A 1,153,433-nucleotide genomic window follows, 5' to 3' on the forward strand; every position below is an offset into this window, starting at 1 on the left:
TTCTATGGATGGTAGGCCCAGACCGCCGCTCGCCCAGTTAGGTATTAGTTTGGTGCTGGAGAGCTGGGGATGGATTGACCCCCAAACGAAGGCTCATATGCATTTGTCCATCGCTCGCAACATGATGAGGGGAATTTGAATAGGTAACATTCCTAGAATATAAGTATAGCGTGGCAAGGTTACCATGCTAACTGCCTGCACTCTCCCCCAAAAGGGAGAGACCCAGGTGAGACCACTTCTCAAAATCCCATTTTGTGCGGGTGATCAGGGGTTCTAGGTTATCTGTCAACATTCTGTCTAGGCCTTTGTTGATGTATAGCCCCAGATATTTGAGATGTGATTGCTTTCAGTGGCTTGGGAAGTCCTGTATCACAGCACATGTGGTCGCTGCGGACAGAGGTAATTCTTCGATTTTATCCCAGTTTATTTGGTATCCTGACAATGCTTCAAAGTCATTTAAGAGGGCACGTAATGCTTGGAGAGAACTGGTAAGGTCTGTAAGTGAAAGTAGGATGTCATCTGCGTAGAGATATATTTTGGAACCGCTGCCTGGAACGGGGATTCCAGCAATGACATATGAATGTCAGATCGAAATCGCTAAGGGTTCAACCGCTAAAAGGAACAGCAAGGGAGACAACAGGCAGCCCTGTTGGGTCCCGCGTTGGATAGTGATTGGTTCTGAGAGAAATTCCCCACAGTTGACCTGTGTCGTGGGGAAGTTATATAGCAAGCGGACTTTATTTATAAATTTGTTGCTTAGCCCAAAGCGTTGCAGGGTCTCAAAGGGGTACCACCACTCTATCCTGTCAAACACTTTCTCGGCTTCCAAGGCTTCATCTTGCAAGTCCTTAGCGGTCCATTGTGTATGCACGAGGGTACACAGATGATTTCTGGAGGACCGTCCAGGTACAAAACCTACCTTTGCATGGTGAATGAGGGATGGGATCACTTTTCTGTGGTGTTCCACCAGGACTTCTGCCAGGATCTTGGTATTCCCATTGAGAAGGGAAATGGGTCTGCAACTGCCACAAAGTAAAGGATCCTTCCCGGGTTTCGGGAAAACCTCTATGCATGCTGCATTAGAGATGGGGCTGAGAGAGCCTCTGCGTTCCGCTCTTCAGAATGCCTCATACGGCAAATCTACTGTCTGCTCTCTCGTCCATTTGTAGAATTCCACCAGGCAGCCATCTTCACATGGAGCTTTATGGTACGGGAGTTTGGAGATCGCCTGGATTATCTCTTCCTTACTTATTTCACCCTCCAGCAGACCCTCCAGCAGCCCCCTGCCTTGTCAGTGAGACTAGAGATTCAGGCGTTCTCGAAGAATGTCTCAAGGTGGACATAATCCACCTCTGTTTCAGGAGCATACAGAGCACGGTAGAAGTTCCCAAATTCACAGGCTATCGCCTGCGAGTGTGTGACATTCGTGCCATCCGTGGTCTAGATAGCCCACTTCCTGTTGGCGTAGTTGTGCTGCCAGGAGACGGCCTGCCTTCTCGCCTTGCTCATAATGAGAACTCTTCATTCGTTGTAATGCGTATTCTGCCTGGGTGGTGTATAGGGCATTGAGTTCCATTTTGGCCTGTTCAAGGCAACTGCGTACAAGAGGAGAAGGAGTCATAGTGTACTCACGCGTATATGTCACTATAGCAGTCACCAGTGCTTGTTGGTGGGAATGCTATGCAGCATTGGCTATGGCAGCATCCCTCAATAATTAACCCCGTATAGTCGCTTTCGCGGCCACCCACAGATTCTGAGGGGAGGAGACCGACCCTTTGTTGTCTTTTAAATAAATTGAGTCGTGGGAATGTAGCTGGTCTTTGCCCAGTGGCGTGCGGTTTGGTGAGGAGTTCAGGCGTCAGGGTTTGTAGTTTGGAACAGCAAGTCCTAGATCTAGTGCAAGTAGGACAGGTGAGTGGTCTAACAGAGTAGCTTCTAAGATTTGGGACTCTCTAACCAGAGGAATCATTCAGTGAGAGGTGAAGAAATAATCCAATCTGGACTGCGTACCATGGACTGGTGATATGCAAGTGTATTCCCGGTCAGTCGGGTGCGAGAGACGCCAGTGGTCTACCAGACCATGGTCCATTAGCAGGTCCCCCATTAGTGCCCTGTCATTGTTGTTGCTTATGTCTCATCTGCCAGTACAACCAAGGACAGTATCCCGGGGCAAATTCCAGTCCCCACCAAGCAGATATTGGGAGGCACCAACCTCCGTCAGGAGACGGTTGAGGTAAAGAAGAAAGAGGCGTTTGGAGCCCGTAGGGGCATAGATGGACCCAACGCATATCGTGGTGTGTTCTAGTTTGAGTTTGGCAAGGACATAGCGGCCTTCTGGATCAGACCAAGTGTTAAGGAGTTTGAAGCGCAAAGATCAGCGGAGGAGTATTGCCACCCCACATTTTCTAAAGGGATCAGGACTTCCTTCCACCATTTGGGCATGGCTGCTGCAGAGCACTCGACCTATCCACTCACAGCACAGCTTCTCTGATTCCTGGTGGGGGAGGTGGGTTTACTGTAAGAGGGCAATGTCTGCTCTTTTGGATTGTGTGTAAGACAAGACCTTCTTACGTTTGATGTAGTGTGTAAGGCCTTTTGCTTTCCATGTTATAATCTTCAGTGGTAGCGTGCTCCCCGAACCTGTGTTGGCCATTGACTTGCAAAAAGCTGGGGTATCTGCAACAGGTAATTTGGGCCACAAAGAAGAATCTGGAACAGCATGTAGTAGCGTGGGTGGCAGGGTGGAAACAAGGGGGGGTTAGTTGGAGGTTTCTCTGTCATGCAGGAAATGTATAGATCAGTAGGAGTGAAGAGAAAGAAGGGAAGATGGTAGCAAAGATGAGGGATCAGGGACAGAAAAGGAAAAGATGGAGAAGGGGGAGAGTGGGAAGAGCAGGGAAGTAAAAGTAGTAGGGAAGAAAAATAAAGGTAAAACAGAACCAGCTCCTGCGAGAGCCCCAAAAGCATTAATCCTCAGGTCTAAACTTGTACAACCAACACACCGGGCACAACCCGTGGGTAGAGAGTCAACAAGTGGAGCAACATGGATGGATCATACCATTGTTAGTGGAGGGAGCTGGGTATGTGAGGGGGGTCGGATGGGGAACCGGGGGGAGGGGAGAGGGCCCAGCTAAGGAATTAGTATAGGACAATGCATTTCAGTACTCCCAAGGGCACACGGGGAAGATTATGAAGGGCAGGGTCTTAAGGGCACTAAACCAACTTCTCTGCCTCTCTGCCAATAGGTGGGTGATAGGGTAACAATATTATGGTATCCAGGATGCCCCGTCTGTACTTGACAACTACATGGGGGGGTAGAATCGGGGTATGGGTATAGAACGGGGGGCTCATGAGCCCCATATGTATTCATCAGGGGCCATGGTTAGGGGAGTTGTCATACTCTTAAGGGAGGGGGTGGCGGAGGGTAGGAGGCATGTTTCCATGTGGATAGCGGGACAAGGCGGCTGCCCTTGAAACATAGTTGCAAACCTGCGCTATTCCTGTTAGGTCAATGCTTAAACATTATACAATAGAACAGGGGTCATTAATCATTAATAGGCAAACTACAAATAAGTCAGAAGGGAAGGCACAGCTAGCAAGAATCCTGCATTAGAACATTGGTAACAGCATCTAGAAGGTGTAAGTGAGATACTACTTAGCCAATCATTGCATAGATATCCGAAAGGTTCTTAGGTTCTCAGGTAGGGACTGCAACATCACTAGGGGATCCTCGGGGGATCAGTCTGCTGGAGGCAGGGGCTCCCGGCATTGGTCTTGAGTTAATGCCACCAATGCCTGGAAAGCATCGTCCCTGCCATCCTGGGACCTCAGTCGGCATTCAAAGGTCCTTCCACTTTTCTGCGACGTGGCCATTGGTGATGGTTTGGGAGGAGAAGGCATCTCATTGGAGGAAGGAGCTGCCTGCAGACCCATGGAGGACTGGTCCATAAGTTGAGTTGTGAAGCTTTCTAACTATATTCTCAGGTCATTTGAAATCCCTGGATTTGCCATCATTTGTAATCCACATACAGGCGGGCTCAAACAGGCCAAACTTGACATCCAGGTTACGTAGGTCCACTGTTATCTGTATTTCATGACCCTCATAGGAATCAGGACCGTGGGTACTCGTGGCAGTTAACAGTTGTTGCACTTGTTCGTGTCTGAGAAAGCACGCTATGATGGGGCTCGATTTCTCAGGTGTGTCTGGGCAAAGAGGGCCGATCCTATGTTCACATTGGAAATGCAGTATAGGGGAAAAGGCGAGGCCTGTGAGATCTGGGAGTAAGTCACTGAGGAAGGCCCTTGTGTCCAAGCCTTTCTTACTTTCCGGTATTCTGAAGAAATGGACATTATCTGTCCGGCTCCTGTCCTCGAGATCTGTGAGTTTATTGTGTAAAAGCTGCAGTTCCTGGTGGTTGTCCGACATGGTATCTACCCTGCCCTCCGCTTGCATAAGGCAATGAACGAACTCCATCACCCCATCCTGGAATATGGCGATATCTGCCCTTATCAATTTAGTTTCTGTAGTCAGGTCAGTGATTTTAGTGTCCATGGCTTCCAAGCGGCATCCCCCTGTGGTGATTTCTAGTAGTATGCAGATGCTTGGTGTTGTCCGAGCTTCTATTTTCCAGTGTGTCACTGAGTTCGGAACTGGCAGGGACTGTGAAAGAGGCCGTAGGGCGTGGTTGTGAGATATCTTCAGAAAAAAGCAATTGACGGGTGGATTTACCTGAAGATTTGCCAGTGGGAGTTCTGCTCAGGGTGTCTGGTACTGTCAATGGGCCAGCTGACCTGGGTCTGCCCACCCAGTCGTTCTGTCCAAAATGGGGGCGCCAGCCTCACCCCCCCAATGGGGCCCATCCGGGCACGAAGAACAACTCCCGGTGATTCACTTTTCTTGATGGGAGTGGGGTGGGGGAGGGACGTGGTAAGGCAATGGGGGTACCACCCCTTCCGAATGGCTGATTGTGTGTGGCTGGCTATCTATTGACTCTGTTTTGATCTCTTTCTGCAGCCTGTATTATTTCACACGGTATTGCCTTTTGTTTTGCACTTTGAGCACTGATGTCACTTTGTTCTTGGATACCTCTCCACCTCTACCTTTACCTCTACCTCTCTGTACCTCTAGCTCTAACTACCTTTACCTCTACACCTACCTCTACTTCAACACCTACACCTACCTCTACCTATACCTACCTCTATCTACACCTACCTCTACCTACCTCTACCCACACCTACCTCTACCTCTAACTACACCTATTCCTACCTCTACCTACACCTACCTCTACTTACACCTACCTCTACCTGTAACTACACCTACACCAACCTCTAAGTATACCTGCCCTACACCTACCTCTAACTACACTTACCTCTACCTAAACCTACCTCTATCTACCTCTACCTCCCTCTACATACACCTACCTCTACAGTTACCTCTAGCTACACCTCTCTCTTTCACTCTCTCTGTCTCTCTCTCTCGCTTTCTCATTCTCTCTCTCTCGCTCTCCTTCACTCGTGTCCAGGTGTGTATTGAGGACACTTAAAGCATATTGGTAGTACAAAGTACTGCAATACAGGGAGCTGCGTATTGAGGGCACTTAAAGCGTATCGATACTACAATACAGGAAACCGCATATTCAGGGCACTTAAAGCGTACCTGTACTGCAATACAGGGAGCTGGTTCTCTGTCTTCTCCGTGTCATGCCAATAGGTTTCACCTTTGTTTCTTCATTCTATCTAACTGGAATACAAATAGTACAAAAATGTTATAACAATGTTTGTTTCAAAATTTGATAAACCATTAACGGTTTATGAAATTTAAAACAAAAATTATTATACAATTTTTCTAATATTTTACAAGCCACTTAGATAGAAATAAAAAACAAATGTGAAACCTATTGACTTTGCCAATGCTTTTTTATATAGTGTTCAATACCATAATTTTGCCATTTCTAAATACTACAAATAACATGTGTTACTATTAACCAATTTAATAGTACTCTGTTGTTCTCCAGAGAATGCAAGATGAGTCGCCCTAGTTAGTATTTGAACTCACTAATACACCTTGCTAACCCTTTTATTCAAGAAACACCAATTCTGTTTTGCACTTGAACTCTACTTTGCATAGTACTGCACCCACATGTGTGTCAGAGGAGGTATCTCATAGATACTCCTGAATTAATCTACCCGCAACCTACCCACAACCATTGACTTGCTAAACCAGTGGTTCCCATTGTGTGGTCCGGGGACACCTGGGGTCCGCAAAGCCTTCTCAGGTGGTCCGCGACTGCCTAAAAAATTAAATAATATTAACAGATTGAGTCCCCAGCTTTCAGTAATGACTCATTGGAGGGTCCTCGGATTCCAACAATGAGTCAGTGGAGGTCCTCAGATTCCAGAAATTATAAAATGGGGGTCCACAGAAGTCCAAAGGTTGGGAACCACTGTACTAAACAACTGCTGAATTGTCTCTCATTATGTTATCATACTGTATTATCGTAATGCAACTTTGTTTGCCATGGCCTCTGCACAGCATTCCGATACAAGATCCCCTCTCTATAAATACCCACCCCCAAAAATTAAAAGTAAATGTGTAGTTTGGACTATGATCTCCTATGAAACATAGCAAAATAAAAACAACACAAGGGCTTGATTTACAAAGACTTTTCTGTGTGATGCTCTAATTTCCACCTAAGCATGAGAAAAAAACCTTTATAAATTGAGCTCCTTTCGGCAAGTAGCCGGAAAGTGAAGGAATTTTCACTGGAAATTAATTTTTATTCTCTTAATAACTTTGGTGTTTTTTAACAAATTTGCACACATTTCTTTCCCCAAAAATTGATCAGATTTGATTTCGGCATGACAGGCTTTCTGCACAGGAAGAAAAAATATGTGGCCAAAAAGTGAAATTTCCTATTTTAACTCCCATAGTATTCTTTGCAATCCCATCCAGAATAAAATAGCTGAAAAGAATTACATCAAAGTTGGCATGACAGCAGAATTGTACTCATGGAAGTGTTTTTGCTTGGTTTGATGTAAATCCGGTCAATAGTTTTCAGGAAATTAAAGTTTGAAAAATTTCTTTGATGAGCTTTAAACTTCATGAGGTCAGACTGACAAAATGTTTTTTTTCAAACAAATCTTTAATAGCATTTTAGTTTAAAAGACATCCCATACAGGTTTAGTTTTGCTGTATGTCATATTGATATTTTATATTGACGTACATGAATAATTCGACTTTACATCCCGTGATTACAAAATCTGCTTTTAGTCCCTTCACATGACCAATGTAAACTTGACAAAAAAATAAATTTATTTTGTAATGATGAAGCTTTGAAGGGCAGTGATCAACGCATAACCATTGACATGTCTGAACCCCATAAAGTGGAGGGCATGTATAAATCAGATTATTGAGAACCAGGGTGTGTTTCACTGCGTTAATCCTGTACAGTATGTAATTGTAGAACTCGAGTCTGCCTTTGCCCTTATGGATGCTTGTGAGGAGAGTGGGTGAATAGATTTATCTTCCATTTCCATTTGCCAATTCATTCAAAGTTAGAGCTATTTTAACAGTTGAAAAAGTCAACTTTCAGAAATCTGCATGAAATTTGGCATATACCAAGCATGTTTAGCTTACTCTTGTGCCCATATTTACAATGCAGTTGTGGAATCCTGGTGTCATGCAAGGCGACACAAGTGCTGAAGTGATATTTACAAAGTGAGATGTGCATGAGCACCCGGTAATAAGGAAACAAAATCACAGAAGAAACACATACTAAACATGGCAAACGTACATGCAGAAACAAAACAAAATCAAAACAGACCACAAATTATTTTCATGAAAGACATGTATATTCCAAAATGGTATGAACCACAAACACCCTCTAGAAGCAAACATAATCTCTCAACATCATATAACCACATCTTTTAAAATTTACTTACAATAGTAATAATTTCAATAAATATTCAAGAAGCATATACTTACAAAATGGCATGGAAATTCTTTAAAAATAACATTTAAAATTCAGTTCAGGTTACAACACATTACAAACTATGAGCCTCATTTACAAAGATTTGGTGTAAGACAGCGGCTCAAGTCTTTTTGCGCCACTGACCTATGCCAAATCAAAAGAGCAGGAATGCACAATATTTATGAGATACTGTGCATTCCTGTCCTTTCGGCCAGTGCAGGCACACAATTTGGTATCTAGCACCAATGCAGTCACCCTTGTACCATGGTGCAAGGGTGCCTGCTTTGTTGGCAGGATTGCTTTCCCTTACTGCACTAAAACATTCCATGGAGACATTTTGGTAATTCTGCAGCACACATAGAAAGAGGAAAAAACAAGGAGAAATTAAAACAATTCTCCTTGTTATACCCGTTCTGGAGAGGTCTTAGGTTTTGGCCCTGCCTCAGGTTTACATGACTTTGTTAATCTGGGGCAGTGTAAAAAACCATGGGTGTTGCATGGGATAACCCACAGCAACACCCATGGAATGCCTCCTTGAAGCAGAATAAGGCAAGGCAGTGCTTTGTGCTGGCTTTCCTTATTCCATATCTATAAAGTAATTGAAAGCCATGCAGGGTGGCTTTGAGTTGCCTCATAGATATGATTGAGAAGCCTGCTCAACCGATGCACATAAAAAGGGATGCTCCGGCAGTGCAGGCCTCTTGTAAATAACCCCTATGTTTAAAAAAAACCATATATATTTATCAGCAAAAACATAGCTAAAGTAATGTTATGATTAAACCTCAAATAGTGTAAGTTACATTAAATAGACTTTGTTAAATTGAACTTGTGAATAGAACACATTATAACTTCTGTTTTAAAAAAAAAACCTCTGGAATTTACTGAAAACTACAGCTAAAGTGATGAAATGGCTAGAAGGCCTATATCAATATATAAAATAGCTTTATAAAAACTCAGTAAATGTGAAGTTATGGAGGCATAACAAAACCTAAAGACTACTGAAATTGCCACATGTTGGCCAGTAAGCAATGGCAGCTTGTGCCCCTTTCATATGCAGCTTAAAACTTCACATATGACATTACTGATTACATGTTATAGGACAAAATCAGAGATATTATGAATGTTACCACTGATGACATCATTAATAATACTCATGCAGGCATATATGAGTAAAAATCTAAAGCATTAAGAAAGATAGCAAAAGCATTAAGAAAGATGCAAAGATAGGGTTTGTTTCAGGATGCACAACTACAGCTCAAATTATATGGCAAATAATTAACATTAGTCCTTTAAATAAAAAATAGATACGGTTCTGGTCTATTACACTGACATCACATTTCTCTGTTAAAAATAAAGATACTTTGGTTATTTATTTATGTATTTATTTCTTTTACTGTGTCCATCATTACAATCTAATCAAAGCGTATAGCGGACAAGACATATTGGCACTGTATAATTGGATTACTGTAACATAATCTACAGACGTCTCTCAAAATAATTTAGACAGGTTACCACATGTACAAAGCCCAGTCACCAGATTAATCCTTGACCTTAAAAGATGGGATTATATATTAAAATACTCCAAAAAGCTTGTTTTATTGCCAGCCAACTCAAGAAACAAGTGAAAAGTCTGTGCACTGTTGTGAGGACCTTTTGGACCCGAGTTGGTTCCCCCTGATTTTAGCTTCATTTTATATTTCATATTTTATCCGTTTCAGTTACACTGCTTTCACCAATAACATTTTACATGCATTTCTTGCATGATTTTCTTCTAGGAATATGTGGTACACATTTCTTAATTTAGTTAGCCTTTGCACAACATATAATCAGTACTTTCTGTTCAATGCTAGGAACTCTGTCCCCAATACCTTAGTGCTTGTATTTCCCATTCAGGAGACAGCTCCTATCATATAAACACAGCACAGCATCAGAGCTGTGCTTACAACACATTATGGCTTTATTATGTAAGTGGTACACTAACCCAGAGGGGGCATCGGCCACTCCAGCCACAACTGCCCTGGGACTAATGCTGTGTCTGATCTTCCAGGTCCTGGGAGGATTGCGATCTGCACTGCAGGCCAACTCCTGACACTTAGGTACGGGACTGGGGTAAATTCCTTAAATTGGGACAGGTACAAGGATACACCCACTATGCTATCTGTGTAGTCTTAGGGTTAGGTAGGAACCCCTAGAATCTCTAGAACACATTTACCATGGTTGGATTATTCATTATCTTCACCATGGTTTATCCTGCTGGTTATGTTGCTTTGTTTCATCTGCCCAGTTCACTCAATTCATGCAAAATGACATTTGTTTCAATAAATATATTGAAAACTCAGTTTGTGTATCTTCTGCATCTTGGCCATGCATGAGTATTACAACAAAAGGGTGCAATCTGTTTCCATGACTTCCCTGAAGAATCAAAGTGTCATGTTTAGATTACCATAATAATCTTCCACCACTCTAGGTTTGGGGGTTCAGGTGAGGCACTGTGAGCCAGCCAGGTATTGTGGTGACAGTTTATGATGGGCTGGACGGACACAGTCTCCCACATTCTGAAGTTCTGGCATCCTAAATACGCAGTCCTCTTATCTTAGTAGGAAACGTATAACAGCACAAGGCCAAAGGAGCAATGGCATTAGATAATTGATAAAGCTGGTCAAGTACTATGTGCCAACCTGTTCCAAAATTGCACTATTGCTAGACAAAGTTCAGGCAACAAACACATGGGAATGGATCCCTAGAAGCACAGAGGGTCCGGTTCTGGAACACTATCCACCACACTCTGACGGTTGTATAAAATAAAATGCTGATCAAAAAGATCCTAATAGCTGAATAATTAGGAGTGGTTTGTTCAGGATACAGCAATTTTGATCAGCTCAACTGAAACAATGCTCCTGTTCATGTCACAGATTTTATTGGACTACACACACGCATTTGCAAACAGTCAGGATCAGCCCAACAAATCATCTTAAGACAGTAGGGCTATGCTAATCATTCCCATACAGAGAACAGCAATCAAAGGAAGTTAGAGATAGGATACACTTCAATGATGACTTGACTCTAACCGCCCATCACAAGTACCATTTAGCCTTCGCTAGCCATTTTAAGTACCTCCTACTGACTAATATTCACATGTAGAAACATGTTGTCTTGGGAGATGAGAAAAATGGCAAGACTTAAATAACCAAATACAAAATTCTGTACTTTTTATCTCTCGCACTAGCACATGAAATATATTCACACAAATGACTTAGGGTAGATTTACTAAACGCTCAGTCAGCACAGGGTAACATCCAATATTAATGCAAGTGCAGTGTTGCATGAGAGGCATAGCAGGAAAGAACCATAGTTACTCAGATATTTCACTGTCCTTCTCTCGCTCTAGTGCACAATCAGACTGCCAAGCACCACTCACATGCCTTAATACCATAGTGCAAAGGTGTCTGTGCCTTGCTTTGAAAAGGTTTTGTACTGGGATGCTAGCCTTCCAGTACACAATCCTATGTGTAAGCAAACGTTTGCTTAAGTTCTTGATCCGACAAGAACAACGTTTACAAGTATTTTCATACTCTTCGCCCCTTTAAGCATGGATAACGTCTCTGCTATGTTGGGTAAAGGTTGACTATCCATCCAAATGTGACCAAATCCCTCAAATAATCACACATCCTAATCCTAGTGCCGTTATCCTTTGGAACTAACACCACTGGGGCCAATCATTCCAATGATTCAATTTCCTTAATTACATCAATTTTCTTTCTTTGTCATTGGGTTTGTCTAACTCCTGCTCCAAAAGGTTCAGCATAAAATTCAGTGCCTTCTTTACTTTGTGAAAAACAGGACTGATGCCATTCTTGAGAATTATTTTATGTTAGAAATTCTTGAGAACGTCTTGAGAACTCCAAGTTGATCCGTAAACACATCTGGGAATTCCTTGATTACATCCTCTCCACCACTTACATTTTCTACTAACATGACTTGATCAGTGGTTTCATATGATATCCAAATCCTTCTGGTGTCACCAGCCTAACATGTTGTCACCTCTTTTCGTCACAAACTTTCCCCACTGTTTCTCGCCCCTTGAAATGAATTTTCATTGTGGTATATCCAATGAGGTCAATTTTGATTCCTCTGTACCCTCTTGGATTGATATCAGGTTCCTTTAATTGTATGACTTGTTTCCCAAGAATAGGCTCCTAATTCTTATCTCCAACTAAGGTATACAGTGATCCTGAGTCTGCCAAAACTGTAACTTCCTTGTCATCAATCATAATTTGCCTTTCAGGTATTTTTATACGACCAACATCCACATCATCCTTATGGATTCCATTTGTTGTATCTTGCGATATGCATAATACAGGGTGTTGATGCATATCTGGTAGATCAATATTATTTACCTTAATACTCCTGCATACTTTTATGATGTGTCCCTTTTTTCCACAACCTTTGCATGATAAATTCCTAGCAAAACAGGTAGGAATACTTAAAAAATGATTTGGGTTGCCACATCTGTAGCATTTAGTTTTGAATAAAAAAAAAAAAATCTTTTGTAGTCCTTACTTTAATGTTCTCCTTGTTCTAAGTATTTGTGACACTGAGAATTTCCACTTGGTTGATTAGATCATAATCATGTTCTTCTACACCAATTGTGTTCACTTTTGAGACACTTGCATTAAGAGGTTTTTCTTGCATTTCTTGAACCCACCCTGTTTTGTGTTCTATCCCCCCAACGAGGTCCAGTGCCACTTTCAAAGTTTGATTCTTTGCCAGCAGTTTTTCCTGAACTCGTAGATTAGTGGTGCAACGTACTGATTGGTCTCTGATCAATGAGTCAGTGAGGTCTCCAAAATCACATGTACGTGCCAACCTCTTAAGTGATGCTATATATTTTCCAACTTTTTCTGTTTTCCCTTGAATTCTTGAAATTAATTTGTGTCTTTACATAACTATGTTTATTTTTGGTCCAAAGTGTCTTTCCAACATTAACATAGACATATAAAAAATATGTTGTGGTTCCCCTTCTGCCGTACCTATAGTGATTTTGTCAATGCTTTCATAAATGTTAAGACCTTCAATTCCCAAATTGTGTCGAAGTACACCTTGTTTCCTTGCTGGAGCGAATTTCTCTCTACGTATCACTATTATGTAAGAGTCAAGCATTTTGTTTCCTTCTCTTCCAAATTAGTATTGGGTCCCCTGCATCAGGCAGGAATTGTGGAGGTGGTGACTTGCTCCCTGCTGCCATTTTCAAGGTAAGTAAAATGACACAGTAAGTAAAGTGAAATGCAAAATACTGGGCAGTTCAAATTCTAGAAATATTGTATAATATTAGTTTGGATGTAACTATCTTATGTTGTTGTGGTGGCTGTGCTTGATTATTATTTACCTTTGTAATATATGAATGCAGCCTTGTTTCTATTAGTGCTGGGTTATACTTTATAGTCCTATTTCTATTTCTAGACCCTTGCGTTGTGCTTGGTGGTCCTCTTTCTATTTCTGTGTTTATTCCTCTCTGTGTCTCTTCCTCTTCCCGATGAATCAGATAGCGTGTGCAAACAGCGTGTGCAGAAAGCAGCATCTTGTCCTCTTTCTATTTCTATATTTATTCCTCTCTGTGTTTTTTCCAGTGTTGCCAGATTGGGCGATTTCCCGCACAAATGGGCAATATTTTTCCCATTTGTGCGGGAAAAAAACCCAATTGCGGGGAGCCTGATTGTTGGGCTATTTTTAGCCCTGTATGTGGAAAAATTGCGGGGCGGCACCGCCGGAGATACTGTCCCGGCCAGGCCCCGCCCCGTGAGATAGCTAGTCGCGGACTTGCGCCGCACACACAGCAGCAGGCAGCAGCGTGTGTGCCGTGCAGTGTTCCAGGGGGCAGTCAATTGGTAGCGCTTTCACACGCTACTAGATTGACGGCCTTCTGCCCCACTGAGAGTGCGGTCGTACATCACAGAGCTCTCAGTGGGGCAGAGGGCCGTCAATCTAGTAGCGCGCGAAAGCACTACCAATTGATGGCCCCCTGGTGCGACACTGCGGGCAGCGCGGCGGCGCACACGGGCACACAGCAGCCGGCCGCGCAGGGCGCAGCGCGCCCCACAATAGCTGATGGGGGCAGAGGGCCATCAATCTAGTAGCGCGCGAAAGCGCTACCAATTGATGGCCCTGCCAAGAAGTATTGGCCTGCCCCCGCAGCATTATTTAAAATGCCTGCGTGGGTGGGCGCCACGTGGTGAGCGAGGAGCGAGCGAGTCAGTGTGTGGCACACTGTTGACTCACTGGCTGCGCACGTGGTGGTGTACTCTGGTGTGTGGCTCTTCTCTTTTTGGGCCCTGCCGTGAGCCTCAGCCCTCAGCCTGCACAGGTGTGGTGCCCCCCTCCACCCCCCTGGAAAAGTCTCTTTTGTTGTGCGCTTCAGCCTTGGACCCCAAATTAAAGCCAGCGCCCAGCCCCAGAGTGCGTGATTGGGGCCCGCTAGAGGGGAGACACCCCCCCTGCCCCTTCCTGTTGTGTAGGTGCTACCTACGTCCCCTACCTACACTGACGTGTGGCCGGTTGGTGCGCAGCTGCGTAAGACAAGGTAAGTGTCCTTCAATTTGTACCTTTGTGACTTGTTGTGAGTAGATGTATTCCTTATTTTTAATATTCAGGGACTACTTGTGGATTGAGAGTGCATAGGATCTAAAGCATGGCAGGATGGAATAAGAATGAGTGGGACGGCCAGTGCTTAATTTGTAAATAAAAACGTGCCGGTGTCCACAGCTCTTCTCTTAAACACGCAGCTTCTGTAATTAAGGGCCTGATTCTAACTTTGGAGGACGGTGTTAAACCGTCCCAAAAGTGGCGGATATACCACCTACTGTATTACGAGTTCCATAGGATATAATGGACTCGTAATACGGTAGGTGGTATATCCGCCACTTTTGGGACGGTTTAACACCGTCCTCCAAAGTTAGAATCAGGCCCTAAATGTGCAAACACGGAATACTAGGGCAGCGTAATCCTAAAGCCATGTTGGGCCTCTTTAGTCCATTTTAAGCCATTTCACCTCACTCCTGCAGCTTTCTGCTCTCTCCCTTTCTGGCGCTCTTTTTCATTTTTGCATTCCTCCATCTTTCCCATATGTGTCTTTTGCTTGCCGTAAATGCTTGAGGCAGGAAAAAAGAGTGCTGTTCCTCAAAAATAAGTGCCAGTGCTATGCACCGGAAACAACAAGCACAAATTAAGCACTGGGTGGAATCACATGAAGGTTGGTGATGACAAAGAGTTATTGTGTTCGTCTCGTAATGCAAGGGGGTTACCAACTGAGTTGTGCAGTGTGTGCTTTGCAGGGCATTTAAATAAAAATAAATCCTTCAGTTTGGGTATTACTTAAACCATTTTATCTGAAACCTTTTTGCACCTTTGGAAGCAGTCTGTCTTATACTGCCAGTAATGCAAGTTTAACCTAATGACTTACATTTGCACAATACACAATTCTCCATTGCAGCAATGAAGATTTAATTCTGTGGCTTTTTGGTTACACACAGACCTTTCAGTGCATTAACTAATAAAGGTTTCATAATATACAGTGAATAACTTAACTTTTTTATTTTAAGGCATGAGTTATGTATGTGGCTGCCTGAAACAGAATATATATATATATATATTTTTTTTGCCACACATTTAGCCCTGCCCCATTGCATGCAGCATCACTGTTCCCATACATTTTTTAATGCACTTTGAGCTGTGTGCTCAGCTGATTTATTCATTTATTTCACTCTAGTTGCAGGCAGTGCAAGCACAAATGTGGTCTCATTGGCTGAGCTAAGCGAAATGAGGGTACATGGTCAGTGCTCAGCCTCACTGCATGGTTCTGTTCGTGATCTTAGTGCCTAAATTATTGACATCACTTATAGTCATGCTCTGCTCAGCGTAGCCATTGCTTGCATTTGACACAAAACACTAGCCTTTACCAATAATTTAAGTTCAAGTTCATGGAGTTTGGGTCACTGTTCTGGCCTCTGGTAGCAATTTGCAGAAGGGTGTCTATCGCCTCACACAAACAGCCTTTTTCACCTCACACAAGGATGTATTTTTCTGCAGGGCCCTGTTGACCTCCACTGTCCAGGGTAGAGGTAGCCCGCTAAAACAAGTGTAGGGGTAGTGCCCGAGTACATCTGAAGGAGGCAGGAAATGAGTTAAGTGTTGGTCTTCTGCCCATTTAATGAAAAGTCCAGAAAGTAGAACAGTAGTAGAGCAGACTGCAGACACACACTCTGAATGCTAGATGGCATTTAATTCATGCTTTAAAATGTTTGCTCCAGCCTACGATTACATTAGTTCAGTGTTAAAAGTTTGGGCTACTTTTTGGGCTGGGACCAGTTCATTTGGGCTTACTTTGGGCTGGTCGTTCAACAGCTTTGGGCTATAGAAGGCTTTTAAAATCTGGCAACCCTGGTCTCCTCCTCTTCCTGATGATTCAGACAGCATGTCCAGGCAGGGTGTGCAGAAAGCAGCGTCCTTCTTTGCTGTACGATGGTGAATTCCGTGAGTACAGCCCAAATGTAATATGGAGGCAAATTGTTATTTTAAGAAAACTGCAGGTATCTGTGCACTCGCAAGATGCGCAACTCGGTTTGCTGTAACCAAGGATACACAGCTTGCGCACTGTTAAATGAAAACTGTGCATGCGCTATAACTACGAAAAACATTGGATCTGTAGCAATAAAGAGTGTACAATTACTTTTCTCACATTGGAGGATGGCTACAGTCAAGCATGAACCTCACTATCCTAGTGAGATAGATAGGAAAATGGCATTTTATCCAATAGTTTCCGTGTATCTTCAAAATACAGCTGGTATCTGCATAGTTTCCACTCGTCGACAAATGTTAAGTTCTTGATCCAAAACGAACGGCGTTTACAAGTATTTTATTTAAGTTTTAAACTTACATCAATACGGCCACCACAACAGGACTTGCATTGCCTGCCGTTTCTCTTCCAACTCCCCCTGTTGCCTGGTTGCAGTCATTCCCTGTGATGTACCTAAGAATCCATTAGGTACATCACTGTTAAAGACACATCACAATACTTTTCCTACTTGAGATGTGTGCTGTACAGTGCATATGCAAAGTTGTAAATGTTTGAGGAAATAAAAGCATTTCTGCAAGTTAATGGCAATCTCAAAAAGAGCTTATTTTTGGGACCAAAATCCTGCCTGCTATTGATAGTAAACAGGACTTTCTGTCAAAAGCCATGGGTGGTTATATCGGAACGCCCATACACCCATGGAATGCCTGATTGTTGCAAAGTAATGCAAAACAGCGGAAAGTGCTTTTTTCTATTACTTTAAGGCAGATTTCCAGTGAAAAACCAGGGATGTAGCAAAGATCCCTGCTGCCCCTGTGGTGTGGGGGGCCCCTGAGCTCCAGGGAGCCGACTCAGCACAGCACCTGGCCTGAATGAATTCATAGGAGGCCCCCCTCAATGTTCTATGCAGGGGAGCCCCTCCAGGTTTTTTACCCCACTGCGCAAAACACGTTTTGTGCTGGATTTTTTTTTACATTTTTACAAATAAACACTTTGCTCCAGTCTGCATCCTTTCAGTGATGCAAATCCAATGGAAAATGTTTCTAAATCTGCCATTTTGCTCCTTATGACAGTCATAGAAAATAGGAATACACGTCACATCACTTTTTATAATAATGGCCCAGTTCAGGTGGACATAAGACTGCGCACGTGCATGGGCGTCCGCAAGGGGGGGGTGTGAGGGGGCACTTTCCCCTCACTGAATCTAGTACTGCCTGGTGTCAGCTTCACAGTGCTACGTAACACTACGGCTGCCATAATGTTACGTTGCCTGCACTAGTACTGCCGCAGCTTTGCAGACGCCCAGGCACACCTGTAAGCCAACCCAAAGGCTTAAAACCAATTACTTGATGCATTAATAAAAGCAGACCCTGTTTAATATATCTAGAAGTATTTAAGGGTAAATAGAATTGAGAAGTAGGCATGGGATGTTTATGATATGCTCGTTATGCGGTATTCAGAGGTCAGAGCATTAGCAGCAAGATCAAATAAATTGAGGCAAGATGCCAGGGATTAATAAGAGGCAGAATAACTGAAAGAAGAAGTAGCACACATCCACTCAGCCATAAAAAAATGTGGGAAGGTAATTGCAGTCACAATGCAGACCAAAAACTTTAAAAAGAGGCAATTTTTATGTATTATGTATTAGACAAAAGCAACACAAGGCTTTCAAGGTGGAAAATATTCAGTGTGTAAATTAAACCAAAGTAGAAATCGTCCCTAGGAAATAAACTGTTAAATGAAAAAGGGAAAACATGTCTAGAAGGGCACCGAAAACATCTTGTGAAAAATACTTTAAGCTGCCACTACACAATGAGGATGGCCTAATTAGGGCTGTCTGCCATGGGTTGGAAACTCCAAAAATAGCACTGTGAAAAGGGCTTGGTATATTGTTTTGAAAAGATGGCATTTTGAAATGTTGGTTTGATGGTATATTTGGGAACTTTGATGGGTGACACTCAGGAATCCCCACCATCCCAAGACATCCAGGGGAACCTTAGCTGCTGTGGCTTGCATGCGTACCAACATATTTTCATACCAGAATTCCTTGTGAATGTCAAGCCTCTGCTTAAAACACTCAATTTTCTCTGAATTACTATGTGGCATCTCTGCAGTATTCTGTCACCTGCCTGGCTGGCACACTGAGAACACTACCTACCTAGTATCAATTCTGATAGCTAGAGACCCAGGGAAATCCAGAGTTATGTGACTTGCCTGGATCCCAATACATTGCCCTGCAAATGTCAAAGGCTTGGTCAAAAATGACTTGGTAAGGAAATGTAGTTGGATCCTCACAAACCACACCTCCCTTGAATCCTCCGGGGATGTATCTTTCAAAATGTTGTAGTTCGTAGTTCATTGGCGCTACCCTTTTGACAGGGATCAAGATCATTCAATTCAACAATCTTGACACTGCCATGTGGTGTTTTTGAGCCTTTAATGTTCCGTGAAATAGGCCCACTCACACATTGGCGGTACTCTCTCTCTCTCGGGAAAAGTGAGGGAATGCAGGTTAATAGAACATTTGCTTTTATCTTCATCACAACAAAAAAACATGCTTAGATGCAGCTTGGTTTATGTCTCTGTGTATGGTTTGTTTTAGAACCACTGACAAGCACTATATAACTCTGAGGCTGAAAGAGTTTGCGAAGGAGTCTGTACAACATTATCACATAATTTGATTTTGTCTAACTTACTTTCAGTACTTTTATTTTCAAGAATTAGTTTCTTTGGGTAACCCATAAGCAATTAACAGAATTGTTGAATTCTTAATTGTGCCTCCTTTTCAGACATGTATATTTTTCTGGATTCACCCACGGGCTTTACACATCTTTTCTGCACACAGACTGTTTAAAAAACTGTGCTGACAAAAGTTTTTTTTTTTAAATTCTGCTTGTTTCCTAAAGTTATCTAATTTGCAGGCCATTTTTTTCAATTTTTTAAAAAACAATCTTGCCATATTTTGCCTATTTACTCAGTCGCCGCCAGAGAAAACCACATACCCTGAGTAATGTTAGAGTCATCAAAGATCTTTTGCAACAGCTTGGAACGCTAATGCTGATACTCGGACCATTCTTGAATATATCACTTCTATTGCAAACAGCAATCTCCGTTTATTTGATGCTGCTTTCTGAATGTCAACAGGAAGATATCCTCTAGGAATTACATAAATTGAGGCATACTTAATTTTGCCTCATATTATGAATACAGTGTGTGATGGTGCATACAGCAGTCCTTCAAGTATAAAATTCACAATAAGAATCATTAGTAAAAGAAAACAAAATATTATGAGAATTGATAAAAAGCAATGTACATTGATTTAATTTTTACTTTATTTCTTTACAATAAAGGTGTTGCACTAGACTAGCTGTCAGGAACTGCGCCCCTACGCACTTGTTTTTTTTTCTTTCCTCGAATTTAACACCCACTTAATTTGGCACCATAGACAACCACCTAGTCTTGCTGTATCAATGAGATGGTCCTGTTGCAAAAATACATTTATCTGTAAAATCATTTAAACAAATTCCCGGTAGTCTGTTTCAATAGTTTTCTGCTGCCTTACTGGTTGCTACATATTTGACGGCTGTTAGACCTGACAGCTCAAGGGGGGTCACTCCTAACTTTTTGCCTTCCTCGCTCCATTTTTTGGCACTGTTTTTGCTGGTTCTAGGACTTTGCACACTTTACCACTGCTAATCAGTGCTAAAGTGCATATGCTCTCTCCCGAAAACATGGCAACATTAGTGCAAACCCAATTGACATATTTGATCTACTTGTAAGTCCCTAGTAAAGTGCACTACATGTGCCCAGGTCCTTTAGACTGAATGACACTAGTGGGCCTGCAGCACTGGTTGTGCCACCCACATAAGTAGCCCCTTACTCATGTCTCAGGCCTTCCTTTGCAAGTCCTATGTGTGCATTTTCACAGTCACTTTGACCTCGCATTTAAAAGTACTTGCCAATCCTTAATCTCACCTTTTTCTACATACAAGTCACTCCTAAGGTAGGCCCAAGGTAACCCGGAGGGCAGGGTGCTGTGTAGGTAAAAGGCAGGACATATATCTGTGTGTTTTAACCAAGACACACCTACCTTTTTCCACGCATCTCCTCCTCTGCGGTCCTCCTGCGTGTAATTTTGACGCAAACCAGGTACTTTGTGCTTGCAAGAGAAAATTGTTGCTTTTAAGAACTTAAGGGTCTTCTTATCATTACAAAAGTGATATTTGAAATTGTGATTATCAAATCTTGATTGTTTTTACCTTAATGTAATCAGATAAATAGCCTATATTTTTCTAAACCTGTGTGGTATCTTTTGTGGTGTTCTCACTGTTTTATTTCATGATTTATTGCACAAATACTTTACACATTGGCTTCTAAGTTAAGCCTTACTGCTCAGTGCCAAGCTACCAGAGGGTGGGCCCGGGACAATTTAGTTTGGGTGTGAATTACCCTGATTAGGACTGTGGTCCCCACTTGGATAAGGGTGTATACCTCTGCCTATTAGAGACCCCCTTTCTAACAATGGCATTCTTGCGAGCACTTCCCCCCCCATTAGGACATCCTCCCCATATTCACCAGCAGGGACTCCTGGCATTGTTTGAAGATCGTTGTAGTGCAGACTCTTCTGTTTCTAACATTCCCACACGAAGTACTCTCTCCACAAGTCAGGAACCAATACATGGTTTTAAAGCGCATGATTCAGACGTGTAAAGACATAAAAAAGATTTTCTTGTTCATTGACTTTGGTGCGGGCTTAATAATGGCCATCAAGTGAATTCGGCCCGGGCGAGATTGAAACACGCCAACATGATTCGTGCAACTTCCCGTAATGCTTCTTATGCAAAATTCAAGAAATCAGGCTCTTGTGCCACGTCACCAAATCACACGTAGTTCTTGTTAAAATTACTGTAAGCGTGCTGGAATAACCCAAGCGGCAGGGATTTACAACTGCTGTTTGCGCATCTTGTGTATTTCGCACTATTTCTTAACTGCGATATTTTGCATAAATACTGACGCAAATTATGAGCATTTCACAGACATCTAAAATGACCAGGCAGAGACCTTATTTCGATCGATAGCTGGCTCAGGAGAACCAAAATCAGAATTCTATCCTATGTGGGGGCGCAAACAGCAGACCATGAGGCAGGATGCTGTGTTTAAGCAGGATCTGAGCGCGTGGGCTTCTTAGTCTGCTTATTAGAATCCTCTAACATCCACTCCGGAGAAAGCAAAAGGTTAATAATATCTAAATGCTTGATCTGAGGCATCTGCCGAATCGGAAACTGCTTCTAAACATAACCTCCCCTACTTTCCTTCCTTGAATAAATATATTAGTTTAACATCCCGCCTGTGCTTCCGAGCTGTATCTTCATTTCATTTTCCATTAAAGCAAACACTGCCACATATTGAAGTAGTCCATGTTTTTCCCGGAGCACGGGTTAGTGAACTGAAAAGTGACTGGCTCACATTATCACACAGACGAATGTTTTATCCTGAAAAATACAGAATGCATACAGGCTAAAGGTCAAGTGTAGTCTCTGAATCAATAAGTATTTGCGAGCAATTTCCTCACGCAGCATGCACATTCTTCATGAGAACTGAGGTTTAAGAAGTGCGATACGTTCGCGGGTGTCTGTGCAAAAATATGGAATTTTTCAATGCTTTTCTTCACTGGTTCCCTTCTTAGACCTGATATCCTTGGCGAGGTATTTCCCCAGACTGTTTGCCTTCATCCCCTGATATTTTGCTCTATGCACTCCCCCCCCTGCTAACCAGTGGGAAAATGTGTGTGTTCTCTGCTCTAAACATGGTAAGATTGTCATACACCGACCTGGCACATTGAAATTTATATGTAAGTTTCCCAATTAATGCTGGTTGACGCACAAGAGGGCTAATTAGGCATGTCCTCAGAAATTCACCCTGGGCCTGTAAATTAAATGCTACTAGTGTGCGGTATCATATATTGGGCCACCCACTGAAGTAGCCCTATAAAACAAGTCTCAGGTTGGCCACTGCATCCTGAAGTACAGTTTTCTTTAGTTTAAAATGTTTTATTAAAGGAAGAAAAACAGTGTATATGACTTTCGACAAGCCATTCCATTAGTGAAATGTTATTGAACAAAGACTGCAAATAATACAACATGTTCAAACAGCGCCTATAAAGAAATTCACTTGTCTTAAAACAGGTGTTAAGGGATGGTCATCATGATAAGTATCGAAAGAAAAGGTGAAAGGATAGTGAAGTTGGCAAAAGGAAACAAAAAGAAGGAGGTGAGAGAAAAGAAAACATAAAAAGAGAAATATACTATAATCAAAACCTCCTGAACGGCGTGGTAACAGATCAATAATAAAAAGGTACAGGAGACAACATGGTAAATATGCAGGATAATAAATAAAACAGTATACTGTAACCTGTCAATTTATTAGGCTGTACTGATTCAAAGTGAAGACAAATATTGGATAGGTGGCTCCCACAATGCTTCATGTTTGGTAGATAAAAAGGTAGAATTTCAATTTTACTGCACCAGACCATAGTTACGTCAAACCAAGTTCCACCACTGTGGAGAGAATTGGTGTCTGTATATTTCCAGCTGGAGGGTGCAGTACAGTTTTAAACTGCCATTTTAACCTTTTGCCAGGCCTAAACCTTCCTTTTCAATACGTATAAGAAGGCACCCCTAAGATAGGCCTTAAACACAGCTAGGGCAGGGTGCATTATGTTTAAAAAGCAGGAGATGTGGGTTTACGTTTTCAATATCCTGGCAGTGAAAAACTCCAAAAGTCATTTGTCAATGTTGTAGGGCCTATCTCTTCTATAGACGAACACTGGATTATCTTGTTACATTGAATAAGCACTAACTTGACTTTGGGACCAAATAGAGACACGCTGTTTCCACTCAATGAATTGTAATGTCAAAAAATATTTTAAATAATGAGGTCAAATTTTAAGTCACACTTTTGCAAGTGCCACTTTTGAATAGTTCGCATTTACTACCCAATCTAACTATGCCTTTTTGTCAGTGTCCTGGGTCACATGATTGTGAATGACTCTCCTGTTGTGGGTTGTGAGTTCTTTCCAGATGTTGAGACAAAAGAAGCCTAGGAGTCAGGATAGAGGTTCCTCCTCACAGAATGGCTAGGGAGAAGCTGGACCCTGCACTGATTACACCAAAGGACCCACCCTGCAGCACACCCAAAGGAACCTGATGCCAGGCTTGCCCTTGCTTTTGCTGCCCTAGACAATTTGGAGCCAAGATCAGGGGAAAAGGAAGAACTAACCAGAACTTGTTTTGGGGGTAGGTCAGGAAATTCTTCCACAGAAAGGCTGGTACCAGGTATAAAGGTGGGATCTTCAAAACCCCACATAAGAACTGATGCAGCATTTCAAGTGTGCTCTTAACGAGGACAATGTATCTTTTCACCCAAGCAGAAGGGGTGGAGACAAAGTCAATAAATACAATAAAACAACAATTAAATTTACAGTATGACCAATGTGGCCACACAAGAAAAACCCAAGTTAAAATAAAGTTAAATGGTTTTCTTACAAACTCAGACTCAGGTAATATAGACAATTCTCAAGACAAACCTATAAAGATAAACAATTACCATTGGATGTCTTTGGATCAACCTACGCTTAGCTAACATCCAACAAACTAAAAGTGGTAGCAAGGCAATACAAAACCTAAGTACCAGAACCTGGTGCTCTGAAAACAAATGTTGGCCAGTTCTTCTAAGTATTTGCAATAAATCTCAATAATTCACTTCACTCACAAACAGGTGGGGGCCCTTAAAGGTACAAAATCCAATTTTCCTTTGTGCTGGGTTACAAATCAATGGGACAAAAACTAGAAAGTAAATTAAGGACAAAAAGAATTTTGAAAAGCTATACTGGAGCAGGATAAAGCTAAATAAAGCTCACAAAAAAGTAAATAAAAAGGGAAGGTGTTAGCATGTCAGAAGCTCAGTCAGAAATATTCTAGTGGGTCAAAAGAAAAATCAAAATCTTCTCATCTCAGCACTAGGGAAGGTGCGGGACCGGGGAAAAGACATTTGTAACTCTCAAGTCCAAAGAAGACCACCATTAATCCAGATGGGAAACGGTAAATCAAAGTCCAAAGTGCAAGATGATTCACTCATCCATCATACCACATGAATCAGAAGATGTAACTGTCCAATCATAGTCCATTATGTGACAGTCATTTGACACATCAGGAAAGATTCCAAGTACCAACATGGAAAGGCATCATTCATCCTCTCCTGTACGATTTGAAACTATTGTATGTCGTCTATGTTCATGATTTCTCAATCTTCTGGATTCAAGGTTACTTTCTCAGGCTTTCTATGCATGAAACAATACGACATCCATTTACAATCTACTATTCCATGAGAGCAAAATGTGAAAAAATGTCATGTTAGCCAGAATGAGTAAACATTTTTCACATTTTAAAAACCATGGCCTTGCACACCTCACATAAGCTAACAAAGCAATTTGAAATGGCACATTCATTTATGTTAGTTAGAGCATATATTACATTCAAAAATATGAATTCATCATTAAAAAGCTTGCTCAGTGTCTATATAACGAATAAATTGTGAAGTGAAACAACATGTTAATACGTTTCCGTAGATATAACTGAGAATTACAATTTTCAACATTTGCATATGGCATTTAAATCACTTCTTTATAGAAATTTATCATTGTTTTAATAAAAACAATTCATCAAAATCATAAAGAATCACATGTAATTGAGTTAATTGGTCATTCATGGATTTTTAGGGCTATACCACATCACTTTAAATCGCCAGTGTACACTGAATGTACATTAATATGGGCTTTCAGTGTACCCCTTTATATTTAACTTGTTAGAATCTCAAACAATATAATCAGAACTTGTCACATATTGATCATGCTTGTGATATAAAAGGTAACAGCAAAATCTCAGCAGTACCAGAACACTCCTGGACCTGTGGAAGATTCAGAAGAAGGACTACCCTGCTGTCTGAAGAAGGGAGATTGGACCTGCTTTCCTTCAACCCAGGCTTTCCAGAGTGACTCCAAGGGTTAGTTGGTTTACATCCTGTTTGAGCTACAGGGTCACAGCAAGCTTCCAGAGACCTACAGCAACCACTAGCTGACCAGCACCAACTGGACCTGCCTGAGCCTTGCTGCTGGGCTCTGCTGGAGTGAGTCCTGATCCCCAAGAGATTCTCCCCTTGTTCTTGGAACCTTGGTTGACATTAATATTAACTCTTCCTAAAGAGAAAGTGAAGATACAGACGTTTTGGGTTCCTTGCGACTGTGAGTGACTTCTTCATACCAAGAATTGACTGTCGACAACCACCAACAGGAAGCTCCAGTGGGACCTGTTCTTCACAATGACAGTGACTGTCTGCGATGACTGCCAAAGCAAAGCTCCAGTTAGACATGCTCTTCACGACAACAGCGACAGCATGCATTGACCACCAACATGTATTTTCAGTGATGACTAGTTCTAAACTCTATAACAGTGACAGTCTAGGATGCCCTATCGCTCCTAGTGCTGACAGCCTCCTCCTTGTGGCCTCTGCCAACACAAATGGTAGTCTTCACACATGACATGAGAAACTAATTCTTCAGCCAAACTAACCTGGTTCATGCAACACACTTGTGCTTCATCACAGTCGGGCTGAAGTCTGGTCTTCCCCGGCACAACCAGATAACTGTGAGCAGCGCTCTGTGCTACTGTGCAATATTTTCATCTGAAACTTTAAAAACTCATATCTCAAATTTTACTAATTCAGCTTTTCATCGTTTCACTGTCATTTTATTTATTATATTTTTCTCTGGTTTTCTAGTTTTGGTTTGGAATTTTTCATGTATTGTGTTTTCACTTTATTACTGTTTGTGTGCTGCATCAACTTTACACAAGGCCTCCATGTTAAACCTGATTGCTTTTGTGCCAAGCTATCAGAGAGTTAAGCACAGTTTAATTTAGTGACTTTTGTGTTTCACCCTGGCAAGGATTGTAATAATTATTTGAGATGGATCTTCACCCCTCCCAACTAATAACCCCATTTCTCACATCCCTAATTGCACCATTGTTTACAGGTCTAAAAGTGCATGTGTACTTTTGAATTTTCACACGGCGAACTTGGGTAGCACCACATATGCTCACACAACTTGTTGCACAGTTAATGCAAGGCATTTCTGTGTGAAACAGCTCTCTTACAAAAGAAAGTGCAAGACAACGGAAAACAGATAATTGCGTGAGGCATGAATAGCTCTATGATCGAGTTCTAGACGTGGTTACTCAGGGGAATAAAAATCACGCTCGTGCTCTATGCATCATGTTCCTTGCGTAAGTGAGGTCGTAGTCTCACACTGAGGACATCTTTCACTTCATGGAAGATTGTTTTAACACAGCACTCTATGAAAACATACATAGGGGCATATTTACAAGCCCCTTGCGCCTCCTTGTGCCATATTAGCATGATTTTGTTAATGCTATATGTGGCGTTAAGGAGCCATGTTCGTCACGCTATGTTTACAAAGTGGTGCAATGCAAGCATTGCGTCACTGTCCAACCTCTTGCGCAACGTTATGCCTGTGCCAAGCATAATGTATGCAAGAGAGGGATTCCCCTGTTAGGAGACCCAGAAAAATGGCTCACTGAAATCTACAAGATTTCACTGTGCCATTTTTTGACGCTTGCCATAGGCAGGCATTAAAGTGATGTTCTAATTATTTTCGATGGGCCTCCCTTGACTTTGTTGAATTAGCGCCATCATTTTTGTCATTAATCCACCAAAGCATCTCAATAGCGTCAACTTGTCTGACGATATTGGCCTAACGTGAGCCATGGCGCACCGTATTGTAAATAAGGAGCACACATTGTGCATTAGGGGGGCGCAGTGGGGTGCACGAAAAGTGGCAACTTATCTATGATGCACTGCTTTCTTTTAAATATGCCCATAGTTTCTCTGGAAAAACAAACACTTCAATTGCTTAGTGAGTCATGCATTTCCCTTTTGCTGGAACTCTGAGCTGCAAAGGTCTAAGCACTTTTCTATACAAGGAAATGTTGGCAGACTTTTTGTTACGATGAGCGCCATGCTTATCAGCTCTTATGAGATCAATGATGCAGTAAGATGTTGTTCAGACAAAGCAGTAGTGAGCAATATCAAACTGCCACATAAAACATGGTCAAATATCATCTGGTACAAAATGTACTGAAAATGAAACCGACTTTAAAAACAAATCAATGTTTGTGTTTTTTTACAACTCATAAAGTGAATCACATAAAATAAAATTACAAGGTTGAATTCAAAGTCCAAACAGAAACAGGCAAATAGTGGTTCCTGCTTAATTGCTAACAACATGTATGATAAGAATCGCCTCCTGATGAAGATGGAAGGTGTGCCACTTGGTGAGATTCCCTAAACCCCTCAAGAAAATTTCTTTAATTTTCAAAGTACACCAACAGGAGAGTGGGGAAGAGTGGAACAGACAATTATCAGATCAAAAGCTAGAGACATATATCATTCCCACAAAACCTCCCTTAGTCTCATCCATAGTGCAAATTCAGCACTTAGGACACACCCTGAGTTATCTATAGATAGAAGTAAAAAGAAGGCAATTAAAGACGAAGAATAATAATTTATTGATCAGTTAATTAAAACCTTTACAATTAAAAGGCGTTTAACATGCCAGCAGCACAAAAGTAAAAACAGGAAATCACTTCATAAAATATTATAATGCAATACATCACATGTTTGTTTTAACACAGAAGTGAACAATTTAGAGATACCATGAAACGAAAATGTGGTAGAGTCCATCGTCTCGATCCATAATGAAAAATGAAAATTTGCTCTCTTAGGTTCAACCACAAATTTCAAGCAATTGTCAGACTTTCTTGCAATTCCTAAATAATTTCAGAAGTACTTCGGGAAAACTACAATTGCTCTACCTTCACAATATTGCTCACATGTATTCGGAATGCATCAGTTTGGAAGTGTAATAGCCCTGCATTCCAGTAATGATTAAGTGCGGGACCACAGGAGTCAAAAGGTTGAGAACCACTTGCCTAGAAGGTTAGGAACCACGGACTTGATCATCATTTTAGAAAACTGTCTAAGAGAGGCTTATTTGGCACATAGAACTAAACTGGTTCCTGTAAGGTGCCCCATGACTACCCTTGGTGGCTTTCTCAAGCAGCAAGGCGGCAGCTTATATTATAGTTCTCTCTATACCGCTACTAACTCTTCCGAAAGCCAACCACTTGTGTCTCCTATAGCACTGAAAGAAACTAGTGTATGATACTAGTGAATGATACTAGTGGGCCTGCAGCACTGGTTGTGCCACCCACATAAGTAGCCCCTTATCCATGTCTCAGGCCTTCCATTGCAAGGCCTGTGTGTGCAGTTTCACTAAAAGTACTTGCCAAACCTTAACTCCCCTTTTTCTACATATAAGTCACCCCTAAGGTAGGACCTAGGTAACCCAGAGGGCAGGGTGCTATGTAGGTAAAAAGCAGGACAAATACCTGTGTGTTTTATATGTACTGTAGTGGAAAACTCCTAAATTCGTTTTCCACTGCTGTGAGGCTTGCTCCCTTCATGGGCTAACATTAGGGCTACCCTCATAAACTGTTTGAGTGGTAGATTCTGTTTAGAAAGCGGTAAACAGGTCATATTTAGTATGGCCAGAATGGTGATACACAACCCTGCTGACTGGTGAGGTTGGATTTAATATTACTATTTCAGAAATGCCACTTTTAGAAAGTGAGCATATCTCTGCACTTAAAATCCTTCTGTGCCTTACAGCCTGTCTCCCATCCACGTCTGGGCTGGGCTGGTTGACAGCTCCCTTGTGCATTTCACCCACAAACACAGGATCCTCAGTCACACCTGCACACCTCTGCATACTGAATGGGTTTTCCTGGGCTGGAACAGTGGAGGGCCTGACACTTACATTTCAAATGTAAGTGGCCTGCCCTCACACAATGGACTGCCAAACCCCCTACTGGGACCCCGGCAGACAGGATTGTACTGAAAGGGGACATTGTGCACTTCTAAGTCACTCTTTGAAGTCTCTCCCACTTCAAAGGCACATTTGGGTATATAAACTAGGTCCCTGACCCTACCAACTCAGACACTTCTTGGGACAGACACTCTGCACCAGAACCTGCCAAGAGAAGCTGCTTGGCTGCCCAAAGGACTCACATGAACTGCTTTGCTGTAAAGGACTGCTGCCTTGAAGTTGCCCTGCTGCCTTGCTGGCTCTGCTGAGAAGTGCTCTCCAAGGGCTTGGATTGAGCTTGCCTCCTGTTTCCTGAAGTCTCTGGCCCAAAAAGACTTCATCTCTGTAAAGAAACTCCTTGTGTGGCAAAAATGGATGCACAACGTGCCGGAATCAACACAGAGCCTGTCCAGCAGTTAGAAAATCACTGCATTGCTGAACTGGAACAACGCAGCCCAGCTCCCAGAGTGGAGACCGACGCAGTGCCAACGTTGCAACTGGAACTTTGACGCACAGTCCACCAGATTGACACATAGGAAGCAAGAACGGCGATGCCTGACTTCACGCGAGGGGAATCGACGCAGCGCCAGCCATGCAGCAGAAATTCCGCCGGACTCCCGCCAGATCAACGCAACAGCTGTGACTTTGCCCCGCACGCCCAGGATTTCCACGCATCGTCCCTGGGAATGAAAAGACCCCACATCGGAAAGAGGATTCAAGCCTGGATGCCGGAAATCGAGGCAAAGCCCTTGCCGTGTGGAAAAAAAATAGACGCTTCATCTGTGTGCACCTGGAAAACTGACACAGACCTACCTTTTTCCATGTATCTCCTCCTGTGTGGTCCTGTACATGTAATTTTGACTCAGACCAGGTACTTTGTGCTTGCAAGAGACAATTGTTGCTTTTAAGAACTTAAGACTCTTCTTATCATTACAAAAGTGATATTTGAACTTGTGATTATCAAATCTTGATCGTTTTGACCCTAATTTAATCAGATAAATATCCTATATTTTTCTAAACCTGTATGGTGTCTTTTTGTGGTGTTCTCACTGTGTTTTTGCATGATTTATTGCACAAATACTTGACACAATGCCTTCTAAGTTAAGCCATACTGCTCAGTGCCAAGCTACCAGAGGGTGGGCCCGGGATAATCTAGTTTGTGTGTGAATTACCCTGACTAGGATTGTGGTCCCTACTCTTGGACAAGGGTGTATACCTCTGCCTATTAGAGACCCCCTTTCTAACAATGGCCTTCTTGCGAGCACTCCCTTCCCCCCCCCATTTTCACCAGGAGGGACTCCTGGTATTGTTTGAAGAGCGATGTAGTACAGACTCGTTTAAGCGCATGATTCAGAAGTGTAAAGACATAAAAAATATTTTCTTGTTCATTGACTTTGGTGCGGGCTTAATAATGGCCAAAAAGTGAATTCGGCCCGGGCGAGATTGAAACACGCCAACATGATTCGTGCAACTTCCCGTAATGCTTCTTATGTAAAATTCAAGAAATCAGGCTCTTGCGCCACGTCACCTAATTACACGTAGTTCATGTTAAAATTACTGTAAGCGTGCTGGAATTTACAACTGCTATTTGCGCATCTTGTGTATTTCGCACTATTTCTTAACTGCGATATTTTGCATAAATACTGAAAGCAATTTATGAGCATTTCACAGACATCTAAAATGACCAGGCAGAGACCTTATTTCGATCGATAGCTGGCTCAGAAGAACCAAAATCAGAATTCTATCCTATGTGGGGGCGCAAACAGCAGACCATGAGGCAGGATGCTGTGTTTAAGCAGGATCTGAGCGCGCGGGCTTCTTAGTCTGCTTATTAGAATCCTCTAACATCCACTCCGGAGAAAGCAAAAGGTTAATAATATCTAAATGCTTGATCTGAGGCATCTGCCGAATCGGAAATTGCTTCTGACTAAACATGACCTCCCCTACTTTCCTTCCTTGAATAAATATATTAGTTTAACATCCCGCCTGTGCTTCCGAGCTGTATCTTCATTTCATTTTCCATTAAAGCAAACACTGCCACATATTGTTTTTCCCGGAGCACGGGTTAGTGAACTGAAAAGTGACTGGCTCACATTATCACACAGACGAATGTTTTATCCTGAAAACTACAGAATGCATACAGGCTAAAGGTCAAGTGTAGTCTCTGAATCAATAAGTATTTGCGAGCAATTTCTTCACGTAGCATGCACATTCTTCATTAAAACTAAGGTTTAAGAAGTGCGATACGTTCGCGGGTGTCTGCGCAAAAATATGGAATTTTGCAATGCTTTTCTTCACTGGTTCCCTTCTTAGACCTGATATCCTTGGCGAGGTATTTCCCCAGACTTTTTGCCTTCATCCCCTGATATTTTGCTCTATGCACTTCCCCCCTGCTAACCAGTGGGAAAATGTGTGTGTTCTCTGCTCTAAACATGGTAAGATTGTCATACACCGACCTGGCACATTGAATTTACATGTAAGTTTCCCAGTTAATGCTGGTTGACACACAAGAGGGCTAATTAGGTGTGTCCTCAGAAATTCACCCAGGGCCTGTAAATTAAATAGTGTGCGGAATCATATATTGGGCCACCCACTGAAGTAGCCCTATAAAACAAGTCTCAGGTTGGCCACTGCATCCTGAAGTACAGTTTTCTTTAGTTTAATATTTTTTTATTAAAGAAAGAAAAACAGTGTACATGACTTTCGACAAGCCAATCCATTAGTGAAATGTTATAGAATAAAGAGGGCAAATAATACATGTTCAAACAGCGAATATAAAGATAAATTCACTTTTCCTCTGTCCCGCACCTTCCCTAATGCTGAGATGAGAAGACTTGGATTTTCCTTTTGACCCACTAGAATATAAAACTGAGATTCTGACATGCTAACACCTTTCCTTTTTAGTTACTTTTTAGTAAGCTTTATTTAGCTTTATCCTGCCCCAGCTATAGCTTTTCAAAATTAATAATGTCCTTTATTTTCTTTCTTCTTTTTGTCCCAGTGATTTGTAACCCAGCACAAGGAGAGATTGGATTTTGTACCTTTAAGGGACCCCACCTGTTTAGTGAGTGAATTGGATAATTGAGATTTATTGCAAATGCTTATAAGAAGTGGTCAACGTTTGTTTTCAGAGCACCAGTTCTAGTACTTCGGTTTTGTTTTGCCTTGCTAGGACTTTTAGTTTGTTGGATTAGCACCATAATTTTTGGAACTAATCTACCAACATTTCTGACGCTATTGGCCTAACGTGCTCCATGGTGCGCTGTGTTGTAAAGAAGGTGAACACTTTGTGCAGTTAGGGGGGTGCAATGGGGCGCAAGAAAAGTGGCACATCATCTATGATGCGCCACTTTCTTGTAAATATGCCCCATGGTTTCTCTGGAAAATTAAAAAACGAACACTTCGTTTGCTTAGTGAGTCATGCATTTCTCTGATTCTGGGACTCTGACCTGCAATGGTCTAAGCACCTCTTCTATGTGAGTAAATGTTTGCAGACTTTATGATGAGCGCCATGCTTATAAGCTCTTGTGAAATCAATGACGCAGTAAGATGTTGTTCAGATGAAGCAGTAGTGAGCAATATCAAACTGCCACATAAAACATGGTCAAATATTGTCTGGTACTAAACGTACTGAAGATGAAAGTGACTTTTAAAACAAATCATTGTTTGTGTTTTTTACAGCTCATAAAGTGAATCACATAAAATAAAATAACAGGTTAGGACTGTTTCTGGAGAGAAAGCATGGGTCCTATCACCTGCTGGACGTGCCATGATTGCTCCCAAATGCAGCACACAGCAGCTCAGGTCGTGGAGATGTTGCTGGCAGCAGTGTCAGGTGTTAAGTGAGTGAATAAGCACAACATAGAGGTCACGTCCACCACCTATACAGTCATCACCCCCGGCAGACACAGCCATTGGTCCTCAACCGCCACAGGCTACGTTAGCCTATGGCTGGGTCCACCATGGTTGAGACAGCTTATCACCCTGATGACTTCTGCTGGCTGTTGCGGGCGGTTCCAAATATCCAGTGGAGTAGGTCAGGCATCCGCCATTTTGGCAGAATGGTCACTATGACCCTGGTGGCCTTCTGATCGCCAGGGTAAATGTGGCAGTCCCACTGCCAACAGGCTGGCAGTGCAGACCGCCACATAATGAGAGTGGCAGGTTGGTGTCTGCCGACCCGCCACATCTCCACTCATACGGCCAGGGCGGTTGGAGCCGCTGGGCCAGAGATGAGCATCTCCGACCGGGCGATCCACAGAAGACCGCCAGCAATATTTGGAGCTGGATTTCCCCCATGGTTTCCGCGGCAGTGACACTGCTACAAAAACCATGGCGGAAAGGCTACCGGTGTCAGGGAATTTCTTCTCTGTCACTGGTAGACGACTCCCCCACCCCTCACAACAAGCACTAGACCCCCCTCCCCACTCCAGCCACAGAGCCACCCTCCCCATCTCACCCCCTCTCCAGACACAATGCTCCCCAATCCCCTCCAGTCACATCACCCCAAACCCTCCGCAAGACACAGCGCCCTCCACCCCACTCCCCCACACCCTCTCCAGACACAGCACTCCCTACCCCCTCCTAGCATACATGCACACAGACACCCACACGCACCACACATACACCCATTCACCTACACATACATACACGCATTCAATTGCATGCATCCATACACACATTCACTTCAACATACATACATGCAAACCACCATGCAAACACACATTCAAGCACACATGCAGACACAAAACACAAACACATGCACAAACAACACCCCACACCCGCCCACCCCCTCCCCTGTGGGACGATCATCTTACCTCATCCGTGAAGAAAGGTCGTCTGGCAGGGAACAGGAAGGGGCACTTCATCAGGACACCACCAGGCTGTATTATTGCCATAATATGGCTAGTGGAATCCTACTGGTGGGATGGGGCCGTGGAGGAACCGCCATAGTGCCTCCGCCTGCCAGCTCAACTACTGCCGGATTTGCACCCAAAGTGTGGCAGAAATCCACCAGTACCTGTGATATGGTGGGTGGAAGACCGCCAACGTCGTAATGAGGGCCATCATTTTTTAGCTTTACAAGTTTGTAAGTTTTTGTTACACTTTCAAAAAGATGTGTTGTGACATTGCAAACATCCTTATTCTGTCTTTTCATGTAGATCCTCCTACACAATCATCAGTGTAGTGTGTTGCAGAGTACAAATGGCAATTGATGGCGGTGCTCGGTACACCACCACCAACGATCATTTTTGCAGACACATTTCAAAGAACAATTGTGTGGCAGATAGTTGAGTTTGGTCCACATTCATGAGGTGGACATGTGTTGGCAGCCATGTGGGCCACATGTGACACATGTGTAGTTGCCAGCTGTGCTGTGTACTGGGTGTCATGTGCATTCAGTCAGAAATCACTTTGTCCCATGACATTATTGGTATGCATAATGTGTGTTGCTGTGAACACATGTACTAATGTTACAAATAATGTCTTGTCAAACATAGTTACCCTGGAGAGGGAGGAGGCAACAACCTCTTGTCTAACGCCCACTGCCAGACCTTTAGATAATGGAGCAATGTAATATAATAATGTTCTACTGCCTGGACAGGCAAACAATAGTGGACTTATACTGTCAGTTGGAGCCAGATCTGATGACAGCTATTAGTTATCCAACCTGTAAACCACCCATTGTACAAGTCATGTCAGCTTTGCACTTTATGGCCACAGGGTACTTCAAACCCCCTACATGGTGGTATATCCCAACTTATGTTCAGTCTGGTGTTGAAGGATTTACTCTCAGCAATGATGAAACACATTGACAGCGTAATCAGGTTTCCCCGATGTGAGGATTTAGCTAATGTGAAGGCTGACTTTTATGGTTTTGCCTGCCTTCCACATGTGGCAGGGACCATTGACGGCACACATGTTGGCTTGATGTCATCTCAGGCCACTGAACAAGTCTATTACAACAGAAAGAACTTCCATTCCGTCAATGTGCAAGTTGTCTGTGTGGCAGATCGCTACATCTCACATGTCTGTGCACATTATCCCAGATCAGCCGATGAGTCATTTGTAATGCAGAACAGCACCATATCCCAGCTGATGTCACAACTGCGACCAGGGCCAAACAGAAACAGGCAAATAGTGGTTCACTCTTAATTGTTAATAACAATAAGAATCACTTCTTGATGAGGATGAAAGGTGTGCCACTTGCTGAGATTCACTACACCCCTCAAGAAAATTTCTATTCAATGTCTAAGTACACCAACAGGAGAGTGGGACAGACATTTATGAGACCAAAAGCTTGAGACAGATTTTCCCACGAAACCTTCCTGAGTCTCATCCATAGTGCACATTCAGCACTTAGGACAGAGCCTGCGTTATCTATAAATAGAAGTAAAAAGAAGGCAATAGATACACAATAGACTAAGAAGAAGAATGTATTGATCAGTTAATTAAAACCTTTACAATTAAAGGCGTTTAACACGCCAGCAACACAAAAGTAAAAATAAGCACATCACTTCATAAAATACAATAATGCAATAGATTAGATGTTTTTTAACACGGAAGAGAAAAATTTAGAGATATCATGAAATGAAAAAGCAGTAGAGTCCATCTGCTCGATCCATAATGAAAAATGAAAATTTGCTCCCTTAGGGTCAACCACAAATTTCAAGCAATTTTCAGACTTTCTTGCAATTCCAAAATAATTTCAGAAGTACTTTGGGAAAACTACAATTGCTCCACCTTCACAATATTCCTCACATGTATTCGGAATGCATCAGTTCGGAAGTGTAATAGCCTTGCATTCCAGTAATGATTAAGTGGGGGCCCACAGGAGTTAAAAGATTGAGAACCACTGGACTAGAAGGTTAGGAACCACTGGCTTGATCATCATTTTAGAAAACTGTATTGTTAAACTACGGAAAACAAGAGGCTCATGCAGCACATAGAATTAAACTGGTTCTTGTAAGGTGCCCCATGACTACCCTTGGTAGCTTTCTCAAGGCAGTAGTTTATTTAATAGCTCTCTATACTGCTACTAACGTTTCCCAAAGCCAACCACTTGTGTCTCCTATAGCATTGAAAGAAATATTAATTATCTAGACATATCTGTTTTCCCCAGAAAAATAATTGAAAAAATGGCAGTATTGTCAGCTAGGATTACAGGAAGGCTCAAGTAACCAAGGAAAACACATATCCCATGCACCACAATTAACTATCCCTATGTTATAGCTTATACCCCAGTCAGAACAATATTACACGTGTATATAGGGTAAAACAACAATTATTAATCATTGAAACATCACAAATACAACACAGCCCAATATTCACCAAAGAGGTATCTTGGAGCTAGAATGGAAGACCAATAACTGAATTATTGGTGCATATCCAACAGCATATGGACCTACACAAATATACGATTGGAGGAATCCACTGAGTGTGTCCCAGAACTTTACTTGCCTGCCAGTTGCAGTTCCATTGGAAAAAACTGACCAATGTCATGTGTGGTTTCACAACAATGAAAATGTGATGTGAACCACACAGAAAATGGCAGTGAGCATCCACCTTAAACAGGTGTATGTGGTTTAAGGTCATAGAAACTTTAAAAGTCTGAATTGCTTTTTTATAGAAATCTAGAAACATTTATTGAACTTTCTGTAATAAGCAGAAGAATTTAACACAATATCTTACAATACATCACAACAGTGTCACAGTGCCATAGTGCAGCAAAAAAGTACCACAAAGCAGAAAACAACAGAACAAATAAACACCTCAATAAAACGCCACACAATCAATATGTACATTTGTGCTTGTCACACATTAGCACATACGGGAACCTTGGTAAAAAGCATTAGCACCAAGCACTGCCTAGACTTACCATCAATAAAATAGCACACGATAAAAAATGTTTTGTGATCCACTCTGGTGTCTTTAAATAGCACTCGTAGTGCTCACTTTATATAATAGGGCCCAGCGCTTCATTTACAAGTCCTTTGAGCCACTGTTGCCTCATTGTTTTTGACACAACGATGGCACAAGCAGTGCTCTACACTGCTCCACATTTGCAAACTGATGCTGTGCCCAAAGCATCAGTTCGTAAAGCTTTGTGTCACATTATACCTGCACCATGTATAATGTATGCAAGGTAGGTATTCCCACCCGGAAATCCATGCAGAACTGATGCTATGAAATTTACAGCATTTCAACGAGTCATTCTGCGACTTCACTGGTGTGAGCAGATGTAAAACTGATACAGGGCTTTTCTCAATGGGGGCCTCCTGGCATTGCTGGAGTAGTGTCATTTTTTTTACGCTAGTCTAGTAATGCATGAATTTAGCACCACAGATGCATCCGAATTTCGGATGCATCTGTGAAAATGTGTGCCACGGAGCTCTGTATTAGAAATATAGCACATCTATGGCTTCGTTAGGGGATTGTAGGGCAGTGCAAGAAATCTGACGCATCTGAGCCAATGCGTCAGATTCATGTTATTGAGGCCCCGGTGTCTTACATTAGCACTTACAGTGCTAGCTTCATGTTATACGGCCCAATGTATTGCGCTGTTCGTAAAGGTGGTGTAACCACCTCATTCTGTTCCTTCCCTGAGGTTTGAATGAAAAAAATAAATACAGTGCTGTAACAGATATTGTGGAGCCTGTAGCAAACATATTTGTTGGGTTCAATTTTGTGACAGATATAGATAGGTTACCAAACTGTTGTACCACTGCTAAAAAAAATAGCAGAGCTGATTTTCAATGTTTAAATATTTTTAAAAAAATCAATATAGAACAAAAACCGTTTATGCAGCCAGACACCGGATGTAATTAAAAAGAACTAGAAGTGACAGTGACCCTCTGCAGTGTTACTATGCAGTCAGTTCACATTCTGCAGGATGTCTGTTATGTAATGTGTTTTACTTGTAGGAATATAGAGTTATGTAGAATGTTATGGATTAAAAGAATGTTGGGTTGGAATAGAATGTGAAGGGTTGGAAGGGAGGCAGTTGGAGATTACCGGGGTGGCAGACAGAGGTCTTGGAGGTGTTGGCGTGTATCTATAACTTAAATAAACTATAGTTACTGGATACGGCGTTTTCGTGTATTGATACAACAAGAATTTTGGCGACGAGGATGGGATGTATTTTATCAGCAAAGGACTTACGCAGCAAAGGAATCACGATGATTCGACTCCTTACTTCAGCTACATGAAGTGAGTAATGCCAACACCTCCCGCTTCCTATTTCCAGAATTGAATTCGTTTTTTGGTGTCCCTCGCGAGCCCGCCTTAGCCCTGAATTTATTGTTTTTTCCAAGATGTTTATTTGTTGTTTGTCGGTGGGCCGTGAGAGGCGCGAGGCATGAGCGGTTTCACTCGTGCCCACGGATTCTTAGAAGGGCGCGAGGCAGCGACTGCCGCACGCACCCATTGATGTAACCCTCGCGCCCACGGATTATAAGAAGAGCGCGAGGCGCCGCGCGCAGTTTGCTCCATCGACGTAATACTCGCGCACACGGAATTTGAAGGGGCGCAAGGTATCAACCATACTCGCTTCACCGTTGCCATTCCCTGGATACATACTGCATTAACTTGATATATTTATTTACCTGATTTTACGTCGTACGTTATACAGAGACTTTCTGCTCGTGGCTGTCCAACTTCAACACTTCAATCTTTCACTCTGCACTCTCTATCTAGAGTTCAAAGGTCAAGTTCTACTCCTGGTGAAAGACTAGCATTTCTGGTGGTATTTTTGTTTTTGTTCTTTCGGTGGCCATCTTTGGTGTACTACTCAGGGTAAAATGAGTGCTGCACAAACTTTTACCCTCACTCCTCCACAGCCTTTTCTGAACTCTACAGGTGATCAACATGTTAAATGGCTGGAGTGGAAGGAATATTTTTTTAATTATTTAGACACCATTGATGACGAAGACTTATCTCCAGTTAAAAAGAAGAAAACTTTATTACATTGCTTGGGTCCCATGGGCCTTAAAGTGTACAATTCGCTGGAAAAGAAGGTTTAACAAGTTGGAGACTCTGATGTTTTCGCTCATGCCTTAGAAGACTTAGATAGATATTATTCGACCTCTGTTTGCATTGCTATTGACAGATATAATTTCTTTAGTCGAAGACATGAGAAAACAGAATCTATTGAAGATTATGTTTCTGAGTTAAAAAAATTAGCACTTACCTGTAGGTTTGGTGGGTTACACAATGAGCTGATCAGAGATCAGGTAATTATGCATGTAAACAATTCACATATCCAAGAGAGGTTGTGGGTGCATGGCGAGTCACCTTTGGAGGAAGTGGTGACCCTAGTCAAAAAAGCCGAAATTTCAAATAAATGTGCAAGGGCTATTTCTCTTGAGAAAAAAGAGGTACAAAATGAAATAGTTAACAAGGTTACATTTAAAAAGAGTAGTCAAGAAACACTAAGGGAACAACCTGAAATAAAGTCCAATGAGAGGAAGTGTTTTCGATGTGATAGTAAGGAACATCTAGCATTTTACAGGAAATGCCCTGCACGTGACCAGACATGTGCTAAGTGCGGTATTAAGGGCCATTTTGCCAAGGTATGCAGGAAAGGTAGGAAGGTTGCAGCTGTTGTCGGTATGTCTGATTCAGAATGCAATTCCGATTCTAGCATAGACTGTAAGTCTCATGAGTGTGTCCTAGGAATAAACAGTGAGTCTGATCACCCGGTTGTAGGAGATCAGGAGGAAGTAAACCACACTGAAAATTCTGGTGTTTCACACCTATGTGTGCAATCAAGAAACAAACCAGTTTGTGAGATTATTTTGGGGGGAGTGCATGTATTAATGGTGGCTGATTCTGGTTCCCCGTATACAATTATTAACAAGAGACTATGGAAGAATACATTCGAAAGGGTTCTGGGACCTACATTAATTACATCTGATGTGTCTCCTGAGAGTTTCACTGGTGAATCAATCCCTATGATCGGATTTAGAGAGGTAGTTTTTGAGTTCAAGGGAAGGAAAGCTGTAGGTAAATTATATGTTGCTAAAGAGGGCCTATCGGTATTAGGTTGGTTAGATCAAAGAGCTTTGAACATTGTGTTAGATCCGAATGGTGTGGAACAAGTTAAGATAGTGAATGATAACAGAGATTATAGCATCACTTTGAGGGACAAATTTCTAGAACTCTTTTCTGGAAAAATTGGTGCACTTAAAGACTTCACGCATAGAATTGTTTTGAAGGTCAATGCGGTACCGAGGGTTCACAAATCTCGGAATATTCCTTGGGTGATAAGAGATGAAGTGAATAAGGAATTGGAGTCTCTCTTACAAAGGGGTGTAATTGAGGAAGTGGATGCCTCTGAATGGATTTCCCCATTGGTGGCAGTACGTAAGGCCAATGGGAAGATTCGTTTATGCATCGACTTGAGGTACTTAAATGACAACATTGTGGTGGAGCGATTTCCTTTGGCAAGGATATCTGAAATGATTGCCTTGACAAAGAACATGGAGTGGTTCACCTCCATTGATTTATCGTCCGCTTACCATCAGGTCAGATTACATGAGGATAGTAAAAATGTAACTGCGTTCATGACTCCACAGGGTTGTTTCCGTTATGTTCGCATGCCTTTCGGATTGGCTTCAGCTGCAGCAGTTTTTCAAAAATGAATGCATACACTATTCAAGGTTGTAGAAGGTGTGATTGTATTCCAAGATGACATTTTAATCATGGGAAAGAACAGGATGCAACATGATAAGAGAGTTAACCGCGTTTTAGGTATCTTAAGAGAGAAAGGTCTAACAGCTGAATTTTCAAAGTGTACATTTGGAGTTCAACATTTGAACTATTTGGGTCATGAAATCACTATGAGTGGGATTAGACCCAAAAAGGAGTTGTTGTCTGCCATTAGAGGTGCCCCAGCTCCTAATAATAAGGACAAATTAAGATCTTTTCTGGGTTTAGCAGAATTTTATGCGAGGTTTGTTAGAAACTTTTCAGAGAAAACTTTTAATTTAAGACAATTGTTGAAGGAAAGGTGTAAATTTGCATGGACAAGTGCTTTACAGCAAGACTTTGAATGTATTAAACAGGAGATTTGTGAGGGTAAGGCGTTGGCAGGATTTGATCCTGATCTGGCTTCAATTCTCACCACGGATGCATCTAATAGGGGTATTGGTGCTGTGTTAAGCCAGAAAGATGTTAATGGTGCGGAGGTCACTATAGCATTTGCTTCAAGAGCACTTTCTCCAACAGAGGAAAGGTATTCTGTTATTGAGATAGAGACCCTTGCTGTTGTTTGGGGTCTAGAGCATTTCAGGAATTTTCTTTGGGGTTTTGACATTGAAATTAGGTGTGACCATAAACCCCTAATCAAAGTTTTAACTACTGAGGGATTGATAAAGGCCACTGCAAGATTAGCTAGGATGTCCATAAGATTGTTAGACTTCAAGTACAGATTAGTATATGTCCCAGGAGTTAAGAATAAGGTGGCGGATTGTTTAAGCAGATTGCCTCTACCTCTCCAAGAAGTGGTGAATGATGACGAAGAGCTCATGGTTGCTTGATCGGGAAATTATGATTGGACGGCCATTAGTTCGGAGGTTTGGGATGAAACAAACTCAAATGACTGTATGTTAACCACGTTAAAGAAATATATTCATGAAGGTTGGCCGGAAAAAAAAAAAGATTTCAGCTGAGCTCAGAATTGTTTTTGAGGTGCGTGATGAATTATCAGTAGACCATGGTAAGGTTTGGAGGGGTACCAGAATAGTTCCACCTGAGAAATTAAGGGACTCCATTATTAAAATAAATCATGAGGGACAATTAGGTATAGTCAAGACTAAGAAGAAAATTAAAGAGAACTATTGGTGGCCTGGTATGGATGATAATATTGAGAGGATTGTTAGGAGTTGTGATCTATGCATGAATGCTGACAAATCTCTGGTAACCCTAAAACCAATGTTACATCCTGTACCTTGCCCTGAGATGGCTTGGGAAGTTGTGGGCTTGGATATAATGGGACCCATTATTGAGGAAAATGTACAATGGTACATTATAGTAGTGGTAGATTACTTCTCAAAGTGGCCAGAGATTAAAATTGTTTTGAGTGCAAGTTCGAGGAATGTTCTCATATTTTTAGATTAACTTTTCCAAAAAGAAGGATTACCTAGGAAAATCATAACTGATAATGGTGTTCAATTTAAGAGTGAGGAGATTAAGGATTTTTTAGAGAGAAATGGCATTGAACACAAGTTGGTTTCTGTTTATCACCCGAGTGGAAATGGAGAAGTCGAGAGGTTTAATCGAGTTATTAAAGATTCTTTGCAGTTAGCTAAGTATAAGAATATTGATTGGAAAACCAGTGTTAAGAAAATGATTTGGATGTACAGAACCACCCCGACTGTAACAGGCCACACTCCTTTTACTGTCATGAGAGGAAGAATTCCATTCATGAAAGATAACCAGGGTTGGTTACGTAATTCTAGATTGAAGGAATGGTCACCTACTGAAATTACGGCAAATATTCTAAAGGCACAAGATCTTTATAAAACCTATGTTGATTGTAAGAAAGGTGCTAAGGATATTAGATTGGAAAAAGGGGATGTTGTTCGTGTCAAACTACCAGGTAAAGTTAAAAAAGGTGATACAAGGTTTTCGCAACCTAAAACGGTTCTTGAAGTATACAAAAATTCTGCTAAATTAAGTGATGGGCGGGTATGGCATATGAGTCGTTGTGCAAAGTTAGTAAAACATTTTTCTGACGTGAATGAGAATTCTTCGACTGAAGCTATAAAGAATTGTTCATGGTTAGAAACTGTTTATAATGACTTCCCTTCTGGAGCGGCAAACATTATGGGAGCAGATTCTGCGTCAGAAGATACCTTTGTTAAGAATGACAATCCTACACGGGAAGTGGATGACGATCCTACACAGGAAGTGGAAGTTTCTGACAACTATTTGGATCACCATGAAAAGAATGGAACTTATAGAAGCAAACTGGGTAGAAATATTAAGAAACCATTACATTTAAAGGACTATATCGTAGATTAGATGTTTCTTATTTGTAATTTTGTTGTTCATCTTTATATATATTTTTTGGGATTTTCTTCTAAGGGGGAAGATGTGTTATGTAATGTGTTTTACTTGTAGGAATATAGAGATTAAAAGAATGTGGGGTTGGAATAGAATGTGAAGGGTTGGAAGGGAGGCAGTTGGAGATTACCGGGGTGGCAGACAGAGGTCTTGGAGGTGTTGGCGTGTATCTATAACTTAAATAAACTATAGTTACTGGATAAGGCGTTTTCGTGTATTGATACAACAATGTCCTCTGCAGGGAAGAGCCCTGAAACACAGTACACCGGACCCAACAAAGCAGCTCTTTCGGGTGGCTGCAATTGTAGCATTCCTTCCAGGCCTTTTCCCTAGTTTTGTCGGAACACATAAGTCTTCTTTTCGTTTGTTCTTGTGAGCCGAAGTGAGCATTGGACCTCACATACTGGCAATCACACAGGGAAGGGAGAAGATGAATGCATTTAGACAGAAAAAAAATTATTCAACATGGTTGTTTAAAGGCTCCTCTTCAGTACTATGTAGAGATGCCAGCAAGTAATCAGGCTGGCAACAGGCCAGTATCACAAAATCCAAAATTAGGGGGTGGAGCCAAGATGGCCAACTGAGCAGACATCTCTTCTCTGAGCTATAACGGCTTGCAGTTAACGGGACCCCCTCAGCCCCACTCATAGAAATCCGAGGCCCCTGGGATCTTGAGAGTGCAGCCCCCAACCTGCAGAGTCTACTGTGGAGGTTCTGGGCCTGTTTTTGCTGGCCGTGCGAGAGCCGCAGTAGTGATCTGCAGTGGGCTGGTGTTTCGTGTGAGCAGCGACAGAGCCGACTCAGGGAGAGGGGGAGGTGAGCAGCGAGTGACTGTGCTGCCGAATCACTGCATGCAGCTGCCCCGGAAGCTGAAATCGGGGAGCTGACCTTGGCAACCAAGGACTGAGGAACGGCCCGCCAGAGGTGTATGGTGAGGGGTGCAGCTGAGCAGCCCATCGGGACCTTTGAGGGCTGCATGTGCGAGGCCCAGCAGTCTCGCTCACCGAGCGAAGTTCTGGGGGGAGCAGTAGGGGTGCGTCTCACCCCTGTTATATCCCTACAGTGGCTTGGCTGTCTGTGGCTCCACATTTTGACCATGGCGAAAGCACCAGGGTCCGACCGCCGACACCGCCAGTTTGCGGCCGGTCGACAACCTGGCGGAGCCAGCAGTCCTAATATGCCAGGGCAGCACTGCAAGTAGTGCTGCCCTTGGGATTCGACCCCGTGTCCGCCAGCCTTTGCATGATGTTTCCAGCATCATGCAAAGGCTGGCAGAGATGGGGTTCCCATGGACAGCCCTGTCACGCTTTTTACTGCCTGTGATTACGAGCCAGCATCAATGTTGTAGTGAGTTTCCCGCTGGCCCAGCGGGAAACTCTTAATAGGGCCAGCAGGCGGGAGACCGGACTGGCGGTCTTCCGTCCTGAAAAGATTGGCCGGTGGCACCCGCCAAACTCTTAGTAAGGCACCAAGTGTGGTAATTGTGAAGGCCAGGTTGGGTTGGCCCACACAGGTGGAGGGCAGGGGTTTGATACAGTCATTGGGGCTGAGAGGAGGAGGGTAAGCTGTCAGCGATATGATGAGAAGCTCCCACAAACATTACATGAGCACAGTGAGACACATATTACATGCAAATGGAAGTAACTGACAAGACCTCAGGGACAAGACCTGGATAGCTCCAGGCTTGTGGCCCGACCGCTTGCCAGGGCCTCTAGGGCGCTGTTGGAAGGCATGGATACACTGAATCTGATATAATTTTGATAGGCAAGACATGGTACTTTCTCTAGAATTAATTACACACTAATACCCCCAGATCAAGTTGAAAAGTTTGGGGTAGTACACTATTTAGACCGCACACGTTCTGATCATGCCCCTCTGGTGGCGAAGTTCACGGGGTTCTCTTATGTGACACTGGTACCGCAGTGGCAGTTCCAGGCAAGAGCACTTTATGGCCAAGCTTAAAGGGAAGAAATCAGGGAGGCAGTATGGGCTTGCTTTGTTATGAATACAGGGTTGGTCCAGTCTGCTGTGGTAATATGGGAAGCCCTTAAGGTGACCATAAGGGGGAAATGTATGACTATCACCCTTGCCAACTTGGGGACATAGACAGGCAGGCTCCACACACGGAAGCAATATGGGATGAGAGACAAAGGCTGCAGGGTGGCTTGGATGAGGCTCAGGACACCCTGGGGAAACATGATTATAAAACATATACAGAGGCCCAACATGAACAGGGTGACACACTGAGAAGCTTGCTTCCTTGCTTGGTTAACAGGGAGAAGGGAGGGAATGCAGTTGTGTCTATCAGAGATGTGAATCGGACGACCCTTACAGCTCAGGAGGATATCCTACGCCACTCCTCAGAGTTCTACTCTACATTGTATGTGCAACAAGACCTGGGTGACACAAAAAGCATTTCCAGAGTTTTAGATGAAGTGCCACTACCCACCGCTGATGGAAATGTGAGGGCAGTCCTGAACGCACCGCTTGATGAAAAAGATAGCAGAAGGGCCATAAAACAAATGAATACAGAGAAGGTGCCTGGTAACAACAAGTTATCAGTTGAATTTTATCAAGAATGTGTGGAGTTTTCGTGCACACCACTACTAGCTATGTGCAATGAAGAATTTGAAACTGTTGTGTTACCGGCATCATTGAAGGAGGCAAATACAATGGGTCTCTCTAAGCCTAGGAGAAACCCCACTGACTCTGACCATTGTTGATGATTAATGTTGATGCTAAGGTTTTGGGGAAGAGCATAGCTTACCGCTTGGCTAAAGTGTCAGGGAAACTCATTCACATGAATCAAGCAGGGTTTGGGTGAGGCCAAATTACTACCACCAACATACAAAAGGCATTTTAAATTATGGAGCAGATCAAAAAAAGGGGAAGAACCCTGAGCCCCGGCTAGTTTGGTTACCCATAAGGCTTTTGATACTGTTAACTGGGTAATTATGGTGCACGCGTTACAGCGCTATGATTTAGGTGCTGATATCTTAATGTGGGTGCAACTACTCTACACCGAAAGCAGGGCAAGAATTAATGTAGGTAGTAGAGTATTGAGCAGCTGGCAGGTGGAGAGAGGGACCTCATCAAACCATTGGCACCTATCGTATGCACCAGGCATGTGGTGGAAAGTGGAAAGGTAGGGGACAAGCGAGAGGTAGTTTCATTGTGCACTGATGACATCCTACTGACATTGCTGAACCCTGAAACAACATGCCGTAGCAAGTCAGTACATTACCCCATGTGGACAGTATGGCTGTGGTGGTAAATCAACCAAATATAAGGGTCCAAACAACCCCAATAAAGTACTTGGTGATATACCTGAGTTTGGATATCACGGAGACCTACGATTCCAATGTGGGTACCCTGCTCGATAACCTGGAGCAGAGCATGCACAATTAGATATGGTTCCCAATGTCACTGATAGGCTACATAGCCATAAGCAACATGATTCTGCTTCCTAGAAACTTATATCTGTTGCAGCACATGCTGATGCAGGTGCCTGACTCATGTTTCCATAGGCTGGATGAACTTTTTGGTTCCTCCACTGGGGACATGGAAGGGCATGGATAAGTCTAGAGTCCTGAAATTACCATGGGACAGGGGAGGATTGAGGGCACCAAATCTTCATGTTTATTCTGGGGTAGCCCACTTACAGCATGTCATAACTGATTCCTTGTTATATAGGAAATAGTCCTATGCTGCTTTTTTTCTTATGATGGAGAGGGATGGGACATCCCACAAACAGTGGGGGACCTCTATGAAAATTGGTTCATTAACAGGATAAGCGGCCTTCTGCGCCTGGTGGGAGTTAGCTAGGGCTGCTTTCTGGCCCATGCGGATCCCAGCCTATGCGGATCCCAGCTATCCGCAAAGCTTGGGTGGGATTCCTGCAGGAACTAGACACTCACCTATTAGATCAAATGCTTCCGGATATGGGATGAGAAGACAAACTGATTACCCGCTTATATGCATTATTGTTACCAAAAACTGCCGCATATGTGAAGGTGTTGAAGTTGCAATGGGAGAGCGATCTAGGAACGGAATTGCAGGACCATGATTGGCTATCTATACTAGGTAACTGCTAGAGGGTCACACGCAATGCAAAGTTAAAAATATTACATTACCAGTGTGTATATAGGGGCTATATCATACTGTGCTGGATATACAGACTTGATCCCTCTAAACCTGAGCACTGTCCTAAATGTGAGGTAGCAACAGGCACTTATATACATGTGTGGTGGGGGTGCCTGGGAGTAGTAGTACCAAGGTACTACTACAGCCCATGATCCAACTCTGCTTACTAGGTATGGTGTCTCAGACCAAACATACAAAATATGTGGAAAAGATTATAGAATTGTGATGAACTGTAGCAAAGAATTGTATAGCTCTACAATGGATAGCAAAACAACTACCCACCCATAAACAATGGCTATGGGACTATGCAAGATAGGTTTGTCCTGAATGTAGGGTAAGACACAGCGTACACTGAGACGGAAAATGAGGACGATTGAGGCCGGAAATGGATGATCCAGAAGAAGGGCAGACCACAGAACATGTAGAATAGTAACCATGTGTCACTGGAATCGAAATCTTAAAGTGAAGCCTGTTTGTATACCAAACTTATAAATCTGTCTGTGCTGTCTGGATACTACGTATTACTAGATAATAATATGTGACTGCTATGGCAGGCTCCTTCCAATAGTTGTGCTGGGTGGGAGAATGGGATTGCTGGGACAGTGTGCTGCACTCCTAATAATGCAATAAAAGAAATTCCAACATTATAGCATTTGCACAATGATCATCTCTAAATAAATTGCTTTTTTTTCCTCCAGAAATTGCAAAATTGCACTCTCTCTATAATAGCATCCCAGAGTTTCCTAGCCTAGGACATATAAAAATTAGGTGCCAGGCTAGTGATGTAAATGTTAGTGCTCTGAATTTTCAAGCTAATAAGGAGGAAACGCGGGGTTACATTATGTAAATACAGCGTAGCACATGGCCTTTCATTAAAAACGGTTCTAGAAATTAATAACACACCTACTGTGGATCAGCTTTCTATATATTTCAGATGGTGTAGCAGGTAGTACTGTTGAGGGTCACCTAATGAAATAAGGTTTCATTGGACTGTAGGAGAAAGCCAGCATTGCAAAACCAATAAGTCTTCCCTATGGGGAAAAAGTACCTCTGAAAGTAGAGGATTTGGGGGTGGGTAGAGAAACAAAGAGATGATGGTGGCTTGAGAAATCAGAACGGGTAAAGGTAAAGGGAGGGGAGGTTGACTGGAGGGCCCAGGGGTGAGTCAAGGTAAGAGGAGGTGAGGGTGACTTGATGGCTCAGGTATGAGTAGAATTGAAAAAGGAATGTGAGGGTGAGTTGATGGCTCCGGGGTGGGGAGCAGCAAAGGGATGTGAGTGTGTCTTCAGGGCTGGGCAGATGTGAGAGAGGTGAGGGTAACTTAAAGTCTCAGGTGAGTAGAGGTAAAGGGAGTTGACGGTGACTTGGAGGTTGAGGGGTGATTAGAGGTAAAGAAAGGTGAGGGTGACTTGAAGGTCCAGGGGATGGCAAAGGTAAAGAAGGTGAGGTTGACTGGTGAGGGTGACTTAAGGGTTTAGGGGTGGACAAAGATAAAGAGGCCAAAATGTATGTTGAGGAAATTGGTCACATGAGACAAAGTTTTGTTATTGCTAGCTGCTTGTGTTCAGCTCTTGGAAATACTGGGAAGTGTGAGCATCAACTCTGATGATTTCAAGTTGCCTTGCAAGCAAAAGCAAAAGAAAAAGTACCACAATCCAAGCACAAGCAGTGAGTAGACTAGTACTCAAGAAATCAATCTTGGTCCATGCTGTAAGGAAGAAAAGAAACACACTGAGACAAAGTGAGGCCAACAGGTGCTGATGCGAGAACCAGTAAAAAAGAAGAAATTAAGATTGACAATGATGCCAATCAATGGTAAGTATTGGACAGGTTAAACCACATTTTTAAGAGGGGTGTTTAGAAACAACAGACCTTTGCAAGTGAAAATGCATGTGCACTGTCTGTCTGAGTCCTCTGGAATATTTAGGATCTCAGTGTGCAGAAAGCCTCTGAAAAGCAAATTGTCTATGGTATATGAAATAAAAAAAAGTCAACAACATTCTTGGCTTGCCATACTACCCTTGACAGAGCAATTACCACCTTACTACCGATAGAGCAAGTATCTACCAACTGCCAGAGTGTTCGTACAGTAACTCTGAGTTCGCAATTTAGGAAGAACAGGTGAGACGCCTATATCGTTAGCTCACTATGTACCTGTGGCTGATCGAGTAATATCGATGACCAGAAACAATACTTGGCTTCCTAGTTTACACCTGCTGTACATATAGAGAAATTAAAGCAAGGCTAAATGGCAATATGTCAGGCCTGGGGGATGGTTGTTCCTGAATCTCCAGAAGGTCAAGGTACAGGAAAATATTATTTCAGTAACCAAGACGTTATTTGTCAGAAAAAGATTTTGAGCAACAAAATAAGATTTACATGGAGAATGGCCCACAATAAATCAGGACAATTTTTCACTGGGTGTTGGCTGTAGAGCCAGTGAGCCCTTTGAAACGAATGTTGTGTTTTCTACCCTTGTTTATCATTTTGAGATGCCTTATGATATTCTCAGAGCAACATCCTAAAACTGTGCTATTTGAAAGAGGGGCAACAATGCTTAGAAGCGAATGATGTCAACTTATTGGTTTCTTATTGGTTTGGTGCTCTCTAATCCACTGCAGGCGAACCTCTCAAGCTTGGAAGAGTTAGTTGCTGCTAAGAATGATAGTTAAATTGTGGATTTTTTATCAGAAGACGCGGAAGATGTCATGTTCCTTCCGATAATTCAGAACACAGGTTAATCCAAAAATAGCAGAGAGTATTCATTTTCTTCTAAGAAGTTGCAATGTGTAAACGGCCCTGTTAGGAAGCGGACTGAGAAGGCAGATGAGTTTAGTTGGTAGTTAAATAATCGTTATAATAACTGCATTTCAGAAAGTGTGAACAGAGTTAATTCATTAAAGAAAGCATGGTGTACATAGAGCCAGCTGTTTGAAAAGGTCATCTTCATTTTGTTAATGTAAGGAATTCTATATATGAAATTGTGCTTCTGAATATCATTAATTTTATTGTCTGCTGTAACTTGAGCCTCCTAAACACACCTCTGTCGCAGTATAGGTTTCACCTAGGCACAGAGACTGTACAACGTGGCTAAAAAAAACCTTGACAAAGCCAGCAACTCTCACATAGGCAAGACATACTTACTTTGCCATTACTTTTTTCCCTAGCGGGAACGGGGTGACGGGGCAAGCAACAATACAGGCGGGTCAGGCAACAAATGACAAGGCAGGCAACAAATAACAAGGCAGGCAACAAATAACAAGGTAAGCAACAAACGACAGGGCAAGCTACAAACAATGGGGGAAGCAACAAAAAATTATGCAAGGAAGAAATAACAGTGCATTCAACTAACGGTGGGGTAAGCAATAAATGACAAGGCAAGCAACAACCAACGGGACAAAAAACATCAGAGCAACAAACGGACAAGCAACAACATGGAATGCAGTGGGAGATGACCTGTACACTGCTGCAACTAAAAGGGAAGAAAGTACTGCAAAGTCAGATGAGAAGTGAAAGGACACACTGGGTAAAAAAGCAGTACTTGGGCCATGTTCCAAAGGAAGGACAAACACAGGAAGAACGTGTGAAACTTGTAAATGTTGACACAACAGAAGCAAGGAAATGGGAGTGTTAATGAAGCCAACCATGGCAAAATAATTTGCATGCTCTCATACCTCTGTAAGTAAAGACAGAGTCCACAAGCAACATGCCCTCTCACAGGCAAGACCTAAAAAGGGAATGACTATAGCACGGTGCTTAATTTGAGCCGCTGGTTTCTGGTGCAGGGCACTTAGGGGATGATTTAAGAGCCCCTAGCACCTAAGAGTCTCCTTGCACCTTATTAGAATCATTTTGTTTTATGCTAATGTGGCCCAACAAGGCCAAAATTGCTGCACCAAATTTACAAAGTGCGCCACTTTGTAACCCTTTGCGCTACATTATGCCTGCGCCAGGCATAATGTATGCATTTGGACGTTCCCCCATTAGGGGGGCTGAAAAAATGGTGCAAAGGAATCCAAGAGATTTTTTTGTATCATTTTTTTCTGCACTTTTAACGCCAACTCAGACCAGGCGTTAAAAGGAGGCACACCATTAGTTATAATGGGCCTCTACGGGCTTTGCAGGATTAGCATCAAAATGTATTACGTTAATCCTGCAAAGCTCCGAACTACCATCAAAAATGTTGACGCTAGTTCCCCCAACTACCCCCATGGTGCACCGTATCTTGGATACAGCACACACATGGTGGTGTTAGGGGGGCGCTAAGAGGTGCAAGAAAAGTGGTGCTGCACTGGGTTCAGCGCCACTTTTCTTAAATCAGGCCCTTATTTTTGAGGGCCAGCACTTATTCTCCGCCTCAAGCATTTCCTGTGAGCAAAAGACACATATGGGACAGACCAAGGAAGAGCAAAACGAATAAGCTTCACAAAGGGAGAACACAGAAAGCTGCAAGAGTGCGCTGAAGTGGCAGGGAGTGTCTGTAAATGAATTAAAGCAGCCCGAGATTGCTTCAGGATTACGCTGCCTCAGTGTTTCGTACTGGCACAATTAATTGCAGCAGCCCTGTGTTTCCGAGGAGAGCTTTGGCCGCGATCGTTTTTTATTTACAAATTAAGCACTGCTATAGCAGTGTGAGGCCACACTAGTTCAGTTTAACGGCTGTCCCATTCTAACGCCAAGTGATGCAACCAGCTGAAACCCGTCCGATAAAATGATTGTTGTGGCTACTACCAGGCTGACTGCACACTTAATATGCTGACATTTATTTCCTCTACCAGGAGGCTAAAGATTGAACAAGTCTAAGACAAACAGATATATGTTCCGAAGGGCCTGTTATAAAAATGTAGCATTTTGTATAGTGGTGTGGTCGGATTTGCGTATTTGTTTACAAAATTTCACCTAAACTACACACAATTTTGCCAAATTACAGGGAGTGTGGTTAGTATCTTGTGTTGCTACCATGTTAAGGCATACCTCGCACACAAAAGTCATACCAGCAAGATACTGGTTGAAGCAGAAGGAGTCTCTCTCCATAGTCTTAACATTCCTGAAAGGCATTTTGTGCTCAAAACACGCTGTTGTAAGAGGATATTTGGCAGAATTAGACAATGAGAAATTTCAAAAAGTCCAACATCATGTGATTTCATGAGCATAATTAAAATTCCCATTCGACTTAATCGTATCGGGAATAGCATAAGGATTAGCACTCAAGATTCGCAATGTTAGTAAAAACAACAGGACATGAGGCCAGTAAAGAATGTTGCTATAATTAGGCATTCTTTGACACAGTCTCAAAATTACGTTTGAGGGTAATTACAGGCCGTAATGCCAATGCTGTGTCTTTTTATTTGCTACAAGTACTCCCAAATTCCTTTGTCGGAACTATTCACAGTTACTGAAACTGTGGCAACCCTAAAGTGCCTAAAATGGAAAACCTTGAAACCTCTGTACAAATACCGACTGCCTGCCACATCTCCTTCCCTTTTGCCTTACCAACAGATGGCTTTGTTAAAGTTGACAGATGTGTCAGATATATGATTTGACATTTCCTTAATCATAAATCATAATGCATTTTTTTAATTGTAGGGCAATCCCACAATATAAATTTGCAAGAGGTAGGAAATTCATGCAGTGTGGGAAATGTAATTTCATAAGTTAGATCTCGGAAAAAACTGTTTCTTTTACATAAGACAGGCACAAATGGCACATCACTGTGTGTTTTAACTTATTCCGGTTCAAGAAATTGCCTACATTATAAAGCTGATTTTACTCCTGCCTGCCTTTACTGGAGGAAACTGACCGCGGCCACTCATAACGTGCGCTGGGAGAGATTGAAACGTTTCTTCAACAGGTGGTTTGTTCCAAATTCAGTTTATTTTGGAAATTATAACAAGGCTTAGCATGTGAGTTATGTTACTGGATTTCCTTCTTCCAATTTACAGAGGGATACAGTATTTTTGCAACAACATTTTAAAATTAAATTAGGAAAATAAAAAACATGACAGCGTCAATGTAAATGGATGCACATTTTTTTCTTATAAATTTCCAGATTCACTAGGGTAATTATGCTATCTAATCTGTGCCTGCGTAACACATTTTCTTTTACAATTGTGTTTTACCTAAATGTTGGGTTGTAATCCTTCTTTTGTAAACTGCTCTTGCAGTATGAAAGTCTTCTTATATAACACACTTTCACAACGATCATGGCTATGTTTACAAGGGGACTAATGCCATCCAAAAGCAAGTTGTGGGTCACAAACATGATATCTTGGAACATTGCAGGGGCCAGCAAAATTATGCAAGAGCCAAATTTGGAAGCCTACTTGAACGACTTTGATGTCATCTGCCTACAGGAATCCTGGAAAGTATCCGAAAATCTGTTAGCTGCATCTGAAGAATTCCTAAGCCTGGCAGCTACACCCAAACCCGAAGGGCACCCAAAAGGCGGCCTCTCAATCTACATAACCACATGAAAATCTTTCAATGCCAAGATCATAGAACTGAAGTCAGCTCACATGTTATTTATTATTATCGAAAACTGGATGTTGGAACAAATACCCATGTCTATCATAAAAATACATATTTACATCAACCCTAACATGACAAAAAAGTGTTGCTATCTCTAAAAATGGCATTTGGAAACACCCCCTAAATCATAGCAGGTGAATTTAACCTTAATATATCCAATCACGGCAAAAGAAGCTCCCGGAAAGGCACCCTGGACCAGCATCTGGGCATTCTACCACAAGAATCTTCTTTTAAGGACAAGGACAAATATGATCACCCCCTGGTCAGACTCCTAGGAGCCTAAATGGAAGATTCCCTAAAGACATCCCAATGAACCCAAGCCACACCGCCAAGAAGTCCGCTTCCACCCTGGACTACACTTTTGTCTCAACGGACATCTTCAAGTACATCCAAGATTTCAGCATAGAGGTGAGATGCAAAACTGACCACCACCCCTAAACAATGAAAATAGCGAACAATAACGTACTTGCTGCTCCACTACTGAGGATAGGCGAACAAGACCCAGGAAGCCACCTTTATCGCATAAGATGGTCCAACAAGTGCATGGAGAAATATCAAGTATAGAAAGCCAACTTAACGTCAGATCAAACTGAACAGGTGGACATAATTTCAAAATGGGAGGCCACACCAACAACAGCTAGAGCCTAATCAACCATTCAAGGCTGGCCCACTACTGAGCAAACAAGGTTGGATCATGCAGATATTAAGACAACAAAGACAACAGTTTAACAAAATCGCCAGACTCCTAAAGAATCAACCACCAGGTAACAGCTGCCGGAGTACCTTTCATTAACTAAGAAAGGAATACAAGAAGGCACTATGGGAAGCAAAGCAGGTTCACATAGATCAGGAAAGGATCAGAGTTGTGGAAGCCACTATAGAAAAGAACAGCTGGTCGCTGTGGTCTATTGTCAATTAGCTGGAGCGCAGGACAACCGGGATCCAAAGTAATGCGGTTCTGCAGAGAAAGTGGATTGAACACATCTCCAACCTCTACGGCAGCCCCAACAAAGAGTAGCCATCTCCCACCGCAAGCAGCGAGGCAAAGCCATTATCATTCGAAATACAAAACATTGAGGAACAACTACGATGCTGCAGACAGAATGGGGTTCCTGGGCCAAATGGTCTCCCAGCAGGAATACTAAGACACGATCCTGCCCTTTGGCAAGCTCTGCAACCTTTCTGATGTCAGCAGCAAAGAAAACAAAATTTCGGATTCCAGGAAAGGGGCAATTTTCCACCCAATTTACAAGAAGGGCCCCTACGGGAACCCAGAAAGCTGTTGACTAATATCACTGCTTGACATCGGCGCAAAAATATTTGCGGGTCTCCTGCTTGAGGATCTCAAAGAATGGGCTAGCAAATTCAGACTAATACCTCTGAATCAAACCAGCTTCAGGCCATTGGCAAGCACTGACAACCTGATAACGCTAGCCATGCTCGATGAAAAATATGCAAACAAAAAAATAGCCCTTAACACCTGCTTCGTGGACTTGTCCAAAGCCTTTGTTTCAGTGGACCGGAACAAGCTGTGGGGGAAGCTAGCAAACCTTAAAATCCCACCAGAGCTGCTAAAAGGAATGCAGCTTCTGTGCTAAGAAAATTGGGTAAGGGTGAAAGTTGGAAATAACAGAAGAGTATTGGCCAGAATTCAGATAGACAGAGGTGTTAAGCAGGGCTGTGTTCTGGCTCCAATGCTTTTCAGCCTTTACATGGCAGATCTGTGCACACAGCTAAACACCACTAGCTCCCATCCCCCCAAACTGAGTAGCGATCCCCTAACAGCATTGCTATATGCAGATGACATTGTCTTACTGAATCTCTCAGGTACAGCACTCCAAAAAGTGCTAAACACCTTCAATCAATATTGTATGACTAATGAGCTAGTGGTAAACATGGAGAAAACCAAGGTAATCATCTTTGGCAAACGGATAATTAAGAAAATAAATAGTTCTGTGGGAATCAATCTGTGGAAAGAAGCAGAAGCTATAAATACCTTGGCAACTGGCTACAGGAACACTGGTCTCATCACCTGTACATAAACATCCTGAAAGCGAGGTTGGCATTGCTACTTGTATGAGTCCTAGCTCTGGCCTCAAAACTACAAAACCCAATCTGGTGTCCACTCCTTACAGTGATTAAAGCAAAATTCCTACCAGCCCTAACATGCGGTTCCGAAATATATCGAAGGAACTTCATGAACATTGCACAAAGCAAGGTCTTTCGCCTTCTCTTCGGCCTTCTACACAGCTTCTCACCAGCGCAGATTAGGTTGGAATTCAGACTACAAGATTAGACATTAGTACAAGACGGGGCATTTTTCAAATATGCATCCATATGCATCCATGCTAAGACAGGCCCAACCAAACACACTAAAGGCACTGATTTGGGATGAAATCATCACAAACGAGGCAGAAGTCTCAAATCCATGGCTAAAGAGAATTGCTTTCGCCTTAAAGCATCTGCAGGCAGAGGAGTTATGACAAAAGTCTTTACCCCACAGACATTTCAAGCAACTTCTAAACAAACAAATCAAGAAGCTCTCCTGGAGCAAGGACAAAGATAAGTTCAGAAATCAGTCGCACTCTTGGATGACAATTAACACATATAAGGCTCCAACAGCACAACCTTTAATGGCAGAAATATTAAAAACGGCACTAAAAATGAAGGTGCTGCACTCCAGACTTGGACTACTCCCTGCATTGGAGGCTGAACCAAAATGGCTTAGATCCACAAACAACAGATGATGCAGACATTGCGCACATCCTTTGTATTTGCCCCGCTATACTACCCTGTGTTGTAATTTAGCAGTGATTAGATTAAGCATTAGCAGAAGACATCTTGTATTTAGTTACTATTGTAAACATTTTGCGAAATCCATTTTGTATTCATGGCAGCCATTTTCTTTGCTACATGCTGCCATGTGCTCACCATGTGCTCTGTCCTACCTTTCTGTTAACTGCTCTTGAAATCTGCCTAGTGACAAGTTATATTTAGCATCTCTTACCTTCGCACATGCTCAGTAAGGTCTGCAGCTGTTAGTCCTTGGAAACTGTTAGCTCCTCCTACCTGTCGACTGTGCATTTTCCACATGACCTTACATGTATACAAGTCTTGTTTCCATAATTGTACCATCTCCTTTTGGCCCCTGCGTGGGTATAAAAGGACCATGCTCTCTCAGTTCAGTGTGCTACTTCAGACATTACCAAAGGGTGCTGTCTGAATTGTGGTACCACCTCATGAGGTTAATAAACGTATGTCTTTTATTCCAGTTTCCGTGCCAACTTCTTCCTACAAGGTCTGAGGACTTTGTGCAGAGAAAGGTGAACCCCTTGCACTATTAGGCCTTGCTGAGGCTTACTTCAACACCTGGAGAAAGCTGTATCTGAAGAACATTTTCAACACCAATGGTATCAGAACATGCCAGCAGGCTATCCTGTTTAGATTGCAAGGATTGACTCCACAAGACATGGGCTGTTTTGCAAAATTTATTTAAAAAACAGAACATTCCTTAAAACATGCCACAAAAAACCAAGAGGAGAAAACAAGCCCTCAACTGGCATAGGACATGAACACTGGCAGCCCAAGGCTTATGAGTAATGGCTGCAGCATCCACACCAACGGCACTCTGCATACTCCTCCTGTGGACTGAACTATTTATATTTTTTCAGTAAAAAAACACACAAAAAAATGCTTTCTGTGTTTTTCACCTAAATTCCCTTCGTGAAATGTCAAATCAAATTTAAAAGTCAGCAACTCATTGTTGTCCAGTAAGTAAGACTTAACATCTCAAGACGATCGACACATGAACAGGGCTTAACTGGACTAAAAACTACAAGGGAAGCAAGAATGTATTAATTGTTTTATGGTGTTTTTTTACGTGTCCGCTTGTATGGTTGAACTGATTTTAGGTAATTATGCAATAAAGCATAAACTATGGTTATGTTTCCGAACCATAAAAAGTGCAAAAATAAATAAATAACAAACATTGGCAAAGCAAATAGGCATGGCATTATCTTCTAGGCTTTTGGCAATTGTTTGGTTTTGTCATGTTTTATGCGAAACGTTATTGCTCAGTAACCTGGCAGTCCCTCATCAATGTAACATAAGACTGGCTGAAGGGAAAAATGCTTTCTGGTCTCAAAAAAGCACACATTACCACAGCACTCCCTGGCACTGAAGGAAACTACTTTGTGTGTGAATGTGCTCCTTGTGAAAGAGAAGCATTCTGTAACTCGTGGTGAAGCCAGCCAATGGCTGAAGGTGGCTTGTGCATTGCCCCTTGATAAATGTGAATGGCACAACCACAGACAAATGGGGGAGATCTACCTGAAAACCCTATAAAGAGTATGTTATATCCCTACATTTATTAAAAAGAAAAGGTCTAGGCTAATGCAGACCTAAAAAGACCAGTCCGTCTGCCATTGGCAGCTAGCATCTTGCCTTTAAGCATGAAGGCATACAGAAGAATGGGAAAGAATGAAAGCAAGCAAGCAAGAAAGAAAGACAGCATGCAGCAAGAAAGAAGGGAAGAAAGAAGGCATTAAAGATAGAAAGAGAAAAGGGAGGAGAAAGAAAGAAGGAAAGAAAGATAAAGAAGTCAAGAAAGAAAGAAAGAAAGACAGAAGGCAGGAAAAAATACAAGAAGAAAAGAAAGAAAGAAAGAAAGAAAGAAAGAAAGAAAGAAAGAAAGAAAGAAAGAAAGAAAGAAAGAAAGAAAGAAAGAAAGAGAAAAAGAAAGAAAGAAAGAAAGAGAGAAGGAAAGCCATGAAGAACAGAGCAATAAGAAAAAAATACCTAATAGAGAAGCATTTCAAATCTACACAGTTTGTTATACTTTGAAGTAATATAATCAGATAAACAAAAGGCTATCCAAAAGCAATTTACAACCCCATTGTCAAGAGACAAGAATGAATAAGACTGGAATGTGCCTTTGTTTCATCAAAAGTGTCCTGCTATAGCCGCAGGCTCTAAACTCAAAAGCAACACTAGAGTAATTCCAAAGTAAGAAAAGGGATCTCCCTTGTGTGCGGATGTGCTCATTGTAAAAGAGCCAAATGCAGTCACTCAAAGTGAAAATAACCAGTGGATGAAGGAGGCTGACCAATTGTGGCATGCTGTATACAATAGTGGGAGGAAGCAAAATGTGAATGACACAACAACAGACTAATTGGTAAAGAGAGGTGATTGAAAGCCTCTTTAAGCAAGTATGTTATATGTATGATTTTATTTTAATTCTCATTCTCTGAATCCAGTTAAAACAGTGACCTGTAGTTTTAGTCATAGATACCACACTTAACTGTAAATCATGTGATTCAGATTCACTAAATCTCCCTGTACTGAAAAATTGTGTATCTGTGCGAAATGTAATGGAATTATAAATGTGTGAAAGGTGTTGTCACAGCGAAACACAAATGTGTAAGCCCCCAATTGATGTAGAGCATTGTCTGACTAGTTTGTGTCACATAAGCACCAATACATGCATTTTTACAACACAGAGGGGGTCATTCTAACTTCGGCGGGCGGCGGAGGCCGCCCACCAAAGTTCCCCCGCCAGAACACCGCAGCACGGTCAAATGACCGCCGACGTGATTCTGACTTTCCCGCTGGGCGGGCGGGCGACCGCCAAAAGGCCGCCCGCCCGCCCAGCGGGAAAGCACCCGCAACGAGGAAGCCGGCTCCGAATGGAGTGGCATGGGCACTGCAGGGGCCCCCAGGGGCCCCACGACACCCGTTCACGCCAGCCAGGTTCTGGCGGTGAAAACCGCCAGAACCAGGCTGGCGGGAAGGGGGTCGGAATCCCCATGGCCGCGCTGCTTGCAGCACCGCCGTGGAGGATTCCCTGGGGCAGCGGGAAGCCGGCGGGAAACCGCCGGCTTCCCTTTTCTGACCGCGGCTTTACCGCCGTGGTCAGAATGCCCCCGGAAGCACCGCCAGCCTGTTGGCGGTGCTTCCTCCGTCACCTACCCTGGCGGTCTATGACCGCCAGGGTAGGAATGACCCCCAGAGTCACTTGCTTGTGCAAATGACTTGAGTTAAAGTAAATTACACAAGATGCACTTATAAATCGTTTCAAAGGCTGGTAGTTATGTCCCAATAATGGAGAAAATGCTCCTGAAAGGGTAGGGAATTGGCTTCTGGTTCGGCAGTTCTCAGGACAGTTTTTGAACACCAACAAACTTTAGAATTTCTAGGCATTCTCAAAATCATATTTACTACCTTTCCATCTCTTGCATTGGTGCCACAGTACATGCAATTCCTCTTTCAGAGTGAGAAGGGAAAACTCACAACATTAATGGGGGTGCAATGCTAAGGAATTGTTCCACAGGTTTAGAATATGTTTCAATGTGGGGAGAAAAAACGATAAAAATGTGTCAACATATGTATTTCCACAACACGTGAAACAATGAGGGTGAAAATTCCTTTGTATTGTCACACACATGACTTCACAAAGTCTTTCCAAACTATACATAGAAACTTGCTTGTGATCACATTTTGCAGGTGTACACATGTACTCCCTTTTAATTTACTGAAAGATGTGCACTGATGTAGACCTGTGTGTGTAGACAGAGGGACATAGGGCCATATGTACGAACACATTTTCCAATAGACACTGAATGGGAAATAGTGCTTGCTACATCTGGCCCATAGTTACTTATCTTTCAGGCAATTCAGGGCAGCAAGCAAAGTTGCTGTGCTGCATTGCTTAAAAGGGAGAGAGCAGAAATGTTCCATTTTTCCAAAGATTTGGGTCTTTATCTGTTCTGTCTTTGCGCTGGTGCATTGTGTGTTGCCTAGCATAAATGCAGACACTCTTGCATCATAGTAGAAGAGTCCCTGTGTTAACGGCAGGACTGCTTTTGTGCTGGAAGGGCCACAGTACTTAGAGGTCTTTTTCTCTTTCTATGTTTGATGTGCAAACGCATCACGCATACAAAGAAGAAGTAACATGGAGAAATAAAGATATTTTTTCTTGTTATACCTCTATGGGGAATAGCATTGTGACTAATTCTCAGGTTACTAGCTTTAGTAAATCAGGGAATGCACCAGAATCCATGGGTGAATGCACAGGAATGCTCATGCTCCTTCCATGGAATGCCTCTCAACGTGAAATGTAGGATAAGGCAGCGCAAGAAGCTGCTTTGCATCACATTTTATTACAAAGCTGAGCATGGGGATGCAAATAGCCCTTGACATGGCTTTATAATTATTACTGAATCTTTTGCTTTGCTCATGTACCACCAACATAACCCAAGACTTAATAAATCACTTTAATTCATTACTATAAAGGCAGTGAGGCATTCAGCCCAAGGCTTATCCCTTGAGTTGGTAATGAGCTAGAGAGTTCAAAGTAAATAACTAACAAGAGAGCTTTGAATAATCAGATTTTCCAGCCAGTAAATGTAAGAAAAAATTATTTATTCTACAAACATCACAAAACTGTGCAAACAAGCCAGGGCTGAGCCAGGAATTAGCAAATTATTCACATTACAAGAAACTAAGGGATTTAGGGTCAGATATTCAATTTCCAAATTGCAGTTTTTACTGACTCAATATCTGGTAATCACTGCTCTCAAAGTATCAAGTGTTCGTTAGTCAAATTGTTAATTGGTACAGTTAGCCTTTGCAATTTTGTGACTTCCTTACGCAGAATTGCACAATAGCAAATTACTATTAGGAAATAGCAGATTGCAAATTCGCATTTGGAAGCAACATGATGACCTCACTTTGAGGACAAGTTTAAATTCGTGCTCATCTCAGTGTTCTGTCACATAGAGTTCGTGAGGGATTAATTACAGTGCTGAGTTGGAGACTGTGGTGGTCATTACAACCCTGGTGGTCAGTGTTAAAGCGGCGGTAAGACCGCCAACAGGCCGGCGGTAAAAAATTTGCAATTACGACCGTGGCGGAAACCGCCAACAAAGACAGCCACTTTAACACTCCGACCGCCACGGCGGTACAAACAAACAGCGCAGCGGTCACCGCCAACAGACAGGCGGGAGGCAATGTACCACCCACACTATTATGACAGATCAATCCGTCACCTTTTCCGGGGCAGATTCACCACGGATAAAAACACGGCGGAAACAGGAATCCCGAAGGAAAAACTCTCACTTCTAAACACCCCACAAGGTCGCCATGGATCCGGAACTCCAAATTCTACCTGCAATAGTCTTCCTGCTCCTCTACCAGGAGCACGAATGCCGGCGGCGAAGACCACAGTGAGTACTGCACCTACGACACAGGGGAGGGGGGAGGGAAAAAACAGGGACACGCAACACCCCCACCCTCACCCACCACAACAAACACACTAATGCATATCAATACATCACAGTTACACCCCCCAAACCTCCCGGAAGAATGCAAAGACAATAGAAAATGAGTGTAACCATTGTAATATATTAAAAGCAAGTAGGCAGAAACATATATATACACCATGTACAAAATATATACCAAGCATAGTAGTCCAGGTAGTGCTCTAATAAAGTCCTTGGAACACTGGGAACACACGCTATGGGCGAGGCCCACACAAGATCCCCACCATGACGGAGAGAACACTGCAGGGGCATCAGAGAGCAACTAAACAGGCACCTCAGGGGGAGGGAAAGGGGGGCACCTCAGCCGCTTGAGTGCACAACGCCAAATCTATGAGGGGGCCACATGCCCACTGTTCAATCCTGGGGAGTGCAATGCCACAGTCTCACAAGTCTCTCCAGTGTGTGGTTTGCCCACTCTTCAATCCTGGGGAGTGCAAAGCCACAGTCTCTCACGTCTCTACAGTCAGTGGGTTGCCCACTGTTCAATCCTGGGGAGTGCAAAGCCACAGTCTCACAAGTCTCTCCAGTGGGTGGTTTGCCCACTGTTCAATCCTGGGGAGTGCAAAGCCACAGTCTCACAAGTCTCTCCAGTGGGTGGTTTGCCCACTGCTCAATCCTGGGGAGTGCAAAGCCACAGTCTCACAAGTCTCTCCAGTGGGTGGTTTTCCCACTGTTCAATCCTGGGGAGGGCAAAGCCACAGTCTCTCAAGTGGATGACAGTCTCCACTGGTTCTGGAGGGAGGCCTTTTGCCCAGAGTGCTTCATCCTGCTAAGGACAGAGGTAGTGGAGGACAGTCTCCACTGGTTCTGGAGGGGGCTTTGTGCCCAGAGTGCTCCATCCTGCTAAGGACAGAGGTAGTGGATGACAGTCTCCACTGGTTCTAGGGGGGCTTTGTGCCCAGAGTGCTTCATCCTGCTAAGGACATAGGTAGTGGATGACAGTCTCCACTGGTTCTGGAGGGGGCTTTGAGCCCAGAGTGCTTCATCCTGCCAAGGACAGAGGTAGTGGATGTGATACTCCACTGGTTCTGGGGCGGGTTTGTGCCCACAGTGCTTCATCCTGCTAAGGACAGAGTTAGTGGATGACAGTCTCCACTGGTTCTGGAGGGGGCATGGTGCCCAGAGTGCATCATTCACCCCGTGACGGACTTAGTTGCATCAGTGCCCTTGCCGCTCATGGGCCAGCGGTGCTTGAGACGGCGGTGCCCTGTTCAGCGGTGCTTGAGACGGCGGTGCCCTGTTCAGTGGTGCTTGAGATGGCAGTGCCCTGTTCAGCGGTGCTTGAGACGGCAGTGCCCTGTTCAGCTGTGCTTGAGATGGCGGTGCCCTGTGCAGCGGTGCTTGAGGCGGCGGTCTCCATTGCAGGGACTCAGCTGCTGGCGGTCTTTCATGACGCAACAGGGCTTTTGCTGGCAGTGGCCTCCTGGGCAGTTGGGCTTGTGCTGGTGGTCCTATCCTGGGCAGCTGGGCTTGTGCTGGCGGTCCTATCCTGGGCAGCTAGGCTTGTGCTGGCGGTCCTGTGCTGGGCAGCTGTGCTGGCGGTCCTGTCTTTGGCAGCTGGGCTGGTGCTGGCGGTCCTGTCCTGGGCAGCTGGGCTTGTGCTGGCGGTCCTGTCCTGGGCAGCTGGGCTTGTGCTGTCGGTCCTGTCCTGGGCAGCTGGGCTTGTGCTGGGGGTCCTGTCCTGGGCAGCTGGGCTGGTGCTGGAGGTGGCCTCCTGGGCAGCGGGGATGATGGCGGTCTTCTCCACCGTGCTGCTCGTCCCAGACTTTCCTGGTTTCTTGTGGTTGTCACAGCTGAGTCCACACCCCCACCGGGACCCGTGGGAGCGGCTTTGGTGGCTGGAGTCTTCCCCCTCTCCCGCCGGGCACTGGCCAACTTCTGATGCTTCACAGGTGGGGACTGTCTGTGCTGTGGCTCCGTGCCACACTGGCTACCCTGGTGGCCGGTGCACTCCAGATTCCGGTGACTACAGGCACCACTGCTCCCAGAGATGTTGTGGCTGAGGTGCTAGTTCGGGACCTAGGAGACGGACGGGGTGGGGAAGGTGTGGGAAAGAGGTCAAGGTTGGACAGGAAAAGTTTTTTTGACACACTGAGATGGGTAGCTGGAGGGGGTTTGGGAGTGGAGGAAGAGGTGGTGGTTGTAGGAGGTGTTCGTTTGCTGACTTTGGGTGAAGGTGCATGCGCTGGAGGCTGTTGTGAGGTGGATGGCTGTTGGGTGGGTGTGTGCCTGCTTTTGTGTATCTTGGGAGGGGGTGTCACAGACACACGGGGAGAGGACACAGGGGACGTGTGAATGGTAGTGGGGGTGGTGACTGCACGTGAGCGGGGTGTGTTGGTGAGTGTGCTGGAGAGGGACGTAGTGGCTGTAGAGGTAGTGCATGCAGGTGTGAGTGTAGACGAGACTGGGAGGGAGGAGGGAGACGAGGAGGAGGGGGACACAGCGGAGACAGTGGCTGTTGGTGTGTCTGCATGTGTGTGATGCTTGCGTGAGTGCCTGTTGGATGTGTGGTGCTTATGTTTGCCTGAGCTTCCTTTGTGTGTTGAGGTGTGTGCATGCTGGTCTGTAGGTGTGCTTGGGATAGGCTGAGGTACAGGGGATTGGGTTGGGGTGGAGGAAGTTGGAGGGGGGAGGCTAGAGACAGGGACAATGGCTGCCATCAGTGCTGAGGCCAGAGTCTGAAAAGCTCGCTGAAGGGCCGTCTGACGAGAATGAATGCCCTCCAGGAATGCATTTGTTTGTTGCAACTGCCTTTCTACACCCTGGATGGCATTCAAAATGGTAGACTCCCCAACAGTGAGGGACCTGAGGGGGTCAATGGCCTCCTCACTGAGGGCAGCAAGGGTGACTGGGGCAGGGCCTGAGGTGCCTGGGGCGAAGGTGATGCCCACCCTCCTGGCTGAGCGGGCTCGGGTGAAGGCTGAGGGACTGCTGGGAGGGCGGTGCTGGAAGAGGGGTTGGCGGCTCTACCTGTAGATGGGGGGCACAGATGTTGCCACCACCACAAGGGAGCTCCCATCAGAGGACGAGTCTGTGTCACTAGTCTCAGCTCCTGTCCCCGCCGTGGAGCTCCCCACGCCCTTCGTCCCACTGGTGAAGTCTGAGTCCATAGTGTGGCCCTCCATGGCCATGTGGGATGTAGCCCCTTGCTGCTCCGGGGCCACTGCTCCTCCGCCTGATGATGCTAATGCACACAAGAACAGGGAGACAACAAAAAGGGGGGGACGACAGAAGAAATACATGTTGAGTGCATGCATTACCGCTACCATTAGCGTACACGACAGGCACAGAAGCCCCCTGCACTACGCCGCGCTCTTGGGCTCCATGTTCAATTCCTGGGAAATGGCCTACAAGGCTATGGACGACATCTGCACACATAGATGACACAGGAGCATGACTAGGTGTAGTTGGCACTCCACAGAGGTGGGGTGGGGTGCCACATGGCCTGCCTTACGGAGGGACCTTGCCTACGGAACTCGTCCTGGCCTAGGGAAACCCACAGCCCACATCCCCCACCCAGACACCTCGTAAAGCATGCAGAGTCAGCAGAATGAGACTGTGCTCCAACTCTGGATATGCCATCAGCAGAATGAGAGTGTACTCACCCCCTTGTGTCTGCTGTGATGCCCTCAAGCGCCCATCCAACTCCGGGTAGGCCACCACCAGGATCCTGAACATCAGTGGGGTCATAGTACAACGGGCACCCCTCCCAGGTTGGGAGTCCATCCCTAGCTGAGCCTCCGCCGTCTTCTTGCTCCAGCGGCGAATGTCCTCCCATCTTGTCCAGCAGTGAGTGCTCCATCTGTGGTAGACCCCCAGGGTCCGGACGTCCTTGGGGATGGCACGCCAATGCCTACCCTTGTCGTGTGGCACATGCATTCACCGTTGTTTCATGCAGGCCGCACTCTCCCCCCTTCCTTCTTACATCCAGCCCTCTCCACACAGGCATAGCCCATACAGCATGCTCCCAGTGTACTTACCTGTTTGTCTGGAGGACCGTAGAGTAGCGTGTACTGGTGGAGGACCCCATCCACGAGTTTCTCCAACTCCTCCGATGTGAAGGCAGGGGCCCTTTCCCCAGACACTCAAGCCATTGTCTCTTCCAGACCGAGGTCACAGCAGCACTTGCAGTGTAGGTCCTTTCCTGTCGAAGATCAGGTATCGAGTGATTGAACAGATAGAAAATGGCGGTCACGTCCGCGGCGGTGCGTACCATCACCGCCGGTGTACATCGTCATTGGCTCCTGGGACCCATAGGGTCAAATGCTAACCAATGCAGCATTGCGCCGCGGTCTTCGACCGCCTACCGCGACAGAGTACAGCACCAGCGCAGTTACCTCACTTCCCATTGTCCCACTTTAGAGGTCAGGCAGCCGCTATTTCAGGGGCCCACATGGATTATTTTTTGACTGCGTCACACATACCTAGGACTAGACTCAACGCACATACATGCCAGCTTTTGTGTATGAATGGTGTTCTGTGTAAACTGTGGGTACGTACCTCTGAGTTGTTTGACTCTGTGCTCGCTGTTGTCCTTCATAGGCACAGTCCGCTGGGACATGTGAGAAGATGGCGGCATCCTCCGGTGTACCGACCGTTGGTGGACCTGTTGACAATGGAGGAGCAACATGTGATTATCACATACAGGCTTGACCGTGCCACAATCCAGGAACTGTGTACACAGTTAGAGCCAGACCTGATGTCAGCAATCCGCCATCCCACAGGAATCCCCCCTCATGTGCAGGTGCTGTCAGAGCTCCATTTCCTTACAAGTGGGTCATTTCAAACAACACAAACAACAATGGCCATAGCATCAGAGATGTCACAGCCTATGTTTTCCAACGTGTTGTCCAGAGTGTTGTCTGCCCTTCTGAAACACATACAGAGCTACATCGTTTTCCCTCAGGTGGAGGATTTGCCTACAGTGAAAGGTGATTTCTATGCCCTGGGACATATCCCCAACATCATAGGTGCCATTGATGGGACCCATGTGGCTTTGGTCCCCCCCCACAGGAGTGAACAGGTGTACAGAAACAGGAAGAGTTATCATTCAATTAATGTACAGATGGTATGTTTGGCCGACCAGTACATCTCCCATGTGAATGACATGTTCCCTGGCTCAGTGCGCGACGCCTACATCCTGCGGAATAGCAGCATCCCCTATGTGATGGGTCAACTCCAGAGGCACCGTGTGTGGCTATTAGGTGAGCACCTGGGAGCAAAGCAGTGGGAATGGTTGTCTGGGTCTTGGGATTTTCCTACAGGTTAGTGCGTGTCTAACAGTTGTCCCTCGCCATTTGCAGGTGACTCTGGTTACCCCAATCTGTCATGGCTACTGACCCCAGTGAGGAATCCCAGGACAAGGGCAGAGGAACGCTACAATGAGGCCCAGGGGCGAACTAGGAGGGTGATCGAGCGGACCTTCGGCCTCCTGAAGGCCAGGTTCCGGTGCCTCCATATGACAGGTGGATCCCTATTCTACTCACCAAAGAAGGTGTGCCAGATCATCGTGGCCTGCTGTATACTTCACAACTTGGTTTTGCGACAACAGGAGCATTTTCTGCAGGAGGATGGTCCTGATGGCGGTGTTGTGGCAGCTGTGGAGCCTGTGGACAGTGAAGACGAGGAAGCTGAGGAAGAAGACATGAACAACAGGGACTCAGTGATCCAGCAATATTTCCAGTGAGACACAGGTAAGAGTACAGACCTGCCTACTACAAGTACTTTAACACTACTACCTCTCTACTGTCTGTCCTTTTCACCCAGTGTGTTGGCACTGAGTTGTCACTTTCCCTTATGATTTCACAGATGTGGGTTCCACTGTGTGACTGATTAGATTCCTCATGGACTAGAGCTGTGTGACATAGCTTTGTTGACATTACAATTGTAATTGAATTTTGTCACAGTAATTGCTAATACACTATTTCGAAATCACAGACAGACTCCAGTTTGTTTTGTGCTTTAAGTATGTTTATTTAAGTACTCAATATTCAAGAGGGTAGTAAAATGGTGAGGGGTGATGGTGGAGGAATGTCCATGGCAGAGTCCAGTCTATTAGTCTCACAGGTGCATTGCCCATATGGACATAGGAAGTGGAGCTGGGGCAGTTTAAGTATGGACAGGATGACAAAGTGGGACAGTAGGATGGCAATCAGGGTGGTCTCATTTCTTGGTGGGGGTCTTGGCATCGTACTCTGTCTTTGTCCTGGATCTCAGGGACCGTTTGTGAGGTGGTTCTCCCTCGGCAGGGGGTGGGGTGCTGGTGTGGTGGTCCTGTGGTGGGGCGTCCTGTCCACTAGCGCCGGTGGAGGTGGTGGGCAGTTCATCGTCCATGCTAGTGTCAGGGGCCACTTGTAGTGCCACAGTGTCCCTCCTGGTGTTCATGAGTTCCTTCAGCACCCCTACGATGGTGCCCAGGGTGGAGCTGATGGTTCTGTGTTCCTCCCTGAAGTCCATATACTGTTCCTCCTGCAGGCGCTGGGTCTCCTGAAACTTGGCCAGTACCGTTCCCATCGTCTCCTGGGAGTGGTGGTAGGCTCCCATGATGGAGGAGAGGGCCTTGTGGAGAGTGGGTTCCCTTGGCCCGTCCGCCCCCTGTCGCACAGCAGCCCTCCCAGTTCCCCTGTGTTCCTGGGCCTCCGTCCCCTGGACCGAGTGCCCACTGCCCACTGCCCCCAGGTCCCTGTTGTTGTTGGGGTGGTGGGTTAGCCTGGGTTCCCTGTAGTGGTGGACACACTGCTGATTGACGTGTCCTATGGACGGAGGTATGGGCCCACTGGCTGGGTGCTGTGCTGGTGTTTCCAGAGGGGGAAGGTCTGTAGTGGCCTGTGACTGTGTCAGGGGAACCGACTGTCCAGAGGTCCCCGATGGTCTGGGCTGGTCATCTAGATCCAGTTGGACAGAGGTGCTGTCATCACTGTGGGCCTCTTCTGTTGGTGGTGTGGACATGTGTGGACCCTCCTGTCTGGTGACGTTGGGTAGGGGTCCTGCAGGGCTATAAAAGGATGGTTATTACATCTGTGTGTGCCATGGTGTGCAATGGGTGGGTGACCGTGTACCCCAGTGCTTGCATTCCTGTGTGGGACCTTGTGTGATGATGGTTTAGGGAGTTGTATGGGTACGTGCAGTGGGCATGCTTTGGTGATGGGTGTCCATGCTTTGTTGTTGCATGCAGGACTTGGTGTTAGGATGTGTGGTTTGTGATGTAGGGACATTTGTGAGGAGTTAGAGTGATGGGGGTGAGGGTGAGGGTGGGGGTACGTGCTGGCATGCAGGTAGGGTGGGGGATGTAATAGTTAAGATTTGCCTCACCAGAGTCCATTCCTCCACCTACTCCTGCGAGGCCCTCAGGATGCAGAATCGCCAAGACCTGCTCCTCCCATGTTGTTAGTTGTGGGGGAGGAGGTGGGGGTCCGCCGCCAGTCCGCTGAACCGTCAGGTGATGTCTTGAGACCACGGAACGCACATTCCCCCGTAGGTCATTCCACCTCTTCCTGATGTCCTTCCGATTTCTTGGGTGCTGTCCCACTGCGTTGACCCTGTCCACGATTCTTCGCCATAGCTCCATCTTCCTTGCAATGGAGGTGTGCTGCAGCTGTGATCCGAATAGCTGTGGCTCTACCCGGACGATTTCCTCCATCATGACCCTGAGCTCCTTCTCCTAGAACCTGGGGTGTCTTTGCCGTGCCATGGGGTGGTGTAGGTGATGTGTGGGGTGGAGTTTGTGGTGAAAAGTGTGGTGATATGTAGTGGTGTGTTGTGTGAGGTGCGTGGAAGTTGTGTGAGTGATGGTGTTGTGTGCCTGTGGATGCTGTTGTTCTTGCTGGTGCTGTCTCTCTTTGGCCTTCTTTCGGAATTTTTGGTAGTAGGGGTTTGTGGGTGATGTGGGTGTGTGTTTTATATTGTATTGGGTGTGTGGGAGTGGTGTGTGTATGTGTATCAGGTGTATATTTGGAATTGTCCAATGTGGCTGTGTTTTGTAAATGTGTGTGTATTTTGAGCGCGGCGGTGTGTACCGCCAATAGAATACCACGGTTGAAAGACTGTCGCGTGGATTCGTAGGTCGTGATAGTGTGGGTGTATTTCTGTTGGCGTGACGGTGTCGGTTTTGTTATCGCCAGTTTATCAGTGACGTTTGGTGTGGCGGACTTGTGTGGGTGTCTGACTTTTGGCGGATTCCGAACTTTGGGTCACAATAGCTGTGGCAGAATTCCGCAGCGGTGTGTTGGCAGTCTTCTGCACGGCGGTAAGCGGCTTTTACCGCCAATGTTGTAATGAAGGCCTGTGTTTGGATTGGAAACTCAAAACTACCAAGAATTTTCAAAGAGGAATTAGAAAAAGATGTGTGTTGCAGAAAGTGCCATTTAAATTCAGCAAGAATGAGGAGGAGCTGTTGAAGACAAGTATGTGGTTCATAATGATGAGCTCTTTGGCAAGAGCTCTTTTAGTGTTGCTGAGTCACAAAAAACAAACAGTTGAAGGATGTTTTGCCGAAAATAAATTCCATTGGAGTGACACAGTGCACCAGCCCTTAAATTCAAAAAAGTTAGGACGATTTGGGGTCCAGAACAAAGGAGAAGAAAGCAAATTATCTGGTTGAAGTGCGAGGTACAGGCAGGGTGCCCTCAAAAAACTACCACCAACTCCCATAGAAACTCCAATTGAATCAACTTTTCAGCCACAGATTGTTGTTGGTTTATCCAACATAGTTACACCCAACCCACCATCCACATCTCAAGGTAAGGTTTTCTACATTGACAGAAGAAAAGTCAGTAACTGGTGGAATATAAATTTCACACATTTTATTATTGACAAAATAAAAAAAAAGTAGTATAAATATATACATGGACATACAGAATATAAATATGTATGTATATATGTGTATATATATATATATATATATATATATATATATATATATATATATACACACGCATATATATATATATTATAAACAAAAGCGTCCTCTCAGTGAAAGCGCACTCCCACCAGGTTAATTTAGGAAAATCTAAATTCAGCAACTCACAGCGAATTCCTTTCAGTATTTTCAAAATTCAGGCCTATATCGATAAAACATCTCTGGACACGTGTTTCAGGGTTAATCCCCTCATCAGCAGAGAAAAACTAAAAAATATATCACCCTCGTAGGTGCAGCCATTGCTGGATGTGTTCCAGACTCTCATTCCTTTTAAAGACCACATACCTGGCTCGTTCAGCAAATTCAATTGCAGGCACCTGGTTAATATATTCAAGTACCAGCCCAAGTGCATGCTGGTTACGGTAGTCCTGCGCATTTATAGTTACACCCTAAGTTGGTTGCTGGAGCCAGACAGAATCATGAAAAGAGTACAATTCCTTAGTAGGCGAATTCGAAGTGAATTTTCAAATTAGCTGCATATATTCCAACCTGCTGCTCGAAGTGTGACAATCCATTTTAGTCACACCGACCTGCTCAGAACACAGTGGTGCTGCTTTCCCGGCTGGACCAGCCGGTGATTTATTATAAACAAAAGCGTCCTCTCAGTGAAAGCGCACTCCCACCAGGTTAATTTAGGAAAATCGAAATTCAGCAACTCACAGCGAATTCCTTTCAGTATTTTCAAAATTCAGGCTGGTCCAGCCGGGAAAGCAGCACCACTGTGTTCTGAGCAGGTCGGTGTGACTAAAATGGATTGTCACACTTCGAGCAGCAGGTTGGAATATATGCAGCTAATTTGAAAATTCACTTCGAATTCGCCTACTAAGGAATTGTACTCTTTTCATGATTCTGTCTGGCTCCATCAACCCACTTAGGGTGCAACTATAAATGCGCAGGACTACCGTAACCAGCATGCACTTGGGCTGGTACTTGAATACATTAACCAGGTGCCTGCAATTGAATTTGCTGAACGAGCCAGGTATGTGGTCTTTAAAAGGAATGAGAGTCTGGAACACATCCAGCAATGGCTGCACCTACGAGGGTGATATATTTTTTAGTTTTTCTCTGCTGATGAGGGGATTAACCCTGAAACACGTGTCCAGAGATGTTTTATCGATATAGGCCTGAATTTTGAAAATACTGAAAGGTATTCGCTGTGAGTTGCTGAATTTCGGTTTTCCTAAATTAACCTGGTGGGAGTGCGCTTTCACTGAGAGGATGCTTTTGTTTATAATAAATCACCGGCTGGTCCAGCCGGGAAAGCAGCACCACTGTGTTCTGAGCAGGTCGGTGTGACTAAAATGGATTGTCACACTTTGAGCAGCAGGTTGGAATATATGCAGCTAATTTGAAAATTCACTTCGAATTCACCTACTAAGGAATTGTACTCTTTTCATGATTCTGTCTGGCTCCTTCAACCCACTTAGGGTGCAACTATAAATGCGCAGGACTACCGTAACCAGCATGCACTTGGGCTGGTACTTGAATATATTAACCAGGTGCCTGCAATTGAATTTGCTGAACGAGCCAGGTATGTGGTCTTTAAAAGGAATGAGAGTCTGGAACACATCCAGCAATGGCTGCACCTACGAGGGTGATATATTTTTTAGTTTTTCTCTGCTGATGAGGGGATTAACCCTGAAACACGTGTCCAGAGATGTTTTATCGATATAGGCCTGAATTTTGAAAATACTGAAAGGTATTCGCTGTGAGTTGCTGGATTTCGATTTTCCTAAATTAACCTGGTGGGAGTGCGCTTTCACTGAGAGGACGCTTTTGTTTATAATAAATCACCGGCTGGTCCAGCCGGGAAAGCAGCACCACTGTGTTCTGAGCAGGTCGGTGTGACTAAAATGGATTGTCACACTTCGAGCAGCAGGTTGGAATATATGCAGCTAATTTGAAAATTCACTTCGAATTCGCCTACTAAGGAATTGCACTCTTTTCATGATTCTGTCTGGCTCCAGCAACCCACTTAGGGTGCAACTATAAATGCGCAGGACTACCGTAACCAGCATGCACTTGGGCTGGTACTTGAATATATTAACCAGGTGCCTGCAATTGAATTTGCTGAACGAGCCAGGTATGTGGTCTTTAAAAGGAATGAGAGTCTGGAACACATCCAGCAATGGCTGCACCTACGAGGGTGATATATTTTTTAGTTTTTCTCTGCTGATGAGGGGATTAACCCTGAAACACGTGTCCAGAGATATTTTATCGATATAGGCCTGAATTTTGAAAATACTGAAAGGAATTCGCTGTGAGTTGCTCAATTTCGATTTTCTAAATTAACCTGGTGGGAGTGCGCTTTCACTGAGAGGACGCTTTTGTTTATAATATATATATATATATATATATACATATATATATATATATATATATATATATATACAACTCCACTGTTTTTCCTGATGCCACTCAGTCCACGCGATGGCGGTTCATGTACAGGACAGGCTCCCGTGATTATAAAGTGTTCACAAAAATTCTTCCACTTGCGCGAAGAGTGAACACAAACTCAGCAGCATAGTGCAAAATGTAGTTTAATCAATTACCATAACCTCTAAAAGCAACACAGTGCATTTCTGTGTATAACGTGTTGCTCACTGGTAAACTATTTTGTGTTCCTTTCACAGTTTAAAACCCACAGTCAAATAATGAAAATAGACTAAGGACCAAAACAAACTTCTTAGAGCCTGTTGTCCTCCAATATACCATGGTGCTCTTCTCTTGTTTCCTATAATTCCACTAGTTGCTGCATCCCAATTCCTGTATGCAACATTTCACAACAATACCAATTACATTCATAGTCAAAGTCTCCTTCGCTACTGCATTCCTAGGATCCCCTAAAATACACTATCACACTACATGCAAAATCATCAGTGTTTACAATATATAATTTATTTTCTAATTTACATATTGCCCCAATATTATCATAACCATGATACTTATCTCTACAAAGATTACAAGGACATTATAGTTAGGTTCACATTTCACTCACACAGAACCATAGAAATTCAGCAGTTTGAGTTATCTTAGGTAACTATATCTCATGCCTAAAAGTTAACTAAAACTCGCCCCCCCACAATGCACAGTTCTTGCCTCAATAATTTTACTGGGAATGTTACATTGATATTATCAATGATGTTATTAAAGGTGTCATGGGTAATGTAATATGGGGGTAATTAGCAGTGCATGGCAAGGGCGTGAGTTATAGTTACCTTTGGGAATGAGTTATAGGGCCAGATGTAGCAAAGGGTTTTTCCCATTCTGTGTCAATGGGAAAATGTGTTCGTACATATAGCCCATAGTTACTTCAGATAACCATGACTATAACTGCTGAATTTCTATGGTTTATAGTAAAATGTGAACCTAACTGTAATGTCCCTGTAATCTTTTATTACATTTTTATGTTTTTTAACGTTAACTCATTTGAATTATCTTATGTCACTTCAACCACCTGCAGCATACCCCCTACAAGCACCCAACCCCATGTCTTTGGCCATGTGTGGCAGGGGTTGGCTCCAGGGCCTGGCCCAGCCAATGCTGTGCCATGCACAGCCTCAGGAAAGAAAAGAAAAGGTGGCAGGATAGGAATACCTTGATTCCCTAGCCTTGGTGCCAAGGGGCCCTTTCAGGGCACAAAATGCATTTTTTTTAAATTTCACCTAAAATAGCAGCACATCCACAAATTTGGTGAAAAGTTTTTTAAAAAGCAGTGTCCTTCGCTTGTTCATGAATGCCCCCGGGTGGGCCAGGTCACGGGACATGCAGCATAATCAAAAAAGGATGGTGGGCACGTGTGACCCTGCTCCTAGGGATCTTTGGAACCCGAGGATCACCACCTCCCTGGGATTTTGTTAAAAAATTAGAGGGGGCCATGCAAACGCCCCACCGTTGGGCTCTTTTGAGCCCCAGGACCACCATCTACCAGGGCATATTTCTTCAACGGAGAGGGCTGTGTGGACCTCCCTCCCGGGGCTTTACCATGCAATGGGGACCAACACCTCCCTGGGGCTCAAGTTTGTTTTTTGTAAAAAAAATTATTTGAGTTTCAACCAAAGCATAGCATAGCCAAATAGACATTACATAGCAATCTCTTTGCAAAGCACCTACACTAAAACATATGTGAAACACCCCCCTCCCTCCCACTCCACCCACTCCCTGACACAGAACACATCAGCACATTGAGCAATCCCTGATTTAATTTTTTCCTGCGTTCTCGTCCAGCCCAGAGGCCTCTCATCTTTCAATGTAATATAATATATCCCTCTCATTACCCTCAGGAGTCCACACTTGTCAAGCGGCTATATCTCCAAGGAATAATACGTCATCCAATCTCCCCACATCTATTTAAACTTCCGTGGGCATCCTCTATTTATGTAGGTCATTTTTTCCCCCGTTATGAACCCGTCCACCCCTCTTCTCCACGCATCCACAGAGGGGCATGTCTCTGAGCCCCAAAGGTGGGCTATGTCCCTTTTGGCTACCATCAGTCCCAGTGCACACAACATGACCTTTCATCAGGGCAGGTCAATATTGTTAGGTATTCCCAATAAAGTATCCTTGGGATCCAAGGGAATCTGCACCGACAGTACTCCCTCCATCTCTCCTACCATCTCGTTCCAAAACTCCTTGATCTTGGGGCTTTCCCATAATATGTGGAAGAAGGATCCAATATTACCTCGCCATCTAGTGCAGTTCGGATGCTTCGCTCTTCCCATCACATGTAATCGTTGTCTATCATAGTATACCCTATGTAAAAATTAAAATTGGATCAGCCTAAGTCTTGACCTAGTAGCCACCTCTCTAGGGAACATCAGTGTCGCCTCCCAGCCTATGGGGGTCATTACAACCCTGGCGGACGGTGTTAAAGCAGCGGAAAAACTGCAAACAGGCCGGCGGACAAAAAAACGGAATTATGACCCTGGCGGAAACCGCCAACAAAGACAGCCACTTTAACACTTTGCCCGCCACGGCGGTACAGACAAGCAGCGCGGCGGTCACCGCCAACAGACAGGCGGAAGACAATGTACCGCCCACACTATTACAACCCGCCAATCCGCCACCTTTTCCGGGGCGGTTTCACCGTGGATAAAAACAGGGCGGAAACAGCTTTTGCTATGGGAAAACGCTCACCTGAACATATCCCACGAGGAACGAGGAATCCATGGAGCCGGAACTACAAATACTCCCTGCCCTTGTGTTTCTGCTCCTCTACGACCAACAGCTATGTAGGCGCTGCAGACAACGGTGAGTACTGCACCTACGACACGGGGAGGCAAAAGTTAGGGACACACACACCAAACACCCCCACCCCCAACCTCGCATATTACAATATACACACCAATGCATTCTTAAAAAATCACAGTAACAACCCACAATCCCCCCGGAAGAATGAATACACAAAGCGAAAATCAGTCAAACAATGTAATGTGCCAATATACATGTCATACAAAAATATACAGATATATATTTGAAAATCAGTCATAAGTATATACAATACGAGAAGTAGTGCAGATATGTACATAACAATGTCCGTGCACCATCAGTCCAAAAATGCATGGGCGAGGCCCACAAACGATACCTGACCACAACCGGAGAGAACACTGCTGGGGCATCAGATAGAAATACTACAGGCACCTCAGGGGGAAGGGAAGGGGGGGCACCTCAGCCGGATGACTGCAAAGCCAGATCCACGACGGGGCTCCATGCCCATTTATGCCATCCTGGGGAGTGCAAAGCCACAGTCTCTCAAGTCTATACAGTGGGAGGTTTGCCCACTGTGCCATCCTGGGGAGTGCAAAGACACAGTCTCTCAAGTCTATACAGTGGGTGGGTTGCCCACTGTGCCATCCTGGGGAGTGCAAAGCCACATTCTCTCAAGTTGATGTAGGTCTCTACTGGTACTGGGGTGAACTGGTGCCCAGACTGGATGAGTCTCCCAGTGAAAGGTCGTGTCCTGTCACTGTCCCAGCTGCACATGGGATAAGGATGCCTGATGTGGCGGTCCATTCATTCCTACCCGGTGCATTGCCCTGTTCAGCGGTGCTTTGCCCTGGCGGTCTTTGCCCTGTTCAGTGGTGCTTAGACATGGCGGTTCAGGACTGTTCAGCAGTGCTTTGCCATGGCGGTCTTTGCCCTGTTCAGCGGTGCTTTGCCATGGCGGTCTTTGCCCTGTTCAGCGGTGCTTTGACATGGCGGTTCAGGACTGTTCAGCGGTGCTTTGCCATGGCGGTCTTTGCCCTGTTCAGCGGTGCTTTGCCATGGCGGTCTTTCCCTGTTCAGCGGTGCTTTGACATGGCGGTTCAGGACTGTTCAGCGGTGCTTTGCCATGGCGGTCTTTACCCTGTTCAGCGGTGCTTTGACATGGCGGTCTTTGCCCTGTTCAGCGGTGCTTTGCCATGGCGGTCTTTGCCCTGTTCAGCGGTGCTTTGCCATGGCGGTCTTTGCCCTGTTCAGCGGTGCTTTGACATGGCGGTTCAGGATTGTTCAGCGGTGCTTTGCTATGGCGGTCTTTGCCCTGTTCAGCGGTGCTTTGACATAGCGGTCTTTGCCCTGTTCAGTGGTGCTTTGACATGGCGGTTCAGGACTGTTCAGCGGTGCTTTGCCATGGCGGTCTTTACCCTGTTCAGCGGTGCTTTGACATGGCGGTCTTTGCCTTGTTCAGCGGTGCTTTAACATGGCGGTTCAGGACTGTTCAGCGGTGCTTTGCCATGGCGGTTCTGATAAGGACATTGGTGTGTGGCATGACGTTCTCAACACTGGACATTGGTGTGTGGCATGACGTCTTCTACACTGGACATTGGTGTATGGCATGACGTTTCATCATTGCCCAGCGGGGCTGTGGCAGCCGGGGCCCTCCAGGGCACTGACTCCGGCGGTGGCGGTGGTCTCTGGACCAGTGACGATACTTGGGCCCTCCTGGGCTGTGACTCTGGCGGTGGTCTCTGGACCAGTGACGATACTTGGGCCCTCCTGGGCAATGACTCCGGCGGTGGCGGTGGTCTCCTGACCAGTGACGATACTTGGGCCCTCCTGGGCACTGACTCTGATGGTGGTCTCTGGGCCAGTGACGATACTTGGGCCCTCCTGGGCACTTACTCCAGCGGTGGTCTCTGGACCAGTGACAATATTCGGGCCCTCCTGGGCTGTGACTCTGGCTGTGGTCTCTGGACCAGTGACGATATATGGGCCCTCCTGGGCACTTACTCCAGCGGTGGTCTCCTGACCAGTGACGATACTTGGGCCCTCCTGGGCTGTGACTCTGGCGGTGGTCTCTGGACCAGTGACGATACTTGGGCCTTCCTGGGCAATGACTCCGGCGGTGGTCTCCTGACCACTGACGATACTTGGGCCCTCCTGGGCTGTGACTCTGGCGGTGGTCTCTGGACCAGTGACGATACTTGGGCCCTCCTGGGCAATGACTCCGGCGGTGGCGGTGGTCTCCTGACCAGTGACGATACTTGGGCCCTCCTGGGTACTGACTCTGGCGGTGGTCTCTGGACCAGTGACGATACTTGGGCCCTCCTGGGCACTTACTCCGGCGGTGGTCTCTGTACCAGTGACGATACTTGGGCCCTCCTGGGCACTGACTCCGGCGGTGGTCTCCTGACCAGTGACAATACTTGAGCCCTCCTGGGCTGTGACTCTGGCGGTGGTCTCTGGACCAGTGACGATACTTGGGCCCTCCTGGGCTGTGACTCTGGCGGTGATCTCTGGACCAGTAACAACGGTGCTGGCGGTTGTGTCTCGACCGCCGGAAATGATGGCACACTTCTCTGCCGTGACACTCACAACAGGCTGGGGAGACTTCCTCTGGCCCTTCCCCACCTTTGGTGGAGTCACAGCTGACTCTCCAATCCCCTTGGAACCCATGTCAGTTGTTTTCACACCAGGAGTCTTAACACGGTCCCGTCGTCCACTCTCCAATTTTAGAGCCTTTACAGAGGGTGGGCTGCCAGTGCCTTGGCTCCGGGTCCTACTGCCTGCCCTGGTGGCCGGTGCACTCCAAAAACCTTGAACAGGCACCACTGGTATTGGAGGCTTTTTGGCTGAGGCGCTACAACGGGACTGATGAATTGGAGGGGGGGTGGGGGCAAAAAGGTCAACTTTACAGAGGGACAGTTTCTGACGAACACTGGGATGAGTAGCTGGAGGGGGTCTGGGAGTGTAGGAAGAGGAGGTGGTTATCGGAGGTGTCACTTTAGCTGTTTTGGGTGCAGGTGCAGGTACTGGAGGCTGTCGTGAGGTGGATGGATATTGGGTGAGTGATTGCCGGCTTTTGTGTACTTTGGGAGGGGGCGTCACAGACACACTGGGAGAGGACACAGGGGACGTGTAAATGGCAGTGGAGGTGGTGAGTGCAGGTGAGCGGCTTGTGGTGCTGGGTGTCCTGGTGCGATTCATGGTGCCTGTAGATGTGGTTCATGCAGGTGTGTGTGTAGACGAGACTGGAAGGGAGGAGGGAGAAGAGAAGGAGGGGGACACAGTGGAAGCAGTGGATGTTGTTGTGTCTGTATGTGGGTGAGGCTTGCATGAGTGCTGTGTGGTGTGTGTGGTGCCTATGTTTGCTTGAGCTACTTGTGTGTGTTGACTTGTGTGCATGCTGGTCTGTAGGTGTGCTTGGGATGGGCTGGGGTACAGGAGATTGGGTCTGGGTGGAGGAAGTTGGAGGGGGGAGGCTAGACACAGGGACGATTGCTGCCATCAGTGCTGAGGCCAAAGATTGCAGGGTTCGCTGAAGGACAGCGTGGCCAGAATGAATGCCCTCCAGGAATGCATTACCGTGTTGCAACTCTCGTTCTACACCCTGGATGGCATTCGCAATGGTAGACTGCCCAACAGTCAATGACCTCCTCACTGAGGGCAGCATGGGTGACTGGGGCAGGGCCTGAGGTGCCTGGGGCGAAGATGATGCCCACCCACCTGGGTGAGCGGGCACGGGGCGAATGCTGAGGGGCTGCTGGGAGGGCGGTGCTGGTAGGGGAGGTGGCGGCTGTACCTGTAGAGGTGGGGCGCACAGATGGTGCCGCCACCACAAGGGAGCCCACATCGTCGAACGAGTCTGTGTCGCTGCTTGGTGATCCAGTGGCCGACGTGAAGCTCCCCTCGCCCTCCATCCCACTGGTGCATTCAGAGTCCGTGGTGTGGCCCTCCATGGCCATGTGGGATGCAGCTCCCTCGTGCTCCGGTGCTACTGTACCTCCGCCTGTTGATGCTGATGTACAAAAGGACAGGGAGAGCAGAAAAAGTGGGGGAGACAGAAGAAAGAGGGTTTTAGTGCATGGCATACCGCTACCGTTGGCGGACAAGACTAACGCAGTTGTAGTTGTACCTGCATTACGCCGTGCTCCTGCCGTCTGCACATGCAATTTCTGGGATATGGCCTATATGGCAATGGTGGACATCTGCGCACATGGATGCCACAGGGGCAACTATACCTCGACTTGGCACTCTGCTGAGGTGGGGTAGAGTGCCACATGGCCTACCTTACGGAGGGGCCTTGCCTAAATAACTCGCCCTGGCCTAGGGACACCCACAGGCCACCTCCCTCACCCAGACACCTCCACTGCAAGCAAAGTCAGCAGAATGTGAGTGTACTCACCCCCTTGTGTCTGCTGTGATGCCCTCAAGCACCCATCCAACTCCGGGTAGGCCACCGCCAGGATCCGGAACATCAGGGGGGTCATTGTGCGACGGGCACCCCTCCCACGTTGGGAGGCCATCCCCAGCTGAGCCTCCTCCGTCTTCTTGCTGCAGCAGCGAATGTCCTCCCATCTCTTACGACAGTGGGTGCCCGTCTCTGGTGGTCCCCCAGGGTCCAGACCTCCTTGGCGATGGCACGCCAAATGTCCCTCTTCTGGTGGGCGCTGACCTACATGACATGCAAAAGGAAAGAGGAACAGTCATTACCAACTGCACCGTTGGTGTGAGTGGCCCCCTCCCTGCTCTGGCCATGTGGCCCATTCATTCCCATGCATTAATGTTCTATGAACTCTGCCCCCTTCCCTCTTTCAATCAGCCCTCTTCACCCAGGCATACCCCTTACAACGTGCTCCCTGTGCACTAACCTGTTGGTCTGGAGGACCGTAGAGTAGCGTGTACTGGGGGAGGACCCCGTCTACCAGTTTCTCCAACTCCTGTGCAGTGAAGGCAGGGGCCCTTTCCCCAGACGCAGCAGCCATTGTCGCTTCCAGACCGAAGTCACAGCAGCACTTGCAGTGTAGGTCCTCTCCTGTCGAAGGTCAGGTATCTAGTGATTGAACAGATAGAAAATGGCGGTCATGTCCGCGGCGGTGACGTCCGCGGCGGTGCGCATCATCACCGCCAGCGCACATGTTCATTGGCTCCTGGGACCCATAGGGTACAATGTTAACCAATGCAGCATTGCGCTGCGGTCTACGACCGCCTACCGCGACGGTGTGAAACGCCAGCGCAGTTACCCCACAATCCCATTGTCCCACTTTAGAGGTCAGGCAGCCGTCATTTCAGGGGCCCACATGGCTTCATTTACTACTGTGTCACACATAGCTAGGCCTACACTCAACACACATACAGGAAGGGTTTTGTGAGTGGTGGAGTCTTGTGTGTGACTGTGGGTACATACCTGGATGAATAATGACTGGTTCTTCTCTGTTGTCCTTCGTAGGCACCGTCTGCTGGGACATATGAGAAGATGGTGGAATCCTCCGGTGTACCGACCACTGGTGGACCTGTTGACAATGAAAGAGTGACATGTCATCGTAACCTACCGGTTTGACCGTGCCACAATCCAGGAACTATGTACCCAGTTGGAGCCAGACCTGATGTCACCAATCCGCCATCCGACTGGAATCCCCCCTGACGTGCAGGTGCTGTCCGTGCTCCATTTCCTTGCAAGTGGGTCTTTTCAGACAATTGTGGCCATGGCATCAGGGATGTCCCAGCCTATGTTTTCCAACGTGTTGTCCAGAGTGTTGTCTGCCCTGCTGAAACACGTAAGGAGCTACATCATTTTCCCTGAGGTGGAGGATTTGCCTACAGTGAAAGGTGACTTCTATGCCCTTGGACATATCCCCAACGTCATAGGTGCCATTGATGGGACCCATGTAGCTCTGCCCCCCCCCACAGGAGTGGACAGGTGTACAGGAACTGGAAGAGTTATAATTCGATAAATGTACAGATGGTCTGTTTGGTAGACCAGTACATCTTGCAGGTAAATGCTATGTTCCCTGGCTCAGTGCATGACGCCTACATCCTGCGGAATAGCAGCATCCCTGATATGATGGGTCAACTCCAGAGGCACCGTGTATGGCTATTGGGGGACTCTGGTTACCCCAACCTGTCCTGGCTATTGACCCCAGTGAGGAATCCCAGGACCAGGGCAGTGGAACTGTACAATGAGGCCCATGGGCGGACTAGGAGGGTGATCGAACGCACCTTCGGCCTCCTGAAGGCCAGGTTCAGGTGCCTCCATATGACAGGTGGATCCCTATTCTACTCACCGAAGAAGGTGTGCGACATCATCATCGCCTGCTCCATGCTCCATAATTTGGCTTTGCGACACCAGGTGCCTTTTCTGCAGGAGGATGATCCCGATGACGGTGTTGTAGCAGCTGTGGAGCCTGTGGAGCCTGTGGAGCCTGTGGACAGTGATGAGGATGAAGCTGATGAAGAAGACAACGACAACAAGGAGTCAGTCATACAGCAATATTTCCAGTGAGACACAGGTGAGAACATTTTCATTTTTAGCATTACATTAACTTTCACACGTCTACCTCTATCCTGTTTTTCGATTTAAATCACTATTTGGTAACTGAGTTGCACCCTCCCATTACGGTTTCACAGGTGTGGTTACCTACGTGTCAACTGCTTGCATCCTTCAAGGGCTTGTGATGTGTGACATAGGTATGTTAGCTTTACAATGGCACACCCATTATGACACTGTCATTGATAATACATTTTTACTAAATCACAGACTGACTCCAGATTGTTTTGTGTTTCAATGGTGTTTATTGAAGTGCTCAGAAATGGGAGGGGGTTGTAAAATGAGGATGGGTGATGGCGGAGGAATGTCCATGGCAGAGTCCAGTCTATTAGTCTCACAGGTACACTGCCCATCTGGGCATAGGAAGTGGAGCTGGGACAGTTTAAGTATGGACCGGGTAACAAAGTGGGACAGTGGGAGGACAATCAGGGTGGTCTCATTTCCTGGCGGGGTCTTGCCATCTTGCTCTGTCCTATTCCTGGATCTCAGGGACCACTTGCGTGGTGGTTGTCCATCTGCAGAGGGTGGGGTGCTGGTGTGGTGGTCCTGTGGTGGGGCGTCCTGTCCACTAGCGCCAGCGGAGGTGGTGGGCAGTTCATCGTCCTGGCTAGTGTCATGGGCCCCTTGGAGTGCCACGGTGTCCCTCAAGGTCTGCTGTATGTCCTTCAGCACCCCTACGATGGTGCCCAGGGTGGAGCTGATGGTCCTGAGCTCCTCCCTGAACCCCAAATACTGCTCCTCCTGCAGGCGCAGGGTCTCCTGCAACTTGTCCAGGACCGTCGCCATTGTCTCCTGGGAGTGGTGGTATGCTCCCCTGATGGAGGAGAGGGCCTCGTGGAGAGTGGGTTCCCTTGGCCTGTCCGCCCCCTGTCGCACAGCAGCCCTCGCAGTTCCCCTGTGTTCCTGTGCCTCCGTCCCCTGGACCGGGTGCCCACTACCACTGCCCCCAGGTCCCTGTTGTTGTTGGGGTGGTGGGTTACCCTGGGTGCCCTGTAGTGGTGGACACACCGCTGATTGACCTGTCCTGGGTAGGGAGGTTTGGGCCCGCTGGGTGGGTGCTGTGCTGGTGTTGCCAGAGGGTGGAAGGTCGGTGTTGGGCTGTGCCTGTGCAAGGGGACCCGACTGTCCCGAGGCCCACGATGGTCCGGGCTGGTCATCAGGATCCAGTAGAGCAGAGCTGCTCTCGTCACTGCGGGCCTCTTCTGGGGGTGGAGTGGTGTTGTCTGGACCCTCTGGTGTGGTGACGGTCCTTCGAGTTCCTACAGGGGCATAAGAGCATGATTATTGCACGTGTGTGTGTAATGGGGTGCAATGGGTGGGTGTTTGTGTACCCCAGTGCAAGCATTCCTGTGTGTGGGGTTGTGTGGTGATGGTTGGGGGGGTGTACTGGGTATGTGCAGTGGGCATGCTTTAGTGAGGGGTGTCCATGCTTAGTTGTGTCATGCAGGGCTTGGTGTTGGGATGGGTGGTTGGTGTCATGGGTACATTAGTGAGGAGTTGTAGTGATAGGGGAGGGGGTGAGGGAGGGTGTGTGTGCTAGCATGCAGGTAGGGTGGGGGATATGATAGTTAAGATTTGACTTACCAGTGTCCCATCCTCCACCGACTCCTGCGAGGCCCTCAGGATGCAAGATGGTCAAGACTTGATCCTCCCATGTTGTTAGTTGTGGTGAAGGAGGTGGGGGTCCGCCGCCAGTCCGCTGTACCGCGATGTTGTGCCTGGAGACCGTTGAACGCACCTTCCCCCGTAGGTCGTTCCACCTCTTCCTGATGTCCTCTCTATTTCTTGGGTGCTGTCCCACGGCGTTCATCCTGTCCACTATTCTGCGCCATAACTCCATCTTCCTGGCTATTGATTTGTGCTGTACCTGTGAGCCAAATAGCTGGGGCTCTACCCGGACGATTTCCTCCACCATGACCCTGTGATCCTCCTCGGAGAAGCGGGGTGGTCTTTGGCGTGCCATGGGGTGGTGTGGGTGATGTGTGGGGTGGTGTATGTGGTGATGGTTGTGGTGAGAGTAGTGGTGTGTGGTGTTTTGTGCGTGGATGTTGTGTGGGTGATGGTGTTGTGTGCCTCTGTGTAGTGGGGTTGTCTAATCTGTGCTCTCTCTCTGTCGCCTTCGTCTCTAATTTTTGGTCGTAGGGGTTTGTGGGTGATGTGGGTGTGTGTTTTATATTGTATTGGGTGTGTGGGAGTGGTGTTTGTATGTGTATCAGGTGTGTGTATTTGGAATTGTCCAATGTGGCGGTGTTTTGGAGATGTGTGTGTATTTTGAGCGCGGCGGTGTGTACCGCCAATGGAATACCGCGGTTGAAAGACCGCCGCGTGGATTCATGGGTCGTAATAGCATGGGCGTGTTTCTGTTGGCGTGGAGGTGGAGGATTTGTTTCCGCCAGTTTATCACTGACCTTTGGTGTGGCGGTGTTGTGTGGGTGTCTGAATTTCGGCGGATTCCAAGATGTGTGTCATAATAGCTGTGGCGGAATGCCGCCGCCGCGGCAGTGTATTGGCGGTCATTTGCACGGCGGTAAGCGCCTTTTACCGCCAATGTTGTAATGACCCCCTATGTCTTCTAAAACCCCTAGCTCTGCTTCCCACCTACTACGCAAGTTTATCAGTGTATTTGGAATATTGTTGTTAAGAGTCTTATATGTTTAGGGATGTCGCTTTAATGTCTAGGCTGCCAATTAATAGTCTGCCTTTTAGAGGGGCGCAATCAGGTATTCCCTCTCCTGGGAGACCCACTACTCTCCATGCATGTCTCAAGCATGTGTAATGATAGAACTGTGTTTTACTCAGCGCATACTCAGTTCGGGGGGATGCAAAGGACATAATATCCCCCGCCTCCATCACGTCCCCAACTTTTGAGATACCAATACGGTCCCAGCACTCGAAACCTTTCAATTTCCCTCAGCCAGCCCCCCTCCCAAAGTGGGGTCTTTTTAGTGGGACGTCGGTGCCACCCCATCATCTTAGTAGCTCTTATCCAAGCCTTCAAGGCCACCTGGGTGGCTGGGAAAAGATTTCCGGTCCCTCTTCCCTCGTATAGGTAGTTCCTACATGATTTCCCATCCCATTGTAGTCACTCTAGGCGGAAGATGGGATGGTCTCCTGATGCGACTAGCCAGTCATTGACATTGACCAGGTGCGCCGTATAATAATACGCCTCTATATCCGGCAGAGACAATCCCCCTGCATAATGATTGCGTTGTAGCATCTTAAGAGCTATTCTTGGATGTTTCCCTTCCCATAGGAAGAGCCACATATCGCGGTCTATCACCCTGAACAAGCTCGGGGGTTCCGATAGTATGTGTTTTGCAACACATAGAGGAGCTTTGGTAAAGAGATCATTTTAATCATTGCCACTCGTCTTATCAGCGTGAGAGGCAGAGTTCTCCATCTTTCCAAGTCAGTCCTGCACTCCCTCAGCACCCTCCCCAGGTTATGAGCATGGTAGCTGTCGGCCTTATGTGTCACCTAGATGCCAAGGTATATGAACCCCTCACTGGTGCACTGCAGACATACCGGCGGGAGGGTGAAACATCTCCCTGCATGGTATATAGAATTGTATCCCAGTTAATACAATATCCTGAGTGCCTCCCGTATTCCTCAAGCAGATAATAGAGCGTCGGAAGGGATATCTCTGGGTGTGCTATGTATAGGAGGATGTCTTCCGCATATAGAGAAATACGCTCCTCCCCCTCTTCCTCCTCTGTCAGTCTGAAACCATGGAGGCTTGGAGAGGTGTGGATCCTACACGCTAGGGATTCCAGGGTAAGGGCAAACAATAGGGGGGGCAATAGGCATCCCTGCTTCATGCCCCGCGCAATGGGGAAGTCAGAGGAGAGGACCCAGTTTACCCTCACTGCTATCACTGGGTTACAGTAGAGCAGGCACACCCACTCCCTATATTTCAGACCAGATCCGAATCGTGTTAGTGTAGCTTTCAAACAAGGCCAATGCACTGCATCAAATGCTTTCTCCGCATCCAAGGCTAAAAATAGGTGAGGATCCAAGCGGCCATTATGGTGGACAACCACACATGCACCCGCCATAGGATATGTCTCGTGGAGCATCCAGGCATGAAGCCGGTCTGGTCCATGTTGACTAACGGAGGAATAGCACCTAGCATACGAGTTGCCAGCACTGTGACCAAGACTTTCACTTCCGCAATCAGCAGGGATATCGGTCTTTATGATGCACATCGCCATTTGGGCCTCTCCTCTTTATGTATCACTGCTATCTCAGCCCTCCTTAAGTTCGGGAGGAGAACTCCCTGTTTTCGGGCCTCCAGAAACATATTTAAGAGATGGGGAGCCAGGATAACACGGAAGCTCTTGAAGAGCTCCGCCGGAAACCCATTTGCTCCTGGGACTATGCCCGGTCTGAGCCTTGTCAGGGCAGCTGTGATCTTGTCACAAACAACTCCTAGCCTCCTTTTCTGCTGTCTCTCGATAAACATCTCTCTCCAACTCCAGTTGACGAAGTGATAAACATGTTGGCGCCTGCACCACTGTTCCCTCTATTACTAGGAGCTTGGTTTCCATTTTGCTCAGCTGTTCTCAGTCTCTCCGTCTTTTCTGGGCTACTAGATTTTCTGCACTGTCTTGAAGTACCGTTTTATAAGCCTCTCACAACATCACTTTCAAAACGACTGACCCTGTATTTTCTTGAAAGTATAATTCAGTGTCTACCCGAAGCCCTCGCGCCACTTCGCAGTCTTGTAGATCCCAAGCACCCAAACCCCACCCTCTATGCCACTTCACCCCTCCGCCCAGACTCACCACCAGGGGAGAATGACCCAACAGCCCTCTTGCCAGGTAGTCAGCTTGTTGTATAGTGCCCACCTCTCCCGCCGGGGCAAAGATATAATCCAATCGGGAGAAAACCCTGTAGGTCCCTGAAAAATAAGAATATTTTCTGTCCGTGGGATGAGCCCTTCACACAGTGGGATAGTGGGGCCCAAGGATTTCCTCATTACGGATCTGTCCATACCTGTCTCCATCACATTATTGAGATCTCCTCCCAGGATGTGGAGTGGGGAAGTAGACTCTAGCAGGATCTTTGCTAACTTCTCTATGAGGGGGGCCTGGAGTCTCGGCTGGGCATACGCACTCAGCAGCAAAACCTCTCTCAGTCCCAAGAACCTCTTCACAACTACATATCTACCCTTAGGGTCCAACCATTGGTGGGTGACACGAAAGGTGGGAGACCGACAAATCAATATTGCCACTCCTCTGGAGCCCGACATATATCACGCATGCGCCAACACAACATAGGGGCCCCTACTCAGGAAAGCACACTTTGTACCCCGGAGATGTGTCTCCTAAAGGAGTACTATATCCAGTTTCTGCCTTTTTACATATTGGGACACTAGTACGCGTTTAACCTTGTCTCCCAGGCCGTTCACATTCCAAGAGAGGACAGTAAAACCTTGCTCACTCTCAGAAGGTGTCTCCTTAACTTTACTCATGGGGTCCCTCTAATCCAACAGATCATGTTTAGTTAATCCCTGTGGCCGCCCAGGCCTACAGGAGTGTAAATGAGGGGATCGAGAACCAACCTCCCTAAGAATAAAGTGCTCAACTATTTGTGTCTGTGGGTTACCTGTGTAATGTGACAAGCAAAGAAGAACAAAGCTTCCTAAAGTAGAACCCCAGCCCACTCCCCTCCCAACCTCCCAATTTCCCCTTTGAGTGTTCAACTCCACACCCCTGCACCACAGGAGTCAAGAGATCTGTAGCCCCTCCTCCCTTCCCTACCCTCCCAACAATACAAACTTATAGAATGTAATTAAGGGGGGTATGCCACTGTTAAAAGTGGGTACCCAACTGTTTGGTACTCAATAGATAAGGGCTTTCTTTCCCCCATTCAAAAACCCCTCAGACTTATGTAAAGCCTCAATCAATTGGGGGGGGAGCGATAGTATCCGTACGTGCTCCTCTGGCCTCCCTTCATAGAACTACCCCTCCGGACTTCTGGGCCTCCGGGGCCTCTTTCTCAGTCTCCATATTGTCAATGGCCTCTAGCAGCGGAGGAGGGGACTCCCTTCCCAGTTCAAGGCGACTCTCTGGCGTTAAAGAATCCATATCTGCACTTCTATTTCACGGCCGAATGCTTGCGCTGCGATTCCCTTCCGAGTCTGTTGTGTCCGCTCCCTTCTCTGCCCGTCGGGGGAGCCGCCACGGCGTATCTCTACCAACTCTCTGTCGTCGCCGTCCCCTGCATCCCTGGAGGGACTACTCTTTGGGCCTCACACCTTCCCACTCTCAGGGCACATCGTCAGTCCCTCCATTCCCTTTCCTTGAGAGCTGGGGGCGCTCCTCGAGCCACCCCCAGGCCTCCTCTGGAGAATGAAAAAAGAAAGCCTTCCCCTGGAACAGGACCTTCAGTTTGGCAGGAAAGAGGAGCATATACTGGAGCTTGAGACCACAAAGCTTGGCTTTAACCGAGTCAAAGGTACGGCATTGTTTCTCAACTTCTCTAGTGTAGTCAAGGAAGATCAGGATCTTAGAGTTTTCATACCAGACCTCACCCATTCTACATACTTCCATTAGCATCATGTGCCAGTCCTGATAGTTCAGAATACGGGCAATCACCGGCCTAGGGGGTGCCCCAGGCGGGGCCCTCCCCCCCAACGATCTGTGGGCGCATTCAATCACAAAGCAGGTAGAAAACGTTTCGGGCGGGAGGACTCTCCGGAACCATTGATTCAAAAATCGGTTCATATCAGTCCCCTCAAATCCCTCTGCAAAACCCACAAAGCAGAGATTGTTGCACCGTGCTCAGTTTTCAGCATCCTCCAGCCGCCACATAATATCCTTATTGAGGACTTTGATCTCTGACACTTCTTTTCGCAGGTCCCTAATGGTGTCTTCCACTTCCGAGATGCACGACTCCGCAGACGTAACTCATTCTGCCACCTTTCGGAGGTCCTGGTGCAGCAGGGAGACCGCCGAACGTACCTCACCCATTCACACCTCCAGTGCCTCCCTGGATGCCTGGATCGTGGAGAGAAGCGCAGTATTGCCCGGGGCCACCACAGGGTCCATCACCGGCACCGGGGGGATACCACCTTGGTGTACCGATCCATTTTGCCCTGTTGAGGTGGCTTAGGCTCCTTTTCTCTTGCCATTGGAAGACTTTGACAGGCTCCTCCGTATCATCTACTCACTACTAGTCATCTGTCAGGCAATGTGCCGCAGCGCCCAGCCACCAGAAGGGACATAGCGAGGGGAACCCCCAGTTCCCCTCCAACCCCAGGGACAGGCGTCTGCCCCGGGTGCCCACCCGCACAGTCCCGCAGCCGAGCCTTTCTTCTTCCTCCTCAATGGGGGGGGGGGATGTGTCCCCTCTCAGCAATCCTTCGCCTTTTTCTGGTGGGCCCTGGGGCAATTTGGAGTTTCACTTTCCTCACCACTTTCCAGGCCCGTTGATCACCACCGGCTGGCTACTGTCGGTTGGATATGCCGGAGTCTCATCCTTCATGCCCCTTCTCATCTTCATGTGGGCAGGTGATCTCCGATGCCTCTCAGCCCCAGTTCCGGCACCCCATGCAGTGAAAATTTGAGGGCTGGGTTAGGAGGGGGACCCGCGCCGCACCGTCTCCGCTCTCTTCAGCGCACCACCGGGGACCAGCCCGACCTCCAGCTACGGGCGCTCTAGGGGCACCCACGCGGCAGATCCCCCGATCTGAAGGCCCGCGTCTCTGGCGCTCCTAACCTCTGAGGCGCCCCGCCCCCATCCAATCTCCCGTGGCGGGGAAGCCTCCAGGCCGGGGCCGGCTGCACGACTCAGCAGCCGCATGAGAGTTCCCCAGTCGCTCTACACCTTTCTTTTTGTCGGCGACTCCCCAAAAGCAAGGGGGGGTATCTCCCCTTCTGTTGCGGTGTGTCCCAGAGGAGTTAGGATGTTTTTAAAGGATATTTTGACGGAGGCCACTACGGAGCTCTTCAAGGAGCATCCATCCTCGGTGCCCCTGGGGCTCAATTTAAAAATAAGCAGTGGGGCTTAATGCCACCTTGTAAATATGCAGCAGGGTATTGCAACACCGGAGCATCACAAAATGTGACACTACGGTGGGGCTAGGGTCTCTTAAAATGGGCCCCAAAGTCTTTTGCCATTTGTACAGCAAAATGTTAAGCATAGGATTGACACAGTGCCATCCTCTTCGAGCTATAAAATGACAAAAACCATTCACCACTCCAGGCACAGTACTACAGCTCTGGACTGATAAAATACTTTCCAAGCCAACCTGGAATGAGTAAAATCAACCCCTGACATGTGTTTTGCTATAATGATTGCTCTTCAGATGGGTTTAACTTTGCCAGGCACAAGGGAATGCCCAGTATAAGTCAAAACAAAGCCCCTTCAGGGTTAGAGTGATGTATTCATTATGTAAAAAAGGAAGAGAGAACTCTGGGTAGTTCCCAAGCTTAGGTGAAGAGTAGCTCCAGTAACTAGCACTCTGCAACACAAGTGATACTCTAGATTTGCTCTCCTCGAATGTCCGCCCACACCACACCCACAGCACTGTAAAACTCCTGCCCACAATACCCACAGCCCTTTTCGAACAACTATTGCCACCAGGAGACTGAGAAGAAGAGTACAGAGACAACTAGACACACACACTGCTTACACCCATACACCCCTCACGCACTCCACATCAAACACCCCACCACATTACCCAACACACCCTCACCAACACACATCACACAACACCCATGGCACCAGAAAGGCACCCCATTTCACTGAGGAGGAGTTAAGGGTCGTGGTGGAGGAAATCGCCAGGGTAGAGCCACAGCTCTTTGGAGCACAGGTGCAGCAAATATCAATAGCGAGGAAGATGGAGCTATGGCGGAGGATCGTGGACAGGGTCAACGCGTGGGACAGCACCCAAGAACAAGGGACGAAATCAGGTAGAGGGGGAAGGTACGTACCATTGTAGCAAGACACAAGCTTGCCATGCAGAGGACTGGCTGTGGACCCCAACCTCCTCCCCCACAACTCAGAGCATGGGAGGAGCAGGTACTGGCAATACTGCATCCCGAGGGACTCGCCGGAGCTGGCGGAGGAATGGACTCTGGTAAGTCAACTTTAAGCAATTATCACCCCCCATACCTGCATGCCATCACACACACCCCTCACTCCCAACACTTCACCACATCCACACACTACACCAACACATCTCACCAGTCCCAATGCCAGGCCCTGCATTCTGTACCAATGCATGGACACCCCTGCCAGCCCTGCATGGACACTAATCACTAAGGCATGCACAGCATAGGGACACTAACAATCCCACAATACACCAACATACACAAGCAAAAGCTGGCAGGGTAACAACAACCATAGAGGGGAAGCCACAGAATTACAAAGGTCATACACTTGACGCATAATACATCATTTACATTCCTACAGGTACCCCAGCCAATGTCACTGGATAGGAGGTGCCACCACTATCCACTCTCCCAACAGAAGAGGCCCCCAGTGATGACAGTAACTCTGGATTTCAGGATCTGGATGACCTACCTGGCCCAACAGGGACCACTGGACAGTCAGTCACCCAAGCACAATCACAGACCACCACAGAACCTCCCCCATCATGATCCAACACCCCAGCCCCCACCCAGCATACCCACACCTCTGTCCTCAGGACACGTCAATCAGCAGTCTGCCCACCTGTACCGGGACCCCAGGCCACACCTCGCCCACAAGACAATCAGGGACCTGGGGTCAGTGGCAATGGGCGTACCGTTCAGGGGACAGAGGCACAGGCCAACAGTGAAACTGGGAGGACTGCTGTGCACCAGGGGGAGGACAGGAGCAGGAAACCAACTCTCCAGGAGGCACTCTCTGAGATTCTGGAAGCCTACCAACATTCCCAGGACACGATGGGCCAGATCCTAGACCACGTGCAGAAGAACAGGCGGCTGCAGGAGGGACAGTATCAGGGGATCAGGGAGGACTTGCAGGCCATTAACAACACCCTGATCTCCATAGCAGGGGTGCTGGCAGACATGGCCAACATCATGAGGGAAGCAACAGCACACCAGTGGGCCCCTGCCACTATCCAGTCATCTGAACAGCCCTTAACTTCCGCTAGTGGCCAGGAGGCCCTGCCACAGGACTCACAGGCCACCAGCACCCCTCCCCCTGCAGAAGGTGAACCATCTTGCAAATGTTCCCTGCGAACCAGACAGAAGCCAGAGACACTTGCCAAGACAACCACCAGGAAATGAGACTCTCCTGATTGTCCCCCTTGTGTCCCACTCAGTCACCATGTCCACCTTGAACTGCCATTGCTCCCCCTCCTATGTCCCCATGGACAATGCACCTGTGCTACCAATAGACTGGAACAATACCCTGGACTTTCATCCATCATCACACCATTCCATTGCACTTTTCCCTCTATATTTTAGCACAACAATAAACACCCTTGGATAAAACTCGACTACTAGTATTTCATGTATCGCAAATTTGTGTTGATTGAAACAGCTACAACCATTGTAAATGAACTGAAAATAGCATGAGCAAAGAATTAATGACGTGTTGCTGGCTCTTGTGATCACATCAGGGCAATGTTGTCAAATCACCAATATCTGTAAAATGAATATCCATAGGTAACAGTAAGTAGGGGAAAGAAGTGGGCAATGCCAGCATGCCAATGCCACATAAAATACGCCAATAGTCATAGAAATGTGGAGTAGCACTGTCTCACCTGTGTCTCATTAAAAGTATTGACGTATCACCAATGTTCTGTTGTCTACATCCTCATCCTCTGCTTCCTCATCATCACTGTCTTTAGGGTCCACTGCTGCCACAGGGGCATCTCCAGTCTCCTCCTCCTACAGAAAAGGTACATGGCGTCTGAGGGCCAGGTTGTGCAACATGCAGCATGCTACTACTATCTGGCAGACCTCCTTGGGTGAGTAGCACATGGATCCACCTTTACATGGAGGCACCTGAACCTGGCCTTCAGGACGCCAAAGGTCCTCTCAATGATCCTTCTGTTTCACCCATGTGCCTCATTATAACGTTCTTCTGCCCTTGTCCTGGCATTCCTCACAGGGGTCAGCAGCCATGATAGGTTTGGGTAACCAGAATTACTTGCAAATATTGAGGGACAACATTTAGCCACACACTATCCCATATGGCCAACAGCATAGGCATACACCAACATATACTGGGTGGGAACCAAGTCTCACCTATTAGCCACACCCTGTGCCTCTGTAGTTGGGACATCACATTTGGGATGCTGCTATTCCTCAGGACAAAGACATCATGCACTGACCCTGGATACTTAGCTTTGACGTGGGAGATGTACTGGTCCGCCAGGCACACCATCTGCACATTCATGGAGTGGAAACTCTTACGATTCCTGAACACCTGTTCATTTTGCGGGGGTGACAAATGCAATATGTGTTCCATCAATTGCCCCAATTATATTGAGGATATGTACCATTACATGAAACCCAGCCTTCACAGTGGCCAAATCCTCCACCTGGGGGAAAGCAATGCAGCTGCGCATGTGTTTTATCAGGGCAGACAAGACTTGCCAGTTCGATTTCAAACATTGGCTATGACATTCCTGCTGCCAAGCGCACTGTCACTTGGAAAGAACCAGTTGCCAGGAAATGGAGTACTGATAGAACTTGAACAAAAAGGGGGATCCCAGTTGGATGACAGATAGCTGAGATCATGTCAGGTTCCAACTGGGCACACAGCCCTGTGATTATGGCCCTGTCCAGTCTATAGGTGAGGATAATGTGTCTGTCCTCCAGTGTAGCCAAATCCACCAGGAGTCTGTACATGGGGGTATGTCTCCACCCCCTGTTCATCCACAGTGGTAGGTATCTAAGGGACACAACAATTAGCAGGCTGTTACAATTTGAGCAACTGTACCACAACAGCAGTCCACATCATGCAACCATGTTTTGGGACAGTGGAATTTAATGTTATGTGCTTATTTATCCTGTGATGCAGCAATTATTTATAGGACTGTTCCCCCTGAAATGGCGACCACCTGTCCTGTGTGGAGGGACAGGTGGAAGTGATGTTATGCTGCCGACGTTGTGCACCGTGGCAGTAGGCAGTCGTGAACCGCCATGCAAATCCTCATTGGTTCATATTGGGCCCTATGGGGTACAGTGGCCAATGGGCCGGCAGTGGTGGTATGCACCGCAGTGGACATGACCGCCATTTCATTTCACATTCCTCACTTGTTTCCTGACCTTCCATAAGACAGGACCTACACTGCATGTGCTGCTGTGACCTGTGTCTGGAACCTACCATGGACCGTGTGACCGGGGAAAGGGCCCCAGCCTTCACTTCTGTCGTGTTGGAGCGACTGGTAGATGGGGTCCTACCCCAGTACAGGCTGCTCTATGGGCCTCCAGACCAACAGGTGAGTACACTCTGTGCACAATGCATGTGGCATGAATGCATGGAGTTGTGTGTGAAGGCATTGTGTAAGGGGGGTGGGTGGATGTCCTCTTGGCAGTGTACCTGTTGTGTGCTGGGCTATGTGTGTGCCAATAGTGATGCAAACTGGTATGGTGGGCCATTTGTGTGACAGGCTGGACTGTTTGTTTAATAGTGTTCTCCTGTCTGTATTGCCTCTGTAGGTCAAGGACCATCAAAAGAAGAAAATTTGGTGTGCCATCACCAAGGACATGTGGAACTTGGCGGTCTATGGCAGGCTGAGCACCCACTGTCGCAAACGGTGGGCGGACCTGAGCTGCTGGGCACGAAAGACCGCAGAGGCCCAGCAGGGGATGGCCTCCCAACGAGGAAGGGGAGCCCGTCGGACCCTGACCCCCCTTGATAGCCTGCACACTGGCGGTGGCCTACCCTGAGCTGGATGGGTGCTTGAGGGCATCACAGCAGCCACATGGGGGTGAGTACAGTGGCTATTATTAGGGGAGGGTAGCACTACGCTGGAGACTGGAGGGGACAACACAAACTCTGATACCTCCTCCGATGGGAGCTCCCTGGTAGTGCTGGACACCTCTGTGACCACCCCAGCTGCGGGTACAGCTGCCACTCCCATACCAGCACCGCCCTCCCAGTAGCCCCTCAGTGAGTTGCCCATACCCGCTCACCCAGGAGGGTGGGCATCTGCTTCACCCCAGGCACCTCAGGCCCTGCCCCAATCAGCCCTGCTGCCGTGAGTGAGGAGGATATTGACTTCCTGAGATCCATCTCTGTAGGGCAATCAACCATTGTGAATGCCATCCAGGGGCTGGCATCGCAGGTGCAGCAATGTAATGCATTCCTGGAGGGCATTCACGGTGGACTGGCGGCCCAACACAGATCGATTCAGGCTCTGGCCTCCTCTCTGATGGCAGCCATTGTCCCTGTTTCTACAGTCCCCTCTCCAGCTTCCACTTCACAGTCCCATTCTCCTCAACCCCAACCCATCCCAAGCACACAGCCAGACAAGCATGCTCACAAGACAACACCCAAGAGTGGCACAGGCAAACACAAGCACAACACTTCATCCCACAGGCACTCACACAAACAACATTCAGTTGTACACACGACAACCTCCACTGTCTCCACTGTCCCCCCCTCCACCTCCCACCCAGTTACGTCCACACTCACACCTAAATGCACTACATCAATATCCACTACCAGCATCATCACCACACCAAGCAGAACACACACCTCACTGGCAGACACTTCCACAACATCCATGCATGCATCCCCTGTGTCCTCTCCCACCGTGTCTGTCCCCCCTCCTAAAGGACACAAAGACAAGCACTTAGACGCCCAACAGCCATCCACCTCACAACAGCATACAGCCCATGCACCTGCACCCAAATCCAGCAGACATACACCTCCGATGACCACTCCCTCATCCTCCTCTCCAAGAACTCCTCCACCCCTACATCCCTTAAAAGCTTTTTGTTTCCCAGATTGACCTCTTCCCTACCTCCCCGTCCTGCACGTATAGGCAGGGTAGCAAGCCCAGCACCTCAGCCAAACAGTCCACGGGGACAGTGGTAGCACCACCTAATCGTGGTGATGGGGATAGCAGAATGACAACACTGAAGGGGAAGGAGGCAGCACAACCTGGGATGAAGGGGAAGAGTCCAGCACCAGCTGTGAGAAAGGGGAAGGAGCCTGCACCAGCTGTGAAGAAGGGAAAGGAGCCTGCACCAGCTGTGAAGAAGGGGAAGGAGCCTGCATGAGCTGTGAGGAATGGGAAGGAGCCTGCACCACCCGGCAGAGAGGGGAAGAGCCCATCCACCCCTGCCTGGAAGGGTAAGGGATCCTCAAACCATGACCAGGAGGAGAAGAGGCACTCTACACCAGCAGAAGCTGTCAGGCAAACACCGCCACCACCAGCAGCTGTCCCAAGGGCCCACCGCTAGCCGTGGATGTGCTGCTATCACAGAGTGCAGGGGCTGCCCAGGAGCCTCCCCCAACCACCACCAGCATGCAGCCATCACCGCCAGTGGATGCCATGTAGTCCACCCTCCAGGGCTTCTGTGCAGGCTGCCCCCTCCAGAACCAGTGGGCAAGACACCCACTTGTGCGACAGGGGCCTTGCTGTCCCCAGGACAAAGCAATGGGCTTGTTGCCCCCTCCTGAACCAGTGGGCAAGACACTCACTTGAGAAACTGTGGCCTTCCTCTCCTCAGGACAAAGCAATGGGCATGTTGGCCCCTCCAGAACCAGTGGGCAAGACACCCACTTGAGAGACTGTGGCCTTGCACTCCCAAGGATAAAGCAATGGGAATGTTGCCCCCTCCAGAACCAGTGGGCTTCTTTCCACAACCGGCTGAGGAGCCTCCCTCCCCCTGAGATGCCTGCCTCTTTTCAAACAGATGCCCCTACAGTATTCTATCTGGATGTGCTCAGGATTCGAGTTGGGCATAGGACTGTAAATTTTTAGCAGTTGGACTCCTTCACCTTCGGTGGAGTCAAATTATGCGTCATACTTGTTACGGCAATGGGGAGGGTGTAGTGAATCCTAATTTGTTTTAATGGGATATAGGAGTTAGCTTAGCCTTTGGCTTGCAGACTCGTGCCCCATCACCTAGTGACTTTTACCCTACTTAGGTTGCTCTTTTTTCAGCGCATTTATTTAAGTAAATCTTTTAAGATGACTACCTTGTTTTTAGTTAGGCCCATGTTTTAGTTTTGCGTTATTGCCCTAAGACGTCAATATAAAGTGACAAAGATAAACAAACTGTAGTGGTTCACATTAGGTACTTTCCCTCTTCACGCTTTCGGGGGAATTGTTTATATAAATTACTGTCCCAAGCATGTCTTTTTATCTATTATTTGTGAACAGACTTACGTCAGGGGTCCAAGCAGATCTATATAAATGTTCCTCACTTAAACAGATAATCAAAGGCATTCCGACAAGATGCCATCGCTGTTATTGATGCTGCACGTCACCTTGATGCTGACCCAGTCTTCGTGTCCCTTCGGAGTCTGAGCTAGAGACCTCATTCCAAGGTAACAAGGGTTGTGGGGGCTCTTCTCATGGACATGGCATTGGCAGATTAGGTTTAAGACACCTAGCTCTCTTTTAGGTTAGAGATTAGGTACATGACCTTAGGGTATTAGGACATATCTCAAATCTCACGTCTGTTCATGTTATAGCAAGATGGTGCGGGTCTTTATAATAATGACTCTTGTCTTTACCATTCTGTTTTTTGCACTGTTCAATATCCTAATCATTTCAGCCCACACAATTTATCTCAGATTGCAGTTTTGCTAAATAAAACCTATTGAAACCTTACTGCATCTTCTTCATTGCCTGTATTTAGTTGAGGCATGTTATTCATGTGAGAAAGGGGTAATCTCTGTTTAACCACAACACTCCATGAGATGTCACACTCTTGAGTCCATGTGTAAAAACTGCCGCAAATCACCTTTTACTGGTTGGGTTTCTGGTGGGGTGCTGCTTGTGAGCTGGAAGGGTTGGGACACCAGTTGCGATTTGTTGTAGGACTGGCATAGTAACCTACAAACATAAGTACTGTCATCCATAAACCAGCAGTTTTGACTAGAGCAAGAGTCAAACTATGACAACAGTGCCATCCTCGATGAGCTGTAAAATGACAAAAGCCATTCACCACTCCAGACACAGTACTGCAGCTTTGGACTGGTAAAATACCATTGAAGCCAACCTGGAATGAGTAAAAACAACCCCTAACAAGTGTGTTTTGCTATTAGTATAGCTCTTCAGAGAATTTTAACTTTGTCTTGGCACAAGGGAGCAGCCAGTATAAGTCAAAACAAAGCCCCTTCAGGGTTAGAATAACACATACATTATGCAAAACAGGAAGAGAGAACTCTGGGTAGTTCTGACGTTTAGGTGGAGAGCAGCTCCAGTAAAGGGCACTCTGCAACACTAGCAACACTCTAGATTTGCTCACCTCAAATGCCTTTTTATCTAGCAAAGTTTTTAAGGATAGGATCAGCACAGTGCTATCCACGCAGAGCTAGATAGGTACAAAGGCCCTCATTCCAACATTGACGGGCGGCGGAGGCCGCCCGTCAATGTTGCGCGTCAGGAATACCGCTCCGCGGTCCAGAGACCGCGGAGGGTATTCCAAGTTTTCCCCTGGGCTGGCGGGCGGCCACCGAAAGGCAGCCCGCCAGCCCAGGGGAAAACGACCTTCCCACCATGAAGCCGGCTCGTAATCGAGCCGGCGGAGTGGGAAGGTGCGACTGTTGCACCCGTCGCGTATTTCACTGTCTGCAAGGCAGACAGTGAAATACATTTTGGGGCCCTCTTACGGGGGCCCCTGCAGTGCCCATGCCGTTGGCATGGGCACTGCAGGGGCCCCCAGGGGCCCCGCGACTCCCCCTCCCGCCATCCGGTTCCCGGCGGGAGAACCGCCAGGAACTGGATGGCGGGAGGGGGAGTCGGAATCCCCAAGCCGGCGCAGCAAGCTGCGCCGGCTTGGAGGATTCCTTGGGGGCAGCGGGAAACCGGCGGGAGACCGCCGGTTTCCCTTCTCTGACCGCGGCTAAGCCGCCGCGGTCAGAATGCCCCGCGGGGCACCGCCGGCCTGTCGGAGTTGCCACCGCGTCCCGCGGCCCTGGCGGAAGTAATCCGCCAGGGTCATAATGACCACCAAAGTATTTTGTCATTTGTACAGCAAAATCTTTAAACTTAGGATTGACATAGTGCCATCCTCATCAAGCTGTAAAATTACAAAAGCCATTTACCGCTTCAGGCACAGTATTACAACTTTGGACTGGTAAAATACCATCCAAGCCAACCTGGAATGAGTAAAAACAACCCTTGATACACACATATATACTGAGGAAATCAAAGGTTAAGTTAGTGTAATAGGTGAATTTCTCAGAGACAATGTTAATGTTTTGAACTACAAAAAAACATTGACATTTACCAGTTATAGTTAACAGCGCTAACTAAAACTTTCACCCCCGTCTTGCACTGCTTATGACCACACATATGACATCATTGATGACATATTCTATTACATCATTTATGACTTCACTGATGCCACCTCAAATGACATAATTGATGACATCACTGAAGGTATCACTTATGACATCATCCAATCAGTATGCTGAAGGTGCCCAGTTCCTCTTTCCCATCATGCTAATGATGGTCCATCCAGTCAAATGTAAGTTCCGCATTGCGTGTGGCACAGCAACACACTGTAAGCAATCTGGTCAGTGAAGTACAAATGTACATTAGCGCTTTCTTAAAGTGTTATATAAATGAGATTACAGTACCCTAAAATACAATGTTTGAAAGTTATACATTTTATTTCAAGCATTAGAACCTACATCCATTCTGACATTTCCAGTTTTAGCATTTTCTTTTTCCTTATTGTTTATTGTATTTGGATCCTGTATGGAGTTTCTGTGTGTAAACAGCTATAAATCTTTTCACAGCTAAGGATTAATTGGTTTGCTGCATGAGTTAGCCTCTCTCATGTTCAGTTTTTCCTTGTGTTTAATGCATATACTTCTGACTCCCTTAACTTCTATCTGCTTAGCGTGAATCCCACTCCATTAATTTCCACTTATTTCACTTACTGAGTGGTTTCTCTTGGAATCCCTTTCTTTATCTGGTGTCCCTACATTTGTTCTCAGACTGAGCATGAGAGATATTATAACATAACTATTATTTCTGGGCGTTTTCATTGAATTATTCGTAATCTCACATAAAGTATTGATCTGTTACTTCAAGCTGGGTCTGGGTTATATAAATACCTCACATATAATAAAATAGTGTGTCTCTTTCTTATTTGTGCTCATTCTTCCTGACACACTCCCCCTTTTTGAACAATTTTACTTATATTTCCACTTTTGTATATATTCATCCTAATTATGTGCAATTGTGCCCTTAAAAAATTCAATGGGAAAGGAAGACTTTATGGCAAAAAAGAAAATTCCTAAACCCATCATCACTCGCTCAATCCAGGGGCTATTGTCCTTTTTTTCTTACTTCCCTTATCCTGGATTAGCTTTAATGCCAGTATTGTGTGTTGACAGAAGGGTATGATAGGAACCTAGAAAAGAGAAGATGTGATAAATGTATTTAAGATGTGATACATTCATTTGAACGTCTCATTTGCTCCAGACATCCCATGCCACAAACAGTGCTTTTAACTCACAAAGACCTGGATGTCTAGTTCCTACCTGAAACTTGACCACACCAAAACAGATTGCCCCACTGTTTGCCAAGAACAAGCAACTTCTAGTTGAAACTTGGCCCAATGACAGAAACTTGGATTAATCAGTTTCAATATATGAAGAGTCACCCTGAACACATGCCTCACCCTGAAGAAAAACATGGACAAAAAACAGACAGCTTGGTGCCAGCTCTGTCCACTTAAGATAAAAAACACAACCGCCAGGAAACACCTTCTTCCATTCAAGCCCTCTCATACATCTGCATCAGGATGTGGCAATACAATTGCTTGATGGCTTCCCAGACTCCCCATTGGCTCGCTCTTCCCAGCTTGAGAGTATCGGTCATCCTTCAGGCATGAATCAATGAGACCACATAAACTTTGCGTGAATGGAATGCATTGGATCCCATGATAGCCCTCACCAGCTTCAAAATGAGCTGCATCGCCTACAAAGCAATCATGACCAGTGCCCCACCTATGCATGCCTGCAGGCTCACCATCTACACTGGCTCCAGTCACACCAGCAGACAGAATGCCATGAAACTGGAAATGAATATGTTTGAAAAAACAGGGCCACAATACTTCTCAATCCATGAACCCAGGATCTGCAACAACAGACCTATATGCTTTAGGGCTGCTCTAAAACTTCTCAAATTTGAAAAAAGAGCTGCTTCCACTTTATTTGAATAACCCTACGCTATGATACATTAACAGTCCACTCTCAATTGTAGAAAGTAGTTAACCCGTCAATCAAAAATACACTTTGCTATAGTCAACTTTGATCTACCCAACAGAATGAGTGTGAAATTTGAGAACACAGTACATAAATGAGCACTGTGAAACCAAGTGTGCATAATATTCCTAAAGATTATTGTTTGTACTGTGCATGGCACACAATTCAAAACTATAACAATATGTACTCTCAGTGGCATTTGCAAACATTTTAGGTCACACAGAGAATACAGAACATTTTTCCATAGCCATGTTTCTTCAAGATTATGAATAACAGAGGTTACTTTGCTGATTGTGTTTTGTGTGTCTTTGATCAATTGAAATTAAGTTAGACATCACTTCATACTTTGAGACACTTTTTCCTTTCGTGCCCGTATGTCATTTCCATGAGTGGAATGATGTGTTTTTCCACATTTCCATCTCCAATTATTCCCGGCATTTTATATATTGTAATTATTTATCTTCCTATCAGATTCTGCAATCCCTGTAATCATGCCTGTCTCAAAATTCTTAATAATCGGTGACTTGTGACACACTCAGTCACCGATTATGAAGAAAAGAGGTCAGAACATGCCTGTAATAAGTTATGTTACAATGCAAGCTGCCAGAGCAAGCAACTGAGGCGTAAAGCAGATAAGGTCACAAGCACAATTAAAGAAACTGTTTAAAGAAAAAAATGAAGTATTACTTTTCTTTCTTCTGCTGTATTTCAGTGACAAGCAGAAAGAACGTGTTTATTTATTGTAATTCTAAGATAACTATACAAAAGTGAAAGTGAGAATATTTTCACATGTTTCAACAAGTTCAAGTTATTTCAGTTTTTAAAAAATATTCTGGCAACAAATATCTAACAGGTTTTTGATGTGTTTAATTTTGCACTAAAACTTTTATTTTTATTCTTCATTTTTGAAAACATGTTTTCTCTTTTATACGAAAGAGTTACACATCAAGGTTTTAAGGGGTTGGTGGGAAAGGTTATAGTGTGACCATGTATTATTGAGGATGAAGTGCCCCTGGGTACCTGAGTACCTTTGATTTTACATCTTGGTACTGGCAAACATGATATGGATACTGCAAGTCACATCGGCCTCTTTCCTCTATGCAATTATGCAACTCCTCAGTGAACCTGGAGAAGGCTAGTTAATCACTTTTACTGGCCTGGAATGTCCCAGAAGGTGAAGGACATTTGTCAATCCTGTGTCAGTCCTGTGGCAAGCCAGGAGACCACCTGAAGGCCCCTTAATCCCACTACTTGTGGTTGGGGTGCCCTATGAAAGGGTAGTGGTTGACAATATTGGCTGCCTTGAACCTCAAACAGCTTCAGGAAACAGGTATATTATAGTGGTAGTGGACGATGCTACTAGATATCCTAAAGCCATTCCAATTAGGAGTATCACTGCCCCTGCATTAGCCAAGGCCCTCCTGGCGATGTGTACCAGAGTAGGTTTTCCTAAGGAGTTAATATCAGACAGGGATTCAAACTTCATGACTGCATACTTAAAACACATGTAGCATGAATGTGGAGCGACTTATACGTTCACTACCACATACCATCCAGAGACCAATGGACTGGTTGAAAGATTAAACCAGACATTGAAAGGCATGATTGGAGGACTGCCTGAACTCAGAAGGAGATGTGATGTCTTTCTGCCATGTCTTCTTTTTGCCTACAAGGAAGTGCCACATAAGGGAGTAGGGTTTTCAACCTTTGAACTTTTGTTTGGGCCTCCTGTTAGATATCCATGGAGTCTTGTGAGAGAAGGCTGGGAGAATGTTCTCTAAGAGCCTAAGCAAACATAGTGGAGTATATACTTGGCCTTTATTCTAAGATGAAGCAAGTATTAATCTTCAGGTCAGACAGGAGCTCCAGAAGCAATATGACCAGAAAACTGCACTGGGGGAGTTCTAACCAGGGGACAAAGTGTGGGTATTGGAGCCTTTGGCTCCTCGGGCTCTCCAAGACAAGTGGTCTAGGCCCTACTCCATACTTGAAAGAAAAGGAGAGGTCACCTACTCGGTTGACTTTGGTATTTGGAAAAATCCCAAAGGATTATACTTGTCAAGTGCCTGAATCCCTATTTTGAAAGAGCTGATGTGACCATGCTCATGGTTACAGATGAGGGACAGGAGGAAGAGAGTGAGCCTCTCCCTTATCTCATCTCCAGCAACTCACAAGATGGTTCTGTGGATGGAGTGGTCTTGTCAGACGCCGTCACAGGACAACAATAGGCTGATTGCAGGCAAGTCCTCAACCAGTATGCTGAACTATTCTCTCTGACCCCTGGTAAAACTAACTGGTGTACTCACGATGTGGAAACCTGGTGAAGGCCAAGTTCAGCCACTAGAGCTCAGGATCCAGACAATTCTGGCTTGGGAACCTCCGACTACCCAGACCCAAGTCAGGGCATTTCTTTGCTTGACTGGAAACTATAGGAGATTTGTGAAGGATTGTGGCACCACAGTGGTCCCCATCACAGAAGGTACCTCCAAGAAAATGCCCAAAAAAGATCAACTGGACAGTGAGTTGTCAAAAGGCTGTTGACACTCTGAAGGATGCAATGTGCTCTGCTCCAGTCCTGAAAGCTCCAGATTACTCAAGGCAGTCCATTGTCCAAACAGCTTCCTCAAAAGTTGGGATAGGAGCAGTCCTAGCCATGACCAGTGATGAGAGACAAGACCGGTCCGTTGCTTTTATAAGCAGAAGACTACTCCCTACGGAACAAAAATGTAGTGCCATAGAGAGAGAAGCCTTTGCTGTGGTCTGGGTCTTGAAGAAGCTGATGCCATACTTTTTTGGCACTCACTTCATAGTTCTAACAGTCCAGAGGCCTCTCAGGTGGCTTCAACATATGAAAGGTGAAAACCCCAAACTGCTTAGGTGGTCCATATCTCTACAGGGAATGGACTTTCAAGTGAAGCACAGACCTGGGACTGCCGATGCAGATTGCCTTCCCAGGTTCTTCCACTTAGAGCATGTAGACTCCCTAGGAGAAGGGTATTTCTTTGGGGGGGGGGTAGTATGAGAAAGGGTCTCTTTAGACATGGTAACTCCCCACTTTTTGCCTGGAAAATGATGTGGTTTCAAACTGTAAGTGTCCTCGGCCCCTGCTAAACAGGTTCCCAGGGCCAGATCTCTTTCCCCCAAACTATACTATGTTTGGCACATTGAGCAACCCTTGTAAGTCCCTACTAAATGGTACCCCTGCTAGGCATGGGTACTGAAGAGGGCCCCCAGAGCTGCAGCACCAAATGTGTCAGTCTGAAAGGCCACACATAAGCCTCATGCTGACTGCCATTGCAAGTGCATGACAAGGTGTATTTAAAAGTTGCAAACTCGACATGGCACTCACCAAGAGCGCATGCCCACTGCATACACTGTAGGTAAGTAACCACTCTGGCAGGCCTTACAGCCCTAAGACAGGGTGCATTATAATGCATGTGAGGGCATATGTGTGCATCAGAAAATATGCCCCTACTCTGTCTTTGCAAAACCTTAATACTTTAAGGGGCATATTTAAGGAAAGTGGCTCTGCACCTAGTGCAGTGCCACTTTCCTTGCGCTCCTTAGCACCCCCATACCGCCACATGGTAGGGGGCAATAGCATCATTTTTATTGACGCTATTGATGTACTCTGCAGGAGTAGCATCAAAATATTGGATCTTCTCCTATAGAGTACATAGCGGGCAATTAAAAATAATGGAAGCCCCATTTTAATGCCTGCTCTGAGCAGTCTTTAAAAGCGCTGTAAAAAATGATGCAAGGAAATCTGTTAGATTTCCTTGTGCCATTGTTTCAGCCCCGTAATGTGGGAACACCCCGTTTGCATGCATTATGCCTGGCACAGACATAATGTAGGGCAAAGGGTTCAAAAGTGGCACAACACATGCATTGAGCTACTTTGCAAATGTGGCACAAGGATTTTGGCCTCATTGGGCCACATTAGCATTAAAAAAATTACGCTAATGTGGCCCATGGTGGCACTAGGGGCTCATTAATATGCCCCAAGTGTCCAGGGAACCCATAGCAAATGCATGTGCTGGACACTGGTTGTTACGAGTTGCCCAACTACATGCTGGCCTCTCTGACTACTGGGTGGTTTGACATCAAACAACTCAGAATAAAAAACCCACACTGATGCCAGTGTTGGATTTATTCTAAAATGTACCTAGAGGGCATCTTAGAGGTGCCCTCTGCAAAAACAACATCCCTGGTATGGTTGCTGACTGGTTCTTACTAGGCTACCACCAACAGACAGAAGTCTGGACTCCTGGAGTGAGAGCCTCTGCTCTCAGGAACCAGAACACAAAGCCTTTCCTGGGTAGAGGTGTTACCCCTCGACCTCAGACAGGCACCCAGCACCAGTGGTCAGCTTCAAAGACTTTACTGCCTTTGAAATCTGACCTCGGACTCTACTGCTAGCAGCAGATAGGTCACCCCATGGTTTTCCCCCACTTTGAGCTAGAAACTGTTGTGAAAACTTAGCCTAGCCAGAGTAAGAGGAGTGGCCCCCCCAGCCTGCACCACCACTCCGAGGTGAGCACTCCATTTTATTTTCCTGCATCTTGGATGGTAGGAAAAGAGCCAATTAGGGTTAGGGATGTGACCACTTCCCACAGGAAGTGGTCACATAGTGGGTGTAGCCACTCTAAGGAAGGTGTTCCATTGACCACTACAGGCATTCCCTCTAAGGCTCACTAAATGCAGTATTTAGTGGGCATCCCTAGACCTGCAGATCTTATTCAATGAACACAAGAAAACCAGTGAAAAAGAAGATCCGAGGTAAGTACAGAAGTCCTGTTGCAAGACTCGAACAATCGCCGCTGAGGGGTTGACTGGACATTGGATGGACTCTAAGAAACCCTGGAGGGCCTCCAGCCTTTTGCAAACCACAATGATCCTCCCTCTAAGTGAAGACATCACTTTTCGTACCCAGCAGGCAAGAAACAAGTAAAATCCAGTTCACTGACTGGTCACTGACCAATGAGCCGGACACAGCAGCCCAACCAAAATCCACCAGATAGACCCAAAGGACATAGTCCACCAATATTCTAACAGTGTGGCAAGTTTGGTGGCACTACAGCCTTCTGAATCTGAGAAATCTCACTACCTGGGGTACTGGACCCCCAACTTTGGGCACTCTGGAAGAAAGTCTACTCAAAACTCTCCAAAGGCCAGAAGCAAGCACCAGTTGAGGGTCTTCAGGACACCCAAGAACCACCCCCCGGAGTGGACTGCTGACCAGCAATCCACCCTCTAAGTGACCTGCACCTGGCTCCAAGGATTCTATGATGCACAACCCTTGACTGTCCTGTCTGCAGTGCACCCAGCCTCCCTGGCCCATGCATGGGAAAACCAGCTGTGATCTAGAGGCCACTAACCCCTTGCGACCTCTACACTCCAAGGGGATCCACCGGACTAACCTTTAAGTTCATCGTTGTAGTGTGTTTCCAAGTGGTCTCCTTCTCCATTCTGCACCAGCTGCATGACTTTCAGCCTCTGCTGCCACTTGAACTGGGATCCGCCTGAACTTCTCTGGCTGGCCCACAGGACATCTTGATGACCTCGACCTAAAAATAGAAGGTGACACTTGTGAGAGCATTGCCTTTTTTTAAAATGCATTTTTAAAGTTTTTCCCATTTATTCCCAGGGTGCTTAATTATGCACAGAAAGGGGCAGATTTATGAAAAGTGTTGTTGCACCTAGTACACTGCCACTTCTCTTGCACCGTTTAGTGCCCCCTTCCGCCACCATGTGTGCACCATATTTAAAATATTGTGCACCATGGTGGTAGTAAGGGGAACTAGCGTCATCATTTTGTATGCTAGTCTGGCGCTTTGCAGGATTAGCGTAAAAAATGATGACGCTAATCCTGCAAAGCACCCAGAGACCCATTAAAAAAACAATGGTAGTCTCTTTTTAACACCTGCTCTAACATGTATTGGTGATTGGTAGAACATGCACTGGTGTGTTTTACATGTCCAGATAGTAAAATACTGCTAAATTTCACTATTGGAAGGCCTATCTGTCACATAGGATGACATGAAGATTGCCTTAAAATATCGGAAAGTGTAATTTCTCATTGGGAGCAGATAGAGATGTGGATCTTGGGGTCTCTGAGCCCACAATTTAAAAATACATCTTTTGGTAAATTGTAAGTTTGAAAATGCCACTTTTAGAAAGTGAGCATTTTCTTACTTGACCATTCTGTGCCTCTGCCTGGCTGCTGAATACACATCTGGGTCAGGTTGACAGTTGAGCTGTTTGTAAATTCACTCTAGACAGTCACACAAAAGGAGATGAGGTGTATCCTACGTATCCTGATAGGTTTTCCTGGGCTAGAGTGAAAGGAGAAGCTGACACTTGCACCTGAATAGGGCTGTTCCTGTCCTTACACAAAGCAGTTTCCAACCCCCTGGAGTATGTGTGGGGCCAGGACAGGGAGAGTCAGGGTCCTGTGGACTACAAGGACTTTCCTTTCAAGTTTCCCTACTTTAAAGGCAGAAAGTAGTATACGTTTTGGACTGCTAACCACAAAACTTCACAGCACTATTCTGGACTGAGGACATTTTGCTAGGGGGAAGAGCTGGATGCTTGAGGAGGACGTGCCACTCTGCCTGCTGCTTTGTTGTGTTGGCCTGTAGCTGCTACCTCTGCCCTGGGAGTGAAAGGACTGGACTTTGCTTTCTACATCCTGCCATCCAAAGTTCTCCAAGAGCTGGAACTGAGCTTGCCTCCTGTTAAGAAGACTTTAAATATTTTAATATCCAGTGCCTGGGCTCTCTTGCTGAGGGTCCTAACTTGCCAAGTTGTGACAAATCTAGTTCTTGGGCTGTAGGAAGTGAGGTCTGGTGCAATCAAGAACATCAACTCCAGAGTTACTTCAGAACCGGAGCCGCTGTCTGACTCCATGCTGCTGCCTGCACTGGAGCTGTGGTCCCCACTGAGTGCAATGACTGTAACCTGCAACACAGGCCTGATACCACCACAGTGCCTCCAAAGTCTTGCCACAGCATGAGTCCCGAGAGCTGTGCCATTGACATCTGCGATACCCAAATCCACCACAGCACCTGTGTACCCGTGGTGTGATTGCGAAACTGCAAAGCTCACGCTTCGCTTCTTGACCTGCGGGATTCATCGACCCTGCCTTATCATAAGGAATCAATGCCTTGCCACTGATGCCACATCACCTCCCCAGCAACCGTAAGGAACCGATGCCTCACCTCCCCTGCCCAGCAGTAAGGAACCGAAGCCTCTCCTCCCCGGTAGCAGTGGGGAACTGACGCCGCACCATCTCCAGTGATGCCTCACCTTCACGACTCCACGCATCGTCTTTGTACAAGGTACTGCACCCGGGCTCCAAGACTCCATGACCAGCCCGCACTCCCTCGCAAGTGGTGTTGAATTGTTGAATGCAACTCTGTCAAGATGCCGTGATAGCCCCAGTTGGAGCTAATGTGTTTCTATGCACTATACTAGGATTTAATCTATGAAAATTCGTATCTTTACCTGTGTACGTTTGATTTTTGTCATTTTGGTCTTATTTACTCAGGGAAATATTGGCTATTTTTCTAAACTACTGTGGAGTACTTTTGTGGTGTTTTCAATGTGTGACTGTGTGTGTGTGTGTGTTTGTGTGTGTGTACAAATAATAAACACATTGCCTCGGAGATACCCCTAACTGCAATATGACCAGAAAACTGCACTGGGGGAGTTCTAACCAGGGGACAAAGTGTGGGTATTGGAGCCTTTGGCTCCTCGGGCTCTCCAAGACAAGTGGTCTAGGCCCTACTCCATACTTGAAAGAAAAGGAGAGGTCACCTACTCGGTTGACCTTGGTATTTGGAAAAATCCCAAAGGATTATACTTGTCAAGTGCCTGAATCCCTATTTTGAAAGAGCTGATGTGACCATGCTCATGGTTACAGATGAGGGACAGGAGGAAGAGAGTGAGCCTCTCCCTTATCTCATCTCCAGCAACTCACAAGATGGTTCTGTGGATGGAGTGGTCTTGTCAGACGCCCTCACAGGACAACAATAGGCTGATTGCAGGCAAGTCCTCAACCAGTATGCTGAACTATTCTCTCTGACCCCTGGTAAAACTAACTGGTGTACTCACGATGTAGAAACCTGGTGAAGGCCAAGTTCAGCCACTAGAGCTCAGGATCCAGACAATTCTGGCTTGGGAACCTCCGACTACCCAGACCCAAGTCAGGGCATTTCTTTGCTTGACTGGAAACTATAGGAGATTTTTGAAGGATTGTGGCACCACAGTGGTCCCCATCACAGAAGGTACCTCCAAGAAAATGCCCAAAAAAGATCAACTGGACAGTGAGTTGTCAAAAGGCTGTTGACACTCTGAAGGATGCAATGTGCTCTGCTCCAGTCCTGAAAGCTCCAGATTACTCAAGGCAGTCTATTGTCCAAACAGCTACCTCAAAAGTTGGGATAGGAGCAGTCCTAGCCATGACCAGTGATGAGAGACCACCAATATTCTAACAGTGTGGCAAGTTTGGTGGCACTACAGCCTTCTGAATCTGAGAAATCTCACTACCTTGGGTACTGGACCACCAACTTTGGGCACTCTGGAAGAAAGTCTACTCAAAACTCTCCAAAGGCCAGAAGCAAGCACCAGTTGAGGGTCTTCAGGACACCCAAGAACCACCCCCCAGAGTGGACTGCTGACCAGCAATCCACCCTCTAAGTGACCTGCACCTGGCTCCAAGGATTCTATGATGCACAACCCTTGACTGTCCTGTCTGCAGTGCACCCAGCCTCCCTGGCCCATGCATGGGAAAACCAGCTGTGATCTAGAGGCCACTAACCCCTTGCGACCTCTACACTCCAAGGGGATCCACCGGACTAACCTTTAAGTCCATCGTTGTAGTGTGTTTCCAAGTGGTCTCCTTCTCCATTCTGCACCAGCTGCATGACTTTCAGCCTCTGCTGCCGCTTGAACTGGGATCCGCCTGAACTTCTCTGGCTGGCCCACAGGACATCTTGATGACCTCGACCTAAAAATAGAAGGTGACACTTGTGAGAGCATTGCCTTTTTTTAAAATGCATTTTTAAAGTTTTTCCCATTTATTCCCAGGGTGCTTAATTATGCACAGAAAGGGGCAGATTTATGAAAAGTGTTGTTGCACCTAGTACACTGCCACTTCTCTTGCACCGTTTAGTGCCCCCTTCCGCCACCATGGGTGCACCATATTTAAAATATTGTGCACCATGGTGGTAGTAAGGGGAACTAGCGTCATCATTTTGTATGCTAGTCTGGCGCTTTGCAGGATTAGCGTAAAAAATGATGACGCTAATCCTGCAAAGCACCCAGAGACCCATTAAAAAAACAATGGTAGTCTCTTTTTAACACCTGCTCTAACATGTATTGGTGATTGGTAGAACATGCACTGGTGTGTTTTACATGTCCAGATAGTAAAATACTGCTAAATTTCACTATTGGAAGGCCTATCTGTCACATAGGATGACATGAAGATTGCCTTAAAATATCGGAAAGTGTAATTTCTCATTGGGAGCAGATAGAGATGTGGAGCTTGGGGTCTCTGAGCCCACAATTTAAAAATACATCTTTTGGTAAATTGTAAGTTTGAAAATGCCACTTTTAGAAAGTGAGCATTTTCTTACTTGACCATTCTGTGCCTCTGCCTGGCTGCTGAATACACATCTGGGTCAGGTTGACAGTTGAGCTGTTTGTAAATTCACTCTAGACAGTCACACAAAAGGAGATGAGGTGTATCCTACGTATCCTGATAGGTTTTCCTGGGCTAGAGTGAAAGGAGAAGCTGACACTTGCACCTGAATAGGGCTGTTCCTGTCCTTACACAAAGCAGTTTCCAACCCCCTGGAGTATGTGTGGGGCCAGGACAGGGAGAGTCAGGGTCCTGTGGACTACAAGGACTTTCCTTTCAAGTTTCCCTACTTTAAAGGCAGAAAGTAGTATACGTTTTGGACTGCTAACCACAAAACTTCACAGCACTATTCTGGACTGAGGACATTTTGCTAGGGGGAAGAGCTGGATGCTTGAGGAGGACATGCCACTCTGCCTGCTGCTTTGTTGTGTTGGCCTGTAGCTGCTACCTCTGCCCTGGGAGTGAAAGGACTGGACTTTGCTTTCTACATCCTGCTATCCAAAGTTCTCCAAGAGCTGGAACTGAGCTTGCCTCCTGTTAAGAAGACTTTAAATATTTTAATATCCAGTGCCTGGGCTCTCTTGCTGAGGGTCCTAACTTGCCAACTTGTGACAAATCTAGTTCTTGGGCTGTAGGAAGTGAGGTCTGGTGCAATCAAGCACATCAACTCCAGAGTTACTTCAGAACCGGAGCCGCTGTCTGACTCCATGCTGCTGCCTGCACTGGAGCCGTGGTCCCCACTGAGTGCAATGACTGTAACCTGCAACACAGGCCTGATACCACCACAGTGCCTCCAAAGTCTTGCCACAGCATGAGTCCCGAGAGCTGTGTCATTGACGTCTGCAATACCCAAATCCACCACAGCACCTGTGTACCCGTGGTGTGATTGCGAAACTGCAAAGCTCACGCTTTGCTTCTTGACCTGCGGGATTCATCGACCCTGCCTTATCATAAGGAATCAATGCCTTGCCACTGATGCCACATCACCTCCCCAGCAACCGTAAGGAACCGATGCCTCACCTCCCCTGCCCAGCAGTAAGGAACCGAAGCCTCTCCTCCCCGGTAGCAGTGGGGAACTGACGCCGCACCATCTCCAGTGATGCCTCACCTTCACGACTCCACGCATCGTCTTTGTACAAGGTACTGCACCCGGGCTCCAAGACTCCATGACCAGCCCGCACTCCCTCGCAAGTGGTGTTGAATTGTTGAATGCAACTCTGTCAAGATGCCGTGATAGCCCCAGTTGGAGCTAATGTGTTTCTATGCACTATACTAGGATTTAATCTATGAAAATTCGTATCTTTACCTGTGTACGTTTGATTTTTGTCATTTTGGTCTTATTTACTCAGGGAAATATTGGCTATTTTTCTAAACTACTGTGGAGTACTTTTGTGGTGTTTTCAATGTGTGACTGTGTGTGTGTAAGGAAATGCCTCCTTGGCATGGTTGCCCCCTGACTTTTTGCCTTTGCTGATGCTATGTTTACAATTGAAAGTGTGCTGAGGCCTGCTAACCAGGCCCCAGCACCAGTGTTCTTTCCCTAACCTGTACTTTTGTATCCACAATTGGTAGACCCTGGCATCCAGATAAGTCCCTTGTAACTGGTACTTCTAGTACCAAGGGCCCTGATGCCAAGGAAGGTCTCTAAGGGCTGCAGCATGTCTTATGCCACCCTGGAGACCTCTCACTCAGCACAGACACACTGCTTGCCAGCTTGTGTGTGCTAGTGAGGACAAAACGAGTAAGTCGACATGGCTCTCCCCTCAGGGTGCCATGCCAGCCTCTCACTGCCTATGCAGTATAGGTAAGACACCCCTCTAGCAGGCCTTACAGCCCTAAGGCAGGGTGCACTATACCATAGGTGAGGGTACCAGTGCATGAGCATGGTACCCCTACAGTGTCTAAACAAAACCTTAGACATTGTAAGTGCAGGGTAGCCATAAGAGTATATGGTCTGGGAGTCTGTCAAACACGAACTCCACAGCACCATAATGGCTACACTGAAAACTGGGAAGTTTGGTATCAAACTTCTCAGCACAATAAATGCACACTGATGCCAGTGTACATTTTATTGCAAAATACACCCCAGAGGGCACCTTAGAGGTGCCCCCTGAAACTTAACCGACTGTCTGTGTAGGCTGACTAGTTCCAGCAGCCTGCCACACCAGAGACATGTTGCTGGCCCCATGGGGAGAGTGCCTTTGTCACTCTGAGGCCAGTAACAAAGCCTGCACTGGGTGGAGATGCTAACACCTCCCCCAGGCAGGAGCTGTAACACCTGGCGGTGAGCCTCAAAGGCTCACCCCTTTGTCACAGCCCAGCAGGGCACTCCAGCTTAGTGGAGTTGCCCGCCCCCTCCGGCCACGGCCCCCACTTTTGGCGGCAAGGCTGGAGGGAACAAAGAAAGCAACAAGGAGGAGTCACTGGCCAGTCAGGACAGCCCCTAAGGTGTCCTGAGCTGAGGTGACTCTGACTTTTAGAAATCCTCCATCTTGCAGATGGAGGATTCCCCCAATAGGGTTAGGATTGTGACCCCCTCCCCTTGGGAGGAGGCACAAAGAGGGTGTACCCACCCTCAGGGCTAGTAGCCATTGGCTACTAACCCCCCAGACCTAAACACGCCCTTAAATTTAGTATTTAAGGGCTACCCTGAACCCTAGAAAATTAGATTCCTGCAACTACAAGAAGAAGGACTGCCTAGCTGAAAACCCCTGCAGAGGAAGACCAGAAGACGACAACTGCCTTGGCTCCAGAAACTCACCGGCCTGTCTCCTGCCTTCCAAAGATCCTGCTCCAGCGACGCCTTCCAAAGGGACCAGCGACCTCGACATCCTCTGAGGACTGCCCCTGCTTCGAAAAGACAAGAAACTCCCGAGGACAGCGGACCTGCTCCAAGAAAAGCTGCAACTTTGTTTCCAGCAGCTTTAAAGAACCCTGCAAGCTCCCCGCAAGAAGCGTGAGACTTGCAACACTGCACCCGGCGACCCCGACTCGGCTGGTGGAGATCCAACACCTCAGGAGGGACCCCCGGACTACTCTAAGACTGTGAGTACAAAAACCTGTCCCCCCTGAGCCCCCACAGCGCCGCCTGCAGAGGGAATCCCGAGGCTTCCCCTGACCGCGACTCTTTGAATCCTAAGTCCCGACACCTGGGAGAGACCCTGCACCCGCAGCCCCCAGGACCGGAAGGACCGAACTTTCACTGGAGAAGTGACCCCCAGGAGTCCCTCTCCCTTGACCAAGTGGAGGTTTCCCCGAGGAACCCCCCCCTTGCCTGCCTGCAGCGCTGAAGAGATCCCGAGATCTCTCATAGACTAACATTGCGAACCCGACGCTTGTTTCTACACTGCACCCGGCCGCCCCCGCGCCGCTGAGGGTGAAATTTCTGTGTGGGCTTGTGTCCCCCCCAGTGCCCTACAAAACCCCCCTGGTCTGCCCTCCGAAGACGCGGGTACTTACCTGCAAGCAGACCGGAACCGGGGCACCCCCTTCTCTCCATTCTAGCCTATGTGTTTTGGGCACCACTTTGAACTCTGCACCTGACCGGCCCTGAGCTGCTGGTGTGGTGACTTTGGGGTTGCTCTGAACCCCCAACGGTGGGCTACCTTGGACCAAGAACTAAGCCCTGTAAGTGTCTTACTTACCTGGTTAACCTAACAAATACTTACCTCCCCTAGGAACTGTGAAAATTGCACTGTGTCCACTTTTAAAACAGCTATTTGTAAATAACTTGAAAAGTATACATGCAATTTTGATGATTTGAAGTTCCTAAAGTACTTACCTGCAATACCTTTCGAATGAGATATTACATGTAGAATTTGAACCTGTGGTTCTTAAAATAAACTAAGAAAAGATATTTTTCTATACAAAAACCTATTGGCTGGATTTGTCTCTGAGTGTGTGTACCTCATTTATTGTCTATGTGTATGTACAACAAATGCTTAACACTACTCCTTGGATAAGCCTACTGCTCGACCACACTACCACAAAATAGAGCATTAGTATTATCTATTTTTACCACTATTTTACCTCTAAGGGGAACCCTTGGACTCTGTGCATGCTATTCCTTACTTTGAAATAGCACATACAGAGCCAACTTCCTACATTGGTGGATCAGCGGTGGGGTACAAGACTTTGCATTTGCTGGACTACTCAGCCAATACCTGATCACACGACAAATTCCAAAATTGTCATTAGAAATTCATTTTTGCAATTTGAAATTTTTCTAAATTCTTAAAAGTCCTGCTAGGGCCTTGTGTGTTAAGTCCCTGTTTAGCATTGTCTTTTAGAGTTTAAAAGTTTGTTAAAAGTTTGAAATTAGATTCTAGAAACAGTTTTAGATTCTTTAAAAAGTCTTCCAACTTTTAGCAAAATAATGTCTGATACAGAGATGAATGTGGTGGAACTCGACACCACACCTTACCTCCATCTTAAGATGAGGGAGCTAAGGTCTCTCTGTAATATCAAAAAAATAACCATTGGCTCCAGACCTACCAAAATTCAGCTCCAGGAGCTGTTGGCAGAGTTTGAAAAAGCCAACCCCTCTGATGATGACATCACAGAGGAAGAAATTAGTGACTTGGAGGCCAATGTCCCTCCTCCAGTCCTAAATAGGGAGAACAGGATCCCTCAAGTCCTGTCTCCAACTGTGTTAGTCAGAAATAGTGAGTCCCTCACAGGAGGGTCCCACATTTCTGAAATCACTGAGGATGCTCTCAGTGAAGATGACCTCCTGTTAGCCAGGATGGCCAAAAGATTGGCTTTAGAGAGACAGCTCCTAGCCATAGAAAGGGAAAGACAAGAGATGGGCCTAGGACCCATCAATGGTGGCAGCAATATAAATAGGGTCAGAGATTCTCCTGACATGTTAAAAATCCCCAAAGGGATTGTGACAAAATATGAAGATGGTGATGACATCACCAAATGGTTCACAGCTTTTGAGAGGGCTTGTGTAACCAGAAAAGTGAACAGATCTCACTGGGGCGCTCTCCTTTGGGAAATGTTCACTGGAAAGTGTAGGGATAGACTCCTCACACTCTCTGGAAAAGATGCAGAATCTTATGACCTCATGAAGGGTACCCTGATTGAGGGCTTTGGATTCTCCACTGAGGAGTACAGGATTAGGTTCAGGGGGGCTCAAAAATCCTCGAGCCAGACCTGGGTTGACTTTGTTGACTACTCAGTGAAAACACTAGATGGTTGGATTCAAGGCAGTGGTGTAAGTAATTATGATGGGCTGTACAATTTATTTGTGAAAGAACACCTATTGAGTAATTGTTTCAATGATAAACTGCATCAGCATCTGGTAGACCTAGGACCAATTTCTCCCCAAGAATTGGGAAAGAAGGCGGACCATTGGGTCAAGACAAGGGTGTCCAAGACTTCAACAGGGGGTGACCAAAAGAAAGGGGTCACAAAGACTCCCCAGGGGAAGGGTGATGAGACAACCAAAACTAAAAATAGTAAAGAGTCTTCTACAGGCCCCCAAAAACCTGCTCAGGAGGGTGGGCCCAGAGCCTCTTCACAAAACAATGGGTACAAGGGTAAAATCTTTGATCCCAAAAAGGCCTGGTGTCATAGCTGTAAACAGCATGGACACCAAACTGGAGACAAGGCCTGTCCCAAGAAAGGTTCCACTCCAAACTCCCATCCAGGTAACACTGGTATGGCTAGTCTCCAAGTGGGATCAACAGTGTGCCCAGAGCAAATCAGGGTCCACACTGAAGCTACTCTAGTTTCTGAGGGTGGGGTGGATTTAGCCACACTAGCTGTCTGGCCGCCTAACATGCAAAAACACAGACAGCAACTCTTAATTAATGGGACTAGAATAGAGGGCCTGAGGGATACAGGTGCCAGTGTCACCATGGTGACAGAGAAACTGGTTTCCCCTGGCCAATACCTGACTGGAAAAACTTACACAGTCACCAACGCTGACAATCAGAGAAAAGTACATCCCATGGCAATGGTTACTTTAGAATGGGGAGGGGTCAATGGCCTGAAACAGGTGGTGGTCTCCTCAAATATCCCAGTGGACTGTCTGCTTGGAAATGACCTGGAGTCCTCAGCATGGGCTGAGGTAGAACTAAAAACCCATGCAGCAATGCTGGGTATCCCTGAACTGGTGTGTGTGAAAACAAGAGCACAATGCAAGGCACAGGGTGAACAAGTAGAGCTGGAGTCTGGAAGAATGGCCCAGCCTACCAAGAGAACAGGAAAGTCAGTTGGGAAACCAACTGCAACACAGCAAAAGAAAGGGAACCTCTCTTCTCAGGAAGAAGTTCTGCCCTCTGAGGGAACTGAGCCTTTGGAGCTTGAACCTTACCAGGTTGAGCTCTTGGGCCCAGGGGGACCCTCAAGGGAGGAGCTGTGTAAGGGACAAGAAACCTGTCCCTCTCTTGAAGGCCTTAGGCAGCAAGCTGCTGAAGAGTCCAAAGGCAAGAAAAATGGAACACATAGGGTCTATTGGGAAGATGGACTCCTGTACACTGAGGCCAGAGACCCCAAACCTGGTGCCACTAGGAGAGTGGTAGTGCCTCAGCTGTTCAGGAAGTTCATCCTAACATTGGCCCATGACATTCCCCTTGCTGGACATTTGGGACAAACCAAGACGTGGGAGAGGTTAGTCAACCACTTCTACTGGCCCAATATGTCCAACATGGTTAAGGAGTTTTGCCTCTCCTGCCCCACCTGTCAAGCCAGTGGTAAGACAGGTGGGCATCCAAAGGCCCCCCTCATTCCACTTCCAGTGGTGGGGGTTCCCTTTGAAAGAGTGGGTGTGGACATAGTTGGTCCACTAGAACCTCCCACAGCCTCAGGAAATATGTATATCCTGGTAGTAGTGGATCATGCTACCAGGTATCCTGAAGCTATTCCCCTTAGGTCGACTACTGCCCCTGCAGTAGCCAAGGCCCTCATTGGTATCTTTACCAGAGTGGGTTTCCCTAAGGAGGTGGTGTCTGACAGAGGTACCAACTTCATGTCAGCATACCTAAAGCACATGTGGAATGAGTGTGGAGTGACTTATAAATTCACTACACCATACCATCCACAAACTAATGGCTTGGTTGAGAGATTCAACAAGACATTAAAAGGCATGATCATGGGGCTCCCAGAAAAACTCAAAAGGAGATGGGATGTCCTCTTGCCATGTCTGCTTTTCGCTTACAGAGAGGTGCCACAGAAGGGAGTAGGATTCTCACCCTTTGAACTTCTGTTTTGTCATCCTGTAAGAGGACCACTTGCCCTTGTTAAAGAAGGCTGGGAGAGACCTCTCCATGAGCCTAAACAGGACATAGTGGACTATGTACTTGGCCTTCGCTCTAGAATGGCAGAGTACATGGAAAAGGCAACCAAAAACCTTGAGGCCAGCCAACAGCTCCAGAAGTTTTGGTATGACCAAAAGGCTGCACTGGTTGAGTTCCAACCAGGGCAGAAAGTCTGGGTTCTGGAGCCTGTGGCTCCCAGGGCACTCCAGGACAAATGGAGTGGCCCTTACCCAGTGCTAGAAAGGAAGAGTCAGGTCACCTACCTGGTGGACCTGGGCACAAGCAGGAGCCCCAAGAGGGTGATCCATGTGAACCGCCTTAAGCTCTTCCATGACAGGGCTGATGTGAATCTGTTGATGGTAACAGATGAGGATCAGGAGGCAGAGAGTGAACCTCTCCCTGATCTTCTGTCATCAGACCCAAAAGATGGCACAGTAGATGGAGTGATCTACTCAGACACCCCCTCTGGCCAACAGCAAGCTGATTGTAGGAGAGTCCTACAACAGTTTCCTGAACTCTTCTCCTTAACCCCTGGTCAGACACACCTGTGTAACCATGATGTGGACACAGGAGACAGCATGCCTGTCAAAAACAAAATCTTTAGACAGTCTGACCATGTTAAGGAAAGCATCAAGGTGGAAGTCCACAAGATGCTGGAATTGGGAGTAATTGAGCGCTCTGACAGCCCCTGGGCTAGCCCAGTGGTCTTAGTCCCCAAACCTCACACCAAAGATGGAAAGAAAGAGATGAGGTTTTGTGTGGACTACAGAGGGCTCAATTCTGTCACCAAGACAGATGCTCATCCAATTCCTAGAGCTGATGAGCTCATAGACAAATTAGGTGCTGCCAAATTCTTAAGTACCTTTGACTTGACAGCAGGGTACTAACAAATAAAAATGGCACCTGGAGCAAAAGAGAAAACAGCATTCTCCACACCTGATGGGCATTATCAGTTTACTGTTATGCCCTTTGGTTTAAAGAATGCCCCTGCCACCTTCCAAAGGTTGGTGAATCAAGTCCTTGCTGGTTTGGAGTCCTTTAGCACAGCTTATCTTGATGATATTGCTGTCTTTAGCTCCACCTGGCAGGATCACCTGGTCCACTTGAAGAAGGTTTTGAAGGCTCTGCAATCTGCAGGCCTCTCTATCAAGGCATCCAAATGCCAGATAGGGCAGGGAACTGTGGTTTACTTGGGACACCTTGTAGGTGGAGGCCAAGTGCAGCCACTCCAACCCAAGATCCAGACTATTCTGGACTGGGTAGCTCCAAAAACCCAGACTCAAGTCAGGGCATTCCTTGGCTTGACTGGGTATTACAGGAGGTTTGTGAAGGGATATGGATCCATTGTGACAGCCCTCACTGAACTCACCTCCAAGAAAATGCCCAAGAAAGTGAACTGGACTGTGGAATGCCAACAGGCCTTTGACACCCTGAGACAAGCAATGTGCTCAGCACCAGTTCTAAAAGCTCCAGATTATTCTAAGCAGTTCATTGTGCAGACTGATGCCTCTGAACATGGGAGAGGGGCAGTTTTGTCCCAAACAAATGATGATGGCCTTGACCAGCCTGTTGCTTTCATTAGCAGGAGGTTACTCCCCAGGGAGCAGCGTTGGAGTGCCATTGAGAGGGAGGCCTTTGCTGTGGTTTGGTCCCTGAAGAAGCTGAGACCATACCTCTTTGGGACTCACTTCCTAGTTCAAACTGACCACAGACCTCTCAAATGGCTGATGCAAATGAAAGGTGAAAATCCTAAACTGTTGAGGTGGTCCATCTCCCTACAGGGAATGGACTTTATAGTGGAACACAGACCTGGGACTGCCCATGCCAATGCAGATGGCCTTTCCAGGTTCTTCCACTTAGAAAATGAAGACTCTCTTGGGAAAGGTTAGTCTCATCCTCTTTCGTTTGGGGGGGGGGTTGTGTAAGGAAATGCCTCCTTGGCATGGTTGCCCCCTGACTTTTTGCCTTTGCTGATGCTATGTTTACAATTGAAAGTGTGCTGAGGCCTGCTAACCAGGCCCCAGCACCAGTGTTCTTTCCCTAACCTGTACTTTTGTATCCACAATTGGCAGACCCTGGCATCCAGATAAGTCCCTTGTAACTGGTACTTCTAGTACCAAGGGCCCTGATGCCAAGGAAGGTCTCTAAGGGCTGCAGCATGTCTTATGCCACCCTGGAGACCTCTCACTCAGCACAGACACACTGCTTGCCAGCTTGTGTGTGCTAGTGAGGACAAAACGAGTAAGTCGACATGGCACTCCCCTCAGGGTGCCATGCCAGCCTCTCACTGCCTATGCAGTATAGGTAAGACACCCCTCTAGCAGGCCTTACAGCCCTAAGGCAGGGTGCACTATACCATAGGTGAGGGTACCAGTGCATGAGCATGGTACCCCTACAGTGTCTAAACAAAACCTTAGACATTGTAAGTGCAGGGTAGCCATAAGAGTATATGGTCTGGGAGTCTGTCAAACACGAACTCCACAGCACCATAATGGCTACACTGAAAACTGGGAAGTTTGGTATCAAACTTCTCAGCACAATAAATGCACACTGATGCCAGTGTACATTTTATTGCAAAATACACCCCAGAGGGCACCTTAGAGGTGCCCCCTGAAACTTAACCGACTGTCTGTGTAGGCTGACTAGTTCCAGCAGCCTGCCACACCAGAGACATGTTGCTGGCCCCATGGGGAGAGTGCCTTTGTCACTCTGAGGCCAGTAACAAAGCCTGCACTGGGTGGAGATGCTAACACCTCCCCCAGGCAGGAGCTGTAACACCTGGCGGTGAGCCTCAAAGGCTCACCCCTTTGTCACAGCCCAGCAGGGCACTCCAGCTTAGTGGAGTTGCCCGCCCCCTCCGGCCACGGCCCCCACTTTTGGCGGCAAGGCTGGAGGGAACAAAGAAAGCAACAAGGAGGAGTCACTGACCAGTCAGGACAGCCCCTAAGGTGTCCTGAGCTGAGGTGACTCTGACTTTTAGAAATCCTCCATCTTGCAGATGGAGGATTCCCCCAATAGGGTTAGGATTGTGACCCCCTCCCCTTGGGAGGAGGCACAAAGAGGGTGTACCCACCCTCAGGGCTAGTAGCCATTGGCTACTAACCCCCCAGACCTAAACACGCCCTAAAATTTAGTATTTAAGGGCTACCCTGAACCCTAGAAAATTAGATTCCTGCAACTACAAGAAGAAGGACTGCCTAGCTGAAAACCCCTGCAGAGGAAGACCAGAAGACGACAACTGCCTTGGCTCCAGAAACTCACCGGCCTGTCTCCTGCCTTCCAAAGATCCTGCTCCAGCGACGCCTTCCAAAGGGACCAGCGACCTCGACATCCTCTGAGGACTGCCCCTGCTTCGAAAAGACAAGAAACTCCCGAGGACAGCGGACCTGCTCCAAGAAAAGCTGCAACTTTGTTTCCAGCAGCTTTAAAGAACCCTGCAAGCTCCCCGCAAGAAGCGTGAGACTTGCAACACTGCACCCGGCGACCCCGACTCGGCTGGTGGAGATCCAACACCTCAGGAGGGACCCCCGGACTACTCTAAGACTGTGAGTACAAAAACCTGTCCCCCCTGAGCCCCCACAGCGCCGCCTGCAGAGGGAATCCCGAGGCTTCCCCTAACCGCGACTCTTTGAATCCTAAGTCCCGACACCTGGGAGAGACCCTGCACCCGCAGCCCCCAGGACCGGAAGGACCGAACTTTCACTGGAGAAGTGACCCCCAGGAGTCCCTCTCCCTTGCCCAAGTGGAGGTTTCCCCGAGGAACCCCCCCCTTGCCTGCCTGCAGCGCTGAAGAGATCCCGAGATCTCTCATAGACTAACATTGCGAACCCGACGCTTGTTTCTACACTGCACCCGGCCGCCCCCGCGCCGCTGAGGGTGAAATTTCTGTGTGGGCTTGTGTCCCCCCCGGTGCCCTACAAAACCCCCCTGGTCTGCCCTCCGAAGACGCGGGTACTTACCTGCAAGCAGACCGGAACCGGGGCACCCCCTTCTCTCCATTCTAGCCTATGTGTTTTGGGCACCACTTTGAACTCTGCACCTGACCGGCCCTGAGCTGCTGGTGTGGTGACTTTGGGGTTGCTCTGAACCCCCAACGGTGGGCTACCTTGGACCAAGAACTAAGCCCTGTAAGTGTCTTACTTACCTGGTTAACCTAACAAATACTTACCTCCCCTAGGAACTGTGAAAATTGCACTGTGTCCACTTTTAAAACAGCTATTTGTGAATAACTTGAAAAGTATACATGCAATTTTGATGATTTGAAGTTCCTAAAGTACTTACCTGCAATACCTTTCGAATGAGATATTACATGTAGAATTTGAACCTGTGGTTCTTAAAATAAACTAAGAAAAGATATTTTTCTATACAAAAACCTATTGGCTGGATTTGTCTCTGAGTGTGTGTACCTCATTTATTGTCTATGTGTATGTACAACAAATGCTTAACACTACTCCTTGGATAAGCCTACTGCTCGACCACACTACCACAAAATAGAGCATTAGTATTATCTATTTTTACCACTATTTTACCTCTAAGGGGAACCCTTGGACTCTGTGCATGCTATTCCTTACTTTGAAATAGCACATACAGAGCCAACTTCCTACAGTGTGTGTGTGTGTTTGTGTGTGTGTACAAATAATAAACACATTGCCTCGGAGATACCCCTAACTGCTTGAGCCAAGATAATAAAGGGGTGAGCAGGGGTTATCTTAGCTGTGTGACCCCCTTACCTTAACTAGAGTGAGGGTCCCTACTAGGCCAGGGTGCAAACCACTTCCAACTAAAGACCCCATTTCTAACAAATATAATCAATAATTTTGTCAAATATAAAAAATAAAATTAAAGAAAGTTATTTAATATGTGATTGTGTTGCTTACAGAAGTTATGGTATGTCAGTGTATTAAGCTTTTGCTGATGAGATCTGAGGGTTCTCTTTGCACATCTTGGCAATGCATTTTACTCATCCTTTTAAGGTTGATAAGCTGAGAGTAGTTGAGTTGGGATCTTTAACATTTGTACCTTTAACAAAGCACCATGAACAAGCAGATTTGAAAACGGGGCACTATATGAGAAAGTTATTATCATAGTTACTGTGAATTTTAGATGATTAATTGGGTTTTTTAGAGTATTGATAATTTATTTACAAATCACACTTCACCAACTGAAATCCATAGCGGTCAATAGGGAGATGCATTAAAGAACCTCATGTGTGTTTTCATGGATACATAATGTACATCTCTAACGTGTGATGGATGCTTATGGATCATAAGATATTCATTCTGTCATGAGTATTTCCCAACATTGAAAAAATTAATTTCCATGCCAATCGGCAAAAAAAGCTAGCCAAAATGATCGAATCCCTGCACTGAGCCAAAATTTGCAATCTAGCCTTTTCAATATGTGAAAAAACACCGAGGCAAAGGGAGGTTAATAAAGATCAATGCGTAATGCATAAGAAGTGATGTCAGACCAAGAACGGAGGTCAAGTGACCTTTGCCTTTCTTACAATTGTTGGAGTGTTACAATAAAACAACTTGAGTTGCATAGTGAGAATGCACAAACATCAGTTCAGCTCATCTATGGTTAGAAGTAATACTAGGATAAAAATGGTGTCTGTTCATTTTATAAAGCTTTTCGATAGGTTTACTTTGATGAAAAAGCCTTGACTGAAAAGAAAAATAAGTGAAAGTCTCCCTTTCTGGCTGTATTTTCTATGTATCAGCAAATGCTGCAGCAAGCAATGCAACTTTTAGGAATTAACAATTAGCGATTTTAAGGCTTTTTACTGTGTGTGTATGTCTCTATTGGTCACATGTGTGATCCGGTGAGGCACGGGCTCGGCCCTTCATCCTTTGGGGTATATTTACTTGCCCATAGCACCACCGGAGCGTCACTTTTTGTGAGGTGTGGTGGGGCTGTGCACTGCCCATATTTGCAAGGCGGCACTAAGCCACTTTTGTTGGCTTAATGCCACCTTTTAAAAATGGGCATCGGTGACGCCGTTTTCTGCGGCAGAGAGGCATGCAATCGATTCTGCTGTGGGAGTTCCACCGCAACATCCATTGCTTTTGAAGCTGTCCCAGGTTTACAATTCGTAAAGGGGTGGCGTTAGCATGGCACAAGGAGAAATACTTTTGCTTTTCCTCATTTGTGCTATGTGTGCTGCATTCTGCAGCACACATAGAAAGAGCAAAAGGCCATTAATGATTGTTTAAGGTGTCCCTTCCTGCATATAAACAATCATTCAATAATGACGATTTGCTACTTTTATGTGTGCTGCATTCTGCAGCACACATAGAAGTGCCAAATCGCCAAGGGCCAGATGTATCAAGCCTTATTGCATTCGCAAACGGTGCAAATGCCCGTTTGAGAATGCAAAAATGCCTTTCAGTATTTATGAAAGGTGTTTGCAACGTAAATGTAAGCAATCGCTAAAATAGCGATTCCTTAAATTTGCGAGCCTGTTTAGAAAATCGCAAATTGCGATTCTCTAAATAAGAAATCGCAAATAAGGAATCCTTATTTGCGATTTCTAAACCACATGTAACAAGAAATTCCTTAATGTGAATTGGGCATTAAGGAATCGCTATTACCACCAAGTTGAACTTGCTGGTGACCATATGCAAATTTGAAAAATGCCTTAAAAATGCATTTTTAAAATTGACATGTAACACACACATGCCCCTTTGGCATGTGTGCGCCTTACATGTCCTTCAAAAACTTCTTGGGGTGCAGCAGAGGGGGCCTTAGGCCCCCAGCACCCTGGGGTTTGCATTTCCCAAACTGGAATTCGCAATTTGGGAAATGCTAAATATTCGCAAATATGGGCCTACAGGCCCATAGGTGCGAATGGGGCCGATATCGCAATTTGCGATTCGGTAATAGCATTTGCGTTTTTTAAGAAATCGCTATTACCGAATTGCAAATATGATACATTGCATTTTGCGAATCAGAAATAGCGAATTCTTAAAAATCGCTATTTCCTGGGGATGAATGTTTGTATTGTTCAGCATTCCAGCCATCCTCTGTTGTTTTTGCTTTTGTCACCCTAAGTGGGAAGGGTATGTCCAGATGTGGGCCCCCTGCTCACTGTGCCACTGGATTCAAGCTAGTTTGACTGATGAGAGGTGATACCCAGAAATTGGAACCAGAATGCTTGTTTCCATCCCAGGGAGGACCTGGCCTGGTAGTTTGGGCTGGACTGTTTCCTTGGGTGCATGGTCAAGACTGATTTGCATATGGTTGGGTCCAAACTGGAGTGACGTGGTGTGCAAAAAAACAATGGATTAAATCCAGATCTTTGTCACCGGGGTGAATGTTTGCATTGTTCAGCATTCCATCCATCATCTGTTCTTTTTGCTTTTGTCACTCTAAGTGGAAAGAGTATGCCTTGACTTGGGCCATGTGCTCACTGAGCCTCTGGATTCGAGCTAGCCTTGCTGATGAGGGGTAATACCTCAAAACCAGTCTTAGGATGCTTGCTGATGGGCAGGGAACACCTGGCCTGGCAGTTCTAGCTGGACTGTTCCCAGTGGGGAGCAGGGTCAAGACTGATTTGCATTTGTCTGGGTCCAAACTGGGTGGTGTGGTGGGAAAAAGTACAATGGATTAAACCCAGATCTTTTTGGCAGGGGGTGAATGTTTGCATTGTTCAGCATTCCAGCCATCATCTGTTCTTTTCACTTTGTAAATATGATGCAACGCAAATGCCTCCTTAACACTGCATAAGTGTAAAACCAATAATGATAATGTGGTGCAATGAGGCGCAAGGGGCGTGTAACTATGACCCTAAGTATTTCTACTGTTGTTCTTACATGTTTGGCTCAAATCCTGTAATTCTAACAAACGTTTTAGGGGTCATTAGATTTGCAAGTGTTTTCTCTATTACAGCTAAACCACAGAGGAATAGCATTTGGAAGCATAGTATAATGAAGGCTTGCCACAGAAGAGCCATAAATGTTGATCCGAGTTGAAGGAGTTCACGATGAAAGGCATCCATGTTCAGTATTTCCGCCTAAACAACAACAGATTATTTTTCACTGGAATAGGTAATGCTGTGAGTAGTGATATAGTAATACTTTGCTTAGCATATGCACACGTGATAGTAACGCAAAAGCCATTCTAGTTTCAATACTGTATTTAAAACTTATTACATATCTAGTGTAAACAAAAACAAAACTCAGAATATTACAATCAATCTTCCATCAAACTCTTCCTCAAATATGGGTTCCATAAAAAATCGATCACAAAGTGTTCATGTCTCCTCCACAGTCCAAAATTAGTATCCACAAGTCCAAATTGTGTATCCTGTATAATTAGTTCCAGAGTTACCAGTTCAATCCAATAAATTCCACCTTTGTCTCTTTTTCAAATTATGTATCGTTCCAGAGTTATCAATTCAGTCCAGCAACTTCCTCCTTTGTCCCTTTGTCAACACGTGTTTCATCCGGGGAGTACCCCTGGATTTCATCAGGACCTCCTATAATAACATTATATATATGATGTCACATAATACAAATATTGTGTGTTCTATAAACTCTTCTGTTTGTTACATTATAACAAAATTACGTGCTTAGCGGTGGAAATTTATGTGTGTATCTTCTTCTTAGTTGTGACAGGTTAAACAGTACTACTCCACATTTACAATTGCAGCTACCATGTGTAAAATCAGTGACTGATGTCTCAAAGTGTACATGCACATCTTTTACATAACAGAAAAAATGAAGTGTATGTCCCATGCACAGGTCACCCTATTTTCTCTTCCAGTGTATATTGTAGAGGATACCCCCCAAATATCACCACCGTCACCCACTAATCATACCTTCCCAGTATACTTGATTGTTACATATGCTCCATAGTATCCTTTATAGCTATTTTGTATATGTCTTATATCCTATTTAAACATAGATAAGATGTCATAGTTTATCAACAATTATTTCATTTAAATATCAACTAAGAATTTATATTACTATAATATACATATATATATGTGCCACTCACCAAATGCGTCTATATTTTCTTTTTTCTTTTATGTAACTCCAATTATTGTTAAACTCTTCTTTAAATCTCTGTGTATTAGAAACATAATGTTTTATGAACCCTTATCCTTGCATACAAGTCTCCCACAATGTAGCATTAAAAATATATATTCATAATCCCCATATTGCTTTCTTACCTAATAAGCGAGTGCGCTATAGTTGTGCCGTCATAATCGGCTTCGGTGTTCGAAAACGAAGCCCCGTAGCTTCCAGCCATTTGTACTTCTCTCCCCGAAATAAAATAAAAGACGGACTTGACACCTTCCCCTTCCCGTTTCCGGGATAGTAAAAATAAATAACGGACTACATTTTTATCCTTCTGTTGTGCCGATGCATTTCTATATTATTGTTAACTGGAGCTGTAATCCTCCAATCAACTCCAGCGATGATGTATATACCGCTTTTCCTATTTCTTTGAATATAATAAGTAAAATACAAAATAATGCATTACCTAACTCTCTATAAATTTAGTTAAATGTATCTTACTTTATAAGATGACTGATTATCTATACCTTGTGTAACCATGGATTTCGCTAAGTTCTCTTGTTATGCTATAAATACATCGTATCTGAATAAGTGTACACTATCTTTTTCAAAACTAAACTAAATTATTATGAAACAATCGTGGTATAACTAAATAAATCTAATATATTTTTTCTAGAAGACTTGTCTCACACAATACTGCACAATTCATTAAATAAGATCTAGACCCTACTCTCAACTAAACTATTTATCCCCTAGAAAATATTCCATTTCAAAATCTGTATTCAAACCCCATTCCACTGCTCCTAATCTCATAATCCATTTCGATTCTCTTCTTCGTAATTCCAATTCCCTATTGCCCCCGTGGATTTATTTCACAATGATCAAAGCCTATAAATTTAAACATTTTATGAACATCCTGTACTGTACATGCTTTCATATGGGATGCTATGGGATATCGTTCATCCCCTTGATTAATGGCCCTCCAGTGTTCCAGGATCCTAACTTTCAAAGGCCGTATCGTACTGCCTACATATATTTTATCACAAGTACATATGAGCATATATACAACAAATTTTGTGTTACAATCAATATGTGATCTTATAGGTATTTTTTCACCTCTAATGCCCTCCAAATCCTTCTTTGGTTGCCATGCCCATTTACACACTGCGCATGATCCACACTTAAAGAAGCCCAAATTCCGCTTCGTAAGCCAGTCCTTTGTAGTTTCATCTGCCAAATAACTCGGACTGAGGATATTATTGAGGGTGTTTCCTCTTCTATATGCCACCTCTGGTCTTTTACCTATAAATTTCTTGAGTGTCTCATCTCGACTTAACAAGGACCAGTACTTATTCATGATTCGTATTAATTTTTGAGAATTTTCCGTGTAGTCCAAGATGATTCTAATTTTGTGATTCCTATTCCGTGCATTGTCTTTCTTTCGGCTTCTACCTATATCCAATGTCTGCCTACGGGGTATGTTCCACACCTTCCGTAGAGATTTTTGTATAAGTGTCTCAGAATAGCCTCTAGCTAAAAATCTTTGTCCTATGTCTCTAATTTGTTTACCAAACTTATCAGTCTTGCTACAATTTCTCCTTGCTCTTATCATCTCTCCTAATGGTATAGCTTCGATCTGATGTCGAGGATGGGCACTCGTAGCGTGCAGCAGAGTATTGCAAGCAGTTGGTTTACGATATAATCTACTTTCAATTCTGTCTCCCTCAATATATAATTCTACATCGAGAAATTCCAAATGGGTTGCACTGTATTTACATGTAAATTTAATATTTGCTTCATTTGCATTCAAATAGTTGCAAAACTCTTGTAACGATGATTCATCTCCTGTCCATAGCATGAAACAATCATCAATGTACCGTCCCCAGTATAAAATATGTGTATGCCAACTTGCTGCACCCGTCTCTTCAAGCCACCCCATAAATAGGTTGGCATATGAGGGGGAAAATTTAGACCCCATTGCTACTCCCTGTTTTTGTTTAAACCATTCTCTCTTCAATAAAAAATAATTATTATTCAGTATGAAGTCTATCAAATGTAGAATCATCTTGGTATGCTCCAAATAGTGTGCTGCTCTTCTGTTCAGAAAATGTTCTACTGCCCTCACTCCAAAATCATGTTGTATAGAGGTGTATAATGCTACCACATCTAGAGTAACCATAAACATACCCGGTTCCCATTGTATATCTGATAATATACTGAGTATATGTTTGGTATCTTTTATAAAAGACGGTAAGTTATAAACAAATGGTTGTAAAAATATATCAACAAACTCTGAGAGTCTCTCCGTAGGACCCCCCATACCTGAAACAATCGGTCTTCCAGGCGGGAAGAGTGACTGTTTATGTATTTTTGGTAGGGTATATAGACATGGGTACTTTGGACGATATACCCTTAGATAAAGAAACTCATCTTCATCCAATAGCTCTCTATCCCTATAGTTTTTTAGCATGTCATTAATTTCCCTAGTTAAAGTCATAATAGGATTTTTCACCACCTTCTCATAACAGTTGATATCATTTAGTTGCGTGTAAATTTCTTGTTCATAATCCTTACGATTCATAGCCACTATGTTCCCTCCTTTATCCGCTCTTTTTATAACTATATCTTGATCAGTTCTGAGAGCTTTTAGTGCTATATGTTCCCGACTAGTAAGGTTGGGTTTTCTCAAGATTGTTTTCCTCTCCGCCTCTTTATTAAGGTCAGTCCAAACCAATTTGAAAAAGGTTTCTAAATTCCCATCCACCAGGGATCTAGGCACCCAGGTGGATCTTTGTTTAAGACCACTTGTAATATGTCTATTCGATGCTAAGTCTAAATCTTGTAAAACAGTAATTGGATATTCCTCGTAATCCGTGATTGACATTAGTGTTACCGTATCATAAATATCCTGAATGGATAAACCACCATATCATGGTTCCACTCGTTGGGTTGCATCCTCATCTCTCCTTCTTAAGTAAAAATATTTTTTAAGTTTCAATTTTCTCATAAATTTATACAGGTCTATTTTAGAATTGCAAATATCTCCCTTTGATGATGGACAGAAACCAAGACCCTTATTCAGCAAAGATAACATATCTGAAGATAATTCTTTATTTGACAAATTCACTACATTATTCTCAACCAATGATTCTACATCTTTTTGTCCCGTGACCTTGTTCTCATTCCTAAGTACAATTCGCTTTTTTCCTCCTCTTTTCCCTCTCCTGGTCTTTCTACTCGATTCCTTCTTTGATTTAATTCCCAATTCCCCTGTTTTATTCTCTTTAGTTCTTGTAAAAAACCTGCTCCTTGTGTGCTTGATTCCACATGTAATTCATTCAATCCTGTGTCACTAATGTTGGTAGCTGAACTACTCCTAGATGTAGATGGAGATTCCGTGGAAATATTAGATTCCCCTATGACTCTCCCAACTTTTATCAAATGATCATACTTCCGCGAGAACGTAAAGACTCTCCCATTTATATAATCCATTTCATCTCTCCTAAGTTTCCTAGCTTTCCTCTGTTTGATCTCGTCTTGAAATTTCATGATCACATCATTCAGAATAGTATAATTCTTATCTGTAGCTTCTTTCAGCCCCATTTCTCTTATATCCTTTTCTAATGCATCTATCTCTAATTGTAGTTTCCCAACTTTTCTTTCTGCATTCTCTATCAGAATATCCATCAGCTTCATCGAATTCATCTTTAGTTCTTCTTCCCATCTTTTCAGTAGATCAGTTTCTAGATCATCATATGTGGGGAATAGATGTGAACGTAAGCCCCTTGGTATTCTATCCAACTTTCTATACTGCTTTAATGTTATTGCGTCCCACCATCTGGACATTTCATTTCTTTTTAATTTCTCCAACCTAATAAATTTGTCCCTTAATCCTTCTTTCATCCTCTGATTCCCACCGCCCACAGCTTGTCGTACCGTGACCCCTTTATCTAAATTTCTAAATAGTTCTTCTGCTTCTTTCAATCTCTCTTCCATTTTGAAATCAAAGATACCCTTAAATTATTTATATTTTTAGAGTAAGAAGCTACCCACTCCAAAAGTATATATCAAAAGAGAGGGTGAATAGTGAGTGATAGGCGCTTCCCACTCTAACTCTGTGGTAATGTGCTTCCCAATATCGCACGGTGCAAATGACTGGGGTCACACCCTCTACATCCCCTAAATCACCCTATTTTCTCTTCCAGTGTATATTGTAGAGGATACCCCCCAAACATCATCACCGTCACCCACTAATCATACCTTCCCAGTATACTTGATTGTTACATATGCTCCATAGTATCCTTTATAGCTATTTTGTATATGTCTTATATCCTATTTAAACATAGATAAGATGTCATAGTTTATCAACAATTATTTCATTTAAATATCAACTAAGAGTTTATATTACTATAATATACATATATATATGTGCCACTCACCAAATGCGTCTATATTTTCTTTTTTCTTTTATGTAACTCCAATTATTGTTAAACTCTTCTTTAAATCTCTGTGTATTAGAAACATAATGTTTTATGAACCCTTATCCTTGCATACAAGTCTCCCACAATGTAGCATTAAAAATATATATTCATAATCCCCATATTGCTTTCTTACCTAATAAGCGAGTGCGCTATAGTTGTGCCGTCATAATCGGCTTCGGTGTTCGAAACCGAAGCCCCGTAGTTGAATGCAAATGAAGCAAATATTAAATTTACATGTAAATACAGTGCGACCCATTTGGAATTTCTCGATGTAGAATTATATATTGAGGGAGACAGAATTGAAAGTAGATTATATCGTAAACCAACTGCTTGCAATACTCTGCTGCACGCTACGAGTGCCCATCCTCGACATCAGATCGAAGCTATACCATTAGGAGAGATGAAAAGAGCAAGGAGAAATTGTAGCAAGACTGATGAGTTTGGTAAACAAATTAGAGACATAGGACAAAGATTTTTAGCTAGAGGCTATTCTGAGACACTTATACAAAAATCTCTACGGAAGGTGTGGAACATACCCCGTAGGCAGACATTGGATAAAGGTATAAGCCGAAAGAAAGACAATGCACGGAATAGGGATCACAAAATTAGAATCATCTTGGACTACACGGAAAATTCTCAAAAATTAATACGAATCATGAATAAGTACTGGTCCTTGTTAAGTCGAGATGAGACACTCAAGAAATTTATAGGTAAAAGACCAGAGGTGGCATATAGAAGAGGAAACACCCTCAATAATATCCTCAGTCCGAGTTATTTGGCAGATGAAACTACAAAGGACTGGCTTACGAAGCGGAATTTGGGCTTCTTTAAGTGTGGATCATGCGCAGTGTGTAAATGGGCATGGCAACCAAAGAAGGATTTGGAGGGCATTAGAGGTGAAAAAATACCTATAAGATCACATATTGATTGTAACACAAAATTTGTTGTATATATGCTCATATGTACTTGTGATAAAATATATGTAGGCAGTACGATACGGCCTTTGAAAGTTAGGATCCTGGAACACTGGAGGGCCATTAATCAAGGGGATGAACGATATCCCATAGCATCCCATATGAAAGCATGTACAGTACAGGATGTTCATAAAATGTTTAAATTTATAGGCTTTGATCATTGTGAAATAAATCCACGGGGGGCAATAGGGAATTGGAATTACGAAGAAGAGAATCGAAATGGATTATGAGATTAGGAGCAGTGGAATGGGGTTTGAATACAGATTTTGAAATGGAATATTTTCTAGGGGATAAATAGTTTAGTTGAGAGTAGGGTCTAGATCTTATTTAATGAATTGTGCAGTATCGTGTGAGACAAGTCTTCTAGAGAAAATATATTACATTTATTTAGTTATACCACGATTGTTTCATAATAATTTAGTTTAGTTTTGAAAAAGATAGTGTACACTTATTCAGATACGATGTATTTATAGCATAACAAGAGAATTTAGCGAAATCCATGGTTACACAAGGTATAGATAATCAGTCATCTTATAAAGTAAGATACATTTAACTAAATTTATAGAGAGTTAGGTAATGCATTATTTTGTATTTTACTTGTTATATTCAAAGAAATAGGAAAAGCGGTATATACATCATCGCTGGAGTTGATTTGAGGATTACAGCTCCAGTTAACAATAATATAGAAATGCATCGGCACAACAGAAGGATAAAAATGTAGTCCGTTATTTATTTTTACTATCCCAGAAACGGGAAGGGGAAGGTGTCAAGTCCGTCTTTTATTTTATTTCGGGGAGAGAAGTACAAATGGCTGGAAGCTACGGGGCTTCGGTTTCAAACACCGAAGCCGATTATGACGGCACAACTATAGCGCACTCGCTTATTAGGTAAGAAAGCAATATGGGGATTATGAATATATATTTTTAATGCTACATTGTGGGAGACTTGTATGCAAGGATAAGGGTTAATAAAACATTATGTTTCTAATACACAGAGATTTAAAGAAGAGTTTAACAATAATTGGAGTTACATAAAAGAAAAAAGAAAATATAGATGCATTTGGTGAGTGGCACATATATATATGTATATTATAGTAATATAAATTCTTAGTTGATATTTAAATGAAATAATTGTTGATAAACTATGACATCTTATCTATGTTTAAATAGGATATAAGACATATACAAAATAGCTATAAAGGATACTATGGAGCATATGTAACAATCAAGTATGCTGGGAAGGTATGATTAGTGGGTGACGGTGGTGATGTTTGGGGGGTATCCTCTACAATATACACTGGAAGAGAAAATAGGGTGACCTGTGCATGGGACATACACTTCATTTTTTCTGTTATGTAAAAGATGTGCATGTACACTTTGAGACATCAGTCACTGATTTTACACATGGTAGCTGCAATTGTAAATGTGGAGTAGTACTGTTTAACCTGTCACAACTAAGAAGAAGATACACACATACATTTCCACCGCTAAGCACGTAATTTTGTTATAATGTAACAAACAGAAGAGTTTATAGAACACACAATATTTGTATTATGTAACATCATATATATAATGTTATTATAGGAGGTCCTAATGAAATCCAGGGGTACTCCCCGGATGAAACACGTGTTGACAAAGGGACAAAGGAGGAAGTTGCTGGACTGAATTGATAACTCTGGAACGATACATAATTTGAAAAAGAGACAAAGGTGGAATTTATTGGATTGAACTGGTAACTCTGGAACTAATTATACAGGATACACAATTTGGACTTGTGGATACTAATTTTGGACTGTGGAGGAGACATGAACACTTTGTGATCGATTTTTTATGGAACCCATATTTGAGGAAGAGTTTGATGGAAGATTGATTGTAATATTCTGAGTTTTGTTTTTGTTTACACTAGATATGTAATAAGTTTTAAATACAGTATTGAAACTAGAATGGCTTTTGCGTTACTATCACGTGTGCAAATGTATCTATTTTCAATTTAGATAACATAATGTTGTCAATTTAGGGGATGTAGAGGGTGTGACCCCAGTCATTTGCACCGTGCGATATTGGGAAGCACATTACCACAGAGTTAGAGTGGGAAGCGCCTATCACTCACTATTCACCCTCTCTTTTGATATATACTTTTGGAGTGGGTAGCTCCTTACTCTAAAAATAGAAATAATTTAAGGGTATCTTTGATTTCAAAATGGAAGAGAGATTGAAAGAAGCAGAAGAACTATTTAGAAATTTAGATAAAGGGGTCACGGTACGACAAGCTGTGGGCGGTGGGAATCAGAGGATGAAAGAAGGATTAAGGGACAAATTTATTAGGTTGGAGAAATTAAAAAGAAATGAAATGTCCAGATGGTGGGACGCAATAACATTAAAGCAGTATAGAAAGTTGGATAGAATACCAAGGGGCTTACGTTCACATCTATTCCCCACATATGATGATCTAGAAACTGATCTACTGAAAAGATGAGAAGAAGAACTAAAGATGAATTCGATGAAGCTGATGGATATTCTGATAGAGAATGCAGAAAGAAAAGTTGGGAAACTACAATTAGAGATAGATGCATTAGAAAAGGATATAAGAGAAATGGGGCTGAAAGAAGCTACAGATAAGAATTATACTATTCTGAATGATGTGATCATGAAATTTCAAGACGAGATCAAACAGAGGAAAGCTAGGAAACTTAGGAGAGATGAAATGGATTATATAAATGGGAGAGTCTTTACGTTCTCGCGGAAGTATGATCATTTGATAAAAGTTGGGACAGTCATAGGGGAATCTAATATTTCCACGGAATCTCCATCTACATCTAGGAGTAGTTCAGCTACCAACATTAGTGACACAGGATTGAATGAATTACATGTGGAATCAAGCACACAAGGAGCAGGTTTTTTACAAGAACTAAAGAGAATAAAACAGGGGAATTGGGAATTAAATCAAAGAAGGAATCGAGTAGAAAGACCAGGAGAGGGAAAAGAGGAGGAAAAAAGCGAATTGTACTTAGGAATGAGAACAAGGTCACGGGACAAAAAGATGTAGAATCATTGGTTGAGAATAATGTAGTGAATTTGTCAAATAAAGAATTATCTTCAGATATGTTATCTTTGCTGAATAAGGGTCTTGGTTTCTGTCCATCATCAAAGGGAGATATTTGCAATTCTAAAATAGACTTGTATAAATTTATAAGAAAATTGAAACTTAAAAAATATTTTTACTTAAGAAGGAGAGATGAGGATGCAACCCAACGAGTGGAACCATTATATGGTGGTTTATCCATTCAGGATATTTATGATACGGTAACACTAATGTCAATCACGGATTACGAGGAATATCCAATTACTGTTGCCACTGTTTTACAAGATTTAGACTTAGCATCGAATAGACATATTACAAGTGGTCTTAAACAAAGATCCACCTGGGTGCCTAGATCCCTGGTGGATGGGAATTTAGAAACCTTTTTCAAATTGGTTTGGACTGACCTTAATAAAGAGGCGGAGAGGAAAACAATCTTGAGAAAACCCAACCTTACTAGTCGGGAACATATAGCACTAAAAGCTCTCAGAACTGATCAAGATATAGTTATAAAAAAGAGCGGATAAAGGAGGGAACATAGTGGTTATGAATCGTAAGGATTATGAACAAGAAATTTACACGCAACTAAATGATATCAACTGTTATGAGAAGGTGGTGAAAAATCCTATTATGACTTTAACTAGGGAAATTAATGACATGCTAAAAAACTATAGGGATAGAGAGCTATTGGATGAAGATGAGTTTCTTTATCTAAGGGTATATCGTCCAAAGTACCCATGTCTATATACCCTACCAAAAATACATAAACAGTCACTCTTCCCGCCTAGAAGACCGATTGTTTCAGGTATGGGGGGTCCTACGGAGAGACTCTCAGAGTTTGATGATATATTTTTACAACCATTTGTTTATAACTTACTGTCTTTTATAAAAGATACCAAACATATACTCAGTATATTATCAAATATACAATGGGAACCGGGTATGTTTATGGTTACTCTAGATGTGGTAGCATTATACACCTCTATACAACATGATTTTGGAGTGAGGGCAGTAGGACATTTTCCGAACAGAAGAGCAGCACACTATTTGGAGCATACCAAGATGATTCTACATTTGATAGACTTCATACTGAATAATAATTATTTTTTATTTAAGAGAGAATGGTTTAAACAAAAACAGGGAGTAGCAATGGGGTCTACATTTTCCCCCTCATATGCCAACCTATTCATGGGGTGGCTTGAGGAGACATGGTTATGGGGCCCGGGTGCAGCAAGTTGGCATACACATATTTTATACTGGGGACGGTACATTGATGATTGTTTTAGGCTATGGACAGGAGATGAATCATCGTTACAAGAGTTTTGCAACTATTTGAATGCAAATGAAGCAAATATTAAATTTACATGTAAATACAGTGCGACCCATTTGGAATTTCTCGATGTAGAATTATATATTGAGGGAGACAGAATTGAAAGTAGATTATATCGTAAACCAACTGCTTGCAATACTCTGCTGCACGCTACGAGTGCCCATCCTCGACATCAGATCGAAGCTATACTATTAGGAGAGATGATACGAGCAAGGAGAAATTGTAGCAAGACTGATGAGTTTGGTAAACAAATTAGAGACATAGGACAAAGATTTTTAGCTAGAGGCTATTCTGAGACACTTATACAAAAATCTCTACGGAAGGTGTGGAACATACCCCGTAGGCAGACATTGGATATAGGTATAAGCCGAAAGAAAGACAATGCACGGAATAGGGATCACAAAATTAGAATCATCTTGGACTACACGGAAAATTCTCAAAAATTAATACGAATGATGAATAAGTACTGGTCCTTGTTAAGTCGAGATGAGACACTCAAGAAATGTATAGGTAAAAGACCAGAGGTGGCATATAGAAGAGGAAACACCCTCAATAATATCCTCAGTCCGAGTTATTTGGCAGATGAAACTACAAAGGACTGGCTTACGAAGCGGAATTTGGGCTTCTTTAAGTGTGGATCATGCGCAGTGTGTAAATGGGCATGGCAACCAAAGAAGGATTTGGAGGGCATTAGAGGTGAAAAAATACCTATAAGATCACATATTGATTGTAACACAAAATTTGTTGTATATATGCTCATATGTACTTGTGATAAAATATATGTAGGCAGTACGATACGGCCTTTGAAAGTTAGGATCCTGGAACACTGGAGGGCCATTAATCAAGGGGATGAACGATATCCCATAGCATCCCATATGAAAGCATGTACAGTACAGGATGTTCATAAAATGTTTAAATTTATAGGCTTTGATCATTGTGAAATAAATCCACGGGGGGGCAATAGGGAATTGGAATTACGAAGAAGAGAATCGAAATGGATTATGAGATTAGGAGCAGTGGAATGGGGTTTGAATACAGATTTTGAAATGGAATATTTTCTAGGGGATAAATAGTTTAGTTGAGAGTAGGGTCTAGATCTTATTTAATGAATTGTGCAGTATTGTGTGAGACAAGTCTTCTAGAGAAAATATATTACATTTATTTAGTTATACCACGATTGTTTCATAACAATTTAGTTTAGTTTTGAAAAAGATAGTGTACACTTATTCAGATACGATGTATTTATAGCATAACAAGAGAACTTAGCGAAATCCATGGTTACACAAGGTATAGATAATCAGTCATCTTATAAAGTAAGATACATTTAACTAAATTTATAGAGAGTTAGGTAATGCATTATTTTGTATTTTACTTATTGTATTCAAAGAAATAGGAAAAGCGGTATATACATCATCGCTGGAGTTGATTGGAGGATTACAGCTCCAGTTAACAATAATATAGAAATGCATCGGCACAACAGAAGGATAAAAATGTAGTCCGTTATTTATTTTTACTATCCCGGAAACGGGAAGGGGAAGGTGTCAAGTCCGTCTTTTATTTTATTTCGGGGAGAGAAGTACAAATGGCTGGAAGCTACGGGGCTTCGGTTTCGAACACAGAAGCCGATTATGACGGCACAACTATAGCGCACTCGCTTATTAGGTAAGAAAGCAATATGGGGATTATGAATATATATTTTTAATGCTACATTGTGGGAGACTTGTATGCAAGGATAAGGGTTCATAAAACATTATGTTTCTAATACACAGAGATTTAAAGAAGAGTTTAACAATAATTGGAGTTACATAAAAGAAAAAAGAAAATATAGACGCGTTTGGTGAGTGGCACATATATATATGTATATGATAGTAATATAAATTCTTAGTTGATATTTAAATGAAATAATTGTTGATAAACTATGACATCGTATCTATGTTTAAATAGGATATAAGACATATACAAAATAGCTATAAAGGATACTATGGAGCATATGTAACAATCAAGTATACTGGGAAGGTATGATTAGTGGGTGACGGTGGTGATGTTTGGGGGGTATCCTCTACAATATACACTGGAAGAGAAAATAGGGTGACCTGTGCATGGGACATACACTTCATTTTTTCTGTTATGTAAAAGATGTGCATGTACACTTTGAGACATCAGTCACTGATTTTACACATGGTAGCTGCAATTGTAAATGTGGAGTAGTACTGTTTAACCTGTCACAACTAAGAAGAAGATACACACACAAATTTCCACCGCTAAACACGTAATTTTGTTATTATGTAACAAACAGAAGAGTTTATAGAACACACAATATTTGTATTATGTAACATCATATATATAATGTTATTATAGGAGGTCCTGATGAAATCCAGGGGTACTCCCCGGATGAAACACGTGTTGACAAAGGGACAAAGGAGGAAGTTGCTGGACTGAATTGATAACTCTGGAACGATACATAATTTGAAAAAGAGACAAAGGTGGAATTTATTGGATTGAACTGGTAACTCTGGAACTAATTATACAGGATACACAATTTGGACTTGTGGATACTAATTTTGGACTGTGGAGGAGACATGAACACTTTGTGATCGATTTTTTATGGAACCCATATTTGAGGAAGAGTTTGATGGAAGATTGATTGTAATATTCTGAGTTTTGTTTTTGTTTACACTAGATATGTAATAAGTTTTAAATACAGTATTGAAACTAGAATGGCTTTTGCGTTACTATCACGTGTGCAAATGTATCTATTTTCAATTTAGATAACATAATGTTGTCAATTTAGGGGATGTAGAGGGTGTGACCCCAGTCATTTGCACCGTGCGATATTGGGAAGCACATTACCACAGAGTTAGAGTGGAAGCGCCTATCACTCACTATTCACCCTCTCTTTTGATATATACTTTTGGAGTGGGTAGCTCCTTACTCTAAAAATAGAAATAATTTAAGGGTATCTTTGATTTCAAAATGGAAGAGAGATTGAAAGAAGCAGAAGAACTATTTAGAAATTTAGATAAAGGGGTCACGGTACGACAAGCTGTGGGCGGTGGGAATCAGAGGATGAAAGAAGGATTAAGGGACAAATTTATTAGGTTGGAGAAATTAAAAAGAAATGAAATGTCCAGATGGTGGGACGCAATAACATTAAAGCAGTATAGAAAGTTGGATAGAATACCAAGGGGCTTACGTTCACATCTATTCCCCACATATGATGATCTAGAAACTGATCTACTGAAAAGATGGGAAGAAGAACTAAAGATGAATTTGATGAAGCTGATGGATATTCTGATAGAGAATGCAGAAAGAAAAGTTGGGAAACTACAATTAGAGATAGATGCATTAGAAAAGGATATAAGAGAAATGGGGCTGAAAGAAGCTACAGATAAGAATTATACTATTCTGAATGATGTGATCATGAAATTTCAAGACGAGATCAAACAGAGGAAAGCTAGGAAACTTAGGAGAGATGAAATGGATTATATAAATGGGAGAGTCTTTACGTTCTCGCGGAAGTATGATCATTTGATAAAAGTTGGGACAGTCATAGGGGAATCTAATATTTCCACGGAATCTCCATCTACATCTAGGAGTAGTTCAGCTACCAACATTAGTGACACAGGATTGAATGAATTACATGTGGAATCAAGCACACAAGGAGCAGGTATTTTACAAGAACTAAAGAGAATAAAACAGGGGAATTGGGAATTAAATCAAAGAAGGAATCGAGTAGAAAGACCAGGAGAGGGAACAGAGGAGGAAAAAAGCGAATTGTACTTAGGAATGAGAACAAGGTCACGGGACAAAAAGATGTAGAATCATTGGTTGAGAATAATGTAGTGAATTTGTCAAATAAAGAATTATCTTCAGATATGTTATCTTTGCTGAATAAGGGTCTTGGTTTCTGTCCATCATCAAAGGGAGATATTTGCAATTCTAAAATAGACTTGTATAAATTTATAAGAAAATTGAAACTTAAAAAATATTTTTACTTAAGAAGGAGAGATGAGGATGCAACCCAACGAGTGGAACCATTATATGGTGGTTTATCCATTCAGGATATTTATGATACGGTAACACTAATGTCAATCACGGATTACGAGGAATATCCAATTACTGTTGCCACTGTTTTACAAGATTTAGACTTAGCATCGAATAGACATATTACAAGTGGTCTTAAACAAAGATCCACCTGGGTGCCTAGATCCTTGGTGGATGGGAATTTAGAAACCTTTTTCAAATTGGTTTGGACTGACCTTAATAAAGAGGCGGAGAGGAAAACAATCTTGAGAAAACCCAACCTTACTAGTCGGGAACATATAGCACTAAAAGCTCTCAGAACTGATCAAGATATAGTTATAAAAAGAGCGGATAAAGGAGGGAACATAGTGGTTATGAATCGTAAGGATTATGAACAAGAAATTTACACGCAACTAAATGATATCAACTGTTATGAGAAGGTGGTGAAAAATCCTATTATGACTTTAACTAGGGAAATTAATGACATGCTAAAAAACTATAGGGATAGAGAGCTATTGGATGAAGATGAGTTTCTTTATCTAAGGGTATATCGTCCAAAGTACCCATGTCTATATACCCTACCAAAAATACATAAACAGTCACTCTTCCCGCCTGGAAGACCGATTGTTTCAGGTATGGGGGGGTCCTACGGAGAGACTCTCAGAGTTTGTTGATATATTTTTACAACCATTTGTTTATAACTTACAGTCTTTTATAAAAGATACCAAACATATACTCAGTATATTATCAGATATACAATTGGAACCGGGTATGTTTATGGTTACTCTAGATGTGGTAGCATTATACACCTCTATACAACATGATTTTGGAGTGAGGGCAGTAGAACATTTTCTGAACAGAAGAGCAGCACACTATTTGGAGCATACCAAGATGATTCTACATTTGATAGACTTCATACTGAATAATAATTATTTTTTATTTAAGAGAGAATGGTTTAAACAAAAACAGGGAGTAGCAATGGGGTCTAAATTTTCCCCCTCATATGCCAACCTATTTATGGGGTGGCTTGAGGAGACATGGTTATGGGGCCCGGGTGCAGCAAGTTGGCATACACATATTTTATACTGGGGACGGTACATTGATGATTGTTTTATGCTATGGACAGGAGATGAATCATCGTTACGAGAGTTTTGCAACTATTTGAATGCAAATGAAGCAAATATTAAATTTACATGTAAATACAGTGCGACCCATTTGGAATTTCTCGATGTAGAATTATATATTGAGGGAGACAGAATTGAAAGTAGATTATATCGTAAACTAACTGCTTGCAATACTCTGCTGCACGCTACGAGTGCCCATCCTCGACATCAGATCGAAGCTATACCATTAGGAGAGATGATAAGAGCAAGGAGAAATTGTAGCAAGACTGATGAGTTTGGTAAACAAATTAGAGACATAGGACAAAGATTTTTAGCTAGGGGCTATTCTGAGACACTTAGGCCCTCATTACGACCCTGGCGGTATAGAACCGCCAGGGCCGCGGCACGCGGGAGCACCGCCGACAGGCCGGCGGTGCCCCGCGGGGCATTCTGACCGCGGCGGCTTAGCCGCGGTCAGAGAAGGGAAACCGGCGGTCTCCCGCCAGTTTCCCACTGCCCCCAAGGAATCGTCCAAGCCGGCGCAGCTTGCTGCGCCGGCTTGGGGATTCCGACTCCCCCTCCCGCCATCCAGTTCCTGGCGGTTCTCCCGCCGGGTACCGGATGGCGGGAGGGGGAGTCGCGGGGCCCCTGGGGGCCCCTGCAGTGCCCATGCCAACGGCATGGGCACTGCAGGGGCCCCCGTAAGAGGGCCCCAAAATGTATTTCACTGTCTGGCTTGCAGACAGTGAAATACGCGACGGGTGCAACAGCACCCGTCGCACCTTCCCACTCCGCCGGCTCTATTACGAGCCGGCATCCTCGTGGGAAGGGAGTTTTTCCCTGGGCTGGCGGGCGGTCTTTTGGAGACCGCCCGCCAGCCCAGGGAAAAACTCATAATACCCTCCGCGGTCTTCTGACCGCGGAGCGGTATTATGGAGGGCGGAATTCTGGCGGGCAGCCTCCGCCGCCCGCTGGAATCGTAATGAGGGCCTTATACAAAAATCTCTACGGAAGGTGTGGAACATACCCCGTAGGCAGACATTGGATATAGGTATAAGCCGAAAGAAAGACAATGCACGGAATAGGGATCACAAAATTAGAATCATCTTGGACTACACGGAAAATTCTCAAAAATTAATACGAATCATGAATAAGTACTGGTCCTTGTTAAGTCGAGATGAGACACTCAAGACATTTATAGGTAAAAGACCAGAGGTGGCATATAGAAGAGGAAACACCCTCAATAATATCCTCAGTCCGAGTTATTTGGCAGATGAAACTACAAAGGACTGGCTTACGAAGCGGAATTTGGGCTTCTTTAAGTGTGGATCATGCGCAGTGTGTAAATGGGCATGGCAACCAAAGAAGGATTTGGAGGGCATTAGAGGTGAAAAAATACCTATAAGATCACATATTGATTGTAACACAAAATTTGTTGTATATATGCTCATATGTACTTGTGATAAAATATATGTAGGCAGTACGATACGGCCTTTGAAAGTTAGGATCCTGGAACACTGGAGGGCCATTAATCAAGGGGATGAACGATATCCCATAGCATCCCATATGAAAGCATGTACAGTACAGGATGTTCATAAAATGTTTAAATTTATAGGCTTTGATCATTGTGAAATAAATCCACGGGGGGCAATAGGGAATTGGAATTACGAAGAAGAGAATCGAAATGGATTATGAGATTAGGAGCAGTGGAATGGGGTTTGAATACAGATTTTGAAATGGAATATTTTCTAGGGGATAAATAGTTTAGTTGAGAGTAGGGTCTAGATCTTATTTAATGAATTGTGCAGTATTGTGTGAGACAAGTCTTCTAGAGAAAATATATTACATTTATTTAGTTATACCACGATTGTTTCATAATAATTTAGTTTAGTTTTGAAAAAGATAGTGTACACTTATTTAGATACGATGTATTTATAGCATAACAAGAGAACTTAGCGAAATCCATGGTTACACAAGGTATAGATAATCAGTCATCTTATAAAGTAAGATACATTTAACTAAATTTATAGAGAGTTAGGTAATGCATTATTTTGTATTTTACTTATTATATTCAAAGAAATAGGAAAAGCGGTATATACATCATCGCTGGAGTTGATTGGAGGATTACAGCTCCAGTTAACAATAATATAGAAATGCATCGGCACAACAGAAGGATAAAAATGTAGTCCGTTATTTATTTTTACTATCCCGGAAACGGGAAGGGGAAGGTGTCAAGTCCGTCTTTTATTTTATTTCGGGGAGAGAAGTACAAATGGCTGGAAGCTACGCGGCTTCGGTTTCGAACACCAAAGCCGATTATGACGGCACAATTATAGCGCACTCGCTTATTAGGTAAGAAAGCAATATGGGGATTATGAATATATATTTTTAATGCTACATTGTGGGAGACTTGTATGCAAGGATAAGGGTTCATAAAACATTATGTTTCTAATACACAGAGATTTAAAGAAGAGTTTAACAATAATTGGAGTTACATAAAAGAAAAAAGAAAATATAGACGCATTTGGTGAGTGGCACATATATATATGTATATTATAGTAATATAAATTCTTAGTTGATATTTAAATGAAATAATTGTTGATAAACTATGACATCTTATCTATGTTTAAATAGGATATAAGACATATACAAAATAGCTATAAAGGATACTATGGAGCATATGTAACAATCAAGTATACTGGGAAGGTATGATTAGTGGGTGACGGTGGTGATGTTTGGGGGGTATCCTCTACAATATACACTGGAAGAGAAAATAGGGTGACCTGTGCATGGGACATACACTTCATGTTTTCTGTTATGTAAAAGATGTGCATGTACACTTTGAGACATCAGTCACTGATTTTACACATGGCAGCTGCAATTGTAAATGTGGAGTAGTACTGTTTAACCTGTCACAACTAAGAAGAAGATACACACATAAATTTCCACCGCTAAGCACGTAATTTTGTTATAATGTAACAAACAGAAGAGTTTATAGGACACACAATATTTGTATTATGTAACATCATATATATAATGTTATTATAGGAGGTCCTGATGAAATCCAGGGGTACTCCCCGGATGAAACACGTGTTGACAAAGGGACAAAGGAGGAAGTTGCTGGACTGAATTGATAACTCTGGAACGATACATAATTTGAAAAAGAGACAAAGGTGGAATTTATTGGATTGAACTGGTAACTCTGGAACTAATTATACAGGATACACAATTTGGACTTGTGGATACTAATTTTGGACTGTGGAGGAGACATGAACACTTTGTGATCGATTTTTTATGGAACCCATATTTGAGGAAGAGTTTGATGGAAGATTGATTGTAATATTCTGAGTTTTGTTTTTGTTTACACTAGATATGTAATAAGTTTTAAATACAGTATTGAAACTAGAATGGCTTTTGCGTTACTATCACGTGTGCAAATGTATCTATTTTCAATTTAGATAACATAATGTTGTCAATTTAGGGGATGTAGAGGGTGTGACCCCAGTCATTTGCACCGTGCGATATTGGGAAGTACATTACCACAGAGTTAGAGTGGGAAGCGCCTATCACTCACTATTCACCCTCTCTTTTGATATTTGCTTAGCATACTTTTAGATTCCATTCACTGGCATGTGTGGTTTTATTTTCACTGGAAGGTCAGTCACCCGGGCGTAACCACTAAGGTCGAGGAGTCTATTTATAAATCTTACCCGGTGGACTTCTCTTCTGATCACAGCAGCACAAGCAGACTCAAACGGTGCAGTGTGTGCCACCTGCCTGCACGATCACAAACCAGTCCAGTTTTTACTCACAGTAAAAACACATACAGGCAGAAAAGTTTGTGGACCATTTACTGGACACACCAAGGCCCATATTTATGGAAGATTTGTGTTGCCTTAGCGCCATTTATGATGGTGCTAAAGTGGCACTAACATAACTCCATATTTATACTTTGATGCTAAACCTGTCTAGTGTCAAAGTTTTTAAGTTAGCGCTATTTTTAGGAAGCTCCAACCCACCTTGCACTAATGAGATGCAAAGTAGGCGTTTCCTTCGTAAAAATGACTCTAGCCCTCAGCACCATGTTTAACTCTCAATGCAGAAACGATGCACAACTTGGAGGCGGGCCTAAATAATGGCGCTAAGCCCATTTAGCTCCATTATTTAACACCTGGTCAGACCCGGCTTTAAAGTGCAGGTAGGCCATCCCAAACCCCAGCAACACCACCATCCACACCATACGGACTCAACAAGAGGAGGGAGCCCATCCCAGGTGAGTTGCAGGTAAGTGTTTGTGTATGTGTGTGGTGTGCCATTCGGGGCCACTTACATGGGCCCCCTCACTGGCACTGGGTATATAGGGCTTGCCCAGGGGACAGTGGTCCCCTGTGGGGGGGGGCACTGGGCTAGGGGTAATGTTTCTTATCAATACTTAGAAGTCATTTTTGTCTGCTTGTGCTTCAAAATATGACGCTAGGCAGACTAGCGGCAGATATTTTGCCGCTAACCAGCCTAACATCATTTCAGACCCGATAGCGCCATTTCCCCTAATGCCATCCCTCACCGGCTTGTGTCTTTTTCTGCGATGCTAGCCATTCTTTAACGCCATTGTGCATCTTTTCTTACATATGGCACACAGATGGTGTTCAGGAATAGCATTAGCCATCGTTAAAAAAATGATGCACAGCTGCGTTAGCGCAGTTGTGTGGCATTTTTCATAAATATGGGCCCAAATGTACACGATTCTGGATGTATTTTAGCATTTAAAACATACAGCACTATCACACTTTCAGATATATTTTATTGTGTACTCATCGAAAATGTGCTCTGACTTGAGAGCTCCCCCTCCGCTATGGCAGAGGAGCATCGCCCCACTGCTAAAAAGCAGCAGAAAAATAAAATGATAATAAACTATTATCATTTTATTTTTCTGATGAGACTCGGGTGAGGCAGGACCAGCATCCTCCTTGTCATCAAGGGAGAGAAGTAGTGGTGTGCTCTCAGTGCGCATGTCAGTTAGGCAGGCCGTCTAAGGCTGGCCAAACTGACATGCGCACTTAGAACTCTCAGCCCGAGCTGTATTTCATAGCTGCGTGGAGAACAAGCTCAGGCTCCCACTCTCTCCCTGAGTGGCCTTTCAACCCGCTCAAGCCAGTCTTGGCACTTCTCTCATGCTTTTGTAACAGCATGAGAGAATCATCTGGATTGGGTGAGGAGGGAAGCAAGGCAAGCACGAGGTGTTGGGAGACGCAGAGGTGCGGCAAGACAGGAGGGAAGTGTATTTTTTAGTGTCCAGCGCTCTCAAGTGTTCTGGACCATGTTGTATTCTCTCTGTGGGCTTCTAACCACGCCCATGACATGCCTGTCACTTTAAATAGTTCATGGGCTTGCCTTTTAAAAATTGATTGATTCCATTTGTGAAAGGCATGCATACGTCATGCCTTTTTTGGTGTTTAGCCATCCTCAAGCGCTCTGGTAAAGTACTGAAAACATACGAGGCTCTGTGTTTTCAGCTGGTTTATGGACTACTTTATCTTTTCATTTCCTGCAGAGTGTGATCTCGCTGGGCAGAAGTCGAGCGCTTTGCATGACATTGACCATGTGACATGGGTAATTGCTCTTTTGCTGGTTACATGGTTAATTGCACTTTAGCTGGTAACGTGGATAGTTGCACTTTTGCCGGTAAGTTTCACTGCGAGCAAACTTCTGTTTCCTTTTCTGTGTCTCTTTCACACTCATGGTGACCATCGGCTCGCATATGTGAAACTGTTTTACTTTTCATTATTAGTTTATGTGACAAGAAAATTCTGGTTAGGAGTTTACAACGCTTATAGGTCTAACGCGAGAAAACGCTAGACCCGCTGCTTTGCAAATGCTTGTTTTTTATTATTGGCTGCCACACACCACCCACTCTGTGCGCTGCCCCACCAGCCCTTTCTGGCAGCACACTCCCCTGCTCTGACTTCAGATCTCACTTGAAGCAAAACAATATTGTCACTAGAACCATGTAAGATGCATTACAGGCAATTAGGATTGCCACATTATAATTATATTCAATACCATGCTTAGCATTTATACAGAGAAAATATATTCCCTACATTAATTCCCTGCAAAGGTATTTTTGTGCTTCATAAAGGTAGAACTGCTGTGCCAAGACACACAGACCCTTAGCAAAAATAGAAAGCATGGCAAGGGCTCTCCTCACTGCAATTATATGGAAGGCATTCTATTGTCCTATTCAAGCTTTAATATGAGGATTAAATAATGAAGGGGGTCTTATGCCGTAGGAGCGAAAAGCTTTTTAAACTAATGTCCCAGTGGAGATTGTGCTGGACCAATGGAACTGGTGGAAGATGGAGTCCTTTGTCAATTATCACTACTTGTATTTTCTATGTATTCTTCGTGTTGCCACCTCTCTGTCAATGGCACTCATGACTTCCTCTTCTGCCTACCCCCATCGAGCATCATGCACTCCTTTTGGCTGTCTGTTCACCTCACCTCTCCAATCCACCTTTCTCCTTCAAAGTCCTCTCTGCTGCCACTATCTTCCTTTTTTCATCATTGCCCATCTCTCTTCCCATCAATTTCACCTCTCCAGGCCCTGTTCATGTATCACTCTCTCTCATCGTGGATTCTCTTCCTTGTTGCTTCCCCTCTCTCCTTTCATTGCTCCTGTTACTGCTCCATTTTCCTATCACTGACCACCTCTCTCGGACCACTGTCAGGTCCAATAAATGTCGCAATAACCCTCGTATCTCTACGAGACTGCTGGATTAGGGGCAGTAACACCTCTGCTTGTAGGCAACTGTGTCCCTCCTACACCAGTTGGCAGCTGTCTGCACAACCCTTCTGGCTCTCTAGCAGCACCTCACCAAAACACAAATAGTAATGGACTATGCACTCTGACATTTTCCTAGGGAACAATCGTGGTGGAATAAGTCTTACCCTTTTCTCTTATGAGCAACAAGTCTCTGAGACACACAGGAAAGACAGAAGATGCAGAACAGTTTTTAATACATTTATTGAAAAGACTGCAATGAGCAGCAGGATACATGACCTGCAATGGTTAGAATAATGAAAAGAGACAAAATCAGTATTGTGAGAATTAGCGATGTGAATTAGAACAATTCCAACATTTTGCAGTAAAAATGAATATACAAATTCCTCCCTAATGCATACTTTCTACCCTAGAGAGAGCAAGGCATGACAAACCTAAGCTGCCCATGAGAAGCGCCCCATCCCCGGTTACCTCAGAACACAGTTGGACTCCAGTCTCCCAATCAGGTGGTGCAGAGACACAAAGGCTGATATCTGCTGCAAAAAGATGTGCAGTATGGATGGAATATCCTGGGTGGAATCCCTTCTAACGACATTGGCCTCACAGTTTTTTTAAGCCCATGTTACTGTTGATGCAGATATCCTAACATGGGTAAGTACCTAAGCATTAGATTATGTGCACAAACTTGGATCGGCAATATCATAACAAAAATACATGTCACGTACACATGTTATTCTTGGCTAACGTGAAGCAAAAGGACATGATGACAATCCGATAAGCAACTGATATTGACGCTTTCACAGAATGGCAACTAATTATAAAATAAAAACATTTCTAATAAAATGCAAGAGCTGCAAATACATCCCCATCGAGCATCATGCACTCCTTTCAGCTGTCTGTTCACCTCTCTCCTCTACCTTTCACCTTCAAAGTCCTCTCTGCTGCCACTATCTTCCTCTATTCTATCATTGCCCATCTCTGTCCCATCAATTCCATCTCTCCAGGCCCTGTTCATGTATCTTAACCCTCTTCCTCTCTGCTCTCAATGTCCACTTCTTCTTCCATTTGTATACACAGATCATCACTATCACTCTCTCTCAATATGGATTCTCTTTCTTGTTGCTTCCCCTCCCTCCTTGCATCTCTCTTGTCACTGCTCCATTTTCCTATCACTGACCACCTATCTTGTGCCATTGTCAGGGACAATAAGCTATGTAAAGCAACTTCTTAAACTGCCAATGTTATGCCTCTCCTTCCACTGTGTACCTGTTAGACTTGACAGCCTTACGGTGTCTTCACCCCCAACTTTTTGCTTGCCTACCTACATTTTATGACCTTGTTTATGCTGGCTTTAGGACACTGTACACTTTGTCACTTCTATCCAGTGCTAATGCGATTGTGCCCTCTCACCTAAAATATTGTAACTCTGGCTCATACCCAATGGGCATATTTAAATTCCTTATAAGTCCTAGTAAATTGTCCTACATGCGCCCAGGGCCTGTAAATTAAATGCCTCTAGTGGGCCTGCAGCACTGATTGTGCTACTCACTTAAGTAGCCCCTTAACCATGTCTCAGACCTGTCATTGCACAACCTGTGTGTGCAGTTTTACACTGCCATTTCGACCTGGCAAAATAAATCTCTTGCCAGACCTAAACCTTCCCTTTTTATGCATATGTCACCCCTAATGAAGGCCCTATGCAACTCACAAGGCGTGGTGCAGAATTTTTAAAGGCAGACACATACTTTTAAATTTGACCTGCCCTTGTAGTGAAAAACTCCCAAATTCGTTTTTCACTAATGCAAGGCCTATCTCTCCCATATGAAAACATAAAGATTACCTTATTACATTTTAAAAGTGTAATTCACAATCTGGAAGAGATACATTTGTCAAGTTTTGTGTCTCTAGAGTGTCTCTGGTGAAGTCGGATTTTAAATTTCATTTTTGAAAATGCCACTTTTAGAAAGTTGGCATTTTCTTATTTTAGGCATTGGTGCTCACTGCCTGTCTCCAATACATCTGAGGTGGGGTGACAGCTGGTCTTGTGCATTCTCTTTAAACTGTCACACTTAGGGGGAAGTTAGGTGTGACTGATAAGCCATCAACATCCTGATGGGCCATCCGGACTGACACACCTCAAAGGGCACTGTGCTGCCATACAAAAAGAGCTGCATTCCAGTGTCCTGCCAAACACAAAGAGCTGCATATCCCCCTGTAGTATGTCTGTAGCTAGAGCAGGAAGGGAGGGCCTCTGTGCACTTCAAAGACCCTTCTTTGTAGTCTCATCTGGGTATACTTACTGGACCTCTGAACCCACCAACTCAGCAAACTTCTGAACCTGTGGATACTCTGCCAGAAAACAGGGCTGCTGTGTTGCTACAATGACTGCCACTCTGCTGGAATGCACTCTGCTGGTCTCCTGATTTGCTGAGCTGAGCTGCTGCTTGCTGCCCTCCTGCCTGGGAGTGAGAAGGACTGGACCCCCATCTCTACATCCAAGAACTAAAGTGACTTCAAGGGCTTGCTGACATGCCTCCTGTTCTGAAGTCTCAGGAACATCAAAGGCATTCCTTCCATCTACAAACACCTGGACTTTGCTTGCTGTACGTTTTGCTCTGCCAATTGGTGCCAAGCCAGTCCAGGGCCCTTCGAAGTGAGTATAAAGTGCTGCATCTGCCAGAACCTGCGCATCAACGCTGTTGCGACGATCAGAAGCAATGCATTGCCTGCTGCGAGATTTGCATTAAAGCATCACTGGTGCTGCATGGAGAGGACCAGCCTATCACCCTCTGAACTGCCACATCGCCTATGGAACCACAGCTTTGGAACAAATGCATTACCTGCATGGAGAAGATCGACACATCGCCCTCCAGCATGAATGAACCCAGAGCACTGCACTCTGAACCGCCACACTCAGAACTGGCTCATTGCACTTGGAACTGATGCATCACTGCAGTTGCTTGAAGAAATCCAGTGCAATGCTCCAACCGCGTGGGAACCATAGACACGTCTCGTGCTGTGACGAGGATTAAGGTACTGTTGCTCAGAAAACTCTGCATGAGTTTTGTAGTTGGCCTGCCCTCCATCACAGGTGGGCTGAACTGTTGACTTCGTCCTGATCCAGCGCCATCAAAAATCTCAAAACGTGATTATTGCTTCTAAGCACTACTTTCACATTTAGGGCCTGATTACAACTTTGGAGGAGGTGTTAATCCGTCCCAAAAGTGACGGTAAAGTGACGGATATACCACCAGCCGTATTACGAGTTCCATAGGATATAATGGACTCGTAATACGGCTGGTGGTATACCCGTCACTTTACCGTCACTTTTGGGACGAATTAACACCTCCTCCAAAGTTGTAATCAGGCCCTTATTCTTTAAAATCCCATATCTCGATCAAGACACCAAATAGCTGTACAGAGGACTGGCGGTAGACCCCCACCTCCTCCCCCACAACTAACAACATGGGAGGAGAAAGTCTTGGCGATCATGCATCCTGAGGGCCTGGCAGGAGTAGGAGGAGGACTAGACTCTGGTAAGTCAAATGTCTATTACTATCACCCCCCACTACCTGCATGCCATCACAAAGCTCCACCCCTACCCTCACTCCCATCACTTCACCACCGCCCACACACTGCACCATCACAACACACTCATCCCAATACCAAGCCCTCCATTCAACACCAATGCATGGACACCCCTCACAGACCTGCATGGACACCCATCACTAAAGCATGCACACTAGAGAGAATCACCTAGCCCACAAAATCAGTACTCACACAAGGCAAATCTGCCAGGGCAATTACAACCATACAGGGCAACACACAAATGCACAAGATGACACACACAGAAACAATAACACTGCATTTATATCCCCACAGGTCCCCCACGCAACGTCACCGATGAGTAGTTGCCAGCAACTTCCATCCCACCCCCCAGAAGAGGCCCACAGTGATGACTGCAGCTCTGGATGCCTGGCTCTGGATGACCAACCTGGCCCAACAGGGATCTCCAGACAGTAGGTTAGCCAGGCACAGTCCCATACAACCACAGAGCCTCCCCCCTCACGAAACACAAGCACAGTACACACCCAGCGGGCCCATACCTCTGTCACCAGGACACATCAATCAGCAGTGTGTCCACCACTACAGGGACCCCAGGTTACCCCACAAACACAGGATGATCAAGGACCTGTGGTCAGTGGGCACACGGTTCAGGGGACAGAGGCACAGGACAACAGGACAACAGGGAAGCTGGGAGGACTGCTGTGTGACAGGGCGAGGACAGGCCCAGGGAACTGAATCTCCAGGAGGCACTTACCAACATCCTGGGAGCATACCACCATTCCCAGGAGACCCAGCGGCTGCAGGAGGGACAGTACCTGGGGATTAGGGAGGACTTGAAGTCCATAAACACCACTCTGGTCACCATTGCAGGGGTACTGGGTGACATGACCAACACCATGTGGGAGGCAGTGGCACACCATCGGGCCCCTGACACTAGCCAAACCGATGAACAGCCTTCCACCTCAGCTGCTGCTAGTGGACAGGAGGCTCCGCCGCAGGACCAATAGGCCACCAGCACCCCACCCCCTGCAGAAGGAGAACCACCCCACAAATGGTCCCTGCAATCCAGGCAGAAGCCAGAGAACATTGCCAAGACCCCACCAGGAAATAATGACTTTCCTGAATGTCACCCTTGTGTCCCACTCTGTCACCCTGTCCACCTTGAACTGCCATTGCTCCCCTTCCTATGCCCCCTTGGACAATGCACATGTGATACAAATAGACTGGACTTCAATCTGGACTTTCCTCCATCATCACCCCAGCCCATTGCACATCCCCCTCTAAGCATTAGCACCTAAATAAACACAATTTGAAAAACTACATGTATGGAGTCTGTCAAATCATTTAACCATGTATTCGTTTAACAAGCTTTAAACACTGCAATATAACTGTACTGTATTGTATACATAGGAATGGCCTGTAGTTGGCTGCAGTCAACACACCAGGAGTGATAGTGGGGCACAAATATCTAAAAAAAGAGATGCCAAAGGGTACAGTAATTGGGCATAGAAGTTGGAAAATCAGCCGGCCAATGACAATGTCAAATACAAAACTGTCAATGTAAAGTGTAATTACAGTGTCTTGCCTGTGTGTCATTGGAAGTACTGTCTTATAATAGCACTTCTGGTGTCCTCATCCTCTGCCTCCTCATCTTCACTGTCCAAAGGGTCCACTGCTGCCACGAGCCCATCTCCAGCCTCATCATCCTGCAGAAAAGGCACCTGGGTAAATAAGGCAAGGTTGTGCAACATACAGCATGCCACGTTGATCTGGCACACTTTCTTGGGTGAGTAGTACAGGGATCCACCTGTTAGATGGAGGCAACTGTAGTGTAGAAGAAAGTGGCAGCAGTCTCAGTTAGACATGCCGCTCAAGAAGAGAGTTCTCTTGACGAACAAGACATGGGCGTTAGCACTGCTAGACAGCGCGGCAGAGGTCACAATAGTTCGCCGGAGTCTTCTAGAGCATCTGGAGGTGAAAGCAACTGATGACTTCATACAAGTTGAAACGGCGGATATGCGAGTCTCTGATCCTGATAGAGTATATCAAGTGACTCTGCGATTGGAAGGGGACATTGACCGCATTGTACACGCCATTTTTTGGGACCATGTGGTAAAATCATATGATGTTCTGCTGGCCAAACAGGATTGGCCACCTGACTTTGTTCGCGACTGCCCGGTTGGGGAGGAGGTTATTACACCTTCCTTCTCACCACTTGTTCCGAGAGAACTAGCGGAGTCCTATAGTAAATCATGGGCTCTAGCACAGGCTCCCGCCCTATATAGAAATTACGTGGGGTGGGACAGACAATCACCTTATCATGTAATTCCGATAAAGGGCGAACCTCAGCCACAACCTCAGTATCCTATCAAATTTGAAGCGAGGGCATCGGTTAGGAAAATTCTTACACAATTGGAGTACCAGGGTGTAATTGAGCCCTGTGTCTCGCCGATGAATAATCCCTTATTTCCGGTTGCTAAACCGGACCATTCATATAGGATAGTGGTGGATTACCGACATTTGAATAGTCATACACGCACATATGCAATACAGAATTCACATAGCGCAGCGCTCATGAATAATATCGTACGTAAGAAGTACAAGACAACATTAGATATCTCGAATGGATTTTTCTGCCAGAATATACCGCCCGAGAGTCGGGACTATACCTGTTTCAGTGCGTTTGGCTCTCAGAATAAATGTTGTCGTTTGCCTCAGGGGTATAAGAATAGCCCAGGACTGTTTTCGGCTCGTGTATCTGAAATGCTGCATGAGTTCGACCCTGAAGCGTTATCATATGTTGAGGACATATATCTGACAGATGATGAGATTCTGCAACATCTAAGGCGTGTATCGCGCATTGTTGTTGGGTTTGCTGATATTGCCTATAAGTTTAATTTTAAGAAATCAAAGATTGCCTTCCTCAGCGTCATTTTCCTGGGATATGAATTGTCGAGTGAGGGCAAGAGCTTAGCGCCACATTTTTTGGAGAAATGTGCTTTATTGCAGCCTCCTAATACTGTTCGGAAGCTCCAGTCATTGTTGGGGTTTCTGAATTTTGGCAGAACTTACATTCCTGACTATGCTACGCGTATAAAACCATTATACGAGTTGATTCGCCCGAATTTTTCGAGTAGATTTTGGACGATTGAACATACACACATACTACGAGAGTTACAGAGTGATCTCTTAGCAGTTAAACACTTACACACACGGGACAATAAGACACATTTAGTCATCAGGGTGATACCTGGGGCTGTTGGGTTTACTTATGTCACCTTTAATGAGGGGGAGACAGTCCCGATTGCATACAAATCTCATTTGTATTCTGCTGCAGAACAACGATTTGCACAGACTGAGAAAATTTTCACTGCAGTACAGATGGCTGTTATTAAAGAAAGACCGCTGGCCCAGGGCCAACGCATTATTGTCGTTTCCCCAATTCCGGCCTTAGAGGCAGTTACAAAAGTGAGTGTTCCAAATTCGAAAGCTTTGCACCCGCGATGGATACAATGGGCTACGTCTTTGACAGCCACTGATGTAGATTACGTATTTGACCCTAAACTGCAGACTCAAGAATTTCTTCAATATGAAATGGAATACCCTGTTCCTGCTGGTACGTTGCCTATTGACCAATATCAAGTGGTCATGTATACCGATGGCTCAGCGCAACCAGCGGTTGGGACTAAACAACTGTATTCTGCTGCATGTGTTGTGGTGAGCGGCACTATGGAGGGGGACGTGTTCTGCCCCCGACATACTTATACTAAAATGTTGGGAGATTGCACGGCACAGCTGGCTGAGCTCAAAGCTCTATTGTTAGCGTTGGAGCACGCGGATCCGGCGCTTTTAACCTTGCTGGTCTGTGACTCCTACTACTGTGTACAGTCTTTCAACGAATATCTACACTATTGGAAGATGAATGGGTTCAGAGATTCTAAAGGCAACACCATTAAACATAAAATGTTGTGGGGTAAGGTTGCGGATCTGAAGGAAACGCTTCCTAACGTCCATGTTGTGCATACACTTGGACACCAGCGCGTTGGAATACACGTTGCTGGGAATACTTTGGCTGATGAAGCCGCGAAATCGGCAGTGGCTGTCGCCACTGTGGCCGCAGTGACTCGTTCGAGTTCCAAACCAGACACAGAAATTTCGGCTGCCATAAGGGCTACGGTTGATGGCACGCCCTATCCTAAAGGATTTCCTTCTAAATATAGTTACTGCTTGAATAGTGCGCTGAATGCTGCTGTTACAATTCCAGGCATTGGTGTACGTGAAATTCCCAATAAAATTGAGAGACCTCGATTAATTTCTGCAGCACATGAGGGGGTGGCGTCTGCACATGCTGGTGTGGCTGCCACGATTTCACTTTTACAGGCTCGTTACTGGTGGCCTGGTCTCTATAAAGAGACAAAGCAATATGTCCTTTGTTGTGACGTTTGTCAACAAATTAAAGCATCGTCGGCTAGACGCCCGCAGCAGACGTCCCTTCTGATTTCAAATAAACCATTACAGTGTGTGTACTTGGATCATTGTGGTCCACTGACACCAGATAGTGCATACAAATATATATTGGTTGCTGTTGATTCGTGCTCCAGATTTGTGTGGGTATGGCCGCAACGCTCGGCTGACGCACGAACTGTTATTAAAGATTTGTGCATCTTTGTCGATACATTTGCAGTTGCGGCTTTTCATTCGGACCAGGGCCCTGCTTTTGCCTCTAAGGCATTCAGGGACACCATGGCTTTGTTGGGGGTCCAACTCAAATTCTCGTCTCCATTTCATCCAGAGGGAAATTCTGTTGTGGAGCGTTTAAATCGTGATTTAAAGCAATCCTTAACGGCCAGGGTTATAGGTACAGGTCGTGGTTGGCTAGCCCACCTATATGGAGTACAGAGAGCACTTAATAACTTGCCTAGAAGGTCACTGGGGGGTCGTACTTCATATGAGTGCCTGTTTGGAACACGAATGTATGTTCCTGATCTAGATTGTCCTGGTGTGGAGGCGGCAGATACGCCCTTTGACATAAATGATTGTGTCACTGTTTTGCAGGATTTACAGGAATTCCGTGAAGATAACTCTTCTGCCAGTGCTGCCTCCTCAGGAATTAAGGATGAGCCAGTAACGCCTACTGGTTGGATACCCAGGATTGGGGATCTAGTGCGTGAAAAGGTCGCTGTTAAAAAAGAATTTGGTCCTTCTTATCGAGCACCTGTCCCTGTGTTGGGGGTAAGCGGCACGAGAACTGTGATTTTACCGCCGCTGCGAGGGGCCAAAGGAAATCGCTTTGTTTCCATTGATAATGTCAAGTTACAACATGTGGCTGATTCTGCACAGCAGACCAAGAGGGACACCCAGTAGTTCCGGAATCCCTCTCACTACTGGGGAAGAAGTCGCGCTGCAGGTGATTTTCACCGACACTGTTTCCTCTCCGAGCTTGGGGAGGGTGGATGATGATCTTGCGATTGTTCCACCGACGACGATTAATATGGAATCTTTTGATCAAATTGCTGTACGTTCTACTGATGTTTCTGAACATGTGGTTTATAGCGTGCCAAGGCGAGAGCCTCCATCTGCTTCTTTGTTCACAGTTGCACCTTTTGCTAGAACTGCTTCTGGCTGCTTCAACGACGCTGATAATGATGTGTCCGGCTCCTCGTCCTCGATGTCCTCTGTCCACGGTCCACGACGGCTGCTGGGTTGGCTTAAACGCACATATTTTGTTTTTCCTTGGAACTATTTTTGGCTGTTTTTGGCCGTGATGACTCTTTTATTATGGTTAGGATTTGTGGTTACTTTTTTTCTGATAATACATGGTCATTTTCTTCCTGATCGATCTGACATTGAGCACGTGGAGACTGTGTTAAAACCGCATTTTTCGTCTCATATGGTTCGAAGAGACTTGTCCACTGTAAACATTTCTGCAATACCAATTCCGGATGGGATTGTGTGGGATAAAGTGATGTTTGATATATATGGTCCCACTGAATTGATTCAAATACCGTATGTCCTCAAGTTGTCAATGAATGATATTGTTATACCTGGCATTGTTTCTGATGATTGGGATGTGAAGACAGTAGATTCTATGCTAACGGATTTGCAATATTATACTGTCTATGACGATGAAGATGCTTACCAGTTTAGAGATAATCATGGTGACATGTTTTGCTACAACTATTATGGACACCACTTTATTCATAAAGCTAGTAGCCCTAAGTCCATGTTTAATTATGTGCAATGGGAACATTGCTCGACTCCTCCACAAGGGAGTTCGAAAACGTATTATGATAAATTTGCATATTTTTCTGGGCATGATCAACGAAATGCTAAGTCCTACTATTTTAAAGTTGCACCGTATTCTAATAAGCAAATGTTATTGACCGATACTAAATTGCTGTATTCAAATTTGTTTGTATCTAAACTTTCGGTCGAGGGGTATGAATACTGGTTTAAAACTGTTAACTTGAAAAGTGTTTGGGGTTCGAAAAATTGGCAGATGCAAGGCAGGGATACGTTATTTAGAGCATGTATTATCCCTGTGCAGATGATTTTCCTCAATGACACAGTACAACAGACTAGCTGTTTGGGCTTAGCGACGATTAGGGAGTTGACTTTGCCTAGTATACCTGTACCTTCTAAATTAAACAATTGGCAACACTATGTGAATGCTACTTTTAGTGAATTTACACATTGGGTCCAGAATGGTACGCTTAACGTTTCATCGTTACATCCAGGCGGGTGGTTATTATGGCCTGTAGACACTAATGTGTGTCATCAACGTTTTGTCACCTCTTCAGGAGGGTTCAGGACTAGTAGGGCAGACCCTCGTTACGTATCACTAGAACATGCTGATATTATAACTACATACAGTGTGGGGAAGCTTTGTCAGCAATGGTTGAAGTCGTCCACGCTGGATGCAGTTAAGTCACATCTCAAGTTACTGTCTAATGATACTGATTTACAAGATTTTTTGTCAGGTCCCAAAGTACCACGGAAGAAAAGGTTCTTATACGAAGTTTATAATGAGATTTGGAAACTTTCACAACAAGAGGCTGCAGCCCGGTTGAGGCAGATTGATCAGGAAAATCTTTTGCAGACTTTGGGGGTCATTCTGACCTCGGCGGTCAGTGTTAAAGCGGCGGCCAATCCGCCAACAGGCTGGCGGTCCAAAAAACGGAATTCTGACCCTGGCGGGAACCGCCAACACAGGCCGCCACTTTAACACTCCGACCGCCACGGCGGCACAAACAAACAGCGCGTCGGTCACCGACAACAGACAGGCGGCAGACAATGTACCGCCCACACTATCACAACTCACCAATCCGCCACCTTTTCCGGGGCGGGAGCCCCGCCGATAAAAACACGGCGGAAACAGACTACGAACGGGAAAACGCTCACCTATACACACTCCACGAGGACGGAGAACAGCATGGAACCCGAATTAAACATCCTACCAGCTCTTGTCTACCTGCTCATCTACCACGAGTACGAACGCCGGCGCAGACGACAACAGTGAGTACTGCACCTACGACACAGGGGAGGGGGGAGGACGAAAGCTTACGTGCACACACATATGCGCCCTCCCCACCCCCCAACTATCTACACACCAATGCAGAGCACCAAGTCACAGTGACACCACCCAAACTCCCCGGAATAATCCAAACACATAATTAAAGTGAGAATCAAAATTTATGTATAAAAGAGGGTCATTGAAGTCATGGTAAAATGGCAATATGAATTGAAAAAAATCAAGTAAGAACCTTGCGAAACCGAGAAACATAGGCAATAAGTCCTGCACAGTCACTTAAATTTCCACTGTCCGTGGGCCAAAGTGTATCAACACATGGGCAAAGCCCACACAGGAGACCTGAGTCCGTTGGAGAGAACACTGCTGGGGCATCAGATGACAAAACTACAGGCACCTCAAGGGGAAGGGGGGGCACCTCAGCCATATGAGTCCACGACGCCAGATCCACAAAGGGTCCACCATACCCACTGTGCCATCCTGGGGAGTGCAAAGCCACAGTCTCACAAGTCTCTACAGTGGGTGGTCTGCCCACTGTGCCATCCTGGGGAGTGCAAAGCCACAGTCTCACAAGTCTCTACAGTGGGTGGTGTGCCCACTCAGCCATCCTGGGGAGTGCAGAGACACAGGCCATCAGGTGGATGACAGACTCCACAGGTAATGGAGGAGGCAGGGTGCCCCGAGTGCAGCGTGAACACTAGCTCGACACAGAACCGGCACTGTCAATGGGCCAGCGGTGCTTGACAGGAAGGGCCCAGCGGAGCGGTGCTTGAGACGGCGAGGCCCAGCGGAGCGGTGCTTGACAGGAAGGGCCCAGCGGAGCGGTGCTTGAGGTGGCGAGGCCCAGCGGAGCGGTGCTTGACAGGAAGGGCCCAGCGGAGCGGTGCTTGACAGGAAGGGCCCAGCGGAGCGTTGCTTGAGACGGCGAGGCCCAGCGGAGCGGTGCTTGACAGGAAGGGCCCAGCGGAGCGGTGCTTGACAGGAAGGGCCCAGCGGAGCGGTGCTTGAGACGGCGAGGCCCAGCGGAGCGGTGCTTGACAGGAAGGGCCCAGCGGAGCGGTGCTTGAGACGGCGAGGCCCAGCGGAGCGGTGCTTGACAGGAAGGGCCCAGCGGAGCGGTGCTTGACAGGAAGGGCCCAGCGGAGCGGTGCTTGAGACGGCGAGGCCCAGCGGAGCGGTGCTTGACAGGAAGGGCCCAGCGGAGCGGAGCTTGAGACGGCGAGGCCCAGCGGAGCGGTGCTTGACAGGAAGGGCCCAGCGGAGCGGTGCTTGAGATGGCGAGGCCCAGCGGAGCGGTGCCTTTCTTCACGGCGGGGCCCTCTTCAGCGGTGCCTTCCTTCATGGCGGGGCCCTCTTCAGCGGTGCCTTTCTTCACGGCGGGGCCCTCTTCAGCGGTGCCTTTCTGCCCGGCGGGGCCCTCTTCAGCGGTGCCTTTCTTCACGGCAGGGCCCTCTTCAGCGGTGCCTTTCTTCACGGCGGGCCCCTCTTCAGCGGTGCCTTTCTTCACGGCGGGGCCCTCTTCAGCGATGCCTTTCTTCACGGCGGGGCCCTCTTCAGCGGTGCCTTTCTGCCCGGCGGGGCCCTCTTCAGCGGTGCCTTTCTTCACGGCGGGGCCCTCTGCAGCGGTCCTTGTCCAGTCAATCAAGGGAGCCAGACCTGGCCAGGACTCCCTGCTTAGTCGCCCTCCGACCGTGCAGTTGCTGGACCCTTCGCTGACGGAGTCCTGGGCCCGTGGGTGTCCTCCCTCACACCCGGGATGGGGCTTGTGGGGCCCTCCTGGTCCGCGCCCCTGCTGGCTGTCTTCTCCGCCCTGCTGCCCTTGCCCTCCTTCGATGAGGCTCTCTGGCCCTTGCCTCCCCTGGATGTTGTGGCAGGTGACGGGCCAGGACTTTGCTCCTTGGGGGCAGCCGTGTCAGCCTTCTCGCGGCGGCCCTTCTGTTTACGGGTTCTCTTTCCAGGGGGGGGGCTGGCTGTCCCCTTGCTGCTGGCCGATGTATCTGTGCTGGGAAAGGGTGGACTCCAAAACCCGTGCACAATGCTGACACTTGAAGCAGGGCTGGTGGTGGCTGAGGTTCTTTTGGGACTCTTAGCAGATGGAGGGGGTGGGTCAGGTGGGGCAAAGAGGTTAAGTTTGGAGAGGTAAACTTTTTTAGGACCAATGTAAAGGGTAGGTGTAGTGGGTATGGGAGTGGAGGAAGAGGATGTGGTTGTAGGAGAGTCAGGTGTGCTGTCTTTGGGTGCAGGTGCTTGTGACGGAGGCTGTCGTGAGGTGGATGGCTGTTGGGTGGGTGGCTGCCTGCGTTTGTGTGTCTTGGAAGAGGGGGTGACAGACACAGTGGGAGAGGACACAGGGGACGTGTAAATGGCAGTGGGGGTGGTGACTGCACGTGTGCGGACTGTACTGGAGGGTGTGCTGGTGATGGAAGTACTGGCTGATGGTGGTGTGCATGCAGGTGTGAGTGGAGACGTCACAGGGAGGGAGGAGGGAGACGAGGAGGAGGGGGACACAGGGGTGGTAGTGACTGTTGGCATGTCTGCATCTGGGTGTTGCTTGGGTGAATGCTTGTGTGATCTGTGGTGCTTATGTCTGGATGAGCTGCCCTTGGGTGTTGAGGTGTGTGCAGGCTGGTCTGATGGTGTGGATGGGATAGGCTGAGGAACAGGAGACAGAGACAGGGTGGAGGCAGTCAGAAGAGGGAGGCTGGAAACAGGGACAATGGCTGCCGTCAGTGCTGAGGCCAGAGCAGTGAACGATCGTTGATGGGCAGCCTGGCCTGAATGAATGCCCTCCAGGTATGCATTGCTCTGATGCACCTCCCTCTCTACCCCCTGGATGGCATTCAAAAGGGTAGACTGCCCAACAATGATGGTCTGTAGGAGGTCAATGACCTCCTCACTGAGGGCAGCAGGGGTAACAGGGGCAGGGCCTGAGGCGCCTTGGAGCGAAGGATGAGGGGCTGCTGGGAGGGCGGAGCTGGTGCGCTAGGGAGCTCCCTTCCGAGGACGTGTCGGTGTCGCTGGTGTCACCACGGGTCCCCGTTGTGGTGCTCCCCTCGCCCTCCGTATCACTGGTGACCTCGGTGTCTGTACCATGGCCCACTGGGGCCTTGTGACTTGCAGCTCCCTCGTGCTCCGATGCCAATTCTCCTCCGCCTGATGATGCTAATGCACACATGCACAAGAAGATAAAGAAAAAGGGTGGGGGGAGACATAAAAACAGGTTGAGTGCATGCATTGCCAACACCGTTGGCGGAGAGGACAGACACAGGAGCCTCATGCACTACGCCGCGCAATCGGGGTACACTACTCAGTACTTGTGACTAGGCCAACAGGTCTATGGACAACAAATGCGCACATGGGTGATGCTGGACCATGGATTGCTGTACTTGGCACCCTACAGAGGTGGGGGGCGGGGGCACAGGGCCATGCCTAAAGGAGGGGACTACACTACAGAAAGCGCCCTGGCCTAATGTCACCCACAGCCCTCCTCCCCCACCCAGACGCCTCCACTGCGTGTAAAGATAGCAGAATGTGCAGGTACTCACCCCCTTGTGTCTGCTGTGATGTCCTCACGCGCTCATCCAAATCGGGGTAGGCCACCGCCAGGATCCTGGACATCAGGGGGGTCAAGGTACGACTGGCACCCCTCCTACGTTGGGAGGCCATCCCCAGCAGTGACTCGGCGGTCTTCCTGGTCCCGCGGCGGATGTCCTCCCACCTCTTTCGGCAGTGGGTGCCCCGTCTGTTGTGGACCCCCAGGTCCCGGACTTCCTTGGCGATGGCACGCCAAATGTCGACTTTCTGATGGGCGCTGACCTATTTGACATGTACAGGGTGGGAAAGAAAATTTCAACATTTTCTGCATGTTAGATTTGATTGCCCCTCCCTCCCCAACCCTGCCATGTGGCACATGCTCTCATCTGTTGTGCCTTGCACTCCTCATTCGCTCCCCACCCCACCATCTTACATCCACCATACACAGCCCAGGCATAGCCCATTCAACGTGCACCCAGTGTACTTACCTGTTGGTCTGGAGGACCGTAGAGTAGTGAATACTGGGGCAGGACCCCATCCACAAGTTTCTCCAACTCTTCTGAAGTGAAGGCAGGGGCCCTTTCCCCACTCGCAGCAGCCATTGTATCTTCCAGACCGCCGGCGCACATCGTCATTGGCTCCTGAGACCCATAGGGTTCAATGTTAACCAATGCTGCTTTGCGCCGCGGTCTTCGACCGCCTACCGCCACGGTGTGCCACGCCAGCGCAGTGACCTCACATCCCACTGTCACACTTCACAGGTCAGGCAGCCGCCATTTCAAGGGCCCCCATATCTTAATTTCTAATGCGTCACACAGGCCTAGGCCTTGCATTGCCACTCATACAAGCCTTTCAATGCATAGCGATTCGTGTACTGTGCAAGCTGTGTGAACGAACCTGTGGGTTGCTTGACTCTGTGCTCCATGTTGTCCTTCCTAGGCACCGTCCGCTGGGACTTGCGAGGAGAAGGATGAATCCTCCCGTGTACCGACCGCTGGTGGACCTGTCGACAATGGAAGAACGACATATCATACTTACATACCGGCTTGACAGAGCAACTATACATGAACTATGTGCCCAACTGGAGCCAGACCTGATGTCCCCATCCGCCAACCCACAGGGATTCCCCCTCTGGTGCAGGTTCTGTCAGTACTCCATTTTTTGGCAAGTGGGTCGTTTCAGACAACAGTGGCCATATCATCTGGGATGTCTCAGCCTATGTTTTCAAAGGTTTTGTCCAGAGTGTTGTCTGCCCTGATGAAATACATGCGGAGATACATTATTTTCCCTGAGGTGGGTGAATTGGCTACAGTGAAGGGTGATTTCTATGCCCTTGGACATATCCCCAACATCATTGGGGCCATTGATGGGACCCATGTGGCTTTGGTTCCCCCCAAAGACAGTGAGCAGGTGTACCGAAACAGAAAAATTTATCATTCGATGAATGTCCAGGTGGTCTGTTTGGCTGACCAGTACATCTCCCATCTAAATGCAAAGTTCCCGGGGTCAGTGCATGACGCGTATGTCATGCGAAATAGCAGCATCCCTTATGTGATGGAACAGCTACAGAGACACCGTGTGTGGCTAATAGGTGACTCTGGTTACCCCAACCTGCCTTGGCTATTGACCCCAGTGAGGAATCCCCGGACCAGGGCAGAGGAACGCTACAATGAGGCACATGGCCGAACTAGGAGGATCATAGAACGGACCTTCGGGGTCCTGAAGGCCAGGTTTAGGTGCCTCCATATGACTGGTGGATCCCTAATGTACTCACCAAAGAAGGTGTGCCAGATCATCGTGGCCTGCTGTATGCTTCACAACCTGGCTTTGCGACGCCAGGTGCCTTTCCTGCAGGAGGATGGTCCAGATGGTGGTGTTGTAGCAGCTGTGGAGCCTGTGGAGAGTGAAGAGGAGGAAGACGACGGGGACGACACGGACAACAGGGACACACTTATACAACAGTATTTTCAGTAGCACACAGGTAAGAATCACCCACGCCATTTTACATTTACTTCTGGCCTCCTGTATCTCTACTTTCTGTGTTTCCCCCCAGTTCCTTTTCACTGATTTTCGACTTTCCCTTCCCTTTTCAGAGCTGTATGACCCACAGCGTGACCTCTGCTTTGTTTGCCCATGGACTAATGCTTATTGACACTGGTATGTTGTCATCACAATGTAAATGAACATTATTGCACCGTTATGTGTAATACATTTGTAAAGAATACAAGCAGACTCCTGACATTTGAAGTGCAATTGGTGATTTATTTAAAGTGCCGCGTATAGGTCCATGATAGTAAAACGGTGATGGGTGGGGGTGGAGTAATGTCCATTGCAGAGTCCAGTTCTCAGTCGCACAGGTGCATTGTCCATATGCCTGTGGAAGGATGGAGCAGGGGCAGTTCAAGGTTGGACAGGGTGACAACGTGGGACAGTGGGATGACATCAGGGGGTATCTCATGCTGGCGGGGTCTTGGCATCCTTCTCTGTCTTCTTGTGTGATCTCAGGTTCTGCTTGCGGGGTGGTTGATCTTCAGCAGGAGGTGGGGTTCTGGTGGCCTGTCGTGGTGTGGGGGCCTCCTGTCCACTAGCGCCGGCGGAGGTGGTAGGCTGTTCGTCGTCCGGGCTGGTGACAGGGGCCCTTTGGGGTGCCACATGGTCCTGCAATGTGGTGACTATCTGGTTGAGGGCCAGGATGATGGTCCCCATTGCGGTACCGATGGTCCTGAGTTTGTCTCTGAACCCCATGTACCGTTCCTCCTGCTGTGCCTGGATCTCCTGGAACCTGGCCAGTACTGTCGCCATCGTCTCCTGGGAGTGGTGGTATGCTCCCATGATGGTGGTGAGGGCCTCTTGGAGAGTGGGTTCCCTGGGCCGGTCCACCCCCTCTCGCACAGCAGCCCTCCCAGTTGCCCTGTTTCCCCGGGCCTCTGTCCCCTGGACGGTGTGCCCACTACCACTGCCCCCAGGTCCCTGTTGTTGTTGGGGTGGTGGGTCAGCCTGGGTGCCCTGTAGTGGCGGACACACCGCTGATTGACGCGTCCTGGAGACAGAGGCATGGGCCCGCTGGGTGGGAGCTGTGCTGGTATTCCCAGAGGGGGTTGGGTCTGCTGTGGCCAGTGTCTGTGTGTGGGGAACCGACTGTCCAGAGGTCCCCGATGGTCCGGGCTGGTCATCAGGTTCTAGGTCGACAGAGCTGCTGTCATCACTGGGGGCCTGTTCTGGGGGCGGGATGGACAAATCTGGACCCTCCTGGCCGGTGTGTTGGCATTCGGGCCCTGCAGGGGTAAAAGAGTATGGTTATTGCTTATCTGTGTGTGCCATGGCGTGCGATTTGTGGGTGCCCTTGTCCCCCAGTGCAGGCATTCCCTTGTGGGAGGAGTTGTGAGGGTGGTTTGTGAGGGGGATGGGTATGTGCAGTGGTCATGCTTAGGTGAGGGGTGTCCATGGTTTGTGGTGGCATTCAGGGATTGGGGTTGTGTTGGGTGGGTTGTGCTGGTGAGACATTGGCAGGGAGGATGTGTGCTGGGGGGTTGGGGGTGAGGGCAGGGGTGTGGGTTGGCATGCTGGTGGGGGGGGGTGAAGTAGTTGAGATTAGACTTACCAGAGTCCATTCCTCCGCCTACTCCAGCGAGGCCCTCAGGATGCAGGATGTTCAAGACCTCTTGCTCCCATGCTGTGAATTTGGGTGGAGTGGGTGGGGGTCCGCCGCCAGTCTTCTGCACAGCGATGTTGTGTCTTGACACCATCGACCGCACCTTCCCCCGTAGGTCGTTCCAGCGCTTTCGGATGTCTTCCCGGTTTCTGGGATGCTGTCCCACAGCGTTGACCCTGTCGACGATCCTTTGCCATAGCTCCGCCTTCCTAGCTATTGTGGTGTGCTGCACCTGCGTGCCGAATAGCTGGGGCTCTACCCTTATTATTTCCTCCACCATGACCCTGAGTTCTTGGTCCGAGAACCTGGGGTGTCTTTGGGGTGCCATGGGGTGGTGTGGGGTAGGGTTTGTGGTGATGAGTGTGGTGTGTGTGGTGGTGTGTGGTGTTTTGTGCGTGGATGTAGTGTGGGTGATGATGTTGTGTTCCTGTGTGTGTTGGGTTTGTCGATAGCTGTGCTCTCTCTCTCTCTCTCTCTCGCCTTCTCTCCGAAATTCTAGTAGTGGGGGTTTGTGGGTGATGTGGGTGTGTGTTTTATAGTTGATTGGAGGTGTGGGAGTGGTGTATGTATGTGTATCAGGTGTGTGTATTTGGAATTGTCCAATGTGGCTGTGTTTTGTAAAGGTGTGTGTATTTTGAGCGTGGTGGTGTGTACCGCCAATGGAATACCGCGGATGAAAGACCGCCGCGTGGATTCGTGGGTCGTAATGGCATGGGCGTGTTTGTGTTGGCGTGACGGTGGAGGTTTGGCCATCTCCAGATTATCGCTGACCGCTGATGAGGCGGCCTTCCGTGGATGTCGGGTTTTTGGCGGTTTGGCAGTTTTGGGTCAGAATGCCCGTGGCGGTTTACCGCGGCCGCGGCGGTAGAATGGCGGACTTCTGACCGGCGGTAAGAGACTTTTACCCCCGAGGTCAGAATGACCCCCTTTGTCTGTTGTTGATAATGGCATGCATACCTTTTCTGACCGTGTTTACACGATTGACAGCATTGTTTCCTCTGCCATTGACATTATTAAATCGGACATGTCTTCTTTGTATCATGGGCAGAGTCAAACGCCGTCCATCATGCAGCTGGGTTGGACTCTTTAGACCTTGAAGGCGGGTCGCGTTCCATGGCAGCACGTTCGTGCCAGAGAGATCTTTCTCTCTTTTAAATTGACTCGTCAACAACAACTGATGGCTAAAAAGGAAGCGACATATGTTATGTTAAATATTGAGAAATTAGAGAAACTGCCTTTCACAGTAGCTGAGATTCCGTCAGCTGAGTGGTTGATTCATGGGGTTATTAATTTGCCTATCTCCACTTTGCAATTTACTTCTTGTTTAAAGCACATTCCGGTGGGTAGATATGAACTATTGGGAGAAAGTTACATACACGAGGTGTGGGAGCTTCCCTTTCAGTACAGATGTGTTAATGGTTTGAAGGAGGTGTTTCTTAGCGGCAGTGAATGCAAAGCTTCTGTCAGCCATTCAATGGTCTGTAAACAGCTGTCCTTGCACGGGGCGTGTAACGCTTCGATTGCTAACTTAGCTTGTTATCTTAAGGGAGTTCCAGTCCCGGTTATTAAAAACACTTTACAGGTGCTTTCTAACAGCAGTTACATTGTTCTTAACAGCGAACGCTGCTGTGGCTTGCGTGCCGGAATAGTTTACATCGTCGTTGTCAACAAGGCCGTTACGTGCTGCGGGAATGTGTTGTTTCCCCCCACTCAATTTAGGGAGGTAGCGGACATCTGGCCTCATATTGCTACTTCCAAGGTTAATTTCGACAAGTTGAGTCGGCTAAAAGCTTTATTGTTTCAAAAGCATATGGCCCTTACATCTGCTAGCGAGACCTACGCACTTCAGGTGGCAAGGTCATCGGCGGAGATACAGTCCCTTTTGAATACTAACTTTCCAAGTCACTTCGGTGAACTTGTGGGACGTATATTTAATGCATCCAGCACTGCTGATATTGCACATTTTTTCAAAGCCGTTGGTGTTGGTTTTGCTCACACCTTCTCTTCCATATTCGGTTTGATACCTTCGGCTATACATTCTATTTTCGGAAGCATTTTTGGGGGTTTCCCGATTACTTTGGCTTTATTGGCTGGAGTCTTGCTGTTGTTGCAATTTTTTCGCAATGGCTGTCCCGTCACGACGAGATCCTGTATTGCTGCTCCCGTCAGCGCAGCTGTGCCGTGAACGCATGATGCAGCATTTTGGAGTAACACTCCTGGGACATTTGGAGTGTGACTGGTCTCTGTCATTCAGACCGGTTTTGAATTGTGTGCAACCCGTGTTTCGATGCCTTTGGTGCTCGTTTGAACATGCACTGGCTCTCTGTCTCTCACTGCAGCGCCCTCCAATGGTCGATACTGATCTGTTGATGTTCCCGATTAGGGCTCATTCCCAGACTTGTGTACTACGGTTGCGCTTGCTTCGTGAGGCGGTTTATGAGATTCCCTTCCTGGAGGAAGATGGTATTGTCTCTTTCATAGGCCCTGCACGGGGTGCCGCCCTGAATGGGTTTGGGGCTTTGGATCACACCTGCTCCATGGTACTTTGTGGCATGGATCTTCTGATATTGACATATATCGAAGTGGAGGAACTCCTGCGTTCTGTTGCTTCTGTCTGATGATTGGATTTTTGCGAAATTGACACTATATTGAATTTGGCTTTATGATCACATGTTATCTAAATTTATGACTTTGTTGTCTTCTCACCTTGTCGAAATAATTGTTTTAGATATTGTTTATATTTGGGGCGTCCTTTTATATTGTTGGGACCACTTGCTACCGACAAGGGGAGGGTGTAGTGTGGTTAGCTTTACGTATTCATTGCGCTTTAGCTTCAGGCTTTAGGCCTTCGTGCACTTTGCCCTGAATATATTTTATTCATTTGCTGACAGCTTAGAGCCTCTGTGCACTTTGCTCTACATGCTTTATATTAGGCTTCGTACTGTTATTTTTCAAATAGCCAGTTCTACGGTGTTGTTTTTTATTCATATCACACTGTTTTGCCTACTTCAGCACTGGAGTTCTCCATAACATATTTACTCTGTGCTTCAGTCAAGGATACAGTCTGGTACATTGCCGATAGACGTGGTAGGAGTTTAGACTTGGCATTCCTGTGTAGGGACATTTTGTGATCACGATGACATGTTAGTTATAAAATCACTTCCTTGTCCCAATACACGCAAGAGGGAGATTCCGACCAGGGAACCACAACTAGACGCTGACTGCCTCGTTGCAGATGCTGAACCAAGATCACAGGTCTTTGCTCAGGTATGAGGGCTGATGTCTCCACAGTGATTCTAATAGGCAAGCTAGAAGCTTAACATGCTGTGCTCTAAATAGAACAAGCAGAGGGAGAGTAGAAACTGTTAGACAATATGATAGCCTTGTTCTTATGTTTTACTCTCCTGGTGACTATTTCAATCCTACTGTGTTGTATCGTTCTGGTTATTGCGGCTCACGCCTTAATATCTAAAATACAGTTGTTTTATTAAAACATTATATAAAACTTATACTGTCTTTGTCATTTGTATATGAGATCATATTGTAAATAAGAGAGTTGGTTTGGATCTGAGTAACCACGACTTCCCTGAGAAGTTCCAAAGATGTCATGCGCTCGGCTGCCGCTTTATTCCTTCCACATGGGAGAAATAAGGCACTGCTAGTTAGCCGGAGCAAAAAACGGATTTAGGGTGACAGAGTTCTTTACACGTGGGTCAGACTCAGTCCCCCACACCGTTATCGATCCTGCTGCCTAGAAATCCAGTAGTCTCATTTAGAATACTGAGAGCCCACGCGACACAACAAACCTGGCTTTCAGGAGGCCAAATGTCTTTTCTATTATTATTATTTTCACCCATGTGCCTCATTGTAACGTTCCTCTGCCCTTGCCCTGGGATTCCTCACAGGGGTCAGTAGCCATGAGAGGTTGGGGTAACCAGAGACACCTGAAAATATTGAGGGACAACTGTCCAATACAGAGACTCACTCATGCCCCCAAATCATTAATCACACAAGGGCCAAGCCAATAATGCAAGCACATGTGTAGAGGGTAACTCACCCATTGCACACAATGGCACTCACAGATGCAATAATTATGCTTTTACACTCCTACAGGACCCCTACCCAACGTCACCGGACAGAGGTGCCAGACCTATCCAGTCCACCCACAGAAGAGACCCACAGTGATGACAGCAGCTCTGCACAACTGCATCAGGTACCTGGGGACAGTCGGCTCCCTTGACACTGTCACAAGCCACCACAGAGCCACTCCCCTCAGGAAACACCACCACAGCACCCACCCAGTGGGACCATCCCTCTGTCCCTACGACACGTCAATCAGCAGTGTGTCCACCACTACACGGAACCCAGGCAAACCCACAACCCAAGAAAATCAGGGACCTGGGGGCAGTGGCAGTGGGCACACGGTTCAGGGGACAGAGGCACAGGAAAACAGAGAAGCTGGGAGGACTGCTGTGCGACAGGGGGAGGACAGGCCCAGGGAACCCACTCTCCACAAGGCCCTCTCCAACATCATGGGAGATTAGCACCATTCCCAGGAGATGATGGCAACGGTACTGGCCAAGTTTCAGGAGACCCAGCGGCTGCAGGAGGAACACTACCTTGGGATCAGGGAGGACTTGAAGTCCATTAACAACACCCTGGTCACCATTGCAGGGGTGCTGGCAGACCTAGTCAACACCAGGAGGGACACACTGGCACAACAAGGGGCCCCTGACACTAGCCTGGACAATGAACAGCCCTCCACCTCCGCCGGCGCTAGTGGAGAGGAGGCACTGCCACAGGAACATGACACCAGCACCCCACCCCCTGCAGATGGAGAACCACCCTGCAAACGGTCCATGAGATCCAGGAACAAGACAGAGAACATTGCTGAGACCCCCGCCAGGAAATGTGACCCCCCTGAATGTCACCCTTCTGTCCCACTTTGTCACCCTGTCCATCCTTAAACTGCCATAGCTCAACTTCCTCTGCCCCTTTGAACAATGCACCTGTGAAACAAATAGATTGGATTCTGCCATGGACTCTCCACTCCCAAACCCCTTCATTCTACCCGTCCCAGTGTGATTAAAAAACTTTTCCTGGCTAACAATGACCTCTTCCCTACACCTCCCCCCCCTCCTTCCCCGAGGGCCAGGCTTTCCAGGTCCCAGAGCAGCACCTCAGCCACCACATCCCCATGCAAAGTGGTGCCAGTAACTGCGGGGTCATGGAGTGCGCCAACCATCAGGGCTGCCAGTGTGCCACGTAGCGAGGGCAAGGACATTCTGCCAACTGTCAAGGTAAAAAAGGTGCCCACATCCCAGAGGGAGAAGCTGAAACCACCAGCCACCAAGGGGTCAGTGAAAACGAAAGGGGATAGTGGCAAGACAACTGCGCCACCATCAAAGGTGGGGAAGGGCCAAAAACAGAAGGGCAGGTCAGGAGAAGGCATGGTGGCACCGACTAAGAGACCAGTGTCACACTTTCTGTCCTGTACGTCGGCGAACACCGCCACCTGCACCGCCTCGGCACACCTACAGCCGCTGCGACAGTCCCCAGCCTCTTCCACAGTAGGCAGCCATCCGAGGCTGCAGGAGATATCCTGCTTTCTCCCTCAGCAGGTGCTGACACATGCACCGCCGCCGCCACAGACCCCGTCGCCAGAACCGCCACCACAGACACCGCTGCAAGCACCGCCACCACAGACCCCACCGCAAGCACCGCCACCACAGACACTACCGCCAAGGCTGGAGGAGAGTTCCAGGACCCTGGGCAGCTTTCATGAAGCATTACTGTCATCACTGTTGGCACCTGCAGGTGGAAGGCGAAGCCGCAGCGGTGTGGGGTATGACACTGCCTCCATGGCGTATCATGCTACCTGTACCTCGCCAATGTTGTGCCACGCATACCCCGGTGAGTGAATTGTACCGACCACACTGCACGTGGAGCACACTGGGCACCAGGCCCCCTCCAGAACCAGTAGATAGATACATCCACTACCTCAGTCCTTGTCACGATGAAGCACTCTGGGCACCAGGCCGCCTCCAGAACCAGTGGAGTATCACATCCACTACGTCAGTCCTTGGCAGGATGAAGCACTCTGGGCACCATGCTCCCTCCAGAACCAGTAGAGTATCACATCCACTACCTCATCCCTTGGAAGGATGAAGCCCTCTGGGCAACAGGCCCCCTCCAGAACCAGTGGAGAGATACATCCACTACCTCAGTCCTTGGCAGGATGAAGCACTCTGGGCACGAGGCCCCCTCCAGAACCAGTGGAGACTGTTATCCACTTGAGAGACTGTGGCTTTGCACTTCCCAGGATAAAGCAATCAATGGGCATGGAGCCCCCTTGTGCAGCAGTGGCGTGGTGCGTTCATCTGGCTGAGGTGCCCCCTCCCCCTGAAGTGCCTGTTTCATTTCAATCTGATGCCCCTGCAGTGTTCTCTCCGTTTCCAGTCAGGTATCATGTGTGGGCTTTGCCCATGCATTTTGGCCCAGTGGTCCACTGACAATGGTTGGTACACTATCCAGACTTGTGTAGTTGTTGTACATTATTGTATATACTGGTTTTTGATTTTTGATAATGAGATTTCACATGATTACATTTGTTCAAATCATTTCCTTTTGTCCTTGCGTTCTTCCATGGGGTGGGGGAGTGTATATGTAATGTTGCTGCATGTATTTGTGTGTATGGTGTTGTGGGTGAGGGTGGGGGTTGCGGTGTTGTGTGTAGGGTGTATGTGTCACCCTCTTTTCCCTCCCTCCTCCCCTGTGTTGTAGGTGCAGTACTCACCGTGGTCGTCGCCGTCGTCTTTGGTGCTCCTGATAGAAGAGAAGGAAGACCAGCATCGGCAGTATCTGCAATTCGGGCTCCATGGCGTCCTGGTTCCTCGTGTGGTGTGGAGAGGTGAGTGTTTTCCCTTCTGTGTACTGTTTCTGCCGTGTTTTTGTTTGCGTTGGTTCTGGAAAAGGTGGCGGATAGGCCTCTTGTGATAGGGTGGGCGGTACATTGTCTTCCGTCTGTCTGTTGGCGGTTACTGCCGCAGTGTTTGTTTCTACCGCCATGGCGGTCGGAGTGTTAAAGTGGCTGTCTATGTTGGCGGTGTCCAACATAGTCATGATTCCATTTTTTTTCCGCCGGACTGTTTGTGGTGTACCGCCGCTTTAACACCAACCGCCAGGGTTGTGATGAGGGCCATCATGTACAGACCCTGGATACTTTGCATTGACATGGGAGATGTACTGGTTCACCAGGCACACTATCTGCACATTCATAGAGTGAAAGCTCTTTTGATTTCTGAACACCTGTTCATTTCTCTTTGGTGGGAGGGAGGGGGGGGCAAATGCAATATGTGTACCATCAATAGCCCCAATAATGTTCGGGATATGTCCCATTGCATAGAAATCAGCTTTCACTGTGTCCAAATCCTCCACCTAGGGGAAAACGATACAGCTTGCATGTTTTTAATCAGGGCAGACAAAACTCTGGTCAGCACTATTGAGAACACTGGCTGAGACATTCCGGCTGCCCAGCCCACTGTCACTTGGAAGGAGCCCCTTGCAAGGAAATGGAGCACAGATAGGACTTGCACAAGAGGGGGGATCATGGTGGGCTGACGCATAGCAGATATCAGGTCAGGTTCCAATTGGGCACACAGCTCTGTGATTGTGGCCCTGTCCAGTCTATAGGTGAGGATAATGTGCCTGTCCTACATTGTTTCCAAGTCCACCACTGGCCTGTACACAGGGGGATGTCTCCATCTCCGGTTGATTCGCAGAGGTTGCAATCTAGGGGGCAAACTGTGAGTATCTGGTCATCATCCCATATTTCAAAACACTACACTGCATTGCATGTTATGACTGTAACACAAGATTGTTGCATAGGCCCAAATGGTGCATATGTGTACTGTGACGCAGTTAGATGCCATGGCCTGCCCTCCCCCTGAAATGGTGTCCACCTGTCCTGTATGGAGGGACATGTGGAAAGGAGGTAATTCCGCTGATGTTGTGTGCCGCTGCGGGAGGCGGTCGAAAACCGCAGTGCAACTCCTCATTGGCTCCCATTGGGCCCTATGGGTTACAGTGGGCAATGGTGATGTGCGCCGGCGGTGACGGTATGCACCGCCGCGGACATGACTGCTATTTTCTATCTAATCACCCACTTGCTGCCTGACCTTGAACAGGAGAGGACCTACACTACAAGCGCTGCTGTTACCTGTGTCTGGAACCGACCATGGCTCGTGTCACTGGGGAAAATGCCCCTGCCTTCACCACTGCAAATTTGAAGAGACTGGTGGATGGGGTCCTACCCCAGTAGCGAATGTTGTATGGGCCTTCAGACCAACAGGTGAGTACACTGTGAGCATGATGCATGAGGCATGAATGCATGGAGTGCTGTGTGTGAGGGCCTCTTGTAAGGGGGGGTTGGGGGAAGGGTCCTGGCAGCGTGATGCATGTATGGTGGGCAATGTCTGTGTGTAAGGGGATGGGAGGGCTATGGTGGGACATGAGTGTAACAGGCCGAATGGTCTGACTGCTACCTTTTTTCTATGTGTATTTTTTCTGCAGGTCAGCGTGCCATCGCCAAGGACGTGTGGACCCTGGAGGTCTATGGCAGGTGGAGCACCCACTGTTGGAAACCGTGGGAGGACCTGAGACACTGGGCAAGGAAGATGGCAGAGGCCCAGCTGGGGGTGGCCTCCCAATGAGGAAGGGGTGCCGTCGAACCCTGACCCCCCTGATGTCCTGCATACTGGCAGTGGCCTATCCGGAGCTGGATGGACACTTGAGGGCATTGGAGCAACTACAAGGGGATGAGTACAGTTTCCAAATATACTTCTTGCGCGTGGTGGGGTGGTCTCCGGTTGGGGGATGTGGGCCTGTGGGTGCCCCTAGGCCAGGCTGGACATTGCATTGTAGGTCCCATGTTGGGCAGGGTATGATGTGAACCACCACTGACCAAGCTAGTAGCCATCCACTACTGGGCAGGGGTCTGTGGGTATCAGGTATGCTGTTAGTGGTGTTAGGTATCACTGTCCATGGGCTGGTGACTAGCATTGTGACTGGTAGTGCATTGTCTAATGCGTAGGGCTGTTCCCTCTTTGTGTGTTGGTCGTGTATGCCAATGGTGAAGTTGTAGCAGCCATTGACCAAGTGTATCCTTTGTGTCTTCCCCCCTTTTTCTTTTGTCACCCTGTCATCATCTGGTGGAGGAGCTGAGGCACCAGCGACACAGGGAGCTGCATCCCACAGGGCCCAGGAGGCCGTATTCACTGACGGTGAGGGCACCAGTAGGACGGAGGGTGATGGGAGCACCACAGCGGTGACAGGAGTGGACAGTTCGGACACTGATACCTCCTCCGATGGAAGATCCCTGGTGGTGGCAGACACCTCTGTGGCCACCCCAACTACAGGTACAACCGCCACCCCTGTACCAGCACCGCCCCCCCAGCAGCCTCTCAGTGAGTTTACCGTGCCCGCTCACCCAGGAGGGTCGGCATCTCCTTCACCCCAGGCACCTCAGGCCCTGCCCCAGTTAGCCCTGCTGCCCTGAGTGAGGAGGCTATTGACCTCTTGCGATCTATCTCTGTTGGGCAGTCAACCATTGTGAATGCCATCCAGGGGCGGCAGCCCATTTGCAACAGAGAAATGCTTTCCTGGAGGGCATTCACTCCCGCATGGCGGCCCAACAGAGATCAATCCAGGCTCTGGCCTCCTCTCTGATGCCAGCCATTGTCCCTGTTTCTAACCTCCCCCCTCCAACTTCCTCTACCCAGTCCCATTACCCTCAAACCCAACCCATCCCAAGCACACAGGCAGACCAGCATGCACCCAGAACACACAGGAGTGTTTCAGGCAAAGACAAGTACCACACATCATCCCACAGGCACTCACACAAACACCATTCAGATGCAGACATACCAACATCCACTGCCTCCGCTATGTCCCCCTCCTCCTCGTCATCCACCTCCCTCCCAGTAGCGCCTACAAACACACCTGCATGCACTACGTCCTCATCCACTACGTCCTTCACCAGCACGCCTATCACTACACGCCCCTCACTGGCAGTCACCACCCCCACATCCATGCACACGTCCCCTGTGTCCTCTCCCACTGTCTCTGTGCCCCCTCCTCCAAAGTACACAAACGCAAGCACTCAGACACCCAACAGCCATCCACCTCACAACAGCATCCAGCCCATGCACCTGCACCCAGACACAGCAGACAGACACCTCCTACAATCACTTCCTCTTTCTCCACTCACAAACCTTCACCCTCTTCCCACCCCAATGTCCCTAAGAAGCTTTTCCTCTCCACCGTTGACCTCTTCCCTACCCCTACCTCCCCCATCCTTCACGTCGGGACCTGGGTGGTCAGAACCCAGGCGAGTACCTCAGCCAACCAGGCCACGGCCACAGTAGTGTCAACAGCTACTGCAGGTGGGAGAGGATCCTGGGAACCGCCCAGCAGTACTGGAAGTGTGCATGCACCAGATGCATCAAGGAATGGCAAGAAGCCACCACCAGCTGCGAAAGGGAAGGACAAGGAGGCACCACCAGCTGCTAAAAGGAAGGGCGAGGAGGCACCTCCAGCTGCAAAAGTGAAGGGCAAGGGGCCAGCACCTGCAGGCAGGAAGGACAGGGGGCCTGGTGCTGGGACTCATTCGGAGCCCCCACCACCAAGGCGTGTCAGCCGTCCGAGGTTGCAGGGGAAGGGCAGGAGCCTCCTCCCCACTGCCAGCCCCACCACCAGCACTGCCACCAGCACCATTGCCAGCAGAAGCAGCCCCAGTGGGCAGCCGTCCGATGCTGCAGGGGATGGGTTGGAGCCTTCTCCCACCACTGCCCGCACCGCCACCAGCACCACTGCCAGCCCCGACACCAGGCCCGCCACTGCCACCACTGAGCAGCTGTCACCACTGGCGGGCAGTGTGTAGTCCTGCCTCCATGGGCTGTAGTGCGTCCGGACGCCTGCTAATTCTGTAGGTGTGACATCCAGTTGAGAGACTGTGACCTTGCACTCCCCAAGATCTGCATCACAGGATGAAGCACACTGAGCACAATGTCCCCTCCAGAACCAGCGGAGAAGCCATCCACTTGAGAGTCTGTGGCCTTGCACTCCCCAGGACCAAGCAGTGGGCAAACCACCCACTTGAGAGACTGTGGCCTTGCACTCCCCAGGACCAAGCAGTGGGCAAACCACCCACTTGAGAGACTGTGGCCTTGGACACCCCAGGACCAAGCAGTGGGCAAACCACCCACTTGAGAGACTGTGGCTTTGCACTCCCCAGGACATTGCACAGGACTTTGCCCCCTCCAGGACCAGTGGTGTTGTACCATCTTCCGGCTGAGGTGCCCCCCCCCAATTCCTGTCCCCCTGAAGTACCTGTGCATGTTCGACCTGATGCCCCTGCAGTTCTCTCTTCGTGTTGTTGCATGAGTGAAGTGGGGACTTGGCCTATGTGTTGTGGCCCTGTGGCCCACGGACATTGAGGACTGGGCAGTGTCCCTCCATTTCTAAATATGTATATACGTTTGTATTTTGATGCACTTATGCATGTTATTTTATTGGATTACACTCACTTTCTTCCAATCTTTTTGTCTTTGCATTATTCCTGAGGGGTAGGGGGTGAATATCTAATGTTACTGCATCTGGTTGTGTATATGGTGTTGGAGGTCGGGTTGGGGGTGCAGGTGTTGTGTGTTGCATGTGTGTATCACTTTCTTTTTCCTACCCCCTCCCTTGTGTGCTAGGCGGAAGTACTCACCATGGTCATCTTCGCCGAAGCTGATGTCATAATGCAGGAAGAGGTAGACGAGCATGGGGAAAATGTGCAACTCGGGCTCCATGGCATTGTGGTTGTTACATGAGTATCCAGAGGTGAGTCCTTTGACTTCTGTGTTCCTTTTCCTCAGTGCTTTTGATGTCATTGATACCGGGGGATAGGCCTGTCTGAATACAGTGGGCGGTACATTGTCTTCCGCCTGGCTGTTGGCGGTTACCGCTGTGGTGGTTGTTGCTACCGCCATGGCAGTCGGAGTGTTAAAGTGTTAAAGTGTCTGTCTGTCTGAGGGGTTTACGCCATGGGCATATTTTCTTTTTTTTTGCCGCCGGCCTGTTGGCGGCATTCCCTCCGCTTTATCACCGACCGCCAGGGTTGTAACGAGGGCCTTAGTTTGTTTTCTGAACCATTATTAGATGAGTGCGTGCAGTGTGAAAACAAATTCAAAAGGTTGTCAAAATGTCTGTCTTCCAAAAACGAAACTTGAAGCACTGTGGGCTACTCACCTGCAAATGTCTGTTAAAATGTATTTAGTTTCGTTAGGCAACAGTTCTTTATACGGTCCTAGCAACAATTTAGGATTAAGTGACAGGTACATCATGTCACAAGCACATTCTGTCTTCCAGATCTTTTCTTCTGAAACTGAAAATTTCCAGTTCCATCTCACTTACATCATAGATACGTAATATGAGGGGTTTTGTAAACAAATGCCTGTGGTGGGTGGGAAGAATGCACTGGCACACAAGTCCGGTATTTCACCATCCTGCTTACCTCGGCTTACATTCCTGACGTTGCTGAGGTTGATGATCTGCAGGCTGTGCAGTGGTCATCTGATTCAGTCCATGGTTATTTGCACACAGTTTTGCTCCAGCCCTGTTTTCGTTCTTTCGTTTTTCTAATATTAACTATATTACTGTATCTATTAACTATTTTTACAGGTCTGATAAATAGCCGGGATTTAGCAAATATTTCAGTAAGGTTATGGATGGATATCCTAGAGGGGAAGTATTGTCACATATCTGATAACTATCATATCATAGCTTCTTGGGGCGTATTATATATTGTGCCATAGGGGCGCAGCAGGCGTGTGCACCCACTTTGTGAGCTCCTGGGACACAGTGGTATTACAGAAGGCACCACAGGTGCTTGTGCATCCCCTTCTGTAATACTGATAGCAGTAGAGCACATGTGGCACCAGCGCTATCATAGGAGAGTGTTTCTTTTTTCTCAGTATTTTCCTGTTTTTTTTCTTCCCAGCCGTCAGGAACCCTCTTGGATATGTTACGCCTCATCCTGAATTACCTTGCCCCTGCGGTGAGCAAGCAGCTGCTGTCACCTAGCCTTGTCTGGAACTCAGCAGGACTCATGTTATCTAGACTTGTCCAGATATCAGCAAGATCTATGAGGCTCTAATTAGCTGGCTAAAACAAAAAATGTTATGGTGCAACAGCCATTGCAGAATGCAAAGTTCAGACCCTGTATCCTTTAAAATATACCATCTCTTTATCCACTAGCTCACGTGGATAGGTCAGAAAGGAGTTCTTGTTTGTTAAAAAAAAAGGAAGTTTTGACAGAGGGCTTGCAAACACTGGGCCAGGATTTGTGAATCTCTGAGTAAGCTTTGAAAGTTCTAAAGTCCATCTCCTAGGCCTGTAGACCCTAAGCAAGGGGACTGCTAGACATTTGTGTCCCCCCTAATGGATTAGGAGACCTGGGTCTATGTTCATTAACTCTCTGTGGACATGGGAGTCCCAACCAGCACCAACAGGCCATTAAGGGTTCATAAATCCAGATTGAGGCTCATGAACCTAAATTACAATAATAATAATAATAATAATAATAATAATAATAATAATAATAATAATAATAATAAAAATAATAATAATAATAATAAATTCATTGTAATAATAAAAACAATTGCAGGGCTAACCTATGTTGGGCTTCCCATGGTAGGCTTTGTGCTGGGTCTGGCCAAGGGCCAATTCATGTAGCTACACGTGGCATTCTTGTTGTGGTTTTCCCCTACTTTTTTGCCTTCGGACCTCCTGTTTTTGCAGAATTTGTTTTTACTGGCCGGCCATAGGACTCTGCACACATTACCACTGATAACCAGTGGTAAAGTGCTTGTACACTCTGCTCAAAACATGGTAACATTGGCTTAAATCCAATTGGAATATTTAATTTAGTTATATGTTTCATAGTAAAGTGCACTACATGTACCTAAGGCCTGCATATTAAATGATACTAGCGGGCCTGCAGAACTTATTGTGTCACCCACTTAAGTAGTCCTTCAAACATGTCTCAGGCCTGAAGCTTTGTGTGCAGCTTTAACCTGCTGTGTGTGTTGTTTTAACCTGCCATTTCGACCTGGCAAAATAAACCTTTTACCGGGCCCAAACCTTCCTTTTTAAGGCATATGTCACCTCTATGGTAGGCCCTGGACAGCCCAAAGGGTAAGGTGCCTCATATTTAAAAGGTTGGACATGTACTCTTAAGTTCTACATATAGTGGTAGTGAAAAACTGTTAAATTCATTTTCTCAATACTGCAAGGCCTATCATAGGATAACATTGGAATTTACGTTGCATTTTATAGGTATAATTTCCAAATGGGAAAAGATAACCCCTACATGTTTAGTGTCTCTGGAATCCTAATTTTAAGTCCTAGGTGAGATATTATATTACTTTTAGAAAATTGGCATTTTCTTACCATTTGGTGCCTGCAGCCTGTCTATGGTCACATGACTGGGTATAGTTAGCAATTGGGATTTGTGTCTTCCTCCTAGACAGACAGGAGCTTAGGTGTGACTTGATGGGCCATCACTGGCAGGATGAGAGAGAGGAGCTGGCCCGAGCCTCATTTACACCTGAATAGGCTGTGTCCTGTCTCTACACAAAGGGTTGCATAACCCATGTACTTAGTCTGGGAACAGAGCCAGGAAAGCAAGTCATTTGTACATTTCAAAGGCATGTCTATTGAAGTGTCTTCCACTTCAAAGGCACAACTGTGCATACAAGAAAGACCTCAGAGACCACTGCTTCAGTACACATCTGGACCTGTGGATACTCGGCCAGAAAGAAGGACTGCTCTACTGCTCAAGGAATGCCACTTCTTCTGGAATGCACTCCACTGGACTACTGTTTTGCTGTACTGACCTGATGCCTGCTGCTCTCCTGCCTAGGTGAGAGGGACTGGACATGCATCTCTAAAGCCCAGAACCCAGAGTGATTCCAAGGGCTGGTCGGCTGGCTTCCTGATGTGAAACCTCAAGGACACAACAGGCTTGCAACAACCTTTCATCTGCACTTGGACTCTGCAATCTGTGAGACTAGCGTGGCAGGTGGTGCACTCTAGTCTTAGACCCTTGAAAGTGGGCTTAAGTTGCTCTGTCAGCTTGTGGGTCCACCAGAGCTCACGCATCTCCTCGATGATGCATCACAAACCTGATCAGAACCGTTGCATCACCGCTTCTGCATGAATTGGATTGGACCCATTGCAAAGACCTGCCTCACATCGCAGCTTTTTAATACCTGCCAGTGCATGATGCATCATCGGTGCAGGCCCTAGCATCCCTCATTGAAGGCAGCCTCAATGATGGAATCTGCATTGCAGCCTCACAACTCCTTGGAATGGATACATCGCCCTGGCTGCACACCAGGTTGCTTGGTGCTGGACTTCGCATTGCAAGCCCCATCAATGGGATCCTCAATGAGGACACAGAACTTCCCACTAGATGCTTGCCACATCTCAAGAACCAAAGCATCACCTCAGCTGTGTGACACATCTTCACATGGATCCTCGCAACACTCCGCAAATCAGAATTAAGGTACTGTGTTCAGCAGGACTAACTGGGTCCCTGTAGCCAGCCCGCACTTGATCGTGGTTGGCCTGAACATGTGATTTTGGCCCTTGCTAGCATGACAGGCTATCCACAGTTGGCACTTTCTATCTTTTGGTGCTATTTTGGCTGAAATCTTTAAAACTGAATATCTAAGATTCCTCTAGTTGGATGTATATCATTTGGGTGTTGTTTTATTTATTACATTAAGTTCTATTTGTCTAACTTGCTGCAGGGGTCTTTTGTGTGGTGCTCTCATGCTCTCACTGTTTTACTCTTTGGAGACAAATTGCCCCTTAGTTATGCCTGACTGCTTTGTGCCAAGCTACCAGGGGGGTGAACACAGGATACTTTGGGGTTTGCTTGTGCCTTGACCTGACTAGGATTGGGATGAATACTTGGCCAGGCCTTGCATCCAGTTAACAAGTAACCCAGTTTCTAACAGCTTGTCATTGCTGTGCAGTGGGAGATGGCTGCAAAAGATGGGAACATGTAGTTAGTGCCACAGGTTTTATCTAACAGATTATTATCAGACCAACTTGGTGGTTGTGCCCTGGCTCACCCTTAGTTGTCCAGAAATAAAAGTATTAGGGGCCAACAGAGACCATATCTGACAGACACTGATGTCACTGATTACACCAATCTTACAGGTCTGATAAGAGAGGGGTAATGTCCACCCTCTCCAAGGCCTTACCACAACAACACTCAATACACTAGGGGCCAGATTTACTACAAAGTGGCTCAATACATTTAGGGCCAGATTTTCTAAAAAGGGGCGCAGCGCGGTGCTGTGCCAACATTTGCAGCCCTGCACTGCGTCACTTTAGAAACGCAGGGATGCACCATAGTTACTAAAATATGGCACACCCCTGTTTTTCCCCCTGCCCCAGTGCAAAATTTAGCTGGCAGCACCAACGCAGGCATTCTTGCACCATAGTGCAACGGTGTCTGCATTGAAGGGATTGATTGTTTATGTGCAGGAAGGTGTCCCTTCCTGCACATAACCAATCTTCAATGGCAATTTGTAACTTCTATGTGTGCTGCAGAATGCTGCACAAATAGAAGTACCAAATTGCCATTTTTGAGTGTGAGCTGCAGAATGCTGCACAAATAGAAGTACCAAATCGTCATTTTTGAATGATTGTTTCTGTACAGCAAGGTGTCCCTCCTTGTTGTGCCATGCTAACGCCATCCCAGGGTGGTGTTAGTTTTTGGCGCTGCCATAGATTTCAAACTTGTTGTAAATCTGTGGCAGCATGAAAATCAATGGGTGTTGCAGTGGAACACTCACAACAACATCCATCGCACACCCCTCGGACGCAGAATATTGCCTTGGAGGGGCCCATATTTACAAGGTGCATTAAGTCACAAAAAGTGGCTTAGAACTGCCTTGTAAATGTGGCGCACTGCTCAGCAGCAACAGAGCGTCACAAAAAGTGACGCTTTGGGGCACTCTGGCCCTGTAAATTTGGCCTGAATTGGTGAGATCAAAGGGAAATATATATCAGTGCCATCTTCTCCCCAACACTACTGCCTTCTTCACTAGCAATTTGAGGGCCATTCATAAGCCAGTCGTAAAACGAATGTTTCAAAATGTCGTCTGTCCCTTCAGGGATGTTTCCTGCTCCCCAATGCATTCATTATTGTACATGAAATAATCTTGAAGAGATGTGACTTGAAACACCCAGGAGTTTTATTAAGACAGTCTCCATCATATGCCCTTTACTCTTCATCTTGGAAAGGTGTTTTTCCAATAAAATCACATATTTTTGTTCTGTCAGCATTCAAAAGTCTTCCACTGGTGCAATCCTGGGGCTTCAAGTGCACCCCAATGTCAACCAATATCTGTCTTGGTTCCATGAGCCCCAGTCGGAAGAGAATCTTAGTATATCTAATTAATTCTGTGTCACCCAATGTCTAATGCTTGGAAGTTTCCCATGTTTTTTCCCCATTGATCTAAAACATTTGTCAGTGGGCCCCTTTCATTCTTCACAATATTTTTATACGAGGGATATTGCTTTCTGTGGCACGGGATCAAGTAATATCTTGCTTTTCAACTAGGCTGAGACCACTACTCTTGCATTCCATCAGGACCTGTGAGGCAAGTGCATGTCTGAGTTACAGGTATTGAAATACCTCATTGTGGGCCCAATTATAGTCCTTTTTTAACTGCTCACAAATCAGCATTCCATCCATCTCCTATTTTACTCATTCCTAATAATAAATCATTTGGGGAAGCCCCCAACTGCATCAGCACGTCACTGTTCCTTAATGGCGTTTCTCTCATTACAATTTCCCTGCCCCATTTAAGATGTTGAGTAGCTTTGTTCCAGGTTTCTATCATTGTTTGTGTAGGTTGTGGCATTGTCTCTGTAGGAAATGGCCCTTTTTGCCAGGGTTCCCCTGACTTTTTAGCTTCTGACCACCTATTTTCTTATCCTGTGCCAAATTTAGTTTTTGCTGGCTTTAGGACTCCTATCACTTTACCACTGCTGATCAGTGCTAAAGTGCAAGTGCTCTCTCTCTAAATGGTAATGGTGATTGTTTTATCCATGACTGGCATATTTGATTTACTAGTAAGTCCCCAGTGTAGTGCACCATGTGTGCCCAAGGCCTGATAATCAAATGCTGCTAGTTTGTCACTGATTGTGCCACCTAAACGAGTAGCCCTGTGAGAATGTCACAGACCTGCCACTACAGTGCCTGTGTGTGTAGTTTTAAACTGTCATTTTGACCTGGCACCTACCCCCACTTGCCAGGTCCAGACCTTCCCTTTTACTACATGTAAGTCACCCATAAGGTAGGCCTAAGACAGCCCCATGGGCAGGGCGCAGTGTATTTAAAAGGTAGGACATGTGTTTGTATCTCATACATGTCCTTATAGTGAAACACTGCTAATTTCGGTTTTCGCTATTGCAGGGACTATCTCTCCCATAGGGTAACAAGGGGATTGCCTTAAAATATCATTTAAGTGTAATTTCCTATTGGGAGTAGATAGAGATCTGGAGTTTGGGATCTCTGAACTCACAATTTAAAAATGCAGCTTTTGGTAAAGTGGTTTTTCAAATAGTAAGTTTGAAAATGCCAATTTAGAAAGTTGACATTTTCTTGCTTAATCATTTGGTGCCTCTGCCTGTCTGTGGAATACATGTCTGGCTCACGATGACAGTTGGGCTATTTGTGATTTCACTCTAGACAGTCACACAAAGGGAGTCTTCCTGGGCTAGAGTGGTTGGAGGAGCTGACACTTGCACCTGAATAGGGCTGTGCCTGTCTTTACACAAAGCAGTCGCCAACTCCCAGAAGTGTGGCTGGGGCCAGGGCAGGAAAGGCAGGGTCCTGTGCACTCCAAAGTCTTCCTTTCAAGTTTGCCTACCTCAAAGGCAGAAATGAGCATAACCACTGGACGTCTGAGACCACAACTTTATAATCCTTCTGGACTGAGGACATTTCTGCCAGGAAGAAGAGCTTAAGAAGTCTCAGGGACATCAAAGACTTTATCTGCCAGTGCTGAGAGTCCTGACTTGACAAGTGGTGCCAGATCCAAACCCTGGGCCCTCGGAAGTGTAAGCTGGTGACCTGAAGGAGAAAATTCATGCACCAACATGCCGCAGCAGAAAAATCAATGCAGCACCTGCCTCGCGGCTTTCACCGCGATTCTATCAACACAGCGCATCTGAATTGTCCACACATCATTCCCGGGTGTCAATTTCTTATCAACCCTGCATCACACTAAGGAACTAAGGCTGTATGTCCGGAAAACAAAGCATCACCTTTCCTGCAAGGAAAGAATCGATGCATCACCTATCCTGCGCAGTAAGGAACTGATGTATGTCTTTGCTTTTCAATGCCTTTCCTCCCCTGCAGCCTGCATGGTCTTTGTTTTTGATGCAACCTACGTACTTTATGCTAAAAAAATACTATCATTGATTCCTATTGATTAAGCCACATTGAAGCTTTTTAAAAGGTGATATATTTACTTGTATCTGTTGGATTTTTGCTGTTCTGGTCTTTATTTACTCAGATAAATATTTACTATTTTTCTAAACTGGTATGGAGTACTTTTGTGGTGTTTTACTGTGCTACTGTGTGTACAAATACATTGCACATTGCCTATGAGATAAGCCTTAATGCTCGATGCAAGCTACCAAGGGGATGAGTAGGGGTTATCTTAGCTGTGTGACTCCCTTACCCCAATCTATCAGCCTCCCTATGTGTTTTCCGGCACAGAGCAGTCTGATATCGCTTTGGCCCATACCATGTCTGTAAGCTCTCATGGATGGTTTGTCTAACTGAGCTAAGACCCTGAGGGAGGAGGTAAAAGTCCTGAAACAAATGCTGATGGAGATTCTCAATCTCCTTCGACCTATGGAGAAAATTGAAACAGTGGTGATTCCCATAGGAAAAGTACGAATCCCATGCCTTCTATGAGCACTAATCAGAATACTTTGGTAATCCAGCATTCTTTTAGGCATGACGATAAGCACAGAGTAACCTCGGGAAGCTCTAGAAACAAGGGAGCCAATGCACTGAACTGTCCGTTAGCTATGAATAGCTCTCATGGATGTTCGGTATGTGGTTCTACTCATGCCTTGCGAGGCCTAAAACACAATACAAATGGTTATTCAATTTATATGTGCAAAGTTCTGGTAGTTCCCTCCACCAATAGAGAGAATAGCCTTTCACTAAAAAACATAGATGTTCACTGGAAAAGGCATGTTAGGCAATGTCGATCTATCACTTACTCCGATATAATCTCCATTAAGCGCTATTCAGAGACCCCAGGAAACTGGGACACTGTAGAACTTAAGCTTGTCTGTCCCAAGTTGGTTGAAGGGCTATTGTCTGTGGAGACGGGTAATCCACTTAAAAGTGGTTCACTTATTGTATTCCAGAAATCTCGGCCAGATGAAGGAATACTGGCCCAGAGGGTATCCTCTAATACTAGTATTGGGCAAATTGAGTTGAGATCTACAACCCCAGTGGATCCAATGATGACGTATCCTTTGATCAATGGGAAAGAATGTCCTGTCCTTCCAGAAATTCAGAATCTGCAGACGGGTCAGCAAGCCCCATGGAGTAGGAGGACTCCCATTGCTGTGAAAAAACACATGGGTTATAATACTCTACCTCCTATTGTAACTAATATACCAGTTGCTATGGATCGTTTAATTGATTCCCATGATACAAATGAGCACACTGAGATGCCTGGTACGGAATTATAGCTTTAGCATGCCCACAGAACTCCTTAAGAACCCCTGACCTGGCAGACTTCCCTGATGCTTATTGACTGTGCCCTCTTCAAAATTCTTCCCCCAATGACACATATTTTAATGGGGGCATAGCCTCAAATAAATCACAAATGTATACCAATCAGCTCCCATCCATGATTTCTTCTCTTGCAGAAGAGCGTCATTTGGCTGGTAGCCAGCAGCACCCAATTCCACTTCTTAATTCAAAGAAATCTTTGTCAGAGCCTAGGCCTTCAAGGTCTACCAACTCTGCATTTAATACATGGAACGTAGCAGGTATACGCAACAAGATCATTGACGAGGAGTGCGGACAGTTTATAGACAATGTTAACATCTGTCTATTTCAGGAAACTTGGGTTACTTCAAATGTCCATAGACAGGGATTTATTTCATTTTGTAAGAAGGCTATTCTATCCCTGGCAGGGTGAGCAGGTGGGGGTCTCCTCACCTGGATACAAATTTCACTAGAGGTTGAAGTAAAAGAAATATTTGTAGATTCACCTGACATTTTGGCAATTGCCATTAAGCTTAAGCAAGGACCTGGCGTCCCGTGCCAACTGTCCAATACTATTAGCGTGCTGAATGCCCTGGTTTTGGAACATTCCTCTTCATATTTTATAATCATAGCAGGGGATTTAAATATGTCTTTGGAACCCAATTCTCTTTTTTTTTAGTTAACCCAGTTAGAAGATTTTGGACCTCATTACAACCCTGGCAGTAAATGCCACCTACCGCCTTGCTGACGGCCACCAACATACCATGAGCGCGGCGATAATCCGCCATGGATAATATGACCCACACATAAAAATCCACCACTATTCAGACACCCACAAAAGTCCGCCAGACCAAAGGTCAGTGATAAACTTGCGATAGCAAAACCCACACTATTACGCCAACAGGATTTCGCCCACAGTATCACGACCCATTAATCAACGCGGCGGTCTTTCAACCGCGGTAAACCATTGGCAGTACACACCGCCGTGCTCAAAATACCCACACACTTACAAAACTACACCACATTGGACAATTCAAACTACACACACCTGACACACATACATACACCACACCCACACACCCATACCAATATAAAACACAGACCCACAATACCCACAACCCCTTACAGCGGAAAAAAAGAGACCAAGCACGGAGAGACAAGCAAGGAGCACCCACTCAATCAGAGGCACAAACCACCTTCAACCATACATCATTCACGCACATCACAGAATACACCACAAAACATTACCCCACACATCCTAACACATATCACTCACACCACATCCATGGCACCCCACAGACACCCCAGGTTTTCTGAGGAGGAGCTAAGGGTAATGGTGGAGAAATCATCTGAGTAGAGTCACAGCTATTCAGATCACAGGTGCAGCAGACATCAATTGCAAGGAAGATGGAGCTATGGCACAGAGTCGTCGACAGGGTCAACGCAGTGGGACAGCACTCCAGAACATGGGATGACATCAGGAAGAGGTGGAACGACCTACGGGGGAAGGTGTGTTCCGTGGTCTCCAGACACCAGATTGCAGTACAGAGGACTGGCGGTGGACCCCCACCTTCTCCCCCACAACTAACAACATGGGAGGAGCAAGTCTTGGCAATACTGCATCCTGACGGCCTCGCAGGAGTAGCAGGAGGAATGGACTCTGGTAAGTCAAATCTGAACTATAATATACCCCACCCTACCTGCATGCCATCACCTACCCCCACCCTCACCCTCACCCCCATCCCTCCAAGACCTCACATATGTCCCCCTATCACAACCCACACATCCCAACACCAAGCCCTGCATGCAACACCAAAGCATGGACACCCATCACCAAAGCATGTCTACGACAGATACCCACACAGACCCCAAACCAAATGCACACAAGGACCTAGACAAGAATGCAAGAGTACAGGGTCACTCACCCATTACACACAATGGCAGACACAGATGCAATAATCATGCCTTTACACCCCTGCAGGACCCCTACCCAACGTCACTGGACAGTAGGTTCCAGGCATGTCCAGTCCCCCCACAGAAGAGCCCCACAGTAATGACAGCAGCTCTGCACAACTGGATCAAGATGACCAGCCCGGCCCATCTGGGACCTCGGGACAGTCGGTTCCCCTGACACTGGCACAAGCCACCACAGAGCCTCCCCCCTCAGGAAACACTGCCACAGCACCCACCCAGCGGGCCCGTCCCTCTGTCCCCAGGACACGTCAAGCAGCAGTGTGTCCACCACTAGAGGGAACCCAGGCAAACCCACCACCCCAAGAAAATCAGGGACCTGGGGGCAGTGGCAGTGGGCACACGGTTCAGGGGACAGAGGAACAGGAAAACAGGGGAACAGGGAGGACTGCTGTGCGACAGGGGGAGGACGGGCCCAGGGAACCCACTCTCCACGAGGCACTCTCCAACATCATGGGAGCGTACCATTATTCCCAGGAGATGACGGCAGCGGTACTGTTTGCAAGTTTCAGGACCCAGCGGCTGCAGGACGAACAATATCTGGGGATCAGGGAGGAACTCAAGTCCATTAACACCACCCTGGTCACCATTGCAGGGGTGATGCAGTACCTTGTCAACACCTGGAGGGACACTGTGGCACAACAAGGGGCCCCTGACACTAGCCAGGATGATGAATAGCCCTCCACCTCCGCCGGGGCTAGTGGACAGGAGGCACCACCACAGGACTATGAAACCAGCACCCCACCCCCTGCAGATGGAGAACCACCCCGCAAATGGTCCCTGAGATCCAGAAACAAGACAGAGAACATTGCCAAGACCCCTGCCAGGAAATGAGACCCCTCTGAATGTCACCCTTCTGTCCCACTTTGTCACCCTGTCCACCCTACAACTGCCCTTGCTCTACTTCCTATGCCCCTTTGGACAATGCACATGTGAAACAAATATACTGGACTCTGCCATGGACATTCCTCCACCATCACCCCTGCCCATTTGACAACCCCCTCCACTTAGTTGCACAAAAATAAGCACACTTCAATCACAAACCAATCTGGAGTCAGTCTGTGCTTTCACAAATGTGTAATTGCAATAACTATAGAAAATAGCAATGTCAATTTAATTGTTCACATACCGATGAAACATTGCTGTTGGGCTGGATGAAATATAGCAGAGGGCACAAAGTGGAACCCACATCTGTTAAATGAAAAGACAAAGTGCCAAGTCAAGGTCCATACACTGAGGGAAAATGACAGACTTATGAAAGCTCAAACAATAGTATGAGATGTGGGAGGCAGTGACATCTTCTTACCTGTGTCTCACTGGAAGTATTGCTGGATAACGTTGTTTCTGTTGTCGACATCCTCTTCTTCTGCCTCCTCTTCTTCACTGTCCACAGGCGCCACAAGACCTCCAGCTGGACCCTCCTCCTGCAGAAAAGGCACCTGTTGTTGCAAAGCCAGGTTGTGCAGCATACAGCAGGCCACGATGATCTGGCACACCTTCTTTGGTGAGTAGTAGAGAGAACCACCTGTCATATGGAGGCACCAGAACCTGGCCTTCAGGAGGCCGAAGGTCGTTTAGATCACCCTCCTAGTTCACCCATGTGCCTCATTGTAGCGTTCCTCTGCCCTTGTTCTGGGATTCCTCACTGGGGTCAGTAGCCATGACAGGTTGGGGTAACCAGAGTCACCTGCAAATGTCGAGGGACAACTGTTAGACACACACTAACCCCTAGGGACACCCCCATACCCAGACAACTATTCACACTGTATAGGGTCCATGTCCTCACCTATTAGCCACACACGGTGCCTCTGGAGTTGCCGCATCACATAAGGGATGCTGCTATTCCTCAGAATGTAAGCATCATGCACTGAGCCAGGAAATTTGGCATTCACATGGGAGATGTACTGGTCGGCCAAACACACCATCTGCACATTCATTGAATGGTAGCTCTTCCGGTTTCTGTACACCTGTTCACTCCTGCGGGGGTACCAAGGCCACATGTGTCCCATCAATGGCACCTACGATGTTGGGGATATGTCCCAGGGCATAGAAGTCACCTTTCACTGTGGGCAAATCCTCCACCTGAGGGAAAACGATGTAACTCTGCATTTGTTTCAGAAGGGCAGACAACACTCTGGGCAATACGTTGGAAAACATAGGCTGGGACATCCCTGATGCCATGGCCACAGTTGTACGAAAAGACCCACTTGCAAGGAAATGGAGCACTGACAGCACCTGCACTTGAGGGGGGATTCCTGTGGGATGGCGGATTGCTGACATCAGGTCTGGCTCCAACTGGGTACACAGTTCCCTGATTGTGGCACGGTCAAACCTGTAGGTGATTATCAAATGCCGCTCCTCCATTGTCGACAGGTCCACCAACAGTCGGTACACCGGAGGATGCCACCATCTCCTCACATGTCCCAGCGGACGGTGCCTATGAAGGACAACAGCGAGCACTGAGTCAAACAACTCAGAGGTACGTACCCACAGTTTACACAGAACACCAATCATGCACAAAAGGTGGCCTGTATGTGTGTTGAGATTAGGCCTAGGTATGTGTGACGCAGTATAAAATGAGGCCATGCGGGCCCCTGAAATGGTGGCTGCCTGACCTCTAAAGTGGGACAATGGGATGTGAGGTAACTGCGCTGGCGTTGTACACTGTTGCGGTAGGCGGTCGGAGACCGCGGCGCAATGCTGCATTGGTTAACATTGAACCCTATGGGTCCCAGGAGGCAATGACGATGTATGCCGGCGGTGATGGTACGCACCGCCGCGGACGTGACCACCGCAGACATGACCGCCATTTTCTATCTGTTCAATCACTCGATACCTGATCTTCAACAGGAGAGGACCTACACTGCAAGTGCTGCTGTGACCTCAGTCTGGAAGAGACAATGGCTCGTGCATCTGGGGAAAGGGCCTCTGCCTTCACATCGGAGGAGTTGGAGAAGCTCGTTGATGGGGCCCTCCCCAGTACACGCTACTCTATGGTCCTACAGACAAACAGGTAAGTACACAGGGAGCATGTTGTATGGGCTATGCCTGTGTGGAGAGGGCTGGATGTAAGAAGGAAGGGGGCAGAGTGCTGCGTGCATGAAAGACAGTGGGTGCATGTGACACATGGCAAGGGTAGGGATGGGGGCCACTCACTTTGACGGTGCAGTTGGTAATGACTTCTTTTCTTCCCCTGTACATTTCATGTAGCTCAGCACCCACCAGAAGAAAGATATTTGGCGTGCCATCGCCAAGGACGTCCGGACCCTGGGGGTCTACCACAGACGGAAGACCCACTGCCGGAAAAGATGGGAGGACATTCGCCGCTGGAGCAAGAATACGGTGGAGACTCAGCTGGGGATGGCCTCCCAACGTGGGAAGGGTGCCCATCGAACCATGACTCCCCTGATGTTCAGGAGCCTGGCGGTGGCCTACCCGGAGTTGGATGGGCACTTGAGGGCATCACAGCAGACACAAGGGGGTGAGTACACTCTCATTCAGATGACTTTGCGCGCAGTGGAGTTGTCTGGGTGGGGGAGGAGGGCTGTGGGTTTCCCTAGGCCAGGGCGAGTTCCGTAGGCTAGGCCCCTCCGTAAGGCATGGCCCTGTCGCCCCACACCCCACCTCTGTAGAGTGCCAAGTACAGCTATTCATACCCCTGTGTCATCTATGTGTGCAGATGTCGTCCATAGCCTTGTAAGCCATTTCCTAGGAATTGCACTGTAGAGCCCAAGAGCGCGACGTAGTGCAGGGGGCTTCTGTGTCCGCCAACGGTAGCGGTAATCCATGCACTCAACATGTCTTTATTCTGTCTCCCCCGCTTTTTGTGGTCTCCCTGTTCTTGTGTGCATTAGCATCATCAGGCGGAGGAGCAGTGGCACCGGAGCACGAGGGAGCTGCATCCCACATGGCCATGGAGGGCCACACTACGGACTCTGAATTCACTAGTGGGACGGAGGGAGGGCGAGGGGAATCCACGGCGGGGACAGGAGCTGAGACCAGCGACACGGACTCGTCCTCTGATGGGAGCTCCCTTGTGGTGGCGGCAACATCTGTACCCCCCGCATCTACAGGTACAGCCACCACCCCCCCTACCAGCACCGCCCTCCCAGCAGCCCCTCAGCCTTCGCCCCGTGCCCGCTCAGCCAGGAGGGTGGGCATCACCTTCGCCCCAGGCACCTCAGGCCCTGCCCCAGTCACCCCTGCTGCCCTCAGTGAGGAGGCCATTGACCTCCTCAGGTCACTCACTGTTGGGCAGTCTACCATTTTGAATGCCATCCAGGGTGTAGAAAGGCAGTTGCAACAAACTAATGCATTCCTGGAGGGCATTCATTCTGGTCAGGCGGCCCTTAACCAAGCTTATCAAACTCTGGCCTCAGCACTGATGGCAGCCATTGTCCCTGTCTAGCCTCCCCCCTCCAACTTCCTCCACCCAGACCCAATCCCCTGTACCTCTGCCTATCCCAAGCACACCATCAGACCAGCCTGCACACACCCCACCACACAAGGGAAGCTCAGGCAAACATAAGCACCACACATCCCACAGGCACTCACGCAAGCATCACACACATGCAGACACATCAACGTCCACTGCCTCCACTGTGCCCCCCTCCTCGTCGTCTCCCTCCTCCCTCCAAGTCTCGTCTACACACACACCTGCATGCATTACCTCTACAGCCACTACGTCCCTCACCAGCACACCCACCAGCACACCCCGCTCACGTGCAGTCACCACCCCACTACCATTCGCACGTCCACAGTGTCCTCTCCCAGTATGTCTGTGACGCCCCCTCCGAAGATACACAAACGCAGGCACACACCCACCCAACAGCCATCCACCTCACGACAGTCTCCAGCGCATGCACCTGCACCCAAAGTCACCAAACGTACACCTCCTACTACCACCAACTCTTCCTCCACTCCCACATCCCCTCCAGCTACCCATCCCATTGTGTCCAAAAGAATTTTCCTGTCCAGCCTTGACCTTTTTCCCACACCTCCCCCACCCCGTTCATCTCATAGGTCCCGAAGTAGCACCTCAGCCAGAACATCTCCGGGACCAGTGGTGCCTGTAGTCACAGGTATGTGGAGTGCACCGGCCACCAGGACAGCCAGTGTGGCACGGAGCCACAGCACAGCCAGTCCCCCTGTGAAGCATCAGAAGTTGGCCAGTGCCCGGCGGGAGAGGGGGAAGACTCCAGCCACCAAAGCCACTCCCAGGGGTCCCGTTGGGAGTGTGAAGTCAGCTGTTACTCCTCCCAAGGTGGGGAAGGGCCACAAGAAACCCGGCAAGTCTGGGAAGAGCAGCACAGCGGAGAAGACCGCCATCATCCCCGCTGCCCAGGAGGCCACCGCCAGCCCCATCCCAGCTGCCCAGGAGGCCACCGCTAGCCCCATCCCAGCTGCCCAGGAGGGCCCCGCCAGCCCAGCTGCCCAGCTGCCCAGGAGAGCCCGACCAGCCCCATCCCAGCTGCCCAGGAGGGCCCGCCAGCCCCATCCCAGCTGCCCAGGAGGGCCCCGCCAGCCCCAGCCCAGATGCCCAGGAGGGCCCCGCCAGCCCTAGCCCAGCTGCTCAGGAGGGCCCCGCCAGCCCCAGCCCAGCTGCCCAGGAGGCCACCACCAGCACAAGCCCCGCTGGGCCATGAAGGACCGCCAGCACAAACCCCGCTGAACAGGGTACTGCCAACTCAAGCACCGCTGAACAGGGCACCGCCAACTCAAGCACCACTGAACAGGGCACTGCCAACTCAAGCACTGCTGAACAGGGCACCGCCAACTCAAGCACCGCTAGCCCATGAGCGTAACTGGTTCCGTCACAGGGTGAGTGATGCACTCTGGGCACCAGTCTCCCTCCAGAACCAGTGGAGAGATCCATCCACTACCTCTGTCCTTCACAGGATGAAGCACTCTGGGCACCAGTCCCCCTCCAGAACCAGTGGAGAGATCCATCCACTACCTCTGTCCTTCACAGGAGGAAGCACTCTGGGCACCAGTACCTCTCCAGAACCACTGGAGACTGTTATCCACTTGAGAGACTGTGGCTGTGCACTCCCCAGGATAAATCAGTGGGCAAACCACCCACTGGAGAGACTTGAGAGACTATGGCTTTGCACTCCCCAGGATTGAACAGTGGGCAACCCACCCACTTGTGAGACTTGAGAGACTGTGGCTTTGCACTCCCCAGGATTGAACAGTGGGCAATCCACCCACTGTAGAGACTTGAGAGACTGTGGCTTTGCATTCCCCAGGATTGAACAGTGGGCATTGAGCCCCCTCGTGGATCTGGCGTCGTGCACTCATCCGGCTGAGGTGCCCCCCCCTTCCGTTCCCCCTGAGGTGCCTGTTGTATTTCTTTCTGATGCCCCTGCAGTGTTCTCTCTGTTTTGATCTGGTATCGAGTGTGGGCCTCGCCCATGCATTTTGGGCCCAGTGGTCCACGGACTATAAATGGTGCAATACCTGGACTTGTATTATTGGTGTATATATTTGTTTAGAGTGTATATATATTTTGGAGTACTGTATTTTAATAGATTACAATGGTTACAATCATTTCCTTTTGTCTTTGCATTCTTCCGGGGGGCTTAAGGTGTGTAACTGTAATGTATCAACATGTATTAGTGTGTGTGTTGTAGTGGGTGAGGGTGGGGGTGGGGGTGTTGCATGTGTGTGTGTCCCTGTTTTTTCCCTCCCCCCTCCCCTGTGTCGTAGGTGCAGTACTCACCGTGGTCTTCGCCGCCGGCGTTCGTGCTCCTGGTACAGGAGCAGGAAGACTATTGCAGGTAGAATTTGGAGTTCTGGGTCCATGGTGTCCTCGTTCCTCGTGGAGTGTGTAGAGGTGAGCGTTTTCCCTTCGAAATTCCTGTTTCCGCCGTGTTTTTATCCACGGTGAATTCGCCCTGGAAAAGGTGGCGGATTGGCCTGTCATAATAGTGTGGGCGGTACATTGTCTCCCGCCTGTCTGTTGGCGGTGACCGCTGCGCTGTTTGTTTGAACCGCCGTGGCGGTCTGGGTATTAAAGTGGCTGTCTTTGTTGGCAGTTTCCGCCACGGTCGCAATTGCTAATTTTTTACTGCCAGCCTGTTGGCGGTCTTACCACCGATTTAACACCGTCCGCCAGGGTTGTAATGAGGGCCTATATGTAATTAGGTTCCAGAAGTACATACTCCGAAGGGGAGTTCTTGGTTAGTATTTTAAGGTATGGTGATTTCTCCTAAAGTGTCCAGGCATGTTGCCTGAGAGTTTCAGTGATTTAAACCATTTTGGCGTGCTTGAATTATATCTGATCTGAAGACAAAATAATATTTTAACTGTCCATCGTTTTTGGGGTGCAGTTTATTTTTAATCTACTGGCAAATAGCTACTGGGTTGTATATATTTAGTGTCTGTCAAACCTTCCAAAAGAACACTGTATTACTAGAGTACATTCATTTAGTTACAAACTTCAGCTATATTTTTCACTGGGCATCTTAAACAGCACTCTAGTTGATGCATGGAAAGTATCCATGGCCAAACAGGATTTTGTGATGTGCAGTGTTTGGTGTTGCAATTAGCCTTCTCAATACTTACAGTCGTCCAGTCTCTGCTAACAAACAGCCATACTTAATATCAATAACCCATTCTGAGAAGTGGGACCTTGGTTGAGACCAAACCCTTCCTTCCTTTCTTTATTATTTATTTTTTTAAATGTCATATGAAGTTCCACATGCATTTTCTAATGGAGCTCTGTTTTTGCGTTGATCACAATTAGAAGCATGGCCCAGGCAAAACATACACAAAGGATGTTGTTTTCTACCTTTGCATGTTATACTACCTCAAAGTGTAAGAAACTCAATAGTCCTGTAGCCAAAAGAGAGAATGCAAATGTGTTTATGAGCTTTAGGTCTGCCTCCCCTTCTCACCAGCATAAATGTAATGTTGTATAACGAAGGACAGATCAATGTTCTCCCTCTCATCTAGAACTAAGTATTCAATACCATCACAAAGAAGAAAGGTCCTTTTTAGACATTTTCTTTACAAATAATCATTGGACAGATTGTGCTGTGCATATATAACCGGACACCTGGTCTGAGAACAGAAAACATGGTGTACCACAATACTAAAATATGTCACACTTTCATCTCAAAATCCACTCTCCTCCAGCAAAATTAGTAGGTGGGGAATATACAGCATGTCAAAGAAAATAACTCTAGCACGGAACAAGAACTACTGATTGGGAAAATAAAATGAAGAAACTAACAAGCTAGAAGGAAGAGGTGTGGGAGTGCAAACAGTGGTGAAATACTACTCCAAAAATACCAAATACTGATTCTCTCAGTTACCTTCCTACATAGTATGTAAGAAAACTCTGACCAAAAGTTTTGTTGATACTTCTGAAAGAGTATTTATTGCAAGAATAAGAGTCTGAGAATCACAGAAAAAAACTGAAAAGGGGATGTCCCTGAGACCTGAAGGATACCTTATCGCAGAATTGTCTAATAAGAATAGCTTGACCAAATTCTCACTAAGATACAGGCATAATCATGATATTATTGGAGAGAGCACAGATAGCTTTCAGAATGTATCAAGATTTAACATAACTAGTGTCCCACTAGTGTCCCAAACTTAAATTCAAGGAGCCTTATTACTATCTTTGTGGAACAGGTAACTCCGTCAAAAACATGACGGACATTCCTTCCGACATATTATAATTCAATTATGTCCTAGGGAAAACATAATATGGCGGACAGAATATCTATTACATTTGTGATAAAGTATTTCATCTGCCAGGATTGTAATCAGGCAGGAAAAATCTAAAACCATTTTTTGGCCACGTTGACAGCATTAACCTAGACACAGGCTAGACTTTAACCATTATTAATACATGCAGAGCATCACTTAAATAGAAACATAAGAGCAACAGTGAGACATTTAAATAAAAGCAATCTGTATGTGCACAAATTGGCCAGAGGAAGCAGGGTTGGAGTAGTAAAAATGTTCATGCCAATATTAAAGGCTTGGCAAACAGTACATCAGTTACAATACTTCTGACAGTCAGAGGGAAAATATGTGTTAACCAGTGGATGCCTGTGACAGGGATTGTGCCATCCCTACAGACAAAAAATATACCATGATTAAGTGAGCTAGCTTGGGCAATGAAAAGTTTGACAAAAATAGGGGAAAATTACACATTTAAAGCTAATTTTGATGAAGAATTTGGTGTAAGGGCAATTAAGTTTATTAAACAATTCTGAAGGTGCTGTCTTGAAATGTTCAAAAACCTGAAAGAGTGCACAATATCTTGCAATATTAAGGGCCTCATTACGAGTTGGGTGGTTAAACCTCCACAACTCCAATACGGAGGTGAGGGGTAAGGCTGCCACCTTGACGGCCCCCTCAACCCCATCGTATTACGATGTTGCCACTGGGCTGACCAGCAGAAACCATCGTATTACGATGTTTCAGCTGGTCAGCCCAGAGGAAACAGTACAGCAGCATTGGACTCGACTCCCTCAGGGAGCAACAGGCAATGCTGTGGCACACAGCACCCCGAGAATGCACACTGTCTGCCACAGCAGACAGTTTTCATTCGAAGGGTGCTGGAGGGTGGTCCCTGCACTGCCTATGACATTACATGTTCATGGGCAGTGCAGGGACCCCTCCATGGCACCCAACACTGCCTTTCTGCCAGCCTTTTCATGGCGGGGACCCCACCAAGGAAAGGATGGCAGAAAGCAAAGTTGTGATCAGCACAGGGCTGACCAGGACTTTGACTGCTGCCAACCCGTTGGGATCCCTGATCACAATGGAGACAGTGGTCTCCTGGTGGTCCGACTGCCAGGATCGTAATCTGGTGCTCGGACTACCAGGAGTGCGGCAGTCCAACCGCCATCAGGAGTTTGGCTGTCTGAGGACCGTCAAACTCATAAGGAGGCCCTAAATATTTTCAACAGTTACTGTAGTATGTAAATTATGCAGCCCCACACTGGCATTCTCAGTTATGCATCTGCAGGTAAAACTAAAACATTTCACAATGATGATTTTATAACAAGAGTGTTCATTGAAAAATTAAAAGTAATTTAAGTATTAGATAACAAGTGATCATAATGTTAAGAAAACTGTGGTATGTCCATACATTAAAACATTTATATAATACTTAACTATGCATATCCATATACAATAGTAGTGAGAGCCTCCAATATCACTATAAGAACCTGCCTCTAATTTACTTCTTACAGTCTAGTTGTGACTTAAAAACTATGTAACAAGAAAATAAGGTGCTCTAGTCTGTTACCAGAGAACATAATAATTGGCTTAAGGTAACAATGCTTGATGCCTCATTATTATCTTTATTTGGCTCTTTACAAGTGAGGTCTACTTAGAACCCAAAAGTCTTGTTATTCATCTGGTATCTGTTCAATGTCTGTTTATGACTAATAGGAAAGTAAGCAAGATATAATCCTTACAGCCAAATATGCACACTAAACAGTGAGAATCAATAGCATTTAACATTCTTAGCATATATATCTATCTATCTATCTATCTATCTATCTATCTATCTATCTATCTATCTATCTATCTATCTATCTATCTATCTATCTATCTATCTATCTATCTATCTACCTAGCTGTCTGTCTCTCTGTCTGTCTGTCTGTCCGTCAGTCAGTCTGTCTCTCTTCATAGAATGCAATGTTGCTCTGTGTATAATAGGAATGTGGGACAAATATGCAGTTCACTTGACAATGCACTTGCCTTAGTCAGTAATGGCATTTTTGCCATCTCAGGGAGCATGAATGTTTCCTTGTAAGTTCATGCTTAAATACGTTTGATAAATGTCCTCAATGCAGTGATATCATCTGAACTATTCAGGCAAAATACTTTGACATATTAAATAAAGACTTTTGAGTAGAATGGGACATCAAGGTGAACTGCTCTCCCATATGGATGTGTTGTCCCCCACAGAAATCAATCCAATCACTCAGGTAGTGGCCTCTGTATAGAGCTGCTGGGATATTGGAAAAAAACATAAATGCTATTAATCAATCTCATTTAATATCATGGTTTGCCTAAGAGTGTTCCTGCAATACTTTTTATGCAGTTTGAGAAGCAGTTCTAAACTTACTTGGACATCTAGGAAAACTTGGTAAACTCATTCTGCCCTGAACTTGGTCGGTCTAAGACTGAAAAACCTCTCATCGCCTGCTCTAACACATGTCAATTGATGCAGCCATGGCTTTTAAAACTCCTCTTAAGTTATGTAGGCAAGTGCTTAGGCCTCACCGTTGATGAACAGTCAATGTTTTGAACTCAAGATACCCCAATCTTTGACAGCCTGTGCCCGCTACTACTGGGGAAGAGGTGAGCTACAAATTGAGCGATTGAGTCAGAGATGACCACAGGCTGGCAGAGGTTGATGTACAAACATTGGAAGACATGTCAAAGGCAGAAACAGTGCAAAAGAGTTTAGCAGTGCAGGCTTTTAGGCGGTGCAACTGGTGTTTCCATACTGGGCACCAAACATAGAGGTGCTGAATTTTAAAATGTTGTATGGGGTCCTAAGGCGCCTGCCCCAGAAATGCCTGTATGTCCAGCAATCTTCAGGAGATAACAGTTAATGTAAAACAGATCTGGTGGTCAAGACACCCACTAGAAAAATACATGTTCTGTCCAGTCACAGTTCAGACCCATCATAAAGTAGCCATGAATATCAATGTGCTTGCTGGAAAGCACAATGTACAACATGCTGATCATAGCTCTGTTTTACAACTAGAAAGCTCAGTAAGTCACCACACTCACCTCCATCATGGACAGTAATGGCTCGTGGGCCCCGGAAGGGATGGGGCTAGGAGGCGTGGGGGGGAAGAGGGAGGGAATAAACGTTAAATAATTTTTTTTTAAAAGCACGTATCTCCTCCACCATTCCTTGTCCCTCGACTCTCCTCTGCCTCTGCAGACACAGGCTCCCAGCCTGCCCAGTGCCAATCCTGACGTTGCTCAGAGCAGCATCTGGATTGGCTGGCAGCGCCCAGCCAGGGCAGTCCCAGGCAAGCTGGGAGCCTGTGCAGGGTCTCTATAGCCCAGCAACTATGTTGCTGGGCTGGAGAGAGACAACAGCGCATGTGTGTTTGGCCGGCCCGAGACGTCACCCCCGTGGCCCCACCCCTTTAAAAGAAAAATATATATCAAAAGGTTTTGCAGCTGCCACTGCAGGCAGGGGCAACACTCCTCCGCCTAAACGGAGAAGCCACCATTGATCATGGATGTCATCCTGTCACTTGCAGCCCTTCGATTACAGCTTCGGTGAGAGATGACTCATCTTCAAAGCACTGCATGCAAACTGAAAGACACCTGCTCAGAAGCCTAATTGTTTTTCTTTTCAAACCTTCACTATTTCAAAGATGACAGATGGTTCCACTGGGTATTAATACATTCCCACAAGTTCAGACAACCATAACTACTCTGTCCAGTCCAAAATTCTGACCAGACCAGGTACTTTCAACAAACAATGATCATCAGTATAAATTATATGTAGTTCCTGTGCTCTGTAGCCCCCATTGTCCCGTAACAATGTTTCCCATACTTAGATTTACACTCTTGCATGAGTTATCATTTCTACACAACATGTGTGTGATGTAAAGCTCTTGGACACCATCCTTTGCAATTGATGGCACAACAAAAGGAACAAATGAGACACAGGGGCCTAGGAGAGATGAAGAATATTGCTGTAGGATGCCAGTGAAGGAATCCACAGAAAAAGTCCCAGGGGACGAAGATGCAACAAAGACTGTCACCGCCAGAACCCCACAAGCCACAGCCAAACATCAATGAGTGCCTTAGTGAGTGGGGGGGAGACAGAGAGAGAGAGAGAGAGGGCTAGAGAGAGGGAGTATGACGTAGATCAGAAAAGGTTGCCTGACACTGCAGATAATGACACAGAGAATAATTAAATGACAGAGATAAAAAAATGGTGATGAGAAATGATGCCCCCCTTATCCTTCAGCACCGTCTCCCACCGCATCCTAAGCCAACGACTCCTCAAAGCAGGCATCTAGGGACTCACCCTCTAAAGGATTGGCTCATTCCTCACTGGAAGAACTCAAACCATCTGTATGCCCCACATACGTTGGTCTCACCTTCACACCCTGCTCGCAAGAAAAAATAAGCAAACACTTCTGCTAAGGCATGCCAAATTATTCACATTTAGATACATGAACTCTGCTACATACTGGGGCACACTATCCAAAGTATGCCCAGTCTTCCATCCACACAGAAACAGATGTTCCTCATATAGGAACATACATTTACCCTCCCATAATAGTAGACCATTCCATTCAGAATCATCATAGACAACAAACTAGACATGAGTGCCCAGGTCAACGCAGTGGTCTTGGCCCGCTTCAACACACCAAGGATACTGCACAAAATCTTCACATGACTACCAGACAACACCTGGAAAACTGTTACCCAAGCCCCCATCACTTGCGGACTATTCCTCAACCTCCCATGCCAAACCTACATTACACCACACCTTAGGGAACTCTAGTGTCTCCTGATACACAGGTGTACACACTTTAAACTCCTCACTCACAATTGCAAAGATCTCCACAATGCTAGCCCTGTCTACCTGAACAACTGCATTCACTTCTACTAACCTTCCAGACATCTTTACTCTGCCAGTCTCTCACCAGCACACACCTCTCACATATACATAAGCAGGACAAGTGGGCCTCCCCTTCTCATATCTGGCCCCTAAAGCCTAGAACGACCTCCCACAACACATCAGAGCCTCCTTCTCCTCTCTTCTCGACTTTTGCAAGCAACTGAAGACCTGGATTTTGAAGTAAGCCCCAGGGCTGGCCTCACAAACAGTTCAGGCTCAGTCCTGACCCCTTCTATGAGTTCCACATGCTACAGGTACCTCTTTATGTAAGTTTGTAATGCCAGAAAAAATAATAAACCCCTAGAAGAGCAAAAAACTAGTTTGCATTTCGTTTAGGGCTTTAAGTTTTTAATCCTCAGAAGCGTTCCTAAGAATGCTGATGTTTTCCTTACCAGATTACCTTTCCCACTCCTTTCAGATCCATTTCATCTTCCTACCCAGAATGGGACTCTTAGTTACTGTAAGAAATTGGGCTATTGGCTGATGGGTTCTGGAAGGTTTGTTCCATTCCTCAAGACAAGGATCCACAGTGTCTGAGGTGACAAAAAGCAGGCCGGGCCTGGTGTCAGGTTCCTTTGTATATGCTGTAGGCAAAGCTCTTCGAAGTGTAAGTGAGGCAGAGTGCAGCTCCTCCCCAGCTAGCCTGTCAGGATGCCCCATGCTGTCCACATCTGAGCCCCCTTTGTGTCACTGTCTGGTAGTAATAAACAAACTCCAATCAGCAGAGACACTTACAGTCATGTTACCTAGGACACTGGCATGAAGCACAGTTGGTTGGGACAAGAAAATACCAACTTTTAAATTACATTTGTTTTGAGTGTAAACAGTATATGTCTATCTTCTTCCAATCTAAAGACAGCACTTATTGAATGTAATAGGATAAACTAGTGTTAGTCAATGGAAAGATGGGCCTTACAGCAGTGAAAAAACACTTTAGGAGTTTTCATTGCCAGGTCAACCAAAAGTTAAGTACACATTTCCTATTTTTTTTAAATACAATTCACCCTGCACTTTGACATGGGAGGGCTGGCTTTAGCAGTGATTTATAAGTATTAAAAAGGAAGTTTTAGGCTTGGCAAAATATAGATTTTGCCAGGTCAAAATGAGAGCTTAAAACAGTCCTACAGGTTGCAGTGGCAGGCCTGAGACATGTTTTGAAGGGTTACAATACTGGGTGGCAAAAGGGGTACCCTATGTACTGGTAGTGCCATTTACTAAGGACTTACAAGTAAATTAAATGTGCCACTTAGGTTTTAGGGAAAGAGCACAAGCATACTGTATAAGCACTGGTTAGCTCTGGTAAAGTGTACATAGTCCCAAAGCCAACACAAACAAATTCAGCACACAAGAGGGGGGAAAGCAAAATGTTTGTTCGACTACCATCCCCAGGATGCCAAGTCTAACAGTTGCAAACCCCATTCACTTCTAACCTTTTTCCTTGTTTTGAAAGTGCCTTAAATATCACAGTTTTTATAAGGAATTTAGGCCCATGTTTATACTTTTTTTGCGTCTCATTTGTGTCAATTTTCGACGCAAAAGTGGCACAAACTTACAAAATACAATTATATTTTGTGAGTATGTGCCGCTTTTTCGTAAAGAAATGACACAATTGTGGTGCTAAAAAAGTATAAATATGGGCCTTAATTACCAGAAATTATATGGCACAGAACTAATATGACTGATGTGACACTGAGTAAGTTCGTTCCACTATGTCTCACTGTCAGTGACACCAAGAGTTCAAGAACAGCATTAGCAGTGTGTAAATCAAATCAATACAATTTTATTGTGGTGGAGAAAAAGGGGTATTCAGCGCAAACACTAGGGGCCAAATCAGGGGCCAGTTGTGCTTGGTGGTATTTCATGTGTTTGTTGGGAAGCTATGCAAATCTCAAAATACATTATAGCACTCTAATATGTAAATAGAATTCTGGAGTTCGTAACAAGATAAAAACATTAGTGCATATTTGTGTTGTATTTTGTTATGGCTGGGATCCTCTTTGTTGTTATTTTGTTGTTTCGTAATGCTACTGTGTTTTATGATCCATTATTGTAATGTGTGCCAGAATTTGTGTTGCTTTCGGTTTTACTATTTTTTTGGAATGTGTCCCCTTATGCGTCATCGCCTTTGCTGCCAGGCCTTTTCCCCCCTCAGATGCCAGGCCTTTTTTTGGCTAATTGGGGCAGTTCGCGCTTAGGCCCCCATAACTTGTTGTCCACATAAGTTACCCACACCAAATTTGTGTCCTATTTTTCCAACATCCTAGGGATTCTGGAGGTACCCAGAGTTTGTGGGTTCCCCTGAAGGAGACAAAGAAATTAGCCAAAATACTGCAAAAATGTTTGTTATTTTTTATTTTTTTTAAAGGGAAACAAGGGCTCCAGAAGAAGGATTGTGTTTTTTTTTCCTGAAAATGGCATCAACAAAGGGTTTGCAGTGCCACAATCACCATTTTCCCAGCTTTCAGGGAACAGGCAAACTTGAATCAGAAAACCCAATTTTTCAACACAGTTTTGGCATTTTACTGGGACATGCCCCATTCTTACGATTTCCGGTGCTTCAGCCTCCTTCCAGTTAGTGACAGAAATGGGTGTGAAACCAAAGCTGGATCCCAGCAAGCTAAACATTTTTAAAAAGCAGACATAATTCTGAACTCAGCAAGGGGTAATTTGTGTAGATCCCACAAGGGTTTCCTACAGAAAATAACAGCTGAAATAAAAAAATATTGAAAGTGAGGTAAAAAAACAGTTGTTTTTCACCATGTTTTACTCAGTAACTTTTTGCTGCGATGTCAGATTTATTAAAACAATATACCGTTACGTCTGCTGTACTCTTCTAGTTGTGGGGATATATAGGGCTTGTAGGTTCATCAAGAACCCCAGGTACCCAGAGCCAATAAATGAGCTGCACTTTGCAATGGGTTTTAATTCTATACAGGGAATGCAGCAAATCATTTGCTGAAATATAAAGAGTGAAAAACAGGTATCAAGAAAACCTTTGGATTTCCAAAATGGGCACAAGATAAGGTGTTGAGAAGCAGTGGTTATTTGCACATCTCTGAATCCTGGGGTGCCCATACTAGCATGTGAATTACAGGGCATTTCTCAAATAGATGTCTTTTTTACACACTGTCTTGCATTTGGAAGGTAAAAATGTAGAGAAAGACGAGGGGCAATAATTCTTGTTTTGCTATTCTGTGTTCCCCCAAGTCCCCGATAAAAATGGTACCTCACTTGTGTGGGTAGGCCTAATGCTCGCAACAGGAAACGCAACATGGACACATCACATTTTTACATTGAAATCTGATGTGTTTTTTGCAAAGTGCCTAGCTGTAGATTTTGGCCTCCAGCTCAGCCGGCACTTAGGAAAACCTACCAAAACTGTGCATTTTTTTAAACTAGGCACATAGGGGAATCCAAGACGGGGGGACCTGTGGGGCTCTCACCAGGTTCTCTTACCCAGAATCCTTTGAAAACTCAAAATTCGGCTCACAAAACGCCTTTTCCTCACATTTCAGTGACAGAAAGTTCTGGAATCTGAGAGGAGCCACAAAAATTTGTTCCACCCAGCGTTTCCCCAAGTCTCTCAATAAAACTGATACCTCACTTGTGTGGGTAGGCCTAGTGCCCGCGACAGGAAATACGCCAAAACACAACATGGACACATCACATTTTCCCAAAGAAAAGAGAGCTGTTTTTTGCAAAGTGCCTACCTGTGGATGTTGGCCTCTAGCTCCGCCAGCACCTAGGAAAACCTATCAAACCTGTGCATTTTCAAAAGCTAGAGACCCAGGGGAATCCATGATGGGGTGACTTATCGGGCTCTCCCCAGGTTCTGTTTCCCAGAATCCTTTGCAAACCTCAAAATTGTGCCAAAAAACACTTTTTCCTCTCTTTTCGGTGACAGAAAGTTTTGGAATCTGAGAGGAGCCACAAATTTCCTTTGACCCAGCATTCCCCCAAGTCTCCCGATAAAAATGATACCTCACTTGTTTGGATAGGCCTAGTGCTCGTGACAGGAAATGCCTCAAAACACAACGTGGACACATCAAAATTATCAAATACAAAACAAACTCTTTTTTTTGGGGGGGGGGGCACCTGCATTTTTGGTCCTGGGCTCAGTAGCCATATAGGGAAACCTACCAAACCCAAACATTTCTGAAAACTAGACACCTGAGGGAATCCAGGGAGGTGTGACTTGCGTTGATCCCGCAGTGTTTTCTCACCCAAAATCCATTGCAAACCTCAAAATTTGGCTAACAAAAAACACTTATTGCTCACATTTCGGTGGCAGAAAGTTCTGGAATCTAAGAGGAACCAGAAATTTCCTTCCATCTAGCATTCCCGCAACTCTCCCGATAAAAATGATACCTCACTTGCGTGGGTAGGCTTAGTGCCCGTGACAGGAAATGCCCCAAAACACAACGTGGACACATCACATTTTCCCAAAGAAAAGAGAGGTGTTTTTTGCAAAGTGCCTACCTGTGGATGTTGACCTCTAGCTCTGCCAGCACCTAGGAAAAGCTATCAAACCTGTGCATTTTTGAAAACTAGAGACCTAGGGGAATCCAAGATGGGGTACTTATTGGTTATGTTACCCAGAAAAAAAAACACTTTTTTCTCACATTTCAGTGACAGAAAGTTCTGTCACTGAGAGGAGCCACAAATTTCCTCTGACCCAGCATTCCCCCAAGTCTCCCGATAAAAATGATACCTCACTTGTTTTGATAGGCCTAGTGCCCGTGACAGGAAATGCCCCAAAACACAACATGGACACATCAAAATTATCAAATGCAAAACAAACTCTTTTTTGGGGGTGAGGGCACCTGCGCTTTTGGTCCTGGGCTCAGTAGCTATATACGGAAACCTACCAAACCCAAGCATTTCTGAAAACTGGACACCTGAGGGAATCCAGGGAGGTGTGACTTGCGTTGATCCCCCAGTGTTTTCTTCTCCAGAATCCATTGAAAACCTCAAAATTTGGCAAAAAAAAAAACACTGTTTCTTCACAAATCGGTGACAGAAAGTTCTGGAACCTGAGAGGAGCCACAAATTTCCTTCCATCCAGCGTTCCCCCAAGTCTCCAGATAAAAATGATACCTGACTTGTGTGGGGGCCCAGGTGCCTGCAATAGAAAAAGGCCAAAAACCTGTAGAGATTGAAGGGATAGTACAGAGAGTTGATAAGCACATATTTTTATTTTATACATATTTAGGCTGACTCTGCTTTGGAGACCCACACAAGCAAGGTATCATTTTACTTGGAGAGTGAGGGGAACGCTGGGAGTAGGAATTTTGTGCGGGAGCGGTGATCCTACAAAGAAAAGTCAGGAAAATATGCTTTTTTAAGCAAATTTTGAGGTTTGCAGAGGAGTCTGGGTAAGAAAATGTTGGGGGATCCACACAAGCCACACCTTCATGGACTCCTTCGGGTGTCTAGTTTAAAAAAATGTCTGGGTTTGGTAGGTTTCCTTAGATGAAGGCGCACCCGGAACCAAAAACATAGGTGCCCCGTCCACGCCAAACACAGGTAGTTTTGTCATATACTATTTTGTTTTGTTCACGTACTTCTGTGATGTTCCAAACACTAAAATTGTGAAAAGAAAAACACTCAGGTTATGTTAAAAAGACCCCTCACCCACCAACCAAGTTGGTGGCATGCTTCATCTTCGGGGTCCCACCTGAGTCTCCTAGCGGGTCACAGGTGTGCTGCGACGCCTGATTACAGCGGAGCAGGTTTTGTCATTTTTACCACTCAGACTGGTTGGGTTTGGCACGAGGGTGAGCGATGGTTCAGAAGATCAAATTTTATTAACAAGGCATTTCACAAAAATGAAATGCACTGTTAATAACCGAAACACCAAAAAACAGAACCAATGACTCACAGCTCGTGAGCTGTAAAGGCGCGTTTAAGGCACCAACCACTCTACAGTCCATTCACACACCTTTCATACATGACATGCACAAGACCGTTCATGCCGCCAGCCACGGGTCCAGCACATTACAACACTTGCATCGATAGACAGCGCCACTTAAGGGCCCATCAGATGGATTGCCAACAACAACCAGCACTGTCTAAAATAAGTAATAAACAAAGTGTAGCTTTATCACAAAGAGTTATGCACTAAAAAACTATACCACCCACTTGTCTGAAAAAGCTAGACTCACCAGCAACTACTCTGCACAGACACAGCAATCCCCAATGATATCCCACTAAAAAGAAAAAAGAAAATTAGACATAAGACAACACAAATATCATTGTGCACAAATCTAAAGACAATTTCACACACAATCCTGTATTTAGTAGACCACCTACAAACATGCCATTAATGCATGTCAACAATACTCCTCTGGAGTAAATTGCTTTTACTTACCTAAAACATGCAACTATGCAAACCACAGGACAACTACTGCTAAAAACCACAAGGATCCACAGCAAAGGAAGCAAAAGTTATGAACTAGAACCAAAAGAAGAAATAAACTGTTATAATCACAAATACAAATTCTTCACAGTTGACAAACACCCCACCACCAAGAACTTAGAAATTTTCCCTGGTGCCTAAGTGGCTTCTGCCCCCCTTCGGGGCATATGGGCGTAAAAAAAGGCTGATCTACCCCCAAGGGGGTGTAGTGCTTTCCTCTTATCTAGTTTCTAAGCACTAACATAACACAACAGAAATGCGCTTCTGAGGTCAAAGAAGACTTTTATTGTTGTTAATTCTTCCCCAACCACAATATTTATGAATGACGAATTAGTAGCTTTCAAGTCCGCGTTAATCAAACAAAATATATCAGTTTGCAATATACACAGCAGGTTATATTTATAAGATATTGAATGCAAAGCAAAACAAATACTTCACCGTGTGGGAACTATTCACAGCTTCATCTTTCTAAGGTCTGCAAGCTGATGACCCCTGTCAGCCGCGGGAAAGAGATTCATCTACCCACACGGGATTGCTGGCAGCTGGCACCAAGCTCCAGCACGAGGTCCGGCAGATTCGAATCTGACCCTCTGCAGCCTGTTACATTCGTTACAAAGGTGTGCCCCCTCCTCTCAGACCTGGGAAACTGAGCAAGCCTTTTGGAGACTGGCCAGGTCTCCAAGACTACTCCTGTTCCCAAGCTCAAGCGAAGGAAAAACAACACCCATGTACTCTCTCTTATCATGTCTAGTCTACTGTGAGAAAAACATCTTGGTTCTCTTGTGCAAAAACACAGCTTGGAAAAATACAGCTTGGATTCTCAACTGCAATGTCTAACTCCACGTTAAAGGCAATAGGCAGCTAACCTAAATATCAAATGCAATGTCTAGTGTCATGTCAAAGCCAATAAGCAGCTGAGCTGAATACAAAATACAATATATAATATCATGTCAAAGCCAATAGGCAGAATATCTAATAGCATGTCAAAGTCAATAGGCAGCTAAACTGAATACATCATGTCAAAGTCAATAGGCATGCAATGTCAAAGCCAATAGGCGGCTAGACTGGATACAGCATGTCAAAGCCAATAGGAATGCAATGTCAAAGCCAATAGGCGGCTAGACTGGATACAGCATGTCAAAGCCAATAGGCAGAATACAGAATGTAATGACTAATGCAATGTCAAAGCCCATAGGCGGCTCAACTGAATACAGAAAGTAATGGCTAATGCCATGTCAAAGCCAATAGGCAGAATACAGAATGTAATGACTAATGCAATGTCAAAGCCCATAGGCGGCTAAACTGAATACAGAAAGTAATGGCTAATGCCATGTCAAAGCCCATAGGCGGCTCAACTGAACAAAACATTCCATGTGCTACTGGTGAACATTGAGCAACTAATATGCGCAGTGGTGAAACACAAAGTCATTGGTCAAAACAAACTCCATCAAATGGCAGTACATTCCGCCCTTTGACCAATGAATTTTTGTTTCACATATCTCCTGTTTCAAACAAAAACAAAAAAAAATCAGATCAAAGCAATCCCTGTAAAGCAATAGAAGTGGATTAACACATTGATCTCATAACCTTTCACATCAGATACATCTACATAGAAAAGACTGGGCAATTTTTATACTCTGAATGAGTCTCTAATTCAACAGTGTTAGCAATTTGATGTGGCATGAGTTCTACTCATGTAAAGATGCACGGTCCACCTGAAAGGTTTGCTGGAAGGTAAGCAAAAGTCAGAGTTCCATACGAGAGGGAAAAAAAAAAAACACAGCTTAGTTCCAGTGGAAGAATGCAATCAAACAAGTTGAACTTGAACTGAAGGCGCAGTTTGCGCAAAATGGATCCATGGTGCTGGCACTTTACTCAGCCAGGTTCAGGTTGGGGATTCGGTCCCTTCCCCGACCCCACACGCACACACCGGAAGGGGGACCACACAGCACACTCAGGGACAGTGGCGAAACGTGGTAGGATCTGCAAAAGAAACAAGTATGACTTTTCTTGCAAATAACATTTTTCATTTAAACTGCACCCTTCCTCTTTCTTTCCCTGTTTTATAATCAGCAGGACGTTTTTGAGGCCCTTTGTTATATTTTCTGCAGGTTCTGGAGGATCACTTAGGGCTTCAGCCCACACATCAGCACTGAGGTTTTTATCTGCGGCGCCACAGCTTCCCTTTTCTTGCACTGTCAGAAGGGCTGGGGCAGACTCATTCTTTACCAAACCTCCATTCACTGCATTTTTGTCAATTTGGGCCATTCTGTCTCCAATTTGTATCAATGAATCAGATTCTTTTCTAGGTATCAGCATAATTTCGATTTTTCCTTGGTAATTTGCAGCAATCACTCTCCCTAAAACCTGATCACTTTGCCATTCCTGTCCTGGTAACGTTCCTCTCCCCAACTGCTCTGTGACTGCTTGCATGGCAGATTGCTTTTGTGCGTGCTGTACAGTTTTTATCAAATCTAGGGGAATGTGCATCTCTCTCATCTCTGCCCACCTGTAAGTGGCTTTTTCTCTCTGCTGTTCACATTTCTGGGGCACCCACTTAGCCATCCCCACTAAGGCAGAATTCTGGGTGTACACTTCTCTCTCTGAATTTTTCTCATTAACATCTGCAAGGTAATTGAACCAGTTAGGTGCTAAAACATTAGCAATGAACCAAAAATCAGCGTAAAAATGACACATCTCACGTAGCTCTTGCTTTAAAATCTGACACACATTATACAACGCTGTTCCTTCTACGGTGCCAGAAAACAACATTTCAGTCAATGAATCATTAGTAAAACAAACATGCTTTTTATCTTCAGTGGACACGAATTCAAATGGTGCACACAATTTCATTGGTAATTCTTTTACCTGTGGTACTCTAGCCCTGTCTTGCAAGTACCAGATCCATTGTATGATTCTAGCTAGGGGCACTATTTTCTTCCCTTGTTCTTGAATTACATGTACATAAGTATTTCCTTCTTGCACTGCGCAGAAACCTAAAGTCTGCATTATTTCATTTGCCAAATCACAAGCACGCAGCTGCATATTATTTTTCACAGTGACCATATACAAAAGTGTTAGGATTTCACTCAAATGAGGGCTATTCTTTTTCCAAAAATCAAACAAGCTAATGAAAGTCGGCTCTTGCTCTAAAATCTTTCGTTTTACTTGTGCATTTTGCAACGGTAACTCGTAAATCACATTCTGGTCTCTCTTGTCCGTGTTATCAGTTAAGGAATGCATTTTGTCTGCCAAAAACCCTGGCTCACACGAAAACTCAGTGCAGCTCGGAGCTGTCTTAACCCCCTCATTACTGGAATGGGACAAGAAAGATTCTTCTAAAACAGCAGTTTTATAACTTTCAGTCTTATTTTGAATTATTGTATCCTGGCTAATTTGCTCACGTAAATTCCTATTTTCATGTTCCAACTTCCTACATTTCTCCTGCATTTCTCTGTAAGCAGATAAAGGTATCCAAACCTTTCTGTCATCATTACTTCCAAAAGACACTTTTTCTACATATGTACAACAGGAATTATTTCTCAAAACACCATCAGGCATTTTAGCTACACATGCATTTTCTTCTGTAATTCCCCAAACAGAAAACAATTCACAGTTTTTCTTAGCACCATCAGGCAGTTTATCAACACATGTATTCTCAGACATGGTCTGCCGTGCTACTGTGATTCCCCAAACAGAAAACAATTTCTGTAATTCTCCAAACAACAAAAAAACAATTACACTTTTAAAGTGTGCACTTAGAAATCTACCAACTCGTCAACACCCTCTTAATCACCTCTTAATGACCGACCCCACTCCTGGTACCAATTGTAGTGCTTTCCTCTTATCTAGTTTCTAAGCACTAACATAACACAACAGAAATGCACTTCTGAGGTCAAAGAAGACTTTTATTGTTGTTAATTCTTCCCCAACCACAATATTTATGAATGACGAATTAGTAGCTTTCAAGTCCGCGTTAATCAAACAAAATATATCAGTTTGCAATATACACAGCAGGTTATATTTATAAGATATTGAATGCAAAGCAAAACAAATACTTCACCGTGTGGGAACTATTCACAGCTTCATCTTTCTAAGGTCTGCAAGCTGATGACCCCTGTCAGCCACGGGAAAGAGATTCATCTACCCACACGGGATTGCTGGCAGCTGGCACCAAGCTCCAGCACGAGGTCCGGCAGATTCGAATCTGACCCTCTGCAGCCTGTTACATTCGTTACAAAGGTGTGCCCCCTCCTCTCAGACCTGGGAAACTGAGCAAGCCTTTTGGAGACTGGCCAGGTCTCCAAGACTACTCCTGTTCCCAAGCTCAAGCGAAGGAAAAACAACACCCATGTACTCTCTCTTATCATGTCTAGTCTACTGTGAGAAAAACATCTTGGTTCTCTTGTGCAAAAACACAGCTTGGAAAAATACAGCTTGGATTCTCAACTGCAATGTCTAACTCCACGTTAAAGGCAATAGGCAGCTAACCTAAATATCAAATGCAATGTCTAGTGTCATGTCAAAGCCAATAAGCAGCTGAGCTGAATACAAAATACAATATATAATATCATGTCAAAGCCAATAGGCAGAATATCTAATAGCATGTCAAAGTCAATAGGCAGCTAAACTGAATACATCATGTCAAAGTCAATAGGCATGCAATGTCAAAGCCAATAGGCGGCTAGACTGGATACAGCATGTCAAAGCCAATAGGAATGCAATGTCAAAGCCAATAGGCGGCTAGACTGGATACAGCATGTCAAAGCCAATAGGCAGAATACAGAATGTAATGACTAATGCAATGTCAAAGCCCATAGGCGGCTCAACTGAATACAGAAAGTAATGGCTAATGCCATGTCAAAGCCAATAGGCAGAATACAGAATGTAATGACTAATGGAATGTCAAAGCCCATAGGCGGCTAAACTGAATACAGAAAGTAATGGCTAATGCCATGTCAAAGCCCATAGGCGGCTCAACTGAACAAAACATACCATGTGCTACTGGTGAACATTGAGCAACTAATATGCGCAGTGGTGAAACACAAAGTCATTGGTCAAAACAAACTCCATCAAATGGCAGTACAGGGGGGCAGAAATGGCCATCAGTAATGTGAACCCCTTTGGGGGGATGACCCTTGCCAAAGGGGCCGCCCCCACACAAAACACACACACACACAAGATCCCTGGTACCTAAGTGGATTCTGCCCTCTTTGGGGGCAGATGGGCCTAAACAAAGAGGCCGATCTTCCCTCAAGGGGGGCAGAAATGGCCAACAGCTCTGTGCTGCCTTTGGGGGGGCGACCCTTGCCAAAGGGGGAGAAAGGGGGCACCCCAGCACAAGAAAAAATCTAAGGGGAACAAAAAAAAAAAATTCCCTGACGTCTTGGTGGCTTCTGCCCCCAAAATTAGGCCAATCTACCCCCTTTGCGGGGCGACCCTTGCCAAAGGGGCTGCCCCCCCACACAATACACACACACACACACAAGATCCCTGGTGCCTAAGTGGGGCAGATGGGCCCACAAAAAATAGGCCTATCTGCCCCCAGGGGGCTGAAATGGCCGACAGCTCTGTGCCCCCTTTGGAGAGGTGACCCTTGCCAAAGGGGGCAACAGGGGGCGCCCTCAGCAAAAAAAAAATAAGGGGAACAAAAAAAATCCCTCACATCTTGGTGGCTTCTGCCCCCCATGGGGGCATATGGGCCTGGAGAAAATAGGTACATCAGTAATGTGCTCCCCTTTGGGGGGCGACCCTTGCCAAAGGGGCCACCCCCACTCAAAATACACACAGGCACACACACACACAAGATCCCTGGTACCTAAGAGGATTCTGCCCCCCTTAGTGGTAGATGGGCCTAAAAAATAGGCTGATCTGCCCCCAAGGGGGCAGAAATGGCAAACAGCTCTATGCTCCCTTTGGGGGGTACCCTTACCAAAGGGGGCACCCCCCGGCACAAAACAACAAATGGAAACAAAAATAAAACTCCCTGGTGTATTGGTGGCTTCTGCCCTCCTTGGTGGCAGATGGGCCTAAAACAAATAGGCCCCTCTGCCCAAAGGGGGGCAGAAATGGCCAACACTAATTTCCCCCCTTTGGGGGGGCCACCCTTGCCCAAGCGGTGCCCCCAAGACCCAAAACACACACATAACACACAATCCCTGGGGCCTAGTGGGTTTCGACCCCACTGGGGGCGAGATCGGCCCAAAAATATGGCCAATCTAGCCCCGGGTGGCCGAAACATATAAAACATTATTCCCCCAGGGCAGCAACCCTTGCCTTATGGGTCGCTGCCCGAAATTATTACTAACAATATAATCCCTGGTTTCTAGTGGGTTTTGACACCCCCTGGGGGCAGATCAGCGATAAAAATGGTTGATCTGCCCCCAGGGGAGCTGAAACACGGATGGTATACTGCCCCCAGGGAAGCGACCCTTGCCCAAGGGGTCGCTCCCCCCAAAAAACTGAACTAGAATCCCTGGTACCTAGTGGAGGATTCCTGCTCACGATTTCGGGCGAGCAGGAATCCATTGAAAACAGGCACAGGGGGAAAGAAAAAACTCTTTCCTTTCCCCCTGTGTCTGTTTCCCCCCCCAAAGCCCCCAAAAGAGAAGGACTCACCTTGTGGACGTCCTTGCTCTCGACGCGCTGGAAGCAAATGGCTTGCTCATCAGATTGCCGAGGGGGGAGCCAGTGGTGGAAGGGGAAGCGATTCCCTTTCCATCCCCTACTGGGGTGTGTGGGAGGGAGGCCTGGGGGGGAGTGCTAGCGCTCCTTCTGTGGGCCGGTGCAGGACGAGCTGGTTTCGTCCCAGGCACATGGCAACCGTGTGCCTGGACGAGACCAGCTCGCCTGGGGCATAGGAGGGGTTAATTGTGCTTTGTATATGTTATTGTCTTATGTTCTGTCATTTATATTAGGTTTGTCTGCAAATACTGGGCCTAATTATGAGTCTGGCAATCACTAGACCATCAGACTTGCGGTGTTGGTCTGGACCTCTTCTGCTGTGGTGGTCGGACCACCACATTCTGACCCTGGCGGTCTGACCACAAGGATATCGCCTGATCCAAACGGGCTGATATTGGTGATCCAAACGGGCTGACAGCGGGTGCCAGTTGCAATCAGCCAGCTCGGCGCTGCAGGCAGCGCCACCCTGCTGAATACAACCTGGTTCTCCACCAGCCTTTTCATGGCTGTTTCACCACCATGAAAAGGCTGGCAGAGAACAGATGCAGGGGGCCACAGGGGGGACTCTGCACTGCCCATGTCCATGACATGGGCAGTGCAGGGTTGCCCCCTGCCATTCACCCTTGTAAGGCACACTATCTGCTGTGCAGACAGTGTGCATTACAAAGGTGCTGGTGACCCCTGCATGTGGCAGGATTGCTGCAGGCTTGATTACCAGCCGGCGACAATACTACCACCACTTTCCCACTGGGAAAGTCAAAATGGGTCTGGCGGGGAGGTCACCACTACAGTGGTGGCCACCCTTTCAAGAGTTTGGCGGATGGGTGTTCTCATCCGCCAAACTGGTAATTAGGCCCACTGTTACATTTCCAATTAAAAGTAACACCTTATTTTAATGTTCTCATGACAAGCAACTATTTACTGACTAAGATGGAAAAATAGCACTGCTCCCGCTCTTCAAATACTTACGTCACCAGTGAATTTAAAACTGGGGCAGACACTGAAGGCCTGATTTATATCTTGGGGGTAAGGATACTCCATCGCAATGGATATGAAACCCAGTCTGGCCATCTTAGTAGCTCAAGCTTTGTTTCGCACTCAATGGGACTGATAACAAGTTTGGCAGTCCAATATCTGCCATGTTGGTGGTGGTGGTCCGACCGCAAACAGGCTGGCAGAGCAGACTGCCATTTTATGAGTTTGGCGATGGTGCACTCAGAAGTCCGCCAGAAGTCAACCGGCACAGCCAGACAGCCCAGACCGCCTCGGTGTCTCAGAGCCACAAACAGGCCGGTGGAGACCATGTTTCCGCCAGACTCATTACGAGGTAGCACACCGACATTATGACTGCCATGGTCCACCCACTGCGTGTCAGGAGGCAGAAATAAACAGTGAAAATGGAGACACTCACCTCCAGGAACCCATACATGTCCAGAGCCATCATGAGTCCGCACATAGACGTCATCCCGCTGTTCCTGCTTGCAGAAAGATAAAGGAATCCAGGTTAACGAGGATTACTACAACCATATGTAAACACACTCCTTACATTTGTCAACTGTGAAATGTAAAAAATTGTAATGTAACAAACCATAACATAGGGAGGGGGTGAAAGGGGCTTCACACACACGTCACAGCGCATTGACACACACTCACATACTACATCAAGGAATCCCACACATACACAACATGCACACGTCAGCCCGCACACACATGTTTCACGTCAATACTACGCATATACACACAGCAACACAACACAGGCCCAGGGCAGCAAACATCACACAATATACAAACTCACAACAGCAACACAACTACTGCACACATACAAATACAATTCACACACTCATGCGCAACACTGGCCATGGACTGGACACACAAACAACGCACATATACATACATGTGTCATCATTGACACAAAACATCTCCATCAAACCACATAGTAATTGACACATCACTCACACACAGCACATTGGATCAACTAGGCCAGACACAATGCACACACACACAAACATACCAAACACACAAAGCGACACACCACAACAAGACTGGTACAGTAGCGATGACAGCAGCAAGACCACATGTGGAAGGAGCCTGTACTGGGACACATGTCTTTTACACCACTCCCCAAAATAACATATCCATTCGAACTGGCCACTTTCACAACTCAGAGACAAGCATTACCAATAACAAAGGTTCTGCACAGGCATACAAATGGGTGAAGGGGATGTATACAAAGCATACAGCACTCCAGACACCCTACAAAACACCAGACAGCCCTAAGGGACAAACACCTAAAGAGTCATATGTACACAAAGGCAAAGGAAAAAACACACAGTTCAACACACTCCAAGTCTATACTGTCAACACTCCACAACACACACCACATGTACACAATAGCCACATCAGGGTACAAGGCATACACTATACATGTCCACATTGCATATAACCACATCAAACACATACCAATACAAGCACAACACAATACCATGACAACAACATTTATGATACACATACTAACCTAACACACTACACACACCCTTCCCTTGTGGGACCACAGCACTGCATACAAACCCACATACATCAAACCATCACAAATTGATCTGCAATCATCACACACTCACAAATATTGACACTCAACCAATGTCAGCCAGGGACAACAGCCATGAACAACATACACCTACGTAATCAAATGTAGGACAAATATGTAACCAACAAACCAATAACTGGTTGTCTTTAATGTCATAGATATGACAAATGTCATAGTTCTAGGTCATTGGCCAGTCCACAATAGTGCCATTATTACTTAAGGCACAAAAAGGTGCGACAACCTGACTTGACTCCTGACTGCCATGTAACTTCCACAGATAGGGGCATTAAGGGACAGCCTGGCACCTCTGGGGACATTGAGGGTTGGCGTGGGAGGGGTTTTGGGCTTAGGCCTGGGATGAGCGGGTTTAGGTTTGGGTTTGGGAGAGGGGAACACTTCTTGGGAGGAGTGGGCTTCTTCTTGGCAAGTGGGGAGACATGGGTGCTGATGGGTGTAGGGGAGGCCGTAGAGGTGGAAGGGATGGCCTTTGGGAGGGTGAGTGATCTTTTGTGGGTGTCAAGGGGGCAGAGTATGGAAAAGGTCAAGATTACATAGGAATACTTTCTCAGACACACAGGGACAGACAAAGGGGGTTTGGGTGTGAAGAGTGAGGGAGCGGTTGTATGTTTTGGGTGCGTGTTTGTGGGAGGTGGGATTGTATGTGATGGGTATCTGGAGGGGGTGAGTGAGGGTGTTTATGTGTCTTGGGGTGAGGGGGAGGAGGTGCTGGGGGATGCCGTTGTGGGTGGGTGGCTGTCTGTTGGGGTTGTTACTACAGGTATGGTGGATATGCTGCCTTTAGGAGTGTCTGTGGTGTCTGCAGGTGTGGTGACTGGGGTGGGTGTCTGAGGGTCTGCCGCAGTGGTGTCTGCAGTTAGAATGGGTGTGTTGGCTGGATCAGTGAATGTTGGTGTGGTGTCTGTAGGTGTGCCTGGTGTCTTTTCTATGATGATGGGGGTGGAGTGGGTGTCAGGGCAGCTTATGACTGCTGATGTGTCTGCAGGTGAATGTTGTTTGTGTGTATGCCTGTGATGTGTCTTGTGGTCCTTGTGTTTGTGTGCACTTCCCTTGTCTGTTGAGGTGGATGATTGCCAATCTGTCTGTGTGCTTTGGTGGGTCAGGGAAGAGGGGATTTGGACTGGGATGAGGAAGGTGGAGGGGGATTGGAGACAAGGGTGACTGGCTGCCGTCAATGTGGAGGCCAGAGCCTGAAAAGATTTCTGCCATGGTGAGTCAGAGAACAGTGCCTGCTGGGAGTTGTAGTGCTATCAGTCCTTGCAATACCCACACAAAGCACAGATACTGTGCCCTCAGGTGAGTTCTCTCCACATGTGAGATGACAGACAGGGGTCTTTGGACAGTTGGTCATAGGGGTGGTGAGTGGTGTGACAGTGAAGTTGGCAAACGGTGATCAGTGATGATGCATGCAAACACATTTAGGTGACATTGTTGGTGTATGTACTTACCTGACTCAACTTCCCCAAGTATTTCTGTCAGGCCCTCAGGATGCACGATGTCGAAGACCTTTTCCGTTCATGATGAGAACTGTGGGAGACCACTGCCAGTCTTGTGTGCCGCCAGCTGGTGCCTGGCGGCCATGGAATGTACCTTACACCCCTGAAGTCATTCCGCCTCTTCCTGATGGCCTCCCTAGTGCGCGGGTAACTACCTAGGGAATTGACTCTGTCAACTATCCTTTGCACATCTCCATTTTCCTAGTGAAAGCGGTTTGCTGGATTAGTGTTCCAAAGAGTTGTGGCTGTACTCATAATTTCATCCACCATAACTCTTAACTCATCATCTGTGAAACAGGGATTTTTTTGGGTGACATGGTGGTGGGATACAAGACAAATGTTAAGAGATGGCATGTAGGTGCTGTGCGCTGAAGGGCTAATCACTATGACATGGGGTGTAAAGGTGCTATTGTCTGTGGTGGATTTATTGTGCGGATGTGGGATATGTGGTTGAGAAAGGTGGAGGGGTGCCTATTCTTTGTTTTGGGTATTGTTTCTTGCCTCTATCTATCTGTGTGTGGCAAAGTAGGTGTGTTGGATGTGTGTATGTATGTCAGTAATGTTGTTTTCAAATTCATCCAATTTGGTGTTGTGTTGTACAGGAATAACCACTGTTGGAAATGGCCCTTTTTGCAGGGTTATCACAAAAATGTTTGCCTTATTCCTCCTATTTTTTCAGATCTGTTTTGCTGGTTTATTTTCTCTGCACACTTTACCAGATCAGTGCTAAAGTGAAAGTGCTCCCTGTGTAAATTGTATTAGAAATTGGTTTATCCATGACTGGCATAAATGATTTACTAGCAAGTCCCTAGTAAGGTGTACTATGCATGCCTAGGGCCTGTAAATCAAATGCTAACAGTGGGCCTGCAGCACTGATTATGCCACCCACAGAAGTAGCCCTTTAAAGATGTCTCAGACCTGCCACTTCAGGGTTTATTTGTGTAGTTTGCTGCCGATTCGACCTGGCTAGTGTACCCACTTGCAAGGCCACAACCTTCCCTTTTACTACTACATGTACGTCACTTCTAAGGTAGGCCCTAGGTAGCCCCATGGGTGGGGTGCAGTGTATTTAAAAGGAAGGGCATGCACTCGTTTGTTTTACATGTTCTGATAGTGAAATACTGCCAAATTCATTTTTCACTATGGCAAGGGTTATCTCTCCATAGGTTAACATAAGGACTGCCTTTAAATATATTTTAAGTGTAGTTTCCCATTGAGGGCAGATAGAGATGTGGAGTTTGGGGTCTCTGAGCTCACAATGTAAAAATACCTCTTTTGGTATTGTTGGTTTTCTGATTGTCTGTTTGAAAATGCCACTTTTATAAAGTAGGCATTTTCTTGCTTAACCATTCTGCGCCTCTGTCTGCCTGTGAAATCCATGTCTGGGTCAGACTGACAGTTTGTGAATTCTCTCTAGACAGTGACACAAAGGGAGCTGAGGTGTGTCCTGCATATCTGTATCCTTCACTGAGTCACTGCTTGTACATGACCTGTAAGGTTTGCACTCTGCATCGCCTTGCTCACACAGTAGCCTTGGTATCCCTGACGATGCCACTCTACGCTGATACCGGCACCACTGCCTGCCCCGTGGCCTGATAACACTGCTCGTGAGGTACATGAAGTACCGTCCCATCCCACACCACAGCTCCGGTCCACCGCCGCCAGCTTTACAGACTGTATTCATTCTGAGGGTACTGTATGCCATGGTATTGGCCTCAGCTCCCTGCAGCACTGTTCCCACTGGGCAGCCCAGCCAGAACATTGTGATATGATTGGGAGGCGGCACCGCCATGGAGGTAGCATCCTCTCCGTGAGTGTGGCAGTCTCGCGGTAAGACCACCAAACTCATATTGAGGCCTTCTATTTTTTAATGTATGGGTCTAACAAGGGGTGATTGATTTGAAAAACAACTCTGCATTTTTTAAATTGTTTAATAGCATAACCTGCCAACCCTAAAGATTTTGATTATAGGCTATCAATTTTTATGGTTTCTTACTGCCTATCAGTTGTGCATTGTTTTCTATTACCACATGTAAGCCATTGGATCATTAGTTAAACAAAATGACACCAACATGACAAAAAACAATAAGAGGGACCTGATATATGATTTTGTTTTAAATTGAAGTGAAAGTAGTAGCAAGAAGCACAAAGTTATAATTGTAATCAATGTTTATAGTAGAACATTATCTAGGCAATGTATATATATATATATATATACATATATATATATATATATATATATATATACATATACATATACATACATGTCAACAATTTTCAAACCTAAACAAAATATTTTTTTAAAGTGCACTTCTTTATATTGAGCACCACATTTAGGCCATATTTTTACTTTTTTAGTGCCGCATTTGTGTCATTTTTTTTACACAAATGCAGCGCTAATAAGTTTAAATATGGGCCTTAGAAACAAATATGTGATCATTTTGATTAAAAGTGGTTTAGTAATTTTACAAATTTTCACAAGTACTATTATAAATAAAATATACAAATATAAATACACTTTTAACTAAAGAAATATTGGAAAACATTTTTCTACAAGTAATGTAACATTTCTAAATACAAAATATGTTTTTAAATGATAACAATAAACAACATTGCAATTATTAAAAATCTACTCTTATCAACAGTAGGGAAAATGTCGGGCTTTAGAGAGGTTAGGTTTACTATTCCAACTCCTCTCTAAGAAACAGTAGGGTAACCGTTAGACTTTGGAGGGGTTAGATTTACTATTCCCCTTCCAGTCAAAGCTACAGTAGAGAAAGGGTTGGACTTTGTAGGGGTTAGATTTACTATTTCCACTCCAGTCTCAGCAACAATAGGCAAAGTAGAGAACTTCAGAGGGTTTATAAGTACTATTTCCACTCCAGTCTGAGCAACATTAGGTGAAGCGCTGGACTTCAGAGAGGTTACATTTACTATTCCCACTAGAGATTAAGAGTAGGAAAATGACATATAACAATAAAAGTTAAAATTATTTAATAATATTATTTTAATACATAATAACACATAATAGATTATAGTATAAAAACAAACTTAAAAGATGAATAAAAATTAAAAAACTAAAAAAACTCATTCACAACCACATTGACTTACCTAAGTCCAAGGAATTTACAACATTTGAAAAAATACAAAAGTATTTTATTTAATACTGAAACACAAATAAAATATTACAAGCAAAATAACTCAACACACACATTTTCGAAATCACTTACAAATTTAATAATAAATCGAAACATGCACAGTATTTAAAAAATGCAGCAGTAAAATTAAACATAATTTATTATCAAGTAATAAATCACATGTGAAAACAACTCTTAATAGCTAAATATAACAACTGAATATATTCTTTAACATCTTTCCACCATATTCCCCTTAGCAAATGTTTTAAAATTTACACTGTGAATATATAACATTCAAAATATGTAAAAATATAGAAAAAAATGAAACATTTCAAAATTAATCATAAAATGGAAAATAAGTAATTTCAATATTTCAAGTTAATTAGATATTTAATTTGCATAACACTAATATCAATTGATTGCAATATAATTATTTCCCTCCATATTTGCCTACAAAGCACACACCCTCATTCTAAAATATAACACGACATTCATAATAATACAATTATGAATAAATTAACTTTAACAAAATTAATTAACAAATATAATGTAACCATTTAACAATTAACACAGTAACCATTTAAGTATTTAAAGAGCAATTTAAAAATGCTTCCCATTAGATTTAAATGAATTGTAATTAACTTCTGACCCTATTCCTCTAAAATGCCTGCCACTAAAATATTAAAATGCTAGTAATAGTAATGAAATTAAAATACACATTAAAAATAGAAAAATAAACTAACAAATATAATGTAACAATTGAACAAATAGCATGATTATTCTTGTGTGGGGAAACAGAATGTGTCTGCAATTAGTAAGAATCTTAGAAACTGAAATTGCGAAGGCAATTCCCGGTCTCATACTGCAACAGCTCTGTTCATTCAGGACCACATAACTTCCATTCGAAAGTGTATGAAATGCTGGACGAATCAAAGGGACAGGAGTACCCTTAAGAAAACAGGCCAAATTCATGATCCCTTCATTGCAAAGACCTTGAAGGGACACCTGTCCGCTTCCCTGAGAAATATCTCAGTTTTGCCGTTCAGACGTTCATATTCAAAGGGCAACTGCTACTTTTCTTTAATATAGCTATCTCCTAGCCGCTCATATCTGCCGACAACAAGATGTTTCAACCATTTCGAAAAACAAAAGGTAGAAATGGTTAGATTTATAATGCCATGTACAAGCCATTCTGTAACCGTGAAAGGCAACTTTTCTAACTTTTCTATAGGAAGTTGGTGAAACTTGCTTCCCTTTTTGCCATTGTCTATTGTTCCCTGGATAAATTAAAAGCAGCAAACAGGTCACTATTGTTAATGTATTTCCATGGAACGTGGCCATTCTTCAGAATCTGTAGTGTCCAACCTAACTGCATGATGGAACACAGTTGACTTTGTCTATGGTGTAAAAAGGACATGTCATTCTGAATTATGTCCATCACAGATGACACTATGGCCCTCATTACGACCTTGGCGGGCGGCTGAAGCCGCCTGCCAAGATCGGAACGCCGGGCAGCCGCCAATGCGGTTGCACACCCGCCGCGGCCATTTGGAGATCCGCGTCTAGTTTCCGTCCGCCGGCCCAGCGGGGATCTCGGCCGCAACACAGGAGCCGGCTCCAAATGGAGCCGGCGGTGTTGCGGCCGTGCAACGGGTGCAGTTGCACCCGTCGTGCTTTTCACTATCTGCATAGCCGACAGTGAAAAGCTGCACGGGGCCCTGTCAGGGGGCCTGCGACTCCCCGTACCACCAGCCTGAACCGCCAGGAAAAGGCTGGCGGTAGGGGGACTCGTAATCCCCTGGGCAGCGCTGCAAGGTCGTAATGCCCTGGGAAGCACCGCCAGCCTGTTGGCGGTGCTTCCGTCAAAACAGCCCTGGCGGTCTTGGACCACCAGGGTTGTAATGACCCCCTATGTTATTAAGGAAGAATATTCTGTTAAACAGAGTATTCATGTCATTATCTACAACAGCTAAATCCTTTTCCAAATGTTCCTTAACTATCTGCCTTAAACGCGCAGCTGCTTCCATTTGAGAAAGCTTCCAGATCTCATTGTATATGGCATACAACCATTGTTTACAGCATGGCTTTCTGGGAACTACAAGAAATCTTGAAAGTCTATTACTTGAGATAGCGTACTAAGATGTTCTTTAACTGCTACTAATGTGTTAGTCTATAACCATTGTTGGCACAGTTTACCTACACTGTATGTGGTAACTATAGCTGACTGCTGACCCGAGATAAAGCGAGGGTCCGACCGGTTAATCTTGAAACCCCCTGAGGAATTAACAAAATGCGCCTGACACCCATTTGTGTCTATTGACCACAATAATTACCCGCCGGAACTAGAAAGTGATGAATTATAGGTATCAGCCTGAACCTTTAAATCTAATTCTTCCTCTTTGATATTTTGTAAGGATTACCAATTAGAAATTTGGACGGTACATGGATACTGGCCGCATTAATTTTCTTAATTTTTGCTAACCCTACACAGCATGTCTGCTGAACTGTGTAATTTAAAAATATAATTTAAAGAGGAAAGAGGCATGCTCTAAATAATGGTTCCCTACCATGAATTTGCCAATCCTGTGTTCTCCATACACTTTTTACATCAGTAGTGTTCTTCCAGTATTTTTATCCTTCAACTGCAAGTCGGGAAACAAAGGAATCTGAATAGATCAATACAGTGTTTTTAGCAAAATCTTCCTAACTTTAGAAGTTCTGCTTTTCTAATGTGATGCCCAGAAAAATATGCAAATTTATCTGAATAATGTTTTGAGCTTCCCACAGGCGGAGTTGAACAGTGTTCCTACTGTGTGTAGTGAAATACTGATCTGTGTCTTGTTGCCCTGTGCAGGTAGTAATGTCCCCAATTATTATAACAGAACATTTCCCCATATTTCTATGTGTAAGTATATACATCATCACTTTCAAATACAGTGCATTCCTGCAACTCAGGAAGCATTGAATCAATTTGAATATCCCAGTCATCAGAAAGAACACCAGGTGTAATTACATCAGTCACTGATATTTTAAAGACATATGGAATTTGAATGACCTCAATAGACCGCTAGGATGGAACTTTGGAACTTTGTGCCAAACAATCCCATCTGTAATAGGTACTGATGAAATGCTCACAAGGGGAAAGTCTCTTAGGACCTCATGTGATGAAAGATATGGAGTTAGAACTTCATCCACCGGCTCGAGAGAAGAGCGTTCAAGAAGATAATGACCATTTATAAGGAGAAAGAAAACAGTCATAAAACCAATCCATAATAGAGAGAGAAAGGAACATGTAGGAGGTGTGGGTGTAGCGGGACGCAGACAGAATAGAAACAGGTAGGGAGATCAGTATTTTAAGGTGATTTTATTCTATATGTTTTCTGAAGACTTTCTTTTAATGCTGTTTATTATGTCCAAGTCCCAGCAGCTTTTGTATTTAATGTCAACTCTGTTCTTCTTCCCAGGTGTCCCTCTGGGTATGAGCCTCTGGAGTCTCCGCTCGTGTGAAAGATCAGTGATGTTGGACAGCCAGCGTAGGAAGTGGGAAAAAGAAAAGGAAAGGTAAGTCTCAGAATTACAGAACTTTGGTTGTGGTTAGAAAGGGAAGAGTGCTGTGAGGTGGGAGGGGTCTTGGGGTACACCTGTCCTATGTGCTCTCCATCCGCCAAGGTTGTGCTCTCCCTTGATCCAGAGTGCTTCCATATATGAGCAAGGATCGTCCCAGTATCCAGAAAGAAAGAAGAAAGATAGAGAAAAATAGATAAATAAAATATCTTAACAGGGTACTGAACGGGACTGTTGTTTTCACAGTCCACCTCAGAGTGCCATGCAGTGGGTTGGGGGGCACAACTTTTCTTCTTTGATAAAACTACTTAAATCACTGCTGAGAAATAAGGGAGAAGAAAATGAAAAAAGGAAAAGAAAAACAGAAACGACGGAAAGAACACTCCTGGAAATACAGACTGGCAGGTTCTTTCACTGTTAGCCCTCTATCCCTCGTGAGGTCGTCCCCTTTTTACCCCTTTCCTCCTCCAGCTCCCTCCTCCCTTCCCAAAAGTGTCCGATACCCGGCCTGCAGGCAAGAACGTACCTGCCTTAGCCATGCCCCTCCAGGGATGTGGCGGTTGATGTGCCTCCCAGGGCTTCTGTAGCCCGCTCTGCCAGAGATCCCTGGCTCACGTTGGGTTCGTTTTGCATCTAGGCTCCCTCGGTCCTTCTTCCGCTCCTCGTCTTTTCTTCTTGACGAGGCACACGTTGGTTGTCCCTCTTTTATGTTGAGGGAAACCCGGACTTCCTCCTCCGGGGTGACAGCTGCGCTGCCCCCGGGCACCCTTTCTTCAAGTCATCGTGGCATGGTGTAGCTGGGTTGGGAACCACCCGGCTACAGAACATCAAAAATATCCAAAGATAATTCCATGGATAGACTAAATAGTTATTTTTAAGACATATTTACAGCTTACGTGACTTTGACACATTTTCAGTTCTAGGTGCGGATGAAGTTGAACAGAAGTCATCAAGAACGACCAAATAACCAGAAGTAGTCTCTGCAAACACAGAAACCGGTTCATTACAGTGAAAGGATCCACTTCACATGTGGTTCCTAGTTTGAGCTGGAGTAGAAGACAGCCACATCTTGGACAGTTGTTGTCGGTGAAGCTGTAACATTTATCAGCAAACACTAATTTTCCACCCTCCCCATGCTCGAGGAGGCATTCGTAGCATCCTTGTACATGCTAATGAAGTCAGAAGAGTTCTTGTTTCTTCTTTGAAGAGGTATGTCCTGTTGGGTGGTAAGAGGGGACCGGGAACCACCCAAGGGGCCTCTGTGTAAACTGTGCAGGATTGGCCACATGATGTAGTTTGGTATTGTCTATGGAGACAAATCTGTTTTCTTTAGAGCCTGGCAGCAGTGGTAAAATGATTGTTCTGATGTCTTTTATTCCCCAGCTGGAACCGGTGCTCTGTAAGATGGGCCAAATTCCTTCTTCACAGCAATCTTCTCACAAACCAGATCCCCGACTTTAGGAATCCATCCTGTAGAAGTTGTTGGAAAATCCCTTATGCCTAAAGTGGCAGTGCTGGCAGATCAATTATCATCACGAAATTGCTGAAGCTCCTGTAAGAGAATGAGACATTTATTATGTCAAATGGTGTCTCTGCTGCCACCAAACCAGGGCCATCTACATCTGGGACATACGTAGGTATCCCAAAGATGACCTCGTAAGGAGTTCGCCCTCCCAAGGACCACCTTTGCAGATTATTCAGTGCTCTCTGAACCCCATATAGGTGATCGAATACTCTAGCTGCTAAGGACTGCTTTAGATCTCGATTCTCCACAACCAAATTACCCTCAGGATAGTAGGGTGAGGAGTAATGGAGTTCAGCACCCATCGTCCATGGTGTCCCTGAATGCCTTAGAGGCAAAGACAGGGCCCTGGTACAAATGGAAAGCTGCAACTTCATAAGTACTATTAAAGGTCAGCAAGGCTATTATAACAGTTAGAGAGTTAGCCGACCGATGATGCCATACCCACAGGAATCTAGAACAAGAACCCACAGTGACTAAGATGTATTTGTATATATTATCAGGTTGTAAGTGACCGCAATGGTCCAGGTACACACATTGTAGTGGCCTATTGGACACTAAGAGGGATGTCTGCAGTGGGTGTTTGTTCTTTGAGCCCTTTATCTGCTGGCAAATGTCACAGCAAAGAACATTTTGCTTGGTCTGTTTGTATAGAATGGCCACCAGTAGTGTTCCTGTAAGAGTGTAATTGTGGCTGCAACACCATCATTTGCTGAGGCGACACCTTTATGTACTGCTTTGATGAAATCTAATCTCTGGTCTTGGTTGGGGATTTGTTTCAAAGGCATCTTTCTGTGCACTGATGTGGCATGAATATTTTGTAGGTTATGATTTTGGGAGAGGCCTGCCTTCAGCTGAAGCTTTGATGGCAGCCAAAATTTAATTATCCAATATCATCTGGGAACATGTCACTGCAGTAACAGAAGCCATAGCTACTGCAGATTTGGCCACTACATCAGCCAAAGTGTTGTCAATAACGTGTACTCCTACACATTGTTGGCCCAATGTATGGACTACATAATCAGCTGCCCTCCCCTATATAGTTCTGCATTTTATGATGTTCCCCTTAGAGTGTCTGAACCCATTTAATTGTCAATGTTTAAGAAAATCACTGTAAGACTGGACACAGGAGTACGAATCACAGACAATCAAAGTGAGTTGTCCTGGATCCATATGTTCTAACGCTAGGATAAGGGCTTTAAGTTCAGCCAGCTGAGTTGTGCAGTCCTCCAGGGTCTGCGTGTAGGTATTGTGAGGATGGAATATACCATCCTTCATTACTAGTCTGGTCACGAGCGTTGATGGCCGCCTGAGAACGGGGCTCCGTGAGGCGGCGGGCCTCGGACCGGGAGTGGAGGTGCTGCGGGGGTAGGGTGCCTCTCCATTCCACTGCCGACGACAGGACGTGAGATGCCGCCGCGGGGGGGCCGTCCACAAACACAGAACGCACCCATAAACCCTCCCATGTGCGGACTGCTCGACCGCGGCCTATGACCTCGGCCGGAGCCACTGTCTCCTGCGCTAATTCAGCCTGGTACGAAAGGAGGAGAGAGTGAGTTGGCGCTGGGCAGCTCCTGGAGGAGTGCGTGCCGAAGTGGGGACTCTGCTGTGAGTCGCCCACAACATCCGGGACCCTGCTCCCCACTTCTCCTCATCCTACCCACCCTCTTCCGGAGGGCTCTCTTCAGGAGGCGGGGGCACTTGGGCCCAAGCCGGACCAGCGCTGCCGAAGAGAGAGGAAGGCAGCAGCTCTGAACGCCTGCACCTACAGAGTGGCCACACACCAGGGGAAGAATGCGCTCGGACGGGACCTGTGCCTGGGCCTGTGTGGCGACCCATCCCGGCATACAGAGGAGGACAGGATGACTCCGGCGACCCCAGAAGGGGTGCGCATCATGACAGGGCCCCAACAAGGGGTCGCCCCCAACACCAGTGACCTTGTTCCCCACATTTCTATGCCCCCTCCCGCCCTTTTTTCTTTCTCTTTCTCTTTCGGTAGCACTCACACACGAGGCCTTGCAAGGTGGACTCAATGACACCGGAACGCTGGGCACCAAGATGGAGGTGAGTGCCTGCCTCTTGTGAGACGAGGAGCCCTACCCTAGGGCGATTATCTGGTGACCTTTCATGGTGCAGAGACGAGTTAGTGAATGTACTTGTGCGAAGCAGCACAACAGCAGCGGCGCAGCAGTGTTGGTGAGCGACTTCAGCCACCTAGTCCCTTGCCCTCCTCCCCGTTGCGCATAAAGCCCAAAAGAAGCTCAACCCGCCAGGCCTGCCAGGAACCCATGAGGGCCACCATCCTGTTTCATCGCGACCGGACAGCGTGGGTTGAACCCCCTCTCCCCCACTGAGCACAATGGACAGGGGGAACACAGGATATGGGCCACTGAACCTGTCAGGAGCTGTTCTATTATCCACATCATGGGATCTGTGGACCTACTGGCTCAATCAATCAATCAATCAAACAAATTTCTCAAGCGCTCTACTCACCCGGTAGGGTCTCAAGGTGCAGGGAGGGTTACTGCTCGAAAAGCCAAGTTTTGAGGTGCTTTCTGAAGGTTAGGAGGTCCTGGGTCTTGCGTAGGTTGGTGGGGAGGGAGTTCCAGGTTTTGGCGGCGAGGTGGGAGGAGGATCTGCCGCCGGAGGTGGTGCGTTGGATGAGGGGAACTGTAGCGAGTGCGAGGTCGGCGGAGTGGAGCTGTCAAGTTTGTTTGTGGAAGTTGTTTCTTTCGTTGATGTAGGCCGGTCCGGTGTCCTGGAGGGCTTTGGGAGCATGGACAAGGATTTTGAAATGATACTTTTGTTGATGGGCAGCCAGAGTAGGGATCTGAGGTGGGCAGAGATGTGTTTGTGGTGAGGGAGGTTGAGGATGAGGCGTGCAGCTGCATTCTGGATTCGCTGGAGTTTTCTCTGAAGCTTGGCTGTGGTCCCTGCGTAGAGGGCGTTGCCGTAGTCCAGTCTGCTGCTTATGAGGGCGTGGGTGACTGTTCTTCTTGTTTCTAAAGGAATCCATTTGAAAGTCTTGCGCAGCATGCAAAGGGTGTTGAAGCAGGAGGATAATATGGCGTTGATTTTCTGAGTCAGGGTGTCAAAACCTTTGCTGGAGGATTGGTGACCTCCCCCACAGGACCTCCCCCTCTCGTTGGACCCATACCTTCGAATCAAGACACTTCCTCTCTATGCACTGGCTATGCCGTGGGCCGCACCCGGCCTCCACTAGATGCCGGACCTACTGCTAGGAGGGATGAGAATCCTCCCCCTCCTCCACATCGTTCGCTCACCCCCACGCAGTGGATATAACCCACACCAACACTAAGTGAGAAAATACTGAGCCTCCAAACCACGCACCATATCCGTACCACAGAGCCAGCAATGCCAGGTGGCAGGTCATCAAGTAAGAACTCAGGCAAGCAGGTGAGACAATTACTTTTCTCTGAAGCCCTATTACACTCAAGGACAACGCCCCCAGCCCCAGAGGTGCATCCAACCGCTCAGCCCAAAAAACATGGCAGACCAAACACAGGAGACAACCATGGACCGTATCCTTCAAGAGATCTCGGCGGTGGGTAGCAAACTGGAGGGGATGGACAACGCTATGGCCTCACTGACGGCAGAAACAAAATCCATATGCCTAGATATCGCAGGCTTTCAGTCCAGAGTGATTGAGTTAGAACAGCGCATGGCGACGGTGGAAACACATATCACGTCCTCCCAGGACAGGTACCAGGAACTTCTGTATCTCTGCAGCAAGATGATACACTTAGAGGATAGGAGCGGCAGAGACAATGGCCCTCATTCTGACCTTGGCGCGCGGCGGAGGCCGCCCGCCAAAGTCCCGCCGTCAGGTTACCGTTCCGCGGTCGAAAGACCGCGGCGGTAATTCTGACTTTCCCGCTGGGCTGGCGGGCGGTCGCCTTCAGACCGCCCGCCAGCCCAGCGGGAAAGAGGCTTCCACGATGAAGCCGGCTCGGAATCGAGCCGGCGGAGTGGAAGCTGTGCGACGGGTGCAGTTGCACCCGTCGCGTATTTCACTGTCTGCGCAGCAGACAGTGAAATACATGTAGGGGCCCTCTTACGGGGGCCCCTGCAATGCCCATGCCAGTGGCATGGGCACTGCAGGGGCCCCCAGGGGCCCCGCGACCCCCCCTACCGCCATCCGGATCCCGGCGGTCGGACCGCCGGGATCTGGATGGCGGTAGGGGGGGTCGGAATCCCCACGGCGGTGCAGCAAGCTGCGCCGCCGTGGAGGATTCAATGGGGCGGCGGTACACTGGCGGGAGCCCGCCAGTGGTGCCGGTCCGACCGCGGCTTTACCGCCGCGGTCGGAATCCCCATTGGAGCACCGCCGGCCTGTCGGCGGTGCTCCCGCGGTCCTCCGCCCTGGCGGTCTTTGACCGCCAGGGTCAGAATGACCGCCAATGTCCAGTTTCTTGGATTTCCTGAAAATATTGAAGGTGCGGATATCCACTCCTTCTTGCGGGAGACACTACCCAAGCTCACTGGCCTGACTTTCGACCACCCCCCCTGGAGTTTCAAAGAGCACACAGACTAGGCCCCAAGTGACGAGACATGGCCAATCGACCCCCCCCCCCCAATCATAGCCTGCCTCCTGAGACACACGCAGACCCACCAACTCCTACAAATAGCCTGCATGCACTGACCATGTCGGATTGACAGGCAGGAGATCCGCGGATGGACAGGCAGGAGATCCGGATTACAGCGGACTTCTCAAACGAGACCAGTGAGCGTAGGAAGGCATTCCTGGCCCTCCGACCCAGGCTGCATCAGCTGGAGGTGAAATGCGGCCTGTTCAAACCGGCAAGAATGTGGATCACAAAAAATTGTGTGTCCAAAGACTTCTACGATCCTGAAGACCTGTGTTTTTTCCTGGAGGGCCTCCAGACCATGGACACTACCAATCCAACCCAGCCTCAGGACCTTTCTGCGGCGGCTCGGAGCACGTCATCCCAGAGCCCTGCCCCCAGAGGGACAGATTGGCTTACTGCAAACTTTCACCCCAGGGGGAGAGACCTAGAGAGACTAATGAAGAACCACAATGACAGAGGACAGGTACTGCACGCGGTGGCGATGCACATGCAAGTAACAGACAGAGACAAGTCTCGTTCCCCCCTGAAGCCTACCACGGCACCCACCTGAAATCACAGCCACCCACTGTACCACAAGAGCCAAGCCGCTAGTGACCGTGGACTCCTGGGCTTAGACCAATCGACTCCCCACCACATCGAAGGATGGATGAGTACCTGCCCACATATATATGTTGCATTTATTGTTTTACTGTTGTAATGTAATGTACTCCTACAGGTTTGAAGGGGAAGATAGATAGACCACTATGTTATTCAGTACCCGTCAAGACTGTCGGAGTCCTGGACCTAAGGTGCCTTCTGGTTTTAGAAGCCCTATAGTTTGTTCACACACAGAAGATTGTTGTTTGATGTCTTAATGTACCAATGCTATAATGTTAAAGTGGTCAAGAACCACCCCTCTTTTCTCCCTACCCTCCATCCACTCCCCTCCCTCCACCCCCCATGGCTGCGACCCCCCCTACCCCCAAGGTTGCCCCGATTGCACCGATCAAACCAATTGCACCCCTTCCTCTCCTCGTGCTGCCTGTCCAGCCCCGTGGGCCCACAGTATCCCCCCACGCTGCTTGCACCCACCTCAGGAAATCACATCTCGCGTCTGTTGCCTGGGAGTCACTGTATGGTGAGGTGAGGGATCCCAGCAGGCGTGTCGACGGACACTACTCCCACCCACCCTGATGTCCCACCGCCGCATCATCCCCATGGCTGCACACCACCATTACTACACTGACCAACTGTCACTCAACACACGTGCAGCAGCAATGATACTGATACTGCCACTGCTCACGCTCCCTCTCCTCAGACCCCCACCCCACTACTGGGCTACCTGCCGTGTTAGTCACTACGCTCTCCACTGCCCTGGTCCTCCTGAGGCACTGCACTGCATCACCTCCAGCTATGTGCTAACACTCTGGGATGTAGCTGCTCTGTGGACATCAGGCATTCGCATCAATGGATCTGGTGTGTCTTGCGCTTCCCCTCTCGGCCGGGGGCCTGCTGGCCAAGTGTCAGGGCTCCATAGGTTCAGGCTTAGACCCGCAGACTACAGTTTAGGGCTCGTGGGGCTTTCTGCTCTGCCCCCTTCCCTTTCCCCGATTTAAGGCTTGTATTGCCAATCTTATACCTTTTGGGTTTGTTCCTACTATTCTTCCCCCCCCCTTTTTTTTTCTTCTTTGTCTTTCCCCTTCTCTCTTTTCCTTTCTCTCCCCCCAACTTCCTTTCTCCTTCCCCCCGGTGTCTTTCTATCTCTCTCTTCTCTTTACACCCCTGACCCTTCTTCTCCCCCGTACTCCCTCACCACTTCCCCACCTACCCAAGTCAGCCCTCCTCTTCAGAACCCGGGACTCAATGAGCACCCCCTCCCTTCCCCCCACCACTACCCACCTACCCCACCCAGCCCTTAATGGCCATCTCCCATATTGACATCTACCGTCCCTTACACGTTCACTTTGTCCCCCAATCCTACCCACCCTCGCCCCCACTTCTTGGGCCCCCTCATGGCTAGCTCTTCCTCATCACTACCCATCCCACTATGGGTCATATCCTGGAATGTCAATGGCCTAACTCATTTAATTAAATGGAACAAAATACTCTCATACCTCAACTCTAAACAAACCAATATAGAACTTTTTCAAGAGACACACCTTGATAGGGCCGAATCCGACAAACTGCACCGGGATTGACTGGGTGGGAACAGCGTTATTTAGTTACAGCCCCACCTCGCAAGAACTAAGAGGTGGAGCCCCACGAAAATGTGGGGTTGCGATACTGATATGAAAGAGTATACCTCTCACTGTCATCAAATCATGGGTTGACCCAGAGAGGCTGTAGGTGTTCGTCAAATTAAATCTAGGGTACTCTTCAATATGTGTGGGCTCCATCTATGCACCAATCAGTTCAAAACGTCAGTTTTTTCTGCGCATCAACCGCCTTCTGACGGAAATTGGGGCCACTCGCTACGTAATTGGGGGAGACTGGAACCTGACTAGAGATGCAGTATTGGACTGGACTGGACCTCTGGAAATAACTAACAACAGTGACTGGGCCCTACAGTCCGATGTAATGCAGGACAACGGTCTGGTGGACCCCTGGAGACCGACGCACCCGGCTGACGGAGAATATACTTTTTTGTCCCCAGGGCACAGCACCCAATCCCGTTTGGACTATTTTCTCATCACACACAGCCTAGTGGCGCATGCCCAGGAGGGCCGCATACTGAAAGGGGGCCTGTCGGACCACTCCCCAATCCACTTAGCTGTCCAGCTGGGCCTGGTGTCCCTGGGTCGCAAACTACGGTGATTTACTTCCAACGTTATCGCTCCCCACGAGGGAATGCACAACTGCGAGCTCATACATCCACCTGGGGGTGGACTGGCAGTGCTTTGGCTCCGTGTCACACTGGCTGCCCTGGTGGCCGGTGCACTCCACAGACCTTTAACACGCACCACTGGTACCAGACTTTTTTTGACTGAGGTGCTACTACGGGACCTATGAATTGGAGGGGTGGGGGTGGTGGGAAAGAGGTCAACGTTGCTCTGGAAGAGTTTCTGACGAACACTGGGATGGGTAGCTGGAGGTGGTCTGGGAGTGGAGGAAGAGGAGGTGATTGTAGGAGGTGTAACTTTAGGTGATTTGGGTGCAGGTACTGGAGGCTGTCATGAGGTGGATGGATGTTGGGTGTGTGGGTGCCTGCGTTTGTGTACTTTGGGAGGGGGTGTCACAGACATACTGGGAGTGGCCACAGGGGATGTGTAAATGGTAGTGGGGGTGGTGAGTGCAGGTGAGCGGGGTGTGGTGCTGGGTGTTCTGCTGCAAGTCCTAGTGCCTGTAGATGTAGTGCATGCAGGTGAGAGTGTAGATGATACTGGGAGGGAGGAGGGAGACGACGATGAGGGGGACACAGTGGAGGCAGTGGATGTTGCTGTGTCTGTATGTGGGTGATGCTTGTGTGAGTGCCTGTGGGATGTGTGGTGCGTATGTTTGCCTGAGCTACTTTTGTGTGTTGAAGTGTGTGCATGCTTGTCTGATGGTGTGCTTGGGATAGGGTGGGGTACAGGGGATTGGGTCTGGGTGGAGGAAGTTGGAGGGGGGAGGCTAGACACAGGGACAATGGCTGCCATCAGTGCTGAGGCCAGAGATTGCAGGGTTCGATGAAGGGCAGCCTGACCAGAATGAATGCCCTCCAGGAATGCATTACTGTGTTGCAACTCCCTGTCTACACCCTGGATGGCATTCTCAATGGTAGACTGCCCAACAGTGAGTGATCTGAGGAGGTCAATGGCCTCCTCACTGAGGGCAGCAGGGGTGACAGGGGCAGGGGCTGAGGTGCCTGGGGCAAAGGTGATGCCCACCCTCCTGGGTGAGCGGGCACGGAGCGAAGGCTGAGGGGCTGCTGGGAGGGCGGTGCTGGTAGGGGGGGGTGGTGGCTGTACCTGTAGAAGTGGGGTGCACAGATGGTGCCGCCACCACAAGGGAGCTCCCATCGGCGGACGAGTCCGTGTCGCTGTTTGCTGATGGGTGACCGACGTGAAGCTCCCCTCGCCCTCAGTCCCTTGGTGTATTCAGAGTCTGTGGTGTGGCCCTCCATGGCCATGTGGGGTGCAGCCCCTTTGTGCTCCTGTGCCCCCGTACCTCCGCCTGATGATGCTGATGCACAAGAGAACAGGGAGAGCACAAAAAGGGGGGGGACAGAAGAAAGACAGGTTGAGTGCATGGCTTACCGCTACCGTTGGCGGACAATACAGACACAGCAGTCCCCTGCACTTCGCCACGCTCTTGGCCTCTACAGATGCAATTCCTGGGATATGGCCTACATGGCTATGAGTGTCATATGTCCTCATAGATGACACAGGGACATGTATACCTGTACTTGGCACTCTACAGAGGTGGGGTGGGGGGCCACAGGGCCATGCCTTACGAAGGGGCCTAGCCTAGGTAACTCGCCCTGGCCTAGGGAAACCCACAGCCCTCCTCCCCCACCCAGACCCCTGCACTGCACGCAAAGTCCGCAGAATGAGAGTGTACTCACCCCCTTGTGGCTGCTGTGATGCCATCAAGGTCCCATCCAACTCAGGGTAGGCCACCACCAGGATCCTGAACATCAGGGGGGTCATGGTGCGACGGGCACCCCTCCCACGTTGGGAGGCCATCCCCAGCTGAGCCTCCGCCGTCTTCTTGCTCCAGCGGCGAATGTCCTCCCATCTTTTCCGGCAGTGGGTGCCCCGTCTCTGGTGGACCCCCAGGGTCCGGACGTCCTTGGCGATGGCATGCCAAATGTCCTTCTTCTGGTGGGCGCTGACCTACATGACATGTACAGGGGAAGAAGAGAAGTCATTACCAACTGCACCGTCGAAGTGAGTGGCCCACATCCCTACCCTTGCCATGTGGCACATGCATTCACAGTCCTTCATGGTCGCTGAACTCTGCCCCCTTCTTACTGACATCCAGCCCTCTCCACCCAGCGTAGCCCATACAACGTGCTCCCTGTGTACTTACCTGTTGGTCTGGAGGACAGTAGAGTAGCGTGTACTGGGGGAGGACCCCATCCACGAGCATCTCCAACTCCTGAGCAGTGAAGGCAGGGGCCCTTTCCCCAGACGCAGCAGCCATTGTCTCTTCCAGACCGAGGTCACAGCAGCACTTGCAGTGTAGGTCCTCTCCTGTCGAAGATCAGGTATCGAGTGATTTCACCGATAGAATATGGTGGTCACGTCCGCGGCAGTGCGTATCATCACCGCCGGCGCACTTCATCATTGGCTTCTGGGACCCATAGGGTCCAATGTGAACCAAGCAGCATTGCGCCTCGGTCTACGACCGCCTACCGCGACGGTGTACAACGCCAGCGCAGTTACCTCACATCCCATTGTCCCAGTTTAGAGGTCAGGCAGCCGCCATTTCAGGGGCCCACATGGCTTCATTTACTACTGCGTCACACACACCTAGGCCTACACTCAACACACATACAGGAAGAGTTTTGTAACTGGTGTCGTGTTCTGTGTAGCTGTGGGTACATACCTGAGAATTTGTTGACTCTGTGGTCGCTGTTGTCCTTCTTAGGCACCGTCAGCTGCGACATTTTAGGAGATAGCGGAATCCTCCGGTGCACCGACCGATGGTGGACCTGTTAACAATGGAGGAGCGACATTTGATCATCACCTACAGGTTTGACCGTGCCACAATCCAGGAACTGTGTACCCAGTTGGAGCCAGACCTGATCGCACCAATCCGCCTTCCCACAGGAATCCCCCCTGAAGTGCAGGTGCTATCAGTGCTCCATTTCCTTGTAAGTGGATCATTTCAAACAACAGTGGCCATGGCATCAGGGATTTCCCAGCCTATGTTTTCCAACGTGTTGTCCAGAGTGTTGTCTGCCCTGCTGAAACACGTGAGGAGCTACACTGTTTTCCCTCAGGTGGAGGATTTGGCTACAGTTAAAGGTGACTTCTATGCCCTTGGACATATCCCCAACATCATAGGTGCTATTGATGGGACCCATGTAGCTCTGGTCCCCCCGCAGAAGTCAACAGGTGTACAGGAACCGGAAGAGTTATCATTCTATGAATGTACAGATGGTATGTTTGGCAGACCAGTACATCTCCCAGGTAAATGCTATGTTCCCTGGCTCTGTGCATGACGCATACATCCTGCGGAATAGCAGCATCCCGTATGTGATGGGTCAACTCCAGAGGCACCATGTGTGGCTATTAGGGGACTCTGGTTACCCCAACCTGTCATGGATATTGACCCCAGTGAGGAATCCCAGGACCAGGGCAGAGGAACGCTACAATGAGGCCCATGGGTGGACTAGGAGGGTGATCGAACGCACCTTCGGCCTCCTGAAGGCCAGGTTCAGGTGCCTCCATATGACGGGTGGTTCCCTATTCTACTCACCAAGGAAGGTGTGCCAGATCATCATCGCCTGCTCGATGCTTCACAATCTTGCTTTGCGACGCCAGGTGCCTTTTCTGCAGGAGGATGGTCCAGATGACGGTGTTGTGGCAGCTGTGGAGCCTGTGGACAGTGATGAGGAGGAAGCAGAGGAAGAAGACATAGACACCAGGGAGTCAGTCATACAGCAATATTTCCAGTGACACACAGATGAGAACGATTTTTTTACTATTACATTCACTTTCACAATTCTACCTCTATCCTGTCTGTCAATTTCAACCAGTATTTGGTAACTGAGTTGTACATTTCCATTACGGTTTCACAAGTGTGGTTACCAACATGTGTCATCTGGTTGCATCCTTCATGGACTTGTGATGTGTGACATAGGTATGTTGGCATTACATTTGAAAACGCATTTTGTCACTGTAATTGCTAATACACTTTTTCAAAATCACAGACTGACTCCAGATTGTTTTGTGTTTCAAGGGTGTTTATTGAAGTGCTAATTATTGTAGGGGGGTTGTAACATGGTGATGGGTGATGGTGGAGGAATGTTCATGGCAGAGTCCAGTCTATTAGTCTCACAGGTACACTGCCCATATGGGCATAGGAAGTGGAGCTGGGGCAGTTCCAATCTGGACAAGGTAACAAAGTGGGACAGTGGGATGACAATCAGGGTGGTCTCATTTCCTGGCGGGGGTCTTGCAACCTTGCTCTGTCCTGTTCCTGGCTCTCAGGGACCGCTTTCGGGGTGGTTCTCTGTCTGCAGGGGGTGGGGTGCTGGTGTGGTGGTCCTGTGGCGGGGCGTCCTTCCACTAGCGCCGGCGGAGGTGGTGGGCAGTTCATTGTCCAGGCTAGTGTCAGGGGCCCCTTGGAGTGCCTCGGTGTCCCTCATGGTCTTTTGTATGTCCTTCAGCACTCCTACAATGGTGCCCAGGGCGGAGCTGGTGGTTCTGAGCTCCTCTCTGAAGCCCAAATACTGTTCCTCCTGCAGGCGCTCGGTCTCCTGAAACTTGGCCAGGACCGTAGCCATCGTCTCCTGGGAGTGGTGGTATGCTCCCATGATGGAGGAGAGGGCCTCGTGGAGAGTGGGTTCCCTTGGCCTGTCCGCCCCCTGTCACACAGCAGCACTCCCAGTTCCCCTGTGTTCCTGTGCCTCCGTCCCCTGGACCGTGTGCCCACTACCACTGCCCCCAGGTCCCTGTTGTTGTTGGGGTGGTGGTTTATCCTCCCCTGTAGTGGTGGACACACAGCCGATTGACGTGTCCTGGGGACGGAGGTATGGGCCCGCTGGGTGGGTGCTGTGCTGGTGTTACCAGAGGGTGGAAGGTCAGTGTTGGGCTGTGCCTGTGCAAGGGGAACCGACTGTCCCGAGGCCCACGATGGTCCGGGCTTGTCATCTGGATTCAGTTGGCCAGAGCTGCTGTCATCACTGTGGGCCTCTTCTGTGGGTGGGGTAGAGATGTCTGGACCCTCCTGTCTGGTGACGTTACGTAGTGGTCCTGCAGGGTTGGAAAGGCATGATTATTGCATCTCTGTGTGTCATGGTGTGCAATGGGTGGGTGAGCGTGTACCCGAGTGCAAGCATTCCTGTGTGGGGGCTTGTGTGATGATGTTTGGGGGGGTGTTATGGGTAGGTGCAGTGAGCATGCTTTAGTGATGGGTGTCCATGCTTAGTTGTGTCATGTAGGGCTTGGTGTTGGGATGTGTGGTTTGTGTTATTAGTACATTAGTGAGGAGTTGGAGTGATAGGGGAGGGGGTGAGGGTGGGGGTGTGTGATAGCATGCAGGTGGGTGGGGGATATGATAGTTAAGATTTGACTTACCAGTGTCCATTCCTCCACCGACTCCTCCGAGGCCCTCTGTATGCATGATGGTCAAGACCTGCTCCTCCCATGTTGTTAGTTGTGGGGGAGGAGGTGGGGGTCCGCCACCAGTCCGCTGAATCGCGATGTTGTGCCTGGAGACCACTGAACGCACCTTTCCCCATAGATCGTTCCACCTCTTCCTGATGTCCTCCCGATTTCTTGGATGCTGTCCCACAGCATTGACCCTGTCCACGATTCTTCGTCATAGCTCCATCTTCCTGGCTATGGAGGTGTGCTGCACCTGTGAGCCAAATAGCTGTGGCTCTACCCGTACGATTTCCTCCACCATAACCCTGAGCTCCTCCTCGGAAAACCTTGGGTGATGTGTGGTGGTGTGGGGTGTTTTGTGCGTGGATGTTTTATGGGTGATGGTGTTGTGTGCCTCTGTGTGGTGGGGTTGTCTATTGCTGTGCTCTCTGTCTGTCGCCTTCGTCTATAGTTTTTGGTCGTAGGGGTTTGTGGGTGATGTGGTTGTGTGTTTTATATTGTGTTGGGTGTGTGGAAGTGGTGTTTGTATGTGTATCAGGTGTGTGTATTTTGAGTTGTCCAATGTGGCGGTGTTTTGGAGATGTGTGTGTATTTAGAGCGCGGCGGTATGTACAGTCAATGGAATACTGCGGTTGAAAGACCGCCACGTGGATTCGTGGGTCGTGATAGCATGGGCGTGTTTCTGTTGGCGTGACGGTGGAGGTTTTGTTTTCGCCAGTTTATCACTGACCTTTGGTGTGGCGGAGTAGTGTGGGTGTCTGAATTTCGGCAGATTCCGAGATGTGGGTCATAATAGCTGTCGCGGAATTCCGCGGCCGCGGTGGTGTATTGGCGGTCTTCTGCACGGCGGTAATCGGCTTTTACCGCCAATGTTGTAATGACCCCCAAAATCTCCATCTGACGAGATCGTATCAGAGCGGATTTCTTTACATTGATCAAAAATCCCAGCCTCCTCACTCAGGGCAGCAGGGCTCACTGGGGCAGGGCCTGAGGTGCCTGGGGCGAAGGAGATGCCCACCCTCCCGGGTGAGCGGGCATGGGCAACTCGAAGAGGGGCTGCTTCGAGGGCAGTGCTGGTACAGGGCGTGGCGGATGTACCTTCAGCTGGGGTGGTCACAGTAGTGTCCGCCACAACCAGGGAGCTTCTTGGGAGGAGGTATCTGTGTCCGAACTGTCACCTCCTGTCTTCGCCGTGGTCCTCCCCTCACCCTCCATCCCACTGGTGCCCTCAGCGTTGGTGGACTCTGGCTCCTGGCTCCTGTGGGATGCAGCTCCCTCCATCACTGGTGCCTCGCTGGTGCCTCTGGTCCTCCGCCAGATGATGCTAATGGCCATAAGGACAGGATGACAAAACAAAAAGTGGGGGAGAAGAGACAAAGAATACACCTGGTCAATGGCTGGTCGTTGGCGTACATACCACCCTCACACACAGGGAACAGGCACTATGCAATTTACTACCATTACCAATGCTAGCCACCAGGGCATGGGGAGGGACACATACCGCCAATTGCAGCATACCTGCACAGTAGTGGATGCCTACAAGCTAGGTAGGAGGAATATCGCATCAGAACCCTGCCCAACATGGGACCTACTCTGTAATGTCAGACCTGGCCTAGGGGCACCCACAGACACACATAAACACCACCCGGATACCGCCCTGTCATGCGTAAGTTGTAATGATGGGCACTGTACTCACCCCCTTGTGGCTGCTGTGATGCCCTCAAACACCCATCCAGCTCAGGATAGGCCACCACCAGTATGCGGGCCATGAGGGGGGTCAGGGTTCAACGGGTACCCCTTCCTCGTTGGGAGGCCATCCCCAGCTGGGCCTCCGCTGTCTTCTGTGCCCAGCATCTCAGGTCCTCCCACCATTTCCGACAGTGGGTGCTCCGCCGCCTGGCGTAGACCCCCAGGATCCACACGTCCTTGGCGATGGCACGCCATGTACTCTTCTTTTGATGGCCGATGACCTGCAGAAAAATACACACAGGGAAAGCTTTTAGTCAGACCGTCCTCCCTGATACACTTATGGCCCACCATAACCCTTCACATCGCCATTTGCACACGCAGGGTCCAGCACACAAGGTGTACGCCGCCCAGGGGACATCCACCAACCCCCCTTACAAGAGGCCTTCACATTCACCACTCTGGTGGATTCATGCCCCATGCATCGTGCTCACAGTGTACTCACCTGTTGGTCTGGAGGCCCATACAGCTGTTCTTACTGGGGTAGGACCACATCCACAAGTCTCTCCAACTCCTCCGAGGTGAAGACAGGGGCCCTTTCCCCAGTCACACGTGCCATGGTAGGTCCCAGACACAGGTCACAGCAGCACATGCAGTGTAGGTCTTCTCCTGTTGAAGGTCAGGTAGCAAGTGAGAGAACAGATAGAAAATGGCGGTGACGTCCGCGGCAGTGAATACTGTCACCACCGGCGTACATCACCATTGGACACTGTACCCCACAGGGGCCAATATTATCCAATGAGTAGTTGCACAGTGGTTCCCGACCTCCTCCTGCAATGGCGCACAACGTCAGCGGAATTACCTCACTTCTACCTGTCCCTCCACACAGGACAGGCGGACGCGATTTCAGGGGGGGCAGGCCCTGGATTTTGACTGCGTCACAGTTCACCATTGGACATACAGGACAAATGCCACTTAGACATTTCAAATTAACATCATGCATTGTACTGTTGTGTCTCCAATGTTCAGTTTGTGACCGGCTCCTCACTCTTTTGAACCTTAGACTGCAACCACTGTGGATGAATAGGAGGTTGAGACATACTCCCGTGTACATACCCCTGTTGGACCTGGCAACAATGGAGGACAGGCACATTAACTTCACCTATAGACATGACAGGGCCACAATCACGGAGGTTTGTGCCCAACTGGAGCCTGACCTGATATCTGCTATCCATCACCCAAATGGGATTCTCCCCTCTCGTGCAAGTGCTATCAGTGCTCCATTTTCTGCAACTGGTTCTTTCCAAGTGATATTGGGCTTGGCAGCAAAAATGTCACAGCCAATGTTCTCAATAGTGCTAACCAGAGTGTTGTTTGCCATAATTAAATACATGTGCAGCTACATTGTTTTCCCCCAAGTGGACGATTTGGCCACAGTGAAGGCTGACTTCTATGCAATGGGACATATCCCCAACATAATTAGGGCAATTGATGGAACTCATATTGCATTTGTGTCCCCCCGGCAAAATGAACAGGTATTCCAAAATCAAAATAGTTATCATTCCATGAAAGGCCAGATGGTATGCCTGGCGGACCAGTACATTTCCCATGTCAATGCTAAGTATCCTGGGTCTGTGCATGATGCCTTTATCCTGAGGAAAAACAGCATCCTAAAAGTGATGGCCCAACTAAAGAGGCACAGGGTGTGGCTAATAGGTGAGCCCTGGTCCCAACCCAGTGGCTATTGGTGTATGGGTATGGTATAGGCCATATGGGATGGTGTGTGGCTAAATGGTGTCCCTCCATATTTGCAGTTGACTCAGGTTACCCCGACCTATCATGGCTACTGACCCCTGTGAGGAATCCCAGGACAAGGGCAGAAGAACGTTACAGTGAGGCACATGGGCGTACAAGAAGGATAATAGAACATACCTTTGACCTCCTGAAGTCCAGGTTTCAGTGCCTCCATCTAACAGGTGGATCCCTGTCCTACTTACCCAGGAAGGTTTGCCAGATCATCTTGGCATGCTGTATGTTGCACAACCTTGCCTTGAGACGCCATGTGCCTTTTCTACAGGAGGAGGAGGCTGGAGATGGCCATGTGGCAGCAGTGGACCCTGTGGACAGTGAGGATGAGGAGACAGAGGATGAAGATGAGGACAACAGAACTGCAGTGATCAGACAATACTTCCAATGACACACAGGTAGGACAGTGTTATTTCATTGAGATTTTCTTGTTTATCTTTGTCACTGGCATGCTGTTTTTCCCACTTCTATGCCCACTCACTGTACACTTTGGTAACTCATTTTGCAGATGGGGGTGCACCACTATCGCTCCTGGTGTGATCACTGCAGCCAACTATAGGTCTTTCCAATGTGAACATTCTCTATAAATTTGAAATGTAATGTTTGAACCTGGTTAAACAAATACATACTTAAATCATTTGACATACTCTATACTTGTATTTTTAAAAGGGGTCTTTATTTCCGTGCTAAGGAGTAGAGGGGCAAGTGCATTGGGCTGGGGTGATGATGGAGTAAAGTCTAGGGTATAGTTCAAGTCTATTTGTAGCACAGGTGCATTGTCCAAGGGGACATAGGAAGGGGAGCAGTGTCAGTTCAAGGTGGACAGGTGGACTGTGTGGGGCACAAGGGTGACAATTAGGAGAGTCTCATTTCCTGGCGGGGGTCTTGGCAATAGTCTCTGGCTTCTGCCTGGGTCACATGGAACGTTTGTGGGGTGGTTCTCCCTCTGCGGGGGGAAGGGGTGCTGGTGGCCCATTGGTCCTCTGGCGCGGCCTCCTGTCCACTAGCGACAGCGGAGGTGGAAGGCAGTTCAGATCTCTGGCTAGTGGCAGGTGCCCACTGTTGTGAGGCTGCCTCTCTCTTAATGTTGGCCATGTCTACCAGCACCCCTGCAATGGAGACCATTACAATGGAGACCAGGGTGGTGTTAATGGCCTGGAAGTCCTCCCTGATCCCCTGGTACTGTCCCTCCTACAGCTGCCTGTTCTCCTGCACATTGGCCAGGATCTGGCACAGCGTATCCTGGGAATGTTGGTATGCTCCCAGGATCTGGGTGAATGCCTCCTGGAGAGTGGATTCCCTGGGCCTGTCCTAGTCACAGCACTCGCACAGCATTCCTCCCAGTTTCCCTGTTGTCCTGTGCCTCTGTCCCCTGAACCGTGTGCCCACTGCCACTGACGCCAGGTCCCTGATTGTCTGGTGGGCGAGGTGTGCCCTGGGGTCCCTGTAGTGGAGGACACACTGCTGATTGATGTGTCCTGGGGACAGAGGTATGGGTCCGCTGGGTGGGTGCTGTTATGGTGTTTCCTGGGGGGGAGGCTCTGTGGTGGTGGTGGCTGGGTTACCGATTGTCCAAAGATCCCATGATGGGCCAGGTTGGTCATATTGATCCAGGCATCCAGAATCGCTGTCATCACTGTGGACCTCTTCTGTGGAAGGACCGGATATTGCTGGTGACATTGGCTGGGGTACCTGTGGGGATATGAATGAAGTGTTATTGCTTCTGTGTGTAACATATTGTGCATCAGTGGGTTGCCCTCTTTGTTTGTATTCGCCCTGGCAGTTTTGGTGATGGTGGGGGGTGTGGAAGGTGGTGGAATGATGGGAGTGAGGGTGAGGGTGGGGGTATGTGATGACATGCAGGTAGGGGGGTGATAGTAGTATAGACTTGACTTACCAGATCCAGTCCTCCTGCTACTCCAGCTAGGCCCTCAGGATGCATGATTGCCAAGACCTGCTCCTCCCATGTTGTTAGTTATGGGGGACTGCCAGTCCTTTGTACAGCGAGTTGGTGTCTTGCTGCAATGGAACATACCTTCACCCGTAGGTCGTTCCACCTCTTCCTTATGTCATCCCTGGTTCTTGGGTGCTGTCCCACGGCATTGACCCTGTCCACAATCCTCCGCTATAGCTCCATCTTCCTAGCAATGGATATCTGCTGCACCTGTGCTCCAAATAGCTGAGGCTCTACCCAGATGATTTCTTCCACCATGACCCTTAGCTCCTCGTCTGAGATTGGGGGTGTCTTTGTGGTACTATGGGTAATGTGTGAGTAGTATGGGTGAGGGTGTGTTGGGGTGTGTGATGTAAGGTGTGTGGGTGGTGTATAGGTGATGGTGGTGTGTGGGTCTGGTCTTGTCTGTAGTTGTAATGTTGGTCTGCTGGCAATGATTTGTATTCGTAAGGGGTTATGGGTACTGTGGGTGGGTGTTTTATAGTGGTGTGGGTGTGGTGTGTGTATGGGTGTCAGGTGTGTATTGTTTGAATTGTCCAATGTGTTGTTGTTTTGTATCTTTGTGCATTTTGTGCGCAGCGGTGTGTACTGCCAATGGTTTACCACGGTTGAATGTCTGCTGTGGTGTTTCGTGGGTCATAATATGCTGGGCGTAGTTCTGTTGGCATAACGGTATAGATTTGGGTACTGCCAGTTTATCACTGACCTTTGGTGTGGCGGACTTGTGCCTGTGACTGAATAGTGATGGATTGGTGTATGTGTGTCATAATATGGTGAGCGGATATCCATCGCATCAGTGGTAGGTTGGCGGCAGTCAGCGTGGCAGTAAGCGGTATTTTCCACCAATGTCATAATGAGGGCCATAATCTACACTGCAACTGCAGTTAACACATACAGTCAAACACACAATGATTTACTCCTCATCTATCACTATTTCCTATCAGCCATCAACAGTATCATGTACAGGTCACTGGGATGACAGAAATCTATTCTGAAACAACAGAGCCCAGAGCTGTTTGGACAAAATTGACCATGAACAACATTTGTGTCTTCTAACTTGTGAGGATCATGTTCCCCAACAAGTCTGGATTTCCTGTGTCCCTGTGCAGAAGGGGGATGTGCAGGCAATCCATTACCTCCACACACCTGATGGAACATCAAGACTTGCCCAGCCACAGGGAGGCAAGGTGTGGGCCTTGTGATAGGGGGTCTGGTAACTTCCCACCTGCTAGTCTAAGGTTTTGATAATTCAAAATTAATGTGTCCTGGTGTAAGACCTGGCCTGAACATACATTACAAGGGGGCAAGCCATTGCCCATGTACAACTGATGTAATCTTCCCAGAAAACTTAGCCTTTAACCTGAGCTGCACATCAAAGTTGTCAACACATTACAGAACTGAAGCCCCCTACCCTGTGCTATGTGTTGCTACATGTGTTAAATGGCACACACATGGTGGCTGTATGGGTGCCCATAGGCACATGGTGAGTTTGGTACTGCACTGGGTGCTGCAACAGTATCCAGATCTACATTATACATTATTTGCACATGCATGTCAGACATCCTCAAAGTACCAGGTAGGCACACAGCATTCACATCATATGCATGTGTCATGGTGGCCAGGACCATGTTGTGAAAACTGCTTGTGATCTGGTGTGGGAAGAATCTTAGACTTTTCACACAACCATCTGGAGGTTGGTTGTCTACTAAGTGTGTACACTACTGATTGTTGTGCACCACAATGTGGCTCCTTGTAGTACTACAGACTCATTGTATCTGAAGGGTACTGAGGTACCTGTGGTGTATGTGTCTCCTACATAAGCCCCCTAGAGACTTCTGCTGGTACAACCCACATCTGTACAGTCTTGTAAGCAAGTGTAAGCTATGTGTGGCACACAGTGCTGACAATGGTGCTGTAACAAAGTGGTTGTAAACAGGCATGCTATGTACATAAACAGCTGCCCTGAGACCTATCATGGTAGACACCAATAAAAAACTGGCCAGCCAGAACAGTTCCCTTTTCACACAATTCCATGCCAGCACACGTTGCCCTTGAACTGCATGCAAGCCATTCTCATTGCACAACATTCCAACATACATGATGTCACCATCCCTTCTCCAATGATATCAGATCATTGGTGAGGCAAAACCATCTTTCATAGCATTCCACACTTCAGACTGACTCACACCAAACCCTGGATTAGCATCCATGACGCACAAGGTGACACTTACTGGATGTATCGGGTTCCTCAAATCGCACAACCTCTCCTACGGTGTAGGCGCAGGTCAACCTGCAAAACATGGATAGAAAACATTGCTTAGTGTAATTTGTACATATCAGTTAATGGACAACATTGTATGCTGTTAACTTGTTAGGCTGAATGAGCAAGTCATCCTAGTGGTAGAGCAGAGCAACTGACAAACATCTTTGATCAGTCAATCACACATAGTCTCAGGTAATGGAGACCCACACACCTACAAACCATCTCAGGTAATGTAGAACAACACACTTACAAACCATTATTGACCCTGACACTGCTGTGGTGCTTCTCACTGCACTACTGATACATGGCATTGTCATGCAGGTGTCTGTTAGCTCTACACCTCCATGACAATGTGGGACTGCTTGACACTGTATATTACATCTGAGGGGCATGCAATGGTTGTTGCAGTGGCTGTCCCATTGAGATACCCTTAGAATTTGAGCCTGCCTCAGATGTTGTAGACATCTACCTCATTGTCACAGAAAACTGACAAACTACTGCCCACTGGCTGTATGGGTATTCCAGGGAACTGAGGAATGATGTGATACATCCTTCAGTAAAGTAAGTAATATGTGTGTGCCATCACAAGGCACACACAAGAACAATAATGCTATGGAAGTAGACTCATGTGAAGATAGTTGTACCTACCTACACATTGACTGATTGAAATCATTAATGAATTGCCAATATTGTATGGCCATCCATTGTTGCCATCGTATACCAGCATTTTTCCAGGGAGGGATAAGAACATGGGCATAGAAATATGCCTCGACACAGAAGCACTTGCTCTGTGGTTTAAGGATGCATTTGTTGGTGCAGGTTACTGAGTGATGTGCCACTGAAGGAGCAGATGCAGCCCCATACTGTCAGTCAGAAGCGGCAGGCCTCTGGAATTGACTCTGCACATGTGTGTGGTAATAGACATAGTATAGGGTGTATTTGATACACAAGGAACTGGAACAGGTGAGTGCTAATATTCTGGACCCAGTTCATGGTCAAGCTCACTTACATGGGCTTGGCCAATGAAACAAAGGAGCCAAAAGAACAAGAGGGGTGCAGCACCAATTGCATCTATACAGCCTTTGTGGCCCTCTGTGCAGAGCATGATGCTGATAGGATCCAACTGCATCTATTCATGTGTAGGTAAATGATGTATTCAGCAGGAGTTGCAACAGATCATCACGACTTCTGTTCAGTATGTTGGGGCCCATCTCATACATTTTTATGCCCCCATATCACACCTGCTCTCAGCAGCCGTTCAGAGTGCCTGAAAAATTGAAATAATGGATTTCTCATCTTACTCAGTGGATTATACATTTACCACCCAAACAGGTTTTGGAACCACCTTCCATACATAATACATGGAGCAGGCCTTATTTGTGAAAACACCAGAACAGTGCGCGCTCTACGGGCAACATAATGCAAGATGACAAACATTATGCAATGTAATAATTCATGCATTTTGTGCTGATATTGTATATTAACTTTTTGCATTGCAGACATTTACCTTGAAATGTCATTAATACTGTTGGCAATAATACTGTTTGCAATGTATTGGTTATTTTCAAAGCCTTTCCTGCAGCCTGGCTGGGTGTGTCTGGATGTGGCAGGTGGGCAGGGCTTGGATCTATTTAAGGAACCCATCAAAGCTCCACGTGCTCACTATTCAGAGGTCCCGGTGCAAAGCAGCAGTGTTTTCCAGGGCTCCTGTTCCAGAGGCCTACTTGGACATTTCCAGGCCCCGTCCTCAATATCTTGGTGATCCTCAAGCAGGTCGGTAAGGTGGAGGTTGGGGTAGGCCCCCGACTCCGTTTCCAGAGATTTTCGAGTTTTGGCTAAATCGTGTCTGTGATTCATTCTTGGCAATTAACCCTTGCATTTCAAATCGGCAGAGTGCGCAATCATTTTCTGCCATTTGAATCTTGATGGTTGAATTGGCAACAGTGTGTACGATTCATTCTTGGCAATTAACCCTTGCATTTCAGATCGGCAGAGTTGCGTGATCATTTCAGATATTGGAATCTTGATATACAGTCTGATAATAAGATGCATAGTAACTTTTGGGCAATTGAATCCTGAAACAAATCAAAAACAGAGTATGACTTTACAATATCATTCATGAGTCTGTCGCAATTCATGTTTTGAGAATTAATGTGTTAATTGATTCTTGTCATGCCGTAGTTGCTATTCCAAGAACAATCTTGAGAGAGTTCCATGTTCAAGTGCATAAGATATCATTCTGGCAACGCTTATATGAAAGCTTGTGTAATCCTTTTTTTCACTTCCAGGTATTCAGAACTAAAAGGTCATGTTATTGAAAAACTCTTGATCTTTCATGTTATCAACATCACTTAGTAATCCTTGTAGTGGTAGATAGTCTTACAAAATATGCACATTTCATTGCTTGCAAGAAATTGCCTACTTCCAGTGAACTGGCAACAATACTATTAAATCAAGTGGTCCGAAATAATGGATTACTAAAAATAATTATTTCCGATCGAGGATCACAATTTGCCTCTAACTTCTGGAAAGCATGGTGCAAAAAAAACTTCAAGTTACATCTACATTATCTACCAGTCACCATCCTCAAACAGATGGCCAAATTGAGAGGCTCAATCAAACATTGAAACAATATTTGCATGCTTACGGTGAAAAAGCACTCCATTCTTGGGTATCAATGCTTTGGTTAGCTGAACTGGCATACAATAACTCGTATCATACATCTACTGGAGCGACACCCTTTTTTGGTCTATTTGGTTATCATCCAGATACTTTGCCAATCACAATTCCACAGGAAAGTTTACTTACACCAGCGGTGTTGGAAAAAATACGACAACTCCATCAAACCCAGAAACAAATCCAACAACATCTGAGCAAAGCGAAAGAAAAGTATTAAAAACATTATGACAAAAAACATTGTGAGGGACCACAATATAAGCGAGGAAATAAAGTGTGGTTGTCAACCCGTCACATTGAATTCAAGAAAAGACATATGTTTAACCCCAAATATATAGGTCCTTACACAATTATTCAACAGATCAATCCAGTATCCTACAAACTACAGTTACCAAAATCACTCCGTATTCATCCAGTGTTTCATACTATTCTCCTGAAACGAGCTTTCCAGAAAACTCGCTCTCAACCAACTCCAGTACTGGTACAAGGAGAACTGGAATACGCAGTAAAACAGGTTTTGGATTCAAAATTTAGAGGTCATACTCTCTGGTATCTAATATATTGGAAAGGATACGGTCCAGAGAATGACTCATGGGTCTCAGCATCTGACGTTCATGCTCCATGACTAGTGCAGCGTTTTCACCACTTAAACCCAGACAAACCAGGCCGTAGAGCGCGTTAGGGAGGGGCAGTACTGTCAACACCAGGACAGTGTGTGCTCTACGGGCAACATAATGCAAGATGACAAACATTATGCAATGTAATAATTCATGCATTGTGTGCTGATATTGTATATTAACTTTTTTGCATTGCAGACATTTACCATGAAATGTCATTAATACTGTTGGCAATAATACTGTTTGCAATGTATTGCTTATTTCCAAAGCCTTTCCTGCAGCATGGCTGGGTGTGGCTGGGTTTGGCAGGTGGGTGGGGCTTGGGTCTATTTAAGGACCCCAGCCCAGCTCCACGTGCTCACTATTCATAGGTCCCGGTGTAGAGCAGCAGCGTTTTCCAGGGCTCCTGTTCCAGAGGCCTACTTGGACATTTCCAGGCCCTTTCCTCAATACCTTGGTGATCCTCAAGCAGGGCGGTAAGGAGGAGGTCGGGGTAGGCCCCCAACTCCGTTTCCAGAACTTTTCGAGTTTTGGTCTTTTGACTAAATCGCGTCTGCGATTCGTTCTTGGCAATTAACCCTTGCATTCCAGATCGGCAGAGTGCGCAATCATTTTCTGGCATTTGAATCTTGATCTTTGTTGGGTTGCCAAGCCAGAGTAAATGTCCTCCAGAAATGCATTAGGGGGTCATTACAACCCGGGCGGACGGTGTTAAAGCGGCAGTAATACCGCAAACAGGCCGGGGGACAAAAAAACTGAATTATGACTGTGGCAGAAACCGCCAACATAGACAGCCACTTTAACACTCCGACCGCCATGGCGGTACAGACAAGCAGCGCGGCGGTAACCGCCAACAGACAGGCGGAAGACAATCTACCGCCCACAGTATCACAACCCGCCAATCCGCCACCTTTTCCGGAGGGGATGCACCGTGGATAAAAACACGGCGGAAACAGCTTTTGCAATGGGAAAACACTCACCTCAATACACTCCACGAGGAAGGAGGCCACCATGGAGCCCGAACTATAAATACTCCCAGCGCTTGTCTTCCTGCTCTTCTACGAACATCAGCAACGTAGGCGCCGAAGACAACGGTGAGTACTGCACCTACGACATGGGGGGGGTGAGGCAAAAGTCAGGGGCACACACACGCAACACCCCCACCCCGACCCTCACCCACTACAACACACACACCAATGCATATCCAAACAGCACCGTAACAATCCACAACCCCCCCGGAAGAATGCAAAGACAAAAGGAAATCAGTTCAAACATTGTAATGTATCAAAATACAGTAACCAAATTTGTACAGATATATAGAAACATACTAAAAATCATACATCACGATTAGTACTGCAGGTATGCACATATCAATCTCCGTGGACTACTGTGCCCACAATGCATGGGCGAAGCCCACACTAGATACCTTTCCACAAACTGAAAGAATACTGCAGGGGCATCAGATAGAAATACAACAGGCACCTCAGGGGGAAGGGCACCTCATCCGGATTAGAGCACCACGCCAGATCCACGAAGGGGCTCCATGCTCATTGATGTATCCTGGGGAGTGCAAAGCCACAGTCTCTCAAGTCTCTCCAGTGGGTGGTTTGCCCACTGTACCATCCCGGGGAGTGCAAAGCCACAGTCTCTCAAGTCTCTACAGTGGGTGGTTTGCCCACTGTACCATCCTGGGGAGTGCAAAGCCACAGTCTCTCAAGTCTCTCCAGTGGGTGGGTTGCCCAGTGCTTTATCCTGGGGAGTGCAAAGCCACAGTCTCTCAAGTGGATAACAGTCTCCACTGGTTCTGGAGGGGGAATGGTGCCCACATGCATCACGCACCCCGTGACGGTCCCAGTTCCGTCACTGTCCCAGCTGCACATGGGCTAACAATGCTTGATTTGGCGGTCTTTGCCCTGTTCAGCGGTGCTTGCCTTTACTGTCATTGCCCTGTTCAGCGGTCTTCAGCATGACGGTCTTTGCCCTGTTCAGCGGTGCTTGCATTTGCTGTCTTTGCCCTGTTCAGCGGTCTTCACCATGGCGGTCTTTGCCCTGTTCAGCGGTGCTTGCCTTTGCTGTCTTTGCCCTGTTCAGCGGTCTTCACCATGGCGGTCTTTGCCCTGTTCAGCGGTGCTTGCCTTTGCTGTCATTGCCCTGTTCAGCGGTCTTCACCATGGCGGTCTTTGCCCTGTTCAGCGGTGCTTGCCTTTGCTGTCTTTGCCCTGTTCAGCGGTGCTTTGCCATGTCGGTCCCTCATTGCCCAGCGGGGCTGTGGCTGCCGGGGCCCTCCTGGGCACTGACTCCGGCGGTGGTCTCCGGACCTGTGACGATAGTGCTGCCCTACTGGGCACTGACTCTGGCGGTGGTCTCCGGACCAGTGACGATAGTGCTGCCCTCCAGGGCACTGACTCTGGCGGTGGTCTCTGGACCAGTGACGATAGTGCTGTCCTCCAGGGCACTGACTCTGGCGGTAGTCTCCGGACCAGTAACGATGGTGCTGCCCTCCAGGGCACTGACTCTGGCGGTGGTCTCTGGACCAGTGATGATAGTGCTGGTGGTGGCGTCCCGGCCGGCGGGGAGGATGGCAACCTTCTCCGCCGTGCTGCTCTTACCAGACTTTGGAGACTTCTTCTGCCCCTTCACCACCTTGGGAGGAGTCACAGCTGACTCTGCACTCCCCCCAGAACCCTTGTGAGCTGTTTTGCCGGCAGGAGTCTTCACCCTCTCCTGTCGGGCACTTTCCAACTTAAGGTGCTTTACAGGGGGTGGACTGGCAGTGCTTTGGCTCCGTGTCACACTGGCTGCCCTGGTGGCCGGTGCACTCCACAGACCTTTAACACGCACCACTGGTACCAGACATTTTTGGGCTGAGGTGCTTCTACGGAAACTTTGAATTGGAGGGGTGGGGGTGGTGGGAAAGAGGTCAACGTTGCTCAGGAAGAGTTTCTGACGAACACTGAGATGGGTAGCTGGAGGCGGTCTGGGAGTGGAGGAAGAGGAGGTGGTTGTAGGAGGTGTAACTTTAGGTGATTTGGGTGCAGGTACTGGAGGCTGTCGTGAGGTGGATGGATGTTGGGTGTGTGGGTGCCCACGTTTGTGTACTTTGGGAGGGGGTGTCACAGACATACTGGGAGTGGACACAGAGGATGTGTAAATGGTAGTGGGGGTGGTGAGTGCAGCTGAGCGGGGTGTGGTGCTGGGTGTTCTGCTGCGAGTCCTAGTGCCTGTAGATGTAGTGCATGCAGGTGAGAGTGTAGATGATAATGGGAGGGAGGAGGGAGACGACGAGGAGGGGGACACAGTGGAGGCAGTGGATGTTGCTGTGTCTGTATGTGGGTGATGCTTGTGTGAGTGCCTTTGGGATGTGTGGTGCCTATGTTTGCCTGAGCTACTTTTGTGTGTTGAGGTGTGTGCATGCTTGTCTGATGGTGTGCTTGGGATAGGGTGGGGTACAGGGGATTGGGTCTGGGTGGAGGAAGTTGGAGGGGGGAGGCTAGACACAGGGACAATGGCTGCCATCAGTGCTGAGGCCAGAGATTGCAGGGTTCGATGAAGGGCAGCCTGACCAGAGTGAATGCCCTCCAGGAATGCATTACTGTGTTGCAACTCCCTTTCTACACCCTGGATGGCATTCACAATGGTAGACTGCCCAACAGTGAGTGACCTGAGGTGGTCAATGGCCTCCTCACTGAGGGCAGCAGGGGTGACAGGGGCAGGGGCTGAGGTGCCTGGGGCAAAGGTGATGCCCACCCTCCTGGGTGAGCGGGCACGGAGCGAAGGCTGAGGGGCTGCTGGGAGGGAGGTGCTGGTAGGGGGGGGGGGTGGCTGTACCTGTAGAAGTGGGGTGCACAGATGGTGCCACCACCACAAGGGAGCTCCCATCGACGGACGAGTCCGTGTCGCTGTTTGCTGATGGGTGACCGACGTGAAGCTCCCCTCGCCCTCTGTCCCACTGGTGTATTCAGAGTCTGTGGTGTGGCCCTCCATGGCCAAGTGGGATGCAGCCCATTTGTGCTCCTGTGCCCCTGTACCTCCGCCTGATGATGCTGATGCACAAGAGAACAGGGAGAGCACAAAAAGGGGGGGAACAGAAGAAAGACAGGTTGAGTGCATGGCTTACCGCTACCGTTGGCGGACAATACAGACACAGCAGCCCCCTGCACTTCGCCGCGCTCTTGGCCTCTACAGATGCAATTCCTGGGATATGGCCTACATGGCTATGAGTGTCATATGTCCTCATAGATGACACAGGGACATGTATACCTGTACTTGGCACTCTACAGAGGTGGGGTGGGGGGCCACAGGGCCATGCCTTACGAAGGGGCCTAGCCTAGGTAACTCGCCCTGGCCTAGGGAAACCCACAGCCCTCCTCCCCCACCCAGACCCCTGCACTGCACGCAAAGTCCGCAGAATGAGAGTGTACTCACCCCCTTGTGGCTGCTGTGATGCCATCAAGGTCCCATCCAACTCAGGGTAGACCACCACCAGGATCCTGAACATCATGGGGGTCATGGTGCGACAGGCTCCCCTCCCACGTTGGAAGGCCATCCCCAGCTGAGCCTCCGCTGTCTTCTTGCTCCAGTGGCGAATGTCCTCCCATCTTTTCCGGCAGTGGGTGCCCCGTCTCTGGTGGACCCCCAGGGTCCGGACGTCCTTGGCGATGGCACGCCAAATGTCCTTCTTCTGGTGGGCGCTGACCTACATGACATGTACAGGGGAAGAAGAGAAGTCATTACCAACTGCACCGTCAAAGTGAGTGGCCCACATCCCTACCCTTGCCATGTGGCACATGCATTCACAGTCCTTCATCGTCACTGAACTCTGCCCCCTTCCTACTGACATCCAGCCCACTCCACCCAGCATAGCCCATACAACATGCTCCCTGTGTACTTACCTGTTGGTCTGGAGGCCCGTAGAGTAGCGTGTACTGGGGGAGGACCCCATCCACGAGCATCTCCAACTCCTGAGCAGTGAAGGCAGGGGCCCTTTCCCCAGACGCAGCAGCCATTGTCTCTTCCAGACCAAGGTCACAGCAGCACTTGCAGTGTAGGTCCTCTCCTGTCGAAGATCAGCTATCGAGTGATTTCACCGATAGAAAATGGCGGTCACGTCTGCGGCGGTGCGTATCATCACCGCCGGCGCACTTCATCATTGGCTCCTGGGACCCATAGGGTCCAATGTGAACCAAGCAGCATTGCGCCGCGGTCTACGACCGCCTACCGCGACGGTGTACAACGCCAGCGCAGTTACCTCACATCCCATTGTCCCAGTTTAGAGGTCAGGCAGCAGCCATTTCAGGGGCCCACATGGCTTCATTTACTACTGCGTCACACATACCTCGGCCTACACTCAACACACATACAGGAAGAGTTTTGTAACTGGTGTCGTGTTCTGTGTAGCTGTGGGTACATACCTGAGAATTTGTTGACTCTGTGGTCGCTGTTGTCCTTCTTAGGCACCGTCAGCTGCAACATTTGAGGAGATGGCGGAATCCTCCGGTGTACCGACCGATGGTGGACCTGTTAACAATGGAGGAGCGACATTTGATCATCACCTACAGGTTTGACCTTGCCACAATCCAGGAACTGTGTACCCAGTTGGAGCCAGACCTGATCTCACCAATCCGCTTTCCCACAGGAATCCCCCCTGAAGTGCAGGTGCTATCAGTGCTCCATTTCCTTGCAAGTGGATCATTTCAAACAACAGTGGCCATGGCATCAGGGATTTCCCAGCCTATGTTTTCCAACGAGTTGTCCAGCGTGTTGTCTGCCCTGCTGAAACACGTGAGGACCTACACTGTTTTCCCTTAGGTGGAGGATTTGGCTACAGTTAAAGGTGACTTCTATGCCCTTGGACATATCCCCAACATCATAGGTGCTATTGATGGGACCCATGTAGCTCTGGTCCCCCCGCAGAAGTCAACAGGTGTACAGGAACCGGAAGAGTTATCATTCTATGAATGTACAGATGGTATGTTTGGCAGACCAGTACATCTCCCAGGTAAATGCTATGTTCCCTGGCTCTGTGCATGACGCATACATCCTGCGGAATAGCAGCATCCCGTATGTGATGGGTCAACTCCAGAGGCACCGTGTGTGGCTATTAGGGGACTCTGGTTACCCCAACCTGTCATGGCTATTGACCCCAGTGAGGAATCCCAGGACCAGGGCAGAGGAACGCTACAATGAGGCCCATAGGTGGACTAGGAGGGTGATCGAACGCACCTTCGGCCTCCTGAAGGCCAGGTTCAGGTGCCTCCATATGACAGGTGGTTCCCTATTCTACTCACCAAGGAAGGTGTGCCAGATCATCATCGCCTGCTCGATGCTTCACAATCTTGCTTTGCGATGCCAGGTGCCTTTTCTGCAGGAGGATGGTCCAGATGACGGTGTTGTGGCAGCTGTGGAGCCTGAGGACAGTGATGAGGAGAAAGCTGAGGAAGAAGACATAGACAACAGGGAGTCAGTCATACAGCAATATTTCCAGTGACACACAGATGAGAACGATTTTTTAACTATTACATTCACTTTCACAATTCTACCTCTATCCAGTCTGTCAATTTCAACCAGTATTTGGTAACTGAGTTGTACATTTCCATTACGGTTTCACAAGTGTGGTTACCAACATGTGTCATCTGGTTGCATCCTTCATGGACTTGTGATGTGTGACATAGGTATGTCGGCATTACATTTGAAAACGCATTTTGTCACTGTAATTTCTAATACACTTTTTCAAAATCACAGACTGACTCCAGATTGTTTTGTGTTTCAAGGGTGTTTATTGAAGTGCTAATTATTGGAGGGGGGTTGTAACATGGTGATGGGTGATGGTGGAGGAATGTTCATGGCGGAGTCCAGTCTATTAGTCTCACAGGTGCACTGCCCATATGGGCATAGGAAGTGGAGCTGGGGCAGTTCCAATCTGGACAAGGTAACAAAGTGGGACAGTGGGATGACAATCAGGGTGGTATCATTTCCTGGCGGGGGTCTTGCCATCTTGCTCTGTCATGTTCCTGGATCTCAGGGACAGCTTGCGGGGTGGTTCTCCTTCTGCAGGGGGTGGGGTGCTGGTGTGGTGGTCCTGTGGCGGGGTGTCCTTCCACTAGCGACGGTGGAGGGGGTGGGCAGTTCATTGTCCAGGCTAGTGTCAGGGGCCCCTTGGAGTGCCATGGTGTCCCTCATGGTCTTTTGTATGTCCTTCAGCACCCCTACAATGGTGCCCAGGGCGGAGCTGGTGGTTCTGAGCTCCTCTCTGAAGCCCAAATACTGTTCCTCCTGCAGGCGCTCGGTGTCCTGAAACTTGGCCAGGACCGTAGCCATCGTCTCCTGGGAGTGGTGGTATGCTCCCATGATGGAGGAGAGGGCCTCGTGGAGAGTGGGTTCCCTTGGCCTGTCCGCCCCCTGTCACACAGCAGCCCTCCCAGTTCCCCTGTGTTCCTGTGCCTCCGTCCCCTGGACCGTGTGCCCACTACCACTGCCCCCAGGTCCCTGTTGTTGTTGGGGTGGTGGTTTATCCTCCCCTGTAGTGGTGGACACACAGCCGATTGACGTGTCCTGGGGACGGAGGTATGGGCCCGCTGGGTGGGTGCTGTGCTGGTATTACCAGAGGGTGGAAGGTCAGTGTTGGGCTGTGCCTGTGCAAGGGGAGAACCGACTGTCCCGAGGCCCACGATGGTCAGGGCTGGTCATCTGGATACAGTTGGCCAGAGCTGCTGTCATCACTGTGGGCCTCTTCTGTGGGTGGGGTAGAGATGTCTGGACCCTCCTGTCTGGTGACGTTACGTAGTGGTCCTGCAGGGTTGGCATGATTATTGCATCTCTGTGTGTCATGGTGTGCAATGGGTGGGTGAGCGTGTACCCGAGTGCAAGCATTCCTGTGTGGGGGCTTGTGTGATGATGTTTGGGTGGGTGTTATGGGTACGTGCAGTGAGCATGCTTTAGTGATGGGTGTCCATGCTTAGTTGTGTCATGCAGGGCTTGGTGTTGGGATGTGTGGTTTGTGTTTTTAGTACATTAGTGAGGAGTTGGAGTGATAGGGGAGGGGGTGGGGGTGTGTGATAGCATGCAGGTGGGTGGGGGATATGATAGTTAAGATGTGACTTACCAGGGTCCATTCCTCCACCGACTCCTCCGAGGCCCTCTGTATGCATGATGGTCAAGACCTGCTCCTCCCATGTTGTTAGTTGTGGGGGAGGAGGTGGGGGTCCGCCGCCAGTCTGCTGAATCGCGATGTTGTGCCTGGAGACCAATGAACGCACCTTCCCCCATAGATCGTTCCACCTCTTCCTGATGTCCTCCCGATTTCTTGGATGCTGTCCCACAGCATTGACCCTGTCCACGATTCTTCGCCATAGCTCCATCTTCCTGGCTATGGAGGTGTGCTGCACCTGTGAGCCAAATAGCTGTGGCTCTGCCCATACGATTTCCTCCACCATAACCCTGAGCTCCTCCTCGGAAAACCTTGGGTGATGTGTGGTGGTGTGGGGTGTTTTGTGCGTGGATGTTTTATGGGTGATGGTGTTGTGTGCCTCTGTGTGGTGGGGTTGTCTATTGCTGTGCTCTCTATCTGTCGCCTTCGTCTATAGTTTTTGGTCGTAGGGGTTTGTGGGTGATGTGGTTGTGTGTTTTATATTGTGTTGGGTGTGTGGGAGTGGTGTTTGTATGTGTATCAGGTGTGTGTATTTTGAATTGTCCAATGTGGCGGTGTTTTGGAGATGTGTGTGTATTTTGAGCGCAGCGGTTTGTACAGTCAATGGAATACCGCGGTTGAAAGACCGCCGCGTTGATTCGTGGGTCGTGATAGCATGGGCGTGTTTCTGTTGGCGTGACGGTGGAGGTTTTGTTTTCGGCAGTTTATCACTGACCTTTGGTGTGGCGGAGTAGTATGGGTGTCTGAATTTCGGCAGATTCCGAGATGTGGGTCTTAATAGCTGTGGCAGAATTCTGCGGCCGCGGCGGTGTATTGGCGGTCTTCTGCACGGCGGTAATCGGCTTTTACCGCCAATGTTGTAATGACCCCCAAAATCTCCATCTGACGAGATCGTATCAGAGCGGATTTCTTTACATTGATCAAAAATCCCAGCCTCCTCACTCAGGGCAGCAGGGCTCACTGGGGCAGGGCCTGAGGTGCCTGGGGCGAAGGAGATGCCCACCCTCCTGGGTGACCGGGCATGGGCAACTCAATGAGGGGCTGAATCGAGGGCAGTGCTGGTACAGGGCGTGGCGGATGTACCTTCATCTGGGGTGGTCACAGAAGTGTCCGCCACAACCAGGGAGCTTCTTGGGAGGAGGTATCTGTGTCCGAACTGTCACCTCCTGTCTTCGCCGTGGTCCTCCCCTCACCCTCCATCCCACTGGTGCCCGCAGCGTTGGTGGACTCTGGCTCCTGGGTCCTGTGGGATGCAGCTCCCTCCATCACTGGTGCCTCGCTGGTGCCTCTGGTCCTCCGCCAGATGATGCTAATGGCCATAAGGACAGGATGACAAAACAAAAAGTGGGGGAGAAGAGACAAAGAATACACCTGGTCAATGGCTGGTCGTTGGCGTACATACCACCCTCACACACAGGGAACAGGCACTATGCAATTTACTACCAGTACCAATACTAGCCACCAGGGCATGGGGAGGGACACATACCGCCAATTGCAGCATACCTGCACAGTAGAGGATGCCTACAAGCTAGGTAGGAGAATATCGCATCAGAACCCTGCCCAACATGGGACCTACTCTGTAATGTCAGACCTGGTCTAGGGGCACCCACAGACACACATACACACCACCCGGATACCGCCCTGTCATGCGTAAGTTGTAATGATGGGCACTGTACTCACTCCCTTGTGGCTGCTGTGATGCCCTCAAACGCCCATCCAGCTCAGGATAGGCCACCACCAGTATGCGGGCCATGAGGGGGGTCAGGGTTCAACGGGTACCCCTTCCTCGTTGGGAGGCCATCCCCAGCTGGGCCTCCGCTGTCTTCCGTGCCCAGCGTCTCAGGTCCTCCCACCGTTTCTGACAGTGGGTGCTCCGCCGCCTGGTGTAGACCCCCAGGGTCCACACGTCCTTTGCGATGGCACCCCATGTACTCTTCTTTTGTTGGGCGATGACCTGCAGAAAAATACACACAGGGAAAGCTTTTAGTCATACCGTCCTCCCTGATACACTTATGGCCCACCATACCCCTTCACATCGCCATTTGCACACGCAGGGTCCAGCACACAAGGTGTATGCCGCCCAGGGGACATCCACCAACCCCCCTTAAACGAGGCCTTCACATACACCACTCTGGTGGATTCATGCCCCATGCATCGTGCTCACAGTGTACTCACCTGTTGGTCTGGAGGCCCATACAGCTGTTCTTACTGGGGTAGGACCACATCCACCAGTCTCTCCAACTCCTCCGAGGTGAAGACAGGGGCCCTTTCCCCAGTCACACGTGCCATGGTAGGTCCCAGACACAGGTCACAGCAGCACATGCAGTGTAGGTCTTCTCCTGTTGAAGGTCAGGTAGCAAGTGAGAGAACAGATAGAAAATGGCGGTGACGTCCGCGGCAGTGCATACTGTCACCACCGGCGTACATCACCATTGGCCACTGTACCCCACAGGGGCCAATATTATCCAACGAGGAGTTGCACAGTGGTTCCCAACCTCCTCCTGCAACGGCGCACAACGTCAGCGGAATTACCTCACTTCTACCTGTCCCTCCACACAGGACAGGCGGACGCGATTTCAGGGGGGGCAGGCCCTGGATTATGACTGCGTCACAGTTCACCATTGGACATACAGGACAAATGCCACTTAGACATTTCAAATTAACATCATGCATTGTACTGTTGTGTCTCCAATGTTCAGTTTGTGACCGGCTCCTCACTCTTTTGAACCTTAGACTGCAACCACTGTGGATGAATAGAAGGTTGAGACATACTCCCGTGTACATACCCCTGTTGGACCTGGCAACAATGGAGGACAGGCACATTAACTTCACCTATAGACATGACAGGGCCACAATCACAGAGCTGTGTGCCCAACTGGAGCCTGACCTGATATCTGCTATCCATCACCCAAATGGGATTCTCCCCTCTCGTGCAAGTGCTATCAGTGCTCCATTTCCTGCAACTGGTTCTTTCCAAGTGATAGTGGGCTTGGCAGCAAAAATGTCACAGCCAATGTTCTCAATAGTGCTAACCAGAGTGTTGTTTGCCCTGATTGAATACATGTGCAGCTACATTGTTTTCCCCCAAGTGGACGATTTGGCCACAGTGAAGGCTAACTTCTATGCAATGGGACATATCCCCAACATAATTAGGGCAATTGATGGAACTCATATTGCATTTGTGTCCCCCCGGCAAAATGAACAGGTATTCCAAAATCAAAATAGTTATCATTCCATGAAAGGCCAGATGGTGTGCCTGGCGGACCAGTACATTTCCCATGTCAATGCTAAGTATCCTGGGTCTGTGCATGATGCCTTTATCCTGAGGAAAAACAGCATCCTAAAAGTGATGGCCCAACTAAAGAGGCACAGGGTGTGGCTAATAGGTGAGCCCTGGTTCCAACCCAATGGCTATTGGTGTATGGGTATGGTATAGGCAATATGGGATGGTGTGTGGCTAAATGGTGTCCCTCCATATTTGCAGTTGACTCAGGTTACCCCGACCTATCATGGCTACTGACCCCTGTGAGGAATCCCAGGACAAGGGCAGAAGAACGTTACAATGAGGCACATGGGTGTACAAGAAGGATAATAGAACATACCTTTGACCTCCTGAGGTCCAGGTTTCAGTGCCTCCATCTGACAGGTGGATCCCTGTCCTACTTACCCAGGAAGGTTTGCCAGATCATCTTGGCATGCTGTATGTTGCACAACCTTGCCTTGAGACGCCATGTGCCTTTTCTACAAGAGGAGGAGGCTGGAGATGGCCATGTGGCAGCAGTGGACCCTGTGGACAGTGAGGATGAGGAGACAGAGGATGAAGATGAGGACAACAGAACTGCAGTGATCAGACAATACTTCCAATGACACAGAGGTAGGACAGTGTTATTTCATTGAGATTTTCTTATTTATCTTTGTCACTGGCATGCTGTTTTTCCCACTTCTATGCCCACTCACTGTACACTTTGGTAACTCATTTTGCAGATGGTGGTGCACCACTATCGCTCCTGGTTTGATCACTGCAGCCAACTATAGGTCTTTCCAATGTGAACATTCTCTATACATTTGAAATGTAATGTTTGAACCTGGTTAAACGAATACATACTTAAATCATTTGACATACTCTATACTTGTATTTTTAAAAAGGGTCTTTATTTCCGTGCTAAGGAGTAGAGGGGCAAGTGCATTGGGCTGGGGTGATGATGGAGTAAAGTCTAGGGTATAGTTCAAGTCTATTTGTAGCACAGGTGCATTGTCCAAGGGGACATAGGAAGGGGAGCAGTGTCAGTTCAAGGTGGACAGGTGGACTGTGTGGGGCACAAGGGTGACAATTAGGAGAGTCTCATTTCCTGGCAGGGGTCTTGGCAATAGTCTCTGGCTTCTGCCTGGGTCACAGGGAACGTTTGTGGGGTGGTTCTCCCTCTGCGGGGGAGGGGTGCTGGTGGCCCATTGGTCCTCTGGCGTGGCCTCCTGTCCACTAGCGACAGCGGAGGTGGAAGGCAGTTCAGATCTCTGGCTAGTGGCAGGTGCTCACTGTTGTGAGGCTGCCTCTCTCTTAATGTTGGCCATGTCTACCAGCACCCCTGCAATGGAGACCATTACAATGGAGACCAGGGTGGTGTTAATGGCCTGCAAGTCCTCCCTGATCCCCTGGTACTGTCCCTCCTACAGCTGCCTGTTCTGCACATTGGCCAGGATCTGGTACAGCGTATCCTGGGAATGTTGGTATGCTCCCAGGATCTGGGTGAATGCCTCCTGGAGAGTGGATTCCCTGGGCCTGTCCTAGTCACAGCACTCGCACAGCATTCCTCCCGGTTTCCCTGTTGTCCTGTGCCTCTGTCCCCTGAACCGTGTGCCCACTGCCACTGACCCCAGGTCCCTGATTGTCTGGTGGGCGAGGTGTGCCCTGGGGTCCCTGTAGTGGAGGACACACTGCTGATTGATGTGTCCTGGGGACAGAGGTATGGGTCCGCTGGGTGGGTGCTGTTATGGTGTTTCCTGGGGGGGAGGCTCTGTAGTGGTGGTGGCTGGGTTACCGATTGTCCAAAGATCCCTGATGGGCCAGGTTGGTCATACTGATCCAGGCATCCAGAATCGCTGTCATCACTGTGGACCTCTTCTGTGGAAGGACCGGATATTGCTGGTGACATTGGCTGGGGTACCTGTGGGGATGTGAATGAAGTATTATTGCTTCTGTGTGTAACATATTGTGCATGAGTGGGTTGCCCTCTTTGTTTGTATTCGCCATGGCAGTTTTGGTGATGGTGGGGGGTGTGGAAGGTGGTGGAATGATGGGAGTGAGGGTGAGGGTGGGGGTATGTGATGACATGCAGGTAGGGGGGTGATAGTAGTATAGACTTGACTTACCAGATCCAGTCCTCCTGCTACTCCAGCTAGGCCCTCAGGATGCATGATTGCCAAGACCTGCTCCTCCCATGTTGTTAGTTATGGGGGACCGCCAGTCCTCTGTACAGCGAGTTGGTGCCTTGCTGCAATAGAACATACCTTCACCCGTAGGTCGTTCCACCTCTTCCTTATGTCATCCCTGGTTCTTGGGTGCTGTCCCACGGCATTGACCCTGTCCACAATCCTCCGCTATAGCTCCATCTTCCTAGCAATGGATATCTGCTGCACCTGTGCTCCAAATAGCTGAGGCTCTACCCGGATGATTTCTTCCACCATGACCCTTAGCTCCTCGTCTGAGATTGGGGGTGTCTTTGTGGTGCTATGGGTGATGTGTGAGTAGTATGGGTGAGGGTGTGTAGGGTGATGTGTTGGGGTGTGTGATGTAAGGTGTGTGGGTGGTGTATAGGTGATGGTGGTGTGTGGGTCTGGTCTTGTCTGTAGTTGTAATGTTGGTCTGCTGGCAATGATTTGTATTCGTAAGGGGTTATGGGTACTGTGGGTGGGAGTTTTATAGTGGTGTGGGTGTGGTGTGTGTATGGGTGTCAGGTGTGTATTGTTTGAATTGTCCAATGTGTTGTTGTTTTGTATCTTTGTGCATTTTGTGCGCAGCGGTGTGTACCGCCAATGGTTTACCACGGTTGAATGTCTGCCGTGGTGTTTCGTGGGTCATAATATGCTGGGCGTAGTTCTGTTGGCATAACGGTGTAGATTTGGGTACTGTCAGTTTATCACTGACCTTTGGTGTGGCAGACTTGTGCCTGTGACTGAATAGTGATGGATTGGTGTGTGTGTGTCATAATATGGTGAGCGGATATCCATCGCATCAGTGGTAGGATGGCGGCAGTCAGTGTGGCAGTAAGCGGTATTTTCCACCAATGTCATAATGAGGGCCATAATCTACACTGCAACTGCAGTTAACACATACAGTCAAACACACAATGATTTACTCCTCATCTATCACTATTTCCTATCAGCCATCAACAGTATCATGTACAGGTCACTGGGATGACAGAAATCTATTCTGAAACAACAGAGCCCAGAGCTGTTTGGACAAAATTGACCATGAACAACATTTGTGTCTTCTAACTTGTGAGGATCATGTTCCCCAACAAGTCTGGATTTCCTGTGTCCCTGTGCAGAAGGGGGGATGTGCAGGCAATCCATCACCTCCACACACCTGATGGAACATCAAGACTTGCCCAGCCACAGGGAGGCAAGGTGTGGGCCTTGTGATAGGGGGTCTGGTAACTTCCCACCTGCTAGTCTAAGGTTTTGATAATTCAACATTAATGTGTCCTGGTGTAAGACCTGGCCTGAACATACATTACAAGGGGGCAAGCCATTGCCCATGTACAACTGATGTAATCTTCCCAGAAAATTTAGCCTTAAGCCTGAGCTGCACATCAAAGTTGTCAACACATTACAGAACTGAAGCTCCCTACCCTGTGCTATGTGTTGCTACATGTGTTAAATGGCACACACATGGTGGCTGTATGGGTGCCCTTAGGCACATGGTGAGTTTGGTACTGCATTGGGTGCTGCAACAGTATCCAGATCTACATTATACATTATTTGCACATGCATGTCAGACATCCTCAAAGTACCAGGTACGCACACAGCATTCACATCATATGCATGTGTCATGGTGGCCAGGACCATGTTGTGAAAACTGCTTGTGATCTGGTGTGGGAAGAATCATAGACTTTTCACACAACCATCTGGAGGTTGGTTGTCTACTAAGTGTGTACACTACTGATTGTTGTGCACCACAATGTGGCTCCTTGTAGTACTACAGACTCATTGTATCTGAAGGGTACTGAGGTACCTGTGGTGTATGTGTCTCCTACATAAGCCCCCTAGAGACTTCTGCTGGTACAACCCACATCTGTACCGTCTTGTCAGCAAGTGTAAGCTATGTGTGGCACACAGTGCTGACAATGGTGCTGTAACAAAGTGGTTGTAAACAGGCATGCTATGTACATAAACAGCTGCCCTGAGACCTATCATGGTAGACACCAATGAAAAACTGTCCAGCCAGAACAGTTCCCTTTTCACACAATTCCATGCCAGCACACGTTGCCCTTGAACTACATGCAAGCCATTCTCATTGCACAACATTCCAACATACATGATGTCACCATCCCTTCTCCAATGATATCAGATCATTGGTCAGGCAAAACCATCTTTCATAGCATTCCACACTTCAGACTGACTCACACCAAACCCTGGATTAGCATCCATGACGCACAAGGTGACACTTACTGGATGTATCGGGTTCCTCAAATCGCACAACCTCTCCTACGGTGTAGGCGCAGGTCAACCTGCAAGACATGGATAGAAAACATTGCTTAGTGTAATTTGTACATATCAGTTAATGGACGACATTGTATGCTGTTAACTTGTTAGGCTGAATGAGCAAGTCATCCTAGTGGTAGAGCAGAGCAACTGACAAACATCTTTGATCAGTCAATCACACATAGTCTCAGGTAATGGAGACCCACACACCTACAAACCATCTCAGGAAATGTAGAACAACACACTTACAAACCATTATTGACCCTGACACTGCTGTGGTGCTTCTCACTGCACTTCTGATACATGGCATTGTCATGCAGGTGTCTGTTAGATCTACACCTCCATGACAATGTGGGACTGCTTGACACTTTATATTACATCTGAGGGGCATGCAATGGTTGTTGCAGTGGCTGTCCCATTGAGATACCCTTAGAATTTGAGCCTGCCTCAGATGTTGTAGACATCTACCTCATTGTCACAGAAAACTGACAAACTACTGCCCACTGGCTGTATGGGTATTCCAGAGAACTGAGGAATGATGTGATACATCCTTCAGTAAAGTAAGTAATATGTGTGTGCCATCACAAGGCACACACAAGAACAATAATGCTATGGAAGTAGACTCATGTGAAGATAGTTGTACCTACCTACACATTGACTGATTGAAATCATTAATGAATTGCCAATATTGTATGGCCAGCCATTGTTGCCATCGTATACCAGCATTTGTCCAGGGAGGGATAAGAACATGGGCATAGAAATATGCCTCGACACAGAAGCACTTGCTCTGTGGTTTAAGGATGCATTTGTTGGTGCAGGTTACTGAGTGATGTGCCACTGAAGGAGCAGATGCAGCCCCATACTATCAGTCAGAAGCGGCAGGCCTGTGGAATTGACTCTGCACATGTGTGTGGTAATAGACATAGTATAGGGTGTATTTGATACACAAGGAACTGGAACAGGGAAGTGCTAATATTCTAGACCCAGTTCATGGTCAAGCTCCCTTCCATGGCCTTGGCCAATGAAACAAAGGAGCCAAAAGAACAAGAGGGGTGCAGCACCAATTGCATCTATACAGCCTTTGTGGCCCTCTGTGCAGAGCATGATGCTGATAGGATCCAACTGCATCTATTCATGTGTAGGTAAATGATGTATTCAGCAGGAGTTGCAACAGATCATCACGACTTCTGTTCAGTATGTTGGGGCCCATCTCATACATTTTTATGCCCCCATATCACACCTGCTCTCAGCAGCCGTTCAGAGTGCCTGAAAAATTGAAATAATGGATTTCTCATCTTACTCAGTGGATTATACATTTACCACCCAAACAGGTTTTGAAACCACCTTCCATACATAATACATGGAGCAGGCCTTATTTGTGAAAACACCAGGACAGTGCGCGCTCTACGGGCAACATAATGCAAGATGACAAACAATATGCAATGTAATAATTCATGCATTTTGTGCTGATATTGTATATTAACTTTTTGCATTGCAGACATTTACCTTGAAATGTCATTAATACTGTTGGCAATAATACTGTTTGCAATGTATTGGTTATTTCCAAAGCCTTTCCTGCAGCCTGGCTGGGTGTGGCTGGATGTGGCAGGTGGGCAGGGCTTGGGCCTATTTAAGGAACCCATCAAAGCTCCACGTGCTCACTATTCAGAGGTCCCGGTGCAAAGCAGCATTGTTTTCCAGGGCTCCTGTTCCAGAGGCCTACTTGGACATTTCCAGGCCCTGTCCTCAATATCTTGGTGATCCTCAAGCAGAGCGGTAAGGTGGAGGTTGGGGTAGGCCCCCGACTCTGTTTCCAGAGATTTTTGAGTTTTGGTCTTTTGACTAAATAGTGTCTGCGATTCATTCTTGGCAATTAACCCTTGCATTTCAAATCAGCAGTGTGCGCAATCATTTTCTGCCATTTGAATCTTGATGGTTGAATTGGCAACAGTGTGCGCGATTCATTCTTGGCAATTAACCCTTGCATTTCAGATCGGCAGAGTTGCATGATCATTTCAGATATTGGAATCTTGATGTACAGTCTGATAATAAGATGCATAGTAACTTTTGGGCAATTGAATCCTGAAACAAATCAAAAACAGAGTATGACTTTACAATATCATTCATGAGTCTGTCGCAATTCATGTTTTGAGAATTAATGTGTTAATTGATTCTTGTCATGCCGTAGTTGCTATTCCAAGAACAATCTTGAGAGAGTTCCATGTTCAAGTGCATAAGATATCATTCTGGCAACGCTTATATGAAAGTTTGTGTAATCCTTTTTTTCACTTCCAGGTATTCAGAACTAAAAGGTCATGTTATTGAAAAACTCTTGATTTTTCATGTTATCAACATCACTTAGTAATCCTTGTAGTGGTAGATAGTCTTACAAAATATGCACATTTCATTGCTTGCAAGAAATTACCTACTTCCAGTGAACTGGCAACAATACTATTAAATCAGGTGGTCCGAAATAATGGATTACTAAAAATAATTATTTCCGATCGAGGATCACAATTTGCCTCTAACTTCTGGAAAGCATGGTGCAAAACACTTCAAGTTACATCTACATTATCTACCAGTCACCATCCTCAAATAGATGGCCAAACTGAGAGGCTCAATCAAACATTGAAACAATATTTGCGTGCTTACGGTGAAAAAGCACTCCATTCTTGGGTATCAATGCTTTGGTTAGCTGAACTGGCATACAATAACTCGTATCATACATCTACTGGAGCGACAACCTTTTTTGGTCTATTTGGTTATCATCCAGATACTTTGCCAATCACAATTCCACAGGAAAGTTTACTTACACCAGCGGTGTCAGAAAAAATACGACAACTCCATCAGACCCAGAAACAAATCCAACAACATCTGAACAAAGCGAAACAAAAGTATTAAAAACATTATGACAAAAAACATAGTGAGGGACCACAACATAAGCCAGGAAATAAAGTGTGGTTGTCAACCCGTCACATTGAATTCAAGAAAAGACATATGTTTAACCCCAAATATATAGGTCCTTAAACAATTATTCAACAGATCAATCCAGTATCCTACAAACTACAGTTACCAAAATCACTCCGTATTCATCCAGTGTTTCATACTATTCTCCTGAAACGAGCTTTCCAGAAAACTCGCTCTCAACCAACTCCAGTACTGGTACAAGGAGAACTGGAATACGCAGTAAAACAGGTTTTGGATTCAAAATTTAGAGGTCGTACTCTCTGGTATCTAATATATTGGAAAGGATACGGTCCAGAGAATGACTCATGGGTCTCAGCATCTGACGTTCATGCTCCATGACTAGTGCAACGTTTTCACCGCTTAAACCCAGACAAACCAGGCCCTAGAGCGCGTTCGGGAGGGGCAGTACTGTCAACACCAGGACAGTGCGTGCTCTACGGGCAACATAATGCAAGATGACAAACATTATGCAATGTAATAATTCATGCATTGTGTGCTGATATTGTATATTAACTTTTTTGCATTGCAGACATTTACCATGAAATGTCATTAATACTGTTGGCAATAATACTGTTTGCAATGTATTGCTTATTTCCAAAGCCTTTCCTGCAGCCTGGCTGGGTGTGGCTGGGTTTGGCAGGTGGGTGGGGCTTGGGTCTATTTAAGGAACCCAGCCCAGCTCCACGTGCTCACTATTCATAGGTCCCGGTGTAGAGCAGCAGCGTTTCCCAGGGCTCCTGTTCCGGAGGCCTACTTGGACATTTCCAGGCCCTGTCCTCAATACCTTGGTGATCCTCAAGCAGGGCGGTAAGGCGGAGGTCGGGGTAGGCCCCCGACTCCGTTTCCAGAGATTTTTGGTCTTTTGACTAAATCGTGTCTGCGATTCGTTCGTGGCAATTAACCCTTGCATTCCAGATCGGCAGAGTGCGCAATCATTTTTTGGCATTTGAATCTTGATGGTTGAATCGGTAGCATTGTGCGCAATTCATTCTAGGCAATTAACCTTTGCATTCCAGATCAGCAGAGTGCGCAATTGTTTCCTGGCATTTGAACCTGGATGGTTGAATCGACAGCAGTGTGCACAATTCATTCTTGTCAAATTAACCTTTGCAGTTCATATCGGCAGAGTGCGCGATCATTTCGTAGCATTTGGATCTTGATGGTTGAATCGGCAGCAGTGTGCGCGATTCATTCTTGGCAATTAACCCTTGCATTTCAGGTCGGCAGAGTGCCCGATCATTTTCTGGCATTTGAATCTTGATGGTTGAATCGGTAGCAATGTGCGCGATTCATTCTAGGCAATTAACCCTTGCATTTCGGATCAGCAGAGTTGCGCGATCATTTCAGATATTGGAATCTTGATGTACAGTCTGATAATAAGATGCATAGTAACTTTTGGGCAATTGAATCTTGAAACTCAAATCAAAAACAGAGTATGACTTTACAATATCATTCATGAGTCTGTCGCAATTCATGTTTTGAGAATTAATGTGTTAATTGATTCTTGTCATGCTATAGTTGCCATTCCAAGAACAATCTTGAGAGAGTTCCATGTTCAAGTGCATAAGATATTATTCTGGCAAAGCTTATATGAAAGTTTGCATAATCCTTTTTTTACTTCCAGATATTCAGCACTAAATGGTCATGTTATTGAAAAACTCTTGATCTTTCATGTTATCAAAGTATAGATATTTTATGAGAAAGTTCATGAAGATTAAGGTGAATGACTTTGCTATTGTGTTCTTAACTCTTGTTTCCTCAGGTCTCCTTCCCTGCGGTTCCCAACCTAAACCCCATCCCCCACTTGGCCATTCTTTAACTCTGTGCTATAACGGCTAGTAGAGTTTGGTGCTGCCAAGAGGTGGACATATTGGGAACAGGCGCAAACCCCGAGGATCCGGTCTCGCTGACAATTTGGTGCTGCTCATTACCGAGTTGCCCTGTGCATGCATCACAACACTTTGTAATGGTTGTGCAGGGAAAATGGTACATCTGCCCAGCATCGCCTTCATTATTGTACATCTGACTTGCAGGCCTAATGTGGCACTGGGACTCTTCATACATGTAGCATACGACATGTCCAGATCCACAAGCATTACATGCAGCACTCAACCGTATCTGCAACTGTCATGCACATGGAAAAGTAAGGACTTTGTATGGAAATGTGAGACTTACAAATTGCTCCTCCTTTCTCTATACCCAGATGATCCAGCAGATCCTGCTCCCTTGTAACCAGATCTGCCCAGCGATGCTTGAGTTGGTTGTTCCTTCCAATGCCAAAGATCCGTGTGAGATGGTGGAGCACCTTGCCCCACTGCAGCCACCGTGCCTCTGTGGGGTAGCCAAGAATGACATGGCCACCCAGTTGAAACATCATAGGGAGGTAGTGCTGAACAAGCCAGATGAACCCCCCAGCTCATCGACCGACATCTGTGCCATCTTCCCTTTGCCAGACATACTGCAAATGCATGCACCTAACCCAACTACCCCACCTACCTCAACAACTATACTACCCCAGACAAACACCCCATAATACAGAGACTAATACAGTACGCTTACAATGCAAAAGACACGTTTTAAGACAAATAAAACAACACTTACAGGGCACTGCACAATAAACACTGCAAACACTGCAAACACTCCAAATCTCCCATAGCACCAGCTCCACACACCCTCACACGGTAACAGAGAAAAAGACTGTGAAGTGAAAGTGAACTCACTGTACCATGTTTGCAGGCAGGATGTCCTGTTTCATCACTTCCTGGGCATGTCTGTCACATTTCCACTAATGCATTGGTTTTGTTTTTTATGCACAATGGTCATGTGTTGTTTTTCTCACCATTAGTGTGAAATTGCTTGTGGACATGGAATATATATTAGGGGGTAGGTGTCTTTTAGCTTAGGGGTATTGTATGGTATATGTGTATGAGTAAAAAATGTTGACGCATGAAGGTTATGTGTGGATTTTTGCCATGGTGCGTTAAGAGGCGTGTAAACATGTAATTGCTCCTCAGGGCCTAGACATTATTTTACTAACATTACAATGTGGAGTTCATGCGTTTGCATCATTTTTTAAGGGCGTAACGGAATCATGTGGCTTTTTGCATTGTAGGTCTTGAGTACACCCTGATTCACTTAACATGTCACATGGACTGTGCAACAATGTTGTATATGTGGTATGGCTACAGGTGTGTGACTGTCCAGTAATATCATTACGGTGCCATTGGTATGTTGAACCTATAGGTTTGTTTATGAGTCTGCTGCATGTGATTACTAATACATTGTGCATATGTGCATGTGTAGCTACACTGTGTCCAAATACATGTTTCCACATGTGTGCCATGTGTGTACATATGCATATGTATACTAATTTGTAGGTGGACTACATTGTTAGGTCTGAGATACAAATGTACACATACCTACAACACAATATATATGGTGGCCTATGTCCAACACAAGGTAAGGCATGTAACAACCATGACAATTTGTTCTAATTGTCATGGTTAGGACTTGGACTGCATTGACATGTTCTGTACACATGTGTTAGTGAAGGTTGGTATGCTGTGTGTGTGTATAGACATGTGTTGTGCAATTTCTGTAACACATGACGATAGTGGTGTGTTCACTGAATGTGAAACCTCAAATTACTATCTTCCTGCATAGAAACATGTTGGCATTTTACAAATGCATGTGTACTCATATCAGTGCCACCTATGTTTCCGTATGTCGGAACACATGTGGAGGTAATTTCTTACTGTTACTGATCTTGTAATGCCTATACCATTATTTTTGTACTAGATTACCTTTTTTTCAGAATCCATACACATTACCATGCATGAGCCATTATAGTGGTACATGTGTACTGAGATATGTGGTATATGTGTGCATGCCTCCAAATCGGCACTCACATCTTTCTACCTCATGTTTGTTATGACTGTCACATACAATGGCATACAACTGTGTAACATTGTTGCAGTCTGGCATAGAAACCAGCCTACTATTCATCACCACTGTGTGAGTTTGTATGGCAACACAAACCCATGGTTGCATGTGAAGGAGGAGGTTAATGGTGCTCCAGTTCGCTCAGTCCCCTGTGCACGTGCATCAGGCCCCTTGTCAATGTCATACGTTAATGTAGCCAGAGCAGTGGTGTGTGGGTGTTTTGAGCAGAGACTTACATTCTTCATGATTGCTACTCAGGAAACTATGCACACTCCCCAGCAGACAGACACATGCACAATTGTGGTCATACAGACCAGAATACAACACTTTCTTGGTGTCAGCTTTCACCTCTCATGTAGGACATGTATCACTATTTGATGTGCTTAGTTGTTTCCATGGACAGCTTGTTTAGGCTTGTATATATGTTGTGACTTCAACATTGGTGGGAAAATACTATAGTATGCTAGTTCCAACGTGACAGAGTTATGTACTGACCTGGCCACCCTCTCTATACATATGTTAAATGTTGACATGTAGACATTGATGTGTTGTACAGTCAGTGTTGATCTATGTGTGTGTCTCTTCTCCATATATTCCTGTATTACTGGTAAGGCACGTATTGTCACCTACATTGCTCTCATGCTTTAGGCTACTTGCCCTTTGTACACATCTTCTACAGCAACATTGTCTGGTCATACATGGACATGTGTAATTAGAAGATGTACAAATCTCATTATACGGGATACTTGATAGTTACGGTTCCATTGACGGTATGTGTGAGATGTAATGAGTTCCTCACACACAGGACACTACTCCTGCCCCAGCACTTGTTTTGTCTCCATTTCACCTCCTGTGTTGTATTTGTGGTGTTTCGAATCTCTCTATCCACAACCTCCATTGAACATGGGTATGCATTTCTTCCAGCATGCCACAATCTAGGTAACTCTTACCATGACTGAATGATATTGAGGTGTGAAATCATCTCAGTGCTGTACTGTTCCTTAGCCAATTGCAACATAGATGGCTAGGTCAACTCCCACGCAATTTGATGTTGTGTCTCAGAATTGTTTTAACAATGCTGGCCATAGTAGCACATCCTACATGGTTGCTATCATGCACATGTTCTGTCATGTGAGTGACAATGAGTGGTATGTATTGCTTTATGCAGCGTGATGTAGTTATAGACAGCATACTAGGTAAGCATTTTGACACTTGTCAAGCATTGTTGATACAGGCAAACCCTTTGCTACCTAGGACCTACACCCATACATCAGTCTTCACATGTTTGCCTGGATTTGCTCTAGGCTTGTGTCAAGACAGAAAAATTGTCTGACAAGTGTGCGCCTCATGTACATAGGCAGTATTAGATACTCTGCCTACATTTGACCCAGATACAAATTTGGTGGTGCATTGTCCCAATAAATCTATGGATCCTGACTATGGGTCATGTGTTTGGATAGTGATTCTGCAGCAACAGCTGATTATTTAGTCTCGAAACTCCACAGCCAACAGGCATGTGCCATACATGAGGTACAGTCCACCATGTGCCAGGGTTGTGCCCAGTGACAGTGCAAGGACATTATCCCATGGCTACACTGTGCAGGCTCAGCATCAGACATTGGTTACAATCCCTGGACATTTACTGAAGGTCCACAGTTACCAAAGATGTTCAACCCATGTCACAAATGTACCATGCAGGCAAAGCTGCTGTCACCGTGAGTTGTGACAGTGTTCTGTTCCTACATAACTTGATATCCATATGCTGACAGCCCCTACCTTATGTGTGCCCCTCTTGCATACATCTTGTTAGGCATGGTGTTGTTGTGGTCAATGGGCCAGGTATTAGCACATTGCCCACTTGACGGAACAATATATGTAGTAGTGCATGGATCTAGACCTTCAAATTGCAAATTGCATATCGCTGATATGTGAGATGGAGGGAGTAGACCCTCTTACATCACAAACAATGTTGCTACTATACTTGTCACCTGTAAGAGCTCGACCCCTCACCTGAATAGCAGGCTGTCTGCAGGGGCGATGATGGTTCCCCCTTCTCCCAGGACACCTCTCGGCACTGTCGACCTTAACACGGGAGTCCCAGCAGGTGTCCCCAAAGAAAGGGGGTGTTTGGATGACATAGAGAGAGAGAGATAGATACTGCCACTGCTGCCTGGTCTAGCCGGGCCCCTACTCTTGAGGGTGCAGGTGGTCGGTGTCACTGCGTTGTTTAGGAGTCAGGTTCTATACGGCAAAGGAACAGGTATGAGTGACGAGCTGCCAACTAAGCAACTAATGCTCACGCACTCACTCAGACCCCCAGATAGTCACCTGTCACTCAACTTGCTTCCTTGTACATTCTCTCTACTCCATAGGGTTGGAAGGAATGTGCCACTATTGCCTGGACTTCTGTCTGTCCTATATCATGTTAAGTAATCACTCTTGATGTTGTTGCACACACTAAACATGTAACTTAACTAAAACACACAAAACAGGAATATTTTCTTCCCACAAGCAAATATGCATAAGCACTGGTTGAACAATGAAGCTCAGAAGACTTTCAAAACATGAGTATCCCCATGTTCATTTTAGTGACAATCACTGACATTGAGTGTGGATCAATGCTGAAAATGATTTGTAGGAATTTGTGATTTTGTTAGTGACAGGCGGCACACAAACATTAATGAGGGTTATATTCTTAGAACACTGTTTTAGGTGTACCGCTATCTTTCACAGGTCACCAGTTAAAGGCAACAAGTGATTAGATAAGAGTAATAATAAAAATAATCAAGGCTAAACAGTCTTTCAGACATTCTTGCTAACTACCTTGAACGCCTCTCTTTCAGAAATGAAAGTCACCAAAGTATTTTTTTAAAATACATGAAGGATTAGTTCAAAATCATTCAAAAGCCTTCACACTACTGTGAGTGCCTTTTATTTTGTCACTTAGCTTTACTGGAAGAAATACTGGACCCTGGTTGCTCTCGAACTCAGCTTAATCCTTTCCCTGGTTGCCTTGCAACAGTGAAGACGCTTGGAAGAGTTGGCTGACCCTCTTGACCTCAGCTCCACAGAAACAGGAAACAAAGCCAAGCACTGCCTGACCTGTTTGAGGCTATTTATAGTCTCTCTTGGAAGAAGTCACGTGTAGCACATGGCAAACAAAAGAGCAGGAGGGTGTTACCTAGCAACCAGGACAGCAGCTGTCTTGAAATGTGCAGAGGCTCAGGTGTTTACAAACTGGCCTCCTGGGAGCAGAATAAAGAAGAATAAACAATCCTTGGCAATGGCAACTGTTCACAGTAACAATAACAAGTAACAAGCATTGATTAAACTCAGCAAAGACAATTCAATGCAGTTAACCGCATTTATTATTTAATGTAACATGGTTGAGCCACCACCCCTGGGATAGCTGGCCACATACAACACAAGAACTAGTCCTAGACGAGAGAATCACAACAGTCACCTCCATGTTACTTACCTGCTCACTGAGGTTTGACTCACCTTCCAAAGGTGTATGTAGTGGAGAACGAGTAGACCAAGGAGAATCAGGTGCAAAGTATTTTGTTTGTGCTATTTACAATGTGATGTTTTTAGTATAGTGACTATGGCCCTCATTATGGCATTGGCGGTAAATCCCACTTACCGCCACGCTGACAGCCGGCAACATACTGCCGGAGTGGCAGATATCTGTTCACCATATTATGACACTCACACACCAATCCGACAGAATACAGCCACATACACAAATCCGCCAGACCAAAGGTCAGTGCTAAAGTTGGATCCAACACCCATACCATTACACCAACCAAACAACGCCCATCAATTCTGACCCATGAATCACCACGGCGGACATTCAATGGCGATAAACCATTGGCAGTACATACCGCGCCGCACTCAGAATGGACACCCATATACAAACCAACACTACAGTGGCCAATATGAAAAACACACACCTGACACCCATACACCCACCACACCCACACCACTATAAAACACCCACCCACAATACCCACAACCCTTTACGAACACCAATTGCTACCAGGAGACTGAGAAGAAGACCACAGAGACAACTAGACACACACACCACTCACACCCATACATCCCTCACGCACTCCACATCACACACCCCACCACATTACTCAACACACTCTGACCAACACACACAACAGCCATGGCACACAAAGGCACCCCCGTTTCACTGAGGAGGAGTTAAGGGTCCTGGTGGAGGAAATTGTCATGGAAGAGCCACTGCTGTTTGGCGCACAGGTACAGCCAGCAGATATACATTGCAAGGATGATTGATCTATGGCAGAGAAACGTGGACAGGTTAAACGCCATGGGACAGCACCCAGGAAAAAAGGATGACATCAGGAAGAGGTGGAATGACCTACAAGGGAAGGTATGTTCCATAGCAGCAAGACACCAGCTTGCCATACAGAAGACCCCCACTGCCTCCCCCACAGCTCACAGCATGATTGGAACAGGTTTTGGCACTACTGCATCCTGAGGGACTCGCTGGAGTAGCTCGAGGACTGCACACTGGTAAGTTTAACACCTATCACCCCCCATACCTGCATGCCATCGCACCCACTCACCCTCACTCCCATCACTCCACTCTATCCCACAAACAGCACCTACACAAATGACTAACCACAATGCCAAGCCCTGCATGCCATACCAATGCATGGATACCCCTCCCAGCTCTGCATGGACAGCCATCACTAAAGCATGCACAGCATAGGGAAACTAACATTCCCACAATACATCACCATACACAGGCAAAAGGTGGCAGAGCAACACCAACGATAGAGGGGAAGCCACAGATGTACAATATGTCATACACATAAAGCATAATATATCATTAACATCCCCACAGGCACCCCAGCCAATGGCAGTGGAGAGGTGGTGCCACCACTATCCAGTCCCCCAACAGAAGATGCCCCCATTGATGACAGTAACTCTGGGCTTCAGGATCTGGAGGACCTACCTGGCCCATCAGGGACCACTGGATAGCCAGTCACTCAAGCACAATCACAGCCCACCACAGAGCCTCCCCCATCAGGATCCAACACCACAGCATCTACCCAGCGTACCGACACCTCTGACCCCAGGACAAGTCAATCAGCAGTGTGCCCACTTGTACAGGGACCCCAGGCCACACCTCGCCCCCAAGACAATCAGGGACCTGGGGTCAGTGGCAGTGGGCACACCGTTCAGGGGAGAGGGGCACAGGCCAACAGGGAAACTGGGAGGACTGCTGTGTGCCAGGTGGAGGACAGGACCAGGGAACCGAGTCTCCAGGAGGCACTCTCAGAGATCCTGGGAGCCTACCAACATTCCAATGATACGATGGGCCAGATCCTTGACAGGCGGCTGCAGAAGAGACAGTATCAGGGAGGACTTACAGGCCATTAACAACACCCTGATCTCCATAGCAGGGGTGCCGGCAGACATGGCCAACATCATGAGGGAGGCAACAGCCCAGCAGCCGGCCCCTACCACTAGCCAGTCAACTGAATAGCGTCTACTTCCGCTGCCTCTAGTGGCCAGGTGGCCCCACCAGAGTACCCACAGGCCACCAGCATCCTTCCCCCTGCAGAAGGTGAACCACCCCGCAAACGTTCCCTGCGACCCAGACAGAAGCCAGAGACAATTTCTAAGACCAACACCAGGAAATGAGACTCTCCTGATTGTCCCCCTCATGTCCCACTCTGTCACCTTGTCCACCTTGAACTGCCTTTGCTCCCTTTCCTATGGGCACTTGGACACTGCACCTGTGCTACAAACAGACTGGAATAATACCCTGGACTTTCCTCCATCATCACCCCATTCCATTGCACTTTCCCCTCAATTTCTTAGCACTACAAAAAAAAACTTGAACACATCTCAAATACTTGTATGTCATGTGTTGAAACAGTGTATTAATGGAAACAGTGATATCCATTGCAAATGAACTGTACAGTGTGAGAGCATAGAAATGATGACCTGTTGCTGGCTGTAGTCAGCACATCAGTACACAGATGTCATTGCACTACCATCTGTAAAATGAGAATACATGGGAGACATTAAGTAGAGGTAAAAAGTGTGTAATGCCATTGTGCCATAGCCACACAGAATACAACAATAGTCATTGAAATGTGAAGCTGCACTGACTCACCTGTGTGGCATTGGAAGTACTGACGGATAACTGTGGTTCTGTTGTCCTCATCCTCATCTTCAGCCTCTTCATCCTCACTGTCATCAGAGTGTACTGCAACCACAGGGGCATCTCCAGTCTCCTCTTCCTACCGAAAAGTAACATGGTGTCTGAGGGCCAGGTTGTGCAACATGCAGCATGCCACAAATATCTGTCAGACCTTCTCGGGTGAGTAGCACAGGGATCCACCTGTCAGATGGAGGCACCTGAACTTGGCCTTCAAGAGGCAGGGTGTTCTCTCAATGATCCTCTTGGTTCACCCATGTGCCTCATTATAATGTTTTTCAGCCCTTGTACTGGCATTCCTCACAGGGGTCAGCAGCCACGATAGGTTTGGGTAGCCAGAGTCACCTGCAGGTATTGAGGGACAACATTTAGCCACACACTATTCTATGAGGTTAACATAAGAGGCATACACTGGCATACACTAGGTGGGGAGCAAAGCTCACAGATAAGCCACACCCTGTACCTCTGTATTTGGGCCATCACATTTGGGATGCTGCTATTCCTCACGACAAAGGCATCATGCACCAAGCCAGGATACTTAGCATTGACGTGGGAGATGTTACTGATCCGCCAGGCCAACCATCTGCACATTCATGGAGTGGAAACTCTTATGATTCCTGTACAACTGTTCATTCTGGCAGAGGGGGACAAACGCAATATGTATCCCGTCAATAGCCCCAATAGTGTTGGGGATATGTTCCATTGCATACAATACGGCCTTCACAGTGGCCAGATCTTCCACCTGGGGGAAAGCTATGTAGCTGCACATGTGTTTTACCAGGGCAGACAACACTCTTGCCAACACGATTGAGAACATTGGCTATGACATTGCTGCTGTAAAGCCCAGTGTCACTTGGAAAGAACCTATTGACAGGAAATGGAGCACTGATAGCACTTGCACAAGAGGGAACCGGATGGCGGTAGGGGGGGTCGCGGGGCCCCTGGGGGCCCCTGCAGTGCCCATGCCACTGGCATGGGCACTGCAGGGGCCTCCGCAGACAGTGAAATACGCGACGGGTGCAACTGCACCCGTCGCACAGCTTCCACTCCGCCGGCTCGATTCCGAGCCGGCTTCATCGTGGAAGCCTCTTTCCCGCTGGGCTGGCGGGCGGCCTGAAGGCGGCCGCCCGGCAGCCCAGCGGGAAAGTCAGAATCACCGCCGCGGTCTTTCGACCGCGGAACGGTATTCTGGCGGCCCCCGACAGGCCGGCGGCGACCGCCGGCGGCCAATGTCGGAATGAGGGCCTTAGCGCCATTTTTCAAGTCCACTTCCTTGGTTCGAATAATTTTTCCACTGGTAGGTAAATATGGTGCTAGAGTGCTAGCGTCCTTTTAAGGAAGGGAATGCCTACCTTGCATATCGTTGCGCAATGAGAGGCAAGGTGGTGTGGCACTCCCTTAAAATGGCACTGACTCCTAAATTTTGACGCTAGAGAGGTCTAGCATCAAAATATAAATATGGAGTTCTTTTTCCATTGCTTTAGCCTAAAAAAAGTAAGACAAGGAGGCGCAAACATTTCATAATTATGAACCTTGGTTCATCCCAGAATAGTACATTAATGGTGTGCTCTATGTCTCCCTCAACTTGAATATTTAAATCATAAACCCTGTCGGTGGGAGATCGCACCCATCCGCAGTCTCGACTAGTTGCCGTCGCATCCAGATTATCTTTAGGACTCTAGTGAAATATTGTGACTTCTGCCACGCTGTCCAGCAGTGTCACTGCCCACGTCATGTTCTTCAGCAATGTTTGCAAATTTGCTTGCATTTTTAATTGAAGGTGCTACCACCTTTTTGTTTTTAAATTGTGGCTTTTGTTGTGGGGACTTTTCTTAATTGTTTGAAGACTGTTGAGTCTTTATTCTGTTTCAAGTAGTCAGGACATTGCTCTGACCAGCCCACTTTCTTGCTACATCTATTCGGTGCATCCTAAAAGGAACGAGAGAGGTGTGAATCAGTATATCTGTCAGGAGATTTATTTTTTTCTGTATTCCTGAGATTATATCTCCTTTCGGGGTTCTCCGGGTGTGGAAAGTCCGCTCTCTGACTTTCTTTGCCTTTATTTTGCTTTTGTTTACTCCAGCAATTTTTAAAACCATCATGTGCTTGTTTGGCACCTTCCTTAGCGGTGTTACTCTGAATTTCTGGCTTTTTGGCTCCCATGCTACCTCGTCCTATACTAGTATAGGTATCGGAAAAAAATGTTGGTAGCTGTTTCTCCTGTTCCAAGTGTGGAATCTTTCGGAGGCACTGGTGTATAGCCAACGGTACGCTTCCCATTTAATGCTATTGAGTATTCTTGAGGAGACTGCGCCAAAGTTACACATTAATTTCATCCCCAAGTCTGGGGCAGGTGCAGCCCTGTCTTCATTCTGAATTTGTTTTAACACTTCTGGTAAATTGGAAAGTGTCTGGGTACCATGCTTGGTAGTGTACCATGTCGTAGTGTATATTGCAGCGAAGACTGTATCCCATGTGGTGCAGTCATCTACTGAGGGAACCATTCCAAATGGCAAGAACTTTGTTAGAATTCTATTTTTCTCCTGTGGTCACGTATGGTGAAAAACAGCTTCCAGCTGATTAGTTTTCTGGGCTATCCAGAATAAGATATTCCCTTGTTCAATGGGTCCTTTGCCAATGACAGAATTTACTGTTTGTGGATTAATCCCAGTAACAGCCAATTGGTATCCACTTGGTGCTTGTGGTGCTGGATGCACTGGTAATGTGTTCAAATTTCAGATTATGAATTGAACAAGTCATCTATATAATGTTACTAGCTCATTGTAAATATTGTGCAGATCAGCTGCCTGCATGTTTTGTACACCGGGGTGTGGTGTATATGTGGCAAGCATTGGCCACACTGGTCGATCATTACCTAAGGGACCTAATCTCATGGTTTGTATTACGTGTTTTAGGGCGCCATTAAACCAGTTCTGATGTTCTTGACAAGTTATCGGTATTTCAAGATCCTGGTATCCTTGGTACAGTTGTGGTACGTTTACAACTCTGTATGTGTGGAATGTGCATGTTGTAGAGTCTGCCTTAGGAAAGGTGACCCACAAATAAAATGTTTCTGTTTGTTAAGCTTCATGAGCTTCAACAATAAATGTTACATCCCCGCCCTCATCTGTTAAGCTATGCGCTATTAGATGTAGTGTTATTGCATGTCTGACATTCTCAGGAATGTCTATGGCATTAGCCATATTAAGGATTGGGTAAAGAGCTGGAACACCAAATGGGGAGCTAATCTTTTTAGAAATTGGAGCTCGAACAACCTACAGCCTAGTTAAGTGTTCCCTGTTCAGCTGAGGAGGATCATCCCAAAGACCATGGACGTCTCCGTATGAAGGTACTTAGGGTACCTGGTCTGTGTGAGGCAGAGATATTCAGGGCATCTGTAAATTAGTGCCAACACACCATCATTGGTGGTGCCATGTCGTAGTTGGACACTTACTCTAGGCAAGACAGCTGGTTTAGGGATAACAGCACTTTTGTTTGTAGGCAACTAAGCTAATCGTACAACAAGTTGTAACTGTCGGCCCAAACCTCCTGGCTCACAAGCAGTACCTCACCAAAAACCCAAACAGTAAAAGGTGATTTCTGGCAGCCTTTACGCATGGACTCAAGAGTGCAACATCTCAGAGGAGTCATGGTTAAAAGGAGAGTACCCTTTTCTCACATGATATAGGAGGCTGGCCTGGTTTGTAGTGGGTACCTTGGCTACTTACACCTTACAACAGGTCCAGTTATACCTTATTAGTGAAATGTAGACGTGTTCTAGCAGCTTAGGCTGATAGAGGTAGTTATAGAAGAGCAGCTTAGGCTGAACTAGGAGACATGCAAAGCTCCTGCAATACCACTTATAGTTACACAGTACTTATTCACAAGTAAAGACAATACTCAGTGTTACCAAAAATAAAGGTAGTTTGTTTGGGTGACACAAGGCCAAAAATATCTTAGAGGCAATATTCCTTCTGGAGGTAAGTATTATACAGAATATATACATTCAACACCAAAATAAGGTAAGTAATTAGACATAGGATAGTGCAAACAATAGGGAATGATATAGAATGCAATGGGAGAAAACAGGTCTAGGGGCAACACAAACCATATACTAAGAAAGTGGAATGTAAATCACAAATTTCCCCCTATACAAGTGTAGTGTGTAGAGAATCGCTGGGAGAGTAAGAATAGAATAAAGGTAAGTAAATTACCCCACCCCAGAGCCCAGAAAAGCAGGAGTAAATTACTGCAAGTTTCCTTAGGACACACTACAAGTCATGATTAGAGTTATTGCAAGAACTAAGCAATACTGCAAACAAAAAATGGTGGATTCCTGGACCTGAAGACCTGAAAAGGAAGGAGACCAAGTTCAGAAGTTGAATGAAGTTCCAGGAAGGACAGGAGCCCCTACCAACCCAGAAGAGGGTGCAAAAGAAGAGTCCCCGGTTGGACGAAGACTGCAGAAATGCACCCAAGGAAGATGTCAGCGGCTTCCTGCATGATGCACTGTATGTCCCACGGAGAGAAGATGGATGCAGGTGAGTTTTGGTGCTGATTCCTCCAACAAGCCTTGGTTCAGGCAAAGTCGCGTTTTGTGTCAAAGTGGCACTGTCTGGATCCAGGAGGGACCTAGGGGCCTCAACTCTGTGTGAGGAGGAAGAGGTGGCTCGCAGCACTTCAGAGAGCCCTCAGAAGATCAGACAGCACTCACGGGAGTCCCAGGACATGGGAACAAAGGAGGTGCAAAATGTGGTTGGTGCAGAACTACAAAGGAGGGTCCCACGCTGCCAGAGGCCAACTCAGTGAGAAAAGCGTTGCAAGATAGAGTGCTGGGGACCTGGGCCAGGCTGTGCAAGAAGGAATTTTGCAAATAGTGCACAGAGGCCTCAGGAGGTAAAGAAGATGCGGTGCACAGGGGTACTGTTGTTCTTGGGGAAGGCAAGGTCTTAACACCCTCCAGTTGGGACAGCAGGACCTCTGGACAGTCTGTGTCGAAGAGGCCCACCCTCTGTGTTCCAAGGAAGATGCTCATCACCAGTAGAGGAGTCCAAGAGAACCGGTCGTCGACTTAGAAAGTGCCTGCTTGAGCAGGGGAGTGGCTCCGTCTGGTGCAGGGTGAAGACAGGGAGTCCTCAGAGCGTGCACACCGTGGAAACTGTTGCAGTTGCTGAATGGAGCTGAAGTTGCAGAGGAAAAGTAGCCCTTCTGGAGAATTTGTTGCTGTTACAGAGGTTCCTGGAGCAGTATGCGGTTGATCCGAGGTCAGAGGATGATGTAGTAGTTGCAGAGGCTTCCTGCTGGAAACCTGCAAGTAGAATCTGAAGACAAGCCACAGTAGAGAACCTAAATAGCCCTGAGAGGGGGATTGACTACCTTATCAGGTATGGGCCTATCAGGAGGGGTCTCTGACGTCACCTGCTGGCATTGGCCACTCAGAGGCCTCCAGAGTCTCCCCACACCTTGGAAAACAAGATGGCTGAAGTCTGGGACACACTGGAGGAGCTCTGGGCACCAACCCTGTGGTGGTGATGGACAGGGGAGTGGTCGCTTCCCTTTCCTTTGTCCAGTTTTGCGCCAGAGCAGGGACTGAACCGGTGTAGACTGGCTTATGCAAGAGGGCATCATCTGTGCCCTTCAAAGCATTTCTAGAGGCAGGGGGAGGATACCCCTCCAAAGCCTGTAACACCTATTTCCAAAGGGAAAGTAGCACCGTGCTCCCACAGGAAATGCTTTGTTCTGCATTCCTGGGACTGAGCTGCTGAGACCCCAGGAGGGCAGAACCCTGTTTGTGAGGTGACAGCAGCTGTAGCTGCATTGCAAGCCTCAGAGAGCTGGTTTGGCAGTACAGGGGGTCCATAGTGGAGCCCCCAAGATGCATGGAATTGGCTCCCCAATACCAGATTTGGAATGGGGGGACAATTCCATGATCTTAGACACCTTACATGGCCATATTCGGAGTTACCATTGTGAAGCTACATATAGATATTGACCTATATGTAGTGCACGCACTCACATAGTCCCAGGAATTGGCCATGAACTATGTGGGTGGCACCTTTGCTAGTGCAAGGTTGCCGTCACACTTAGTAACTTTGCACCTACCCTTCATTAAATGAAAGTTGGACATATAGGTGACATTAAGTTACTCAAGTGCAGTGAAAATGGCTGTGAAATAATCTGTGCACTATTTCACGCAGGCTGCAATGGCAGTCCTGTGAAAGGGTTTGTCTGAGCTTCTTATGGGTGGTAAAAGAAATGGTGCAGCCCATAAGGATCTCTTAGAACCCTAATGCCCTCGATTCTTAGGTACCACATACTAGGGACATATAAGGGGGGTCCTGTGTGCCAATTGAAATTTGTAAATGAAGTCACTAGCCAAATATAAAAGTAGAGAGAACATAAGCACTGAGGTTGTGGTGAGCAGAGCCTCAGTGACACAGTTAAGCACTATACACACACATTAGGCCATGAATTATGAGCACTGGGATCCTGACCAGCAGGATCCCAGTGAGACAGACAAAAACATACTGACATACAGGTAAAAATGGGGGTAACATGCCAAGAAAGATGCTACTTTCCTACACATGAGCAATATATCTCATTCACACAGGCAACAAAGGAGATCAGATAATGGTTTAAATAGGTTTTATGAACAAGACTGCTATCTATTGCAAAATGCATGAGCTGCAATGAATAGGATAATAATCAATGAAAGAAACAGAATTGTGAAGATGAGAGTCGTGTATACAAATACCCCCACCATCTTGCAATAACATGAAGATATGAAATAGGCCCTAATCCCCTAGTATGGAGAAAATAATCTCCTCCATAAGGAGAGATAGGTGTGTTAAACCTAATCTGCCAGTACTGTGTCCATGAGAAGAGCCCCCCAACCTTAGTTACCCTGGAATGAGGTCTCTAGATCAGACTCCGTGGGGACATGAAGGCTGGGTCTGCATCAAAGCGACATGTAGCATAGATAGCGTTGATGGTATCTGGTAGGAATCCCTCTAATAACCTTGTCTGTGTGAGATGTATTTATAAAGATCTTGAAGGACCACTGACGCAGGTATGCTCCCAAACAATAGATAAGAAGGCATGCTAGGGACTACAATTATATAAACAATTCCCTCCAAAAGTACATTATGTTCCTGTCCCACGTAAGTGGGAAAGGGACATGATGTGAATACTTACATACATCACATGTCTTTGACGCTGATAGTGACGCCTTCACAGAGTGGCACTTGATAATGTGAACTCTAAACATCGTCCTAACTATTAACATAGCAGCTGTCTAGGAAGAAATAATTGAATAAATAAGCTAAAGCAGAGCAGACTAAGGTGGTCATTACCACCTCGGCGGTCTTTTTACAAGACCGCTGAGGGACAGCCGTGCTGAAGACCGCCAGTGGTGGCGGTTTTCCGCTCAGCCGATTAAGACTGCTGGCAGCTCTCCGTCCTTTTTCGGACGGAGAGCCACCAGCAGCCATACTGGCGGGTGGCGGGGAAGTGGAGGTTGCTCCACCGCCACGTCAACAGAACACCGCCCACGAATCACGCTCTGTGATTCGGCGTGGCGGTGTTCTGTTGACGGTGTGGTGGCGGCGGAGCAGCTCCCATGGGTCCCATCCCCTCCCGGAGGATCAACGCACCAGGTAAGTTGATCGTCTGTTAGGGGAGGGGGGTGGGGGGGTGTTGTGTGTTGTGCGTGTGCATGGGGGTATGTGTGTGTGTATGTAGAGGGGGTGTGTGAGTGCGTGTAGGCATGCAGGGGTGTTGTGTGTTTGGAAATGAGTGCGTGTCTGTCTGTATGTATGTCTGTATGGATGTGTGCGTGTATGTCTGAATGTGGGTGTGTGTGTATGACTGTGTGTGTGGCTGTTGGCATTTATGTTGGTGTGTGTGTGGGTATGTGTGTTGGTGGTGCCTGCGTGCATGTCTGGTGTGAATGTGTAATGTAATGTTGGGGGTAGGGGTGGGGAGGGGGGGTCCTGCCACCTTTGGGGGTGGCAGGGGTGGTGGGGGGTGTAGGGGAAGGACTTGGGGTGGTGGTGGGGGGTGGGGGAGACCCCTATCAGTGCCAGGGAAGGAATTCCCTGGCACTGATAGTGCTTACTGCCATGGATTTCATGGCGGTTCCAAAACCCATGAAATCCATGGCGGTCAGCCGGGTCATGATACTGCCGGCGGTAATGTGACGACCACCGGGCTGGAGACCCAGGTCTCCAGCCCAGCGGTCGTTTCTGCCCTGGCAGTCGGATCGGAGAAGTGGCGGATGACCATGGCGGTAACCGCCATGGTCATAATTCCAAAATTTTTACCGCCTGCCTGTTGGCGGTAAGACCGCCGCTTCTCCGCCGACCGCCAGGGTCGTAATGACCCACTAAGTAGGTTAAAAGTCACAAGGTGATGGGGGCACTGGCCTGCAAGCCAGAAGGCTAAGCATGTCTGTTCCTTCAGGTCAACCTATTGTCAGCCTATTGTTTGTTCCTGGGAGGCATTTCACACCCATCCACATCTATTCAAATGTGAATTACTGGTTTGCAAAAATGGGATAGCAAAATGTAGACTAGCATTCAGGGACTTCAGGCAGGGAAGTATAGCTTTCAAAAGTTACTTTTTCTTAATATTTAGTAAAAATTCAACTTCAAAATTGAACTGGATGTGTAATACCCATTAAATATAGATAGCTAGTCCTAGTCCTGAAATACCATATTTAATACAGTTTCATGGTATTGCTAGCATTGCTGCAGTGAAAATAGCCTGTAGGGCCTTTTCATCGTAAGGACGTGTGTCACATTAAAAATGTACACATCACACCGTCGGACACAAACTCGACCCTTTCTTCACATCTAGCAACAAGACCACACTTGGCCACACCTCTCCACTCACATTGACAGATCACCCCGTCATTCACTTCATCATCAGTCCCCCATCCTAACGTACCCAAACCAACCATCAAACTCAGTTGCTAATGTAGCAACTTAACAGAATCAGACTGGATCCATACCCTCAGATCCAACAATCCAACCCTCATTGGCAACCTAGCGACAGACCAACCCACATTCGACAACTGGATCGCAAACTGGGCCAACAGCTTTTCTCCCATGAAAAAAAAGAAACACGTCAGAACTTGTGCTCTAGCATGCTGGTACACTGAGGACCTCAGAGACTCCAACCACCACTTCAAGCAACTGGAAAGAAGATGGAAGATCAGCTGAGACAACACTTCCAGAGACAACTACAAATCCACTGTCAGAAGATACCAAACACAGATCAAAGAAGCTAGGCAACCAGCCCTTGTGATCAGACTCAAATCCTGCTTATACACAGACCAAGAACTTTTTAACATCATCAAGGAATTCACCAACCCAAAGGTGGTCACCAGCACCATCACCCCCTCACAAATCTTTTGTGATCACCTCTAGGACTTCTTACACAACAACATTTTAAAGATCTACTCCAAACTTGTACCCCTGCCCCCCATTGAAGACAGCACCGCGTGACACTCCCACTCCACTTAGAGCACCCACCTGCTAATAAGTTGGAGTTCATTCATCACAGAGGATACCACCAGAATCATGCAGTCCATCCACTCAGGATCCCCCTCAGACTCCTGTCCTCACCACATGTACAACCTAGAAAGCACACTGATCAGTGCCAACCTCACTGCCATCTTCAACTTCCTGATCATCAGTGGATACTTCCAGTACAGATGGAAACACATGGAGGTCACTACTCTGCTAAATAAACCCTAGACCAGTACCAAGGGTCTCAGTAATGACATGCCCATCTTGATCCTTCCCAGCCAAAGTCCTGAGAAAGAGATCAACAAGCATCGCTTTGCCCATCTTGAGAGCACCATCTCTTGAACTCCACCCAATCAGGATGTCTTGCAACCACAGCACTGGGACCACCCTCCTAGCAGCAACAGATGACATTTGACTAATCATGGACAGAGGAGAAACTGCTGCACTTATCTTGCTCAACCTCCCTGCAGTGTTCAACACTCCCTCATTGCCAGACTACAGGAATCAGACGTCCAAGGACTTGGCCTCAGTTGGATCTCCTCCTTCATCTCCAACAGAACACAATGGGTCAGACTGTCTACTTTCACCTCTGGCCTCAGGAAACTCATCTTTGGGGTCCCCAGGCCTCCTCCCTCCACCCCACCCTGTTCCACATTTACATGGCACCTCTCCTCTGCATCAGAAGAACCCTTGACATCAACATCGTCTTTTGAGCCAATGACACTCAACTCATCCTCTCCCTAGCCAACAAGATGAACACCAGGAACAATTTCACTGCCTGCATAATCAACCTAGCAAACTGTATACTATTGAACTGTTTCAAACTCTACATGGATAAAACAGAGGTCCTGATCTTCAGAAACAAGAACTCCTCCTGGGACTCCACCTGATGGCTACCTGACATGGATCTTACGCCCACCTCCACAGACTATGACAGGTACAGTGGCATCATTCTTGATGACAATCTCCCAATGAAGAAACAAGTCAATGCAGTGATATAATCCTGTTGTTGCATCGTAAAAATGATTTACAAATTATTTAACTGGCTCCCCATGCACATCAGATGTACAGTCATCCAAGCATTCATCACCAGCTGACTTGACAAAGAAAACTCACTATATGTCAGCATCTTCAGCCACCTCATGCAAAGACTCCAAACCATCTAAAACTCTGCCACCAGACTCATCCTAGACATCCCCAGAAGGGTACACATCAAACCCAGAACTGCATTGGCTAACCATCCAGAAATGCTTAAAATTAAAGTTCCTCAACTATACTTACAAAGCTCTCCGCAACACAGGACCAGCCTACCTCAATGACAGACTTCAACTCTACCAACCCTCAAGACAACTCTGCTCCACTTCTCTCTGCCTCACACAAACTCCCTAAATCAGAAGAAGCAAAACAGTAGGACATACTTTTTCCTTCATTGCTGCCAAAAGCTGGAACAGACTCCCTCTCCCTCTAAACATCTGCACCATCACTCCACTGCTCAACTTCAGCAAGAAGCTAAAGACCTCGATGTTCAACTAGGAGCACCTCCAGACCTACATTCCTACTCTGGCACCTGGATTCACTCACGGGTGATAAGCTGCACCCTACAAATCCCCAAAGCATATCTGAACATAATATAACATACATGTCCTACTTTTACACTTCACATCCTTGGCGTGGTCTCCCCTAACTTTTTGCTGGACCCTTTTTTTGCTGTTTTTGTTACTCTGGGCACTTTACCACAGCTATACAGTGCTAAAGTGCAATGCTCCTATATAAAAAGTGTATGTAATTGGATTTCCATGATTGGCATATTTGATTTACTGGTAAGGTCCTAGTACAGTGCACTGGAGGTGCCCAGGGCCTGTAAATCAAATGCTACTTGTTGGCCTGCAGCACTGGTTGTGCCACCCACAATGGTAGCTCTGTAAACATGTCTTTGTGTGCAGTTTTAAACTGCCAATTCGACTTGGCAATTGTACCCACTTGCCAGGCCTAACCCTTCCCTTTTCTTTCATGTAAGACACCCCTAAGGTAAGCCCTAGGTAGCCCTATGGGCAGGGTGCAGTGTATGTTTAAGGTAGGACATATACTAATGTGTTTTATATGTCCTAACAGAGAAATACTGCCAAATTTGGTTTTCACTGTTGCAAGGCTTATCCCTCGCATAGGTTAACTTGGGGGCTGCCTTTAAATATGATTAAAGCGTAGGTTCCCTTTGGGAGCGGATAGACATGTGGAGTTTGGGGTCTCTGAGATCACAATTTAAAAATACATCTTTTAGTCAAATTGATTTTAAGATTGTGTGTTTGAAAATGCCACTTTTAGAAAGTGAACATTTTCTTGCTTAAACCATTCTTTGACTCTGTTTGTGGACTCCCTGTCTGGGTCAGTTTGACAGTTGGGCTGTTTTCACCTCTCTCTAGACAGTGACACAAAGGGAGCTGGGGTGTAGCCTGCATATCCTCATGAGCCATCTGTGCTAGGAGGGGGGAAGGAGTGGTTACACACACCTGAAATGGCTGTGCCTGCCCTCACACAATGCAGTCTCCAACCCCCTTGTATGTGCCTGGGGCCTGGCCTGGGGAAGGCAGGATTTCACAAACAAGAGAGACTTTCCTTTGAAGTAAGCCTACTTCAAAGGCCAAAATGGGTGCAAGAATGGCACTTAAAACCACCAATTTTAGATGACTTCTGGAAATCAAGAGGAACCTCTGCCTGCAGAAGAGCTGAAGAGCAGAGGAGAAGTGCTGCCCTGCCTGTGACTGTGCTTTGTGGAGCTATCCTGTAGTTGCTGCTTCTGCCTGCTGAAAGAACAAAGACTGGACTTTGTTGTGCATTCCTGTTCGTGAAGAAATCTCCAAGAGCTTGTCCTGAGCTTGCTTCCTGTTGTTGAAGTCTCAGGACCATCAAAGACTTCCAATGCCAGCACCTGGGCTCTCTGCTGAGACTCCTGCCCTGCCAAGTGGCACCCTATCCAGTTCCTGGGGCCTTGACAGGTGAAGATGGCAGACCAAGATTGAAAATCCACGCACCGACCGCAGTGCGGGAAAATTTCCGACGCAACCTCCAAGAAGCGGCTAAAAAAACAATGCACCACGGCTTTGCGGCTGAAATCGACTCTCCACCTGCAGCTGGAAGATCAACGCACACGGCTGGAGAAATGACGCCCAACACCGCTAACGGAGGCTGATAACATCACAACCCACACAGCACGGTTTCGCTGATACCGTGCGGCAGGATTTTCGAAGCAAAGCTTGCTGGGTGCGGAAAAACAATGCTACGGCTGCCCAGACCCAAGTGCTTGCCCGGATCAACGCATCACTCTCCTGCAGAGAGGAAAAACGATGCACGCCGACCCGACCGGAGAAGGAGAAACGATGCATGGTCTCGGTTGCAGGTGAGAAATCAAAGCATCGCTAACCTTTTTCGACGCACACTCGCCCGTGCATGTTATTTTGACGCTACCCAGGTACTTTTCAAAGCTAACAGTGTTCTTACTGTTTACAAAAAGATTTAAGACTCTTTTGCTTTTAAAGTTAATAACTTGACTTGTTGTACATACTTGTTGTATGTTGGATTTTTGTCATTTTGGTCTTGTTTTGTTTAGATAAATATTTCCTATTTTTCTAAACCTGTGTTGTGTCATTTTGTAGTGTTTTCAGTGAGTTACTGTGTGTGAAGATACAAATACTTTACACATAGACTCGGAAGTTAAGCCTACCTGCTTATGCCAAGCTACCAAGGGGGTGAGCGGGTGTTAGCTGAGGGTGATTCACCTTTACCCTGACTAGAATGAGGGTCTGTGCTTGGACAGGGGGTAACCTGACTGCCAACCAAAGACCCCATTTCCAACATAGTGCATACATTATAGCTTTATAAAAGAGCTGTGCAAGAACATGTGCAAAATACAAATTACACATAAAACAAAACACAGCATGTGTTACTTATTTCCTGGTATATCTTTCATGTCTCCAAGTCTCTTAATATTGTAAGAAGAGGGGATCTGATGTCAAACATATGCTGTTCCTCTTGATATCCTTCCCTACCCCTCAATCTAATCATCAAAACTACTGAAAAAAGGAAAACGTGCCATCTAAGAGGGGGACCTCCTTTATAGAGGGAGGAAGTGACAGAGGAAAGCAGACTTATTTATATAGGAGGTCACTATAACGGCAATTCCTAAGAGGGAGGTTTTCTTCTTCTGATTAAGCATAGTTCTATCTAGACTTGGACATCTCTTGCTATGTCCCCCAAGGGCAGGGAAGGAGGACATGAAAGAAGAGACAGTGTCTCCCATTACGACCATCTCATGCTTCAGTCAGAGACTTGTAGCGCTCTACATATTGTGGGTATGAAGCACAAAAGTTTGATTCTCAATACATATTTAATGAGGGATTGTCTATCAGCAGTAAATCGGTGAGGAAAAGTTTATAACATATTTGTTCCATTGCAAGAGTGTGCCAGAGTTTATTAAACCACTCTGAATTTGCAGGAGTCTCTTTCTATTTCCAGAAAAGAGCAATAAGTTGCATTATGGTTCCAGTCATATGACATGCTAATCTCAATTCAGATCATGTCATTCCCTCTAATTTTGTTAGTTTCAGTCCCAGTATCAAAATACAAGGCTCCACCAGGACCGACTAGCCAAGCATCCCTTTAATAGGCCCCGAAATCTCCTTCCAGAAAGTTTAAATGACCACACAGGACCATGAAATGCATAAAACGTCTCACTTTGACTGATGGCTCTGCCACCACAAAGTGGAGGTCTTAGGGAACATTGTAATCAGCCTTACTGGGCTCAGGTACCATTTGTACATTACTTTATACGTGAATTCACTGTGAGGTATGCTTTATGGATTTTTGGGGATATCTTACAAGAGACCGATCTGGGGTGCAGAATCTGCACCCCCAGATCGGTCTCCTAACGTGCTTGGTAGGAAAATTTTATGAATGGCTTTATACCTTGAATTTTGTGATAGGCTTTAGATATGAGACCATTTGTGCTCTTACATGAACATACTGATTTCTCAAATGGTGCTAGAGGTCCTGTCACAGCAATGGCATGGGGTGAAATAATACCCAGTGTATATGCTGCCACTATTGAAGGCACATTTTCTCAGAGATCATAAATTCCTTTTTACAGTGTTCAAATGTTTTAACTTGCACTCCCTGAAACCATTTGTTCAGTATTCTGCACTCACTATGCTCCCACCTGAATCAAGTCAGAATTTCTCACTGCTGGTGTACTGGGGAAGGTAAAGGACCCCTCTTAAGGTTTCAAACCCTTTTTTGGGGGTTGGCCATGTGCGCACTTTTTGGGTTGATGATGTCGGGACAGTCAAGCCAGATCCCACAATGGCCAAGATGCCACAGCGCCATCTATAGGGATCAATTTTTCTCACTCTCTCGGACCACCTATTCCGAAAGGTAACATGGGTGAACTGCTCAGTAAAATTCTTTTACATTAGGGCAGACAAGGCCTCTCTTATCCCTTGGGGGCATAAGTAGCTTATTTGAGATACATGGTTTTTGCCCCCCAAATGAATGCTCGGAGCGTCTTTTGAAGAAGTGGAATGTTTGATTTGGGAATAGAGGTCAGAAGCAATTGAAAGACATAGGGGGTCATTCTGACGTGGCGGTAAATGGCGTTTACCGCCGGCCAGAAGACCGCCATAACACCGCCGCGGGCGCGGTAAACCGCCACGGTCATTCTGACCCGCAACTGCCAAACCGCCGAAAACCCGACATCCTCAATAATCCGCCACACCAAAGGTCAGCGAAAAAATGGCGCTGACCAAACCTCCACCGTCACGCCAACAGAAATACGCCCATACCATTCCGACCCACAAATCCACGCGGCGGTCTTTCAAACGCGGTATTCCATTGGCGGTACACACCGCCGCGGTCAAAATACACACACCCATAGAAAACTCAGCCACATTGGTCACTTCGAAATACACACACCTGATACACATACTAACACTACTCCCACACATCCAATACAATATAAAACACACACCCACATCACCCACAAGCCCCTACCACCCGAAATCATTGACGAAGGCTAGAGACAGAGCACAGAATAGAGAATCCCACAACACAGAGGCACACAACACCATCACCCACACAGAATCCACGCACCAAACACCACACACCACCACACGCACCACACTCATCACCACAAACGCCACCCCACACCTCAACCACACCACCCCATGGCACCCCAAAGACACCCCAGGTTCAGTGACGCCGAACTCAGGGTCATGGTGGAGGAAATAGTCCGTGTAGAGCCCCAGCTCTTCGGGGCACAGGTGCAGCACACCACAATTGCCAGGAAGATGGAGCTATGGCAAAGGATAGTGGACAGGGTCAACGCGGTGGGACAGCATCCACGCAATCGGGAGGACATCAGGAAGAGATGGAACGACCTACGGGGGAAGGTGCGTTCCATGGTATCAAGGCACAACATAGCGGTGCAGAAGACTGGCGGCGGACCCCCACCTACTCCCCCAGAATTTACCGCGTGGGAGGAGGAAGTCTTGCACATCCTGCATCCTGAGGGCCTCGCTGGAGTAGGCGGAGGAAGGGACTCTGGTAAGGCAAATCTTCACTACTGCTTCCCACCCCCACCCCACCTGAATGCCAAATCATACCCCCACCCTCACCCCCTCCCCCATCACACCAACCCCTAGCAAAAGCCTCACCATCACAACCCACCCATCCCAACACCAAGCCCTGCATGCGACCCCAAAGCATGGACACCCATCACCAAAGCATGCCCACTGCACACACACATCACCCCCACAAGCCACCCTCACAAAAGCCCCCACAAGGAAATGCCTGCACATGGGTACACGGACACCCACCCAGCACACGAAATCCCACACACAGAAGCAATAACCATACCTTTATACCCCTGCAGGACCCGAACGCCACCACACCGCCACGGAGGGTCCAGAGATGTCCATCCCACCCCCAGAAGAGGCCCCCAGCGATGACAGCAGCTCTGTCTCCCTGGAGCCAGACGACCAGCCCGGCTCATCGGGGACCTCTGGACAGTCGGTTCCCCACAGACAGCCACAGGCTACACCAGACCCAACCCCCTCTGGGAACACCAGCACAGCTCCCACCCAGCGGGCCCATGCCTCTGTCTCCAGGGCATCTCAATCAGCGGTGTGTCCACCACTACAGGGCACCCAGGTTGACCCACCACCCCAACAACAACAGGGACCTGGGGGCAGTGGTAGTGGGCACACCGGCCAGGGGACAGAGGCCCAGGGACACAGGGGAACTGGGAGGGCTGCTGTGCGACAGGGGGGGGACAGGCCCAGGGAACCGACTCTCCAAGAGGCCCTCTCCACCATCATGGGAGCATACCACCGCTCCCAGGAGACGATGGCGACGGTACTGGCCCGGTTTCAGGAGATCCAGGAACTGCAGGAGGAACGGTACATGGGGTTCAGGGAGGAACTGAGGAACATCGGTTCCGCAATGGGGACCATCGTCCTGGCCCTTACCCAGATCGTCACCACATTGCGGGACCATGTGGCACCCCAAAGGGCCCCTGTCACTAGCCCAGGCCAGGAACAGCCTACCACCTCTGCCGGCGCCAGTGGACAGGAGGCCCCCACACAACGACAGGCCACCAGAACCCCACCTCCTGCAGAAGAAGAACCACCCCGCAAGCGGAACCTGAGATCTCACAAGAAGACAGAGTAGGCTTGCAAGACCCCCGCCAGCCTAAGATACCCCCTGATGTCATCCCACTGTCCCACATTGTCACCCTGTCCAACCTTGAACTGCCCCTGCTCCATCCTTCCACAGGCATATGGACAATGCACCTGTGCGACTGAGAACTGGACTCTGCCATGGACATTACTCCACCCCCACCCATCCCCGCTTCCCAATCATTTACCTATATCTAGCACTTTTAATAAATCACTTATTCCACTTAAATAAACAGGAGTCTGCTTGTATTCTTAACAAATGTATTACACATAACGGTTCAATAATGTCCAGTTACTTTGTGATGACAACATACCAATTTCAATAAGCTTTAGTCCATGGGCAAACAAAGCTGAAGTCAGGCAGTGGGTCATACAGCTCTGAAAAGGGAAGGGAAAGTCACAAATCAGTTAACTGGAACTGGGGGGAAACACAGACAGTGGAGACGCATGAGGCCTCAAGTAAATGTAAATTGGGGTGGCTGTTTCTTACCTGTGTGCTACTGAAAGTATTGTTGTATGACTGTATCCCTGTTGTCCGTGTCGTCCCCGTCGTCTTCCTCTTCTTCACTCTCCACAGGCTCCACAGCTGCAACAACACCACCATCTGGACCATCCTCCTGCAGAAAAGGCACCTGGCGTCGCAATGCAAGATTGTGAAGCATACAGCAGGCCACGATGATCTGGCACACCTTCTTTGGTGAGTACATGAGGGATCCCCCTGTCATATGCAGGCACCTAAACCTGGCCTTCAGGACCCCGAAGGTCCTTTCTATGATCCTCCTAGTTCGCCCATGGGCCTCATTGTACCGTTCCTCTGCCCTTGTCCTGGGATTCCTCACTGGGGTCAGTAGCCACGACAGGTTGGGGTAACCAGAGTCACCAATTAGCCACACACGGTGTCTCTGTAGCTGTTCCATCACATAAGGGATGCTGCTATTTCGCATGACATACGCGTCATGCACTGACCCAGGGAACTTGGCATTTACATGGGAGATGTACTGGTCAGCCAAACAGACCACCTGGACATTCATCGAATGATAAATTTTTCTGTTTCGGTACACCTGCTCACTGTCTTTGGGGGGAACCAAAGCCACATGGGTCCCATCAATGGCCCCAATGATGTTGGGGATATGTCCAAGGGCATAGAAATCACCCTTCACTGTAGCCAATTCACCCACCTCAGGGAAAATAATGTATCTCCGCATGTATTTCATCAGGGCAGACAACACTCTGGACAAAACCTTTGAAAACATAGGCTGAGACATCCCAGATGATATGGCCACTGTTGTCTGAAACGACCCACTTGCCAAAAAATGGAGTACTGACAGAACCTGCACCAGAGGGGGAATCCCTGTGGGTTGGCGGATGGGGGACATCAGGTCTGGCTCCAGTTGGGCACATAGTTCATGTATAGTTGCTCTGTCAAGCCGGTATGTAAGTATGATATGTCGTTCTTCCATTGTCGACAGGTCCACCAGCGGTCGGTACACGGGAGGATTCATCCTTCTCCTCGCAAGTCCCAGCGGACGGTGCCTAGGAAGGACAACATGGAGCACAGAGTCAAGCAACCCACAGGTTCGTTCACACAGCTTGCACAGTACACGAATCGCTATGCATGGAACGGCTTGTATTGGTGGCAATGCAAGGCCTAGGCCTGTGTGACGCAGTAGAAATCATGCCATGTGGGCCCTTGAAATGGCGGCTGCCTGACCTGTGAAGTGTGACAGTGGGATGTGAGGTCACTGCGCTGGCGTGGCACACCGTGGCGGTAGGCGGTTGAAGACCGCGGCGCAAAGCAGCATTGGTTAACATTGAAGCCTATGGGTCTCAGGAGCCAATGACGATGTGCGCCGGCGGTCGCGGTACGCACCGCCGCGGTACGCACCGCCGCGGGCGTGACCACCATTTTCTATCTGATTAATCACTCGAGACCTGATCATCCACAGGAGAGAACCTATACTGCAAGTGCTGCTGTGACCTCGGTCTGGGAGATGCAATGGCTGCTGCGACTGGAGAAAGGGCACCTGCCTTCACTTCCAAAGAATTGGAGAAACTTGTTGATGGGGTCATCCCCCAGTATGCGCTACTCTACGGTCCTCCTGACCAACAGGTTAGTACACAGGGTGCACGCTGAATGGGCTATGCCTGTGTTGAGTGGGGTGTATGTAAGATGGTGGGGAGGGGAGCGAATGAGGAGTGCAACGCACGACAGATGGGAACATGTGCCACATGGCAAGGTTGGGGAGGGGGGGCCACTCACATCTACCATGCTGAAAAGTGATGATATTTCCTTTCCCACCCTGTACATGTCAAATAGGTCAGCGCCCATCAGAAGGTCGACATTTGGTGTGCCATCGCCAAGGACGTCCGGGCCCTGGGGGTCCACAACAGACGGGGCACCCACTGCCAAAAGAGGTGGGAGGACATCCGCTGCGGGACCAGAAAGACCGCCGAGTCTCTGCTGGGGATGGCCTCCCAACGTAGGAGGGGTGCCAGCCGCCAATTGACCCCCCTGATGTCCCGGATCCTGGCGGTGGCCTACCCCGATTTGGATGGGCGCGTGAGGACATCACAGCAGACACAAGGGGGTGAGTATCAGCACATTCTGCTATCTTTGCGCGCAGTGGAGGTGTCTGGGTGGGGAGGAGGGCTGTGGGTAACTCAAGGCCAGGGTGCTTTCTGTAGGCTAGTCCCCTCCGTTAGCCATGGCCCTGTGCCCCCGCCCCCCACCTCTGTAGGGTGCCAAGTACAGCTATCCATGGTCCTGCATCACCCATGTGTGCCTTTGTCGTCCATAGACCTGTAGGCCTAGTCACAAGAACTGAGTAGTGTACCCCGATTGCGCAGCGTAGTTCAGGGGGATTCTGTGTCTGTCCTCTCCGCCAACAGTGTTGCCAATGCATGCACTCAACCTGTCTTCATTTTTCCCCCCCACCCATTTTCTTTTTCTTCCTGTGCATGTGTACATTAGCATCATCAGGCGGAGGAGAAGTGGCATCGGCGCACGAGGGAGCTGCATCTCACATGGCCCCGGAGGGCCATGCAACGGACTCCGAGTTCAGCAGTGAGACGGAGGGCGAGGGGAGCTCCACAACGGGGACCCGTGGAGACGTCAGCGACACCGACACATCCTCGGAAGGGAGCTCCCTTGCGGACCAGCTCTGCCCTCCAAGCAGCCCCTCAGCGTTCGCCCCGTGCCCGCTCGCACACCAAGGCGGGCATCTCCTTCGCCCCAGGCACCTCAGGCCCTGCCCCAGTTACCCCTGCTGCCCTCAGTGAGGAGGTCATTGACCTCCTCCGGACGCTCATTGTTGGACAGTCTACCCTTTTGAATGCCATCCAGGGGGTGGAAAGGGAGGTGCATCTGAGCAATGCATACCTGGAGGGCATTCATTCGGGTCAGGCTGCCCATCAGCGATCGTTCAACGCTCTGGCCTCAGCACTGACGGCAGCCATTGTCCCTGTCTCCAGCCTCCCTCTTCTAACTCCCTCCACCCAGTCCCAGTCTCCTGTTCCTCAGCCTATCCCATCCACACCATCAGACCAGCCTGCACCCACCTCAACACGCAAGGGCAGCTCATCCAGACATAAGCACCACAGATCCCACAAGCATTCACACAAACAACATCCAGATGCAGACATGCCAACAGTCACTACCACCTCTGTGTCCCCCTCCTCCTCGTGTCCCTCCTCCCTCCCTGTGACGTCTCCACTCACACCTGCATGCACACCACCATCAGCCAGTACTTCCATCACCAGCACACCCTCCATTACAGTCAGCACACGTGCAGTCACCACCCCTACTGCCATTTACACGTCCCCTGTGTCCTCTCCCACTGTGTCTGTCACCCCCTCTTCCAAACCACACAAACGCAGGCAGCCACCCACCCAACAGCCATCCACCTCACGACAGCCTCCAGCCCAAGCACCTGCACCCAAAGACAGCACACTTGACTCTCCTACAACCACATCCTCTTCCTCCACTCCCATACCCACTGCACCTACCGTTCCCATTGCTCCTAAAAAACTTTTCCTCTCCAAAATTAACCTCTTTGCATCACCTGACCCACCCCCTCCATCTGGTAAGAGTCCAAAGAGCACCTCAGCCACCACCAGCCCTGCATCTAGTATCACCATAGTGCAGGGCTATTGGAGTCCACCAGCTCCTAGGGAAGGAACATCAGCCAGCAGCAAGGGGACAGCCAGCCCACCCCCTGGGAAGAGGACAAGAAAACTCAAGGGCCGGCGCTAAAAGCCTGAGACGGCTGCCACCACGGAAAGTGGCCTTGCCACGTCACCTGCCACATCATCTAAGGGAGGCAAGGGCCCGAGAGCTGCAGCGAAGGAGGGCAAGGGCAGCAGGGCGGAGAAGACATGCAGCAGCCGAGCGCACCAGTAGGGCCCCACCAGCCCCATACCGGGTGTGACGGACGACACCCACGGGCTCAAGACTCCATCACAGGAGGGCCCCGCTACCGCAAGGTCGGAGGGCAACTAAGCGGGGAGTCTTGGCCAGGTCTGGCTCCCTTGAAAGACAGGACAAGCACCGCTGAAGAGGGCCCCGCCAAGACAGGCACCGCTGAACAGGGCCCCGCCGTGAGGAGCACTGCTGAAGAGGGCCCCGCCAAGACAGGCACCTCTGAACAGGGCCCCGCCGTGAGGGACACCGCTGAAGAGGGCCCTGCCAAGACAGGCACCGCTGAACAGGGCCCCGCCGTGAGAAGCACCGCTGAAGAGGGCCCCGCCAAGACAGGCACCGCTGAACAGGGCCCCGCCGTGAAGAGCACCGCTGAACAGGGCCCCGCCGTGAGGAGCACCGCTGAAGAGGGCCCCGCCAAGACAGGCACCGCTGAACAGGGCCCCGCCGTGAAGAGCACCGCTGAACAGGGCCCCGCCGTCTCAAGCACCGCTCCGCTGGGCCCTTCCTGTCAAGCACCGCTCCGCTAGGCCCTTCATCTCAAGCACCGCTCCACTGGGCCCTTCCTGTCAAGCACCGCTCCGCTGGGCCCTTCATCTCAAGCACCGCTCCGCTGGGCCCTTCCTGTCAAGCACCGCTCCGCTGGGCCCTTCATCTCAAGCACCTCTCCGCTGGGCCCTTCCTGTCAAGCACCGCTCCGCTGGGCCCTTCATCTCAAGCACCGCTCCGCTGGGCACCGCCGTCTCAAGCACCGCTGGTCCATTGGCAGTGCCGGTTCTGTGTCGAGCAGGTGTTCACGAAGCACTCTGGGCACCATGCCTCCTCCAATACCAGTGGAGTCGGTTATCCATCTGATGGACTGTGGCTTTGCACTCCCCAGGATGGTACAGTGGGCATGGAGGCCCCTCGTGGATCTGGCGTCGTGGACTCATGTGGCTGAGGTGCCCCCCTTTCCCTTCCCCCTGAGGTGCCTGTTGTTTTCTCATCTGATGCCCCAGCAGTGTTCTCTCCAATGGTTTCCGGTCTCCTGTGTGGGCTTTGCCCATGTGTTTGTACACATTGGCCCACGGACTATGGATATTGAACGGACTGTGCAGGACTTATTGACTATGTATATACTTTGCACTATGTTCATTATTTATTTTGTATATTTCATATGGCATATTTACCATGACTTAAATGAACCTATTTTATACATACATTTTAAACTTCATTTGAATTATGTCTTTGCATTCTTCCGGGGGGTTTGGGGGGTGTCACTCTGACTTGTTGCTCTGCATTGGTGTGTAGGTATTGGGGGGGTGGGTTGGGGGGGTGGGTGTATCGCGTATGTGTGTGCCCGTAAGCTTTCCTCCTCCCCCCTCCCCTGTGTCGTAGGTGCAGTACTCACTGTTGTCGTCTGCGCCGGCGTTCGTACTCCTGGTAGAGGAGCAGGTAGACAATAGCCGGTAGGATGTGTAATTCGGGCTCCATGCTGTCCTCCTTCCTCGTGGAGTGTGTATAGGTGAGCGTTTTCCCGTTCGTAGTCTGTTTCCACCGTGTTTTTATCGGCGGGGCTCCAGCCCCGGAAAAGGTGGCGGATTGGTGAGTTGTGATAGGGTGGGCGGTACATTGTCTGCCGCCTGCCTGTTGGCGGTGACCGCCGCGCTGTTTGTCGGTCCCGCCGTGGCGGTCGGAGTGTTAATGTAGCGGGCTGTGTTGGCGGTTCCCGCCAGGGTCAGAATTCCATTTTTGGACCGCCTGCCTGTTGGCGGGTTGGCCGCCGCTATATCACCGACCGCCAGGGTTAGAATGACCCCCATAGAGTATTCTAGGGAGCATATTCATTTTAACCCACATTGATACATCTGAGTGAAGAAGTGTAGATAGAACTCCACTGTTCCATGTTCAAAAGGATGTTTTTTCGATAGTCTGGCCAATTGAGTTGGGTCCAATGCTCTAAGTGGTTAGTAAAATTGAGGCCAAGATACCTAATGGTTTGTGTTGCTCAATGAAAAGGAACACAACTGAAAATGTGGTATTTCACAAGGGGGGAGTCTTAGATTTATCATATGAGATTTCCCTTTATTCACTTTAAAACCTGAGACCACCTCAAATTCTTTCAAGTTTTTAACTTGTTCAGGATGCGACTCTGAGGTATTGGTTGGTGTGTGGATGAAGTTGTCTGCAAATAGGTTAATTTTATGAGTCATACCCTGAAATGGGATCCCAAAAATCTTAAGGGAGTGCCTAATCTTAATAGCCAGGGGTGCTATTACTAGTGCGAACAGAAGACAAGAGGAAGCACTCCTCCCTTGTGCTGTGACAAGTGAAATAGATCAGTGCATTGACTGTTACGTGGATAGCTGCAGTAGTGGAAGCGTATGTCACTATGATTTTGTGCATCATTATTGGGCCAAGTTGAATCTATTAAGAACAGCTTTATCAAAATCTCAGCTGACTCAATCACAAAACATTTCAGAATTTAAAGATATGAATATGATTAATATTTCATATTTATGGGCTTTTCATCCAGATGAGTAAGGCTCCTAATGCTAATGGTGTATGAAGCCAACCTGATCCTGTTTTATCAGGCCAGATAGAAGAGACTCAAGCTGTTGTACTAGAATTTTAGTGAATAGCTTTGCATCAGTATTCAATGGCATAATTGGTGATTGTTAGAAATTGGGTCTCTAGTTGGCAGAGGTATACATCCTTATCCAAATAGGGACTGCAGTCCGAGTCAGGGTAAGTCACTACACAACCTAAATTATCCTGTGCTCATCTTCTGATAGCTTGGCACAGAGCAGGCAGGCTTAACTTAAAAGGCAATGTGTAAAATATTTGTGCAATAACTCATACAGTAACACAGTGATACCCCCACAGAAAGTACTCTACACCAGTTTAAGAAAACAAATAATATTGATCTGAATAAAATAAGACCAAAACAACAAAATCTAAATATGCACAAGTCAAGAAATCACTTTTTAAATGTTTAATGAGTCTCAATCCTTGACAATCAGTGGTTGTATCCTTTGAACACACAGAGGCCCTCATTACAACTTTGACGGGCGGCGGAGGCCGCCCGCCAAAGTTGCGCCGCAGGAATACCGCACCGCGGTCTGAAGACCGCGGCCGGCATTCTGAGTTTCCCGCTGGGCGGGCGGGCGGCCGCCTTAAGGCCGCCCGCCAGCCCAGCGGGAAACAACCTTCCCACGAGGACGCCGGCTCGGAATCGAGCCGGCGGAGTGGGAAGGTGCGACGGGTGCAGTGGCACCCGTCGCGTATTTCACTGTCTGCAATGCAGACAGTGAAATACAAAGTGGGGCCCCCAGGGGCCCCGCGACACCCCCTACCGCCATCCTGTTCCTGGCGGGCGAACCGCCAGCAACAGGATGGCGGTAGGGGGTGTCAGAATCCCCTCGGCGGCGCAGCGAGCTGCGCCGCCTTGGAGGATTCAAAGGGGCAGCGGGAAACTGGCGGGAGACCGCCAGTTTCCCCTTTCTGACCGCGGCCAAACCGCCGTGGTCAGAATGCCCTGCGGGGCACCGCCGGCCTGTCGGCGGTGCCTCCGCATCCAGCGGCCCTGGCGGTTACAAACCGCCAGGGTCGTAATGAGGGCCAGAGTCTGGGATGCGTCAAAAATAACGACTCAGAGGAGGCCGCAGAGGAGGAGATGCATTGAAAAGTACAATGATGTGTCTGATGCTCCAGTGCAACAAATACGATGAATCGTTTCTTTCCACGCCACAAGGTGATCCGGCGATTTCCAGGTGCTCAGCTTTGGTTCCTCACTGCGATGTGGGGTTATTTTGATGCCCACTGCCCATGCGTTGAAAATCCCGAATGCGCTGGTATGAAGGAGCAGGTGCTGCATTGTTCCAATAGGTGATGTGGCTATTTTCCAGCCACGAGACAGGGGTGCGTTGATTACTGCAGGTGTTGCATTGACCCAGTAGGCGAACCAGTAATTTTCCAGCCCCAAGGCAGGTGCTGCATCGATCTCTGCAAGTGTTGCATTGATTCTTCAATGCATGGGATTTTCTTCTCTTTGATAAATTATTTGTTGGCCCTGAGACTTCAGAACAGGAGGGAAGCTCAATCCAAGCCCCCGAAGAGCACTTGTGAACTTGTAGAGTCCTTCAAGCAGGGTCGGAGGCCAGCAGGCAGCAGGGCAAAAAACAGGAGAGCAGTCCTTTTAACAAAGCAGTCCAGATGAGTTCTTTGGGCAGCCAGGCAGTCACTCTGACAGAGTCCACTTGCAGGTCCAGAAGTATCTGATTTGGTGGGGTCAAACACCCAATATATATACACCCAAAAGTGCCTTTGAAGTGGGGGAAACTTCAAAGAGTGGTTTTGAAGTACACAAGTTCCCCTTTCAGCTCAGCCCTGTCTGCCAGGAGCTCTGTGGGGGTTATAAGTCCTTTGTGTCAGGGCAGGCCACTGGCCTTTGAAGTGTAAGTGAGAGCCCCTCCCCCTTCCTCCCCAGGGAAACCAATCTGTATGCTGAGTCTCATCTGTTTATGGCTGTCTGGGTGGAATGCACACGGGGAGCTGTCAAGCAGCACAGACCAGATGTGGACTGGAGACAGGCTGTAAGGCACAGATGGCAGTAAGTGCAGTGAAATACCTATTTTCTAAAAGTGGCATTTCTGAAATAATAATGCAAAATTTATCTTCACTAGTAAGTCAAATTTCTTACTACCATTCCAACCATACCAAAAAGGACAAGTTTATTCCACTCAGATCAGAATTTACCATTTAAAATGATATAAATGAATTTCCAATGCTGGCCTATGAGAGGATCAGACTTCACAGTAGTGAAACACGACTTTGGGAGTTCTTCACTACCTGGACAGGTAAAACTTATAAGTACATGCCCTGCCTTTAACCCTCATAGCACCCTGCCCTATGGTTTACCCAGGGCCTAACTTAAGGCTCATGTATATGTAGGAAAAGAGGAATTCAAGGCTTGGCTAGTAGTTTTAAATGCCAAGTCAAAGTTGGAGTAAAACTGCACACACAGGATTTGCAATGGCAGGTCTGAGACATGATTAAGGGGCTACTTATGTGGGTGGCACAATCAGTGTTGCAGGTCCACTAGTGGCATTTAATTTACAGGCCCTGGGCACATGTAGTGCACCTTACTAGGGACTTGCAAGTAAATCAAACATGCCAATTTGGTATGAGCCAATTTTACGATGTTTTAGGGAGAGAGCATATGCACTTTAGCACTGGTTAACAGTGATAAAGTGAACAAAGTCCTAAAGCCAACAAAAATTAGATCAGAAAAAGAGGAGCAGGAAAGCAAAACGTTTGGGGTGACCCTTCAGAGAGGGCCATTTTCCAACAATAATAAGCTGTACACTCTGTTGGATCCTTTCCTGGCCTGGGAATCAGTGTTATCTCAGACTCACACTTTGTAGGAGTAAAGCTTGAGTCAGCTGTAAGTGAATTAACGAGTGTCATGAGGTATTTCTGAAGAACAGGGTGATTTTTTCTATAAAAATCTAGCAGAAGTCCATCCTGCCCCAGTGTTTTCCCAGGGGCATTTACTTGCAAGCTCTATATAAATAAGTTGAGTCACTGGGGGCTTCAAATAAATCTCTGTGATGTGTCAAAATGGAAGCCTACTTGCAGTCCTGCAGATAGGCTAGGATGTTAGTCATGTTATTGGGACCACAAGTGTAGATTGTTTGATCAAATGTGTGAAAAGCTTCACATTTTACCCTTTTACTCATGGCCCACATGTGTACGCCAGTTTTAACCCATTCTGTACCTCGGAAGGGCAGGACCCATCCAACGCTGAAGTGCTCATGTGCGTCGGATGGCTCCCGGCCGTCTGCTGACATGGCACTTGAAATCCCTCAGGTGTGGGCACCTGAATGATTTCTTTTACAAGGAAACAGCCTCATGAGATGGGGGAGAGGGGCTTTCTCATCTTCTGAGGTTGTTGGTTTTGTTTCAGCGAAATGAATCAGCGTGGGCGGCTCGCTGACATTTCACTGAAACTATAATTGAAATGAGCAGGTCGGCTCATTTCACTTTCACTGCATTGGTGCTAGGGGGACTCATCAGTAGCATGAGAGCAGCCTCAGGATTTGAAAATGACTGGTTGAGTCTTCAGGAGGATTTGAGCCCACTGCAAGGAAGCGTGAGTAAGCACATTTTAATGTTTTCTATTTTATTCTTTGGCCCACTAACAGGCACTGTGAGAAAACTAACTCGCATTGCCTTCTGCCTTCATTCCAGTCAGGGCCCAAACAACCAAGAGTAAGACCTTTGGAACGTAAATCTAAAGGCATTGTGATTTATCAAAATGCGTGCCACTGGGACAGGCACTCGGCTCCATGACCCTCCACTGTTGGCATTTAGGCCTAGCCATGCCCTGTACAAGCGCACAAATAAACGTTATATGCATGCATTGTCATAAAGACAATGTCATAAAGACAACTACTAAGTAAAGTCCACACCCAACGACAGAGTAGACAAGTGTGTTATTTGGAATCCTAGACGCCTGAAGGAAGCTGCTATATATGATTAACATATATTGCCTTTATTTAGATAACGTCGTTTGTGTGATGTGCGTCATGCTCTCTGTTCTGCAAATGCCTTATTATATCTGCCTCGTGTCACTTGGTGTTCCAGTCAGACTGACGCTCCTTTATTGATTAATGGGCCATGAACGAAGTAAGCTGTGGCCTGCACGTAGAATATGCTGTGTTGACCTTGAATTAAAAGATAGCGTGCCTGTATGCATCGTAGCTGATTTGTCTTGAGTAAAGCTAACTGCATATTCCCTAACCTAGTTGTTCCTTGAATTTGCATGCTTTTCAGCTGGGTGCGATAACGAGAAAATAGTTCGAATTCGAGATGTACCATGCCGTATCTGAACTTCTGATCTGAATGATAGCATAGATTAGAATCAAATGTCTAACATCGGTATACGTTTGAATATCTATTTGTTTAACCTCTAGACGTCTCTTCAGAAAGATTATTGGCTGAATGGAGATTCATGGAGACTTCAAGAACTTATTGAGCATGATTTTACTACATAACATTAAAACATAGGTATTCTGGAACGCTGCCAGTTCTAGGCCCTAAAATATTTAATGAACAAGCATTATCAGTGAAAGTACTTGGTAATTGATGCCAAGTCGCTAAGTAATTGATGAAAAGTATTTGACTGTGTTGGTGTGGGATTGTGCATGTGGGTGGGTGAGCCATTGAGTGTGCTGGATGCATGAATGGGTGAGGTGAATGAGAGTGAGTGGGTAAATGTGGGTGATTGGGTGAGTGAATATGAGAGATTGATTGAATCTGAATTGGTGGGTAAATACGGGTAGCAGTGCCTAACCTGGGTAGTGAAAGTGAGCCGTAGGTGTGTGTGAAGGGAGCAGGCCGCATAACAAGAGTGTATGATGCTGTCTGTTTGAGGTGCTCTCCAAGAGCTATGAACAGTGGTATGTGTAATGAATAGGTTGCACTTTTGGAAGCACATATTGCCACCTATGCGGATTTGGTGCTGTGTTTTTATTTGTGAATGTGGAGAATGTCCGTATAATGGATGCGTTTGCATCTGTTGGTACTAAAATGTGTTGAATTTGTGTTGTGCAGCTCCAAAGTCTCATATTGTCAACTTCATGAATTTGATCTATTACTACATGCCTGAGAGTACAGTATGGCATGGTGAATGTTGGATTCCCTGGCCTTTTGGCATCAGAGTTTTACAAAGTGAATGCACTACATTTTGTAAATTATGGTATTAATAAATTAATATTTACATTACATTTAAGTGTGTTAATATGGGGTTCAGCCAGTTTACATGAACAAAACTGTTGTAGTTAGTAGGAGGCTGGCCTGACTTACAGTGGGTACCTGATGGTACTTACACCTTGTGCCAGGTCCAGTTATCCCTTATTAGTAGATTAGTAGTGTTCTAGCAACGTAGGTGATAGAGGTAGCTATAGCAGAGCAGCTTAGGCTGAACTAGGAGACATGCAAAGCTCCTACTATACCACTTATATCATATAGGTACTATATCATAAGAAACACAATACTCAGGGTTACTGAAAATAAAGGTATTTTATTTTAGTGACAATGTGGCAAAAATATCTCAGAGGATATACTCCCTTAGGAGGTAAGTATAATACACAAAATATACACACAACCCAAAATCAGATAAGTTAAACAGTCGGAAAGTAGTGCAAACACTGTAGAATACAATAGGATGCAATAGACCCACGGGCAACACAAACCATATACTAAGAAAGTGGAATGTGAACCACGAATGGACCCCTAGGCTAGTGTAGTGTGTAGAGGGTCACTGAGAGTGTAAGAAAACACTAAGGGTGTCCAAGATACCCCACCCCAAGACCCTGGAAAGTAGGAGTAAAGTACTACTATTTCCCCAGAAACACACTAAAGTTGTGATAGAGGATTTTGCAAAGACCACAACAGACTGCAAAGCACTGAAGACGGATTCCTGGACCTGAGGACCTGCAAAGGAAGGGGACCAAGTCCCAAGAGTCATGAAACTGTCGGTAGGGGGGCGGCAGGTGCCCACTAAACCCCAGATGAAGGTGCAAAATGACTGCCTCCGGATGGAAGAAGCTGAAGATTCTGCAACAACGAAAGGTGCTAGAACCTTTTCCTTCATGCAGACAATGTCACACGTAGTGCTGGAGGATGCAGAGCTGTTTCTTTGACAACAAATGCAAACAAGCCTTGCTAGCTGCAAGAGTCATGGTTGAAGAAAAAGGGTGGTGCCCTGGCCCAGGAAGGACCAGGATGTCGCCACTTGGGAGAGGAGACAGAGGGGGCCCTCAGCAACGTAGAGAGCCCACACACAAGAAGGTAGCACCCGCAGAAGTCCTTGAACACGGGTTCAAGAAGTCTGAACACGGCAGTCATCTCAACACTGCAAAAGAGGGTCCCACGAAGCCGGAGATCAACTCAGGGAGTTGAGCAATGCAGGACAGAGTGCTGGGGACCTGGGTTTGGCTGTACATGAAGGATTTTGTGGAAATGTGCACAGTAGCCCTAGCAGTTGCAGTTCACGCGGTTCACAGGATTACTGTCTGGAGAAGGGAAGCAAGGACTTACCACCTCCAAATTTGGACAGTTGGACCACTGGACAGTCTGGGTCACTTGGGTCCACCACCTGTGTTCCGGGGTCCACGCATGTCAGGGTGAGAGGGGTCCCAGGGTGCCGGTGATGCTGATGTTTGGTGCCTGCTGAAGCACGGGGAAGATTCCATTGACCCACAGGAGATTTCTTCATGGCTTCCAGTGCAGGATGAGGGCAGGTAGCCCCCAAAGCATGCACCACCAGGAAACAGTTGAGAAAGCTGGCAGCATTAGGCTGGTATTCTTCTTGGTACTTTGTTGCAGTTTTGCAGGCGACCTGGAGCAGTCAGCAGTCGATCCTTGGCAGAAGTCAAAGAGAGAGGTGCAGAGGAACTCGGTGAATTCTTGCAAGTCGTTATCTGAGGAAAAGCCCACAGGAGAGACCCTAAATAGTCCTTAGAGGAGGATTGTCCACCTAGTCAGGTAAGCACCTATCAGGAGGGGTCCCTGACGTCACCTTCTGTCACTAGCCACTCAAAGGCCTCCAGAGTGCCCTCACACCTCTGGATCCAAGATGGCAGAGGTCTGGGACACACTGGAGGAGCTCTGGGCACCACCCCTGGGGTGGTGATGGACAGGGGAGTGGTCACTCCCATTTCCTTTGTCCAGTTTCATGCCAGAGCAGGGACTGGGGGTTCCCTGAACCGGTGTAGGCTGGCTTATGCAAGGAGGGCACCATCTGTGCCCTTCAAAGCATGTCCAGAGGCTGGTAGAGGCTACCCCTCCCCAGCCCTAAACACCGACTTCCAAAAAGAGAGGGTGCAACACCCTCTCTCAGAGGAAATTCTTTGTTCTGCCTTCCTGGGACTGGGCTGCCTAGACCCCAGGAGGGCAGAACCCTGTCTGTGTGGTGGCAGCAGCGGTAGCTGCAGAGAAAATCCCAGAGAGCTGGTTTGGCTGTACCTGGGGACCATAGTGGAGCCCCAGGGATGCATGGGATTGGCACCCCATACCAGATTTGGCATGGGGGGACAATTTATTGATCTTAGACATGTTAAATGGCCATATTTGGAGTTACCATTGTGAAGCTACATATAGGTAATAACCTATATGTAGTGTACGCTTGTAATGGTGTCTCCGCACTCACAAAGTCCGGGGAAATGGCCCTGAACTATGTGGGGGCACCTTTGCTAGTGAAAGGGTGCCCTCACACTTAGCAACTTTCCACCTAACCTTCCGCAAGTTAAGGCTAGACATATAGGTGACTTATAAGTTACTTACGTGCAGTGAAAAATTGCTGTGAAATAACGTGGGCATTATTTCACTCAGGCTGCAGTGGTCGTCTTGTGTAAGATTTGTCTGAGCTCCCTGTTGGTGGCAAAAGAAATGCTGCAGCACTTAGGGATCTCCTGGAACCCCAATACTCTGGGTACCTAAGTACCATATACTACGGAATTATAAGGGTGTTCCAGTGTGCCAATTAGAATTGGTAAGCATGGTCACTAGCCTATAGTGACAATTTTAAAGGCAGAGAGAGCATAAGCCCTGAGGTTCTGGTTAGCAGAGCCTCAGTGACACAGTTAGTCACTACACAGGTACACACATTCAGGCCACAAACTATGAGCACTGGGGTCCTGGTTAGCAGGATCCCAGTGAGACAGACAAAAACAAACTTACATATATGTAAAAATGGGGTTAACATGCCAGGCAAGATGGTACTTTCCTACACAACCCCCCACCTAAACGAGGGACAATAAGGCTAAACTTTTCCAGATGAGTCTTCATTGTCTAAGTGGAAATATCTGGAGAGTCCATCTGCATTGGAGTGGGTACTCTGAGGCCTATGTTCCACTGTATAGCCCATTCCCTGTAGGGAGATGGATCACCTCAACAATTTAGGGTTTTCACCTTTCATTTGTTTAATCCATAATAGAGGTTTGTGGTCTGTCTGAACAATAAAGTGAGTACCAAACAAGTATGGTCTCAACTTTTTCGGGGCCCAGACCACAGCAAAGGCCTCCCTCTCTATGGCAGACCAACACTTTTCTCTAGGGGTCAACCTCCTGCTGATAAAAGCAACAGGTTGATCCTGGCCCTCAGTGTTAAGCTGTGATAGAACTGCCCCTACCCCTAATTCAGAAGCATCAGTCTGGACTATGAATTTTTGGAGTAACAAGAGCTTTTTAGGACAGGTGCAGAGCACATGGTATGTTTGAGCTCATCAAAAGCCTGTTGACAGCTAGCTGTCCATAATACCTTTTTAGGCATCTTTTTGGATGTGAGGTCATTAAGAGGGGCAGCCATGGTGCCATAGTTCTTAATGAACCTCCTATAGTACCCTGTGAGGCCTAAGAAGGCTCTCACCTGGGTTGGAGTTGTAGGGGGAGCCTATTCCACAATGGTTTGGATCTTCCCCTGCAGTGGTGCAATCTCTTCCCCACCTACTAGGTGGCCCAGATAATCCACTTTCCCCTGCCCTATCTGGCACTTTGAAGCCTTGATAGTGAGGCCTGCCTTTTGCAGGGCCTCCAACACTTTCCACAGGTGGACCAGGTGATCATCCCAGGTGGAGCTAAAGACAGCTATATCGCCCAGATATGCTGCACTAAAGGCTTCCAATCCTTGGAGGACTGTATTCACCAACCTCTGAAAAGTGGCAGGCGCATTTTTCAATCCAAAGGGCACAACAGTGAACTGATAGTGCCCTCCAATGGTTGAAAATGCTATTTTAGGTTTAGCATCTTCTGACAACTTAATCTGCCAATACCCTGCAGTTAAGTCAAAGGAGCTTAGATACTTGGCAAAAGCCAGTGTATCTATCAGCTCATCTGCCCTGGGTATAGGGTGAGCATCAGTTTTGGTTACTTGATTGAGACCTCTGTAGTCCACACAGAACCTCATTTCCTTTTTACCATATTTACTGTGAGGTTTGGGGACAAGCACCACTGGGCTAGCCCAGGGACTTTCAGAAGGTTCAATCACTCCCAGATCTAACATTTCTGTACCTACTCTTTTATGCAATCTCTGACATGTCAGGCTGCCTATAAATCTTACGTTTGACAGGTAGACTGTCTCCAGTGTTGATTATGTGCTCACACCAGGTAGTTGTACCTGGGTTCAGTGAAAAGAGGTCAGAGAACTCATCTAAGAGATTTATGCAGTTGTCCTTTTGCTCAACAGTAAGGCAATCTGCAAGCACAACTCCCTCCACTAAGCCATCAGCTTCAGTGGTGGAGAAGAGGTCAGGTAGAGGGTCACTCTCTTCTTCCTGCCCCTCATCAGTGGCCATGAGCAGGGTTAAGTCAGCCCTGTCATAATAAGGTTTTAGGCGATTGACATGAAGCACCCTAAGGGGACTTCTGGCAGTGCCCAGGTCTACCAAATAGGTGACCTCACCTTTTTTCTCCACAATGAGATGGGGTCCACTCCATTTGTCCTGGAGTGCTCTTGGGGCCACAGGCTACAATACCCACACCTTTTGTCCTGGGCGGTACTGGGTCAGGACAGCCTTCTGGTCATGCCATTGCTTTTGGAGCTCTTGACTGGCCTGAAGGTTTTTACTGGCCTTTTTCATGTACTCTTCCATTCTAGATCCTAGGCCAAGTACATAATCCACAATGTCTTGCTTGGGAGCTTTTAAAGGTTGTTCCCAACCCTCCTTTACAAGAGCAAGGGGACCTCTTACAGGGTACCCAAAGAGGAGTTCAAAGGGGCTGAAGCCCACTCCTTTCTGGGGTACCTCCCTATAAGCAAAAAGGAGGCATGGCAACAGGACATCCCATTTCCTTCTGAGTTTTTCAGGGAGTCCCATGATCATGCCTTTGAGAGTTTTATTAAACCTCTCAACCAGACCTTTTGACTGTGAATGATAAGGAGTAGTGAACTTGTAAGTTACACCACACTTCTTCCACATAACTTTAAGGTAGGCAGACATGAAGTTACTTTCTCTGTCTGACACCACTTCCTTAGGGAAACCCACTCTCGAAAATATTCCCAGGAGGCCTTTTGCCACTGCAGGAGCTGTAGTGGTCCTTAAGGGAATTGCTTCAGGATACCTAGTGGCATGGTCCACTATCCCAAAGATAAACCTATTGCCTGAAGCTGTTGGAGGGTCAAGGGGGCCACCAATGTCAACCCCTACCCTCTCAAAGGGCACCCCAACCACTGGAAGTGGAATTAAGGAGGCCTTAGGTGTGCCACCAGTCTTGCCACTGGCTTGGCATGTCACACAGGAGTGACAAAACTCCTTGGTGTCCTCTGACATATGAGGCCAGTGAAACAATAGAACAAGTCTGTCCCAAGTTTTACTCTGGCCCAAATGCCCAGCCAAAGGAATATCATGAGCCAAAGTCAGAAGAAACTCCCTATACTGCAAAGGGATGACAAGTCTCCTGGCAGCTCCAGGCTTAGGGTCCCTTGACTCAGTATAGAGAAGGTTGTCTTCTTAATCGACTTTATGGTCATCAGTGATATCCCCATTCTGCTGTTTGTCTTAAACTCTCTAGTGTGGGACAGGTCTGCGGTGCTACACTCAGCTCTTCCATAGCAGGCCCCCCTGCACCCAAAAGGTCAGCCGTGTCTGCTGCCGGCTCATCTGGTGTAGGTTCTGCACAGGGAGAGTATTCCTCTTCCTCAAAAGGGGAATCTTCTGGAGAGGGAGGGATAGTGAGCCAGGATTTACCTTTTCTACCCCTAGCTTTTGGGAGCACTTGGTCCATTTTTCCAAGATCCAAGTTTCCCTGTCCTCCTTGCTTCTCGCCCTGAGCCCTTGTGAGAGCAAATATATGCCATGGAATACCAAGCACTGCTCTATGAGCCTCCAACTCCACTTCAGCCCAAGCTGATGTCTCCAAATCATTGCCAAATAAGCAGTCTACAGATGAATCAGTGGCTACCACAGCTTTCTTTGGACCAGTAACCCCACCCCCCAGTTGAGATTCACAACAGCCATGGGGTGGCTAAGAGTGTTGTTATGAGCATCAGTCACTTGGTACTGCTGACCAAGTAGATGTTGTTTCAGGGGCAACCAGTTTCTCAATCACCATAGTGACACTGGCTCCTGTATCCCTGTAGGATTCAACCTCAACACCATTTATTAGGGGTAGTTGCTTGTACTTACCCATATTAAGGGGACAAGCAACCAAAGTGGCAAAATCAATACCACCATCAGAGACAAAAACAGCCTCTGTAGTCTCCCTAACAAGACCAACCCCAACTACATTACCAATGGTGAGCCCAGCTACACCCTTTGATTGGCTATTTGTAGTGTTCTTCCCACCACCACTGCTATTACTTCGGGCACTAGAGGACACAGTTGGGGTTGTGGCAGTGGGAACCTTGGTGTTTTTCTTTGGACAAGTGGAATCACTTGCCCAATGGCCTTTACTTTTACATAAATTACACCATGACTTCTTTTGATTGTTTGAAGAGGATTTGGACCCAACTTCCCCCAGAGGATTTTTGTGGGCCTGATGATTTATTTTTATCTTTGTCCCCACCCTTGTCTGAAGACTTACCATCCTTCTTGCCATCCTTGTCACCACCTGTATGAGCTTTTCTGCTCACACTTGTTCTGACCCATTTGTCTGCCATCTTTCCCAATTCTTGGGGAGAGGTCAGATCTGAGTCTACCAAGTACTGATGTAACGAATCAGACACACAATTATTCAAAATATGCTGTATCAAAATAAGATTATATAGGCTTTCATAGTCAGTCACCTTACTGTCATGTAACCATCCCTCCAAGGCCTTCACTGAACAGTCTACAAATTCTGTCCAATCTTGAGAGGACTCTTTTCTGGTATCTCTGAACGTTATCCTGTATTGTTCAGTGGTTAAGCCAAATCCATCTAAGAGTGCATCTTTCAAAACTTTGTAGTTGTTGGCATCACTCTCCCTGACAGTAAGGAGTCTATCCCTACCTTTGCCGCCAGTGAAAGATAGCCACAAGATAGCAGCCCACTGCCTTTGAGGGACCATTTGTACCACACAGGCCCTCTCAAGTGCAGCAAACCACTTGTTTATGTAATCCCCCTCCTTGTAAGGGAGGACAATCTTATGCAGGTTTCTTGAATCTGTTTCTCTAACAGGATGACTATCAAGAATACTGCTGCTGCCACCTTGGGGAACTAACCCCAACTTCTGTCTTTTCCTCTCTACATCTAGAGACTCCCTGTCTAAGGCCAACTTCTGCTGTCTCAGCTTCAGTCTGGCCTCTTCCAACCTCAGCTTTCTGAGTTCCCTGTCTAGGGTATTATCCTCAGGGTGGGAGGCTTGGGAATTCTCTGACACAGAGGTGATGTGGGAATGGGCAGAAGTGGACCTATCTCTAACTACCTGAACTCTAGTTACCTGGCCTTTTGAAGTGAAAGGTGCGCTACTAATGTGTGACCCCCTCCCACTACCAGCTTCACTAGATGGCCTGTTAGTTGAAAGGTCTTTGGACATACCCTCTCCAGAGTCCTCAGGGCCCTCCCCTGATTCTATCTGGGTACCCTCCTCCTCTACCTCCTGATCCTGGGTTTGACCAGTCTGGTTCTGGTCACTTTCAAGGAGAAGGCTGAGAAGGAGTTCTTTCCAATCCCTAAACCTCTTTCTATGCAGAGACCCCTCAAACTTTTAAAGTTTAAATTGTCATAAGTTGTCTGCACAACTTTGGGAGTGGCCTCTACTACTGACATAGTTGCAAGAAAGAGTTTAGAGGAGAGAGAAAAAGTTTTTTCAAACGTTTCTGAAATTTTTTAGAAAGACAGTTAGACTGTTTAGGTTAACTGCGTATATTTCTAAGTGTTTAGAATATGGAATTGGTAAAGCACCAATGACAAAGAGGTAAAGCAGTTACAAGTACTTATCACACCGCTGCACCATCAATGTAGGAGGCTGGCCTGGCTTATAGTGGGTACCTGATGGTACTTACACTTTGTGCCAGGTTCAGTTATCCCTTATTAGTAGATTAGTAGTGTTCTAGCAGCTTAGGCTGATAGAGGTTGCTGTAGCAGAGCAGCTTAGGCTGAACTAGGATACATGCAAAGCTCCTACTATACCACTTATATCATATAGGTACTATATCATAAGAAACACAATATTCAGGGTTACTAAAAATAAAGGTTCTTTATTTTAGTGACAATGTGCCAAAATATCTCAGAGGATATACTCCCTTAGGAGGTAAGTAAAATACACAAAATATACACACAAACCAAAATCGGATAAGTAAAACAGTCAGAAAGTAGTGAAAACACTGTGCAATACAATAGGATGCAATAGGCCTAGGGGCAACACAAACCATATACTAAGAAAGTGCAATGCGAACCACAAATAGACTCCTAGGATAGTGTAGTGTGTAGAGGGTCACTCGGAGTGTAAGGGTGTCCAAGATACCCCACCCCAAGACCCTGGAAAGTAGGAGTAAAGTACTACTATTTCCCCAGAAACACACTAAAGTCGTGATAGGGGATTTTGCAAAGACCACAACAGCCAACAGCCTGCACTGAAGACGGATTCCTGGACCTGAGGACCTGAAAAGGAAGAGGACCATGTCCAAGAGTTATGAAAGTATCCGGGTGGGAAGGAGCCCACTAAACCCTAGATGAAGGTGCAAAATGGCTACCTCTGGATGGAAGAAGCTGAAGATTCTGCAACAACAAAAGGTGCTAGGAACTTCTCCTTTGTGCAGAAGATGTCACACAAAGTGCTGGAGGATGCAGAGTTGTTTTTTTGGCAAAAGACCACAAACAAGCATTGCTAGCTGCAAGAGTTGCAGTTGAAGAAAAAGGGTGGTGCCCTGGCCCAGGAAGGACCAGGATGTTGCCACTTGGGAGAGAAGACAGAGGGGGCCCTCAGCAACGTAGAGAGCCCACACACAAGAAGGTAGCACCCGCAGAAGTCCTTGAACACGGGTACAAGAAGTCTGAACATGGCAGTCATCTCAACACTACAAAAGAGGGTCCCACAAAGCCGGAGATCAACTCAGGGAGTTGAGCAATGCAGGATAGAGTGCTGGGGGCCTGGGTTTGGCTGTGCATGAAGGATTTCATGGAAATGTGCACAGAAGCCCTAGCAGCTGCAGTTCACGCAGTGCACAGGATTAGTATCTGGAGAGGGGTGGCAAGGACTTACCTCTTCCAAATTTGGACAGTTGGACCACTGGGCAGTCTGGGTCACTTGGGTCCATCACCTGTGTTCCAGAGGCCACGCCTGTCAGGATGAGAGGGGTCCCAGAGTACTGGTGACGCTGAAGTTTGGTGCCTGCTGAAGCAGGGGGAAGATTCAGTGGACCCACGGGAGATTTCTTCGTGGCTTCCAGTGCAGAATGAAGGCAGGCAGCCCCCAAAACATTTAAAAAAGTACCACAACCCCACACCCTGCCACACCTAGTTAGAGCTTTCCTGCATCCCGCCTAAGCTCCAGACAATATCTCCACACAGCAGCACATAGAGGAGACACACTGACTAGACACAAACTAGTGTAGAGGGCTCTGAGGCATGTGCCTTTTACTCCCTTTCCCCCACACGGGGTCTCCTATGCCCCATACTCATGACTACACAGCCCTAGCTGCTAAATTTTGGCCTAACCTGTCCCTCCAAGGTTGATGATAAAAATACCAAGGATATGGATCATAAACACACACATCTGATTGTTACAGCACTAAGGCCCTCATTATGACATCAGCGGTAAATCCCACTTACCGCCACACTGACTGCCGCCAACAGGGAAACTGGGAGGAGTGCTGTGCGCCAAGGGGAGGACAGGTCCAGGGAACCGACTCTCCAGGAGGCACTTGCAGAGATCCTGGGAGCTAAATAACATTCCCAGGACACGATGGGCAACGTCCTGGACAACGTGCAGGAGAACAGGCGGCTGCAGGAGGGACAGTACCAGGGAATCAGGGAGGACTTGCAGGCCATCAACAACACCCTGATCTCCGTAGCAGGGGTGCTGGCAGGCATGGCCAACATTATGAGGGAGGCAGTCACATAACAGCAGGTCCCTGCCACTAGCCAGACATCTGAACAGTCTTCCACCTCCGCTAACGCTAGTGGACAGGAGGCCCAGCCACAGGACTCACAGGCCACCAGCACCCCTCCCCCTGCAGAAGGAGAACCACCCTGCAAACCTTCCCTGCGATCCAGACAGAAGTGAGAGACACTTGCCAAGAACCCCACCAGGAAATGAGACTCTCCTGATTGTCACCCATGTGTCCCACTCAGTCACCTTGTCCACCTTGAACTTCTATTGCTCCCCTTTCTATGTCCCGTTGGACAATGCACCTGTGCTGCAAACAGACTGGAACAATACCCTGGACTTTCCTCCATCATCACCCCAACCCATTGCACTTGCCCCTCTATATTTTAATACATCAATAAACACCCTTGGAAAAAGAAAGAAGTTTGGAGAATGTCATGCATATCAATTATGTATTCGTTGAAACAGGTACAAACATTGCAATACAACTGTACAGAATATGAGCATAGATTAATGACCTGTAGCTGGCTGCAGTGATCACACCAGGAGAATATGTGGGGTCACCAACATCTGCAAAATGAATTGCCAGAGGGAACAGTAAGTTGTCGTAGAGGTTGCAAATATCAGCATGCCAGTGCCACAGAAATTCAAACAAATGTCAATGAAATGTGATGTGACACTATCCTACCTGTGTATCATTGGAAGTATTGTCTGATCACAGATGTTCTGTTGTCCTCATCCTCATCCTCTGCCTCCTCATCCTCACTGTCTAGAGGGTCCACTTCTGGCACACAGGCATCTCCAGACTCCTACTCCTCCTGCAGGAATGGGACATGACATCTGAGGGCCAGGTTATGCAACATGCAGCATGCCACCACTTTCTGGCAGACCTTCTTGGGTGAGTAGCACAGGGATCCACCTGTCAGATGGAGGCACTGGAACCTGGCCTTCAGGAGACCAAAGGCCCTTTCCATTATCATTCTTGTTCGCCCATGTGCCTCATTATAACATTCTTCTGCCCTTATCCTGGAATTTCTCACAGGGGAAAGCAGCCATGAGAGGTTGGGGTAACCAGAGTCACCTGAAATATTGAGGGACAACATTTAGCCACACACTATCCCACACCATACCCATACACCAACATCTACTGGGTGAGAAACAGGGCTCACCTATTAGCCACACCCTGCGCTTCTGTAGTTGGCCCATCACATTTGAGATGCTGCTGTTCTTCAGGACAAAGGCATTATGCACCGGCCCAAGATACTTAGCATTGAGGAGGGAGATGTACTGGTCCGTCAAGCACACTATCTGTACATTCATAGAGTGGAAACTCTTCGTATTTCTGAACATCTGTTCATTCTGGCGGGGGGACAACAAATGCAATATGTGTTCCATCAATTGCCCCAATTATGTTGGGGATATGTCCCATTGCATTGAACTCGGCCTTCACTGAGGCCAAATCTTCAACCTGGGGGAAAACAATGTAGCTGCACATGTGTTTAATCAGAGCAGACAACACTCTTGTCAGCACTATTGAGAACATTAGCTGTGAAATTCCTGCTGCCGGGCCCACTGTCACTTGGAAAGAACCAGTTGCCAGGAAATGGAGTACCAATAGAACTTGCAGAAGAGGGGGGATCCCAGCGGGGTGATGGATAGCAGATATCAGGTTAGGCTCCAATTGGGCACACAGCTCTGCGATTGTGGCCCAGTCAAGTCTATAGGTGAGAATAATGTGCCTGTTCTCCTGTGTTGCCAAGTCCACCAGGGGTCTGTACATGTGTGTATGTATCGATCTCCTATTCATCCGCAGCGGTAGGAATCTATGGGGCAAAAGAGCGAGGAGCCAGTCACAAAGTGTACAATAGAGCTTCAACAGAACTTTGCATGCTGTTAACTTGTAATGAGTCAGTGCGATTTGTCCAGTATGTCCTAATTTCACCAGTGACACAGCAATTTTTCAGGGCCCTGAAATGGCATCCGCCTGTCCTGTGTAGAGGGACAGCTGTAAGTGAGGTAATTCTGATGACGTTGTGCGCCGTTGCGGGAGGCAGTCGGGAACCGCCGTGCAACTCCTCATTGGTTATAATTGGGCCCTATCGGTTACAGTGGCCAATTGTGATCTACGCCGTCAGTGACGGTATGCACCGCCGCAGATGTGTCCGCCATTTTCTATCTGATTCCTCACTTGCTACCTGATCTTTCACAGAAGAGGACCTACACTGAATGTGCTGCTGTGACCTATGTGTGGAACCTACCATGGCCCGTGTCACCGGAGAAAGGGCCCCAGCCTTCACTTCGGAGGAGTTGGAGAGACTGGTGGATGGGATCCTACCCCAGTACGGACTGCTTTATGGGCCTCCAGACCAACAGGTGAGTACACTGTGGGCACGATGCATATGGCATGAATGCATGGAGTGCTGTGTGTGAAGGCCTCATGTAAGGGGGGGGGTGGGTGGATGTCCTCTGGGTGACGTATAGATTGTGTACTGAGCCATGTGTGTGCCAATGATGACATGAAGGGGTATGGTGGGCCATATGTGTAACAGGCAGGACTGTTTGTGTAATTCAATTTTCCCCCGTGTATTGCCACTGCAGGTCAGCGCCCATCAAAAGAAGAGTATATGGCGTGCCATCGCCAAGGAGGTGTGGACCATGGGGGTCGATGGCAGACAGAGCACCCACTGTCGGAAATGGTGAGAGGACCTGAGACGCTGAGCACTGAAGATGGCGGAGGCCCAGCTGGGAATGGCCTCCCAATGATGAAGGGGTGCCCGTCAAAACCTGACCCCCCTGATGGCCTGCATACTGGTGGTGGCCTATCCTGAGCTGGATGGGCGCTTGAGGGGATCACAGCCACAAGTGGGTGAGTACAGTGCCCATCATTACAACTCACGCATGGTAGGGTGGGTTATGTGTGTCAGTGGGTGCCCCTGGGCCAGGCCTGATATTGCAGTGTAGGTTCCCTGGTGGCTAGGGTTCAGAAGGGAAAATCTTGCTACCTAGCTTGTAGGCATCCACAACTGGTCAGGGCTGCATGGGTCCCAGCTGTGCTGCATTTGGCGGTGTGTGCCCTTTCCCATGCCTTGGCTGCTAACTATTTCTCTGGTAGTGCTATGGCATATTGCGTAGGCCTGTTCCCTGTGTGTGAGGGTGCTGTGTACGCCACAGTGGTGTTAGTGCAGCCATTGACCAAGTGTATGCTTTGTGTCTTCCCCCCTTTTTGTTTTGTCATCCTGTCCTTCTGTGCATTAGCATCATCTGGCAGAGAAGCAGAAGCACCGATGACGGAGGGAGCTGCACTCCACAGGACCCAGGAGGCAGAGTCCACAGACGCTGAGGGCACCAGTGGGATGGAGGGTGAGGGGAGCACCATTGCGGAGACAGTTCTGACACAGATACCTCCTCCGATGGAAGCTTCCTGGGGTGGCGGACACTTCTGTGACCACCCCAGCTACAGCCACCACCCTGTTTGAGCACCGCACTCCAAGCAGCCCCTCATCGAGTTTCTCATGCCTTCTCACCCAGGAGTGTGGACATCTCCTTCGCCCCAGGCACCTCGGGCCTTGCCCCAGTTAGCCCTGCTGCCCTGAGTGAGGAGACTATTGACCTCCTGAGATCCATCTCTGTAGGGCAGTCAACCATAGTGAATGCCATCCAGGGGCTGGCAGCCCAGATGCAACAATCTAATGCATTCCTAGAAGGCATTCACACAGGATTGGTGACCCAACAGAGATCGATCAAGGCTCTGGCCTCCTCTCTGATGGCAGTCATTGTCCTGTTTCTACCCTACCCCTTCCAACTTCCACTGCCCAGTCCCATTCTCGTCAACTCCAAACCATCCCAAGCACACAGTTAGACGAGCATGCACACAAGACAACACACTTGAGTGGTACTGGGAAACACAAGCATCACACTTCATCCCACAGGCATTCGGACAAACACCATCCAGTTGCAGACACAACCAACATCCACTATTTCCACTGTCTTCCCCTCCTCCTCCTCCACCACCTCCCCCCAAGTTCCGTCCACACTCACACCTGCATGCACTACATCATCATCCACTACCAGCATCATCACCACACCAAGCAGAACACACACCTCACTGACAGACACCTCCACAACAAGCCATGCACACGTCCCCTCTGTCCTCTCTCATAGTGTATGTCCCCCCTCCTAAAGTACACAAGCACTCAGACACCTAACAGCCATCCACCTCACAACAGCATACAGGCCATGCACCTGCACCCAAAAGCAGCCTCCAACAAACACTCCCTCTTCCTCCACTCCCACCCGATGTCCCTAAAAAACCGGAACAGATATTATATATATATATATACACACACATACATACACACACATATATATACATATATATATGTATATAAATATTTACACACACACTAAAGACCCAAAGGTTGCTGGGACGTTATAGTATTGGTACAGATTTTACATGCCCAATCCATAGAAATTCGGCTTTTATAGTTAGAGTTATTTCAAGTAACTATAACTCGTGTCCTAAGGTAACTATAACTCGCACCCTCGCCATGCACAGTTTACTCATCAATAATTTGACTGCAAAGGTTACAGTGTTATTATTAATGATCTCACAAAAGATGTAATGAGTAATACAATATATGGGGAAATTAGGAGTTTATGGCGAGGGCGTGATTTATAGTTACCATAGGGCATGAGTTATAGTTACTTGAAAAAACTATAACTCTAAAAGCTGAATTTCTGTGGTTTTGTGCATGTAAAATCTGAACCTAACTATAAGACCCCCTGCAATCTTCGGTTTTTAGTGAATTTCTAATATGTTTAAAAATTATATTTCCTAACTATAACAACCCTGTATACTTTGACTCTGTCACTGAATCTGTAGTGTTTTTTAACAGTAAGTATGATATCCAACGCAATGCAGGGTGGGGGGTCGGACGCAAGGCCTTGCCTGGCATTGTGCTGCCCCAATCCAAGGGTCCTGCTCCTGCCCCCCTCCTCCTTGCCATCCATTGTCCAAGCCCTTGCTCCTGCTCCCTAATTTTTGTCCGAGTCCATGCATGTCCATGCATGGTCCAATCTGCTGCCACTGCCCTTCATTTAGCTTGACGTCCCTGCCCACTCCTCGTGCCCTCCATTGCCCAATTCTATGCCACATCATTGATCTTCTGCTTAGCCTCTGTACTTAGCTTGCTACCCCTACCCTCCTCCCCTGCCCTCCGATGTCTGTGAGCATGCTCCCTCCCCTTTGCCCACCATTTTCCATGGACCTGCCACTGCCCATCCTATCTACGCTAAGTGTTCTGTTGAACTGTTGCTGCCCCTCCCACCTGGCCAGCATGGCCAGGTGGCTGCCACCTGTCCGTGCCATCTCTACCCTGCCTGTCTGAGTTTTCATGCCCCTTTCCCTTCTCTCCTGTCCTCCATGGACCATTTTGCGCAACACCCTTCTGCCCTCAATGCTCTGTTGTGCTGTGACTGCTCCTCCTGCCTGCCCTATGTGGTCTGTTGCAAAGCCCCTTCCCCTGCCCTCTCTTGTCTGTGTCTAGCCCCTACCATTCTTTTCTGTCCTCCATGGTCCTTTGTGCCTGCCCTTTTCCCCTCCCTCTTGCCCACCATAGCCGTTGTGGTGCCATTTACCCCCCACCTTGCCAGGTCTGATCTTCTTAGCTACTACAGCTACTACCACCTGCCCAGTGTGGTCACCTTGCTGCTCATGACCCTCTCCCACCTTCCCTCCATTGTGTGTGCCATTATAGTCTCGCTGTTGCCCTCCATAGAGTGTTGTGCAGCCAGTTCCCATCCCGCCTGCCCTCCTTGTCCAGCTTGCTACTTCTGCCCTGTCCCTTTGCTCCCTGCCATTCATTTTTCATTTGCAGGCCCCATCCCTTCCCTCCTGCTGTATCTGGTCCGTAGCTGTGTCCCTTCCCACTTCCCCCTGCCCTTTAGGGTCTGTAATCCTTCAACTCTACTTCTATCTGCCCTGTATGGTCAGCTTGCTCCCCTTCCCTGTTTTGCATCTGCTTTCTATTGTCTATGTGCATGGCCCTGTCCCCTCCCTAATGCTTTCCATGGTCCGTTGTGCTGCACTGCCATCCCTCTTGCCCTGTGTGATGTGTTATGCTGATGCAACCCCTGACACCTGCCGCGTAAGGTCAGTATGGTGCCCCTGCCTTCTGTTTTCTGAGTCCATGTCCCTAATCCATTCCTCCTGCCCTCCGTAATCCAATGTACCATACTTGCCAACATTGTGAACTTGGTAAGAGGGAGATTTTGAAAATAAATTGGGGAATTGACTATGTCCATTGGCTTACATTGAAAAAGAGGAGATTTTAGGTAGGAGACAGATAAAATAAAGCCCTTTTGAGCTTAAAAATATTGGGAGTTTCCTGCCCGAATCGGTTCTGTTTGCATGTTTAGTTATACTGACACTGCCTCTTCCTTCAGCTCTCAGTGGTCTGTTATATTGCCACAGCCTCTCTTGCCTGTCCTGCATGGTTGTATTTTTGTCCCTGCCCCCTTTACCCTTCCCTCCATGGTCCATTGTGCTGCCACTGCCCCTCCCACTTGCCCTTCGTGGACAACCTATCCCCCTTCCACCCTACTCCCTGCCCTCAATTATCCAAGTCCGTGCCCCTGACATCGCCTCCCAACAGTATTTCAATGAACAACTAGAGTGCTAACATTCTATATTTATTACAAAAGTGTAAAACACCTGACATTATCTTGATGTATTAAAAACTGTAATACCGAAAACAAAATGAGAGGGTCTTATTCCCATAAAAATTATGTTTACTGCTTTAAAAAAACTAAAATTAGTACATATTTTCTGCGTTCTCAAATAGTGACAAAACACTTTTCAATTATTTGCTATTTTTTTTTTTTTTATTAAGTTGATCACTTGATTGTATTTTACAATGTGGATGTGGCATAAAGGCCAGAGCTGAAGACTTTGCAACTGGAGAACTAGGTTCAAGTTTTGGCGTCAGCTCGAAATTTGGTGATTCAGGGCAAATCAAATACTTTCCCCATGCCTAAAACCAAAATGAATGTGTCCTTGTGTAATGTAACTGATGCTCATGTAAAGCATTCCAATACCTTCAGGCCAAGTCTGCGCTACAGAAAACTGAAAAAAAAGAAACTATAACTCATGCCCTAAGGAAACTGTTAGATATGGGGCCTCTCGTTGGCAGCGGTTTGCACCCTTCTCAAGTGGGGACCTTCACTCTAGTCAAGTTAAGGGAGCCATACAGCTAAGATACCTCCTCCTCAATCCTTTGGTATGTTGGCAGTAGTCAGTGAGGTTTATGTCAGAGGCAATGTGTAAAGTATTTATACACACACACATAGTAACACAGTGAAAACACAATACAAGTACCCCACACCAGTTGAGAACAATAGACGCCAATATTTATCTGAATTAAACAAGACCAAAACAACAAAATAGCAAAGATACACATATTCAAAGATTAAATCTCAGTAAAACACTTAGAAACACAATAGCTTCAACTGTGGCTAACACAATGTCTTGACAGGGTCATTCCCAACAGTCCAACGCCACTCGCAAGGGAGTGCAGGCCGGTCATGGAGTCACACAGATCCCAGGTATATTACCTTTGTAAAACAAGAAAATAAAGATGGTGCACGGATTTGAGGAGGTAAGGCGTCGCTGGAGCCGATGAGGCATCTGTCCCTTACTGCTAGGCAGGGGAGGTGAGGCGTTGGTTCCTTACGGTTGCAGGGGGGGGTGATGTGGCATCGGTGGTGAGGCATTGGTTCCTTATGATCCGCCAGGGTTGATGAAACCAGTAGGTCAAGACACAAGGCTTCTACTTCGCTGGTTCACAATCACACCACAGGGCTACAGGTGCTGCAGCGGAGTTGGGTGTCACAAATGTCAATGACACAGCACTCAGGACTCATGCTGTGGCAGGACTTCTGAGGCGCTGCCGTGGCATTTGTCCTGTAGCATCAGTCGCAGTTTGTGCACTCAGCAGGGACCACAGCTCAGGAGCAAGCAACGGCACAGAGTCGAACACCGGTGTCAGTTCTGAAGGCACTCTAGAGTTGATGTACTTGGTTTCTTCTGGGTTACACCAGCAGTCACCCCCAAGGGCCCAAGAACTGGATTTGGCACCACCTGGTATGTCAGGACTCTCATCAAGAGAGTCCAGGTGCTTGCAGATGAACTCTTTAATGTCCGTGAGACTTCTACCAGGAGGCATGCTCACTCTAAGCCTATGGAGAACCTTTGGAAGCAGGATGCAGAAAGTAAAGTCCAGTCCTTTCACTCCCTGGACAGAAGCAGCAATCAGCAGTTCAGAACAGCAAAGCAATATGCAGAGTGTCAGTTCCTCATACAGCATCTAGCTCTTCTTCCTAGCAGAATGTCTGCAGTCCAGAAGGATTCTAAAGTTGTGGTCTCAGCGGTCCAATACTTATACTAGTTTCTGCCTTTGAAGTAGACAAACTTCAAAGTAAAGTCTTTGTAGTGCACAGTACCCTGCCTTTCCTGCCCTGGCCCCAGACACACTCAAGGGGGTTGGAGACTACTTTACGTAAGGACAGGTGCTAGTGTCAGCTCCTTCCACCACTCCAGCCCAGGAAGACCCATCAGATTATGCAGGGCACACCTTAGCTCCCTTTGTGTGATTGTCTAGAGGCAATTCACAAACAGCCCAACCTCCATCCTGACCCAGGCGTGTATTCCACAGACTGGCAGAGGCACAGAATGGTTAAGCAAGAAAATGCGCACTTTCTAAAAGGAATAACAGATTCTCCGATCTGTGCAAGAGATGACAACAAGGAGCCCACTTGTCCCAGTCACTACATAAGATGTTATGCTAAAAAAAAGCAAGAATGCAAACACTTCTATCAAGGATTACAGATATCTTTTCACTTGGAAATACAGAGAAAACACACTTGCTCGGCCTTCACCATGCACAAGAAATTAGGATGCTTAGTACTTCACATTAAGTATGTTTATATCTGTTAGTGGTTGTTAGTGGTTCCCGTTGAGGTTTCAATTATGTGAAATGAGCATCGTGCCACAATCAATCCTGCCCTCCATATTTATCTAACATAAATGTGCACAGCAGGAATATATATATATTTTTAATCCACGTTGGGGAGCCCTAAGGCCCTTCTGGTCCCAGCCAGCTCCTCACCTCTTGATGGAGCCAGCATTGCTCCAGCACAGAGGGAGCTCCTGAAAATACAGCTCCCTGCATGCTGGAGCAGCACTTTCATTTCTTCCCCCACCTGCTTGTCTTAGGCAGCCAAATAGATGAAAACTCCACTTTCAGCAAGTGGGATCATTTTGACAGATCCCGTTAGCTGGAAGCAAAGTGTTTGCTTTTTCTCGATGGGAGTTGCCACAGCTCCCGTTAAGCAAAAGCAAACAGCTATCTCCTGATAGTGGGTACCTCGGGAGATAGGAGGAGCCGGCCACCTCTGGAGATAGGAGGAGCCGGCCCTGGATGGTGGGGGTCCCCAGAGTCATATATGGCTCCAGGAGCGGGCTGCACAACCCTTCTTCTTTGATGTGAGGGCCTGCCCAAGGGCCCTGTATGGCCCTCCATCTTTTTTAAAAGATTAATTGGCCCTGGGAGGTGGTGGTCACTGGGGCCCATATGGGTATGAATGCCCCCCTACATAATTTTTTATTTATAGCTGTGGGGAGGTGGTTGCCCCCAGGACCCGGGATGGGGTTTGCATGTGGATCCAGACACTGTTTTATTTATAGCCCAGGGAGGTGTGGTCCCCTGGCCCAGGAGGGGACCACGTAGCCCACCCTTAATATTAGCATTAGCACTGGGGAGGTGGTCGTCCCTGGGGCATTATTAAGCCCTTGAAGGGGGGCCCCATGCACCCCGCTCCATTTGTTTAAAATAAACATGCATGCCCCGGGACCTGGCCCTCAAGGGGGCTACAATTATATCAAGTGCTGGAGGCCGCACCTGTTTCTTTTTAATTGACAGTGATATTTGCGAATTTTCACACATTTTGCCATTAATTAAAAAAAAAGCCTTTGGCCCCGGCAGGGTCCCAGGTGGACCCCAGGACCAAGGCGAGGGGGTTAGAGTATTCAACCTGCCCCTTTTGTTTTTGCTTTTTAGTGGGGCTTGGCTGAAGCTGAGTACCAAAATAGCTGCCAAAACTTCCTGGATGAATGGTTGGCAGCCAATCAGATCTCTGCACGAGATCTGGACTCTTCACAAATTAGTTGCAACCCTAGAGATCCAAATTTGGATTTCTTTACATAGCTAAAAAAATACAGAACAGAATTACACACCAAATAAGAAAAATTGTGACTTTCTACCAAATTTGGTGCAATTCTGTCCAGTGGTTTGGGCTGTAGTCCTGCCTAAATTCCCTATGGGAATTGACATGGGAAACACACATTTCAACCCCCCTTTTTTCTCTGCCCCCATTTGATGGATCACCACAAAATTTTCCAGTCACAACAAGACTCAACTTGACACTTTTTCTAAAAAAAGTTATGAATATTTGTCAAACACCAAAGATATGCCAGTAGATAATATATATGAATATGTATGCATGCATTTATGAATGTATTTTTGTATATTACCTACTAGCGGTCACCAGTAGGTAGTTATAGCTAGGACATAGTTTCCATAGAAAAAGTGTTTTTGATTTTATATCTTTGGTGCCGTTTGACGAATCGTCATGAAATTTTCCAAATCGTGTCAAGATGTGTCTTGTTATGTATAGAAAGTTTTGGGGAGATCCGTCAAACAGGGGCCAAAATGTACTTGGGCTCCACCCAAAAGTAGCCCAAGTGTAGTCCAATGACGGAAGTGTTCAAAACACTTAGGCCCGTATTTATACTCCGTTTGCGCCAAATTAGCGTCGTTTTTTTCGGCGCAAATTCGGCGCAAAACTAACGCCATATTTATACTTTGGCGTTAGACGCGTCTAGCGCCAAAGTATGGGCAAACAGCGTCATTTTTTTGCGTGAACGCCTTCCTTGCGTTAATGAGATGCAAGGAAGGCGTTCCCGTCTAAAAAAATGACGGCGACGCAAATGCGTCGTATTTATACTCCCGGGCAAAAATCACGCCCGGGAGTGGGCGGGGCAAAAAACCCCGCATTTGCGCCACTTTTTAACGCCTGGGTCAGGGTAGGCGTTAAGGGGGCTGTGGGCTCAAAATGAGCCCACAGGTGCCCTCCCATGCCCCCAGGGACCCCCCCTGCCACCCTTGCCCACCCCAGGAGGACACCCAAGGATGGAGGGACCCATCCCAGGGACATTCAGGTAAGTTCAGGTAAGTATAATTTTTTATTTTTTTTAATTTCTTTTGGTGGCATAGGGGGGCCTTATTTGTGCCCCCCTACATGCCACTATGCCCAATGACCATGCCCAGGGGACATAAGTCCCCTGGGCATGGCCATTGGGCAAGGGGGCATGACTCCTGTCTTTACTAAGACAGGAGTCATTTAAATGGAGTCTGGGCGTCGAAAAAATGGCGCAAATCGGGTTGAGGCGATTTTTTTGCCTCAACCTGACTTGCCCCATTTTAAGACGCCCACTAACGCCATTTTCCCCCTACGCCGGCGCTGCCTGGTGTACGTGGTTTTTTTCCACGCACACCAGGCAGCGCCGGTCTGCTAGCGCCGGCTAACGCCATTCTATAAATACGGCGCCCGCATGGCGCTTCAGAATGGCGTTAGACGGCGCTAAATATTTTGACGCTAAACTGCGTTAGCGCAGTTTAGCGTCAAAAAGTATAAATATGGGCCTTAGGCCCTCATTATGACATTGGTGGTAAATGCCACCTACCGCCACGCTGACGGCGGCCAACATACCAGCGTGATGGCTAATATCCGTTCACCACATTTTGAAACACTCACACCATTCCGACAGAATACAGCCATATACTCAAATTCGCCAGCCCAAAGGTCAGTGCTACACTGGCGGTCCCAAAACCCATACTGCTATGCCAACAAAACAACGCCTGTTAGAAATGGGGCCTTTGGTTGGCAGTCAGGTTACCCCCTTTCCAAGCAAGGACCCTCGCTCTAGTCAGGGTAAAAGAGAATCACCCTCACTATCCCCGCACACCCCCTTGGTAGCTTGGCACAAGCAGTAAGCTTAACTTCAGACTGCTAGGGGTAAAGTATTTGTACCAACACACACAGTAACCAAATGTGAACACTACAAAATGACACAACACAGGTTTAGGAAAATAGAGAATATTTATCTAAACAAAACAAGACCAAAATGACAAAAATCCACAATACACAAGTGAAGTTATCAATTAAAAAACAAAAAGAGTCTTCATGTAATTTTAAACACTGGGTGCATCAAAAATAACCCTGCACGGGCAAGTGTGCGTCAAAAAGGGCTTGAGATGCATCAATATCACTCACTCACAAGACTGTGCATCATTTCTCCTTCAGTCGAGTCGGCATGCATCGTTTCTTCTCTCCGCAGGAGAGCAATGCGTCGATTCGAACTGCACTCTCGGGTCCGGGCAGGCCTTGCATTGTTTTTACACGTCCAGTGATGTTTGCGTCACAAATCCTGCAGCACGATGATCCGAAAACCACGCAGCACGAGTTGCTATCTCACCAGCCTCCGTCAAAGATGCTGCATGTCGTTTCTCCAGCCGTGGGCATCGATCTTTTGGTCGTGTTGCAGACGGGCATGGACGGTGCATGGATTTCTCATTCTTGGCCTGCCAGCTTCTCCTTTCAGGGTCCCAGGAACTGGATTGGCACCACTTGGCAGAGTAGGAGTCTCAGCAGAGGCTCCAGGTGCTGGCAGAGAGAAGTCTTTGCTGTCCCTGGGACTTCAAACAACAGGAGGCAGACTCTAAATCAAGCCCTTGGAGAGTTCTTCACAAGAAGGAAGGCAACACAAAGTCCAGTCTTCATCCTCCAGCACAGGCAGAAGCAGCAAATGCAGGAGAGCTCCACAAAGCACAGCCACAGGCAAGGCAGCTCTTCTTCCTCAGCTCTTCAGCTCTTCTCCAGGCAAAGGTTCCTCTTGGTTTCCAGAAGTGTTCTAAAGTCTGTGGTTTTGGGTGCCCTTCTTATACCCATTTTGCTCTTTGAAGTAGGCCTACTTCAAAGGAAAATCTCTCATGTTTGTGAAATCCTGCGTTGCCCAGGCCAGGCCCCAGACACACAACAGGGGGTTGGAGATGGCATTGTGTGAGGGCAGGTACACCCTTTCAGGTGTAAGTGACAACTCCACCCCTCCCTCCTAGCACAAATGGCCCATCAGGAAATGTAGACTACACCCCAGCTCCCTATGTGTCACTGTCTAGTGAGAGGTGCAAACAGCCCAACTGTCAAACTGACCCAGACAGGGAATCCACAAACAGGCAGAGGCCCTCATTACAACCCTGGAGGTCGGTGTTAAAGCAGCGGTAATACCGGCAACAGGCCGGCGATAAAAAAAATGGAATTATGACCATGGCTGAAACCGCCAACATAGACAGACACTTTAACACTCCGACCGCCACGGCGGTACAAACAAACAGCATGGCGGTCACCGCCAACAGACAGGCGGAAGGCAATGTACCGTCCCCACACTATTATGACAGGCCAAAACACCTTTTCCGGGGCAGATTCAACGCAAACAAAAACACAGCGGAAACAGGACTTGGAAGTGAAAACACTCACCTCTACACACCCCATGAGGAACCAGGATGCCATGGAGCCTGAACTCCAAACACTCCCTGCGATAGTCTTCCTGCTCCTCTACCAGGAGCACGATAGACGGTGGCAACGACAACGGTGAGTACTGAACCTACAACACAGGGGAGGTGGGAGGGAAAAGATTGTGACACACACACGCAACACGCAACACCCCCAACCCCACCCTCACCCTCACCCACAACAACATACACACAAATACATGCTGCAACAAACCCCACTGGAAGAACGCAATGACAAAAGGAAATGATTGCAACCATTGTAATCAAGAAAAATCCATAAGTCAAAATTTTATATACACTATCAACAATTATGTACACCAAGACTTCAAGTCCAGGTACTGCACCTATATAGTCCGTGGACCACTGGGCCCAAAATGCATGGGCGAGGCCCACACTCGATACCCGATCGAAACGGAGAGAACACTGCAGGGGCATCAGATCGAAATAAAACAGGCACCTCAAGGGGAAGGGAAGTGGGGCACCTCAGACGGATTAGTGCACAACGCCAGCTCCACGAGGGGGCTCCATGCCCATTGATGTATCCTGGGGAGTGCAAAGCGCAGTCTCTCAAGTCTCCAGTGGGTGGTTTGCCCACTGCATTATCCTGGGGAGTGCAAAGCCACAGTCTCTCAAGTCTCTCCAGTGGGTAGTTTGCCCACTGCTTTATCCTGGGGAGTGCAAAGCCACAGTCTTACAAGTCTCTCCAGTGGGTGGTTTGCCCACTGCTTTATCCTGGGGAGTGCAAAGCCACAGTCTCAGTAGTCACTCCAGTGGGTGGTTTGCCCACTGCTTTATCCTGGGGAGTGCAAAGCCACAGTCTCTCAAGTCTCTCCAGTGGGTAGTTTGCCCACTGCTTTATCCTGGGGAGTGCAAAGCCACAGTCTTACAAGTCTCTCCAGTGGGTGGTTTGCCCACTGCTTTATCCTGGGGAGTGCAAAGCCACAGTCTCAGTAGTCACTCCAGTGGGTGGTTTGCCCACTGCTTTATCCTGGGGAGTGCAAAGCCACAGTCTCTCAAGTCTCTCCAGTGGGTAGTTTGCCCACTCCTTTATCCTGGGGAGTGCAAAGCCACTGTCTCTCAAGTGGATACCCGTCTCCACTGGTTCTGGAGGGGGCTTTGTGCCCAGAGTGCTTCATCCTGCCAAGGACTGAGGTAGTGGATGTGATTCTCCACTGGTTCTGGAGGGGGCTTTGTGCCCAGAGTGCTTCATCCTGCCAAGGACTGAGGTAGTGGATGCCTTTCTCCACTGGTTCTGGAGGGGGCTTTGTGCCCAGAGTGCTTCATCCTTCCAAGGACTGAGGTAGTGGATGTTATTGTCCACTGGTTCTGGAGGGGGCTTTGTGCCCAGAGTGCTTCATCCCGCCAAGGACTGAGGTAGTGGATGTGATTCTCCACTGGTTCTGGAGGGGGCTTTGTGCCCAGAGTGCTTCATCCTGCCAAGGACTGAGGTAGTGGATGTAATTGTCCACTGGTTCCGGAGGGGGCTTTGTGCCCAGAGTGCTTCATCCTGCCAAGGACTGAGATAGTGAATGCCTTTCTCCACTGGTTCTGGAGGGGGCTTTGTGCCCAGAGTGCTTCCTCCTGCCAAGGACTGAGGTAGTGGATGTGACACTCCACTGACGGTGATGCAACATGCAAGCTGGCCAGGCCCCTGGCACTGACCACCAGCCTTGTACGAATGACAACTGGGGATGGCAGCCATGTCTGTAGTGGCGCCACTGGCTCAGGATGTCGCGTGGCTGCTGGCGGTGCTGGCGGCAGGGTCAGTAGCGGCGATGCTTGCGGCGGTCATTGTGGCGGCGGTGCTGGTGGCGGCCTCACTGACTGCGGTGGAGGTGGCTGGCTCACTGACTGCCGTGCTGGTGGCTGGCTCACTGACTGCTGTGCTGGTGGCTGGCTCACTGACTGCCGTGCTGGCGGCGGTGTCAGTAGCGGCGGGGCTGGTGGCGGGCTCACTGACTGCGGTGCTGGCGGCGGTCTCAGTAGCAGCAGTGCTGGTGGGGGCTCACTGACTGCGGTGCTGCTGAAGGGCACAGTGTCTGGGGTGCTGGTGAAGGGCTCAGTATCTGGGGTGCTGGTGACCTCCTCACTGAGGGCAGCAGGGCTGACTGGGGCAGGGCCAGAGGTGCCTGGGGTGAAGGAGATGTCCACCCTCCTGGGTGAACGGGCACGGGACACACGCTGAGGGGCTGCTGGGAGGGCAGTGCTGGTAGGGGGGGTGGTTGCTGTACCTGTTGATGCGGTGGGCACAGAGGTGCCCGCCACCGCAAGGGAGCTCCCATCAGAGGAGGAGTCGCTGTCACTGGTGTATGCTCCTGTCCCCATCATGGAGCTCCCCTCACCCTCCCTCCCACTGGTGCCTTCAAACTCCGTACATTCACCCTCCAGGGCCAAGTGGGTTGCAGCTTCCTCCTGCTCCGGTGCCACTGCTCCTCTGCCTGATGATGCTATTGCACACAAGAACAGGGAGACAACAAAAAGGGGGGGAAAGACAGAAGAAAAACATGTTCAGTGCATGCAACACCACTACCGTCGGTGGACACAACACACAGGGAGCAGCCCTCAGCACTACGCCATGCACTTCCTAGCAAATTCACATGCCCATGGGGAACGAGGCCTAAGCCCAATTGCTGCACACCTGGAAGTCACAGGAGCCTGACTAGGTATAGATGGCTATTACCACTAGTGGGGTTGGGGTGCCACAGAGCCTGCCTCACAAGGGGCCTTGCCTACCAAGTTTGCCCTGGCATAGGGGAACCCACGGACCACCCCCCCCACCCAGACACCTCGTAATGCGTGCAGAGTCAGCTGAATGAGAGTGTACTCACGCCCTTGTGGCTGCTGTGATGCCCTCAAGCGCCCATCCAACTCCAGATAGGCAACCGCCAGGATCCGGTACATCGGGGGGTCATGGTGCGACGGGCACCTCATCCACGTTGGGAGGCCATCCCCAGCTGGGCCTTCGCCGTCTTCTTGCTCCTGCGGCACAGGTCCTCCCATCTTTTACGGCAGTGGTTGCTCCGTCTGTGGTGGACCCCCAGGGTCCGGAAGTCCTTGGCGATGGCACGCCAAATACCCTTCTTCTGTTGGGCGCTGACCTAGAAAATTGGTACAGGGGGAAAGGAAATAACTCACCTGTCTGGACCATCATACTCATTGCCCACCAGTTCCCACCCATGCAGGCATCAGTCCCCACCCCATGTATCTTCCATCCACATCACTCAAAACAGGCATTGCCCACACAGCATGATCACAGTGTACTCACCTGTTTGTCTGGAGGACCGTACAGTTGCATGTACTGGGGGAGGACCCCATCCACTAGTTTATCCAACTCCTACGAAGTGAAGACAAGGGCCCTTTCCCCAGACACTGTAGCCATCGTCGCTTCCAGGCACAGGTCGCAGCAGCACTTGCAGTGTAGGCCCTCTCCTGTTGAAGGTCAGGTATCAAGTGAGTGAACAGACAGAAAATGGCAGTCACGTCCACGGCGGTGCGTACTGTCACTGCCGGCCTACATCGTCATTGGCTCCTGGGACCCATAGGGCCCAATGTTAACCAATGCTGAATTGCCCCGCGGTCTTCGACCGCCCACCGCGACAGTGTACAATGCCAGCGCAGTTACCTCATTTCCCCTTGTCCCACCTTACAGGTCAAGCAGCTACCATTTCAGGGGGCCACATGGGATGGATACAAACTGCGTCACACCTATCTAGGCCGGGAATACAGGCAGATACCGGGACATTGCGAATTACAAATGTTTCTGCAACTAACACATTGTGATACATCAGTGTTGGATGACTCTCTGCTCGCTGTTATCCTCCATAGGGCACACCTGCTGGGGCAGGTGATGAGACGGCGGCATCCTCCGGTGTACAGACCCCAGGTGGACCTGTCGACAATGGAAGAGAGACACATCATAATCACATACAGACTTGATTGAGCGACAATCCAGGAACTTTGTGTCCAGTTGGAGCCAGACCTGATTTCAGCTATCCGCCATCCCACAGGAATCCCTCCTCTAGTGCAGGTCCTGTCTGTACTCCATTTCCTGGCCAGTGGGACTTTTCAAACAACAGTGGCCATGGCATCAGGGATGTCCCAGCCAATGTTCTCTAACGTGTTGTCCAGAGTGTTATCTGCCCTGCTAAAACACATGCGCAGCTACATCGTTTTCCCTCAGGTGGAGGATTTGCCCACAGTGAAAGGTGACTTCTATGCCCTGTGACATATTCCCAACATCATTGGTGTCATTGATGGTCCACATGTGGCATTTGTACCCCCTGCATGAATGAACAGGTGTACAGAAACCGGAAAAGCTACTATTCGATGAATGTGCAGATGGTGTGTTTGGCCGACCAGTACATCTCCCATGTGAATGCCAAGTACCCTGGCTCAGTGCATGACGCTTACATTTTGAGGAATAGCAACATCCCTTATGTGATGGGGCAACTCCAGAGGCACATTGTGTGGCTAATAGGTGAGCCCAAGGTCCCAATACAATTGACATAGGTGTCTGGGTATGGGGTTGTGCCTAAGGGTTACTGTGTGTCTAACAGTTCTCCCCCGACATTTGCAGGTGAATCTGGTTACCCCAACCTGTCATGGCTACTAACCCCAGTGAGGAATCCCAGGACAAGGGCAGAGTAACGCTACAATGAGGCACATGGGTGAACTAAGAGGATTATAGAACGCACTTTCGGCCTCCTGAAGGCCAGATTCCGGTGCCTCCATCTGACAGGTGGCTCCCTATACTACTCACCGAAGAAGGTGTGCCAGATAATCGTGGCCTGCTGTATGCTGCACAACCTGGCTTTGCGACGCCAGGTGCCTTTTCTGCAGGAGGATGGGCCAGATGGTGGTCTTGTGGTAGCTGTGGAGCCTGTTGACAGTGAAGAAGAGGAGGCAGAAGAAGAGGATATCGACAACCGAAACAAGATCATCATGCAATACTTGCAGTGAGACACAGGTAAGAAGATGTAACTGCTTCCCACATCTCATACTATTGTTGGAGCTAGCATGTCTGTCATTTTCACTCAGTGTATGGACCCTGACTTGTCACTTTGACTTTCCATTTCACAGATCTGGGTACCACATTGTGCCCTCTGCTATGCTTACTGCTGGCCAACAGCTGTGTTACATTGGTATGTGTACAAGTACATTGACATTGCTATATTCCATAGATACTGCAATTACACATTTGTGAAAGCACAGACTGACTCCAGATTGTTTTGTGATTGAAGTGTGTTCATTTCTGTGCAAAGAAGTGGAGGAGGGTGTAAAATGGGCTGGGTTGATGATGGAGGAATGTCCAGGCAGAGTCCAGTCTATTTGTTTCACAGTTGCATTGTCCAAAGGGACATAGGAAGGGGAGCAATGGCAGTTTAAGGTGGACAGGGTGACATAGTGGGACAGAAGGGTGACATTCGGGGGGGCTTATTTCCTGGTGGGGTCTTGGCAATGTTCTCTGTCTTGTTCCTGGATCTCAGGGACCGTTTGCGGGGTGGTTCTCCATGTGCAGGGGGTGGGGTGCTGGTGTCCTGTTGTTCCTGTGGTGGTGCCTCCTGTCCACTAACGCCAGCGGAGGTGGAGGGCTGCTCATCGTTTAGGCTAGTGTCAGGGGCCCATTGGTGTGCCACTGTGTCCCTCCTGGTGTTGAGAAGGTCTGCCAGCACCCCTGCAATGGTGACCAGGGTGTTGTTGATGGACTTCAAGTCCTCCCTGATCCACAGGTACTGTTCCTCCTGCAGCCGCTGGATCTCCTGAAACTTGGCCAGTACCGTGCCCATGGTCTCCTGGGAATGGTGGTAAGCTCCCATGATGTTGGAGAGTGCCTCGTGGAGTGTCGGGTCCCTGGGCCTGTCCTCCCCCTGTCGCACAGCAGCCCTCCCAGCTTCCCTGTTGTCCTGTGCCTCTGTCCCCTGAACCGTGTGCCCACTGCCACTGCCCCCAGGTCCCTGATCGTCTTGTGTTAGTGGGTTTTCCTGGGTTCCGTGTAGTGGTGGACACACTGCTGATTGAAGTGTCCTGGGGTCAGAGGTATGGGCCCGCTGGGTGGGTGCTGTGGTGGTGTTTCCTGAGGGGGGAGGTTCAGTGGTAGTTTGTGACTGTGTCAGGGAAACTGACTGTCCCGAGGTCCCTGATGGGCCGGCCGGTCATCTTGATCCAGGCGTGCAGAGCTGCTGTCGTCACTGTGGGCCTCTTCTCTGGGGGGACTGGATATGTCTGGCACCTCCTGTCTGGTGACGTTGGGTAGGGGTCCTGTTGGGGTGTAAATCATAGTAAGTGCATCTGTGGAATCGTGGACAGGGTGAACGCCATGGAACAGCACCCAAGAACAAGGGACGACATCAGGAAGAGGTGGAATGACCTATGTGGGAGGTATGTTCCATAGCAGCAAGGCACCAGCTCGCCATACAGAAGACTGGCGGTGGACTCCCACCTCCTGCCCCACAGCTCACAGCATGGGAGGAGCAGGTACTGGCAATACTGCATCCTGAGGGACTCTCTGGAGTAGCCGGAGGACTAGACACTGGTAAGTCAACATTTAACACTTATCACCCTCCATACCTGCATGCCATCACACCCCCTCAACCTCACTCCCATCACTCCACTTCATCCCACACACTGCACCCACACAGTTGACTAACCACAATGCCAGGCTCTCCATGCTATACAAATGCATGGACACCCCTCCCAGCTCTGCATGGACACCCATCACTAAAGCATGCACAGCATAGGGAAACTAACATTCCCACAATACATCACTATACACAAGCAAAAGGTGGCAGGGCAGCACCAACGATAGAGGGGAAGCCAGGGATATACAATATGTCTCACACATGAAGCATAATACATCACTTACATCCCCACCCCATCCAATGTCAGTGGAGAGGAGGTGCCACGACTATCCAGTCCCCCAACAGAAGATGCCCCCAGTGATGACAGTAATTCTGGACTTCAGGATCTGGATGACCTACCTGGCTGGACTGTTTGTTCAATGGAGTTCTCCTGTCTGTTTTACCTCTGCAGGTCAGTGCCCATCAAAAGAAGGGATTATGGCGTGCAATCTCCAAGGACGTGCGGACCCTGGGGGTCTATAGCAGGCGGAGCACCCACTGTCAGAAACGGTGGGAGGACCTGAGATTATGGGCACGGAAGACCGCTCTGGATGGCCTCCCAAAGAGGAAGGGGTGCCCGAAGGACCCTAACCCCCCTGATGGCCCGCATACTGGCGGTGGCCTACGCTGAGCTGGATGGGCACTTGAGTGAATCACAGCAGCCACAAGGGGGTGAGTGCAGTGAGTTTCATTATGTATTTTTGCTGGTGGGGTGATATCCGGGGGTGGATGTATGTAAGTGGATGCCCCTAAGGTCAGGCCAGACATTGCATTGTGGATCAACTGAATGGTAATGGTTGCATTGCAAATACAATTAAGCTAGCTTGTTAGCAGTCCATTTTAGGCAGGGCGTTGTGGGTCCCAGGTGTGCTCCAGTTGGCAGTGTGTGGTCCTCATCTTGCCTTGCCTTAGTGACTAGCCATATCACTGGTAGTGATATGGATAGTGCTTAAGCGTGTTCCCTGTGTGTGACAGTGATGTGCATGCCAATAGTGGTGTTGGTGCAGTCATTGACCAAGTGTATCCTTTGTCTCCCCCCTTTCTTGTTTTGTCATCCTGTCCTTGTGTGCATTAGCATCATCTGGCGGAGGAGCATCCCACAGGACCCTGGAGGCAAAGTCCACCGACGCAGAGGGAACCAGTGGGTCTGAGGGAGAGGAGAGCACCATGGCTGGAGGAGACAACACAGACTCTGATACCTCCTCCGATGGGAGCTCCCTGGTGGTGGCAGATACCCCTGTGATCCCCCATACCAGCACCACCCTCCCAGTAGCCCCTCAGCGAGTTGCCCGTGCCCGCTCACCCAGGAGGGTGGGCATCACCTTCACCCCAGGCACCTCCGGCCCTGTCCAGTGAGCACTGCTGCCCTGAGTGAGGAAGCTATTGACCTCCTGAGATCCATCTCTTTAGGGCAGTCAGCCATTGTGAATGCCATCCAGGAGCTGGCAACCCAAATGCAGCAATTCAAGGCATTCCTGGAGGGCATTCACTGTGGATTGGCTGCACAACAGAGATCAATCCAGGCTCTGGCCTCCTCTCTAATGGCAGCCATTGTCCCTGTTTTTACCATCCACCCTCCAGCTACCACTTCCCAGTCCCATTTTCCTCAACCCCAACCCATCCCAGGCACACAACTAGACGAGCATACACATAAGACAACACCCAAGAGTGGCACATGCAAACACAAGCACCACACTTCATCCCACAGGCACTCACGCAAACACCATACAGTTATAGACATTACAACATCCACTGCCTCCACTGTCTCCCCCTCCTCCACCACCTCCCTCCCAGTCACATCCACAATCATACCTGCATGCACTACATCAACATCCACTACCAGCATCACCACACCAAGCATAACACACATCTCACTGGCAGACACCCCCACAACAGCCATGCACATGTCCCATCTGTCCTCTCCCACCCTGTCTGTCCCCCCTCCTAAAGGACATAAACGCAACAACTCACACACCCAACAGCCATCCACCTCACATCAGCATACTGACCATGCACCTACACCCAAGTCCAGCAGACATACACCTTCAACAACTACACCCTCATCCTTCACTCCCATTACTCCTCCCTCCTCCCACCCCACCATCCCTAAAAAGCTTTTCCTTTCCCAATTTGACCTCTTCCCTACCCCTGCCCCCTGTCCTCCCCGTATGGGCACGGTTCCAAGGACACAGCCGAGCACCTGAGCAAAACAGTCCGTGGGGACAGTGGTAGCACCACCTACTGGTAAGGATACCACACCTCCATCGAAGAAGGGGAAGGAGCCAGCACCCCTAGGAAAGAAGGGGATGGAGCCAGCACCACCTGGAAAGAAGGGGAAGGAGCCTCCAGCACCTGAAAAGAAGGGGAAGGAGCCAGCAGCACCACGAAAGAAGGGGAAGGAGTCTGTACCACTTGGCAGAGAAGGAAAGAGCCCATCCACCCTTGCCAGGGAGGGTAAGGGACCCACACCCCATGTACTGGAGAAAACAAAGCATTCTACACCAGCGTAGACTGCCAGGCTGACACCTCCACCACCACCAGCTGTCACAGGGCCCCTACCACCAGCTGAGGAAGTGCAGCCATCAGAAAGTGCAGAGGCTGCCCAGGAGGCTCCTCCATCCACCACCACAATGCAGCCATCAGACAGTGCTGAGGCTGACCTGGAGGATCATCCATCCACCACCCCATTGCAGCCATCACCATCACCGGAAGCCATGTAGGCCACACTCCAGGGGCTGATGTGTGAGTTGCCCCCCCCAGAACCAGTGTGAATGACACCCACTCCAGAGACTGTGGCCTTGCACTCCCCAGGACAGAGGAATGGGCATGTTGCCCCCTCCAGAACCAGTGGGGAAGTCACCCACCTGAGAGACTGTGGCCTTGCACTCCCAAGGACAGAGCAATGGGCATGTTGCCCCCTCCAGAACCAGTGGGGAAGTCACCCACCTGAGAGACTGTGGCCTAGCACTCCCCAGGACAGACCAATGGACATGGCACCCCCTCCAGTACCAGTGGGGAAGTTCCCATATTCGGCTGAGGTGCCCCCCACCCCAATCCCCTGAGGTACCTTCCCACTTGCAAAATTATGTCCATTGTGTTCTCTACAGATGTGTCAGGATACAGGTTGGGCCTTGGACTTTGCCCTGTGGCCTTGTGTGCCCTTATGACTTTGGGCTGGGCATTGGCCCTTTATGAACATCTGTAAATATATTTGGTTCATGTGGTGGGTTTTGCTATGTCAGTACTTCAGCAATCTGGTCCGTGTCTTATAATGCCATGTGTCGTGTGCCATTAGTTTATGTGTGCAGCTGGTTGTGTGTATGGTGTGTGTGTGTCGGGTGTGTGTCATGCGTGTGTGTGTCACTGTCATTTTGTTCCCTCCCTTCCATGTGTGCTAGGAGGCTGTACTCACCATCGTCGGTGGCATTGGTGTTCCAGATGTAGGATTACGTAGAAGATCATCGGGAGGACTTGCAGTTCGGGTTCCATGGCGGCGTAGTTCTTCCCTATGTCTCCAATGGTGAGTCCTTTCACTTCTCAGCTCTGTTTCTGCCAGGCTTTTGTTGGCGTTGGTACCACCCCAGAAAAGATGATGGTTTGCAGTGTCTTAATATGGTGGCCGATACTTTGTCTTCTGTCTGGCTGTTGTTGGCTACTGCTGTGGTGAGTGTTGCTTCCGCCCTGGCGGTTGGTGTAGTACATGGGCTGTCTATGGGAGTTATCAACGCCATGGTCATAATTTGGCGGTACTCACCACCAGCCTGTTGGTGGTATTACTGCCACCTTATCACTCACCGCAGGGTCATAATTTCTTTGCTTGTTTTGCAGTTTTATATAGCTCAGACTTGAACTGAAGGTACTGGAGTACTTAACTTGAGCATCAGTTACATTACACCAGGGCACATTCCTTTTGGTTTTAGACATGGGAGATTAAGGGGGTCATTCCGACCCTGGCGGTCATAGACCGCCAGGGCCGGGGACCGCGGATGCACCGCCAACAGGCTGGCGGTGCATCCAGGCCAATTCTGACCGCGGCGGTAAAGCTGCGGTCAGAAAAGGGAAACCGGCGGTTTCCCGCCGGTTTTCCCCTGGCCTGAGGAATCCTCCATGGCGGCGCTGCAGGCAGCGCCGCCATGGGGATTCCGACCCCCTTCCCGCCAGCCTGGTTCTGGCGGTTTTGACCGCCAGAACCTTGCTGGCGGGAACGGGTGTCGTGGGGCCCCTGGGGGCCCCTGCAGTGCCCATGCCTATGGCATGGGTACTGCAGGGGCCCCCTAACAGGGCCCCACAAAGATTTTCAGTGTCTGCATAGCAGACACTGAAAATCGCGACGGGTGCAACTGCACCCGTCGCACCCTTTCCACTCCGCCGGCTCCATTTGGAGCCGGCATCCTCGTGGAAGGGGGTTTCCCGCTGGGCGGGCGGGCGGCCTTCTGGCGGTCGCCCGCCAGCCCAGCGGGAAACTCAGAATGACTGCCGCGGTCATTTGACCGCAGTGCGGTCATTCGGCGGCTCCCGCCAGGCGTGCGGTTACCGCCGCCGGCGGGAGTCAGAATGACCCCCTAAGTCATTTCCCCAGAATCACAGGATGTCGAGCTGACGCTGAAACTCAAACTTGGTTCCCCAGTTGCAAAGTCTGCAGCTCTATCCGTAATGGCACATCCTTTCCCCTAAGTGAAACTTATTATCAGGTAATCAACTGGATAAAAAATATAAAGATAGCAAATCATTTAAAAGTGCTTTGTCACAATCTGGGAACTCAGACAATGGGGGTCATCACGAGTTCGGCGGACGGTTAGAACATCCGATGGGGAGTTTGCCGACACACAGACTACCATCCAGCCAGCCCCATTAAGAGTTTACCACTAGGCTGGCAGGCGGAAACCTTGGTTTCCGCCCGCCACCATAGTGGGAAGCAGGCTACAGCATTGTCTCCGGCTCGTATCTGAGCCAGCGGCAATGTTGTAGTCTGCTGGGTGCATCTGCACCCTCTCAATGTTCACTGTCTGCAAAGCAGACAGTGAACATTGCGAGGGTGCAGGGCAGGAGGCAGAAGGCCCCTGTACTGCCAATGCCAAGTGCATGGGCAGTGCAGGGACCCCCTGTGGCCCCCTACACCATTTCTCTGGCAGCCTACACCAGGTAACACCACCATGAAAAGGCTGGTGGAGAACAAGGTTGTAATTCCGAGGGCAGCACTGCTTGCAGCGCTGCCCCGGCAGATTAGGACCACTGCCACCTCTAGACCGCCAGGATCCAAGTTCCTGGCGAAGATGGCGGTTCACTAGCAGTCCAACCACCAGGGTTTTAGTCCAAAGACCGCCACACTAGTAATGACCCCCAATATGTCCTCATTTTAGTTTTTTAGAACACTAACCATAATTTCTATGGAAATAAGACCATAACATTTTTATAATTTCTACAGAAAATACATTAGGTATTAAAGTTTTGATTACATCAAGATTATGTCAGGTGTGCCACATTTTGTTAATAAGTATAGAATTTTAGCAATCTAGTTGTTAATTAGAATACTTTGGAGAAGTGAGGTCGGGCATAGGCTCAGATAATTGAGGGCAGGGAGGAGGGTGCAGAGGCAACAAGTTGACCATGATGCACAGGCAGGAGGGGCAGTGCCACCACAATGGATCATGGAGGGCATGGGAATGAGGGGCAGGGGCTGTTGTAGTTTGACTCTTGCTCTAGGTAAGACTGGTGGTTTAAGGATGAAAGTACTTATGTTTGTAGGCGACCATGCCACTCCTACAACTGTCATCCCAACCCTCCCCGCTCACAAGCAGCACCTCACTAGAAACCCAAACAGTAAAAGGTGATTTGTGGCAGCCTTTACACATGGACTCAAAAGTGTGACATCTCAGGGAGTGTTGTGGTTAAATGGAGATTACCCCCTTTCTCACATAAACACCATGCCTCAATCAAACACACACAAAGAAGAGGATGCAGTAAAGTTTCAATAGGATTTAATTACCAAAACTGCAATCTGCGCTCGGTTGCATGGGCTGCAATGATTAGGATAATGAACAGTGCAAGAAACAGAATGGAAAAGACAGGAGTTATCAATACAAAGACCCCCACCATCTTGCAATAACATGTAATGACATAAGGTATGAGATATGTCCTAATACCCTAGCATAATGAGCCTATCCTCTAACCTAAGAGAGAGCTAGGTATGTTAAACATAATCTGCCAATGCCATGTCCATGTGAAGAGCCCCCAACCCTCGTTACCTTGGAGTGAGGTCTCTAGCTCAGACTCCGTAGGTACCCGAAGACTGGGTCAGCGACAAGGCGACATGCAGCATCGATAGCAGTGATGGCATCTGGTCGGAACCCCTCTGACTATCTGTTTAAGTGAAGAATATTTATACAGATCTGCTTGGACCCCTGACGTAGGTCTGTTCCAAACAATAGATAAAAAGACATGCTTAGGACGATAATTTATATAAACAATTCCCTCAAAAGCGTGAAGAGGGAAAGGGCCTAATGTGCACACCGACAGTTTGTTTATCTTTGTCGCTTGATATTGATGCCTTAGCGCAGTGGCACTGATAACGCAAACTAAAACATAGGCCTAACTAAAAACAAGACAGCCATCTTAAAAGATTTAATTGAATAAATGTAATAAAACAGAGCAAGCTAAGTAGGGGGAAAGTCCCTAGGTGACAGGGGCACGAGTCTGCAAACTGAAGGCTAAGCTAACCCCTGTATCCCATTAAAACAAACTAGGAGTCACTACAGGACAACAAAACAACCATGCTGAATAGACAAGATAGGCTGCAGCAATATATCAGACCACTGAGAGCAGAAGAAAGAGGCAGTGGCAGTACAATCATACATGCCAACAGACCTGATTCAGGCAGGAGACTCCCAATAATTTAAAACCCAAAAGGGCTTTATTTTATCTGTCGTCTGTCTAAAATGTCCTAGTTTTCCAAGTAAGTCATATGGGAAAACCAATTCCATGGATTTCTTTTCAAAACCTCCCTCTTCCCAGGTTCAAAATGTTGGCAAGTATGGTACATTGGATCTTTGAGGGCAGGAGGAATGGGGTGGGACATGAACGTGGATAACAGAAGGCAGGAGGGAGAAGGACAGGAGCACCAAACTGGCCTTGCAGGGCAGGTGTCAGGAGTTGCAGCATTACAATGCATCACACAGGGCAAGTGGGATGGCAGTGCAGCACAACAAACCATGTGCATGGCGAGGGTGCAAGGGTTTGAGGTTTAGGATTACGAAAGAAGGGTAGGTTATTTAATTGACAAAGTACAATTCTGTGCATGTCAAAAAGTGTGTTTGTACAGAATAACATCAATCATTGTTTTATATCTTCTTTCTTAACTATCCAAGGGCAAGAGGGCATCTGTTCTTGCCACCACCAGTGCTGTGGCAGGTGTAACCACCACCAGCGCTTCAGCCACGGCCGATGGTTATCCTGGCCCCTGTAAGTCATTTTTTTTCATAGAGTGCTCATCATGGACATGGAGGCCCACTGTTGTCTTATACTAGCAGTTTCCATGACAGTGCACCATGGCAGGAATGAGATATTGGGGGTCATTCCGACCCCGGCGGGCGCCGCCCGCCGGGCGGAAACCGCCCAAACACCGCACCGCGGTCAAATGACCGCGGCGGTGATCACAACTTTCCCGCTGGGCCGGCGGGTGATCTCAAGCAGATCGCCCGCCGGCCCAGCGGGAAAGCCCCAGCAAAGATGAAGCCGGCTCCGAATGGAGCCGGCGGATTTGCTGGGGTGCGACGGGTGCAGTGGCACCCGTCGCGATTTTCAGTGTCTGCTTTGCAGACACTGAAAATCTTAATGGGGCCCTGTTAGGGGGCCCCTGCAGTGCCCATGCTAGTGGCATGGGCACTGCAGGGGCCCCCAGGGGCCCCACGACACCCGTTCCCGCCAGCCTCTTCCTGGCGGTGTAAACCGCCAGGAACAGGCTGGCGGGAAGGGGGTCGGAATCCCCATGGCAGCGCTGCATGCAGGAGGATTCCCTGGGGCAGGGCCCCTTTTCTGACCGCGGCTTTACCGATGCGGTCAGAATTGCCCCGGAAGCACCTCCAGCCTGTTGGCGGTGCTTCCTCTGCCCTCTGCCCTGGCGGTTACAAACCGCCAGGGTCAGAATGAGGGCCTTAGTTTCTAAAATGTTGTCAAGCAATCAATAACAAAAACCTCTGAAATTAATTACTTTTGATAGATTTATAGGTAGCTAACCAAACTGTTATAAGGTATTGCTGTTGTATCTTGTGCAAAATAAATACTGATATCTAAAATGGGTGCATTATGTTTTTTACCACGTGCACAGACTACCACCAGCAGTGCTGTCGTAGCAGGGTTGTTTGTGGAGGTGCAGGCGAATGAGGGAGATGTCCTTGTGGCAGCCTGGACAAGTGGTAAGTCACCTTGCATTCTTATTGCCAATGTACTCTGCTGGTTAAGCAAGGCAGATATTCCTTCCATCACCTCCAGAGTCTAGTCCCTGCTCTTGGCATCTCTCCACCTAAAACTGCAGCACAATGGAACTAAGTTACCAATGCACAAATTACAAACGGAAGACAAGGTGTGTTTCCCAGTGCACACAACGGGCCATATATACAAGAACGTGGCACATCAACTAGCGATGCACCACTTTTCTTGTGGTCCCGTTGCATCCCCTAAAGCCACCATGGTAGCGCTGTATTTCCAATACAGTGCACCATGGCGCATGTTAGGGGCAATAGTGTCATTTTATTGACGCTACTGTAAGGCTATACTGGATTAGCGTAAACAAAAATGACGCTAATCCAATATAGTGTTAAGAGGCCCATTGTAATCAATGGGAACCTCATTTTATTACCTGTTTTAAGCAGGTGTTAAAACTGAGGATAGATATGGCGCAGTGGAATCCTGTAGATTCCATTGAGCTTTTTTGGTGACTCTCTAAGAAGGGAGCGCCCACTTTGCATACATCATGCATATAATGTAAATGATGTGGTGCAAAGGGTTTACAAGGTGGTGCAAACCTATTTTGGCCACCTTGTAAATATAGCGGTATGCTAGTGGCCCGTTACCGTCAAATTTGCGGCACAACTTTTGCTGCAAATGTGGCCCTAGGGGGTGCAAGGGCCTTGTAAATCTGGCCTTAAGTCACCTACTTGTGCTTCACTTCATCATCCTAACTTTGTATCCCAGCCTACCTAAAGAATCAAATTCTATCTCGGAATGTGATTTCTGTTTAATGTAACTTTCAAAGTCTTCTTATTCACATTGATCCATAGGAGGAAAACTATTTGAACCATAAATCCATAGTACATGATAACCTATTGACACCTAAACAACCATACCATATTTACACCTCTGCCTAGCCCAATCCCTATAACTTACCTCCCTTTGAACTAATTTTCTCCCTGCCAAGTGAAGGTATTTCTTGAGAATAATCTGTGTTGGAGGCCTGGGTGTAATTTTAGATTAAGGGCCTGATTTGGAGTTTGGCGGATGGGATACTCTGTGACAAATAAAAGATTCCATTTGCTGCACTACAGTTCATTGTATTTTTCCATTCACTGACTACTGTAATATGGAGGATGGGATATCTGTTATCAGCCTAACCCTAGAACCTAAGTTTGGGCTTGGGTAGTAGAATTGAGGAGGAAGTTGGATAAGTGCAGGGCCATTGCAATTATAAATTCACAAAACATGCTACAGCTGGGCTGCCACAAATACATGCTGAAGAGTAACCAGACCCACCAGCATAGCTCTGTTAGGTTGCATAGTCAAGTATTTATTATGCAGCATACATACTTATATGCCTTGCTCATAAATGGCAAGTAATTCAATTTTTTTAACACACTAGGGGGGTCATTCTGACCCCGGCGGGCGGCGGGAGCCGCCCACCTGGAGGGAACCGCCAGAATACCGCTGCGCGGTCAAAAGACCGCCGCGGGTATTCTAGGTTTCCCACTGGGCTGGCGGGCGACCACCAAAAGGCCGCCCGCCAGCCCAGTGGGAAACACCCCTCCATGAGGATGCCGGCTCCGAATGGAGCCGGCGGAGTGGAGGATGTGCGATGGGTGCAGTGGCACCCGTCGCGTATTTCAGTGTCTGCAAAGCTGAAGCTGACACTGAAATACAAAGTGGGGCCCTCTTACGGGGGCCCCACGACACCCCTCACCGCCATCCTGTTCCTGGCGGTCGGAACCGCCAGGAACAGGATGGCGGTGAGGGGGTCGGAATCCCCCATGGCGGCGCAGCAAGCTGCACCGCCATGGGGGATTCCCAGGGCAGCGGAAAACCGGCGGGACACCGCCGGTTTTCCTGTTCTGACCGCGGCCGAACCGCTGCGGTCAGAATGCCCTGCGGGGCACCGCCAGCCTGTTGGTGGTGCTCCCGCCGACCCCGACCCCGACCCCGGTGGTCCTTGACCGCCGGGGTCGGAATGACCACCTAGGTGCGTTTCCTATTTCTCTATAAACTTAAATCCTTTTGAAAAATCGTTATCTTTCTTTCTTTTGATTATTTTGGTGTTCTGACTTAATTGTTCCTTCCAGTCAGTGTAATAGAGATCCTAGCTAAGATGTGATGCATAGGTGGTAAAAATGTGGCCCAGGTTGTGTGTGGCAGATTAGTATCAATATCATCAATCATCACATCCAAATAAAATTCCAATGGCTCTAGGGGAACAGCAATGTTCTACTACTATACTGTGCCAATACTGACAGTATGAACAAGTGTTTGAGCTGAACATCACAATTTGTGTTTTTGTATTTTATTCTTCTTACTTTTCTCATATAGCTACTTCTGACAGGCAGCAACCAGCACTGGCCCGCCTACCAACAAAGCAGATAATAGCCGCAGTGGATGCCAACTATCGCCAGCTGGGGGTCCTGGAATGAGGGGAGCAGGAAGCACATCCCCAGAGCCAGTACTAAGGTACCTCAGGCTGTCAGCAAGCCCTGCTCTCAACCCAGCCATGGCAGCTCTGCTACCGACTTGGCAGCCAGTGGCCTCCACTTCTGCCCATACCACCATCATCCTCCCCTCTTTAGATGCAAAACAACAACTCCTTCACCACATTCTACGGCGGCTGTCACAGCTCGTGTGCAAGATGGCACTGCTTCAGCAAGAACAGCAGAACTTGGCCTATGAAACTGATGCCCTGAAGGCCTTATTCAATAGATTTTCTGTTTTGATGGGACATCATGATGTGGGTGGAGAGGGTGGGAATGACACAAAGTTGAGGAAAGGGTTTTTGTTTTGGACATTGGACTTTGTTACTTTGGATTAACTTTTTGGGACTTTTTGGGGGGGGGAGTGGTGAGCCTGTTGTGGGCAGAGAGGGTGGGTCCTAAAAATAAGTTGGTTTTGATGGGTGCATGCCTTGGCCAACTAAGATAGTGGATGTGCTCTGAATCCACTCCCACAGGACCCACAAACATCGTTCCCAATCCTGGCCCAACAGCCACATCAGAGATACCTACACCTGGTCTCTGGGTCGCAGGAGCTTGGGAGTACAGAGTTGTGGTAGACTTGCCCAATGTGGAGCCCGGCTGCCCAAGATCAACATTTGTGGCCTGTACAGCAGATGGCGGCCAGGCTGATCTCTTCTGCGAGGAGAAGCTGACTCTGGTTGGGGTTTGATGTGTGTGTTCCTGGGTGGGAGCCCTCTCCTCCCTTGTAAATGACTGTTTCTGCAGGTGATTGGCCCATCCTGGCTGGTGATTGTGGAAACACACTGTGAAGCCTGGATGGAAGTTAGAGGTGTGGGAAGGGAGGCAGCCCAATCCGGATCCTTAGACCTAGTTGCACCTGTAGCCATGGGGCATAACTGAACTGCTCAACAAACTCACACCCAGAGCAATATGGGCCAGTACACTAAGGCCCATATTTATGGAAATTTAGTGCCACCTTAGCATCATGTTTTTTTTACATTAAAGTGGTGCTAACTTAACTCCATATTTATATTTTGACGCTAAACACATCTAGTACAATATATGAGTTAGCGCCATTCTTAGAAAGCACCAACCCACCTTGAGTCGAATTGCGACAATGATATGCAAGGTAGGAATTACCTTCCTAAAAATGACTCTAGCCCTCCAGCACCATATTTACCTCCCAGTGCTAAAACGATGCACACTAAGGAGGTGGACCTAAAGGATGACGCTAAGCTGATTAGCGTCAAATTTTAACGACTGGTCAGACCAAGCGTTAAAGTGCTGTTAGACACATTTCCACGGGGAAACACAATTGAATGGCGCATAGATGCCCACCCCAACCCCCAGCACCACCACCACCCACACCACAGGGACACTACTGGAGGAGGGAGCCCATCCAGTGTAGGCACCTTTCTAGAGGATTGGCTTTGAGGCTGGATACCTTCAGATAAACTATCACAACACTTTGTAATAGAGAAGGCCCACAGATCACTGGTCAAACGACTGCCTCCGGGTGACCCCCATACAGCCAATCATCAGAACCTCTGGACATATGAGCCAGGACAGGCCTTTGCCAGGCTTGTCCCCCTCTTTTACTGGACCCAGATGAGGAGGTCTTCAGATGCATTTTGTAGAAATTGTGTAATTTGCCAGACCAGTGGAAAGACAGGAGAGAAGCTTAAAGCTCCTCTGTCTCCCTTCACTGTCATTGGTACCCTCTTTAAGAGGGTAGGCATCATCATTGGAAGGTCCCTGGATCCCCAGACCACTTCTGGTTATAGGTACCTCTTGGTTCTGGTGGATCTTGATACTAAGGCCCATATTTATACTTTTTTAGTGCCGCATTTGCATAGTTTTTGGACCCAAAAGCGGCGCAAACTCACAAAATATAATTGTGTTTTGTGAGTTTGCGCTGCTTTTGCATAACAAAATGACACACATGCGGTGCTCAAATAGTAAAAATATGGGCCTAGGTGCCCAGAGGCCATACCTCTGAAGACTACTACTCCACCCACGGTGTCTAGGGCCCTGATGGAGATTTTGACCTTAGTGCATGCCTGACAAGGGAATCAACTTCATGTCTGCTTATAAGCAGTCAATATGAAGGCCTGTCGAGTTTCTTATAAGTTCTCCTCTCCTTATCATCCACAAACCAATGGGCTTGTTGAGGTATTCAACAAGACCCTGAAAGGCATGATCAGAAGCATATCTGAGGCTTTTAGGTACAAATGGGACACCCTTTTGCCATACCAACTCTTTGCGTACAGAGAGGTGCCACAGAAGGGGGTTGGGTTTAGCCCCTTTTAACTTCTGTATGGGACCCTGTAAGGGGACATCCCAGCCTGGTAAAGGAAGAGGGGACGCAATCTCCCAGGAAACTTACCCATGATGTAGTGAACAACATGCTAGCCTTCTGAAGCCAGATAGCCAAGTTGTGGAAGTGAGCTTCATACAACTTAGAGCCCAGCCAGGAAGTGCTGAAGCAGTTATACTCTAGAGAGCAGCCCCTGTGGACTCCCAACCTGGGCAGAAAATCTGGGTGATGGAGCCTGTGGATACCAAGGCCCTCTAAGACTGTTGGACCCATGAGATTGTACAGCAGGAGGGGGAGGACACCTACTTGGTGGACCACAAGACCCCCAGACACCCTTGGAGGGTTAACCACCTTAACTTTCTCAAACTCCACTATGAGAGGTCTGAGGTCTCCATGCTTTTGGTGATAGATGGAAGGGAGGAAGAGGAGAGTGAACCTCTCCCTGATCTCCTACCCTTCAAAGAGAAGGAAGGGTCTCTGGAAGGTGTTAACCTTTCCCCTACCCTGACATCTGAACTGCAGAAGGACTGTCGCCAGTTGCTGGGACAGTTCTCCTTTCTATTTACTCTCATTCCTGGGGTTACATAATTATATATCCACGACATGGACACAGGAGATAACTTCCTTGTTAAGAATAAAATGTACTAGCTGTCAGACAAAGTGAGGGCCAGCATTAAGGAAAAGGTTTCCAAAATGCTGGAATTAGGTGTGATTAAACCTTCCACAAAGTAGGTGGCTTTCTTGTCTGGGTGACAAAGACTGGACCTACATCATCCCCAGAACCAAAGAGATTCCAAGGGCTTACTGGCTTGCATCCTTTTCTGAAGTGTCAGGGACATCAAAATCTTCAATCACCTCTGCTACAGCTCCAGGACTCTACCAACTGTGAGTCGTATGCTGCCATGTTGTGCCAATCCAGTCCCGGGCCCTTCAATCAATCAATCAGGATTTTTAAAAAGTGTAGTTAATTATCTGATAGGATGTCCTGTTGCGTAGGTTCTCATTAGGGTGATGAGGCGATTTGGGCGGTAGGATCGCCTGAGTTGTGGGTACTGAGTACAATTCCACACCTGTCTGCCTAATCTGGAGTTTCTGGCTAACTAGCAGCTCCCCATCTCTGACTGAGATGATTGTGGCAACTGAGCTCATGGAAAGATAGACTCCCCAGGGAATTGTGGTACATCAGATGCCATCCTGTTCTCTCAGTTACCAAGAGCTCACTCAGGCAAAGTCAGCAGAGGCAGAATATATTTAAATAAGAATACATTAAAATATCTGCATCTTAGATAAAAGCAGGTGCATAGCAATAATGAGGATATTAAAAGACAATAGGAGCAGGCATGTAACTAAAAATGTAAAACACAAGAACAGTCCTACCATGCTGTCTAAACAGGGGAGTGGTTCTATAGCCCCTCAGCCTACGCTAAATATGAGCACAGCATACTAACCCTAATCTGCCGTTTGGACTTATCCCTGGGAGAACATCATCCCTCATACCTGATGTAAAAGGCCTCAGGTCTAAAAAGACACCATCCCCATCAGGTTCAGGGCTTGGCTGTTTAAGCAATTAGCTGTAGCGAAGCTTGCAGTAATCTTCATACAGTTGTGGTCATCTGGCTGGAATCTCCCTCTATCGTGTCAGGGACTAAGTGGTGTTTTTATAATAAAACCAGCTGACATTCTAAGAAATGGTCCCCACGTATGAGTGTGTGTATTTCTGTGAATGCTGGAGACACAGCATACCACGTTTGTCGGCAACCCTACCTTATTGTAGCCTTGGAGAAAGCACAAAGTTGACTGCATGTCCTACTAAGAACACAATGCTTTCCTAGGTGAAAGGACAATAAGTTGGAGAGAAATTAAACAGCACCGCAAATGTTGCTAGTGATACAAAAATAAAGCAATGCCATGTCAAATGTAACAGGGTGAAAGTGCACAGCGGCAGGCATAGTTAGCTAAATAAACGTGTCTAAAATCTGACTAAAATAGCTATACAACACACTCACTTTCCCGGTCAAAGGTGGTTCAAAGCTAATGCAGAAATAAGGTATACAAAACCCTAAACTAAAGCATCAACCAAAGTGTTAATTATGACAAGTTCAGGAAACAGAAGCCATAGGAAAGTACAATTTCGAAAGACCACTCCGTGGCACGTGGAACTAAATTTCAAAAGTCAAAGTCATTTTAGACATCACCAGTTATATCCAGGACAATGCAATCCAGGAGACGGTCAACTTCGGCAGGTGACAAAATATCCAATTAATGCCCAGGGAAAACCACAGAGCACTCATGTTCCAGAGCCTGAGCTTCAGCCGAGGCAGCAGCATTCCATTTCATGCCCACTGTAGAGTTAAGAGTCGCCAAATCCACAAAGGGCAACTCATACACAGCTTCCTGTAGCAAATGCACCCTCAACGTGCATGTCTGAGGATGTGCCCTCATTAAGAACATCAACAGATCAGCATCCAATGAAAGTAAATGCTGCACAAAAAGACAGACTTCCAGTGCACCAGAGGCACCAGAGGCATCAAAACACAGGCTGCACACAATCCAAAACTGGTTGGAATGACCTGCCTTCAGTGTTTGTAGTATCTAACCTAACTGCATAATTGATCGTAGCTGACTTTGTCCATGTTGCAGAAACGACACATCACTCTGTACTATATCTGTTGCAGAGGACACAATATTATTTATGGTGTAAATGTGGAAGGACAAGGTGTTAATTCCATTATCTACAATAGCTAATGCTTTCCCTAAGTTTTCCTGATCTTTTGCCATAACCGGGCAGCCGCTTGTCGTTGGGAAAGTTTCCAAATTTCATTGTATCTTTCATATATGAAGCATTTTCTGCGCTGTCTTCTGGGGCCTAACAGGAAATCCTGTAAATCTGTGTTACTGGACAGGAGACGAAGATGTTCTTTAACATCATCTAGTGAGGAGACCTTCATCCATTGCTGGCATAGTTTCCCTACACTATGAGGGTCATTACAACATTGGCGGTAAAAGCCATTTACCGGTGTGCAGAAGACCGCCAACACACCGCCGCGGCCGCGGAATTCCGCCACAGTCATTATGACCCACAGCTCAGAATCCGCCAAAATCCAGACACCCACACAAGTCCGCCACACCAAAGGTCAGTGATAAACTGGCGATAACAAAACCAACACCGTCACACCAACAGGAATACGCCCACACTATCACGACCCACGAATCCCCGTGGCAGTCTTTCAACCAAGGTATTCCATTGGCAGTACACACCCCCGCGCTCAAAATACACACACTCTTACAAAACACTACCACATTGGACAAATCGAAATACACACACCACTCCTACACACCTAATACAATATAAAACACACACCCACATCACCCACAAACCCTTACGTCAACAATTGCGACAGAAGGCCAGAGAGAGACACCACCATCTACAAACTAGCATCCACAGGCACTCAACACCATCACTCACACAACATCCACGCACCTCACACAACACACCTCTAATTATCACCCCACACATCACAACACACACCACCCCACACATCACCCATACCACCCGCAAAGATACCTCAGGTTCCCTGAGGAGGAGCTCAGGGTCATGGTGGAGGAAATCATCCAGGTATAACCACAGCTATTCGGATCAAAGGTCCAGCACACCACCATAGCTAGGAAGATGGAGCTATGGCGAAGAATCGTGGACAGGGTCAATGCAGTGGGACAGCACCCAAGAACACGGGATGACATCAGGAAGAGGTGGAACGACCTACGGGGGAAGGTGCGTTCCGTGGTCTCAAGACACCACCTTGCGGTTCAGAGGACTTGTGGCGGACCCCCACCTCCTCCCCCAGAACTCACTACATGGGAGGAGCAGGTCTTGGCTATACTGTATACTGAGGGCCTCGCAGGAGTAGCTGAAGGAATGGACTCTGGTAAGTCAAACCTTTAACTACCATATCCCCCACCCACCTGCATGCTATTACACACCCCCACCTTCGCCCTCACCCCCATCACTCCAACTCCTCATGTATGTCCCAATATCACAAACCACACATCCCAAACCCAAGCCCTGCATGTAAAACCAAAGCATGGACAACCATCACCAAAGCATGTCCACTGCGCATACCCATACACCCCCCTAAACCATTATCACACAAGGTCCTACACAGGAATGCAAGCAGTGGGGTACACGGTCACCCGCCCATTGCACACCACAGCACACACAGATGCAATAATCATGCCTTTACACCCCTGCAGGACACCTACCCAACGTCACCGGACAGGAGGGTCCAGATATGTCCTATAAACCCACAGAATAGGCCCACAGTGATGACAGCAGCTCTGTCCAACTGGATCAAGATGACCAGCCCGGCCTACCTGGGACCTCGGGACATTCGGTTCCCCTTCCACTGGCACAAGCCACTACAGACCTTCCCCCCTCTGGAAACACCAGCACAGCACCCGCCCAGCGGGCCCATACCTCTGACCCCAGGACACGTCAATCAGCAGTGTGTCCACCACTAACCCACCACCCCAACAACACCAGGGACCTGGGGGCAGTGGCAGTGGGCATACGGTTCAGGGGACAGAGGCCCAGGAACACAGGGCAACTGGGAGGGCTGCTGTGCTAAAGGGGGAGGACAGGCCAGGGAACCCACTCTCCATGAGGCCCTCTCCAACATCATGGGAGCCTACCACCATTCCCAGGAGACGATGGCAACGGTACTGGCCAAGTTTCAGGAGACCCAGCGGCTGCAGGAGGAACAGTATTTGGGGTTCAGGGAGGAACTCAAATCCATCAATTCCACCCTGGGCACCATTGTAGGGGAGCTGAAGGAACACGTCAACACCAGGAGGGACACTGTGGCACAACAAGGGGCCCCTGACACTAACCTGGACGATGAACTGCCCATCACCTCCGCCGGCGCTAGTGGACAGGAGGCACCGCCACAGGACCACCACACCAGCACCCCACCCCCTGCAGATAGAGAACCACCCCGCAAGCGGTCCCTGAGATCCAGGACAAAGACAGAGAACAATGCCAAGACCCCCGCCAAGAAATGAGACCACCCTGATTGTCATCCTTCTGTCCCACTTTGTCACCCTGTCTATACTTAAAATGCCCCAGATCCACTTCCTATGCCCCTTTGGACAATGCACCTGTGAGACTAATAGACTGGACTCTGCCATGGACATTCCTCCAGCATCACCCCTGACCATTTTACAACCCCGTCCACTATTTAGCACTTAAATAAACACCCTTAAATCACAAAACAATCAGGAGTCTGTCTGTGCTTTCGAAAATGTTCATTAGCAATAACAGTGACAAAATGCTATATCAAATGTAATGTCAACATACCTATGTCACACAGCTCTAGTCCATGCGGAAACAGAGCAGGTGTCACACAGTGGGACCCACATCTGTGAAATCGTAAGGGAAAGTGACAACTCAGTGATCATACACTGGGTGAAAATGACAGACAGATGGTAGTAGAATTAAATCAGATGTAGCAGGCAGTGTTGTCTTCTTACCTGTGTCTCACTGGAAGTATTGCTGGATCACCGTGTTCCTGTTGTCTATGTCCTCTTCTTCTGCTTCCACAGGCTCCACAGCTGCCACAACACCTCCATCTGGACCATCCTCCTGCAGAAAAGGCACCTGTCTTCGCAAAGCCAAGTTGTGAAGCATACAGTAGGCCACGATGATCTGGCATACCTTCTTTGGTGAGTAGGATAGGGAACCACCTGTCATATGGAGGCACCGGAACCTGGCCTTCAGGAGGCCGAAGGTCCGCTCTATAATCCTCCTAGTTCGCCCATGGGCCTCATTGTAGCGTTTCTCTGCCCTTGTCCTGGGTTTCCTCACTGGGGTCAGTAGCCATGACAGGTTGGGGTAACCAGAGTCACCTGCAAATATTGAGGGACAACTGTTAGACACACACTAACTCATAGGGATATCCCCAGACCCAGACACCTAGTCACACTGTATTGGGTCCATGTCCTCACCTAATAGCCACACACAGTCTCTGGAGTTGCCCCATCACATAAGGGATGCTGCTATTCCGTAGAATATAAGCCTCATGCACTGAGCCAGGAAATTTGGCATTCACATGGGAGATGTACTAGTCGGCCAAACACACCATCTGCACATTCATAGAATTGTAACTCTTCTGGTTTCTGTACACCTGTTCACTCCTGGGGGGTGGGACCAAGGCCACATGTGTCCCATCAATGGCACCTATGATGTTGGGGATATGTCCCAAGGCATAGAAGTCACCTTTCACTGTAGGCAAATCCTCCACCTGAGGGAAAACGATGTAGCACTGCATGTGTTTCAGCAGGGCAGACAACACTCTGGACAACACATTGGAAAATATAGACTGGGACATCCCTGATGCTATGGCCACTGTTGTTTGAAAAGACCCACTTGCTAGGAAATGGAGTACTGACAGCACCTGCACTTGAGTGGGGATTCCTGTGGGATGGCGGATAGCTGACATCAGGTCTGGCTCCAACTGGGCACACAGTTCCAGGATTGTGGTACGATTAAGTCTGTAGGTGGTGATCACATGTCGCTCCTCCATTGTCGACAGGTCCACCAGCGGTCTGTACACCGGAGGATGCCGCCATCTCCTCACCTGCCCCAGCAGACGGTGCCTATGGAGGAGAACAGCGAGCAGAGAGTCAACCAACTCTGAGGTACGTAAACACAGCTTAATTGGAAAATATTTGCAAATCAACATATGCCTGTATTAGTGTTTAAGCAAGGCCTAGATATGTGTGACGCAGTCCAAAATAATGCCATGTGGGCCCCTGAAATGGCAGCTGCCAGACCTGTAAAGTGTGACAAGGGGATATGAGATAACTGCGCTGGCGTTGGACACCGTTGCGGTAGGCGGTTGAAGACCGCGGCGCTATCCTGCATTGGTTAACATTGGATCATATGGGTCCCAGGAGCCAATGACGATCGTCGCCGGCGGTGACGGTAGGCACCGCCGCAGACATGACCGCCATTTTCTCTCTGTTCAATCACTCAATACCTGATCTTCGACAGGAGAGGACCTACACTGCAAGTGCTGCTGTGACCTTAGTCTGGAAGAGACAATGGCTCGTGTGTCTGGGGAAAGGGCCCCTGCCTTCAGCACAGAGGAGTTGGAGAAACTAGTGGATGGGGTCCTCCCCCAGTACATGCTACTCTATGGTCCTCCAGACAAACAGGTAAGTACACTGTGAGCATGCTGTATGGGCAATGCCTGTGTGGAGTGGTGGAGCACTGAAACCGCCCTCATCTCAGTCACAGACGACATCAGAACCCTGATGGACAACGGTGAAACAGTCACCCTCATCCTCCACGACCTCTCGGCGGCATTCGACACCGTCTGTCTCCGCACCCTAATAACCCAGGCCCTGGACTGGATCGCCTCCTTCCTCTCAAACCGCTCTCAAAGAGTTTACCTCCCACCGTTTCGCTCAGACCCCACCAAAATCATCTGCGGCGTACCTCAAGGCTCATCGCTCAGCCCGACACTCTTCAATGTTTACATGAGCCCCCTCGCCGACATTGTACGCAAGCACGACATCATCATCACCTCCTACGCCGACGACACCCAACTTATACTCTCCCTCACCAAGGACCCCGCCAGCGCCAAGACCAACCTACAAGAGGGCATGAAGGACGTCACAGATTGGATGAGGCTCAGCCGCCTAAAGCTGAACTCTGACAAAACGGAAGTCCTCATCCTCGGCAACACCCCGTCCGCTTGGGACGACTCCTGGTGGCCCACGGCCCTTGGCACCGCACCGACCCCCTCAGACCACGCCCGCAACCTCGGCTTCATCTTGGACCCTCTTCTCACCATGACCAAGCAAGTCAACGCCGTGTCCTCCGCCTGCTTCCTCACCCTCCGCATGTTCCGCAAGATCTTCCGCTGGATCGCCGCCGACACTAGAAAAACCGTGACCCACGCCCTCGTCACGAGCCGCCTGGACTACGGCAACACCCTCTATGCTGGGACCACCGCTAAACTCCAAAAACGCCTGCAACGTATTCAAAACGCATTCGGCCCGCCTCATCCTCGACTTACCCCGCTACAGCCACATCTCTGCACACCTGAGACACCTGCATTGGCTCCCAGTCAGCAAAAGGATCACCTTCCGACTTCTCACCCACGCACACAAAGCCCTCCACAACAAGGGACCGGAATACCTCAACGTCGCCTCAGCTTCTACGCCCCCACCCGTCTTCTCCGTTCCTCTGGCCTCGCGCTCGCTGCCGTCCCTCGCATCCGCCGCTCCACGGTGGGTGGGAGGTCCTTCTCCTTCCTGGCAGCCAAAACCTGGAACACCCTCCCCACCAGCCTCAGGACCAACCCAGGACCACTCCGCATTCCGGAGACTCCTCAAGACCTGGCTTTTCGAGCAGCAGTAACTCCCCCTTCCCCCTAGCGCATTGAGACCCGCACGGGTGAGTAGCGCGCTTTATAAATGTTAATGATTTTATTTTTATTTTTTGTGGATGAAAGATGGGGGGGTGAGAATGAGGAGTGCATGAAACGACGGTGAGTGCATGTGCGTCACGGCAAGGGTAGGGATGCGGGCCAATGATTGTGACGGTGCGGACAGGTAATATCTTCTCCTTTTCCCCTGTACTATTCCTGTAGGTCAGCGCCCACCAGAAGAAGGACATTTGGCGTGCCATCGCCAAGGAAGTCCGGACCCTGGGGTCTACCACAGTCGGAGCACCCACTGCCGGAAAAGATGGGAGGACTTTCGCCGCTGGAGCAAGAAGATGGCGAAGGCCCAGCTGGGGATGGCCTCCCAACGTGGGATGGGTGCCCGTCACACCATGACCCCCCTGATGTTCAGGTCAGGATCCTGTTGGTGGCGTACCCGGAGTTGGATGGGCGCTTGAGGGCATCACAGCAGCCACAAGGGGATGAGTACACTCTCATTCTGCTGATTCAGCGTGCATTGTATGTGTCTGGGTGGGGGAGGTGGGCTGTGGGTTCCCCTAGGCCAGGGCGAGTTTAGTAGGCAAGGTCCCTTCTTAAAGCAGGCCCTGTGGCACCCCACCCCACCTGTGTACAGTGCCAACTATACCTAGGCAGGTTCCTGTGACATCCATGTGTGCAGCAATCGGGCATAGCCTTGTAACCCATGTCCCTGTGATTGATTAGGGAACTCCAAGTGCACAGCGTAGTGCAAGGGGCTTCTGTGTCTGAAGTGTCCGCCAACGGTAGCGGTATTGCATGCACTCAACATGTCTTTCTTCTGTCTTCCTCCCCCTTTTTGTGGTCTCCCTGTACTTGTGTGCATTAGCATCATCTGGCAGAGGGGCAGTGGCACCGGAGCAGGAGGGAGCTGCATCCCACATGGCCCTGGAGGGTGACACAACGGAGTCTGAATTCACCAGTGGGACGGAGGGCGAGGGGAGCTCCACGGCGGGGACAGGAGCTGAGACCAGCGATAGGGACTCGTCCCCTGATGGGAGCTCCCTTGTGGTGGCGGGCCCATCTGTGCCCCCTGCATCTACAGGTACAGCCGCCACCCCCCTACCAGCACCGCCCTCCTAGCAGCCCCTCAGCATGTGTCCCATGCCCGCTCATGCAGGAGGGTGGGCATCTCCTTCGCCCCAGGCACTTCAGCCCCTGCCCCTGTCACCCTTGCTGCCCTCAGTGAGGAGGCCATTGACCTCCTCAGGTCCCTCACTGTTGGGCAGTCTACCATTTTGAATGCCATCCAGGGTGCAGAGAGGCAGTTGCAACAAACCAATGCATACCCGTAGGGCATTCATTCTGGTCAGGCAGCCCATCAGCGAGCTTTTCAGACTCTGGCCTCAGCACTGATGGCAGCCATTGTACCTGTCTCTAGCCTCCCCCCTCCAACTTCCTCCACCCAGACCCAAACCCCTGTACCTCAGCCTATCCCAAGCACACCATCAGGCCAGCATGTACACACCTCAACACACATGGGAAGCTCTGGCAAACATAAGCACCACACATCCCACAGGCACTCACACAAGCAACATACACATGCAGACACACCAACATCCACTGCCTCCACTGTGTCCCCCTCCTCCTCGTCTCCCTCCTTGCTCCCTGTCTCGTCTCCACTCACACCTGCTTACACTACATCCTCAGCCACTACGTCCATCACCAGCACACCCACACCACACCCTGCTCACGTGCAGTCACCACCCTCACTACCATTCACACATCCCCTGTGTCCTCTACCAGTGTGTCTGTGAGCCCACCTCCCAAAGTACACAAATGCAGCCACACACCCACCCAACAGCAATCCCTCACGACAGCATCCAGCCCATGCACCTTCACCCAAAGTCACCAAACGTACACCTCCTACAACCACTACCTCTTCCTCCACTCCCAAACCCCCTCCATAACCAACTGTCCCATTGTTCCTAAAAAACTTTTCCTGTCCAACCTTGACCTCTTTCCCTCACCTCCCCCACCCCTTCAGTCTCCTAGGTCCCGCCTCTCCAGGTCCCAACCCATCACCTCAGCCACAACATCTGTGTCTGTGGGACCAGTGGTGCCAGTATTAACCGGCTTCTGGAGTGCGCCAGGCAGCAGGGCAGCCAGTGTGGCAAGGAGCCAGAGCACGGACAGTCCCCCACCTGTAAAGCACAAAAAGTTGGTCAGTGCCCGGCGGGAAAGAGGAAAGAAATCAGCCACCAAGGCCGCTCCCAGGGGTACAGTTGGGAGTGTGGAGACAGCTGTGCCACCATCAAAGTTGGGGAAGGGGCACAGTGAAACCGGCAAGTCTGGGAAAATCTGTACGGTGGACAAGACCGCCACCAGCACCGCTGCCCAGGACACCGCGTCCACCAGCACCGCTGCCCAGGACACCGCCGCAACAAGCACCGCAGGCCAGTGAGTGCCAAAGATTCCGACGCTACTGAGGCCGCCATGAGCAGGATGAAGCACTCTGGGCACCAAGCCCCCTCCAGAACCAGTGGAGAGATACATCCACTACCTCTGTCCTTGGCAGGATGAAGCACTCTGGGCACAAAGTCCCCTCCAGAACCAGTGGAAAGACAAATCTACTACCTCAGTCCTTGGCAGGATGAAGCACTCTGTGCACAAAGCCCCCTCCAGAACCAGTGGAGATTCACATCCACTCACACAGTCCTTGGCAGGATGAAGCACTCTGGGCACAAAGCCCCCTCCAGAACCAGTGGAGATTCACATCCACTCACACAGTCATTGGCAGGATGAAGCACTCTGGGCACAAAGCCCCCTCCAGAACCAGTGGAGAGATACATCCACTACCTCTGTCCTTGGCAGGATGAAGCACTCTGGGCACAAAGCCCCCTCCAGAACCAGTGGAAAGATACATCCACTACCTCAGTCCTTGGCAGGATGAAGCACTCTGGGCACAAAGCCCCCTCCAGAAACAGTGGAGATTCACATCCACTCACACAGTCCTTGGCAGGATGAAGCACTCTGGGCACAAAGCCCCTTCCAGAACCAGTGGAGACTGTTATCCACTTGAGAGACTGTGGCTTTGCACTCCCCAGGATTGAACAGTGGGCAAACCACCCACTGTAGAGACTTGAGAGACTGTGGCTTTGCACTCCCCAGGATTGGACAGTGGGCAAACCACCCACTGTAGAGACTTGAGAGACTGTGGCTTTGCACTCCCCAGGATAAAGCAGTGGGCAAACCACCCGGCTTTGCACTCCCCAGGATTGAACAGTGGGCAAACCACCCACTCTAGAGACTTGAGAGACTGTGGCTTTGCACTCCCTAGGATTGGACAGTGGGCATGGAGCCCCCTCGTGGATCTGGCGTCGTGCACTCATCCGGCTGAGGTGCCCCCCCTTTCCTTCCCCCTGAGGTGCCTGTTTTATTTCTATCTGATGCCCCAGCAGTGTTCTCTCTGTCTTGTTCGGGTATCTTGTGTGGGCCTCGTCCATGCATTTTGGGCCCAGTGGTCCGCGGACTATGATGGTGAAATCCCTTGGACTTGTATTCTTGGCGTATATATTTGTTTATAGTGTGAATATCTTTGTCTATATTTTTGATTCATGTCTTTGAATATATTACAATAATTCGACTCATTTCCTTTTGTCCTTGCATTCTTCCAGGGGGGGTTGGGGGGTGTAACTGTAATGTATCATGATGTATTAGTGTGTGTGTTGTCGTGGGTGAGGGTGGGGGTGGGGGTTTTGCGTGTTGCGTGTGTAAGTCACAGTTTTTTCCCTCCCCCTCCCCTGTGTTGTAGGTGCATACTCACCGTGGTCTTCGCCACTGCCGTTCGTGCTCCTGGTAGAGGAGCAGAAAGATAAAGGCTGGAAGAATCTGGAGCTCGGGTTCCATGGCGTCCTGGTTCCTCGTGGGATGTGTAGAGGTGAGTGTTTTCCCTTACAAGTCCTGTTTCCGCCGTGTTTTTGTTCACGGTGAATCCGCCCCGGAAAAGGTGGCGTATTGGACTGTGTTAATTCTGTGGGTGGTACATTGTCCTCCGCCTGTCTGTTGGCGTTTACCGCCTCAGTGTTTATTTGTACCGCCTTGGCAGTCGGAGTGTTAAAGTGGCTGTCTATGTTGGCGGTTTCCGCCACGGTCGTAATTCCATTTTTTGTTTTCCGCCGGCCTGTTGGCGGTTTTACCGCCGCTTTAACACCGACTACCAGGGTTGTAATGACCACCTATATGTTGTCACAATACCCAAGTGCTCTAAGGATATATAGAGAGGGTCCGGCCTATTAGTTCTAAAAACCCCCCAGGAGTTTACAAAACATGTATGGCACCCATTGGTGTCTACAGGCCACAATAACCACCCGTAAGGATATGACAATGACACATTGGGGGTCATTCTAAGTCTGGCGGGCGGCGGAGGCCGCCCGCCAGACTTCCCCCACCAAAATACCGCTCCGCGGTCGAAAGACCGCTGAGGGTATTTTGTGATTTGCCCTGGGCTGGCGGGCGACCGCCAAAAGGCCGCCCCCCAGCCCAGGGCAAATCATCCTTCCCACGAGGACGCCGGCTCAGAATTGAGCCGGCGGAGTGGGAAGGTGCGACGGGTGCAGTGGCACCCATCGCGTATTTCAGTGTCTGCATAGCAGACACTGAAATACAAAGTGGGGCCCTCTTACGGGGGCCCCTGCAGTGCCCATGCCATTGGCATGGGCACTGCAGGGGCCCCCAGGGGCCCCGCGGCACCCCCTACCGCCATCCTGTTCCTGGCGGGAGACCCGCCAGGAACAGGATGGCGGTAGGGGGTGTCAGAATCCCCATGGCGGCGGAGCGCGCTCCGCCGCCATGGAGGATTCACATGGGCAGCGGAAAACCGGCGGGAGACCGCCGGTTTTCCGCATCTGACCGCGGCCGAACCGCCGCGGTCAGAATGCCCTGCGGGGCACCGCCGGCCTGTCGGCGGTGCTCCCGCCGACCCTGGCCCCCATTCATTAAGCTAGTCTTCAGATGCATTTATATACTTTTGCCATTTGTCAAATTTTGCAAGAACAGGAATACTAGGCTCATTCAGTTCTTTAATGTTTGCTAAGCCTAAACAGCTAGTTTGTTGTGCTGTTTCATTTAAGAATATCATCTGAACAGGAATCATGCAGGCTCTAAATAAAGCTTCTATACCTCTAATTTGCCACTTTCTCGTTCCCCACAAACTTTTCAGATCAATTGATTTACCCAATGTTCATAACCTTCTATCGCCAAGCGGGAAATAAAGGAGTTGGAATATATCAATTTTGTATCAGTCAATAATACATGCAAATCTTCCATCACTGGCAATTAAAAATTATATGACTCAGCATTCTTGACATTGTGCTGAGAAAAATATGCAAACTTTCCAGTATTCATTTTTTTAAATTCCTACTGGTGGAGTCAGACAGTGTTCCCATTGGGCATATTTAAAAGCAGTTTTGGGCTACTAGCTCTATGAATGAAATGATGTCCATAATGATTATAACAGAACATATCGCCATAATTTCCTTTAAATTGGTACACATCCTCATTTTCAAAAAACTGTATAAGACTGTAGATCTGACATAGTATCAACTGTTTTTACATCCCAATCATCAGAAATCAATCCTGGTGTAATTACATCAGTCAATGAAAGTTTGAACACATAAGAAATTTAAATGATCTCCGTAGGACCACATATGTCGTATAAGACTTTATCCCATACAATCCCATTGGGAATTGATACTGCTGTAATCTTCACTGGGGAAAAGTCTCTGCGTATTTTATGTGAAGAAAAATGTAGTTGTAAGACTTCATCAATCAGTTCAACTGTCGAGCAATCAGGAAGGTAATTACCATGTATAAGAAAAAAGAAAACAATGACAAGCCCAATCCAAAGAAAAAAGGCAACCACAGTCAGTGATAACCATAAATAGTTCCGAGGACGAGTAAGATAGTTAATTTTTAGCCAATGTATTAGCTTACGTGCTCTGGACAGTTCAGTCACAGTTGAGGCAGATGGGTCTGAAGAAAAGTCGTCAACATCGACAAAGTAACCATCATCTGTACAGACAAATGCTGGTAGTGTGTTCAGAGGAGAGACTGCTGAAGATTCCATTGGTGATGTGTAGTATGTTATGACATCTGTTTGCGTTGAGGTTGTAGAAGGCTGCTCCTGGTTCTCCAGATATACAAAGCTACTGCCCTCATGACAGCCACTTATGGGGCAAAGATTTGGGGTTTCACAGATGCTACCTTCCTTCTAAATGCTGAGAACAATTTTCTTAGGAACATGCTCAAGTTACCTAAGGACATGCCACTGGTGCCACTGAGGATGAACTTAGCACTAATCCCTATACATTTGGTGGTGGCTTTAAAACCCTTGTTGTATTGGGTGAGGCTATGAAAATGCAAGGAACTAACACCGTATAGGAACTCCTTGATTGACCTAATTTCAAGTGACTCACAGGTAATTATGCCCTGGTTGAACTACCTTAAGTCACAGTGTGAGAAGCTGAAAATGATTGACCTTTGGAAGTGTCCTACAGCGGTTTCCAAGGACATAGTCCTGACATTAAAAAGTGCTTATTGGAACTATGCCTTGGAACAGACATGGTTGAACAATGGTCATGAGAACCTGTCTGGGAAATTTTCAAACATTAAATGCTCCCCATCCTATGAAAAGTTCCTGGATGAAATCCATCCCCCCCTTTTCCAAGCACCTGTACCTACAGCTTAGGTATGGGTCCCTACCCCTAAGACATTTAACAGCTAAAAGGGAGAAGCGTACCTCCTCTGTGTCTTGTCATTTCTGCCCTCAGCTGAAGGAAACTGAAGAGCACCTTCTCTTTTTATGCCCACAATATACACCCTCGTGGGAGATGGATGATCCCTGTTTGTAAGCTCTTGGGTGCCAGACATTACTGGGAGGCCCTGAGAATCCTTAAACGTGACTCAAAGGCAGTGATAGTCGTTGCTGTAACCAAATATCTGGAGCAAACATGACGCATAAGACGGAGAGCCATGTCCTAATGGGTATTCCTGGACTGACAAAGAACCCAGGCTGTCTAGCTATCAGACAGATACTTTTGAACTTACATTTGATTACTCCACCTCCAATTTAAACCTGTTTCCTATATGTCATACATGTACTTCAAGTTAAATTTGTACCTTGCACTTACACAATGCATATGTGTTTTAATTCTTTTACATGTGTAAATAACACATATTCTTACCTTTCTTTAAGATCTGAATGCACTAGGAGATACTCAATTTTATGAATGTATTTATGTATACTTTTATGGTTGTTTAACCAAAATTAAGTAAATACTACTACTACTAGAAGGCTACTCTATATCAGCAGAAATTGATAAAGTAGTAGTCATCAGTGGAACCAATCAAAGTTAATCTTCCACCCTTCCCGAGAGGTATCAACGTTGCTGTTGAAAACATGCAGAGGAACATCCTAGTTTGTAGTGGGAGGGATTTGGGCACTACTCAGGAGTCCTCTAGGTCTGCTGAGCAGGATCGGCCACATGGTGTAATTTGACATTGTCAATGGAGAAAATGTGATTCTCCTTAGAACCAGGCAGTGGTGGTAGTATAACAGTCCTGGTAAAGTGTATTCCCAGGACTGGGACCAGTGCTCGATAAGAAGGACCAAACTATTTTTTCTCAGCAATCTTTTCACGCACTGGATCTCCCAACTTGGGAATCCAGCCGGTAGATGTTACTGTTACTGTTACATCCCGAATTCCAGAGGAGGCAGCACTGGCATTTGCGTTGTCATCACATAATTGTTGCAACTCCTGCAAGACAGTGACACGTTCAGTGACCTTCTAGACAGATTATTAAGTGCTCTCTGAACTGCATACAGGTGTTTAACCCAATGACGACCCGTGCCTAATACTCTTGCTGCTAGGAATTGCTTTAAATTGCGGTTTCGTAGCACCATGACACTATTTCCCTCGGGATGAAATGGAGACGAGTAATGCAGTTGTACCCCTAACAAAGCCACGGTATCCCTGTAAGCCCTTAAGGCAAAAGCAGGGCCCCAGTCCAAATGGAAAGCTGCAACAGCATACGTACTGAAAAAGACATGCAAATCTTTAATAACAGTTTGACCATCAGCTGCGCATTGTTACCACACCCATATAAATATAGAGCATGAGTCCACAGCGACTAAAATGTATTTGTATGCACTGTCTGGTGTCAGGGGACCACAATGGTCCAAGTACACACATTGTAAGGGCATGTTAGAAATTAAGAGGGGTGTCTGCAGTGGCCGCTAAATGCTTGAGCTTTTTATTTGTTGGCAGATGTCACAACAAAGGACGTACTGCTTGGCCTGTTTATAAAGACCTGGCCACCAGTAACGTGATTGTAACAGTTAAAGCGTAGCAGCTACCCCAGCATGTGCTGATGCAACTCCCTCATGCGCTGCTTTTACTAACTCTGGTCTTAGGTCTTTGTTGGGAATCACTCAGACCCCCAAGCCAGGAATCTTTACTTTGGCATCAAACATGCCTCCCATCCGGCAGGAATATTTAGAGGGATAGGCTCTGGGCATAGGTGTGCCCTCAGCCGTTGCTCCTATTGCCTCTAATGTTTCATCATCCACTCTTGTTTTAGAGAGTGTTACTGCTGCCACCGTATCAATATACCTACCTTCCCACTTCTCTAATGCTCCCCAAATCTGCGCACTATGCAGCAGTTCTCTCAGGTGTGCTTTCATTCCTGCTCATCTCATGTGTTCGAAATCCTTTGCTTCAAAATCTAATCTGTAGCTGCGTTTCAAATGTTTTGTCTTCTCAATGTCAATGTCATGTTTTTCTGCTAACTTCTGATGTATTTAACTCACTTCTCTTGTAATCTTTGGGCATAAATACCTCAGCTATTCTTCTGTGTAAGATTCTAATCTGTTCACACCTATTGTTCCCTCGACTAATTCAGTGGCTTCTATATTCAACCTAACACGATTTATCTGATCCTCACCCTTGGATGCATTCTGAGGAGTGTTTAGGCTGTCTAACCATTCGCTTAATTGCTGAGCTGATAATCCCTGTAATGAAATGTTATTTGCATTCGGCACTGGTAGCTGTTGTACCACTGCGCCTGAAGTTTGCGGTGTGAGCAGTCTCAAACTCTGACTCGCATTCAGGCCATTCAATGCATCTGGAAGTGCTATAAGTGGACTAAGATCCATTAGAGGTCTAGATCCATTGAAAGTTTGTCCGGCAGATGACATTAACTGCGCAGGATCTCTCATCCCCCTCCTTGCGAGGCTTTGTGATACTTCATTCTGCTCTCCTGCATCTGACTTCTTTAGTGCAAATAAGGGTACTGCTAGACCAACAATAATTGGTAGCGATATTGCACCTGGAGCTGCTCTAGCACCTGCACCTTGTGTGAATGCTACCCCCATTGCTTGATTCATAACTGGTGTGAGATCTGACTGCGTTCCTGTCAGTGGTGTAAACTTTGGTAGACCTTGTGCTTCAACTGAAGGCAACAACATTAGTGCCGGATCTGTCTTAATCAGCATTGGCTTCGGAAGCACCTGCTCCCTCTGCACCATGATGTTTGAGACTGTCTCAAGAACTGGTACATCTGGATAAATTGACTGTATCTGCACTTGAACTACAGTACTAGTTTCTGCATTAGGTGTACTCTCTACTACCCCTGGTAATTGTCCGCCTTCTGCCTGTACAACTCCCTTGGCTCCCTGAGCTTGTGCTGGAGCAGCTGTGGGGGCAGTAGCATTAGTGCCTGAACCCCCCGCATAGGTTGTTGAAGGTGGAGGTCTATCTCTCAACAACTGCGTAATGAGATCCACAACATTAGAATCATCATCATCTACATAAGACTTTCTCTTTTTCTTTCATCCTCCACTCTCATCCTCTTTGGCACTATCTTCCTTCTCTGCCTCATCTCCTTCTGTAATTGCGGGAAACAATTTGACATCCTGTAATGTCACTGCTCTCCATCTCTTTTTTTCCCAATTCAGTCTAGCTTCAGCTAATGATTTTTCTACTCGCTTCATCCTCCTTTTGAACTTCATCTCTTGTTGCTGTCTAGCCACTAGCTCCCAAACTGCTAAAGCTTCAAACTGTGCTGGCCTCAGTAATGGCTTCATGTCATACAATAACATTCGCAATTGATCCAAAATTCGTAAATTAAAAGTTCCTTGCTCCGGAAACGCTAAATACTCTTGATTTTTAGTTAACTTGCACCATTGCTTCAACCACAAAAACAGTGCTACACCTCGCTCCTCCATCACAATGTAAGCCAGAGTATTTTCTGGTGGGGTCGGCTCCCCCACTGATGCCTTAATGTAAGTATCACCCTTCATCGCACTCCTGAATGCCATGAAAAACTTCATTTTGCCTGTTCTGTTTACTTTTGATTCAATAATTAAATTACTTTTACTCCCAGATTCCCTTCACCTGCTTACTCGAATAATTGCCTCTTACGGACAGCTGCCAATCCGGTCGAGGATCTTCTCACTGATCAACTTATCCCAGCGCGGCACACTCTGACGTCGCACCCACAAAAAGCGGCTGACAAAGTCTTGCAGCTCGTCCTCCTTAACTCGATTCACACCACTAATGCAAATTATTGCGAGCACTTACCAAAAACCCAATAACTAAAACAAATCTGCTGGTTTACTACAGGAAGGGACACAATCGCTTCAGAGACCTTATGGATTTTCACCAATGGCTCTCTTGGCTCATATAGCTATTCCTCTTTCTCAGTCCCCCACATTTGCAAGCAAAATTTTAACCCACAAATTTTACTCTCAACTGATCAATGGGTCTGTTCTGGTGCACATAGAACTCGCCAAATCTCAATCGAAAATTTCTTCCACCCAATTATCAGACTCATTGACTTGTTGACCACACCCAATCAACCTACTAAACCAGACAGATTACAACATATAACCAAGTGTCTCCTACACTCGTCAATATACTCCAGAGTCTTAGACCATGCAGGGTCCGTACATCATCAACAACCACGTGGATAATTTTTTAACACAAAGCGCCACACACATGTGAAGTTCAACGACTTCCTTACTCTCATATTACAGAGTACGCACACTCCTACTAACCTCAATTGGAGTACTCATACTCCCTACTATACCTCACATACCTCACAATTCACCTGCGATTAGCTTAAGCTTGTGCAAGTGCAACCTACTACTTTCACATTATCTCAAAATACGCAGAGAACATACCCAACTTACTAACAGGATCCAGGATCTGGGAAAGTCATTTCTGGGCTTAAGGGGCCATCATCTTTGCTACCATTGCCATTTCAGAAAAATTAAATTCAAATCTCATAAAATACAAACAAATAGCCCTAACTTAAACTAGTACCATAACCAATAATCACTGCATAACTGGTTCTCCAAGGAAACTAACCATCAAGCTGCTACCAAAAACTACTAGTGTGCCTGGACCTTAGTAAGTCAACTTACAAGGGGACACGTATAGGTCGATCAACCTTTTGAGTCGCATGGAGTATCCTAATCATGCAGTGATTACTGAACCAATAATCAACATCAATAGATCAATATCAAACACTTGAGGAACCAAAAAGAAAAACCATATTAATCAGAAATAACCATCACTCGTGAAAAAGGTTAACACTTTTTATTCCCTATTGATTTCAATTCTAATCAAATGTTAATTTAGCCTTTATTAATTAATCTTTATTAATTCATCAAAGAAAACATTTTTCTCCAAAGAAAACATAAGCAACAATGCGAATCATAAGTCAGTGAATATCAGCATTAATGGAGTAATTCAGCAATTCGTCACCGTCAATGTCTCCCATTTCAGCCTACTTAACCAAGATTAGCATCGGCATGTGGGTACTCATGAAAAAATAATTTAGATGAAACGCTAATTTGGAAAAATCTATCTAAAGAGAGAAAATCTCTTCAGAAACAGTGCAGTTGGCACCTAGAAGAAAAGGCACAAATTTGTCAGTCACATTTTCATAGTTACCTATCCAGGATGGATCAGCAATGAGTCAGTCTTCGTCCCCAGGTCATCAGCGGTCAGCTACGGATCAGGCTCACAGAGTATAAGCCCAATTATCAGCACTTCGGATAGCGTCTCCTGACGTCATCAACTTTTTCCTTACAGTTCTGGTTTCGTTCTCCTTGTCATTACTTTTTATTAGGGTCTCCCAGTCCATCCCATTAATTGCCAATTGGTCAGTCTCGTTGGAAGTTATATTTGTAACCTATAGTTTTTGTTTACCAAATCTTTAATTTTGCATATGCCTTGTGTCCCATAAAACTGATTGGTCCTTCTTGCGATGACAACATCATCCGGCTTTTCAGGTAACAAAATTGTTGCATACAAGTCTTTAGTCAGTGCCTCTATTGTTCAAGTCCTGGGAAAGCACATTTAGCCTACACAACACATAATTGTATCAAATTGTCTTCATCATCTCCTGTCCGCTGGTACATTGCAGAATGTTCTAGCTGAGCCGTCTGAACTCTGAACAGTTCAAGTTCCCTCCTTCCAGTTACCAGTCCTCGCAAAGTTTTTCGGAGTCTCCACGTTATGAGCAAGCAAGGCCCAGTGAAACCAAGCCTTTAGTCTGGCTAAATTAAGAATATGAATTAACATAAAACATAGGTTATACGGCCAGTTATGATATATTAATATGTTTTCATATACATTTTTCGGCTATTTAGCATCTGTTAATACACATGGTGACCACTCTCCGAGGGCACATTTTCGATTACACACATTGGGGGTTATTCTAACTTTGGAGGAGGTGTTAATCCGTCCCAAAAGTGACGGAAAAGTGACGGATTTACCACCAGCCGTATTACGAGTCCATTATATCCTATGGAACTCGTAATACGGCTGGTGGTATATCCGTCACTTTACCGTCACTTTTGGGACAGATTAACACTCCTCCAAAGTTAGAATAACCCCCATTATTTTCTAATATTAATTTCTTAATGCATTTTTCTCATTAAGAAACACACATTAATCATTAGAAATTTCTTCAATTAGCATATCTGCTCCATCAATAGAAACCCACACGTCCTTATGTAGGGACATTTTCTCAGAACATCAGCTGTTGAACATCAGCTGTTTTATGATAAAAATACTTCCATGTCCCATACATGTTAGAGGGAGATTCCAGCCAGAAGACCACAACTGTATGCTGATTGCTGAATGCTTCACTACAGCAGCTTAAGCAGACATCAGGCCTCTGCTCAGGTATGGGGATGGTGTCTTCCCAGGGGAACCTGAAGGTCAGAACTAGAACTTAACATGCTGTACTCCATTGTAGCCTAGGTAGGAATTAGTCTATTGACTCTAGTGACAATATGGTAGCATTATTTCTATGCTTTACTCTCCTTGTCACAATTGTAATCCTGTCATGCTTTGTCGTCCTGGTTATTGCAGTACATGCTTTAATATCTAAGATGCAGTTGCTTCATTAAAACATTATTGGAACATATACCGCCTCGGTTTGTTATTGTATATGTGAGACCAATGTAATTGAGAGAAAAGGATGAGATCTGAGTGACCACAATTTCCCTGTGGAATCAATTGTGTCATGCGCTCTGCTGCCCAATCATCCCTGCTCTTGGGTAGAGATGAGGAACTGCTAGTTAGCCAGAGCAAAACCCGGATTGGGGCAACAGGTGTTACCTGTAGCGGGTTAAGACTCAGTCTCCCACACCGTAGGCGATTCTGCTGCTCAAATCCAGTAGTCTCATTAGAATAATGGGAGCCTACGTGACACTGGAGCCTCAGTTCATTTTACCCAGTAATGGGGGTTCGAGTTTCCCCAATACATCTGGCAGAGAGTGCTCCCACTATGCTCTCAGCAGTAGGCAGTTACAGTTAGGAGTTTACCAACACAATCACAGAACCATGGTTGAACTGTTTAGCTTTTTCACCACCTTTGTTACCATGCTCTTTCTTGTTTGCCTAATAATCACAGCTCATGTTTGTTATGCAAGAATGAGATTATTGCAATAAATGCACTAAAATAATTGTTATCATTTTTTCTTGTGGGTCTCTTCCTGGTGTTTAGAACTTCAGATGGGGCACTTTAAACTACCTATGAGTAGTGTCAACAAATCCTGATGGTTTATGGGATTAGGGGCCATATGTACCAAAGCATTTTCCCATTGACACAGAATGGGTAAAACCCTTTGATACATCTGGCCCTAAGTCCTTATACTCTGACCTTTATGTTGGCCAGATACACAGTCCTACTTGAGTTGTAGGAACCGTATATCCATCTACTGATCTACTATCAGCCAAACCATCCCAATGTTTGCATTATAGAAAAGAGAGCATGTTTATGACTTCAATGAGTGTTCCTGTGGTGGAGAAACTCGATTACCATTGAGTAACATTTTATAATCGTAGGATGTCCATTCATAGTCATAAGCATATAATAGTTTTACAAACTTATCCCTTTAAAACAGAACTGGAAAATATCTGGAAGATAGTTTAAAGATGTTTGTAGGAAAGCTTGAATAACTTGGGTATGGAATTGAATGAAGACATTAACATCTTATGAATGTATATGTAGAGATATCAGGGTAACCGCCTTGTCTATGTCTGGAATTAGAACATTCCACTTAGTATGGTGTAGTGGCCACTTTTACCATGTAGAATGGATCTTCAGTCCAGTCAATTAAGAAAGTTTTTATTAATATTATGATAGAAAAGAATAACACTTACATCCATCTAGAAATGGTGTGTTTGGATTTGGCTAAACTTCACTTTGTGATACACATTCAGCATTAGGAATAAGCTTCATGACAAGAAGTCATGAACTGTTTGATGCATTATATTCTGAAGATGTTTACATTTCTTTTGGATAAAAGGAACACTTTCCATTCTCAAGTGTCTGGAAATGCTGTAGACTTTCCAAAAATGGAGAAACTGTTTTTAACCAGCCTCCCAGACATGGATCAATCCTTTCCTTCCTTCTTAAATCAGTTAAATAGACTGCCATGTATTAAGACATTATTGCGCTGCATTATACTGGTTGTACCAGTGGGTGAAAAGAAGGCAAAAGGAAACAAAGTAACTGTCCTGATTATCATCACTGGAATATCTTCTGATGGTGAAATATTGTGGGGCACCTGCCTACAACACTTTCCAGGAATTGGACTCATCCACCTGTACAAGTCCTCTAGATTAAGTTCAAATGGTTGCCATTTAACACCAGCTTGATTGTCTGACTGAGCCTCCTTGTTTGGGGTAGTCCTTCAAAGGTAATGCACTGTGTCCCTCAGTGCATTTGAGTGAAGCACACCACCCGGGTGTCTTTGTCTGATGAAGCATGCTAAAATATGCAACAATAATTTTAAATAATCCATCTTGCTCTGTTTTATGGGCTTTTAATTATGTACACTGCTGCTCTGTGCCCTAGAGTATCATAGTGATCCACCCTATAGCAACCCCCATTCCCAAACCTATAAGTGACTTTGCTCTTTTCACTTATCATGCTCATCCCGTCACATGCCATATTTTTCTGACCCTATCCAGTGGCCCAGTAAAACACACTCACTTTCGCCCTCATTATGAACACTGCGGTTTTCACCGCCGTGTTCAGGCTGGCGGTCAGTCTCCTGACCGCCAGCCCCCCCGGGATCCAGTGGGCTGCATAATAAACATTTTGCTGGGCCGGCGGGCGGAAACGTTGTTGATATTAATAGGTTGAAAATCAATGCAGCTGCACCGGTCGCACAGATCACTGCCCATAAATTGAGCAGTGACCTGCGCAATGGGGCACTGCACAGGGGCCCCTGCACTGCCCATGCCAGGTGCATGGGCAGTGCAGGGGCCCCCAAGGGGGCCCCGGGGCACCCCTTCCACCAGCCTTTCCCTGGGGCAGTAGGGGTCATTATCCGAAGGGCAGCAGCCAGTTGGAGGCAGCCTGGCTGTGTGTGAGGGTCATCTATGGCAGCCCTCATGCTGTTCATTATATGGCGGTTCAGCCCGCCATGCCGGTGGCGGGCTTTTGAGCTGCCGCCGGCATGGTGGGCTGAACCGCCGGGATTCGTAATGACCCCCTTTTTCTCCTTACAAAACCATTCCTAATTAGGTGCTCATGTTTCTCAAAAAAGCAACTCTGTTAACATTTAGGCCCACTTTTTTGCGCTGCATTTGCATAATTTTTTTACACAAAAGCTGCGCAAACTGACAAAATATAATTGTATTTTGTAAGTCTGCGCTGCTTTTGCGTAAAAAAATGATGCAAATGCGGCACAAAAAAAGTATAAATATGAGCCTTAATATTCTTTAGCTAATCAAAGAGAGACCAGCATGCACCAAAACCTACTTCACCAACAAGCCAATGAATTCATAAATTCAACTCCACTTCAAAATCATAACAGAAACATAATTCTACCTCAATGACACTGACGTGCAAACCTTCATGCTGACCATACAACTTACTTGCACACCCAAAGCATCTAGCACTGCAGTTGAAGGGGTCTATTGGTCAACAAATACTCACAACCTGCTTACTGTGCTCTTCTAAAAACCCATTGCACATCCTTCAAACATGTTACTACCACTGTGGTCTTCCATGCCAGACTAAAAATAATAATACTAGATATTCATCTAGTCTCACTGCAATTTTTTCTCAAGAATCAGGGTAATATTCTAGACGTATTAAAAACAAGAAAAGACACTTTTTTAATTAATTGGCCACCTCCAGACTATCTATGTACACACAAACAATTGTGGGGGATGTCCTCAAACACCACCAGGTGTCATGCTTCATCATAGGACTCCCCTCGCTCTTCAAAAACCCTGTTTGATGAAGAGCGGGCCGACACTTTATGGTCAAGGAGGCACTTATACCTAACTACTGAATCCATGATATGAATAGGTTCAAAATCAATGCGATAAATCAAAACTACCTTTTAATTTGAATGAGCTATCGCTTGGTACTAAAATCATTGTGGAGATTAGGGGAACCAATACCCCATCCCTACTTAGACTGTCAACATGTTTCTGCCTCTTGGCCCACCAGGGGCATTTGTCAGGACGGAACATGGAATCATAATGTAGCATGTAGTCCTATCAGTACCACATTAAATTTAGGCTGACCTTTGTCACCCCTCACTTTCCTGGGTTCCTTAGTACTTACACAATAACAAACACACACACTATTTAAAAACGATAGGTTGGAAATAAGCAAACATCAAACATGCACATTTGCATGCATAATTTGTGACTGTGACATTGCACCAGTGTATCACTGGTTCCTTGTTATAATGATGTGAGACTAGCTCATATCCCCCTAGATGTGGGTCATCTGTGGAACCACTGTAGTCACACACTATATGTAGAAGGAAAACACAACAGCAATCTTCATTGTAGCCCCTTTGTTACCACTACTGAACAAAGTCTGTGGCACCAGAGATCTATCTCCCCCCACAGCCCACTTACTACTACAAGGTGTATCCCTCATGGATCACCTAGTGCTGCTCACTCCTTCCTCCAGATAATCAGGGGACTCGAGTGGTGCTGGGGATATTTATGTGCCAAAATGTGTCCACTCGATTGTTGTAGGGCTACACTCGTGATAATTATCATGCCCAGCTGTCAATCATAGTATTCCGGCCACTGTGAGAGGTAACTCAGTGGTCCGTGATCCCTTTTTAGGTGTAAACACCATTGAATGGCAGTCATACACAGGAGCATGTATAGAGGTGTGGTCAGACCCCCGCCTAGGGAGGCCAATACTGTTAGCAGGCAGCATTGATGCGCATTCCTCTGCACGTGTTAATATGCATTTGGAATCAATGGGTTAATGTTGTCATGGGCTTGATAATGCTCTGTGTGCTCCTGTTCCAAAGGGTTGAATGCTGGGAGTATTTTTATTCTCCAAATCAAATGCCAGTTTTTGTGACGGCATTGGTCATGAGGTTTTTTGCAGGTAAGATCTCTGATTTTCCTCTTGTATTTTGACAAGGAGTTCTGATAGCTGACCGAGTAGCTATCCTATGATTGATCTCCATGCACCAGGAGATCAATAAGGCTCTAAGTGGGATATATCTCTTCATGCCTTAATTGAGAAAGATAATGGGCCTCATTATGACCCTGGCGGTCGGCGGTAAGCTGGCGGTAACACCTCCAACAGGCTGGCGGTGTTCCGCCAGCTATTATGACCTTGGCGGCATACCGCCGGCCCCTCCACTATACCACCAGGGTCATAATCCCCAGGGCAGCAGTGCAAGCACCACTGCCCTGGGGACTATGAGTCCCTGACCACCAGCCTGGCCATGGCGGTAAACGCCGCCATGGAAAGGCTGGCGGTAAGGGGGACTTTGGGTGCCCCTGGGGACCCCTGCACTACCCATGCACTTGGCATGGCCAGTGCAAGGGCCCCCAGTCATAGCCCCATCGCGCATTTCACTGCCCGAAATGCGAGACGGGTGCTACTGCACCCACTGCACATCAGCATTACCGCCGACTCTATTACAAGCCGGCAGCAATGTTGATGTGACTTTTCCACTGGGCCAGAAGACGGTAACACTGTTACCGTCCGCTGGCCCAGCGGAAAAGTCGAAATAGGGAGCCAGAAATACCGCCAGCACTGGCGGTATTCTGGCACCTGCACCCTCGGTGGTCTTCTGGGAAGACCGCTGAGGTTGTAATGAGGGCCTAAATGTCTTATTTCCCCATGTTAGGAGATATGTTGAAACAATCACTAATTAGCGTCAGGTTCGACTAAGCAAATTTTGTCTTCCAGTTAATGATATTTATTTGTCCACAAGGCTAGTAGTTTAAATTCAGGGATTCTGCTGGTGGCATGTTTAAGGAAATTTGACCAGTCCTTAATGTCAAAAGGAAACTCTGCTGGAAAAGTGTGGAGAGTAGGATTCATTTAAAGTTTCTATGTATTAGGGATCAATGTATTCAGGTAAACACTCCAAAATATGTAGACAAAAATGATTGCCTTTCCACAGATCAGTAATTTGGCCCTCAAGCAAGATGCCAGTGAACCTGCCTCCTACTCTTTCAATTTTAAGGGAGACTGTGTGGATTTCAGCCTGGGACCAATATTCTAGAATTTGTTGCCTGAACATTTCAGAATACAATTCTCCCTCAAAAATTCAGACAGGTCAGTAATGTTTTGAAAAGCATCAACAGGAGTCCAAACATAAAGCATGGTGTGCAAGAGTTCTCACACTTTTGACCCCCTACTCAATGAATTTTGGAGACATGGTTAAGGTGACTACTGCTGGTGGTTCACAATAACCACCTCCAGCTTCTCACACACATATTTTTTATCCTCCTATTCTTTCTGCATCATACTATGATTCCTGCCACTAGTTCTATTGAACTACGGGCACTAGCAGTGCCTACATTTCCTATTTACATGTGTGGAAAACGTTTGAGTACTATATCATATATAGGCTTCAGAACTCTAGACCAGCTGTTTATGATTATGATTATGTGTGGTGGTTGCGTCACTTTTGTAGCTGAGCCCTGATGCAAAATCATGATTGGCATTTACATCAACAGTGATGCCTAAGTGCGTGTGTAGACAATTCTGCACTGGTTTACAATAGACCATGCCTTTGAGAAAGTCATCTAACAGTCTTTTTTGTTTACAGGTCCATTAACAAGAAAAATTGAAAATCAAGGAAATCCAATTAAACAGGGGAGTCATTAAATTACTTTACCAAACTCTAAAATCAAGATCCCTAGTATCCCAGTTAGGTAACACAGATTGCTGATATGTTTAGGACCGAGCTCAGAGATTTTATATAATGAGATGAAAGTAACAATAACAATAATACCTCATGTTTATCATGAGTTGTGTGCAATTGTGGAGAAAAAAAACTGTCCCTGAAGTAAAACATTTTTTGAGGAACAAGCTTTGTTTTTTCTTGCTAGATCTGCTACTGTAAGTGGTATCTTTCCTTTGCAGAAACCTAATTCTCAGACCCATTTAAAACATCAGCTTAGATTATCTTGTCAGTGGTCCTCATAGAATTCCAGTGAAATAGATTGTTTAAGACAGAGCATGATATTATATAAACAAGACATCTTTTAGAATATTTGTTAACCCCACAATTAGCTGCTAGGTTTAAAATCTACTGGGATTTTACTTTTAGTAGCAAGGCTAAATTTAAAAATTGGAGATTGAACTGTTCCATCAGGATGTCAGGAAGATTGCTAGCCTGTTGCCATTATCAAACAAAATCAAAACCTGCACATATACACAAACGTGCATCAGACTTTCTTTAAGAAGAGTTTCTTTTGTTTTGCTATTAACATTAATGCTGTTTGATGAAACGTCACAAAAAGTTCCACAAAAAAAAAGTTATTCCACCTCAGTTTTCTGAAAATCCCTGGGTGATCTGTCAAGTGGGTGCTGAGAAAAAGGGGAGTCCCAAACACAATTTCCTCTTACATTTCCATAGGGAACTTCAGACAGTAAAAACAGCTGAACAGAATTATACCAAATTTGGGGAAAAGCTAGATATGATAAAAGAAAGAGTTCTATTTGCGATGTGGTGTAAATATTTACATTATTGCTAGAGCAATTAAAGTTCAACAAAAATAAATATTGATAATTGGGGCCTTTTCGCAACACTGGTGGTCCATTGACCGCCACATTATGACTGTGGCATTCATGCCGCTGTCGGACCACCAGAACTGCCAGCTCTCCTCCACAGCACTGTCTTACAGTCCTGGAGGTCCTAATCCGCCAGTGCAGCATTGCAAGCAGCACTGCCCTGGGGATTACGACGCTGGCAGAGACAGGGTGCAGGGTGCCCTTTGGTGGACTCTGCACTGCCCATGCACTTGGCATGGGCAGTGCAGAGGACCCCCTGGCCAGCCCCGTCGCAAAGTTCACTGTCTGTTTTGCAGACAGTAAACTTTACGATAGGTGCTGGTGCACCCTATGCACTACAGCATTGCCGCCGGCTCGATTCCCATAGGGCCAGCAGGCGGAAACTCTGTTTTCACCCGCTGACCCAGCGGGAAACTCATATTGGGGCCCGCAGGAAGGCAGCCACACTGGCGGCAACCTTACCGTCGGGACTTCGGCAGATGGTGTAAACCGTCTGCCAAAGTCATGATGACCCCCTGGTCCCTTGGGGGTCCGGCAGGATGGTCATTTTTAATAATGAAGTGTTGTGATTGGCTGAGGAGAGACTCTTTCTCCACTTGGCCATTTTGGTTCTGTGGGACCAATATCTTCCCAGTGGGTGCAAGCTCTCTGATTGGCAGGCTACAACAGCAGAAGAAAAGTTGCACTCACCATTGAAAGACAGGGACAATTGGTCCTAAAAATATTTAGAAAATACCATATAAGGGGGCAAGCTAGGTATACCCTCACTCCCTGGCACTTATGGAAGGGGAGCAGAGGCAGGCTCATGTGTGGGTTGGGGACACCGCCTGAAACCACATCCATCCCCACACGATGCAGCCCTTTGACAGTGAGCGACCCGTGGAGGGAAGATCGCAGGCCCTGTGTTCATCCCCATGTTGCACACTCTGTTGGCCACCCACGGGGGTTGGGTACAGTAATAAGATCTCACTTTACATTACAAAGAGGCTTAGAAATTCCCTTTATATACCAATAGTTAAAGCAGCATTTAAGGTAAGAATGGTAATAATACTACTTTATATTTTAAAAAACCTCAGAAATTCACTGAAAATGCCAAACGTTAAAGTATTGTATTTGGGTGAAAATGTAATTGAAACATACATTTTTTATCTCAAGAAACCACTGAAATTCACCAGTTATAATTTACAGAGCTAGCTAGAACTTCTTCCCCCTCCCTGTTCTGTTTTAGAGGAAGAGAACATCCAGAAAGAAATACAGGTCACTTCTGTAGATATAAAACAAGAAATAAAGCTGAATACAAAGTGAATACATTACCGACGGTTGTTAAACAACAAGGCACATTAAGGATTGGCCTTTGTGATTTGTATGGGAACATTTACAAGTTGTTTACTCTATGTTCTCTTCAATGAAGCTTTAGTTGTAAAACAAACAATGACAGTGAATAATGTAGAATGACTTAAGGCCCCATTGTTCTAAAGTTACATTTAAAATGTTATTGGAGGCACTCAGTTTTATAATGGTAATCTTTTGCTACAATATTAATGCAAAGTCTAGCGATGAAAACAGCAACCATTTTGGCATGAAAATTACCTTAAAAGAAGGAGACTGAGAGTGAATAATATTAAGCCCATAGACCTTATCGCAAAGACATTGCAGTAGAGCAAAAAAAACAATCACTGCGTTCCATTTTTGTTGCTTGTGTAATAGGAAAGAGAGAAAATTATGTTTTCATGTTTCAAGCTTAACATATCCTTGAAAACATATCTATGCAATTAGAAACCACCCAATTCACTGATTGTGCTGCAGGTGGCGATTGATGGACTTGGTTAGGGTTGACTATTTGCTCCTAGAAAGTAGGGTACAGCGATTCAACTTGGTTCAAATTCATTAAGGCCACAGAGAGACTGGATAATAACAACATGCAGATGAACAGGTGTGCAGACATCACCCCTGCTGCCTCAGACCCACCATCGATCCAGTAGGGCATCAAAAAGGGGCATGAAGGCTACAACCAAACCCACCCAAAACACTGAGATTATCAAGAGCTTGTTGGAGCGAAAACTTTAGTATTAATGGCAGAGAAGTTAGCATTAGGCAACTTTTATATTCACATTTAAAAGCCTAAACGTAGACAGCTGCACTAACATATATTTTAAAAGTGTACACGTTTATTTGTGGTTAACATTGTGCCTACCAGAACTGACATTGTGTTAACATGATTAAACAATGTTGAACTATATTTTAATCATTAGAGTGAATTAATAATAGTAGAAATGAAAATGATTCATAATGATGTATGATTTATTAGTTTGGTACACGTGCACAGAAAAATTAATACACATCTTTGTCATACTTAATGTATTGTTTTAATAGTCTTCAATTATTCATGAACTGCTTTTACAAATACTTATGAAGTATTATTAACAATTAATTCATAAGTTTGCATATTTTATGTTTTATTAATGATGATATTCATGCATTGTGTTTATTGTGTTAGCATAGTTAAGCCTGAAATCTTTACATTTGCAGCACCAGTAAAATGGCAAGTCATTTCCTTTTCTCTAACATGAATATTTTCTCTAGGTTGTTACACATTAATAGTAAAGAGTCTTATTGTATTATGTATGAGTTTAATTCACAGCAACTTTGGACATTTCAATATTGGAACATGAGGACTGGAAAGTAAAGCAGCATAATTGTTTGACTGTTAGGGTTAAGGAGAACTACTGAAACTTTTGTGAGCCACGGGAAGTAAGGTACAGAATTGTTAGTCATTGCCCGTGTTACACATAAGGAGAGATGACTTCACCCAGACCTGAAAATCTTCATCATTGTTGCAAATTCAACTTGTGTCTTAATTTCTATTGGATATTGCCCCTTTTGCATATTATGGACTCATCAAATGGACCAATCAAACTCTTCAGAGTAATTTTAAGTAGAGAATGGACGTTTAGAGGCGAGACCCTTTGAATCTTGGACTGTTAACTTGTCGCTTGGACTCTTTTCCTGCTTTCCATGTGCAGCCTGCGTTCTGCATTTTTAATTGATGCTGCTTTTAACGGACTTTGCAGATGCTTCACTGTTTTGCTGATGAAACTGAATTGAATGATGAACTGAGGAGAGGTATATTCTAATGCAAATGTTAATTTCCTCTGTTCTGCTTCCTGGAGTGGATTTAGCATGTTGGCACCTGTCTTTTTACTTTTTCTAATTATACTAACTTAGCCCAAGATAGATGACTTTTCCAAATTATTTATGTCCTTATTTTGTTTTTGCTTTTGCCTGCTTGTGTTAGCCCATCCCCACACATGCTTGCCCTAATTTGTGATAGTAGTAGGTTGCCCCTACACCTTACCCCCTTATTTGATATATTGATTTGTGAATTTGGCTTGACTAATATCCTCATTAAATGTTATGAAATCTGTTTCAGTTGCACAAATTGTTTCTTTGTTAGTATGTGTAATTCTTTTGAAATGTTCATTGGTGTTGATATTAAGTACATTGAACGTGTTTCATAGATTTAGTCAGCCTATGGTTTTCCTTTACTTGTATAGCTTGATTTTGCACACTATTTACGTGACATGGCATTGAGGTTATACCTAAAGCTTTGAAACTTTTACTTTGATTGGAGTGTTCTTCTGTGGCCACATGGGTCATGTCTTTACATTTGTTGTTTGGTTTGAATGGATTCTTTATGGTTACTACACTCTTCACTGGGTCAAAAGATCCCATCAACCTCAGGAAAGGAAGTAAGCATTTATCCTGTGAAGGATGAGGAAAATGCATTAACAAGCTAATCAAGATACCATGCTACTACAGTGTCTGCAGAATCCTAACCCCTCACCATACCCACGCCTCCCAGTCACCCTCAGAAAGGAAGGCACCAGATGGACCAAGTGCATAGATGCCTTTGTCCAGGCAATCCTTGATATCATCCCCATTTCACACCATGAACTTCATCAACCATTTCTTTTTCACTTTGCCACAGTCCCTATTCTCCCACCAGCCATCAGAGTTGAGATAGCTCAGGCATAACCCTACTGGCTGCCTGAGGGTACCAGACCGGCATATTCTAGACTCTAATCAAAGCCCTACTTTTCATTTGCTAGCATTGGCCTGAATTTCCAGTAGACATCACCTCAATTCACAACGGCACAACTAAGACTCCCAATAATGAGTAAAAGGCACTGGCGGGACATACAAGTGACCCTGTCCCATTCATATTCCCAGCCTGCAGCAGTGGAAATGTAGGACACATGTTCACATATACAATACCTAAATGATTGATCTAGCTACTTCCTATCTAAGGTCCTTCTCTAGATACATACTGCTACATTTTGCTTGTGGTGTTTGCGTACCACTATCCAGAGCAAGCCCCCTGGAGACCAGTGAGGCCTAACATAAGCCTGGAGTTTCAGAGCCAGATGTATATATAATAATACCTATCATGGGGCATAACTCTGGAGCTCACAGCACATTTCAGGTTTTGAAAAGAATTGATATAAAAGTCATGAAATGCTTGATGATAAAAATAAAGCAATTCCATCTATGTACACATCTAATATTAATGTAGCATTGATGAGGATTGAAGCGACTGATGTGATGCAGATATTTTCAAGAAACAAACATAGCATGCCTCCTGTGAAACATATTGTTGGCAAGGTCATACACAAAATTGCTCCTTGCTCCTCCTGTTTTTCTGACCTCTTTTTGTTGGCTCTGGGACTCTAGGCGCTTTATCACTGCTGATCAGTGCTAAAGTGCATATGCTCTCCCTTCTAAACTTGGTATGATTGGCTTACACCTGCACATTTAATTTATTTGTAAGTCCCTTGTACAATGGTATCCCTCATACCCAGGGCCTGTAAATTACCTTCTACTAGTGGGCCCACAGTGCAGCTTGCACCACCTACATAAGTAGCCTTACAAACCTGTCTCAGGCCTGCCAATGCATGGCCTGTGTGCGCAGTTTACTGCCACAGTGGCCTGGCATCTAAATTTACTTTCCAGGCCTGGAGCTCCACTTTTGCTACATATAGGTCATCCCTAAGGTAGGCCCTAGGTAGTCCTATGGGCAGGGTACTGTGAAGGTAAAAGGTAGGACATGTGACTTATTGTGTGGTCTGTCCTGGTAGTGATAAACAACCTTTTGGGTTTTCTCAGCGCTGTGAGTGCTGCCTCTCTCAAAAGGTTGTGTTAGGAAAGCCCTTGCATATGTCTAAGTGGTCCTTTCTGATCTATGAGGCACAGCATGGCCATATTTGGTATGTTTGGAATGGTAGTGATTAATGCTGTTTGTTGGTGTACGTTGATTTCTTATTACCATTGTAGAAATGACACTTTTAGAAAGTGGACAATTTTCTGTGCTTATGACTCTTGTGCTTTGCAGCCTGACTCCAAACCACATTTAGGGTGGAGTGACAGCTGGGCTTTGTGCATACTTTCCAGACAGCCATCACACAGGGAGGGTGGAGGTGTAACACAATTACATCTGCATGCAGAATGGTGTCCCTAGGCTGGGAGAGGAGAGGTGGGGCACACTTATATTTGGTTAGGCTGTGCCCTGCCCACGCAAAGGGCTCATTTACCCCCTACTGATGTCTGCAGTCAGGACTGGGATTAAGGGGGGTGTTGTGCACTACTGAAGTTCCTTTGAAGTGCCCCCTGAGATCAAAGAGAAAATTAGAATAAGTATGGGGATTGTTCCCCATGTTGTTAGACAATGTGTGGACCTGCACCAGATGCTGCTGCATAAGGAACTTTATAACACGAAGGAACCACCATTAGGACTGTCCTGCTGTTGTGCTGACACTTTGTGCCCAGGACCCTTAAGTGCTGGCCTGCTGCTGGTCCTCCTGCCCTGAGTGCCCCCAGTTGTTCTCGGGGGGCTGGGTGGTGTGCCCCCTCTTCCTCCTGTCTATGTTGTGGTAACATCAGAGGCGTGCTCCACACCATTGCTGCAGTGCATGAAGAGCGCCGTTTTTTCGTCATTTCCACCAATGTGTGAGGGTGGCTTACTTTATTTGTTGGTCGTGGTTGCAGTGCAAGTGGGGCACGCTCAACCTCTTTTGTGCTGATAAAGACCATTGCTGCAGGAGAAGTGAACAGGAGCCCGCCGGCAGCCTCTTGTGAAAGCACGGATGAAGTGCACTTCTGTGGGTACCCAAGGGTACAGGCAGGCACGTACTTGAGTGAAATCACTGCAGAGGCCTGGCCAGGGGAAAAAGACGGGCAGTCCGGCCTTTCACTAGGTCCTACGAGATCCGTCCTGATGGGTATACCAGAAATTGCATCCCCAAGCCATGGAGGGCCCAAGATGCACTGCAGCGGGAGAAACGCGGCTAAAAAGGAAGCCGCAGTTACAGGCAGCTGTGCTTGTGTGGAGCCAGGTGGCTGTTGGGAAGTGCTCTCCATCGCAGGGCTCCCAAGGCAGTCTCCTCGCCACCGGGGGAGCTGTGTTTGTGTTCCTCCCTTTTCAGTGGAACCCAATGGGTACGGGGTCCTTGTTCTCCATTTCCCTCATGGGATGGGACAGAGAGACCTCAGAGGAGGCCCCTTCCGGCATGGAGGGATTACAGCATATCCAGCGTTAGGAGCCCAGGAGCATTGGGCCTGTACACTCATGTTGCTGGATGTTTTTCTTTATTACATGCTGCATATATTTGTTCTAATGTTGATGTAGGTCATGCTCTCTGCAAACAGGGGCACAGAATACTGCTTTATGGGCCGATTGATATGCTCAGTAATGCTTCCTTGATGATGTATATTATGCCCTGATGGATTATATTGTTTTTCCTGGCTAATGATGAGACTCGTATTTCAGGACCTCCATTACATGCATTGGGGGAGTATTGGGCTACTACGTATGCAATATGGAAGTGATTCTCCTGATTGTGCATTCATGATGATGTTTTATGTAACATGTGCAAGAGGGAAATGTTGTTTGTGTTTGCGCTCATGATAACAATGGTTTGGCAGGTGTCTGGTTGGCACAATACCACTAATTTCTACCATTTTGGTCTATGATGTTTTTTGTGTGTGCAATACAGTTTATTTTTATATAACCTGTTCTGAAGTTTATTTTTGTGGTGTATTTATTGTGTCACTGGGTTGTGGGTGTTGTGCAAATGCTTTACACATTGCCATTGGGTTTAGCCTGACTGCTTGTGCCAAGCTACCAAGGGCATGTGCAGCGGTTGTCTTAGGTGTGTAGCTCCCTCGCCCTGACTAGAGTGGTGGTTACTGCCTGGCTGATATGCCCACCCTAGCCAACCAGGAACCTCATTTCTAACACATAAGAAGCATAATGCAAATAGGTTGGCTGGTAGCAAATTTGAGCACATCTTCATCTGTATTATAATGTGCGGTGCAGGGGACAAAGAGAGGAAAGGATCCTAACCTAATGTAAATAGCAAACGAAAGTAACTTGGATATATGCTATTTCCGTGGGCAATCATCTAACTTCTGTTAAGTTCTGAAATTATACAGCTCCCAGTCGAATAAAGATATGACTGCATTTGCTTTGTCCTAACAGTGGGCGTAGGGCATTCTCAGCTACCACACGTCAAATGGATCCCCACACTCCAAACTACTAATAACAGATATCAATTACTCTTTATTGTGAACTGCAGTTACCAGAATCACATTTTAATAATATTAGTTGGATATGTGTCTGAGATTTCCTAATCCCAACAAGAAACGTGGAGAACCCAACTAGAAAGGGAAGAGTGCAAGACGGGAGAGTGAGGTGATAATAAGATGGGTAAGCGCATTAATTTGGAAATATATGGAGGACAGAGGCCATTCTTGATTTAAATATAAACATTAAGGCATAAGCCACTCACAAGTCAACGAAGTACTTAGATTGTCTTATGTATGTCTACAAAGCACAGTATACTCTGGCATGAGGATGCCAGGATTTATGTTGTAGGCAATGTGTCAGTACATGTTGATCTGAATGTGCTAGAGGTAGCGAATGGTAACCCCCCTGTGTGGCTTTTATTCAGTCTTTCTGTGATTGATGGAGACAGAGTGGTATTTTTGGTGCACTGTTTCTGCATGAGTTGTACCCACAATTACTTGCAGGATGCTTGATTATACTTACGGACGGGAAAGAATAAATAAAGGAATGCAATTTCAAAAATGCACAGATCCCACATTAGTCATTTCTTTTGGTTAGCGCAAGACATTAGCAAAAGAGAATAAATACATTTCCAATCAGTGTCCTCTTTTGACTGTTTTTATGCAAGTCAATGAACTCGACATGTGGGGCCAAACTGCTGGACAGAAGAAGAAGGGTTGAAAAGTTGCATGTACAGTATAGAGAAATAGGTGTAACGGGGGAGATACAAGGCTCACAAGCGTGTGACCTTTTTGAGAGAAGTGTTGTTCATTTGCTCCCCTGATGAGAGCCCGGTGTGCTCCTTGGAGCACACCAGCCCACATTACAGCACAAACCCCCACTGTCAACAATCATCAATACCGTGTTCACCAGAACAGACAATCCATAAACTGGACTCAAGCTAGGTTGTATGTTTTTGAGGTATCTTGTTTTGAGAAAGCTCTGAAAGAGCCTGCTAAAGTGATACAGCCACCAATCTAAGAAAGAAGACAAAAAATAGACAATATTTTAAGCACCATCTAATGCCATTGAAAGTCTCTCTGTCTCAGGTCTACCAATGAAGACATTCTAACTGCCATTTCGAACTAACAAATAAACCTATTCACCAGATCTAAACCTTCTTTTATAATATATACAGGTCACTGCTAGGGTAGGCCCTAAAAGGCTCAAAGGGCAAGGTACATTGTAATTAAAAAGCTGGACATGGACATTTAAGTCTTAAATGTCCTGGAAGTAAAAAACATGTTTTCCACTACTGGTGGGCCTTCTCCTCCAATTGGATATCCTTGGGTGGCACTATTACACTGTCTTAGACCCAACTCACTCTTTACTGCTCCATAATACGTTTAATATTTTGCTTCAACTATTTTTCCAGGGAACCGTATGACACTCTTAGGGAGGTTAGGTCATCTACTACACTTGATTAAATTGAAATCTACTTTGGTGAGTGTCTGTATTCCAAAGTTATTGCACTTATTGTGAAGTCCTGATGGACACAATCCATGAGTCTTCAGGTAAAAATGTCATGTTTGGTGTTTAAAGTAGTGTAATTTAAAATCTTCTTTAATGGAACAGTTTGTAAGTCACAGTTCTGAAAATGCCCCTTTTGGAAAGTTGGTGTTTTCTGGTCCTTACCATTTGGTGCCTGCAGCCTGTATCATGGGTCACATGACTAGGTGTAGTTACCAGTTGGCCTTTGTGTATTCCTCCCACACAGTATCACAAATGGGGACCAGATGTTGGAAGGATGGGTCATCCTGACCTGATGGGAGGTGCAGAGCTGTGAAACATGTGCACCTCAAAGGAACTTCCTTAGCACACACACACACCCACATACACACAGACACACCCACACACAGACACACACACGTGCACACACACACACACACACACAAAGAACTATACACTTGCCCTTTGAGATTCCAGATATCATGTGACCAGGATAGGGATGAAGGAACTTCCACAACTAGATTTGGGGTGCAGAGTCAAGAAGTTTCTCCCACTTCAAAGCTAGCACCAGGTATACATTTTGGACCCTCACACCAACTCTTTAGTACACCCCTGCTTGTTACATGCAGCTGTTTGCATTTGGTGCGTATCTCACAGGCATTTTACGGAGGCCCAATATCACAGATCAATAATTACAATAACAGAATTTACTCACTAGTATTGCTTGTGAGCTGACAAAATAAAGCTAATTAAAAAAGCATTTGACTCTGTCTCTAGCAGGAGTGCTAGCCATCAGAGTTACTGAGCCACCAGAACCTCTGTTATTTACAGCACTTCAGAATAACACAGCAAAAAGCATTAATGCAAAATTATTCATATGATGGTTTCTTAATAAAGGTCTCTAGGTGAGGTCAGGCTCAACAGTGCTACAGATTATATACCTGATTGGCAATGACACACAGGCCCTTCTCTTTCAAACGTCTTGGGTAGTGAGGGTGACATCTGAGGAAAACCATGCAGCATAGCATGGTTCATATATTCATGATGTGACCCAATCAAAATCTGTTGACTACTTGTTGAAGGTGAAGGATTCTGTTTGGATCCGAGCACCACCAAAGATGGCTGGCATCTTTGACCTAGAGTTCCTCCTCCACATGTGTGCAGGAAAGTCAGACCTATTGGTGTCTCCATTGATTTTTTGTTGTATCAAATAAATGAGTAAGAACAATGATTTAGTCACAAATAATTAGAAAATGAAAATATTTCACTCATGGAAATGTGAGACTACGAATTAATAATACTAAGGTCTGCGAAAGGGGCACTGGTCTTTGGAGTGTTTCACTCTCCCTCCTTCACACCATTTTCTTGTGAAGTATTTTTCTCTGTTAGACACCTATGCCCTTTTTCTGAACCTATTTGTCTAAAATCCTCAATTTGAGTATATAACACATCATCTCTTTGCTCTTCAGCTCTCTTTTCACTCTCTCCTAGCTGTATTTGTTTTCATCACCTCCATATCATTATCCCCATATGCACACAATCCACACACTCACAAGTATTTGATTTATCACTGTCCGTATTTCAAGAGCTGTGTACCTCCTTCACATACTTTCTCACAGTTACATTTGGACATAGATCACTATCACCCTCTGTTCTCTGTATATAAGCCAGGTTCTGGAGGTGTGTAAAACCTGAACACATTCATGTCTCACTAATGGGCAGTGTGAGAAACTCTTCTCACATTCAGCTACTCCTCCAGAACACTCAGATGTGCCCTGTTAAAAATACCTGTCCAGAAGCAGAACTCACCTAGATACCTGGCAGCGACAGAGTTTAAAGTAGACACTATACAAGAATTATATATGATAGAGTAGTATGAGATATTCTGATACAATGTTTTAATACATAAGCAAAATCAAATTGTGCAATTTGCAACTACCTGCTTGTCCCTTAGTACACAGAGACCTATGATACACAAGCCTATTTTAACATTTTTACATATGAGATTTGTATACATACCATAGCTAAAAGGTTGCACTGAATCATAAATATAATTGTTTTTATCACATAAAGAGGCAGATTCAAGAAAAGTAGAACTGCATTCAATGCAGGGCCACAATTCTTGTGCCCCTTATTGCCCCCTAATGCCACCATGTGCGCCATATTAAAGATATGGTGCACCATGATGTTAGTTAGGGAACTAGTGTAAAAAAATGTTATGCTAGTTTGGCGCTTTGCAGGATTAGCATCAAAAATGTTGACGCTAATCCTGCAAAGCACATTGAGGCCATTATAAACAATGGTGTGCCTCCTTTTAATGGTTGCTCTGTGTAGGCGTTTTTAAATGCCACAGTAAATGGTGCAAAGAAATCTTTTAGATTTCTTTGCACCATTTTTTTGGCTCCCTTACAGGGGGACACCCCCCATGCATACATTATACCTGGCAAAGGCATAATGTGTTGCAAGGGGTTACAAAGTGGCATTATGCATGCATTACACCACTTTGTGAATCTGGCGTAGTGATTTTGGCCTCGTTGAGCCACATTAGCGTAAAAAAATGCTAATGTTACGCAAGGAGGCACTAGCACCTCTTAAATCTGGGCCAAAGTGTGCACTGGGAGCGCAATGTTATGAAACATTTTCTGCCACAGTTTTGGGCTCACTGGTGTTGGAGGTAGTTCAAGAGCTGCAGCAGCACTATTTTACCCCCTTAGGCAGTGTTACATGTTTGCTTATTACATCTAATTTCAAGGCTTGTGTTTCTTTCCACTGGAAATGCAGTAGCATTTGTTGACACATCTAAAATAAACTACAGAACATAACACTAAAACATACACAAAAATAACCTAATTAAAACATAACAGAGTGCAACGCAACAAAAATCAAAATGGAACAAAACACAACAACTACGGTACAACACAAAATCACATTGCAATAATGCAGCACAAGGACACAGCAGCATAAACAACATAACACATCACCACTACATCAAAATGCCACTAAACAAATATGCAGAAACATTATTGTCACATATTACCACTTCAGAAACCTGCTTAGATAATGTGGTGGTAACAGGTGTTTGGAGCAAGCACTGTCTTCACCGACCACCAAGGGCATAATATAGCACCAGTCATAAATGGTTCATGATTTGTCCCAATATTTTTCACAATTTCAAAGAAATCACTACTGTGCTATGCACAAACTGCACTATGTTCTGCACATAAATAATGGCATCAAACAGGTGGATTTGAGATCAGAACTTAAATAGTACAAACAGCACAAGATACAAGCTGTACCTTACTGAAGGTGCTGAATAAGTCTGAAGCCTATCCGGGATTACTAGTACTCCTGTTTAGAGGTGACATGTCCATTATGTAGCAGGGCCTAAACATTGACTGAATAACACATTGTTTGGCCTATATCTGAAAAGACACTGTAAGGAAATGTGTCTCTTTGCATGTTCACCCCAACATTTTTTGTACTGATACTGCTGGTTTTTGCAACTCTGAGACTGCACTGAGGCCTGCTAACCAGACCTCAGTTCTAGTGTTTTTACCTCATACTAATTGCTTGTCGAATTGGATATACCCAATTGCCACGCCTGACTTCCTTATAAGTCCCTAGTGTATGGTACCCAGGGCACCAGGGTCAAGTAAGACAGAGGGGGTGATTACAACCCTGGCGGTCTTGAGACTGCCAGAGTTGCAGTGGCAGTCTGACCACCACCAAAGTGGAGGTCGGACCGCCAGTGGCGCCAGTTTCACTCCACAGGAAGGACTGGTGGTGCTGGCTGTCTGAATCCTCCAGGGTAGTGCTGCAAGACAGTGAAAAGCGTGAAGGGTGTTGGCACACCCTATGCACCGCAGCATTGCCGCCAGCTCAATTATGAGCCGGAATCAATGTTGTGGGCTGTTTCCCGCCGGGCCAGCGGGTGGAAACAACATTTCAGTAAGCTGACCCAGTGGGAATCTCCTAATGGGGCCCGAGGGAAGGCGGCCATACTGGCAGCAGCCTGACTGCTGGACTTCGGCGGATGGTGAAAACCATCTGCTGAAGTCAAAATAACTCCCCGATTGTCCACTTAGAGCTGCATCACTTGTTGTGCCACCCTTCATGCAACAAGGTACAAAATGGCTCCCAGCTTTCCACTGCAGACTGGAAGGGCAGTGTTTACACTGCCAGTTCGACTTTTCCATTTAAACCAATGGCAAAACCACCCTATCACTTAACACGATATGTAAGTTTCCCCTAAGGAAGGCCCAGTGTCCAATGGCAGGGAGCTTTATTTGTTAAGTAAGACATGTGTTTTCCAATATGTCTTAGCAACAACACATCAAAATTGTCATTTTGCTGTGGATTAAGTTGGTAGCCCCATTAGCAAATACAGTTACTGGGTGGCATCCCAACCTGGCTAACTTTTGACTGGGACTACCAAACTGGGTCATGTGAAGTTTCAAATTAATTTTGGCATTTAGGGGGTCATTCTGACCCTGGTGGTCCATGACCGCCATGGCGGAGGGCAGCGGAAGCACCGCCAACAGGCTGGCGGTGCTTCCTGGGCGATTCTGACCGCGGCGGTAAAGCCGCGGTCAGAAAAGGGGAGCCGGCGGTTTCCCACCAGTTTCCCGCTGGCCCAGGGAATCCGCCATGGCGGCGCTGCTTGCAGCACCGCCATGGGGATTCCGACCCCCTTCCTGCCAGCCTGTTTCTGGCGGTGTCCACCGCCAGAACCAGGATGGCGGGAACGGGTGCCGTGGGGCCCCTGGGGGCCCCTGCACTGCCCATGCCACCGGGCAGTGCAGGGGCCCCCTAACAGGGCCCGCAAAGATTTTCACTGTCTGCTTTGCAGACAGTGAAAATCGCGACGGGTGCCACTGCACCCGTCGCACCCCTGCAACTCCGCCGGCTCCATTCGGAGCCGGCTTCATTGTTGAAGGGGTTTTCCCGCTGGGCCGGCCGGCGGTCTTCTGGCGGACGCCCGCCGGCCCAGCGGGAAAGCCGGAATGGCTGCTGCGGTCTTTTGACTGCGGAGCGGTCTTTCGGCGGGAACCGCTTGGCGGGCGGTGACCGCCGACCGCCGCGGTCAGAATGACCGCCTTAATGGCCGGTCAAAATTATCGGCACTGTTGGGGGTAGGCTCTGCTCATTCAGTGGCCTCACACAGGCATAGATCCACAGACAGCTTTCTGACTACCTGGGGAGATGCAGAAACGACTCCCATGCTCAGTTACAAAGGCAATACTGCAGCAGCGAGATATCACCTCCTCTGCCAGGATTGCCACTTAGTGGTTAGCCCAGCGGTGTGCTTCAAAGGGCAAGTCGCCTCTGATGGGCCGCCCAGCCCATCTACCCTGATTAGGATGCTTTTTGTTACTGTAGATAGGATGCAGCCAGGGCCACAGAAGGGAAAGTTGCCCCCAAACCAGTTTTATCATGGGTATGTTGTCTTAGGGTAAGAATACCTCTTCGATGGGCTACCTTGCTCCTCACTACTGAGGAAGGGTTATGCCATCTTGAAGGGGAAAGAGTGTGGCATTCTAGGATAGCAAGATATCACACATCCCAGGAACTTCATCAGTAGCTAGGGGGGGCCAGTAGCCCATTGACTACTGACTTTGAGGGTCCCTCAAGGCACTTTTCTGGGATAAGTATGGCACCCCTTGCATGCTGACCCTCAGCACACACCAGATATGGAAGGAGGACTGCACCTGCTGAACTTTGGGCTAGAGGAGTTTGGACCATGTTTTTCGTGCCTGGCTTGGAAAAACGCTAATTCCAGGCCTCAGTCCAAAGCAGAGATTGCAAAGGCCAGCTTGCTGACCTCCCAGAACAGCACTGGGGATATTAAAGCTGAAAGAGCCCAAGTTGCATCTCTGGTAGCCACATCAGACGTTTTGCTGATACCAGTTGCCGAGCACCCCAAAGAAAAATAGGAGATATCCAAAAGGTGCACCTGTGTCTGCTTCTGGTCACACCAAACTGAGAGTGTTGGTTGTGACCAGATTTGTCACTCAAGAAGGACAGCAGCCTCTACCAAAGATTGGCACCGTGACCGCTGTGTTTCAAAAACGCATGATTTGATTCGGCAGCCCTTGGAGCCCTGCAAAGAGGACATTGTGGCACTACGATATTCATGGCCAGAGTTTCCCCCACTCAACTGTGGACTGAGGACTCGACCGGACTTCACCCCCGATGACCACACAGCATCAGGAGCATCCTTGAGCATCTTTGAGCCTGCATCCCTCAGCATCAGGACCACTCCATTGTCGTCTATTACGGTCATGCTGTAAAGTTTGGATCTTGCTCCAAAAATGCTCTGGTGGCCAGGTAACTATCCAAAGTGTCCTTTCTGCACCCTAGACCTCTCTTCTGTCGCATGTGGTCGCTCAACTTGGGCTGGAACATTTTTTGGGCCAATACATGTTTGCAGTTGATATAAAAGTTATGTATTCATTCTAAATTCTGTATCTCATGAACCCCCCCCCCAGTGGATTTTGATGATTAAGGTCTCCAAAGGTTTGTAGAAATCTGGTCTGTGTTTGTAAATCAGTGCCTTGTTTCTTTAAATTTGTGTGACTTTTTTGTTCTGTTGTTTGATGCTGTTAAATGCTTTACACTTTGTTCCCTTGCTGAGGCTTACTGCTGTAAGCCACAGCTACCCAGGGTTGAGCTAAGATTAAGTAAGCGCACCTGACTGGGCCCAAGATGGTATTTGTGAGTGTACTGCCTGGTAAGGATTCCCAGCCATACCATGTTCTACACCCAAATCCTCACAGACACAATCAAATTAAACAAGCATTTGCAATGCAATGGATCTTGTGTTTGCTCGAGTTAGAGCTATTAGCATTGAAAATTCCTAACTTAACTTTTCTTGCCACTTAAACTGAAAATGAAAATTAACACAGTTGACATAAGCGAGCCGATTCAAAGCACCATGGGCGCCAAGAACATGAGCGTGAAGGAGAGACACAAAAGGAAAGCAAAGTTCGCTCATAGTCAAACATATCGGCAAACATGCAATTGTCCATGTAACTGGGTTGATGGCGAAGGGGGTAACAAAACCACCCCAAGGAGGGACAAACGTAAAGCATTCACTAATGATAACAAAGGATTTTGGGAAGGCAAGCCCACGAACGAGTGATAGTGATGGGCGTGCGGTGGGGGTGGTTAAAAGTCCACAGATTACAACAGGCCAGAGCGCTTGCGCACTCGACCTAAAAAGTGCTATCCATCTCAAACAATTGAGCTTTTCTGTATGGAGTCCTAAGCTAATCAGAAACCAGGATGGCTCAAAGCCACGCTTCAGTAAGTTGAGGGTGTCCCTGCAGAACACTGATCAAGCCTTGACAGAATCACAAGACTAGAGAGAGGGGCTGGTTAATGGAAGGGTTGCTTAATTGTTGGAACACATCTTACTTCTTTGTTTTGAACACTTTGAGGTTCGGTATTCGTTTATCAGATCATGCTATTGACAAGTTGTAGGAAAGTACCATCTTGCCTGGCATGTTACCCCCATTTTTCACTGTATATATGTTGTTTTAGTTGTACGTGTCACTGGGACCCTGGTAACCCAGGGCCCCAGTGCTCATAAGTGTGCCTGTATGTGTTACCTGTGTAGTGACTAACTGTCTCACTGAGGCTCTGCTAATCAGAACCTCAGTGGTTATGCTCTCTCATTTCTTTCCAAATTGTCACTGACAGGCTAGTGACCATTTTTACCAATTTACATTGGCTAACTGGAACACCCTTATAATCCCCTAGTATATGGTACTGAGGTACCCAGGGTATTGGGGTTCCAGGAGATCCCTATGGGCTGCAGCATTTCTTTTGCCACCCATAGGGAGCTCTGACAATTCTTACACAGGCCTGCCACTGCAGCCTGAGTGAAATAACGTCCACGTTATTTCACAGCCATTTTACACTGCACTTAAGTAACTTATAAGTCACCTATATGTCTAACCTTTACCTGGTAAAGGTTAGGTGCAAAGTTACTTAGTGTGAGGGCACCCTGGCACTAGCCAAGGTGCCCCCACATTGTTCAGAGCCAATTCACTGAACTTTGTGAGTGCGGGGACACCATTACACGCGTGCACTACATATAGGTCACTACCTATATGTAGCTTCACCATGGTAACTCCGAATATGGCCATGTAACATGTCTATGATCATGGAATTGCCCCCTCTATGCCATCCTGGCATTGTTGGTACAATTCCATGATCCCAGTGGTCTGTAGCACAGACCCTGGTACTGCCAGACTGCCCTTCCTGGGGTTTCTCTGCAGCTGCTGCTGCTGCCAACCCCTCAGACAGGCATCTGCCCTCCTGGGGTCCAGCCAGGCCTGGCCCAGGATGGCAGAACAAAGAACTTCCTCTGAGAGAGGGTGTGACACCCTCTCCCTTTGGAAAATGGTGTGAAGGCAGGGGAGGAGTAGCCTCCCCCAGCCTCTGGAAATGCTTTGTTGGGCACAGAGGTGCCCAATTCTGCATAAGCCAGTCTACACCGGTTCAGGGACCCCTTAGCCCCTGCTCTGGCGCGAAACTGGACAAAGGAAAGGGGAGTGACCACTCCCCTGACCTGCACCTCCCCTGGGAGGTGTCCAGAGCTCCTCCAGTGTGCTCCAGACCTCTGCCATCTTGGAAACAGAGGTGCTGCTGGCACACTGGACTGCTCTGAGTGGCCAGTGCCACCAGGTGACGTCAGAGACTCCTTGTGATAGGCTCCTTCAGGTGTTAGTAGCCTTTCCTCTCTCCTAGGTAGCCAAACCCTCTTTTCTGGCTATTTAGGGTCTCTGTCTCTGGGGAAACTTCAGATAACGAATGCATGAGCTCAGCCGAGTTCCTCTGCATCTCCCTCTTCACCTTCTGATAAGGAATCGACCGCTGACCGCGCTGGAAGCCTGCAAACCTGCAACATAGTAGCAAAGACGACTACTGCAACTCTGTAACGCTGATCCTGCCGCCTTCTCGACTGTTTTCCTGCTTGTGCATGCTGTGGGGGTAGTCTGCCTCCTCTCTGCACCAGAAGCTCCGAAGAAATCTCCCGTGGGTAGACGGAATCTTCCCCCTGCAACCGCAGGCACCAAAAAGCTGCATCTCCGGTCCCTTGGGTCTCCTCTCAGCACGACGAGCGAGGTCCCTCGAATCCAGCGACACCGTCCAAGTGACCCCCACAGTCCAGTGACTCTTCAGCCCAAGTTTGGTGGAGGTAAGTCCTTGCCTCACCTCGCTGGGCTGCATTGCTGGGAACCGCGACTTTGCAAGCTTCTCCGGCCCCTGTGCACTTCCGGCGGAAATCCTGTGTGCACAGCCAAGCCTGGGTCCACGGCACTCTAACCTGCATTGCACGACTTTCTAAGTTGGTCTCCGGCGACGTGGGACTCCTTTGTGCAACTTCGGCGAGCACCGTTTCACGCATCCTCGTAGTGCCTGTTTCTGGCACTTCTCCGGGTGCTACCTGCTTCAGTGAGGGCTCTTTGTCTTGCTCGACGTCCCCTCTCTCTACAGGTCCAATTTGCGACCTCCTGGGCCCCAGCAGCGTCCAAAAACGCCAAACGCACGATTTGCGTGTAGCAAGGCTTGTTGGCGTCCATCCGGCGGGAAAATACTTCTGCACGACCCTCCAAGGCGTGGGGGATCCATCCTCCAAAGGGGAAGTCTCTAGCCCTTGTCGTTCCTGCAGTATTCACAGTTCTTCAGCCTAGTAAGAGCTTCTTTGCACCAACCGCTGGCATTTCTTGGGCATCTGCCCATCTCCGAGCTGCTTGTGACTTTTGGACTTGGTCCCCTTGTTCCACAGGTACCTTCAGACAGGAATCCATCGTTGTTGCATTGCTGATTTGTGTTTTCCTTGCATTCTCCCTCTAACACGACTATTTTGTCCTTAGGGGAACTTTAGTGCACTTTGCACTCACTTTTCAGGGTCTTGGGGAGGGTTATTTTTCTAACTCTCACTATTTTCTAATAGTCCCAGCGACCCTCTACAAGGTCACATAGGTTTGGGGTCCATTCGTGGTTCGCATTCCACTTCTGGAGTATATGGTTTGTGTTGCCCCTATCCCTATGTTTCCCCATTGCATCCTATTGTAACTATACATTGTTTGCACTGTTTTCTAAGACTATACTGCATATTTTTGCTATTGTGTATATATATCTTGTGTATATTTCCTATCCTCTCACTGAGGGTACACTCTAAGATACTTTGGCATATTGTCATAAAAATAAAGTACCTTTATTTTTAGTATAACTGTGTATTGTGTTTTCTTATGATATTGTGCATATGACACTAAGTGGTACTGTAGTAGCTTCACACGTCTCCTAGTTCAGCCTAAGCTGCTCTGCTAAGCTACCATTATCTATCAGCCTAAGCTGCTAGACACCCTATACACTAATAAGGGATAACTGGGCCTGGTGCAAGGTGCAAGTACCCCTTGGTACTCACTACAAGCCAGTCCAGCCTCCTACATTGGTTGTGCAGTGGTGGGATAAGTGCTTGAGACTACTTACCACTCTTGTCATTGTACTTTTCATAAGAGAAAAATATACAAAACAAGGTCAGTGTATATACACATAGCCAAAAAGTTTTGCATTTCCTCTTTTCACTCTTTTCTAAGTGCTGAAAAGTACTTCTAAACTTTCAAAAAGTTCTTAAAAGTTTAAAAAGTTTTTTTCTGTCTTTCCAAAAAGTTCTGAAAACTTTTTCTCTTTGTCTATCACTTTAACTCTCTCTAAAAAAATGTCTGGCACAGGCCAAAAAGTTGAACTGTCCAAACTTGCATATGATCACCTTAGCTGGAAAGGAGCAAGGAGTCTCTGCATAGAGAGAGGTTTGAGTGTAGGGAAGAATCCTTCCTTAGAACTGTTAATTAATATGCTTAGAGTACAGGATAAGGCCATAAGTGCCCAATCTGTGGAAAAAGTAGCTAATGGTTCTCAATCTGATCCAGGGACTCCCCCAGGAAAAGGTTCAGGAAAGAAACTTCTTAGCCTGCCCATTACTAGACAGTCTAGCATAGTTGGTACAGAGGTTGAATCACATCATACTGATGATGTGCTCTCACATTATACTGGTAGCCAAGCTGTTAGGGTGCCCTCTGTAAGGGACAGGTCTCCTTCTGTTCATTCCCATCATACCTCTGTATCTAGAAATGTCCCTCCCACCCACCCTGATGACAGATTGTTGGAAAGGGAGCTCAATAGATTGAGAGTGGAGCAAACCAGACTGAAGCTCAAGAAGCAACAGCTGGATTTGGATAGACAGTCTTTAGAAATAGAGAGGGAAAGACAGAAAATGGGTTTAGATACCCATGGTGGCAGCAGCAGTATTCCCCATAGTCATCCTGCAAAAGAGCATGATTCCAGGAATCTGCATAAGATAGTTCCCCCTTACAAGGAGGGGGATGACATTAACAAGTGGTTTGCTGCACTTGAGAGGGCCTGTGCTGTACAGGATGTCCCTCAAAAGCAGTGGGCTGCTATCCTATGGCTATCATTTACTGGAAAAGGTAGGGATAGGCTCCTTACTGTAAAAGAAAATGATGCTAACAATTTCCAAGTTCTTAAGAATGCACTCCTGGATGGTTATGGCTTAACCACTGAACAGTACAGGATCAAGTTCAGAGATACCAAAAAGGAGTCTTCACAAGACTGGGTTGATTTCATTGACCAGGCAGTGAAGGCCTTGGAGGGGTGGTTACATGGCAGTAAAGTTACTGATTATGACAGCCTGTATAACTTAATCCTGAGAGAGCATATTCTTAATAATTGTGTGTCTGATTTGTTGCACCAGTACTTGGTGGACTCTGATCTGACCTCTCCCCAAGAATTGGGAAAGAAGGCAGACAAATGGGTCAGAACAAGAGTGAACAGAAAAGTTCATACAGGGGGTGACAAAGATGGCAACAAAAAGAAGGATGGTAAGTCTTCTGACAAGGGTGGGGACAAATCTAAAAATGAGTCTTCATCAGGCCCACAAAAACACTCTGGTGGGGGTGGTGGGCCCAAATCCTCCTTTAATCAGAACAAGGAAAAGAAACCATGGTGCTATTTATGTAAGATAAAAGGCCATTGGACAACAGATCCCAGTTGTCCAAAGAAAGGCACCACAGCTCCTACCACTACAACCCCTACTGCTACACCTAGTGTCCCTACTAATAGCAGTGGTGGTGGGAGCAAACCTACTAATAGCCAATCCAAGGGAGTAGCTGGGCTCACTTTTGGTAATTTAGTTGGGGTTGGTCTGATTAGGGAGACCACAGAGGCTACTTTAGTCTCTGAAGGGGCTATTGACTTAGCCACTTTGGTTGCTTGCCCCCATAACTTGGAGAAGTACAAGCAACTAACCCTAATAAATGGTGTTGAGGTCCAGGCCTACAGGGACACAGGTGCCAGTGTCACAATGGTGATTGAGAAACTGGTGCACCCTGAACAACACATACTTGGACACCAGTACCAAGTAACCGATGCTCACAACATAACACAAAGCCACCCCATGGCTGTTGTAAATCTCAACTGGGGGGGGGTGTCTGGTCCAAAGAAAGTTGTGGTAGCTTCAGATTTACCTGTAGACTGTCTATTAGGGAACGATTTGGAGACATCAGCTTGGTCAGATGTGGAGTTGGAGGCCCATGCAGCAATGCTGGGCATCCCAGGGCATATTTTTGCTTTGACAAGGGCTCAGGCCAAAAAGCAAAAAGGACAGGGAAGCTTGGATCCTGGAACAATGGACCAAGTGCTCCCTAAAGCTAGGGCTAGTAGAAGCAAACCACTTCCTACTATCCCTCCCTCTACAGTGGATTCTACTTCTGAGGAAGAAGAATTCCCTCCCTGTGCAGAACCTACACCAGAGGAGCTGGAAGCAGACACTGCTGAGCTTTTGGGTGAAGGGGGGCCTGCCAGAGAGGAGCTGAGTGTGGCACAGCAAACCTGTCCCACATTAGAGGGTCTCAGACAGCAAGCTGTCAAACAGGCTAATGGGGATGTCAGTGACTCACACAGAGTTTACTGGGAGGACAACCTCTTGTACACTGAGCAAAGGGATCCTAAACCTGGAGCTGCCAGGAGATTAGTGATTCCTCAGGAGTACAGAAAGTTCCTCCTAACACTGGCACATGACATTCCCTTAGCTGGGCACCTGGGTCAAATGAAAACTTGGGACAGATTGGTACCACTGTTTCATTGGCCTAGGATGTCTGAGGACACAAAAGATTTTTGTAAGTCCTGTGAAACCTGTCAAGCCAGTGGCAAGACAGGTGGCACTCCAAAGGCACCCCTTATCCCACTGCCTGTGGTTGGGGTTCCCTTTGAAAGGGTAGGGGTTGACATAGTTGGCCCCCTTGACCCTCCTACTGCTTCAGGCAATAGGTTTATCTTGGTGGTAGTGGACCATGCCACAAGATATCCTGAAGCTATTCCTTTAAGGACCACTACAGCTCCTGCAGTGGCAAAGGCCCTCCTGGGAATATTTTCCAGGGTGGGCTTCCCAAAGGAAGTAGTATCAGACAGAGGAAGCAATTTCATGTCTGCATACTTAAAGGCCATGTGGAAGGAGTGTGGTGTAACTTACAAGTTCACAACACCCTATCATCCACAAACAAATGGACTGGTGGAGAGATTTAATAAAACTCTCAAAGGCATGATTATGGGACTCCCTGAAAAACTCCGCAGGAGATGGGATATCCTTCTACCATGCCTCCTTTTTGCCTACAGGGAGGTACCCCAGAAAGGAGTGGGCTTCAGCCCCTTTGAACTTCTTTTTGGACACCCTGTTAGGGGTCCACTCACACTTGTAAAGGAGGGTTGGGAACAACCTTTAAAAGCTCCTAAGCAGGATATTGTGGATTATGTACTTGGCCTCAGATCAAGGATGGCTGAGTACATGAAAAAGGCCAGTAAAAACCTTCAGGCCAGCCAAGAGCTCCAGAAGCAATGGCATGATCAGAAGGCTGTTTTGGTTCAGTACCAACCAGGGCAGAAAGTGTGGGTCTTGGAGCCTGTGGCCCCAAGAGCACTCCAAGATAAATGGAGTGGACCCCACACAATTGTTGAAAAGAAGGGTGAAGTCACCTACTTGGTTGACTTAGGCACTGCCAGGAGTCCCCTTAGGGTGCTCCATGTCAACCGCCTGAAACCCTACTATGACAGGGCTGATCTCACCCTGCTCATGGCAACAGATGAGGGACAGGAAGAAGACAGTGATCCTCTACCTGATCTCTTCTCTTCCACAGAACAAGATGCTCTTGTGGAAGGGGTAGTTTTGGCTGATTGTCTTACTGCTGAGCAGAAAGATAATTGCATAAATCTCCTAGGACAATTTTCAGAACTCTTCTCCATTGTGCCAGGCACCACTTCTTGGTGTGAGCACACTATAGATACTGGAGACAGTTTACCTGTCAAAAGTAAGATCTATAGGCAGCCTGACCATGTCAGGGACTGCATAAAGCAAGAAGTTCAGAAGATGTTGGAACTAGGAGTGGTTGAGCACTCTGACAGTCCATGGGCTTCTCCTGTGGTACTGGTACCAAAACCCAATTCTAAAGATGGAAAGAAGGAAATGAGGTTTTGTGTAGACTATAGAGGTCTCAACTTGGTAACCAAAACAGATGCTCACCCTATACCCAGGGCAGATGAGCTAATAGATACACTGGCATCTGCCAAGTATCTAAGCACTTTTGATTTGACTGCAGGGTATTGGCAGATCAAAATGTCAGAAGATGCTAAACCTAAGACTGCATTTTCTACCATTGGAGGACATTACCAGTTTACTGTAATGCCTTTTGGTTTGAAAAATGCACCTGCCACTTTTCAGAGGTTGGTGAACACAGTCCTGCAAGGGCTGGAAGCTTTCAGTGCAGCATATTTGGATGATATAGCTGTCTTTAGCTCCAGCTGGGATGATCACCTGGTCCACCTGTGGAAAGTTTTGGAGGCCCTGCAAAAGGCAGGCCTCACTATCAAGGCTTCAAAGTGCCAGATAGGGCAGGGTAAGGTGGTTTATCTGGGACACCTTGTTGGTGGGGAACAGATTGCACCACTTCAGGGGAAAATCCAAACTATTATTGATTGGATTCCCCCTACCACTCAGACTCAGGTGAGAGCCTTCCTAGGCCTCACTGGGTATTACAGGAGGTTCATTAAGAACTATGGCTCCATGGCAGCCCCTCTTAATGACCTCACATCCAAGAAAATGCCTAAAAAGGTATTATGGACAGCAAACTGTCAGAAAGCTTTTGAGGAGCTGAAGCAGGCCATGTGCTCTGCACCTGTCCTGAAAAGCCCTTGTTACTCTAAAAAATTCTATGTCCAAACTGATGCATCTGAATTAGGAGTAGGGGCAGTCCTATCACAACTTAATTCTGAGGGCCAGGATCAACCTGTTGCTTTTATTAGTAGAAGGTTGACCCCTAGAGAAAAGCGTTGGTCTGCCATTGAGAGGGAGGCCTTTGCTGTGGTCTGGGCTCTGAAGAAGTTGAGGCCATACCTGTTTGGCACTCACTTCATTGTTCAGACAGACCACAAACCTCTACTTTGGCTAAAACAAATGAAAGGTGAAAATCCTAAATTGTTGAGGTGGTCCATATCCCTACAGGGAATGGACTATACAGTGGAACATAGACCTGGGAGTAGCCACTCCAATGCAGATGGACTCTCCAGATATTTCCACTTAGACAATGAAGACTCATCAGGTAATGGCTAGTCTTATTGTCCTTCGTTTGGGGGGGGGTTGTGTAGGAAAGTACCATCTTGCCTGGCATGTTACCCCCATTTTTCACTGTATATATGTTGTTTTAGTTGTATGTGTCACTGGGACCCTGGTAACCCAGGGCCCCAGTGCTCATAAGTGTGCCTGTATGTGTTACCTGTGTAGTGACTAACTGTCTCACTGAGGCTCTGCTAATCAGAACCTCAGTGGTTATGCTCTCTCATTTCTTTCCAAATTGTCACTGACAGGCTAGTGACCATTTTTACCAATTTACATTGGCTAACTGGAACACCCTTATAATCCCCTAGTATATGGTACTGAGGTACCCAGGGTATTGGGGTTCCAGGAGATCCCTATGGGCTGCAGCATTTCTTTTGCCACCCATAGGGAGCTCTGACAATTCTTACACAGGCCTGCCACTGCAGCCTGAGTGAAATAACGTCCACGTTATTTCACAGCCATTTTACACTGCACTTAAGTAACTTATAAGTCACCTATATGTCTAACCTTTACCTGGTAAAGGTTAGGTGCAAAGTTACTTAGTGTGAGGGCACCCTGGCACTAGCCAAGGTGCCCCCACATTGTTCAGAGCCAATTCACTGAACTTTGTGAGTGCGGGGACACCATTACACGCGTGCACTACATATAGGTCACTACCTATATGTAGCTTCACCATGGTAACTCCGAATATGGCCATGTAACATGTCTATGATCATGGAATTGCCCCCTCTATGCCATCCTGGCATTGTTGGTACAATTCCATGATCCCAGTGGTCTGTAGCACAGACCCTGGTACTGCCAGACTGCCCTTCCTGGGGTTTCTCTGCAGCTGCTGCTGCTGCCAACCCCTCAGACAGGCATCTGCCCTCCTGGGGTCCAGCCAGGCCTGGCCCAGGATGGCAGAACAAAGAACTTCCTCTGAGAGAGGGTGTGACACCCTCTCCCTTTGGAAAATGGTGTGAAGGCAGGGGAGGAGTAGCCTCCCCCAGCCTCTGGAAATGCTTTGTTGGGCACAGAGGTGCCCAATTCTGCATAAGCCAGTCTACACCGGTTCAGGGACCCCTTAGCCCCTGCTCTGGCGCGAAACTGGACAAAGGAAAGGGGAGTGACCACTCCCCTGACCTGCACCTCCCCTGGGAGGTGTCCAGAGCTCCTCCAGTGTGCTCCAGACCTCTGCCATCTTGGAAACAGAGGTGCTGCTGGCACACTGGACTGCTCTGAGTGGCCAGTGCCACCAGGTGACGTCAGAGACTCCTTGTGATAGGCTCCTTCAGGTGTTAGTAGCCTTTCCTCTCTCCTAGGTAGCCAAACCCTCTTTTCTGGCTATTTAGGGTCTCTGTCTCTGGGGAAACTTCAGATAACGAATGCATGAGCTCAGCCGAGTTCCTCTGCATCTCCCTCTTCACCTTCTGATAAGGAATCGACCGCTGACCGCGCTGGAAGCCTGCAAACCTGCAACATAGTAGCAAAGACGACTACTGCAACTCTGTAACGCTGATCCTGCCGCCTTCTCGACTGTTTTCCTGCTTGTGCATGCTGTGGGGGTAGTCTGCCTCCTCTCTGCACCAGAAGCTCCGAAGAAATCTCCCGTGGGTAGACGGAATCTTCCCCCTGCAACCGCAGGCACCAAAAAGCTGCATCTCCGGTCCCTTGGGTCTCCTCTCAGCACGACGAGCGAGGTCCCTCGAATCCAGCGACACCGTCCAAGTGACCCCCACAGTCCAGTGACTCTTCAGCCCAAGTTTGGTGGAGGTAAGTCCTTGCCTCACCTCGCTGGGCTGCATTGCTGGGAACCGCGACTTTGCAAGCTTCTCCGGCCCCTGTGCACTTCCGGCGGAAATCCTGTGTGCACAGCCAAGCCTGGGTCCACGGCACTCTAACCTGCATTGCACGACTTTCTAAGTTGGTCTCCGGCGACGTGGGACTCCTTTGTGCAACTTCGGCGAGCACCATTTCACGCATCCTCGTAGTGCCTGTTTCTGGCACTTCTCCGGGTGCTACCTGCTTCAGTGAGGGCTCTTTGTCTTGCTCGACGTCCCCTCTCTCTACAGGTCCAATTTGCGACCTCCTGGTCCCTCCTGGGCCCCAGCAGCGTCCAAAAATGCCAAACGCACGATTTGCGTGTAGCAAGGCTTGTTGGCGTCCATCCGGCTGGAAAACACTTCTGCACGACTCTCCAAGGCGTGGAGGATCCATCCTCCAAAGGGGAAGTCTCTAGCCCTTGTCGTTCCTGCAGTATTCACAGTTCTTCAGCCTAGTAAGAGCTTCTTTGCACCAACCGCTGGCATTTCTTGGGCATCTGCCCATCTCCGAGCTGCTTGTGACTTTTGGACTTGGTCCCCTTGTTCCACAGGTACCTTCAGACAGGAATCCATCGTTGTTGCATTGCTGATTTGTGTTTTCCTTGCATTCTCCCTCTAACACGACTATTTTGTCCTTAGGGGAACTTTAGTGCACTTTGCACTCACTTTTCAGGGTCTTGGGGAGGGTTATTTTTCTAACTCTCACTATTTTCTAATAGTCCCAGCGACCCTCTACAAGGTCACATAGGTTTGGGGTCCATTCGTGGTTCGCATTCCACTTCTGGAGTATATGGTTTGTGTTGCCCCTATCCCTATGTTTCCCCATTGCATCCTATTGTAACTATACATTGTTTGCACTGTTTTCTAAGACTATACTGCATATTTTTGCTATTGTGTATATATATCTTGTGTATATTTCCTATCCTCTCACTGAGGGTACACTCTAAGATACTTTGGCATATTGTCATAAAAATAAAGTACCTTTATTTTTAGTATAACTGTGTATTGTGTTTTCTTATGATATTGTGCATATGACACTAAGTGGTACTGTAGTAGCTTCACACGTCTCCTAGTTCAGCCTAAGCTGCTCTGCTAAGCTACCATTATCTATCAGCCTAAGCTGCTAGACACCCTATACACTAATAAGGGATAACTGGGCCTGGTGCAAGGTGCAAGTACCCCTTGGTACTCACTACAAGCCAGTCCAGCCTCCTACACAAGTGTGGTTCCATTAAGAGAATGAAAATGAACGTTGCTTCTAACAGTGGAATTATTGTTTTTACAGCAGCCTTAATAGAAGGGTCTAAAGGCTACAACGGGGGCTAGGGAGCCGAAAGATTGGTTGAGAAGAATTATGCCACTGGAATAAAAAAGAAAAGGGCGACAGATTCTTCTAGTGATATTCCTTATGCGAGCATGAGAAAGCAGGATAAAACAAACAAGGCAAGACTGCTGCTTTTCACGCAAGCTCACATGCACGTGTCCTAACTGAATGGAACATAGATGGAGACAACGGCTGATAGCGCCTAGCAGTAGCTGTACACAGTGTAAACACCTCAGCTTTATAAACCCACAGACCACATACAGTTACGCACACAGACACAAACGTCTCCCTCGCCACTTTCGTCTTTCCCGCCGTTCTTCAGATAGGAACAGAGCAAGCATCGCTCCTACACCCCCTCGCCCTCCAAATACAGGGCAGCAACCTCATCTGCAACACAAGTTTGCACACACAACCAGTGCAGGAGGGAGTGCAAGCATTCCTCAGCTGTGCAGAGCACGCACAACATCGGACGCAGCAGTGCTGGTTTCACATACACGCAGAAAAAGTTCAACAGTGGAAGCAGAAACGCGAACTTTCAGGCACCCCCTTTGCCCCTGCCCCCGGAAAGGCAGCAGCAGCTCCTGTTTCTCTCATTCACTTGTAAAATATACACAATAGAAAGTCCTATTAGCTTTGTAAATTTCTAACTGGACTTTTCTTGCCACATAAGCTGAAAATAAAAAGTAAAATAGCTGACATAAGCGAGCCGATTCAAAGTGCCAGAGCTGCCATGAGCGCCAAGCAGAGACACAAAAGAAAAAAGAAGTTTGCACAAAGTCAAAGTTATCGGCAAAAGTACAATTATCCATGTAGCAGAGTCAATTGCCAAGGCGGTAACCAAATCAACCCATTTAAAGCATTTTCCAACAAAACAAAGGATTTTTGAAAAGCAAGCCAATGAACGAGTGAAAGTAATGGGCGTGTGGTTAGCATGGTTAAAAGCCCAATACATACCAACACGTCGGAAAAGCCGCGCTTGCGCACTGCTATGTTCAACCTAAAAATCACGGGGCTGGAATAAGACCTGGAGTGATTACCATGCAAGAAGACTTTGTTTCCCATCCTCAACATGTGCAGGAAGTGACTAGTTTCTTACTGAAACCATCTTAAACATAAGAAGCCAAAAGACTTCATTTCCTACCCTCTATCTGCACAGGAAGTGACAACTCTGCCTTTTACACCATTCATCTTCACAGGAATTGACATTACTCTCTTTCACACTATCCATTTTCATATGAAGTAACATCAATGCATTTCCAATCATTCATCTGCACAGGAAGTGACAGTACAGGATTTCCCATAATCCACCTTCAAAGGAAGGGATAATATTTCATGTCTTTTTCCTGCTTTAATCAACTTTTAAGGGTGCACATATGTAATATTACACATAATGTTATGAACATTTTTAATTTAACACTTTTACATTAGCTAAAATAGAAACATCATATTAATTTAATTTGTTATGAATTTATTTTATAATAATCTTATTTTCTAAAAAAAAAAGTTGAATTTAATACAAATATTTTTTAGACATTGTTTATGTTAACAAACATATTGTTAAACCAGTAATTAACAATTCTATTCTTTATACACAAGTTGGCATTGGTTTGTATTAGAGAACTTTTCCTTTTTCGGGTCGAACTGGCAAGCACTCTGGCCCCTGTTGTATTCTCTCTGTGCACTTTTAACCACACAATGTCCATCAGTTTCGTTGGTTCGTAGGTTTGCTTTTTAAAATTTGCTTGATTTCATTTGTGAAAGGCATGTCTACGTCATGCCTTTTCCGGTGTTTAGCTCTCCTCAGCAGCACCAGTAAACTACTGAAAATGTACAAGGCTCCAAGTTTTCCGCATGGCTTCTGGAGTACTTTTTCTTTTTATTTCCTACGCAGGGCGATCTTGCTGGGCAGTAGTCGAGCAATTTGCATGACATCGACCCTGTCACATAGATAATTGCATAACTGCTGATACGTTTGGCTGCGAGCAAACTTCTGTTACTCTTATTGTGCTCCTTCACGCTCATGCTCATGGCGTGGCGCTTTAAATCGGCTTACTTATGTAAAACTGTATTACTTTTCATTTTCAATTTATGTGGCAAGAGAAGTCAGCTTAGGTCTTTACAATACTAATAGCTCTAAATCGAGCAAATGCAAGACCCCTGAATGACTCAGCCCGTCGGTTGGATCTGTGGTGAAAACCCTCTGTAACGTTGTTGCGATGAGAGCGAGTGTATGTTTTTAAATGTACCTGAGTGCTGTTTCTTTTCTATTTCACATCATAAAAATGCGCTGCTATGTTTAACCTCCAAACCGCTGGACATTTGTGTGCTATCAGAGGAATATAGCCCGTAGGCTGTCTTGAAGTCTCTTCAGAATGCACAGTGTTGTTAAACAGTAAGCATATTGAAGTAAATCAGTTTGGTAGTTCTAAATGTAAATTATTGAGAAAATTATAGTTGTGCTAGGGTTATGAAATTAAGTTAAGGCCTACGTTACAGTGGTCTTGAGGTTTTACGAGTGAATGAGAGAAACATTAGGGGTTGCTTGTGGCACTCTCTCTCCAGACTTCCGGGAAGCTTCCTTTTGTCTGATTTAGGCTCCAGAAGCATCGCTTTCGCTTAGGCACATGGCATGCTTTCTCTTATGTCGGGTTCCTGCAGCGTCTCATTCCAATGGAGGGGCCCGCGGGAAGCAAGAGCAACGCTCTAGTCTTCCCGTGGGTCATTTCGGGAAAGGAAGTGACGGCGAGGGACAGGGATTGGGGAAAAGGTAAGTGGGGGCGGGTCTAGGGGGAGGAAATAAAAGGGGTTGGGGGTGGAGGGACCGGCCTCTTTGCCGCGATTCCCTCGCGCGTTTTAATTTGGCCTCCCACCCACCCGGCAATTGGAAGAGCGATTGGAAGGACAGAAGTTAGAATCGAATAGCAAGGAAGGGAGGGAAATTGTCAGTTAGGGCAGGTTGCAGGGGTGAGCGAGCAGTAGATGGGGGAGGGTGGTGAGTCAGATGCGGGCTTGGCCACCCTTCCAGGGAATAAACAAGCAGGTGAAGGCTCTGAGTGGGGGTACGCACGAACCAAATGGGGCATGAAAGGAAAAGGGGAGTGCGTAGGGGAATGGAAACGAGATAAAGGTTTTGAAGGAGAAGGATGAGCGAGGAGAGGTTAATAGGAGGGCGTTATTAAAGTTACGGTTACGTTTGAAAGTTAATGGTTATGTTACTTATGCAATCCTGTCCTAATAAATGACCTTTTACACTAAAACAGCTGTCACTGAATTATTTCCCGAATTACTACGGCATTCTACCTCCGGGGTCCTCTTGCCCTCTCTCACTCACGGAGCCACTCTACACCTACACTGGTTCTCAACCACCCTTTTTCTAGTACGCACGTCGGCACCAGGCGTGCGCAGAAAGCACTATGCGATTCAGACTAGGTAAAGGTTTTGGGCATACCCACATCTGTGCACCTTCACAGAACACTGCTAGTCAGAACGTGTGCAGGATTCTCACAAGTACTTGTGCCTCATGCAGAGTTGTCGATGTCATGCTTAAAAAGAAAGGCCCTGGTGGCTGCCATTTGATTCTCAGACAGAATGATTAATGAGCAGTGCATATTCCAGGTATGCAAAATGATAACACTGTCAGCGGGAGATGGATTCATAGCACAGTGAAGTACCACTGGCTGCCGAGGACAACTTCCAAGCTCCAGGCTCTTGATTCTTGCAAGTATTATCACAAGACTAGAGTCCCTTGTAACCGGAGAAACAATCTATTTTTTCTAAGAATGTGAAGTTCCTGTTATTTCCAGACGTGGCCATTTCAATAGTAATCCTCAGTGCTTTAAATGGAGAAAAATAAGTGCAGGTACCCAACCCACTGGGCTGCGCACTAGCGGTGGCGCCAAGCGTTTAATGAATCTTATTTCCTATTCGTCTTCTTCTAATTGCTTTATAATTTATAATAATTTTATAATCAGATATGTTATTTCTGTCGACAGTCCTTATGCATTTCCCCTTAGACTCTCCTTTATCTACCAGCCCTACATTTCCTTTACCCTTTTGGTATTTTACCCCTCTTTATATTTCTTTTCACTCTTTTATTCCACCTCTCCAGTTTCCCTCATCACTCTAACCATTTTTTATTTTCCTTTCACCTCTGTGCTTCGCTCTTCTTCCTATTTCTCTGTTGTTTTGTCTTTGTTTCTTCTTCTTCTCCTTGTCTCTATTCTCATCTTCCTTAACCTACCTTTATTCCTGTCTTTCTTAACCCTCGTAACCTTTTCCCCCACTTATCTTTCGTTAGTCCTCTTCTACTCAAGTCCCCGCCTGTTTGTCTTCCCTACACCTCAGACTATTTCCCCAGCTGTCTATTTTCCTTTCTTTTCTTCCTGCAAAAGCTTCATCCTTCTTTATTTATCTCTATCCTTCTAGTAATAACCCCAAAATTGCTATCCCCTCATTTCATTCCTTTCCTTCCCTCTTTCCCCTTCCCACCTCATGGAAAACTTGTCTCCCTTTGATCTCTCATAAGATGGCTGGCTTACACATGCGCCATGGGATAAGGACCGATAGGCCTGTTGGTCTGAAAGACTTGATAGGTTCTGCCCCCAGCCGTGATGCATGCATAACGCAAATGTTAAATGAGATTTATGAAGCTGTGCAAGCCCACTTTGCTTGGCCCTGAGTGGCTCCTTGAATCTGGAGTAAAGCAACGCAGCACAAATCACTGCATTGCCTTACTCTGCACTGGGAAGGCATTCGATGACGTTGCATGGGTGTTCCCATGCAACACCCATGGTTTTGGATGCATTTCCAGATTTACAGAACTGGAAACCTAGGAAAGCACCAACAAGATATGCCTTCACAGGAGAGGCAATACGAGGAGAAACATTTTTTTTTCTCCTTGTTTTTTACTCTTTCTATGTGTTCTCAATGCTGAAGCACACATAGAAAGAGGAAACATCCTTAGGGGATTATTTTTTGTGCAGAAAGGTTCCTCTTCCTGCACAAAAACAATTTTGCATGCAACAGAGGCACCCTTGCACTATGCTTGGTTCTAGGCAGACGAAATGGCACCAGTGCAGAGAAAAAGGCAGGAATGCACCATATTCCTTTAAATACGGCACATTCCTGCCCTTTTCCTGTCATGCAGTGCACCACAGCAAGGTGACTTTCTGTGCTGCATGACAAATTCATAAATATGCCCCTTTATTTTTAATTCTCACTAATTTTCAAATGTGCAGCATATTTAAGAGCTCCTACCACCATCTACTGACACAGATGCGTCATTTTTTGATGCTAATGTTTTGTAAAATGGCCAAAATCCCTGCGCCATATTTACAAAGTGGCGCAATGCATGCATTGCGCCACTTTGTAAACCTTTGTGCTACATTATGCCTGCACCAGGCATAATTAATGCAAAGGGGGTGTTCCCCCACTGGGGGGAGGGGGTGGCGGGAAAAAAAATGGTGCAAGGAAAGTTTTTTTCAGCACTTTTAAAGTCTGCTCAGAGCAGGCATTAAAAGAGGGCACGCCATTGTTTACAACGGGCCCCTATGTACTCTGCAGGAATAGAGTACATCAATAGCGTCATAAAAAATTATGCTATGGCCCCCTACCCTGCACCATGGTGTGCCATATTTTAAAGCCTGGGCTGTGTGTGGCCAGCTGTTTCAGGAGTTACCACACCCAAAACCTTTTTTGGGAAATACCGTGTGCGTAAACTGCCTATTTTATATTTTCATATGTTCAGTTTCATGGTTGGCATTACTGTCTTGTATTCAGTTAGAGCTTTTGTGTTTGTAGTTTTGGACTTGTACTTGTACTATAATTAGTTAGCGGTTTCTTTGTTGTTTATAAACAAAAAAACGTGATGGTGGTGTGAGTGAGGTGGTGCTTGGCTGGCGGTGTGCGTGGGGTGGCGATTAGCTGGCGGTGTGCGTGGAGTGGCACTTGGCTGGCTGTGTGCATGGAGTGGGGCTTGGCTGCCAGCCAAACATCAGTCCACACATTCCCATCAGCTAGTGTGATTGCTGTATCAGGCATGTGGGCATTTGTAAGTGATAGGCCCTTGAGTGGCGCTGTCTGTCGATGCGAGTGTTGTAATGTGCTGGGCCCGTGGCTGGCAGCGTGAATGGTCTTGTGCATGTCATGTATGAAAGGTGTGTGAATGGACTGAAAAATGGTTGGTGCCTTGACGCGGCTTTACAGCTCACGAGCTGTGAGTCATTGGTTCAGTTTTTTTGCCTTTCAGTTATTAACAGTGCATTTCACTTTTGTGAACTCTCTTGTTAATAAAATGTGATCTACTGAACCATCCCTCACCCTCATGCCAAATCCAACCAGTATGTGTGGTAAAATTGCCAAAACCTGCTCCACTGTAATCAGGCGTCGCAGCACACTTGTGACATGCTAGGTGTCTCAGGTGGGACCCCGATTATGAAGCATGCAACCAACTTGGTTGGTGGGTGAGGTTTTTTTTTTCACATAACCTAAGTGTGTTTCTTTTCACAATTTTAGTGTTTGGCACATCACAGACATACGTGGACACATCAAAATGATATATTACAAAACTACCTGTGTTTGGGGGGGAAGGGGCACCTATGTTTTTGGTCCTGGGTGCGGCCTTCGTCTAGGGAAACCTACCAAACCTAGACATTTTTTAAAACTAGACACCCCAAGGAGTCCAGGGAGGTGTGGCTTGCATGCATCTCCCACATTTTCTTGCCCAGACTCCTCTGCAAACCTCAAAATGGGCTTAAAAAAGCATGTTTTCCTGACTTTTCTTCGTAGGATCACCGCTCCAGCACAAAATTCCTACTCCCCAGAGTTCCCCTCAGTCTCCCAAGTAAAATGACTCCTCACTTGTGTGGGTCCCCAAAGCAGAGTCAGCCTAAAGATGTATAAAAGAAAAATATATGCTTATCAACTCGCTGTGCTATCCCCTCAATCTCTACAGGTTTTTGACCTTTTTCTGTTACAGGCACCTGGCCCACCCACACAAGTGAGGTATCATTTTTACCGGGAGACTTGGGGGAAAGCTGGATGGAAGGACATTTGTGGCTCCTCTCAGGTTCCAGAACTTTCTGTCACCGAAATGTGAAGTAAAAGTGTTTTTTTAGCCAAATTTTGACGTTTGCAATGGATTCCGGGTAAGAAAACACTGGGGAATCAACGCAAGTCACACCTCCCTGGGCTCGCTCGGGTATCTTGTTTTCAGAACTGTTTGAGTTTGTAGGTTTCCCTATATGGCTACTGAGCCCAGGACCAAAAACTCAGGTGTCTCCCTCCCCCAAAAAACAGTTCGTTTTTTTGGGTGATAATTTTGATGTGTCCACGTTGTGTTTTGGGACACTTCCTGTTGCGGGCACTAGGCCTACCCACACAAGTGAGGGATCATTTCTATCGGGAAACTTGGGGGAGCATTGGGTGGAAGGAAATTTGTGGCTCCTATCAGATTCCAGAACTTTCTGTACCGAAGTGTGAGGAAAATTTGTTTTTTTAGACAAATTTTGAGGTTTGTAAAGGATTCTGAGTAACAGAACCTGGTGAGAGCCCCACAAGTCACCCCATCTTGGATTCCCCTAGGTGTCTAGTTTTAAAAAATGCACAGGTTTGGTAGGTTTCCCTAGGTGCCGGCTGAAATAGAGGCTAAAATCCACAGGTAGGCACTTTGCAAAAAACACCTCTCTTTTCATTGGAAAAATGTGATGTATCCACGTTGTGTTTTGGGGCAATTACTGTTGTGGGCACTAGGCCTACCCACACAAGTGAGGTATCATTTTTATCGGGAGACTTGGGGGAATGCTGTGTGGAAGGATATTTGTGGTGCCTCTCAGATTCCAGAACTTTCTGTCACCGAAATGTGAGGAAAAATGTTTTTTGGGCCAAATTTTGAGGTTTGCCAAGGATTCTGGTTAACAGAACCTGGTGAGAGCCCCACAAGCCCCACAAGTCTCCCCATCATGGATTTCCCTAGGTGTCTAGTATTAAAAAATGCACAGGTTTGGTAGGTTTCCCTAGATGCCGGCTGAGCTAATGGCCAAAATCAAACAGGTGAGCACTTTGCAAAAAACACCTCTGTTTTCTTTGGGAAAATGTGATGTGTCCATGTTGTGTTTTGGGGCATTTCCTGTCGCAGGCACTAGGCCTAACCCCACAAGTGAGGTACCATTTTTATTGGGAGACTTGGGGAAACATAGAATAGCAAAACAAGTGTTATTGCCCCTTGTTAAAAAGTGTCAAAAAATATGTCTATTTGAGAAATGCCCTGGTATTCACATTCTAGTATGGGCAACCCAGAATTCAGAGATGTGCAAATAACCACTGCTTCTCAACACCTTATCATGTGCCCATTTTGGAAATACAAAGGTTTTCTTGATACCTATGTTTCACTTTTTATATTTCAGCACATGAATTGCTGTATATAGAATGAAAACCCACTGCAAAGTGCAGCGTATTTATTGGCTCGGGGTACCTAGGGTTCTTGATCAACCTACAAGCCCTATATATCCCCGCAACCAGAAGAGCTTAGCACACGTAACGGTATATTGCTTTAAAAAATCTGACATCACAGGAAAAAGTTACAGAGTAAAATGTAGAGAAAACTGCAGTTTTTTCACCTCAATTTCAACATTTTTTTATTTCAGTTGTTATTTTCTGTAGAAAACTCGTGTAGGATCTACACAAATTACCCATTGCTGAATTCAGAATTATGTCTACTTTTCAGAAATGTTTAGGTTTCTGGGATCCAGCATTGGTTTCACACCCATTTCTGTCATTGACTGGAAGGAAGCTGAAAGCACAAACAAATCGTAAAAATGGGGTATGTCCCAAATTTGGGTTGAGAAATTGGGTTTTCTGATTCACGTCTGCCTGTTCCTGAAAGCTGGTAAGATGTTGATTTTAGCACCGCAAACCCTTTGTTGATGCCATTTTCAGGGAAAAAAACACAAGCCTTCTTCTGCAGCCCTTTTTTCCCCCTTTTTAAAAAAAATGAAACTTTTTGGTGTATTTTGGCTAAGTTCTTGGTCTCCTTTAGGGGAACACACAAACTGTGGATACCTCTAGAATCCCTAGGATGTTGGAAATAAAGGACGCAAATTTAGTGTGGGTAGCTTATGTGGGCAAAACGTTATGAGGGTCTAAGTGCAAACTGCCCCAAATAGCCCAAAAAATGGCATGGCATCTGAGGGGGGAAAGGCCTGGCAGCGAAGGGGTTAAATAAGATAAGGCATATGGAAGAGCTTTGAGGAACTCCATGGGGCAGATTGTATACTGCTGATTCAACTGGTTTGGCAATTACCTGAAAAGTACATATGCCCAGTAATGCCTAAAACTAGTAGAGAGCTAACCTTCGAATCCCAATTTTGGTCAGTCTTGTAATAAGCACCCAATAAAAGTCAGTGGCGAAGGCGGCACTTATTTCTAAGAGAATCAGGCTCATATTTATACTCTGTGCCGGATTCGCGTCATTTTTTTTTACACAAATTCGGCGCAAAGCTAACACCATATTTATACTTTGACGCTAGACCCGTCTAACATCACAATATCCCAGTATGCGTCATTTTCTGGATGCGTGAAACTGCCTTGCGTCAATGAGATCCAAGGTAGGCGTTCCCATCTGAAAAATGACTTAAACACCCGTGCGCCATATTTATCCAACCATGCAAAAATGGCACACGGCTGGGAGGTGGAGCCGGAAAAAGACGCAAATCCCGGGTTGTGCCAAAAATTTAACGCCTGGGTCAGGGCAGGCGTTAAAATGGGGCAAACACACCAGTTCTTAAGGAAAACTCACAGAAGCAACATCAGAGCACGAAAAGGAAGACATGGAGGTGCTATTCATCCAGCATGCATGAAGACGCAGAGGACAGGAGCAATAGCAGCAGCTTTCACCACACCAACAGGGACCCAAAAGGTAACGCAGAAGGCAGGAGAGGATATTCAGGACCAGGACAACCCCTTCAGAGCCTCAGGGAACATGACATCATCCAGAGGCACAGACTAAACTGGCAAGCCATACCGCTGCTGCTGCGCCACATTGAGCCACAGTTGGCACCCAGCTTGCAGAGTCCCCACATAATTTCACCATGAAACCCAGCTGTTAGCTGTCCTGCACATGTTGGCAAGTGGCTCTTTTTAAACCACTGGTGCCCTGGTTGCTGTGATCTCACAGCCCTCAATCTCTGCCTTCCATCCCAAGGTACTTGATGCCATCGTCTCCCTCACACCCGCCACATCAGCTTCCCCAATGCACAGCAGAAGCAACAGGAGACCAAACATGGGTTCTATCAAATCAATGGCTTCCCGCACGGGCTTGGTGCCATTGATTGCACAACACATGTACGGATTGTACCACCTGCTGCAACCGAGCATCTATACCGTGATAGGAAGCACACACACTCCATCAATGCGCAGGCCATTGTGGATCACCGGGGATTGGTCACCAACATTGTGGCAAAGTATCCTGGGAATGTACATTATTCATTCATCTTCCGCCACTGTACCATCAATCAGCACGTCCAGGATGGATGATATGGCAATGGCCTACTTGTTGATAAGTACGGAAACTTACGTATTTACACACAGCACAGCAACCCTGTAGGACACACAACACATACACCACTACATTGACATGTGGCCAGGAAGACACTGAGGGTGTGACACTCGTAGCCATGTTTGATATCCTGACCCAATGGGATACACACCTATGGACAAATGACAGATGCAAATAACAAGAGATGCCACTCCAGAGCCACACGGGACCAATTTAAAACCACACAGTGACAATGACATGGCCTTAACTGGCAGTATAACTTGAAAGATGAATATTCAAATATCACATCAATAATACTCAATCACACACCCTTCCAAGCAATATGTATTTTTCTGCAGATCAAACACCATGAGACACATAGCATGATGATGCTGACTCTAATGAAGGTGACATAGAATCATTGAGGCAGTACCAACATCTCCCATCACTCCTGGGGTGACATTGCCCGTTAGTAATAAGGAAGTGGACTGTGCTATGAAAACATGTGGATGTGACACTAATGCAAAGTGCACACTGCTACACATACGGATTGAGACAATTCCCCATACACATTACAGATGTACAGGCATATGGACCTTCTGACACTAAAACCTTCACCCCCACAACAAGTTAGCCAGCTTACCTGGAGCAAGTCCAGTACTGTAGGTACATGTTTGCACATGAGTCAACTTGATGAGGGCACAAAAATAGGTTTGCCTAGAACTTGTCACACATGGGATAATTGTGCATTGGCAATTGTGAATGCTTAAGTGCTGCCAACTTATGGAGATGTGTTGTACATTGTCACCTAGCCAAATCATAGAGCCTCACTGTTGCATTTCACATGCAATTACATATGTCTAATTAGATGGGATGTTCAGCCCATATAGTGCAACCGTGTTACCACCACAGTGGAATCGATTGTGTGTGTGGAAGGATTATGTCACCTCCAGTGAAGTCACACAGACACCTCTTTCACATTACATAACGGATGGGAGATACACACTGAACATCAAGTTTGGAAATATACCACTGATATCAGGTCAATCAGCCAAACAGTTAGATAGTTAAACAACCCAATGCAGAAATCACAGAAGCCTAGGATCCCACACAATACCACAAACACTGAAGAGTCACAGACGACACAAGATAACAACTGCCATGCAAAGTGATAATCAAGGTGCAACCAACAACCAAATACTTAACCTCATTTTCTCTTTCAGCTGATCAGGGTTACGGGATCCAGCCATGGATCATGCCCCCGTTTGCCAACCCAAACACAGCAGCAGAGCATGCCTGTAATGAGGCACATCGTAGGACACGCACCATAGTTGAGAGGACTTATGCATTCCTGAAGTCTAGATTCAGGTGCCTGGACATCACCGGAGGCAGCCTCCTATATTCACCTGAAACGGTCTGCAAGATCATTTTGACCTGTACCATCCTGCACAACATTTGTGTGTGGAGGAACTTTCCCCTCTATGAACCAGATCCACAAATGCCTGAAAAGGAGGAAGAGAAGGATGCTGTCCGTGAAAATGAGGGGGGACATCCAAACACTGCTGCAGGATTGTGTCGCAGACAACTCATCATACTAAACTTCTTCTAACTATACTCACCATCACCACTTTGTTATCAAATGTCATTAAACATCTAACTTCATCACTCAATCATGCTCTGGGTAATTTTTAATGCATCACATGATCCCTAGGAATCATAATCAGAGTTTAGCCTCATGGAGCATTGCAGAAATACAGATTAGGACACTGAAAACGCCACATCACATTTAATGGGTATGAATGTACATCCAACATCACACACAGTGTAAATGACATATATCCTGTCTATTTGACATGTGAAGGGCAATATCAGAGGACCACGGCTATGAGACACATTCATGTTGCCAACATTGTCCATTGCAGCAAATGACACACAACTAAGACATGATCAATCATAAGGAAAAAAGTGTCTCATACATGAGGGAGTGGAAGTGCAATTGCATTGGTAACAGGAATGTATGACCAGACCCTTGACAGCAGTAAGTGTGACATTAGCTGTCTCTGCAAGGAGCATGTGTGACAAGAAGTCCATCTAAGCTGAAAATGGATAGCACGAGTGCCTCAGGTATGACAAGCATTGCTCAGAAGACATGCCATGCGCAGTCCATTCCAGGTAATAAGTACTGCCACTGCCATGTTTTAAGTCTCTCCCCACCCTTCTTTAGGGGACCCTGTAAATGGACTATCTGTACCCTGAGAATCTTCATCTACACACACCCAGACTCCCATTCTGACTCCTGTGTGCTTCCCTCCTCAGTATGGCATGCCATAGTCATAGTTCATCAGTCTGCATGGACTTCAGGTCAAATAATGCACTGCCTGGTAGTCAGTAAGACATGTAATCATCTGTCCATTGCTTCCCACGTGAAAGGTCCACTTGGCCCTTTGAACTTGATTCTCAACTCCAGGACTTGTTAGAGACTGAAGCTGCACACACCTGTGAGCACTACCATGCAGACCATCCATTTGAACCTGCCCTGCCCTTGCTGCTGCCTGGAACTGCTTAGAAATGGCCATTTTCAGAATTAACTTGTTGTGCATTGGCGTACAAATCAGTTGGTTACCAGAGCCCTTGGGGGATTGTGTAACGTTGCAGACCACAACACAAACTGTTTTTAGTTTCCACAGTGTTGTACCAGCTTTTCCCAGTCAGAGTCTGCTCACTTTATATTTGCCTTGTTCATGTTTGTTCCTGACAGAGCCTGCATCCTGTTAGCCAGACTGGTTCCTGTCTTTGCGTGAACCATAGAGAGTCCCTGTGGCTACATTGGTCTCATAGCTGCTTTCCATGCCCTCTCTTTCCTCATGGGGTATTGTGTCTGGTAGGTCTACAATGAACCCTCCAATAGATAGTATAGCTATAGATAGTATAGCTGAACCTTTTTTTCTCATCATAATCAGTTCTGGGACATGTATTCAAATGGACTAATCCAGCGCCCATCCCTTGTCTGGTTTTGCATGTATTCATTATTGCCAAACAGTGACAGTGTGCTATGGCTCTATGCATGGATTTGGTACGCTGCCTCCAGCACAACAAACAAGGCTTGGAAATGTGTATGTAAGGACAAAACATGTACATATGTTGTGATAAAAGCTGCCTGTTACCTATTACTCATCCATAAAGTGTTTGAGCAAACCAAGGTTGCCTTGTAGTCACCCTTATCAAAGTTCAGCAGTGCCATAGCTGGACTATCACCATGTGTGTAGTCAGTTGATCTTTGTCTTTAGGTCAAATCTGCTTTGAAGGATACTCTGTTAATTGAGGGAATGGCTCCACAGACTCATAAGTAGACCTGCACTTAACTATGACAACATGGAGGCCAATACTGACACAGGGTACACATGGCCACACACTTGAACTGGATACCTTTGTGCAATGAACCACAGGAAATATGTTAACACATGCAGCATGGTCTGATGGTCCTCCACAGCCACAGGAGAAACATAGGTAATGTACCTGACTCAAACTGTGGTGTACCAAAAAAACTTTTAGATTGGATTTGAGACTCTGTGTCACAAACATTGTACCTGCTAGGTGTGGGTTCGTACTATGGGAAGTGTGCATTGAGTGTCTCTATAAGGGTGGCTGTATTAAACAAAGGGGAGTTCCTTTTACAGACTAGGTGGTCTCACACACATAATAGTGTCATGCTTCATCATTTGACCACGTAGCCCCACCCAGGTAAGATGGTACTACCTGGGCGGACTCGACCTCTTTGTTAAAGGAACAAGAGGGAGTGCTGAAATAAATCTTACTGGATAAATATCAGGGATCCAGATAGGGTTAGAATAAAATTACCAGTAGGCGTTGAAATCCTATCATTGAGTAGCATGGCCCAACAACATTTTTACCTTGGGCATAACTGCTGGTACGGAGCTGGTGCATTTGCCATCTGTGTCACTTTATAGCCAAGCCAAGCCACTTTACAGCCAAACAGTTTTATAAAGTTAATGGGTCATCATGGGATCCCTGAACTTTGTGAATACATGGTCACAAATTATTTATTTGCATGATGTTATGCAAGGAACCACTGACTGCTTCCATCATACATTTAAAGTGACAAAATAATTTGCTAGTTTAAGTTTGGTACACCCCTGCTGATCTAGTGCAGCATATGTATGATTGTTAACTTCTCAGTATGAAGTCTATCACAGACATGGTGGTATGCTAAGATCAGCAGGCCAGCATTCCTCTGAGTGCCACCATTCCCAAGGTGCTTACAAATACAGACCTACCTCATCAAGATGGCATAAGTATGACATTTTCTAAACCATGTTTTATTTAGCAGACAGTGTCAGTTCGGTTGTATGACCACAGATCACCCAACTTGGCCCATGTAAGCTAATGAATGTGGCAAACTGTGATCTACAATACCTGATATAGGTACACAGGGCCCAGAGGAATACATTTCAGGTGCAATGACTACACCTGTGCCCATGCATTCTGTCACAGATGATCAAATTAGACACTGTCAGCATATATTTTGTTGTTGTTTTGATTTAGATAAATGGCCAATCCATGTTTAGCTAACATTGTCATCAAGTAACACACAGGATCCGTGCCGTCATGGTGTCATAGGGACAATATACGGCTCTGGCTACACTGCCAATTTGGCATATGTAACCTACATACAACACAGGCACACATATAATGGACCATTGCAAGCACAATCATTCCTGAACAAAACTCAACCCACATGAGCATCACACAGTAACTCATTGTCCCTTGATGCACAAGCCAGTCACTGGTATTGCAGTGCACCAGGAATGTGGCTTTGAACGTCTCTCATAATAACAAATTATGAAATGGAGTACCCTCTAGAACTAATTCAGCACAAAATTGAGTAATCATGTTTGGCACCACATGATTGTTAGGGCCAGTGCATGTGTGCATATGTGTGTCTATCACTGACTGGAGTGACAGTGTCAATGCATGTTTGCAGTAGTATGTCTGTTGTGGTGTTTACATGCCTGATGTGCTGCTCTATCATATAAAATGTCACACACAGTAATTTGTTGATTAAAGTTTTGTACAGAGAGCAGACGGAGAGCACATTTCACCCTTCCATGTTTTCTCAGATGGACCCGCCCCATATACAATTGGTGAAGTGGCTCGATTTGCGGACCCAGATGTATCCAGTAAGTGTTGATATGTTTGTCCTGTGTTGTGTTTCAAGCTGTTGTGTGATTGACTCCTGTGTGTTGGACTCATTGCAAGGTATGATGTCTGGCACATGATCTAATATGTGACTTGACTGGAGGTTGACTGTGTGTTCCATGTTTGAGTTGGACATTCTGTGGTGGAGAGTCATATATTGGGAGTTGAGTGCTGCACTATAGGCATGGGCAGGAGAACATGGTGATTTTTTGCTACATCCATGCCAATGATTAATTTGGAGGTGGCCAGTTTCATGATTTAGTCAGCAAGTCATACCCTGATTCACACAGACCACTGATGCCGAAGTCTTACCCACAGACTTGAGCATCCCTGTTAATTAATGAACATGTAGGACTGTATGTTTGACTTCCTAGCAGCATCTAGCTCCACATGTTGTGCTCTGTTTATGTGGCACTTGAGTGAAATGTCGTAGGTGTGCATGCAGGTCAAGGCCAGATGGGTGCTTGCATCAATGTGCTTGTTTTTTAAAAGGTATCAGTGAGATCGAATGATGTTGGCAATTGTCCGCAATTAGAAAAATAAATGTGGATGTGATTGTCCAATGGTTGAGTCAATCCTAGTTGGCAGCCCTCCTTACCTGTGGTGGACTGACTAAACCCATGTACAGCTGTCCAAAGCTTCCTGGCTGTCCTTGATGTTTGAAAGTATGTGTTGCATGTCCATCCCCCCCCCGAGGCACAGGGTTAGGGTTAGGAAATATGTGTACCTAGGTGTGAGGATCACAGTGTAGAAGACAGACATGTAAATCAAACATTCATTTGTTCCAACCTATGATGCCCCCTCATGATTAGCAACTGCTTACCTTCCAAGCAATTTCATTTAAAAATCACAGGTCTATGGGCCTTGATTGCCATCCAGAAGATAGTCATTAGTTGGCCTGACACATGTGGAGTACTTGCAGCATTTGTTATGTGACTAATAGCAGTACAATGATGCACAGATCATTTAATTAGGTACACACCTTGTTGTGCATTGTTGTGCTGTTAGTAGATGTGTAGGCTGTGTTGGCATGTCATTCCTCAGGGATATTCTATAATCTGTACTGTGATTTGGACTGTATGTGCTATTTTTGAGGAAGTGTTAGAATATAATCTGTAGATGTATCACACAATGATGTCATTAATGTTTGGCTTTCTCTATTTTGACAGCTGCCAACATGAATGCCCATGAGATCAGGGAATATCAGAAGCAGGCAATGCGTTACCGCCACATACTAGATGTGGAGGCTGGGTTCTGCAATATGGCACGCCGTTATCGCCATGAGAGAGCAACAGGGGTCTGGAGGGCATTTGCCCAAGGGGGCCAGCCTTGCCCACAACAGCCACCACCACCACTACAGCTCAGACCACAGTCGCCCAAAGGATGACAGCCACTGTAGCAGGTCCCTCAACCTCATCTACTCCAGGCCCACAAGCAGCACCTCCTGCACCTCCACCTCCAACCACGGCACCAGCACCAGCAGTGGCATCAACAAGTGGAACACAAACAAACCCAGCTGCTGTGATAGGCAATGTGGAATTTCAGACACTGAGACGTGACATGCAACGGATGTTGCGCAGGATGGACAGGCTGCAGCAGGAGGTGTCCTGCAATAGCAGGAGACTGTGGGGTATTAAGAAGATCCTGCGGAGGGGCAATTTGTGACTTTTGGATCCTCATCCATGATTCCCTCCCCTCCCTCCTCTTTCCTGGTTCTTACCTTTAGTGGGTTTAGGGGGCTTAGTGTTAGGTTAGAGTAGGCTGTTACTTTAGTTAGTATAAGTGGGTTGGGGGGTTGAATGGGTTATATTATTACTTTTGTTTGTGGGTGGGGGATGATGTTGGGGTTTATGTGTATATAAAAAAATACTTTTTATTTTTAATTATAAAATAAAATACATAACAAATAGTTATATGTTTAGGATAAGTTAGTATGTGTTTAGGTTATTATATGTTGCCCTACATGTGTCCCGTCATATAAGGGGGGTGGGGGATTGAGGTTTAGAGTGTTTAGTTAAATGTAGTAAGTTTAGCTTAGGGTAGTTAGGGCCAGTTGTGGGTGAAGTGTAGTTAGGATAGGTTAGGTTAGTTAAGGTGTTTCCCCTAGTTTAAGTTTCCTTTATTACTGTGAAATAAAGTTTTAGGTACTCCTTTACAGTACGTTTCATATGCTTGGGGATCAGGGCCCTGGCATGGGTGTACAGTGTCAATTTAGTAGTTGCATTTCTGTTCCATCCTCCATCAGAATCCCATTATTGACATGGTTATTCCCAATTCCAAATGAGCTGTCACATTGGTAGCTACACCAAAGCTGCTTCTCTATGCATCTGGCGTCCATTGCACCCACCACTCAAGGTTACTATGGTTCTCAATGTGTTGTGAAGGTTGGATGGGTTTTTGAATCTGTCATCGTTTGAGTCCTGAATTAGAATCTTGGGCACTGTGGGATGTCTGCCTGCAGCCTGATGTTCATGTGAACCCTGATAAGCTGAGTGATGTTATAATCCTATGTAGTATTGTATACATAAATCACACCTATCATTTCTTACACTGTACTTCCAGGTTACATATTTGTCCATACACTCGTACACATCCATTCCTGCTGTATGGTGTGTGTGTGTGATGAAAGTTGATAGTCAGATGTCACATACATAAAGATTGTCTTGAAGTGAGTGTTGGCCACATTGAGTTTCAGCTCATACATACCTTGAAGATGACGTTTTCTGTTCTACACAGCATTATACTGTTTGTTTTCATTTCCCTTCAGAAATAAGCCTAAGGAAGCACAGATGATGCTAAAATCCAGACCCCAGTGCATAGTTATAAATCCCACATTCTTTCTCCACTGTTGTATTGACATTCTATGGCCATTAACATGTGCCATACATCACTAATCAACACAGTTGAAGTGTCACATTCCACAGAGACAAAGTGGTTGTGTAAGTGCTATTTATTTTAAAGTGCTGTAGTGCAATATCTACATAGTCCAGGATTGTGAGTCCATTAGTGTGAAGCCCTCTATTGTGATGCAACACAAGTGCATTGGGACATGTCATTGGACATGCTGGGGTGAAGTGTCATACAGTGCAGAGGAACATGAATTGCCAATGAGGTAGTGAGAGACAATTACAGAGCATAGTGTCAAGGTAAACAGTGTTTTTGAGAAAAGTGCATGTGACCAACTGTAGCAAGACTGGCATGTTAACAAGCACAGGACCTAGGATATCAGTGCCCATGTGGCATGGACTGGTGCTACTGGGTACTCCTATGTGTGAAGGTGATCTGTTCCACGTCTTCATCTTCTGATGTGTGTGTCGTCTCCTCTGCCCTTGGTGGTGGTGGGTTTGAAGGGGCAACACACACTTCAGTGTTTGAAGATGTGGAGTCAGAATTGCCAGTAGCTGCCAACCTTGGGGCTATTAAGGGCATTTCTGCAGCAAGGAGGAGCTGCTTGTTCTTGAGTATAGAAGCTACATCGCTGTGGTAGGCAGTCAGGTCGGCCCTGAGGGGCTCATGATTGTATTTGTGCATGCAGTGAAAGGTTTGGGATGCTAGGTGTTGTGGCAACTTCCTAACTGCTGTGGGGAATTCCCTTACACATTGTTGTAGCCCTTGCAGGAGGGATGGTAACGCTTCCATGGCTGCTGACTGTTCTGCAGATGACATCATGCATGTGTGCATCCCCTCAAGGCTGGCTGCCATATTTTGCATCCGCTCCCAGACCTCCTTGGCCAGCTCCCACTGTACTCCCACTACTGTTCTCTCAAAGGTGTTACCAGTGTCCTCAGAGTCCTCAGCTGTGTTGGAGCTGGCAGGTCGTACTATTGGGGTGGTGGGTGTGTCCTCTGTGATGGCTGCTTTATCTGTACACCTCCTTGCAACTGAAGGTGGGGTCTGGAGGGTTCCTAGGACATCTTGGAGGGTCTGCTGGCTACTGTTTGTCAGGTCATCGTCCATGTCATCAGGGAAGTCCAGGACAGGCATATCCCCAGGAGAGCCATCGTCCTCTGCAATGAGATATTGTACAATTAGTGTGTCTGTGTTGTGGCAGTTGTAATGTGGCGTTACTGACTTCCTATTAGTAGGACATTGTAATCTTGGTTCCTGTTCATTGTTCCTGTCACTAAATACTAGCATTCTCCCAGGCCTATGCCCCACCTACATGTCACATGTAGTGTGGGCAGATTAGCAACTGCTTACCTTCCAAGCAATTTCATTTAAAAATCACAGGTCTATGGGCCTTGATTGCCATCCAGAAGATAGTCATTAGTTGGCCTGACACATGTGGAGTACTTGCAGCATTTGTTATGTGACTAATAGCAGTACAATGATGCACAGATCATTTAATTAGGTACACACCTTGTTGTGCATTGTTGTGCTGTTAGTAGATGTGTAGGCTGTGTTGGCATGTCATTCCTCAGGGATATTCTATAATCTGTACTGTGATTTGGACTGTATGTGCTATTTTTGAGGAAGTGTTAGAATATAATCTGTAGATGTATCACACAATGATGTCATTAATGTTTGGCTTTCTCTATTTTGACAGCTGCCAACATGAATGCCCATGAGATCAGGGAATATCAGAAGCAGGCAATGCGTTACCGCCACATACTAGATGTGGAGGCTGGGTTCTGCAATATGGCACGCCGTTATCGCCATGAGAGAGCAACAGGGGTCTGGAGGGCATTTGCCCAAGGGGGCCAGCCTTGCCCACAACAGCCACCACCACCACTACAGCTCAGACCACAGTCGCCCAAAGGATGACAGCCACTGTAGCAGGTCCCTCAACCTCATCTACTCCAGGCCCACAAGCAGCACCTCCTGCACCTCCACCTCCAACCACGGCACCAGCACCAGCAGTGGCATCAACAAGTGGAACACAAACAAACCCAGCTGCTGTGATAGGCAATGTGGAATTTCAGACACTGAGACGTGACATGCAACGGATGTTGCGCAGGATGGACAGGCTGCAGCAGGAGGTGTCCTGCAATAGCAGGAGACTGTGGGGTATTAAGAAGATCCTGCGGAGGGGCAATTTGTGACTTTTGGATCCTCATCCATGATTCCCTCCCCTCCCTCCTCTTTCCTGGTTCTTACCTTTAGTGGGTTTAGGGGGCTTAGTGTTAGGTTAGAGTAGGCTGTTACTTTAGTTAGTATAAGTGGGTTGGGGGGTTGAATGGGTTATATTATTACTTTTGTTTGTGGGTGGGGGATGATGTTGGGGTTTATGTGTATATAAAAAAATACTTTTTATTTTTAATTATAAAATAAAATACATAACAAATAGTTACATGTTTAGGATAAGTTAGTATGTGTTTAGGTTATTATATGTTGCCCTACATGTGTCCCGTCATATAAGGGGGGTGGGGGATTGAGGTTTAGAGTGTTTAGTTAAATGTAGTAAGTTTAGCTTAGGGTAGTTAGGGCCAGTTGTGGGTGAAGTGTAGTTAGGATAGGTTAGGTTAGTTAAGGTGTTTCCCCTAGTTTAAGTTTCCTTTATTACTGTGAAATAAAGTTTTAGGTACTCCTTTACAGTACGTTTCATATGCTTGGGGATCAGGGCTTGGGGATCAGGGTCAATTTAGTAGTTGCATTTCTGTTCCATCCTCCATCAGAATCCCATTATTGACATGGTTATTCCCAATTCCAAATGAGCTGTCACATTGGTAGCTACACCAAAGCTGCTTCTCTATGCATCTGGCGTCCATTGCACCCACCACTCAAGGTTACTATGGTTCTCAATGTGTTGTGAAGGTTGGATGGGTTTTTGAATCTGTCATCGTTTGAGTCCTGAATTAGAATCTTGGGCACTGTGGGATGTCTGCCTGCAGCCTGATGTTCATGTGAACCCTGATAAGCTGAGTGATGTTATAATCCTATGTAGTATTGTGTACATAAATCACACCTATCATTTCTTACACTGTACTTCCAGGTTACATATTTGTCCATACACTCGTACACATCCATTCCTGCTGTATGGTGTGTGTGTGTGATGAAAGTTGATAGTCAGATGTCACATACATAAAGATTGTCTTGAAGTGAGTGTTGGCCACATTGAGTTTCAGCTCATACATACCTTGAAGATGACGTTTTCTGTTCTACACAGCATTATACTGTTTGTTTTCATTTCCCTTCAGAAATAAGCCTAAGGAAGCACAGATGATGCTAAAATCCAGACCCCAGTGCATAGTTATAAATCCCACATTCTTTCTCCACTGTTGTATTGACATTCTATGGCCATTAACATGTGCCATACATCACTAATCAACACAGTTGAAGTGTCACATTCCACAGAGACAAAGTGGTTGTGTAAGTGCTATTTATTTTAAAGTGCTGTAGTGCAATATCTACATAGTCCAGGATTGTGAGTCCATTAGTGTGAAGCCCTCTATTGTGATGCAACACAAGTGCATTGGGACATGTCATTGGACATGCTGGGGTGAAGTGTCATACAGTGCAGAGGAACATGAATTGCCAATGAGGTAGTGAGAGACAATTACAGAGCATAGTGTCAAGGTAAACAGTGTTTTTGAGAAAAGTGCATGTGACCAACTGTAGCAAGACTGGCATGTTAACAAGCACAGGACCTAGGATATCAGTGCCCATGTGGCATGGACTGGTGCTACTGGGTACTCCTATGTGTGAAGGTGATCTGTTCCACGTCTTCATCTTCTGATGTGTGTGTCGTCTCCTCTGCCCTTGGTGGTGGTGGGTTTGAAGGGGCAACACACACTTCAGTGTTTGAAGATGTGGAGTCAGAATTGCCAGTAGCTGCCAACCTTGGGGCTATTAAGGGCATTTCTGCAGCAAGGAGGAGCTGCTTGTTCTTGAGTATAGAAGCTACATCGCTGTGGTAGGCAGTCAGGTCGGCCCTGAGGGGCTCATGATTGTATTTGTGCATGCAGTGAAAGGTTTGGGATGCTAGGTGTTGTGGCAACTTCCTAACTGCTGTGGGGAATTCCCTTACACATTGTTGTAGCCCTTGCAGGAGGGATGGTAACGCTTCCATGGCTGCTGACTGTTCTGCAGATGACATCATGCATGTGTGCATCCCCTCAAGGCTGGCTGCCATATTTTGCATCCCCTCCCAGACCTCCTTGGCCAGCTCCCACTGTACTCCCACTACTGTTCTCTCAAAGGTGTTACCAGTGTCCTCAGAGTCCTCAGCTGTGTTGGAGCTGGCAGGTCGTACTATTGGGGTGGTGGGTGTGTCCTCTGTGATGGCTGCTTTATCTGTACACCTCCTTGCAACTGAAGGTGGGGTCTGGAGGGTTCCTAGGACATCTTGGAGGGTCTGCTGGCTACTGTTTGTCAGGTCATTGTCCATGTCATCAGGGAAGTCCAGGACAGGCATATCCCCAGGAGAGCCATCGTCCTCTGCAATGAGATATTGTACAATTAGTGTGTCTGTGTTGTGGCAGTTGTAATGTGGCGTTACTGACTTCCTATTAGTAGGACATTGTAATCTTGGTTCCTGTTCATTGTTCCTGTCACTAAATACTAGCATTCTCCCAGGCCTATGCCCCACCTACATGTCACATGTAGTGTGGGCAGTTTGGGGAATTGTCTGCGTCACATCCTCTATGTGTAGGTTCTGTCCAAATTGTATGTTGCCACCTTCTTGTCCTACTCAACCCTCCATCTACTTCCATTAGCATGGTGAGGCCTTGCAATGGCTGTGGATGTTCTGATGCCACTTGCACCACACTTAACAATATGGAACTGACCCAGTCTTAGATATTTCACATACACCTATATGTTGCTGAGACCTAGAATATACTATGTATAGCATTGGCATGGCATGATACAGGTGTCAGCATTGGTAGCGTGTCATGTTGATGGAGGGGAATGTGTGCTACATTGGATTGTACTGATGGTCCTGGCAGTGTTCCATTTCCGGTTATGACAGTGTGGGTGTGTTTAACTAGCTAGACACATACGTCCTCCCCCTCAATGCTGTTGTATTAGCAGTATGACAGTTGGTATGTTGCAAGGTGGCATTGCAGCTACTGTAACACAGGCACTGGGTAGACCCTGAAATGTGCAGCATGGGTATGACATTACTGCTGTGTACTTCATAATGTAAGTAACAATACCTGATGTTTATAGCGCTTATAGACATGAGAATTTGACAGGATTTGCACTTTCTTAGGAATTACAGGGGATTGATAACGTCGTCATCCTGAACCCTCTATTTTGGGTGTGTTTGATCCATGAGCACGTAACTGCCATTAGCTACTTGACCTGCACACACAGCACAGGTGGTAGTTGCAACTGTTGTCAATGGTAAATACCACTTGCGGATATGGCCTGAGACTGGAAATTGAGCCCTAGTTCATGTAGCGACAATACCAGCTGTCTTGTTACAGCAGCCCAGTTTTACGTTGTACCCTACCCTCCTGGACTGGCTTTGCCTTTTCAACATCCTTGGCATGGCAAAATAGCCCCATGCAAAGATTGTTGGTGTAGAGTTGTGCTGTGCCCCTGGTTTCCCTTGCACAGCCCATTCGCCCGTGCCATGCCCCTTTGCCATTTCCACTGCCTGATTTTCATGGCTGACATGCATTGTGTAGTAAGTATGCCCCCTCCTGTTTACAGTTAACATTTAGGCAGTTTTGTCCCCCATGCAACTTACACTGCATCTGTGTGGTTTCCTGGCAGTCTGTGCTGTCTTGTCCTTGAATCCCTGTGACGATCTCCTCTGGGATGACGGCTAACACCATCTCCTCCTTGTGGTCCAGGGCCTCCTGCGGTGCTGGACTCCCACCTCCAGTCTGCAGTGCTGCCTTCCTGTTCCTTGCCATCTTTTCCTTGGTCCTGTGGTTGCAGTCATGCCAGCGTTTCTTGCACTCAGTGACTGTTCTCCGTACTTCTTGAATACAAGAAGAGGAAAAATGAGCTACAACCAATATTAAGTACTATCCAAAACAATAAACTCAACAAAAAACGATGACATAAATTCAAAAAATGATATTTATTACAAATGTATGTACATCCAAAATCAAACACAAATATCTAAATGTATACAATAATACAAATATTAACACGGGAAAAAAGAACAAGTGCTAATACAAAAAAGCTCAATAAATACAAACACATATACGAAAAAATTTATACACGAAAAACAAGGTGCCACACAAGACAAGACAGTGAAAACAATCAAACCATGACAATTAACAGAAAAAGATATGTAACTCTAAATTTCATAAATATATCTGAATGCAAACTAATATATACAATTTTCTTCTTTTGAAAGCTTATTGATGGTCACAATGATGTCATTCTAATACACAAATCCTAGTTGTGTCTCCATTTTACTTAATCCCATAAAGAGGAAGATTTTGGCGCCATATATTCATAGTCCATCTAAACAAACAGTAGGACCCAAGCCTACGCACGTTTCGGCGGTGACCTTCTAATTTATGAGGCCGCCTTCATCAGGGCAGTTCCTTTTCAGAATTTGATATATATAATGCCATACATTTCATCAATTCTATTGTCCTTCCCGTTGATATACATCCTAATACAAGTAAAATACAAAAAGAAATAATCAATTAATAGATTCAATCCGAATTCTTGAGATGCAGTGAACCACCACCAACAATGCCCAGTGCAGATCCAAAATCAAAAATAAAAATAAAAATAAAAAAGATAAAGAGAGGCAGAGTAAAGGTAAAACAGACACAGTGATGAGAATAATATAGAAAAACGAAAAATACCAAACGAAGATTTTTAAAAAAAAATAAAAGGTAGGACAAAAAGGACCCCGACAGGAGTGACCTAAAAGAAAATGTGCATGCATACATGCAAACCACCAATGAGTAAGAAAGCCACTACCAACATTCACTCTGCTAAAAATAGATAAATACCATACACAGGTGTAGATGGATTTCCAAGATCCCTGTGAAAAAGGGACTCAGTTCTCTGATTTCAGCATCAATTCACAAACGACTCCTTAAGTAAATACACAACCAAAAGTCGAAAATGTTCTACCCAAGTTTCCAACCAACAGACCCTAAGATGGCAAAAGACTGTGAGAACCACGATAATTTCTATGGTGCAAATATCTCAGGGCATCCTTCACATAGCTTTCAAATCTTATAGCCTTTCCATCTACAGAGGAAAGAGAAAAGGACGCAAACCCAAGGATCATCTTCGATGTCTAATTACAAATATTCTTTTATCAGACTGTCACTCGTTCCCCATTCTTTACAGTTAGTAAATCAACATGGTTAGCGCAAAGGACTTGTCCTCGAGAATCGGAGAGCCCCATCGTTCACCAACAAGGAAGTTGGCCCTAGTGTTATAAGACCAACCATCTTAACACAAAAGAAAGTAATTAACCCAACTCCTATCAGTTACACTGACGTTGCTGTTTCTAACTGACCATTTATGTTAATACAACATTATGACCTGTCAAGATATATTCTTAAAATTCTGCCTTTGCATATTCCAGATATTTCAATCAAATGTGGGAAGGTATAATCCTGACGGCGAAAAATAGCAGCCCTTGTTTTGTTAAATAGCAAAAGGTATTTCTCTTTCAAGAACATACCTTATATTTAACTGGTCTCTCAAAAGCGCAAAACTCAGGTGACACGCCAAAGATTGGTAAATGGCGGGCCCTCCATTTTTAAATCAGGCATCTCGCTCAAGATCAAGGTGGAAAGACCGCGAGACGTCTCATATTTACACGGGATCTCAGTCCCAGAAATAAACAACAACCGATGACGGCCATCTTGGAATGGTCAAACCCCCGTAAAGGAACCGCGATAAGTCTCATATACACACAGAATCACGGTTCCAGCAATAGACAACAACCTGGTGGCGGCCATCTCAAAGCAGTCAAAATTACGGTCGGACGACCGCAAGATGTCTCCTATATGCACGGGATCTCACTCCCGAAAATAGACAGAAAACGATGGCGGCCATCTTGGAATGGTCAGAAAAATAGAAAAAGAAGAAAAAAGAGGGAAAAAGAAAAAGAAGAGAAAAAGAAAAGGAGAGAAAAAAGGAAGAAGAGAAAGAAAAGAAAAAAAAAGAAAAGAAGGGAGCCCAAGAAATATTTAGCTGATCCAATAGAGCAGCCATTGGATACAGTGATCTTCACCTGAAAGGCTGAACATCTCGCTCTGATTTTGGATCAAAAGGCCACACCACAACTTGTGATGGCCACAAACAGCCAGACCGGGAGGTTACAAAACTAACTATTAACCATAATAAAGTGGTCAAAAAGTATCAACTCCACCTTAGGGTTCAAAGAAGGTAAAGAAGATCAAAGAGATCTAATTTCCCCAACCAGACTTCTGTCACACTGTTTATCTTGTCCACAATTTGTTGCCAAATTGCCTCTCTTTCTTTTCTTCTTCTCCCTCTGCTGGGTCTTGTCTGGGTCCTCCTGGCTGGTTCCTGGTCGGTTGGAGTCTTCCTGGGATCTCTCATGGCTTCTGCGATTCATTTTGTGGCTCCTTTGCACATTTTGCTGTGTTTGCGCTGCTTTTTGACGCTATTGCGGGGAGAAATGGCACGTATCTGGTTTGTGATGTCGTAAACCGGATTAAAGTCATTTTTGCTGTGTTAACATTGTTTTTCTTTACGACATGGTGCAATAGTTTGAGTAAAAAACAATGACTCTAACCTGTGGTCTGCTTCACGGAGCGTCAAAGTATAAATTTGATGCCCGGGTGGTGCAAAGAAATGGCGTTAGCCGGCGTTAAACATTTTGACGCAAAACTGAGTCGGCGCAGTTTTGCGTCAAAAAGTATAAATATGGCCCTCAGAGCTGTCATTCCTCCTCCACCCAGTTCCTACCTCAGATTCTCTGTGACCCCTGGCAAAGCAGTTTTGTTACTGTGCTCTGTGTGAAAGCTAGACTGAGAGGGGGATGTAGTACATTATAAACTTCTAAGAATGAGACGAGATGATATTTCATGGGCTTCTCAAGAATCTTAGCATAAAATTAAAGAAGAGAAATGGGACAGGAATTAGCCCAGTTAGAAGCCTCTTGGTTGAGTTTCTTTAACAGTGGAAGTACCATAGCATGTTTCCGTGCTGTAGGAACCTGACAATATGCTAGGTAGGTGCACAGCAGCTCAATAAGAATAGAGAAAAGCATACCACCAACTAAGTTAACTTTATCTGTCGTAAAAGGTCATGAGGTGACCTGATTTCATACTTTTAGCTAGGGATGAAAAAATTGTGGGTTCTAAACGTTGAAAAGAGGTCAACATCTCTGTCAAGCTCTATTAGCAGTGGTAGGATAGCTAGATGTGGCTGAACCATCAGAGGTAGAATGAATGGCTGCATGAAAATTCCACCAAATTATTACAATCTTTTTGAGAAAGGGAGGGAGGTGGTGGCCCACAAGAGGGGCACAACTATCTGAAAAACTTCCTTAGGAAAGTTGCTAAAAGTCTCAATTCTTTTAGAGTAGTAGGCTGTACGGGCAGGTCTACATGTTATATGATGGATTTTCAATCTCTGTTTATCATTTGGGGAAGAGTGTTTCTGCTAGACAAGCTACAGCAGTTTGCTGTCTGTCTTTAATGCTAAGACTGGACCTGTACGCCATGGAGCCAGGGGTGCGGGGTTTCCCTTTGCTATGCAGCAGCAGTATTGACTCGAAATTAGAATGGACCCATGGGTACACCAACCTACTGCACTCATCCATTGACCCCTGCATCTTAGGCACACTGTTATGTAGGTGTATATTAAAAACCGATGGGTCCAATTTTGCCCAACTCCCATTGAGGGTCCCATGAGCAGACTGCCTTTCTTTGAGTACATATCGCTTAATAGGAAAGAAAACCAACAAAATGTTCAGGCCAGATAAGAGGAAGCGGGCATTCAACAGCAGTGCCAGCAAAGTTAGTGGGTTTTAGTAGGTTCCTTCACTAAAAGTTCTAAACCCAACGCTTTAAAATCGGCAGTAATGGTGGAGGCTTTGTGACAGAGAAGGCAGGAAAGTAAAGAAAGTTAGTAAAGTGATATGGTTCTTAATATTATGTAGCATGTTGTTAGTAGAGTAATATATATGCAATATTTTCCAGGTAGTGTGTTCCTCAAAGTATGCCTAGATGTTGAACATTTGAAAAGAGTTTAATAAATATTTGGTTGTGGCCCTACCCTTCCTTGGATTATTCTGGGACACAAACCCCCAAAAGAGCATTATGGGGCACTTCTCTCTGAAGCGGCAATATTTTATGAGCAGTTAATCTACTCTCCTATTTGTATGTATGGCCTCACAACGTGCATGTTTTCTTTTGCTGTTTATATTTTGTGGGTGCCCTTATCCCACTAGGGCCACTCACATCTGATCGCTGGCGCCGTGGGGGCGGGGTGGCGGCTATGTTACTATAAATATGTCTAGCTGTATAGACTCTATGGATAACAGACTCATTGAACAAAACATGTTTAGAGGAAAGAAATACCCGGAATGAAATGAAAAATGCACGCCTCTTCTGTTGATATAAAGCAAGAAACAAAGCTGACCTCAATATATTGAGAGTGGTTGTTAAACAACAAGGCACATTACGGTTTGGCCGTTGTGATTTGCATGGGAACATTACAAGTTATTTGCTCTATGTTCTCTTCAATGATGCTTTAGAGGTACAGCAAAGAATGCCAGTGATTCATTTAGGATGAGCTAATGCCCCATTATTCTAAAGGTATACTTCCAAGTGCTGTCGGCGCCTCTATTTGTTACACAATTAATGCAAAGTCTAGCGATGACAACAGCAAACATTTTGGCATGAAAGTAACCTTAAAAGAAGACAAAGACTGAGGATGACTAATATGAAGTCTACACATTTGGCCGTTTCATAAAGACTTTACAGTGGAGCAAAACAAAAATCAAATCACTTTGCATCATTTTTGTTGCTTGTGTAATAGGAAAGGCAGCAAGTGGTGTGTGCCCAAGACCAAAGATGGCCTAAGTAGATTTTACGTTACATTTGCTGTGTTTATAAAATATGGATTAGAGACCATTATTTGTTCAAGTTTCACATCTAAAATGGCCGGGAAACATGTCCATGCAATTAGAAAGCACCCAGCTCGATACCTGTGCTGCAGGTAGCGATGCTGGCGTTTGAATAGTGTTCGCTAATTGCTCATTGAAAGTAGGGTACAGGGATGTAACTGGTGCAAATCTATATAGGCCCCAAAGAGAGCAGTGAATTCTAGCTTGGAGATCACCCCTGATGTCTCAAACCCAACTATGCATAGCAAAGGACGGATCCAGTGGGACATCAAAAGTGGCATGAGTGATACAGCCAAACCCCATCCGCAGCACAGAGCTCATCAAGAGCCCATGCTGCTACAAGTTTGCAGAATCCCAAGCCCTCACTTGTCTCAGTCACCCTCAGAAGGAGAGGCACTAGATAGCCCCATCCAAATCCCTTGCCAAAGTCCCTGTTCTCCCTTAAGTCACCAGAGTTGGGATAACTCAGAGGGAACTTTACTGGCCTTTTGAAGGTACCAGACTGGCATCAGCCAGACTCTAACATAAGCCTGACTTTTCATTGAGAAGATCTGACTTGAGGTTCCAGTAGGCAAGGCCTCCATATGCACCACAATGCATAAGACAGACTCCCAATAATTATTTAAATATGCTGGCAGGAAAAGTAAGTGTCCTGGTCAAATGCTGCTGTCATGCCTGCAGCAGTAGTAGATAATGTAAAGCACACTTTCGCAGGTTCAATAATTACATGATGGATCTAGCTAGTTCCCACTCAGTGTCCTTCAGTAGATAAACAAGCTCTCATCCCAATGTCATTTATGCAGCAACAGCTGAAATACAATCATTTGTCCTAAACTTGGTTTTCCAATCTTACAATGATTGAGATCACCATTTGTGTATTTTTGTTTCAACAGCTTCACAGTTTTATATAATGACAACCATGCAATTTATTTAGATATATAGTTTTTGTCTCTTAGCATAATCACCCACATACACTATAAGAGTATTTTTTCTATTTCCTTTCCATCAGTAGGGGTGGGTGGTGAACTCCGCTCTGCTTGCTGAGTTTGCACAGTTTTTCCCACTCTGCACTCTACGTAGAGCACAGAGCTCTGTGTAGTGGGGCTGAGGGGAGTTTTTTCCTCGCCCACACTCGTCCGCGGTGAATTGGCATGCACAAGCAAGGAAAATCGTACTCAAGACCACCTCCGAGCGAGATTTCTCAATGTGAGTGGTCACAGCATGGTTGTGACCACTTGCGTTGAGAAACTTTCCTTTTGCGTTGAGGTAGCTGCCGCTCGAGTAGAAAATTAACTTGAGTGGCAGAAAAGAAGCAGCGACCTCTTGTGCTGTGCAGGGAGCCATTCACACTGATTTTTTCAGTGCAGGACAAACACCTGGCGCTAAAAATAGGTGTGAACAACGCAACCTAACGCATGCTGCCACTTGTAGCATGGTAGAGTTTTTTCAACACTTAGTGGAGCCACGGTTTGCGTAGTGCAACTCCGCAACTCCACCCAGGCCTGTCCACTAGAGCTTTGCACTTCCGGCTGACATGCAAGCACCTCCGCCGCACGGCCACTTGAAATATTGGGCACTTTTTAATGGTGCATTTCTCAATGTACGCGTGTGCTTACACACCACTTCGCAAGCAGCTTTATCCTTCCAGGAAATGTGGTTTCTTTTTCACAAGCTTGCATGCATACAATTCTTTATTTCATAACTATTTATACACTGTGCAGACACTTAGGCCCTCATTATGACCTTGGCGACCAAGATCTGACCGCCGGGCGGCCGCCAATGCAGCGCACTCCCGCTGCGATCATTATGAGATACCCGATGGGCCGACGGGCAGAAACCTGGTTTCCACCCGCCGGCCCAGCGGGGATCTCGGCCGCAACACAGGAGCCGGCTCCAAATGAAGCCGGCGGTGTTGTGGCCGTGTGACGGGTGCAGTTGCATAGCAGACAGTGAAAAGCTGCATGGGGCCCTGTCACGGGGCCCCTGCACTGCCCATGCCAGTGGGCAAAATACACAAGATTGCATTGCTAGCCTGTTGGCGGTGCAATCGCCAAAACAGCCCCGAAAAGCGCATTTTTGTGCTGAACACACTCTTGAACTTCTCACAGTTGGAGTTAACAATCCAGGTAAAATGACATCTACTTGAAATGAGCCACTTTTACACTATCGCCATAATCCATTCTGGTGTTGGCTTCATCTGCGCATCACATATACGTGTAACAAACATTTGTTACATCCAAGTTTCTGTACAATTCGGTTTTTACAAAACAGAGTGATAAACACTTTTTGTAGATAACGTTCACTTTGTTGCACTGAATTGTTTTCAATCTTGACTAGGATTTAACATTCTGAACAGTATATGGAATGTTCAATCCGTCACTTGGAGTTATCATTGGGAGCATGCAATTCAACGCATCTTCACCTATTTCTATTTTGATTTGTTAACCTACAGGAACACACTTTGTGGTTTATGGTTTTGACTTGCAAAACGTTCTCTCTGGTTAAGTTTGGCTGTCTTTTTTTTAGGCACAGCTGTAATGCTATTCGTATTTAACAACCAGCTCCATCTTGACCACTGACTCCATTTTGTGTTTAACTTAGCTTCATCCACCATCCCGGTCAGGTATTTTTCAGTGCACAGCTTGTTCAATATGTTTTCTCTCTCTTTCTCACCAAGGCAGGGACATAACATGGAGGAATGAGGGAAAGATAAGGATGTACCAGAGAATGTTTATGATACGGCAGGGAACAGTTCGGTCTTGGGAGCACACCTTAGGATGTGGCCAATCTCTAACATGCTCGTTCAACACGGACTGGTACAGCCAGCGTTTGAACAACAACTTACAATATGGGAGGTGAGAGTTTCTAGAATTCTTCTCTCCAGCGTGTTTAAGGTATTTAAGAGGGAAACTTGACGACTGGGGTCAGATCAAACTCATTCTGGGAGGGGGACGCCTTTGCCAGGTTCCTTCCCATTGAGGGTGGTTCTCTCTTTCAACAGTCGTCTGGGTTCCCAACTTGAAGTTGGCAAAGGGAGGATGACCTCGCCCCATGGTGATGCATTTTTTATTCTTATTTTTAGCTTTGCATTGTGAATGAATATGTAATCACTGTACATGTAGATATATTATCCGTGATTGAAGTGGTGTATTTTCATTGTTTGTTTCTATAATCATTATTATTCTACTGCTGTGATTATTTTCAGAAGTGTATTCGTATTGCTGCATTTGACCTGCACGCTTTCACTATACGAACCTTGAAAAGTGCCTTAATAAATGTATTAGCGAGACTAAGGCCCATATTTATACTTTTTTAGCGCCGCATTTGCGCTGCTTTTTGACAGTACAGTTTATGTCAGAGTATTGTGAGCAATATTGAGGGCTTCACAAAGCAAGTGCCTGCAACACTCCAATATTATTGTATAGGATTCTGAGCTACAATTTACCACATTAAGGTATGCCCAAATCCACCACTCACAGCATCAACTGCCAGCATGGGTGCAGTCTGGGTAGTAACATCACTCCAAAGTGATGCTCTCATCCATAAGTCACCTACCATGAGGTTGAGAGCCCTGAAACGTTGGTCATTGATCAGCGCCAGGTCCCTAGAATGGAGTCTGAAGTGTGAGATCATACTGTCTTACTCGAGTGCATAAGAAAATAGGAACCAGAGGCCCTCATTACAACATTGGCAGTAAATCCCGCTTACTGCCGTGCAGAAGACCACCAACACACCGCCGCGGCTGCGGAATCCCGCCACAGCCATTACGACCCACAGCTCAGAATCAGCCAAAATACAGACACCCACACAAGTCCGCCACACCAAAGGTCAGTGATAAACTGGCGATAACAAACCCTCCACTGTCACGCCAACAGAAAAACGCCCACGCTATCATGACCCACGAATCCACGTGGCGATCTTTCAACCGCGGTATTCCATTGGCGGTACACACCGCCGCGCTCAAAATACACACACTTTTACAACACACTACCACATTGGGCAATTCGAAATACACACACCTGATACAAATACACACACCACTCCCACACACCCAATACAATATAAAACACACAACCACATTACCCACAAACCTTTACAACGAACAATTTGGAAGAAGCATAGAGACAGCAAAGCAAAGACCGCACCAGCATACAAAGCCACACAACACCATCACACATACACATCCACGCACAAAACACCACACACCCCTAAACATCACCACATACATCACAACACACACCACCTCACACATCACCCACACCACTCCACTCCATGGCCCCGCAAAGACACCCCAGGTTCTCTGAGGAGGAGCTCAGGGTCATGGTGGAGGAAATCATCCGGGTAGAGCCACAGCTGTTCGGATCACAGGTGCAGCACACCTCCATAGCTAGGAAGATGGAGCTATGGCCCAGAATCGTGGACAGGGTCAACGCAGTGGGACAGCACCCAAGAACACAGGATGACATCAGGAAGCGATGGAACGACCTACGGGGGAAGGTGCATTCCGTGGTTTCCAGACACCACATTGCGGTTCAGAGGACTGGCGGCAGACCCCCACCTCCTCCCTCACAACTAACAACATGGGAGGAGCAGGTCTTGGCTATACTGCATCCTGAGGGCCACGCAGGAGTAGCTGGAGGAATGGACTCTGGTAAGTCAAAACTTTAACTACTTCATCCCCCACCCTAACTGCTTGCTATCACATACCCCCACCCCCACCCTCGCTCTCACCCCCATCTCTCCAACTCCTCACATATGTCCCACTATCACAAACCACACATCCCAACACCAAGCCCTGCATGCAACAACAAAGCATGGACACCCATCACCAATGCATGTCCACTACAGATACCCACACAGACCCCTCAACAATTATCACACAAGGTCCTACACAAGAATGTAAGCACTGGGGTACAGGGTCACCCACCCATTGCACACCATGGCACACACAGATGCAATAATCATGCCTTTACACCCCTGCAGGACCCCTACCCAACGTCACCGGACAGGAGATTCCAGACATGTCCACTCCCCCCACAGAAGAGGCCCACAGTGATGACACCAGCTCTGTCCAACTGGATCTAGATGACCAGCCAGGCCCATCTGGGACCTCGGGACAGTCAGTTCCCCTGACACAGTCACAAGCCACCACAGAGCCTCCCCCCTCAGGAAACACCAGCACAGCACCCACCCAGCGGGCCCATCCCTCTGTCCCCAGGACACGTCAAGCAGCAGTGTGTCCACCACTACAGGGAACCCAGGCTAACCCACAACCCCAACAACAGCAGGGACCTGGGGGCAGTGGCAGTGGGCACACGGTTCAGGGGACAGAGGCCCAGGATATCCAGGGAACTGGGAGGTCTGCTGTGCGACAGGGGGAGGACAGGCCCAGGGAGCCCACTCTCCACGAGGCCCTCTCCAACATCATGGGAGTGTACCATCATTCCCAGGAGACAATGGCAACGGTACTGGCCAAGTTTCAGGAGAACCAGCGGCTGCAGGAGGAACAGTATTTGGGGATCAGGGAGGAACTCAAGTCCATCAATACCATCCTGGGCACCATTGTAGGGGTGCTGAAGGACCTCGTGAACACCAGGAGGGACACTGTGGCACAAGAAGGGGCCCCTGACACTAGCCTAGATGATGAACTGCCCACCAACTCCGCCGGCGCTAGTGGACAGGAGGCATGCACACACCTCAAAACACAAGGGTAGCTCTGGCAAACATAAGCACCACACATCTCACAGGCACTCACACAAGCATCATACCCATGCAGACATACCAACATCCACTGCCTCCACTGTGTCCCCCTCCTCCACGTCTCCCTCCTCCCTCCCTGTCACGTCTCCACTCACACCTGTATGCACTACATCCTCAGCCACTACCTCCATCACCAGCACTCCCATCCCCACACACCGCTCACGTGCACTCACCACCCCCACTACCATTCACACATCCCCTGTGTCCTCTCCCAGTGTGTCTTTGAGCCTTCCTCCCAAACTACACAAACACAGTCACACACCCACCCAACAGCCATCCACCTCACGACAGCCTCCAGCCCATGAACACCTCCTACAACCATTACCTCTTCCTCCATCCCAAACCCCCTCCATCTACCCGTCCCAGTGTGTCTAAAAAACTTTTCCTGTCAAACCTTGACCTCTTCCCTTCACCTCCCCCACCCCTTCCGTCCCCTAGGGCCTGCCTTTCCAGGTCCCAACCCAGCACTTCAGCCACCACATCACCGGGCACAGTGGTGCCAGCAGTAACCGGCTTCTGGAGTGCGCCAAGCAGCAGGGCTGCCAGTGTCCCAAGGAGCGAGGCCAAGGACATTCCCCCACCTCCAAAACAGAAGAAGTTGCCCATATCCCAGAGGGAGAAGGCCAAAACACCTGCCAACAAGGACTCTGCCAAGACAACAGTTGGGAGTGGCAAGACAGCTGCGCCACCATCCAAGGTGGGGAAGGGCCTGAAAAAGAAAGGCAAGTCAATGTCGCCGCCAACCTGCACGGCGGACCAGACTGTCACCGCCACCTGCACCGCCTCCAGCACCCAAGATACTGAGCCCTTCACCAGCACCGAAGTCAGTGATGCCGCCACCAGCACCGCCGCTCATGAGATCTCCGCTAGCACCGAGGTCAGTGAGCCCCCCACCAGTACCGCCGCTCATGACACCGCCGCCAGCACCGAGGTCAGCGAGGCCGCCACCAGCACCGCTGCCCAATGACCGCCGCAAGCACTGCCACTACCGAGCCCGCCGCCAGCACCGCCAGCGGCCAGGCCACATCCTGAGCCAGTGGCCCCACCGCAGACATGGCTGCTATCCCCATTGGTCATTCGTACGAGGCTGGTGGTCAGTTCCAGGGTCCTGGGCAGCTTCCATGTTGCCCCACCGTCAGTGGATTATCACATCCACTACCTCTGTCCTTGGCAGGATGAAGCACTCTGGGCACAAAGCCCCCTCCAGAACCAGTGGAGATTCACATCCACTACCTCTGTCCTTGGCAGGATGAAGCACTCTGGGCACCAGGCCCTCTCCAGAACCAGTGGAGATTCACATCCATTACCTCTGTCCTTGGCAGGATGAAGCACTCTGGTCACAAAGCCCCCTCCAGAACCAATGGAGAAAGGCACCCACTACCTCAGTCCTTGGCAGGATGAAGCACTCTGGGCACAAAGCCCCCTCCAGAACCAGTGGAGAAAGGCATCCACTACCTCTGCCCTTGGCAGGATGAAGCACTCTGGGCACCAGGCCCCCTCCAGAACCAGTGGAGATGCACATCCACCACCTCTGTGCTTGGCAGGATGAAGCACTCTGGGCACAAAGCCCCCTCCAGAACCCGTGGAGAAAGGCATCCACTACCTCAGTCCTTGGCAGGATGAAGCACTCTGGGCACAAAGCCCCCTCCAGAACCAGTGGAGATTCACATCCACTACCTCTGTCCTTGGCAGGATGAAGCACTCTGGGCACAAAGCCCCCTCCAGAACCAGTGGAGAAAGGCATCCACTACCTGTGTCCTTGGCAGGATGAAGCACTCTTGACACAAGGCCCCCTCCAGAACCAGTGGAGAAAGGCATCCACTACCTCAGTCCTTGGCAGGATGAAGCACTCTGGGCACAAAGCCCCCTCCAGAACCAGTGGAGATTCACATCCACTATATCTGTCCTTGGCAGGATGAAGCACTCTGGGCACAAAGCCCCCTCCAGAACCAGTGGAGAAAGGCATCCACTACCTCAGTCCTTGGCAGGATGAAGCACTCTGGGCACAAAGCCCCCTCCAGAACCAGTGGAGAAAGGCATCCACTACCTCTGTCCTTGGCAGGATGAAGCACTCTGAGCACCAGGCCCCCTCCAGAACCAGTGGAGAAAGGCATCCACTACCTCAGTCCTTGGCAGGATGAAACACTCTGGGCACAAAGCCCCCTCCAGAACCAGTGAATATTCACATCCACTATCTCTGTCCTTGGCAGGATGAAGCACTCTGGGCACAAAGCCCCCTCCAGAACCAGTGGAGAAAGTCATCCACTACCTCGACCTTGGCAGGATGAAGCACTCTGGGCACAAAGCCCCCTCCAAAACCAGTGGAGAAAGGCATCCACTACCTCTGTCCTTGGCAGGATGAAGTACTCTGGGCACAAAGCCCCCTGCAGAACCAGTGGAGAAAGGCATCCACTACCTCAGACCTTGGCAGGATGAAGCACTCTGGGCACGAAGCCCCCTCCAGAACCAGTGGAGAAAGGCATCCACTACCTCTGTCCTTGGTAGGATGAAGCACTCTGGGCACCAGGCCCCCTCCAGAACCAGTGGGCCCATCCACTACCTCTGTCCTTGGCAGAATGAAGCACTCTGGGCACAAAGCCCCCTCCAGAACCAATGGAGAAAGGCATCCACTTGAGAGACTGTGGCTTTGCACTCCCCAGGATAAAGCAGTGGGCATACCACCCACTGGAGAGACTTGAGAGACTGTGGTTTTGCACTCCCCAGGATGGAGTGACTTGAGAGACTGTGGCTTTCACTCCCCAGGATAAAGCAGTGGGCAAACCACCCACTGGAGAGACTTGAGAGACTGTGGCCTTGCACGCCCCAGGATAAAGCAGTGGGCAAACCACTCACTGGAGAGACTTGAGAGACTGTGGCTTTGCACTCCCCAGGATAAAGCAGTGGGCAAACCACCCACTGGAGCGCCTTGAGAGACTGTGGCTTTGCACTCCCCAGGATACATCAATGGGCATGGAGCCCCCTCGTGCAGCAGTGGCGTTGTGCATTCATCTGGCTGAGGTGCCCCCCTCCGCCTCTCCCTGAGGTGCCTGTTTCATTTCGAGCTGATGCCCCTGCAGTGTTCTCTCCATTTCCAGTCAGGTGTCATGTGTGGGCTTCGCCCATGCATTTTGGGCCAGGTGGTCCACGGACACTGATTGGTGCACTATCCGGACTTGTGTAGTTGGTGTAAATAATTGCGTTTACTGGATTTTGAACTTTGATAATGAGATTTCACATGATTACATTTGTTCAAATCAATTCCTTTTGTCCTTGCGTCCTTCCAGGGGGTGCTGGAGTGTATGTGTACTGTTGCTGCATGTATTTGTGTGTATGGTGGTGGGGGTGGGGGTGTTGCATGTTGCATGTGTGTGTCACTCTCTTTTCCCTCCTCCCTCCCCTGTGCTGTAGGTGCAGTACTCACTGTGTTCGTCGCCACCGCCGTCGTTGGTGCTCCTGATAGAATAGAAGGAAGACCATCATTGGCAGTATCTGCAATTCGGGCTCCATGGCGTCCTGGTTCCTCGTGGGGTGTGGAGAGGAGAGTGTTTTCCCTTCTGTGTACTGTTTCCGCCGTGTTTGTGTTCGCTGGGTTCTGCCCCGGAAATGGTGGCAGATAGGCATCTTGGGATAGGGTGTCTTCCGCCTGTCTGTTGGCGGTGTCCGCCGCGCTGTTTGTTTGTACCGCCGTGGCGGTCGGAGTGCTAAAGTGGCTGTTTATGTTGGCGGCTTCCGCCACAGTCGTAATCCCATTTTTTTCTGCCGGCCTGTTTGCAGTATTACCGCCGCTTTAACACGGACCGCCAGGGTTGTAATGAGGGCCATAATGTATTATGCACATGTGGATATGTACCACTCACCAACCTTACCTCAAAAGCCACCCTTTCTAATTGTTGTACTTGATCTACAATACCTCTCATGCATAGTGCTGTTGTTATTTTTGTACCTGTGCCAATTTAAAGCCACTAATATTTATATATCAGTACAAAAGTTCATTTAAGGCTGATGCACAAAGTAGGATTATCAAAATTCAGAATTGTTCTCCAATAAGTTTACTCCTATGAATGCAGTTTATATCTAATCTTTCGGCGAATAACATAAATAATTATTCTTTGAAACTAATCATAGAAAATTTAGAGTAAACCTTCTAAGTGGTTAAACTGAATCATTTTACTAGGTAGAAAATCCACATGAGTTATTTTAAGTAGAATACAGGGGCAGCTCCTGCGCAATGTCAAAGGATCGTCTCCCCACCAGCTGAACCAGCAGCTGAAAAATAAAACAATAATTTCCTATTGTTTTATTTTTCAGCTGCTGGCTCAGCCAGCATATCCAGTGCGGTGTGGGGCTGAGCCATGGGAGGTTGAGGAGGAGTGGAGTGAACTAAGCGCATGTCAGTTTGGCTGACCTTCTTAGACCAGCCAAACTGACATGCGCACTTAGGTTTCTCCAACTCAGCTGTGTTTCACAGCTGGGTTGGAGAAACTGCACAGACTCCCATTCATTGTCTGAGTGGAAGACCAAGCCACTCAGACCAATACTGAGGCTGCTTTTATGCTAGGTATAACTTAAGACCAGTGCCAAGATTGTGTGGGGAACCTGTGCTGGTGTCCCAGGGACTGCTGGGGTACCAACACATCGAGGGAAGAAGAGCAGGGGACAACAGCAGGAAAGGTAAGTTTTTTTGTAATTATGTTTTTATTTCCTCCCCAGTCCCACTTCCCCCCTGCCCGCCCTTCCCCACATAATGAACCCCTCCCTTCTTCTTAGGAGTTGTGTCCAGCCTTCTGAAACACTCAATCATCACCACCACCTTTGACAAAAGTGCTGATTGTAAGACCTTGTCAATCTACTGACCAATCTCCAACCATCTCCACTTCAGGGTGGACTACATTGCCTCATTCATGACAATCAGTCTGGATATAGACCTTCTAGAAGTACTGAATCAATCTTCTCCAATAGAAGGGAGGAGAGCCTCTCACCCACGTACAAAGAATAGGAAGCAATCCTTATACTCCTTGAATTCTATGTAACCGACAACACTGTTGACCACACAATACTGCAGAAAATTCTGAAACAGTGGGTAGGCATACTAGGATCTGCTCTGAGTTAGATTTAATATTTTCTTTTCAACTGCTCTTAAAATAATCAAGATCGAGTCAGACTGGCGCCCTAAGGTGTTCCCCTGGCATCCACCCTCTTTTTACTTGCTATTCAAAATCTGTGTGCATTTTCTGGCTCAACTGCTAAACTAACATCATGGGAACTTCCAAATGTATGGGAATGGTGTATAAAATCACCTCCGACTGGACAATAGCACCATCATCACCTATGCTTGGACTGCATACTCAGAGAGATACCGTTGCATGAACGTAGAAAAATCTAGGATTCTTCTACAGGGGGATCTGAGCCCATATCAATATTATTTGACTGGTCCTGAGAGCTAGGAACCCATCCATCAGCCCACAAACATTAGGGGCCTTGGAATTCTCTCTGACTGCCTACTTTCATTTCCTACTTTTCCGCCCTCCAGCGGTGATCAGAATGATTATTCTTAACCCTACTGTAAATCTTAAAATCCTTTCTATGCTCCAAATTATTTGCCAGATGGGGCTGTCAGGTGCATAGGTGAAAGTGTACTTTTCAGGTCTCTGCAAACAATTTCATCCCAGTGCCACTAAGACTACAAATGTTTAAAGCCTAAATGCAAAGTCCCCACATTATGCCTGTTAAATGGTTTCCAGTCTGAGCAAGGAATAAATTAAGGTCATCAGTCGTGTCCATGTGGCTTAGTGGAGCAAAGGCCTAGAAATCCTCCCAAAACTGCCTCTAACACAAGTCTAACCACCTGATCCATCAACAACCACTTAAGAGGAAGGAAATCAGAGGCAGATTCATGGAAGTTTAAGGACTCACAGTGTGGAATCCACACAGCCCTCCTTGAACCCCCTACTTCAACTCAGAAACTCTTTAAGAATTATTCACTCCTGTGATCATTGGATAGGGCTGTGCCTGTTTAGCTATTTGTGCAAATGTCAGCTTTCTCAGCTCATTGAAGTAACTGAAAGGTAACACATAATGCTAACAACAACGTATAAAAACATTTTCATTTTTTTCATCAAATATGTATCACTGTTGAGAAACCCATTCTCCTACAAACCACTGGAGCCCGTGGTGTTCTCTTCCCTTAGTTACTAAGGAAAAGCACTTACTCGTGTCTTTTACAGAGCAAGAATCTACTCACAAAATGTTTGCGAGTAGCCACAAACATGCAGTTTTTGGTGTTTACTGCGGCTTGCATGGTCACCTCCTCTGATGTACCTTTTCATACCTCATCATTGAAGTTACCAAAGGCCGCTAATATACTGCCCTCAGTACAAGTTACTGTCGGAACTGCTTTTTCTGAGTATTCATATTCAGTTAGACAAAAGGTTTGACAATGGGGCCCTTAGCTCACAGGATTCCTTTTTGTATTTGAGTAATGACTTTAAACTTCTACCACATGGTGTATACATGTTGATTGCAATAGCTAGGTCAAGGTTTGTATTTAATTTAAATTAACTTTCACATTAAAAACGTAAACCGAATAAATACAATATAACATAAATTAACACATATAAATCTATCTCGTTTTTGCTCCGTGGGTTTTGGGTCAACGGATTGAAAATCACCCCATCTTTGAGACGTGTGCCAGAAAATTAAGAGGTGCATACACGATCAGCTAGACTTTTGAAACACACCTAAATTATTTTTTTAAAACATTGGGCGCAAAAGCAGAATATACAGCCAAAAAGAAATCCTGTATTTAAAAAGAAAAAAAGAAATGACCCGCAGCTGGTATTGGATTGTAAATTGCTATGTAATGATAGAAGATGGGTCCAGCACTCAGTCTGTAAGCTTTCACCTTCCCCCAGGCAGCCTCAGTAATGGTTACAAGTAGACATAGACAAGATCTGTAGCAGAATTCGTGGTGCAGAATGGGATCGATAATTTACTCGCAGCATCAAGGAACAGATTCTAAGATATATTATTAAGTACTGTTTGTTATTTCAGCACTAGAGACTGCACAGAGTAAAATATCAAAGAAAAGTCAATGCATACAATATTTTTCATATTATGCCATATTTATCTAGAAAAATATGCATATATGATGTTAGCAAAAAACAGGGGGGCATAGTTAACAAAAGTTAACGCAATGCAAGGCATCAAGCAAAGTTGCTCTGCTGCAATAAGTGAATGGGAGAGAGTTGAAAAGTGCCAAATCTGCTAAGATATGGAGTTCTTCAGCTCCCTCCTAGTGCTGCTGCACTTGTGGCTGCCCAGCACTAACACTGACAACCCCTGCACCATCCTGCAGGTGAGCCTGCTTTATAGAGAAAATATTTTATGTGCAGGAAGGGATACCTTCCTACACAAAAACGTAACATTCTTGTAAGGCAATTTCCTCTTTCTATCTTTTCATCATGCATAGACAGAGGAAGTACCAAAGGGAAATAAATATATTTTTCCTTCTGGTGCGTCACTCAGGAAGGCGTAGCATGTTGGCACATTTTCAGGTTTACTAGGATTTGTAAATATAGGAATGCACCAAAATCCATGGGTGGATGCATGGGAATACCAATGGAATGCAGGACAAGGGGCTGTGTTGCATTACAGATGCTTCAGCAAGCTATGCAAGGCAATACAAGGCAGCCCTTGCATGACTCAGTAAAAACCAACTAACGTTTTGCATCGTGGTTACAGCAATAAAGTGGCCCAACCGCAACACAAAGGCCGAGATGCACAAAGCTTTTGCATCACGTTTGCATTACCTTTGCAAGGCTAACCTGATACAAAACCTTTATTGGGATTTACAGACCAACGCAAATTATTTGTAAGGAAAAGTAATGCAGACCAGTGTGAAGTGCTATTTTGTGTTACTTAGCATCAAAGGAGTGTTATACGGGTCGTACATGGGTGTTCCAGTGCTACCACCTATTCTTTTTTATACAAAACCCTATCTACTGACATTAGCTAACAGGGTTTTGTGCCAAAAAATAATGCCTATTGAAACCAGGCATTAAAAGGAGAAATGTTTTAATTTCTTCTTTCTTTTCCGACTTTGCGTGTGTGCTGCACTATAGAGCACACATACAGAGGAGGAAGAGTTTTAAATTGAGTCTAAACATTGTATTTTGTATTGGAAGGCAATCCTTCCAGTACAAAACCTAAGCTAGACTCACACACACAACTTTGCACTCCGGGGCAAAGGTGTATGAGTGGCGCTCAGCAGCAAAAATCTGCGCTGGCTCTAGGGAGAGGGGAGGAGAGTGCCATATCTCTAGATACGGCGTTCTCCTGCTCTCTCCCTGCATGCAACACAATGCTGTATTTTTGCCTGCTACGCTGCTCTGTGTGCCAGTTTTGTGAATCTGGGCCAGAATGTTGGTAATTCTGAGCCATGATGTACAACTGGTTTTGTGCATCATTGAGCGCTTGTGTGAAAACAGACTTGTAGACACACTTGTAAAAAGTATTACATTTATTAATGTATACATACCTTTTATTTAGCAGCTTCGCTGCGATAAAAAGGCTGCTTCTCAGCAGACAGCAAGATGTGGCAGACAAATCTTGGGAATATATTTAAGAAATAAAACCTCTTTAAATGGGTGGTTACGTTACAACTGGAAAATGTTTTGTGGGGACTCAAATGACTCAAAGCAACAATGTTTAAAGAATAGCCAGTTTATGGGTAATAGAGTTGTCGGTTTATTTTTATTTTTTTACACTAAGGGCCCAAAATGTTAAGCTCTTCAACTCTAGTTTCAAAACTCACAGTGTTGGCCATCACAAAGTTGTTATGTGCAATGTACTAAACCCAATTTGTGAGGAAGAAAAGGCTTTCAGATTCATGAAATGGGTTTTGAGATCCTTTTTGAATTACATTTAGGAGTGGGTGTGAAGGGAGTCTCCCTATTACACGTCACAATGGTGTGAAACAATAGTTTGCAAATGCCATGGTGGTTGCAAACCACGGATCAGGTACCAACATGTCAAAAGTTACCGATTCACAAAGGGGAAATTGTCCCTTTAGAACATCTTGCCCTTGGAGAATCCTGGCTAAAGGACAGTAGTTCATGGGACCACTGCCTCAAACCCTGTTATATCGATAAACTCATTTTTGTAAAGCTGCCCCAGTTCCTTGGAGGACCGTGGGGCTGTTTAAGAAAAAAGAGTTTCCCAATAGAGAGTGCAAATACAGAGCTGAAGGGCTTCTGTTTCTTGCAGGTCACGACCCCTGTGTTTGTAGCCAATCTAAGATGGTCACAAATAGTTACTGGCCTAATTGCTATTCATTCTGTGATCCCCTGCAGCTGCAGATTTTGTCATACAACCTATTATTGCATAGGTCACATTGCAAAATCAGTGACACAGGTGACATTGAAAAATCAAAGACATGTCACAGAAAGTCAATTCACTAAATGCAACCACATTTTGTGACATGTTTCTTAGAAGAGTGGGCCTTAGGAAACGCACACCTATTTAAAAAACATAGCATAGGAATTTGTTTACAGTCAGTAACTATGAAGGCTGACGTGAACCATAACCCAAATTGGCCATAGAATATATAAGTGAGCACTGAGAGTGCTATGCTTAAACACAATCTCTGCCACAGTTTGGGGCTGTTTGGTATTTTGAGTAGCTGAAGAGCTGGAATACTGCTATTTTACCACCTTAAACAGTGTTCAATCGCTGCTTATGCAACAGAAAAAGATGATGGACGCAGTGCTGAACAATGTAAACACTCACCCCCAGTCACAGTTCTGGGTTTAATCCATCGTTCTTTTGCTCACCATGCCACATGCAAATCAGTCTTGACCCTGTTCCTCAAGGGAACAGTCCAGCCCGAACTGCCAGGCCAGGTCCTCCCTGGACCGGAAACAAGCATCCTTGGACCGGTTTCAGGGTATCACCCTTCATCAGCCAGGCTGATGAATACATTGATTCTAACTGGAGTTCACTTCCATAGTCGATGTTACTTCTAAGGTCTTTCATGGATTGTATATGAATTGGATGCCTCTGTCATCATTTGAGGACTGTAAACCTTTCAAAGTCACCATGAAGGGTTCTGCAACACATGGGTGGGCTGAGACAGCCAGCTCATCCTCATGATTTCTGATTTGATCCATTACTACCAAAGAGAAACAGGGTGCTTCTTCAGAAGCAATGACACAGGTTTTTCATGAGAGTTTGCAGTATTTGGATGGAATATCATTTTTAAAAAATCTGGATGCATACATATAGAATACATTTTGTGATAAACAAGTATCATGATGCATACATATTGTTGACAAGAACATTGTTTTTTAGGTAAGTGATATTGCTGTTTTGAAAAGCGTGGTAAATAATATGGTGGTAAAAAACACTGTTCTTTAATTATTTCAATGTGTTTTAGTTGATATATTATTGGTAGGGTGTTACTATCATTTATATAAATGTTATTTGTTTTTAAAATAAAGGGCTAGATTGTGAACAATAGGAATATCAATTACCTAATTGTGTTTTTTTTGTGAATCCCAATTGGAAAGTTACTATTCCTAATATATGAAATTCTTTTGAGTTTCATTAGCAATTCATAGTGGGTTCTAATATTATTTTTTAATTATTTTCTAATGCAAAATATGGGAGGTTAACTAATATTTAATTAACATTTAATATTATTTGTAATTAATTATTTAATTAACTATTAACTATGCAAAATATAGAATACTGAATTATTGTACTATGATTTTAGTTGTGGGATGCAACATTTGTAAAGGTAGAGGGTGTGATGGGTAATAATTAATTAATAATAATTATTTGTATTTTTTATTTTAAATATTTAAATTATGGAATATTCAATTCTTCTTAAATATATTTTAGTTGGGTGCTGCTATGTTTTAGGTGCATAGGCTGGGAAGTTAATTGAGTAATAATCAGTTATTTATTAATTGGTAATTAATTGTTTAATTGAATTTAAATATGTAAATGGTGGAATATTTTTTATAAAGTTGTATTTTAGGTGTGGGCTGCTAGATTTCTAGGAGTATAGGCTGGGAAGTTAATTAATTTATAATAGAATGACAATTATTTTTTAACTGATAGTTTATTATTTTCATGAATAGTAATTAGAGTAATTATTTAAACGAATACTTTAATATTCATTTAGATCTATATACATTCCATGCAGCAACCTCCTTTGGCAGAGGAGCCCGACCCTGCAGGGCGGCTTCAGCTGATGGGGTCGAAGCATCCTGTTAGAACAAATCCAAACAAAAAAGATTTGCCAAAGGTCAGTTCCAGATGACAACCAAGCATTTATTCAAAATGAAAAATGGCTGCATGAATATAATCCTCTTAGTCCTGACACATTTTGGCTATCATGCATTGATCACAGGTAAGTGTTTTAAAATACACAAGACAGGTATTATAAATAGGTTTCCACATGACTCTGTACACGTTTGAGATATACAAAACAGGAAAGCAGACAACTTGAGCATTGATAGAATGGATGTTCTTCCTGTTATGGTAAACGTGTTCCCTGGCTGTCGGTGGCACTAAAGCAATATGGGTGCCATCAATGGCTCCAACTACATGCAGTAGCCGAGCAAATCCATAGAAGCCAACCTCCACATTGCTCTAATCCTCACATCATTGCCGAAAGCACATCTTTTAGTACATCTCAGAAATTTGGTTGTGACATACCACCAGATATTGCCACTGTGTATTGAGTTGAACCTATAGCCAGAAATGTAATACTGCCAAAAGTTTTGCTATTGGTGTGATACATGTGGGATTAGTGTTGTGAGGCAGGAGATCAGGCTCCAACTGATGACATAGATCCAGTATGCCTATTCAAATGAAAGTCCCTGATGATATCCCTTTCTTCCATTGTTTGAAGGTCTGGAAATGGGGGGTACACTGGGGGCTGTCATCTTTTCCCTCTCTCAGGGTTCATATATGTGAATTGAAAACATTATATGAACATTGTTCGAAATGTCCAGTCACAAATGTGAAGAGTAAGCCAAAACTCATGTGACAGTACATAACTGTTTCATATTGCAATATACACATATTACATTTAAATACTGTATTGTGCAACATCCGTCACCAATCCCCTTTGTGGCCTTGATATGAGTCTTGACCATTACTGTGTAAATAATACATCTTAAATGCATTATTTGCAACCCTTTTTGTTTTCAACATTTTGTATTGGACAAAATACTGTTGGCGGTTGTGTACACTGCACTGCGTTAATATAGCCTATCTGCACACTAACGCACTAGAAGAATTAATAGTGGAGTCAAATGTGAATGTCACTGAAGTTGTACATATTTAAACATGCAATCCCTCTTTTGTAGTTGTGATGCCGCAGTTAACAGTCACCAATACAGTACTTTCTCCCGCTAAAATGGTGGCTGCCTAACTTCGCAGTGGGTGGTTGAGTCCACGACAGACACAGCCAATAGGATAACATTGATGATTGTGACAGTGGAAGGTAAATGGCTGTGTCCGTATAAGCTGATGACCGTGTATGTCGCATACATGTATGCCACAGTTTGAAAAATACCTCACTCGCCTTCTGACACTGCTGCTATGAAGACCTCTCCCATTTTTAGCTGCTGCTTGCCATCTCTAGGAGCAGTCAGGGCAGGCCAAGCAGGTAAGAGGGCCATTGCCTTCTCTGCAGAGGAGCTGGAGCTGTTGGCTGATGAGGTCCTTTCCCTTTCCCTGAAGTGCTCTTTATGGCTTACCAGAGGAATAGGTAACTATCTTACATACTCTGTTTTACTCCATCATTTCCATTCCCACAGGCTACAATGTGCCTCTGAGGTAAAGTGTTAAGTCTGATTACTGTTGTAATGTTTTGTGGTCACAACATAGGATAATAATGTCAAGGATTGTTTAGCACTATACATTGTGACTTAACATCACCATTGGGATGTGTGAGGTGTGAAAAGCCCTAGATTCCATTTGAGGTGCATGTAGACATCTATGCATGTATACATTTCATGGTACCTGCGATATAGTTATTATTCAGATCATGCTAACTGTGCAAACACATTTATAGCATTTACAGCATTAGCTGTGAATGTATTCTGTACAAAGCAGTTGAGGATGATGCTAGGTAGGTGTAAATTGTGACATATCACTCAGCCTAGATCAGGGCTCGCTAAACTATTGTCAGTGTGCTGCCAATAGCTCACAGACCCCTTCAGAGTGCCACACAGCCTTGAGCTGATGTATTGAATGGCCGCAAGATGAAATGTAATATGTTGAACAGGTGGAAATGCGATGTTCGTGTGGGATTAGTATACTTATTCAGATCATGCTAACTCTGCAAACACATTTATAGCATTTACAGCATGAGCTGTGAATGTGTCCTGTACAAAGCAGTTGAGGATGATGCTAAGTAGGTGTACATTGTGGCATCAGTGCCAATGGTCTTAATCCACCAGGGAATACAAGTCCCCTCTCCGCCAGCTTTTGCATGACAGTTCCACCGCCTCGCAAAGGCTGGCGGAGATGGGGGCCCAATGGGGGGCCTCACACTGCCCATGAACTTGGCATGGGCAGTGCAGGAGCCCCCATGGACAGCCCTGCCACGCTTTTCATTGCCTGACTTACAGGCAGTGAAAAGCACAATGAGTGGTGTCGCACCCAACGCCACCCGACGCACCACAACATTGCCACCGGCTCGATTACGAGCCGGCTTCAATGTTCTGCCCTGTTTCTCACTGGGCAAGCGGGCCCAGCGGGAAACTCATAATAGGGCCAGCCGATGGAAAACCAGAGTGGCGGTTTTCTGTCCGAAATTGTTTGGTGGGTGGTTTCTGCCACCTGCCAAACTCATAATGAGGGCCTCAGTTTTACGAGGAACAAGGGCCTGAATTTACACTTTTTGGTGCAAAACTGCAGGAACTTAATGGAATGGTGCAAGCCGGAGCTTAGCTTGGGCTAGCATCAACTAAAATGATGGTAGTTGGGTGAGGTGGCAGTAGGGAAGGAGGAGGTTGTGCTAAAAAAATGGCGCTAGCCTGGTTAGAGCAAAAACCATGCCTCAAACAAGACTAGTGCCCTTTCCTGGCGGCCAACCACCAAAACATGCATCTTGTATTAGCAAAGACAGGAGTCATGACGACCACCCCACACATCCAAAAAATGGTGCAAACTCCGAAATTTTGATGCTAGATGTGTCATCAAAGTACGTGTCATCAAAGTATATACCTATGGATGGAGTGTAGCCAAGTTGATTCATGGTATTGGAGCTGCCTGGGGTTATGTCATCACTATAACCAACTGTTTTCAGATACTGTATTATGCATGACCACATGCAAATATTGAGGCCCATGTAGTGAACCATGAAGCCGGTGTAATTTGTGCACTTTTGATATGTTTTGTATTTGAATCTGATGGTCAGACGTATTCACGCAGATGCAATTAACTTATTTTAATGTGTCATTTTGGGCAAGCAAAGGTAAAAGGGCCAACATAGTTGGGTAAGCAGCTGGACACAGTGGTTAAGTTCCTGACAGTACCGACACAGGGGGACCGAGTGGCTGAGAGGATGTGGGAACTGTCCTGGAGGTTGTAAGCACTACTTCATCATCTTCAGAGTCATCCTCCAGTGGACACTCCAAAGTGGTGGCGGACCCTACAGGATCTGTTCCAACTTCATCCTTGTCCACCATTAAAAGTTACATCTCCATCCTCCCTGTTGGTCACCACCCTTTTGGCAGGGCCCACTCTCCTAGGAGAATATCCGTCTCCTTCGCTCCGGGCACCTCAGCTCCTGCCCCTGTTCCCCCCACTGCACAGAGTGAGGAGGCTATTGACCTCCTGAGTAATATCTCTGTGGGTAAGACTGCAATTCTGAATGCCACCCAAGGGCAAGGCAATCATCTGCAGCAGATGGTACCTGGAAGGCATTCACAGTGTAATGTAACAACGGTCTCTTCAGGGTCTGGCCTCCTTCTTCAGCGCAGTCTCCCATCCCTCACCAACTTTGTGCCCCTCTCACTATCCCTTCCCCTTAGCAACACCCTATCCCCAAACCTTTCCAGAGCACACACAAGCATTTCACACACCCACTTATACAGACACAAGCAGAACATTTACACATAAGCACAAATATAAAAATAAATAGACATGCATCCAGACAGACACTGCACCCACCACCACACCCACAGAAACCCCACCGCCATCACATCTACAACTACCACTGACAACACCACACCCACATACTCACAACACTCCCCATCACATCCCAACAGAGCCCAGATGAAAACACACACATATGCTCACATTACACCCCCCCACCACATCCACGGACATCACAGACAACACCACACCGACATACACCCCCAAATCACCATTGCATCCATACATATACTAAACACAACCACACCCACTGTCACCACCACATCAACATCCACAACACCCATGCCTGGCACTTCCTCCACAGATCCACCATTCACATTCTACACAGCTAAGAAACACAGACGCACACAATCAAATACCAAACAGACACCATAGATACAAGACACACCCATCCTTGCAGCACATAGACCTGACACACATGCACCTGCACCAACAGACCTGAGCACATCACTCACAGTCACTCCCTCTCCCTCCAAGACCCCACTTCTTTCCATTCACACTCCTAAGTATCCTACTGAAGATCCTTCTTTTTCCATTGCCATCAACCCTCCCAAACCTCCAAGCACCACTTCTAAGTAGGTTCCTACCCCTCCCACATCCAAGACCATCCCTTACATCTCCAAATCCATATCATCCATCTGCCTCTTCCAGGTCCCAAGGCACCCCTGCCAAATGTTCTTCCACCCCTTCCTCTTCCCAAACCCCTCCTAAACATAGGTCTTCACCTTCCTCTTCCCAACCCACCACTTCTGAAACCAATGACACCCCTCCCAAACCCCAACACCCCCCTCCAAAATAACATCTTTGAGGTTCCTACCCTGCCTAATGGATGTCCCTTTGTGAGGAGGTTACCTTGGCTGTGCCTTTTGGGGCAAGATTGGTGGCACTGCAGTGCGCTTACACTCACAATTTCAAATTGAACTGTCCATTGGCCTTTCGTTATGTTTTCCCTATAAATTGTTTTACATGGAGAAATACATTTCTATTTGTTATTGTGCATATTAGTTCTTGAATTACTTTTCCCTAGCTATTTTTGTGAACCTAGCAATGTTGCATTGATTAGATTGTGACACAATGTCATTGTGTTTACACATTATGGCATGTTATGCAACATACAGTATATGTTTAGAGTGAACCTTGTTATGTACACGCACATTTTGATTTGGTATGTGATCTTTATTAACTTTTATGGGCAGCGAGTCATCATAGTGATGAGCACTCGCACCACCTAATTGATGTGATTGGATACATTGGGATGTGAGACTACATGTGTGTTTCTTTCACCCTGATTGGTGACCAATATGACCAGGTTTGTATATTTAGAGTGTGCAACCCATGCAGGACTTACACAGGGCAAGGGGAAATGTTCCATGCATGGATATGTGGGATGTACCCAAATTGGACCAAACATTGATTTGGATAGTATTTCAAATGATAAAGGTTTCAGCTTGTCTTTAGCAATGTCAACTTCTTTTTGTGTGCACTTCTCTCTATTATTTATGTTGGATATGTGTTGAATATATGAAAGTTAGTTATTTGTTTATCCAGACCTGGAGGGTGGTTAGTTGTCATACCTTTTCGTCTTCTTTTTTTGTCCATTATTTTGTGTGTATTTTATACATACTTTAGTTGTATGTGAAGAAAGCTGTTACTGATGTGTTTGTTTCAATATCTTGCACTTACACATTACACACATATTCATGGTACTTAGTGATGCTATTGGTTGTCCCTGATATATTTAATGCCAGGGGACCTGTGTACAGAGATGTTCTGAGACATCAGAAAAGTGGGCTCTGGCCGAGGGACCCAGACTTTCCAGGGGGTCCCCTGATTGAGCCAACCCTGTTCTACAGAGAGTCTTTCCATGATGACCTTGCAATACTTCTTAAACAGATTGTTTTAAATACAATTTTCCCAAAGTTACTTTTTAATGTGTATGATGTCTGAGAGTCCATTACAGACATTTTGCAGAGAAGGTGTGTTTCTGTTTCATGAGACATCCCTACTTAAGTTTATTTTCTATCAACTAAGGACCTAGCATGTGAGAAATTGTAGGGTGCTACAGATATTATTTACTGCAATGTTAGTGAGGAGCTGCTGTTGTGTTACAATATTGTAAACACTTGTCACTGTCCCTAAATATTAGTTGTGAATAAATTTAGGCCCAGATAGATTTAAGAAGGCCTAGTGCCTCCTTGTGCCACATTAGCGTAATTTTTTATGATGCTAATTTGGCTTAAGGAGGCTAAATGTGCAGCCCTAGATTTACAAAGTGGCTCTAAGCATGCATTGCACTACTTTGTAACCCCTTACGTCACATTGTGCCTGCACCAGGTTCAGATACAAATCCTGATAATTCTAAATGGAATCCAATATGTTCCGTTTCAGTTTCTCATTGTCAGGAGCATCATCTTGTAGGTCTCTCAACTCAGTCAATGAAGTTTGCAAAGAGTCCATAAAATAACAATTTACATTCTCTAAATTCCATAATTTATTAATCCTTTGTCGGAAATGGGGCATTTAGTTGGCAGTCAGGTTACCCCCTGTCCAAGCAAGGACCCTCTCTCTAGTCAGGGTAAGTCACTCATAATCCAAATTATCCTGTGCCCACCCTCTGGTAGCTTGGCACTGAGCAGTCAGGCTTAACTTAGAAGGCAATGTGTAAAGTATTTGTGCAATAAATCATGTACTAACACAGTGTAAACATCAGATAAATACACCACACAGGTTTTGAAAAATATTGAATATTTATCCGAGTAGAATAAGGTCAAAACTATCAAGATTTGATAAGTAAAAGTTGAGATATCACTTTTGTAATGAAAAATAGAGTCTTTAGTTCTTAAAAAGCAATGTGTCTCTTGCAAGCACAAAGTACCTTGTTTGCGTCTAAATTAGCCACAAGGGACCGCAGAGGAGAAGATGCGTAGAAAACTGGGAGGTGTGCGTTGGTTTCTCCGGACACGCACAAATATTGCGTCTATATTTTTCACGCAGCAAGGGCCTTACGTGGATTTCCAGCGTGCTGACTTGGATCCTCTTCGGGTCGCGGGGTATTTGGACGTCCCGGGGATGATGCAGAGAATCCTAGGCATGCAGGATGAAGTAACAGGAGCTGCATCGATCCGGTGGGCAATGCAGGGAAATTTCGGTTGCACAGCAGGTGCTGCGTCGATTCCTCTCGCAGGAAGTCGTGCTGTGTCATTCTGGCTCAGCTATGCGTAGATCCAGTGGACCGTGCATCAAAGTTCTGGTTGCAATGCTAGCGTTGCGTCGATCTCCACTCCAGGAGCTGGGCTTATGCATACCAGTTCGACGTGCAGTGATTTTCTCTCCGCAGTCCAGGCTGTGCGTTGATTCCGGCAGGCTGTGAGTCAATTTTTCGCCGCACAAGGAGTTCTTTGCAGAGATGAAGTCTTTTTGGCCCTGAGACTTCAGAAACAGGAGGCAAGCTCAATCCAAGCCCTTAGAGAGCACTTCTCAGCAGAGCCAGAGGGCAGCATGGCAGCAGGGCAAAAGCAAAGCAGCAATCCTTTTCAGCAAAGCAGTCAAGTGAAACCTTTGGGCAGCCAGGCAGTTCCTCTGGACAGGTTGCAGGTTCAGGTCCAGAAGTGTCTGACCTCTGAAGTGTCTGAATTCAGAAGTGTCTGAGTTGGTACTGTCAGAGGCCCTGCTGAAATACCCAAATGTGCCTTTGAAGTGGGGGAGACTTCAAAGAGTGGCTTAGAACTGCACAAGGTCCCCTTTCAGTTCCATCCTGTCTGCCAGGGTCCCAGTAGGGGGTTTAACAGTCCATTTTGTGAGGGAAGGCCAATGTCCTTTGACATGTAAGTGTCAGGCCCTCCACCCTCCCAGCCCAGGAAGACCCATTCAGTATGTAGATGTGTGCAGGTGTGATTGAGCATCCTGTGTTTGGGGTTATCTGAGTGAAATGCACAAAGGAGCTGTCAACTAACCTAGCCAGACGTGGATTATAAGGCACAGAAGGATTAAGTGTAGAGAAATGCTCACTTTCTAAAAGTGGCATTTCTAGAATAGGAATATTAAATCCAACTTCCCCAATAAGCAGGATTTTCTATTAGCATTCTGGCCATACTAAATATGACTTGGCTACTCCATTTAGATCAGAATATACCACTCAAACAGTATGTGAGGGTGGCCCTAATGCTATCCTATGAAAGGAACAGGCCTCACAGCAGTGTAAAACAAATTTAGGAGTTTTACACTACTAGGACATATTTAACACACATGTTTATGTCCTGCCTTTTACCTACATAGCGCCCTGCCCTATGGGCCACCGAGAGCCTACCTTAGGGGTGACGTATAAGTAGAAAAAGGGATGTTTAAGGCTTGGCAATTACTTTTAAATGCCAAGTCGAAGTGGCAGTAAAACTGCACACACAGGCCAGGCAGGGGCTCACCTAAGACATGGTTAAGAGCTACTTATGTGGGTGGCACAACCAGTGCTGCAGGCCCACTAGTAGTATTTAATTAACAGGCCCTGGACACATATAGTACACTTTCTTTAGGGACTTACAAGTAAATTAAATATGCCAGTTGGGTATGAGCCAATGTCACCATGTTTTAGGGAGAGAGCATATGCACTTTAGCACTGATTAGCAGTGGTAAAGTGAGCAGAGTCCTAATGCCGGTGAAAATGAGGTCAGAAAAAGAGGAGGAAGGCAAAAAGTTTGGGGGTGACCCTGCATAAAGGCCATTTCCAACATCCTTCATCTTCATTTTGTTGAAAAACAGTCCCTTCCAGGAAGGCATACTACATTGGCCAACATACTTGTTCCCTAATGTGACCATATCCTTGCCAGACTCATGGGCTTAACACTTCACTAATGCCACTTGCTTTGGTTTCTGAATAGCATCTAACAAATCTAACATGTACGTACTTTTTTACTCAAGCACCTGATGTTGTAATTAACCCTCTTTGCAACCAGAGCTGACAGTAGTCATGCACAACACCAATGCTATCTGTATAAATAGTAATGTTCAAATTCTGTGACAAGCAGCAAACTCTCATTAAATCACTAATTCCGCCATTTGTGCTGAAGTCACAGTTGGCAAAGGAAATCCTCCAGTGTTTCTAAAACTGAACAAACGTCACAAGAAGATCTCAAACCTCCACATGGGTCACTCAAGGAAGAATCATCAGCAAACAGTGCCAAATCTGATTTGTATAAAGGAAGTTCTTTAATGTCTTCTCTTGGCTTTGTGCATGACTTTGTCACCTTAATACGATAATGCTCCAACTTGCCATTAACTATGTTATCTCTTTCCTCATTTTTTTCTGAAATGCGAAACAGTGTCACTGGGTTTAGGACATTGCATCTTCAAATTAAAATGTTCTCTGCTCCAAGTATTACCTACTCATATTGTGTTAACCTGCTGTTTGTAATATGTGGGGTTTTAATCTTGTCACTAGACCTCAATGACATATTGAACATAAACAATCAAGGTATGAACTGGAATGGTGAGGGAAGCAAAAATAATGGATTTAGACCCAGATCTCTGACTGGGGGTGAATGTTTGACATTGTTTAGCATTCCTTCCAACATTTGTTCTTTTTGTCTATGTACAAATAAGTCACTTCACAAAGACAGAGTCACAGAAGGTTGCAGATCAAACTACCTTATTAGTATTTATTATGTGGATAACAATTTGTAATCACAGTCATGGTGCCTGCAAGGGTCAGCGGACTATCATGCCTGTGACTCTATTTAAGTAGAGTAAACTTCTTTAAGGCAGCCTGTTTTCTTAAAGTAAACTGGACAGCATTAAACAAAATTCCCTTTTTTAAAGTTTAAATGAGAAGTAGTTACTACTAAAATCTCCCTGAAACATTTTTCAAGATTTACAAAGGGAAATGGGTCCAAACAGGCCCTCTTCCCCTGTCTGAATCAGATATCACAGACTTTGAGGTGGTAGTATCTGATCAATTATTTATGACCACAATTGCAGTCACAAACCATTATTGCATTCCTCTATGACCCGTACATCGCACATCGCACAGGGTCATAATAGCACTTTTATGAGTTGGAAACAATTTTCAGGCTGGTAAAAGCGGTGTAGTACATATAAAAATCACTTTTGTAATTTTGTAATGAGTATCGCCAGGTTTGTGATTGCTTTGTACATGAGCCACTAAGGGACATATTTACTGGTCGTTCACCCAACACAGTGTAGCAGCAAAGTTGCTGTCCTGTGCTGCGTGAAAGAGAGAGAGAGAGCAGAAATGCTACATATTCACAAAGATATGGAGCATTTCTGCTCTCTCTTTGTACTGGTGAATCATAGCACAACGGTGCCTGCATTACGGGCAGGCTTATTTTTGTGCAGTAGGGGGTACCTCTTGCACAAAAATAGTCCTAAGAGACATTTTTCTTTTTCTTTGTATGGAGCATAATGCAGTACATGTGGAAAGAGGAAATAATGAGAATAAAGATATGTTTCCTTGTTAGGCCTCACTGGGAAAGGAGTAGCATTTTGACACATTACCAGGTTTACTAGCTTTAGTAAATCTGGGAATCTGCCAAAATCTATGGGTGGAGTCATGGTAATGCAAATGCTCCACCCATGGAACCCCTCCTCCCACTCAAGTAGAAATGTAATAGAACATAGAGGAAGCAGCTGTCTTGTGTGACATTTCTTTGCAAAGCCACACAAGTACACACAAATTAGGTCCTTACCGGGCTTTGTATATTTAAAATAAGCCTTTGTGTTGCCCTGCATCACCTTGCACTACTGAAGTTCTACGCAAAGGCTGAATAAACCTAAGCCTAGATCTTTTGCACATCTTATTTAACCCAACGAAAGCACAGTTTCCATAGTCAACCTGAAATTCATTAATTGCATTGGAAGACTGAAGAAGGAAAATACAGTGGAAGGTGTACAGTTGGTTAAAGCATGTTTTTGTTACTGCAGAGAACTGATGACCCAGGTCTAATTCAGTAGCTAGTTGCACAGCTTGGTTTCTCTCTGGGGATGCTGGTTTCCATTGAGGGTGGCCCTAAACAGAAGTGCCACTAGTTTATCTTAGACTGGGTGACATTTTTTTTTCTGATGTGGAGGATTTAGCTTTAGGTCCATCCATGAACTGATTTCATCCGTTGTTCATCCGCTCATTCATCAGTGATTATTTCTGATATTGATAAGTGAGCATCATCACTGTATAAATAAATATGTGATGGCATTAAACTGGTACAAAAAAGCAGCCACGGATTCCACTATCAACTAGCAAATTTACCCATTTGAACCTTTTGGTTTCTGTTTCTGATAAAAGGGTCACTAGAGGTGACTTTTACCTCACCGCCTAGTAACATATACTGGAAGGTAATATACAGTATCACAAAAGTGCTGATATCGACTGCTGTCTCACGGTGGTCTTCATTCAGCTTGAATGTCTCTCTATTGTAGACTTTCACACTGACACTAAGGTGGTCATTACAACCCTTGCAGTCGGTGTTAAAGCGGCGGTAAGACCGCCAACAGGCCGGCGGTTAAAAAATGGAATTATGACCGTGGCGGAAACCGCCAACATAGACAGGCGGAGGACAATGTACCGCCCACAGGATCACAACCTACCAATCCGCCACCTTTTCCGGGGCGGATTCACCGCGGACAAAAACAGGACTTCGAAGGGAAAACGCTCACCTCTACACACCCTGCGAGGAATCCGGACGCCATGGAACCCAAACTCAACATCCTGCCAGCCCTTATCTTCTTGCTCCTCTACCAGGAGCACGAACGCCGGCGGCGAAGACCACAGTGAGTACTGCACCTACGATACAGGGGAGGGAAAAAACAGGGAAACACGCACGCAACACCAAACATCCCCACCCTCACCCACGACAACACACACACTAATACAGCATGATACATTACAGTTACATCCCCCCAACCCCCCCCGGAAGAATGCAAAGACAAAAGGAAATGAGTGAAACCATTGTAATATATTAAACTCCAGTACGCAAAAATATATATATACACTATAAACAAAATATACACCAAGATTAGTAGTCCAGGTAGTGCTCCATTGAAGTCCATGGAACACTGGGCCTACACGGTATGGGCGAGACCCACACTCAGTCCCCGAAATGACGGAGAGAACACTGCAGGGGCATCAGATAGCAAAAAAACAGGCACCTCAGGGGGAAGGTTAAGGGGGGGGCACCTCAGCCGGTTGAGTGCACGACGCTAAATCCACGAGGGTGCCACATGCCCACTGTTCCATCCTGGGGAGTGCAAAGCCACAGTCTCTCAAGACTCTACAGTGGGTGGTTTGCACACTGTTCCATCCTGGGGAGTGCAAAGCCACAGTCTCTCAAGTCTCTACAGTGAGTGGTTTGCCCACTGTTCCATCCTGAGGAGTGCAAAGCCACAGTCTCTCAAGTCTCTACAGTGGGTGGCTTGCCCACTGTTCCATCCTGGGGAGTGCAAAGCCACAGTCTCTCAAGTCTCTACAGTGGGTGGTTTGCCCACTGTTCCATCCTGGGGAGTGCAAAGCCACAGTCTGTCAAGTCTCTACAGTGGGTGGCTTGCCCACTGTTCCATCCTGGGGAGTGCAAAGCCACAGTCTCTCAAGTGGATAACAGTCTCCAATGGTTCCGGAGGGGGCTTTGTGCCCAGAGTGCTTCATCCTGCCAAGGACAGAGGTAGTGGATGTTTGTCTCCACTGGTTCTGGAGGGGGCTTTGTGCCCAGAGTGCTTCATCCCGCCAAGGACAGAGGTAGTGGATGTGATACTCCACTGGTTCTGGAGGGGGATTTGTGCCCAGAGTGCTTCAACCTGCCAAGGACAGAGGTAGTGGATGTTTGTCTCCACTGGTTCTGGAGGGGGCTTTGTGCCCAGAGTGCTTTATCCCACCAAAGACTGAGGTAGTGGATGTGATACTCCACTGGTTCTGAAGGGGGCTTTCTGCCCAGAGTGCCTTATCCTGCCAAGGACAGAGTTAGTGGATGTTTGTCTCCACTGGTTCTGGAGGGGGCTTTGTGCCCAGAGTGCTTCATCCTGCTTGTGACGGACTCAGTAGCATCAGTGCCCTTGGTGCTCATGGGCCAGCGGGGCTTGTTGCGGCGGTGTCATTGGCAGCGGTGCTTGTTGCGGAGGTGCCCTGTTCAGCGGTGCTTGTTACGGCGGTGCCCTGTTCAGCGGTGCTTGTGGTGGCGGTGCCCTGTTCAGCGGTGCTTGTTGCAGCGGTGCCCTGTTCAGCGGTGCCTGTCTGGCCCAGCGGGGATGGTGCTGGAGGTCCTGTCTGGCCCAGCGGGGCTGGTGCTGCCAGTCCTCTCCTGGGCAGCAGGGCTGGTGCTGGCAGTGGCCTCCTGGGCAGCGGGATGATGGCGGTGGCCTCCTGGGCAGCGGGGCTGGTGCTGCCGGTCCTGTCCTGGGCAGCAGGGCTGGTGCTGGCGGTGGCCTCCTGGGCAGCGGGGATGATGGCGGTGGCCTCCTGGGCAGCGGGGATGATGGCGGTGACCTCCTGGGCAGTAGGGCTGGTGCTGGCGGTGGCCTCCTGGGCAGCGGGGATGATGGCGGTGGCCTCCTGGGCAGCAGGGCTGGTGCTGGCCTCCTGGGCAGCGGGGATGATGGCGGTCTTCTTCGCCGTGCTGCTCTTCCCAGCCTTGCTGACTTTCTTGTGGCCCTTCCCCACCTTGGAAGGTGTCGCAGCTGACTCCACATTCCCACCTGTACCCCTGGGAGCGGCTTTGGTGGCTGGAGTCTTCCCCCTCTCCCACCGGGCACTGGGCAACTTTTGATGCTTGACAGGTGGGGGACTGTCCGTGCTGTGGCTCCGTGCCACACTGGCTGCCCTGCTGCCCGGTGCACTCCAGATTCCGGTAACAACAGGCACCACTGGTCCCGGAGATGTTGTGGCTGAGGTGCTAGGTTGGGACCTGGAGAGTCGGGCCCGAGGAGACGGACGGGGTGGGGGAGGTGAGGGAATGAGGTCAAGGTTGGCCAGGAAAAGTTTCTTGGGAACACTGGGACGGGTAGCTGGGGGGGGTTTGGAAGTGGAGCAAGAGGTTGTGGTTGTAGGACGTGTTCGTTTGGTGACTTTGGGTGAAGGTGCTTGTGCTGGAGGCTGTCGTGAGGTGGATGGCTGTTGGGTGGGTGTGTGCCTGCGTTTGTGTATCTTGGGAGGTGGCGTCACAGACACACTGGGAGAGGACTCAGGGGACGTGTGAATGGCAGGGGGGGTGGTGACTGCACGTGAGCGGGGTGTGGTGGTGTGTGTGCTGGTGATGGAAGTAGTGGCTGTAGATGTAGTGCATGCAGGTGTGAGTGGAGACGAGACTGGGAGGGTGGAGGGAAATGAAGAGGAGGGGGACACAGTGGAGGCAGTGGATGTTGGTGTGTCTGCACTGCATGTGTCTGATGCTTGCGTGAGTGCCTGTGGGATGTGTGGTGCTTATGTTTGCCTGAGCTTCCCTTGTGTGTTGAGGTGTGTGCATGCTGGTCTGAAGGTGTGCTTGGGATAGGCTGAGGTAGAGGGGATTGGGTCTGGGTGGAGGAAGTTGGAGGGGGGAGGCTAGAGACAGGGACAATGGCTGCCATCAGTGCTGAGGCCAGAGTCTGAAAAGCTCGCTGAAGGGCCGCCTGACCAGATTGAATGCCCTCCAGGAATGCATTTGTTTGTTGCAACTGCCTTTCTACACCCTGGATGGCATTCAAAATGGTAGACTGCCCAACAGTGAGGGATCTGAGGAGGTCAATGGCCTCCTCACTGAGGGCAGCAGGGGTGACTGGAGCAGGGACTGAGGTGCCTGGGGCGAAGGTGATGCCCACCCTCCTGTGTGAGCGGGCACAGGGCAAAGGCTGAGGGGCTGCTGGGAGGGTGGTGCTGGTAGGGGGGGTGGCATCTGTACCTGTAGATGCGAGGGGCACAGATGTTGTCGCCACCACAAGGGAGCTCCCATCAGAGGACGAGTCTGTGTCACTGATGTCAGCTCCTGTCCCCGCCGTGGAGCTCCCCTCGCCCTCCGTCCCACTGGTGAACTCCGAGTCCGTTGTCTCGCTCTCCAGGGCCATGTGGGTTGCAGCTCCCTCCTGCTCCGGTGCCACTGCTCGTCCGCCTGATGATGCTAATGCGCACAAGAACAGGGAGACCACAAAAGGGGGGAGACGACAGAAGAAAGACATGTTGAGTGCATGCATGACCACTACCGTTGGCGGACACGACAGACACAGAAGCCCCCTGCACTACGCCGCGCACTTGGGCTCCACTGTTCAATCCCTGGGACATGACCTACAAGGCTATGGATGACATCTGCACACATGGATGACACAGGAGCCTGACTAGGTGTACTTGGCACTGTACACAGGTGGGGTGGGGTGCCACAGGGTCTGCCAGAATAAGGGGACCTAACTAGCACACTCACCCTGGCCTAGGGAAACCCACAGCCCACCTCCCCCACCCAGACACCTCCACTGCACGCAAAATCAGCAGAATGAGAGTGTACTCACCCCCTTGTGGCTGCTGTGAAGCCCTCAAGCACCCATCCAACTCCGGGTACGCCACCGCCAGGATCCTGAACATCAGGGGGGGTCATGGTGCGACAGGCACCCCTCCCACGTTGGGAGGCCATCCCCAGCTGGGCCTCTGCTGTCTTCTTGCTCCAGCGGCGAATGTCCTCCCATCTCTTACAGCAGTGGGTGCTCCGTCTGTGGTAGACCCCCAGGATCTGGACGTCCTTGGCGATGGGACACCAAATATCCTTTTTCTGGTGGGCATTGACCTACATGAATTGTACAGGGGAAAAAGAAAGGTTATTACCAACTGCACCGTCACAGTCATTGGCCTCCATCCCTACCCTTGTCATGTGGCACATGCACTCACCGTCGTTTCATGCATGCCTCAATCTCCCCCCCATCTTTCATCCACCCCACTCCACACAGGCATAGCCCATACAGCACGCTCCCAGTGTACTTACCTGTTTGTCTGGAGGACCGTAGAGCAGCGTGTACTTGGGGGAGGACCCCATCCAAGAGTTTCTCCAACTCCTCCGATGTGAAGGCAGGGGCCCTTTCCCCAGACGCACGAGCCATTGTCTCTTCCAGACCGAGGTCACAGCAGCATTTGCAGTGTAGGTCCTCTCCTGTCGAAGATCAGGTATCGAGTGATTGAACAGATAGAAAATGGCGGTCACGTCACTGCCTGCGTACATCGTCATTGGCTCCTGGGACCCATAGGGTCCAAAGTTAACCAATGCAGCATTGCGCCGCGGTCTTCGACCGCCGACCGCGACGGTGTACAAGGCCAGAGCAGTTACCTCACATCCCATTTTCCCACTTTACAGGTCAGGCAGCCGCCATTTCAGGGGCCCACATGGATTAATTTTTAACTGCGTCACACATACCTAGGCCTTGCCTCAACACTCATATAGGGCAAATTTCAGATTAGGATTCGTATTCTGTGTAAGCTGTGGGTACGTACCTCTGAGTTGGTTGACTCTGTGCTCGCTGTTGTCCTTCATAGGCACTGTCCGCTGGGACATTTGAGGAGATGGCGGCATCCTCCGGTGTACAGACAGCTGGTGGACCTGTCAACAATGGAGGAAAGACATGTGATCATCACCTACAGACTTGATCGTGCCACAATCCAGGAACTGTGTGCCCAGTTGGAGCCAGACCTGATGTCAGCTATCCGCCATCCCACAGGAATCCCCCCTCAAGTGCAGGTGCTGTCAGTACTCCATTTCCTTGCAAGTGGCTCATTTCAAACAACAGTGGCCATAGCATCAGGGATGTCCCAGCCTATGTTTTCCAACGTGTTGTCCAGAGTGTTGTCTGCCCTGCTGAGACACATGCAGAGCTACATCGTTTTCCCTCAGGTGGAGGATTTGCCTACAGTGAAAGGTAACTTCTATGCCCTGAGACACATCCCCAACATCCTAGGCGCCATTGATGGGACACATGTGGCTTTGGTACCCCCCGCAGGAGTGAACAGGTATACAGAAACCGGAAGAGTTATCATTCCATGAATGTGCAGATGGTGTGTTTGGCAGACCAGTACATCTCCCATGTGAATGCCTAATTCCCTGGCTCAGTGCATGACGCTTACATCCTGCGGAATAGCAGCATCCCTTATGTGATGGGTCAACTCCAGAGGCACCGTGTGTGGCTATTAGGTGAGCACCTGGAAGCAAGTCAGTGGGAATGGTTTACTGGGTCTGGGGATATCCCTACAGGTTAGTGTGTGTCTAACAGTTGTCCCTCGCCATTTGCAGGTGACTCTGGTTACCCCAACCTGTCAGTGAGGAATCCCAGGACAAGGGCAGAAGAACGCTACAATGAGGCCCATGGGCAAACTCGGTGGATAATAGAGCGGACCTTCGGCCTCCTGAAGGCCAGGTTCAGGTACCTACATATGACAGGTGGATCCCAATTCTACTCACCAAAGAAGGTGTGCCACATCATCGTGGCCTGCTGTATGCTTCCCAACTTAGCTTTGCGACGACAGGTGCCTTTTCTGCAGGAGGATGGTCCAGATGGCGGTGTTGTTGCAGCTGTGGAGCCTGTGGACAGTGAAGACGAGGAAGCAGAAGAAGAGGACATCGACAACAGGAACTCGGTGATCCTGCAATATTTCCAGTGAGACCCAGGTAAGAATACAAACCTGCCTACTACATGTACTTTAACACTACTACCTCTCTACTGTCTGTCGTTTTCACCCAGTGTATGGTCACTGAGTTGTCACTTTCCCTTTCGATTTTACAGATGTGGGTCCCACTGTGTGATATCTGCTGTGTTTCCTCATGGACTAGAGCTGTGTGACCTAGGTATGTTGACATTACATTTGAAAGAGCATTTTGCCACTGTAATTGATAATACACTATTTCGAAATCACAGACTGACTCCAGATTGTTTTGTACTTCAAGGGTGTTTATTTAAGTGCTCAATATTGGAGGGGGTTGTAAAATGGTGAGGGGTGATGGTGGAGTAATGTCCATGTCAGAGTCCAGTCTACTAGTCTCACAGGTGCATTGCCCAAATGGGCATAGGAAGTGGAGCTGGGGCAGTTTGAGGATAGACAGGGTGACAAAGTGGGACAGAAGGATGACATTCAGGGTGGTCTCATTTCTTGGCGGGGGTCTTGGCATTGTTCTCTGTCTTTGTCCTGGATCTCAGGGACCATTTGCAGGGTGGTTCTCCCTCTGCAGGGGGTGGGGTGCTGGTGTGGTGGTCCTGTGGCGGGGCATCCTGTCCACTAGTGCTGACAGAGGTGGTGGGCAGTTCATCGTCCAGGCTAGTGTCAGGGGCCCCTTGTTGTGCCACAGTGTCCCTCCTGGTGTTGAGTACTTCCTTCAGCACCCCTACGATGGTGCCCAGGGTGGAATTGATGGATCCGAGTTCCTCCCTGAAGCCCAATTACTGTTCCTCCTGCAGGTGCTGGGTCTCCTGAAACTTGGCCAGTACCGTTGCCATCGTCTCCTGGGAGTGGTGGTAGGCTCCCATGATGTTGGAGAGGGCCTCATGGAGAGTGGGTTCCCTTGGCCTGTCCTCCCTCTGTCGCACAGCAGCCCTCCCAGTTCCCCTGTTTCCCTGGGCCTCTGTCCCCTGAACCGTGTGCCCACTACCACTGCCCCCAGGTCCCTGTTGTTGTTGGGGTGGTGGGTTAGCCTGGGTTCCCTGTAGTAGTGAACACACTGCTGATTGATGTGTCCTGGGGACAGAGGTATGGGCCCGCTGGGTGGGTGCTGTGCTGGTGTTTCCAGAGGGGGGAGGATCTGTGGCGGCCGGTGCCAGTGTGAGGGGAATCAACTGTCCTGAGGTACCCGATGGGCCAGGCTGGTCATCTAGATCCGGTTGGACAGAGCTGCTGTCATCATTGTGGGCCTCTTCTGTTGGTGGCGTGGACATGTGTGGACCCTCCTGTCCGGTGACGTTGGGTAGGGGTCCTGCAGAGGTATAAAAGGATGTTTATTACATCTGTGTGTGCTATGGTGTGCAATAGGTGGGTGACCGTGTACCCCAGTGCTTGCATTCCTGTGTGGGACCTTGTGTGATGGAGGTTTAGGGGTGTGTATGGGTATGTGCAGTGGCCATGCTTTGGTGATGGGTGTCCATGCTTTGTTGTTGCATGCAGGGCTTGGTGTTAGGATGTGTGGTTTGTGATGTTGGGACATTTGTGAGGAGTTGGAGTGATGGGGGTGAGGGTAAGGGTGGGGGTATGTGATAGCATACAAGTAGGGTGGGGGATGTAATAGTTAAGATTTGACTTACCAGAGTTCATTCCTCCATCTACTCCTGCGAGGCCCTCAGGATGCAGAATCGCCAAGACTTTCTCCTCCCATGTTGTTAGTTGTGGGGGAGGAGGTGGGGGTCCGCCGCCAGTCCGCTGAACCGCAAGGTGGTGTCTTGAGACCACGGTACTCACCTACCCCGTAGGTCATTCCACCTCATCCTGATGTCATCCCTATTTCTTGGGTGCTGTCCCACTGCGTTGACCCTGTCCACTATTCTGCGCCATAGCTCCATCTTCCTTGCTATAGAGGTGTGCTGCACCTGTGATCCGAATAGCTGTGGCTCTACCCGGATGATTTCCTCCACCATGACCCTGAGCTCCTCCTCAGAGAACCTGGGGTGTCTTTGCCGTGCCATGGTGTGGTGTGGGTGATGTGTGTAGTGATAAGTGTGGTGATATTTAGTGGTGTGTTGTGTGAGGTACGTGGAAGTTCTGTGGGTGATGGTATTGTGTGCCTGTGGATGCGTGGTAGTTGATTGTGGTGTCTTTCTCTGGCCTTCTCTCGGTAATTCTGGTCGTAGGGGTTTGTGGGTGTGTTTTTTATATTGTAATGGGTGTGTGGGAGTGGTGTGTGCATGTGTATGAGGTGTGTGTATTTCGATTTGTCCAATGTGGCTGTGTTTTGTAGATGTGTGTGTATTTTGAGCGCCAATGACCGCGGTTGAAAGTCCGCCGCGTGGATTCCTGTGTCGTGATAGTGTGGGTGTATTTCTGTTGGCGTGATGGTGGAGGATTTGTTTTCGCCAGTTTATGACTGACCTTTGGTGTGGCGGACTTGTGTGGGTGTCTGAATTTTGGCGGATTCCGAGCTGTGGGTCAGAATAGCTGTGGCGGATTTGCACGGCCACAGCGGTGTGTTGGCAGGCTTCTGCACGGCGGTAAGTGGCTTTTACCGCCAATGTTGTAATGAGGGCCTACATTTTCACTGCTGTTTGGATTGACATAGGGTCATTTTCATTGGTCCTGATGTAACCGTCTTCTACCATCTTCCACACATTTTATGACAGACCAATGAAAAATAACAAATATTTCCCTGTGCCACAACTTTGGAATGTTTTGCAAATATTATGAACATTTCAAAAGAATTAACCAGATGAATAACATGCCATCTATTATTTTTGCATTCTGTCCCCACTGTTGCACTTCTGGAGCATGGAAACATGGGCAAAGTTATTAAGGGAGATGGTGTGGTGTAAAGGCCTGAGCCACAGAAACCAGGTTTGATTCTTGGCTTTGGCTCAACATCCTATGAGTCTGGAAAAATCCGTTGGGGCCTGATTAAGACCTTGGTCGATGGGATACACTGTCACAAACATGACGGATATCCTGCCTGCTGTTTTACAAGTTCCATAGGATATGACAGAACTTGTAAAATGGCGGGCGGGAAAACCATTGTAGAGAGGTGCCCAAGGCCTCAACAGGTTGGTTGGGAAGGGGAGAGTGCAGGGGCAACACATGGAATAGCACACAAAGCAATGGTAGACTTGTTGCCTGACATAAGGGCAGCCGGCCCATTTATTTTATAACCTCTGGGGCCAAAGTCCTGCCTCCATAACCTGGAGGCAACAAAGTATAGGAGAGCCCGGGTGTCTCTCCACATCCCTCTCCAATTTTAAATCACAAAAATATGCAGTTCAGCAACACAATAGATGATGACAGAGACAGAGAAAGAGATAGAGAGAAAGAGAATGAGAGAGAAAGAAAGAGAGAGAGAGAGAGAGAGAGAGAGAGAGAGAGAGAGAGAGAGAGAGAGAGAGAGAAAGAGAGAAAATGAACCACAGTAGATGATGCATAGGTGCATGCTGGATCAACACATGAAGTCTCACAGCTCTTGACTGGGTGTCAGGTTGGGGCGCAGGTTGTATTTTTCATTCCGCTCGGACGGACCCTTCATTGACTCCTTCTTCAGTTCAATTTGACAGGGTCGTACAGTTTCATGCGAGTCTCCACCCTGCGATTCCGATCGAGCTTCCGCACTACACTCTGGCTGTGAGACTCCACCTCCCCTGTCATCTTCCGCTCGGGCCAGGTGTTGGTGCCACTTGCTGTCTGCACCACCCTGCAGAACCATGAGACATTACGGGTGACACGTCATTCATTCCTAATGGCAGTGATCATGGCCCCTTCCACATTCTCCACCATCCAGACGTCAGGTTCATGGGGTGTTCTGAATTTCCACTCAGGATAACCGGGTCACCCACCCCCAGATCAGGGTGTCTCGCTCGTCAACTCTTGATGGCCTTCGTGCTGGTTTGTAGTGTCTTCCTTTGCAACCCTGCCACGTCTAGTGGGGCTGGTTGCCATTGCTCATCCGCCGGGATGCAGTCATAGGGCTACTGCCTGAATAACAGGACTACGAGACACATTCAGTGGTGCTATGGGGAGTCTGCCAGTATGCTCTCAAGAATTTGTGCAGGCAGTATTCAGAGTCCTCCCTTGAGCCACCCGTATGTTCAGGGCATGGTTGAGGGTCCTCATAAACCTCACCATTAGACTGAGGCCACTGAGAGGTGATCTGACGGTGTCTTATGGCTAATGACTGGAAATACTCCTGATATTCTTGCCAGTGAAACTGGGGCCCAATATCTGTTCGAAATTCATCCGGCAGGCCCACAGGTCAAACGTCTTTTCCAGTACCAGGCGAATGTGGTCAAATGCAGTGGACGTGACCAGCTCCACCTGGGAAGCGTGTGCAGTAGTTGATCATCACAGCTGTCAGCCGGCCATCCGGGAAACTTCCAAAGTCCAAGCATATTCAAGACCAGGGTTGTGTGCTTGGCGGCTCTGTCATCACGGGGGCAGTTATGGTGCAAGGGTGGCACTTCCATACGCTCTCGTCGACCAGAGCGTCCATCCCCGGGAACCACACTTTGCTTCTGAGCCGAGCTTTGGTCTTTGCGGCCCCTTGGTGTCACTGATGGGCCAACTCCACCACCCTACCTTGAAGAGACCGCAGTATTACCAGCCACTGGCATCGTAGCAGGAGTCCTTCCTGCCTCACCGGCAATTCGGACCTCACCCTCCACACCAGTTGCATTGCATTGCGCTCCTCCGGGTCAAGGGCCATTGCTCCGTCCAGGAAATGCTTCCACTGTCGATTCACCAATGCTTCCTTGGCCTTGCTTATGACTGAGTCTTCACAAGAGGTTTCGGCTATCTCTGGCACCATCAGAGCAGTGGGGCATGCCTGATGGACCACCATGCTCACAAAACTTTCTATCTTCTCTTCCTCCGCTTCATGTTCTGGTAATGACGACTGTGGGGGATGTTGTGACAAATAGTCTGTCTGGTTGTTAACCCCAGGTGGTAGACAAGCTGGAATCTGTAGGGCTAAAGAAGTACCGCCCTCCTTTCGATCCTCGGTTGGGCAAGTCTTGCGGTGCCAGGAAAGAGGGTTACCAGTGGCTTGTGGTCGCTAACCATGCAAAACTCATTCTCGTATAGGTATTAGTGGAAATTTTGACAGGCCCACCTGATGGCGAGCACCTCCCTTTCAGCCTGAGCGGATCGGGCTTTTGTCGCAGAGAGTGCCCTCCTCGCATAGGCCACCGAGGCCCAGTTCTGGTAGCTTTGTTCCTTGAGCATGACCGTGCCGACCCCAACGGGGCTGGCATCCACCACCACTCCTGTGCTTCTTTGTGGATGAAAACAGGCCATGGTCACTTTGTCCAACAGGGCTCTTTTGATTTTGTTGAAGGCCCTGTCGGTCCCTGGGCCCCATTCCCACTTAGTGTCAGCTCTTGTGAGCTGCTGAAGAGGTGGCCAGCCTGGGAATAAACCTTCCACAGTATGTAGCCATACCGAAGAATTCCGTACTTCCATGGCACTCCTGGGAACTGAGGATCCCTTGATGGCAACCACTTTTCTGGGGTCAAGCAGCAGCCCTTCTTGTGAGAAAATGTATCCAAAACAATCAACGGAGTTGCAGTAGAATGCACACTCTGCTTTATGTAGCGTTAGGCCGGCATCAGAGATCCTTTGGAGCGGGGCTCGCAGGCGTTGATGGTGTTCTTCAAAAGTTTCGGAGAAAATGAGGATGTCATCTCTGAGGTTGATGACACCTGCCAGCCCCGACAAAGTCTCCCTTATGGCATTCTGAAAATTTCAGTGGCTGAGGATACCCCAAAGCTGAGCCTCTTGTAACGGCAGAGCTCCACATGTGTGGAAAAGGTGATGGTATTGCAGCTCTCTGAGTGAAGCTCCATTTGGTGATATCCAGAGTTCAGGTACAACTAGGAGAACCACTGGGCTCTGTTTAGGTCCACAATGATGTCGTCCATAGTGGGGGTGATGTGACGCTCCCCTTGATGGCCTTGTTGGGCAGTTGGATTGCCACACACAGGTGGTTGGCTCCCGGTTGTTTCGGCTTTGGGGCGATTACAAGGGGTGACACCCAGGGCATTGGTCCATGACCTTTTCAATTACACCTTGTTCTTCGAGAGTTCAGAGTTCCAGTTCAACTAGAGGTCACAGATGAAATGGCACATGCCGATGCCTCAAAGATGTCGGTTTGATCTTGGGGTCGACATGCAGCTGGAACTGCTTCCCTTTGAGCTTGCCTAGTCCTTTGAAGAGCCCTGGGAATTCTGCAGCACAGCTTCTGCATGGGAGTCATGTATTTATTGCGCGAAAAACACCAGCTTGAGGTCCTCGGCTGTGTGACACCCTTGCAAAGTCCACTTTTTTTCTCTGGCCACGTAGATTCTTGCTCTGGTCAAGTGTCAAGTACTGCTGATGTATACCTAGATTGCCCCTCTTAGGGGTATCGGGTCCTGGTGCCGTAGGTGAAGATTTTTGTGCGACCAGCCTTGAGGTGGGGAGGGGGCGACAGCCTGCTATACTGCTCCCTGTCCATGGCATTCACAGATGCGCTGTGTGGATAAGTGTTGTTACTAGGGTACTGTTGATAGTTACAGTACACATGAGCAGTGGCCTCCGTCACTGCTCTGGCCTCCAACGAGATAAAGAAGATGTCCTCGTCCTCTTCATCCTCATATTGGTCGCTTCCTGTGCATGCTTCCGATACGGTCGTTCCTGTGTCTTCGACAGGTGCTACATGTCACACGGTGGCTCTTCTTGCCACTGTAGCTCTGGACCTAGGTCACCCCCTCGGCAGACCTTGGAGAAATGGTTCAATTTCCCACATTTGGAGCAGGCCTTCCCCTTTGCCGGTCACACGGACAGTGTCTTGTGGGAAAAACAACAGTTTCCGCAGTCTTCTCCATCCTGCCTCTGGAGGGGAGGGGGTTACTGGGTGTCCAGGCACCCTTGGATGACGTTGACCTGCTCCTCCTTTACAGGGGCCAATTTTGTTGTTCCCTGTGCCTGGGTGGATCACCCCAGGGTAGCCGCCATGTCCTCTCTACGGCTGTTGGAGAGCATGTGGGAATGAGCTAGGATCAACATTTCGTCCTGCATGATTCCTGGCTGCCGTAGTATGAGCTTGCGCAGCAGGTTGGAGCAACATGCCTGGATTATCTGGGCTGTTATCTCCTTGTGCTGGTTTAGGCCTGTGCATGTGCTAGCAAGCTTGTGCTGTCTCGTGTGAAACATGTCCACAGACTCTTTGCTGTTCTGCTTTGCCTGCCTTAGTTTGAATCGTTCGTATTCGGGGTTGAGCTGGGGTTAAAGTAACGATTGAGAGCGTCAACTGCTGCATCGAAGTCATCGTCGGCACCAGTATTAGGTAGCGTCTCAAATAGTTCGTAGAGCTCATCACCCCCAAAATGCAGCAAAAAGGACCTTTGGACTGCCCTATCTGTTTCCCGTGTGGCCCGAAAATAGTGTCTTATTTTGCCGAGCCAGTGGCACCAATGTGGTGCTGCTGTGGCTGGGTTTGCCAACTGGCTCAATGGGGGTAACGTGGTGACTGACGCGTTTGCCCCTGGGTTAGGCGTGGCTTGGCTGTGGTCAATCTGGGATGGTGAGCTCATTTTTAGGTGTGAGTGCCTGTCCTTTGCTATAAAGGTTCTTCTTTCTTTGTCTTAGTTTAATTCTGTGATTGTTTATTGTCCTGTCTTTATTCTTATTTCTTCCTTTATTTCTTTCTTTCTTTCACTTTTTTTTTTCAAGATCTCGAGAAGGCCAACCGAGGCACATTGACCTGCCTCTGTAGCACTGCTCTGAGCCAGGGGTGGGAAGCAGTTGGTGCCTCCGTCAGCTGCAGGCACAACAGGGGGCAGACTTGGGGTCCTCGGGGGAAACAATGATGCCAGCACATGCACTGGCCTCTGCTCCTTGCATGCAGCTGGCGCACACTGGCGCCTGTGGCTGTGCACAACCCACTTCCAACCCAAAAGGTGGGGCCGGGACCTTCCTTGAAGGGGCGGCGACCCATGTGGCATCAAAGCTGGCGTGCAGGCTGTGGAGCGGCAAAGCTCGAGTGCATGGCACGCGGCCACGTGGAGCCCCAGCGCTGAAGCGCCGTGCCTGAGGAGGCGGTCGGGTGCAGCAGGTGCGCCTCTGGGTCTGCCGGATCGTGCATGGACCACACTGCACTGGCGCAACCCCAGGTAAGGCAGGGTACGCCGGAGGGCATGTTAGGTGAGGGTAGTGCTCTGCCTCGTTGCCAATCTAGAGAGGCACCCAAGGCCTCAACGGGGCGCCAGGGAAGGCGAGGGCTCAGGAGCAACACACAGCACAGCACACACAGAGATGGCAGACTTGCTGACTGACCACAGGGCCAGCCGGACCATTTATTTTACAACCTTTGGGGCCTAAGCCCTGTCTCCATAACCTAGAGGCAATACAGTGTAGGAGAGCCTGGGTGATACAAATCCACCAAGGTCGTAATCAGGCCTTTAATCTCCCCATGCCCACAATTCTGTGCCTTGAAACTCTCATGGGTGATTTGCTGAGCTTTACAAATCCTGGATGTATTTATTTATTATTTGCGTACACTGACCAGAGCACCAGCCAGGTCAGACATAGACTGACAGCATTTTAATTGCCCCACTGATAAAAGTGTTTGAGGCTACTGTGGAGCTTCTGAATGGTCTACTTCATCAAAATGTAGCACTGACAAAGACATGAAAACCCCCTGTGGTCTACCGTCTTGAAGTCCTCTAACATAACCATTGATTTCAGCAGACAGTAACCCGCCTTTAATCTGCCTAGACTACTTTTTTAAATTTCAATATTTAACATTGACAAGGTTATTGATGCTTGGAAAGCCCAGACCTGGCACTTTATTGCACACAATATGGGGTGAAATGCTTAAACACAGGGAGTAGAAGACGCGATTCGTATTCAGTAAATTCCAATAAAATTTCGATGGGTTATAAAACCTTTAACTTTCTTATAGAAACTGCTAATCGTGAAAGTTTGAAAATAGTCTTTCTTAGGATTTTACTGTAAGGTTCATGATTATAACTGTGTAATTATTTATCCTTAAGTGTAGGGGAGATTGAAAAGATTTTAAGCTGTTTCAATTCGCATACTTAACACTAAAGGAATTACTAATCTAATTGCACCTTCTGACTCTACACTGTAACAATAAACTAAAACCTTCCCAACACCATTTTATTACTCCTACAAGAAGATACATATTTCACTTCTTTATCACATCTGTGCAGCTCTGCTTTTGTGTAAGTTCAAGTGTTCTACAGTTCATTAAACAAGCAATTTATTATAATTTAAATTATGCTGCAGTGATTGCAATTCTAAGTAGCGGGACTACCTGTGGTGGAAAAATGATGATCGCCATCATACCACTGCTGTGTCCAATGCACATAATCTTAGCCACCTTCACAATAATTAGCCATCTGTTCCATTTGATAAAAGGCAAAGACCATACATTTGTGAGTGTGAGGCGAATGTAATTTTGCAATTAGTTTCAGTTCTTGTCTGTGTGAGATAGAGCTTGCAGGGTGACATAGCTCATTGTAAACAGTAACACCTTTCAAATCTAAACTTGCAGAAGGACATTACACTGCTAAAGGCAGGAGTATCATGCATTGTTCAAAAGGCAAGAGTCATGACAAATTATCCTCATGGGTTACCTTTACAAACAACTAATATAAATGAGTGATTGTTTACTAATAATGTTCTCATGGACCAACATTGGACCCCCTCAACCTAAAAGTCACCGGTGTTTAACATGTTTAGCACTAAAGTGAATTCCCTTCATGTACCATGGCATTTTTCACTGATTTTGGAACTGAAAGCATTTTGATTGAACCTTTTAAAGTATGACTGCACGTTTAATGTAAGTGATAAAGTTATTCAAATCAATGTCTTAAAGTAAAAACCAACTGACATTATCGGACTATTTTGGTAAGCAACTGCAATAATTTAAGGAATACATTGGGAAAGTAGGCGTGGGAGAAATTTAAGTAACTTCTTTGGCAGAAATTACACGAAATGCAAAAAAATTACTCAAATGTAGGTGGTATACGAAATGCCAGACAAGCATTTTGTACTATTCCTTAGTTCAAATGTATTCTCATGTCAGATTTGCCCACGAGGACTCGTTATGTGCTAAAAATAGTACAAATTGTATGTGATGCAAACAGCAGTTACTTGCATCATATGCTCCTGTGATGGAACTTTTAACATAACCAATCTCAATTACTTGATGTTGGTGAATGAGTAGGGTTGTGCGGGGAGCTCCTCTCCGCTGGCGGAGCTAACAGAGTTTTTGGAGTTTATTAAAAAAACTCTGCCAGCCCTGAGAGCGAAGCAGAGCTCACCTGGTGCTTGCTGCAGCCCAGTGTGGGCTCTACAGTGCAAGCGCAGACACTTCTTCACTTGCGCTATGCAGCCCATTACAGGGCTGCAGCACACACCGGAGCAGACCAGAGGGAGGCAGCCACACTGAGGCTTGTCGTCATTAGACAATAAGGAGAGGAGGACCCCGGGAAGACCCAGGTAAGTCCTCATCTATTTTGTTTAAGCACACTGGTGCACACACAAGGACTGAAACAGCAGCTTTTACTGCGTGCAGTCCTGACCTGAATTCAGTGAAAGCTGCTGTTTGAGGCATCTTGTGCACCAGCCTGTCCCGTGTGCACTGCACACAGGGCATGCCGATGCACAACAGGCCTGGCAGCCAGGCCTGACCCTGCTTAGCGCTTCTGAGATGGGTGCATTCAGGAGGACTTCACGAGGCATGAAACTCTGGCTTTGCAGAATTCCACAGAGGTTTTTTTTCAACTCTGCAGAATTCCGCAAAGCCGAACACCGTTCACTCCGCCCGGCCCTAATAATGAGATGTACAACTTCTCAACATATGAGGGTCAATTATTAGTCAGACAGAGTGACATTCCTGAGTGGAAAGCCAATCTGCCCAATTATAACTAACTCTCGGATTTCTCAGGAAGACCAGGTAGGAAAATCCAACTGGTAAAGTCACTTGCAGATTGAGGTGCACATGTATCCTAACCCCAACACCTACACAGCCTCCTCTCATGGGATGAACAGGAAAGGTTCACGGTGCCAGCCTGCCCTGCCCAGTGGCACCCTCCACACCACACACCGACGACTGACCTTCATTTTACAATTTACAAAGAGTAGGTCATACATGATGAAGGAAATGGCCTTTCTGCAGGGTCACCCCCAAACTTTTTGCCTTCCTCCTTCTCTTTTTCTGACCTCATTTTTGTGGGCTTTAGGACTCTGCATATGCATGTGATCTCTCCTTAAAACATTGTGACATTGGCTCATACCCAATTGGCTAATTTAATTTACTTGTAAATCCCTAGTCAAGTGCACTACATGTGCCCTGGGCCTGTAAATTAAATGCTACTAGTGGGCTGCAGCACTGGTTGTGCCACCCACATAAGGAGCCCCCCAACCATGCCTCAGGCCTACCATTGCAGGGCCTGTGTGTGAAAGTTCATTGCCATTTCGACTTGGCATTTAAAAGTAATTGCCAAGCCTTAAACTCCCATTTTTCTACATATAAGTCACCCCTAAGGTAGGCCCTGGGTAGCTCATAGGACAGGGTGCTATGTAGGTAAAAGGAAGGACATGTACCTGTGTGGTTAACATGTCCTGGTAGTGTAAAACTCCTAAATTCGTTTTTAAACTGCTGTGAGGCCTACTCCTTTCATAAGACAGCATTAGGGCTACCCTCATATACTGTTTGAGTGGTAGATTCTGATCTGAAAGGAGTAGCCAGGTCATATTTAGTATGGCCAGAATGGTAATAGAAAATCCTGCTTATTGGTGAAGTTGGATTTAATATTGCTATTCTAGAAATGCCCCTTTTAGAAAGTGAGCATTTCTCTACACTCAAATCCTTCTGTGAGTGGCTGGCTATGTTTAGTTGACAGCCCCCTTGTGCATTCACTTAGACAACCCCAAACACAGGATGCTCAGTCACACTTGCACACATATGCATATTGAATGGGTCTTCCTGGGCTGGGAGGGTGGAGGGCCTGACACTTACATGTCAAAGAACAGTAGTCTGCCCCGACACAAAGGACTGCCACACCCTCTACTGGGACCCTGGCAGACAGGATTGAACTTAAAGGGGACATTGTGCACTTCTAAGCCACTCTTTGAAGTCTCACACACTTCAAAGGCACATTTGGGTATTCAAGCAGGGTCTCTGACCCTACCAACTCAGACACTTCTACTTCACAAGACACTTCTGAAGTTAGACACTTCTGGACAAGATACCACTGGAGAAGAAACCCTGAACCAGAACCTGCAACCTGCCAAGAGGAACTGCCTGGCTGCCGAAAGGACTCACCTGTCTGCTTTTCTGCAAAGGACTGCTGCCCTGCTGTTCCCCTGCTGCCTTGCTGCCCTCTGTCTCTGCTGAGAAGTGCTCACCACGGGCTTAGATACAGCTTGCCTCCTGTTCCTTGACGTCTCACGAGCAAAAATACTTCATCTCTGCAAAAGAACTCCTTGTGCAGCAAAAATCGATGCATAGCTTGCAAGAAACTATGCTCAGCTGCAGGCCGAACTGGAATGATGCAGCCCGACTTCCCGATGAGGAGATTGATGCAGCGCCAGTGTTGCAACTGGAAATTCCACTTACGGCCCACTGGATCGATGCAAAGCCGAACCAGAATGACGCAGCTCGACTTCCTGAGAGGAATCGACGCAGCACCTGCTGTGTGACAGAAATTTCCATGCAACGCCCACCGGAAGACGCAACCCCTGTGACTTTGTTCTGCACACCCAGGATTTCAACACATCGGGGCATCCGAAAACCCCGCAACCTGAAGAGGATCCCAGTCTATGCGCTGGAAATTGATGAAAAGCCTGCCCTGCAAAGACGCATCGTCTGTGTGTGCGCACAGCTCCACGTTTTCCATGCAACGCCTCCTCTGCGGTCCGTTGAGGAGAATTTGAACGCAAACCATGTACTTTGTGCTTGCAAGAGACACTTATTGCTTTTTAAAGACTAAAGACACTTTATATAATTTTTACAGTAACATTTCAACGTATACTTATTGATTCTTGATTGTTTTGACCTGCATTTATCCAGATAAATATTATATATTTTTCTAAACACTGCGTTGTGTATTTTTGTGGTGTTATACTGTGTTATTGCATGATTTATTGCAAAAATACTTTACACGTTGCCTTCCACGTTAAGCCTGACTGCTCAGTGCCAAGCTACCAGAGGGTGGGAATTGGATAATTTGGACTGTGTGTGACTTACCCTGACTAGAAAGAGGGTCCTTGTTTAGAAAGGGGGAACCTGACTGCCAACCAAAGCCCCCATTTCTAACATATGACAACATGAATCCACAGAGAATCAGGTATTGCATGGAAATTTGACCAGGAAAAAATGGGTATCGCCATTACCCTTTCAATGGGAAATGATCCATTGTTGTGCAGTACTGGTAGTACATTTTCACATCGAACCTGTGGTCACTTGTAGGAAATTCGAAACCAACTAGTACCATAAAACTCATAATTTGGCCTATAGTAATTGGAAATACAACACCTAAAATAGATGACTGTGCAGAATAAATGGGAGAGAGTGGTGAGTGGCAAAAGAAAATAATAAAGGCCATTTGCGTAATTCTGGTACTTCATCTAGTAGACCAGGGCATGCTATGAGGTGCTGATATTGTTTACAGGTAGGTTAATCACAAATTGTCTGGAGCACATTGCGAACACAAATAAGAAATAATGAACAGATAAACATATAATTTAAAGAAATGTGACTTTTTAAAATTTTAATGTAGAATAATGCTCAAAATATCCGATCACAAGTAGATAGCATCACATTCGACATACATGGAACGAGCCCAGATAAAAGATACAATAACCGTGACAATTGACTAGTTCACCTATACACAAATAATGATATGTCTAGAGACTTTACAAAAATACACTGCTAATGGATCATATTTTTCCGAGAATGCAGTGGTCATTATTTATACAGCCAGCATGTGTTTCAAATGGATGAATTCTTCGGGGTTGTAAAAACACTCAGGCCCGTATTTATACTCCGTTTGCGCCGAATTAGCGTCGTTTTTTTCGACGCAAATTCGGCGCAAAACTAACGCCATATTTATACTTTGGCGTTAGACGCGTCTAGCGCCAAAGTATGGGCAAATAGCATCATTTTTTGGCGTGAACGCCTTCCTTGCGTTAATGAGATGCAAGGAAGGCGTTCCCGTCTAAGAAAATGACGGCGACGCAAATGCGTCGTATTTATACTCCCGGGCAAAAATCACGCCCGGGAGGTGGCGGGTCAAAAAACCCCGCATTTGCGCCACTATTTAACGCCTGGGTCAGGGTAGGCGTTAAGGGGCCTGTGGGCTCAAAATGAGCCCACAGGTGCCCTCCCCTGCCCCCAGGGACCCCCCCTGCCACCCCTGCCCACCCCAGGAGGACACCCAAGGATGGAGGGACCCACCCCAGGGACATTGAGGTAAGTTCAGGTAAGTATAATTTTTTATATTTTTTAATTTTTTTTGGGTGGCATAGGGAGGCCTTATTTGTGCCCCCCTACATGCCACTATGCCCAATGACCATGCCCAGGGGACATAAGTCCCCTGGGCATGGCCATTGGGCAAGGGGGCATGACTCCTGTCTTTACTAAGACAGGAGTCATTTAAATGGCGTCTGGGCGTCGAAAATAATGGCGCAAATCGGGTTGAGGCGATTTTTCTGCCTCAACCTGACTTGCCCCATTTTAAGACGCCCTAATGCCATTTTCCCCCTACGCCGGCGCTGCCTGGTCTACGTGGTTTTTTTCCACGCACACCAGGCAGCGCCGGTCTGCTAGCGCCGGCTAACGCCATTCTATAAATACGGCGCCCGCATGGCGCTTCAGAATGGCATTAGACGGCGCTAAATTTTTTGACGCTAAACTGCGCTAGCGCAGTTTAGCGTCAAAAAGTATAAATATGGGCCTCAATTGTAACATATTACTTGCTTTAATGATGCCAGATGGTTACACTGGGACAATTGGGAGATACCTCCAAAGTACAGGTATCTAAGACAGATACATGCAAAACAAAAAAAATGTGAATGAAAAATGCACCATATTGTGAAGGACTGACAAGAAAACCATGACCCAAAGTAAACTGACTTTATAAATTAAGGGCCTTATTTATACTTTTTGGTGCAAAACTGCACTAAGGCAGTTTTGCCCCAAAAAGTTTTGCACCGGCTTGCACCATTTTTTAGCACCAGCTGGGCACCATATTTATGGAATGGTGCAAGCCGGTGCAAAGGGTAGGCTAGCTTAAAAAAAAATGACGTTAGGCAGTTTTGAGTCAAAATAAATGATTCTGACCAGATTAACATCATTTTTTGACACTAAGGGGCATATTTATACTCTGTTTGCACTGAATTAGCGTAATTTTTTTAAAACTCTAATTCAGTGCAAAACTAACTCCATATTTATACTTTGGTGCTAGACCCGTCTAGCACCAAATTTATGGAGTTAAAGTCATTTTTTGGAAGTGGAAACCTACCTTGCCTTAATGAGATGCAAGGTAGGCGTTCCCGTGCAAAAAAATGGCTCTATGGCCTTAACACCATATTTATACTCCCATGTAAAAATGGTGCAAGGGAGGGAGGAGGGGTCAAAAAATGGGGCAAAGCTTACTTTGCCCCATTTTTTAAGACCTGGGTCAGGGCAGGTGTTAGGGGACCTGTGGCCCTATTTCCATGGTTGAACACCATGGAATAAGCCCAGAGGTGCCCTCCCTAGGCCCTAGGGGCACCCCCACCCACACTAGAGGGACTGCAAGGATGGGGGACCCCATCCCAGGTAAGTACAGGTAAGTGCATTTTGGCCCATATTTATACTTTTTGACGCTAAACTGCGCTAACGCAGTTTAGCGTCAAAAAATTTAGCGCTGTCTAACGCCATTCTGAAGCGCCATGCGGGCGCCGTATTTATGGAATGGCGTTAGCCGGCGCAAGCAGACCGGCGCTGCCTGGTGTGCGTGGAAAAAAAACACGTAGACCAGGCAGCGCCGGCGTTGGGAAAAAATGACGTTAGGGCGTCTTAAAATGGGGCAAGTCAGGTTGAGGCAAAAAAATCGCCTCAACCCGATTTGCGCCATTTTTTTACGACGCCCAGACGCCATTTCATGACTCCTGTCTTAGTAAAGACAGGAGTCATGCCCCCTTGCCCAATGGGCATGCCCAGGGGACTTGTGTCCCCTGGGCATGGTCATTGGGCATAGTGGCATGTAGGGGGGCACAAATAAGGCCCCCCTATGCCACCCAAAAAAATTTAAAAAATATAAAAAAAAATACTTACCTGAACTTACCTGAATGTCCCTGGGGTGGGTCCCTCCATCCTTGGGTGTCCTCCTGGGGTGGGCAGGGGTGGCAGGGGGGGTCCCTGGGGGCAGGGGAGGGCACCTGTGGGCTCATTTTGAGCCCACAGGCCCCTTAACGCCTACCCTGACCCAGGCTTTAAATTGTGGCGCAAATGCGGGGTTTTTTGACCCGCCACCTCCCGGGCATGATTTTTGCCCGGGAGTATAATTACGACGCATTTGCGTCGCCGTCATTTTTTTAGACGGGAACGCCTTCCTTGCATCTCATTAACGCAAGGAAGGCGTTCACGCAAAAAAATGACGCTATTTGGCCATACTTTGGCGCTAGACGCGTCTAACGCCAAAGTATAAATATGGCGTTAGTTTTGCGCCGAATTTGCGTCGAAAAAAACGACGCTAATTCGGCGCAAACGGAGTATAAATACGGGCCTTTATTTTTGAAAGTGCCATAGGGGGCCCTGAAATGGGCCCCCATACATGGCACCGGGTGCAATGGCCATGCCCAGGGGAACCCTGTCCTCTGTGCTGGCCACTGGGGTGGTGGGCATGACTCCTGCCTTTTCTAAGGCAGGAGTCATGTGGCATGGTAGGTTTAGCACCATAAAATGACGCTAATCTGGTTAGAGTCATTTTGTTTTCTCTAACCTGCCTAAAGCCATTGTTTGGTGCTAAACCCTCTTCTTCCATACTGCCAGCCCCACCCGACTAAAGTCATTTTTTAAAACTCTAGCCTACCCTTTGCACCGGCTTGCACCATTCCATAAATATGGTGCCCGGCTGGTGCACAGAAATGGTGCAAGCCGGTGCTAAACTTTTTGGTGCAAAACTGAGTTAGTGCAGTTTTGCAGCAAAAAGTATAAATAAGGGCCAATATTTAGTAAGTTTGCGCCACTTTTGTGTCATAAAATGACGTTAATGCGGTGCAAAAAAAGTTTAAATCAGGGCCTTGGTGCTAGATGGGTCTAGCACCAAAGTATAAATATGGAGTTAGTTTTGCACCGAATTAGAGTAAAAAAAAATGACACTAATTCGGTGCAAACAGAGTATAAATATGCCCCTAAGTGTGTTCAAAACTTAGTGGAAAAGGCAAATCTATAACTACCTTAATATGACTCATACAACATAGTGTGACAAAAGAAAGAGAGAACAAAAATCTGCCATAACACCAAAATATGAAAAATAGACCTACCTATCAAGATGAATTTCAGCCATGAGTTTATAATAGTAACTGGTTAGTTTTTACTTTGATAACGTTCTGCCATCTCCAGGAAGAAAATAATACAGTCATCAGAGGCCACCAATAAGAAGTCAAAAAGGAGATGCTCCATATCATAATCATGGAAATATACTTACTCGGTAGTCTGCCAAGTTGGCCAGTTACCTGGGAGAGGATCCCAGTCAACAGTAGTATCTAGAATCAATGACCCCACTTCCAGACTATTTAGGTAAGGGGGAGAGTAATAATGAATTGGCATCACTAGGCGCTCTGTCCCCAAACCAAGGTATTGGTTTTCACGCCATGTAATAAGTACATTTAGGAGGATATCTTGTTCACCTATATGACAACATATTTTACACAAATTCTCAAATATTGTCCTTGTCAATGTCGAAAAAAAGTCTGGTAGGCTGACTGAACCATGTTTTACCAACACCTGCAGCAGACTGTCAGTTGATGCCCCAGTGGTCTACTGCAGACTCACCACAATGTTATAAAGATCAAATAGCACACGAACATTCTGTATTATTGACAAAAGTGTGGCACACCTGAACACCATCTTGATAGAAAATGATTTGTTTTTGTCATTGGAATTATTGTCAGTGCTCATGAAAACTAAAATCAGGATCATTTTCCATGAGTTCTCAAACATCTTCCTCACCCATATCAGTAAACATTCTGCCATTTAGAGTGAAGCGTACTTCTAACACCGTAGCAGATTGTCAGTAAAGTCCCTGGTTAATAACTGCTGCATTACTACAGAGTTCTGTTAAACAACTTGAGCGTAAAATTATCAAATTCAGACAAAAGTGCGGCCTTTTTGTTGGAATAGGTGCTGTTGAATTGACAGCTTTATCCAAGAGGCAGGCTGAAGTAAATCAGTATTAAGATGTTAATGCAGGTATAACATTAGCAGGTTATAAATATGAGGGTATGTATTGTTTTTTACTAGTGTGCGGCATAATGTATTTTTAATGGGGCTAAAAATAGTTAAAGAGAGAGACATTTGCATAAGTGCAAAATTCTCTGCCTATCATCTCAGTCCCTCAACAGCTCCCTCATTTTAAAATGCTAACATTTTCATAGACAAACTTTGTGCACAGCAGTAGTTGGTCACCTGAGCAGGGATGAGCGCTGGGACAATTGATAATATGATAATTAAAAAAACCATAAATGTGCTGAAAAAAGAAAGGTTAAATTAGCATTATAGGTGGGTGGCATTCTAACACCTTAATTCATGTTAAAAAGCCCTAGAAATTACTGAAAACCAAAGCTTCAAGTGGCACTAAAGTTAAGTGTTGAAAGGAGACAAGAGCTAACATAAAAAAACAATGCAGTACATCAGTTAATATCTAGGAAAAGTAACTATAACTTGTGCCTCCATCTTGCACTGTTATAACTTGACATACTGCATTATTACATACTGTGAAATTGTTTGCATCATATCGAAATCTATAAAGTAGATAGAAATAAAATAAGTCAAAATCGTGTACAGACTGAATGACTGCTTGCATATTTATAAGCTTTGTTACATGATGACCTAAAAATAATTTGAGGTAAAGGGTGTTGAAAAGAAGTGGCTCCTCAGGCCTTTTGACGATATCTCTGAAGAGGGTTTCTAAGATCACAAACCTTTGATGATTTGTGTATCGTGGGGGCTTTGTCCTGTACCAATAGCATCGCATTTATGATCAGAGAGCATCTCTGAAAGATGCTATTGATTTTTGGCCACCAAACATGCATTGATAAGGCATCATTTATCGAGATAAGATGAGGAAGCAGGATAGGAGGGAAGGGCCTACGAGGCAAGAAGGGAGAGGTTTGGGTGGGATGCCTCAGGAGAGAAAGGGCAGATGTCAGAAGGTTGTGGAGTGCTGAGAAAAGAAACAGTTGTTTTTTTGTCCAAGCATGTGCAGAAGAGTGAGAGGAGACATGGGTGCTTAGTTGTCAGACGACAGCAGACTGTGAAGGATGGGAATGATGTACTTGAGCAGGCAGGTCGGAGACTGGGGTAGGCCAAGAAGAATTAATGAAGGTGAGATTCCAAGTGGTTATTATTAGTTTTACACCACATTTGCATTTGTAGCAATTAGTACCCTGAGAGGAACACTCAACGAGTTCAAATATTTTTTTTTTTTGCAGTTGCCATACATGCAACTCTGCAAAGAAAGAGGACATTTACACAGAATCAGTTGGGAACTGTCCACCCCATATCAAATTAAGTGATAAGGCTCTTAGTAATAAAGCTACTTAGCTAGATATTTAACACAACATGGGGCAATCAGAACCCTTTGGATTAGAAAATAAACACTAGTTTCTAATGATGTTGAAAACTACTTCATAATGATACAAATCGAATTGATGTCCTCATACTTTGGAAAGTAATGCGGTCTGTTGATTAACACATGTCCTCTGCCGTGTCATGGCATAGTTGTCAACCAGCGTGAATCTATTCATGAGATTTTGTTAAATTGTTGTAGTCACACCATGATATCGCATTTAATCCGATAAGTAATTTTTGTAACATCTCTACCAAAAATGAGAGTCACAATTCCAGTTGGTTTGGGACCTCACTAAGAGGCATGACGCCTTGGCACTATTTAATTTTAAATAGCCTCCCCACAGAGGAGAAACAATATAAAAAACAGGCAAGGTTTCAAAATGCTATCACATGATAAGATTCATTATAAAATATTTTACCCAGTCTCAGCAATTAGAATAATAATATGCACACCAATAAATTAGGCCTTAGGAATGGTCGTATGTGTTTCACATCCAGAACATTTCCAAGTAACTGGTGCTATCATAAAGAAAAGTCTGACACGTTCACATAAAAGGTCAGACTTTCCTCCACATGTTTTAAAGTCAATTTGCACCCATAATCTTTACATACAGCATAGACTGCCTTGTAAACTGTGCTCTGTTTGGAACAGAGATGTTTCCTGTGACAAGTGTTCAATGAATTTTAGCTGATTTAAAAAATACACATTGCTGGCTGTTAGAAATTGGGTTATTGGTTGTGGGGTGGAGTTGAAACCCTAGCAATCACAATCCTTGTTAAGGTAAAGCTACGAGCAAAACCTAAATTAACATGTGCCCAACCCTTGGATAGCTTGGCACAGAGCTGTTAGGCTTACCTCAGAGGCAATATGTAAAATATTTGTGCAAAACATCAAAAGTAACACAGTAAAAACAAACCACAAAATGGATCCCACAGCAGATGTAGAAAAATAGAGTAATTTGAATGAATAAAACAAAAATCAAATCAGGTGACCTGGAGATGTCAATGGTTTAATGATTTAGGTTAAAATAGAGCCACTAAGCGCCCACTGTGGCTATCTGATCATGCCGGAATGGGACAAAGGTACAAGCTCAGGCCGACTGAGATGGAGTGTGGGCCAGGTATGGGGACCCAGTTAGGCCTGCTTAACATGGTACTGAAAATCCTGGTTTGCAGAGCATTGCGAGAATCCACAAGATGTATCGAGCAGCCAAAGATGCTGAAAGGCTGCGATGAGAGGTCCTGCATCACAATCAAGGATCCTGTCGATGTTGGCTTGTGATGGGAAGTCTGGCATCAAGGATGCATCGTGCAGTTGGGGAATTGTGTCGGTTCTGATGAGCTGCAAGTCTGAGATGTAGAGTTTGGCATTATTGTTGAGGCTGCAGTTGATGGGGGATGCAAGGAGCTTCATTGAGAATGAGTTGCACATTAGCGGTTCCGAAGGGGCTGCAGTCTACAAGGGTGAATCAGGTCCGATCCACACAGCAGCGGCAATGTGAAAGTTCTGCTCGGGGTTGCGTGGTGCAGCAGAAGAGATGTGTCAGTTCCATTGGAACCACAGAGGCTAGTAGAACACCTCAAGCCCACTTCCAAGGGTTCAGAAATGGGGTGACACCACTTGGAAGGGTAGGACTAATAGATGGCAGAGTCCAGGTGCTGGGTTCAAGGTTGGAGCCATATGGCCCCAAGGCTTTAGTCAGGAGGCCAGCCAACTAGCCCTTGAAGTCATTTTGGGGTACTGGGTTCCACTTACAGCAATACAGCAGTCCTTCTTCCAGAAGAGTATCCACATGTCCAAAAGTGTGATCAAGTGCTGGTGTCAGAGGTTCAATATTTATATCTGGTGCCCGTCATCTGGAAGGTGTAAGAAGCTTCTAGAAGTTCCCTTTGAGGTCCCTAGGTATCTTTCTTAGCTTTCACTTCAGAATATGCAGCATTCTGTGTGGAGGCAGTGCACAGCCTATTCAAGCGTAAGCAGGGATATGCCCAACTCCACCCTCCCATTCTGCCAGTGATGGCCCATCCAAACACACCTATGCTCTCTATGACATGTGGTTGTTTAGGAGGAATGCACAGAGCCTAACTGTCAACTACATTCAGTCATGATACCCAGAGACAGGTTGTAGGCACTAAATTGCAGGAAAATGCCAACTTTCTTAAAGTATAAAAAACCACAATGGATGGAATGCTTGAATTAATCTCAGCCACTTGTAATCACCCAGCACTGCATCCCAATCCATTGTTATTTTGTACACATGCACCTAGGTTTGGATCCAGCTATATTCAAGTCAGTCTTGACCCTATTCGAATACGAACGGTCCAACCAGAACTGCCAGGCCAGGCCCTCCTTGAATCAGATCACAAGCAACTGAGGACCTGTGGCGCCCTAGTTACAGGCTCATCATCCAAGTACAGCTTGGTTCCAGTGACACAGGCCCTCATTATGTCTTCGGCGGTCTACAACGAGCATACAACAAGGAACGCATAGACAGCAACTCTCACAACAGCAAGAAACTCTTTACCATCATAAAAGAGCTCTCCAAACCCAAAGCCAGCAACATAGACCCCACGCACACACAACTCCTCTGCGACTCCCTCTCAAACCATTTCCACCGCAAAATCTTAGACATACACAACAGTTTCAACATGCCTCCACAACGCAGGGATTCGACACAAAGCCCTAGACTGGCTCACCTGCGTACTCACCAAAAGAACCCAAAAAGTCTGCCTCTCTCCCTTCCACTCCACAGCCACCAAAATCATCTGCGGAGTCCCCCAAGGGTCCTCCCTCAGCCCTACCCTTTTCCACATTTACATGGCCCTGCTCGCCAACATCCTCCGACCACACGGCATCACCATCATATCCTATGCAGACGACACCCAGCTCATCATCTTCCTCACACGTAACCCTACCACCGCCAAAACCAACCTCCACGCTGCACTCCTTGACACCGCCACATGGATGACAGCAAACAAACTCAAGCTCAACTCCAACAAAACCAAAATCATCCTTTTCGGCCCCAACAAAACCATATGGGATGACTCCTGGTGGCCCACCGCCCTAGGCACCGCACCTACCCCTGCAAACCACGCACACAACATTGGCATCATCCTGGGCCCCTCCCTCTCCATGACCCAGCAAATCAACACCGTCACCTCCTCCTGTTTCAACACCCTCTGCATGCTGCGTAAAAGCTTCAAATGGATTCCCATAGAGACCAGAAAGACCGTCACCCACGCACTCATCAGCAGTAGGCTGGATACGGGAATGTCCTCTACGCCGGCACCACACTCAAACTCAAACACAAACTCCAGAGAATCCAGAACGCAGCAGCCCGCCTCATCCTGGACCTCCCTCGCCATGAACACATCTCGTCACACCTCAGATCCCTTCACTGGCTTCCTATTGACAATAGAATCACCTTCAAAATCCTCATCCATGCACACAAATCCCTCCACAACACCGGACCAACCTACCTCAACGAGAAAGTGAACTTCCACACTCCCATTCGCCACCTCCGCTCCGCCGACCTAGCACTCGCCACAGTCTCCCGCATCCAACGTGCCACCACCGGAGGCAGATCCTTCTCCTACCTCGTCCCCAAGGCCTGCAACTCTCTCCACACCAACATCCGCAAGACCCAGGATCTCCTGCTCTTCAGAAAAAACCTCAAGACGTGGCTGTTCGAACAGTAACCCTCCTCCCCCCCCCCAGCGTCTTGAGACCCTCACAGGTGAGTAGCGCGCTCTATAAATTTTTTGGATTGATTGATTGATACAACGTAGACTGCTGAAGTCCCGTCAGCCACAAGACCGCCAGTGATGGCTGTCATCCGATGGCCATATTATGACTGCTGGTGGCTCTCCACCATAAATTGTGAGGAGTGCTGCCAGCAGCCATACTGGCGGTTGGCGGTGCAGTGGAGGTTGCTCCGCTGGCACCGCCACGTCAACACAACACCGCCATGCCTAATATGACTTAGTAGTAGGCGTAGTGGTGTGGTATTGGTGGGGCGCTGGTGGCAGAGCAAGCACCATGGACCCCGTTCCCTCCCAGACGACCACCATGACCACCACGTAAGGTGATCGACCGACAGGGGAGGGGGAGGTGGGGTGTCGGCTGTTGTGTGCGTTAATCGGGGTGTGTGTTTGTGTGAATGGAGGGGATGGAGGGTGTTGTGTGTGTTTGTGTGCATGTGTATGAAATGCTATGATTCATGAATCTTTCAGCAAATACTTTTTGTTTTTCAGGAAACTAGTATCAGCATTTCTTTACCTGAAATGTATGGGACCACCCTGCTTCAACACCCTGGAATGGCTTTTATTGTTATGGGTGGGGCAATCCTCTCTGCGTTATTAGAATGCTACAGGTATCCCATCCTTCAGAGCAGCAACAATTAAGTATTGTGGGTGCTCCAGTCCCACCCTGGGCACCCATAATTTAAGCAGCCTTTGGGGTTGCAGGCGGGCTCCAGGACCCCAACAGCACCCTGCCATCTACCCTGCCTGCACCCATTCCAGGTGAGATTGGCTACATTTGTTTGTGTGCGTGTGCGAATGCATGTATGCGGGGGTGGTGGGGTGTTGTAACCGTGTGTGCATGTGTGTGTGAATGAGTGTGCGTGTATGTGTGCGTGTATGTATGTATGTATGTATGTGTGATGTGTGCCTGTGCGGATGTACGGGGTGGGAGAGTTTTGTAATGGGGATCGGGGGGGTTTGAAATGGGGATCAGGGTGGGGGAGGTTTGTAATGGGGATCAGGGGTTGGGGATGTCACTGCTTGGGGGGGTGGGAGCTTCAGATGGGGTCAGGTGGGGGGAGGGTCCTGCATGGAGGGGAGGTTGGGGAGTCCTGCAGTGGTGACAGGAATGAGCATTCCTGTCGCCAGTATCGTTCCCGCCAGGGATTACCTGGTGGTAAGGATGCACAAAATACCGCAGGCGGCGTTAGGTAGACTGCCGGGTCGAAGGTGGTCAGCCTTCGGTCAGGTGGTCCTACCACCCTGGTGGTACAGGTGGTGAACTGGCTACAATACAGCCAGTTCACTTCCATTGTCAAAATTTGGCAATCCTGCACCGGCACACTGTAGGAGGTCTGGCCACCACCTCCAGCGTGGGTGAGGAGGACTGCCAGGGTCATAATGACCCACACAGTGTGCACGGGACCCACATCTGGGCATACCTGTCCCACTTTGCTACATTTGGAAAAGTGAAACTATGTCACATCTAGACCCATTATGGGTACCAAATGAGGTCCATTTATATTTTCTAAAACCTGCATATTGATTGTGGAGTCCTCAATTTGTGTGCAATGTACTTTCTGCTACTGACCCTCTCCTGGCTTATAATCCATAACTTCTGTATGGATCTCCACATGGCTTACAGCAATTCTGCCAGCAGAGCACACTTAGACAGCAGTAGGGTCAGTTAGGGGCATCGTCTCCATGGAGTGCACTCTTTTTTCCCTGGCACTCAAACAGGTTGATGGCAAGACTTTAGCCTAGCCTTGACGATCTATTGTCCAGGTAAAGCACAAACTCAATTGCAACAGACATAGGTCTCACAGCAGTCAGTGGTGTCTGTTACTTTAAGATTCAGTACAGCATAGCACACCCAAGGAACAAAATGTTCACTTATAATACTATGCATGCCTTATGTTCAAATGCCTTTGCTGTCAACTTGTATGTTGCTTTAGAAGAGTACTGCTGGTTATTGATTCAATGTTGCTTCTTAACAGGGACCAAATGCAGCACATGCCAAGTGTTCATGCTCTAGTGCCACCTTTCTATTCCTATTTATTTGATACTTTGCATGTTATAATTTCTTTAAGGTATGTATTTATTTGAAATTCAAGTTCTTGTAGTGACCTTTTCTATACCTAATCATTTAAGCATGTACATTTTCCATGTGTGTTAGAAATGGGGTCTTTGGATGACAGTCAGGTTACCCCCTGTTGAAGCAAGGACCTTCACTCTAGTCAGGGTAAAAGAGAATCACCCTCAGCTAACCCCTTCTTACCCCCTTGGTAGCTTGGCAGAGCAGTAGGCTTAACTTCAGAGTGCTAGGTGTAAAGTATTTGTACCAACACACACAGTAACTTAATGAAAACACTACAAAATGACACAACACCAGTTTAGAAAAATAGGACATATTTATCTAAACAAAACAAGACCAAAACGACAAAAATCCGACATACACAAGTCAAGTTATGAATTTTTAAAGATTAAACTCAAAAATAGCGCTTAGAAAAAAAAATGCTTTGATGAGATGTTAACACGACGTCGTGACAGAGTCGTTCTGAACAAGCTGACACCAGCAGCGCCGGACACGGAGTCGCGTAGACCCCCAAGTACAGTACCTTTGGTGAAGAGTGAAAACAAGCCGATGCGCGAAGTCAGGGATCGCGGCGTCTGTGTGAAATGTTGAATCCGTGCACTTCAAGCGGCACCAGTCACGACGTGGTACGGCGACTTCCACAGAATCGCAGACTTCAGCGGGGCTGAAGCGGCATTGGGCCTGCGAAGAGCGTCACGTTCCAGTGAAGGTCACGGCGTCGGGTGAAGACGGCGTCACCGGATTCAGCAGCGGCGTAGGTCCAAAATCGTCTGAAGTCGATTTCCTTGGATTTCCACCAGCTTTCCTTTCAAGGACCCAGGGACTGGATAGGGCACCACTTGTCAGAGCAGGAGTCTCTCCAGAGACTCCAGGTGCTGGCAGAGAGAAGTCTTTGCTTTCCCTGAGACTTCAAACAACAGGAGGCAAGCTCTAAATCAAGCCCTTGGAGATTTCTTCACAAGATGGAAGGCACACAAAGTCCAGTTTTTGCCCTCTTACTCTGGCAGAAGCAGGAACTGAAGGATAGCTCCACAAAGCACAGTCACAGGCAGGGCAGCACTTCTCCTCAGCTCTTCAGCTCTTCTCCAGGCAGAGGTTCCTTCTTGTTTCCAGAAGTGTTCTAAAGTCTGTGGTTTTGGGTGCCCTTCTTATACCCAGTTTCGGATGCCAGTCATCCATTGTGATGCTTGAGGGCTCTTGCTCCTGAGATTTTAGGTCCCTTAGGTCGTTAGAGAACACTTGGAACAGTGTACCTTTGTTTATATTACTATTGCTGGGAGATTGTACACTAGACCACATAACCTCCCGGTCACTCCCCCCTCTGGTAATTACACAGTTTCCCATAGACACCAATGAGGAGTTGCACGGCAGTTCGACCCCCTCCCGCCATGACGACTAACGCCGGTGGAATGAAGTCACTTCCATCTGTCCTCTGCATGCAGGACAGGCGGATGCCATTGTACATATTTTTAAGTCATCCCAGTGAGTATTGCATTAAGTTAATCACTAGTTGCTTGATGTACGATGTCATCTCATGTGAACTCACTAGTGAAGTGAGTGTCATTTGCCAAAATGTCTGATGTAAAATCTTTTCAATGTGTGGATGTTTGATGACTGTATCTGACTTAGGGACAAGTTTGCTATGTCAGACTTCCATTTCTGTACCATTTGAGACAAGTATAGCAATGGAATTGACAGCTAGGTTGTCGCAGTTGTGTAGTTTGTGAATAACTGTTTCCCTGTGTCAGGTTACTAATAACTTACATGACTTGTCCTGTTTTCCACTTCTATGGTGCACTTTAGTAACCACAGTGTGACAAATGGCCTGAAATGTGTTCTGTCCTATGCCTAGATACTATCCAATGGGGAGATTGAGAAATGCACCAGTATACTGGCCCCTAGTCAATCTTGCTACCATGAAAGAAAGATACATTATACAGACGTATCATTTGTATCCGCAGACCATCAGGGAACTGTGTACCCAGTTGGAGCCGGATCTCCTGCCAGCCAAGAGTAATCTAAATGACATCCCACCAACAGTATAGATGTTATCTGTCCTGCATTGCCTTGCCTCAAACTCTTTTCAGGTGGCAGTGGGACTGGCTACAGGAATGTCACAGCCGATGTTCTGTTTTGTGTTACAGGATGTACTGGATGCATTACTCAAGCACTTGCACAGCTACATCAGGTTCCCACAACGTGCTGATCTGTACACTGAGAAGTCTGCCTTTTATGACATTGCACATGTTCCACATGTAACAGGGGCCATTGATGGCACCCACATCGCCTTAGTTTCTCCCATTATCAACGAGCAAGTCTACAGGAACAGGAAGAATCATCATTTGATCAATGTGCAGGTGGTGTGTTTGCTGACCAATACATATCCCATGTGACAGCAAAGTATCCTGGATCTGTACATGATTAGTACATCTTGAGGAACGGCAGTGTCATTGCTGGTATGCTCCCAGGACACTGGAGATGGCCTCCTGGCCAGTCGTGTTCCATTGGTACCTCATCCCTTGATCCACAGTTGCTCTACCACTGCCCCTTGCCCCCTGTGCCTGTGACCCTCGCAAAGTGTGCCCACTCCCACTAACACAAGGACCTTCATCATCTTGGATGTTAGGGGTCGACTCAGGTCCCTGTACTGTGGGGTACATTATAGATTGATATGACCTTGGGACATAGGTATGGGGAGGAGGGGTTTCCTGTACTGTAGTATCCACAAAGGCAGGGGACTCAGATGTGGTCAGGGTGAGGGTGGCAGTGGTGGACTGACTAGTCATCTCGGATGGGCCAGGTGAGGTGTCCCCTTCCAGATTTCCAGAGTTGTAGTCCTCAACTGGGCCTAGTTCCAGGAGCTGACTGTCTGTCTCTGGCATCCTCTGCTGGGTGGCAGTAGTAGGGATTCCTGTGGATGGAGAGCAAGAGTGCTACATTGTTGAAATGCACTTATTGTTCACATGGTTGTTTGCAATCATAGCCTTGACATGCTTTCCAGTGATCGCAATGACAGCTGCTTGACCACTGGCAATGTTTGAGGGCTGATGGATAGTGCTGTTGTGTGCTCGTAGTATAGTAGGTTGTGGTCATCAATGCTGTCATTGCCATGTACTAGTGAACAGTCCAAGTGTCCTTTAGGTGAAAGGGCTGATGGTTATACGTGCAGGTGTCCTAATTTGGAGTGGGATTGGCAGTTATACAAGGGTGGGGAGTGTTGCCTTGTGGTAGTTGTAGTACTTGCTACAGTGGGAGATATCCGTGCACTTGGTGGGCCTGTGTGGGATTAGTGCTAGTGTGGAGGTGTGGCATGCAAGGGAGGGAATTGGATTTAGGGTGGATTGGTGCACATAAGGGCGCTGTGAGGGGTTGCAAGGGTGGTGGGGGTACATGCTGTGCAGCGGTACATGGTGCCCAAGGAGTGTTGTTGACTTACCAGAGTCCAGTCTTCCTGGTATTCCAGTCAGGCCCTCTGGGTGCAGGATGGCCATGACCTTCTTCTTCCACGATGTTAACTCTGGGGGAGGAGGTGGGGTCCACTGCCAGTCTTGTTGATGGCTATCTGGTGTCTTGCCACCATGGACTGGACCCCCCACCTCTTCCTGAGGTTCTCCCTTGTGCATAGATGGTTTCCCACTGAGTTCATCCTGTCGACGATCTTCTGCCATAACTCTGTTTTCCTGGCTCTTGATGTATGCTGGGCCTGTGCTCTAAACAGTTGTGGCTCCACTCTGATGATTTCATCTACCATGACCCTCATCTCCTCGTCTGTGAATCGTGGGTGTTTCTGTCGTGACACAGTGGATGTGTTGTGCGTAGTGGGGTGTGTAATGTGTTTGATGAGGTGTGGTTTGGTGTGCTTGTGGTATTGTTATGTAGCCATAACAAAAATAAGTTATAGCTCCATACACGTTATTTTAGCAAACTAGGCCTGCCGCTGTGCACTTTAACCTAGACATATTTCATTCAGCTTCGTTTATTATTTTAACAAAAGCCACATTTGCAGTCTTGTTTTATTTCTCTCTATCTAGCTGTTCTTTGCCTAGGTCAGCACTGTATTCTTAAACAAGTCACTTCTTTCACTCTTTGCTTCTCCCAAAGATGCAGTCATATAGGTTGCTGGTAAATGTGGTAACACTTTGTTTCTAGGGTTCATAGAAACATACACACTCTTACGTAGGGATTATTTCTTGGAACATCAGCTGTTTTATTCTTAAAACACTTCTCTGTCCCATGTACTTTAGAGGGAGATTCCAGCCAGATGACCATGACTGTATGCTTATTGCTGAGTGCTTCGCTACAGCTGCTTATGTAGACTATAGGCCTCTTGCCCAGGTATGAGGATAATGTCTTCCCAGGGGAACCTGAAGGGCAGAACTAGAGATTAACATGCTGTGCTCTAACATAGCCTAGGTAGGAATTATTTTAATGATTCTAGTAACAATATGGTAGCATTATTTTTATGCTTCATTCTCCTAATCACTATTTTAATCCTGTCATGCTGTATCATCCGGGTTATTGCAATACATGCTTTATTATCTAAGATGCAGGTGTTTCATTAAAACCTTATTGAAACATATAATGCCTCTGATTGTTCTTGTATATGTGAGACTAATGTAACTGGGAGAAACCGATGCGATCTGAGTGACCATGATTTCCCTGAGGAATCAATTGTGTCATATGCCCAGCTGCCTGATCATCCCTGCTCTTAGGTAGAGATGAGGCACTTCTAATTATCCAGAGCAAAACCCGGATTAGGCCGACAGATGTCACCTGTAGTGGGTTCAGACTAAGTCCCCCACAGTGCACGTGATTCTGCAGCCCAAATCCAGTAGTCTCATTAGAATTATGAGAGCCTACATGACAGTATGTGGTGGTTGTGTGCAGTGGCGACATGTTTGTTGTGTGCAGGGGTGCAGATGTGTTGTGTGTGGTTGTGTTAGGTGTGGTGGTACTTATGGTATCCAGGTGCAGTGCCTTCTATTTGTGCGTTCCTCCATTTCTCTATGTACAATTCAGGAAGCAAGTGGTTGTGGGAATGTGTGTGTGTGTGTTTTATAGTACAGTGATCAGGTGTGTGTGGGGTGTCTATGTGTGTCATCTGTGGGGTATTTGTACTGTTCAATGTGGTGGTGTGTTCTGGTGGAGTTGAGTTTTTGACCGCAGCAGTTCAGACCGCCAATGGATTTGTGGGTCATAATTTGGAGGGCAGGATGTTGCCGGCATGACGATGCTGTCAGTGGAGCTGCCTCTCTCCTGCTCTTGGTCAGGTGTCGGATTTTTGCATGATTTTGGCCAGTCTGCAGTTTGTGACTCATCACGACCGCCAACACTGGCGGCCCTTTGATCCACGCACAGACGGCGGCAGCGCCAAAGTCATAATGAGCACCTGAGTTTACCTTTGCGAATCAGGCCTAATGTGTCTTCGTAACAAAACGACTGAGACTCTCCTAGGCTATGAACTAATTGTGATTTGTGGTTGTTATTTAGGGCACAATAATACTATTTGTGAGTTTATAATTTACCTATTATTGATATGGAATTAAATGAGAGGGATTCTAACTGATAGATGATTTGGGTGTGATTAAGTCATGTGCTGCTGGCAGCCACTTCCAGAAATATCACGTGTCTCCTATGACATTTCTCTCACAACTGCTCCCTCCAGTGTCTGTACATGTTTCATGATTTCTTTGTAATGCGAAGTGTCGTTGTAAATAGCGGTCTGCTGTGGTTTATTTCTTTGATGCAAGCAAGAAGACCCGGCCAGCATAGCCTATTTTAAAGATGGTCTGAACAATCATTGATACTTGCAGATGATATTTATAGCCACTAAGCCACATAGTGCAAGATTTGTCTTTAGTGGATATCTGATAGAGGAAAAAGAGGTTATGGAACATTCCTCTATAGCTTGTGAACTTTGTAGAACATTTATTTTGTAGCATAAATAATTCGGCAACACCTCACTGAATGACTTTAGGCATCCTGCTTCTTGGCTGCATGAAGAACGCATTTTCAGGGTCTGAAAAATTGGGAATAACGTACTATATCATCGGTTTAGCTGGTCACAGAAAGACTGTTTATCTTCCAGCAGTACTCTTGCCTTGGAGTCGCTCATGCTCTTTGCTAAGAATGCTTATGTACAGGTGTGAACTCCCAATGAAAATCTTCCAAGAGCTTTAGAATGTGTTCTATATACTGGTACTGGCCTGGGGATTGGTATATTGTTGATGATTTCTCAAGGCATAGTGCAGGCTTTCTAATAACGATGGGATATTGAGCACTCACTACCAGCATACAAACATACATGCCCTAAAAAGAAGAACCTATGTCGTTGCTTACGCCAAAAAATTAAGCACAGAGGAAGCTAACAAAAATAATGTTAAATAATGTATTCAGCAATGACAGCCTCAAACTTATTACAAATATCTCAGCATAGCCAAGAAGCAATGATGACGCTTGCTGTTTTCCTCTAGGTGGGTTTAAATAGCAGCGAATATAGGTGCTGAGACTGTTCATCTAAAACTCGAAAAACCGCAAACCATTTGTCCAGCACATTTAACACAATGGGCCTGATTCACAAACTGAACATTGAAGTATGAAAAATAGTAGTCCAGTAGTTCTGTCTTCTTACTACAAAAGCAATTCACATGCCCAGCTGTATAGATCTCCACCTCCACATCTCCTATCTTTTCTCTATGGAGATCTCTGCTATGGTGAGCAGAGATCTCCTCATACATAGATACACATTGTTGTAGTAAATGTGGTAGAGACAAGGGGGTGGTGGGAAAATAATTACTACAAAATGGTTGGGGTTAAAGAACAGCTAAGGTGAGGCTTGGAAACGGGCATGCTAATACCAAACACACCCACAAAATATTAAGCCCATTGGAATTCAAAACGCACATTTTACTACAACCTTTATAGTGTTAAAACAGGTTTAAATGTACCAATGTCCAGACATGGAAAATATCAAGCACCACACATGGGCAACCTTTGGTACTACAGTACACATCCCTAGAAAACAGTGGCAGCAGAGACACTCTATAGGAATTATTGTCGAATTAATTAAGTTGATTCTGAATTTAAATGTTGTACATAATTTATTTGGAGATATAAATTAAGTATAATTATTGAACAGTTTAAAAAACTAAAACGATTTAAAAAATGTATTTTGTCTTATCTAAAAAAATGACATTATTTCAGTTGATGTAATGCTTAACGTTTCTTACAGCATAAACAAAAATAAAAATGTTGCTGAGAGTGAGTAATTTTCCTTCAAATTTTTTTTTCTCCAAATTTATACTTAAAAATTAAATGGATATATGTAAAGTATTTTAGAATACACTACAAATTAAAGCAAGGAAGTATTTTTTAAAAAATTTTTTTTAACCAGGCTCCTTTTACATACAATTGAACAGAAGTCTTGCAATAAAAATAATAGCTTATTTGACAGTTGACATAGTGCTTGAAATATACTAAAGTAAATAATTAATTCAGCTCAAAATCTTGACTAAAATTTCAAATTAATCTCCCATATTTAAAACATTCTCCAGTTTCAAAATATTATAATTGTTATTGAGTTATGAAGCGCACAGTGTATCTCCTAGTTTTAAAAAATTCCACTCCCTCCCCACTTGGCATACAAATATTCTTTGATGTAAACTCTATTTAACTACTCAAACCACAACTGAATTTCACTTAGTTCAGGCGATCTCCAACAAGTAGTGATCAGAGAACGTGCTAAAATTAATGTGATGAACCACCAGAAAAGAGCAGTGTTGGAAGGTGGGTCATTAGTTGTGTGGCCTGCACAAGTAACGAGTCCGCACACGACCGCCACTGGGAACCAAACACCCCATTGTAGCGCTTGACTCTCATAGGGTAGCGTTGCAGAGCAGTCCAAGGCTTACTCAAGGGAGGTGGTGTGGTCTAGTAATCTGCATTCACAAGCACGCAAGCATGACTCTTAATAAATGAATGTCCAGTCTGTGCTTTTTCTTTTGATAAAGCAAAAGTACATTTATTATTCACACACACTACTCAATACTATGCAACAATCTACAAATATATACAAAGTGATGAAATCACTCTGGACCAACAGTATGTAATCGTTCAGGTCTCCTTAAGGGAGAATATAATCCAACAACCCACATGGCAAAACAATCCCAGTGTCCCCCTTTGGGACATTTGAAAATTCTGACAGTATTCAACAGTACAGTGCAATGATGACACCTACATTTGTGAATAAATACTTTCATTCTGCCAAGATATGACTATCAGTATCATTATTCAAATTAACATAATCAGGGAACATAAGAAACGAAATTCTAGCATTCTAACCATCAGGATTACTTTGAGATTACTCTTATTTAAACATAAAATAACAGTAGAATACATGGAGCCATACCAACCTACACCTATGGTAGGCACCCTTGCACAAACAGGAACAAAAGTTCACTGAAGCTTGTGCTTCAAATATCCATCCAACCCTGGAGGGGTTATCTCTCAGGTGTCCCACCCTACCTAGGGTGGGGACACCAACAGATGTTGGGGGGAGGCTGCGCTGCTCCTGCAGCTCCCCCTGTCTCCTAGTTCTCTGTTGGTGGTGGCCCCCATCTCAATGGGACCACCACAGGCGTTTTAAGGGCTCAAAAGCAGCCCCTGCCCCGCAAAGCATGCTGGGGCGGCTGCATAATTGATGAGCGGCTCTCCCGCGGAGAGGGGAGAGCCGTGATTCCTTTTCTGTTGTGCTTTTCCTTTTTCTTTTTGCTTTTTTTGGGGGTGCCGGTCCCACCCGGCCACCCCCCACACCAAAACAAGGATCCCTCGTTGGAGGGCGGCTCAGGGAGCCCACCCCTGGCCGCCCCCGCCGGTTCCCCGCACGGCCAGCACCTCCGGGTGCTGCAGCGGGAACCGGCCAGCTGAATTGGAGTCTGCCCGCTCCAGCGGGCTGACTCAGGGATCCTCGCGGCCGCTGGGACCGCGCGGGGGAGTGCAGCGGCACTCCCCCTTCCTACCGGCATCTTCGGGGCCCCGGGATGGGGTCCGGGGCCCCTCCTCCTCACGACGGGGAGCGCGACGGCGCTCCCCGGAGTCCTCCTGTTCTCGGGGCCCCGGGATGGGGTCCGGGGCCCCTCGCCTCTTCAGTGGGGAGCGTGACGGCGCTCCCCCAGGCCCTCTTCTGCGCGGGGCCCCGGGATGGGGTCCGGGGCCCCTCTGGCCATTATTCACGGGGAGCGCGACGGCGCTCCCCGACTTTTCTTCAGCTGGGGGTGCACGACGGCGCACCCCCACTCCCGCCTCTTCTCGGGGCCCCGGGATGGGGTCCGGGCCCCAGGGGACCATTTTTACGGGGAGCGCGACGGCGCTCCCCGACTTCCCTTCTGCTGGGGGGTGCGCGACGGCGCCCCCCCATTCACCCTTTCTTCACGGGGAGCACGACGGCGCTCCCCGGCTTGTCTTCGCCGCCGGGGGCCCCGGGATGGGGTCCGGGGTCCCCTTTCCTCAGCGGCAGGGGGGTGCGCGACGGCGCCCCCCCTTCTTAAACCTCCCATGGACCAGGCTTCACGGGGCCCCGGGATGGGGTCCGGGGTCCCTTTCTCTTCTGCGAGGGGGAGTGCGACGGCACCCCCCTTGCTCCTCTTTCTCCTGGGCAGCCCCCAGGCCCTGGCCCACCCTGGGGGCACAGTCTCAAGCAGCTGCGGAGCTCCACTCGCTTCATAGCTGCTTTCACAAAGGTCAAAGGTCGGTATTCTTTGTCCTGTGATATCTCGGGCCCCCAAGGGCCGATTTTCTTCATTCTTGCGTCGTTCTGCTCCTGGTGACAAGCCCTTGCCACCAGGAGTACTCTCCTTAGGCCTCCTGGCCTGGAAGGGTCCCAGATCTTCAGGGAGCCAGTTCCACTGACTCCTGCGCCAATCTTTCCTCTGGGTTTCCTCTTTTCCTTCTGGGCTGCGCGCTGTCCTTGCGCTAGCCCAGTCCTTCCCCCAACTAGTCCTCTGGGGGGATAAGGGGGCCAGCTTGCCTGGCCCTGGCATTCACCTCGCTGGCCTGGGATCCTTCAGGGGCAGAGTCCCTGCCCCATGGGCACTCAGGAGGTTCTTCCTTCCAGTTGTCCATGACGCCCGTCTGCAGTCCCAGTGTCCAGCAGTGAAGCACAGCCAAGAGAGAGAGCTCTCCCCTGTGCAGGACCTTTTAAGGGGGGGGTGAAAGTGTCCAGCAGGTCTGCACCTCTGGCCTATCCAGATGTGCCACATCACTTCCTTGCTCCCATCCCCTCCTTCTTGCACAGTCTTCTGGGATAGCTCAAGATGGCATCCTACAGTAGTTGGTTGCCACATGTGCTCTGAAAGTCTCAGCCCCTCCTACCTGACATTCCTCGCAGGGCTTCTCCAGCCTGCTCCTGGCACTGAATGATAGCTGGCTGATTGATGCTAGGCCCTGCTCCAGCAACTGGACAGAGCAGTAATTGGCCCTAATCCTGAGCTGAGGCAGAGAAATATGACATCCCTGGATGACCCATAAGTTGTACAACTATGCTCCTGTAACCTACTGCATCATTCTTTTCTTACAGGTTACAGTGTACTTTGGTGTGACTCTGGTCTCGGTGGACCCCAGAGAACTGGAGTTGCACACTAGGCCCTCCTTTCCCATTGACATTCAATGGAGTATCCCTCCAATGCAAAGATCTTAAGTACCCTGACATTGGCATTAAACTGGGTGTCTCTACAGTGAAAAGACAGTAAGCACACTGACTCTCCCTCACATGTATACACCCCTCTCATGAGACCTACTCCAGGTCACCACCCACTCTGCATAGTTCCTCCTGCACCAGGACTACCTAAGCGCAGTTCTAGGGCTGCGCACACTAGGAATCCTCCTCTCACAGCCCTCACATGGGTGCACATCCATGCGCACACATGATCACATGTAACCTGCATGGGGCCTCCTGCCTTGCTGCGCCACCGCAGCCTTTCCTTAGCATGGCGACACCAGTGGTAAACACGTGCAGTCCATTTTACCATGTGTTTATTGTGCGTGAGTCACCTCATAGGAGGCTTCCTCACAGTAAACAGTCACAAACCAGGTGGTCAAAAATCGAAAAATCAGGGCAGTCCTGATGGTCAGAACCGTCCTCTAACAAGCAGCTATCGATTGAATCCCCAGATGCTTGGTGCTGCCAAGAATAGAGTTCATCCCAGCAGAAATCTCAACAACCCATGAGTCCTGCATGTTTGTCAAGACTCCTTCCCAACATGCTCTTAGCCTATTACATACCCAGATTATATTAACTCAATTTCCAGGCTACAGACATCTAGGACATTGATTAGAGACATTTAAGTTCCACTTATGTAATAATGAGGGAGTGTAGTACACCATTCACTGAGCTTACAGCTGCATTCTTTGGAAATTGGGTCCTCTAAGCCCTCTGCAATCAAGTTGTGAGGCTTTTACCTATTCTTCTCGTGTCAAGTTTTTATTCATGTGTTTTGACCACTAATCCAGTATAACACAAAACTGATCTTCAAAGTTATTCCATGAGACCCGTAGCCATCATCAACCATTGACTTAAACTTTCTTTGATTACTAGAAAGGTCATATAATCACCTGAACTACCTCCCATGTAGATGCAGTTTGGAGCAGCATATAATTTATTAAGTAGGATAGCAATCTGAAAGTAGGGATTACTGCCTTAATTCCCCCAAGCAAAGCTGAAGGATCTATAAATATAGTAAAAAGAGAGGGTGAAAGGAGCACCCCTTTCTGGCGCCTCTGGTAATTTATATCGGACCCAAGGCTCTACCATTCAAGACTACAGACACGGTCGACGCCTTGTACATCATGGCAATAGACCTTATGAGCTGTAGTGGAAAGCCCATTGCATTTAGAACTTGAAATAAAAAAAATCCGGCTTATATTTCAAAAACCTTCTGTACATCTGTGAACAGTATTGAAGCGGCAATCCTGTTTGCTGAAAATTAACCAATAACAACTAGATACAATCTACTGGGAAACAGTTGACAGAAGGGAATATATCCGTTCTGATCATAGTTGATCAAGCTCGAAATTACCCTAACCATTCTTTCTACTATAATCTTTATGAAGATTTTATAATCTACGTTTAGTAAACTGATCGGTTGAGAGGAGTTGACAACTTTTGGGTTTGTATCTTTTTCTAAAAAACACAAATTAGAACCATGGACGTCAATTCACCAAAATGTCAGGAGTAGCAGAGGTGACCTCACATGCCATTCAGCCTTTACTTTCACTCACACACGCACACTTACACAAACACACACATTTACTCATACACACAAGCGTTCTCACAGAAGCACACTCTCACCCGCAAGCGCGCACAAAACATATATTTAAAATCATTTTTTCACTTACCTCAGCTGCCACGGAGGGTCATAAGCCAGCAAATTGTTATTCATTCTTTATTACAAAAATTGAGAATAATAACATATTTTATGGCAAGACCGGAGGCTCCTATTATGCTTTAGTCTTTTCTTTATTTTTAATAGCAGCTGCAGTAAGAACAAAACTACTGATCCCATAAGGCTAACAAAAACAGCCGATGAGGATCAAAAGGTAGTTCTAAGTAACGCACCAATGACTAACAATCTATGTGAATATTACCTATCTTGACTGGGAACAGCCCTCTTTTTTTGCTGCTCGCAGTAAATATAAGTACAACTTCTCCTTATATTCATCGATTACTTTATACTTGTTTGCCTATTTTACATACATGTGTTAGTTGAAAGTTAAATATTCATGTGTTATATGCCTTTTGAATTTGTTTCTGTGCCAGAGTCGGCTTGTAGCTGCAGGTTATTTCCTTTATAACAGCGCGTGTCGCTTGCGGCCGTTACCGCTAGCTGGTTTCCCTCAGCGCGTGCCGTTATATCGGCCGCCCGCTGAGGAGAAATCCATAACCGCCTCACACGCTTCGTTGAGCGCGTCCGACTTACAGCGGTTACGTCTTTTTTCAGCGGCAGCTCTTTCAGAAATCCTCTGTTACGCTTCATTGGAGACAGCCTCTCCCAGTTTACAACAAGATTGCTGTCACGCTTCAGTGACTTTATTGCTTACCGCCTGGGCTTATTTCTTTTCTCTACCTCCTGCCAGCGCAGGACTCCGTGTTCTGTGGAGGTTTCAGTTTCTCTTTGTTATTTCTGGCAGCTTGTCTGATCCGCCCAGAGGCAGGGCTTTTCTCCTCAATCTCACTTAGGTGAGAACATTTTTAACCCTTTCCTGGGCAATTGTTTCTAATTCCCTTTGGTCATTTTTTCAAGCACCATGGACAGCTCTAACCACCCAATGCTGTCTCAGGAGAAGGAGGAAGACGTCCTCAAAGAAAATCTGAATGACTTTATTCCTTCCTCAGTTGAACAGACTATGGCAGTTTCATGGCAGAAATTATCCAAGAATTTAGAAAATTCTGTAGTCACGCTGGTGTCAAAAAACATGCTGGCCCAATCTGCGGGGCAAGGCAGAAAGCGTCATAATCCTTCTAAAAACATTAAAACAACGCTAATGGCAAGTGACAAGAGTTCACATGTGGCAGAGGACGTGGTTCCTCAAAGGCCTCCGATAAAGGAGGGGTTATTGAATAAAACGTCAAAAAAATGCATGGTTAAAACCAAACACATTACTTCACCAATTTCAATATCAAAAGTTTTAGACACCAATGATGAAGTGCAAGACCCTAACTCGGATTCGGATACTTCCGACAGGGACGTTGTAGATGTCATCTCCCCTCCTCCACCCAAAAAAGCTAAAATTGGGTCACAAGACTTTGCGGGTTCTTGCACAATTCTTGATGCTGAAGGGGTGCCTATGTTCGATCCGGCTAACATCCAGCATCCTAACTCGACGGAGTGGTTCCCTACGGACCATGTGGCAGAGTATGTGACGGCCAGGTTGCGTACCCCCTTAGATAAACAGGTGCGGGCGAAACTCAGATCTGAATGTCCTCGTCCCGCCCTTTCCTCTAAGATTACTGCAACTCCATCTATTGACACCTCTCTCATTACCTTTTTTACTAAATATGGCAAGGACCCACACAAGGGAGTTGATAAAGCGTGGTCTTCTTGCCAAGATAAACTGTTAGACGTGGTGGGTCCCCTAACACGGATATTTGACTTGGCAGAAACCGCTCGCTTGGAACAAGCTTCGGTCGACCCTGCTGAACTCTCCTTGTGGGCCCAACGGGCCATTTGCTTACTTGGGAATGCCAACTCCTCCATCACGCATGAACGTAGGAAGGGCCTCCTTCTTAAACTAGATCCAAAGCAGGTACAGACCCCGGGGTCAAAGCAGAGGGTATGCTTTTTGGTGACTCCTTTATCAAGGAGTTGAGTAAATATGTGGCAACTTTTTCATCCCTCGGCAAAGCGCAACAATCTTTAAAAAAGATGTTTTCGGCACGTGTTTTTGCCAGGGCCGGCAGAGGCAGGAACTGATTTGCCGGCCGCACCTATGCCAATCAAGGTTCCCATGGCTACTACGGCAACACAACAACTCAAGACTACAGGCCACAATTCTACCCCCAAAGGAGCAGGGGCTTCAGGAACAAGGGGAACTGGAACTCCAGGTTCTCTTCACAAGACGGTAAGTCAAACAATTGTTTCTCATATTCTGGGGGTCATATTTCAACATGCCTGTTGTTGTAGTTTAGCAGCGATTAGATTAAGCATTAGCAGAAGACATCTTGTATTTAGCAACTATTGTGAACATTTCGCGGAATCCATTTTGTATTCATGGCAGCCATTTTCTCTGCCACATGCTGTCATGTGCTCACCATGTGCTCTGTCCTACCTTTCTGTTAACTACTCTTGAAAATCTGCCTAGTGACAAGTTATATTTAGCATCTCCCACTTTCGCACATGCCCAGTAAGGTCTGCAGCTGTTAGTCCTTGAAACTGTTAGCCCCTCCTACCTGTCGACTGTGCATTTCCATATGACCTTACATGTATGCAGGTCTTGCTTCTATAATTGTACCACCTCCTTTTAGCCCCTCCATGGGTATCAAAGGAACATGCTCTCTCAGTTCAGTGTGCTACTTCAAACATTACCGAAGGGTGCTGTTTGAACTGTATACCACCTCATGAGGTTTAATAAACTTTGGGGGTTATTACAACTTTGGAGGAGGTGTTAATTCGTCCCAAAAGTGACGGTAAAGTGACGGATATACCACCAGCCGTGTTACGAGTCCATTATATCCTATGGAACTCGTAATACGGCTGGTGGTATATCCGTCACTTTTGGGACGGATTAACACCTCCTCCAAAGTTGTAATAACCCCCTTTGTCTTTTATTTCAGTTTCTGTGGCAACTTCTTCCTATATGGTCTGAGGACTTTGTGCAGAGAAGGGTGGACCCCTTGCACTAGTAGGCCTTGCTGAGGCTTACTTCAACAAATTGGCGCCCGAACAGGGACTCATCGGCAACTCGGACGCCCAACGGATTAGTCGCGACAAAGGATTGGGATCTCGCTGCGGACGATCAATGCCTGAGGAGACCCGAGTCTTGTCAACCACAGCGTTTTTCCCTTCTTTCTGATTTGACCATCCAGGTGGCGCCGGTCCTCGACTGAGATCCTTTTTGTTCATTCGTCATGCAGTGACCATTTGGTCAATTTTAGAACTTAGCAGTTGGAACCTGGACACTCTGTGATTGGTAAGAGCCGTTTTACGGCACTTGCTGTGGGTTTTGATGCCTTTGTTTGGTAATGAAGTTTAGCACTACTTACTGTGGCTCTCGTGTTTTGGGTGACTAGTCAATTTGTGCCCTTTGAATTGATATAGAAATTGCAATTTATATAGGCAGGTAATGAGGAGAATTTTCTCCAACTTAATTTTGATTTGAACAGCACCTTAAGTGCTACTTTGATTATAATATTGCATATTCTGCACTATTTTTGGCATGCCTGTTTTTAGCGCACTTCGTAGGATGTGTTGCTTGTGTAATGGTACCAATTTGAGACTGGAAGAATCGCAACCGGCACCCCCAGAGGGGATGCCCAATAGAGATATGTATGTTAAACATGGTCTTTCTTCTGTAATATACAGCACATTATAGAATAAATACACTTGTGCGGATCCTGAGTTACGTTGGCTTATGCATGGGTCATTTGATTTGCGAAAGATTGAGTATGTGGAACAATGTATGTGTAAGCGAAAGTCTAGACAAGATATGTTTGACTGTGTACGAATGTGGGAGAAAGAAGTGCGTGGACGAGTGTAGGAAGTTGTCTCTGTATGCACTATTTCAAAGTAAGGAATAGTATGCACAGAGTCCAAGGGTTCCCCTTAGAGGTAAGATAGTGGAAAAAAGGGATAATTCTAATGCTCTATTTTGTGGTAGTGTGGTCGAGCAGTAGGCTTATCAAAGGAGTAGTGTTAAGCATTTGTTGTACACACACAGGCAATAAATGAGGAACACACACTCAGAGACAATTCCAGGCCAATAGGTTTTTGTATAGAAAAATATATTTTCTTAGTTTATTTTAAGAACCACAGGTTCAAGATTTACATGTAATACTTCAAATGAAAGGTATTGCAGGTAGGTACTTTAGGAACTTTGAATTAGCAAAATAGCATATACACTTTTCACATAAATCACATATAGCTATTTTAAACTAGACAGTGCAATTTTCCACAGTTCCTAGGGGGAGTAAGAGTTTGTTAGTTGTTGCAGGTAAGTAAACCACCTACGGGGTTCAAGTTTGGGTCCAAGGTAGCCCACCGTTGGGGGTTCAGAGCAACCCCAAAGTTACCACACCAGCAGCTCAGGGCCGGTCAGGTGCAGAGGTCAAAGTGGTGCCCAAAACGCATAGGCTTCAATGGAGAAGGGGGTGCCCTGGTTCCAGTCTGCCAGCAGGCAAGTACCCGCGTCTTCGGAGGGCAGACCAGGGGGGTTTTGTAGGGCATTGGGGGGGACACAACTCCACACAGAAAGTACACCCTCAGCAGCACGGAGGCGGCTGGGTGCAGTGTGCAAACACACGTCGGGTTTGTAATAGAAATCAATGGGAGACCAAGGCGACTCTTCAGCGATGCAGGCAAGCAAGGGGGGGGCTCCTCGGGGTAGCAACCACCTGGGCAAGGGAGAGGGCCTCCTGGGGGTCACTCCTGCACTGGAGTTCGGATCCTTCAGGTCCTGGGGTCTGCGGGTGCAGAGTCTTTACCAGGTGTCGGGATCTAAGGAGCAAGCAGTCGCGGTCAGGGGGAGCCTCAGGATTCCCTCTGCAGGCGTCGCTGTGGGGGTTCATGGGGGGCAACTCTGGCTACTCACGGTCTCGCAGTCACTGTGGAGTCCTCCCTGAAGTGTTTGTTCTCCACAAGTCGAGCCGGGGGCGTTGGGTGCAGAGTGACAAGTCTCACGCTTCCGGCGGGAAACGCAAGTTGTTTTAAAGTTGCTCCTTTGTTACAAAGTTGCAGTCTTGATGAACAGAGCCCCTGTCCTCGGGAGTTCTTGGTCCTTCTAGAGCAGGGCAGTCCTCTGAGGATTCAGAAGTCGCTGGTCCCTGGGGAAAGCGTCGCTGGAGCAGTGTCTTTAGAAGGGGGGAGACAGGCCGGTAGATCTGGGGCCAAACCAGTTGGTGTCTCCGTCTTCTCTGCAGGGTTTTTTCAGCTTAGCAGTACTCTTCTTATAAGGTTGCAGGAATCTGAGTCCCTAGGTTCTGGGGAGCCCCTAAATACTAAATTTAGGGGTGTGTTTAGGTCTGGAGGGTTAGTAGCCAATGGCTACTAGCCCTGAGGGTGGGTACACCCTCTTTGTGCCTCCTCCCAAGGGGAGGGGGTCACATTCCTATCCCTATTGGGGGAATCCTCCATCTGCAAGATGGAGGATTTCTAAAAGTCAGAGTTACCTCAGCTCAGGACACCTTAGGGGCTGTCCTGACTGGCCAGTGACTCCTCCTTGTTTTTCTCATTATCTCCTCCGGCCTTGCCGCCAAAAGTGGGGCCGTGGCTGGAGGGGGCGGGCAACTCCACTAGCTGGAGTGCCCTGGGGTGCTGTAACAAAGGGGGTGAGCCTTTGAGGCTCACCGCCAGGTGTTACAGTTCCTGCAGGGGGAGGTGTGAAGCACCTCCACCCAGTACAGGCTTTGTTACTAGCCACAGAGTGACAAAGGCACTCTCCCCATGTGGCCAGCAACATGTCTGGAGTGTGGAAGGCTGCTAAAACCAGTCAGCCTACACGGGTAGTCGGTTAAGGTTTCAGGGGGCACCTCTAAGGTGCCCTCTGGGGTGTATGTTTCAATAAAATGTACACTGGCATCAGTGCGCATTTATTGTGCTGAGAAGTTTGATACCAAACTTCACAGTTTTCAGTGTAGCCATTATGGTGCTGTGGAGTTCGTGCATGACAGACTCCCAGACCATATACTCTCATGGCTACCCTGCACTTACAATGTCTAAGGTTTTGCTTTGACACTGTAGGGGCATAATGCTCATGCACTTATGCCCTCACCTATGGTATAGTGCACCCTGCCTTAGGGCTGTAAAACCTGCTAGAGGGGTGACTTATCTATACCTGTAGGCAGTGTGAGGTTGGCATGGCACCCTGAGGGGAGTGCCATGTCGACTTAGTCTTTTTATCCCCACTAGCACACACAAGCTGACAAGCAGTGTGTCTGTGCTGAGTGAGGGGTCCCCAGGGTGGCATAAGATATGCTGCATCCCTTAGAGACCTTCCCTGGCATCAGGGCCCTTGGTACCAGTTACAAGGGACTTACCTGGATGCCAGGGTGTGCCAATTGTGGAAACAAAAGTACAGGTTAGGGAAAGAACACTGGTGCTGGGGCCTGGTTAGCAGGCCTCAGCGCACTTTCAAATCAAAACTTAGCATCAGCAAAGGCAAAAAGTCAGGCGGTAACCATGCCAAGGAGGCATTTCCTTACAATGAGTGAAGCGTGAGCAAGCCTTGCTTGAGAAAGAGCAGCGGAAGAATGTATATGTGAAAGCATTGGAAATGAGAAAGAAAGAAATAAATGACTTAAAGGAGCTAGAAGAGAAAGAACGTAAATTACAGGTAACTGGCCAATACACCGTTAGGCAACCTCTCTATCCTATCCTTAATAAACCATACGATGATTTTTTGTTACTAGATCGCCCTCCACCTCCGTATGTCGTTCCTTCTGCCCCTCATGAGTTAGCTAAGGTCTCCAGTTCGTAGCAACAGAAGATGCGAGACAGTCGCTCTATGTTGCCTGCTGACCGTGCGTCTGAGCTTAGATCTATTGCTCGTAAAACAATTTGTAGCGTTGTCTCTGCTTCTGAACTTTTAGACAACATGAAAGGGTGGATGGAAAAGGAGCAGCTATATTTTACTGAGGCATTTGGCACAGAAGTTATTGAACTATATCGGAAATATTTTGATGAGTTAGAGCCCAATGATGTAGCAGCTGATCATAAGAAAATGCATGATGGTCTTTTTGTTTTCTCCCAGGTGGCTGATGCAATCAGGGGTTTGGTGAAATTATATGTTGTGGCAGTCCGTTTGCAAGAGGAGAAAAGGGCTGTGGACGTAGTTGCACGGACATCTCAGATCGGCGGGGTGCAAGCTTCCATCTTCGGAACAGATAAGACTATGATAGTTCACGCGAAACCAATGCGGGAAGCCACTCCTTTGTATGTTCCTCCTAAAGGATTGGGTATAAGTGATGATAAAACTTCTGTTGATGCTAAGGGTTATTTTATTTATAATTGGGTGTATACTCCTTGGAATAGGGCGGATGTAATTGCACTTAAAACAGCATTACCTGACCCGCGGAAAAATCCAGCCGCCTTTTATGAGGAAGTTGAGGGAGCAATTAGTTCTTGTACTCTGACTTTGGCTGACATTGATTTATTTTTCGGATTGATATTAGTGCCAGATATGTGGAGAACTGTTCATAAAATTGATGATCGTGTAGTTTTTGGGGTGTCATGGAAAGAATTAGAACAGATGGACGGGGATAGGGAACCTGCGAAAAAGCCATATCAGTTGATTCGTTGATTCTAGATCTTTCCGCAGCCATATTAGTTAAGTTAAAAACGATTATTCCCCCTAAAAAGATAGATTGGACTGTTTTAGTGTCTTGTAAGCAAAAGGCAGATGAATCGGTCTCTGATTTCTTTACACGCTTTGAAGAAGCATTTCAGGATTTTAGCGGCCAGTTATTGTCAGATCATAAGGGCAGACATTTGTTTGTCGATAAATATGTTGCAAATCTGTTACCAGGAATAGCTAGTCGTCTAAAAGCTAGTGAAATTTCATGGACTACCTCTACTCCGGTTTATCTTTTGACTATGGCTCAGTATTATGAACGTCAGGAATTAGAAGCAAAAGTAGCGAGGATAAAAAGATTAAAGAATTAAAGACGAAGGTTATGTTGGCTCAAGCTTATGGTCCGCCTTTTAGAGGTAGTGATAGAGGTGGATGTGGATCTTATGGTTCTTCTTACACTCGTTCTAATTTGTCTGTTGATCAGTGTGCATACTGTAAGAAATTTTGGCATTGGGCTGCCGATTGTCCAGCACTAAGTGTTCAGCAGTGTTCACGTGGTCGGGGACAAATGAGAAATCGCTCAGGATATTCAGGGTCTAGAAGAAGCACGAATGATCATGCTAGGGTTGATGCTAATGTACAAGGGCAGGATGGGTTTAACACTTTTGATAGACGGAACCAATACCAGATATCTAACCATGTGCAGCCTGATTTCCGAGATTCTGCTTATGCATAGGATTGCTTAGGATGGGGTAAGGAATCAGTTGAAGTTCCAGTAGATCAGAGGGGTCCCTATGTTACAGCACATGTTTTGGGTTCTACTGATCAGTTTCTGGTTGATACAGGAGCTACTCGTAGCGCCTTGTCTAAACAATTGATTCCAAGGGCTCCCCTGTCTGGCTTAACCATTACATCGATAGGTTTCGATGGAACACCTTCCCCTAGCCCATTGTCACAACCACTTGCATTCCATGTTGATAAATTTACTGCTCCATGTCCATTTTTGCTTTCTCCAAATATACCAGACAATACTGTGGGTCTTGACATGCTCAAGTATTTCAGGGCTACAATACGATGCTCTCCTGAAGGGGTGCGTGTTATTTTAAATGATAATCATCCTGTGATGGAAAGAGTTTGTCTTGTTAAAGAGGATATTGCATTCGCTTCACTCCCTAGTACTCTGTGGGCTACATCAGATACTGATGTGGGACAAATGATTATTCCACCGGTACATATTAGTGTCAAGGAGGGAGCTGTATTGCCACGTTTACCTCAATACAAAATTTCACAGGAGTGCGAAGAAGTACTCACACGAATTGTGCATGATCTTATTACAGTTGGAGTTGTTGAGGAAGTTCTGTATAATGTTTGTAACAGTCCGATTCTTCCTATTCTGAAAAAGGATACTGATACTAGGACTTACAGATTCATTATTGATTTACGAGAAGTCAATAAGATTGTGATACCACAATCTCCTGTGGTATCTGACATCACAACACTTCTAACTTTGGTTCCCCCGACAGCAACTATGTTCTCTGTGATAGACTTGAAGAATGCTTTCTTTTCGATCCCTATTCATCCTGACAGCCGATATTTCTTTGGTTTTACTTTGAATAAACGATCATATAGATTTTGCAGAGTTCCTCAAGGCTATTCTGAGAGTCCAAGTATTTATAGGCAAGCGTTAAAACGACAACTTGATTCTTTTGTTTTTCCTGAAGGTGTGGCTCTCATACAATATGTAGATTATATTTTGTTGGCAGCTGATACCCCTGAGCAATGTGAAAAGTGCACTTTGTCCTTACTTTCTTTTCTTACTTCACACCATCATAAAGTGTCACGAAAGAAATTCCAATATTGTAGACCAAAGGTAACCTATTTAGGTCACCTTTTGTCTAAGGAGGGCCGTGCACTTACATCAGATCGTATTCAAGCAATTTTAGACACATCAGTACCCTCTACTCAGAAAGATGTTCGTGCATTCCTTGGTCTTACTTCTTTTTGTAGGCAATGGATATTAGGGTTTTCACACATTGTCAAACCTTTGCTAGCACTTTTGACTAAAGATACTCCAATGCCCCTCCCATGGACAGATGAATGTGAGACTGCTTTCCGGCAGCTACGACAAGCTATTTGTTCAGCACCAGTGTTAGGTACTCCAGATTACATGAAGCCTTTTGCACTTTACGTACATGAGAAAGATGAATGTGCATTGTCAGTTTTAGTACAGACACATGGCGATAAGCAGCGTCCCTGTGCATATTTTTCAGCAGTACTTGACCCTGTCGCTCGAGCGTTGCCTGGGTGTTTTCGTTCAAGTGCCGCAAAAGCTGTGTCAATACGTCAGAGTGAAGGGATAGTTTTGTCACATAAGCTGTTGGTGTTAGTACCATCAGATCCTTGGGTTTTAAATACCGTTCAGGGATATGTTATAGAACTATTTTAGAGCCTTTTGAGCCTTTTCAAACTGTTTTTCCTCCTCCTCCTCGTTTCTCTCTCCAAATGATGAACCTAATTTCCTCAGAAATTCAATCTTTATTACAGAAACAGGTGATAATCCCTTGTTCCCTGGACCCTTCAGGGTTTCTCAGTTCAGTTTTTCTGGTCCAGAAAAAGAACAAGAAGATGCGACCAGGTATCAATCAAAGACAATTCAATCAGTTTGTTCTTTATCAACATTTCAAGATGGAAACCATCCTACATCTCAGGGATATCTTACTCCAAGGAGATTGGATGGTACGGTTAGACCTACAAGATGCATACCTCACCATGCCTATACACCCGGACTCCCAAAAATGTGTTCAATTCCAATGGTCCGGTCAGACTTTCCATTTTACTTCTCTTCCTTTCGGTCTCTCTTCTGCTCTGTGGAGTTTCACAAAGCTAATGAGCCCAGCAGCAGCCTTTCTCAGGGATCGAGGCGTCAGATTAATTATCTACCTGGATGATATTCTGATCATGAATCAAAATCGTTCCTCCCTTCTTGCTCAGGTGCGCTTTACTTGCACGCTATTTTCAGGTCTAGGCTTTATCATAAACTACGAAAAATCTTCCTTAGAGCCGATCCAAAAGATTGAGTTTCTAGGTTTCCTAGTGGATTCAGTTTCAGCTTCTCTTCTTCTTCCTTCCTCAAAGATAAAAACTATCAAGTCGAAGTTCTCCTCATTCTTCGCAATTCTCGACTTTCTCTCCGATCCCTTGCAAGAGTCGTAGGACTCCTCTCTTCTTCAGTTCAAGCTATTTTCCCAGGTCCTCTCCACTACTGAGTCTTGCAGAGACTAAAAATCTGCCATCTCCAAAGAGGGTTAGTTTATTCAGATTCCATAGCGCTAGACCAGGACTCTTGAGCGGGACTTCAATGGTGGATAGACCAATTAGACGCCTGGAACGGCAGGACTATCTTCGCATCAGCCCCAGATCGTCTATTAGAATCAGATGCAAGTCTTCTGGGCTGGGGGGCCCGTTGTGGTACAATCTCGACTAGAGGCTCATAAACTGTTTAGAGATGCTTGCTGGCTCCTTTGCAATCAGAAGCCTTGAAAGAGACAAAGTTTCCTGTTCTGTTCTCCTCAGAATGGACAACATTTCTGCGGTCCGTTACATCAATCTCTTGGGGGGCACAACATCCAAGCCTTTAGAGGAATTGTCGAAAGGGTTCTGGGAATTTTGTCTCCAAAACAGGATCTCAGTTCCAGCAGAGTATCTACCAGGCAACCTCAGCGTTGTAGCGGACTGGTACTCTCGTCATTTCTAGGATTCCAGTGACTGGATGCTCAATGTGCATGTCTTCAACAACATTCTCCACAAGTGGGGTCCCTTAGACGTAGATCTCTTTGCACCACGTCTCAACGCACAACTCCCGAAATTCTTCAGCTGCCATCCAGATCCACTAGCTCTAGCATTTGATGCTTTCTCTCAAGACTGGTCTTCTTCCCTCAATTATGCCTTTCCTCCCTTCATTTTGATTTCCAGGGTTCTGGCTGAGGTCAGACGCCAGCAGGCCTCAATAGTACTCATAGTCCCCTTCTGGCACTCCCAGGTGTGGTTTCCATCTCTCCTGGAACTACAGTATCAATAGAACCTACATTCTTGCTTCCTCCGATCCTGGACCTTTTAACCAATCCTCAAGGTCTATGCCACAATCTAATTCTCCAGAATGCTCTCACTCTCTCAGCCTGGAAAATCTCAGGGAATCCCAGCTTGGCACTTCTATTTCGACAGAAACTTCAAATTTCTTGGACCTGGCAAGACCTCCAGGAACAAGGAAAGCATATAGATCAGCTTGGGCTCTCTGGCCTAACTGGTGTGTGGGAAAACAGGTTGATCCCTTTACAGCAGATAAAACAATGATTATTAATTTTCTGGCAGCAGAAGCTTGCAAAGGTAAATCGTTCTGTACCATTAACCTGTATAGGTCGGCTATTTCTTCATCAAATGTTTTTTCCAGGGAAAACCTATTGGAGAACACCCCTTAGTGTGTGTCTCCTTTTCAAGGGAGTAAAATTTTTGAATCCTCCGAAACCGAAATATAGTTCATTATGGGATGTTAATACTGTGCTAAAATTGTTTGTGTCATGGCCGGATAATACCTTCTTATCGTTGAAACAGCTTTCCGCTAAACTGACCTTGTTTTTATGTCTAGTGTCTTTCAAATGTTTATCTGATGTTAGAGCTATGGAAATTGCAGCTCGTCAGTTTACACCTTCTGGTGTTATGTTTAATGTGTTCAGACATACAAAAACTAACCTTTCTTCAGTTTTTTACCCCTTTTTTCCAGATCACCCTTAACTTTGTGTAGGGCAATGTTTAAAAGTTTATGAACAACAGACAGCCAGTCTGAGGAACTCCTCCTCTACCCAGCTCCTGATATCTTTCAGGAAACCTTTCAAACCTGTGTCCTCTCCAACCTTAGCTCGTTGGGTCCGTTGGATTATGTCTTTAGCTGGCATTGATGTCTCTGCCTTTGGGGCCCATTCGGCTAGGAGGGCCCTGGCGTCCAAAGCTTTTTGGGCCGGTTCCCGCTTGGAGGATATTCTCAGGTCGGCTGACTGGTCCAATGACAATGTTTTTAAGGTTTTTTATTGTAAACCGATTGAACACACCTCTTTTAATGTGATTAATACGCTTTAAAATAGCATAATAGGAGCCTCCGGTCTTGCCATAAAATGTAGATTTTCCTAGTAATTTATGAAGGAAAGTCTTAATTTTATTAAGGACACGGAGGCGAGTATTATCCCGCTGCTACAAAAATTAACACTGTTATTTTGTCTCCCTCCCTTTCAGCATCTACCTCGGGACAACAGTCGGTTTCCTAAGGTTCCTGCCTTCGTCTCTTCGGCCACTTCGTTCTTTGCCACTTCTGCCTCCACGATCTTCCAACCATTCAATCAAAACACCCTTCCGGAGTTTGCTCAAAGACTGATTTGCCTTTTCCAAGAACTTTTAGCACTATGCCTAGCTATTTTTATTTGTGGTTTCATTATTCCTTTGTATGCTACGGTTTAAGTTCGCACAAAAAAAGAGGGCTGTTCCCAGTCAAGATAGGTATTATTAGCATAGATTGTTAGTGATTGGTGCATTACTTAGAACTACCTTTTGATCCTCATTGGCCGTTTTCGTTAGCCTTATGGGATCAGTAGTTTTGTTCTTGACTGCAGCTGCTATTAAAAATAAAGAAAAGACTAAAGCATAATACTCGCCTCCATGTCTTTAATAAAATTAAGACTTTCCTTCATAAATTACTAGGAAAATCTACAATATTCACTAGTAGTGTAATAACTGGCAAAAAACTAGTAAAGCGTGGCTGCCTTTGTGCGCCTGGAATTAATTTTGCCTCCTCTTAGGCCAGGGGTCTCAAATGCAGTGCCAGGGGTCCCAGGAGTCTGCGACCCCTGGTAACCCCTAAATAACGTACATGATAAGAACACCTCTACGAAAAAGGGTGGAATTCTACCACCCTTCAAATTATGTTTAAACATACCCAAAAGTTGAAATGTCGGTGGAGGAAGCAAAAGTGGTACCATTCAGTCACAAATTCATCCTCACCAGTAGCCCTACATTTACGGAGAGTTTTAAGCACTGTTTCAAATTCATTAAGCTCTATGGGGCGAACAAGATTTTGAGCTTTTCTGAAGGGTTAAGTTTGTCTATACATTTTGGAGATGTGCTGCAACAAACCAGTTTCAATCTCTTGATTCTTAATAAGCAAATGCCCATTAAGGTGATCTCTAATTTTCAAACCCACATGTGGAGATTTCAGAACTGGTAGGGGGCTTATTTACAAAAGTTATCTCAGGCCAATGCAGCAAGTCACTTTGCTGTGCTGCCCTGCATCAAAAGAAAAGGGCAGGACTGCACCCTATTTATGAGATAGATTGCATTCCTGTCCTCTTCCACTACGCTGGCACACAATTGGCTGCCTTGCGCCAAAGCAGGCACCTGTGACTGCGTTGTAAGAATGATTGTTTTTACAGGAAGGGACATCTTCCCCAACAAAAACAATCAATGGAGGTGTTTTCCTCCTTCTATGTGCACTTCAAAATGCAGCACACATAGAAATAAAAACAAGGACATACACCCACTCCTGTGGCAGTCAGTCATTTTTCCTGTGGGACTAGGCTCTATCAGTTTCAAGCTTCAGGCAAGATGTGTCATCTGCAAAGTGTGAAGTGCACTAGCAGTAGGTGAGATCGTCTCTGCCAAAATGGTGGGTGAAAATCTGGGCAAAGGACCTCTCTCCCAAATGAGTGAATGACAGTCCTTATATCCTAAATCTTATAATGAATTGGAATGTTGAACCCAGATTATAAGTATCAAAGTGTACATTTCAGTCTTTGGGTGTCATTATGAGTTTGGCAGTACCAGGACAGGCATATTGGCTGTGGTGGCTGCACTGCCCATGGGCCAGGGGTGAAGAGTGCCAAATTATGATTATGGTGGTCTTCCCAACAGAAGACAGCCCAACCACAGACTGTACCGTCTGTGCGGTGATGCCGTTATGGACGGCGGTAGCTACCTTCAGGCTGGCATACACCATGTTCCCGCCGGACAGATTACGAGTCTGCACACGCCAAGGTTTCCGCCGTAGTTGCACCACCATGAAAACCCTGGAGGAAACCAATTCTATAAAAGGAGACACTCACCTTCTCGAACATACACCTGTCTGGAGCCACCATGGAACCTGAATTGCACATCCTTCCACTGCTCCTGCTTGCACAACGACTCTAGAACCAGCAATGTCGATGACAAAAACAACTGTGAGTGCACACACCTACCTGACACTGTAGGGAAAACACAAAGTACACACACACATACAACATACACATCCAGGATGGCAGGCAATGGAGACGCACACACGACACGCACACCCATACTACACACACCTACAATACACATACCAACCTGCACACACACAGCACCAGCACAGTCCAACACAACAATACACAACACCACCGATTTACACAACTACATCACAACTGCAACAGCACAAAAGCTCCGGCAAGCTAACACATTACACACCTCCAACACCTGACAACAATATACACAATCAGACAGCCATACAACAAGGCATACGTCATACCCCACTAACACAGCACACAATGCTTCTGACATACCTTTCAAAACACAGATGCACACACACACAACAACCACACAAGGGCACACAACACCAGCATTGCACGTCAACAACAACAATTCACAAATTATCAACATGCATGCATGTTCCAAACACAAACATATCCCACACACAACACACAGCCATTACAGCGGAACACATGGCAGGGCCACACCTACACATGCTGCCCAGACGCAATAACTAGCACAAACATCACACACATATATGTCACTCACACAAAAACCAAAGCAGGGAAGACCAAAACAGCCATGTGAAAAGAAAAGCAGGACAAGTATATTACTATCGAACTATTAGTTGGCCCAGATATAATAAATATAAATATTTAAAAAATGGCAAGAAATAAATAACTATGTACAAACAGAAGGCCATTGGCCAGTCCAAAGTCCAAAGTGCACAAGGCACAAATGGCACTTCTGTGTGCCCCTACATGACTCCTGTCTCCCAGATGACCTCAACAGGGTAGAGGCATCAAGGGGGCAGGCAGGCACCTCAGAAATTATGCTTAGGCATGGGAGGGTGTCCCTGGGCTTGTGAGGAGGGTCTTTGCACTTGGGCTTGGGGGGTCCGACTTCTTGGCAGGGGGAGGGGGCATTGGTAGTAGCAAGAGGGGCAGGGAAGGATTTGGAGATAGAAGGGCCGGACTTGGGAAGGGACGCAGACCATTTGGAGGTATCACAGGGTGGGAAAGGAGTAGGGAACAAGAAAAACTCCAAGAGGAACACCTTCTTAGGCACACGGGGATGGTCATGGCAAAAGGATTTGGGAGTGGAGATAGAGGGAGTAGTTGTAGGAGGTGTCTTGGTGGATGCCTTGGGTGCATGTACATACGAAGAATGCTTATGGGTGCTGGGTGTCTATTGTGTGGGTGAGTACAGGTGTTTATGTGTCTTGGGAGGAGGAGGGAGGAGTTGCTGGGAGATGCCATGCTGGATGGTTGACTATACAGGCCATATCTCTGGTGGAAATGTAATGGCTGTCTCACATCAGTCAATACCAGTACTTCATGTACTTATTGTATATAGTCCCTGTGATAAAATGAGAGTCACACAGTTGCATATACAGGTATGCTACACAGATGGGAGTGGACTGACACCGTAGAGCCACAAATGCAGATGGATGGAGCAGGTCATACTCAATGATTAGGGTGATACACGATCTCACATCTATTGTGTAGGCAGGTTGAAGTCACACATGTGCCAATGTCATTAGACCAGCTCCACAATCCAGATATGGAGATGTCTTGATATGGGAGATGTACTTCCACTGAGATTAATATATCAAAACACATCTACAACTTATACTCAGCCCAGGTGGATACTACCCATTCCCACTAGTCTACATACATACATTTATAACAAAGGTGACTCTAACTCTCCTAACCTTCCCTGGCTGTTGACACCAGTGAGGTACCCTACCATGGATGGGGAACTCCATTTCAATGAGGCCCAGGGGAGGACGAGGCTTGCAATCAAAAGAATTCAGATGCCTGGACCTAGCTGGAGGTGCACTCCTCTACTTGCCCCAAAAGATATGCCAGATACTATTAGCCTGCTGCATGCTCCACGAGTTATCTCTCGAACATCAGATACTATTGCTAGCTGATGAAGGTGAGGCAGCTGGACCAGTGGCTGGTAATGTTGACATGGCAAGTGATGAGGAGGCAGAGGAGGAAGGTGCCGCTGACTCTAGGACTGAGCTCATCAGACAGTACTTTCAGTGACAGGTATGGTGAGTGTGGGTTTGCAAATGTTGCATATCCACATGAATTGCTGACAACAGTCCTCCTGAGTTGACTAATCAGTGGGGGTGTAATGTGGTCCTATCTCTGTGTGTGTGTTGGGGAGCTGACTGATTGAATGTGAGGTACATAGCAAAAGTGTTTCAACTCTTACAAGTGTACTCACTGCAGTTTCCTACATTCACATCTCCACTGTACAGACCACTATTGAGTTATGTTTGCTGCATTCTCCTGTCATCCCACCCACTGAATGTGGTATTGAAATATGTGCTGAAAAATGATTTGAGAATTGATGGTTGTACATGACAGATAGCACGTAAAGTGATTAGTGATGAATATTCGGTGACTGGGGGTGTATAGGTAATCTCTGGGTGCCCATCTATGAGCTGCATATGTGCTTTGTGTGGCTCCATGCCTTCCAACATGATGGTACTATCTGTCATTGTCTTTTTGCAGTTTGGAAGACTGATTAACAATTGTGTGGCCCTGGATTTATGTGTCTCTGACATCTGTTCTGGAACACATCTGTTGTACTGTGATTCCTGCTGAGGATGCCTCCCTCTGCTATCAATTCCACTGCCTGTTGGATGAAGGGGGGCATGACCAGATCACAATTTGCAAGCATTGCATTTGTTGATGTCTAAATGAAGACACATATACAGTAGCTATGTTCCATTGGTGTTTATTATGCATATAATGAAATTGTGGATCCAAAATTATGATGCATACGTTGTCCAACAGGTGATGAGTCAGGTCATGGTAGATGGAATAATCAGAGTAGGTGGTACAGCAGTGGGTTGCACAGGTCCAGTTTCCATGTGCCAATGGGAATATGGCGTTATGTAATTGAACAGTCAACAGGACGTGTTAGTGGCACACAAGAGGGACAAATCATTTGAGGTTCACTTCCTAGAAGTCGGTTGGATCTTGGAATCTGCTTCAGCCTGATATCTGGTTGGATGACCATATTTGCGGGAAGAGTCTTTTGCTACGGGGTGGAGGGGTATCTGAGGGCTGTGGTTCCCATGGCAGGGCCTCCATTCCAATAACTGCCCCTGATGTGGAAGGCTCAGATGTTATGTTGCTAGCGGAAGGGGCCTGGTGGTGGGTGGTGAAAACACTCAGGTTGGTGTTGATATCCCTCAGCACCTGTGCATTGGAGGCCATGGTGGTATTGTGTGCCTGTCAGTGCTGCATAACCTCCTGGTGGTATTCCCTCTGCAGTGTTTGGTTTCCCCCAATTTGGTGATGAGTTGGCACATCCTGACCTCGGATTGTTGGTGTGCTCTCAAGACTTGGGAGATGGTTTCCTGTTCTATAGGGTCCTGGTTATGTGTTTCAGGTCTGGCCCAAGGCTTCCCTCCCACACCCCCTGCCCCCATGTGCCTGTGCCCCAGGCACGGTATGCCCACTCCCAGTGTTTGCAGGACCTTCATTGTTTGGGGTGTGAGGGTCGATTCAGGTCCCTGTACTGTGGGGCTGACAATAATTTGAACAGTCCTTGGGACATAGGTTTGGGGATGAAGGGTTGGCTGTGAAGTAGAAGCCACAGGGTTTGGGGGATTGATGTGGGGAGGGTGAGGCAGAGAGTTGTAGACTGACCAAGTGTCCCAGATGGGCCAGGTACATCTTCAGTGTCCTGACAATCAGGTGTGTTGTCCTCACTGGGGCCTCCATCCTGTGGAGGGTTGGCAGTTTCTGGTATCCTCTCCATGGGGACACTGGCAGAGGTACCTGTGGATGGTGTGAGAGAGGGAGTTTAATGCTGAACATGTGTTTGGTTATCTCTTTATCATATACATACAGATGCTGCACAGCATGCTATTGGTGGTAGTTAGTGGTCTGTGACATGTGCTTGGTGTCATTCAGGTTCAGTAACTTTGGATCTGTGGATGGGTTCTGGTATTGTCTGATAGTCCACATGACTGTTCTGCACTGTTAGCTAGTGACTATTCAGACTTGCTAGTTGTGAAAGGTAATGGCTGGACATTGCAGCATGGTGCCCTAGTGAGAGGAGGGTATGTGTGTATACAAGGTTAATTGTCCTGTATGTGCATATTGTGCATGTGCATGGAGTTTGTCATCTTACATTCCATACCATGGTGGGTCAATTTCTGGGTTGAGGATCCTGATTAGTACCCAATTGAATTTGTCACAGTGCTGTAGCTATGTTTTGCCTTGTTTTGCATTGTGTTGTGCCATTGCATTGCTCTCATTGCAATATAGTGGTCCTCAGTTGTACCATCTAGTTGGTATGGCTAGTACAATAGTCATACATGCAAGAGATGTGATGTGATGTGCACATTCCAGGTGTTCACATAGATGGGCTAGTGCATTGTGAGAGTCATAGCAATAGTATTAGCCAAGGACATCCGTGCCTTTGCCAATAACTGTGTGGGCATTTGGGCTTGATGGAGGTGTGGCATGTAGGAGAGGGACATTAGGTGGATAGGTGAGAGGTATAGTGAGACATACACTGAATTGGGGAGTAATTGGGTGGTGAGGAAGCTTGCAGGACACAATTGTGTGACATGGAAGTTGTGGGTACTTACCAGAGTTCAGTCCCTCAGGTATTCCAGTTAGGCCCTTGGGATGCAGAATGTCCAAGACCTTCTCCTCCCATGATGTGAACTCTGGGAGAGGAGGTGGGGGCCAACCACCAGTCTTGTGCACAACGATCTGGTGTCATGATGCCGTGGAACGCACCTTCTCCCTAAGGTTGTTCTACCTCTTCCTGATTTTCTGCCTTGTGCATGGATGGTTGCCTACTGAGTTGACCCCGTTGACCATTCTCAGCCACATCTCCATTTTTCTGGCTATCGAGGCTTGCTGGACCTGTGTTGCAAACAGTTGTGACTCTAACCTGATGATTTAATCCACCATGACCCTCGTCTGTGAACCTTGAGTGCTTTTGTGGGGACATGGTAGTGGTTGTGTTGAGGGGGGTGTTGTGTGTGTATGGGTGCAGTGTAGGTTGATTGATGGGGTGTGGGTAGTGTGCGGTGAGTGATGGACACTTTCGGTGTGGGCTCATGTTAGAAATGGGGTCTTTGGTTGACAGTCAGGTTACCCCCTGTTCAAGCAAGGACCCTCATTCTAGTCAGGGTAACAGAGAATCACCCTCAGCTAACCCCTGCTTACCCCCTTGGTAGCTTGGCAGAGCAGTAGGCTTAACTTCAGAGTGCTAGGTGTAAAGTATTTGTACCAACACACACAGTAACTTAATTAAAACACTACAACACCAGTTTAGAAAAAAGGAAATATGTATCTAAACAAAACAAGACCAAAACGACAAAGATCCGACATACACAAGTCAAGTTATGAATGTTTAAAGATTAAACTGAAAAATAGCGCTTAGAAACACAAAATGTTTCAATGAGGTGTTAGCACGTGCGGCGTGACAGAGTCATTCCCAACAAGCCAACACCAGCAGCGCTGGACACAGAGTTGCGTAGACCACCAAGTACAGTACCTTTGGTGAAGAGTGAAAACAAGTCGATGCGTGAAGTCGGGGATCACGGCGTCTGTGCGAAACGTTGAATCCGCGCACTTCGAGCGGCGTCGGTCACGATGTGGTGCTGCGATTTCCACGGAGTCATGGACTTCAGCGGGTCTGCAGCGGCGTCGGGCCTGCGAAGGTCGTCGCGTTCCAGCGAAGATCACGGAGTCGGTTGCAGGCGGCGTCAGCGGATTCAGCAGCAGCGTCGGTCCAAAGTCGATTTCCTTGGATTTCCTCCAGCTTTCCTTTCAAGGGCCCAGGGACTGGATAGGGCACCACTTGTCAGGGCAGGAGTCTCTCCAGAGACTCTAGGTGCTGGCAGAGAGAAATCTTTGCTGTCCCTGAGACTTTAAACAACAGGAGGCAAGCTCTAAGTCAAGCCCTTGGAGATTTCTTCACAAGATGGAAGGCACACAAAGTCCAGTCTTTGCCCTCTTACTCTAGCAGAAGCAGCAACTGCAGGATAGCTCCACAAAGCACAGTCACAGACAGGGCAGCACTTCTCCTCAGCTCTTCAGCTCTTCTCCAGGCAGAGGTTCCTCTTGATGTCCAGAAGTGATCTAAAGTCTGTGGTTTTGGGTGCCCTTCCTATACCCAATTTCTCCTTTGAAGTAGGCCTACTTCAAAGTAAAGTCTCTTTTGAATGTGAAATCCAGGCTTGCCCAGGCCAGGCCCCAGACACTCACCAGGGAGTTGGAGACTGCATTGTGTGAGGACAGGCACAGCCCTTTCAGGTGTAAGTGACCACTCCTCCCCTCCCTCCTAGCACGGATGGCTCATCAGGAAATGCAGACTACATCCCAGCTCCCTTTGTGTCACTGTCTGGTGTGAGGTGCAACCAGCCCAACTATCAAACTTACCCAGACAGGGAATCCACAAACAGGCAGAGTCATAGAAATGGTATAAAAAATACAATTCTCACTTTCTAAAGGTAGCATTTTCAAACACACAATCTCAAAATCAACTTTACTAAAATATGTATTTTTTAATTGTGAGCTCAGAGACCCCAAACTCCACATGTCCATCCACTCCCAAAGGGAATCTACACTTTAATCAGATTTAAAGGTAGCCCCCATGTTAACCTATGAGAGGGACAGACCTTGCAACAGTGAAAAACAAATTTAGCAATATTTCACTGTCAGGACATATAAAACACATTAATATATGTCCTACCTTAACCATACACTGCACCCTGCCCTTGGGGCTACCTAGGGCCTACCTTAGGGGTGCCTTATATGTAAAAAAAAAGGGAATGTTTAGGCCTGGCAAGTGGGTACACTTGCCAAGTCGAATTTACAGTTAAAACTGCACACACAGACCCTGCAGTGGCAGGTCTGTGACATGATTACAGAGCTACTTATGTTGGTGGCACAACCAGTGCTGCAGACCCACTAGTAGCATTTGATTTACATGCCCTGGCACCTTTAGTGCAACTTACTAGGGACTTACTAGTAAACCAAATATGCCAATCATGGATAAACCAATCAACCATACAATTTACACAGAGAGCATATGCACGTTAGCACTGGTTAGCAGTGGTAAAGTGCTCAGAGTTCAAACGCCAACAGCAACTGGTCAGAAAAAATAGGAGGCAGGAGGCAAAAAGATTGGGGATGACCCTGCATAAGAAAAAAAGTCCAACAGCTCATTATGGGCCTGATTCTAACTTTGGAGGACGGTGTTAAACCGTCCCAAAAGTGGCGGATATACCACCTACCGTATTACGAGTCCATTATATCCTATGGAACTCGTAATACGGTAGGTGGTATATCCGCCACTTTTGGGACGGTTTAACACCGTCCTCCAAAGTTAGAATCAGGCCCTATGTGTGTTTTGTGATGGTAGTTCAGTTGTGTGGTATGTGCTGAGATGTGTATATGTGCCTATGGTGTAATGGTGCTACATCAGTGTATTTGCCTACTCTCGGTCTATGTGAACATCAAATTTGTAGCAAAGGATTGTGGGTTGTGTGGGGGTGTGTTATATAGTGCAGTGAGTAGATGTGTCTGGTGTGTATGTGCGTGAGGTGTGGATTATTCAAACTGTCCAATGTGGTGTTGTGTTCCAACAGTGGTGGTTTCTGAGAACGGCGGTTCGCACCGCCAATGGTTTTCCACTGTGAAAGAACCGTTGTGGTGATTTGTGGGTCATAATATGGTGGGTGAATTGTGTTGGCCTGGCGGTGCCGGTGGTGGAACTGCCTCTTTCCGCCCTCCTGTCTACTGGCGGTGTCGAATTTGTGACTTTTCTTGGGCAGCCTTCACAGTGTGAGTCGTCACATGGCAGTTGGATTACCACCAATATGCAGTCTTTTGGTGGCCACTACCGCAGGGGTCTTCTGAAAAGACCTCCAAAGTCACATTGAGGCCCTTTGTCTTATGGACATATGGGAAAGAGAAGCACCAATTCAGATTACGCTCTTTTGATTAAATATCTATATCAGTTATAGTTTATCCTTGACATTATGGGAAATCAAAAGCTGACCCAGATGTGTGTCGCCTTAGATGTTGTAACTATGTCATTGATTAAAGGACTTGACAATATCACAGTTCTTAGAAAGATAAGGTCTGGCGACAATGGTGCTACAACACTGACATAACAATGATTCTGCAAAACAAGAGACATGGCGATGTCCAGTGTCCAGGATGGACACTAACCCTGCTTTTGGAGTTACCAATGCCTATGCCTATTATATTACCTGTGTGCACCTGTATGCCTCTGTTGATAATGACTTGCTGTGTCCTTCTAAGACAAAATGAGACTGCGACATAACGTCTATCCCACTTAACAATGGATGTGCAAAGGACCACAATTTAAACAAACTTAACCCAGCCCAAGAGAAAGAAAAACAAATATATTGAAAAAACAGACAAAATCAATAATTCAGTGACGTCTTAGCATTCCCCACACACCTACCCCAATCATAAGGAGAACAAATGCATTGGCTGAAAGTTGACAGAAATTTGACTAGATAAAGATCTTAGGGGCATATATTTATGGGGATTGGGTGCAGGGCAGTACAGTAAGTCACCTTGGTTCTCTGCTCTACACCAAAATGAAAGGGCAGGAATGAGCTGTATCTATAACATACAGTACCTTCCAGTCCTTTCCCCCTGTACTGGTGCACAATGGGCTGCCTAGGACCAACTGAGGCAATCTTGCGACATGATGCAAGGGTATCTGTATTGCATGTAGGATTGTTTTTGTGTAGGAAGGGGCACCTGCATCACATGTAGAAAGAGGAAAAACAAGGGGAAATAAAGATATTTCTCCTTGTTGCACCTCTCCTGGGAAGGCATAAGGTTTTGGCACATCCCCAGGTTTACATGGTCTTGTAAATCTGGGGCTTCCTCAAAATACATGGGTGTTGCGTGGGAATAACCACAGCAGCACCCATGGAAGTCTCTCTAACACAGAATAAGGCAACATAGTGATTTTCACTGCCTTGCATTACTCTATATCAATGAGGCCATTCAAAGGCCTCGCAAAGTGGATTTGCATGGCCTCATAGATATGATTGAAAAATTTAAGCTGCTGTTGCAAAAGCAGCACAAGGGGCTCATAAATATGCCCCGTAGCGTCCACCATAGATTTTGGAGCATATTGAAAGTGAAATGCATTTTTCATATTACGCCTTCTCCATCCTAAGCACTAATAGACATATGCTGTAATAAATCCAGGTTAATCAGGATCTTGAAATTCGTGCCATTGCACTTTTACCAGTAGAAAGTCTCATCTATTCCCCTTTTGCTTAGTAAATAAATCTGTGCAGCTTTGCCTCATTGAACACTTTCGCAGTGCCCTTTGCAAGACGATGGAGCATATTTTGCCTTTATAGATCTCATGGGTCATATTGGGGAAAACCTGGAGCCTGACTTATCCTCTACCTTGATAATTGTTTTTAGAGCATGCAAAATGTCCTTTTCATGAATTTTACAGTGACCAAAAATTAACAAGCATTTTATAAGGGTGAATGCTGTCTGGAATGTGCTTGTGCCATGGTTAAGTCATATCTGTCTCCCTGCAGTATATGCCTGTGTACCAAACAGTTCCTGAATTTGACAGGAGTTGAGGCAGCTTCTTTCCTCCCACTCACAACAATAAATCTGTGGTTATCGGTCCTTGAGCGATTTTCCTGGTCCTCGAGCTGCTGCTTAATAATGCTAAGCTCTTTCATATGCATAGAATTTGTTTTGCCAGGCCACTTTGGTCATCCTCAAAATCCAAAACTCTAGATTTCACCTCCTCGAATTGCACCAAATATGAATTGATCTTTTTTTTTTATCACAGTGAACTTATTTCTGAGCAACTGAGCAAGTTAGTACTAGCTAACCTTCATATCCTGTATCTTTGAAAATATCATAGTCAAAAGAGATTTAGGGGCATATTTACAAGCCCCTAGCTCCACCTTGTGCCGCCATAGTGTATATATTATTTTTTTTACGCTAAGGTGGTACAAAGGTGGCTTTTCCCCCACGCGTATTAACAAAGGGCCCAATGGTTCCATTGCGCCACTTTGCAACCTTTTGTGCCACATTATGCCTGTGTCAGACATAATGTATGGGGTGGGGGCGTTCTGATGCAGGGAGTCTCAAAGAAATGGTACAGTGAAATTTACATTTCACAGCACCTTTTTTTCTGCCATTTTTAACACCTGCTCAGAGAAGGTATTAAATTGACACACCCATGTTAATCAGTGGACCGCCTTGTGTTTTGCAGCACTACCATCAACATTTTTTACGCTAATGCAGCAAAGCATCACAATAGCATCAAAAATGTTGATGATATTGTCCTAACGACCACCATGGTGCACCTTATTGTAAATATGGTGTAACCATGGTGTCATTAGGGGGCAGGGGTGACACAATAAAAGTGGCGCATCAGGACTGATGTGCCACTTTCTTGTAAACATGCCCCTTAGTTGTTGCACCTGGGACCTGTTATTCATCTTGTTGCTGAAATGTGGCTCTGAAATCACATGATCCATACTCAAAACAGGGCTGCTGCATGGGGGTGCATACTTACATGTGTCCAAATCCCTGCTTCTCTTGATTTAACTGAAAGCTGTCAATACCTTTACTAGAATGTTAATGTCTGTCCACCTTTATTGTTGATGTTTCATAGTTTAATTTTGTTCGATAATACCCGATCAGATCATGCATACTAGCAGGAATTGCAGGGAACTTACTATCAATAACTGATTTAGATGTAGATGACATTGTCTCCCTAGCACTGGCAAAACTGATAGTATCCTTTAACAAGGTATCTGAGTTTAGTAGCTTCTATTTCCATATGTCTGCATGTTGAAGGCTTTCTGCCAAAACTGCCATAGTCTCTAAGCTTGAAATAAAAAAGAAGTAAAAAAGTGCCAGCCTGATAGGACATAATGGTTCCTATTTCCTTAATTCCTTAAGAGAGTTGCCTTAGGTTTTTTGCCTTTTATCGGCCAGCCAGAACCCTTCCTTAATTGTTGGGCCTTAGTTTAGTTTCAGGCATCTGTGACGTATACGCCTTACTGCAGTTTAGAAAAGTTGGATGGGTATTTACTGTCATATGGACTCTGGCATAGAAAGGAGATTGCTGGATTTGGAGTGGTACCACCTCTTTGTCTGAGTCACTCCCACACCAGTTGGCAGCTATCGGCCCAACCCTCTTGGCTCACTAGCAGTACCTCACCAAAACTTAACCAGTAAAGGTGATTTGTGGCAGCCTTGCATGAACTCTGAAAACCCCTCAGCAAAATCATGGTGGAAACAAGTCTTACCTTTTTCTCTCCACATACAAGTATCTTACACACACATAGGCTAGAAAAGAGATGCAGGACAGTTTTCAATACATTTATGGAAAATACTGCAATATAGAATAAAACCGATGAGCTGCAGTGATTAGGATTATGAGGAATGACAGTCTCAGGATGGTATAAATTAGAGCTGTAAATATATATAACCCCAACATATTGTCATAGCATGAAAATACACTTCCTAACTAGAAGTCTAATCTGTAGTCCCTAAGCGAGAGCATGGCGATGTAAGCCAAATCTGTCCATGCAGTGTCCATGAGAAACACATTCCACCCCTGTTACCTTGGTACAAGGTGAGGCCACCAGTCTCCTGATCAGGATCCGTGGATATGCAAAGGCTGAGGTCGGCCAAAAACCGGCATTCAGCATACATAGAAATTCTGGCTGGAACCCCCACTGATGCCTTTTGTCCTACAAGATGTTTTTATAGGGGACATATTTATGTTCATGCACAGAAGCCTGACGCGGGTATGTACCTAAGTACTAGACTGTGCAGGCTTCGGGCCAACTATACAAAATATTATTCTGTGTACCCCGTATTCTGTTCTTGTCGATTCTGAGGAAAAGAACATGATGCAAAGTATTCATCCATACCACTGATAATGACGCTTTTGCAGAATAGCAGCTGATAGTGAAATTAAACAATACCACTAAAAGTTTTAGGAAAATAAAATGAATAAGAATAACAGAGCATGATAACTGGGTAAAAAGGCACAGGCAGCAAGCCTAGGCTAATCTATCACTGTGCCCGAGTGATTAACTAAAATGGACCCACAACATTACAACTATTTAGCCCAGTAAAGTGAAAAGCACAAACTTCTGGGAACTATATTCCCTTAAGCATCTACTGCCTGCTAGCTCATCCTTAAATGAAGTACTCCCAGTCAGTCTCCCAGCTTCATGATAGATTGAGCTATTTCCTCCAGGTAGATTTTACGCCCTCAGCCTCTCATCTCTAATACTTCACGGAGCCCCATAAGCACTGTAGCAGGAGAAGCACCATTGTCTTTTTTGCTGTGAACCAACCTTATGCAGCTTTCCTCAAGCCAACGAGAGGGGCTAGCCTTAATTATCCAAGCCACATCTCTATAGCCTGCAAGACGCAGCAATTCCAGAGCTGAATTAGAAGTGGGTAGCGTCCCTCTTAATTAAGTCTGACTTTTTAGATTTCAAATAGTCCCTCATGCATTGCATTGTATTGCAAGCATTCTATAAAAGAAAGAATGATACGTCAAATGGCCAAACGCATGAGGTCAGCTAAAAAATACTTCTAAGGGCTCATCTAAGATGCAATAGATATTGTCTGAAGCCAGTGGCTGACAAAGAGCTGCTGCAAATAAATCAGTGGTTGAAAGGGACTGATCCAGGGCATGCAATATATACAATGTAAGCAATAGGTCGTGTAGACAGCAGCACTGTCAACTCAGACCCAATGAGGATCCTGTGAGAGTGTGAATTTTCTAATGTGTTTATTAATGGTTTTCATATTAATACTGTGTGATGAACTAACTTGTAAAACGGGAAACTTTTAAAAAGTCTGTTTTTCTGTTCTTGGCTGAGCAAAATTATATTTAGACGCTGCGGTTATTTTCCATGGTTCGCAGCTTTCATAATAAGTGTTTTTAAGCATGTGTTGACGTATCCACAGCTACCCCTAGTGGGTTGTGGTGTCATGTCTTACAAGGTCATATATTAACCAAGCATTGCATAAGTTGAAATGCCCTATTGTTTGAGAATGATACTAATATCTGGTCTTTCCTCGAGGATGGAATTGAATGTATCAGAGAAAGTTTCTTCCTGAGCACAAGATACTCAAGAGGCGGATGAGACAATGGAGTTACAGACGAGACATAAGGAGTGTGTATCCACCGAAAGAAAATGTTATAGTTAGCTTAGATTTGTAAAGTTTAGGTCATCAATTTAGTTGTCGATTGGCTGAAATGAAACCACATCATAGACTGACCAATCAGGACTTGATTAGATTTTAGTATACTACCTGTGTAGACTAATTAGAGTAGGTGTGGAGAGTCGTTGTTCTTCGAGAGCAGACGAGTTTCGAGATTAGCTGTTGTTAGGCCCAAACTTCTGATGAGATAGCTGACAGTGTCCTCAAGTGGAAGCTGATCATTTGCTGTTGCTACTTTTGTGGTAATATATGTTATTAAATGTGAATTGTATCTCTCTTGCTTTTCAGGTACCAACTGCAACTAATGATTATATTGCTGCACATTAATAGTTTTTTACATATAATAATCCAGTTAAGAATTTTCTAAATTTGTGTTACTAAATTCTTTTCACATGAAGTCTACAATGTAATGCTAATCCACAGTTAGTTAGGGAAGTAATCATTTATTGATTTGCTCACAATCTGGTTTGAAATCATTTGATGCTGAACTAATGCATACCCTACCATTATTACTAGTTTTTGTCTTATTGATAAGTGTAATTGTTTTGGAGATAATTTGTTTAATTGTATTAATCAAATTGAGATATATACGTCATTTTAATCAGCTGCTGTTGATCTTACATGCTTATCATTTGTGTTTGAGAGTTATTTTCGTGACCTTAGCATTGTTAATATAGGGAAATACCTTAATGACTTTTTATTACTAAACTGGTGTGGTTATTGTCTGAAGCCTTATAATATTGAATGTTGTTGATTTGTTGGTCCTCACATTTCCCATTGGTGACATAACCTCAAACCTATGTCGCTTCGATTCATCTACCTCTAGCGCAGGATCCATTATTCAGTATTGTTAATAGTTAGGCTCTCGTTGCCCGCACCCGTCCCAAATTTAAATTCTCCGTGCAGAAAAAATCTAAAGTTAAATACGTTCGTGAACCAAAATGTGTGTTATTGTTCCTCATGTGAGATTGTGCTTATGAGTTAAATGTGATGTTTTTCAGTCAGACAAATGGGATTCTTTTACACAGCTTGTACTCTAATGGCTAACTAATGTAATTGTTTACAAGATGCACTTGATTAGTAATTTACAAATATAGCAACGAACATCAAGTTGTATTAGCAATAGCAGGACAGATTCCTATTTCTTAAACATTTCACAAATTATCTTGGAATCATTTGTGGCTTCAGCAGTTAATATCTAGCAATAAAGTGGGATTTCACAGAGCTCACAACAGATTGCGCATAATACTACTCGGGAACCATCATTTACAAAACATTAAAATGTAAAGACGTACAAATGGGCATGAATAAACAATGCCTATATATTCCTAGTAGAATTGCATCAATTGGAGGCGAAAATAAGGAAAGCGACCAGGGTGTAACAACTGAGATGCCATTTCAAATTTCCTTTATTAAAGGGTTGAAGTGATCTAATCTATATTGCTCAAAAGGTACCTACTGACAGCGTGCATCCTTCCAATGGTGACCCAGAATGCGCAGTAGTGGTGGGGCAGGTACACACATGCACACTGTCTTTCACAAAAGCACAAACATACTATCATCCATCCACATGCACACTCACTCATATTCATCCATTCACAAGCATGCACACATGCACCCACCATTCACAAGCACATACACATGCACACACCCATTCGCAGCACACGTGCACAGACACACATACAACCATACATGCATATACACACCCAAATAATTTTAAGAATGTACCTAAACACTGTAGCAGTGACAGCTGGTCTAGTGGTTAGTGGGAGAGGAAGCAGAGGGCACCAGAAGGTGCTGAAATATCGGGGAGAGAAGGGAAAACTTGAAATTCCAGCCTGCCTTCTCTTTGGCTGACGTTGTCATGGGTCAGCAAAAGAGAGGATGAACTTCCCTATCCTCTGCTAGAGTGGGATGGGGTTAGTGAGCAGGAAGGGGGTGGGCAGCACACTCACACTCATGTATTCACACACACACGCACATCCATTCACAACACTCAACAACATTCAAACATACAGGCATGCACCATTCATTTAAAAAACACACACATTTACCTTCACACACACTTACCTTCGGCCTCGGAGGTCCCAGGAGGGTTGGAACTGCTGCCTTTCCTCACTTGCTGACATTAGATCAGCCAATGAGGGAAGGCAGCATTCCCAACTTCGTCACAGAGCAGGATGGGGTCAGTGAGACTGCTGACCCCTCCCCACTCTGTGACAAGGTGTCACTGATTGACACTCGCCCTGGGCGCTTCAGGGCTTAAACCTGAAGCACCTCAGTCAAAGTCAATGGGTGACGCTTACCCCTCGTCACCGAGGGGAAGGGCCTCAAGGTACCTTTGCTAAGCTGAGGAGGTCATGCCCATAGGAGCTGTTACCTCTTCGGCCCAGCAAAGTTCAGCTCAGACAGCCAGGAGTCTGCGCAAATTGCGCATGTCTCAATCCTGGCTGCCTGATCTGAACATGAAGAGTGTCTGTCAGGCTGACCTTTCATCAGCCTGACCAGCACTCTTCATGAGAGGCAAAAGGTGGGGGGGTGGTTCGTCTGCCCTAAAGGACGGGCCGCAGCAGTTAGTGAGCATTGCTTACCCCACCCACTCTGTGATGATTTGTCATAATAGTCATCTCAGGGCACTTCTGGGCACAAACATTAAGACTGATCCGAGACAACCAGTGACGCTCCCCCTCATCATGAGGGGGAGACTCTCAAAAGACTTTGCCCCTCATTCTGATTCTGGCGGGCGGCGGAGGCCGCCCGCCAGAATTCAGCCCTCCATAATACCGCTCCGCGGTCAAAAGACCGCGGAGGGTATTATGAGTTTTTCCCTGGGCTGGCGGGCGGTCTCCAAAAGACCGCCCGCCAGCCCAGGGAAAAACTCCCTTCCCACCATGAAGCCGGCTCGTAATCGAGCCGGCGGTGTGGGAAGGTGTGACGGGTGCTACTGCACCCGTCGCGTATTTCACTGTCTGCTACGCAGACAGTGAAATACTAGCGGGCCCTCTTACGGGGGCCCCTGCAGTGCCCATGCCATTGGCATGGGCACTGCAGGGGCCCCCAGGGGCCCCACGACAATCCTTACCGCCATCCTGTTCCTGGCGGGCGAGCCGCCAGGAACAGGATGGCGGTAAGGATTGTCAGAATCCCCTCGGCGGCGCAGCGAGCTGCGCCGCCTTGGAGGATTCTTAGGGGCAGTGGAAAACCGGCGGGAGACCGCCGGTTTTCCCTTTCTGACCGCGGCCAAAGCGCCACGGTCAGAATGACCAAGGGAGCACCGCCGGCCTGTCGGCGGTGCTCCCGCCCCCGTTGGCCCTGCCGGTTCTCTACCGCCAGGGTCAGAATGAGGGCCTTTATCCTGCTAATGAGGTCACACTCACAGGGTGGGGAATTCTTCACCCCAGCAAAATCTTGGCCCAGGCTGCTAGGTGCCTATGCTTTTGCACATTGAAACCACCTGGCTGCCTGATCCTGACATGGTAAGTGCCTGTCAGGAACTGTATATGACTATTTCCACTAAGCCTAAAGTGTCCACAACAAATCCTGAATGATTTTTGGGCAACCACACAAAAAAGAAAGGCTATTCAAACCCCGAGGACAAAGAGCTCATTTTACTTATTTGGTTACATCCCCTACATGTATCACAAGAGACAATCAGAATGGTGTATGTAGGACTACACAAGTGGCTGTTCATCAGAGGGGAGCACAATATGCTCTGAAAGCTCTCAAGGGTCAATTAGACGGCACACTGATAATAGGTAATACATTAAGAGAGTGCAAAATTTATGTGTGCAAAATTCTTGTAATTTACTTTCATATAGTTCTATGAAATACGGGAAAATTACACAAAATTATTCGTAATGACACAAAATGCAAATCTGCACATTGTGGGCAATCATTTCAGGGGTTAAAAAAGTTTAAACAAAAGAAATACTGCAAGCAACAGACACTTGTGTTGGGGTCATTGCTCGTGATTGAGTGATGTGGTGTAACAATTCACTGTTGGGAATTTTAGCCTAATGCAAATGTTTTATTATGCAAGTGCAATTTTAATTTCACACAGCTAGAAGGCCCAGATTTATGAAGCTCTAGCACCACATTAGCATAATTTATTATGCTAATCTGGTATTATGCTTCAAAAATCGCATCACCATATTTACATTGGGGCAATGCATGCACTGTGCCGCTTTGTAACCCTTTGTGCCACATTATGCATGTGCCATGCATAATGTATGCAAAGGGAGCGTTCCCCCATTAAGGGGTCTGCAAAAATCGTGCAGTTTAATCCAAGAGATTCCATTGTGAAAATTTTTGCGGCTACTTTTAACGCCTGCACAGATAGATATATGTTTTAGCAGTATATGTGGGAGGGTCAACTGGGAGTAGTGAATACTTACTACTAAGTGAGAAGGGCTTCAAGAAATTTGAGGAGGGTTTAAAGAGGTACACACCCTCAAATAAGATCCTGCAGAAGCTCCTTTCTGAAGATGCCACAGCACAAAAGGTGTTAAAACAGGTGTAAAGCCTTGACTTACTTCAGCCTTGGAATAAGTCAAGCATAATACATGACCACTGACAGGTACTGCAACACACTTCCATACAGAACAATGAAAGCAAGGGAATAAAATAATAACAGATAGAAACTAATTTTAAAAGTATATAATTGAAGCATTCTATCTATCTATCTATCTATCTGCTGTTGAAAAGGTATATACAATTAGACAATAATTAGTTTATTACTGAAATATTTTATACGTTCAAAAATGAATGTAAAAAATAAGTTAAACACATAAACTTTTATCAACAATTGTAAAATAATTGAAAACAATTCAATACATATCATTTAACAACATTTACTATATATTCAATTAAAGAAGAAGTTAAGGTTTGATTTTTTTAAATATTCTTCATAAATGAAATTCATATATTTAAATTCATGAAGTGTAGCACATTTAACTTGAAGTAATGTGCGATAAAATTTTGTTTTCTTAGTTGTGGGCAAAAATTTAACATTTAAAATGTATTTGAATTTATTTTTTACTTTAAAATGTTTTCAATAATTTACAAATATTAAAATGTAATCATTTTCTCCATCTACATGTGCGTAGTTACTAATAGTAACTTTACATTTGTAAATCATATTGTAACAGGGTCCACCCCCTCATTTGAGGTGCTGGAGGAATGTAAAGCTATTCCAAGGTGTAAATCTAAACTTCAAAACAGTGAATAACAAAAAAGTATAGTAGTAAATATGCATGGGAGCTAGTGTGTATATTTACCATGAACAGGACAAAGTTGACTGAGCTGGTGAAACAAATACTGTATATCACCCTCACAGCAAACCCTTCAGCCTTCACAACAACTGTTTATGAGGCAGTTCCAGTGTATGTTTCGAGATCCATACTGAGCAGTTGAAGTTCCCTATGTATCCCCTTGTCATTTGGGATATGTAACGATTAGCATTAACATGTATACTTTTTACATCTGGAATCTAGAAACTCATGATGTATTATGGTATGAGAAAACTGAAACCGTAATACTTTGGAGATTGACACAAAGTTGTATGAAAGTCCTGAAGAAGTTAATTCTATGAATGAAACGTGTTGGCTGTATTTTAAGGAAATGAAGTAAAGAGAGCAAAAATAAAAAGATACTTTAATGAACATTGGGCTTCTTGGACTTTTTATCATTGGGTGCACCTTCCGATATCACTTTGTAACACAAAAGACGATGTTCATATCCAGCTTTACTTAGGGGCTTCAAGAATGGCTGCTTTGTAGCAACACTGTATGAGAAATTGGGTTGTTGGTTGACTGAGGTGTGAGCCAGGTCAAGCAGCAACCACAATCCTTGTCAGGGTGAGTCACAAGCCAATCATATATTAAACTGTGTTCAACCCTTGGAAGTCAGGATTAACTTACTGGCAATGTGTAAAGTATTCACACAACAATTCAAACAGTAATAATGTTAAAACACTGAACAAAAAGGATCCCACACCAAATTGGAAAGATAGTACGTTCTTTAACAAATAAAACATTGCCAAAATGACAAAAATCTATTCAGTAGAGTCATAGATATTCAATTTTAAAGATTTTAGTAAAAATAGTACCAAAAAGCAGAACACGTCAGTGCTGGAGCAGGACAAAGTCACAAGTTCAGCCTGACTGCGACAGAGTGTGGGTCAGCTTCAGGGACCCGGCTAAGCCTGCTGACTGGAGTACCTTAAATCATGGTTTGGTGATTGTTTTGAGGATCCATGTCGAAAATACATCAGGCAGCTGGTGCGATGTGTCAGTTCTAAGATGCAGAGAGGCTGTAAAGCGAGGGTCTGCATCATTGCCAAGGATCCTGTTGACAGGGCTTGCAATGCAAAGTCTGGCATTGAGGATGCAGTGTGCAGTCAGGGAGATGCATTGCTACCGAAAATCTGGGAGGCTGCAATGTAGAGTCTGGCATTGTCATCGTGGCCGCTATTGAACAGAGATGCGAACGCCTGTGCTGAAGATTCATTGCACAGTAGACTGCAGAGGTGATGCGGGTCGTTGCGACAGGGCCAATCAATGCAGCAGTGGTGATGTGTTAGTTCTGCTCAGATTTGTGTTGCACAGCAGAGGAGATGGGGCCAGTTTACTGAATCCACTTAAACCTATTTCCAAGAGTCCATTACTGGGGTGGCACCACTTGGCAGGGTAGACTCAGAGATGACAGAATTGTTGGAAGCCTGTTATGTCCCTGAGGTTTCAGATCAGGAGGCCAGCCAGCTAGCATTTGGAGTCACCATAGGTTTTGGGTTCAAGAGATGTAGGTCCAGCCCTTCTCACCCAGGCAGGAGGGTAGCAGGCAGCAGGTCAGCACAGCAGCAGTTCCTTCAAAGCAGCAGTCCAGCCGAATGGCAGTCTTCCAGTAGCACAGCAGTCCTTTTTCCTGGCTGAACATCCCGAGGTCCAGATGTGTACTGAAGCGGTGGGGTCTGAGGTCCAGTATTTATGAACAGCAGTGTCTTTGAAGTGAGGAGAATCTTTTTGAGGCTCCCAACCATGCTGCAAGTGATGACTCATCCCGTCACATCTAAGCTCCTCATTGCTTGTGACTTCATAGGAGAAAAACATAAGGCTCAACTGTCACCCACACCCAGTCATATGACACAGAGACAGGCTGCAGGCATCAAATGCCTAAGGCAAGAAAATTCCAACTTTCTGCCCATTTTCAAAACTGCAATTTAGAATTTGACTTCACCATATGCTAATATTTTAAATTTTGATTCCAGGGACACCAAACATGAAAGGGCTGCCTTTTCCCATTTGGAAATTAAACTTATGAAATGTAGTAAGGTAATTCCAATGTTATTCTTAGGGAGAGGAAGGCCTTGCAGTAGTGAGAAACAAATGTAGGAGTTTTTTACTACCATGACATGTAAAACTTAAAAATACATTTCCAACGTTTTAAGTATACTGCACCCTACCTAGTGGATGTCCAAAACCTACCTTATAGGTGACCTATATGTATTAAAAAGTATGTTTTGTACCTGGCAAATGTTTTTTTGGACAGGTCTGAATAACAGCTTGAAACTGTACACAGGCCAGCAATTTCCTTCTGGAGACATGTTTAGAGTGCTAATTAAGTGGGTGGCACAATCAGTGCTAAAGACATTTCCATTACAGGCTGTGGGCACAGGTAGTGCCACTTTACTAGAGGCATTACATTTTAGTAACAATGCCAATTGGATATAAGCCAATGTTGCCAGGTTTTAGGGAAGCAGCACTGGTTAGCAGTGGTAAAGGCCATCTAAAGTGGTCAGCAACAACAGTAGGTCTAAAGGCAAAAAAGTTAGGGGAAAACCACACCTAGAATGCCAGTTCTAACACACTGCTATTGTTGTGATAGTAGTAATTATATTGAGCCTTTTTTCTGCCAAACCTAACACCTATTGAAAGTATCAGACATGACCAGAGCCAGTTTTTTCCGCTATATTTACTCAAAGTATATTCAGTTAGACATGCAGTTAATCTAGTTCCTTATGTGCGAATTGTCATGAACTCCAATTTAAGACATAATTTTGTGTGAAAACGACCAATTAGAGCACGTTAACAGTATGAGCAAACTAGAGCCTCGATAGGCATTCCATAGCTTCAGAGAGCGTGTAAGTCTGTGACTGACATGTAGTTGAATCACGAATACACATTGTCATGGCAGGACAATCGTCAACACCTTTAGCCCTTAACTGCAGAGCAAAGTATTGTAAAGTGGTTTGATGGTGTTCAATGTGTTGATGGGGATGAAAAAAATAATTCGATTTGGCTGTGAATTGTGGGACTATTTTAAATAGACGCTGACTACTAACTTTAGGTCAAATACATAGCGTAAGAGATATTTTTTGAGATAGATAAGAAATATATTTTGCTTGCTAATGTTTAAAAATGTAATATAAACAAACAGCAAACTATTACATTAATAAACATTAAATATAATATTACTGTAGACAAGTACATATTACATAAGAAATAAAACGTTAAATAGTGATACTACTTCACAATACATTTAGAATGATTCTACCCATAGCAGTAACTAACAAAGCAAAACAGATTTAGAAAATCTTTATTCAGAAGAAATTAAAGTTACAAGTTAAAGCACAGTAATTAAAACATCTATGTAAAAACTAATCGTTCAGCAAGTAAGACCATAGCAGCAATTGGGAGGCATTCCACCGTGGGGTAGTATAAGTGACAAAAGTTATAAAAGCATAGTACTAAGGGCCTTTACAGCAGCCCTCAAAAGAAAGCCAATATGCAAGACGGTTTCCTCATCAGATAATTGTAGTAAAAGAACAAAAGCTGAATTAAAGTGCATGTAATTGCAACGTTCCCTTTTTTTTAAAGGAGTATTAAAAAACATTTGCATATCTGTCATAAAATTTACAGAAAAGTACAAGAAGCAGCATAGTTTGCCTGAAGTTTCAATCGCAGAGGCAATAGTTATCATATAAATATACTGATGATCCTAAGCAAAACACAATAGGAATTTAACAGTGTCTGCTCTAAAACGAAATAATAATGAGCATTCCCAACGCCCCCGTGCATGCCAGAGATAATTGGTGGGGTAGTTTAACAGAGGAAAACTCCTATAAACTGCGACTGTGGACGTGCTCGCTTTCTGTGAAATCTTTGAGAGCCCTTAAAGTGATATAAGGCTTGTTTAACGTGCTTTTTGACTAAGGTATAACAACTTTCTGGTTCAACAAATGCATGCTGCAGACCAATTCTGGAGTATTCTGACTTAACATAATAGAGCCAGGGCATATGCAACCCTTCATCACATGAGACAGTCCAAAATTATATCGCTAGATAGTCTGGGCTCCTCATTTGTCCAAATACCTCACCATAGTAGTGCTGGCTGGGCCGAATGCAGTCTTCTAAATAAGGTAAGCTCAACTCTTCATGGCAAATTAAGTTTGAAGTGAAAAAGGGGGTGGGAAGAACTCTCCTACAAAAGAGATGTTCGCACCCGCAGGATGGCCTCGTAAAGCAAATAGCTGTGCAGCAGTAAAAGGTGGGACATGTCCCCTTACAATTGTTATACAAACTAATCCAACGATGATGGCTTCCTTTTTAAGCTGTTGTGCACAACTGTGAGGTTTGTGAAATGGCATTCAATGGTGCTGGGCAACTGTAACTAGACGATACATCCCATATTACAGATCAGACACAGGCATGAACTCTACAAAGGTGGCTTTAAAGAAAATAAGAGACTTCTTAAACAATATTGGATTAGCAAATGCATGGAGAATGCTACACTAAAAAGAAGAGCCTTTTCTTCTCTCCCTTGTCCATTGTTCAAGGATAAACCAGATCATACTTTTGTGTCACCTGCAGGAGGCAAACAATATTTAATTTACAATTTCAGACTGTTGGAGCAGATATGCTAATATGATCAATTTTAATGATTTGCATGTGTTTACTAATGAGAAAATTCGATAAATAAACTAATATTTGAAAATAACATGTGTAAGCAAAATGTGCCCACGGGGAGTGGTCACCATGTGTATTAACAAGATGCTAAATAATTGAAAATATTCATGAAAAACATATTAATATATCATATTTGGATGTATAACCTATGTTTTGTGTTCATTCGCATTCTTTAGTTAGCCATGCTGAGGGCCTGGTTTTCACTGGGCCTTGCCTGCTTTAACGTGGAGACAGGACAAGGCTTCCGAGGACTGGAACTGGAGAGAAGGACCTTGAACTGTGCAGAATTCAAAAGGCTCTGCTAGAACATTCTGCAAATGTACCAGTAGACAGGAGATGATGAAGACAATTTGATACAATTATGTGTGGTATAGGCTAAACACACTTTCTGAGGACTTGAACAATGGAAGCACTGACTAAAAGCCTGTGTGCAACAATTTTGTTACCTGAAGAGCTGTATGATGTTCTCATCGACAGAAGAACCAATCAAACTAATGGAACTTGAATCCTGAATAGATGTTTATATGCGGTAAACAAAGATTATGGGTTAGAGTAATAACTTCTGATAAGGTTGCCAATAAGCAATTAGTGGGATGGACTGAGAGACCCTAATACAAAGTCATGACAAGGGGAGAAAATTCAGAGCGGAGAGGAGAAAGTTGATGACATCAGGAGACGCTGTCCGAATTGCTGATAATTGGGCTTACCTTCTGTGAGCCTGATACTTACTGATGACTGATGACCTGGAAACAAAGACTGACTCGTTGCTTAGATAGGTAGCTATAGTAATGTGACTGACTAATTTGTTCTTTTTCTTCTAGGCCCCAACTGCGCTGTTTTAAATATTTACTCTCTTAGATAGATTTTTCCAAATTAATGTTTTTCCAAATTGTTTTCGCATGAAGACCCACATGCTGATGCTAATCTGGGTTAGGTAGGCTGACAAGAGTGACTTTGACGGTGACAATTGACTGACGAAATTGCTTTGCTGAAATACTATGTCATGTGTCGAGAAATTATTAGATAATGTTGATTGACTCTGCATTTCTTTGGTTAAATAATGCTTTGTGATGATTAATAAAGTTTGATTAACAATAAGTCGAATAAAAGTTTTGATTAGAATTGTAACTAATAGGGAATAAAACCGCTTAACCTTTTTGAGAGTGAGGGTATTTCTTATTAGATAAGTTTTTCACTAAGGTTTTTGATTATAGTGATTGATAATGGCTCAATGGTCTACCGCTTAACTAGGATACTCCATGCGATCCAAAAGGTTAATCGACCTATATGCGTCCCCTTGTAAGTTTACATACTAAAGACCAGGCACGCTAGCAAGACCATATCCTAGTTTAAATTACATAATTTGGATAATTGGAGAGCTTAAACACAGAAGGTAGAGGTTGTGCTGCTCCCTTTGCAGGAAGCCAGCATCAGTGCCTGAGTTCAGAAAGTGACCAATGAATAGGTGGAGAAAATTTTTACTGCAATAGTTTCCAAAGCCAGGCTATAAAATGGACAAAAGCAGTGAACAACGCTAGTCTTATTTCCCTGGAATTCACTTTTCAAAAGGGAAAGGCCCTTTATACACCCAAACTGGGAGGATAGCTAAAGGAGATGGAAGAAAAATAAAACTTCTCTGTCTTCACAAAAGAATATAGAAAAATATGTTAAAGTAAAGAGCTAATGAAATATGCTGGAAAGTAACAGGTGTTTGAGGGCCCCATTCAGTCTGAAACAAAAGGGAGCTAAAGCACAGAGAGGCTAAAAGCAAATATCAGTAAGAAAATACATAGTTGGTATGAGGGCACGGATAGTACATGGTCTGGACGTGATTATCAAAAAGCAAAGATGTCCTGGGCTGCGGTTATATTTTATTTTTGTGTCTTGGTTTGCAGGGGCGATTATGTGCTTGCTTCTGATCACGAAAGAAATCACTAACTCTCTTCTTGCTGGATGGCCCTGGAGGATAGGGTTCCAAAGGGCAAAGGTGCCTGAGAGAAAAGGGGGCATGTGGCCCTGCTCCCTTTTTTAAAAATTCAGCCCTGGGGAATAGGGTTCCTGGGGCCTAAAGAAACTCAGGGAGGGAGGCCTGGCAACCACGCTCCCCTTTTTTAGGGGTGAGCGCAAAGCACTCCTTTGTGTGTTGTAATCTCTCTTTGGGCTTCTAACCACGCCCATGTCAATTCAGTCTCTTGAATTGGTTTGTGGGTTTGCCTTTTAAAATCAGCTTTCTTTCATTAGTGAAACGCATGCATACGTCATACCTTTTCCAGTGTTTAGCCCTCCTCGAGCGTACTGACCAACTACTGAAAACATACCTGGCTCAGTGTGTTTTCCGTCCGGTTTCTGGACTACTTTTTCCATTCAGCAGGGCGATCTTGCTGGGTAGTAGTTGAGCGCTTTGCATAACATCGATCCTGTTACCTGGGTAACTGCACTTTTGCCGGTTACATAGATAATTGCCCTTTTGCCGGTTACATGAATAATTGCACTTTTGCCGATAGGTTTCCCCGCAAGTGAACTTTTATTTCCTTTTGTGTGTCTGCTTTACGCCGATGGCGGCTGTTGGCTCCCTTATGTGAAACTTTTACTTTTCAGTTTATATGGCAAGAAAAGTCCGATTAGTTATGCGAAACTGTTTTACTTTTCATTTTCAATTTATGTGGCAAGAAAAGTCCGGTTAGGAGTTTACAATGTTAATACCTCTAAATCGAGCAAACGCGAGACCTATTGCATTGCAGATGCTTATTATATGTGGCACCAGGTGAGGGATCCCTGATGCCTATGAGGGCTTGGGGGGCGGAGTAATGCACCCTCTTTCCATTTATTTATTAGATTTGGCCCTAGGGTATGTTGTCCCTTGGGCTTTTAGGGCTCGATGAGGGGTGCTGACATCCTTGTTCCTTTAAATTTTGGCCATGGGGGATAGGGCTACCAGGGCCCAAGAATTCTCAGGGTGGAGGCCACATGTCCCTACCCTGTTTGACTGTATTTGACCCTGGAGAATGGAGATCCTGTGGCCTGTTAACGTTTGGGGTGGGGGTCATAGTGCACCCCTTCTTTTATTTGATCTGGCCCCTGAAGATATGGACCCTGTGGCCAATTAAGGCTCAGGGACTCGGGGAGGTGGCTGCACATCCCCCTCCCCTTAACATATATGTTTTGACCTTTGGGATGGAGTCCCCGGATTCTGAAAGCCAACACTACACTGTGCATGGCAAAGGGATTGCTCAAAATGGGGTTGTCAGCTTGTTGGGGGTTTGGCCATGGGGCCTGACAGCAGACCAAGCACAATGGCCAACCATCTGCCAAGCATGGCCAAAGGCAGTGCTTGACAGAGGTGGCTTTACATATGCTATCAAAATATTACTTTAAGTTAAAAAACCATGGAAATTCACTGAAAAAAAGGTTGAAATAAAGATATGGTTAGGTGTCATAAAAAGATCTGTTTTTTTTAGAAAAATCTTAGACATTCAATTATGTCATCAATGATGTCATTTTTGATGTCATCAGTGATTTTATAACGTTGTCATAGAACATGTAATGAGTGATGTAATATACTAAATGAGGTCAAAATAACTGCATGGTGGGGGTGGAAGTTATAGTTAGATCTGCTAATTATAACTGGTGAATGTCTGTGTTTTTTAGCTGAAAAGCTCATGTTGGCACTGACATAGTCACCTAAATATAGAGTCACTTTAATCATTGTTTACTTTGATGAATATCTATCTATCTATCTATCTATCTATCTATCTATCTATTGATCTATCTACATATATATAAATACATTCGCTTACAAAAACAAAGGTTACAGGGACATTATAGTTAGGCTCACATTTCACACACAAAACCATAGAAATTGACATGCTTTAATTAGAGTTATTTCAAGTAACTATAACTAGCCCTAAGGGAACTATAACTCACACCCCTGACATGCACAGTTATCTGAGCAATAATTTTACTCCAGATGTTACAGTGACGTTATCAATGATGTTATCAAAGATGTCAGGAGTGCTGTAATTTGTAATTAGCACTGTATGTTGAAGGCACAAGTTATAGTTACCTTAGGGCATGATTATACGTACTTAAAATAAATCTAACTAAAGCATGAGAATTCCTATGGTTTTGTGACTGTAAAATGTGAGCCTAACTATAACACCCCTGTATTGAGGGCAGATTTAAGGAAAGTGGTGCTGCACCTAGTGCAGCGCCACTTTCCGTGCGCCCCTTAGCGCCCCCCTACCGCCACCATGTGTGCACAGTATTTAAAATACGGCACACCATGGCGCAGGTTAGTGGGCAATAGCATAATTTTATGTGACGCTATTGATGGCAGGAGTAGCGCCAAAATGTAAACGTTTTTGTTGGGGAGTGGGGGGCTGCGCAACCTCCCATTCTCAGCCTATTTCGACCCCAGTGACCCCCAGAACCCGGCCTCACCATGCATTTTTTTTAGTGGGTGGGGGACATGCAGCACTTTTCCCGTGGTGGATTTAAGCCCCGGGGATCCCATCACCTGGGGTTCAGCTTCATCATATAATTTTATTATGCAAATAATGACACGCTTGTGCAGAGCTCTGATTGGCTGCCAACACTTCAACCAGGAAGTTTTGGCAGCCATCTTGGGACTCTGCTTCAGCTAAGTACCTAAAAAAAAAGTAAACAAATAAGACAAAGGGCCGAGGTCAGGTCACCCTGACCTCTTAGCTCTGATGGTGGGGTCCCAGAGGGCCTGCCGACTCCCTGGGGGTAAAGTATTTATGTAAGTGGGGTTCACATGGCCCCCCCCAAAGCCACAGGGACCTCCACTTCCCAAGGGCAAACAATCAATTGTGTGTGAGGTGCCACGCAGCCCTCTTGCAGCCCCAGGGACCATCATCTTCTACGGGCAAAACTATTTATTAATGCAGGGGCATGCAGCCCCCCACAGCCCTGGGGACAGTCACCTCCAAGGGGCCAATGTGAAAACTATATGTGAGGTGACCTGTGGCACCCCTGCATGGCCCCCTCACAGCCCCAGGGACCACCACCTGCATGGGGCTAAACTATTTATGTATGCAGGGGGGTGTGCACCCACCACAGCCCTGAGGACAGCCACCTCCCATGGGCCAATGTGAAACCATAAGTAGGGGGTCTCTTGCACCTCCACAGCCCCATGGACTGCCACCTCACCAGGGCAAACAATCAGTTGTATGCGGGGGCCCCCGCTGCCCTAGGGACTGCCACCTCCCTGGGGCTAAACTAGTTATGTAGGTTGGGGGCCCCCCATTGTCCCAGGGACAACCACTTTCCAGGGGCTAAAATAAAACAATGAGTGGAGTCCTTCGAGGACCCCCGATCCTGGGGACTACCATCGCCCTGGTTCAATACACATTTGAGGGGGCCAGATGGCTGCCCTTGAGCCAATGGTGGCCCTGGGACCACCACCCCAGGGTCAGCTCCTGCTATGTTCCAGGGTGACCACCCCCGTCATGTCGCTGTATGATATCACTTGGAGGGAGCTTTGACACCTCACCGAGCTACACTGATTTATGAGGGGGGGCACGCACCCCCCCACACTGCCCAGGAGACCACCAGCTCCTGGGACCCTTTGGGACCCCCAAGCCCCAGGAACCATCACCTTCCCGGGGCTATGTCCTTGTTGGAGGGGGCCCTGCGGCCCTACTCCAGGAGTCTCTCACAGCCCTGGGAACCACCCCCCCCAGGGCTGGCTCCTGCTATTTCCCAGGGTTGCAAAGCAGCTCCATGCTTTCTGAAGCAATGGCACCACTGAGGAAGCCTTGAGGCTTCACCCGCAGTGCCAGAGAGCAGGCACAGGGCTTTTCATTTAAAAAAAACATGTATGTCAGAAACTAAATAAATGAATGAATACATTTATAGCTCAGTATGAAGGACGCAGACCTTCACAGTGACTATTGGGGGTTCCAGTCCAGCTGGACTTTTTTTTGTTGCTAATTACTCAAAAATTATGGCACTCATGACATCTCTGATAACTTCATTGATAATACCTATATAATATTTGCGGTAAAATGTTTGACAAGAAAACTGTGCATGGCGGGGGCACGAGTTATAGTTACCAACTATAACTGGCTAATTTCTAATGCTTTGTATGTTTAAAATGTGAGCCTACCTATAACGTCCCTGCAACCTTTGTTTTTTCAGGTGAATTTCTATGTTTTTGTTTTTTTATTCTATATCCTAGCTATACCATCACTGTGACCTTTGGTTTTTTCAATGAATTTATATATATATATATATAGATATATATATATATAAATATATATGCAAAACTTTGCTAGAAAAACAGACATTTGAGGTGAAGAAATCTAGAGTGTCTCTACTGTTTCAGTGCAGGGTGCTCCTTTCGGGAGCTGCTCTCCGCCTAAATGTAGGAACTACCTGGGGTTCTCTTTTCTGTTTTGCATAATTTATGCTTCACTCTAACTATGAAAGGGTGTTGCTTTGACTTGCTCCCTAGTGTCTGGACAAAGCTAAAGTTCTCTAAAGAGATGTAATGACATCGAAACACGTGTTAGGAGTTGCTTTTGCTTATTCCAGGTTGGCTTGCATGATATTTCACCAGTCCAAAGCTGGAATACTGTCTGGAGTGGTGAAAGGCTTTTGTCATTTTACATCTCGGCAAGGATGGCACTTGGCCAATCCTATGTTTAAAGATTTTGTGGTACAAATGGCGAAAGACTTTATAACTTTCTACCTCGGCGTGGATGGCACTGTGCCAATCCTATGCTTAAAAACATTGCTAGAAAAACAGACATTTGAGGTGAGCAAATTTAGAGGGTTGATGGTGTTGCAGGGTGTTCTTTAGCAGATCTACGCCCCAACTAAATTTGGTAACTACCCAGAGTTCTCTTTTCTGTTTTGCTTAATTTATGCATCACGCAAACCCTGAAAGGGTGTTGTTTTTAAAGGAGAGCGGAGGCGTAGGAGTCCCCATGTAGGTTTGTGAAAAGCATTTTATTGAATGTGAGTAGAACCACTGAACTACTTTACATACTAAAAAATGAAGTTTGGGAACAGCCTAACTACTCGAGCAAGAGATCAAGTTGTAACGTCGTGCAAACATCAACAGCTTGTGCACAATTCCGACGTGATTGGATTACTTTTTCTTTTTTTCTGCAATTTTCAGCATAGCTGGAATATTTCCAACAACATTTGCCAGTCTCCTAAGTTTCCATTCAAATGGTGGAATTACACTTTTCACTAGCAAAAACACGCAGAACGACACTTAACACTAGTAGTCAGTATATGCATAACACAAATATACTCATGTATATTTACCTTTGTGAATGGACTGCTAGTGTTTTCTTTTCTACGTCACTACCCACTGAAATTCAAAGCCTAAAAGATGGTTCTTGGCTATTTAAGTAACTTGCAGACCTAGTCATATGATCATAGAAGGACAGGCACTAGCTAGAATTAGCCAGCTACTCCTAAATTCACTGTTCCTAGTAAGAGTAAGAGTTTACACATTTGTCCATTTGCTATTCTCAACAGAATGTTCCTTTAGTGTCCAATGAAGGGTCAAGGAAGCTTGAGGAAATAGCTAGGATTGTTTAATAGTTATGAATGTGAGCCTGATTTCAAAGCACTCAAGCACAGCCAAAGACGTAATCAGTCATTCTGATCTGCAAAATCAATTTTCATTTTTTCTGAACAACCACTTTTTCTTGTATATTTATGGCTTATTACAAAGCGTTTTTCTCTCACACAAAGCCTGCATGACATGCTATTTCGAGCCTCGTGTCGTGTCCTCGAGGGAAAGGCTCTTTATGCCGCAGATAATGATAGGCTGTAGCAAAATCAGGCTGTTCAGATCCTCAGGGCCTGATGGGCAGAGTAGACTATTAAATTGCTTAATGCATATCTAGTGGTTAGCAGATCAAGACCTGCTTCAGAGCTAATTAGGCCAAGACAGGAGACATGAAACTGTCATTTTCCTAGGAAGTCCTCAAAGAAATCCGACACCTACAACCATGACTGTAATGCAGCAAAGCTGTTTATCCTTTCAACCATAAATATTAAAGAAGGTCAAATGCAAGTGATTAATGTATCAGGAATACTCATCCTTTCGGATCTGCATTCTGAACGGAGTGAACGGCAGTCAGGTAAGAATCAGGAGTGGTGGATGCAAAATACGTCATGTTGCAAAATCTATTGAACGTAATAACATTCAACCATCGCTGCATTAATAATTCGCTTAGATAAGCCTACTATCGTGATTTAACAAACACTAGATGAATACTCACTTAAATCAGCAAAAATCAGTTTTTTGGGTTGACTACTTCTACTATATCCTAGTTTTCAACCCAGTCTCCAGTAAATTATCAGTTTGAACCCGCACAGGAGTTTGCTTGAGAGAAATGCATAAAAATACATATCTGATAGAGATTTCTAGTTGCAGATTCCTTACCTTAGAATTTCCCCCAGGCGTCAGACTGGATTCAGAGCACACGTCTTTAAATTCAGTCCCAAGTGGTAAAAATGAATCTTCTTTATTTTCTTCTTTCACTCCAACTTCAGCCAAGCCAACACGTGTTTCATCTGGGATGTAACCCAATGACTTCCTCAGGGCTTCTCATGGCTGTAAATAATATATAGTCCATAGTACTGTAACGTATACCTGACATATAGCCTCGTATCTCCCAGCATTCCATTTCAGTGCATCATGCTATGTGAAATAATAAGTGGAAACCAATTACGTACGTGACTCTTACACAAATAAATATACGTATTCATAACATACATGTCCATTATACAGATCCCCTCAGTGTATAGTGTTACCAATTTCCATAAAATATATCCCCATCCTTTGTGTATAAGTATGCACACACAACAAGCAGACCTTTGTATATCTTATCTATTGTGTCCACATGGGACCATCATGTACCCTTAAACACTTCTCGTCAATTCTCTTTGTCCTATCTGTGCTCCATTTCTTGGCAACTGTTTTTTTCCAAGGGACAATGGGCTTTGCAGCAGGAATGTCACAGCCAATGTTCTCAATAGTGCTGACAAGAGTGTTTTCTGCCCTGATTAAACACATGATTAAACACATGTGCAGCTACATTGTTTTCCCCCAGGTGGAGGATTTGGCCACAGTGAATTCTAACCTCTATGCAAATGGACATATCCCCAACATAACTGGGGCAATTGATAGAACACATATTGCATTTGTCCCCCCCCCCCCCTGGCAAAATGAACAGGTGTTCAGAAATCGAAAGAGTTTTCACTCCATGAATGTACAGATGGTGTGCTTGGCGGACCAGTACATTTCCCATGTCAATGCTAAGCATCCAGGGTCTGTGCTTGATGCCTTTATCCCGAGGAATAGCAGCATCCCAAATGTGATGACCCAACTAGAGAGGCACCTGGTGAGGCTAAAAGGTAAGCCCTGGTTCCCACCCAGTAGATGTTGGTGTATGGGTATGGTGTGGGCCATATAGGATAGTGTGTGCCTAAGTGATGTCCCTAGATATTTGCGGGTGACTCTGTTTACCCCAACCTATCATGGCTGCTGACCCCTGTGAGGAATGCCAAGGACAAGGGCAGAAGAACGTTACAATGAGGCCCATAGGCGAACAAGAAAGATTATCGAAAGTACCTTTGGCCTCCTGAAGGCCAGGTTCAGGTACCTCCATCTAACTGGGGGATCCCTGTGCTGCTCACCCAAGAAGGTCTGCCAGATAATAGTGGCATGCTGCATGTTGCACAACCTTTCCATGAGACGCCATGTGCCTTTTCTGCAGGAGGAGGAAGCTGGAGATGGCCGTGCGGCAGCAGTGGACCCTGTGGACAGTGAGGCTGAGGAGGCAGAGGATGAGGATGAGGACAACAGAACTGCAGAGATTCGACAATACTTCCAATGACACACAGGTAAGACAGTGTTACTTCATATTTCATTGTCATTATTTTGAAATTCTTTGGCACTGGAATGCTGTTATTTCCCACTTCTATGCCTACTTACTGTACCCTTTGGCAATTCATTTTACAGTTGTTGGTGCCTCACAATAGCTCCTGGTGTGATCACGGCAGCCAACTACAGGTCTTTCATATGTGCCCATTTACTGTACTGTTGAATTGCAATGTTTGTTCATGGTTTAATGTATATATACTTAAAAAATGTGACATACTCCATACTTCTATTTTTTCCAAGGGTGTTTATTGAAGTGCTAAGATATTGAGGGGCAAGTGCAATGGGATGGGGTGATGATGGAGGAAATTCCAGGGTATAGTTCCAGTCTGTTAGTAGCACAGGTGCATTGTCCATGGGGACATAGGAAGGGGAGCAATGGCAGTTCAAGGTGGACAGGGTGAGAGAGTGGGCACAATGGTGACAATCATGAGAGTCTCATGAGGTCATGAGAGTTTGTATTCATAAGGGGTTGTGGGTAATGTGGGTGTGCGTTATATAGTGGTGTGTGTGTGTGGGTGTTGTGTGTGTATGGATGTCAGGTGTGTGATATTCAAATTGACCAATGTAGTGTTGTTCTGTATGTGTGTGTGTATTGTGAGCTCAGCTGTATGTACCGCCAATGGTTTACAACCATTGAATGTCTGCCGTGGTGATTCGTGGGTCATAATGTGATGGGGGTTGTTCTGTTGGTGCAACTGTGTGGGTTTTGATACCGCCAGTTTATCACTGACCTTTGGTATGGCAGACTTGTGCCTGTGGCTGAATAGTGACGGATTGGTGTGTGTGTGTCATAATATGGTGAACGGATATCCACTGCGGCTGCAGTATGTTGGCGGCAGTCAGCATGGCGGTAAGTGAGATAATGTCATAATGTCGTGCTTGGTCGTGCATAGTCCTCTTTTGATGACCATAAAGAGCGGGTACGTAGATGAGAGTCGAAAACAGACTTGGTTGAGGGTTTCAATAGCGGACTCGCGTTGTTATGGAGAACATGTAAGAAAATGGACAGGAATGAGAGGTAAGTGGATTAGGTATAGCAGTTGACTGTTGGGAATTATAAATTAGGAAACTGACTTACGGATGTGTATCGAAACCAAGACAGTGTTAATTACGTCTATAGGAGAATATCGCGATACAGGAAATATGAGGTTTAAAGAGCCGGAGAAATTGACGAATTGGGAGACGAACGGGTGAGTGCAGTTAAGAATGGTATTTAATGAAGAGTTGTGTATTATCTGTATTAAGTAGTGATATTGTACCCCCAATGTAGATGGTTTTATCGATTGTTGTTATGCTACACAGAAGACTTGGGGGGTTATTCTAACTTTGGAGGAGTGTTAATCCGTCCCAAAAGTAACGGTAAAGTGACGGATATACCACCAGCCATTATCCAGGGCCTACCCCCCACCCCCCAAAATGGCGTTCGCCTGTCCTGTGTGGAGGGACAGATAGAAGTGAAGTAATTCCGCTGACGTTGTACACCATTGTGATAGGCAGTCGGGAACCGCTGTGCAACTCCTCATTGGTTATTATTGGGCCCTATGGGGTACAGTGGTCAATGGTGATGTACACTGGCGGTGACGGTATGCACCGCTGCAGACGTGACCACCATTTTCTATCTGATCACTCACTTGCTACCTGACCTTCAACAGGGGAGGACCTACACTGCATGTGCTGCTGTAACCTGTGTCTGGAACCTACCAGGGCTCGTGTGACTGGGGAAAGGGCCTCTGCCTTCACCTCGACGTAGTTGGAGCGACTGGTGAATGGAGTCCTACCCCAGTACGGACTACTGTATGGGCCTCCAGAACAACAGATAAGTACCCTGTGAGCACGATGCATGTGGCCTGAATGCCTGGAATGGTGTGTGTCCCATCAAAAGAAGGGTATATGGCATGCCATCGCCAAGGACGTGCGGACCGTGGGTGTCTATGGCAGGCAGAGTACCACTGTCAGAAATGGTGGGAGGACCTGAGACACTGGGCACGGAAGATGGCGAAGGCCCAGCTGGGGATGGCCTCTCAACAAGGAAGAGGTGCCCGTCAAAATCTGACCCCCCTGATGGCCTGCATACTGGTGGTGGCATATGCAGAGCTGGATGGGCACTTGAGGGCATCACAGCAGCAAAAGGGGGTGAGTACAGTACCCATCATCATTACTTACACATGTAGGGGGGTACACGGGTCGGGGATGTGTGTCAGTGGGTTCCCCCTAGGCCAGGCCTGACATTGCAGAAAAGGTCCCATGTTGGGCAGGGTCCTGAAGTCATGATCCTGCTACCTAGTTTGTAGGCATCCACAACTGCTCAGGGCTGTGTGGATTCAAGGTGTGCTGAATTTGGCAGTATGTGCCCCTCCCCATGCCTTGGTGGCAAGCATTATAACTGGTAGTGCATTTCAAAGTGCGTATGGCAGTTCCCTGTGTGTGACAGCGATGTGTATGCCAACGGTGGTGTTGGTGCAGCCACTGCCCAAGTGTATCCTTTGTCTCTTCCCCCCTTTTTCTTTTGTCATCCTGTCCCTATGTGCATTAGCATCATCTGCGGGGAGCAGAGGCACCGGCGATGGAGGGAGCTGCATCCCACAGGACCCAGGAGGCAGAGTCCACCGACGGTGAGGGCACCAGTGGGATGGAGGGCGAGGGGAGCACCACAGGGAGACTGGAGGGGTCAGTTCGGACACAGATACTTCCTCTGATGGGAGCTCCCAGGGGGTGGGGGACACTTTTGTGACCACCCCAGCTACAGGTACAGCCGCCACCCCGTACCAGCACCGCCCTCCCAGCAGCCGCTCATCGAGTTGCCTGTGCCCACTCACCCAGGAGGGTGGGAATTTCCTTTGTCCCAGGCTCCTCAGGCCCTACCCCAGTTAGCCCTGCTGCCCTGAGTGAGGAGGCAATTGACCTCCTGAGATCCATCTCTGTAGGGCAGTCAACCATTGTGAATGCCATCCAGGGGCTGGAAGCCCAAGTGCAATAGACAAATGCATTCCTGGAGGGCATTCACACTGGCTTGGCGGTCCAACAAAGATCAATCCAGGCTCTGGCCTCCTCTCTGATGGCAGCCATTGTCCCTCTTTCCCCACTCCCCCCTTCAAGTTCCTCTTCTTAATCCCATTCCCCTCAACCCTAACCTATCTTAAGCACATGACGAGCATGCACATAGGACAACACACAAGAGTTGCACAGGCAAACACACCTCACTGGCAGACACCTCTACAACAGCCATGCACATGTCCCTTGTGTCCTCTTCCACTGTGTCTGTCACCCATCCACCTTACAATGGCATCCAGCCCATGCACCTGCACCCAAACACAGCAGACACCTCCCACAACCACTCTCTCTTCCTCCACTTCCAAACCTTCTCCCTCTTCCAGCGCCAATGTCCCTAAGAAGCTTTTCCTCTCCTGCATTGACCTCTTCCCTACCCCTAACCCCGTCCTTCATGTCTGGCCAGGGTGACAAAAACCCAGGCAAGCACCTCAGCCACCCAGTCCACCGGCCCAGTAGTCTCCACACCTGCTCTTGGTGGGAAAGGATCCAGGGCATCAGTCAGCCTCAAAGAAAGTGTGCCTGCCCCAGCTGCTGTACGGAAGGACAAGGAGCCTGCCCTAAGTGCTGCCAGGAAGGGCAAGGAGCCTACCCCAAGTGCTGTCAGGAAGGGCTAGGAGCCTCCCCAAGTGCTGCCCAGAAGTGCTAGGAGCCTGCGCCCAAGTGCTGCGCGGAAGGGCAAGGAGCCTGCCCCAAGTGTTGACGGGAAGGGCAAGGGGCCTGCACCAGCAGGCTGGAAGGACAAGGGGCCTGTTGCAGGGACTCAGACTGAGCCCCCCACCATCAACCAAGGTTGTGCAGCCATCTGATGCTGCAGGGGATGGGCTGGAGCCTCCCCGCACCACTACCAGCAGCAGCACCACCACCACCAGCAGTGGGCAGCCGTCTGAGGCTGCACGGGATGGGCTGGAGATACCCCCCACCACCACCAGCATCAGCACCACTCCCACCACTGAGCAGCCATCACTGCCGGTGGACTGTACGTAGACCTCCCTCCATGGTCTGCTGTGCGGCCTGCCCTCTCAAATCCTGTGGGTATGACACCCATCTGAGAGACTGTGACCTTGCACTCCCCAGGAACAGAAGCACAGGGCATGCTGCCCCCTCCAGAACCAGTGGGTAAGACACCCACCAACCCCAGTCTCCCCAGGAACAAGAGCACAGGGCACAATGCTCCCTCTAGAACCAGTGGGTGAGATACCCACCAACCCCAGCAATAGAGAATTAGCCCTTAGAAGAAGGGAATGCATTTGGATTCTGTGTTTGAAAGCAGTAGAGCTTATACTTAATTCTGACTATGAATTGGAATTTTTTTTGGGAGAAAAATAGAATGGTCTTGATGCGAGAAATATCTGTTACTGATGAAGAGAACTATAACATAGGTGCTAAGGTATGTGAAATATGTTCAGGATAGAAGTAATGCACACTCAAGTCGAACATGAATAAAAGCATTCATATATATTTAGATTCTGTACATGAGGGTATGGAAGCTTTAATAGGAAGAGAGGAGGGTGTAACTGACTACAATTAATGCATTTGTATTAGGAATGAACAATAGGTTAATGTAGATAAAGTTTGTAAGGGCTTCCCTTAGCTGGTTGTGGTAATAGAGGAAACTAAGATGGCACTGCAGTAGCATAAGGGTTTGATAGAGGAAAAGAAAGGAATGCCTGTCCTCTTTCAATGACAATAGGTTGATATAGAAAATAATTATAAAGGTTCAATTTGGCTTTTAAGGTAACATGTATATTATCATTAGAAATAAGCATAGTGAGGTCTCTAACACTGTCGGCAACAGTATAGATTAGGAAATATAGGGTCAGATGTATCAAGGTTTTTTGCATTCGCAAACGCTATGAGTGCCTGTTTGCGAATACAAAAATAAAGGTACACTGTTCCAATAATTAGGACAACGGGGGGACCTAATTCAACAGGAGCTAGAACCCTCAAGCATCGCACTGGATGACTGGCTTCATCATTGGGACAGCTCCTCGTTAGGCCGGTGCTGCAATGCCTAACGGGCTCCCGGAAGGGGGGGCTCTTAACCGTATTGCTCTAATAGTAGCGGATGGAATCAAATCATGGAGAAGGAATACCAAATTTGTAGTATCCGAGCAATAGAGGAGAGTGTGAAAATATTAAAATTGGTTATCCATCAAGGTATATTAATCATAAATTTTAATCAAAATTAGTAAGATGGAGACCAAGATTAAGAACGGAGTGACAGTCAAAAAGTGAGTTGTAATGCTCACGTGCTCCCAACAATTACACCAGAGGATTAAACCCTTTATGGTGCCTCTAGTCAGGTCTACATGTTTCGCGTCTGGTGGTCCAGCCGGATCCAGTGACGCTTCATGAGGACCAACACATTTTTTTAACTTCTCCAAATTTTTTTTATCTATAAGCCCTACTAGGGAAAGGAATACAAAAACAGTCACTTACTTTTATGTGTTTATGCTATGTCAAAAAAAGGTCGCCCTAAAAATCGAAATCAAAGAACATGTAAAAAAAGGTGTATTCCAAGTGAATAAAACGAATATATAATTCATTGCGTAATTCACAAAAGAGTATGTGCAAGTGAAGCTTACCATCCCCGGTAACAGGATAAGGCTCCTTGGAATCAACTGTCAGGAACTAGAACTGACAATCTATTGTTATGGTAGTCGTAAAAAATCAATGTTGACAATAGTCTTATCGCAAAAATAGCTAAAATCAAGTATCTACTCTAATCATCTTGTGCATCTCTGGTAGTTAAAATCCGTGATGGTGAGAATTAAATCACAATGCAGTGAAACAACAGCCATAATGAACTCATATTTGTTGTAAACAATTGAACATAGTAGATTAGTAAGGTGCAAAGTGAAAATGCAAAAAGCCCCTTATAAAAAGATAAAAAGCTTAAAATCAGTGCCCAATCGGGTGTTATGATCGCAAACATGGTTAGAAAGTGTTAAAACTACATTGTCACCCAAATGGTGAAGAAAGGGAGCTTAGAATATAGCAAATAGCCGTCTAAATCAGGGTCCGATTGACCCATCTAGTTCAGGATCCAAATGACCCATCTAGTTAGCAAAGGCACCAGACTAAAGTAAATCATGACAAATGAAAGCCTGTCGGACCCCGTGACTTCGTGGTAAAAACGAAAAGTTTCACTTACATTAGTTACGTCGTTCGTAGGCTCTTTTACCTACCCGCCTGACAGCGTCCCCATAAACGAGTGGCTGGGCGCTCGGCGGGATATTTATGTATTACCGCGGGACCGGAACGAATTGCTGGCTTGCGCCTAGAGGATACTGAAAATAGAAGACGGACTATATCAACAAGTACCAGACATAAAAAAAGGACTTGGTCTGGAACGAGGAACCGATACCTCGTAATTATTAAAATGTGTAGAACTGGAGGAAACAGTCCGATTGTTCAAAAAGGCAAGTTATTGACAATTAAGTTCAAAAGGGAAACTTATCCAAAATTTAGTCAGTAGTGCCAAGGACATCTCTTAATATGGATATAATAATATTATAGATGGTGATAGCAAAGGAAATGTTTAATGAAAATGAGTTCATTAGCAGTTGACTGTGAGGAATCATAAAATAGGAAACTGACTGACAGAGGTGTATAGAAACTAAGACAGTGTTAATTACGTCTATAGGTGTATATCCCGATACAGCTAATATGAGGGTTTAAGGAGCAAGGCAAATTGACGAATTGGGAGACGAACGGGTGAACGCAATTAAGAATGGTATTTAATGAAGAGTTGTGTATTATCTGGATTAAGTAGTGATATTGTACCCCCAAAGTTAATGGTTTTATCGATTATGGTTATGGTACACAGAAGACTTGGGGGGTCATTCTGACCTCGGCGGTAAAATGCCCTTACCGCCGGTCATAAGACCGCCATAACACCGCCGCGGTCAACCGCCACGGTCATTCTGACCCACAACGGCCAAACCTCCAAAAATCCGTCCTCCACTGCAGCCCGCCACATCGGCGGGCAGCGATAAACTGGAGATGACCAAACCTCCACCGTCACGGCAACAGAAATACGCCCATGCCATTACGACCCACGAATCCACACGGCGGTCATTCAAACGCGGTATTCCATTGGCGGTACACACCGCCGCGGTCAGAATACACACACATCCCCAAAACACAGCCACATTGGACAATTTGAAATACACACACCTGATACACATACACACACCACTCCCACACAATCAACCAACTATAAAACACACACCCACATCACCCACAAACCCCTGCGACCCTAATTACTGAGAGAAGGAGAGAGAGACACAGCAGACAATCCATAGCAAGACACACTGAGGGACACTACACCATCACACACACCACATAGTAGCACAAAGCACCACTCACCAACACACTCCTCATCACATACACCACCCCACACCTCACCCACACCACCCCATGGCTCCCCAAAGGCACCCACGCTTTTCGGACCAAGAACTCCGGGTCATGGTGGAGGAAATCCTAAGAGTGGAACCCCAGCTCTTCGGCTCGCAGGTGCAGCACACCAGTATAGCCAGGAAGGCGGAGCTATGGCAGCGGATCGTGGACAGGGTCAACGCGGTGGGACAGCATCCCAGGAATAGGGAGGACATCCGCAAAAGATGGAACGACCTACGGGGGAAGGTCCAATCGATGGTCTCCAGGCACAACATCGCGGTCCAGAAGACTGGCGGCGGACCCCCACCCACCCCTCCCGAATTTACATCGTGGGAGCAAGAGGTCTTGACCATCCTGCATCCTCAGGGCCTCGCTGGAGTAGCCGGAGGAATGGACTCTGGTAAGTCACATCTCAACTACTATATCCCCCCCACCCCACCAGCATGCCAACCCACACCCCCACCCTCACCCCCAACCCCCCAGCACACATCCTCCCTGACAATGTCTCACCAGCACAACCCACCCATCCCAACATCAACTCCTGCATGCCAACACAAATCATGGGCACCCATCACCTAAGCATGACCACTGCACTAACCCCTCCCCCCCACTAAATACCCTCACAACACCTCCCTCCAGGGAATGCCTGCACTGGGGGACAAGGGCACCCATAACATGCATGCTATTGCACACACAGAAACAATAACCAAACTCTCTTACCCCATGCAGGACCCGAACGACAACACACCAGCCAGGAGGGTCCAGAAGTGTCCATCCCACCACCGGAACAGGCCCACACTGAGGATAGCAGCTCTGTCGACAGTGAACCTGATGACCAGCCCGGACCATCGGGGACCTCTGGGCAGTCGGTTCCCCTCAGGCAGCCACAGGCCACACCAGACCCGACCCCCTCTGCCGACACCAGCACAGCTCCCACCCAGCGGGCCCATGCCTCTGTCTCTAGGACAGCTCAATCAGCGGTGTGTCTGCCACTACAGGGCACCCAGGCTAACCCAACACCCCAACAACAACAGGGACCTGGGGGCAGTGGTAGCGGGCACACCGTCCAGGGGACAGAGGCCGGGGGAAACCGGGCAGCTCGGAGGGCTGCTGTGCGACAGGGGGGGGGGGAGAGGCCCAGGGAACCCACTCTCCAAGAGGCCCTCACCACCATCATGGGGGCATACCACCACTCCCAAGAGACGATGGCGACGGTACTGGCCAGGTTCACGGAGATCCAGGCACAGCAGGAGGAACGCTACATGGGGTTCAGGGAGGAGCTGAGAATCATCGGGACCGCAATGGGGACCATCGTCCTGGCCCTCAACAGGATAGAAGAGGCGTTGCGGGACCATGTGGCACCACACAGGGCCCCTGTCACTAGCCCGGACCAGGAACAGCCTACCACCTCCGCCGGCGCTAGTGGACAGGAGGCCCCAACACCACGGCAGGCCACCAGAACCCCACCTCCTGCTGAAGAACAACCACCCCGTAAGAGGAGCCTGAGATCCAAAAAAAAGACAGAGTAGGATGTCAAGACCCCCGCCAGCAGGACATACCCCCTGAACTCTTCCCACTGTTCCACATTGCCACCCTGTCCAACCATGAACTGCCTCTGCTCCATCCTTCCACAGGCAAAAGGACAATGCACCTGTGAGACTGAGAACTGGACTCTGCCATGGACATTACTCCACCCCCACCCATCACCCTTATAATCACATGTACCAATATCTAGCCCTGTAAATAAATCACATATTGCACACAAATCAGTTTGGAGTCATGCTGTATTATTAGCAAATGTATTACATGTTACTGTTCAATATCTGTTCTGTCAATTAGTGATGACAACATACCAATGTCAATACGCTGTAGTTCATGGGCAAACCAAGCAGAAGTCAGGCACTGCGTCATACAGCACTGAGAAGGGAAGGGAAAATCAAAAATTACCCAAAAATATCTGGTGGGAACTACAGAAAGTACAGATGCAGGAGGCTAGAAGCAATTGGGAAATGGCGTGGGTGATTCTTACCTGGGTGTTACTGGAAATACTGTTGTATCACTCTGTCCCTATTGTCTGTGTCGTCCTCTGAGTCTTCCTCCTCTTCACTCTCCACAGGCTCCACGGCTTCTACAACACCACCATCTGGACCATCCTCCTGCAGGAAAGGCACCTGGCGTCGCAAAGCCAGGTTGTGAAGCATACAGCACGCCACGATGATATGGCACACCTTCTTTGGTGAGTACATTAGGGATCCACCTGTCATATGCAGGCACCTAAACCTGGCCTTCAGGAGCCCAAAGGTTCGCTCAATCACCCTCCTAGTACGCCCATGGGCCTCATTGTAGCGTTCCTCTGCCCTTGTCCGGGGATTCCTTACTGGGGTCAGTAGCCACGGCAGGTTGGGGTAACCAGAGTCACCTATTAGCCACACACGTTGTCTCTGTAGCTGCTCTATCACATAGGGGATGCTGCTATTTCGCATCACATTAGCGTCATGCACTGACCCTGGGAACTTGGCATTTACATGGGAGATGTACTGGTCAGCCAAACAGACCACCTGGATATTCATTGAATGGTAATTCTTCCTGTTCCTGTACACCTGTTCATCGTCATTTGGGGGTACCAAAGCCACATGGGTCCCATCAATGGCACCAATGATGTTGGGGATATGTCCAAGGGCATAGAAATCACCCTTCACTGTAGGCAAGTCACCCTCCTCGGGGAAAATGATGTAGCTCCGCATGAGTTTCATCAGGGCAGACAACACTCTGCTCAAAATCTTAGAAAACATAGGCTGAGACATTCCAGATGACATGGCCACTGTGGTCTGGAATGACCCACTGGCCAAAAAATGGAGGACTGACAAAACCTGCACCAGAGGGGGAATCCCTGTGGGTTGGCGGATGGGGGACATCAGGGCTGGCTCCAGCTGGGCACACAGTTCATGGATAGTGGCACGATCAAGTCTGTATCGAAGTATTATATGGCGTTCTTCCATTGTCGACAGGTCCACCAGCGGTCGGTACACGCGAGGATTCCTCCTTCTCATCGCAAGTCCCAGCGGACGGTGCCTAGGAAGGACAACATGGAGCACAGAGTCAGCCAAACCACAGGTACGTACAGACAGCTTGCACAGTTAAAGAATGGCAATGGGTTGAAAGGCGTGTATGTGTGGCAATGCAAGGCCTAGGCCTGTGTATCGCAGTCAAAATTAAGCCATGTGGGCCCTTGAAATGGCGGCTGCCTGACCTGTGAAGTGGGACAATGGGATGTGAGGTCAATGCGCTGGCGGGGCACACCGTGGCGGTAGGCGGTCGAAGACCGCGGCGCAAAGCCGCATTGGTTAACATTGAAGCCTATGGGTTTCAGGAGCCAATAACGAAGTGCGGTCGCGGTACGCACCGCCGCGGTACGCACCGCCGCGGGCGTGACCGCCATTTTCTATCTGCTTAATCACTCGAGACCTGATCATCCACAGGAGAGGACCTATACTGCAAGTGCTGCTGTGACCTCGGTCTGGAAGATACAATGGCTGCTGCGACTGGGGAAAGGGCCCCTGCCTTCACGTCTGAAGAGTTGGAGAAGCTCGTGGATGGGGTCCTCCCCCAGTATGCGCTACTCTACGGTCCTCCAGACCAACAAGTGAGTACACCGGGTGCTAATGGAATGGGCTATGCCTGTGTGGATTGGGGTGGATGTAAGTTGGTGGGGTGGGGGGCGAATGAGGAGTGCAACGCCCGACAGATGAGAGCATGTGCCATATGGCAGAGTGGGTGGGGGGGGGGCAATTACATCTAACATGCAGGTCATTGATGATTTCCTCCTTTCCACCCTGTACATGTCTAATAGGTCAGCGCCCATCAGAAGATCGAGATTTGGCGTGCCATCGCCAAGGAAGTCCGGACCTTGGGGGTCCACAACAGACGGGGCACCCACTGCCGCAAGAGGTGGGAGGACATCCGCCGCGGAACAAGGAAGACCGCAGAAACACTGCTGGGGATGGCCTCCCAACCTAGGAGGGGTGCCAGTCGCACCATGACCCCCCTGATGTCCCGGATCCTGGCGGTGGCCTACCCTGAATTGGATGGGCGCTTTAAGACATCACAGCAGACACAAGGGGGTGAGTATCAGCACATTCTCCTATCTTTCTGCGCAGTGGAGGCGTCTGGGTGGGGGAGGAGGGCTGTGGGTGACATTAGGCCAGGGCGCTTTCTGTAGTGTAGTCCTCTCCCTTAGGCATGGCCCTGTGCCCCCGGCCCCCACCTCTGTAGGGTGACAAGTACAGCCATTGAAGGTCCAGCATCTCCCATGTGTGCGTTTTACGTCTCTTGGCCGGTTGTCTTAGTCAGTAGTACTGAGTAGTGTACCCCGAATGCGCGGCTTAGTGCATTAGGCACCTGTGTCTGTCCTCTCCGCCAACGGTGTTGACATTGCATGCACTCAACCTGGTCTTCTTTTTTCTCCCCCCACCCTTTCTCTTCATCTTCTTGTGCATGTGTGCATTAGCATCATCAGGCGGAGGAGATATGGCATCGGAGCACGAGGGAGCTGCAGGACACAAGGCCCCAGTGGACCCAGGAACAGACACCGAGGGCACCAGTGATCCGGAGGGCGAGGGGAGCACCACGACGGGGACCGCTGGTGAGAGCAGCGAAAGCGACACGTCCTCGGATGGGAGCTCCCTAGGGGTGGCGGCAACATCCGTGCCCCCCGCCTCTACAGGTACAGCCGCCACCCAGCGCACCAGCCCCGCCCTCCCAGCAGCCCCTCAGTCTTCGCTCTGTGCCGCTTCGCCCAGGAAGGCGCGCGTCTCCTTCGCCCCAGGCACCTCAGCCCCTGCCCCTGTTGCCCCTGCTGCCCTCAGTGCGGAGCTCATTGACCTGGTAAGGACGCTCATTGTTGGGCAGACTACCCTTTTGAATGCCATCCAGGGTGTGCAAAGGGAGGTGCAACAGAGCAATGCGTACCTGGAGGGCATTCATTCGGGTCAGGCTGCCCATCAACGAGCGTTCACTGCTCTGGCCTCAGCACTGACGGCAGCCATTGTCCCTGTTTCCAGCCTCCCTCTTCTGACTGCCTCCAGCCTGTCTCTGTCTCCTGTTCCTCAGCCTATCCCATCCACACCATCAGACCAGCCTGCACACACCTCAACACCCAAGAGCAGCTCATCCAAACACAAGCACCACAGATCCCGCAAACACTCACCCGAGCAACACCCAGATGCAGACATGTCAACAGCCACTGCCACCCCTGTGTCCCCCTCCTCCTCGTCTCCCTCCTCCCTCCCTGTGACGTCTACACTCACACCTGCATGCACCCCAACATCAGCCAGTGCTTCCATCACCACCTCACCCTCCAGTACAGTCCACACTCGTGCAGTCACCACCCCCACTGCCATTTACACGTCCCCTGTGTCCTCTCCCACTGTGTCTGTCACCCCCTCTTCCAAGACTCACAAACGCAGGCAGCCACCCACCCAACAGCCATCCACCTCACGACAGCCTACAGCACCAGCACCTTCACCCAATGACAGCACACCTGACTCTCCTACAACCACCTCCTCTACCTCCACTTCCATCTCCACTTCTCCTACCCTTTACCTTGGCCCTAAAAAACTTTTCCTGGCTAACCTTAACCTCTTTCCCCCCAATGACCTCCCCCATCCATCTTCAAAGAGTCCCAAGAGCACCGCAGCCACCACCAGCCCAGCTTCGGGTGTCACTGTTGTGCCTGGGTTCTGGAGCCCACCCTTTGCCAGCAGTGACACATCGATCAGCAGCAAGGACACGTCCAGCCCCCCCCCGGCAAGAGGACCCGCAAAAACAAGGACCGCCATGCGAGGACCGACAGGGCTGCCCCCAAGGAGCAATGTGCGGCCACTTCACCACCCACACCATCTAGGGGAGGCAAGGGCCCGAGAGCCCCATCAAAGGAGCGGAAGGGCAGCAGGAGCGCGGAGAAGGTGGACCCCACTTGCCACATCCCAGCTGGGAAGGAGGACACTAAGGAGGCCAGGAGTCCGTCCCCGAAGGGTCCAGAAACGTCACGGTCCGAGGGCGACTGAGCAGGGAGTCGAGGCCAGGTCTGGCTCCCTTGACCTGCTGGATGAGCACCGCTGAACAGGGCCCGCGGTGCAGAAGAGCACCGCTGAACAGGGCCCGCCGTGGAGATAGGCACCGCTGAACCGGGCCCCGCCGTGCAGAAGAGCACTGCTGAACAGGGCCCGCGGTGCAGAAGAGCACCGCTGAACAGGGCCCGCGGTGCAGAAGAGCACCGCTGAACAGGGCCCCGCCGTGGAGATAGGCACCGCTGAACCGGGCCCCGCCGTGGAGAAGAGCACCGCTGAACAGGGCCCCGCCGTGGAGAAGAGCACCGCTGAACAGGGCCAGCGGTGCAGAAGAGCACCGCTGAACAGGGCCCGCCGTGGAGATAGGCACCGCTGAACCGGGCCCCGCCGTGCAGAAGAGCACTGCTGAACAGGGCCCGCGGTGCAGAAGAGCACCGCTGAACAGGGCCCGCGGTGCAGAAGAGCACCGCTGAACAGGGCCCCGCCGTGGAGATAGGCACCGCTGAACCGGGCCCCGCTGTGGAGAAGAGCACCGCTGAACAGGGCCCCGCCGTGGAGAAGAGCACCGCTGAACAGGGCCCGCGGTGCAGAAGAGCACCGCTGAACAGGGCCCCGCCGTGGAGATAGGCACCGCTGAACAGGGCCCCGCCGTGGAGAAGAGCACCGCTGAACAGGGCCCCGCCGTGGAGAAGAGCACCGCTGAACAGGGCCCGCGGTGCAGAAGAGCACCGCTGAACAGGGCCCGCGGTGCAGAAGAGCACCGCTGAACAGGGCCCCGCCGTGGAGATAGGCACCGCTGAACTGGGCCCCGCCGTGGAGAAGAGCACCGCTGAACAGGGCCCCGCCGTGGAGAAGAGCACCGCTGAACAGGGCCCGCGGTGCAGAAGAGCACCGCTGAACCGGGCCCCGCCGTGGAGAAGAGCACCGCTGAACAGGGCCCGCCGTCTCAAGCACCGCTCCGCTGGGCCCTTCCTCTGAGGCACCGCTCCGCTGGGCCCTTCCTCTGAGGCACCGCTCCGCTGGGCCCTTCCTCTCAAGCACCGCTCCGCTGGGCCCTTCCTCTCAAGCACCGCTCCGCTGGGCCCTTCCTCTCAAGCACCGCTCCGCTGGGCCCTTCCTCTGAGGCACCGCTCCGCTGGGCCCTTCCTCTGAGGCACCGCTCCGCTGGGCCCTTCCTCTCAAGCACCGCTCCGCTGGGCCCTTCCTCTCAAGCACCGCTCCGCTGGGCCCTTCCTCTCAAGCACCGCTCCGCTGGGCCCTTCCTCTGAGGCACCGCTCCGCTGGGCCCTTCCTCTGAGGCACCGCTCCGCTGGGCCCTTCGTCTCAAGCACCGCTCCGCTGGGCCCTTCCTCTCAAGCACCGCTCCGCTGGGCCCTTCCTCTCAAGCACCGCTCCGCTGGGCCCTTCGTCTCAAGCACCGCTCCGCTGGGCCCTTCGTCTCAAGCACCGCTCCGCTGGGCACCGCCGTCTCAAGCACCGCTCCGCTGGGCACCGCCGTCTCAAGCACCGCTCCGCTGGGCCCTTCCTCTCAAGCACCGCTCCGCTGGGCCCTTCCTCTGAGGCACCGCTCCGCTGGGCCCTTCCTCTGAGGCACCGCTCCGCTGGGCCCTTCCTCTCAAGCACCGCTCCGCTGGGCCCTTCCTCTCAAGCACCGCTCCGCTGGGCCCTTCGTCTCAAGCACCGCTCCGCTGGGCACCGCCGTCTCAAGCACCGCTCCGCTGGGCACCGCCGTCTCAAGCACCGCTCCGCTGGGCCCTTCCTCTCAAGCACCGCTCCGCTGGGCCCTTCCTCTGAGGCACCGCTCCACTGGGCCCTTCCTCTGAGGCACCGCTCCGCTGGGCCCTTCCTCTCAAGCACCGCTCCGCTGGGCCCTTCCTCTCAAGCACCGCTCCGCTGGGCCCTTCGTCTCAAGCACCGCTCCGCTGGGCACCGCCGTCTCAAGCACCGCTCCGCTGGGCACCGCCGTCTCAAGCACCGTTTATGGTTCACTGTGCCCACCATGCCTCCTCCTTGACCAGTGGAGACTGTCATCCACCTGATGGACTGTGGCTTTGCACTCCCCAGGATGGTCCAGTGGGCAGCCCACCCACTGTAGAGACATTGAGAGACTGTGGCTTTGCACTCCCCAGGATGGTCCAGTGGGCAATCCACCCTCTGCAGAGACTTGAGAGACTGTGGCTTTGCACTCCCCAGGATGGTCCAGTGGGCAGCCCACCCACTGTAGAGACATTGAGAGACTGTGGCTTTGCACTCCCCAGGATGGTCCAGTGGGCAGCCCACCCACTGTAGAGACATTGAGAGACTGTGGCTTTGCACTCCCCAGGATGGTCCAGTGGGCAATCCACCCTCTGCAGATACTTGAGAGACTGTGGCTTTGCACTCCCAAGGATGGTCCAGTGGGCAGCCCACCCACTGTAGAGACATTGAGAGACTGTGGCTTTGCACTCCCCAGGATGGTCCAGTGGGCAATCCACCCTCTGCAGAGACTTGAGAGACTGTGGCTTTGCACTCCCCAGGATGGTCCAGTGGGCAGCCCACCCACTGTAGAGACATTGAGAGACTGTGGCTTTGCACTCCCCAGGATGGTCCAGTGGGCAGCCCACCCACTGTAGAGACATTGAGAGACTGTGGCTTTGCACTCCCCAGGATGGTACAGTGGGCATGGTGGCTCCTCGTGGATCTGGCGTCGTGGACTCAGGTGGCTGTGGTGCCCCCCCCTTCCCTTCCCCCTGAGGTGCCTGTAGTTTTTACATCTGATGCCCCTGCAGTGTTCTCTCCAAAGGACTTAGGTCTCCTGTGTGGGCTTTGCCCTTGTTTCTCAAGACTTTGGCCCACGGACATGCTGAATTCGTAGGATGTGCAGGACTTGGTACTTCAGTTATACACTGATGTGTATGTCATTAGTTTTGTTGTGAATATCTTTCATGGTTGTACGCTAATTTTCTGGAGCTTTTTGTTACATAAATATTTATTCCAAATATGATTATGTCCTAGCATTTTTCAGGGGTGTTTGGGTGGTGTCACTGTGACTTGGTGCTCTGCATTGGTGAGTACCTAGTTGGGGGGGGGGGGGTCGCATATGCGTGTGCCCGTAACCTTTCGTCCTCCCCCTCCCGTGTGTCGTAGGTGCAGTACTCACTGCTGTCGTCTGCGCCGGACTTCGTACTCGTGGTAGATGAGAAGGTAGACGAGAGCAGGTAGGATGTTTAATTCGGGTTCCATGCTGTCCTCCTTCCTCCTGGAGTGCGTAGTGGTGAGCGTTTTCCCGTCCGTAGTCTGTTTCCGCCGTGTTTTTATCGGCGGTGCTCCCGCCCCGGAAAAGGTGGCGTATTGGTGAGTTGTAATAGTGTGGGCGGTACATTGTCTGCCGCCTGTCTGTTGGCGGTGACCGCCGCGCTGTTTGTTTGTACCGCCGTGGCGGTCGGAGTGTTAAGGTGGCTGTCTGTGTTGGCGGTTCCCGCCAGGCTCAGAATCCCATGTTTTTTACCGCCAGCCTGTTGGCGGGTTGGCCGAGCTTTAACACCGACCGCCAGGGTTAGAATCACCCCCTTGATCTGTAACGAATACGTTGACGGAGCAGCAGGATATGATACAGGAGAACTGAACGAGAAGTGATTATACGGAAGTATATTGGCATAGGACAGGTATTGATTTAAGGGCACATGATGGTTCTATGTGGACACAATAGATAAGATATACAAAGGTCCCCGTGGTAGGGGATTTAGTTCCTCTTGTGTGTGAATGCTTATTCACAAAGGATGGGGATATATTTTATGGAATTTGGTAACACTTCACACAGAGGGGATCTGTATAATGGACATGTATAATAAGAATACTTAGATTTATTTGTATAAGAGTCATGTACGTAATTGGTTTCCACCTATTATTTCACACAGCATGATGCACTGAAATGGGCTGCTGGGAGATATGAGGATATATCTCAGGTGTACGTTACAGTACTATGTACTATATATTATTTACAGCCTTGAGAAGCCCTGAGGAAGTCATTGGGTTACATCCCAGATGAAACACGTGGTGGCTTGGCTGAAGTTGGAGTGAAAGAAGAAAATAAAGAAGATTACTTTTTACCACTTGGGACTGAATTTAAAGACATGTGCTTTTGTTATAGTACATTGGGATAACAATCTTGTGCTTGCTATCATACAGGTTTTAGGGTGTGTTCCCTGCTTTGAGCACCGTTGGATGGAGAAGTAACACAGTGAATTTTGGATGTAAAATCTATATTGTAGTAAATTGTGAGCGTTTGAGCTCCACATAAACCACCCAACCGTAATTTTCTGGATCCAGAGATTTTTCTTAAAGCAAAAACCTTGCAAGCAGTCAGATGGTGTCAGTTGACTCAGTGTCTGTCATTCGGATCCTGGTTGCCGTGATGATGTTGTGGTTGTATATAGGCGCCACCACAGCGTGCTGGCGTCAGTTCTTTCCGTGCAAGGCTACACGCTGATCCAGAGGAGAGCTACTCTCAGTTGCTTTTTGACCGATTTTTCAACCTTTTTGTCGAAGTGTTGACTCTCTTGGTGTGTCAAGATGTCTTCCTGGAAGACTGGTTTTAAGCTGTGTGACTCCGCACCTCGTATGCTTGTTGTGCCTTTAACATGACCACGACCCAAAGACATGAACCCAAAGGCTTTGAGGGAGCAACCCCTAATGCTCATGGCGCCCCGGCACTCAGCTCCTCTTTGCTCGTGGTCTTGTTTGAGAGGAAGGTCATGAGACCTTTCACTGACCAACGACCACTTGTCTTCATCCCAATCCATAACCTCGGGCCATTGGGGTCACAAGAAGAAGAAGTCGAAGGAGGACAAATGTTCTTCGACTTCACCCTATTGCTTAGACAATGCAGTGTGAAAGGAGCATCAACCCTCCAGGCCTCCTTCCGTGGAGCTTGCTTCTGGGTCGGCTCCACGCCTCCCTGAGTTTCTGGCAGTCTGAGCCACCCCTGCCCAACTCTGAGAGTTGTATGAGGCCATGCACCTCATTTTAGGCAGACTGGCCCTCTTGTGACCCCCTTGTGCTCAGATGGATCGAAGGGGGCCCTCTCCATTTCCATGCTGGCTGCGGCCTCAGCTCTGGAGGGCACCTCTGGATCAGATATCCGGTCCGTGACACCACCGGTCTTGCCATCGAGATCTTCCTTGGCAAAGATGTTGTCACTTCCGACAACGGTTGGTCCTATGATCAACGCCGACCCCATTCTCATTCTCAACCCCAACCCGGAATCAGACCGTCACTTGATGTCGATTCCGTCTTCAACTGAGCCTGTTTTCCCAAGGTTAGATCCTGACCCTTACACTTATAGGTATGGGTACAGTGACAGTGTGGATGGGTCGCTGGACCCTATAGAATTCCATCTAGATGATCCAGAAATGGACTGAGCTCAGGAATTGGTGATGCTGTCATGCTTTCTCTTCCTACCTTGGCTACGAAGGAGGGAGCCTCCTATTCCACTTTGGTGAGAAGAGTGGCTGCGGTCCTGGGCAGCGAGCTGCCTTCTGTGGCTGAAAGGACTAACCTGCTGTCTGAGGTGCTTCAGCCAAGAACTTCTATGTCAGAAACCCTTTGCACTGTAATGAAGCCCTCTCTAACGTCCTGACGAGGACGTGGTCTAAACAAAGCACAGGGCATCCTGTCAACATTACAATCGCCTGACTCCACAGGCCTGCTCCAAATGACCCTAAATTCCTGACTCAACACCCTACACCTGAAGGCTTAGGGCCTGATTAGGAGTTTGGCAGACGGTGAAAACTTCCGATGAGGAGGTTGCCACCACACTGGATACCTCTGCCGGACCCATTAAGAGCTTCCCAATAGGCTGGTAGACAGAAACCTAGGTTTTTGCCCACCAGCCTAGTGGGAAACAGGTTACAGCATTGTCTCCAGCTTGTAATCGAGCAGGAGGCAATGCTATGGCCAGCAGAGGACACCAGCACCCTCACAATGTTCACTTTCTGCAAAGCATACAGTGAATATTGCGACGGTGCTGGGTGGGGGGGCTGCACGGCCCATGCAAAGTGCATGGGCAGTGCAGGGGCCCACCTGTGGCCCCCTGAGCTTGTTCTCTGCCAGCCTTTTCATAGCAGTGTTACTGCCATGAAAAAGCTGGCAGAGAACACGGTCATACTCTACAGGGCAGTGCTGTTTGCAGCACTGCCCTGGCAGATTAGGATCTCCGCCACCGCCACACCGCCAGGATCCAAGATCCTGGTGGAGCTGGTGGTGCCAGTGTTGTTATGTAGCAGCTGGACCTCCAAATAGGCTGTGGTCCAGACTGCAATGGCGAGTGTGGTCCCTGAACACTGCATGCTTTTTTTTGGCCGCTGTTCTCATATGTTGTGGGATACCATCGAGCAGGTGCTGCCGCAGGTCCCGGAGGTGGTCTTGGACATTCTCTCCGAAGCCCTTGCTGATGGGAGAGTTGCAGCCAAGTTCACCATATGTTGTGGGCTGGATACGACCGACTCACTAGGCAGATAGGTTACATCAACAGTGGCATTGAGGTGCCATGCTTGTTTTAAGACTCCTCTCTTTTCAGAGGATTTCCAGCAATCGCTTATGGACATGCCCTTCGATGGCACCCTTCTCTTCAGACTCAGCACTTGAGTGTTTTAAGGAGCCCAAAGCTACGGCTCAGTTCCTTGGCCTTGTAGCTGCTCCTCACCCCCTCTGTCTGCTTTTCACCCCATTCGTGGCTATGGAAGGGGCACCCAACCACATCCATTTCCCTCCAGCCACGTGCAACGAATGCTGCCCAGCCTCTGCATGGCTGCATATGTGGGATCCAACATGCCTGTGGATCAGGAAGCCAGCGATCAACCCAGTCTACGACCACCACCACTGCAGCCTCCAAACCTTCCTAGCCAGTCACTCTATCATGGACCAGTTGGAGGCAGAATTCACAATCACCTACCCCCCTGAGAATCCATCATGATGGACAGGTGGCCTTTGCATTTAGTCCAAAGGGGCTACTCCCTTCTCTTCAAGACTGCCCCTCCGGCTATGCCACTATCCTACAATTGGATGATCAAGGATCACTTTGCACTTCTTCACAGGGAAGTTCCAGCTTCCTTGGCCAAGTGAGCCATAGGGAGGGTCCCTGTGCCAGAAGAAGGTCATGGTTGTTATTCTCGCTACATTCTGGTGACCAAAAAGGCCGAGGGCCATCTCCCTTTCCTAGACCTCTGGTCCCTCAACCTTTTCCTCAGAAAGGAGAAATTCAAAATGTTCACTATGACTCGGGTCCTATCTGCAGTGGACCGTCGAGACTGGATAATAGCGTTGGACTTGCAGGATGCTTACTTCCACATTCCTGTCCTGTCAGCCCACAGGAATTACTTGTGGTTCATGGTAGGTGACAAGCACTTTCAGTTTACCATGCTTCCCTTTGGCCTTTCCAGTGCCACTCCGGTGTTCACGAAAGTGATGGTGGTGGTCTCAGCTCATCTGTGCAGGCTAGGGGTTTCAGTCTTCCCCTACCTTGGCAACTGGCTCTTGAAGGCGAGCTTGCCCCGGGCTGTCATCTCCCACCTCCAGACTATGGCAAACATCCTGCATTTGCTTGGGTTCACTATAAACATGACAAAGTCACACCTGACTCCCTCTTAGACGCTCCCTTTCATCTGAGCTGTTCTGGACACACTGTCTCCATCCTGGGTTTCAATGAGAATGACTCAAGGGCTGCTGGACGTCATGGCCTCCTGCATCCTGCTGGGTACAAATGCAGGAAGGCATATGTAGGCTCTGCAGTGGGACCTGAAGTTCCAGTGGGAGCAGCATCAGGGGAATCTCGCTGACACGGTCTAGATCTTGGAGGGAACTGCGCAAGATCTTCAGTTGTGGCATTCAAATCGCGATTGGGTTCGAGGCAGATCTCCCTTCCCCAACCAGATCTGATGAGAGTGACAGATGCGTAACTCCTATGATGGTGTGGCCAAACAAGGGAGCTGGAGATCAGAGGTGTCTGGTCTTTGACAGAGTCTGAGCTCCACATCTATCTTCTGTAGTTCAGGGTGATCAGGTTTGCCTTGAAAGCATTCTTTCCCTCTCTGAAAGGGAAAGTGGTGCAAGTGTTCACAGACAACACCACCACCATGTAGTACAGCAACAAGCAGGGCGGGGTGTGGTTGTGGACCCTTTGTCAGGAGGCTCTATACTTCTGGACATGGCTGGAACATCCGGGCACATCCCTGGTGGTTCCAAATCTGGTGCACTCTCTGAACACCAGAGCAGATGAACTCAGCCGTCAATGCAGGGTTGATCACAAATGGCATCTCCATCCAGAGGTGGAGCAAGGTCTCTTTCAAGAGTGGGGAAAGCCTTTGATAGATTTGTTCACCTCTGCAGAGAATGCACAATGTCAGCTGTTTTGCTTGCTGAAGTTTCCAAGACGACACACGCTTGGCGAGCTTTTTTGTCTTGAGTGGAACTCAGACCTCCTGTATGCCTTCCCACCAATACCACTTCTGCTCAGAGTTCTCAAGAAGATCAAGAACGACCAGGCCCAAGTAATTCTAGTGGCTACAGACAGGGCACAAAGAGCATGGTTTCTCAAGAGTATGGTTTCCCAAGCTTCCGAGCATGGCCACTCAGACTGCCTCTTTTGAAGGTTTTCCACCTGAACCTGTCTAGTTTCCGTTTTCTGTTGTGGAGATTGAGCAGCAGCAGTTGACATCTTTTGACCTTCCGCCTAAAGTCTGTGATATCATCTTCACAGCAAGGTGTCCCTCCACCATGAAAGTATGTACCTGTCGTTGGAACAAATTTGTGGCATGGTGTACTAACAAGTCTGTTGATCCCCTTTCTGCACCTTTGTCTGAGGTTCTTTTGTTTGTACTCTCTTGCCCAGCAGGGCTCTGCTTTGGGCATCCTTAAAGGTTATCTGTTTGCCATCTCTGCTTTCCTCAGACTAAAAGATCAGCCCTCCTTTTTTAAATCTCCCTTTGTTGGCAGGTTACTCAGGGGCTTACCCACATTTTTCAACCTTCCCCATTCATAATGCCCCAGTGGGACTTGAACTTGTACTCACTTATCTTATATGTGTGCCCTTTGAGCTGTTTCATAATTGTTCTCTGTGGAGTCTCACTTTAAAGACAGCCTTTCTTATTGCTTTCACCTCTGCAAGCAGAGTAAATGAGCTGAAAGTTCTTTTTGCGAAGCCACCCTTTCTCTCTGTCCATCCTGATAAAGTGATGCTTTATGCCAAGGCCTCTTTCCTCCCTAAGGTGGTCACTCCCTTTCGTGTAGGCCAATCTCTCACCTTGCATGCTTTTTATGCACCCCCACATCCTTCTCATAAAGAGGAGAGACTCCACGGGCTGGATCCAAAAAGAGTGTTGGCATTCTACCTCAATTGTACCAAAGACTTCCACATGAACAATCATCTCTTTGTTGGTTATGGGGGTGCGAAGAAGGGATGGGCGGTGCAGAAAAGGACCATCTCTTGATGGGTTGTTCTCTGCATCAAAATGTGCTTCACTTTCACTAAGAAGCAAACCCCTTAGGGCTTGCTTGCTAACTCCACCAGAGCTACTGCTGCAACCACTGCGTTAGCATGCGGAGTTCCAGTCCTGGATATCAGCCAGGCAGGAACATGGGCCTCCTTGCACATGTTGACAAAACACTACAGCTTGGACAGTCAGGTCTGCAGAGAAAGCTACTTTGGCCGTTCAGTCCTAAAGGACTTCCTAGTATGATCTTGGTTCACAGACCACCTCCGGGTATGGTATTGCTTGAGTATCTATTCTAAGGTAAGGAATCTGAAACTGAAGTCTCTATCAGATGAATAAGTTACTTACCCTCAATAATGAATTATCTGGAAGAGACATATTCTAATTGCAGATTCCTTACCAATACACCCATCCTCCCTGCTCTGCAAAATGATTTCTAGGGACAGGGACTCCCTTTCATGGTCCTAGTTCTGGTGCACTAGAGTCAGTGTTCTTCATGGCTCTGCACTTCTGGCATGGAAAGCCACGAAAATAAACTAACGTCAGTGTGCCGGGGTGGCACCTATATACGACCGCCATGTCATTACAGAGACCACAACGCCAACGATGGATGCAGAATCCACTGATGCCAGCTGACAGCGCACAAGTGTACTGCTCTTAGAAAAATCTACAGATCCAGTCTGAGTCCTTGGGGATATTCTAAGGTAAGGAATCTGCAACTTGAATATGTCTCTACCATATAATTTATTAACGAAGGTATGTAACTTGTTCTTTTGTCTTTCATTTTCTTTCCCATTGTAAAAATATTGGAGAAGCTGCGTCCTGCAAAATACGTTTGAATACTCAATGCCCATGTGGATTTATGGGTGTTCACAGTATTTTCCCTTCCCTTCGCCTTGACTCGGAAAGCTCACCTTTCCAGCCTGCTCCTCGGACAAACACTGTCGACGGACAAGAGCCCGATCTGCAAGCACAAAAGTCCAGATATATGAAGAAATGGCATTGCGAATCGCCAAGAAAAGGAGACTCTGGGCAGACATACAAACTAAGATCTGCGCTATTGGAGTGGCACAGCGCTCGGTTGACGAAATTAAGAAGAGGTGGTATGACCTGCTGTCCCGTGCGAAGGAGAGGGTGGCAAGAAGACTGCAGGAGGCCAGGAGAACACGAGGCGGTCCACCCACAGAGTCACCATCCACCCCATTAGAGGACCTAGTGGAGTCCACACTCCTCCCTGAAGCAGTGAGTGGGGTCACAGAGATAGACACCTCCGGCACACCAAGTACCAGCATAAGTGCAATATTGAATTGTAACCCCATATGTGTATGCACAAAAGCCCCTTAGGAATTATCAAGTAATGTAAAACATTGTGAGAAGTAGTCCATTCCACATCTTAGAAGCAGCACAACAACGCATTATGGGAGTGGCAGTCCACAACCCATACCTGAAAGTAGCAAATACAGTGTATTTAAGTAGAGCGACACCCAGAGGAACACAAGACCCACAACACAGTGAAGAGAAGTACCTGTACCTTTATTACCATTGTGTGACCTTAACTGTTACAAACATAACTGACATGCTGCATATTATCGTTGCAGGTGGGCCAGGCCTAGCAGCCACAGCATGTGCCAGCTTAGGGGAGACTGACACCCATCCAGCCTTAGACTCAAACACAAGTGGGTTTCTCACCATTGCGCCACTCCGACGCAGGCCCAGGGCACTGCCACTGCCAGAGCTCAGTCAGGACTCGGATGAGCAGCAGGAAGGGCCACATACACCATCCCCAACTGCCAGACGCACCCAGATGCAGGAGGCCAGTTTTCAGCAGACCACAGCACCCCGCAGGATGGCGACAAATGCCGGTGCACAGGCGTCTGAGGCAGGTGAGGGATCCTTCTTCTTTGGTGAGCTGGAAGCAGCTATGTTGCAGCAGCAGCGCCTACAAAACAAAAAGATCACTGGTTTATAGAAACAAATGCAGCAACATAATGCCAACATGGGGGGCCTGCATAGCCAGCTGGAGTGCCTGAATGCGAATATAGAACAGCTGCATGAGGGACAGGTGCAGGCATCGCAGGACACAAGGGAGCTCACTTCTGCTGTGCGGGAACTATACCAGGAGTTGCGCCATGACAGGGTGAGCCACTGCAGGCAGGAGCGACGATTCATGAACATGTTCGGGGGATTCTGTTGCTCTGTCAATAGGCTAGCTAATTCAACCTCACTGATTGCACGTCGTGCAGTGGCTGCACAGGTGGAGGCAGCACACAGCAGCAGGGATGTGGCTCATGGACTTGTCCAAATCACAAATGTGATAGACAACATCATGGGACAGAGGTCAGCCACACCTAGTGAGCTTGGACTGGGGGACACGGAGGACACTTCCAGCCTCAGCAGCCTAGCTGTACCCGCAATGGACACCAGACGGCGCAGTGCCAGGCACAGCACTTCCACTGAGGCAGACAATTGAGGTGCCAGTGAGGCAACTGGGCATCCGAGTGGTGTGCATGGCCGCAAGAAGTAACTGTAGCAACTGTAGCAGCCAGAGGGGTAAGGAGTACACTATGAAGTAATAGTGCATTACTCTGAACTTCTATTGTTTCTATTTTTTAACACACTTTTGTTGCTATTCGTTGGACTAACATTACCTGACATTAAGGTAATAAATTTACTTCACTACAGGTACATTTGTCAGTGCATTTGTCTTATTCATACTTACATCTGAAATGGTTGTGTGAGATGTCAGCTGCACTGGTCCTGTCTGCTGGCTGTAGGGGTGGTATGGGATCATCATCCTCATCAGATTCAGTTTCACATATTTCTACAGGTATGCCCCTGGTGGTAGCTATATTGTGAAAGATTGCACAAGTAGCCACTATTCTACATGTGGTCTCTGGGCTGTACTGTTGTGCCCCTCCACTTTTGTGGAGGCACCGGAAGCGACTCTTCAGCAGTCCAAAGGTGTGCTCCACCACGTTGCGGGTCGCCCTGTGTGCTGCATTGTATCTCCGTTCAGCAGATGTTGCAGGATTGAGCCAGGGCGTCATCATGTAGGTGCGCACTGCGTACGCACTGTCTCCTGGAAGGGACAGAGGGTATATTGAGTAAGTGAGCCATCTGAAATCAGCACGCCATCAATGCGCCATTGTACAGAGGGACAGTACCTAGTAGATATCCTTCTCCAAACTCCCCAGCTAGCAGTCCTGTGTGAATGCCGCTATGGCGAAAGATGTACAAATCATGTGTGCTCCCTGGGTACCTGGCCACGAGATCAGTAATGATGTTTGAGGCATTGCAAATCACCTCTATATTCATTGAATGTTGGTATTTACGGTTGCGGTACACATACTCTGTGGCTGATGGTGGACAGATTGCAACTTGTGTCCCATCTATGGCACCTAGGACGTGGGGGAACTGTGCTATCTGGTAAAATCTATTTTTGTCTGCTGTATATTCTGTGGGGTGTGGGGGAATCTGATGTACTGGTGTATCCTGCTGAGCATGGCGTTGATAAATGCATTGAAAAATCTAGAGAGGGTACTGTGTGAGACCCCTCCAGCTGCTGCTATGACCCCTTGATAGCTCCCTGAGGTGAGTAGGTGGAGGGAGCATAATACCTGAACATGGGTGGGTATGCTATGAGTCCTTTGTGTTCTGCGCTGCAGTATGGGTTGTAGCTCAGCTCTCAGATCAAGTATCATGGCTCAGTTCAACCTATACCTCTCAAATATTTCCTCCTCCCTCTGGTTAAAAAGTGTAATGCGCACTCCTCCTCCCTCTCCTCAAACCTGCCAAGATCCTCATCCTCCTCGCCATGACGTAGAGTGCAGCCATTGTGGAAAAGAGTCTGAGGCATTCTGGGCCTCTTATATAGGTTGCACCTGGTTACCACCTGGTTTCACTTAGGGGTATTTTGCATGTGCAAAATGCCATTCTGCAAAAAATAGCAATTTGCGAAATTTTGATGCATCGAATTGCGACTTGGAATTTGCAAATCGCATTTTGCGCCTCGCAATTTCCTACTGGAAATACTGAATTGCTAAATGCGACTCGCAAAAAAAGGTCGCAATACAAAAAATCGAAATTTTTGCGATTTCTTATTTTTGGTCTGAGAATGCCTTTCATGCATTGCAGACCACGTTTTTGCATTCGGAAACAGCCAAATTTCGCGATTCACACCGTTTGCGAATGCAAAAACATTTGATACATCTGGCCCAAATTTTCCAATATCAACTTCATGAATCAGGATGAAGGAATTCCTCCCTCTAGATCCGTTTTGGCTCATGTAAATATTTCAAAACAACAGCACATACACCATGCACAGTAGACAGTCTGGTTTCACTGGAGCACAGAGAGTTTCTTTATTCACATCAGACTATACATTTGTATTAAATTCATCTAACTCATGGTAACATTCAGGGCAACTCTCCAGTGGCATGGCTTTCTTGGCTTAATCTGGCTCGAAGGTTGCACCTGCCAACGACATACATATTTTGGAAAGCAAACCTCATCACTCAGGCTAGGTAAGGACACGTGGAACACAGGAGGAAGCGAAATTCAAGATTTTTTTCTGTTAATTTTTCCACCCACCTATCTCACTTGTGGCGACTTTCTTTCAAAAAGTACACATTGGAGTTAGTTTTTCACTAAAGTAAACATTATTATTGACATTAACTAAAAGAGTTTCGTTTCACGTTAATTTAAACAGAAATATTTATTCAAAAGACCTACACATGTTTTATTACCATACCCTAAATGTTACTTAAATATAGTTTCGAGTATTTGCTAGTTGAGCACTGCAAATTATGCCGTGTCACAGAAGTGAGACAATGCGCAAAATGAACGCGTGTGGAATATTACACATTATTAACCTCTTAGCTGCTGGGCCTTTCCCCCCCCCGTGCTGAGCCCTTTTTTGGCTATTTGGGGTAGTTCACGCTTAGGCCTTCATAACTTTTTGTCCACATAAGCTATCCACGCCAAATTTGCGTCCTTTTTTTCCAACAACCTAGGGATTCTAATGGTACCCAGAGTTTGAGGTTTCCCCTGGAGGAGACAAAGAAAATAGCCAAAATACAGTGAAAATTTCGTTTTTTCCCAAAAAATTGGAAAAAAGGGCTGCCGAAGAAGGCTTGTTGTTTTTTCCCTAAAAATGCCATCAACAAAGGGTTTCTGGTGCTGAAATCACTATCTTCCCACCTTTCAGGAACGGGCAGACTTGAATCAGAAAGCCACATTTTTCAACACAAATTTGGCATTTTACTGGGACATACCCCATTTTTACTATTTTTGGTTCTTTCAGCCTCCTTCCAGTTAGTGACAGGAATGGGTGTGAAACCAATGCTGGATCCCGGAAAGCTACACATTTCTGAAAACTAGACAACTGTAGATCCTACAAGGTTTTCCTACAGAAAATAACAGCTGAAATAAAAAAATATTGAAATTGAGCTGAAAACAACAGCCATTTTTCTTTATGTTTTGCTCTGTAACTTTTTCCTGCGATGTCAGATTTCTGAAAGCAATATACCGTTTTGTCTGCTGGACTCCTCTGGTTGCGGGGATATAAAGGGCTTGTAGGTTCATCAAGAACCCTAGGTACCCAGAGACAATAAATGAGCTGCACCCTGCAGTTGTTTTTCATTCGATACTGGGTATACAGCAATTCATTTGCTGAAATATGAAGAGTGAAAAATAGGTATCAAGAAAATCTTTGCATTTCCAAAATGGGCTCAAGATAAGGTTTTGAGGAGCAGTGGTTATTTGCACATCTCTGAATTCCGGGGTGCCCATACTAGCATGTGAATTGCAGGTCATTTCTCAAATAGACTTCTTTTTTACACACTCTCTTTTATTTGGAAGGAAAAAATGTAGAGAAAGATAAGGGGCAATAACACTTGTTTTGCTATTCTATGTTCCCCCAAGTCTCCCGATAAAAATGATACCTCACTTGTGTGGGTAGGCCTAGCGCCCGCGACAGGAAATGCCCCAAAACACAACGTGGACACATCACATTTTTTGACAGAATACAGAGCTGTTTTTTGCAAAGTGCCTACCTGTAGATTTTGGCCTCTAGCTCAGCCGGCACATAGGGAAAACTACCACAATTGTGCATTTTTGAAAACTAGAGACCTAGGGGAATCCAAGATGGGGTGACTTGTGGGGCTCTGACCAAGTTCTGTTACCCAGAATCCTTTGCAAATCTCAAAAAGTGGCTAAAAAAAACAAGTTTTCCTCACATTTCGGTGACAGAAAGTTCTGGTATCTGAGAGGAGCCACAAATTTCCACCCAGCGTTCCCCCAAGTCTCCCGATAAAAATGATACCTCACTTGTGTGGGTAGACCTGGTGCCCGCGACAAGAATAGATCACACAACGGTCAATGTTGGTCCTTACATGAGGCAGCTGTTGACCCTGGGGTGATCCATTCCTGACGCAGGCACTAGGTGTAGGCACTCACGTGGGGTAGTGTTTTTATCAGGACAGGTGAGGAGTCACTGGGTGGTAGGAATTTTGTGGATCCCAGCATATTCCTGTAGTTTGTGTGACAGAAATGCGAGAAAAATTGAGTTTTTATTCAACATTTCAGCTTTGCAGGGTATTCTGGGTAAGAAAACTTTGGGGAATTCACACAAGTCACACCTCTTTGGACTCCCCCGAATGTCTAGTTTCCAGAAATGTTTGGGTTTAGTGTGTATCTCTATATGGCCGCCGAACCCAGGACCAAAAACACAGGTGCCTGCCTTACAAAAACAGTTTGTTTTCCCATAGATAATTTTGATGTCTCCACAATACGATTTGGGTGGTGGAATTTGGGGATGAACTAAATTGGGGAGCTACCAAGAGAGCACTCTCTCTCTCTCTGCTTGCCGCCGCATTCACCTGCTCTCTGGGTTGGGCTAACCCACTATTATCCAGTTGCACAAACAGCTTGCGAAGGGACAGCAGGACTGTCCTCATCACCTCCCTCATAATGTACTGGAAGAGGAGTTATCGAATGGGACTCCTTCGACTGAAAAATCACTCCCAGAGTCTGCGCCATTGTCCTATCCCTCAGATGCTGTCTCAGTATCTGATGTCTTAGTCTCTGATCCTATGTCAGAGCGGTCCTCTATAACCCGAGTGCAGGCAGCAGTCATCCATCAAGATGCCATCTCTGCTATTGGCTAAACTGTTGCTCTAAAACACTAGCCTACGTAGACAGTCACAAAATCGATGGTGTGTGTGAGATACGTGCAACAGTAGAGGCCACCTTACCTGCGCTTCTTCCCTCAATCAGCACGTTCTTTCAAGACACTCGAAAAACACCTTGTCACATACCATTCGTCACAGTCTTTAGCACCTCCTGCGCCCAGTCCAACAATCATTATTGGTGCTCCCACTCCCTCCTCCTCGGATTCCCTCATTACCACCCAGCAAAAGTGCCCTTCGTCTCTCCATAGCCGCCCTCCACCCCGCACATACATTTCATTGGTATTATAGCGCAGGTAATGGCTGACTTTACTAATGTACTCAGCAATTTACATAAAATACAGATTTGCTCTTTGCAGTAGGCATATAAAACTTCTGCGCTTCTTTATGGCACTAAAACTGCCACTAGACAAGTCTGACCCATTTCTCCCCAGGGAAACCACACACATATTGACAAAAGTGATATATATATGACAGCCAACCACCTGAAACTCAACTCAAGCAAAACCGAAATAATCCTCTTTGGCCCACACAAAAACACCTGGGACCCCTCATGGTGGCCCACCACGCTAGGCCCTGCACCCACCCCGCCAACCACGCACGCAACCTCGGCATCATCCTAGACTCCTCCCTCTCGATAACTCAACAAATCAATGCTCTCACCTCCTCATGCTTCAACACACTCCGTGTACAGAAAAAAACATTCAAATGGATCCCCACAGAGACCAGAAAAACTGACACTCACGCACTCATCAGCAGCAGACTTGATTACGGAAACGCCCTCTACGCCGGCACCACTCTAAAACTCAAGCGCAAACTACACGCATCCAGAACTCAGCAGCACGACTCATCCATCTTGTGCTGCGATCGGGGGCCAGGAAACACTTTCAGGAAGGCCTCGTAAGAAAGGGGAGACTCTCCCCTTTCTTACGAGGCCTTCCCGAACGTGGGGAAGGCCGTTTTCCCCATCGAAGCAGGAAGCAGCCGCAAGGCTTCCTGCTTCGATGGGGAAAACAACTTTGTAACATCAGCGCGCCTCGCGGCACGCTGACGTCACAAAAGGGCGGGTAGGTTTCTGGGAGGAGACAAGGAAGCTTCCGTGTCTCCCGGGGCTAGAAAAAAAAAAAATCCTCGGGTGCGACGCACCCGAGGATTTATTAACACCCTCCCTGGTGTCGGCCACTGGTCGTGACCCGCACCAGGGAGGTAGTGCGGGCGTCGGCCAGTGGCCGACGCCCGCATTGAAGGGGTTAAGAGAGTTGTAAGAGTCCACAAAATATAATGTTTCAGTTTAACACTTTTTCTTTCCGCATAGAGGACCTTTGAGCTTATAGCTTTCAGTGAAGGAAATTATTGTTTCTGACTGAATGGAAATTTTGAACTGGTTATCCAACATTAGGCACTTATTCGGATGGTATGGCACCATCAGTATGTGATATCTTGAGCTAAGAGGAACAGAGGAAGGATTCCATGGTGGTCATGTAGACTGTGTGGGGAAGTACCTCTTTATACATAGTTGCCTCCATTTTTGCACTTTTTGATGTTGTTGGATTTTGAATTCTGCATACAGAGACATTGTTGTCCAGTTCCCACTGTATGTGCTCTGACCCCCAAAAAATTACAGAATTGACCAACTCCTCATTGACATACTTTAATTTCAAGTTATCATAGAACATTAAATGTTACTTGAGGGCAGTAGCACATTGCGCCCCTCATTCAGGGGTGGCTCTTTCGCTATGGTGAAGGAGTGTCACCCCAATGGCCCAGCCAGAAGCAGAAAACTAAAACACTAGATTACTATTGTTTTCTTTTTCTGCTTCTGGAACAGCCAGCAGTGCAGGGAGGAGCGGGACTGGGCCACGTGAGGTGGGAGGAGGAGAGAGTGCACCTAAGTGTGCATGTGTGTTTGGCCGGCTGTCTGAGGCCTGCTTAGATTTCTCCAGCCCGGCTTTGTTTAACAGTCAGGGTGGAGAAACTGCACTGAACCCAGGGCTGTGTCTGAGTGGCAGTCACTGCCACTGAAACTATTTTGTGCGCTGCTTTCATGCTAGGTTTTGCATGAAAACAGCACCAGGACTGCTGGGGGTCTGTGCTGGTGTTCCAGCAGTGAATGCTGGGACAACATAAGAAAAGGAGCCCAAAGCGGCAGGTGGGAGCAGGGACAGAGGCAAGATAAGTGCTTTTTTTTTATTTTTTACCTTGTCTCCGCCCCTCAACTCTACCCTGGCGTTATGCAGCAGCCGCTGCTGCCCTTATTAGGCTGTGACAGCCTTTGAACCTGTTTGCAAGCCTGTCAAAATAACCCTACTTTCAAATATTCCATAAGTCACCCCTACGTAGGCCTTTGCAGCCCACAAGATAGAGTGCCTAGTGCCTATTTAAATAGGGTACGTGCAAAATAATTTGTGTTTGCATGTTTTTACCGTCACTTGCCCTGAAAACTGTTTTCCCTGTACAGGGTTGTAGCTGATTCTGTAAGGAAAATGTACGTGTAAATAAAATACAGTTTTTGTTAACTTTAGTTTGGGAAAAGCTACAGAAATAAAGTGAGTGCTGGCCCCTAAATGCTGTCCATGAGGTCATGTTGTCGTAGTTTGGACTCTTGCTCTGAGCAAGACTGCTGGTTTAAGGATGACTATACTTTTGTTTGTAGGCGACTGCGTCTTTCCTACAACAAGTCGCAACTGTTGTCCCAACCTTACCGGCTCACTAGCAGCACCTCACCAGAAACACAATAGTAAAAGGTGATTTATGGCAACAGCTTACGCATGGACTCAAAAATAAGATATCTCAGGGAGTGTCGTGGTTAAACGGAGATTACCCTTTTCTCACAGATATATTATGTCTCATACAAACACAGGCAATGACACAGATGCAGTAAAGTTACAATTGTTTTTATTTAACATAACTGTAATTTGCGATGAGTTGCATGGGCTGCAATGATTAGGATAATGAATAAAGCAAGAAACAGTATTGTGAAGACGAGAGTCATTATTACAAAGACCCTCACCATTCTTGCAATACATAAAAAAGATATGTGAGATGTAATATGCCCTAATACCCTAATGTGAAAAGGCCTAACCTCCTACCTAAAGGAGAGCTGGGTTTGTTAAACCTAATCTGCCAATGCCATGTCCATGAGAGTTGCCCCCAACCCTCGTTACCTTGGAATGAGGTCTCTATCTCAGACTCCGCAGGGACACGAAGACTGGGTCAGCGTCAAGACGACTGCAGCATCGGTATCAGCGATGGTGGCGATGCCCTCTGGTCGGAATCCCTCTGATTATCTGTCTAAAGTGTGATGTATTTATACAGATCTACAAGGTCCCCTGACATAGGTGTGTTCCTAAACAATAGATGACAGACATGCTTGGGACGGCAATTAATATCAACAATCCCTCGAAAGTATAGAGAGGGAAAATCCCTAAGTGTGAATACCTACTGTTTGTCTTTGGTGCTTCATCTTGACGCCTTGGCGCGGTGACACTGATAATGTTACCCATAACAAGTGGCCTAGCTATAAACAAGGCAGCCATCTTATAAGAGATAAATATTAAATGGGCTAAGACAGAGCAAGCTAAGTAGGTTAAAAGTCACTAGGTGACGGGGGCACAAGTCTACAAGCCAGAGGCTAAGCTGACTCCTGTTATCCCATTAAAACAATCTAGGATTCACTACAATGTGAGCCCTAAAACAGACTAAGAGGAAGTTGTGAGCCATCTCCTGAGCAGTGGGTAATCATGTTAATGGGCCAAAGTGTGCTATCTTAGTGTTCATATCCACAGTTTCCATAATCACAGTACACACATTAGATGCTGGTAATACTGCAAGGAAATAAAAGACCAAGGGCCATATTTATACTTTTTGATGCAAAACTGCGCCGGCGCAGTTTTGCGTCAAAAATATTACCGCTGGCTAATGCCATTTTGGTGCGCCGTGCGGGCCTCATATTTATACTTTGACGCACGGCGGCGCAAACAACAGGTGGGAGTCATTATTTTTGACGCACACCGCGGGGTCAAGTCGTAAAGGAAAACTACGTTAACGTGGCGGAAATGACTGTGGGTCGATTTACTACACCGCAAACCGGATATGCACCTTTTTTTTTTACGCAAAAGCGTTAAAAAAAACAGCGAATACTGCCATTTCACCAGAGGAGAGCCAAAATGGATCCCAGATGCCACTACAGACCCCAGAAAGATGACAGCAGACCAGGAAGCAGCCAGGAGGACCCACACAAGAACCAGGACACTTTTAAGAAGAAAAGAAAGTGCCGCTTTAGTGCAGAGGAGCAGGAAATTCTGGTTAAAGAGGTGACGGAACACCAGCACTAACTGTTTGTCACATCAAAGTTGCCAATCAGTAGGAGAGAGGCCATATGGCAACAAATCGTTGACAAGATTAACAGTGTGGCTGAAGTACGCAGAAGAATCATCGAGTGCAAGAAACGCTGGCATGACTGCAAGCGCAGGACCAAGGAAAAGATGGCCAGGAACAGGAAGGCAGCACTGCAGACTGGAGGTGGGAGTCCAGCACACCAGGAGGCCCTGGACCACATGGAGGAGATGGTCGCAGCCATCATCCCTGAGGAGATTGTCACATGGATTCAAGGACAGGACAGTGCAGACTACCAGGAGACAACGCACATGCAGGGTAAGTCGCATGGGGAATTAAAATGCAATAATGTCATCTACAACCGGGGGGGGATACCGACCACTAAATGCATGGAAGTCATCTAATACATGGAGTGGCATGGGTAAAGGGGCATGGCAGGGGGGCATGACCCGTTCTGAGAAGACCTGGGGCACACCATTACACAACACCAACAACAGTCCCATGGGGGCATGCTGTCATGCCAACGATGGAGCAAAGGGAAAGCCACGACAGGAGGGAAGGCCACTACGTCAAACTGACATCCTGGCGCACGTCAGCCAACATACCCCCTACATTAAGTAGGGCCCTATTAGCAATCCTCCAGCCATACCGACAACTGGAATGTAACTGCGACAACAGTTGTCACTACCAGCTCTGCTCTGTGTGCAGCTCAAGTAGCCAATGGCAGTAACCTCCCCATGGATCATACACACCTAAATTAGGGGGTGAGGATGACAACTGCAACAATCCCCAGAAACAAGACAAAGGCCCCAGTACTCTCAAATGTCAATGCCCATAGTTGTCGCAAACATCAGCCAATGTAAACAACAATAGGAGCTACACAGCACTAAGGACACACCCATGCTGCATATTTCAGGGTCCATCCTGTGCCTGGGTAACAAGGTGTGCTGCTTTACTCTTCAGAATATCAAAACTATGCACTTCAGGATATTTTAAGGCACAATGTAAAGCAATCACTCTCAAACACCTTCGTAAGTAGAATAATCAAGTTTATTTAAGGGGCAAGTTCTCAGCTAGCAAAACTAAACCACACTAATATATATATATATATATATATCAGGAGAATAACATGAGAATAATGATAAAGATATAAGCACTCTGTGAATAATTGCAAGAGTAAGTGCATATAATACAAGCACACACCATATACCTCAATGCTCAATAGCATGAAAATGACTGCAAGAATAAGTGCATATTACGCGCGAACACACAATATACTTCAATGCTCAATAGCATGAAAATGATTGCAAGAATAAGTACATACTACGCGCGCACACACAATACACTTAATAAATTGAAAAGCTTCACCGAAAAGAGCGTCTGCATCCCTCCGCCGTACACAAAGCTGGGGAACCCAAATCAGCTAGCACAGGGAGCCTCTGTTCGGGACAATCAGTCCTCCTGGCGTTGCGTCCAACCCAGAAGAGAGTTCCTAAACCAGCCCATCCAGGCCCCCAACTTTTATAGTATTTACTAACGCCCAGGAGTCTTTTCTAGAAAAAGACCCCCTCCTTTACAAATTGTGCAATCGGCGGTACCTTGTTCACCCTTCGAGACGTCTCCTCAGAACGGGCCAAGTTCCCAGGAGAGGACTCCAAGGTGAAGCTTGCATTCCTCCTTGTGTACAGGCGCATCCCCCTGTTGTTCTAACTGATAGCTCGTGGAATGTAAATAGCGCCCTTCGTACCAGGCAGATGGAGCGAAGTTGAGCAGAAAAACACCCCACCCTTCAGCTTGCCGAAGCTTGTGGAAAAACACAGAACAGTGCCTTACGCACCGAACCAGACTCGACAAAATGGAGTCGTGAACCAAAATGGAAGCGAAGGCCAATGAAAGCAGAGGCCAATGGTCCACACTCTGCACCACTGTTTACCTTGCACGTAGTGCTGCCGCATGCACGTAGTGTATGTAGCAATACATTTCCACCCTTGGACCATTTGGCCAACTTACAACTAAGTATATCCTATAAGCTGAAATGGCAATGCTCTTGGGCGACACTGAGATAGAAGGTTAGGCACACACTGAATACAACAACATAATGAAATTAAAATAACTGTTATGATAATGATTACACCAAAGATATAACGCAGTTGGCCTAAATTAGGCAGCCATCCAAAAGCCCAATCCCACCACCCCTTGTCAACATCCTGCTGCACCCCCTTCACCAACTTATGCAGGGCCTCTATGTGGGAGTTGATTGATATGGAGTGGTCGGATAAATTGAAGCAACATAATCCTTCAAAATCACTGCAGCCATGGTTGTGTTTAAGCAGTAAATAATCAATAGCAGCGCGATTCTGCAAAGCAGCTCTTCTAATTCCCTGTACATCTAATAACAGCTCAGCTAAGGCAGCTGATGTATAGTTAATATTCTTGACTACTAAACATGCAAGTTTATTAATAACTCTGGTATTATATACTGCAAGTCCTGGCACCCCTACGATAGAACCAGCTAAACTAACATATTCTGTTTTGGACAGCAATGAAATTTCAGAATCACAGTCCGTAGGTAATTGAATAGTGTCTCTGGTATAGCGAGGGTGTAGAGCAGTATCCATAGGAAACATGAGAAAGCCTAAGCGTGACCAGGCACAAGGCCCTCCGGTTAGATTGGCTGGAATATAAGTAAAAGAAAGATTACCACAAGAAAAGAGCCAACCTTTAGGCAACTTAACATTTTGAATGTGGCTGGCAGCAGGCACCACATGTTGGCAAAACATCGAATTATTTACATTCAAACAGGTTAGGTCAGTCCGTGAGTGGCACAACGTCCGTTGTGCAGCAGTTAAGTTTTTGTCTCTTTTCTCCAATTTGAGCTGAGCACATTTACCTATTTTCATAGGATCACAGGTCAATGAATAGCACACATCCCCATTTGAGATGTTAAACGTGAGTATAGATGTCATGTTCCTCCACAACCGCCTGCCCACCTCCGGGCAATGACGGCAGTACTCATAGAGTGACAGATGGGAGCGAACGTCACTCACATCCACCATTCCATCCTGGTTTGTATTGTTAAAGATGTGTAATAATACAGCAGCAGGAGTGGGCACTGCCACTAGACAAGTGGTAATCAAATCTTGAACGCTTTGCATGTTACTCATACAGAAGTGAGATATATTCAGCACTTCCTGCGCTAGATGAATCCAAACATTGTTCGGTTGATGCAGCAGCGTTGGCATCTGCGGCTGACGGTTGAATTTTTGGGCTATGAGCCCCTCCCGCTCCCCGGTGGAGTCTCCCGAACGGGCTCCATACACCACACTCATGGCACAGGCACTCCACAGGATGATCTGAAAAGAACAAAGGACAAAACACGTATTATCATTCTCGCAGATAGCATTTGTCAGCGGGAACATGTTCCCATTTGTCTTGACCAGGTCGCATAACTACCAGGACATTGTATGGTCCAGTGGCGATGACATCAGCGGGTTGAGGAGGGTTATTTGGGGATTCAATCCACACCTTGGCCCCTGGGTTCTTGTCAGTAGATCTGAACCCTCCTTTGCCTCTCACAGTGAGAAGAGCTGGGGCGCTCCCCTTCTTAACAACACCTCCATAAACTGGCATAATGACAATTTGGGCAACGCGATCACCAGGTTGCACCACTAGGTCTGTGTCACCACTGTTCAAGAGAATGACTTTCAACTCGCCTTGGTAGTCTGCATCTATCACGCCTCCTAAAACTTGGATGCCCCTCAAGGCAAGCCCAGATCGAGGGGCGATCAGACCGTAATGCTCAGGGGGAATCTGAATTCCCACCCCAGTTTCAATCAGAGTGATGTCTCTAGGTTTCAATCGATGCATGTGTAAAGCATGTAAGTCAAGTCCTGCAGATTCTGGTGTAGCTCGATGTGGGGCCAAAGCTCCTGGAGCTGTTTCCCAATACATAATGGTATTGCTCGTTGTAAACGGATTAATCTGTAAAGCAGGTGTCAGCATTCTCATGAGAGGTGTCTCGGCATTTGTTAGGGGTCGGTTGTTCAAAATTTGCAAAGCATCATACAAATTATCCCTCCAACCCTTCAGTGTCCCATCATTCAGTTTACGCAATTGTTCTTTTAGCAACCCATTCATTCTCTCAATCAGTCCCGCTGCTTGTGGGTAGTAAGGTATGTGAAAAATCCACTCAATATTGCGTTGTGCACAATAGTCCTGCACTAGTCTGCCCTTGAAGTGGCTGGCGTTATCACTTTGAATCTGGAGTGGCACCCCATAGTACAGAATCAACAGATCTAGTGTTTTCAGGGTGCTCTGCTGAGTTGCGCGCTTGCAGGGAAAGGCTATGAGATAACCAGAGTAAGGGCCTCATTATGACCCTGGCGGGCGGCGGAGGCCGCCCGCCAGGATCCCGCCCTCCAAATTACCGCGCCGCGGCGGGTATTACGAGTTTTCCCCTGGGCTGGCGGGCGGTTCCAGTTAAACCGCCCGCCAGCCCAGGGGAAAACGACCTTCCCACGAGGATGCCGGCTCGTAATCGAGCCGGCGGAGTGGGAAGGTGCGACGGGTGCTACTGCACCCGTCGCGTATTTCACTGTCTGCAAGGCAGACAGTGAAATACATTTTGGGGCCCTCTTACGGGGGCCCCTGCCGTGCCCATGCCATTGGCATGGGCACGGCAGGGGCCCCCAGGGGCCCCGCGACCCCCCCTACCGCCATCCTGTTCATGGCGGCTTTCCCACCATGAACTGGATGGCGGTAGGGGGGGTCAGAATCTCGCGCTCCGCAGCCATGGAGGATTCCAATGAGCAGCGGAAAGTCAGCGGGAGACCGCTGACTTTCCGCTTCTGACCGCGGCTGAACCGCCGCGGTCAGAATGCTCATTGGAGCACCGCCAGCCTGTCGGCGGTGCTCCCGTGGTCGGTGGCCCTGGCGGCCACCGGCCGCCAGGGTCAGAATGACCCTCTAAGTGTCTACCACAGTTCAGGCATACTGACACCCTCTGCTCACTGGCATTGGTCCAATGTAATCAATCTGCCAAATCTGTCCTGGCAATTTACCTCTACCTAGCTGGCCTCTCACCACCTGTGGGACCGGTCTGTGCTGTGCATGCTGACAAATGGGACATTCAATGATCGCTGTTTTAATCAAATCTAGGGGAAGATGCATCCCTCTATTCTCAGCCCACCTGTGAGTAGCCTTTTCTCCAAGATGTCCGCATTTCTGGTGTGCCCATTTAGCCATTCCCACCAAATCAGAACTCTGCGCCTCCACTTCAGCCTCTTGAATCTTGGCTCGATCGTCTGCAAGACAATTGAACCATCGGTCTAATGCATCAGTTGGACAGTGAGCGTCCACATGATAGACAGTCACGGTGCTTTGAGGTAACATTTCCCAGATCTCCTGCCATAACTCCTTCCCCCATACCTCTTTGTTATGGATTTTGTACTGATGTACATGCCACGTGGGAAGCCAAGTAGCTAACCCATTGGCGGTAGACCAGGAATCTGTATAAATGTGACATTTTCCGGGTAGCTCCTGTTTTAAAGCCTGATACACGGCATAAAGCTCTGCATACTGGCTACTTTTTCCCTGTCCTGTAGTTGTCAAAAGCTTCTTGGTAACAGGATTATAGGACACTGCCTTCCAGTGCCTTTTCGCTCCAACATATTTTGCTGAACCATCTGTGAACCACACATGTTTTTTGTCATCTGCAGACAAGTCTGCGAACGGCTGGCCCCACCCTACTGGGGATTCACACACTGAAGGTACATCATGCAACATTTCGGAATTCTCCACTGGAGCCTGCGCTACCTGCTCATGCAAAACGGCGGTCCCTTTTGGACCCGCTCGTGCCCTGTCCTGGACATACCATTTCCATTTTATAATGCTGGCTTCTTGCGCATGTCCAATTCTATGAGTTTTTGGCGAACTCATCACCCACTGCATGATGGGAATTTCAGGCCTTAAAATCACATTGTGTCCCAGTGTAATTTGCTCAGTATCAACCAGGGCCCAATAGCAGGCCAGCAGCTGCTTCTCAAAGGGAGTATACCGCTCTCCTGCCTCAGGTAACTTCTTTGTCCAAAATCCCAGGGGCACCCTCTTTCTTCCTTGTTTTTGCCATAAACTCCAATTGGCATACTGCCCCTGGACTGTCACATTCAACTCAATGTCTCCCTCTCGAATCGGCCACAAATCCAAAGCATGCTGAATGGCGTCTTTCGCCAATTCAAACGCGCGCTGCTCCTGCTCTCCCCATTCAAACGCATTTTTCTTTCGTGTAACTTTGTACAATGGGGCCAAAATCTGAGACAAATGGGGTATATGTTGTCTCCAATACCCGAATAGTCCAATAAAACTCTGGGCTTCCTTCCGATTTCGCGGTACTGCGAATTCCTTAATCTTTTGTTTCACTTTTGGCAACACTTCTCTGTGTCCCTGATTCCACTGAATGCCCAAAAATTTCACGCTCTGAGACGGTCCCTGCACTTTCTCGGGGTTAATCTCCCACCCTTTATTCTGCAAATGTTCCACCACCCTGTCTAGCTGAATTTGCACCTGTTCTTGCGTCTCTCCCTGCATCATCACGTCATCTATATAGTGAGAAATTTGCACTCCAGGAACCACTGGTACTTCATCCAAATGCTCTGCCACCAGCCGGTGGCAGATAGTGGGGCTATGTAAATACCCCATGGGTAATCTACAGAAGGTGTACTGACGCCCCGCCCACTGGAATGCCAGCTGAGGCTGGCTCTCAGTAGCTATTGGTATCGTAAAGAAGGCATTGGCAATGTCAATGGTTGCATACCAAGTCCCACTGTGTTTCTGTATGTTCTCAATCAAGGTAATGGTGTCTGGGACCGCTGCAGTCAGAGGAGGTGTATGTTTATTCAATTGGCGATAATCAATGAAAATCCTCCAACTGTTATCACTTTTACGAACAGGCCAGAGGGCATTATTCCACGCAGTGGTGATGGGAACTATTACCCCGGCCTCTAGTAAATCATGTATAGTCTGGCTAATCTCCTCATGTCCTCCCGGTATTCTGTACTGTTTCATTTGAATCACCTTAGTAGCTTGGGGAAGTGTTACCGGAGGAATCTTCAACAGCCCCACCCTTGCGGCGGCTATTGATATAAATCTTTTGGAACCAAATTGATAACATCCATCTTCCAAATGTAGGGTCATCCCTTTCAAAATGTCAATTCCAATAATGTATTCGGGAATGGGCACAATCAGGACAGTGTATTCTCTCTTTGGAAGTGCCCATATTTTCATGGGAACCACTATCTGCACTGCCGGGGTTTCTTTTCTGCCCAATCCCGTAATGGTGAAGTACTGTCCCCTGAATTTTCTTGGATTGCCATGAATCAAAGTGGCCTCCGCTCCGGTGTCAACGAGGGCTCGAACTTTTTGAACATTTCCACGTTTCCAATAAATTTCTACTTTGACATGAGGTCTGTTATCTTTGCGAGCCCATCCCTGCACCGGAGTTTGGCCTGTTTCCTAATCTATTTTCACTCTGCGCACATCAGAGTCTGCCCAAGTCAAATCTGGATACAGTTTGCGGTAATTCTCAGGGAACTCCTCCTCCCTGTCTCTGCTTCGCAACCTCTCTGAGCTTACCAGCTCCCTCTCCCGCTCTCTTCCTCGAGTTTTCCCAGAACCTCTCAGTTCCCGGTCTCTCTCCCTGCTCCGGGTTCCCTCTGCGCTTCGGTGCTCTTCCTCCCAATTTTCATCCTCTGGGGATCTCTCTCTACTGTGGGGTTCTCTCCCTCTCTCTCCCTTTTCACCCTCACGCTCCTCCCCTCCTGCCTTTCTCTGGTTCACCACTTTGTTATCCTTCTTGTTCCCTTTCCTGCTCCCCTCCTTTTTATCCAAACCGCGTTTGCGGTACATTTCCCACATGTCCTTGGTGCTTATCCCATCAATTTCATTCCTGGTCACCCCATCTCGCAGCAAGGCCTGAAACATATCTCGCCTTGTCACCCTGTTGTTATCAGTACGATTCTCAGACCGTGAATTCCTCTCTGGCTTAGCCCATTCTCCTAAATCACTTAACTCACGCACCGCTTCTACCACCTGAGACAATGGGTTACCCGTCTGATTAATTAACAAAGTCATGATGACATGCTTATATGCAGGAGGAGCGGCCCTAATCAGCCGGTTTCGCACAGACACACTTAAAATTCCATTCATCAAATCATGGCCATTACCCATAAAGATAGCTGTTTTCATCCCTTCTTCCTTCAATCTCTGTACTGCATCTCTCAAAGTATACCAAGGTTTATCATTAGGCGGCCAGTCTGACTCTGTCGGATACTTCTGAGCACACCCTTGCGCAGCTAGCTCTAACAAATTGGTCATGGGACAATTCCCTGGATAGGTTCTAAACTCATTTTGAATAACCGGGTCTGTACTTAACATACAAAGCCTCGGGGCGTCGCCGTGATCCAATTGGACCCCCTGGCCCCCCATATCGTGCACCCGCACCAACCACGTAAGCAATGTTTCCCCAGACCTCTGTCGAAATCTGTCTATCACATCACTTAGTTCTTGCTGTGTATAATCCTCCAGGGCATCCAACATCACCCCTCCAGGATTAGCTGGGCTATGCTGTAACTTTCGCCGATATATGGGCTGCGCACGGACAACATTCCTGCGCTCTGTCTTCTCCTGTCTAACATCTTGGCAGTCATCGCCCCCGGACCCATCTGAAAAATCAGATGTATCCCAGATGTTTCCATCCCAAAATTCAGGGTCAAAGGCTAATCCTGCCTGAGAGATAGCTAAATGCACCTTCTTTTTATTAACTTTCCCTCTTCGTTTCTTGTGTTTATATTTAGCTACGCTAACGGCCGTTCTCTCTGCAACCAGTTGGTACATTTCCAACTTATCACTTAATAATTTATTTTGACAAGCTAGCATGGTAGAGGAATTTCGGGCTTCTACTAACTCCTTCCCCAGCTGCTCGTGGTCTTTTTGTAACTGTAAACATTTTTCATACAACTTTCGGTACGCAGAAAGCAAGATCCAGCCTCGCCTCCCCAACGCACAAATCTCCCTTCCCTTGTCAATTGAAACTTTCTGTAAGCATATAAGAAGATCTTCAGGTTCCACATTCAACATACACGCATTTCAATTTTCACACAAACCAGCACAACGTGACCATTCCTGAGCTAAAAGTTTATACGGGGCAGTTTCCCACCCCGGTATTTCTATGTCTGGATTTGCTACATGAGAACCTGCTTTTGAGCTCGCTTTGATCTTATTAAGCATTTTCCCTTTTTTTTTTTTCGAATCCTGCAAACGACTACGCCAATTTGTGCTGCTTTACTCTTCAGAATATCAAAACTATGCACTTCAGGATATTTTAAGGCACAATGTAAAGCAATCACTCTCAAACACCTTCGTAAGTAGAATAATCAAGTTTATTTAAGGGGCAAGTTCTCAGCTAGCAAAACTAAACCACACTAATATATATATATATATGTATTAGGAGAATAACATGAGAATAATGATAAAGATATAAGCACTCTGTGAATAATTGCAAGAGTAAGTGCATATAATACAAGCACACACCATATACGTCAATGCTCAATAGCATGAAAATGACTGCAAGAATAAGTGCATATTACGCGCGCACACACAATATACTTCAATGCTCAATAGCATGAAAATGACTGCAAGAATAAGTACATACTACGCGCGCACACACTATACACTTAATAAATTGAAAAGCTTCACCGAAAAGAGCGTCTGCATCCCTCCGCCGTACACAAAGCTGGGGAACCCAAATCAGCTAGCACAGGGAGCCTCTGTTCGGGACAATCAGTCCTCCTGGCGTTGCGTCCAACCCAGAAGAGAGTTCCTAAACCAGCCCATCCAGGCCCCCAACTTTTATAGTATTTACTAATGCCCAGGAGTCTTTTCTAGAAAAAGACCCCCTCCTTTACAAATTGTGCAATCGGCGGTACCTTGTTCACCCTTCGAGACGTCTCCTCAGAACGGGCCAAGTTCCCAGGAGAGGACTCCAAGGTGAAGCTTGCATTCCTCCTTGTGTACAGGCGCATCCCCCTGTTGTTCTAACTGATAGCTCGTGGAATGTAAATAGCGCCCTTCGTACCAGGCAGATGGAGCGAAGTTGAGCAGAAAAACACCCCACCCTTCAGCTTGCCGAAGCTTGTGGAAAAACACAGAACAGTGCCTTACGCACCGAACCAGACTTGACAAAATGGAGTCGTGAACCAAAATGGAAGCGAAGGCCAATGAAAGCAGAGGCCAATGGTCCACACTCTGCACCACTGTTTACCTTGCACGTAGTGCTGCCGCATGCACGTAGTGTATGTAGCAATACACAAGGCAACATCCCAAATGTCATACTGCTCAGACAACAGCATTGAGGAGGGGACACATGTAACTGGTCACTGAAATACACCTTCACAGTCAGAGGATGAAATAGGACACTGATATGACTATCAGGGCAATCCAATGTAACACACATTCCCCAACATCAGCAGGACACATTAACAATGTCAACATCCATATCGGATCATAACATTGCCATGCTTAGGATATGCCACATGTCAATTACATTTAAGTGGATGTGAACGAACAGAGATTGGGGCAGGTCCAGATTGTTAATTGTGCTGCCAGGGCCATCAGTACACCCACAGCCAGTGAAAGGTCTCACCATGAGAATGGATGTACACAGAGGGTCGAGTAGGAAAAGAAGGTGGCAATTCTCTATTTGGCATAAATCAACACCTAGAGGCGATGAGGCTGACAAGTCTGATAACTCATTAACATACATGTGACACACAGGTGGGCCATAGGACTGGAATAATGCCCATCTGAAGGACTGGACAAATTAACACAAAACAAGATCACAAAGTGAATTCATCAAAAGGCAGGCATGTCACATCAAAATTGCCACAACACAGCCACACTAATTGTACCCTGTTTCATTGCAGTTGAAGATGGATCTCCTGCCGATATGCCTGTCCCAGATTTCCCTGATGACATGGATGATGAGCTGATAAACATTCCCCAGGAGACTATCCAAAAGGTCCTTGAAACCCTCCAGACCCCACCTTCAGTCACAAGGAGGAGCACAGAACAAGCAGCCATCGCAGAGGAGCCACCCATCACCCATATTGTAAGACCTGCCAGCTCCAATACAGCTGAGGACTCAGAAGACACTGGCACCAGCTTTGAGAGAACTGTGGTTGGAGTACAGTGAGAGCTGGCCAAGGAGGTGCGGGTGGGTATGCAAACTATGGCAGCCAGCCTTGAGGGGGTGCGTTCATGCATGATGTCATCTGCAGATCAGGCAGCAGCTATGCAAGCCCTAACATCCATACGGCAAGGACTACAAGAAACTGTCAAGGAATTCACCACTGCAGTAAGGGAGTTGCCACAACACCTGGCACCCCAAACCTTCCACTGCATGCACAAATGCAATCATGACTCCCTCAGGGCCGACCTGGCTGCCTACCATCGTGATGTGGCTGCTATTCTCAAGAACCAGCAGACCCTCCTTGCTGCAGTACTGCCCTTAAGACCTTCACAGGGAGCAGCAACCGGGATGTCTGACTCCACGTCTTCTAACACTGAGGTGTGTGTTGCCCCTTCACAACCAACAACAAGGACAAAGCAGGCAACACACACATCAGACATGGAACAGATCACATTCACAAGGAAAATAAATGACCTGGAAGCACTAGTCCCTGCCACATGGCCCACATTTACCAAGGTCCTGCGCATTGTAACTTGCCAGTCTTGCAACAACTTTACTCGAGCACTGTTCTGCAAACCACTGTATATCTTGTCACCCAGCCCAGTGATTGTCTCTCTCCTACTCATTGCCAAATCCTGTCCCTCTGCACTGTCTGAAACATCAACCCCAGCATGTCAAAAGCATTTCCGTAACCCCTTGTGTTGGATCCCAATTTAAAATGTCACTATAATGGACTCACAATCATGGACAACGTACAGATAGCACTACAGCACTTTTCAATAAATAGCACTTACACAACAAATCTGTCTCTGGGTAATGTGACATGTCAACTGTGAAGTAGATAACTGAAATGTCCTTATTGTCAAATTACGTAGCTTGTCAATACAACTGTCCTGATAATATGTAGTCAGAGAATTCTGCACAGTGCCCATGATTGTATCATACTCTGCCCTTCCTGAGGGACAAATCGGATGAAGTGAGAAACCTAATACCACCATGCTGTGTTGGACAGAAGAATGCTTCCTCAGGTGATAACTAAGTCATCAAATAGTGGTCACAAAATGTTGTAAACATGCAAAAATAACACAATAAACATGCCACACTAATCTAAGTAAACACTACAAAAACTGCACAAATGAAGGTGTCTGAGTTAACATACAAATAGGTAATCATGCCGAACTGTGTCACAAATGATGTATGAGGGTCATGAAGACAAGAATACAAGATTGCCAATGAGAACTCATCTTATAAGGGTGTGCATGATCATCACACTGCAGTCAGACTAAAACTGTTCCCCAATATCAAGTCTGGAAGCACTGTTATTGACTTTGAAAACACACTTATCAACAGAAACACATTGGAATCCACATTAACTGTGATTGGTGGTTGCAACAAGGGGTCGACACTTTGCAAGGTAGCTCTGGGCTAGCTGCCAATCGTACAGCTCAGTTGGGATTTGTTTGTAGCATAGGACACAGATGTTATAGTACCAAATTGGTGTACACTGAATCCAAACCCACGATCAAGTACTATTCAACACATACTATTAAGGGGTAACCAAATATTTATTAAATGCTAACCACAGATGAGGAAACTGAGGGAAAAATCTTACCTACCTTAATCTACCCTGACTACTCATTACCCACAACTGTCCCTAACTAACCTAAGCTACACTTACTTATCACATGTAACAAAACATTCTAAACATCTACCCCCCAACCCCCTTATGAGACAGGACACATGGAGGACAACACATACTAACCTAAACACATACTATACTATCCTAAACAAATATATATATATATATATATATTTTTTTTTTAACATACAAGAACCCCAACATAGCCAAACACACTTAATAAGTAAAAATATAAAGAATGAGGACCCCCACCCCACACCCACTAACACTAACTAAACTAACAGCCTATACTAACCTAACACTAAGCCCCCTAAGCCCACTAACTATAAGAACAAGGAAAGAGGAGGGAGGGGAGGGAATCATGTCCATCAAAAAAAGTGTCTAGAGGTTGGCCCTCCGGAGGGTCCTCTTAATGTCCTTGACCCGCCGGTTAATGTGCCGCACGTCCCGGCTCAGGTGGCTCAACTTGGGCAGCACTTTGTCCATCTTATGTTCCAGTCTGTTGAAGGCTGCAGGGTCAACAGATGGAGCAGTGGCAGTCTGGGTACCGGTGGAGGAGGTCTGTGTGGGCTGTCCTGCACCGGTGGTAATGCTGGGGCCAGGAAGTCCAGCAGATTTTGGACCAACAGTGGCAGCTGTGGGTGGGGCCACCTGGCTCTGATTGGTGGTTGTGCTGGTGGTGGCTGTGGTGGGCAAAGTAGGCCCACCCTGTGGGAAGGCTCGCCATGCCCCGGAAGCCCGTTCATGGCGATATCGCCGGGCCATCCTCCGGACCCCCAACTCCACCAGCAGGATGTGCTGATACCGCATGGCCCGGCGCTGAAATTCACGGACCTGGTCTGGAGTCATGTTAGCAGCTGTGAAGACAAATGCAGATATTCTATATTAGTAACTGCATTGTGTGAAATGGCACAGCAAGTTAATCAGACATTACATCTACTGTACCTGTAACAGCTCATATCACAATACAGAGCATTGAATGTCCCTGAGGAAGTATATGGCAGGCCAGACTACAAAGCTCACATCACACAAAGCACATCCATAACCTACAAGATGGGTAATAACTGGCTTTGACTTTGACTTGCAATCTGAGTTCTGCCAGTTATCATCTAAGAATCATGCTGCATATCCTCCGCCAAGACCTGGGCTACAAATGTCAGTGTACGGAAAGCAAAACTAAAGCCACATGGTCTGCAAGTTGTAACTGGACTTGCCAGTATAGTACCAAGTGCCAAACCTGAGTGTGTATACTAGTATGCAACCAAACCATCACTTATTCACATGTATGTGTAACATACTCGTAGCATCAGTACTAGGTACCCCATTCACAAACCCATGACCGTGTTAGAAGGGGGGCGGTGGATACACAACTATAATTTGCCAACAACATGTACACTGAGGAGTGTATAGGAAACTCCACACATGTTTGTCTCTACCGACACACCACAGTTAAGGTCTATCTACAATTAGGAGTCAGCAAACCCTAGAGCACTCATCGGGTCAGACATGTCAGGAAATGCAGAACTTAGTACACAACATATACTTCCAGTGAGGCCTGACTTACATCAGACACAGAGTTGCTAGAACACCCATGATCATGAATTGCATGCACACCTAGGCCTTTGCACTCAGGTTCCACAGACTTGTTGCACTACATGTGGAAGTACATGCTGCTAGGAGGTTCTACCTACTGTTTCAAAATAACGTAGGTAAATAGGGAAGCAGATGTCTATTGGAAAGCTATTAGCTCTACCAATGTTAGAGAATGTGGGTCTGACAGGCTGACTAAATTGGGGCTGACTTCCATTGCGAGTCTTGGTGATACAAGTGTCAAACACATGACTATCCCCTGTACTCACAGTGGGGCCTACAGGGATGTCCTACAATCCCTACATGATACCATTGGATACACATTGGCAAACTCAAAACATGTGAGAACTGCATTCCCACTCATGGAACAAGAGAAAAGCTTGCCCAACGCATCACACCTTGCTATGCATCCAACTCACACGCGTCCATAACCAGCAAACACAACACATAACAGACATATCAACATTTACTGGAGTGGTCGGGGTCCTCAAACGTTGCCACCTCTCCCACAGTGTAGGGTGCTGGTCCACCTGTAAGGTATGGAAGGAAGAAATGTGCTCAAAATCTGTGAACAGTGCAACAATTTCATAAACATTTACAATGTGTAGGCTTAATAATGAAATGGCAGCCATTCAGACATGATGGTACTGGATCTGATATATCACGGCCAACTTGTACATAGCATGGGTCTCCTGTGACAGTTACACACATATCTGCACACATACATTGGCCCTAACTATCATGTGGTTGCAAACATGTCCCATAATTGGTGAGCACTAAAAAATATGGAGTTTAATCGTCTCATCATGTGCATCCAAGAGAGACATCCAAAGCCTGGTTACTTGAGGACTGCCTTACCAGTCAAACATGCCTTGTGGCCATGACACATTTATTGCACATAGGCCCAATCTACAGAGGGAGGGGCAGGGACTTTTGTAAGCCATCCTGTTGTTACAGTATAGTCAATTGAAGTGGCCCAGCTATGGTGATTTGCACCAACCATGGAGATGTGAGGCCATGTGCATACACTTGGACTGCCATCCATATTTGGATTGTGGCTCAACTAATTCCAAAAAACATCTTAAGATGTTAGCTGAGGGCACCTTACACCTTTTCACGATGTTTTCAAATCAAGAACTGACATGTATCCAAAAAGATCAAGGAACACAATAATCCCACACATTCATAGTACTTCTGTGAACGCTTTCCTTGCACACTCACCAGACTCACATGAGACATATGTCTGAGCCACTTTGCTATTATCAATTTACGAGAAGGCAGCACTCATTTTAAGCATCACGTAGTGATTCTAAAGTCAGTCTAGCAATTGCGTCAACATAGTTGGCCTAAATGTTGGTACATCTGTACTTCTCTGTCAATAGTACCCTATATAGACATGATTGGCTCATATTTTGTTAGCTGTTCTGACAAAAAGGCCACACCAATTTCCTTCATGGAAAAGTAACCTGTAAGTTAGCTGAGCACATGCTACCTGACAGCTAGCAATTGTGATCCTTGCCATAGTGCATCAATGATCCCCTTATATTACCCCAGCATTACACACAGTCAGCAGGTTAGCTGGTAGACATTGCACTAATCCCCTGATGTCACAACAGAGCATTTAATTGTGCACATTAACATAATTCGTACTAACCAACAGGTCCACCAATCATGATTCCCAGGTGGTCCAAGAGATCCTGCTCCCTGGTGATGAGGTCAACCCACCGGTGCTTCAGCTGGTGGTCACTCCTCTGGCTGGCATACACACGCTGCAGGTGATGCAGCACCTTCCCCCACCGGATTCTGCGTGCCTCTGTCGGACACCCCTGTATCACCCTGCCTGGATCATGAGCGGCAAGAAATGCGTCACCAGCCAGATGAAGCCCCCCAACTCCTTCTCCCCCATCCTGCCAAGACGTGGCCTACCAGACATACTTATAAGTGATGATATGGAATAGGGGTAAAAGAAATAGAAAAGGGAAAAGGGGGAAAGAAGGGGTACAAAGACAGAAAAAAAGTAAACCTAAACACTAAAAGAGCCCAAGTATCCCCAAACTAACACTACCCACAACAGACTCACACAAACAAGAAAAACACAAGATAAATGGACAAATTAAGACAAAACACAGTACTACAGTATACACAAACAATATTTATTTCACAAATGGACTTTACAGATAGCACACAGGACAAAAACAGCACAAAATCTCAGGACAACACTCTCTACACAGCCACACTGTCTAGAAGGATCATAGACTGCAAAGTGAAAGTACACCCACTGTACATGGTCTGTAGACAGGATATCCTATTACATCACTTCCTGTATGAAAAGTCACACCTTTTTCGCGTTATGCGCCATTTTTTGTTTTCCAAAACTGTATTTGCGTCATTTATTTTGCCACACAGATGTGAATATTAACCCACATCCACATAATGATACATGGACTGTACAAATATCTGGATGCTGGCAAAATTTCACTCCTGTGCGTCAAAAAAATGACGTAAATACAGTTTTGGTTGGCAAAAAATGACGCACAACGCTAGGGACGTCAAAATTACAGTGCATAAACTGGTTTGGGGCATTTTTACTTGTTTTTTGGTTATTTTACATTTGGAACACATCGGAGATTGGCTAATTGAAGACAGTACGGTGTTGATGGTGTATGTTCACATGTGTGACATCATACTGCAGCTGAACATGATCCACTACACCCTTCACAGTATTTTTACAGTGGGCTGACGCAATAGATGGTCATAAGTGTGGCCTACATATATGTGTTGCACAAATTGTGCATGTTTGACATAAGGAGAGGATAGCAATGTGACGCACATATGTACAATACCTAAATGCCTTTGGCTCAAAGTGTGTGCTTTGACAACTAATGTGTTGGTTGACCAAGTGTGTGTGTATCACATGAAGCATAATTGTACTTATGGTTGTATGAATGTGACGTCCATGTGTCCAATCATTAGATGCAAGTCAAATTGAAAATGAGCGAGGGCATGTGATAGTCATACATGTAACAACACCCGTAAAGTGTACTTCCAAGTTTTAGGGTCACGTCGACACCACATGTGACATAGCATGCATCAGATGGATGGCAGACGCTTGTTCATGTCAATGGTCCACATTTTCTACATCCTATGTCCTGGAGTAATGGTAAGAGCTTCCTAGGCACTACTTGGAGAATCCCACAGTGAGTCATACACATGCATTGAGGAAGTGGTACCATGTTGTATGCACAGACAGACAAGGGTGAATCTCATATGTATGATGACACCACAGTTGAGGCCATAGAAGTGAGCCCCAAGTATCAAGTGGCTGTGGGGGACCATCATACAAGACAGCACGTGTCCACTTATTTCCAGTTATCAATTGCACATAGGTGTCTTGATCATGTGTGTGGTCCAATGATGATCCTGTAGATTGTTAGGGGTGTAATTTGTCACAGTTGGGTCCAGGACTCATCATGAGTCAGTGGCAGCTATTCCTGTATCTACTGAGTATCCTTGGTTGATCAATGTGAGTAAAGTAGATGTGGACATGTGAACCAACATGTGGATGGTCCCACCCTGTTACTAAAGACGTGTAATGAGACAGTCAACAGGGCAACCTTGGTGTGCTGAGTGAGATAATGTCTCAGGTGTCATGTTCCAGCAGGTGTCATTACAACATTTGTACACAGGTTGGCCTCTGCACTTCCCACTGCACCTGGGAACAGCATAGCCTCTGTGCTGATTATTCTCGCAGCTATTCACCACACACAGCCCATCACTATGTTGTGCGCACTGTGATGCTGTGTGTGAACTGTCAGGGTCCTGACATTTGTGTATTATTCATGGACATTATCAGAGGTTGCTGGTTGTGCTGAAAGCCCCGTACCCAATCCCTGCTTACGGCCCTGGGACACTGTCACACTTTGTCATTCATGCATAAATGCAACCCAGACAAGGGATGGGCCAGGAATTTTCCAAGAGGGATGGGCCAGGAATTTTCCAAGAGGGTGTAACTCAAATGGTACAGTTAAAAGGCAGATGATGCTATACAATGTATTTGGGTATGCATGGAAGAAGCCCATGCCCAATGCCCACTGATGAATGAGAGGTTTGCTAACGCAAGTGTGGTACTTATGTAGACACAGGGATACTTTAGTGTAACGCACAGACAGTTGTCAGTCAGGCTGACAGAATGCAAGGTGATTCAGGATCCAGTTACTTGACAAGTTACGTAATCAGTGGTCTGACTGAGACTGTTTTGAGGACAAACTAGACAGTTGACATGTCAAACTGTGTACGTCCTGTGTTTATGAAGGTGACAAATGAACCCAAGGGCTGTGTTACACGGCTTAATTAGTATCAATGCTTGACGGTGTATTTGACATAATGGCAACTCCTATGCTGTTCCAGGCATCAACAGGGGCAGTGCTTTTCGAAATGGGTGTTGTGCATGGAGGTGATCACAGGTGTGGGCTGCATCTGTTTCTCACCAGTCCTGTAGGTGAGTCTTGCATTATAAGGGCCAACAGACATTTTCACAAGGGGAAGCAATCTACATGTGCTAACAGGGCTTTGAAACTAGAAGACAGTGTATAACTTGACCTGACGTCCTTGCAGTCAGATGTTCTATGACAATGGCATACCATAGGAAAGGGTGTAGCACACTGATTTGCTAATGTTGGTTTGTGTGTGTAGAGGAGGTAATATCAGGGTACACATCTTAGTATTCCAGGGACCTCTTCCGACAGGTGGGTTGTGACCAGGAGTTAGGAAATGGGCTGACATGTACATGGAATATCATGTGCACAATGCATGTCATATGTGTGGCACTTGTGCTGTCTATGTTCTGCTTCTAGGGAACTCTAGTCACAGATAGTCCTTGTAAATATTGGATGCAGTTGGACTTCCTGCTGTCAAGGGTCTGGTCAGGCATTCCTGTTACTGATGCCGAAGCACATTGACTGCCTCATGTATGAGGCTTGTTTTCCCCTTATTGAGTGATGGTGTCTTAGTTGTGTGCCATATGCTGCGTTGGACCTTGCTTTCAACATGTATGTGTGAAATAGTTGTGGTCCTCTGCTATTGGCCTTCAAAGGAGATATGTACATGATATATGTCATTAAGAGTGTGTGTGTATGTGACCATTGTATGTTAGGCATCACATTAGCTCTGTGATGTTCCGTGTCCTACTCAGTATCTCAGCAATGCTCCACGAGGCAACACTCTTATTCTGATAAGTAGAGATGAAGGTGTGCATAAAAGGAATAGCCAGACCATGATATGGTGATTAGAATAGGTGTTTATTTCAATTTGTTAACTAAAGTGGTGAAGGTTATCATATTCAGAAGAAATTATTTACAATCTGTTGCCGCCTGCGTATACCAGCGGCTGTGTTCTGTAGTTCCCCCTCCTGTTGCAGGCCAGCATCCTCCTCTTCCTAATCTTCAGGCATGTGTGGCTCTGGTTCCAGGAGGGGAATGTTTCTTTTGATACAAATGTTGTGCAATATTGCACATGTGAGGATGATCCTACAGACCATCTCGGGGGAATACAGGAGGCTACCACCAGTGATGTCGAGGCAGCGGAACCTTGACTTGAGGATGCCGAAGGTCCGCTCGTCAATGCTGCGTGTCCTCCTATGGGCGTTGCTGTATGCACGCTCTGCAGCAGTACTTGGGTTGCCAAATGGTGTCATGATCCATGGCTGTATGCCATACCCCTGATCAGCTGCAAGAGAAAATGAATGGGATCATGTTGATGTAGCTGGCACTATTGAAAAGACCTTTCATGGCAGTAGTTGTCTTGTGTTGTATGTGACTCTTTTGTGTACTAATGTGGCATCCTATGCTTGTAGGCTGTACCATCTGCATTGTGTTGTTTCCTTGGCTGAACGAGTGTTTGTCTGCTAACTGTTTGTCAGCAGTATGTTTTGGGATTTACAGTACAGTGTGCCCTCCCTAGCATTGTGACTTGTGATACAGGTGTCCGTGTGTCTTCACTGGGGGTGAGATGATAGTTCCATGCACAGTTAAAATTGAAAGTGTTGTTAACACGTTCATATCAAAGTACCCTGGACATCCCATACCTTGAAACTTATGCAATGGATTAATGTAAAGGTCATTGGGACACTTACAATTTGCAAGGTGACATTTCGGCAACCACACTCATTGACGTCTTAACATTAGGCTGTACAGTAATTTCTGATGTGTGACAGGTTCAATGGTGACTTAAGAAACATGGCTAGCGATGTCACGACCTCAGTGTGTCCCTTTTCACATGTTGCTGCTGTGGTGTATGTGTTGTGTGTCCTAGAGGGTTGCTATGCAGTGTGTATATAATTAGGTTTTTGTACTGACCAACAAGTAGTCCATTGCCATACCGTCCATCCTGGAAGTGTTCATTGATGGTGCAGTGACGGAAGATGTATGAGTCATGGACACTCCCAGGATATTTAGCCACGATGTTGGTGATCAATCCCTGGTGACAAAACACAGTACTACAGTATACACAAACAATATTTATTTCACAAATGGACTTTACAGATAGCACACAGGACAAAAACAGCACAAAATCTCAGGACAACACTCTCTACACAGCCACACAGTCTAGAAGGATCATAGACTGCAAAGTGAAAGTACACCCACTGTACATGATCTGTAGACAGGATATCCTATTACATCACTTCCTGTATGAAAAGTCCCACCTTTTTCGCATTATGCGTCATTTTTTGTTTTCCAAAACTGTATTTGCGTCATTTTTTTGCCACACAGATGTGAATATTAACCCGCATCCACAAAATGATACATGGACTGTACAAATATCTGGATGCTGGCAAAATTTCACTCCTTTGCGTCAAAAAAATGACGTAAATACAGTTTTGGTTGGCAAAAAATGACGCACAACGCTAGGGACGTCAAAATGACAGTGCATAAACTGGTTTGGGGCATTTTTACTTGTTTTTTGGTTATTTTACATTTGGAACACATCGGAGATTGGCTAATTGAAGACAGTAAGGTGTTGATGGTGTATGCTCACATGTGTGACATCATACTGCAGCTGAACATGATCCACTACACCCTTCACAGTATTTTTACAGTGGGCTGACGCAATAGATGGTCATAAGTGTGGCCTACATATATGTGTTGCACAAATTGTGCATGTTTGGCATAAGGAGAGGATAGCAATGTGACGCACATATGTACAATACCTAAATGCCTTTGGCTCAAAGTGTGTGCTTTGACAACTAATGTGTTGGTTGACCAAGTGTGTGTGTATCACATGAAGCATAATTGTACTTATGGTTGTATGAATGTGCCGTCCATGTGTCCAATCCTTAGATGCAAGTCAAATTGAAAATGAGCGAGGGCATGTGTTAGTCATACATGTAACAACACCCGTAAAGTGTACTTCCAAGTTTTAGGGTCACGTCGACACCACATGTGACATAGCATGCATCAGATGGATGGCAGACGCTTGTTCATGTCAATGGTCCACATTTTCTACATCCTATGTCCTGGAGTAATGGTAAGAGCTTCCTAGGCACTACTTGGAGAATCCCACAGTGAGTCATACACATGCATTGAGGAAGTGGGTACCATGTTGTATGCACAGACAGACAAGGGTGAATCTCATATGTATGATGACACCACAGTTGAGGCCATAGAAGTGAGCCCCAAGTGTCAAGTGGCTGTGGTGGACCATCATACAAGACAGCACGTGTCCACTTATTTCCAGTGATCAATTGCACATAGGTGTCTTGATCATGTGTGTGGTCCAATGATGATCCTGTAGATTGTTAGGGGTGTAATTTGTCACAGTTAGGTCCAGGACTCATCATGAGTCAGTGGCAGCTATTCCTGTATCTACTGAGTATCCTTGGTTGATCAATGTGAGTAAAGTAGATGTGGACATGTGAACCAACATGTGGATGGTCCCACCCTGTCACTAAAGACGTGTAATGAGACAGTCAACAGGGCAACCTTGGTGTGCTGAGTGAGATAATGTCTCAGGTGTCATGTTCCAGCAGGTGTCATTACAACATTTGCACACAGGTTGGCCTCTGCACTTCCCACTGCACCTGGGAACAGCATAGCCTCGGTGCTGATTATTCTCGCAGATATTCACCACACACAGCCCATCACTATGTTGTGCGCACTGTGATGCTGTGTGTGAACTGTCAGGGTCCTGACATTTGTGTATTATTCATGGACATTATCAGAGGTTGCTGGTTGTGCTGAAAGCCCCGTACCCAATCCCTGCCTACGGCCCTGGGACACTGTCACACTTTGTCATTCATGCATAAATGCGACCCAGACAAGGGATGGGCCAGGAATTTTCCAAGAGGGATGGGCCAGGAATTTTCCAAGAGGGTGTAACTCAAATGGTACAGTTAAAAGGCAGATGATGCTATACAATGTATTTGGGTATGCATGGAAGAAGCCCATGCCCAATGCCCACTGATGAATGAGAGGTTTGCTAACGCAAGTGTGGTACTTATGTAGACACAGGGATACTTTAGTGTGACGCACAGACAGTTGTCAGTCAGGCTGACAGAATGCAAGGTGATTCAGGATCCAGTTACTTGACAAGTTACGTAATCAGTGGTCTGACTGAGACTGTTTTGAGGACAAACTAGACAGTTGACATGTCAAACTGTGTACGTCCTGTGTTTATGAAGGTGACAAATGAACCCAAGGGCTGTGTTACACGGCTTAATTAGTATCAATGCTTGACGGTGTATTTGACATAATGGCAACTCCTATGCTGTTCCAGGCATCAACAGGGGCAGTGCTTTTCGAAATGGGTGTTGTGCATGGAGGTGATCACAGGTGTGGGCTGCATCTGTTTCTCACCAGTCCTGTAGGTGAGACTTGCATTATAAGGGCCAACAGACATTTTCACAAGGGGAAGCAATCTACATGTGCTAACAGGGCTTTGAAACTAGAAGACAGTGTATAACTTGACCTGACGTCCTTGCAGTCAGATGTTCTATGACAATGGCATACCATAGGAAAGGGTGTAGCACACTGATTTGCTAATGTTGGTTTGTGTGTGTAGAGGAGGTAATATCAGGGTACACATCTTAGTATTCCAGGGACCTCTTCCGACAGGTGGGTTGTGACCAGGAGTTAGGAAATGGGCTGACATGTACATGGAATATCATGTGCACAATGCATGTCATATGTGTGGCACTTGTGCTGTCTATGTTCTGCTTCTAGGGAACTCTAGTCACAGATAGTCCTTGTAAATATTGGATGCAGTTGGACTTCCTGCTGTCAAGGGTCTGGTCAGGCATTCCTGTTACTGATGCCGAAGCACATTGACTGCCTCATGTATGAGGCTTGTTTTCCCCTTATTGAGTGATGGTGTCTTAGTTGTGTGCCATATGCTGCGTTGGACCTTGCTTTCAACATGTATGTGTGAAATAGTTGTGGTCCTCTGCTATTGGCCTTCAAAGGAGATATGTACATGATATATGTCATTAAGAGTGTGTGTGTATGTGACCATTGTATGTTAGGCATCACATTAGCTCTGTGATGTTCCGTGTCCTACTCAGTATCTCAGCAATGCTCCACGAGGCAACACTCTTATTCTGATAAGTAGAGATGAAGGTGTGCAAAAAGGAATAGCCAGACCATGATATGGTGATTAGAATAGGTGTTTATTTCAATTTGTTAACTAAAGTGGTGAAGGTGATCATATTCAGAAGAAATTATTTACAATCTGTTGCCGCCTGCGTATACCAGCGGCTGTGTTCTGTAGTTCCCCCTCCTGTTGCAGGCCAGCATCCTCCTCTTCCTAATCTTCAGGCATGTGTGGCTCTGGTTCCAGGAGGGGAATGTTTCTTTTGATACAAATGTTGTGCAATATTGCACATGTGAGGATGATCCTACAGACCATCTCGGGGGAATATAGGAGGCTACCACCAGTGATGTCGAGGCAGCGGAACCTTGACTTGAGGATGCCGAAGGTCCGCTCGACAATGCTGCGTGTCCTCCTATGGGCGTTGCTGTATGCACACTCTGCAGCAGTACTTGGGTTGCCAAATGGTGTCATGATCCATGGCTGTATGCCATACCCCTGATCAGCTGCAAGAGAAAATGAATGGGATCATGTTGATGTAGCTGGCACTATTGAAAAGACCTTTCATGGCAGTAGTTGTCTTGTGTTGTCTGTGACTCTTTTGTGTACTAATGTGGCATCCTATGCTTGTAGGCTGTACCATCTGCATTGTGTTGTTTCCTTGGCTGAACGAGTTTTTGTCTGCTAACCGTTTGTCAGCAGTATGTTTTGGGATTTACAGTACAGTGTGCCCTCCCTAGCATTGTGACTTGTGATACAGGTGTCCGTGTGTCTTCACTGTGGGTGAGATGATAGTTCCATGCACAGTTAAAATTGAAAGTGTTGTTAACACGTTCATATCAAAGTACCCTGGACATCCCATACCTTGAAACTTATGCAATGGATTAATGTAAAGGTCATTGGGACACTTACAATTTGCAAGGTGACATTTCGGCAACCACACTCATTGACGTCTTAACATTAGGCTGTACAGTAATTTCTGATGTGTGACAGGTTCAATGGTGACTTAAGAAACATGGCTAGCGATGTCACGACCTCAGTGTGTTCCTGTTCACATGTTGCTGTTGTGGTGTATGTGTTGTGTGTCCTAGAGGGTTGCTATGCAGTGTGTATATAATTAGGTCTTTGTACTTACCAACAAGTAGTCCATTGCCATAGCGTCCATCCTGGAAGTGTTCATTGATGGTGCAGTGACGGAAGATGTATGAGTCATGGACACTCCCAGGATATTTAGCCACGATGTTGGTGATCAATCCCTGGTGATCGACTATGGCCTGCAAGTTGATGGAATGTGTGTGCTTCCTGTTGCCGTAGAGGTGTTCAGTTGCAGCAGGTGGCACACAGCGTACATGTGTGCAGTCGATTGCACCAAGGACGTGTGGGAAGCCACTGATGAGGTAGAACCCCTGTTTTATTTCTTGCTGCTTTTGCAGTGTGTTAGGGAAGCAGATATGGCGGGGTGTCAGTCGAATTATGGCATCCAGTACTTTGGGCAAAGAGGCGGAGAATGATGGTTGTGATATTCCGCCAACCAGGGCACCAGTTGTTTGGAAAGAGCCACTTGCCAGCATATGAAGTACGGCAAGCAGCTTGGTTTCTGTTGGGATGGTGCGGGGTGTCACCAAAGTGGGGGCCAACTGCTATTCAATGTTGCGCAGCAGCTGCTGAATGGCCTGCCAGTTCAACCGGTACCTCTGTATGATGTTGTGTTCCCTGAGGCCCTAAAGGGTGGTTCTTGGGTGGAATATCCTCTCCTGGCTTCTGCGCTGCCTTTGGGGTCCCTGCTGGTGTTGTTGTAGCTGCTGTTGTTGCTGCTGGGCTCTGTGTCTGTGTGCACGCTGGATTAGTATCACCTCCATGGCTCCCTCTTGCTGCTCTGCTGCTCTGCTGTTTGTTCTGTGTGTTCTGATTAAATACAGGTGTTTTTGCCCCATTTTAACGCCTGCCCTGACCCAGGCATTAATTTTTTATGCAAATCGGGCTGTGCGTCATTTTCTGGCTCCGCCTCCAGGCCGTGCGTCATTTTTGCCCGAAAGCATAAATATGACGCACGGCCCTTTAAGCCTTTTTTGGGACGGGAACGCCTACCTTGCATATAATTAACGCAAGGCGGGTTGCCGCATCCAAAAAATGACGCACTAGGTAGAATTTTGTCGTCCGCGGGCGTCAAAGTTCAAATACGGGGCAACGTTTGCGCTGATTCTGCGTCAAACTTTTTGACGCACAATCGTCGCAGACGGAGTATAAATATGCCCCCAAGACTAAACTAGAATATCTAGGGGTAACTGAAGTGAGTGTTTGGCTTGAACACACACTGTTTTGGTATTTACCATCTTTTTAAGGGAAGTCTACCAGAAATGCCTTATACTCCACTCAGTGACATGAAATGGGTACATCATGGTACAACTGAGATAAATTAATAATCTGGACTTGTAGTTCAGTATAATGTACCCATATCCTCTTGTTGACAAAAAGAAGTCCAGTTTCTTCTTCCGTAGGTCAGGCAATGATAACGTCCCTTTTTGCAAAACAACAAATACATTTTGTTAGACCTGACATCCTTGTCATGGTATTTCCCCCAAACTTTTTGCCTTTAGTTCTCCTGTTTTTTAAAATTAGTTTTATTTAGCTTTAGGACTCTCTGCACTTTACCACTGTTAACCAGTGCTAAAGGGCTTGTGCTCTTTCCTGCAAACATGGTAAAATTGGCCTACACTTAATTTACTTATAAGTTCCTTTTAACCCCTTCGGCGCCAAGGACGTAATGGTTACGTCCGTGGCTGTGGCGCTGGGGAACCATGGACATAACCATTACATCCTAGTACTGGCCCTCCCACCCCCTGCCTCATGGCAGGGCTGGAAGGGGAAACGCTTCTCCTTCCACCCCGACCCCCCCAAACCTCCAAGGGACGTCTAATGATGTCAGCACGCGATCGCATGCTGACCTCATCAGAGGACACCTCCCGTCACGCTGGAAACATGCTTCCAGCGTGATACGGAGGAGAAATGCTCAGCATTTCTCTTCCGCTCAGGAGGAGGGGGCAGGCAGAGGCATGAAAGGAAAGGAAAGGCCTTTCCTTTCCTTTCATGTCTCTGCAAGCATTTCTGCTGCCGGATCGCAGCAGAAATGGCCACTAGACACCAGGGAATTTTCTTTTTTATACTTACATATAAGGGAACTGTTCCTTGAGCAAGGGCTGCTCCCCAGGGGGGCAACATCTTTTTTGGCCTTTTCTGCCCCCCCTGGGGGCAGATCGGCCTATTATAATTAGGCCGATCTGCCCCCGGGGGCAGAAACCTCTAGACACCAGGGATATATTTTTTTTATTTACTTTATGTTTATATGTATGGAGAGCGACCCCTTAGGCAAGGGTTGCTCTCCTGGGGGGCAAATTAAATTTAGGCCATTTCTGCCTCCCTTGGGGGCAGATCGGTCTATTTTTATTAGGCCAATGTGCCCCAAAAAGGGGGCAGAAACCACTAGACACCAGGGAGTTTTTTTGCATCAATTTCACGCAAGGGGAGCAACCCCTTAGACAAGGGTCGTTCCCCTGGGGGGCAAATTTATTTTAGGCCATTTATGGTCCCCTTGGGGGCAGATTGGTCTATTTTTATTAGGCTGATCTTTCCCCAAGGGGGGCAGAAACCACTAGGCACTGGGGATTTTTTTTGTTGCTCCAATTTCACGCGAGGGGAGCGATCTCTTAGGCAAGGGTCGCTCCCCTGGGGGGGAATTTATTTTAGGACATTTCTGCTCCCCTTGGGGGCAGATCGGCCTATTTCTATCAGGCCGAGCTGCCCCTGGTGGGGACAGACACCACTTAGGCACCAGGGATTGGTGTGTGTGTATGTGTGTGTTTTGTTTGGGGAGGCAGCCCCTTGGGCAAGGGTTGATTCCCATCTGGGCACATTACTGTTGGCAATATCTGCCCACCTTGGGGACAGATCAGACTATTTTTGGAATGCCCATCTGCCCCCAAGGGGGGCAGAAAGCCCACCAGAGACCAGGGAAGATTTTTTGTCAAAATAAGAGTGTGGGGGTATGTCCATACTCTCACCCCAAATAAATTGGGCCAAAGTTGTTCTGCCCACCAGTGGGCAGATGGGGCAATTACCCCAGATCCACTCCCCGGGGGCAGAAAGTCTACTAGAGACCAGGGAATTAAAAAAATATATATATCGTGTGGTGGTAGCTACCAACCAGTATGGGCATAGTTATGCCCCCACCCCAACTAAAGGGGTTAACAGTCTTTCAGCTCTGCCCCCACCCACTAAAACATCTTATTCCACGGTAAGCAAGAGAACATTTGATTATTTAGGTTTTCGTTTTACATTTGGGCCATGAGAGGTTGGCTAACTCTCAAAATCGTCCCACTTGAAATGGTGAGGGCTGCACTTTTTGGACTTTGGGATGCTGCCATGTAGAAAAATCCACAAGACCTAGACACATCTGAAAACTAAACATCTGGGTGAGTCCATGGTGGTATGCTTCACATGCACCCGCACCATTTTCTTACCCACATTACCCTGCAAACCCCCAAATTTGCTGAAAATCACACATGTTTTCCACATTTTTGTGATGGAACCTTCTGGAATCTGCTGGAATCCACAAAATTCCTACCACCCAGAATTGTCTCATCTATACCGATAAATATTTTGCCCCACTTCTCAGCCTAAAAATGTTTTTTTTCAAACTGCCCTTTTGGACCTGCTTTGGTTCCCTCTCAATCTTGGCATGTTTTTAGTTCTTCCCTGTCACAGGCACTTTGCCCGCCTACACAAGTGAGGTATCATTTTTACTGGGAGACTGAGGGGAACGTTGGGGGGTAGGAAATTTGTCCCAGTGCAGTGATCCCACACAGAAATGTGGGAAAAGTTTGATTTTTTAGCTAAATTTGGGTTTTGCTTGGGATTCTGGATAAGAAAACATTGGGGAATCCACGCAAGTCGCACCTCCCTGGGTGTCTAGTTTTCAGAAATGTTTGGATTTGGTAGGTTTCCCTATATGGCTGCTGAGCCCAGGACCAAAAACACAGGTCCCCCCGCAAAAATAGGTAGTTTTGTTGTGACCACATAGGCCCTCATTATGACATTGGCGGTAAATGCCGCTTACCGCCAAGCTGAAGGCCGACAACTTACCACCGCGGTGGTGGATATCTGTTCACCATTTTATGACACACACACACCAATCTGACAGAATTCAGCCACATACACAAATCTGCCAGATCAAAGGTCAGTAATAAAGTGGCAGTATCAAAACTCACACCGTTACGCCAACAGAACAACGCCCACCACATTATGGCCCACTAATCACCACGGCGGACATTCAACGGTGGTAAACCACTGGCGATACACACCGCTGCACTCACAATGGACACCCACAGACAAAACAACACCACATTGGACAATTAAAAAAACACACACCTGACACCCATACACACACCACACACCCACACCACTATAAAACATACACCCACATTACCAACAACCCTTTACGATTACAAATCATTGTCACCAGACAGACACCAAGACCACTGAGACAACTAGAGCCAACTAGAGCCACACACCACTCACACCCATACACCACTCATGCACTCCACATCACACACCCCAAAACATTACCCAACACACCCTCACCAGCACACCTCACATAACATCCATGGCACCACAAAGACACCCCCATTTCACAGAGGAGGAGCTAAGGGTCATGGTGGAGGAAATTGTCAGGGTAGAGCCACAGCTATTTGGAGCAGAGGTGCAGCAAATATCTGTAGCTAGAAAGAAGGAGCTATGGCAGAGGATTGTGGACAGGGTGAATGCCATGGGACAGCACCCCAGAACAAGGGACAAACATCAGGAAGAAGTGGAACGACCTACGGGGGAAGGTACATTCCATAGCAGCAAGACACCAGCTCTCTATACAGAGGATTGGAGGTGGACCCTCACCTCCTCCCCCACAACTCACAGCATGGGAGGAGCAAGTCTTGGCAATACTGCATCCTGAGAGCCTGGCCGGTATCGAGGAGGACTGGACTCTGGTAAGGCAACTCTACTATAATCACCCCCTACCTGCAGGCCTTCACATACCCTCACTCCAATCACTCCACTCCATCCCACACACTCCACCATCACATCTCACTAATCCCAATGCCAAGCCCTGCATGCTGTACCAAAGCATGGACACCCCTCAAAGCCCTGCATGGACACTCATCACTAAAGCATGCACAGCATAGAGAACTAACAATCCCACCATACACTAACATACAAAAGTGAAAGCTGGCAGGGCAAAACCAACCATAGTGGGGAAGCCAGAGATGTACAATATGTCATACACATCATTTACATCACCACAGGTACCCCAACCAATGTCACCGGAGAGGAGGTGCCAGCACTATCCAGTCCCCCAACTGAAGAGGCCCACAGTGATAACAGTAACTCTGGACTTCAGGAGCTGGATGATCTACCTGGCCCATCTAGGGACCACTGACAGCCAGTTTCCCAAGCCCAGTCACAGACCACCACAGAGCCTTCCCCCTTCAGGAAACACCACCACAGCCCCCAGCATACCCACACCTCTGTCCCCAAGACACATCAATCAGCAGTGTGTCCACATGAACAGGGACCCCAGGCCACACTTCATACCCAAGACAATAAAGGACCTGGGGTCAGTGGCAGTGGGCATACGGTTCAGGGGACAGAGGCACAGGCCAACATGGAAACTGCAAGGAGTGCTGTGCACCATGGGGAGGACAGGCCCAGGGAACTGACTCTCCGAGATCCTGGGAGCCTACCAACATTCCCAGGACACCATGGGCCATATCCTGGACAATGTGTAGAACAGGAGGCTGCAGGAGGGACAGTACCAGGGGATGAGGGAGGACTTGCAGGCCATCAACAACACCCTGATCTCCATAGCATCTGCAAAATGAACATCCAGAGGGAACAGTAAGTGGGCATTGAATTGGGAATTACCAGCATGCCAATGCCACACAGAATACGACCAAAGTCATTGAAATGTAAAGTTATACTGTCTAATCTGGGTGTCATCAGTAGTACTGATGGATCACAGATATTCTGCTGTCCTCATCTTCATCCTCTGCCTCCTCATCCTCACTGTCCACAGGGTCCACTGCTGCCACAGGGGCATCTCCACTCTCCTCCTCCTGCAGATAAGGGAGGTGGCGTCTGAGGGCCAGGTTGTGCAACATGCAGCATGCCACTACTATCTGGCAGACCTTCTTGGGTGAGTAGCACAGAGATCCACTTGATGGATTGAAGCACCGAAACGTAGCCTTCAGGGGGCCAAAGGTTCTCTCAATTATCTTTCTGGTTTGCCCATGTGCCACATTATAACATTCTTCTGCCCTTGTCCTGGCATTCCTCACAGGGGTCAGCAGCCATGATAGGTTTGGGTAACCAGAGTCACCTGCAATTATTGAGCGACAACATTTAGCCACACACTATCCTACATGGCCCACATCATACCCATACACCAACACATACTGGGTGGGAAACAGGGTTCACCTATAAGCCACACCCTGTGCCTCTGTAGTTGGGCCATCAAATTTGGGATGCTGCTATTCCTTAGGACAAAGGCATCATGCACCAATCCAGAATACTCAGCATTGGCATTGGAGATGTACTCGTCCGCCAAGCACACCATCTGCACATGCATGGAGTGGATGCTCTTATGATTCCTGAACACCTGTTCATTCTGACAGTGGCGGACAAATGCAATATGTGTACCATCAGTCACCCCAATTATATTGGGGATATGTCCTATTGCATAAAACTCGGCCTTCACAGTGGCCAAATCCTCAACCTTGGGGAATGCAATGTAGCTACACATGTGTTTTATCAGGGCAGGCAACACTCTTGTCAGCACTATTGAGAACATTGGCTGTGACATTCCTGCTTGCAAGTCCACTGTCACTTGGAAAGAACCAGTTGCCAGGAAATGGAGTACAGATAGTACTTGCACAAGGAGGGGGATCCCAGTGGGGTGATGATAGAAGATATCAGGTCAGGCTCCAAATGGGCACACAGCTCTGTGATTGTGGCTCTGTCCAGTCTAGGTGAGTATTATGTGCCTGTCCTCCAGTGTAGCCAAGTCCACCAGGGGTCTGCACACAGGGGTATGTCTCCATCTCCTATTCATCCCCAGTGATAGGAATCTATGGGACAAAAGAGTGAGGAGCCTGTCACAAACTGAACAATGGAGCCACAACAGTAGTTTGCATTCTGTAAACATGTAATGGGTTAGTGTGATTTACCCAGTATGTGCCTATTTCTCCTGTGACACAGCATTATTCCATAGGGCTGCCCCCCCCCTGAAATAGCGTCTGCCTGTCCTATGCGGAGGGTAGGTGGAAGTGAGGTGATTCCTCTGATGTTGTGCGCCGTGGCGGCAGGCGGTCAGGAACCGCCGTGAAACTCCTCATTGGTTATTATTGGGCCCTATGGGTTACAGTGGCCAATGATGATCTACGCCTGTGGTGATGGTATGCACCACCGCGGACGTGACCGCCATTTACTATCTGATTCCTCACTTGTTACCTGACCTTCCATAGGAGAGGACCTACACTGAATGTGCTGCTGTGACCTATGTCTGGAACCTACCATGGCCTGTGTGACCGGTTAAAGTGCCTCAGCCTTCACCTCGGAGGAGTTGGAGCGACTAGTGGATGGGGTCCTACCCCAGTACAGACTGCTGTATGGGCCTCCAGACCAACAGGTGAGTACACTGTCTGCACGATGCATGTGGCATGGATGAATGGAGATGGGTGTGAAAGCATTGTGTAAGGGGGGATTATCTGTTGGCGGTGTACATGGTATGAGCTGGGCTATGTATGTGCCAATGGTGATGGAAAGGGGTCGGGTGGGCCATGTGTGTGACAGGCTGGACTGTTTGTCTGATGGTGTTCTCCTGTCTGTATTGCCTCTGCAGATCAACACCCATCAAAAGACGTGTATATGGTGTGCCATTGCCAAGGAGGTGCGGACCCTGGGGTTCTATGGCAGGCGGAGCACCCACTGTGGCAAACTGTGGGAGGACCTGAGATGCTGGGCATGGAATACCGCAGAGGCCCAGCGGGGGATAGCATTCCAACAAGGAAGGGATGCCCGTCGAACCCTGACCCCGTCTGATGACCCCATACTGGTGGTGGCCTATCCAGAGCTAGATGGGTGCTTTAGGGCAACACAGCAACCACAAGGGGGGTGAGTACAGTGGCTATCATTACAGCTTACACCTGGTGGGGTGGTATCCGGGTGATGGTTGTGTGTCAGTGGGTGTCCCTAGACCAGGCCAGACATAGCAGTGTAGGTCCTCGGGTGGCTACGGGTCTGAAGGAAAAATAATGGCTACCTAGCTTGTTAGCATCCACTACTGGCCAGGGCTACGTGGGTCCCAGGGGCCATATTTATACTTTTTGACTCACAACTGCAGGAACGCAGTTGTGCGTCAAAAATTTTACCGCCGGCTAACGCCATTCCAACGCGCCATGCGGGCGCCTTATTTATGGAATGACGTATGGGAAAAAGGGGGTTGTGCGTCAAAAAAAGGTGCGAGTCAGGTCTGAGGCAAAAATCAGGCCTCACACCTGACTTGCGCCATGTTTTTTTAACGCACAATCCCCATTGACATGACTCCTGTCATAGCAAAGACAGGAGTCATGCCCCCTTGCCCAATGGCCATGCCCAGGGGACTTGTGCCACTTAAAAAAAAATCAAAAAATATACTTACCTGAACTTACCTTTCCTTCCCTGGTATGGGACCCTCCATCCTTGGGAGTCCTCCTGGGCTGGGCAAGGGTGGCAAGGGGTGTTGCTGGGGGCATGGGAGGGCACCTCTTGGCTCCTTCCGAGCCCTAGGTCCCTTAACGCCTGCCCTGACCCAGGCGTTAAAAAACTGTGCCCATCAGGCTGGGCTCCGTTTTTTTAAGGCCCGCCCCCTCCTGTGTGTCAAAATGATGCCAGAGTATAAATAAGGCACACAGGCCATAAAGTTGTTTTTTGGAAGGGAACGCCTACCTTGCATATAATTAACGCAAGGCAGGTTCCCCCTTCCAAAAAATGGTGCACATGGTGGGATTTTGACGTCCGTGGGGTTGGGCGTCAAAGTATAAATATGAGGCAGGGTTTGCGCCGAATGTGGTTCAAAATTTTTGACGCACATTTGGTGCAAGCATAGTATAAATATGCCCCCAGGTGTGCTGCAGTTCGCTTTGTGTGCCCCTCCTCATGCCTTGGTGGCTAGCAATATCACTGGTAGCGCAATGCATAGTGCGTAGGCTTGTTCCCTGTGTGTGAGGGTGCTGTATATGCCAACTGTGGTGTTTGTGCAGTCATTGACCCAGTGTATCCTTTGTCTCTATCCCCCCTTTCTTGTTTTTCTCATCCTGTCCTTATGTGCATTAGCATCATCTGGCAGAGGAGCAGAGGCACCGGCAACGGAAGGAGCTGAATCCCACAGAACCCAGGAGACAGAGTCCACCGACGCAGAGGGCACCAGTAGGACAGAGTGCTAGGGGAGCACCATGGCGGAGAGTGGCAGGAACAATACAGACTCTGATACCTCTTCCGATCGGAGCTCCCTGGTGGTGGCGGATACCTCTGTGACCACCCCAGCTACAGGTACAGCTGCCACCCCCGTCCCAGTACTGCCCTCCCAGCAGCCCTTCTGCAAGTTGCCCTGCCCCAGTGAGCCCTGCTGCCCTGAGTGAGGAGGTTATTGACCTCCTGAGATCCATCTCTGTAGGGCAGTCAACCATTGTAAATGCCATCCAGGGGCTGGCAGCCCAGATGCAACAATCTAAAGCATTCCTGGAGGGCATTCACACTGGATTGGTGGCCCAACAGAGATCGATTCAGGCTCTGGCCTCCTCTCTGATGGCAGCCATTGTCCCTGTTTCTACCGTCCCCCCTCCAACTTCCACTTCCCAGTCCCATTCTCCTCAACCCCAACCCATCCCAAGCACACAGCCTGATGAGCATGCACACAGGACAACACCCAAGAGAGTCACAGGCAAACACAAGCACCACACTTAATCCCACAGACACTCACACAAACACCATCCAGTTGCAGAGACAACATCTACTATTTCCACTGTCTCCCCCTCTTCCTCCTCCTCCACCTCCCACCCAGTTATGTCCACACTCACACCTGCATGTACTACTTCATCATCCACTTCCTGCATCATCACCACACCAAGTAAAACACACACCTCACTTGCAGAATCCTCCACAACACCTATGCACACGTCCCCTGTGTCCTCTCCCACAGTGTCTGTCCCCCCTCCAAAGGTACACAAACGCAAGCACTCAGACACCCAACAGCCATCCACCTCCATCATCCTCTACTCCCATTACTTCTCCCCCTTCCCACCCCAATGTCCCTAAAAAGCTTTTCCATTCCACCACTCCCTACCCCTCCCCCATGCTGCACGTATGGCCAGGGTATCAAGAACCCAGCCAAGCACCTCAGCCACACAGCCACGGGCCCACTTCCATCTGCAGCTACACGTGGTGAAAAGGATTCCAGGCCACAAATACTAAAGGGGAAGGAGCCTGCACCAGCCAGCAGAAAGGGGAAGGAGCTTGCACCAGCCAGCAGAAAGGGGAAGGAGCCTGCACCAACCAGCAGAAAGGGGAAGGAGCCTGTACTAGCCAGCAGAAAGGGGAAGGAGCCTGCACCAGCCAGCAGAAAGGAGAAGAAGCCTGCACCAGCCAGCAGAAAGGAGAAGGACCTGCACCAGCAAGCAAGAAGGGGAAGGAGCTTGCACCAGCAGCTGTCACAGAGCCCTCACCACCAACCATGGTTGTGCAGCCATCAGTGAGTGCAGGGGCTGAGCAGGAGCCTCCCACTACCACCACCACAGTGCAGCCATCACAGGGTGCAGGGGCTGAACAGGAGGCTCCCGCTAGCACCACCACCACAGTGCAGCCATCGCAGGGTGCAGGGGTTGAGCAGGAGCCTCCCACTACCACCACCACAGTGCATTCATCGTAGGGTGCAGGGGCTGAGCAGGAGCCTCCTACTACCACCACCACAGTGCAGCCGTCACCGCCAGTGGACGCAATGTGATCCAGCCTCCATGGGATGCTGTGTGGCATGTCCCCTCCAGAACCAGTGGGGAAGACAACCACCCGAGAGACTGTGGCCTTGCACTCCCAACTACCAAGCACATGGCATGTTGCCCCTTCCAGAACCACTGGGGAAGACACCCACCCGAGAGACTGTGGCCTTGCACTCCCCAGGACCAAGCACAGGGCATGTTGCCCCTTCCAGAACCAGTGGTCATGTTTCTGCATCCGGCTGAGGTGCACCACCACCCCTGAGGTGCCTGCCTATTTGCCAACTGATGCCCCTGCAGTGTTCTCTCCGTATTGATGCAGGTAACAAGTGAGGCCTTGGACTTTGCCCTGTGGCCATGTGGCCCCCATGAACTGAGGACTGGGGAGTGTCCCTTTCTTGTACATTTGTGCATATCTGTTGCATTGGCAAAATTATTATTAATATTGTGTTGATCTTGTTACGATCACTTTAGTAAATTCCTGTTGTCCTTGCATTATTCAGTCGGTTAACAGGGATTAGTTTGTTTTCTTGGGTAGCTGGTTGTGTGTATGGTGTGTGTGTCTGAGGTGTGTATAGTGGATGTGTGTGTCACTCTCATTTCCCTCACCCCCCCCTTGAGTGCTAGGCGGCTGTAGTTACCGGTGTCATCTTCGACGGCGTTGGTGTTCTTGGTGGAGCATGAAGTAGAATATCGGGAAAACTTGTAGTTCAGGTTCCATGGTGGCGTGGTTCTTCCCTGTGTCTCCAATGGTGAGTACTTTCACTTCTGTAAAGTGTTTCCGCCAGGATTTTGATGGCGTTGGTATCGCCCCGCAAAAGGTGGCGGATTGTCTTGTCATAATATGGTAGGCGTCCACCTGACTGTAGGCAGCTACCGCTGTGGTGGCTCTTGTTTCCGCCCTGGTGATCAGTGTGGTACATTGTTTGTCTTTTGGAGATCTTTCCGCCATGGTCATAATTTGGCAGTAGTTACCGCCAGCCTGTTGGCGGTAGTACCGCCACTTTATCAATGACCACCAGGGTCATAAGGAGGGCCATAGTGTTTTGGGGCATTTCCTTTCGCAGGCGCTAGGCCTACCCACAGAAGTGAGGTACCATTTTTTCTGGAGATTTGGGGGAACACTGGGTGGAAGGACATTGGTGGCTCCTCTCAGATTCCAGAACTTTCTGTCACCAAAATGTGAGGAAAAAGTGTTTTTTTAGCCAAAGTTTGAGGTTTGCAAAGGATTCTGGGTAACAGAACCTGGTGAGATCCCCACAAGTCACCCCATTTTTGATTCCCCTATGTGTCTAGTTTTCAGAAATGTGCAGGTTTAGTAGGTTTCCATAGGTGCTAGCTGAGCTAGAGGCCAAAATCTACAGCTTGGCACTTTGCAAAAAACAGCTCTGTTTTCTTTGGGAAAATGTGTTGTGCCCACGTTGTGTTTTGAGGAATTTCCTGTCACAGGCAGTAGGCCTAACCACACAAGTGAGGTACTATTTTTATCGGGAGACTTGGGGGAACGCTGAGTGGAAAGAAGTTTGTGTCTCCTCTCAGATTCCAGAACTGTGTGTCACAGAAATGTGAGGAAAAAGTGTGTTTTTGGCCACATTTTGAGGTTTGCAAAGGATTATGGGTAACAGAACCTGGTTAGAGCCCCACAAGTCACCACATCTTGATTTCCCTAGGTGTCTAGTTTAAAAAAATGCACAGGTTTGGTAGATTTACCTAGGTGCTGGCTGAGCTAGAGGCCAAAATCCACAGCTAGACACTTTGCAAAAAACAGGTCTGTTTTCTTTGGGAAAATGTGATGTGTCCACGTTGTGTTTTGGGCCATTTCCTGTCACGGGCGCTAGGCCTACCCACACAAGTGAGGTACCATTTTTACCGGGAGACTTGGAGGACCACTGGGTGGAAGGAAATTTGTAGCTCCTCTCAGATTCCAGAACTTTATGTCACCAAAGAGGTGAGGAAAAACTGATTTTTTCAGCCAGATTTTGAGGTTTGCAAAGGATTCTGGGTAACAGAACCTGGTGAGATCCCCACAAGTCACCCCACGTTGAATTCCCCAAGGTGTCTAGTTTTAAAAAATGTGCAGGTTTGGTAGGTTTCTCTAGGTGCCGGATGAGCTAGAAGCCAAAATCCACAGCTTGACACTTTGCAAAAAACAGCTCTGTTTTCTTTGGGAAAATGTGATGTGTCCACATTGTGTTTTGGGGCATTTCCTGTCACGGGCACTAGGCCTACCCATACAAGAGGGGAATGCTGGGTGGAAGGAAATTTGCGGCTCCTCTCAGATTCCAGAACTTTCTGTCACCAAATTGTGAGGAAAAAAAAAGTGTTTTTTTGGCCACATTTTGAGGTTTGGAAAGGATTCTGGGTAACAGAACCTGGTGAGAGCCTCACAAGTCACTTCATCTTGGATTCCCCTAGGTGTCTAGTTCTTGAAAATGCACAGTTTTGGTAGGTTTTCCAAGGTGCTGACTGAGCTAGAGGTCAAAATCCACAGCTAGGCACTTTGCAAAAAACAGGTCTGTTTTCTTTGGGAAAATGTGATGTGTCCACATTGTGTTGTGGGGCATTTCCTATCGCGAGCACTAGGCCTACCCACACAAGTGAGGTGGAAGGAAATTTGTGGCTCCTCTCAGATTCTAGAACTTTGGCCCTCATTACAACCCTGGTGGTCAGTGTTAAAGCGGCAGTAAGACCGCCAACAGGCCGGCGGTAAAAAAATGGAATCACGACCACGGCAGAAACTGCCAACATAGACAGCCACTTTAACACTCCGACCGCCACGGCGGTAGAAACAAACACTGCGGCGGTCACCGCCAACAGACAGGCGGAAGACAATGTACCGCCCAGCCTATCACAAGATACCAATCCGCCACCTTTTCCGGGGTGGAACCAACGCAAACAAAAACATGGCGGAAACAGGACTTGGAAGGGAAAACACTCACCTCTCCACACCCCGTGAGGAACCAGGAAGCCATTGAGCCAGAACTCCAGATACTCCCTGCGATGGTCTTCCTGCTCCTCTATCAGGAGCACCAAAGACGGAGGTGACGACCACGATGGGAACTGCACCTACAAAACAGGGGAGGGGGGAGGGAAGAGAGAGTGACACACACACGCAATACGCAACAATCCCACCCCCACCCTCACCCACTACCACATACACACAAATACATGGCGCAACATTACATATACACCCCCCCAGCTCCCCGGAAGAACGCAAGGATAAAAGGAAATTCGTTGAACGATTGTAATCATGAAAAATCCAGTAGTCAAAACTCGAAATACAGTATATACAATTATGTACACCAACTACACAAGTCCGGATAGTGCACCAAGTATTGTCCGTGGACCACTGGACCCAAAATGCATGGGCGAGGCCCACACATGATACCAGACGTCAAATGGAGAGAACACTGCAGGGGCATCAGATTGAAATGAAGCAGGCACCTCAGGGGGAGGGGGGCACCTCAGCCTGATGAATGCACGAAGCCACTGCTCCACGAGGGGTCTCCATGACCACTGCTGTATCCTGGGGAGTGCAAATCCACAGTCTCTCAAGTCTCTCTGGTGGGTGGGTTGCCCACTGCTTTATCCTGGGGAGTGCAAAGCCACAGTCTCAAAAGTCTCTCCAGTGGGTGGATTGCCTACTGCTTTATCCTTGGGAGTTCAGAGCCACAGTCTCTCAAGTCTCTCCAGTGGGTGGATTGCCCACTGCTTTATCCTAGGGAGTGCAAAGCCGCAGTCTCTCAAGTGGATAACAGTCTCCACTGGTTCTGGAGAGGGCTTTGTGCCCAGAGTGCTTCATCCTGCCAAGGACAGAGGTAGTGAATGTCTTTCTCCACTGGTTCTGGAGGGGGCTTTGTGCCTAGAGTGCTTCATCCTGCCAAGGACTGAGGTAGTGGATGTCTTTCTCCACTGGTTCTGGAGGGAGCTTTGTGCCCAGAGTGCTTCATCCTGCCAAGGACAGAGGTAGTGGATGTCTTTCTCCACTGGTTCTGGAGGGGGCTTTGTGCCCAGAGTGCTTCATCCTGCCAAGGACTGAGGTAGTGGATGCCTTTCTCCACTGAAAGTGGTGCATCATGGAAGCTGCCCATGCTCCTGGAACTGACCATCAGCCTCGGACGACTGACCACTGGGGATGGCAGCCATGTCTGCAGTGGTGTCAGTGGCTCAGGATGTCGCAGGGCCACTGGCGGTGCTTGCGGCGGGGTCAGTTGTGGCGGTGCTGGCGGCGGCCTCTGTGGCAGTGGTGCTGGCGGCGGCCTCTGTGGCAGCGATGCTGGCGGCGGCCTCTGTGGCATCGGTGCTGGGGGCGGGCTCAGTGGCAGCGGTGCTGGTGGCGGGCTCAGAGGCAGCAGTGCTAGTGGCGGGCTCTGTGGCGGCGGTGCTGGCGGCGGGTTCTGTGGCGGCAGTGCTGGTGGCGGGCTCAGTGGCGGCAGTGCTGGTGGCGGGCTCAGTAACGGCAGTGCTGGTGGCGGGCTCAATGGCAGCGGTTCTGGTGGCGGGCTCAGTGACTGCGGTGCTGGTGGTGGGCTCAGTGGCAGCAGTGCTGGTGGGGGGCTCAGTGACTGCGGTGCTGGTGGCGGTGCTGGTGGCGGTGCAGGTGGCGGTCAGTTACTGGCACCACTGTGCCTGGTGATATGGTGGATGAGGTGCTGGGTTGGGACCTGGAAAGCCTGGCCCTAGGGGACGGTCGGGGGGGGAGGTGTAGGGAAGAGGTCAACATAAGCGAGGAAAAGTTTCTTAGACACACTGGGACGGGTAGATGGAGTGGGTTTGGGAGTGATGGAAGAGGTAGTGGTTGTAGGAGGTGTACGTTTGCTGAATTTAGGTGAAGGTGCATTGGCTGGAGGCTGTTGTGAGGTGGATGGCTGTTGGGTGGGTGTGTGCCTGCGTTTGTGTACTTTGGGAGGAGGGCTCACAGACACACTGGTAGAAGACACAGGGGATGTGTGAATGGTAGCGGGGATGGTGACTGCATGAGAGCGGTGTGTGGTGATGGGCGTGCTGGTGATGGAGGTAGTGGCTGAAGATGTAGTGCATGCAGGTGTGAGTGGAGACAAGACTGGGAGGGAGGAGGGAGACGTGGAGGAGGGGGACACAGTGGAGGCAGTGGATGTTGGTATGTCTGCATTGATATGATGCTTGTGTGAGTGCCTGTGGGATGTGTGGTGCTTATGTTTGCCTGAGCCACTTGTTGTGTGTTGAGGTGTGTGCATGCTGGTCTGATGGTGTGCTTGGGATAGGCTGAGGTAGAGGGGATTGGGTCTGGGTTGAGAAAGTTGGAGGGGGAGGCTGGACACGGGGACAATGGCTGCCATCAGTGCTGAGGCCAGAGCCTGAAATGCTCTCTGTTGGTCTGCCTGGCTAGAATGAATGCCCTCCAGGTATGCATTTGTTTCTTGCAAATGCCTCTCAACACCCTGGATGGCATTCACAATGGCAGATTGCCCAACAGTGTAGGGATCTCAGGAGGTCAATAGCCTCCTCACTGAGGGCAGCAGGTCTGACTGGGGCAGAGCCTGAGGTGCCTGGGGTGAAGGAGATGCCCACCCTCCTGGGTGAGCGGCCACTGGACACAAGCTGAGGGGCTGCTGGGAGAGCGGTGCTGGTAGGGGGTGTGGTGGCTGTACCTATTGATGCCGGGGGCACCGAGGTGCCCGCCACCACAACAGAGCTCCCATCAGAGGAGGAGCTGCTGCCGCTGCTGTCACATCCTGTCCCTGCCGTGGAGCTCCCCTCGGCCTCTGTCCCACTGGTGGCTTCAGACTCTGTTGTCTCGCCCCGAGGTCCCTGATTTTCTTGGGGTGGTGGGTTTGCCTGGGGTCCCTGTAGTGGTGGACACACTGCTGCTTGACCTGTCCTGGAGACAGAGCGATGGGCCCGCTGGGTGGGTGCTGTGCTGGTGTTTCCTGAGGGGGGAGGCTCTGTGGTGGCTTGTGCCAGTGTCAGGGGAACCGACTGTCCTGAGGTCCCAGATGGGCCGGGTTGGTCATCTTGATCCAGTTGGACAGAGCTGCTGTCATCACTGTGGGCCTCTTCTGTGGGGGGAGTGGACATGTCTGGAACCTCCAGTCCGGTGACGTTGGGTAGGGGTCCTGCAGGGGTGTAAAGGCATTATTATTGCATCTGTGTGTGCAATCGTGTGCAATGGGTGAGTGACCCTGTACTCCAGTGCTTGCATTCTTGTCTAGGACCATGTGTGATAATTGGTTTGGGGTCTGTGTGGGTATCTGTTGTGGACATGCTTTGGTGATGGGGTTCCATGCTTTGGTGTTGCATGCAGGGTTTGGTGTTGAGATGTGGGGGTTGTGATAGTGGGACATTTGTGAGGTGTTGGAGTGATGCCCATGAGCCTCATTGTAGCGTTCCTCTGCCCTTGTCCTGGGATTCCTCACTGGGATCAGTAGCCATGACAGGTTGGGGTAACCAGAGTCACCTGCAAATGGCGAGGGACAACTGTTAGACACACACTAACCTGTAGGGATAACCCCAGACCCAGACAACCATTCCCACTGTCTTGCTTCCAGGTGCTCACCTAATAGCCACACACAGTGCCTCTGGAGTTGACCCATCACATAAGGGATGCTCCTATTCCGCAGGATGTAGGTGTCATGCACTGAGCCAGGGAACTTGGCATTCACATGGGAGATGTACTGGTCTGCCAAACATACCATCTGCACATTCATCGAATGATAACTCTTCAGGTTTCTGTACACCTGTTCACTCCTGCGGGGGGAACCAAAGCCACATGGGTCCCATCAATGGCACCTATGATGTTGGGGATATGTCCCAGGGCATATAAATCACCTTTCACTGTAGGCAAATCCTCCACCTGAGGGAAAACGATGTAGCTCCGCATGTGTTTCAGCAGGGCAGACAACACTCTGGACAATACGTTGGAACACATAGGCTGGGACATCCCTGATGCCATGGCCACTGTTGTTTGAAATGACCCACTTGCAAGGAAATGGAGCACTGACAGCACCTGCACTTGAGGGGGGATTCCTGTGGGATGGCGGATAGCTGACATCAGGTCTGGCTCCAGCTGGGTACACAGTTCCTGCATTGTGGCACGGTCAAGCCTGTATGTGATGATCACATGTCTTTCCTCCATTGTCGACAGGTCCACCAGCGGTCTGTACACCAGAGGATGCCGCCATCTCCTCCTATGTCCCAGCGGACGGTGCCTATAAAGGACAACAGCGAGCACAGAGTCAAACAACTCAGAGGTACGTACCCGCAGTTTACACAGAACACGAATCCTAATCCAAAAAGTGGCCAGTATGTGTGTTGAGCCTAGGCCTAGGTATGTGTGACGCAGTCAAAAATGAAGCCATGTGGACCCTGAAATGGCCGCAGCCTGACCTCTAAAGTGTGATAATGGGATGTGAGGTAAATGCGCTGGCGTTGTACACCGTTGCGGTAGGCGTCGAAGATGGCGGCGCAATGCTGCATTGGTTAACATTGGACCCTATGGGTCCCAGAGCCAATGATGATGTACGCCGGCAGTGACGGTACGCACCGCCGCGTACGTGACCGCCATTTTCTATCTGTTCAATCACTCGATACCTGATCTTTGACAGGAGAGGACCTACACTGCAAGTGCTGCTGTGACCTCGGTCTGGAAGAGACAATGGTTCGAGTGTCTGGGGAAAGGGCCCCTGCCTTCACATCGGAAGAGTTGGAGAAACTCGTGGACGTGGTCCTCCCCCAGTACACGCTACTCTGCGGTCCTCTAGACAAACAGATAAGTACACTGGGAGCATGCTGTATGGGCTATGCCTGTGTGGAGTGGGGTGGATGTAAGAGGGGGGGAGATTGCGGCGTGCATGAAACGACGGTGAGTGCATGTACCACATGGCAAGGGTAGGGATGGGGGCCAATGACTGTGATGGTGCAGTTGGTAATAACTTTTCTTTTCCCCATGTACAATTCATGTAGGTCAGCGCCCACCAGAAAAAATATATTTGGCGTGCCATCGCCAAGGACGTCTGTACCCTGGGGGTCTACCACAGACGGAGCACCCACTGCCAGAAAAGATGGGAGGACATTCGCAGCTGGAGCAAGAAGACGGCAGAGGCCCAGATGGGGATGGCCTCCCAACGTGGGAGGGGTGCCCGTCGCACCATGACCCCCCTGATGTTCAGTTTCCTGGCGGTGGCATACCCAGAGTTGGATGGGTGCTTGAGGGCATCACAGCAGCCACAAGGGGGTGAGTACACTCTCATCCTGCTGATTTTGCATGCAGTGGGGGTGTCTGGGTGGGGAGGTGGGCTGTGAGTTTCCCTAGGCCAGGGCGAGTTTAGTAGGCAAGGTCCCTCCATAAGGCAGGCCATGTGGCACCCCACCCCACCTCTGTAGAGTGCCAAGCACACCTAGTCATGCCCCTGTGTCATCCATGTGTGCAGATGTCGTCCATAGCCTTGTAGGCCATTTCCCAGGGATTGAACAGTGGAGCCCAAGAGCGCGTCATAGTGCAGGGGGCTTCTGTGTCTGCTGTGTCCACCAACGGTAGCGTTAATGCATGCACTGAACATGTCTTTCTTCTGTCGTCCCCCCCTTTTTGTGGTCTCCCTGTTCTTGTGTGCATTAGCATCATCAGGCGGAGGACCAGTGGCACCGGAGCACGAGAGAGCTGCATCCCACATGGCCCTGGAGGGCAACACTACGGAGTCTGAATTCACCAGTGGGACGGAGGGCGAGGGGAGCTCCACGGCAGGGACAGGAGCTGAGATCAGCGACACAGACTCGTCCTCTGATGGGAGTTCCCTTGTGGTGGCGGCAACATCTGTGCCCCCCGCATCTACAGGTACAGCCGCCACCCCTCCTACCAGCACCGCCCTCCCAGCAGCCCCTCAGCCTTTGCCCTGTGCCCGCTCACTCAGGAGGAGGGCATCACCTTCGCCCCAGGCACCTCAGCTCCTGCCCCAGTCACCACTGCTGCCCTCAGTGAGGAGACCATTGACCTGCTCAGGTCCCTCACTGTTGGGCAGTCTACCATTTTGAATGCCATCCAGGGTGTCGAACGGCAGTTGCAACAAACCAATGCATTCCTGGAGGGCATTAATTCTGGTCAGGCGGCCCTTCAGCAAGCTTTTCAGACTCTGGCCTCAGCACTGATGGCAGCCATTGTCCCTGTCTCTAGCCTCCCCCCTCCAACTTCCTCCACCCAGACCCAATCCCCTGTACCCCAGCCTATCCCAAGCACACCTTCAGACCAGCATGCACACATGTCAACACACAAGGGAAGCTCAGGCAAACATAAGCACCGCACATCCCACAGGCACTCGCCTGCAATACCGCTCATAGACTCACTAAACGTTCTCATTGCCACATGAAGACTTATCATGGTCTTTGGACTTGTATATAACTCATGCTAAGGTACTTATAAACATCATCGAGAATGGGAGCGTTTCAATACAACTGAATACTTCCATAATTTTGGATGCCTTAAAAAAGTCTGTTTCCTTTCAATTATGAGAACTGTATTGGCTAGCTGACATCATGCCTAGTGTGTTTTACTGGATCAGGTGACTTGTTTCCTAAGACACCACAGAGGAATAAATTGATTTTACTACGACTCTGCGATGTGCCGTGGTTTTTCTTCACTCCAAACATAAGCACCACACATCCCACAGGCACTCACGAAAGTATCACACATGCAGACACATCAACATCCACTGCCTCCACTGTGTCCCCCTCCTCCTCGTCTCCCTCCTCCCTCCCAGTCTCGTCTACACTCACACCTGCATGCACTACATCTACAGCCATTACTGCCATCACCAGCACACCCATCACCACACCCCGCTCACGTGCAGTCACCATCCCCACTACCGTTCACACGTCCCCTGTGTCCTCTCCCAGTGTGTCTGTGACGCTACCTCCCAAGATGCACAAACGCAGGCACACACCCACCCAACAGCCATCCACCTCATGACAGCCTCCAGTGCATGCACCTTCACCCAAAGTCACCAAACGAACACCTCCTACAACCACAACCTCTTCCTCCCCTCGCAAACCCCCTCCAGCTACCCGTCCCAGTGTCTCCAATAAACGTTTCCTGTCCAACCTTGACCTCTTTCTCACACCTCCCCCACCCCATCCATGTCCTAGGGCCCGAATCTCCAGGTCCCAACCTAGCACCTCAGCCACATCTCCGGGACCAGTGGTGCCTGTAGTCACCGGAATCTGGAGTGCACCCGCCACCAGGGCAGCCAGTGTGGCATGGAGCCACAGCACAGACAGTCCCCCACCTGTCAAGCATCGAAAGTTGGCCAGTGCCCGGCGGGAGAGGGGGAAGACTCCAGCCACCAAAGCCGCTCCCAGGGGTCCCGGTGGGAGTGTGGAGTCAGCTGCGACACCTTCCAAGGTGGGGAAGGGCCACAAGAAACCCAGAAAGTCTGGGAAGAGCAGCACGGCGGAGGAGACCGCCATCATCCCCGCGGCCCAGGAGGCAACCACCATCATCCCCGCTGCCCAGGAGGCCACCGCCAGCACAAGCCCCGCTGGGCTAGAGAGGACTGCCAGCACAAGCCCCGTTGGGACAGAGAGGACCGCCAGCACAAGCCTCGCTGGGACAGAGAGGAACGCCAGCACAAGCCCCGCAGGGACAGAGAGGACCACCAGCACAAGCCCCGCTGGGACAGAGAGGACCGCCAGCACAAGCCCCGCTGGGACAGAGAGGAACGCCAGCAGCTGAGTCACTGCAAAGGAGACCGCCGCCTCAAGCACCGCTGAACAGGGCACCCCCGCCTCATGCACCGCTGAACAGGGCACCGCCGCTACAAGCACCGCTGAACAGGGCACCGCCGCTACAAGCACCGCTGAACAGGGCACCACCGCCTCATGCACCACTGAACAGGGCACCGCTGAACAGTGCACCGGCGCCACAAGCACCGCTGATCCATGAGCGCCAAGGGCACTGACGCTACTGAGTCCGTCATGAGCAGGATGAAACACTCTGGGCACAGAGCCCCCTCCAGAACCAGTGGATATTCCCATCCACTACATCTGTCCTTGGCAGGATGAAGCACTTTGGGCAACATGCCCCCTCCAGAACCAGTGGAGGCTGTCATCCACTACCTCTGTCCTTAGCAGGATGAAGGACTCTGGGCACCATTCCCTCTCCAGAACCAGTGAAGAGATACATCCACTACCTCTGTCCTTAGCAGGATGAAGCAGTCTGGGCACCATGCCCCCTCCAGAACCAGTGGAGAAAGGCATCCACTACCTCTGTCCTTAGCAGGATGAAGCACTCTAGGCACCATGCCCCCTCCAGAACCAGTTGAGACTGTCATCCACTACCTCTGTCCTTAGCAGGATGAAGCACTCTGGGCACCATGCCCCCTCCAGAACCAGTGGAGTAAGGCATCCACTACCCTGTCCTTATCAGGATTAAGCACTCTAGGAACCATGCCCCCTCCAGAACCAGTGGAGACTGTCATCCACTACCTCTGTCCTTAGCAGGATGAAGCACTCTGGGCACCATGCCCCCTCCAGAAACAGTGGAGAGATACATCCACTACCACTGTACTTAGCAGGATGAAGCACTCTGGGCACCATGCCCCCTCAGGAACCAGTGGAGACTGTCATTCACTTGAGAGACTGTGGCTTTGCACTCCCCAGGATGGCACAGTGGGCAACCCACCCACTGTATAGACTTGAGAGACTGTGGTTTTGCACTCCCCAGGATTGAACAGTGGGCAACCCACCCACTGTAGAGACTTGAGAGACTGTGGCTTTGCACTCCCCAGGATTGCACAGTTGGCAAACCACCCACTGTAGAGACTTGAGAGACTGTGGCTTTGCACTCCCCAGGATTGCACAGTGGGCAAACCACCCACTGTACAGACTTGAGAGACTGTGGCTTTGCACTCCCCATGATTGAACAGTGGGCAACCCACCCACTGTAGAGACTTGAGAGACTGTGGCTTTGCACTCCCCAGGATTGCACAGTGGCCACCCACTGTATAGACTTGAGAGACTGTGGCTTTGCACTCCCCAGGATTGAACAGTGGGCAACCCACCCACTGTAGAGACTTGACAGACTGTGGCTTTGCACTCCTCAGGATTGCACAGTGGGCAAACCACCCACTGTAGAGACTTGAGAGACTGTGGGTTTGCACTCCCCAGGATTGCACAGTGGGCAAACCACCCACAGTATAGACTTGAGAGACGGTGGCTTTGCACTCCCCAGGATGGAACAGTGGGCATGTGGCCCCCTTGTGGATTTGGCGTCGTGCACTCAACCGGCTGAGGTGCCCCCCCCTTTCACTCCCCCTGAGGTGCCTGTTTTCTTGCTCTCTGATGCGCCTGCAGTGTTCTCTTCGTCATGGTCAGGGATCATGTGTGGGCCTCGCCCATACCGTGTGGGCCCAGTGATCCACGGACTTCATTGGAACACTACCTGGACTACCAAGCTTCGTGTATATTTTGTTTATGGTGTATATATATATTTTTGCTTACTTGATTTTAATATATTACAATGGTTACACTCATTTCCTTTTGTCTTTGCATTCTTCCGGGGGGGTTGGGGGTGTAACTGTAATGTATAAATATGTTTCAGTGTGTGTGTTGTAGTGGGTGAGGGTGGGGGCGTTGCATGTGTGTGTCCCTGTTTTTTCCTCCCCCTCCCCTGTGTCGCAGGTGCAGTACTCACCGTTGTCTTCGCCGCCGGCGTTCGTGCTCCTGGTAGAGAAGCAAGAAGATGAGGGCTGGCAGGATGTGCAGCTCAGGTTCCATGGTGTCCGGATTCCTCGCGGGGTGTGTAGAGGTGAGCGTTTTCCTTCGAAGTCCTGTTTCCGCCGTGTTTTTGTCCGCGGGGAATCCGCCCCGGAAAAGGTGGCAGATTGGTAGGTTGTGATACTGTGGGCGGTACTTTGTCTTCCGCATGTCTGTTGGCGGTGACCACTAAGCTGTTTGTCTGTTCCGCCGTGGCGGTCGGAGTGTTAAAGTGGCTGTCTTTGTTGGCGGTTTCCGCCACGGTCGTAATTCCAATTTTTTTACCGCCGGCCTGTTGACGGTCTTACCACCGCTTTAACACCATCCGCCAGGGTTGTAATGACCACCAATGTCTTCTATAGAGGCATGGCATATTTTGAAGTACCTGTAAGTTTCTGTGATCAGTACAAATTTCGACATGACAACAAAATACACCATTCTGGCTAGGTTTCTTTCTTACTCAATTGTTACTTTTCTAACACAGAAAAAGAAGGCTCACAAGCAGTTAAGGGATGGGAAAACAATGGATGTTGTCAAACATCATACTGCTGCTTTTCTTTTTTTTGTGAAAGCAGAGCTCTAGTTGTCCTCAGATGTATAAGTTTCACATATAAATGGAAAAAGGAGATTTGGATGTCTCAAAACTGTGGTTGATACAAGGACATCCTTTAATTTCTAAAAGGCAGCATTTGCAGCTTCATTCCATTAAAAAGTGTCTCCTTTTTTCAATTCAATCAATTCAATGACTGAATTGAAAAGAAAAGTGACACTTGTTCATTGAATGAAGCTGCACATTTTTCAAAAGGCTAGTGATAGGTAGCCTGAGTTAAGAAACATTTGTAATAAACTACCTGTCCTGTAGAAGGTGGTGTGTCAAGGGAATCTGAACATCCTTGACATTTGCAGGAGCTAGCCAATCTGTGATTGTTGTAACATGTCTTGGTTCTTTAAAAATCCCTGCTGCAGAAAGGATATATCCTAAGTATTCCACCTTGGGAACTATAAAAAAACATTTCTGGAGGTCACATAACAGTTGGTGGAATCTTAAACATGTTACTTCTTCCCTAATATGTAAGGCCTCTTACTTAGGCTCAGGAAAAAATATCAAATATCATCTACATAGATGATCATTGAATTGTTCCATACAGTAGAGAAGATGACTGTCACACACTCACCTGGTTCCGACCGTAGAGTCGACTCTGGACCTCTTATCTCCTTGGAGGGCAGCCCACAATGAAGGAGCCTTAAATCCCTAAATCATACACTGCCTCGAGGGGAAGGAGTGATGGGATAAAATAAGAAAAGACAGACTTGCAGCACAGGTCCCGTTCTGCTGCCTTGTGACACTGAGTCAGAGGAGATTCAATTCCTGGACCTTTTGTGTTGGTGTGGATGTAGTCACTGGAAATTACAAGAAGAATAGTTTATCAACAGTTCTCAGCATAAAAAGATTACGTAGTTATACACAATATTCTACACCTACAGGCTTCACCACAAGTACTACTTGAGCGCAGATGCAAATCAAGATTTAAGGCTGGAGTTTTTGGCAGTCCCAAGAATCATCATTCATTCATTCAAGAAACTTTATTTAATATTTGCTAAAATCATAAAACTGTACATTTATAGAAATAAAACGGGTCACAATAATCATGCATCAGTCAAAAATAAATCAAATGCATCAAATAGAACCAAAGCTCAGTGTTAAGGTAAAACTAAAAATTATCATCATTGCCCTTATGGGATCATGTAATTCAATACCTAATGACTTACAGATAGGACACCAGAAAGAAAATGGCAATCAAAAAGTACAGTTTAGCTGTCATTAGTAGCTGGAAGAAGAGATACGCAGGTCTAATTTGTCTGAAATGTTCGGAAATCAAAAGAGGCCTGATATACTTGTGTAGGAGATTGGAACACTTTAGACAGAGAAGTAATCTATGCATGGTGCCACAAATCAAGTTAGAATGTTAATATCAAGCCCCCTTCAGAAACAAGAGCTGGTGGAAAATGTCCAACTTCAAACATGTCAGGCAACAATGTTGCCTACTAGGCATATTCAGGAGGATGTAAGGTTCTATCCCATTGACAGATTTAACCAGGACATACTTGCACACAGTCTATTTTGTTAAGGCAGAATTCTACCATTCGGCTGCCATCCTCTGGGTACGGCCTGTTTTGACTTATGTGAGATCACTTTTCACTATGTCTCTAGGGTTCATAAAAAGACCTGGTCACCCTAATTTATAAAGAGATTTCTTGACGTATTGTAGCCATGGGATTTTGCCTGCTTTATCTAAAAACAAAAAATCCTGAGTCTATTGTAATTTAAAGTTTCCTTGTGTCAAACAGAGTACAATAATAAAGGTGAATAAAATTAATAAAATCTGTAATAAAGCACAAGCCCAATTATTCATGAGTAATTTCAGTGGGTATTCCCTGGCCAATGGGCAGTAAATTTCTCAATAACTTGTTGTCAATCACCTGAATACAATCAATGTTAGTATACCAAATTTCATAGCCAAAGGGAGCCATCAGGAATAATTTCGCCTTGTATATATCTAATAAAAGTTTAGAGGGCTGATGCCCAATTCGTCTGGCAAAGACCTATAGCCTTGACATGGATCTTTGTAAAGTCCTTCAGTTTTTTGTAAGCAGAGATTTCCAGTATCAGGATGGTGTCAGGATTACATGAACTGCAGGGAGGCTTGGTCTGACAAAGACTAGACTGCTTGAAGAATCAAGTCAACTCAGGAGGTGAGTGCAGGGATGATGCTTGCTTAGGAAAGAAATTAGGCTAAGTACTAACTCAAGTATCAGATGTGGTTTAAATTTTCTCTGGGTGTGGCTGACTCCTGAAAGGCATGTGGATTACAAGAAAGACAGGAAGGTTCCAACGGGCCCTAGAAGAGAACACATGTCAGCCTAATGGTTTGGAACTTTAGTGCAAGCAGCTGCAATCAATTAACATTAGCAGATGCAGTCAATAGTTAATGGCAGCTGAAACCAATAAACAAAAGCAGGTGGAATCAGTTAATATTAGCAAGTGAAGTCAATAGGTCATGGCAGTTGGAACCAATAACCAAGAAGCACATCTCTAAGTCTTGCAAGTGTGCAAACTGAAAACCGAATAGAACAATGGTAACTGAATTTTCTAATTGTCTGGAAAGGGGCCTGCTGACGGGTTAAGTGTAGTTGGGCCAAGGGGCCTAAGGGGTGTTTATCCTGTTGTCGCAGGACACCATGAAGTGTCACAGGGAAAATACAACATGAGCCCTGTGCACCAGACCTACTGTAAAGAGGGCACAACAAGGGGTCATGATAATTGCATACATAAAATTTTGAAAGATGTATTGTAATGCCCAAATGTTGTACTCATCACTCTCTTTAAATCTTAGTAAGTGGTAGGACTCCCTTAAGTCTACAAGATGAATATTTTGGCACCTCGGACAGCGTTAAAGATATCCCAGATTAGAGGAAGTTAATAATGATCCTTAATGGTACAACATTAATACCTCTGTGGTCCATGCAGGGTTTTAACTCTGAGGATTTGTGCTAAGCCATAAAGAATGAAAACGTTCCTACTGGAAAACAAGTCTTACTAATAAGTCCACTTGGTAGCTTTTTATCTAAATAGTCCTCTTTTCAGGTTCTGATAAAGGGTACATCTTGCCAAATGAAACAATAACATCACACAGTAAATCAAGGTAACATAAATATTTTCTTGATGAAGGAAGAACTCTAGCAACATGTTTCATCAACATATCCTGAAACTCAGGACCCAATTGAAAAACTGCATTTTGTATTTTGCAGAGAAGTACTACAGTATTAGTACTTGTGTCCTACAGTGTCATCAGTGATGTCAAAAATGATATCATAGATAATGGGTGATGGCATATATGAAGACCTAAACAGTGCACGGCAGAGGTACAAGTTACATAAAACCACCAAGAGAAACAGGCGTTGCCAACACAAAAGGAAGAAAACACGTAGAGGAGGACAATATGACCAAGTTTCCACATGGGAGAATGACCCGGCAGACAAAACAGAAAAGATGGGTGAGAAGGCAAAGTGGCATTCCCTCCCACAGCATCCAGCTCCCCTTCCTGCAAGAATGTCCTCAGTCCAGAAGGATTCTAACTTTGTAGGGTTAGAGGTCCAGTACTTATATCCAAATCTGCCTTTGAAGTGGGCAAACTTCAAAGAAAAGTCTTTGTAGTGCAAAAGGCCCTGCCTTTCCTGCCCTTGCCTAAGACACACTCCAGAGGATTGGACACTGCTTTGAGTAAGGACAGGCACAGCCCTGTTCAGACCACCATTCTAGCCCAGGAAGACCCATCAGGATATGCAGGGCACACCCCTGCTGCCTTTCTGTGACTGTCTAGAGTGAATTCACAAACAGACCAAATATCATCCTGACCCAGACCTGTATACCACAGCGAAGCAGAGGCACACAGTGGTTAAGCACAGAAATGGTCACTTTCTAATAGTGGCATTTTCAAATTGACAATTTCAAAAACTACTTCACAAAAGATGCATTTTTAAATTGCGAGTGCATAGATCCCAAAAATCCATAGCTCTGTCTGCTCCCAATGGGAAATTACACTTAAAAGATATTTCAAGGCAATCCCCATGTTACCTAATGAAGAGATAGTCCTTGTCATAGTGAAAACTGAATTTAACAGCATGTCACTATCAGGACATGCAAAACACACCAGTGCGTGTCCTACCTTTTAAATGTGGTGCACCCTGCCCATTGAGCTGCCTTGGACCTACCTTAGGGGTTATGTACATGTAATAAAAGAGAGGGTTTGGGCCTGGTAAGTGGGTGTACTTGCCAGGTCAAAATGGCAGTTTAAAACTGCCCACATAGCAGCGGCTGGTTTAAGACATATTTACAGGGCTACTGATGTTGGTGGCACAATCAATGCTGCAGGCTCACTACTAGCATTTGATTTGCAGGCCATGGGCATACATGGTGCACTATACCGGGGACTTACTAGTAAATCAAATATGCCAACCAAGAATAAACCAATCACCAATACCATTTAGACAGAGAGTACTTGAACTTCAGCACTGGTCAGCAGTGGTAAAGTGCCCAGAGTCCTAAAGCCAGCAAAAATGAAGTTCAACATAGGATCAAAAACTGGAGATCAGGTGCCAAAAGACAGAGGAAACTATGTCAAGGGCTGACAGGTCTCACACATCTCCCACACAGCTGAAGGTGGGGAGGTCCCAACCTCTTGGGAGTTCTCTTCACTAAGGCAGAAGAACATGGAGAGACAGTCAGCAGTGGAGTGCTCCATGCCAGAGTGGTGACCTGCCATAAAGTACATTCCCTGTCGGGAAAGGGATCACCTCAACTGTTTAGGATTCCCCCCTCATCTGCATTAACCATTTGAGGGGCCTGCGGTCTGTCTGAAGCTGGAAATGAGTCCCAAGCAAGTAGGGTCTAAGCTTCTTCAGTGCCCAGACCACAGCAAAAGCTTCTCTTTCTATTGCTCTATACCTCTGCTCCCTGGGAAGTAACCTCCTACTAATGAAGACTACAGGTGGATCTTCATTTGGCTGTGAAATCACAGCTCCCACGTCATGCTCTGAGGAGTTGGCTCCACCTCAAATTCCTTGGAGAAGTCAGGAACCTTGAGCACATGGCTTGTGCACATGACCTCCTTCACATGTCAAAAGCAGTCTGGCATGCCTCTGTCCATATCATCAGATAGGGCTGCTCCCTGGAAGTCATCTCGGTCAAGGGGGCAACAATGGTGCCATGTCCCTCGACGAATCTCCTGTAGAACCTGGTGAGACCTAAAAAGGCTTTCACCTCTGTCTGGCTCTTGGGGGGTTCCCAAGCCAGAATGGTGTCAATCTTGGCTTGTAGGGGTGCCATCTGGCTACTCCCTACCTGGTGTCCCAAGTACACCACAGGCACCTACCCTATCTGGCACTTATTGGCATTGATAATGAGGCCTGCACTCTGAAGGTCCCTCAACACTTCCTGGAGGTGGTGCAAGTTGTCCCCCCAACTAAAGTGGAAGACAGTAATGTAATCTAAGTAGACAGCGCTGAAGCTATCCAACCCAGCCAGCACCTCGTTCACCCACCTCTGGAATATGTCAGGGGCGTTCTTCAACTCAAAGGGCATAACACAGAACTGGTAATACCTCTTTGGTGTTCAGAATGCCAATCTCACCTTTGTCCCCTCGGTTTAGGCAATCTGCCACGACACAGATGTTAGATAAAACATTCTGAGGAACTTGGCAGCTCCCAACCGGTCAATGAGCTCATCAGCTTGGGGGATAGGTGCATGTCAGTCTTAGTGATGGCTTTGAGCACCCGATAGTCAGCACATAACCTCAGTTCAGTTGTGACGCTGGGTGGAGCAGCCTTGGTGACCAGAACCACTGGGCTGGACAAAAGACTGTTGGAGTGCTCAATCACCCCTAACTCCAGCATCTTAGTTATTTCCTCTTTGATGCTGTTCCTCACTCTATCAGTTAACCTTTAAGACATGTGCTTAACTGTCCCCAATGTCAATGTCATTAGTGCACCATTGGGTGACTCCAGGGGTGAGCGACAATATGGGTCGAACTGATACAGTAAATAGCAACAGTCCCTCTGCAGCTCTAAGGTCAGAGTAGGGAAGAGGTTCACACCCTCCACTAACCCATCCTGCTCTTTGGAAGACAGGAGGTCAGGGAGAGGTTTGCTATCCTCTTCCACCCCTTCATCTGTGACTAACAGCATGGTCAACTCAGAACTCCTGGATTGCGGCTTGAGGCGGTTCATGTGCAAGCTTCCAGAAGAAGGCTGTCTGGTTCCTGAAGGCCAGTTGTACCTGAATACATCCTGGGGTGGCTTCTTGAGAGATTGCTCCCAGCCCTCCTTTACCAAACAGAGCGGCCCTCTCACAGGATGCCCATACAGAAGTTCAAAAGGGCTGAAGCCAACCACCTTCTGCTGCACCTCCCTGTAGGCATGGTAACAGGATGTCCCACTTATGCATCATGGCTTCTGAGAGACCCATAATCATCCCTTTCAGGGTATGGTTGAGCCTTTAAACCAACCCATCCCTTTGGGGGTGGTAAGACGTGGTACACTTGTGGGTAACACCACATGCATTCTATGGCGGTCATTATGACCCTGGCGGAAGGCGGAGAAGCGGCGGTAAGACCGCCAACAGGCTGACGGTCTTTTTTTTTTATTATGACCATGGCGGTTACTGCCGTGGTCATCCGCCGCTTCTCCATTCTGCCCGCCGGGCTGGAGACCTGGGTATCCAGCCCGGCGGCCGTCACTATACCGCCGGAGGTATTTTGCCCCGGCTTACTGCCGTGGATTTCCTGCGGTTGGAACCGCCATTAAATCCATGGCGGTAAGCACTATTAGTGCCAGGGAATTCTTTCCTTGGCACTGATAGGGGTCTCCCCCAACCCCCACCCCCACCCCAACTCCCTCCCCTACACCCCCCACCACCCCTGCCACCCTTCAAAGGTGGCAGGACCCTCCTCCCCACCCGACCCCCAACATCCCATCATTCATACACACACGACACGCACGCAGGCACCACCAACACACACACACGCACACACACCGTCATACATGCCAACATCCACACACACAGTCAGACACGCACACCCACATTCAAACATACACGCACACATCCATACAGACATACCTACAGACATACACGCACTCATTCCCAAACTCACAACACCCCGCAAGCATACACGCACTCACACACCCCCACTACATACACACACGCACACCCCCATGCACCCACACAACACCCCCCACCCCCCACCCCCCTCCCCTAACGGACAATCGACTTACCTGGTCCGTCGATCCTCCGGGAGGGGACAGGAGCCATGGGGGCAGCTCCGCTGACACCACACCATCAACAGAACACCGCCACGGCGAATCACAGGACGTGATTCGCTGGGCGGTGTTCTGTTGGCGTGGTGGTGGAGCAACCTCCACTTCCCTGCCTCCCGCCAGTATGGCTTTTGGCGGCTCTCCATCCGTAAAAGGACGGAGAGCTGCCAACGGTCATAATAGGCCGAGCGGCAAACCGCCACCACTGGCGGTCTTCCGCACGGCGGTCCCTCAGCGGTCTTGGAGAAAGACCTCTGAGGTCAAAATGACCCCCTATATGTCTTTCATGTACAATGGCAAGAAATTGGTACCCTAATCAGATACCACCTCCTTGGGGAAACTCACACAGGTAAAGATCCCCATAAGTGCCCTGGCCATGGTGGGTGCAGTCACTGTCCTCAAATGGATAGCTTCTGGATACAGAGTGGCATGGTCCAATTAGACCAGGATAAACCTGCTGCCAATAGCTGTCTGGGAAACCAGAGGCCCCGCAATGTCAATGCCCACCCCCTCAAAAGGGGTGTTCATGAAAGGAAATAGTTGAAGAGGAGTCTTGCACCTCTTTCCAGATTTGCCACTCGCCTAGCAGGTTTGGCAGGTCCTGCAGAATGCATCTGAGTTTGTCCTCATTTGAGGCCAGTAAAAGTGGGTGACAAGCCTGTCAAAGGTCTTGTCCTGACCCAGTGACCTGCCAGTGGGACATCATGAGTAGGAAGACTTTGAACCACTGTGGTACCACCAGCACATGGGCTGCCCCAGGCTCAACAACCTTAGGCTTGCCATACAGGAGATCATTCTCCCACTAAATCAGGTAAGATCTAGAGGTGGCAGGAGCTACCTGGGCCTTGGCATGTTTCAGAAGACCCTCAAGAGTGGGGAACATTTTCTGTGCTGCACTGAACTTCTCCCTGGTGGGGCCCCCTTTCTGCTGCCAATAGGTCAGCTCAGGTATGTCCCCCAGTTTGGTCACTTAGTCCCCTCTAGGTACTGGGGCGTCCCTCTCAGGTTCAACCTCATCCCAGACAGTGGAATCTCAGGAGCAGATTTCTCACACCCCTTTTCCCTCCTCCTCCTGACAGGCACCTGAGCCACTGTTTCAGGGTCCAGATCCTTCTGATCACCCTCTCTGGCAGCCATGGACAGGTGTGGTCATGCACACCCACTCTGGCAATCCTAACATCTTCCAGTGTGCCCTGAGCTCTACCTACTTCTAGGCAGTATGCTCCAGGTCATTCCCTAGCAGACAATCAAGAGGCATGGATAGACTCACAGCTACACTCAAGGAACCTCAGACTCTGTCCCATTCAAAGGGAACCTGAGCTACCAAGCATTGGCGCTCACTGTTGTCTAATGCTATAACCGTGTGGACCACATTAGGTTTTACCTGCTGCTCAGACACCAGATAACAGCAGACATTTATCATACTGGATCCTATGTCTGTCAGAGGCTCCATCCACCTCCCATTGATGGTCACCCACTGCCTGTACTTTTTAGTGTTGTCAGGCATGAGGGTTCTCTGGACCACTTCACCCTCACCCAGGGAGACTGGGTTCATCTTGTCTGGCTCCCCACCACTAATTGGGGTCAGCTCCTCCACAAGCGCCACCCCAAGTGACTGCCCAATCATGGGTAGCTGTGCCCACTTGGGACACTTGAAACTCCCCCTGAAATGCCCTCCCGGGTTACATACAAAACACTTCAGGGGCCCCTTTCCTGCAGACTTTCCTGAAGGAAACCAACTTTCTTTTCAACAGGGGGTTGGATTTCCTTACACTGGTACACCTCCTTCTTCCGTTCTGTGACCCTGCCCACCCATGGCTGAGGCCCCCACATATTTCTTTTGGACCCCGGTGCTGAGCCAGAGGTCAGTAAGGTTGCTGTCAATCAAGTGCTGATGCAGCTCTGGAAAACAAGACGAAGGTTCCCTTGCAATCAAATTGAACAGCCCCTGAGAGTCTGTTACCTCTCTGCCCTTCACCCAGTCATCCAGTGCTCTGCAGGAAAAAAAAACATACTCCACTCAAGTTTGAGTCCCACGTTTTGTAATCTCCCTGAACTTTACCCTGTAACTCTCTGGGGCGAGACCATACCTCCTGGTCAGGGCATCCTTCATGACAGGGTACCTCATCCTATCTTCTTATTAAGACAACATGGTGACCCTCCCTTCCACTGAGAAATACTTCCACAGGCCTGCCTCAATCTGTCTCAGGGACCCAGTACATCCTCAGTGTCACCTCATAACAGCTGAGCCACTGCTCTATATCATCCCACACAATAAAATACTTCACCACATCTTTGGATATACATAACTTCCCCTCAGACTGCACAGTGGAACAGCTGCCACCATCTGTTCTGGACCTGCTCTTTAGATCCAGGTCCTGCTAGCTCAGCTCTTGAGCTAAAAGCATTTTCTTCTCAGCCTGAGTTTTTCTAGCTCCATTTGGAGCCTCCCACCTATCCTCCAGCTCGTCTGGGATCAGACCTCTTGAGGAATCACTGCTGCTTGCCCTGGAAGGTGCCCTCCTCTGAGGTAGATCCTGATTCTCCATCAAATCATCCTGCAGGTTTTGGTCCTCTCCCTCCACAATATCATTCACCTCCCCTCAATGCTCATCATCCTCCTTTGCTGGTAACCATGTCCTCCTTTTTAGTGAGGTGTTTAATAGGGCATTTGAGCTCCTTGCAGAACTTTTAGAGATGAGGAACCAAATGGGTCTTCAACCCCTCCATTAACTCTGCAGCTCCCAATGATGGCTCGCCAGATGGAGACATGATTGTGAATCAAACTCAAAAGTTCAGAAAAGAGAAAAATCAAACCAGTATGTCGGGTGTAGTGGTCTGCAATATGGAAGTAGTGTGCACCAATCACTGTAGATAAAGTACAAATACAAGTCCTATCCTTACCGTAGGTCACCAATGTTATAAATGGGGTCTCTAGTTGGCAGTGGTTTGCATCCAGTCCAAGTAGGGACTCTCACTCTAGTCAGGGTAAGGGAGCTAAACAGCTAAAATAATCCCTGCTCACCCCCTTGGTAGCTTGGCATGAGCAGGGATTCTCAGAGCCAATGTGTAAAGTATTTGTACATACACACACAGTAACATAGTGAAAACACCACAAAAAGTACTCCTCCTCTTAAATTGATCCCTCCTCGAGGGATCGTGGGGGACCTGAGCAGACAAGACATTCTTGGATACAGCCATTATAGTGGCCAGGTGAGATATAGCCACTAGATAGAAATACTGTACACCTCCCACAGTGACACAGTGGTGCAAAAGAGTGGATTGGTATGTGGTGCAAGAAAAAACAGTGAATGAAGCAAGAGCGTGCCCGAAGAAATACAAACGTGTGGTGGAAATTGTTAAGTCTGATGGTCCGAATTGTGTGAAATGTGTGGATTATATTCTAATAGTGGCATTACACGTATATTTCGAAACAAGTTACATTGTTCCTGTCTGTGTCGCATATACTGTATGCAGTACTACAATACATCCTGTCAGTTATGTGTGATTGTATTTTGTTAATAAAATCAATAAAATTGATTATAAAAAAAAGATTACAGGAATTTAAGACTCACAAAACCATATAAATTCAGCTGATGTAGTTAGAGTTATTTCAAGTAACTATAACTCATGCCCTAAGGTAACTGTAACTCGCGCCCTCGCCCTGCAGAGTTTTCTCACCAATAATTTTACTGCAAATGTTACAGTGATAAAATCAATGATATCATAGAAGATGTTATAAGGGCTGTAATATCTGTTGTTATTAGCAGTGTATGGGGAGGGCCTGAGTTAAAGTTACCTCAGGGCGCGATTTATAGTTACTTGAAATAACTCTAACTATAACAGTTGAATTTATATGATTTTGTGTACGTGTTAAATCTGAACCTAACTATAACATATAACTAGAATGTCCCTGTAAGCTTTTTTTTTTAGTGAATTTCTAGGGTTTTGTTAAATTCTATTTCCTAACTATAACATAAAATGGGAAATAACATTGGAAATACAACTTTTTTGACTCCCCTTTTTCTCAGCTCTGCTCGACGGATCACCCCTAAACTTCGTGTGTTCAACAAGAATCACTGGGTCACTTTTTTTTAGAAAATTTTATGAAGATTCGGAAAACGGTGCCAACGATATAGGCAAGTCAAAAAACACTTTTTTCTATGGAAACATGGTCCTGTTTATAACTACCTACTGGCAATAGCCATGCTGCTAGATTTACATTCAAAAGCATTTTTGGACTTGCCTATATTTTTGGCACTGTTTGACAAATCTTGACAACATTTTCCCAAAAAAGTACCCTGCTGATTCTTGTTGTGCACAGAAAGTTTCGGGGAGATCCGTCAAGTGGGGGCGAGAAAAAAGGGGCAAAAAATATTACAATTCCCATGTTAAATCCCATAGAACCTGTCAACATGTCTACAGTCCGAACCACTAAATGGAATTATACCAAATGTAGCAGAAATCTAGCTGTCGGTAGGTAGATAGTGCTTTTTGTTATTTGGTGTAAATCTATTCAGTAGTTTAGTAGATATTTAAGGGCAAATAAATTTGTATAACTCTCGCTGCAATTCATTGCAAAATTAGCAAATATTCATGAATACGCGTGCAAAAAAAAGCATTGCAATTGGCAAACCGCAACCTGAATAGAAAGTTGCGACTGACATTTTATTTCACTGGACAGGGTCCCGGGGATTAAAATTGAAATTGAAAGTTGTGTATGGGCTCCTGGTGAAGGTACCCTGATCCCAGGGGCAAATGATAGATTAAATATAATTTAGCTTCACAGCACGTGATATTCACAAAAAAACTCATGAATTTTCATGAATTTCTGTGTATTATTTTCAAAATATTTGCGATTCATGAAAACTTTGAAAGAAAAACAACAGACTCATTCTTACACAAACTCATACACTTATACATGCACTCAGAGGTGTGTGTGCCCACTCACACACCCCCTCAGACCCACTCATAGACTCAACACCCACTTTTAGACCTACTCAGACACTCATGCACCCACTCAGACATCCACTGACAGACACATGCTCTGCGGGCAACCTGCTCTGCGCTCGTCCAAAGGCCATGCATGGCGCTCTGTTGGGTAATTGTAAGGGCTTGGCTGCAAGGCCTGGCTTCAAGACCAGGCCTTGCAACCAGCCTCTGCTGTGCACAGCCTAAGGCTGTGCCTGGTGGGGATTGGAATAATGAATAATGAATAATAACTAAACTTACTTTATGTTAAAAAATCATAGAAATTCACTGCAAAAACAAAGGTTACAGGAATTATGTCATTGATTAGATCTTGTATGGCATCTTTGATATCACTGCAATGTTTACAATAACATTATTGACATCACTGATGAAATCATCCAGTCTGTGCAAGTGTAAAACTGTTTATGTGAATTAAAGATACATATAAAGGGATAGCATAAGTTAAATTAGTACTCTTCCATAGTATTTGTAATGTATGCCATCTGAGTGGATATGTGTGTGTCTGCATTTGCATGTGAGTGGTTGCGTGAGTGGCTGTGTCAGTAGCTGTTTTACTGAGTGAGTGAGTTTCTGTGTTGCTCTTTTGGGAAACAAGTGGATATTTGAGTTGTTCTATTCCTGAGTGAGTGGTTTTCTCAGTAGTTGTAATGGTAGGTTAGTGACTGTTTGAGTGCATCTATAGCTGAGTGGGTGACTGTGTGAGTGTCTTTTTGAGTTAGAAGTTGTGTCTGTATCTGTAAGGGAGAGTTAGTGGGTGTGTCACTGACTGTATGAATGAGTGAGTTTGTCAGTGAATGGGTGAGTGTGTACTTGCATCAGTGACTGTAAAGGAGAGTGAGTATAGATTTTAGTATGTATATGACTAAGTGAGTGGGTGTGTGAGTAACTGTGTGACTGAGTGAGTAGTTGTGTTATTTGTTGTATGGGTAAGTGAGTGGGTGTAGAAGTAGTTCGATAGGTGAGTGACATTGTCTGGGTGGCTATATGCTGTATGACTGGGTGTCTGTATGTCTGTACTGCTGAATAAGTGGGTGTATGAGTAGGTGTATAGGTGTGTGAGTGGGTCAGTGAGTGGCTGTATGAGAGAACAAGTGAGCATTGTATTACCTGTATAGGTGGCTGTGTAACTATCTGAATGGCTTTATGGGCGTGTAACTTGGTTTGTGAATAGTTGCATGACAAAGTGAGTCATGTGTGTGACTGGCTAAATGAGTAATGGAATGGGTGTGTAAGTGCATTTTACAATGAGTGAGTGTTTTGTGTGTAGTTATATGGATATGTGAGTAGTTGTATTAGAATTTGAGTGGGTGTATGAGAGGTGTTTATGGGTGTGTGAGTGGGGTGTGAAAGTCTCTAGGTGGATTATTTCATCAGAGATCTTATCAGGAATGTCATCTGACATGTCATGAGTGATGTCATCATTGATGTCACTGACCATGTCATGAGTGATGTAATATGTGAGGTGATAAACAGTGCATTGCCTGGGTGTAAGTTATAGTTAGGGCTGGTAACTATAAATGCTAAATTTCTATGGTTTGTGTGAGTAAATTCAGTACACAACTATAACGTCCCTGTAACCTTTTTTTTCCAGTGAGTTTCTATGGTTTTTCATAGACAGTGGGGTATTGATCACAGGGCCAGGCCAACCCTCATATGCTTGCAACCACATGCTATCATGGAAGAACAAGCAGTAGGCTTTTGTTGGAACAAGGTAGGAGAAAGCAATGAAATACAGAGTAAAGAAAACAGAAGGATGTAAAATATGATAAAACAAGAAAAATACATTAATAAGTATTTATATTTATAATTTTGTCCAGTTCATTTTTAGTTGGAAAAATTCAGATCTGCGGATCCTATTCAGAACTGCCATCATAGATGGAACATACCCAATGATATTTGTTCCAATCACATGATAATAATTTATTGTGAATTAAAAAAATATATTTTAAGTATATAGGAGACTCTCTTTTAAATTATAGCATGGGGTGAACATATTTGAAACATTATAAATGATCCTGCACATATCTTTTTTTAAGAAAACAATGCTTTTACAATTTTGGCAACTTCACAAATCTGCTGCTGAGATCTGCGGAGTCACCAGATGTCAAAACCAAAATCTTCCTTTCTAGTGGTTACTGCTGAGCCACACTCATTTAAAAAAAAAAACACAGCCAAAGCAGTTATTTTTCTGTCGTCTGTTGTCCTAGAACAGGGGTCTTCAAACTGGGGTGCGGGCCCCCCTAGGGGCCCCAAGTGATCCCAGGGGGGGGGGGGGCGCCAAGCTCTGATCAAAAAAGTCATTACACAAATAACAGTGTTTTGTTTTATGCAAAAACATGTTATTGCATTTTTAAAAAGGTAGCAGTACTTAACTGAAATGTTTAAATACATCTAGACATATTTAAACATTGCCATCTTTATAAATAATTATGAAAAGAATCTGAAGGGCGGCCCCAATGATTTTTATGTTTCAACTGGGGGGCGTGGCATTAAAAAGTTTAGAGACCACTGTCCTAGAAGTATTCTACATCTTGAACTCCAGCTTCAGCAGTGGCAGAAGACAATCATCCAACTCCACTTGAAGACCCTGAAGGGGATCCTGATGTTGAGGAGCAGCCATCTACTTCTAGAAAGGAGAGTGATGTCTGGCAGTGGTTCACCATTCCCTCTGGTGAAAAAAAAGGTCTGTGCACAGTTTGTGCAATTCAATATATATAGGCACTGCACCTCCATTATGTGGAAACATGTAAAAAACATATATGACCGTGCCAACCTTTGCATGGAGAGCAAGAAGGAAACAGCCGGCAGCTCAACAAGTGCATCTACATCCCAACAAGGTGCAGCTCCTGTGTAAATTACTACCCCAGCTATGTGTGCAGAATTGGGAAAGATGGTGACACACTATACAAAGTGTCACCAACTTGTGGCACTGAAAACATGCAATATTGCAATGTTTTTGGATACCATTAAATAGCATTATTTCTAGTTTTTTAAATTTTGCTGTTGCTGTTTCACAACACTGTTTACTTTGAAATGCAATGTTTTTGCATGAAAAGTAATTGTTTGCATTTTTAGCATTTTCCTTAGTATCCCCAGTACAAGAAATAAACACAATAAAGGTGTTTAAAAAAACAACAAAAAATAGTTCTTGTTTGAACCATCATTTCATCAATGAAAGAGCTGACTCTGTTACTTTATTATAGTAGTTTTTTGGTGTTTATATGTTATTATGTATGTGATTGTATACTTTAGTATGTCTTAGCAAGTTTGTCTATGTGCCTGGGTAAATTACTGTATGCATTAGTGTCTGCCTGGGTCTGTTATTATACATATCATTGTGTGCCTGGGTATGTCAGCTTATATGTAAGTGTGAGCCTGGGTATGTCAGTCTATGCTTCAGTGTGTGTCTCGAGTGTTAGTGCATGCATCAGTGTGTGCCTGGGTGTGTCAGTGTCTGTATCAGTGTTTGTCTGCGTGTGTTAGTAAATGTATCACTGTGTGGCTGGATGTGTCAGTGTATGCATGAGCATGTGTCTGGGTGTGTTAGCATATGCATTAGTGTGTGCCTGGTATGTAAGACTATGCCCTAGGTGTGTCAGTGTATGCATCAGTATATGCGTGGCTGGGTTAGTGTATGTATCAATGTGCACCTGTAAGTTTGTCAGTGTATAGGCTAATGTAAGCCTTGGTGTGTCAGTGTATGCATTAGTGTTTGCCTGGGTATGTACGGTTAGGCATGAGTGTGTGCTGGGTGTGTCAGTGTATGCATATGTGTATGCCTGGTTGTGTTTTCATTAATGTGTATTAGTTTATCACTATAATTACCTATGCCTGGTTGAGTATATTTATGGATGGTCGACATTACTGTAATAAAAAGGTCCATTAACCCCTTCGCTGCCAGGCCTTTTCCCCCTCCTGTTCCAGGCCTTTTTTTGCCTATTTGGGGCAGTTCGCGCTTAGGCCCTCATAACTTTTTGTCCACATAAGCTAACCAAGCCAAATTTGCGTCCCTTTTTTCCAACATCCTAGGGATTCTAGAGGTACCCAGACTTTGTGGGTTCCCCTGAAGGAGGCCAAGAAATTGGCCAAAATACAGGGAAAATTTCGTTTTTTTCAAAAAAATTGGAAAAAGTGGCTGCAGAAGAAGGCTTGTGGTTTTTCCCATGAAAATGGCATCAACAAAGGGTTTGCGGTGCTAAACTCAGCAGCTTCCTAGGTTTCAGGAACAGGCAGACTAGAATCAGAAAACCCAATTTTTCAACACAATTTTGGCATTTTACTGGGACATACCCCATTTTTGCATTTTTTTGTGCTTTCAGCCTCCTTCCAGTCAGTGACAGAAATGGGCATGAAACCAATGCTGGATCCCAGAAACCTAAGCATTTCTGAAAAGTAGACAAAATTCTAAATTCAGCAAGGGGTCATTTGTGCAGATCCTACAAGGGTTTCCTACAGAAAATAACAACTGAAAAAGAAAAATATTGAAATTGAGGTGAAAAAAACATAAATGTTTCTCTACGTTTTACTCTGTAACTTTTCCCTGCAATGTCAGATTATCGAAAGCAATATACTGTTACGTCTGCTGGACTACTCTGGTTGCGGGGATATATAGGGCTTGTAGGTTCATCAAGAACCCGAGGAACCCAGAGCCAATAAATGAGCTGCACCCTGCAGTGCATTTTCATTCTATACTGGGTATACAGCAATACATTTGCTGAAATATAAAGAGTAAAAAATTGCTATCAAGAAAACCTTTGTATTCCCAAAAAGGGCACAAGATAAGGTGTTGAGGAGCAGTGGTTATTTGCACATCTCTGAATTCCGGGGTGACCATACTAGCATGTGAATTACAGGGCATTTCTCAAATAGATGTCTTTTTTACACACTCTCCTATATTTGGAAGGAAAAAATGTAGAGAAAGACAAGGGGCAATAACACTTGTTTTGCTAATCTATGTTCCCCCAAGTCTCCCGATAAAAATTATACTTGTGTGGGTAGGCCTAGCGCCCGCGACAGGAAACGCCCCAAAGCGCAACGTGGACACATCCAATTTTTTGAAAGAAAACAGAGGTGTTTTTTGCGAAGTGCCTACCTGTAGATTTTGGCCTCTAGCTCAGCCGGCACCTAGGGAAACCTACCAAACCTGTGCATTTCTGAAAACTAGAGACCTAGGGGAATCCACGGAGGGGTGACTTGCGGGGCTCGGACCAGGTTCTGTTACCCAGAATCCTTTGCAAACCTCAAAATGTGGCTAAAAAAACACATATTCCTCACATTTCTGTGGCAGAAAGTTCTGGAATCTGAGAGGAGCCACAAATGTCCTTCCACCCAGCGTTCCCCCAAGTCTCCCGATAAAATGATACTTCACATGTGTGGGTAGGCCTAGCGCCCGCGACAGGAAACGCCCCAAAGCGCAACGTGGACACATCCACATTTTTGGAAGAAAACAGAGGTGTTTTTTGCGAAGTGCCTACCTGTAGATTTTGGCCTCTAGCTCAGCCGGCACCTAGGGAAACCTACCAAACCTGTGCATTTCTGAAAACTAGAGACCTAGGGGAATCCAAGATGGGGTGACTTGTGGGGCTCGGACCAGGTTCTGTTACCCAGAATCCTTTGCAAACCTCAAAATTTGGCTAAACCTCACATTTCTGTGGCAGAAAGTTCTGGAATCTGAGAGGAGCCACAAATTTCCTCTTACCCAGCGTTCCCCCAAGTCTCCCGATAAAAATGATACCTCACTTGTGTGGGTAGGCATAGCGCCCGCGACAGGAAACGCCTCAAGGCGCAACGTGGACATTCCACATGTTTGGAAGAAAACAGAGGTGTTTTTTGCGAAGTGCCTACCTGTAGATTTTGGCCTCTAGCTCAGCCGGCACCTAGGGAAACCTACCAAACCTGTGCATTTCTGAAAACTAGAGACCTAGGGGAATCCAAGATGGGGTGACTTGCGGGGCTCGGACCAGGTTCTGTTACCCAGAATCCTTTGCAAACCTCAAAATTTGGCTAAAAAAACACAGTTCCTCACATTTCTGTGGCAGAAAGTTCTGGAATCTGAGAGGAGCCACAAATTTCCTTCCACCCAGCGTTCCCCCAAGTCTCCCGATAAAAATGTTACCTCACTTGTGAGGGTAGGCCTAGCGCCCGCGACAGGAAACGCCCCAAAGCGCAACGTGGACACATCCAAATTTTTGGAAGAAAACAGAGGTGTTTTTTGCGAAGTGCCTACCTGTAGATTTTGGCCTCCAGCTCAGCCGGCACCTAGGTAAACCTACCAAACCTGTGCATTTCTGAAAACTAGAGACATAGGGGAATCCAAGATGGGGTGACTTGCGGGGCTCGGACCAGGTTCTGTTACCCAGAATCCTTTGCAAACCTCAAACTTTGGCTAAACAAAACACATGTTCCTCACATTTCTGTGGCAGAAAGTTCTGGAATCTGAGAGGAGCCACAAATTTCCTTCCACCCAGCATTCCCCCAAGTCTCCTGATAAAAATGATACCTCACTTGTGTGGGTAGGCCTAGGGCCCGCGACAGGAAACGCCCGAAAGCGCAATGTGGACACATCCACATTTTTGGAAGAAAACAGAGGTGTTTTTTGCGAAGTGCCTACCTGTAGATTTTGGCCTCTAGCTCAGCCGGCACCTAGGGAAACCTACCAAACCTGTGCATTTCTGAAAACTAGAGACCTAGGGGAATCCAAGATGGGGTGACTTGTGGGGCTCGGACCAGGTTCTGTTACCCAGAATCCTTTGCAAACCTCAAAATTTGGCTAAAAAAACACATGTTCCTCACATTTCTGTGGCAGAAAGTTCTGGAATCTGAGAGGAGCCACAAATTTCCTTCCACCCAGCGTTCCCCCAAGTCTCCCGATAAAAATGTTACCTGACTTGTGAGGGTAGGCCTAGCGCCCGCGACAGGAAACGCCCCAAAGCGCAACGTGGACACATCCACATTTTTGGAAGAAAACAGAGGTGTTTTTTGCGAAGTGCCTACCTGTAGATTTTGGCCTCTAGCTCAGCCGGCACCTAGGGAAACCTACCAAACCTGTGCATTTCTGAAAACTAGAGACCTAGGGGAATCCAAGATGGGGTGACTTGTGGGGCTCGGACCAGGTTCTGTTACCCAGAATCCTTTGCAAACCTCAAAATTTGGCTAAACCTCACATTTCTGTGGCAGAAAGTTCTGGAATCTGAGAGGAGCCACAAATTTCCTTTCACCCAGCGTTCCCCCAAGTCTCCCGATAAAAATGATACCTCACTTGTGTGGGTAGGCCTAGCGCCCGCGACAGGAAACGCCCCAAAGCGCAACGTGGACACATCCAAATTTTTGGAAGAAAACAGAGGTGTTTTTTGCGATGTGCCTACCTGTAGATTTTGGCCTCTAGCTCAGCCGGCACCTAGGGAAACCTACCAAACCTGTGCATTTCTGAAAACTAGAGACCTAGGGGAATCCAAGATGGGGTGACTTGCGGGGCTCGGACCAGGTTCTGTTACCCAGAATCCTTTGCAAACCTCAAAATTTTGCTAAAAAAACACATGTTCCTCACATTTCTGTGGCAGAAAGTTCTGGAGTCTGAGAGGAGCCACAAATTTCCTTCCACCCAGCGTTCCCCCAAGTCTCCCGATAAAAATGTTACCTGACTTGTGAGGGTAGGCCTAGCGCCCGCGACAGGAAACGCCCCAAAGCGCAACGTGGTAACATCCAAATTTTTGGAAGAAAACAGAGGTGTTTTTTGCGAAGTGCCTACCTGTAGATTTTGGCCTCCAGCTCAGCCGGCACCTAGGGAAACATACCAAACCTGTGCATTTCTGAAAACTAGAGACCTAGGGGAATCCAAGATGGGGCGACTTGCGGGGCTCGGACCAGGTTCTGTTACCCAGAATCCTTTGCAAACCTCAAAATTTGGCTAAACAAAACACATGTTCCTCACATTTCTGTGGCAGAAAGTTCTGGAATCTGAGAGGAGCCACAAGTTTCCTTCCACCCAGCATTCCCCCAAGTCTCCCGATAAAAATGATACCTCACTTGTGTGGGTAGGCCTAGCGCCCGCGACAGGAAACGCCCCAAAGCGCAACGTGGACACATCCAAATTTTTGGAAGAAAACAGAGGTGTTTTTTGCAAAGTGCCTACCTGTAGATTTTGGCCTCTAGCTCAGCCGGCACCTAGGGAAACCTACCAAACCTGTGCATTTCTGAAAACTAGAGACCTTGGGGAATCCAAGATGGGGTGACTTGCGGGGCTCAGGCCAGGTTCTGTTACCCAGAATCCTTTGCAAACCTCAAAATTTGGCTAAAAAAACACATGTTCCTCACATTTCTGTGGCAGAAAGTTCTGGAATCTGAGAGGAGCCACGAATTTCCGTCCACCCAGCGTTCCCCCAAGTCTCCCGATAAAAATGATACCTCACTTGTGTGGGTAGGCCTAGCGCCCGCGACAGGAAACGCCCCAAAGCGCAACGTGGACACATCCAAATTTTTGGAAGAAAACAGGAAGTGTTTTTTGCGAAGTGCCTACCTGTAGATTTTGGCCTCTAGCTCAGCCGGCACCTAGGGAAACCTGTGCATTTCTGAAAACTAGAGACCTGGGGGAATCCAAGATGGGGTGACTTGCGGGGCTCGGACCAGGTTCTGTTACCCAGAATCCTTTGCAAACCTCAAAATTTGGCTAAACAAAACACATGTTCCTCACATTTCTGTGGCAGAAAGTTCTGGAATCTGAGAGGAGCCACAAATTTCCTTCCACCCAGCGTTCCCCCAAGTCTCCTGATAAAAATGATACCTCACTTGTGTGGGTAGGCCTAGCGCCCGCGACAGGAAATGCCCCAAAGCGCAACGTGGACACATCCAAATTTTTGGAAGAAAACAGAGGTGTTTTTTGCGAAGTGCCTACCTGTAGATTTTGGCCTCCAGCTCAGCCGGCACCTAGGGAAACCTACCAAACCTGTGCATTTCTGAAAACTAGAGACCTAGGGGAATCCAAGATGGGGTGACTTGCGGGGCTCGGACCAGGTTCTGTTACCCAGAATCCTTTGCAAACCTCAAAATTTGGCTAAAAAAACACATGTTCCTCACATTTCTGTGGCAGAAAGTTCTGGAATCTGAGAGGAGCCACAAATTTCCTTCCACCCAGCGTTCCCCCAAGTCTCCCGATAAAAATGATACCTCACTTGTGTGGGTAGGCCTAGCGCCCGCGACAGGAAATGCCCCAAAGCGCAACGTGGACACATCCAAATTTTTGGAAGAAAACAGAGGTGTTTTTTGCGAAGTGCCTACCTGTAGATTTTGGCCTCCAGCTCAGCCGGCACCTAGGGAAACCTACCAAACCTGTGCATTTCTGAAAACTAGAGACCTAGGGGAATCCAAGATGGGGTGACTTGCGGGGCTCGGACCAGGTTCTGTTACCCAGAATCCTTTGCAAACCTCAAAATTTGGCTAAAAAAACACCTGTTCCTCACATTTCTGTAGCAGAAAGTTCTGGAATCTGAGAGGAGCCACAAATTTCCTTCCACCCAGCGTTCCCCCAAGTCTCCCGATAAAAATGATACCTCACTTGTGTGGGTAGGCCTAGCGCCCGTGACAGGAAACGCCCCAAAGCGCAACGTGGACACATCCAAATTTTTGGAAGAAAACAGAGGTGTTTTTTGCGAAGTGCCTACCTGTAGATTTTGGCCTCTGGCTCAGCCGGCACCTAGGGAAACCTACCAAACCTGTGCATTTCTGAAAACTAGAGACCTAGGGGAATCCAAGATGGGGTGACTTGTGGGGCTCGGACCAGGTTCTGTTACCCAGAATCCTTTGCAAACCTCAAAATTTGGCTAAACCTCACATTTCTGTGGCAGAAAGTTCTGGAATCTGAGAGGAGCCACAAATTTCCTTTCACCCAGCGTTCCCCCAAGTCTCCCGATAAAAATGATACCTCACTTGTGTGGGTAGGCCTAGCGCCCGCGACAGGAAACGCCCCAAAGCGCAACGTGGACACATCCAAATTTTTGGAAGAAAACAGAGGTGTTTTTTGCGAAGTGCCTACCTGTAGATTTTGGCCTCTAGCTCAGCCGGCACCTAGGGAAACCTACCAAACCTGTGCATTTCTGAAAACTAGAGACCTAGGGGAATCCAAGATGGGGTGACTTGCGGGGCTCGGACCAGGTTCTGTTACCCAGAATCCTTTGCAAACCTCAAAATTTGGCTAAAAAAACACATGTTCCTCACATTTCTGTGGCAGAAAGTTCTGGAATCTGAGAGGAGCCACAAATTTCCTTCCACCCAGCGTTCCCCCAAGTCTCCCGATAAAAATGTTACCTGACTTGTGAGGGTAGGCCTAGCGCCCGCGACAGGAAACGCCCCAAAGCGCAACGTGGTAACATCCACATTTTTGGAAGAAAACAGAGGTGTTTTTTGCGAAGTGCCTACCTGTAGATTTTGGCCTCCAGCTCAGCCGGCACCTAGGGAAACCTACCAAACCTGTGCATTTCTGAAAACTAGAGACCTAGGGGAATCCAAGATGGGGTGACTTGCGGGGCTCGGACCAGGTTCTGTTACCCAGAATCCTTTGCAAACCTCAAAATTTGGCTAAACAAAACACATGTTCCTCACATTTCTGTGGCAGAAAGTTCTGGAATCTGAGAGGAGCCACAAATTTCCTTCCACCCAGCATTCCCCCAAGTCTCCCGATAAAAATGATACCTCACTTGTGTGGGTAGGCCTAGCGCCTGCGACAGGAAATGCCCCAAAGCGCAACGTGGACACATCCACATTTTTGGAAGAAAACAGAGGTGTTTTTTGCAAAGTGCCTACCTGTAGATTTTGGCCTCTAGCTCAGCCGGCACCTAGGGAAACCTACCAAACCTGTGCATTTCTGAAAACTAGAGACCTTGGGGAATCCAAGATGGGGTGACTTGCGGGGCTCAGGCCAGGTTCTGTTACCCAGAATCCTTTGCAAACCTCAAAATGTGGCTAAAAAAACACATGTTCCTCACATTTCTGTGGCAGAAAGTTCTGGAATCTGAGAGGAGCCACGAATTTCCATCCACCCAGCGTTCCCCCAAGTCTCCCGATAAAAATGATACCTCACTTGTGTGGGTAGGCCTAGCGCCCGCGACAGGAAACGCCCCAAAGCGCAACGTGGACACATCCAAATTTTTGGAAGAAAACAGGAAGTGTTTTTTGCGAAGTGCCTACCTGTAGATTTTGGCCTCTAGCTCAGCCGGCACCTAGGGAAACCTACCAAACCTGTGCATTTCTGAAAACTAGAGACCTGGGGGAATCCAAGATGGGGTGACTTGCGGGGCTCGGACCAGGTTCTGTTACCCAGAATCCTTTGCAAACCTCAAAATTTGGCTAAACAAAACACATGTTCCTCACATTTCTGTGGCAGAAAGTTCTGGAATCTGAGAGGAGCCACAAATTTCCTTCCACCCAGCGTTCCCCCAAGTCTCCTGATAAAAATGATACCTCACTTGTGTGGGTAGGCCTAGCGCCCGCGACAGGAAATGCCCCAAAGCGCAACGTGGACACATCCAAATTTTTGGAAGAAAACAGAGGTGTTTTTTGCGAAGTGCCTACCTGTAGATTTTGGCCTCCAGCTCAGCCGGCACCTAGGGAAACCTACCAAACCTGTGCATTTCTGAAAACTAGAGACCTAGGGGAATCCAAGATGGGGTGACTTGCGGGGCTCGGACCAGGTTCTGTTTCCCAGAATCCTTTGCAAACCTCAAAATTTGGCTAAAAAAACACATGTTCCTCACATTTCTGTGGCAGAAAGTTCTGGAATCTGAGAGGAGCCACAAATTTCCTTCCACCCAGCGTTCCCCCAAGTCTCCCGATAAAAATGATACCTCACTTGTGTGGGTAGGCCTAGCGCCCGCGACAGGAAATGCCCCAAAGCGCAACGTGGACACATCCAAATTTTTGGAAGAAAACAGAGGTGTTTTTTGCGAAGTGCCTACCTGTAGATTTTGGCCTCCAGCTCAGCCGGCAACTAGGGAAACCTACCAAACCTGTGCATTTCTGAAAACTAGAGACCTAGGGGAATCCAAGATGGGGTGACTTGCGGGGCTCGGACCAGGTTCTGTTACCCAGAATCCTTTGCAAACCTCAAAATGTGGCTAAAAAAACACATGTTCCTCACATTTCTGTGGCAGAAAGTTCTGGAATCTGAGAGGAGCCACAAATTTCCTTCCACCCAGCGTTCCCCCAAGTCTCCCGATAAAAATGATACCTCACTTGTGTGGGTAGGCCTAGCGCCCGTGACAGGAAACGCCCCAAAGCGCAACGTGGACACATCCAAATTTTTGGAAGAAAACAGGAGGTGTTTTTTGCGAAGTGCCTACCTGTAGATTTTGGCCTCTAGCTCAGCCGGCACCTAGGGAAACCTACCAAACCTGTGCATTTCTGAAAACTAGAGACCTAGGGGAATCCAAGGAGGGGTGACTTGCGGGGGTCGGACCAGGTTCTGTTACCCAGAATCCTATGCAAACCTCAAAATTTGGCTTAGCAAAACACATGTTCCTCACATTTCTGTGGCAGAAAGTTCTGGAATCTGAGAGGAGCCACAAATTTCCTTCCACCCAGCGTTCCCCCAAGTCTCCCGATAAAAATGATACCTCACTTGTGTGGGTAGGCCTAGCGCCTGCGACAAGAAACACCCCAAAGGGCAACGTGGACACATCCAAATTTTTGAAAGAAAACAGGAGGTGTTTTTTGCCAAGTGCCCCCAGGGGGGACAGAAATGGCCTAAAATAAATTTGCCCCCCCAACCCCCCCCCGGGAGCGACCCTTGCCTACGGGGTCGCTCCCTCTGCGTGACATTGGCGCCAAAAAACAAATCCCAGGTGCCTAGTGGTTTCTGCCCCCTTGGGGGCAGATTGACCTAAAATCAGCCAATCAGCCCCCAAGAGAGGCAGAAATCTCCTAAATACAATTTGCCCCCCAGGGCAGCGACCCTTGCCTGATGGGTCGCTACCCATCTCTAAAAAAAAAACCAAACAAAAAAAAAAAAAACACAACAAAAAATTTTGCCCTGGCGCCTAGAGGGTTCTCCCCCCACCCTGGGGGCAGATCGGCCTAAAAATAGGCTGATCTGCCCCCAGGGGGGGCAGAAATGGCCTAAAATAAATTTGCCCCCCCAGCCCCCACCCCCCACCCCCGGGAGCGACCCTTGCCTACGGGATCGCTCCCCCTGCGTGACATTGGCGCCAAAAAACAAATCCCCGGTGCCTAGTGGTTTCTGCCACCTTGGGGGCAGATTGACCTAAAATCGGCAAATCTGCCCCCAGGGGGGCAGAAATGGTCTAAATACAATTTGCCCCCCAGGGGAGCGACCCTTGCCTGATGGGTCGCTCCCCATCTCTAAAAAAAAAAACGAAAAAAAAAAAAAACACAAAAATACAATTTGCCCTGGCGCCTAGAGGTTTCTGCCCCCAGGGGGGGCAGAAATGGCCTAAAATAAATTGCCCCCCCCCCAGGGAGCGACCCTTGCCTAAGGGGTCGCTCCCCTTGTGTGAAATTCACGCAAAGAAAAAACTCCCTTTTGTCTAGTGGTTTCTACCCCCCTTGGGGGCAGATTGGCCTCATCAAAATAGGCCAATCTGCCCCCAAGGGGGGCAGAAATGGCCTAAATATAATTTTCCCCCAAGGGGAGCGACCCTTGCCTAAGGGGTCGCTCCCCACCTAAAAAAAAAAAAAAAAAAGGACAAAAAAGAAAAGAAAAAAATTATCCCTGGTGCCTAGAGGTTTCTGCCCCCAGGGGGGACAGAAAAGGCCTTCCCGAAAACATGCCCCCCCTGGGAGCGACCCTTGCCCAAGGGGTCGCTCCCTTTTGTCAGTATCAGTAAAAAATAAAAAAAATCCCTGGTGTCTAGTGGGGTTTCAAAAGCCGGATTGCAAGTAATCCGGCTTTTGAAACCCTCGGAGAGACTTCAAAGGGAAGGAAATACATTTCCTTCCCTTTGAAGCCCCTCCGGGCCTCCCCCACGTGATTGAAAGAGAAATGCATAGCATTTCTCTTTCAATCGCGCTGAAAGCTCTCCTTCCAGCGCGATGGGGGAGGCCCCTGTGACTAATCAGCGCGCGCTCGCGCGCTGACGTCACAGGGGGGTGGGGGGGGTCGGGGGTGGAAGGGGAAGGTCTTCCCCTTCCATCCCCGGCTTGGGGTGGGAGGGGGGTGCACGGGGGCGCGCTAGCGCTCCCCCAAGTTCCCCTGTGCCATGGACGAGATGATCTCGTCCAAGGCACAGGGGAACTGTAGCCTTGGACGAGATCATCTCGTCCAAGGCACAGAACAGGTTAATCTGTGTAAAAAGAGAGAAAAGATAAATAGACATTAAAGTTTTAGATTATACATTTGTCTATTCAAGTTTTACAATATGTAATCAAAAAAACTATTGTTGATAATAAAACAGAAGAAATTGATATCATTGTATAGCAAATATACACATTACTAATTTTCCCTTTTTCACAATTCTCAGCCTCTATACTTTTACACTATAAATGAAGTGTTGTATAGATTCTTGTTGCTGAACAGTGGGGATAAACAATCACATAGACTGTAAAAAAATATAAGTGCACAGTACATTATATTAAATTAACATCACTATGCGTCACACTCACTATAAATAATTACCTAACGGTTTAATCTATACTTGATAAATAATGTAATACATATAGCCTTATTGTAACTATATTTCTATATTAATAGTAGTTATAATACAATTCATATGTATGAGCGATTGCAATAGATGAAAAGCCTTATATAGACATCACCCTTGGTAGGCTGCATAATATTTTATAATCTGGTAATCCATGAACAAGGAGTAGAGTATGTCAATATTCTAATTCAAATTCATTTTAAAATTTTGCAGCTGTTCTTGAAACATATGTTTGATTGTGACATTCTTCTTATGATATTCTATCTATCCACTTGAACTTTTTAAAAACAAGTAGAATGTCCAAATGTTTTTTTTGTTTAATAACTTTAGAAGTATTTGCTTTTGTATAATAGTTGTTTGTCCTCATTTGTAGCTTGGAATGTCTGTTTCCAATTTAGTTGTATCTCTGTTGTTTTGTTCCAAGAGTAACTGCATTTTAAAATTTGTAATCCCTTATGAAATCATCACATTTGGTTGGCCGTATGATGTCTTAACTTACTGTATTAGAAGTCCCAGAAGTATGCTATTCTATTTATTCAGTAGTAATCCTCCTTAGAATTTTGTTTCAAGAAAGAGAAGGTAAGAAGTTGGTAGTTTATAAAGTAATCCCTGCTTGAATGTAAGGTTGTTGTCATTGCACTCTGTCCATCTAGTTGTATTTTTTAAGTAGATGGTGAAATGGTCAGATGTAATACTTAGTCCTTCATAAAAAATAATAGCTATACAGCTGTCTGTTTTTTTACCATAAATAGAGATGTGTCCAGCTTTGAAATATGTAATTTTTGTTTCCAATTCCGTTCCACCTGTGGTGCAGTTTTATATTCTGTTAGAGTTAAGTTGATAAATTGTTCTGAACCCATCTCTGTTTTTCAAGAAAAAGAACAATTTTCACAGTCATGCTGCAGTGAGTAACTTCATCCAAATAGGTCATCAAGCGGTACCATCTCTTCCTCTAACCATCGTAAACTCCTGTGTATCTTCTTGAGTGTTTTGTGCAAAGTCTACACGATCTCTAATATGAGATGCAGAATATGTTTTAGTTCTATAACTTCACAATCGTTCTAACAAAGTGAAGTGTGCAGAGCACAATCTTTTGTCTTTTTTCTGTTCAATTGTGTGAACCAGATGAGGTAGAGACAACAATTAATTGAGAAATACATTGGCATAGGAGTTGATCCCAGAGTGGTTTGACAACTGGTACCCAACAATTTTACCAACATTTTTTTCCCAAACTTCTTCTGAGGAATGTCACTGTCATCCTTTGAAACCTTTTCTTTTGGTAAGATTCTAGGCTTCCCGTAAACTGAATACTGTCCTAAAGGAGGAGCATACACACTTCTTAAATAGTTATACTCTATCACACAACTCGAATCAGCCTTTTCTTTCCTGTCATCAAACTCTATCAGATACAAACCAGACAATGGGCCTGATTACAACTTTGGAGGAGGTGTTAATCCGTCCTAAAAGTGACGGTAAAGTGACGAATATATGAATATTATATCCTATGGAACTCGTAATACGGCTGGTGGTATATCCGTCACATTTGGGACGGATTAACACCTCCTCCAAAGTTGTAATCAGGCCCAATATTCTAATCCATGACAATGCTGCATATGACATTTGAATACGGTGCGACCAATGTGAATAAATGCTGCATCTACACTTTAACCTTGAGGTGTATGCATTGTGACAGCATAAGCCACAGACACCAGGAACTGCTTCCTCTGAATGTGCAAGTCTTTTATAAGCAAAAACCCACAACAGACCTTGCTATCTGCTTTACATCTTCAAGTTGATATAACTTAATTGCGAGGTATTCCTGTTTGGAAACAAATAAAATCGATTATTTTACTCATAGTACCATTAACTAATCCTTCCTCAACATTTACAGTACACCACAATATTTCCCTACAGTTTTTAAAAACATGTAAACATTTTTCTAATACCACAGTTTTGGAAACAGACTTCTCCAGCGAATCCAATTGTGACTGTAATTTTTCAGTCAATAGTACTGTCACAACCTAGTGTTAAATTTTATCAATTGCTGTCAGATTCAATTTTCTTCTTTTTCCAGTTGAAGTAAACCTTCATTAAAAGAGGACAATTCTTGAAGAGCAGGCATTAGACACAGAATGGATTTTTCTTGTTGAATAAAGTTGTACTTTAGCTGAGCTGCAGAATTTTTGTAGGGAATAAGTTCTTTATGAGTCACATTTACAAGCAACATTTTCCTTCTTTTGAAAGAACACCTACTCTAATATCCTTCAGAATATTCGCATAAACCACATCATCTGCTTGATGCATTTTTCTAAGTAGTTCTTTGTATTTAAAATTTACCCAATGGTTTACATGTCAAATACTTCCTAATGTATTTTGAGTTTTTCTTTATGTAGAAGTGTCTTGAACAAAAGGTACATCACATTCTGTCTTCAGTATTTTCTGCATTCTTGAGTGGACAAAGGCCAGTATTAGGTTTGTGACCATGCTCACTTCATCGACAATTAAAAGTTTACATTTTTTCAAAACTCTGGAAACTTTGTGACAAGCTTTTCCAGATAATTTTTGGTACTTTAGTTTATTGTAGTGTACTATAGACAACATAAGTAGTTGATGCAAGGTAATTCTTTTGATGTGCAGCTAATCCAGGTGGAGTTGTTACTACACATGATAAAGCGGAGTCTGTAGTTTTTCGTAGGTATTTGGTAAGAACTTGGATTAAAAAACTTTTCCCAGTTCGAGCTTGTCCACTGACATATAGTAGAATTGGTTTAAATGTTGAGCATTTACATTGATTCTTTTCATGGATAAATCCATGCTCTATTTTGTCTTTCACTTCATTATACATTTCTTTCTGCCCACCATTTAGTTGTCCAACTAAGTATTCCAAGTCAACATTTTCTTCTTCTGCTTGTAGCATTGTAGTTTCTACTTCATTCATAGCTATAGCAACTTTATTTTCAATTATAGGTCGTCCAAGAGGATCTTGATTTAGAGGTCAAAAGCTTTGGCTACTTTGTGAACTAACTTTTGCTATCTCAGTAGCCATTGTTTCTTCCTGTTCAATCTCATCATTTAACATTTTAACGTAGTTCAGGAAGTCTGAACTCTGCATGGTGTCTTTTGTAGCATTGAAAGAATCTTCATAGCAGTCGTATTCTCCAAGTAATTCCATTTCAGACGGCCAAGGCTTGAACAGTAGGAGAAGTGCTAAGTAGAAAAACTCTCTTTTTTGCAGGAGCTTGACTACTATGGCCCTCATTATGAGCATGGCGTGAAACAGTGCACAGCCGGCAATGGTGTTAAGTACCGCCAACAGGCTGGCAGGCGGGACCGTCATATAATGAAGCACATGAGAAACAGCCAGCGGGCCACCCCCTCACCGCCATTTTGGTAGCTCTGCCGACGATGGAGGAGGCCATCTTCTGCCCAGCAGAAAGGCTCCATTTGCCTTTCACATAATGAAAGACCGCACCATCAGTTCCGGGGCGGGAACCACCGCCACGCAAAGCTTGGTGGAAACAACCCATATAAAGGGAAACACTCACCAGAGGCACACAGAACACGCCGACGCCGACATGGAGCGAGAGTTGGAAATTATGACAGTGCTTCTCCTTGCCATATTTCTCCAGGACCGTGACCGCCAATGAGGATGACAATGGTAAGTACCGCAGCCTAGCACACATGGGAGGAAAGGGGACAACTACACAGCCACCCACCCTACCCACACTGCAATACACCTGCAATACCACATTTTCTACAATGCTGATGGGTTTACTACATTGCTTCACGGTGACTTATGTACTAAGTTCTGTGGTGTCTCTAACCTTGACTGAAGAAACAGAAGTGTGTTACAACAATGGAATGTACAGTGTGACATACTTCAGACACTACAGTCTGTTAGACCTCCTCCTGCAATGAAAGCGACATTATGATGGAAATTGGCTAATGTATACACATACACATTTCCTTGCTGGTATACAATAAGGACAAATATTTTGTGTGTACAAGTGTATTTATTTGTAGGTAAAACATACATGAGTGATGCAACAGTGGAAGGGAGTGGGCAGATGGTGAACAATATACTCAGGTACATTTGCACAGCTGTTGTTAGCATAAACAACAGATGATGGACGGAATGCAAAGCAAATCAAACATTCACCCCCAGTCACAGATCTGGGTTTAATACATCAGTTTTTTTTGCTTGCCATGCCATTCCAGTTTAGACCCAGCTGTATGCAAATCAGTCTTGACCCTGTTCCCCATGGGAACAGTCCAGCCCGAACTGCCAGGCCATGTCCTCCCTGGACCAGAAAAAAGCTTCCTGGGACCGGTTTCAGGGTATCACCCTTCATCAGTCAGGCTGGCTTGAATCTGGTGGCATAGCAATCACGGGACCCACGTCTGGGCATTCCCTTCCCACTTGGGGCAACACATGCAAAAACATAAGGGGCATAGTCCATGGGCCATTGGAAGATGGTGAAATGTCAATGGCATGTCAACAAGGTAGCTAAGTGGCAAGCAAGGGAGATAGTTCAGGGCGGTGGGCTTGGTCTTGGCTGGTGTTTTAGTGGGATGTCTGGGTCTGAGGCCACGTTTGCGAGGGGGAAGGTGGGCTACAGGGTAAGAGGTGCTGGTGTCCTGTGGGGCCTCTGGCAGTGCCACCAGTCCAGTGGCTGCTGCAGATGTAGATGGCAGAGCAATGTCCTAGCTAGTGGAAGGGGCCTGCAGGTGGGTGGGGGACTCAGGCTGGATGTTGGTCTGGCGCTGCAGCACCCCTACTATGGAGGCCATGGTAGCATTGAGCTGTTTCCATTGCTCCCTGGCCCCCTGGTGGTGTACTACCTGCAGCCTCTGATTCTCCTCCAACGTGGCCATGATCTGGCCCATCCTGTCGTGGGAATGGTTGTATGCGCTCAGGACCTCAGCAATGACCTCCTGGTAGCAGCATCCCTCCTTGAGCCACCCCATTGGGCCACTGATACCCTCTTACTGGCCCTAGGCCCCTGTGCCTATGTTCCCTGCACAGGTCCTGCAGCCCCACTTGCACTGGGCCATTCATCATCCTGCGTGCTGGTGGGTGGAGACTCGGGCCTCTGTACATGTGGGCAGACAGACCATGGCCTGGAGACACTGGTGTGGGGGCGTTGGGCCAGAGCTGAAGGTGGTGGCTGAGTTGTAGGGGTGTCAGTGGTGTACTGGGTGGGGCTTCTGGAGGGTGACTGTCCAGGACTGTGTGATGGCCCAGGGATATCCTCTGTGTCCAGACATCCCTCTGCACTGTCCTGAGTGGGGCCTTCGTATTCAGGTGGAGGACTGGCACTCCTTGATGTCTCCATCTGGGTGGCATGGGTGGCGGTGCCTGTGTGTGAGATGTGGGTATCCTGCAATTTCTTGTCAATTGAAGCACTGGTCAGCAGTAATTGGTGGTTACATTCCCATGCAGTAACATGCAGGATCCCTTTGTGTTCTTTTTGATGTATTTATTGAGGGGGTGGTGGTGCATTGTGGGTGTTGTAGTGCTCCTGACATTACATGCATGGGTGGGTGACTGTGCACACGGGCCTGGATAGTGATTTGTATGGGGGATTGTGGGCATGCAGGAAACATGGATATGAGTGTCTGGGTGTTGTGGGCCGGGTAGGGGATGGGGCATGGTGGTAGTGAGAGGGCTGTAGTGATACATGCGTTACAGGTGTGGTGAGTGTTAGGGTATTGTAGTTGACTTACCCGAGTCCAGTCCTCCAGGGAGTCCAGCAAGGCCCTCCGGATGCAGGATAGCCAAGACCTTCTCCTCCCAGTCGGTGTATTCGGGAGGAGGAGGTTGGGGGCCACCGCAAGTCTTCTGTACCGCGATGTTGTGTTGTGATGTCATGGAACGCATCTTACCCTGTAGGTCATTCCATCTCTTCCTGATGTCATCCCTTGTGCGTGGATGGTTTCCCATTGCGTTGACCTTGTTGACTATCCTCTGCTATAGCTCCATCTCCTGCCCAAGGGTGTTTGCTGCACTTGTGCCCCGAATAGCTGTGGCTCGACCCTGAATATTTTGTCCTCCATGGTACTTAGCTCCCTGTTGGTTAAGCAGGGGTGCTAAGGGGGTTCCATGGTGTGTGTTGTGGGTGGTGTGTTGTAGATGTGTTTGTGAGGGTGCTGTTGTGTGGTTGGGAGTGTGGCTTGTGACGGTGTGTGTGCAATGTATGAGTTTTGGTGGTGGTTTTGTGTGTGTGACTTGTGTGATGGTTAGTTCAGTGTATGCATGTTGTGGTGTCAATATCTGTCATGCTATTGGTGTTGCAACGTATAGTGGGGTGTGTATGCGTGTGTTTTATAGTGGTGTGCATGTGTGTCAGGTGTGTGCTTTCCATATTTGCCAATGTGTGCATTTCTTGTTGGTGGTTTCCATTGCTGGCCCGTGCGGTCAGTACCGCCAATGGTTGTTCAACATTCACTGTCCTCCAAGCTGATTTGTGCATCATTATTTGGTGGGTGGGGGGTTTCTATGCGTGGCGGTGGCGGGGTGAGGTGTACTGCGTTTCCGCCATGGTTGGCCCTGGCGGTGGGTGGAGGTTGCCAATTTTTTGGAGGTTTGTCTTTTTGGAATCATTATATGGCGGTGTGCATTCCACCGCCACTGGCGGTTGTTTGTTGGCCGTCAGCACAGAGGTCAGCGGTGTTTACCGCCAACTTCATAATGAGGGCCCAAGTCTGCTGTAGTTTATTAAACTATCTTTTGCATGTCAAACAAAACAACTGTTGCATCCATCTGCAACTTCCCCTTATCTACATTTTCCTGCATATTGTTTTTGTACCTATTGTGTTGTAGAATCTCATAAAGACACATGTTTTGTAGGTGTGGACTTTTTTTGGGATAATAAGTATCCAACATATTTGTTTTTACTACATCTGTGCTCTCTGGATCAAACTCTGCTGGGTACTGAATTTCTGGGACAGACTTCAGCATTCGGTTTTGTGTGTTAGCAAGGCCTATACTGACCCAAACAATTCACCTAGACTTCAAGTACAAGCTGGACAAACTCAACCTATCACAACACTCATCTCCCTCTACAAAAGCACTTTCAAGCTGAAGCTTTACAATTTATTGGTCAGGGAATTTTCTGCAGAAATCCCCTCCCACATTTCCTTCATCTCTGTTTTCTTTGATTTTGTGATTTGCGAAGTGACATAGCCATAAGAAAGGGCTTCCCAAAAGCAATGAAGTTGTCTGCAACAAACTGTATGTCCGTATTTGCATTACATAGTTTTACACTGACAGGATTATAGCCATTAATATACTTGGAGGCCTCTGATCTTCTCAGATTATATGTATTTTTGGTGATTTTCATGTAAGTGTATGGTTGACTGCATATAAAAAGCTGTTCACTCTTCCTCTAGAAATGATAGGTCTTGGAAATCTAAAATGATACCTTGTACAAAATGTTCCTATACGTCTACCTCTTCAATGACAATATTTTCCAGATCTATCTGTTTTGAACTGTAGAACATGCTGTTTTAGGCATTTGTCTTCATTCTCTTTTGGAATGGTGTGTGTACCAACCTCTTCTATAAAAGACAGAACAGATTTATCACTGTCAGTTAAAAAATTTGGTGCATCCCTTATCCATAGGAACATATATATGAAAAGCACCTCTTGCATCTTCCTCTTTGCACCAAAAGAAATTTATAACTTCACTTCACCAAGAGAAGTAAATGTTGTATTACATTTAAAAGCCACCATTGCTTGAAACTTGTGATTGAAATACCTATATACATCAGCGGATCCAAAGAGCAAAGTTATCTTGGCGTCTTGAAATTAATATCCTTAATGTTAGAGTTTGCTTTTCTTAAAAACTGAAATAAATCACCCCATGCATACTCTGCACAACTAAGTGTGACAAACCAACTAGGTGCAGCTCCGTTTTGCAGCATACATGTAAGCTCTCCTTGATTATGATACAAATATTCGTTGGTTCCATGTCGACATGCCATCTAAATAATTTGGTTATTTTCATCTATACCATCTAGATTAACTCCTGTCTTTAGAATGTGATTTACCTCTTAAGAGAGTCCTGAAAAGTTACTCTCAAACAATAGATGCAATATATAGGGAATATACTGACGACCTGAGTTCAGGTGCTGATATTTGTTCAGGCTGGTCATCATAGAGCCTACCTACTCCAGTGGGTAATAGCTGTGGAAAACAGCGAGCTTCTAATTTTGTTTCCCATGCACTAATTATAGCTCCTTTAGCTTGTTTCATTTGAGACACATACATTGCATCTCCAACCGCTTCTTTGGAATGCAGTGGATGGATACTGTAGTGCTCTTTAGCCCCTTTTACTATCTGTCCACTCAAAAGTAATGCCTTATCATTGATACACGTTATAGCTTGAATAATATCAACATGTTTGTAAAAACATTACTTTACTCACATTCACTAACTCTTGACAGGTTTTATTTTTTATTTTTTATTTTAGCAGGGACACCATTCACTAGAAGGATGAGTGGTTCGAATACTCATCCGTACCGTTTTTACTGTTGCTCTGTTGGTAGATTCCCTCTTTTAGGTTCCATTCAAACTACTGCTTGAAAGGGATGTATGGTTTTAAATATGTATTGCTCTAGTTGGCATTATATTATCCTCTAATTTATCATAACAATATTTACATATTGTTTGCTTTGTGGGTAAATCAAAGTGTTCTTTAACAAACAGATATGTACCAAACTCCTGCTACATATCTCTGTTTCTTCCACTGTCTTAGAAAATACAATTACTTTGGTTTTTAAAGTGTGTTGCAAAAACAAATACGAACACATTCTGGTTTCTCTGGACACAGTGTACTAAATTTGACTTTCTCTTTTCCAAATGTTTTAATACTAATCTGTGTGTCCTGTTGCTCTAGACCTCTAGCCATTACCTCCTCATTTTGCCTAAACTCTTCTTCAGGACCAAAAAAACAAATCTGAATATTGTCACAAACTTTGGCTACCTCTACCACAGGACCGTGCAATAAAACTCTATTCATTTCTCCTAACCATAAAGCTGGGCTTTTTACATAGTAAAGTCTCCTAAGTTTCGCATTTTTGAACGATGCACAGGTGACATTCTAAAGTGATGAAAAATGCTTTTATACACTTTGTTTGAAAGACATGCTAGTGAATGTCTTTGTAATTTAGGCCCTCATTACGACCTTGGCAGGCGGCTGAAGCCACCTGCCAAGATCGGACCGCCGGGCGGCCGCCAATGCGGCCACACCCCAGCCGCGGCCATTTGGAGATCCCCGCTGGGCCAGCAGGTGGAAACCTAGTTTGAAGCCGGCTCCTGTGTTGCGGCCGTGCGACGGGTGCAGTTGCACCCGTTGCGCTTTTCACTGTCTGTATTGCAGACAGTGAAAAGCTGCACGGGGCCCTATCAGGGGGCCCCTGCACTGCCCGTGCCAGTGGCATGGGCAGTGCAGGGGCCCCCAGGAGCCCCGCAACTCCCCGTACCACCAGCCTTTTCCTGGTGGTTCAAACTGGGGGACTCGTAATCCCCTGGATTACTACCGCCGGGGCCATTATGGTGGGAAACCACCGGCCCACCGCGGTCGTAATGACCTGGGAAGCACCGCCAGCCTGTTGGCGGTGCTTCCGTCATAACAGCCCTGGCGGTCTTGGACCGCCAGGGTTGTAATGACCCCCTGAATGTAGTTCCTAACTTTGTTTGGATCTAATCCTTGAAGCATTATCATTTTTTGTTTCAGACTTTCGCATGAGAATTTTGTTTGGAAAGTTCTCATTTTATCAATTGATTTCTGAGGAATAGTACAAATACTGCTATACTTCCCCTTGTATACAGAAGCCTGTGTACGCCTTCCTTGCACCTCTTCAGCTATTACTTGTTCTACATTTCTAGTAACTATCTCCTCTTTTTCTATGGGAATACCAAATTCTACTTCACAGCAACAGCCAGTTGTTTCAACTGCATGCACTAATCTGTTCCCGTATACATAACTATCTCCATTACAAAATGGCTCTGTATTAAATATGTTCATCCATTCACTTTTAAATGTTTTACAAAAATTACTTTTGCTCATAAGCCTTCTTCCTAATGTTCTTTTCCTCATGCACAATACTGTTGTATCATTCTGTTCAATATTAAGATAAAACATTTTCTCTTTTTTCAATTACACTCTCATTATATTGGTTTTGCTTGAGAACACCACCTCTCCTCTTATTCTTCTTCATCTTCTTCACCAAATTTTGAATTATTCATTTTTTTACTTTTAACTCCTTTAACAGTTTCTGTCTCCAAGTCAAAGTTTCTGTTTTTTTTATTAGATTTCCTTTTAACACCATACACTTGTTTATCTTTTTATCAGTACTTGTTAAAAATGGTGTCTCTAGTTGGCAGTCAGTTTACATCCTGGCTGAGTAGGGACCCTCACTCTAGCCAGGATAAGGGACATACCCAGCTTACATACCACCTGCTCACCTCCTTGGTAGCTTAGCCCGAGCAGTCAGACTTATCTCAGAAGCATTTGCACTTAACACACAGTAATACAGTGAAGCACTACAAAATGACACCACACCAGTTTTAGAAAAAAAGCGAATATTTATCTGTGTAGAACAAGACTAAAATGGGAAACATCCAACATACAGTAAGAAAGATATGAATTTTGCAAGAATTAACTTAAAAATACAGCTCCTTAAAGTCGATAGCTCCATCTGGTGCTATCACAGCGTCATGAACAAAAAATCCAACAGCTCAGGTCGACCTCGGAGTCATGGGCCAGCTACGGTGTTGACCTGCAAATAGTACTTTGGAAATGTAGGGCATTGTGATCCCCACAATGAGATCCAGAATGCAGTGTCACTACCATAGGCAGGTGTTGGCGGCCCTTGCAGTTGCATGCTTGCAACTGCCGGGCTGATGACAAAGTCAGGAACTTTGGTGTTGATAGCGACAGGGCTGTGGTGCAAAGCGGGACGATGCGACATGTGGTGCCCAAAGGACACGTTGCATTCATCGTCTCAGTGACAGTGTCCTGCGGTGTCAGTGAGACCTGGGCTGCAGTGTGAAGCGGGCGGTGCTATGTTCGGTGTCTCCAGATCGTAGTGTAGGTAGAGCAGCATTGTTGCTGAAGCGCAGTCATTGGTGCAGTGCCCATGGGTCAAGGTGCAGACAGGGGAGCCTGTAATTACTGCCAAATTATGACCATGAGGAACGATCTCCGAAAGACAGCTGATGTACCACACCGACCGCCAGGGCGGAAACAACAGGCACCACGAAGTCAAAGTTCTGCCCACCATATTATGACCACATAATTTGGCACCTTTATTGGAGGAATACCAACAACATAAAAAGCCTGGCGGAAAGACTGCACATAAATGAAAGAGCTCACCATTGGAGACACAGGGAAGAACCACGCCGCCATGGAACCTGAACTGCGAGTTTTCCGATGATATTCTACGTTCTGCTCTACCACGAAAACCAGCGCCGGCAAAGACGATGACAGTGAGTACAGCTGCCTAGCACACAAGGGGGGGGGGAAACAACAGTGACAAACACACATACGCACCATACACACCCCAGACACACACCACACACACAACCAGCTGCCCAAGAGAACAAGTTAATCCCCGTAAATAGGCTGAATAATGCAAGGACAACAGGAATTTACTAAAGTGATTGTAATAAGATCATCACAGTATAAATAATGATTTACAAATGTACAAAAAAGGGACAGTACAGTCCTCACTTTGCGTGGGCCAGATGGCCACAGGGCCAAGTCCAAGGCCCCACTTGTTACCTGCATCAATACGGAGAGAACACTGCAGGGGCATCAGTTGGCAAATAGGCAGGCACCACAGGGGGAGAGGGGGCACCTCAGCCGGAAGCGGAAACAAGACCACTGGTTCTGGAGGGGGCAACATGCCCTGTGCTTGGTCCTAGGGATTATTAGGCTACAGCCTCTTGAGTGGGTGTCTTCCCCACTGGTTCTGGAGGGAGCAACATGCTCTGGGCTTGCTCCTGGGGATTGATAGGCCACAGTCTCTCGAGTGAGGACCTTCCGCACTGGTTCTGGAGGGGGCATCATGCCCCGTGCTTGGTCCTGGGGATTGATAGGCCACAGTCTCTCGAGTGGGTGTCTTCCCCACTGGTTCTGGAGGGGGCAACATGCCCTGTGCTTGGTCCTAGGGATTATTAGGCCACAGCCTCTCGAGTGGGTGTCTTCCCCACTGGTTCTGGAGGGGGCAACATGCTCTGGGCTTGCTCCTGGGGATTGATAGGCCACAGTCTCTCGAGTGAGGACCTTCCGCACTGGTTCTGGAGGGGACAACATGCCCTGTGCTTGGTCCTAGGGATTATTAGGCCACAGCCTCTCGAGTGGGTGCCTTCCCCACTGGTTCTGGAGGGGCAACATGCTCTGGGCTTGCTCCTGGGGATTGATAGGCCACAGTCTCTCGAGTGAGGACCTTCCGCACTGGTTCTGGAGGGGGCATCATGCCCCGTGCTTGGTCCTGGGGATTGATAGGCCACAGTCTCTCGAGTGGGTGTCTTCCCCACTGGTTCTAGAGGGGGCAACATGCCCTGTGCTTGGTCCTGGGAAGTGCAAGACCACAGTCTCTCAAGTGGGTGTCTTCCCCACTGGTTCTGGAGTGGACAGGCTGCACAGCAGCCCATGGAGGCACGATCACATTGTGTCCACCAGCTGTGACGGCTACACTCTGGTGGTGGGAGGCTCCTGCACAGCCCCTGCACCCTCCGATGGGTACGCTGTAGTGGTGGTGCTGGGAGGCTCATGCACAGCCCCTGCACCTTCTGATGGCTGCACTGTGGTGGTGGTGGGAGGCTCCTGTACAGTCCCTGCACCCTGATATGTCTTCACAACCACGGTTGGTGGTGGGGGCTCTGTGACAGCTGGACAGGATCCTTCACCTTTCCGCTGGCTGGTGCAGACTCCTTCTCATTCAGTATAAGTGGCCTGGAATCCTTTCCATCACGAGTAGGTGCAGATTGAACTGGGCCCATGGACTGTGTGGCTGAGGTGTCTAGCTGGGTTCTTGATACCCTGGCCATACGTGCAGGACAGGGGAGGGTGAGGGAAGACGTCAATGGTGGAAAGGAAAAGCTTTTTAGGGATATTGGGGTGGTAAGAGGGAGAAGTAATGGGAGTTGAGGATGAGGGATTGGTTGTTGGTGGTGTCTGCTGGATTTGGGTACAGGTGCATGAGCTGCCTGGGGTTGTGAGGTGGATGGATGTTGGGTGTCTGAGTGCTTGCGTTTGTGTACTTTAGGAGGGGGTACAGATACAGTGAGAGAAGACATAGGGGATGTGTGCATGGATGTTGTGGAGGTGTGTGCAGTAAGGTGTGTGTTCTGCTTGGTGTGTGATGATGCAAGTAGGGGATGATGATTTAGTGCATGCAGGTGTGAGCGTGGACGTAACTAGGTGAGTGGTGGAGGAGGAGGAAGAGGAGGAGACAGTGGAAATAGTGGATGTTGTTATGTCTGCAACTGGATGATGTTTGTGTGAGTGCCTCTGGGATGACGTGTGATACTTGTGTTTGCCTGTGACACTCTAGGGTGTTGTCCTGTGTGCATGCTCATCTGGCTGTGTGCTTCGGATGGGTTGAGGTTGAGGGGAATGGGAATGGGAAGGCATAGTTGGAGGGGGACAGAAGAAACAGGGACAATGGCTGCCATCAGAGAGGAGGCCAGAGCCTGGATCGATCTCTGGTGGGCCACCAATCCACTGTGAATGCCCGCCAGGAATGCATTAGATTGTTGCATCTGGGCTGCCAGCCCATGGATGGCTTTCACAATGGTTGACTGCCCTACAGAGATAGATCTCAGGAGGTCAATAGCCTCCTCACTCAGGGCAGCAGGGCTCCCTTGGGCAGGGCCTAAGGTGCCTTGGGCAAAGGAGAGGCCCACCCTCCTGGGTGTGCGGGCATGGGAAACTCGCTGAGAGGCTGCAGGGAGGGTGGTGCTGCTACAGAGTGGCGGCTGTACCTGTAGCTGGGGTGGTCCCTGAAGTGTCCACCACCACCAGGGAGCTTCCATCGGAAGAGGTATCTGAGTCTGTATTGTCCCCTCCTGTCTCCGCCGCGGTGCTCCCCTCTCCCTCTGTCCCACTGGTGCCCTCAGCATCGGTGGACTCTGCCTCCTGGGTCCTGTGGGATGCAGCACCCTCCGTCGCTGATGCCTCTGCTCCTCCGCCAGATGATGCTTATGCACATAAGGACAGGATGACAAAACAAGAAAGAGGGAGACACAGACAAAGGATACACTGGGTCAAAGACTGCACCAACACCACTGCTGGTGTACACAGCACCCTCACACACATGGAACAGGCCTACGCACTATGCATTGCACCACCACTGATATTGCTAGCCACCAAGGCATGAGGAGGGGCAAACACCCCCAACTGCAGCTCACTTGGGACCCACACAGACCTGGGCAGTTGTGGATGCTCACAAGCTAGGTAGGCACGATTATCTCTTCAGACCGCTAGCCACAAGAGGACCTACGTTGCTATGTCAGGCCTGGCCTAGGGGCACCCACTAACACACAACCACCACCTGGATACCACCCCACCAAACGTAAGTTGTAATTATAGCCACTGTACTCACCCCCTTGTGGCTGCTGTGATGCCCTCAAGCGCCCATCAAGCTCTAGATAGGCCACTGCCAGTATGCGGGCCATCATGGGGGTCAGTGTTCGACGGGCACCCCTTCCTCGTTGGGAGGCTATTCCCAGCAGGGCTTCCGCCGTCTTCCGTGCCCAGCGTCTCAGGTCCTCCCACCGTTTGTGACAGTGGGTGCTCTGCCTGCCATAGACCCCTAGGGTCCAAACGTCCTTGGCGATGGTACGCCATATACTCTTCTTTTGATGGGCGCTGACCTGCAGAGGAAATACACACAGGAAAACACCATTAGACAAGCAGTCCAGCCAGTTACACATGTGTCCCACCATACCCGTTCATAGCACTATTAGAACACACATAGCCCAGCCCTCAATGTGTACCTAGCCAGGAGGACATCACTCCCCCCTTACACGGAGCCTTCACACACACCTCCATACATGCATGCCACATGCATTGTGCCCACAGTGTGCTCGCCTGTTGGTCCGGAGGCCCATACAGCAGTCCATGCTAGGGTAAGACCCCATCCACCAGTCTCTCCAACTGCTCCGAATTGAAGGCTGGGGCCCTTTCCCCAGTCAAATGGTCCATGGTAGGTTCCAGACACAGGTCACAGCAGCACATGCAGTGTAGGTCCTCTCGTATAGTCAAGTGAGGAATATGACAGAAAATGGCGGTCACGTTTGTGGCTGTGCATACGGTCACCACAGGCGTAGATCACCATCGGCTGCTGTATCCCAAAGGGGCCAATTTTAGCCAATGCGGAATTGCACAGCGGCTTCCGACTGCCTCTGGCCACGGCGCATAACATCAGCGGAATTACATCACTTCCACCTGTCCCTCCACTCAGGACAGGCAGATGCCATTTCAAGTGGGGAGGGCAGCCATATGGAATCATGCTGCATCACAGGAGAAATAGGCACATACTGGACAAATCACACTGAACCATTACATGTTTTCAGAATGCAAACTACTCTTGTGGCTTCATTGTGCAGTTTGTGACAAGCTCCTCGCTCTTTTCTCCCTTAGATTCCTACCACAGCAGGATGAATAGGAGATGGAGACACCCCCTGTGTACAGACCCCTGGTGGACTTGGCTACACTGGAGGACAGGAAGATTTTCCTCAACTATAGACTTGACAGGGCCACAATTTCAGAGCTGGGTGCTCAATTGGAGCCTGACCTGATATCTGCTATCCGTCAGCCCACTGGGATCCCCCCTCTTGTGCAAGTGCTATCTGTACGCCATTTCCTGGCAACTGCTTCTTTCCAAGTGACAGTGGGCCTGGCAGCAGGAATACCACAGCCAATGTTCTCAATAGTGCTGACAAGAGTTTTGTCTGCCCTGATAAAACACATTTGCAGTTACATTGCTTTCCCCCAGGTTGAGGATTTGGCCACAGTGAAGGCTGAGTTTTATTCAATGGGACATAGCCCCAACATAATTGGGGCGATTGGTGGTACACATATTGCATTTGCCGTCCCCGCCAGAATGAACAGGTGTTCAGGAATTGTAAGAGTTTCCACTCCATGAATGTTCAGATAGTGTGCTTGGCAGACCAGTACATCTCCCACGTCAATGCTAAGTATCCTGGGTCAGGGCATAATGCCTTTATCCTAAGGAATAGCAGCGTCCCAAATTTGATGGCCCAACTACAGAGGCACTGGTTGTGGCTAATAGGTGAGCCCTGGTTCCCACCCAGTAGATGTTGGTGTATGCCTATGGTGTTGACCAAATAGGATAGTGTGTGGCTAAATGTTGTCCCTCAATATTTGCAGGTGACTTTAGTTACCCAAACCTATCATGGTTGCTGACCCCTGTGAGGAATGCCAGGACAAGGGCAGAAGAATGTTTTAGTGAGGCACATGGGCGGAATAGAAGGATGATTGAGAGAACCTTTGGCCTCCTGAAGGCCAGGTTCCGGTGCCTCCATCTAACAGGGGGATCCCTGTGCTACTCACCCAAGAAGGTCTGCCAGATAGTAGTGGCATGCTGCATGTTGCACAACTTGGCCCACAGACGCCATGTCCCTTTTCTGCATGAGGAGGAGACTGGAGATGCCCCTGCAGCAGCAGTAGACCCTGTGGACAGTGAGGATGAGGTATCAGAGGATGAGGGTGTGTTGGGTATTGTGTTGGGGTGTGTGATGTGGAGTGCGTGAGTGGTGTATGGGTGTGAGTAGTGTGTAGCTCTAGTTGTCTCTGAGGTCCTGGTGTCTCTCTGTTTGCAATGCTTTGTCTGCCTAAAGGGTTGTGGGTAATGTGTGTGTGTGTTTTATAGTGGTGTGGGTGTGTGGGTGTGGTGTGTGTATGGGTGTCAGATGTGTGTTGTTTGAATTGGCCAATGTGGAGTTGTTTTGTCTGTGGCTGTCCATTGTGAGTGCAGCAGTACATACCGCCAATTGTTTACCGCCATTGAATGTCCGCTGTGGTGATTTGTGGGTCATAATGTGGTGGGCGTTGTTCTGTTGGCGTAATGGTGTGGGTTTCGATACTGCCACTTTAGCACTGACCTTTGGACTGGGGGATTTCTGCATGTGTCTGAATTCTGTCGGATTGGTGTGTGTGTGTCATAACACGGTGAACGGATATCCGCGGTGGTAAGTTGGCAGCCGTCAGCGTGACAGTAAGCGGGATTTACCACCAATGTCACAATGAGGGCCACAGTGCCCAGTCCTGTAGGCAGATGAACCTGACATCTTTGATATCTCTGAGACTTCCAACAGGAGGCAAGCTCTACTTCGAGCCCTTGGAGAAACTTCAAAAGCAAGATAAACAGCAAAGTCCAGTCTTTGTTCTCTTTAAGGCAGAAGCAGCAGCTGCAGGCCAACTCAGCAAAGCACACACAGCAAAGGGGCAGTACTCCCCCTCCATCTTTTCTCCTTGGCAAAGGTTCCTCTTGATCCAAAAGTGTTCTCAAAGTCTGGGATTTTGAGTTGACTACATATACTAATTTCTGCCTTTTGAAGTAGGCAAACCTCAAAGGAATGCCTCTGTTGTTCAGAAGATCCTGCCTTGCCTGGGTCTGGCCCCAGACACACTCCATGGAGTTGTAGACCGCACTGTGTGAGGACAGACACAACCCTTTCAGGTGCAGGTATCAGCTCTTCCCTCCCCACTCTAACCCAGGAGACTCATCAGGATATGCAGGACACACCTCAGCTCCCTTTTTATCACTGTCTAGAGGGAATTCACAAGCAGCCTGACTGTCAGTCTGACCCATACATGGATTCTACAGGCAGACAGAGACAGAATGGTTAAGAAAGAAAATGTCCACTTTCTAAAAGGGGCATTTTCAAACTAATAATCTAAAAACCAACTTTACCAAAAGAGGTATTTTTAAATTGTGAGTTCTAAGACCCTACACTCTATAGCTCTATCTGCTCTCAATGGGAAACAGCACTTAAAAGATATTTAAAAGCAGTCCCCATAGGCCATGCAATAGTGAAAAATTATGTTGGCAGTATTTCACTCTAAGGACATGTAAAACACACCAGTACATGTCCTACTTTTTAAATACACTGCACCCTTCCCATGGGGCTACATAGGGCCTACCTTAGGGGTGACTTACATGTAGTAAAAGAGAAGGTTTGGGCCTGGCAAATGGGTTCACTTGCCAGGTCAAATTGGCAGTTTAAAACTTCACACACAGACACTGCTGTGGCAGGTCTGAGACATGTTTACATTGCTACTCATGTGGTTGGCACAATCAGTGCTGCATACCCACTAATAGCATTTGATTTACAGGACCTTGACATGCATAAAGCACTTTACTAGGGACTTACTAGGAAATCAATTATGCTGATCATGGATAAACCAATCACCAGCCCAATGAAAGTAAATTTCTGGAAAACAAATAAAAAATACACTACAGAATATAGTATTACATTATAAACAGTAAGTAACTAAATAAGTACATAACTAGACTTTTAAGTGTCTAAATAGATGAAGAAATATCTCAATATAGATCTTCATATGTATATAGTAGTTAATGTATATGTAGCCCACATTATCTTCCTACCTTTCTCACTAACATTTATCTATCTTACTGTCTTAGGGCTTGTATCAGTGTGTGTTTGGGTATCTCAGTGTATGCTGTCCACGCTGGGTCCTCCACCGACACCCACCGACAGCGCACAAAACCTCGGCTTCACCCTCGACTCTTCACTGTCCATGTCAAAGCAGGTCAGCGCCATCTCCTCCTCCTGCTACAACACCCTCCACATGCTTCGCAGAATTTACAAATGGATCCCAACAGAAACAAGAAAAACAGTAACCCAGGCCCTCGTCAGCAACAGTCTCGACTACAGCAACGCCCTCTACACCGGTATCTCATCCAAACTCCTCCAATGCCTCCAACGCATCAAAAACGCCTCTGCCCGACTCATCCTCAACATCCCTCGCCACTGCCACATTACCCCCCACCTAAGAGACCTTCACTGGCTCCCCGTCAACAAGAGAATCACCTTCAAGCTCCTCACCCACGCACACAAGGCACTCCACAACACCGGACCAGCATCCTGAACAACAGACTCAGCTTCTACACCTCCACCCGGCATCTCCGCTCCGCAAACCTCGCCCTCGCCTCCGCCCCCCACATCCAACGCAAATCTTCTGGCGGCAGATCATTCTCTTACCTCACCACCAAGACCTGGAACGCACTCTCGCCAGATCTACGACAGACCCAGGACCTTCTTCCCTTCAGAAAACTACTCAAGACTTTGCTCTTCGAGCAGTAGCAGCAACCCCCCCCCCAAGCGCCTTGAAACCCTCACGGGTATGTAGCACGCTTTACAAATTAATTGATTGATTGATTGATTGATGAGTGTGGATTTTGGGTTTGAATGTCTATATTACCCTGTGTCTGCATATATCACTGTGTGTATCACCCTAATTAGTAGTAGGTCTGAGCCAATATTTCAAGTACTATTTCTCTGAATGGGAGAGTAAATTGTGTAGTAGTTCTCAGTGGCTTAATGAAACTCGAGGGCCCACCCTGCGAAGTACCTGGATGGGCACCCTGCCCCTATGCCAAGTCAGGGGCCTGACACCCTTGCACAGCATTCTGTGCTGAGGGGTCCCCTGGAGCTTATGAGCATGAATGCATAACTTGCTCTCTCAGCATCTCACTGTGTATGTGTGAGTGTCTATCCTTTTGTAAGTATTCCGGTAACAATTTGAATAGCAGAGTGCATTGATGTCTGGACATATTGGTCTAGAATTGTACATCTAACTCAATTAAACTCAGAAGGACATATTGTACCTTTCAATCAGAACACACCCTGCTCTTTACCCACCTACAGCCTACCCCAGTGTTGAATTTCCTGTGCTAATAGGGGTGTCTAAGGCTTGTCAAGCAGATTTTCTAATGCTAAGAAAACCCTTCAATTCTTTATTTGCTGATTATTGTATTCCTTCGTTATGTTTGCAAACCTTGTATTTATATTTCTTTTTACTTTTTATCAATATGATGCTCACTTTCATTGATCTTATTTACACTCATGCCTTTACTAATGCATTTTAAATTAAACTGTATTCAACAACACATACCTGTAAAGTGTGTGTGTTGGTGTGTATGTTTGTCTCTCAGTATCAGTTAGAATGTCTTCTTACTGAAAATGAGCAACAACCAAGTAGGAAAACGGTACACTGCTCTCATACAAGGCAACCATTAATGGCAGCCTTTTCAACTTTGCTCTCAAGGTTACTAAATCAGAAAACAAATCACAATCTCCTTTTCATATTAAACTTATGTTATTACCCTTACCCTTACACTTACTGCTATAGTTAACCCTTTCCAACACTCCTCAGAAGATAGTCCCATTTGATAGTGGTTGTCACTGGATCGTTGATCAACCGTGGAACTCAGCACGACCTGTGTAATTCTGCAGCGGATCCACAGAGTAGTGCAGGACAATGAAATGTATTATTGCTATCTATTTGAAAACAATGCCATATATAGACCTGCTGCTATAAAAAATATATTCACTGCAAATAATACTTTTAATGAATTTTCACAATAGATTTTTGACTACAAAGTCACAGTCTACTCTTTTTCTATTCCCTCCCCCATTCTCCTGTGGCTGTGCTACCATGGTAACATAATCTGTAACATTCTGCTGCAGCAGAAGGACTGACATGTATAACAGTTTCTCAGTACACCATGCTTACTTTTAAACTAAGTTTAGCAAGTGTGTTTGAAATTCTGAAATAAGCATGTCACAAAAACCAATATTGTTTTGCAACGTCTCCAAAGCCAATCCAACATCTACCTACTTTTCACACAACATCACTACCTAGCTTTATGCACCAACGCACCAACATACTTACAACAACCAAGCAAATATATTCTTTCAAATTATAACTCATAGCCTCCATTTAATCTTCCTTTCACTTCAAATTGGTCTCATTCAGCTGCAGTCTTCAGCTGTGTGGCACTCCCGCTGCTTGCTCTCTAGAATGCTCAGAGTGGTACATAACTCTGTGTTTTGGGCCAGCGACAATGCTAGAATAAGTGGCATTGACAGGGACCTGGGTTTATCTAATGTGCATATTACTTGGGCTGCACAAAAGGATGATGGATAGAGTGCTGAACAATGCAAACTATCACCTCCAGTCACAGATCTGGGTTTAATCCATCATTCTTTTGCTCACCATTCCACCCCAGTTTGGACCCAACCATATTTAAATCAGTCTTGACCCTGTTCCTCATGGGAACAGTCCAGCCCAAACTACCAAGCCAGGTCTTCTCTGGACCAGAAACAAGCATCCTGGGACTGGTTTCAGGGTATCACCTTTCATCAGCCAGGCTAGCTTGAATCCAGTGCCACATGGACCATGGGGAACAGGGTCAAGACTGATTTGCATATGACTAGGTCTGAGCTGGAATGGCATGTCAAGCAGAAAAACGGATGGATTAAACCCAGATCTGTGACTGGGGGTGAATGTTTGATTTGTTCTGCATTCCATCCACATTCTGTTGTTTTTGCATTTGTTGCCCCAAGTGGGAAGGATATGCCTAGACGTGGGTCCCGTGCCTGGCTGATGAAGGTTGATACCCTGAAACCGGTCCCAGGATGCTTGTTTCTGGTCCAAGTAGAACCTGGCCTGGCAGTTCGGGCTGGACTGTTCCCATGGGGAACAGGGTCAAGACTGATTCGCATATGGCTGGGTGTCAGCAAGACCGGATCCTCGGGGTTTGCGCCTGTTCCCAATATGTCCACCTCTTGGCAGCTCTAAACTCTGCTAGCTATCATAGCACAGAGTTAAAGAATGGCCAAGCGGGGGATAGGGTTTAGGATGGGAACAGTGGGGAAAGAGACCTGTGGAAGCAAGAGTTAAAAACACAATAGCAAGGTCATTCGCATTAATCTTCATATACTTTGTTTTAATTCTTTATGCTCTAATAACATGAGAGATCAAGAACTTTTCAATAACATGACCTTTTTATACTCATATGCTCTGAACATTGAACTCTCTCAAGTAAATCGCAATTACATCACAACAAGAGTCAATGAGTAAATTTGTTCCCAAAGAATTAACTGCTATAAGATTCATGAATGATACTATAGAATAGGCAAACTGACTAAACTTGTTTTGTCTAGAAAGATCACACTCTGTTTGATCTAAGTTTCAAGATTCAATTGTCCAGAAATGATTGCGCATCTTATTGCCAGACTACGCATCAAGACTCAAGTACCTGGAATGATCGCGCGCTCTGCCGATTTGAACTGCAAGGGTTAATTGCCAAGAATGAATCGCGCACACTGTTGCCGATTCAACCATCAAGATTCAAATGCCTCGAAATGATCGCACACTCTGCTGATCAGAACTGCAAGGGTTAATTGCCAAGAATGAATCATGCTCACTGTTGCCGATTCAACCATCAAGATTAAAATGCCTCGAAATGATTGCGCACTCTGCCGATCCGAACTGCAAGGGTTAATTGCCAAGAATGAATTGTGCACACTGTTGCTGATTCAACCATCAAGATTTCAAATGCCTCTAAATGATCGCTCACTCTGCCGATCTGAGTTGCAATGGTTAATTGCCAAGAATGAATAGCGCACACTGTTGCCAATTCAACCACCAAGATTCAAATGCCTCAAAATGATCGCGCACTCTGCCGATCCGTACTGCAAGGGTTAAGTGCCAAGAATGAATCGCGCACACTGTTGCCAATTCAACCATCAAGATTCAAATGCCGCAAAATGATCGCGCACTCTGCCGATCCGAACTACAAGAGTTAAGTGGCAAGAATGAATTGCGCACACTGTAAATCACTAAGCCAAAAACTCGAATGTTTCTAGAAACGGAGTCGGTGGCCTACCAGGACCTCCGTCTTACTGCCCTGCTTGAAGATCAGCAAGATAATAAGGACAGGGCCAGGAAATATCCAAGTAGGCCTCCGGAACAGGAGCCCAGGAAAATGCTGCTGCTGCTCTGCACCGGGACCTCTGAATAGTGAGCACGTGGAGCTGGGCTGGGTTCCTTAAATAGACCCAAGCACCGCCCACATGCCACACCCAGCCAGGCTGCAGGAAAGGCTTGAAAATGAACAATACATTACAAACAGCATTAATGACATTTCAAGATAAAAACCTGCAATGCAAAAAGTTAACATGCAATATCAACACAAAATGTATGAATTATTACATTGTTTAAGATTTGTCATTTTGCATTATGTTGCCCGTAGAGCGTGCACTGTCCTGGTGTTGACACTCGGTCTGAGCTGGAATGGCATGGCAAGCAAAAAAACGGATGGATTAAACTCAGATCTGTGACTGGGGGTGAATGTTTGATTTGTTCGGCATTCCTATCCATCTTTTGTTGTTTTTACATTTGTTGCCCCAAGTGGGAAGGGTATGCTCAGACGTGGGTCCCGTGTTTGCTATGCCACCAGATTCAAGCTAGCATGAAACCGGTCCCAGGATGCTTGTTTCTGGTCCATGGAGGACCTGGCATGGCAGTTCGGGCTGGACTGTTCCCATTGGGGACCAGGGTCAAGACTGATTTGCACATTGCTGGGTCTGAGCTGGAAAGGCATGGCAAGCAAAAAAACTGATGGATTAAACCCAGATCTGTGACTGGGGTAATGTTTGATTTGTTCTGGATTCCATCCATCTTCTGTTGTTTTTGCATTTGTTGCCCCAAGTGGGAAGGGTATGCCCAGACATGGGTCCCGTGCTTGCTGTGCCACCAGATTCAAGCTAGCCTGGTTGATGAAGGGTAATAACCTGAATCCGGTCCCAGAATGCTTGTTTCTGGTCCAAGGATGACCTGGCCTGGCAGTTTGGGCTGGGCTGTTCTCATGGGGAACAGGGTCAGAACTGATTTGCATATGGCTGGGTCTGAGGTGGTATGGCAGGGCAAGCAAAAAAACTGATGGATTAAACCCCAATCTGTGACTGGGGGTGAATGTTTGATTTGTTCTGCATTCCGTCCATCTTCTGTTGTTTTTGCAGTTGTTGCCCCAAGTGTGAAGGGTATGCCCAGACGTGTGTTCTGTGCTTGCTATGCCACCAGATTCAAGCTAGCCTGGCTGATGAAGGCTGATACCCTGAAACCAGTCCCAGGATGCTTGTTTCTGGTCCAGGGAGGACCTGGCCTGGCAGTTCAGGCTGGACTGTTCCCAAGGAGAACAGAGTCAAGACTGATTTGCATATGGCTGGGTCTGAGCTGAAATGGCATGGTAAGCAAAAAAACTGATGGATTAAACCCAGATCTGTGACTAGGGGAGAATGTTTGATTTGTTCTGCATTCCGTCCATCTTCTGTTGTTTTTGTATTAGTTGGGTTGGCCAAAGAGGGATAAAGTGGTGTTGATTACTCCCTTTAGTTGAAAGCATTAAAGATTGCCAACATCCAGACCTCATAATTGTGGAACTTACCTGGCCACAGATACAGGGGTACATTTGGAAATCCTAATGAAAGATACCTTTGGAAGATTAATGACACTTTTCCCAAACACTGCCTTTATTTTTTCTAACCTTTGCCATAGGGAGAAGTGAGAGTGGTTAAGTCAATCCTGTCCACAAAAAGACAAATCCAGGAAACATGCTAATGAAACTACTTTGGCATTCCTCTGAGACCATAACATGTGCTCCATATACCACAATAATTTACTATTTGATATGGATAGTATATACATATAAATGATAGGGTTTACCTAACTGACAAAGGCAACATGGTGTTCTTGCAGAACTTGAGAGACTGCATCCTGTTTCGTGTACAGTGATCACCCACACATCAGAAACACAAAGGCTTTTCTCAGAGCCAATCCTTTTACCATAGACATATTTATTTATTAAATCCTGTTTTTTTCAATCTCATTCAGATCCTTGGATCCACCTGCGGATCTCAAAACATTTCTGGCAGTTTGCACCCATTATTTACTATTGAACCACATTCATATCAATCCCTGAGGTTAGGGAACTCCTATGCTGACCTCTGTATGTGCATTGCTATCCACCTTATAGCCCCAGGACCCTCTCCTGATTCAACAAAATGACAGCTGCAACTCTCCCTCTCAGGTTGCAGCCATCCAAGACTGTATGAGTATCTGTGTGAGTGTGAGAGTGTGTATGAGAGTGTGTGTCTTGCTATGCAAGTGGCTGTAGTAGTATCTGTCTAGGTGTGTGTTTGGCTGTGACAGTGTTGATCTGAGTGTGAGAGCAGGTGTGTGAGTGGGTGTGAGAGGTGGTGTGAGAGGTTGTGTCTGGGTGTGACAGTGGCTGTAAGAGTCTCTGTCTGGGTATTAGAGTGGCTGTGAGAGGGAGTGTGTGTCCAGGTGTGGGAGTGTGTGAGAGAGTGTGTGCCTGGGTGTGAGAGTAGATGTGAGACTGTTTAGATGAGAAAGTGAATGCAAGACTGTCTCTCTGGGTGTGAAAGTGTGTGTCATCAAGATTTGTCAAATGGTGCCAAAGATACAGGTATGTCAAAAACACTTTTTCTATGGAAACTATAATTACCCACTGGTGAACGTCAGTAGAATATATATATATATATATATATATATATATATATATATAAACATCCACAGTCTATCCTGATGGTGCCCACTACAAGTGATGGAGTTTTGTGTACAGGTCCGGCTCCCGAAAATATTTTGTGTCCACACAAATTTCCCCACGTGCATGAATAAAAACACAAACTCAGCAGGGCAGTGAAAACTGTAATTTAATCAATCACCATAACCTACAATGGCACCGGAAATGGACTCCAAACATGTCTCTGCGTACAATGCCTTGCTCACGGGTAAATTTTTTGTGTGTTACCGGCATGATTTTAAAACCCACAGTGAAACAGTGAAAATAAACAAAAGACAAAAACAAACATGACAACTCATATTTTAAAGGCGGCCATCTTACAGTATGTTCTAATCAATTGCGTCAATTGCGTCATGCTGATATCCTCTCATGGCATTGCAGTTCAAATTCATTACTGAAACACAAATGATGTGTTATATCAAACAATTAATCCTAGTACAATTACTGCATGATTACAGCCCTGCTTATGCCTTCCACACCTCTTCCTTTAATCTTAGATCCACTCAGTTCATTATAGAAACATGCTCAAAGGTGTTTGATAAATCATTCCCTTACACCACAAATATCAGAACTCAAAAATCCTGCACCACTCTTCCAATTATTTCTGAGCCCCATAGGGACAGCAGAGAGGGGAACACAAAGGGGATATATAAGAGAGAGGAGAGAGGAAAAAAAAGGAAGAAGAGGGGGGGTTATATGCAGCATGAAAAGAAAATGAGAGGACCTGGCGCAAGCATTTAGCGGAGTCAGGGTGAGTACGCATTCTCGTCAATATCACCACTAGGCATGTGAGTGTGCACAGAGCTACATGCATCCGACTCTATGCACACACAATCTATTATTTCACAAATTTGGCCTGTGAGTACACGAGGATTGTTGCTGCTCTGAGAGGGTCACCTTTGTTTAAGCACCTTTCTATCTTAAAACATAGATATATTGCTGTAATTCTACAGAATTGGCTTTACTTTGGGTGTTGGCAGAGACTTGATGTCGGAGCAGATGGGTTTCCACGATTAATTGATACTTTACAAGCAATATATTTTTATATAAAAAGTCTCACCAAGTTGAATATGAAAAACGCCAACGGGGTGCAAGGTGGTGACCACAGCTGTTGGAGGATATAGGTGATCTGTGACTGCAGATGGAGAACTGATGGCATGATGGTGATTACGACTACAAGCGCAGTGGCGATTATGGTGTGAAAGTTGATGTTTTTTTTATGATAATCCAGAAGAACATTTGTGGAAGACAGTAGTTTGGCACCATGGATGACACAGAGGGAGGAGAGCAAAGGCATTTTTTTCTCAACTAATATACAAGGGGAACTGGAAAAAAACACAACAGAGAAAATGACAAATAAACAAAAATACTTCAAATTGGAGAGACTAATGAAGCAAGAGATCACTAAGTGGTGGGAATCTGTGACTTTAGAAAAATCCATAACCTGTGAAAGGATCCCCATGGGTTTGCAAATTCTAACATCTCCCTCGTATGAACATCCCATACCAAAACTATTACAAGAATGGGTAGTAAATAGTACTAACTGCTCTATGGAAATGATGCGGATCCTGATCAAATAAACATGGAAGGTACGTGAGGATATATTAGAGGAAATTAATAGGCTAGAACTGGACTCAATGGCATTGGACTCGAAAGAAATCTGGGATAAGTAATATCAGGAGATTAATGAGAGAATCCCCAAAGTGAAAACAGAAATACAGATGAAGAAACAGTGAAAATTCCTGAGAGACCAAAGAGATTATGAATTGAGTGTTCACCTTCAGTCGCAAATATGATGTAGTAAGATGAGAGATGCAGACATCAAGTAACTTGCAGGCAGCAGAAAATACCAGTATTCCAGAGGAAAGTGGCAACTGTGAGTACAGTGAGAGTGATGTTTCACTGGAAGACATGGAAGGAGCAATGGTAGGAGCAACAAACAAGCCGTTTATGGGAGGAGTTCAAATTGATGGGAAAAGAAGTGCCCAACAAAACTGGTTAAAAGATCAAGAAAGAGGAAAGGGCAGTGACAGAGGCAGAGGTGGTAAAACAGGAAGACAAAAAGAGGACAATTTAAGAGGAAAACAAAACCCAGTGGGAGTGACAGCAGGTGTCTGAAGGTACAAGTATGATGGGGAAATTATCAGTGTGATCAATTTGTCAGATAGGAACTTTAGTGATATAGAAATTAAGGTTCTTAAGTTGAGACATTCATTTTGTCCCACAAATACCTTTGACTTTGTTTTGAGTAGTTCTCCCATTCATTAAGAAATTGTAATTGCATAAAATGTATGCTTTGAAGGGAAATGCCACCCCTGAAGGGGCCAACAAGAGGAATACCAGTAATCTCACAATAGGGGATAAAGATACTCTGTTTTGCTTGGCAGAATTAGATATTGATTATACTGATGACCACTTTTTGAATTTGGATGACCTGGGTATAGATCTAGACTAGAACTGCCCAAGTGGGTTTAGAGTCGAATCTACCTTTAACCCAAAAATCAATTATGATGCTAATGATACTTTTGAATCCTTGGTGGTGCAGGACCTTAAAAAAATAGCCTGTAAGAACCAGTGGCATAATGACAATCTGTCTAAAGCTGAGTGGGTTACAGAAAAATACCAAGGCCCATATTTATACTTCAGTTGTGCCAAGTTTGCATCACATTTGTTGATGCAAATTCAGCGCAAACCTAACTCTATATTTACATTTTGACGTTAGACACGTCTAACGTCAAACTATAGGAGTAGGCACCATTTTTTAGATGCATGCACCTATCTTGCATCAAAGAGAGGCATTCCCATCTAAAAAATAGTGCTATCCCCATAGCCCCACTTTTATCCCCCCGTGCTAAAATGATGCACGGCTGGGAGGAGGGGCTAATTAATGGTGCAAAGCTTACACCATTATTTGACACCTGGGTCAGACCAGGTGTTAGGGGACCTTTGGACCCTTTTCCATGGTTATACACCGTGGAATGGGTCCACAGATGCCCTCCCCAAGACCTAGGAACACCCCCAACCCCACCAAAGGGACACAGGAGAGTGGGAGACCCCATCCCAGGTAAGTCAAGGTAAATATCTTTTAATTTTTTTATTTTGCCACTGGGGGCCCTATCTTGGGGCCCCCTGCATGGCACAGGGTGCAATGGCCATGCCCAGGGGACACTTTTCCCCCTGTGCTGGACATTGGGGTGGTGGGCATGACTCCTGTCTTTCAAAACTTTTCAAAGGTTAGAGGGATGTTTTAGTTAGGCTCACATTTTAAACATACAAAACCATAGACATTCGCCTGTTATAGTTATTTCAAGTAACTATAACTTGTGCCCTAAGGTAATTATAACTTGCGTCCCTGTCATGCACTTTTTTTAATGAATAATTTGACAGCAAATATTATAGCAAGTGTTATAGTTTAGAAATTCATTTAAAAACACAAAGGTTACGGGGACCTGATATTTCTGAATTTACTTGCACAAAACCAGAGACATTCAGCAGTTAGAGTTATTTCAAGTAACTATAACTCGTGGCCTAAGGTAAATATAACTCATGCCCCTGCCATGCATTCCTAAGGTGTTTTTTTTCTATTTCCTAACTATAGCAACCCTGTAACCTTTGTTTTTTCAGTAAGTTTCTATTTTCTTTTATGTAAAGTAATTTTCATTACTATGCATTAATCCAGTGTACAGCATTGGCTGTGTATGGTGAGAGTTGGCCTCTGGGCCTGGCCTGAGGCCAGGCCCTGCTCTCAACCTCCTATAACCACCCAACACAGAGCTGCGCACAGCCTTTGGTCATGTGCAGTGGTAGTTGGCCTGTCTATATGGGTGTGAGAATAGATGTGAGAGGGTGTCTCTGGAAGTGAGAGTAGCTGTCAGTATGCCTGTCTGGGTATGAGAGTGGGTGTGAAACTGTCTTATTGTGCTCCAATAGATGAAAGATGCATTCACCTCCATGAAGGATTTCAGATTGTTTGTCAATATGGAATTGTGCTTGGCAAACCTGAGAAGGAAGGATAATTTGTCCTTTCCAGAGCTGGGGCATTTGCTACATTTACAGAAGTGCTTCCTGTTGTTGTTTAATTTCTGTGAAATGATCATCATCGCCAGAGTGGAAGCTCATCTGCTCATTTATCCAACAAGAGTCCACAGTTTGCACATAATGTCCCTCATTACAACCCTGGCGGTCAAAGCCCACCAGGGCTGTTTTGTCGATTGCACCGCCAACAGGCTGGCGGTGTAATCCTGGGTATTATGACCGCGGCGGCAGTACCGCGATCGCACCGCCGGGACCGGCAGTTTTCTGCCACTTTGGCCCCAGCGGATTTAATCCTCCAGGGCAACGCTGCTTGCAGCGCTGTCCAAGGGGTTAAGAGTCCATGAAAAGGCTGGCGGAAAGGGGAGTCATGGGGCCCCTGGGGGCCCCTGCACTGCCCATGCCTGGCACAGCCCCATGGAGCTTGAGAAGCGCGAGAGGTGCAACTGCACCCGTCGCACCGCCGCAACACCATTTGGAACCGGCTCCCATGTTGCAGCCGACATCCCGCTGAGCCGGCAGGCAGAAACTCGGTTTCCGCCTGCCAGCCCAGCGGGGATGTTGTAATGGCCACCGCGGAAGTGTGGCCGCATTGGCGGCCGTACGGCGGTTACAACTTGGCGGGCGGCAGTTGCCGCCCACCAAAGTTGTAATGAGGGCCAATGTCTACCCAACTGGAATACTTTCTACTGGTTAGTTAGTAAGTACTACCTCATTTGGTTAATGGCCCTCCAATGGCCAATTTTGGCCCCTGGACCCCATCCCCAGGAGCCCAATACAATTCCATTGGCGCTGCGCTGCGCTGCGCTGCACAACCCCCCCTCCCCTGGCGGAATGTGGCCTCAGGGACCCCATCCCCCAGGGCATGGCCTTAATATATATATTTTTTCAGAGAAGGTATGCACGGTCTCCTCCCCGGCCAATTTCAGCCACGGGGTCCCCATCCCTGGGGCCTGGCCTTAAAGTAATTTTTTGGGGGGAGGGAGGAGGGCAGAATTCGGCCCCAGAGACTCCTTCCCCCAGAAACAGGCCTAAGTATATTTATTTTTTATGGTGGGAGGAGGGTTGTGTGGCCCCTTCCACTGGTTGATGTCGGCCCCAGGGAGCCCATGCCCCGGGACTTGGCCTTTTATTATCTATTTGTTTTAGTGGTGGCTGTGTAGCCTCAATCCCCAGTAGATCTCAGCCCGAGGGACGCAATCCCCTGAGCCCAGCTATTTGTCCTGGATGCCCCAGAGGGCACCCAGTGTGCAATGGGACTGCGGGGGGGGCTTATAGGCCCCTGCTATCCCAGCCAGCTCCCTACCTCCTGTGGGAGCTGACACTGTTGTCACAAAGAGGGCACTTCTAAAGATGCAGCACCCTCTCTGTGAGAGCAGTTGTTTTCTCTGTTTTCCTGCTTATGTCTCTGTAAGCAGGGAAACAGCAGAAACATCCCCTTACAGCACGTGAAAGCTGTTTGACAGCTCTTACTTGCTGTGGGCGTAGTGTTTGCTCTGACTTGGCAGGAGCTGTGAGAGCTTCTGGCAAGTTAGAACAAACTGCTATGTCCCGTGGTGGGCACCCCTGGGCATTGCAGGAGCAGGCCCTGGGGGGTGGCAGTCCCCAGGGCCATCTATGGCTCCTCAAAGGGGCTGCACACCTCCCCTCCAACATTAGAATTTGCCCCAGAGAAGTGGTGGTTCCGGGAGCTGGGGGACCACAAGGGTCCCCCTATCTCCTTTAAATTCAGGCCTAGGGAGGTGATGGTCCCCAGGACTGCGGAGGGCGCCTCAGGCCCCCTCTTAATTTAAGTAAATAGCCCCAGGGAGGTGGTGGTCCCCAGGGTTGGGGGGGTGCAATCCCCCCCTCAATTGTACTATCTTTCCCCAGGGAAGTGTTGGTCCCTGGGGCTATAGGGGGGCACGTGGCCCCTCCTATTATACTAACCTATCCCTGGGGGGGTGGTGGTACCCGGGCTTTGGGGGGGCTGCACCACTCCCACACAATCTTGATTTTTAGCACCATGAGGCCCCCTGCATATATCTGTATAATCACCCAGAGAGGTGGTGGTCCCAAGGGCTAATATAAGCCCAAGGAAGGGGACCCCATGTGCTCAATCCTTCTCAATGCGCCCGAGACCTGGCCCACCAGGGGCTCAATCAAAAGGGCCAGAAACTGCCCTTTAAAAAAAAACATATCTCAGTAAAATCTGTGGATCCTTTTTAGCCCTGGCAGGGACCTTAAGGGACCCCTAGACCAAGGCTAGGGAGCTCAAGGTGACTCTATGCTGGCCCCTTTCCTTTTCTTTTTTCTAGGACTTAGCTGGCTGAAGCCGAGTCCCAAGATGACTGCCAACACTTCCTTGTTGAAGTGTTGGCAGGCAATCAGATATCAGCAAGGGTGCAGATGGATCCGTGGAGGATCCGCATCCCCAGACATCTATATTTTCTGGGCTTTGATATCTCCAAAACTACTGGAAGGATTTATACCAAATCACTAAAAACACTCTTTCTGGACCTAGAGCCAGCTTGCTGCCACATTTGGTGTAATTTCGTCCAGTAGTTTGGGCTGTAGTTGTGTTCACAAATGTAAAAAATCACCTCAAAACTTTCAACACAGCAGTTGAACTGACGAAAGTATAAGTTTTGAAAATGTTGCAAAGATTCATAAAGCAGTGCCAAAGTTATTGGCAAAACAAAATGGTCCTAACTATAAATACCTATTGGGGACTGCAGTAGGCAATATATCTAAAAATATATCTTTATCTCCCTCTCTTTCTGTGTGTGTATATATATATATATATATACATATATATATATATATATATATTCACCTATTTTCTCAAGTAACAATAACACATGCCCTAAGATAACTGTAACTCGCCCCCGCTATATACAGTTTTTTGTCAAACCTTTTGCTGCAAATACTATATTGATATTATCAATGATGACATCAAAGATGTCATGAGTGCCGTAATTTGTGGGGTAATTAGCAGTGCATGGCGAGGGCAAAAGTCATAGTTACCTTAGGGCATGTGCTATACTTACATGCTATAACTCTAACTATAACAGATGAATTTCTATGGTTTATGTTTAAAATGTGAGCCTAGATATAATGTCCCTGTAACCATTGATTTTTAAATGAATTTCCATGTTTTTTTAAATTCTGATTCCTAACTATAACGTCCCTGTATCCTTTGGCTTTTGCCTGTGAATTTCTATGTTTTTTTTTTTTTTACATGAAGTAATTTTTAATATTATACGTTAATCCAACCACAGCCGCACATGGCCTTTGGCTGAGCATGCAGCATGTGGCCACAGTCTTGGCCAAGCAGGCCAATCTCTAAAACCACCCAACACAATGCTCGCACAGCCTTCAGACATGCGCAGTGGTGGTTGGCTGCAGGGCCTGGTGGCCAACCCTTGATAACCACCCAAACCTGTGCAGCATATGGCCTTCTGCTGTGCGCAGCTGGGGTTGGACACTTGTGGCCAGACCCTGCAACCAACCCCCATAACCACTGAATCCTGCCCCATGCACAGCCAAACAGTCTGTCTCTCTTCTTGTGAGAATAGGTATGGGAAGTTGTCTCTGGGTGTGAGAGTGTCTGGGTCTGAATGGGTGCATGAGTGTGTGAGTGGGCGTGTAAGTGGATGCATTTCAATTTTATTTTCTTATTCATGATTATTCTCTACTAATCTTGATTAATCTTGATTACTTGCGAATATCATGCATGGTGAAGTAAAATTCTTTTAAACCCATAATCTGACCCTTAACCACCTCTATAGCACAATCCTTGGGTCAGGGGACCTCCACCCTGACCCCTTATGCTACTTTTCATTTTGATTTTCAGACCCAGGGACCCTCTCCCATAACATAAAATGTCATGTTTAGGCCAGCCAATTACAACACTTCTATTCATGCATGCATTCACTAAAATGTGCAAATATTCACAAATTATTTGCAACCTCAGATATACAAATGTATTTTCCCTTTAATTTCTCAAAAACTACTGAACGCACAATCTGCGTAGCGAAAGCTAGCTTTTTGCCAAATTGGTGTAATTCCGTCCAAAGGTTCGGGCTGTAGTCATGTTCAAAGGTCCTATGGGAAATAACATGGGAAACACAACTTTTTTGACCCCTCATTTTTCTCGGTCCCCATTTGATGGATCACCCTTAAACTTTCCATGTGCAACAAGAATCATCACCGGGGCATTTTTTGGGGAAAATGTCATAAAGATTAATCAAATAGTGCCAAAGAAATTAGCAAGTCAAAAATGCTTTTTCTATGGAGCCATGGTCCTAACTATAATGACCGCCAGTAGGAGGTAATATAAATCTATATATATATATATATATATATATATATATATAGAGAGAGAGAGAGAGAGAGAGAGAGAGAGAGATATAGAGAGATATTATATAGAGGATCTCTACGCTTGGAGAAAAATAAATATATATATATTTTTTTCTTTTTCTCCAAACTTGGCCCTCCTCTTCGGTCATTGATACGGCAACACATCATAAGCAGTTCCACACACTTGATTTTTTATAAAAAAAACTTTTCTTTATTATTTCATTGTGCCAGAAAATCCAAAAATCGGTGCAAACAATAACAAAGCAATAACAGCATATGTGTTTCTGCTACATGCCTTCAACTGGGCCTCACAACCAATCACATTAGGCATCCTTTATTTTCCAAGCCTTCGTCTATTTCATTGGCCCTAGAGCACTAGACCCATAACCTGATTCACTTTTTACAGTGCAATACAGCAGCCACTGAATAATCCTGATTATGTCCAAATACAACTGAGCCCCCCATTACTTCTTGCATCATGCTGAGTACATCAAATCACCCAAATGATCCAAAATCATCCCCATATACATTTATCTACAATTGATTGTCCATAATACATAATTAAATTGCTCACAATGCATTGTAATAATTTCAACCAAATATGTCATGTATAAATAGCATATAATTTATTATGGTTTAATGTTATTCTCAGGGTTACTTATTTCCAATCATATTAATGGGCCTTGTGGCATGAAAAAAATATACACAGTTATAATTTCATGATCTAAGACAAGAGCCCCATATTTTTCCACAGGGAAAGAACAACTGGTTGTTTAAAAATCACTTTTGACAAAGAATCCTAAAGAATAGTGGTGATTTGATCACTTTGTCCTTCTATTTAACTTGCCCAAAAGTCCTTTGCATATTACTTCACTTACATTAAAACGTTGTTCAACTAGTGCATCCATACACCATCTTAAAGTGCATAGTGCCACTATGTGAACAACAATATGTGATTTATAGGGAGAGTTTAAATTTTCCAATGCGGAGGATAATCCTCTCATAAAAGCCATCACATCCCTCCCTTCCTTTAAAGTGTGCCATACTTATTAAAAATAATGAAAATGTATGAATATTTCCCTCCATCTATGGCCATCTTAAAGTGCATCATGTCTTAATATAAACAACAAGAAATAACTTAACAGCCGATCATCATTTTCCACTGTGGAATAAAATCCTCTCAGTACCATTGCATCCACCTCCTCCTTGGGTGGACCATGCTCAATTCTGAAAACATATGACTATGTCTTGTATATGTAACTCCTCCAATAGGATGCACTATATAAATAACACTTTGCTTCTAGTAATAATCATACTTACATTCCTGCATAGTGCACTATCCCTAATTCATTATTCAAGGGCTGAATCTCTCTTTCAAATAGAACCACTGCAATATAGTGCATTATACAGAGCACCTCTCTCATAATCATAACTGCACTCACTTTCCTCCAAGGTGCACTTTGCTTGATTGTAAACTCTAGTTCATTATCCAAGGGTGGCATCACTTTTCCAAATATCAAGTTTGTACTATCAGACGTATCTCTCTCATGAAAATATTGTGTCTAACTAAAGTAGACCATGCATTGTTTTAAGCAATCATAAGTGGCAGAAGTTTATCCCTATATAACCATTCATGTGATGTGCATTGTGCATATATGTAAATTATTCCTCGTAATTGTTCGGAGATATATTATGAATATTAGTTCAAATCTAAAGTACAAATACATGTAGGAGCAGGGAAAGTGCACTGTGCAAAGATATAAAAATAATTTACAAAAATCAGCTCTTCAAAGAGATTCTATCTCATATTAACATTTCATAGACTGGTTCCTTATATCATCAAATATAAAATCCATGATTGTAATATTCAAAGGGACAACCTCCACTCATCATTTTAAATGTCCCTGTAGCTCAGCATCAGTTATGGCCCCAAGGAAATTCTGTTCCCAGTTTTGATTCCACTCTCAATAGGGCCATCTCCCTATCCTCCCCTCTCGGATTGGTGTTAATCTGTTTAATTCCATAATATTTAAATGTACTCAGGGATCGATCATGAGAACACTCAGAATGACATGCCAAGTGGTAGCTATTATCACCATTCACAATCGCTCTGATATACTCGAGGATTTAACTTTTAACTTCTTTGTTGTGCTTCCCACATACTGTTTATCACAACTGCATTGTAGAACATATATCACATAATCTGAGTTGCACATAATCCTCTCATTGATCTTAATTTCCTGACTCTCAAAGGTCCAGTAACTCTTACAATTGAATCCATAAATCCAAACCAAAGTTTGCTCATCACGTCTGGATCAAAATAACTTGAGGTCACAAAATTTCCCAATGATTCTTAAAGGTTATTCATAGTCCCATCTGTACAATATCCTTCATATGTTCATCACATGCCAATGTTTGTGTAATATCTGCCTGACACTAGACTGAGCTCCATCATACTCAAGAAACAATCCCTTCACCTAATTTCCCCTCTTGCTCCAATCATTACTCTGTAGCTACAACAATTGTTCCCTAGATTTCTTACTGACTCTATCTTTTTCATCCTCCACCATACTCCTGAACATGATTCTTTCTCATACTCCTATACTGTTGAGCACACTCTTTTAGCTCTTAAAAGTTGTCCATAGGGGATACTCCATGTCAGTGCCCCTGGGTGCCCACTATTGGTGTGTAAGAAGGAATTAGTAGCAGTTGACTTTCTATGGATTTTAGTAATAAGTCAGTCATTTTCCACATTCACTTCTTCATCCAGGAATTCACTATGAGTCTTACTGAATGAGCTAGTAAAGCCTAAGCTCAAGTCACTATTGTTCAATTTCTCTATGAAAGAGCATAACTCAATTTTGTCTCCCTCCCATAGATCATCAATAAATTGTACCCAAAGTGCTACTTTCTGAACTTATTGTTCATTATTGTCAGCACAGGCCACCTCCTTCTCCCACCACACATGAACAAATGTGCCTAGTTGGGGGCACAGGAGGTGCCCATCACCAAACCTTCTTCCTGAAAATAGTATTTGTTGTTAAATACAAAAACATTATTTATTCCGACTTCCATGGAATTCCACTAAGTTTTTTTTTAAATGCCATAGAATCTTTAAAGTATGAAGGTACGTTACCAAAATATTCCTGCAAAAACAGATCCAGGTATCATGAAGTATTTTCTAATAAGGACCCTATCGAACTCACGATCTGTCTTCCTGGTACTACTCTTTTATCTTTATGGACCTAAGGGAGAAAATAAATTGTTGCTATCCTTGCATAGGTCCGAATCAAACCTTGATTTTAATTACCAATGTTATTTCTTTTATATTTCTTGTATGGCATTTCTAGGGAGACAGTGATAGTGTGCAGTATTGTCATATTGTCTTTTGGACTCTAGTAAGTACATGTTCAAATCCATTACCACAATGTTCACCCCCTTTATCTCATGGCTTAATGATCAGTGAAGGGTTGCTCCTTAAATCAAGAATATCCTTTCAGAAGTTAAGATCTTCAACTACCAATTCTTGAAATAGATCCACTCGATTTTCCGGGGGGTAATTGTGGACAGAACTTACTGTTTGGTTTCAATCTGCTTCCCTTTGAATGACCTATATTAAATCTTATTATTTTAAGGGTTTTCTTCTGTAAGGTCAACTCACATGACCCCTGGTCTTCCAATACTCCATCTATATTAATATTATTGGATGTTCCAACCATACTGTTCTCACAACTGTTCTCAGGTTCTACGTTCCCATAAGTTGTCTCTGATAACTCATGTATGGTAAGGAGATCAGGTATATCGACAATATTAAATGATGAGGGTTTAGATCTCACATTTGAATGTGTTATTTCTTTTTTAGGTTTTATATGATGATATTTATGAAGCTTCAATTTCCGAGTGCATTAGTACAGTTCTAGTCTAGTATCATCAATGTCAAGGCCAGACATCGGGCAGAAGGTTAGACCCAAGTTTAATAGCCTCATTTGGTTATTATTCAAGGTGCTTGATGAGATGTTTATCACAACCAACTTCCCTTCTGATGTATCATTCCTATATGTTACTCCTTCTTGTACCCTCTGTTACTTCCTCATCCTCTTTCTTTTGCCCCTCCTTGTCTTGCATTTCCTTTTTCAGAGCCTAGTTGTGTCCTGTCCCCTCCTCCTTGACGCATTCTTATAAGCACAAGGCGAAGTCCCTTGTGGAAATCCATTGCCACTGGATCCGGGGTCAGAACTAACATTACTCCCACTATACTTCTTTGCAAATGTGTAAATTGGCCAAGTTGATAGTCCAACTTATCCCTTGAGAATTTCCTCATGTTACACTTCATTATATCTTTATTTTAGCCCTTTAAGGTCTTTTCCAACCTAGTCAACTGATCTTTAAGATTTGCATCTTCCTTCCGTTAGTCCAAACCCTTCATGATCATTTCAGTCTTTGCCATTTGTAATTCCATCTTCCGTTTAACATGTTTGATTACTGTTTTTATCAGCCTCACTGAGGCTCATTTTGTGTTCTGGCACCACTCTGTCATTAAGTCCTCAATCATGTCTTCAAACATTGGTAACAACATGATTTGCAATCATTGCTGCAGCTTCATAGCACTCCTGCACTTAGCATTTCTCCAGAGTATAGCAGGGGAAAAAAGGAAGCAAGTTCCATAGCTTCCAATTCACGGACAGATCTTATATTCAGATTTTACATTCCTAAGTACAAGTGTGCAAAAGGAGACCAACATGTTTCGGCCATTGCCTTCATCAGGGTCACAGAAACATAGGGGGTTATTACAACTTTGGAGGAGGTGTTAATCCGTCCCAAAAGTGACGGTAAAGTGACGGATATACCACCAGCCGTATTACGAGTTCCCTAGGATATAATGGACTCGTAATACGGCTGGTGGTATATCCGTCACTTTACCGTCACTTTTGGGACAGATTAACACCTCCTCCAAAGTTGTAATAACCCCCATAGTAACCAGAGGTTCCATATTAAAGGGATTAACTGTTCTATACCATTGTTTAAAAACAAGAATTCGCAATGCAATGGGTCTCATGTTTGCTCGAGATAGAGCTATTTGTGTTGAAAATTACTATGTGGACTTTTTTTGCCACACAAACTGAAAATAAAAAGTAAAACAGTTGACATAAGTAGGCCAATTCAAAGTTCCGCTGTGAGCATGAAGGAGACACACAAAAGGAAAATAGAGTTCGCTCGCAGACAGTTATCGGCAAAAGTGCAATTATCCATGTAACAGGGTCCATGGCCAAGGCGGTAACAAAACCGCCCTAAGGAGGGACAAGCGTAAAGCAGTAACTAATGAAAAGAAAGTATTTTTGAAAGGCAAGCCCATGAACAAGTGATAATGATGGACGTACGGTGGGTGTGGTTAAAAGCCCGGATACATACCAACACGTCCTAAAAGCAACGCTTGTGCGATGCTATGCTCGATCTAACAAGTAGAGTGCTCAGTTACTTTCTTATAGGCATCCCAATTGCCCTCTATTACGTTGTTCACAATGTTCAGCTTACCTTTGAGTTTAATTAAAAAAACAACTCGACCAATGTATATACACTGGTAAAGATCCTAAGTCACCATATGAATCTACCATGCAGACTCCATTATGCCATTTGCCAGGTTCCATTTTTACATGGTGTTGAGATTTGAAACCAACTAGAACAATGTATTTTCACAGGTAGAGTTCCTAAGGCTTCACAGTAATCTCATGTGTGGAATTACAGAGAAACACTAGAGCAGTGTAATAATGCCTAGATCAAAAAGAGTTTTTGTTCAATACCTATAGATTATTCCATTTACTGGAATGCTTATGTCATATCTTTCCTCCTATTGCTTCATGTTTCTAATTTAGTGGCAATACTGAATCTGCCCTATTAACGTGCAAGTGCATTTGATCTTAATGACCAATATCAGAACTTCACTCATACTACTTCAATAGTACAGGTGCAATACTGTAATTTATCTACCCAAGTAAAGTGCAGATGCATTGGAACTTGATAACTAATGTGCAAAATGTATTTTCAAGAGCATATGGTGATCTTGAATCTTTAAAGTGCTAATTCAGGGTGATCCCCTCACTCGTTTACAAGTTCAGATACAGACACACTACTATGGGGGGTCATTACGACCTCAGCGGTCTTTTTGCAAGACCGCCGAGGGACCGCCGTGCGGAAGACCGCCTGTGCAGGCGGTTTGCCGCTCGGCGTATTATGACTGTTGGCAGCTCTCTGTCATTATTCCGATGGAGAGCCGCCAACAGCCATACTTGCGGGCGGCGGGGAAGTGGAGGTTGCTCCACCTCCACCGCCACGCCAGAAGAACACCGCCCAGCGAATCACATCCTGTGATTCGCCGTGGCGGTGTTCTGTTGGCGGTGTGGTGTCGGCGGAGCTGCCCCCATGGCTCCCGTCCCCTCCCGGAGGATCGACAGAACAGGTAAGTCGATCGTCCGTTAGGCCTGTGGGGCAGGGGGGGTGTTGTGTGCGTGCATGGGGGTGTGCATGTGTGTATGTGGAGGGGGGTGTGAGTGCGTGTATGCTTGCGGGGGTGTTGTGTGTATGGGAATGAGTGCATGTATGGCTGTGGGTATGTCTGTATGGATGTGTGCGTGTATGTTTGAATGTGGGTGTGCGTGTCTGACTGTGTGTGTGGATGTAGGCATGTCGGGGTGTGTGCGTATGTGTGTTGGTGGTGCCTGCATGCGTGTCGGGTGAGTGTGAGTAATGTTATGTTGGGGGTCGGGTGGGGAGGCGGGCCCTGCCACCTTTGGGGGGTGGCAGGGGTGGTGGGGGGTGTAGGGGAGGGAGTCAGGGTGGGGGTGTGGGGTGGGGGAGACCCCTGTCAGTGCCAGGGAAGGAATTCCCTGGCACTGATAGTGCTTACCGCCATGGATTTCATGGCGGTTGAAACTGCTGGAAATCCACGGCGGTAAGCCGGGTCCAAATACCGCCGGCGGTATACTGACGGCCGCCGGGCTGGAGACCGAGGTCTCCAGCCCGGTGGTCGTCTCCGCCCTGGCGGGCGGGTCGGAGAACCGGCGGTTGACCATGGCAGTAACCGCCATGGTCATAATACACCAAGGTAAGACCGCCAGCCTGTTGGCGGTCTTACCGCCGGTTCTCCACCATCCGCCAGGGTTGTAATGACCCCCTATATCTTTCCATGCATGTGCATTCATGTACAAAAACATTTGATTAGGATTCCTAATGTGTAAATAAAAGGGGGCAAAGGAGGGGCTCATGCATCTAAAGTTATTCATTCTCTAAAATGCTGGTACCAAACTTTCTCTCATTTTACTTCAAGGTTCAGACACAGTTGTCATAAATAATCTTCCCTATTAATTTTCACGTTGTTTGCTTCAAAAATGGCTGATAACAGACTTTCCCATATACTAATTCCAAGTTCATATAAAATGTGCAATATTTTATTATTCAAAATAAAGTGCATATTCTTTGGATTCTAACAACTGATGTGTAAAGTAGATTCTAAAGAGCATCTCAAAATGTCTATTCTTCAAAGTACTAAAAATGCAGGATACTCATTCCAATTAATTCCAAGCTCAGATATAGATGCAGCACTTGGTGTAAATTCATTAGATACAAAGGGTTAATGTGCAAGATAGAGTGTATCTAGGGATATCCCTGCTACAGAGTATAAGTGCAAATGTGTTCCTCCTATTGCTTCAACACCTTTTCCTCTTGCAGTTGTGTAGTTCTGTTTGCTGCACTACAGGAGCCTGAATAAAGGACAAGTGCATAATCTCTGATCAAATTGCTCAACAATTGCATTCTGAAACAAAACAGCTTTTTAATTCTTCTCATTAAAGTGTATAAGTGTGGAGCCTCCTGAAAGGTCTATGCAACAGCAGTCAGTTCTTCAATCATCTGTAGTATTATACAGCCCCTGAAAACATGTAAACACCTCATATTGAGTACAAGAGACCTAAATCACATGATAAGAATATTGTCATAGATGTGCAATTAAAACATGCGATATAACAACAACCGTCAATTCAGTTCATGAGGGAACTTTCTTTTAAGGAACAGACCAACTAATCTCAGTGCAACTGGAAAGATTATGGAACTTCACAGATAAACATGGATTTCTGCATCCAAATATAAACCCCATGGATATTCTGTTCCTATCAGTATGATTGATCTGGATTCCATTCTTGTGTGCTGTAAAACTTCAAATTATTTTTGTTGCTGTTTTTGCTGTTTTTAAGTTCCCATAAGTGTTTGGACATTGTGTATGAGAAGTCTTCGTTCCTAATTGCACATAGGTGTTGCACGATGCGCAGCTTCAGTTTGTTGACAGCACTGCCTATGTAATCTTTCCCACATTCACATTCAAGTACATACACTACAAAAGTAGTGTCATAGGTTATCCACTCCTTGGTGTCTTTAGATCCTCCAGGCTGAAATTCAAATTTGGTTTTACTTTGGCCATACGTAAAGACTTTACATCTCTGACATCTCCGGAATGCCCTCTTTTTTAATCTGTTAGTGTTATTGCCCCTGTTTCCAGTTTTACAGGTTGGTGTGAAGGACATCTCCGTTGCAGTCCCTTGTTTTTCTAAAGAAGTAGTTTCCATCAAAGAGAAAGACATTATGATTGAGATAGAAATTCATAATCTCTAGTAGCATATTGGAATGTTATTTCGAACTCCAGAGTATCTCATTTTTTCTGCTCAGGAAATCCTAGAAATCTCTTAAATATGATTGAAGGTTCATTACGTAAGGAAACAGGAAGATGTCAATACATCTTGACATATTTTCAAGTAATGAGCAATGAACCAATTGAGCAGTCTATTGGTCTGCCTGAAGGATTTAAGCCTATCTTTGTTAACTTTTGGCAGGAAAGAAATCGTAGGTGTTATCAGATGATCGGTTTTGAGATACAAATATTTATTATCATCCAAATGATCAGTGTAATTGCCTCTGCTACATAGTTCTCTCTACTCAAGATCACAATATTTCCTCCTTTCCAGGAAGCTTTAATGATGTGACTGCCATCCTATTGGAGCTCAGAGAGTGCCACCCAGGCATCCCTTGTCATGATGGTAAGTCTTTTGTTGTGTTTATTATACACACACACAGACACACAGACACATGCACACAAATATGTATATATATATATATATATGCATATATATATATACTGGAAGATGCAGGATCACAAGAAAACAACAGCCAGCCAGGGCAAAAATCTGGATCCCAAAGGATACAATGAGTCACAAGAAAATGTAATATCCAAGAAAGAAGTGACTCAAACAGATGATCTCACTAAAGAACAAAAATATATTTCTACTACAACGTTTCAGCTTCCGCCTTCCTCAGGTAGTACAAGATTGTTTGCTCAGTGGCTGCACAGCAGACACTGGTGGATTTTCAAAAAGCATCATGAGTGAAGATTCCAATTGGAATGTGGAATCAATGCAGTCCTGAGAACTCTTCAGATATGCAGAAATCAAGTGGTATTGTCAGTGATGTTCAGACCATCTGGATGCAGTGATTTTAAACGGTACATCCAGAAATTTTCTCTGATGTCCAGTAGTTCTTCCTTTAAAACATGTTCCACAGGGAAAATCTTCAAATCTGATTGTAAATGGTCCACAAGGTTAAAATGGTTGGCTATAGGCTGGTCAAGTTTCTTGTTAATTATTGCTGATTTGTGGTTCCTGAATCGTGTACGGAGGTCATTCACAGTTTGACCTACATATTGTTTTTTACAGCTTTGACGTTGGCACTGAATCACATAAATAATACATGTTGAGCAACATGTAAGATGCTGTCTTATTCCATAGGTCCTTTTTGTAACAGAGCTAGTTACTGATGATGTTTGTAAAAGGTATTCACATGTGATGCATCTTTTGGAATCACAGCAAAGCACTTCAAAAAGGAAATGTTGGTAGCCATGTTGGGACATTGTTTCAGCCAAATCCCAGAAAAGAGATTAAAAAAGGAAAGGGGCTAGTGTAGGGATATCCTGACCACTTAGCTCTGGTGCTGAGGTCCCACAGGAAACCTCCCTAAAGCAAAAAAGGATTTTAAAACTTTTTTAGTGGGAGACGCGGTGGATTCACGGATCAACTGAATTGTTTTTTTTTAAACATGAGCAGGCTCCTGCTTTTGTTTAAAGGCAGCCCCAGGGTGGCCAGGTCCTGGGTTCATTGAAATTTTGAATGTGGAGGCCAGGAGGACCCTCCGCACCCGCAGGGACCACCACCTCCCTGGGGCACAGTTTGAAATGAAATGCAGGAAGCCACCTTCCCTCCTCCCCCCACAGACCCGGGCCCTGCCACCTCCGTGGAGCACTATGAATGATTTTAAGGCAAGAGGGCCACTGCCCCCCCCACAGCCCAGTTGACCGCCACATCCGTGGGGCTAAATTTAAATAAGACAGGGGGTCGATTTTGGACATGAGATGCTGGGGACCACCACCTCCTTGGAGCTGTTGAAGTTGGAGGAAGGCTGTGTGGCCAGATGACCCTGGGACTACCACCCCCCCAGTGCCAGCTCCTGCTATGTCCCAGGGTGCCCATCCAGGGACATAGCTGTTTGATCTAACTCAGAAGGAACTTTGAGAGCTCCCACCAAGTCAAGTCCCAAGCAAGTGAGCTTTTGGAAGTGGAGGTTTCCTGTGTTTCCTGCCTGCAGAAATAGAGGCTGGAAAACAGAGGAAAGAGTTGCTCTCACAGAGAGTGAGCTGCATTGGTTGGCAGCTCCCTGCCAGTGACAGTAATGCTGGCTCCTGCAGAAGGCGGGAAGCTGCCTGGGACCACAGGGGCCTTAAGGCACCCGACGGTCTCCAACAGTGGAAATTGGGTGCCCCGGGTACACCCAGATGACATGGCCAGGCCCAAGAGAATGGGGTCCAGTGGACCGAGTTTGGCCTGGGGGGGACACATGGCCCCACCCAAAAATGAAAAGTTTAGGCTGGGTTCTGGGGGACTGGGTCCCCGGGTCTGAGTTCAGCCAAGGGAGGGGGACCACAGGGCCCTCTTCCCCACAAAAAACATATTAATTATTGCAGGGCCCCAGGGATGGTGTCCCCAGGGCCAAAATCAGCCAGCTAGGAGAATGGGGACTGGCAAGCACCCCTACCCCCAACCAAAAAAATGTAGAAGGTTGGGATCCAGGGGATGGGATCCCCAGGGCCAAAATCGATCAGGTGAGGGGGACCATGAAGACCCATGACTAACTCTTGCTGTGCATGGCCAAAGGCTGTGCACAGTGTGGAGTTGGGTGGTCAGGAGGGTTGGCCACATGGACTGGATGCAGGCTAGGACCTGCTGCCAACTGCCGGCTGTGCGAGGCTGTGCTTGGATTAACATATAGTAATGAAACTTTATGTGAAATAAAAACATCGACATTCACTGAAAAAAACAAAGGTTACAGGGACATTATAGCTAGGCTCACATTTTAAACGTATAAAACCATAGAAATTCACCTGTTATTGTTAGACTTATCTCATGTATATATAACTTGTGCCCTAAGGAAACTATAACTCACGCCCTCACCATGCACTGCTAATTACCCCACAAAATACGGCACTGATGACATGTTCGATAAAATCATCAATAATATCAATGTAATATTTGCAGTAACATTTTTGACAAAAAAACTGCATGGTGGGGGCGTGGGTTATAGTTACCTTAGGGCACAAGTTACAGTATAGTTACTTGCGATAACTATAACAGGTAAATTTCTATGATTTTGTAAGTTTAAAATGTGAGCACAACTATACCGTCCCTGTAACCTTTGGTTTTTAAATGAATCTCTATGTTTTTTTAAATCTGTTTCCTAACTATAAGGTCCCTGCAAACTTTGTTTGTTTAAATATATATATAAATATATATATATCACAAAAGCTGTGTTTGTAAGAGGAGCCCGCAACCTTGCAGGGCCATTTCAGCAGATGGGAATGAAGAATTCCATAAATCAATCCAACACAAACTGAAAGCGCTGAAGCCCAACTCCAGGAGATGCCAAGCGATTTAATATTATATTAAAAGGAGGGAGCACATCTCTTTCCTTACACGTTTCAGCTTACAAAGTAGCCTTGATCACAAGTGGAAAGGTTTCAATTCAAAGTGCCCACATGCTTTTAAAGAAACAGTAGCCTTGTGACTACTCTGGTTCTCGTCCTACAATTTCCATAATGCACTGTAAATGTCATATCTCCTCAAGCTGCAGTGAGGATTCAAAATAACGGCATAAGTGCCATCAAATTACTGCAGACACAAAGTCCTATCAAATCCGGGGCAATATTCATGATGTTTTCAATGAAATGTCACCATGTGTTTTTAAAAGGACGTGAAATTGCCTCGTATCTCATGCTCAATGGAAGTGTAATACACCTTCATTAATTCAAAACCTACAATGTTGCAGTCAACATTGCGAGTTTCATGTACTTCCAATGTGCTGAATTTGAATCTGCACAGTGCTGTTACAGTTCCTGTATATCTTTGAAATTACTAGAGTCCGGAGTTAGCAAAAGGCAGTGCAATACTCCTCTTGCATTCCCTTTCTAAAGCCCCACACACAAAAATATATCTAGATAATTCCTTTCCTTGTGTAAGGGTGAGCAGGTCATGTTTCCCCAAAGAATGTCACACAAAAGCTGTCTTCGTAGATATATATAAATGTCGTTTTTTAAACACCAAAATAATTTAATTTAGTTTAAAAATATTTCCTATAGGGTTTTAGTTTAAGTCCCTGTCACCATTATTTTGAATTGAAGAGGGCTGCTTTATCGATGGTTAGCGATGTGTGTTGCTTGACTTCCTACTGCTCCATTTTTCAGGCAATTATAAATTTAGCTCCTCTCCCTATTCCAGGGGGTAAGACATGTTAATCTTCACTTTCTGACAACTTTACTCTTACATTTTGTGAGTAGCCCAAAGTAGTGGTTCCTCATATGTGTTATTAGTACATTTATTAGCAGTAAGTCTTCATGTGTAGATTTACATTCATGAATAGGCCCAACAGTGTTCAGAAATGTGCGGTAAGGCTGCTATAATTGGGAGGAAGATCTATCTTGAGGGACTAATACAGGAGACCACTAACGGACTGATCCCACACAATGGGAAGCACAAAATTATGAAGACAACATCAATACTCTGAAGGTCCCAATAATATAAGGATTATGGTGACTAAGCCATGGAATTCCTAAAAAAGTATAAAATATTGTTAGCGTGCCTAATCTTAATAAGCAAACTCACAAGGGGATGCGAATAGGTCGATGAACCTTTTGACTCGCAATTAAGATGCTCTTACCATAGCTCCAGTACATAATCAATAACCAATACACAATCATCAATAACCATTACCATTCAATAAGAGTAACAATCAATTGAGTCAGTAATTGTCATGCACATTGACCTTTCAGTCATGAATAACCACACCTTTTAGTAAAAGTTGGAATATTTATTTCCCTATATTAACAATGCTAAGGTCATGTAGATTAATCTCAAAATCAAATGAAACACATGCAGAAACAGTACTGGCTGTTCAAAGCGAAGGAAGAAACGTAATCTAATCAAAGTTTGAACTACAACACATTCTAAGGTTACAGTGCAAATCAGTAACAAAGTCAACTGCATCAATGTAATCACATACATTAAGTTTAGCAGAGAAATTCATTAAGCATTAATCCCTTTTAGCATAATTTCATTAATGAGGATCCTTAACTAACACCAGATTAGCATCAGCATGTTGGGCTTCATGTGAAACAGTTTAAGTAACACAAATTTGGAAAAAACATCTATCTATGGCTATCTCAAAACAGTGCAGTTGGTACCTAGAAAGAAAAAGCAAATATACATTATAATCAACAGTCTCATTTATAATACCTATCCTCAATGTGGATCAGCAAGCAGAGTCAGTCTTCGTTCTCAGGACATCAGTCGATCAGCAAGGCATCAGGATTCAGCATCAAAGTTCAGAAAACGCAAAGTTTCTAAGCATTAAAAGTTAAGCACGTCTCTTGTCAAGACACATAAATAATATTGACCTCTCGGCCAGCCATAAAAAGGGCAATGAATCTTTCTTCTCTGAGGGCAACGTCGTTAAATTAAAACTACCAAAACTACTTCCCAAATCCCTATTGGTCAGTTAATCGCATGTTCACACTTTGTCCAATAAAACTAAAACTCCAAATCTATGAATTCTACTATTACTCCGTTCACATGTCATTGATTGGTTTGTCCTGCAATGTCCTCATCATCCAGCTTGTCAGGTAACAATATTGTTGCAGCTTTCACTACAGTCAGTATCTCCATTGTTCGCCACCTAAGAAAGTCAGGCTCACACACATTACACATAAAACGTTACATTAGCAGGAACAGCATTTTCTAGCAGTCGGTTCACATGAGAAACTTCAGTTATGAGCACATTTAAACAATACAATCGAAATCACAGTTTAACTCTCTAGGACAGCCATTTTATTAAACGTTAAGAAAAACATCTTTAACATGAGGCCTGGCAAATAGGCCACGACACTCGCTAAGTTAAGGCCTACAATTAATGAAGCTAGAGCAAAATGCATAAACCTTAATATGACATATTACTACATTAGTCAAACATATATTCAACATTTCACAATATTAATTCACTAGTAAGTACACTTTGTGAACTTTGGCGGCCACTCTTCGTAATCACATTTTCAAATGCGTGCATTATTTTTCTATGTTATTGTATTTATCAAATAAAGTCAAGCCATTTATAAAATGCAATCCATAGGCTCATCTCTTTCAACAACAAGCTACCTATTCTGAGAAGGATTTTCTTAATTATTCAGGCAAGCTAGATCATTAAACCTGTTCCATCATTAATTGCCAAACGCAGGGGGTTTGGATCATTTGAAATTGTGTACGGAATGCTCTTGGCGAACATGATATAATGCTGTATTCCAAGCTCTGCATTTTTACTGGGAATTAGTTGCCAGTTCTGAATTCTTTCTGTATTTCAAGGCATGTTCTGCAAATGCCAAAGTGGGAATGGATGGCGCAGTGACCAAATAACTTAACTTCCCACACAAACCAAACCGTTTGGCAGTTCGCCTTTTATAAATGAACAATATCTTTGTGAAAATTGGGGGCCACTCTTCGTAGTCACATTTTGAAATGTGTGCATTATTTTTCTATGTTATTTTTTTTCTATATAAACCATTTATTCAGAATACATCAACACTTAAATATTTTTTAATAAGACACCTGCGCTAGCAATCCCTCCTCTAATGACTAAATGTGTCATCACACTAACTACCATCCACAATTATTTTTTGCATCAGCTAAAATTCTGTTATTGTAATCCTTTCACACTTTTGTTTCCCCTTTGCATTTTCTCTGTACAATTTTCCCCTTTTCTTTTCTTTTCTTCCCTCCTCTGATAATTCTTTAACCTTTTCAATTTGATCCTTTTGCATAGTTTACACAATCCCCATATTCCAATTAGACAAACCACAACAATTAATATCCCTTGCACGATTTCAATAGTATCCCATTCCAAATGTTGCTGAGCAATTTCCCACTGAAGCAAAACCTTTCCCAACCTTTTGCCAACCACCTCGTTCTTTCAGTTCTTTCAAATCAGTACTTTCATTAGTCAGCCTCTAATTTCTTTGTTATTATCAGGAATATACGAACAACAATTCCTAGAATTAATCATTCTACAGACTCCACCATCCTTTGCTAAAAGAATGTCTAAAGCAAGGTGATTTTGAAGAGTCATAGCTCTATCAGAGGCCAACTCAGTATCTATCAGGAGTATGGCCCCTGAAAAATTGGTCAGCTTGTTATCCACAATAGTAGACAACTTTTGAATCTTTATCAAATTCAAAATGACTTCCACTGAAGGAATCACTGCTCCAAATATATCTCCCACTATACCAGAAGAGGACTCCCTCCTCTGTCTCTTATGATGCAATTCAGTCACTTTCAGAAACTTCTTCAAATCCTCCATTTGTTAAATCTTTGGGAAAACTATCACCAAATAACATGTCCCATACCATCCCCTTGGAAGATGGTAATAAGCATTAAGACCCCAGATGTAATAAATCCCAGGAATAGCTGGGTCCTGTCCATTCAATAAATGTCCATTTACTCTGAAATAAAAACACATGCCTACATTCACTTGTTCCCACAAATAAAGTGCCAATGCACGATTTAGGCTTATATATATACAAAGCTTCCCTACATGTTGTGCATCTAAAGCTAATTTCCCTTGCGTTTTAATTTCACTATAAACATAATCATTTTTGCAAGTCCTTTTCTCGAAGCCTTTTTCTAATTTCTCCTTTAATGCCTTTCTCCTGTCATCTGTGTGATCTAAGAAGCTTTTCTCTGAAGGTGTAAGCAAGCATGTCAGATTATTGTGGTGTGCATAAGCTGTGCCAAACGTCAATGTAGGTCAAAGAAACCACTAACTGTTACTATGTCATTCTTAGGGAACAAAAGAAAACACTACATAAAAATTTTAGTAAAAGTACTGTATGTACTCCTGGTTATAAAATCTTGTTAGTAGCAGACTGCAACTAATTCCATAAGTTAGTGGCAAACTATGGTAAGTGACTCCTTCCTCAACTGATGAAGGAATCTGCGTACACACATAACAATTTTTTGCATCCCTTCGTATTCATTGTCTCAACATACTCACTCAACAAGCAATAGAAAACGTTAAAAGAAAGTTCTTCTTGTGCATTAGTATCCCCATGCAAATATTTCTCATCTAATCTAAACTTCTCTATTGCCGTTAGTGCAGTAGTCATCTCAAAAGCAGAAGTATGGTTGGCTTCACTCTTATCAAGAACAGACATACCCACAATCAACACCACAAACAATATCCCACACATAATTGCCAAATATTTACAGCGCCTAGCATTCCTACTCTGTTGACTAATGTTACTCATGATCTGTAAAGAATCATAAAGCAGAAGAAACTTAGAAAAACTTGCCGCAAAAATCAGAAATAAGCAACTCTTCTTTCAGCCGTTATTTAGAGCTCTCAGTCACACTTCCAGGATCCCTTGTCAAAATCTGTTAGCAGCTTTGTCAAAATCAGGTTTCAAAAGTCAAATCAGGTTATCAATGTCTCTTCTGGTTACTTTCAACAGTTTCTTTCTCATTTTTTTTTTATCTCAGATTGTTTCAACAGTTCAGTTCATCAGCTTCCTTCACGTGCCAAAATACTGACCAGGAATGTCTCTATCAAAACAAAAAGACAAATGCTCTTGCTGCCATTCATTCGTAGTTGCATACGCCCATTCAGGACCTGCATATCTTCGACTTGCTATTCTCTTTCTTTGCAATTTTCGAACACCATTCAGTTCTCCTTCACTTAGATCTTCTCTCCTTGTGGTATCTACTTCCTTTTCTATGGTTTTCTCAGCAACCACTTCTTTTCTTCTTTCTACTTGCGGCTCTGGCCACTTATCTCCTTTCAGCGAACCCTTTGTCAGGGTTCTCTTCAGAGTCGAACTTGAACCTTCTCCTTGTTCTGTGGTGTTTTCTCTTGACGGACCTGCAATCGGTTCAGGAGGAGTCAGATCACAATTATTTTGATCCACCTCAACTCCTTTCCCTTCTGGGTCTGGCAATTGCTCTGTTTGTCTCTCAAGATCGTCTGCTGCCCCTCAATTGAGATAGGCTCTCCATCACCCTCCTGGAGGGCTTCTCCTTCGTCTATCACAGGAGTGAGTGAACCGTCCTCAACAATTCCCCTTTGTTCTCTTTCCGGCTCTGAGACTTGTCTCACTGTTGTTGGTACTCTCAACAATTCTTCTTCTTCATGATCCAGTGGACATGCCACTTTCTTCGTGTGACTTGCATGCATCCAGTTCAGAATTCCAGCACACTTCACAGCTGTGACAGTTGTCAGAACTACCTGAAAAGGTCCATCCCAACGAGGCTCCAAACACATTCTACTCACGTGTTTCCGGACCACAACCCAGTTTCCAGCTCTCAGATTGTGCCCTGGGTCATGGATCGGTGGCAGTGTGGTGGCTTCCACCTGCTGAGAGAAAGAGCAAATCACATCAGCCAGACCTCTGCAGTAATCCAACACCATGTCATCTGTAATGTTGACAAGTGCATGTGCAGGCACCTCTGGCAACCTCATTGCTCTGCCCATGAGGAACTCATGTGGTGACAATCCTTCCTGCCTGTCAGGTGTGTTTCTCATTGCCAACAACACTAAAGGTAATGCGTCAGACCATTTCAAATTCGTGGACGCACACATCTGTGCAACTCTCGACTTCAAGGTACCATTCTTCTGTTCCACTAGTCCTGATGCTTCAGGGCGGTAACCACAATGCAACTTCTGCTCAATGTTCAATGCTGCACATAGTAATTTAATTACTTCATTGTTGAAGTGACTTCCCCTATCTGATTCTAAAGAGATCGGAAACCCGAAATGCGGTATCAGTTACTTAAGCAGTAGTTTTGCTACTGTGAGACTATAATTTTTTTGTGTAGGGTGAGCTTCAATCCAGTGACTAAAGATGCATACAATCACCAACAGATATCTCAAACCCTTAAGCACAGGCATCTCAATAAAATCGATCTGCATTCTACTGAATGGACCTCCCACTCTTCCAATGTTGCTCAAATTAACCACTGTCCCTTTCCCTGCATTTAGTTGTTGGCAAATGACATATAGATGGCAAACTACTTCAGCAACTTGTCTAAACTTTGGGTTGAACTAATCATGTTTGAACAACTGAATCATTGCATCCCTCCCAATATGTGATTGACCATGATAGTACCTCCCCATTTGAGACAACAGGCTATTTGGCAAAAGCAATTGACCCTCTTCTGAGACCCACAATTCATCTTGTCTTTGCACACATTTCATTTTGCTCCACAAACATATTTCCTCCCTGTCAACATTATTCTGCAACATTTTTAATTCTTCCAAAGTGTCAATTATTTTCAATGCATTGCTTGTACGTGTTTCATCTTCTTCAGGTATCAGTTACCACTTGTCTTTCAATGATATACAGTTAAATGGACAAAATCTTGCGACTTGATCCGCATATCCATTTCCCAATGACGCAAAGTCTTGCGACTTCATATGTGCACTGCATTTCACTACGGTAATCTTTTCAGGTATTTGAATAGCATGTTACAATTCTTTAATTCTCTCACACTTTCTCACTGGTGAACCAGAAGAGGTTGTGAAACCTCTCTGTGACCACAACTGGCCAAAATCATGGACAATTCCAAATCCATACTGGCTATCCGTATAGATTGTAACTTTCATCTGAGCAGAAACATGGCACGCTCTAGTAAGGGCTACCATTTCCGCTACTTGGGCAGAATATACTCCTCGAAGCCAAGAAGCTTCCAAAGTACTAGTAATTGTGCACACAGCATATCCTGCTCTCAGTGTCCCTGTGTTGTCTTTCAGGCAAGAACCATCAACAAAGATAATTTGGTCATTTTTATTCAATCAGGTATCTCTAATGTCAGGTCTCAGTTTTGTGCATAAGTCAGTTACTTCAAGACAATCTACTTGCTCAATTTCGGCATTTTCACTTGGAAGCAAGGTTGCCAGGTTCAGCACTTTATATCTTTTCAATGACACATTCGGTGACCCTAGAGTACTCATCTCATATCTGGTCAACCTCGCACCAGTCAAATATTGGGTTTTCATCCTTGTAAGTAAAATTTCAATAGAGTGAGGGACCATTACAGTCAGGGGATGTCCTATCACAATGCCTTCACACTGTGTAAGGCTTTGACCAACTGCTGCAACTGCGCGCAAACAACCCGGTAAGGCTGCTGCAAGAGGGTCGAAAGTAGCTGAAAAATATGCTACTGGGCATTTTACACCTCCATGGACCTGTGTCATGACAGACAAAGAACATGCATCATGCTCATGACAGAAAAGGTGAAATGTTTCTTGCAATCAGGCATACCCAACTCTGGAGCCCTGCACAGACTCTCTCTCAATTCAGTGAATGCTTTCATTTCAGCCTGGTCTAACACTATGGAATCAGTGACTTCCTTATGAGTCAGCTTCTGCAATGGTCTTGAAATGACTGAAAAATTGGGAATCCATTGGCGACAATAGCCTACCATCCCGAGAAAGATCCCAACATCTCTCTGTGTGGTTGGGGGATTCATTTGCAATATGGTTGAAACCCTTTCTCTGGATATCTTTCTCGATCCCTTCTCAATCTGGTGACCCAAGTATTTCACTTCGTTCTGACAGTATTGCCATTTAAGTGGGGACACTTTATGACCATTCTTTCCCAAATGGTTCAGCCTGGCAATCGTGTCATACTTGCACTGGTCTCTTGTTTTGGACGCAATCAGCCAGTCATCAATGTACTGCACCAAGGTCGATTGGAAAGACAATTCCAACAACTCCAAATTCTTTTTCAAGATCTCATTAAATATGGAAGGTGATTCTGAAAACCCTGAGGAAGTCTGTACCAACAAAAAACTTGATCCAGAAATTTGAAACACAAGAGAAATTGACTATCCTCATGAAGAGGCACAGAAAAGAAGGCTTGTGACAAATCAATGACAGTGAACCACTCAGCATCACTTGGAATCTGACACATTTTCACACCTGGATTTGGCACCATGGTGCAACATTTGACCACAATCTCATTTATTTTTCTCAAATCCTGAACAATTCCAACTTTCCCACAGGGCTTCTGCAAACCCATTATCGGTGAATTACATGGACTTTTCACTACTTCCTTCAGATCCCCTTGCTTTACAAAGTCTGCAATTATCTGGGCTACTTTCATAAGGACATTTTGCATTGGGTACTGTGGAAGTTGAGGGAAAACTGCATTTGGCTTCACAGTAACTGTAACTGGCTCAACTCCCTTTATCAGTCCTACTATTTTTCACACACTTTCTCCTCAAGCGTTCCCTGTAAATCAGGAGGAAGCTCTTTCACTGTGAACATTGGGAAAATTCAATCAGAGGGTATTCCTCATTTGTAGTCTCACACTCTATCTCTGGGGCTTGGTCATCTTCATCATCACTATTTGTCTGAATCTCAATTCCGAAATTTGAACAAGTTAGTGAGCACCTCTTTTTACACTGCATGTCTCTTCCTAGTAGGGGAACCAGACTTGAATCGCATACTACAAATTTGTGCAATCCCTGAAAGTTGCCATTCTCAACTTGGACTGGATCTGTAATCAGGTTTGTCAAATACTGGTTTGCTACTCCCACAACCTGAACTGATCTACCAGAAAGGGGCAAATTTGGAACTTCAGCACTTCTCACTGTAGAACGTGTAACTCCTGTTTCAACCGAGAATGAAACTCAGTTACCCATAACCTTTCCCTTCACATAAGGACCTCTTTGATCTACTTCTAAGGAAGTTGCAAGAACACACAGCTCCTCATCTGAACTGTCACAAGTCCAATCATCATTTATTCCATTCTCACTGTGTTACGGGAATTGGTGCACTGTGTTACTACTTTGGTTAAGCCTCTGACCTGTGACCTGTTGAGAAAGCATCATCTGTTGCTGTTCCATCGGGGCTTGAGGTATTTGAATTTGCTGTCTAGGTACCATGGGAACCTACTGTTGCATTGAATGCAACTGTGACATTTGTGCATGTGGCATTTGCACATGTTGCTTGGGTTGGACATTTTGCACTTTGTTCACATTATTCTGAAAATTTGGATTAGGACCTCTTACTCTCGGTCCTCTCACATTCTGGAATGAATTGATGTCATTACTCTGCTGAACAACACCTTCCTGCACCATCATCGGACACTCCAGTTTCCAATGTCCAATGGCTCCGCAAATGTGACATGAAATAACTTCTTCATTTCCTGCACATCATTCTGAACCACTACAATACTTAAGTCTACACCACAATTCATATTTCCTCCACGGCCTCTACCTCTCATATGGGACTGAAACATCATGTTCCCCTGCTGCTGCTGTGGCAACTGTTGCAGAAAATTCCCTTGCAACCCTGTTTGAGCTGCTTTAATCTGCATCACCATCACCATCGCCTTCTCTTTCAGCTTTTTCTGCTTCAGCTCAGTCTCATCACTACAGTATTTCACATACTGCAACACCTCATCAATTGGCTTTGCTTGCCAGCAAATCAAATGACTCTTAATCATCTGGCTAATTTCAGGTCTCAATCCTTCCACAAATCTGAACACAAAATGAAGCATGTCTTTCGCCTCAATTGTTTATGAGCCACTGTAATGCTTGAATGCCTGCAAAAATCTCTCATAATACACATGAATCGACTCCTTTGCTTCCAGAGCTGTCCTGCCAATGCATCATCCAATCAATATTCTTGGGCAAAATTTCCATTTTCAAAAACTCAATCACCTTATAGTAATATTTCATTACCTCAGGAGACGGTGCAACTGTATTCTTGTCTCTCTCTGGTTCACTTGTTGGCCAATCTACCCTCCTCTTACACTAGATCTAGAGATCAGCTGGAACTACTATCTCTAGTAATGTTTTTAAGTCTTCCCATAGGCACTTTGCGAGTTTCACAAACCTGTCTGTCTGCTGTTACCACTCTATTGTCTTTTCTCTCAATTTTGGATAATCATTTGTTAATGAAAAGATGTTGCTTCTGCTCCACGGGACATGAACAAAATTCCCCCCTGGAATCTCTCTCATTCGTAAAAATTATCCTGCTGCACATTTGCCCAAAAATTATTTTTCTCTTGTCTCTTTTCTTTACCCATCTGCCTTCCTATTTGTCGAATGCTCCCCAGGTCTGAACACTTTGAAGCAATTCCTTAAGGTGTGCTTTTATTCCAGCAGATCGCATATGTTCAAAATCTTTAGCCTCAAAATCAGATCTGTAACTCCTTTTCAAATGCTTTGTTTTCTCTATTTCTATGCCGTACTTCTCTGCCAAGTCTGCTAGTTTCTGATGTGCATTGCTCACTTCTCTCGTAATATTCAAGCAAAAATATCTCAACTCTGCCTCTGTGTAGGATTCTAACCTATTCACCCCCATAGTACCTTCAATGAGTTCACCGGCTTCCATGCTTAGCCTAGCACAATTCAAATACTCCTCTCCCTTAGGGGCACTCTGTGGGGTATTCAGCTTGTCTAACCATTCAGTCAACTGCTAGGCTGTCAACCCTTGTAACAAAATGTTACTTGCTTGGACTGGTGGTACCTGCTGTGCGACTACATTTGGGGTCTGCGGTGTCAATAATTAAAAACTCTGGCTAATGTTTGACCCAGCCACAGTATCTGGAAGTGCTACAAATGGACTAAGGTCTAGCAATGATCTTGATCTGTCTAAAGTCTGTCCCACAGTGGAGACTACCTGAACATTTTCATTATGTCCTCCCCTCATTATATTCTGGGACATTGCTCCCTGTTCACTTACAGTCAGTTTCGTCTGTGCAAATAATGGTACCGCTGGACCAACAGAAGTAGGTAGCGATATAGCATCAGGGGCTGTTCTGGCACTTACGCTCAGTGGGAGAGTAACTCCCATATTCTGATTCATCATCAGAGTCATATCTGACTGTGTCTCTGTTACTGGAGTAAATCTTGGCATTACCTGCGGCTGCACTTGGGGCAGTAAAAATGGAGTTGGTTCTGTCTTCGGTCTCGAGTCAACCTGTTCCGTTGGCACCATTAAGTTCGAAGTTGTTTCCATAATGGGCACATCAGGATAAATTCTCTGAACCTGTGGCGGTTGCACCTGGTTTTGTACTACAGGAGTAGTAGACACAATAAGACCACTCTGCATTACATTCTGTGTCAGGCTAGCATTAACCTGCATCGGACTCATTGTCCCATTACCCTGTGTCGGAGCTGTGGGATCTGCACTGGTACTTGGACCACTCTCATGTGATGTATATGATTGTGGGCGATCTCTTTACAACTGTGTAATAAACTCATCATTATCCGATTCCTCCTCCACTGTTGAAGACTTTCTAGCCTCCCTACTCTCAGACGGAGTTCTGTTAGACTACCTAGTAGATTTCCTTCTGTCCTTTTCATTATCCTGAGTAATTGCCGGAAACAACTTAATTCCGTTCAAAGTCTCCATCCTCCAAACTCTCACAACACTGTCCCATATAGCCTGGCTACCAGCTCCCAAATCGCTAATGCCTCACACTGTGCTGGTCTCGGGAGGGGCTTCAATTTGTATAGCAGCATTCTTAAATGCTCCAAAACACTCAAATTGAACGTCCAATTTGTAGGAAACGCTAAGTTCCTGTCCTTTTCTGTCAATTTGCACCATTGCTTTAGCCAAAGATATGGCATGACACCCTTCTCTTCCATTACAATGTAAGCTGGTGTACCTTCTGGCAGTGTAGCCTCACCTACACTCATTGTAATATACGTATCTCCCATTAGGGCACTTTTAAAGCTGTGAAAAATGTCATCTTTTCTACCCTTTTGTTATTCAAAATCAAATCAGAAAGTGATTTTAATCCCAAGATTAACTTTCACCCACTTTCTCAACCGATTGCCAGTCCGTGCGCGACCCTTCTTACTAACCGACCTATCCCAGTGTGGCTCCAATGACGTCACACTCACATGTACTGTGGTTGACAAAGTCTTGCAGCTTGTCCTCCCAACTCTTATTCACACAATCTAATGCAAAATTGCGAGCACTAAATAAAAAAAACAAAAAACAAATCTGCTGGTTTACTACAGGAAAGGTAACACAATCACTTTAGAAAGATGGCTCTTCCCACATTTACAGCTACTCCTTCTTTTTCGGTCCCTCAGATTTGCAAGCGAAATTCGACCCACACATTTTACTCTCAACTGATCAATGGGTCTGTCCTAGTGCACCTAGAACCCGGCAAATCTCAGTCTAAATTTTCTTTCACTCACTTTACTCACACTCTGACTTGTTGACCACACCCAATCAACCTACTAAACCACACAGATTACAACATAAAACCAAGTGTCTCATACACTTTTCAATATACTCAGGAGTCTTAGACCACGCATGGTCCGTACATCTACATCCACGTGGACATTTTTAGAGCACAAAGCTCCACACACATGTGAAGTTCGTCAACTTCCCTACTCTCACACTGCGGACTATGCACACTCCTTCTACAACTTCATTTGGAGTACTCAAACTCCCTTAAACCCTCACAAACCTCACAATTCACCTGCAATTTGCATAAGCTGTGCAAGTGGAACCTACTTCATTCACACTGTCACTAGAACACCGAGAACACCCTCAAACAACCATTAGCAGGATCCAGGGTTCTGGGAAAGTCATTTCTGGACTTAAGGACTTCGCAGGCGCTCTGCAATGACCTCGCCACCCATTTCCACAGCAAGATGGAAGAAATCCACAACAGCTTCAACCCCAAGACCCACCTACAGACCACAGGCACCCTCGAACCCAACGCCCCAAGCAACACCAACCTCCTCTACACCTGGACCTTCATCAATGAAGAAGACATCGCCCACACCATGGCCTCCATCCATTCCGGATCCCCATCGGACACTTGCCCGCACCACATCTTCAGTAAAGCAAGCAACATCATCGCTCCCACCCTCTGCAACACCATCAAAAGCTCCTTCGAGTCAGCCACCTTCCCGGAAATCTGGAAACACGCAGAAGTCAACGCCCTACTGAAGAAACCCAAGGCGGACCCAGATGACCTGAAGAACTACCGGCCGATCTCCCTCTTTCCCTTCCCAGCAAAGGTCATCGAAAAGATCGTCAACTCCCAACTTTCCCATTTCCTGGAAGACTGCAAGGTGCTCGACACCACCCAATCCGGATTCCGAAAAATTCACAGCACCGAGACTGCACTCATCGCTGCCACGGATGACATCAGGACCATGCTCGACGAATGCAAAACCACAGCACTCATCCTCTTGGACCTATCTGCAGCCTTTGACACGGTTTGTCATCACACCCTCCGTACACGACTCCACAACTGTCAGAGTCACCAGATCCTCGGGGTCTGTGCACGTTCCCAACACTTCCACCACAAGACAGCTCCAATACTCTGATTAGATTTATCACAGAGTCTAAGAGAGTCCAAATGGGGAAAAGGGGATTAGGACGGGAACAGCTGGGAAGGAGACCTGTAGGAAGCAAAAGGTTAAAACACAACATAAAAATTACATCTCATGAATTCAGTACCATGCTACAACTCTAAGCTTCGTCTTTTTTCCGAAAAACATGAACAACCCTAGAATAGTCCTAAAACTGACTAGGCTTTAGATGACCGAATACCTGAGGAGGAAACAGGAAAAGTTAAATAGGACTTTCAGATTCAAATACTTTCTTTAGCATGAGAATCAGGAAACACTCTGAGCAATTTCTAAACAACCATATGAATCTCCTTTTAAGAATACATATCAGTAACACACAGCATTGCATCTAGAACTCTGGTATTGTTGTGTTCTTCTCAGAAAAAACATTGGGAAGTGAATTGCGCACATTGCAGATTTTTATATGAGTATTAAACACCATAAAGGAATGTGCACCATGAAATCACACAACGTAGATTCAAGGAATAAATCACGCAACGTGTCAACTTGAAATGCTACCAAGAAAATGTCTTAGAATAGTAGCGCACAGTAATTTACATTATTTATACACGAGGAAAGAATTGCGCGTCTTGCCGATTCAAATGCCACCATACAAATGCCAAGAAAAGGTAGCGCACAATGAACAACATGAAAAGCACTCAGGGAAAGAATCGCGCGTCTTGTCGATTCAAATGCCACCATGCAAATGCCAAGAAATGGTAGCGCACAATGAATAACATAAAAAAACACTCAAGGAAAGAATTGCACGTGTTGCAGATTCGAATGCCACCATGTAAATGCCAGAAAATGGTAGCGCACAATGAACAGCATGAATTACACACGAGAAGTGAATTGCGCGTTTCGCCGATTCGAATGCCACCATGTAAATGTCAAGAAAAGGTAGCGTGCAATGAACAACAAAGTTAAATGCTCATGAAACGAGTTGCACGTCTTGCCAATTCGTAAAACATCATGTAAATGTCAAGAAATATCAGCGCGCAATGAACAACAATGTAATAACAAAGTCAAATCTTTATGGAATAAATAGCGCGTCCTCCCTATTTGCAAACCACCATACAAATGTCAAAAAATGGCAGCGCACAAGTAATCTGTTATTCATTTAAGAATTAAAGTCAAGAATATGAAAATTCTTAATTACGGTGTTGGGAAATGTCCAAACACTGTCTTACCGCCTGGAAACAGTGATCACCAATGAGAGATGAGTGCAGAAGACTGGAAAATCCAAATAGGCCTCCGGGACAGGAGCTCAGGAAGAAGCTGCTGCTCTGCACCGGGACCTCTGAATAGTGAGCACTGGAAGTTGGGCTGACTCTCTTTTATAGAGTCTTGGCCCAGCCTAGAACCACGCCCAGGCATGTTGCAGGGAAAGTCTCTAGAAGGCCATGGAAAGGGACCACACCCTAACACACTCTGAATGTCTGCAGCAATACATTGCAAATGTACAGTATTTATAAGCACCTTAAAAGTTAATCTTTTGGATGGAATTCTGCAATGCAAAAGGTTAAACAATAACATATCATCACAATGCATAAATTACATTATCTTGCGAGTGTTGGGTTTTTGCATTCTAGATGCCCGTAGAGCACGCACTGTCCTGGTGTTGACAGTACTCCCCTCTCCCAGGCGCGCTCTAGGGCCTGGTTTATCTGGATTGAGACGATGAAAGCGTCTCACAAGTACTGGAGCATGAACATCAGATGCGGAAACCCATGAATTACTTTCAGGGCCATAACCTTTCCATGAGATTAAGTACCATAGGTTACGCCCTCTCAGTTTAGAGTCCAACACTTTCTTGACTTCATATTCTTCTTCCCCCTGTACTAGAACAGGAGCTGGATGAGGGTGGACCTTTTGGACTGCCTTTTTTAAGAGGGAAGTATGGAACACTGGATGAATCCGTAATGATTTTGGCAATTGTAGTTTATAGATCACAGGATTGATTTGCTGAAGAACAGTGTAAGGACCTATAAATTTGGGGTTGAACATGTGCTTCTTCTTGAAGTCTATGGGGGTCATTCTGACCCCGGCGGTCATGGACCGCCGGGGCCAGGGTTGGCGGGAGCACCGCCAACAGGCTGGCGGTGCCCCGCAAGGCATTCTGACCGGTTTGGCCGCGGTCAGATGTGGAACACCGGCGGTCTCCCGCTGGTTTTCCGCTGCCCAAATGAATCCTCCATGGCGGCGCAGCTCGCTGCGCCGCCATGGAGGATTCTGACACCCCATACCGCCATCCTGTTCCTGGCGGTTCGCCCGCCAGGAACAGGATGGCGGTATGGGGTGTCGTGGGGCCCCTGGGGGCCCCTGCAGTGCCCATGCTAATGGCATGGGCACTGCAGGGGCCTCCGTAAGAGGGCCCCACTTTGTATTTCAGTGTCTGCTTTGCACCCGTCACACCTTCCCACTCCGCCGGCTCCATTCAGAGCCGGCGTCCTCGTGGGAAGGTTGTTTTCCACTGGGCTGGCGGGCGGCCTTTTGGCGGTCGCCCGCCAGCCCAGTGGAAAACCCAGAATCACCGCAGCGGTCTTACGACCGCGGTGCGGTGTTCTGGCGGGGGTACTTTGGTAAGAATCACCCCCTATATGTTTTGTGGAAAGCCACACTTAGTCACCAGGTTGATACTGCGGTCCCTCACAATGTTTCTTGTCATAATGCTTTTTGTATTTTTTTTTGGCTTTTTCTAAATGTTGTTGAATCGATTTCTGAGTTTGATGCAAATGTTGAATGATTTCTGACACAGCTGGAGTGAGAGAACTTTCTTGAGGAATTGTGATGGGCAAGGTGTCAGAATGATAGCCAAACAAACCAAAGAAGGGTGTAACGCCAGTAGAAGTGTGGAAGGAGTTGTTGTAGGCTAACTCAGCTAACCAGAGCATTGATGTCCATGAATTAAGTGCTTTTTCAGCGTAAGCAAGTAGGTATTGCTTCAAAGTATGATTTAGTCTCTCAGTTTGACCATCTGTTTGAGGATGGTGGCTAGTAGATAGGGTAGATGGCACTTGGAGTGTTTTACAACATGTCTTCCAGAAGTTGGAGGCAAATTGCGATCCCCAATCGGAGAGGTTCACTTTTGGCAGTCCATGATAACGAACCACTCTATTCAGTAAGATAGTTGCCAGTTCACTAAAGGTGGGTAATTTCTTACAGGCAATGAAATGTCCATATTTCGTGAGACTATCTACTACCACCAGAATTACTGAATGCTGTTGAACCACTGGCAGACCTGTAATAAAGTCTAAAGAGATGTGTTCCCACGGACGACTTGGGGTTGGGAGTGGGTGTAAAAACCCTTTCGGTTTTGAATGACTTGTTTTAGTGCGAGCACAGACTTCGCAGTTGTTTACCATTGTTTTTACATCCTTTGTTAAGGTAGGCCACCAAAAATAGCGTTGGATTAATTCAAGAGTTTTAGGAGTACCAGGGTGACCTGCTGTAGGTATAACATGCAACCAATGAAACACTTTCTTGCGAAGTTTGGTAGTGGGCACGAACAAACGAGCATCATGAAAGGGTAATCCTTGTTTGATTGATCTTTTCGGATCTGCTTGGGCCCACGCCTGCCATTTTTCAACAGTGAATGAATTGCGGATGTCTTCAAAGAAATCTTCTGTTTTTATGATACATAGGACCTTGTCAGGAGCAATGATAGCTCTGGAGGTTTGAACTGCAGGCAATGTGGTAGACTCTTGGCGGGACAAGGCGTCAGCTTTGCGATTATCTTTACCAGGCCGGAAGGTTACCACAAAATCAAACTCGGCAAAAAACAGCATCCAGCGTAATTGCCGAGGAGTCAAAAGTCTGGCAGAACTCATGAATGGAAGATTGCGATGATCAGTATATACTGTGACAGTATATTTAGCTCCCAACAAATGATGTCTCCATTCTTTAAAGGCGTCACGAATCGCCAGAAGCTCTTTTTCAGCAATGACATAGTTCTGTTCGGCTTCGTTCAACTTCCGAGACATGTAAGCTACAGGATGAAGCTGACCAGTGTCTTTGTTTCGTTGTGACAAGACTGCTCCTATCGCCACATCTGAAGCATCAGCTTCCACTATGAAAGGTCGATCCACATTTGGATGAGTCAAGACTGGGGCAGTGGAGAAAGCTTCTTTCAAAGTTGAAAAGGCTTGGTCTGCTTCTGGGGACCATACACATTTTTCTTTCTTTCTTAATAACTTAGTAATTGGAGCCACTGTCTGGGAGAAATGGTTGATGAACCTCCGGTAAAAATTTGCAAAGCCCAGGAAACATTGTACATCACGAACAGTCTTTGGGATGGGCCATTCAGATACGGCTTTTACTTTCCTTTCTGCCATCACCATACCTTGAGGGGTAAGGATAACCCCTAAAAACTCAACTGTGCTAACATGAAACTCACACTTGGTTAGCTTGCAATATAAATGGTGTTTACGAAGGGCTGCCAACATTTTCTTGACATGTTGAACATGTTCATTCTCATTGTCTGAGTAGATCAAAATGTCATCAATGTAAACTATGGCAAAGATATCGAGGTACTCTCTAAGAACGTCATTTAAGAAAAATTTAAATGCTGCTGGAGCATTGCACAGACCAAAAGGCATGACGGTGTATTCAAAAAGGCCATATCTTGTTTTGAATGCCGTTTTCCATTTGTCACCCTCTCTCATTCTGACCAAAGGGTAAGCACCTCGAAGATCAAGCTTCGTGTAGATTTTTGCTTTCTTTACTTGTTCCAGTAAGACCAGAATTAGAGGCAAAGGATATTTGTTCTTGATGGTGATTTTATTCAAGCCCCTATAGTCGATACAAGTTCGAAGCTCTCCGTTCGCTTTTGGAACAAAAAACAAAGGAGAAGCTGTGGGAGATTTAGAGGGGCGGATGAAACCATTCTCTAAGAATTGTTCCAAGTATTTTCGTAAATCTTGATTTTCATGTTCTGACTGGGCATACACACGACAGTTGGGAAGTATCCCCCCTGGGACTAGATCAATTTGACAGTCATAAGATCTATGAGGAGGTAAGTTCTCTGCTTCCTTCTCATCAAATACATCTTCATAAGACGAATACTGTTTGGGCAACTGAACTTCTTTCTCTGCGGCGGTAGCTATGTAAGAATGGCGAACTTCCGATTCTTGAGTCCTTTGGAGACAATGTTCTTTACATAGCACTGATGAGAACACGATCTTTCGTTCTGCCCAATTAATCTCTGGATTGTGATGAGTTAACCATGGCAAGCCAAGGATGATCCCATACTGGGGAGCATGGATCACGTCAAGGATGAGTTCCTATTTATGTTTCTTTCTTTGATTTTTACCTTCACAAATTATTGTCAAGGGGACAGTCTGAAGAGTTATCAGACCTCCAGTCAAGAGTTTTCCATCAACTGCCTGGATGGTTTCCGGGGTCTTCTTTTCAATACATGGGATCCCCCATGCACGAACCAATTGGGCGTCAACAAAGTTTCCGGTAAACCCAGAGTTGACTAGAGCCTTCTTGAAATAGGTCTTTTTCTTGACCTGAACTCTTATTCCCAATTTTAGATGTTTGGATTGTGAAGGATCCACGGTGACACCCAAGAGCAACCCTTCTCTGCAACTTGGGTGCTTTAGATTTTCCGACTCGACTGATGCATTGGTTGCAACTTTCTGAACTGGGCCTCGCTTCCTCTTTGTTTTGATTGGACAATCTTTGGCGAAATGACCTTTCCACCCACAATAGAGACATTGCCCGTTTTTTCTGCGTAGGTCCTTTTCATCTTTGGTCAAAGGTCTCCTGATGGTTCCAATTTCCACCGGTTCTGACGTTCTTTCTCTCAGAGTTCTTGAGTCTTTGTTATCATGAGCATGCCAAGAATGTTTTTCAGTCTTTTTACGTGTTCCTTTTCGTTCATTTAAACGATGATCAAGCCTCAAGACAAGGTTTATTAAATCTTGACAGTTTGCAGGTTGTGGGTCGATTTGCGCTAAGATGTCTTTTAGCTCCTCTTTGAGTCCCCTGTAAAACAAGGCCGCTTGTTTTTCTTCAGGCCAGGATGTCTCAGCGACCAGCCGATTAAAGTTGGCTAAATATGACACTAGGGGCCAGATGTAGCAAAGTTTTGCGAGTCGCAAACGGGGCGAATCGCTATTTGCGACAGTGCAAAATCGGAAATGGGATGCAAAAAGCCCATTTCCGACTTGCAAAAAGCGATGGGACCCATTTGCGACTCGCATCCGTTGCGATCCGATTTTGTGACCCGCAAATACCAAGTCGCAATTTGCGAGTCGCAAACCTTATGCAACTGCAACTCGCAAATTGCGACTAGTCGCAAAAAGCCCAGTTTGCATGTCCCATTTACCACTAACTCAGAGCAGGTGGTAACCATTACCAAAGTATAAAAGGAGACCCAGAAGGCATCTGGGTTACACGAGATGGCGGAGATATACCTGATAGCAGTGAGAAGGAGAGTCCACGCAGCCCAGCAGAGGAGGAGGAGGGGCCACAGACAGGAGAAGATATATAGAACAAGGCAGACTCTTTTTCAGCAAACTGAGGAAGAAATATATGACAAATACCACCTTAGCAGCGCAGCCATACTAGAATTAATAGATATACTCAAACCACAGCTAGAACACCAGACTCTGCGTGGCTGCGCCATCCATACGCATGTGCAAGTGCTATGCTCACTGCACCTCTTGGCCTCAGGGAGCTATCAGGGGGTCATTGCTGTGGCAGGTGGGGTATCCCAAAGTGCAGTGTCAAGGTTCCCCAGGGCCTTCCTAGATGCCTTAGTCACGCACATGTCCCACTTCATATACTTACCAAGGAATGAGGCAGAAATGAACAGCACCAAGCTGGACTTTTACCGCATTGCCCACTTTCCCCATGTCATAGGGTGTGTACATGGGACACACATTCAAATATGCCCACCTGCTAATCTAGAACACCTTTTCTGCAACAGAAAGTGTACCCACTCACTCAATATTCAGGTTGTTTGTGACGCCCATTATGTCATCACGGACATTGTAGCTAAGTTTCCAGGCAGTACCCATGACTCATACATTTTTAGGCATAGTGGGATACATCAACGCCTGGAACGTGGAGAATTCAGAGACGGTTACCTCCTAGGTAGAGCCACAGACACTTGCAGACATACACACAGGTCACTGTGCACGACAATCTGGACTTCCTAACAGTGTACTTTTTGTGCCCAACAGGTGACAGTGCATATGCTCTTAGGCCTTGGATCATGACTCCGTTTTTAACACCCAGCAATGATTCAGAGAGGCAATACAACAGTGCACATAAGAGGACCAGGAACCTCATCGAGCGCACCTTCGGACTCCTGAAGGCAAGATTCAGATGCCTCCACCACAGTGGAGGTGCCCTCCAATACACCCCCATTATCGCATTCAAAATTGTGGTCGCATGCGCCATCCTCCACAACATAGCCACCCGACGTGGGCTACCTCTCACCCCTGCAGACCCAGATCCTGATGATGAAGAGCAAGAACAACCACATCGCCATCATGGGGATAGGAGTATACCTAATCAAGGAAGACTGAGACGGGAACACATTGCAACACAATATTTTGGACGGTACGTGTCAACTCCCACCATACTCACCTATTGACCAAAAAATCCATTTGTTAAGTGGAACAAAAATAACAGTTTTATTAGTGCATTAATGAAACTATTCACAAGTACTGATTGTCCATGGGCATGAAAATGCTAACCAGGCATGTGGCACATTCACGTCATGTGCCACATTTTATGGTCCAGGGTGATCTCTAAGACCTTCTGCCCCTCCTGCCAGCCTGGCTGGTCCCTGGTGCTTCAGTGGTGCTCTGCCTGCCACTCCTGAGCACCCTGCTGTCAGTGACAGAGACACTGCTCACTGTCGAGCCCTCCTCACTGTCCTGGGGTGTTTCCCCTGTGCCCCTCGACATTTCCCGTGTCTCCATCATTTCTATAATGTGGGTCAGACGTCCCAGGCCCCTAGCCACATCCCCAGCGAAATGGCCCATCTCCACTTGCAGCCCAACTGTTCTCCTCGACAGGCCTGTGGTGTTCATGGCGAGCCTGCCGATGGATGTGGCCATCCTGTCCAGTCTGTGCATGAGCTGACGATCTCTGCACCGCCCACCCTCGGCCTGGGCCAGTAGTCCTCCTGCTAGTTCCCTCATGGCAAGGGCAAGGTCCCCAGTGTTATTGCAAATCATGTCCATCCTTGTGTTGAGGTGCTGCATGCTGGCATGGTTATTGCGCACGAAGCGGTGCAGCACACCACTAATCCTCCCCAAAATTCTATTTTGTAGGCGCTAACCACGCAGCAGATGTGCCTCACTGGTGCTGGAAGGAAGTAGCCCGGATGCAGACTGCAGCCCTGATGGTATGGACCTGCGACGCCTGCACAGCGGTGGCTGCCCTGTGCTTCCACCTGTCTCATCCCTGCCTGTTGCTGGGGCAGCCTCTTGTGGAATTGTTGCAGCAGGTGTGGCTACTGCAGGGATGCTGCTGACCGTGCAGGTGGGGGTGCTGGCGGGTCCTGAGGTGTCCTCATGGGCCTGGCTGCTTGGAGTGTCGGTGGTGTCTTGTTGGAGACCTGTGGGACATGGGGAACAGACTGTCAGTGTCTACTATCTATTGCACACTTCATAATAAACATTTGCCTATGAACTGCCTACTTGACTACATTTCCCATAATGCATCATTCTGGCATTTGCTACCCTGAAATGGAGCTATCTTGGTTGTGCATGCCCCTGTGTACATGGTGGGTGGGGGTATGGCATTGATAGGGGTACAGGCATATCACATGGTACTCACCGGTTGATGTGCTGGGCTCTGAGGTGTCCAGGTCCCCAAATCCAGACACTGCCTCCTGCTCCAAGGTTTCCTCCACCCTTTCTTCCAGGGGTGTGGGTGGTGGCACAGACGATGGCCCCCCTCCTGTGCCTCTCATCTCCCGGAGCCTTTCAGCCACCCTCTCCTTGGTCCGGGAGCGGAGGTCATACCACCTTTTCTTTATGTCGTCTATGGTCCTATGGCTCACCCCCAGGGAATTAATCTTGTCCTGTATGTCCTGCCACAGCTGTTTCTTGGTGGCTTCAGGAACATTGAGGGCTGATCTCCCAAACAAGTCATCATAGTGCTGACAGCATTCCTCTGTCAGCACCTCCAGCTCCCTCTCAGAGAATTTCAGCTTCCTCTTCCTTGGTGTTCCCTCCATGGCAGCTGCTGTTTGTCCTGTGTGAAATTCGGCAGTTATAAAAGGGTGTGGTCCTGCCTCCTCCCAGGTGTATTAGTAAACTTCCTGGCTGTGATGTCATCATCATGTGCCAGGAAGTGTTTCCAGAGTGTTCTGGAGTGGTTTCTGGAGTGTTCTGCTGCACCTGTAATCAATTTTCAAGGTAATCGCAATTTGCGACATCTACTCGCTAATTGCGAGTCCGTTTTTTGCACACTCGCAAAAAGCAACCTTGCAATCTGCGGACTCGCACACTGCGTTGCGAGTCCGGGTGCGAGTCGCTATTTCGGCACGTTTTTTTTCCCTGCATTCCAATTTGCGACTCGCATTTTGCGAGTCGCATCAACTCGCAAAATGCGAGTCGCAAATTTTTGTTTTGCTACATCTGGCCCTAAGTCCTGATTCCCTTGGCGTAGGTCTAATAATTCACGATCTGCTGACTGTGTTACAGTTCTACAATCGAAAACTCTCTCAAATTCACGAACAAAATTTTTCCAGTTTTACAACAGGGGACTATTTTTACGCACAAGAGGAATAGCCCAGGTGGCTGCATCTCCAGACAGATATGACAACAAGAAAGCTACTTTAGACTTGGCATCGGGGAAAGTATGTGGTCTGCAGGTGAAGTGAAGTTCCACTTGAACCAGAAAAGATTGCGCTTTCAAGGGATCACCTGAGAAGCGTTCTGGGGGAGCTAAAGGAATGGCTGAAGGAACATTGAGGGAAATGTTAGTCGGATTACCTCCAGAAGTCTGAGAAGAAGTACCTGGCCAAGACACACCTGTGGGACTTTGTTCTTTCTTCTCAACCTTATTCTGTAACTGACTCACCCTCTCAGCTAGACTATTTGTCAAATCCTTTGATGATACCACTTCTGACTGGAGCTGGGTGATAGCCTTGACTAGCTCGTCCAGTGTGGCCATGCTGAGAACATACACAAACCAGGAGGATAATAATTTGTGGGCTCACTATTCTGTCAGAGTCACCAGATCCTCGGGGTCTGTGCACGTTCCCAACACTTCCACCACAAGACAGCTCCAATTCTCTGATTAGATTTATCACAGAGTCTAAGAGAATCCAAGTGGGGAAAAGGAGATTAGGACGGGAACAGCTGGGAAGGAGACCTGTAGGAAGCAAAAGGTTAAAACACAACATCAAAATTACATCTCATGAATTCAGTACCATGCTACAACTCTAAGCTTCGTCTTTTTTCTGAAAAACATGAACAACCCTAGAATAGTCCTAAAACTGACTAGGCTTTAGATGACCGAATACCTGAGGAGGAAACAGGGAAAGTTAAATAGGACTTTCAGATTCAAATACTTTCTTTAGCATGAGAATCAGGAAACACTCTGAGCAATTTCTAAATCTTTATGGAATAAATTGCGCGTCCTCCCTATTTGCAAACCACCATACAAATGTCAAAAAATGGCAGTGCACAAGTAATCTGTTATTCATTTAAGAATTAAAGTCAAGAATATGAAAATTCTCAATTACGGTGTTGGGAAATGTCCAAACACCGTCTTACCGCCTGGAAACAGTGATCACCAATGAGAGATAAGTGCAGAAGACTGGAAAATCCAAATAGGCCTCCGGGACAGGAGCTCAGGAAGAAGCTGCTGCTCTGCACCGGGACCTCTGAATAGTGAGCACTGGAAGTTGGGCTGACTCTCTTTTATAGAGTCTTGGCCCAGCCTAGAACCACGCCCAGGCATGTTGCAGGGAAAGTCTCTAGAAGGCCCTGGAAAGGGACCACACCCTAACACACTCTGAATGTCTGCAGCAATACATTGCAAATGTACAGTATTTATAAGCACCTTAAAAATGAATCTTTGGATGGAATTCTGCAATGCAAAAGGTTGAACAATAACATATCATCACAATGCATAAATTACATTATCTTGCGAGTGTTGGGTTTTTGCATTCTAGATGCCCGTAGAGCGCGCACTGTCCTGGTGTTGACAACAACACCGGAATCCGCGACAAGGCTCTCAACTGGATCTCGTCATTTCTCACTGGCAGAACCCAGAAAATCCGCCTTCCGCCGTTCCTGTCAGAAGCCTCCGAGATCATCTGTGGCGTCCCCCAGGGATCATCCCTCAGCCCAACACTCTTCAATGTTTACATGGCCCCACTCACCAACATCGCACGGACCCACCACATCAACATAGTTTCCTACGCAGACGACACCCAGCTAATCCTCTCCCTCACGAAAGACCCTACAACTACAAAAATCAACCTCCACAATGGAATTCACGCCATCTCCAGCTGGATGGAATCAAGCCGCCTCAAGCTAAACACCGATAAAACAGAGATCCTTACCTTCGGCTCCGACCCCTCAGCGTGGAATGACTCCTGGTGGCCCAGCTCCCTACGTACCGCACCTTCGCCCACCACCCACACACGCAACCTGGGATTCATCTTGGACTCCACTCTCAGCATGACACAGCAGGTCAACGCAATCTCCTCTTCCTGCTACAACCCTCTCTGCATGCTCCGCAAGATCTTCAAGTAGATTCCCGTCGAGACCAGGAAAACTGTCACCCACACCCTGGTCAGCAGCAGATTGGACTACAGTAACGATCTATATGCAGGGACAACGGCCAAGCTGCAAACGCAGCTGGAACGGATCCAGAACGCATCTGCCCGCCTCATCCTCGATGTCCCACGCCGCAACCACATCTCCCCCCACCTCAGAGACCTGCACTGGCTACCTGTATCGAAGAGGATCGCCTACAAGCTCCTGACCCACACACACAAAGCTCTCCACAACAGAGGTCCAGCCTACCTCAATGACAGACTCACCTTCCACGCTCCCACCCGCCATCTTCGCTCGCCAGCCTCGCCCTCGCCACCGTCCCCCGCATCCGCCACACCACCGCCGGAGGAAGATCCTTTTCACACCTCGCCGCCAAGACCTGGAACTCCCTACCGCTCCACCTACGCCAAACCCAGGACCTCTTGACGTTCAGGAAATACCTCAAGACGTGGCTCTTCGACCAGTAGCGTCCCCCTACCCAGCACCTTGAGACCCTATAGGGTGAGTAGTGCGCTTTATAAATGGATTGATTGATTGATTGATTGATTGATTGAAGGGAACATTTTCTCTCCAATTAGCATAATTTTAAAAATAAAATCCAAATCTCAGTAATAATGAATTCTCAAAGGACCAACTCATCAAGCTACTACCATCTCTGGGAACACCTGTTACTCTGTACTGAATGTCTATGATAAGTTCTTAAGGAGACTTTGCTAGCGCGTCTGACCTTAATAAGTAAACTTCCAAGGGGACGCGAATAGGTCGATGAACCTTTTGACTCGCAATTAAGATGTTATTACCATAACTCCAGTATAAAATCAATAACCAATACACAATAATCAATAATCATTAGCAATATATAACAGTAACAATCAATATAGTCAGTAATTGTCATGCACCATGACCTTTCAGTCATGAATAACCACACCTTTTAGTAAAAGTTAGAATATTTCTTTCCCTATATTATTAATGCTAAGGTCATGTAGATTAATCTCAGAATCAAATGAAACACATACAGAAACAGTACTGGCTGTCCAAAGTGGTGAAAGAAACATAATCTAATCAAAGCTTGAACTTCAACACATTCTAAGGTTACGGTGAAAATCAGTAACAAAGTCAGCTGCGTCAATGTAATCACATACATTAAGTTTAGCAGAGAAATTCATTAAGCAGTAATCCCTTTTAGCATAATTTCATTAATGAGGATCCTTAACTAACACCAGATTTGCATCAGCATGTTGGGCTTAATGCGAAACAGTTTTAGTAACACAAATTTTGAAAAACATCTAACTATGGCTCTATCAAAACAGTGCAGTTGGTACCTAGAAAGAAAAAGACAATATACAGAATAATCAACAGTCTCATTTATAATACCTATCCTCAATGTGGATCAGCGAGCAGAGTCAGTCTTCATCCTCAGGACATCAGTCGATCAGCAAGGCATCAGGATTCAGCATCAAAGTTCAGAAAACGCAAAGTCTCCAAGCATTAAAGTTAAGCATGTCACTTGTCAAGACGCACAAGAAATATTGACCTCTCAGCCATCAAGAAAACGGGCAATTAATCTGTCTTCTCTCAGGGCAACGTCGTAAAATTAAAACTATTAAAACTACTTCTCAAATCCCTATTGGTCAGTTAATCGCATGTTCATACTTTGTCCAATAAAACTAAGACTCCAAATCTGTGAATTCTACTATTACTCCGTTCACATGTCGTTGATTGGTTTGTCCTGCAATGTCCTCATCATCCGGCTTGTCGGGTAACAATATTTTTGCAGCTTCCACTCCAGTCAGTATCTCCATTGTTCTCCTCCTGAGAAAGTCAGTCTCACACACATTACACATAAAATGTTACATTAGCAGGAACAGCATCTTCTAGCAGTCGGTTCTCATGAGAAACTTCCGTTATGAGCACATTTAAACAATACAATAGAAATCACAGTTTAACTCTCTAGACCAGCCATTTTATTAAACTTTAAGAAATACAGCTTTGACATGAGGCCTGGCAAATAGGCCATGACACTCGCCAAGTTAAGGCCTACAATTAATAAAGCTAAGGCAAGAAGACTCTGCTGCAAAACAAAGAACATTGAGATAAATCATGTTGTCTATTATTTATGGTCAGTGCCCACAATCTATTTTCTCATTTTTCCACTAGTGAAAAATCTTTCTAGACTTCTTTTTAATCTGTTTTCAGGCTTCTGTCTTAGAAAGCGGATACCGTTGTAATATGGTTTTGGAATGGTATTTGCATTGGTGCAAATTTCTGATGGGCTTTGCTGTTTTATGCACATGGAGGTCGTAAAGTCAATTCATTTAGTCCCATGTTTATATGAGTTAACGCTTTATTTTCAGACAGCGCAGCTAGAAACAGTGACCAAGGTTTGCCTCTTTCCTTTTCGAGTTGTGCTGTCTGAAAATAAATCATGAGCTCAGAGAAGTACAGAGTTAAATTAATTCACTTACTACCTGCAGGCACATAAAACAGGCGCTCGGCTCTGTTAGTGCCCCCTCTCTACCTCAAAGCCAACCTCCACGAAGGAATGAAAGCAGTCGCTGACTGGATGAGAAATAGCCGCCTGAAACTGAACACTGACAAGACAGAAATCCTCATCCTCGGGACATCCCCCTCCGCCTGGGACGACTCGTGGTGGCCCACCACCCTTGGGACAGCCCCAACGCCCACCGACCACGCCTGCAACTTGGGATTCATCCTCGACTCCGCACTCTCCATGGACAGACAAGTCAGCGCCGTCACTTCCTCCTGCTACAACACTCTACGCACCCTCCGCAGGATCTACAAGTGGATCCCGACCGACACCAGGAAGACAGTGACCCACGCCCTCGTCAGCAGCAGATTGGACTACGGCAACGCACTCTATGCAGGAATCCCTGCAAAACACCTCCAACGTCTTCAACGCATCCAAAACGCCTCAGCCCGACTCATCACCAACGCACCCCGCCACAGCCACATCACCCCACACCTCAAAGAGCTCCACTGGCTTCCCGTCGACAAGAGGGTCACCTTCAAGCTCCTCACCCACGCACACAAAGCACTCCACAACGCCGGCCCTACCTACCTCAACAACAGACTCAGGCCCGTATTTATACTTTTTTTATAAATACGGGCCTCAACTTCTACACGCCGACCCGCCAACTGCGACCCGCAAGCCTCGCCCTCGCCACCATCCCCGCATCCAACGAGCCACCTCCGGCGGCAGATCCTTCTCCTACCTCGCCGCCAAGAACTGGAACACGCTCCCTACCTACCTCCGACAGACTCAAGACCTACTCACCTTCAGAAGACTCCTCAAGACCGCAGTAGCAGCACCCCCCCCAGCACCTTGGAACCCTAACGGGTAAGTAGCGCGCTCTATAAATATCTGTGATTGATTGATTGATCTCTATATTTAGGGAACACTGACAGAAGTTTTTCTATGAAAAAAAAAGCAAAGGCCTTTATAAAATGCTAACCATAGGCTCATTTCTTTCAACAACAAGCCGCCTATTCTGACAAGGATTTTCTTAATTATTTATGCAAACTAGATCATTAAACCTGTCCCATCATTAATTGCCCAACAATTGTGTATGGAATGCTCTTGCAGAACATGATGTAATGCTGTATTCCAAACCCTGCATTTTTACTGGAAATGAGTTGCCAGTTCTGAATTCTTTCTGTATTTCAAGGCATGTTCTGCAAATGCCAAAGTGGTAATGGATTGGCGCAGTGACCGAGGAACTTAACTTCCCACACAAACCAAACCGTTTGGCAGTTCACCTTTTATAAATGAACAATATACTGTGAATAAAAGCGAATTGCAGATGGCTCTGAATTGTTGATTTCCTTAATTTAGACTGGGTAGCCATACAACAGCAACTGATGGCTATTTAAATTAGAAATAATTTATGAGACTGACTGTCACGTCCTACTCTAGCGTGATCACACGGAAATAAAAAAAACTCTTGTTGAGATAAAAGCTGGCTGTTATACCCTTTTTATAGGGTCGAATGCGCAAGCGCTCTAGCCTGTTGTAATCTCTCTGTGGGGTTTTAATCACACCCTCTCTTGCTAGTCATTCTTTGTTGTGCTTGTCTTAGATGCTTCATTTTTATTGGTCCATTTTGTGTCCCTCCTTTGTGTGCTGAGTTCCCTCCTAGCAATTTCACTAAGTGAACATTTTTGTTGACCATCACACTAAGTCATGATTCCTCCTGTTACAGCGTGTGATGTTCTCTCTTCGGTTTTGATTTGCCTTTCATCCCAGCCGCTATCCTTTCTAGACATTAACGCAGGGAGACAATAACTCTCACGCTCACGGCAGTGGTGGTGCTTTAAATCGGCTTACTTCTGTCAACTGTTTTACTTTTAATTTTCAGTTTATGTGGCAAGAAAAGTTCAGTTAGGAATTTACAACTGTAATAGCTATAACTCGAGCACCCATTGCATTGCAAATGCTTGTTTTTTTTTTCCAGTTTTATACAAACTCGACCCAAAGGTATTGGAGCCTTTTACATGAGCACCGGCTAGAGCACGGTGAGAATAAGTGATTTTCTCACAATCACAGGAGGTTGAGGCGACTTCTGAATCAAGCCTGGTTACCCAGTTTCAAAGTCGGCAGATCTGGCCATTTGGCCACATCCTCTCCACTTCACTGTCAATTAATGGGTAAATATCATATACAGACCTGATTAAATTAGGAAGCTTACAATGCTACAGCATACAATTTCTTGAAGTAGTGAAGCTGCACTACATGCACAAAAAGCTTATTTAGGAATGTGCAAGCTTCTGGCAAAGTTGCAATTCACATACAGATTTGTTCACAGTACGCCGATAATATTGAAATGTTTGAGACTATTATCTAATGCACTTTTTGGCATGTAAATTAGTACCCTGCAGTACTCTATTACGAACTCATACATGCTTTTGTAAGTTGGCCTCCTCACTATCTGTAATGGAAATAAAATTGGAATATTCATAAACTCCAAGGGCCAATTTATCAAGGGATTGCATTGCCCTTGCATCGCGCAGGGTGTCACACGGGCCACACCATTTCCAAGTCAGCTTTATCAACCATCCAAGGCTACCTTGCGTTGCCCTGTGTTGGTTGGTAGATCTAGAGTAACGCAAGGCAGAGCAAGTAGCTGGCTTGCTTTACTCTACCCTGGGAAGGCGTTTCATAGGTGGTGTGTAGGTGTTCCCACACATTCATCCATGGATATTGGTGCATCCCCAGATTTGCCAAAACTGGTAAGGATGGAAACGCGTCCAAATGCTACTCTTTTCCAGTGTTGATACAATGATAATTTCTACTTGATAAAATAACCCTTTGGCAGGCCAAAACTTTCCTTCATGAGTCACTCTTAAGGGAGGCCCTAACCACCCGTGGGACAGGGTGCATGACATTTGAAAAGCAGGACATGTGTTTTTAAGTTTTACATGTCCTGGATGTGAAAAAAAACTAAAGCTGTTTTTCACTACTGTAAGGCTATCTCTTCAATAGATTAACACTAAATTGCCTTATTACATTTAATAAATGCTAACTTCAGATTGGGAGCGGATGGAGATGTATTGTTTATACTCAATAAATTGTAATTCTGAGGTGGAGTAAGAATCTAACACATTGCCAGACTTGTAAATCTGGGAACGCATCAGGTTCCTTTGGGTTCCATGGGTGTTGCCTGGGAACAGCCAAGCAACACCTATGGAACGCCTCTTTCATGCAGTGTTATGCGTGAAAGGGGTCCATATTTACAAGGCCATGAAAAGCCATGCAAGGTGGCTCTGCGTGGACTCGTAAATTTGGGCTGGCACACTGGGCCACTGGAGCGTCCAAAAAAATGACACTCTGGTGGTGCAGTGTGCTGCTAGGGTCTCGTAATTGAGGCCCTATGTCTCTTATCTTTAGTACTCATTTCCAAGAAGTACTATCCAACCCTGGAACCTGCCTACTCAATCTCAGGGCAATCCCAAGGCTTGGATGAGGTGGGCTCACTTACGTAATGTGACTTGCTTCAACATTGGCCACCTCATTGCACCCTGGAAAGATCATACTACCAGTGCAGACTCAACATCAAGGGGGTTCTTATATATTATTTGTCTGGATAGTTCTCTGGGATCCAGTTAATTGACTAAAATACTTTAGGATAAACCACAAGGGTTCCTTTATTTGGTGGTATCCTGGTATGGATAAAAATATTACTGAAAGGTATTATTTCGGGACAGTAAGCGGTATCATGGCCCCATGTACACTATATTGCCGACATGTGTCTGCCCTTCTACATGCCTAAATAGGTCTTCAGCATTCATCAGGGCTAATAGGACTCCTCTACTACTCCCATTGGTGAGTATAAGCAAAAAAGCCAACCTTCCCTTAATAGGTCAAAGTAGGTATACCTTAGGTATGGGGAACGTAAACACAATAGTCAGCTCAATAGTATGTCCAAGCCACAAGCAAATCAAATGGTCCATACTTGAACATTCATCCAATAAATAAATAACAATACACTTGTGGCTCACGTAACAAAACACATAAAGACACACACATGCTCGACGGATGTAACACACATGCTTGCAAAAACATGCCACATCTAGGTCTATTGCCCACTTCTACTTTTTTAACCTGTCAGGTGGGAGCTTTGCCTCATGGTCTATCTGGGGTGGTTGTCTCCTATTGTCACCCTAAAGAAGACATGGCTATTATCATACACTGCAGCCAAGGTAAATCCAGAAATGGGCCAAACCTCTGTAACCATGGCACCTGAGGACGAATGCTACTAACTTTATGGGCGACTACTTTTGACGAAGTAAGTACAGTAGAAGGGTTGTCTTTGACTGTTGTGATGTTGTCATTTAGCAGGTTTCAGAAACCGTGCTTTTGATTTTGTATAGTGTGTGACTACAGGGCTCACCTCGTTAGAGTATCCATGAAATAATACTCGATCTAAAAGGAAGTATGTCTAGTTATATAAGAGAAAAACATTTCTTCTGGTTGTGGTCACAATGTGTGATTAGCACTTTTACTCTAATTGATTTACAGATCACAGAAGTAGGAATGATATGAAATAACTCCTGCTGTTATATCGCAATTGTTTGTTCGTTTATTGGTCTATTGACACGGATAAGAATACAGAGCATTCACGGTGTGGATAATTTCCTGGTACACCGTTTGATTTGTGTATTGTATGGTAATAACTATGAAGCAATATAACTTGCTGCACTGCTGACAGAGTGGCATGCGGGAATCCTGCAGTACTATAGGGCTCCAAATAAGCTCACAGGCATGAGGTTCTTATTGTATGGATCTTATGGCATGTGGGGGATGTATGCACACACTGACAGCATTTACCTGTCTCTGTCTCTTCTTGTAATCTACATAGGGGCTTGAATGGAGGAGAACAAAAGACGCAATACATCTCAAATGGAGACAAGGTTGTAAGTGATGCTGTGAGTGGTTATAGCATGCCTTAATGCACACACAAATAACTGTTCCTGACGAAAGCCATTCTGACTTTTGGCAGCTAAGAGAACATATATGAAACATGTCGACACATATCACTGATGTAAGAGGCCATGATTTCCTCAACACACATCCATCACTGTTTTTATCTTTGTCCACTTTTACCTTAATTAAAGTATACCAATATGGCAGGGTGTCTGTCAGACAATTTTAACTTCACTTTTTCACTCAAAGAAATTCCAGCTCTGTTGTAACCAGGTGTTGTAGCACACCCTTGACACGCTAGGTGTCAAGGGTGGGAGCCCTACGATGAAGTATGCCACCAATTAGGTTGGTGGGTGGAAGGTCTTTTACTAAAACTGAAGAGGTTGCTGAAAAAAACAAAACCCAAGGGGGGTGTAATAAAAACCTGCCCCAACCTTTCAGTATTTCATGGCTTGGGAGCACAGAGCAGTAAGATTACTGAGTAGTGTGCTCCTTTTTCATGATGTTTGGTCTTACTAGTCTTACAAAATAAGAGAAAGATACAATTAGCTGTACATGTTGTCTGTGTTATATGGATTACCTCAATGCTAGCCTTCAAACTCTTCATTCAAATGTAGTGAGATCCCAATCACTGCTTGGTAAATTGGCTGATTTGCTCATTGCTAGTGCACTGCAAATTATAACTTCTAATTGGAAAGATACCACGGAAATATCTGTTGTAGCTTGGTGGAATCTGATTTGTTAGAATCACAGAATGGATCGAGCAAATGCTAATAATACTCAACTGTTAATTAAAAGGGACATGCTTTGGCTTCCTCTCACCTCTTTTCTTTCACAACACAAGACCTTTCATACTACTGTTAATACTTAATGGTTGCTTTATTGTAAATATGTGATTTTTAATTTGCATTGTTTAATTTTTTTCTTTTCTTTCTCTCTTCTCTTTCTTTACTAAAACATAACAAAAAAATAATATTACTCTATGGTACAATATTCTAGTCTGGTTGTGTATACAAATTGTTTTTATAGGTATAATTATCTTTATGATTATTATTTTTTTTAGTTACAATGTATTTATCCTATTGTACTGGTGTATGCTAAATTATTCAATAAAGCATTTATAAACAAACAAAAAAAAATGTAGTGAGACAAACGTTTGGCTTTCGATTCCACAACTTATTCCACCACATCTCTTCTCATCTTAACTAATGTGATTACACTCTACCACACACAGTCAACCACATCATACCACATACCATTAGATCACCACACCGCATCCACTACACATTATTCTACAGGATTCACAGTCCGATCACACTCCTAACTTCCCCTTTCTCTTCAGTGAAACTTTCCTAAAGGTTTTACCAGTTTGGTCTTCCCAAGTCACTGTTCTTAACAATCTTGTGATTTCGCGGGGACATCTGTGTCAACTGAAGCCATGATAGAAGCCCGGTCTAGGTGAGACACAACCTTTGTTACTGAGAGGTGTGTGCCATGAGTCATCCACTCAGCTGGCCAATAGTAGACACACGCTCCCCCGCATCCTGTTCATTCTGTGCATCCTCTTCCCCATTTAGCCCTCCCCCCCCTAGGTCTTCCCTTGTACTGCACGTGCAGGACCACAACGCACTCTGATACCGACTGTGCCAAGAAGAGGTGAGATAATAAGAACACGTGATGCATGTGAACCAACTGCGATTCTAATGGATTAAAATGGCTGTAATTAACTCCTTTATATGTTAATGTATTTAAACAGACACGTCTATGGAATCTTACAATTTCTGTAGTTTTACTAAAGGCAAACTCATCGTTCTCTTTGAATTATGCAATGTGAATGATTGAGTGCATTAGATTGGTGTCTAGATCCTGACTCGACTCGAGCAAAGATAGCAAATTATTTGTTTTTATTATTTTTTACATTCAGTACTAAACCATATCTTCAGGACACATTTATAAGTCAAATCCACCACTGCGTGCCTTGGTATAATTCCTAAAGAACTAACAGCAAACAGATGTAGACGCCATCAATCAGCATGAAAGGAAACATGTCTGTATGATCCTCCCTGTGCAGCAGGTTATGAAATTCAGGCCATGCTATCATCTCTTATACGGAGGAATGTCTCAGACGAATAAATCACTTAATCTGAATGCATTAACAGTTCTTTAGAAAACCCTGCCCTTTAGAGCTCTGAAGGCATTTGTATTGGAGTCAATTAATCTCGGGTGACACGCTTGGCAGGATATGCTTATGACAGATAATGCCAATGGTTAATCTGAAATCTCGCTGACAGTACATGGTCCGGATATTCTTATCAAAATTCTCTTTCGTTGCTCGGCTCATTACATTTCTGAAGAGCACGTCTGCAGACAGAGATTGCCATCCTGCCTAGTGCGGTATTCAAAGCAACTTTCAACCGAGTTCTTTAAAGAGAATATTAGGAGTTACTTCAAAGTAAAATACAATGTATAGCACTACAAATCATACACGTATACATAAAACCCTTTTTTAACAAGCATTTGCAATGCAATAAATCTCGCATTTGCTTGATTAAGAGCTGTAGATTCATAACTGGACTTTTCGTGCCACATAAATTGGTCAGCCTTGCCTCATAATTTCATCTTTCCCTGCCATATAATTCCAGTGGCCCTGCTTATAACTAAAGTACTTCCATTTACCTTCTTCCTCTATCGGCAGAAAAAAAATGTGTTGACATTAAACATCCTAATTTAAATCTGCAATGCTAGTTCCAATAGAATATCACTTTCACCACCCCACCATTAGAGTTGCTGGCTGGCTAAGACAATTCCCCCCAAAAAGACACAAGACAGTCACAGGGAAGAAATAAACTGGAATGGTTACCCAACATATCAAGAGTGTTAAAACAGTCATAGTGTAATAAGGATGTTAAGTTGGCCTAAATCGTGGTCATAACTGTAATATGGAGAAACATTAAAACATGTACAATTATCATCTAAACCTTTAGCAGAAATACACTTTTGGCATTAAACTGTAATGCTCAAAACAGCTCCTAGAGGGCACCATAGCAAAAATATCGTATTAAGAAACATGGCCATGTAACTAAATTGTTAGCCCCTAGAGAGCATAACCCAATGAAAAAAACTGGTGAACTTAATGCAGTTTGAGAGGGCATTTTAGGACTAGCAGGCCTACTGAAATAATACTACAAACAAGGCCCTTAAAACAAAACTTCTCCCCACTGTAAAACACAGGTTTCCAGCCATGAGAAAGTTTAAAAGACACCGAATGGTGGGGGAGTTTATTATTTTGGGGTCTCCACTATCTTAGTGCGGGACCCAGAGAGGATGTAGGCAGAAAGAGTACACTGTGGTCAGTGTTTTGAAGGTGGTACCAATGTCCTAGGACAACCTCTGGCTGAGTTATGAGCAAAAATGTTTTGTAAAAGTAATGCCCCGCAAAGGATTATGGTGAAAGTTTCCGTGCCACAAATATTTTAGTATGTTGTTGTGACTGTAATGCTTGAGCAGCCCTGAGAGGACACCACAATGAAAATAGCATTTGTAAGAAACATGGTCACGTAACTCTATAGTTAGCCCCCAGAGAACATAACCACACAAAAAGAAAATGGCATTAAATAATGCAGTGTAACCATATATTTAGCCCCTGGAGAGCATAGTGCATTACACATTTTCAGCTTTAATAGGCCTATAGCAATGTTATTATTAACAAGGTCCATAAAACACTAGCTATTCCCAGCTGTAAAACAAAAGTTCTAACCATGAAATATCTTAAAAAGACACGGAATGGTGGAAGGGCTTATTATTTTGGGGCCCCCACTAACCTAGTATGAAGACAGAAAAAGCACATTGTTGTGAGTGTTTGGTGGTGGTTCCATTGTCCCAGGAGTTATGAGCAAAACTATTTTGTGGAAGTAATGCCCTGCAAAGCTTTATGGGGGAAGTTTCCAAAGTGCAGTGAATATTGTAGTATTGGCTCTCCTGCAGTGCCAGGAGAGCCGATTTCAATTTGAGGATTTCTGATTTACAAAGCACTTACCAATTTCAAGTGTTTTAACCTGTTCTGAGCCGGGGACGTAATGGTTACGTCCGCTGGCACAGTGCTCCTGTGTTGGGGACGTAACCATTATGTCCCAGCACAAGAGCTCAGAGGGAGCGCTAGCGCTCCCTCCGTGGGCTTCTCCCCCACTCCCCCATGGCAGGGCTGGAAGGGGAATTGCTTCCATTTCCACCCCTGACCCCGCCCAACCCCCCTAGTGACGTCTGATGATCAGCATTTATCTTTCCTTTATGTCTCTGCAAGCATTTTGCTGCCCGATCGCGATGCAATCGGGAAGCAGAAATGTCCACTAGACACCAGGGAATTTTCTTTTTTTGGTAATTGTCAAGAGGGGAGCAGCCCCATGGGGCCAAATCTTTTTTATGCCATTTCCTAATATAATTAGGCCAATCTGCCACCGGGGGGGGTCAGAAAACCCCTAAATACCAGGGCTATTTTTTTTTCTTTTATGTGTGAGAAGCGACCCGTTAGGCAAGGGCTGCTCCCCGGGGGGCCAAATTATTTTTTGGCCATTTCTGCCCCCCAAGGAGGCAGATCAGCCTAACATAATTAGGCCGATCTGTCCCCTTGGAGGGCAGAAACCACTAGACACCAGGGATTTTTTTTTAATACTTATGAGTAAGGGGAGCGGCCCCTTGGGCAAGTGGCACTCCCCGGAGGGGCAAAATATTTTAAGGCCATTACTGCCCCCCCTGGGGGCAGATAGGCCTAATATAATTTGGCTGATCTGGGGGCAGAAAACCCCTAGACACCAGGGATATATATATTTTTTTATATATGGGGAGCGACCCCTTAGGCAATAGTCACTCCCCGGGGGGCCAATTTTTTTATTTTATTATTTCTTCCCCCCTGGGGGCAGATTCACCTGATATAATTAGGCCGATCTACCTCCGGGGGGGCAGAAGCCACTAGACACCAAGGATTTTTTTTTTTATACTAACGCATAATGGGGAGCGGCTCCTTGGGCAAGGACTGCTCCTGGGGAGCCAAAATATTTTTGCCCCTTTTCCGCCCCCCTGGAGGCAGATCGGCCTAATATAATAAGGCCAATCTGCCCCCGGGGGGCAGAAACCTCTAGACACTAGGGATATATATATATATGTATATATATATATATATTTATTACTTTATGTTTTTATGTATGGGGAGCAATCCCATAGGCAAGGGCTGCTCCCCTGGGGGGCGAATTGTATTTAGGCCATTTCTGCACTTTTTAGCCTAAAAATGTTTTTTTTCGAACTGCCCTTTTGGACCCGCTTTGGTTCCCCCTTAATTTCAACATGTTTTTGGCTCTTCCCTGTCACAGGCACTTGACCCACCTACACAAGTGATGTATCATTTTTACCAGGCGACTGAGGGGAACGTTGGGGGGTAGGAAATTTGTCCCCGTGCAGTGATCCCACACAGAAATGTGGGAAAAATTAGATTTTTTAACTATATGTGAGGTTTGCTGAGGATTCTGGGTAAGAAACCATGGGGGGATCCACGCAAGTCACACCTCCCTGGACTCCCTCTGGTGTCTAGTTTTCAGAAATGTCTGGGTTCCCTAGATGGGTGCTGAGCCCAACACCAAAAACACAGGTACCTCCCTGCAAAAACAGGTAGTTTTGTATTTGATAATTTTGATGTGTCCAGATAGTGTTTTGGGGCATTTCCTTTTGCGAGCACTAAGTCTACCCACACAAGTGAGGTACCATTTTTATTGGGAGACTTGGGGGAGCACCGGATGGAAGGAAATTTGTGTCTCTTCTCAGAATCCAGAACTTTCTGTCACTGAAATGAGAGGAACAAGTGTTTTTTGGGCCAAATTTTGAGGTTTACAAAGGATTCTGGGTAACAAAAACTGCCAGAGCCCCACAAGCCATCCCATCCCATCTTGGATTCCCCTAGGTGTCTAGTTTTCAGAAATGCACAGTTTTGGTAGGTTTCCTTAGGTGCCAGATGAGCTAGAGGCCAAAATCTACAGCTAGACACTTTGCCAAAAACAGGTCTGTTTTCTTTGGGAAAATGTCATGTGTTGACGTTGTGTTTTGAGGCATTTCTTGTCACGGGCGGTAGGCCTACCCACACAAGTGAGGCACCATTTATATCAGGAAACTTGGGGGAACGCTGAGTCGTGTTTTTTAGCCAAATTCTGAGGTCATATTTCAATGTAAAAATGTGATGTGTCCATATATGTTTCCTGTCACGATCATTAGGCCTACCCACGCAAGTGAGGTACCATTTGTATTGGGAGACATGGAGGAACACAGAATAGCAAAACAAGTATTATTGCCCCTTCCCTTTCTCTACATTTTGTCCTTCCAAATGTAAGATAGTGTGTAAAAAAGACGTCTATTTCAGAAATGCCCTGTAATTCACATGCTAATATGAGCACCCTGGAATTAATTGATGTGCAAATAACCACTGTTTCTTAACACCTTATCTTGTGACCATTATGGAAATACAAGGGTTTTCTTGATACCTATTTATCACTTTTTATATTTCAGCAAATTAATTGCTGTATACCGGGTATAGAATGAAAAACCTTTGCAAGGTGAAGCTCATTTATTGTCTCTGGGTATCTAGGGTTCTCGATGAACCTACAAGCCCTATATATCCCCGCAACCAGAAGAGTCCAGCAGACGGAATGGTATATCGCTTTAAAAAATCTGACATCGCAGGAAAACGTTACAGAGTAAAACGTTGTTTCACCTCAATTTCAATATTGTTTTATTTCAGCTGTTATTTTCTGTAGGAAAAACTTGTAGGATCTACACAAATTACCCCTTGATGAGTTTAGAATCTTATCTACTTTACAGAAATGTTTAGCTTTCTGGGATCCAGCATTGGTTTCACACCCATTTCTGTCACTAACTGGAAGGAGGCTGAAAGCACACAAAATAGTAAAAATGGGATATGTCCCAGTAAAATGCCAAAATTGTGTTGAAAAATTTGGTTTTCTGATTCAAGTCTGCCTGTTCCTGAAAGCTGGGAAGATGGTGATTTTAGCACTGCAAACCCTTTGTTGATGCCATTTTCAGGGAAAAAAACACAGGCCTTCTTCTGCAGCCCTTTTTTCCATTTGTTTGAAAAAACCGAAATGTTTGCTGTATTTTGGCTAAATTCTTGTTCTCCTTCAGGGGAACCCAAAAAATGTGGGTACCTCTAGAATCCCTAGGATGTTGTAAAAAAAGGACGCACATTTGGTGTGGGTAGCTTAGGTGGACAAAATGTTATGAAGTCCTAAGCGCAAACTGCCCCAAATAGCCAGAAAAAGGCTTGGCACAGAAGGGGAAAAGGCCTGTCAGTGAAGGGGTTAAGGTGAGAGCCACTAGAAATGACTCTGAATAGGTAACTGGGAACTAGGTAACTGTGAACAATGTGAACACTGCTCCAATACCACAGATCAAGTTCACAGTTGTGTCTGTTCTCACTGTGAGCTCCATGGCCGCCGTGCTGCATGAAGGGGAGAGACAAAAGAATAAACAAATGGTTATTTCATGCTGAAGTATTTCAGCAATTGTCCAATAATCCATGTAACAGGGGCAGTTTGGAAACCGTGATAAAAACAGCCTCAAGGCGGGACACACTTAAAGCATTTATCAATGACATCAAGTGATTTTTGAAAGGCCAGCCCAAGATCGAATGAAAGTGATGGGCGTGAGATGGGCATGGTTAAAAGCCCACAATACTTACAACAGGTCAAAGTGCTTGCACGCTCAACCTAAAAAAGGCAATATGAGAGGCAAGCATTTACTTATTTATCCATGGATATATTTTATTGCATTAATATTTATCAATAATGTATGTCAGTATTCCACCTAACACCAGCATGCCGAGAGGCGGTCTCTTCACAGAGCTATCATGTTTAGTACCAGGGAAGACATTGAACAAGGTTTGTGCAGTAATCTTCCCATCTGAGCAGGGAATTCAGGGGATTACTTTCCATAAAACCATCAGAGTGGATGGGAGAGAGGGCACTTCAGGTGTGTGTCTCCGATCCCTGCTGACGGTCATTTGTCACGCTGGACTGAGTAGTTTGGCTGTATTCCCTTAAGGGTAATGGGCTTACTGCTGATGGGATTATCCTAACCAAGGAAAGTATTCATAAAGAGGTTGGTGTCAGCCTTCTCTAGGGGGATGGCAAGTTGCGTAGGCAGCACTCTCATTTTGGTTTCTCGTAAGCTTCACAAGGAAGCTTCGCTGCCTTCTACCATGATGAATTTTCCCCTTTGCATTTGAATTTAAATCAGTGCAATCTTCTAGAGCTGAAGGTCCACAAGGGATGTGGGTGGAGTTATTAAAAGGGTGGGTTTCAATATCTTTTCCATGTCTCTGTCAACAAACAATTTGTCTGCCACTGCAGAGTCTTGAATGTAAACTTCTGATATACCTGGTGGTGCTTTAGTGGAGCTAAAAATCCTCCTGTGAGACATTGCTGAATGCTGAAGCCAACTAGGTCTTCACAAGGCTGGACATCTTCACTGTGAGGTCTTGCTGAAGATCGATTCTTCATAACAAAAAGTTCAGAGCGAGGCAGACTTGGAAATCTTGCCTCTAAGGTCACAGCCCTACATGTAAGCCTGTCCTTGTTCATGAGAATTCCAAAAAGTACAGAGTCCCACTTTTTGCTACAGTACCTGACCATGCCAGTAGAAGATAAATGATGAAATCTACCAGTTATTCATACCCCCACCTCCCGGCCACTTCAGAGCATGAACTACTCGTGGTAACAGAAGGGAACCTAAACAAAAGTGAAAGGGATGAAAATAGACTGCTCAAATCTTCACTTCTTTTATGTAAGTCAATCTCCTGCTGGGGGTTATCTCTAAAGTGGTTTCAGTAGTGGTGGTTGAATGTTTTGATCTTGCCTAGAATAAACAATAGTTGCAGTCTAAACCTACATCAAGTATAGTAACACCTGTTGTTCACTTTCCCGGCCTCAATAAGAGCTACTCTTGTATTAAACCTGCTACCCCACAGTACCTATGGTTGACATTGGCAAAAGCTATAATCTGGGAACAATTGTGACTTATTTTCAAGTTGTGAACAGTCTCTTGTCAGAGTTACTACGCCTTTACAGTATCAAGAGGCCCTTTCTGCAGAGTGACATTAGTCATAGGTTCTGAGTTCACTGTTGCTTCAGAGCTGAAGAACTTAATCATTAGAATGTCAATTTCTTTTTTTATATGCCTTAATGCTTGTATCAGTCACAACACAATCGTTTCCTTAATTATCTGTTACCTGTGTTTTGAGGCGTGCTGCAGTGTCTGTCCAAAGTATTAGGCTCATTTATTTCTGACAGATGTTTGCCCAAATTAGATTTTACCCGATGTTTTCTGTCTCTTTTCTTCTTTCTCACCAGGTTCTGCTATCAAGAATCAGACCCAGGAGTGGAGACAATGATTGGATGGAATTTCTTTTTTTGTATATGTTTATTTCTTGATGTAGCAGGTGTGATAACATACAACATACTTTGACAAAGTTATATAGTAGTATACAATGTTCAGTCAAATTATAAAAATCCTCCAATTGTATTCCTCTTGCATTTATTTGAGAACAGAAAAACATAGCTCATGATACCAGCTCAACCCCCCCCTTACGTTATTGACAGATCACTGGTTGTTTCTCAAGTGCCCTCATATTTGCACATAGCACTTATCCCCTGAGTATATAGTTTCTCTTTCAATCACACCACTTTCATCTTAGCTTCCCATGTTGTGTAAGTAGGAGGTACAGGTGACTTCCAGGCTTGAGGATTCAATGATTTAGCTATAAGGGATGCAATAAACATAATTTACTTTGCACAAATTGACAGACCTGAGTGTCGTGAGATACCAAACAGTGCTCCAGATGGGTCAGGAGTAGGAGTAACCGAGATTGCGGAGCTAACCCATTGAAATATTTTTTTCCCAAATTACTGCTAAATACTTGCAGGTGCAGCTTACATGAAGCCAATCCCCCTGATTCTCCTGGCAGCGTGGACAGGAGCTAGATCTCTCTTGGTACATTTCGTTTAGTTTAGCTGGGGTGTAGTATAACAACCATTTGGAATTAAATGTGACTTTTTTTTAATTTGCGCCCCTGATCGCTTTATGTGACAGGATATTATGATTTCTCCATTGCTGTAGGTCGATCTTGCAGCCTGCTAAATTCTCTGCTTTTATCAAAAACTGAGAAATCATCTCTGACGAGAGCCGGGAGTGAAGGATCTTATAGCAGCTATCTATACCTCGTAAACTCCCATAGAAAGCCTGACATATGTTGGAACTAGATGCATCTGATGCTATCTTGACCGTTAGGAGAAAATACTGGATTTTGGTAAAGGAAAACCTGAGATCATCTGAAATAGAACCCCTCTCATTTTTACACTGTGCCCATGTCTTGATTTGATTGCCTTCTAAAAAATCGGAAAGACTCTTAAACCCCGCCTGTTCCCAATTTTGAACATACGCCTGATTTAAACCTAAGCCTAACATCCAGGAATCTCGAAGCATGGATGTAGGATGAAAGCTCAGGACTTGATATTTCTCCTGCATTGACACAATCCTATCGCAAATATTTACTGACAATTTGTATCTCACCCACTTTGGGAGATGAGGTAGTTTGAGGAATCGGAGAAGCTGAATGCCACTATCAACTAACACACATGTAAGATAAAAATTTGAGTTGGGTGATGAGGAAGCTCTTGATGCCCAGTCCAATAAGGAAGCCTCATAATAAGTTTTGAGGTTAGGGAGCGCTAGCCCCCCATCCTCCAGCGTGAGAGCAAATTTTTCGAGCTGTAGTCAAGGTTTTTTGTTGCCCCATACAGATTGTCTGATCATGAATCTATATTTTTCAAAACAATTCTGGGGAATTTTAATGTTTTTACTCAAAAAAACAAATAAAAACAGAGGGAGAATCATCATTTTGACTAATCCCACTTGCGCTTTGATCGTCAAGGAAGAGGCTTGCCATTTCTGAAGTAGATCTTGAGCTTTCTTGTGGACAGATACATATATCAGCTGAAAAAGATCGGAAACATCGTGTGTTACAAATATCTGTAAATATCTAATAGGGATAGAGAGCTGGGACTGGACTCGTATTCCTGCTGGCAGAACCGATATCTCAGCATTATACAGAAGAGACTCAAACTTCGAATGGTTAATCCTATAGCCACCAAGATCCGAAAAAGTCTTAATCTTTACAAAGGCTCTGGCTATATTAAGCAGGTCCACACCAAGATAAAGAATCATATCATCAGCGAAGTTTAAGTTTGGATGCTTCGGTAATAGGAGGATACATAAAATTATCCTGACGAATAGCTGATGCCAAAGGTTCATTAAAGAGTGCTAAAAGCAATGGAGAAAGGGGGCCACCCTGCTGCGTACTACATGATATTTGCACCGATCCTGTTATTTGTGCATTAAATAAAACCCTGGCTTCGGCCTTCAAATATAGTCCGCTCAGAGTTTGAATAAACTTCCCTGGGAATCTAAACCTTTCTAAAATCATGAACAGGACCTCCCATTGGACCAAATTAAATGCCTTCTCAGCATCAAGCATTATAATTGCTGCCGGATAGTTATTGTGTGAAAAATAATCGATCACCTGAACCAAAAAATTAGTATTTGTAGACAACAGCCTGCCAGGAAGAAACTCACTCATCATCATGAATACGTCCTTGAACTACCTGAGCCATTCGGATTGCCAACATTTTAGTAGATAGTTCCTAATCCTGATTTAAAAGACTGATTGGGCGATAGGAGCCTGGATTTTCCGGTGGCTTATCTTTTTTTTTTAAACTGACAACTATGGCCCTTTTAAAAGAGGGAAGGACCTCCGCCTCTCCAAGTATTTCATTAAATAGATTAACCAAAACTTTGGCTACTTGGATCAGCAATATTTTATATTCTTCAGCTGGAAGGCCATCTTCTCAGGAGGCCTTTCTGTTTGGTGCATCCCATATTGCCTTTGTTACTTCAGAGAAAATAATAGGAGCTGATAACGAGGCTTGTGCCTGTCTATCTAACCTTGGTAGCTCCAGTGAGTTTAGATAATGGGTAATCTGAGATGAGTTAGCTAGCACTGTAGCAGTGTAAAGACTTGTGTAATGGGAGAGGAAAACCTTTTCTATATCATTAGGCTGAATCATGATTACACCTTGATTGCCATCAAATATAGATTTCATCAAATTGGAATTAGAATTTCTTTTTGCTGACCAAACCAAAAATGTCCCTAAATGCTCATTCTCTTCGTACTGCCTCTGAGAAATTGTATGCTGGTTAAGTATTTCCTGAGATATATAGAAGTCTCTCAGACTATTCTGCGCCCTTTTCGAGCTTAGAAGCTGACTCTTGATTATGCTGTATTTGATAACTCCTTGATGCTTGATCCAATTCTTGTTGTAGTTTATGCTTTTTCTCTTTAGATACTTTATCCATATGAGCTTTGTAAGAAACTGCTTTGTCTCATATGTGAGTTTTGATGGCTTTGTCTGTTTATTACTCATAATAATACTAACCGAGGGGACGGAGAGATCCAAAAAAGGATTAGCAAGGATATCTGACCCCTGTCTCGCCAAACCAAATGAGACTAAAATCAAATAAATCTTCAAGGCTGTATTATACCGTTTAGAAAAGCAAGTGAATTCCCTCGGCTGAAGATGGTCTGCCCTCCAAACCATCTTGGCAAGCAATCAAGGTGCTTTCTGTTTATTCTGCTTTTGATTCCTACGTGATGTATCCATCTGAATTTTAGTTATAATATCAAAGTCCCCTCCTGTAATATAAAAACCAGAGAGTAAAGACAATTGACCGTACAAGCTCGTAAAGAAGTTGTTTCATCTTCAATAGGGCCATAAGAGCTCACAAAATTAATATTCTTGTGTGCTACTGATGTACTGATTATTATCCATCTTGCCTGTGGGTCCCTAAATACCTGATTTACCACCCAGGAAAATCCTGTGTGATTAAAATGGCTACTCCCCAAACTGCTGCCCTGGCTGACACAAAACATTATTGGGTGCTGAAGTTAGGGAGTTTGGGCAGCTTCCCCTGGAGTTTTAGATGAGTGTCCTGAAGGCATACCTGAGATTGCGATACCTTTAACCAATTGAGTATTGCTTGAAATTTCACATTGTTATTGGCCCCTTTCACGTTACAAGTCACAATTTTTAAGCTATTCCCTGTCATTCCCTTTGTTAGACCATAAGGGGAGAAAATCTAGACTAGTATAGGACTGCAAACTTGCTTTTAAAGCCTTTTTTTGTCTCAACGCCATACCTCTAGACCAATTATTATATGAATTTGCACGAGCATCACCTGCTTTTTCACCCCTACCCAGAGAAAAAAGTCCCCCCGCCACATAGTGCCGTCCCACACCAATCCAATGAGGCCAAACCCGTCATGGCCTTGCATCCCCGTGACACACCTCTCTTCCCCATGACCACCCTCCTTCCCCCAAACCCCTCATACCCCAAAGTAGGAGTGCACTGACATGGCACTCTTGAGCTTATATTCGGAAGAAGCAAGATGGACCTAGAAGGGCTCGCGCTCTACATATACCTGCTGGAGATTGCATATATCACATATACACATTACATAACCATCAAATAAAAAATCCCCTTTCTCCTCCTCCTCCTTCTCGCCTCACAACCCCCTGTCGGGCCCTATGTTTTGACAACAGGACAGTATTACAAGTATAACCGTGAGAGGAGAGAGGAGAGAAACAAGAAGGGAAAAGGAAAAAAAAACACATCTTTCGCGAAGACCTATTTTCTAAGTGATTCCAAATAGTCCCTTGCCTTCTGAACATTCTGAAAAATATGAGCCCAACCATTGTGAAACTCCTTTAGTTTGGCAAGCTGAACAATGCCAGCTGGGGCCCCATATTTCTTGAACTCATCCATGAGACTAATAAAATTACGCCGTATGCGTGCTGTTGTGGCTGACATATCGGAGAAGACACAGTAACTAAAATTGTCAGTGGTATTGAACACTTTGGCTCTGATTTCTTGTGATACGACCTGGTCTTTAATCCTGAAATCCTCACAGTTAACCAGGATAGTTTGTGGATATTTTGCAGTCAGAATTCTCGTAGTGGGAACCCTGTGTGCCTGCATGATAGATAAATCCACATTAGCTGCAGCTTTCTCTGGAAGAATATATTTGTAAATAAGGTCTGATATTATTTTAGTTATAGAGAAAGTTGCTTCTAGCTCTTCGGGGATCCCAGTGAATCTCAGATTCGAGTGTCATGAACTGTTTTCATAATCATAGAGTTTTTGTTGTGACTCTTTAAGTTCAGCCTGCATCTTGTTAGTTGTTGAACCAAAATGGGTCTGTGCATCCTCCAGATCGGAGAACCTCTGTTCTGCCTGAGAAACACATGCAGAAAAAAGGGTCAAATTAGAATTTACCTTGCCTAGTTGTTGACTAATTTCTATATGGGCCTCCTTCCTTTGAGACGTTCATAGCACATAACTCCCTGAGAATCTGATCGAGCATTATTTCAACCGATGACTGTCCAAGAAGGGCTGCAGAGTTAGTATTGGCTGGATTGTTAAGCCAGACCTGTGTGCTGCCAGTTCTGCTACTGGAGTTCGTCTCTGAAATCTGACCTGAGACAGCTCTCTTAACTGTGCTGACTACAATTGGTATTAATTGATTATTTGGAGATGCATTGGGCAATGTTCTGACTTTTTCCTTCTCTTTGTCATCCCCCCTGGTATTACTTGATAAAAACAGGGGAAATGCAGGTTTTTCTTGGGAATGTTTAACTGAGTCCGTAGCACCCATGAAACCATTGATGGCAGAAGGGAGTAGAAGTGAAGGAGGTGGAGAGACATCCGTGTTCAGAGCTGAAGAATGACTCATGTCTTGGTCAAGGGTAGAGTGGATCTCCTCCGACATGGAGGACAATGATGGAATCTCCAGGCTTTTCTGTAGGGTCATGGTAGCATGGCCCATTTCTTGACGTAATGGTGACTTAGGCGCTGTGTTAGTAGACATGACTGGGCAGTTGTTGGGGAATAAGAGAGCCTAGGGGTATTAATAGATTCTCGCTCCTCCAAGGAGTCTCCTAGAGGGAGCACTAAATGGTCCTGTCTGCTGGACCCAGTCCTTTGTCTTTGTTTTCACATCCTAGGGGGCGTAGTTTGTGATTTACTGACTTTAGGAGCTCTACTAATCAGTTGTGATTTTGAGACAGTATCTAGAGGAATGTGTTTCATGATGATTATGCGAATTATGCAAGAAGGGGGAACTAAAGTGCAGCAAGCTGCATCTACTGTTCACAGACCGCTTCCACTACAACAGAAGACCTTTTCACATGTAGTGCTGACTACTGTTATCAGGGTAGTTTCAGCAGCAGCCCCACTTTATTGCACCTCGCCTCTCTTTTATCAATTGCTTCTTTCCTGATGCTTTGCTTTGCCCTGGTTGCCTCTCTCCACTCTTTAATCTTCCGTTTGATCGACTCTTTGATCAACTCGTTTACCTATTTCTGTCAGTTGAATTATTGCCCCATATGATAGTGTGCCCCTCGGAGGGTTTCTCTCCTTCTCTCATCCCTTTGCCCTCCAGCCAACTTTGCCAAGTTCCAAAATTTTTGCTTTGCTGAGATTTCTGCTCTCCTCCTAAATGGTTTTAGGTGCTAACTGCCTGGGAGCGTGTTGAGATAAATCACAAAAATGAAACAAAGTCAACAGGTCAGCTGGTCATTTATCGAAGAACTGCAAGAGCACAGTCCAGTACTCTAAAGTTCTCCTCTAGCACAGTCTTTTGCACAGTCTTTTACATGCAGTTATAGCTCACTGCCTGTCTTGAGTCTTGCCTCGCCTCTCCTCTCTCCACTTCTCTGCAAATCCAAGGATCACTGCTGCTCCTGGTCCACTCCAGCCGGCATCCCCCTGCTGCTGATTGCTGTTGTAGCGTTGACAGGATGGGTCCGGAAGTCGGCCAAAAGGCCTCGTCTCGCATCCTTGAAGTGGCTTAGGGCTGCACCGACGTTTCCTGTAAACGCAGCTGCCTAGCATTCACGAGTTGAGGGAGCCGGAGGGAGGCTTAGACTGACCCGCATGTGCAAGACGGCCATCTTGCTACACTCTAAAGGGCTCAGTCACGGAGCATGACAGGAGCTCCACGGTACCCCGCCCAGACCCTCCCCATGTTCTTGGAATCTCTTTTGCCGAATGTGACAGGTCTCTAACTTCATTAGTCTTTGGGGTCTGCATGGAATTTCAACATCATTGGATCAAATAAGTCTGGTGGAAGCCGTCAGCCATAGTTGGTTACTTGCTGAAAACCACCTTCGAAATATAGGGTACAGCTTCTAGGGGGCAATGATATAGACAACTGTGTGAAAAAACATAAGGTGCACTAGTGTAGTATAAAATGCAGTCCTTCCTGGACTGTTTCCTACTTCTCATGTCTTGCAGTCTTGGGGCCTTAGAATTTTATCTTAAGAAGCTGGTTTTGCTCGTTGTACTTTGACTGCACTCCTGAGTACCCCATCTATGTTTGGCAATGGGGGTGAAGTGCAGGATGCTTGACAAGGTGTGGCTGATGGCAAGTGTCATGTGGGCTGGCAACTTCCTGGAATCTTCTTGTGGATTGTCCATGCAATCCTGATACTTTTCTGAAGATGCTGGGAAAGGTATTTCTGGTCAATCCTGTAGCTTCCAGTCTTCCTGATGAGGCTGTTAGGGTATCAGTTCTGACTGCAGCAAGGACACCAGGAGAGATCGGTGTGCTTCACTGGTGAGCTGGTTCTTCCACACAAAGCGGTATTATTCATCCTTTGGTATCCCTGAGTCTAACAGGAGCCCAGCAGGCTATCAATTCTATATTTTCCTGCCCCTTGCTACACATGAAGGTCATGTACATCCTTAGCACTCTTCACAAACAGGTCCAGACAGAATTTCTTTGTTTTCATTGTTCACCATAATTAAATAAACTCGGTCAGTTTGGTGGTGGGATGACAGTTTTGTAATGCATGCTAGCTAGTGAGAGGTGACAACTCCTAGTCAAACTCCCAAAGAAGACACACCAACCAGCCTTCCCACTTTTTCAGCAGTTTCTGTAGACCTTTCTGCAAACTGCGCAATTGTACTATGCTCCAGGGATTTATTGCACGTTAGGACCATGCCCCGATGCAGAGGATTCTTAAAATCCACCCTTATTGAAATGAGGACTCCCCAGCTGTAAGCAGGGATAGGACGTCGGGACAAACCACCTATTTGACCAGCCCTCTCATTAGCATAAACTTGTGAAGCAAGGACTCTCTGGTCCTTTGTGAAAGCATTTGTACTCCATTCCTCTCCACTCACCCATAATCCTGGACAAGTGTCCAGAGATTACTCCTTCTAGGTTTCCTGCCACTAAAACAAGGCTGTTGCTCTGATCGCCAAATGACTAATCACTGCCAGAAGGAATAAAGCCCAGCAAAACTCAATTAATTACAGATAAAAGCTTCCAGGGAGCACATAGGAGTTTTTTCTAAAGTCAAGTTTGCAGTACATTTAACAAAACTCTATGATAAGTACTAAGTAGATATTGGATGAATATTAATTATAAGGTTTGAATGAATGAACTATGTAGCATGTTCCTTGCCTGTCTTGTGAAAGTCACATTTAACCTCCATAGAAAAACTCACAGAGAAATTATCACTTTCAGACAAGTCAATGTATGAGGACTCTCTCCTTCTTATTTGCTATGTCCAAGTGTCATACCCTGCAAGGCATGCTAAGGGGTGACTTTGTTAATCTTAATACTTGTTTTTCTATATTTAAAAACATGTGCTGCTACATCGCTCTGCTGCAGCCAGTCAAGCTACAATGGGCGTCTTGAAACCAGTCTTTTACAGTCAGATCTGCAGGTTTTCTAAATGTATGATGCAGCCCATTTGTGACATTTAGCTTTTATGCCTCTGGTCAGTTTCTGCTCCAAGGTAATGTGGCCTTACCTAAATGTTAACAGAGCCAACCGTATGTATCTTAAAAAATCAGCTAAACCTAACTATTTAAATTTGAAGCACTGTCAAAAGTACATACTTTCCTACAAATACCATCTTTACTGCTACAGTGAGTGGAGTCTGATTCAGATCTTTAAATAAAACTGCTTCTGAGAGAAATTATTTTATGTAATATAGATCATGTTCTATTATCTGAATGCCACAGATAGTCCCTTCACTGCCACACAATATATTTACTGGCTCTGCGCCTATCCCCTCACAGATCCCTTCACAGTTTCAGGTTAATGTGAAATCTAGCTCATCTACTGTCTGGACAACTTCTGTGTTGGCACTTTTTGATCTTTGTCCCCCTTCCCCGAGGACAGTTGATATAAATCCCCCAGGTGCTTATTTGAAGTCCTAAACTACAAGGCAGCATAAAAAGCCTAAGCTAAGAGTAGTGGATCAGGAGGTCGAGGAAGGATGAAGTGAAGTTTTTTCCGAACCCGGCGGTGTTAACGCTGAAAATTTACTAATAAATAATCATGTATTCTGAATGTTAAATCTGCATAGAAAATGAGTTGATATCGAAAAATAATACACAAGTTTGAAAATGTGCCTACTTGAGTGACCACCAATAATCCCGAAGTGTACTTATTAACAGCTTATTAATGTAAAATGTCAAGCTCATGTTTGGATTAATGTAGTAGTATCCCATATTAATGGTTATGTAATATATATTTGCTTTATTAGTCATAGGGCTTAATTTAACAAGGTCTTGGACCTAGTTGCACTGCCTCATGTCAGGTTGCATTGCTTAGACGAATCATAAAATGGCTGCTTCATGAATTGATTTGTAATTTTCCATTGCGTTGACCGAATGCTAGTTGCTAAAATTCTTTCCCATGAGAATTGCTCGCTGGAATATATTGTACTAGCTACTGATACTTTGTAAAACTTAGGCCCATATTTATACTTTTTGACGCAAAACTGCGCTAACGCAGTTTTGCGGCAAAAAAATTAGCGCCGGCTAATGCCATTCTGAAGCGCCATGCGGGCGCCGTATTTATTGAATGGCGTTAGCCGGCGTTAGCCGACCGGCGCTGCCTGGTGTGCGTGAAAAAAAACCACGTACACCAGGCAGCGCCGGCGTAGGGAAAAATGGCGTTTGGGCGTCCAAAAATGGGGCAAGTCAGGCTGAGGCAAAAAAATCGTCTTAACCCGATTTGCGCCATTTTTTTGGGGCGCCCAGACGCCAATAACATGACTCCTGTCTTAGCAAAGACAGAAGTCATGCCCCCTTGCCCAATGGCCATGCCCAGGGGACTTCTGTCACCTGGGCATGGTCATTGGGCATAGTGGCATGTAGGGGGGCACAAATCAGGCCCCCCTATGCCACACATTTTTTTTTTTTTAAACTTACCCAACTTACCTTTTCTTCCCTGGGATGGGTCCCTCCATCCTTGGGTGTCCTCCTGGGGTGGGCAAGGGTGGCAGGGGGTGTCCCTGGGGGCTTGGGAGGGCACCTCTGGGCTCATTCTGAGCCCACAGGTCCCTTAACGCCTGCCCTGACCCAGGCGCTAAAATCCGGCGCAAATGCGGGTTTTTTAGTCCCGCCCACTCCCGGGCGTCATTTTTGCCCGGGAGTATAAATACGACGCATATGCATCGCAGTCATTTTTTAAGACGGGAACGCCTACCTTGCATCTCATTAACGCAAGGAAGGTGTTCACGCAAAAAAATGACGCTAACTCCATGAACTTTGGCGCTAGACGCGTCTAACGCCAAAGTATAAATATGGAGTTAGTTTTGCATCTAATTTGCGTCGAAAAAAACGACGCAAATTCGGCGCAAACGGAGTATAAATATGCCCCTAAATGTGTGTAAGGGCAATGTTCCCAGGAACTAACAATGGATGCACTGACTGGAGTATAAGCTGATACAAATTTGTTACCTGACGAGCCCAACGACAGGAACAGGAGAAGATCTTCCGAAGTTTGCGGAGTGTGTGCCAGCAGGAGGAGGTGACAGAGTTTAGCTTGTGGGTCATGGATAAGGAGGAGTGGATGATGATTCTTAGTCTGTGCAGGGGGGCATTGAGGGATGTGGGCCACCAGGAGTCAACCCAAGATGAGGTGCCATTTCCAAAGATGATGAGCTCAGTCTTTTCGGAGTTGAACTTGACGCAGCTTTCTCTCATCCAGATGGCGACGGCTTCCATTCCTGAGTGGAAGTTCCTTTTGGCCATTGCCTCTAGTATGCCAGCACCAGTAATTTACCATGGCTGCCTGTCATTGTATGAACTGCCTCTAGAATGCCTGTGTCATTATTTTGCCAAAGGTGCCTCGGTCAGCCCCTCAATTCCATTCAGTATGCCTGGGCCAGCAGTAGACCTGCAAGCGTAACACCATATTCTTACTCATTACTCATGCTCACTAACAGTCCCTCAGACTCATTCTCACCCACTCTCATTATATTTGTATTCACTTACTTTCACTCTCACATTCTCACACACTCTCTTGCAAGCACTGTAACCAACACTCCCTCATTTTCATTTACTCTATCTTATAGTTGCTCAGTCTGACTCAGAAGTTCTAACTCATTCATTCATTCACACTCACTTACACACTCACTTACACACATTCATACCTACTATCTAAAGGAGTGAATAGAAGTTAATAATTTAATAGGAAGCATCTTTTTAATACATTGGAGGCACCATCAACAGCACTAGAACTCCAGCCAAACATATATGACCTTCAGATATAATTGATGGAAACCCTAGGTCAGTACATTGCATCCATTGACTCCTGATTTGAAAGTCTTCACAGTACAGTTAAGGAATTGTTGACACGTGCTCATATGAGTACGTAGACAGGTCAGATTTACCCTATACAGGGATGCTTATGTGAGCCAAATTTGGGAAAGCTAGCATTTCTTCTTGCCCTACTCTCTACTTTGGTCAATGAAGTGAAATGTTTAAAATGCAAAGTGGCCTTACAGAGCAATTATCTAGCACTCAATTTCAAACCTGAAAGCCCCAAAAGATCCTCAGTTAACTACAACTATAATCTTGAACAAGCCTCAACTTCCCAATTCAGTAGTTAATGCATTCAACTGTAAATTTTGGTGGCTCTGGCCATGCATTCAGTGAGATTTCTATGCAAAGGAAAATGTTTAACAAGCTTAGCAACAGCTTAATTGAAGTAACAGACTCTTCAGAGGCTTCACAGCCTTTTTCTTCTGGCTCTTCAATGGCCAGTAATGTATTTTAACCTGCACTGTCAAAGGGAAGCTCAAAAGACTAATTAATCAAAGCAAAAGGCAAGAAAAGGAAGCTAAATCCCAATGACTAAAGGGATCAACTACAAAACTCTTTTCAGTTTTTAAAACTTCAGCTGCGTGCTTGGACACGCCGACCAGTCAAGTGAGTTTAGTAAAACAGTATCTGGTAATCCAAAGATACAACTGGAACAGTGCAAACTCACACCACAAAAGCTGACTGAACAAGGGAAATTAGCCCAAAAGGCAACAGAGACGCATTCTGGGTCAATATCTAATTCAGTCTATGTTGCTGATTGTATGATCCTAAGTAGATTCCACCTGCCTCAAGGCAAACAAGTCACAGAAAATGCAAAAGAAAGAAGAAACAAAATTTGCAGTCCCTAGCCCCATGGTACTCCCAGCGTACAGCAGAGCAACATCTTTCCTGCAAGCAGCTTGAGTGAAAATGACGGACAGCCTGTAATGCAGAGGATCTACTCTAGTTGAGAACGGCGCAAAAAATTTACCATGAGCAAATCAAAACAACGAAAAAGGACTACTTCTCCAAGCAGATTGAGGAAGCTCGATTCGATCAAAAATCTATCTCTACGATTGCTAAGTCATTTCTCCAACCGAAAGTATTGGCCAGAGATATTCCTCTGTCACAAATGTTATGTAACCAAATTTCTTCCTTTTTCAAAGAACAAATTCAGAACATTCAATGTGAGTTCAGTTCTACTCTTCCATTAGGAATTGATGTAGAGAAGACGATAGAGCCATCTCTACAAACTTTCCAAAAAATTAGCTTAGCTCATTTGCGACAAGCAATTTTGCCTTGTAAATCAGGATCCCCTTTTGACCCCTGTCCTTTCCTTACTCTTCACAAAGTTGTTGACATCGTCAATCCAATGATATATGAGATTTTGAATACTCTTCTGGCCACTGCTGAGAACCCGACAGACTGGTAACTTACTGTTGTGAAACCTCTTCAGAAAAAAACAGCTGGCAGATCCCTCAAACCTCTCAAATATTTGCCCCATTTCATTGCTTCCTGCTCTTGGTAAAATCATTGAAAAACTGGTTAATAGCTAATTAACAACATTTTTGGGAGAGGATAATTTTCTTAATCCTTGGCAGTCTGGCTCTCGCCCCAGGCATTCCACAGAGTCAGCTGTGTTGGAAATGGCAGACACTAACTTTAGATGCTGGAAAAATGCAGCGCTGATTTTACTAGACCTATCATCTGCATTTGATACCATCTCCCAGGATATTCTCCTGCATTTCGCATCTTGACTTGGCATGGTGTAATCCTTTCTCGCAGATCGCAAACAGTTGCACTAGGATCTTTTTTAGCCTCTGAAAAAACTGTCACTTCAGGAGTACGGCAGGGCTCGTCACTCAGCCCTGCATTATTAAATATATATATGTCTTTATATATATATATATATATATATATATATATATATATATATAGCCTCCCTAATTTCGTTAATCACCTTCTTAGGATTGAAACTACATCATATTCTGATGATTAAAAGCTGATTCTGTCCTTGGTAAAGCATGCATCAGCCCTGAGCTTAACTTTAAACATTGCTTAACTGAAGTTATCCAGTGGATGCTATTCAACCATTTAAAATGAACACCGACAAGACAGAGATCATGCTGCTGGGTTAGGCCAACTCAATGAAATTCAATTTTTATTTATTTATGATTTGGAACTCAACTTAGGTCCACATCAGAAATACACACTACAACCATACATTTAGGTGGTCATTACAACCCTGGTGGTCGGTGTTAAAGCGGCGGTAAAACCGCCAACAGGCCGGCGTTAAAAAAAATTGAATCACGGCCATGGCGGAAACCGCCAACATAGACAGACACTTTAACACTCCGACCGCCAAGGCGGTACAAACAAACACCGTGGCGGTAACCGCCAACAGACAGGCGGAACACAAGGTTCTGCCCACTGTATTACAACACGCCAATCCGCCACCTTTTCCGGGGTGGATTCATCGCGAACAAAAACACGGCGGAAACAGGACTTGGAAGGGAGAACGCTGACCTTTACTCACTGCACGAGGAATCAGGACGCCATGGAACCCGAGCTCCAGATACTCCCAGCCTTTATCTTCCTGCTCCTCTACCAGGAACAAAAAAGACGGCGGCGAAGACCACAGTGAGTACTGCACCTATGACACAGGGGAGGGGGGAGGGAAAAAACAGTGACACACACACAACACGCAACACTCCCACCCCCACCCTCACCCACTACAACACACACACAAGTACATGTTGATACATTACATTAACAACCCCCCCTGGAAGAATTCAAGGACAAAAGGAAATGAGTCGAACAATTGTAATATATTCAAATACAGTAATCAAAAAAATTTTTTAAAAAAAAATATATATATATATATATATATATATATATATATATATATATATATATATGTATATATTTACACTATAAACAAATATATACACCAAGAATACAAGTCCAAGCTATTCCACCATCATAGTCCGTGGACCACTGGGCCCAAAATGCATGGGCGAGGCCCACAATCAATACCCGATCAAGACGGAGAGAACACTGCTAGGGCATCAGATAGAAATAAAACAGGCACCTCAGGGGGAAGGGAAGGGGAGGCACCTCAGCCGGATGAGTGCACGACGCTAGATCCACGAGGGGGCTCCATGCCCATTGATGTATCTTGGGGAGTGCAAAGCCACAGTCTCTCAAGTCTTTCCAGTGGGTGGGTTGCCCACTGCTGCATCCTGGGGAGTGCAAAGTCACAGTCTCACAAGTGGATAACAGTCTCCACTGTTTCTGGAGGGGGCTTTGTGCCTAGAGTGCTTCATCCTGCCAAGGACTGAGGTAGTGGATGCCTTTCTCCACTGGTTCGGGAGGGGGCTTTGTGCCCAGAGTGCTTCATCCTGCCAAGGACAGAGGTAGTCGATGTGAGACTCCACTGGTTCTGGAGGGGGCTTTGTGCCCAGAGTGCTTCATCCTGCCAAGGACAGTGGTAGTGGATGCATCTCTCCACTGGTTCTAGAGGGGGCTTTGTGCCCAGAGTGCTTCATCCTGCCAAGGACAGAGGTAGTGGATGTATCTCTCCACTGGTTCTGGAGGGGGGTTTGTGCCCAGAGTGCTTCATCCTGCCAAGAACAGAGGTAGTGGATGTGATACTCCACTGGTTCTGGAGGGGGCTTTGTGCCCAGAGTGCTTCATCCTGCTTGTGGCGTCCTCAGAAGTGTCGGAAGCTGTGGCGCTCACTGGCCTGCGGTGCTGGTAGCGGCGGTGTCCTGTTCAGTGGTGCTGGTGGCGGCGGTGTCCTGTTCAGCGATTCTTGTGGCGGCGGAGTCCTGTTCAGAGGTGCTTGTGGCGGCAGTGTCTTTGGCAGCGGTGCTGGTGGCAGCGGTGTCCTGTTCAGTGGTGCTGGTGGCGGCGGTGTCCCGGGCTTTTCTGCCGTCCAGGTTTTCGCAGACTTGCATGTTTTTCTGTGCCCCTTCCCCACCTTGGATGGTGGCGCAGCTGTCTTCACACTCCCAACTGTACCCATGGGAGAGGCTTTGGTGGAAGATATTTTGCCTCTCTCCCGCTGGACATTGGCCAACTTTTTGTGCTTTTGAGGTGGGGGACTGTCCGTGGTCTGGCTCCTTGGCACACTGTCTGCTCTGTTGCCTGGCACACTCCAGAAGCCGGTTACTACTGGCAACACTGTTCCGGCAGATGTTGTGGCTGAGGTGCTAAATTGGGACCTGGAAAGGCGGGCCCTAGGAGACTGAAGGGGTGGGGGAGGTGAGGGGAAGAGGTCAAGGTTGGACAGGAAACGTTTTTGGGACACACAGGGACGGGTAGATGGAGGGGGTTTGGGAGTGGAGGAAGAGGTAGTGGTTGTAGGAGGTGTACGTTTGGTGACTTTGGGTGAAGGTGCATGGGCTGTAGGCTGGATGGCTGTTGGGTGGGTGTGTGGTGGATGGCTGTTGGGTGGGTGTGTGGCTGCATTTGTGTACTTTGGGAGGTGGGCTCACAGACACACTGGGAGAGGACAGAGGGGATGTGTGAATGGTAGTGGGGGTGGTGATTGTACGTGAGCGGAGTGTGGTGGTGGGTGTGCTGGTGATGGACGTAGTGGCTGAAGATGTAGTGCATGCAGGTGTGAGTGGAGACGAGACTGTGAGGGAGGAGGGAGACGAGGAGGAGGGGGACACAGTGAAGGCAGTGGATGTTGCTGTGTCTGCATGGGTATGATGTTTGCGTGAGTGCCTGTGGAATGTGTGGTGCTTTTGTTTGCCTGAGTTTCCCTTGTGTGTTGAGATGTGTGCATGCTGGTCTGATGGTGTGCTTGGGTAGGCTGAAGTACAGGGGTTTGGGTATGGGTGGAGGAAGTTGGGGGGGGGAGGCTGGACACAGGGACAATGGGTGCCATCAGTGCTGAGGCCAGAGTCTGAAAAGCTCGCTGTTGGGCTGCCTGACCACAATGAATGCCCTCCAGGTATGCATTTGTCTGTTGCAACTGCCTCTCTACAACCTGGATGGCATTCAAAATGGTAGACTGGCCAACAGTGGGAGACCGGAGGAGGTCAATGGCCTCCTCACTGAGGGCAGCAGGGGTGACTGGGGCAGGGGCTGAGGTGCCTGGGGCGAAGGAGATGCCAACCCTCCTGGGTGAGCGGCCACGGGGCACACGCTGAGGGGCTGCTAGGAGGGCGGTGCTGATAGGGGGGGTGTCAGCTGTACCTATAGATGCGGGGGGCACAGAGAGGCCCACCACCGCAAGGGAGCTCCCATTAGAGGAAGAGTCCGTGTCACTGGTCTCAGCTCCTGTCCCTGCCGTGGAGCTCCCCTCGCCTTCCGTCCCACTGGTGGCTTCAGACTCCATTGTGTCACCCTCCAGGGCCATATGGGATGCAGCTCCCTCATGCTCTGGTGCCACTGCTCCTCCGCCTGATGATACTAATGCACACAAGAACAGGGAGACCACAAAAAGGGGGGGAAGACAGAAGAAAGACATGTTTAGTGCATGCAATACCGCTACCGTTGGCAGACTCTACAGACACAGAAGCCCCCTGCACTACACCGTGCACTTAGAGTTCCCCAAGTAATCACAGGGACATGGGTTACAAGGCCAATGCCCGATTGCTGCACACATGGAAGTCACAGGAGGCTGACTAGCTGTAGGTGGGTCTGAACAAAGGTGGGGTGGGGTGGGGTGCCACAGGCCCTGCCTTAAGAAGGGAGCTTGCCTACTAAACTCGCTCTGGCCTAGGGAAGCCCACCTCCCCCACCCAGACACCTCCAATGCGCTCTGAATCAGCAGAATGAGAGTGTACTCACCCCCTTGTGGCTGCTGTGATGCCCTCAAGCGCCCATCCAACTCCGGATATGCCACCACCAGGATCCGGAACATCAGGGAGGTCATGGTGCGATGGGCACCCCTCCCACGTTGGGAGGCCTACCCCAGCTGGGCCTCCGCCGTCTTCTTGCTCCAGTGGCGAATGTCCTCCCATCTTTTCCGGCAGTAGATGCTCTGTCTGTGGTGGACCCCCAGGGTCCGGACTTCCTTGGCGATGGCACTCCAAATATCCTTCTTCTGATGGGCGCTGACCTACACAAATAGTACAGGGGAAAAGGAGAAGATATTACCGTCCGCACCGTCATAGTCATTGGCCCGCATCCCTGCCCTTGCCATGACGCACATGCACTCACCGTCGTATCATGCACGCCTCTTTCTCCCCCATCTTTCATCAACACCACTCTAAACAGGCATTGCTCATACAGCATGCTCAGAGTGTACTCACCTGTTTGTCTGGAGGACCGTAGAGTAGCGTGTACTGGGGGAGGACCCCATCCACTAGTTTCTCCAACTCCTCCGTCCTGAAGGCAGGGGCCCTTTCCCCAGACACACGAGCCGTTGTCTCTTCCAGACTGAGGTCACAGCAGCACTTGCAGTGTAGGTCCTCTCCTGTCGAAGATCAGGTATCAAGTGATTGAACAGAGAGAAAATGGAGGTGACGTCCGCGGCGGTGCGTACTGTCACCGCCGGCGTACATCGTCATTGGCTCTTGGGACCCATAGGGTCCAATGTTAACAAATGCAGGATTGCGCCGCGGTCTTCGACCGCCTACCACGACAGTGTACAATGCCAGCGCAGTTACCTCATATCCCCTTGTCCCACATTACAGGTCAGGCAGACGCCATTTCAGGGGGCCACATGACATTAATTTTAAATGCATCACACATATCTAGGCCTTGCTTAGACACTAATGCAGCCATATGTCTATTTTCAAACATTTTCCTATAAACTTGTGTTTACGTACCTCAGTGTTGGTTGACTCTCTGCTCGCTATTCTCCTCCTTAGAGCACGTCCGCTGGGGCACGTGAGGAGATGGCGGCATCCTCTGGTGTACAGACCGCTTGTGGACCTGTCGACAATGGAGGAGCGACATGTAATTATCACCTATAGACTTGATCGTAACACAATCCAGGAACTGTGTGCCCAGTTGGAGCCAGACCTGATGTCAGCTATCCGCCATCCCACAGGAATCCCCCCTCTAGTGCAGGTGCTGTCAGTACTCCATTTCCTAGTAAGTGGGTCATTTCAAACAACAGTGGCCATAGCATCAGGGATGTCCCAGCCTATGTTCTCCAACGTGTTGTCCAGAGTGTTGTCTGCCCTGCTGAATCACATGCGCAGCTACATCGCGTTCCCTTAGGTGGAGGAGTTGCCTACAGTGAAAGGTGACTTCTATGCCCTGGGACATATCCCCAACATCATAGGTGCCATTGATGGGACACATGTGGCCTGGGTCCCCCCCGCAGGAGTGAACAGTTGTACAGAAACCGGAAGAGTTACCATTCAATGAATGTGCAGATGGTGTGCTTGGCCGGCCAGTACATCTCCCATGTAAATGCCAAGTTTCCTGGCTCAGTGCATGACGCTTACATTCTGCGGAATAGCAGCATCCCTTATGTGATGGGGCAACTCCAGAGGCACATGTGTGGCTATTATGTGAGGACATGGACCCAATACAGTGTGACTAGGTGTCAGGGTCTGGGGATGTCCCTAAGAGTTAGTGTGTGTCTAACAGTTGTCCCTCAACATTTGCAGGTGACTCTGGTTACCCCAACCTGTCATGGCTCCTGACCCCAGGACAAGGGCAGAGAAACGCTACAATGAGCCCCATGGGCGGACTAGGAGGATTATAGAGAGGACCTTTGGCCTCCTGAAGGCCAGGTTCCGGTGCCTCCATATGACAGGTGGTTCCCTATTCTACACACCAAAGAAGGTATGCCAGATCATCATGGCCTGCTGTACGCTTCACAACTTGGCTTTGCGACAACAGGTGCCTTTTCTGCAGGAGGAAGGTCCACATGGAGGTGTTGTGGCAGCTGTGGAGCCTGTGGACAGTGAAGACGAGGAAGCAGAAGAAGAGGACATAGACAACAGGAACACAGTGATCCGGCAATACTTCCAGTGGGACACAGGTAAGAAGACAACACTGCCTACTACATCTGATTTAATTCTTCTACCTCACATCTGTCTGTCATTTTACCCCAGTGTATGGACCCTGAGTTGTCACTTTCCCTTTCGATTTCACAGATGTGGGTCCCACTGTGTGACCTCTGCTTTGTTTCCGCATGGACTAGAGCTGTGTGACATAGGTATGTAGACATTACATTGGATATAGCATTTTGTCACTGTTATTGCTAATACACATTTGTGAAAGCACAGACTGACTCCAGATTGTTTTGTGATTAAGTGCAAAATAGTGGAGGGGGTTGTAAAATGGTCAGGGGTGATGGTGGAGGAATGTCCATGGCAGAGTTCAGTCTATTAGTCTCACAGGTGCATTGTCCAAAGGGGCATAGGAAGTGGAGCTAGGGCAGTTTAAGTGTGGACAGTGTGTCAAAGTGGGACAGAAGGATGACAATCAGGGTGGTCTCATTTCTTGGTGGGGGTCTTGGCATTGTTCTCTGTCTTTGTCCTGGATCTCAGGGACCGTTTGCGGGGTGGTTCTCCATCTGCAGTGGGTGGGGTGCTGGTGTCGTGGTCCTGTGGCGGTGCCTCCTGTCCACAAGCGCCAGCGGAGGTGGTGTGCAGTTCATCATCCAGGCTAGTGTCAGGGGCCCCTTGTTGTGACGAGTTCCTTCAGCCCCCCCTCAATGGTGCCAGGGTGGTATTGATGGATTTGAGTTCCTCCCTGAACCCCAAATACTGTTCCTCCTGCAGCCGCTGGGTCTCCTGAAACTTGGCCAGTACCGTTGCCATCGTCTCCTGGGAATGGTGGTAGGCTCCCATGATGTTGGAGAGGGCCTCGTGGAGAGTGGGTTCCCTGGGCCTGACCTCCCCCTGTCGCACAGCAGCCCTCCCAGTTCCCCTGTGTTCCAGGGCCTCTGTCCCCTGAACCGTGTGCCCACTGCCTTTGCCCCCAGGTCCCTGGTGTTGTTGGGGTGGTGGGTTAGCCTGGGTTCCCTGTAGTGGTGGACACACTGCTGCTTGACGTCTCCTGGGGACAGAGGTATGGGCCCTCTGGGTGGGTGCTGTGCTGGTGTTTCCAGAGGGGGGAAGCTCTGTAGTGGCATGTGCCAGTGTGAGGGGAACCGACTGTCCCGAGGTCCCAGATGGGCCGGGCTGGTCATCTAGATCCAGTTGGACAGAGCTGCTGTCATCACTGTGGGCCTCTTCTGTGGGTGGAGTGGACATGTCTGGACCCTCCTGTCCGGTGACGTTGGGTAGAGGTCCTGCAGGGTTGTAAAAGCATGATTATTTCATCTGTATGTGCCATGGTGTGCAATGGGTGGGTGACCCTGTACCCCAGTGCTTCCATTCTTGTGTGGGACCTTCTGTGATAATGGTTTAGGGGGTGTATGGGTATGTGCAGTGGACATGCTTTGGTGATGGGTGTCCATGCTTTGGTGTTACATGCAGGGCTTAGGTTTGGGATGTGTGGTTTGTGATAGTGGGACATGTGTGAGGAGTTGGAGTGATGGGGTTAAGGGTGAGGGTGGGGGTATGTGATAGCATGCAGGTAGGGTGGGGGATGAAGCAGTGAAAGATTTGACTTAGCAGAGTCAATTCCTCCAGCTACTCCTGCGAGGCACTCAGGATGCAGTATAGCCAAGACCTGCTCCTCCCATGTTGTTACTTGTGGGGGAGGAGGCGGGGGTCCGTCGCCAGTCCTCTAAACCGCAGTCTGGTGTCTTGAGACCACAGAACGCACCTTCCACCGTAGGTCGTTCCACCTCTTCCTGATGTCATCCCTAGTTCTTGGGTGCTGTCCCACTGCGTTGACCCTGTCCACGATTCTTCGCCATAGCTCCATCTTCCTAGCTATGGTGGTGTGCTGCACCTGTGATCCGAATAGCTGTGGCTCTACCCGGATGATTTCCTCCACCATGACCCTGAGCTCCTCTTCAGAAAACCTGGGGTGTCTTTGCAGTGCCATGGGATGGTGTGGGTGATGTGTGGGGTGGTGTGTGTTGTGATGTGTGGGGTGATATTTAGAGGTGTGTTGTGTGAGGTGCGTGGATGTTGTGTGAGTGATGGTGATGAGTGCCTGTGGATGCTATTGTTCTTTCTGGTGGTGTCTCTCTCTGGCCTTCTGTCGCAATTGTTGTTGTAGGGGTTTGTGGGTGATGTGGGTGTGTGTTTTATATTGTATTGAGTGTGTGGGAGTGGTGTGTGTATGAGTATCAGGTGTGTGTATTTCGATTTGTCCAATGTGGATGTGTTTTGTAGATGTGTGTGTATTTTGAGCGCGGCAGTGTGTACCGCCAATGGAATACCGCGGTTGAAAGACTGCCGCATGGATTCGTGGGTCGTGATAGTGTGGGCGTATTCCTGTTGGCGTGACGGTGTCAGTTTTGTTATCTCCAGTTTATCACTGACCTTTGGTGTGGCAGAATTGTGTGGGTGTCTAGATTCTGAGCTGAGGGTCATAATGGCTGTGGCGGACTTCTGCGGCCGCAGCGGTGTGTTGGCGGTCTTCTGCACGGCGGTAAGCTGCTTTTACCGCCAATGTTGTAATGACCCCCTTAGTCTCTATTGCTATTTACAATTAAAATCAAAAATTTGATACAAAAGGAAATTTATACAATAAAATTTGTATCAAAACACTCCGCTATGTTTTCCAACCTTGAAATTACATGCTCAATACTCATGTAAAGAGTACGAAAGGTGAAAAGAGAAAAAGGAAGGAAAAAATGCGGATGATTACCTCAGTGCACTTAAGGTAACAGAAAATACTAAAATATTAAGACTTTAAAAACAATCCCCACTATATATAACTGCCAGATGTACAGTGGCAAGGTATAGGTAGAACACCATATGAAAAAGGGAGGAAAAAAAAAATTCCAACACCAACTGTCATAAGAAAGAACCTCTCTAATCTTAATATTGCTGATAAATACATGTGCAAAAAGCAACAGCCGACTTGCCTTTCGGCAAGTGCTCTTAAAATAAATGCAGAAAACATTTGAAAAAATTAAATATTTTAAAACAAAATCTTTCGTTAGGAGGATCATACAGGGTTCGGTGGAACTCTGGCACCAACAACAGAGAGAGCTGAAGACAAATCGGTTTTAGCCATTTACACCGAAATAAAGCAAGAGATGGACAGACAAATAATACGTGGACTAGGTCTTGAGATTCCGCCAGGCAGAAGTTACACTCTTTTGCTGATCCGTGCCATTTTGCCAGTAGTGTGTTCAAGGGGAGCATTCCCAGGTGAAGCAGCGTCCAAAAGCATCTAACACTATGAGGAATATTCCAAGTAAAATAAGGTTGTAATTTAGTTCTTACTAGAGTATTGACTATATTCACAAAATAACGTTTTTTTTTACAGCTTTCCTGGTCTATGCGGAAGCTCAAAGCCCACGTTGCTTTCTTCAAAATCATTCTCAAATGCAATGGAGAAAGTTCCAGGACCTGGCTGTAATCCAGCTCCAACCTTTCCAGGGCATTGGAGAAGTTTTTACAAAAGGCATATTTGCCCTTGCTATTGTCTGAGAAAATGTATTTCTTTAATAATTATCTTTTAGTGTTTTCCTCGCTTTTTAGAATTGAAGCAGCCAACTGAATAACCCCTGCTAATCCTTGAACATACGCACTTCCAAGCCCCATTTCCAGCCTTAAAGCCGCCAATGAGGCTGCCGTATTAACAGACAGTAGTTTCCTAAGAATTTTTCCTTCTGATTGGTTCAGAAACCCGCATTTAGCAATATCTATGAGTTCCACCCCATATAGCAGGGATTCAGGAATTGTGACTCGCTATGCAGATAAAAGATATGAGAAATGCCTTCTCCCTGTGGCTGTATATAGGGCCCCAAACCCTCTAGCCAGACATTCGGCCTTTGATTTATTTGAGGCGATATGGAAGACGCCACTAAGGGTCCCGCTCACTATTTTCCCTAAGAAGGGATAAGATAATACAATTTCTAGGTTTTGCTTCCCAATGTTCAATTGTAATTGGGAAAGAACATCTTTTTATACCCAGAAGACAGAGAACCTTACTTTTTGGAACATTGATCTTCAAGTAATGTGAGTCCGAATATTTTGATAGACGCTGCAAACGATTCTGCAAACCTTTAGGGGTTAAATCGAAAATTATAATGTCGTCAGCATATAGCAAGCAGCATATTGGGAGTCCACCCACTAGTTGGGGGAAAACCCTTGCCCTGGGACAAAGAGGAGGGGAGATCTGAGATGTAGAGGCAAAAAAGCAAGGGAGCCAATAGGCAACCCTGTTTTAAGCTGTTAGACGTGGATATCTGATGAGATAGACCTCTATCGCCCCCCAAAAGGATTCTACACCAGGTGTTAGAGTGGAGGGCTATTACTAACTCAAGGAGGGATGTAGATATCCCCAGGCTGCATAGCTTAGCCCATAGTAGGTCTCTATCTACTTTATCAAAAGCAGTGGAAAAGTCTATGAAGGCGGCATAAACCACCACGCCTCTCAGTTTCACATATTTTTCAGAGATAATTTGTAGCATAGTGATATTATCCACTCTGTTTGTGCCTAGATCCGGATTGTTCCAAGGGGATGATATTATTCTCCTCTGCCCAGGACGTTAGTCTAGAAAGCATACATTTGGTAAACATTTTGCCCACTACATCAAGAAGGGCAATCTGACGATAATTGCAAGGGCAGGATCGGTCGCCCTTTTTGAATAAGGGTACAATAATACTACCGACCCAGGAGGGAGGGATGCATCTGGACAGGTAACATCTACTAAAAACCACATGTAAGATCTTACACCAAGAGCTCCTGTCCTGTTTTATAACTGATAAGGGAAGTTCATCAGGGCTCATTGCAGCAGAAGAGTTCATATCGCAAATAGCACAGTCAATCTATTTTATTGATGGGGGAGGAATAGTATAGAGACCTGAATCTTCTGGGGGCCGAAATGGAGCGGCCCCATTTGAGTCATACAGGGAGGCAATAAATTCAGACCAGCATGCTTCGGTGATCGTGACGGGGGCCGAATTCTCGACCCACAACCTTCACCCACTAATGCCCAAAAGCGCCTTGCCTGGCCCTTAGTAACGGCTTCCTGGAACTGAATCCAAAGCCTGTCCACAGAGTTTTTTGCGAGGCGGGCCTTCAACCTCTTCTTTCTCCTTTTTAATAGGAAGACCGTGACTTTCCTTTTCTCAGAGAAAGCTAAAGTTATTTATTTCTCTATTTAAATCAAGCAGTGCACGGGGGAAAACTTTCTGGGCTGCATTTTGCCCTCCGGACAGGGTGTTAGCCACCAACTGCTTCATGAGATTAGAGAAATATTGCAGTTCCCTCCCCTCCCAGCTAATCAGGTCCGCAACCACGAGTGTTAATATCACCAAAACACCTGCAACCCTCTTGAAGTTCCACTGTGTCCACCCTGTCTTATTAAAGCCACCAGACTTCCAAGAATCCAGTGACAATATGGACGTTTCTACAGTAATAAGAAGCAGGTTATGGTCACTGTAAGGGGTACTTATAATCCTGAGATCTTCCAATAAACAATAAGAGGGATATCCAAGTACTAAGTAATCTAGAATGGCCATTCCCCCTGGGGATATATGTGTGAAGGAAGCAGGAGAATCCGAGATGGACCTGCCATTGGCAATAATGCAGTCATTTTTTTAAGGAGGAAAAATGCATCCAAGAGGATGAGAGGGTCCAAGCGGGATAACTTCCTGTATGAAATGCCTTTATTCTGTGCTGTGGGAACTTAAACCGGAGGAAATGGACCCAGATCCTCCCTTGGTAAACAACATTACTGTGACTGGTAGGTTCCCACACTTAAAGTATAATGTTATTAGTAGGATTTCAAATAAGGAAAGGAACAAGCTAAGGGGGTCATTACAACATTGGCGGTATAAGGTGCTTATCGCCGTGCAGAAGACCGCCAATACACCGCCACGGCCGTGGTAGACCGCCACAGCTATTATGACACACATCACGGAATCCGCTGAAATTCAGACACCCACACAATACCGCCACACCAAAGGTCAGCGATAAACATGCAGAAACAAATCCTCCACCTCCACGCCAACAGAAACACGCCCATGCTATTATGACCCACGAATCCATGCGGCGGTCTTTCAACCGCGGTATTCCATTGGCGGTACACACCGCCGCGCTCAAAATACACACACATCTCCAAAACACCGCCACATTGGACAATTCAAAATACACACACCTGATACACATACAAAGGACACTCCCACACACCCAACACAATATAAAACACACACCCACATCACCCACAAACCCCTACGACCACAATTTTGAGTTGAAGGCGACAGAGAGAGCACAGCAATAGACAACCCCACCACACAGGCACACCACACCATCACCCACACAACATCCACGCACAAAACACCATATACCACTACACTCACCACACTCATCAACACATACACCACCCCACACATCACACAGACCACCCCATGTCACGCCAAAGACACCCCCGCTTCTCCGAGGAGGAGCTCAGGGTCATGGTGGAGGAAATCATCCGGGTAGAGCCACAGCTATTTGGCTCACAGGTACAGCACACATCAATAGCCAGGAAGATGGAGCTATGGCAAAGAATAGTCGACAGGGTCAACGCTGTGGGACAGCACCCAAGAAATAGGGAGGACATCAGGAAGAGGTGGAACGACCTACGGGGGAAGGTGCGTTCAACGGTATCCAGGCACCACATTGCGGTACAGCGGACTGGCGGCGGACCACCACCTCCTCCCCCTCAACTAACAACATGGGAGGAGCAAGTCTTGCCCATCTTGCATCCTGAGGGCCTCGGAGGAGTCGTTGGAGGAACGGACATTGGTAAGTCAAATCTTAACTATCATAACCCCCACCCTACCTGCATGATATCACAAACCCCCACCATCACACCCTCCCCTATCACCCGAAATCCTCACCTATCTACCCAGTACACCAACCACCCATCCCAAACCCAAGCCCTGCATGACATAACTAAGCATCGACACCCATCACCAAAGCATGCCCACTGCACAGACCCAGAACACCCCCCAACCATCAGCACACAAGCCCCCCCAACAGGAATGCCTGCACTGGGGTTCACGCACACCCAACCATTGCACACCATGAAACACACACATGCAATAATCATGTACTTATACCCCCGCAGGAACCCGAAGGAACGTCACCACACCAGAGGGTCCAGACAACACCACTCCACCCCCAGAAGAGGCCCACAGTGACGATAGCAGCTCTGCCCCACTGGATCTTGATGACCAGCCCGGACCATCGTGGGCCTCGGGACAGTCGGTTCCCCTTGCCCAGCCACAGACCAACACCGAGCTGCCACCCTCTGGTAACATCAGCACAGCACCCACCCAGCGGGCCCAAACCTCCCTACCCAGGACAGGTCCATCAGCTGTGTGTCCACCACTACAGGACACCCAGGGTAACCCACCACCCCAACAACAACAGGGACCTGGGGGCAGTGGTAGTGGGCACACGGTCCAGGGGACGGAGGCACAGGAACATAGGGGAACTGGGAGGGCTGCTGTGCGACAGAGGGAGGACAGGCCAAGGGAACCCACTCTCAACGAGGCCCTCTCCTCCATCATGGGAGCATACCACCACTCCCAGGAGACGATGGCCACGGTCCTGGACAAGTTGCAGGAGACCCTGCGTCTGCAGGAGGAACAATATTTGGGGTTCAGGGAGGAGCTCAGGACCATCGGCTCCGCCCTGGGGACCATCGTAGGGGTGCTGACGGACATTCAAAAGACCTTGAGGGACACCGTGGCACTCCAAGGGGCCCCTAACACTAGGCAGGACGACGAACTGCCCACCACCTCCGCCGGCGCTAGTGGACAGGACGTCCCGCCACAGGACCACCACACCAGCACACCACCCCCTGCAGACGGACAACCACCACGCAAGCGGGCACTGAGATCCAGGAACAGGACAGAGCAAGATGGCAAGACCCCCGCCAGGAAATAAGACCACCCTGATAGTCCTCCCACTGTCCCACTTTGTTACCCTGCCAAAATCGGAACTGGCCCAGCTCCACTTCCAATGCCCAGATGTGCAATGTACCTGTGAGACTAATAGACTGGACTCTGCCATGGACATTCTTCCACCATCACCCATCACCATTTTACAACCCCCCTTCATTTTTGTACACTTAAATAAACACCCTTCAAACACCAAAAAAAACGGAGTCAGTCAATGATTTGTAAATCTGTATAATCAATTACATTTGCATAATGGGTTACCCATTGGAAGGCTAACATACCTATGTCACACATCACAAGCCCTTCAAGGATGCAAACAGTTAACACGTAGGTTAACACATTTGTGGAACTGAAATGGAAGGGGACAACTCAGTTAACAAATAGTGAGTGAAATTGAGGTACAGGATATAGGTAGATGTGTGAAAGTGAATGTAAAGGTAAAATAAAAAATGTGCTCACCTGTGTCTCACTGGAAATATTGCTGTATGACTGACTCTCTGTTGTCGTTTTCGTCTTCCTCAGCTTCATCCTCATCACTGTCCACAGGCTCCACAGCCTCCACTGCTCCTACAACACCGTCATCTGGATCATCCTCCTGCAGAAAAGGCACCTGGCGTCGCAAAGCCAAGTTATGGACCATGGAGCATGGAGCAGGCGATGATGAATAAGGATCCACCTGTCATATGGAGGCACCTGAACCTGGCCTTTAGAAGGCCGAAGGTGCGCTTGATAACCCTCCTAGTCTGCCCATGGGCCTTATTGTACCGTTCCTCTGCCCTGGTCCTGGGATTCCTTACTGGGGTCAATAGCCACGAAAGGTTGGGGTAACAAGAGTCCCCCAATAGCCATACACGGTGCCTCTGGAGTTCACCCATCATATCAGGGATGCTGCTATTGGGCAGGATGTAGGCGTCATGCACTGAGCCACGGAACATAGCATTTACCTGCGAGATGTACTGGTCTGCCAAACACACCATCTGGTCATTCATAGAATGATAACTCTTCCTGTTCCTGTACACCTGTTCACTCCTGCGGGGGGACCAGAGCTACATGGGTCCCATCAATGGCACCTATGACGTTGGGGATATGTCCAAGGGCATAGAAGTCACCTTTCACTGTAGGCAAATCCTCCACCTCAGGGAAAATGATGTATCTCCTTACGTGTTTCAGCAGGGCAGACAACACTCTGGACAAGACGTTGGAAAACATAGGCATGGCATCCCTGATGCCATGGCCACTGTTGTTTGAAATGACCCACTTGCAAGGAAATGGAGCACTGACAGCACCTGCACGTCAGGGGGGATTCCAGTTGGATGGCGGATTGGTGACATCAGCTCTGGCTCCAACTGGGTACACAGTTCCTGGATTGTGGCACGGTCAAACCTGTAGGTCACGATTAAATGTCGCTCCTCCATTGTCAACAGGTCCACCAGCGGTCGGTACACTGGCGGATTCTGCCATCTTCTCATATGTCCCAGCTGACGGTGCCTACGAAGGACAACAGCGAAGAAACAGTCACTATTCTTCCAGGTATGTACCCACAGTCACACACAAGACTACCCCAGAGAATAAACCCTTCCTGTATGTGTGTTGAGTGTAGGCCTCAGTATGTGTGACGCATTTAAAAATGAATCCATGTGGGCCCCTGAAATGGCGGCTGCCTGACCTCTAAACTGGGACAATGAGATTGTGGGGTAACAGCGCTGGCGTTGCACACCATCGCGGTAGGCGGTCATAGATCTCGGCGCAATGCTGCATTGGTTAACAATGGACCCTATGGGTCCCAGGAGCCAATGAACAGGTGCGCCGGCGGTGATGATGCGCCATTTTCTATCTCTTCAATCACTAGATACCTGACCTTCGACAGGAGAGGACCTACACTGCTAGTGCTTCTGTGACCTCGGTCTGGAAGCGACGATGGCTGCTGCGTCTGGGAAAGGGCCCCTGCCTTCACATCGGAGGAGTTGGAGAAACTTGTGGATGGGGTCCTCCCCTAGTACACGCTACTCTACGGTCCTCCAGACCAACATGTTAGTACACAGGGAGCACGTTGTAGGGGCTAGGCCTGGGTGGAGAGGGCTGGGTGGAAGAGGGAAGGGGGTAGAAGTCATACTACAGTAAAGCATGGGAATAAATGGGCCACATGGTCAGAGTATGGTGGGGGCCACACACATTGATGGTGCAATTGGTAATGACTGTTCCTCTTCCCTTGTGCATGTCATGTAGGTCAGTGCCCACCAGAAGAGGGACATTTGGCATGCCATCGCCAAGGAAGTCCGGACCCTGGGGGCCCACCGGAGACGGGGCACCCACTGTCGGAAGAGATGGGAGGACATTCGCCGCTGCAGCAAGAAGACGGCGGAGGCTCAGCTGGGGATGGCCTCCCAACGTGGGAGGGGTGCCCATCATAACATGACCCCCCTGATGTTCCGTATCCTGGCGGTGGCCTACCCGGAGTTGGATGGGCGCTTAAGGTCATCACAGCAGACACAAGGGGGTGAGTACAAACGCATTCTGCAGACTTTGCGTGCAGTGACGGTGTGTGGGTGGGGGAGGTGGGCTGTGGGTGTCCATAGGCCAGGGCGAGTTAGTTAGGCAAGGCCCCTCCGTAATGTAGGCCATCTGGCACTCTACCCCACCTCAGAAAACCAGCAAGTTGAAGTATAGTTGCCCCTGTGGCATCCATGTGCTCAGATTTCCAGCATTGCCATGTAGCCCATATCCATGAAATTGCATGTGCAGAGGGCAGGAGCGTGACGTTGTGCATGGGGCTGCTGCGTCTGTCTTGTCCGCCAACGGTAGCGGTATGCCATGTACTAAAACCCTCTTTCTTCTGTCTCCCCCCCTTTTCCTGCTCTCCCTGTCCGTTTGTACATCAGCATCAACAGGCGGAGGTACAGTGGCACCGGAGCACGAGGGAGCTGCATCCCACATGGCCATGGAGGGCCACACCACAGACTCTGAATACACCAGTGGGACGGAGGGCGAGGGGAGCTTCACGTCGGCCACCGGATCACCAACCAGCGACACAGACTTGTCCGCCGATGTGAGGTCCCCTGTGGTGGCAGCACCATCTGTGCGCCACACTACTACAGGTACAGCCGCCACCCCCCCTACCAGCACCGCCCTCCCAGCAGCCCCTCAGTGTTCGCCCCGTGCCCGCTCAACCAGGAGGGTGGGCATCACCTTCGCCTCTGGCACCTCAGGCCCTGCCCCAATCACCCCTGCTGCCCTCAGTGAGGAGGCCATTGACCTCCTCAGGTCACTCACTGTTGGGCAGTCTACCATTGTGAATGCCATCCAGGGTGTAGAAAGGGAGTTGCAACACGGTAATGCATTCCTGGAGGGCATTCATTCTGGTCAGGCTGCCCTTCAGTGAACCCTGCAATCTCTGGCCTCAGCACTGATGGCAGCAATTGTCCCTGTGTCCAGCCTCCCCCCTCCAACTTCCTCCACCCAGACCCAATGCCCTGTAGCCCAGCCCATCCCAAGCACACCTACAGACCAGCATGCAGACAAGTCAACACACCCAAGTAGCTCAAGCAAACATAGGCACCACACACACCACAAACACTCACACAAGCATCATCACACCCATACAGACACTGCAACATCCACTGTCTCCACTGTGTCCCCCTCCTCCTCTTCTCCGTCCTCCCTCCCAGTCTCGTCTACACACACACCTACATGCACCACATCTACAGGCACTAGGACTCGCACCAGGACACCTAGCACCACACGCCGCTCACCTGCACTCACCACCTCCACTGCCATTTACACGTCCCCTGTGTCCTCTCCCAGTGTGTCTGTGACGCCCCCTCCCAAAGTACCCAAACGCCGTCAATCACTCACCCAACATCCATCCACCTCACGACAGCCTGCAGTACCTGCACCCAAAACAGCTAAAGTGACACTTCCTACAACCACCTCCTCTTCCTCCACTCCCAGACCCCCTCCAGCTACCCATCCCAGTGTTCGTCAGAAACTGTCCCTCTGTCAAATTGACCTTTTTGCCCCCACCCCCCCTCCAATTCATCAGTCCCATCGTAGAGCCTCAGCCAAAAAGTCTCCAGGACCAGTGGTGCCTGTTCAAGGTTTTTGGAGTGCACCGTCCACCAGGGCAGGCAGTAGGACCCGGAGCCAAGGCACAGGCAGCCCACCCCCTGTAAAGGCTCCGAAATTGGAGAGTGGACGACGGGACCGTGGCAAGACTCCTGGTGGGACAACAAGTGAAATGGGATTGAAGGCGATTGGTGAGTCAGCTGTAACTCCAAAAAAGGTGGGGAAGGTCCAGAGGAAGTCTGCCCAGCCTGTTGTGAGTGTCACGGCGGAGAAGTGCACCATCATTTTCGGCGGTCCAAACACAACCGCCAGCACCGTCGTCACTGGTCCAGAGACCACCGCCAGAGTCACAGCCCAGGAGGGCTCAAGTATCGACACTGGTCCAGAGACCACCGCCAGCGTCACAGCCCAGGAGGGCTCAAGTATCGTAACTGGTCCAGAGACCACCGCCAGAGTCACAGCCCAGGCGGGCTCAAGTATCAACACTGGTCCAGAGACCACCGCCAGAGTCACAGCCCAGGAGGGCTCAAGTATCGTCAATGGTCCAGAGACCACCACCAGAGTCACAGCCCAGGAGGGCTCAAGTATCGTCAATGGTCCAGAGACCACCGCCAGAGTCACAGCCCAGGAGGGCTCAAGTATCGTAACTGGTCCAGAGACCACCGCCAGAGTCACAGCCCAGGAGGGCTCAAGTATCGACACTGGTCCAGAGACCACCGCCAGAGTCACAGCCCAGGAGGGCTCAAGTATCGTCACTGGTCCAGAGACCACCGCCAGAGTCACAGCCCAGGAGGGCTCAAGTATCGTCACTGGTCCAGAGACCACCGCCAGAGTCACAGCCCAGGAGGGCTCAAGTATCGTAACTGGTCCAGAGACCACCGCCAGAGTCACAGCCCAGGAGGGCTCAAGTATCGTCACTGGTCCAGAGACCACCGCAGGAGTCACAGCCCAGGAGGGGCCAGGATGCCACAGCCCCGCTGGGCAATGATGGAACGTCATGCCACACACCAATGTCCAGTGTGGAAATCGTCATGCCACACACCAATGTCCAGTGTGGAAATCGTTATGCCACACACCAATGTCTGTATCAGAACAGCGATGTCATAGCACCGCTGAAGAGGGCAAAGACCGTCATGTCAAAGCACCGCTGAACAGTCCTGAAACGCCATGTCATAGCACCGCTGAAGAGGGCAAAGACCGCCATGTCAAAGCACCGCTGAAGAGGGCAATGCAACGGGTAGGAATGAACGGCCCACCACATCAGGCATCCTTATCCCATGTGCAGCTGGGACAGTGACAGGACACTACCATTCACGGGGAGACTCATCCAGTCTGGGCACCAGTCACCCCCCAGTATCAGTATGGACCTGCATCAACTTGAGAGACTGTGGCTTTGCACTCCCCAGGATTGAACAGCGGGCAAACCTCCCACTGTATGGACTTGAGAGACTGTGGCTTTGCACTCCCCAGGATTGAACAGTGGGCAACCCACCCACTGTAGAGACTTGTGAGACTGTGGCTTTGCACTCCCCAGGATTGAACAGTGGGCAAACCACCCACTGTATGGACTTGAGAGACTGTGGCTTTGCTCTCCCCAGGATGTAACAGTGGGCAACCCACCCACTGTATAGACTTGAGAGACTGTGGCTTTGCACTCCCCAGGATTGAACAGTGGGCAACCCACCCACTGTAGAGACTTGTGAGACTGTGACTTTGCACTCCCCAGGATGAGCAGTGGGCAAACCACCCACTGTATGGACTTGAGAGACTGTGGCTTTGCACTTCCCAAGATGTAACAGTGGGCAACCCACCCACTGTATAGACTTGAGAGACTGTGGCTTTGCACTCCCCAGGATACATCAATGGGCATGGAGCCCCATCGTGGATCTGGCTTTGCGTTTATGTGACTGAGGTGCCCCCCCTTCCCTTCCCCCTGAGGTGCCTGTAGTGTTTCTATCTGATGCCCCGGCAGTGTTCTCTCCGATTTTGGTCAGGTATCACTTGTGGGCCTCGCCCATGCATTTTTGGACTGTTTGTGCACGGACATTGTTGTGTACATATCTGCACTACTTCTCGGACTGTATATATGTAAATAAGAGTGATTTTAGTATACATATATTTGTTTATTTTTGTATGACATGTATATTGGCACATTACAAAGTTTGACCGACATTCGCATTGTCTTTGCATTCTTCCGGGGGAATTGTGGGTTGTTACTGTGATGTTTGTGACTGCATTGGTGTGTATGTTGTCATATGCGAGGGTGGGGGTGGGGGTGTTTGGTGGGTGTCCCCCTAACTTTTGCCTCCCCGTGTCGTAGGTGCTGTACTCACCGGTATCTTCTGCGCCTACGTCGCTGTTGGTCGTGAAGGAGCAGAAAGACAAGGGCAGGTAGTATATGGAGTTTGGGGTCCATGGAGTCGTCGTTCCTCGTGGGATATGTTAAGGTGAGCGTTTTCCCATAGCAAAAGCTGTTTCCGCCGTGTTTTTATCCACGGTGAATCCGCCCCGGAAAAGGTGGCGGATTGGCCTGTTGTGATACTGTGGGCGGTACATTGTCTCCCGCCTGTCTGTTGGCGGTGACCGCTGCGCTGCTTGTCTGTACCGCCGTGGCGGGCGAAGTGTTAAAGTGGCTGTCTTTGTTGGCGGTTTCCGCCAGGGTCATAATTCCCTTTTTTTGTCCGTCTGACTGTTTGCGGTATTACCGCATCTTTAACACCGTCCGCCAGGGTTGTAATGACCACCTAAGTCTCTTAAGTCCAATTCAGTGCACTTTAATCAGTAAAACGGTGATATGTACCCATATTTAGCTGTGAGAATTCATCATAGATTCAGCTTGCAGATTGGCGCACTTTAGATTTGAGAGAGAAATAATATGTTCCAAGGAATAAGTTACAAGTTCAAAGGAGGTTGCTGCCAAAATTCAGTAGAGTATCAGCCAACACGTGTTTCGCTCCACGTTGCGAATACGCCAGGGCTTTCTCAAGGCTGTAAAAGAATTTGATGATATGAGACTCAAAAAGGAACTCTAAGGCAAGTAAGAGTGACACCCAGTAAGTGAATACCCTAAGTGCATAAAAAGTAAACATGCACCATATTTGTTGTGCTCCTATTTAAGAAAAAAAGAAGAAGAAGAAAAAGAGTGAACAACAGATATATGTGTCCCCTCCATGAGAATCACCAGGAGAGAATATAAACACCCTCGTATTGTATATACAGAGAGCATGCATAGTCTTAACTATGTCCTCTTAAGAGAACGAAAAGGTAAGAGAAACAAAAGTGAAACTCCCCCCAATTGGGGTCACTGAGAGGAGAAATTAACATCATCAAAGCCTACTAATATAGATCCATATTGTTAAGAAATACAGACAACCATCCCAGGGATGGTTGAAGAAAGCATAAGTAAGAAAAGGACTATATCAGATATATGCTGGCACTCAGAAGTGAGATGTAAATAATCCATTGTCATATCAAAAAGTGTGATAGATTAGAAAAGAAAAGAGAAAAGCAATGCATCATTTGTGGCTTGACCAAAAGTCAGTTACATACCATGGTGAAATAAGAGCAGAATTTCTTCAGGCACAAATGCCACAGTGGATATAACAGTGCTGTACATGGAAATACATATCATGTGCTAAGTGAAAAATCCAAAAAGCATAGTACTATCCAAATGACAACAAATGAATGCTTATTGCAGTAATACATCAAAATGTTCAGTATATTCCCCATTCAATTATATACGACGAGAAAACAATCCCCACGACTAATGGGCAATATAATAAATAAAAAGAGTCAGTATCATAATCATAATCATGTGAGAGTTTGCCCCCGGTTATTTAGGTGGAACAAAGAGTGAGATGTATCAAATAATGAGAAATGCTAACGGGAGGTATCTGGTAATACTGGGAAGTGAAAAACTCTAAAGGGCCCCCTGGGGATATAAACGAAAAGTAGAATGTTCAAGGCTCAAATTCTGACCTGGTTCGAAAAACGGGCAAAAGTTCGAAGGTCCGACGCGTCCATTGTCTAATCTTCGAGGACGCGCCGGAAAACACTCCCGTATTTGTAGACGGTAGTCCTTCGTCTGATCAGGAAGTATCAACACAGACGAAGGACTATCGGAAACTGAAATAGATGAGAGGCGTCGTAAAGAGTATCAGCGCCATCTTTAAAAAGGATTTTTTAGAAGAGATGCAAAGGAGACACAGGATATAATAAGTAAATAGAAAAAGCAAAGAAAAAAACGAGAGAGGAAGAAAAATGAAAATCAGACAAAAGTCACATAGTTGAACATGAAAGAGAGAAATACTAACTTCATAGTATACTGAATAAAGAGAAAAGAGAAGGAAGCAGGTACAGCATTAGAAATCAAGTAACAAATAACTAAAGACATCGCGTTCTAAATAGGAGAGCAAGTAGAAAGCAGTTATTATTCTGTCAACATATTACGCTGTCACATTAAAGAGGTAGCTGTACTAGTACCTCCTGTCATGTCCCATATGTTTGGTAACATGAGTGGCATGATACATAAGGGGACAAATAACACAATGTCACTTATTTACATTAACCAATAGTGCCACTCATGATCCTTGTTTAAACCATTGTTAACAGTGTCATAGTGAATAATCATCTGGCTTTCCTCTTGACGTAAGCGTAAGGATAAGTTACCCCCCCATGGGGACATTGTGATGTGTCGAAGGCCACAAAAGGTGAAGTTACGTTCATAGGGATGGCATTCATTATAGTGTTCCACAAGCAGTGCCTTGACTTATAATTTTTGAATGTTGCGAAAATGTTCTTGAATTCGAACTTTGAGAGGACGGATGGTACTTCCGATGTAAACTAATTGACAGGGACACCATAGTGCATAAACAATATTGATACTTTCACAGTTAATAAAGTCTTTGATCAGAAGGTCGTTGCCTTTGATGGTTACTTTGGTTGATTTGTTGAGACCTAATTTACAAATAGAACATTTGGTGCAGGTATAAAAGCCCTTAGGTTTTGGAAAAAAAGGGTCAGAAGATTTTGCTTTGAAGAAAGAGGGACAAAGTTTGTTCCTGAGATTGGGAGCTCGACGAAAGCCAATTTGTGGGTGGTCAGAGATAAATTTGTTAATAGAGGGATTGTTTTGTAATAGGTACCAATGTTTTTGAAGATATTTCCTGTTAGAGTAATGACCATTATGAAATTCTGTGATCAGACGAATAGTTGTATCCTGTTTGGACCGGTGTATAGTGTTGATCATCTTATTGCCGTCCATATTGCCTAATTTGTCTTGAGTTAAGTTCAAAGACGTCTTATTGTACCCCCTGGCCATGAGTCTCTCCGTTATTTGACTGGATGAAATTTGATAATCAAAGAGGTTCGTACAGTTCGTTCTGGCTCGTCTATACTCGCCTTGCGGAATGTTCTTAATTGTGCTAGGAGGATGGCAGCTGGTTGCGTGCAAGATTGAATTAGCAGCTGTCTTTTTTCTGAAAAATATAGTCTGTAATTTGTCATTTTCTACATAAATCAGAAGGTCCAGATATTCTACCTCGGAGTTAGAAATTTGATATGTTATATCTATGCCCCATTTGTTAGGTACTAAAGACTTCAGAAATTGCATCAATAGGGCCTTCTGGCTTTGCCATATCAGCAGGATATCATCAATATATCGTCCCCAATAGATAATGTGTTGGGAAAAGAGTTCATTTTGATCACTCCAGAGCCATTCTCGTTCTACTGCTCCCATCAAAATACAAGCATACGGCGGGGCAAATTTTGCCCCATTGCCGTCCCTTGTACTTGCAGATAATACTGACCATTGAATAAGAAGTAGTTGTGTTCTAAACAAAACTGCAACATTTCTAAGATCATTATATTATGTGTTGTGAATGTTACAGGTTTAGTCAAAAGGCTTTTTCTAACAGCATGTAAGCCATCTTGGTGTTTGATGGAGGTATAGAGACTAACAATATCTATGGTAACTAAGAAGTAGTCTGGTTGCCAGTCAATGTTTTGTAATTGCTGAATTATATATTTCGTGTCTCTAACAAAGGATGGTAAATTAATCATAAAAGGCTGTAATACATGATCAATTAATGTTCCTAATTTAGAGTATATAGAGTTTATACCAGATATAATTGGTCTGCCTTTTGGAGGATGGTCTTTTTTGTGAATCTTCGGTAGAAGATACAGAGTGGGAACCGTGGGGTGAGGTAAAAGAAGGGCAGACCTTTCTTTTTCAGATATAATTTGGCGAGAATGCCAAAAATTAAGAAGGACTGACAATTTTTGTTGTATTTCAACTGTGGGGTTAGAAGCGAGTCGTTTGTAACACTTTGGATCTTGAAGTTGTCGGTATGCCTCCTTGAGGTAGTCAGAAGTGTTAAGAATAACAATATTCCCTCCTTTATCGGCTTCCTTTATAGTGATATTGGGGTTGCTCCGTAATTTCGCTAGGGCACTTACTTGCTTACGAGTAAAATTTGATGGAAAATATTTACGCCTGTGACAATATCGTACATATTCTCTATCCAAATCTCTCATGACAGCTGTTGAGAAAAGATCTATAGAATTCCCAGCCGGAAGAAGGCTGAGGAGAAGTTTACCTCTTTTGTTGGTTTTAATTGAAGGGGGAAAACACAGGCTGCAATACTAAGCGCTGTTTCTCTCTCTGCTTCACGCATTTGGCATAAGGCAAAGTTGGAAATTTTACAGTTTAGATCTCCCATTAGTGCTATCAGTGGAGCGAACTTAGGCCCTCATTACAACCCTGGCGGTCCAAGACTGCCAGGGCTGTTCTGGAGGAAGCACCGGCAACAGGCTGGCGGTGCTTCCCAGGGCATTACGACCGCGGCGGAAGCGCCGCGGTCTCACCGCAGTTTCCCGCCACAATGGCCCCGGCGGTTGTAATACACCATGGCAGCGCTGCTTGTAGCGCTGCCCAGGGGATTACGAGTCCCCCTACTGCCAGCCTTTTCCTGGCGGTATGAACTGCCAGGAAAAGGCTGGCGGTACGGGGAGTCGCAGGGCACCTGGGGGCCCCTGCACTGCCCATGCCACTGGCATGGGCAGTGCAGGGGCCCCCTGACAGGGCCCCATGCAGCTTTTCACTGTCTGCTATGCATACAGTGAAAAGCGCGATGGGTGCAACTGCACCCGTCGCACGGCCGCAACACCGCCAGCTCCATTTGGAGCCGGCTCCTGTGTTGCGGCCGAGATCCCAGCTGGGCCGGCGGGCAGAAACTAGATTTCCGCCCACCGGCCCAGCAGGGATCTCCAAATGGCTGCGGTGGGGGTGCGGCCGCATTGGCGGCCACCCAAGCCGCCCGCCAAGGTCGTAATGAGGGCCTTAGTGTCTAGGGCGTCCTCAAGAAAGGCAAAAACCCTTTGTAACAGGGAGTCGTAAACTGCCTCTGGGGGCACATAAACTTTAATTAGTAACAATGATGTGGGGCCTCCTGCGGTATTATGCAATTTAATATTTAAGGCCATGAAGAGGTTACTAGGATCTTTATAGCAGGAATGATCCCATTTAAGTGTGTTAGACAGTAAACAGGCTACCCCCCCATTAGTGTGTCCCCTTCATGACGAGGATGCCTTGCAATCAAAGACAAAATAGTTGTCCCACAATAGGTCCGTGTCTGCCCAAGTCCCCTGTAAGCAAATTAGATCCAGTTTAAGTGTACTAAGATAAGATAATTTTTCCTTGCTAAATTTTACCCCGACTGCATTCCAGGAGATGATTTTGAATCCTCTGTTACGAGGAAGGATGGAGAATGTTCCTGGATCCCTGCTCTAGATCAAGGGCACCCGGGAGCCAACCCCAATCTTCCTGAGCATAAGTGGCTAGGTGATTAGGTATGGGTCGAATCTCCCGCAGTAACACTTGTCTATCCTTCCCTGTTAGTGAGACTTTAAGAGCCTGAAGATCTAACCTAGATCTGTGCACAGTAAAATCGGTACCCTTTTCCCCGCCGAGAGTAGGACAGGAGTGGGATTACATCAATCCCCCGACACTGCAAAAAAACAGTGTGGGAGAGGACCAGGTTCGCTGAGCGCAAGGAGCGGAAGGCGATCCTAGCCCTAAATCCACAATTTATCATCAGTAGGGAGACAAGGTCAATATCATAGCTAGTAATATGTTTCAAAGAGCTGGATTCCGAGAAACAGCTTAACAAAGTGGACCTATTTAAGGTTAAATCAACATTGAAGATAGGAAAAAAGTCTACAATCTTAGAGTCCAAGTTATGACCTGTTGAGTGAGCTCCTTCCCTAAGCAAAGAGATGGAAGAGTCATTAGGAACGACCTCCCGTTCGGAGGGCAAGAATGGCAAGGCAGTTGGATTCAAGGCTGGAGTGGTAGAAAGGACAGTTCTGTGTTCACATTCACTTTCAGGCCCCATCTTAAATATATTTGGCCTTTGCGTGGAGAGCAGACAGGGCTGCTTCATAAGTGGTTCTGTGCGGACTAGTGGAGGAGTTGTCCCATCCGTTAACAACTCGGGGAAGAGAATTTTCCTTCTTTTTTTCCTGCTGATTCAACAATTTATTTTCGATCTCTTAATTTTTTTTTCACCTTTAGCAATAGTTCCCCTCTTAGGATCTTCTTCCGAGGGTCACGCAGGGGGGGAAGTTATGGGCCCACTCTTTTTGTTGACAACTCTTTCATAGATGGGAAATACCTTCAAAGGGGGCCGGTTACACTGTGCAGAGGGGTTGTCCTTCAGCGTAGGAGGATCAAAGATAAAACAAATAAACTCCACTGGGCTAATCGGCAGTGGTTTTGCCTCACTGGGACGGATACATTGGGTGCTTCCTGCTTGAGTACTCACGTCCTCGCACATGCGCTCACTTCGGGTTTCCGTAGGTGACACACCTAAAAACCTCTGATCTTTAAGAAATTGCAAGGAAACAGCATTAAGCAGAATAGGGTCTAAAGGTTCGAACACCTTTTTATCTTTAGTCATCCCCACTAAAATTGCTGTTACAGAGTCAAGAATGCAGTCTGAACCCCCTACAAATTTCTCCAAGAGCTTTAAGATTAAGGCAAGAAGGTTTTCCAAGCTAAACAGAGAGGCTGAGAGCCTTGCCTCAGATTCTGGAGGTTGAATAGGTTGGATTCCACTTACTTCTAGAGCCGGCGTCGCAGACAAATGAGAGTGGATGTATATTGAATCTTGTAACAAGGGTGTGCTATCAAACAGTGCAAGACCGGTTGGTTTCGGTAAGCCCTTGGACCTGAGATCCACAGATGGGAGCGCAAGGTCATTAGCCTGGGGGCCATGTCTCTGAAATAAATCTGGGTCCAGGTCCGGCAGCGTGAAGTCACAAAGCCTGATGGCAACAGATGCTGTTGATGAATTGGGGCCCCTATCCTTAGTGCTTTGCTGAGCCATGTCGGCATGAGTAAAAGAACTGACTGGCTAGGCAAATGAAGGGGAGGAACAATGCTATGGCCCCGGCGAGCTCCAGGAAGGCCAAACAGTCTCTACACTCTCTGCAAGGGACGATGAGAGGCCCTGTTCCGAGGCCTTGACTCCTCTTTTCTGGCTTACTTCAGCCTGATATGACTCCCTTGGGAGCTCCCCTAAGCGCTCCCTGGGAGGCCCTCCAGAGGCCTCTGTGTCCGGAGATACGATGGAGAGAGCTTCGCCTTTTGTTTCCTGTAATTAAGTGTTCTCTTTACCCCAGAAGGAGAATAGTTGTTTCTGCGACTGTCCCTTCAGCAGGAGTGCTGGAATAGCCTTGTTCCGTATGGGGTTGGATTTGGTTTTTAGGCAAGATCTTCCTGGAAGCAGATGACCTTAGCAGAGCTTCTTCATGGTCATAGTAGGGACTACCCCCACTGGGGGCTCAAGAAGGCTAATGGTACTAATTTGAGGCTTGGGTGAAACAAACAAGGATAAACTTGCACAATCATCTCCCTCTTTACAAGTATCAACCACTTTTTCACCAGCTGACTCAGCCTAGTCCGACTTAAGGCATGCCAGCGATGAACAGCGACGAACAGCGACAGCCACCAACCGCCCGCTACTCCCCTATGCCCTTCGCTCTGTGCGCTCAACTCTCCGCTGCGTTGTCTACGTCTGCCGATGTGCTGAGCCGGCTGAGCTCCAATCCAACCCACCTCACAATGGTGCGGCTGGTTCTTAGAAGCAGGGGCCTTCTTATGTGACAATCAGAGGGGCTGGGTCCCCCTTCACCTCCCCGCAAGCCCCACCCGGTCAGGCCGCTTCTGCAGGAGAGAAGACACAGTAGAAGTTGCTCACCCAAGGGCCCCCGGCATGCGGAGTGCGCCGCTTGCTGCAACTGCAGAGAGACTCCCTGGAGGTACAGACCCCCAGGCCCCGGACGTGCAAACGAGTCTGGGTGTACTCTGGCAGTTGAGCTCTGATCCTCCTCGCAGTGACGTGGGCATGGGTAGCAGCAGCACCAGCAGCCGCCAGGCCAAGCCAAGGAATAATCGCAGTAACTATAATATCTTTTGTGTCTCCTGCGAGTCGATACAAGCCAATGGAAATCAAAAGAGGGTGAACAGGTGAAGAGTACCTTTAGGTCACCTACACGTCTCCTGCGAGATGATAAAATCAATGGAGGTTGGTGAGAGGTGGAAAAGAGGCGGTGTGAGGCGGTGTGAGGCAAGCAGGCAGGTGGGGCAGGCCGGTGGAGAGAGCAGCCAAGTAACTAGGTCATTAAGTAACCAGGGGAGCAAGGGTGAGACAGCCCCTTCTCCTCCTCTCCCCTTTACCTTAGTCCAGGGGCCAAGGGCCAGCTGCCACTGCCCTCCTGCAATCGAGTCCTGGTCTATAGTCTCTCCTGTCTCCTCCACCTCCTTCTCCAAGCTTAGAATCCTCCTTCGTTCTATCTTTCACCCGTCAATCCTCCTCCTCCTGCACCGCTCCTCCTCCACACTGCAGCTTGTACTGCGGCTAGCCGGTGCACAGCACATGGCCCAATTCGGCCCGACGTGGGTTCCTGCCGCAGGACCTGCTGACCAGATGACCAGCTCGCCCGGCTTCACCCGGCCTCACCCGGAACCCCTTTGACACTGCTGACCTTCCGGCTCGATTTGGGTGCTCAGAGACGGGGGACGGAAGGGCAGAGGAGCTCTGCCTTCACCAGGCACCCGGCAGCAGCAGCAACGCCCAGCAGCGGCTTGCGCGCTCTCAGCACGCATGGCTGCTCGGTCACGACCCGGAACCAGAAGCAGTAGCGTTGGAAGCAGCAGCGCCGGAAAGCAGCAGCGTAGAATCTCTGAGTCCTTCTGCTTGTCCTTCAACTCCTTTCACCCAGTGTTATGGTGGCCGAATTCTGCACCTCCACCGCATGCTACAGTTGAGGTAGTAAAACATTTAGGAGTGAAATTTGATTCGTCTTTATATTTTCGCCCGCCAGCTCTTGCAGTGGAAGGAACATGTTTTAATGTATTAAAATCTCTGACAAAATGTTTTGATTCCCTCCCACTTGTAGTAAGAAAGACAATGAAAAATACAAAAATGTCCTTAGTACAGAGATGGTTCCTACAGATGGAATCCCAGTTATTAAAGAAAAAGATGTCTCAAACCTAGAGAAGTCCAATTACATTAAAATATATCCAAAGAAAATAATCAAAATTAAATGTATTTAATAATGTATATATTCATAAATCCAATGATGATCTAGAAACACAATATTTTGGTAGGAATTTTGTTATATACCCTGGGAAATGTATGTGAACCTAAAAAAAAGAACTACAACCATACCAATACACTCATACAAAAAGTTATGTTGTTAAAAAAAGTTATTTTGTGACAAGCATGAAACAAAAGTCAAGAAGAAACAAGGTGAATAGCAGTACAAGAGGTAAATATGCTACCCCTAGATGGACCAGCCGGTCCCGCCCATAGTGTTCCAACTAGGTTATAGTAAACCCATATATCCAACTTCCTGGTCCACGCACGATTGTATACTGAGGAAGTCCTTTATATCTATTATATTAATTCTTCAATCAGAGCTTCTTGTAAGGAAAACCCCTTCTTTTGTATGGGTCCTTCTTCACATCCTTATGTTTAGGGAAAAAGATTCAATCCGATATATTATCCTTGTTTTTACATGACAATATCAATGTAAATCCAAAATGTCCTTGTCTTACATACTAGTGCTGACGTACGTTTCGGTGACAAGTGGCCCGTCCGGGTCACTCACCTTCTTCAGGGCACAAATAGTTGACATGAATAAAATATTCCCAGGGGCAAGTGTAATTTTCATACAGTTTATATATCTGAAATATGAAAAACAGATTAAACATAACTCTGGGCTTGAGACCACATAACGAACAGAGCTAAAGAGAGAAAAAGAAAACAGAAAAAAAAAAGAAAGGAATGGAACGAAGAAAAAGAAGGAAAATTACAATTCCAGTGTCATCAAAAAATGTGCTTCTCATGCAGGAAAAGGGAAAAAGTGTATCCTACAACACTCTCTAAGGAGTGTAATTCCATATCCCTGATCATGCATGGCTCCTTGTATAATATCTTTTCTTGACATGTTTCTTATAGCTTTATTAGAAGATGAGGTCATCCAAAGGGTGATCCAAAAAAACTTAAGGTTATATATTGCCCTAATATGTGGAGTGTCGAAAATAGGAAGTCCTACAGACACAGATCCCAAGATCATGCTCTATGCAAGATATCTCTCTATTTAGAAACCAACCTGAGGTAATGATACTCCCTTACTTCAAAGCAGAGGGGCTGAAAGTGTTCCTATGACTTGCTTACATAGCGGGGATAAACCCCCTCAAGTATCCCCTTTTGATCTCAATACCTAAACATAAACAAACATCATCTTTAAATATATACAGACTTGCAAAACTGTCTATTTTAAACCTTCGGCTAGGAGAGTCAGCTGGGGGAAACTGATGCATATCAGATAGCTTTATGAATGCTTCCTCTCTCTTAACGTATCTCAATAGTGATGCCCAAGTCCATAGCATTGTATCTCTGTCCCGCGTCTGCCCATTTTGTGCACATTGATGTAATCGCATCAGGGGTGCCCATAACCATTGGGCAGCAAAACTGACGTTAAGCACCAGACACATCTACAGTCGATTTTATATTTGGCAAAGTCAAAGGGCTCTCACCCTTCTTTTTTCATTGTGGCTGCTGAACAGGCAATATGCACCTACCCAGCAGTTGTCTCACAGCTGTGGCGGCAAGGGAAAACACCGGTGGCTGAAAACGTACACAGGAACATCCATACTTCTCTAAAGGTAGAAAACGGACAATGAACCTAATGCCCGACCCTAACGTGGAAGGAGTAGAAAGAATGACAGGATGCAGCATGCACTTATGGGTGCCTTCTTGAGTGTGTCCAGTCCCATAACATATGCTAAATAGTCGAAGGACAAAGCAAAAGCTGTCTCAAGGTAAAAACTACATGAGCATATAGAATGAGCAGGAGAAGTAAATAGCGAACAATTGAGAAACTGTCAAAAACCCACATGCATATGTGGGCACAAATTATGGGATGTATACAGTCCCACTGTCTATAATTAATAGTCAAAGGACAATGCGGAAGACCCTTCTAAGGAGGAAAAATAAGATTGAATAGCTACTAAGAATACATAGATGGACAGTAAAGGCATTCTATATACAGAAGAACTGATGATGGAACCATAAAAACTCCTTAACCCTCACAGAGAAGGAGTTTACCCACTGTAATCTATCATGTGACAAAAAGGCTCATACATATTCACAGGAAAGAGTTTTCCCACTGTATTCTATTTTTCAATCCTTGATCTACCATATAAAAAAAAAAAATCCAAAATACTTCTCTTTTATTCCTATATTTATCTTGATCCACATGTAATGATGTAATCTTTTCTAAAATGGTCCATTGGAGATCTCCTTCGAGATGTTGGTTTTCTACACAATGGTCAACTAAAGGAGCTTGGAAACGTTTATTCCTAATCGCTGACTTATGTTCACTGAAACAGACTCTGAACTGTCGTCCCGTTTCTCCTATATATTCCAGATGGCAAGGACATAAGATACAATAAATGACATTGCAGCTCTGGCAATTTGTTATGGTCTTAAGATGTATTGTTTTGTTATTGTACTGAAAGGAATCAGAAACTATGGCTTGAACACAGGCTTGACAGGTTCCACATGGATGGGTGCCTAATAGTGCTGGGTCCATGTGATGCTTTTCTGAATGTAAGTATTCTCACTCCTGAAATGTGATTGGACCAGTTTATCTCTTAAGCTGGAATTCCTTTTAAATGCAAACATTGGTCTTAGGAGTGGGGTATCACCATCACTCGTATTCCAAATATTCCAATGGGTATTAATAATTCCCTGTATTTTGTTGTTGATATTAGAGTGTCTAATGACACATACCATTCTGGGCTGTTCTTTTTTCCGATGTGATTCCAGTAAGGTGTCACGGTTGTAATATTTTGCCCTTTTATAGGCATCCCTTATTACCCTATGGGGTACCCTCTCTGAAGAAAGTTCTCTTTCATTTTAGTAGCGTTCTTATCATATTCTGAGGAACCGACTGAATGGAATGCTCTGTCATTGACTGCTAGGATGATAACTCTTGAAATGTAATAATGTGTTCCTAGCTGTGGGTTACAAGTGTCACTTGGAGATGTTCCCTATCCTCAAAGATCAAAATATCTAAGAACTCTATCGTACAGTTGCTACAATAGAAGTGAATTTAAGATTATTGTCACATAAATTTAGCCATTCTATAAATTCCTGAAGTTGTTCCTCCTCCCCTTCCCATATAAAGAAAATGTCAGCAATGTACAGTTCCCAGTGGGAGATATTTTCAAAGAAAGGAGCAGTTTCATTGTGTATGTACTTTCTTTCAAAGAGACCCATATAGATGTTCGCCACACTTGGAGCACAGGCGGCTCCCATGCTGACACCCTTGATTTGTCTAAGTATTTCTCCATCAAATTCCAAGACATTGTTACTCAACACTATATCAAGGCAGCTCATTATGAGATCAACAGGAACATCAGTAGTTTCTTTCATTAGTATCTGTCGAACCGCATTGAATGCTGCTTCTTGTGGAATATTGGTAAATAGCGCCTCAATGTCCAGTGTAACTAAAAAAAGGCTCTGTCAGGTTTAAACGCGAGTCCTTCTGTTCTTATTATCATTTTTCCCGTATCTTTGATATAGGAAGAAAATATAGAGATCAAAGGTTTAAGAAAGAAATCAATATATTCAGACAAAGGCTCAGTTGCCGAGCCTATAGTAGAGGGAATGGGTCTTAGAGGAGAATCGTTAATCTGTTTGTGAGTTTTGGGCACTCCATAAATGGCAGGTCATTTAGAATTGCTGACCATCAAAAAGCTTTTGTTTTGGCTCCACTTTGAATGCCCTTTTCACAAATTGCTCGGATCTTAGAACAAATACTTGTACTGGGGTTTCCTATCTCCTTTTTATAATGCTTTGTCACTGAAAGCATGGTTCTCATCTTACATGTATAGAGCTCAGTATCCATCAGTACAATGACCCCACCTTTATCACACAGTTTCACTGTAATCTCTTTGTTGTGCTGCAGAATTTTCATAGCTTTTCACTGCTTTACTGTGAGATTCGAGACCAGAGAAGGGACATATTTAAGCATTTTGTTGATTTTATTAAAAACTATCTTTTCAAAGACACCTACTTCAGGGCCCAAGGAGTCTAAACTGGGAATTAACCTAGATTGGGGCTTAAAGACTTCAATAGTACGATCTTGATTAGTCTCCCTGTTTTGAAAAAACTTTTTTAGTCTAATTTTGCAAAAAAAAAGATTGTATGTCTGTCATGATTTCAAATTTGTTTACCCTTTGACTTGGGACAAATGTAATTCCCTTGTCTAATAGCTCCAGAGTTGCTTCTTCCAATTGGAAGTTGGTCAAGTTAAAGATAGGAAAAGGTTTTACTGTATCTATGTTTTCCAGTATTGCTGTCTCCCTGTTTGTAGAAACTGATGGGATTGATCCATTTGATGGTAAGGTCTTCCTCTCCTGTTTTGTGATCTTCCCCAGGAGCTGTTTCAGCTCTCTTGACTGTCTAATAAAGGATTAGTTCTTGTTATTTTATCCTGTGTAAGATCATGTCTGTTGGATCCTCCTTCTCCATCTGACTCAGAGGTGTCTGAGAACGTAACTCTCTGCTTTTGTATGGAGTATTGTTGGTGTTGTATCCTTTGTTGGTCTCTCCTGAGTAAACATTTTCCCTCAAATCGGGATAGACTCTCTCTTGTGAAAAAAGACGGACATACTTTTTGAGTTTATCCGTCTTTCTTTTAATCCAATATTCTTGATATGTTTCAATTTCTGTGTCTATTTTCTCTAATATTTTCTTAGCTTCCTCAAGAACTCCTCCTTTTTTGTATAATCATAGTTTCAAGGGCAATGATTTCATTCTCAAGGGTGCTCAGCATTTCCTTAGCTGTTTCTATAATCAGAATCATCCAATCTCTTGAACATCTATTTGCTATTAAGGACCATTTCTCCAGAAATTACCTGATTTCTGCGAAAAGTCCTGGGAAGTTTCTAACCCTCAAGCCCATGGGGATAACAACGGCTTTCAAATATTCTAGAATAAAGTTGGCATGTGCCTCAACTCTCTTCATTTTCTTTTTTAAAGTTATAAGCATTAATCCATCCTCAGTGGCCTTCATATTAATAACATTTATATTGGACTACTGCAATAGTCTGCATGCAGGTACCACCAAACAAACCATCCAAGAATTGCATGTGGTACAACATGCAGAGACAAGGCTTGTGTTGAAACTGTCTTGACGGTCATTGGCATCAGTGGCTCTTAAAACTCTACACTGGCTACCACTGCATAAAAGTGCATGAGAGTGTTCTTTTTAAGATCCTTCTATTTACAGTTAGAGCCTATGAGGCGTCAGGGCCAACATATCTCACTTCTAGATTCGCCCACCATACCAACATTTGGACCTTGAGGTCCTCATCTACCAATCTCAACAGGCTGCCCACTTTCAGACTCAAATCCAGAGGAGGCAAATCCTTTGCTGTCCTAGGGACTAAAGCTTAGAATCAACTTCCCAGCCACTAGAGATTTCTTGAATTGGAATCTATCTTTAGAAAACAGCTGAAGACGTGGATCTTCACTGCTTCAGAATCTCTGTGCTATGGACTCATTCAGTGACTCTTCTACTTCTCGCCATTGGTCATTGATGCTTTATAATCCCCTGATTCTTTTGTGTGGTGTCAGGATGCTTCTCTGGGAGTGACAGTTGGGCTTTACAAATGCATCATTCATTCATTTACTCATTCACAGAGAGGGTCTCCCTCGCCTCTTTGCCATATGATGTATCATGTTTGAAATTTAAATATGCACCACCTCCATCCATGGAATCAAGGAGCTAGGAGATAAGCCATAGCCACATGAGTCCTGCAACCCTGAGGCAGAAATAAGGAAAAAGTACAGTTTCTTCCTGTAGTTAGAATCAAATTATTACTAGGCAGCAGTGGCACCTTCTCCACAAGAGCCACTGAGATGCAGTCACTATTCTAGACCTAAGGCTGCCTTATACCCCAAATTTAAACCAATATCCGTAATAGGCAGAGCATCTTGAGGCAGATGGCTGCTATCAGTGATCCTGAGATTCTGATATCAGCTGGTATTTAAGCTGTTGAATTTAGGTGATCAGGAGAGGGGAAGCTAAGCAACATTTGAATTGTCGCCTGGGCAACCAGGGTCATTGGAAACCTATCTTAGAAAATCAGGAGATCTTTTCAGACTAGGGCTTCACCTTCACCAGACCACCAGATGCAAGATACCCAACAGTTTTATTGGAAGAATCACAGAAGGCAGCGACCACTGAAGCAAAGCCCTGCCTGGAAAGACGTTGTAGTCCGAGCCTGGAAACAACTTTAAAATACACATGCGACCATGATGCAAACCATAAGTCACCGGAAACAGAAAGCATTCTAGTGTTATGACATAATACACAAGGTCATCAGTGCAATATGGACCATCTTCCACATGCTGATTCAGAAGATTGAGGAGGACTCTTGTGTGCCTTGATTAGCATTAAAAATGCGTGGCCCGATCTCCAAGTTTATATAGTACTATGGGAGAACCGGATTTACCTATGAACTGCATGACAAGCCAGATGTTATGTCAATTGTCAAGCCTTTTAAAGGTCATTGCTGCATGGTTAACTGATTTTTGAAACACAGATAAGGATGGAGATATATTGGGCACAAAAACATTGCTTTTGTTATCATGGAATGCTACTGGTCTAAAGCCTGCTCTTCCACCTACGTCAGAAAGGGCTTCTGGTAGATTAATAATTTGGTTTAATATATAACCGAATTGCAAAGGGAAGAGATTGGACATTGATACACCAGATATTTTAGGTTTAAGCCTGAGAGGAAATGAGGTGCATGTGGAATATGTATAACATCTATAATCCCTTCTCGCCCCAAATACAGAGTCACTCTAAAATATTGTTGCTGAGCCTAAATTTAAAGAACCTTTCTGAAAGGCCACTTTTGTTATTGGCAGGTGATATTAATATTACTTTTGAACTTATCTATTGCTTACATTCAATTACAGAGGAAGAGGATTAAGTGAGGGGTATCCCTGGTCTGGCACTAAAATCACTTCAACCATGCTCTCTAGGTGCCATACAACTGACTTCCTTGACTCTTTCACTTGGCCACAGAGCTTGTAGTGGGCACTTGGGTTTGGATATGAAAGAACCTTTCACTTACGAAAAAGGGTCAGTATTTTAGTGGAATTGATTATGCATTGTTAGATGTTTGGTATTGGAGCAATTGGGTTGCTTTTGCTATAAAAACGCAGAAATGATAGTAATCACAGTACATTGCACCTCATTATAAAAAATGCACTTGTAATTGGCAATTTAGAGAGCGAAGAAAGCTATACTAATGAGTCCATTATAGGGAATAATTGTAGGGTGGTGAAATGGCCTAGTGTGGAAGGCAACAATGAGCTCTAAAAAAAATCTATAATCTCTTTTGACCTGCTCCACCTTCGTTTACTTTGCAGGGACATTCTCATTCTCATATTACACTATTTAAGTTAGTAAAATAATGTTTCCTTGAATCACCAAGTTATAGGATAGGAAGCAAATAGACGTCCACACCGTGGGATAATGGCAAATGCCATGAAGCGAAAAGGCAACTGTTCCTAGCAGCTACAGTTTGCAATACTAATTTGCCAAGAATTGTCAGCTAGTAAGAAGACTTTGGCTGAAGCTCATTGGGCAGAATTACTGAAAGCCTCCCAAAGGAGAGGCTCATAATGCTTTTGCTGCATTATAAAATATATATGAACTTGTGGATAGTTATTCGGGGGTTAGATTGACATCTCCTGATGAGATAGAAGAGGCCTTTTTTTAAAAGTTTTTTTCCTCTCTATATAGGGAGGATCGGGAAGTAGAGTTGGAGGCAGCTGAGAATTGGCTGGATATGGACGTCCTTCCCAGGCTCACACAGGATAAATTGTCATATTTGAGCGGCCCAATTATGGAAGGGGCGATAAGGGCTGTTCTGAAAAAGAGTAGTAAAGGGAAGGCGGCAGGACCAGATGGTATCCCGGTTGAGTTCTATCAGATATTGGATGACTCTATAATCCCTCAGATGGTTCAATTATTTTCAGAGATTTTTGAGGAGGGCGTTTTACCACCAGCTTCATGGCAGGAAGCTATTATTTCTCTTATTTTAAAACCAGGTAAATCTTCAGTGAGGTGTGAATCATATAGACCAATATCTTTGTTGAACACTGACTATAAGATTTTTGCTAAGGTCTTGGCTAATAGGCTGAGTGGTGTAATTGGTGAACTAACACATCCAGATCAGAAAGGCTTTATACGGAATAGGTTTATGTATGAGCAGACATTTAACCTAATTGGTGCTATCGACTTAGCTACTGGTATCAAGAACCGTTAGCAGTTATAGCTTTGGATGCTATGAAAGCGTTTGATAGGGTTACTTGAAACTGCCTAAATTTAGTTCTTCAATGATATAATTTGCGTACAAAATTTTACCGAGCAATTCGGTTGATTTATCAAGCACCAGAGGCGAGGGTGTTGGTGAATGAGGGACTTTCGGATTCATTTGCGATTACTATAGATATTAGACAGGGTTGTACTATTTCCCCTTTGTTGTTTGATCTGTATATTGAGCCCTTTGCAAGAAGGATGAGGCAAATTTCAAGCATTTCTCCCTTTAGTAGTGAAGGATGGGTGAAGAAGATTGCTTTATTTTCTGATGACCTGTTGCTCTACAATTCAAATTTATCTGACTCTTTCCCGGCATTATTGAGTTTGGCGGAGGGTTTTGGGAGGGTTTCTGGTTACCATATAAATCCAGCTAAAACAGAAATTATGATATGGAACCTGGGTCCCGACAATTGCCGTATGACAAAATCTATGAGATACTTAGGTTTGGTAATAGGCCAGGAGGTGGAGCGAATTGCAGAGGTTAATTTTAGGGCGGTAGTAGTAGAATGTAGTAAGTAAATTTTAAGATGGGCACATCTGCCTCTTACATTGATTGGAAGGGTAAATTTGGTCAAAATGATGATCCTGCCTAAGCTGAATTTTCTTTTCAACTCCATCCCATTATTAATGGATAGTAAGCTCTTGAGTACGTTTCAACAAAAGGTCAATTTGTTTATTTGGGCACAGAAGGGGTTTAGGATCGCATGGAAGAAACTGCGTAGAAGGAAGGAGAAAGGAGACCTCACACTTCCTGATTTACAATATTACGCATGGGCATGCCATCTGAGGAATGTAAGAATGTTATTTAGTGATCCATATCTCTCAGCGGTTGGAGAAATGCTCAATTGTATGTTAACAACAGTTAAAGGTGCAGCTACTTATTTTTTGCATAAGTTCAGGGATCCCAATTTTTTTAAGAAAGTGAGACTGAAGATATTGCAGGATGTGGCTAAAGTGTGGTATAGGGTGCGGCAACTGGCAGGTATTGAGTATTATAGTTTTTGGGCACCGGTTTGGGAGTCCCTGGTGACGCCGGAATGTCTTACTGATGTGCTAGCTTTGTCGCTTAAGAGAGCGGGGATCCAACACTGGGGGGAGCTAGTTGATAGTGGTTTGTTATTATTTTGGGAAGTTCTTATGGAATGGACTGGTCAAAGTTTATCAAGGCTGAAATATATACAATTGAGGAATTGGTCTCAGAAGGTTATAGCTAGGTTGGGTGCTGAAAACCAGTTTTTAGACAATATAATAAATAACCATGCAAGTTTAGCAAAGGTCTCTAGTTGGTATTGGGCCCTGGTGGAGGTGCAGGATGGGGACTTCAACTTGCGGCACTCTCTTTGGGGGGAAGTTATGCCTGTAGATCAAAAACAAAGATGGTGGGAAGACTCAATGCGTATTGTATATAAACAAGTTAAGTTAACATCACTATTGAGGAACCACCTTTTTACCTTGCATAGGGTCTTTTTTTTACACCAACAAAGCTATCAAAGATTGGAGGAGGAGACCCAGTCAACTGTGCAAAATGTGGCTTATTGAGAGCATCACACATCCATATGTCCTGGGATTGCCCATTGGTACAAAGCTTTTGGGTAAAAGTGTGTAAGGTTATTACAAAGGTTGTGCAACAACTGATTTGGCCAAGTCTCCCTTTAGTGATTGTTAGTGTCCCAAACGAAGGTGAAGTTAAGAGTAGGTTGAGGACGACACTAATTTGTTTGGCGATAATTCTGTCTAGGTGGGAAATATGTTGTAAGTGGACTTCCTCTTTCCCTCCGTCATATACGGACTGGTTGGGGGCACTTAAGGGGACTTCTAGGTGGGATGTAATAATTAAGGATGCGAATAGGGAAGGGAAGGTGGAGGTATGGTCACGTTTATGGGTCACTGCTGTACAGGACAACACTGCTCAAGAGGTATCTTCATAAATGTAAGTCTTGCTCGATGATTAAAGGCTAGGTTAATTGAACTCTTGAGGGGTCTGATATAGAGATCAAATGAGAGAGACCCTTGGCGTCATGGATTTATATGTAAATGAGATTGTTTACTCATTTCTACAACATGAAGCTGATCCAATTAGGGGTGTATGAGGACAAAAGAAAAGAATGGTCAGATATAAATATAATCGAGTACTGGTGGCTAGTAAGAAGACTTGGGGATGAAGATCATTGGACAGAATTACTGAAAGCCTCCCAAAAGAGAGGCTCATCATGCTTTTGCTGCATTATAGTACAGGGCAGCCAACGGACCATTACTTACAGGCAAATAAGTGGGTACAACACTTCTCTAGCTTGTACTCACAGACCAATGATCATATTGATGTAGATTTAGGTGACTGCTGTCTATGCAACACCAAAATTGGAGATGCAAATGAATAGCCTTTCTCTCAATTAGATATCCAGAAGATGATTGAGTCACTGAAATGTGGCAAAGCACCTGGTCTTGAGAGGATCCCAAGTGATCCATACTGTTGAAACATAGAAGTTTGGACACTCTTTATTAATTTGTTGTCAAACAACATTCTGGCAGGCAGGGTTATACCTGACTCCTGATGTGGAACTCTTATTGTACCCATTTATAAGAAGGGCGACAGGATGATCTCTAGTAAACATAGTCATCCCATCACACCCATCACCACCACGCCCTCTTCTACCCGTGCAGAACCTGGAACAAGGTCTTCGAAGACCAATTCACCACCACCCTTTGAAACACACCACCGTCGACCTCTACAGATGCCAACACATTGCATGCCACCTCCACTGATGGATCTCCGACTGGGCCAACACTCTGCCCCCCCTTCAGGAAACCCTCCGGCAAACAGACCACCAAGAAAACCAGCTGGGTCTCCCCCACCCTCCAAGAGTCCAGACCCACTCGAGAGAAGATGGAAGTGCAGGAAGACCCCGGCAGACCACGCAGCCCTCAGAACTGCCTAATCAGAACTACGAGGAAAAAAGCAATACAAGAACAAATCAACGCCAATGCACACAACAGCAAGAACTCTTCAACGTGATCAAATAATTCACCAAACCCAGCTCTGACACCACAGACATCCCCAACCCAAGCTCTCTGCAACAACCTCACCACCTTCTTCCAGAGCAAGATCTCTGAAATCTGCTACAGCTTCCCAACACAGGACCCACCAGACCCATCTGCAACCACCGCACACAAGGGTTCCGGATCGCAGCCTACCCTGACCAACTGGACCACCCTCACCACCGATAACACCCTACGGATCATAAAGACAGTCAACTCCGAAGCCCCCTTTTACTCCTGCCCCCACCACATCTTCAACTGAGCCAAAGATACTATCGCCCTCAACCTCTGCCACACCATCAACTGCTTCATTTAGACCACCACCTTCCATGAAGACTGGAAACACGCAGAGATTAACCCGCATACTGAAGAAACCCTACGCAGACCTGGCGGCCCTCAAGAACTACAGACCCATCTCACTGCTCCCCTTCCCAGCCAAAGCCATTGAGAAAGCCATCCACGCCCAACTCACCGAATTCATCAAGACCAACCACATCCTGGGCCCCTCCCCATTTGGCTTCAGACGCAACAACTGCACTGTGACTTCTCTCCTCGCTGCAACAGATGACATCTGCAGTCTCCTTGACTGAGGTGAAACTGCAGCAAACATCCTCCTTGACCTCTCAGCCACCTTTGCACCGCCTCCCACCACAACCTCTGTGCATGACATCACAACGCCGGCATCCACGTAAAGCCCTGGAATGGATCCTCTCCTTCCTCACTGGGAGAAACCAGAGAGTCAGGCTCCCACTATTCACATTCAAACCTACAGTCATCAGCTGCAACATCACACAGGGCTCCTCCATGAACCCCACCCTCTTCACCATCTACATGGCCCCGCTAGTAGACATCGTCAGAAACCACAAACTCAACATCATCTCCTGTGCTGAGGACACCCAGCTGATCTTTCCCCTCACCAACGAACCTACAGTTGCAAAGAAGAACTTCCACAACGGGGTGAAGTCAGTCGCTGCCTGGATGAAAGACAGCTGCCTCAAGCTCAACTCCGACAAGACAGAAGCCCTCATTTTGGGTACCACCCTCTTTGCATGGGACGACTCCTGGTGACCCCCCCACACCGACGGACCATGGATGTAACCACAACATCATCCTCGACTCCTCGCTCTCTATGAACTACGAAGTCAGTGCCATCTTGTCCTCCTGTTTCCACACGCTCTGCCTGCTTTGAAAGATCTTCAAGTCGATCCCTGTTGAATCAAGAAGAACAGTCACCCAGGTGCTCGTCAGCAGCAAGCTCGACTATGGCAATGTACTCTACACCAGCACCTTCCAGAAGTTCCAAAGTAAGCTGCAAAGAATCCAGAACGCCACTGCTAGACTTATCCTGGACATTCCCTTACCATAGCCGCATCTCTGGGCACCTGAGAGACCTCCACTCGATCCCAATCTTCAAATAATCACCTTCAAGCTACTCACGCACGCCTACAAGGCTTTCCACAACATCAGACCTGCAACCTCAACCACTGCCTCACCTTCTATATGCCCACCAGACAACTGTGTTCAGTTCACCTGCCCCTGGCCACCATCCCACGGATCCGCAAGACCACAGCCAGAGGATGATCCTTCTCCTACCTTCCCCCTAAGACTGGAACTCTCTTTCTCTTCATCTTAGGCAATCTCCTTCTCTGCCTCAATTCAGGAGAGACTTCAAGACCTTGCTCTTTGACTGAACCGGCCATCCAGTGCCTCTATTGAACTGCAATACGCTCCCCAGTGCCTTGAGACCCCGAATGGTTGATTAGCCGTCCTTTATAAGAAGCCTGATTGACTGATTGATTGATAGTCTGGTGTGTTCACTGGATAACCTACAGAATGTCTTCTGTAGGCAAGTTTTGAATAGGGGTGGAAGGCAATTAAGGGTGGAAGACAAACCTTTCTAACACATATACAGTGGATTTTAGAGCCAAGGCCAGTATAATTGATCAAGTCTTTTAGGCTAATGCTATTTTTTAAGTACATAAGGATTAAGAAAGATCACTTATATGTGGCTTTTGTGGAACTGAGGGGCACTTTTGTGGGAGTCTCTCAGATCCTTGGGAGTAATGGCACCCCTGCTCTCTATTTTAATTAGGCTCCACAATGACATCTATGCCCAGGTTAGATGGGAACGGGAGGTAGAACTAACTGAATGGATCCAGATTCATAGAGGGGTCTGAAAGGTTTGTGTGTTCGCCCCAACTCTCTTCTTATCATTTTTAATGACCTGAGTAAAAAACTCATGAATTGTATACATAATTTGGACAAACTAGTTGATGTGTCAATTTCAGTTTTACTAATCACTGATAATACTGTCCTAATTTCATGTACCCCCATAAGTCTCCAGAATGTGCTGGATGGTTTCCAAAATTACCTAACCTTTAGAACGGCAAGGCTACAATGCGTCATATAGGCACAGCAATCTTAAGGAACATCCTTTCCTTAACCTATGACTCCGGCTCTAGAGATTGCTATGGGAAACGGTCAGTCAGCCCCCCTGCATAGGTCAGACATTTGGGTCTTTGAAAACATGAACATAGTGACTGTAAGAGAGAATTATTTTGCAAGGTCACTAGAAAATATATCTCAAAGAAACCATTGCTGCTGTTATTTTTTTAATTTGAGCCTAAAAAAAATTGAACATTTTCTTATACCTAGTCCTGTGCTGTATTGGCCAAGATTGTGGTCTACACCCAAACTTGCCACCTACTGGGCGGGTCTTCAGGAGATCTTGATGTTAGTTCTTTGCTCGGGCTCCACTATGTGAGAGCCTGACTGAGCACTTTAGGCTTTGAAAAAATGTGAGCTGATCCTTTTTTCTACTGGCAGGCTCCAAAATTATATTAAAGAACACTTTTGGTAGTATAATGTGGGTCATAGCCAAGTGAATGGTTTTAAGGGCAGTCTATCTGGAAAATTCTTGGGCGTACATCCAGTGCCGACTTTTGAACCTTATGTTAATGAAATCTCATCCGTCCAGGCAAAGGACGTTTTTATTAAGCTTAGGCACGGCACTTTAAGAATTAGAAATTTTACCTACAATTGTGAGAAAGATGACAATCTGAGCAATGTCTGCACATTGTATAATGAAAATGCTATTGAAAACTTGGGGCCTTCAAATGTATTGCATACCATCAAGTTCAGAAGAACTTGATTCATACTTTATGCCTCTTGTGAGGTTTTAGGATTACCTTGAGGCATTAAGAACATTACATCTAACACTTTGGCTCTGATTATATTTGGTGTCACTACATTGTTATGCTGTGTCTTGATTAACCCTTTAGCTGCTAAGACTCCCCCCACCACCAGCCCACCAGGTGCAAAGCATTTTTTTTCTTCTATAGAAAGCACGAGTTGAAATGAAACAATATTGAAATCGAGTTGAAAAAATAGCAATTGCTGTCTAGGTTTTCATTTGTAACTTCTTCTAGCTATGGCAGATTTTCGAAAGCAATATACAGTTACTTCCGTTGGACCCTTCTGATTGCAGGGATATATAGGATTTGTAGGTTCTCCAAAAACCCAAGCTTCCAAGATCCAATAACTGAGCTGCACCTTTCTATGGGTCTTCAATGTGTATCCGGTATACAACAATTCATTTGGTAAAATAAAAAGAGTGAAAAAAAGGAAACCAATGTATTTCTGAAATAGGCAAAAGATAGGGAGTTTATAAGCAGTGGTTATTTGCACAACTCTGAATTTGTGGGTACCTATACTAGCATGTGAATTAGAGGTCACTTCTCAAAATGACCTCTTTCTTTCACACTGTCTTACATTTGGAAGATGCAAATGCAGAGAAAGACAATTGGTCACAATACTTTGTACTACTCTGTATTCTCCCCGGTTTCCCGAGAATAATTGTACCTCACTTGTATGGGTAGGCCTAGTGCCCACGACAGGAAATGCCCCCAAAATGCAATGTGAACCCATCACATTTTTCTACTGAACACTGACTAATTTTTTTTGCAAAGTGCCTAGCTGTGGACTTTGGGCTCTAGCTCAGCCAACACCTAGGTACACCTAGCACAACTATACACTTTTGAAAACTAGGCAGCTAGGGAAATCCAGGATGGTGTGGCTTGTGGGGCTCAGACTAGGTTCTGTCACTCAGAATCCTTGGCAAACTATTACATTTGTATAAAAAACAAATTTTTCTCACGTTTCGGGGATGAAAAGTTCTGGACTCTGAGCAGAGCCACAAACTTCCATCCACCCAGCATAACCCCACATCTCCCGATAAAAATGGTACCTTACCTGTGTGGGTAAACCTAGTGCCTGCAGCAGGAAACCCCCCAAAATGCAATGTGGACACATCACGTTTTATCACTGAAAACTGACTCTTTTTTTCACATAGTGTCTAGCTGTAGATTTGGAATCTAGCTCAGCCGGCACCTAGGAAAACCTAGCAAACTTGTACATTTTTTCAAACTAGACACTGAGGGGATGCAGGATTGGGTTGTTGTGGGTCTCTCACCATGTTCTGTCACCCAGAATCCTCTACAAATGACATATGTCTAACAAATCACATTTTCCTCACATTTCGGTGATGCAAAGTTCATGAATCTGGGAAGAGCCACAAACCTCCTCCCCACCAGCTTTACCTAAGTCTCCCAATGAAAATGGTACCTCCCTTATGTGGGTAGGGCTAGTGCCCGCAACAGGAAACACCCCAAAACACAACATGTACACAGAGTAATTTTACACTGAAAATGAACCCTCTTTTTCCGATATGAGTAGCTCTAAGTTTTGGACCCTAGCTCAGCTGGCACCTAGGGAAACCTGGACAAACCTGTACATTTTTTAAACCTAGATACATAGGGGAATCCAGGATGGTGCGCAATCATGCAATTTCCTTACATTTCTGTGATGAAAACTTCTGGAATCTGCGGGAATCTACAAACTTCCTACCACCCTGTATTGCCCTACCTGTGCCAATAAACATGCTGCCCTACTTGTGTGGCTGGGCCTAGTGCCGTGCCAAGAATGTATCAAACCAAGTGCAATAGGATTGCTTGCGTGGAGACTCCTATTGACCTCAGTTTGATCCATCACTATCACTGGCACTAGGTCCAAGCACACAAGTGAGGCAGCATTTTTATTGGCAGGAGTTTTATTTGAGTATTACTATTTTAAGTGTCATATTAAGATTCTCATAATGTATTTTAGTGTAGTTTTCTTGTGTTTTAAGGGGTTTGCCCTGAAGTGATAATGATTTGATAATTGGGAAGTAAGAGGGCTTTAAGGAAGGTAATTTAACTTTAGACCATTGCTTCAGCCTATGGTCAATAGTGAAAAAGTCGATGGAAGCTACAGGTAAAAAATGTTGCTGTTTTATTGACATAAAGGCAGGCTTCTATTTAGTTAATTGTAAAATACTGTTAGAGCAGCAACAGAATTTAAAAATCCCAGAAGGCATTTTAAACATTCTGAAGTAATTGTGCAGAAGTAGCTGGGGAGAAGATTAACTAATCAAGAAGTCCTGTTGGCTAAAACAATTTCCAATTAGGAATGGCTTGTGCCAGGGCTCTGTTTTGGGCCCCACACTTTTCAGCCTTTATTTATTGGAGCTATCCTCAATCCTACTGAATGCCCAGATGTTGTCCCCTAAAATGGGAGGATGGCATAATCCTTGATTTCTATTGCAAAAGACTTAGTAATATGGGTGTAACAAATAGGCCTGCAAAGGAAATTAGATGTTTTTTCTAAATGCTGTGAAGGAAGAACATTGATAATAAATATGTAAAAAAACAGAAACAGTAGTATTTGGGTGTAGAAAGAAAAAGTACTAATGGCTTATTAGAAAAAGAAGGAAGAAAAAAGTCACATCTTACAGGTATCTTGGGATGTGCTTCACATGAAATTTAGACTGGAAACGTCACATGGATATTTTTGAATCTCTGGTCTTGCCAAGTATGTTAGGACTATGTAAGTTTTGTAAGAATTATAGAGCATTTAAAGTTTTTTGTGCAAACAAAATACCTATATGGTACATAACTTTCAGACATGAGTGGTCTTTAAGACTGGAATAAGCCGAAAGGGCATTGATTAAAAAATACCATTGAAGCTCCCTCAATTATTGAGCCATAAGTAAATCTGGTTTCTTGGAATATTTTACTTTTAGTTGGAGATGATAAAATTGTCTACGTTTTTATAGCAGGGGTCTTAATATTATTATCGACTAAAAACTGTCATCTCACAAACTTAGTACACTATCATCCAACTTCATCACCCACTCTGCATCAATGAGTGATCATTATCCTCAGAGTGTTAATGTCAGTTTTTTTGACTAGCCAGGAGAAAACTCAAGCAAAGTGTACTGTTGATAACAGTGAATTAGATACACCTAATGGAATTTCCTTACACTGGACTGAGGTTGATTTGGTCAACTTTTTAAAAAAATTTACCCATTGATTTAAGAGTAGCTTTTGATATTTGTCTAGACAACTGATCCACTGACGCTGATATCAAGGAAGCTTTCCTTGGTATTTCAAGTGAAATTAAAGAACACATAATTAGACCTGTGCCCCAGATGAGTCATAATAGCTCAGTTTGTTTTGATTATAATTGTTCTAAAGCCCAAAAGTGACTTGAAGCTGCTCTTTATAAATTTCCTGGGTGTACCCTTGAAGTGAAGGCATGCTGACATGACTACAGTTTAGCGTTAAAAGAGAGGAAAAATGAGATAAAGAATGCCACCTGAAGCAAGTAAGAATAAAGACTGCTGAACCTTCTAGTGAGTGAACAATGGTTGATAATAAGGGATGGTAGTGAATGTTGATTGGCGGCTGCGATTAACTAAATTGATTGGGTGGCCTACTTTTCTAAGATCAATTTTATCCCTACTCCGGAACCTCTAGGGACAGACCATGCCACTGTTGAGGAATTATCACATGACATGGTAGCCTATTTTTTCCTTGGACAAAACCAAGATGGTAAGGGCAGAAAAATGCTGGGACTAGATAGTGTCCTCATTGATCTATTTAAGGTTAACATACCATTTTGGGGACCAATTGTGACAAGGTAATACGGACATTTTGCCAATCAGGTTTTCTAAATACATGGTCAAATTCTTTGTTAGTTCCTATTTGTAAGAAGAGGAGCTGATCATATCCAGCTTGCTTGCTACTTCTCCATTTCCTTACTTAATTCTCTGGTGAAAGTTCCAGGTAGATTTCTGCTGTGAAGATTAGAAGAGTGGGTGAAAAATAATGACATTTTGTCAGATCTACAGCATGCCTTTTGCAGGGGCATGGGGACAATTGAACAGTGACTCAAATTAAACATGCTAATTGGGAAGTGAACCAAATCAAAAAGGGTCAACTGTATCTGGCATTTGTTGATCGGTTAAGTGCATTTGATTATATTCTGCAGGACAAATTGAGGAAAAATTTGAGTTAGGGGCAGAGTTAGGGGCAGACTCTGCAGATTATATCCTTTCTCAAAGAGATGTACAGGGGGGTCAGGGCCAGGGGGGGAATGCACCCATGCATTTGGCATTAAGAGAGTGGTCCGACAGTGGTTTGTCCTTACACCATTCCAATTTACTCTGTACATTAACAACTTGGGCACAGTTCTGACAGAGTTCTGTGCAGACCTCCCCCAATTTCTACTTTTTCTTATCTGGCAATTTTATTTGAGGCATATAGGCCCTCATTGTGACATTGGTGGTAATGGATCTGCCACGGTGGCGGACAGACCAACACCAAACCAGCTGTGCAGACTGCCACATTACGACCACGGCGGACAACCCACTGAAACCAAGCCAGTTTGTCGACAGTACCGCCAGTGCGGCCAGACCTTGGACAACGGCCGTTGCCATCCCCAGGCTGGTGGTAGCCACTGCACCACCCACCCTAATACAACACTGCAGACCGCCACGATTTTCCGGGGCGGGAGGCCCGCCAACCAAAGGCTGGTGGAAACAGCAAGTACAAAAGCAGCCACTTACCTCCAGGGACGCAATATACTCCATTGAAGCCATGGAACACCACCTTGAAATTTTTCCAGCGCTCTGTCTCGCCTTTCTCCTCTATGACCATCGATGCTGACGCCATCAGGAAGTACACCTACAGGGCACACAAGGGGGGGAAGGAGAGAGTGAGACAAGGACACACCCATACCAAGACACACACAGAACACAGCCATGCCAAAAACATGTCACATACACACATCCCGGATCACAACTACACAACCACACCAATAGCACCAACAAGGAGAGACACACAAACCAATACAAAGGCACAGCACTACATACAATGCCCAAATACAAGAAAGAACTGTGAATCTGAATGAAAACATGCCTAGAAATGCGCATTTAATAGCACATGATAAATAGATGGAAACTGTCCAGAGAACAAAAAGACTTGACAACTGTATGTTAGGGAAACCAACAGGAATCCTGTTTTGTGACCATATATCAATAACAGATGCAATATAAATGATAAAATATATCCCGTAGGCCAGTCCAATGTCCAATGGGCACAACTGTGCCTGTTAAAGGCCCCAACTTGACTCCTGACAGCCTAAGGCATCCACAAGTTCGGGGCATCAATAGGGCAGACAGGCACCTCTAGAGTCTGGGGGTGAGGGTCCTTGGGCTTTGGCGGCTTTGAAGGGGGTTCCCTGGGATTTGGTTTGGGAGAGGGTGTGGGTTTCACCCTTGCTCTTGACGGAGGGGCAGGGGCCTTGGAACCTTGTTTTTATCCAGCTTTCTTCTTGGGGACGCGGGACGGCTTCTTCGCAGGTGGAGGGGCAGTAGAGGTAGAAGGGGGCTCACAGGAGAACCTGGAGGTGGAGGGATTTTGCTTGGGGAGGGAACCGTGGGGGCGAGGGGCGACACAGGGTGATACAAGGTCAGGAAACAGGTCAAGGCGGGAAAGGAAAAGCTTCTTAGGACCAAGGGGGATGGATTAGGAAACAGGTGTGGGAGTGGAGGTAGAGGGAGTGATTGTAGGACGTGTAGGTGTGCTGCATATGGGTGCAGATGTATGCAGAATATATATATGTGAGGTAGAGGAATGTTGAGTGTCTGAGTGCAGTTGTTTATGTATCCTTGGAGGAACGGGGAAGAGAGGGCGGGGGTGGACAGACAGGTCGTGTGGATGAATGTTGGGGTGGTGTCTGCATGTAAGGTGGGTGTGCTGCATGTGTGAGTGATGGTGGTGAGTGTGGATGTGGATGTTGTGCATGGGGTGCATGTATGAGTGTCTGCTATTGCGGTGACTGAGGGCAAAGTGGTGACAGGGACTGGGAGTGAGGATGTAGTGCTGGCAGGTGTGAGTGATGTTGTGGCAGAAAGGAAGGAGGTGCTGGGGAGACAGGGGAGGTAGTGGCTGATGTTGTTTCTGCTTTTGTGTGTTGAGTGTGTGCATGCTTGTAATGTGATTTGTGGTGCCTGTGTTTGTGTACCATGTCTGTTGATTTGGCTGAGTACTTGTCTGGATGTGTGGCTTGGCTAGGAGAAGGGAAAGGGCTTTGGGATGGGGCACAGGTAGCAGGAGGGAAGACAGAAGTACTAGGGACACTAGCTGCCGTCAATGAAGAGGCCAAATCCTGAACTGATCTCTGTATGCCAGTCAAGGCACTGTGAAGGCCCTCCAGGTAGGCATTAGTCTGCTGCATCTGGGATGCCAGGCCCTGGATGGAATTCACAATGGTTGACTGCCCTACAGGGGTGGACCTCTGGAGGTCAATATCCTCAGCATTGAGGGCAGCAGGGCAGTCTGGGACAGTGGATGAGGTGCCTGTGGCGAAGGAGACGCCCACCTTCCTGGGTGAGTGGGCACAGACATCTGGGTGGGGAGCTACTTGGAGGGTGGTGCTGGTAAGTGGGGTGGTGGATGAGGATGATGCTGGGATGGTCCCAGAAGGTGCCGCCACTGCCAGGGAGCTGCCATTGGAGGAGGACTCTGTATCAGTGGCATCAGCTTCAGTCTCCACCGTGATGCTCCCCTCAGCCCCTGTCCCAGTGGTCGCCTCAGCTTCGGTGGTCTCTGCCTCCTGGGTCCTGTGGGCTACAGCCTCCCCACTTGTCAGTGCCCCTACTCTTTTGCCTCCTGATGCTAATGCACACAAGGATAGGATTGTACAAAAAGGATGGGAGGGCGTGAAACAGATGGCAGCATAGGGTCAATACCAATCCACATTGTTGAGTGTGTGCATGCTTGTGATGTGATTAGTGGTGCCTGTGTTTGTATTTGTGTACCATGTCTGTTCATTTGAGTGAGTGTTTGTCTGGATGTGTGGATCGGCTGGGAGAGGGGAAAGGGCTTTGGGATGGGGCACAGGTAGCAGGAGGGAGGACAGAAGTACTAGGGACACTGGCTGCCCTCAATGAAGAGGCCAAATCCGGAAATGATCTCTGTATGCTAGTCAAGGCACCGTGAATGCCCTCCAGGTAGACATTAGTCTGCTGTATCTGGGATACCAGGCCCTGGATGGCTGACTGCCATACAGAGATGGACCTCAGAAGGTCAATAACCTCAGCATTGAGGGCAGTAAGGCTGACTGGGGCAGTGGATGAGGTGGATGAGGTGCCTGCGGTGACGGAGATGCACACCTTCCTGGGTGAGTGGGCACAGGCATCTGGGTGGGGGGCTACTGGTAGGGTGGTGCTGATAAGGGGGTTAGTGGACGAGGATAAGGCTGGGAATGGTCCCAAAAGGTGCCGCCACCGCCATGGAGCTGCCATCGGAGGAGGACTCTGTATCAGTGATATCAGCTCCAGTCTCCCCTGTGGTGTTCCCCTTGCCCTCTGTCCCACTGGTCCCCTCAGCTTTGGTGGTATCTGCCTCCTGGGTCCCATGGGCTGCAGCCTCCTCACTCATCGGTGCCCCTACACCTTCCCCTGCTGATGTTAATACACACAAGGATAGGATTGTACATAAAGGAGGGTAGGGGTGCAACAGATGGGAGCATGGGGTCAATACAAATCCACATTGCACGTATGTACATCACAACAACATGGTTCTATGTACATTCCTGAATACACCCACTACAACGTCAATGGAGATCTCCCTAAACCCACTGTTCATACACTCTGATGTGCATGCATGATCATGATACCACCACAATCACACTCAGGCACTTCTCTACACTGATGGGGCTCATGAATGCAGAACACTTACTGTGAGAAACCTGTCACTGAGTGACATTTGTACATTGTCATACCTATCTGTGTCACCAATTATGAACATGTATAGATAGGTCTGGATACCAACTGAAGATCCTTTAAGTCCATGTGAAGTACAAAACGTTGGCACTGTAAAAATGCCATGTCCACCTGATGCTCAGATGCTCACCTATCACAGCTTCTTCTGTTCACAGTCCAACTTTATCCTACCTACATTTACTGTCATAGATAAAGTTTACATCCTTGATCCCATGCCTAACTCACCTATCCATTCCATTGCAAACTGTACAGGACATGTACTATGTCACTCACCCCCTTGTGGCTGATGTGTTGCCCTCAAGTGCCCATCCAACTCCGTGACAGAGTCACCAGATCCTCGGGGTCCGTGCACGTTCCCAACACTTCCACCACAAGACAGCTCCAATACTCTGATTAGATTTATCACAGAGTCTAAGAGAGTTCAAGTGGGGAAAAGGGGATTAGGATGGGAACAGCTGGGAAGGAGACCTGTAGGAAGCAAAAGGTTAAAATACAACATCAAGATTACATCTCATGAAATCAGTACCATGCTAAAACATGAACAACCCTGGAATAATCCTAAAACTGACTAGGCTTTAGATGACCGAATACCTGAGGAGGAAACAGGAAAAGTTAAATAGGACTTTCAGATTCAAGTACTTTCTTTAGCATGAGAATCAGGAAACACTCTGAGCAATTTCTAAACAACCATATGAATCTCCTTTTATGAATACATATCAGGAACACACAGCATTACATCTAGAACTTTGGTATTGTTGTGTTCATTTCAGAAAAAACATTTGGAAGTAAATATGCGCACATTGCAGACTTTTATATGAGTATTAAACACCATAAAGGTTTATGCACCATGAAATCACACAATGTAGATTCAAGGAATAAATCACGCGACGTGTCAACTTGAAATGCTACCAAGAAAATGTCTTAGAATGGAAGCGCACAGTAACTTACATTATTTATACACGAGGAAAGAATTGCGCGTCAATTGCACACAATGAACAACATGAAAAGCACTCAGGGAAAGAATTGCGCGTCTTGTCGATTCAAATGCCACCATACAAATACCAAGAAATGGTAGCGCACAATGAATAACATTAAAAAAAAAACACTCAAGGAAAGAATCGCGCATGTTGCCGATTCGAATGCCACCATGTAAATGCCAGAAAATTGTAGCGCACAATGAATAACATGAAAAAACACTCAAGGAAAGAATCGCGCATGTTGCCGATTCGAATGCCACCATGTAAATGCCAGAAAATGGTAGCGCACAATGAACAGCATGAATTACACACGAGAAGTGAATCGCGCATTTCGCCGATTCGAATGCCACCATGTAAATGTCAAGAAAAGATAGCGCGCAATGAACAACAAAGTTAAATGCTCATGAAACGAGTTGCACGTCTTGCCAACTCGTAAAACATCATGTAAATGTCAAGAAATATCAGCGCGCAATGAACAATAATGTAATAACGAAGTCAAATCTTTATGGAATAAATTGCGCGTCCTCCCTATTTGCAAAACACTATACAAATGTCAAATAATGGCAGTACACAAATAATCTGTTATTCATTTAAGAATTAAAAGCAAAAATATGAAGATTCTCAATTACGGTGTTGGGAAATGTCCAAACACCGTCTTACCGCCTGGAAACAGTGATCACCAATGAGAGATGAGTGCAGAATACTGGAAAATCCAAATAGGCCACCGGGACAGGAGTTCAGGAAGAAGCTGCTGCTCTGTACCGGGACCTCTGAATAGTGAGCACTGGAAGTTGGGCTGACTCTCTTTTATAGAGTCTTGGCCCAGCCTAGAACCACGCCCAGGCATGTTGCAGGGAAAGTCTCCAGAAGGCCCTGGAAAGGGACCACACCCTAAAACACTCTGAATGTCTGCAGCAATACATTGTAAATGTACAGTATTTATAAGCACCTTAAAAATGAATCTTTTGGATGGAATTCTGCAATGCAAAAGGTTAAACAATAACATATCATCACAATGCATAAATTACTTTATCTTGCAAGTGTTGGGTTTTTGCATTCTAGATGCCCGTAGAGCGCGCACTGTCCTGGTGTTGACACTCCGCCAGTATGCAGGCCATCAGGGGGGTCAGGGTCTGATGGGCACCACTTCCTCGTTGGGATGCCATCCCCAACTGGCCCTCTGCAGTCTTCTGGGCCCAGCGCCTCAGGTCCTCCCACCACTTCCTGCAGTGAGTGCTCCACCGGGTATGGACCCCCAGGGTCTGCACTTCCTTGGCTTTCCACAATCCCTTCTTCTGATGTGCGCTGACCTGCATGGGAGACACAGAAGGAAAGGCACCTACGCCACCTACGCCATTCATAGGCCTACCAACAGTACACTAATCAGCATCGTACACAACTTCACACTTCCACAACATTCCTAGCAGTCATATCCATAGGTACACCCTCCACTGTAACGTCCTGCATACATGTACCATTACACATTTACAGGCCCATGCAGCAACGTACCTAACAATGTTGTAACCTACCTGCTGTTCTGGAGCGCCATACAGCTTTGTGAACCGGGGTAGGACCCCATCCACATGTTTCTCCAGTTCTTCAGAGGTCACAGCGGGGGCCCTATCCCCTGTAACACACGCCATTGTGGCTCCCAGGAACATGACACAGCAGCACAAGCAGTGGAGGTGTTAAAGGCTGGAGAGTCAGGAGCCAAGTGAGGTACACTAGAAAATGACGGTCATGGCCACATCGGCCTGCACCATCACCGCCGGCTGTAGTCGTCATTGGTCCCTGTATGCCATAGACATCAATGTTAACCAATGAGGAGTTGCCTACCGCCTTAACGGCATACGCCGGCAGAATGAGCTCACTGACATCTGCCCCCTGAATGCAGGACAGGCAGCAGCCATTTGCAATGCAACTGTAACAAATATCTTTATTAAAGAAGTCACTACTTATTTCCAAGATGGAAATATGATGATTTACACTCTGAGACAGTGTTAAGTACAATTAGGCAGCATGAACTTGGAATGTGCACATATTCTGGTAATGACAACATGACATTGTGGGAATGCTCTTACGTTTTGATTGTGACTGTAGAGTAGCAGTTACAGACAAACATCTCACTATTGTCATCCATTGTCAATACCAGATGTATGTCCAACTGACATCGAAATTACAACGTCTTGACACACTGAAGTCTGCTTTGCATGTTACAAGTGGCAGCACATGTGATTGATTCACCATTTGTCACCCTGCAGTAGAATACATAAATGGTAATCAGCTACATACTTGTGTTGTATGCCATGTATAGATGCTGACCACTGTGGAAGGTGAGGCGTGCACCTGTGTACCGGCCTCTGGTTGAGTTGGCAATGATGGAAGAATGCCAAATCATCTCCCACTATCGACTGAACCATGCTACAATCAGGGAGCTGTGTACCCAGTTGAAGTCTGATATGCTCGACAACCTACAACCATTCCTCCAACTGTGCAGGTGGTCTCTGTCCTACATTTCTTGGCCACTGGCTCATTCCAGGGGATAGTGGTAATGGCAACAGGCATGCCTCAACCGATTTTCAGCAATGTGTTTAGTCTTTAGGAAATTCTTGTCCATCCTAGTCAAACATCTGGACAGCTACATTCAATTTCCCAAACCCGTAGATATACCCAGTGTGAAGGCTGATTTTTATGCATTGGGACATATCCCTCATGTGAATGGGGCTATAGATGGCACACACATTGCATTAATACCACACATGGCTGATGAGCAAGTGGGTGCAGACTCAGGTCCCTGTACAGGTGGGCACATTGTGGATTGATTTGGCCTTCAGGCACTGGTGTGGGGGCATTGGACAACAGGTCTTGTGGTGGCAGTGGTTGTGGGGGGCTCCATGGTGTCCTGGGTGAGGTTGGTGGAGGTGGACTGCCCAGAGAGCCCAGATGGGCCAGGTAGGTCTTCCAGACATCCTGGATCGCTGTCATCACTGGGGTCTTCATCAGGTCGGGGACTGGCTGTAAGTGGCACTGGTTGTCTGACGACATTCTCAGTGGCATCTGTGGATGACAGGGATTGTTATTCACATCTGCCTGATGTACTTTACAGGGGCTGCAGGGTGAGTGGCATGCGTCATGCTTCAAGACTCAGTTGTAGTTGTGTGAGGGGAATGTGCGTTGTTAGGTAGCTACAGGGTTATGCATTGCGGGAGTCATAGTGCTTCATGCTGTACATGCATTGGGTGCATTTGGGAGTGTGGACTTTGGGGTTGGTGTTAGTGGGGTAGGGTGGGCATGCAGGGGATGGGGATGCATGAATTACAGGTATACTTCATACAAGGGGACTATAGGTGACTTACATGTTTCCAGTCCTCCGGGGATTGCTGTGAGACTCTCAGGGTGCAGGATCACCAAGACCTCCTCCTCCCATGATGTGAGCTTCAGGGAAGGTGGTGGGGGCCCACCGCCAGTTTTCGTGAGTGCAATTTGGTGTCTGGACGCCAAGGAGCGGACCTTCCCCTTCATGTCGTTCCACCTCTTGTGTATGTCATCCTTTGTGATTGGGTGGCTTTCTACTGAGTTCACCGTGTCGATGATCCTCTGCCCTAACTCCCTATCTTTGCCATTGACGTTTGTGGACTCATTCCCCGAACAGTTGTGGCTCTACCCTGATGATTTCGTCCACCATGGTCCTTAATTCATCATCGGTGAAACAGGGGTTCTTATGTCGGGACATGGTAAATGTGATGTGTGTGTGAGTGTTAAATATTTAAGTGAAGTGTGATGTGTGAAAGGTGTGCAGGTGCCTGTGATGTCTGTGTGCAGTGCAGACTTCAGTGTGGATGTGCAATGTCTGTCAGTTGTTTGTCATGCCAAGGAGTTGTGGGTTGTGTGTGTGTGTTTTACAGGGGAATGTGTTGTGTGTATTTGTTTCAGGTGTGGGGTATTTGAATTGGCCTACGTGGTGTTGTGTTGCTTTGGAGGTTCCATCTTGGCTGCAGCGGTCCCAACAGCCAATGGATTACCGCTGTTCTATGTCCGCTGTGCTGATTTGTGGGTCATATTAAAGGGCGCGGTTGTGTACTGCCCTGGCAGTGTGGGTGATGGCTCTGCATCTCTGCCGCCGTCGTTCAGCCTAACGGTGTCAGTTTTGTGGCTGTGTTCTAGCAATTTTATTTTTATGTGTCGTAATTTGGCTGGCGGATTGCCACTGCGGTCTTTTGGTGGCCGCCACACAACAGTCTTTGTGACAGACCGCCAATGTATAATGAGGGCCACAGTTCTTGGAAATATGCTGTTGACACTAGATAGTTACGCTTTATAAAAGCTCCATCAGAGCTACTAAACTTCATCACAAAAAGATCTTTGAATAAAATGCTTACCATCTGTAGAGCCGAGTATATGTCTGTAGCGTTGTACAGGGCGGGACTATGGGCATATAGCAACACAAACCCCTCTCCAATAGGCAGACAATTCTTTTTTTAGGAACCTCTTCCTAAGTGCTGTTCCTCTTTGGTGTGCCATACTGAACTCGGGGCCCCATTTTTAGCTGATGTGATCAGTTTTGGACTTCAGAAGAGACAGCCTTAGAAAGATCATAAACGTTTGTGTTAAGTTGTCTTTGTCTCTGCAAATCCCTTGGCTGAAATGTATAAAACACTAATGTTTGAAATTAGGTTGTACTGACATTTTTGAGAACTGTTTGAAGATGGCAGGCTATCTGCGGAACTAGTTAAAGCCTAGTGTGGTCAAAACCACATGCTGCTTTTGTTACTTATGATATGCAACCTCATCTCAAATCTGTTTATAACCATCAGTATTGGTTTGCACTTACACGAGTTAGACTTGATATTTTCCATTGATTAGTAACATTTCCTAAAACCAACGGCTGGTCTGTTGTTTTAACTAAATGTCCATGTGATGATCTATTCGACCAAAGCACGTTGCATGTAATACTTTTCTGCACATTTTACAAGTCATCTCGGCAACATTTCATTCTGTCCATTTTAAGTGTCCACAAGTTTAAACAACGTTGCCCTGCCTTATTGTTCTTGCAACAATAAACATCCTTACCAATGTTTGCATGGTATCCAGTAATCTGCTCTCTGATTCATCTTAGAAAAAAAATGGATTGCTAGAATTTACGAGATATGAAACGGTGGCTCCCCCTATATTGTGCAACATTGTTATGCTGTATACTTAACACAACATTATCATTTTTACTGTATGGTTTAAACCAATTTCTGTAATATTGTTGTATTCAAAATTTATTGATATCGTAATTTATTAAATGCTTTTAAGATTTTATGAAAATCGAATAAAGCAAAGTGCTGATCGATTGATTGATTGACATATGATAAAGGGCTGAATTTCTGCTTGCAGGACATGTCTTCATACTGGCTGATGCGTGGTACAGTGTGGAAAACAGGCTATGATGTGTCACTGAAGCTGTCGTGAGCGATATATAAAGATCACTGAAATATCCAAACACAAATAGTATGAGTGAGTCATGGATAACAACTCCTAAGTGAAAGGTGTCAGTTACAGCCAGACATTAGCATGAGATCTGAAAGTACTTTTACAAAAGATGTCTCACTCAATTGTATGCAATGAGGGCATGAGTGCATAGTGGGTTGCAAGAGACCTATACCATTGATGAAGCTTAATTGAAGGTTGCAAATTGTGACATAAGGGCACAGACAACAGACTTATAAGTTCACTTTTGTAACCTGTCATTGAGGCATGGTAAGCATGAGGTTCTCACACGTCTATAAAAGTATATTTTCAGTGTTTTCACATTTGTGTAAAGTGTAGAGGAAGGTATGGATGGACTGACTGAAGGCTTACTGAGCTCTGCTACCTGACTTGTGTCTAAAACCAGAACACATTTTGGTGCAGAGGTTGGAGGAGAATAGGAGGGTGTGGCAGGCAGCGGAAGGGTGAACAACAAAGAGCCTCCAAAGTAAAAGTTGACATGATATATTTACAGCAGCCAAGGGAAGGTGCACACTGCTTGCAGACTAGAACACATTCTACTAAGGCATTATGGAAGATATACTGCATGCTTATCAGTCATTCACAAGGGTTTTACCATCAGTGGTGGAACAACCAAGGCTGTTTGTATTCCTTGGACACATATTTCTGGGCAGTTGCTCATTTTCAACAAGAAGTAGTAATCATGTTGGGAGTGCTTTAAAGTGTTTTTTTAGTTTGACGGTGTAGTACGACTTCCAAGCAGCCAAGTTAGTATCGTGCACGCTTTCCAGCCTTAAGACTCTTTGTGGGCCCAAAAATCAAGGAAGTACAAGGTGAACGTTTCCAACAGATTAGCATACATTCTCCCAATCTATCAGTAACGAGTAAGGCAAATCCTGTTCCTTCTTGGATCTCCACAGCTGAAATCTGTCAGTGTCAGGAAAGTCCAGTTCCTGCCTATTGATTGAAGAGCAGGGGTTCAAAGACTTATCCAAGAAATACTAATGCAGCTGACTGACTTGTCTTAGTGCTGAGAGGGGGACAAGGCAGAAGGCCCAATTTTAACCTGACCTAGGAATGTAGATAAAAAGATTGTCTACTGTAGAAAATAAAAATGTTTGACATTTTTGGTAAAGTTTATGAACAATTAGACCATCTAGGAATTGCACTAACAACTTTTTATAAAATATGCTAGCCTTTCCTGAAAAACAAATCACCTCAGCATGTTCCATGGTCTTCCCTTCTTGATGTCAGTTGCAAAGATAGCCCAAGTGTTGGTTTCCAACTATCTTTAGCAAACCTGCAGCCCATCACTGGCTCACCGCATCTCTGGCAAAACCGTATCATAGACATGCATTTCTTTTGGGCCCAAAATTTTTTCTTATGGGTATTTTTGCCATTTTCTGAAAAAGTTCACAACTCATGAACCCTCAACCGATTTTTTCTGCTTTGAGATTTTTGTTATTAAATTGTTGCTCTTTTATCTGAATTGCTCTGCACGTTTTGGGCACGATTCACAAACTGCATTTTGTAGTTCATAAAGCAGTAGAGTAGAAGTACTTCTTACTTACGACTAAATGGAATTCATAATCCTACAAGTATACAAGTATGGATCGTCATACTTTATGCATGAGACCATCCATCTTTAAGATGATAATTGTTTTACGGTAGCCAATGAAGAGATTGTCTTACATAAATAACATGATAACATTTTCTTGGACTCGTGGCTTTCCTCACTGAAAAGTTCTCAACTAGCTGACACTTTTTCAATATATTTATGGAAACCATACAAGTGTCAGTAACTCTTCCATTAATTGTTTTAAGACTCAAAAGGGAGAATCATGCACTTTGGTCAGACTATGATTGTAGGAGATCCTTGAATAGTTTTTTGGACAGTGAGCATGCCAAAGATTTAGGTAACTCGCGTTCCAACTTAGTCCTTTATTCCATTGAGTAAACAATGTGGCATTAGCATCAGCAGATTCTCAGTCAGATGACAGCAAAGTGTGTCCCTTTAGTAGATGGTTTTCTTAAAACGTTGTGAATGGTCTAGTTCTGCTCACAATGATATCAGGAGTTCACTCTCCTGCAACTCTGCAGGACCAGACAGATCTTGCAGCAACAAGCAGCCTATCACCATTGTCAAGCTGCATACACAATAGAATTCTAATACTTCAGCAGCATGCAGCAAATACAACACATGATAGTGCCTTTTGTATAGCACCAACACATTTTACTGACGTTGTCGTTGAAGCGCTTCGAAACGACCACCTACGTCCTGTAACACATGTATGGGATTCAAGGCCTGCACTTTTGTTTCACTGCACTCTGATAAGTATTTGCTGTGCTCTGGCCCACACTCAGTGATCCATTTGTGTGTGCATTCCAACTTCAACTTGAAACCTAGGCATTAGTTTCTGTGAATTGGTGTTCTTTGGGAATGTTTCTCGATTAAACTGTTTACAATGTTTGAGGATATTGCAAATGGTTTACACTCTCTGGGACAGATTTACAAGAAAGTGGAGCATAAGGTGTGATGTGCCCCTTTTCTTGCTCCCCTTACACTCCCTTAAGGACACCCTTCAAACACAGCTTGTTGCGTAACCTGCAATTTACAATACGCTAATGCCGGCCACAAAAATGTCATCTTGTATACCTGCTTGGTAATGAAAAACCTGATGAGAAAATATAGGGGTTTAATTTGTTTACATGCTAGATAAAAACATTGAAGCACATCCTGAGGTGCATAGGGCGCACCATGGCACTCGTTAGGACAAGAGCGTCAACATTTATGATGCAATTGTGGTACTTTGCAGGATTAGCTCAATCAATTGTGGTGCTAATCCTGCAAAGTAAAGGGAGGCCTATTGAAAGAAATGGGCACGTACTTTTAATGCCTGCACTGAGCAGGCATTAAAAATGAAGCTAAAATGGTGCAATGAAAAGTTGTACATTTCACTACGCCGTTTTTATGGGCCTCCATGTTGGGGACACCCCTTTTTGCATACATTATGCGTGGTGCAGACATAGGCCCTCATTCTGACCTTGGCGGGCGGCGGAGGCCGCCCGCCAAAGTCCCGCCGTCAGGTTACCGTTCCGCGGTCGAAAGACCGCGGCGGTAATTCTGACATTCCCGCTGGGCTGGCGGGCGGCTGCCTTCAGGCCGCCCACCCGGGCCCAGCGGGAAAGAGGCTTCCACGATGAAGCCGGCTCGGAATCGAGCCGGCGGAGTGGAAGCTGTGCGACGGGTGCAGTTGCACCCGTCGCGTATTTCACTGTCTGCGCAGCAGACAGTGAAATACATTTAGGGGCCCTCTTACGGGGGCCCCTGCAGTGCCCATGCCAGTGGCATGGGCACTGCAGGGGCCCCCAGGGGCCCCGCGACCCCCCCCCTACCGCCATCCGGTTCCCGGCGGGCGGACCGCCGGGAACTGGATGGCGGTAGGGGGGGTCGGAATCCCCTCGGCGGCGCAGCTAGCTGCGCCGCCTTGGAGGATTCCAATGGGCGGCGGTACACTGGCGGGAAACCGCCAGTGTTGCCGGTCCGACCGCGGCTTTACCGCCGTGGTCGGAATGCCCATTGGAGCACCGCCGGCCTGTCGGCGGTGCTCCCGCGGTCCTCCAACCCGGCGGTCATGGACCACCAGGGTTGGAATGACCACCATAATGTGGCACAAGGGGGCGCAAAGTGGTGCAATGCAAGCATTGCAGCACTTTGTAAATATGGTGAACGAGAATGGCCTCCTTAACACCACATTAGTCTAAAAAAATGACTCTGGGGTGGCACTAAGAGGCGCTAGGGCCTTGTAAATTTGGCCCTTTGCCTTGGTAAAGATTAGCCCCTTTCCCCCTCACTCCTGTTGAAGTGTGACCCCACTATAAATGGAAGGGCAGCAAATAAAGGCTACATTACATTTTAATGTTCGCATTCTAATTTAAATAAATGTCTACAATGGATTGTCATACCAACAATCAATATTAATGTACACGGCTTTAAATGTTAAATACGTTATTTCTAGATCATGTTTCAAGTCCATTATGCAGTCAATGTACATTTGTGCGAGTCTGACCCCTTGTTTCTCTGGGGAGCATAGAAATCTACATAATCATATGCTTGCTGAAAGCAGTAACTCTTCCATTGGTTACTTGGAGGCCATCAACAAAAATACAAACAGACTCTGCTGACAGGAATCTGAGAAAACTAAATGCAGGATGGGAACTGTCAATCTTCAGGGCGTGAAATATAGCAGCGTGTCCCCTATTATTACGCACGTCTGACATTTCTCAGGATGTGCTTCAATGTTTTTGTCCAGCATGTAAACAAATTAAACCTCTATAATTTCTCATCAGGTTTTTCATTACCAAGCAGGTATAGAAGTTGACATTTTTGTGGCCGGCATTAGCATATTGTAAATTGCAGGTTACGCAACAAACTGTGTTTGAAGGGAGAGAGGGTGCGATGCGCCGCGCTCTTTCATTGTGGGAAAGAACTAAATCATGCAAATGATATGGTTACCTCTCAGGACTGCAGCTGCTCGGCTCGGGCGCATTTCGAAAATCAATGAATCGGAAAAAGGCTAATTAGAACACGCACCTTTCTCGTGGCTTATGATCCTGTTTTTTATTACTCACAGCCGCGATCATTTGAAGCGCTAAATACGTCTTTTAAATGCCGCGGTGATGGCTTGTGTCTCAGAAATAAATATACAGCCCAACAATACCTCTCGAGCACCCGGTCCGTGGAAGTGTAGTAAATGCCAACGTCCTCTTGACTTCACATGTTTGAAGCCATTATGGACGTCTTTCAGAGGATCACACCTGGAGCTGGTTGCGCTTGACTGTGCCAAGCGAGGAAGAAATAAAATCCCTGTTTAATACTCGAACGATCTCAGGAAGATAATCGAGGCTTAATTTATAAAAAGGAAAAATACATGCAAAGGTATGAATGTCGAATGACAGGGTTGTCGAATACTGAGACTGTTTAGGTTTGATGCCATCCCCAACCTCTAGTTCCACCCTACACTGCTTTTCCTTTATTTCACTCTTACTCTCAGGGTCTTTTTCATCCACGCATTCTGCATTTTTCAATATTTTCTTATCCTTATCTTCCACCTTCTTTCCCCTTCTTTCTCTGCTTGGCTTCCTCTTGCTTTGGTTCATTCTTTACAGTCAGATTATAAAAATTATGTCAGGTCCCCAAAAGTGAATACGGGCACCCACTACCTGCGACCAGCAACGCAGAAAAGATTTCCCTTTCTGTAAGAAAATAGGATGTTATTTGGATAGGATGTGAGTCCTACCCAAGTTACCAATCCCAGAATCCTGTTAGGTCAACTACACTGTTTCAACAATTTAATCCTGGGTTCAACCCCCTGGTAACCATGGGAAAGAGCAGACAGACAAAACTCAGTGAAATGTGCTAAGTATTTAGCAACACTGAAGTTGTCAAAAACTAAAAACACAACTCAATAAAAATCGAACTAATTTCTGAAATTAAGAAAGATGTAATAAAAATGACACTGAAACTTCTAAAATCAAATAAAGAGAACTGGAGATATGATTTTTTAAAATTTTCAATAAAAAAGCACCAAGAAAAAGTAAAGCACCAATCAGAAATCACTGAGGCACATTTTCAGGATAACAGTAAGTTTACAGCTAAAGGATTTTGACTTCCTTAAAAAAGGTTAAAGGCCTCATTAGGAGTTTGATAGTCCCACTGCGTGCTGCCAAACTCACAGTGAGGACGCCACCACCATGGCATCCACCCTGCCCTATTACAGTGTTCCTGCCGGCCTGACAGGCAGGAACATTGCAATAGAGCGTTCCCCCGAGTCAGACCGGCAGGAACAGTGTTACAAGATAGCACTCTAAAGGGATCTAGCTGCTATCTTGTAGCATAGAGGGGGGCGTCCAGCACCCTCAGAATGTGCACTGCAGACAGTGCGCAATCTGATGGTGCTGGGAAGAGGGGCCCCTGCTTTGCCCATGCCATGGGTAGTGCAGGGCCCCCCATGTGGCCCTCAGCACACCCTCACCACCAGTCTTTCTATGCCGGTCAGACCGACATGGAAAGGCTTGTGGTGAGGTGAATTATAATCAGCCAGGCGGCGCTGAGTTTAGCTCCACCCTGGTTGATTACAACGCTGACAGCTGTCATCCCGTCAGAAACCATTTCCTGCTGGGGATGGAGGTTCTCTGGTGGGTCTGCCTGCCTGGGTAGTAAATGGGCGGTCCGACCACCTAGAGTGTGGCAGTCTGACCGTCAACGCAAATGTGGGGGTACTTGGACTGCCACACTTTTAATGAGGCCCTAAATCAGAGAGAAAAAAATTGATCGGAATGACCTTTTTGGTGCAGCGGAGTCAGATACACCAAACAGGACATTCTGATCAATGTTTGACTGAGTCTTTTTTAAGGAAGTCGAAATCCTTTAGCTGTAAACTGTATCCAATGAAGTCCCCTGGAGCAGTTCTCCTTAGTCACAGCTAAGGCTCACTGAAACTCAGGAACAGCACTTAGGGGATTTGGGAACACTCCAGCAAGCCCCTGTCCTGTCTAAGTTGTATCAGGTCAACTAGTCACTTCATAAATAAAGGTCTCTTGTAGCTTTTGGTATCCCTGTAACTATAGTGGAGGTCAGTCAACTGACCCTTGTAACCCACTTCATAGTCCTGCATACAAATTGGAGCAGGTCCAGCCCTTCAGGTCTCCAAATAGACAGATAGTCTAGTCCTCTTCTGTATTGCACAGGTCCCAAAAGTGTTGTGAGCAGCTGGGGTTGGGATGCTGCTTTTGTTGAATACATTAGCCCATGGGTGAGGGTGACTCCTGCAATCTCCCCTACCAATGGGCGATACAACCCAACACATCAGGAAGCCTAAAGTCCAGCTAACATTTAAGGCAAAAGAACAGGCAATAAAACAAAAGATCAAAAGACAATTTAATTTCAACTGACAAGGGTTCTTGCTGGAAAATGGTCAGTAGGAGCTAAAAACATGTGCAAAAATTACCTAGTATATGTATAATTCTGCTCTATACAAGTCAATGACCACATGAGAGAAAGTTGTTCTCAGCAAAATCGTGTCTAATGTGCAGGTGTCAAGATCTTCCCGTCAACAAAGCAAAGGACATCTATGAAGGGAAGATATCATCCATATACTCAATACTAGCTCCATTTGTCTCACAAAATCCTGTTTGCCAGGTTAGAAAATTAGCACATGCTACTGGAGAATGTGCAATGTACATCAAGGAACGTTATGGCTTCTGGGCATGCTAAAGCTATGAAATCTTTCTGATTAATACAATGCCATTGGATGCTTCAAAAAAATTAAAAACAACATTCAAATTTAATTAACAGTGGATACATTCATGGTTACTTATATGGCTCTTAGCATGTCACTTCATGGTTGTTTATGAACATAATACAAACAGATTTTAAATATCTTTTCATGGTTTTTTTCAAAAACAAAGGACAAACCTTCCCACATTTGCAGAACATCCTGTTTGCCTCATTGCGAATTATCACACAGTACACCTTTCTCAGTAAAATCTATAATGGTTGAATCTTTCTGCAACTGGAGTAAGCTTGTGGTACACATAGAGTATGTCTAGAGTAATGAGCAGTACCGTTCTACTCAACCATTCCAAATTAGTTCTGGGACCAGCTACAATCCTTCACTTGGTCTAAAGCTAGAAGGCCAAAGTGTATTTTGGGATCACAGGCTTATCTTACCACTCACCTATAAAAATACAAGTTTTCATTGTTCCAGTTAGTAAAGCTCCTTGACCATCCTTAACTACCCATTCTTGGGCTTAGCTGCATCATATTCCTTCTCCAAGCCATCCTGCCAAGCCCAACCCATTGTCTCTGCTTTGAGAGTAGTATTTTGGGACTCATCAATGCACCACTGACAGTTCAGCTACAGGAAGGCTAATGTTATTTACCCCATAAGGGGTTTCAGGCATGTAGATTGTACCTTTTTAAAAGTTACTTTTCTTTCACATTTATCAAAACTCCTACTCACTGAATTAGATTTCAATAAAATTACAACTGGTTGCATAATCTCTGTAACTTATTGCAAAGAGACAGCATTAGCACATTAACCGTACTTTGGACAGAGCACCACCCCAATTGGTGTGGTGTGGTGTTTAGGATTTGGGGCCTCCATGGCCCGGGCATCGTGCCATTCTGGCATTGAGCAGGCCCGCAAAATTCTGCCCCCTCACTTGTCGAGACAAGGGGGTGGAAGGAAGTGGGGAGTCGTGCAGGAGGCACGCCACTTTCACCCACCGCTGCATCAGCCAAGGGGTATTTAGGTGCCCCTACCCTTGACCTTGGCCTTTCTTGAGGAGCGAGCGGCATCGGCAGGTGGATGTTTTTATCGTCGTCAAAGTATTTTGGAAATTAAGGATTGAGTGCCCGTCTCGCCCCTGCCGTCTGGATTGCAGTACCCACGACAGGCATCCACAAGTGCCCATGTCGCCCTTTGAAACTCCCCTTCAGGAGCCCATGTCGCCTCTGCCCCAGGTGTGTCTGTAGTCGTTTCCCTCTTTCCCAAATGTCCCGGGCTGCTCACAGTAAGCGAGTAGTGCCACCAATAAAGAGTGTGGTGTTCCTGCCACAGGAAAACCTGGTTCAAGTTCTGATGCTGGCTCGACATTCTGTGATCCTGGGCACATACACTCCTTACGGGCTTTCTTTCACCGTAGCGTGCACACTATCACCTGTATCCTAATGATAATGGTCACATAACCTCATACTGAGAGGTGAGGGTTCTATTCCAGGTGTGTTCCATTCCCCTCCTTTAATTTCTTCATTACGTTGCCTTCCAAGCAAAAAGGCCCCAGTTTGGAACCGGGTGCAATTGCTTTTGATTAGAGTCCTCTAATTGGATTTCCATTTATTCCCTTGTCATTTGCTTTACCTTATTACTTACCTATCTCCCCCTTGTCCTGGTATTGCTATCCCTTCCCCGCCTTCCTGGCTTTGACAAGGCTGTCCAGGTCCTTTCACCAGCTGCTATCGACGATGGCTCCAGTTAGAGCCCAGGAATGTGGCCCATGGAATTTTTGGGTTAGGTTTGGGCATTGTGAGGGGACTGTTTGTTTTGGTTGGGTATATTTATTTCACTTGTGTCAGGGGCTCCTTGGTTTGTTGCTACTCATTCAGGGTACTATGAATAGTGAACTTATTCTGGGTCATGGCTTCGGGGACAAGTTGACCAGGCAAGAAGAAAAGCAGGGACCTGGATTGTCCCAGTTGCTGAAATTGGTGTTGGCTAAATTGGAGGATGAGGTAGGCTCTGAGAGCTCTGGGTCTGAGGCAGAAAGGGAGGAAGCCAGGGTAGTAGGTGACCACTCTAGATGGTCTCATGGACCTCCCTGTTCTGCTTTTACCACCAGTGAGGCACAGGACATGGAAGCAGTCGCATGCCATTCCTTCTGAGAAGGTTGCTGAGTCAGTACAGCTCCCCCACCATCAACGCTTGAAGCACATACCCACGCTGTGCCTCCTACTATGTCGCAGCCACCTGCCTTGGGGTGGGTGTCCAGGAGAGTCCCTCAACAAAATCCAGTGTTAAATCCTCCCCCCAGTAGGGGGCCTATGCCATCTTGTTAGACATCAGACAGGCACTAGTGGCCTTGTCCTCAGTACCTCCTGTGGGTGCAGCTGGCCAGTTTCAGGACAATTCATCTCCTTCCATTGCAGCTCTCCCTGGGCAGGCCCCTCACACTCTGCCCATAGTCCCTATGGCCTCAGTGCAGCCATCGTCTTCCGCCCAGGGACATCCAATTGATTTCCACGACTCCACAGCCCAGGCTCTCCTTTCCATGGCCCAGTTATTGTCCAAGTTTGATGTTTCCCCAACCCCAGTGCCACCTACCCCCCCCCCCGGGTGCCTTCTGATACCATGAAGAATGCTGTTGCTGATCTTAAAAGGTAGATAGATGCCATCAGTGCGATGTGTTTCAGTGGGACGGCAAGTCTTTGTGACAAAGGCTCAGTGACATACTGTCACCAGTTGGGAAAGACCTCCGCAGGGCTGATTCTGAAATAGGGAAGGCCGCCCACCAAAGTGCGGGTACGACAGGTTCTCTTTGTGGTTCGGTGGGCATAGGTCAGGATACATTATTGTCTCGGGCAGGGAAGCTAGCTTCACATGTCCCCTCTGACATGAAAAAAAAATTGAAAGAGGAACTTTGTAGATATTGTCTCACTGATTAGGGCTAAGAGAAGGGAATCTGATCAGAAAGAGAAAGATGGTAAAAAAACATAATTAAAGGACAACAAGTCCAGGATTGAAGAGAAAATAGCAAATTGGTTATTTGGTTTTAATGTTTACATGTGGGTGATGCTGGAGAAGAAGCCTCAGTTAGAAACCTCCATGATATTTTATTCTAATAAGATATTAAAAGCACATCACGTTTATGGGGGCACCTCATGGTTAGATTACAAATGGGACTTCAGGTGGGAAAAGGTGGAGGATCCGGATATATGCTGTGATCATACTGAGATCAATGTCTGGCTAGAGAGTGTGAATAACAAGATACAATTAAAGCAGCCTTTTGGCCAGCAACACACAGGAAACACAAAGGACTTTTGTTGGGCCTTTAATAGGAAGATGTGCTTGCACCTGACAGGGTCCTGCAAGTACACGCATAGCTGTTCCTTTTGTGGGCACCCATCCCACCCCGAGTTCAAGTGCAAGAAATAGTCCAAAAAAGGGTAAGGACAGGGTTAAGCCCTCAAGCTAAACACGGTTTGCCCACCCCAGTCCAAATTTCAAAATTAATCCAGTGGTTGCACTCATATCCCAACAAAGTCACAGCACTTACTGTATTTGGGTTTCTGATCTGGTTTCAGGATCCCTGCCCTCAGTGTAGCCCCCATTCCGCATTGCAATAATCTGTTGTCTGCATGCATCAGGATATAGTAGCCAAGAAGACTGAGAAGGGGAGGACTTTAGGTAGAGTAGCCGGCCCCTTTCCCGCACCCCTTTTGGCAAAGTTTGTTTGTTCATCACTTGGAGCATCCCAAAAAAGAACCTGGGCAATTTAGGGTGATACATAATCTTTCTGCTCCCCGTGGTTCCTCAGTGAATTAGGCGATTGATCCTCAGCTATGTTCTGTGTGTTACACATTGGTAGACCAGGCACTTGTGAGGCTGCATAATCTGAGACATGGGGCCCTCCTAACGAAGACTGACATAGAATCTGCTTTTCTGTTACTCCCAATACACCCTAACGATTAACACTTTATGGGGTTCCAATTTGCAGGCTCCTATTATTATGATAAATGCATGTGAATGTGGCTAGTGTGTCCTGTACGTACTTTGAACAGTTTAGCTCTCTGGTACAATAGATTTTCACCATGCACACAGGCCATAAGGAAGTGATCCACTACATAAATGATTTTTTAGTCTCAGGCCCCCCAGATTCTGAAAGGTGTTCTTGGGCCTTGAGGGCGTCAACTACCATGTTCGAGGAACTGGGGGCTCCCATAACCCCTGGGATGACACTGGGCCCTTCAACTATCTGGCATTCCTTGGCATTGAAATTGATACAGTTGCTGGTGGGGGCCACCTCCCATTAGATAAGGTGTTGGCCTTTAGGCAGTCAATTTACACAGTGTTAGCATATAAGAATGTCACTTTACATCAGCTTCAGGTTCTGGTGGGTCAGCTAAATTTTGTTTTCAGGATTATTCCCATGGCTTGCCCATTTTCTTGGTCCTTAGCTAGGGTGATGACAGGCCTTAAAGAAAAACTCCTTCACACTCGCTCTCTTCTGAAGTTAAGAAGGACTTGCAGATATGGTCCTCCTTTCTTCAGCATTTTTATAGTGCCATTATTTGGCCTTCTCGTCCAGTATCCTGGCTCCTGGTCAGTGACTGCTGCCCTCCCCAGCTCCTCTGGCTGCTGCTGCCTCTGCCTGTCCTGGGACGAACTGAGAGCCTGCCTGACTCTCAGTTCGAGGCCCTCCTCCTCCCGCATGCTTCTGCCTGTGCCTCATACCTGGTGGTCTAATGGCCATCACAAGTAAGTATCTCTCTCTTCTTTACTCCTGTTTCTTTACTTCTGCCTTTTCTTTCACTAATTTTTACTTTTTGGCTTCTTCCATCTCTCTTCTCTTTTTCTGTCCCTTCCTTGACCCTCTCCCTCCTGCACCACTCCTGCACCCCCCCCCCCCGGTGAAGCGCCTTTCCCACCCTCCCACCTTGCTGCTGACCGGAACCCCTGCCCATCTCTCCTTCTTAATGGCAGCCACAGTGCGGTGAGAGGGCAACTATACTGACCTCCTGGTCAGCGTCTGCTGCCCTCCCAAGCTCCTCTGGCTGCTGTTGCCTCTGCCTTGCCTGGGGATGAACCGAGAGCCTGCCTCCACCCTCAGGCTCTTGCCTGCACTTCATGCCTGGTGGTTTAGTTGCCATCACAAGTAAGTGTCTCTCTCTCTCTCTCTCTCTCTCTCTCTCTCTCCTTTCCTCCTGCTTCTTTACTTCTGCCTTTTCTTTCACTAGCTGGAACTTTTTGGCTTCTTCCATCTCTCTTTTGTTTTTCTCTACTTTCCTTGACCCTCTCCCTCCTGCGCCGCTCCTGAGGCCCCAATCCCCACCCCTGCTAAGAGCCTTTCCCGCCCTCCCGCCTCCCAGTTGACCAGAACCCCCTGTCCCCTCCCCTTCTTAATTGTGGCCGCAGTGTGTCAAAGGCAAGCCTGTCTGCGCCCGTCTGTGCCCAGTCCGGTCCCCGGACCATGGCCAGCACCAGGAACCCTGGATCTCTGTCAAGCTTTCCCCTTGCCAACATCCATTACGATGCCATGACCCTCCGCCACCTTAACACCAGACGTCAAAGCGACTGCTGCACCACATCCCGCAAGGACATCCACAGACCTTTTTTTGTGCAGGAACTGCAACTTCAGCGCTGGCCACAACAATCAGAAGGCATTCCCGACACCCGGAAACACCAACACCCACCACAACCCCATCAACTGCCTCCTCCTGATAATCTGCTCCCTCCACAAGCATGCCACCGAACTCTGGGATTTGATCAACACCGCCTGACCGGACATTGCCTTCCTTACCGAGACCTGGACCAAACCCACCTCAGGACTGGACATCGCCTTTGCCATCCCGGACGGATACAGCATCCTAAGAAGGGACCAGACCTCCTACCCGGGTGGAGGACTCGCCAGCGTACCAAGTCCTCACTACGTGTCAAGGCCAACTCAGAAGAACAGTGCACCACCATGGAACACCTTCACTTTCTGGTCCACACCGATCACAACTCCTCCATCTGCGGCACCCTGGTCTATAGACCACCCGGCCATCGCCCAGCATTTATCGACAACATTGTAATCATCACCACCCCCCAGGCCCTGGCTTCCGACGACTACCTCCTCCTCGGCAACCTGAATTTCCACCTCTAGGACCGCAACAATCCAAACACCACGGCTCTACTCGACAGCCTCGCCACCCACTCACATTGCAGGACACACAATGGACCCCATCTTCAGCTCAAGCAACCGGATCACCATTGAGACCATCTCCACCCCAGACTGGACTGACCACTGCTGCCTACACTTCACCATCACCACACCCAGTGACCACATCCGCGCCCCCAGAACCCCCCACAGGAAATGGAACAAAATAATCAATGAGCAACTCACCACAACTCTTGCCAAATCCTTCCCGCCTCCCTCCGATGACACCAACATCACAGCGTGCAATCTCAATGCATGGATCGCCAACACTTTAGCCCTTCTCCTTCTGACATCGGCCAAGTGCATACTAAAGAAAGCCATCTGGGTCACCACTGAACTCCTAGAATCCAAACGCACCTGCATGCCTATAGAAAAAAATAGAGGAATAGCCAAACCAGCAGAGACCTCATCTCCTTCAGAGCTGCAACCGCCATCCACCACCGACACATCAATAACGCAAGAAAGAACACACTCGGGGAACGCATCAACTCCTCCACACACAACATGAAGGAACTTTTCTCAGTCATTAATAAGTTCACAAATCCTCCCTCCAAAGCCACCAGCATCCCCCTTCGCAAGACCTCTGGGACAAACTTGCCACCTTGTTCCACTGCAAGATCAAAGACATCTTCAACAGCTTCCTCCAGGAAAACCAACCTATCACCAGAACCTACGACTGACCCACCACCCCAGAACCCACCCAGACCATCCACAGCAAGTCCACACTCTTGACGGATGAAACAGAAAGCATCATGAACAGCACCCACTCCGGTGCCCCCACGGACCCTTTCCCGCACCACATCTACGTCAGAGCCAGCACATCCATCTTGTCCGTCCTCCAGAACACACTCTATTAGCACTGGCACCTTCTCCGAGGACTGGAAACTCACCAATGTATGCCCCCTCCTAGAGAAACCCTTGGTCGACCCATCAGAACGAAAGAACTTCTGACCCATGTCGCTGCTGCCCTACCAGGCCAAAGTACTGTAGAAAGCCATCAACACACAACTATGAAATGTAATCAAGGCCAACAACTCTCTCGACAGCTCCCAGTCCGGTTTCTGCAGCAACCACAGCATGAAGACAGCTCTTCTTGCAGCCACCAATGACATCCGACCACTTCTAGACCTTGGCCACACCTCAGCACTCATACTCCTTGAACTCTCAGCGGCCTTCGACATGGTCTCCCACAGCACACTGTAACCAGACTGCACGATGTAGGAACAGCCATGAAATGGACCCACTCCTTCCTCTCCAGAAGGACTCAGAGGGTCAGGCTTCCTCCCCTACACATCTAACCTCACAGGAGTCAGCTGCGGAGTTCCCCAAGGATCCTCTCTGAGTCCAACTCTTTTCCGCACATACATGACCCAACTCGCAGCCATTGGCTGAATCCACAGAATGAACATCATGTCATACGCCGATGACACACAATTCATCGTTTCCCTTACAGAAGCCCAGACATGTCTAAAAGGAATTTCCACTGGGGAATGGAAGCTGTCGCCACCTGGATGAGAGAAAGCTGCCTGAAGCTCAACTCTGACAAGATAGAACTCATCATCTTCGGAAACGCCACCTCAGCATGGGATGACTCCTGGTGGCCCACATCTCTCGCACCCTGCCTTCACCAATTGAGCACTCCCGCAACATAGGCATCATCCTTGACTCCTCCCGATCTATGACCCAACAGGTAAACTCAGTCACCTCCTCCTGCTGGCACACTCTCCGCCAACTCCGAACAATTTTCAAATTGATCCATTTAGACTGAAACAAGACAGTCACCCACGCCTCAGTCACAAGCAAGCTTGACTACAGCAATGCTCTCTACGCCAGCACCATGACGAGAAACATCAAAAAGCTGCAACTCATCAGAACGCCATCGCCAGACTTGCCCTTAACCTCCCATGCCAAGAACATATCTCCCAGCACCTGAGGACCCTCCACTGGCTCCCAGTGGAAAAACAAATCACCTTCAAGCTACTCACCCACATGTACAAAGCCATACACAACGTCAGACCGGCATACCTGAACCACCGTGTCTCCTTCCACACCCCTGTCAGATCCCTCCACTCTGCTCAACTGGCTCTGGCCACTATTCCTTATATTTGAAAAACCACCACTAGAGGATGATCTTTCACCTACATCGCAGCAAAGAGCTGGAACACCCTGCCCCTAGACCTCAGACAAAGCCCATCGCTCTCCATCTTCAGGATGAACCTCAAGACATGGCTCTTCAGATGAGGCTCAATGCGCCCCCAGCACCTGGAGGCCCTCACGGGTGAGTAGCCACGCTTTACAAAAACTGATTGATTGATTGATATCCAGTTCTACTTTGGGTCTTTTTATTGATGCTGCAGGCAGTATATTATTTGGAGCTATATTGGGTTCAGCATGGTGTAGAGGGGACTGGCTGGTGGCCTGGCATGACAGTGGCATCACGAGGAATATCGCTTTCTTAGAATTGTTTCCCATTGTGGCGGCAGTGACTGTATGGGCACTGGTGCTCAGGGACAAATCTGTAATTTTTTGGTCCGACAATGTGGCAGTAGTGGGAGCCATCAAAAGACAGGGAGCCAGTGGTAAAGGCCTGAAAATGCGACCACTTGTAGGCGATATTGTGTAGGTCATGTGTAGGTCATTGGGTGCTATTATGCCACCAAGATTAGGAGATAAATGCCACAAGTTGATGTGTCAGAGAGGGATCCTGGTGTTTTAACACTTGAATTCTCACAATGTCTCCCGATTATGTGATAAAGTCAAGAGAGCAGATAACAAACTGTGGCATGAAGCCATGCAGACATGGACCAGGTCGAATGATCATAAAAATTGGCTGTTTCACAGTGGTCATATTGTAGTAGTAACAGTATTCATAGTATATTTTGTGTGTGTGGGAGTTCACATGACATGTGGAATTAAGTTGGAAAAGAACCCTCTTCTAGAACCTAGAAGAAAGGGCATACAATCACATTCTTAGTCCACAAGTTTCTCTGAAAAAAAGGATGGCAAAAAAATTACTTAAAAACATGGGAGACAGTTAACATGCTAATCAGGCCACCACGTAACCAAGGCTGGATCGCACACACATAAAATACGGGTTGTTCCTTTGTGGCCATCTTAAGTTGTCACAAAGTGGCTCATTACAAACTAGTGCTTGCCTGGTATTGTGTCATGTTATTTCCATCTTTGAGGGTGGCACATACTTATTACATTGTGTGGCCCTGTATCTGTGGCTTGCTTAGTTAAGGTTTTTTTCAATCTCACTCCTTCACACAATACCGAGGCAAGCGCTGTTAAGTAATGAGCCACTAGAGATGCACAGCACTATCGCCTACTGGTGTTTACGTTTGCAGGGCCTTGTCACTGTAAAGGGTTTCAATGTTTTCCTTCTTTTACATGGGGGATATTTGTGCTTATTTCATTACCTCACAACACTACAAGATGGCCACCATGGTATGGCCTTGGAGCTATGGTGTAATGACGTAGCCTCTGATTGTCTGGATGCATCCTCGTTCTCATTGGTTCTTGCCCCATTTCCTAGTTGCAGACGGACACAGCACCTCATTTCAATCAACTTTCCCCCTTTACTTTAAAAGCAGGCCACCTCCTCTGCCGAGCCTTGATCCGGGTGAGCAGAGAAGGGTAGGTCGCTGGCACTCTTTGAGCTTGAGCCACATAAGTATCATTGTTGCTGATTTTTCAATGGTGCTCCGATTTTTACTGATCTGGGCCTCTCAGAATTACTGTACGTTCACAATGTGTTTTACAACTAGCAGCTGTGTGCTAACCTCTGCCTTCGACCCGTGGAGCTTGACTTGATTGAGTCATAGGGTAAGCCCTCTGGACCCCACCTAAAACCTGTGTGTTCTTGTTCCTCTCACTGCAGGCATATATGCACAGTGTGTAATTTTACGCTTTTGTCATATATGTCTACCATTATATAGTTTCTGTCTATGTGTGTATTTTGGTGTTTGCTATATGATGATCTAGCAACTGTATAGCACCCCCTATAGCATGTGCATGTCTGCCATTGGAGACACTTGAATCTTGTGAATACAGAGCGATCCTGATGACTCTTGTATACACCTTCTGCTTTAGATTTTTTTCTCTTCCAATGTGTTTGTGTTTTCTTTTTTAGATTGAACGATTAGTTTCAATTAATATATCAGGTATGTCCTCCAGGGGAACACCTACAACTACACTTTGACCTACTGATTATATTTGAGGGATGGGTAGGGAATCACTTATCCTTATCTTTAAATTTTGGGTGCGGAAGAAGTGCCATGGACCTTTTTGGGCATGTATGGTGCAAAACATGTTGGACTGAATAAACCTCACCAAACTGCACTTAGAGACTCTTGGCTACCTGGGCACCTTCACACGACTTTAGTAACCCTGACCCGATTTTCAGGTTTTTAACACTGCCAAAAGAACCTTCACATTAAAATTGATTTTTGGAATCTCTTACACAGTTTTAATCTCTTTTCACTTCTAAATTGTTGGACCTGGCCCTTTTTGCAGGGTCATCCCCAAATGTTTCCTGACCAGTTTTTGTTGGCTTTAGGACTCTCAGCACTTTACCACTGCTAACAAGTGCTAAAGTGGATATACTCTCTGTGTAAATTGCATTGGTGATTGGTTTATCCCTAATTGGCATATCTGGGTTACTAGTAAGTCTGTAGTAAAGTGCACTAGAGGTGCCCAGGGCCTGTAAATCAAATGCTACTAGTGGGCCTGCAGCATTGGTTGTGGCACGCACATGAGCAGCCCTGTAAACATGTCAAAGGTCTGCCACTGCAGTGTCTGTATGTGCAGTCTTGCACTGCCAATTTGACCTGGCAAGTGTCACTTGCCAGGACCAAACCTTTCCTTTTTATGCATGTAAGACACACCTAAGGTAGGCCCTAGGTGGCCCCATGGACAAGGTGCAGTGTATGTTAAAGGTGGGACATGTACTGATGTGTTTTACATGTCCTAAAAGTGAAATACTGCCAAATACAATTTTCACTGTTACAAAGCCTATCTCTCTCACAGGTTAAGATGGGGGCTGCCTTTAAATAACTTTTAAGTGCAGTTTCCTTTAGGGAGCAGATAGATATATGAAGTTTGGGATCGGTGAACTCACAATGTAAAAATACATCTTTTTGGGAAGTTGTTTTTTAAATTGTCTGTTTGAAAATGCCACTTTTAGAAAGTGGGCATTTTCTTGCTTGAACCATTATGTGACTCTGCCTGCTTGTGTATTCCCTGTCTGGGTCAGACTGACATTTGGGCTATTTGTGAATCTCTACTAGACAGTGACACAAAGGGAGCAGCTGGGGTGTAGCCTGCATATCCTGATGAGCCATCTGGGCTAGAATGGAGGGAGGAGTGGTCACTTATACCTGAATGGGCTGTGCTTGCCCTCAAACAATGCAGTCTCCAAACCCCTGTTGTGTGTCTGGGGCCAGGCCTGGGCAAGGCAGGATCTTGTGAACAACAGAGACTTTCCTTTGAAGTTTGCCTACGTCAAAGGCAGAAAGGGATATAAGTAGTGGACCCAAAACCCCAGACTTTAGATTTCTTCAAGATCACTTCTGGATTCAAGAGGAACGTCTGCCAAGGAGAAGAGCTGAAGAGCTGAGGAGGAGGTGTGCTGCCCCTGCCTGTGACTGTGCTTTGTTGGGCTATTCTGCACTTGTGCTTCTGCCTGGGAAAGGGAACTGGACTTAGTGGAATATTCCTACTTGACAAGAATCTCCAATGGCTTGGATTGAGCCTGCATCCTGTTTTGAAGTCCCAGGGCCATCAAAGACTTTCTCTGCCAGCACCTGGACTCTCTGCTGAGCCTCCTGCCCTACCAAGTGGTACCCCATACAGTCCCTGGGCCCTTGAAAGGTGAAGATGATAAAAAAAGGACAGAAATCCACACACAGGAAGCTGTGCAGGGAAACATTTGATGCTCCCCTTGCATAGCGGCTGAAAAACAATACATCCACCCTCTTCACAGCCGAAATCGAAGCCCCACGTGCATCACGGCTGGGAGATTGACAAATTGCGGCTTGAGAAACAACGCAACACCCACTTGCGGCTGCTGATAAAGATGCAAACCCAATGCAGTGTGGTTTTCAAGCACTGTGCAACCGGATTTCTCACGCATCATTGCTGGGTTTCAAAGTCATTGTGACCCTGCGTGGATCTAAAGTGACCTGTCCAGAAATCGACGCATCGCTCTCTTGCGGGAGAGGAAAATGGTGCAGCACCTACCCAACTGGAGAAGAAATGATGCACGGCCTCACTTGCGAGGAAGGAATCAACACATCGCTGACTTTTCTGATGTACGCTCACTTGTGCAGCTTTATTTTTGATGCAAACCAGGCATGTTGTGTAAAAACATCGTTTCCATTGTTTTCTATGAAGTAAGACTCTTTTTATTTAGAAAATTCATATCTTGACTTGTGTATGTCAGGTTTGTGTTGTTTTGGTCTTGTTTGATTTAGATAAATATTACCTATTTTTAGGGTCGGGCCTGCTTTGCATGCGCTCGCGCATGCGTATAGCAGGGAGACTCTTTAGTATTTAGAAAAGGGCTCCGAGCCCTGTCAACTCCACGTCAGTGCTTTTTATTGGTTCGTGGGCTTCCCTAATTAAATCGGCTTGCTTTCATTAGTCGAAGGCACGCATAGGTCATGCCTTTTCCGGTGGCTAGCCCTCCTCGAGCGCAGCGACCAAGTACAGAAAACATGCGAGGCTCGCTGTTTTCCATCGGGCCGGTGGACTTTTTTTTAAACTAATTTACGAGCCCGATCTCGCTTGGCAGAAGTCGAGCGCTTTACCTACTTGATTTAACTTTTTTGGGTTACGTGCATAAATGCACTTTTGCCCGATAGGTGAAAAGTCGGGTTAGGAGTTTACAACGCGATCGGCTCTAACACGAGCAAACGCGAGACCCGATGCATTGTAAATGCTTGTTCTAAACTGTGTGGTGTTCATTTTGTAGTGTTTTCACAGCATTATTGTGTGTGTTGTTACAAATACCTTACACATTGCCTTTGAGATAAACCTGACTGCTTGTGCCAAGCTGCCAAGCAGGTGAGCAGGGGCTACCTAAGTGTGTATCTCCATTGCCCTGACTAGAATAAGGGTCCCTGCTTGGAGAGACTGCAAACTGACTGCCAACCAGTGACCCCATTTCTAACATACATACACATTCACTCCACCCCACACTCTTAGGTCACCATTGCATATGTACCTCTAACCATATGTAGCTTTAATCATACGGCAGCAAACCCAAATACCTGCACTAAAGTGACCCTTTGGGGGTCCTGTGGAGCATTGCAGCAACAGCCCTAAGAGGAGGATGCCTGATGATGAAGCATGACCTCTTTAGAGATGTGTGAGGGCACTAACAATGTATCCATGTAATCCCCATCTCATGTTTTCGTCCATCACTCTGCGTTTGCTTTTTTCTGATAGGAACCCTCTGCGCACTTTACCACTGCTAACTGGTGCTCAATTGCACATGCTCTGTCCTTTAAACATGGTAACATTGGTTCATTCCCAATTGGTAAATTTGATTTACTTATAAGTCCCTAGTAAAGTGCACTACCTGTGCCCAGGGCCTGTAAATTGAATGCTACTAGTGGGTCTGCAGCACTGATTGTGCCACCCACATAAGTAGCCCCTTAACCATGTCTCAGGCCTGCCATTGCGAGGCCTGTGTGTGCAGTTTCACTGCCACTTTGACTTGGCATTTAAAGGTACTTGCCAAGCATTAAACTCCCCTTTTGTCTAGATATAGGTCACCCCTAAGGTAGGCTCAAGGTAACCTATAGGGCGGGGTGTTATGTAGGTAAAAGGCAGTACATGTACATGTGTGTTCAATATGTCCTGGTAGTGGAAAACTCCTAAATTCATTTTCCACTACTGTGAGGCCTACTCCCTTCATAGGATAGCATTAGGGATACTCTCATATACTGTTTGAGTGGTCGATTCTGATCAGAAGGGGTAATCAGGTCATATTTTCCATGGAGAGAAAGGTAATAGAAAATCCTGCTTATTGGTGAGGTTGGATTTTATATCACAATTTTAGAAATGTCACTTTTAGAAAGTGAGCATTTCTCTACACTCAAATCCATCTGTGCTTTACAGCCTGTCTCGAATCACTGTCTGGGCTGGGCTGGTTGACAGCTTCCTTGTGCATTTCACCCAGACAACCACGAATACAGAACACTCAGTCACACCTGCACTCATCTGCATACTGAATGGGTCTTCCTGAGCTGGAAGGCTAGTTGCCTGCCCTCACACAATGGACTGCCAAACCCCCTACCGGCACCCTGGCAGACAGACCTCTACTGAAAGGGGAACTTGTGCACTTTCAAAACCACTCTTTGAAGTCTCCTCCACTTCAAAGGCATTTTTGGGTATATAAACTGGCTCTCTGACCCCACCAACTCAGACAAATCTGGGCCTGAACCTGCAACCTGTCAAGAGGAACTGCCTGTCTGCCTAAGGGACTCAGCTGGACTGCTTTGCTGAGAAGTACTGCTGCCCTGCTGTTGTCCTGCTGCCCTCGACTTGCTGAGGAGTGCTCTCCAAGGGCTTTTATTGAGCTTGACTCCTGTTTTCTGAAGTCTCAGGGCCAAAAAGACATCATCTTTCCAGGAAACTCCGTGTGGGCCGAAAATCAACACACAGCCTGTCGGAAACGATGCCCAGCCATTTTGTGACAGAGAAATCACCGCACAACCGAGCCGGAATGACGTACCCCAACTTCCCGAGTGAAGATTCAACGCAGCCCCTGGCTTGTGACCGGAAATTCAACACACAGCCCTACTGGGTTGACACACAGCTGAACCAGAACAACATAGCCGATTCCCCAAGTGGAAAATCAACGAAGCGCCTGCCGTGCAACAGAAAATTTGAAGCATCTCCATACCGGATCAACACAACGCCTGTGACTTCTTCCCACATGCAGAGGATTTCCACACATCTTCCCTCGGTGACAAAAAGATTCCTGCATCGCAGTGAGGAACCAAGACTGCGTGCTGAAAAAACAACACAAAGGTGGTCATTACAACATTGGCGGTAAAAGGCGCTTACCGCCGTGCAGAAGACCGCCAGGAATTCCGCCACAGCTATTATGACCCACATCTCGGAATCCGCCAAAGTCAGACACCCACACAAGTCCGCCACACCAAAGGTCAGTGATAAACTGGCAAAAACAAAACCGACACCATCACGCCAACAGAAATACGCCCACACTATCACGACACACGAATCCACGTGGCGGTCTTTCAACCGCGGTATTCCATGGGCGGTACACACCGCTGCGCTCAAAATACACACACTTTTACAAAACACAGCCACATTGGACAATTCAAAATACACACACCTGATACACATACACACTCCACTCCCACACACCCAATACAATATAAAACACACACCCACAACACGCACAACCCCCTACGACCAAAAATTCAGAAAGAAGGCCAGAGAGAGACAGCACCAGCAAGAACAGCAGCATCCACAGGCAAACAACACCATCACCCACACAACTTCCACGCACCTCACACAACACACCACTACATATCAGCACACTTATCACCACACACTCCACCCCACACATCACCTACACCACCCCATGGCACGGCAAAGACACAACAGGTTCTCGGAGGAGGAGCTCAGGGTCATGGTGGAGGAAATCGTCCGGGTAGAGCCACAGCTATTCGGATCACAGGTGCAGCACACCTCAATTGCAAGGAAGATGGAGCTATGGGGAAGAATAGTGGACAGGGTCAACGCAGTGGGACAACACCCAAGAAATCGGGAGGACATTAGGAAGAGGTGGAATGACCTACGGGGGAAGGTGCGTTCCGTGGTCTCAAGACACCACCTGGCTGTTCAGCGGACTGGCGGCGGACCCCCACCTCCTCCCCCCCAACTAACAACATGGGAGGAGCAGGTCTTGGCGATTCTGCATCCCGAGGGCCTCGCAGGAGTAGGTGGAGGAATGGACTCTGGTAAGTCAAATCTTTAATACTATATCCCCCACCCTACCTACATGCTATCACATACCCCACCCTCACCCCCAACACCCCAACTCCTCACATATGTCCCAACATCACAAACCACACATCCCAACACCAAGCCCTGCATGCAACAACAAAGCATGGACACCCATCACCAAAGCATGGCCACTGCACATACCCATACACACCCCTAAACCATCATCACACAAGCTCCCACACAGAACTGCTAGCACTGGGGTATACGGTCACCCACCCATTGCACACCATTACACACACAGATGTAATAAACATCCTTTCATACCCCTGCAGGACCCCTACCCAACGTCACCGGACAGGAGGGTCCACACATGTCCACACCACCAACAGAAGAGGCCCACAGTAATGACAGCACATCCGTCCAACTGGATCTAGATGACCAGCCCGGACCATCGGGGACCTCTGGACAGTCGGTTCCCCTCACCCAGGCACAGGCCACCACATACCTTCCCCCCTCTGGAAACACCAGCACATCACCCACCCAGCGGGCCCATACCTCCGTACCCAGGACATGTCAATCAGCTGTATGTCCACCACTACAGGGAACCCAGGATAACCCACCACCCCAACAACAACAGGGACCTGGGGGCAGTGGTAATGGGCACACGGTCCAGGGAACGGAGGCCCAGGAACACAGGGGAATTGGGAGGGCTGCTGTGCGACAGGGGGCGGACAGGCCAAGGGAACCCACTCTCCACAAGGCCCTCTCCTCCATCATGGGAGCATACCACCACTCCCAGGAGACGATGGCAATGGTACTGGTCAAGTTTCAGGAGACCCAGCGCATGCAGGAGGAACAGTATATGGGCTTCAGGGAAGAACTCAGAACCATCAGCTCCACCCTGGGCACCATCGTAGGAGTGCTGAAGGAAGTACTCAACACCAGGAGTGACACTGTGGCACTACAAGGGGTCTCTAACACTAGCATGGACGATGAACTGCCCACCACCTCCGCCGGCGCTAGTGGACAGGACCACAGGACCACCACACCAGGGAGAACCACCCCGCAAACAGTCCCTGAGATCCAGGACAAAGACAGAGCATGATGCCAAGACCCCCGCCAAGAAATGAGACCACCCTGATTGTCATCCTACTGTCCCACTTTGTCACCCTGTCCATAATTAAACTGCCCCAGCTCCACTTCCTATGCCCATATGGGTAATGCACCTGTGAGACTAATAGACTGGACTCTGCCATGGACATTCCTTCACCATCACCCCTCACCATTTCACTACCCCCTCCAATATAGAACATTTAAATAAACACACCTAAAGCACAAAATGATCTGGAGTCTGTCTGTGATTTCGAAATAGTGTATTAGCAATTACAGTGACAAAATGTTTATTTAAATAGTAATGTCAACATACCTATGTCACACAGCTCTAGTCCATGAGGAATCTAAGCAGATGTCACACAGTGGGACCCACATCTGTGAAATCGTAAGGGAAAGTGACAACTCAGTGACAATGCAATGGGTGAAAACGACAGACAGGAGAGAGGTAGTACTGTCAAAGTACATGTAGTAGGCAGGTTTGTATTCCTACCTGTGTCTCACTGGAAATATTGCAGAATCACTGAGTCCCTGTTCTGCATGTCTTCTTCCTCTGCTTCCTACTCATCACTGTCCACAAGCTCCACAGCTGCAACAACACCACCATATGAACCATCCTCCTGCACAAAAGGCACCTGTCGTCGCAAAGCCAAGTTGTGAAGCATACAGCAGGCCATGATGATCTGGCACACCTTCTTTGGTGAGTAGAATAGGGATCCACCTGTCATATGGAGGCACCTGAACCTCGCCTTCAGGAGGCCGAAGGTCCGCTCGATCACCCCCCTAGTTCGCTCATGGGCCTCATTGTAGCATTCCTCTGCCCTGGTCCTGGGATTCCTCACTGGGGTCAGTAGCCATGACAGGTTGGGGTAACCAGAGTCACCTGCAAATGGCGAGGGGCAACTGTTAGACACACACTAACCTGGAGGGAGAACCCCAGACCCAGACAACCATTCACACTGATTAGCTTCCAGGTGCTCACCTGATAGCCACACACGGTGCCTCTGGAGTTCACCCATCACATAAGGGATGCTGCTATTCCGCAGGATGTAGGCGTCATGCACTGATCCAGGGAACATGGCATTCACATGGGAGATGTACTGGTCTGCCAAACATACCATCTGTACATTAATCGAATGATAACTCTTCCGGTTTCTGTACACCTGTTCACTCCTGTAGGGGGGGGGGACCAAAGCCACATAGGTCCCATCAATGGCACCTATGATGCTGGGGATATGTCCCAGGGCATAGAAATCACCTTTCACTGTAGACAAATCCTCCACCTGAGGGAAAAGGATGTAGCTCCGCATGTGTTTCAGAAGGACAGATAACACTCTGGACAATACGTTGGAAAACATAGGCTGGGACATCCCTGATGCCATGGCCACAGTTGTTTGAAATGACCCACTTGCAAGGAAATGGAGCACTGACAGCACCTGCACTTGAGGGGGGATTCCTGTGGGATGGCGGATTGCTGACATCAGGTCTGGCTCCAACTGGGTACACAGTTCCTGGATTGTGGCACGGTCAAGCCTGTAGGTGATTATCAAATGTCTTTCCTCCATTGTCGACAGGTCCACCAACGGTCGGTACACCGGAGGATGCCGCCATCTCCTCACATGTCCCAGTGGACAGTGCTGTGGACAACAGTGAGCACAGAGTCAAACAACTCAGAGGTACGTACCCACAGTTTACCCAGAACACCAATCATACACAAAAGGTGGCCTGTATGTGTGTTGAGTCTAGACCTAAGTATGTGTGACGCAGTTGAAAATGAAGCCATGTGGGCCCCTGAAATGGCGGTTGCCTGACCTCTAAAGTGGGACAATGGGATGTGAGGTAACTGCGCTGGCGTTGTACACCGTCGCGGTAGGCGGTCGAAGACCGCAGCGCAATGCTGCAATGGTTAACATTGGACCCTATGGGTCCCAGGAGCCAATGACGATGTATGCCGGCGGTGACGGTACGCACCGCCGCGGACGGGACCGCCATTTTCTATCTGTTCAATCACTCGATACCTGATCTTCGACAGGAGAGGACCTACACTGCAAGTGCTGCTGTGACCTCAGTCTGGAAGAGACAATGGTTTGGGCGTATGGGGAAAGGGCCCCTGCCTTCACATCGGAGGAGTTGGAGAAGCTCGTGGATGGGGTCCTCCCCAGTACAAGCTACTCCACGGTCCTCCAGACAAACAGATAAGTACACAGGGAGCATGTTGTATGTGCTATGCCTGTGTGGAGAGGGCTGGATGTAAGAAGGAAGGGGGCAGAGTGCTGCGTGCATGAAAGACGGTGAATGCATGTGCCACATGGCAAGGGTAGGGATGTGGGCCAATTACTTTGACGGTGCAGTTGGTAATGACTTCTCTTCTTCCCCTGTACATTTCATGTAGGTCAGCGCCCACCAGAAGAATGATATTTGGTGTGCCATCGCCAAGGACGTCCGGACCCTGGGGGTCTTCCATAGACGGAGCACCCACTGCCGTAAAAGATGGGAGGACATTTGCCGCTGGAGCAAGAAGACGGCGGAGGCTCAGCTGGGGATGGCCTCCCAACGTGGGAGGGGTGCCCGTCGCACCATGACCCCCCTGATGTTCAGGATCCTGGCTGTGGCCTACCCGGAGTTGGATGGGCACTTGAGGGCATCACAGCAGACACAAGGGGGTGAGTACACTCTCATTCTGCTGACTTTGCGCGCAGTGGAGTTGTCTGGGTGGGGGAGGAGGGCTGTGGGTTTCCCTAGGCCAGGGCAAGTTCCGTAGGCAAGGCCCCTCCGTAAGGCAGGCCATGTGGCACCCCAGCCCACCTCTGTAGAGTGCCAAGTACACCTAGTCATGCCCCTGTGTCAACTATGTGTGCAGATGTCCTCCATAGCCTTGTAGGCCATTTCCCAGGAATTGAACAGTGGAGCCCAAGAGCGCGGCGTAGTGCAAGGGGCTTCTGTGTCTGTCGTGTCAGCCAACAGTAGCGGTAATCCATGCACTCAACATGTCTTTCTTCTGTCATTCCCCCCTTTTTGTGGTCTCCCTGTTCTTGTGTGCATTAGCATCATCAGACGAAGGAGCAGTGGCACCGGAGCACGAGGGAGCTGCATCCCACATGGCCCTGGAGGGCGACACTACGGAGTCTGAATTCACCAGTGGGACGGAGGGTGAGGGGAGCTCCACAGCGGGGACAGGAGCTGACACCGGCGACATGAACTCGTCCTCTGATGGGAGCTCCCTTGTGGTGGCGGCAACATCTGTGCCCCCCGCATCTACAGGTACAGCCGTCACCCCCCCTACCAGCACCGCCCTCCCAGCAGCCCCTCAGCCTTCGCCCCGTGCCCGCTTACCCAGGAGGGTGGGCATCACCTTCGCCCCAGGCACCTCAGGCCCTGCCCCAGTCACCCCTGCTGCCCTCAGTGAGGAGGCCATTGACCTCCTCAGGTCCCTCACTGTTGGGCAGTCTACAATTTTGAATGCCATCCAGGGTGTAGAAAGGCAGTTGCAACAAACTAATGCATTCCTGGAGGGCATTCATTCTGGTCAGGCGGCCCTTCACTGAGCTTTTCAGTCTCTGGCCTCAGCACTGATGGTAGTCAATGTCCCCGTCTCAAGCCTCCCCCCTCCAACTTCCTCCACCCAGACCCAATCCCCTGTACCTCTGCCTATCCCAAGCACACCATCAGACCAGCCTGCACACACCTCAACACACAAGGGAAGCTCAGGCAAACATAAGCACCACACATCCCACAGGCACTCACGCAAGCAACACACACATGCAGACACACCAACATCCACTGCCTCCACTGTGTCCCCCTCCTCCTCGTCTCCCTCCTCCCTCCCAGTCTCGTCTACACTCACACTTGCATGCACTACCTCTACAGCCACTACGTCCCTCACCAGCACACCCCGCTCACGTGCAGTCACCACCCCCACTACCATTCACATGTCCCCTGTGTCCTCTCCCAGTGTGTCTGTGACGCCCCCTCCCAAGATACACAAATGCAGGCACATACCCACCCAACAGCCACCTCACAACAGCCTCCAGCGCATGCACCTTCACCCAAAGTCACCAAAGAACACCTCCTACTACCACCACTTCTTCCTCCACTCCCAAACCCCCTCCAGCTACCCATCCCAGTGTGTCCAAAAAACGTTTCCTGTCCACTCTTGACCTTTTTCCCACACCTCCCCCACCCCGTCCATCTCATAGGTCCCGAAGTAGCACCTCAGCCAATCAATCAATCAATCAATCACTGCATTTGTAAAGCGCGCTACATACCCGCGAGGGTCTCAAGGCGCTGGGGAGGGTGGGGTGCTACTGGTCGAAGAGCCAGGTCTTGAGGAGTCTTCTGAAGGCCAGCAGGTCCTGGGTTTGTCGTAGGATGGTGGGGAGAGTGTTCCAGGTCTTGGCGGTGAGGTAGGAGAAGGATATGCCGGCGGCGGTGGTTTTTCGGATGCGGGGGACGGTAGCGAGGGCGAGGTTGGCTGAGCGGAGGCTTCGGGTGGGGGTGTGAAAGCTGAGTCGGTTGTTGAGGTAGGTGGGTCCGGTGTTGTGCAGTGCTTTGTGTGCGTGGATCAGGAGCTTGAAGGTGATCCTTTTGTTGACGGGGAGCCAGTGCAGGCCTCTCAGGTGGAGTGTGATGTGGCTGCGGCGGGGGACATCGAGGATGAGTCGGGCCGAGACGTTCTGGATGCGTTGGAGTCGTCTCAGGAGCTTGTTTGTAGTTCCTGAGTAGAGGGCGTTCCCGTAGTCAAGTCTGTTGGTGATGAGGGCCTGGGTAACGTTTTTTCTCGTGTCGAGGGGGACCCATTTGAAGATCCTGCGGAGCATACGGAGGGTGTTGAAGCAGGACGCGGAGACGGCGTTGACTTGCCTGGTCATGGAGAGAGTGGAGTCGAGGATGACCCCCAGGTTGCGTGCGTGGTCCGTGGGTTCCGGGGCTGTGCATAGTGATGTGGGCCACCAAGAGTCGTCCCAGGCTGATGGGGTGGGTCCGAGAATGAGGACCTCCGTCTTGTCTGAGTTCAGCTTCAGTCTGCTGTCCTTCATCCAGTCGGCTACGGCCTTCATTCCTCGGTGGAGGTTAGCTTTGGCGGTGTGGGGATCTTCGGTGAGGGATATGATCAGTTGGGTGTCATTGGCGTAGGAGATGATGTTGAGGTTGTGTTGTCATGCGACGTAGGCGAGGGGGGCTATGTAGATATTGAACAGTGTCGGGCTGAGGGAGGATCCCTGTGGGACGCCGCAGATGATCTTGGTGGTTTTGGAGCGGAAGGGTGGGAGGCGGACGCTTTGGGTTCTGCCGGAGAGGAAGGATGTGGTCCAGGCCAGGGCCTTCTCTTGGATACCGACGTCATGGAGGCGTGCTGATAGGGTGCGGTGGCAGACCGTGTCAAAGGCTGCTGATAGGTCCAGGAGGATGAGGGCGGCTGTTTCTCCTTTGTCCATCAGGGTCCGGATGTCATCAGTGGCGGCGATGAGGGCGCTCTCGGTGCTGTGGTTACTGCGAAAACCGGATTGGGAAGGGTCCAGGATGTTGTTGACTTCGAGGTAGCGGGTCAGCTGTTTGTTGACAATCTTCTCGGTCACTTTTGCCGGGAAAGGGAGCAGGGAAATGGTCCGGAAGTTCTTGAGGTCCTTGGGGTCCGCCTTGGGCTTCTTCAGAAGGGCGTTGATCTCGGCGTGCTTCCAGCTTTCTGGGAAGGTTGCTGTCTCGAAGGAACAGTTGATTGTTTTCTGGAGGTGGGGCGCGATGGCTGCGCTGGCTTTGTTGAAGACATGGTGAGGGCAGGGGTCCGATGGGGATCCAGAGTGGATGGAGTTCATGGTTTTGATGGTGTCTTCTTCGCTGACGCTGGACCAGACGGTCAGGCGACTGGTGCGAGTGGTAGTCACAGGGGTGGTGGACTCGGTGGTGGGTGCGGGGGGTCGGGGTTGAAGCTGTCGTGGATGTCGGTGATCTTGTGGTGGAAGAAGGTGGCCAGGGAGTCGCACAGGTCTTGAGATGGCGGGATGTCGTTGGTGATGGAGCTGGGGTTGGAGAGTTCTTTCACGATGCTGAAGAGCTCTTTGGTGTTGTGTGCGTTGTTGTCTAGGCGGTCCTTGAAGGCGGTCTTCTTGGCGGTCCTGATGAGTTGGTGATGTCTGCGGGTGGCGCTCTTGAGGGCTGTGTGGTTGTCTGGTGTTCGGTCGTGGAGCCATTTCTTCTCCAGCTTCCGACAGGTGTGCTTGGAGATCCGGAGGTCCTCGGTGAATCAGGCGGCTTTCTTGTTGGTGTGGTTGGTTGTAAAGGTCTTGAGAGGGGCGAGGGTGTTGGCGCAGTCGTTGATCCACTGTGTGAGGTTGGTCGCAGCGGTGTCTGGGTCGGTGGGGTCGGTGGGTGGTCTCAGGGCGAGGGCGGTAGTCAGTTGGTCCTCGGTGACCTTGCCCCAGCAGCGGCGTGGTAGCTGTTGGGTGCGGTGGTGTGAGGTGGGTTTTCTGAAGGTGAAGTGGACGCATCTGTGGTCGGTCCAGTGTGGTTCGGTGGTGTGGTTGAAGGAGACGTGGGGGCTTGCGGAGAAGATGGGGTCGAGCGTGTGTCCAGCTGCTTGAGTGGGTGTCGTTACGAGCTGTTTGAGTCCGAGGTTGGCGAGGTTGTCGATCAGGGCGGTGGAGTTGGCATCGTTGTTGTTCTCGAGGTGGAAGTTCAGGTCCCCGAGGAGGATGTAGTCCGTGGAAGCGAGGGCGTGGGTGCTGATGAGGTCGGCGATGGTGTCACTGAACTGTGGGCGGGGTCCGGGAGGTCTGTTGATGAGAGTTCCTCTGAGGGTGGTGTTGGGGTCGGTGTGGATCTGGAAGTGCATGTGCTCAGCGGTGGTGAGGGTGTCATCGGTGTTGGTTGAGATTTTGATGGAGTCTTTGTGGATGATGGCGATTCCTCCTCCCACTCCGTTGGTGCGGTCTCTGCGGGAGATCTTGTAGCCCTGTGGGATGGCTATGGCAGTGTCTGGTGCTGAGGTGGCGTTCAGCCAGGTCTCCGTCAGGAAGGCGACGTCGGGGCGGTGGAGTCTAGGAGGTCCCAAAGTTTGATGGCGTGCTGGCGAGCGGAGCGGGTGTTGAGGAGGATGCAGCAGAGGTGGTTGGGTGCTCTGGCTGGTGGTGTGGAGGGTTGGATGCTAGTGAATCTGCAGTTCTGGCAGGTGAAAGGCCCCTGGGTGCGTTTCGGGGTGGCCCGGTAGCAGGGGTGGTCTTGTCTGGTGTTGAGTGCGTGGAGGGTGCTTGCGTCGTAGTGCAGTCTGGCGTTGCGGGGGTGCGGGTTCCAGGGGTTCTGGTGCTGGGTGCGGCGCGCCCGATTCGCAGCCTCCATATGAGGGCAGAGGGAGGGAGGACCAGCTGGGAGGTGGGAGCGGGGTGGCCAATGGGAGTGAAGGGGGCGGGCAGCAGGGGCTCAGCAGCAAGGGAAAAACCCGGGGAAAAACCCAGGGGAAAACCCGGGGAAAAAACTGCGGGAAAAGACGGCGGGAGAGGGACAACAGAGCACAGGGGTACAGAAAGCAAAACACAGGGGCACAGAATGAAAAAACGAAGTGGCACAGAAGCCAAGCACAGGAGTACAGAAAAAAAGGAGCGAGTAGTCAGGCGGCAAAAGCGGCAACGGAGGTTCAACCCACAGGGGGCTGCGTGGCAGATGGGGGAAGCGACCTGCCTGGTGACAGGGTCAAAGGTCGCTCTCTACCACCGCTTCGCGGCCTCCATAGGAGGTCAGAGGGAGGGAGGAGCAGCTGGGAGGTGGGAGCGGGGCGGCCAATGGGAGTGAAGGGGATGGGGCAGCAGGGGCTCAGCAGCAAGGGAAAAACCCAGGGGAAAACCAGGGGGAAAAACGGTGGAAAAACACGGCGGGAGAGGGACAACAGAGCACAGGGGTACAGGCAACGGAGGTTCAACCTACAGGGGGCTGCGTGGCAGATGGGGGGAGCCCCTGCCTGAGCCAAAACATCTCCGGCACCAGTGGTGCCTGTAGTCACCGGTATGTGGAGTGCACTGGCCACCAGGAAAGCCAGTGTGGCACGGAGCCACAGCACAGACAGTCCCCCACCTGTGAAGCATCAGAAGTTGGCCAGTGCCCGGTGGGAGAGGGGGGAAGAATCCAGCCACCAAAGCCGCTCCTAGGGGTCCTGGTGGGAGTGTGGAGTCAGCTGTGACACCTTCCAAGGTGGGGAAGGGCCACAAGAAACCCGGCAAGTCTGGGAAGAGCTGCACGGCGGGGAAGACCGCCATCATCCCCGCTGGACCAGGAGGCCACCGCCAGCCCCAGCCCAGCTGCCCAGGAGGGCACCGCCAGCCCCAGCCCCAGCCCAGCTGCCCAGGAGGCCAGCCCCAGCCCAGCTGCCCAAGAGGCCACCACCAGCCCCAGCCCAGCTGCCCAGGAGGCCACCGCCAGTCCCACCCCAGCTGGCTAGGAGGCCAACGCCAGCCCCAGCCCAGTTGCCCAGGAGGCCACCGCCAGCCCCAGCCCAGCTGCCCAGGAGGACACCGCCAGCTCCAGCCCAGCTGCCCAGGAGGCCACCGCCAGCACCAGCCCCGCTGGGCCATGAAGGACTGCCAGCAAAAGCCCCGCTGGGACATGAAGGACCGCCAGCAAAAGCCCTGCTGGGCCATGAAGGACCACCAGCACAAGCCCCGCTGGGCCATGAAGGACCGCCAGCAAAAGACCCGCTGGGCCATGAAGGACCGCCAGCACAAGCCCTGCTGGGCCATGAAGGACCGCCAGCACAAGCCCTGCTGGGCCATGAAGGACCGCCAGCAGCACCACCGCTGGGCCATGAAGGACCGCCAGCAAAAGCCCTGCTGGGCCATGAAGGACCGCCAGCAAAAGCCCTGCTGGGCCATGAAGGACCGCCAGCACAAGCCCCGCTGGGCCATGAAGGACTGCCAACTCAAGCACCGCTGAACAGGGCACCGCCAACTCAAGCACCACTGAACAGGGCACCGCCAACTCAAGCTCCGCTGAACAGGGCACCGCCAACTCAAGCACCGCTGAACAGGGCACCGCCAACTCAAGCACCGCTGAACAGGGCACCGCCAAATCAAGTCCCGCTGAACAGGGCACCACCAACTCAAGCACCGCTGAACAGGGCACCGCCAACTCAAGCACCGCTGAACAGGGCACTGCCAACTCAAGCCCCGCTGAACAGGGCACCGCCAATTCAAGCACCGCCAACTCAAGCCCCGCTAAACAGGGCACCGCCAACTCAAGCACCGCTGAACAGGGCACCGCCAACTCAAGCCCCGCTGAACAGGGCACCGCAAACTCAAGCACCGCTGAACAGGGCACCGCCAACTCAAGCCCCGCTGAACAGGGCACCGCCAGCTCAAGCACCGCTGAACAGGGCACTGCCAACTCAAGCACCGCTGAACAGGGCACCACCAACTCAAACACCGCTGAACAGGGCACCGCCAACTCAAGCACCGCTAGCCCATGAGCGGCAGGGGCACTGACATAACTGGGTCCGTCACGGGGTGAGTGATGCACTCTGGGCACCAGTCCCCCTCCAGAACCAGTGGAGGGATCCATCCACCACCTCTGTCCTTCACAGGATAAAGCACTCTGGGCACCAGTCCCCCTCTAGAACCAGTGGAGAGATCCATCCACTACCTCTGTCCTTCACAGGATAAAGCACTCTGGGCACCAGTCCCACTCCAGAACCAGTGGAGACATCCATCCACTACCTCTGTCCTTCACAGGACGAAGCACTCTGGGCACCATGCCCCCTCCAGAACCAGTGGAGACATCCATCCACTACCTCTGTCCTTCACAGGATGAAGCACTTTGGGCACCAGTCCCCACCCCAGAACCAGTGGAGAGATCCCTCCACTACCTCTGTCCTTCACAGGATGAAGCACTCTGGGCACCATGCCCCCTCCGGAACCAGTGGAGAGATCCATCCACTACCTCTGTCCTTCACAGGATGAAGCACTCTGGGCACCATGCCCCCTCCAGAACCAGTGGAGACTGTAACCCACTTGAGAGACTGTGGCTTTGCACTCCCCAGGATGGAACAGTGGCAAACCACCCACTGTAGAGACTTGAGAGACTGTGGCTTGGCACTCCCCAGGATGGAACAGTGGACAAGCCACCCACTGTAGAGACTTGAGAGACTGTGGCTTTGCACTCCCCAGGATTGAACAGTGGCCAAACCACCCACTGTAGAGACTTGAGAGACTGTGGCTTTGCACTCCCCAGGATTGAACAGTGGGCAAACCACCCACTGTAGAGACTTGAGAGACTGTGGCTTTGCACTCCCCAGGATGGAACAGTGGGCAAACCACCCACTGTAGAGACTTGAGAGACTGTGGCTTTGCACTCCCCAGGATTGAACAGTGGGCAAACCACCCAATGTAGAGACTTGAGAGACTGTGGCTTTGCACTCCCCAGGATTCAACAGTGGGCATGTGGCCCCCTCGTGGATTTGGCGTCGTGCACTCAAGCAGCTGAGGTGCCCCCCCTTTCCCTCCCCCTGAGGTGCCTGTTTTCTTGGTATCTGATGCCCCTGCAGTGTTCTCTCCGTCATGGTCGGGGACCTTGTGTGGGCCTCACCCATACCGTGTGGTCCCAGTGTTCCACAGACTTTCTTTGTGCAGTACCTGGACTACTATGCCTGGTATTTATTTTGTACATGGTGTATATATATATATATGTTTCTGCCTACTTGTTTGTAATATATTCTGATTGTTACACTCATTTTCTTTGGTCTTTGCATTCTTGGGGGTGTGTAACTGTGATGTATTGATATGCATTAGTGTGTGTTGTAGTGGGTGAGGTTGGGGGTGGGGGTGTTGCGTGTGTGTGTCCCTGTTTTTTGCCTCCCCTGTGTCGTAGGTGCAGTACTCACAGTGGTCTTTGCCGCCGGCGTTCGTGCTCCTGGTAGAGGAGCAGGAAGACTATCGCAGGTAGGATTTGGAGTTCTGGTTCCATGGTGTCCTCGTTCCTCGTGGAGTGTGTAGAGGTAAGCGTTTTGCCTTTGAAATTCCTGTTTCCGCTGTGTTTTTATCCGCGGTGAATCCGCCCCAGAAAAGGTGGCGGATTGGCCTGTCCTTATAGTGTGGGCGGTACATTGTCTCCCGCCTGTCTGTTGGCGGTGACTGCCACGCTGTTTGTTTGTACCGCCGTGGCGTCGGAGTGTTAAAGTGGCTGTCTATGTTGGCGGTTTCCGCCACGGTCGTAATTGCAATTTTTTTACCGCCGCTTTAACACCGTCCGCCAGGGTTGTAATGACCACCAAAGTCTTTTGCAGCGTGGAAAGTATGTGCCACATCTGAAAATCCAAAACGCACACTATTTTTCACGCATCTCCTCCTCTGTGCTCTCCGTGTGTGTTATTTTTGATGCAAACCAGGTAATTTGTGTAATCAAGAGACAACTGTTGATTTTGAAGGTTTAAGACTCTTTTTAAACTTGGAAAAGTTATTTCTCAACTTGTGCTTATTGGGTCTTTATAGTTTTGACCTTAATTTAATCAGATAAATATCATATATTTTTCTAATCCTGTGTGTTGTATTTTTGTGGTGTTTTCACTGTGTTACTATATGATTTATTGCACAAATACTTTACACATTGTCTTCTAAGCATGACTGCTCAGTGCCGAGCTACCAGATTGGACACAGGATAATTTGAATTGTGTGTGACTTACCCTAACTAGGATTGTGGCCCCGATTTGGACAAGGGTGTATCCCTCTGTCAACTAGAGACCCCATTTCTAATGGTAAGCATCAAAATAATTTCACCCTATTAGGGAAAACTCAATGCGGGAAAGCATGCCATAAGTGATGTGAAGGTGTAAGGTGTAATCCCTCCAATCTAGATTCAGCAATTACCAGGGGTTGAGCAATGCATTGCCCACTACTATGGCTTCTAGGATGGATCCATCCATCTTGAACCTGATGACCAGCATTCTGGAGCTGCTCAGTATTGGCTCCGGTACAATATTCCAGTCTCCCCCAAATAAAACCTTTGTTTCTCAAACATACAGATGAGGCAAGACAATTGAGCTAGGAAGTCATCTATGTCTCCCACGAGTGCATTGAGCAATCCTATTATTAGGGTTGAGGTTTGAAGTTTTGGTTTTGCAAAAACATAACTCCCATCAGGAGAGGTGCTCAACACTTGCACAGGGAGCTACTTATGTATAAGTATCACTACCCCTTTTTCCTTGTGTTCTGTGGAAGTTGTAGGAGTGGAGCTCTGTGTCTTCATTGTAATGGTTATATCACTTTCCTTACCCATTCTATTTTCACCTTTTCACTTGCAATAGTGGTGAGGTGCATTTCTTGAACTAGTGCTATGTCACAGTGATGGGTTTTTTAAAAATGTGAGCATTGTTTTATAAGCAAGACCACTACCAGTGGTTTGGAAGTCATTGATTTTGTGATAAAAGCGGAATAAAAAGTAGAAGCAAAGCAGAAAAAACCCTCCAAAGACCCCTGATTAATCAGAGGCAAATTGGGTTCCTATGGCTATTGAACGTCTGTCCCTTGTGTAGTGGTCTATAAACTGTAAGTAGGAGTTGTTCAGTGAGCCTTCAGCGTTACTGTACCTTTCTTATGCCCGCCCACCTGTTCTTGTAAATATTGCCCAAATTTCAGTCCCATTCCATCTCTTAAATTTGGCCCAAAAGCCAAGCAATTTCTAAGTATTGAAGCGAGGTAAACTCAGTTTCCAGAGACTTCTATGATAAAAATGTTCCAGGCCGTTAGTGGTGGATAGCTGTCAAGCACTAACCTGTTCGTCCTATGGAGACACAATGTTGACCAAGCTGCTTGTTCCCAATTTACGTGCCCACTTAAATACACATGATCAGCACCGCAATGTCCCGGGGGAAAAGGGATGGATGATAGAAGGATAGAGACACTGGAGTTGCAGGCTGGATCCGGACATCTAGTGATGGTTCTTGATAAGCCAGTCTTCCCAATGATAAATTGCTCATCAGTCAAATAACTAAAATCTCATAACCCATGTATACTCTACTGTTCAACTATGATGTTCAAGGTAGATGTACCTGTTGGGGTCCCTCTTCCCATTTTTGATGGCTCTCCCTCTCTCTGGGAATTTTCAGGAAACAATGTGGATTATCTGTAATTAAATAACAGTCTTGAACCTCCTATACTGCCTCTAACTACTGCCACTGTGATCCAAATTAGTCCCGCATCACCACAATTTAACCCACCTAGATTTTCCTTGACATTCAGAGAATATATGGCGTGTTTCACCTTGATGAGATTTCCCAAGATGCTGACTCACTTGACTCATACACATTTACATAGGCAACAATAACAAGAACAAACTCTCAGGGAATTAGATTCTCCAGATATTCATGGTTTAATCATTGTACTGTGCTAGTATTGCAAGGAACGCAATTTAGTGTTTAAATCACCCTGAAAACATAGGGTTATTATCAAGGATTACAGTTCACATTGTATTACTATGAAAACATAGGGTTAATCAATAGAGTTCAACTTTATGAAAAAACGGCTTATCACTGTTACATCGCAGCGTAATTTTGAGCATGGCAAAGATAAGCTTCGACTTCGTTTAAGCATCAAACACAGAATGTTCTGCATCACCCGCAACAATTTGAAATAATGCAAAGGCCACTTTGAACTCAGTGATAATAACTGTATTCACAGTACATCGTATCACTAACAACAATAGTAATGCCACATTAAACATTAAACTCAGAGATGATAAACGTATTCACAGTATATTGTTTTCATAATAATTGTACAATAGAAACTCCTTTCTGTGATATAATGCAAGCAACCACAATAAGCAGTATAGCGTGACAAGAGTGAATATCCTAATGGCCTTAAAACCCAAAGATGATAGGCGCATCGCATCCTGGAATATTCGCTTATCAAGTTTCAAGTCAGCAAGTATCAAGTTTTAGCAATAAATGTTCTTAAATCGCATGCAGCAGGTTACTGCCTTTTTAAGGGTTAATTTCCTCAGTCTCTTCTTCTTCCAGAAGCAGCCTCTGAGATGCTGGACAGAACAGAACGTGAAGATCAAAAGAGGAGGTGCAGAGATTCCTTCTCTGCAGCCAGTGACCTTTACAGCAAGCAATTCACTCAGGCTGGGTTTGGTTCAAATACCTGCTGCATTCATCCAGTCCCAGTCTTAGTCATAAGGAGCCACACCCAGTCTGAGTCATAGGTATGCTGGAGGCTTGTGTAACACGTGTTCCCAAACAATCATTGCTCAGTAACATGCATTCTTTCCAACAAGTATTGGCATCTGCAAACAAGCATTTGTCTCTGTAAACAAGCATTGGTCCATGCAAAGGAAAATGATAAACTCAAATGTTTTTTACTGAGCCATATCCGGGTTTGCAGGCCTGACAATAACCTGGATTGTCTACATAACTGGAATTTGAACTAAAGCTAGTACGCCACTTTGGAAGTGACCTTTTCCTAAGAATCTTTAGAAATAATGCGCAAGATATCCTAAGTAATTTTAAAAGACTCTAAAACAGCGTTAATGATAACCTTAACCATCCCAACCAGGAATATAGTACCTAAATGGTGATTTCCATCATGGACAGAGGTAGAACCTTGCTTGGCCCCCTTGGTCACCTGATGTCGTGCCTGAGGTAAGGCGGGGTTAACTGAAGCACTTTGGGGGCTTCTACAACGGTTTGTAATGACAGACCTTCCAACTGAAGGCCTACTTTTGCCCTGGAGCTTTAGAAGGTGAGTCCATGCACCTTGGCACCAGGCTTCGCCCTCCAGAACCCCATGCTTTGTAATCCTCTGTTAGGATCAATCAAGTATCACCAACATATGTAAACAATGAAAGACCTGAATGATTGCGGCGAAGAAGTAAAGGTCGCAGGTTAATACTAAACAGAAGTGAAATAAAAATGCCATGATGTTCTGAGTTGAATATTGCGACAAACCTAAGAGGATCAGTGCAGTAGTATCACACTTGTGCATAGCAATCAGCAATTCATTTGAGAGCCAGGGCAGTTTCTGCCCTCCTTCCTTGATGAGAACATTGCCATACATCAAGACAGCTCTCTTTATCTGATTGGCCAATTGCTTAGTGGCCCCCCTTCTAACAATTTTACTCATTACAGGTAATAGGGTGATTGGCCTGTAATTATCCATATCAGAAGTGTTGTGCTTGATTACCTCAGATTGTTCACCTTTTTTAACCCTGTTTTTGCTGGCTTTACACTATTAGTCTTGCCACTAGTCAGCCACAGTATGCCTCCAAAACATGTGTTGTGTATTGGAACTCTGTGGTTACTTCCCTACAATTTAATTGTAAATTGTGCCTATGATGCAAATATGACAGGGGAAGTTAAATATCATACGTGGACAGCATGTTGTATTTATAGTACCTACTAATGTGACATAAATATATGTCTGCCAGGAACACCACTGTACTTTGAATAGGCTGGAGTGACACATGACAGGGAAAATACCTTTGCTCATTTGGAAAAAAATATTTTATACATTCATAAGTCACTCCTAAAATATGCTGCAGAAGCCCACAGGGAAGAGCACTAACGTATTTAATTAGAGCACAGATATTGGAGTTAGTATGCAATCAAACTCCAATAAAAGCCTAAAGCTGTTTCACTATGTAGACTTTGTAGAATTGCACTTGAGTAAGCCTAGATAGGATGAACATCTTAATTTCCTACCTCTGCTTAGGAAAAGGCTACAAAAATGATTCAAAGTTAATTTCTGCCTAGATTTTTGGTAGTCTGAGTGGGAAAATGTATTTAAAAAAATGTACTTTAAGCTACCTGAGCCTAAAACCAGTTCTGCCTCTCCTTCAAGCTCCAAAGCTAAAAATTCACATTCTTGGCTGGGAGAGTTAATTACCCTGGGCCAGAGGACGATGTCCTACCTCAAATCACAGAACAGGCCAATGGGTATCAACTGCTGACCACTTTGCAGGGGTTACCTACCTGGAAGTAGACAGAAGCAGTTGGCAAAACAAAGGCAGCTTTACCACCACCTTTTTTAACTTGGAGATACCAAGGAGAGCTGTAGTGATGCTGTTTAGAAATTGGCTACCTGGAACCTTATGACATCGGATGTCTATGATGTCATGATGTTCTATGGTCCTTCACAGGCAGTTATTCAGCAATTATTCTCTGTGCCCCTTTACATCGGGAAAGTTGCTGCTACGTCTCGACAATAAACATTTGAAGAATTTATCCGGTTTTTCCGTCTCTCCAAAGTGACAACGAGGATGAATTAGGACTGAAGACAAGGAACGTTATCTACGGCACTGAAGGAACATCAACAGATTTTGTTTCCTCTGAATGAAGCTTGGCAGGCTTAGCAACCAAGTACCAAGAAAATACACTTCTCTACGTGGTTACTGTCACTATGAGTGTTCACCATTCCCGGGGGTACAGAGTTCACTTTTGACAATTTTGTCGAGGTCAAAAGCATTTTTTCAGTTTGTTTACGTTGTCGTTGGCACTACACGCTCTATGCGTGTGAAGCAACACGCACACAGATTTCTGCACGCTCTTGGATCTTCACTCGCACGCCATGCATGTAACAGAATCCTAAAATATAACTAACACTCACAGGACTTGCAGGAGTCTTAAAACATAAATAACACTTACTTCCACCGCGCAAAACGCATTAACAGCTCCGTCCCTGTTCAACAGAGTTTTTTTTCTTCAGTGTGTTTCCGGTAGCAGATCAACAAAATAGAAAGTGGACTTTGATTTTTCTATTCTAGGTTCCTGCAGTTCGGCCATCTTAGTTTGGAAAAAAAAGAGAGAAGGATAAAGAAGAAGCACTTTTTGCATATTTCTTCATCAAAATAGTGGCATCAGTTTCTTTTACTGTGGAATTGTTAATTTTTAGTTGTTGACTTCTCATTTTTGTTGTTGATTTGCCTGCATTCACTACTTTAATTTTTCTTATGATATCTGTGACTGTGTCTGTGACTGCACAGTAAGAAAGGAGAATATATATTAATATTTCTTGAGATTACCTCAATTTCTACAATACAGAATGTACTGCCTCCTGCTCCTTTTTTATAAGATCCTGGATATCCCCCTCTAGAATGGAAACTATGGCTGCGATCTTTGAAAGCCTACCTAGGAGCCATTGATGGACATAAATTCAGTCCTGAAAGGAAGAAAAGTTTAATGTATTACTATTTGGGAGTTGAAGGTCAGAACATCTTTGATCTCTTACCAGCCTATGAAATGGACGAAGAAGAAGAATTGGTCAAATTTGAAATGGCAGTTGCACAATTGGACAAGCATTTTACCAAAACTAAGAATATTGTAGTACACAGGTACAAGTTCTTTACTAGGTCACAAAATCCCAATGAAAGTATTGATATGTTTATTACAGCACTGAAAGTTCCAGCTGCAAAATGTGAATTTGAAAATTTTACATCTCAACTCATTAGGGATCAGTTAGTAACTAGATGTCATTCTTAAAGAATTCAAGAGAAATTACTTACATGTAAAGACCCTTCAGTAGACAAAGCTAGTGACGTAGCAAAAAGTATTGAATGTTCTTTGAAAGATGCAAAACAATGAGAGCTATCTTTGTCTAATACGACAATCTCAGGGGCAGTGACCAGTGTGCAGAGTAGTGATAACAGAAAATATTTACGTACTGAGAAAAAACAAGATGGTTCTTCAAGCTCCAGAAATACTGTTTCATTTAAACACAATCAAAAGACTGTTTGTTATAGATGTGGTTCTTCGGCTCATGTATCTTCTTTCAAGAACTGCCCAGCAGTAAATCAACAGTGCAGGAGCTGTGGTAAAATGGGGCATTTACCAAGGGTTTGCAGACGTGTTAAAAAAAATAATGTTCGTTGTGTGCTTAGTGAAGATACTGAGAACATCCAGGTAGAACATGATAACAATGAATTTGTGTTAGGGGTCAAAGATACAGCAACATCGATTAACTAAATAGTAATAGATCCTGATACTGATGTATTAATAGAAAGGGTATTAGTAAAACTTTTGGTAGATACAGCAGCTCGCCGCATTACTATTGTGTCACAGGAAAAATGTAATGAATTTTGGCCGTCCAAAAATCTTCTTCCTCCTGATGTTTCTACAGTTGCCTTTGAAGGAAGCAAAATTGATTTAATTCGTTATTTTTGGGCTTCATTGTGCATCATTGATGAAACTATTCACGGAAAGGTTTATGTAGCTAAAAAGAGGATCAATGTTTTGGGACTAGTTCATCAAGCCAAATTCAATTTGATTGTCAAACCAGGATGGGAAAAACCTGTTTTTGTTGAGAAAAACAATCCAAATTGTGTCAAAACAATTCCAGATTAAATGTGTATTTGGCAACAGAAATTCAAAAAGTTATTTCAGGTCAAATGGGAAAGATAAGTAATTTTCTACATATAGTAATATTTAAACAAGGTGCGGTGCCTGTAAAACATAAATTAAGAAATGTACATTTAAGTATAAGAACAGACTTATCAAATTTGGGACATGTGTGAGCAAGCCATAATTGAGAAGGTAGAAGCAACTTTGTGGTAGTCTCCCATTGTTCTGGCAAAAAAGAACAGCAGATCTAAGAATGTGTGTGCATTTAAGAAGTTTAAATTAGGTAATTTGGGTAGACAATTTTCCTTTACCAAGAATTGATTACTTAATCATGAAAGTTGGGTCATCCAGCTGCTTCACAAACTGGATTTACAGTCTGCCTACTATCAAGTGGAATTGGATGTTGATTCTAGACACTTAACAGCTTTTGTAACTCCTGATGGAACTTTTCTGTTTTGCAGGTTGCCCTTTGGTCTAGCCTCAGCTGCTGCGTTTTTTCAAAGATTGATGTCTGACATGTTTAATAACAATCCTAATGTAGTAGTTTTTCAGGACGACATCTTGGTATTTTCTGGCAGTGAAGTTGCACTTGATAAAATTCTGGAAGATGTTTTAGGTACTTTGGAAGACAGAGGTACTCCAAAAACTAAAGATTAATTATTGTCTATTCTTGGGTTATGTGAGTTCTGTGCAAAATTTGTAAAGGATTTTGCTAAGACCATTGAGTGTTTCAGAACTGTAATTAAGAAAAAAGTGGCATTTTCTTGGTCTGATGAGTGCAGTAAAATGTTTGAGTAAATCAAACAAGATATTATTGGAGCTCCTGCTTTGTAGCCCTTTTCAGAAGAGAACAGTTGTGACAGTGGATGTATGTGAGTACAATTTGGGTGCTGTATTAACTCAATCTTTGGATGAAGGAAGTGAGAGCACTATTGGGTTTGCTTCAAAAACTTTACAGAAGGTGGAACGTAAATACTCAGTGATTGAGAAAGAGCTTTTGGCATGTGTGTGAAGTGTAGAAAAGTTTAAGCAATATTTATGGGGTAGACGTTTTGTTTTGAAAACTGATCATCGACCTCTGGTGGAAATTTTGTCAGGAAAGAAAATTAAACGTTCAACAGCTCACATTGCTAGATTGTCAGCCAAGCTTTTAGGATTACATTTTTCAGTTGAGTACATTCCTGGTGGGAAGAACTGTAGAGCAGATTAGCTATCTAGATTGCCCATTGAAGATAATGATGAACAGGAGTGAGAAACAGAAATTGGAGAATGTTTTGTCGCATGTATTGCAGAGAATAACACCTTTTGGATGAAAAGGAATGGAATGATTCAGTACAAAAAGCAAAATTGTTGTGTGAAGTGATGCATTTGGTTAAGTCTGGTTGGCCCAAAGTGAAGAATTTGTCGTCTGAGTTGCAACCATTCTGGAAAGTGTCTGATGAGCTATCTATTGAAGGAGATAAGTTGGTTTTAAGTGACAAGCTTATTCCTCTTGAGCGTTTTAGGAGAGATTTAATTGCTAAGGCTCATTCTGGTCATTTAGGTGCCACCATTACCAAAAGGAAGTTGAGATTCAATTTTTGGTGGCCTAGAATGGACAAAGAAATTGATGAATATGTCAAATGTTGTTCAAGATGCTGTATGAGTGATCAAGTGTTAGTCACTGAAGGTGTTGTGGAATTGTTTGTTCCATCACCAGCTAGAGCTTGGCAGAAAATTGGTCTTGATTTTTTGGGTCCTTACCATATATCACCACCTGACATGAGATATTTTGTAGTGATTGTTGATCACCTTTCGAGATTTTGGTTGATGTAGAATCTTTAAGGTTCCCAACTACTCAAAGTGTTATTGATTGTTTGAAAAAGATTTTCATTCGTGAAGGATTTCCAGAACAGATTTTAACCGATAAAGGGGTTCAATTTGTGTCAACAGAAATGCTTCAGTTTTTTAGCAAATGTGGTGTTAAACATATTAAAATACCACTCTATCATCCACAAAGCAATGGGATAGTGGAACAATTTAATTGTGTGCTAGTGGATTGTATCCGAGCTGCATACAGAAATAATATGTCTGTGGATCAAGCTGTCAAAGAACTTGTATGGACTTATCGCACTACACCACATGAACTCATGAGGGGTAGAATAGCGTCAACTGAGTTATGTCCCTTTTAAATTATTTTATGAAGGGAGTAATCTAAAATAAATTTGGCAAGTGGCAAAAAACAATTCAAATAATGTGGGAAAGAAGAAGCAGAGTGGGATTCATGATGAAGGTGGAAAACTGCAGGTGGGAGATTGAGTGAGAGTAAAGAATCCCAAGTTAGTTAGAAAAGGCTTATCAAAGTTTAAAGATTCTCAACAGATTTGTGAATTGCGTAGGAATGCTGCAAAACGTTCTGATGGCAATTGGTGGAGCACTGCTTGCTTAGCATTGGATTCTAGTGTGCAAGTACAGTTAGATAACACACATTAAAAAAAACTCAGATCTACTGTCAATGGTTTGGATGGAAATGAAAAGTGTGATAGGAGGAGAAGCAAAAGAGTATGCCATAAGCCAACAAAATTTCAAGATTATGTTGTGTTAATAAGCACTTTTTATTGTTGTTTTTTTTTGTTTTAGTTTTTGTGGTGTTTCTTCTTTGTAGGTATCATAGTGTTTTGTATAAGCATTTCATTCTGTATAAGAACCATTTAAGATGTTTTGTTTATTGCATTGTTTAATGATTTATTTATGTCTTTTTGTTCAACTTATTGTCTTATTTTAAAGAGGGAAGAATTGTAGTGATGCTGTTTAAAAATTGTTGAAGGCTACCTGGAACCTTATGACATTGGATGTCTATGAAGTCATGATGTTCCATGGTCCTTCACAGGCAGTTATTCAGCAGTTATTCTCTGTGCCCCGTTACATCGGGAAAGTCGCTGCTACGTCCAGACAATAAACATTTGAAGAATGTATCCGGTGTTTCGTATCTTCAAGAGCTTCTACTATTCATTCCCAGGGCCAACAATAACAAGAACAAGCTCTCAGGGAATTAGATTCCCCAGCTATTCATGGTTTAATCATTGTGCTGTGCTAGTATTGTGAGGAACGCAATTCAGTGTTTAAAATCACACTGAAAACATAGGGTTAATATCAAGTATTACGGTTCACTTTGTATTACTATGAAAACATAGGGTTAATCAATAGAGTTCAACTTCATTAAAAACAGGCTTATCACTGTTACATCACAGAGTAATTTTGAGCATGGAAAAGTTAAGCTTCAACTTCGTTTTGGCCCTGTCAGGTGGGAGCCGAGCTCAAATAAGTACCAGAGTAGTTTAGGAGCCGAAGACAGGCCTGCTCAATGGCATGTGGGTATCACATCTTGTAAAAGGGGCACTCCTGGGACATTCTACAGTAAGACAATGAGGGTGTGCTGCAATAGAAGGTAGCAAGAAAATAATTTGGATTGGGTGGTAGGACCCTCTGGAAGACAACTTCTGACTGCTAACTCCTGCTGAAAGAAGAGGAGCCACACAGGAATCAAGGACTCCTAGTTTGTACTGGCATCCAAGAACTGGACCTGCTCTCTAAAAGATAAGTGTTATGCCTCCTGTTTCACTTCTCCAAAGACACAAAAAGCAGCTGAACTCCAGATCCCAAGAATGCACAGCTGACCACTGAGGACTAGACCCTGCAGGAGGCCTGGCTGGATTGAAACCTGGTGCATAGAAAACTATCTTGAGGAGCTGCAGGATTTCCAGAATGAACTTTGAATAAATTGTGATTTAGTCATTTTTTGATCTTTGAAAAATTGTGAAATGATGCTAAAGTGGACCAAAGGAGGTCATACCCAAGGCATTCAAGAAATCGGTTTCAGCAGGACTTCACAGTGAAGGCTTCCAGCTGTTCCCCAGTGGACCAGTCCAACTTGCAAAGACAGGTCTTTGAAGGAAAAACTTTGGATTGAAGAAAGGGTTCAAATAAATACAAAGAAGTTCTAAATAGAGCTAAGCTGTCAAATATTGGATACCATTTTTAATTTTCCTAATGAAGACTTATATCAGACAGTAAATGAATGAAGGAGACCTTGGGACAGAAATTGGGGAATACTCTGTGACATTTGTAATAAATAAAATAAAATAAATAAAGTTAAAACTTGTCTAGCATCAGGAACTTTAAGAAATACTAGAGACCACAAAATTGGTACAAAAATTATTAGATTCTCGAAACATCTGTCTGAGATTAACAGAGGATGAGGAATGCAAGATCTCTCAATAAAGTGCAGGTGGTTAATCACTTTAAGCATTGATGATGCTTCTTTGGGTATGGGAATTGTCCTTGATGACCTAATTAAGAAATTTTGGGGGGTCATTACGACCATGGCGGCCGGCGGTAAGTTGGCGGTAACACCGCCAAGAGGCTGGCGGTGTTCCGCAAGCAATTATGACTGTGGCGGAAAAGCCACGGCCATACCGCCGGCCCCTCCACTTTCCCGCCTGGCGGTCATAATCCCCAGGGCAGCGGTGCAAGCACCGCTGCCCTAGGGATTATGAGTCCCCGACCGCCAGCCTGTCCGTGGCGGTAAACACCGCCATTGAAAGGCTGGCGGTAAGGGGACTTGGGGTGCCCCTGGGGTCCCCTGCACTGCCCATGCACTTGGCGTGGGCAGTGCAGGGGCCCCCAGACATAGCCCCGTCAAGCATTTCAAATGCGCGACGGGTGCTACTGCACCCGCTGCACATCAGCATTGCCGCCGGCTCTATTACGAGCCGGCTGCAATGTTGATGTGACATTTCCGCTGGGCCAGCGTAAATGTCATAATAGGGAGACAGGAATACCGCCGGCAATGGTGGTATTCTGTCTCCCGCTGCCTCGGCGGTCTTTTTCCAAGACCTCCGAGGTCATAATGACCCCCCTAAATTAGACCACTATGTTCTTGAACATTTCAGATGATTGTCACAACTACCTTAGGTGGCAAAATTGCTTGAGAAGGTAGATTTTTAGCAATCTTCTATGTTTTTTTTTTATCTAATAACCTTTTATACCAGATTTAAGCAGGTTTTCGGGTACAGCACTAACATGGGGTGACAGCTATTCTAGATGACCTTTTTCAGCTGGTTTATAAAAATATCCCATCAGCTCTAGAAATACTTGAGTTGTCAAATACATTCAACCACCTTATGTTGAATGGTGGTAAAAATTATGTTCTCTACCCTTTTTGAGAGGCTCCGGTATGGAACCTAAATTTCTGGCCATCAGCATAGGACAAAAGACCATGCCAGTAAGATCAGAAAAGATTCTTGACATTAAATTGGATACTATGTTTACAGTAAATTAATTGGTTAACTCAGAGGTGCAATCAAGTTTCCTTTAACTGCAGTTGTTAACACACACCATTCATATTTGTTCTTTCATCAAAAATGCAGATTGTGAATGTGTTTGTATTGTTCTGACTAGATATGCCATCTATCTAACCGCACCAGATGGGTCTTTGAACAGACTCCATTGTGTTCTAATTGAAGCAGTGAGACTGATTTTGAGCATTTAAAATGTGATGCAACCTCAGGGCTGTTGGAAATCCATTGGTTACTGGTAAAAAAGGGTCAAGATACAACCAGTTGTTTGATACATAAAAGCATTTTCAAAGATTTTTGTGGCATGAGCCCAAAATAAATTTGCACACATCCAATATGCTCTTACCAAATGTGTTGCTCTTCATGAGTATTCTTGAAGAAAGCTAACCTTTTCAACTTTAGCAAATAACTGAAGACCAAACTGGTCACACATTAATTGCATTGCCTTTCAGGGTTGAAGATAAGGATTTCCGCTAGTGCCAATGAACATCAGAGTGTATGTTGCACTATATAAATACCAACAAATAAAAAAAAATAATAAACAAATCCATCCAACCCACAAAGTGACCCCATATACTAAGAAATACAGGCCCTCATTCTGACCTTGGCGGGCGGCGGAGGCCGCCCGCCAAAGTCCCGCCGTCAGGTTACCGTTCCGCGGTCGAAAGACCGCGGCGGTAATTCTGACTTTCCCGCTGGGCTGGCGGGCGGTCGCCTTCAGACCGCCAGCCAGCCCAGCGGGAAAGAGGCTTCCACGATGAAGCCGGCTCGGAATCGAGCCGGCGGAGTGGAAGCTGTGCGACGGGTGCAGTTGCACCCGTCGCGTATTTCACTGTCTGCGCAGCAGACAGTGAAATACATGTAGGGGCCCTCTTACGGGGGCCCCTGCAATGCCCATGCCAGTGGCATGGGCACTGCAGGGGCCCCCAGGGGCCCCGCGACCCCCCCTACAGCCATCCGGATCTCGGCGGTCCGACCGCCGGGATCTGGATGGCGGTAGGGGGGGTCGGAATCCCCGCGGCGGTGCAGCAAGCTGCGCCGCCGCGGAGGATTCAATGGGGCGGCGGTACACTGGCGGGACCCCGCCAGTGGTGCCGGTCCGACCGCGGCTTTACCGCCGCGGTCGGAATCCCCATTGGAGCACCGCCGGCCTGTCGGCGGTGCTCCCGCGGTCCTCCGCCCTGGCGGTCAAAGACCGCCAGGGTCAGAATGACCACCACAGTCTTGTCTCACTCAAATCATGTAGCACTATAATAAATGGTTTTAGCAGGAGCACCACAATAATGTATCTGACTTTCAAAGGATCTTTGCCAGCTACTGCCTTGGACCTTGCCCTGCTGGAAGATTTCCTCATCAATTGAACAAGCACCTACACTCACTGGCTCAGTTTTCATGTCAGCTTCATGACCGGAACTGCTGTTGCACATATAGGGATGAAATGGAACCAATCTAACTTACATGGCCACCAAATTAAAGACATTCAGAGAGCTGCACCATCACACAGAAACAACATCTATAGAATATAAACAAGGAAGGGCAAAAAATGTGAATCTCTTATATTAGGCCATCACTTACTATGGCCAAAGGATGTAGAAGCCCCTTTTGTGTTGGTGTCTTTCAAGTTCTTTACTTCAGGAAAAATCTGTAGACCCATCTCTTTGAACAGCACCTCACTGCTCTCTAACTGCTCATTACATGTCTTTGTGAAGATTGACACTCCGTTATTCCAGTCACTCACTATGTCACTTCTGCTATCTTCCCACCCCCACCGAAAACACCCAATTACCAATCTAACTCTCCACCCACTAACATGCTCTTTCTCTTTTCTAACACACTTCCTCTGCCTTACATATGTACATGCATACACCTATGCACACATAAATGGGGACCATTTTCTTAGGTGTCAAATTCCAGAAGCATTTAACTCAGTGGGAATTTCAGTTGTGATAATGAACTATTCTCGGCTACATTTCATCATTTAGACCCAGATTGAAAGTTGTTTACTCAATTTACAAGCTTCCAGCCTATGGACTTCTCTTCTTAATAGTGTCTGAAAGAATGTTTTCATTCAATGAGCATATATCAGAGTGAAGATTTAGGTGTACACTTACAAGTCTCCACCCCTCAGACTAGAGCCTCTTACAATTGTTTTACAACTGTAAAATTGCTAATTGGTTGGGAGACAGGTGCCCTTTCCAACTGTGTACTGGACTCTCAGTGTCAGGATTGTACATTTCCACCTCATGATCCAGGATTGGGGAGCACATGATGGTAGCAACTGTGCTAGGTACACAGGTGCAGGGGCACATTGATATAGAAGCAACTGGGGTGAGAGGCGTTGTTGTGGGCACAGTGAGATATACTGTTGCCGTCTGACCAGGCTGCCAGATGGGCCAGAACCGTCATCCACATCCACATCCACATGTCCAGGAGTGTAATCATCACCGAGGGCTTCATCCAGACGTGGGTTGGGAATCTAGTCAGAGGGCAATGTCTAGCCATGTGCTGTACTACCTTGACCTGTTGAGAAATAAACTACATTGTTATTGGTTGAAGTTTGGAATCTACATTCAAAGGCTTTGTGTCACTGTAAGTAGAGACCTTGGACAATCTTAAGTGGTAGATTTGCTGATTGTGCCAAGGTAACCATGGCATTGAAGTTGTTGACATGACATGTGTGAAGCTTACAGAAATGTTTAGACTCAATCAGCTCATTATATGTGGTGATCAGTTGCACTTTAAATGAGGGAATGAACATGCCATCACAGTGATGAGGAAACATGTGTATTTGACCATCCTAGGGCCTAGTTGGGTGAGATACAGGTGAATACACAACTCAGTGGCATACGTAGCTGTAGCCATCATATGAGCAGTGCTGAGTCAATGTGCTAGCTGCCACTATCAATCTGATGAAACAGCTTAATGCTTTAGGAATAATTGATGTATACACTTGGTAAGGTGTCCTTCCTGTCCTCAATAGTTTTGTTTTGTGATACCAGGACAAGAGCAAGCTAGGTAGAAAGACGCGTCTCTGAGTTGAGCGTGATGTGCAGATTGATCCCTCCCATGTGAGTCAACACCAGTTGTGAGAAGGTAAAAAGGTGTATTTGGGCAAGCGCACAAAGGCCTGTTGGTTTGAGGTACAGGAACAGGGCCTCCTGGTAGTTGTAGTCTTGCCACTTGCTGAATCCCCACACTACACAACTGTTAAACTCCCAGGGGAGGGTACATCATTTCAGAGATGGCACACAGGTGTATTTGCCAAGTACAGAATGCCCTGTTGGTTTGAGTTACAGAAACAGGGAGTCCTGGTGTCATGTTAGCTCTCATTACAACAATGAGACTGCTGGATTCGGGTGGCAGCACCACCAGATTGTGGAGAACTGAGCCCAATTCCACACTGTGTGACAACTGTCGGCCTAACCCTTTCGACCAGCTAGCAGTACCTCACCAGTACCCAAGAGTAAAGTTGGTTTGTGGCAGACATGCGCATGACATTCTGATTTCTCAGGGAAATTGTGGTGGAATGGATCTTACTCTTTTCTCGCAGTTACATTCATCACACACATGCAAAGACAAACAGAAGAAGGAATTTGTTTAATTAATTTTATTGAACGAACTTCATCCTAGAAAAAAAGGCATGTACTGCAATAATAAAGATAATGAAACATGATAATAGAAGAGCATTGACAAAGAAAGTGAAACAGAAGAAAAGTCCCACCATAGTGTCACAATGTTAAGTGTAATAATTCCTCCCTACATCACTAAGGGCCAGATGTATCAAGCATTTTTGCTGTCTCAAACAGCCCTATTGGGCTGTTTGAGACAGCAAAAATGCTATTTGGTGTGTATGTATCCCAAGTTGTGATTCAGTAACCTTTTCCTTTGTCAATGCATGTGAAAACATTTTTTAAGAGCAGGCAGTACTCTTAAAAAAATGAAAAGAAACATTTTCCTTTTTCTTTCTTAAACGTATTCCATTTCCTTTAAGGAAAACAGATTGCATTAAAAAAAAAGATTGCTTATTTAAAAGCAATCACAGACATGGGGGCCCAGCAGTCCACCATCCCTGTGATTGTAGCTATTCATAATGTGTCTCAAATTGTGACCTACCTTATGCATATTAATGAGGTAGGTTGAGTTGTGAGCCATTGGGAATTGCTAAATCAAACTCCTGGAGTTTGATACATTCAAATAGTGATTACCTAATTGCGATTCACAGAAAATTGCAATTAGGTAATCGCTATACAGATGAATGGTACATCTGGCCCTAAAATTTCATACTAGATCACAGCAGTGATAGCTCAAATCCATCCTTCAGGACCCCTGGGAAGATACCAATCCCCAACACCTGAATATGGTAATTGCAAAGAGGGCTGTTGGTCTAGTAGAAGATTTCTCCCATGTAGGCGGAACAATGTCTAGTCTCAGCAGAAAGCTGCAATAAAGTGAGCAGCATGCAGTGGCATCTTCTGGCTGGATTTTCCCTCTAACATATAGGGAGCAGAGAGGTGTTTATAATAAAACATCTGATGTTCTAAGTCAGATAACTGCCCTAATGTAAAAACGTATGTTTCCATGAACAGGGAATATAGGGGGTTATTCCAACTTTGGAGGAGGTGGTAATCCGTCCCAAATGTGACGGATTTACCACCAGCCGTATTACGAGTTCCATAGGATATAATGGACTCGTAATACGGATGGTGGTATATCCGTCACTTTACCGTCACTTTTGGGACGGATTACCACTTCCTCCAAAGTTGGAATAACCCCCATAATGTTCTACATTGTACCGACAACATTATCGTGTGCAGCCTGTGAAGATGTTGTGCTAAGAAATTAAAAGAACTCCTAAGCAGAGCGAGCAATAGAAGAAAGAAATAAAACATTACCACAAGTTGAAGCTTCTGCTAAAATAATAAAACAATTTTTTTTGTTGGATAAAGGGCACAAGCTGCAGGCCTACAGCTAAAATACCGTGCCCATGAAATGATGCTGAAATAAACTCACAACACTGGTAGTTGTGGTCATGTCACTTGCTGACTTCCTACACTACACAAATGCTAAACCCCAGGGGAGGGTGCAACATTTGAGAGCTGGCACACAGGTGCATTTGGGCAACAGTGCAAAGGCCTGTAGATTTGAGTTACAGAAACAGGTCCTCCTGGTAGTTGCAGTAATGTCACTTTCTCTACTTCCCAACACTTGATAAATGTTTATTCTTACAAATCTGTTGCCACCATGAAGTTAGGTTGGCCCATACAATTATATGTTGACATGTATCAGGGATGATCTTTTGATACTGAAACACTTACAGATCCCATTCCAACATATGCTGTGTAATGGGGATTGATACAGGTGTTGTTATGTATGACAATACACATTGACAATCTTATGTCTCTGCTACTCTGGGTATTGCATGTTGGGAAAGCAGTTGAATGTAATGTGAGCATGCAGGACAATGTTTGTGTTGTAACTTACCAGACTCCACTACCCCAGGTATTCCTGTCAAATCCTCTGGATGCAGGATAGCCAAGACCTTCTTCTCTCAGGGAAAGCAATGTAATGGGGCTTTAGGAGGACCACCACCAGTCTTATTGGCCTCTTTGTGTTGCATGGAGGCCAGGGAATGCACATTCCCCCTCAGGTTGTTTCACCTCTTTCCTAATGTCCTTCTTGGTGTGCAGGGTGGTACCTACAGCATTCACTCTGTTGAATATCCTTTGCCACATTTCAATTTTCCTACTGTGAGGATAATGCTCCAAACAATTGTGTCTCTACTCTCATGATTTCATCCACCATCACTCTCAAATCATCTTCAGAACAATGTTTTTTTTTTAGAAGTGACATGGATGTAAATTAAAGTGAGTGATAGGGACTTACTTAACATGAAAAGTGATATAGGGAGTAAATGGATGAACGTGTGTGTAAGGTATTAAATGGGATGATGACAGAAAAGGGTGCCTTATCAAGCAATAAAAAAAAGTTGGCCTCTGGTCTCTTTCTTGCAGTACTGTAGTGGAGGGGTAAAGGATTATGGTCTGGGAAGGGGTGTGTTCTATAATGTGATTTGCATGTCTCCACTGGGCCAAGGTATGTCAGCTGTGTTGTCTGTGAATTCATCCAATGGGCACTTGTCTGTTGCTTTGCTGAATACGTACAGTGCCTGCTGACCTCCATCAGCTAACTGCCTCCAGGGAAACTGCCATGTCAACTGTGTTTTTGTAATGGGCTAAGCGGTTCCCTGTGGCCATGATGGCCACGGAGGGTATACCACCAAGATTGTAGGCTGCTGCACAGCTGGCGGGCTGCGATTTGTCTTGGCAGGGAGCATTTCACTGTGCATACATTGTGATACAGCGGTCTTTCTGGGCCCGCTGCCACGGCGGTCTGGCAGACTGACTGTCAAACTCATAACCAGGCCCTTCGTTTTATATTAAGTTAACATTATTTATTAATAAAACATATTTATATCAATTACATATATAGTTTTGATCACATAACAGTATACATTTCTATAAAATTTTGAAATCTGACTTGAGTTTATTAATTTAAGATTATAGGATGATTTGTAATTCTCTCTGTCCTTTGATTTCCATGGGAGTGTGTTGCAGTACAATGATTGGCAGTATGGGGTGCTTTACATAATCGAAGGCTAGAGTCTACTACAGTGACACCTTTTGGGCTGAAGTATCTTTAGAAGTGTATATTCCAAACTGCATTCTTACTTTTTTGGAGGAGTGTGTTTTGTAGTAGCATGCCTCTACTACCACACCATACTCAAACACAAATGTACAGCATACGCCTATGCCTATGATATGAACATGTATACTTTGACAATATGTATGTATTGAGTATTTGTGCTTTTCTTTGTACAAATATATATTCTACATATGGTTTAAAAATATACAGACGTTCTTTAGGTCTGCTTATAAATTATATATATATATATATATATATATATATATATATATATATATATATATATAAATAACAAAGAAAATGCTACTCCTCACAAGCATTGAAAAGACCGCACTCCAAAGTTTTATATGCAAAGCAAACTTCAATTGCGACTCATTTCGATCAACAGATCTTCCTCATGCCTGTGAGGAGTGGCATTTTCTTTGTTTAAAATAACAGCTGCCATTGACTGTGACCTGCACCGACCCCAAGAGGTGGAAGTAGCTAGGCAGACACCGGGATCATTTATGATTTTATGCTATATATATATATATATATATATATATTCAAAAAACAAGATTCTCTTTCTGTTTTAGCAAGAGAAAACCGCACTCTGTCGTTGTGCCAAAAATACCTTAACTTTTAATACATTAGTGAGATCATAAACAAAAAGATTGTTTATGATCTCACTAATGTATTAAAAGTTAAGGTATTTTTGGCACAACGACAGAGTGTGGTTTTCTCTTGCTAAAACAGAAAGAGAATCTTGTTTTTTGAAAATATGGTTGTCCTGCCTCAAACCAGCACCCACGGAGAATTAAGTGCGCCGTAACACGCAGATCAGGACATCTTTTCTTTCATATATATATATATATATACATATATATGCACACACATTATTTTATGCTTAAGATATATAGTTCACTGCATTGCCTTCTTCACATAAGTTATTTGATTAGATGCTTATGGGACTCTGTTTATTTCATTTATCTATCACAAAATGTAAATATGATCATAACAATTGTACCTATAAGTGCTTCACTATATAAATATTGTGGAAAACATAAAAAAGAAAATAAATATAAAAAGGATTAAAAACAAAAATTATAGAAATACAAAAATAATTTATTTTGCGTACAGCAAACTTGAAAGTTTGAATTTCTAAATATCTATCCATACATGCGCGTATGGAACTTTATACAATACAATTATATATCTCTTTATTATTTTCCTAATACATGTATACCCTAGCTATGTAGTTATGTATCTATCTATTTACTTATTTACTCATACTGTAAATAGATAGAAAAAGGCCTTCAACTACCTCTAATGCACTACTCTTTGTCTCATCCTATACCTCTTTCAATATATTGTCTACCTCCACTCTTTGACTTATTGCAACATGTATTCTACTACTATGATATCCCTAAGACCCTTTTGTGACTCTTTCCTCCTCTAGCCCTCCTTAACTGACCCCAAACCTCATTCTACTACTGAGATCTCCCATATAACCCTTTCAAGACTCTTACTTCTTATATCCCTCCTCGACTCACGCCAAACCTCATTTTACTACTATAATCTCTAAATAACACTTCCTAGACTTTCCCTGCTCTATCCCTCCATTGACTCATCCCAAACCTCATCTTATTAATATTATCTTCCAAACAACACTATCTAGATTCTTCTCTCCTCCCTTAACAACTTATATTTCCCTATGCTAATCAACCACTAACCCTTTGGGTTCTGGAGTAATGTGCTACTCACCAAAAAACCCTTCAAAGTCTTGTCAGGGGTAGTAAGGGCTGTATAAAAAGAAGTACAATTAGAATTACAATTACCAAACCCCTCCTTAAGTCTCCCACCTCAGTATTCTGCATTACACATTTTCCAGCTGATTCAAGACTATTCATCTTGCCCCTTCCACATATACTACAAAACTAAATAGCTACACATATCTTCATCTGCAGAGATCTCTGTAGGTTTTGCAAATCCTCTCCACAGAAAATATGTGCAAGTCAGAGGTCATTGACCATAGGCTTGTGGTGATACTTAGACAAAATACCTAGTTAAAAATATCTGGAAACATAAGTATCAGAAATTGAATATCGTTACACACAAATATCATGATGCACAAATATCGCTGACAAAAATATTGTTTTCTGAGGTAAGTAATATTACTTTAAATAATATCATTGCTTTTAATATCATTTTCAGTAAGATAGTGGTTCAAAATATCATTTTGCAAAGTTATTCTAATATGTTTTAGTAGATATATTAACCTTAAGTGTTACTATTGTTTATATATTTTTGTAAATTATGGCTTATAATTTTAAGTACTATAGATTTCTTTGTTTAATTTTTAATAGAATTGTTTGTGTTGCAGCAGGTTGTTAGGTTTGTAAGGGGATAGGGTGGGAACGTTATAAATGATTATGAATTAATAACAAACATGTAATTATATGATTGATATTTATTATGTAAATTATATAATACTGATTTATTTTCATTCTATGTTATTTGTGGTCTGTTAAGTTTATATGGGTTTTGGGTGTAAAAGTAATAAATACTTAACAATTACAACAATTTATAATGAATTAATTAATTAATTCGTTGTTTTTTAATTATGTTCTTTATATAATACATATTTATTTGTTTATAGTTGCAGGCTCTTAGGTTTGTAGGGGACTAGCATGGAAAGGTAAATAATTAATAAATGATTAACAATATGTTATTAATTGGTCATTAATTATTGGTTTGGTTTGTAATTATGTAAAATATGGAATACTGATTTATTTTACTCATATGTTAGTTGTGGAATGCTACGTTTGTGGGGGGATAGGGTGGGAAGTTAATTAGGTAATCATTCATTAACTAGTAACTATTATCTGCATATTAATTATTTAAATTAATTTTAAATGTGTACATTTTGGAAAACATTTATTTTAGTTATATTTTAATTGCAGGGTGCTAGGTTTGTAGGGGTCTAGGATGGGAAGTTAATTAGGTAATAATTACATAACCATTCATTATTATTTATTAATTAAATATGTATTGATGTTAAATATGTAAATTATGGATTTCGTTTTTTTTGTTACATTTTCAGTGCAGGCTGCTAGGTTTATAGAGGTATAGAGTGAGAAGGTAATTAATTAATAATCGAATAACAATTACTCATTATTTCATAAATAATTATTTAATTGATAGTAATGATGAAATATATTGTTTTATTATTATATATATGTATATATATTGTTTTGTGTTATATATATGTATACATATGTTTATATATATACATATATATATAGGTATAGGTATATATATATATATGTGTGTGTGTACATGCTAGTTAATAATTTATATATTAAGACGTTAAAACATTTTCTGCATTCATGGGGTTACTTACATATGTAATGTGTTTGGAGTGAAGCCCTTTCTCTACTCTTGTTTAGACTGCTGAAAGAATAATAAAATTAACCTCTTCACAGTTTAACAATTTCTCTACTGTTGAGCTGTTTGGAGTAGGAATGGTAACATTCTCTATTTCGAAATCCTATGACATCTGTACTGTTGTGTTGTTTGGAGTCAGAATAGTACATTTTATCCCTCCAAAGTCCAACACTTCCCCTGCTGTTGTGTTGTTTGGCGTTGGAATAGTAAATTTAACCTCTCCAAAGTCAAATTTCTCTCCTGTTGCACAGATTGAAGTAGGAATAGTAAAATGTACCCCTCCAAAGTCCAACACTTTCCGTACTGTTGCACATTTTGGAGTGGGAATAATGAATTTAAACTATCTGAAGTCCAATGTTTTTCTTACTGTTGCCAGACTGGAGTGGGAATAGTATATTCTACCCTTCCAAAGTCGAACACGTTCCCTGCTGTTGCACAGATTGGGGTGGAAATAGTAAACAATTTTACCCCTCCTAAGTCCAATATTTTCTCTGCAGTTGTGCTGTTTGTGGTGGAAATAGTAAATTTTACCATTCCAGTATCTAACGCTCTCCCTATTGTTGCATACACTGGAGTGGGAATTGTAAACTTAACTCATCTGAAGTCCAACTCCTTTGCTACAGTTGCACTGACTGGAGTAAAAATGGTAAATCTTACTCCTCTGAAGTGCAATACCTGCTATTATAGTGATTTGAGTCGGAATAGTAAATCTAAACCCTCTGAAATACAACAATTTCCCTATTGTCTCATAAGCTAGAGTGGGAATAGTATATTTATCTCCTCATTACGAGTTTGGTGGCCCTCAGCACACCCTCACCACCAGCCTTTTCATGCCGGTCAAACCACCATGGAAAGGCTGGCAGTGAGGGGAGCTGGAATCAAGCAGGCAGCGCTGAGTTCAATGCCGCCCTGCTTGTGTACAACTCTGACCACCACAACCGCATCAGGAACCGGGTCCGCCCATCAGAGTTATAATTGGTCAGTTAGACCACCTGGATTGTGGAGGTCTGACCTTCAACGTAGTTTGGCAGTCCTCGGACCGCCACACTCATAATGAGGCTCTTAATGTTCTTAGACTCCAATAGTTTTCATAATATCAGTAAAATAGTTTTTAGAGCTTTAATTGCTTGTTTTTTATATTTTATCTTATTTGTTTTTTTTAAATGTAATTTAATGTTAATGGTGTTTTTACTAAATGGGTTTTTTAGGGTTTCAAATGTTTAATATGTTAGTTGTTATCTGCATTAACTAATATGTTTCTTATTGAAGTGTTTATAGTTTTTATGGTTTTATGGTGGATGTATTTTATATATATATGTGTGTTCATGTTTGTATATATGTATCTGTACACACACACACACACACACACACACACACACACACACACACATATAAATAGTGTAACATTAGCTAAACAAATTAAATTTATGGTATATTATTGTTAGAAATGGGGTCTTTGGTTGGCAGTCAAGTTTTCCCCCCTGTCCAAGCAAGGGCCATCACTCTAGTCAGGGTAAGTCACACACAATCCAAATTATCCTGTGAATACCTTCTGGTAGCTTGGCACTGAGCAGGCAGGCTTAAGTTAGAAGGCAATGTGTAAAGTATTTGTGCAATAAATCATGCAATAACACAGTAGAACCCCACAAAAATACACCACACAATGTTTAGAAAAATATATATTTATCTGATAGGATCCAGGTCCAAGCGATTAAACTGCAATAAGTATATGTTGAGATATCACTGTAAAAATGATATGAAGTGTCTTTAGTCTCTTAAAAGCAATAAATGTCTTTTGCAAGCACAAAGTACCTGGTTTGCGTTCAAAATCTCGGCAAAGAACTGCAGATGAGGCAATGCGTTGTTTATTTTCCATGCAGGGACAGCTGTGCGTTGATTTCCGGTGCTCGGTCATGGATCCTCTTCGGGTTGTGGGGTTTTCGGATGCCCCGGGGACGATGTGTTGAAATCCAGTGCTGACAGGACAAAGTCAAGGATGCTGCGTGGATCCGGTGGGCGTTGCATGGAAATTTCTACTGCACGTCAGGTGCTGCATCGATTCTTCTCTGGAAGTCAGGCTGCGTCATTCCAGCTCAGCTATGCTCCAATCCAGTGGGCCGTGCATCCAATTTCAATGCAACGCCCACATGGAGTGTCTCAATAACAAAAAAATCTAAAGATACTAGATTCAGCATGAATAATAAGCCACACCCAAGATCGTCCCTCTCTCGATAACTCTTGCAGGGGATAAGACCACTTGTCATGGGGGAACAGGCCTGCCTCTGAGCCTCCCTTCAAACCTGAGCTTTTAAAGGACGCAGTAAAACAAGGAGCTGGTGACAAAAGTGAGAGGAAAGACAAGAAGCTGGAGACAAACCCTGAGGCTGAAGGATGGCAGTTTTTCTGACTCCATAGTGTGCTTCCAAAGATTTGATGCGAGGGAAAGCAGGTCCAATCCTCAGATCTTCTCCAGGTATACAACACGCAAAATGTATATGCCCATTCCTTGTTCTTCTAGTTTTTTCCAACACAATTTGTGATTTCATAAGCGAGCTGTTGAAAACCAGTTTTATCTTGCACACTAGCTCATGACTACAGAGCTTGTGAAGGATCCATTCCCAAAAGAATTTCCACAGTCCAGCCTAGGTACTTTTTCAGCCATTCCTATTGGCATTCCTGCAAAGTACTGCAGAGTCACTTGATTTACGTCTTTCAAGATGGTATGAATCCTATACTAGTGTCCGGAACTTCCACAATAGGATAGGTTTAGTTTACATATGCGACTCCCCTCTCACACATTTCAAGACACGTGGTGACTGATTACGTCTCCCAGCATTCCTGACAGGAGAGCAACGTCTATTGTAGACTTTTTTGCTCGCATCAGCTCAGAGCTACAAGGGCAGAACTGAAGTCAGATTTTTAATGTCACTCTCATCGATAATGTAAATGAACACTGTAACCTTCACATGACATTTATCTGGTACAAGGCTGGTTCACTTTATTACTTAAAAGTTAAATGCGGCAATTGGGTTTAGCTAATTGCTTCGCAGATATTTAAGCAGAGCACATGCATTGGGAGGCTGAATAGCCATCCCCGGTGCCCAGAGTGCAACTTCGCCAATGAATCAAGTCAAATAAAAGAAAAACAATGTGGGGGAACCACACGAACTTGTCACAATATCCCAGACAGATGACTTATGAAAGCTGAGATATCATTCCCTTGAGCTTCGTTTCTGGCAAGGCCATCTCAACACTTACATTTGCAAGAGAAGAGGTCATTTTAAGATTTCTGAGTATCACTGCAACTCCAGTAACAACTGCTGCTTTCAACAGGATTTCTTCAACAAGGTTATCTGCAGCTCAGCCAGGAAGGTTAATTGCTTTGTGGTGGAAAAGTAATTTCTTTGCATCATCAACAATCACACACGAGAACGACACCTGTTGCATAAATGAGCCGTGTTAATAATTCATGAGGCCATAGTCAGCATTGGGAAAGCCAGTGGGTCTAGGTTTAATGTTCTTTCCGAGGGTATTTCTGTACAACCGAACTCTTACTCTGTCTCCTGTGTCCTGTTTTTTATTCCCCAAAGCTTGAAGGCGCTGCGTGAAAGCAGCACTGCAGGAATAAAATTGAAGCCAGGCCTGTTCGCTTCCCCAAGCTAGTGAAAGGGATTTGTGGTAATTGTGGCAGTCACAGCTACGGCTTCTACTGGTTTAATTACATGCTATGTTTCTTCATCTTATCTGGCAATTGATAGTAGTGCGGATCATAGAGGCTACCAGGAATCAGTGTATGAATGACAGGATGAGCTAAGTATTGTCAGTGGAAGGTGATGTTAGACAAAGTGGCTGAATTTTAGAGTCCAGCTTTCATTTTTTTGTTAAGAGGGTTGGAATTTTGAACTATCCTTTTAAGTGGAGGATCATGGAAAGAAATAAGTCAGAGGTTATTCTCACTTTGCTAAGTGGCAGAGATGTATATTTGTCCCTAGCTTATCCCCGCGGCTTAGACTCAATGCTAATGGATGAAAGGGGTCTATTGCTCGACTTTCGATGACTCTAGATTGGACTGAAGTTCCCACACAAGGCTCTGGTCAGTGACACTCAGAAGTAGAAAGCCCCATCCCTGGAGGCCGTGCTGCGGTCTCCCTGTCCCTGCAATACAAACAGCAGCTTCCTCGAGGGCTAGCTGCTATGCTCTATGACTGGCAGCAAATCGCCTATTGGTGCTTCAATGTGGACTTAAAACTAAACAGTCAAAATTCTGTCACTCATGAAGACTGAGGTGGTCATTCCAACCCTGGCGGTCCATGACCGCCGGGTTGGAGGACCGCGGGAGCACCGCCGACAGGCCGGCGGTGCTCCAATGGGCATTCCGACCGCGGCGGTAAAGCCGCCGTCGGACCGGCAACACTGGCGGTCTCCCGCCAGTGTACCGCCGCCCATTGGAATCCTCCAAGGCGGCGCAGCTAGCCGAGGGGATTCCGACCCCCCCTACCGCCATCCAGTTCCCGGCGGTCCGCCCGCCGGGAACCGGATGGCGGTAGGGGGGGGTCGCGGGGCCCCTGGGGGCCCCTGCAGTGCCCATGCCTCTGGCATGGGCACTGCAGGGGCCCCCATAAGAGGGCCCCTAAATGTATTTCACTGTCTGCTGCGCAGACAGTGAAATACGCGACGGGTGCAACTGCGCCCGTCGCACAGCTTCCACTCCGCCGGCTCGATTCCGAGCCGGCTTCATCGTGGAAGCCTCTTTCCCGCTGGGCTGGCGGGCGGCCTGAAGGCGGCCGCCCGCCAGCCCAGCGGGAATGTCAGAATTACTGCCGCGGTCTTTCGACCACGGAACGGTAACCTGACGGCGGGACTTTGGCGGGCGGCCTCCGCCGCCCGCCAAGGTCAGAATGAGGGCCTGATTCTTTAATCACTGAATGACTGTACTGTGGGGTTATACAAATTAGCAATGGTCCTGCTATAAACAAAAATCATTAACAAGCATTGAGAAAGCCAACAGGTTTCGCCACTGCGAGATCTATTGGCTCTGTCAAAGCATTTATAAAAGTACCAAGAGTTCAGAGAAGACACAACCAAATTGGGGTGTTCCTTTTAAGGTTCAAGCTTGAACAACCACCCGCTGTAATTAGGGTTCCCTATACGGCGGTGGTGGAAATCCTCAGTACCACGGACGTCTCCTTATACGGAACTGAGGGATCATTATATTATATGAGACCGAGATATACTGGTGGACCCGAAAATTAGAGCCTGACCAAACGTTGGCGGCGGCATGTCGCGTAGGCTCTCATTATCCTAATGAGACTACTGGATTTTGAGCGGCAAGATCGTTCACAGTGTGGGGGACTAAGGGGGTCATTCCGGCCGGGGACCGCGGAAGCACCGCCAACAGGCTGGCGGTGCTTCCAGGCCTATTCTGACCGCGGCGGTAAAGCCGCGGTCAGAAAAGGGGAACCGGCGGTTTCCCGCCAGTTTTCCCCTGGCCCAGGGAATCCTCCATGGTGGCGCTGCTTGCTTGGGATTCCGACCCCCTTCCTGCCAGCCTGTTTCTGGCGGTTTTCACCGCCAGAACCAGGATGGCGGGAACGGGTGTCGTGGGGCGCCTGGGGGCCCCTGCACTGCCCATGCCACAGGCATGGGCAGTGCAGGGGCCCCCTAACAGGGCCCCATACAGATTTTCACTGTCTGCTTGGCAGACAGTGAAAATCGCGACGGGTGCCACTGCACCCGTCGCACCCGTGCAACTCCGCCGGCTCCATTCGGAGCCGGCATCCTTGTTGCAGGGGCTTTCCCGCTGGGCCGGCGGGCGGCCTTTTGGCGGTCGCCCGCCAGCCCAGCGGGAAAGCCAGAATGGCCGCCGCGGTCTCCTGACTGCGGAGCGGTCATTCGGCGGTAACCGCATGGCGGGCGGCGACCGCCGCCCACCGCGGTCAGAATGACCGCCTAAGTCTGACCCACGGTGAAGGACCCTTGTCACCCTAAATCCGGGTTTTGCTCCGGCTAACTAGCAGTGCCTCATCTCTCCCAAAGGGAAGAGACAATTGGGCAGCCGAGCGATTGACATCTTAATACTTACCAGGGAAGTCGTGGCCACTCAGGTCACAACCGGTTCTCTCATACACAGTGCGGTCTCATATATAAATGACAAAGGCAGTTTAGGTTTTAAAGATTGGTTTAATAAAACGGCTGCATTTTAGATAGCAAAGCGTGAGCTGAAATAACCAGAACTACACAACACAGTAGGATTAAAATAGTGACGATGAGAGTGAAGCACAAGAATAAGGCTATCATAGTGCAACTAGATTAGGTTCTCTCGAAGTTATATTTTTGAGCACAGCATGTAAAGCCTTTCAGGTTTCCCCGGGAGGACATCAACCCTCATACCTGAGCAAAGGCCTGTAATCTGCATCAGCATCTGCAACAGGGCAGTCAGCATCAAATTCACAATTGACAGCTAGTGTTGCAAGTACGGAAACATAATATTCAATGCTTTCCCTTGTATTTGGCTTCCTTGAGTAGAACTAGAAAAGTTCCATTACTGTATTTATTTTATGATCAAACCTTATTTAATTTCCAACAGTTTAACTGCATACCTGAAGATGTTCAAGTATAAATTAGCAGCAATTGGTATTTCAGGCAGCAATATGAATTGCTTTACTTTGTCACTGCCTAAACTGTTCTTGAGCAAAGATCATTTTAGCTAATGGGTACATTCTGTCCCCCTGTAGTAACTCAACACAGGGTACAAACACTTCATACCATGCGCCTGAGTCTATTGTGCGTTCCCCATGAGCAGGTAAGAAAAAGAGTATGCTGAGTGTGCTGAACATGTTAAACATAGTATCACCTATAATAAGAAAATAAAACAAACTAAAATAAAAGAAGCAGTCACCATTGTCAAAGTGCACAGCAGGACCTATGTATGGTAAGGTGTAAGTAGTCACTCTTGGTACAAAAGTAGTTCTATAGATGATAGGACAAATAGGTGCAGAAGCGAAGTGTCATAATATAATACCACCCAGGCAGGCACCATGCATCACCTTCGAAATATGACCTCTGACTCTGCTACTAGCAGCAGATGGCCACCCAATTATTTATCAAAAACCAGCGGAAACACTTAGCCAGAGAAGGAGGAGTGGCCACCCTCAGCCTGCACAACCCCTTAGGTGTCGCAAGCGAGGTGACCACTCATTTCATTTTCCTCCATCTTGGATGGTCGGAAAATAGCCAATCAGGGTTCGGGATGTGACCTCTCCCCACAGGATCACCTTATGGTAGGTGATCCATTGGCCACTACCAGGTACTTCTCTTAATGACCACTAAATGCAGTATTTAGTGGGCATCCCTATACCTGCAGATCAGATTATGTGGACACAAGAAGACCAGTGGCAAAGAAGACCCAAGGCTCGAGAACAGAAGTCCTGCTGCAAGAAGAAAAAGGTGCCATACCTTGCCTGCTGCAACCAGGACTCGAAAATCACCACTGAAGGGTTGACTGGACATCAAACAGACTCAAAGGAACCCCAGAGGACCTCCGGTCTTCTGAAAAGCACCAAGAACTTCCATCTGAGTGAAGGCATCACTCCCTACACCCTGCAGGCAAGAAACCAGTGAAGTCTAGTTCACTGACCGGCTGCTGACCAATGAACAGGAAATAGAAGCCTAGACAAATTTCACCTGATAGCCTCAGAGAACAAACCCTGCCTGTGTGCCAAGTTTGGTGACACTGCGACCTCCAGTGGCTGAGACATGTCATAGCCCAGGGTACTGGACCCCCAATGTGAACACACAGAAGAAACGTGCACTCTGGACTCTCGCGGACCAGAAGCAAGCACTGGTCAAAGGACTTCTGGATCCCCAAGAACCACCTCCCAGAGTGGCCCTGCTGACCTGCTATCCTCCCTCAAAGTGACCTGCACCTCGCTCTGAAGACTCCATGATGCATAAACCTTGGCTGACCTATCTGCACAGCACCTGGCCTCCCTGGCCCCTGCATCAGAGAACCAGCTGTGCCTTGGGGTTCCCTAACCCCTTGTGGCCTCTATACTCCAAGGGGACCCACCAGAATTACCTTTAAGTCCCCCTGTGCAGTGTGTTTCCAAGTGGTCCCCTTCTCCGTTCTGCACCAGCTCCCAGATTTTCAGACGCTGCTCCCGCTTGAGCCGAGAACCATCCAATCTTCTCTGGCTGGTCCTCAGGACATCTCGGCGACGTCGACCTAAAAATACAAGGTGACACTTGTGAGAGCATTGCCTGATTTTATATGTATTTCTAAATATTTCTGCCATGGATTCCTATTGTGCGCAATTATGAAGAAAAAGACCATTTTTGTTTACATTTGAAAAATCATAAACTGAAAAGTACTTATCCAATACTTATCCAGTTTTGATGATCTTGGTCTTAAACATTTTATAAAAATCTGAAGTATTTTTGTAAATTCGTCTGAGTTATTCTTTTGAGTGTGTGTCCATATTTATTGAAACTGCCAGTACAACAAATGCTTAACACATCTCCAAAATAAGCCTAACTGCTCGCCACACTATCACAAAAAGAGAGCATTATGTGGTCTGCGTTTTATCTCTGGATACCAAAGTGGGGATGCTCGGACTCCCTGCACAGTGCTTGTCTTTTTTGTACACTAAGGGCCTTATTACAAAGCTGGCGGTCCAACCGCCACATTAAGAGATTGGCAAGCGGACCCGCCAACCTATTGCCGTCCCCGTCAGTATCAGTGATCCCAACGGGATGATGAGGGTCCTGGTTGTAATCATCCAGGGCGGCGCTGAACTCAGCAATGCACTGCTGATTACAACCTTGTTCTCTGTCAGCCTTTCAACCACCATGAAAAAGCTGGTGGAGAACAAGTGCTGGGGGCAACAGGGGGGCCCCTGCAACGCACTTCCCTATGACATGGGCAATGCAGGGGTCTCCCTCCTAGCACCCTTGAAATGCACACCGTGTGTTGTGCAGACAGTGTGCATTTCAAGGGTGCTGGTGCACCCTGTATGTGGCAGCATTTCTGCTGGCCCAATTATGAGCTGGCGACAATGCTGCACACCTTTCCCACTGGGCTGAGGGGCGGAAACCTTGGTTCCCGCCCATCAGCCAAGTGGGAAAGTTGAAATAGGGCTGGTGGGGAGACCTCCACCTCGAGGGCGGTCTCCCCACCAGGATTCTGACAGTCGGGTTTTCCGACAACCAAACATGTAATCAGGCCCTATAAAGAGAGCTGCCTCCTACATTTGGTGGTACAGCGGTGGGATAAAAAACTTTGCATTTGCTGATACCACTTTGTCACTAAGGGCCTCATAACGAGTTTGCCAGTCAGACCACTGGACCATCATGTTGATGGTCCAGCAAAAAATGCCACGTTGGCAGTCACCCTGTCTGCCCTAATATGAGTTATGGAGGCTGGACTGCCAACCTAAAAAGTCAGACCGGCAATGGTGCATAGGCCCGTATGTAGGCAGTATGGCATCCATCACCAACTGCCCCACGACCAACCACTGACCGTATTACAAGTCCAAAGTCACCCATGGCAGTCAGCCAATTGCAGTCCGAACCACGGTGGTCTGCCATCACCAAAGTAATATACAACAGTCCATTGGACGGATTTTAAAACAACACAGCTGACACACATTGCTACACTGGACACACCTGCAAAGGACACTATAAAACACCACTTCACACATCACAATCCTTTGAATTTACAAAGCCAAACACTGAAACCAGAGTGACTCTTTTCTGAAGATTACATAGATTAGGCACCCCTTTTAATTACTAGTCCATTGAACACCTGGCACACACTTTGGTCCAGTCACACCCTTTTGCACTACCCCACTTAGTGAGTCACTGTTACTCCTCATTATTTGAATTTTTTTCCCAGTATGTCAGTTTCCAAAATAAACCATTTCACAGATGAAGAGTTGAGAGTCATGGTGGATGAAATCATAAGAGTAGAGCCAACAACTGTTTGGAGCACAAGTTCAGCACACTACTCTCAGTAGGAAAATGGAAATGTGGGAAAGTATAGTCGACAGAGTGAATTCTGTAGGCAGCACCCTGCGCACAAGGGAGGACATCAGGAAGAGGTGGAACAACTTCAGGGGCAAGGTCCGTTCTCTGGTTTTCAGGCACTATCTGCAGGCCGAGAAGAATGGAGGTGGCCCTCCCAGTGCCAACTAACAACTCTTTCCCTGCTAGGAGAAGGTCTTGGCCATCCTGCATCATGAGGGCTTGACAAGAATATCTGGGGGTGCCGAGTCTGGTAAGTCACAACAAGAAAAATGGCACCAGAATGTAACGTCATGCATGCTCACTGCCTACCTTGTGCCACCTTCACTGTTACCCCACTCACCAGCCCAGTGTCCTCTGCAACAAAGACCGATGTTTGTCAACTCCCAATTGAAGTGTACTCACCTAGGAGGATAACAACACTAGACTGGGTGTAGTACATGGACTGACATGACTACAACACCCATCAGGCACATTTCCTAGAAAACCAAACACCAACACAGTGTTCTCTTGTCCAAAGACCGCTGTGTCTCAACTCTGTCTGGGAGGATGACAATTGTACTGTGGGTGTAGTACAGGGACTACAAGGACAGCTAAGGTCAGGATGCTCTGCCACTGTTACTCTACTCAGCCAGCCCAGTGTCCCCTGCAACAAAGACCCCTGTGTCTCAACTCTCTGCTGATGTGTACTCACCTGGGAGGATAACATTTGTACTGTGAGTGTCTTCAGGGACTGAAAGGGGTGCAATGTCCAGGAGGCTCTGTCACTGTTAAGCCACTCAGCCAGCCCAGTGTCCCCTGCATTAAATACCCTGAGTCCTAACTCTCTGTTGAAGTCTACTCACCTGGGAGGATAACATTTGTAAAGTGGGTGTAGAACAGGGACTGACAGAACTGCTATGATCAGGAGGCTCTATCACTGTTACTCCACTCAGCCAGCCCAGTGTCCTCTGCAACAAAGACTCCTGTTTGTCAACTCCCAATTAAGGTGTACTCATCTGGAAGCATAACATTTGTATAGTGTGTGTAGTACAGGGACTGACATGACTAAAACTCACAGCAGGCACTTCTTTTGTAACTCCAAGAACCAGACCAGTGGTCTCTTACTCAAAAACATATGGTAGTGAACTCTCAATTGAAGTGTGCTCACTAGGGGGAGAACATTGGTCAAGTTTGTGTATTAGAGTGAGTGACATGTCTGCAACTCACAGCAGGCCCTGTATCTGTAACTCCAAACACCAGAACAGTGTTCTTTTCTCCAAAAACCACTGTTTGTCAATTACAAAATGAAGTTAACTCATCTGGGGGTATCACATAAAAGGTGTACTCACCAGGGGATGTCATTTCTCAGGTGTATGAAGTAGAGGGCGTCACATGATTGCTAAGGACAGGAGGCTCTGTATCTCCAAATCCTAACACAAGCCCAGGGCACGCTTGTCCAATTACCCTTGTTCGTTAACTCACAAAGTAAGTTTACTCGCCTGGGAGGATAATATTTGGCTAGGTATGGGAAGTAGTGGGAGTGAGCTGAATGTAAAGTCCAATGGGCCCTGTTTTGCTAACTTCATTCACCAGCCCAATGTTGACTTGCCCAAGTGCATCTATTAGTGAACTCACAAAGGACGTTTGCTCACCGAGGAGGACAATATTTGGCATGTGTTGGGAACTAGGGGAGTGACCTGAATGTAAAACCCAATGGGCATTGTTTTGCTAACTCTAATCACTAGCTCAGTGTACACTTGCCCCAATGCATCTGTTAGTGAACTCTCAAAGGAAGTTTACTCACCTGGGAGGGTACCATTTGGATAGTGTTGGGAACTATGGGAGTGACCTGAATGACCTGAATGTAACTGCCAGGAGGCAATGTTCAAGTGACTCCAAATAGCAGAACAGTGGTTCAAATATCCTAGCCTGATCACTCTCAAATCATGTTTACTTACCTGGGAGGGACCAAGATACAGCTCATGTCCAACTCAGAGATGTTGCTATCTTGAACTGCTGAGCCAAGTTGGAACTATTGAGGACAGGAAGGACAGCTCACAGAGTGTGCAACATAAATTATCAACTAGTCCTCAAGATGCATCAACAGAATGGTATTGGCGACTTGATGACTCCAGTCACATATATGACAAACTCCTACCTCAGCCTGCATTACATTCAACTAGGCCTCAAAATGGCAAAAGCCGCAGCCTGCCCAGCCACTGTTTTGCCAGCAATGCTGGCAAGATGTAAATCTCTGCCTATCCTCCCAAGTGCCAATGTACTACTAAATTCAACAAGTGCTGGACTTTATTGGAATTGGCATGCTTTACAAATGCCAGTTCAATACAACCAATAGCATGGGTAACTTCCTATTGGAGCTGGCCCTTTTACTGGGTCATTCCCCAAACTTTTTGCCTTTTCCTCCTTATTTTTCTGAGCCTTGTTGGCTAACATTATAACTCTGAGCATTTTTTCACTGCTAATCAGTGCTGAAGTACATGTGCTCTCCCTTGTTAACTTGGTATGATTGGCTTATACCTAATTGGCATATTTAATTTACCTTTATGTCCCCTGTAGGGTGGTACCCCCTATACCCAGGGCTTGTAAATTAAATTCTACTAGTGAGCCTGCAGCGCTGCTTGCGCCACCCACTGAAGTAGGCGTTTAAACCTGTCGCAGGCCTGCAAGTGCAGTGCCTGTGTGTGCAGTTTTCTGCCACAGGGACCTGGCTTCTAAATTTATTTGCCAGGCCCAGAAATCCCCTTTTACTACATGCAAGTCACCCCTAAGGTAGGCCCTAGCTGGCCCTATGGGCAGGGTGCCATGTATGTAGAGGGCAGGACATGTGCCTAGTAATGTGACCTGCCCTTGTAGTGGCAAACAGCCTATTTGGTTTCTCACTGCTGTGAGTGCTGCCTTCTCATATGATTGCATTGGAAATGCCCTGCCTTATGTGTAAGGGCTATTGTCTGATTTATGAGGGGTAGCATAGGCATGTTTGGTATGGTTGTAATGTTAGTGAGAAATGCTGCTTACTGGTGTAGGTGGATTTTTTATTATCATTACAGAAATGCCACTTCTAGAAAGTGAGCATTTCTCCATGCTTATGATTCTGGTGTTTTGCAGCTTGACTCCAACCCACGTCTGGGCAGAGTGATAGTTGGGCTTTGAGCATACTTTTCAGACAGCCTGTACACAGAGAGGGTGGAGGTGTCACAGAGTTGCATCTACATACTGAATAGTCTTCCTGGGCTGAGAGAAGGGAGAGGCAGGGCACACCTGCATTTGTAAAGGCTGTGCACTGGCCTCACACAATAGTTTGCCCCCACTGATGTTTGGAGCCTGTGCTGGAGGAGAGAAGGGGGCACTCCCAGAAACTGTTGTAACTGGTTGGAACCTCCTCTCCCGTTCCTTTGAAAACACACTGTAAACTGAGTATAAGTACCGATGAATTTTCCCCACAATTTCTTGGCATTCCAGAGACTCTGCTGGAACTGGACACCGGACGCTGCTGAGTGGACTCACCAGGAACTACCATGGACTGCTGCTGCAGTGCTGACCTGTGACCTGCCTGGTCACTAGGAGGTACTGCATCCCTTGTGCTGGCCTGTTGTTGGGCCTGCTAGCTCTGTGCCTCCCCTTCTGTCTCCAGGGGCAGGGTGCCATGGCCCCTAAACCCCTGCAACTACCCACAGTACGAGGAGTGCTGTTTCATATCTTTATAGCGCTTAGTCAGTGCATCTTTGTGCCCTTTGTGCTTCTAAGTGCATTGCTGTGCTAGGAATTACCGCTGTGACCCAGGCTGAAGGAATGCCCCCCTGTGCTTTGAAAAGTGCATTGTTGATGTAATTTGAAGTCATCGCCACGACGACTTGGAGAACTCCAAGTGCGAGGGACGAGCTGCCCCCAGGGCATCCTTCATTTCAAATAAGGAGAGAGCGCACTCCTACAATGCCCACGGGGCAAAGCGCGCTCATCAGAGCGGCCCTGGGGCTCAAGCAGGCACCTGCTTTGGTGCCTGCACCCGCCACGACCCGAGTGGGCCGAGAGAAAGGAAGGAAACGTCGGGCCAGGAAGAAAGCCTCGTCCAAGGCTCCCCGCCCCACCGGAGCCCCTTTTTGTTCTTTTGAACGGGTAGGTAGAAAGGAAGCCTCATCGGAGGCTAGCCCTGCCCCAACTAAGCCCTCATTTGCACCTAGAGATCGCCAGCGCCGCAGAAGCCTCGACGGAGTCCCCCCGCACCGCGGGTTCCCTTTGTCACCCCCACTGTCGCCCTTGGTTTTGCTTGGGCTTACCTTGCCCCCCTCATTTGAGGGCCAATGAAGGCCCGGGGGGGGGCCTCAAGAAATTGCACAAACCAGAGAGGGTGCAAACTGCCCCGCTCCATCCAGGATCACTTGTGGCCCCAGTTTTGCACATAGGAGCACAGGGGGCCCCACATATTGAACTTTTTCAGACACAAGGAGTGTTCTTCACCATAATTCAGGTACTTTTTTGGACATATTCATCCCTATGATTCTGAGATGGACATGGGGGGGTGATATGTTAAGCTGCTTACTTTATGGTGTGTTACAGATATGTATTGGTGTTCCTTTTATGGGCATGATATACTGATAGGTATTTTATGACTTGCCATATGTTCTCTTATGTTCCTTTAATGGATCTTTATGATGTGTTTATGACAAGTATATATATTTGTTTACTGTGATTCCTGACTACTGCTTATGTTGCAGAATCCTGAGTACTTACGTGTTCTAATGTGACAGCTGCTTATTCTTGCAGAGTATTAGTAACCTATGTAATGTTCTGACAACTGCTAAGGTAGCATGGTATTTCTGACATGTAATGTTTGGTCTAATTATGTTTTGTGCAATACAGTTTATTTTTACATAGCTCAGTGTTGTGTTTAGACCTCCCAGCCCGGTTGCCTCAACATCACAGGCAACCATTTGCCCCGAACCTGTGTCCCTAGGACAGTACCTACAATCTCATTCCCTCCAGGCCATGATCCTGAGTCGCAGCCCAACACCTCGGACAATAAAGGTCTTGGGACCAGTGGGAGGTAACACCCTGGGGCAAGGGCACAGGCCTGTGGGGGTAGGGTATGTGGGAGGAATGTTGTTGGCCACTCAGGTGAGGCTACTGGGGATGCTCCAGTCCAGGATGTGACGGGCCAGGTTCTTACTGACCTCCAGGAGATGAAGCAGCTGCTAAGGGACATCCATTGGGATGTGCCTGAGAAGTGGGAGGCAACCAATACCAACCTGGCCTCCCTAACAGGGGTGTTGAGGGACATTAGTCGTACCCTGATCAGGGATCATCAGCAACACTCTTCCCTTCTTTTTGCACAGCAACACCAGACATGTCATTATTGGTGCCAGGCCCTGTCAGGGGAAGAACCCACCACTTGCACCCTTTGTAGCTACAGGTCAACCTTCACACAAGCGGGTACATCCAGCAAATAATTCAGGGGGTGCAGATGGCCAGACACCAACCACTGCCAGTAAGTGACCTCTTCCTGAAGGAACTCTTTTGTGTGCCACATTTTCACTCTGTTGACTGTTCATCAACAACCTTCCATTTCCTATGGGAGGATTACAATAGACTTTAGACTTACAATGCTGTGGCATCTTCTCCAATGATTTCACCAACTATGAGTTAACCCTTCACTTTCCTTTTCCATCATGCTCCAATGTCAATTTATGCACTAATGTTTTAGAAAACCACCTATCACAAAGTTTGCTACTGTTTCATTTGTTGGTATGTAGAGATGTAAGAGCATGTGAAGCAAATGATGGAGACACAAGATACTAGTGCAAGGAAGGATGTGTTACAGGTACAGTGTCCTGCTAAGGATGACATCCAACACGCACAAACACATTGTCCTATAGAATATGCAAGTTGAGAATTGAATGGTGTCACCAGCTTGACCCTTATCACGTATGAAAACCAATTAATCCAACATCACATAATCCAAGATACATACTGAGGGCAGTAAAATAGTTCCTGATCACAGGTCCATCATAATCCAATGACCATGCATCTTGTGGTATGATACAAACATATGTCAGTGTTGTGGCACAAGCAAAGTGGCCTGCAATGATGAAACACATCTAAGGATACATACAGTTTCTACATGAACAGGGTTTAGCCTATGTAAAGGGTGAATGCCTGGCTTGCATTTGGAGACAGCATATTTCATGGACATATGATCACACACATGTAGCAATGGGTCCACCACAGCACACTAGACAAGTACAATGTGCACTTCAGTCCTTCCACCAACACACTGTGCAAGCTGGCTTGGCACAGGTCTCATACACCCCAAATCTGTGACCCAATCAATCAGTCAATCAATCAGAGTTTATAAAGCACAGCTACTCACCTGTTAAGGTCTCAAGACTCTGTGGGGGGTGTAGAGTGTACCTGAGGAGGATTAAAAAAGCCATGTCTTCAGTTCCTTTGTGAAGCTGGAGAGGGAGGTGGTTTGTCTGACGTGGATGGGTAGGGCGTTCCAGGTGGTGGGGACATGGTAGGAGAAGGAGCGTCCTCCTCCTCTGGTTTTCCTGATGTGGGGTTTCTGGTTTTCCTGATGCAGGGTACTTCTGTGAGAGAGAGCTGGGCTGAGCTTAGGGTCCTGTGGGGTACGTAGAAGTTGAGCCGCTGGTTAAGGAAGGCAGGTCTGGTGTTGTGGAGGGCTTTGTGTAGTTGAGGATTTTGAAAGTGATTCTTTTCTCAATGGGGAGCCAGTGCAGTGTGCGTAGGTGTTGTGAGATGTAGCAGTGTTGGGGTAGGTCGAAGATCAATCTGGTGGTGGTGTTCTGGGTGTTTTGCAATTTGCAGGTGAGTTTTTTGTTGATTCCAGTATGGAGTGTGCTGCCGTCGCCCAGTCAGCTGGATGACGAGGGCATGTGGAACAATCCATGTCCACTTCCTATGTTGGAACAGCATCAGATACCAGCCAATGTCACAACTCAGAAATGCCCACATGAGGATGTCAGGGTGAAGGTACCTGTAAAAAAGACAAAACACAGAGCATAGATTTGGAAACATACCTATTACACAGCTCACAAAGAAGGCATTTGGAAATGAAGTTACAAAGGAATGAGACTGACACAAACAAAGCAACTGCATCAAGGTGGGGATATGTCAGAGGCTAACTCTTCAAGCACCCATTGGCACTATATTGCTGAATATAAAGTCCCCAGTGTAATGGTAAGACTCTCAACTCCACACATTCTGACAACTACAGTGTAGTCCTGCATACAGTCACAGACATTACATCACATGACATACTGACACTCAAGAAAAGTAGTTATTGATGAGATCCTGCCACAAGTCTGCCCCTTCCTCTTCACCACTGTCATCCTCATTTGGCATTTCAGGAGGCTCACCCGGTGGCACTGCAGGCTCCCCCTCCTCTGGGATGTATGGGATGTTCCTCCTCAGGGCAATGTTTTGGAGCATGATGTAGGCCACAATAATCTTACACACTCTCCCAGGTGAGTAGAGGAGGGCTCCACCAGTCCAGTCCAGACCAGACACCTAAATCTAGCCTTCAGGAGCCCAAAAGCCCACCCCACTACCTGCCTTGTTCCTACATGGCCTCACTGCAGCAGACTTCCCCTGGCATCTGGCAGGGGATAGTAGATCAGTGGTTGTTGCCTCCTCCCTCTCCATTTGAACCTAAATATGACAGGAAATGAGGTCTGACATTAGTCATTGTGTCCACAGCAACATACATTATCAATTGTGCATCACAAATGTCCCTTGGAATTTGACTGAATGTACTGAGCACAAAAATTACCATTGACGGGAGTAGGCTGTGCCCCACTGTGTATTACTATCTGTGCCCTGCAATATACAATAATGGTGTTTCAGTACTAGGACCTATGTGACAGGACAAGATGAGCAGGTATTTGTGCAGTAATAAAGAGGATGTGTGACGCAGTGTTAATAACCCAAACCAGCATTCCAGACTGCCAAAATGGCAGATGCCTGACCGACTCCACTGGACATTAGAAACTGCCAACGACCACCGGTAGAAGCTGTCATGGTGGTAGGCGGTTGTAACTGTGACAGACACAGTCATAGTCTAACATTTTTGTGTCTGCATAGATGGAGGACGTGACCAGACGTGACCGCATGTCCTGCTAAATCCCTCACTTGAATCCTGACATTGCTGCCACCAAGACCTCCACTATCAAGCTGCTGTGTACCTCCTCTGGAAGCAAACATGCCACATCCAGCAGGTGATAGGGCCCCTGCCTTCTCACCAGCAGAGTTAGAGAAGCTGGTGACAGGACCTACCCCTGTATGAACAGCCCTATGGTGCACCAGAGGAGCAGGTAAGTGTCACTTGTGCACAGTTTTCTCTGTACCTAAACATCCTTTCCCTCCTCATAGGTTAGAATGTGCCCATGTGTGGTGGATCGAATACTCATGTGCCTGTAGGTGTGGTCTGTAGACTCAATGTGCATGTATTGGTGGCTAATGCCACATGTTGGCTTCAGTCACATTGGGGTGTGTGTTTTCATTGTGTTCCATGATCCTCTTTGTGTTGGATACACATAACTAGGTAAGGTGACATTACAGACATCCTCTGACATCTCTATCCTCAGTAATGTTTCATATGTGAGACTACATGTATGTGGATAACAGCATAAGCTGAGTATGCATCTTGTATGTGTCAGTTGTAAGTAATGTGAGCTATGTGTATGTTGCCACATTAATTTTTTTGTGCATCTGCCCTTGCTAGACTATTGTTTGTAAGCCATGTTTTCACTGTTTCTGCCCTCCAGGTTGCCATATACACCAAATGACAATTTTATTGATGGCTACATGATGTACTGTTAGGCATGGAGGTGATTGAAACTGGATGTCATGTATGTTCTGACTGCTCAGCCTGCAATGAACCAGGGCCTGTCACATGTGTCTCCCAGCATGGGTTATAGTCTAGGCTGGGATGGGATGTCTGTGGTTATGCACCTGTGGCACTGTGCCCACTCCCTGCACACCAGCAGATCTGGTAATATGGCAAATATGAGGCACTGTTGTAAAATGCTGCCAAGAGTGCCTCACTCTTTGCTCAGATTGAGAATGGGCCTGAGGCAAGTTACTGATCTAGTCCACACGTGCACTTAGCATCATTGTCAATGTGAGTCCCTGACTCCTGACAGGTCCCTTATTCCCACAGCCCTATTGTCACTTTCACACAGGTCATATTTTCCTGTGCAGGCTTAATGTATAAATAGCAGTCCCACAGTGCACACAGTATATTGATTACAGGGAGACCATGATGTGTGACTCTGTAGCTTGGTCACATAGCAGAAACTGGTCATTGCATGCCTTTGTGTTTTGAATGCCATCTCTGTTGGATAGACACAAATGTCTGAAAGTGTGTTCTGTGGTGCAGGTAGATGCAACAGAACCCCACCCCTGAAGTGGCATGAGTCAGCATTGTTTATTGCAATTGACATATACAAGCCAATAAGTATGACGACATGACTCCCGGCATACATTTCCCCGTCTGCAGATCAACCCACCACCCTGTGCATGCCCTACAATGAATAGGCAGGCTTACTGACATCTTGTGGGACATGTCCTAGCAACCTGAATGAGATGTGAGCCACTATGAGACACTATGAGGTTTCTGCAAGGCAGGCTCCTTAGGCATGAATGGACCAAAATATTCACACTCTGTGATGATGACTCTCTGCATACAGTCCCTACAAGGTACTACCAGAGTACAAACTCCTAAATCACACATGGCTAACAATGAAAGGACTGGCATGGTGGGCACAGAAAGTGTTTACCCTGTCCTTGTGTGGACATTTGAAATAAACAATGTAGACTCATTTAACTTCAGGAGGTGGGGTTCTGTGGTATCTACCACTGTCACAGAACATGCTTTCTGACATTTGTATCTATCCTACAGAGATGGCATCCAAAAAACAAAGGCATGCAGTGACTGCAAAGCTAAAGGGCACCAAACTGGTAACCCTAGCTGTAAAAACAAGAAAATGCCTCTAGTCCACCTGCATTAAATGCAGTTGACAGTCTCCAGATGGGATTAAGGTTGTGGTCTGATCATGTCAGTGAACATAAAGAGGCAACATTAGTCATTGAGACAGGGTTAGATCAATCCAGTACTGTCTGGCCCACTAATATGCAAAAATACAGGCAGCAACCATTGATTACTGGGACTAAGATGGAAGCTTTCTGGGACACAGGGGCTAGTGTGACCATGGTGACCCAGCACCTAGTCCACTCAGATCAGTACCTGATAGGGAAAAAATATCCTTGCACCAATGCTGACAATGTCACAAAGATCCATCCCATGGCAATTGTATCTTTTGGCTGGGGGGTAGTTGGACAGAAGGAAGTGGCTGTGTCCCCATCCATCCCTGTAGACTGTCTGCTTGGGAATGATTTGGAGCAATCTCCTTGGGCTGAAGTAGAACTGAGGACCCAAGCAGCCATGCTTCGGCTCCCAGAATGTTAAAGCAAGGACACAAGTTGTCTGCATCTGGCCTACAGGGAAGTGCCACAAAAAAGAGTAGGCTTTTTCCACTTTGAACTTTTGTTTGGACATCCTGTTAGGGGTCCATTAAGTCTTGTGAGGGAAGGCTGGGAGAGGCCTCTCAAAGAGCCTAAGCAGGACATTGTGTACTATGCACACGGCCTTCGTTCTAGGATGGCTGAGTACATGTAGAAAGCAAGTAAAAATCTTCAGGCCAGCCAGGAGTTTCAGAAGCACTGGTATGACCAGAAAGCTGGACTGGTGGAGTTCCTCCCAGGGCAAAAAGTTTGGGTATTGAAGCCTGTCGCTCCTAGGGATCCCCAAGACAAGTGGTCTGGGACCTGCCCCATACATTAAAGAACAGGGGAGGTCACCTACCTGGTTGACCTTGGCAGTTCCAAGAATTCAATAAGGATTATATATGTCAACCGCCTGAAGCCCTATTTTGACAGAGCGGATGTGACTGTGCTCATGGTTACAGTTGGGGGGCAGGAAGAAATGAGTGATCCTCTCCCTGATCTCCTCTCCAACAATCCACATGATGGTTCTGTAGACGGAGAGGTCATGTCAGACACCCTCACAGGCCAACAGCAGGGTGATTGCAGGCAAATCTTCAATCAGTATGCTGACTTATTCTCTCTGGTAGGACTAATTGATGCACCCATGATATGGAAACTGGTAACAGCTTGCCTGTCCAAAACAAAATCTAAAGGCAGTCAAGTGAAAGTCCAAGTGGAAGTCATAAATATGCTAGATTTGGGTGCCAATGAACTCTCTGAGAGTAACTGGGCTAGCCCCATAGTTTTAGTCCCCAAACTGCACTCCAAGAGAGGAAAAGAAAATGAGGTTTTGTATGGATTACAGGGCCCTCAACTTAGTCGCAAAAACAGATGCACACCGAACTCCAAGAGCTGATACGCTCATAGACAAATTAGGGGCAGCCAATTACCTGAGTACCTTTGAACTTACATCTGGGCACTGGCAGATTGGACTGAGCCCTGGAGCAAAAGAGAGATCAGCATTCTCCACCCCAAGTGCATGCTATCAGTTTACTGTGACACTCTTTGGATTAAAGAATGCCCCTGCCACCTTCCAGAGGTTGGTGAACCAAGTCCTGGATGGGCTGGAATCCAAAAGTGCAGAGTATGTAGGTGAAATTGCTGTCTACAGCTCCACTTGGCAGGATCCCCTGATCCACCCTGGAAAGGTCCTTGAGGAGGGGCAAAAGGCAGACCTCAATATCAAGACCTGCAAGTGCCAGATAGGGCAGGGAAAAGTGATGGACTTTGGCCCCCTAGAGGTGGCGGCCCCGTTCAACCCCTAGAGGCCAAGATCCAGACAATTCTGGGAAGCTCCAACTACCCATACCAAAGTCAGGGCATTTCTTGGCTAGACTGGATACATAGGAAGTTCGTTAAGGATTATGGCACCATAGTGGCCCCCTAACAGAACTTACCTCCAAGAAAATGCACAAAAAGATCAACTGGACAGTGAATTGTCAAAAGGCTTTTGACACTCTGTAGGTTGCAATGTGCTCTGCCCCAGTCCTTAAAGCTCCAGATTACTCCAGCATATTACTGTCCAAATAGATGCCCCAGAACCTAGGATAGGAGCAGTCCTAGCCCAGACCAATGATGAGGGACATTACCAGCCTGCTGCTTTTATAAGCAGAAGACTACTACTCCTTTTGATCCTAGGGATAAAAAAATGGAGTGCCGCAGAGAGGAGAGCCTTTGATTTGGTCTGGGCCTTGACGAAACTGAGCCCCTTCTTGTTTGGCTCTCATTTCATAGTTCAGACAGACCACAGGCATCTCAGGTGGCTTCAATAGATGAAAAGTGAAAACCCAAACTGCTTAGGTGGTGCATATCTCTGCAGGGAATGTGGAACACAGACCTGGGTCTGCCCATGCCAATGCAGGTGGCCTTTCCAGGTTCTTCCACTTGGAGGATGAAGACTCTCCAGGGAAGAGTGGTTTAAGCCCCTTTCATTTCTGGTCAGGGGGTTGGCTGCAAAAGGGCCTATTTTGACATGATAGCCCCCCACCTTTTGCCTGGAAAATGATGTGGTTCCAAACTGTAAGCTCCCTTGGCCCCTGCAAAACTGTACTATGTATTGGCACTTCAGCCACCCTTGTAAGTCCCTAGTAAATGGTACTCCTGGTACCAAGGGAATAGGTACTGGAGAGGGCCCCCCAGAGCTGCAGCATCAATTGTTCCACTCTGAGAGGCCCCACATCAGCCTCATGGAGACTGCAATTGCAAGTCGATGATAAGGTATATTTAAAAGTTGCAAACTCAACATGGCACTCACTGAGAGTGCCCTGTCCAGTAACACTGCATGCACTTTAGGTAAGTCACCCCTCTGTCAGGCCTTACAGCCCTAAGGCAGGGCACACCACAATGCATGAGGGCATATGTTTGCATGAGCAAATATGCCCCTACTGTCTCTTTACAAAACCTTAAGACATAATAAGTGCACACGGCAAATACATGTGTTGGACACTGGTCATTAGGAGTTCCCCAGCTACATGAAGGCTTCTCTGAATATGAGGTTGTTTAGTACCAAATAACCCAAAGTAATATACCCACACTGATGCCAGTGTTAGGTTTAAATAAAGTACCCAGAGCGCAACTTAGAGGTGTCCCCTGAAAAACAGCCCTGGCATGGTTGCTTATTAGTTTTTACCAGCCTGCCTCCACCAAACACAAATCTGGACTCCTGGGTGACAGTCTCTGCTCTCAGGAGCCAGAAAAAGAGCCTTTCCTTGGTGGAGGTGTTACACTTGCTCCCCAAGGCAGGCACCCCACCCAGTGGTCAGCTTCAAAGGCTTTTCTGCCTTTTAAATCTGACCACTCACTCTGCTTCTAGCAGCAGACAGCTGCCCAATGGTTTTTCCCCCACTTTGAGCAGGAAAACTGGTGGACACACATACTCAGAGTAGCGGCCCCTCTCAGCCTGCTTCACACCCTAGGTGTAGCAGCGAGGTGACCACGCCATTTCATTTTCCTCCATCTTGAATGGCACGAAAATAGACAATCAGGGTTAGGGATGTGACCTCTTCCCATAGGAAGTGGTCACATAGTGGGTGTAGCCACCTATGGTAAGTGGTCCATTGGTCACTACCAGGTACTCCCTTTAATGCCCACTAAATACAGTATTTAGTGGGCATCCCTAGACCTGCAGATCAGATTTGATGGACACAAGAAGACCAGTGACAAAGGCCCAAGGCTCAAGAACAGAAGTCCATCTGCAAGAAGGAAAAGGTGTCAAACCATGCCTGCTGCACCCAGGACTTGACAATAGCTACTGAGGGTTCAACTGGACATTGGACGGACTCTAAGAAACCTCAGAGGACCTCCAGCCTTCTGAAAATTGTCAAGAACCTCCCTCTGAGTGAAGGCATCACTCCTGCACCCTGCAGACAAGAAACCAGTGAAGCCCAGTTCACTGACCAATGAACTGGCCACAGTAGCTCAACTACATTTTCCCCCTACAGACCCAGAGGACAAACCCTGCCAGAATGCAAGGTTTTGGTGGCATTGCATCCTCCAGTTACTGAAATGTGCCATAGCCCAAAGTACTGGACCCCCAACGTCGGACACCCAGAAGAAAAGTCCACTCTGAACTCTCCAAGGACCAAAGCACACACAAGTTGATGGACTTCATAACACCCAAGAACCACCCCCCAGAGGGGCTCTAATGACCTGCAATCAACCCTCAAAGTGACCGGCACTTGGCTCCAAAGACTCCTTGACGCACAACCCTTGACTGACCTATCTGCACTGCATCTGGCCTCCCTGGCCCCTGCATTGGAGAACCTCCTGTGACCTCTAAGCTCAAGTGGACACATCAGACTTACCTTTAAGTCCACTTGTGCAGTGAGTTTCCAAGTGGGTCCCTTTCTCTGTTCTGCACCAGTTCCCAGACTTCCAGCCACTGCTCTCTTAAACCAGGAACTACCCAAACTTTTATGGCTGACCATAGGACATCTCAACGACCTCAACCTAAAAACAGAAGGTGACACTTGTGAGAGCAATGCCTGATTTTATTTGAATTTTTTCAAATTTCTCCCATTGATTCCAATGGTGTGTGATTATGCACAAAAAGACTATGGTCCTCATTATGAGTCTGGCGGTCTGCAGACCGCCAGACTCACGGTGGAGGACCCACCGCCGATGGGCTGGTGATACGGACCACTAAATTATGAGTGTGATGGGTTGGCCTGTGCCAAACACCCAATTTCTTGTGCTTACCGCCAGGGTGATCAGATTGGTGGGCCGAAGATAAGCATCTCCAACCAGGCAGTCTACCACAGCCCACCAGCCGTATTACGAGTCCCTTTTCCACCAGGGATTTTGTGGCAGTGGCAGTGCCATGAAATCCCTGGCAGAAAGGCTACTGCAACCCCACCACCGCCAAAACCAACCTACACGCTGCTCTCCTCGACACCGCCAACTGGATGACAACTAACCACCTCAAGCTTAACTCCAACAAAACCGAGATCATCATCTTCGGCCCCAACAAAACCATATGGGATGACTCCTGGTGGCCCACCGCCCTAGGCCCCGCACCCACCCCCGCAAACCACGCACGCAACCTCAGCATCATCCTTGACCCCTCCCTCTCCATGACACAACAAATCAATGCACTAACCTCCTCCTGCTTCCACACACTCCGCACTCTAAAAAAATCCTTCAAATCGATTCCCCCAGAGACCAGGAAGACAGTCACCCATTCACTCATCAGCAGCAGACTTGACTACAGTAACGCCCACTACGCCGGCACCACACTCAAACTCAAACTCCAGAGAATCCAGAACACAGCCGCACGCCTCGTCCTTGGCCTCCTCTGCCACGAACGAATCTCACCACACCTCAGATCTCTTCACTAGCTCCCCATAGACAAGAGAATCACTTTCAAGATCCTCATCCACGCACACAAATCCCTCCACAACACCGGCCCGACCTACCTCAACGAAAGAGTGAACTTCCACACTCCCACCCACAACCTCAGATCAGCTGACCTCGCACTAGCTACAGTCCCCGCATCCATCGAATCACCACAGGAGGCAGGGCCTTCTCCTACCTCACCCCCACAACCTGGAACTCCCTCCCCACCAACCTCCGCAAAACCAAAGACCTCCTACTCTTCAGAAAAACCTCAAGACATGGCTGTTAAAACAGTAACCCCCCTCACTCACCCCACAGCGCCTTGAGACCCTCACGGGTGAGTAGCGCGCTAGATCATTTTTTTTTTGATTGATTGATTGACAGGAATTTGCATTCCTGTCACCGGTAGACGACTCCCCACTCTCCCCATCTACCCAAGAGCCCCACACCCCCACTCCCTTAGACATTCCCATCCCCCACCCCCGCTTACATGTACTTGCTTCCCACCCCGATCCCCGTACTAATCTCCTGCATACACGCACGCACCCACATTCACCCACATGCACACCCTGACACTCACTCACTCACAACACCCTTACACTCACGTGCACACACCCACACAAACCCCCAAATCCATACACACACAACACCCCTACTCACACACACACACTCACTACATTCACCACCAATGACACACATACACACTCCATATCCCACCCCCTGCTTTCCTCAACATACATACACACACAACCCCCACCCCGTCTACATGCATGCACACACGCACCCCGACTCAGCATTCACATTAACCCACACATGCATCACCATCACCACATTTACACACTGACACACACGCATGCATGCACAAACACTCCTCCTCCCGCCCCCATTAATGACACGCATACACAGATTCACACACATCCATTCACACACCCCACCCCCCTCTGCTTGTGGGGGACACTTACCTCATCCAACGAGGTGCTCCTACCTGAGGGGATGGGATCTGGTGGTCCCACCGCTGGCAGCGCCCCGCCATCAGGACACCGCCAGCCATATTACAGGTCATACTATGGCTGGTGGAGTCCTTTTGGCGGGGTGGGGCCGGCAGTGGAACCACCTTTGCACCGCTGACTGCCAGCATGACTGCTGGCGAATTTCTGCCTCAAAAATGGCGGAAAGCTGCCAGCAGTCATAATATGGTGGTAGAGTGGCAGCTTTGGCGGTCTTGGAAAAAGACCACCAAAGTCACAATGAGGGCCTGTTTTTGCTAAACATTGGAAAATCATAACTTGAAAAGTACTTACCCGATTTTGATGATCTTGGTCTTAAAACATTTATTAAAATCTGAAGTATTTTTGTAAATTGGTCTCAAGTTATTCTTTTGAGTGTGTGTCCACAATTATTGATACAGTGAGTACAACAAATGCTTAACACATCTCCAAGATAATTCTAACTGCTCACCCACACTACCCCAAAAGCAGAGCATTAGGTGGTCTGAATTTTACCGCTTGATTTGAAAGTGGGGATGCTCGGACTCTCTGCACAGTGCACGTCTTTTTCGTACAATAGATAGAGAGTCAGCCTCCTATATATGGTAATTAGCAGTGCATGGCAATGGTGTGAGTTATAGTTACCTTAGGGAATGAGTAATAGTTATGTGAGATAACTCTAACAATAACAGGTGAATTTGTATGGTTTAAAACATTTCAAATGTGAACCTAATTATAACGCCTCTGTAACCTTTGTTTTTTTAAGTGATTTTTTATGTTTTTTTTATTCTATTTCCTAACTATAACATCCCTGTAACCCTTTTTAATGTAAGGTGCGCGGGCGGTTGTTCACAGGCCTTTGGCTGTGCGGAGTGTGAGTTGGCCGCGGCCTGTCTCTCTGGGTGTGAGAATAGGTGTGACATGGTGTATCTGTGTGTGAGAGTGGCGGTAAGAGTGGCGGTCTGGGTGTGAGTTTGAGTCTGTCAGTGTCTTAGTGGGTCTGTGAGTGGGTGTGTCAGTGTCTATGTGGGTATGAGACGTGGTGCATGAGGGTTTTAGTGGGTCTATGAGTTGGTATGAGAGAGTCTGAATGGGTCTGTGAGTAAGTGCATGAGTGTCTGAGTGGGTCTTTGAGTGGGCGTGTGAGGGTCTGAGTGCATCTGTGAGTGAGTTCACAGGGGTCTGAGTGGGTCTGGGAGTGGGTGCCTGAGTGTCTAAGTGGGTCTGTGAGTGGGTGCGAAAGGGTCTGAGTGGGTGTGTGAGTGGGAGAAAGAGATTGAAAGAGAGAGAGAGAAAGAGAGTGATAGGGTGAGAGATAAAGGGTTTTTTAGGGTTTGATGAATGATATACTTAGAATGAGATGTTTCTGGACAAATTTAAAAGAAAAATATGTTTGTCAATTAAAAAGAGTGAGATCACCTTTCATTATGGATCTTAAATATTTAAATTTGAAAAGAAAATCAGAGAAATGACTCCTAACACACCTAGACTGGAACTCTCAACCATTTAGGTAGAGGCCTGGTACCTTAACCACTAAGCTACAGACAATTATTTACTGCTATCTATTCAAACATGGCTATGACATTCAAACTGAAAGGTGTGAAGGGAAAAGCACAGAAATGTTTCTCCAATAGGCATCTATAATATTAAAAAGCTAGTAAATAAACAGACACGCCACCAGGATTATAACTTTCTACTTATAAGGAGACAGTTCATATGCTTTACCAGCAGGCCACCAGTGACTCTCTCATACTGTGTAGCAAAACATGTCTATGACATCAAACCTAGCAGCTACCCAATGTGACACCTTCAAGTCATTGCATGGAGAGATCATTGCAATGACAATCTCTCTCTCTCTCTCTTCCAACACTTTATGGGATGGAAGAGAGAGAGAGTGACAGGACTGTGTGGAGAGCCTCAAGGCCCCCGCAGTTCTAGCCGGCTCTCCTCGTCCTGTGGGATCTGGCATTGCTTTCAAAAGCAGGGAGCTGCTTTAAATAGTAGCTCCCTGTGTGCAGGAGCAATGCTTTCAATAGTTTCCCTGCACACATATTTGCATGCAGGAAATCAGATGAAAACTCTGCTTTCTGCCAGTGGGAGCTGTATGACAGTTGTTTTCCCTATAATTTCTCCTAAACTACTGAACGGATTTACGCCAAATAAGCGAAAACGTAGTCTGCCTACCGAAAACTAGCTTTCTGCCAAATTTCATGTCATTCTTTCCTGTGGTTCGGAGTTTAGATGTGTCTATAATTCCTATGGGAATTAGAATATTACCCCCTTTTTCTCAGCCCCTGATTGATGGACCACCCTGAAACTTTCGTTGTGCAACTTTTTTTGGAAACTTTTGGGAAGATTCGTCCAATGGTGCAAAAGATATAGGCAAGTCAAAAAACGCTTTCTCAATGAAAACATGGTCCTAAATATAACTACCTAGTGGGGGCCGCCACTAGGTAATATATGCATGTATTTATATATGAACATATAGATACATATGTTTATATATATTATATTATTATATATTATATATATTACCTACTGACAGTCGTGGAGGCCAGGCCCTGTGGCCAAGCCCTGCTGTGCACAGCCGAAGGCCATGTGCAGGGCAGGGTTGGGTTGTTATAGGGGTTGGCTGCAAGGCCGTACATGGCAGTCGTTTGACTAACATATAGCAATGAAATTTACTTTACATTAATAAAACCATAGAAATTCACTGAAGTAACTATAACTTGCGCCTTGCCTTGCACAGCTAGTTACTCCATATTACATCACTGATGACACCTTCTATGGCATCATTGATAATATTACTGCAACATTTGCAATACAATTATTGATGAGAAATGGTACATGGCGATGGCACAAGTTATAGTTACCTTAGGGGGGCAAGTTATAGTTACTTGAGTTAACTATAACTGCTGAATTTTTCTGGTATTGTGCGAGTAAATTCAGAACCTAACTGTAACGTCCCCAAAACCTTTGTTTTTTTCAGTGAGCATATACATATGTGTATATATATATATATATGTATATATATATATATATATATATATATATATAAATAAATATGTGTGTATGTGTGTGCGTTTAACACAGGTAATGCACAATTTTCACGAACAGTGCACTCTATTTCCCCAAAAATAATATGATGTCCTCTCTGATGTCTCGTCTTGCATGTTAAAAAAAAAAATCCATGCACTATTAACAATTATTCAAACATTAAAAATGCCGTTATTATCTGTCCAATACTGAAAAGTAAATCAGGGCTAAGATTTGGCATCTAATAAGTCTTCACCACCTATTTTCTTCAGTCGCCTCTAGGCTTGAAAGGCCACAGTCATAAAGATAAGCCAGCCCATTTGTAACGAAAACGAGCCCTGGGCATATATACAGTCACACTTTTAAATAAAGTGACTCTTTATCAGAATCAAAGTCGAGAGGTCAGGTCGTGAGTGCAAATGTCTTGAAGGGCTTATATGGGTCAATGAAGATATGTAATTATGTATTCGCCATGCATGCCTTTCATCACCGGTGCAGTGCGTGGTTTACAATACAGACATAAGACATCCCTGTCCCTTCTGTGTAGCTCTTTCTCAGATCTGCTTTAGTGGGGCAAAAAGTGCACCAACTACAGATTCAAAAGCATACTTGTATTAATGAAGGATACACTAAAACCTAGTCTTCCACTTCCCTAGTCATGCTTGTAAGCACACATTTTGCCCACAATCCACTAATTTGTGCACAAACAGCAAACGAATTAGCACAAATTACACGTTTCCTCAATTTGACCTGGCGCAGATGGGTGAAAAGCTGTAATAGATTTGTCCCCAAAATGCTCTGATGCTCAATTAGCGAGAACATCAAGCAGTGCACGACTTGGAACACATGACTCAAGCAAAAATAATGCAAGCTAACATACCTCAAAATCTTCAAAAGGCTAAAGAAATGTGCAATAAAATGAAGTCAGTCACAGAATTGATAAATAATCAGAATAATCACAACGTCAGTGTGATTTTAGTTTAAAGAATTATAAAATGCCAAGACCAAAGGACAGTCTAACCCCTCCTGAGACTAAGCGAGGGTTATTTTAAAAGCACAAGTTTGGATTTGAGAACATTTCATTGTACAATTCCATAACATATTGTTTCTGTACTATTTCAGTGCCCAGCAACAATTAGCCAGATGGCAAGCAGGGAAAAATATAGGATTTGTGTGTTGTAGCTGTGAATTGTATTCAGTGCCTCATGAGGGAAGAGGAGGAGGAACTAAAAGCAACCGAAATGCATTGCAGTGACGACACAAGGCATACCCTATGCACCCCTTATGAAAAAAAGTCTACCGTGAGAATGAAGACGTGGAGATGCCCGGGGTTTTTAAGAAGGGATGTGTGTGCGAGTGACTATAATTACAAAAGTCATGAAAAATCTTATGGTTTTAAGGACAGTGTCACTTTATGGAGTGAACTATGCGATTGATTTTTACATTTTTTAACATTAATATATGAGTTTATACAGTTGTGAGTTTAGGTCGTGATGAACTAATTATGGAAACGGTGCAAGAGCACTCATTTCACGGGTCCTTGTGCGGATGAAAAGAGTATAAGTGCATCTTTTACCCAGGGTGACGGAATAAAAACAAGCATTTGCAATGCAGTGGGTCTCACGATTGCTCGAGTTAGAGCTAATATAGTTATAAATTCCTAGCTGGACTTTTCTTGACACATAAATTGAAAATGAAAAGTAAAACAGTTGACATAAGCAAGCCAATTCAAAGCGCCCCGGCTGCCATAAGCACAAAGGAGAGGCACAAAAGGAAAAATAAGTTGGCTCAAAGTCAAACGTATCTGCAAAAGGGCAATTATCCATGTAACAGGGTCGATGGCCAAGGCGGTAACAAAATTCCCCAAGCAGGGTCAAACGTAAAGCATTTACCAATGGTAAAAAAGGATTTTTGAAAGGCAAGCCTATGAGTGAGTAATGTTGATGGGCTTGCGGTGAGTGTCATTAAAAGCCCACAGATAGATTACAACACGTCAGAGTGCTTGCGCGCTAGACCTAGCAATGAAGAAGCCCAATCTTGGGCAACAAATGAGATAGATGCAAGTAGCACATGTGAGAGGGATTGTAAACATGCAGGAAAAGAGACCATTTCTCATGAACATTGGTTAATGTATTGAGACATAATACTAAAACGAGAATCCCAACACCTGTTAACTATGGCCATGCTGTGAACTTATGTACTTTGGCAGCTGGAGATTAACCACACTTGGTACTGCTCATCACCCATAACTCTATTGAAACTATCAACCCACTTCGAACATTCCATAAAACACAATACAAAATTTAATAAATATTGAACAATATGTCAGGCGAGCTGATTATGGTGAGCATTTTTACACTTTATCTACTGAGAGCATATTGCTGTCCACGCTAAAAGCCAGCTGCCACTTTAAATAGATTACAAAAGGGCTGAGTGGCTTGATGAAAACTGTCATTTGGGTCCTATTCACAAAGGCATTTTGGAATTTATAAGTTAGTAATTCTCTAAATGCCGTTGTTAATTGACCCCAGAAGATCTAAAATCGGAAATAAAATCAGAATATTCATATTCATAAACAGTTAAGACAAATACTCAGGACTGTGCCTTTTTTGTACATTGACAAATTGGAAGTTGGACTGTCAACACCTTCCACAAAGACACAAGAGCACGTACAAGAAGACTCTTCTAGTACTATTACATATACTCATAAATATGTTCATTAATTTATTCATTAAGCACCATTTTTTCTAGCTAAAATAGAATTATCTGGTATTGACTGATGTTCATAGTGGAATTTGTATGTAGTATTGGGAGCAATAACCCTAGGGAGACAGCAATGTGCTGGATTCTTGACAAGTAGCTACAAATTTGTTCCTACATGTTTCGTTTAGATCTTGAACAACCAATGATGTGAGCAGGTCTGATGATATGTAATAAAAAAATAGTGGTTTAACATTAAGTGTCATTTTGAACCCCATTGCAAATATGGATTCAGATTTTACAAATACACAGTGTGTATTTACAGCTTTATCTCTTCTTTTTGTTGACCTAAGTATAACTCAAGTGGATTTGTAAATCGAGCTCAATGTATTTAGAATTTACACCATGTAGCCTCATATTATGGTAGTTCATTACAGTCATAATGGCACAGAATGCAGGCATACCTGTTGTGTTCATTGTTCGATGATACATTTTGGCCAAGTATCCTGTAAACTCAATTGTATTTCAGAATATCAAGCTCTTAATTATCACCTACTAGAATATCAACTGCAAAATGGTCAGCAGCTCTGATCCTTCTGGACCTCTCCGCAGTGTTCAACACAGTCTCCCACCACACTCTCCTCAACAGGCTCCACAACATAGGCATTCAACAAAACCCTCTTAAGTGGGTCACCTCCTTCCTCTCAGGTCGCACCCAGGGCATCTGCCTTCCTCCCTTCATTTCTGCACCGAAGAACATCACCTGCGGCATACCCCAAGGATCCTCCCTCAGCCCCACCTTGTTTAACATCTACATGACCCCCCTCGCAGCCATCATCATATCCTACAGACTCATTATAGTCTCCTACACCAACAACATTCAGCTAATCCTCTTGCTCACCGAAGACCCACACAACGCCAAAGACAACTTCCCCAACACCATTATCAACATAGCAACATGGATGTAAAACAGCTCCCTCAAACTAAACTGTGACAAAATGGAAGTCCTGATCTTTGGGAACAACACCTCCATATGGGACCACAGCTGGTGGCCAGCAGAACTCGGACCAACACCCTCTCCATCAGACCATGCATGAAAACTCAGCATCATCCTTGACTGCCAAATATTCATGAATCAACAAGTAAACTCAGCCACCTCCTCCTGCTTCTACATCCTCTGGATACTCCTCCAAATCTTCAGATGGATCCCTACCAACACCAGAAAGGCTGTCATGCACACCCTCGTCAACAGCCGCTTCAACTATGGCAACACTCTCTACGCTGGAATATCCTCCCAGCTACTCCAAAGATTCCAGACTCTACAGAACACCACAACCAGACTCATCCTCAACATCACAAAAGTCAAGAATACACTGTTCCTAAAAGGGGGAAAGGAAAGCAAGACACAGGGCAACCCTTAGGTTAGAAGCTAGTGCCCTCACACATCCAATCGGATGTCATGCTTCATCATAGGGCAAGCTCCTCGTCAGACCGGCGCTGCAATGTCTGATGGGCACCCCTAAACGGGGGCTCTTTGCCGGAGGTCTTTCTCAGTAACACTGTGCCGTAAAGAAAGGTCAAGTGCTTGGTGCCCCAATTCCGGGCACCACTTAGGCTAGGAGAGAGCAGAAATGGCAAATAGAAAAAGTTAAAATTGGCTCAAAACCCAGGTAGAACATCAAACTTTAATGAACAAAAAGGTTATGGCCAAATCGATAAAAGCAAATGGGAGAGTGAAGGATGAGATAATGCTCAAACCACTCTCACACTGTTGTGGGTACCGCCTGCCAGGCGGAAACCGCCATTTGGCCGCCACGCTGGCAAAATTCCGCGGCCCCCATTCTGACATTCCCGCTGGGCGCTAACCAAGTTAGCGCCCGCCGGCCCAGCGGGAATGAGGCCGCAACACAGGAGCCGGCTCCGTATGGAGCCGGCGGTGTTGCGGCGGTGCGACGGGTGCAGTTGCACCCATTGCGCTTTTCACTGTCTGCCATGCAGGCAGTGAAAAGCAGGCCGGGGCCCTGTTAGGGGGCCCCTGCACTGCCCATGCCAGTGGCATGGGCAGTGCAGGGGCCCCCAGGGGCCCCAGGACACCCGTTACCGCCAGCCTCTTCCTGGTGGTGAAAACCGCCAGAAACAGGCTGGCGGTACGGGGGTCAGAATCCCCAGGGCAGCGCTGCTTGCAGCGCTGTCCTGGCGGATTCTCCCAGCCGGGGCAAAAACGGCGGATGACCGCCGGCCCCGGCAATCCGACCGCGGCTTTACCGCGCGGTCGGAATGAGGATTGAAGCACCGCCAGCCTGTTGGCGGTGCTTCCGGCATTCGTGGCCCTGGCGGTCCAAGACCGCCAGGGTCAGAATGACCCCCTATATCTGAAACAATAAAGGTTGAGGAATTAGCCTAAACCCTAAGACAAAGGGTCAACATGTATCGTGTCTGAAAGGTCCAAAAGGATCCATCGACACTTCATCAGGACCAACAAATCAATCTCAATAATTTCTCCAAAACAATAATAACGGGGTACAAGTTGTTCGCACTGACAGTCATATTAAACTCCAGTCACTTACAGTAAGGCTGTACGTCAAACTAGTCTAATGTAAGGGTTAACCTGTTGAAAAAACACACAAACATTTGGATTATGTCACATGTGTCATTAAACAATCAATGCACACACTAGCAATGAGTGGCATGCCGTGTACACACAGTGATGTCATGCTTAATAGTGGTGTATGGTACCGAAAGGCAATTGCTTACCGTCCCATCGACAGGATCGGGTGTCATAGTAAAACACGTGCCCAGAGGAGAGCTAGAACACTAAAAATATATGGCACAAAAATAGGTACAGTAAGGAAGATACAACAATCATTTCATCAGAATATTACCCCAATAACAGGAAAAGCAGGAATAAAGTCTCATGTATAAATACTCGTATGCTAGGTCACAATATATGCTAGAGACACAGCCTAGCCAGTACCTTGGGATATGGATCAGAAAGGTCAACATAAAACTCGTGACAAGATCAAATACACTCAAAATATAGAATGCGACAATGTCAGGAGGTGCACACACGCATAAACCTAATTGAACAGAGAAAAGATAAGCGCATCGCGTATAGCGCGCCCGCACTGGAGCTCTACGTGACTCAAAATCGCGTAGGCTCTAAAAATAACTTACTTAGTTTTCGGAGCTCCTCAGCGTGGGACCTACCCGCGCCCGTGTTCCTGCATTAATAAAAGGGACACACGGCCGAGCGGGATATAGTCGGCACAACCCGGAAGTCTGAGGGCTCGCGGTCACGTGGGCCCTCACAAAAGTGGAAAGAAAAGAAGGACTCGTGAAACCCGGGTCCCTTATGTAAAAACTAAAAAAGGACTAGAAGGAGGCTAAAAACAAAGACACTAGCCTCGCACAGAACATTCCAAGGGTGGCAGATGTTCAAAAATAAACACACCACCTCTAAAAAGTACAATATACAAGGAATGAAACAAGAAAAAATGACATTGTCTGTAGATACGAAGCAGGTTTGATTTTGGCAATGGCCGGGATCTATTGTTAAAAACTATGGGCCAATAGAGTTCTAATGGGAAGAGACTCACTGCTAGGTCCAATTGTTAAGTCGGGGAGATACCTCGAGAGGGAAGACAGGGGGTGTATGATGTTTTATGCCCCCTTCAAGAGTAAGGGGGGGAGTGGGGCAGTCAAGGCAGAAAGAAAAGGTCTACTCTAAGGTATGAGCCCTAGGTCAGAGTACTGGCAAAATTGCTCACCCCACGTGTGTATGGATCAATTGGTACACGGAAGCCAAGGAATGTCATCATTGAGCCCGTGCATATGGGTCCCCAATTTGAATATCCAACGTTGTTCAGTTTCAAAAAGAGAGTTGGAGTTGCTCCTAGTATGCCCTTGGGAGTAGATAACTACCCACCACATGTCGTCAGGGCTATGTTGGAGTTCCAGGAAATGTGCACTCAATTTGGTAGTAACTCGACCGCACCTGATATTACTGCGGTGTTCACTAATCCTTAATTTGACCGATCTAGTTGTCATGCTAATATATCGCAGGCCACAAGGGCATGTAATCATATAAATACAATTATGGGTATTGCAATTCGTGAGTTTGGTGAGGTGCCAAGTGCCCATAGGTTCTAAATCCAGGGTGTCTAGTCGTCTGGTCAGAGGGCAGACATTACACTGTCCGCAGGGATAGTGACCTGTCACTGGCGGTAAGCCCCATAAGGTAGTTTGTTTGGCTTGTCCTGTACGAGTACGAGGGCGTGTATGGACCACGATGTCTCTGATGTTGCTTGTCCTTTTGAAAGCAAACAGGGGTTTAGGAATGGGTGTGCCCCCACTCTCTAAGATTAACCATCTCTTATTGATCAATTTCTTGATGTTGTCAGACAGAGGGGTAAAGGTAGACACACAAGTTAAACGATTATCAAGTGTCCTGGGGGAGGGTGACAATAGTGCCTCCCTATTATTGTTCCTCGCTCGCTTACGAGCAGTGTTGACAACCTGAAGAGGGTAGTGTCTGTCCCGCAGTTTTTGGGCGAGACCATCTGCTTGTTGCTCAAATAGTCAGATGTTACTACAGTTGCGGCATAGCCGTAAAAATTGTCCATAAGGTAAATTCTCCCGAAGTGCTCTAGGGTGATGACTGTCAAACTGTAACAGACTGTTTCTGTCTGTAGATTTATAGTAGGTACAAGTCGTAAGTTTATCCTGGTCAATGGTAATCGTCAGGTCCAGGAAATGGATCTGTGTAGAGGAGACAGTGGCAGTGAACTTGAGGAAAGGATCAAGGTGATTGATCCAGTTCGTAAAGGCTTCGGCTTCTGTAGTAGAACCATTCCAGACTATAAAAATATCATCAATATAGCGTCGCCATAGTTTGATGTTAGTGTGAAAAGGGTTGGTGGAGGGAAGAATATAGGGGTTCATTACGACCTCAGCGGTCTTTTCGCAAGACCACCGAGGTACCGCCGTGCTGAAGACCGCCAGTGGTGGCGGTCTTCCGCTCTGCGTATTATGACCGTTGGCAGCCCGCCGTCCTTGTTCCGACGGAGAGCCGCCAACAGCCATACTGGCGGGAGGCGGGGAAGTGGAGGTTGCTCCACCTCCACCGCCACGCCAACAGAACACCGCCCAGCGAATCACATCCTGTGCTTCACCGTGGCGGTGCTCTGTTGGCGGTTTGGTGTCGGCAGAGCTGCCCCCATGGCTCCTGTCCCCTCCCGGAGGATCGTCGGACCAGGTAAGTTGATCGTCCGTGAGGGGAGGGGGGTGGGGGGGTGTTGTGTGTTGTGTGGGTGCATGGGGGTGTGTGTGTGTGTATGTAGAGGGGGTGTGTGAGTGCGTGTATGTCTGTGACTATGTCTGTATGGATGTGTGCGTGTATGTTTGAATGTGGGTGTGCGGATGTAGGCATGTATGTCGGTGTGTGTGCGTGTAAGTATGTAAGTATGTAGGTGGTGCCTGCGTGCGTGTCGTGTGGGTATGGGTGAAGTGATGTTGGGGGTCGGGGTGGGGAGGGGGGCCCTGCCACCTTTGGGGGGTGGCAGGGGTGGTGGGGGGTAGGGGAGGGAGTCGGGGACGGGGAGACCCCTATCAGTGCAAGGGAAGTAATTCCCTGGCACTGATAGTGCTTACTGCCTGGTTTTCATGGCGGTTCAGACCGCTGGAAAACCGCAGCGGTAAGCCGGGTCAAAATACCGCTGGCGGTATAGTTACGGACGCCGGGCTGGAGACCCAGGTCTCCAGCCCGGCGGTCGTCTCCGCCCTGGCGGGTGGAACGGAGAACCGGCGGATGACCATGGCGGTAACCGCCATGGTCATAATACGCTGGGGAAAGACCGCCAGCCTGTTGGCGGTCTTACCGTCAGTTCTCCGCCTTCCGCCAGGGTTGTAATGACCCCCATAGTGTTTTTCAAAATTTAACATATACAGACACGCTAAACTAGGAGCAAATGTACTACCCATTGATGTACCCCTTATCTGCTGGAACAAGCTATCCTCGAATTGAAAGAAGTTTTCAGTCAAGGCAATAGTCGCCAGTTGCATTATAAAGTGCACTGGGGTCGATAAGTCCGTTGCATGCTCAAACAAAGCCTCCTCAGCCACCTGTAGTGTCGCCGCCTGAGGTATATTCGTGTATAAAGCTTCAATATCCAGCGTAATCAAAGCATGGACTTCAATGGTTGAGTTAATATCCTCAATCAGGTTTAAAATGTCCTTGGTATCTTTTAGATATGTAGTCGAATTTCTGACCAAGGGTTGCAGAAAATGGTCACAAAAAGTGGATAAAGGTTCCAAAATAGAGCCTATACCCGAAACTATGGGACGGCCTGGAGGAGGCCGCCGTCCCTTGTGTATTTTGGGGAGGCAATAGAAGTATGGGATCCGTGGATGAGTGGTCTCAAGGAAATCGGCTTCTTTCTGAGAGATCCACATGTTGGTGCGGGCCTCTTCTAACAGACCATGTATCTGGGTCTGTAACCGTTCCGAGGGACCAGTGAATATCGGTATATAGTAAGTTGCATCGCCAAGAAGGCGTATACACTCTTGTCGGTAATCAGTGGAGTCCAAAATAACAATGGCTCCACCTTTATCCGCCGGTTTAATCACAATGGATTCATCAATGGCCAGTGAATGTAAGGCGTCCTTCTCTTTAGATGAGATGTTAATAAAGGGACTTTTGGTTTCTAAAAGTTTAAGGTCAGACAAGACGGCCTTTTCGAAGGCTAGGACTTCACATGTTAGAGTTGAGGAAGGGGGGAAAAAGGTAGAAGGTTTTCTTAAACCTGAGTCATCTTCCTGGAGGACACTCTGATTGTCTTTTAAATGGAAAAACAAACGTATTTTCCTAAAGAATCTTGCTAGTTCACAGTGTAGTCTAAAGAAATCTTCACTTGGTGTAGGAACAAACCCCAAGCCCTTGTTAAGGGCCTTCGATTCATCAGGAGACAAGGGTCTGGTAGATAAGTTCACTACTAGATTTTCTGAGGTTGATTCTTGCTCTGACTGCGGGTTATCATCTGAGGTTCCTCCTGGGCCCATCGTACATGTCTGCCTCTGCCTCTTCCTCTCCTTCTGCCTCTTCCTCTGCCCCGGCCGCGGCCTAAACAAGGGGGCATTTAAGGTAACATGGGTCGAGGTTGGAAAAATGGATACGGGGGTTGCCAGGCCATAGGCTGATTCCCAACCATTTGTGGATAGTTATAGAAAGTTGGAGGCATATGTTCATCGGAACTCCAGCCATCAGATGATGACCCGCTGCTGTATTTCCGCGGCTTTCTATAGGAGGAGGTTGATTCATCTGATGAATGGGACTGGGTGTCACCCTCAAAATCCTCCCTAATGTATGGGTACACCTTTTCCTTACTAAATTTACTGATGTCTTTCTGTAACTTTGTCATTTTCTGTTGGGTCAGAAATTCCTTCGTTTCATTAAGTTCAGCATTTATTTCCGCTAAGCGACTCTTAAATGCACTAATTGTTAATGCTATCTTTAAGGTATTTGGACAGTCATTGAATCCGCTATACGCTTGGACGTGTTTATAATCAAGACTAGCCAGTCTCTTGTACACTTCCATGCGATCTGGGCCCAATCCTTCCTGAATGCCAGATCTTGGAGAAAAATTCTAGGAACATTGGAGACTAAAAGACCATTGGGAGCGATATTTGCTCTCAGATCTTCTGTCATTATGGTGCCATGCATGACAGTTTTAATAAGCTCTCTTTTTAGAGAGGACAGTTTATCCCAGTCCTCTTTCAAACTCCCAGAGGGACCTGATCCATCACCACCTAGGATTGAAGGCGTCTGCAAAATGGCAGATACGACATCATCATCGAAGCCTAAGCCCTGGAAATTCTCCATCTCTGGGATTAAGACTGAATATAATCAAGTCCCACAGCACAGCTGCTGTACTAATAGATAAACAAAAGATGAGGGACAGGGAGGTTAAAGGTCCAGTGTATGTTCTCCCAAACCTACTCACAAAAGTCAAGAATACATTGTTCCTAAAAGGGGGAAAGGAAAGCAAGACACAGGGCAGGATGTGTGAGGGCACTAGCTTCTAACCTAAGGGTTGCCCTGTGTCTTGCTTTCCTTTCCCCCTTTTAGGAACAGTGTATTCTTGACTTTTGTGAGTAGGTTTGGGAGAACATACACTGGACCTTTAACCTCCCTGTCCCTCATCTTTTGTTTATCATCCTCAACATCCCCAAGCATTCTAGCACCATCCCACACCTCAGGAACCTCCACTGGCTACCCGTCCAGAAGAGATGCCAATTAAAAACTCTCACACTCACATACAAGGCTCTCCACAACGTAGAGCCATCCTACATCAACCATCAACCAAGCACCTATAACCCAGCAAGAAAACTATGCTCTGCCGTGCTCAACCTCGCACACCCCCTCCGCATCCATCACACCCGTAGTGCGGGCCACTCTTCTACATAGCAGCCAAGTCGTGGACCATCCTGCCCCTCCACCTCCAAACAGCTCCCACCATGGTAGACTTCAGAAGGTGACTCAAGACTTGGCTTTTAGACAGAGACTCTGCACCATCAGCGCCCACATTCCCTTAGGGGTGATAGTGGTGTTCTGTACAAATGCTAGGATTAATTGAGAATATCGACGTCCACTACATAGAGATGTGGAGTATAGACTGGTACTTACATTTACCAATATTTGCTTACATTAGTAAATGATAATCTGCAAAAAATATATATGTAAACAGAATTGTACAGCTAGACAGACTGACAAACATTACTGTGAAGTAACACTGAACCTTCTTGGTGCTACTCTAAATTGTGTTCTATATACTAGCTTACTGATGCCTTTAGTGGCATTCATTGGCTGAAGAACCTAGGCAGCTGTACAACATCATAATAGATCAGAGTGCTGTTATAAAGTACAGTACCCTGATCCACTTTAGAAGTATGTAGAGTAGGTAAAGGTACCATTAAGCTAGGGGAGTGTGAAGTCATAGTGTTGGTTTCAGAGGTAACAAACACCCAACAAAGACTGAACAATCTGTCCCATCGTAGGTGAGCTGATTTCTATGAGGACTAATTAGCTGACCATTTCTGTCTTGGTTCAAGCAGCAAAACAATCTTCAAAGAAATTAAATGAAAGATGTTTTTTAATGACAGGTTGACTGGTCACATTTTGGTTTCTTTGATTAAATATTTGTAGTGGTGGGAAGAACTCACACACGTTCACTCTGTGGATGTCCGCAGGGTTAAATAAAGAGAGCATGAGATTCAGTGGAGTTCCGCCAATGAATGGCAAATATGCATGTTGTGCTGCTTGCCCTGCTCTTTAGTGCCGAAAAATGAGTCAGAATGGCACATTGTAGTGTGCAACGTCGCATGGCAATTTGAGTTGCTTTTGCTTGTGCTTGAGTAGAAAATCCAGTTAAGCAGCAACAAATCTACTTGAGAAACTTCTCTCTGGCCATAATGGCTCACAACCGCCCTCAACTGTTCATGTTTAGCTCTTTGCTGCCTGACTTGAACAAGAAGAGTGTCTGCCAGGCTGACCTTTGCTCAGCTTGACACTCATCTTGTTGGGAAAAAGGTAGGTGGTGTAGCCATTCCACCCATGCAGACAGGATGCAGCTGTTGGGGAGACACCTGTTCAAGATAGAAACTAAAACTCAGTTTACCTTTCTTTTTCATTGTAGCTGACAAAAATAGAACATCTTATGACAGTAAGAGAGAGCTGACATTTCATCATAAACAAATAATCAGGGGTGGGCAGGCTGTTTTATTCTGCTTTTGGAATTGGGGGAATTTGGCGATGAAGAAACAAAATGTAACACTAAAATAAAGCCAAATTCTGTCAATCACCGGGTGGAGGATGTTTTTTCCTGCGAGGCTCCAGAAATGCAAGCTTGTGAGTGTGAGCAAGATTTGGTGTCCCTTAGTTCATTTTCTAATGTGGGAGGTCACCGGCAGTCACGATCAAAGGGCTGCTTTTCAAGTAGATTTGCTGCAGCGCGAGTAAATTTCCTACTTGTGTGGCAGCAAAATCATTTTGAACCAGCAGCACACCCTCTTATGCACCTCATGGTTGCATTATTTAGCACTGTTTGGGCTACAGTTGTTAAATTGCAGCATAACCAATGCATCTTTTCTGCCCATTGGTGGAACTCTGTGGATTCTTTCAGAATTTTTATGTAACTCTATGGAATTCAATGAAGTGAAACTCCACGAGTTCTGTACATCCCTAATATTGACTGTTCTTTAGTTAGTCACACATCACAGGCAGTGGCTTGTGATGAAAGCAAATGGTTCCCCAACAGGGCTGGAAAAAGTCATTCTAAGACAGAGCTATTCTACAAAACAAAATGAGGATATTTTCCAAGGTTGATTGAGTCGTATTTACTGTATTCAGAAAATGCCCGTTCTTAAAATTCCTCACGCTTTGTTAAATTTTACCAGGTAATCCTGCCAGAAGTGAACATGGAAAACAATACGGTATTTACTATTACATACGGATTTTGGAGAGTTCATCACCAAAATCTGCCAGTGAGTTCCCAAAACCAGAGTAGGTGCTATTTATTGCACCCAATACATTCCAAACCCCATGATGTTGTATTTTATCAGGTGCAATAAATAGCACCTACTTTCTTGCACATTCTGAATTAGGGCCTTAGGTGCTTGGAGAAAGTGGAAGTTGTTCTAGGCACCTAGGGCCGTATAAAGTCCACAAGGGATGTTCTTCATGTTATTACGGCTCTCAAAGAAAGAAAGGATGGAGTAAATATGCATCACAGTATCCTCAGGCTTTGCTTGCAATTTACAAAGGCTTCACTTTCAACCCATATTTAATCAGTAGCCATAAACAGTAGCTCTGTGTATTCTAAAAAGGCTTTATCTTTTGCTTCCTAATATGTAAGCAAATAGGAAGCATTTGATGAACTATGAAATAGAACAGTAAATCCCATAGTTGATAAACTCTTCTATTGATGTTGAGAAAGCACTTTCATTGTGATTAAAACATCTTCAATGGAAAGTGATCACTTTCAAATTTATTTGCATTTTCATCAATTTAAAATTTACTTCTTGTTTGGTGGTTTACAAGATTCTACTGTCTCAGTTATGACGTTTTTGAAATGCCTTCTGGTTTAAAATATCTATATTTAGCCTATTTTTTGGTGGCATGGCAAATTAGAAAAGGTTGTGTGGAATGCAGAAAATAACAATTTCAAAATGTTCATTCTAGGCCTCAGTGATTTGAAAAAGAGTTCTGCAAGTCTGCTTTTTGAGATTCCCTCTGGCATCCTAAATTAGCACTTCCATGATTTTTTTTCCACTGCCTCCATAATCTATGTATCCTGTTTCATTTATTGTATATCATCTTAAAATGTGACCAATGCCTAGCCTCCCTCACACAAATGTATTGTCGTTTCTTGCTAGTGGCACATAAGCAATGAACGTCTGTACTGCTCACTGGTCCAGATTTAGGGCATATTTGCAAGAGACCTGCACCACTGGACTGTTGGAAAGAGGATTATTGGTAAGGGCAGGTAAGTACCTACACTTAGCAATAGGCCACTAACCTCCACTTAGGTCTCAAGAAATTAAACCCAGCTCAATCCATTAGTAGCTTGACAACAAGCCACAAGGCTTAACTTAGGAGACAAGTGTATAAAGCATTTAAAAATCACAAACCACTATATAGTAATTCACAAAACACAATAAAAATCCAACACCAATTCGTAAAAATAGAACATATTTTTATCTTTAAAATGACACCAAAACGAATAGAATCAAATAAGGGGAACCGGAGATATGAATTTTTTAAGAATTTGTGTTTTATAGCACCTAGAAACAAAAAGCGCCAATCTGGACATCTGGTCACACCTTAAAATTTCAGGCCGACAGCGATGGAGCCCTGCTCAGCTGCAGCAAGTGGGAGGACTTGGTCAAAATTTTATCTTCAGACTTAGTCGTTTTCTTGAAGATTATCTTCATAGGGACGAAGACACCAGTCTGATCCGACCTCCCTGGAGCCCTTCCTTGAATACGCATCGCAGGAGACCTCATGAGCATTTCTACATTTGGACTTAGTTGATTTTTCAAGACAGAAATCCTTCAACTGGGCCAAACCTGAATCTTGATCCGACGTCCTTAGAGCCCTCTTCGGATACACTGCGCAGGAAGTCCCGGTCAACTTTCTACATTCAGACTTACTAACTTTTTAGGAGATTTTCTTCAGAGGGACGAACCTGCAAGTCAGGCCGGGTCGCGTTTGAGGCCAGCTGGCTAGAATCACCACGGCAGGTCAGTCCCTCTATGGAGCTTTTTCCAAAAAGTTATCCAATCTTCTCCAAACTTCTGGATCTTCTTCCAGAAGGTCTTTTAAGGTCCATTAGGAATCCACAGTTCACCTCAAGGTTCCAGAAGCTCTGGGTTGCTCCTTGAGGGTGCGGACAACAACTCCCAGAATGCAACTGGCTCAAACCCCAAACTGGCCACTGGACAGTAGTCGGCTGGACAGTTTCTTCAGGATCTGAGACAGGGGACTCTGGTCAGCAATTTGTCACCTGTAGCAAACAGGGAGTCGCTCCTTGAACCAGTTGAAGCCAGGCAAAGTCCTTCTTGTGGTGAAGCCCAAGTGTGCAGCTGGTGCAGTCCTTCAGAGTGCAGTGTCCAGGTGCAGGTCAGGGGTCCAGCAGGACAATCCGTCTTCTTCTGATGTTCTTCCTTGTAGGGATCTGAGGTGTGGGTGCAGCTCTGCCATATTTATCCTTGCTCCTGGATGAAAAACAGGGGAGTCCTAGGTGTCCAATCAGAGGCAGGGTTCTTCCCCCTGTGATGACCACTTCCTGGAAAGTGTGGCAAAAATCAATCCCAGGGAGCAACATTCTTCAAAATTCCAACATAGCTGAAAATGATTTTTGGAGGTTAGATCTGGCTGAGCCCACCTACTGGTGTGGCTAAAATTCCTAAACACACCCCTCTCTTGCCCTCGCCTAATCTAATCAAGAGGGCACCTAATTGTCTGGGGTTGCGGGATGTGAGGGAGATGCTGGGTTGCTCCAAATGTCCTTACCTGCCTTTGAAGACCGGTTTGGCAGCTTCCCCATCTGCCAAGGCAGATCTGCTCCTCCATGAACATCCTTTGTGTTCAGCCCAGGCCACTTCACACCCCATCAAGACAGCTTAGCCAAGCTGCCAAATGCTGGTCTATGGGAGAAGGGCACTACAGAGCTGAAGTTGCCAACTTTTCAGGTAGAGTTTAAAACTCTTTACCTGAACTAGTTATATTAAATCCAACAATTGTAAGTTGTGGGATTTATTATAACAATTATTTTGTAACCAAACTCGAGGTACCTGACACTTAAGGGGACTTTGTTAATTAAAATAAAGTCTCCCCATTTTTGCCTATGGAGGCCCCTTCACTTCAGTGAGGGAAAAATAATTTGGCTATTTTACCTCACCAAGGCTTATAAAACAATTTTTATAAGGTTTTTATAAGGTCCCTGCTTATAGTTACATGGCAACCAGCCCTTTGTTGGTCCTCAAAGAAAGCTGCCTTATGACATCACCCGCCACAAGGGGTCAGTGCAGGATACCAGATTTCAACAGATGGCCTCGCTTTAGGGGGAGAGAAGCATACAAATGGCAAACTGGCAGTTCTCCCAAGGATCTTAAAATTATTGAACGAGAACTGGTAACCTTATAACTGCTGAATAAGGAATATTACTGATTTTTTCTGAAATAATGTGGATGTCCTAATCTCATGAAATACATTTCTCATGGGGGTAGAATTCGGCAGGTGAGATGGGTCATTAACCGGTTTGAAAACGTATTAGTTAATGGCACATATCACTCATATAGTGTAGACACTGAGAAATTGGGTGTTAGGAAAAGGACACGATGTATGGAATCTAGCAAAAAAGCTGAAAATTTGAGAGCCTCTTGTGTTTATTAGTCTATAATTTTACAAAATTGCACAGTTTAATAGAAGAAAAAATGCAGGTCCTGATTCACAGAGCTCAACCACACTTTTCTGTAAGTTTATTTTTTTTGCTTCACAAATTATGCGCTTATAGTAGTTTATGACTGGGCAGACTTCGCAGTCGGGAAGCAGAACACAGGACATAAAAAGACAGGCCTGTTACATTGTCACTTTAATTAAACCAACTTTAGAAAGAAGATGGCAAATAAATCACCATTTAACTGGGCACCAAAGTGGAGATAATTAAATAGTATTTAAACTTAATGCGAAAAATAGAAAAAATAAAGTAGCACACGTGGAACCTGCTTTGTCAATGAAGTGAAAGGGACATTTTTTGGCAGACGTTAACAATGTGCATGGACTTTGTGCAGTCATTCAAAGTGAAAGGTGCCAATGGGTAAATTGAGCTGACTTTCCCATGCTGGATGATGTGGTGGGTAAAAGAAAAACATGAATGACAATTTAAACAATAGATGCAGCCTGCTGATCAAAAGCCCCTACGTACTGTGGCCCGTATTTATACTCCGTTTGCGCCGAATTTGCGTCGTTTTTTTCAACGCAAATTCGGCGCAAAACGAACGCCATATTTATACTTTGGCGTTAGACGCGTCTAGCGCCAAAGTATGGGCAAATAGCGTAATTTTTTTGCGTGAACGCCTTCCTTGCGTTAATGAGATGCAAGGAAGGCGTTCCCGTCTAAAAAAATGACGGCGACGCAAATGCGTCGTATTTATACTCCCGGGCAAAAATCACGCCCGGGAGGTGGCGGGTCAAAAAACCCCGCATTTGCGCCACTATTTAACGCCTGGGTCAGGGTAGGCGTTAAGGGGCCTGTGGGCTCAAAATTAGCCCACAGGTGCCCTCCCCTGCCCCCAGGGACCCCCCCTGCCACCCCTGCCCACCCCAGGAGGACACCCAAGGATGGAGGGACCCACCCCAGGGACATTCAGGTAAGTTCAGGTAAGTATAATTTTTTATATTTTTTAATTTTTTTGGGGTGGCATAGGGGGGCCTTATTTGTGCCCCCCTACATGCCACTATGCCCAATGACCATGCCCAGGGGACACAAGTCCCCTGGGCATGGCCATTGGGCAAGGGGGCATGACTCCTGTCTTTACTAAGACAGGAGTCATGAAATGGCGTCTGGGCGTCGTAAAAAAATGGCGCAAATCGGGTTGAGGCGATTCTTTTGCCTCAACCTGACTTGCCCCATTTTAAGACGCCCTAACGTCATTTTTTCCCAACGCCGGCGCTGCCTGGTCTACGTGGTTTTTTTCCACGCACACCAGGCAGCGCCGGTCTGCTTGCGCCGGCTAACGCCATTCCATAAATACGGCGCCCGCATGGCGCTTCAGAATGGCGTTAGACGGCGCTAAATTTTTTGACGCTAAACTGCGTCAGCGCAGTTTAGCGTCAAAAAGTATAAATATGGGCCTGTATATCATGTATGAATTTTGTGTGGAAAAAAAATAAAACCTGCTAGACAGATTGAAAGTGCGAGATGATTGCTGTTCAATATCAAACTAACCATTCCTGAGCAAAATCATGAAGGACAAGGAGAGCAAATTCAAGTACAACTGCAATCAATCCTTGGTGACAATCTGTGTGGGAATGAATCAATGCTTGCTAACATCAGGAAGGAGATCCATCAGTGCTTAATTTGTGCTCGTTGATCCCGTGGGGGACACCAGCACTTATTTTTGAGGGGCAGCAATTTTTTTCTGCCTCAAGCATTTACTGCGAGCAAAAGACACATTTGGGAAAGACAGAGGAATAGAAAAAATAAAAAAGTGTCACAATGGGAGAAAACACAAAGCTGGAAGAGTGAGCTGAAGGGGAAGGGAGTGGCTTTAAATGGATTGAAGAGGCCCGAGATAGCTTCAGCAGCCACGTGTTTAAGAGGGGGGATTTGGGCACTGGCTCTTTTTTATTCACAAATTAAGCACTGACATTCCTTCTTCCTTAAATTCAAACACACTTGAAACTCTGCTACCAATTGACTTGTCCGTAGCACGTCACATTCTACAAGACTGACTGGAAAACTGGCGGGCACCATCACTACAGAACTATTATCTATCTTTTTTCACCACTACGTCCATAGCAGAAAGTAGCCAACAGATTAGAATGGATTAATTTAATCAAATGCAAAACTCATATCAAGCAGTGTTCGCAAGTGCTCTTTGATCTCGCCCTAGAGGAGCTGTGGTCTAATGGCCAGAGCTGCTGATTTTTTGGCTGGGAAACCCGGTTCAAGTCCTGCTGGTTAAACAGTCTGTGATTTTTTGGGCAAGTCATTTAATTTTGCCATGCCTTAAATAAAATAAATATAACCTTGTGTAACATAACATGCTGCTCATGTAAAGTGCTCAAATGCCCTCTGGCTGTATTTGTGCTATAAAAAACTGCAGAAAGTACTACTAAGTGCATCCAATGGCCACAGGTATCTCTCTACACAAATCAGAGTTTCAAACGTGCGCAGTGTGCTAGTTCACATTGGACCAGAAAATGATGACTACTGCATCTATATCTCAAGCTGGCTAAACTACAATTGTCAGCCAATCAAGAACAAATAGCCTCTGTGCTTAAGTGGGATAGAAATCAAATCCTTGTCCTTATGTCCTTATGGACAGCTCCGTACAATCTCCTTTCTATGGGCTCTCAAATTATGATTCATGGATGGTCTCACCTTCTTGTTACAGATCTCAGGAGTCACAAAAACAACTTCTAGCTGAAGATGCTGAGAAAGTGTCCTTCCTCCTTCCAATAATGCAGCAAAATAAATTTATTTTAGCTCCGGTTCGGCTTTGGTTGGTGATCAGCAATACGGTGCGCTATAAAAGAAAATTAAAAAACTCCAGAGAACATGAAATAAAGGTGCCTCACACTGAAGAAACGAGGCTGCATTACTTCAGCAGTAAGATAACTTAGCAGGCTCTCAACAACGCAAACATACAATAGAAGAATCCTGTGTTTCATCGACTGCCCCGAGAAATCACAGTGATATCTTTGTACCCCAACATACAGTGCTACATATATCAGCACTGCAAGACGAACTGCAGGGGTATCACGAGTTCCGGGGTGCAGGTGGCACCAAGACAGTGTGTGGTGCTGCAATGATGGATTATGTCATTAGACATCCACATGACACTTGAGACACTCTCTATGTTGACATTACCCAGCACCCACCATCTTGTTAGCCACCACACAGTCTTTCCATATAATTGAGTTGCAAAACAGCTAGGGGCCCTGGTGGGAGTATGGTGCAAACTATAGAAGACGACGCTTCAGGAAGGCACCAGCACCTTCTGCCTGCTGATCCAAAAACTCAAACTCCAACCGCACCTGTGCAGGAGAAGCAAGATGCGCTTCATGAAAGACCCTCTTGTAAATCTCGTTGACCAGCCTTTTTAACAAACATGATCCTTTACCCAGCAGAATTTCCTGACCATAAGATAATGAAGGGATAATCTTTGCTCTCATAACTTCCATTAGTGGGAGGAGATTCGGCCCCTTAAGAGCCTTAAATAATTTAGAAAAAGCGACCTGTGGAGCCACAGCATTAAGTTAAATCTCCTTCCTAAGCCCAACAAAACTACCCCTAGAATCAAGATGCACCCCTAGATATTTAAAATACTGGTTTGAAGCAAGAATAATACTCTTATAGTACCAGCAGATTCCCAAATGCTTTTTCCTGCTGAAGGAGACCCCTTTGGTTTTGTGCAATTAACTTCTAATTGATTCTCAAGCGTATACAATGCAAGTTGGTTAAGCAGCCATTGAAGGCCAATTTTGGTATAGCTAAACATTGCCAGCATAGGGCAAGTGGATGAGCCTAAGACCACCCATCTTAGGGGGGTGAGAATTAACAGCATGGAGAGCCGATGACAAATCTGCAACAAACAGATTAAAGAGCAGGGGCGCAAGCATGCAAATCTGTTTCACACCACGACCAGTGGAAATTTTCCTGGAAAGGGGACAACTATCTCCTAATTTGTATACAGACCCAGGTATGTGTGTTTAGTTCTACAATGGCACCCAAAAATACTGATGGAGTTCCCCAGTTTTGTCATTTAGCCCACAGGGTCCGATCGAATGCTGCCTTAAAATAAACAAAACAGCAATGCAACACGGAGCCTGATAAAATTGCCCGTCCCTCAAAATAGTTAGGGCTAATAAGTTCGTAGATGTACCTGAAGCAGCAGAGAACCCTGTTTGAACAATGGGGATTAATCCCTTCAATTCTGCCTAGACACGAAGTTCTTGCAACAGATGACTAGCATAAAACTTAGCCTCGTTATCAAGGAGGGCTATCAACCTAAAATTAGCTGGATCCGACCTTGAACCACTTTTATATAGCAGATGAAGTATGGCACCATGCAAGGACTCAGGAATTCTTGATGTCAAAAGACAATACTCAAACAGATGCTTAAGATGAACTACCCAAAAGGACATGTGGAGATGAAGATTTGTTCCCATAAAGGTCAACAATCTAGTGCAATGAAAGGAAAATATAATGGGTTGGGACATTTACAGAAGGTAGAGGTTATCTACTAAGGGTAAAATGCAATATGATCAGAAAAGACAAAACTAACAAAATTGCATATGGATAAATAACATGCAAACAAATTCTACACTGTTATCCGCTATTATAGACAACAAGAAAATATTGAACTAGTGTGTTAAAAGGAAACCTTTAAAATGCTTGTGATACCAAAGATTTACTAGTTCTGACTCTAATATTTTACTTTCGGGGACCAGTGAGTTTTCACAAACACGGCATTTAGTGCAAAATGTCCTAATTTAATTTAGACCTTTAACATAGGCCGAAGCTGACTTTCTTCTACAAGAAGCCCCATTTTAGTTTCTCCAAGAATTTCGAACATTGAACCAATGCAGATAACTACAGCACTGACATTGTATTGTGATTTCTGCCTTTAATTTACCAGTAGCAGTTTGTAGACTGAGTAGATACATCTTAAGCTCCTATTTTTTATATATACATTGCACTCTAATGTAAAACATATGAAGCTTACTAAGTACCTCTAGAAACAGAAGAGGCGAAAACGTTGGCCGACCTAATGCTGACAAGAAGAAATCCTAATTTTGTATGATCAGAAACAACCGTAATAGGCAGAGCAGACAGGAATTGCATATTTATATTCACTGTAAAAAAAAAAATATAGATCAGCCCTTCCACCAAAGGCACTGCTGAAGGTATTGCATTACATGTAACGCGAGAGTCTACATATAGACGTAAATGGAACATTAAGCCATTTTCCAAGATCAAGAGGTTAATCCTACGGGCTCGAGTTTCATGGGCGTGCATTTTCTTTGGAACGGTAATCTTTGCGTCATCTGCATGTTTTCATTTTAGGAAAGCAATCTACGGATTGTTATTGCCAAGCAGAGTATGAACGGGCTTTTCGAAGTTGCAAATAACAACGGCTCTTTTCCTATTAATTCCCTCTAGGGAATATATTTTGACAGCAAATGGACCGTTCGCAGAGGCAACAAAGTTGTCAGAAATTATACAAAGAGTTTTATATAAATATTTTCGATACACAATTCACAACTTCATCTGAAATTAATCTAATCATCCCCATGAAACAAATCAATGCACTCAGACATTAGCTCAGCCTCTCATAAGCCATTGACCTCTCCCATACCTTTTAATGTTTCTGGGGACACTCCCTGGAAATGACAAGAGGTTCTTCCTGTTTGGTGCACCAGTCAGTCGCCTTGTCCAGCAGGCCAAGGGAGGGAAAGACTGTGAAGTCCAGAATCTGGCAATGTCTCTCTTGGCCTATTTTGTGCCAGTTCGAGTGATGATGCGATCCCCTCTAGTTAACCCCACGCCTTTCATAATGCCCAAAATGCTAGATGCAGGGAAGTATCCAACGAAAACCCTAGCATACAGAAAAGGGAAGTAACACTGCCCTTCAATAATGCCTGATAGGGAGTGCATACCCAAACCACATGAAAACAAGCATTTGCAATGCAATGGTCTCTCGTTTGCTCGTGTTAGAGATATTAGCTTTGTAAATTCCTAACTGGACTTTTCTTGCCACCCAAACTGAAAATAAAAAGTAAAACAGTTGACATAAGGGAGCCGATTCAAAGCACCACAGCCACCATTAGCTTGAGCGTGAAGGAGATACACAAAAGGAAAAAAAAGTTTGTCCGCAGTCGAAGTTCTCGGCAAAAGTGCAATTATCCATGTGACAGGGTTGGTCCCCAAGGCGGTAACAAAACTGACCCAAAAAGGGACAAACAAAAAGCATTTACCAATTGTAACACAGGATGTTTGAAAGACAAGCCCATGAATGAGTGATAGTGATGGGTGTGCTGTGGTCATCGTTAAAAGCCCAGATACATATCAACATGTCAAAAAAGCAGCACTTGCGCTGCTATGCTTAACCACAAAATGGGTGCGCAGTTCCAGACAACAACGGCCCCTGTTGACATGAATGCCTTTAGATAAACCTCTATGGTGAGGATTTCGACTTTGAGTCATTCTGCAAGACGTGTGGCTGTTTTTATAATCAAAATCAACCAATCGCGAGTGCAATGTGGCCCTAAAAAACGCTTAGAGGAGCTGAACCAATCCATCAATGAGTATGACGTATATCTACAAAAGACTAAGGCCCTCATTACAACCCTGGCTGTCGGTGTTAAAGCGGCGGTAAAACCGCCAACAGGCCGGCGGTAAAAAAACATGGAATCACAACCATGGCGGAAACCGCCATCATAGACAGACACTTTAACACTCCGACCGCCACGGCGGTACAAACAAACAGCGTGGCGGTCACCGCCAACAGACAGACGGAAGACAATGTACCGCCCACAGTATCATGAGAGGCCAATCTGCCACCTTTTCCGGGGCGGATTCACCGCGAACAAAAACATGGCGGAAACCGGACTTGGAAGGGAAAACACTCACCTCTACACACCCCACGAGGAACCAGGACGCCATGGAGCCGGAACTCCGAATTCTACCTGCCATTGTCTTCCTGCTCCTCTACCATGAGCACGAATGCCGGCGGCGACGACCACGGTGAGTACTGCACCTACGACACAGGGGAGGGGGGAGATAAAAGAGAGTGGCACAAACATACGCAACACCCTCACCCCCACCCTCACCCACTACAACACACACACAAATACATGTTTGATACATTACATTTACACCCCCCAGCCGCCCCTGGAATAACGCAAGGATAAAATGAAATGAGTTGAACGATTGTAATCAATAAAAATCCATTACTCAAAAATATATATACACTATTAACAAATATATACACCAAGAATTCAAGTCCATGTACTGCACCTACATAGACCGTGGCCCAATGGGCCCAAAATGCATGTGTGAGGCCCACACAAGATACCCGATCAAAACAGAGAGAACACTGCAGGGGCATCAGATCGAAATAAAACAGGCACCTCAGAGGTAAGGGAAGGCGGGGCACCTCAGCCGGATGAGTGCACGAAGCCAGCTCCACGAGGGGGCACCATGCCCATTGATGTATCCTGCGGAGTGCAAAGCCACAGTCTCTCAAGTCTCTCCAGTGGGTGGTTTGCCCACTGCTTTATCCTGGGGAGTGCAAAGTCACAGTCTCTCAAGTCTCTCAAGTGGGTGGTTTGCCCACTGCTTCATCCTGGGGAGTGCAAAGCCACAGTCTCTCAAGTCTCTCCAGTGGTTGGTTTGCCCACTGCTTTATCCTGGGGAGTGCAAAGCCACAGTCTCTCAAGTCTCTCCGGTGGGTGGTTTGCCCACTGCTTTACCCTGGGGAGTGCAAAGCCACAGACTCTCAAGTCTTTACTGTGGGTGGTTTGCCCACTGCTTTATCCTGGGGAGTGCAAAGCCACAGTCTCTCAAGTCTCTCCAGTGGGTGGTTTGCCCTCTGCTGCATCCTGGTGAGTGCAAAGCCACAGTCTCGCAAGTCTTTACAGTGGGTGGTTTGCCCACTACTTTATCCTGGGGAGTGCAAAGCCACAGTCTCTCAAGTCTCGCCAGTGGGTGGTTTGCCCACTGCTGCATCCTGGGGAGTGCAAAGCCACAGTCTCTCAAGTGGAGAACAGTTCTCCACTGGTTCTGGAGGGGGCTTTGTGTCCAGAGTGCTTCATCCTGCCAAGGACTGAGGTAGTGGATGTGATACTCCACTGGTTCTGGAGGGGGCTTTGTGCCCAGAGTGCCTCATCCTGCCAAGGACAGAGGTAGTGGGTGTGATACTCCACTGGTTCTGGAGGGGGTTTTGTGCCCAGAGTGCTTCATCCTGCCAAGGACTGAGGTAGTGGCTGTGATACTCCACTGGTTCTGGAGGGGGCTTTGTGCCCAGAGTGCATCATCCTGCCAAGGACTGAGGTAGTGGATGTGATACTCCACTGGTCTGGAGGGGGCTTTGTGCCCAGAGTGCTTCATACTGCCAAGGACAGAGGTAGTGGATGTGATACTCCACTAGTTCTGGAGGGGGCTTTGTGTCCAGAGTGCTTCATACTGCCAAGGACTGAGGTAGTGGATGCCTTTCTCCACTAGTTCTGGATGGGGCTTTGTGTCCAGAGTGCTTCATCCTGCCAAGGATAGAGGTAGTGGATGTGATACTCCACTGGATCTAGAGGGGGCTTTGTGCCCAGAGTGCTTCCTCCTGCCAAGGACTGAGGTAGTGGATGCCTTTCTCTACTGGTTCTGGAGGGGGCTTTGTGCCCAGAGTGCTTCATCCTGCCAAGGACAGAGGTAGTGGATGTGATACTACACTGGTTCTGGAGGGGGCTTTGTGCCCAGAGTGCTTCATCCTGCCAAGGACTGACATAGTGGATGTGATACTCCACTGGATCTGGAGGGGGCTTTGTGCCCAGAGTGCTTCATCCTGCCAAGGACTGAGGTAGTGGATGCCTTTCTCCACTGGTTCTGGAGGGGGCTTTGTGCCCAGAGTGCTTCATCCTGCCAAGGACAGAGGTAGTGGATCTGATACTCCAATGGTTCTGGAGGGGGCTTTGTGCCCAGAGTGCTTCATCCTGCCAAGGACTGAGGTAGTTGATGCCTTTCTCCACTGGTTCTGGAGGGGGCTTTGTGCCCAGAGTGCTTCATCCTGCCAAGAACTGAGGTAATGGATGCCTTTCTCCACTGGTTCTGGAGGGGATTTTTGCCCAGAGAGCTTCATCCTGCCAAGGACTGAGGTCGTGGATGTCTTTCTCCACTGGTTCTGGAGAGGGCTTTGTGCCCAAAGTGCTTCATCCTGCCAAGGACTGAGGTAGTGGATGCCTTTCTCCACTAGTTCTGGAGCGGGCTTTGTGCCCAGAGTGCTTCATTCTGCCAAGGACTGAGGTAGTGGATGGGACACTCCACTGACGGTGGGCCTACATGGAAGCTGTCCAGGCCCTTGGAACTGACCACCAGCTTCTTACGACTGACCACTGGGGTTGGCAGCCATGTCTGCGGTGGTGCCACTGGCACATGATGTGGCGTGGCCCCTGGTGGTGCTTGCGGCGGCCTCAGTAGCAGCGGTGCTTGCGGCGCTCATTGGCCAGCGGTGCTGGTGGGTGGCTCAGTGAGCGTGCTGCTGGCGGTGGTGTCCTGGGCAGCAGTGCTGGTGGCGGCGGTGTCCTGGGAAGCGGTGCTGGTGGTGGCGGTGTCCTGGGCAGCAGTGCTGGTGGCGGCGGTGTCCTGGGAAGCGGTGCTGGTGGCATCGGTGTCCTGGGAAGTGGTGCTGGTGGCGGCAGTGCATGTGGCATGCCGGTGGCGGTCTTGTCCGCTGTGCAGGTTGGCGGCAACTTCCCTTTCTTTCTCTGCCCCTTCCCCACTTTGGATGGTGGCGCAGCTGTCTCGCCACTCCCAACAGTAGTCCTGGAAGAGCCCTTGGTGGCAGATGATTTGCTCTTCTCCCTCTGGGCTGTGGCCAACTTCTTATGTTTCTGAGGTGGGGGACTGTCCTTGGCCTGGCTCCTTGGCACACTGGCTGCCCTGCTGCTTGGCGCACTCCAGAAGCCGGTTACTGCTGGCACCACTGTTCCCGGTGATGTGGTGGCTGAGGTGCTGGGTTGGGACCTGGAAAGGCGTGACCTAGGGGATGGAAGGGGTGGGGAAGGTGTAGGGAAGAGGTCAACATTTAAGAGGAAAAGTTTTTTTGACACACTGGGATGGGTAGATGGAGGGGATTTGGGAGTGGAGGAAGAGGTAGTGGTTGTAAGAGGTGTTCGTTTGCTGACTTTGGGTGAAGTTGCATGGGCTGTAGGCTGTCGTGAGGTGGATGGCTGTTGGGTGGGTGTGTGACTGCATTTGTGTAGTTTGGGAGGTGGGCTCACAGACACACTGGTAGAGGACACAGGGGATGTGTGAATGGTAGTGGGGGTTGTGAGTGCACGTGAGCGGTGTGTGGTGATGGGCGTGCTGGTGATGGACGTAGTGGCTGAAGATGTAGTGCATGCAGGTGTGAGTGGAGACGTGACAGGGAGGAAGGAGGGAGACGAGGAGGAGGGGACACAGTGGAGGCAGTGGATGTTGGTATGTGTGCACGGGTATGATGCTTGTGCGAGTGCCTGTTGGATGTGTGGTGCTTATGTTTGCCAGAGCTACCCTTGTGTGTTGAGGTGTGTGCATGTTGGTCTGATGGTGTGCTTGGGATAGGCTGAGGTACTGGGAATTTGGGCTGGGTGGAGGAAGTTGGAGGGGGGAGGCTGGACACAGGGACAATGGCTGCCATCAGTGCTGAGACCAGAGTCTGAAAAGCTCACTGTTGGGCTGCCTGACCAGAATGAATGCCCTCCAGGTATGCATTTGTCTGTTGCAACTGCCTCTCTACACCCTGGATGGCATTCAGAATGGTAGACTGCCCAACAGTAAAGGATCTGCGGAGGTCAATGGCCTCCTCACTGAGTGCAGCAGGGGTGACAGGGATACGGGCTGAGGTGCCTGGGGCAAAGGAGATGCCCACCCTCCTGGGAGAACGGCCATGGGGCATACGCTGTGGGGCTGCTGGGAGGGCGGTGCTGGTAGGGGGGGTGGCGGCTGTACCTGTAGATGCGGTGGGCACAGCGGGGCCTGCCACCGCAAGGGAGCTCCCATCAGAGGACGAGTCGGTGTCGCTGGTCTCAGCTCCTGTCCCCGCCGTGGAGCTCCCCTCGCCCACCGACCCACTGGTGAATTCGGAGTCCATAGTGTTGCCCTCCAGGGCCATGTGGGATGCAGCTCCCTCCTGCTCCGGTGGCACTGCTCCTCCGCGTGATGATGCTAATGCACACAAGAAGAGGGAGACCACAAAAAGGGGGGGGAGAAAGTAGAAAGACAGGTTCAGTGCATGCAATACCGCTACCGTTGGCAGACACTACAGACACAACAGCCCTCTGCACTACGACATGCACTTAGAGTTCCCTAATTAATCACAGGGCCATGGGGTACAAGGCCTATACCCAATTGCTGCACACATGGAAGTCACAGGAGCCTGACTAGGGGTAGATGGCTTTGAACACTGGTGGGGTGGGGTGCCACATGGCCTGCCTTACGAAGGGACCTTACCTACAAACCTCACCCTGGCCTAGGGGTACCCACAGCCCACCCCTCCACCCAGACACCTCCCAAGCACGCTGAATCAGATGAATGTGACTGTACTCACCCCCTTGTGGCTACTGTGATGCCCTCAAGCGCCCATCCAACTCCGGTTACACCACCGCCAGGATCCAGAACATCAGGGGGGTCATGGTGCGACGTGCACCCCTCCCACGTTGGGAGGCCATCCCCAGCTGGGCCTCCGCCATATTCTTGCTCCAGCGGCGAATGTCCTCCCATCTTTTACAGCAGTGGGTGCTCCGCCTGTGGCGCTAAATATCCTTCTTCTGGTGGGCGCTGACCTACAGGAATAGTACAGGGGAAAAGGAGAAGATATAACCGTCCGGACAGTCACAGTCATTGGCCCATGTTCCTACCCTTGCCATGACGCACATACACTCACCGTTGTTTCATGCACGCCTCATTTCCCCCCCATTTCCCATCCACACCACTCCAAACAGGCATTGTCCATACAGCATGCTCACATTTCCTGACAAGTGGGTCTTTTCAAACTACAGTGGCCATAACATCAGTGATGTCCCAACCTATGTTCTCTAACGTGTTGTCAAGAGTGTTGTCTACCCTGCTGAAACACATGCACAGCTACATCATGTTTACCTCAGGTGGGGGATTTGCTTACAGTGAAAGGTGACTTCTATGCTTTGGGACATATCCCCAACATCATAGGTGCCATTTATGGGACACATGTGGCCTTGGTCCCCCCGCAGGAGTGAACAGGTGTGCAGAAACCGGAAGAGTTACCATTCGATGAATGTGCAGATGGTGTGTTTGGACGACGAGTACATCTCCCATGTGAATGCCAAGTTTCCTGGCTCAGTGCATGACGCTTACATTCTGAGGAATAGCAGCATTCCTTATGTGATGGGGCAACTCCAGAGGCACCGTGTGCGGCTATTAGGTGAGGACATGGACCCTATACAGTGTGAATATTTGTCTGGGGTTGTCCCTAAGGGTTAGTGTGTGTCTAACAGCTGTCCCTCGACATTTGCAGGTGACTCTGGCTACCCCAACCTGTCATGGCTACTGACCCCAGTGAGGAATCCCAGGACAAGGGCAGAGGAACGCTACAATGAGGCACATGGGCGAACTAGGAGGGTTATAGAGAGGACCTTCGGCCTCCTGAAGGCCAGGCTCAGGTGCCTCCATATGACAGGTGGTTCCCTATTCTACTCACCAAAGAAGATGTGCCAGAACATCGTGGCTTGCTGTATGCTGCACAGCTTGGCTTTGCGACAACAGGTTCCTTTTCTGCAGGAGGATGGTCCTGAAGGAGGTCTTGTGGCTGCTGTGGAGCCTGTGGACAGTGAAGAAGAGGAGGCAGAAGAAGAGGATATCGACAACAGAAACACCGTGATTCATCAATACTCTCAGTGAGACATAGGTAAGAAGACATCACTCCCTCCTACATTTGATACACCTCTCATCTGTCTATCACTTTCACCCAGTGTATGGACCCTGATTTGTCACTTTCCCTTTCAATTTCACAGATGTGGGTCCTACTGTGTGACCTCTGCTTTTTTACCTCATGGACTAGAGCTGTGTGACATAGGTATGTTGACAATACAATGAACATTGCTATTTCCCTCAGTTATTGCAAATACACATTTGTGAAAGCACAGACTGAATCCAGATAGTTTTGTGATTTAAGGGTGTTTATTTAAGTGCTAAATAGTGGAGGGGGTTGTAAAATGGTCAGGGGTGTTGGTGGAGGAATGTCCATGGCAGAGTCCAGTCTATTAGTCTCACAGGTGCATTGTCCAAAGGGGCATAGGAAGTAGAGCTGGGGCAGTTTAAGGATGGACAGGGTGACAAAGTGGGACAGAAGGATGACAATCATGGTTGTCTCATTTCTAGGCGGGGGTCCTGGCATTGTTCTCTGTCATGGTCCTGGATCTCAGGGACCACTTGCGGGGTGGTTCTCCATCTGCAGGGGGTGGGGTGCTGGTGTTGTGGTCCTGTGGCGGTGCCTCTCGTCCACCTGCGCCGGTGGAGGTGGTGGGCAGTATATCATCCAGGCTAGTGTCAGGGGCCCCTTGTTGTGCCACAGTGTCCCTCCTGGTGTTCATGAGTTCCTTCAGCACCCCTACAATGGTGCCCAGGGTGGTATTGATGGATTTGAGTGCCTCCCTGAACCCAAAATACTGTTCCTCCTGCAGCCGCTGGGTCTCCTGAAACTTGGCCAGTACCGTTGCCATTGTCTCCTGGGAATGGTGGTAGGCTCCCATGATGTTGGAGACAGCCTTGTGGAGAGTGGGTTCCCTGGTCCTGTCCTCCCCCTGTCGCACAGCAGCCCTCCCAGTTCCCCTGTGTTCCCGGGCCTCTGTCCCCTGAACCGTGTGCCCACTACCACTGTCCCCAGGTCCCTGCTGTTCTTGGGGTGGTGGGTTAGCCTGGGTTCCCTGTAGTGGTGGACACACTGCTGCTTGATGTGTCCTGGGGACAGATGTATGGGCTAGCTGGGTGGGTGCTGTGCTGGTGTTTCCTGAGGGGGAGGCTCTGTTGTGGCTTATGCCAGTGTGAGGGGAACCGACTGTCCCAATGTCCCAGATGGGCCGGGCTGGTCATCTAGATCCAGTTGGACAGCTGCTGTCATCGCTGTGGGCCTCTTCTGTGGGTGGAGTGGACATGTCTGGGACCTCCTGTCCGGTAACGTTGGGTAGGGGTCCTGCACGGGTGTAAAGGCATGATTATTGCATCTGTGTGTGCCATGGTGTGCAATGGGTGGGTGACCCTGTACCCCAGTGCTTGCATTCCTGTGTAGGACCTTGTGTGCTAATTGTTTAGGGGTCTGTGTGGGTATGTGTAGTGGCCATGCATTGGTGATGGGTGTCCATGCTTTGTTGTTGCATGCAGGGCTTGGTGTGGGGATGTGTGGTTTGTGCTAGTGGGACATATGTGAGGAGTTGGAGTGATGGGGGTGAGGGCGAGGGTGGGGGTATGTGATAGCATGCAGGTAGGGTGGAGGATGAAGTAGTTAAAGATTTGACTTACCAGAGTCCATTCCTCCAGCTACTCCTGCGAGGCCCTCGGGATGCAGAATAGCCAAGACCTGCTCCTCGCATGTTATTAGTTGTGGGGGAGGATGTGGGGGTCCGCCGCCAGTCCTCTGAACCACAATGTGGTGTTTTGAGACCTTCCCCGTAGGTCATTCCACCTCTTTCGGATGTCATCCCTAGTTCTTGGGTGCTGTCCCACTGTGTTGACCCTGTCCACGATTCTGCACCATAGCTCCATCTTCCTAGCTATGGTGGTGTGCTGCACCTGTGATCCGAATAGCTGTGGCTCTACCCGGATGATTTCCTCCACCATGACCCTGAGCTCCTCCTCTGAACACCTGGGGTGTCTTTGCGGTGCCATGGGGTGGTGTGGGTGATGTGTGAGGTGGTGTGTGTTGTGATGTGTGGGGTGATGTTTAGGGGTGTGTGGTGTTTTGTGCGTGGATGTGTATGTGTGATGGTGTTGTGTGCCTCTGTATGCTGGTGTTGTCTTTGCTGTGCTGTCTCTCTGGCCTTCGTAGTAAGGGTTTGTGGGTGATGTGGGTGGGTGTTTTATATTGTATTGGGTGTGTGGGAGTGGTGTGTGTATGTGTATCAGGTGTGTTTATTTCGAATTGTCCAATGTGGTAGTGTTTTGTAAATGTGTGTGTATTTTGAGCGCGGCGGTGCGTAACGCCAATGGTTTACAAATAATACAACTGTATTTTGTAAGTTTGTGCCACTTAAACGTCAAAAAATGATGCAAATGCGGCACTAAAAATGTATAAATATGGGCCTATGTATCCTCAGGAAGGAACCCAGGGTATAGCACTGACTCAGACTCATCCGACTCAGGCTCTAGCAATTCCGAGTCCAACACAAAATAATTTTTTCAAGTAGGGGTCGAAACAGGAGGGCAAAGAGAACAGGCTTCAGCTCTGGGAGAGGGTGACCTATGTACCCCATGTACCCACCGCATGTAATGCAAAGCCCTTTTGTGCCAGGCCCTTTTTCACAAGGTCCCATGCCACCTCACAGGTGCCCTCCACCTTATGAATGTTGGGGTCCCCAGGGAGACCATCACCCACAGTACCGTCCTTTTTTAGGGACAGGTTAAGGATGCCCGAAGGGCAGGACAAACAGACAGCCTCAGGTACATTGGGCACCGGACGCAGAGCAGGGGAGAATGCTGACCCGGAGTATGACAGTGGAGAACTCACAAGGTCGGGACATCCAAGCGTGCCCAAGCAACCACACAGTTTAATTGTTAACTTGAGTGGTCTGACACTTACCCCCGCACAAACAAGTGTCCTGGAGAAAGGTTTAGGATTTGTCCCTACTGCCCCGTTAGACAAATTCAAGTTATGTATGGAGGTCAACGAATTCATAAGGAAGGTTAAGCTTAGATCCTACTTTGGGGACTGCCCATCCGCTGTGGGCCCCATTATGGATGACACTGGTTTATGCAAAAAATCCTCTTCACACCACCTAGTGCTTCTATCCCAGTGGAAATCTTGGTGTTTGAACAAGCAGTCATGAAAGATATCAATGGCACTGATCCTACCTCTCTAAGCGTATTCCATAATACAACAAGGGAAGAAAAGAGAGAGCTACAAGACCTAGCCAACAATACAAGCATAGGCATCAAACCATCAGACAAAGGGGGCACCCTCGTCATTCAGACCATAGACAACTATAAGAATGAATGCTTAACTCTGCTGGGTGATTCACGGAATTATGAGAAACTGCAGGAAGATCCAACTGTTTTCCTGCAAAACAAGATCAGCAGTAAGGTTGAGCAAGCACTGGCACACAACTGGATTTCCCAGAAAGATGGTGAGTTCCTGATTAACAGGAACCCAGTGACCCCAAACTTTTACATATTCCCAAAATCCATAAAAACCTGGAAGCACCACGAGGGAGACCCACTATGTCTTGCATAAACTCAGTTTTGGAACCCATGTCTCGTTTTGCTGATGCTTTCCTCAGACCCATAGTCCAAAACACTGACACGTATTTGAAGGGCACGAAGGATGTACTGTGTCTCCTTAAAGACAGGCCTTTCGATCCTACCATGGAAACTCTGTTGGGTTTGGATGTGGAGAGCCTGTAGACCAGTCTACCTCACTCTAACACTTTACACATTATAGAGGAGGTCATTTTTTATATAGTCTGGGAGTACCAGACACCACGCAAATTGGTTCTGGAATGATTCTTCTGGGCATTAACCAAGAACTGTTTTGGTTTAGAAGACACTCTGTACCTTCAAAAACACGGTACAAGCCTGGGAAGCACCTTTGCTTCAAGTCTAGCAGCTCTTTACGTTCACCATCTGAAGAAGGAAATAATTCTTAAAACCACCAACCCCTATAGGGAAAACATCACTCTATGAGAACGATACCTTGACGATATCCTAGTCATTTGGAAAGAGAAGGAAACACAAATAGCCCCTTATTTGCTGTGGCTCAACGTGCAGGATCAGTTGCTAAAAGAGTAAAGAACAACTTTTCCTTGACCTTAACATTATAGCAAGTAATGGCACCCTAAAAACCACCACCCATGAGAAACCAACAGCTAAGAACTGTTTGCTATTATTTGACAGTGCACTCCCTCGCCATTTGCGAGAGAACCTTCCCTTTGGCCAGTTCCTCAGACTCAGTAGAAACTGTTCCGAGTTATCCAACTATAAACAGCAAGCCCAGAACCTTGCATCAAAACTAGAGGCTAGAAATTACCCCCCCAGAACCATCAACCGTGCCATCAAACGAGCACGCAAAAATAACGGAGAGGCTCTTTTGGACACCCCTCCTCAGAAAGAGAAATAGGCAAGGCCCATAAGTATTGCAACCTTCAATGTGGCCTCCAACCTGGTAAATAAGATTATCAACAGACATTGGCGCATTTTAAATAGTGGTCGTTTGGACCTTCCCAAACCTATGTTTTCCCACAAGCGTGGCAAAAGCATAAAGGACATACTGGTACACACCCGACCACGCCCACCCAAGAGAGGGTTGAACTTCACCAACTTCCTACCACCACCGACCGGGTATTACCCATGCGAAGAATGCAGTGTGTGCCATTTGACAAGCGCGACTAAGAGGGTTATTTTTAATTACATCTCCACATGGGAAATCAGGGGTTTTACTAACTGTAACACCCAAGGAGTAGTCTATATGATTACATGCCCATGCAATCTGCATTACATAGGAATGACTACCCACAAAAATTTGAATTGGGGAACATCGCAGAAACTTAAAGTGTGGCCACGCCACCACAAAAATGTCCTCCCATTACATCAATAGCGCACACACAGTAGATGAGTACTGTTAGACCTGACAGCCTTAGGGTGGTCACCCCTAACTTTTTGCCTACCTCCCTCCACTTTTTGGACACTGTTTTTGCTGGCTCTTAGAGTCTGTGCACTTTATCATTGCTAACCAGTGCTAAAGTGCATATGCTCTCTCCCTTTAAACATGGTAACCTTGGATCATACCTGATTGGACTATTTAATTTACTTATAAGTCCCTAGTAATGTGCACTATATGTGCCTAGGGCCTGTAGATTAAATGCTACTAGTGGGCCTGCAGCACTGGTTGTGCCACCCACTTAAGTAGCCCCTTTACCTTGTCTCAGGCCTGCCATTGCAAGGCCTGTGTGTGCAGTTTCACTGTCACCTCGACTTGGCATTTAAAAGTACTTGCCAAGCCTAAACCTCCCCTTTCACCACATATAATTCACCTCTAATGTGTGCCCTAGGTAACCCCTAGAGCAGGGTGCTGTGTGGGTGAAAGGCAGGACATTTACCTGTGTAGTTTACATGTCCTGGTAGTGTAAAACTCCTAAATTCGTTTTTGCACTACTGCGAGGCCTGCTCCCTTCATAGGCTAACATTGGGGCTGCCCTCATACAGTATTGAAGTGGTAGCTGCTGATCTGAAAGGAGTAGGAAGGTCATATTTAGTATGGCCAGAATGGTAATACCAAATCCTGCTGACTGGTGAAGTTGGATTTAATATTACTATTCTAGAAATGCCACTTTTAGAAAGTGAGCATTTCTTTGCACCTAAATCTTTCTGTTCCTTACAATCCACGTCTGGCTGGGCTTGGTTGACAGCTCCTTGTGCATTCACTCAGACACACCCCAAACACAGGGTCCTCAGCCTCACTTGCATACATCTGTATTTTGAATGGGTCTTCGTGGGCTGGGAGGGTGGAGGGCCTGCTCTCACACAAAGGACTGCCACACCCCCTACTGGGACCCTGGCAGACAGGCTTGAACTGAAAGGGGACCTGGTGCACTTCTTAGCCACTCTTTGAAGTCTCCCCCACTTCAAAGGCACATTTGAGTATAAAACAGGACCTCTGCCCTACCTCATCAGACACTTGCTGGAGAAGAAACCTGAACCAGAACCTGCATCCTGCCAAGAAGAACTGCCTGGCAGCATAAAGGACTCACCTGACTGCTTTCTACAAAGGACTGCTGCCTTGCTGTTGCCCTGCTGCCTCGCTGAACTCTTGTCTGGCTGTAAAAGTGCTCTCCAAGGGCTTGGATAGAGCTTGCTTCCTGTTCCCTGAAGTCTCAGGATCAAAAAGACTTCTCTTTTTCATTTAGACTCTTTGTGCGCCGAAAATTTCGACGCACAGCTTGCTCCGCGGTGAGAAAATCGGTGCACACCGACGCTGATCGATGCAACACCTTCGGGGCGACTGGAACTTCGACGCACGGCCTCGCAAGGACAACGCCGCCTGACTTCCAGAGGGAAAATTGACGCGACGCCTGCCGTGAGACCGAGAATTCCACATACAGCCTCCCGGAAAGACACGCAGCCGGAAAACAAGCCAAAGAATCCACGCACAGACCCTGGGACATCTGGTAATCCCGCAACCCACAGAAAGAGACTGTCCGCGCGCCGGAAAACGACGCACGACTTCCCCGCATGAAAAATAACGACGCAAGTCCGTGTGCGCAGGGGAGAAATCGACGCACAAATCATTTTTCTACGTATCTCTTCTTCTGCGGCCCTTTGCTGGGATTTTCCACTTTAAACCAGGTACTTTGTGCTTGAAAGAGACTTTGTTTGCTTTTTAAAGACTTAAGACACTTTGGGGGTCATTGTGACCCCGGCGGGCGGCAGTCGCCGCCCGCCTGGCGGGAACCGCCATTTGGCCGCCCCGCGGTCAAAAGACCGCTGGGGCCATTCCGACCTTCCCGCTGGGCCGGCCAGTGGGAAGGCGGCCTGCAACACTGAAGCCGGCTCCGAATGGATCCGGCGGTGTTGCAGGTGTGCGACGGGTGCAGTTGCACCCGTCGCGCTTTTCACTGTCTGCTAGGCAGACAGTGAAAAGCAGGCTGGGCCCTGTTAGGGGGCCCCTGCACTGCCCATGCCAATGCAGGGGCCCCCAGGGGCCCCAGGACACCCGTTCCCGCCAGCCTCTTCCTGGCGGTGTAAACCGCCAGAAACAGGCTGGCGGGAAGGGGGTCGGAATCCCCAGGGCAGCGCTGCCCTGGCGGATTCGCCCAGCTGGGGCAAAACTGGCAGGAAACCGCCGGCCCCGGTTTTCCGACCGCGGAATGGGCTTTGAAGCACCGCCAGCCTGTTGCCGGTGCTTCAGTCGTTCTGCGCCCCAGAATGACCCCCTTTATATCACTTTTCAGTGATATCTCTACAATTTCACATTGCATCTTTATTAGTTTTGACCTACAATTATCCTGATAAAAATTATATATTTTTCTAAACACTGTGTGATGTATTTTTGTGGTGCTATATTGTGTGATTGTATGATTTATTGCACAAATACTTTACACATTGCCTTCTAAGTTAAGCCTGACTGCTCGTGCCAAGCTACCAGAGGGTGGGCACAGGATAATTTTGGATTGTGTGTGACTTACCCTGACTAGAGTGAGGGTTCTTGCTTGGACAGAGGGTGACCTGACTGCCAACCAAAAACCCCATTTCTAACAAGTACCAATGGGTCATCCTTGAACATTACAAGGAGGTTAGGTCTGAATCCTTCCTTCTCGAAAGCGAACAACGCTGGGTTTTCAAATTATGCTCCCATCAACGTTGTCTGAATGAAAACATCCCCTAGGGACAACTAATGCAACACTAACAACTGTCCCCCTCATTTGAACATCCAATACCACATGCAGATATACCTAACATAGATTCCTTGAAATAACCACCAAGATACTTTATAAACATTTTTCTCTAGCCCTAACTTATGGCAGCTACCTTTTTGTATATATATATATATATATATATATATATATATATATATATATATATATACTTAATTATTCTCTGTGACTTACTGGTCACTTCCCTTCTATATTTTCTCTCTCCTTTCCCTCTCTTTTCTCTTCCCCCCTTTTCTTTCTACCCCCTCCATATTTACGACCCCCCCTTCGATCTCTTCCCTTTTTTCTTCTTCTTTCTTTTCCTTTCCCTTTTTGCTTCCCCTTCCCATACACCCCAAACCCCCTCCCACTCCCTCTCCCCAAAACCCCTTTTATTCTCTCCCCTTCCCCCCCACCCTTCATACCCCGTGTCTTCCTTTCCCCTACCCATGCCTCAGTTTCCAATACTGGTGCCATACACTTAATATTTTTCGCACAGGCACCGCGAGGGGCACCTGTAAGTCGGGGCACCTGTAAGTCGGGACCCTCGCAGTCCTCCCTAAGGACACCGACGCCTGCCATTTTGGGAGGTCATTGGTCTAGTCCTTGACGCGCCCATGAGTTGGGACGCGTGAGCAGTTTTCCTTTACAAATACCAGATCACAACTGGGATCGTGGTGTTATTCAGGCTTCGGCGAGGTGAGAAGTAGGCATTCTGGCAGGAGTGTTGCTTTGACGAAGTAAGTGCGCGCAATGCTCTTGACCACCTGCAATGCTAACAATGCGCTCAGTGAGTCTGACATTTACCGACTATATCTTTCAGTGTGTGACGACAAGCACACACACCCTCCCGGAGGACCTAACGTGCGAATAGCATAGATACTGAAAGTAAGTAATGCATGCATCATGTGTATTTTCTTTAGAGGTGCCTCACATGTTTAAGTGTGTTCTAGTGTTTCTTATGTGTAGTACGTCTTGTATTTGTTTTTTCCGCAAGAATTACAAGTGCCAATTGGCTGGGTGATGGAGACAATAGCACCACACCCTTGAGAGCTGCATTTACGCTTTTATTTAATTTCCTTTCTCTCCCACAGGTTTGCCCAGCAGAACTGATGGGTATTATTTAATGTAGTTATATACATTACCTTACCACATAGCGAGTAGTAACTGTGCTTCTATCAGTGTAGGCGCACAAGGAGTGATATGAGGGAGTTCACTTTGGTCCTGAAGAGGAGTCTAGGGGTATACTCCAAAACATGTAGACCACCTAGGAAGACAGGTACATAATATACCCACCGTCCCAACACCCCTTTTTAACCATACCACCCCTGTGAAACATATTAAATTGGTAATATCATCCAGATAGTAGTATTTTCAACTCACCAAGACCCCACCACTCCTATCTCTTTCTAGTAGTCACATTTTTTAAACCAACAGTGTTCCCACATCTTCCGTAGGTTGCAGCGCGCCTCGTTCTTTAGCAGAACGGGAAGAAACCCAATGATGAAGCATGCCACCATGGGATAACCCTGGTGGGTGAAGGTTTTTCAAATAAAGAATTTGTTTCTCCCTGTGGAAGTTTCTTTTCCCGGGCTGGGTCATTGTGTATTTCTCCATAAAGTATATCCAAGATATTGTCTCGGCCCAGGAGGATGATCTCTAAGTGGAGCATGGGTTTGTGCCACCCTCCACACAACCATTCATTAATTACCATTATGTGGGCCGCTTATACAGTAGTATAAGCAAATATCTACCATGCCCATTCCCCATCAAAGGGTGAACAAACACATTTACTAACCAAAGGAAAAGGAGGGGGGCTTTTGGCTAACTTCTGGCATTAAAACCAGTGATGGGGTATCAGGAACAGGAAGTTTGAATGACATACACCATTCAGGGCAATGCTATCATTTTGAACAAGGCTACACTATGGTGAATATTGAGAGGGAGTTTTGCCCACCTATCAAGATCAGTAGTGAGCATATCCGTAATGGGTTTAAGATTGAGGGTTCAAGTTAGGTTAGGCTTCAACACTATATGGGTTCACAGATATTGAAAATGAAGAGGCATATTTACAAGCCTTGTGGTGCAGGGCAGTGCAGAAATTAACCTTGCTGCGCTACCCTGCGCCACATTGGAAAGGGCAGAAATGCACTGTATTTTCAAGATATGGTGAACTTATGTTCTTTACCCCTGCGCTGACATACAAATTACTGCCTAGTGCCTAACGCAGGAACCCTTACAGCATGGTGCAAGGATGTCTGTAGCACCATCCTGCACAAAAACAGTCCTGGGAGAAGTTTTCCTCTTTCTATGTGTGCTGCAGAATTAAAGTTATTTCTCCTCATTGTGCAGAATGCAGTACACATAGAAAAAGGAAAAACATCAGGAGAAATAAAGGTGTTTCTCCTTGTTGCACCTCCCTTATGCCTCCCCTGGTGAGGCATACAGTTTTGACGCATTCCCTGGTTTACAGATTCTTGTAGATCTGGGAATGCATCAAAACCTGTGGGTGTTGCGTGAGAATACGCACCACAGCACCCATTGAAGTCCTCTCTAATGCAGTGTAATGCAATGCATTGACTTGTGCTGTGTTGCCTTACACCATATCTACATACCCATGAAAAGCCACACAAAGTGGCTTTGTGTAGCCTTATAGATATGGGCCTGCACTATACACCCAGGACTTGCAGATAAGCCCCTAAGTCTATGGAACAGCAGTTGTGATGGCCAGTCTATCATTTCCCTATCACCCACCCCAGAGGAACCAGCAGTGATTTAGACCTTTTAACTCGTAGACCAAAAGCCTCTACATAGAGGGGCAGCATATGGAACAATCGCCGACCCATGAAGAAAGGACGAGAAATAAACAGAAGGATATCACTTGTATAGAGTACAATTCAGTCTCCCATTGCCATCACCCAATTAAAGCCTCATCTTTGCATATCACATCAGATCTATACTCCCAGGGGCTGTATGGCCAAGGTGAAGAGAAAGGGTGACAGTGGGCAGCCTTACCGAGTACCTTGTCCAATTGGGAATGAGGAAGAGAGAATGGCATTACCGCGTAGCTTGACCGGTGGACTTGATTTGAGCTGCAGGACATATAGTTGGAATTTAGGTCCAATTCCTGTTTTTACCAGCACTGCGTCAAGAAAAGCACCGTTCACAGAGTCATATGCCTTTTCAAACTCTCAAAGTAGGAGAATCCCAGGGTCCTCTTGATTGTCAAGGCATGTGAAGGGCACTGGACTAATTGAGGCATCATTGTGAGAAACCTAATCAGGAATTTGTAAAGCGCACTATTCACCTGTGGGTGTTTTAAGGCGCATTTGCTGCTACTGCTCGAATAGCCAGGTCTTGAGAAGTTTTCTGAAGGTAAGGAGGTCTTTGGTCTGACGCAGGTGGGTGGGAAGTGTGTTCTACGTCTTGGCGGTGAGATGCGAGAATGATCTGCCGCCGGTTGTGTTTCTGCAGACACGTGGGACGGTTGTGAGGACGAGGTCAGAGGAGCGGAAATGCCGGGTCGGGGTGTAGAAGGAGAGCTGTCTGTTGAGGTATTCTGGCCCAGTGTTGTGCAGTGCTTTGTGAGCGTGAGCGTGGGTGAGGAGTTTAAAGGTGATTCTCTTGTTGACTGACAGCCAGTCCAGGTCTCTCAGATGACCTGTGATGTGGTAGAGGTGAGGGATGTCCAGGATGAGGCGTGCAGAGGCGTTCTGGATGCGTTGCAGCCTCTTCTGGAGTTTGGCCATGGTTGCAGTGTAGAGGGCATTGCCATAGTCCAGCTTGATGCTTACGAGGGCTTGGGTGACTGTTCTTCTGGTTTTGGTGGGGATCCATTTGTAAATCTTTCAGAGCATGCGTAGGGTGCTGAAGCAGGAGGAGGAGATGGCGTTGACTTACTGGGTCATGGAAAATGAGGAATCCAAGATGAATCCTAGGTTGCGTGCATGGTCGGTGGGAGTTGGAGCGGCTCCGAGAGTGGCAGGCCACCAGGAGTCATCCCGTACAGAGGGATTGGAGCCGAAGATGAGGACTTCCGTCTTGTCAGAATTGAGTTTGAGTCAGCTGTTCTTCATCCATTCGGCAATGGCCTTCATTCCTTTGTGGAGGTTGGTCTTAGCGGAGTCCTTGGTGAGGAAGAGGATCAGTTGGGTGTCTTCGGCATATGAGATATGTTGATGTTGTGGGATCAGGCGGTGTTAGCAAGCGGGGCCATGTAGACGTTGAAGAGGGTCGGGCTGAGGGACGAACCCTGAGGTACACCGCAGATGATTTTGGTGGCCTCTGAGTGGAATGGAGGGAGGCGGACTCTCTTGGTTCTGCCGGTGAGAAAGGAGGTGACACAGTCCAGGGCTCTGTTGCGGATTCCTGCGTTGCTGAGACGTGAGCGTAGGGTGTGGTGACAGACAGTGTTGAACGTGGCTGAGAGGTCCAGGAGGATGAGGGCTGCGATTTTGCCGCTGTACAGTATGGTTCTGATGACTTTGGTGGCAGCAATGAGGGCAGTTTCGGTACTGTGGTTCCTGTGATATCAAGATTGGGAAGGGTCCAGGGTGCAGTTCTCCTCAAGGAAGAGGGTGAGTTGTCTGTTGACAGCCTTCTCTGTGACTTTTGCCAGGGAGGAGAGCAGGGAGATAGGCCAGAAGTTCTTGAGGTCCTTTGGGTCCGCCTTGGGATTTTTGAGGAGGGCGTTGATTTTGGTGTGTTTCCAGTTCTCCGGGAAGGTGGCGTACTCGAAGGAGCTGTTGATGATCTTCTGTAGTTGGGGTGCGATGATGGAGCTTGCTTTGTTGAGAATGTGGTGAGGGCAGGGGTCAGATAAGGAGCCGGAGTGGATGGTTCATGATTTCGATGGTGTTGTTGTCGTTGACGGGAGTCCAGGAGAGCAGGAGGTTGGTTGGTGGTGAATGTGTGGTGTTGGTGGTTGCTGGGGGGTCTGGTTGTTGAAGCTGTCGTGGATGTCTGTAATCTTGCGGTGGAAGTAGGAGGCTAGGGAGTCACAGAGGTCTTGGGATGGTGGGATGTCGTTGACGTTGGAGAGTTCCTTCACGATATTGAAGAGCTCCTTGTGGCTGTGTGCGTTGTTGTTGATCCGGTCTTTGAAGGCGGTTCTCTTAGTGGTTCGGATGAGTTGGTAATGTGTCTGCGGATGGCGTTTTTGAATGCTGTGTGGTTGTCCGGAGTCTGATCTTGGCACCATTTTGCAGGTTTGCTTAGATACGTGGAGGGCGGCGGTAAACCAGAAGGCCCTTCTGTCGGTGCGTCTGTTGGAGGGATTCTTGATCGGGGTGAGGGTATTGGCATAGGTGTTGATCCATTGCCTGAAGCTGCGGGTAGCTGTGTCAGTGTCAGTGGTGTTGATGGGTGGGTTCTGGGAGAGGGTCACGATAAGTTGGTCTTTGATGACCTTGTTCCAACTGCGGTGGGGGAACCGTTGTGGCTGGTGGTGTGTTTCTTGAAGGAGAAGTGGATGCAGAGGTGATTTGTCCAGTGGAGTTCCGTGGTGTGGCTGAACGGGACATGATTGCTGGCGGAGAAAATAGGGTCAAGTGTGTGTCCTGCGGAGTGGGTCGGAGTCGTGACGAGCTGTTTGAGGCCGAGGTTGGAGAGGTTGTTGAGCAGGGTGGCCGTGTTGTTGTCGTTGGTGTTCTCGAGGTGGAAGTTCAAGTCCCTGAGGAATATGTAGTCAGTGAATGCGAGAGCATGCATGCTGATGACATCGATGATGGAGTCGCTGAATTGGGAGCTGGAGGGCCTGCAATTGAGGGTCCCTCAGAGGGTGGTGTTAGGGTAAGTTTGGATCTGGAAGTGCCGGTGTTCAGCGGTGCTGAAGGTGTCTTCGGTGCTGGTCGTGATCCTGAGGGTGTTCTTGTGGATGATGGTGATGCCTCCTCCTAGTTTGTTGAAGCGGTCCCTGCGGGTGATCTTGTAGCTATCCGGGAGGGCTATGGCGATGTCAGGCAATGAGGAGGGGTTCATCTAGGTCTTGGTCAGGAAGGCGACGTCTGGGGAGGCTGAGTTGATTAGATTCCATAGATCTACTGTGTGCTTGTATACGCAGCGGGTGTTGAGGAGGATACATCTGAGATGGTTGCATCCTGCCTTGGTGGGTGGGTCGTTGGAGTGGAGGCTGGTGAAGGTGCAGTACCGGAAGGAGAAGGGTCGGCGAGTGGTCCGCAGGGAGGCTAGAAGGCAGGGGGGACGGCGGCCGGTGTTGAGGGCACGGAGGGTGGTGGCGTCATAGTGAAGACATGTGTGGAGGTGGTGGGGGGGGACGAGAGCCATTTTTTTTGCGATAGTCGCGGTCCAGGCATGAACGGGCACAGAGGGGCTTGCCTTTGGCCTGTCTGAGCAAGAAAATGAGTGAATTGTCATTCAGTTAAAGATCATGCATTAAGCCTCCAGATTAGATGGGGTCCCACCCGTCTGCAACCTAATCCCAAAGTCACCGTGCATGGTCAGAAATATCTAGAGAAAAGATGTGGGAACCTGTAGCGTGTGCAGAATCAGAGGCTGGCAGCAATAGGACATCTGTACAGGTGGGAGTTCTGTGTGCTTTTAAGAGGTGGGTGTAGACCCACTTACTCGGGTTGCAAAGTCTCTGCAAGTCTCAAAGGCTAAGTTTTTCAGTCCAGTTTACTAGTTCATCCTGGAGCCTACCCCCAAGCATCCCTAGACTGGCAGATTCAACCCAAGGCCCATGGTACTGTTAAAGTCACCACCAATAAAGTAAACAATAGGGAAATCATAGGATCACCATCCTCAAATCCTCTGGAGTGTGATTAGCCAGAAGCACAGGGACATAGACACTAATAAAGTTGTGAAGGCATCCTTCACCACCAGACATCACCCCAATCGGTCTGGTGTAACCAGAGAGATGACTTGGGGAAATAACTTATGAAGAAAAACCACAATGCCCCTGGACCCTTTGTGTGACTAGTGTTGTACACCATTGTTGTCATATCACTGATGGACGATAAGAGGCTAGTTACAGCTCAGGAATTGGGTTTCTATAAAAGTAAAACCACAATGGCATGTCGCTTTAGATACTGAAGCACTGTATTGTTTTTGATGCAGTCTTTTAAATCATTAACATTCCATGTCGGAGGTTCAGACCATGGACAGCAATGGCAATAGCATAAGGCAATGACTGGAGCTCAGGGCTGCTCCACTGTGCCCACTAGTGGGGATTGTGAAAGCGATAGGTATTGTGGTGTGTGTAAAGAGTATTGAATAAAACTATCACAGTAAACATTTGAAAGCCTTAAAAACAAACTCAAAAACGTCCGTATACCAGTAATTGCCTGTGAAAAATTAGGTTCTTGATTGACTGAGGTGAGAGCCCAGGTCAAGTACAACCCAATGTCCCTTGTGGGTGAACCACAAAAAGTCACTGAATAAACCTGTGATTAATCCTGAGTAGCTTGGCACAAAAAGCAGTTAGGCTAAACTTAGAGGCAGTGTGTTTAGTATTTATGCAGCACACAAACAGCAACACAGTGAAAACGCAACACAATAAAAACCCCAAAACAATTAAAAAATAGAGAACATTTGAATACATTATTGGACACCAAAAACATCAAAATTCAATTAGTAGAACCAGAGTTATGAATTTATAAAGTTTAAGGTTCAAAATAGAAAGTCCTCCGTTTTGGAAAATGGCCACCTGGGCACATTCAGCACCACAACCAAGGGTCCAAGAGTGAATGGAGACCTTTTGGGGGTTCAAAACTCACTCAGGCTAGGACCAGGCGTGGGCTCAAGATGGTGTGAGCCTGTTCTGTCCCTGTTTCTCCGAACAGTCGGCCAGAAAAACTAGCATTTGGAGTCACTCTGGAGGTCCACAGTGCAGGTGAAGATGCAGGGCTCTACAGCAGGTCTGGCCTCTGAAGCATCAATGCAGGCTCCAGCCAGCAAAGCAGTCCTCCCAGTTTCAGCAGCAGTCTAGCAGAATACACAGCAGGCCACAGCAGCAGGCAATCCTCTGAGAGTCCTTCTGCAGGTCCAGTAATGAACTGGAGAGTGGATCTGAGAGCCCTATTTTTATACCCTAGTACCCTGATCCTAGAAGATGGGAGAAGTTGCTAGAAAGGCCCTTTAAGGTTCCAGGAGTTTCCGGACTCCCCTGATATGGATCCTAGCTGGCTGCTCTGACAATACAGGGCCATTAAGCCTATTGTTTGGTGGCAGAGCACTGCCTATTCAGTAGCAACTGGGGCTGTGCTTAGCTCTGCCGCCCATTAGGCTAGCTAATAGGCCATTCAGGCTCAGTTAATCCCACTATTGTATGACACTCTGGGATGAATTCACAAGGTCTCAACTGTCATTTACACCCAGTCATGTTACCTGAGGCAGGCTGCAGGAACAGAGGGCTAAGGGCAGGAAAATGCCAGTTTTCTAAACGTGGCTTGTTCAAACTTGTAATGGTAAATCCGACTTTCCACTAAGGAGGATTTATCAGTACAAGTTAATCGATCGTAACATGACATATCTACCACCCTGGTTTAGAAATTACAGATTAATAAATCTAATAAGGAATCCCTAATGTTTTTCACTACTAGGACACGTAAAGCTTAACAGTACATGCCCTACCTTTTACTTATACAGCACCTTGCCCCAGAGGATACCTAGGCCTACCATAGGCATGACTTATATGCAATGAAAGGGGAGTTTCATGCTTGTCAAGGGGTTTTAAACGCCAAGTCGACATGGCAGTGGGACACAATGGCAGGCCTGGGACAAGTTTTAAGGTACTACTTAAGTGGGTGGTACAATAAGTGACTGTGTTCTTTACCAGTGTTATTAACCAGTGGTAAAGTGTTTGTGCTCACTCCCTTAAACACGGTTAAATTACCTTACACCTGATTGACACACTTGATGTGCTTAAAAGTCCTGTGTAGAAAGGCATACCATTATTCCAGGACCTGTAAAGTAAATGCTACTAAAGATCCTGCAGCACACATTGTGCCATCCACTTAAGTAGCCCCTTAAAACTTGTCTCAGGCTTCCCATTGCAGTTTTTAACTGCGAATTCGACTTGCCAATATAACCACCTTGCCAAACCTTAAACTCCCCTTTTCTTACATATGTCACCCCTCAACTAGTTCCTAGGTAGTCCATTGCCCAGGGTGCATCGCACTTAAAAGGTTAGACATATAGGCCCTCATTACAACCCTGGGGGTAAATGGCACCGACCGCCGTGCTGATTGCCGCCAACATACCGTGACCTGGGCGGTATACCGTTACTGGTATAATGACCGACACAGAGAAATCCACCACTATACAGACACTCACACAAGTCCGTAAGCCCAAAGGTCAGTGATACAATGGCGGTACCAAAACCCATACCGTTACGCCAACAGACATTCGCCAACAGCATCATGACCCACGAATCACTGCAGCGTCATTAAAACGCGGTAAACCATTGGCGGTACACACCGCCGCTATCAAAATATAAACACACTAACTAAACAACACCACATTGGACAATTCAAAATACACACACTTGACACACATACACACACCACACCCACACACCCAATCCAATATAAAACACACACCCACAATACCCACAACCCCTTACAAAGAAAAAAAATATTGCCAACTGAGAGAAAGACAAGCCAGGAACACCCACTGAATCTGAGCCACATAACACCATCACCCATACACCATCCACGCACCTCACAGTACAAACCCCAACACATCACCCCACACACCCTCACACATACCACTCACACTACACCCATGGCACCACAAAGACACCCCAGGTTCTCGGAGGAGGAGCTCAGGGTCATGGTGATGGTGATGGAAATCATCCGGGTAGAGCCACAGCTGTTCGGATCACAGGTGCAGCAGACGTCCATTGCAAGGAAGAGGGAGGTATGGCGGAGAGTCGTGGACAGGGTCAGTGCCGTGGGACAGCACCCCAGAACAAGGGATGACATCAGGAAGAGGTGGAACGACCTACGGGGAATTAGGAGGGTTCCGTGGTAGCAAGATACCAGGTAGCCATACAGAGGACTGGCGGTAGACCCCCACCTCCTCAACATGGAAGGAGCAAGTATTGGTGATCATGCGTCCTGAGGCCCTCGCAGGAGTAGCAGGAGGACTGGACTCTGGTAAGTCAAATCTTTACTACCATATCCCCCACCCTACCTGCATGCCATCACAAACTCCAACCCCTACCCTGACCCCCATCACTCCACCACCTCACATACACCCCACTATCAAAACCCACCCATCCCAATACCAAGCCCTGCATGCAACACCAAAGCATGGACCCCCATCACAGATCTGCCTGGACACCCATCACCACACAATGCTCACTAGTGTCAATCACTTAGCCAAACCAATAACATCTCACTCAATCCAAACGTGCCTTGCTAATAACAACCATAGAGGGAAACATATCCATGCACAAGATGGCACACGCAGATACACTAACACTGCATGTACATCCCCACAGGACCCCTACTCAACGTCACCGGAGAGGAGGTGCCACCAACATCCAGTCCCAAACCCAAGACAATCAGAGACCTGGGGTCAGTGGCAGTGGGCACACGGTTCAGGGGACAGAGGCATAGGACAACAGGGAAGCTGGGAGGACTGCTGTGTGACAGGGGGAGGACAGGCCCAGGGAACCCACTCTCCACAAGGCACTTGCAGGGATCCTGGGAGCATACCACAATTCCCAGGAGACCATGGGCCAGATACTGTACAAGTTGCAGGAGACCCAGCGGCTGCAGGAGGGACAGTACCTGGGGATCAGGGAGGACCTGAAAGACATCCACACCACCCTGGTCACCATTGCAGGGGTGCTGGCAGACATGGCCAACACCATGAGGGAGGCAGTGGCACACCAATGGGCCCCTGACAGTAGCCACACCGAAGAAAAGCCCTCCACCTCTGCCGACGCTAGTGGACAGGAGGCCCCACCACAGGACCAACAGACCACCAGCACCCCACTCCCTGCAGAAGGAGAACCACCCCACAAACGGTCCCTGCGATCCAGTCAGAAGCCAGAGAGCATTGCCAAGACCCCCGCCAGGAAATAAGACTCTCCTGAATGTCACCCTTGTGTCCCTCTCTGTCACCCTGTCCACCTTGTACTCCCTTCCTATGCCCCCTTGGACAATGCACCTGTGATACAAATAGACTGGACTCTACCCTGGACTTTCCTCCATCAGCAACCCAGCCCATTGCAATACCCCCTCCACTTATTAGCACATAAATACACACCCTTGGAACAAATACAAGTATGGAGTCTGTCAAATGATTGAAATATGTATTAGTTTAACAAGCTGGAAACATGGCAATACAAATGTACAGTTATATATACATGGGTATGACCTGTAGTGGGCAGCAGTAAACACACCAGGAGCCAGAGTGGGGCACAGAGATCTGAAAATAGAGATGCCAAAGGGTACAGTAAGAGGCCATATACATAGGGAAATCAGGCTGCCATGTTCAATGTCTAAAACAAAACTGCAATGGAAAGTGAAGTTACAGCGTCTTACCTGTGTGTCACTGGAAGTACTGTTGAATGAGTGAACTTCTGTTCCTATTCCTCACTGTCTACAGGCTCCACCACTGCCACAATACCATCTCCAGGCTCATCCTCCTGCAGAAAAGGCACCTGGCGTCTCAAGGCCAGGTTGTGCAACATGCAACATGCAACGATGATCTGGCACACCTTCTCGGGTGAGTAGTACAGGGATTCACCTGTCAGATGGAGGCACCGGAATCTGGCCTTCAGAAGGCCAAAGGTTCTCTCAATCATCTTCCTCATTCGCCCATGTGCCTCATTGTAACGTTCCTCTGCCCTTGTCCTGGCATTCCTCACTGGGGTCAGTAGCCATGAGAGGTTGGGGTAACCAGAGTCACCTGAAAATATCGAGGGATACCAGTTAGACACACACTCACCCTTTGGGATAACCCCACACCCATATAACTACATCAACTGGGTGGGGACCATCGGCTCACCTATTAGCCACACCCGGTTCCTCAGGAGTTGAGACATCACATATGGAAAGCTGCTATTCCTCAAGATAAAGGCATCATGCACAGAGCCAGGATACTTCGCATTCACATGGGAGATGTACTGGTCCGCCAAACACACCATTTGTACATTCAGAGAGTGAAAGCTTTTTCTATTCCTGAACACTTGTTCATTTCTCCGGGGGGGGGGGACAAATGCTATATGTGTACCATCAATGGCACCATTGATGTTGGGGATATGTCCCAGGGCATAAAAGTCAGCCTTCACTGTGGCCAAATCCTCCAACTGGGGGAATACGATGTAGCTGTGAATGTGTTTCAGCAGAGCAGACAACACTCTGGTCAACACGTTGGAGAACATTGGCTGAGACATTCCTGATGCCATGGCAACTGTTGCTTAGAAGGAACCACTTGCCAGGAAATGGAGAACTGACAGGGCCTGCACTAGAGGGGGGTACCTATGGGCTGCGGATAGCTGAAATCAGGTCTGGTTCCCATTGGGCACACAGTTCTTGGATTGTGACCCTATCAAGTCTGTAGGTAAGGATAATGTGTCTGTCCTCCATTGTCACCAGGTCCACCAGGGGTCTGTACACGGGGGGATGTCTCCATCTCCTATTCATCCTCACCGGTTGAACTCTACTGTGAAAAACGGTGAGCAGAGGGTCATATTCACACATATGTGAAAATAAAAAAGCATTTTTTCCTTTACAGAAACAGTATGTGAATACGAAAGTCAGTTGATGTGCCAATGTCTGCTGTGACGCAGTTAGGTGCTGTGGCCTGTGCCCCCCTGAAATGGCGACTGCCTGACCTGTGAGGAGAGACAAGTGGAAATGAGGTAATTCCACTGGCGTTGTGCGCCGTTGCAGTCGGGGGTAGATGACTGCCGTGCAACTTTGCATTGGTTATCATTGGGCCCTATGGGTTCCAGGAGCCAATGGTGATGTACGCCGGTGGTGACGGAACGCACCGCCACAGACGTGACCACCATTTTCTATCTGTTCACTCACTTGCTACCTGACCTTCAACAGGAGAGGACCTACACTGCATGCGCTGCTTTGACCTGTGTCTGGAAGCGACAATGGATCAAGTGTCAGGGGAAAGGGCTCCCGCCTTCACTTCGGAGGAGTTGGAGAGACTGGTGGATGGAGTCCTACCCCAGTACACTTTACTCTATGGTCCTCCAGACAAACAGGTGAGTGCACTGTGAGCATGATGCGTGGGCCATGCTGCAGGTCTGGTGGTCAATGTCTGTGTGTAAGGGGATGGGTGGGATATTGTGGGCCATGAGTGTAACAGTCCGGACAGTATGACTAATCCCTTTTATCAATGCATATTTTCCTGCAGGTCAACGCCCATCAGAAAAAGGGTATTTGACGTGCCATCGCCAAGGAGGTGCGGACCCTGGGGGTGTTTGACAGGCAGAGCACCCACTGCCGCAAACGGTGAGAGGACCTGCACCGCTCGGCAAGGAAGACGGCGGAGGCCCAGCGGGGGCTGGCTTTCCAATGAGGAAGGGGTGCCCGTCGTACCCTGACCCCCCTGATGTTCCGCATCCTGGCGGTGGCCTATCCGGAGTTGGATGGGCATCACAGCAGCCACAAGCGGGTGAGTACAGATTCAGAATCATGACTTTGCTGGGTGGGGGATGTGGGCTGTGGGTGCCCCTAGGCCAGGGCAAACTGACAGGTTAGGTCCTTTGTTGGGCAGGCTCTGAAGCACTCAAACCCCAAAAGTGTTAGTGGGCATCTACTACTGGGCAGGGTCCTGTTGGTTTCAGGTGTGCAGCCAGTGGCGTTGGGCAATGCACCCCATGGGCTGGTGACTAGCTTTGCAACTGGTAGTGCATGGCCTAGTGCATAGGGCTGATCCCTGTGTGTTATGTACACCAATGGTAGTGTTGTTGCTGGCATTGACCCAGTGTATCCTCTGTCTCCCCCCCTTCTTGTTTTGATACCCTGTCCTTGTGTGCATTAGCATCATCTGGCGGAGGAGCAGAGGCACCGGCGACGGAGGGAGCTGCATCCCACATGGGCCTGGAGGCCGAATCCACCCACGGTGAGGGCACCAGTGCGACGGAGGGCGAGGAGAGCACCATGATGGAGACAGGAGGTAACACTAGAGACAGCGACTCCTCCTCCGATGGAATCTCCCTGGCGGTGGCGGACAGCTCTGTGCCCACCCCAATAACAGGTACAGCCCCCACCCCGTACCAGCAATGCCCTCCCAGCAGCCCCTCAGTGTGTTTCCCGTGCCCGCTCACCCAGGAGGGTAGGCATCTCCTTCACCCCAGGCACTTCAGTCCCTGCCCCATTCAGCCCGGCTGCCCTCAGTGAGGAGGCTATTGACCTCCTGAGATCCCTTACTGTTGGGCAGTTAACCATACAGTTAACCATACTGAATGCCATCCAGGGTGTTGAAAGGCATTTGCAACAAACAAATGCATACCTGGAGGGCATTCACTCTGGTGTGGCGGTCCAACAGAGAGCATTTCAGACTCTGGCCTCTGCACTGATGGCAGCCATTATCCCTGACTCCAGCCTCCCCCCTCCAACTTCCTCTACCCAGTCCCAATTCCCTCAACCCCAACCTATCCCAAGCACACCTTCAGACCAGCATTCACCCAAATCAACACACAGAAGTGGCTCAGGCAAACACAAGCACCATACTTCATCTCACAGGCACTCACACAAGCACTATCCACATGCAGACACACCAACATCCACTGCCTTCACTGTGTCCCCCTCATCCTCATCGTCCACCTCCCTCCCAGTTGCTTCTCCACTCACACCTGCATGCATTACATCCTCATCCACTACCTCCATCACAGCATGCCTATCAGTACACACCCCTCACTGGCAGTCACCACCCCCACATCCATGGACACGTCCCCTGTGTCCTCTCCCACTGTGTCTGTGACCCCTCCTCCCAAAGTACACAAACACAAGCACACACCCACCCAACAGCCATCCAACTAACAACAGCATCCAGCTCATGCACCTGCACCCAAACACAGCAGACTGACACCTCCTGCAAGCACTCCCTCTTCCTCCTCTCCCAAACCTTAACCATCTCCTGCCCCAATGTCTCTAAGAAGCTTTTCCTCGCCACCCTTGACCTATTCCCTAGCCCTCCCTCCCTCCCGTCCTTCACCTCGGGCCAGGGTGGCCAGAACCCAGCCCAGCACCTCAGCCACCAAGTCCACGTCCGTTGTGGTTTCTGCAGCTGTGAGAGGCTCTAAGGAGGCACCTGTCAGCCCAGCCAGTGTGCCACCAACACCTGCCAAGGCCAAGAAGGTTCTGCCACCTGGCAAGTGCAAGAAGGGGACAGCATCCACCAAGGAGAAGGAGGCACAACCAGCCAGCAAGGCCAAGTCAAGGATTCCAGCTGCCAGAAGCAAGGAGGCAACACCTTCTGCCACGGGCAGGAGGGGGCACAGAACACCAGCCAGGGCACTTCAGCTGTCCGAGGCTGCATGTGAAGGCCTGGAGGCTACCACCACACCTGCCAGCACCGCCACCTGCACAATGGCCAGCAAAGCCACCTGCCCTGCCGCAAGCAGCACCACTGCCAGCAGCACCAGCCCCAGTGGGCAGCCGTCTGAGGCTGCAGGGGAAGGGCTAAAGTCTCCCCCACCACTGGCAGCACTGACACCAGCACCGGGACTGCCACCACTGTACAGCCGTCCCCACCGGTGGATGGGCTGTAGTCCTGCCTCCATGGTGTGTCATGCATCCTGCCCACAGAAAATCGTGTGGGTCTGACACTCCCCATGTGCTGCATCACAGGGCACAAAGCTCCAGAACCAGTGGAAGAAGGCATCCCCTCACCCTATCCTTGCCAGGATGAAGCACACTGGGCACAAAGCCCCCTCCAGAACCAGTGGAAGAAGGCATCCACTCACCCTATCCTTTTCAGGATGAAGCACACTGGGCACAAAGCCCCCTCCAGAACCAGTGGAAGAAGGCATCCATTAGAGAGACTTTGGCCTTGCACTCCCCAGGACCAAGCAGTGGGCAAACCACCCACTTGGAAGATTGTGGATTTGCACTCCCCAGGACCAAGCAGTGGGCAAACCACCCACTTGAGAGACTGTGGCTTTGCACTCCCCAGGACCAAGCAGTGGGCAAACCACCCACTTAAGAGACTGTGGCTTTGCACTTCCTAGAACCAAGCAGTGGGCAAACCACCCACTCGAGAGACTGTGGCTTTGCACTCCCTAGGACCAAGCAGTGGGCATGGAGCCCCCTCCAGGAGCAGTGGCGTTGTACCATCTTCCGGCTGAGGTGCCCCCCCTTCCCTGTCCCCCTGAGATGCCTATGTGTTTTCGACCTGATGCCCCTGCAGTGTTCTCTCCATATTGAGGCCGGAGTCAAGTGTGGGCTTGGCCTATGTGTTTTGGTCCACGGACATTTTGAGTGGGCGTTGTCCCACCTTTTGTATATATTGTATATATTGTAAATACTGTTTTTGATTTCTGAACGTATTTCTAAGTATTTCTAATATTACACTCATTTGAATCCATTCCTTTTGTCCTTGCGTTATTCCTGAGAGTTACGGGGTGTATATGTAATGTTGTTGCATGTGTTTGTGTGTATGGTGCTGGGGATGAGGGGAAGGTGGGGGTGATGCGTGTTGCGTGTGTGTGTCACTCTCTTTTTCCTCCCCCCTCCCTTGTATGCTAGGTGCAGTACTCACTGTGGTTGTCATCGCCAGCATTGGTGCTTCTGGTGTATGAGCAGATACACCAGCATTAGGAAGACCTGCAGCTCGGGCTCCATGGCGTCCTGGTTCTTCATTGAGTGTCGAAAGGTGAGTCGTTTCCCTTCAGAGCACTGTTTCCGCCATGCTTTTGATAGCGTTGGTACGGCCCCGAAAAAGGTGGCAGATAGGCCTCTTGTAATATGGTGGGTGGAACCTTGTCTTCCGCCTGGCTGTTGACGGGTACCGCCACAGTATTTGTTGCTACTGCCGTGGCGGTCGGAGTGTTAAAGTGGCTGTATGTGTTGGTGGTTTCCACCGTGGTCATGATTCCATTTTTTTTACCGCCAGCTTGTTGGCGGTGTTACTGCCGCTTTAACACCGACTGCCAGGGTTGTGATGAGGGCCATAGTTTTCAGTGTTACATGTCCTGGTAGAGAAAGACTCCTAAAATCATTTTTCAGTACTGTGAGACCTACCTCTCCCATTGGATAACAGTGCTAAGGTTTGACAGGGAACAGGTAAGCGTTTCATGTTTGATTTCTGAGAAATTATAATTAAAAATCCTCTTTAATGGTAAAGTCAAATTCTAAGTCACAATACTAAAAATTCAATTTTTAGAAAGTTGCCATTTTCTTCTCCTAACCATTTGGTATCTGCAGCCTGTTTCTGGGTCACATGACTGAATGTAGTTGACAGTTGGGCTTTGTTTAGTCCCCCCAGACAGTCACACAAAAGAGGGACTTGGTGCGCCTGGATGGGCTATCAACTGGGAGGCAAAACTAGACACAGCCCCACATGCAACTGTATAGGTTGTGTCCGGCACTGACACAAAGGACGTGTCATCACTGCTATGTTCATGCAACCAGCATGGAGCCAGGGCAGGGGAGGCAGGAAACCTCAAGAACTTCAAGGGGAATTCTCCATAAACGTTCACTACTTCAAAGGTGGCACCAAGTATAATAATTGGACCCTCAGATTCAACTCTTCAGTACACTCCTTGACTTGTGCAGGCTACAGAAGAAGGAATGGTGTGCTACTTTGCTGCCACAAGGACTGACACTCTGCTCTTCCGTATTACTCTGCTGCTCTGTTGCCTGCTGCCTTGCTTGCTTAGGAGGAAGACTGGACCTTCACCCTTTATCCCAGGCTTAAGTGACTCCTAGGGCCAGCAGACTGATCTCCTGTTTTGAGATACAGGGACATAAAAAGCTCCAGAGACTCCCTGTACATGCCATCTGACCTGCTGCCTGGACCTACAACTGGACCTGCATGGGCCCTGCTGACCTATGCTGTAGTCACTTCCTGACCCCAAGAGGTGCCCTCGGGTCCTAGATCCTCGGTGTGGCTGCAGTTGATCTCCTTTCTAAAGAAAAGGAAAAATCTAGAAGTTCTGGCCTCTCCTCAAACAGGTCAGTTTGCACAAAGATCTTGCCACCCACCCTCCGCCAACGTGAAGTTCCAGTGAACCTGACTCTTCCCACCACTGAGATCACCAACGATGCCTGGCAGCACGACATCTGCACTTTGCGCTACAACATCGACAACTGATGGTGACCGCCTATGTGAACCTCCAGCAATGACCGTCTGCAACTCCTGACAGGATCTTCCTGCTACAGCCTGCTCCTCGTGCTACATCGATGACCATCTACAACACTCTCCCTGCTGCCCCTTTCACAGCAAATGAAGCTATTCCTATTGGACTTTGATGGTAACTCTTTCAGGTGGACTAACCTGGTCCCTGTATGTGGCCTACGTGCCATCCTGGTCAGCCTGAACTTATGACTTTCAACTGGCTTTGCACCATTAGTGATGTTTTGTGCTTTTAGGTGCCTTTTTACCTGAAATCTTTAAAATTGCATAGCTCCTGTTTTACTTATTTTTGGCTTTCGTGTGGGTTTTTTCTTGTTTTGTGTTTTCACTTTATTACTGTTTGAAGTGCTGCATGATTCTTTACACGTTGCCTCTAAGGTGAGTCTGACCCCTTTTGTGCCATGCTACCAGAGTGTTGAGCACAGGTTATTTTGAGATTGGTTTGTACCTAACCCTGACAGAGATTGTGGTTGCTGCTTGAGTAGGATTTCACCCCACTCAATCAAAAAACAAATTTACAACAAATTCCTACTGCCATTCAATTCCTTCCTATGTCTTGGTAAAAATCTGCTGCAGTTTATGGCACAATTGCCTTTAGCCATGGCTGGTGACCCTCTAAGGAAGATAATGTTTTCAAAAATAGAATTAACTTTTTGATAAGAGTAAGTTTTTAAATGGGAGCATTGAGGACTAGTATAGCAGAGCGGTTACCACATTCACATTTGTCTGAGCCTGCGCCCAACACCAGCAGCTGATACTTTGCCCCACACTCAAAATGCATGTGGGTTACACAGTGGCACACCAGGAACGAGACCCCTGTTACACTTGGGCCCCACCCAGAGCAGCTTACTATATGGATCCAGATTGGAGTGGGGTGCTATCATGGAGCCCACTCAGATCACTCTAGGTGCCTGGAAACCACCTTGGTGACATGTGTAGTGGATGCATTGTTTCCCCCCGCACCAAGGCTCCATGTGGCAGGTAATGAGAGGCCCCACCCAGGCACTATTGAGGACACTGGGGTGACCACTGCTGTCTGGCCATCCACATGCCACCCTCTTTGCTGTCCCTATGCCCTAGCAAAGGGACTCCTTTCTGGCTTCCACCCACACTGGGCAATCACCGCTCCTAAGAGCCTTGCATTAGCTGGGGGGATCCAGCTAGCTGGTGCATGCAGACATCCCTATTGCTGACAATGGGCCACCTGCGATCTGGGATGACGGCCACGACCATTTCATCATGGACCCCATTGTCCACCATCCCGGAAAACCAGGCCCTGGACACCCCTGGACACGTGAATATGTCAGCCAAGCTGGATCAAGTATTATTGACCATTGAAAACTCGAGGATTTCTGTGGAGGACTAGCTGGGAACACTTGCTACCGAACTTACTCTCCCGGATGGGGAGAAGACACTGGCAACTCTGCAAACGCAAGTGTCAGAGCACACCAATGTACTTTAGGACCTCGGTGCGAGAGTGCAACATTTGGAGGCCAGAGCTGAGGACGCTGAGGGTTGCTCCCAGAGGAGTAATATCCACACCCTAGGCTTTCCAGAGGGAGCAGAAGGCCAAGATCCCCTGACCTTAATTGAAAACTGGTTCAAGTATCTTTACACCAGCCTCCGATCTCACTCCTTTTACAACTTGGAGAGGGCCCACAGGGTCCTGTCGCATCGCCCCCTCCCCGGGTACCCCCCAACTGATGTTGGTCAAACTGCTTCACTTTTGCAACAGGGATATAATACTGCAAGCGCCACAGCAGGCTGCTCCTCTGTGGATGAAAGACAAGACTATCATGCTTTTCTCAGACTACACGCAAAGTGTTCAACAACAACACACATCGTTCCTTGCTGTGAAGCGTCACCTTAGGTAGATGAGCCTGCAGTACTCTCTGCTCTTTCCAGCCCACTTCAAAGTACTCACCAATGAGAAAAGTTTCTTCTTTGCTTACCCTAGGGAGTCCTGGGAATAGCTGGATCGACAGAGCGGTGGAGCTATATCGCGGAGTCTTGAGCCCCTTTGGACTTGAGACCAGGTCTACATACCTTCTCATCTGACGAGGATTCAGCGGACTCTGATGATACCATGAGAGATTTGCAGAGCCCTGAAAATGGTGGACTGCCTGGTGTAACTCTAGTGAGATGTTTACTTTTGCAACATATGCTGATTTCTCTTGTCTTCTTGATGGGGAAGGGTCTGTTACTTCTCACCCAGCTGTTTCTTCAGTGTTATGTAATGATTATGGCTCTGGGGACTTAGAGGGAGACTCCACAATATCCTCCCACCTGCTCATAGCTGGTCATCTGCACCTACACACCTTTAAGTATGGAGCCTATGTACAGAACACTTAACACCCCTATGCAGAGCCACACCCCCTATTATGACTTAGAGATGCCTACTGGCAGTAGTTTGGACTTTCCGCCTATTGTGGTGAGCTCACCCAGATGGTTGTTACTTGCCTATGCTATTCCTCTCCGTAGACTCCTCACCACCCCCCTAACATGAAGTCCACTGGGTGCCTATTCTTCATACACAAGCAGGGTGGTACCAGTGATATGACCAGGGTCACGGCTTCCCCCACCTTCATCCCCGACAGTGCACTCCCCAGACATTGGTTCCCCTATAACGTTCAAAATGGAGATACACTTCCTATGCTTAATGTGCAGGGAATGTACACCGCCAGTGAGCGCTACACAGTGTACTCTTATGTTAGATGCCAAAAGGCGAATGTTGTATGTCTTCAAGAAACAGGATATTACAAGCAACAACATACTCAGCATATGCCAGAGGGGTGTTAGCCTGGGTGAGACTTGGCCTCCTATTCCAGGAGACAGGTGCTACAGTAGACAGAGAGGGTCAATTATGTCCTTCTACAGGGGCATCTCGATGGCAGGTCAATACTAGTGGGGAGTGTTTACGTCCAAATTATAGAACAGACCAACTTCTGGGGGAATGTTCAGCTCACCTGGCATACAAAACAAACCTGCCGTGGCTGAGAGAGGGTGATTACAATAGCGTGTTGAACACAGCCTTTGTTAAATCCTATTCACCCTCTTACCCCACTCCCCTAACAGCTGCATAGTGGCTGAAATCCAAGCATGGCTTCATCATTGGTCCCTAGCGGATTCCTAGCACTCGCTACACCCTTCAGATCCACTCTACTCCTTTTTTTTTTGCCCCACACCAAATTTTTGTTAATCTGGATTGCTTCTTCTTTTCAGAGTTCCTCCTCCCAGCTGTGAGGTGCTCTGAATATATCAGGAGTGTGGCTGCATACCATGCTGGCTATTCTGTGGACCTCGTGTGGCTTCCTCACCGTCCACCGATTCTGCTTTGGTGCCTCCAGTGCAACGCACTGGAGGACCTCGCATTTCGCAACACATTGGACACACACATTCAAAATTATTTCACTGGTAACCATATATTGGCCACTTCTACTGCTATTGAATGGGATGCTTTGAAAACAGTGACTCTGGGTATCTGTATTAAGGAGATTGTGGTTATCCTCCAGATCTTGGATCGCAAGATCGGAGAGGCCGAGACCTGCCTTGCTGCTCTGGATAACTCAACAATCATAGACCCTGTGGTTTTCCCTTTGCAGGTAGAGGCCTATGAAACATACACATCTTTACTAGTATGCCTTTCGGGCTTCAACTTTAAGGTACATGCCACTCGAACCCACTGAGGGGGCAACAAAGCCGAACAGTTGCTGGCCAGGCTACTCCAGCAGTACCCAACTAGCTCCCCTATCAGAAGCAGTCTTCCTCAGTGGACTCGCTCCCCACACAGGAAGCAATACTCCCTGAATTCACTGCATACTATGTGGCAGTGCACAAGACCACAGAGACAATAACCCGCATGATCTTATCTGCTTTCCTGTCAGAACTTCAACTATCCTGCACCCCACCTGCCATCAGGAAAGCACCGGATGTACTTATCACGCAGGAGATACGCCAAGCCATTAACAAATTAGCTCACAATTAAAATCCTGACTTGATGGACTCATCTTGGAATATTACTCCGTATTTGCACTCAAATTGGCCCCAAGTCTGTTGCACGTTTATGAGGAAGCCCTGTGTCTAGGGATTCTCCCACCCTCCCTTTGTGAATCACTGCTAGTCTCAATTTTTAACTCTTGCTTCCTCAGGTCTCCTTCCCCGCTGTTCGCAACCTAAACTCCATCACCCGCTTGGCCATTCTTTAACTCTGTGCTATGATAGCTAGTAGAGTTTGGAGCTGCCAAGAGGTGGACATATTGGGAACAGGCGCAAACCCCGAGGATCCGGCCTCGCTGACACTGGCTAAATACTTAAAAGTCCACTGGATGCACTCCAGGCTGGAGATGATACAGGTGAAGCTCTGTTAACCCGTAGCTGCAGGGAGTCTACTCCTGAGTCCTTCTTTAAGTAAGGCCTCATCCCTAGGGCTGTAGTACTGGATTGTGCAGCAGGCACAGTTCACTCAGTAGGGCAAACCAGGGGTGCAGATCCAGATTTCAGCAGGGCAGTCCTTCTTCCTCTTGTAGTTTCAGGCAGCAGATCTGAGAGGCTCTGCACCTCTCACATATTTATTCCCAGCTCCTGGGCATCATGAAGGGTGGCACGCCTGACCAATAGAATGCAGGGTGACACCCAGATGCATTTCCACTAGTGGTGAGCTATGAGTTCCACTCTGCTGGGCTGCAGTGCACAGTCTCTGCCCAAAAAAACTCACAGTGGAGCTGCTGCAAGCTCCTGCTGAGGAGCTGCACCGGTGCCAGCTCCAGATCCAGGCCTCCCTCCATTCACTGTCGTCAGCAGCCCCAGAGCAGGGGGCAGAGGGAGGCAGAGAGCCTGGCTGCTGTCAACAGGGACCCTGGCCTGGACCCAGGTAAGACCCTAGTTTCACTTTCTTCTCCATATACACACGAGGGCCGGCACTGGGCATGGGCAGTGTTTGCATATGAGAGGTGTCTGTGCTTGGAAAAAAGGAAACTTGCAGTCAGAGCTTCACAGGAAAAGATCCTGGCCTGGCAGACTCCTTGGGAAAGGAAGTGGTGTTATGGGGTACAGTGCTGAGGCCAGCAGGGTGAGCTGGAGTCCGGGGGAGCATCAACTGATGAGTGGTAGTCAGGCAGCCCCCACCAGATAGAGATGTATGTGGCCTGAGAGAGTTCCTTAGAGCCCAGTGGCAAGCAAGGCTAGGCACTTTCTGGAAATACCAGGCTGCTGGTGGTGAGCTGGTTTGCTGCTGCTAGTGCTGGGCCCTGAAGAAAGGGTGGTCTGAGGCTGTGTGTTAGTGCAGAGGAAGCGATTGCAAGGTGGGTGCAAGACAGGGGGTGTGCTTGGCCCTCAGTAGCATTTTTGTGAAGGAACGCAGTTGGTGAATGGAAGAGTGCAAATGTGAGAGCAGCAGGCTCCAGGTCGGGGGGCTGTGTGAGCACAAGAAGACTGAAACATCAGCTTTTCCTGCCAACAGCACACCATTGGCCTGAATGCGCCCAATCTCGAAAGCGCTAAGCAGGGTCGAGCCACCCGACCCTGCTTAGTGCTTCAGAGGCTGGGTGCATTGTCCCCAGTGGAGCTTATGTCCATAGCCCTCCTTCTCCTGACATCTGCAAATTTCTTCCTCAAGCCTAGTATCTGGCTGAAGGGTCCAGAAGGTAGGTTTAGTGAACTGGCATTCCCTCCTGTCCTGCCCTCCTTTGAGGCTGTATGTTTAATTACCCCTCCCCCTGCTCTGGCATTTCTGTGTAGCCCGAGAGCTGCCACTTATCACTTAGGCAAGCAGCTCTGCTAATCCTGTTAGCACTGACCAATCAGAGGGAACCTTCAGAAGGCTGGATTTTGGCCTAGCTTCTTTTCTGTCCAAGCTATGATAAATTCACCAATGACAAACTGTTGGATTTATCAAAACAAATCTTTTAAGTTTTTGAATGACTTGTCTAAGCTTTTCCCTCCTATATTTACAATAAAATATATTATTGCTATGTTAGACAATAGAGCCCGGTATCTACAATTGGGGAAAACATGAAATGAGCTGTTTTTTTCCCTCACCAGGGTTTATAAAACATATTTTATAGGAATCCTCTTATAGTTACATGACACCACACCCCTGGGACTACTGGGGGAGACCCTGGGGATACCTAATATGTGAAAATAAGGTGGCTTCTCACTTTTAAATTGCCCATAGCACCAAAGTTGAATTGGGACACCATTTCCATTTAAATGTAATCTGCAGAGACAGGCTGCATTTAAAAATGAGCAGTAGTGCCCACATGCATCTCTATTTCCATGCCCTATTACGTACAGGTAGTTGGCACATCCTTTTCCTATTATCTACTAGGGAATTATAGGAGCTGTCATGCAAATTGTAAGAATGTAACTTTTAAAGACAGGCTGCAAGGCAGGCCTGCATTTAAAAGGACAGAAAGCACACAACAGTGCACACATGCAAGTGCGGAAATTCTGCTGGGCATCTAATCTCCATGCCCTATTATTTACTAGGTACTTATAGGCAGATTGTAATCTTGTGCCCCATTATATACTAGGGACTTACAGGATCTGTCTGCCCAATTGGAAGGGTACCCTGATACTTAGTCGACTACATCTGTATGTTTTAACATAGCACTGGCTTGTGTCTGGCTAACAAAGCCGAGGGCACAGTCAGAGTCAGTTACCATCAACACCAGTCAGCAACACAAATTGGGTTGAGAAAGACACACAGATGACTTTCTAACAGTTACCACTAGCCCTGCACATAGGTAGAACTCAACACTTCTCACACCAACAGGGAAAGCCAATATCTCTGTACAGATTACTCTGAAAGTCACTCGGGAAAATCCCATAGAAAGAAGGCAGCAAAACTGATTATGTGTCCAAATCTAATGCACAAATAAGGATAGTCCTTAAATGCACAAGCCAAACCTTTACAATTCGAGCTCCAGACAGACAAAATGGAAATTATTATGAAAATAGTAATATCACAATGTCATAATAGGTACTTAACACTACATGTAACACATTATAAACGGTGGGGCAGGAATTGCCTCCTGGGATCCAAAAGGCACCCCCTGTGCTACAGGAATAAACGTATACACAGTTGAGGACACAACAGTACACCTACTAAACACTATGGGCCCGATTTAAGAAAAGTAGTGCTGCATTCAATGCGGCACCATTTTTCTTGCTCGCCTTAGCGCCCCCTAATGCCACCATGTGTGCGATGTATTAAAGATATGGTGCACCATGGCAGTAGTTAGGGGACTAGCGTAAAAAATGTTGATGCTAGTTTGGTGCTTTGTAGAAATAACTTTAAAAAATTTGACGCTAATCCTGCAAAGCCCATTGAGGCCCATTATGAATAATGGTATGCCTCCTTTTAACGCCTTTTTTTGCAGGTGCTAAAAATGGCGCAAAAATGCCCCAAAGAAATCTTTTAGATTTCTCTGCACCATTTCCTCGGCCCCTGTTAGACCTGACAGCTGTAGGGTGGTCACCCCCAATTTGACACTGTTTTTGCTGTTTTTAGGACTCTTCGCACTTTACCACAGCTAACCAGTGCTAAAGTGCACATGCTCTCTCCCTTAAAACATGGTAGTATTGGTTTATACTCAATTGGCATACTTGATCTACTTGTGGGTACCTAGTAAAGTGCACTACATGTGCCCCGGACCTTTAGATTGAATGCTACTAGTGGGCCTGCAGCACTGGTTGTGCCACGCACATAAGTAGCCCCTTAACCATGTCTCAGGCCTGTGTGTGCAGTTTCATTGACACTTCGACTTGGCATTTAAAAGTACTTGCCAAGCCTTAAACTCCCCTTTTTCTACATATAAGTCACCCCTAAGGTAGGCCATAGACAACCCATAGGGCAGGGTGCTGTGAAGGTAAAAGGCAGGACACTTAACTGTTGTGAGGCCTGCTCCTTTCATAGGCTAACACTAGGTCTACCCTCATATACTGTGGTAGATTCTGATCAGAAAGGGGTAGCCAGGTCATATTTAGTATGGCCAGAATGGTAATACAAAATCCTGCTAACTGGTGAGGTTGGATTTTATATTACTATTTTAGAAATGCCAGTTGCAGAAAGTGAGCATTTCTCTGCACTAAAAATCCATCTGTGCCTTACAGTCTGTCACCAATCCATGTCTGGGCTGGGCTGGTTGACAGCTCCATTGTACATTTCTCTGAGACAACCACAAACACGGGATGCTCAGTCACACGTGCACACAGCTGCATACTAAATGGGTCTACCTGGGCTGCAAGGGTGGAGTGGTCTGACACTTACATTTCAAAGGCTAGTGGCCTGCCCTCACACAAAGCACTGCCACACCCCCTACTGGGACTCTGGCAGACAGACCTGTACTGAAAGGGGACCTTGTGCACTTCAAAACCACTCTTTGAAGTCTCCCAAACTTCAAAGGCACTTTTGGTTATATAAACTCGGTCCCTGAGCCTACCAACTCAGACACTTCCTGTGACAGACACTCTGAACCAGGTCCTGCAACCTGCCCAAAGGACTCACCTGTGCGGCCTTGCTGTTGCCCTGCTTCCTTGCTGGGAAGTGCTCTCCAAGGGCTTGGCTTGAGCTTGCCTCCTGTTTCCTGAAGTCTCAGGGCCTAAAAGACTTCTTCTCTTGCAAGGAACTCCTTGTGCGGTGAAAATGGATTCACTGACTGCCAGAATAGATGCACAGCCTGCCTAGTGGTGAAAGAATCACTGCATCGCCGACCCGAAATGATGCAGCCCGGCTCCCCGAGTGGAGATTGACTCATTGCCAGCATTGCGACCAGAACTTCGATGCACAGCCCACTGGATCGACGCATAGCCGAGCTCGAACGACGCAGCACCTGTGACTTCATCCAGCATGCCCAGGATTTCCACGCATCGTCCCTGGGCATCAAAAGACCCTGCATCGCAAAGAGGATTCAAGCCTGTGTGATTCGGAATTTGAAGCAAAGCCCTTGTCGCGTAGAAAAGAATCGATGCATCATCTGGGTGCATGCATTGCACCACTTTGTAAATCTGGTTCTGCGATTTTGGCCTCATTGGGCCATATTAACAGAAAAACTAATTATGCTAATGTGGCAGAAGGAGGTGCTAGGCCCTCTTAAATCAGGGCCTAAGTGTCTGAATTAGAGTTTGGTGGAGGGGTTTGCACCGTCACAAATGTGATGGATATCCCGTCTGCCATATTACTATCCCATTATGGCCTATGGACAACTTAATACAGCAGACAGGATATTCGCCATATTTGTGACGAAGTAACCCATCCACCAAACTTTACATCTAGCCCTAAGAGTTCAGTGGGAGTAAAACGTGCGCGCAAGAGAGAGAGAGAGAACCTTTGTGTATAAGCAGCACAAAAGGAAGAAGAAACAGGAATGCAAGTGTAGGACTAACAAGACAAGAGGGAGATATGAAAGCAGGAAACCAAGGCAAATAGGGGAAAATTAAAAAGGAGAATAAGCACCAGGATTTAGGAACTGTAGTAAGCAAGAGACAGGAGCGACCAGTAAACTAGAGGCTGGGAAAGAAGAAAAACAGAAAGGGTATATGAAACAAGGAGCTCAAACAAGGAGACAGTAGAGCAGATCCAGCAGAGCTATAACAGGAACAAAAGAAATATGCAAAGGGAGGTGAAATCAGGAACAGAAAGAACAAACTAGAAACAAAGTAAGACTAAAAGGCATAAAAAATAAAAAGCAAAATGCAAGGCTTGGCTAGGAGAGCGTGTGCAGCAAGTTGCAGTGAAACAAGACACAGGCTCTGGCTAGAGCAAACCGGCAATTGGTCAGGAATTCAGGCAGCAGGAGTTCTGGCAGACAGAGGTTTAAACAACAAAACATGAACAAGGAGCCTCAGGCAGACTTAGCTGGCAGCAAGCTCAGAGTAGAGGCACATGACAAGGCTGCACAAGACTAGCCACAGATGTTTATAATTGTACTTTATAGTTACTTCTGTAAAAGAGAGAATCCATTGCTGAGGAACAGCAGGAGGACTGAAAACTTTACACAGTGAATTCATGGGTCTTTGTGAATACTAGCCAGGAACTCTGGCACCATGAAAGTTGTCCAAGATTGAACTGGCATGAAAACAGTAGTCATACCTGGACTTTGAATGACTTCTGGTCTAGATTTCCAGAATGCAGTTGGTCTGTCTACAGCACCACTCACGGGAAGAGAGATGGAGTCATATCATCTGGAATGGAACACAGCCATATTGAATGGTTGGTGGTTGGTTATAGTTTGCCGCAAATGTTGTCTGTTGATGCTAAAATACTAAGAATCATTGCGACTTTTTAATATACCCTTAATTGAACCAGTGTCTCACCAAGAGGCATGTTGGCTCGGCACCGACAAGAAGTACAATCAGATATGCAACATCAAATCAAACAGAAGTGAGATTGGAGAGCAGCACAAAGCTAGAACTGTGTCAATTGCAAATGACTGCGTAAAAAGAATTAGTCCTAGAAAGGCACAAGATAGTTAAGACCTGTGTAATAAGTTTCCACAACATCAGTTGTCCCTGCTACATGGCACAAATCATATCTTAGTGATGTTTGATTGACATGCAATGTCTATGAGACAACTGTTAGCGATTCAGGACTTATTAAGTAAACTTACAAGGGAGACGCAAATAAGTTGATAGACCTTTTGACTTCGCATCAAGTTTTTCCCACCATGAACCCTATACCAATACAAATCAAGAACCATAACAATCAATACCATCAATAATCTGTAGGAGTTAGTAATTTCTACTCACCTTAACCTTGCAGTCATGAAAAAACCACACCTTTATGTGAAAGTTAGAATGTGACGTAACTTAGACTCAAAATCAAATGATAAACATACAGGAACAACACTGGCTGACCAAAGCGGTGGAAGAATCGCAATCTAATCAAAGCTTTAGCTACTACACATTCTAAGGTAACAGCACAAATTAATAGCAAGAATAACTGTGCAACCGATATAACATACATTTAGATTCAGCAAAGGAAAGACATCAACTGTTACATACATGTAGCGAACTTCATGAGTGAGAACCCTAATTAACATCAGATTAGAAAAGCATGTTGGGCTTCATGCAAAACAATTTAGTCAAACAAATTTGGAAAAACATTTAACTATGGCTCTATCAAAATAGAGGTTGGTACCCAGAAACAAAAGCAAATAGACATAACAATCAGTAACAATGTCAGTATACCTGTCCTCAATATGGTTCAGCAAGCTGTGACAGTCTTCGTCAATAGGACATCAGTTCGGTCAGCAAGACATCAAGATTCAGCATCAAAGATTAGAGAAGCAAAGTCTCTTTAAGCAGTTCGGAAAAGAATAATAAAAAAAGTGGGTGCTTTGGGCAGTTCGAAAGAATATAGCTTATGTCCCCTCTTCTCTCTGTGTAGTCTGGCTAAGTTAGATTTCCTAAAACGACTTCCCACATCCTAATTGGTCAGGGGATTGCATGTCTACACTTTGTCCAATGAAACTAAAACTTCAAATCTACATTTCTATTACTACATGGTTCACATGTCGATGATTGGTTCCTCTTCTCCATCTCCCGTCATCCAGCTTGTGAGGTATCAATATTGTTGCAGCTTACACTCCAGTCAGTTCATCCATTGACTTCTCCTGGGAAGGTCAGTCTTACACACATTATGTTAAACATTGTTTCACTAGCAAGTACAGCATCTTCTAGCAAGCAGTTTCTCATGAGAATTAACTTCAGGTAGGAGCACATGGTCAGCACAGTGGAAAATCACAATTTAATTCTCTAAGCATCCATTTTATAAATCGCCTTAGAAATGCAGCTTGACATGAGGCCATGCAACTACGCCAAGACCTTGCTAAATTAAGGCCCACAAATTAACTAAAGCTAAATCATAACGCGTAACACTTAATATGGCACATTACTACATTTATCAAACAGAAGCTCAACATTTCATATTAATAATCCATTAATAATACACTTTGTGAACATTGACGGCCACTCTGGTGGGCGCACCTTCAAATGCGTGCATTATTTTTTTCTAAGTTAATACATTTTCTATGGAAATTCAACACTCAAAACACATGAATATTCATTAATAAACTCAGTGTTAACATAACCGACTATCCTGCCTGGGGATGGTAGCACAATAAGTCTTTCCCACCTCCATCTATTTCTTCTAAATCTCACTTTTCTCTGCAAGTGTCCCTTGCTCGGCAATTGAGTGATTACCATATACTGCTGAACTTTTTTCCGAAGGACAAGGTTTTGCCAAAAGAACCACATCAGAACCATCTATCTATGTATGTAGGGAACAATATTTTTGTGAATGTATAATAGTGGTGACTCCATGTGCATGTATAAGTTTGACAAAGTTACATTCTACTGGCTAAAAAACTTTAATAAATAACACAACTTCAAAAATGTTCAAAGATATTTAACATTTTCAACATTAAATAATAAAAAAAAATATTTTGTAACTGCTCGAGGTCTTCAATCCCCAATGCGTAATTAGGGCCTTAGGTTTTTCTCAAGTCTTTTAAATTGTGTTATAATAACCTGGATTGTGACCACTGCATTGTGGTAGTTAATGTCTGAAAATAAGCTTATTAGTATGAATATTGCAAATAATATATTTTATTGGGGTTCATTTATTATTCCTTGCATGGGAACCAATACAAAGGTTTTTTTCTAGTGTGATCATAAACCAAGAGAGTAAATAAAATAACTTATTGCCAAAGTTACCCTTCATTTATGTTTTGTGTAACATGTTTATTTTGACTCATTTAACATGTTTTTAACAGGAAAACATTTATTGAAAACAATAAGTTAAATACTGAACTGTTTCATTTTCTATAGTAAATAGAAGTGAACATATGTGTGCTATTAATAACACAAGGTAGCACATGAAACATGCATTGTTATCGTAAGGAAATATGTGCTGGCTACAGAAACTACAGTCTAATGAAAGCACTACAGCAACACAGAGCTAACAATGAGAACTAATGGTAATTACATTTTTCAGCTTTCATGAATAGACTGTTGATTAAACAATATGCAGTTGCTATGCTCAGAGATTTTTAAAGCCAATCCTGCACTGTTCAGATAACAGCAGACTCGTATTGAATTCACAGAATGCGTAGGTTTTAAATCGATTTCAATAAGTTTGAAATAATCATTACAGGATGGCTATCCAGGGTCCACTAAGCATATTGTAATGGTTTATGTTGTGGTATAGAAAAAACTATAACAAGATGGCAGGAAAAAATAAGCATGAATACATGGTGGTAACTTTTAATAATTTTTCATAAAGCATAGGAAAAAGAATATTACAAGATGGTTTCTGGCCACGTGCACACATGCTTGACGTCCATATTATAACGATTAGTTCAAGTTTACTGAAACGCACTACAAGATGGCCACTGTGCCTGCATGCATGCATGCAAGGTGGCCTTATTGTAATGGTTTTTATGTCTATAGGATTTGCCAATGCTTGTGATTCAAATCAACAAGGATTGAAAAGGACAAAGACATTAGAAGTGGTGGGTGTTGATGGACCACATCCAAAAGGGGGGTGCAGAGACAATCATGGTGTCACGAGTAACAAATAAGAGATTACCACAGGGAAACACTTAATGCCTAACCCTATCAAAAACCCAATGCTAAACATAATTGCAAAACCATGTAACCGTCCTCAAGATACTCTGGTTTTGGGGGCATCCCCAAAGAAAAAGAAAAAATTAAAGCAAAAAGGAAAGAAGGAATGGAAAGAAAGAATAAAAGAAGGTGAAAGAAAGAACAAAAGAAAAAAAAAGAAACAAGTAAACAAATAAAAGAAAAAATAAAGAAAGAAAGGTGAAAAGAAGAGAGAAATAAAGAATGAGAGGAGGAAAAAGAAACAAGAACACAGAAAGAAGGAAAGAAGGAAATAGCAAGCAAGAAAGGGAGCATGAAAGAAAGAAAGGAGTAACCTAATGCAGAACTGCTTCAAATGTTCACAATCTGATCTGATATGCTGTGAAAGAGCAGTATTCAGAACAGCAAAATGCTCCAAAAGGAATTTAAAACAGTATTGGCATGAAATGGGATCTGATAAAGTGGGAATGTTGATGAGAAACGTCCAGCTATCACATCAGGCTATAAACAAAAAGGGGGTCATTTCGACCCTGGCGGTCCATGACCGCCAGGGCGGAGGGCAGCGGAAGCACCGCCAACAGGCTGGCGGTGCTTCCTGGGCGATTCTGACCGCGGCGGTAAAGCCGCGGTCAGAAAAGGGGAGCCAGCGGTTTCCCGCCGGTTTCCCGCCGGTTTCCCGCTGGCCCAGGGAATCCGCCATGGCGGCGCTGCTTGCAGCGCCGCCATGGGGATTCCGACCCCCTTCCCGCCATCCTGTTCCTGGCGGTAATTACTGCCAGGAACAGGATGGCGGGAACGGGTGTCGTGGGGCCCCTGGGGGCCCCTGCACTGCCCATGCCACCGGCATGGGCAGTGCAGGGGCCCCCTAACAGGGCCCCATAAAGATTTCCAGTGTCTGCTTTGCAGACACTGAAAATCACGATGGGTGCCACTGCACCCATCGCACCCCTTCAACTCCGCCGGCTCCATTCGGAGCCGGCTTCATTGTTGAAGGGGCTTTCCCGCTGGGCCGGCCGGCGGTCTTATGGCGATCGCCCGCCGGCCCAGCGGGAAAGCCGGAATGGCCGCCGCGGTCTTTTAACCGCGGAGCGGTCTTTCGGCGGGAACCGCTTGGCGGGGGGCGACCGCTGACCGCCGCAGTCAGAATGACCGCCAAAGGCACCACTAATGTAATTATTAAGTAAAAACACCACATTAGCACTGAAGGGAACTTGCTTGTGTGTGGACATTCTCACTGTGTAAGAGCTGAAGGCAGCCACTCAAAGTGAAGTTATCCAGTGACTTAAGTAGCTTGACCTGTTGGCCCATGCTGTATGTTGTAGTGGGCGGAAACAAAATATGAATGACTCAACAACAGACCAATGGCTGAAGAGAGGTGGCTGAAAAGACCCTATATGTAAGTATATCATGCATATTTTACTAAAATCAAAAGGTTGTCGCTAACTATGGACCTATGAAGACCATAAAAGCATTTGACATGTCTGATTAAATTCCTAATATACATGCAAAGAGTGTAACATTCAATGTCTATTTGATGCTCAATCACAGGAGGGGCCATGACTCGTGAAAGGTGGAGCCACATGTGGAACATGATGCTACTCGCCGATCTCTACAATGGTAATATATGCTACATTACTCTCTTTGTATCTACATATAAGGCCTATGCCATAGTGTTTTTCATCTGCAGTAGTTATACTCATAGGCATTTATTCAGAACCAGAATTCAATATTAATCCATACACTCAGAGACAAATATAATGAATATTCCTAGCCATCATGACTTGCATTTTGAGAGATAATAAGCAGTGTTTCTTGTGTCGTTTACACTGTACTGTGGCAAGAACATAGAATTTTACTTTTGCACAAAAGCAGTACAGGGCACATTAATGAGAGGTTTTCAATGGCCTTGCATCACTTAGTGTGACATAAGGCCGGCGCAAAAACAGTAAGTCATATTTTTAAAAAAAACACAGTAAAAATGTGTCATTTTTTAAGGTTTGCGTGGGGAAAAAGCAGTGCTGAATCCATCTGTATCACACATTATTTATTATATGACAGAGGCATTCCCCACAAAATCCCAGGCAACAGTAATGCAGTTGTAAGTATGAGTTTAGCACTGTGTCATGCACCCTAGAGTAGAGTAACACAAAGCTAAAAGTGTGCCTAAATTGCTGCCCATAGTCAAGCCAGGTATGTATGTAATGTCACAGTGGCTGTAACATAAAATCGTCAACATCACAGAACATTTTGGCAAGCTCAACTATGCCAAGGAGGGTGTCAAACTGCAACTAAGAGTAGCTAGGAGACCACCACCACCACATAGACAGTGAAGGAGGAAGGAATGTATTTTCCACCAACGCATTTCCTTCATTACCTTGCTGCGCAGACCAAAACTAAAAGGGCAGGAATGCATTGTCTTTAAGCTTTAAGCTACATTCCTGTCCTTGTGTCATGGTTAAAGGGGCCTGAGATGATGCAGTACTCAAAACATCACATGCTTGAAGTATGCTTCAGGCATGTGATGTTAGATATCTCTGACCTTTTACCTCCGTCCAGGTCATCCCTGAATAGGTGATTAGCTGCATTTCATGTGTGTTAAGGGTGTTGAAATATGGAAATACACTGGTATGTCATGGTGCTCATTTCAGAATTTGCACTATGTGTAGTTGCACTATTTACAATGCAGTGTCTAAATCATTGTCTTGTATGTGGACATGTGCCTTTCACAGGGGGAGAAGTGGACAGCTTTAGGGATCCTAATCTGACAATTAAGTGTAATGAGATGTAGCTCTGTCAAGTCTGTGTGTGATCTTTGATAGTTGTAACGGTTTGATGTGTATGGGGAAGTATTCATCACCTGCAATAAATGACAGTCAATGTGCCAACACAACAGAACCTGTCCACAACATCATTTAGAATTGATAAGGAGGCATGGTATTGTGAATGTAAGGGCAGCATAAGCAGGGCCACTTGATTATGCATTATTGCATCTGTGGTGATGTTTGCATATTTAAGGTTTTGGTGCATTTAGTACATAATCCATTATCTTCTTAATCTGCAGATGCTCACCACAATCAAATTTGGTCCTACCTCACATGGTACAAAAGTAACTACACATGTATAAACAGGTGTTGCTGCAAAGTTGAATGATCTTAGCAAAGCTGGTCATGTTTATGTTGCCTATTGCTATACTTGAGTATGAAACTGATACTGATGAGGTGTAGCAAATACTCAATTTAAACATGGAGGAATAATTAAAGAAAACTATTTCAAAATGTGTGTCATAATTTGCTTTATCTTGCAGCATACTATGCTAACACCTACTGCATAGCTTTGACCTCTCCTGCTGCACACTTCCAATGTGACTGAATATGGGTGTAGGTAAAGATTCCTGCCGATCAAGACTTGAAATATGTACCTGTGAGTCAAACTTCGAGGCAATTTATTTAAACATGGTGGACAGTGTCATCAGGCTACCCATCACATTCTAATCATTGTACTACTGATTGATGCTGGGAATATGCCAGTGGCATCCTAACCTTTTTTCAGATCATGAATTAAACCCATGAAAGGGTACAAATGACATCTCAACATGTGTTTCGGTAAGGACGTTCATTTTAAGAAGTATGGATAATTCAACAGTTTGAAAAGTTACCTGATATATGGCTGTTGTAATCCTGCCTCAGGTTTGACCGATCCTCCCTCAGAAAAGTCCATGTCATACCTATGTCAAATGGAGTGACAAAGGACCATTTACACTCATGCTTTGGAGGATGTTGCAATGTAGTGCTGCTACTCTATAGATCCAAGGTGTAGTATGAATAATTACCTTTCATGTGACTGTTGCACTTTGTGAGTGTAGATGTCCACATCGCAGGGCTCTGGTTCTATGACTAAGCTGCTGTAAAGTGGGTGTAAAGTGGATGTCAGCCTGCATATCTCAGTGAAATATTTATTTTTGGAGTACAGTGTGCAAATTTCATGGTTGTTAAATCTATGCTGCGCTGATAGGCCATAATGCAGACATACAGTGTCATTTGCATGAGTGTGGGAAGCAGGACAAATGCATGAGGATTCACATGGATTAGCATTTCAATTCCATTCTCATGCCCTGTATATCCCCTATGTGCTGTTCCTGTAAAGCATACATACAATGCAATGTGGGAAGTCATGCTGCAGTGCTGTATAAAAGTTGAAATGCAGGAATGGATAGTGCCTGCAGGATACAGCACACACATGTTAGTGCTTACCTGCTGGTGGAGTAATTGTGCTTGGCTAGTACCAACACAGATACCCTTGAATCAAGGTGCAATGACTGTGCATTATACACAACATAGTTCTTGTGCAGATGAGTACTCTTGCATGCATACACACACTCCTGCGATGCAATCACCATTTTATTCTTGCACTGATTAATGTAGCCCAGGGAGAATGTGTGTATTGAGATATTAAAATATAAAGTTGCTCCTGGTTTTGGTACACCAGTGTACCACAAGCTTTACGTCAGCTGTCAATGTTTTTGACAGATGCTAAATTGGTGAAGTGTTCAAAATTAAAGTCTTACAGGAGTGAGATACCCACTCTCCAGCTATGGAGTGGCTACCTGACCCACAGTAAGTAAAGTCGGCAATGTGTGTAACTCCAGATGAGTTATGAAATGCAGAATCACACAAGCTGGACTAGCTTACTGTTCCACCTCTCATGAATGTTTTAGACTGTTGGAAATGGCCTTTCTGCAGGGTCACCCCCAGACTTTTTGCCTTCCTCCTTCTCTTATTCTGACCTCATTTTTGCTGGCTTTAGGACTCTGCACACTTTACCACTGCTTATCAGTACTAAAGTGCATGTGCTCTCTCCTTGAAACATGGTGACATTGGCTCATACCCTATTGGGTTATTTAATTTATTTGTAAGTCCCTAGTCAAGAGCACTACATGTGCCCAGGGCCTGTAAATTAAATGCTCCTAGTGGGCTGCAGCACTGGTTGTGCCACACAGGTAAGTAGCCCCCTAACCATGTCTCAGGCTGCCACTGCAGGGCCTGTGTGTGCAGTTTCACAGACACTTCAACTTGGCATTTAAAAGTAATTGCCAAGCCTTAAACTCCCCTTTTTCTACATATGTCACCACTAAGGTGGCCGCTAGGTAGCCCATAGGGCAGGGTGCTATGTAGATAAAAGGCAGGACATGAACATGTCTGTTCTATATGTCCTGGTAGTATAACACTCCTAAATTTGTTTTACCCTGCTGTGAGGCCTGCTCCTTTTATAGGATAGCATTAGGGCTACCCTCATACACTGTTTGAGTGGTAGATTCTGATCTGACAGGAGTAGCCAGGTCATATTTAGTATGGCCAGAATGGTAATAGAAAATCCTGCTTATTGGTGAAGTTGGATTTAATATTGCTATTCTAGAAATGCCACTTTTAAAAAGTGAGCTTTTCTCTACACTTAAATCCTTCTGTGCCTTCCAATCCACGTCTGGTTAGGGTTAGTTGACAGCTCCCTTGTGCATTCACTCAGACAACCCCAAACACAGGATGCTCAGTCACACTTGCATACCTCTGCATATTGAATGGGTCTTCCTGGGCTGGGAGGGTGGAGGTCCTGACACTTACATGTCAAAGGACAATAGCCCGCCCTCACACAATGGACTGCCACACCCCATACTGGGACCCTGGCAGACAGGATGGAACTGAAAGGGGACCTTGTCCACTTCTAAGCCACTCTTTGAAGTTTCCCCCACTTCAAAGGCACATTTGGGTATTCAAGCAGGGTCTCAGACCCTACCAACTCAGACACTTCTGGACAAGATACCACTGGAGAAGAAACGCATAACCAGAACCTGTAACCTGCCAAGAGGAACTGCCTGGCTGCCCTAAGAACTCCCCTGACTGCTTTTCTGCAAAGGACTGCTGCCCTGCTCTTGCCCTGCTGCCCTGCTGTCCTCTGGCTCTGCTGAGAGTGCTTTCCAAGGGCTTGGCTAGAGCTTGATTCCTGTTCCCTGAAGTCTGAGGACCAAAAATACTTCATTTCTGCAAAAGAACTCCTTGTGCGACAAAAATCGACGCACATCCTGCAAGAAACGACGCACAGCCTACATCGTGGTGAGAAAATTACTGCACGCTGAATTGGATTGACGCAGCTCTACTTCCCGAAGAGGAGAACGATGCAGCGCCAGCTTTGCGACCGGAAATTCGGCACACAGCCCACTGGATCGATGCAAAGCTGAGCTGGAACAACGCAGCCCGACTTCCTGAGAGGAATCGACGCAGCACCTGCTGTGCGGCAGAAATTCCCATGTAACGCACACCAGATCAACACAGCCCCTGTGACTTCGTCCTGCATGCCCAGGATTTCAACTCATCATCCCCGGGGTGTCCGAAAAACCCGCAACCCGAAGAGGATCACAGTCTTCACGCTGGAAATCGACGCAAAGCCTGCCCTGCATGAAAACAACTGCGCATTGTCTGTGTGTGCCAGAAAAATCAACGCACACCTTCTGTTTTCCACGCAACTACTCCTCTGTGGTCCCTTGCGGAACATTTTAATACAAACCCGGTACTTTGTGCTTGCAAGAGACACTTGTTGCTTTTTAAAATACTAAAGACACTTTATATCATTTTTACAGCAATATTCCAATGTATACTTATTGAATTTTGATCGCATTTATCCAGATAAATAGTATATATTTTTCTAAACACTGTGGTGTATGTTTGTGGTGTTATACTGTGTTATTGCATGATTTATAGCACAAATACTTTACACATTGCCTTCTAAGTTAGGCCTGACTGCTCAGTGCCAAGCTACTAGTGGGTGGGCGCAGGATAATTTGGATTGTGTGTGACTTACTCTGACTAGAGTGAGGGTCCTTGCTTGGACAGGGGGTAACCTGACTGCCAACCAAAACCCCCATTTCTAACATAGACCAACCGCCCCCCCCCCCTTGCATGATGCAAGACAAACACTGGACCATGTCTACAATTTCCCATTGACATATTGTCATGAGTGTGAATCACTGTTATGAGTGATATGCTTGTTATCATATTGTGACTTAATTTACATAGTGTACACCTACACTGACCTCCCTTGGGTCAATTTTACATGTTGTATTAGGAGATGTCTTTGTACTGAAGGTATATTGTACATATGTCTATCTCAAGATTTGCTGTAGGTCTGGACTGGCACTTATGATTGCAGGACAAAGTCAGCCAATTTTAGAAAAACATCATGTACATTTGCAAGTTCAGAAAATATGTCTTTGCTTTTACTCCCTAGATATTCTGACAACAGACTTTGCAAAGAACTTTGAGGTCAGACAGGACTACTATAGACACATCCATCACATTGCCAAAGCCTATAGGAAGATGGGCTGAATTTATGAATTGGCAAATGTGAGTGCGATTTGGAAGACAGGAATCAAGTCAGCAACACAGAAAACACCAGCGCCGAAAAAGTCACATGGTGGCAGGGAGCAGCATATCAGCACACAGGCCACAGCAGGACCCTCACCAGGTTCACACCTGCCACCTACACAGAAAAGGAGGCCCACATGTGCAGGCCCCTCCACATTTACCCTGCACATGGTTCAACAAAAGCATAGACTTAACAAGAAGATGGTTTTTATTGAAAAGGAGTTTGCAAGCATTAGAGAGATATTGTTGACATGCCAGGAGGCCCTTGAACAAATTGACACACTGATATGACTCTATCCCTCTGAACAGTCCCTTCCCAGTTCACTTTTTGGTTTTCTTTTTAGTGTTAGTAGACATAGGCTCACATTATGACATTTGTGGTAAATCCCGCTTTCTGCCACAGTGACGTCACCAACATACCGCCGCAATGGCGAAAATCCGTTCCCCATATTATGACACACACACCAATTCGACAGAATACTGCCACATACACAAATTTGCCAGCCCAAGGGTCAGTGTTAAAGTGTTGGTAGCAACACCTGTACCGTTACTCCAACAAAACAACGTACACTACATCATGACCCACGAATCACCACGGCGGACATTCAACGGTGGTACACACCGGCGTGCTCAGAATGGACACCCAAATACTAAACTGCACAACATTGGCCAATACCAAAAACACATACCTGACACTCACACACACACCACAACCACCCAACCACAGCACTATAAAATACACACCCACATCACCCACAACCCTTTACAAATACAAATTATTGCCACCAGACTGACACAAAGACCACTGCGCCAATTCTACACTGATACATCCCTCACACACCCCACTAGGCACACCCAACCACAGTACCCAACACCCACACACTTACCCACACCACACAACACCCATGTTCCCACAAAGGAACCCTTGTTTCACTGATGAGGAGTTGTAGGTCATGGTGGAGGAAATAGCCAGGGTAGAGCCACAGCTGTTTGCAGCACAGGTACAGCAAATATCCATTGCCAGTAAGATGGAGCTATGGCAGAGAATCGTGGACAGGGTGAACGCCGTGAGACAACATCCAAGAACAAGGGATGACATCAGGAAGAGGTGGAACGACCTATGGAGAAGGTATGTTCCATAGCAGCAAGGCACCAGTTCACAATACATAGGACTGGCGGTGGACCCCTACCTCCTCCCCCACAGCTTACAGCATGGGAGGAGCAAGTCTTGGCAATACTGCATCCTGAGGGACTCACTGGAGTTGCCAGAGGACCCGTCACCGGTGAGTCAATATTTATTACTTATCAACCCCCATACCTGCATGCCATCTCACACCCTCACCCTCACTCCCATCATTCCACTCCATCCCACAAACTGCACCTACACATATGACTAACCCCAATCCCCAGCCCTGTTCATACAGCCCTCCCAGCCCTGCATGGACACCCATCACTAAAGCATGCAGCATAGGGGAACTAACAATCCCACAATACATCAACATACACAAACCAAGGTGGCAGGGCAACAGCAACGAAAGAGGGGAAGCTAGGGATGCACAATATGTCACAGGCATGAAGCATAATACAACGCTTACATCCCCGCACGTGCCCCAGCCAATGTCAGCAGAGAGGAGGTGTCACGACAAACCAGTTCCCCAACAGAAGATGCCCCCAGTGATGACGGTAACTCTGGACTTAAGGATCTGGATCAACAACCTGACCCATCAGGGACCACTGGACAGTCAGGCTCACCCCAGCTTACTCACAGGCCCCCTCAGAGCCTCCCTGAAGTAATTTCAATGCAGGAAACCAGGAAAACAGTAATCGGTATTTATTGAAGAATAATTCTCAACGAAGAAAAGGAAACCCCAGCCACTCCTGCTCTGCTCCTTCACCAACTGTCATTCCAACATTCCAAGCAGCCCCATTGATGGAGCAGGGGCGGCCGGAAGAAACCAAATAACATGTTACAAATAAACAAAGTGCAAAACAATTAAATACAATTACACCGGTAATATGATACATTTTAAATACATGAAAGTTATTTTTTCTTTACTTATTCTTAACACAATACCACACCACCTTCCTCTTCCAGAAAAGTAAATATATACCCATTTACATTACTTGACTTTGACAATTCTATTGAGATTCCACACACGACCATCATCCAATTTAACAGCACCACTGTAAACTTCAATAACCTTAAAAACTCTACTAAAATGAGATTGCCCTCCTGTAATTTTCCCAGGTAACTTGACCTTTACGAAATCACCCACTCCAATATGTAACTCTTTTACAGATTTCCTCAAATCATACACTTGTTTTCTTTTCTCCTGACAAGACAAATGTTTGCTCCTTGCTGAATCCCTCCTACCTTCATAATTGAGTTGTTCCTTAGTATAAACTTTAACCCACGGAGGATACACCATAGTATGTGGTATACGTTTCTTGAACATGACAAACGGGGATTGACCCGTGCTAGTGTGTGGCGTGAACCTATATTCCTCAACCTTCTTCTTAATCATGAATTCCCAATCACACCCCAATTGATTTGCCAACTGAATGGTCTCCTTTAATGTCCTGTTGAAACGTTCCACCATCCCATTTGTCTCAGGATGGTATAAGGCACTCTTTCTATGCAGAATCCCTCTTTTACTCAAAAACTCACGCATAAGTTTAGATGTGAATTGAACCCCATTATCAGTCAAAATGGACCTGGGATTACCTTCTTTACTAAAAACATCTGTGAAAAATTCTACGACAGTCAAAGAGGACACTTCTGAAGAGATCATGATCTCTGGCCACCTAGAAAGCTCATCCATAAGCACTACAACAAATTTTGAATGTGATTTATAGTTCAATGGTCCTAAGATATCAATAGATACTGAGTCCCACACTTCGTTAGGAGCTTTCTTGAGTATCATAGGTTGAGTTCTAACTTTCAACGACTTATCTGCAACATTACACTCCACACAATCACGTACTTTTCTTTCAATATTTAAGTCCATACCCGGCCACCAGTATACTCCTCTCAGTCTTTCTTTAGTTTTACAAATCCCATGATGACCACTATGGGCAAAATCCATGATGCGCTCACGCAAGTTACACGGGGGAATTAACCTTTCTCCTCTCAATACTATCCCATTCTGAATGGACAATTCATGCCAAATTTTACTATAATTCTCACTCATATTCTCATTTTTATTTAAGGCCCGTCCATCCAAAAGTAAATCTCTGACACGGGAAAGATTTGCATCATCCTCCATTCCTTGTAACCATTCATCCTCCGTAACACACCCGTCAGTGACAGCACATACCTTAACATCCTCATCAACCCACCAGGAATCATCAGAGTCATAACCATCCCAATCAACATTCTTTTTTCTAGATAAACAGTCGCTGCTTTGTTTTCACACCCTGGAACATACTTCACATCAAAATGGTAATCCTGTAATCCAACAATCCACTTACAAATGCGACCCGAAACATTATCCAACCCCTTTTTCTCAAAGATCTCACGTAGAGGTTTGTGATCAGTGCATACTTCAAACTTGACTCCCCACAGAAATTGTTTAAATTTTCTTACAGCCCAGAAAATTGCTAAAGCCTCTTTTTCGATAGTCGAATATTTACACTCCGCCCCACGTAAACTACGAGACGCAAATGCAATAGTATTGATTTTGTCCTCATTAAACTGTCTTAAAACACATCCTAATCCTTTCTCAGATGCATCCGTGGTATTTGAGCAAGGTAGATCTGGTTGGAAACTATTAAGAGATTGAGCTGAAGACAAACCCATCTTTAAATCTTCAAATTCTCTCTGACACTCAGAGTCCCAGTTAAATTCAGATCGGTTCTTAAGTAAACTCCTAATAGCACAAGTTCCTTTAGCCAAATCAGGAATGAACTTAGCATAAAATTCCACCATACCCAAAAAGGACTGTACATCAGATTTACTTTCAGGTGCTGCTAGCTTTATAATGGCATAAACTAACTCCTCTTTAGGCTTTACTCCTTCCGCAGAAATCATGTGACCAAGAAAGGAGATTTCGGTTCTAAAAAACGTACACTTCTCCTTTTTTAAAGTTATCCCCTTGTTTCGGAAAATGTTAAGCACACTCCTGACAGATGTTCTATGCTGTTCAAGAGTATCTGAAAAAACAAGAACATCGTCCTGAAAAAATTTCACAAAAGGCAAATCACCTAATAACGCATTCATCAGTCTTTGAAAGACGGATGCCGCCGAACATAATCCAAACGGCATCCTGTTGAATTTAAAAACACCAAAAGGAGTGATAAATGAAGTCAACAATTTAGATTCTTCGCACAGTGAAACCTGGTGATAAGCTGAACTGAGATCCAAAGTAGTGAAGAAACGGGCATTGCCCAAAGAAATGATCATTTCTGTAATGTTAGGTAAGGGAAATCTGTCCTCAACCACTTCCTTATTCAAATTTCGCAAGTCTATGCATAGCCTAATATCTCCGTTGGCTTTAGAAGCAACTACAATTGGGGCCACCCATTCTGCAGCTTCCACCTTCTCAATAATATTTTCCAATTCTAATCTCTGAAGTTCCACCTTAACTTTGTCCCTTAAACTAAAAGGTATGTTCCTAACCTTACATGCTATAGGAATAGCTTCTTTTTTCAACACAACGTGGTGCTTGTATCCTTTTACACACCCAATCTTATCAGAAAAAACATCAGGAAATTCATTCATAAGATCATCACTACCAGAGCAGACCTTTTGAACTTGGACTTGTGGAACTGCATTAGGGTTCAATACAATATTAAGTAATTTCTGATGGGGCCAACCCAAAATAGTATTCCCTACTATGGGAACATAAATCTTCCCTTCAATGGTATTCCCTTTGAACATGATCTTAGCTTCAAAATATCCTCTCAACTCAATAGGTTTTCCCCCATAACTAAAAGGCAAAACATCTGGAGGTTGAAGAGTAACCTTGTTCGCAAAATGTTTTAAAAAGTCTGACTCTGAAATCAGAGTCAATTTTGCACCTGAATCCATCATCATGGAAACCTTGACCCCATTAACATCAACCACATCAATAGGGTATTCACATCGTACCTTAGCAATACAGTTTACATAATTTACAACTTGTAAAATGAATGATCTTTCTTCATCATTATCATCACTGCCCCCATCACCAACTTCATTCAACTTCACCACCCCTTTGTCTCCAGACTTACAACACCTAGCAAAGTGCCCCTTTTTACCACATTTTTTACATAACACCTTAAAAGCTGGGTAATCTTTGCTATTGGCTAAGTGTGATGATGAATTACATCTATAACATAACAGTTTAGTTTTCGACGGACCAGGGTGTTTTTTAGTTGGCAACCTTGTCTCAACAATCTGAACAGTCTTTAACGTATTCTTGGATTTTCTTAAATCTTCCACGCAGAGTTCTGAATGTTCAATTTGTTTTGCAACCATTAACACCTCTTCCAAATTCGGATCACCTTTGGACCACAAGGCCTCTCTTTTCTTGTCGCTTCTGCACTCCAACATAAATTGGTCTCTAATACGTTCCTCTACAGTGTCGCCAAACTTACACTGGGCTGCCAATTTGCGAAGATTTGTTACGAAATCTTCTACTGCCTCAGCTTCACCCTGTTTACATTTTCCAAAGTAAAATCTCTGTAATATAATTGACACTTTTGGTAAAAAGTGCCTATCTAATCTCAGTAATGTTAACTCAAACTCATTCAAGTTTGTATCACCTTCTCCACCATCTGACGGATTGATAATAGGTAAATTCTCCAAAATCTCCTGTCCTTCTGCCCCAAGACAGTGTTGAAGAATAGAAGTCTTCCGGTCTGCAGACAAATTACTTCCACAAACACGAATGTATGTTAGAAAGACCTTCTTCCACTTACTCCATGGTATAGATGGTTCACCAGGCAAAGGCAAAAAAAATGGAGGTGGTGCAATGTTCTGCATGCTTTCTTCTTCAAACAATAATATAATTTTTATCAAAAACCTCCCACTATTTCAAAATATGTATGCCTCTTTACCAATAATTCTACAAAAATGTATAGAACGAGAAAAAAAATATTTTGTAGCAGAACAATGCAGGAAACCAGGAAAACAGTAATCCGTATTTATTGAAGAATAATTCTCAACGAAGAAAAGGAAACCCCAGCCACTCCTGCTCTGCTCCTTCACCAACTGTCATTCCAACATTCCAAGCAGTCCCATTGATGGAGCAGGGGCGGCCGGAAGAAACCAAATAACATGTTACAAATAAACAAAGTGCAAAACAATGAAATACAATTACACCGGTAATATGATACATTTTAAATACATGAAAGTTATTTTTTCTTTACTTATTCTTAACACAATACCACACTCCCCCATCAGTATCCAACACCACAGCACCCTCCCAGCGTCCCCACACCTCTGTCCCCAGGACATTTCAATCAGCAGTGTGCCCACCTGTACAGGGACCCCAGGCCCCACCTCACACTCAAGACAATCAGGGACAGAGGCACAGTGGAACAGGGACACTGGGAGGACCACTGTGTGCCAGGGGGAGGACAGGCTCAGGGAACCGACCCTCCATGAGGCACTCACCAAGATCCTGGGTGCCTACCAACAATCCCAGGGCACGATGGGCTAGATCCCTGACAGCATGCAGGAGAACAAGCAGCTGCAGAAGGAACACTATCAGGAGATCATGTGGGACTAGCAGGCCCTCTACACCACCCTGATCTCCATAGCAGGGGTGCTGGAAGATATGGCCAACATCATAAGGGAATGGACAGAACACCAGCTGGCCCCTACTACTAGGCAGTTTATTGACCAGCCCACCACTTCTGCTGGAGCTAGTGGGCAGGAGGCCACGCCACAGGACTCACAGGCCACCAGCACCCCTCCCCCTGCAGAAGGTGAACCACCCTATAAATGTTCCCTGCGACCCAGACAGAAGCCAGAGACACTTGCCAAGACCAAGACCACCATCAGGAAATAAGACTCTCCTGATTGTCCTCTTTGTGTCCCACATTGCACCTTGTCCACTTTGAACTGCCTTTGCTCCTCTTTCTATGGCCCCTTGGACACTGGACCTGTGCTACAAACAGACTGGAACAACACCCTAGACTTTCCTCTACCATCACCCTATTCCATTGCACTTTACCTTAGATTTTATAGCACTACAATAAACATTCTTGAACACAACTTGACTGATAGTATTTTATGTTTTGAAAATGCGCATTCAGGGGAGCATTCACATCTGGTGCAAATTATATGAACACTATGATAGCATACAATTAATGACCTGTAACTGTCTGTAGTAATCACATCAGGACACTTGTCATATCACCAACATCTTTAAAATGACAAGCCACAGGTGACAGTAAGTTGAGATGCAAAGGAAGTGAATGCCATCATGCTGCAGTCACACAGATGAAATCAATAGTCAGAGCAATGATCAGTTCCACTGTCTCACCTGTGTCATTGGTAGTATTGATGTTCTGTTTTCCACATCCACATCCTCTGGCTCCTCATCCTTACTGTCCTCAGGGTCCACTTCTGCCACAGGGGCATCTCCAGTCTCCTCCTCCTGCAGAAAAGGCACATGTCGTCTGAGGGCCAGGTTGTGCAACATGCAGCATGCCACTACTACCTGGCAGGCCGTCCGGGGAGAGTAGCACAAGGGTCTACCTGTCAGATGGAGGCACCTGAACCAGACCTTCAGGAGGCCGAAGGTCCTTCGATTATTCTTCTGGTTCACCCATGTGTCTCATTATAATGGTTCTCAGCCCCTGTCCTGGCATTCCTCACAAGGGTCAGGAGCCACAATAGGTTTTGGTCACCAGAGTCACCTGCAAGCATTGAGGGACAAACATTAGCCTAACACAATGCTATGGGGATAACACCTGAAGGCATACACTGAAATACAGTGGGTGGGGACTCTGGCTCACCTATTAGCCACACCCTGTGCCTCTGTAGTTAGGCCATCACATTTTGGATGCCGCTATTCCTCAGGACAAAGGTGTCATGCACCGACCCAGGATACTTGGCAGTGACATGGGAGATGTACTGGTTTGCCAGGCACACCATTTACACATTCATTGAGTGGAAACTCTTCTGATTCCTGAACACCTGTTCATTCTGGGTGGGGGGGGGGGGACAAACACAATGTGTGACAATCAATCGCCCCAATAATATTGGGGATATGCCCCATTGCATAGAATCCTGCCTTCACAGTGACCAAATCTTCCACCTGGGGGAAAGCAATGTAGCTGGACATGTGTTTCACCAAGGCAGACAAAACCCTTGCCAGCACGATTGAGAATATTGGCTGTGACATTCCTGCTGCCAAGCCCACTGTCACCTGTAAATAAACAGTTGCCAGGAAATGGAGCACTGATAGCACTTGCACAAGAGGGGGGATCCTAGTGGGATGACGGATGGCTGATATCAGGTCAGGCTCCAATTGGGCACACAGTTCTGTGATTGTGGCCCTGTCCAGTCTAAAGGTGAGTATAATGTGCCTGTTCTCCTGTGTAGCCAAGTCCACAAGGGGTCTGTACACGGAGGTTGTCTCCTCCTCCTATTTATCTGCAGCAGTAGGTATCTAAGGGAAACAAGAGTGAGTAGGGCGTCACAATTTGAACAATAGAACCACAACCCCAGGGTACAAATAGCATCAATGTGATGGGACAGTGGGAATGGCAATGTATGTGAAATTTAAGGCAATGACGCAGTTATGGTTTATATGATCATTCTCCACCACCATGAAATGGCGGCCGCTTGTCCAGTACCTTGGGACAGTTGGAAGTGAGGTAACTCCACCGACGTTGGGCATTGTGGCGGAAGGCGGTCTTGCACTGCCGTGCAATTCCTCATTGGCTAATATAGGGCTCTATGGAGTACAGTGGCCAATGGGGATCAGCGCCGGACCTGATCGCCATTTTCTATCTAAATCCTCACTTATTTCCTGACTTTCCACAGGACAACACCTACACTGCGTGTGCTGCTGTGACCTGTGTCTGGAGCCGACCATGGCCTGTGTGACCGGAGAAAGGGCCCCTGCCTTCACTTTGGAGGAGTTGGAGCGACTGGTGGATGGGGTCCTACCCGAGTAGGCTTCCAGACCAACAGGTGAGTACACCTTGGGCACGATGCATGTGGGAAGGATGCACGGAGATGTGTGTGCAAGCATCGTGTCATCAGGGGGGGATGCCTGGTGGTAGTGTACATGGTGGGCACCGGATGATGTGTGTGCCACTAGTGATGGAAACGGGATTGGTGGGCCATATGTGTGACAGGCTGGATTGTATGTGTAATGGTGTCCTCCTGTCTGCATTCCCTCTGCAGGTCAGCACCCATCAAAAGAAGGGATTGTGGCATCCCATTGCATGAACATGCGGAATCTGGGGGTCTACAGCAGGTGTAGCACCCACTACAGGAAACAGTGGGAGGGCCTGAGAAGCTGGGCACAGAAGACCGCTCGGAGGCCCAGCTGGAGATGGCGTCCCAATGCGGAAGGTTTGCCTGTCGGAAACCTGACCCCGCTGATGGGCCGCATACTGGCGGTGGCCTACCCAAAGCTGGATGCATCACAGCCGCCACAAGGGGGTGAGTACAGTGGGCCTTACTACAATAATTGGTAGGTGGCATGGGATCCGAGGGGTGCGTGTGAGTTAGTGGGTGCCCGTTAATGCTAGGCCGCAAATTGCAGCGTGATCCAGCTCAAGGTTAATGGGTGTAATGCAAATGCAGGTAACCTAGCTCATTTGCATTCCATGTCAGTCAGGGCTTTGTGGGTCCCAGGAGATGTGCAGTTGGCGGTGTTTGGCCCTCATCTTGCTGTGGCATCTAGCCAAATCAATGCCAGTGCAATGCATAGTGCTCAATCCTGATCGCTTTGTGTGACGTGCTATGTATGCTAACTGTGGTGTTGGTGCTGTAATTGGCCCAGTGTTCCCTTTCTCTCTCTCCTCCTTTTTTCTTCTGTCATCCTGTCCATGTGTGCATTAGCATCATCTGGTGGAGGAACAGGGGCACCGGTGACAGAGGAAGCTGCATCCCACAGGACCCAGGAGGCAGAGTCCACTAACGCCAAGGGAACCAGTGGGACGGAGGGCGAGGGGAGCACCACGGCTGAGACAGGAGGTGAAAACACTGCCTCAGATACCTCCTCCAATGGAAACTCCCTGGTGGTGGTGGACACCTCTGTGACCACCCCAGCTGCAGGTACAGCCGCCACCCTGTGCCAGCACCACCCTCTCAGTAGCCCCTCAGCGAGTTGCCTGTGCCTGCTCACCCAGGAGGGTGGGCATCGCCTTCGCCCCAGGGCACCTCAGGCCCTGCCCCGTTGAGGCCCGCTGTCCTGAGTGAGGAGGCTATTGACCTCCTGAGATCCATCTCTGTAGGGAAGTCAACCATTGTGAATGCCATCCAGGGGCTGGCATCCCAGATGCAGCAATGCAATGCATTCCTGGAGGGCATCTACGGTGGATTGGCGGCCCAACAGCGATTGATTCAGGCTCTGGCCTCCTCTCTGATGGCAGCCATTGTCCCTGTTCCTACAGTCCCCTCTTCAACTACAACTTCCCAGTCCCAGTCTCCTCAACCCCAACCCATTCCATGCACACATACAGACGAGCATGCACACAATACATAACACAAGAGTGGCACAGTCAAACACAGGCACCACACTCCAGTCCGCAAACACTCACGCAAACATCAGACAATTGCAGACACAACCACATCCACTGCCTCCACTGTCTCCCCCTCCTCCTCCTCCTCCTCCTCCACTTCCCTCACAGTTAAGTCCACACTCACACCTGCATGCACTGCTTCAACATCCACCACCAGCATCACCACACCAAGTAGCATATACCGCACTAGCAGGCACCTCCACAACATCCATCCACGCGTCCCCTGTGTCCTCTCCCACCCTTTCTGTCCCCCCCTCAACACAAACGCAAGCACTCAGACACCCAACAGCCATCCATCTTACATCAGCACACTGCCCATGCACCTGCACCCAAGTCCAGCAGACGTACTCCTCCAACACCCACTCCCTCAACCTCCACTCCCATCCCTCCTCCCTCATCCCGCCCCACGGTCCCTAAGAAGCTTTCCTTGCCCAACTTGACCTCTTCCCTCCCCTTCCTCCCCCGTCCTGCTCATAAGAGCAGGGTCACAATGACCCATCCCAGCACCTCAGCCAAACAGTCCACTGGGACAGTGGAGGCACCTCCTAGTCATCAAGGCAAGACAGTGAAAGATCCCTCTCCACCAGCCAGGAAGGGTAAAGATCCCACTCCACCAGCCAGGAAGGGGAAGAAGCCCTGACCTCCTGCCATGAAAGGGAAGAAGCCCTCATCTCCTGCCATGAAAGGGAAGAAGCACTCATCTCCTGCCATGAAAGAGCAGAAGCCCTCACCTCTTGCCATGAAAGGGCAGAAGCCCTCACCTCCTGCCATGAAATGGCAGAAGCCCTCACCTCCTGCCATGAAAGAGAAGAAGCCCTCACCTCCAGCGGAGACACAGCAGCCCTCGCTCCAAAGAGGCTGCCTGAGAGGCCCCTTCCCCTGCATAGACAAAGCAGCCCTCACCTCCTGCAGAGGTGGGCAGGGTACCAACACCACCACCACCAGTGGGCACGGGGCCTTCATCCCCTGCTGTGATACAGCAGCCCTCACCTCCAGCAGAGGGTGCTCAGGAGGCACCTTCCCCAGCTGAAACACAGCAGTCCTCACCTACTGCAGAGGCTGCCCAGGAGGTACCTTCACCAGCTGAGACACTTCAGCCCTCACCTCCAGCAGAGGCTGGCAGGGTACCAACACCACCACCACCAGTGGTCATGGAGCCCTCACCTCCAACTGAGACAGTACAGCCCTCACCTCCAGCACCTGGCATGTAGGGCACCCTCCAGGGACTGCTGTACAAGAAGCCCCCTCCAGAACCAGTGGGCATGTGCCCCACTTCAGAAACTTTGACTTGCACTCCCCAGCAAAGATAAATGGGCATGGAGCCCCCTCCAAAACCAGTGGGCAAGTTCCCCACCTCAGAGACTGTGACCTTGCACTCCCCAGCAAAGAGAAATGAGCAAGGAGCCAGCAAAGAGAAAATGGGCAAGGAACCCCTCTAGAACCAGTGGTCAAGTTCCCCACCTCAGAGACTGCGACCTTGCACTCCCCAGCAAAGATAAATGGGCATGGAGCCCCCTCCAAAACCATTGGGCAAGTTCCCCACCTCAGAGACTGTGACCTTGCACTCCCCAGCAAAGAGAAATGAGCAAGGAGACCCCTCCAGAACCAGTGGGCAAGTTCCCCATCCCAGAGACTGTGACCTTGCAATCCCCAGAAAAGAGAAATGGGCAAGGAGCCCCCTCCAGAACCAGCGGGCAAGTTCCCCACCTCAGAGACTGTGACCTTGCACTCCCCAGCATTGGGAAATGGACATATAACCCCCTCCAGAACCAGTGGGCAAGTTCCCGACTTCGGCTGAGGTGTCCCCACCCTCCTACCCCCTGAGGTGTCTGACCACTACAGTAATGATGCCCCTGCACAGTTCTGTGCGGATGTTGTCAGTAAACAAGTTGGGCCTTAGACTGTGCCTTGTGGCCATGTGAGACCTTAGTACTTTGGACTGGGCATTGGCCCTTTGTGGGCAATTGTACATATCTCTTTGTTTCTACGTGGTTCATTTGGTGGCTGTTTCCATTCAATACATTCTCATGACTGCCTTATTGTCGTCCTTGCATTATTATGCCATGTGTCATGTGCCATTGGATTATGTCTGCAGCTGGTTGTGTGTATGATGTGTCTGTGTGAAAGGTGTGTGTTGTGCATGTGTGTGTGTCACTCTCCTTTTCCTCCCTCCCTCCCTTGTGTGCTAGGCAGCTGTACTCACCATCGTCGTCTTCGTTGGTGTCTAGTTGGGGCATGGTGTAGAAGAGCATCAGGAAGATGTGCAGTTCCAGTTCCATGGCAGCGTTGCTCTTCTCTGTGTCTCTGATGTTGAGTCTTTTGTTTTCTGTGCAGTGTTTCTGCCAGGCTTTTGATGGCGTTCCTACCGCCCCAGAAATCGTGGCTGATTGCAATGTCATGATATGGTGGGAAGTACCTTGTCTTCTGCCTGGCTGTTGAAGGCTACCGCCGTGGTGCGAGGTGTTAACGCTCTGGCAGATGGTGTGGTACATTGAAGGTCTATGAGAGTTATCACCGCCATGGTCTTAATTTGGAGGTAATTACTGCAAGTCTGTTGGTGGTATTTCTGCCACTTTATCACTCACCGCCAATATCATAATGACCACCATAGTTTTAGTTAGGGTTTAGTGTAGGCATAAGTTTAGTATAGATAAGTTTTAGATTTCTTAATATTTTTTAGTTAGTAGTTTGTAAGTGGATTCTTATTATGGTACTGTTGTTAGTGAGTTGGGGGTTAATGTTTTGTGTGTTGGAAAAACAAATACAAAAACAAAAAAGGATGAGGATTATATTTGTAGTTAGTAGACTTGAGGTCTTTATAGGTATGTGTTGCTTTGTCAGAGGCCTATGGAAAACAGTAAATCTTCCTCAGATTAAATTTCTGTTGGAAATAATACTATACTTAAGACACAATAATTGTGGCTGAGAAATTGATCTGACATACAGCAAACACAAGTATTCACCTACTGAAGCACCTTTTTTCGAAAGTGAGTGGGTAGGTATTGATTTAATTTGACATTTTTACATAGAATGCTGCTCCATGCCTGCACTGTGACATCAACTCCTGCATAGCACTAACGGTAACACCCTTGCACCATTTTGGAAGGTCTGCCTTGACTTTACTTAGTCATGAAGTTACACAAGCCTGGAAAATGCCCATCATAATTAGGTTTTACTGCTTGCTTTGTGTGCCACATCATGCAGCTCACTTTTATAAATACAACCCATTTTTTTTCATAGCATATGTCTCACATTTACCCAACCCAAAGGGAGGTGTAGCATATATGCAGGCTCACTGGTGTCCCACCGATGGAAAAATTGTATGGTCAAATGATTATTATGTAGATGCACTCACACTCAACACATGTGAGGCTTCTCTGTGACAGAGTAACAGCCTGTGTTGAATTACTCAACACTTATCAGTATACACAGAGGAAAGCAAGGTGCACTTGCATGTCTTGGGCACTGTCATTTACAGGGTTGGCTTGCTGTTTTGCATCCTTCCATAGAAAAAGTATGTTGCTAAGCCATATGGAATATGGGCATAGCTATCTGGCTAGTATAGGTACACCGATCAAGACATTGGTGTTGTTTAGCATGATTTTGATGAGCAGTGATGTTTACACCTTTGGAAATACTGTTGTATGCTTGACATTGCAACATTGTTGTGTACATTATTAACACTGTTTTCACCTTACATGCCTCACACATCCCACATATATGTGGAAATACTGTGTGTCCCTCAGGAAACTCCATCTTGTTGATACATTCTGAAATAACATTAATAAGGTACACATTGCTCATCAGAACATTGGATTATGTGTAATTTGTATATGTGCACATTCAAAACCAACATGTCCAATTAGGTTGAGCTCTATCTTCTTCAAATTATCAAAGGTGACATTGGTGTTTATGTTTCCAAGATGTTTGTGGACCTTTGAGGTACAACCATATAAAACTCAATATGTTTAAAAAAAATACAGATTAGTTTACTTTTAGAGGTTCCTATCCTCACATAACATCATGTAAGTAGGTTTGACCTCATAAAGTTGCATAAACACATAGGTAAGAACAAGTAGGTACTGGGTGTATATACAAATTATTTAACACATGGTAAAACAGAATTACATGTGTGTTGTGGCCTCAATGAGGAGCAAAACATTGCCATTAGGAGGAGATGTATTGGATTTTGGGGTCCAAGAGGCCAAAATAAACAACTGCACAAACAGAGTACTGTCCTGGGTTTAATAGAGGGTGGCATGATGTCCTCTACAGGACAGATTTGAGAACTGGCAAGGGGGCAGTCAAACAAGTTCATTAGGACACTTTCCTTCTAAAACTGGAGAAATCAGCATCTCCCTCCGCTGATGTATGTTCTGCCTCCCCTGGATGTTGTGAGATTTGAAAGGAAGGCAATTGAGACGTTATAAGCTTCAGACAAAACACATCAGAGGCAGAAGATGTGACTCCCATGTTCCCAACATTTGTGAGTGCCAATAAGGCAGCATGGTAAACTCTGGTAAGGGCTTTCTTGTTTGCCAACAAAGCAACAATGTTGCTATTGAGGCCACTCATTATTGCTAAGAAGAGTCTAACTTGGCCTCCTGGGACTAGATGGAGGTATCAATGGCCCCAAGCTGCCTGACAGCTTCACTGGTGTCAGATGTAGAAGGCTGGTGTTGTTGTTCCATTTGCATAATGACACCAGCTATGTCAGCTAGGGACTCATCAATCCCATGAAGCCAAGGGTAGGTGTATGTGATAGCCTTCGACAAATGTTTACTAGGGCTAAGACAACTATGGACTCCCTCAAGAGTGCCTGCTATGGTCTCCATCCCCTACCAGACCTCAACACCCATCTGCTGCTTGACTCTTACCACTCACCATTAAAAAGCAACTTGGAGGTCCTCAAAGTCCTCAGCTGTAAGGTCATCAGTTGTTGGTCCATGTTCAGTGTGTGTTGGTTCTTCTGGAGACCTGGCTAGGTCATCTTCCCTTGCCATTTCTGGAGGAGATTTTTCAAAAGAGTCTAGGAGTGGCAGGATGGTTTCCGCTACAAGTTGGTCATCATAGACAGGCATAGGTGATTTCTGGCACATTCAAACAGTATTCTTCTGCTTCTGATCTTTCATGCACACAGAGATATGTGGAACACATGTTTCTACAACTGTGGAATATGGTACTAATGTTGCTTTTACCACGTCAATACATCTCCACAGTTCACACAAACACAGTTTTCACTAGGGGGCCTATTTGTGTAGTCAAAAATTGATATACCTCACACTATCCTGCACTCTGCCTTTCACAAAGCACTACATTCCAAGTTGTCTTGCCGAAATGTCTTGCATGTAAATTGTGCATTACTGAGCACAAGGGTTCATCTTTCATGTATATATGCAACCCCCAGTACATCAGGTCAGCAGTGTGAAATATGGATTTGTGCTAGAAACTTTGAGTGATACTACTGCACAGGGCATGCACCACCTCAGCACCTAGAGACCTTTCGGGTGGTACAATGACCCTCTACAAAGGCAAACTACCCATTTTAACATTACCATACACTCATGTCTTCGTGGCCCCAACAGAAACATAATTGCATGTTGAGGTAAGGGTGGCTGCATTGACCCAGGCATAACTGCCAACTTACCCATGTCTGTGCATGATGTACTGCTCCTGTAGAGGTTTTTAACTTTTATTCTGTAACTTATAGACCTATTTTGTGAAGGAATAAACAACAGAATTAAAAGGTCATATCTTGCTGGTCCAACACATTACGCATGGCCCTGGGAAACATGCCAGGGCTGGAGTGGGCTGGGGAAATTACATCTGACCATGAAAAGGATAGTAATGTGAAGGATGAGTTGACATGTGAGGCATTCCTGCCCTTGCCCTTTCACACGATGCAGCAAAGTATTTTGCTGCATTGGCCTGCAAAACGGTTTGCTGATATATGGTCCTGTATTTTGACTCACCATGAAGTTCTTCCTTGTCCTCCACTTTAGCACCATTTTTCCCCTTCGCTATATTTACCAACTATGTTGGGTTGAGGGATGCCATCTGCTCCTCCAATGGATCAAACTCCTTCTGGACATCAGGTCCTCCTCCAGTCCTGATGCTGCCTTAAGGGTCCTTGCCAGTATTAATTTGGTTCAGCGCTTGTAATTATGCACCCCTTCTTGCACTCCAGAATGGTCCTTTTTGTGCTATGCAGTTGATTTTGTCCACTATGGATTGTCAAATGGTTTCCTTCCTCCCTAATGGCAATTTTGAGGTGACAAATAGGAGATGTTTATTTTTTGTCACCTCACTTAATAAAATCTGGTTCTCCCCCTCATTGAGGTTGTACTTCCTCTTCCTCTTTCCTTGGAATGATGACAAGTCTTTTGGTTTGGGGTTGTTACCCTCCTGGCTCCCCGAGGCTCCTTCCATGCTTATCAGTGTTGTGGAGTATTGGTGAGTTGAGTGCATCACTTTTTCAAAGTCTCCTGTGACACAAAGCATTCCTGGGTGTCGCAATACTGATTTGTGTGATGTAGAGGTGTTTTACTACATGCAAATTAGCTTTGTGTGATGTTGGGAGTACTTGCATTGCAGCACCTTGCCCCATTCCCAACACCATTGCGTCTGAATTTTTGACACATCTTTGGTCCTTGCCCAATGGTGTGCCATCCCATAAATACAGCACATCCATGGGACAAAGAAATGCCACTACTCAGCACAGATTGTTTTGTCGCAGTGCTGCTGCAATGCAGAGCTGTGTCAGAACTGATGTATATGCCCCAAATATGTATTGTAAATGTATGAGTATATTTACTTTAATTACCTCGTTCTAAGACGTGTTATGTATTTTGGCTGGATGGAAGAGCTTGAATGAAACCTTATTTTCTGGTAGGCCTCTCACACGTGTACATATAATTATAAATTTTGCCCTAACACATATTGGCCTGAAACATGATATCCGTATATTCGATCATTTAGAAGATTCAGGCTGCGTTGCATTCATCTAAATGTGTTAGTCACAGTACATACACTCCCATAATATGACTGACTATATGTAAAAAATCTCTTGGCCACATCTTCATTCTCCTGCATTGATATTTCAGGTATCTAATTGTTGAACGCTGAATATTCAAGTTTTTCCCATTTTCTTTATCACTTTATTTGTGTTTAGGGTAATCCTAATCTTAAATAGAAATTCCTTGTCACAAGCACTATAGTAATAATCTACTATATAATGACAGTAAAAATGTCATTTCTTTCGTTGCTAAATATTAAAAATCTATCAATGAAAAATAAATGTAAAAGTGCCTAGTTAGTCCTTTTGGTGCCCAAAAGTCCTCACCTATACATCGATTCAGTCCTCCCAGTCTACCCCTTCATATTTTGTGTTCAAACAAAGGAGATCAAAGCAATGTATAGGTCTTTCAAAGGCCCTTCCAAAGTCATGTAGGTTGATGTTTTAGGACTTTTTTTTCTCAAGGAGTCTCCTTCATCGGAATCCCAATTGAGTTCATTCACATTTTAATTATGGTAAATCCCATCCCATACGGAGATCGACAATGAATTAATCATAATCCTTACTCACCACAATGGGACTATCTACAAACATATACTTGTGTGGCAATATCATTTTCACATATATTTGCTCAAATATTGTTGTTCCCCACTACCGTCTCCCAAATTCTAATAAAACAGTAGTTTTTATTCACACTTCCTATCTTTCAACAATTATATTCTATATTACACACATAGCAACTCCTAAGTTCCTGATATGTGTCTACAGGAGAGCCTGACCATTTTAGGTTTCCTATTGCTTCCTCTTAGTTAGCTAACATATCTCAGTTCGTTTCCAATCATCATAACTTTATTTATATACATTACTCACCGGAACATGTTTCTAAATACCAGAAAGCTGTAAAAATGTGATTCTCCCATGTTTTGTTCCTTTTATTTCTTGAAAGTACTAGTCCAATCTTCTTTGATTTCTTAAAGGTACTAGACTCATTCACTTGACCTACTATTGAGAAATACGAATAGCCTTTAACCCAATTACCGTTTTCCTACACGTCCAAGGGGAAAAGAGTATCTATTAACCAGGGTCTATGTTGACGCTAACATGCTCAACTCAAAATAACTAAGATAACTAGACTGCATCGAATTTCCCAGTTTTTACAGTGGACTGTATGTTTTTCTTTGCTATCACTCTTCATTGCATCTCAGTAGGTCCCCAATGTAATCGTGCAGGAATTTAGCGAACCCACATGATAATCCAATGTTATTTAACATGATACATATCAAAATGAGAGCCAGTAAGAACAACTCTAATTTGTAGACTGTCAGTGAGGGAATGCTTTTTGTCCTTAATATCCAAAACATCCAGGGTCATCTCTACATTACAAAGCACAAACATTTCCACAAAGTGTGTAATTGCAGGAAATGTTAATTGTATATTCCAGATGTCATGTTTCACTTACCATAATCAGAATGTGAACTAATTCAGTTATCATCCTCCTGATAAAGGAGGTTTCTATGGAGAAAATGTCTCCATACGACAACAGATATGCCTTAAAAGGGCCTTTGAGTGAGCTACAAATATCTTTGTTCTCTTTTATTTGAACAAAAAATTGTAAGGAGTAGACTGTAGGGGTAGTGGTACTCTGGGGTCCAGATTTACAAAGATTGTGCCGAGTTGTGCCACTTTTCTGACACCAGTCCAAAGTAAAATCCTTTTAGGTTTTTACAAAGCCACGAAAATTTCAAGTTGTGTGACTTTGTGATAAAAAAGTAACTCAGCATACCGCATTACACTGCCCTGTGTTACTTTGCATCATTTAGGCATTCCATGGTGGTGCATGGGCATTCCCGTGTCTCCATCCATGGATAATTTTGACACAAATCCATATTTACAAACACATGCAGGTATGGGATTGTGCCAAAATGGTGGGATTGCCTGACGCTAGTGTAAAGGGGAGAAAAAAAAACGTATTTCTCTTTATTTCATCTTTGCTTGCAGCGGTCAATGAGGAAATATCCTCAAAGGATAGTTTTTGTCCAGGAAGGTACTTCTTCCTGCACAAAAACAATTCTGACTACAATACAGACACCCTCGTAGGACGGCACAAAGGGTGTCTGCATTGGCGCTAAGCAGTCCAAAGTGTGCCAGCTCATGGAAAGAGCAGAGCTGCACCATTTCATGAAGAAATTCATTTGCTTGCTATTGCACAATATTCTTGTAAAAGTACCCATAGAAGTATTTGAGCCATAAAGCATTTTTGATATGTTTCTCAGGTTTGAATCTATGTATTGGAGATGACTTTCGGGCTCTTGAAGCCAGGCCGGCTTCAGCGCCGGTGGCGCCCTGTGCAACAGTCTTTTTTTGGCGCACCCCCACCCCAAGACACATCCTCGGATTCTCTCACTACCACCCAGCAAATGTGCCCCTCATCTCTCCATAGCCCCCCTTTCACATACATTTATAAGGATGGCTTTACTAATCCACTCAGCTACCCGCATAAACTATAATTCTACTCTTTGCAGCTGGCATAATAACCCTCTGCACTACTTGATGGCGAGTCAAAGCTGCCACCAGACAAACCTCCGATCTCTCGCTCTAACAAGAACATTAATCACAAGAGGTATATTGACTTTTAATTGCTTCCTGAAGGGAAGCACAAGAAACTTTCCAGCAGGTGTTTATAAATGCAAGTTTCGTTAAGTTATTGCTAAACACAGCGCCCCTCTGAGGTCAGCACCTGGTGTGGCCGCACTGATCACACCGCCCTAAAGCTGGCCCTGCCTGAAGCTACAACTTAGAACAAAGCTGAGTTGTCTGGCACAACAACAATAATAAGTACATGAGGTTTTGATAGGAGCTACACTACTGGTGGCACTTTGTGGCATACGGTTGTGCACTCACTTGTCATAGTTTGGACTCTTGCTCGGGGCAAGAATGCTGGTTAAAGGATTACAGTACTTTTGCTTGTAGGTGACTACGCCTTCCCTACAACAAGTGGCAACTGTTGTCCCAACCTTACCGGCTCACTAGCAGCACCTCACCAGAAACACAATAGTAAAAGGTGATTTGTGGCAGCCTTTACGCATGGACTCAAGAATAAGACATCTCAGGGAGTGTTGTGGTTAAACGGAGATTACCCCTTTCTCACAGATATATCATGTCTCATACAAACACAGGCAATGACAAAGATGCAGTAAAGTTTCAATAGCTTTTATTTAACATAACTGCAATTTGCGAGAAGTTGCATGGGCTGCAATGATTAGGATAATGAAGAATGCAAGGAACAGAACTGTGAAGACGAGTCGTTATTACAAAGACCCCCACCATCTTACAATGCATAGAAAAGACATACGAGATGTAATATGCCCTAACACCCTAATGTGAAAGGCCTAACCTCCTACCTAAAGGAGAGCTGGGTTTGCTAAACCTAATCTGCCAATGCCATGTCCATGAGAGGAGCCCCCAACCCTTGTTACCTTGGAATGAGGTCTCTATCGTAGACTCCGCAGGGACACGAAGACTGGGTCAGCGTCAAGACGATATCAGCAATGGTGGCGATGCCCTCTGGTCGGAATCCCTCGGATTATCTGTCTAAAGTGCTATGTATTTATACAGATCTACAAGGACCCCTGACGTAGGTGTGTTCCCAAACAATAGATAACAGACATGTTTGGGAATGCAATTAATATAAACAATCCCTCAAAAGTATAGAGAGGGAAAATCCCAAAGTGTGAACACCTACTGTCTGTTTGTCTTTGTTGCTTGTTCTTGACGCCTTAGTGCGGTGACACTGATAATGTAACTCATAACAAGTGGCCTAACTATAAAGAAGGCAGCCATCTTAGAAGAATTAAATAATTAAATGGGCTAAGACAGAGCAAGCCAAGTAGGTTAAAAGTCACTATGTGACAGGGGCACGAGTCTGCAAGCCAGAAGCTAAGCTAACTCCTGTTATCCCATTAAAAACAAGCTAGGATTCACTACACCCTCCCCATTGCCGTAACAGGTATGACGAAGGTACAGGAACCCAAACGCTAAAATTGCTCTGAACTAAAAGCTAAAAGCATAAAATCAGCAAAAAAATCTTTAAAATGTGTTGAAAAAGATAATAAAAACAATTCCGCTAAAACACATACAGAGATGTTAATGTCAACCATAACAAGCACAGCGTGCCAAAGCAATGTTAATTTAACTGCATAATTTTGAATAGGGAATGGCAAGTCAATTCATCAAATTATTTGCTGTATGCATGATCTTGAAGAGTGTTATCGAAGTCACCTACAAGGACCTAAAAAATGAGTCAACATCATCTGATGGCAAGTCGAGTGCTGGGCGGACAAACAGATCCAAACAGCAGTAGTGAGCAGTATTTCCTGGTGTAACGTTATCTGCTGCAGTGTCCTCATCCACAGTAGATCTCAAAACGGAAGGCTCATAGGTGGCCTCGCGGAGCAACCTCAGTCTCAAGAGGCATGACCGTGTATGGACCCTCATCGGGGACATCAGCAGTTCGAGGTCCACAGGAAATGTCGGTGCAAAAAGCAAGACAGACCATGGGCAGATGTTCAAAGAGGCACCATATGCAGCGGAAGACTGGTTGTACGCATCAGAGAAGGGGCCCAAATGACAATGACCAGTCATGCTCCAAATCCACCAGGAAGGGTGCACCGAAGATCCGAACCATGTGCTCACGGCACAGTGGAGTTGGTGGGAGCGGCTACATTGCTCTCCGCTGCTGGAAAGAAACAACCACTGCGAATCAGAAGAAATAGCAGTAGTAGTCCGCCAATCAAAGCCAAAATAATTGGAAAGCCACCAAACACACTTGAAAAGAGCGAATGGATGGCTGACGGGATGACTCCGAAGCCAGTCTGGAAGATGGACACGAAACCAGACTTGACAGCCTTAAAGAAATGAACAATCCCAGTGGTGCTTGAAGCATTGAATATTCTGGATACCTGTTCTCCAAAGTGCTTGGGGAAGTTGGTATTTAATAGGGACTGTATCTCGGCTGATGATCTCGCAATCTGGAGAGCATACGTCTCCTTTGCGGATGTCAAGGCGACCTGTTTTTGAAACAATAGCGCCTTTAGCCTGCTCAGCTTGTCATAGTTCACATTAATAGTATCTATGTGTGGCCACATGTCAGATACTTTTATCTCTCGTGTGGGGGGAAACAAAACATGTTCACAACACGTAACGACCTTCGAGACCGAGATTGCGTAGGCAATTCCTGGTCGCATCCCGCAACAGCTTTGATAGTTCAGTACCACATATCTTCCATTGGAATGTACATGAAATACCGGGCAAATCAAAGGGACGGGAGTACCCTTCAGCAAACAGTCCAAATTTGTGAACCCCGCATTGCAAAGACCGTGAAGAGACACCTGCTTGCATATCATGGAATTACGAACAGCAGTCTCACATTCGCTTCCTCTAAGAAAGACCTCTGTTTCGCCGTTCAGACATTTATAGTCAACGGGCAACTCCCACTCTTCCTTAATATAGCTATCTACTAGTTGCTCGTACCTTCCCACTGCAAGATGTTTCAGGCAGCTCGAGAAACGAAAGGTCAAAATCGGTAAATTAATTATGCCATGTATGAGCCAGATAGTTGAAGGACTCTCTGCTACCGTGAAGGGCAACTTATCTAACTTTTCTACGCGAAGCATGGTGAATCTAGCCTCCCTTTTAGCCATTGTCTGTTGTTCCTTGGAAAAATTAAAAGCAGTGAAGAATTCACTTCCATTGATATACTTCCATGGAATGCGGCCACTTTTCAGTGTCTGTAATGTCCAACCCAGCTGCATGATGGAACGTAGCTGTGTTTGCCCATGATATAACCAGGACAAGTCTGTCTGAGTGATATCAATAGCAGACAACACTATATTCGATAGTGAATAAATCCTGTTGGACAGTGTATTCATGCCGTTGTCGACAACAGCTAATGCCTTTTCTAAATTTTCTTTATCCAATTGCCTCAAACGCGCAGCAGCCTCAATCTGGGAAAGTTTCCAAATTTCATTGTACATAGCATATAAAAACCTTTTCGAGCATTGTTTCCTAGGACCCAGCAGAAAATCCTGCAAGTCTACATCTTCAGAAAGAGTGTTCAGGTGTTTCTTAACTGCGGCTAACGTGTTGGTCTGTACCCATTGCTGGCACAGCTTACCCACACTGTATGTCGTAACTATACCTGTATGTTGACCCGATACAAAGCGAGGATCTGGCCTGTTAAGTGAAAAAAACCCTGAAGTGTTAAAAAAATGCACTTGACACTCATTAGTGTCAGTGGGCCATATTAACCACCCGCCGGAACTGGAAAGTGAAGAATTGTAGGTACCAGCCTGGACCATTGCATCTAGCTTGTCCTCAGTGATATTAAGGAAGTATTGCCAATCTTTAAACCTTGCCGGAGTGGGGATACTGGGTGTGTTCGAGTCTTTAATTTTTGCTAACCCCAGACAGGATGTCTGCTGAATAGTGTCATTTAAGAAAATCATTTGCACAGGAATCAGGCATGCTCAAAATAAAGCCTCCCTACCCTGTATCTGCCAATCTTGTGTTCCCCATACACTTTTCAAATCAATAGTGCTCTTCCAGTATTCGTAACCTTCAACTGCATGCTGGGAAACAAAGGGATCTGAATAAATCAGTTTTGTATCAGTTAGCAAAATTTTCCGAATTTGTGCCGGAGGTATTTAAAAATAATACGACTCTGCTTTTTTTGCGTCATGCCCAGAAAAGTATGTAAATGTATCACTATAGCACTTTGGGCTCCCCACTGGTGGTGTAGAACAGTGTTCCCACTGTGTGTAGTTTAATACTGGCCTGTATCTAGTGGCACGGTGTAGGTAGTAATGTCCCCGATTGTTATAGCAGAACATTTCCCCATAATTCATTGTATATTCATATACATCATCACTTTCAAAGGCCGAATAGTCCTTCATTTCAGTTAGCATGGAATCAACTGTTTGGACATCCCAATCATTGGAGACAACATCAGGTGTAATTACATCAGTCATTGAAATTTTGAACATGTGTGGTATTTGAATAATTTCTGTAGGCCCGTATATATCAAATGGAACTTTGTCCCACACAATCACATCAGAAATCGGTATTGCTTTAACATTTGCAGGAGACAAGTCTCTTCGGGCCTTATGTGAAGAGTGATATGGAGTTAAAACTTCATCAACAGGTTCCACAGAGGAGCGATCAGGAATATAGTGACCATTTATAAGCAAAAAGAAAACAGTCATAAAACCAATCCATAAAAATAATGCAAAAAATGTCAAACAGAACCATAAATAGTTCCATGGGTGTTTCAAATAGTTCTTTTTAAGCCATTGATACAGCTTACTTCTTTTTGAAACAGCGTTAATCACAGTAGTGGATGAATCCGAAGAAAAATCATCAGTGTCAATGAAATAGCCAGAGGCAGTCTCTGCAAACACGGGAGAAGGTGCACCATCTGTACTTTGGTCCACTTCACCTAGGGGCTCTTGGTAGACAGTGTCGTTAGTCTGTGATGTGTTTGTGTAAAAAACAGCTAGATCTTGAACCGGGGTGGTCACTGAAGTAGTAACAGGAAATAGCAAGAGTTCATTTTCCACCCTCCCCATGGTCAAGGAGGTGTCTGGAACAGCATTTGACATTGTTGCATTGTCTGTAGTAGTGTTGTTCATCCTACTATGTAGACGTATGTCCTGTTGGGTAGTGAGGGGAGATCGGGAACCACCCAAGGGACCTCTTGGTCTACTGTTAAGGATCGGCCACATGGTGTAATTTGATGTCATCAATGGAGATTAATCTGTTCGTCTTAGAACCAGACAGCGGTGGTAATATGACAGTCCTGGTGCCTTGAATTCCCAAGGCCGGTACAGGTGCTCTGTATGATGGACCAAACTCCTTCTAGACTGCGATCTTCTCACAAACCAGATCCCCAACTTTAGGAATCCAGCCAGTCGAAGTTTTCGCTAAATCCCTTATTCCTAAGGTGGCAGCACTTGCAGATGATTTATCATCACAAAATTGCTGAAGCTCCTGTAAAACAGTGAGACGTTCATTTATGTCAAATGGTGTTTCTGCTGCCACCATACCAGGGGCATCAAGATCTGGAACATACATAGGTATCCCAAAGAGAACCTCATATGGAGTGCGTCCCCCCAAGGACCGTCTTGGCAGATTATTCAGTGCTCTCTGCACCCCATATAGGTGATGTAACCAACTGCAGCCTGAACCCAATACTCGTGCTGTTAAGGACTGCTTTAGATCACGATTCTGCCTCTCCACGACCGAATTTCCCTCGGGATGGTATGGTGAGGAGTACTGGAGTTCAAAACCCATCGTCCCCATGGTGTCCCTGAATGCCTTATAGGCAAATGCAGGAGCCTGGTCCGAATGGAATGCTGCAACCGCATATGTACTGATAAAGATCAGCAAGTCTTTTATAGCAGTCCGGGCGTCAGCCGACCGCTGTGGCCATACCCACAGGAATCTAGAACAAGAATCTACAGTGACTAAAATGTATTTGTATGCACCATCAGGCTGTAAGGGACCACAATGGTCCAGGTACACACACTGTAGTGGCCTGTTGGACACTAAGAGGGATGTCTGCGCTGGGCGTTTGATATTAGAGCCCTTGATCTGCTGACAAATGTCACAGCAAAGGAAATACTGCTTTGTTCGTCTGCATAGACCAGGCCACCAGAAGCGTTTCTGTAGGAGTGTTATCATGGCCGATATATCAGCATGTGCAGAAGCGACACCCTCATGCGCTGCTTTAATTAGATCTAATATCTGGTCTTCATTGAGGATCACTCGATCTCCAACCCCAGGTATTGTTGTGTGAGCAACATTCTGCGCACTGATATGGTAAGCATAGCTTGTAGGGTACCCTTTCAGAAGAGGCTTGCCTGCAGCCAAGGCTTAAACGGCAGACAATATTTCATTATCCGATCTCGTCTGAGAACGAGTCACTGCAGCCACAGAAGCCGTAGCTATTGCTGCTTTGGCTGCTTCTTCCGCCAATATATTGCCAGTAACGTGTATTCCTACACGTTGGTAGCCCAATGTATGTACTACATGGACACACAGCAGCTTGTCCTTAAGATCAGCCACCCTCCCCCACAATATTTTGTGTTTAATGGTGTTCCCCTTAGAATCTCTAAACACGTTCAGTTTCCAATGATTTAGATAGTCATTGTATGACTTGGCGCAATAATAAGAGTCACAGGCCCTCATTCTGACCTTGGCGGGCGGCGGAGGCCGCCCGCCAAAGTCCCGCCGTCAGGTTACCGTTCCGCGGTCGAAAGACCGCGGCGGTAATTCTGACATTCCCGCTGGGCTGGCGGGCGGCCGCCTTCAGGCCGCCCGCCAGCCCAGCGGGAAAGAGGCTTCCACAATGAAGCCGGCTCGGAATCGAGCCGGCGGAGTGGAAGCTGTGCGACGGGTGCAGTTGCACCCGTCGCGTATTTCACTGTCTGCACAGCAGACAGTGAAATACATTTAGGGGCCCTCTTACGGGGGCCCCTGCAGTGCCCATGCCAGTGGCATGGGCACTGCAGGGGCCCCAGGGGCCCCGCGACCCCCCCTACCGCCATCCGGTTCCCGGCGGGCGGACCGCCGGGAACTGGATGGCGGTAGGGGGGGTCGGAATCCCCTCGGCGGCGCAGCTAGCTGCGCCGCCTTGGAGGATGCCAATGGGCGGCGGTACACTGGCGGGAGACCGCCAGTGTTGCCGGTCCGACCGCGGCTTTACCGCCGCGGTCGGAATGCCCATTGGAGCACCGCCGGCCTGTCAGCGGTGCTCCCGCAGTCCTCCAACCCGGCGGTCATGGACCGCCAGGGTTGGAATGACCACCACAGTCTATTAAAGTCCAGCATCTTGGCTCAGTATGTTCGAGCGCTAGTATAAGAGCTTTATGCTCAGCCAACTGGGCTGTGCAGTCCCCTAAGGTCTGCGTGTAGGTATTGTGAGGGTGGAAGACTCCATCTTCCATCACTCCGCTCACGGCTGCGCAAGCTGGCGAGTATTGGTGTTTAGTACCTACAGCCGGTTGTGCTGTACCATCAGTGTATATGACAGTATGGTAGTTGTCTAGTGGCAAGATATTTAGAGGAGCGGGGTACTCTTGTTCGTACTGGAGAAACTCTTGTGTCTGAAGTTTTGGATCGAATATATAATCGACATCAGTGGCGGTCAGAGACATTGCCCATTGAATCCAACGTGGATGTACCGCTTTAGCGTTAGGAACGCTTGCTTTGGTGATAGCCTCTAAGGCCGGCACTGGGGAGACAACAATAATACATTTTCCCTGGGCAAGTGGCCTCTCTTTTATGACAGCCATCTTGTTGGACCTGGCTTTTTGACAGGGTCATCCCCAAACTTTTTGCCTTCCTCCTTCTCTTTTTCTGACCTCATTTTTGCTGGCTTTTAGACTCTGCGCACTTTACCACTGCTAACCAGTGCTAAAATGCATATGCTCTCTCCCTTTTTAAACATGGTAACTTTGGATCATACCTGATTGGACTATTTAATTTACTTATAAGTCCCTAGTAATGAGCACTATATGCGCCTAGGGCCTGTAGATTAAATGCTACTAGTGGACCTGCAGCACTGGTTGTGCCACCCACTTAAGTAGCCCCCTTAACCTTGTCTCAGGCTTGCCATTGCAAGGCCTGTGTGTGCAGTTTCACTGCCACTTCGACTTGACATTTAAAAGTACTTGCCAAGCCTAGAACTCCCCTTTTTCTACATATGTCACCCCTAATGTGTGCCCTAGGTAACCCCTAGAGCAGGGTGCTGTGCAGGTAAAAGGCAGGACATGTACCTGTGTAGTTATATGTCCTGGTAGTGTAAAACGCCTAAATTTGTTTTTACACTACTGTGAGGCCTGCTCCCTTCATAGGCTAACATTGGGGCTGCCCTCATACATTGTTGAAGTGGCAGCTGCTGATCTGAAAGGAGCAGGAAGGTCATATTTAGTATGGCCAGAATGGTAATACAAAATCCTGCTGACTGGTGAAGTCGGATTTAATATTACTATTCTAGAAATGCCACTTTTAGAAAGTGAGCATTTCTTTGCACTTAAATCTTTCTGTGCCTTACAATCCACGTCTGGCTGGGCTTGGTTGACAGCTCCTTGTGCATTCACTCAGACACACCCCAAACACAGGGTACTCAGCCTTACTGGCATACATCTGCATTTTGAATGGGTCTTCCTGGGCTGGGAGGGTGGAGTGCCTGCTCTCACACAAAGGGCTGCCACACCCCCTACTGGGACCCTGGCAGACAGGATTGAAATGAAAGGGGACCTGGTGCACTTCTTAGCCACTCTTTGAAGTCTCCCCCACTTCAAAGGCAGACTTGGGTATAAAACAGGGCCTCTGCCCGACCTCATCAGACACTTGCTGGAGAAGAAACCTGAACCAGAAACTACATCCTGACAAGAAGAACTGCCTGGCTGCTCAAAGGACTCACCTGTCTGCTTTCTACAAAGGACTGCTGCCTTGCTGTTGGCCTGCTGCCTTGCTGAACTCTTGCCTGGCTGTGAAAGTGCTCTCCAAGGGCTTGGATAGAGCTTGCCTCCTGTTCCCTGAAGTCTCAGGACCAAAAAGACTTCTCATTTTCACTTGGACGCTCCGTGCGCCGAAATTTTCGACGCACAGCTTGTTCCGCGGCGAGAAAAACGCTGCACACCGAAGATGATCGATGCGACGCCTTCGGGACGACTGGAACTTCGACGCACGGCCTCGCAAGGACAATGCCGCCCGACCTCCAGAGGAGAAATCGACGCGACGCCTGCCGTGAGAGCGAAACTTCGACGCGAAAGCCCCACAGAACGACGCGCAGTCGGAAAACAAGCAGGAGAATCCACGCACAGACCCGGGACATCTGGTAATCTCCGCGATCCACAGAAAGAGACTGTCCGCGCGCCGGAAACGACGCACGACTTCCCCGCGTGAAAAATAACGACGCAAGTCCGTGTGTGCTGGGGAGAAATCGACACACACACCATTTTTCCACGTATCTCTTCTTCTGTGGCCCTCTGAGGAGATTTTCCACTCCAAACCAGGTACTTTGTGCTTGAAAGAGACTTTGTTTGCTTTTTAAAGACTTAAGACACTATGGCCCATATTTATACTTTTTGACGCACAACTGCGCCAACGCAGTTGTGCGTCAAAAATGTTACCGCCGGCTAACGCCATTCCAAAGCACCATGCGGGCACCTTATTTATTGAATGACGTTAGCCGGCGCTGCGGACTGGTGTGCGTAAAAAAAAATGACTCACACCAGGCAGAGCCGGCGTAGGGGAAAATGGAGGTTGGGCGTCAAAAAATGGGGCAAGTCAGGTCTGAGGCAAAATTCAGGCCTCAACCCGAATTGCGCCATTTTTTTTTACGCCCAACCTCCATTGACATGACTCCTGTCTTAGCAAAGACAGGAGTCATGCCCCCTTGCCCAATGGCCATGCCCAGGGGACTTATGGTCATTGGGCATAGTGGCATGTAGGGGGGGCCCAAATCAGGCCCCCCTATGCCACAAAAAAAAACGAAAAAAAATACTTACCCCAACTTACCTCAACTTCCCTGGGATGGGTCCCTCCATGCTTGGGTGTCCTCCTGGGGTGGGCAAGGGTGGCAGGGGGTGTCCCTGGGGGCATGGGAGGGCACCTCTGGGCTCCTTCTGAGCCCACAGGTCACTTAACGCCTGCCCTGACCCAGGCGTTAAAAAACGTTTTTTAAGGCCTGCCCCCTCCTGTGCGTCAAAATGACGTCAGAGTATAAATATGGGGCACAGGCCTTAAAGTAATTTTTTGGAAGGGAACGCCTACCTTGCATACAATTAACGCAAGGCTGGTTCCCCCTTCCAAAAAATGACGCACATGGTGGAACTTTGATGCCCGCGGGGTCGGACGTCAAAGTATAAATATGGGGCAGGGTTTGCGCCGATTGTGCGGCAAAAAATTTTCCGCACATTCGGTGCAAACAGTGTATAAATATGCCCCCTATATATCACTTTTCAGGGATATCTCTACAAATTCACTTTGCAACTTTATTCGTTTTAACCTACAAATATCCTGATAAATATTATATATTTTTCTAAACACTGTGTGGTGTATTTTTGTGGTGCTATATGGTGGTATTGTATGATTTATTGCACAAATACTTTACACATTGCCTTCTAAGTTAAGCCTGACTGCTCGTGCCAAGCTACCAGAGGGTGGGCGCAGGCTAATTTTGGATTGTGTGTGACTTACCCTGACTAGAGTGAGGGTTCTTGCTTGGACAGAGGGTAACCTGACTGCCAACTAAAAACCCCATTTCTAACACATCTGAACTGCCATAGGAATCTTTTCTGTAGGTGCAAAATGCTGTTCGGCATTGGGCTATAAATGTGATTTATATGCTATGGGTACCGTGTCATCCTCATTGAAGGTGACATAAGTAAATCCAATGGCACCAGCAATTGTTCTGATGACCAAATTTGTTTTATTGTCACATGTGTGCAAGTGTTTAGCTTCTAGCATGTCCTGTTGCATTTCCCTAAGGATGCGTGTGTGTTCAATTGTCCAGTGTCTGCTAGAAAAATTGGGCTGAACCAAGTCATAAAGTGGCTTGATCCGTTGTGCATAATCTGGAATGTATGTTCTGCCAAAATTAAAGAAGCCTAGTAATGACTGGAGTTTCTTTAGTGTGTTAGGAGGGTGCAATTGAGCAACTTTTTCTAGAAAGTGCAGGCCAGGCTCTTTCCCTCATTTCATAGCTCATATCCCAGAAATAATACACTAAGAAAGGCTGTCTTGCTTTTCTTAAAATTTAATTTGTAACCGAGGTCTGCAAATCCCAAAATTATCCGATCGACCCTCGCAAGATGAATGTCGAGGACGTCGTCTGTGAGATATATGTCATCCACGTAGGATAACGCCTCAGAATCAATATCATGTAATATTGATGTTACACGGGTTGAAAATAGCCCTCGGCTATTTTTATAGCCTTGAGGTAAATGATAAAAGCGTTTCTGAGAGCCAAATGAGAATGCACTCAGGTCCTGACATTCATGTGCTAAATTCTGGCAGAAGAATCCATTAGATATGTCTAATGTTGTTTTATATTTTTTACACACTATATTGTTTATTAGTGCCATGTTGTGTGAATTTTGTGTAGCATATGTGCGTGTATGACTATTTAAGTGTCTATAATCAATGACTATTCTATATGAATGGTCCAGGTTTGCAACGGGGAGTAACGGATTATCCATTGCAGATGTACAGGGCTCAGTCACCCCCTGGTACTCAAGCTGGATGAGGATCTCCCTCACCGGAGCTTTTGCTTCATGTTTAACAGGATATTGTGGCTGCAGTTGGGGCGTTGACCTAACGGGAATAACATGACAAGGAGACTCCTTGTCCCAACCTACATGATTGCGATATAATGCAGGGGCCTGCGCTAAAGCCCATTCAGAAGCATAGGCTTCTTTGTCTGCTTCCGGAACAAGATCGGAGAAAGAAGGCAAAATGACATCTTCCCCATGTGGGAGCTTGCGTACGTGTTCAGGTGGCCAGTCTCTTTCGGCCAATAGGATATCACTAGTAAGTTCATCCCAAAATATCACACTAATAATGCGTTCCACGTCTCCCTCTATCTGAATCTTTAAATCATAAACCCTATTGGGGGGGAGAACGTGGCCATCGGCTGTTTCAACCTCGACATAATCGCTAGTTGCTGTCGCATCCAGATGATCTTTTAGACTCTGGTGACATATTGTGACCTCTGCCGTGCAGTCTAACAGAGTCACTGCCCATGTCTTGTTCCTCAACAGTGTTCTCAAGTGTATTGGCATTTTTAGCTGTCAGTGCTGCCACCTTCTTCTTTTTAAACTGTGGCTTTTGCTGTGGAGTCTTTTCTTCTTTTTTAATGGTAGACTGTGGCGAGTCTTTCTTTTCTTTCACGTATTCAGGACGTTGATATTGACGGCCCCCTTTCTCGCTACGTCTATCTGGTGTGTCCTGAAAGGAACGAGAGGGACGTGAATCAGTATATCAGTCTGGAGTTTTAATATTTTCCCTATTTCTGAGATTATATCTCCTTTCGGAGTTCTCCGAGTGTGGAGAATCAGCTCTCTTATTTCTTCTTTCTTTGAAATCTTTTTGTTTGTCCCAGTGCTTCTTAGAGCCTTCTTGTGTCTGCTTTGTACCTTCCTTATGGGCGGTACTTTGTAACTCCAATTTCTTTGGTTTGGCTCCCAAACTATCCCGTTCTATACTAGTATAGGTATCGGAAATAATTTTAGGTAGCTGTCTCTCCTGTTCCTGGTGTGGAGTTTCCCGGAGATGCTGGCGAATTGCCAGTGCTACCGCTTCCCCTTTAATGTTACTGAGTATTTTTGAGGAAACCGCATCAAAGTTACGCATTAATTTCATCCCCAAATCCAGGGCTGGTGCAGCCCCATGCTCATTTTGTATTTGTTTTAGCACTTCCGGTAAATTGGCAAGTGTCAGGTTCCCATGTGTGATAGTATATATGGCAGCGAAGACTGTACCCCATGTGGCACAGTCATCCACCGAGGGAACTATTCCAAAAGGCAAGCACATAGTGAGCAATCTATGTTTTTCCTGTGGTCCCGTATGGGGAAACACAGCTTCCAGCTGATTAGTTTTCTGGGCAATCCAGAACGGTATGTTTTCTAGTTCTGCGGGTACTTTACCCATAATAGTATGTACTGTTTGATGATTAATCCCAGTAGCCAATTGATAACCACCAGGTGGTGGCGGTGCTGGACGCGCTGGTGTTGTGTTCAATTTACGCATTATGAACTGAACTAATCGTCTATATAATGTCACCAATTCATTATATAAATCTCGCAGATCTGTTATTGGCATATTTTGTATGCCTGGGTGAGGTGTGTAGGTGGCAAACATAGGCCATGTTGGTCCGTCTTTACTTAATGGACCTAACCTCACTTTTTGTAGTACATGTGGTAGGGCGCCTTCGAACCAGTTCTGATGCTCTTGGTATATGAACGATATTTCATGATACTAGTATGCTCAGTACCGTTGAGGTACGTTCGCAATTTCATATGTGTGGAACGGATGTGTTCTTTGGTCAACCTCAGGAAAGGTGACCCAACTTTAAAATGTTTCTGTTTGGTATGCTTCATTAGCTTCTATTATAAGAATAACATCCCCGCCCTCATCTGTAAGTCCACGCATTAATAGATGTTGTGTTAATGCTTGTCTAGCATTTTCAGGAATGTCTATGGCAGAATCCATTTTGTTTGGAGAAATGGAACACCAAAATGGGGAATACAAGTCCTTTTATGAGTTCGAGCTCGAACAACCTACAGCTTAGTCAGGTGTTACCTTTTCAGCTGAGTAGGATTTTTCCCAAAGACCACGGACGTCTCTGTATAATGGTACTTAGGGTACCTGTTGTCTGTGAGACAGTGATAGTCGGGGTATCCGTAAATTAGTGCCTAAACACCATCGTTGGTGGCACCATGTCATAGTTTGGACTCTTGCTCTGGGCAAGACTGCTGGTTAAAGGATGACAGTACTTTTGCTTGTAGGTGACTACGCCTTTCCTACAACAAGCCGCAACTGTTGTCCGAACCTTACCGGCTCACTAGCAGCACCTCACCAGAAACACAATAGTAAAAGGTGATTTGTGGCAGCCTTAACGCATGGACTCAAGAATATGACATCTCAGAGAGTCTCGTGGTTAAACGGAGATTACCCCTTTCTCACAGACATATCATGTCTCATACAAACACAGGCAATGACAAAGATGCAGTAAAGTTTCAATAGTTTTTATTTAACATAACTGTAATTTGCGATAAGTTGCATGGGCTGCAAACGATTAGGATAATGAATAATGCAAGAACAGAATTGTGAAGACGAGAGTCATTATTACAAAGACCCTCACCATCTTGCAATGCATAGAAAAGACATACGAGATGTAATATGCCCTAATACCCTAATGTGAAAGGCCTAACCTCCTACCTAAAGGAGAGCTGGGTTTGCTAAACCTAATCTGCCAATGCCATGTCCATGAGAGGAGCCCCCAACCCTTGTTACCTTGGAATGAGGTCTCTATCTAAGACTCTGCAGGGACACGAAGACTGGGTCAGTGTCAAGAAGACGTGCAGCATCAATATCAGCGATGGTGGCCATGCCCTCTGGTCGGAATCCCTCTGATTATCTGTCTAAAGTGCGATGTATTTATACAGATCTACAAGGACCCCTGACGTAGGTGTGTTCCCAAACAATAGATAACAGACATGCTTGGGACGGCAATTAGCATAAACAATCCCTCAAAAGTATAGGAGGGAAAATCCCTAAGTGTGAACACCTACTGTTTGTTTGTCTTTGTTGCTTGATCTTGACGCCTTAGCGCGGTGACACTGATAATGTAGCTCATAAACAAGTGGACTAACTATAAAGAAGGCAGCCATCTTAGAAGAATTAAATAATTAAATGGGCTAAGACAGAGCAAGCCAAGTAGGTTAAAAGTCACTACGTGACGGGGGCACGAGTCTGCAAGCCAGAGGCTAAGCTAACTCCTGTTCCTCCATTCAAAACGAACTAGGATTCACTACACACTACTGCAGCTTTCCAATTTCTGGAAAGAATTCTGGAATCACACTGCCTGGGTACGTGAAACATTTCCTACATCTGAAGACGTGGAGCATTATCTAAATATGGGAACATTCTGGGGGTGCTCGATAGACGCAGTTTTTAGCATGTTAAAATAATGGGGCTACAGCTTTATCATATCAGCCAGACATATTTCAATTGGCAGCGAACGCGTGGCCACCTTGAAGGTGAAGTATACCTAAGCCACGTACACCTGACAAAATCAACTATCCATTGAAAACCCTGCTAGTTTCGTATTTATTTGCTCAGCTTCTTTGCATGAAAAGTTTTGTGTCACTTTTCCGAATCAGCTTTCTTGCTTCTGTACCACAGTGACGGTAAACAGAAGTTGGTACATATATATTCACACCTCATGTGATATCGTACAACATTGGGTCTCTACCAGTGCCTTTGTTCTTACATAATCAATACATTCTTGGGGCTATCTAGCATCTTCTTATTGCATTTTACGTGTTCTTTCCATTACTGCTTCAACTGAAGCTGTTTGACAACAGGTTTGTAGTGCGAAAACCTGTGCAGTAGCCTTTCTGCCTATCATTTAGCTGTGGCGACTGCCACCTTGGATTCGAACACGAGTGTGTGCGCCACAGGCTTCTGAGCGCTAGACCGATGCTATGGTTTAGGATAATCGCACATTCAATCAGTTGAATTCTGGTTAATTCTGATTAATACACCTAGGGGGTCATTCTGACCCTGGCGGCCGGTGGCCGCTAGGGCCACCGACCACGGGAGCACCGCCAACAGGCTGGCGGTGCTCCCACGAGCATTCTGACCGCGGCGGTTCAGCCGCGGTCAGAAGCGGAAAGTCGGCGGTCTCCCGCCGACTTTCCGCTGCTCGGGGGAATCCTCCATGGGGATTCTGACACCCCCTACCGCCATCCTGTTCCTGGCGGGTCTCCCGCCAGGAACAGGATGGCGGTAGGGGGTGCTGCAGGGCCCCCGTAAGAGGGCCCCGCAAAGTATTTCAGTGTCTGCCATGCAGACACTGAAATACGCGACGGGTGCAACTGCACCCGTCGCACCCCTGCAACTACGTTGCAGGGGCATTTCCTCTGGGCCGGCAGGCACTCTTTTGGAGAGCGCCCGCCGGCCCAGAGGAAATGTTAGAATGGCCGCCGCGGTCTTGTGACCGCGGTGCGGTCATTTGGCGGCGGAACCTTGGCGGACGGCCTCTGCCGTCCGCCAAGGTTAGAATCAGGCCCCTAGTGTGGACTTCCTGAATAGCTGACCAGGGGAGGACAGCATTGTATGTAGAAACAAAACAGGGCCAAGATTGTCTTCTCACTACATTCATTCAAAGACCGATACCCAATGCAAGATGACATGTTTTTTATTAAAAAGATGACGCAGTTAAGACCCAAAATGAGAGTAACTAAGGGTCATGCATCACCCAGGCCATCAATAGGTAAAAGAGCAAACTTCTTCGGGGTAAGAAATGTACTCCAGAGCAGTCTATTAGAGCAATTTTAAGTCTTAGCTCTGGTGTCACCCAGAACTAAGAAAATCAAAGAGACATTACAACACACTAAATTAACTTTATTATTGCACGTATAGTGCAAACACGCATTGACAAAGCCATTAGGTCTGGCTTTTAACTGAAAGGTATGGATGCTGCACTCACCTAATTGTTGACTACTACTGAGGGGTGTGAGAGTGCTTCAGGTAGTGTGGCCACTACACTGATTGGTGTGGGAGTTATGAACGTAGTATTGGTGTCCGTGGTATTGTGTGTGACTAATACGTTGCGAAGGGGTGTCAAAGTGCTTTCAGTATGTGTAATTGCTTCTATGTGATGAGTGCGAGAGTGCTGTTGGATTTTTCTTTTCTGCCATGAAGGTTTTAATAGTTCCCCTTCTCTTTCATTGTGGCCATAGATGATGTTCGACTCTTACCTTAAAACTACCCTGCATCTATAATTCCTAAATAGAGCAATTTTCCTCCAGTTGGGAACCTTCATAGCCTGCTTTTCCTAATGAGGGTGTCCAAATACTGGGCAGAGCATTAATGATCCGGACTGTCCATTTATTTGCTTTCGAGACCCCTTGCCCAGTGACCACTGGCACCACCAATCCCAATTCTCAACACAGATAACTGAGCTCACTTCAAATGCTCAACTGATTGTATTTACTGGAGTAATTTCTTTCCCTCCATCCTTTAAATGTTTTCAGACAATAATCCTCTTTTCCAAGACCCTATCTTCAATTGTGAGCTTTTTAATATTGTGCTATCGTAACCTGTTGCAAACTATTAACAGCTTAGATCTTTCTTCCCTTCTATCACAAAAACTCTTCAAATAGGAGCCAGTGTCCAGTGTCCAGTTCAGAGCATTACACGCTATTCTGTTAAACCAGCTGCCATGATATGCTTGTCCATGGGTCGAAAACTGGTATGCACTAACCTGCAGACAAATCAATCATAAAAATGACCAGGCAGGCACAGTCCTGGTCATTACAGTTTACTTATTGTATGCTGTTTATTAATATGTCAATGAATTGTGAGCTGACACATTTCCACTGAAAATAAAGGTTTTATGAATCAAACATATAAAAAGAACGTAAGTGGATATAACGCTGGGCATGCCAAGAAGAGACAACAGGTTAATCTGGTCTGAATTTAAGACTAGTTAGAGCAATATCAGATGACATTAAAGAAGAAAATAAAGAAGGAAATTAAATTTTTTTTAAGTGATACAACCATCCTTACATCAGCAATTCAACAAAAGGATGTGGTAAACAGATTAAGTCACAGATTAAGGGTGGAGTCAAGCAGGTGAATGAAAAACGGTGACTCATAGGCTCTGTTTACAAGTTCAGGTCTCAACACCCTTCCCAGTGCAAACAGGTGTTTGTGTAGAGATTTAGGCAGGTCAAACCTGACCAAAAATGTTGGGGTGAAAGGACCAGATAAAGACCGAAGCATACAGAATTTGGTGTATTTAATATCGATCATGCGTGCGATGATTCATTACCAAACTAAAAACTCGGAATGGGAAATAATTACCACACCCTGTAAATACCACACTCCTAGCTAATGGTATTTACTACATGTAGTTTATGTTGCATTCTCTCTGCCAAATTGGAGTCAAAAAGACAAACAGCACAAGATGTAACAGCAAACAACCTGTATGTTTTCGTCAACCACTGTAGCAGAGTGCAGAAATGATACAAAACTCTTGCCCCTATGAAAAAATATCAAACAGTTAAAACGCAGAAGCATTCTATGCGTTAATATCTGTCAATTCTGTTTCAGATAATAGAGAAAAAATGTGGATGCCAGCAATTCTTTTTTAAGTTCTATGTATAATTGTCCTATCCCGTAAACATGTCAATACCATGTCTAAGGAAAGCAAAGAATACACTAACAGTATACACAAGAAAATCTACTAGTCACTGGCAGTTTCAAAAGCAATTGCTGTATCCAACTTTTTCATACGTTCAAAGTATTAAAATGTGATAGTGGGGGCGGGCATATAGCACACAGCTATGCAATATGCCTCTAAGGCCCATATTTGTACTCTGTTTGTGCCGGATTTGTGTCATTTTTTTATGCAAATCCAGCGCCAACTTAACTCCATATCTATATTTTGATGCTAGACCCATCTAGCGTCAAAAATATGTAGTCAGCGTCATTTTAAGGATGCGTGAAACCACCTTGCATCAATGAGATGAAAGGTAGGGGTGCCCGTCCAAAAAATGATTCAAACACCTTAGTGCCATATTTATCAGGTCCACGCATGGGTGGGAAGTGGACCCGAAAAATTACGCTAAACCCAATTGATGTATGTAAACCCGATTTGGGTCAAAATTTAACACCTGGGTCAGGGCAGGCGTTAAAATGAGGCAAACACACCACAACTTAAGGAAAAAACACACAAGCAACATCACAGCCCAAGAGGACAACATGGAGGTGCTACTGATGCAGCTTGCAAGATGATGCAGAGCACAGGACCAATAGCAGCAGCCGCCACCACCCCAACATGGCCCCCTAAGGCAACGCAGAAGACAGGAGAGGGTCTTTAGGAACAGGACAACCCTCCATGGCCTCAGGGAACAGGACATCATCCCGGAGGTATAGACTCAACTGGGAAGCCATACAGCAACTGCTGCGCCAAATTGAGCCACAAATAACAGCCAGCCTGCAGACACTACACAATATACCACCGGTGACCAAGCTGCTAACTGTCCTGCATAGGTTGGCAAGTGGCTCCTTCCAAACAACTGGTGCCCTGGTCGCTGGGGTATCACAGCCCTCATTCTTTGCCTTCCTGCCCAAGGTCCTAGATGCCATAATCTCCCTCACACCTGCCACATCAGCTTCCCTAACACCCAGCAGAAGCAGCAGGAGATAAAACAGGGGTTTTATCAAATCCATGGTTTCCCGCATGTGCTTGATGCAATTTACTGCCCCCATGTCCGGATCGTACCACCTTCAGCAACAGAGCATCTATTCTGGAACAGAAAGCACATGCACTCCATCAATGTGCAGGCCGTAGTTGACCACCAGGGATTGTTCACTAACATCTTGGCCAAGTATCCTGGGAGTGTACATGATTCCTTCATATTCCCCCCACAGCACGATCAATCATCACTTCCAGGATGGACAATGTGGCAATAGCCTTCTTGTTGGTAAGTCCATAAACCTAGCAATATACACACAGCACAACAACCCTGTAGGACACACAAAACATATACCAGTACATTGACACGTGGGAAGGATGACACTGAGGTGTGACACAGGTAGGTATTTTGTACACCCTGACACAATGGGATACACACCTATGGAGAAATGACGGCTGCCACAAACATTAGCTGCCAATCTAGAGCTACAAGGGACCAATGTTAAAGCACCCAGTGACAATGACCTGGCCTGCACTGGAAGTACAACTTGGAAGCTGAACCATTTACAATTACATTAGGCCACATAGTCAATCCGACACCCTCCCAAGCAGTATGTAGCGTGGAAGGGGTGTGTAATGTTTGTTGCTGCAGCATGAGACACATGGTGCTAACACCATGAGACACATAGCATGATGATACTGACTCACATGTAGGTGACACGGAAATACTGAGGCAGTCCCAACATCATACATCACTCTTGGGGTGCCGTTGGCAGGTAGCAATAAGGAAGTGGACTGTGCTATGAACACATATTGATGTGCCAATAATGCAAACTGCACACTGCTGCATACACTGAAATAGCCAATTGTCCATCAAAATAACATATGGACAGGGAGATGGCCCTTCCTGCACATTTCATCCACCTCCACAAGGCAGTTAGCCAGGTTATCTGGAGCAAGTTTGGTAGTGTACGTGCACGGTTGCACATGAGCCACTGGCAGAGGGAACAACAAAGGTTTGCCTAGAACAAAGTCACACATGGTACAATTGTGCACTGTCAGTACTGAACACCTCAGTGCTGCCAACTTATGGAGATGTGTTGTTCATTATCACCAAGCCAAATCAAAGGGCCTCACTGTTGCATTTAATCTGCAATGACATATGTCTAATTGGATGGGATGTCTAGGTCATGTAGTGCAACCATGTTACCACCACATTGGAATCCTTTGTGTGTGTGGAAGTATCATGTCCCCCGCATGATACTTGTGCTGCGCAATAGGAAGCAGCGTGTGAACAAGGTGTGAACAAGGTGATTACTAGCCACATGTTGGACCACTTGTGACTTGGAAGTACTCCAGTGTCAGTATATTGTCGCTGAGTCATACCCTCATTCTCACAACACAGTGATGCATCAGTTTTCCCCAAAAAATTAGGCATCCCTGTATTGTGATGTACAAGTAGGACAGTATGGGTAACTGTCCCCCAGCATCTAGCCCCATAAGTTGTACTTTATTTACATGACACTTATGTGGTATGCAATAGGCGTGCATGCAGGTCAAGGCCAGACATATGCTGGCATCAGTGTGTGTGTTTTGTGAATTGTGTTGGCAGATCAGGTGTTGATGGTTGTCCACAACTGGACACATGAATGTAGATGTGAATGACCTATGGATACCTTATTCCTAGGTGGCAGCCCACCTCACATGTGTTCCACTCACTAAATCCATGTACAAGTGGACATGCCTTCGTAGTTGTCCTCGACAGTTGTGATGATGTATTGCATGCCCATCCCCCCTGAGGCACAGAGGTAGGGGAACAACATATATGTAGGTTGATGTGATGGTCACAGTACAGATGACAGTCATCTCATTCAAGCATGCATGTGTCCCGAACAACGCTGACCCCTTACGATTAGCAACTGCATACCATCCTGCTGATTACATGTACAAATCACTGGTATTGGGTGCCTTGAAGTTGGCTCAGATGATGTAGATTAGTCGGCCTGGCCCATGTAAAGTAGTTGCTGCCTTTGCATTGTGACACATTGCAGTACATCAATGTACAAACCACTTTATTTGGTCCAACTCTTGTTGTGCTTTGCTGTGGTGCAAAAGACATGATGGATAGGCAGCGTTGCCATTACATTCATCAGGGACATTGTATCATTTGGACTGTGATTTGGACTGCATGCACAAATTGAGGCATGTAGCGGAGATCAGGGCTTTCCAGAAGCGGGCAGTGAGATACAGACACATTTTGGATGTCGAGTCTGGGCACTGAGGGATGGCAAGATGTTATCAGAGAGAGCGATCCACAGGAGAATGGCAGCCTTTCAGCCAAGGGGGAACGGATTTGGCCACAACGGTTGTAGCCACCACCAGAACTGCACCCAGTACCAAAGCGTCCACCCGCACATCTGCCCCACCTTCTGCATCGTCGACCTCTGCAACACAGACCACCACGCCTTCTGCTATGGACATGGCTGCCATTGCTGGGCTCTAGAGGGACATGAGGAAAGTGCTAAAAAAACTAGACACAATACAGAAGGATGTGGACAAAATACCTGGAGGCTAAAGGCAATTAAAAAACACTGAGGAGGGCAAACCTGTGAATGTTTGCCTCCCCTCACCCCTAATTCAGTTCCCTCCCTCCTCATTCCTCATCCTGTTTTGTAGTGGGTTTGAGGGGTTTAATGAAAGGTTAGAGTAGATTAGTTGTTTAGATGAGCTAAGTAGGTTTGAGGGGGTGGGTTTTCATATTATTACATGTTAGTTTGTGGGTGGGTGGGGGTTAATGTTGGGGCTGTTGTGTATTTAAATATACATATATATATACATATTATATATATATATATATACATAAATATATATTTAAAAAAATAAAAAAATATATAATTGTTTAGTATTAGGTAGTATATGTTTAGGTTAGTATATGTTGTCCTACATGTGTCTTGTCATATAAGGGGGGTGGGGACAACTGTTAAATGTGGTAAGTAAGCTTAGCATAGGGTAGTTAGGGCCAGTTGTGGGTAATGTATAGTTAGGTAGATTACGTTAGTATACGTGTGTTACATAGTTTTAACTTCTGTTTCGTACATAGTTATTACAGATTTAGGTACTCCCTTTGGGGCTCAGGGTCTTTGCATGAGTGTACAGTGCCAATTGTCTGTTGGCCTGTGAATTCCGTCCTGCATCCACATCCCTCTCTTGACATGTTAATTCCCACTTCAAACTGAGCTGTCACATTGGCAGCTACAACAAATTTAAATGTCAATGCATCTGCCATCCATTGTACCCACCACTCAACTTGACCATGGTTCTCATGTAATGGACAGGTAGGTGTACTTTTTAAACTGTAATTGTTTTGATCCTGTGTTGTGATGTTGGGCACTGTGGGACATCTGCTTGTAGCCTGAAGTTCATGTCAACACTGCTAAACTGAGTAGTGTCAAGTTTAGAAGAGGTCAAGTATACAAATCTCACGCCAATGTGTTTTACTTGTACTCCCATCTGATGTTATTGGCCAAACACTCTTACATAGCCATTCCTGCTGTATGTTGTGGGTGAGGCATGTATGTTTTAAAGCAAATGTCACATACACAATGACTTGCTTGTAGTGGATGTGGCCAGCATTGACTTCCATCTTGTAGATACCTTGGCCATGATTGATATTTATTTTGCGCTTCATTTGCATAATTATTTTACACGAAAGCAGCGCAATCTTACAAAATACAATGATATTTTGTAAGTTTGTGCAACTTTTGCGTAAAAAATTACACTAATGCTGCGCAAAATAAGTATAAATCAGGGCCCTTGTGCATAGATATCTGCCCACTTTATTTCTGCACTCTGATATTGACACTCTGTGACAATATACATGTTACATGCATCACAAATCTCCAGCAAAGTAGATGTGTCACATTACACAGAGACAAAGTGGGTGTGTAGGTGCTGTTTATTTAAAAGTGCTGTAGTGCAATGTTTATGTAGCCCAGGTATGTGACCCCATTAGTGTAAAGCATTCTATTGTGACGCAACACAAGTGCAAGGTTGAGGGACATGTCCTTGGACAGGCTCAGACGAAGTGTCATTCAGTGCAGAGGAAGATGAATTGCCAATGGAGTAGTGAGAAACAATTGCAGTCCATAGTAGAAAGGTTAACAGTGTGTCGGTGAAGAGTGCTTGTCACCAACTGTAGCAACACTGGTATGTTGTCAAGCACAGGACAAAGGGAAATCAGTGCCCATGTGTCATGGGCTGGTGCTACCGGGTACTCCTATGGGTGAAGATGATCTGTTCCACATCTGCATCCTCTGATGTGTGTGTCGTCTCCTCTGCCCTTGATGGTGGTGGTGGTGGGTTTGAGGGGGCAACACACACTTCACTGGTTGGAGAAGTGGACACCAAATTTCCGGCACCTGCCATCAGTGGAACTACATATGGCATAACTGCAGCAAGGAGGAGCTGCTGATAATTGAGTATAGCAGCCACGTCTGCTCTGAGTGGGGCCAGTTCCCGGTGCATGGAGTCCAGCTTTTTGTCATGCATGCAGCAGCAAGATTGGGAGGGAAGGTGTTGTGGCAACTCCCTCACCGCAGTGCTTAAGTCCCTCACACACCGTTGCAGTAGGGAATGTGTGACTTGTATGGTTGCTGTCTGTTCTGTGGACGTCAACATGCACATGCGCATCCCCTCAAAACTGGCTGCCATAGTTTGCATCCCCACCCGCACTTCCTTGGCCAGCTCCCGCTGTACTCCCACTACTGTCCTCTCAAAGGTGGTCCCTGTGTCATCAGAGTCCTCAGCTGTGTTTGAGCTGGCAGGTTGTACTATTGGGGTGGTAGGTGGGTCCTGCTACATGTATGCTCCTCCTTGCAACTGGAGGTAGTGTCTGGGAGATTCCCAGCACATCTTAGAAAGATTCCTGGCTGATGGTTGTCAGCTGGTCATACAGGTCATCAGGGTAGTCCAGGACAGACAGATCCACAGGAGAGCCATCGTCCTCTGCAATGAGATAGTGTACAATTAGTGTGTCTGTGTTGTGCCAGTTGTAATGTGAAGTCACTGATTTACTATTGGTGGTACACTGTCATGTTGGTTCCCATGCATTGTTCCTGTCATTAATGTTGGCAGTCTCTCAGCCCTACACCCCACCTGCATGTCACATGTAGTGTGGGCAGTTTGCGCAATTGTCTGCGTCACATCTTCTAGGTGTGGGTTCTGTCCAAATTGTGGCGTGCCACCTTCTTGTCCTCATCAACTCCCTCTCTGCTTCCTTTAGCATGGTGATGCCTTGCAATGATTGTTGGTATGCTGATGCCACAGCACCACACATAACAAATTGGCCCTGTCTATCATATTTCACATACATCTATGCAGTGCTGAGACCTAGCACCACACCATGATCGGCTTTTCCATGAGACAATACAGGTGTTACCATCGGCTACTTTGCATTGCACTGATGGGCCTGGCAAAGTTCCATTTCCTCTTGAGACTGTGCAGGTGTGTTTGCCTTCCTACACACATAAGTCCTCCCCCTCAATGCAGTTGTCTTAGCACTATGACACCTGAATATGTTGCATGGTGGCATTGCAGCTATTGTAACACAGGCACAGGGGTGAACCAAGGAATGGGCAGCATGGGTATGAGATTACTGCTCTGTACATCAATATGTATGTGACAGTACCTGATTGTTATTGAGTCTATGGACATGAGCAGTTGACAGGACTTGCACTTTGATAGGGATTGATGGGGTTTGTAACGTAGCCATACTGAACCCTCATTTTGAGTGTGTTTGTGCTATGGGCACCTAACTGCCATTTCCTAATTGACCAGCGCACACAGCACAGGTAGTAGTGGCAACTGTTGTCAATGGTAAATGCCACTTGTGCCAATGGCCTGAGACTGGGCATTGTCCTCTAGTTTACATTCTGACAATACCAGCTGTCCTGTGACACCGGACCAGTTTTACGTTCTAGCCTACCCTCCTGGTCTGCTTCAGCATTTCCAACAGCCTTGGCATAGCAGTGTACCCCCATGCAAAGGGTGTTGGTGTTGTGTTGTTCTGTGCCCCTGGATGCCCCTGCACAGCCCATGCATCTGGCATGGGCAGTGCAGGGAGCCCCCTGCCCCTTTGCCCTTTCCACTGCCTGATTTGCAGGGCTGACATGCATTGTGTAGTAGGTATGAGCCTCCCCCTTCTTGCACTTCACATTTAGGCATTTTGGTCCCCCATGCAACTTACCCTACATATGTGTTGTTTCCCTGTAGTCTTCACTATCCTGTCCTGCAATACCAGTATTGATTTCCTCCAGGATGATGGCTGCAACCATCATCTCCATCTCGTCCAAGTCCTCTTGTGGTGCTGGACTCCAGCCTCCGGTCTGCAGTGCTGCCTTCCTGTTCCTTGCCATTTTTTCCTGTGTCCTGCGCTTGCAGTTATGCCAGCATTTCTTGTGCTCAGTGACAGTTCTCCTGACCTCTGCCATACTGTTAATCTTGTCCACAATCTGTTGCCAAATTGCCTCTCTCCTCCCAATTGGCAATTTAGAGGTGATGAAGAGTTGATGCTGGTGCTCCGTCACCTCTCTCACCCGAATTTCATGCTCTTCTGCACTGAAGCAACATTTCCTCTTCTTCTTGTCTCTCCCCTGGTTCTTGTCTGTGTCCTCCTGGCTGGTTCCTGGTTGTCTGGGGTCTCCCCAGGTTCTCTCCTGGCTTCTGGGATTCATTTTGTGGCTCGTTAGCACTGTTTGCTCAGTTTTCATCACTTTTTTTAGACGCTATTGTGGGGAAAAATGGTGCGTATCCATTTTGTGAAGTTTTTCCATGTCGTAAACCGGATTAGAGTCATTTTTCCTGCATTAACTTCATTTTGCCTTACGACAAGGTGCAATGGTTAGCATCAGGAAAAATGACTCTCACCTATTCTTAGCGCCACCCAGCATCAAAATGTAAATTTGACGCATAGGTGGCGTTAAGAAATGGTGCTAGCCAGCGCTAAAATGTTTGACGCAAAACTGCGTTACAACAGTTTTGTATCAAAAGGTATAAATCTGGCCCTTAGTGCTGAATGAGGCATGCACAATTAAGCTCTAATGCATATGTCAAAAAGAAGCAAGATGAAAGTGCCCTCCCCCTTAGTGTTATGAGTAGATAACAACAGCTAGTCATCAACATAGCTTGTGCGATATATGTTGTGTTTTTTAGTGAATGTTAACATTTGTATGCACAGATATTCTATACTTTGGCATTCCTGTGACCCACAAGGTATTTGCTATTTTCTTGCCAAGAACATCAGCTGCGGTATTCACAAAAGTAACTCTACATGTGTATGTTTGCTCAGGTATATATTTACTTTTAAGACGAGGTGCAACTCTACACCTAGTAATGGGCTGGAGACTCCTACAGTCAGTATTTACAAGTGTACATTTCTGTGAGTGAAAATCTCTGCCATCTTGGCAGAGATCTATGCACAGGAAAGATAGGAGAGGTGAAGGCGTTGGCAGCAGTTTCCAGAATAGAAGTTTGTAGCATATGAGTAGCACCAGAGTATTACTAGTTTCCATACTTCAAAATGCATTTTGTGCAATAAGTCCCCCTGTTGTGGGTTCCACTGAAACCACTCTTCTTATTAAACTGAATCTTTGATACATGCAGTCTACTCATCCAGATCCAGCTCTAACATTACAATTTTATCTATCAAAATGATACCCAACATCACTTTAGAATCAGATAAATCCAAAAATTAACCTTACATTTTCCTTCCATAAAGTTTATTTATGTATCTCTGGAAAGGAAGTCTCTGGAAAGTGCTTTTAGTTTAGTGTACATCATCCTTACTATATTCAAGGAATCTACGAATTGCTCTTACGATGTGATTTGACTGTTATTTTAATTAAATATTTTATTAGGCCCAAAACACAGGTACACAAAACATGCAATACGATTATCAACAATTGGTTGATAACACCTCATACGATCACCAAACGTTATCAGAAAATTTCACATATAATTATCTACATCACCAGATCTAACAGAACCAATGTTATCAAGAGGAATCTCCTCCCAAGGCAAAGAAGACAACCGCCATAGGTTGACTTCTGGATTTCAAAATCCGGTCACTGGTGATGAAGCAGAAAAAGAAAGACTAACAAATATTCATATATCATGTAACAAAATTGTATAAGGTAGTGTGAATTTAGCAAAGAAAAATAACGTACGTGGGAAAATGTGACCACAAGGTAGTTCGCCATTATTATAAATGAGCTTAATTAATCATGAAGAATTGACAAATGTAGTAATGTGTCATAATTGCAAATGTATTCTATGATTTTCTTAATGAAGCTGTTATATGCTTAGCTTAAATTTAGCAGAGGCTTTGGCCTAGTTGCCTGGTCTCAAATTTAACTACGTGGTTTTCACTTGTATTAACAAAACATATTTTTTTACTTTAAGGTTGTATTTTTCCAGTAGAAATGACTAATACACTTATCTCAAGGTTTCGTGCTAGGCTAGTTTCATCCCCTTTGAAGCAAGGTCAGTTTCTGCAGGTGCAGACAATAAAGACTCTGATACAGAATTAATTGGCAAACTTTGTTGCAACTTATGTTCCAAGGCTCCAAGGACAACATATGCATAAATGAGTACTAAGAGAAAGACACTATTCATTGGTCAAAAGGAAGCCACCCTATGAACCCTCCAATGGAAGACCCTGAAGAATTTGGAACGTTTCTTACTTAAACCCACCGGACAAAGAGAAGTCAGCCATTTTCTTTGATGCCATTTTGAAGCCAGATTCAAGACGCCATTTTAAATGATCCTTTGATGCCTTTTCTCTGTCGCAGAGAAAGAGACTTAAAGAATTCTCACCGTAGAGACTTTTAACTTTAATTTTGCCCCGCCTTGTCCATGCAGTAACTTTTGCCCCATTCTCCTTGCTGCCGCAAGGAAAACTTGCCTTAAACTTTGCCCCTTTGAAATCTGCCCCATGCTGATCGAACGGGTACCTGAAAGACGAAGACTTTTCCTTTAATGCTGATTGTATTTGGTAAATATGAAAGGATAGTTGTATTATGCATTGTCTTTTCCTTCTTAGGTACCAACTGCTTATTTTGACAGAACCAAAGCTAGAAGTTTTCTAAATTCATGTTGACTAAATTCGTTTTGCATGAAGTCCCACATGCCACTGCTAATTAGAGGCTAGTCGAGGTATTCATCTGATGCACCATGCTAAATTGAAATCTTGTTATGCTGACCAATGTATGCAATTAGTCAAATTCAGTTGCTTGTATTAGTGATTTGCATTGCTATAACCGAGTGCATTATAATCCAGATATTGCGTAGATTGCGTTTCTTCCGTCGCTATGGACAGCTAGTAATGTTCGTATACGTATATAATTTGATTTTGAGACTTACATATATTGTGCTAGCTTTGTTAATATAGGGAATTAAACTCATTAACTTTTAATAAACTGGTGTGGTTATTCATGACTGAAAGGTCATGGTGCGTCAAGATACTGATTGTTATTGATTCTTAATGTGTTGTTTGATCTATTAATTGAGTATTGGGTAATGATTATGAATGGTTATTGATGATTGATTTGAGTATCCGACTATTCTTGGATGAGGAGAAACCCAACTCGGTCAAAAGGTTCACCGACCTCCAGCGTGTCCAAGTACAAGTAATTTATATAGACTGGACGCGCTATCAGTAGATGGTAGCAGAGATTGATGGTTTCGCCCTTTGGGACCCCATCCAAACAATAGACGGATTCAAGTTAGAATTTTCTTTGATAAAACAAGTTGGAGAGATGATGATGCCCTAAATCCCCAATGACTTTCCCGGAATCTCGGACCTTGCGAATGGAGGAAATGGAGGTGTGAGAATGTTTTTGGCGTTTCTAGTGACAGTATGAGTGAAGTTAGGGTTTCGCGCTTGCACAGCTTATGCCGCAGATGAATTGTGAAGTTTGTGAGGATTTTAGGGGGCTGCGAACCCCAATCAAAAATTTTAGAGGAGTGATACTCCAAAGTGTGAGAGTAGGGAAGTCGTTGAACTTCATATGTGTGTAGCGCTTTGTGCAGGAAAAATTGTCCACGTGGTTGTTAATGTTGAGACGGACCCTGCGAGGTCAAGAGACTCCGGAGTATGTTGAAAAGTGTATGAGACACTTGGTTGATGTTGTAATTTGTTCGGTTTAGTAGGTTGATCAAGCGTGGTCAAGAGTCAGTATGAATATTGAGGAATGAAAGAACATTTTCGACTTTGAGATTTGACGAATTCTAAGGCGTGCTAGAATAGTTCATTGATCAGTTGAGAGTAAAGTTTGCGGGTCAAATTTTGCTTGCGAAAGTGGGAAACCGAGGAAGATGGAATAACTGCCAAGGCTAGTGAAAAATCCCTAAGGTTTCTGAAGCGATTGTATTACCCTTCCTGTAGTAAACCGACAGATTTGTTTTCTTCTTTTTGGTTAGTGCTCGCGATAAATTGCAGAAATTAGTTTTGAGTGAAGCTGAATGAAGGAGGACAAGCCACGAGACTTTGTCAGCCGCAGTGTGTGGGTGTGACCTCACTAGGAGCCGCGCTGGGTTAGGTTGGTTGGTGAGAAGGGTCGCGCACGGATTGGACGCAGTCCGTGAAGCGCAATTGGTGGAGAAAGGCAAGCAAAGAGTATTCCGGGAATTAAAGTCACTTATTGATTACATTTTTTTGAGAAAATAAAAGACGGAAAGATGAAATTTTTCAAAGCACTTAAGAGTGCCTTGATGGGAGATGTATATATTAAAGCAAATGTAGGAGAAGAAACACCGCCTGAGGGTACACCAGCTTGCATCGTGATTGAAGAAAAGGGTGTCGCACCATGTCTTTGGTTAAAGCAATGGTGTAATTTAACAGAAAGCATGGAAGTGTAGCGTTCCCTATCCATGGGTCGTTTAATCTAAGAGTCTTGGAGAATATAAAATTTGCGCTAAACGATATGAAAGTACCTCCAAGACCAGCACAGTTTGAAGCATTAGCAATTTGGGAGCAAATGGCTAGGAGGCAGCTACAAAAGAAATTTGAGACAAGAGTGAGAAAAGTAGAAAAGACACTAGCGGATGCTAGATGGGATAGTACTCAAAAGGTTTGGAGATCAGACATATTGCAGGGGATTAAATTGTTTCCAGCAATTACTGATGAAGCAGAGATGGAAGGAAGGAAAGCTACCTATAAAACAAACAGGAGTCAGTCCAGAGATAGAGAAAACAATAGAAATTCGAAAAGGTCAGACGAGTCAGACGATGAGGAGTTCATTATGCAACTGCTAAATGATCGCCCGCCACCATATGTGGAAAGAGAAAATGGCCCAAGCACTAGTACTGCCCCTCCAGAACCAATACAGGGTAATGTAACACCGAATTTGAGAATATCGCAGAGGCAAAGTAGTCCCGACATGCCTTTTACACCAGAAATACCACAAGTTCAGAGAATATATCCCGATGTGCCTAAATTGAAACCTGTCAATGATTATCAGCCACAGGTTCAAAGGCGCTATTGTGATGAGCATAATCTGGATATGACTTCTAATTTAATGGCGCAGGGAGGACAGAATTATCAAAGACCGACATTGATTCAAGCCGAATCAACACAAATTTTTATGCCTCAAAAGCAGATGCAAGAAGTTCTGAAATACATTCAAATAGCAGAAAAACAGTTAGACATGCCAGCAATGATGAACCATAATGTGGGAATTAACATGTCACAGAATTCGGGGAACAGACAGAATCCGGATGCAATATCTTTGCCTATATCTGTAGGTCCGCCAGTACCATTGTATATACAGGCAAAGCCGAATGTATGCGACCAAGGGGTAATGACACAAAATGAGACAGGAAGGAGATACATAGAAAATACTCAAGAAACAACTCCGATGGGTACACTGCTAAATAGATCTGGGTTCTTGTTGGAATTCAGTCCAATTCCAGCTTGTGCTCCGTCAACTGTGGTAAGGTCAGGTCCATCACTAAGAGTACCGCTAACTTCAAAAACAGAAAAGCTACAGAAACCGTCAGTAGCAGTGGACGTAAGTGCCACATTAATGGGACTGAATGCACAACAGTTAACACAATGGTTGAACAGCCTGAACTCTTCACAGAGTACAACCAGCGGGAAAGGAGAAGAATATTTGAATAGAATAAGATTGGGCATGGAAGCAGATGAACTAGTAGAGGGAACCATGAGTTTGAACAGGTTAAAATCATACACAGAAGAAGAGCTGAGATACATGTGCCCTAGAATTACAAGAGAAGTAAGCAGCATACATAGGAAGTTACAAGAAATTGCAGACAGAAACAAAGTCGACATAGGTAAAACTAAACACTTGAGCAGAAGTTACAGGTTAGACTTTGAGACAAAAGATTTTGAACACATGAGATCTGCAGGAATGAAAACACACCTTAAAGAAATACTGCAAAGCGCACAGGTTTGGAGATATTTAGACAAATGGGAGAGCAGGTGGGTTAAGAAAAAGGACAAGAAGAAAGAAAGTACCCCAGACCGGAATGAGAAAGTACAACAGACTGATGATCTGATAACCATGTTACCAATGAGACAAACAGCAGGGGGAAAGCTTGTCCATGTACCATGGCACAGGTGTGATATGCAATCCTTTATGGATGACTTCCCTAAATTAAGAGAGAAACCGATCGAATGGTATCAACAAACGGATAGATTTGTAAAACTCACAAAATGTCTTTGGGAAGACCTGAATACTTTATTCGAAATTGTAGTTCCAGCAGATTTGTGGGAAGATTGTAAAAGGGCTGTAGGTTGGCCAACAAGTGAACCAGAAAGAGATAGGGACACAGGTGCACCATCGCCTACGGTAATGAGTTTATACCATAAGGTCATTGAGCATTTGAAAACAAAGGTTGCGTCGAAAAATGTGGATTGGCAGAAAATTGACAGAACAGCACAAGAAGTTAAAGAGTCGATACATGCATACTATGAGAGATTGTTAAAAGCATTTAAAAATTACAGTGGCACAGAAACGATTGAGGCAAAGGACATGCTCCATTTTGTGTTCAGATTTGTGGAAGGATTGAGACCCGAAATCAGCCAGATGATTAAAATGCATTTGATTTGTTGGCAGTCAAAGTCGATCGATGAAGTGTTGAACTATGCAAAATACTGCAGTGATGAGATTGAGACAAAATAGAAAAGGTTGAAAGAAAAAGTGATGGTGATGCAGATTAGAGCAGCTCAGACATCTTTGGAAGTTGATCAAAAGGGACCGTATGTGGAAGGAAGAGTTATGGGTCACAGCGTTTCATTCTTGGTTGACACAGGAGCTACACGCTCTACAGTCAGAAGTGTCGAAGTACCAAATTTGCCACTTTCAGGGAGAACAGTTCAAGTAGTGGTAGTAGCAAATAGGTATCTGACAAACTCAATCACAGATCTAGTGCAAGTCAGAATTGGTAACTTTCAAGGGTCACATAAATTTGTGGTGTGTGACTCAAGTCCGATATCCCTATTAGTGAGAGATTTATTGTGCAAATTGGGATGCTCGATTATGTGCTCAAATGATGGAATTAAAATTCAGACAAACAGTGATGAGGAAGAAGAGGACAGTTTAGGAGGGGACGAAGTGGAAACTGTTGATGAAGAGTATCCCATGATTACTCTTTATCCAATGCTCACTGAAGCAGATATTCCTGCTGAGTTACAGGAAACAGTTGAAAAAGGAGTGTGGGATATGACAGGGAAAGAAGTAGGATTGGTCAAAGGAGCAGAACCAGTGAAAGTGACTGTAAAACCCAATGTAAATTTTCCTCAGACTCCACAATACCATATGTCACAAGACACCCGAATGAAAGTCGCCCAACTCATTGATGAGTTTGTGAAACAGGGAGTACTGAAAGAAGTACTAAGTAGTCCATGTAATTCACCAATCATGGGGCTAATAAAACCAAGTGGAAAGGTCCAGATTGTTCAAGATTTGAGAAAAATAAATGACATAATAGTCAAATGTTGTCCCGTGGTACCAAATCCAGCTGTGATAATGTTCCAAATTCCCTGTGATGCAGAGTGGTTCTCAGTCATTGACTTGTCACAAGCATTCTTTTCTGTGCCGCTTCATGAGGACAGCCAATTTCTCTTTTGCTTCAAATTCCTAGACAGAGTCTACAGTTGGTGTCAAATTCCTCAAGGGTTTTCGGAGTCACCATCAATTTTCAATCAGATTCTAAAGAAAGATTTGGAATCATTGGAATTACCATTTGAATCAACCTTAGTGCAGTATATTGACGATTTACTGATCGCATCCAAGACAGAAAATGACTGCACGATTGACACTATTGCCCTATTGAACCATTTGGGAAGGAATGGACACAAAGTATCTCCTTCAAAATTACAATTCTGCCAGAAGAAAGTGAAATATTTGGGTCATCTGATAGAGAAAGGGTCAAGAAGAATAATGAAAGAAAGAATAACAAGTGAACTTCAAATGAGTCCACCCAAGACGAGAAAAGAGGTGAGAAAGTTTTTGAGAATGGTGAGCTATTGTCGGCAATGGATTCCCAATTTCTCAACTCTAGCCAAACCTTTACTGAAACTGACCCAGAAAGATGCACTGGATGAAATAGTGTTGAAAAGAGATGAAATGGATTCTTTTATTGAATTAAAGGAATGCATGTGCAGAGCTCCAGCTTTAGGTATGCCTGATTACACAAAGCCTTTCACATTGTTTTGTCATGAACGTGATGCATGTTCCTTGTCTGCCTTGACTCAAGCCCATGGTGGCGTAAACAGACCAGTAGCATATTTTTCAGCTACTTTGGATCCAGTCGCAGCAGCCTTACTGGGATGCTTGCGTGCTGTAGCAGCAGTTGGTATAAGCCTAAATCAGAGTGAAGGAATAGTGATGGGACATCCTTTAACAGTTATGGTCCCTCACTCAGTCAAAATACTTTTGACACGTTCCCGGACACAGCACATGACTGGTGCTAGACTTACAAGGTACGAGACAATAATTTTGGGATCACCCAATGTGCAGCTGAAAAGGTGCACTACGTTGAATCCAGCAACATTGTTTCCCAGTGAAAATGTCGAAATGAGAACGCCGAAGACATCGAGCACGACTGTCTTCAGGTGACTGAATTTTGTACAAAACCAAGACCTGATATCAAAGACACCCGATTGGAAGAAAATGATCAAATTATTTTTGTTGATGGTTCATGTTTAAGAGATGCACTAGGAATATTGAAAGCAGGATATGCTGTATGTACAATAACTGGTGTCCTGGAAGCATCTTGGCTTCAGGGAGTTTACTCTGCACAGGTAGCGGAACTAGTAGCCCTTACTAGAGCTTGCCAACTTTCCGCATTAATGAAAGTCACCATTTACACTGACAGTCAGTACAGATTTGGAATAGTGCATGATTTTGGACAATTGTGGTCACAGAGAGGCTTCATGACCTCTTCAGTATCACCAGTGAAAAATGGTGAAAGAATACGAGAATTGTTACACGCTATCCAGTTGCCAGGAGAAGTGGCAGTGGGAAAATGCAGTGCACATTTGAAATCACAAGACTTTGTTTCTTTGGGAAATGGATATGCAGATCAAGTCGCAAGGTTTTGCGCATTGATCTGTATATTGCTCAGAGACGAATGGAACTTGATAAATGAGCCAGAACTTGAACCAAGTGAAGCCTTTGCTCTAAAAGTTGTAGATACAATCGAAGAATTGAAATTCCCACAGAATAATGTCAGTAAGGATGAGAAACTCTCATGGAGCAAATAACAATGCATAAAGAAACCAGATGATTTGTAGGTTTCAAGTGAAGGGAGATTGGTTCTACCAGACAGTCTTTTGACGCAATTAGCCAGGTTGTATCATGGACAAGCCCACCTTGGAAGGGATGCCATGATTAGACTATTCAAAATTGATTGGTTTAATCCCAAATTCCGTCAAGTTGCTGAAGCAGTTTGCCATTGTTGCGTCATTTGCCAACAAATGAACGCAGGAAAGGGAACTGTAGTAAATTTGAGCCACATTGGAAGAGCAGGTGGGCCTTTCAGCAGGATGCAAATGGATTTCATTGAGATGCCTATGCATGGAGGCTTGAAATATGTGTTGGTGATTGTGTGTATTTTTAGTCACTGGATTGAAGCATACCCTACACGCAGAAATGACAGTCTTACAGTGGCAAAATTACTTGAGAGAACTAATACCACGTTTCGGATTCCCGATCTCTTTAGAATTAGATAGGGGAAGTCACTTCAATAACAAAGTAATCAAATTACTGTGTGCAGCACTGAACATTGAACAAAAATTGCATTATAGCTACCGCCCTGAAGCATCAGGACTAGTGAAGCAAATGAATGGCACATTGAAATCGAGGATGGCGAAAATATGCGCATCCACAAACTTGAAATGGCCTGACGCGTTGCCCTTGGTGTTAATGTCAATGAGAAACATACCTGATAGAAAAACTGGACTATCACCGCACAAAATCCTCATGGGTAGAGCCATGAGACTTCCAGCAGTTCCTGCAAATGCACTTGTAAATATTACCGATGATATGGTATTGGACTACTGCAAAGATCTGGCTGATGTGGTCCGCTATTTTTCTCACCAGGTGGAGGCAACCACCTTGCCACCAATCCAAGGTCCAGGACACGCCATGAAAGCAGGTGACTGGGTCGTGATAAAGAAGCACGTGTGGAAGTCGTGTCTGGAGCCCCGTTGGAAAGGACCTTTCCAAGTGATTCTGACAACTACCACCGCTGTGAAGTGTGCGGGAGTTCCCAACTGGATTCACACCAGTCACACGAAAAGGGTGACGTGCCCCACAGAAGAGGAAGTTGAAACGCTGAAGTTACCAGCAGCTGACAGGAAATTACCAGGCACTGAGACAGAACAAAGAGAGCCTGAAAGTGAACGAGAAGACATTGAGACAGAAGAAATATTTTCTGAGGAAGACGCAGTCGATCCTTTTGAGGACAACAGAGAAGAAGCCTCAGGAAGTGACAAAGATTCTGAAGGTGACAAAGATCCTGTCACAGGTGAAGAAGCAGGAGAGCCTAATAAGAGGAGGGCTTTCCCAGAAACAGACGATACAGGAAAAGAAAGAGAAAACCTGATTGACCTCCTAGGGGAAGGAGACAAGACAGAACAGAGTGAAATCGTTCAAATTCTTCCAGAACCGGTTGCAGGTCCATCAGGTGAAAGCAGCGCGAAACGAAGACAAAGCATATCGCCAGTGAAATTAAAGACTAAAGAATCATTAAAAGAAAATGAAGGGCCAAAGTTGAAGGAGAAAAGAAAGGAAGTGTCTATCGTAATAACAACACCGAGTGAAGAAAAAGACACAGCCAAAGAACAAGACATAAGCGAGAGAGAATCAAAAGGAGATGCTAAATTTAAAAGGAAAAGAATACAGAGCAGAAGATATTCTGGTCCAGAGTGGGCATACACAGCCACTAACGATTGGTCAGATGAATTTCTATCTCTTAGTCTCGAACACAAAGAAGCAAAACGTCACTTTGGTACTTGAAAAGTGAAAATTTCATGAACATTACCGAATAAGACATTGACAACCTGATTGACTTTTGAACCGGATAAGACATTGATAACTTGATTGACTTTGAAACCAATTTTGAGACAAAAGCTGCTAAACCGATAAGAGACTAAGGGGGTCATGACCGCCAGGGCCGGGGACGGAGTAAGCACCGCCAACAGGCTGGCGGTGCTTCAGGGGCAATTCTTACCGCCACGGTCAGAAAAGGGGAACCGGCGGTTTCCCGACGGTTTTCCCCTACCCCAGAGAATCCTCCACGGCGATGGGGATTCCGGCCCCCTTCCCGCCATCCCGTTCCTGGCGGTTTTTACTGCCAGGAACAGGATTGCGGGAACGGGTGTCGTGGGGCCCCTGGGGGCCCCTGCACTGCCCATGCCACTGGCATGGGCAGTGCAGGGGCCCCCTAACAGTGCCCCATTCAGATTTTCAGTGTCTGCAGAGCAGACACTGAAAAGCGCGACGGGTGACACTGCACCCGTCGCACACCAGCAACTCCTCCGGCTCCATTCGGAGCCGGCTTCATCGTTGCTGGGGCTTTCCCGCTGGGCGGGCGGGCGGCCTTTTGGCGGTCGCCCGACCGCCCAGCGGGAAAGTCAGAATGACCGCCGCGGTCATTTGACCGCGGTGCGGTCTTCTGACGGTCTCCGCCCGGCAGGCGGCGCCCGCTGCCCGCCGGGGTTGGAATGACCCCCTAAGGGCCATATGTACGAACACATTTTCCCATAGACACAGAATGGGTAAAACGGTTTGCTACATCTGGACCTAGGCTGCTAAAGAAAACCGTGTGAACACTGAACTCGTTCAGCTTTATATATCTGCAAATCTGATTTGATAAAGTGTCTTCAACTTTCTGATTCTATATAGATCATGCCAGGCAGTACTACAAAGGGACATAAAATGAAATGTTGTAAATACATGTGTATAGGTCTAATAACTGCATGTGTACTAATAATTATAGCAATAGTTCTTGGAATGCATGGAGAGAATGAGAGAGACGCGAATGATGCTTCTACTTCTAAAACTCCTACTGAATTAACTCCTTTGCAGAAACTCGAACAAGACGAGAAATAATTACACGACAAGAAAGAGCTCTCCTCGAACGTCTTCTATCGGTGCTGAACGAGTATGTTGAGACAATGGATGCGAAAGATTGTTATGTGTGCACACAAATACCTACCTCAGTAATAGAAGGAGTGACATATCATAGCATGCCTCTTACGTATGGAATTTCATGTAGTTTGTTACTAACCAGATTCTATAACCAGGAGAATATTCAATACTTTTATTCCAATCAGGACGTCGTATTTCCATATATCCCCATAATTGAATTTTTGAGTAAAACAGCAAGAGATTATTATATAAAATTAGTTAGAGGTTTCTTTGAACCACTATTGCCTTTTCCTGTAGTCTACGCTCATAGAGACAACCTTACATGCTTGCTTTCACCTGTAGAGAAAAGCTTTTTTAGATCACACTGAAGAGAGGAGGAAAATGGTAAAGGAGAAATTAGAAAGGGAATTACACAAAAGAACGTCTGTAGCTAACTATGCTTTTGCCGCAATAAAGACACAAGGGAAACTAGCTTTAGATGCATTACATATAGGGAAACTGTGTGTATATAGACCTAAATCATATTATGACACAATCTTTGTTGGAACGAGTGAATGTAAACATACGTTTTCGTTTCAGGCTAAGTGGACGTTCATGCTAAATGGACAAGACCCAGTTATTCCAGGGGTATATTATATTTGTGGACTTAACGCCTATTATCGTCTTCCTAAAGGATGGTATTGGATGTGTTATTTGGGAATAGTATTTCCAAAGATTTATCAACTGGATGACTTAAAGAAATTTCCAAAGCTGTCTGAATCACATCGCATGCAGAAAAGGGAGACAGCTTCTGGTGTGGTAGGAGATAAATTTGGAGCAATGATTCCTTCCGTAGGAGTTATATTGAATTCAATCAAAATACGAAAGTTGTCTACTATTGTGGATAACATGCTGCCAAAATTCTCAGGAGCCATAATCCTGATTGATGCTGAACTTGCTGCAGAAAGAGCTATGACTCTTCAAAACCGGCTTGCTTTAGACATTCTTTTAGCAAAGAATGGCGGCGTTTGCAAAATGCTTAGTGCACGTCACTGTTGCTCTTATATTCCGGACAACAGTGGGCAAATTAGGAAAATGCTTCCAAATTTAACTAACAAGAGTGCAGATTTGAAAGAATTGAAAGAACCAGGAGTATGGGAAAAGGTTGGAAAAGGATTTGCTTCCGTGGGAAATTGGCTCAGCAACATTTGGAACGGACTATTACTGAAAATAGTAAAAGGAATATTAATAATACTAATTTGCTTGTTAGGTATTTGGGGAATATGGAAAGCTATTAAAATATTGAAATCAAGAAGCAAAAGGAGAAGAGAAGAGAAAGAACAAAATAAAATAGTAGAAATATACAGAGAAAAATCAAAGGGGACAAAAAGGAAGAGGGAATTGACTGAAGTGCCAAATTACTAAAACAGAATTTTAATGAAATAAAATTTGTGGTGGAAGATTTGATGTGATAAAATAATTAGTCATCAGAGGAGGGATTGATGAAGCAGAAAAAGAAAGACTAACAAATATTCATATATCACGTAACAAAATCGTATAAGGTAGTGTGAATTTAGCAAAGAAAAATAACGTACGTGGGAAAATGTGGCCATGAGGTAGTTCGCCATTATTATAAACGAGCTTAATTAATCATGAAGAATTGACAAATGTAGTAATCCGTCATAATTGCAAATGTATTCTATGATTTTCTTGTTGGAGCTGTTATATGCTTAGTTTAAATTTAGCAGAGGCTTTGGCCTAGTTGCCTGGTCTCAAATTTAACTGCGTGGTTTTCACTTGTATCAACAAAACATATTTTTTTACTTTTAAGTTTGTATTTTTCCAGTAGAAATGACTAATACACTTATCTCAAGGTTTCCTGCTAGGCTAGTTTCATCCCCTTTGAAGCAAGGTCAGTTTCTGCAGGTGCAGACAATAAAGACTCTGATACAGAATTAATTGGCAAATTTTGTTGCAACTTGTGTTCCAAGGCTCCAAGGACACCTCATGCATAAATGAGTACTAAGAGAAAGATACTATTCATCGGTCAAAAGGAAGCCACCCTACGAACCCTCCAATGGAAGACCCTGAAGAATTTGGAACGTTTCTTACTTAAACCCACCGGACAAAGAGAAGTCAGCCATTTTCTTTGATGCCATTTTGAAGCCAGATTCAAGACGCCATTTTAAATGATCCTTTGATGCCTTTTCTCTGTCGCAGAGAAAGAGACTTAAAGAATTCTCACTGTAGAGACTTTTAACTTTAATTTTGCCCCGCCTTGTCCATGCAGTAACTTTTGCCCCATTCTCCTTGCTGCCGCAAGGAAAACTTGCCTTAAACTTTGCCCCTTTGAAGTCTGCCCCATGTTGATCGAACCGGTACCTGAAAGACAAAGACTTTTCCTTGAATGCTGATTGTATTTGGTAAATATGAAAGGATAATTGTATTATGCATTGTGTTTTCCTGCTTATTTTGACAGAACCCAAGCTAGAAGTTTTCAAAATTCATGTTGACTAAATTCGTTTTGCGTGAAGTCCCACATGCCAATGCTAATTAGAGGCTAGTCAAGGTATTCATCTGCTGCACCATGCTAAACTGAAATCTTGTTATGCTGACCGAAGTATGCAATTAGTCAAATTCAGTTGCTTGTATTAGTGATTTGCATTGCTATAACCGAGTGCATTATAATCCAGATATTCCGTAGATTGCGTTTCTTCCGTCGCTATGGACAGCTAGTAATGTTCGTATACGTATATCATTTGATTTTGAGACTTACATATATTGTGCTAGCTTTGTAAATATAGGGAAATAAACTCATTAACTTTTAATAAACTGGTGTGGTTATTCATGACTGAAAGGTCATGGTGCGTCAAAATACTGATTGTTATTGATTCTTAATGTGTTGTTTGATCTATTAATTGAGTATTGGGTAATGATTATGAATGGTTATTGATGATTGATTTGAGTGATCCGACTATTCTTGGATGAGGAGAAACCCAACTCGGTCAAAAGGTTCACCGACCTCCGGCGTGTCCAAGTACAAGTAATTTATAAAGACTGGACGCGCTATCACTGGCTAGACACTCAATACAATCTCTAACCTTTCTTTCTGCTGTCATGTCCATGATAGCTGAAAAAAGCAGTTGCTCAGGAAAGAGACAAACCAATTCAGAGCTATGCCTGAAACTCCACATTCTTCTATCCTACCAAGTAATACCCCGTAGGATATGGTGTCAAAAGCCACACTGAAGTTCAGAAGGATTTGTACCGATGCTCCTCCCAAATCATATGGTTTTAAGCTTTTCCATCATCAATCCATAATGAGAATGGGAAGTGGGGATGTAGGAGAAGGGTTTTTCCACATCCCCACATCCCATTTTACATATCACTAGTGACAGTAAAATTATAAACAGCCAGCTGTTCATATGTCTGTTTAGAAAACTAAAATGTTGAAAGCTCTAATAAAGATAATGGAGCAGCAGCAAGCTATAAACACTGGTGTAGGCCTACTTTTGTGAACATTTCAGTGTTCTAATCAAGAACCTCAGGTGCTCACTCTCTTCTGCATTTCCAGAATATGAGTATTGCACAGGTCAATGAGAAGGCAGAGGCTCTCTCTCCTTCCTTGGTTCACACTGTCACTGGATTAATGGAAGAAAAGAGGAGCCTGTGTCCTCACCCTGCCAGCTGGAACAGAGCAGTTTGATAGAGGTGTGGGAGAATCAGTGGCTGACTTCACCCTCTTTTCTCAGCACTTCACAGTTACTATCTATCTATCTATCTATCTATCTATCTATCTATCTATCTATCTATCTATCTATCTATCTATCTATCTATCTATCTACCTATCACAGTCTGTTTCAACATTGTGAAGTGGGAAAGAGCTAAAATGTTCAGTTGCAGGAGGCTGATTGTCAATCAGACTTAAAGGAGGCATTGCAATAGAAAACCTTTAATCTATTTTTGAAGGTTGTAATAGAGGGTGGCAAGAAATTCCAAATCTTGGTGCCATTGTCAGAGAGAGACTTAATCACAGTGGAACCAAGTAGAAAGTCTTTGTGTATCAGAGTGCACATTTCTCTAGAAATAGTCAATTTTTGTGGCAGATACTATGGTACAATAGAATAAATCAAATGTGTACCCTGCACTACCTTCTCTGGCCCCCCTTTCAGCCAGCCCCACTTTTAGCCAAGGTCTATGACTATCTAAACGATAAGAAAGTTGGAGGAAATCCCATTCCCTTTGCAGAAGGACCCCGCCATTATGCATTACCCCACTATTATTCATGTCTATGTGCAGTAGATAAGCCAGTTCTGGCTTCAATCAGAAGCCATTGTAGAGTGAGTAGAATCGGAGTAATGCAGAGAAATTATTTGTGCATAGTTACTGAACTTGCTACCACGCACGAGGCCATGTTTTTTGCACCTGTCAAAAAATAATTTTCATAGTTGAGTCTGACAAGGACCATGGGCCAGATGTATCAAAAAAGCCTTTTGCGATTCGGAAATGGTGATTTTAAAGAAATCGCTATTTCTGAGTCGCAAAATACTATGTATCATATTTGCGATTCAGTAATAGCAATATCTTAAAAATTGCAAATGCTATTACCGAATCGCAAATTGCGATACAGCCCCCATTCGCACCTATGGGCTTGTCGGCCCATATTTGCGAATTTTTTGCATTTCCCAAATTGCAAATCCCTAACGGTAATGTACTACTTTTAGCTAGTCAATATTAACAAGTCTAAAGTGCTCAAAAGTGAAGACTTACATTTCCCCACTCATTGCACTGGGGAGTGGAGTGAGTAAAACATCATATATGACCATAAAGTTGCTGGCAGTAGTGAATTTACAACCATATTTTAGTATAGGGAAAAGGTTTACAGTTTTTTAAAGTTTTAAACAAACCAATTGAAATATAATAAGTTAATAGTTAATGTAGATTAGTTTCATATGTGTATTTTAAATGTATAATGCATTTTAAAATGTGCTAGAGCACTATTAACTACAAAATGTAATTCAGTTCAGTATATCAACTTAAATTAAAATTATTTTAAAAGATGTATTAAAAAAATAACACCCACCTAAAGTAAAAAGTTTATAAACATTTATTGAGTATTTCTAGGTGCTATAACTGATGTGTAGCATTAATTTAAATAATTAACATAAGGTTACATTTATTGTTTATACTGCGAAAGGTCAATAAATTATTTTAAAATAAAATATATTATATACTGTATATTTTACATTTTAATAATAAACTATCTTTATGAGTATATTTTTTTAAAGTTGAATCTATAGTAAATATGTTCACTTATTTTAACATTATTTCCTCTGGGGCTTTACTTTAAATACCTGCCACCATTATTTGTTAGGGGATAGTGTTGCAATACCTGTGAGTGGTCTTGGGTGGTGCTGGAATTACTCCAGCACTGAGGCAGAATACATTTACGTGTGTTTTGGGTCCTTTTTGGCTGTAGTAGTGTTAAAGTTATAGTTTGTCTAAAGGAAAAGACTTATTCCTTTGTTGGTGATTGCATGTCTCTCTTTAAAGACCACCGTAGCCCTAATTAACACAAAATAGCACAACATTATGCATACTTACGTGAGAAGAGCTATACAGCATTTAGAGCAAAAAATGCCCACTTGCATCCAAAATGGACACCAGGATGCATTTTGCGCTAAGAAATAGTGTAAACTGAACACAAAAAGCAGTACAAACAGCTTCTCAAATTCGCTAAATGTGCTCTTTCTGCATATTTTTTTTCCAAAATATTCCTTGCACTTAGCGCTATTCTCTGAGCACAAAATGCACGCTCACATCGAAAATGGATGCGAGAATGCATTTTGTGCTAAGAAAATAGTGCTAAATGTAAAAGAAAATGAACAGTCACACAATCGCTATTTCCCCCACAACTACTCAAAATTATGCAAGTGGGTGTTATCACATTAATTTCAATATTTCTGTGTTAAAAAGTAACACAGAATTACCAAAATTACTCTGATTGCTTTGGCTTACCTAAAATTACTCCCAGCCCTGTTCATCCCTCCTCCTTTAGCCATAAACACTTCACATTTTCCAACCACACCTCCTTCAATCCCACATTTAACTACAAAATAGTATAGCTTGAATGTAGAGATCTCCGCAATTGGGGCAGAGATCTCTGCACATAAAAGAGAGGAGAGACACAGACTTCTGAAAGGAGGTTTGTGAACAGTATTTTTCAGTATGTTATGGTACACATGTGGTAACATCAAACATAGTATAAAAACTATTTTTGAATAGGAACCACAGTCTGTCGTTGTTTGACTCTTGCCCTAGGCAAGACTGCTGCTTTACGGATGACTGTACTTTTGTTTGCAGGCAACTATGCCAGTCCTACAACAAATCGCAACTGTTGTTCTAACCCTCCAGGCTCACAAGCAGCACCTCACCAAAAACCCAAAAAGTAAAAGGTGATTTGTGGCAGCCTTTTCGCATGGACTCAAGAGTGTGACGTCTCAGGGACTTTCGTGGTTAAATGGAGACTGCCCCTTTCTCACATGAATAACATGTCTCACTCAAACACAGGCAATGAAGGAGATGCAGTAACGTTTTAATAGGTTTTTATTAACAAAACTGCAATCTACGATAAATTGCATGGGCTGCAATGATTAGGATAAAGAACAATGCAACAAACAGAATTGTAAAGACGAGAGTCATCAATACAAAGACCCCCACCATCTTGCAATAAAATAAAATGACATGAGATATGAAATATGTCTTAATACCCAAATAATGTGAACCTAATCTCTAACCTAAAGAGAGCTAGGTGTGATAAACCTAATCTGCCAATGCCATGTCCATGAGAAAAGCCCCCCAACCATCGTTACCTTGGAATGAGGTCTCTAGCTCAGACACTGTAGGAACACAAAGACTGGGTCAGCCTAAGGAGACGTGTAGCATCAATAGCAGTGATGCATCTGTTCAGAATCTCTCTACCTATCTGTCTATGTGAGGTGCATTTATACAGATCTGCTCGGACCCCTGATGTAGGTCTGTTCCCAAACAATAGATAACAAGACATGCTTGGGGCGGCCATTATATAATCAATTCCTCGAAAGCAAAAATTGGGAAAGTACCTAATGTGAATACCTACATTTTATCTATCTACTGGCGCTGATAGTCACGCCTTAGCAGAGTGGCACTGATAGTGAGAAACTAAAACATTATCCTAACTAAAAACAATACAGCCATCGTGGAAACATATACTTAAATAATTGTGTTAAAACAGAGCAAGCTAAGTAGTGTAATAGTCACTGAGTGATGGGGGCACAGGTCTGCAAGCCAGAAGGCTAAGCTAACTCCTGTTTCCCATTAAAAGAAGATAGGATTCATAAGTCTTTTATCAAGAATGAGATCTAGCGATTTTGTGCACTGGCTCACAATCGTAGATGTTCAGGATTACATAATCAATAGACATTTAATTTTAACTAGGATGTTAGATTAGTTTTAGGATGTTAGTAAGTCATGTATGTTTCAATGCACTAAATAGTCTGGGTTAGGAGAGTGTTGTTCTTGGGAAAATGAATTTTCATATAACAAGAGAATTATTATTATATAGAAGGTAAGAGACGTCTGAACAGTTGATGAGTGTTCCCAAGTAATTTGTTGTGAAAAGTAAAATGAGGCAGAGGAAAAATCATTGCACTTTTCTTCACTTTCATGAGATCTGCTTTTTAACTAAATTCAATGTGAGACCCCTTTCATAGGTGTCTCATAAAAGATGTGAATTTTTAAGTCACTACTCTTAGTCCAATATTAATTTCTTTAACATGAATGATTGCTGCATGACCCCATGGAGCATCCTCTGAAAATGGCTAGCATATGTTAACATTTTCCATTAATGAATATTTGTTCCAATCATACTATCCAGCGCACAGATGCTCCAGTTTACTTAGTGTATAACAGTAAAATAGCATTACGACCATCCATGTTCCATTACGACCATCCAACTTTCTCCGTCTCACTGATACAGAAGAAATATTCCAAAAGTCTTTAACGACTTGGCGCTTCCTTGCACCTGAAGCACTTTGCCTCTTCCTTATTTAATCAGTTCAATTGGTTCTATGTAATATCACAGATGAGTGACAGTGCACTCCATAAATACGTCATTCAGTCATTCATTTATGCTTTGCTGACAACATTTGGGAAATGAATGATTATATGATTATATGTCAGTTGTCAATGACAGGGAATTCACATTCCCAGTTGTTCTCCTGTCACCCACACACAGTTTTACAGGGGACTCCATTAACTGTATGTGAAGTTGATAGTCAAAACTGAGATCTGATAAAATGTTGCTGTAGGTAACCTTTACAAAATCACCTCATCCACATAACCTCTTGCTTTAACTCCCCAAACAATTTGAATGGTTACATTCTAAATCACACCTAACATTTTATGTCTGAACAACACATCTGCTATTTAAAGAAACACTACCTATTTTTTTTAACCAATTTGCATTGATACAAACCACAATATAGACATGACAGTATAATCATGTAACTAACATCAATGCGTACATTCCCAAAGGGTCTAAATATGTTAAGCAGTGGCATTTGTCATAGCAGAACACATTGGTTTGATTTTTAAAGAAGCAACAAGCATTAATTCAAACGTGTGCGATTGGCAGGTGATGACATGTATAATCAAACAAGATCTCTACATATGAGCTAGAAAAGCAGTTTGGCACCAGTTGTGAACATACATCTCAACAGTTCAAAACATGCAGTAAGTAGGTAATCATAGTCACGCTACCAAAGGGAGAGAGTGTCCTATAGGATGCATTGTTCAAGACTCCAGAGTGCAGATTCTAAAGTAAGGTATAACAGGGGAGCATGGTGGGAGGATAAGGGGGCATCAGTTACTTTTCCCTGCATATCATGCAAAGTATTAATCGGTCATTGATCCTCGTCCAATGTGGCATCCTGGTGCTCTTCAGAGAGCATCTACATCTCGCCCAGAAGCGTGTCCCACTCCAATGCAATTGGGGTTCTCCACAAGCCTCACACCTCCTCCCTACATAGAGCTACTGACTCAGCTTTATCCCACTTTAAACTGGCGGCAAACCAGTGAGACAAGTCTGGGAGAGAGTATCTCTCCACTTCATGGGGATAGCTCTTCGGGTTAAGAGTAAGGCCAGGTCTATAAATCGGTTGACGGCACTTCCCACTTTATTAGGTTTGAATAACCCCAAAAGACCAACTCCCTCTGCCTTCCAGAGCTCTATCCTTCCCTCTTGAGGAGTTCCCTGAGGGGGCGTAAGTAACTAATGCATATCTCAGGAGAGCACGGTGTCTGGGTCAGGGAGAGTCAAAGGCTTTTGGTATAGATGGCATGCACATTAGTCACATTAGTCAGGAGTTTGTTCGAGTGTGGAGGGAGTTTCCCTGTTGGCAGCAATATCTCATGGATCGTACAACTTGCACAATCAGGCATGTGAAGGCCCAATTCATGCAAATGCAGACCCTCAATTCCCAAGCCATTGCAGTTCTGCTGCCAAATAATAATGCTCAAAGTTAGGGGCCCCTACTCCCCCCTATGAACCGGTAGCTGGCGCTTCCAAAGTTATACACAATGCAGCCCCCTGTTCCAGGTGAAGGCCCCCATCATTCCATGTAGTGTGGAGAAGGTGGAGTTTCGTATGTGGACCGGTAAATTGTGAAAATAATAAAGGAGTTGGGGGAGCATTACCATTTTAGTCAGGGAGACCCAGCTCTGTACTGTAAGCAGGAGTGTGCTCCAGAATGTCAGCTGTGGTCTCAAGGATTTAATGGCCCGGGTGATATTGACATCTATCAAGTCCCAGGGAGCATGGCTTATCTGAATTCCAAGATAGCGAGATGTATGAGGCTCCCGTCTCACTAAGTGGGGTCCCATCATTAGATGGTATGAAGGACAACCTGGAGTCACAGGGAACAGGCATGTCTTTGACCAGTTCACGCCCAATCTCGGAGCATTGTGAAACTCGCCCAGGGCCACCTCGATTCTCCCAAATCCTTAACTGATGTCACGGATGTAGATGAGGACTTTTCCACGTAAAGGGAAACTGCGTGAAGTTCATCCCCCATTCGGATACCCCAGCCCTCCCCATCATGCTACAAGCGCTGGGCCAATAGCTCCACTGCTAATGGAAATACGATCAGTGACAGTGGGCAACACTGGTTCATTCCCCAGCTTATCTCTATCAGAGCTGAAATGAGTTGGCCAACCTTGCCTCGGGCTGTAAGATAAGTGAATGAGGCATAACAAGCGCACTGTGATGCCAAATCAATAGAGTACTGCAAACTTATGGGTACAGTCCACTGTATAAAATTCTTGCTCTAAGTCGAGCATTCTTCAGAATCCTCTGCTCACTTTTCCAGTTCCTGAACCCTGATCACCAATGTGCAGACTTGGCTGTCAAGGTCTTGTTTGGTGTCTATAATGGCTGCTAATATTTAATCCAGTTTATCTGCTGACTTCCATGAACACTCTGCCCTGGGGATTGAGTCCCCTAATGACCCAGTGAATGTGTCCTCTGTCCCCCACACTTTCCCATGTTCCACCTTTACAGAGGAGCTTCACCAACAGATGAAGCACAGACCAAATGAGAATGAGGGAGAAAAAGAGGGGGGACCAGTGGGACTGCTCGTAGCGTAAGGATCACCAGGACACCACTGAAGGAAGGCAAAGGGCTTGGGCAAAGCGTGAAATCACTGCTGAAACACAAGTCACTTCTGTAATGCGGAGTCTAGGGGTTGACTGATAGCCGTCAGAAGGTGGGCTGCTGCTAATCCTAGTCCCTAGTCATGACACTGTAGGCTCTGCAAGATGTTGCATGTCAGCGCTCACCGGCATATGTGACCTGCCTCACCCCTCACGGCTACAAGGATGGCGGGGGAGAGGGGCATGTGCAGTTGGTAGTCACAGATGGCACTTAATGAGACACACTGAGGGCTCTGTCCAGGTAAGGAAGACACCACCAGCTATGTTGGGCACCCGCAGCAATGCAGTACATCCAGGGTGTGAGGAACACTGCCACTGGACCCGTCTCGCCTCTCCATGCAAGCTTAAGATCCACCTCCAGGAGAGGGGCACAAGCAGGTCGGTCTCCCCCCCAGTAATTTGATGAGTTAATGAGGAAGTTTACAGATTGTAATTACCCCCCAAGTGTTAACTTAGGCCCCCACTGCACGTTTCCTCCTATCTCAGCACTGATAACATCTTCACCGATGAGGAGGTCTAGGTCCAGGAGTCAGGGCTGATACTCAAAAAGAGAGGGGCAAGTGAACCCCCCACCCTAAAGGGAGCCCTCCTTTTCTGCCATTGTCGGGCTGTGGGGAGGAGTGAGTGTGACCATTGTCCTTCCTTGCACTGCACTCAGCATCTCCAGCCCATTCCTGCCGGTACTCAGCTTTGTGGCCCAAGTCCTAGGCCCCCAGACCCACTAGGGGGTCCAGTGCCATTTAACAGTTCCCCAGCATAAAGTCTGAAGAGACCTCCAACAACAAGAAATGCAGTGTGCACCAAGCAGGAGCAGGGTGTCGGCGGCCTCATCCTCACTCTGATCCTAGGCCGCACCACCCCTATGCCAGCCTCACCAGAGGCACGGCCTCTAGGCAGCCTGACCTCTGTGCTCTTTCCTGGGTCAGGGTGGCAGCTCGGTTGTTGTTACTGGGGAGAACCCACTGCGCAGACGAGCTCCGTTCAGCTCTGCCTTCCACCCAGGAGAGGCCTTTTGCCCAGCTCCCCACATTGGCTCTCATAAGCTGCTATGACCCATCGCCGTTCTTCATTTCGACAAAGCTATCCCAGGGGTCCTCAGGCTCCACTCACCCCACTGACCCTTTTATGGGGGTGGCCCAATATCAGGGTACTGTCAGATGACAGTTGATCCGGGGTCCAGGCCGGAGCTGCCCTAATTTGCATCTGCCATCTTGCCATGGTCAGCCACGGCCATGAAACACTACCTCATTTATATGCTGCACATCTCAGTCATTTCAATTTAACACAAAATACATCTCTACTGTATTGTTTTTAACATACCATCAAACATACCTTACTTAAACTACATACTTATTTGAAACAGTCTAAATATATGTTTGCAGATATACTTGATGCAGAAAAATTACAAACATAAATCACTAAGCATCATGCTTCTGAAATGGTTTATACACTTAGCTCACATTATCATCTTTTCCTAGGCGTCACCCTTTTACTCATATTCCAAACATTTCTCTCACTTTCATCAAATCTTTCCCTCACTTTTTGTGCCACCTGTTGATATCTCTTAACTTCACAGATAGAATTTGTAGGAAATTGGGTTATTAGGTGTGCCTGATGTGAGGCTTGCCAAGTAATAGGTTCACAATTTCCCCTTTACCGGAAACCAAGCATCCCACTGTAGCACTTGACTCTCCTGTAATAGCGAAGCAGAGCATCTCAAGGCCTACTATGGGGAGCCGTGTGGGCTCGTAATCGCCATTTGCTGGCTTGCAATAATTCCACACAATAAATGATTGTCAAGTCGAAAAAATTTCTTTAGGAAAGGAAAGGCACATTCATTACACACACAGTACTAAATATTATGCATTAATTTATAAATATACACAAAAGGCAGATGGAAAATGCTTTTGATGACATTATGAAATCTCATTGGTCCCTAAAGGCTCATGAAGTCTTTAATCACAGTACCCCATCATTTATGCCAGAGAGCATATAACCATATAGGGGGTATCACTTTAAATTAAAAAAGCCCATTGGCTTTATCAAAGGTTCACCATATTAAAAGACCAACAACCTACATGTTACACATCATCAACCTTTCATTGAGGTCTTTAATTATGGCAAAATGCAACTGTCAATGTCAATAAAGCATTTTAACATTAATGAAAACCACTGTAAGCATAGCAGGTTAATAAAGCATTGAAAATGGCCCTTACGTGTGTTACACACATTCAGGCCATTTAAAATGCACCCTTAGAATTATCCCTTAGAGGTAACTGCATTCCAGCTGTAGAGCAAAAGGATCAGCCTAGGAAGTGCTTATTAAGTGACGAAAATCCTACCGATGCCAAGCCCCGCTCCCTGGCCAACCCTATGGGTAATTTCACACCAGACGGTGGAGCCCCATGCACTCGATTCTCACTAGGAGTCAAAGGTCACCAACATTGACCCCTTCACTTCAAGGCCTTTTTCCAACACCCCCTTGCTGCCTTTTTTGGCTATTTGTGGTATTTCACTCTTAGGCCACCATAACGTTTTGTCCATATAAGCTATCCACAACAAATGTGTGTCCTTATTTCCAACATTCTGGGGATTCTAAAGAAACCCAAGTTTGTGGGTTCACCTTGCATAGCCAGCATTGCTGCTCCCCAGGTATTCCCTTGGTTAAGGTAGGCCCTTCCTCCCCCCTTTTTCCTACTGTGATTATTTCTGCAGCGCGTAATAAGCATTTGCAACAGGGATCCAACGCCCTGATGAATGCCCAGAGACCCTCCATAGCTCAATCATAAGGGCAGAAACATGTCGGCTACTTCTTTTAGATAGGTGACCTTGTGAGTCATTGCTCTCACACCGGTTCCCCACTTCTTTTAATCACACCACACAGAACCTTTTATTAAACTCACCCAGGTATCTGAGTAGGTGTTTTTATTCCCATAGCACAGCTGGATCCCTTTTTTCCAGAAATCAAATTAATTTACGCACTCCCTCCTGTTCTTTTAACAGTGAGGTTGAGTCCGCCCAGGTGGTATTGTCCTACCTGGGTGGGGCTAGGTGGTCATATGATGAAGCATGACACTATATAGTGTGTGAGACCACCTAGTCCGTATAGGAAATCCCCCTCTACAGACCTCATACCACCCCACATTCCATCCACATTTCACCTTTAGTCAAGGTACAAGATTGGTCTAGTGTCGCAACTGGCACACTAGCAATCTACTTATAGTTTCCAGAACCCCGTACTCTCTTTTGTGATTTAGTATTATGTCTGGGGAGTCGAGTACGGCGTGTGTCTTTTCCCGCTCTCATATACTCTCCCTTTGTGTATTGTCATAGTAGAGCAGCCTTCCGGTTGCAAGAGTTGTTTGCTCTTTATTTTTTCCACCCAGCAAGCGCATTGCTTTGCCTGCGCCCCTCAGTACTTTAGGCCTTCTCCTTTCTTTGATGTTCCCTCCTCTTGTGGACCCATAGACCCAACCCCCTACCCACTCACCCCCTTTTCTCTATCCCCACCCCCCTCCACCACGCCTGCCACACCATGGCAGAAGGTCTCTCCTTCAACGACGAGGAAGTATCGGCTATCCTCTCAGCCCCCTCACTCCTTGGGGACACGGCTTTGTCAAAAAGCTTATCCCAGCTTGGGGACTGGGATTCCCTAGTGGAATTGAAACGCTCCCAGGTTAAGACCATATTACACGGAGCTGTCCTCACTGAATACCTGCGCTGTAACTCTGCACCAAACGGATTACTTGTCACCAATGAGCCTCGCATATTCCTAGACGACCTGGAGTTTCGTAAAGATTGGTCGCTTATAGCATGGAAATGCACACGAGATTGGCTGATATTAATTATAAAAACCGCTACTAGGCTATCTGAAACCCTACTGATCCAGATAAAAACCAGTGAAAATAACCTGAAGTCAGGTGTGAGCATTCTCTCCTTCAAAAAGAAACTGGAGGAGGTAAATAAAAATATGAATGAATACAAAGAATACTTAACTCAGCAAAAAATAGGAAAGTTTCAAAAAGACCTAAATCGTTTTTCTCTAGAAAAGATATACCCCTACACAAAACCTGACTATGTAGCAAAAAATTCCACTAACACATCTGATACCTCCTCAGGGAGCAACACCAGCTCAGATAGTGATAACAACTCGTCAGGGTACACACGACAACGCCGCGGACGACGTGGCCAACGTCGAGGAGGATGGAACTATCCACCCTTACCTCCCCAATACCCCCCATACTTTAATCAACAATGGGGTTGGCCTAACCAGTATGGCCCCCCTCCACAATACCAAGCACCTTACCTGCAACACCCTGCCCAATGGTCCTTCTCTGAACCCCCACCTCCTTTTTTAGACAGAGGTCATGGGAGGGACAGAGGGAGGAGAAAAGAAGTACAGTGGCGTCCAAAAGAGGATGCATTGGAAAACCCAATGCACAGGGACACCACACCAGGGACAAGCAAGGCAAAGTGAACCCCGATTCAGAGAATACAGTTAACATCATTAACCTAACCAATCGGACCCTGAGTCAAATCGAAACCCAAGCATTAAATAAAGGCCTGAATTTCGTGCCTACCCCCAAAGTAGACCTATTCAGAACCAGAATAGAACTGGCAGGTCTGTTTCGTAAGATCCGCCTAAAAACCTTTTTCCTCGGGAAAGAATATGATACTCCCGTACAGAATACAGGACTACGCCCGAAATCTACCTTCTGCTCCCCAGCAGGGCAAATGCCCCGGAGGTACTGGCTTTCGAGAAATCAGTATCCCTTAAGATCAATGGGCTGACTGAGTCATCCAACAAGGCATTCCATAATATGAGTAAAATCGAAATAGAGTCATTGAAGAGCCTGACAGCCGACCCTAATATTATCATCAAACCAGCAGACAAGGGCGGGGCCACAGTGATTCTTCCTCAAAAAATGTATAGAGACGAGTGTGAGCGACTGCTGGGGAATACCAGACACTACAAGCGTCTGGCACGTGATCCTACAACTGATGTCCAAGAAGAGATCACCTTCCTAGTGTCAAAAGGGAAGGAAAACAATTGGATCACAGATCATGAGGCATCATATCTGACACAGACCAACCCAAAAATCCCGTACTTTTATATTCTACCAAAAGTACATAAAGAGAAGATCCCTCCCCCCGGAAGGCCCATAGTTTCCGGGATAGGCTCAGCACTAGAGCCCTTGTAAAAATTTGTGGATTTCTTTCTACAACCGTTAGTTAAAAGAATCCCGACCTATCTTAAGGACACCACCCATGTCCTCCTCCTACTGGAGTCTATAACCTTTGACAAATCTAAGGAACTTCTAATTACTCTTGATGTGGAATCACTTTACACAAACATCCCGCAAGAGTCTACCCTGGAAGTGATAAGCAACCTGCTGGACACACATATGGGTGAATCCCAAACCCCCCCTGGGTTCATACTGGACTTAGCACACCTCGCTCTCACCAGAAACTACTTCAAGTTTGAAGATAGTTTCTTCTTGCAGACACAAGGCACATCGATGGGTAGCACCTTTGCCCCCAGTCTAGCATGTCTATACGTTGACCATTTTGAAAGACATACGGTCCTGCATGAGGACAACCCCTACCGAGATCAGATCAAACTCTGGAAGCGATACATCGATGATGTACTGCTAATATGGACTGGTAGTAAAGAAGAAGCCCAGGCATTCGCTGTTTGGCTCAACGGGGCTAACCCATTTCTAACCTTCACAATGAACATAGGTGAAAACAAACTACCTTTCCTTGATCTACTCATTTATGAACAAGACGGCGGGTTAGCTACTGAAGTTTACTATAAACCGACAGACTGCAACAATTTACTACAATACCAGAGCTTCCACCCACGAGCCTTAAGAGATAACCTCCCGGTCGGGCAGTTCCTACGGTTAAGACGAAACTGCTCATCCGTCACCGATTACCGCAAACATGCAGACAAACTATCTTCCAAACTACACACCAAGGATTATCCCCCACATCTGGTTAATAGGGCACGAAAACGGGCACGCAACAATAACAGAGACCAGTTGCTACAGCCTCGAGTACAGAAACCAAGTCTGGACAAGATCGTATGTGTCACCACCTTCAATCCCCTATCCAATGAAATCCAGAAGATTATAAGGGAGAATTGGAAAATTTTGACATCAGGTGGCTTACCCTTTGAACCACCATTACACGCGTATAAGAGAGCAATCAATATACGGGACATGGTGGTCCACACTAGACCAAAGGAGAAGCGAGGTTCCACACAGACTACACTTTGGCAAATGCCCCCCCCGCAGGTCATCACCCATGCGGCAACTGCAGCGTTTGCCCTTTTACCCATAGATCTACCACCATCGATCTTGACCTCAAAACCCCATGGGTGCAAAAATCACTTACAAATTGTAATAGCAAAAACGTAGTTTACTTAATCAAATACCCTTGCTTACCTAAATATGTGGGTATGACTACGAGGAAGGTTAGCACCAGAATTTGTGAACATAGAAGCACGATTAGGTGCAAACGAGACGCAACGAAGCTCACTAGCCATTTCCTACAAAGAAACCACTCCCCAGATGACATGTCTTGGACGGTCCTGGAACATTTCTCTCCTTCGACCCCTAACATGTCAGAAAAACTATTTAGGGCAGAGCAACGCTGGATTTGGAGATTGCACACCGACACGGTTGGATTAAATGACGAGATACCTTGGTTCTCTCTTCATAAGTATAACCCTCTTAGTTTTTCCCCCCCTTTCTTTTCCCCTTCTCTAGCCATGCTCCCCCTTTTTCCTTCTCCTCTTAACTCTGTTCTTCTTTCACTTCCTTTTCTCACTTTCCTCACCTTCTTTCACCCTCCTGTCCCTCACACCTTCTTACCCCCTCACCTTTTCTTCCCTCCCCTTCTTCGATCCTCGGTCTCCCCTTGATCCACTCTTTTCTTCCCCTTCCCTTCACACTTCTTTCCCTCTCTTCCTCTCCTCTCTTTCTCTGCTTCCTCCCCCTCTGCTCTTTTCTCCTCCTCACTCCATCTCTATCCCTTATCCCCCCTCTCTGCTTCCCCTCTTTCTCCTTCCTTCTCCGTTTCTTTCCCCCTTTTTCCCACCCTCCTTTGCTTGCCTCCCCCTCTTGCTTTTATCTTTTATATTATGTAGATTCTTCCCCCCTTTATTATAACTTCTATCAATTTTTGTTTAATTTTTTCATTAATATTATCATTATCTTTGTTTCTTTCCTTTTTTCATTTTGTTTCCTTCCTTTTCTTGAGTATTCCCCCTCTCTCCTACTTACCCAACACCCTTTTCCCCTCCACCCCCCTCTTTTTTTTTTTTTTTCTCCTTTCCCCTCTTCACTTCCCTTTCTTCCCCCTTTTTTTCCCCTTCCCCCTCCCCCCTCCCTTCCCCCCCCCGTTGTCCTTCCTTCCTTTTTTCCCCCCGTTCCTTCCACCCCGCCCGTGCTCCTCGTTTCGGCCACCCGAAACCATGGCAGCCTCGCTCGCGCAGCGCCACGAGTGTAGGTAGCCCGCAGAGCTGCCGGGAACCACGTTTCCCTACAGCACTTGCGGGTGGGCGTTTCCGCCCAACAAGGGATCTCCATCAGCCGCGGCCGCTGACCACGGCGGCTCCGGCGACCGGAAAAGGATCAGCTCGTGATGGCAGCGCCACCCACGGGCGCCCCCTTGCACTATTGGCCATTTCCGGCCCCCGACATTTCCGGGTCGACCATAGTCCTCTTTGGCTCACAGAAACGTAATCAGCTCGCAAGACTTCCGGCCCCCAGGCCGCGGCGGTGATTGCCGGCAGCTGCAAGTAATTTTACCCTATTAAGACCACTATATCAGTCACCGACTATCAGGCCACTTTACCCAAGCGGTCCTGAAGGAGAGGTCGGTATAGGCGCACAGAGAGCGCCCACCTTTGATGCAGTGAGTTGGCCAACTTTGGAAACACAGATAAGAAGCCTCCCTTCTCCCTTATCTTCTTTTCTCTTTCCTTTTTCCCCCTTTTTTTCTCTCCTCTCCTTTTTCTCCTGTTTTCGTTCTTTTTCTCTTGTTTTCTTTCTTCTTTTTTTCTTCTCTTTCTTCCCCCTTCCTTTGTTCTCCCCCCCTCCCTCTCTGCCCCTCCCCCCTTTTTTCCCTTTTTCTCCCCTCCTTTTTCTCCCCTCTCCAGTGACCTCCTTCTCAGATTTCTACAGTCTTTTCACCCTGTTCTTGGCTTCTATCGTCTATTTCTTGACCACCCCTGTACTATTTTTTCATCTCTGTTCTCCCCTTCTGCTCTTTTCCTCCTAACCCTAGAGTCTGACTATAAGGGGACGCTCCCTCTCCAGGATACCAGAGGCTAGTAGCCTCCATTGTTAGGGTAAGGAATTGTCTGCCCTAACCTACCGTTCGCCTTGCATAGCCAGCATTGCTGCGACCGTTATTTGTAATTGCAACCAGTACCCTTGTATTCTGCATGAAATTTGTCACGTGTGTTGTGGTTTGCTGTGGATTATCTTCTCACCGTCAATTTTGGTCTGTTTTTGTTATTTTATTCATTGTAGGTCCTCCCCAGGTATTCCCATGGTTAAGGTAGGCCCTTCCTCCCCCCTTTTTCCTACTGCGATTATTTCTGCATCGCGTAATAAGCATTTGCAACAGGGATCCAACGCCCTGATGAATGCCCAGAGACCCTCCATAGCTCAATCATAAGGGCAGAAACATGTCGGCTACTTCTTTTAGATAGGTGACCTTGTGAGTCATTGCTCTCAGACCGGTTCCCCACTTCTTTTAATCACACCACACAGAACCTTTTATTAAACTCACCCGGGTATCTGAGTAGGTGTTTTTATTCCCATAGCACAGCTGGATCCCTTTTTTCCAGAAATCAAATTAATTTACGCACTCCCTCCTGTTCTTTCAACAGTGAGGTTGAGTACGCCCAGGTGGTATTGTCCTACCTGGGTGGGGCTAGGTGGTCATATGATGAAGCATGACACTATATAGTGTGTGAGACCACCTAGTCCGTAAAGGAAATCCCCCTCTACAGACCTCATACCACCCCACATTCCATCCACATTTCACCTTTAGTCAAGGTACAAGATTGGTCTAGTGTCGCAACTGGCACACTAGCAATCTACTTATAGTTGCCAGAACCCCGTACTCTCTTTTGTGATTTAGTATCACCTGGGACAGAGCCAAAATACAGCTAAAGTTTGGGGGGGTTGGGAAAAATGGGAATATAGTGCTGCACAAGAAATCATCTGTTTTTTACCCTGCAAATGGCATTAATGAGGGGTTTACAAGGCTAAAATCACCATCATCCCAGCTTTCAGGAACAGGCAGGCTTGAATCAGAAAACCAATTTTTAACACAGTTTTGGCATTTTACTGGGACACAGCCCATTTTTCTTATTTTTAGTGCCTTCAACCTCCTTCCAGTTAGTGGTAGAACTGGAGGTAAAACGAATGGTGGATCCCAGAAAGCTATAAATTTCTGAAAAGTAGACAAAATTTTGAATTCGCCAAGGGGTAATTTGTGTAGATCCTTCAAGGTTTTCGTAAAGAAAGTAACAGTTGAAATAAAAAATAGTGAAATTGAGTTGAAAAAACAGCCATTTGTGTCTACATTTTCATCTGTAACTTCTTCTAACTATGGCAGATTTTAATTAGCAATATACCATTATGTCCGCTGGACCCTTCTGGTTGAGGGGGATATCTAGGGCTTGTAGGTTCACCAAGGACCCAGTGTCAATATCTGAGCTGCACCTTGCAATAGTTTTTCATTGTAATGAATTTGGTAAAATATAAAACATTAGAAATAGGTATCAAGGAAACATATGTGTTTCCAAAAGGGGCACCAGATATGGAATTTAGAAGCAGTGGTTATTTGCACATCTCTGAATTTGAGGTTACCCATATTAGGGTGTGAATTACAGGGTATTTCTCAAAATGACTTCTTGCTTACACCCAATGTTACATTTGGAAGGTGCGAATGCAGAGAAAGACAATTGTTGATAATGGTTAATAACATTTGTTCTACTATTCTGTGTTCGGGCTCTCAATAAAAATGCTACCTCACTTGTTTGGGTAGGCCTAGTTCCCACAACAGGAAATGGTCCAAAATGCAGCATGAATACATCAAATCTTTCCACACAAAACTGACCAGTTTTTTGCAAAGTGTGTAGCCCGGATGTTTAGGCCCAATTTCAGCTGGCACCAAGGGAAAGCTAGCAAACCTATAAATTTTTTTAATTTAGTCACCTATGGGAATCCAGGGTGGGGAGACTTGTGTGGTTCTCACCAGGTTGTTTAACCCAGAATCCCTTGGAGACCTTAATCTTTGACTAAAAACACATTCGTCTGACATTTATGTGATGTAAAGATCTGGAATCAGCATAGAGTCACAAACTTCCTTTCACTCAGCATTCTCCTGTTTTTTGATGAAAATGGTACCACACTTGTGTGGGTAGGCTGATTGTCCTCAACAGGAAATGGCCCAAAAAGCAACATGGATACATCAAATATTTCCTGGCAAAACTGATCTGTTTTTTACAAAGTGGGTAGCTGTGGGCTTTGGGCAGGACCTCAGCTGGCATTTCGGGAAACCTAGCAAACCTGTACATTTTTTTAAACTAGACTCCTAGGGGAATTCAGGATGTGGTAACTTGTGTGGCTCTCACCAAGTTGTTTTACATAGAATCTCTTGCAAACCTCAAACTTTGACTGAAAACACATTCTCCTCACATTTCTGTGATGGAAACGTCTGGAATCAGCACAGAGCCACAAACTTTTTCACATTCAGTCTTCTAGTGAAAATGGTGCCTCACTTGTGCGGATAAGCTTAGTGCCAGCATCAGGAAACGGCCCAAAATGCAACCTGTATACATCAGATTTTTCCATGCAAAACTGACCCGTTTTTTGCAAAGTGAGTAGCTGTGGTTTCTTGGTCCTACTTTAGCCGGCACCTAGGGAAACCTAGCAAACTTATACTTTTTTTAAAACTAGCTGCCCAGGATAATCCAGGATGGGCTCTCACCATCTCTCACCAGGTTCTGTTAACCAGAATCTTGTGCAAACCTCAAAATGTGTCCAAGAAACACACATTTACCTCACGTTTCTCTGATGGAAAGTTCTGGAGGGTAGCGACAAATTTCCTACCACCCTGCGTTCCCCCAGGCTTCCTGATAGAAATGCTACCTCACTTGTGTGGGGGACCAAGTACCCGTGACAGGGAACGGCCCAAAACGTATTGTGGACAAATCAAAATTATCTATCACAAAACGATCTATTTTCGCAAGGGGGGACCTGTGTTTTTGATCCCGGGCATGGCCATCTAGGGAAACCCACCAAATCTCTTTCTGCTGAAATGGCCCTTAAGGACACAAGTTTTTCTCTATTTTGGCTCCCTCTTTTTTTTACCTTTCATTTCATTGTTTTTCCACCAACTTTTGTGGCACTAGATGTTTGTTTTGGAAACTTACTATGGCAGGGAGGAGGAATCCCTGTTTTACAGAGGTAGAATTGTCAGTCATGGTGGATGAAATAATTAGATTAGAGCCGCAATTGTTTTGAACATAAGTAAAAAATACAACCATATCTCAGAAAAGACAAATATGGACCAAAATAGTGGATGAAGTGAAAGCTGTAGCTAACTATCTGCACACTCAGGAGGAAATTAGGAATAGGTAGACTGACCTGCGGGAGAAAGTGTATTCCCTGGCCTCCATGCATCACCTTGAGGCCCAGAGGACTACAACTCTTTCCCTGGGAGGAGAAGGTCTTGCAGATCCTACATTCTGAAGGCTTGAGAGGAATCCCTGGTGGAGCAGAGACTGGTAAGCTAAACTTAGCAATGTCTAACTAATCACAAATTTAGTTTTTGCACTTAAGTTAGCTATTCAGAATGTTCTAACACCTTTATCAAGACATAAAAATCTAAACATTAAATCTTCAAAATATCTTGTTTCATCCAAATTACTTGTTGCATCTCACTTTTTCGTAATGCACAATATGTTTTGTCAGATTGTGTGTTGTTCTCCATGGATCATCCCTTGCATTTGCCTAGACCCTTACTTTATCTCAATGTATGTTATTGTACTAAAAAAATAGGTTCCAAGCTACATCCATGTGCATATGAAGAAAGGTGTCTGTTTTTTTTCACCTATTCACATTATTAACATATGCTTGTACATAATATGCATTTGTTTTCACTTTCACTGTAGAAATATAATTATGTATGTGTAACTCACATGTTAACAAGTATTGTCAATGGTGTTAATAAATGACTGCAACTACTATGATGCCCTGGTTTTTATTCTGGAAAACAATAGTGCAATGTGATGTTGCTAAACCTCCCTTCTTCTTCCATATATGCACAAATGCCAACGTTTTATGTGTTTGTCATTCACCATTTCATGCTATGTATGACAATTTCATTTCCTGCATTAATTTAGTATGTTGTCACCTTCTTGTTACTCTACTGAATTGATGTAATTACGTACATAATTCATAGATTGTTGATTCAAGGATTTCTATTCATGTTCCGTGGCATGCTAAATATAAGTAGTATTAAGACACAATTTACATATGATGACCAATGACATTAATTCTAATAAGTTGTACTATAGACTGTTTTTGAGGCTCCTAGGCCTTGGAATGGTTTAGCTCACAAATATCCTCTCCACTGTGTTTGGTTGCATATCTGGTGCATGTAAAGTACACTTTCAACATAACAGTTTTCTCTTTACGGCATCTCTTCAACCCTTTTTCAGAAGTTTGCATCTCTGTAAATTAACCTAATATATATATATATAACCTATATTAAAACCACAAAAAGGCCTAATCATTACATTCATCAAATGTTTACTATTAGGTTGCTTCATTTGTAGCTGAAGACACATTTGAGGTACAATCCAGACTTTAAATGTCCTCTTATTTGTAATTCATATGAGGTCTAACACCCAGGGAAAGTGGACCAATATCTGCAACCGAAGACACCTCCATTCCAGACCAGGATCAAGCCTTCAGGGAGGAGAGCACTCCTGCAAGTCTGGAGGATGTGGACCCACCTGGTCCATTCGATCTGTCTCGCCAGACAGCTCCAGTGAGTCTCACTCGGCCCACTTCTACACCTCCTACCAGCTGCTACAATACCTCAGGATCCCTCCACTTCCTGTGTCCAGAGGAACACAACAACCATGTTGTGCCCCACCAGTCTTAGCGACTGTTGAACAACCACCATCACTACCTCCATGTCTGCAGGACCCAGTTTGATGGGCCACACTGCCTTAAGGGCACAGGGTAGTGGTGATAGGGATCATGGTAGAGAATCTGCAGGGTAGCAAAGTGAGGCCACAGGGCTAATTGTCACCCAGACCTCCATTGAGTCTTGGGAGCACTACAACAGTCCCAAGACATGATGGAACAGGTCATAACAGAGCTCATGGAGATGAAGCAGGTGCACAATATAGAGCTGCAGAATCATAACTCAAATGTGTGCTCCCTGACTGGGATGGTGTATTATATCTATCATCACATGTTCATGGCTTTTCCAGTACCTGCATGTGGTCCTTTAACATCAGGACACACTACACCTGCCACAGACTGAGGCTCTGCTGCAACAAGAAACTGCAACAACCATCCCATTCCCTGCAACTGTTGATCCCCCACTCCAAGAGGGGATATTCCTCCAGACCACCAGGACAGGCTAGACCTCCACCACCATCTCCAAGAGACATCAGTCCTCGGGCCTGATTTAGAGTTTGGCAGATGGGTTAGTCCGTGACAAACTACGTTACAAGTTTTCCTGACATTTGACGTTATATTATGTAAAGGTATACTTACACTCAGGTGAAGAAATGGTCAATGACATCTTGACGTATGTCAATTCCTTCCTCTTCACCACTGTCATCTTCATTGGCCATTTCAACATCCTAACCTGGTGACTCTTCATGGTCTCCATCCTTCCCCTGGCGTTGTTGGATTCTTTAGCGGTGCTAACAACTATGGTCAGTTAGGATACTCTATGTCACGTATATGAAAGTAAAAAATATATTGAGCAGCAACATCTCATCCTATTGTACATTCCTAAACTATTAATAAAGCAAATTATCCTCATGTCATATTGCCCTTACCAACAAGCCAGGCAATCTCCAGTTCAAGTTGTGACATTTGCAGGGATGTGGTGTTGTTCCATAGTACAAAGGAATCACGTATTGACCCTGAGAAAGGGACACACACACTTGAGATGTACACATTAAGTAGGCAGACAACTTTCACATTGATTAAATAAAAAAGTCTTCCAATTGTGATAGACCTGTTCCCTGGCGAGTGGTGGCACCAAAGCAATATGTGTGCTATCTATTGCTCTAACCACATGTGGTATGCCACCCAAAACCTATAAATTCCCCTTCACATTGGCAAAACTCTAAAGTCATGGAAATTGGATGAAGCTGTTGATTTGTCTCATCATTGAAGAAAGGGCGTCTTGTAGTAGACCACTGAAAGTTGGTTGTGAAATGCTTCCAGATACTGCTACAGTCTATTGGAAAGATCCCATGGCCACAAAATGAAGTACTGCCATGATTTTAACTATTGGTGTTATTGCTGTTGTATTCCCTATTGTGGGCAAAAGATCATGCCTCAGCTGCTGACATAAATCCAGAATAGTTTGCATATTCAATCTGCATTTTTTTATGATGTCCCTTCTCTCCATGGTGACAAGGTCTAGAAAAGGTCTGAAGACTTGAGGCTATCTTCTTCTACCCCCCTGGATTCATATGTTTGCATTTAAGACAAACAATATCACTTGAAATTGTCCTACAACACTTATCTCATGCCTTTGCAAAAATACATGTATTTTTGTGACATATATGTATGCCTCATGTTTATGTTATGTTTCAAATTAGAATAACTATTTTTTCCATGTCTGATATTGTTAGAAAATAATGTGTAAATAATACATTTGAAATGTATTCTTTACACATTTTTTGTCAAAAATCCATCAAAGTAAGTATAAAATACACTGCTTCACTATCATGTAAAACAAGGTAACGCATTACACTATAATGTGTGAACGTAAACTAAAAACTGTGTTGTACATATTTTTCATTGGTAAATAAACTAGCCATACTTTTGAGTGGTGGTAATGCACTTAACATTTAAAAACACACTGGTTCCTATCCTAAAATTGCAACTGCTTGAACTTGCCATCAGGACATTGGCAATCCTCCGGCTGTCAGTGTAAGTGGACCACGAGGGAGGTGTAACACTCCATGATGGGTACAGCCATAGGCTAACGTGTGATGGCTACGCACAAAAGCTGATGGCTGTGTCCATTGTAAATTGCATACGCTGTGTACTTGTACGTGGCATCTCAAAAAATGCTCCTTTGCCTCCTAACACTACAGCTAACAACACCTCCTCCACTTTTGACATGGCCCCTAACTTCTCCCCTGAGGAGTTGAAACACCTCACCGCAGAGGTCCTCTACATCAAGCTCTACCAGAATCCACAGGGACAGGCACCTGTTTGTTTGTTTGGAAAAGGTATTACTAACTAACATGTTTCTTCTTATCACCTGGCCAATTTGTCTCTTTTGTTTTATGGGTGAAGTGTTGTGATTGAAATGTACTGAACTGAATAATTTAGTAGGGGACATGATGTTTGGCAATGCTTGAAAAGTCTGTAAATTGTAATGAAATGTCATCTGACTGTGTTGAGTTGACTTTTCTGTTTATCTTAGTCAAAAATCCAGATTGCATTTGACAAACTGCATTCCCTTTCCTTCCAGTGGCCAGTAAACACTGTGCCAGTCGTATGAGTGAAAAATAAAAAAAAATGATGAAATGAGAGAAATATAAGGTGCAACGAGAAGCTTTCAAGTAATGGAGTTGTCCATCCCATTTTCTGAAACATTAGTGTCTGTATGTTTTAGCCATCTACTGGTGCCACATAAGGGGAAAAGTATATCCTATGCTGCAAGTATAGAAGACACAGGCTCACAACCATTTCTACACACACTTGTTCATACATCATCCAAAACCATGCTCTCACTGACACAGATGTTGGCCCTTCCATACTGCCCTTAATCATTCTATGCGCTTCAAACCATAGTATCTGCCTCTAAAACAGTTAAGCCATTGTAGCTTTGCATGGGTCTGTGTGCTAATATTGTGTGAGTTGTTTAGCCTTTAGTGGCTCATAATGATTTGTACTGGTCAGGAGTGGCTCTCGCTACAAGAAACGTTTCAGACCCCTGGCCTAGATGATGTTATGGCATGGATTAGTAACATGAAGATATTGCAACTGTTGAGGGTACTCAACAAGTCACTAAAAATGTTCTAGGAAATATTTTCTATTGCTAAATATTCTGTACTGACATGTTATAATTGCTTGTGTGAGAAGTAACAAAATTGTGTCACAGCAATACAGACAAACAAAACCTCTCAAAACTCTTTTGTCAGTTTTTTCTTATCCATACAGGTAGCTGCCCATCAAAAAAAGAAAATATGGGAGGCTTTTGCCAAGAAGGTGCGGACCCTGGGGGCTTATCTAGCGTGCAGTGTCCATTGCAGAAAGAGGTGGGAGGACCCACAACGCTGGACCAGAAAGTCATCAGAAGTCCAGCTCGGCCTGGCCTCCCAATGAGGGAGGCGCGTGCGCCACTCACTGACCCCCCCAATGGCCCAAATACTTGTTGTGGCCTATCCAGACCTTGATGGAAATTTGAGAGCCCAAAAGTAGAATTCAGGGGGTAAGTTCTAGTATGAGTTCAACATGTTAAATAACTTATTTTTTGTTACAGCAACTAACTTTAACACCAACATTAAGGTTGCCATATGTCCAGGGCAGAAGAAGAGTTCTTGAATGTGTAAGTTTTGCCCAAGCTGTATGATGATGTGTTTTTTAGATTATATTTTTGTAAATGATACCACCTGATTTGTGTCCACTACCAAAAGACTGGTTTGAGGAGACACATGCTTTCCTCAACGACAAATATATATCAGGTCCTTTGATGGTGTAAGGGACAGTAGTACCAGACAGGCGACTGGTCTTGATTGTGTGAGGTGTGATGCTCCTTCACTATTATGAATGATGTAACGTTAGCCCTATTACAGGAGACATAGCATAAAATGCTATTATGATACAGTGGATGTTCCAAATGTCACAGTTGTGAGTTTCCTTTATAGACAAAAAAGAGTGGGCATGTGAGCCAAAATGACTGGTAACATCATGTTAAATGGCTACATTTTAGATTTCAAACATAACCTAGGTGTGTTTTGAAACATAATTACTCGTTCCTTCATGTTAAAAGTGATAGATTTGCATGATGTCTTACTCCTTCACAAAGGTGCATGCAAGGCAGTCTGTTTAGTGATGATTAATTATGATAGCCATACGGTTTTTGGTACAACACACACAAGAATGTGTACACATTAGTGAGAGAGTATCACATATTGTAAACCATTTCAAAATGTCCTTTGTTCTGTCCAAATGATATATCAATAATGATGAAGAATGGGATACTTAAAGGGACTTTTGAAGATGGAAGGTTCATCCCACATATGTTAGAGTACCCCATCTTGCAAACTCAATATCAGGCCCAAAAAATGACTCATTTTGTAAAAATGCGTCAAGGTGTAATCTGTAGCCTTGTAAACACACTGTACAAATGTATTTTGTGTTCATATTCTCTTTGGTAACCATAAGTTTACTATTCTAAACAACAAAGCTCACACATTCAGAGGTGTTGAACAGATCCTGCTGAAAATTTCTAATGGATATAAAAGCCAAGGTCATACATGATATGGAAGCTATCATGGGGAATAACAAAACTGTGATCAAATGGTTTCTGAAAATGTTTCCTACATGCATGAGATGATGATAATAAACAATCAAAGTTTGGAAGGCTTGAAGCAGGTGAAATGGAAAACTTTGGAAATGTATTTTGATCAACAATCGTGATGAGTTCTATTAAAGAGATACTGTTGTATCTGTCATTTCAGCACCATCTGGAGCCAGTGAAGGGGACATTGGCCACATAGGCGGGAAAGCAGCTGGCCACTCTTGTTTGGCTGCTGAGACCACCAACACCGAGGGACCAAGGGCACGGAGGGTGAGGGGACTGACAAAGAGGCCACAAGTTCATCTACATCATTTTTGGAGGCCTCCATGGAAGATCAGTCCATAGTGGTGGCAGACCATACTGCTACAGCTCCACCTACATCCCTGTCCACCACCCAGAGACCTATCTCCACCATCCCTCTTGCTCCCCTCAGTTGGCCAAACCCACTCCTCTAAATGAGGTGGCATCTCCTTTGCTGCAAGCACCTCCCCCCACCACTTTCCCCAGCTGCACTGAGTGAGGACGCTATTGACCTCATACATAACATCTCTGTAGGCCAAACTGCACTACTGAATGTCATCCAGGGGCTTAGTGGGCAGATGCAATAAATGCTAGTTTTCCTGGAAGGCATTCACAGTGCTATTTCTGGCCTAGAGAGGTCATTTTGGGGTCTAGTCCCCTCACATACCTCATCCTCCCAAAAATCCCAACCTTGTGCCCCAACTCCATCTCCTTCCCCATCCCAATTTCCTATTCCCAGCCCTGTCCAACGCACACTCAGTCCTTTGCACTTGCAACCTTGACCCCTTCCACATCCCAAACTACCCCCACATGTAAAACCACCCCTTCCACACCCAAAGCTGCCACTCCCACACCCAAACTCACCTCTCCTAAAGCCAAACCCACCCCTCCTGAAACCAAGCCCACCTCTCCCAAACCGAAACACACCACTCCCACACCTCCTCTCCAAAGTAAGATCATTGAGGTGCCTGCTCTGTGCCAGATAGATGCCCCTTCCTGAGGAGGATATACCAGGCAATTAAATTAGGATGCACATTCTGGGCCTTTATTTTTTATTTTATTTATCTTTCAAAATATATGAGAGAATTATCTCATTCTTTGATAAAAATGTTGTTTATTTTTTATACCGTTGTCCTGGCACTCATTTTTAAATTATTTGCTGATAATACTTTTTCTGCTAATGTGTGTGAAATACGCTTATTCTCATTTCTGACATTGACAAGCGCAGGTTTTATTTTAGACATATTTATATAGTGCAAATGTTAATTTAGATTTGTGATGGACATGTTAATTTTGGTGCAAGTGTTCGTTATGGTTTTGTGACTGAAACAATGTGTGTGTGTTTATTTTAACATGCCATGTTAATAATATACGCATATGCATTACACAGGGAAAATGACATTTTAAAGTTAAATGACATCTAATGCTTAACAGAAATTTCACAAACCAAGGGGACATGTGACCCTAATACATCTCTGATGTGCTTGAAGTTTAGAGGAAACATTGGTTGTACATTCTGTGTACACACACTTGTAGCATGTTGTAATGCATTTGCTACATTATATTGGAATTATGTAGTTCCTATTGGGTGTACTGTTTTTCTATATGATATGGTACCTTAGGGAAATTATTACACACACTTTTATGGACACATTTCAATTTGGGATTGATGTGACTTTTTGTGTAGGTGTCCATTGCCATTATGGGAGTTAGTACCAGATTAGTGAGTGTTACTAATATGCCGTTGTGTGTTTTTAAAAAATATTTCAAGCTACCAGGTTACACACATATGTATTGCACATCATTGGACGATTGCTTGCAAGTAGGTTTTTTGCATTCACGAATCCAGAGATAATATACACCGATAATTCAAAAGATCGCAGGTAAAACAGTCACTTACCTTTGGTTTCAGCGATGACGGGGTTGGTTTTCATCTTGGTCCATTAGCAGCAGCAAGGGTAGGACTTGTACAATTGGATTCATGGTGACAGGAAATGAGTAAACAAAAAAGGTATGTTTGTGCTTATATACTTCCCAATCCACCAGCTCAGGTGTGGAGGTTTGGCCACCACTGTTACATTGGCGGAAAGGTGCATCATGATTGGCCTGGTGATAAAAGTGGGTGGTGTCCCACCACCAGCCGCTTTTGCCTATTGCACCATCGATGAGGGTGTACATTCTTGGACGAGATGGCGGTTAGTTGACAGACTTTCGTGTAGGGACCAGCCAACATCTAAATAGAACGGGCGGACCTCCAAGTTGTCAGGAGGGAAATCTGATGGAAAATCAATGGCAGAACCAATTCCTCAAAATCTAAATCAGGCCCTGTGTAGGCCTAAGGGAAGCAAAATTGCACTCTAAGGTAGATTTCCTCATATATGTATAACAAACTGTTACTGCAGACAAAATGGTTGAAGGGGAAAGACCCCTGTTCAAGCAACAGCCACAATCTCTGTTAGAGTGAACCGCAATAGTCACTAAATTAACATATGCTTAACCTTGGATAGCTTGGCACAAATCAGGGCTTACTTAGAGGCACTGTGTAAAGTATTTATCCATTACACAAACAGTGATAAAGTGAAAACACACCACAAGAAAAATCTCACACCAATCTAGGAAAATAGAATACATTTGATAAATTATTTGACACCAAAATGACAAATCCCAATCAGTACATCCAGAGTTATGAATTGTTAAAGATTTTAGTAAAAACTAGTGCCTAAAAGATCAAGGCACCAACCATGGACATCTAGTTGTGTGAGACTTGGACAAAGTAAAAAAATATGGCTGACCATGATGGAGCAAGGGTTGGATACAAGAAGTAGATTGGGCTTGGTTGGCACTGAGAAAAATGTTCTGAGAAGGTAAAGTTCAGCAGAGGAACCCTGCAGGTAGTGTCCAAGGAAGGATCATCGTTTCTGGGGAGCCACTGGACAAATATGTGGTGAAGATTTCTTTATTTGGACTTCGAAGTTGAAAATCTCCAGTTTGACGACGCAGGAGGCTGTAGCCGACAAGAGTTCCAGGAGGCCATACACCCTTTGGGCAATGGCTCTCTGAACAGGATTTGCTGCTACAGAGAAGCAGCAAAGTCAGCCTGACTGGTGATGCACCTTGGACAGATAGACAAGCATCTTGGTGCTAGTCTTCCTTTGTTTCTCAGAGCAACTGTTAGCCAAGTTTTGTATTTTGGCTATCTAGGCACCTTTAACACCGCAACCAAGGGTGCAGAACTGGAGAAGCAACAATTGAGGGGCTCAAGCTGGGTCTAGGTATGGATTCTAGATTGTGGGATCCTGTTATGTCCCTGTTGATCTGAACAGGAGTCCAGCAAATTACCCCATTGAGTCACTCTGGTAGTATAGGTTCAAGGGATGAAACAGGGCTTAAAGAACAGGGAAGATCTCTGAGAGTAGAGTTCAAGTCAGGCACCAGGCAGCAAAGTAGTCCTTTTAATTGCACAAAGCATTCTTATGGAGTGCACAGCAAGGCACAGCAGCAGGCAGTCCTCTGAAAGGCTTTCAGCAGGTCCAGAAAGTGAACTAAAGAGTGGGTCAGAGGAACCTTTTTATATCTGGTGTCTTTGAAGTAAGAGAAGTTTCTAGAGGTTTCTCTTTGAAGTGCTTGGAATGTCCTGATTCCCTCGCCCTGTCGCTAAGCTGGATGTGCGGACAAAGCAGTGGCGACAAGCCCTTTGAGTGCAGATAGAGCACACCAATTCAGTTGCGAGTGGGTCTGTGCCCAGCTCCACCCCTCTATTCTTCTAACAGATGGCCCATTCAGGCACACCTAATCCCTATATTGTGTGACTGACTGTGCAGAATTTACAAAGGCCAGTTGCCAACTACATCCAGTCATGTGACCCAAGGGAAGCTACAGACACCAAATGGAAGAGGATAGGAAAATGTCAACTTTCTAAAAGTGGTAGTTTCCAAACTATAATTTAAAATTCAATTTTAACATTAAAGATTATTTTTAATTAGAATTTCATAAATTCCAAACATGAAATGCTGATCTGTTCCCAATACAAATATATTGAATGCTATCAGGCAACCTAATGTTATCTTGCTGGAAAAGAAGGCCTCAAAGTAGTAAAAAATAAATATTGATTTTATTTTACTACCAGGACTTGTAAAACTTTAAAGTACATGTTAAACCTTTTAAGTACAATTCACCCTGCCCTACGGGCTATGTAGGACACACCTTAGGGGTGACTTAAATACAATAAATCGAGGGTTTAAGGGGGTTATATTGCCAAGACAAATTGGCAGTTTAAAACTGCATTCAGGTAGCACTGGCAGGCCTGTGACATGTGTTAAGGGGCTACTGAAGTGGGCTGCCAATCTGTGGTGCAGGGCCTCTAGTAGCGTTTATTTTACGGGCCCTCTATATATGGGACATTTAAGTAAATTAAATTAGCCAATCAAGAGCAAGCCAGTTTTACTACATGTAAAGTAGAAAATACAAGAACTGTAGCACTGGTTAGCACTGATAAATGGCAGAGCCCTAAGGCCAACATAAATGAATTCGGCAAAAAGGGTAGGGGGTGAAGGCAAAACATTTGGGGGTGACCCTATAGAGAGTTCTAAGTCCAACAGCTCACTAATATTATAAGTCTATCCCAGAAGAGTCCCTTCTGCACCAGGCTACCTATGCAGAGTTACCAGGCTGTATACCAAAGTAGTCTCATACATACACCCGCACATTGTGCACATGCATCTGTGCACATGTTCTTGTGTAAGCAGCCACTTGCACCTTACAAAACACAGCTGTCAGGGCACCCATGAATCTATAATTCCAAGTAAGTAATATATCAATATGTAATGTATAATGGCATTAATACCATGGAGAGTTTCAAGCTCAATTTATTGTTCAACAAAAAAGTTCATCATAGTAACCACAGAATTGTCCTTTGACATCCATGTTCATGTAGTAAACACAGTATTGAAGTCAGTATCCATGTAGCACATACAGCCACAGCCAACACGTGTTTCGTCCTATGAGAACAGTACTCTCACGGACTTCATCAGGGCTGAAATAAAATGAGAACAGTCACTAATTCATAACATGTGTACAGAACCGTCAAGAGCAGACCATAAAGTATATCTTATCGTGACAATTTGTGAGATCCTAAAACGAAAACATGTAATTTGTGACTTCTTGTGATCATTCATCTGGTGGGAACTAACATATAGTCCCATCACCACAATAAAATTATTAAAATTATCACAAAATATGATAACATTGCCTATAAAGTTAAAGCACAAAATGGGAATATATATATGAATAACCCATGTGTACAAAGTTTGATCACAATATGAGTGTGCATGTTTCCAAAGTCCAAAGAAAAGTCACCCCAGACACCCAGTCAACACCAAAGTGCGCAATGTAATAATAGCTTGCCCAGTGTAAGATAACAGAAACACCACCAGAGCCCTTCATAATAAACAGTGAAAAACCCATAAATCGAAACATACCTTAACTCAAATTATATCTACATGTATAACCAGTATCATTAAGAACCGTCCAGAGTCTGTGGAAAATAATCATAGATCCACTATATAATCCACTAAGTCTCCTACATGTCTAAATAGAAAAACGTCCCCAAATAAGGGTACAAGCAAATGTGACCAAAAGGTCCCAGACTGACCTGAGTAAAATATATATAATATCCAACATTAGGATGCAAATGAAGTATTCAAGAACCGTTTCCTAAGTATGCAGAGTGAAGAAAGAAATCGGAAAGAAAAATTATTATATGCTGCAATTGAGGCATGCTAAATATAAATCAACACGATTAGGAAATATCCCCAAAAGTAATAATGAGACATCAAGTCACCAGGTCCCCAATAACCAAATTCAGTATCTCACCTATCGTATACGTAAGTAGCCATCATCAAGAAAGGCAACGACCGCGGTCGAAATCCCCCGCGGCGTCCTCTGTATCGGTACATTAATCTCGAACGTCGAACTAACGGAGGAGGATAGAAATTTAAAACCTCCGCGCGTTGGTAGTGAAGTAATAGAAAATGGACTAACCCATGAGTATGGGCGCCATCTTAGAAAAGGAGAGAAGGACCAGCCTTCAACAGGACACGAGAGGAAAAGAAGGACTATCTCCCGTAATGGGCGTCATTTTGGAACTGCATATACCCCAAGCTTGATGTATGTTAATAATCGATATATACAACAAAAACATAACGAATAAATAAGTATCCTCCCAAATTCTTTGAACAATAAATTGAGCTTGAAACTCTCCATGGTATTAATGCCATTATACATTACATATTGATATATTACTTACTTGGAATTATAGATTCATGGGTGCCCTGACAGCTGTGTTTTGTCATTGTGAGTTTCCCTGGAAACATTAGAGGAGTTAGGAAGATCCTCTTGCCAGGAGCACCATGTTAAAATTGGAATGTTAATGCTATTATATTGACTCACTGTGAGCGCCCATATCCTATGACTTGCTTCCTATGTGCTCTCAAGCCACTTGCACCTTACCCTAGCAGTGTCTCAGTGGCCTAATCTTAAAAGGCAGACACTGGCCCTCATTACAACCCTTGCGGTCGGTGATAAAGCGCCAGTAATACCGCCAACAGGCCAGCGGTAAAAAAAATGGAATCATGACCATGGCGGAAACCGCCAACAGAGACAGCCACTTTAACATTCCGACCACCACAGCGGTAGCAACAAACACCGCGGCGGTTACCGCCAACAGACAGGCGGAAGACAATATACCACCCACACTATTACAAGGCACCAATCCGCCAGCTTTTCCGAGATGGTACCAACACCATCAAAAGCACGGCGGAAACAGTACTTGGAACGGAAACCACTCACCTCTCAACACCCAACAAGGAACCAGGACACCATGGAGCCCGAGTTACAGGTGTCACCAATGTTGGTTTGCCTCTTCTTCTACCAGGAACATCAAAGATGGCAGCGACGACCACGGTGAGTACTGCACCTAGCACACAGGAGAGGGGGGAGGAAAAAGAGAGTGACACACACATGCAACACCCCCACCCCCAACAATACACACATTAACACATGCAGCAACATTACATTTACTCCCCGTAACCCCCTGGAAGAATGCAAGGACCAAATGAAATTGTAACAAGTGTAATCATCGAAAATCCAGATAGGCCAACATAACTTTAAAAGATCAGTATATACAAATAAGTACAGCAAGTACAGAAGTCTGGATACTGTTCCATTCAATCTCCGTGGACCAGTGGTCCCAAAAAGCATGGGCGAAGCCCACACATGACACCTGCCTCAAAACGGAGAGAACACTGCTGGGGCATCAGGTCCACGAGGGGGCTCCATGCCCACTGCTTGGTCCTGGGGAGTGCAAAGCCACAGTCTCTCAAGTCTATCAAGTGGGTGCACTGCCCACTGATTGGTCCTGGGGAGTCCAAAGCCACAGTCTCTCAAGTCTCTCAAGTCTCTCAAGTGGGTGGTTTGCCCACTGATTAGTCCTGGGGAGTGCAAAGGCACAGTCTCTCAAGTCTCTCAAGTGGGTGCACTGCCCACTGATTGGTCCTGGGGATTGCAAAGCCACAGTCTCTCAAGTCTCTCAATTGGGTGGTTTGCCCACTGATTGGTCCTGGGGAGTGCAAGGCCACAGTCTCTCAAGTGGGTGGTTTGCCCACACCACAGTCTCTCTAGTGGATGTGTTCTCCACTGGTTCTGGAGGGGGCTTTGTGCCCAGAGTGCTTCATCCTGCCAACGACTGGGGAAGTGGATACTGTTCTCCACTGGTTCTGGAAGGGGCTTTGCACCCAGAGTGCTTCATCCTGCCAAGGACTGGGGTAGTGGATGCAGTTCTCCACTGGTTCTCCACTGGTTCTGGAGGGGGCTTTGTGCCCAGAGTGCCTACACCTGGGGTGTGGCAGTTCCCATTCCCTCACCTGGGTGTCTGAGCCACGAGATTTTCTGGGAACAGGTAGCATGATACTCTATGGAGGCAGAGACACACTCCACCCTGCGGCGACTTAGCCTGCCAACTGCTGGTACTGCCAGTGCTGGTTGTGGTGCCTCATGTAGTGTGTGCAGGGTCCAGGACGTCTCCTGCAGCCTTGGACGACTGCCCACTGGGGATGATGCTGATGTCGCCTGTGGTGGCACTGGCAGGGCACGTCGCGGGGCAGGTGGCTGCAGCGGTGTCTGCGGCGGAGATGATGCCAGTGGTGCAGATGTCAGCACCTGTGGAGGGAGACAGCAGGACATCTCCTGCAGCCTCGGACGGCTGCCCACTGGGGATGATGCTGGGGACTGTAGCAGAGGCAGCAGACGTGCAGGTGGCGGTGCAGGTGGCAGTGGTCGCGGCGGTGGCCACCGCCGTACAGGTTGCTGTTCTGTCTTGCAGAATGGGTGACACCAGTCCCTCATTCAGAGGTTCCGTGCCCTGAGCTGACTTCCCTTTGGCCTTGTGTCCCTTCCCCACCTTGGAAGTCCCTGCTGGGACCTTGGCACTGTCCTCTTTCATCTTGGAAGAGCCTTGCTCGGTGGTTGGTGCAGCTTTTCCCTACGGTATGTGGGCCCCTTCTTCACCTTGGCAGGTGGCAGAATAGGGTGATCCTTGGTCTCACTAGGTGGCACACTGGCAGCCCTGATGGGTGCCACCCGCAATGTTACTGGATTTGCAGGGACCACAGTGCTTGAGGATTTTGTGGGTGAGGTGCTTGGCTGGGATCTGGACATCCTGGCCCTAGGGTAAGGACGGGGGGTGTAGGGAATACGTCAATGTTAGCTAGGAAAAGTTTTTTAGACACACTGGGACGGAAAGATGGAGGGGGTTTGGGAGTGGAGGAAGAGGTAGTAGTTGTAGGAGGTGTACGTCTGCTGACTTTGGGTGAGGGTGCATGGGCTGGAGGCTGTTGTGAGGTGGATGGCTGTTGAGTGGGTGTGTGCCTGCGTTTGTGTACTTTAGGAGGAGGACTCACAGACACACTGGGAGAGGACACAGGGGATGTGTGCATGGTAGTGGGGGTGGTGATTGGACGTGAGTGGTGTGTGGTCATGGGCGTGATGGAGATAGTGGCTGAGGATGTAGTACATGCAGGTGTAAGTGGGGATGAGACTGGGAGGGAGATGGAGGACGTGGAGGAGGGGGACACAATGGAGGCAGTGGATGTTGGTGTGTCTGCATGGGTATGGTGCTTGTGTGAGTGCCTGTGGGATGTGTGGTGCTTATGTTTGCCTGAGCCACTTTTGTGTGTTGATGGGTGTGCATGCTGATCTGATGGTGTGCTTGGGATAGGCAGAGGTAGAGGGGATCGGGTCTGGGTAGTGGAAGTTGGAGGGGGGAGGCTGGACACAGGGACAATGGCTGCCATCGGTGCTGAGGCCAGAGCCTGAAATGCTCTCTGTTGGGCTGCCACACCAGAATGAATGCCCTCCAGGTATGGGTTTGTTTGCTGCAAATGCCTCTCGACACCCTGGATGGCATTCAAAATGGTTGACTGCCCAACAGTGAGGGATCTCAGGAGGTCAATAGCCGCCTCACTGAGGGCAGCAGGGCTGACTGTGGCAGGGCCTGAGGTGCCTGGGGCGAAGGAGATGCCCACCCTCCTGGGTGAGCGGGCACGGGAAACACGATGAGGGGCTGCTGGGAGTGCGGTGCTAGTGGGGGGGTGGCGGCTTTACCTGTTGTTGCGGTGGGCACAGAGCTGCCCGCCATCGCAAGGGAGCTCCCATCAGAGGAGAAGCCGCTGTCGCTGGTGTCTCCTCCTGTCCCCGTCATGGAGCTCCCCTCGCCCTCTGTCCCACTGGTGCCTTCAGACTCCGTACATTCACCCTCCTGGACCATGTGGGTTGCAGCTCCCTCCTGCTCCGGTGTCAATGGTCCTCCGCCAGATGATACTAATGCACACAAGGACAGGGTGACAACATAAAAAGGGGCGGAAAGCCAGAGGAGATACATGGTCAATGCCAGCAACAACACCATTGATGGTGGACACTACACACAGGGAGCAGCCCTATGCACTAGGCCATGCACTAACTGTTCTTGGGAAAATCACCTGCCCATGGGGAACTGTGCCTAAGCCAATTTGATGCACACCTGGAACCCACAGGAGCCTGGCTAGGTGTAGATGGCCACTACCACTTTTGGGGTTGGAGTGTCACAGAGCCTGCCTAACAATGGACCTACCCTAGCAAGTTCGCCCTGGCCTAGGTGAACCCACAGCCTACTTCCCCCACCCAGACACCTCATACAGCATGCAGAGTCAGCTGAATGAGACTGTACTCACCCTCTTGTGGCTGCTGTGATGCCCTCAGGCGCCCATCCAACTCAGGATATGCCACCTCCAGGATCTGGTACATCAGGGGGGTCATGGTGCGACGGGCACCCCTTCCACGTTGGGAGGCCATCCCCAGCTGGGCCTCTGCCGTCTTCTTGCTCCAGCGGCGCAGGTCCTCCCATCTTTCGCGGCAGTGGGTGCTCCATCTATGGTAGACCCCCAGGGTCCGCACTTCCTTGGCGATGGCACGCCAAATACCCTTCTTCTGGTGGGCGCTGACCTAGAGGAAAAGTGAAGTAAGAATGGATTTTACTCCCCTGTCTGGTTCTTCTCACTCATTGGCCACAACTTCCCACCCTGACCCAGAAACACATACACTGACCATCCTCACATGCTGGCCACAGCCCACCCCCCCTGTATCTTCCATCCACCCCACTCCATACATTCATGTCCCATCCATCATGCTCACAGTGTACTCACCTGTTTGTCTGGAGGACTGTAGAGTAGCATGTACTGGGGGAGGACCCCAGCCACCAAGTTGTCCAACTCCTCTGCGGTCAAGGCAGGGGCCCTTTCCCCAGACACTGTAGCCATTGTCGCTTCCACACTCAGATCACAGCAGCACTTGCAGTGTAGGTCCTCTCCTGTTGAAGTTCAGGTATCAAGTGAGTGAACTGATAGAAAATGGCGGTTACGTCCGCGGCGGTGCGTACAGTCACCGCCGGCGTACATCGTCATTGGCTCCTGGAACCCATAGGGCTCAATGATAACCAATGCTGAATTGCGCCGTGGTCTTCGTCCGCCTATCGCGACGCTGCACAACGCCAGCACAGTTACCTCATTTCCCCTTATCCCTCCTTACAGGTCAGGGAGCTGCCATTTCAGGGGGCCACATGGCAGGGCAACTAACTGCATCACAACACTTTTGGGCAGGAATGCAGACAGACAGCGCCACACACTGATCACATCACAATTGTTCAAAACACCCTTGTGCAAGCTATGTGGTGTATGACCCTCTGTTCACCCTTCTCCTCCATAGGACACATCTGCTGTGGCAGATGATGAGATGGCGTCATCCAGACCCCTGGTGGACCTGTCGACAATGGAACACAGACACATCATTATCACCTACAGACTTGATTGTGCCACAATCCATGAACTGTGTGCCCAGTTGGAGCCAGACCTGATGTCAGCTATCCTCCATCCCACAGGAATCCCCCTCTAGTGCAGGTCATGTCAGTACTCCATTTCCTGGCCAGTGGGTCCTTTCAAACAAAAGTGGCCATGGCATCAGGGATGTCCCAGCTAATGTTCTCTAACGTGTTGTCCAGCACATGCGCAGCTGCATCGTTTTCCCTCAGGTGTAGGATTTGCCCACAGTGAAAGGTGACTTCTATGCCCTGGGACATGTCCTCAACATCATTGGTGCCATTGATGGTAAACATGTGGCATTTGTCCCACCCTGCAGGAATGAACAGGTGTATAGAAACCACAAAAGCTACCATTCCATGAATGTGCAGATGGTGTGTTTGGCAGACCAGTACATCTCCCATGTGAATGCCAAGTATCCTGGCTCAGTGCATGATGCTTACATTTTGAGGAATAGCAGCATCCCTTATGTGATGGGGATACTCCAGAGGCACCATGTGTGGCTAATAGGTGAGCTCAAGGTCCCAACACAGTTTGAATAGGTGTCTGGGTATAGGAGAGTCCCTAAGGGTTGGTGTGTGTCTAAGAGTTGTCCCTCGATATTTGCAGGTGACTCTGGTTACCCCAACCTGTCATGGCTACTGCCCCGAGTGAGGAATCCCAGGACAAGGGCAGAGGAATGCTACAATGAGGCACATGGGCGAACTAGGAGGATAATAGAGATGACTTTTGGCCTCCTGAAGGCCAGGTTGCGGTGCCTCCCTCTGACAGGTGGCTCCCTATACTACTCACTGAAGAAGGTGTGCCAGATATTCGTGGCATGCTGTATGTTGCACAGCCTGGCTTTGCGACGCCAGGTGCCTTTTCTGCAGGAGGATGGGCCTGATGTTGGTCTTGTGGCAGCTGTGGAGCCTGTGAACAGTGAGGAAGAGGAGGCAGAAGAAGAAGATATAGACAACCGAAACAACATCATCATGCAATACTTCCAGTGAGACACAGGTAAGAGACTGGCACTGCTCCTCTCGTATCATACTACTGTAGTACATTGCATGATTCTGCATTTTTACCTCTGTGTATGGACCCTGACAGTTCACTTTGGCTTTCCATTTCACAGAGCTGGGTACCACTTTCTGCCTTCTGCTATGTTTACTGCTGCCCAACAACTGTCAAACATTAGTATGTGAAAATGAACATTGACATTGCTATTTGTCAGAGACGTTGTAATAACACACTTGTGAAAGTACAGACTGACTCCAGATCGTTTTGTGATTCAAGGGGGTTTATTTAAGTGATATTCAGTGGAGGGGTATGTGCAATGGGCTGGGGTGATGGTGGCGGAATGTCCATGGTGGAGTCCAGTCTATTGGTATCACAGGTACATTGTCCAATGGGGCATAGGAGGTGGAGTAATGGCAGTTCAAGGTTGTCAGGGTGACATAGTGGGACAGAAGGGTGACAATCAGGAGAATCCTATATCCTGGCGGAGGTCTTGGCAATGTTCTCTGTTTTGTGACTGGATCTCAGAGACCGTTTGCTAGGTGTTTCTCCTTCTGCAGGGGGTGGGGTGCTGGTGGCCTGTTGTTCCTGTGGCGGGACCTCCTGTCCACTAGCACCGGCAGACGTGGATGGCTGTTCATCGTTCAGGCTAGTGTCAGGGGCCCGTTGGTGTGCCACTGTCTCCCTCATGGTGTTGGCCATGTCTGCCAGCACCCCTGCAATGGTGACCAGGGTGGTGTTAATAGACTTCAAGTCCTCCCTGATCCCCAGGTACTGTTCCTCCTGAAGCCGCTGGGTCTCCTGAAACTTGGCCAGTACCGTGCCCATGGTCTCCTGTCAATGGTGGTATGCTCCATGATGTTGGAGAGTGCCTCGTGGAGAGTGGGTTTCCTGGGCCTCTACCTCCCCCTGTTGCACAGCAGTCCTCACAGCTTTCCTGTTATCCTGTGCCTCTGTCCCCTGACCCGTGAGCCCACTGCCACTGACCACAGGTCTCTGATTGTCTTGGGTTAGTGGGGTTGCCTGGGGTCCCTGTAGTGGTGGACACACTTCTGATTGACGTGTCCTGGGGACAGAGGGATGGGCTCGCTGGGTGGATGCTGGGCTGGTGTTTCCTGAGGGGGAAGGTTCAATGGTGGTTTGTGACTGTGGCAGGGGAACCGACTGTCCAGAGGTCCTTGAATGCCCGGGCTGGTCATCTTGATCCAGGCGTGCAGAGATGCTGTTGTCACTGTGGGCCTCTTCTGTGGGGGAATGGATATGGCTGGCACCTCCTGTCCGGTGACATTGGGTAGGGGTCCTGTTGGGGTGTAAATGCATAGTTATTGTATCTGTGTGTGCCATCTTGTGCAATGGGTGAGTTACCCTCTATTCCTGTGCTTGCATTATTGGCTTGGCCCTTGTGTGATTGGTGATTTTGGGGCCTGGGTGAGTCTCTCTACTGGACATGCTTTGGTGATGGGTGTCCATGTATTGGTGTTCCATGCAGGGCTTGGTTTTGGGATGTGTGGGTTGTGAAAGTGGGGTATCTGTAGGGGCTTGGGGTGATGGGTGTGAGGGTAGGGGTAGGAGTTTGGGATGGCATGCAGGTAGGGTGGGGGGAATATAGTAGAATAATTTTGCCTTACCATAGTGCAGTCCTCCTGCTACTCCTGCGAGGCCCTCAGGATGCATGATTGACAAGACTTGTTCCTCCAATGTTGTTAGTTGTTGGGGAGGAGGTGGGGGCCCACCGCCAGTCCTCTGTACAGCTACCTGGTGTCTTGCAACCATGGAACGTACCTTCTGCCGTAGGTCATTCCACCTCTTCCTGATGTCATCCCATGTTCTTGGATGCTGTCCCACTGCGTTGACCCTGTCAACGATTCTCAGCCATATCTTCATCTTCCTTGCAATGGACGTCTGCTGCACCTGTGATACGAATAGCTGTGGCTCTACCCAGATGATTTCCTCCACCATGACCCTGAGCTCCTCCTCAGAAAACTTGGGGTGTATTTGAGGTACCATAATGTGGTGTGGGTCATGTCTGAGGTGATGTTCATTGTGCTGTTTGATGTGTTGTGTTAGTGTGTATTCTTTGAGGTGCGTGGATGTTGTATGAGTGATGGTGTTGTGTGCCTGTGGATGCTGGTGTTGTGTTTGCTATTCTCTCTCTCTCTCTGCTTCTTCCAAAAATATTGTTGTAAGGGCTTGTGGGTAATGTGTGTGTGTGTTTTATAGTGGTGTGAGTGTGTGGTGTGTGTATGTGTATCAGGTGTGTGTATTTTGAATTGTCCAATGTGGTTGTGTTTTGTAAATGTGTGTGTATTTTGAGCGTGTCAGTGTGTACCGCCAATGGATTACCGCGGTTGAATGACCGCAGCGTTGATTCGTGGGTCGTGATAGTGTGGGCGTATTCTTGTTGGCGTGACAGTGTAGGTTTTGCTATCAGCAGTTTATCACTGACCTTTGGTGTGGCGGACTTGTGTGGGTGTCTGTATTGTGGCGGACTATGAGATTTGGGTCGTAATACCTGTAGCGGATTTCCACTGTGGCCACGGTATCTTGATGGCCGTCAGCACTGCCGTAAGCAGGAGTTACCGCCAGGGTTGTAATGAGGGCCACAGTCTATTGACCATGTGATTACTGTGGGTGAGACACATGTAATGAGAAAAACCCTCAGTAAAAAGTCCAAAAGTGGGTGATCAGAAAACAAAAAATCCAGATGTGCTAAATGGGTGGAACCCGTTTTGCAACATAACTCTGTGCTTCCTTTATTACATATCATTCCATCACTTATTTTAATGGTATTTTGAAAAATCTTTACTGCTCTCATAGCCCAGTTCTTGACATCGAGGGGTGCCTCCACCTTTACCCAATCATCCATTTTAACATGTATATTTGTACTTTGTTTCTGTCAGTTTTTCCTTTTCATTTATTTTTCTTGCTCATGTTTTGTTCAACCTCCCACATCACTAATGTTCAATCCTTTATTCCACTTCATCCAACCTGGACTCAACTTTAAATAAATCAAACAATAATTTTCCACTGGTAGAGTGTGGTGCTAACCAATAACTAGTAATGTGTTCTTGCAACATTTTTCTCTAATCTGAATTATTCAGTTTTGCTAACTGTCTGCATTATTTCAATGTTTCTTTCATCCTTTCCACCACACCTTTTGTTTCTAGAAGATATATTGAGCTCTTCTTAAACTCAGGGCCTCATTTAAGAAAAGTGGTGATGCAATCAGTGCAGCTCCACATTTTTTACACCGCATTAAAAGTGCTGAAAAAAACGATGCAGAGAAATCTCTTAGATTTCTTTTTGCCATTTTTTCGGCCCCCCTAATGGGGGAACAGCCCCTTTGCATACATTATGCTTGGCAAAGGCATAATGTAGTGCAAAGGGTTAAATACAAGCATTGCGCCACTTTGTAAATTTGTTGTGGCAATGTTGGCCTCATTGGGCCACATTAGCGTAAATAAAATGACGCTAATGTGGCACAAAAAGGTGCAAAGGGCTCTTAAATCAGACCCTCAATTCCTCCAGAGTTTAAAGTACTCTTCCATAAAACTCTAACAGAACTGTGGACAATTGTCTAAAAAAATGCTCTCTGGATAAGTTTCCCTCTTGAAACCCTTTTCCACACAGTTGATTGTATGAGTAGACAAAACATCACTCAACAGCTCAATCCACCTAGACTCTTTCAACTCGTAATAGTCGCAACAAATCAATAGCCTATTCTTGCCATGTATATCTTGGTTATTTTGCAACAAACCATCAGCATACTTCTAATTTTTAAACTCTTGCAACAATTGCTACATTCCATACATTCCTGTACTAAATATTTGCGCTAACGCAGTTTTGCGTTAAAAAAATTAGCGCCGGCTAACGCCATTCTGAAGCGCCATGCGGGCGCCGTATTCATTCAATGACGTTAGCCGGCGTTAGCCGTCGGCGCTGTCTGGTGTGCGTGAAAAAAAATGACGTACACCAGGCAGCGCCGGCGTAGGGGAATATGGAGCTTGGGCGCCAAAAAATGGGGCAAGTCAGGCTGAGGCAAATATTTCGCCTCAACCCGATTTGCGCCATTTTTTTCGACTCCCAACCCCCATTGAAATGACTCCTGTCTTAGCAAAGACAGGAGTCATGCCCCCTTGCCCAATGGCCATGCCCAGGGGACTTATGTCCCCTGGGCATGGCCATTGGGCATAGTGGCATGTAGGGGGGCACAAATCAGGCCCCCCTATGCCACAAAAAAAATAAATTATTATTACTTACCTGAACTTACCTTATGTTCCCTGGGATGGGTCCCTCCATCCTTAGGCATCCTCCTGGGGTGGGCAAGGGTGACAGGGGGGGTCCCTGGGGGCATGTGAGGGCACCTCTGGGCTCCTTCCGAGCCCACAGGTCCCTTAACGCCTGCCCTGACCAGGCGCTAAAAAAAGAAGCAAAAGCGGCTGGGCGTCATTTTTTTTGACCCGCCCACTCCCGGGCGTGAGTTTTGCCCGGGAGTGTAAATACGGCGCACATGCCTCGGAGTCAATTTTTTAGACAGGAACGCCTACCTTGCATATCATTAACGCAAAGTAGGTGTCCACGCTAAAAAATGACGCAAACTCCATGGACTTTGGCGCTAGACGCGTCTAACGCCAAAGTATAAATATGGAGTTAGTTTTGCGTCGGAATTGCGTCAAAAAAAACGACGCAATTCCGGCGCAAACAGAGTATAAATATGCCCCCAAGTGTTTCTTCACTAACACTAATTCCTTCTTCCTCAAACTCATCTTCATTTTCCTATTTTTCACACACACCAAACAATCTAGAAAGACAATCAACTGAACTATTCTTAACCCCATGGAGTACATCGACGCTGAAACTGAAATCGCGCCACAGTTCTATCTACTTCCTTATTCTGGAAGAAATTGCATCGAGATCTCTTTTTGATTATTCTTACTGTTTCTTTTTATTTAACAATACACTTAAATTAACAGATTTATCAACATATTTTTTTCTAATAAACTTTTCGTAACACTCCATCATGGGTAGAAATTAAGGGGGTGATTCCGATAGAGGCGGGCGGCGGTAGCCCCCCGCCTCGCGGGAACCGCCATATGGCCGCTCCGCGGTCGAAAGACCGCGGAGGCCATTCAGGCTTTCCCGCTGGGCTGGCGGGCGACCACCAGGAGGCCGCCCGCCAGCCCAGCGGGAAACCCCTCCCCACGAGGAAGCCGGCTCCGAATGGAGCCGGCGGAGTGGGTATGTGCGACGGGTGCAGTTTGCACCCGTCGCGTATTTCAGTGTCTGCATTGCAGACACTGAAATACACAGTGGGGCCCTCTTACGGGGGCCCCTGCAGTGCCCATGCCATGGGCATGGGCACTGCAGGGGCCCCGCGGCACCCCCTACCGCCATCCTGTTCCTGCCGGGAGACCCACCAGGAACAGGATGGCGGGAGGGGGTGTCAGAAAGACCGCCGGGGCCAGAATGACCCCCTAAGTCAATTCTCCTTTGTTACTTAATTCTGTATTTTTTTATTGTTTCTTTCAACTCCATTTTTGTATATATTCCAAAACCTGCTATGAAACGTCCTAAGTAATTCACCTTACATACTCCTGTTTGGTATTTTCTAACCTTCAGTACATTTCATACCTACATGTCATGTTGCTATATATTTCCGGATATATCAACAAATCTTCCTGATAGCATTTTACTTCATTAAGTCCTTTTAACACCTTCCCCATCCCTCTCAGAAATATGGAAGATGCTGAAACAAGCCCAAACAGTAGTCTCTTACATTTGTGTGTGCTCATCAGCATTATAATGGCTGTTAACATTTCTGAACTTTCTTCTAATTTAATGTGACGATAGGCTGATGTCAAATCTAACATTGTAAATACTTTGCCCCAATGTCTACTGTTACCTCCCTATTTAATGCCCTTAAGCCAATGCTCATTTAAAATTCTCCATTGACATTGATTGTGACCACCAAACTTGTTGTGGTTTCCACTGATTAAATAGCATCATAACATTAATCATAACATTTTAAATCACACTTACCATTCTATGTCTGAATAATATGTCTACTACTTAATGAAACACCATCTCGCTTATATGCCACATTGTATTTCAAAGATAACTTACACAAGTTTAATGAACCTTGAAAACAGAAGCTTCTGGAATACAGGGCACATCTGCCTTTGAATGCTTGCTAACTCTGTATCTGTTTGATATAGAGGCCCAAGTCCATCCTTTTGGTGGCAGTGGGTAGCCATTTGAGGAGGTTGAGGATTGACTTCCAGAATTTCTTCTCAAATCGGCCTACTAGGCAAGTACTCTTATCCAGTTCCAGGAGTTCTACACAATAGACAATTTGACTTCCAGCCTTTCTTAGGAAAACCTTATCAATGTGGTTAGAAAATTGATGTCCATGTTTCCTGACCAGTGTTGGGATAGCATTTACCAAAGCCTCCACTTTTTTGTGGGTAGCTTGAATATGTGTTGTCACATTAAGGTTTCTCTTGATTTGTACCCCAGGAATTCAAAGAATTCCACTTCTTCTAGTGTTTGGCCATTTATACAGAAGACAAAACTCTTCTTTCTAGTTTTCTTAAATGTCTTGATTTTAGTTTGCCCTGTATTGATTTGTAGTTGACTTATTTTTCAGTATGTGTCCATGGATACCAATTGAGCCCACAGACCCCTCTCAATTTTGTCAATCAGAATTGAGTCATTTGCTTATAAATGAGCTGTTGTTTTATTAAGATATTTGTAAAGGCCATCGAAGGAAAGCAGATATCTGCCATGATAGTTTCTTTGGTGAGATGGATAACAAGACAGCTGTTTCGCTGAGAACAAGTTAGAGAGTCTATGTATGTATGTAGTGAAACCTAACTAGGGAGCAACAGGGAACATACAGTGTTGAGATTAAACAGGAGCGAATCAAGATTTTTTTAAATAGTTAATGTACAATTTGTTCTTACAAATGAGGTGGTGACATTACTTGAAGAGATGGCAACAAACACCTAGAAAAAACATGAAGATAGTCCAGCAAAAACAGACAATTCTTCTAGATAATTTACACTTATCCACAGTTTCTGCATGTGAGATCTGTGCAAAAGCAGACTTAAATTAGGGCAACGTTTGAAACACTTATGCAGTCCCATAAAGGTAAAAATTGCCAAAATGCCAACCAATAAAAATCCCTAACTGAGTTAGAAAAATAGAGCAAAATGTAATAAAGAAAATTACATCAAAATGAAAAACAAATCCATTAGGGAGAACTGAAGAAATTAATTTGTAAAGTTTTAGGTGAAAAAAAGCATAAAAAATACAAAGTGCTAATGGTAGTCAATGATTGTGGTAGACTGCAAACTAGACATGATTTGAGAAAGACATGGAGTGTGGGTTGGATACCTCTAGTGTACAGGTCCTGGTGAATGTCTGGAAATTGAAAAGTCAAAAACATTTGTAAGTTTCACTTCAGAAAGGGACTTTTTCACTTTCTTGAAGAAAAAAGTTAAAGGTTCTTCTAATCCCCAACACCGTATAGGACTTTATCACTTTTTAAAAAGAAAATGCCCCTTTCATGGGACGCCACTGAAACTGTAGCCACCACCAAGGAACCAACGGCAGGACACTCAAATTAGGTTGATCTCCCTGGTACTATGAAGCTTTGGGCATTTCTCGCCTGCAAACCTTTAAAGTCCGAAAGCAGAATGGGGCTTTGCCATTTTTTCAGAGGTATGGAGGTCTCCATGTCCGACTAAGCTGAAATTTAATCTGATGCGATGGAACTGCTATTATGATACTTTTACCGGCTGGTCCTGCTAATCATCAGGAGGATTTCTTTTTATTTTTAAGTTTCCAAAGTTTCTTCTGGTGCCCAAACAACCACAGGAGTACACTTCTTAGCCCTCCATGACCTAGGGTGAAGGAATTTAAATAGTCTCAGGTTATAAGAAAGAGTGCAACAGCAAAGACACATCCATGTTTGGTTGCCACTGATCATATGGCCAGAGAAAAGGCTTCTTGCAGCTTGTTGTGCCCCTGTAGCCACACAGGATGTTGGCCAACTAACACTTGTCCTGGGTACAAAAGGGAGAAGGTCCAGTGCTTTGAGGTTCCTCTCAGATTGATTGCAGACAGCAGGTGCAATCCTCTTCTGATGTTCTGCAGGTCCAGAAAGTGTTTTGAGTAGGGGACCTTGTGGTGCCACATTTATATTTAGCACAAGCAAGTGTGTATGTGTGCAGTGTCTTGACAATTGGATAACATTTTCCAGATCCTGACCTACCTACTATTTCAGGAGTGTCTGTTAGCCTTACAGCGAACAAGGCTAAAATGCAATGCATCAGGGCAATTCCAAGATGGCCAAAGTCTTCTACTATACAATATGATGTGGTTCTTTCCAAGGGTGCCCATGTTTTACATGTTTCTCAGACAGGCAATTCAAACAGAAGTGGACACTGTTGTCTCAAAGGAGAGGTTGCAGTCACTACCTTAAATTCACAGCTGAGGAACATCCCTTAGGATCAACCCTGCCCATTTACGTTGACCTTTCAATAAAAGTAGTCTGTAGTTTATTCCGTGGCTCCTGGAAGGAACTTTCCACTCCATTAAAGACTCAGGACCCGATTACAAGTCTGTCAGTCTGAAGACTGTCAGACTTGCGGTGGAGGTCAGACCGCTGTTGCTGTGGCAGTCCGACCGCCATATTACAAGATTGGCAGGGAGTGCCACGAATAGACAGCCGTTTCTGTCAGGATCTCTGATCCCGATGGGATGACGGGAGTCGTGGTTGTAATCAGCCACGGCAACGCTGAAATCAGCGCTGCAGTGCTGATTACAGCCACGTTCTCTGCCATCCTTTTCATGGCTGTTCAACCACCATGAAAAGGCTGGCGTAGAACAAGTGCAGGGTGACACAGGGGGGTCCTGCATTGCCCAAAACATTGTCGTAGGTAGTGCAGGGGCCCCCTCTGCAGACAGTGCACATTCCGAGAGGGCCCCCTGTGCAACGGCATTGGACTCAGCTCTATGTGAACAGTAATCAAATATAAATGTTTGAGTAACTTTAACCCAGACCGTTCTAGTGAGGAGTTTAATCCTTGACGTTGCAGAATGCTTGAAAAAATATTTGTTGAATGTAATTACTTAATGATTGGCCCATAAATGTTATTCAGGGGATTTGAACACGGTAATGTTTTTAGCACTAACGTGATCGTCCAACTGCAATAAATCAGAGATCCTCTGCAGTAGAAACAATGACCCACACATATGAATTAAGTTTTCAGCCTCTGAAATGTTAGGGGAATGAAGTCTCTTGAAGTAATATTTATTGGGTTACCATGCCAGTAGGGTAAAATGCTCAGAGAAAGACTCACAAAAGTCCGGGCTGGAGCCAGGTGGATGGTAGATCAACACGTTTGAATAATGACCTTTGTTCATTCCCCAATATTGAGTGGTAGTATTTCAGAAGCGGTATGCAATTAAAAGGGAAAGTAAGAACTATCCAGGATGTCTTACTATTAACTGGTTTTCACCCAACAACATGATGAAGTGTATCAATAGGAGATATTTTATGTTGCAATTATCTAGGACGCCTCACAATTAACTGATGTTTATCCAAGTGCACAATGCAGTCTATCAAAGGAGATATTTTATAATGTTGAGCGACAGCTAAAGTAATATGTGAAACCAATCCATCCTTAACAATGGCTCAGTTATGAAGAACAGGTCCAGATCCCAATTGATAATTTAACCACATCACAGGCAATGTTTCAGAGGGGAAGATGGCTGTATTAGGTGACTCAGCCAGCTATGCCATCCACAACCTCTCTGATAAATGAGATATATCTTTTTAGTTGGGTGGGCTCCCTCATTCCACAGATGATGTCACAGATGGAGGCACTGTCCGTGTGGCACAAGTCCATGACACCACATCACTACTTGCTTGCTATTAGTTATGACAATCAAATAGTGACCTATTTGTTACTACAGTTACATCCTGATATCAGAATGCAACAGTAAAAAGAACATCATGTATGCACTCTTAAAGGCGATTGCCCTCTATCACAAAATATAATATAATACAGTCTTTGTGAAGGATAAGTAGATAGCATTTCAAAAGGGCTATCTATTTCTATCAAGTGTTTAGAGTCAAACATTTCAAGATGTCATCTCACTTCACATATTAGACAGTGTTTGATGTTGTTCAATTAATTTTATCTGCAAATGTCCAAATGTGGCTCAAATACATAAAACTTGACATGTTTGAACTTGAACTGTCACAAAATACTTGGATTCTTACTGAACACAAATCTCACCCTGAAGCGCACCTTACCATAAAAAAGAGGTAGCCTGGTGTCCCCTCTCGCTACTAAAAAGAGTGAATCCATTTCTCCCAGAAAGTAACTTCAGAACTGGTGTTCAAGCCTTCCTTCACTTGTATCTGGATGTTGGCAACACTCTACTTTAAGGCCTCCAGACCACACACTAGTTTTCTCTTAAAACATGGTACAAGCCCATAGAACTCCACTGCCTCCACTTACCAGTGCACACTATCTTCAAAGCTAGCTCCATCATTTAAAAAGCAGTCACAATCAGCACCCCCTCCAGTCAAGCTGATATGTTCACCCTTACCCGTAAAAGTGTTCCCACAGCCTCCAGTCCATCAGACTGCAGAACAGGGCATCAGGCCTCCTACATCTATGCAACCATGACCTGGAGCAACAGCCCTCTGTCCATCAGAACCCTAACCCCTGCTCTAATTTAGGGCAGCATTGAAGATGCACACTTTAAAGAACAATACATTACAATGCAGTAGCTGTCCTTTTTTGTTCCCAATCCAGGATACCTATTCAACATTTTGGACTCTAGCTTTGCTCTCGAGCACACCTTTGACTTTTGCCCAGTTTTGCACAACCCACTTATAGCACATGCATATCACATACAAATAGATGTTCAATTGTTTATTGTGAAAGTATAGGAGTGGTCAGTAGCTTTTTAGATATTGGTGCTCATTACAACCCTGGCGGTCCAGGAACCGCCGCAGTGGAGGTGGCGCTTCCACCACCACGGTCCTGGCAATGAAGACGGCCATATTACGAGGAAGGCTATATGGCCCACTGAAAAAAGCCACACCACCACCAGTCCTGCAAGTGCGGGCGGACCACCGCGGCCGGCGGTTGCCTTCTCTAGGGCGGCGACATGCATGACACCATAGACTGTATTACGAGGCTGCACACCACCAGGGTTTTTGCAGCGGTCACCCCGCCATAAAAACCCTGGTGATAACACACCCCATGACAGTAAAACACATTCCTGTCCCATGCAACCGCTCCTCCACACCTACACACACTCATTCAGACGCACACACGCATGCACACACCACAAACATACACATCTCGCAAACACTCCTCCTCCTACTAAAGCCGCCTCACTTACCTGGCAGGAATCACACAGCAGCCCATGTCATAGCAGTCATCAGGTAGGGGCAGATGAAGGCAGTGATGGCCACCACGTACCAGACTGTATCCACCGATGTTTCACATCATGTTTCCCAGACCCCCATAGACAGCAACGGTACCCCATTGGCTGTTACATGGTGGTGCCAACCGTCAATGGTTCACTGCCATGCAGTGACTGCCATGCTGAATTGTGGCTCGTAATCTGGAGAGCGGAGTCTTCTCGTCGTAGCAGTGCTGGTGGTGGGACCGTCTCTCTCTCGCCGTTGGTCGGCCTGGTAGTGGGTGGAATGTAGCCATTTTTGGTGGTCTCCTATGTGTGCCTCGTAATACGATGGTCAGGGGACCGCCATCACTGGTGGTATTTCGGCAGCTGCCAGCACGGCAGTCTTGCCGAAATACCACCAAAGTCGTAATGTTGGCCATAGCGTTGATGTTTTGAGAACAACATTTCAACTTTTCATAAACATACAACTTCTACACCATGGCAAGTTGAAAAGATTTAGCTGTGTGGAATGTGAAGGGGAGAGACAATTGCAGGAGCTGAAGGAGGCAGTTGTACTGTGTCGTTGTTGCTGTAAATAAAGAGCTCAACACATCCTCTTGCCTGGTGTGTAATGTTAGCAGATTTGTTTAATAATATGGGGTGCCATGGAATGGAACAAACAAAAGCTGGCTCATCTGCAAGTCATACACATGCACTGTTCTGCCAAAGTGTTATGTTCGAAGTTAACACACAGGAAGCCGATGTGGACAAAACATGCATTAACCGGAGAACCCACGTAAGGACATTAGGACTGCAGAATGCTGAAAGGAAATGCTAAAGATGCAGAGACAGACAGTAGCCTATCACGGTAATGTGAAGAGACTGGACTGAGTTCCATTTGCTTGCATCTGTGATATTCTGGAGATACAGCATACAACACAACACGTTTATCACTGTGACCAGATTTACATTATGTCGAAATACCTAGAGTGACACAGAGCAAACTTAAAGGACAAGAAATACAAGAAATAGAACATTTGTTTGACGAGAAATACAAGAAATAGAACATTTGTTCATCTGTACTCCATGAGAAGCACTGAAGGTTTTCTTTCTTAGCTAAACAATCAAATACTAATTTTGAAGTCAGACATTTTCTCACAAAAGGCACCATACCTGAGATTGAAAGCAACTCAATTGTAAGTTGCGTTCAGGTAATTATATGCTACTTGTCTTGCTATTGGAAGTCATTTTCTTGGCATTCTTCAGGTTTCACACAAAAGATTCATTTGATGAGAGTGACAAAGGCAGCTGATGGGAACAGCACTAGATCAAAAACAAGTTCCACACACACACACTAAACAACAGGACTCAAGGACATTCATGATGATTTCATGGGGTGCTATTAAACGTACTATTGCTACCATGCACACATTTTCACTCATTTACAACACCTCAGGCAACATATTACCAATACTACTGCTGCAAACATTCACAAAACATAGTTGCAAAAGAAAGAACGAAACCACTGGGGCCTAGATTTATACTTTTTCACATAAAACTGCGCTAACGCAGTTTTGTGTGAAAAAATATGCCACCGGCTAGCGCGCTCTCAAGACACCAGCCGGTTATCATATTTATGTTATGACGGTAGGTGGTAGTAAGGCCCGGCTACCATCATAAAAAAGGATGCTAGCCGGGTGGGGGAGGCAAAGGGGGAACAGGAGGTTGTGCGTCAAAGGATGACTTTAGTATGGGCAGAGGCATAAATAATGCCTCTAAACAGACTAGCATCATCCTTTGACACACAACCCCACTGGACATGACTCCTGTCTTGGTAAAGACAGGAGTCATGCCCACCACCCCAATGGCCATGTACTTCTTAAGAAAAGTAAATATACTTACCTGTACTTACCTTACTCGCCAGAGGATGGGGTCCCCCCATCCTCTGGCATCCCTCTGTTGTGTGTTTGGGAGTGTCCCTGGGGCTAGGGAAGGGCACCTCTGGGCCCATTCCATGTTCTCTGACCATAGAAGTAGGCCCACAGGTCCCCTAACGCCTGCCCTGCCCCATCTGTTGAATAATGGTGCTAAGCAAGCTTAACACCATTAATTAAGGTCCACCCCGTGCTTAATTTTAACACAGGGATAGATATGGCGCTAATTTTTTGCACAGGAAGGCCTACCTTGCATCTCATTGATGCAAGGTAGTTTCCTGGTAGCAGAAAATGACTTTAACTCCAAAAATTTGGTGCTAGATGGGTTCTAGCGCCAACGTATACATCTGGAGTTAGGTTTGCGTTGAATTTGCATTAAAAAAATGATGCAGATTCAGCACAAATGGGGTACTTGATCGGTATAGACCTCAACTTTATGGTATGTATGATTGGCTTCCCATTTATGCAGCTCTTGCTTGACTGTGAGTGTCACAATTGTAAAATTAATTGACTAAGCAATGGAGCCATGGAGTTGAGCTTAGATCCACATTTTGATGTATGAGTGAAGTGTATTGTCAAAGTACATTCTTGTAGAACTTTCATTGCGGTATCTGAAAGGGCTACTCTCCTTGCGGATTTTAGCTGATACTTCACTTAAAATCTTCATTCAGAGGTTTTATTGAAAAAAAAGTGCATGAGAACTGATTCTCATATATTTTTGGGCACGTTCGGTGACTGAATGTTAAAGGAAAGTGGATGCTCAGAAATTCCAGACCAGGATTCAGAAAATAAGAATCTGCTGATCCTAACATTAAGAGATTGCTCTTGTGACCAAAAAAAATCAGCAAAACGTGCACATGATAATTGCAGCTGACAGGAAATATGATCTATGAAAATTGGGAGCCATTGATATTCTGTTCTGCAGAAATAATCTCCCACTCTTCAGTGATCATGTGTTTTCTTTTTTGTAAAGCTGTGGGCACAATAAAGACTAATCAATTTGTATATGACTTGCCCAGTTACTGCTAATTCAGGAATCCGTGGGTATGGGTTTCAGCTACACCACTCCTACCTCTACACCTCCAGCCTTTGAGGACAGGATCTGACATACACCGTAATTGGGATTATCCAGCTCTTTCACCTCAGATGTTTCAGTCCAGTGTCCAGCAGGATACTCTCCTCTAGAACAGGGTTTTCCTGACAGGGCAACTTTCCTGCTCCCTATCTGATGCTTGGGTGTGTAGGCCCAAGGGCATGATTTAGATTTCAGTGGACGAGTTTGTGAGAAAACAGGCTCCAGTGAGAACATGGTGGGCAAGGGAGCCGAGGAGATTCCCTGGTGTGTGCCCGGTAATGCATTTACCATGCTCTTCCAGAGTCCAGGACTGAAAGCGAGCGAGGAAGCAGAGTACAAGCCTAAGCTTCAGAGACATGAAGTGTTGCTAAATAACTGGAACAGGTCACCTGTCTATGTTCAGCTGGAACAAGAAAGTCTGGGCGAACCTTTTAAGGGGGCGTGGCAAAATACGCACTGCATGCCGTCATTTGAACTGAACGCCGGAGGAGAAGGAGATGAGAGGACAAGTGAGACAAGAGAAGACTTTTCTCCCCTGACCGAGGCCGAGGGAGGCGAGAGGCATGAAGCGTTTCACCTTCATCCCACTGCAGAAGAGTGAGAGATCTTGTCCAGGCTGAACCACAGAGAAGAAGTTGAAGGAGACGACAACCAATGAGGAAGATGCACAACAGGAATGCAGGGAGGGCACTCTCCAGGTCCAATGCCCTGTCACGTCTACGGAAAGATATGGCTTAGTCAGGTGCGTGTGTTACTCTTGGGACAGTGGAGAACCAAGGGGAGAGGAAAGATGAGACGAGAAGGGTTCAGTTAAGAAAAAGGTCAGAGGAGCACTACGCAAAGCTTTCATAAATATGACCTGTTTTCCTTGGTTCTAATTTTATTACATGGTTTATTACTTTTTTTCTTCCTTACCTTACAGTTACTAACATCTAAGGGGCAGTCTTAGTTTTCTAATTATTTTTCTTTTTGTTGCTGCTTTGTTCTGAGTAAAGGTTCACTCAACACTTGATATGAAATCCTAGGAGAAGAAGACCTGCCAGCCTTCCATTACAACCTATTTTGACCACCTCTTAATTGGTGATGGTAGCACAGCAACCTGGTGCACGGTGGAGCACTAACAAAAACCTTAACGTGAGAAAAGCATACCTTGAGGTTACTTACCTGACATAGTATTCTCTTTTTTCGAGGGACACATCAAAGAACGGTGATCCAAGTGGTGGAAGAAACTAAAGAAGAAAGAAGAAAGGAACATATTATGATATAATTGGATACAAACTCTGAAAAATTACCAACAAAATCCAAAGTATACAATAAAGTAGCTGACTCAATTGTGTCTTCTGCCTGTGCCATATCACAGGGTTACTGTGCCACAGCAATGACGGATATACCGTCCGCTGACATATAAATCCCATTATTACCTATGGGATTTATATTTCAATGGACTAGATATCCATCTCCATTGTGACAGAGTAAGCTGTCCGCCAAAATCTAAATCAGGCCCCAGTCTTTTACCACTGAGATGCAGTGAGTATGGGAAAGTGAAAGGAAGTCAGAGCGTAGTCTTCTCAAATGGTTGGAGGAAGTTTGGGTGGTGGTTAATATACACGGGTCCTTGGTTGTGCAGAGCCTTGTGTGCGTTGGTCAGCAGCTTGAATTGGCATCTCTTCTGTACGGGGAGCAGGTAGAGTTGCCTGAGGTGGGGTGTGATGTGCGTTCGTTGGGGAAGTCAGAGGATGAGTCTGGCTTCAGCATTTTGTATGATCGGAAGTCTCTGTAGGAGGTGTGTAGCAATTCCTATGTAGAGGGCATTGCCATAGTCCAGTCAGCTGGTGATGAGGGCCTGTATCATGGTGCGTTTCATGTCTAGGGGTGACCACTTGAAGATCTTAAGTAGCATACCCAAAGTGAGGTAGCAGGTGGAGGAGATGGCCTTGATTTGTGATTTCATGGTGAGCTTGTTGTCAATGATGATTCCAAGGTTTCTGGTGTGGTCAGGAGGAGTAGGTGCGGGTCCTAAGTTTGATGGCCACCAGGAGTTGTTCCATGTGTTGCTGCTATTGCCAAAGATCATTACTTCCGTCTTGTCTGTTTTCAGCTGCAGGTAGTTGTTCTCCATCCAGACTGTGACGCTTGTCATGGAAGTTGGTTCCGTTGGTGGCGGTATCACTGATGAGTGAAAGGATGAGTTGGGTATCATTTGCGGAGTAAATTATGTTGAAACCGTGATGTCATATATGTGTTGAGTAGAGCGGGGCTGAGGGATGAGTCCTGGGGGACAGCGCAGGAGATCTCCTTGGGGTCAGAGGTGAAAGGTGGAAGGTGGATCCTCTGGGTTCTTCTGATGAGGAAAGAGGTGATCCATTTTAGCGCGTCCCCTTGGATGTCGATGTGGTGGAGACTTTAGATCAGCATGTGGTGGGATATGGTGTGGAAGGCTTCCGATAGGTCGTAGAGGAAATAGAGCTTCTGTTTCTCCTTGGTCAAGAAGGGTTCTGATGTCATCTATGATTGTGATCAGGGCAGTTTCAGTGCTGTGATTGCTGCAGAAGCTGGATTGGGATACGCTGAGTAGCTGGTTCTGCTCCAGGTATGTCATGAGTTGCTTGTTGATGATCTTTTCCAGCACCCTTGCTCGGAATGGGAGCAGGGAGATTGACCAGTATTTTTTGTGTTCTCTGGGGTTGGCGGAGGGTTTTTTGAGTAGTGGTGTGACTTTGGCTTGTTTCCAGGCATCAGGAAATGTTGTGATGGAGATAGAGGTGTTCAGCAGGGTCGTGAGCTCCTGGCCGATCCTTTGGTTTCCAAGATTGAAGATGTGGTGCAGGGATGAGTTAGGGGGAGCTGATTTCATGGTGGAGGTGATGTCCTGGGTGGAGAGGATGTTCCATGTGGTCAGTGGTGGTTTGTGTCAGTTACGATGGTGGCATATCTGTTGAGGAAGTCCGAAGGTGTGAGTTGAGGTTCGAAGTTTCTGTATATTGTTCGGATCTTGTCATGGAAGAAGTGGGTGAAGTTGTTGCACAGCTCCTGTGAGGGTCTGGTGTTGTTTTCACTGGAAGCTGGGTTCGAGAATTCTTTAATGATGTTGAAAAGTTCCTTGGTGTTGTTGGTGCTGCAAGGGCTTTCTTCTTTGTTGCCATCGGCAGGTGGTGGTTGAGGTTGAGGGAGGTCTTGAAGGCTGCTCTGGTGGATGCGTCCTTGCTGGTGTGCAATCTCCTCTCCAGGTGTTTGCAGTCTCATTTCGCTGTTCTGAGTTCTTGGGTAGGAGCTGCCCTTTTTGGAGGATTTTCTCTGGATGCTGCTCTTGATGGGGACAATGCTGTTGATTCACGTGGTGATCTAGATGTTGACATTTTTCACTCCCTGTTCGAGGTTGGTGGAGGTAGCAGGATTGGAGGCATTGAGGGCATCTGCCCAGCTGGTCTCTAAGATTTTGTTCCAACCCCGGTGGGGGCTCTGGTCATCTTGGGGGTGGAGGAGTGGGGGCTGGAGATGCTGAAGTGGATGATGGAGTGATCGGTCCGTGTGAGGTTTGTGACATGGATGTATTTGATGCAGTTGCTGGAGATGAAAATGGGGTCCAGGGTTTGTCCTGCGGTGTGTGTAGCTGTCAGAATCGCCAGATCCTCGGGGTCTGTGCATGTTCCCAACACTTCCACCACAAGACAGCTCCAATACTCTGATTAGATTTATCACAGAGTCTAAGAGAGTCCAAGTGGGGAAAAGGGGATTAGGACTGGAACAGCTGGGAAGGAGACCTGTAGGAAGCAAAAGGTTAAAACACAACATCAAAATTATATCTCATGAAATCAGTACCATGCTACAACTCTAAGCTTCGTCTTTTCCGAAAAAACATGAACAACCCTAAAATAGTCCTAAAACTGACTAGGCTTTAGATGACCGAATGCCTGAGGAGGAATCAGGAAAAGTTAAATAGGACTTTCAGATTCGAGTACTTTCTTTAGCATGAGAATCAGGAAAGACTCTGAGCAATTTCTAAACAACCATATGAATCTCCTTTTAAGAATATATATCAGGAACACACAGCATTACATCTAGAACTCTGGTATTGTTGTGTTCATCTCAGAAAAAACATTGGGAAGTGAATTGCGCACATTGCAGATTTTTATATGAGTATTAAACACCATAAAGGATTGTGCACCATTAAATTACACAACGTAGATTCAAGGAATAAATCACGCAACGTGTCAACTTGAAATGCTACCAAGAAAATGTCTTAGAATAGTAGCGCACAGTAATTTATATTATTTATACACGAGGAAAGAATTGCGCGTCTTGACCATTCAAATGCCACCATACAAATGCCAAGAAATGGTAGCGCACAATGAACAACATGAAAAGCACTCAGGGAAAGAATCGCGCGTCTTGTCGATTCAAATGCCACCATGCAAATGCCAAGAAATGGTAGCGCACAATGAATAACATGAAAAAACACTCAAGGAAAGAATTGCGCGTGTTGCTGATTCGAATGCCACCATGTAAATGCCAGAAAATGGTAGCGCACAATGAACAGCATGAATTACACACGAGAAGTGAATCGCGCGTTTCGCCGATTCGAATGCCACCATGTAAATGTCAAGAAAAGGTAGCGCGTAATGAACAACAAAGTTAAATGCTCATGAAACGAGTTGCACGTCTTGCCAACTCGTAAAACATCATGTAAATGTCAAGAAATATCAGCGCACAATGAACAACAATGTAATAACAAAGTCAAATCTTTATGGAATAAATTGCGCGTCCTCCCTATTTGCAAACCACAATACAAATGTAAAAAAATGGCAGCACACAAGTAATCTGTTATTCATTTAAGAATTAAAATCAAGAATATGAAAATTCGCAATGACGGTGTTGGGAAATATCCAAACACCGCCTTACCGCCTAGAAACAGTGATCACCAATGAGAGATGAGTGCAGAAGACTGGAAAATCCAAATAGGCCGCCGGGACAGGAGCTCAGGAAGAAGCTGCTGCTCTGCACCGGGACCTCTGAATAGTGAGCACTGGAAGTTGGGCTGACTCTCTTTTATAGAGTCTTGGCCCATCCTAGAACCACGCCCAGGCATGTTGCAGGGAAAGTCTCTAGTAGGCCCTGGAAAGGGACCACACCCTAACACACTCTGAATGTCTGCAGCAATACATTGCAAATGTACAGTATTTATAAGCACCTTAAAAATGAATCTTTTGGATGGAATTCTGCAATGCAAATGGTTAAACAATAACGTATCATCACAATGCATTAATTACATTATCTTGCGAGTGTTGGGTTTTTGCATTCTAGATGCCCGTAGAGCGCGCACTCTACCTGGTGTTGACAGTACTCCCCTCTCCCAGGCGCGCTCTAGTACTGGAGCATGAACATCAGATGCGGAAACCCATGAATTACTTTCAGGGCCATAACCTTTCCATAAGATTAAGTACCATAGGTTACGCCCTCTCAGTTTAAAGTGCAACACTTTCTTGACTTCATATTCTTCTTCCCCCTGTACTAGAACAGGAGCTTGATGAGGGTGGACCTTTTGGACTGCCTTTTTTAAGAGGGAAGTATGGAACACTGGATGAATCCGTAATGATTTTGGCAATTGTAGTTTATAGGTCACAGGATTGATTTGCTGAAGAACAGTGTAAGGACCTATAATTTTGGGGTTGAACATGTGCTTCTTCTTGAAGTCCATGGCCCTCATTCTGACCCTGGAGGTCATAGACCGCCAGGGCCGCAGGTGACGGAAGCACCGCCAACAGGCTGGCGGTGCTTCCTTGCCCATTCTGACCGCGGCGGTAAAGCCGCGGTCAGAAAACCGGGTCCGGCGGTTTCCCGCCGGATTTCCCCCGGCTGGGCGAATCCGCCATGGCGGCGCTGCAAGCAGCGCCGCCATGGGGATTCTGACCCCCTTACCGCCATCCTGTTTCTGGCGGTTTTTACCGACAGGAACAGGATGGCGGAAGCGGGTGTCCTGGGGCCCCTGGGGGACCCTGCACTGCCCATTCCAATGGCATGGGCAGTGCAGGGGACCCCTAACAGGGCCCCAGCATGCTTTTCACTGTCTGCCTAGCAGACAGTGAAAAGCGCGACGGGTGCAACTGCACCCGTCGCACACCTGCAACACCGCCGGCTCCATTCGGAGCCGGCTTCAGTGTTGCAGGCCCCTTTCCCGCCGGCCCAGCGGAAAAGTTGGAATGGCCCCAGCGGTCTTTTGACCGCGGGGCGGCCAAATGGCGGTTCCCTCCAGGCGGGCGGCAACCGCCGCCCGCCGGGGTCAGAATGACCCCCTATATGTTTTGTGGAAAGCCACACTTTGTCACCAGGTTGATACTGCGGTCCCTCACAATGTTTCTTGTCATAATGCTTTTTGTATTTTTTTTTGGCTTTTTCTAAATGTTGTTGAATCGATTTCTGAGTTTGATTCAAATGTTGAATGATTTCTGACACAGCTGGAGTGAGAGAACTTTCTTGAGGAATTGTGATGGGCAAGGTGTCAGGATGATAGCCAAACAAACCAAAGAAGGGTGTAACGCCAGTAGACGTGTGGAAGGAGTTGTTGTAGGCTAACTCAGCTAACCAGAGCATTGATGTCCATGAATTAAGTGCTTTTTCAGCGTAAGCATGTAGGTATTGCTTCAAAGTCTGATTTAGTCTCTCCGTTTGACCATCTGTTTGAGGATGGTGGCTAGTAGATAGGGTAGATGTCACTTGGAGTGTTTTACACCATGTCTTCCAGAAGTTGGAGGCAAATTGCGATCCCCGATCGGAGAGGATCACTTTTGGCAGTCCATGATAACGAACCACTCTATTCAGTAAGATAGTTGCCAGTTCACTAGAGGTGGGTAATTTCTTACAGGCAATGAAATGTCCATATTTCGTGAGACTATCTACTACCACCAGAATTACTGAATGCTGTTGAACCACTGGCAGACATGTAATAAAGTCTAAAGAGATGTGTTCCCACGGACGACTTGCGGTTGGGAGTGGGTGTAACAACCCTTTCGGTTTTGAATGACTTGTTTTAGTGCGAGCACAGACTTCGCAGTTGTTTACCATTGTTTTTACATCCTTTGTTAAGGTAGGCCACCAAAAATAGCGTTGGATTAATTCAAGAGTTTTAGGAGTACCAGGGTGACCTGCTGTAGGTATGACATGCAACCAATGAAACACTATCTTGCGAAGTTTGGTAGTGGGCACGAACAAACGTGCATCGTGAAAGGGTAATCCTTGCTTGATTGATCTTTTCGGATCTGCTTGAGCCCACACCTGCCATTTTTCAACAGTGAATGAATTGCGGATGTCTTCAAATAAATCTTCTGTTTTTATGATACATAGGACCTTGTCAGGAGCAATGATAGCTCTGGAGGTTTGAACTGCAGGCAATGTGGTAGACTCTTGGCGGGACAAGGCGTCAGATTTGCGATTATCTTTACCAAGCCGGAAGGTTACCACAAAATCAAACTCAGCAAAAAACAGCATCCAGCGTAATTGCCGAGGAGTCAAAAGTCTGGCAGAACTCATGAATTGAAGATTGCGATGATCAGTATATACTGTGACAGTATATTTAGCTCCCAACAAATGATATCTCCATTCTTTAAAGGCGTCACGAATCACCAGAAGCTCTTTTTCAGCAATGACATAGTTCTGTTCGGCTTCGTTCAACTTCCGAGACATGTAAGCTACAGGATGAAGCTGACCAGTGTCTTTGTTTCGTTGTGACAAGACTGCTCCTATTTCCACATCTGAAGCATCAGCTTCCACTATGAAAGGTCGAACCGCATCTGGATGAGTCAAGACTGGGGCAGTGGAGAAAGCTTCTTTCAAAGTTGAAAAGGCTTGGTCTGCTTCTGGGGACCATACAAATTTTTCTTTCTTTCTTAATAACTTAGTAATTGGAGCCACTGTCTGGGAGAAATGATTGATGAACCTCCAGTAAAAATTTGCAAAGCCCAGGAAACATTGTACATCACGAACAGTCTTTGGGATGGGCCATTCAGATACGTCTTTTACTTTCCTTTCTGCCATCACCATACCTTGAGGGGTAAGGATAACCCCTAAAAACTCAACTGTGGTAACATGAAACTCACACTTGGTTAGCTTGCAATATAAATGGTGTTTACGAAGGGCTGCCAAAATTTTCTTGACATGTTGAACATGTTCATTCTCATTGTCTGAGTAGATCAAAATGTCATCAATGTAAACTATGGCAAAGATATCGAGGTACTCTCTAAGAACGTAATTTAAGAAAAATTGAAATGCTGCTGGAGCATTGCACAGACCAAAAGGCATGATGGTGTATTCAAAAAGGCCATATCTTGTTTTGAATGCCGTTTTCTATTCGTCACCATCTCTCATTCTGACCAAATGGTAAGCACCTCGAAGATCAAGCTTCGTGTAGATTTTTGCTTTCTTTACTTGTTCCAGTAAGACGGAAGCTTGCTGCGCCGCCATGGGGATTCCGACCCCCATACCGCCATCATGTTCCTGGCGGTTCTGGCCGCCAGGCACAGGATGGCGGTATGGGGTGTCGTGGGGCCCCTGGGGGCCCGTGCAGTGCCCATGCCAATGGCATGGGCACTGCAGGGGCCCCCGTAACAGGGCCCCACCATGATTTTCAGTGTCTGCCATGCAGACACTGAAAATCGCAACGGGTGCAACTGCACCCGTCGCACCCCTTCCACTCCGCTGGCTCCATTCGGAGCTGGCATCCTCATGGAAGGGTGTTTCCCGCTGGGCTGGCGGGCGGCCTTCTGGCGGTCGCCTGCCAGCCCAGCGGGAAACCCAGAATAACCGTGGCAGTCTTTTGACCGCGCAGCAGTATTCTGGTGGTTCCAGCCAGGCTGGCGGCTTCTGCCGCCGGCCGGGGTCAATATGACCCCCAATGTTCTTTACATAGCACTGATGAGAACACGATCTTTCGTTCTGCCCAATTAATCTCTGGATTGTGATGAGTTAACCACGGCAAGCCAAGGATGATCCCATACTGGGGAGCATGGATCACGTCAAGGATGAGTTCCTCTTTATGTTTCTTTCTTTGATTTTTACCTTCACAAATTATTGTCAAGGGGACAGTCCAAAGAGTTATCGGACCTCCAGTCAAGAGTTTTCCATCAACTGCCTGGATGGTTTCTGGGGTCTTCTTTTCAATACATGGGATCCCCCATGCACGAACCAATTGGGCGTCAACAAAGTTTCCAGTAGCCCCAGAGTCGACTAGAGCCTTCTTGAAATAGGTCTTTTTCTTGACCTGAACTCTTATTCCCAATTTTAGATGTTTGTATTGTGAAGGATCCACGGTGACACCCAAGAGCAACCCTTCTCTGCAACTTGGGTGCTTTAGATTTTCCGACTCGACTGATGCATTGGTTGCAACTTTCTGAACTGGGCCTCGCTTGCTCTTTGTTTTGATTGGACAATCTTTGGCGAAATGACCTTTCCGCCCACAATAGAGACATTGCCCATTTTTTTCTGCGTAGGTCCTTTTCATCTTTGGTCAAAGGTCTCCTGATGGTTCCAATTTCCATTGGTTCCGGCGTTCTTTCTCTCTGAGTTCTTGTGTCTTTGTTATCATGAGCATTCCAAGAATGTTTTTCAGTCTTTTTTCGCGTTCCTTTTCGTTCATTTAAACGATGATCAAGCCTCAAGGCAAGGTTTATTAAATCTTGACAGTTTGCAGGTTGTGGGTCGATTTGCGCTAAGATGTCTTTTAGCTCCTCTTTGAGTCCTCTGTAAAACAAGGCCGCTTGTTTTTCTTCAGGCCAGGATGTCTCAGCGACCAGCCAATTAAAGTTGGCTAAATATGACAGTAAGTCCTGATTCCCTTGGTGTAAGTCTAATAATTCACGATCTGCTGACTGTGTTACAGTTCTATGATCGAAAACTCTCTCAAATTCACGAACAAAAATTTTCCACTTGTTCAACAGGGGACTATTTTTACGCACAAGAGGAATAGCCCAGATAGCTGCATCTCCAGACAGATATGACAACAAGAAAGCTACTTTAGACTGGGCATCGGGGAAAGTATGTGGTCTGCAGGTGAAGTGAAGTTCCACTTGAACCAGAAAAGATTGCGCTTTCAAGGGATCACCTGAGAAGCGTTCTGGGGGAGCTAAAGGAATGGCTGAAGGAACATTGAGGGAAATGTTAGTCGGATTACCTCCAGAAGTCTGAGAAGAAGTACCTGGCCAAGACACACCTGTGGTACTTTGTTCTTTCTTCTCAACCTTATTCTGTAACTGACTCACCCTCTCAGCTAGACTATTTGTCAAATCCTTTGATGATACCACTTCTGACTGGAGCTGGGTGATAGCCTTGACTAGTTCGTCCAGTGTGGCCATGCTGAGAACATACACAAACCAGGAGGATAATAATTCGTGGGCTCACTATTCTGTCAGAGTCACCAGATCCTCAGGGTCTGTGCACATTCCCAACACTTCCACCACAAGACAGCTCCAATACTCTGATTAGATTTATCACAGAGTCTAAGAGAGTCCAAGTGGGGAAAAGGGTATTAGGACAGGAACAGCTGGGAAGGAGACCTGTAGGAAGCAAAAGGTTAAAACACAACATCAAAATTATATCTCATGAAATCAGTACCATGCTACAACTCTAAGCTTCGTCTTTTCCTAAAAAACATGAACAACCCTAAAATAGTCCTAAAACTGACTAGGCTTTAGATGACCGAATGCCTGAGGAGGAAACAGGAAAAGTTAAATAGGACTTTCAGATTTGAGTACTTTCTTTAGCATGAGAATCAGGAAACACTCTGAGCAATTTCTAAACAACCATATGAATCTCCTTTTAAGAATATATATCAGGAACACACAGCATTACATCTAGAACTCTGGTTTGTTGTGTTCATCTCAGAAAAAACATTGGGAAGTGAATTGCGCACATTGCAGATTTTTATATGAGTATTAAACACCATAAAGGATTGTGCACCATTAAATCACACAACGTAGATTCAAGGAATAAATCACGCAACGTGTCAACTTGAAATGCTACCAAGAAAATGTCTTAGAATAGTAGCGCACAGTAATTTACATTATTTATACACGAGGAAAGAATTTTGCGTCTTGCCGATTCAAATGCCACCATACAAATGCCAAGAAATGGTAGCGCACAATGAACAACATGAAAAGCACTCAGGGAAAGAATCGCGCGTCTTGTCGATTCAAATGCCACCATGCAAATGCCAAGAAATGGTAGCGCACAATGAATAACATGAAAAAACACTCAAGGAAAGAATCGCGCGTGTTGCCGATTCGAATGCCACCATGTAAATGCCAGAAAATGGTAGCGCACAATGAACAGCATGAATTACACACGAGAAGTGAATCGCGCGTTTCGCCGATTTGAATGCCACCATGTAAATGTCAAGAAAAGGTAGCGCGCAATGAACAACAAAGTTAAATGCTCATGAAACGCGTTGCACGTCTTGCCAACTCGTAAAACATCATGTAAATGTCAAGAAATATCAGCGCGCAATGAACAACAATGTAATAACAAAGTCAAATCTTTATGGAATAAATTGCGCGTCCTCCCTATTTGCAAACCACCATACAAATGTCACAAAATGGCAGCACACAAGTAATCTGTTATTCATTTAAGAATTAAAATCAAGAATATGAAAATTCTCAATTACGGTGTTGGGAAATGTCCAAACACCGTCTTACCTCCTGGAAACAGTGATCACCAATGAGAGATGAGTGCAGAAGACTGGAAAATCCAAATAGGCCACCGGGACAGGAGCTCAGAAAGAAGCTGCTGCTCTGCACTGGGACCTCTGAATAGTGAGCACTGGAAGTTGGGCTGACTCTCTTTTATAGAGTCTTGGCCCAGCCTAGAACCACGCCCAGGCATGTTGCAGGGAAAGTCTCTAGAAGGCCCTGGAAAGGGACCACACCCTAACACACTCTGAATGTCTGCAGCAATACATTGCAAATGTACAGTATTTATAAGCACCTTAAAAATGAATCTTTTGGATGGAATTCTGCAATGCAAAAGGTTAAACAATAACATATCATCACAATGCATAAATTACATTATCTTGCGAGTGTTGGGTTTTTGCATTCTAGATGCCCGTAGAGCGCCCACTCTACCTGGTGTTGACAGTAGCATTGTGGTCGAGCTGGGTCAATCCGAGGCTACTCAAACTGTTGAGGAGATGTGCAGTGTTGTTGTCATTTGGTTCGTCAATGTGGAAATTGAAGTCACTGAGGAAGATGTAGTCCTTGTAGTTCAATGCTAGGGGCACAATGAAGTTTGATATGGTGCTGCAGAAACTGGAGTGTGGGCCTGCAAGTGGGTATTCAAGGGTGCCTCTGATGGTTGTTTCTTCAACCGTGTAGACCTGTAAGTTGAGATGTTCCATGGGGGGGGGTGGTGTTGTTGGTGGTGGTGCTGCGGTATGTGGTCTCTTTGTGGATGATGGTTGTTCCTCCTCTGGGTTTGTTGGTGCAGTCATGATGAGTAATTGTATTTTCTTCAATCAATGTTTATAAATCAATCAATTAATCAATGTCTATAAAGCGCAGGTACTCATCCGTAAGGGTCTGAAGGCTCTGAGGGGGTTTTTCCTCTGAGCTTCAGTTGGAGAGAGATTTTAAGGTGCTTCCTGAACTGATGCAGTGAAGGTGACTGCCTGAGGTGCAGGGGCAGGGTGTTTCAGCTCTTTGCCGTGAGGAAGGTGAAGGATAATCCACCAGTCAAGATCTTCCATACGTGGGGTACAGTGGCTAGTGCTTGTTGAGCCGAGACATCTGGTGGGGGAGGAGAAGGTGATGGGGTGGTGGAGGTAGATGGGTCCTAGGTCATGGAGGCCCTTGTCAGCGTGTACAAGGAGTTTGAAGCTAATCCTTTTCTTAATAGGAAGCAAGTGGAGGGCTCTTAGGTGATTGGAGATGTGTTTGCCTTGGGGAATGTGGAGGACGAGTCTGGCAGAAGTGTTTTGGATGTACTGTAGTTTCTTCAGGTTCTTCTGGGTGGTAATGGCATAGAGGGTGCAGCAATAACCGAGTCTGGTGATAACCAGTGTGTGGGACACAGTTCTGCGGCAGTCCTTTGGGATCCATTTGTAGAGCTTCCAGAGCAGTCAGAGAGTGTGAACACAGGAGGATGTCACTGAGCTAACTTAGCGGGTCATGATGAGCAATGAATCCAAGATGATGCCAACGTTGCGTGTGTGGTGTGCAGGGGTGGGGGGAGTGCTGAGGGTGGATGGCCAGGAGTAATTCCAGGCTGCTGTGAAGTGTCAAAGGATGATGATCTCAGTCTTGTGAGAGTTTAGCTTGAGGCAGCTATCATTCATACAAGCAGTGACTGCTTCTATCCAATTGTGGAAATTTTTCTTTGCAGTTGTGGGGTTTTGGTCAGAGAGATGATCAGCTGTGTGTTGTCCACGTAGGAGATGATGTTGAGCCAGTGGTTCCTGATGATGGATGCGAGGGGGCCCATGTAGATGTTGAAGAGTGTGGAGCTCAGGGAGGAGCCCTGTGGAACTCCACAGCTGATCTCCGTAGTTTCTGACAGGTAAGGTGGGAGTCTGAATCTCTCCATTGTCGATCGCTGCGGCAATGACTTGGAGGGATGTGGAGCAGAGCCAGGTCTTGGTGAGGAAGACAATGTCTGGTGCATGGGTGGTAATAAGGTCCCATAATTTGGTGGAATGCTTGCATAGTAAGCATGTGCTGAGAAGGGCGCATGTGAGTTGGTGTTTTTATTGAGGTGGTGTCTGTGGTGTGTTTGGGGTGGGGCTGGTAAGTGAGCTGGGGTGTGTGCATTGGCAGGTGAACTGGCAGTGGGTACAGGTGAAAGGTCATAACGTGGAGCTTGGGGCAGCACAATGGCAGTGTTTGTTGAGGTGTCACTGGGTCATTCTGGAACACACAGGGACTGAAAGCCACAGACAGGTGACAGACTAGGTGTCTAGGTGCTTACTGCTGTGGTTGTGCTGCGGCCTACATTAAGTAGGCCAGGGGTGGGCGGGCTTCTGTTGGTAAGAAGAACGGTGAGTGGGAAAACCCTGGTGGCAAAACCCAGGCAGCTACAATGTCACTGGACCAGTCTGGAACAAGCAGGAACTGGAAGCCACAGGAAAGTGGCAGACTAGGTGTCCAGGTGTCTACTCTTCATACAAAGAACCTTCAATCTTCAATGTTCCTTATACTCATAAGCCCAGTGTTCTTTCTAAGAAAGGTTGTGAAATTGTATTTCTCTCTCTTCCAGTGCATCAATTTGTTCCATAATTACTGCTGAGTCTCCTCTGTAGAGTTTGACTAAAGTACTGTGCCTTAGCCTCTCCCAGCGGGGTATGAAAAATATCAACAGAGGTAAGGACCATTTGCCTACGAGTGTGTTACTTTCATTTCTTCACTACCATGAAGTGTTTCAGTGAAACCCCCACACATGCACTCAAATAATGCTGTGCTATATGCTTCTCACCAACCAAAAAGAAAAAAAATATTGAATGTGGCTGTCCCATATGCTAACACTGGATTACACTATTACATTTAACAAGTGAAAAATTCAGTATAGGAGTAGCTAAAAAATGGTTCATGGACTCATTTTAATAGTAATTTAAAATCAAATTAACAGTCAAGTCAGATTTTATATTGCTATTTTGGAAATTACACTTTTAGAAAGATGCAGTCAACAAGGTTTCCTGTCATCCTCGGGTTCCCTTGTTTTAACTCTGGGACAAGTGTTTCTTGTACATGTGGTCCCAGAGTTGAGAACAGTACAATCAATATAATAATTAGTTCAAATATTTCAAATACAAAGAACTTTTACAAAAAACGTTTACTTTGTGATGGTGCTGATGGTGTGTAGTGAGAAATTTGCTTGGTGCTCTCATCAAAGTGATACACACTTGTGAACAAATCCAGTGATCAAAGTTGTGTATCTTAAAAACCAGAACAATACTGCCCATTTAAATAATAATATAATCTATCTAGGGCCCAGAGTGGTAGTCAATGACATTTCACTCCCTCAAGAAGATGGGGGGACCATAATCAGATAAAGGGAAGACCATAAGATAAAGAGGAGCATGAATCAAAAAGGGAGCTGAAAGAAAGAATATGGATAGTTAAAAAAGAATAGTGTTACAGTGTGAGGTGCAAGCCTTTAATATAGAGTGCATACTCAGAAGGTGAAGAATGAAAGCTTCTGTAAGGAAGAAAAATGTCTGTCCCTAAAATAAGAACTCAGAGTTCAAGATATAGACAGTAGGCTTTCCAACAAAAACAAAAATTGCAGACATTGAGAGAACAAGCTCTGCCTGAATCCTGGTAGGCCGAATGAACAGGTAACAATATTGCATCTGTGATATCTGTCCCATTGGAAACTGGCTGAAAAAGACAATTATAAAAAAGAGGAAAAAAGTCCTCAAGTCCTGTGAGGGAAGTAGTGTGAATAAAAAAATGTATGGAATGAAAAAGGCCATAACTTTCAGATTTTTCAGAAAAAATATAATGAACGAGAAATACCGCTGTTTCCTAGATATTTACATCTGATATAAAAAATAGGACTTTTTTGTACAGAGTTCTCCGCACCAGTTGCAGAGTCTCATGAATGCAGTTTTGTGAATACTGAAAAAACGTAAACTTAATCAAACATCTAAGTTTACCTTTGTTCATCAGGCCCTATGTGTGACTGGGTTCCTTGTGAAACAGCAGCATGTCATAACTTATAGCAAAGTCAGTCAATGGCTAAAGTGGGCTTATACGTTGCCCCGTAATGCACACTGGAGTGGAGACTAATAGATCTACTTTGGCTGAGAACTATATGTAATTATGTTCTACACGCATTTTTAGTACATTTAAAAGGTCTTTGCAAACATAGACCTAAAAAAGTAAATCATTCTGGCATTGGCTGCAAGCTTCTTGCCTTTGAAAATGAAAGAAAAAAGAGACAGCGAGAAGGAAAGGGAGAGGGAATGAGATCATGAAAGAGCAGGAAAGAAAGAGAGAAGAAAACATAGGAAGAGAGAAGGGAAGAAATAAAAAAGGAACAAGAGAAGGAATAAAGAAGGCAAGAGAAAAGAAACAAAGGTGAGTAAGAAAGAAAGAAAGAAAGAAAAGCAAGAACTAGAACAAACAAAAGTACTAGAGAAGGAAAGAGAGAAAGAAAGAGAAAAAGAAAAAAGAGGAAAAAGGAAGGAAGTAGGCAAGAATAAAAGTAGAAGGAATGAAAGAAAGAAAGAAGAAAGAAAGAAAAAGAAAAAAGAAAGAAAGAAAGAAAGAAAATATAGAAAGAAAGAAAGAAAGAAAAGAAAGAGAGAGAGAAAGAAAGATAGTATAAGAAAGATAGTATAAGAAAGAAGGAAAAAAGAGGAAAGAAGGAAGAAAGTAGGCAAGAATAAAAGGAGGAAGAAAGAAAGAAAGAAAGAAAGAAAGAAAGAAAGAAAGAAAGAAAGAAAGAAAGAAAGAAAGAAAGAAAGAAAGAAAGAAAGAAAAATATGCAAAGAGAACAACAAATATGAAAAAGAAAGAAAGGAGAGAAAAAATAAAAGTAAAAAATGAGGATAACAATACAGAACAGTTTCAAATTAATACAGTCTGATTTGGTATGCTGTGAAATAGCAGTAGTCGGAAAAGCAAAATAATCCAAAAGAAATTTACAATGCCATTGGCAGGAGATGGGATCTGCTAAAAATGGAATGTGCATCAGAAGCACCCTTCTGTTACATCAGGTTCTAAACACAACACTAAAGTAATAATAAAGTACAAACAAAAACACTGGCACTGAAGGGAACTAGATTGTGTGTGGATATGCTCCTTGTGAGAGATCAAAATGCAGTCGCTCGAACTGAAGCTAACAAGTGGCTTAAGTAGGCTGACCCCATGTTGTATGCTGTACTGAGCGGAGGTTAGATGTGAATGACACAACAGACGAATGGATAAAGAGAGTTGTCTGGAAGCCCCTATATCTAAGTATATTATACATATTTTAGTAAAATCAAAAGGTATTAGCTAACGTCAGACCTAAAAAAAAGACTGAGCATATAGAAGAGGAAAGAGAATTAGTGAGTCTTAAGGATAGTAAAGGATGTTAAGGACATTCTTTTTATGCTTAGGTCTATCCTTAGGCATCTTAAAGGAAGATAGATTGCAGAGGAATTAAAGGCCAGATGTGCGAAATTCCGAGTTTGCGACTCGCAAATTGCGAGTCTGAGTGACTCACAATTTGCGAGTCGCAAACCCGGATGCAGGATGGTGTCCCTGACACCATCTGAGAATCGCAAGGGGGTCGCAAAGACCCACCTCATTAATATTAATGAGGTGGGTAGCAATTTGCGACCCCCAGGCATGTCGCAGCACTCACAGGAATGTTGGCCTGCTGGAGACAGCAGACTACCATGTCTGTGACTGCTTTTAAATAAAGCAGTTTTTTTGTTGTATTGCAGCCTGTTTCCCTTAATGGAAAACAAGTTGCAATACAAACAAAAAAATTAAAAGTTTTTGTTCATTTTTTCAGAGCAGAGGACCACTGCCTGCTCGAAAAAAAGTTTTCAGGGCCATTCACAAAGGGGAAGGGGTCCCATGGGGACCCCTTCCCTTTTGCGAATGGGTTACCACCAGTGTGACACTGGTGGTAACTGCGAATTGCTTTGCGATCTCGTTCGTAGTCACAAAGCAATTCTACATTGCGATGCGAATCGCAAATAGGAAGGGGAACACCCCTTCCTATTTGTGAGTCGCATTCCCATTTTGAGAGTCAGTAACCAGGTTACTGACTCGCAAAATGGGAATGAGCATCGCGATGCGCGTTTTGCATGGCGCAAACAGAGAATTTTGCTGTTTGCACCATGCAAAACGCTTCCTACATCTGGCCCTAAATGACCTATTGTGTTTTTTTCTTGCTGGTGTAGGGCCTTCATAAACCCTCCAATTCTCTCCCTCCAAGGCTAGCCTTCTAGACTTTAAAGCTCCAGTCCTAGCAAGATTCAGCATTCTGGTCTCTAGAAAACCCTTTTCTGACATATACTTCCTTGTGCCTACATTTGGACCCAACTCTACTGTTATGCTAAAATGTCCAAACTCTTTCATGTTGACTCAAGGACTAACCTGAGCAGGTTATGAGACCAAGTTTAAAGATTGTGGTGTGATCCAACTACAGACTGCAACATTCTTTTAAGGCTGTCCTCAAATGTGAAGCTGTTTCTTGGCAGTGCTCCCAAACCTTTTACTGAAAAGAGGTGCAACTGGGTGCTACTATGTCTGGAGAGGCCACACTGCTGATGCTTGATGGTATTTCCAACCATGTTGATGAGTCTCCCATGAGACGGAGACACCATCTAGCCTGCAATGTTGAACACCTGGAAATCCCCCCACCCTTGCTAATACGGCTGGATTTAGAGAAGGTACTAAAGATTTTCTCTTGTTTTCCACATGCCACCTGCTTCCAATGTCAATTCCAGTCACAGACACAATTGAACTTTACTCTGCAAAACGTAGCATTTCATCCAAGGTGACCAGTGAGGAGGTGGATGATTTCTCTTTTTCTGATGAAGATCCATACTTGGGCTTGACTAGCTGTAGCTCCATTGGAGTCCGCCTTGCGCCCTACGCTGTACTATTTAGTATCTTGATGTTCAACCCATTTTTGATCCAGACAAACTATGGTACCCCAGGTTTAAGGATTGATTGCTCATCCAGCATGTGTGCTCAGTTCATAAACTGCTGACTAGTCTATCATGAGCCTTCTAGGGCCCACATGGTTTTCCAATTTTTATCTTCATTTTTAGCTTAGTTTTATATTTCATATTTTATGCGTTTTAGGTGGCATTGCTTTTAGTTGTAAAATGTTGCACACTTAGGCTTGCATGATATTATTCTAAGAATACATTGTATGAGTTGCTTGTTATAGTTAGCCTTTCTCAACATGTAATCTGTACATTCTGTTCAAGGCTAGGAACACAGTACAGGATAGACATAGCATTACATCAGAGCTGTACCTCTCACAATGTATGACTTTAATTATATAAATGATACACTGACTTGTGGGGGGGAGGAGGGCACTTCAGCAGCAGTCATCTTGGGATGAATGCCTTGTTTGACATGCAGCTCTGCTGGTGCTGATTTTCCAGTTTGCAGAGAAGGATTGTCATCTACACTGCAGGCTGATTCCTGATTCAGTTCTCCAGGTATGGAGGTCAAGGCTATTCTCCTAGATCAGGTAAAGGCAGAGGATACACAGACTATATCCTTTAAAAAAGGTTAGTGTAGGAATATCTAGAAATCATTTTTCATGCTTGGACTGTTAATTCTTTTCACCACGTTCACAATGCTGGTAACATTGCTTTGTTTCCTCTGCCTAATTATTGCAGCTCATTCTCTCTATGCAAGACTATGATTGCTTCAATCAATGTATTGAAAACTTATCTTGTTTCTCTCTTGTGCTTCACCTTGGCATGCATGAGTAGGACAATGAAAGAGTAAGATCTGTTTCCATGATTTCCTTGGATATCAGAGTGTCATGTTCAGGTTGCCATAATCATCTTCTACCCTGGTAAAATTAGGGACTGTTTCTGATGTTGTGGACGGCTCAGTCGCCACATTCTGAATTTTCCCATCCTCATAGACAATCCTATTCATTTAGTAGAAACTGTATAACAAGTCCACTTGCTCAATAAGGACTACTCTCTTGGTGGATTACCAAGGGCAATCTTTATCACTAAACCTCTTTATTGCAAAGATGAAAAGTAACTGAAATTCTTTTTTACAGAGTGATGGAAGAGATCTGAGGAAAGTTACAGACCATGCCATCATGCACTGCCAGAAACACCTTTTTGACATCCTAGCACCTTTATTTTATCTTTGTGACATGCTACCTCCTTATATGACATCCCCAATCGTTTAGACCTAGAGGCTGAACACCCAAATCTAAATGGCTTTTGTGAGAAGACAACACCACCATCACCTAATATGTCACAAATCCTTCCTTCTGAGCAGTGGCAGCAAGATCGCTCTTGATGAACTCCACTGGAGTACTTCTTTTTAGTGATCACTTCCTCAAGGAGGTCTCCAAATGTATCCCACTCTTTATGAGCCTGGATAAGACTCAGGCCATGACTTTAAACTTGCAGACTTCATCCTCTCCTCACACTTTCTAAAGCCCATGGACTAGTGTTATTTGTTCTCATATTTATAACTTGTTTAACTGATGTTTTAAGAGTTTTTTTTATTTAAGGTTGTCTGTGACTGAAATAAAGTAATTTGATGATCACTCAAGCCAACATCCACTGCATTTCTTATAATACATGTGGCTTAGGTGGAGCTGGCAACAGAGAAGATTTTCCATCCTATAAACATTTAATTGCTTACAGTGCTCATCAGAGTACCCAGTCCTCTCAATAGCCAGCAGTTCTTCAAAGGTTGCAAAGCCAGAGCTGCCCTCCCTCCTCCCACAAGGATTCTCTTGTGAGGTAAACCTTTATATTCCTCCATCCTCCAAGTTGATTGTCACATCTTTCTTTCCCTCCTAGAATGGAAGCCTCTTGCCCACCCTCCCTGGGTCCTCCAAACAGTAAATGGTTACCACACAGATTTCTTTGACCTCTCTATGTCATTGAATCCTTCCTTTGTGGGGATTCTTCAGCATACTTTTTCTTGTGTGTAAAGGTGGAACATCTTGTACCCTGTCATCAACCTAAACTCCCACAAGAGTAGGGTCAACACTTCAGGTTGGAGGGCATCTACTTCAAAGGGACATCGTCATTGGCAATTACTAAATCTTACACCTAATTCTCGAGGATACCTTCTTTTCACCAATGATGCTTCACCAAGCTCCCCTGTACATTGGTAAGTCACCTCTGTACTTGTGTCTCTTGTATTCCATATTCCTGATTTCCTCCTGATGACTGAGTGTGTTCTCTGTCTCAAAGAGCATCTCCAGTAGACTGTATGGGCGTCATGGTGAACCTTGAGAAGAAGACCTGTGTCTCTTCTGAGGTGATGGCGTTCCTCTGCTTCATTTAGGACACCAATCTGTCAAAACATGCATCACTTGAAGAAGGAAGAAATTGCAACAGATATTGTACTAGACATTCATCTCTCTGAGGCATCTACCCTGGGTTATTGGTCTTTTCTCCTGTTTTTAAGTGGTCTTTCTTAGGCCTCCTTCAATAGCAGGCTCTCTAAAGGTATAAAACAATCCATTACAGTTGGAGGCTTCAATGACTCCAGCTAAAAAGTACCTGGGCTACCACTCATTGGAAGAGTTTAAGTTGTGACACAACAAAGTGGAAGCATGGACTTGGAAGATCATTTTTAACTCCCTTCTAGATATCATTATGGAATTGGATTCCAGCAGTTTGGGTTGATGGACAACTTCCTTGGCCAGGTGGCAGATGGTCTTTTGGCTGAAGGGAAGTTTCTCTCCACATCAACTACCTGGAGCTGCTGCTGGGGAAGCTTTCCATGAACAGCCTAAACAGGAATTGCTCTAATTGCCTGATCCTTCTCCAAATGGACAAAATCTCAGCCATCTGCGACATCAGCAAACTTGACGGATCCAAGATATGAAACCTCACCATTCTGAGGAAGGATCTTTGGTCCTATGGCCAATGGTGGCACCTAAAACTTCAAGCACAATTTTTTCCAGACCTCTCCAAATCTTTCATCAACAGGCACTCATGAGACCTTTGCAACCTTTAGAGTCACTCCTATACTCTACTTAGAAGTGGATCTTTTCAATTCTAGCCTGAACCGCCTACTTCTTTGCTTTGTGACCTGACACTCAGATCCAGAGGTCTGATCAGCAGATAAGTAGACTCCTTTCAGCAGACTAGAACCTCTATTGGGCTTGTGCTTTCTTTTCATTCAGAATCCTTTCTCCACCATGGTTTACCTTCATTGATTCCTAAGATGCCTAGTTTTAGTCACTTCCTTTTAGCTCTCCCTAGCATTGTTTCCCGCTCTATTGGAATGTGTTTTGGCTCTTCCATGGACACTTTCCAATAACCCCACAATTCTTACCTGACAAATAAAACAAGTCATCTATTCTTTGTCCCTCTGTGATTTGTTACAAATAATAGGTGGTACTATGCTGCATCAGGTCTGTGATCCACCTGGAGATTGTCATAAAGGCTAGTCCTGACAAAGAGAACAGTCTGCTTAATGGTTCCTGCCTTGCCCACAGACTAAAATGAATCCATAAATGTATTACTATCAGAAGGCTCCTCCAATGCAATGGGTCAATGCATTTGAAATGGATCAAAGACTTGCATTTTTGTAGTACCAACTGCGAGATAGAAAGGAATACAAAGAGAATTGTCTTGCTTATTTGTACATATTATATGTAATTATTTGCACCTTTAATGTATATCCAAGGAATAGTTGAATTGTGTTGTTAATTTGTATATATTATATGTCTATCATATATGTAATTAATGTAATTACACATTCAACTTGAAACATTTTTGCCACTGTTGCCACTTTTCTTTATAAAGAAAATGCATAACAAGTATAAGTACACAGAGATAGATATGGCTGGTATTATTAAATCAGGTTGGGCAGCAACAGATCTATCCTCATTTCTAACCACACTTTGTATGTATATTTTACTCAAGTTTTGTGGGGGTGATATGGGTGAACCCTTAGGCTTATGTATTAAGAGGAACATCAGCTATGATGGATTCTGAAATTATAAATGAACGCAGCTCTCTTTTAGTAGTGTTTATTGGCTTCTGTTCGTGGATGTGTGTACAGCTTTTGAAGGATTTTAGCAGTAAATAAGAAAACAAAATATCAATTGTTCACAGTATTGTGACCATAATATCGAGGCATAAAATATCAAATAGGTAGTTGCCCAGAGGCAGGTATGGATTTAATTCCATATCGACATACCTTGATGTTTTACACAGAACCAAGATAAGTGGTATGTAGAGTTAGGTATAGAAAATTGTCCCTACATATTCTAGCCACAATATTGTGACCTGTCTATAATCTGCCTTCAATATTTCCAGTCTACATCCTTCTAAAGCACCTATCCCAGGGCCCAGATGCATTGAAGAACAATACACCTACCAACCTTCCTTGACCCACATGGATTGGTCTTTTTGTTTAGTGTTGCAATCATTTTTTTCATTGTAATGTTAGTACACTCTGTGGATGTTCTGTAAATGCTGTCCAATGGTGACAAAACTGTATTTGGCTGTTATTCTATGTGCTGTAATAGTGAGGAAATGTCGAATGCTTTGTAGAATGTATGCATATTAGGTTTGTTTGGTTTCATTTCTGTTATGCAGTATTGAGATAACCATTAGAACTATGCAGAATCTGGGCAGTTTAGGAATGTATGTTTATTTTCATTGTTAGCCCTGTCAGCCTTAGGATGGTCTTTCCTGAATCGTTTTGCCTTCACCCCCTTAGCTTTCTGGATTCACTTTTGTTGGCTTTTGGATTCCATGCCCTTTCCCACAGCTAATCAATGCTAATGTGCTTGTGGTCTCTCCTATAAACATGGTAAAATTGGCTTATACCTGTGTGGCATTTGTCATTTATGTATAGGTCCCTAGTAAAGTAGTATATCATATACCTAAAATTAATTGCTACTAGTGGGCCTGCATCACCTGTTGTGTCACCCACTTACCACTATCATAGTCAGTCATATTTTTCGACATTGACCCAGTCTTGTGCGACTAGATGTCTGAGTTTGGTGATTTTACCTTTTAGGTGATATATTTTAATTTAAGCTTTGAATATCTATCTCTGTTATTCTACAAGTTGAATTTTCAAATATATAATATTAAATACTCTATATATAGAAATGAAATATAAATAAAATACTCTATTTTTCTAGATTGATGTGGTATTTTTTTGTTGTGTTTTCACTTTAATACCATTTGTACTGCAGAAATACTTTTAATACATTTGGCTGCTTTTTTGTATTGGCACAAGTGTGCCTGCTTTGTAAGAAGGATTGTTTTTGTGCAGGAAGGAGCACCTTCCTGCACAAAAAGAATTCCCTAAGATATTTTCCTCTTTCTTTGTGTGCCGCCGAATGCAGGGAAAAAAAGAGAAATAACGATATTTCTCTTCATTGTGCCTCACCTGGAAAGGAGTAACATTTTGGCACATTCCCAGGTCTGCAACTTCTGGTAAATCTGGGAATGTATCAAAATCCATTGATGTTGCATGGGAACATCCATGCAACACCCATGGAATACCTCCATGGGGCAGAGTAACAGAACACTGTGAGTAGCACTGCATTGCCTTACTTCACATTTATGAAACCACTCAGGGCCATGCAATGTGGTCTTGCATGGCTTCATAAATCACATTTTTGGCTTACATCGTGCAACCCTACTTATAAATATGCCCCTAAATGTCTAGTCTGTCTTTATAGATTAATCAACTTCTTGTTACCTCGTGTAGCCCTAACAAACAGTAATATATTTTTCATTTTGGTTCCCAAACAGTGAATAAACATTGTTGTTGGTGTCATGTCATCTGCATCTGTAGCTACCAATGACATATTATATATTCCTATTTCATTTGAAACGTGTTTATTGTGTACACATTTTAATAGTGTTTTCATTTGTTGCATGGACCTTTTAGTAGTAGATACTTGAAATAGATAGCTCCTACTCTTTAAATTCCAAAAACCTCTGTCAAAGTGTCATGAAAATGTCCTCTTTATCTCCATCTCTTGCGCACTTCACATGATGGAGATACACAAGACAAGTTATGCATTACTTTTCAGCCTCAAGTTACAGCCAGTGCCATCAATGGAAACCCATATCCCGGTGTCTTGCTTCACTGTACCTCTTCCTGTGTCATGCTTCACTGTTCCTGTGTCAGGTTTCACTGTACCTGTGACATGTTTCACTGTATCAGGGTCAGGCTTCACTGTACCTGTGACATGCTTCACTGTACCTGTGTCACGCTTCACAGTACCTGTGACATGCTTCACTGTATCTGTGTCAGGCTTCAGTGTACCTGTGACATGCTTCACTGTACCTGTCAGATTTCACTGTACCTGTGTCACGCTTCGCAGTACCTGTGACATGCTTCACTGTATCTGTGTCAGGCTTCAGTGTACCTGTGACATGCTTCACTGTACCTGTCAGATTTCACTGTACCTGCGTCACGCTTCGCAGTACCTGTGACATGCATCACTGGTTACTCTGCATGGCAACACATACAGATGGTGATCAGGAAAGCACAGTTTCCAAAGATTTGGGCCCATATTTATACTTTTTGACGCAAAACTGCGGCAACGCAGTTTTGCGTCAAAAAAATTAGCGCCGGCTAACGCCAATCTGAAGCGCCATGCGGGCGCCGTATTTATTCAATGACGTTAGCCGGCGTTAGCCGCCGGCGCTGTCTGGTGTGCGTTAAAAAAAACGACGTACACCAGGCAGCGCCGGCGTAGGGGGAAAATGGCGTATGGGCGTCCACAAATGGTGCAAGTCAGGCTGAGGCAAAAAAATCGCCACAACCCGATTTGCGCCATTTTATTACGACGCCCATCCCCCATTGAAATGACTCCTGTCTTAGCAAAGACAGGAGTCATGCCCCCTTGCCCAATGGCCATGCCCAGGGGACTTCTGTCCCCTGGGCATGGTCATTGGGCATAGTGGCATGTAGGGGGGCACAAATCAGGCCCCCCTATGCCACAAAAAAAAAATTAAAAAAAATACTTACCTGGACTTACCTTATGTCCCTGGGGTGGGTCCCTCCATCCTTGGGTGTCCTCCTGGGGTGGGCAAGGGTGGCAGGGGGTGTCCCTGGGGCCAGGGGAGGGCACCTCTGGGCTCATTCTGAGCCCACAGGTCCCTTAACGCCTGCCCTGACCCAGGCGCTAAAATCCGGCGCAAATGCGGGTTTTTTAGACCGGCCCACTCCCGGGCGTCATTTTTGCCCGGGAGTATAAATACGACGCATATGCATCGCAGTCATTTTTTAAGACGGGAACGCCTACCTTGCATATCATTAACGCAAGGAAGGTGTTCACGCAAAAAAATGACGCTAACTCCATGAACTTTGGCGCTAGACGCGTCTAACGCCAAAGTATAAATATGGAGTTAGTTTTGCGTCTAATTTGCGTCGAAAAAAACGACGCAAATTCGGCGCAAACGGAGTATAAATATGCCCCTTGATGCCTTGCGCTAACTAGAGGACACCCTCAGCATAGACTAGCACGGATGTGCATGCAAAGCTTTCACCGTGCACAGATGTGTGCACTTTCACCGCTCAGCCACTCTCAGGACCTCAGTGATGCCCACAGTGCTTTCGTCCTGTCCTGCACTCTATCTCACACTGCTCGCCTCAGCCCTAGGTTTATGGAAGCAAAACTTGTTGCCCTACTGTGAAACAGATGGGGATTCCCCTCGAAATACAGCAAACATTTGCGCATGATAAATACTGCAACCCCACACCGCACATCTTTTCACAGTTACTTCAAAACCCTTCCATCCCTCGCCACACACGATCCGGTACTTGCCTGCATGCAGCTGTGTGTCCTTCTGCACCGGAAGAGCTGAATGAATGTTGATCTTTCCTGAAGAGTCTGACATCCCAATCCTGTCTATTTTGGATTGAAACTGTTTGCTGGATAAAGTGGATTTGGAAAGCTACAGTCTTGCTAGATACTTTTTTAAAGTTTTGATAAACGGAGAGCTGCACCATGTCTGCCTGAAAATCATTCTCTTGTAGCCCATCGTGTGAATAGATGACAAGCAATTTGGCCACTCGTGCATTATGTTCTTCTCAGTTACCTTGCCAATGCTTTGCCCAATCATCAGAGGTCTAAGGGATCGTCCACAATTAATTCGTGGCTCCTAATTGTACGCTTGTTGTGCTCCTTTGTCGAAGTCAATCAATGTTGTTGTGAGTCTGAGTTAATCACTGCACCGCATCAACGCAAAAAGTCTGAGTAAAGTGGGGCTCTGAAGAGTAGGATGGGATGGCTATGAAGCACCACCTTGTAGGCCATTAGAGCAACTGCAATGATTTTCTGCGGCTGTAAAATTGTCTTAAATCGTTTATTTAAAATATTGTCACAAACTCAAAACGGCAGTAATCTTGCTAAGTTTTAAAAATAAATCCCAAACTTTCCAAATTTATACACTTCTACTATACATTTTGCCAAGACCGATGGAAATTGTTGTTGAACTTGTGAAAAATCCTCAAAACATATGTTGGTTGTATTAAACTAACCTATAGATTCCGTTTTTCTCAATATCGTGAAAGTCAAGTCACTCCTGAAACTGGCGTAATACTTGCCCCCTTAGCCCCGACAGTGCTGGGAGCCCCAGAGATCCAAGGGGCCCCCTTAGCACAGTACACTGTGCACAGATGGCTGGCCCCGCCCTGTGAGCTCCCGGCTGGGTGGGAGAGGCCTCCATGTACTTTGCAGGGGGTCCCTCTAAAGTTTCGTAACACCACTGAGCTCTGATAGCCTGAATGTGCAGTTCAATAAATCAGTGGTGCTTAAAATGTGGTCAGCTCCATCGGGGAATGTGATGCCTTCTCATGACGTTGGTCACGAGCAGATGAATAAAGTATATATTAAAAAGAAAGCAAAATGCAAAATTGAACATTTGCTCTGTAAATGTCAGGGAATTTAAACTTGTAGGTTAAAAACTAAGGGCCTGATTTAGAGTTTGCCGGATGGGGTTACTCTGTCACAAATGTGATGGATATCCCGTTTGCCATATTACAATTCCATTGTATACTGTGGCAGCCTTAAAAAGGACAGGATGTCGGTCACGTTGGTGACCAGTAACCCCATCCGCCAAACTCTAAATCAGGCCCTAAGTTGGTATGCTTAGCTTGATTTGCGGGAGCAACTGAAGTACAGCAAACTGTAACTAGTGTGGACAACTTCTGCCGCTAATTGTAGCACTGGTATGTACCAAAACGTGTGCATTAAGAACAAAAACTGCAGAGTGATATGCTAGATTGTAGCAAATCATTTTGTATTTTAGAAATAAAACACATTTTGAAATCTTAAACTTTAACATTAGCATTTCAAATTGTGTATATTTCTTTGTGAATTAAATAACATTTAATTAGTTAATTAGTGTGCCTGTTTAGAGTATACTTTTTGTACTTTTATGTGTTTATTTTAGGTTCAAGTCGTGGAAACTGCTAATGCTAGGGTCCCCGGCTTCCACAACTTATTAAACCAACAGAAGTCAAGAGTTTAATAGCCACTGCTTTAAATCACTATGTTAGAGGTGTCATAATAGCCTTGATAGGCTTGGGATATTCTCCAATTAAAGCTGATTCCAAGCCTTGTGTAGAGCAGAGGTCTCCTCCTCTGAGAAAGTTATGATAGCATACATGATGAGCAATCTCAAAGGAAATGCTAATCTCAGAGTTTCTTCATTAATGAAACATAAAAGGATCAGCTGCAAGGAGTTATGCACTCTTTGAGGATGGACTTTAAAACCTGTTTCTGGAATGTATAAAAGCACTATGAAAGGGCAAAATAACATATTATATAAGGCCCTCCTCCACACAGTGAAAATATGTCTATCGTAGAAGACATATTAAGAAAGTCTATAGGGACTGACAAAGTGGAATGCACTAAAAGATAATGTATGGATGCATGCTTTTATTACTGGGCCATCAATAAAAAACATAAGGATATCTTGGGGAATGAAATAATAAATATGGAAGAAGGGAAAAAGGACATCTGAAAAGGAAATATTTCAGAAAGCAATCCAGAGAAAGCCCTATATTTTGCACAGTGAGGGAGCTAAAGGAATGCTGGTAACATGTAGCATAGGGTTCATTCATGTCTGAACATATTCAAATATGATGGGATCTAACCCTGAGAGAGGCATGATTAATTAAATCAGATGCCCTAGTTAAGAGTGCTAAAGTAAAGAGATGTTATTGAAAAAATCAAGTAAGTGTGCTGCAGTAAAAATCACAAAAACATTTCCATTAATCACAAAAAATGTAGTGTGTTGGGAATGACATTTTCTGCATGGTCATCCCCAGATTTTTTCCCTTTCTTCTGACCTCGTTTTTGCTGGATTTAGGACTCTGGACACTTTACCAGTGCTAAAGTGCTTGTGCTCACTCCTTAAAATATGGTAATATTGGATCATACCCAATTGGTATGTTTAATTTACTTATAAGTCCCTAGTAAATCACAATACATGTGCCCAAAGGCTGATAATTAAATACTACTAGTGGGTCTGCAGCACTGATTGTGCCACTAACATATGGAGCCCCTTAACCATGTCTCAGGCCTCCCTTTTATTACATACGTCACCCCTATGTGACCCACATGGCAGGGTGCAGTGTGTTTAAAAGGTAGGACAGGACATGTACTTTTAAGTTTTACATGTCCTGGAAATGATAAACAGTCTATTTAGTTTTTCACTGATTTGAGGGCTGCTCACTCCTCTCATAGTTTAGCATTGGGAATTTCCTTGTATACTTTTAATTGGTAAGTTCTGATCTGAAAGGAGTGACGTTGCCATGTTTGGTATGTTTGGAATGGTAGTGAGAAATCCTGCATGAAGTTGGATTTAGCATTACTAATGTAGAAATACCACGTCCAGAAAGTAGACATTTCCCTACTCTTACTGCTCTTTATGCCTTACAGCTTGTTTCCAACCCATGTCTGGTCTGTGCTGGGTGACAGCTCCCCTTGTGCATTCCATGCAGACAGCCATAAACAAAGTACACTCAACTGCACCTGCATTCAACTGCATACTGATGGGTCTTCCTGGGCAGCAAGGGAAGAGGGGCTCTCACACTTCAAAGGGCATTGTCCCGACCCCACACAAAGGACTGATAAACCCCACACATCTCCTGGCAGACAGGACTGGGCTGAAAGGGGAACTGATGCACTTCAAAACCACTCTTTGAAGTCTCACTCACTTCAAAGGCACATTTGAGATTAAGTACTAGGTCTCAAACCCCATCAAATCAGACACATCTGGACCTAAAACTGGACTATGTTAGAAGGACTACCGGGCTGCTCAAAGGAGTCTACAGGACTGCTTTTCTGGATGGACTGCTTTTCTGCTTGTTGCCCTGCTGCCTGCTGCCTGCTGCTCCCTGACTCTGCTGAAAGGACTCTGCCTTTCCACCACAAGTGATCTCCAAGGGCTTGTTTGCTTGCCTCCTATTTCCAAGTCTCAGGCACATCAAAGACTTGAACCATCTGCACATGGACTCTACAAGCTGTGAGTCTGCCCTGCCTTGGAAGTTGGTTCAAGGTGCTTCACCTTCTGCGGTGTTCATGAGAGCTGCCGCAAAGCAACGCGAAGCCATGCAAAGCCTCACTGCACAGCTGTCAGCCTCACCGGACTCAATTGGCGGGATGCCCTGTAAAGCCTGGCCATGCAGCTGCCAGCCCATCATAACCAACTCACAGCAACACCAAACCCTGCAAAGGATTGCTGCACATCTCCCCATGATCAATGCACAGCAACATCAAGCCCTGCATAGCAAAGCAGCACTGCACAGCTTCTTCAAACCAACGTCAGATGACACGAAGCCTTGCAAAGCAATGTCGCACAGACAGCACACCAGGAATTGAGGTACTCCCTGTCGCCGGCCAGTTCTCCGTCCTGGTCGGCCTGAACTTGTGACTTTCTCCTAGTCCATCGTGAGAAGATGAACACAATTGACTCTATGCTCTTCTATACACAATTTTCACCTAAACCTTTAAAATTGCAAACCTCAGGATCTACGTGTTGATTTTTTGAATTTTTTTATTTTATTTTATTTATAAAAACATAATCTATTTTTCTAATTTGGTGTGTAGTCTTTTTGTGGTGTTTTTACTGGATTACTGTATGAGTTACTGCACAAATAATTTACACATTGCCTTCCAAGTTAATCCTGCCTGCTCTGTGCTGAGCTATTGAAGGGTGAGCACAGGGTAATTTAGGTTGTGTTGTGACTTACCCTGATTAGCATTGTGATCCCTACTTGGACAGGGTGCATACCTCTGCCAACTAGAGACCAAAGGGCAGTTTTAAGGAAAGTGGTGCTGCACACAGTGCAGCGCCACTTTCCTTGCGCCCCTTAGCGCCCCTCTACTGCCACCATATGTGAGTCACATCGAAAATGTAGTGCACCATGGTGCGTAGGAGGGGGCAATAGCATCAAAAGCTTTGACGCTATTGATGTACTGTCAGGGTTAGTGCCCAAATTTTGGCACTAACTCTGAACAGTACATAGGGGCCTATTGTAAACAATGGTGTGCCCACTTTCAACGCCTGCTCTGAGCAGGCTTTAAAAGTGCTTTATAAGTGCCAAAAAAAAAAGACGCAAAGAAATCTCTTAGATTTCTTTGCTCCATTGTTTTGGCTCCCCTAGTGGGGGAACACCCCCTTTGCATACATTATGCATGGCACATGCATAATATGGTGCAAAGGGTTACAAAGTTGAGCAATGTATTCATTGCACCAATTTGTAAATTTTGCACGGGGAAAAGGTCAACTTAGCACCGCCATAGCTTAAAAACAATTATGCTAAGGCAGCGATAAAGTGGCACTAGCCCTCTTAAATCGTGGCTCAATTTTTAACATACTGGTATTCTGGTAGTACTTGTGGGAAAGCAAAATGTGCAAAAATCAGCGCACACCACCCAAGCAAACCTAAATGGAAAAAACATCAGTCCTATCTCTATGTTGACTGATTTTCCCTTAAAGGTACCTCCCCTTCCTTTCCAAACTCCTGTACACACAAGAAGGTGCAAAAAATGGGAGGTTGGGAAGGAGAGGACTGGACTTGGAGGGAGAGAACTATGATTTAGGGAAATGAAAATGAGCAGTTATTGCTTCTTTAACCGCAATCCATTCTTCCCTTTCAGAACACACTTGGAATCTATTCAAAGAATGACAGTGCCTGGGAAAACCTCAAAGAAGTGCAAGCAAATAAAAGGGCATATATTCCCCCAATCTTCTGGATGATGTAATAGCCAAGAGGAAAGCTACCCTTTCTGACAAGCACTGCAAATCTGCCTTCTCCGGGGGTTCAAACTGAGGCAATTGAAGACCTCTAAGCATTATCAGTAAATCCCAAGATGGAACAATATATTGAAATCTCCGCTCCTTGGGTCTACAACTCTTCAGAAGATGGGCCACCAAAGGAAAGATGATAGAGAGGTCATGGAGGAGCTTCTAAATGCCCCAATTGGTGCTCACTGAGCTGTAGGGTGGGAAGAACTAACCTCTTCAAATAACCTTCTCCTAAGAAGTAAAGGATTGAAAGAACTTGGTGCTGCCACTTTCACAGAACACCAAGAAGAAAATAACCCCCAATCTTATTGTATGATTTTTATGTAGAGGACTTTCTAGACTTCTGTAGATCCTTGGTCACTTCTCATGAGCACCCCATCTTTACAAGGCCTCACATTTCAATTTCCAAGCCATCACATTTAGGCCCTTATTATGACATTGGCGGTAAGTGCTGCTTACTGCCATGCTGACTGCCCCCAACACACTGCGACCGCGGCTGGATACCGCTATGCGTATTATGACCCACACATAGAAATCTGCCACTATACAGACGCACACACAAGTCCACCAGACGAAAGGTCTGTAGTAAACTGGCGGTACCAAAACCCACACCGTTACGCCTACAGAAATACGCCCACAGCATTATGACCCACGAATCAATGCAGCTGACATTTAACTGCGGTAAACCATTGGCGGTACATACCGCTGCGCTCAAAATACACACACACTAACAAAACAACACCGCACTGGACAATTCAAACTACACACACCTGACACACATACACACACCACACCCACACCCAAAAACCACGATAAAACACACACCCACATTACCCACAACCCTTTACCACTACAGACAAGTTGCTACAGAGAGAGAGACCCGCCAGGAGCACCCACAGAACCACAGCCACAGAACACCATCACCCATACACCATCCACGCACTTCACAGCACACCCCACACACTCTCACACACACCACTCACACTACACCCATGGCACCACAAAGACACCCCAGGTTCTCAGAGGAGGAGCTAAGGGTCATGGTGGAGGAAATCATCCGGGTAGAGCCACAGCTAATTGGAGCACAGGTGCAGCAGACATCCATTGCAAAGAAGATGGAGCTATGGCGGAGAGTCGTGGACAGGGTCAACGCCATGGGACAGCACCCCAGAACAAGAGATCACATCTGGAAGACCTACGGCAGAAGGTGCGTTTCCTGGTTGCAAGACACCAGATAGCTGTACAGAGGACTGGCAGTGGATCCCCACCTCCTCCCCCACAACTAAGAACATAGGAAGAGCAAGTCTTCTTGGCAATCATGCATCCTGAAGGCCTGGCAGAAGTAGCAGGAGGACTGGACTCTGGTAAGTCAAATCTTTACTACTTTCACCTCCCCTACCTGCATGCCATCACATACCCTCACCCCCATCACCTTACCACCTCACATATACCCCACCATCACAACCTACCCATCCCAGTAACCAGAACTGCACCACCAATGCATGGACACCACTCACAGACCTGCATCGACAACCACCACCACAGCATGCACACTAGTGACAATCACTTAGCCAATCAAATCATAACTCACACAAGCCAAAGGTGCCTTGGTAATAACAACCATAGGGGGAAACATACCCAAGCACAAGATGTCACACGCAGTAACAATCACACTGCTTTCACATATCGACAGGACCCCCACACAACGACACCGGAGAGGAGGTGCAGCAACATCCACTCCCCCCACAGAAGAGGCCCACAGTGATGACAGCAGCTCTGCACGCCTGGATCAGGATGATCCAACCTGGCCCATCAGGGACCTCTGGACAGTCGGTGACCCAGGCACAGTCCCATACCACCACAGAGTATCCCCCTCAGGAAACACCAGCACAGCACCAACCCAGCAGGCCCATCCCTCTGTCCCCAGTGCACGTCAATCAGCAGTGTGTCCACCACTACAGGGACCCCAGGCAACCCCACAAACACAGGACGATCAGGGACCTGGGGTTAGTGGCAGTGGGCACATGGTTCAGGGGACAGATGCACAGGACAACAGGGAAGCTGGGAGGACTGCTGTGCGACAGGGGGAGGACAGTCCCAGGGAACCGACTCTCCAGGAGGCACTCACCAACATCCTGGGAGCATACCACCATTCCCAGGAGACCATGGGTCAGATACTGGCCAAGTTGCAGGAGACCCAACGGCTGCAAGAGTGACAGTACCTGGTGATCAGGAAGGACCTGAGGGACATCCACACCAGCCTGGTCACCATTGCAGGGGTGCTGGCAGACATGGCCAACACCATGAGGGAGGCAGTGGCACACCAACGGACACTAGCCACATCGATGAACAGCTCTCCACCTCCGCTGATGCTAGTGGACAGGAAGCCCCACCACAGGAACAACAGGCCATCAGCACCCCTCCCCCTGCAGAAGGAGAACCACCCCGCAAAAACAAAAGGTCCCTGCAATCCAGGCAGAAGCCAGAGAACATTGCCAAGACCCACGCCAGGAAATAAGACCCACCCCCGAATGTCACACTTGTGTCCCACTATGTCACCCTGTCCACCATAAACTGCCATTGCTCCACTTCCTATGCCCCCTTGGACAATGCACATGTGATACCAATAGACTGTACTCTATCCTGGACTTTCCTCTATCAGCAACCCAGCCCATTGCCTCCACTTATTAGCACATAAATTAACACCCTTGGAACAAATACAAGTATGGAGTCTGTGAATTGATTGAAATATGTATTTGTTTAACAAACTGTAAACATTGCAATTCAACTGTACAATTATGTATACATAGGTATGACCTGTAGTGGGCAGCAGTAAACACACCAGGAGCCAGAGTGGGGCACAGATATCTGAAAATAGAGATGCCAAAGGGTACAGTAAGTGCCATAGAATTAGGAAAATCAGACTGTCATGTACAATGTTCAACACAAAATTGCAATGGAAGGTGAAGTTACAGTGTCTTACCTGTGTGTCACTGGAAGTTCTGTTGAATTATAGTTGTTCTGTTGTGCACATCCTCTTCCTCTGTCTCCTCTACGTTGCCATACGACTGCTGCCACATGACCATCTCCAGCCATCTCCAGCCTCATCCTCCTGCAGAAAAGGCACCTGGCGTCTCAAGGCCAGGTTGTGCAACATGCAACATGCAACTATGATCTGGCACACCTTCTTGGGTGAGTAGTACAGGGATCCACCTTTCAGATGGAGGCACTGGAATCTGGTCTTCAGGAGGCCAAAGGTGTGCTCAATTATCCTCCTTGTTCGCCCAGGTGCCTCATTGTAACGCTCCTCTGCCCTTGTCCTGGCATTCCTCACTGGGGTCAGTACCCATGAGAGGTTGCGGTAACCAGAGTCACCTGAGGGTTAGACAAACACTCACCCTTAGGGCCAACCCCACACCCATATACCAACAGACACTGGGTGGGGACCATGGGCTCACATATTAGCCACACCCTGTGCCTCTGTAGTTGAGACATCACATATGGAATGCTGCTATTCCTCAAGATAAAGGCATCATGCACAGACCCAGGAGACTTTGCACTGACATGGGAGATGTACTGGTTCGACGGGCACACTATCTGCACATTCAGAGAGTGAAAACTCTTTTGGTTTTTTAACACCTGTTCATTTCTCTGGGGAGGGATAAAGGCAATATCTGTACCATCAATAGCACCAATGATGTTGGGGATATGTCCAAGTGCATAGAAGTCAGCCTTCACTGTGGCCAAATCCTCCACCTGTGGGAATTCAATGTAGCTGTGCATGTATTTCATCAGGGCTGACAACACTCTGGTCAGCACGTTTGAGAACATAGGCTGTGACATCCCTTCTACCAAGGCCACTGTCGCTTGGAAGGACCCACTTGCCAAGAAATGGAGCACTGACAGGACCTGAACAAGAGGGGGGATACCAGTGGGGTGGCGGATAGCTGAGATCAGGTCTGGCTCCAATTGGGCACACAACTCTTCCATTGTGGCCCTATAAAGTCTGTAGGTAAGGATAATGAGCCTTTCCTCCATTGTCGCCAGGTCCACCAGGGGTCTGTACACAGAGGTATGTCCGAATCTCCTATTCATCCTCAGCGGTTGAACTCTAGGGTGTGCAACGGTGAGCAGATGTTCATATTCAAAGATATCCTCAGAGTAAAATGCCTTGCATTTTGTTACAGAAACAGTATGTGAACGTGTAGGTCCATTGATGTGCCTATGTCTCCTGTGATGCAGTTAGGTGCCCTGGTCTGTTCCCCCCTGAAATGGCAGCCGCCTGACCTGTGAGGAGGGACAAGTGGAAATGAGGTAATTCCGCTGACATTGTGCGCCGTTGCCGGAGGCGGTCGATGACCGCCATGCAACACCTCATTGGTTATGATTGGGGCTTAAGGGTTCCAGGAGCCAATGGTTATGTACTCTGGACGTGACGGTATGCACCACTGTGTACGTGACTGCCATTTTCTATCTGTTCACTCACTTGCTACCTGACCTTCAACAGGAGAGGACCTACACTGCAAGTGCTGCTGTGACCTGTGTCTGGAAGCGACCATGGCTCGAGTGTCTGTGGAAAGGGCCCCTGCCTTCACTTCGGAGGAGTTGGAGAGACTAGTGGATGGGGTCCTACCCCAGTACCGTTTACTTTATGGTCCTCCAGACCAACAGGCGAGTACACTGTGAGCACGATGCATGGGGCATGAATGTATGGAGTGCTGTGTGTGTAAGCCTCATGTAGGGGGGTAGCTGAGGGGTTCTGGGCAGCGTGCTGCATGTATGGTGGGCAATGTCTGTGTGTAAGGGTATGGGAGGGATATTGTGGGTCATGAGTGTAACAGGCTGGATGGTAGGACTAATACCTTTTCTTATGTATCTTTTTCTGCAGGTCAGCGCCCATCAGAAAAAGGGTATTTGGTGTACCATCGCCAAGGAGGTGCGGACCCTGGGGGTCTTTGACAGGCGGAGCACCGACTGTCGCAAACGGTAGCAGGACCTCCGCCGCTGGGCTCTCCAGAGTTGGATGGGCGCTTGAAGGCATCGCAGCAGCCACAAAAGGGTGAGTACAGTTTCAGAATCATGAAAGTGCACGTGTTGAGGTGTTATCTGGGTGGGGGATGCGGGTCTGTGGATGCCCCTAGGCCTGGACGAACATGGCAGGGTAGGTTTCATGATGGGCAGGCTCAGATGCACTCCAACCCCAAAACTGCTAGTAGGCATCTCCTACTGGGCAGGGACCTGTGGGTTTCAGGTGTGTTGCTATTGGCGTGAGGCATTGTACCACACAGCCTGATGACTAGCATTGGAACTGGTAGTGCATGGCCTAGTGCATGGGGCTGTTCCCTGTGTGTTGTGTACACCAACGGCGGTTTTGTTGCTGGCACTGACCAAGTGTATCCTCTGTCTCTCCCCCCTTTTTGTTTTGTCACCCTGTCCTTGTGCGCATTAGCATAATCTGGCGGAGGAGAAGAGGCACCAGCGACGAAGGGAGCTGCATTCCACATTGCCTGTGAGGCCGAATCCACCGACGGTGAGGGCACCAGTGGGATGGAGGATGAGGGGAGCACCACGGCGGAGAATGGAGGGGACAGTTCGAGCAGCGACACCTCCTCTGATGGAAGCTCCCTGGTGGTGGTGGACACCTCTGTGGCCACCCCAATTACAGGTACAGCTGCCACCCCTGTACCAGCACCGCCCTCCCAGCAGCCCCTCAGCGTGTTTCCCGTGCCCGCTCACCCAGGAGGGTGGGCATCTCCTTCGCCCCAGGCACCTCAGGCCCTGCCCCAGTCAGCCCTGCTGCCCTCAGTGAAGAAGCTATTGACCTCCTGAGATCCATCTCTATTGGGCAGTCAACCATACTGAATGCCATCCAGGGGCTAGCAGGGCATATGTAACAAACAAATGTATTCCTGGAGGGCATTTACTCTGGCGTGGTGGCCCAACAGAGATCATTCCAGGCTCTGGCCAACTCCCTGATGCAGCCGTTGTCCCTGTCTCTAGCCTCCCCCCTCCAACTTCCTCCACCCAGTCCCAATCCCCCCAACCCCAGCCTATCTCAACCACACCTTCAGACCAGCATGCACCCAAATCAACACACAGAAGTGGCTCAGGCAAACACAAGCACCACAATTCATCCCACAGGCACTCACACAAGCACCATCCAGAAGGAGACACACCAACATCCACTGCCTCCACTGTGTCCCCCCACCTCTTTGTCATCCACCTCCCTCCCAGTAGCGTCTCCACTCACACCTGCATGCACTACATCCTCATCCACTACCTCCATCACCATCACTCTTACCACTACACGCCCCTCACTACCAGTCACCACCCCCACATCCATGCACACGTCCGCAGTGTCCTCTCCAACTGTGTCTGTGTCCCCTCCTCCCAAAGTACACAGACAAAAGCACTCAGAAACCCAATAGTCATCCACCTCACAACAGCATCCAGCCCATGCACCTGCACCCAAACACAGTAGACAGACACCTCCTACAACCACTCCCTCTTCCTCCACTCCCAAACCTTCACCTTCTTCCAGCCCCAGTGTCCCTAAAAGGCTTTTTATCTCCACCCTTGACCTAGTCCCTGCCCCTCCCCCCGTCCTTCACTTCGGGCCAAGGTGGGCAGAACCCAGACCAGCACCTCAGCCACCCAGTCAACGGCCACTGCCGTTTCTGCAGCTACTTCAGGTGTGAGAGGCTCCAAGGAGTTACCTGTCAGCACTGCCAGTGTGCCTGCACCAGCTACCAAGGGCAAGAAGGGTCTACTAGCGAGCAAGGACAAGGAGGCACCACTAGCTAGCAAGAGCAAGGAACCACCACCAGCTAGCAAGGGCAACGAAACACCACCAGCTAGCAAGGGCAAGGAGGCACCACCAGCTTGCAAGGGCAAAAAGGGACCACCAGCTACCAAGAACAGGAAGTGAAAACCATCTGGCAGAAGCAAGGAGGCACCACCAGATGCCAAGGGCAAGAAGGGAACACCAGCTGCCCAGGGCAAGGAAAAAGGCACAGAAGCCGCAGGCAGGATTGATGTGGTGCCTGGTGCTGGAGCAGCATCTGGGCAAACAACATCAGCCATGGCACTTCAGCCATCTGAGGCTGTGGGGGAAGTGCTGGAGCCTCCCCCCACCACTGACATCACCGCCACCTGCACCACTGCCAGCACCGCCACCTGCATCGCCAGAAGCACCACTGCCAGCAGCAGCAGCCCCAGTGGGCAGCAGTCTGAGGCTGCAGGGGAATGGCTGGAGCCTCCCCCCACCACTCACAGCACCGTCACCTGTACCGATGCACCATCCAGGATCTGCATCGCTGGGCACAAAGCCCCCTCCAGAACCAGTGGAAGAAGGAATCCACTCACCCCCTCCTTGCCAGAATGAAGCACACTGGGCACAAAGCCCCCTCCAGAACCAGTGGAAGAAGGCATCCACTCACCCCCTCCTTGCCAGGATAGACCACACTGGGCACAAACCCCCTCCAGAACCAGTGGAAGAAGGCATCCACTCACCCCTTTCTTGCCAGGATGAAGCACACTGGGCACAAAGCCTCCTCAAGAACAAGTGGAAGAAGGCATCCACTCACCCCCTCCTTGCCAGGATGAAGCACACTGGGCACAAGGCCCCCTCCAGAACCAGTGGGGAAGCCATCCACTTGAGAGACTGTGGCTTTGCACTCCCCAGGACCAAGCAGTGGGCAAACCACCCACTAGAGAGACTGTGGCTTTGCACTCCCCAGGACCAAGCATTTAGCAAACCACCCACTAGAGAGACTGTGGCTTTGCACTCCCCAGGACCAAGCAGTGGGTAAACCACTCACTAGAGAGACTGTGGCCTTGCACTCCCCAGGACCA

This window comes from Pleurodeles waltl, chromosome 2_2, assembly GCF_031143425.1.
Source record: "Pleurodeles waltl isolate 20211129_DDA chromosome 2_2, aPleWal1.hap1.20221129, whole genome shotgun sequence".
Taxonomy (NCBI): Eukaryota; Metazoa; Chordata; class Amphibia; order Caudata; family Salamandridae; genus Pleurodeles; species Pleurodeles waltl.